At 41.2% G+C, this 1,077,465-nt stretch overlaps 15 protein-coding genes, 6 long non-coding RNA genes, 1 other non-coding gene and 1 pseudogene across 54 annotated transcripts; 13 read left to right on the plus strand and 10 right to left on the minus strand.

Moving 5' to 3' along the window:
* Positions 1 to 22,730: 22,730 nt before the first annotated feature.
* On the minus strand, positions 22,731 to 50,272 carry LOC100717197 (carboxylesterase 1D-like). 2 transcript variants are annotated; one of them, XM_023566016.2, is made up of 13 exons: positions 50,060 to 50,272; positions 44,389 to 44,593; positions 40,228 to 40,372; positions 37,650 to 37,783; positions 34,286 to 34,439; positions 32,547 to 32,651; positions 31,788 to 31,892; positions 28,059 to 28,199; positions 26,300 to 26,380; positions 25,926 to 26,073; positions 23,808 to 23,939; positions 23,491 to 23,563; positions 22,731 to 23,190 (listed from the first exon to the last, which is right to left on the minus strand). In XM_023566016.2, the coding sequence occupies exons 1-13, from the start codon at positions 50,109 to 50,111 to the stop codon at positions 23,004 to 23,006; spliced, it is 1,662 nt and encodes a 553-aa protein (XP_023421784.1). In that variant the 5' UTR covers positions 50,112 to 50,272; the 3' UTR covers positions 22,731 to 23,003. The 2 variants fall into 2 exon arrangements, with proteins under 2 accessions (XP_023421784.1, XP_003472019.2); XM_003471971.4 differs by having other exon boundaries at positions 44,389 to 44,596.
* Positions 50,273 to 117,317: 67,045 nt separating this feature from the next.
* Ces5a (carboxylesterase 5A) lies at positions 117,318 to 450,955 on the minus strand. Of its 10 annotated transcripts, XM_063247339.1 has the most exons (20): positions 449,152 to 450,955; positions 449,015 to 449,048; positions 426,210 to 426,282; positions 206,445 to 206,543; positions 179,193 to 179,266; positions 173,481 to 173,690; positions 170,289 to 170,445; positions 145,094 to 145,298; positions 142,591 to 142,729; positions 139,104 to 139,237; positions 135,977 to 136,130; positions 133,950 to 134,051; positions 131,853 to 131,957; positions 130,814 to 130,954; positions 128,205 to 128,234; positions 127,601 to 127,669; positions 125,243 to 125,390; positions 120,970 to 121,119; positions 117,936 to 118,008; positions 117,318 to 117,854 (listed from the first exon to the last, which is right to left on the minus strand). In XM_063247339.1, exons 8-20 carry the CDS (start codon positions 145,180 to 145,182, stop codon positions 117,623 to 117,625), a joined length of 1,566 nt encoding a protein of 521 aa, XP_063103409.1. In that variant the 5' UTR covers positions 145,183 to 145,298; positions 170,289 to 170,445; positions 173,481 to 173,690; positions 179,193 to 179,266; positions 206,445 to 206,543; positions 426,210 to 426,282; positions 449,015 to 449,048; positions 449,152 to 450,955; the 3' UTR covers positions 117,318 to 117,622. The 10 variants fall into 10 exon arrangements, with proteins under 10 accessions (XP_063103409.1, XP_063103410.1, XP_063103411.1 ...); XM_063247340.1 differs by lacking the exon at positions 173,481 to 173,690; XM_063247341.1 differs by having other exon boundaries at positions 449,015 to 449,153.
* Positions 322,048 to 323,637, plus strand: LOC100729924 (importin subunit alpha-1-like; annotated as a pseudogene).
* On the plus strand, positions 351,778 to 354,639 carry LOC134475617 (uncharacterized). The gene is made up of 3 exons (XR_010046794.1): positions 351,778 to 351,900; positions 352,381 to 352,600; positions 354,251 to 354,639. It is a non-coding gene; the product is annotated as an uncharacterized LOC134475617 (long non-coding RNA).
* Gnao1 (G protein subunit alpha o1) lies at positions 448,656 to 613,018 on the plus strand. Of its 3 annotated transcripts, XM_063247345.1 has the most exons (9): positions 448,656 to 448,830; positions 449,046 to 449,088; positions 534,955 to 535,096; positions 586,113 to 586,273; positions 591,806 to 591,934; positions 593,688 to 593,817; positions 607,125 to 607,278; positions 610,529 to 610,744; positions 611,726 to 613,018. In XM_063247345.1, the coding sequence occupies exons 1-8, from the start codon at positions 448,713 to 448,715 to the stop codon at positions 610,714 to 610,716; spliced, it is 1,065 nt and encodes a 354-aa protein (XP_063103415.1). In that variant the 5' UTR covers positions 448,656 to 448,712; the 3' UTR covers positions 610,717 to 610,744; positions 611,726 to 613,018. The 3 variants fall into 3 exon arrangements, with proteins under 3 accessions (XP_063103415.1, XP_063103414.1, XP_003472017.3); XM_063247344.1 differs by having other exon boundaries at positions 610,529 to 613,018; XM_003471969.5 differs by lacking the exons at positions 607,125 to 607,278; positions 610,529 to 610,744; positions 611,726 to 613,018 and adding exons at positions 597,722 to 597,875; positions 600,082 to 604,133.
* LOC134475744 (uncharacterized) lies at positions 515,878 to 528,255 on the minus strand. 4 transcript variants are annotated; one of them, XR_010046967.1, is made up of 4 exons: positions 527,798 to 528,255; positions 527,216 to 527,365; positions 524,145 to 524,485; positions 515,878 to 519,487 (listed from the first exon to the last, which is right to left on the minus strand). It is a non-coding gene; the product is annotated as an uncharacterized LOC134475744 (long non-coding RNA). The 4 variants fall into 4 exon arrangements; XR_010046968.1 differs by lacking the exon at positions 515,878 to 519,487 and adding an exon at positions 525,739 to 525,788 and having other exon boundaries at positions 523,689 to 524,485; XR_010046965.1 differs by lacking the exon at positions 524,145 to 524,485.
* A 2,522-nt stretch (positions 613,019 to 615,540) lies between the features above and the next one.
* On the minus strand, positions 615,541 to 654,592 carry Amfr (autocrine motility factor receptor). The gene is made up of 14 exons (XM_003472091.4): positions 654,213 to 654,592; positions 647,750 to 647,842; positions 643,594 to 643,758; positions 642,096 to 642,248; positions 638,465 to 638,505; positions 638,168 to 638,300; positions 636,238 to 636,371; positions 635,149 to 635,259; positions 630,446 to 630,636; positions 628,114 to 628,217; positions 621,421 to 621,555; positions 620,022 to 620,105; positions 618,058 to 618,242; positions 615,541 to 617,108 (listed from the first exon to the last, which is right to left on the minus strand). The coding sequence occupies exons 1-14, from the start codon at positions 654,465 to 654,467 to the stop codon at positions 616,961 to 616,963; spliced, it is 1,932 nt and encodes a 643-aa protein (XP_003472139.1). The 5' UTR covers positions 654,468 to 654,592; the 3' UTR covers positions 615,541 to 616,960.
* An 8,806-nt stretch (positions 654,593 to 663,398) lies between these two features.
* On the minus strand, positions 663,399 to 678,031 carry Nudt21 (nudix hydrolase 21). The gene is made up of 7 exons (XM_003472089.5): positions 677,763 to 678,031; positions 674,669 to 674,869; positions 673,560 to 673,623; positions 671,514 to 671,603; positions 666,605 to 666,680; positions 665,805 to 665,919; positions 663,399 to 663,715 (listed from the first exon to the last, which is right to left on the minus strand). The coding sequence occupies exons 1-7, from the start codon at positions 677,876 to 677,878 to the stop codon at positions 663,694 to 663,696; spliced, it is 684 nt and encodes a 227-aa protein (XP_003472137.1). The 5' UTR covers positions 677,879 to 678,031; the 3' UTR covers positions 663,399 to 663,693.
* A 171-nt stretch (positions 678,032 to 678,202) lies between these two features.
* On the plus strand, positions 678,203 to 702,740 carry Ogfod1 (2-oxoglutarate and iron dependent oxygenase domain containing 1). Of its 3 annotated transcripts, none has more exons than XM_003472087.5 (13): positions 678,203 to 678,440; positions 679,987 to 680,132; positions 683,337 to 683,383; positions 688,247 to 688,347; positions 691,694 to 691,810; positions 692,376 to 692,467; positions 692,669 to 692,797; positions 693,257 to 693,370; positions 695,032 to 695,111; positions 695,376 to 695,683; positions 697,455 to 697,577; positions 698,092 to 698,150; positions 698,608 to 702,740. In XM_003472087.5, exons 1-13 carry the CDS (start codon positions 678,287 to 678,289, stop codon positions 698,767 to 698,769), a joined length of 1,632 nt encoding a protein of 543 aa, XP_003472135.1. In that variant the 5' UTR covers positions 678,203 to 678,286; the 3' UTR covers positions 698,770 to 702,740. The 3 variants fall into 3 exon arrangements, with proteins under 3 accessions (XP_003472135.1, XP_063103418.1, XP_063103419.1); XM_063247348.1 differs by lacking the exon at positions 698,608 to 702,740 and adding an exon at positions 698,442 to 698,567; XM_063247349.1 differs by lacking the exons at positions 678,203 to 678,440; positions 679,987 to 680,132; positions 683,337 to 683,383 and adding an exon at positions 687,661 to 687,752.
* Positions 702,741 to 706,366: 3,626 nt separating this feature from the next.
* Positions 706,367 to 735,676, minus strand: Bbs2 (Bardet-Biedl syndrome 2). 3 transcript variants are annotated; one of them, XM_063247346.1, is made up of 17 exons: positions 735,391 to 735,676; positions 733,607 to 733,838; positions 729,752 to 729,873; positions 729,454 to 729,516; positions 728,594 to 728,671; positions 724,061 to 724,165; positions 723,887 to 723,973; positions 716,238 to 716,373; positions 715,858 to 715,997; positions 715,361 to 715,505; positions 715,105 to 715,276; positions 714,330 to 714,459; positions 713,088 to 713,219; positions 712,354 to 712,491; positions 711,286 to 711,398; positions 707,904 to 708,052; positions 706,367 to 706,805 (listed from the first exon to the last, which is right to left on the minus strand). In XM_063247346.1, the coding sequence occupies exons 1-17, from the start codon at positions 735,505 to 735,507 to the stop codon at positions 706,699 to 706,701; spliced, it is 2,166 nt and encodes a 721-aa protein (XP_063103416.1). In that variant the 5' UTR covers positions 735,508 to 735,676; the 3' UTR covers positions 706,367 to 706,698. The 3 variants fall into 3 exon arrangements, with proteins under 3 accessions (XP_063103416.1, XP_003472134.1, XP_063103417.1); XM_003472086.5 differs by having other exon boundaries at positions 729,752 to 729,877; positions 733,611 to 733,838; positions 735,391 to 735,674; XM_063247347.1 differs by lacking the exon at positions 723,887 to 723,973 and having other exon boundaries at positions 729,752 to 729,877; positions 733,611 to 733,838; positions 735,391 to 735,675.
* An 8,894-nt stretch (positions 735,677 to 744,570) lies between these two features.
* On the minus strand, positions 744,571 to 798,901 carry LOC106028133 (uncharacterized). Of its 4 annotated transcripts, none has more exons than XR_010046973.1 (4): positions 797,511 to 798,901; positions 792,911 to 793,024; positions 752,910 to 753,047; positions 744,571 to 746,882 (listed from the first exon to the last, which is right to left on the minus strand). It is a non-coding gene; the product is annotated as an uncharacterized LOC106028133 (long non-coding RNA). The 4 variants fall into 4 exon arrangements; XR_010046972.1 differs by lacking the exon at positions 744,571 to 746,882 and adding an exon at positions 749,550 to 749,726 and having other exon boundaries at positions 752,910 to 753,044; XR_010046970.1 differs by lacking the exon at positions 744,571 to 746,882 and adding an exon at positions 749,550 to 749,726.
* Mt4 (metallothionein 4) lies at positions 774,894 to 777,043 on the plus strand. The gene is made up of 3 exons (XM_023566014.2): positions 774,894 to 775,040; positions 776,228 to 776,293; positions 776,789 to 777,043. The coding sequence occupies exons 1-3, from the start codon at positions 775,010 to 775,012 to the stop codon at positions 776,878 to 776,880; spliced, it is 189 nt and encodes a 62-aa protein (XP_023421782.2). The 5' UTR covers positions 774,894 to 775,009; the 3' UTR covers positions 776,881 to 777,043.
* On the plus strand, positions 782,889 to 784,362 carry LOC100716374 (metallothionein-3). 2 transcript variants are annotated; one of them, XM_063247351.1, is made up of 3 exons: positions 782,889 to 783,126; positions 783,364 to 783,435; positions 784,128 to 784,362. In XM_063247351.1, exons 1-3 carry the CDS (start codon positions 783,096 to 783,098, stop codon positions 784,229 to 784,231), a joined length of 207 nt encoding a protein of 68 aa, XP_063103421.1. In that variant the 5' UTR covers positions 782,889 to 783,095; the 3' UTR covers positions 784,232 to 784,362. The 2 variants fall into 2 exon arrangements, 1 of the variants encoding a protein (XP_063103421.1); XR_010046969.1 differs by having other exon boundaries at positions 782,927 to 783,126; positions 783,364 to 783,429.
* Positions 798,902 to 799,057: 156 nt separating the features above from the next.
* LOC100727780 (metallothionein-2) lies at positions 799,058 to 799,876 on the plus strand. The gene is made up of 3 exons (XM_003472084.5): positions 799,058 to 799,258; positions 799,370 to 799,435; positions 799,646 to 799,876. The coding sequence occupies exons 1-3, from the start codon at positions 799,231 to 799,233 to the stop codon at positions 799,735 to 799,737; spliced, it is 186 nt and encodes a 61-aa protein (XP_003472132.1). The 5' UTR covers positions 799,058 to 799,230; the 3' UTR covers positions 799,738 to 799,876.
* A 5,659-nt stretch (positions 799,877 to 805,535) lies between these two features.
* Positions 805,536 to 809,685, plus strand: LOC134475618 (uncharacterized). The gene is made up of 3 exons (XR_010046795.1): positions 805,536 to 805,937; positions 806,689 to 806,742; positions 809,226 to 809,685. It is a non-coding gene; the product is annotated as an uncharacterized LOC134475618 (long non-coding RNA).
* Positions 809,686 to 812,051: 2,366 nt separating this feature from the next.
* Positions 812,052 to 813,376, plus strand: LOC106024976 (metallothionein-2-like). Its single transcript, XM_005004688.4, has 3 exons — positions 812,052 to 812,321; positions 812,723 to 812,788; positions 813,158 to 813,376. The coding sequence occupies exons 1-3, from the start codon at positions 812,294 to 812,296 to the stop codon at positions 813,247 to 813,249; spliced, it is 186 nt and encodes a 61-aa protein (XP_005004745.1). The 5' UTR covers positions 812,052 to 812,293; the 3' UTR covers positions 813,250 to 813,376.
* A 1,276-nt stretch (positions 813,377 to 814,652) lies between these two features.
* On the minus strand, positions 814,653 to 816,807 carry LOC134475745 (uncharacterized). The gene is made up of 2 exons (XR_010046974.1): positions 816,625 to 816,807; positions 814,653 to 815,016 (listed from the first exon to the last, which is right to left on the minus strand). It is a non-coding gene; the product is annotated as an uncharacterized LOC134475745 (long non-coding RNA).
* A 50-nt stretch (positions 816,808 to 816,857) lies between these two features.
* Positions 816,858 to 818,636, plus strand: LOC100727228 (metallothionein-1D). The gene is made up of 3 exons (XM_003472082.5): positions 816,858 to 817,049; positions 817,585 to 817,650; positions 818,413 to 818,636. Exons 1-3 carry the CDS (start codon positions 817,022 to 817,024, stop codon positions 818,505 to 818,507), a joined length of 189 nt encoding a protein of 62 aa, XP_003472130.1. The 5' UTR covers positions 816,858 to 817,021; the 3' UTR covers positions 818,508 to 818,636.
* A 26,872-nt stretch (positions 818,637 to 845,508) lies between these two features.
* On the plus strand, positions 845,509 to 950,192 carry Nup93 (nucleoporin 93). Of its 4 annotated transcripts, none has more exons than XM_003472081.5 (22): positions 845,509 to 845,655; positions 859,365 to 859,557; positions 870,454 to 870,571; positions 907,738 to 907,800; positions 912,557 to 912,685; positions 928,271 to 928,345; positions 930,443 to 930,532; positions 932,052 to 932,191; positions 936,686 to 936,818; positions 938,499 to 938,656; positions 939,523 to 939,688; positions 940,090 to 940,183; positions 940,890 to 941,081; positions 941,756 to 941,882; positions 941,984 to 942,056; positions 942,337 to 942,381; positions 944,046 to 944,162; positions 944,838 to 944,956; positions 945,977 to 946,094; positions 946,527 to 946,610; positions 947,818 to 947,946; positions 949,914 to 950,192. In XM_003472081.5, the coding sequence occupies exons 2-22, from the start codon at positions 859,379 to 859,381 to the stop codon at positions 950,022 to 950,024; spliced, it is 2,460 nt and encodes an 819-aa protein (XP_003472129.1). In that variant the 5' UTR covers positions 845,509 to 845,655; positions 859,365 to 859,378; the 3' UTR covers positions 950,025 to 950,192. The 4 variants fall into 4 exon arrangements, with proteins under 4 accessions (XP_003472129.1, XP_063103423.1, XP_013010272.1 ...); XM_063247353.1 differs by lacking the exon at positions 845,509 to 845,655 and adding an exon at positions 848,630 to 848,744; XM_013154818.3 differs by lacking the exons at positions 845,509 to 845,655; positions 859,365 to 859,557; positions 870,454 to 870,571 and adding an exon at positions 893,660 to 894,022.
* LOC111757477 (small nucleolar RNA U13) lies at positions 879,319 to 879,419 on the minus strand. The gene has a single exon (XR_002791820.1). It is a non-coding gene; the product is annotated as a small nucleolar RNA U13 (small nucleolar RNA).
* An 18,809-nt stretch (positions 950,193 to 969,001) lies between the features above and the next one.
* Slc12a3 (solute carrier family 12 member 3) lies at positions 969,002 to 1,002,832 on the plus strand. Of its 6 annotated transcripts, none has more exons than XM_063247355.1 (26): positions 969,002 to 969,318; positions 970,204 to 970,350; positions 971,809 to 971,884; positions 972,736 to 972,831; positions 973,040 to 973,179; positions 973,505 to 973,615; positions 974,534 to 974,645; positions 974,835 to 974,965; positions 978,330 to 978,414; positions 979,286 to 979,440; positions 979,681 to 979,788; positions 980,227 to 980,350; positions 981,880 to 981,981; positions 982,782 to 982,937; positions 983,524 to 983,623; positions 984,526 to 984,637; positions 984,985 to 985,125; positions 986,190 to 986,296; positions 988,218 to 988,300; positions 989,387 to 989,464; positions 990,111 to 990,212; positions 991,397 to 991,508; positions 994,307 to 994,393; positions 995,034 to 995,169; positions 996,592 to 996,659; positions 997,811 to 999,589. In XM_063247355.1, the coding sequence occupies exons 1-26, from the start codon at positions 969,037 to 969,039 to the stop codon at positions 997,911 to 997,913; spliced, it is 3,054 nt and encodes a 1,017-aa protein (XP_063103425.1). In that variant the 5' UTR covers positions 969,002 to 969,036; the 3' UTR covers positions 997,914 to 999,589. The 6 variants fall into 6 exon arrangements, with proteins under 6 accessions (XP_063103425.1, XP_005004742.1, XP_003472126.1 ...); XM_005004685.4 differs by lacking the exon at positions 997,811 to 999,589 and adding an exon at positions 1,002,380 to 1,002,832 and having other exon boundaries at positions 969,003 to 969,318; XM_003472078.4 differs by lacking the exon at positions 997,811 to 999,589 and adding an exon at positions 1,002,380 to 1,002,832 and having other exon boundaries at positions 969,003 to 969,318; positions 970,207 to 970,350.
* Positions 1,002,833 to 1,017,482: 14,650 nt separating this feature from the next.
* Positions 1,017,483 to 1,021,708, minus strand: LOC134475746 (uncharacterized). The gene is made up of 2 exons (XR_010046975.1): positions 1,021,475 to 1,021,708; positions 1,017,483 to 1,018,151 (listed from the first exon to the last, which is right to left on the minus strand). It is a non-coding gene; the product is annotated as an uncharacterized LOC134475746 (long non-coding RNA).
* Positions 1,020,115 to 1,031,137, plus strand: Herpud1 (homocysteine inducible ER protein with ubiquitin like domain 1). 2 transcript variants are annotated; one of them, XM_005004684.4, is made up of 8 exons: positions 1,020,115 to 1,020,760; positions 1,023,310 to 1,023,387; positions 1,023,488 to 1,023,559; positions 1,024,960 to 1,025,090; positions 1,027,206 to 1,027,322; positions 1,027,847 to 1,028,197; positions 1,029,498 to 1,029,603; positions 1,030,387 to 1,031,137. In XM_005004684.4, exons 1-8 carry the CDS (start codon positions 1,020,614 to 1,020,616, stop codon positions 1,030,549 to 1,030,551), a joined length of 1,167 nt encoding a protein of 388 aa, XP_005004741.1. In that variant the 5' UTR covers positions 1,020,115 to 1,020,613; the 3' UTR covers positions 1,030,552 to 1,031,137. The 2 variants fall into 2 exon arrangements, with proteins under 2 accessions (XP_005004741.1, XP_003472124.1); XM_003472076.5 differs by having other exon boundaries at positions 1,020,118 to 1,020,760; positions 1,023,485 to 1,023,559.
* Positions 1,031,138 to 1,077,465: the final 46,328 nt, after the last annotated feature.

The following is a 1,077,465-nucleotide window of genomic DNA, read 5'->3' on the forward strand; positions in this document are numbered from 1 at the left end:
ATATGTGAGGTTGTCTCCAAAACAACGCAGGGAGGACACAAAGGACCAAATTTCCCCCTACCCTATAATCAGCCCGAAGAAAGGGTATATGAGGGCTTAGGGAACAGAAACTGAGGGAGCTTGGGTCCCTGATCTGTACTTGGATACATTTTCTTTCTGATAGAATTTACATGAGCAAGAAATAAATTTCTGTTATGTGTAACCCACTGTACCAATTTAAGAAAACTTTAACAAATCTAGACAGATTAAAAATAATTTAAAACCATGACTAACAACTTTTTCAGTTTGGTTTCTAGGCCCCCTGAGAAGGTGTGTGCACGTTCACTCACACAGGCCTTTGCACAGAGTGGAAAACAACAATGATACAGTAAATGTTGTCATTGCTGTCCATCATCCATGAGCAATACAACCTCCGTGTTTTCTGATGACTTCCAACTGCCAAGAGTTCTTCTCTGCTGAAGCTCTATGAAGAGAAAGATGGGAGTTCTATGAAGAGAAATGTTGTGGCTTGTATCTAAATATGCCTGATGTATCTAAAGCTGATGTGCTCATAGAAGAGCTGTTAGGAGCTGGTTGAATCTAGATATGGAATAGTGGGATTAAGGGTGTGTGGTACTAAAATAGTCAATTGATTGGTTTAGAATAGTTCTGAATGTCAGTAATGGCAAGGGTCACCTTGGGTGTAGATAGCACCACTGAACAGATCTGTAGCCTGGATAGTATAAAAATGAAAGAGGGGTTCGCTTTGCTGCTGCTGCTTGATGCTTGTTTCTTGCTGCTTTGTAGCCTTCTGTCTGCTCTGATATGGACTGTTCCTCCCCTGCGATGCCCCACTGCCATGTTGCCCAGTCTGAATCAGTTAACGATGGACTGAAACCCATAGAAACTCTAAGAGGAAATAAACCTTACCTACTTTAAATTTGTATGTTGAGTATTTTATGTCAGCAGTGAGAAAGTAACTAACACAAGAAATAACTAGGAAATTTACACTCCTTCCATCCACTATGTATCTCAATTGAGAATGATCAGAGTTGATGTATAAATAGCTCTTTCACATCCCTGGTGGACTAACTTTTAAACACATATTCTTTTCCCAGTTTTTTCCTAGTAATCAGTTTCACTCATCCACAGTGTTAACTGACTTCATAATGAACATTTTATTGGCTATTATCCCTAATCTGCCTCACATTCTTTCCCTCAGTACTGTTTCCTGCTTCTCCCAAAATAAACTAACTATACTTAAATCTTTGTCTCGTATCTGCTCCTGGGGAAACCCAAAGTAAGACAAAAGCTACTCATTCCCTTTGTCAAATGATCCATGCAAATTGTGATGGGTTGAATTTCCAATGTAATCTTTTTTGCCATTGTGTAAGTTATCATAATTCAAATATAATCACTTGCATTGGATGTTACCGGTAGTAAAATGAATAAAACATGCAGATTATGAAGAAGTGGATTCCGCACACAAGCCTGCCAACAATCACAAAGACACTGCCAAACCGTGAACTCGCATGAGAACCACCGCAAATTTATACAGAAAGTATTTCTGAGTAATGTACCTGGCCAGTATCCATTCAGCCTAGAACTGGTGCCATCCTTGATGCTGACCTTTGAAATCTCTGTTAGCAATTCTTCTGGTCAAAGATCATTGTTTCAAAATAACTTATGTAACCCTCTCCATCTAACCTTTAAAGTTCCACTTTAACATCCATGTTTCTCCAGCCGTACTTGTTCCTCATTGCAATGTTCCCTGTTTATTTCCAAGTAAATGTCACCATTCTTATAAGGGACTCTCACTGTGATTGAATTTAAATGTTGACACCACATTAGTATATCACGTTATTATTAGTACTATTTTTTAAAATCTATGAATATTTTATGTTAACACACATCAGTTCCACAAATTTGAGAACTGTATAGCTTGCAATACATTAGACAAGCCTCTGAGCTTCCTATAGAATGTGTCACTATATTTTTTACAATTAAAATAATGGTAGAAATGTAAAATATTAGAAAACATATACCCCACAATAAATCTCTCGGTATAAAAAGTGCACATGGACTAGTAATTTAAAGCCAGTGACGACCTTGACCACTATCATGACCTCCAGTTAAGCAATAGGCAATGAGTTTGTCAGGGTTCATCACCATCACTTTAGTCATTTCTATGAACTTCAAAGAATTTCCTGCTGCTGACATTCAGCTCACTGGACAGGTACTGCATTGTGTTCACAACTTCCAAGGCTTCTGAGGCTGGGTTCTAAATAGGGAATCAGATTCCTTAGAGTCAAGTCAGTGCTGAGACTGAGTGAGTCAGTGTCTGAGAGAAACTTTTGCCTATAGATTAGTCCCATAGGGAATAACTGCCCTCCTCATAGACAAGTTGCCATCCTGAATGACACAGAGTTCTGCTATTCAGGCTATCACACTATGATGCTTTTCTGGGACTGTATTAGTAACATTGGGAATCAAGTATGGCAGCAAATAGGCCCAAAATTTCAAAGGCTTATCTTTGCTATGTAAAAAACATGTGTTTTGTTGTGTCATCAGGGTGGGTGTTACTCACATGGTCATCTATAGATCTAAAATAGAGATTCAGAAACTTTGTGTAAATACTACATAGTAAACATAGGTTTGCCAATTATAGAGTTTCTGTGGTAACTATGCAGCTCTGCTGTTGTGGTGAAATGTGCCACGGACAAATACAGGAGCAAATGAACATGACTATGTTTCAAGCAAAGCGTACTTTTAAGCATACATAGCAGGCCAGGTTTGACTCTTGGACAATAGTATATAGAACACTGGTCAAGACTATGAAGGCTTTGTCATCTTTAATTTAGAGTTTCTAAACTTATCACGGCTGTTGATTTCAGGTGGTGAGAAAAAGGAGGACCACAAAGAAGTGACTGTGAGGGTTTTCAGTGTCGATATTTGACTGTAGCTCTCCTCACTTCCAATGATATTGAATAGAATTAAGTCACATGATCAAGCTAATAGCAAAAAAAGCCGAGAAATCTTTTCTGCATGTGTACAAAAGAAATTAAGACATTTTATAATACTGAGACTATAGGTGATTCTTTTTCCTTTGGTGGGCTTTTGTTTATTTATTTATTCATTAACTTACATATTTTATTTTTATTCCTTTTTAATCAGTACTAGGATTCGAACTCACGACTGCCTGCTTGCAAGGCAGGTGCTTATGCCTCTGAGCTAAATACTCAGCCCACTTTCCTTATTTTGTTATTGATGTACTGGGAACAGAAACCAGGACCTTCACTCTAAGCAACAACATACCTTACTTTTTTTTTTTTTGAGGCAAGAGTCTCACTAAGATGCTAATTACCCAGGCTAAAAATCAGGTCATATTTTAATGAGATTCCAGAAATTCCTGTCACAAATAATATCCAGTACACCATAAATCTTGTTTTCTGCTTAAATTCTTCTACAAAAGTGGGAAAACAAAATTTTAACAATACAAACCAATACGAGGAAAAAAAAAACCCAACATTTTAGAAGCTAGAACAACAGATCAAACTAAACTACTATTAGAGGACAGATTGAAAATCAATGAGTTTTCCTCCATGTGCCCAGCACAGACTAGAAACAGAGAAATCCACCTCTGCCCGCTATGCACCACCACCAAAAGTCCACATCCTACAAGTGGCCAGTGTAGGCAGAGAAAGCCAGCAGATCCACCTTCACCTTCAGGGAACTGCCACTGGAAAGATCCTTCCTGCAGGCAGCCAGCAGGAGTAAGGACACACATCCAGGTAAGCCCTGTGCATCCATAGGCCACCATTTGAGGCCCTTGGTTCCCTAAGATGGCCACATCCACTAACAGAAACAGAAAAATACACCCCTGTGTATCTGCCGCCATCATGGGAGTCCCAGTATAGACACACAGGGTGAGAAGCAGCTCCACCTAGATGTACCCCTGATCATCAGCAAATCCCCAGTGTAGCTGCATAGTTCTGGAGAAGCCCACTGCATACCCTACTACCTTCCTGTAAATATGGAATTAGAGACAGGTGCCTGCCCCATCCCCTTCCATTGCTTAGGGGCAGCTAACGTGGGAAGTGCCTGGGACTCTACAACCAGCTTGTTGGGAGGAACTCAGAAGAATGTCAAGATAAAGGAGCAAAAGGCAATCTCAAACCTCTATCCCACACACAATTAGTCTGAAAGTTGTTTTCTTTCAGGGTTTGAAACATTTCACTCCAAACTCTTCTTGACTTGATGGTTTGTGTTGACAAGACTTCTATGATTCTGGTTGGTTTTCTTTTATGGGTGATCAGTCATGGAAGAAAATAGAAGTCACACACCTGAAATCTTAGAAAGGATAGCAACTGAAGTAAGGAAACAACTTCATGAGATTGCAAAAGCAGTCAAATTAGAAATAATGTCTCAGGTAAAAGAAAAAATCACAAACACACTGAAAGAATTGTTCAGCATATCTAAAGAAGACATAGACAAAAAAGAGGAGCATAGGGAAATGATGAAAACCTTGAATGAATATAGAAAGGAATTGCAATGCATGAAATAAATTCAAAGAGAAATGCAGGAAACTAAAAATTCAATTGAAAGCTGGCAAAACCGATAGATTTTCAAACCTTGAAGACAGAATTGCAGCTAGTGATTGTAAAAGTAAAGACCTTTTAAAAATAACATAGAATCAGGAAATAACAACTCAACAGCTGCAAGATGAGACAAGAAGCATAATTTAAGGTGAGGAAGAAGTGGTCAATGCAAATGAAATTAAAGGAATATTCACAGAAGTAATAGAAGAAAACTTCCCAAACATGGGAAATGGATCTGGCATGCATATAAGTGAGGCATATAGGACTCCAACTAACCACAACCAAAGTATATCTACACTCAGAAATATAATAATCAAGATCCCAGAAATTCAGTAAAAGAATAGAATATTAAAAGCTGTTAGAGAAAAGAGACAGGTCAACTATAAAGGAAAACCAACCAGAATCACAGCAGACTTCTCAGCACAAACCATCAAATCAAGAAGAGTTTGGAGTGAAGTGTTTCAAACCCTGAAAGAAAAAACTTCCAACCTAGATTGATATACCCAGAAAAACTATATCTTTCAAAATTGATGGAAAAATAAGATACTTCCACGATAAATAACAACTGAAGGAATTCATGACTACCGAACCAACCCTATAGAGCATGCTAAAGAATATTCTAGAGACCATAGTTCCAGGAACAGCAGCAGAGGAGGATCACCAAAAAAGACAGGCAATTCAATAAAGGAGGAAAGTGGAGGGCCATCAACAGGAGGTTAGCAGGGCAGAGATAATCCAATGTATGCCAGTTGTAACCATTGATGTGGATGGCCTCAGGTCAGCAATAAAAAGAAACACAAGGAGAGTGGATCAAGAAACAAGATCCATCAATATACTGTATTCAAGAAACACATCCAACTGAAAAGGAAATTCATAGACTGACAATCAAAGGAGAGAAAACAATTTTTCCATGTAACAGGCTGCCCAAACATAAGGAAAAAAAGCAAAAATAACTTGCTCATCAATCACAGAATGGATAAGAAAGATATGTTATTTTCATACAATGGAAAGCTACCCAGCTATAAAGTAGAATAATCTCAAGGCTCCTATAGGTAAAGGGACCCAACTAGAGATCATGTTCATGGCCAAAACAATTCAAACTCATATGAGTGAACCCTAGCATAAGAAACAGAAGGAGCCCCCTCCCCCATAAGCAGCTGTAGTTTGGGCAAGCTGAGGCTGCCCCAGGGAGAGAACCACCCAGCGTCTCCCAAGATCCACGCCATGCTGAAACTTAGAGCACTGGGAAACCAAGCAACCAGCTCACCTCCCTGGTAAACAACAGTAAGGATAAACATCCCATCCCAGCCCCCCATTAGCAAATGAGAGCTAGAGGTCTAAGTGTTGCTTGGCAGGTTGACCATATGCAGTATAGCAAATGGGGGGGTTTCCTTCTACCATCTCTCTGAAGGCAAATATTATTATCACTGTTTTGCTTTGTTCTGATTAATTGAATTGCTCTATTCAATATTCTGCTTTGATAAGTTCTATAATGTTCTGTATTTCATTTGATTTTGCTATACATGTTTGAAAGAACAACTGTTGCGAAGATAACAAGATATGCTATATACCTATTACTGTTATCCTGGTAACCTGCTGTGAAGTTTTGTACCAATTTCACTGCACTGTCTCAGTTGGCTTTGTTCTGTCTTGTTCTGTTGTATTTTACTACCATCAAAATAATTTTAAAAATTTTAAAATGAAAACAAACAGAACAAGTGAATAGGATCCAAAAGCAAAATAGTTAATGTAAGAGCAAAGGGGAGGAAATACCTGGAAGGGAAAGGTGGAAACCATTGTCAATTTCTTATTGTCTTATCTTGAACTCTTGCATTGTTTACACAAGTTTGTTAGGCTTGGCTTAGTTCTGTCTTGCTTTGTTAGATTTTGTGCTGTCAGATAGTAGGGGCAGCTATTTTGAACATAATGGGATATTTTGTGGTAGTCATGGTTTCCTATTATATTGCTTTGAAGTCTTATAATTCTTTCATCCATCAGTTTGATTGATTTTATTCTGTTTGCTTGATTTTATTATGTGTGATGGTATGAACAGCTATTTTAAAGAAAACAAGACATTATGGAAGCCATTGCTGATTTACTATCATCTTATTTTTAAGACCTACCATGCTTTTGTTCCTCTGTTTTGATTGGTTCTATCCTGTTGTGTTTTATTTTATTTTATTATGTGAGATGGTATAAACAAATGTTTTGAGGAAAATGAGTTATAGTAGCCATTGTGTGTTTCTTGTTGTTGGGTTTTGAAGTCTTGTAATGCTTTCATTCTTTTGAATGGTTTTATGTTATTTTGTTGTGTTTGATATTAATGTGTGTAAAGGTATACTCAACTATGTCAAAGAAAGAGACATTACGGTAGCTACTGTTGATATCCAGCTGTCTTGTGAAGTGCTGTGTTGCTTGCAATTGTTCTGTTCTGATTTGGTTTGTTCTGTTCTCTTTTGTTTTGTTCTCTTTAAAATTAAAAAAAAAATTTAAAAACAAAATCAATGAACGGGAAGGTGAAAGACATCAAACAAATACGACTGAAAGATGGATATATCACAGATCTGTGGGTTGAAAGGTAGTATATATTCAAGAAAATAGAGTGCAAGTGTCTCCCACTTTGGGTCATGAAGAGTACATCTCTAGCCTATGAGATTCATCTCCAAGAAGAATTTCCTATGTGTTCTCTATACTCCAATATGAGAATTGGAATGATTTCTGGGACTCTGATCACCAATTTAATCTGAGCATCAGTGAGTACTCAACAAGAATCCAAATAATTTTATTTCTATCTAGAGAACTGAGTGTGAGAAGGAAGAGGATTTTTGAAGTCCAAGGATCTGGTGCAGTAATAATATTCATGATGGAGTCCATGCCAGGCCACCAAATTAGTGGCTATGGCAATTGACAAGGTTGCCTTGGATCTTGTATTGCCGATCATCATTGATCTTCTTTCTTCCCTGAGTGATCTTTTTGGATATATGCCTTACTGCAAATCAATTATGATAAAAAGTAAAACTAATCAAGGATTTGTCCAGTTATGAATAATAAGCAAAGGACTTCAGTCTTTTTTAGGACACCAAATGCTAACAGTGTGAAGCAATGGACTCCCTACTCTACTCATAGAATTGCAAGTTGATAAAACCATGTTCTGTGATGGTTAAAATACAGAACCCCTGTGACCCAAAAAACCACTCTTAGGTATGTATCCAAAAGTAATGTACATATGTAGATATTAAAATAAATGAACATTCTAGAATACTTATGATATTTGCAATAACCCCAGATAAAAATTGTCTATAAAAGACTGAATTGTTTCTTTTCCCATTCTTTCGCTGAACAGTTAACCTGCAAATTGACTTTCTCAAGCGGAATATTTACGAAGATTATAAGGGTTAAATAGGTCATAAAGATGATATCTTAGCCAAGTAGAATTGGAGTTCTTAGAAAACAAGAGACACAAGTCTCTCTCTCTGTCTCTCTATGTCTCTGTCTCTGTCTCTGTCTCTCTCTCTGTCTGTGTGTGTGTATGTGTGTGTGTGTCTTCCTTGTCTCTCCCACCCTCTCCATCTCTCTGTCTCTCTGCACATGTACAGAAGAACATCCATGTGAGAATAGAAGAAGGTAATTATCTGCAAGCCAGGAAAAGAACCTTTATCAGGAACTGACTCAACAAGTGCTTTGACCTGGAAACCCTGGTCTCCAGGACCATGCTAAAATGAACCTCTTTTATTCATGAAATTCAGTCTATGATTACTATGGTAACTTGTTTTAGTCTTCTGTTACTGCAACAAAATATCTAAGATCAACTTAAAAGAAGAAAGATTTATTCTGGCTCTCAGATTCACAGGTTTCAATTCATGGCCACTTGACTCTGTAGTTTATGAGTTTAACTAAGGCAGAACATCATGGAAAGGAATGTGTCATGGAACTAAATTGCTCACCTTAAGATGACAATGTAGCAAAATGGGAAAGAGGAAAGAGCCAGGGACAAATATCCCCTTCAAAGTCATACCCAACGTGTCTTACATATTCCAGCTAGGTTACTAGAAAGGCTTAGGAACCCTACTAAAGTTTCTACCACCTTTCAATACCACATCAAGCTATTTATCAGTGAATTAATGCATTAATGCAGTCATGGCCTTCATGAATGAATCACCTACTAAAGTATCAACTTCTGGACTGTGGTATTAGAGAGCAAGCCTTCAACACAACAGATTTTGAGAGTAAATTTCGGATCCCAACCATATCACATCCTGAGAAGACTAATACATTAACTAAATTCTCTATAACAGTAGGAGGGGTAAATGATGGCAAATTTCTTCCTCTATAATGCCAAGTACCTTAGAATGTGATTGTAGTTTGACATAAATTATATGTTTACACTTTAGTGAATCTATTTGGATGGACTCAAATCCAATATATTTGTTATTGAAAGTAAAAGAACTGTGGTCTTAGATATAGATATCAAGGCACATGTGCAGAGAAGACCCATGATATGTAGAGGCACAAGAAGGTTTCTGCAAGCCAAGAAAGAAGACCTCAGAGAAAATCAATCCTCTTGGCACCTTGGTCTGAAGTTCACCCTTTAGAATCATAAAAAAATCCTGTTATTTAAGCTACCCAGTTTATGCTACATTGTTATGGCAGCAAAAGCAGACTAACACATGATACCAATCCCAATCGTATTCTTTCCCCAGAGAAAGTTAATATCCAACTATAAGAAAATATTACCTAAGGACACCTTCCAACTCAATGTCAAAATTAGTACAAGAGCTTGAGGTTTTTACTTCCACTGTATGGTAGTTTAAAATCATTACTTGTGCTAAATACAGGAAGGAGCTATTTTAAACAAAAGCCTTACAATAAAGCCAAATACTTTGATTTTGCACATCAGTGTATTATCAGTTCATTGACCCAGGATGAGGAAAAGAAAGGCTGAAGGGTTAAGAAAGGCTAGAAGAAGAGGTAGGTATATGATGTAATATATTCTATTCCTCTGTGATCAATACACAAGACTACCTTTGCCCAGAATAGACTAATATTGACATCAAAAGAGCATTGGGCAACCAGCAACCATATGCACATGGCATTTTGGAAATTGTTCATGAGTTCTTGCACAAGACCACAGATTTTGTCTGAAAATAAGCATTTAGGTATCCAAATTCACAAAGAGATATTCATTACCATTGAATTTCTAGCCACTGACTTTGTGATAGCATTAGAATCAGTCTCCAGAGAAGGTCAGATCTTATAGAACTTGACAGAGACTGAGATTCTTCCCTTTCTTTTACCTAGGACAGAAAAATAGCTCATATAAAGTACCCTAATAAAGATCTTGCTCTCTCTAGCAACACGTATGTGTGTGTGTGTGTGTGTGTGTGTGTGTGTGCACATGTACTCATGCACAAACCTGTTAGTCATATTGCTTTTTTGTTTATCCAGCTGCCAATTCAAACTTGTCATACAGCACGGCTCTCATTGAAGAAGGGACATCAGAGTGTCCATTCAAGTCTCGGCTCCATGGGAGAAGGTTCCTATGAGAACACAGTGAGATGGCTGCTGTCTACACATAAGGAAGAGAGGCATCACCGGGAATTAAATCCTCCAGCACTTTCATCTGGAAACACCTAAACCACAGAACTGTGTTAATGTGTATTTCTCTTGTTCACACCCTCCAGTCTAGGATATTTTTCTATGGAAGACTGTTAGCTTTCCATCTCTATGACAAAATAACTAAGAAAATTAGCTTTAAAAAAGACTTATTTTTTGGCTCACAATTTCAAAGATTTCTGTCCATGATCACTTTGCTTTATTGTGTGCAGACCTAAATGAGACAGAATATCATGACCAGACGTGCACTCAGTTTATGGTGCCTGGGTAGCAAAACGAGAGAGGAAGGTACCAGGAACAAAATATTCTTTTTGAGGTCACGTCTCTAGTGACCTTCTTCCTTCAACTAGACCCCTATCTCCTGAAGATCCCACCACCATCTCAGGAGCTCAATGAGCTCTGAACTCTCCAATGAAGTAATCTATTGATGAACTTAAAGCTCTCATGATTCATTTATCATGAGGATCCATCTTTAAACTATTGCACTGGGGACAAAGTCTTCCATGTAAGAGATTTGTGGAGAGCACATTCCAGTCCCAAATTATAACATGTCAAGAATAAATTAATATGCTACCCAAATTCCAGCAACAGTAGATGGGTAAATGATAGCACATTCACATCATGAATGCCACTATAGAATAGACCATGAGTAAACTAAAACCTTCAAGATCTACTTAATACATATGGCTAGAAACAGGATGGTACTTGTTATTGTGGGTAGATAGTCAAGGGTTGGGGAGAAATGAAGAGGGCCTGGAATTGAATTAAGACAGTTTCTAAGATTCTGGTAATATTCTATTTCTCTCTATTTGTTCATTTCACAAATGTGGATCAGTTTGTGAAAACTTTTCAAGACGATATAGAGAGATATATTTGTATACATATATACTTTATTATATGTGCACTTTATTTGATTTAAAAACTTACAAGTTCATACCAGGCACTATGAACTAATTATCTAATCAGGGAGAAAAATTAATACAGATAAAATTAACTTGGATCATCATATAGCTCATTGTTTTATAATAAAGCCCAAATGAGTAAATGCAATGATTATATTAATCAAGACATTATTATCTTAAGAAAAGTCCAATATAAATTTTATACAGCATTCATTAAATATCTTTCTATGCATGAGACATTCAGAAGGTAGAGTTTCAAGTTTAAATTTATGAGCAAAATATATCCATATGTGTCTTACAGTTTCCTGCAAAACTCATTTCAAATCTGGTTTGAATGTGCTCCCCAAAGGATGATGTGCTGTATACTTGATCCCAGTATGGCTTTACTGAGGAATGGGTGGAACCGTTAAGAGATGGGGCTGGTGGGAGGTCATTGTGGATACAAGAGTATTATTCTCATAAAGAACAATGTGGGGGGACCGAGAGAAGATGGCAGATAGATAACAGCAGCTACAAAGGTTCTCTGAGATAGCCAGTTCAGATTCCACGAATGGTGCAGTGTGGGGAGTCCTAAGTAGAGGGAGATATACCCTGCCAACTCAGGAATGAACTAAGCTGAGATAAACCAATTGGAAATGCAATCCCAGTGATACAATTGGAATGGTTAAATGCCGCCCCTGGAACTCGCAGCTTGAATACCATGCCGCTGCTGGGCCTGAATTGGCACAGCTGGAATAGAGATGTGAATGCTCTGAGAGTGGGATTCAGTGAGCCAAATTGAAAGCAGAGCTTGTGGGGAACCCTGCATTGACCTGTAGTGAGTGAGAGGAACAGAGACCTTTCCATAGACAAAGAGACTCCAATAAGGACATTCTGGGACCAGGCAGACTGGCCGGAATAGGACACTGCAGTGACTTCAGTCACATATTCCCCTCTCAAGCTGGATTGGTGGGGAGTGCTTGACCTGGGTGATGCCACAGACTGAAGCCAAATAGGCTAGCCCAAACCATATACCTGCACCCAGCAGTGCATCCTAACACAGTGAAACCTTCAGAAGGTTGACCTGGAGGGGTGGGCCTGTCATAGGCTGCCTGGGTCTGTACCTTCTAGTACACTGCACTGGGTGGGACTGGCTAGTAAGCGCACTTCAGACAAACTGAAACCAACAAAGAAAGAAACTGGGCCTCCTATATATGCCTTTATGGAAGGAACAAAAAATATGAGAAGAGAAGGCAACAAGAAAGGGTCCTCAGTCCCAAATCCTGAGAACACTGATTCATGAAAGGTAAATGCAAAGGAGAATGAGGACAGAAAATATGCAATATCAGGCATGGCACCAACAGACATAAAGCAGTATCTTCGGGACCTCATAGACAAGTTCAAAAGTGAAGTATTCAACCAAGTAAAGCAAGATATAAGTAAAATACTTGAAGAAATGCCAAGTGCTACCCAAGAAAAAAAAGATGGTAGAATGGAAGAAGAAAAAAGGTGGGGGGGGGGAATGTTTGATGGAGAAAATAGAGAAAACATAGAATACAGGAAGCAAGTTCAAAGACATTACCAGGAAACTAAAAACTCTATTGAAAGCTGGCATAAAAGCTTGAAAGAAACTAAGGATAGATTATCTCAACTGGAGGACAGATTTGTAACGTGGGAACATGAAAGGAAAAACATTAAAAATAACAAGGAAACAAGCAGTATCAATACAAAGGCTAGAAGATGACAAGAGAATCTATAACTTAAGAATAAAGAATGTGAAAGAAGAAGCAGGGGTACATACAAATGAACTGCAAAGGCTATTCACAGAAATAATTAAGGAAAACTTCCCAAGCATAGGAAAAGGAAATGATATTCAGATGTATGAGGCATACAGAACTCCAGCCACCTACAATCTAAACACAACTACACCCAGACATATAATAATCAAGATTCCAGAAATCCATTATAAGAACAGAATATTAAAAGCTATCAGAGACAAGAAACAGATCACTTACAAGAGAACATCCATCAGAATTACAGCAGACTTCTTGCACAAACCATCAAATCTCAAACAGCATGGGGTGAAATAATCCAAACCTTGAAAGATAATAACCTCCAGCCAAGATTGATATATCCTGCACAAATGTCCCTAGGAATTAATGGAGAAACAAGGTGCTTCCAAGATAAAGAGGAAATGGGGGAATTCACAACCACCAATCCCACTCTACAGAGAATACTGCCGGACATTCTAAAGAAAGAGAAAAGTACCAAGATTCCAGAAACAATGGCAGAGAGGCCCTAATGAAGAGAGCAGAAAGTGAAATAATTTCTAATATGGATGGCCTAAATACACTAACTTAAGGGAAAAAAGAGAGAAGCTCAGGCAGAGTGGATCAAGAGGTGGGGTCTCACTGAAAGGCTCTCTTTAGGAAATATAATTAGCCTGAAGAAGGTTATATAGACCAAAATCAAATATGAGAAAATGAAACTCAATATGATAGGGAAACAGAGAGTAATATGGGTAATTGGGCCAGTATTTATGGATAGGTTGAACAGACAGGCTTTAATAAATGAAAAAATATAACTAGAAATCCAGCCCAGGAGTGAGAAAGTTCAGAAACACTTAGGTAAATAGCAGGTTTTCCCTTATATAAAACTGTGAGTGATGGGGAGACCCAAAAATACACAGTTCATCCTGGGGGACAAAAGGGAAGGAATAGTTCTCAAAAAAAAAAAAAACAGCAGAAGATATAGCTAATAGTGTATCAGGAATTAAAACCCTTATTACTCGCACTACTCTGCTTTGTTGGAACTTGTTCCATCCCAGTTTGTATGCAAGCACTGGATCTGAGGGCACAGACAGCTCATAGCACAGTGGTCATCTTTAATTTCCTGTTAACACATTCAGGATCCATGTATGACTTAAACTGTTGTATCATGACTGATCTTAGTTAAATCTGGCTTGTTTGAATACTGCCTATTATTGACAGATTTTATTCAAAACTGTTAGGTTGCTGGTATCAAGTTGAGGAGTATAGACAACTACACTGAAAATGGCAATGATTCACCATGATAACCATTCTGATCTGATTACTACCTGTTTTTGTAGCTCTACACTATCTACACAGTTGTATTTCTGTTAATTCTGTTATGTACTGATATGTTCAATTGTACTTTATCTGATGATATAGCCAATTCAGTTGATGATAACAAGAAACAGCACAGTGACCATGGTAGAACTCCTTATACAGCAGTTTTATATGTCTTTTTAGTTTTATGTGTCTATAGGAATATGTTTAGGTCTGTGCTGCTTTGTTCTGTTTCTCCCTCTAACATAGGATAGAAATACATGTTAAGATTCATGTTTGCATAAACCCTATAAACAGTTTATGAGAACTGACATTATGACACATGATGAAATGAACAAATACTTTGAAGGAAAGAAAGGGGCACTGCAGTACCCAGTGCTGATTCCAGAGTGTTATGATGTGAAATCCAGCAAAATTATTAATCTTTGTTCAGAAGGATTTTAATCTAATAAGTTTTTTTAGGTCTCAACATAAACAAAGATATGGATAAATGCATACATGTGGAAGTGTATAGGATTCATAGCCATATTACTTAGTTTTTGTTCGACAGTTGAACAGAACTGTTTGCAGTCTCCCTGGTTGAATTCCCATTTATATGTTCCACTTTTGTATCTTGAACAACTATTTTTGGGGGGAAAATATGTATATATCAATTAGTGATTTATTACTGTTTATTTCTTTTCTTTGAAAGTATGTACTATTTCTGCCCGTTTTCTATTTTGTTTTATCTTTCTTTAAATAATAAAAAAGAACAATGTGGGTTCCTATAAGAGTGAGTTGCTGGGCCTGGGAAAAAATGGCGGCTTGCTAGGGGATCGAGCGAAGAGTCTCTCCAGAGAATTCATACTAGAAGCTAGAATATGACAACATGGAGAGGGCCAGACAAATCGATAGTGATTCTTATTAACCAAGACAGTGCAGCTGGAGGATTTAAAGCCGTGCTGAGACCTTGAACGCTGATAACGGGAGGCTGCAAATCCCGCGCCTTTAAATCAGCAAACTGACCCGTGGACCCAGCAGGAAAAGCTGTGTTGCTTTTGGTGACTGCGGGAAACTGAGACCCAGGACTCCAAGTAGCAGCCAGGACTGCACCGCTGCACCAGAGGAGATGTACAAGGCTCTTGGAGTTTCAAATCTAAATGGTGCGCAGATATCTGACCATTCCGCGCTGTGCCGGGAGCGCACACTGTGCACCGTTCCACACTGTGCCGGGAGTGCGGGAAAGGTGGGCAGCTTGGTGTGCGGTGGTCCCGGAATGAGGACCTGCACCGGACTCTGGTGAGTACTGGGAACCCCGCGGCTGCTGGGGTTGGCCAGAGAACAGCTGGCCCGCCACCACAGGGAAATCAATAACACAGAGTCTGGTGGCAGACATTTTAGCCTGGCGGCAGAAACTACAGCTTGGTGACATCACCAGGTCCCCCAGTAGGGAGGGCTGGTGGAAGACATCTTGAAATCTGGCAGAGCCTGATTACGTGCTGGCTTCAGCTCCACACAGAGAACTTAATGGGAGACATCTTGGTTTTGGGCAGATCTGCTATTCTGGTGCTCCTGTCACAGAGAGGTTTGGAAGAGAATGGCTGGGATTTGGGCAGAACCCTGTGCCACAGTGACATTACTCAGCTGCTTCTGGTACAAAGAGAACTGGCAGGAGCTACTGGGGCTAAACCAAGCCTCTGCTTGGAGCCCAATAAGCGGATACAAAATAGTCACAACTCAGTGACAACCAGAAAGTACAGCCTAATTTATGAATTAACTGGCACAGAGGCTAGAGACTAGCCTGTACCGCCCCTGCATCTCAGCCTACCCCAGATAACAGTAAATTGGAGAGGACAACAAAAACTCAAGCCAGCATGCTTCTGAAAGGCCTTAAGCAATTTGGAGAGGGCCAGAGAACCCCAGGACAGTCTGAAAGAAATCAGAAACATGACAAGAGATAAAAATAAAAAAAAAATCTCCAGCTGCCCAACAGGAGAAAATAAGCCCAGGAGAACTAAACACTGAAGCAAACAAGCACAGTAACGATCCATTACTCGACACAGCATCAGCCGAACTTAAAAAGTACCTACATGATCTCATAGAGGAATTTAAAGCTGTACTTCTGATCCAAGTGAGGCAAGATATAAAGAGATTAATTAAAGAAATGACAAGCCCCGCCCAAGAGAACACAGATGGAAGAACTGAGGAAATCAGAAAAGAAAGAGAAACTTCTGAAGAAGAATTTAAACATAACTTAGAATACATGAAACAGATCCAAAGAGAATATCAGGAAACTAAAAACTCCATTGAATACTGGCAAAATGTCTTGACAGAAACTAAAGACAGCCTTCTGAAACTTGAGGAGAGATTTAGGGCATATGATTGTGAAAGAAAAAGCCTCTTAAAAATAATAAGTAACCAGAAAGAAGCAATTCAAAAACTGGAGGATGACAAAAAGACACATAACCTAAGAATAAAGAATGTGAGTGAGGAAGCAGGAGCAACCAAAAATGAAATACAAAAAAATATTCACAGATATATTAAAGCAAAATTTCCCATGTATAGCAAAAAGAAATGATATCCAGATAAAAGAAGCATACAGAACACCAGCTACCTACAACCAAAACAGATCTACGCCTAGACATATAATAATCAAGATCCCAGAAATCCACCAAAAGAACAGAATATTAAAAGCAGCCAGAGAAAAGATGCAGATTACCTATAACGGGAAAACTATCAAAATAACAGCAGACTTATCAACATAAACTCTTAAGTCAAGAAGGGAGTGGGGAGAAATATTTCAAGTCCTGAAAGAAAAAAATATGCAACCAAAGTTCATATACCCAACAAAACTCTCTCTAAAAATTAATGAAGAAATAAGATACTTTCAAGACAAGGAGGAACTGTGGGATTTTGTGGCCACCAATCCAACCCTACAGAGAGCGCTGAAGGACATTACAGAGAAAGAGAGGAAGAGATACCAGGATTCCAGCAACAGTGGCAGAGAGGCCTCAGTGAACGGGGCAGACAATGGAATGAGGGAATAAGGTGGACAAATTATAGCAGAAAAGTGGAGTAGCAGACATGAGGCAGAGACGGTAAGCTAGGGTCTTTAGTATAGACAGCACTGAAACTACATTTTAAAAAAAGCAGAGGTCATTGTTAATGGTGTATAACGATTTAAAAGACACAGTAGTCCTAGTGCCATATTTAGATTGAATTTAATTTGTTCGGGTCTGTCCACCCATGTCAGATTTGAGGGCACAGACCTCTAGAACCAAAAATAGCAGGTTATACCATGGTAACTATCCTTACTTTTCTATTAACTTAAACTGAAATCCTGTATTACTTACATCGTCTTACTATGACTGATCTTAATTGAATCTGAATCATAAGACTATTGGTTGGCCTTGGCTGATTCTATTTGAAATTGGTATGCTTGTTAGCATCAACCCTAAAAGTAGAGGCAACTACTCTGAGCATGACAAGATGTAAAGGATATCCATACTGGTATTAATTAGTAACAGCTCTCAAATCCTACAATGCTGTCAAAGTTAAGTTTTTATAAAAATAGGTGATACTATGTTTAACTATAATAAGCCAGTGTTGTGGACAAATCTATTGAAAATAACAAGAGAAAACATAGTAGCTACGGAAGATCATTTATATTGTAGTCTTATATGTCTTATCCATTGCATGTTTTTCTAGGAAATTGTTTTGCTGTCTTGCTATGACTTGGTTTTCCCTATAATACAGAGAGGATAGATATATAGGTAGAAATTCACACATGGGTTTTTTTTATTTTTAAATTATTTACGGGAATAGATTATATAATGCAAGATGTAAGGAACAGATACTCTGAGGAAGAGACGCTGAGAAACCCGAGGCTTATTTTGTAGCATTATAATATAAATTCTAGCAATCTATTGTTCGCTGATTAGAATGACATTGGATTGGTTTCTTGAGTTCAACTTCAGCATATGTAGAGATGGGGACGGCTATCACAAAGAGAATGAGAGATGCGATGGTAGTTACTATTGTCTTCCCTAATTTGGAACTTGAGGACCTAAAAAGACTTCATCATTCTGTAATGATTTGATTAGTTCTATAATATGCAATAAGTATATAAAGTGGGTGAAGATAGGGACAACTATTTGTAAGAAACTAGAGACAGTTAGATAATGAAGATCTCCAGTGGACTTGCTTTGAAATCTGTATTTCTTTAAATTGTTTTTTTTTTAAATGTTCTGTTCTGTTTTGATATGTTTAATCTTACCCTCTTTGAGATGTAAAACAAATGTGTAGGACTAATAATCATATTACTGAGCTTTTGTTCGATCATAGAGCAGAATGGTTTGTAGGGTCACTTTTTGAATGTCATTCTAAATACTTTAATTCTATAACCTGAACAGCTATTTCTAAGATGACAATGTGTAACTTATCAACCGGCAATTTCTTACCTTTGTTTGTCTGTAATTTTGTATTATTTCTACCCTTTTTTTTATCTCCATGTATTTTTTTTGTTTCCTTTTCTTTAAATAAAAAAAGAGTGAGTTGCTATATTTAATTAATTAATTAATTTGGCCCTTCTAAAATCTAGTTTCCCGTTGCCTCATATGTTTTTATAAATCTATCATTACAGTGGCATCTGTCATGAAGTCCTCCTCAGAGCCAAGAACATGGCAACACCATGCTCTTGAACCTGTAGAAATGTGACTTAAAACCTCTTTTATTGTAAAGTATCTACACGTGGCTATTTTGGTATAGCAACAGACCCTGGGATAATTTGATCCCTTCTCTATAAAAAGAAGTTCATACTGCTGGCCACAATATAAAAGCTGTCTCCCACATCCTTAACGTGTACCAAAACAACATTATGAACATTATCTTTCCTTTCAGGTGGGCTGGCCTCTCACCAACTTGCTGCTTTATGTTTCTACTACACCATAGCTGGTTGTTCCTCTTCCTACCCATCCCTTAAGTCCAGAATTGAGCCCCAACGCACCCAGTGTGTACTTTGAGTGTTTCATCAGTAAATCCTCTTGTGTTTGTGTTTTGATGCAAGCTGATGGCAAGGTAGGATTTCCTGTTCATGTCTAGGGAATGAACGAGGCTCACTTTTAACACTTACTGTAGTATAACAAAAGGATTATGCCAAAACAGGCCCAATCTCAGCTGTGGGAAAGGAGATTCTTCTGAGGTTGGGTCACCTGAGACAGCACTAGGCAGGTTAGGTCCCAGGTGCAAGGCCTGAGCTCAGTTCTCCTTCTCCTCACCTACGCTGGAGGGAAATGAGATGGGAGTAGAAACTTGCATCTCAGACTGGACTTTGGAACTGAACAAAAGATTCAGAACCCAAAGGACTCTTAAGGGAAGAGAAGTAATAAGAGCCCTGGGAGGAGGTACTCCTGCCTGTCTTTATCGGAAGCATTTTATGAACATGACCAGAAAGTATAAAATTTTTTTTAAAATGCAGGCCCCAGACCCAAGGCAGGAATCTCCTTATGTAATTTCTGCTTATATCTGCCAGTTCAGGAAACAGACACCCTCTTGGCTTGAGCTGCTTGTTGCCTGTAATGACTCAAGGCAAGGTAGATCAAGCTTCAGTAAGTCCACTGTGCATTTAGCTCCTCCTCAGCATGAATAGTACAGACAGTTGTTTCTTCTGCCAAAAAGAAACTGCAAAGTGTTCATCAGAGAAATGTCAGTGCTTCATCCAGGCCAGATTTAGCATCAGGAAGTTCAAAGCAACCTCTCTTTTCAAACTCCAGTTTCTGAGTTTCCTTTCCTAATGCATGTGCTATGGAAGGGAGGACCTGACTGAGAAAGGCACAGGCACAAGGGATCAGATACTATCTCCAGTGATAGACAAGGAAGGTCACTGCGGAAGAGGCATTAGCTGTCTTAAATTGTCCTGTGTTTGTAAACTCAATGATTTGGCTGACCAGCAATCTATTGAGAGGTTCTGTTAGCCCTGTTCAAGTGGCAAATTGGGGGCTAGAGCAACCGGACTCTCAGACACTGTCATAGATCCGTATCTGTTGGAAATCATTTTGATGCTGGCTTCTCTGTTTCACTTTTGCCAGGTTGGTTATGAAATCATCCTCATAGATCTAACTGGATGGTGGCTTCTGTTCCTCAGTTTTCTCTGGGTGATGATGGAAACACCACCATAGGCACAGAAGCTGCCACCCAGGCACTACGTCCTTCTGTTCCAGCCACATGGGTTCCCCACATTGTTGATACAGAACATGGTAGTGACTAGGCTGAGACACACGTGTGGATGGCACTATTGCTTGAAGGAAAACCAGAACTGACCAGTCACTCCTGGTTAATAAATTCTGCTGCCAGGACATCCTTATCTCCTGCACCTTCCTGGATGAAGCCCTCTTACCAATTTATCAGTTCAAATTCAGACCTGGCCTGTTACTTCTGCGGGTCAACTAGAAAGAAATGGTCGCTGAAATAATCCATTGATTTCTTAAAACAAATGGCAACAACAGACCAGAACAGCAGTTTCCCAATCCAAGAGGAAACAAGAGAACATGAAAATAATTGAAAATAGGATCTCCTCAGTCACTGGGTATGAAGGTTAGAATCATTATTTCCTGATTCCTTGTTATTTTTAAAAGATCTCTCTTCCTGTTCACTAGCTGCAATTGTCTTCAAGGTCTGAAATTCTATCTTCACTTTCTTATGTCAAAACCGTTGAGGCGGTTTTGACAGCTTTCAATGGAATTTTTGATTTCCTGTATATCTCTTTGAATCTGCTTCATATATTCTATTTTTTTTCTTATATTGTTCATCAAAGGATTCTATCTTTTGCGTTGTTCCTCTAATTTTTTAACTGTGTCTTCTTTAGATGTGTTCAGCATTTCTTTCATTACTTTTGTCATTTCTTCTTTTACCTGGGAGATTATTTCTAATTTGAATTCCTTTAGAGCTTCCCGGAGTTGCTTCTTTATTTTTGTTGCTATTATTTCAGGTACTTTAGGTATTTCAGGTGCATGCCTTATATTTTCTTCTATGTGCATGGCTCCTAGGCTTTCTTGGGATGGGCTGAAGGTTTGAGATTGCATTTTGGTCTTTTGTTCTGTCATTTTCCTATATTTCTGTGTTTCAAGTGATGTTCCAAAGCTTCACCTGGATGTGTTAGAAATCCTCTCCTATGCCCTGGGCTCCTAGGACTGAATCAAAGTTCTTTATCCCACCAACTCAACTTCCTTTCTTCCTTTAGCTATCTAGTCTGTGGAAAACTTTTTTTTTCTTTAGGTTTTGCTAATCCGAATACAAAACATAACTCTTTATCTAATATTCAGCAGCTCAGGTAGGAATCTTTCTGAGAGGAAACATATATGTGTCTCCAGGACAAGATAATAAAGATGTGTGAGTCTCACAAGGTCCATGATATCCCTTCAGTGGCTCTTTGTAATCTTCTCCACTTAACACTTCACAAGAAAACACACTTGAAGGCAAGAGAGAAGCACATTTCTTAGATTGATTATTAATTTGCTATCCAAGCTTATTTCAAATTACTGAGCTGAAATGATATTCTAATTTAAACCTCCTGAAGAACTGCAACTATAGACACAGTTCCAAGAAAATCTTGTAACTCAAAGGAAATCGATAAGGACTAGGGTTTTTCTAAACCCTTGTCCAGAGAGTATATGACCCTTGCCTTCATAGTGAGCAGAAACTTCCTGAGTCTCTGATTTAGGATCAGTTTATTTCTTCTTCTCCTGGACACTGGTGGTGTAATGGAATGACAAGACATTACTATGCCCACTGATATTGACTCTACATTTGAGACTCTTGTAGAAACACCTAGCCCAGGTTTACCTACTGTACAGCCTGCTTAAGGACAAATAACAAGTTAGCCTGGATAGATAATCTGCAGTCAAACATTCTCTGCCAGTTCACCAAATAAACTGGAATCTAGGAGAGAAATGGTAGGGCATTTCACTGTGTTTGCGAGTTTACCTCTGTAGCCTCAACTCAGAGGAACTCTGTGTCCCTCATGATTATAGAGCTTCCTCAATGACAGAGTAAAAGATCTCTAGTAATCTCAACCCAGGAAATTTCCTATATTATTCAAAGGGGTACAGAATTTTACATTTTTCCTTTTCCCAACAAGTTTTTATGAGCGTCCTGATGGAGGGGTGTTTTGCTGTTCTTCTCCCCAAACTTTATAGGATTTTGGTCTTTCTTGGAAAAAGGTCTGGGGAGGGCTCTGTACCTGCATGCTGGAGACACAATTTCTCCAGTCTTACCACACTTCCTTATGAATACCTGACAGAAGTCCATAAAGAAGTGTCTGTCATGGGTATAAACTCCCATGTGGGAATCTGGTTCCCAGGGATTTTGTGCACTCATCCTGGAAGTTCATAAAACACTATAATCTTCTCATAGGAGCAAGCTGAGTCAAGGTTCAAATCCACCTCTCCTCTAATGAGCTTGTTTTCCATTAGATCAGGATAATTATTCACCAAGCTATCCCTGCAGGGACATTGTACTCTGATGTTGCCTCTGTCTTCATCCTTTCTCTGAGGAAAATAGATTTGTTTCCATCTCCAACTCAAGAGACAGACTAATGTAGTCTTCAAACATTTATTCTCCTGACACTAGAAGGACACAGATTGTCCTCTTTGATCCTTGCATGCTCCCACCACACAGTTCCCTGCCCTCCACAAAAAGGTGCTGACCTTGGGTCATGGATTTAGCTCAGCAGCATAAGTGCCTACATGGAAGCACAAAGTCATGAGTTCAATCCCCAGTACCAAAAAAGGTGCCAAGATAACAGAAAAACTCTGTTGTAAAATATGTTTGTGGTGGCTGTTCCAGGCTCCCCAGGCAGGCTGGTGCTCTTATTTACTCTTCATGTGTGCTGTCTGAGACAGCTTCTTTGTTGTCTCCTGGACCCAGAGTTCAGTCCAGAAAGCCACTTCCTTGGCTTTTAACCCCTGGGCAGCCTTGGTGGTGGCACCAATCTTCAGATATCCTTCTTCTTGGTCATATTTTGGCCAGTGTGGAAGCTCTTCCCCATTGGGGTTCCTGGAAACAGAATCAAATAGAAATTCCCTAAGGTTTCTGGATGGTACTCATATTTCTCTGAGGTTTGTAGGGGTCTCTTGCTAATCTCTGCCAAGAGGTTCAAGCATCTCTACAGACAGGGAATTCTCCATCTTTGGGGCACTTCCAGTTTTGTAGAGAAACCTCATTATCAAAGTACTACTGTCACAGGGCTGGGGTTTTGATCACTCAAGCTATTAAAGCTACCCCTTCCCAACTGGTATACAACATATTTCCCCAACTCATCTACCAGCCCTGCTACTTGTCTTCCAACAGCCTTACCCATTCCGAGCAAAGTTGGCCCAGAATTTCATCACCATCTTGCTGAGATTGATCTCCTCTTCTGAGGCACCACCTATGAGGAAGAATGAAAACTTCCTTCTGAGACAGACTATGATCAAGGACACATGAATGCATAATATCCTTAATGATGTTAGAGCAGGAGGAAAGTTGAGGACTGCCCTGTGTAGCTAAACCATGTGGCAGCAAAACAGTAAACCAAGATAGAGAGAGAAGGTAAAATGTACTCAAGGCTGGCAAACTAAGACTGGCTCCCAGGCCTCCTCACTGCAAGTTCATAGCCAGGGAAGAGCCATTACCTTTCAAAAGTGGTGCACCAAATACTGAGAAAACCTCATCCCCGTGATCTCCCATCACACTGCTAGGTTTCAAGGGAGATGAGAAGCTTGGATGATACTGGAACTCATACATGTAGGTAGGGGCTCCAGCATCTGTGAAGACATGGAACATGCACAGATCACATGACTGGATCCACTCCAGGACTATAACCAAATCTTCAGCTGTTCGGGAAACCTGTAGGTATCATCAGGGAACAGAAACAATTTTTAAAAAGCTCTTTGCTTAAATTAGAGCCACACAGTTTGTTCAAATGGGATTAGGACTGACCAGATATTTATTGAATGTCAGAACAGAGAACTGCAATGCAACCATTATGAATTTGGACGTGTATCACCAACAGCAACAGGTCATCCTTTCAAGAATATCTTCAACCTAGCAGGTATCTTTGATTCAGCTTGGTTGTGAAATTCTCCAATATTTTTCTCAATGTTTCAGAGTAGTTGAGGCAAGTACTAGTTGCTTATCATAAAGAAGTATATGGAAATAAAACATATAGAGAGAATATCATCAATCTCTTGCATTTTAGGAAACCACAAAACTCAGAGTTTAATATTTTTTGTCATTTCACTTATAGAATCTCTTGCTTATCTCAGGGAGTCTTAAAACAATAGGCAAAAAAGTGAGTGATTTTTTTAAAAACCTGAAAAATGTACAAAAAATAAAATAAGAATACTCATAATCCTGCCATTCATGAGGCTTACTTTATATTTTAGTGAATAAATCTTATGAATATAAAAGTGAAGTAATATTTTATGTTATTTTCCAATATACTATAATCAATTTTTCACATCGTTTTGCATCCATAAAAGTATTTAACATTACATGCCCCTCTGAGAATGGAAAATAATCTATTGATGGGCTCCTGCAGCCTTCATCACTAATTTTTTTATCAACAAGTTTTATTTGGAAGAAATAATCCTCCCATGACTCAGCATTTAATTTATTAATCAACTCTGTCAAAGTCAATCAGAACTTGCTGAAATTAAGGATGAACATTGCCTGGGCTGCTCAATAATTTTTTTAAGTTTTTAGGTACAATTTAGGTATACATATTGATCACATTCATCATAGAGAATCTGTGCCTGTACATGATATATCTTCCTATTTCTTTTTTCCCCATTACCCTTCCATCTACCCACCCCACTTCAATCCCTCTTCTCCTTATTTACAAAGTTGTATTTCCAGTTTATCCTTCTTTTCTCTTTTTTTCTTTTCCCCCTCTCTAGTTCCCCTTCCATTTTAAACTTTTCTTCCTATTTCACAATATCGATTACACATTTTGGTTCTTATTTATACTTTCAGTTTCTTACATCAGACAGACAATGCCATATCCACACACGTATGTCCAATTTATTTCACTTAAAAGTATGGTCTCAATTGCATCCATTTCGCTATAAATGTCTCGGGTTCATATTTCTTTATGGTAGTATTCCATTGTGGAAAAATCTTACAGCTTTTTAAATCATTCATTGGCACTCAGCCAGGTTTTTAATGAACTCTGACCCATCAGTAAAGCAAAAATTTCAGTGAATGGAAAAACTTATTTTAGGCTGTATTCTTCCCCAGGATATTTGTTCGTTTGTTTGTTTGTTTGTTTTTCCTCAAATCATTGAGATTTACAAAATTCACATAGGCACAGATAAGTCTTCAAAGAAAACAGAACACAGATTTGAGAGATAATAGGAAGTAGAAACACAGAGACAATAGGACACCACCAAACATTTACATGACGGAAGTTTCAGAAGTGGAAAAGTCCAGAAGACATTTCAGTTATGCACAGCAGACACAGACATGGCTGTGCATCCTTGACAGCTTCCATCTCTTTTCTATGCCACTTCCTCCTCACTTCATGTTTTCTGAGATCAATTCCAAATTAACTACTTGCATTTCTGTCTTCTTCTATCCTCTGATACTAATATATAACAAAATAAGACATGTCCTCTCTCCAGGCCATATGTAATCACATTTGGGGTTTCAACATAAGCAATTTCCACATCTGTCTATACTGGGAGGTGGGCAGCTCAGAGACAAACACTCATAAGATAGTGTCCCTCTCTTGTCTAATGCTGGGGACTCACCTCTGTGTGCACGGGCAATAGTCACAGAAGGGACACCAAACACAATATCTGAAATCAAGTCCTTGAAGCGTTCCTGCTTTTTGGTAGAGTCATTTGTCCCTCCTAAGTACTTCTCAAAAGCCACAGTCATCATATCCCCAGAGATATTCTGAAATACATTGAGAAAATGAGCTCTAGTCAGTTAAGAGGCTTTATTGATCTTAAATTGTATCCCATGAAAAATCCTTCTGGGGATGTGAGATGGGTAAAAAGAAAAATGGGGCCAGAATCACTAATCTCAATCTTTTGGTTCTACCATTCAATTGGGCTGCAATTTTGGACAAATGTTTTCACCTTGTTTCTTAATCAGTTCCCATGATTACTCAGATTCTTACAAGAAAGCGTTTGAACTTCCCTGGAAATGCCATGCCTGTCTTCTGGTCCAAAATGTCTTCAGTGGAGGAATTGCCCATGATCTGTTTAAAATATTGGTTAAACATTTGTGAATTCCAAAAAAATTTAAAATAAAAACCAAACAGAACAAACAACCGAACCAATGCAAAATTAAGTTTCATTTGGAGCCTTAGTAGTTCTTTCATCAGTTTGCAAAATAACTGAAATAAATGGACTCAGAAATAGAAATTCAAGAATCCGAACAGGATGATACATAGATACATAAATCAGGTAGCACAGTGTTCATCCAGGCAATGAGGAAACATTTAGGCCAGGATGGTGTCGAAGCAGCAGGCTCTGGGATAAAGGGCACAGGCCATACTCCAGAGACGCTGATGACTAAGACAAAATCAACCATCTAGCTTTGATCCTTTGAAAACTGAAATCCTTCTGAAGTTAGAACTGCAGAACTTTCAGCATATGATGCCCCTGTCAAAACTTCTGCATTAACACACTTGATCCAACTTTTGCGAGGCTTCTAGTAACTAAAGACCATGTGCTACAGTAAATCTGGACCTCTAAAATGCCTAAGAACACTCAGTGATTTCATGTGAAGTAACTGTTTCCTTTAGCCTAACCCTCATGCACAAACAGACTTATGAACTGTCTCTTAGAGCAGTTGCCTTATAAATGTGCAATTATCAATCCTTTTTCTGCCTTTTGAGATGAAAATCCCACATCCAAAACTGTTTCCTTGAGGACCTGAGAGTAATGTTTCTTTGGAGGTTCGGGGTTGTTTTGTTTTGTAAATATTTTGAAACCACTTGGAAATGTAAACATTGGAGGTTACTCTTGATCATCTTCAGGCCAGACTATGAAGCCTCACTTCAAATTGCACTTCTGCTTCATGAGACACAGGTCTGCTTCTCCTGCAGATGAGTAAAAGTGAACAAATCTGTCTGTCCATGTGGATTCACTCTTTACTGTCATAGCACATCTCTGTGCCTTTGCAGCCTGGAAACATCTCCAACTTTTGGGGTCAGGGATGTGAACTCTCTTGCTTTATCTTTCCCCATTTTCCATCTCCTTTCTGAATAATAACTGCCCTAATGCTTTAAATTAGTGTCTCTGTTTACCCTATAATTTTTGTCAAACACAAAACCTTTTATCACTGTTTGAAGCCAATTTTAACTTATCCAGAAGACACTTTCTCTAAATCTTCCCAATGAGGTACTTGATTGTGTGTGTGGAGATCAATAGGAGCCACGAGCCCCAGCATAAAGTGGCACCTGTTCTGCCTCAGCCTAATTCTCATTGACTTCCAAGTCTTCCTCTTTACAGGCATCCTGGACTGTTCCATCTGTACTATTATTCTTTATGGACATAACAGCCAGGACACTTTAGAACTTTTTAGTGGGAATACAGTCAAAGAGTGTTCAGCCAAAAGGTTATCTGGTATGTACCACTCTAGGGACAGCTGGACTATCCTGAAGAAGATTTATGGGGAAATGTTCACTTGTACCAATAATATGTCTGCCCTGGGCTCACATGTGGTTTGGAAAAGAAGGAGCCATATGAACAGAAGTTGAAAGGATAATGATGCAAAAGGATGCATCTGACTTAGAGGTCTGTGCAGTATCACCATTGGGATCAACCACCCAAATTCTTGCTTACTGATTTCTACAATAAAGGTAACAGTGCTGAAATTCTTCCAATTTGGGGCATGGAAGTACATCTGTGGAAAAGTCAGTACATTCTTACCATTGGAAGGAGCCAGCCAAATTCTTGCTTGTTGATTCCCACAATGTAGGGGACAGTGCTGAAATTCTTTTCAGCCAGAATGTCTTCTGGTGCTTTGGGCAGCAGCACACCATCAACAACAGTGGTCATAGGTGAGTAGGGCTGAGCAAGTAGAAAGCAATATATTGTCTCTCTTTTGCCTCCCTAATTGACGCTTGCAGCTCTATTCTGGTCCCTTGAGGGCAAGGGTGAGACTGCACACCCATTCTGGTCATCAGTAGTGACAACAGATTCTCAGGGTCCAAATGATGGACCCTGAGAATCTGCATATGGATATATTAAGGATGGAATTTTGGGCAACTTCTCATGATAAGGTGATGTGGGCAGTGAAGAATAGGTCATTTTCAGTCAAATTAAAATATATATAAATCATCATAATATGTATTCAATATGAATGCATGAGTGTGGAGGGATGTGTGTGTATGTATTAACTGGACAATAAAGGGAAAATCCTACAGCAAAAAGTTGAGAAAAAAATTTTAGTGTAAATACAGCTGCCTGGAAAGATGTGCCATTCAGAGAAAGTAGCTCTGGGAATCTGAAAGAGGAGCAGCTCATCTGAAGGAAAACTTCTGAAAGTTGAAGATGCTTGCTGCCTGCATACCACTTTGGTGATGAAAACTATTGACAGGTGAAGTGAGAAAGTGGTATTTCCAATCAGAAGCAAGTAATTAAGCAAATAGAACCAATGAACAGAAAAATGGGACTTAAAAGAGCTTTGGGCTTGGACAAATCCAATAGAAATAGACAATCCCTTAGAAAAAGACAGCAAAGAGGATCATGCAGTAGAGCACATCTTTTGCATGTGTTTCATCTAAGAACTTACTGTAAGAACTTACTGAAGCTGCTACAATCTGAATTTTAAGTCAACCACAAAAATCTGTGTATAGGACACTTGTCTCCAGCCAAGAGCTACAAGGAGATGGTGCAACTGTAAGACATGAGGCCCTAATGGAAGGTCTTCAAGTCACTGGGCGTGTGCTCTTAAACTTGATGTCAGTATCCTGTCCCTTCTCACTCTCTACTACCAAGGCATGAGGTAAGTGATTTTGCTCCTCTGTGTACTCCCACCATGATGTGCCAGCACAGAACCAAACAGGCACAATAGATCATGGAATAAAACTTCCAAAACTCTGAACCAAAATAAACTTTTTCTATTTATGTGTTGACTACCTCAAGTGTTTGATACAGAAACAGAAAACTGACTAAGAGAGGAACTGAGGCGATACAGAGAAAGGGGTGACATTCTCTATTTTATGATGACAGGAGTCTGGAGGTACCAGAAGGCATGTAAATGGGAAATGTAGAGTAGAGGTAAAGAAATGCTAGAAGAGAAACAGTGTGTGCTTGTAGTGGGCGGCACTTAAGGGAGCACAATGACACAGGAGACATGAGAAAGACAATAATGGTCAGTGTCCAGTATCCACTCAGAAATGCTGGTAGTTGGCTTGTTGGAATCACTTGAAATACATTGTTTGGGTCTGAAAATTCAGAGATTTCTTTCCTCCTTTCCTTTTCTCATATCCCACACTCTCTCATTTAGTAAGTCCTGGTAGCTATTCTCAAAATTATCCAGATTCCACCTAATTCTCTCTGTGCCACAGATCTGGCTCTGGTATAATCCACCAGAACTTCTTGTTTGAGTTGCTGCAGTACAGTGTCCTCCCCATTGATCTTTATGCCTCTGCTCTGCCCTTCCTCCTGTCTAGATCACACTGCACAGACATTTGGGAAACCTAAGATCATGTCACTGTTCTGTTCACAATCTCTGAACACCTTCCACCTGCTGCTGAATCACAGGGCAAATCCTTCCATTGACCACTATACTGCACCTCCCAGGGCCTCAGGTTCCATGCTGCCCCATTCCTTCCTTGCTCTAGAAACACGGGCCTCCTGCATCAGGGCTTTTAAAGCTGATGTTTCCTCCCCTGGAGCACTTTTTCTCTATGTTTCTGATGACTGGCTTCTTTATTTCTCTAGAAATGGACTTAGGTGACATCGTAGTGCAAACCATTTTCTGACCCTGCTGTTTACAGGCACTATTGAAACCCACTCCTGTACTTTTTAATCCAATGCTCCAAGTCAGTATTTATTCCCTAAGTTCAGCCACACATTTCTCATTTATATTTCCTAGTTCTAGAACCACTACATTCTTTCTCCATCACTACCTTTCTTTTTTAACTTTCACTTTGACGACTCTTGGATGTATCAAATAGACTGTTGTTGTATTTCTTCACTGAACTCCCCTAACTGGAGCACAAGCCTCTAAAAGGGCAGAGCAGTTCATCTCCTTAACTTCTCTACCCTAACAATGAAATCAGGTCCTGCCACATGGAATCTGCTTCTTAAATCTTTGCTGAATGATAGTATAAATCTATAAATCTCACTTCATCCTCAGACTTCCTAAGAGAATATCTATGGTGAGATAAAGAAGCCAGGCAGACAGTCACGTGGCTCCTGAGCTCACAATTGCACTAAAAAAGGAAAGAATTCCCATGGGTTTAGATACTCTTCTCACTGAAAACTTTTCCTGCTGAACTTCTCTGTGATGACAGACTGGCATGAGCAACCATCAATCTTCAAGGTCACTTTCTGTAAGAAGCACTCCTCCTTGACAATGATGAATGCATCCTCTCTGTATTCCTACACACTCAGTCCACTAATATACCTGTGTTTTTTCTTGGATTTTGCATTTAAAATTGCATTAATGTTCAATTAGGGTGTGTAATATCTCTTTTGACATCACCTTATATATAACTATCATGCAGGAAGAGAGAATGGCAAAAAGAAGAAAGAGATGATTCCACACAGAAAGAGGAATATGTGGATAGTGTTGGTCAGTGAGTTGAATATTGGTGCATTGTATGTGCACATGGATAAAAGAATAAAAATAAGCATGGAGATGGTACATGTGTCATTGCTTCTGAGGGCTGGGTGATGGAATGTACATACATGTTGACTAGATGACTCATGGGTGATGGACCAATTGAAAATACATTGATATTAGATGGATGAAAGAACTTAAGTGAATAAGATACAGAAAGAGAGAGAGATAGAGACACAGAGAGAGAAGAGAGATGTATGATGGATGGATAAATGTATGGTTGGATGCATGATGGTAGACAGATGGAAGGATAGATGAGTGTCTGATAGATGAGTAAATGGGTAGAAAGATGTTTATGTTTGAATGCTAACTGGGGAAAAATCTTAGAATATCTAGATAATTGTGACACAGCAGTGGCCAGTTATCTAGATATTCTAAGACTTGTGTAGACACTTTGTGAACCATAAGCACCTTAGATTGTGACAACTTTCTGAAAAACTAAATGTTTCATGTCCCCATTCTTCAAATTCAAGACAGTAATTACTTTTGAAAAACATAATGTATAAATTTTATTAATTCATACTAATTCTACAGAACACTGAGCTTAACTTTTGATACTACCCCTGAAAAGAATATCAAAACATTGTTTTAAAAGAAAGAATTATAATCTAATTTTGTGTTATTATTAGATCTTTTGTATTTACTATACTTCATAATAAAAAAAGAAAAAATAAACTTCCCAGTTTAGTTCAAAAGCTTATACTGAACTAGGAGCTGACCAACTGATTGCTCATATAAGTACACAACTGAACCAATAGTATGGAGTCATGTAGACAGGGCAGGATAACTACAATGGGTGTACCCACCGTTATCTGGCTTGCCTCTAAGAGCTCTTTCTCTGTCTTCTGGCGCAGACACTGAATGATGACAGCCGATGTGGTGGTTTCACACCCAGCAGTAGCTGCAATTTTCTGCAGAAATCACAGCCAACAGCAGAATTTAAGAGAAAACTTTATCTTCCATCAGTGTACATACATAGTTCTATCCTGACCCAAACCAAATAGGATACGTGAATATCCCATAAACCATAGTGGGTTCCAGGTCCCATGGCATGTTGTTCATGCTATTTGGAATTGTAACATGAGTCACACATAATATACATATGTCTATTGCCTCATCTCTTCTAAAGTGGGCTCAGTGTTCTCAAATACAAATGTCTCAAGAGAACCTGTGAAGATGGGGATGGTGAAGAACATGGAGTCAGAACTATGCTATCTGGGCTGAATACTACCTACTAGCCACTGGGTCTCAGAGTCCCCAACTGTAGATAAGTGTAATGATTGTGACTATTTTACAAAACATGTGACAAAGTTACAAGGGTATTATGCCTCTCACCACACACTAAAACTAATGCATAATTCATGAGGCCTAGAAAAGGTGATTCCCATGAAAACACTTCAGAACGTGATATAAGTGTGAGTCCTAAAGGACTCCTTCCTGCTTGGCCATCCTCCCTCCTGACTTTAGAGACTCTCAGCTGCCTCCCAAGAAAAACCAAGAAAAACACCATAGGATTCTACTAAAACCAAAGAAAAGATAGGAGAGCTGTCCAGCATGTGACTTACCTCCGCTGTGGCCTTGACATTGTCCCTAACTATATGAAGACTGAAGACCACACCACTCTCAGAAATGGCCCTGTGGAAGAGATTCTTGGCCAGTGGAGATAACACCTGGCAGGGAAGTGGAGAAGAGATTTGATGCTCGAAACTACAGTATCAGTGACTCACATGCTTCTAAGGTTCCTTCCCCCTACTTCCCTGCCCTGGTCATCTCTTGGAGTCTCTCATGCTCAGTGGACATGAGAAGTCCTCGTTTGTCCTGTGGCCCCAGTCCTACATTCTCAGCAGAGTAGAGGCAAAGCCCAGAGCCATAGACAAAATAAGAATTATGTGGCACCTACCCATTATGGCAATCAAATCTGTTACAATGTGGTTTTAGGTATTCCTACCCATAAATTAGGTTTCCAATTTTAATTATTCATAATTGATCTTAATAAAATTGACCATGCATCTGAAGAGAGTTTGTGTGTAGCTCCATCTCTTAAGCTATAACACTGGTTTGATATACTCAAAGACCTGGGATTGAGCCTCAAAACAAGAAAAGAATTAGCAAGTACAAGAAAAAGATCTGTGTGGAGGCACATTCAAAAGATATCTAATAATGCACATGATCTTATGTTGTTTATAACATCAAAAATTGGAAAATCCTGAAGATTCCAATATAAAGAGATTGGGCAAATGAACAATTTTTCATTACTATCATGGCATACTATACAACTACAAAAGATAAGTAGTCCAATATTTAGAGAAATATTAATTAACCTACAATAATAAAGGTTTCTTTCTTTACAAAAAATATAAATAAAAATGTAACAAGGAGACCAACTCTATGTGGATAGATAGATGATTGATTGACTGATTGATACATAGATAAATCCACAGTAACCATCCTGGTTAGTGGGATTCTAAAAGATTTTTATTCTTCAAATACTTTTGTACTTTTCTTTTTGCTTTTATCTCTACTTTAAAAAATACAAGAATATATTCCTCTGAGTATTCAACTATACCAATAAACGTTGGAAAGTTATGGCAGTAGATATGACCCTCTGCTCAAGTATGAGGTAGGTGGGGTTGAATTTTTAGTTTCTCTAAGTGTGCCCCATCAATTTCTCCAAACAGTAAGACATCTAATGTGTTGTGCCTGAGATCCACATCTCCTGATCCACCCCTCCCACTCACCTTTACTGCTTTCTTCTTCTTGCTCAGCTCCCTGCTGCTCCTTATCTCTCAGCTTCCTGCTGCCCATCCTCTTGGACATGAATAAACAATGTGCCACCTCAGAGGATGGTCCTGTCTGTTCTCGGTGCTCTAATCCCCATAAAGAACAGTTCTATCTGAGGCCAAATAAGACAATTTATCCAACTCGTGTCTTCACCATTTCCTAGCATCTGTACTTGACATCCTCTTTGCATTCCAAGAGAAGCAATGTGAGTCCTAATATTAAAATGATTAGGAGAATGAAAAAAGGAAACACCAAGTGTAGGAGGAGAAATTCCCCTGGTGCAGGATGCACCTAAAGGTTCTTAAAGTCCCAGGATATTGAGCTGAGCTCTGAATTTTCTGCAGGCCAAGGAAAGTTAAGCCTTGACTTTCCACTCTCTGTTGCTGTGCACTTCATAGAATCATCACTAAATCCAGGTATTGTAAGCAAAAGGACCAAAGCAAGATTGTCTGGTCTCCAAGAGCTCACTCACATCAACAGCCACATCAAGCCTAGAAAGAGGCTTGATATCAATAATACTTACAAGAACAGAGACACTTGTACTCCCTGCTGATTCTCCAAAGATGGTCACAGAGTCTGGGTTACCTCCAAAGTTGGCAATGTTGTCCTGGACCCAGCGCAGTGCAGCCACCTGGTCCAAGAAACCCCAGTTTCCATGGCCGTGTTCGTCCCCTGTGCTGCAACAGAACAGGGTTAGTGTGGCAGAGACCTCATGATCTGGCTTGCAAGATCCCTGATGGGCAGGGCTGCTTGCTGAATCTTCCACAGTAAGGTTTGGTTTTCCCATTCCTGACCAAAAAGTCTTCATTTGTGTGTCATTCATTATGTGATGAATGACACACAGTGATCTATAGAGATGGAAAGTCCACAGTCCTTCTTCAGCCTCTGCTCTAATCAGCTACCACTTTGTACCCAACCCTGGCTTATTTGACTATTATCTTCTTTGGAAGTGCTGTAATGCTTACAAGGTGTAGGTTTTATTGGTCTTGTTCTCTACTGTTTTGTTCAATTTTATAATTCCTAATGAAATAGACAATTCTTTTTAAGGAAGCAAGAGGCATTATGGTAACCATTGTTGATAGCCTTGTACTCTGTTTTTACATCATGTGCTATGTCTATCCTTGGTTTTGACTGACGGCTTTGCTTTGCCATATTTGATTTTATTCTCTTCCAAAAAATGTAATATGAACTAAGGAGTAATAAAACCCAAAATGTGTAAATTTTGTTGTAAAAAGAGAGGAAAAAAGTGCTCTGAAGGATACAACTACAAGTGTGTTTAGGGGTGTTAAATAGATGACCATATTAATGTTTTGGGTTGGATCATTGAACACAACTGTTTGCAGTCTCACTGTTTGAATGTCCACTTTGTATGCTTTGATTCTGTGACTTGAGCAACTATCTATAAGATGATAATGTGTAATCTATTAACTGGTGATTTCTTACTGGGTTTTTTTTTGTAGTTATGTATTACTTGTACCCTTACACCGCTTTGTTTTGTTTTGTTTTTTCTCTTTTTCCTTTTAAATAAAATTTTTTTAAAAAAGCTAAAGCATTCCTGGGATTAAAGAAGCAATGTCTCTGGAAAAAAATTCAACTCACACTGCAGGCCACAAATAAGTGAAAAGAAAATACACTGTCAGACTGTGAGAAAAACATAACCATGTAAAAAACAATCAAGTAAAAAAAAAAAAGAGGCACATTTGAGCTATGGTTGATATTTTAGAGGTCATATCCAAGGAATGATTCTATAGGTAATAGTATTTGGTAGAGACCTGAATACATGAGTCTTGTAAATCTCTGAGAGGCTCTTGTAAATCTCTTCTCTCTTAGGAGAGACATAACTTGTACAGGACACAGGACCAAAAGAAGAAATGTTGGAGTATAACGTGAAATGCAGATAGCAAGAGTGTAATGAAAGGTGATAAGAACATGGCCAGAATAAAAGATTCTATCGGTAATTCAGAGAAGACACTGAGCTTAGATAGGAAAAATCAAGAAGTGGATGATGAAGTAGTGTATTCTGAAAATATTTGAAATGTAAAACCAGGAAGACTTGCTGGTCAAGTAGATGTGAGGTAAAGAGTTAAGCATATCAACAAGGCTTTTATCCTGAGAAACAAGGAGGAAGAACTTCCAGCAGTGGCACCAGATACCTTGTGGGAAGAAGTGGATATTCTTTGTAGTAGCAGTCCAGTTCTCAGTCTGTCCCTGGAAAAAGGAAGTGTGATGAAGACATCCAGAGGAAATAATAAAAGGTAGCTAAGGATGGCATCTGGGGTTCAAAAAGGAAGTGAGAGCTACAAACAGGAAGATATGAAAGTGCTTCTGGGGACATGCAGTGACTTAGCAGAGGCAGAGAGGAAGACACAGAGGGTTGATGAGGTGGAAGCAGAAGAACAAAGAAGGGCTGAGGAGCACCAGCCGTACCAGTCATGGAGAAAACCAGGAAGCCACACCAGAAGCAGTTGTGCAGGCCAGGAGAGAAGGAAAGCCCCCTCCATAAGCAAATGACTGATTCGAAGGAACACAGGCTGAGATGATAGAAACTAAAGTAAAGAAACAATTTAAGGCTTGTATTGTTTGATTGACTTTGCAAGCCTAAAGCTAGTAGTCTGAGCAATTATTTAGAGGATAACAATATGCAATATGGTAACAATTGTGAATTATCCACTGTCTTGTTTTTTAAATCCAACATCATTCTCATTCTTTTGTTTTGCATCATTTTGTTTTGTTTTGTTCCCTTTAAAATAAAAAAGAATTGAGAAGGAGCAAGTAGGAGGTGGGAGATGGTCAGAGTCAGGAGAAGGCAGAGTTTCTGAGGCAGGCATGGCTGTCTGTGGCCTGTGTTGAAAGGTGTGATGATGTTGGCTGGGTTCTGGTGAAAGTCACTGCTTTATCTCTAACGGAATTACTTTTCAGCTTAGTTAGAAGGAACCCTGCCTTCACGAGTACTCACAACACTCTCAATGAGATGTCCCTCCCTTCTTTTCCCTGGGAAGATGTGTAACATTGATTTGCTCTGCTGCCTACCCACATCTATCACCAAGGACCATGCATGCTGGGGTTACATGGTGAAAGAAGATGAGTGTTTCAAAGGCAATAACAAGTAGAACAGGAGAGTGACAAGTAGAATGGCCATTATAAGTAAAGAAAATAACAAATGTAAATCTCACAAGACAGTGAACAAGTATAGCTAAGGAATAAGAAGGTAGATAAGTCCAATAATGAAGCCCTTGATGCATGGAATGAAGGAACTTAACAAAGTTTCCCGTGATGGGTGACCTGGGCCACAGCATTGATGCTGCTACAGTTTAGATGCATTTTGTCTTCTAAAGTCCTTGGTTCTCATTTTGGTGTTAGTAGGCAGTAGGAGATGCTATGATATACAAGATCTGGTATAAGATGATTCTTTAGAGGGACATCCTTGAAAAGGATTAATGCAGTTCTAACAAGAACCTCATATGTACAACATAGGGTATTTATTTACTTATTTATTTATTTTTGGCATTGGAAATCAAACCCAGGACTTCACACTTGCAGGCAGGTGCTGTGCTACTGAGCTATATCCCTAGTCCATTACAGTGTCCTTTTCAACAGTAAAATAAATACAAGAGCAATACCATACCCCCTCTGTTCTCTGGCTTTCTTTCTTGCCTAATGGAAGCATCCTGCATGTCACAAATTTTATTTCTGTTTCTCTGCCATGTACAGACAAGGGCCCTTTATAGAGACCAGTCCTGTGAATGCACATGATCCTGCACTTTGAGTTTCCAAACATGAAATCTAAGTACGTGTCTTTCTTTTATAGATATGGAGCCTCAAATATTTTCTTATATCAACAGGAAACAGGATACTGCAGTGAAGGGAAAGAGAGCTCAGAACCTTACCTCAAGAATCCCCATATGCCCAGGCGATACTGAATATTCACCACCACCACTTTCTCATGGGCAGAGAGGGCCAGTCCATCATAAATCGATGCCCCACCCAACACTAGACCACCTCCATGGATCCACACCATCACCTTGCACAAAAAAAAAATCAGAGTCACACTGATTACAGCAAGCAGAATGGGGAAGAACCTCCATGCTAGCCCTGATTCAAAGAGGCCATTATCCGAAGATCACCAGTGCACACAAGGTTGTAAAAGCCACTTTCTGTATTCCCTGGCTGCATTCTTATTCCCACTGGGTTTGTCTGCCATTGTCTGGGCCCTCGTACAATGGCCCCAAAGGGATCTTCAAACTGAAAATGGCATCATTTTTGGTTTGAGCAGCGAACGTGAGAATGTCCGGTTTTCCCCAACTCTCCATCATCCTCAGGTCCAGACCATTCAGGCACTGAAACTTAATCAAAGAGAAGCCTTTGTATTTCAGCTTCATCTCAGTTAATGCTTCAGTGATGAAATAAACTTTCCTGTGTACAAATATTGTTTTGAAACACAGTAACTTCCTCAAAGATGCTCCTTTCAAAACTTCCCCCCACCACCTCCTCTGTAGCCCAAATCCTATCCACCTCAAGCCCAGTTCCCAATCCCGCCTTCAGGAAGCCTAAAATAATTTCACTAACATTATCTAATAGCCTGCTATATAACTGGTATTATGATAAGAATTGAGGATGAGAGTGGATATAACATATAACTATTGTTTCTTGCATTGAAAAAGCTCACATTGCGACTAGAGAGATTTAACAGAATAGTAGTAATATTGTAATTACATTGTTAAATGAAAGGGGAAAAGTTTTAACACAGATTATGCCCCACATTCTATCCTAAGCAATATAAACTAAACTATCCACAAGACAGGCACTAATAATTGCCCCATATAAAAGTAAAACTAAGGCACCTCTGCCTGAGATCTCACAACAAGTAAGTGTTAGCAGGAGGACTTGATCAGGTAATCTGGCCCCAGAACTCATCTCCTGGTAAGCTGGTTATTAGGGCAGGAGAAAGATTCTCTGGCTGCTCTACATGGTGTGTCATCTGTGCTGGCTCTGTGTACTCAGCCAGGACTGAAACAAAATGTCACAGTCATTACTGAAAACTCATATGTGATTAATCTCACTTGAGGAAACAGAGAATAGGAGAAGCACAGAAATTGTCCAAGACTCTCAGCTTAGGCATAGCCAAGATTTAAACTCAGAACTTGCACTGCTAGGACCTGCGTTCATAGTTGTGCATTTCCTGTTTTCAAGTTCCTGCGGCTCCTGTTTCTCCTCCACTTTTGATCTTTGCTTCTGTGACTAAAGGCTGGGTCCCAGGTTGGTGAGAAATGATATGGTCTTAGGAGGTCTCAGTGCAGCCCAAAGAGCAAGATTCATGAAGGTAGGAGCATTATGATCATGGTTCCATAATCTTACCTTCCCTAACCCTAATACTAACTGTATGTTTGGGGTACTGAGTGCAAACAGACATGTAAATAAAGAAGTGAATGAATGAGGAAGGATTTTTTTCAACTTTCTTTTCCTTACACTGTATGTGAAGGAACAAATTTCAGATGCAAGCTCATACTCCCCAACTCCTGAGCTTTACCCTTTGTGGGAATAGGATAAAGACTGGATGAAGAAACCCTTCCTATTCTATCTCAGGGCTCTCTTCTTTTCCAACACACCCTCTTCCACCTTCCAATTTTTAACTAGTTTTCTACACACCACTGACCAGTTATTTTACAAAGACTAATTTAATGGGTTTTCAGCATGCACCAATCACAATAAGGGAGAAAAAGAAGCCACAACAAACTCTTAAATGTGTTTGTAGCAATAGTATCGCCAAAATCCCAACTATTCAGGAGAATAAGGCAGGATGATTCCAAGTTCAAGTTCTACATGGGAAACTTACCAAGACACCACCTCAAAATAAAAAATAAAAAGGGGTTAAATCCACAGTACGTGGGGGCAGGAAAATCTCAGATGTTGGGCTAAAACCGAAAGAAAATTACTATAGGATTTCTCCAGTCATCATCTCACATGCTTCTGTCACAGAACAGTGAAAGGTTACACCCACTGTTGATTTACAGGCCCATGTCAGAGTCACTGACTTCAAATTCAAAGACCTGATCTTCTGTCATGACACTAATGTGTGACCTCAATTTCACCATCTTCACTCCTATCTGGTAAAATGATTCTTCTAATTCTAAATTTATTGGAAATTATGTCTTTGAGGCTCTGGAATTGGCTTCTTAATCTGAAGACTATGAGTAATCATTTTTAACTTCTTTTGATGTGATAAAAATTAAAAATTAAGGTGTGTTTTCAGAAATACAGTATCTTCCTACAAAGGCCTTAGGTCACTAAGGAAACTTGGGGAAAGGATACTTGTATTCCCTGTCATAAAAGGAAGCTCTGATTCCCAAACTCAGTTATGGCCCTGGTACTCCTTCCCCTAACCTCCCTCCCCTCATGTCCCATTTGCAGCAGAATATTTCAGATGCTAAAGACCTACAAGTCTTGACTAGTGGTGCCTGTACTCACCGGCAGGCTACTGTTCTTCGTCAAGTTGGCAGGAGTGTAAATGTTTAGGTACAGACAATCTTCAGCAAATGTAAAAGGAATTTTCTCATTTATGATTTTAAACAGCTCTGACAGCTTCTTTCCCTCCACTGCATCTTGAGAGCACCTGGAAGGAGAGAGAGAACTCCTGAGCTTCCAACAGGTGGAAGCTGGAGGTGTCACCTGGGGCTTGACTTGCACCAGGAAGATAATGCCTGTAGGTGGAGTTGCTTCCACTGAACTGATCATTGCAAAGATTTGAGTTTGCCTAGTTACCTTAGTTGGGACCTACAGACTCCTTAATGCATGGATGTTCAAATTTTACCTTGTCTAGACCACATTTAGTGAAGAATTGTCTTAGACACTTATAAAACATATAATATGGTTAAGGTAAATAAGTAATAAAGCAGTCTTTATTGCACTTTATTATAACATTAAAATAAGACACAAAACTACAGAAATATTTGGCTTTGTTTTGTGAGACTATATATGGCTCAATGAAAGTGGCTGCAATTTTTATAAAGTTCTTGAAGTGCTTTTCAGAAAATTTTTTATCTAATTTTCCTCTTTGTGTGTCTAAATACCCTAAACAGTTGTTCACAGGGATACATACTGCCAAAAAGCCAAGACATGAATAAGACTTGATTGTGAAGCAAGAAATACATTTCACTATCATGACAGATCTCATAAGAGCTTAGTAAAGAGACATGGTCAAGTTTAACTTTGAGTTGAACAGCTGATTGCCTCTTGATATATTCCTACTATGATTTAAATCTGGAATATGTCCCAGAATCCTGAATTGTTTGGAGCTGGAACTTTTGAAAGGTGACTAAGAACTTTTGAAAGGTGTTATCCTCGTCAGTGGACTAATCGGCAAATGAATCCATAGCTAAATGTGCTGTTAGAAGGTGTTCAGAAAGGGTAATTCACTAAGGGTAGGGTCTGGAAGGGTGCAGCTCCTCTCATCTCTTCCCTACTCTGTCTGCTTCATGGCCACCACAACATGAGCCTCTTTCCTCCACCAGGCATTTTCACCATACTGTTTTTGCCTTGAAACCAGCAGCCGGAGATGGTAACCGTGAGCAAATGATATCCCTCCTTGAAATACTGGCTACTGAGTACTGTGTATCATGAAGAGAAATGACTGAATTTCAAAAATTAATGAATAAATAAACATTTTCCTAGTATTGCCAATGTTATACATGCATATATATATATACAAATATATAATTATAGCACTACCATGAGCAAAAAGTTATTTGATGTATCATCTTTGTATTTCCTATGCCACGAATCCTAAAAACAATTTCATCTATTAAACTATTCCACCAAATAACACAATAATCCTAAATTTAACTTACATGTCTTCTAATGACAGTAGAAATTGCCTACATAAGTACACACACATATGTAGGTTGAAGCACTGTTGTCAGTAATGCTAGGTTTTACTCATCCAGTCAAGAAAACCTAGGCAATACTGATATATCACTGCTTTGATTGGACTGACTATGAGTAGTAGGGAAAGAGTCAGTATTATAGTCCCGATCCCCCACTCCCACAATTTCTATTGTAGCCTGTGCAGTCTGCCCTGAAGTTTCCTCCAATACAGTCATAACTATATTGCTAAAACTCACATAATAATATTAAGAGCTTACAGTTCTGGGACCACATTATTAACTGCTCATAGCCACCTGCAGACCATAGGCCAAAGGTAGGACACCCATGATCCAGAGTCTCCCAGACTATGTAGAGGGAGAACTTGGATCCCCTCCTTGTCAGTACCTTTGCAATATTCTGGACCAAGGAAGGGAGGCTACCCATGCACCAATCTGCGAAGGGAGATGACATTTCCTACTTTCTGCATCATTTGTACTGTGGATCACAGGGTGATCATATTCCTCCTCCAGGTAACCATGTTCTAATCCTTGGGGAGGGGGGGCCTTCAACACAAGAAGTGATTCAGTGACTATCTTTTAGCGTGCAGCTGGGCAGGGTGACATCTTTGTGGGGACAATAGAAGCAAAACTCCATTCTAGTCCTGTGTCAACTACTGACATGATGGTGAATATTGGGTGAATTCTGTTCCTCTCCTGGGCCCCAACCTGCTAGATTCATGGATCAAGTGCTTTCTGAGGGGCCTTGTAGCCCTTCAGATGCCACAATAGTGTCATCAACCTGTCCCTGGAAATCACCGTCAGTTGCCCTAATACAGGTCTCAAAGAAGTTGCAAAAATTAAATAAATGACACATTCTGAATTATTTCAGTATAAAAGGCACTGACTAAAGTTCTTATTGGGAACAACTCACTGTAGCCTCAGGTCAACTTTATACAAGATCTATTATTATCACCACTTTACAGATGAGATAACAGAGCTACAGAGAGATTAGAGAGCCTGCCCAAGGTCAACCAAGAAGATTTATGCTATTTACTGTGCATGTTTACAAGAACATTATAAGCAACATTTCAGGTGGCAGTGGAATTAGTAGAAGGCATTGTTTCCCCAGGGTATAGAAGGATAAATTGAAGCTCCCAGGTGCCAGGATGACAGCTGTCAAGTGATAGAGTTGTAAACAGTAGACAAGACTGTTATATTTCCATGCAGGGAATTTCCTATGCATCATCAGGACTCAGGGTGTACTAATCTTTAAAAAAAGAAAGAAAATAAAAGAAATAAACAGAGAAAGAAAGAAAGAAACTCAAATGTCAAAACATAAAATAGTTCAACTTCACTAGTATTTAGATAATTCCAAAATAAAAAGAAAAATTGTATTTATAATTATTGTGTTATTTTGCTCATACAATAGCCAAAAGTCATTCTTTTAATAAATGCAAGCATCAACAAGTCCCCTGAACCTAAGTTTTCACGTAAGGATTAAAGGAAGTATGCAGCTGAAGTATGCCTGGAGGAAAATTACACAAAAGCAAAATGTCATTTCTTCAAAAGTGTCTTATAATAACCACGAATGCGTATACTGATTTAGCCAAAATTGTTCAACATACTGTTATTTAAAATTGGAAGAGCTTTAAAAACTACTTAATGACTATAAAAAAAAGATTGAGCAAATATTCACAAATAACATTTCAATGTCTATGCTAGCACAACTTAACAGTTACCACAGGCTGTGATATTTAATGGTGTAGAATGGTATTACTGTAACACCAATCAGTGAGAAAATAGTCATCCAAACTCTAATCATGATCCATTTTCAGAAGAGGGAAAAGTAAAAGACACTGGAAAACATGATCTCAAATACTAACTGCAAGTACTCTTGAGTGGTAGACTTGTGCATGGTTTTATTTCTTTCACATTTGCTTTTCTACGTTATCCAACTTTTTGGCAATATGTTTGTATTACTTTTATAGTCAGGAAGTAAGAAAATGGAGTTTATTTTTAAAAGAAAAGAAGGTATCCAATAGCAACAGCCAGAGAATCTGCAGAAGTAGGCAGCAGAGGTTACCTGCTGAAGAAAATAATTTCTGAATTGACATTGTTTGTGTCTGAGGTACACTGAGAAAAGCCACGAGACCATCTGGAAAGTTAGGCTTTTTACCCTCAGTGAGTCAGTGTGTCTAAGAATTGAGACATAACAGGGAGTCTGAACTGAACAAATCAACACTCTATTTTACCCTACAAAGGCATAACACTTCACCCATCCAGTCCCAGCCATGCCAAGGCTCAAGACAGGAGAATAGAAAGCATGATTACTTGATCTGTCCCTCATGTGGTCCACTGATTATTTTCAACACTATTAACACATTCTCCATAGTACATGATTCAAGTATAATATGCTTGAATATAATATATATGATATAATATATATTATATTAATAATATGCGTTTTTTCATTATCTCTTTTCCCCAGTAGGATGCAAGATCAAGGAAGATAGGGATATTTGCTTTGTTTATGAATTCTCAGCCCTAGATCATGCCTAGAATGTATCAAGTATTCAATAAATATGTGCTAAATGAAGGCATCTAGAAAGCTGTCATATTATCAGAATATTTTCAAGGGTCAACAGTGTTCTAGAGAATTCCAAAGAAAAGATAAACCAACCAGAGGGTTGTCTTCACTCTTTCTTGTCTCATTCTGAGAAAAAAATATCATCAGTGAAAGATGCCAAAGGTCACCATATCTGCTTACATGGGAGGGTAAGAGGTGGTGTTCTTCACGTCATGCCAAGGTTCCACAGGCTGTGGAGGTGCAAACCTCAGGGATCCAAGAGGAGGCTTGGCAAAAGGAACTCCAAGGAAGACGGCCACAGGCTGTGCAAATCCTTCCAGGCTGACATACTTCCCCAGGACTTTGCCATACACTGTGTCCACCACAGGTGGTAAAGGTGGGTGTTCTGCTGGATGAGGAGAGGAAAGCAGGACCCATTAGAGGATAAAGGTGATAAAACCCACATCCACTTTCTAGACATGGGATCTCAAATAAATCACCTCAAGCCTCTAGGCTTAAGTTCCTTAGGTAAAATACAAATGAGAAACAATGTCCTTTCTACATCTGGGGGTTAATTTAATGAATGAATTGGAGTGGGAGATATGAAAGCACATAGGCTCAAACAAACACAGAAAGACATGACACCTGAAATGGTAATTATCTTTGCTTTCCTGCCCAGAAGCTTCTGTAAGCATGTGTCCATTACTGTCTGGAGGCTAAGCTACATGCTCAGTGAGAAGATGACAAGTGATGGCCCAAGTTCTATACAGAGGTGACCTTGCAGTGAGTAGTCATGCATATACTTGATCAAAAGCAGAAAGAAAGAGCTTCTGTCCCCCTAGAAACAGAAAGATACTAAAGAAGTTGACAGATGCAGTGAAGCCTGATTGGTGTCAACAAAGAGGAGGAACAGTGAATAAGGAATAGTGGGAAAGAGTTAAAGAAGAAAGAGGACTTGAAGAGGCACAAAGACAGCAAACCCAGGATCAGGTTGGAAAAGTGCAAGGGACTCTTGAAGATCACCAGTTGGAGTCCATGGGGAGTGGAAGACAATCCTGAAGTGAAGAGGTACCTGTCAGGTTAGGCCTCAAATTCTAGTTCAAAGATTGTTGGTTTGTTTGACCAGTAAGGAGAAAGGACAGTTTTGTCCTAAAGTACACATTGAGCTTCTAGAATATCCTGGCATGAGTTTTCAGAGGAAAGCGAGACTAGGTGTCAGTTTTCAGTCTAAAATATTCACTCTGTTTGAGGGGAGCAGATAATTGTTTCTCATCTCTTTGCAGCTTTCTCATCAATCATGGTTCCCCAAGTTTTGGGTCCATAGTAAACTAAAATGTTCTTCCTAAAAAAGGAAGGTAAATTCCTTAAAGAGAAGGTTTCTTTCCTGGCTTTCATAAACTTAATGTCATTGCACCACACATAGTGCATGATTTGTACTCATTTACCACCTTTTTTGTATATCATCCATTGATTATACAGTACTATAATGTTTGCTGATTGGACTGTACACACTACAATTTTATGTTCTGTCATACATTATAGTACTGCACGTAAGAGTCATGCAAAATAAGCAAAGTCATCAAGTTGGAGTTTCCATTGACCATTTCTTTTTTTTAAATTTTATTTAAAAAAGACTAAACAAAATAGAAAAGGGGTAGAAATAATACATACTTTCAAAGAAAAATAAGCAGCAAGTAACTACTTGATTACATATTGTACTCATACAAATAGCTGTGCAAGATGCAAAAGTGAAACATACAAAGTGGAGATTCAAACAGTGAGACTGCAAGCAGTTCTGTTCAACTATCCAACAAAAATTTAGCAATATGGTTTATCAATCCTATACACTTAAACATACATGCAGTCATTCATATCTTCATTTATGTTGAGATTAAACAAAACATAGCAGGCTAAAATCACTCTGAACAAAGAATAATAGTATAGATGGATTTCACATCGTGACACTACGGGATCAGCACTGAGTATCATAGTGTCTCTTTTCCTTCAAAGTACTTGTTCATTTCATCATGCATTGCAAGATCAGTTCTCATAAACTATTTATAGGTTCTATGCATGCATGAGTTTCAACACGTATTTCTATCCTTTCTATATTAGAGGGAGGAAAAAAAACAAAGCAAGACAACACAAAACATATTCCTATGAACACATGAAACAAAAAATACATATAAAACCACTGTACAAGGAGTTCTACAAGAATGGTTACTCTGATGTCTCTTGTTAACTTCAATAATATATCATCAGACGTAGTATAATTGAATATAGCAGTTCGTAACAAAATTAATAAAAACAAAACTTGGTAAATAGTATAAAACTTCAAAAACAGATAATAATCAAACCAGAATGGGTATCATAGTGATTCTTGTCATCTTCAGTATAATTCCCTTTACTCTCAGACTTGATACTATCAATCATAACAGTTTTGAATAAAATCTGTCTATACCAAACAGCAATCAAACAAACCAGATTTAACTAAGATCAGTCATGATAAAACAGTATAAGTTATACAGGACTCCAGATTAAGTTAATAGGAAATTAAAGATGATTACTGTGCTATAGCCTGTTATTTTGGGGATAGCTGTCTGTGCCCTCAGATCTACTGCAAGCAGACAAACTGGAACAGAATAAAATCTATCTAAGCAGAGTAGTGAGAGTAATGTGAGTGTTAAATCTTGATACACTATTAACAATATCCTCTGCCTTCTTTTTAAAGACTATTCCTCCCCTTTCACTCCCCCAGGGTACACTGTGCATTTTTGGGTCTCACCAACACCCTCAGTTTTTAGATTGGGAGCAGCCCGCTATTTACCTTAGTGGTTCCGAACCTTCTCCCTCCTGGACTTGATCTCTGGTTGTATTCCTTTACCTAGTAAATCCTGTCTTTCCAACCTATCTACAAATACTGGTCAAGTCGCCCTTGTTACTCTCTGGTTCCCTATCAGAGCATTGTTTTCTCATATTTGATTTTCAGTCCATAAACCTTTTTCAGGTTAATATGTTTCCTATAAAGAGCATCTCGGTAGACCTTACCTCCTGATCTACTCTGCCTATTTTTCTCTTTTATTTATTTTTTAGTGTATCAAGGTCATCTATATGAGATTATAGCCAAGCTGCTCTGCCTCATCTGTTGTGCTCTTTTTCTGCCATTAGTTGTCTGTTTTTCTTTTTCATTCTGCTTTATGCTCCATTCATTGAGGCCTTTCTGCCACTGTTCCTGGAATTCTGGGACTTTCTCTCTCTCTAGAATGTCCTTCAGTATTCTCTGTAGAGTAGGATTGGTGGCCATGAATTCCGCCAGTTCCTCTTTGTCTTGGAAGCATCTTGTTTCTCCATTAATTTCTAGAGAGTTTTTCAGGGTACATCAATCTGGTCTGGAGGTTATTTTCTTTCAGGGCTTGGAATACTTCACTCCAAGCTCTTCTTGACTTTTAAAGCAGTGTAAATTGAGAACTGTCCATTGTTGTCTCCTGAAATTTTATCTTGCTCTATAATTAACAATAATAACAGCATAACAACAGCAGCAGCAGCAGCAATAAACAGACCATAATTGCCCCATTATAGAAATAACTATAGGGGCTGGGGACTTAGCTCAGCAGCGTAAGCACCTGCCTTGCAAGCAGGCAGTCGTGAGTTTGACCCCCAGTACCAATAAAAAAGAAAAAGAAAAAGAAAAAAGAAATAAATAACTATAGACATTCTTCGTTGACAACCAAATCTTAGTCCCATGACTAGGTACATGAATGAGCTGGTGGTTAAATTAGGAGTTCTTGAAAACTTTTAGAAAATGAGTTTATCAAGACATTTGTTTATTATAAATTGAGGAACATCTGTATATAACATGCTGAGGAGCATGTGGATTGAGATGCCCTTGAGTTCCTCTGTTGGAGGTTACTTTCTTTATACATTTCAAGATTTCTGCACTGAAAGTAGATCCATTTGAGTAATGAGGAAGCAATAGGAAGATATAAATGAGAAACTGTGAAGGAAGACTTTGTCCTCCTTGCCAGGTATGGAGACTGTGGAAGTGAGAGGAAAAGACTGAAAAACAGATATGTAATGCTGGTTCCATGTTAGACAGTGGTCAGTGAGAATACTGGAAAGAAGGCTCCATAGGAAGAGGGCATCATAGGACTGAAAAGAAGTGTAAGGCAGCAAGTACAGTCATCTTCATAAAGGTGAGAGTACACAGCAGACTCATGTGAGAGAGCGGAACAAGCTGATAATATAGCATAGACAGATGCATTTGAGTCTGATTGCACCCAAAAGAGCAGTGGCAAAAGAAAAGCAGAGTGTCAGGGAATCCCAGGGAAAAGAGGAGGGGTTGGAAGGAGTGCCAAGTGCTTCAAAGAGGTAAGGTAGGGTAATGTGTGAACAGGGTTGGTTTGTATTCATGTTATCTCATTGATGACTTTCAGCCTAGAAAAAGTGGGTAGAAGCCAGATTGCCTAACATAAAAATGTGTTATAAGAAGACAGGCTCTATAATAAAAAATACTGTATAGCAGTTACCACTGCTATGTCATATAGAATGTGCCCATACTGAACACTTACTGTTCATATCCAGTTCCTCAGAGAAGGCATTCTGGGTTAGTATTAATATGCTCGCTTAACACATGAGCAAACAGGATTTGGAAACACTTCATTCAAACTTCTTAAGAATGGAAAACTCTGAGTGTGGGCTCTGAATTCAGGAGTTAAAATTAGACTGCATCTTCTTTTTCTAGGCGGGAGACTGCTTGTTCCCCAAGTGTGAGCACCTCTGCCCACTGTATGCTATGGATATTTGTTGAGTCATTGCATAACTGTTTCAACATGAATTGATTTTCTCTATCTGATGATACGAGGTGTGAGGCTTTGGTGGCAGTGAAGGTACTGTCACTCCCTGGATCTAAGTAACTCAAGAGTCCGCACCTTCATTTTCAGGGTCTCATAACCTAGAACACCATTGATGTGCTCTAATGTACTTGGCCCAGGTTCCAGATCACTATAAGCAGGGTATATATCCCTAAACCCAAGCAACCAACCATATACCAGCTTTTTCTCTTTCTTGTTCTCCATTCAGGAGAAAGTGAAACCACATATCCAGAGTCCACCCTGACCCTCTGCCTGATTGCTCCTGCTGCTTCTCCTTGTGGCCCTACCACAAGGATGATAGTCCTCATTCAGAACTCTCAATAACAAATTACATTTTCAGGGCCATTGGACCATGATGTGTGGACATGGCTATATCTTAAATTTCCTATTAACACACTACTATGTAAATCAAGCTATTTATTTATTTATCCCTTTCTCTACTTCCTATTGTGCAAGCTCTATGCTAAATACTTTAGAAATAATCATCAATTTCATCCTCACAGATGCTAATATAGGTACTATTGCCATCTCTTTCTAAAAGGAGGGGCCCAGGGAGGGAAGACACAAGTACTTTACAAAGGACACCCAACCCAGAAATGCTGGGATGAGATTCAGACCTCCCACTCTGGCTCCTGAGTCCATGATTTTATTATTCTACCAGGTTACTTTCCATGATCTGCCCAGCTTAGGACTATGTATCAAAGGCAAGACAAAGTGAATTCTCTTAAATCTTCATAGGAGAGGCATCAATTTGGCTTTAGCTAAACTTAGCTGTCCTAGTCCTGGTGCCTATAGTCACAGGTTTCATCCTCTACTGCTCTTGGCAGAGCCTGGTCTGTATAGGCTGTTACTGTAAGTTCAATTCAAAATCCAGAAGAAAATACTACTGTACACCAGGATCTGTTCCTGCTTCTTTGTCCTAAATCTATGCTTGCCAGCCTCTTTCAAGGACAAGGATATACAATTCATTCTGCTGATATTTGTATTTCAAAAGGACTCACCACAGGCTATGGAAGCAAGAAGAGGAGCCATTACCAGTGCGTAAAGCCACATTGTAGAAGTCAGCAGCTCCTGGGCCAGTAAGGTCTCTGTGCTATTCAGAAAAAATGCACAGTCCTGCCCCAGATCACAGATCCGACCCCCATCCCTGCCAAAACTCACCTACCAAGTCAATTACACAACTTAAAACAACAGAAAACTTGTCCCTCTTCTAAAAGACCTCTCTCTCCATGTGCCCTCAAACCACACCCACTCGGACTTTACCCACTTTTATCTGAACTGTTCTTATCCAAATATCAGACTACAGAGTACCAAATTCACACAACAGCTTCCTGTATGAGGTATCTCCCATGTGTGACTACAACTTCAGAGCAATATAAGCTTCCCAAGGGCAGCACAGCAGGCAGATACCCAAGGCCGCCCAAAGATTTGGTCAGGAGTTCGTGGAAATGGCCAAGTAAATTTTAGAGCCTCTCATAGCACCAGAGCTGCCAGTTAGGTTTTGTGGACATATCTCTTAGTTTCACTAGACTTCTATCTCCTAGAGGTCTAGGTTCTCAAGTTCAGAAACAACCTTACGTTGCATCCAGTCCTTTTCTAGTACCTTACTCAGCTTTACAATATTTCTGCCATGTTAACTGGTCTGTTGCAGCACACCTCTAGGCCCAGGGAACACACTGTTATTTGGACAGAATGCTCTTAGAATAAAATATCCATTTATTCTCCAAATACTTATCCTTGCATTGACTCTTGCATAAGTGCTGTGGACATAAAAGTGAGTTGAAGACATATTTCTTTCTCAAAGAGCTCTCCATGTAACCACAAGACAAATGAGATCATGGGGTCACTGTGAGATGCATATAAAAATCACCAAATTACACACATACAATGTACTCTGGGTGCACCCGTAATGTCTTGTTTACCAAGTGTTATGGACACAAGAAATCCATGCTAGGTCATTTTCATAGGATCGTTTAGTGCCTAATAAAAAAGATTTGTATAAATGCACTCTAGTATAGCTGGCTAGGCATGAAAGAAGAACTGAACATTAGGCTAGACCTATGTGACTATACTGACTATATACTTAACCACTCTGATTTGGCATCAAATATTTTGACAAACTAACTTTCTGGATACACCTGATTAACCTCAAGGAAATTGGTATAGGTTCCATCTTTTGGGCTCTCTTACAACTCTAACCACTTAACATACTTGAACATCCCACTGATTCCTCCTGGATCCTTGAGGCTGCCAGAAGGGATACTCACTGGCTGCTATTTGGGATTATTCAGAAGAGGATCATTTGTTAAAACAAAAGTCCTAGAGTTATTAGGAGAGGCAATCACTGAGTGGAAGAGATGATTAGTGATCCCTTGAACTTTATACTCTTCCACTCTCCCTGTAGACTTCTTGCTGGGAAAGCACTGCCCTGCCAGGAATCATATGGCCCTGTCTGACTAGTATTCATCTGGAATCATGAAACGATAGAATAACAGTGACATCAGTGACATGGTAAAATAAAACAACCCCATCTCCATAAAATCCTTAGTTTTTATCACCTATACAAACATTTACCCATTTATTCTCCAAATATTTAAAAAAAACTCACTGGCTCTTGCATAGGTGCTATGGACATGAAAGTATATTCAAGACTTCTTGTGTCCCTGACACTTGATACTCAAGATTTCTTGTGTTCCTAACACTTGGTAAACAAAACTTTATAGGTGCACCCAGAGTACATTGTATGTGCGTAATCTGGGTATTTTTACATGCATCTCACAGTGCAGTCTATGAAACACACAAGAAAAATGGGATAGCAGGGGACATCGGACAGGGTTGCCTCTAGCTTGGCTTAGTAAGGTCACAACCAAACCTTAGCACTTGTTCGTTGCCCTGAAACCAGCTGGATGCAAAGCTGGTAGGCCCAAGGGCAGTGGTGGCAAGCCTATGGCATGAGGTTATTTGTCTTTCTTTTAAGACAAAAAATATTAATTGATGAGTTCTTTTTTCCAAATAATAACTTCAATATTCAGGTTTAATTGCAGTGTTGGTACTTTGGAATAAATAAGTAGGTTTGAGGTTGTAATTTAGGCACTCATTTCTAAAAGGTTTGACATAATTGATCTAGAGGACAAGAAATCTTGAAGATTACAAGTCCCTCACATGTTCATAGATAATAGTTGCTTTCTGATCTGCAACAGGGCTTTGGATTTTATGTCAGCAAGAAATAAATCTCTGCTTTGTTTAAGACAATTTACTGATTGAGAAAGAAGACTCTGCCACACACAGGCAAATTACAAACAATTTGTACTAACTGACATTTGGATATAATCCATATGGTCTCTATTCTTTCCCCTCCAGGTAGCTGATCTTCACTGAGTTCATTATTCTGTCTCTGGGACCCCACGCAGGATTCTACCTGCAAAGTTCCTGCTTCCTTCTTCAAGAACCAGAAAAACTAAACCCTCTGGTTTTTGACAGCAATGACACAGCAGGAGAGCATCTTCTACATCAAGCCATAGCAAGATTCTCTGCACTTGACTTCTAATTGGTTTGTACAATGCAGACTATTGATGGTTCTGCCCAAGAAAAGACTGAAATATTGAACAGGTAAATGTTAGGACCTCTCTGGGGCCAGGATCAGCACTGGAATGTCAAAGCAATCTCTCACTTCAAACTCAGTTTCTGGAACTCCTTTCCCATATGGAGTTCACCCGGAAAAGGGCTTCTTGCTAAGGATGTTCAGACAAAGGGCTCAAGTTCTAGCACCAGTGATGGGCAGTGGATGTCACTGCAAATATGCATTACCTCTCTTAAGATATTCCATATTCATCCCACAAGCAGAACAACTCAACCATGAATGTACTACAGCTTCTTGTCACTATGATTCAAATGGACAGTTTTCAAAGTAGGTCTTTGTCAGACTTTCACACAGCTTGATATTTCTGGAGCATCTACCAAGAAGTGAGCTTCTTTGCTTCAGCCTTGCTGGGGTGGTGAAGGGGTCATCCCCAGAGATATGTTAGCTACAAACCAGGTAATATATCTCTCCAACCCAACCCACCACATTATAAGACATGGTAGTAACCAACTGGAGGAGGAGCTATGTATGATACTGCTGCTATAATGAAAGCAAGAAATGATCAGTACCTTCTGCTAATACATTATGCTCCCAGGACCTCCTTCTCTCATATTCATTATGGGCTGAAGCCCTATTAATCCCACACACTAAATCTGTCACTTCTATGTGCCTCCTAGAAAGAGGTGCTCACAGTAAAAGCATTTGCTTCTATAAAGCAAACATAGAAAGAGACCAAAACATCAGTTCCCAGTTCCCACAAAGAAAAGATGAATCTGAAAATAATAAAAATCAGGACACCTATGATCTCTCTGTATCAAGATTGGGCTCAAAGAGCCTTCTCACAACTAGGACACTTCTTGTATACTTTGTCCTCAGATCCCTAATCTATTAGCATATGTCTTTCTATAAGCTTTCCTGTCTCAGCTTTATGACACCTTTTTCACTAATTCTCCACAGCTCAGACTAGGATATAACTGATGGAGTCCAAGTTTGTGTCTACACGACACCAAGATAAAGTTTGCAGAGTATTATGGTAATACTCTGAGAGGTCTTTAATAGCTCCTTTTCAAACTACTCTAGTTATTCCCTGCCAGTGAAACTACACTTGCCTTTTCCCAAGTGTCTAACAAAGACAGACTGAAAGATCATCATTTAATTAGATTTCAGTATATTGGAAGAGTCTGACATGGAAGCCTGAGATGAGTGATCCTGTGCCTCAACCTCCTGAATAACTGAGATTAAACAAGCATTACTCTGCAACCAGCTCCTGTGGAAGTATCTTCTTGCACAAAGACAGGCTAGACTGTGAAACCTTTGACCAGAAAAACAGTGTCTTTTTTCACTAGTGATCATAAATACTATGAATCTCAGAGCCAGCACAAGTCACTTGATCCAAAGGACCATGTGATGACCCACAAGGTTGTGTTTGTACCATGGCCTCTCAAGACAGCCATCTTATTGGCTATAATGTCCTCTCCAGCTAAGATGACAAGTTAGGAAATCTTATGAGACATTGTTTTTCAGGGCATCAGTCAAACTAATGTCCAGCAGAGGTCTAACAAAAAAGTTCTTACATTTGTGCGATTTCGCTACCAAGGAAATAAGGATGCCTATTATGTCATCACTCAGTGAGGTCACATACCTCACTGAATCTTGAGTGTGTGGGCAAGCTTTGGGCCCTCAAAATTTAATTAAGGGGAACAATGGCAATGTGGAGCATTCAATGCAGGCATGTAGGTCTGCTTGAACTTACCACCTGACCTCCCTACCCATGTCTCATCAAATACCTACTCTCTGTGAGTGGGCACAGTACATTGACTTCAGGAAGCCAGAAGAATCCCATATTCTCACATGGGTAAGACAGTTTAACAGACAAATTGTGTAGCTCTGACATGAAACATTTAAATGTAGGGGAGGAAGAGATTTTGGTGAATTAGTGGATCTAAGAAAAGCTCTTGGGAGATGACTCTAAAGCATAAATCATATTTGAACAGGTTCAGAAAAAGTATCTTCTAGTTGATATGAATAATAATATCAAAGGCTTACTCTTCTTGACATTGATATACCCTATATGTAGCTTCATACAACCTTCATGTTTTTATAGCTAAAGTATTAACAAATCTTAAAAGATGTACCCAAGGAAACACAGCTAGTTGAAAGGATTTCTGTCCAACAATAGGGATCAATGTTGTGCATTTGGGGACTACAGATTTATTTGATGACAATATGACAACAAGCTCATCAATGGGAAGATCATATAAAGTTGGAAGTTCAAGACGTCCCAAGACAAATGACAATCTCCAGTGACTTACAGAGGGAGTTGCTTATTTTAATGTGAAATTCAAAACAAATTCAGGTAAAACAACAATGTAGCATTTTATTTTTCTCTAGTAAAAATGATAAAAAGAAAATAGGACTGGAAATTGAGACCAGTGGTAGAGTGATTACCTAAACTGCTTGAGATCCTGGATTCAATTCCATAACTTTCTTCCCCAAAGAATATCAACTAGAAGAGTTTTTAACCTACAAGTAGTGGTGTTGGATGTGAATCCTCAGAATCCTACACCAAAGGCAAGTATTGTGAAGGGATCTCATGATAAATGTAAATCCAAGTGTTATTAAAAGTCACCACATAATACAATGTCAAATTCTGTAATCTACTTTAGGTTTCATGTGTCCTGTGAAAGACTACCCTCCAGTGCTGGTCAGCAGCTTCTCTTTTACAGCCACATACAGGTCCTGATTGAGGCAATAGGGCAGTCTAAATCCTCCTATTGGCAAGCACATTCACCCACCTATGATACCAAGAAAGAGCTCAGCTCCAGCATCACACTTAAATCATTGAAAATCAGGCTTTTCGAGGCAAATACTTACTGAGGATGCTAGTCATGGAAGCCTTTCCTTTAACCAGCTGCCGGTTCCAACTTCTGGTCCACACTCAGAACACCTGACTGGGTAACAGATGTAATGACAGTGCTTGGAACATTGCTCACAAGCCACCTCTAGCTTCCTGTTCTGTGGTTGTAATCTTGCAGGGTAAATGGGAAATCATAACTGATGTTGGCACTGTCCGGGCCCAAAGAAGCTGTTTGTGTTCAAAGAAGTACAATATGTTTCAGAAGCCTTTCTGGAAGCACTGGAAGACACCAACCTTCATGAATATTTGTGTGAGTTTAAGTGCAATTTAAGTGCTGGAAATTTTGGCCATCTAGAATGTATCGTGCCAGTTGTTCATGCACAAAATGGTCCAGATTCTACTTAAATATGCAATTATCCCATCTTAGCATCTAGAGCACTGGGATAGCATGCATGTACCAGGTTCAGGTTCTCTTTTTCATTGCTATTTTATTTATTTATATCATGTTTTAGTTTATTTTATTGTTTTTTTGGAATCAAGGTCTGGCTATGGAGCCCAGGCTGGCTTGGAACTTATGAGCTTCTTGCCTTAGTGCACCGAGTATTGGGATTACAATTATGTACCACTATGCCTCGTACTACCTTACAGTCTATACAGATATACTTCCTTCAGGAACACTCTCCCTCCAGCTTTCACATGATTTACTCACTCTTGTCACTTTTAGAGTATTCTGTCTTCAAAGAAACCTTCCCTGAGTACTGTGTGTAATGTGGTAGCTCATATCACTCTGTCTTCCTGTTTCATTTTTTATTACAATAAACTAAGTGTGGGAGGGCTGCTGATTTAAACAAGGCCACACATATATAAAGCAATCTGCACTTGGTTACAACTCCAACCCCTGAAGTTGTATTTTTATCTCATCCTTCATTTTGGTTGGTTTGAGATATGAGCTTCAATTCTCATACTCAACGGTTTAACTGGAGTCACTAATACAGCATCCAAAAATCCATGATATCAGGATGTAAAGATTATAGATACGTGCCACCATACTAGGCTCATTCCAGTGAGGTGGAATCATAAGAAACCTAAGATTCAGGAACTATTTATCCAGCAAGGCCCCTAGAACTCAAATTCTCTCCCCTAACTGTGATATTCAGTTTCCTGGAAAAGGGGTAGATGTGGAGCCTTCACCTAACTCTGAATGGTCCTGATGATCTAACTTCTCTGCAAAAGAGGACATGGGGAAGCCACATCACTCAACCCAAAGCAAATGTTGCTAGGCCCTCCTTCTCCTCTAAGCAGCCTCTGGTGGTGAAGTAAGCAAGGATGTGAGAATCTTTCTACAGAGTTATGATCGTCCTCTAACTCACAAAATCCTGCCTCAGCCCTCTCAGTGTTGAGAATAGAGGTGTGTGACACCTTTCCTGGGTAAACTTTCCATGTTTTTGAGTTTGTTGATTGTATCAGATGATGTCATAGACACCTGAGTTCAAAGTGATGTTTATGACAGCCCATCTTCAAATTTCTCCACTTATCACTTTACAAAAACAAAACACATTTGGCTTTTGCTAAGTGGCTAATCAAGAAGGCCAGAAGAAAGATTTATACTTTATTTTATTTTGGGAGATTGCATTGGGTCATGAAGTCTAGTTTCAAACTCTCAGGCTAATGTGATATTTCTGGCTCAATCTCCTAAATAATTTGGACTATAGACAGGATCCTTTGTACCCAAGTATGAACAAAACATTTTTTAAACCAATGGGAACACTAAATTGATAAAGACTAAGGCAGTTCTAAAAATTTGCTCAGATAGAACATGTCCCTTGCCTTCATATTGAGCAGGATTTCTGGGTCCCTGAGTAAGTGCCAGGCTCCTGGCCCTACTTGTTACTAGAAAAATTTGAAGATGTACTGGGAAGGAATAAAGGGAGCATGATGACTACTGATGTTGTTTGTACACTAAGGCCTCCTACACAAATGTCTGGACAGTGTTTGCCTGCTGCACTGTCTTTCCTGGAGACAGATGAAAAGTTAGCCTGAATGTAGAAGATCTAGTCAGAGAGCCTGTTCCAGGTAACCAAATGAACTAGTGTCTAGCAGAGAACTAGTAGGCAGCTTTCCTGTTTTTTCAGTCTCCCTGTCATGGCAATAAGGAGTTCTGTGAGGTCACTATCTAGTGAGGTCACATACAGAATGCACTGGTAAATTGGCAGGCTTCAGACCCTCAGTCTGTTGTGCAGGAGACCATAACAAAGCCAAAGGAACCCAGCTTGGTCTTTCTTATCCAGCCTCCCTACTTTGTCAAATAGCCACTCCCTGTGGACCACACCTGTGGATGAGCACAACTCCAATAATGCCGAGAGCATAAGGGAATCCTCAAATACTGACATGAGCCAGAGATCCACAATAAACCTCGGATACAAATTGTGAAGCTCCTACCAAAAACATTCAGTAGGTGAAAAGCAGAGATATGAGCATATTCTTGAGAGCTCCTTAATGGTGGACCTCAAGCAGAAGTGAAATTTGGACATGTGTTCCGCAAGGAAGTTGCTGTAGAAGGTGCTTTACCTCTCAAGACACACAAAGTCCATTTTCTAAAAACAGAAGCTTAGCTAGCAAGCTAATTTAGGGACCTAAAAACATGACTCAAACAGTAACTTGTGAGGCTAGAGCAACTGAGTGTTTGTTAGAACGGCCACAGGTTCATGTCTTTTGGAGGCCTGACTGGAAACTGGCTTCTCCTCGCTTCAGTCTTCGCTGGGATAGAGTGTTAGAACCTGCATAAACACAGCTGACTAATAACATCTCTACTTTATCATGGCTGGAGTGGCAACAGAAGCTTCTCCATAACATGAGTTCTGGCTTCCCTGATTCAACTTTTTCTAGAGTTGCAATTAAAATATCCTAGCATAAGGCTCATGTGAACACTGGCTTCCCTGCTCTAGACCTTACGTAGGTGGTGATACAAGCAGCATCCTCATAGTACAGGAAATAGTAATTTTTATCTTTTCTATCAAACAGGAATGACTCCATCATGGACTCTAGCCCATCTTAACACACTAAGTTACAGAAAATGCCCATTCAGTTCCAATCCTAGGATAACAGCTACAAACCACAGATAGTTCATTGTGGATCAAGGATTGTCTGCTCTCCATGTATCACCTCCACTCTGCTCTCCCTCCCCCTCAGCAATCCCTCAGATTCCCTTTGTGTTGTCTGAATCAATCATCATAGATTGTCAATCTCCAAACCAGCCAGTGCAAAAGAGGTAAGCTTCCTTTCGTCAGGATAACCTAACTCAGGTTGTCTGAATGCTTGCTACCTTGAGCTTGCATCTTTTTACAAAGTAAACTGGCTTCTCCTTGCTTTGTCAAGCCTTGTCAAGATTTCTTGGGCTGCCCACCCTGCCTCGCCCCCAGGACCTCAGAGGACATGTGGATCTTGGGATCTTCTGCTGCCTGCCCTGCCTCACCACACCTCCCCCGCCCTCGACTTTGGAGGGTATGAATATCTTTGGCTGCTGGCTCCATTTCGTCTCCCAGACCTCAGAGGGCAACCAGATCTTGGGATCTTTGGCTGTCCGCCCCACCTCACTCCCCTCATCTCAGAAAACATGCACATCTTTGGCTGCTAGGCCCATCTCATCCTCTCGACATCAGAGGACCCACAAATCTTAAGATCTTCCACTGCCCACCCTGCTTTGCCCCCAGGACCACATAGATGGCGCGTATTTGACTGCCCCTCCCCCTTTGCCTTCTGGACCTAGTACTGCAGTGGATCTTCAGGTGCCCCGCCTCCTCCCAGAACATTTTACTTCAGTGAATTAACTTTGCTGGGCTGATGGGAGACTCTGTAACCCTTCATCCAAACAGGACCTCGGCAAGCTTGTGTCAGTGTGGTGAGTTTACCCCTAAAATGGAGGTCTTCGGTGGGTAAACAGGAGCAGTAGCAAAGTCCCCTCCAATTGTAGGACCTTGGCAATCCTGGCAAGAGTATGGGTGAGTCCTTCCTCCAAACAGAGAACATCAGGTGGATTGATCAGAGTGCTAATAAGGCTTCCCACAACCTGGAGAAAATAAAAAGGGCTGATAAGACACTCAGTGCCATAGTAGGGTCCCAAATGAGACAAAAACTATAGGCAGGTAGATCTGCTGACCTGGAAAAACCTGAAGACATAGTAACAGCAGGAACTACAGGTTGACTTACATCAATATTCCTTGGATAGTCAGGCTAGAAAAAATCTAGCACTCACCCCCCAACAGGCCTGCAGGAGAAATTCAGATGACTGGCCCTCCTCTTCATTGTGGGACCCAGCAATTGGACAAACATCAAACATACAGTAGGACCCTAAGGTATACGCTACTGATAGTTGAGTAATGGGATTGAAAGACCAAATATTAGTTCAAAAGCTGAAAAAGACAAAAACAAAAAAGCACAATGCAATCTCAAACATCTAGTCCTTCAGGACCAAGTACAGGAGACATTGACATAGAAGACTTTAAAAGTCATATACCTGAAATCTCTGAAAAGACAGCAAGTAAGATAAAGACACAAATCCATGATGCTATAGAGGAAGTCAAATCAGAAATAATTTCTCATGTGAAGACATAAATAATAACCATAATAAAGGAGTTGCTCAGCATAGCTACAGAAGACATAGATTTTTTTAAAAAGTACAGGAGCATGGGAAAATGACAGAAACCTTGAATGAACAATACAGAAAACAAGTAGAATGCATAAAACAAATTCAGAAAGATATCCAAGACACAAAAAATTCTACTTAAAAGTTGACAAACCATTTAAATGAAGCTGTGGATAGAATTTCAGATCTTGAGGACAGAATCTCAGCTAGTGATCATGAAAGGATAGAACTTTTAAAAATAATAAAGCAGCATGAATTAACAATTCAGCAGCTTCAAAATGATGCCAACAGAAACAAAATAAGACTAATATGCATTAATGGAAATGCAGAAGTCAACACGAATGAGATTGGTAAACTATTCACAGAATAGCAGAAAATTTCCCAAATATGGGGGAAAATCTGATATACAAATAAGTGAGGCATATAGAATGCCAAACAATCACAACCAACATAAATCTACACCCAGACATATAATAATTAAGATCTCAGACATACAGCATAAAAACAGAATACTAAAACTATTAGATAAAAAGCACAACTCACTTATCAAGGAAAGCCCATTAGAATCACAGTAGACTCTTCCATGCACACTTTCAAGTTAAGATGAGATTAGACTGAACTATTTCAAGCCCTAAAAGAAAACAACTTTCAACCCAGACTGATGTACCCAAAAAAACTGTCTTTCAAATTTAATGGAGAAACAAGATACTTCCATGACAAAGAACAACTGAAGAAAGTCATGTGCACCAAACCAACCCTAAAAAGAATACTGAAAGACATACTAGAGATTAAAAATGACTATAATTTCCAGAACAACAACAGAATGAAACCACCAGGCTAAGCAAGAAATTAAACAAAGGGGGAAAGCAGAAAACAAACAACAGGAACATAACATGACAAAGTTGAGGCAGTATATATCAGTTATATTCATAAATGTAAATGGCCTCAATTCACCTATCAAAAGAAACAGGTTGACAGAATGGATCAAGAAACAGTACCCCACAATATGTTGTAGAAACACATCTGGCTCAAAAAGAAACTCACAGATTAATAGTCAAAGGATGTAAAACAGTATTCCATGCAACAGGAACCCAGAAAATAAAAAGCATGGGTAGCTATTCTGTTTGCAGACAAAGTGAACTTCAAATCTAAAATGATTAAAAGAGATAGAGAAGGCCACTACATACTTTAGTGGGAAACTTCAAGAGGAAGAACAATTATAAATATATATGCACCAAATACAGAAGAACCCAACTATATAAGATAAACTAATGGACATGAAAAATTAAATACACAAATACACAATTGTAGTAGGGGAACTTAATACCCTATAATCACAGATAGATCAACTAGACAAAAAGTCAGCAAAGAAATAACAAAACTGAGTCATACCTGTGAGCAAATAGTGGATGTTTGCAGTGTTCCACCCAACCAAATCAGAATATACATTCTTCTGAACTGCACAGGGGACATTCTCCAAAATAGTCTATATATTAGATCATAGAACATTCTTAAGTAAATGTAAAGGGATTGAAATTATCACATGAATATTATATAACCATAACGCACTGGAATTGGAAATTAATGGTAAAAGAAATTGCAAAACCTGAATAAATGTATGTATTTATTAAATGACAACCTCCTGAAAAATCATGGGTTACAGGTGAAATTAAAGAAGAAATTAAGCAATACCCACAATTCAATGAAAATGCAGATATAACATACCAAAACCTGTGGAATGCAATGAAAGGAGTTCTAAGAGGTAAATATGTAGCAATAGATTGTAATATCAAGACAACAATGAGTACAAATAAACAACATTGCAGGCTTCTAAAAAAGAATAAATAAAACCCAAAGCTCATAGAAGAGAGGGAATTATAAAGATCAGAGTAGAAATTAATGCAACTGAGACTTAAAAAACTATGCAATGAATTAATGAATAAAAGAACTAGGTTTTCTTGAGAGAATAAACATAATTGATAAACCCCTGGGCAACCTTCTCAAGAAAAAAAAGGAAAACTTCAAACTGATGCGATAAGGACTGAAAGGAGAGAAATTACTACAGATTCCATGGAAATTCAAAAGATCATGAACACCTACTATGAAAACCTTTATACACATAGGTGAAAACAGAGGAAATGGACAGATTTCTAGAAACATATGAACTACCAAAGCTCAATCAAGAAGATATAACAATTTTGAATAACCCAATATCAGCTCCTGAAATTGAAAACGTGATTAAAAACGTATCAACAACAACAACAAAAAAGCCCAGGTCCTCATGGATTGACAGCTGAATTCTACAAGAAATTTAGAGAAGATTTAATGTCAATACTCCCCAAACTCTTCAGTGAAATTGAAAATTGAAAATTGAAATTGTCCCATAACAGTTCTGGGAGGTATTACTCTGATACCAAACCCAGAGAAAGACCCAATCAAAAAGGAGAACCATAGGCCAGTCTCACTAATGAGCATTGATGCAAAGATTCTCAACAAAATACTGGCAAATAAAATGCAGCAAATCATGAAGAAGATTATACATCATGAAGAATTGGGATTTATCTCAGGAATGCAGGGATTGTTTAACATATGAAAATCAATAAATGTAATACACCACATCAACAAAGTCAAAAACAAAAATCACATGATCATCTCAAAAGATGCAGAGAACGTTTTGATAAAGTCCAACACTTGCTCATGATAAAAACCCTACAGAAAATCTGAATAGATGGTATCTGTCTCAATCTCATAAAGGCCATCTATGACAAATCAACAGCCAACATTATACTAAATGGAAAAAAACTGAAACGTTCACTCTAAAGTCAGGAACAAGACAAGAATGTCCACTACCACCATTTCTATTCAATATAGTTCTGGAAATATTAGCCAGAGCAATCAGATAAAGAGTGAAATAAAAGGAATAAAGACAAAAGGAAGAAGTTAAATTATCACTATTTGCAGATGACACTATACTCTACATAGAAGATCCCAAAATCTCCATCAAAAGACTACTAGAGCTAATTAAAAAATTAAGTAATGTAGCTGGATACACAGTCAACACTCAAAAATCAACAGCATTCTTATACACAAACAACAAACTCACTGAAAGAGAAATTATGGAAATATCATCTTTCACAATAGCATCAAAAAAGTGAAATACTTAGGAATCAACATTTAAAACAATGTAGAAGTCCTACATGTGGAAAATTATACTACTCTTAAAAAGGAGATTTAAGAGGATATTAGAAAATGGAAGGGTATTCCTTGCTCTTGCTTAGGAATAACCAACATTGGCAGAGGAGGGGCTGGGCAGATCTGGGGTGCCTGTATCGGCCTCTCCGTGTGTTTGTAGGACTGTGGATATCTCTGCGAGCAGGGAGGGATCGCAAGATCCTGAGGCACCGCAGCCTGTGGTGAGTGCTCAGCACACTCTGCCCAAATCTCAGACTGTTCCGGACCCTCCAGGCTTCCAGGTGCAGTGAAGTGGAGTAGTGGGTTTGAGGCCTCTACATTCACCTCCCTATGCCGGCTGCACTTGGAGAACTGCTGAGCTTCGGACAGGTGGGTGGGCCCACACTATCCCCGGAGCCCAGCCTGTTTCGCTGCCGCGCCTAGCCATCAGGGTGCAGAGGAGGGGCTGGGTGGATCTGGGAGGCCTACATCGGCCTCTCCGAGTGTCTGGAGGACTGTGGATATCTCGGCAAAGAGGGAGGGAGCACAGGTTCCTGACACACCATGGCCTGTGGTGAGTACCCTAACCCGGCTGCGATTGGAGAGCTGTGGAGCTTCCAAGGGGCAGGTGGGCGCACAGTGTCCCTGAGGCCCAGCTTGTCTGGAACTGCAGAGTTTTGAGCAGGCAGAGGAGGGCCATTGGTTCTGCAGGCCCAGTGGCTTGGGGTAGCGTGGTGCCAGTGTCTCAGTAACTGCAAACATAGAAGGGGATTTTCAACAGATCCTGAGGAAGCTTTCAAATAACACTTGAAACACAGAAATATAGGAAAATGACAAAACGAAAGACCAAATTACAACCTCAAACCTCCAGCCTATCTCAAGAAACCCTAGGAGCAATGTATATAGAAGAAAATATATGCCATCCACCTCAAATATCGGACACAATAGCTACTGAAATTGGCAAGCAACTCCAGGAAGCTTTAAAGAAATTCAAACTCAAAATAATCTCCCAGATAAAGGAAGAAATGATAAAACAAATGGAAGAGATTCTGAATATATCTATAAAAAACACATAAAAAATTGGAGGAACTAAACAAAAAGATAGAATCCCTAGACGAGCAATATAAGAAACAAACAGAATACATAATGCAGATGCACAGCGATATACAGGAAATAAAAAACTCCACTGAAAGTTGTAAAAACTGCCTTAATGAAAGTGAAGATAGAATTTCAGACCTTGAAGACAGGATTGCAGCTAGTGAACAGGAAAGGAAAGATCTTTTAAAAATAACAAGGAATCAGGAAACAACAATTCAACAACTGCAAGACGATGCAAAGAAGAATAACATAAGAATGATAGGGATTAATGAAAAAGGAGACAACATAAATGATGTCAAGAGGATACTTAGAAAGTAATAGCTGAAAATTTCCCAAGCATGAGATCAGAAACTGACATAAGGATCAGAGAAACATATAGAACTCCAAATAGTCATAACCAAAATAAAACTACACCCAGACATATAATAATCACCATCCCAGAAATCCAACACAAGAATAGATTATTAAAAGCTGTCAGACAGAAAAGACAGATCACTTATAAAGGAAAACCTATCAGAATCACAGCAGACTTCTCAGCACAAACAATAAAGTCAATAAGAGCATGGAGTGAAGTATTCCAGATCCTAAAGCAAAATGATTTCCAACCTAGACTGATATATCCTGCAAAACTATCATTCAGAATTGATGGTGAAATACACTACTTCCATGACAAAGAACAGCTGAAGAACTTCATGAACACGAAGCCAACCCTGCAAACAAAATATTGAAAAACAGTTTAGATACACAAAGGAAAAAACCACTAAGCAAAGCAGATAATTAAACAGAACAGAAAGATAAAGATACAACAGCAGAGAGATAACATTCCTACAATAAACCAGCATTTAACAGTAACAACCATTAATGTAAATGGTCTCAATGCACCAATCAAAAGAAACAGACTAGCAGAATGGATCAAGAAACAAAATCCAACCATATGCTGTTTACAGGAAACCCATCTAACCCAGAAGGATACTCACAGACTGAAAGTCAAAGGATGGAAAACAATTCTTCATGCAGCAGGAATCCAAAAAAAGGCAGGAGTAGCCATTCTGTTTGCAGACAACGTGAACTTTAAACCAACAATGACCATAAAGGACAAAGAAGGTCACTACATACTCGTAAGGGGAAAACTCCAAGAGGAAGAGATAACTATCTTAAATATATACACACCAAACTCCAGAGCACCCAGTTATATAAAACAATTATTAACAAAAATGAAAACTCAAATTATCAGTAACACAATTGTAACAGGAGACCTTAATACGCCATTGACACCAAGGGACAGATCAACCAGACAGAAAATGAGCAAAGAAATAACAGAACTTAATCACACCTGTGAACAAATGGGTTTGATAGACATATACAGAATGTTCCACCCAACAACATCATAATACACATTCTTCTCAGCAGTACATGGATCATTCTCTAAAATAGACCATATATTAGCTCACGGAACATATTTAAACAAATGCAAAAGGGTTGAAATCATCCCTTGCATGTTATCGGATCATAGCGCTCTGAAATTAGAAATTAATGATAAAAGATACTGCAAAATTCCCACAAACACATGGAAAGTGAATAACACACTCTTGAATAATCAGTGGGTCACAGAAGAAATTAAAGAAGAAACTAAACAATACCTAAAAGAAAATGAAAATGCAGATACAACTCACCAGAATCTGTGGAATGCGATGAAAGCCATCCTGAGAGGAAAATTTATTGCCCTGAGTTCACACATCAGGAAAACAGAAAAAATACAAATAAACAACTTGATGCTACACCTCAAACAGCTAGAAAAAGAAGAGCAAGTCAAGCCCAAAGCCAAAAGAAGACAGGAAATTATAAAAATCAGAGCAGAAATCAATGCAATAGAGACTAAGAAAACAATCCAAAGAATCAACGAATCAAAGAGTTGGTTCTTTGAAAGAATAAATAAAATCGATAAGCTCCTAGCCAACCTTATTTTAAAAAGGGAAGAAAAAGCTCAAATTCATGCAATAAGAAATGAAAAAGGTGAAATCACTACAGACCAAATAGAAATACAGAAGATCGTCAACACCTATTTCGAAAACCTCTACTCTCAAAAGTTTGATAACACAGAAGAAATAGACAGATTCCTAGAAGCATATGAAGAACCAAAGCTAGATAAAGAGGATGTAAAACTGTTGAATAAGCCAATCTCTGTTAATGAAATTGAAAATGTAACTAAGTCCTTACCCACCAAGAAGATCCAGGCCCAGATGGATTCACTGCAGAATTCTACAAGAAATACAAAGAAGACCTACGGCCGACACTCCTCAAACTATTCAGTGAAATTGAAAGGGAAGCAATCCTTCCTAAATCATTCCTGGAAGCAAATATTACTCTAATACCAAAACCTCAGAAAGACCCAACTAAAAAAGAGAACTATAGACCGATCTCCCTAATGAACACAGATGCAAAAATCCTCAATAAAATATTGGCAAATAGGATGCAGCAAATCATCAAGAAGATTATACACCATGACCAAGTGGGATTCATCCCAGGAATGCAAGGATGGTTCAACATATGCAAATCAATAAATGTAATCCACCATATCAATAAAGCCAAAAGTAAGAATCACATGATCATTTCTATAGATGCAGAAAAAGCCTTCAATAAGCTCCAGCATTTATTCATGATAAGAACTTTACAGAAAATTGGAATAGATGGTCTTTACCTCAATATTATACAGGCCATTTATGACAAACCAACAGGCAGCATCATACTAAATGGCCAAAAATTGAAAGCCTTTACTTAAAAATCAGGCACAAGACAAGGATGTCCTTTATCACCACTCCTATTTAATATAGTACTGGAAGTACTAGCCAGAGCAATTAGGGAAGAGAGAGAAATAAAAGGGGTAAAGATAGGAAAAGAAGAAGTTAAATTATCATTGTTTGCAGATTACATGATACTCTACATAGGAGACCCCCTAAACTCCATTGAAAGGCTCTTAGATACAATAAATAAATTCAGTAATGTGGCTGGATATAAAATCAATACTCAGAAATCAATAGCATTCCTATACACGAACAACAAAATCACAGAGAGGAAAATAAGAGAAACTGGACTATTCACATTAGTAAGCAAAAAAATGAAATATTTAGGAATTACTCTTACAAAAGAAGTGAAAGACTTATACGGTGAAAATTATAGTACACTGAAAAAGGAAATTGAGGATGATCTCAGAAAATGGAAAGACATCCCTTGCTCATGGATAGGAAGCACAAACATTGTGAAGATGGCCATTCTCCCAAAACTGTTATACAGATTCAATGCAATCCCAATAAAAATACCATCAACATACCTTATAGATCTAGAGAAATCACTCCTAAGTTTCATCTGGAACCAGAAGAGACCTAGAATCGCAAAGGCATTTCTAAGCAGCAAAGGAAAAGCAGGAGGCATCACAATCCCTGACTTGAAGTTATACTACAAAGCAACTGTAGTAAAATCAACATGGTATTGGAATCAAAACAGAGCCAAAGATCAATGGAATAGATTAGAAGATACAACCACAACTACAAACACACTCAACCACCTTATCTTTGATAAAGGAGCCAAGCAGGTTCATTGGAAGAACGACAGTCTCTTTAATGAATGGTGCTGGAAAAACTGGCTCTCCATTTGCCGAAAACTAAAGCTAGACCCATGTTTATCACCATGTACTAAATTAAAATCTAAATGGGTCAAAGATCTGAATATTAAAACAGAAACATTAAATCTATTGGAAGACAAATTGGGTAGAAACCTTGAAGACATAAGAGTAGGTAGAGAATTCATGAACAGGACTCAAACCACAAGGGAAATACTTCCCAGCATCAATAACTGGGACCACTTCTTAATAAAAAGTTTCTGCATGTCAAAAGAAATCTCTGGCATAGTGAAAAGAAAACCCACAAACTGGGAAAAGATTTTAGTGAACTCTCTCTCAGACAAGGGACTCTTGTCTAAAACATATAAAAGAATTAAAAAACCTCAGATCCCCAAAATTCAAAGATTCAATCCAAAAATGGGCATCTGAGATGAAAACGCACTTTACAGATGAAAAAATGCAAATGGAAAATAAATACATGAAAAAATGTTCATCATCATTAGTCATTAGAGAAATGCAAATTAAAACCACACTGAGATACCATCTCACTCCTGAAAGAATGGCCAGGATCAAGAAAACCAACAACAACAAATGCTGGAGAGGCTGTGGAGAAAAAGGAACTCTCCTGCACTGTTGGTGGGAGTGTAGACTGGTACAGCCTTTGTGGAGGTCTGTCTGGAGATTTCTCAAAAAGTTGGGATTGGGAATCCCATTTATTGCAGCTATTCCACTTTTAGGCATATTCCCAGAAGAACTGAAAGCATCATACCACAGGGATATATGTGCACCTATGTTTATAGCAGCACAATTTGTAATCGCCAGATCTTGGAAACAACCCAAGTGTCCATCAACTGAGGAATGGATAAAAAAGTTGTGGTATTTCTATACAATGCAGTACTATTCAGCTATAAATAAGGATCACATTGAGATATTTATCAATAAATGGGCGCAGCTTGAGACCATACTCATAAGTGAAATAAATCAATCTCGCATGTGTGAATACCGAATAGTTTCCCTAATGTATGTAATGATTCAAATATATAAAAATATGTGGTAATCATGATTCCCCATTATGTGGCCTTGAAGCCTTATAAAGTATTCACTTATTAATTGGAAAGGCTTTATTCTGGGCTTCTTGATATGGAAATATTTGAAGCTATAGTATATGAAGTTTTATCCAAATATTTCAAGGAAAAAGACAGTCACTATGGTAACTACTATTAAGTCGGGTTATTTGGTGGTGAAGCACTAGATTGCTGAAATAGTCATGCTTTGGCCTGTATTGTTATATTGTTATGTTCTGTTTTATCTCAATCTCTCCCTTATTCTTAAAAAAAATTATTTAGTTATTTCTTATGTTTGTTTTAATTAAGGGGAAAATTTTTAAAAATTAGCAGGGTATATAATAGTAACTCTTTTTGATTTCCTATTAACTTGTTTTGAAGTCCTGTAATACTCCCACGATCTTGTTTTGACTGATTAGACTCTGTTCCATTCTGTATGATAGTATCAAGTTTGAGGGTATAGGCAACTACTTTGAAGGCAATAAGATTCACTAAGATGCCCATTCTGGTTTGACTATTGTCTCCTTTGGAAGTCCTGTAATGTTTACAAGGTTTAGGTTTTATTGGTCTTGTTCTCTACTGTTTTGTCCAACTTTATAATATCTAATGAGATAGACAATTCTTTTTAAGGAAACAAGAGACATCGTTGATAACCATTGTTGATAATCTTGTACTCTGTTTCACATCATGTGCTATGTCTATCCTTGGTTTTGACTGACAGCTTTGTTTTGCCATATTTGACTTTATTCTCTCCCCCCCAAAAGTAATAAGAACTAAGGAGTAATAAAATCCAAAATGTGTAAATTTTGTTGTAAAAAAAAGAGGGGAAAAAAAGAGCTCTAAGGGATATAACAGCAAGTGTGTTTAGGGGTGTTAAATAGCTGATTATATTAATGTTTTTGGATCATTGAACACAGCTGTTTGCAGTCTCTCTGTTTGAATGTCCACTTTGTATTGTTTGATACTGTGATTTGAGCAACTATTTCTAAGATGACAATATGTAATCTATTAACAGGTGATTTCTTACTGTTTTTTTTTTGTAGTTCTGTATTACATGTACCCTTACACCCCTTTGTTTTGTTTTGTGTTTTTCTCTTTTTCCTTTTAAATAAAATTTAAAAAAAAAAGGAATAACCAACATTGTGAAAGTGGCCATACTTCCAAACTGTTTTACAGATTTAATTCAATCTCAATCAAAATACCATTAATATAACTTACAGATCTGGAGAAAATACTCCCAAAATTCATTTGGAAACAGAAGAAACCTAGAATACAAAGGCAATTCTGGGCAACAAAAGCAAGGTGGGAGGCATCTCAATTCCTGACTTGAAACTATACTGCAAAAGCTACAGTGATTTAATCAGCATGGTACTGGCAAAGAAATAGACCTGAGGATCAATGGAACAGATTAGAAGATGCAAGCACAACTGCAAAGACATTTAGCTACCTTTTCTTTGACAAAGGGGCTAAATATGTTCACTGGAAGGATAGCTTCTTTAATAAGTAGTGTTAGAAAAATTGGCTTTCCACGCACCAAAGATTGAAACTAGACCCATGCCTATCACCAGGCAGTAAACTAAAGTCAAAAATGGATCAAAGATTTAAATATCAAAACAGAAACACTAAGTCTACTGGAAGGCAAGGTGGGTTAGAAATCTTGGAGACATAGCGGTAGGCAGAGAATTCATGAACAAAACACAAACTGCAGCGGTAACTACTTCAAAGAATCAACCACTGAGGTCTCATAGTATTAAAAAGTTTCTTCATTTCAAAAGAAATCACCAACAGAGTGTAAAGAAAACCCACAGAATGGGAAAGAATTTTAGCCAGCAATCCCTCAGACAAAGGACATATATCCAGAACATATAAAGAATTGAAAAACATCAAGCCCCTCATATTCAAAGACCTTCTCCAAAAATGGGCACTTGAGATGAACACACATTTCTCAGATGAAGATATACAAATGGCAAATAAGTACATAAAGAAATGTTCACCATCACTGATCATTCAAGAAATGCAAATTAAAACAGCATTGAGATTTCATCTCACTTCGGAAAGAATGGCTGCCATCAAGAAATCATCAATAACAAATGTTGGTGAGGCTGTAGGGGAAAAGGAACATTTCTCCACCTTTGGTGGGAGTGTATACTGGTGCAGCCACTGAGGAAATCAGTATGGAGATTCCTCAAAACACTAGCATTGGAAGTTCCATGCAATCCAGCTATTCCCCTCCTGGGTATTTTCCAAAAACAATTGAAAAGGTCATGTCACAGCGATATATGTGCACCCATGTTTATGGTAGTACAATTTGTAACAGCTAAATCTTAGAAACTATCCAAATGCCCATCAACTGAGAAATGGATGAAAAAGATGTGGTATTTTTATATAATAGAATGTACTCAGCTATAAAAAAGGATGATTGAGGCTTTTATTGGTAAATGGAGGCAACTTGGGACTATCCTAAGTGAAATAAATCAGACTCGCAATTGTAAATATCGCATTCTCTCTAGTATAAAAATAATAATAAAAAACTGAAAGATAATAAGATCCAAACCATATAATAGCTATTGTGATAATGAAAAGGACAGAAAGTGCTCTAAAAGATATGACTGTATGTATAAGTGTGCAAGACAGATAACCATACTAATAAGTTTTTGTTAGTGAATCAAACAGAATAGTTTGTACTGTCATTGTTTAATTGTCCATATTTTATGTTTTGATTTTGTAACTTGAACAACTACTTCTAACAATATATAATTTATCAACTAATGATTTCCTATTTTTTTAAAATTCTGTACTATTTCTATTCTTTTTCTGTTTTGCTTTTTTTTTTTCTCTAAATAAAAACAAAAGATTCTCCATTTCTTAAAACTGGCCTACACCTTGCCCCAGTATACTTAGGTTTCATTGTAGGTATCACATTGACTGAAAACACATCCAAGGATCCCTACTGACCGCAGAAGGGCACAGAAAAGCAGGTCCTTCATGTAAGAATGTACTTCAAGGGAATCAGTAAGGTAAAGACTTAACCTTGGACAAGCTTCATTTTCACACAAAACTGTCACAAAAGTATAGGTCATAAAGAGTGAGAAATAAAGAGCCTATAAGCCTCAGGAATTTTTCCATGACATTCAACCACAAGCCTCTCAGGAGGCTTTCTCCAAGAAATTACTGTTCTAGGTAGGAGGTCTTCTTTCTTCTCATTAATCTGCCTCTCTGAACCCATGAAGGAAGCTTCCTGTGTATCCCAGCTTTCTTCTTCAAGTTTATGGAAGCCTAGATTCTCCTGGTTTGTGCTGGTTGTTGATGGCAATGACTCAAGGCAGAACCTCAGCTTGCAAATCAGGCCCTAGTAAGGCCTCTCTGCACTTGATTCCACCTCAGCCTGCAAAAATGTAGAACTTTTATTCTTCTGCCCAAGACTATTGGTCTGGGGAAAAAACCATATGTTCTTCAAGGCCACCATCAGTATACTGATGCTCAAAATAGCTTTTCATTTCAAACTGAGTCACCTTACCCTTAGCCAACAGGCATGGAAGAGTGTTCCGGCTGAGGAAGGTTCAGGCAAAAAACATTCATATTTTTATCTTTAGCAACGAGCAGTAAAGTTCACCGCAAAAGAGGTTCTCTCTTAACCCATCAAATGTTCATTTTCTCAACTGAGTGGCTAAGCCAGTAAGCTGCTATGGGGTCCTGTCACAATGGTTCAAGTGACTAATTTTGGGATAGAGCAATCTAGATCTCTGTCAGACTATTTCACAGCTGGATTCCTCTTGGAAGCCCACTTGATACTGGCTTCTCTGGTCTGGCCTGGTGACATGGCATGTCCTGTTGACAAAGGTGCTTACCTACCAAGGACACCAACAAAAGTTCTCACTCTAGCATCATACTTATGCCAGTCAAATTAAGGCTAGCAGAGGGTAAAGGTCTCTCAATGATGTTGTTGGCTCTGGAAATCTTCTTTGACAAGCTTCCAGATCCATTCTTCTGAACCAAGCTCATGTCCCAGGAATAGGTCATAAAGCTGACAATTGTGCCTGCCACCTTGCTCCACGTATTACCCATCCTCTTGTTCTGTGGATGTAATCTTGCAGGGTGCGGTGGCAATCATAACTGGTAACTAGCTTCTCATACGTACTGTCCAGATCAATGACTGCTCAGGCTATGACTATGACTGTACAGAGAAGGAGGACTTGGGAGCCCTTTTGGAAGTTAATGCTTTGGATTTTGTGATCATCTAGAATATATTCTAGCCAGTTCACAGTGCCATTATAGAACACCAGAATAGGTAAAGAGGCTCCTGTCTTTGCTGAGTTTTTGGACTGAAAGGTCATCCAAAAAAGCTAGGCCTTCTGCTATATGGCCTTTCCCCAGAATGTACTAGTTTCAGGAAGTTTTCATTCAACAGTGCATATGCCTCACCCAGCACAATGAAAGTGAGCTGTTCCAGTCTAACCAGTTCACTGTTAAGGGCTTCCTTAGAGCCCATGGGGAAGGGCCGCTACCACATCGCTGTTTGGATATTTGCAACCTAATCCTAAATATGTCATTGCCTCTCCCTGGCGCCAGAACCAGTAGGTCCAAGGAGCTGCTCAATGGGTGGACACCTGTTCAGCTACTCCTAAAAGCATCAGGACTTGGCCCCATGGTACATGCATAAAGCTCGTGTCTAGGAGTGGTGCATTCAGCAGTCACTAAAGTAACCGTAGGCAGCTGAAAGTTTGCTACTGCGTTTCTGCGTAGTAAAAGACATTCAGATTGCAAATCAGTGAGGGGATTACATTCCTGTGGGCTAAAAGTCTTCCAGCACAGCCTTCCTCTAGTGCGTGCAGTAGGTATCCCAGACTCGGGTTCGCGAAGCTGCCCCCATGGAAGTTCTGCAGTGCCGGCCACTAATATTGACCACACTCGCGCGCTGAAACCTCCAGTCACTTGGCGCAAGCGCTGTGCATTGGAAGTCCATCCAGTGAGTAGCGAGTGGACAGATTCAACAGGGCACAGACAGTAACAAAGGTCCAGATCGCTGAAGCACTGGCCACGGGCACTCTGACACCTGCTCTACAGCAGGTCCTGCCTTCGCAGTACCCCACCACCACGTAGACTGCGCACCACTGGCACGAATTTTTCGTGATTCCAAGCCACCAGCTCCCACTACATATGCAAGACCCAGTTTCTTGCGGGCCTGAGAGGCGCGCTTCAGTGACGTCACACACGCGCGCATGGCGGGCAGTCTCGCTTGTACGGTGGCTGGCGCGGCTCAGTGAGTCCTGCAGAGCCGTGAAATCCTCAGTAAGGAAGGATTGGTACAATCTAGTGGCTGAGAGGTCGGTAGGTTTGAACCAAGCACCGAGACACTCAGATCAATTTGGGGGCCTGGAAGAGGGAGGTGTCCAGAGTTCACTAGTTCGAGGCAAATTGGGCCCTGGCCCTATCAGACAGGGCGGGGCGGGGCGGGGTGCGGGGGCGGGGCATAATTTCTGGCAATTGGGTCCCCAGTTCCTGCAGTTCTCCTTTTTCGTCCTCATTCCATTTGCAATATCCAGTTTAGTGCCTCTCTCTCCCACTCCTGTGGGGTTTTTGAAACCAGTAACCATTCCTTCGCAGATGCATACAGATGACTGTACCATTAAAATGAATTATTTTACATATTCAAATACCTTTGTGAAAGAGGAGTAGACTTTCTTGGAGCATTACCAGACAAAATCCAGGGAAGCCCTGAAGTGTCAGAGCAGTGTCCTCTAAGCACTAGTTCTGTTTATAAGTGCAAGAATTAATACAGGGTATGATTACCAAGTGAAACTGGTAGATTATGTCCCTCTTAAACCTAATTTCTCTGTCTATAAAATGACACAGTTTTATATTGAAGTCTTGCTGCATAACTATATGAATGCACAGTTCGTTTCCGCATAAATGCTTTATGACAAGAGGCTTTGCTGATCCTGGAGGAACTGTAGCTCCTGGAGTTCAACCAATCCAGGCTCCACACTCCAGTCACCTCCTCTATTTTTGTCTCAGAACTTGGCCCACCATCCATTTTCCCTAATCCCCCAGAGCCTGGCTTCAGACCACAAGACAGTTCCTAAACTCTTAAATCCCTTAAAGTAACTAGAACAAGCTAACCCTGCAGCACTTTCCACTGCCTCCTTTCTTCTTTCTAGGGAAAACCAAGTGGAAGATTCATGTCCACAGTTTACTGTCTCACTTTGCCTCCTAACTAACTCTCCTACTTCCACTTATATCACCAGGGTAGTGTGGAGGCGCCTCCTCTTAGGAACTGTTAGTAATAAACGATCTTTTGTAGCCATTGCCCCTGATAGGAATAATAGGAAATAAATTTCCTATTATTACATACCCCCAATCTTATATCAATCCTATTTTATTTATGTATTCCTGTATCTCCTCCAGATCAGGCATCATTCTTAGTCTTTTTAACAGCCATTCATATCCTTACAAGAACCCAAGAGATAGTTATTACTGTAATCCCTAGTTTAGAGATGGGTGATTCAAGTACAGTAAAGTACCTTGCAAGAGAACACAAACCTTTTTAAGCACTGAATTGGGATGAAGACCTCAACTCTGGCTCCTGGAGTGGATGCTTTTATTATTGTTATAAGCCATTCTCAATGATATGTTCAGAACTGGAATAGAATCAAAAGTGAAATAAGCTGAACTCTTAATTAATTGTATCAGAGGCATGAATTCTAGGCTGGATAATTTCAGTTGTTCAAGTTCAGTTCCAAATCCAAAGGGAATCTACCTCTATGGAATGAACCTGTCATACCTTTGCCCTAAGTGCATCTTTATCTACCTCCACTAAGGATATAAATTTCAGTATGTGCTCCCTAGTAATTATATTTCTAAAAGACTCAACCCAAGCTATGCCAGCAGGAAGAGAAGCCAGTGCCATTGAGTACAGCTACATTGTGATAGGACAGCAGCTTCTGGGGTAGTGAAATCTCTGTACTTCTCAGAAAGAATGTATGATCCTGTCCCAGAGTTCAAGATTTCCCTGAAAATCCTGCCTATGCAGCCAGTTATATAATCTAAAATGACCCAAAAGCTGTACCTGTTCTAAAGCTGTACCTGTCCTGGGTTCCCTGGGAGCCTCCACTCATGCTCACCCAGAGTTTACCCTCTTTTATACGAAGTTTTTAGTTAGCTATCAGATTACAAATAGTCACAAATCCATTAAAAAGTTTCTAACATTAAAAAGTTTCTAACTGTAGGTCTTCAAGCTCATTTCATTGTGAGCTTTCCAATGACAAGCACAACAAGTAGGCAATATAAGCCTTTGGTCTGGGATCCTTGGAACAACATGGAAAATTTTGTAGCCAACTATAGCACCAGAACTCCTCAACTTAGGGCACATTAGTTAGTTTCTGTAGGCTGTTGTCTAATTAAATTCTAGGCTCTCAGGGGCTGGGGATTTAGCTCAGCGGCATAAGCGCTTGCCTTGCAAGTGTGCGGTCGTGAGTTCGATCCCTGGTACCGATAAAAGCGAAAAAGACCAAAAAAAAAGAAAAAGAAAAAAAAATTCTAGGCTCTCAAGTTTGCAAGAGCTTCTCCACAACAGAAGTCAACTTCTGATGCATGACTTAGCTTTACACTATTCCTTTCAATTGGACTTGCGTACTACTACACACTTACCAGAGCTAGGAAGTTCCTACCATTCAGAGGAGAAAATTTTGGGGTAGAATTTTCTTATAGCAAATGAACTCCATCTCCCCAAAATTTTTGTATCTAATTATCCATTTGTCTTAGTTGCTTACATTGTTGCTAAGATAAAGTACCCAGCACTTACGAATTAAAGAGGAAAGGTTTATTTCAGCTCATGGTTTGTAAGTTTCAGTGCATAATTGGATGGCTCCAAGGAAAGGTGGCATGGTAGGAGGGCATTACAGAGGAGAAATAGTCCTTGGGGAAGTATGGCAGGAAGCAGGCAGAAAAACAGCTAAATCTGCCCCTCTCTCCTGTCCCTTCCAGCTTACTTGTGTTTTGAGTGGTGCTACTCACACCACGGTGGACCTACCCATTAGCCACAACCAGACCTGTGATAAACCAATCAGTGGTAATTTAATTTAATTACCCCGCACTCTTAATCCCAATACACACCATGAATCCCAGCATCAGATGCTCCAACCACGTCCAAAAATCCCATCTATGACTGCATTAGGTCTGCAGGAACATCTAGATACAAACCTTAACATCATTCATCCATTTATCCATGCATCCTTTTGTTTAATTTTATTTAAAGAAAGACTAAACAAAACAGAAAATGGGTAGAAATAATACATACTTTAAAGAAAAAATAAACATTAAGAAATCACTAGTTGATGATTATATATTGTCCTCATACAAATAGTTGTTTAAGTTAAAAAAGTGAAACAAAGTGGGGATTCAAACAGCGAGACTGCAAGGAGTTCTGTTCAACTATCCAACAAAAATTTAGCGATATGGTTATCAATCCTATACACTTAAACATACATGCAGTTGTTCATATCTTCATTTATGTTGAGATTAAACAAAACATAGTAGGCTAAAATCACTCTGAACAAAGAATAATAGTATAAATGCATTTCACATCATGACACTACGGGATCAGCATTGGGTATTATAGTGTCTCTTTTCCTTCAAAGTATTTGTTCATTTCATCATGCATTGCAAGATCAGTTCTCATAAACTATTTATAGGTTCTATGCATGCATGAGTCTCAACACATATTTCTATCCTTTCTATATTAAAGGGAGAAACAAAACAAAGCAAGACAACACAAAACATATTCCTATGTACACATGAAACAAAAAATACATATAAAACCACTGTACAAGGAGTTCTACAATGGTTACTGTGCTGTCTCTTGTTACCTTCAATAAGTTGTCTATATCATCAGACATAGTATAATTGAATATAGCAGTACATAACAATATTAATAAAAACACAACTTTATAGATAGTGTAAAACTTCAAAAACAGGTAATAATCAAACCAGAATGGGTATCATAGTGAATCTTGTCATCTTCAGTGTAATTGCCTGTACTCTTAGACTTGACACTATCAACCATAACAGTTTTGAATAAAATCTGTCTATACCAGACAGCAATCAAACAAACCAGCTTTAACTAAGATCAGTCATGATAAAACAGTATAAGTTATTCAGGACTCCAGATTAAGTTGATAGGAAATTAAATATTACTGTAGTATAGCCTGTTATTTTGGGGATAGCTGTCTGTGCCCTCAGATCTAGTGCAAGTAGACAAACTGGGACAGAATAAAATCTACCTAAGCAGAGTGGTATGAGTAATGTGGGTTTTAAATCCTGACACACTATTAACAATATCCTCTGCCATCTTTTTAAAGACTATTCCTCTCCTTTCACTCCCCCAGGGTGCATTGTGCATTTTTTTGAGTCTCACCTACACTCTCAGTTTTTAGATTGTGGGGGGAACCTGCTATTTATCTTAGTGATTCTGAACCTTTTCCCTCCTGGACTTGATCTCTGGTTGTATTACTTTACCTATTAAAGCCTGTCTTTCCAACCTATCTACAAATACTGGTCGAGTTGCCCCTATTAGCCTCTGGTTTCCTGTCACCTAGAGCATTGTTTTCTCATATTTGATTTTCAGTCCATAAACCCTTTTTCAGGTTAATTCTATTTCCTATGAAGAGCATCTCGGTGGACCCTATCTCCTGATCTACTCTGCCTGTGTTTCTTTCTTTTTTTCTAATATATCAAGGCCATCTATATTAGAGATTATATCTTACCTTCTCTGCCTCATTTCTTTTCTTTCTCTGCCTCATTTCTGTTGTGATTTTTTTCTGCCATTAGTTGTCTGCTTTTGTTCTTCATTCCAATTTCTGCCCCATTCATTGAGGCCTCTCTGCCACTGTTCCTGGAATCCTGGGACTTATCTGTCTCTCTAGAATGTCCTTCAGTATTCTCTGTAGAGTTGGATTGGCAGTCATGATTTCCCATTCCTCTTTGTCTTGGAAGCATCTTGTTTCTCCATTAATTTATAGAGATAGTTTTTCAGGGTACATCAATCTGGGATAGAGGTTATTTTCTTTCAGTGCTTGGAATACTTTGTTCTAAGCTCTTCTTGATTTGATGCTCTGTGTAAAGAAGTCTGCCATGATTTTGATGGGTTTTTGTCTATGGATGATCTGTTTCTTTTCTCTGATAGCTTTTAATATTCTGTTTTTATATTGAATTTTTGGGATCTTGGTTATTATATATCTGGGTGTACCTCTGTTTTGGTTGTAGGTGGCTGGAGTTCTGTATGCCTCAAACATCTGAATATCATTTGCTTTTCCTATGCTTGGGAAGTTTTCCTTAATTATTTCTGTGAATAGCCTTTGTAGTTCCTTTGTTTGTAACCCTGCTTCTTCACTTACATTCTTAATTCTTAAGTTGTAAATCCTCTTGTCATCTTCTGGCCTTTTTATTGTTACTGCCTGTTTCCTTGTTATTTTTAAGAAATTTTTCCTCTCATGATCCCACATTGCAAACCTGTCTTCCAGTTTGGATAATCTACCCTTAGTTTCTTTCAAGCAGTTTTGCCAGCTTTCAATGGAGTCTTTTATTTCCTGGTAATCTCTTTGAACCTGCTTCATGTATTCTATGTTTTCTTTATATTCTTCGTCAAACATTTCTCTCCTTTTTTGTGCTCCTCCATTCTTCTATCTGTGTCTTCTTGAGAGGTGCTTAGCACGTTTTTATTAATCTACATATATCTTGCTTTAATTGGCTAAATATTTCACTTTTGAACTAATTTATGAGATCTCAAAGATATCTTTTTATGTTCACTGATGCCATGTCTGATATTGCATGTTTGCTGTCCTCAATCTGTTTTGGATTTGCGTCTCCTGGATCAATGTTCTCAGGGTTTGTGGCTGGGGACTTTTCCTTGTTGCTTCCTCTTCTTTTTTTTTTTTTTGTTTCTTCCATACAGACATACAGAGGATGTCCCAGTCCCTTTCCTTGTTGATTATGGTTCTTCTGAAGGATGCTGGCAAACAGGGGCAGTGTGTGCTGACTCCTCTCCTATGGGTCAGTCAACCTGCTGAGGCCTTCACTGCATTAGTGTGTGCAGTTCATAGGAATTGGTTTGGGACTGCTTATTGGGTCTCAGCCAGGGGCATCACCCACGCCAACCATTGCCCACCAATCTCATCTGGGAAGGAAACAACTGACTGAAGTCACTGCTGTTCCTTGTTCTTGCTAGTCCTGCCCAATTCCAAAATGTCATCCCATTGTTGCCCCTTTCTGGTGGAAGGGTTTTATTCCCAGCACTCACCACAAGTCAATGCAAGTCCCTTGTCAGCTCTGTTCTCTGTTGGGCTCATTGACCTCCAACTTCAGTGCGACTTCACTTCAGTGCAACTGTGGTCAAAGGGGCAGAAATTTGGGTGCACAAGAGCATGGAATCTTAGCTGCCTCAACAGTAGCCCTGGGGCTGCATGTCTGACTGGTTCTTTTTGCTTTAGTTTCTTCCTGGGTCAAAAGGATTCGTTCCCTTCTGTCCATGTTGTGTTATGTTGTGTTATTTTGGCATCTCTATCCAGTCATCCTTTAAACATTTACCAAAATGTCTGGTACTTGCCTAGGTGTTGTAGAAACAAAGATGGCTTCAAGAGGTGGTCCCCTTTGTCAAGGAGCTACTCATGTACTAGGCAAGTTAGTTACAGAGTCTGGAGGTGTTTTTAAATATATGTGAAAGCACCAAATTAAGGAGATTCAATACACAATGGATGCCCCCTGAGAAAATGTTGTTTCCGCAGTGCTGGAGACACAGGGATGACACTCAAAGTCTTCTTTATGCATTATTAACCATAGTAATAAAGGGTAATATAAATGCACTTTTTATGGCTGATCAAGAATATACTACTACCAATACTATGTATTCTTTCAAGGTAATGAAACACATCCCTATGGATTGAAATAGGACAGTCATGATATACTATGAAGAAAACTATTATGGTTGCTTTGAGAGAAATTTTTTCAATTTCTCTAAAAAGTCAAACACAAAATTCCCATATTGTCTAGAAATTCTAATCATAAGTATTTACACAAAAGAATTAAAAACATGGGTCATACAAAAACTTGTATATACATAGAAATATTATAATATTCAAAAAGTAATTTTCCATCAACAAACAAATGAATAAATAAAAGATACTTTATACCATGGAATATAGTGTGGATAAAACTTGAAAACATTATGCTAAATGAACCAAACCAAACACAAAAGGTGACAGATTGCATGATTCTATTTATATGAACTTTCCAGAATAGATAAATGCATACAACAAACAATACATTAGTTATTGTTATGGGCTGGGGAAGGAGGGAAGAAGAGGGGAAGGAATGATGACTAATGGAAATGACATGGATTTTCTTGGATTACTTCCTGAAAATGATGAAAAATACATTATTTATTGTTAGGGGATGACAAAGGGGGGAAGAAAGCATGGAGTAATGATTACTAATTGGAATGATAATGTTTTTCTAGGATTAGCCACTGAAATATTGAAAATAGTCTGAGATTAGAATTATCTATACATCTGATTAACATATAAAAACATTGCATTGTACACTTCCTTACAGTTGCACTTTATGTGAGCTGTGGTTTATGTGAGCTGTGGATCAATAGAAGTTTTAAATCTAGTTTTGTACAATGGGATTCCATTTCAGTATATATGAAAAGTTATGGAACAGTTATATGTAACTAATATAACAACAAACATGTCCTGACTATAATACTGTGTCTTTTCTGATTTGTATTTTTCACAATTAGCCATTCATACATTCATTTAACAAAAAGCTCTTGAGATCTTATCATGTGACAACCCTATGATCAATGTGTTCTGTACAAAATAACCCAATGAAGTTCATACTGATTTCTGAAGCTTAGTGTGGCTGAGAAAATGATCCAAGTTCACATATCATGTAAGAGGTAAAACTGAAACTTCAGCAAAATCTATATGACTATAAAACCCTTGTTATTACTGAGTTATGACACTTTGGAGGAGAATGAATTTTGACAAAGCCACTGAATCTATCAGTCATAATTGTCAACTTAACAATTAAGAGGATCCCAACAAGATGATTGGAATTTGGGGGCGCTATCTAATCTACTGATATTCATAGCTGAATGTGCTATTATTACTTCAAACTCAGTTGTAGAGGATATGTGCCTGAAGAGGATATCTCTCTGGCTAACTTCTTCCCCTGCGCTGTAATTCCTGACTACTACAAAATTCTTTTTTTTTATCACACCCTTACACCATGATGTTTCTCTCTTGGAGTCAGCTGAATGTGGACTGAAACCTCTGAAATCAAAGCTAAATTAAATCTCTTCTCCTTTAAATTGTATGGGTTGGATATTTAGTTCCACCAATTAGAAAACTGACCAAAACAGGAAACTATTACGAGAAGTGGGGTTGTTGCTATGACTATAACCAACACTGTGTTTCATAACATTTTGAAACTGGTTTGAAAGAATTTGGAAAAGTCTGAAGAAGAAGAAGGTTGAAAAATCCTAAAATGATATAAGAAGAGCCTAATAGGCACTTCTGGTGCAAGTTCTGAAGGCCAGAATGCTGATAGGAATGCAGAAAGTAAGGGCTAGGATCAGGAAGTCTTAGATAGGAAGAGAGGAGACTCCTGAAATTTGAACTTGAGAACATGCATGTTACATTCTGGGAAAAAAATCTATATTTTGTCCATGTCTTAAGGCTCACAGTGAATCTCAATTTACAGGATAAACACTAGTTGATATGGTAGAGAAAATTTCAAGTCACCAAAATATTCAAGCTGTGGTATGGGTACTATGGCTGATTTTAACCAGATTATAGTGAGAATTGGGAGCAAAAAGCACAGAAGAAACATTAGAAAAACTTAACTTTTGGCTATAAAAGAAACTCATGTAGAGTTGGGGACCATGTAAGTGTGGTTGTTAAAGAAATTAAAAAGAACCCAGGTATATTGAACAAAAACATGAAAACAAAGTTGTCCAGCAGGTATCTCAATAAGCAAGGCGCCACCCATCACAGGCTCAACGTTGCAAACATGCAAACCTTTCCTTTGAGAAGAGAGGCCCTGAGGCCCTTGTTCAAGAATGCTTGTCTAGGAAACAGATTCTCCTTGATTTATTTCAGCATACTTTCAGAAGCCACCATCGCCATCGTCCAGGAAGCCAAGCTATTTTTGGCACTGGTATTAGACTTTGGCATCATCCATGTGAAGGTAGTTGTATAAGTATAAAGAATGCAAGAGTTATTGAGGTCTCGCTGCTCTCTGCCAGGGTTGGCAGACTCTGTAGTTCTGGGCCTGCCAGCGCCATCCATTCCAGAGGCTGGGCAACCTGGAGTGAATGTGCCTGCACCATCCCCCAAGCCCAGCTAGTTTGAGATCCTTGCTCTGCCCCAGACAGGGAACTTTGTAGCTTCCTGTTGCACTGGACAAGCTCAGCAGGTCTTGAGGCAGCCTGCCCCACCCACAGTGACCCTCTCTCAATCTGGGGAACTGGGTGGCCAGAATCCCAGGAGCTGGGGGCATAGATGAGGATTTCCAACAGGCCATGGAGAAGCCTTGAAATAACACTTGGAACACAGAAATATAGGAAAATGACAAAATGAAAGACCAAAGTACAATCTCAAACCTCCACCCCATCCCAAGAAACCTTAAGAGCTATATACATAGAAGTAAATATATGCCATACACCTGAAATATCGGACATAATAGCAACTGAAATAAAGAAGCAACTCCAGGAAGCTTTAAAGGAATTCAAACCAGAAATAATCTCCCAGGTAAAAGATAAAAGAAATGAAAGGGATGCTGAACATATCTAAAGAAGACCCAGTTAAAAAATTAGAGGAACTAAACAAAAAGGTAGAATGCCTGGATGAACAATATAAGAAACAAACAATACATAAAGCAGATGCAAAGAGATATACACAAAATGAAAAATTCCATTGAAAGCTATAAAAACTGCCTCAATGAAAGTGAAGATAGAATTTCAGACCTCAAAGATAAAATTGAAGCTAGTGAACAGAAAATGAAAGATCTTTTAAAAATAACAAGGAATCAGGAAATAACAATTCAACAGCTGCAAGATGATGCAAAGAAAAACAAAATAAGATTGGATAGGGATAAATGAAAAAGAAAGGGGCAACATAAAGGAAGTCAAGAGGATATTTAGAGAAGTAATAGCTGAAAATTTCCCAAACATGAGAATGGAAACTGACATCAGGATCAGTGAAGCACATAGAACTCCACATAGCCATAACCAAAATAAAACTACACCCAGACATATAATAATCACCATCCCAGAAATCCAACACAAGAATAGATTATTAAAAGCTGTCAGAGAGAAAAGATAGATCACTTATAAAGGAAAACCTACCAGAACCACAGCAAACTTCTCAGCATAAACAATAAAGTCAAGAAGAGCATGTATTGTATTTCAGATCCTAAAGGAAAATGATTGCCAACCTAGACTGATATACCCTGCAAAACCATCCTTCAAAATGGATGGAGAAATAAGATAGTTCCATGACAAAGAACAGCTGAAGAACTTCATGATCACCAAGTCAACCCTGCAAAGAATACTGAAAGACAGTTTAGATACACTTAGGAAAAAACCACTAAGCAAAGCAGACAATTAAACAGAACAGAAAGATAAAAATGTGACAGCAGAAAGATAACATGTCAGCAATAAACCAACGTATAACAGTTATAACCATTAATGTAAATGGTCTCAGTGCACCAATTAAAAGAAACAGACTGGCAGAATGGATCAAGAAACAAAATCCAACAAATCCTGTCTACAATAAACCCATAAAACCCAAAAAGATACTCACAGACTGAAAGGCAAAGGATGGAAAACAATATTTCATGCAACATGCCCCCCCCCAAAACAAAAGCAAGGGTAGCTATTCTGTTTGCAGACAATGTGAACTTCAAACCAATACCGATCAGAAGAGAAAAAGGTCACTATATACTGGTTAGGGGAAAACTTCAAGAGGAAGAGATAACAATCTTAAATATATATGCACCAAATTTCTGAGAACCCAGTTATAAAAAACAAGTATTAACAGAAATGAAAAACCAAATTAGCAGTAACACAATTATAACAGGAGATGTTAACACACCATTGACACCAAGTGACAGATCAACCAAACAGAAAATCAGCAAAGAAATAACAGAACTGAATCATACCTGTGAACAAATGGACTTGATAGACATATACAGAACGTTCCATCCAACATCAGAATACACATTCTTCTCAGCAGTACATGGGTCATTCTCTAAAATAGACTATATTTTAGCTCACACAAGCTATTTAAATAAATGCAAAAGATTTGAAATTATCCCTTGCATGTTATCAGATCATATCAGATCATGAAGTTAGAAATTAATGATAAAAGATACTGCAAAAATAACTCAAACACATAGAAACTGAATAACAATAACACACTCTTGAGTAATCAGTGGGTCACAAGGGAAATTAAAGAAGAAATTAAACAATACCTACAAGAAAATGAAAATACAAATACAATTTTATCGGAATCTATGGGATGCAATGAAAGCTGTCTTCAGAGGAAAATCTATTCCACTGGGTTCCCATATCAAGAAAACAGAACGAATACAAATAAACAACCTGCTGTTACACCTCAAACATCTCGAAAAAGAAGAGTAAGTCAATCCCAAAGCCAAAAGAAGAGAGGAAATTTAAAAAATCAGAGCAGAAATCAATGCAATAGAGACTAAGAAAATAATCCAAAGAATCAATGAATCAAAGAGTTGGCTCTTTGAAAGAACAAATAAAATTGATAAGCCCCTAGCCAACCTTATTTTTAAAAGGGGTGGGAAGCTCAAAATCATGCAATAAGGAATGAAAAAGGTGAAATCACTACAGACTCTGTAGAAATACAGAAGATCATCAACACCTATTTTTAAAATCTCTACTCTCATAGGTTTGATAACACAGAAGAAATAGACAGAATCCTGGAAACATATGAACTACCAAAGCTAGATCAAGAGGATGTAAAACTGCTGAATAACCCAATCTCTATTAATGAAATTGAAAACGTAATTAAGTCCTTACCTACAATGAAGAGCCCAGGCCCAGATGGATTCACTGAAGAATTCTACAAGAAGTACAAACAACAAGACTAATTGCCAACACTCCTCAAACTCATCAATGAAATTGAAAGGGAAGCAATCCTTCCTAAGTCATTCCTGGAAGCAAATATTACTCTAGTACCAAAACCTGAGAAAGACCCAACTAAAAAAGAGAACTACAGACCAATCTCCCTAATGAACACAGTTGCAAATCCTCAATAAAATATTGGGAAATAGGATGCAGCAAATCAACAAGAAGATTACATACCATGACCAAGTGGGATTCATCCCATGCATGCAGGGATGGTTCAACATATGTAAATCAATAAATGTAACCCACCATATCAATAAAGCCACCAGTAAGAATCACATGATCATTTCCATAGATGCAAAAAAGCTTTTACTATGGTGAAACCTTCATTTATGATAAGAACTTTATGGAAAAAAAAAGTTTCTGCATGTCAAAAGAAATCTCCAGCACAGTGAAAAGAAAACTCACAAAATGGGAGAAAATCTTAGTGAACTATCCCTCAGACAAAGGACTTCTGTCTAAAACATATAAAGAATTTTTTTAAAAAGCAGACCCCCAAAATTCAAAGATCCAATCCAAAAATAGGCATCTGAGATGAATACACACTTCTCAGATGAAGAAATACAAATGGCAAATAAATACATGAAAAAATGTTCATCATCATTACTCATTAGAGAAATGCAAATTAAAACCACACTGAGATTCCATCTCACTCCTGAAAGAATGGCCAAGATCAAGAAAATCAACAATAACAAATGCTGGAGAGGCTGTGGGAAAAAGGAACACTCCTGCACTGTTGGTGGGAGTGTAGACTGGTGCAACCATTGTGGAAGTCAGTCCGGAAATTTCTTAAAAAGCTGGGATTGGGACTCTCATTTGTTCCAGCTATCCCACTTCTAGGAATATTCCCAGAAGAACTGAAAGCATCATACCACAGTGACATATGTGCACCCATGTTTATAGCAGCACAATTTGTAATCGCCAGATCTTGGAAACAACCTAAGTGTCCATCAACTGAGGAATGGACCACAAAGTTGTGATATTATTATACAATGGAGTACTATTCATCTATAAAAAATTACCACATTGAGATATTTATAAATAAATGGGTGCAGCTTGAGACCATACTCATAAGTGAAATAAATCTAACTCACGTGTAAATACTGTATAGTTTCCCTAGTGTAAGAAATAATAATAATACATAAAAGTATACGGTAATCATGATTCCCCACTATATTGCTTTGAAGCCTTATAATGTTTTCATTCATTAATTGGAATGGTTTTATTCTGGGTTGTTTGATTTTATTGTCTGTGATGGTATGAACAGCTATTTTGAAGAAAACAAGACATCATAATAGCTAGTGCTGATTTAATATTATCTTGTTTTGAAGTCCCATCAAGATGTTGTTTTTCTGTCTCCATTGGTTTTATCATGTTGTATCTTATTGGATTTTATTATATGTGATAGTATAAACAAAATGTTTTATAGGCAAGGAGATAATATAGAAATCATTGGTTGTTTTCAGTTAGTTGGTTCTAAATACCCTGTAATACTATCATTCTTTTGAGTGGTTTCACACTGTCTTGATATATTTGATGCTATAGTATACAAAGTTATACTCAAATATTTCAAGGAAAGAGACACTATGGTAACTACTGTCATGTCAGGTTGTCTTGTGGTGAAGCACTATGTTGCTTAAATTGTTCTCTTCTGACCTGTGCTGTTGTGTTATGTCCTCTTTTTTCTCAATGTCATTTTTTTTATTTATGTTTTTATTTTTTAATTGAGGGAAAAATAAATTTAAAATAGCAGTATATATTATAGTAACCCACTTTGATTTCCTGTTAACTTGATTTGAAGCCCTGTATTGGTCTCATCATCTTGTTTTGACTGATTTTACTCTATTCTGTTTTGCTTGATAGTATCAAGTTTGAGGGTATAGGCAGCTACTTTGAAGACAATAAGATTCACCATGATGCCCATTCTGGTTTGACTATTATCTTCTTTTGAAGTCCTGTAATGTCTCTAATGTTTCGGTTTTATTGGTTTTGTTCTATACTGTTTTGTTCAATTGTATTATAACTGATGATATAGACAATTCTTTTTAAGACAGCAAGAGGCATTATGGTAACCATTGTTGATCACCTTGTATTCTGTTTTTACATCATGTACTCTGTCCATCCTTTTGATTTGACTGACTCTGTTTTGTTTTGTCACGTTTGGTTTTATTCTCTTCAAAAAAAAAGTTATAAGAACTGTGGGAGTAATAAAACCAAAAATGTGTAATTGTTATTGTAAAAAAGAGAGGAATAGAAAGTGCTCTAAAGGATATAACTGCATGTATATTTAAGTGTATAAGATAGATAACCATATTACTGAGTTTTTGTTGGATCGTTGAACAGAACTGTTTGAAGTCTCACTTTTTGAATGTCCACTTTGTATGCTTTAATTTTGTAACTGGAACAACTATTTCTAAGATGACAATATGTAATCTATTAACTAGTGATTTCTTACTGTTTTTTTTAATTCTGTATTACTTGTACCCTTTTTTCTGTTTTTTTTTTTTTTTCTCTTTAAATAAAATTTTTTTAAAAAGAGTTATTGGGTCACAGAAGTTTCTGGTTACATTTTCAAGAAAAGCCTACATGCCCAGGCAAAAGAAATGTATGACAGATTGGAGTCCCTGAAAGAAGCCTCTGAGGGAGTGCTGTGTGAGGCTGCGGGAGTGAAGCTGCAAGCAAACAGTGGAGAATCTAAGCATTTAGGAATACCAAAAATGGGGAAATTGTGCAGAGAAATGCTGTAGGAACCAGACTGAGAGGTGATGTAGGCTTCAATCAGCAAAGTCATAGGGGTAGTGCCACCCCAAACCTCTGAAATTCACAACAATGGGCCCTGGATGCTAAACGTGGGGGTACAAGACTTAATGGTTAGCCTGTTGGGTTTCAGTCTTGCTTTCATTCTATTCTTTGCAATGCCCCTGTTCTTCCTTTTTATAATGGAAGGACCTTATACTGTTGTATACTTGGAATATGTAACTTGCATTTTGAATTTTATAGGAATTCACAGCTAAGATGTTGCATTGAGTCTCTAGGGAGACTTTATACTTTGACCTTTGAGAAATTCTGGACATGCTGACAATGGGAAAGAGATTGTTGCATCTTTAGAAATACATAGGGTGGTTGTGTCATGTTAGGAAAAATTATTAACTTATTTGGAGATTCAGTATGGTTTAAGAAGATAAGATTAGATATCAAATGACAAGAGTAGACTTGTTCTATATAATCTTAATTGCCAATTTGACTGGATTAACAGACTCCTAGAGATGTGATAGTGTCATGGGGGTGTTACATGAATCAGTGAGTTAATACATTGGTGTTCATAGATGAATATGCTGTTCAGAGATAAGTGGACATGTACCTTTGGAGGATATATATTTCAACTGGCAGTTCCATAGCTTTCTGCTTCCAAGTGCCATATACTGAGCAGGTTTGCATCATCATACCTGCCAGCCATAATGTTTCTGCCTTAGAACCAGCCAACTGCAGATGAAATCTTTGAAACTTTGAGCCAAATTTCTCTCTCCTCCTTTAAGTGTCCTAGCAACAGGCCAATACACCAATATTGTGGGTGTTCTGGTCACATATTTATTGGACTGCTTCAGATCTGGAGTAGCCTCTGCCTTCTCCTACACCTCTACCCTTTAAAGGTCCCACTACTTCCTATTGAGTCAACGTGGTCCCTCCATGCTGCTAGACTGGAAGGGTTCTAGTTACCATGTTGAGCTGTTCAGAGGTGCACAGTGGGTAAGAAACAATCTCAAGCATCCTTGGAAAAGGTTGTTGTGTGGTGGAAACTCTTTGCTTACCACTTAAACTTCATGTTGTCCCTCCTCCAGTATACACTTATTTCTGGAAAGGCACTGTCCATCCAGGAATCACATTGATCAGTCCTCTTTCCATTTAACTGTAGTCATAAGATTAGTTACCTCTGTTGGAGTAGAAGCAACATAAGAGGAGTTATACCCAAGCTGACACAGTAAAGATGCAGTTGGGCCTTCTCCACAATTGTTGACTCAGCTAGAGGAAAAGGTCCTAAGGTCCTAAGAGGACCAGAAAGTTCCAAGACTACAAGAGCCTGAGTCCTTCATATGTACAGGAAATAAAGGTTTTCTCTGATCTATGAGAGCACTTTGCATTTCATGTGACTAAGAAATAAATTTCTATGTTTGAGTCACTTTACAGCTTTAGATAATTGACTTGGACAAATAGAGACATGTTGTAAACAATTTGTAGTCAGTGACAGTTGACTTTGTTAGGTTATTTCAGTTATGCCATCTGAGAAAGTGTGTACTCACAATAACTTATGCATAGAATACAGAAATAGATTTTATTTTGGTCACTGGCTAGTTGATTTTTTTGAACCTTACAACCTTACTGCTCTCTAATGACTTACAACTTCCATGACCCTTCCTGTTTGAGGAAAGCAGAGCCATTCTATACATGAATGCCACAATTCTAAAAATTAACAGTCCTCCCATCCCCTGGAGTAGCTTCCAATCAAGGACGAATTTGAATTTCTGTGAAAATTAAAGCTCCTTCACTTCTGTGGTGGGAAAATGTTGAGATACATTCTCTTCCCACAATTTACTCCTATTATTGATCTCTAGTGCTCAATGACTACATAATGAATATTTTATGGGCTGCTTATCTCACAGTCTTATTCCTTTCACTGTTTCTTACTTCTCACAAAATAAATAAGTTGCACTTTAAACTTTACCTCAGCTCTGTTACTGAGGAAACAACCCACTTATGGTTTAGATTTTAAAGATTCTCAAAAGTTTCATGTTCAGAAGTAGGCCCAATCAGAAAGGATGGGTCACTAAGAGCATCATTTGAAAAGGTGTGTTCTTAGTCCTAGCTCTTCCTTTCTTTCTGTTTACTGTAACAAGTAGTAAATAGCATTCCTCCATCATGCTGTTTTGTTATGATATTTCTGCCTTGAAGCCTACCAAGCATAAACTGAATCCACTGAAATTATGAACCACAATAAATTATTCCTCCTGTGGGTACTGTGTATTTTGCCTCAGAGAAGGGAAACAATTGGTACCAAGAGTGGGGTCTTCATTGTGACAATTAGAAACCTTTGGATTTGGTTTGTGGGAAGACTTTGGACAAAATTGGAGAGGTAAGATAAAGAAGCTCTACAAAGTTGTGAGTGCTTTGACAAAACTAGCCCAACTTTAAAACAAAATAGACTATTAATAAGAATGTGGACAATAAAATCCAGACTCATGAGATTTCATTTAGGAACAAGGATTCCACTGTCAGTTGGACTGCATATCATGTGTATTATGCTTCACCAGAATATTTGTCTACATTTTACCCATGTCCAGAGACTTGGACAGAGCCTGAGACTCAGCATGGCAGACCGTTTATTATAGCAGTTGAAATTTCCAGGAAGTTTAATGTTTAGAGTGTGTCGTGGATTGCTGCTTTTATCCAGATATACAGTGAAAATCAGGAGCAAAAGGTATAAGTGAAAAGTCTGTAATTTCATCAAAAAGAAAGCACCTAAAAATTTAGGACCATGCAAATAAGGTTGCTGAAGAAGTTAGCATTAAAATTAAGCTAAGTACTGTGCTTCGGAATTACGGTAAAAATGTCTCAGAGACAGGTAGCCTGCGTACAGTATAAAAGGTGGAAAGAGGCTCTCTCTCCTCTCTTGTTGCTTTTCTAATCTTTCACTTCTACTGCCACACCACCATGCCTTGGAGGCAGATGATTATGGACTGAAACCTCTACAAACTAAGAATTAAATAAACCTTTCCTTCCTTAACTTTGGGTGTTGAGAATTTTGCCTTGGCAATGAAAGAAAAGTACCTAAGACAGACTCTATTTCCATGGTGCCAGTTATCAGATACCCCTGCAATGAGTTCCTGATCTTCTGCCAGGTGTTAAGGTGTATGACAGGAAGACAGCAAAGGACCAGGTGGGAGTGCAGGCAGAGATCTGGGATAACCTGTTTTTAGACAACAGAAGGCCATGAGCCACCCAAAACCTTGGTATTTATTCATTACATCTGAGTTAAGGGCAGTAGGTATTCTTGAGAACAGTAATGGTGGGCTAGAAAGAAGACCAAAGCACTCTTGCAAGGACAAGGATGAGACAAGAGGGGACAATGAGGGACTTTAATTTCCCCAGGTAACTATCATCTCCATCAGTTTTTATCTTGTCCTATAAGCACCAGAGCAGTCATTAGCCCTGGGTCTTTCAGCTGTGACTAGAAAAGAGTGTGGAATTTCTATGTACCAATCTGGCTCAAGGACAGTACAAAAGGAAGCATAGATATCCTCTATATTCATTTTATAATTCCTGGCCCCCACAAAGGACTGTCTAGGAAATTAGTTCCCAGAATTCATTTCAGCATCCAGGCACCGAGGCACTCAAGAGGCCACCTTAACTATTATCCAGGGGGGCCACACTGCTGCTCAAAATAGTTGTTAATCTTGGAATTATCTCTGTGTTGCTGGTTTTTCAGATGTATATAATGCAAGAGCTATGAAGTCACCGAGGTATTCATCCATATTTCAGGAAAGAGACTGGAAAGGCAGACAAAAATGTGCAATAGGATCACAGTCCCTCCCATGGGAAAGCAATGTCTGAAGCTGTGAGAGTGAAGCTAGAAGCTCAGTGGAGTCCCAGGTTGTTTGAGATTGCCAAAAACATGGAATCTCTGCTAAGGAATGACACAGACAGTGAGTGAACCAAGCCCAAGAGAAAGACTATGTAAATTTCAACCTGAAAGGCCGTAAGGACAGGGCTACCTCAACTGTTGGAACTTACATCTCACCACAATCTGGGTGCTGAGCATGCAGTTATACAATTTAACATGTGTCATGCTGGGCTTCAGTCTTGCTTCAAAACAATTTCTATCAGTTCCCCTATTCTTCCCTTATGAGATGAGAATGCAACATTGTATGCTGGAAGTATTTAATTTTCTTTTATTTTTAGTTTGACAGGGGCTCATTGATAAAGAGTTTGACTTAAGTCTCAGAGAAGACTTTGAATTTGGATAGTTCTATAGCTGTAACTATTAAATTTTTGGTGATTTTTAAGGATGGACTAGATATATTTTACATAATAAAATGGATACTAGCCCTTTTGGGGCTGGTCACAGAAATCTACAACTATGATCCAAAATGTGTCTGAAACTCTTAAAATCAGAGATGGGGCCTAGCCAGAGGGGTTGGGTACTGGGGGCATGGCTTGAGAAGGTACATTCTTATGCCTGCATCTTTTTTTCTATGCTTTCTGCCTACCATATGTAAATAGATGTCCACTGTCATGCCAGCCTGGTATGTTGTTGATGCCTTGGAGCCAGCCAACATGAACTGACTCTACTGAATTTGTAAGCCAACATAAATCTCCTTTAAGTTGTGGGTGATGAGTGTTTAGTCCCATGAAAGAAGTGACAAAAATCAATCCTTAGATCTTTATTTAAAAGATCTGTGTATCCTGTATGTCTTAAATTGTGTATCCCTGTATTTAATATTTTGAAACTCCAATGTCCAATGCCTAATGGTGACTGTATTTGGCCACAAGTACTTTAAAGAAATAATGGAGACCCTCTCAAGTATGATTGGTGCCTGCAGAAGAACAAGAATTTTGGTAATACGGAGAAAGTGCCAAGATGGGGGTTTAATTATACATATCAAGAAAGAAGACCGTGAAAATTATATCTTAATCACAACTAGATTTTGGACTTACTTACAATCTCCAGGTTCCTATTGCATGTAATGTTGTTTTGCATAACTTGTTTTTTGATCTGTGAGTTTCCTTTTGAATTAAATGTGTTTCTTTTATACTGTATATTTATACTTATACTGTACTTTGGGCATAGCTAAATATAATTCTTTGCCACATCCCTCACATCTGACCAACTTGATTAATTGGACAACAGGGAGGATGCAGTATAGTTATCAACAACCACATCCTCTGGAAATGTACATTAATAGTTTGTTTCTTGATCCATTATGACATCCTGTGTCTTTTGATTAGGAAATTGAGGCCATTCACTTTAAGAGTTACTCCTAAAAGGTATTGACTTATTCCTGTCATTGCTTTATTACCCTGTTGCTAACTTATTTTATTTCTTTTTTGCTTAGCTATTTATCCTACCAAGAGTATTCATTATTTTTTATTTATTGGCATTTCTGTCCTCAGTCTGCTTTTCTAGGATATTCTTGAGAATTTCTTGCACTACTGGTTTTGTGGTCATGAATTCCTTGAGATACTTTTTGTCATGTGAATACCTTACTCCTCCATCAATTTTGAAGGAAAGTTTTGAAGTCAGGGCTAGAAGTTCTTGTTTTTAAGGCTTAAAACTCTTCACTCCATCCTTTCTGTACTTTAAGGTGTGTATGGAGAAATCTACTGTAATTCTAATGAATTTACCTCTGCATGTGATTTGTTGTCTTTCTCTAATAGCTTTTAAAATTTTGTCCTTTGTGATGTGCTTCTGGTATTTTGTGGACACCATAGCATAGAAAAGTTCTCTTATGGTCATGGCTGTTTTGAGTTTTACATGCCTGACTTATCTCAATGTTTATCTCTTCCTATATTTCTGAAACTTTGTCATTATTTCTGTGAATAGGTTTTTATGCCATTTTTGTTGTTTTCTGATTTCTCACTCATTCTAATTATTCTTAGATCAGTCTTCTTTGCAACATCTAGTAGCTGTTGGATCCATTTTTAATTTTTTTAAAGAGGGTAAAATTAAACATAACAGAACAGATCATAAGATAATAATGTAGAAGACACAGATTTCAAAGCATGACAACTGGAGATCTTCACTGTCTACCATATTGTCTCTTGTTTTCTTCCAAATAGTTGTCCATATCTTCACATACAATGAATTCATACAAAACAAAATAGTATAAATCTGATCAGAACAGCATGATGAAGGAAGGCATTTTAGATCTTCAAGACCAGACAATAAGGAAGTCAACAATGGCTGCCATAATGTCTCTCATTCTCTTCAAAATAGCTATCCATACCTTCATATATGTTGAAATTAAACAAAACAAAACAGACTAAAATCACTCTGAACAAAGAAAAATAGTATTGCTGGATTTCACATCATGACACTACGAAATCAGCACTGAGTACCTTAATGTCTCTTTTTCTTCAAAGCAGCTGTTAATATCATTGTGCATTGTATTATTCTCATAAACTTTTTAGAAGTTCAATGCATGCATGAGTTTCTACATGTCTACCTATCTTTTCTGTATTAGAGAGAAAAACCAGACAAATTTCTAGAAAAACATGAAAAGAAAGACATATAAGCAACAATAGCAAAGAGTCCAGAACACTGACAATATAGGCCTTCAAAACAAGGTGGTTGAGCATAGCAAGGGTTGTTATTTTACATAACGGTCTTCAAGAGTTCCTCAGTTTACTATACAATAATATGCACAATTGTTCCAATCGCCTATGGATGTTAACTATTTGTTCCAAGAACACATAGAGTTTGTAGCTATCCTAAGTGTATTTATATAATTTTAGACATTGTTTCTTTTCCCTCATTTTCCCTGAGATATTATTTTCCCCTTTAAGCAGATTCTTATCCTTTCACTGTAATTATTGAGTTTTTTGTATCTTACATACTCTTACCATTTCTTACACCAGGGAGACAATATGGTATTTACACATGCAAGTTGGATTTATTTCACTTATGAGATGGTCTCGAGTTGCATCCATTCAATTATAAATATCTCAATGTGATCATTTTTTGTAGCTGAGTAGTACACCACTGTATAAAAATATCACGACTTTTTTATCCATTCCTCAGTTGATGGACACTTAGGATGTTTTGAAGATCTGGCTATTACAAATCGTGCTGCTATAAACATGGGTGCACATATATCACTGTGATATTATGTTTTCAGTTCTTCTGAGAATATTCCTAGAAGTAGATTAGCTGGAACAAATGGGACTTCCAATACCAGCTTTTTGAGTAGTCCCCAATCTGATCTCCATAGTAGGTGCACCAGTCTACACTCCCACAAACAGTGGAGTGTTCCTTTTTCCCCACAGCCTCTCCAGCATTTGTTGTTGATAGTTTTCTTGACCTGGCCATTCTTTCAGGAGTGAGATGGAATCTCAGTGTGGTTTTAATTTGCATTTCTCTAATGAGTAATGATGATGAACATTTTACAAGTATTTATTTGCCATTTGTATTTCTTCATCGGAGAACTGTGTATTCATCTCAGATGCCCATTTTTGGATTGGTCTTCTTTTCCTATCCTTACTCTTTTTATTTCTCTCTCTTGTCTAATCACTCTGGCTAGTATTTCCATCACTACATTGAATAGTAGTGGTGATAATGGACATCCTTGTCTTGTTCCTGATTTTAGGGTAAAAGACTTTGAGTTTTTTGGCCATTTAATATGATGCTGGCTGTTGGTTTGTCATAGATGGCTTTTATTGTATTGAGGTAAAGACCATCTATCCCAATTTTCTATAAGGTTTTTATCATGAATAAGTGCTGGACCTCATCTAAAGCTTTTTCATAATCTATAGAAATGATCATATGATTCTTATTTTTGGCTCTGTTGATATGATGAATTATATATATATTGATTTCCATATGTTGAACCATCTCTGCATTCCTGGGATGAACCTCACTTGATCATGGTGTATAACCTTCTTGGTGATCTGCTGCATTGTATTCACCAAAATTGTATTGAGAATTTTTGCATCTATGTTCATTAGGGAGATTGGCCTGTAGTTCTCTTTTTTGGTTGGGTCATTCTCAGTTTTTGATATTAGGGTAATGTTTGCTTCCTGGAATGAGTTAGGGAGAATTGTTTCCCTTTCAATTTCATTGAAGAGTTTGAGGAGTGTTGGCATTGAAATCTTCATTGAATTTCTTGTACAATTCTGCAGTGAATCCAGCTATATCTGGGCTTTTTTTGTTGTTGTTGTTGGTAGGAGTTTAACTACATTTTCAATTTTGTTCATTGAAATTGGGTTATTAAGCAGTTTTACATCTTCTAGACTCAGTTTTTGTAATCCATATGTTTCTAGGAATCTGTTCTTTTCTTCTGTGTTATGAAGCCTATAAAAGTAGAGGTTTTGGGGAGAACTGTGGAATTTCAGGCAGGCAGGTGGGCGCACACTGTCCCTGGAGCCAGCCTATTTGGGAGTCTCACACCATCTGGGTGCAGAGTAAGGGCTGGGCAGATCTGGGGCACCGGCATCCACCTCCCTGTGTGTCTGGAGGACTGTGGATAGCTCAGCAAACAGGTGAGCAACACCAGTTCCAGAGGCCCCATGGCCTGCAGTAAGTGCCCAGTGTATTCTGCCCCAAGCCCAGCCTCTTGAGGACCCTCGAGCCTTCCCGGTGTAGAGAAGTGGCTAAGTGGGTCTGAGGTGCCTACATCCACCTCCCCATTCTGGATGCACTTGGAGAACTGTGGAGTTCCAAGCAGGCAGGTGGGCACACATTGTTCCTGGAGCTCAGCCTATCTGAAACTACAGAGTTCTAAGCAGGCAGAAGACTGACACTAGTTCCAGAGGCCCAGCGGCTTGGGGGAACTGGATACCAGCATGCCAGGAGCTGCGAACATAGAAGTGGATTTCCAACAGACCCTGAGGAAGCTTTTGAATAACACTTGAAACACAGAAATATAGGAAAATGACAAAACAAAAGACCAAATTACAACCTCAAATCTCCAGCCCATCTCAATAAATCCTAGGAGTGATGTATATAGAAGAAAATATATGCAATACACCTCAAATATTGGACATAATAGATACTGAAATAAACAAGCAACTCCAGGAAGCTTTAAAGAAATTCAAAATCGAAATAATCTCCCAGGTAAAAGAAGAAATGATAAAAGAAAAGAAAGAGATCCTTAATATATCTAAAGAAAACATGGTTTAAAAATTGGAGGAACTAAACAAAAAGTTAGAATCCATAGATGAGCAACATAAAAAACAAACATAATACATAAAGCAAATACACAGAGATATACAGGAAATAAAAAACTCCACTGAAAGCTGTAAAAACCAGATCAATGAAAGTGAAGATACAATTTCAGACCTTGAGGACAGGATTGCAGCCAGTGAACAGGAAAGAAAAGATCTTTTAAAAATAACAAGGAATCAGGAAATAACAATTCAACAACTGCAAGATGATGCAAAGAAAAACAACATAAGATTAATAGGGATTAAGGAAAAAGAAGGGGGCAACATAAAGAACATCAAAAGGATATTTAGAGAAGTAATAGCTGAAAATTTCCCAGCATGAGATCAGAAACTGACATCAGGTTCAGTGAAGCCTATAGAACCCCAAATGGTTATAACCAAAATAAAACTACACCCAGACATATAATAATCACCATCTCAGAAATTCAACACAAAAATAGATTATTAAAAGCTGTCAGAGAGAAAAGATAGATCACTTATAAAGGAAAATCTATCAGAATCACAGCAGACTTCTTAGCACAAACAATAAAGTCAAGAAGAGCATGGAGTGAAGTATTCCAGATCCTAAAGCAAAATGATTTCCAACCTAGACTGATGTACCCTGAAAAACTATCATTCAAAATCAATGGTGAAACACAATACTTCCATGACAAAGAACAGCTGAAGAACTTCATGAACACCAAACCAACCCTGCAAAAAATATTGAGAGACAGTTTAGATACACAAAGGAAAAAACCACTAAGCAAAGCAGATAATTAAACAGAACAGAAAGATAAAGATGCAACAGCAGAAAGATAACATGTCAACAAAAAGCCAGCATATAACAGTTATAACCATTAATGTAAGTGGCCTCAATGCACCAATCGAAAGAAACAGACTGACAGACTGGATCAAGAAACAAAATCCAACTATATGCTGTTTACAGCAACAAGAATCCAAAAAAAAAGAAGGAGTAGCCATTCTGTTTGAAGACAATGTGAACTTTAAACCAACAATGATCAGAAAGGACAAAGAAGGTCATTACATACTCATAAAGGGAAAACTCCAAGAGGAAGAGATAACTATCTTAAATATATACGCACCAAACTCCAGAGCACCCAGTTATATAAAACAACTATTAACAGAAATTAAAACTCAAATTATCAGTAACACAATTGTAACAGGAGACCTTAACACACCATTGACACCAAGAGACAGATCAACCAGACAAACAATGAGCAAAGAAATAACAGAACTTAATCACACCTGTGAACAAATGGACTTGATAGACATATACAGAATGTTCCAACCAACAACATCAGAATACACATTCTTCTCAGGAGTACATGGGTCATTCTCTAAAATAGACCATATAATAGCTCACAGAACATATTTAAACAAATGCAAAAGAATTGAAACCATCCCGTGCATATTATCAGATCATAGTGCTTTGAAATTAGAAATTAATGATAAAAGATACTGTAAAAATCCCACAAACACATGGAAAATGAATAACACACTCTTGAGTAATCAGTGGGTCATAGAGGAAATTAAAGAAGAAATTAAACAATACCTACAAGAAAATGAAAATACAGATACAACTTACCGGAATCTGTGGGATGCAATGAAAGCCGTCCTCAGAGGAAAATTTATTGCACTGAGTTCCCACATCAGAAAAACAGAACGAATACAAATAAATAACCTGATGCTACACCTCAAACAGCTAGAAAAAGAAGAGCAAGTCAAACCCAAAGCCAAAAGAAGACAGGAAATTATAAAAATCAGAGCAGAAATCAATGCAATAGAGACTAAGAAAACAATCCAAAGAATCAACGAATCAAAGAGTTGGTTCTTTGAAAGAATAAATAAAATCGATAAGCCCCTAGCCAATCTTATTTTCAAAAGGGAAGAAAAAGCTCAAATTCATGCAATAAGAAATGAAAAAGGTGAAATCACTACAGACTCTACAGAAATACAGAAGATCATCAACACCTATTTCAAAAACCTCTACTCTCAAAGGTTTGATAACACAGAAGAAATAGACAGATTCCTAGAAACATATGAACTACCAAAGCTAGATCAAGAGGATGTAAAACTGCTGAATAACCCAATCTCTATTAATGAAATTGAAAATGTAATTAAGTCCTTACCTACAAAGAAGAGGCCAAGCCCAGACGAATTCACTGCAAAATTCTACAAGAAATACAAAGAAGACCTAATGCTGACGCTCCTCAAACTATTCAATGAAATTTAAAGGGAAGTAATCCTTCCTAAATCATTTCTGGAAACAAATATTACTCTAGTAGCAAACCTGAGAAAGACCCAACTAAAAAAGAGAACTATAGACCAATATCTCTAATGAACACATATGCAAAAATCCTCAATAAAATATTGGCTAATAGGATGCAGCAAATCATCAAGAAGATTACACATCATGACCAAGTAGGATTCATCCGAGGCATGCAGGGTTGGTTCAACATACGTAAATCAATAAATGTAATCCACCATATCAATAAAGCCAAAAGTAAGAATCACATCATTTCTAAGATGCAGAAAAAGCCTTTGATAAGGTCCAACATTCATTCATGATAAGAACTTTACAGAAGATTGGAATTGATGGTCTTTACCTCAATATAATAAAGGCCATCTATGACAAACCAACATCCAGTATCAAACTAAATGGCCAAAAATTGAAAGCCTTTACTTTAAAATCAGGCACAAGACAAGGATGCCCTTTATTATCACTCCTATTTATCATCACTCCTATTTAATATAGTACTGGAAGTACTAGCCAGAGCAATTAGACAAAAGAGGGAAATAAAAGGGGTAAAGGTAGAAAAAGAAGAAGTTAAATTATCATTGTTTGCAGATAACATGATACTCTATATAGAAGACCCCCTAAACTCCATTGAAAGGTTCTTAGATATAATAAATAAATTCAGTAATATAGCTGGATACAAAATCAATACTCAGAAATCAATAGCATTCCTATACACTAACAATAAAAACACAGAGAGAGAAGAGAAGCCACACTCTTCACACTAACAAGCAAAAAATGAAATATTTAGGAATTACTCTTATGAAAGAAGTGAAAGACCTATACAGGTAAAATTATAATACACTGAAAAAAGAAATTGAAGATGATCTCAGAAAATGGAAAGACATCCCTTGCTCATGGATAGGAAAAACTAACAATGTGAAAATGGCCATTATCCCAAAACTGTTATACAGATTCAATGCAATCCCAATAAAAATACCATCAACATACCTTATAGATCTAGAGAAATCACTCCTAAAATTCATCTGGAACCAGAAGAGATCTAGAATAGCAAAGGCAATTCTAAGCAGCAAAGGCAAGGCAGGAGGCACCACAATCCCTGACTTGAAGTTATACTACAAAGCAACTGTAGTAAAATCAACATGGTACAGGAATCAAAACAGAGCTGAAGATCAATGGAATAAATTAGAAGATACAACCACAACTACAAACACACTCAACCACCTTATCTTTTTTTTTTAATTTTATTTAAGGAGAAAAGAAAAAAAAGCAGGGAAAGGGTACAAGTTATACAGATTTACAGAAAAAAAATGAACAGTAGGAAATCACTAGTTAATGGATTACATATTGTCATCTTAGAAATAATTGTTCAAGTCACAAAATTAAAGCTTGTAAAGTGGACATTCCATCAATGATACTGCAAACAGTTCTGTTCATTGATCCAATAAAACTCTGTGATATCATTTTCTATCTTATACACTTAAATATACATGCAGTTATATAGTTTAGAGTACTTTCTTTTCCTCTCTTTTGTACCATGACTATTACACATTTTGGGTTTCATTGCTCCCACGGTTCTTATTACTTTTTTGGAAGAGAGTAAAACCAAATGTGACATAACAGAACAGAATCGGTCAAGTCAAAAGGGTGGACATAATAGATAATGTAAAAACATAATACAGGTGATCAACAATGGTTACCATAATGTCTCCCGCTATCTCTAATAGAATTGCCTATATCATTAGTTATAATACAATTGAACAAAACAGTAAAGAATAAAACCGACAAAACCAAAACATTGGAGACATTGTAGGTCTTCAAAAGTAGCTAAAAGTCAACAAGAATGGGCGTCATAATGAATCTCATTATCTTCACAGCTGATGCCTAAACTTTCGAACCTGATACTATCCAGCAAAACAGAATAGGGGAACATCAGTTAAAAACCAGATGGTGAGAGTAATACAGGGCTTTAAATCAAGGTAATGAAAAGTCAAAATGGGTTACTATAATATATCCTGCTATTTTTTTCCTTTAATTAAAAGGATAAAGATAAAAAAGTAAATAATGGAGTGGAGATTGAGATAAAAGAGGGCATAACAACGAAACAGCGCAGATCAAAACATAACCATTTAAGCAGAATAGTGTTTCACCACCAGATAATCCTAACCTAAAAGTAGTTACCATATTGTTTCTTTCTTTGAAATCCTTGAGTACAACTTCGTATACTGTAGCATTAAGTATATCAAAACAATGTAAAACCATTCAAGAGAATGACAGCATTACAGAGTATTTAGAATCGACTAACAGAAAATGAACAATGGTTTCTGTATAATCTCCTTGTCTTTAAAAGGTTTTTGCTTATACTATCGTACATAATAAAATCCAATAAGATACAGCCTATTTAGACCATTGGAGACAGAAGGACAAAAGCTAGATGAGACTTCAAAACAAGATGATACTAAATCAGTATTACCTATTAAGATGTCATTTTCTCCAAAATAGCTGTTCCTATCATCCAATCTTCTCTGCCTCATTTCTGTTAAGCTCTTTTTCTGTCAGTAGCTGTCAGTTTGTCTTCTTCATTTTGTTCTCTGCTCCATTTGTTGTGGCCTCCCCGCCACTATTTCTGGGTTCTTTGTATTTTTCTTTTTTTAGAATATCCTGCAATACTTTCTGTAGAGTTGAACTGGTGGTTGCAAATTCCCCCAGTTCCTCTTTATCCTGGAAGCACCTTGTTTTTCCATCAATTTCTAGGGACAGTTGTGCAGGATATCTCAATCTTGGCTGGAGATTATTATCTTTCAAAGCTTGAATTATTTCCCCCCACGCTCTTCGTGATTTGATGGTTTGTGCAGAGAAATCTGCTGTAATTCTGATGGGTGTTCCCTTGTAAGTGGTCTGTTTCTTGTCTCTTACAGCTTTTAATATTCTGTTCTTGTATTGAATTTCTGGAATTTTTATTATTATATGCCTGGGTGTTGCTCTGTTTGGGTTGTAGGTAGCTGGGGTCCTGTATGCCTCATACATCTGAGTATCTTTACCTTTTGCTAAATTAGGAAAATTCTCCTGGATTATTTCTGTGAGTAGCTTTTGTAGTTCACTTGTTTGCATCCCTACTTCTTCTTTTATGTTCTTAATCCTTAAGTTATGGATCCTCTTATCATCTTCTTGTCTTTGTATTATTGCTGTTTGTTTCTTTGTTATTTTTAAGAAGTTTTTCATTTCATTCTCCCATATTACAAGTCTGCCCTCCAGTTCAGATAGTCTGTCCTTAGTTTCTTTCAAGCTGTTATGCCAGTCTTCGATAGACTTCTTAGTATCTTGGTAGTCCCTTTGAACCTGCTTCACGTATTCTATGCTTTCTCTGTTTTCTCCATCAAACAATTCTCCCCTTTTTTTCTGTTCTTCCATTCCATCACCTGTTTTTTCTTGGGTGGTGCTTAGCATTTCTCTAACTATTCTGCATACTTCTAGCTTCAGGTCGTTGATAACTTCATTCCTGAATTGGTCTATGAGGCTCTCTATATGGTGCCTTATGTGTATTGGTGCGGTGTCTGCTATTGCCTGTTTCTCAGAATTGGGGGCCGAGGAGACTTTCTTGTTGCTGCCTCTTCCCATGCTGCCTCTTCTTCTCTGTTCCTTATATATGCAAGCTTATATAAGAGGCCCAGCTTCTCTCCCAGTCAGCCACAGCCTGATCGAATTGCGCCAGTTAGGTGTTCCCGCTCACCGCTGCGCACCAGGGAGTTACGGACCAGGCAGCCTACGCGTCTCCCCTCCCGGCCACCGTCAGGCTCTGGGATCTGGGTTGGGACAGTCTACCAGGTCCACCGGCAGCATCACGCAGGCCAGGCACTTTTCACCAATCCCGCCCGAGAGGGGGATGTGTGGCTGGAGTCGCCACCGCGCCCTGCTCCCGCAGGACTGCTCGGGCCCAGAAAGTCCTCTGCTGGAGTCAAACTGTGGTAGAGTGTCAGTTTCTCTCACTCACCTCACCATAAGTCAGTGCACGCCTCCCTGCCGTTCGCAGATTGCCGTTCTCAGAGCTTCTGCACGTCTCTCCCCTTGCCGAGCCGCTGTAGAGGCAGCCAGCCGCTGCGCGGCGGGAAACCCAAATCGCGGCTTACAATGGCGCGGTTCCAGCCTCCACACCGAGTCTTTTCTGTTCCTGTTTTAGCACCAGGACTGCATTCCAAGTTGGCTTCTCTCAGCCCAGTTCGTTCCTGAGTCAGCAGAGCATATCTCCACCTGCTTATGTCTCCTTAGTCCGCACCATTCCTGGCTTCTGAGCCGAGTCTTTCAGAGAGCCGCCGGTAGTTGCTGTTATCTGTCCGCCATGTTCTCCCGGAAGACCAACCACCTTATCTTTGATAAAGGAGCCAAGCAGGTTCACTGGAAGAACGACAGTCTCTTTAATGAATTGTGTTGGAAAACCTGGCTCTCCATATGCCAAAAACTGAAATTAGACCTATGCCTATCACCATGTACTAAACTAAAGTCTAAATGGATAAAAGATCTGAATATAAAACAGAAACACTAAATCTATTGGAAGACAAATTGGGTAGAAACCTTGAAGACATAGGAGTAGGTAGAGAATTCATGAACAGGACTCAAACTACACAGAAAACACTTCTCAGAATCAATAACTGGAATCACCTCTTATTAAAAAGTTTCTGCATGTCAAAAGAAATCTCCAGCATAGTGAAAAGAAAACCCACAAACTGGGAAAAGATCTTAGTGAACTCCCCCTCAGACAAGGGACTTTTGTCTAAAACATATAAAGAATTAAAAAACTCAGACCCCCAAAATTCAAAGATCCAATCCAAAAATGGGCATCTGAGATGAATACACACTTCTCAGATGAAGAAATACAAATGGCAAATAAATAGATGAAAAAATGTTCATCATCATTGGTCATTAGAGAAATACAAATGAAAACCACACTGAGATTCCATCTCACTCCTGAAAGAATTGCCAGGATCAAGAAAACCAACAACAAACGCTGGAGAGGCTGTGGGGGAAAAGGTACTCTCCTACACTGTTGGTGGGAGTGTAGACTGGTACAACCTTTGTGGAGGTCAGTCTGGAGATTTCTCAAAAAGCTGGGATTGGAAATCCCATTTGTTCCAGCTATTCCACTTATAGGCATATTCCCAGAAGAACTGAAATCATCATACCACAGTGATATGTGTGTACCTATATTTATAGCAGCACAATTTGTAATCGCCAAATCTTAGAAACAACCCAAGTGTCCATCAACGGAGGAATGGATAAAAAAAGTTGTGGTATTTCTATACAATGCAGTACTATTCAGCTATAAATAAGGATCACATTGAGATATTTATCAATAAATGGGCGCAGCTTGAGACCATATTCATAAGTGAAATAAATCAATCTCACATGTGTGAATACCGAATAGTTTCCCTAATATAAGAAATGATTCAAATATATAAAAGTATGTGGTAATCCTGATTCCCCATTATGTGGCCTTGAAGCCTTATAAAGTTTTCACTTACTAATTGGAATGGCTTTATTGTGAGCTGCTTGATATTATGGCCTGTGATGAAATGAACAGCTAAGAAGAAAACAAGTAATCATAATAGCTAGTGCTGATTTACTATCATCTTGTTTTGAAACCCCACCAAACTATGGCTCTTCTGTCTCCATCGGTTTTATCATGATGTATCTTGCTGGATTTTATTATATGTGATAGTATAAACAAAAATTGTTATAGGCAAAGAGATAATATAGAAACCATTGTTCATTTTCTGTTAGCTGGTTCTAAATACCCTACAATGCTTTCATCCACTTGAATGGTTTTACACTGACTTGATATGTTTGATGCTATAGTATATGAAGTTATATTCAAATATGTCAAGGAAAAAGACACTATGGTAACTACTATTAAGTCGGGTTATTTGGTGGTGAAGCACTAAGTTGCTGAAACAGTCAGGCTTTGACCTGCATTGTAATGTTGTTATGTCCTCTTTTATCTCAATCTCTCCCTTATTCATTAAAAAAATTAGTTATTTTTATGATTTTTTAATTAAGGGGAAAAATCAAAAAATTAGCAGGATACATTTTAGTAACATTTTTTGATTTCCTATTAACTTGATTTGAAGTCCTGTAATACTCCCACTATCTTGTTTTGACTGATTAGACTCTGTTCCATTCTGTACGATAGTATCAAGTTGAGGGTATAGGCAACTAGTTTGAAGGCAATAAGATTCACTATGATGTCCATTCTGATTTCACTATTATCTTCTTTTGAAGTCCTGTAACGTTTACAAGGTTTAGGTTTCATTGGTCTTGTTCTCTAATGTTTTGTTCAACTTTATAATACTTCATGAGATAGACAATTCTTTTTAAGGAAGCAAGAGGTATTATGGTAACCATTGTTGATAACTTTATACTGTTTTTACATCATGTGCTATGTCTATCCTTGGTTTTGACTGACAGCTTTGTTTTGCCATATTTGACTTTATTCTCTTCCAAAATAAAGTAATAAGAACTATGGAATAATAAAACCCAAAATGTGTAAATTTTGTTGTAAATAAGAGAGGGAAAAAAGTGCTCTAAAGGATACAATTGCAAGTGTGTTTAGGGGTGTTAAATAGATGACCATATTAATGTTTTTGGTTGGATCATTGAACACAACTGTTTGTAGTCTCACTGTTTGAATGTCTACTTTGTATGCTTTGATACGGTGACTTTAGCAACTATCTCTAAGATGATAATGTGTAATCTATTAACTGGTGATTTCTTACTCTTTTTTGTAGTTCTGTATTACTTGTACTTACACTGTTTTGTTTTGTTTTTTCTCTTTTTCCTTTTAAATAAAAAAATAAAATAAAATAAGTAGAGGTTTTTGAAATAGGCATTGATGGTCTTCTGTATGTCCACAGGGTCCGTAGTGATTCCACCTTTTTCATTCCTTATTTCATGAACTTAAGTTTTTTCTTTCCTTTTTTAAAATAAGATTGACTAGAGACCTGTTAATTTTATTTATTCTTTCAAAGAACCAACTTATCGATTCAGTGATTCTTTGTATTGTTTTCTTAGTCTCTATTGCATTGATTTCTGCTCTGACCTTTATAATTTCCTCCCTTTTTTTGGCTTTGGACTTGGCTTGCTCTTCTTTTTCTAGATGTTTGTGGTGTAGCATCAGATTGTTTGTTTGTGTCCATTCTGTTTTCCTGATGTGGGATTACAATAAATTTCCTCTGAGGACTGCTTTCATTGCCTCCCACAAGTTTTGGTAAGATCTATTTTTATTTTCATTTGCATACATATATTGTTTAATATTTCTTTAATTACCTCTGTGACCCACTGACTGCTCAGGCATTTATTATTCAATTTCCATGGGTTTGTGGGGGTTTTGCCCTGTCTTTTGTCATTAATGTCTAGTTTTATGGCGCTATGATCCAACAACATGCATGGGATAATTTCAATTCTTTTGCATTTACTTAAGCATGTTCTGGAGCTAGTATATGGTCTATTTTAGAGAACATTCCATGTGCTGCTGAGAAGAATGTACATTCTGATGTTGTTGGGTGGAACATTCTGTATACATCTACTAAGTTCATTTGTTCACAGGTTTGATTCAGTCCTGTTATCTCTTTGCTGATTTTCTGTCTAGTTGATCTGTCCCTTGTGTCAATGGTGTGTTAAAGTCTCTTGTTATAATTGTGTTATTGCTTATTAGATTTTTCATTTCTGTTAATATTTATTTTGTATAGCTGGGTGCTCCCAATTTGGTGCATATATATTTCCAATTGTTATCTCTTCCACTTCAAGTTTTCCCCTAACTAGTATGTAGTGACCTTCTTTATCTCTTTGGGTCATTCTTAGTTTGAAGTTCACATTTTCTGCAAACAGAATAGCTACCCCTGCTTTTTTGGGGGGATCCTGTTGTGTGGAGTATTGTTTTCCATCCTTTGACATTCAGTCTATGAGCTTCCTTTTGGGTTAGATGGGTTTCCTGTATAGAGCATATGGTCGAATGTTGTTTCTTTATCCATTCTGCCAGTCTGTTTCTTTTAATTGGTAAATTGAGGCCCTTTACATTAATGGTTATATCTGCTATATATTGGTTTACTTTTGACATGTTATTTTTCTGCTGTTGATTTTTTACCTTTCCACTCTGTTTGTTTGCCTTGCTTAGTGGTTTTTCCTGTGTCCATGTAGAATGTCTTTCAGTATTCTTTGCAGGATTGGTTTGGTGGTCATGAAGTTATCAGCTGTTCTTTGTAATGGAAGTATCTTATTTCTCCATCCATTTTAAAGGACAGTTTTTCAGGGTACATCAGTCTGGGTTGGAAGTCGTTTTCCTTTAGGATCTGAAATACTTCACTTCATGCTCTTCTTGACTTCATTGTTTGTGCTGAGAAGTCTGATGTGATTCTGATAGGCTTTCTTTTATAGGTGATCTTTTTCTTCTGTCTAGCAGCTTTTAATATTCTGTTCTTATGTTGGATTTCTGGAGTGTTGGGTACTACATATCTGGGTGTAGTTTTATTTTGGTTATGATTACTTGGAGTTCTATATGCTTCTGATCTGTGTGTCAGTTTCCATTCTCATGTTTGGGAAATTTTCAGCTATTACTTCTCTAAATAGCCTCTTGATATCATTTGTGTTGTCAGCTTCCTTTTCATTTATACCCATCAATATTATGTTGTTTTTCTTTGCATCATCTTACAGGTGTTGAGTTGTTATTTCCTGGTTCCTTGTTATTTTTCAAAGATTTTTCCTTTTCCTGTCACTAGCTGCAGTCTTGTCTCCAAGGTCTGAAATTCTATCTTCACTTTCATTGAGGTGATTCTGCCAATTTTTGATGGAATTTTTGATTTCCTGTATATCTCTTTGAATCTGCTTCATGCATTCTGTTTCTTATATTGTTTCAGAGTTTCCACCTTTTGTATTATTCCTCTAATTTTTTAACTATGTCTTCTGTAGAAGTGTTCAGCATTTCTTTCATTACATTTATCATTTCTTCTTTTCCTTGGGAGAATATTTCTGATTGATTTCTTTTATAGCTTCCTGAAGTTTTTTCTTTACTTCAGTTGTTATTATTTCAGGAATTTCAAGTGTATGGCTTATATTTTCTTCTGTGTTCATGTCTCCTAGGCTTGCTTGGGTTGGGCTGGAGGTTTGAGATTGCATTTTGCTCTTTTCTTTTTGTCATTTTCCTATGTTTCCAGGTTGTGAGCAATGTTTCAAAGCTTCCCCCATGCACTGGGAATCACCTGGTCCATTTTTGGCTCCCGGGGCGGACAACAGGCAATTGCTTGCCACTTGGAGTGTGCTGGAAGTGGGATACTTAGGCCCGCTTGGATTTCCATGTGTCTTCCTGTGATTTGAGATGTGAGGTGTGGTCTTGCCACCTGGGAGAGATATTCCAAGGCTTCCCTGTGTGCTGGGTTTCAACCCGCACATGCTCTGGGCCCGGGCTTCTCCTTTTGTTTTTAAGGTGGCTTTGAGTAATTGATTATTGAATGCATTTTTTCCTAGCTTGGAAACTCTATCTGCTGCCCATACTTTCAATATGATTTTAATCTCCTGGATTCTTATTGAAACTTTAATTCTTTGATAAAGTGGTCATTCTTGTTTTGTATCATTTTGTTTATCTGACCAAGATTTTATTAGTATCTTCTGTAGTGTCTGATATCTTTCTGATTACTATTTCAATTACCTATTTAGTTATATGTTTTCTGATCCCACTGAGTACTTCTTTGATCTGTTTTGTAACATACTCTGTTATTCTTTTGAATGATTTGGATGTGTAGTTTATGCTATTCTGCCCCCTGGATTGCCTTTGGGAGAGCTGAGAATTTTAGGAATCATTTTGTTTCCTTTTTTGTGCTGCAGTTTAGACTTACAGTCTAAATACTATGGAGATTTAATTGCTAGTATATATAATCTATTTAGTTGCTTTTCAGTAATGTACTTTGATATAAAGATTTGTACTTTAGGCATGGTTAAATATAATGATTTGCCATAACTCCAAGATTTTACCACCTTGGTTAATTTGGGAGAGGAAGTTGCAGTATAGTTTTTTCCAATAATCACATCTTCTGGAAATGTACTCTAGTCATAAAGATAAGGTGAGTGTTGGCTTACAGAGAAATAACAACTATGTGACTTTGTTGACACCAAGTGAATCAGCTAAAATGTTATTGTCCAACACAAATAAGATATAACATATCATAAGAATGAATTATGCACCACCTTTAATCCTAGAGAATAATTCTGCAATTATGATGTAATCATTAAAATAATGCAGGTATCCACTTACAGCTAATAAATACTAATCATGACAAATCTCTGCTAATGGGAGACAAAAATTCAACAATAATTTTAGAATATTAACTTTCAAAATATTAACAATGCATTATGATCATACTATCAGCTCATGCTGATAGATAAAGAAGGCAGTCAGACCCTAGATCTGTACTGTATGCAGGTACCAGCAGTCAGTAGGATTAGGTCAAGGTCACCAATTCTATGACTTTCAAATTCAGAGCAATTCAGGATGAGCATAGCAACTATCCATGGAGTTGGAGCCTGGGTCCTTTAGCTTAAATCCCTCAGGAGATCTCTTGCCAGCCTTGTCACAACTCCCTGACCATGGCAGTCTCCCATGGCTGTCTCTCAATTAGTCACTATGAGAATATAACACTGGGATCCCTGAATTGAAGTCATCTCACAACTGCTCTGAGTCATGCGTTCAGTCAACCCTTCCCTGGAATGATGTCCAACTACTTTTAGCAGGTGATATGGCAGACACATGGCCTGGGGTCAATCACCAGCAGTTTCAGCTCACAACATCTGCCAGTCTGTTCCACTACTGCATTTCTCCCTGAAGTTCTCTGGGGTCCCCACCTTCACTTTTTCTCTATAGATTGAGTCTTCCATTCTTGTGAGTCACTAGCCAGGATATAGGGAGAACGTGCAAATTTCCCTTTCCTTTTCTGAAGCCTTCTATCTTTTCAGTTTCTCAGAGGTGAATGAAGTTGACCAGGTGCTGCTCACATCCCCCAGGAAACCAGGCAGTGACTCCAGGCCTCCCTCAGGGAGCTTACTGATGTTGGCACTCGGTTCATTGACCAGATGTTGCACTGCGTTCACATCTTATAGGGGTTTTGATGCTGCATTGTAAATAAGCAGTCAGACTCTCTGGGATCTACCCAGCCCAAAACTGACTGAATCAGAGAAACTGAGAGAGGTTTTAGCCTGTAAATGAGTTCAGAAGGAGAGTAGCCCTCGCCATAGACAAGCTGTGATACAGAAAGGCATATATTACTGGCATTTGGACCAGCCACAATAGGCAGTCACTCTAGGGCAAGTATAGAAGAATGTAGGAGTAAGAATGTGATCAAGCAGGCAGTCATGAGTTCGATCCCCGGTACCGATAAAAAGGAAAAAGACAAAAAAAAAAAAAAAGCATTTATTAAGAATGTGATCAACTATGTTAACGAAGAGGCCCAGAATTTCAGTTCTTTATTTTTCCTCACACAAAGAACAATAGCTTTGTCTAGATCAACAAAATGGCTATTCTCCATTGCCTATTGATAGATCTAGACTAGCTGTTTGCAAACAGTTCATAAGTAGTACATAATGCATAGACTAGGTTTTGCAAATCACAGTTTCTGTGGCAAACAAAAACACTGCAGTTGTAGCAAAAGCAGCCATAGACAATAATAAAGTAGGTAGGTATGACCTGGTGTCAATACAACTTTGATTTAAAATATAGATAATGGGGACTAGGGATTTAGCTCAGTAGCATAAGTGCCTGCCTTGCAAGTGTGCAGTCGCGAGTCCGATCCCTGGTACTGATAAAAACGAAAAAGACAAATATATATATATGGTGGACCTGATTTGGTCCTTGGGCTATAGTTTGCTAACTCCTGATCAGGATTTTGGTAGTTTTTTCATCTTTAAATTACGATTTCTAAAATTGTGATGGGTGTTAATTTCAGTCAGCTAGAATGAAGGAATTCAGACGTGTGATCAATCTAATCACAAGGAAGGCTGGGCACTACAATCTGCACCTCCAAAAATGGGGCAGATAAAAAAGAAGTCCCAGCAATTTCCACCACGAAGTCACATCCACGAAATCACTGTTGCATCCACAGCCTAGGTGTTTAGGTTTGTGGGGTAGTTTGCCAAGAGGCAAAAGAAAATACCAGAGATAATTTGAGGGAAGTAAGAATCATTACTAAAATATAAATGAAAAAGACTATGGTAAAGAAACATCAGAAAACAGAGAGTCCAGTGGAGGCAGGTTTGACAGGATAGTCACCAGAAAACACTCAGAATGTCTGGTAGCATTGGATTTGACAGAAAATCACCAAAGCTAACTCAGTGTGTCCAACAACTCAATGTGTCAACTGACTACAGCATTTCCATTGCTGTGTTGTATACCCAGTTACAGAAGGGAAGGGATTTTGTACATTAAATATCATAACAGTGAGCTCATTCACTACCTGCGTTCCATTGTATAACCAGGACTTCAACAAACAGCTACATAGCATATGGGCAGAAAGGCAGTTTCTACAGATAGCATGAGTTTGTGCAATCCTGAGTGTCCCTCAGATAATGTTTATCTGGATGTTCTGGTACCTGTTAGCTATGATGTGCCCATGGCTTGGCGAGTCTGTGGAACACAAAGGGAGCATTTCAGCGATATGGTGCCAGATATCCTAGTTTTGCTCAAGGACTATATAATCTTGAATCTTATTCTCTCCCTAAATTCTTCTTAAAAGCCAAGAAAATAAAGTTTTTAGAAGTGCAAATACATACAGACAAAAAAGATGCAGGGAAAACAACAATATTCTTAGACACTAAAAGATTGACAGTACAAAGAGAGTTGATTCTAGAGCAGATAAGTGGAAGTTAATAAGGCAGGAGGGGATCTCAAGCAGACACAAATGTAAAGTGAAGGCAGGAAAATGCTCTCAACTGAGGGATATTTTTATCCTTCAAACTACAGACTGTCTGTGAAAGACTGCATTATGCCACCCCAATCCCATGTTGAAGATTCAACCCCTAAAAAGTGATACATTTAGAGACAAAATGTTTATGGGGGTAATAAGGTTGAATACTTAAGAATGAAGAAATTCTGTCTTTATAAGGAGAAGGAAGACCAGTCTGTTCTCTCCCTCCCCCTCTCCCTGCCCCTCTCCTTCCCCTCCCCCTCCCCCTCCCTCTTCTCCTCCCCTTTCTCTCTTCTCTTTCCTCCCCCCACACACAGAAAAAGACCATATGAGGACATAGAGAAGGCAGCTGCCTAAAAATAAAAAAGAAAGTACTCACCAGGAATGGAATCAGCAGTCACTTTGATCTGGAATCCCTAATCTTTAGAACTATACAAAAATGAATTTCTATTGGTGAAGTCTACTTTGTTATGGCAGCCTGGGTAAATCATAGTAATGTCCAAATGTCCATCAACAGTAGAATGGGCAATGATGGCACATTATCACTATAAATAACATTATAGGACTGATAATGAGCACACTGCAACTATGTACAATAAGAGAGATATAGTCGCAACCTTCGTGTTAAGAGAAGGCAAAAATATATGATTCGGTTAATGTAAAGCACAGAAATTTAAAAAAAAAAAACTTTTCAGATCATTGATGATCCTTCTCCTTTCCAAATGTTTACAGATATAATGACAATATATATGACACTGGTTTCTTTTTCAACTATTTGGTAAGTTTCCTATTTTGTCCAAGTTTCAAGGTATCTCCTCAAGAGGCAAGACCATCCATGCAGATGTTCTTCCTTTTACAGGACTGCCCTCTGGTGGACACTGGGAAAATTCACAGGTAAAGATGTGGTTTTTTCTAAAGCTTTGCTTTGGTCTAATTTAATCTGATTCAAGATTGTTTGGGTACAATAAAAAGAAAAGAAGATATCTCCTTTTCAAGAAAAGTAAAATTTTTATTTTGGAATAGGGAAGTGATTTGATGTTTTATGTTTTACAATGATAGAAAATAAATGGCGATTGAAACATACAGTTTGCGCTTGGATTGCTAAAGTGATATGGCTCTTTAGTAAAACAAATTCTCAAAGTATAAGAAAGAGTAATTCTAAAAGGGCTTGGCTTTTAACCTGGTATATTTTTTGAAAATCTGGATGCCATAAATAATATTTTAAAACTAAAGTAATCATCCCTGAAGTTGTTTTCCAAACTATGTCCATAAATATCCAAGATGCTAATGCAGATTAGAGTACGATTTCTAGCAATGTAGAAAATACAAGTGCCCCCTTATTCAAATTCAATAGTTATGAATCATAGGTATGTGACCAAATTTCTAAAAGTCAAAAAACAAAGAGAATGTCCAGGTCCTTCCAACAAGATTCTACTTCACTTGGACTAGGGATTGGTCTAAGCACTGCAATTTTAGAAAAACTGTCTATGAAATTCTTCTGTCTACACTCTTGATCAAAAAGCCTCAATTAAATGAAAAATTAAAATCAGATGCCAATTGCCATTTATGTATAAATTTTTACTCCATAATACATATGACTGTATATGGACTGGCACGAGAAAGACAGAGGCCCTACATCTGAATGAACTAGGCCTTATATCTTATATATATTCCACTTACCTATCAAAACACCTCCAAAGTTAGAACCCTATTCAAGGATGCTGGGACTGCAAGCAGTAAATAAAGGATACGCGTAGTAACATTTAATAATGTATTTTAGAATGTGTGTTTTCCAAATACCATTATAGGAATTAATCTTCTATAGTTTCAGAATTCAGCTTGTTTGAATGTGGCATAGGCCTCCGAGAGCCATAAAGTATCCCAAGCATCTCTGATTTGCCCCTCCTTTGGCCACCTAAGCCAAAGACAACCCACAGCCTTGCATTACATGCTGACATAGGTAGGCCTGGTTTTGACTTGCCAGCTCAAGAAATGGGTTCCTGAGGGAATCAGCTGGCATCTTCGTGACTCACTACACAGTGAGATTTCAGAGATCCAAACCTATATGTTTTTCAGGGATGAGGTAATATCAAAGAGAGACATGGACTAGGACAAAGAGGAATGATCAGGAGTGTGCAAAATTCAGAGCTCATGCCTTTGTGAAGAGAGGCAGCTTCTACTTACTTCCTGCAGATTCCTCCATCATGGCTGCAGGGAACCCTTGTGCAGGGGGAGGCAGCATTTCAGAGGATATGGCCTTCCCACCACAGACACAGATGCTTATCAACAGTTTCCTGGAAGACCTCTGTACAGGGTGTGAAGAGTAGCACCTTCTAATATGCATGGACATGTGCTGTGGGCTGTCAGAAGTCCTGGTTAATCAAATGGGAATGCAGCTCTCGTTTCCACATTTCTTGTTTTTGTTTCATCCAAAGCTGGAACATGGCATTTAATATAAAGTTCCTGTAATGAAATTCCCTGGAAACTAATTCCAAACCATTTTTAACACTATTTGGACTAAATAAAACATATCTAGTGTCGGTGTCGCTCCCGGCCGGCAGGAAAGACACACGACAAAGTCTGGCGGTGTGCAACCTTGTCTTTATTTGTCTCCGCGTGGGCCCCGCGAGGCCTCCGCTCTGCCACCAGCCCTTTCTCGCCGGTGGACTTTCTCTATCTCTCTCTGTGCTTCTCTCTGTGCTTCTCTCTCGTGGCGGGAGAGGCACTTACTTTTATAGGGTAACAGTGGCCAATCAGTTCAAAGCGCGCGATGCGGGCTGATTGGCTAACATCAGTTGTTGCTAGGCAGACTATTCTATTGCGCGGGCTGCTTACGTCGCCAGGGCAATCAGGGGGCAGGAAGCAGGCGCCAACTTGGCTCACTCGATGGGAGGGGTAATTTAGCTCAGGCTTTGCTCCTTCCTTACAGGCCTCACGTCCACCAAGTAAGGCGACCGGTGTCGGCCGCGGCTCCCAACAATCTAGGACTCACAGTCAGATGATGAGCTGGAGATCTCAGGGCTAGAGGAATTCAAAGTGACTAGCAGTTTAGAAATCTTCCTGTTCTGTGTGTAACATGTGTAGTCTTAAAGAAGTTGCCAAGAAAAGCTAAGTACCTACTTGCATTATATGGTTCTAGTAAGAATTATGCAGATATAAAAAGAGTACATCTTTTGCATAATGATATGTAAGACATTCTCCCTATCGTATGGCTAACTTCAACTCACCTTTTTTTAAATAGTACTGGGGATTGAATCAAGGCCTTCTACTCATCTTTTTTAATATAATTTCTATTTCTTGAAAGATGTCTACTAATATTGCAATATAAATTAGGAACCTTCCATTTCACTTTTAAAGATACATTGCTTTTCCTGGGACATGCTTATCAAATTTAAATCATAAGATATTCATTTGCATTACGTAAACAACTAAAGTCTGTTTGCTTGCTGTTTTACTATATTTTTATTCATCAGTATATCCTGGTAAGGAAATGCCTGGTGTCTACAGTGAGGAAACTTGGTGCATGTTTGCTGAATGGTAGGTCAATCTTGATCCTATCAGGAAATTCTTTCTTCTGATTGGTGTCTCTGATCTGACACTTGATGCCTGATGTGTGATCTCCATTGCTAAGAATGCTGCTCTTTAGCTATCATCCCTAACCTTTATAGATCAAGTGGGAGAAAAAAGAAATGCTCCTGAAATTCTGAGATGTCCAAAACATCCTTACTTGGCTTCTGGCTAAAGCTGCCCTGGGTTGGGATGAAAGAATTTGCAAACCTGCCATAATGCAATGTAACAGACAAAAACACCTTCTCTGATTGAAAAAAAAAAAAAGTCCAGTTTATCTTGGACACTGAGTATAGGGGGAGAATTATCAGCACAGCCTAAAATTATGCTTCCTGGATATATTTTGCACTGATTTTATTTCATATGAATAACAACAGCATAATTAAGACAACAGATGAGTCAGCCCTCCTCCAACTTTCTGAGGAAATCTTGCTGCCTTCCAAGACAATTGCATTCTTTGATATTGAAAAGAATTTCATGAAGATGATTCTTAAGTCCATAATGCATCAGCTAAGCAGTGTATGCCACAAAGGTTCCCAACAGAAAGCAGCTAAACCGAGAATGAAGTTAATGGTGAAGGGAAAAACTTTAAAAAATGAGGAAAATCAAAATCACACAAAAATTAACTCTAAGGAGCAAATGAGAAAAAGAAAGTCAAGGGCAAAGAAAAGAAAATTAAGGGGGAAAGAGGTTTAAGAAAAGCTTCAGAAGCTGACATGATCAGAGGGACAATATTCGTCCAAAATTTCACTCTCTCCTCTTTCAGTTTCTGTCCAAGGCTCATGTTCAAATTCAGCATCAGGTATTTCTCTGTGTGATTATAGGCTGGCCACAGAGGAAGGTCATTCCCATTAGGATTCCTAGAAGTGAGAGAACACACAAAAGTAAGATTTTTTTATTCTCCAGAACCTGGTGTGGGGGAAGCCAGCAGCCTCACCTACCCACTCCGAGCAAAATTAGCCCAGTATTTCATCATCCTCCTGCTCAGCAATTTTTCCTCTTTCGTAGCTCCTTCTGCAGGGGACAAACACAAATACAGCTGCTCACAAATATGCCTCAGAATATGCAAATGCATGCACATGCACACACACACACACACATACACATTCACAATTTTCCAAACAATTAATTACAAGTTTCCCTCAATTTTCCTGGGATTTGTTCCACAATGCCCCTGCAGATACTAAAATCCAAAGATGCTCAAATTCCTTATGTGAAATAATGCAGTTTCTACATACAAGCTATGCACATCCTCATTTGTATTTCCTTGTCCTTAGATTGTATACAATATCTAATAAATATAAATGCCATGTAAATAGTTGGTTATGCATATCATTCAGGGAATAATGACAAGGAAAGCTCTGTACTTGCTTAGTTCATATGCAATTTTCCCAATATTTTCAGTCTGTAGTTGGTTATAGCACAGATGTAGAGGGCTGACTGTAGTGCATTTTTGTATTTGAAAAGGTAATACCTCTTCTTGTTTGTGTCTAGATGTTCCCCCAAAGCTTTACGCAGTTATAGTGGTTTTTTGGAGGTGGCTGACTGTAAAGCATGTGACTGACTCGTAGGGCAATGCTGGGATTCAGAGTGCTGGAATTAAAGGTGGGTGATTACTGGATCAGACCATTGATTGGCTTGGCATGGCCCTAATCCCAGGAGACTAGTTACACTATAAGGGAAAGAAAGAGGCTTAACTCACACTGGCTTATTGCTTTTGCTGTCTTCTATCGCTGTGAACAGTTGGCCCTCGGCCGTGTGCCACCCTGCCTTGGAGCCGGCTGATTATAGACTGAAACCTGTGAGCTAAATAAACCTTCCTTAACTTTGGGGGTTGAGTATTTTGTCTCAGCAAAGAGAAAGGAAACTAAGACCCTGACTAAAATACAAAATACAAAATACAAGGAAAGTACTAATTCTAATATCTAATAAAAAGAAGCTGTGTTTCTGTCACTTCCTTTCAGACAGTTAGCAGTTCAGAGACAGTCATTGTCACCAACTTCTTAAGGACTTCTATCCCCAGGATAGACTATACAGGTACAACGTATAGTGGACAACTTTCTACACATTTGACAGTATATTGGGTACATGTTCCGCACCTTGTTTTCATTTTCACTTAATTTGTATCTAGAAGATGGTTCTATATTGTGCCCTATGAAGTTGCCATTTGCTTTCCTATAAATATATATTAGTTTAAATATGTATCTATATGCAATTGTATTCATATAATGTCTGTATCCAGTATTTTATTGAAGGATCATTATATTATTTCCAGTCTTCCGTTGCTTAAAGGAATGTTTAATGTGCATGTATATTTTTATACAAGTGAAGTATAATTATACAAAAATTCCTAAAAGTAGCAGGCTAAAGACTACACATTTTAAATACTGACAGAAGTTTCTATTGGAAGAAGTTGCCTGTTCCCTGCAAACCTGCCATAATGCAATGTTTAAAATGTTGTTCTTTGAAACCTTAATTGATGACAAATGATTCCCCAGCCAAGGTAGTCTACAGGGCTCCTGTGGAGAGTGACATTGAGTAGATTTTCATATACTCAAAAGCCACTGTGTCTCATTTGCAATAAACTGCTTTGTTCACATGTTACTCTGTCTTGGATCTGGTTATTCTTTTTTCATTAGCTTTAGGAGCTCTAGATATCAAGAAATTTAGCCCTTTGATACATAGGTTGTTTATTTTTTATAATGTGGAAAGTCTTCCATGGCATAGTACAGGCCCAGTAAATGGGTGCCAACTAAGAATAGTAACATGTATTAAGCACTCACTGTGTGCTTTATGAAAGTTGTACCATTTCAGCCTCACGACAACCTGGAAGGTAGCACTGTCATTATCTGTATTATGAGGGTGGGTAAAGAAAATAAGAAAGAAGCCACAGCTCAGAAACATATTCCGTGTGGCAGGCTCTCTCCTCACAGTCCAGAAGCCAATAGGAATTATTAAAGAGCCTGCTTTGCATAATGTTTTAACTAAATATTTTAATAATTATTCCTGCATGTAATTGTCATGGATGCTTTTCTGTTGATAGTCTCAAGTAATTTGTTGGCTATTTTAGGCAAAAAAAAAATCATCAGAAATTTAATAATAAATGAGCTACCATCGTTAGTAACAGTTCAAAATCTCATCTGGATCCAGACGAGCTGAGGTAAAATTATTTGGAAGCAGAGAAGTCTTATCTTTAAAGTCCTGAGTATAAGCCTCAAAGGATTTCTAAGATGCACAGGACAGTGAGATCAGTGACCATAAAAATGGTTCTTTATTTTTCAAAAAATTAGATAACTCACGTGTCCCAAAGTGCCCAGTTCTCAGGCTTCAGTACAAAGTGAAACATTCATCTTGAAAACACTCACTGCCGACTCTTTCTTGTCTTGGTTTCTGAAACACAGAGGGAATACTTTCCACACAAAGGGTATGTCTGTCTGCAAACCACAGTGGTGATTAAATCATAACTCACCAGGCCTCCTAACCTAACAATCTAAAAGAATTATAGACCATTCTGAGCCAAGGAATCATTTGTTATCAGTGAAGGTTTTAGGGAACCTTGCATTTTAAACATTGCCTTCCAGCAGATGTGGGAAACAGTTTCATGCATTCATAGAAACCTCATCAACATTTAAAATGTGTGTAGTCTTTTTCCTGACAATTCTACATTACTTCTAGGATCTTTTGGCATAATTGTACTTCTACATGAGCAATAAACATGTGTGTACCCTAAGCATTGCTTAAACCAACAGAAGATTGGAAACAATGTAAAGATCTACCAATATAATCAATGCATTATATATTTAATTGTGTAAATATGTACCTAAATTTATGTATCTGTTTATAGAACAACAAACAGTAGTGGGATGGGTGAGTCAGGGACCTTACATTAGCAGGAGGAAGCCAATTGTTCTGCCCACAAAATTTCCAAGTTTCATATTTCTGCAAGGGCAGGAGCCACTTGAGTCAGTTTCTTACCAAACATGACAATGTCACCCATCAGGAAGGCACCTCCAAAGACAAAGCGGATTTCATCAGAGTGGTCAGCTCTGACAAAGGCTGGCTTTGTGTCTTCAAAGCACTCGGGCCGGTGTTGAAACTCATAGAAGTAAACAGGTGCACCAGAATCTGATGAAAGGTCAGAAGGTCAGGCACGTGTTCTTTTGAAGTAGGGGGTGGCTCTTCATCCCTCCCTCCATGTGTGTGACATCTCAGAGCTAAGAGGTGATCTAAACCAGCCTAACTTCCCTTTTTTCATTTGAGGCTGGAATTCTCTGCTACAGCAGCCATAGGGACACTGAACCCACAACCGTACCAGGCAGTCAGAGAAGGCAATTTTTCTGTGTGCAAACAAAGTCCATTATACTAAGCCAATATCTACCTTGGGATTTTCTCTCATTGACTCTGCTTCCAGTGTCTAGTGATAAACATAGTAAGGCTAATTCCCTGATTTCAAGGAAACTCACAATCCATGCATGTGAATCTACATACCTTGATCTTTCTTCTGTTAAAGGTCTTTGCTCTGTAATTTCCAACACACATGTACACACACATACACACAAACATGGACACATTCACTAAACACACACAATTTCTCACATAGGCAGTCAGTACACACACACACACACACACACACACACACACACACACACACACACACTTGGTTTCCATCACCCCTCCAGTTGTTGGACCATTACTCTACCTCTCTTCCAGAAAGGCCCCTTAACACAGTTGCTTGTGCATAATGTATCTATTTCTTTTCCTCTTATTCTCTTTTAAGATTGAAATACTATTTATGAGTAATAAAAGTACAGATTTTAAGTACAGTATTTGGTGTGTTTTTACAAATATATACATGATCATATACCACCACCTCAATCAGGACGTTAAGTATTTTCACTACCCCAGGAAGGTCCCTTCTGGTCAATTGCTCAAGATATTGGCAATATTATCATTCCAATTCCTATAAATTAATTTCACCTACTTGCAAACATCACATAAATGAAATGATACCTATGACTCTAGGATATACACCATGACTTCTTTCATTAATCATAACTTTCTGAGATTCATGCATGTTGTTGAATCTATAGTGAATTCCCTTTTATCACCCAGTACTTTGTTATTGCATGAATATATCAAATTTTGTTTATCCGTTCATCTAAAAAAGATAGGTTGTTTCCAATTTGGGGTTCTGATGGGTACAGCAGTTATGAATAGAAATACATAAATAAATCTTTCATATGGTTATATACTTTCATTATTCAGTGAATACAAAGAAACAGAATGAATCAGGTAGCTGTGCTTAAATTTATAAGAAGCTGTGAGTTGTTCAAAGTGGCTGTACCATTTCCCGTTCCCTCCAGTAGTTCCTGAGAACTCTGAACATTCCACATACTTTGCCATACTTCTTATTATGGTTTGTGTTTTAAATTCAGCCTTTCTAGTGGTTACAAAAGGTTACCTTGTTTTACATTTTTGGTTCATTTTGCATTTTCTTGATGATTAATATTGTTAAACACTTTTCATGGGCTTTGAGATGTTCCTGTATTTTTTTCTGAGCTATCTTTTCAAACTTTTGCCCATTATTGCAAAATATTATTTTTTACTATGAATTTGAGTTCTTATATTCTGAGCATGATTTTTGTGAGATAATTCTGTCTTGACTATCTTCTTCTGGTTTGTAGTTTGCTTTTTCATTTTTAGCAGTATATTTAAGATAAAATTCTCAACCATTTTACTTAGCCATTTAATTTGCCACTTTAACCATTTTACAGAATATATAATAATTCTGTAATTTTTAATACATTCAGAATGTTGTACAAACAACACCAGAACATTTATAGCCAGAACATTTTTATCATTCCAAATAGAAATCCAACCTCCATTAAGTGGTCACTCCACTTAACCCTTCCTCTACTCTCTAGAAAATATAATTCTTCCTTCTAACTCTATGGACTCGCCTAATTTGGACATTTCATACAAATAGAATCATACAGCATGTGACTTTTTGTGTCCTACTTCTGGTTTCTTTCACTTAAAGTTCCTAAGAATCATTTATGCTGTAGCCTACATTCATATTTTATTTCCATAAGCATATTTATATTAATAGCTACAGCTTTAACATTCCACTTTCATAACAGAACAGCTATACAAAATATAAAGAAAATAGAAGACTTAAACTTGAATGATACTAAAGATTAGCTCTAATAGATATGAAAAGAGCATCACACCCAATAGTGTCAGAGTACCTATGCTTCTTAAGTGCACATGGAATATCCTCGGGAATAAAACATATGTTAGATAACAAAACATACCTTGACATTTAAAAAGACAGAAATCATACAGAATATGTTCTGTGATTATAATGGAGTAAAATCATAAATCAATAACAAAAGGAAATATGGAAAACTGGCAAATATTTAGAAATTAAATAGCATATTTTCACATTAAAAATTGTGGTGAAAGAAACACTACAAAACATGCATAGTCTTCTAATTTCCCAAGAATATGTGAGGATTTTTCAAGACTTTCTTTCCCAAAGTTTCATTTTCAGCCTTTCCTCAAAATATTTTCAGTTTTATAGTTTTCTCTGATATCCCTTGTCCCTGGTTGCAGAAACTATTACAAGTCTCTTTAAACATTTTCAACAGATACCCTCAAGGCAGTTTCCTGACCCTTAATAGACTTCTAATTTGTGTCTAACACAAGCAAAGCTTTTATGAAAATAGTCGTTTTAGGCTAGTCATTTTGTAGCCACCAGACAATTCAAAATAACCAACCATGATTTTTTTGAGAATAAATCCATTTTTCTCCCTCCGGTACTAAGACACTGCACAATTAATTTAGGTTCCTGTAGTTCAAGGTCATTGCTCTGCTGGATAGCAGGTGATGCTTCAAGAGTAAGAGAAAATGCCACAGAGCTTTATTACTGAGATTCAGGGGCTTATACCATAATTAAATGTTCACCTACTGGTTAAAAATTTGTATTTTTTTAACAGAGCCCTGACAAAAGTGTTGGTTCTCATCTGTGTATTCACTACCTTTTTTGGGTATAGATGCTGAAATTCTATATTCCCTCATTCTTGTTAGTCTCATTAATAACATCTTTTGACAAGCAAAATAATTTATTTTATATATAAAATAAATTATCCAATTAACCCAGCTCCAATCTTTAACTGCATAAAAGTGGGTCTATTTTCTGGACTCTCCATTCTCTTCTATTATTGTATATGTCTAACCTTCAGCCCATACAAAACTTTATTTTCTGTAGCTCAATGATGGCCTTCCAACATTTTTTCAACAATTTTTGACCATCCTCATATACCCATATAAATTTTATAATTAATTCCTCCATTCTCCAAAACTACTGCATAGATTTTGATTGAGATTGGGCTTGCATTGAATCCAGAAATCAATTTCTCCAATTTCTCTTGTATCCATTTTAGTCAAGCTTTTATTGTCCTATCATGCCATCCAAGTATTTCTTATCAAGGTCAGCAGTGACCTCCACTTGCCAAATTTAGTAGCCCATTCTTAGTCTTCATCTCACTTGCTACCTTAACCAGACTACATACAAATACATACACCCAGAATACCCTGTCTCTGATAACCTCTGCCATGCTTTTACTCCACGCTTATTATCATCTAGCAGACTCTGTGTTTGCTTGTTTATTGTTACCAATCTGCCCGACTAGAATGGTGGCTGGATCTTTGTTTGGCTTACTGCTATATCTCCAGGATGCAGAACAAGACCAGGCACATAAGAGGCCTTTAATAAGTACAGAATTTGTTTAAAAGGAAAGGAAGAGAAAGGAAAAGGAAAAGAAAAAAAGGAAGGAAAGGAAAGAGAAAAGAAGGGAAGGGAGGAGAGGGGAAAGAAGAGGAGAGGAGAGAGCAAGGTTTGTATCCCCCTACATAATACTTCTCTTTTATATTTTTCCATTACTTCCTTAACTAAGATGTTAGAAAGATAACTCCAGAGAGAGAATAACCTGGGGCGAGGGGGTGAGGCCTAGAAAATCATAGGGAGCTGCAAAGTTTTCACATGAAAGGAATAGAAACAAAAATTGATTGAAGTTCTCAAACTCTAAAAGGCAGAGGATTGCACAGGTTGTCATTCCATGGCTCTACTGCAGACAATTAGGGGGCAAAGGGACAGAGCAGGTGGCCAGTTAGTGGGCAACACAGATCCCTACACTCACTGGCCTCACTGGACAATGTCCCTGGAGGGTGCTCTTTGGAGACTCACCTCTGTGATATTGAGCTGTGACCAGCGCAGGGACCACAAAGAACACATCTCCCAGCAAGTCCAGTAAACTATCTCGGATTTCAATTGGAGAGTGCTTTCCAGGGAAGTATTCATTAGCCACAACATGCAAATACTGGACGGGAAGATGCTGTAAAGCAATCATAGTCACAGGAGATCTGAGTCAGCAACAATAGGCAGCACATTAAGCATTAGCCTGAGAAGGCAAAATTCTGAGTGGTTTCAGTGCCTTACATCATTTAATCCACCCAGCAATCCTACAATGCTAGTATTATAGCCTAGTAAACTGTTAGAGAGGTTGATCCAAATTCTTTCACAATCTGTTTGCATTCAAGTCCAATGTTCCTGACTACAACACACATGCATAATGATGTTTTCAGGGATATGTTGCTGTAGGGAAATCTGGACAATCTGCTGACACTTAAAGTACTGACATCATTCAGTGGTACAACTTCCAGTAAGTTTCTTTGGAATTTGGGGACAGACTTCCTTAAACAGATCTAGGAGAGCTGCTCAGACTCTTATCAGATCCTCAGAAGGCTGATGGCTCTTCATGAGGTCCAAAGCAAAGGGAGATCCTGCAGTAGGTGCAGGCTGTCATTCAAGGGCCTAGCCACCTGGACCACATGCCCAGCAGACCTCATGGTGCTAGACCAAGCTGGGTAGAGAGATTCTCTGCTAAGTCCCCAGAAGACAGTCCCCAGGCAAACTGCTAAGGAACAGGAGCAAGGTTATGTTTCTGCATTAGAGAACCATTAACATTTGCAAAACAACTCCCAGCTGAAGTGGGTTCATAAACAATATAGAAATCCAAGCAGGCAATTTGATAAATTTGGGATTTAATTAGCTGACCACTCTCATGGATCCATTTCAGAGTCTTACTGAGTAGCCATGAACTGGAAAATTACAAAGCTTTTAAACAGAGAACCACAAAAAGACATCCTGTTGGAAACAATTTAGCTTGAATCTTACATTAATTTTTGGGTTGACACCTGTATCCTGCTTCTTTGTTGAGCAGGTTAATTTTTCTACTGTGGGTACAGCTCATTCTGCTTTTCTCATGGGACTTACACCCTGAGTAATTTTCCATTTTCCTGGGTCAAACACAGGGCACTAGTTAAATGCAGAGCTCAAGATGGCGTCAGTTATGCCAAGCTAGAACACCAGCATGCCAGCAGGCCAAGGTGAAACTGCACATCTTTCCTTTCCTCTTGCACTTTCACAGACAACCTACTTCTAACCCTTGGGACTTGGCTCAAGATACTGTTTCTACTTAAAATGCCCTCCTGCTCCAGTGCCTCTCACCTCTAAGGTCTAATGACTATCTCTTCCTCCAATTCAGCCAAAAAGATTCCACATTTAAACTCCTGTAACATTAACAGCTTTAAGCATCCTGTCCTGCTGCAGGAAACCCCTTTAGCTAATTTCTTCACACCTCCTATACCCAGTTGGTTCTCGTAGTTCCTCCCAAGCTCCCCTCACTATCACACTTCCAAAATTATTTGCCCCAAAGGAGCCACTGCCTCATCCTGTGGACACCACAGACCTGGGACTCACCCCTGCTCTGACTGATACGCACTTTCATGTCATCTTCCCCACACTGCACACCAGGGCCTCGGGAATTGCTGGGTTTCAGTAAACATTTGCTCCCTGAATTGAAGAATGGAAATGAATCTAGCACTAAGTACATGCTGAATAATATACATACAATGAAAGAAGACAAAATGAAGGAAAGTAGAAAAGGAAAGAAATCCATCTACAACCCAGTGTCTAGAGTAAGCACTGATGTTCCTGTGTTTGTACAGAAAAAGAATGAGCAAATGGTTAATAAAGGAGTAATAAAGGAGTGTGAGTTAGTTACTGGTACTGCTGAAACAGCACAAGGCTGGGCTGGTGTGCAGTGATACAGGCCTTCAGTCCCACGTGTGTGTCAGAATTCAGAACTTGCCACACCAGACAGATAATTCAGAGCAAGTGTCACATATTATATAACATGCTTGAGGAGGCAGCGTTCCGGCGCCACACAGATTTGTTCACCAAGAAACAAGAATAGTAGAACACAAAGTGAATGAATGTATGGAAAGGAAAGTGGCTGTGGCACAAATCACTCTGAGTCAGATTTGGTCGCCATGTGGGCTACAAAAAGCCTGTGGATTTTTGGAGCTCTTTGCATTTCGGGATTGTGCATAAGGGATTGTAGGCCCACACACAGGGAAGGCTTGTTGAATGAATTAACTGATGAGGAGTGCATCTACCTTTTGTGCTTAGCTGAGTGTGGCCCAGCCATGTTTGTTAAAGGAACAAGCCTCTGGGGAGTCACCAATCCCCAAGTTCACTTACCAGGAGGGATCGTATCACGTGCAAAGCAAGAGATCTGTTGGAGCCACTGAGGATGTCAGGAATCTCCTGCTGTGAAGAGAGGCATGGTGTCAGCTGTGAGTCATCTGGTCATCAGAAAGTAAACCACTCTCTTGAGAGCCTGAGCACCTGACTTTCCAGGAGAGGGTGGAAAGAGCAGGAACCATCTCAACCCAAAGTGACTGTGTGTAGCTGAAGCTTAGATGAGTTAAGCAATACATTTCTCCTCATGTTTGATAAAAGCCACCATTTCTTGTCATCCTTGTGATCTTGTGAGGACCAAGTGGCCATTCGGTAGCTCTGTTATTAGTTGAATCACGTCCTTCTCCCAAAATTTCTATATTGAAAAACTGACTCCCTCGGTCGCAGAACCTGACTGTGTTGGGGTAGGGCCTTTAAACAGGTGGCTGTGTTAAAAGAGGTAATCCAGTCTGAGCAGTGTCCTTATGAGAACAGAGATACAGACACAAACAGACACTAACAGGTCAAGCGTACAAGAATAGACCACATGAGGACACAACAAGAAGATATCTCCTGCAAGCCAAGAAAAAAAAAAGAGGCCTTGAAAGAAACCAAACTCACTTACAAATTGATCTTGAACTTTCGGCATCCAGAACTGTGAAAAGATGAATTTTTATTGTTTAAAGTATCAAATCTATGGTTACAATCACAAGACACCGCTTGGCTTTAACACCAAGTTCAAAGAGAAGCTAGAAAACCTCCAAACTGGTGGCTTATTTTCCCCTTCTAAAGACTTTTACATTCAGACTCCCCGGAGAAGCCAGCAATAGGGAATACAGAGGCTGATGGTTGAGAACCCAAGTTCTGTGCATTCAGATGGCCTTAATTTGAATCCCTTCTTTTCCCATGTGACCTAAAACTCTTCCTGCCTATCTACAAGATGGAAGTTGAAAAAGTCCCACCTGATAAGGCCCTGATGAGAACTGAGCAAGCTGATATTTATAAAGCACTTATAATGATGCTCGGTACATAGCAAAACTTTATATAATCATTTGTTAAATGATCATTTACTGATAATATTGCAGTTTAAAAACAAGGGGTAAAAATGCTATTTGCTGATCAAATTAACTTCTTTGGAACATTTTCTGCTGAAAAACTTGGTTGAAAGAATCACTTGGATGTGTATTTAGATGTACCTGTGTCAGGGAACCCCTTGAGGCATTTGAGTTATCCGTAAGTGTATTTTATATGCTAAAAGTCCTTGTATGTTAAGGAGCTGTGATGTGTTTTGGGAGGATTTCCTATGCTTTCCAACAGCTGGGAAAAGACTTAACTGCAAATTATTCATGCAGTGTCTTAAAGTCCATATCTGGGTACGAGTTCTCCTTCCACTACTGGAATAACTCCAATATCTAGCATTTGCTGACTACGTAATGTGTGCCAGGCTGTTTAACGGGTGCCTGTATAGTGGGTCCTAAATTAGTCGTATCTCACAGATTAGGAAAGAAGAGTTCAGAGATGTTAGGAAACTCTCCTAACATCTCAAAGCAGTTGAGCAGAGAATCCAGCCTTTAAAGGCAGAGCCTGAATATATAAAACATACACACAACAATCCTCTGTAGTAGGAGGAAACTTAGGAAAGCTACTTTCACCTCTCAGGGATGCTGATGATGGTTGGAAAGTTCTTACACAGATGGCACATGCCTGTCACATGGCAGGCATTTGGAGACATCAGTGGCACTTGCCCTCTTCTTTGGAGCATGAACCCAGAAAGTAGTGAAAGGCCTTGTGTGAGTCACAACCTATCACCAAGTTGTTTCATTTACAAAACAATAAAAAATCTCTACCCCCACGGGCCCCAAGCATTGTTGTGGAGATCAAATGAATAATGGCAGAAGATCCTTTAACAACCAGATGAACTGAAGGCTGCAGTTATATAGCCAGCTACAGCTAGCTTTGTATTTTGACAACCCCACTTTCCCCAGTTTAAAACAGAGGGTTGGATCTATGTAAATGAGCTCTGACAACATTATGAATTTGCTCTCTCCAGTCAACTGAAGACAGGTAATTTCCAATAAAGAACCTCTTTCTTAACCCCAAACTCCAGAAACGATGGCTCTTTCTCCATATCTAGCCCTCAGTTCAGTGATCACTCCTCAGAGGAGCCTTTCCTGACGCCCTTTGACCTCCCTGAGGCAGTCTTCTCCCCCAACTAAGTCCTTTATAGCTTTTATTACTTTCCAAAATCATCTTTTCACCTGTGCTTTTCGTGGTTCACGCCTCATGGATGTGAGCTCACAGAGAATGGAGACCTCATGACTTGCTTAGTACTCGGTGTTCCATTTTTGTGAGTGCATAGTAAATGCTCAGTACTACATCTACTCACCAAATGAAGAAAATGATTCAATCCCTTTGCAACTTGTACAACTTTAGCTTTCTTAGAATTCAAAATGCCTGGACCAAGTCTATGTATGAAAAGTTTAAAGGACTAAAGTTTTCTGAATGTATGTGCATTTAAGCTCTGAAGGAGTTTATTGGAAATAATTTATGTATTTTGTAATAAAGACTCATTGAGCCCAACCCTCTCTTTGCTTTTTTATACCATTTCTTCTTTTCTGTAAACTTGTATGAGGAACAAAGCTGACACTTGGCCACAATCTACCACCACCACCCCTGATTCTAAGTCCTCCTTTTCTTTGGTTTAGAAACAGTTTGAGTATGTCCACCAGAGATTCTTGTGCTGGAAGCTTCCTCTTCATCAGAATGGCACTGAAAAATAGTGACTCTTGAAGACATGAGACCCAGTGGAAGGCATCTGCTGCAGTTCATTCAAGACACAGTTCTCAACAGAGTGGGTTGTTACAAAGCAAGACCACTTCATATATTTAGCCCCTTTTGCATGCAACCATTTTCTTTTCTACTTCTCTACTATGTTGTGACATGGGCAGAGGAGTCCTCACAAAAGACTGGCACCATACTGGTTGGACTTTACCAGGATGATGAGCCACATAAGCCTCTTTAATTTGTGTGAGCTGGCACCTGGTATTATGTTATATCAACACAAAACAGATTAGGACAGCCTCTTTGCAGACACAAGGAGGATTATCGCTGTATGCAGGACAGTAGGCACCAGCCCTCGTAATGCTGGCTGTCACCTCTGAAAATGCCAACTGGGGAAGTAAACACCTGCATCACTATGGAGCGATCAGCAGGGAGGACAGCAGGGATTCTTACCAGGGGCAGCATGAAGCCACACTCGTGGTTGTTGACTCCGATGATAGAAGGCACTGCTTTAAATGCTTTTTGAGACAATAGTTCCAAAGGTTCATCAGGGGAAAAAATGCCATCAACCACTCGATCAAAAGACTTTGTTTTCTAAAATAAGGAAGAGAAGAAAAATTAGCAGTTATCTCTGTTCACAAACTCTGCTATCCCCAAATCCTGGTCAAGCTAAGCCAATCTAGTCAAGCAATAGTCAAAATGCATTTAAAAAGGAAAAACATCCCAACCCCTTGGGAGGCTGACACAGGAAGATTTTAAGTCTGAGGCCAATCTGAGCAACTTTATGAGACCTTGCTCTCGAAATGGCAAATAAAAAGGTATGTGGTATGTGGTTTAAAAAAAAAAAAAAAAACACACCATTGAGCTCAATTCTTGGTACCACAAAAAAAAAGGAAAAAATAAACTACTATTAGTCCAGCCCAATGTATCAATCCCTAGCACAGGGACATAGGCTATTCAGTCTAACTAACTATTCAGTGATGAAAGCATTGCCAGTGGTCAGTCAGAGCTTGCTTGAATATCTGCAGAGATGGGCATCTTACTGCTTTCTAAAGAAGCCCAGACCTTCTGCAGACAATTCAAGTTTTAGGAAGTTCTCAGTTACACTACACCTAAATGACTGTATAAGAGAAGCCCAGCTATCAGTTTTGACTTTAGCTTCTGGGAATGCATGGAACAAAGTGTGGTCCCTCTTTAGTATCCTAAAGAAGATACAACCACTGTATTTTGCTAGATCATCTCCAGGAGAAGCAGCACCTCTGTCCTTTCATTTTAAATATTATAGGTTAAATAACCTATAATATTCTGGTTTCCCTTCAGATCACATTTTACTAAGGAACCTTTAAAAGTTCTATTCCTGGCTTTCCATCTATTGCCATGAGTCCCCAGCCATTCTCTTTTCCAAGTTCTCAGTCAAAACAAATAACAGAGAGGCAGGATTTATCTACCACAAAGGGCAACTGTATCCCCAAATTCTCCCTTCCTTCCTCACCTGGCCAAGGTTCAGCAACTCACTGGAGGATTTTGTCCTCAGACAGTTCAGAAGAGCTTTGGAGTCAGAGGCGTTGCAACCACAGACATCTGCAATCATCTGCAACTGTTTCCAGAGAAGAAGCAGGTCAGAACACAGCACTGAAAGCATCCAAGAAGTACCATCTGCCCAGTCACAGACTGGTCCTTCATGTGTGAAGTTTAACCTGCTGCCCCTCCCCAGTCCCATGCACCTGTGGAATATACACATTAAGGAAAAGTTGGCATGGCATTATGCTGACTCTGCTAGCTGGTCTCTGTGCTTCTTAGGAAATAACAAAGCTGAGGATGTGGCAGTTGTTAGTCTGAAACTATGGATTGGAATCATGATTCCTGGTCACAAAGAGATCAGTCTTGTGAGCTTAGCTATAATGGCATTAGGCCCCAAACTCATGGTACCAAATGCAGCCTGGAGCCTCAGAATCAGGAGCAGCTTTGCAAGCTCCTTAAACACCAATTGAAACATGAATCTGGGTCTGTACTTTATTAACTCAGCTCAAGCCCTAGCCCCAGAATAGCTGAAGGTCTTTTTTCTCAGTTTCTGCACCAGTATCACTAACTTTTTTTAACATTTCACAACCATAATTCTGAATCTGATTCTGTTAATTTTTTCCTGACTCATTCTTGCAGGCCAACTCCTGCCTCTTCTGAAACCTCCTTCCAGAGTAATGCAGCCCCATCACCCTTTCCTCCCCTAACCTCCTACCACCCCAGTGGTTCCAACTTGCCTTCTTAGCCCATTACTAAATACCCTGCCTCTTGTCTGTTGTTGAACTTCTACAATTGTAAAATTTATCTTTTGAGGATAGTGGTTCTAATCTTCTGAGAATCTTTCAAAAATGTTACAGACTTTTTCTCTCCCCTGGAAAAATGCACAAACACTGAGTCTGTGTACAACTGTAGAGAGTTCAAGGACAGCCTACTCATGGACTCCAGATTTTTAAAGACCTTGTAATAAAAAAACCAGTAGTCTTCAAAAGTTTAAGATATGGTTTTGCCACTCATAGACCCATAGGTCCTTAATAGCACTGCAAGAACAGAGGGTACTCAATCAATGCCTAGTGAATAAATAAATATATGCACAAACTACTCATAAGTTTATATATAATGTTGCCAAAATCAGCATTTTCTGTGTATTGAAGGTACATTCACATAGAGAGAATACTCTATTTCTGCTCTTGGTATACACTGCGACTGTCTACACAATAGTTAAGAAAATGCAACACAAAATCCAAGCGTAGTGATCTGCTCCTGCAGTCCCAGTTACTCAGGACCCCTTCATCACAGGAGTTCAGGACTACCACAGACAACATAGTAAATTACTGTCTTGAGAAAGAATGAATGAACCAGTGAAAGTAAAAGAGAAATAAAGAGGAAAAAAGAAAGAAATTGAAAAAATGATTAGTTCCTAGAAGATGGCTCCACTGCCTAGAGCTTAGTTAATATTCAGTGGATGAAACAGCTCATTCATTCATTCAGCGCACATTTGTGGCTGCTTAATATATACCAGATGTTATGCTAGTTGCATGAAGGACCAAGAAACCTTGTTCTCCAGATCCTTACTCTCTAATAGAGCATTAATACAACCTGACAGATGACAAATATGTGTGACATATGCCCCACCACCCCTCACAATCCCATGCCAGATATCACTAGTTAGTTGTAGCATTATTTCCCATTGCAAAAGAAACAGCCTTGGTCTCTTCCATAATAAAATACCATCACTGGTAACCATTCCACGTAAAGCAAGCACAGAAGATGAGTTACACAGAGTAATGAGAAATTAGTTACTGTGTACAAAAAATAATGGGATAATGTGTAAGACATCTAACACATATTTGAATGCACTAAGCACAGCAGCAATGTGGCACTGTGCGACCGGACCCATCCCTTACTGAACCAGGCCTTCCATGGAGAAACAGAGCTCCCTTTGGGCCGGCATGAGGTTCTCAGGGCATGGCCAGTTAGGAGAGCCAAAGTCATGCTGAGAAGGGTGCCCTCTGTGGATTCCTGCTCATTTCGCCTCCTGACTAAGGAGAGGTGTTAGGAATATACCTACATCCGTCCTTGTCTCATCAAGTTTCTTTATGTTAGGCGTGATGGCCACCCCACTTTCCATGATGGCTTTGTGAAATAGGTTCTTGGCCAAAGGAGACAGAATCTGGAGAGAAAACACAAAGGAAAACCAGGAGAACTGTCCTAGGAGCCACATGTATCCCACATACCGTTCTTCTCTCCTTTAAGGAAACCTTCCCAGAAAGGGGCTGACTTGGGAGCAGGGCACAGGTCCCAGTGCAGGTATGCTAAGACTAGCTGTGAAGTGTGGGCAGGTTACTTAACCTGTCAGGCCTTGATTCCTTGCGAATTTTTTAGCCAAGCATTCTGCTGTGTACATTCCAGCTCCTTCACTTCCTTGAGGGGTTACCCCCGGCAAGTCACCTAACTTTTTAATAGGCAGTTTACTTCCCTTTAAAACCAGAGTAGAAATTGAGCTTGTTTCATGGAACCATGGTAAGAAGTGGAAGAAACAAAAAATATGATGTTCTGCACATAGTTCCCTGGCAAATTTCACTTAGAACATGTAGCTCTTGTTATACATCTAAGGTTAGGTTACTATGGTCTGCCAGAGAAAGTAATTTTTGAATTTATAAAAACACCTTAAATATTGTTAACTGATAAGTTCTCTTAACCCACTACCATGTGGTTGATTTCTGTAATTAATTACTCAGAGCCAGTAGGCCATTTTCTAGTATCTCCATATATTTCTGTTCCTACCAGTTTCTTGCCAAAAGTCATATGTGTTTGCTTCTAAACTTGTTTTTCCAGTTGTGCTTATTACTATAATTATATAATCCATGGAATATGAAGGGGGCCAATGGACTGTAAAGGTAAAAAAGAAAACAAACTTGTGTCCAGGGGTTTAAAAACCTTGCTACAGCCAAATAGCTAAAAGTAACTGCTGTCAGATTAGGTGTGGATGAGACAAGAGTAAAATGTCTGGTAGAAAGTATAAAACTCCAGAATAAGCTGCAGTCTGATTACTTTAAGCCTGTGTTTACTGTAAAGAAAGTGACACTGTGGTTCAAGGACAGCAGATTCTGCCTGTGGTTTATACAAAAGGATCCATGTTGGAGCTCTGGTTAACAGAACAATTCTAAAGACAACACCTTGTAAGAAACCATTGGTCAGGGATGTACATCTTGTTGTTTTAAGTTAAAATAAAATGCTTGTGTTCATCTTTTGTAATATCATGATTTCACTGGGATTTTCTATTAAACAATACCATGTTCTGAATATAGTTTGGGTGTCTCTCAAGAATCCAAGTGTGGAAACTCGGCCTTCAGGCCCATGGAATTGGAAAATGGTATGAAACCTTTAAAAGGAGGGGCCTGGCAGGAGACCAGCAGGGACTTTGCCCTTCAAAGGGATTAAGTCATTTTCACAAAAGTGTTGTCCTGAGGTAGCAACCCTGACTCCACTGCTTCCTGGTTCAACATGTGACACTTCCTCCTATACGCCCCACCATGATGTGATACCATCCCTTGCCCTCACCAAGGCCCAACTGATGGGCCTGCCTAAACTTTAACTTCGAGCATCTGAAACAGTGAGCTAAATAAACCTTTTATTTTATGGTTAACCTGCATCAGGCATTCATTATAACAAAAATGTGACTAACGCTCAATAGGTAAAGCCAGCATCAATGAAACTGATGTCTTCTGACAGTACAAGATTTAGTCACTTCTTTCAGAAACACCTCAAAAAAGCTGGCTAATACAAATAAGAATTGTCAGTCCTGATAAATGGATTCTATAGTTCAACTTTACAAATATAAGGGATTTTTTCTCAAATCATTATTCATTATATGACTTTAGGAAACTCATTACAAACTCTCCCAATGACAGTTGCCTCAGCCATGAAGTGAGATTGTGCCCCTAACTCACAATTGTATCTGCAAGACTCATGGGAGGCACTGTATATAAGTGTTTATCCAATGTGAAAGCACCAATCAAATGTAAGTAATTTATTATCCTGACTTTTGCAACCTCCTGCCCCAGGTTCACTGAAGTCATAGTACACGGAACTCACAAGACTGGAAACACTTATGGCTCCCGCTGACTCTCCGAAGATGGTCACAGAGCCTGGGTTCCCACCAAAGCCTTTGATGTTCTCCTGAACCCAGGACAGGGCAGCCAACTGGTCCATGAAGGCCCAGTTCCCCGGGGCATGCCGGTCCCCTGTGCTGGAAGAAAAGAAGCAGGCTGAGAATTTTTAGATGGCAGCTATGTTTCCTGCAGTCCAAGGAGTTCTCAGAAGAGCCTAGTGGTAGTGTCAGCTAGGACGGGGGTGAGAAGTTGGGAAAAACAAGCTTGGTTCTCTTCCTTTGCCAAGCTTCTGGTTTCTTTGAGAATCTGGTGAAAATTATGCAGTTTAGAAAATGCACACCCAACACTTTATGCATGATTTCAAGTTGTTCCTAGGCACCCCTGAATCCATGGTTCACAGTACAGTCCTGCTCTTGTTAATGTGTCAGTACTAATCCAGAAAGACCTTCCTAACACAGATAGTCCAATGAATGAGACTTAATAATTATAATAGCAATTGCTACAGCCACAGCATGTACCCAAAACTGTTCTAAAAATTTTAGGCGAATACAATTGCCACAACATGTGAGGCAGGCAGTCCTGGATTGTCTCCCTTTGCTTTCCTGCAATTCTTTCCACCATTCTATGCTCTGCCCCCAAAAGGTTGATCTCTAAGAACTATGGATTCTAGGCTTCAGCCATGTGCCATTGGTGAGACGTATGGACAGATGCCTTAGGATGGATAGAGAGAAACTGAGATGCGAATTCCCCCATCTCGCACTTCTATTCTCCATTGCCACAGATCATACAAATACACTTTAATTAAGTGTATGAGCATGCCACCAGGATAATGATGCATATGTGTATTCTGCAACAGATTAGGGGCTTCAGGCACAGAGCAGTTGATTCCCCTTGTTGCAGAGTGTGGTGGGGACAGTGCTAGAAAGTTGCAGAGTTGAGATTCAATGAGTCTGACCCCAGAGTTCCTGCTCCTAACCACACTTCATGCTCTGCCCCCTGAAGAATTGCACATTTCCCAGAATTAATGGAGAATTAATGGGAAATAATTGAAAATTCCACAGAATTAAAGAAATGCCTAAAGATGTTTGTGTGATGAATTTATACACATAATATCAGGATTACATAGTACTCTTCACCATTCCCTGGTCCCCTAAATTTCTCCTTTTTCCTGGGTTCTGTTCTCTGTCCATGACCAATGGGCTGCTTCTGACTATACCTCTCATTCCCAGACCTCTCCATCCCTTGCTAATTTCACCTCTACTCCATGGAAAGCCCCATATCAGTCTCTATTCTTTCCTTTTTATTTATCCTGAGAAGAACTATACCTCAGTGTTTAAGATCTAGCACAAGATTGATAGTGTGGCCATTCACTATCTGATGGGTGATATTGGTTAGGCAAGTTGACCTCTATATCTTCATCAAATTCCTTATGATCTGCATCAAGTTTGGGAAGTAGCTTTCCAAGTAGCTCCCCATCTGCAGCTGGACACACTATGTCCAGCCTCCATTCTGCAATGGAGTGAGCTTTCTCATACACTGCTCTGAGCAGGGCACTCCTGGATGCCTCAGTCTTTAGAGAATAAAGTTCAAATACCATGAATGACATGATATTCAGGGACTTGCCCAATCAAGCCTTACTCAGTCTTTCATATCTATCTTCTAGATAATATAATATCTTTCATATCTATCTTCTAGATAATATAATATAACCAAGATAATATAATCAAGTTTTAGAAACCAAATTCCTTTCTGCCAAAGGAATCTTATTGAAAATTCTAATATATAAAGCACCTAAAAGTATAACTGCCTAGGTCAGGGCACTCATCAGCCTGCCATGATTTCATAGCAGTCCCAGATCCAACTCACATTGTTATAGGCCCAAAGCATTCTTTGCAAATATTTCTAGAGCCCCATTATTGCTATAACTCTTCCAGCTTTCCAGCCTGGGTTTAGGATAGCACCCTTAGCTAAGCATACTCTCTCCCAAACCCAACCACATCTTTAAGGTACAACTAGAATATCACTTCTCTCAGGAAGCTCTGGATCCCCGGCAACTCCCTCCTTTTTTCTACACCCCTTGTCTCTCACTCCTGGAGATTTAATCCTGTTCTATCAGGTTTTGTGGATGTGGATGTGTCTGCACTGTCCTCCCCGCTGGCCTGTGAGCCTCCAGAAGAAGAATTTCTGTGTGACAGCAGTATGTCATCTCCCCAGTATGTGACAGCAGTCTCCAAACAGAATCAGGGCCCCAACCCTCATTGCTCTTCTGCTGATCACATTGCAATTTGGAATCACACTGCTGTTCTCTAGGCAGGATAACAGAGGTGGCCAAGAGACTCGACTCTGCTCTGTGACTAGAAAACTGTGTAACTTCCTAGTTAGTAGAGGCACAGAGATGCCTCCATTTTCCAGCTGTAAAACTGAAGTAACAACAGAATATTTCTTGTAGTGTCAGAGGGTGAAGGGTATAACATGGCAAGTCCAAGTATTGATCTGGTTCTCAAAAAGTGCCCAATACAAGGTAGGTATTACTGAAGGAGAGGAGGCAGGTAGTGCAATGGAGAGTTTATCCTCAGGGAGCATTTGAGAAGCCAACTACTCATACAACCAGCTTCTTTACCTTCCAAGCTAAAGATCTGGGCTATAATTCCTAGTGACCTTGCAGTTAGATTTGTTCTTGTGATTTGAGTTCTGTCCGGTGGTGTGCAAACAGGAGTGATGAGCGCCACCTTCAGGCTGACGCAGGAAAACATTCCCTGGGCTGATCCTCCACGCTCTTCCGCCATCTACTGGCTAAATGCAGGTGTGCAGCTCTAGTGAATCTACACCAGAACCCAGACAGGGAAAGAGCCCAGGTCCCTGATTGACCTTGTGGACTCTGTCAATTAGGGGTACTCACACTTGGTCTTTACTAAGGTGAGAAAGAAAAATAATAGTTTATAGGCATTAAGAGTTGGGATTTATCTGCAGGCTACTAAAATTACCTAAAATATGAGGTTTGAATTTGTTCAGTGTCACTAATGGGTCCTTCCTCTTCAAGTTTCAGAACACTACCACAGCTGCTGACAGTCCCTGGGGGTCTGAGACGTTAGTCACTTGGAGATACTCACTTAAAGAAGCCAAATATTCCTAACCGGTACTGAATGGTCACGACCAGCACATTCTCATAGGCAGCCAGGGCAGACCCATCAAAGATGGAGGCCGAGCCGTTCTCAAAGCCACCCCCTGGAAACCACACCATGACCTGAAAAGGGGAGCAGAATACAACAGTTAGCACACACACCAGGCACTCACATCGCCTCCCCAAGTATGCGGACAGTCTTCCTTAAGGAAATGCACGTCTCACTTCCCTCTAAATAGGATCAAGTATTTTGTCTTTTATAAAAGACCTGAGGTTAATTATACAGACATCTAGGTAGATGCATTTGATTCCCACTTTTTTCACTGACTAGTTTTGACCTTGAGCAGACTCTTCAACCTCTCCAAGGGCCATTTTTCTCGTCTGTAAGTTATGAAGAATGAAAGTATCTCACTTAGAAAGTTATCATGAGGCTTGAGCAAAATTCTGCATCTCACACAGATAAAACATTGCTGGCTCATTACAGGTAGTCAGTAACTAAATATCACTGGGGCTGTGACACAAATTAAGATGAAAATTATTATATGGAAACCTTACTTTGATTAGAAAAATCAAGACCAAAAATTTCTTCAAATGGTATTATTTATATATTCAATAATAAAAAATCGACACATAACATCCAACAACTTTCCTATATACCAATAATGAGCTCGCCAAGAAAAAATCAGGAAAATATTTCCATTCACAATAGCTTCCAGAAAAACCAAATACCTAAGTGTCAAACTAACCAAGGATGTGAAAGATCTATATAATGAAAATTAGAGAACTCTACAAAAATTGAAGAGGTCATTAGAAAATGAAAAAGTATTCCTTGTTCTTGAATAGGAAGAAATAATGTCATGCAAATGGCAATATTACCAATAAGGATATCTGCAGGTTTAATGCAGTTCTTATTAAAATGCCAAAAAGATTCTTCACAAAATCAGAAAAAAAAATTTCTGAATTCATATGAAATCAGAAAAGACTTACAGTAACCTGAGCAAAAATGGTGAAGTCAGAGGCATCACAATACCAGATTTCAAGTTACGCTACACACAACATGCTACTGGCACAAAATCAGGCATGTAAAATTGGATATGGTGGTATATGCCTGTAATCTTGTACTCTAGAAAGCTGAAGCAGGAAGAACACAAATTTGAGCCCACATTGGGCAACTTACCAACTTAGGGAGACATTGTCTCAATTTTTGGGCAAAGTTTTTGTGTCTTTTTGTTTTAATACCAGGGATCAAACTCATAACCTCACACTTGCCAGGTACTTATACCACTGAGCTAAATCCCCAGCCCAACACTGTCTCAATTTAAAAAGGGTGTGGAACCTGGGGGTATAGCTCCATGCAAAGACCCTGCCTCACTTAATTCCCAGAAACACCACACACACACACACACACACACACACACACACACACACACACTGCTCAGAAATAAAAACAGCAGACATGTAGGCCAATGAAATAGAATTAAAGACACAGAAACCACTATGTGCACATCCAGTCATCTGATTTTTGACAAAGGGGCCAAAAAGATGCAGGAAAAAAACATAGCCTTTCTAACAAATGGGTCTGGGAAAACTGGCTATGTACTTACAGAAGACTGAAATTAGATCTCTCTCATCCAGTAATAAAATCAAATCAAAATGGATCAAAGACCTACATGTCAAAGAGAGACCTTGAAACTGCTGCTGCTGAAAGGCAGCATAAGGAAAACATTTAAAACCATGGGCACAAAGACTTCTTAACTAGAACTCCAATAGTGTAGAATAACATCCTGTCAATAAATAGGAATACATCAAATTAAAAAGTTTCTACAGAGCAAAGGAAACAGTCAACAGAAGAGGCCTACAAAATGAGAGAAAAAAATTCCTAGCTATTTTGAGAAAACACCTACATCTTGAATATAAAATGAATCTAAACTTTAGGCCCCCCAAATACAAATGACCCAATGAAAAATGGGCAAGTGAACTAGACATTCCTCAAAAGAAATACAAATGGCCATTAAGTACATGAAAAAAATGTTCAACATCATTAGCCATTAAGGAAATGCAAATCAAAACAATTTGGAGACTCTGCCTTACCTCAGTCATAATGGCTAACATCAAGAACACAAAAATAACGAATACTGGCAAGGATGCAGAGTGAAAGGAACTCTTCTACATTGCTGCTGGGGATGTAAACTAGGAAAGACACTATGAATATCAGTATGGAAAGCCTTCAAAAACTAAACGCAGAAATAGCATTTGACCCACCTATCTCTCCTGGTAATATTCTCAAAAGTAAAGTTATCATATTATAGTGATACACACATGCTCATGTTTATAGTAGAGCCACTCACAACAGCTATGCTCTGGAAACAGCCTAGATGCCCATCAACAGATGAATGGACAAACAACAGAGGATATATATATATACACAATGTGATATTATTAGTTAAATATCATGTTTTCTCTGATATGAAAGACCTAGAATATAAATTAATTAATTAAAGGAGATAGGCTAGGAAACTGAAAGACAGACTCTTGCAGATGGAAGGGAGAGGAAAGTAAAGAGATTGAAAGTGAGCAAGACGCATTATTTGCAGGTACAAATTCCCCAAAACAAACATCATTATTGTATATTACAAACATGCACTATTAAGTAATGATGACAAAAACAGTAAGTATTTTCCATTCTCTGAAGTTCATATTACAGTCTATAACCCTTGGGGCAGGAAACAGAAGAAAAGCCTGGAGGAAAAGAGAGACTGACAAAGCATTATCAGGTCCACTAGCTACTGTTTGTGCAACATGGAACAAATCCTTGTGCACACCGCAGGCCTCTTCATCTGTAGAATGGGTCTGGCTATCCTTATACATTGGGTTACTGTGCGAGTTAAATGATGTCACATCCTGTGCTTAACACATAGTAAGCACTCAATAGATGGTGCTGCTATGATGCAACAAAACACAGGAGACAGAAGACACAGGGTAGATGTGGCTAAAAAACAATCATAGAACCAAGCTTTCCCCCACTCACTTCTACAGAGAGCTTTGATATCCCTAGAGGAGATATTTAACATTATTACCTGTTTCAATTACAAACAGCAAAGTTGGAGGATGGAATTACCCACTTGAAAAGAGTTCTCAAATTTAAAAAAAAAAAACAGAAAGAATAAAGGAAAAGAAATCAGGATCCTATTAAGTCATGTCTTTCCTGAAAGTTGACAGAGCATTCAATATTCACCAGAGAGGAAAGACAAAATTAAATAAAAAGCAAAGGTCAAGTTGCCAATAAAGAGTCAATTAAAAAGGTAACAAAGTGAATCACCCATTATAATGTTTTTTTTAAAAGAAGTTATTAATGCAGTTACATTTCTACTTTATCCAAGAGAGGCTAGGTCTGATTCCAGATACCTAACCACACACATAGATCCTAAGCCAATGGCGTGCTAGCTGGAGCCCCAAGTGCAGCAGGCAGCCCTTACAGGAAGATTGGAGCCCACATCAGCATGAGCTGGCGCATAGATATTAAGATACAGACAGTCTTCTGACACTTCAAGTTTGGGATAATGCACTTTGAGAATGCGTTGATTTACTAACATCCATTCCAAGTTCTGGAAACATCTAGAAGAAAGGGAGAGAAAAACAAGACCCGAGAATTACAATCAGTAAATCTGCATAGCAGAACCCTGGACTTGAGAATGCACTGAGGACTGACCATCCTTTCTGAGCAGGAGATACACAAGGTCTGATCATACCCAAACCTCATAGTTTTCAAAACAACCACAATGACATGCAAACCATTATTCTCTTTGATCTGTCTCCCAGGTAGAAAAGCACATTATGCAGAATAACTGCATCACTAACCCCAGCACACTGCTATGCCTACACCCACCCCATAATATAGATATGCATAAAGACTCAAGTCGGCTTAGCAATTCTCCAAATTGTGGAGGGAAGGACACTGAGCTGATTATCAAAAATTTCATTCTTGCAGTTACCTCCTCTGCCCCAAAAGGAACAAAGGGGTATTTCCAGGCCTCTTTACCAGGAACCTACTACGTACATTTGCAGAGACTCCTACATTCAGGTGATGTTAAAACTTCCTCTGCCTCAACTATCCTTTTTCATATTTTCTGCCTCACGTTCCTTCCTTTCTTTTGGATTCCTTCCAAGTGCCACCTCTTCCAAGAAGTCTTCTAAGATTCTTCTGAATAGGACCATAGCTCTTATATGGACAGACTATACAGTGCATGTTTTGTTCTAGGCTTGTATGTGATCATTATCATCTTATCCAACTTAACTGTGAGCAGCTAAAAGTCTAGGTCTGTGTATTAGTTGTAGCTGTACTGCATAGCTCCTAGCCCAGAGTCTGGCACACAGTGAGGGTGAGATTGTATACACAGATATTCCTACTGTACTGTCATCAGTTAATTTTTCTTAATAGAGAAGTATACAGTATGGACAATGGGAAACCACAGCTGCCATCTATCCCTTTTTGAATGTTGTTTATCACAAGTTCAGGCTTCAATGATTTCTGCAGTCATTCTGATCTTTCCTCAAAGCTGGACAGCTGCAGGAGGAGGTTCTGTTTGTTCTTACCCTTCTCTGACCCACCATGGTTTTCTGGTCACCTTATATGTTAACTGTTAGTTACCACTTTTGTCTCACCACCACCACCAGTCTACTTGCTCCTTTCAGGGAGCTATGACTACAATCCCAAATTATGGTCTTTCACCTCTATGATGGTACAAAAACAATATACATTGGATGGAAACCACACTTCAAATTTTGAATTTTAATCTTTTCCCAGGTAGTTGCATGCAGGCTGATACTCTTAAAATACCTAGCAGCAGCAATGAGCCACAGCTCCCAATCAGCCACAAGATCACAATGGGAAACAACCAATACTCTACGGAATACTGTGTGGCTAAGTTGTAATGTACAGCAGGTTAGGTACAGTAAATGCACTTTCAACTTAACATGACCTTACTAGGATATAACTTTATAATAAGTCTGAAAACATCTATAATCCACTACTCCCCAAGGTAACAGAGAGTTGGTTCTCGATTATTAGTTGAGTGAATGAGTGAGGCAGAAAACAAGTTTTGTCTCCAAGCTTTGTCAGTTCCTGGACTACATGAAGCCATCATGGAGCATCCTGGCACTAAACTGTCACTTTGCCCTGGGACCCTAATGCCAGGAACTGATGTGGACCAATCTAAGAACTTCATAAAATTTTCTCATTTGGGGATATTTTGAAGTTTAGCTGCCCACCAGAAACTTCATTTCATTTCTCCATAATTAGCCTGGTAACTTATTACCCATGCAAGCTCAGCAATCTGCTGTGACTAGAAGTTCCTTACTTCTTAGGCGCCCTATGTCACAGACACATTCATGTAATTATTTCATAGGTATCTATGGCATTTCCACTGTGAACCAGAAATTGCACTGAACTATTTTGACCATGGAAGCTAAGAGTTCCTTAATATGGCTCTTTGCTAAAGCCCTACCACAATCTGATTGTAAAAGCTGGCAATGAGTGAGAGGTCACACAGAACACTACAATAGTCCCTTTCAACCAAAAGATTCAGGAAACTCTTCATTGCACTTCCTAAATCTGGTTAATGTTCAGAGTGAGCACTTTCAGATCTGATTAATAATGTTCAGAGTAAGATTCCTGGGCATACCATGAGACTAAATTTCCCACTCAGGAAACTCGGATTCAGAAAGTTCAGAAAAGAGATCAGAGAATACACACATTGTTAATAATGCCTTATGCAATTCAAGTGATCAGTCAGTTTGGGAACCCTGAGATACTGAAACACTCCTCTAGACCCATGGCTCTCCCAGTCCTTCCTTCTCTCTGGTGTCCATTCTTAACTCTCCTTTGTTCTTGAGCTGCATGATCCTTGTTCCCATTCTGTGATTTTTTTATCTCTAACTCTCAGAGTGACAGGCTACCCATCAAACCGAGCCTGGACTTACAATGTAGGGTAGGAAGTAGCCTGTCGCAAGTCATTCCAGGGCATTGCTGGCTCTGGGTTTGCAAATCTCAGGTGTCCCAGAGGGGGCATGGCAAAGGGAATTCCAAGGAATATATTGACAGATGTGGAACTTCCCAGCACGGTGACTTGCTTCCCCTGGACCCATCCCAGCCTGGTGTTCCTCTGTGGCACTTCAGTCACAGGTTCTGAGGAAACATACGTGAAGAATGAGGAGCTGGCTGCACAGTTAGGGAAATGACCCAACAAAAGCTCCCTTGGCACACTGTTCTTTCTCCACCCTCAAGCATACAACAGAAGTAGTTCAATCTGTTCTCTGGAAATCCATGTCCTCTACTTCCTTCAAGATTATCTTAGAAATCATCACGCCAGAGTACAGACAGTTGCTGCTAACAGCCCACCACCACCTGGGAATAAAGAGAGGTCTCCAATCTGTTACACTGAAGCTTTCTCTTTTTGTGATACGGACACAGCTGGACTCTGTCAAAGCCAGGACTCTACCAAATTGTCTACCTTGGATTTTCCACACTTCTGTCATTTCCATATCTGCCAGCAGCTTTGTTGGCAGGTCTGTGGATCACCTGCACAGTTACCAGCTGTTTATTTTACTAAAAATTAAATATCTTTACATTTTAACCTAGATGAATCTTAAGCAATAGCTTTTATAAATTTATGATTTTGATGAGTTAGGTAGACATGCAGGAAAATTAATGTGTTTTAATGGAAATATAAAAATTTTCATGCAATTGTCACCTAAAATCAACTCTCCATTTCCAGTGGTCTGAAGATAACATCTAGGGATACTGGAGATGCTAAAAATCTCAATTTCTATATGAAATATGAAGCATTAAGAAGAGATTGGCCAGCAGTATAGCTAGCAGGACCCAGATGTCTTGGCATTACCTGTTCTGTGTTGTTTCCCCGGTGAAAGTTCTGTTTCTGCAGCCAAACCTACAGAAGCTCAGGCTCTCTCCCATAGCCCTACCCAGTTCCCAGGTTGGGCCTCTCCTTGCTAGGAGAAACTCAAGCTCTACCCACATTCAAGAAGGAATCTCTGACCCAGAGGTCTCAGTGACATTGGGCATTTCCACCACTGGAAAATTCTCCCCCCTTCTCTCCCATTGAATATCTCACCCATGGTGACAGCTACAAGGATCCAAATGGCCCAGATTAGGGCCTGGCCTGTGCGCACCCATTCCATACTCATCTAGCAGGTCCACTTGGATTTCCTAGAAAGTCACAGCTGCTGCTGGCCTCAAAGAAGTTCAGTCAGGGATTCAAAAAAAAAAGGTGAGGGGGCTTTCTGTTAGTAGACAAATGCAGAGCAGGCAAACACGACCAGAAGTAGTAAAGAAGAGCACCAGACCAGTATTTTCATGAGAATTGGCCAAGCAAGACATTTCAGTTCTGATTTACATAAGACGTGGCTGATGATTAACCCTTGTGCAGGAAAAGATCATTCAGTAGGATTTGGAGTCCTAAGATGGCAGAAGTCAAAAGAATATTCAGGATCAGGTAAGACAGGGATCTCAAACTCAGATTCCCACAGGGACTAGGAGCACAGTAAATCACTGTGAATGAAACCAGCTGGAAGAGACAACAGTGCACCAAGCAGGATGTGGAAACCCAAATAATACATGCCTTCTCTAAGTGACCTCACTAAATGTTTGTTTTTTGACACTCTAGGTAGATTAAACCACAGGTTATCATATATATTGGTTTTTAAATGTGACTTCAGCTTTAGAAAAATACCGTGTGAGCTCAGCACAGTATTTCTACTAAGCTGGATTATGATATTGGCCAATCTGTAATTCTGGCTTAGATTCAGGCTCTCCGCTGTAAATACCAGCAAAAAGACCAAGGAAGTAAAGTTATAAGTGGGTGTACCAGGACAGGCCTTCAGCACTCTGCGTGCTCATTGTAGTGCTCTCAGATCCCTGAGAAACTGTTAGCGGATCCTGGGAGAGCCAGAGCAGGACGCAGGACATCACCACCCTGCCCCCAGAGGTTCCCTGAGTCACTTTGTAAAGGGCCCACAATGCAGCTTCACAAATGCTTGGCTGCACTGGCAGAGTAAAAATTATCTGGCACAATTGTTGAAAACTGCATCCCTCTGCCCTACCCCCTGGAGATTTGGAGATATAACACAAGCAATAGAATGTTGGGGAAGCATCCATTTAATGTCAGGAGATTGCTCCGAGTAGTCACCTCCTGAGAGAGGCAGGACACCACAGTCAGGTATTTTGTCCTTTTGGATGCAGAATTCGGTGTGACAGGAAGTGAAGTTTCTTCCAGGTGGTAGCCAAGGGGCTTCTGATGCACTTTGCTCAAGGCAGGTACTCCATAAACCTTTGCAGATTTGAAGCCCTCCAATAAAGAATCTCTTTTTCCCCAATTTGGCTCCATTCATGATATATTGCAGAAAGTAGAATAAATTATGGAGAGAGAACTTCAGCAGAATGTTAACTTACATGAGAGTTTGAGTTAGCAAAAATTGCTTATATGAGTTTGATCCATGGTACCAAAAAAAAAAATGTTTTTTAAAATCGCTCATATTTCAAATTGCCTCTGAAGCCCAGTGACCAACAATGGACTGCAGATCCTATGAACAGTGATAGTTAAGAACTATGGACCATGGCAAGGAAAAAATGACTGTTTATATTACACATCTAGTTGTTCAAACTGTCTGCCTTAATGTAAATCTCTGGAAGTGAATGAGGGATGGGTGGAAATTTCTAAAGTGTTTCTAGCCCGCCTGCCAGTCTACCTTGTTTAGCTTTAACATTAAGACTATAAATCGCTCAATAAATATTTATAGACATATTTGTTGTTGAGAGGATTCAAAGACTTTCAGCTTTTTAATATTTTATTTTTATAATATGTGAAGTATACATATTGTACATATTAGTGGAATTCAGTGGGATATTTCAATACATGCACAAAATGTACTGACTCCAATTATAGCTTTTTAGACATCAAAGCACACCGCTTGTGTCCTGGCCATTCAGTAGTTGACCAATAGTAATTGCTAGATTAGACTCTTCACCTTATAGGCTAAGATCAACCAACATACTGGATTTTTAAGCTGTGAAGAATACAACTTTTTTTTATACACCTTTTCAATGGTCCCTTCCTGTTACAGCAGCCCTAAGAGCCAGATGCTCTTACTCACAGCCATGAGACCTTTAACAGACACCTGAGTTCCACCTTGCCTCTGCCTCAGAACCAACAGTGTCATTGAATAAATTCTTCTTTTGATGAGAACTGTACAGGCACTTAAGGATTATTAATTTCAGAGGCCAGAATTTGAGTGAGGTTTCCAGAGCTGCCTATGATGCCAGAAAAATCCATAGGAGTGAAAAGACAGAGAGGATTCTGAGAAGAGAGAGATGATTGCTGACAGGACAAGTGACTGATTCTAAAAGCACAAATTTTGCTAACTCAGAATAGTATCTGGGCTGGCCAAGATGAAGACAATACAAGGGCGATCTGCCTGTTTGTCTGTCTATATCCTCCTTTGGCAACTGTTATGGTTAAATCTAGAATAGCCCCCCCCCCCAAGTGCCCAGAGTCAGGGCTTTTGGAAGGTGATTGCATCGTGGGGGCACTAAACCCATCAGCAGATTCCTCTAATGAGTTTAGCGGCTAAGTGTGCTATTAAGAGATTAGGGGCTGGTTAGAGATGGGTCATTGAGGACATGACTTAAAGAGGTTTATCTCTCTCCCCAGCTCCTCCTTTCTCTCTCCTCTCTCACAATGAGGTGGGCAGCTTTCCTCTACTATCCCTTTCCTCCCGTGGAGCCAGCCAGCCTAGGATTGAAACTGCTCAAACTGTGAGTCAAAGCAAACCTCTCCTTTAAATTGTAGGTGTCAGGTATTTTGTCTGAGAGGTACAAAGGTGACTAAGACAGCGATCTACGCATTTCTTTACCAGTCTTCCTTTGCTGGCTGCCACCAAAAAGATTCTCTGTGGCTCAGAACTCTGTCCCTCCATCCAATCAGAAAGATTAACTCTCTATACTGTTATTCATTCAATGGTTTTTAAAAGTGGCTTTACAGTGAGTATGCTATTGCTACCTCCTCTAGCATTTTGGATGTTTTTCTTCTCCACTCCTTATCCTGTAATGCCAATTCAACTGCCAATTCCAAGAACCTTTCCCAGTTCCCCCAAGCACCTTGGTACTTTGCTTTTCCAACTTCTCTCATTTTCTAAATAGCTGTGACCCTGACTGTCCTTCCCCTTCAGAGTACACCTATGTCTTTTCATGTGTGTCCATCTCAGCTTCACACACGCCTCGGTGCTTCTCAAAGTTCAACCCTTGACCTATCTTCACAGTTTGCATTATCCATTTACTTGACATTTTCTTTAATCAGATGGCATTCTGTAAAAATACTTATCAAAGAAAAGTTTCTATATCTAATGCAACCATGAGAGTGTTTTTAAAGGAGCAAAGCAGCATACTTTGCATTTGTATACCACAAAATCATTCCGCTTACCCCTGGCAACTCTATGGTATAGTGAAAGGGTAGACTGAAGTGTATTCCTCCGTCCCCACAAAGAGACAAAGCAACATGGAAAATCTGCCCCTCCTGCACTGTGGATCTTAGAAAGAAGGTAACAGAGGTAAGGGATGCAAGGGCTGATACAAAGTGTCCTTACTCTCTCTTATAGTAAATTCAAGCAGGAGGAGTACTGGGCAGGGAAACTGAAGGCAGTCTTGGTTCTCTTAGAGGAGGCTGTGCCCCACTCCTGCATTTCTGAGTCAACCTTAGGCAGCCACAACAAAATAGAAGCAGTCAGGGCAGAGAAATCTCAGAGTGTACTCTCACTTCCCTTGGATATCCTGTTCCCTAAAAGGGGCTAGACATCATCAGATAGCCTTAAAAGGAATTCAGAAGTGATTGTAAATCTGACGAAATGCTGGTTAAAGAGGAGGAATGGGGATTAAGGGACCCATGGGTGCTTTCTAGACTTGAGGAGAAAAAATTGGAAGTGCAGCCTATCCTAGGGTGGAATCCAGTGCTGAATGACGGGTAGGTGGGGGAGAAGCAGTGGGCTTGCGTCAAGATAAGAGCATAGACCACTAGCCCATCATGGTGCATGATTAACTGTCCTGCAAGAATGAAAACTATGCTGGCAGAGTGGAAGGGACATAACTGAAATGCAGGCTGAAGAATTCACCACCAGTGTGCTCGTGAGAAGGGCATCAGTATCAAGAACTTTGGTAATGGCCCTCTTCCAAGTGCAAGGGGCATGGTAAGCATTAGAGATATGAGTTCATTGTATCCAAAAGGATGGTAGAGCCTCAAAATAGTACAATCAATGGCTTTGGATAGCCAGAAACCAAAAGGCTATAATTATTATAATGACCACAAATACCAAAAGTTCAGACCAAGGGCTTGACTGTAAGAAGTAGAAAAATGCTTGATACTTATCTGTAGGAGCTAAATAAAGGAAGAAGCAGGTTGGAGGAGCTAACAGAAGGCTGAGGGTAGTTTCTCCCAAGAAGAAGCCTTTCTTAAACTTTCCCCAAGGCTCTCGTGATCTCCCACTTAGCCATTATCTGTTTATTAACAGCCCTCATTACCCTCTTACAGTGTATAATCTAGTAGTACCTAGCATTTTCTACAGTCTTTCAGGATTCTGCTCTTATATTTTTCTAATTCATACCTCATTGTAACTCCTACATAATTTCCATTTGCTTGGGACATTTTTCTAGCTCATACCAGGAAAATCTTTAGCAACTAAACTACTGTCCTCTGACATCCTCTATGAATTGCTAAAGTGGCTCACTGAACCTAAGAAAATACTTATTTTGATCAGTATTTTACAAAAGATATTATAAAGGATAAAGATAGACATTAGATAATACACACATAGAGCAAGATACATGGGGTGGGTACTGACCTTCCATGCTACGTAGGCATACCACCTTCCAGGAACTTCTACGTATTCAACTATCCAACTCTCCCAAACCTGTCATGTTGTGGATTTATGTAGGCTTTATTATGTAGGCATGACTCATTAAATCATTGGCCATTGTGTTCAACTAAGTATTTAGGCCCCGTCACCTGCCCAGAGATTGGTAGGGGAAACTGAAAAATTTAACCCTCTAATGGTATGACGAATTTCCCTGACTACCAGGGGCATCCCAGGGCTCCTCAGAAGGCCCAGCCAAGAGCCATCACATTAGCATTCAAAAGATGCTCATCATTCTGAGGATTCTGAGGGATTCAGACATGGCACATCAGGAAATGGGGATTAATATCAAATATATTCCTCACCTCACAGCGTACATTAGGGAGAGTCTTAAAAACTCCTTGCAGCCTCTCAACTGGATTTCAGAACAAATCATAACAATTTTTAAGCCAGCAGTGGATCAGAGTTACTCTCACTAAAAGAAATTGGATCTGAGTGACTCTGGTAGCAGCATAAACTGAATGTGAGATTCAGGCAAGCGCTCAAGAAAGTTGGTCCTCCTGTATACAGCCTATCAGACTGAAAAGGATTAAAAATATGCAAATGTGAAGAAGGGCAAAGGAGAGAAAGAAAGCTTCAGGTAATATCCTGAGACCGGCTGAAAAAAAAATGAAACAACCTGCATTTATTGACTGGAGGAAATACTCGGTTTAGAAAAAGAAAATCAGATCACCTATTCTCAAATTTCAAGGAACATTCAAAGGAGCTTAAGATACCATAATGCTCTGGGCATGGACTTGAATTAAATGGCTTTTCATTGTACTGGTGTATTTGTGTGTGTGTGTGTGTGTGTGTGTGTGTGTGTGTGTAATCTGAGAAGGTAAATGTGAAAAAGATCTTAGGCAAGCATTTAAAGATGAATTCCCGTTGATCTTGCAGGAATTCTTTCAGAGAATAAAAATGTAAAGAATACTTTCCAACAACTTTAATGATGTTATAAGGAAGGAACTTCCCATCTGTTAAATGTGCCGAGTCTGTGTCTTAGGAGTTTGAAAAATAGACTTAAAGACAAAGGAGATGAAGAGCAGAAACGTTTTATTAAGAAAAAATCTCCTGAGAGGCAGGAGATATTCTAAAAGTGAGTTGCTGCTGAGGTTCTTCTTCAAGGGGTTTTTGATACAGCAAAATCACCTTGGATTATGATTTAACCCAAGGCAACATCTCAAGTTAAAGTGTATTCACCTATATAGGTTTACAAGTACAGTCACAGAGCCAATATCAATCTAATAGAAAAACAAGGTGCACAGCAAAGATACATAACATGGAGAAGAACAAAGGCATATCTGCAAGAGGTATGAGTGAAAAAGTGTTCTGGTCATGGGTATGTGCTCTATTCCATTGTTCCTAAGTGTTTGTGATAGTGTTTAGGCTTCCTAGATCAGGCAGTGTTAGTTTCAGTACAGCTATGAGTTGCTATCTCTGAAGAGGCTTGTAGGACGACCCGTCCTGTCTCAATCTTGGAGCCTAGTTTCTATCAACTCATTCCTCAACCACAGGTTGGGTTTGCTTCATGTCTGCTCTGTTTTAGGCCTTGACCTTTTTTAATTGTCTATTGATCTCTACCTAATTTAGCTCTTTGCAATAATGAGACCTACAATACCTTGATTCCAGAGCCTACCAAGGACCTTATGAATAAATAAAAATTGAATAATGATATCTCTTATGAATATATATGAAAAAATCCTTTCAAATTTTATCAGTTCAAATCCAGTGCTATATAAAAACACACCTAACAGCTAACTGAAGCTTATTCCTAGTGTTACTGGACAGAAGTCCAGCTACTTACCACCAAAAAACCGATACTCAGAAGGTAAGACTTGGTGATAAAGAAATCAGGTTATCCAAATACAGGCCCTGAGAAGATGTAGGAGAAGGTCATCATCACAAAACGATCATTTTTGAGAATTTATGAATGTGAAAGTGTTTTATGGGGAAGACAAGGAGAAAAGGGGCAAAATAAGAAAACTGATTGGTGATGTGTCTTGTGCTGCACATCCACGTTCAACAGCCATCTTTCCCACTCTGGAGATGTTCATTTGGTTGGTTTCTTTCTTTGTTTCTGCTACAATATCCTTGTGATAATAATCAACTTTGATTCCCTGGTCCCAGTAACCTTTTTAGACAAATACATTATTGTCCTTTTCAGTAAAGAACAAGGTCAGTAAATCATTGGTCTGTATTTTGGTGTTATCTGAATTCCATCAGGTGTTATGGGTTCAGTAAATTTAAGGAAAAGTTACAGAGTAGTAAGTTTTATGACTTATGTCTTTTTCATTCTTTAACTAAGCTACAGTTAGTCCACAAGATACAAAAGATGTGTTTTGCCAAGGAATAAGGGGAGATAGTGACAAGCAATAGTTTTAATCCATGAAACAACTTAAATCAGAAGTGTCATCTATAGCCAAGCTGCAGATATCACTCAGCTGTATGACTTCCAAAATGAAGTGATTTTAAATGCAAGTAAGTTAATGGATTTATTTAGGCTTTCTCTGGGTTATCATGGCATACAAAGTTGCTTTAATATTTGAAAATCAATTAGTGTGATATACGTAGTACTAAATGCTCTATTTTGATGTGAAGCTTAAGAAGTCATCGTTTTGATTTTAAGTCTGCTTACAAAAGCATTCATAGTTTTCCTTCCAATTAGGATAAAGCCACTTGTTATCATTCCTATTGTAGCAAGAAGAAAACATTGAAAAAAATTTAAATTATGCTTTTAATTGAGACCACAATCATCAAAGCACTGTGGACACAGAGAAGCCTACCTGAACCAACTTCCAGAGGAAACAAGCTGTTTCTAAGTGAGCAGATGAATATAGCTGAGTTTGACTATATATTTAGGAGAAGTTGCCAAGTTAGGGTCACAAATAGGTAGAAAAATGAGCATACCACAGGCTAGGGAGTTTTTCAGGGACAAGGGCAAGCCACTTAAACTCCCCAAATCAAGATTGATATCGGAAAAATCCCAGACACAGGCTTTCCGCTCCCTGACTACAAATTCTCTTCCACAAGAATTTTGCTGAATAAGCAGTGTTGCTGAGAAGCAGAGAAAAATGCTGAAAAGTGGAAAGCAATCATGTATATTCACAGATTCCTAGAGGATAAAGAGACCTGAGGTTATCTTCAAGACATTTGACGCTAGAGGTCAACTGTGCAGAACCAAAGTCTCTACCCCAAACCAGTTCAGCTTTTAATTAAATTGATAGCATCAGCCCTAAAATATCTAGCATAAGGCCGGGGGATGTAGCTGAGTGGTAGAGCTCTTGCCTAGCATGTGTGAGTCCCTGAGTTCAAGCCCCAGTAAAATAAAAATGTCTGGCATAAAATAGAAAAAAATGAATTATGGAAAACAAATATGACCTATAATTGAAAGTCAAATAAAGTCAATAGAAGCAGTTGCTAGAAAGGACAAAAATGTTAGTATTAGTGGAGAAGAACGTTTAGAGGAGTTATAAGTCCCTTAAAGAATTTAGAGGAGAAATTGAACAAAATAAATGAAAAGATAGAGAATTTCAGAGGCAAAACTAAAACTAGACAAGAAATCTAATGAAAATTCTAAAACAGGAAAGCACAACATAAGAGGTAAACAATTAACTGGAAAGGATTACCAGGAGACCAGACTAAAATGAAGAAAAAAAGTCGGTGGACTTGAAAAGAAGGTAACAGCAAGTCTCCTAATTTAAGCACAAAGTATAGGACGGAAGAAAGAAACAAAGAGAAAGAAAGAAGAAGGAAGAAAGAAAGGAAGGAACAAACATAAGATGGAAGGAAAGAGAGAGAGAGAGAGAGACATCAGTAATGTAAGCTATATTGGGTAGAGTGTAGTGGGGAAAACAAAGAGAGTGAAGCTGAAAAGTTGTTTGAAAACTGCTGACTGCGTATCTAATGAAAGGCATCAGTTACATTTTGGCAAAAATAATGTAATGAAAAATAGTAGTCTTCAATAGTTTACTCAATTGCTGAAAACTCTAGCTAAAGACAAGTTAACAGCACTCAGAAAATAAGGACACATTAATTCTAGAAAAAAGCAATAATGTTGGCTATTTTTATTAGAAACAATGGATGTCTGAAGATGAAAAATGATCAAAGAAAACTCTACATCCTGGCAGTCAGGAAGCAGTGAAATGACATCCGTGAGGTGCTGAAAAGAAAATTATGGCCAACTAAGAATGTTATATAGGAGGTGTGATCAAAAACACAGTGAATACTAAAACTTTTAAAAATTATTACAGTAAAGGACACATTTTCATTAATTCCCTCAAAATATTCCTCCTCACTTTGTGTGTGAGTGTGTGTGTGTGTGTGTGGTATCGGGGCTCAAACTCATGACCTCGCCTTTGCCAGGCAGATGCTTATGCCACTGAACTAAATCCTCCTCCTCACTTTAGACGCACTTATCCTATTGTTCTCACCACTTTCTGCAGTAGTTCAAAAAGTCATCTTTCATGTAATCTTAGTCACCCCGTTTTGGCTGTTTCCATATTCTGCACCAGCCTTCATCACATTTTGTCTTTCGAGAAGAGCCAGAAATATCATTGTGCCGCGTCTGCTGACTAAATTGCTGAGGACACACCATAAACCTTTTAAATCCCTGCCTTTCCACTGGGTGACACTTGGCATCAGCATTCACTGTATTTTTTTCCTTTTTCTTTTTATTTTAAAGAGAAATAAAACCAGAAAAATTAAGAAGCAAACCAACAATTATTAACCAATAACAAAAGCAAAGTGACAATGACAAAAACAACAACAGCAAAAACAATGGCAATACAGGATTTCAAAACAAGATGACAGAAATTTAACAATAGTTGTTATATTGCTTATTTTTATCCTTAAAGTAATTGTTCAGGCTACCAGATACAGGCACGCAAGATTGATCAAACAATGAAATCTTCCTTTGAGCAGTTTCTTTCCTTTTTTTTATCAAATGTCATAAAGATGCTCATGAAACGGGACTTAAAGGTTACTTCAGAAAGTATTAAGAATGATGGAATAAGTCCATTTGATGCAGAGGAATCTTTTGACAGGAAATAGTAACAACATATCTTTTTTATTTTAAAACAAAGAAAAAGTAAAAATGATGACATAAAATTTCAAAACAAAATAATAGGAGATTAACAGTGGTTAATATATTGCATATTGTTAGTTCAGAGTAGTTGCTCAAATTACAAGATATAGACACAAAAAAATGATTAAACATTGAAAATAAACTGTTCACTTTGCTAACAAAGATTAGTAGTATAATTATCTATCTTGTATATATGTAACTTTTTAAATTCAAATGTGTAGCATATATTTCTTCATACTCTGGATATCAAAACTGTGCTTAAACACTGAGAGAAACATTTAAATAAAAATAAAAGCAGCTTGTCACTAGTAGATTTGACTACAAGAAATAATAAAGTCCTTTGGGCTGAAATAAAAGGACTGTAACTCAAATCTACATGAGGAAATACAGAATACCTCTAAGGTAATTGAATAGGTAAATTTTTAAGTTACTATTAACATAGTACTCCATAACCTACTATATGTTAGACTACAAAACAAGTCTCAATAAACTTTAAAATTGTATGAAGTATTTGCTTCCACAATGGAATGAAATTAGCAATCAACAACAAAAGAATATTCAAAGATTTCACTAGTATGTGAAATGCCCCTAAATAATCAGTGGCTCGCAGAAGAAATCACAAAGGAATTAGAAAAGATTTTGAAATAAATATAAATAAAAACCCAACATACCACAATTTATGGAGTACAATGAAAACAGTGCTCAAAGAGAAACTTATGGCTGTAAATGCCCACATTAAGAAAGAAGATCTCAAATCAATAACCCAATCTGCTACCTGAGGGAACCAGAAAAAGAAAAATAGCCAAATCCAAAGCAAAAAAGGAAAGAAATAATAAATATTAGAGTGGAGATAAACAAAACAGAGACTATAAATCAATATGGAAAATCAATGAAACCAAAACTTGTTTCTTGGAAAAAACAAAATTAGAAAAAAATTTCTGGATTCATCAAAATAAAAAAAAAAAAGACAAGACTGAAAATATTAAAGTCAAGAATGAAAGTGGAAGCATTATTACCAAATTTGTAGACTGTCTTTCAGGCTGAAAGATAATGACAAAATAAAACATACAAATGTACCATAAGGCTTCTATAAGCACAGAAGTAAAATAGAGCATATAGGCTAAAGAGAATTATGTTTTTTTTAATTTTTCATCATTCAACTTAAAAGCAAAAAAAAAAAATAGTAAATACTTGATTAATTTAAAAGAAAGTAGGAATGAGAACAAAAGGAGTTGGCAAGCAAAAACGTGCAAAGCCAATAGCAAAAAAGTAAACTTAAGCCTACCCACATCAGTAAACACATGTAATGAAAAGAAAAACTACTATAATTGAGAAGTTTGAGGTTCATTCAGTACAGCAGATTTTAAGACACACAATATTACACAAGTAAAGATCATTTTTATGAAAAGAAAATAATAGTGATAGAATAAATATGAAGTTGTCCCTTGCTATCTCTGGGGAATTTGTTTCAGGGTGTCACCTCACAGATACACAAGTACCAAGATCTGCAGGTGCTCAAGAAAATGGCACAGTATTTGTAGAGAACCTATGTATGTCTTCCCATAAAGATGCAGAATTCATAGATGTGGATGGTTGAGCATGTAATAAGCCTAATTGTTTATGTAACTAGCAACACAACCTCAAGATACACGAAGAAAACACTAAATTAAAAGGAGAAAAATAAAGCGTAATCATATATAGAAGTTTTCACACCACTCTTCTTCTGTAAGCAAGAAAAATTAGTAAAGATACAGATTTGAGCAAGATTAGTTGTTCTAAGTGATGTAGATAAAACACTAAATTAACAACCCTAGATTATACATTCTTTACATGTGAAACGTTTACTAGACATGAAATGTTTACCAAATCATGTGCTGGGCCTCAAAGCAAGTTTTAATAAATTTCTAATTATTAATATCATGCAGATTATATTTCTCTGACCACAGTGTAGAAATCAACAATGAAAAAGTAAGCAAAAAATTTCCAAATCCTTCAAAGTTAAGCAATCCACTTTCAAATTATCTATGGGCCAAAGAAAAAATCCACAAGGAAATTTAGACAATGGAGTTCAGGTTTTGGTAGATGTTAAGATAACTTAAGTGTGTTGATTCCATCTGCCAAAGCATGTTTATTCTACTGAGCCTGTTTATAAACCAGTTCAGTTGGTTACTTACTAACTTGGCTACAGAACAGTGTATTATGGAATCTATTAAGATGTTTTAATTTTCAATGTGAAAATCAATTTTCATATCATCTCTATTCCTAATAGTATTAATAGACCCACAAATAGCCATCAAAAGGAGAATGCATAAATAAAGCAATATATATTCATATTAATGAATATTAGTCACAAAACAAGAAAAGCAACATATGGGTAAATCTCAGAAATATTGTCTTTACAGAAAGAAGCCAACAAAAAGAGCAAAAAAAAAAGAAAACTAATGTGTGGTGACAGAAGTCAGTGTAGTGACTGTGTCAGTCGAAAGTATTAGGGATTAATGGGCGTGGGAAAGTTTTTGAGGTTATGCAAATGTTTTACATTGTTATCTGATAGTCCCATGAATGTAAACAGATGAAGATGTATGAAGTAAACATTTGGGCTTTGTTTGCTTCACTGTAGGTAACTTTTACTTCAACAACTAGCTGAAAGATAAATAAATAGGGTCCCATTTCAGAAGATCCTGCTGGAACATATATTTGGGATGTTGAGAATAAAGGCCATGTCTGTATTCATTCCCTGTCAAACCCAGTCACCACTGCTCCAGTTTCTACTCTTTTATTCAAACTACATGAAGAATATATTGCTGACTTTCACATATATCCCTCTGAACATGTTCCAGAAGCCACCTACCGGGTTTGGTCAGCTCTTCAAAACTCATATCCAGTGGCCAAAATTCTAGCTCAAGCCACAACACTATACTTACTCTGGACCATTCCAGGAACTGCACAGCTCACTGCCAGAAGAGCGAGCTCATTCATCAGTTCAGGTAAAACCTGTTTGATTTTTACTAACAAAGAACCAGTGAAGAAAAAAACTACCTAAGAGAAGAGTTTTACTGCACAGACTGCACATAAGAAGTATGTGGGAATCCCAATCTACAAATTTAGGAGCAACACCCATTTGCCTGATTCTTATCTGACCCAATACTTTCTCTATCAAGTGCCCATCAACATCTTGCAGGCAGAGTGCCCTGCAGGCACTGTCCATGTTCAGATCCAGCTTTGTGTTCACTGTTCCATGCTGCTGCTCCATTTCTGGCCTTTAGTTTAAACAGAGATTCTTCTTCTTTTTAGTATTTAATACATATGCATAATGTAATTTTAAAGTAAAATTAATCCCTTTGTCCTCCCATTCTAGAACTATTCTTTTTAACCTTTCCACAAGATGATAAAAATAGAGAAAAACACTCAACCATCTGCACCAGTACATAATAACTATTAATATTTCATATTTTCATTGATTTTATTTTGTTAAATACAACCTATTGGAAGTGCAACACAGGAGCACTGGTTGGCTTTAGACCTCAGCTTCCTCCTCAGTATACATCTGAACCACATAACAGGGAAAAAAGCTGAGTAACCAACCATAATAAAAATAAAATTCTTCTTCTTAATGTTCCCTTCTTGTCCTACTTATCGTCTCAATGAGTTTGCTGCAAGGGACATTGTGAAGGCACAGTAGATTTCACAGCACATGCTAAGCAAGAAATCATAAATTATTAACCTCACAAGTGTATCTCTTCTCCATTCTACTGACTGTGAAAGCTTTTGAACCTCAGAAATCCAGAATTGACTCTCATTTTGGTGTTTTATGTTGAAGTGTTCTTTCCTAGGGCAATAAAAGCAACATTGCCTGGTTCACTGGATAGGAAAAAGGGGTAGAATGTACAAATGATGAAACAGAACATAATATGTCACAATGCTATTTGTCCATTCAATCTTGGAGAGTGTCGCCACCTCCCATCAACTCCACTGAATAATTATGCTAGCAAGATGCAAGGGTAATGAGGGAGGGACACAAAGGAATGTAAGGCATAAAGATTATCTTAGGAAGCTTACATTCAGGTCAGGAAGTTACTGTGTAGGTGTAGAAGATAGAATGTGATAAGTACAACTGAGATTTGCAAAGACTTTGGGTGCAAAGGGAGAAAATAGTTAAGCTAAATCAACTGTATTGGTCAGCTTTCTGTTACTACACCAAAATGACTGAGGTAATTAACTTAAAATAGAAAAGCTTTATTTTGGTACATGATTTGGGAAATTTAAGTCCATGATTGGTTGGTTCAGATGATATGGCCAGAGTATATGATAAAATAAACCACTTATCTCATGGTGGCCAGGAAGTTTTAACCAAAAATAACAGACTTGCTTCTCATAATGTTCATCAAGGACACATCCTCAGTAATCTAAAGACTAGGCCCTCACCTCTTAAGTATCTCACCACCTTTTGCAAGCACCATGCTGGGAATGAAACATTTACCACGTAGGCCCAGAAGTTTTCTACTTATTGTCTACCCTCCTCCTCATAGCTGTTGGATCACTGGCCTTAGCCTTCCTCTTCTGGGGCCTCCCGGTATGTAGTCTTGTCTCCAGCACAGCCTTTAGGGCACTTTACCCCCTATTCTCCTTCTTTGAATTTCAGATCACACCATCCAAGCCCAGCGAGTTGCAAGCCATGCATGTCAAGTCCTCATCAAAAGGAAGGCTCAATAGATGGGAAAGTGTTTCAGTAGATTATCATGGAAAGGACCAAATTTATCCACAACTGTCTATAACCACATCCACATGTTCTGGCCTTGGTCATGTAGCTTGTTCTAGTCAATGAAATAAATATAACCTAAACAGAAGCTTGAAAGCTGTCTGTATATGGAGTTTGCCATCCCTTGCTGCTTAGTGAGCCATTAGTCACCATATGTGAACCAATCTGGTAGGCCTACTACATGATTACAGCTCCAGGACCCAGATACCCCACACTGCTGCAACTGATAGTCATACAATCCATGCATGCAGTCTCTCAGCTGACAGAAAGCCGAACACAGATGGAGGTGTTCCATCCGTTAGGTGAGACCAGCAGAACTGCCCAAGTAAGCCCAGCCAAATTTCTGACTCACAGAAGTATGAGCTATATCCTAGCATGGTTTGTTACACAGTTATAAAATTTATTCATAAAGAATATTTTGTCATTGGTCTGCTTCTGGCTATTACTAATAAGTTATAGAAACAATGTAGTGAGACAGAAAAAGTGGCTGATGCCAAACATTTCATTTCCCAATTATTGATTACATGAAATCAGGACCCACAAAGGGCAAGGAAGGGTGAATTGAGGAAGAAACGTGTAGGTCTTGAATGCAGAGGATCTATAGCCTAGATTATGGCTGGAAATGTGAGGCTAAAGTTTGAATGTCTCAAAAGTTCATATGTCATAAACACAATTCCAAAGTGAATACATCAATGGTATTTGGAGGTGAAACGTTTAGGAAGTAGTGAGGATTAGATGAGGTTGTAAGGATGGAGCTGAATGGCATTAATGGCTTCATAAAAAAGGGAAGAAACTTAACCTAGCATTCTTGCCCTATCTGGCCATGTGATGCCCTCTGCCATGTTATGATGCAGCAGGAGCCTCATCAATGCCAACCAGATGCCAATGCCATGCTCTTAGACTTCCTAGCTTCCAGAGCCATGAAGGAAACAAATTTCTATTTTTTACAAACTACCTATCTCAGATATTTCATTATACAGAAAATGGACCAATATAAGAGATAAGGCTTGGACACAAGCAGCCATGTGGACCAGAGGGAAAATCAAGAAGCCAACTCATGCCTTCCTGTGAGGCAGCTGGCACACTGGCAGGGAGACGAGAAGAGCAGCACCACCTACCCCTCTGTAAGCAACCGGCTGATTTGGAGGAACTCAGACTGAAAAGATAGCAAATGAAAAAAATAACTTAATGCTTATATTGTTTGACTGACTTTGCAGGCCTAAAGCTGGTAGTCTGAACATCTATTTGGAAGCTAACAACATGCATTATAGCAACTGTAAGGGATTTCCTTCTGTCTTGCTTTGAAATCCAATGTTTTGTTTTGTTTTATTGTTTTGTTTTATTACTGTATATAGAAACCTGAGCAACTTTGAAGATAATAATATGCAATATAGCAACCACTGTCAAGCTCCTATCATCTTATTTTAAAAGCCTATATCACCATTGATGTTTTGTTGTTGTCACTTTGCTTTTGGGGGGGGTTTTGGGTGGGAGGCTGGTTGGGGGAGGTTGTTTGTGCCTTGATTTTTGTGGGGTTTTTCTCCTCTTAAAAAAAAAAAGACTTGGACCCAGAGGCAGAGTAGTAACATGCAGCCATGCAGAAAACCCACAAGCCGTCATATGAATGCCTGATTCCCATGCCCCAAAAGTAACTCACAAAGAATATGAATCTGTTGGGAATGAGTAGGGATGATGTGTTGAACCACATGCAGGTAAATGATTAGGGAAACCTGGTCCTTTAAGCCCTTTCCCACACCTCATTCCTTAGCACTAAAAACTATGGATTATAATCCAACCTCCATAATTGGGGAGTGAATTAGGAAACCCAGGATTTAAAACTCAGTTTTCCCACCAGAGGAAGGGATCTGCATCCTAACTTAGCATCACTAACAATAAAGAATGTTGTACTGTTTAACTAAGTTGGCCATAGTTGCATGGCTGTTCACCTCTTCACTATCAGTGATTGTCGGGGGAGTCAAGCTCCTTTCCACTGGAGGAAATTAATTATTTGAATTATTCATGAGTATTTATATTAATATTATGCACCCATTTTGGAATAGTAACTGGATTTGCTATCATGATTTCCACTGTGCGAAGTGTTTTATGTGCACTATTTGTCTTTATTTCATTGTTTAATCTTTATTTCATTACTTAACCTTTTACAGTGTGAAATTGGCACAGTTATTCCCACTTTATAGATAAGAGAATTAAGGTTCAGGAGAACAAAGTACCTAGATTCCCATCTTCCAAATCTGAGTTTTTACGCACTATCTGAACTACAAATCTCTCTTCAGAGGCAATTGGTAATCTTCATATATTCCAAAAGAAGGGTTAGATATGACCAAAGCTGGCCTCCTCATTGCAAGCAGGGAATGGGATGTCAGAAGTGGGTAGGGCTGGGACCAGAGCCCAGGTTCTTAATTCCAGGCCAGGATCTCCCCTATATGGACAGGAAAATTTCTCACTTCCCTATGAGTGGCTGCCAATGTTACAATCTTCCAGGTGCCTTGGATAAAGTGTGACATGCATTGCCTCATTTAATCTTCATGATAACCCTGGGAGGCAGAACCCATTCCCATCTTAAATAAGACAATACTGTGGCTAAGAAAGATTTCTTGCCCCAGGTCCTGGTGCACATTTGAAAGTAATATTCCATTATCAACTCTGCTTTTAATGTTTATTTCTCCTTCGAGAGAAAATAGAACTTATCCTAGGAATAAGTCCATAGGGATAAAATTTTTGTTTGTTGGGAGCCACAGGAGCATCCTACATACCCAAATTACTCCCCTTTATTACCATACCTGTGTCTGGACCTGCTCAGCTCTCTCAAAAGCGCTTGCATGCCATTCATCTCTAGCTTGGGTCTCCAGGGGACTGCTAAATGTTCTTCCTGCCTGGGGTCAAGTGAAAAGCATCTAATGCCAAGGAATCTCTCCCTGCTGTGTTCTCTCTCTCTCCCTCTCCTTCTCTCTCTCTTTCTGTCTCCCTACTCTCCTGAGTAGGAAGCAAAGCACTGTGCCTGGGATCAGGACACTCAGAAGGAAGCCTAGGACAGAGGGAATGCTCTGTTCCTTAGTCTCACCAAAAAAACTAAAACATCCATAGAGTTGGCAGGAAATATTTCTTATAAAAGGGAAATATATGGCCCTGGACCCCTGTAAAACCCTGGAAGGGGACCAAGGTGAAGATTTGCTTGCCTTGCTTAGGAGATACAAGGCCTTTCTTGTCACTTAACATGAAAATGGATAGAACTAGTCTTACAGAAATTTGACTTTGATTGGATACAGCCAAGTAAATGTCTGGATACGCAGTGTGTGCCCCACATCTCCCAGTGTTCTTGATGGAAGGACCCAAGGAGACCATCTCCTGGAACTCTCAATATATAATGTGAAAACTAACATCAGGCATGAGATAGATACTTCCAGCTCCTTTTTTAGTAACAGATAAGCTGACACACCAAATTCATTTTTATCATTCACATCCAAATTATCCATAACAGTGAATAAATGAAGCCAACTCAAATTCCCAAAATTAACAGAGCAAATAAATAATTAGCAGGATAAATAAGTTGTGACAAGTCCATACAATGTAACACTACACAGCCATGAAAAAATAAAGGAAGTGCCACCATATATCATGAAATAAATCTCCCAGACTACATGAAATTTACAAAAGGCAAACACAAAAGCATATCTATTGTGCAAGTTTCATAATGTGAAGCTCAAATGCAGTCCAGCTAACCTTGATTACGTTTTTCAGAATAGTGGTTGCCCTGGCAAGATGGATAAAGATGTGAGACCTCTAGAATGCTAAGAGTACTCCACATGTTGATGTGCTGTGTGGCAACACGGCAGAAAAATTGTACAAAGTGTTTTATGCACTGAAGGCTTGCATACTTCTCCTTACGTGTGCCATACATTACACATTACATTATACAAAGTATAAGCAAATATGAATGTTTCTTTAATTCATGCACTAAAACTATTTAGAGGTACATCAAGAAACTCAGAAAGGCAGCAATAAGGTGGCAAAAGAAGTAAATCAATAAGATAAATGTTAGAATGATTCTGACCTTTTCCTACTTTTTCTGCATTTTTTGAAATTTACTTACAATGACCATGAACTATTTGTATAATCAAAAAAAAAAAGAGAGAGAAAGGAGATTAGCCTAGTGGCACATGCCTGCAATTCCAGCAGTTGGTGAGATTGAAACAGGAGGACTGCAAGTTTGAGCCCAGTCTAGGTAACTCAGCAATTTAGCAAGACCCTTTTTCAAAATAAGAAATAAAATGGGCTATGGGTTGTATAGCTCAGTTCAAAGGGCTTGAGTTCAATCTCCAGTACCATAAAAGAAAAAAATTAGTTTTTTCTATTGTAAGGGAAGACATAACTGAAGTAAGATAAAAGCAAACAGCCTCTGAAGAGATTTAAAGGAGAAGGACCCCGAATGAAGTATTACAGCACATCAGCCAGGCTCAGTATGTTATCTGGGGATGAAGGAATAATCCCATAACCCAGAGGTCACTTCACCAGGCCAAGAAGTAGAGCTCAGAGTCCTTTCAAGCCTCATCATCAATTATGAAAGAAAGACGTTTGCCCTGCTAAAAGCATGTGTCCTTGGGAGGCCATGGAGTGGAGTGTCTGGAAAGTCTTGGACACTGTAGGGGAGACTAGAGCTTCACTAGAAGATTGTCTGGCCAAGAAGATGGCAGGACAGTAGTGCCAACACTGAGGTCATCACAGGAACAGCCACCTGCATGTCTATTTTCTAAGAGACCACTGTCTCTTAGAAATAGGTCACCTAAACTATTCTTCCCAGGTATCCCATAAGGATGTCTTGGTGCCTGTGCTTTGTAGATGAGGAAGGGGAGGACTGTCAAGTCTCATATCTGGAGTGGAAGTACCAGGAGGAACCTTCTATGGAGGTTCTGAGATAAGAGCTTTGGCGCACTCCTGTGACATGCCAGCACAGATCCTTACCTATCTCAGATTTGTTTACTGCCACACTCGAGTAAAGCACTGCACTGGCTAGGAGGACATTTCAAGAGATCCTTTGCCTAAATCACCTGTCCTGGGTCCCAGTACCAGCACCTCCAAGAGTCAGAGTGGCTGTGCCTATCCAGAAAGGAAGAGGGTAGCTCAGTTTCGTGCCACAGAATGGCCAGATCACTTTTAGAGTAAATATAGGAGTCAAGACCATGTTCTCTCATTGCCATTGTGATGGAAGGCTTCTCAGCAGATTTCCAAATCAGATTGGCTACCAAAGGCAGGCTGTACTCCTGCACACCCTTCCTCCCTGAGAGTTAGGGATACTGATGAAGTTGTTTAGATTCCTTCCATAGCCCCTAAATTAAAATCCAGCCTAGAAAGAAGATGTTGGATCTACACAGGAATTTCAAGCACAGAGATATCAGGACTCGGGATCTGTCTATTTTAAAGCTATGTATCCTGAAACACTGGTTTGTCAGAAAAGCCTTGGCAGCCATAGAGGACGAATCTAAGTGACATTCCTTCCATCTCTTCTCATAAATTGTACTAGTTTGATAGGTTAGGGCAATGGTTCTTCACAGAGGTGATTCCCCTACCACTGAGGAGAACATTTGGTAATGTCTCAAATTTTGAGTCCTCCCAATCAGGATCATCTATTGGATATAATCCAGGGATGTTGCTGGTCATCCTGGAGCATAGCCTCCCACAATTACCTGGCCCAAAGTTCTCATAGTTCTAAGGCTGAGAAGCTCTGAGATGCATAATATTGCCTATTTTTTATCTACTGAAACAGTATTTCCTACATTTTATTCTGTGTTTCAGTAGATCACAATCAAAGAGAAGTTTCCAAAATATTTTATAATTGCAAATTTTTAATCCAACCCAAACCTCTCCCCGCACAAATGGAAGTGTGACCCAGAGAGACTAAGGGGATTCCCAGGATTGCACAGTCTGAGTGTAGTTCTAGACTCAAACGCAGGCCCCTTCTTCACTATGAACCCTCCCTGATGATACAGAAGCCTGGCTTCCATCACAGGTTTATTCTCAGTCAGGAGAAATGGCTTCTTTCCTGTTTGCTGCTCTAATGCCATACCCCAGGAGAAGTTTTGGAGAAAGTTTCTAACCAAAAACTTAGAATAATGGTCATCAAAAACTCAAAATAAAATCTGTTTGCTTTTTTTTAAAAAAGAAGTTGGAAAGCAAGGGGGAGACAAAAGAAACTTATCCCCAAACACCATGCAAAGCAAGGCCAGCTGCAGAGAATTAAATGAGATTAATACCCGCTCACGTTGACTAGAGGAAAAGGCACAGGAGCGGCGTGCTGAAATGACAAGGCTTTCTTCTCAAAGAATAATAGCTTTGCCTCACATGGACAAGGAGCTTTTTACTCTGAGAAAATTAACCAAGTGCCATTCCATAAGAAAGCCCATGTAGGAGCCTGCCAGTGATCAGGGGAACTTGTCTCCCAGGAAAAATGAAATTGTGATGCAGTAGCCACTTCAAAGGGCTGAGGACCCACAACCCACTGCAAACTGCTTGCCAGAGCTGGACACGACCTTGACGATCATCCAGGAAACATGAAGAAGCACAGTGGAAAGATTTGGAGTGAGTATCAAAAAGCAGGCTTGCACTCACTCTGCAGCCAGAAGTCAGTTCACCTGTCAGCCTACATTTAACTTGAACATATTTGTTTCACCGCCAAGACTCCAGTTCTTTGCCCAAGAGTTTAAACACTAAAACTACACATTAGAAGTACTCAGTCTCACATTCTTGTTGCAAAATGGGAAAACTCAGGCAAGAAGAGGGGAAGCCTTTGTCTGAGTCAGGAGGTCTCACATCCCTATGTCCCCAAGGTTGGGGTCCTTTCCCAGAGAGGAAGGAGAATATAGCCAACAAGCAAATCCTCTGTGCATATACTGTAAAAAGCTTGTTTTGTTTTTAAAACTTCACCATAAAACTAAAGTAAATCTCCACAGATAAAAATACACAAAGCCAACCCATCAGACAGTTTGGGAAGCAGATTCGTCATCCTCAAGGAGGAGGATATTCTCTTATGAAATGTTCGTGGGCCTCAGCTGTGGTGTCTCCAGATCTCCCATTCATCAAGGTGGGTCCAGCAGCAGTGGTATCACCTGTGGCTTGGGCCTCCCTCTGGTGGTTTCCATGGCAACATTTACACCTCCCTTGTTTCAGGAAGGATTTAGGCCAACATAAGAGCTCTTGCAAATGTTTTCTTTTTCTAATCACACCTCTCTAAAAGTATGGGTTTTTTCTCTTAAATATCAATGGATTTTATTTTAATTTCAAGGCTGACAATTAAGAGTCCAGCTGTTGTGATACCATCTGTCTTGTCAGCATGTGGCAGTCAGCCACAACCAAAATTCTTCATCCTTGTTCCTTTACACAGGGGATGACAGAGGGCTGTGATAAGGAACAGGAGAATTCACCCTCAAATAAAACTCTTCCCTTTTGATCTGAGCCTTTTTGACGGTGCTTGTGGCTGTTGAGCACGGCTTTGATCCTTTGCCTGCCAAAAGCCACGGAAGATTTTCCATGCTTTCTGTTCCATTTAGAATGAAGCAGAAACATCATCACATGGCACACAAAGGCAGGGAATGAAAAATGTGAACATCTACTCTCTAACAGTGAGTGCAGTGTTGGGAGGCCATGATCAGTGGAGCATGGAATAAACAGTAGAAATTTTTCTTATGCTGCTCTCTGTCCAGATCAGTCAAGCCCCCAGGAAGGCTGCCTCCATCTTCAGGTGGAAGGGAATGGTGTGACGTCTTCACTGTGTGCTACTTCCTGACCCTCAGAACTGACCTCATAAGAACTGACCTGTGGGAGGCACAGGAGGGTATGACAGAGAAGACTGGACCCTTTTCCCAGTTCCAGTGCTATCATTTGGATATCAAATGACCCCCAAAGGTTCATGTGTCAAACACTTGAGCAAAGGTCATGTTGCTAGGGTGATGTTATTAGGAGGTGGTAAAACTTTTGAGGACTGTGGCCTCGTAGGAGGTCCTTAGATCACTAGGGTATTCTCCCGAGAGGTTTGTGGGACTGGAGCATCTCTCTCCTTCGCTCTTTGCTCTCTGGCTCCACCACACATTCCCACTATATTTTGGTCCACTACACATTCGCACTATGATGTGCTGCCTTGCCAAAGTCCCAAAGGCAACAAGACCAATTAATTGTGTGCTGGAATCTCCAAAGCGATGAGCCAAAATAAATCTTTTATCTCAGATACCTTGATTATCTTAAGTACCCTATTTTGTTATAATGATAGAAAACTGGCTCATGAATCTGACCAACAATGTGAAAATCATTGTTTATTCAAGCTCTTCCAAGAAGAGCTTCACAATTGAATAAGATTATTCAAAATATCTTCTCCAGCTTTCAAAGTCCTGGGCCTAGAGAAACTTGAAGGCAATTTGAAAGATACAAAAGTATTGTCCCTGTCAGGTATACCTTATACCCTTTGATTTATTGGAAGACATGGATGGCAACATCTTAAATTTTCATCTTCCACTTATTGCCTGAAATGCTAACATTGGTGACTCCTGTACACATAGATACCCAGGAGAAGGGTATGGATCATAGAGCTTAAGATACTTGAAGGAAAAGATGACTTTACTGGTCCAGAAGAATCCATACCAACATGAATGTACTAGAGACCAGAGGGAAAATGGGAGAGGAGAGAAGAAAGAAAGATATATAAGTGGAAGCAATAAGAAAACCTGCTTCCTTAGCAATTCTGACAAAGGACCAGCCTAGGAAAAGATCATTTTACAATTATTCATTCATCCATCTCAACTGGGAGAGACCCTTTTGGCCACAGAGCCTTGGAACAGTTCTATTTAAAGGAACGCCAAGAAAGCAAGGACACGGCTTCTATGCTGAAAGGTGCTGCTTTCAGTTAGTCCAAAGCAGGATACTCCCTTGTGTGAAAGTGTAAGTGCCTGTATCTGCAGGTGTCCACGTGCTGCCAACTCTTGCCTGTGGGTACCAAGGGGATATCATATGAGCTTACAGACCAACATGTTTAGCTCAGTGAAAAGAATCAGAAAAGGCTTCAATGAATATTAGTTTAATTAATAAGCTAGCTAATCAAAGAGAGAAATACAGAAACTTGCAACATATGGTGATTTAGGGCCAAAAGATAAGAGTTCCAATCTTATTTCTGCTTTTATGAGTGCTTTTAAGCTGAACAGCGAGGCAAGTTAGACCTTTTCAAGTAAGAGTGTTACTCAGTATTCTCATTATACCAAAGACTGAAGCTCAGATAAATTCAGTGACTAACCTACCATAATGCCTAGGATTAAACCCAGGTTTGTCCAACTGGTATTGCACTATTTCCTGGTTTTTGAGATAAAAACACTCACCTGGCAAGCATAATGACCATAGAAGCTCTTGTTCTTGTTCTTGTTCTTGTTCTTTGCCAGGGAGCAAAGAGCTCTTCTTCTTCAGTTCAGACTTCCTTACTCCAGGTAGGATCAGCACCCCATGTGTCTAATCCAGACCCCCAACACATGCATCACTCTGGAAGACATTGAGTAGCACAAGAGTGCCAACTTGTCTTGTTCTTCTCCAGGTCCCCAACTCCTAGTGCTATATCTCATGCAAAGAGAGTACTAGAACACTTTATTCAACTGGGTTGAATTGATTGAAAAATAATACAAATGTACTCTATCCATGCAAACAGACACCTGGCCACTTGAGCCTCCAGTTTGATAAGCATTCTTTCAGTATAGGTTGCTAAATGTGCCACAGTTCAACAAAAAACTTTTCTCCCCAAATTTCTTAGAGCAGGATATTCCTGCCTTCCACATCTATGATATTTCCCAAGTCCCACATCCAGGTCTGTCATACAGACAAATCCCCCTGCAGACTAATCACAGATACTCGCCAGGGCAGTGTCATAAAATAAGATAACTGGAGGACTTCTGATACTTATTTCTCTTCTCTTTTTCTACAGGACACCCTAGTACCCCACAGAAGATCTGAAAATGGTATTCAGCCTAATTCTCCAAAGCCCAGAGCAAGCCCCAACTGCTCCAGGAAGGCTTCCTTATACTGGCTTCTCTATGATCTACAAGACCTGGAATGCAACAAGATTAAGACATAGTATTTAGATGTTGATGCAAAGTCTTCTTGATTACAAAACAATACCCCCAGTAGAGAACAAAGAACGGCATGATTAGCTGATGGATGGAAGGAAAAGGAAGTTACTTTTTATCAATCACCAAGGAACTCTTTTAAAGGCTATAAACTCACTATCTCATCAAATCATTGCAACACTCCCAGAAGTATTATGTCCCAGCATTATCTGTGAGAACATCAAGACTCAGAGCACTTAAGACTTTTCCCTAAGTTTGTAGAGAAAGAAAGCCACAGACAAAATTTGAATTCAGGCATGCTTGCCTCCAGAGACCTGCAGTCTCAGACTGTATAGGCAGCACCTTCTGAAGACTGTTATGGCTGGTCAGTGCTGGTGTCCCTGGTCATTGGGAAGACCCTTGGGCTTAAGCAAGACAGCATCATACTGAGATCATCTCTGTGTCTCTGTTTCCTGGTGAGAGCATCTGAGGAGAGGGACATTGATGTGGGTTATAATAATACTCATTTGTCTGTAATTATTCCCTGAATTCCAGCCAAAACGGACCACACAGAGCTGCAGCTGTACAAGATGTCTGGATTCTCCCACATACTGAAGAGTCAGGAACAGAATGGTCAGTGAGGGAGCCAAGTGGGGGCAGGAAGATATCTCCAGTCAATGAATATTTACTGCATCCTCACTCCACTGTGGATCTTGAAAAGGGACCAAAGAAAGGCTTGAAGTTGAAAGTGTTCTATGTCAATTAAATATTTATTTCAAAAATGCAAAAAAATAGGAAAAGATAGATTTCTTCCTTTGAGGGGGGTCACAGGCTCATGAATGAAAATCAACAGTGTGGCAGTATTGCAGGGAACCATGATCAGAGTGTGCTGGAAGAGCCCAAAGAAAATTACTCCCTAGGTGAACTAGATCCAAAAGTGGGGACTTTAAGCTAGGTCTTGTGAATGAAGACTTCTAGATTGTTCATTAGGTGGACAAGAAGTTATGGGGTGGGGACAATCGACAAGGAAAGCAGCTTGGATAAGGCTGTAGGGCATGTGGAAGCATGGTGGAGGCTGAGCACGGAGTTCTGTGCCAGGAGCATCCCCTGTCCTGCCACGTACTGACTGAGAGATTCTGGCAAGTTAGTTTCATGGTGTCTCAGTGTCCTTTCTCATGAAATAGAAAGAATGATACTCCTTACCGATATACTGGTATAAGAATTACAGATTGCTATCCACTTAGTGCTTGGAAGAGCTCCTGGCACATATAGGTGCTCCATAAGAGCTAATTAATGTTCTCATTCTTTGGTAATGGTGATGGTGATGATGAGACAGTAAGGAGAAATGAAGATAGGACTTCATGCCAAAGCCAAGTTCCTAGGAACTTCAAACACTGTGGGACTAGAGAATTTCATCCCATGAATATTAAGGGATTCTATTTCAGAACAGAGCTCGTGCAAATAAAGAGCTTTGGACTCAACACACAGTGCTTTCATCTGCCTTGCTACCAGATGAACCCCTCAACATGTGGTAAAGTCAGCATACTCATCCCAGGGCTTCCCTTGAGCAGGATGGGGAAACATGAGCTCAACTTGATAAGAAAAGTCCTGTACCACCAAGTACCTGGCATTGTTTCCTAATATGCCTGCTAAGGGGTTTGTGGCATTTGTGAAGAAGTTCCTAAGAATGACCTACTCCACAAGAAACTGGCAATCTTCCATTTTCTGCTCCAGTCACTGGATCCCTCCATCCATGCCCATAACACTTCTCAAACAACTCATGAAAAATTAAATAGAGTGTTCACTTTCCCATCAGCCTTGCTAGCCAATCAGAGTCTGGCAGTTACTTACTGACCACTAGCCTGGGCTTGGCATTGCTTAATTATCTCTTCCCTTCTTTGCTCTGATTGATTCTTCTTCAGTTTGTTCCTCTCCTAGCCTCATGCTTATACTCCTGGAATGGGTCTGACCCTCTGTGCTTTCTTCACAGACTTGTTGAACACAGCAACTTCTATTCTGCTCTGCTTAACCTGTCAATGCTACTCCTCAGCATCCTACTGGAGATTTCTTCTTTCATAGCATGCCCTCTAATGACTATAGTCCTCACTGAGGCCACCCTTCCTTTGGCCTTCATCATGGTGAGCCCTGACTCTTCCCACCCATGTCTCAACCCTGTTGTGGCTCAGTCCCTCCCTGGCCTTGAATCAGCCATAAGCACCTTGGCTTGATCTGGTTCCCCTCAGATAGATGAGCTGCTGTGTGAAGACCTCTCTACTCCATGCTACCAGGCTCATTCACTTTGTACCACCTCCACAGGGTGTCTCCTTCTCTCTTGGGAGCTGAGGCCACATCTTCCTCTTCTCTCTCTTCTCTCCATTTCAGACACAAATTCCCCATAAAGAATAAGGAAAGCTGCTTGTATTTTCCCAAATAAAATGGCACACAAAGAGGATCTAGAACAGGGAACAAAGACTCCACCTGTGTTGATGTGAGGAGTGGAAAGATGCGGCTGTGACAAGCCAATAAAGGCAATTTCTTTTGCCTGGGATTGAATCAAAGCTGTATATCCCCATTGCTTCTGAAAGAAACTGTCCTCGGGCCTTCCTCCAAGTTGGAGATGGCTAGGAAGCCAGAAGCCTGGGTGAACTGTCTCATTCTTCTTTACTTGTCTTCATTCTGCCACAGAAACTGGGGGTAGAAGAAAAAGTGGTGAAGGTCGAGTCTTCCCTTTATCCCCTTTTTGACTGAAATAGAGTAACAAATGAGGATGAAAGATTTACTAATTTCAACCCATTTTGCACATTCATCAGTATGACCAACTTGTTCCTGAAGTAAATTAAAGTAAAACAAAAGCAAAGCAGGAAACACTGCAACTGGACACCCACTAGGAAGAACTGTAGACCAATAGTTGGAACACACAGGTGGTAGAAAGAACTTACGGTTATTTTAGGGGAAGGGAAATGTGTCTGATAGCCAAGGTTGAAAATGTGCCACACTGGAGGTAGAGAACCTGATTTAATCATCTTTTGAGTTCTGTTCTAGCAAATAAAAGTGTCCAAAAGATGGAGCAGTGGCCCAAGGTGGATGACAGTAGATCTGAGGCTTGTGGCTCCATCTACCTATATGTTGATGGTGTTGGACTTATAGAGAAATCAAGGAATCTGGATTCTGTCACCTCTGCAAATCTTAAGCAAGTCTATTCCCTTTTCTGGGCTTCATGTCACCATCCTGAAAATGAGAAGACTGGACTAGATATCTCTAATAGATCCCCATCCTGACTTCCAGAGACTGTTGGACATGTTACCCTGAGTGTTCCATGCATATCTATGCCCCACTGCCTTATAGGAAGGAAAACAGAGCAAACATCCAGGGAGGTGACTTCTCTGTCACTAAATAATGCAGAAGGTGCACTGTCCCTTCTCTTCATGTGTCTTTAGTGAGAATTTGACTGCATGAGAAACTGTAGATGTGCCAAGATTCAAAACTATGAGTAAGGACAAGGAGAGATGATTGTGGTGGACATTGCACCATCTCTGCTATGGAACTTGAATAATACCTATTTTCTGTGCATTAAGGTAAAGGTGCACCTCTTCCAGAGGTTGCTTTGTTTAATTTTCACATCATAATGAGAGCGTTTAGTACTATCCTTACTTAGTTCTACAGATAAAGGAACTATGTCATCAAGAAGTTCATTATGAACATTAAGAGGCAAAATCATGATCAAAACCCAAACCTGGCTCATGGATTTTTCTATTCTGTGATTCTTCTGCCTTTTAACCCTTGCTATGGCTTGGATCTAATGCTTCCCTCAAAAGGCTCATGTGATGAGGGCTTGGTCTCCTGTAGAACAATGCTCAGAGGTAAGGATCTTGGAAAATAATTGGATCATAAGAACTCTAGCTTATCTGTGGATTAATCCATTGATGGATTCATAATAATTTGATGGCATTGTTGGGAGGTGAAGTAAACAGGAAGTTGGTCATGGAAGCACCCCCTCAGGGACTATATCTCATCTCCAGAACCTTCTGGCATCTCTCTCTCTCTCTCTCTCTCTCTCTCTCTCTCTCTCTCTCTCTCTCTCCTCACCCCCTTGCTACTATAAGGTGAGAGTGCACTACCACACCCCTCTACCAGCTTCAGCACAGGCCCAAAAAAGACAAGGTCAAATGACCTTATTCTTAAACTTCTGAAACATGAGTCAATAAATTCTCTAAGTTGATTTTTTTCAGCTATTAGGTCACAGGTATGGAAAACTAACACACCCTTGTAAATGTATTTTATCTGGTTCAATATACTAACTTTGAACATGCCAAAAGTGGAGGCCAGGGAAGGGCAGGGACAATCCACACAGACAGCAAATGACTGGAATGGAATGGAGTCCAGGAATCTTGGCCACTTCTCTGGTGCTTCATCCATGAAACCTCCTCTGAGCTGACTACTTCCAAACAGCTCCTGCCCAGGTGCTATAGGGGTGCAGGAGAGGGATGCATATTATTGGGGCTCTTTGAATCTAAACCCCAAACTTAAACCAAATATCATCCAAAGTTTCTAAATTTAAAAAAATCTACCAATCGAGAGAACAGTGATGGCACACTATCCCTTGTTATCTCTGAGGTCCTCTCTGTGCTTAGCTCACAGACCTGGAATCAACTCCCTGGCCTCTCCCAGAAAGAGAGGAACATTTATTCTCTTGGGCTTGGCTGTTGTCATGCAAGAACTAGATGGTGGAGAGGGATTGGGCCACCAGAGTCCCCAGATCCTCAGTGAAGCCATCCCCTTGCTTTCGTCAGTGTCAGTTGCCTAGCAACTGCCTTTGGCAGATGGTGGCACTGAGAGCATGCCAATCTCTCCCACAGCTAAAAATACATTCCGACGACAACAGGTCTATTTTAAAAGACACAATGCACTCCCAACGTCCTCCCTTGTCTGCAAGGAACAGTGCCGTGCCGGGTCTCTCTGGGCTTCTGATTGCATCTGATGAGGTAGAAAGGAACAGTTAAGGAAAACTAACAAAAGGCCATACACCAAAGGGAAGCTCAGGACATTTTAATGGAGGAAGAAATAAAGGGAAAAGTAGAGAAAACAAATAGCCATGGGGGAAGAAATATCAAGTAGCCAGCAGCAAACCTTCTCATTTTGCCGTATTTTTTACTATTCAAAAAGGTAGGGTTAAAAAGGAAAAGTCGGAGAAGCACAGAAACCTAGAGCTGGAAGAGATATGATCCCATTTCACAACTGAGAACACAGAGGGCCTGAGAGATGACTATAAGAAGAATTGGCTCTTTGCCTTTATTCAAGGTGTAAAAGCTGAGGTGGCCGGGTGTGGGCCAGGCCTCAGACCTCTTAACCTCACTTGACTTCCCATCAACAAGTTAAATACCCACCCCCTCACCAGCTCAGCTTCTCAGTTTAATCTCCATCCTCTGTGCCCTTCCCTGCTACAAAGATAGTAGTGAGTCCACTAAGTCATGCAAATTCAATAAATATTTATTAAGTAACTGCTACCATATTGTGGTACAGAGCCGGACACGGTAGGGGATAAACGCACATGGCCCCTCCTGTTCTCTGTGACACCCCAGGTGAGGCAGACATTGGATACGCAAGTGCAGGGTGCCCCTTGGGACAGACAGCAGAGTCAGATCCATGTCCAGGCCTGCTTACTGGCTGTGCACTATAGGCCACCACTTAATTAGGACTGCAGGAGAAAGCACAGCAGGCCCAGTTAAGTGTGAATTTCCAACGAATAACAATATTTTAAAATAGAAGCATGTCCCCAGTACTGCATTCTCTGAAGTTGAATTGTAACTGAGCCTTCTATATTTTTATTTGCTAAATCTGACAACCCTATATTTCACATCATTTCTGTTCCAAGTCTTCATCTATAAACTGGAGAAAATAATGTTTCCTTGCAGAAAAGAATGTTACTCAGTGAGTTAAATGATAATATGGATATAGCTGAGACTGGTAGGTAAGAGTCATCTCTTTTTCTCTGCAAATAAGGCTTTCCTAGGATTTTTCCTCTGGTTAGCTACTAACCAGGTGAGCAGTGATGAGGAGAGATGTGCATGGTAGCTGCACTCCCGCCAGCCAGGCTCTGGCAGTAGGTGACAGGTGGGGAAACCCTGCCTGTCTCAAAGCTATATCAAGCCCTGAGTTAAATCTCCCAGCTAACAACCGACTTGTGGAAGAATGAAGAAACAGTGAGATCTCACTTGAAGCCCTAATCAGCCCCGGCAGTTCTCTGTTGACTGGGGTGCTTGTTAAAAATATAGATGTCTGGGTTCTACCCAAGACTTGCTGAATGTCTAGGGAAGGATGTGCCCTTTTAAGAAAATCTGTGGTAATTCTTGGACTCTAAAATTTGAGAACCACTGGCTGGGCCACAGAGGAAATTGCAGTCTCTGGGGAAGCATGTTCACAAAAGGTTGCTTTGGAATGGGAGATCCTGGCCGGGATCCTGGAACAGGAAAAGGACATTAGTGGAAAACTGGGTGAACTCGGAAAAAACATCAGTAGTTTAGTTAATGGGATTGTACCAATGTTAATTTCTTTGCTTTGATCATTGTACCGTGCTTACATAAGACGTTAACATTAGAGAAAGCTCAGTGAAGGGTATATGGGAACTCTCTGTACTATCATTGTTCCTCTAGTATAAATCTCAAATTATTTCCAAATAAAAAGTTTAAAGAAATAAGCCTACTTTGGCTCAGTGCTTGCCTCGGGCCTTCCCCCAGCCCCACTGTGCAACCAAGCCGGGTTGACTACTCTAAACTGACATGAGGGAGGCATGCAGGTAACTGAGGACCCTCCACAAAAACACACACAAAGTCTGGAGAGCAAGGCTTCTCTTCTGTGCTATTCACACTGGGCCTTAAATGTCAAACCCAATGAATTACATTTTAATCTGTCTGTGTTATCAACCTGGCCGAGGCCCTAATTGGATGCCAGGCGCACCGCTGAAGGGCATGCATAATTCATCAGCCAGGAAGGAGGCCTTTCATCATGGTCCAGGGAAGGAGGAGAGGAAAAGGAGGTGAGGGGAGAGAGGAGCAGAGGAGGGAGTGCAGGAGGGGGAGGGTAGAAGGGCAGAGCAGAGAAGCAAGCTAGAGGAGAAGGGCAGAGGGAGGATGGGGAGAGTTAGAAAAGGAAAGAGAACAGGTAGGGTCAAGGGAAGGGCAGCGGGGACCAGCTTAGGGCCAGCCACTCAGCCTCTGAGTTCTGCCCCAAGCCCACCTCCTCCAACCAGTCTTCATTCACTCTTCCCTGGGCTCTCACAGGAGGAAGTTCTGTTACCCATGCAGTATTCACTAGGTCCTACAATGCTTATCAAAACATCTGTCTCCCTAAGGCCATAGATCCTCTCACTTTGGAAGGATGTTAGCTCTGCTGACAAAGCGTCACTGTCTTGCAGAGTGTTTGTTGCATGACTAATAGTAGAGTTCTAGCCCGGTCATACAAAGAAACCACCTTAACCAATTAACCCAAATTTTAAACTCTTCTACGTAAGCTTCCTGCTTCTGCCATGAAGCTTGCTCCTGCTGTGCCCTGTTTCCCAAAGCCGCTTTCCTCTGGCCTCAACCTCTGTCTTCTTCTGCTTCCCATCTCCCAAAGTCAATGGCCACAAGAAAAGAACAGTTATGCTGGAGTTGAATGGGAACATCCCTGTTTCTTTGGGAACACACCGTTTCCCACAGTCAGGAACGCAGCCTTCTCAGCACTCCCCACTTTCCTGGCCAGCTGGGCCTGCACTCTGGTCCGGGAGGCCAGCAGATTCCATGTGGTCAAACCCAAGGGCACTTCTCCATCTTAGCCGTAACTGACGGAGCTTCCCCTCCTTCTTCCTCAGTCGTGCCATGTCTGTTTTCTTTGCTGAATCTCTCTCCTTTGGCCAATCTTGACCCAAGGCCCAATCCTTAAGCCTCCACTCTTCCTTGGTAACTGATTCTCCTTTAATAATCTTATCCATTCCCATGACTTTAGATGCCATCCAATCTAAATACTAATGGTTCCTACACACATATCCCCATCTTTGACCTCTCCTTTAAATTTCAAGCGAGTGAATACTCACTTGAATATCTGTGTTACTTGTCATCCACAGCATAATACATGACTTCCCAAAGTTAGCCATGCAAAGCAATAAACATGGATTATCTCACATTTTCTATGAGTCAAGAATTGGAATGCACTTACCTGTGTGCTGTGGGGTCAGGTCCTCTCACACAGGTGTGTCAAGCTCTCAGCCGGGGCTGTGATCTCAGCTGGAGCTGGAATGAGGGAGAATTCTAAACTTATCATGTTGTGTTGGCAGGACTTGGTTCCTGGCAGCTCCTTGGCAGAGGGTCCCAGTTCCTCACTGGTGGTCACTGGGTCTCTCAATATTTAGCCAACTAAAGGGAAACTGGCTTGCTTCAGATCAAAAGAATAACAGAACAAGAGAGTACTCAAGAAAGAAGCCATGGCCTTTTTGTAACCAAATCTCAGAAGTGGCATTTCATCACCTCTGATGAAGTCTACTAGCTAGAAGTGAGTTGCCAAATCCAGCCCACCATTTCAGGGAAAGTAACCACTCAGGACATGAATGCCAGGTTGTGGAAATCACCGGGGTCCCTCTTAAACGAGCACTTCAAATGAAACATGTCTGTAACAGAACTCCCAGTTTTTCCCATCCCAAACTTGCTTCTCTCCCTCTGTCTTAGGTAGAAATGAACCAGAATTGTGACAATTATGCTGTCAATTTGGGTGAGCGTTAATGACAGCTTTCAGAATCCCCCTTTTGCATGGTTCTGAGATAGAACTGGCCAAAGTGGGAACTTGTGCACAATTTGGGAGATAGAAAGTGAAGGGGTAATCATGGTTCTTGAAATATCATTGTGGTCAGATCTGCTGCCAGACAAAGAGATAAAATACAGCTGTGAGCTCAGGCAGGTAGAAGCTACACACAGGCAGTCTCCATAGCATCACCCTCTCCACAAGCTCTCCTCAGCCCCACCTTGGTGGCCGCATCTGAAGAAACTAGTGGCCGCACTAGTCCAACTATGGTGAATCCCCTACTCCCAAAAAACCATGGAGCTGCCTTTCCCTTATCACAACTGAAATTTCTTTCCTCAGAAAAGCCTGTGCTGAATCTAGCAGGGTCTCATCTTGTATTTATTTATCTGTGTTATGGTTGATACATTGTGTCAACCTGAGCAGTTTAGAAGTTTAACTGAGAGACTCAGCAGGGAGCCAGGCTTCTTTGTAAGTATCCTCATCTGGTGCAAAGGAGGGCAAGGGGACTTTGTGAGTGCTACACTTGCCCGGGGGTGGGGACTGCATATAATATAAGGGAGGAGAAGACGCTTGTGGGTTTTCTTTCCTTTTTTTGCTCTGGCTGCTGCCTTGACGTGTTGCCCCAGTGTCATGCCGCCCTGCCTTGGAGCCAGCTGGTTAGGGACTTAAACCTTCACAAACAGTGAGCTAAATAAACCTTTCCTTCCTTCATGTTGGGTGTCAGGTATTTTGGGTCAGCAACGAGAGAAAAGTACCCAAGAAAACTTGCATTCCAATCTTGTGATTCCAGTAGATAATAGATAATAGATAAATAATTGGTAGTATTTACCAGCTTCTTACGCTGCTGAAACACAATACTTTGTCCTTTGTCACCATCACTCTTATAAGAAAATCATGAAGAGCTTGGTCCAGGATTTAGAAAACAAGTACTAAACAGCAGAAAAGGGTTCTGAACCGTTTTTCCTGACTTCTAGCCCACATTCTTCATCCCATTGCAATGCCTCCCTGTACCTACCGCTAGAGTGGAGAGTTACGTGTGTCCACTACCAGCTTTCAGAGACTAACTGGAGTATTAATGGCATTTAATATGCTTTTGTCACTTCCCACTTCCCCACTCCTATAAATCTCAAAAGCCAGGCTCAGTATTTCCCTGGGGGTGGATCTCTGGACTGTAGTTACACACCGAGCCACTAAAGGTCCCTGCGTCTTCTCCAGAATTACATGGTAGAGTTCATTCTGGGGCCTTAGCAGCACCCTGTAGGATCCCTTCCTACCGCACTCCCAGCCCTCTGTCTCAGTTAGGCCAAGACTCAGCTCATAACTGCATGTAGAATCGACCACAGCATGCCAGCGCTGGGTACCGTGCCTCCTGCAGATTGATGTTTCTCTGCAGAAGCTGAGTCACCCCGCAGCAGGTCTTTCCTCCTTCCTGGCCTTCTCTGGCTTCTGGCTAAATATACCCTGTGTTCCCTATAGGTTGGGCTATTCAAGTCGTCAGGCCAAGCTGGGTCTCTTGGGAAGTTTCTGCAACATGTGAAGCCATTTCTTTAGAGAGAAACACATTGCTACTCCCGCAGGTCACTGGACCGTAAGGAGGAAGGTGTTGCTTGGATTGCATTGGGATTAGTTTCATTCCCATTGCCTGGTGGTGAAAGTCCAAATCGTTGCCCACCACCCAGAGCTCTCTGAGCTCTGTCCTCAACCAGGACTCCTGCCCAGAAGCTACGGTTCAGTCATCCCCCAGAAGACAGAGACCCTTCTGCCTCTCAGCTCAGAGCCCTGTGCTCTCCTAATGGCCTCTTCTCTCCTCTCCAACTATCCTCATTCAAAGGCAACCAACTCCTAACCACATACAGCCGAAACAACCCTTGTGAATGACTTTAAGATCTAGAAAAACCACCCCTTTTTCATCAATTTACATATCCCAAAAAGTTTTCCCATGTTCTATCAGAAGTTATTAGGAGGGTTGAACATAAAGCAACCCCACTGCAGAGTTGTGAAATAATCATAGTTGACACATTTTGAGTTCTTCCTTTATGCCTGAAAGTGTGCCAGGAAATTTTCATGAGTAAAATACAGTGCACTGAATCTTTTCAAAAGTCCTGACAGTTTGGTACTGTCATTACTCCCATTCTCCAGAAGAGAAAACTGAGTTTCAGAGATATCCAAAATACACAGGTTCTTCTTTCTTGAACTTGTACATATCTAAAGCCATGATTTGACCCCTGCTCTGAAACTCCAGTTAACTTCTAAACTGTATTTAATCACAAAGAAAGAACCAGGAAACTAGAGAGACTTGTCCTGGTTCTTGACATAAATGCTTCCTATATTAGTCCTTTTTTTTTTTTTTTTTTTTTGTACCAAGGATTGAACTCACAACTGCACTCTTGCCAGGCAGGTGCTTATGCCACTGAGCTAAATCCCCTGCCCCTTTAGTCCATTTTTTTATTGCTGTAACAAATTACATGAGGCTAGGCATTTTGTAAAGAAAAGTGGTTGGTATATCTTACAGTTTCAGAGGCTAAAAGTCCAAGATAGGCAGCTCTATTGGCCCAGCCTCTGGCGAGGGCCTCGCAGCAGATGAGATCACAGTGACTGAAACATGTGCAAGAGCAATCACATGGTGGGACAGTAAGCCAGGCAGATTCAAGGGCCAAGCTTGTTCTATTCAGAATAACCTGCTTCTGCAGGAACTAATTAGATTCCTAAGAGAACTACATGATCCCCTTTCAAGGGCAGTGGCATCAGTTTCCTAATCACATGCCAGTGGGCCCCACTTCTTAGAGCTTCCACTCCCTTAACACTGACATGCTGAGGAGCAAACTTCTAGCACATTCATATTTTGGGGACATTTGAACCGTACCTAGACCATAGCATGTCTCAAGTTCTGATATGTACATTCATCACTGGGCTCTTGTTAACATGTATTAAATATTTTGATTCTGCAAACATGGGAAAAAACCCCGAGATTCTGCATTTCTAACAAGTTCTCAAGAGATGCTAATGTCCATATCCCAAAGATCACATGCTGAGCAGTCAGGCTGACACCCCCTCTCTCAGTGGGTCCCTCATAGGTAAGTAAGCTCTTGTATTATGCCACTAAACATGGCCCACTCTTACTATTGCAAGTGACAAAAAAAGAAAACAACTCAAATTTTAAGACAAAAAATAATTTAATGACTTATAATTTGTAAGTCCTGGTTTCAAGCATGGCTGTATCTAAAAACCCTCATAACTTCTCAGCTTCGAGCTCGAGGTTGATTTCATTCACAGGCTTTGCACTGCCATGACCCATGTGGCTCCTGAGGTTCTTGGGGTGAAGGACTTTGAGAGAAAGAGAAAATAAAGAAGAGACAAAGTCAGATGGAGCCCTTATCCTCCTGATGGGAGGAAAGGTACTACTTAACCACTGAACCATGTTTATTTATATACTGGGAAAGAGGATGTCAATTTCAACCCTGCTGCCTAGCAACCCATTGCTTGGATTGTCTAGGGGCTTGGTGTTTTTCTGGGCTGTGGCAACTTCTTCAAGTGGCTGACCCAGGTGCTCTTTATTTTTGGTACAATTATGCCCCAGCCATGCCATAGCCCTGCACGTGTGGTCAATTTTCAGCTTCAATAGCTCCCAGCACTGCACAGTGACAGAAAGGCTGCTCAGAGGATGAGGACACAGTGGGATGGTGTGGACAAGCAGAAGGCTAGGCTGGTGAGTGAGCTGACCTCCACGTTGGAAAAGACCATAGAGTCAGCTAAGGGTGGCTGTAGACTTTTTCCTACTATCGTCTTCCACTTGGGGAGATCCCAGGTGCTGTCATCACCTCCAGCGCCCTCACCTGACCAGAACGTCCTCCAAGTTTGAACTGTCAGCAATATCAACGCTACTGGGCAGACTGAAGACACTCAACTAAGAAGCAGATGTATAGGAGTGCATCGGCTCTGCCAATGGTGGTGAGTTCTGCACAAATCTCACACACTAGAACAGACCTCAGAGTGTCATAGAGGTAAATGGATCAGGGCAGGCACCAAATATGAGCAAAGCAAGGTCCTGGGGACCACCTTGCATCAGCCTCCAGTAAAGTGCAGCCAAATGAGATTACACGGTACCTCTCATTCCTCCTGAGATAATAGGTCCTCAGCAGCCTGGCTGAGGAGTGTAGGTGCTCGGCTCACAAGCCTGGTGAGCAGGCACATGGCACAGATGGGCTGCTGACAGTATCCCCTCATGCCCCCTCTTCAGAATCTGGGCCGGGAGCAAGCAGCAGGCCTCTGTACATCTCCTCCCACCACAAGCAGACAATCTGGCTGCCTCTCACACGTGCCTCTCATCTCTCATCTGCCCCCATCTGCACTGGCCTCTCCGGGCCTCCATGCTCCACAAACCTGGTTATCACTTCAAAACTAGGATGAGATCCAAAAATGTATGGAGATGTGCAAAACACTCAGCAATTGAGGTAAATTGGATTTTCGTACAATCTTTTTAAAAATAAAAACTGGTGCAAAGATGCCCATGATGAACCAATTTTTATCAAACATTTACAGATCAGCTGTGGTGGTGCACATCTGTAACCCTACTCTTGGGAGGCTGAGACAGGAGAATCACCACAAGTTCAAGGCCGACCCAAGCCACATAGTGAGCTCAAGGTCAGCCTAAACTACATGGTGAGAGCCTGTCTCAAAGAAGAAAAACAAATTACATAAAAAGGGCACCCAGCAAGGTCAGGAGACAAGAAAAGCTAAGATATGCAAGAGTTAGATGCCATCTTTATGGAAAACACTAGTAGTTTTTCACAATAGATTTTTTTGTATTACTTTTAAATTTCTAACACAGTGCATCAAAATATTGTTTATCTTCTGTACTGATTCTTGGTTTCCACTTAAATGCTGTGGCTAAAGCCAGCAACTTTCTCTCCTTGGCATAGTCTGTTCTATAAAACCAGTCATGGTCCTGTCACCCACTCTTCTCAGCTCTGGCAGGGCCCCTTGATACTGTCAGGATACCGGCAAAGCTCTCTGAGCCCCCTGAGTTCACATGGTTGGGAATCTTCACCACGCTCACTAGTGACCAGCTGGTCACAACTATGTGGACAACACGAGCTGCTAGTATTTTGCTAATATTTTGAATGCTTTCTAATTTTGAGCACACCCACCCAAGTGAGCCCTGCCTTCCTGGCTCCTCCCTCAGAGCCCCCCATAATCAGGCAGCTAAAAGACCAACTGGGGATCCCCACGTTCTGCCCAGGCAGTATTTTCATCAGTCCCCTCCAGCCTTGTCCTATACCATCATCTCCCACTTCACTGCTCCAGCGGCCCGGGCCCTCTGCTTGCCACTCTGAATGGCCACGGAAATACAGCAGCCAGAGAAACCTGGAAAGTACACAGTCATTTAGATCACTCCTCAGGCTGGGGGCAGGGGGACCCTTCGAGGACACCTAAGGAATTAAAGCCACAGCCCTTATAGTGAGGTATAAACCCTTGAGTACCCTCAACTCTCTTTTTATCCTTGACTTCACATCTTCTTCTCTCCTCTTAGTGACTCCTATAAGTACAGCTTTCTCCTCTTCCTCAAGTGTACCAGGCATATTCTCACCTCAGGGTCTTTGCACTTGCAGACCCCCCTGCCAGGTCTGTTCACTTTTAAACTGCTTCTTAATTCTTTCCTCTGGTTATAACTTCATAATGGGATCTCACAGATCTACCTATTTAAAATTGCTACCCAACCCATTCTCCAGCATTCTTAATGCCCTTTACTCAAGATTTTATGGCATTAGTCACCTTCTAACATATTGTACAATTAAATACATATATATAATTTATCGGTCTGTATGTTCCCCACTAAAATGTAAACTTTGAGAACATTTACATCACTTTTTTGTTCATTGATGTATTCCAAGCATTCAGTTGGTACTTAGTACATGTTGATTAAATAAATGAATGTCATCACTCCAGGCCATGGTATGTGCTCAAATACATTGATTATTTAAATATCAATACAATATTGATCCACAGGCTGTATTCAGAAATGCTTTCTATACTTTAACCTTAAGGATTAAATGAGATCATGCAGAAAGTGCTAGGCAAACTGCTTGCTAGAACTTTACTTCAAAGGTGAAGTCTGGTATCATTAGACAAGAGTTCTACAGAGAAATCAAACCCATGGATTCAGGCTCTGTGGCGGGGGGCAGGCAGGTTACAGAAAGGAAAAGAGAATGAGGAACAAGCTCACACTATTATGGAAACTGAGAAGTTCCAAGATCCAGAACTGGCAAGCTGGAGACCAAAAGACTTAATGTGTAGCTCCAGTCCAAGTCTGAAGGCCTCAGAAGCAGGAAAATTGCTTCAGAAATTTCCAGGCTGAAAGCTGGCACGATGAGTGAGACCCAAGGAGAACTGATGTTTCAGCTAGAGTCCAAAAACTGGAAGAAAAAAACCAACTGCGTCAGAGCTCAAATCAGTCAGGCTGGAAGAGTTCCTGCTCATTTGTGGGAAGATTTTATTTTTTTCAGTTATACTTAGACTGTCCACTGATTGAATAAAAGGCCACACACATTATGGAGGACAATCTGCATGACCCAAGCTGCTAGTTCGAATGTTGATCTCATCTAAAAGCACCTTCACAGACGCATCCCACAAACATTTGACCAAATATCTGGTCACTCAATGGCCTAATCAAGTTGACATATAAAAATAATCAGCATACCCATCTTGGACTACCATCTCTCCTCCTGCCCAATTCCAGCAATGTTTCAAGGGCCAACAGAGAAACATCTCTTCTCTTCCTAAAAGTCTTTCATCTCACTCCCTTCCCCACCTTTGAATTCTATATCACTTTAAAGATACAGTTATTTTCAAAGTAGGCAACTTGCAATTTCCTCCGGATAGCTGTCTGTGTGTAAATTCTTTATCAGTGCATTTTCCTATGAGCTCACCCAGTAATTATTTTCATTGACTGATGTCCCCTTTTTTGTCTCAACTTACTATCCATACACACTCTACCTACTACTCTTGGGACCATATAAAATATGAGATGCACCTGCCTGCCAACTGTCCTCACAAAATTTTCAGAAATATAACTTAATAAACAGGAAGCAACATGAAATCTATTGAGTCAGGAAGATGACAGACATAAGCTGAAATGACTACTGCTGCCAAAATTCTAGTCTGTAGAAGGGTTCTCCCCAGGTATCAAAGTGAAGGGCGCAGGTGGCCAAGTCTCATGTCCTCCTGTCTTCAGTTCAGCATTCTCTGATGTGGCACTGCACTCCAGCACCTCCTGTGGCCTTTGTTACCTCCATTCTTCTAGATGCCTAGTAAATATGCTGTTATTTCTGGACTGTCCTCAGCAGCATCATACATGACTCTCTGAGATTCTTAAAACTCTACCTCCCTTGACTTAAAGAACTAATGGACAAAAAGGAGTAAGGAGAGACCCTCATCAGTATGCCCACATTATGCTCTGCATAATGCCTTATGTATAGTTCTATAGGCCAACACCCTATCTTTCTTCACATCTTCGTTTGGAGTACTTGCTGGAAGATCCATCTGAGGTTCTCTGGAATCACTCTGCCAGCCAGATAGCTCCCTTCCCTGTCCTCTCAATGATCTTGCTTTCCATGTCAAAGCAACTACAAACCAGAAAGTCAGGTGGCCAGATGTTGGCTGTTTATCATTGAACCTAAGCACACATTGCATTTTCCCAGCCATCCCTCCAAGTCTTAGGACTGGCTCTGAGTCACCTTCTTTTGTGTCTCCCCAACTTTAGTAGTATGTGTTCCTCTAATCTCACCTAATCACTATGTGATAACAATATTGATCAGATAATTTACTAACTCAAGAGGTATACGCTGCCATGGTCTGGGTGTTTGATCTCTCCAAAACTTAAGTTGAAAATTAATGCTAACAAGCACAAATTAATAGATTAAGAGGTGGGGGTATTTGGGAGATGATTGAGATTAGATGAGTCATAAGGCTAGAGTCCTTGTGATCACATTATTGGCTTTATAAAAAGAGGAAGAGCTTGCTGTCTTGCCATGTGATGTCCTAAAACACTTTGGAATCTATAGTGTTATCCCCACCAGCAAGATTTGCCTTAGACCCTCATCTATGAGCTGAATGAATAAACTTTTTTTCTAATTCTGGGGATGGAATGCAGGGTTTTTATACTAACTATATCTCCAGATCTTTTATGTTTTTATTTTGAGACAAAGGCTCACTAAGTTACTAAATTGCCCAACCTGAGCTCAACCTTTTAATTCTCATGCTTCATCTTCCCAGAATGCTGGCGTTACAGGTGTGCACTAGTATACCTGGCCAATAAACTTTTTTATTTATAATTAGCCACTTTTTGATATTCAGTCATAGCAACAAAAGAAGGAATAAGACATATGCTCTTTGAGAGTGATCATGAGGCTTCAAATTAGTAGAGTTAACTTTTTATTTTATGTTATAGGGTGTTTGGAGTTAAGGAGTATTTTAATGAAGAAAATAGTTTCAAGCACCTATTTCATATAAAACATTGTATTTTTAAACATTTACTACATGTAAATGTTTAAAGGAATAGGGCACTGCCCATATACTTTGTATATACTCATGCATGTACATATACTTTGTACATACTCGTGCAACAGTTCAATCCTCAAAACAACTCTAATAAAGGGACATGGTGATTACATTCGCGTTTACCAAGCCAGCACTTAGGACGCTGAGCTAAACCCCCGGATGATTACACTTTTTTACAGATAAGTAAGCTGAGGCACAAAGATATTCAGTACAGCAGTAAATGGGCTGCAGGAAACTAGGCAGACTGACAGTGGTATCACAAAGGGCAGAATCAGATAAACATAAACATCAGAAAAAAGTTGAAAAAGCAATCCCCTTACCTAGAGGAACAGTTTCTTCGTGCCTGACCTATCTAGAGAACTGGTATACCCTTCAAGACTGAACCATGGAATTGTGTCCTTTTGATGAAGTCTCTAACTCCTACCCTGGCAGAGCTGACAACTCCCTTCTTTGACCTGTCCTGCCTGGGATACAGCAGTGAACCAGCCCTGACGATCAAATGTAACAAATGCTTCCATGTCTTCCTCTCTTTTGAGGTTGTGAGCTTCTGAGGGCAGAGACAAACTGGATCCTAACATCCTTAAAACACAAAGCAGGGCACAGAAGAGCTGCTTCATAAGTCCTTTTGCAGCAGTAAGGTCAGGTTAACTGGAAGGCAGTCACCCCTAAGTGACCCTTGTCATTTACTCACCTTTCATTGACAAGAAAGTGATATATTTTTTGTGGCATCCTCTGTAGCTCACTTTTCCCGATAAAACTCAGCTACTCCACAGAAGATCCCCTCCCCATGGAGACTGCCAGATGGATGAGGGTCAAACAGGTGGAAATGGCCAAGCAGATGCATCCCCACCTGAACATCCCCCAAAAGGCACACTTCTGGCAATGTGTGAGCTATTTATAAAGGAGAGTTGTCTGCTGTGAGCTACAAAGGGAGGACTTTGGGATGTGGATAGAAGAATCTATGGCACAGGATAGCTCCTGCTCCACTGTTAACTCTCCTTGTGACTTTGGGTAGAATCCTCAGGATCCCCAGCTCTCTCAGTAGTTTTGGGCCACAACCCCACTGTATCCATGATTCCATGATTCCTCATATTCATGCTGGGTATGTGCCTCATCAACATGACCAACTCCTTATTTTTCAATCCACATGAACTTTAGCAGACTTAGCAAAATACTGCAGAAAAACACACAACCTTACTTTCTAGTTTCTACAAAGGATGGTTTTTTCCCACCCTCATTCATATTATTGTTCTTTCTTGAATATTAAATCCCAGGAGCAAGTAAGCTATATCATTTCCAAATTCCCAGATACGTAGATTTCATGGGACGAGGCAAAGGAGGGATGAACCATCTTTTCTCTTTCATTGTAGGAAGCTGCAGGACATTTCAAAAGTAAGATGGACTGGTGATTATTAAAAATAAACCCTGGCATACAGCCTGCCTTTCACATGAATCTTGCCAACAGACACCGACTTGCAAATACACACTCTGGGTTCATGCTGAGACCCAGATTCTCTGCCCAGTTTTCATGCTGAGCTTCTCTAAGGACAGCCATTTCTGCTAGAAAAACCATAAAATCACCCATTTGCTCTCTCAAGAAAGGGAGTGCTACCTTGGTCTTAAGGGGCCAGTGGATACATACAATCCTGGTGGGGGAAAATAAGGAAATTGAAAGAGAGCTTAAAATATATTAGTATGTGTTATGACTCCTCTAATATTGAAAGAACCATCAACAGATACTAGCTAGGACAGAGAAAGTAGTTTTTGTTGCTTTGCTTTGCTTTGCTTTAGTACCTAAAAGTCCAGAATGTGAAAGATACCTACTAGCTTCAGGAGTAGCTGGATCTAGATGCTTAAGCAAACTCACTAGGAATTTGTCTCTCCCCTTCTCTAGTGTATTTTCCTCAGTGTGCCTTTCACTCTTGGGAAGCCAAGCAACTATGATTTTACCCTACCAGTTCAGTATCCCTAGTGAAAGGCAATTCTGTTTCCCACTATTTCCATTTAAGTCTCAGAAATGACTCTTGTATAGCATAAGTCACATGCCTGTCCTTAAACCAGCCTTGGGGTAGAATACATTTACTGGCCTGATCAGTGCCCATGGAACTTGGGCTGAGATCCACCCTAAACACAGCCTCCTGGATTGAATTTGGAGGAGGTAGTCCCTCAAATAAAAAATCAACTTAAAACATAAGCAGAATACATGGAACATTCATAAGAATTTATAAAATAGATGGGTAGAAGATTGAATCCAGAATGCAAGTAGTACTGAAACAAGTATGAATTAACCTTTTCCCTCTCTATTTTTCATAGTCCTAAACACTACAAAGCCTAAAACCCTAACATGGATTATCAGAAACAGAGCTCTAGGAGAATCTTCATCGTTCTGGCTCAAGAAACAGAAAAGAAACTTCTACCCTTAGATACAGATAAACTGAATATCATCATCAACAACAAATTACATCTTATTAACATTTATAGAACGACTTTGCAAAATAAAAGCAAAAGGAACATTCTTTTCAAGCACACATTAAATACCAAAATGGACCATGATCCTGGTTGATAAAACAAACTTTAACTAACTGAAAATAATTGAAGCCATGTGGTTCTCAAACCACAACCAAATTAACTAGAAATCAATAAAAGATGGACAAAGGGAAAATGTCCACATATTAAACAACACACTTCAAAATGTAAGATTGATAGGTGTCAATGAAAAATCAGGCATCAACACAAATGATATTTAAAAACAATTTGCACAAGTAATAGCAGAAAATTTCTCAAGCATGGGAAAAAAATCTGATATACAGATAAGTGAGGCATATAGAACTCCAGTTGACCAAAACCAAAATGAATCTACATCCAGACATATAATAATGAAGATTTAAGAAATTCAGCACAAGAACAGAATATTAAAAGCTGTTAGAGAAAAGCAAACCCATTAGAATCATGGCAGATTTCTCAACACAAACCGCTAAGTAAAGAGGAGTTGTGATGAATTATTTCAAGCCTTTAAAGAAAACAACTTCCAACCCAGATTGATGTACCCTGAAAAACTACCTTTCAAAATTAGTGGGGAAATAAGATACTTCCATGAAAACCAACAAGAGAAGAAATTCATGACTACTGAACCAGCCCTATAAAGAATATTGAAAGATCCTCTAGAAAGAGATAAAAAAATAATCACACTTTCAACAACAACAGAAAGAAATCACCAAGCAATTAAACAGAGGGAGAAAGTAGGGAACCAAAGCAGGAAGATAACATGACAAAGATAAGTCAATACATACAACCATTAATGTAAATAACTTCAATTCATCAAGCCAAAAAGAAAAAGAAAAGCCAGACTGGAAGATGGAGGAAGAAACAAAACCCAACTATATGCTGTATACAAGAAACACATTTAACTCAAAATAAAATGCATAGATTGAATGTCAGTGAATGGAAAACAATACTCCATGCTGCAGGAATCCATAAAAAAGTAGGGATAGCTATTCTGCTTGCAAACAATGTGATTTTCAAACCAAGAATGATCAAAAGAGATTTTAAAAAGGTTACTACATACTTTCTAGGGAAAAACTTCAACAGGAAGAGGCAACAATCATAAATATATATGCATCGAATGTGGGAACACTCAGTTATATAAGACAAATATTAAGGGAATGAAAAATCAATTAACCAATAATATAATTGTAATGGGGAAACTTAATACAAATAGATCAGCTATACAAAAAATTAGCAAAGAAATAACAGAACTGAATCAAATTTGTGAATAACTTAGTAGACATTTAGAGTATTCCATCCAATATCAGAATGCACATTATTCTCAGCAGCATGCAAGATGTTCTCTAAACTAGATCATACACTAGTCCATAGAACATACTTAAGTAAATGCAAAGGAATTGAAATTATTCCATGCATGTTATCTGTTAATAATGCAATGAAATTGGAAGCTAATGACAAAAGAAACTGCAAAAACTCCATAAATACATGGAAATTAAATAATACCCTCCTAAACAAATAATGGGTCACATGTGAAATTAAAGAGGAAATTAAATAATATCTACAGTCAAATGAAAACACAAATACAACTTACAGAAACCTGTGGGAAACAATGAAAGCAATCTTGAGAGGGAAATTTACAGTGATGAATTTTCACATCAGGAAAGTAGGACAAGCACAAAAAACAACCTAATGCTGTACCTCAAGCTAATAGAAAAAGAAGAGCAAATCAAGCCCAAAGCCCAAAGAAGGGAGGAAATCATAAAGATTAGAGCACAAATTAATGCAACTGAGTCTAAGAAAACAACACAAAGAATTAACAAATCAAAGTGTTGGTTCTTTGAAAGAATAAATGAAATTGATAAACTCCTAGTCAACCTTATCAAAAAAAAGAAAGAAAAAACTCAAATCCATGCCATAAGGAATGAAAAGGGTGAAATTACTACAGATCTGGTGGAAATTTAGAAGACTGTCAATACCCGCTTGAAAATCTTTACTTTCATGGGATGAAAAACACAGAAAAAATTGACAGGTTACTAGAAACATGAATTACCAAAGTTGAATCAAGTAAATACAAAAATTCTGAATAACCCAATATCAGTTAATAAAACTGAAAATGTAATTTAAACTTATCAATAAAGAAAAGTCTAGGTTCTGATGGATTCACAGTTGAACTCTATAAGAAATTTAGAGAAAATTTAATGCCACTACTCAAATTGTTTAATGAAATTGGAAGGGAAGCAATTCTCCCAAACTCATTCCTATAGGCAAGTATTACCCTGATACCAAAACCAGAAAGACTCTCAACCAAAAAGAACCAAAAAGGACAATCTCCCTAATAAGCATAGATGCAAAATTCATCAATAAAATACTAGCAAACAATGCAGAGAATCATAAAGAAGATTATACACCATGACCAAGTGGAATTCATACCAGGAATTCAGAGATGGTTAATCATATAGAAATAAATAATTGTATCAACACACTATATCAACAGAGCCAAAGACAAAAATCATGTGATCAGTTCAATAAATGCAGAAAAAGCTTTTGATAAAATCCAACACTCATTCATAATAAAAAAAAAACCTTGCAGAAAGTTGGAATAGATGCTCTTTATCTCAACCTAATAAAATCTACCTATGACAAACCAATAGCCAACATCATGCTAAATGGACAAGAACTAAAAGCTTTCACTCTAAAATCAGGAACACAATAAAGATGTCCACTATCACCACTTCTATTCAATATAATGCTGGAAACATTAGCCAGAGTAGTTAGACAAGAGAATAAGAATAGGAAAAAAAATGAAATTATCATTTATCACAAATAATGTGACACTACATAAAGGATCCCAAAAATTCAATCAAAAGACTTACATATTTAAAAACTAAATTCAGTAGCATAGCTGGATACAAAGTCAACAGTCAAAATTCAGTAACATTCCTGTACACGATCAACAGACTCACTGAGAGAGAAATTAGGGAAACCACACCCTTCAAAATTTAAGTATTTAGGAATCAATGTAACAAAGGAAGCAAAAGATCTACTCACTGAAAATTACAGTACCCTGAAAAAAGAAATTAAAGAGAATCTCAGAAATGGAAAAATATTTTTTGCTCATGGATAGGGAGAACCAACATTATGAAATGGCCATACTCCCAAAAGTGTTATACAGATTTAATGCAATACCAATCAAAACGCCATTTGTATAACTCACAGAGTCATCTGGAACCACAAGAGACTTATTGCAAAGGCAATTCTGTGCAACACAGGCAAGGCTGGAGGCATCACAATCCCTGACTTGAAATTATACTACAATGCTACTGTGATAAAATCAGCATGGTACTGAAAAAAATAACAGACCTGACGATCAGTGGAACAGACTATAAGAGGCAGGCACAACTACAAACAGAATCAACCACTGTATCTTTGACAAAGGGTCCAAACAAGTTCACTGAAAGAAAGATAGCCTCTTTAGCCTCTTTAATAAATGATGCTGGCTTTCCACATGCTGAAGACTAAGGCTAAATCCATGTCTATCACCACGCACTAGACTAAAGTCAAAATAGATCAAAGATGTAAGTATTAAAACAGAAACAGTCAATCTACTGGAAATGAAAGTAGGTAGAATATTGAAGACAGGGGTAAGCAGAGAGTTGACGAACAAAAACCAAACTGCACAGGAAGTAATTTAAAGAATTATCAACTGGAATCTCACCTTATGAAAAGTTTTTACACCTCAAAAGAAATTACCAACAGAGTGAAAAGAAGACCACAAATTGGGAACAAATTTTAGCCAACTGTTCCTCAGACAATGGACTTGTATCTTGCAGGCCCCTCAAAATTCAAAGGCCTAATCCGAAAATGGGCATCTGAAATGAATACACATTTATCAGATGAAGAAATACAAATGGCAAGTAAATATGTGAAAAAATGTTCAACTTCTTTGGTCATATAAAAAAAATGCAAATGAAAACAATACTGAGGTTTCAACTCATGCCAGAAAAAAGGCCTGCCATCAAAAAATCACCCTATAACAAATGCTGTGGGGCTGTAAGGAAAAAGAAAGTCTTCCCCACTGTTAGTGGGAGTGTAGTCTGCTGCAACCACTGTGGAAATCAGTGTGAAGATAGCTCAAAATCCAGGAGTCAAGGTTCTAATTGACCCAGCTATTCTCCTTTTGTGTATTTTCCATAAGAATTGAAAATGTCATACCACAGAGATATATGTGCACTCACGTTCATAGCAACACAATTTGTAATATCTAAATCTTGGAAATAACCCAAATGCCCATTGAAAAAGAAATAGATTTTTAAAATGTGGTATTTTTATGCAATAGAGTATTGCTCAGCTCTGAAAGACAAACTCTAGACTTTTATATATGAATGCAACTCAAGACCCTATTCATAAGTGAAATAATCAGACTTGCCTATGTAAACACTGTATTATCTTCCAAGTGTAAGAAACTGAAAGGTTAAAAAGATCCAAAAAGTACAGGAGATATTGTGAAAGGAAAAGAAACTGCTTAAAAGGAAAGTACTGGAATGAGAGAAAGGAGAAATGGAAGAAAACACACACACACAGAAGATAGCTAAGATGAAATTGTTCTACACATGCTATTAGTTCATTGAAAGGAACAGTCAGTGCCTATATTGTTTGAACAATTTTGCATGACTATTTCATGTAATTGAGCAACTCTTCTGAAGACAACAACATGCAGTATAATAACCATTGTTAATTTCCTTCACATCTTGTTTTGAATGTATCATTTTTTAAAATTCTCTTTAAAATAAAAAGATACTAAACATATGTGAAAATAGTAGATCAATTAAACTTTAAATCCCTACTTACAACAACACTAAGAAAATGAATAAGACTATCTTATTTGGAGAAATTTTTACAACACATATATCTGACAAGCGTTTTGCACAGAATATATAAAGAATCCCTACAAATCAACAATAAAATGATAAGCCAACTTTTTAAAAAAATGGGCAAATAACTTGAAAGTTATTTCACTAAGGAAGATACTCATACAGTTAAAAACCATGAATGAGTTCTGAACACCAAATTCTAGTTTTAACTACAGTGAGATACCATTTCATGCCCACCAGAATGGCTATGATCAAAGATTGACAATACAAAACGTAGATTCTAAGGGCCAAATGGGACTGTTGCATATTGCTTCTAAGAATGTAAAATGGTACAACTATTGAGACATCTGTTGGCAGCATCTACTAAAGTTAAACATATAAGAATCTATCATATGCTCCAACATTTCATTCCCATTTCAACAGAAATGTATTCTTCTGTGCACTTAAAATACATACTATAATGCTTGTAGCTACCTTAATCATAGTAGCCAAATACCTGTAATAAGCCGAATGTTTTTCAACAGAAGAATAAATGAAAAAACAATGTCTATACAATGGGTTACTATTTAGGAGCAAAGCAAAAAACAAATTTGATGGATTTCAAATGGCAAGCAAAAGATTCAAAGCACTTAAGAGTACCAACTATGTGATATCATTCATGTAAAGTTAGAAGAGACACAAAATCACTAAATTAAGGAGACAGAAATCAGAACAGTTGTTGCCTAGGGGCACGGAATGTTGACCAGAAGTGAGCACCAAGGAGCTTTATGAAACAATGTAAACGTTTTACATCTTGTTTTGGGTAATGGCTTCACAGCTGATTATAGTTGTCTAAATGGAACTGAATATCTGAATCATCCATTTGTTTTAAACAAATTTTACCTTAAGTAAAAAAGAAAATGAACAATTTATAAATATAGCACTTTAACAAAACATTTTATGCCCATTCCCCTAGTCCCTCCATTTGATCTTTAAAATCAGAATTGTTTTATTCTTTTTTTTTTCTTTTTCATTTTTATTGGTACCGGGATCAAACTCACAACTGCACACTTGTAAGGCCGGTGCTCAAGCTGCTGAGCTAAATCCCCAGCCCCCTATTGTCTTATTCTTATACAATGTTTCAACTTCCCATTTGTGTCTTTCACTTTCAGGCATGGAACCTGCCTGAAGGGCACAGTAAATGCCTGCCTCCTTACTTTGCATGTTTTTCTCTTTTCTACAAACTCAAATTCTGCCTAAAATTTCATTGAAAGGTTGGAGAATTATTGGTACTACAGATGCTAAACCAAACATAAATATCTAAGCACTTCTATCTTCATTTGCATTCTTCATGGAGTAACTTGTGAGACATTAAGAATATGATTTTTACTGTTAGTGATAGATCCCTCCCCTGTCTGAGAGATAGCACAATCATGGCGACGGTTCAAAACTGTGCCACGATAATGCATAACTCCTTCTTCCCAGAGGCCCCTACGGCTTTTTCCTCCCGAAAGTCTTTGCCAAAGCTCATGGATGTAAGGATTTACCCAGTCTCCTGCACTCTTACAAAATGCATCAGCTCACATCAGTACCCAGAGCCCTCCCCCACCAGAGCCTGTATCAGGCAGAACCTGCCCTTTGTCTGCAGAGAGCCTCAGCCTTCTTTATGGTGACTCCGTCAGTGCCCTCATTAAACTCTCATCTAGTCACCTCCACTCTGTTAGTATTCTGTGCTGCTCTAGTTTTAACTCAATCACTTAGCCCAAAACGTATGTACATAAAATAGTGCAGCCTCCAGGCACCATCTATCATACCTGAGTGTGTTACAGCAGAAAGACAGCCTGGAAATAAAGGCTTCAGCTAGAGTTTGCCGCTGTGCGATGTCAGCTTGGCCATTTCCTTCTGAGCCTTTGTTTCCTCATCTGTAATTCAAGGGACTTGCAGTAGAGCAACTTCCATTAGGTACCCTGTAATAGGGTCTGAAGCTGGAGAGGCAGTATTCGTCTTCCTGTGAGCACCATATAAGCATTAATGGCCTAGATATCCCACCCAAGGATTTGCATTCCACAGAAAAATCTCAAACATCATTGAGCTAAAAAAGATCCACTTCCCTGTAAAGAGATGTACTCAAGACCTCCAAGATAAATCATCTTCCCAGGAGACTTAATGGGCCTGAAAGTTTTTCTGTACCACTTCTAGGCAAAAAAAAATCTGTTTTGTGAAGACCTCAATCTTACCAATCGTGGTAATGTAACTATGGAACAAGACTCCTCCACCTTAGAGACTTGCTGCCTCACCCATAAAATTATTAATTGTGATTCCTGACTACCAATTCTTGAGATATAATGAAGAGAAAGAGTTGAGCCTATTACTTGGAACAGAATCAACTCCCATCACCATCAGAAGCTCTTATCTCAGGAGACAGAAAGGGTGGGGTAGAACCATCTCAGTCCAGAACCAACCTTTTCACCCAAACCTGTGCTATGCCATTTACACCACTAGATGGCGGTAACTGTCACTTGCCAATTCAGAAAAGGGTGTGGGAAGAGCCAGGGGACCCGCCTGCTTTAAGAAAACTAGGCCAAAGCAGGCTTGTTACATCACTTCTAATCGAAGCAGCCAGTGCAGTCTGGATTTTTTTTTAATTGCCAGCGACAAGGTACGGAATCTTCCCGGCTCTTACGCATTTTAATGCTAGTTGTTCGGCCTGAAATCATTATTTAACTCCCAGGGATTGGTTCTGTAGGCCCTGCCCACAGTGCCTGGAGAAAGGCCTGGCTCCCCAAGGCTTCTTAAAGGCTCTCCCTCAAGCTGCTCCACGCTGGTGCCTCACCCTTAGCCACACCTGAAGTGCATTTCTTGTAGTGCCTTTAAATTTCAGTTTCATGCACGCCTAAGTGTGCGTAAGAACCTATACCAGGGCAAAATCTACCTAAATAGATGCCAGGGCCTTACCCAAGGGTAAGGAGGGAGCTAAATACAAAGTTGAATCCAAATCTGCCTCTGCCCTTTCACTGCTATATGCATGATTTTGCACCTATCATCAAAATTTTTCTTCCTCACTTTCCTTAATTTTAAAGTAGGATTTATAATCAGCCTGTTTAGTTCCTTAAGTTCATGCTGGCTAATTTCATGCTTAGTATCAGACCTGGCACTTCATAAGCAATAATTACTTATTATTGTATATAGATACATCATTTGATTAAATACCTATTTCTTAACTCTGAGTTGAACAGTTTACCCAAGATTGATGAGTAGGAAGCAAAGGCAGAATTTGAACCTGGTTGTGTCTGATGCTAGGAGTCCCACCTTGGGCTCTTCTCACAAAGATAAAATGAGCCTCCAAAAGCCAGGTGAGAGAACAGCAAACCTGCAGATGACACTGTCAGTCCCAGTGTGGCTACAAATCGGCCATCCCAACCCATGCAATTCAAATCTCAGTGATCTTGTCCTGGATTTAGCTCTAATATTAACTGGGGCTTTGTGGTCTGGGGCAAGACCTATCCTTGAACCTGTTTTCTCATCTATAAAGCAAGGCAGTTTGATAGATTAGTATTTTTCACATGTGCCTAATTGTCACAATCATCTTGGGTCCTTCTTAAAAATATAGACCTTTAGACCCCACTTGAGATCTGCTAAAATAGCATCTGCAGAGGAGGGGATGGAGATCTATTTTTAACGAGTGAGTCAGATGATTCTCAGGACCTGTTAGGAAACTTAGGAAAACATACTTGATAATCTTCACCATTCTCCCAGCCTCATCCCTAGTGACCCTATAATCACTCAATAGGCTTTCGACCACCTCCCCATATATACCTCCCTGGTGTATGACTATGGACCCTCTTTCTGCTGGGATCTGACCCTTCTTCAGAAGCACTGCCCTACCCTGCCTGGATTTGATAGCTCCTTCCTTCCTGTAAGGCACTCAGGCTCTCAAGGGAGCTGAAGCTGTTTAAATAATGAATGGAATTTACAGTAGCATTTGGAATTCACTTAAGCAATAGATACATGATTGCGCCAAAGCCTCCTTAAAAATCATCTTTTCACTGAGCAAGAAGGAAGACAAAGTAGCTTCTCCCTTTATTTTCCTAACACACATATCAGGATATTTTGCCGGGACTCAAATCTCATTTTATACACTGTCCATTTGGGAGGTGTAATTTCCACTGTCAGAGCAGCAGTGCACCACTGCCCCAGTCTAATAAGCCAGCAGCCCTGGGCCAGACTATAGTTCAAGCCCAAGTTACATGGTAGGAGGCTGGATGGGAAAAATGGAGAAGCAACCATAAGGCATAAAGCCAGCCCAGCCCTACTCTATTCACCCCTACTAGAAGTCCTTCCAGTCCTGGCTCTTTCTGTTTGCAGTGTCATCAGACAGCACAATTGAGCAAGATTGACTGCCTAGTTGTTTTGCTTTATTTTATGTTTCCTTTCTGCTACAACCTCAGGCTTTGCAATCTACTGACCTCTCTAACCCGAAAGAGACCTCACATTCTTACTCCTTTGCTATGCCTTTAAGGGTGAGTACTCAAATTGGGTTCCAGAAGAATGTTGTATCTCTCAGCTATTGTCATAATAATGCCAAAAAACAAGTTTCTCCAATGCTCGGTGATTTATAACATTCATTTATTCTCTCATGCATGTATGGGTCGTTTGGGCAACCCTGTGGATCTGATCTGAGCTCAGTAGAGTTTGCGTCTGACTTGGGTTTGGGTCAAGTCTTCTCCAGGTATCCTGCACCTTTCTTGGACCAGCAACATAATCAGAGCACATTTATTTTATGGTGATGGCAGAAGCCAGAGTGGGCAAACTTATTTCAAGCTACTGTTGACCTCACATCCCACTGAGCAGGTAATGACAAATATTCTATTCATTGTTTGACCAAAGCATGTCATAAAACATGAGAGGGGAATGGAAAGGTTAAAAATGAAAAAAGGGCTAAGCACCTAAAGGCACTCCCTGCAAGTAGGATGCGACCGACAGTGGAGGCTTCTGAGGAATGTGGGGCTGTGCTGTGCTTGGTATTCACTCAAGCAATGGATATATGGTTGTAGGGAAAGAGATGATAAGAAAGGAAAAGAGCTAACTCAAGGGGAAAACACTGTCTCCAATTATCTAGCATAGCCCTTCCTGAACCTCAACTTTCTCAATACTCCCTCTCCCCACCGCTAAGTAAGAAAACCCACATGAATTGTGTCTTCATCTTCTTTGTCACAGCTGGTTATTGTCTTTCAGTAAATCAGTTTTATAAAAGATCAGACTGAGAAGACACACTAGGCGACCACATTGTTTCCAGGAGGAAAGGGGGTTTTCTTTCTGGGGTAACCTTTTAGTTGAGGCACTAAGAAACTCAAACTCACTAAAGCAAAAACTAGAAAAAGTCTTTCTAGAAAAGTCTAATTAGTATTCTGATGTGGAGAGATATGACGCATATACAAAATAATCAACAAAAAGTCTTAGAAATTACAAATTTGAGCATTGAAATTTAAAGAAGTCACTAGATGGGCTGAATATTAAATCAGGTAAAAACAAAAGAGAACATTATTAAACCAGAAAGTCAAACTAAGGATTTCACCCAGAAACACACCACAGAAGGAAATACAAATGAAAGATAAGAGGGGAAAAAATAAAGACATAGAGAAGGAATTCAACAATACCAAAATCCATTTAATAGGAATTCCAGAGAGAGGAAGACTAAAATGCAAGTATCCACACCAAAAGAGTCCACCAGTCACTAAGTTAAATTTAAAAGGTCCACATTTAAGTATTTTATGGAAAATTGTTACAAAGAAGAAGAGAAAATGCCTCTAAATTTTAAAGCAGATTCCTTGTGCGGTAGTGAGATCAGGCTGCCATGACAGACTACTATATACAGGATCGTGTAAGTGACAGGAGTTTAGACACTCACAGTTCTGGAGACTGGCAATCTGAGATCAGAGTGAGCAGGAGGCCTGTGAGGTTTCTCTTCCTGGTTTGCAGGCAGCAACCATCTGGCGGGGGGGGGGGGGGTGCGCGTGTGTACATGCGTGCATGCATGTGTGTGTGTTTGTGTGTGAGAGAGAGACAGACAGACAGACACAGAGACAGAGACAGGCAGAGAGACAGAGAGAGAGAGAGAGAGAGAGCTCCAGCATCTTTTCTTATAAAAGCATTTATTCCATTTTGAAGATTCTGCCTTCATGATTTCATCTAAATCTAATTATCTCCAAAGCTCTCATCTTCAAATCCCATCACACTGAGGGTTAGGACTTCATGTGTCAAACTATTAGAGGCACAATTCAGTCTATAGCACCTTGCAAAGCAATTAGAATCAAATGACATCAAAATTCTTACTGGCACCACTGAATGCAACAGGTAATAGAACAATAATAATCTCAGAATTGTGAGAGACTTTATTTTAAACCTAGAATTAAGTGCCCAATAAAACTATCTTTGAAGTAAGAAGTGAAAATAAAAATGTTTTGAAATGCATAAAAAAATTCTTGACAGATTGGAACATAAAAAATGAAAAGGAACAAAGCAGGAAAATGTGGGGTGCAAGAAGTTATGCTGAATGAAGGAGCCAAGAAAAATCAAATCATTTTACTAATTAAAATACATGTTGATATTAAAATCACTGATATTTGCAACAGCCTCTCTGTTTATAAAATCTTTGTAATAAAGTCCTAAATGATATCAGCATGGTAAATGTTTAAGTGGATAAAAGAAAGTAGTAAGAGAAAGCAGTAAGCAAGGTGTTAGTATTCCTCACTGGAAGGGTCTCAGAATTTTCCTTTAAAATGCGTCAATGCAACAACTTCTTACAATAGGTTGGAAGTGTAAAACTAGACGAATACTTTCAAACCACTAGAGAAATAAATGAAGTAAAAATTATTTAATAGTCTAATAAAATTGAGAGGTAATCAGAAAAAAACAAAAACTTATGCTATATAAAACACACAAAAAGTGGCAGGAGTAAATTCAATTATATCATCAATCTCAATAAATATGAGGGGCTTGAAATCCCTGTCGAATGACAAAGCCTCTAAGACTTAAAATCTAAAATGCTGCTTGTTAGGTATACCTAGAGCACAATTACATGGGGAAGTTAAAAATAAAAGAATTTAAATAGCTAAGCTATGCAAATTCTAATGAAAACATAGTAGCTGATATATAATGATATCGAACATAGTAGAACTTAAGACAGCAATAAAAATGTTAATAGAAATAGTTCATCTTGATCTAATATAATAGTTATTAAAAAGATATCTTAGCCAAGGGCTTTTATTTATTTATTAACATAGCTTCAATATATAAAGCACAGGTTGAAAATATGTATAAGGAGAAAGTGATGCTCTACAATCATGGTAAGATACCTTGTTATTCAGATCTCAAAAATAGTCATATCAAGTAGCTATAGATCAGGTGCAGATACAGAGGTTCTGAGTGACAACATCTTTAGTCACACATGGAATATTCAAAAGAAGTTAAATGTATATTAGACTACAAAGAAAATCTCAACATTCTTATAAAAAAGAAGTCAGGCAGCTTACCTTCTGGAATAAAATTAGAAATTAATAGCAAAGAAATAGCCAAATATTAAGCTATGAATCTGATACTATATACCGTTTAAATAATTCTAAGTTAACAAAGAAAACATAATATTGCTGTTTAGAAACAAATGGTAAGAAGCCACATGTCAAAAATCTAGATATGTACCTAATTCATGGAAATTTATGGTATTAAATTTCTTATGAAAAACAGAAGAAGTGAAAAGAAAGTAAATTTTTCAACTCAAGAAGCTGGAGAAAAATAAGATAAACCAAATGAAATTAGAGGAAGATATTAATAAAGATCAATGTAAAAATTACCTAATTTGAAAAAACAAAAAATCAATAGCATAGAACAATAACACTAAAAGTCAATTTTTTCAAATATCAATAAACTAGAATAGTCTATGGCAAGACAAAGAGTAGGGAGGAAGTAGAAAGGAATAACAGCAATAAATAATATTAAGACTGAGAAAGAGACATCGTAGAAAAAATTAAAATTAAAACATGTATTACTTTACACAAAAACATTTGAAAATCTAGATTAATTGGACAATTTTTTGAGAAATAATAAGTCACCCAAATTGGCTCAAGTAAAAGAAAATCATTAAGACCAATAATCATATAAAAGATTGAGATAATACTTCAAGATCTACCTAAACTTCTTTCCCAAAGAGAAAAAGTTAATGGTCAAATTCTACCAAAAATTCAAGAAATTCATAACTCCCTCCAGTATCCTGAGCCATACAACAGAAGATGAAACTACTCAACACATTGTACAGGGCTAGCACCAACCTGCACCATAACTGGGCCAGGAGACACATGAAATAGAAAAAACACAAGCCAATAGCACTGGTGGGTAAGCGTACAAAAATCTTATGTAAATAAAACATTAGAAAATCAAAAATAGTACATTAGGAACAGAAATGTATGAATCATTCAAATTAAATGGTAACCCATATTTCTCACTAAGGTAAAATCATCTCAAAAAGCAACCTTAACTGATGCTGAAAACATATAAAACAGACTAACAACATTAGAAAACATTTTTTTTTTTTACCGAGGATTGACTCTCATGCCTCATGCAGTCATGCAAGCACCCTACACTGTTCCACTGAGTTAAATTCCCAGTCTTTTTTGTTCTTTTTCTTTTGGACAGGGGTCACTAAGTTGCCTGAACTTGTCTCAAGCTTGTAGTCCTGCTGTGTCAACTTTCCAACTATCTGGGATTCCAGGTGCACACTGCCACACCTACCTGCACAATTTTTTGCCACACATCATAGTTAAAATCAGGATCAATGCAAAGACGGTCCCAAACACTATTCTTTTCCAATGTTATACTGAAGGCTTGTCATGGAAACAGACAGGAAAAATAATAAACTTATCACTAAACAGAAAGAGACAAAACTGTTAATGTTTGTGATCAATATAATCATCTACAACAGTAAACTAGTAATCCTCTAGCACAAAGCCTCAGTGGTCCTCCGCTCACCACCAACAAGCCACACAGTAATCCAAGAGGAAGAGTACAAAATCAACATGCAAAATTAGTAACTTCCATGCACCACAGCAATAACTAGAGTACGTATTTTTATAAGCTTTTAACAAAAAGGAAACCAAACCCAGAAACAAATGCTTTAGACAAATTTAATAGGAAATGTCAGCAGAAGAAATGTGTAAAACTTTAGGACATAAAGGAAACCAGTAGAAGCATGAAAATTATGATATTATTGTTAAGCAAAGTATGGCTTAAATACCTGTCTCTTACAGTCCTGTTTCTTTTACAAGAAAAACAGGCTTAGAGAGCAAACACCAAACCCTAAAACCTGCTTTTGAGCCAAGTGGGCCAGGCTTTATAGATTTAATATTTCATTAGCAACTAGAGAGACTAACAAAACATCTTTTCAGGAAACAAGACGAGAACATGCATTAGGAGCTAGAAAGAAAGGGTGGGGAGAAGTAGGAAACAAAACTTGCAGACTTGGTAAAGTTTCTCACTGGAGGCCCTGACAGAGGTGAGACCCAGGAGTGGGAGATGAGGTTGCTCCCCCCACGCACGCCCCAAAAACCTTGGTGGCCAAACAGATGGCACAGAACATTTTTAAACCACTTTGAACGCAGTAACTTTTTTTTTTTTTTTCACTGCTTGCTCTTTATTCCTTTAGTCAAAAGTCCCACCAGCTGTCACCAGCTCCAGGAAAATGTCAGGGGTTTGTGGCTGCCTCTGCATGTCCTCAGCTCAGTAGGATACGGGGGCTCAGGAACCTCAGCCAGCAGGGCTCCTGGTGGCACAACTGGGTGAGGTGGCCAATGAGGGAGCCCCTTCACAAAATGAACCCTCCATGGAAGCCAAGGCCAATCCTTCCCCACACCACCCCCTTCCAGTGACCAAACTTTCCAAAATGGTTTCCTTCTAGGTCTTTTTTCTCCTGTTGGACATCTCTACTATCATCCCCATTTTATAGAGAGAACAATGAAGAGCCTGGCTTCCAGTTCTGCAATCTGTATGACTGTGGAGATGACATTTTCCTTCTCTGTTTGCATAATGAAATTGGCCAAATGCCCTCTAAAGGCCCTTTCAGCTGGAAGGCTCTAGGCCATTGTTTAATATCAGGAAGATGTTCTTGATCCTCCTGCCTGAACACCACTGCCTGCTGCTTCTAGCACCTCTGCCTCACACCCCAGCAACTTAAACACCAAGGAAATCAGAATCTGGGAGCTCCAAGAGGCTAAACTAATTTCCTTCTCTAAAAACCAATCAGTAAGTCTTCAAAGAGGAGCCATATAGGGCTGTTGGTTTCTTGCTGAATCCAAAAGAAAAAAAAAAAAAAAATGATGAGTAATTTGCCGAAAGTAATCATTTCAACCTTTTAAAATCACACATTTAAACTGATAAAGAACTTTGAAGATACATTCAAATTCTTTTTCCTCCTTGTTTAACTATATAATTGTGTTCACTCACAATAATCTCTCAGAGGCATCTGCTTGGTTTACATCTTTCACCACATTTGAAATCATCCATTAGCAATAAGAACCTTGTCACTCCGTTATCCCCAATAAATTTTACTGCTATTCAAACAACACAGGTCTTTTAGAGAAAAAGAGACTCCAGGATGGCCTCTCTGAACCAATGTAGTGTTAGGGTACAGCCCCAGAATTTACTCCAAGTCCACCTTTCAGTTTTTTATTCCAGCTCTGGAATCTTCTGGAGTCCCAATATCCATTCAGCCTACCTTAGGGGTTGATCCAGACTGTCTCTAAAGATGGTTCATACTGCTCCTGTGGGTTTAGAGCTGTGGTCCAGGGAACGGCAGCTGGTGGCCAATGCCTACCTGTGGACCAAAGCACAGAGCAGAGCTAAGAGATGTGAGCCGGACCCACCCTTGGATCTCACACAAAGCCTCAGTGGTCCTCATGGCCTTGACACAGCAATCTGGTTCTCTTGTACATCATGTACATGGCACAGCTGATAAAGAAGTCAAATGTGTTTACCACTTTTCTTCATTGCTGCCAGCTGGCTGCATTCTAAGGGGATGCTGAAGCTTAGTGTACAAGCTGGTGACATCTCTGCTCACCACCAACAAGCAGCACCAGCACAGGGAGAAAGAACAGAATGATTGCCTGGAAAGACCTCAGAATCAGAGCTAGAAGAGACCTCAGAGGCCACTGCTTCCAGGAATTTCCAAGCTTTTATGTGGGGAATCACTCCCAGAATTTGTTAAACATGCTCATGCTCTAGCCCCACCATACACTGGAAAGTATTAACTCTGGTGGACCTGGTTTTCTGAAGCTTGAAGGAGTACAGGTTCTCAACACTGACAATAAAAGAGACACTCCTGAATTTAACATGGATTTAGGGCCAGATAAATCAATTTTAAATTGAAAACATTGTAAATTGAAACTTCATTTAATACACCTAACCTACCAAATGTCCTAACTTAGCAATACAGTACACTATAAGTTGTTTGCTCTCAGAATTGCATTGCTGACTGGGAGCTTGTGCCTCCTGGCATCTCGAGAGTATATCATATAGTGTATCATAGCCTGGTAAAAGATCAAAATTCAAAGTATAGCTTCTACTGAATGCATAATGGTTTCACACCATCATAAAGTTGAAAAAGCATAAATCAAGTGATTGTAAGCCAGTAACCATCTGTAACAAAAGGAGAACTTTTGAAATTACTAATTCTTGAATTTCACCCTATTCAATTAAAGTAGAATTTCTGACCATAGACACTAGGTATCAGAATTACTTAAAAGCTCCCATGAAATAGCAACAGGCATTTAAGATTGGAAATCATAGATGTGAGCATTTTATAGAAGGAAAATAGCCCAGAAAAGAGAACACAATGAGAGAGAGAAACAAAGATTAACAGAACCCATCTTCCTTGGTCTCGTGTGAGCTCTCTGTGTGTGCCAAGATGCATGTACGTAAGGAACAAGTTTAGCTCCAGATGGTCAGAGTTATCCAAAGAAGAATGCCATTGCCTAGAATTAACTGTTGCCCATTAGCAGATCAAGGACCTAAATAGTGTCAATATTACTGATGTAGGGACCACACTTTAAGTACTAAGAGTCCAGATTCCTCCCTTTTTACTTTCTCCCTCTTTTGGAATTTGAGTATCCATCAGGCAGCACTTCCAAAGGTTTCCACCATCTCTACACAGTATGAGGACATGGAAGTAAGCACACTTTGTCATCAACACCTTAATAAAAGATGCTAACTGTTGTCAGTGAATGGCAAGTTGGTAAATCTATCTCCTGTCCAGAACGGAAGTGTTCAGAAAGCAGTTCTAAGCTTTTCTTATATCCTTGGACTTGGGGATAAGAACAGACAGACAAGAGATAGAGTATGCTCAAGGCTCTTCAAGTCTATTGCTTGCAAGACTTTCATCTGTAAAATTTGGTGACATTCAACTCCTAGGGTGTCGTTCTGATTAAATGAGACATTCAAAGGAAAGGGCCCAGCCCAGAAGAGACATGTAAAATGAACTTGATTGTCTCAATTTCCATAGAGAGATGGCATAAGCAAGACAGACACGGAACTCAGACTGCCTGAATTCCACCCTGGATAGCATCATTTCATAGATTTTGGACAAAATATTTTAATTGTCCTTGGTTTCTCTTCTTTATGAATACTGCACATGCTGCAAAGGCTTATTGAAGCTTTATTGTTGTTTATGTTGTTATGATTGCTGCTATTGTTATTACTGGTACTGTTACCCCTGGCTTCCTTTCACAGTCAGCATATGTTATGAGTCCTGTCCCCAATGATGTAGGGGCTTGCCCTGAACTCTTCGTTTCAAGAAATGGCCATGTACTCACTCGGATAATGCCTGCAAAGTGTGGTCATGAACAAGAAAGAGTCTCCTGTGTTTTCAGCACCCTTAGCACATGGCCCAGGTCCTCCATGCACCTGAGCAATAATAGTGCGCTTCACAGAGTCACACAATACCACCCATGGGGCCTTGTCTGTGATTCTATCAGGGTCCTTATAACATTCCAGTACAATTGTTTCATCCTTCAACCAAGGAAGCCAGAGCCAAGGCTTTTTGTTTTGTTTTGTCTTATTGTTTTTACGGTTTTTTTTAACCTGTTGCTTTTGAATCCTGAGAAACAATAGGCTGTCAATAATGTTCACCAAATGAATGAATGAATGAGTTAACTCTTACCTAGAAGTTTTGGTTGAACTTAATAGTCTTACAGATTTTGTTACTTCTAAATGCATTGTGTCATGAGTTTCCTGAGGAGAGAACATGGAGTCTCACTAACGAAGAACAGGGATCCTTTTGACTGAGAGCATCCAGCCCTGTCCCAGACAGGGGCCCTTTAAGAAAGAAAACATGCCTCAGTATGAAAAAGTTCATCTGCAAAAATCTCCAGCTTCAAGTCTGGACCAAAGAATTTTGTCCAGCATCTTGGACACAAGGTGTGGAAAGTACGGATGGAATTTGTTGTGGGGTGGGAGGGAGTCAAGACGAAGATTTGGATCAGCCCTTTCTGTGCTGATTTCCTAAATGGTGAGTCCTGAAATTACAAAGTGCAGTGGATGTTGCCATTTGGCTTTGTTGGTCTTTTACCGTACCATGAAATCTTGAATTTCCACCAAGCAGCAATATAATATTTCAGCATAATGGCTCCTCTACCCTAGCTGTGGCATTGAGTTCCTATCCATTTATTTCCCCAAAATGGGCTCCATAAGCTCCCCTAGGAGTATATTAGATAGTCTGAGCACCATACAGGCAGGAAAGCAACCAACAGAAGCCTTGTGCTTCCAGGAGTGTTTACAGGTTAGAACACAATTGCTTTCAGAGTGATTTGGGAGCACATTAAGTTGCAAGTGAACAGAAATTTGTGACTTTTGGATGAACAGGTCACCTATCTTAGTAAAAGACTTGCCTACTTTTTTGTGTCCTTCAGAACAGAAAGTCACAGGACTTTAAATAGACTCACAAAAGCCAAAGGTCAGCAGGTAATCAAAATGTGCTAAGCTTGGTCTTCTACTCCACTGTGCACTGAGAATGAAGCAGGAGCAAAAATAAATGGACTTGAGAAATATTTAGACAGAAGTGGACATTTATTTAACCCTAAGGGCTATGGGGATTTGTGAGAGAGAAGCCTTGAAATTAGCTCCACCTCTGCTCTGGCTCCTTAGAGCAGGAACCATGTCATTTTCAGATTTGTGTTCCTAACAATTGATTCAGGTTACTCCCTGGCCCATTATGAGTGTTCAGTACTTGTCTGGTAGGTGTCTAGGACTGTATGAAATGGCTTCATAATGCAAAGACTGTCACCAGGAGTAGAGAGACGATTTATCAGGGGCTGACAAACTACAGCCTGTGGGTCAAATCAGCCCCCACATATTTTTGTATAGCCTACAAGCTAAGAATGGTTTTTACATTTTTAAATAGTTGGGAAAATCAGAAGATGATGATGATTTCATGACAGGTGAAAACATTATGAAATTCAAATTTCAGTGTTCATAGATAAAAGTTTTATTGAAACACAGCTATACCCATTCTTTTACATATTGTCAATGACCATATGGTCCACAGCCTAAAATCTTTATTATTAGGCCCTTGACAGCAAAAGTTTGCCAACTCCTGTTCTAAAGTTTTAAAACGTGTGAAAAGCTAGGCGAAAATGAAACAAGTGAGAGACAGAGAACAAGAGAGACAGAGAGAAAGAGAGGACAGGAAATTGCTTAACAATCAAGTGTTTTCAGCTCAGCCTACTACAACAAATTACCATAGGCTGGACAACTTATGAAATAGAAATTTATATTCTCACAGTTCTGGAAACCAGAAGTTAAAGATCAAGGCATCAGCAGATACCTTGGTGAGGGCCTACTCTCTAATTTACAGATAACAGTCTTATCATTATATCCTCATTTGGTGGACAGGACATCTCTTCTTATAAGTGTACTAATCTCATTATAAGGACTCCATCTTCATGACTTCATCTAAACTGAATTACCCATCAAGAAGTTTGATCCTTAAATACTGTCACACTGGAGATTAGGGTTTCAACATGTGAATTTGGGAAAATTCATACATAGCATATTCTGTTCATAACATGTTTTTAAAAAAGCATTTTCTTTCACTGGAGTATCCATAGATAGATATCTGCTTTTCAGAGATGTATTTAGAAGTTTTAAGCAGTAGGATATGGAATAGTAGATGATCTTGATAACCTGGCCAGAGATGTCCAGAGTTTATGACTCAGACACATTAAGAGGATCATAGAGTACAAAGGAGATTGTAGTTCAGGATTTTTTGAAGCCTTTAGACTCTCACATTACATTCTCCTCCTTCTTCAGTCCTGTGAAAATCTTTCCCAGTTCAAATAAGTAGGAAGAGTCCTTGAAGGCCATTCAGGCTCCACCCAGTAGGTATAACTAGAGATACAAGGGCTGGAGATTCAAATCTTTGTTAAGCCAGGTAGTAACAATTGCTGAAAAGAGGGAAGTTATTTCCTGACTCACCAAGTTTCAAATCTTTGATATCAATCACCCTTCAGACTTGAAGGTGACACTGCAGTTGCAGATGATTTTCTGTGACATTTTCTCTGTGAGACCACCTTGACCTGTTTCTTGTCTGAAACCATAATGCTCTGTAGTTCTGACACTTCTTTCCCTTTCATCTTAACTGTAACATGTTCACTTTGGTACTCATTATAGGCTTGTTTCTGGCATTACCCTAGGTGCAAATATGGAATGTTCTCTTTAAAATTATTCTACCAAATAAAAATCTATTGATGTAAATAAATAAGACACATCCATATAAGGGAGCAAACAGAAACCTGTGAAGCTTCTCCAAACAACATAGATTAACCCCAAAATATCAAAACAACTGAAGAACAGACTGAAAGTTAGCAGAAACTCACCGTATCTCTTAAAGTCTCAGCTTGGAATTTGTGCAACATTATATCCACATCTTATTGGTCAAAACATATTATATGACTGAGTCCAAAATCAATGGGGCAGGGAAGTATATTGGAGCCACAGAAAAGTCACAGCCAGAGCAGGGAGTTAAGGAAAATCTGTGGATCTATAATAGAATCTAACATTGAGATGTCCTAACATCCCTTTACTCTACAAGTTTTGCTGAAGTCTTCAAAAAAAAGTCACTTAGTAGAGCCCAGGATGGTAAAGGAATCAGTCTGATGACAGCAGACAAGGACCTTATTCTGTACACTATTGGATCCACCCTCCCTGGAGCTAAGTAGATTTAGGAGAGCTCAGGTTGAATTCTCTAGAATGTAAACACAAGCAAGATGGGAAGCTCATGTGAAAGCATTTTCTTCCATGGCCGTGTTCCTCAAAGATTCTGTTCAACTCAATAATTCTAGTTAATATTTTTCCAGTACACTAAGATTACATTTTATAACATCTTTACCAACCAGTTAGTATGTGATAGGTTATTTCTGAATAGCCAGGATAAAGAAAAATAAACAAAAGAATATAACCCTTTCCTATGCTTCTTTCTTAACTAGAAAATTAGTCACATTATCTCCTTTGATACTAGCAACCAGCCTGTAAGTTAGGAACAAAGAAAAAAATAAATCATGTGAACAGTACTGTAATGAAGACCCAGAAATGCTGAGTGATGTGTCCTGGTGGGTGTAAAAGATCCAGCACAGGAATTAAGATTCCCTAGCCCTTTGCTCAGTACTCTTTCTGTTGCCTTAGGAATAATAATAAAAGGAGTACAGGGAGTGGCAAGCACTAATTCTCTCCTGCCCAGTTCAGGAAACAGATGGGTGTTTAGAGCTATTAGAAGGAAACTGGCAAGACAGGAAAGAAAAAATGTTTTCATACTGTTACAGAAAGTCAGATGCCCCCAGTCCCTTACTCATTCAGTTATTAGGTTCACATGATGCCTGCAGGAGCATCCCAGCCTGACTGTCCATTTTTCATCTTCCCCCAAGGTTCTTTTCTCTGTGCAACCCTGGAGAGTTTGCTGAAATCTCTCCAGGGGTTTCTATATTGCTCAGTGTAATTTAAATCTTTATCATGGCCTACAAGGCCTTCTGTTCTGGTCTTATGCTATCATCTCCTGTCACCTCGTTTTGACTCAGTTTTCCCAGAATATCCATCTACCTGCTGTTTCCAAGTGAGCACAGCAAGCATGCTCCCCTCTGTCTGTCTGCAGCTTCAGTCCCTCTGCCAGAATGCTGTTCTCCCAAACCAACCTGGGTCTTGCTTTCTCACTTTGTTCTGTTCTCTGCCCAACTGTACTCTCTTCAGAAGTTTCTACATATCCTACCTATAATTGTGTATCTCATTACTGTCTATATTTTTACTATACTTTTCTTCATAGCATCTATCGCTTTCTGATAATACATTCTATATAAAGATGTTTTCTAACTTATTGTCTGTCTCTCTTTGAAATGAGACTTCAGTAAGTACAGAAATTTTGTTCACTGCAATATGTAGCAGTACTGCATATACTGGTATAAGGCAAATGTTCATTTGGTGAATGAATGAATAAAATGAATGAATTGGCTTCATCATTTCTCCTTCCAGTACAAAACCTCATGTCATCTATCCACAGTTGGTTTTCAACTTTGCCAGAACTGTCTATGGGTTCCACTCAGCCTTCAAGAAGAGCTGAGATCTGACACAATCTTGGCCCCCTTTTAAGCCCTTCCAATGACTTTTCTAGTAGTGGTGTATGATCAGCAGGCTCTCAGTTTCTGGAGAGTCAAACAAAGGGCCAGTAAGACGTCTCTAAAGCTAAGCACTTGGAACAAAGTAGTGACATAAGCTTAGACCGGAAACATGATACAGATTGGACCAATGCTCCTGGGTCTCCTTCATGAGGACGGCTTCCTTGAACTAGTTTTCTGCTTGGCTTCAGTCTCCCAAGGCTCTTGCCAAGAGACTATGTTAACTCTGACAGTTTTCCTAAACACAAGGAACACATAACCTCACCCTACTCATCCTGCTAAAAGCAGATAAACAACCTATCCTGATCACTGCAGGCAGTAGGAAGAAGATCATTCCCAGATCTGGTCTTGGTTTCCTTCCTTTTACAAACTACTATGCAATTATTCATAAAGAGAAGTTGAACCTCTACCATAAGATTTTAAAGTAAAAGTTAAATACATGTTTCATGGTTTCTATCTATATCCAGCTGTCGAGGTGTATATTTCACACTACAAACAAAGTACCCTGCACATACTGTTATAGAAATACCAGCCAAGTAACCTTCCCAGCCATCAAATCTCATAATTCTGAAATGCTTTAGTATCTTCATCTACAAAATGGGAGTGCCCTTCCATAGGCTGCTGAGAAGATGCCCAGAGATCTGAATGTGAGTTTCTGATCCCTCAATATTTGTGCAATGAGGAAAGTTAGACTTTTCTATTTTAGTTTACTCTATCATAAAATTGAAAAAGCTAGATCATCACTTAAAGCTCTTGCCAGTTCTAAGTGTCCATGAAATGCCATCTGACTGTTCAATGAATTTAAGTGTACCAAGATTTTATTTCTTACAGGGTAACATATTCAGTATATTACAAACATTACGTTCATTAGGCGATCATTTGGGGCAGCTCGCATTACATGTATTTTGTAAATACATGTGCAATAACACTTCTCTAAATTATATGACAATGATTCTGTCCAGTACACACATCTGATACTTAACTTAATTTGGATGTAAGTAAAGCATGGCATTTGGGCTCTAGGAATCCAGGGTAGCTGTCTCCCCTAGGACAGGAAATTCTGGAAGCAGAGGTATGTCTTAGGCTCAGCTACTAGTGAAACAAATGATAGAACTCAGAGCAGAGTGAGACAAGCATAGGCTACTTGGTGTCCTTTGGTTCGCAACTACAATCAATCCAGTCTCTGCCTCTCTACCACCTCACTGTCTGCTTCTGTCTTCATAGGACCTTCTTCCCTGTGTGTTTTGTCCTAGGTACAAATTTTCCTATTTTATTTTATAAAGAGCAGGGTTCATTCTAAACCAGTGTGACTTCATCCTACCTAAACTAATGACATCTGCAAAGTCCCTGTTTCAAAATAAGATCACAGTCTAAGGATCTGAATGGACATGAAGATTTGGAGGACAGTAATGAACTCAGCACAGCCTTGTGGAATTCCAGTGGGACACTCTCCAAGCCTAGATCCCGTAGCCTAGGCTCTTCATCTGAGGTGTCTGCCCTCTAGGGTTTCCCAAACTAAATCTGTCACTAACATGCTGACCTCAGAAAAGCACTATGCCTCCTTTAAAAATCTCACACATACACATACACACACACACACAGAGGCATGGCCATACAGCACAAATGTTGGAGACTGACAATCTAATGGTTCTTTCAAGCTCAAAGAGAATTCTGCCTTGTTCCTGTCCATTTCTACAGGTTGCCTCCCACCCTTTCCTGAATAACCACAAAGGTAAAAAGACACATAAAGTCATATGACCTCAAGACACAAAGATAGCAGCCAGCAACCTTGCTCCTCGCCTTCCTGGATGCTCTAGCCAGTTCCTACAAGGGACCCCTGGCTCTTGGTCACCCTTAAAGATAGGTGCAGCTTCATTTTTGCCTATGTCCACAGAGAACACAGTAAAACAGCAGAAATTCACCAGACCATGTGTGTGCTTGGGTGTGCGCGCGTGTATACAGTATTACTGCCAGTACTGCTTAGGTCTGAAATGCTGAAGGTGAAAGGTGAGAGAGTGAGTAGAATCAGAGCAGTTGGTTCTCTCTCCTTCCCTCCCTCTCATAGACAGCGGAATGCTGGTCTGCTGGTTCCATGTGATTAATCTGAATTGCCTTTTCACTGAGGGATGAACAGACCTTAAAAAGCCAGCTAATGTAAGATAATGGTCCCGACAAAATGCAGCCTATGAAAAGGACCATAAAAGAAAGTGAGGTTAATGATTAATGATTATGCTGCTGAAAATCTAGGAAGCAGCTCCCAAGCTAAACACATTTCAACCAAGAAAAAACTCCCAGGCACTGATTATGCCTGGTCTCCACCCCTCTCTCAACAATCCACCAGGAATCAAACTAGCAGGAATCAATCTCCCCACCTCACAAATGAAGACACACTTGGAGATCATGATGTGAGCTAGCAAGAAATGGCTCCTTCAAGGGCAGCTAAAGAGCTCCATTGGTTACAGACAAGGAAAATGAGGTCCATAAAATGTGACCCACTGGAACAAGGTAACACAGCTGTCAGGGAACCAAGCCAGAATTCAAATGCAAGTTTGCCCAGTTCAGAGTCTGGGATTCTTGCCCCCATAATGGCATGAAGATGTGGATTTGTGAATTTCCCAAGTTCCTTGGTTAGATTCTTAAACAAGGGTGTTTGATTCTTAAACAAGGATCTTCTTGCTTCTAGGTCACATCCTTGTGGACCCCACATGGAGCTTTCACCCAATCAGCAGTCCAGTCTGCCTCTTATTTCACCCTTGCAGATGGTCAGTGCATCCACAAAGGAAGAACGGGAGACCCCAAGACTAAGCACTCACCAGAAGGCCAAGTCCTGGCTTTTACTACATGGCCCGCTGCATTCTCAACAGGGCCAGAGCATTTGTTATTTTACATCAACACTGAACACTGAATAGCAAGAAAAAGTGGGACACTTTGGGACTGGCATCCCTCCATGCCAACAAAGTGCCATTATTTTAACTTTATTTGTGTGGTACAAATGAGAAGGAGATAAATGCCGTGTTCCAGCCAGAGTCTATTAGTGGCTATCAACTGCAACATGGGGAGGAGATTGTACAATCTGGCTGTGTTAGAAAGGGAGAAGAGCTTCATCCAAGATATTAGCCCTTACAATCCTTCTGCTGGGATTTCTGAAAACACACAATGTGAAGCAGTATGAAAATGCATATGCTGAACTAAACAACTGCAGCCAGTTACTTATAATTTTCTTTTCAAATTTAATGCTAATTCTACCTGGGAAACCTTACATTTATCCATCAACCTTTTTCCTATGAACCTGAGATAATTTCTAACTCACATATGATATTATGTTGTATGAGAATTAAATAAGAAAATGAATGAGAAATTGTAATTGTTCTGCCAATGTTATTAGTAATGCATAACATATAAGTAATTTAGATGCATATTGTTTATAATTCAAAATACAATATATTGAGCTTCCTCTATTCCTGGTGCCACTCATCTATATTATAATCCTGTAGGATATGATAGAAGAGGGCATGTCACACAGAAAATTACCTTTCCAAAGTAAGCCCGCTCATGTCACCAACAACCCAGATCAATAATTAGGTTATGAGTCCATGAGAAGCCCCCTTAAATTCCACCTCATTCACTACTACCCCCCTTCTCCAAAAGCAACCATGATTTTGATTTCTAATATTACAGGCAAAATTTCAGTGTGTGTGAACTTTGATAAATAGAACCATATGGTGTGTATTATTGTGTGCCTGCCTTCTTTCACATCTTTTTGATGGAATTCAACCATATTCTTCTATGTTGTTGAATATATAATGAAGAAGAAATGTGGATCATAGAGCAGCTTTACTAGTATCAAGGAATCAGCTTCCAAAGTGATTATTTTAATTTATAATCAATCCAAATGTATACAAGAGTTCTAGTAGCTTTACATCTTCTCCAACACTTAAGTCCTTTGTGTTATCTCAATCCCATTGATGGATATAGAATCATATCTAATAATTTGAATTGATCTTTCCTGTAAGTAATGAAGCTGGGTGATTTGTTCCATGCTTATGGCCATTTAGATATCCTCTTTTATAATGTTTTTGTTCAAGTCATTGCACTTTTTTATTGTGTCCCTATTTTTTAATTGGTAGGCGTTCTATAAGTATTCTAGGTATTATGTAATAAATTCTTCACCCAGTGTCTTGCCTTTCCACTCTTAACCCATTACCTTTTTAAGACAGAAAAATCTAAGGCCACAAAAGGGAAAGAAATTTGACCAAAATCTCCCCAAAAGTTAGTGGTACAACACAGGAAAAAGCTAATATGACTTGAGTTCCAGCTCGATGTAATAAGAAATGAATTTCAGTCACAATGGAGAATTTACTTTCTATTTTTTTTCAGGGAGCAATAAAAACTGAAGTGAAATGTGTCATCTAAAGTGATGTGCACCTAAGAAGTGAGCCAACTTTCGGAACAATTGCTTAAATCATTGAATTCAAAAGCTATCATCACTTCAATTATCTCTTTTCTAATACTTCAATTCATTTTTTCCAACTTTCTATTTTGAAATATGCCAAGCCAGTATAAAAATGAAATAATAGCAGTGTGAACACGTGTGCGTTTCACCTAGTAGAGATTCACTGATTGTTAACATTTTGCCACTTCTACTTTGCATGTGTGTGTCAAAACAAGTGGCAGACATCAAAATACTTTCTTCCCTAATACTTAAGTGTATTTTTACTGAAAGCAAGGTCATGTTTCTATACACTAATAATAATATCTTAATTGGTAGTGTAATTGGTAACACTGTATAACATTTAGTCCATATTCAAATGTCTTCCATTTTTTCCAACTATGGCTTTATAAGCTGCTACTTTTTCTTTCTTTCCTTCTTCCTTTCTTTTAATCTAGGATATACTCAAGAATCACACAATGAATTTAGTTGCTGCATCTGTTTCATTTTCATGTTATTTATTTATTTATTTTTGGTACTGGGGATCAAACTCATGACCTCGTGCTTGCCTGGCAGACGTTTGTCCCAGTGAGCTAAACCCCTGGCCCTCATTTTCATGTCTTTTAATCTAGAATGGTAACTTTGCCTTGTGATGGGGGCTTATAAATGACATTGACTTGAAACTCTTTACCTGTGAAACTGAAAACCAGAGTCTTTCAGATTTAAGGAAATTTATTTTAACAATCTTTTCTTGTATGGCTTGTAGATTTTGAGTCAGAATTTAAAAGGTTCTTCCTCTCCAGTGCTATAAAGGAACTCTTCCATGTCTTCTTCATATGCTTTAATGGTTTCACATTTGCATTTAAACAGTTGAGATCTTTGAAATTTTTCTAAATGACTACACAATTATTTCATAAACATTTACTAAATTGTCCTATATTTTGAAGTATCTTTTTATCATGTTCTAAAAAGCAAAAATTTTATGATCCAAAGAAACTGAAGTATCTAAATTATGTATTTATTTTCTATTTTGTTTCCTGAAAATCTACTTATTCACTAAAATTATTTCACTTTAATTAGTGAGTCTTTATATTTTTATATCTGATAAAGCTAGTCATTAATTAACATTTGTATCTTTCTCACTATTCCAATTGTTTCTCACGTGAACTCTGCAATTAGCTCACCTACTTAAAGTCAAGCCTTGTACATTATGCTATGATCATCTTAAATGAAAAGTTAAGGAGAACTGACATTTTATTATGATTATCAAAGAACTTGGTAAGTTGTTCCACTTGTTCAAGTCTTTCTTTTATAAGTTAGTACTTAAAATGGTATTTTTATATTTATTTTATATTTTTATTATTGATATCGAATCTTTGAATATTTGTGGTTACTGTAATAAGATGGCTCCTCACATTAAATTTTCTAACTGCTGTTATTTGTGTACATAAAAGTATGAATTTCTATTTCTACTAGTTTTAAATCTGGCGCTATACCAAATTATCTTATTGCTTATAAAGCTGTTTTAGTTAATTCTCTTAAATTGTCCACATATATAGTCATATCATCTGCAAATAATAGTAACTTTACTCCTTCTGTCCTAAACTTTTTACTGCTATTTCTTTCTGTTGCTCATTTGAATTCAAGAATTCCTCCATCATAATTTTCAATAGTGGATAACATTGTCTTACTTACATCTCTGATGAGAATGCCACAATTTCCCCAGAAAAGATGATTTTGGTTTTTAGGCTGAGTGGTATACTTAACCACATTAAAGAAAAATAACTACTTCCATTTCCACTTTAATCAAAACTAAAATAACTGTGAATATTTACATTCTTTATTTGGTTATGCTGTTGTGACTGCTTCAATGTCTTAAACTAATACAAAACATTTACTTTTTATGGTCATTTTGACTTGGGGGAAAAGCCAAAAATCACAGAGTACCAGATCTGTGAATCAAATGGTTGAAGGCATGCCTTAATTTTTTATTTTCAAAACAAAAGATAAAAATGATACAGAATTTTTAAAAATAGTAGGAAATTGATACTAGTTAATATATTGCATATAGTTATCTTAGAAGTAGTTGTTCAGGTTATAAGATTTAGGTAGGCATAAAGAACTGATCAAACAAACATTGAGAGCTCAAACTGTTCTTTTTGATGAATTTACCGAGATTAGGAGGACAGCTGTCTATCATATATATATATATATATATATATGTATATATATATATATGTATATATATATATATACGCACACACACACACACACATATATATATATGTGTGTATACCTATATACATTTAATCTTTTCCCTTTTTTTTCTCCTTTCCTTTATCCCAGTTCTTTCCTTTTGAGTACTTTCTTTCCCTTTCATTTGGGTTAAAAATGAAATTAAAGAAGAAATTAAACAATATCTATAATTCAATGAAAATGCAGATACAGCATACCAGAACCTTTGGGATACAATGAAAGTGGCCCTAAGAAGGAAATATACAGGAGTGAATTCTCACATCATGAAAATAGAACAAATAAGCACAAATAAACAACCTAAAGCTGCACCTCAAGTTTCTGGAAAAAAAAGAGCAAGTCAAGACCAAAGCTCATAAAAGAGAGCAGATTATAAAGATCAAAGCAGAAATTAACGCCATTGAGACTAAGAAAATAATACAAAGAATTAATGAAGAGTTGGTTCTTTGAAAAAATAAGCAAAATTAATAAATCCTTTGCCAACCTTATTGAAAAAAGGAAGATAAAACGCAAATTCACACAATGAGGAATGAAAAAGGTGAAATTACTACAGAAGCTTAATGTTTTTATTTGATCAAAACTGCTACAAAAATTTTTAAAATTCATTACACTGAGAGAAGCATGAAAAGATGCTCATAAAAGAGGACTTCCAGAACTATTTCAGAAAGTGGCAAGAACAATGGGATAAGTGTATCTGAAGTGCAGTATTTAGAGTGAGATTAAAGACTATGTACCTTTTACTACAGTAATCCTTTGAATTTTTTAGCACACTTTGTACCTGCTCTTTAAAATTTTATAGAGTTTTCCTTGTACCATGGGAAGCTGGTGCTTTTTTTAGAAGGTAACTCTTTGATCATTTTTTTAATGCTTGTATGGAAATAAGTTTATTTAGCTAATTCATTTCTTCAAACATTAACATTCATAAAGTATATTCTTCTAGGAAAAAAATGCCATCAAGAGTTTACATTTATCTGCTTAAAGGTGAACCAAGTAATTTTATACAGATTTTACATTTCCTCTATTTCTTTGTTATTTTTCCCTTTCAGTTCTGCATTTAGATATTTGCATTTGGTCTTTCTGTCTTAATTATATTGTCTAATGATTTGTCTTTTGGGGCGGGTGGAGACAGGGTCTCACTATGTAGTTTAGGCTAGCTTTGAATTCACTTTGTAGTCCAGGCTGACCTTGAACCATGGCAATTCTCATGCCTCAGCCCCTTCAAATGTTAAGATTACAAGTGTGAAACATCTTTACTTGCTCTTTTTATTGTTTCAAAGAACTAGATTTAGGATTTATTAGTACAGTCAGTGTTTTCTAATTAATTTCCACTTTTATTGTTACTAATGAAGTCCTTCTAGTATTATTCAATTTATTTTGGTATACTGTTTCCTAAATTTTGAACACAGTTTTTATTTAATTTTTTATTTTTTCTTTTGTTATTAAGATTATGTTTTGTTTTTTTAATATTTTAAAGAGAAAAAAAAACCAGAAAAATCAAGAAACAAACCAAAAAAAAAAAAAAAAACCAGCAACAACTAAATCAAAACAACAGCAACAACAACAACAAAAACAACAATAGCTATATAGGTTTTCAGAACTAGATGATAGGAATTTAACAATGGTTGTTATATTGCATATTTTTATCTTCAAAATAGTTGCTTAGGTGACCAGACACAAGAAGAAAACAAAACTGTAAAATGTAACAAAACACTGGATTTCCAAAACAATACAGAAGCAAATGCCCCACAGTTGCTATAATGCTCAAATAGATGCTCAGACTACCGGCTTTAGGCCTTCAAAGTTCCTCAGCTAACACAAGCATAATTTTTTTACTTGAAAGTTGCTATCCTCTCAGCCTGAGTTCCTCTAAATCATCCAGTTGCTCACCAGGAAGCGTGCAGGTTTGCTCTTCTTGTCTTGCAGTGTGCATACCAGCTGGCTCATGGGAAAATGTGGTTTGGCTTCTTGATTTTCTTCCTGTTCCCCATGGTGGCTGCCCCTGGGGTCACGGGAAGGCCATATTACTCTGAACACACCTGATCGAGTCTGTTTTTTTTTTTTTATAAAGAAGTTTGTTTTTGTTGTCTTTTTGAGGCAGGATTTCAACTATGCAGTTCAGGCTGGCCTTGAACTAGCTTTGTAGACCAGCATGGTCTCAAACTCACAGCAATCCTCTGCCCCAGCCTCTGGAATGCTAGGATTACAGGCGTGTGCCACCACACCAGGATTTTTTTCCTTTTTACATTGTTTTAACTGTGCATCAGTTTCCTAAACACACTATAATTAAGTACCACAAACAGCGTGGCTTGAACAACAGAAATTGATGTCTCATGGTTCCAGAAATTAGAAGTCCAAGATCAGAATATCAGTAGAAGTGATTGAGTTAATATGATTATAGTACAGTCTATGAATTAATATGATCAGAACATTCCTCTGAGGACTGTAAGGAAGAATTTTCCCCCTGCCTCATCTCAGTGTCTTATAATTTGATGACAATGATTTGACCTTCCTTGACTTGTATAAACATCACCTTTATTTCTGCCTTCATTGTAATATACCATTCTTGATGTATTCACCTGTGCATGCTCACACATGTGCAAATGCATGTGTGTATGTACACAAATCATACACATACAAATTTCCCATTTTGTAAGGATATCAGTCATACTGGATTAGGACCAACCTCCCTCATACCTCATTTTAACTTGATTTCCTTTGTAAAAATGCAGTATCCAGAGAAGGTCACACCCTGAGATGCTGAGAGTTAGGATTTCAACATATGAATTGGAGAGTGAGAACACAATTCAACCAGTAACAGTCTGTTTCCTACAAATTCTGATAAGCAGTATTTTTATTATTGCTATTTCTTAAGATAGTTTTACATTTCAATTTTTATTTCTTCTCTAAGAGTTGATTAAAAGAGTCTTTTAAACTTCCATATGGAAGGAGTTTTTGCTTTCTGTTTTGTTATCATTATTTACTATTTTTGGGTTTTTTTTTTTTAAAGCAGGGTCTTGTTATGTGATTCAAACTGGCCTTGAACTCACAGCAATACTCCTACCTTAGCCTCCCAAGTGCTGGGATTACAGGCCTGTGCCACCATCCCTCGCTATATCAGTGTAGTTATGAAATATTACCTATACAACGTCTACTTTCAGGAATGTAATGAAGATTTCCCTATGAGTGAAAGTTATCAGTGTGTATAAATGCTCCCACAGCTTTTAAAAAACAAAAAACGTATTAGTTATTCTTTGGTTACATAGGATATTCTATAGCCATACTTATTTTTGTTCATTTGGTCAGTTGCAGATGGAGAGAAGCAAGTCAAATTCCCCATCACTAGTATGTATGTGCTTATTTCTTGGGTCTCTTATAACTTCTGCTTTACACACATGAATGCCATGCTATTTGGTTTATAGATATTAATTAATGTCTTCACTGAGTTATACTTGTTACATAATAAATGTATACTTCCTTCACCACTTAATGATCTTTTTCTGAATGCCACATTATGTTGTATTAAGATACGTACAACAGGAAAAAGCCAATTAGTCCTTCCAGTAAGCTATACAAGCCATGCAGGGTCCAGGAAGAGAGAAGCCAGATAGCACCTCCTGTGAATCGACAAAAGCCATGCTGGGTCTGGGAGGAACCCGTCAAGAAAAAGAAGCCAATTAGCTCTTTCAGTAAGCCACATAAACCATGAAGGGCCCAGGAAGAGAGAAGCTAGATAACACCTCCTGTGAGCCTACCAGCAGGTAGGCTGAAAATCAAGAACTCCCCACCCCTACCCTGTAAGCAACCAGCTGGTTTGAAGGACAGGCTGAGTTGATAACAACTGAGGTACAAAAAGCTACTGAACACTTGTATTGTTTGGTTGACTTTGCAAGACTGGAGCCAGTGGTCTGAGCATCTATTTGGAGGTTAACAGTATGCAATATAGTAAATATGGGGGATTTCCTTCTGTCTTATTTTTGAAATCCAATATTGATCTCACTGTTTTGTTTTGTTCTGATTTATTGCTTTGCTTTTCTCAATGTTTTGTTTGGTTTGGCTTAATTGTGCTCTGTCTAATGGTATGGACAACTATTGTGAAGATATACGATGGTAGCCACTGTTGATTTCCTATTATCCTGCTTTGAAGTTCTGTACCAATTTCACTGCTGTTTTAACTGGGTTTCACCTGTTTTGTATTGAGTTTTATTATCTCTTAAAAAAAAGATATGTACAACTATTTTATCTGTTTATTTCCCTAGTATATATTTAATTCTCAAACTTCCTATATCTTTTTTAACATACATCTTGTATATGTATGTTGTTGAATTTGTATATGTACATGTTGAATTTATTTTGTGATTTATTTTGAAATTCATTTTATCTTAAGTTTTTGTTGTTGTTTTTTGGTATCAGGGATCAAACTCATGACCTTACACTTACCAGGCAGCACTTATGCCAATGAGCTAAATCCCCAGCCCTCATTTTATCTTAATAATAAAGACTTTTACTAGTAGGTCAAGCAGGTTTAGTCCTCTCTATAGTGTAAATTTGTGCTGTATTCCTCTTGACTATTTGGGGTTGTTTTGTTTCTCTTTCATTGTTTAGTGTGCATTGAATATTTGTGACCCTTCCACTCCAAATTAGATGCTGAAGTCTTCACCCCTCAGTATTTTGATGATTTTAGGAAAGAGAGTTTTTGAGAGATAATTAGATCATGAGGAAAGAGCCTCATGAATGGACCAGTGCTGTTATACAAGAGACCCCAGAGAGTTTGCCTGCTCTCTGTGGCATGTGAGGATACAATGTTAACAGAATGAAATCTGGAAGAGGGCCCTCACCAGAACCTAGCCATGCTGGCACCCTGATTCTGGACTCACATCTTTCAGAACTGTGAAAGATAAATTTTTGTTATTTATAAGCCACCCAACATATAGTATTGTTATGGCCATCCAAACTAAAATAATATAGTTTTTTGCATTCAATTATTCTGATATTAAGGACATTTTATATATTTGGTTTATTGTTTGTATAAATATAATACTACTTTAAGACTTTTAAATCTCTACTTCATTAGTTTTTTACTGGAAGCAAGAATAAAATAAATATATTTTCCCTTTCTTTCCCATTTAATATTTCTTAGTTCCCCTATATAATCAAGAGATGAGGCCATCACTGATGATCAATAAACATTGATTTACTATCACTCTTTTCTAAAAACCAAACGCAATAAAACTCAAATAATGTTAAGAAAAATATCTTTATTCTCTTCCTTTCTCAAGGTGTTTGTCTAGATTCAGCTACTGCTCTTCCTTGAAAAGATTATTTCTGGACCTAACACCGGAGAGAGAAAGCATGGGTGTATTAGTGCAGGAGATCTGCCATACCTGTGTTTTGCTATCAGATTTTGATTTCCTTATTTCCCAGATAAAGGGACAATAAACTATCAAACCAACAATAAATGGGAGAAAACAGAACATGATCTCTTCTGAAAAGCCATTTCACATGCTTTGTCTTCGTATGCAAAGGTTATTAGATGCTGAATTTACAGTTCTAGAAACATAATTCAGGAAATGGAAGCAAATTTAGAGACACAACTAAAAAGCTCAGCATGGCTTAATGCACCTTTCTAACCTAAAATAGGGTAACCAGAAGTCTCAGTGAGCAATTTTTGCTCCCTGCCTATTGAGCCAATATACTTTGGGTTAGATAACAAATATAGAGTCATTCTATTCATAGATCACACATGTGAGATGTCATAACTAGATCATATCTAGTGAAGCCAGTGATAAGATAGCCTTGGCCATTATTATCATCAAAATGGAAAGTATGTACTTTTATCCATAGATTTTCTGAACTTCTGGCTAAGTCCCAATTTCATCATCTGTAAGATAAACACAAGAGTATGAATTTATTGATCTCCAAAGTCTGTTTTGTTGTTGGTATATAAGGATTGTCTTCTTTCATAGTTTAGTGATTTTTCTATCATGTGAAAATTATTTAGATCATCATTATTTAAAAGTCAAAAACCAAATGGACAGAAAAATTCTTTCTAAATTGTGTGATATATACAAGAAATAAGCACCATTATCACTGAAGGAGATTTCTCATGCTTGCTTTCTTTTAGAAAGAAAATTAAACAGTTCTTCACATTTTTATAAGAGCCAGAGTATGCCACTATCCCAGGTATTTGTGCACAGTATTTGATATTTTTGGTGACAGTAAGACTTACTTGACAGGACTCAGGGTGTAAGCAGGATAACTCATGTACACACAGAAATCTATATGTACACAACAGTGTCTGGTAACAACCAGTATTTGGGAGGCTCTGGGACCCATAGTTAAAAGGCCAATCAATTTTTTCCAAGGCAAAATTAGTCAACTCATGGTTTTACAATATGCCTTAAAATAATTCATGATCTAGGGAAATAGCTCAATAAGAGAGCACATGTTTAGCAAACATAAGGCCCTCGGCTCAAATCCCAGCACTATAAGATTAAAAATTACAATAACAATAATAATAATAATTCATGGTCTATTCTCTCTGTTTTCATGGAATGCAAGTGTACTGCTTGCACAGGTCTCCATTTAAGGAACAAATGATGAGACACATTCAACCTAACAAAAATATCCCAAACCATTACAACTCTCCGTACATTTCAGTAGAATCTCCCTACATGTAGGTAGAATCTACATTTAAATAAGCAAAGTCTGGAGATAAGACTCTGAGCTTTAGATTCTCATGTTATCTTGTGAAGTTCTTCTATGTATTTTAGCTATGTTTGTTTTTCTTTCCCTTACTTAGAAATGAGCTGTTTATTTGTCTAATTTCACCTCAACATCCATCCTTCTAGACTAAGAGTCAGCATATTTTTTCCATAAAGGAGCAGGTAGTAGATCCTTTAGGTCTACAAGACTATATACCCTCTATTGTAAGTTGTAACTATTAATTCTGCTAATTATGACACAAAGGCTACAATAAACAACACATAAACAAACATAGCTAAATTCCAATATAATAATATTCATGAACACCAAAATTTGAATTTAGATTGTTATAACTTTACTGGTCACAAAATGTTGTTCTTCATTTGATTTTCTTTCAACTATTTGGAAACACAAAACCTATTTTGCACTTATAGGTCATACAAAGATTGCAGTTAGGCAGCATGGTGCTAACCCCTCCTCTGTGTCAGGAACACCCTAAGGACTCAATTGTAATCATCTGATTTGTTTCCCAAGGCTTGTTTCAGTACCTAGCACCTAGGAAACTTCCAAAACTGGGAAGGAAATGAGAGATGGAGACCATGGAATGGAAAGCAGGTATTTATTAATCACCTTTCTATTACTGGAACAAAGTACCTGACATTTATAACTTAACGGAAGAAAGGTTCATTTTGGCTCACAGTTTTAGAAGTTTTAATCTATCATTGGCTGGCTAACTCCAAGCAGAAATATCATAGCAGAAGGGCATTCACAATACCTCATTTCACATACATTTCACTTAAGTGTATATGAAATGAGTGTAGTGTATATATATCACGTACACTTATATATAAATTTTGGTGACAATATGCTTTACACCCTGCATAGATAACTCAGACACTTTCCTTGAACTGAAAACCTGAATCATCCTTTGCTTTCTCTCTCTTTCCCTTCCCCAGTCAGTCAATAAGTCCTATAGATCTTGTGCTGCAATACATCTTCCGTCTGTTCTCTTTTCCAGTGCCCAGGCACAACCTTTAGCACCTCTTGTCCAGACAATTGTAATAACTCCCCAAATATTCTTCTGCCTCTACTTGTTCTGTCCCCTACCAAAGCAATCTATTCTCACCTTCTTGTCAGAGTTATCTCCCTGAAGCAAAGCTCTGAACATACAATTTTCTTGCCAAAAAACTTTTAATGGTTCCTCACTGCCCTTAAAGTCTGAACTCTGGTGGTAATATTCTCTTTGTGTATCTCTGTCTCTATCTCTGTCTCTGTCTCTGCCTCTTTCTCTCTCTTTCTCTCTCTCCCTCTCTCTTTCTCTCTGTCTCACTTCTTATTTTTTTTTTTTGTTTGTCTTCTCTTGTGCTTACACCTTCATAATCAAGTTTGTTTAGAAACTGTGATCTAGGGTCTAGGAGCACAGCTCAGTGGTACAGCACACTCTGGATTTGATTCCTATTATTTTAAAAAAATGCAACAGAAACACCCTCTGTTCTCTAAACAAATGCCCTCACTTGTTCTGAATCTGTCTTAGTTCACACTGATTTATCTCCGATCTTCTGGGTTATGCTTCTTTCTGCTTTAAGCTACACTGAAAAATCTGTATTATGTAAGACCACAGGCAGCCCAGAATCTTATGGGCCATAATTTGTGCAAAACTATGTGATTAAATCAATAAATCAGTCAATAATTTCCTCTGATGTTTTCCTAGTCCCAGGACATTTAAATGTGCTGATGACTGATAATTTAAAATTGAAATGCTCCATCAAATCAGCTGAGGAGATAATTTATTCAGACCAGCATGCTCAGCATTTGAAGTGGACAGGGAAAGGACCCAGTTGGAGCTCTACTTGCTTCTTCGTGGCCTCTTTATAGAGATGTCAGATGAGCTTTCTCATAGCAGAAAGGTGATGTGCTCTATACTGTTCCAGAGGGAAATGAGCTATTAGAGTTGGTATCAGGCTCTGTACCAGAGATGCCTTTTGTTGTCCAGTTAACTTTCCCAGTAATTCTGTGAGATAAGCATTCTAACTCTCCATATTTTCTAGAAAAAGTGAGAGATCCAGACATGAATAAGTTGTGAGATCATGATGTTCCCAAAACAAGTCTCAATGCATTTGTATGAGATTTTACAGAAAGTAACAGAATTAGGACCACTTTCAGTTAGAAGTGCTACAGAATACACTTGCAGAGGGGTCAAAAGACTAGGCCAAATGAACCCTTGAAAGTATCTCCCAGTGGTGAGATTTTAAGAATCTATGATGGTTAACTTTTGTTGTCATTGGTTGACTTAAGAAACATCTAGGAAGAGAGGAATAAAGCACACCTCTAGATGTGTCTGGTAGGTCATGGGGTCATGATCTAGGGCATGAGATCCGATCCCTACCCCTTCCTCTAAGTGTTTTTCCTGTACTTTCCACTTCCTGAATGCCATGAAGTGACCAGCTTTCCTTCTCTGAGTGTTTCCACCACAGTATTACTACCTGGCTCCAAGGAAATCTATGAAACTATGAGCCAAAATAAATCCATCTTGCTTTAAGCTTCAGGTATTGGGTATTGTGTCCTAGCAACAGAAAGAGGGCTAATAGAGCCTGTGTTTGAAAGGGCACTCAAAACTCTTTCCTCTTCATTCTCACTATTAGAACTGGCTTTTCTTCATGAGGTTTGGCAATAAAACTCAGAATGGGAAGTTCAGGCATCACTTTTCATTTGAATTAAATTTTAATAATTTACTTTCACTATCAACCTCATTCCCATCTTTTAGCAATGCATTTTACATTTTTGTGATCATGCGTTATGTCTTATTATTTCATGTTTATATGCACAGTCTTTAAAATCAGGCCACAAATATTAGATACTATTAATCAATTGTTTCCTTTTCAATATAAACATGTGCAACAGTTTTTCCTGGGCCACAGACTATCACAAAACTTAGTGGGTCAGCAATCAGTCACTGTCACACTAATCTACACTGGATTTGACTAGATTTGATTCCAGGTCAAGGACTAGATGTAGATCACCATCCATTAGTTCTCATCCTTCTGGGATCAGCACCTCTGATTGAATCAAAGCCAGGTAGATGGACAGTTCCAAAGCTACAGAATAAATAAATTCATTTATAAGGTAGTGACAAACTATGAATATATGGTACAGACTGGGAACACTTGGGACCAACAATTCAACCTACCACACCATTCAAGCAAACAGGTTTTGTCTTATTTCCCACTTGGTTGTATTCTCATCTGTAACAACATAAAAAACTGGAACCAGCCATGCACTAAACATAGAACCTGGCATTTCAGCAACCAAGATATTTAAGTCATGTACCAGACCTCTAAAAATTCAAAGCCAAATCAAGAAGGAAAGAAAAGAAGCTTTAATTTATTGAATACTTACTATGTTCCAGGCTCTGTGCTCAGCAAACCCATTGACACACATTGCATTGAGACCTGCTGGATCCACTATGAACAAGTCCCAGATATAATGTACCCATGTCCAGACTATTATAATGCAAGAAATAAGTATCATAATGCACAAAACACTAGGAGAATACTATAGATGTATGGGAAGGGTGTGGAGATCAGTCAGGGTTTCCCACAGACAGTTGTAAATGAGCTGGGTCTGGAAGAATGGGTAGAAATCCACCAGGTGTTTGGGTTGGTGGAAAATATATACAGGGCCTGGGAAGAGAAAGGGAACTGTCCAGAAGAATCAAAGCATTAGGTGCATCGAACTGTAAAGAATGTGGCAGCAAGTGATAGGAAATGAAAGGAAAAGAGGAAACTGCGGGCAATAGGAAGCCCTGCCACAAGACAAGCAAGTTTAACTTTGCTTTTAAAAAGTAAGATGTGGTCTGATTGAACTTGAGTTCAGAAACAACATATTAGTAGCAAAATAAAGAAGATGCATTTGAGCATGGACATCAAAAACTAAACTTAAATGCTATTGTAGTCAAGGGTTGCAAGGTGAACAATTACACACAGGACACAGAATTTATATTATTTTAGGATGATCACCCAGAGTTAAATACAAGAAAATTCAGCTAAGGACCTGGATCCCACAGTAAGTCCTGCATGAGTCCAGCTGAAGACCTAGAGCTCATGACAGGGCCTCCCACGAGTCCAACTGGAGGTCTAGAGCCCATGACAAGGATTCATACAAGTCTGTTTTATGGATCTGCACTGGGAAGGCCCAAAGTAGTGGAAACTAGAAAGTCAATGCCAGTGGGGTGAAGGATCTATGCCAGTAGATTGAGAGTTCTACACTGGAGCCAAGAAGTGACACTCAAAATAAGGACCAGGGCTCACCTGAAAATTATCACAGCCATCCTCAGCGACAATAATGAGGTCCTGAGCTCCTCCAATGATGAGAACAGTCCAGTACATGTCAGGAAGCCAGTGTGACAACTTCTCCTGGAGATTAAATAGCAAATATCTTCCACTCCAGAATCAAAAAGTGATGTTCAGTGTAAGGACCAGAGCTCCCCCAAAGTGAACCACAGCCACTCTCAGCAACAAGATTCTAAGCTCCTCCAATGATAATGACTGAATCCATATGGGGTAAGCCAACATGACAAGCTTCTCCAGGAGAACCAACAGCCTCAAATAACAACACTTAGGAGAACCCCCAATGCCCCACTCTTCCTCTCCATGTTTCTTTATATGCTGGCAAGTTTCCTCAGGTGGGCCATCCACACGCAGCACCATGCTGATTTAATTCAGCTGGTGTTAAGTTGACCACTAGTTTTTAATCCATAACAAATGCCTTAAAGACAAGCAAGTCAGCTAAGAAGCAAGCCAGGTGAGCCCACACAAACCAGGGAGTGCCAGCTGAGAGTGCAGCAGTGTCAGCTACCCCGCCGAGTACAGCACATGTTGCCATGCTGGAGAGTGAGCTCACAGATATGAAGTTGATACATCTTTAACTTTTAAAAATCTTGACTTTTAAAAATCTGTCATTCCTTTTGATCTCTGCTATACCAAAGCCTATCTAAACTCAGAAACCAAACACAGACTTGCTCTCATGTCTTCACACCACAAGTATATGTGAGCTCATACTGCTTAAATAGGAGATCAGATGAACTCACATGATGTGGGACCTGCTAGAAAGCAATTCAAGCATTAAAAAAATCCTTGTCATAATATATGATTATAGGGCACATAATATGATTATAGGTACATATATGAAAATGAGCACACAAAAATATACATACATATGAACATGTATATGTACATGTGTTTGTATACATATACCTGTGCACACACACCAAGTGGCAGCTGCCACCTCTGCAACTCAGAGTTACCTGGATAACCCAAGAACCCTCTTAGATGTCTTCATATCCCCACACATTCTTCTTAGAAACAAGCAGAAAAGCCATTTGCAACCTGGGGTCAAGTTTAAGTCCCAGCTAGGCTTTCTTCCATGATATGACAGCCAAGGAAAGTGGAGAGTTAGACTTCAAAAGTGAAAGACAAGCTTTGGTAGTATGAGCCATCGATGAGAACTGTAAGACAGAAAGGAAAGGAAAATGTCCCAGAAGGTGGTTTAATAGCTGAATCCCTTTATCCTTGTGTTCATTATTTTTAATAACTAATGCTTACAATCTGTTATTCCATCCTATTGTTTAGATAGAAGACTCTCTGCCTTTCTCTGTTTTCTATAACTACCTTCCTGAGTATAAAATGCCTCCCCTCCCCCCACACACATACACACATAGTTTTAATTCTTCATCTTCTGTTTGATTTTTTTCTCACCAGAAATATTTCCTCCTACCAGTCAATTCTTTGCAATAGAAGCTCCAAATACTTGTGGGCAGTTTCTTAATTATTTAACACATTTATAGTCAATTTACTGGACCTGAGAAGAGTGCTTTCCAGGGTCTCTGAGGACTCTGAAAGTGCTCTCCTGGAAGCTGAGGCTTCTTACCTTACCTTACCCACTAGCCCTGGTCTTTGGGGTGTTTAAAATCGAATGGTTCTCTCTTCACCTGGCCCTACAATTTAACAGTCTGATACATGGATAAGATTGGATAAGATTGTAGCACTTGGTTTAGAAAAGCTTCCTGCTAGATCTTTGTAATCCAAGAGTATATCTCTAATTCATGGTGGCTTCTTTTATGTTTAGCACTAGTAATTCAAACACTTATCCAAATATCCTACCTCCAAATTATTTTTGTGGAATCTTTGTAGATCACATACAAAACTTGAGGCTCTAATAACTTAATTTAAATGTTTAAAAAAATCTGCATGACTTCAGACTATTTCTGGAGCTAGTAAACTAATGCATTAAGTATTTATCATATACCTACTTTTTACAAGACACTGAACTGAAGCAAGGATGAGCCAATGAATAAAATTTTATTAGAAAATAGATCCTACATTTATTTACTAATAGTCTATGGCTGCTCTCAAACTACAAGGACAGAGTTCTGTACTTGTAACAGAGACCTCTCAGCTTGCACAGACAAAAGTGTTTACCACCTGACCCTGTGTTAGATACCAGACATTTTGCAGTAAGTTGTCTGGAAAATCATACGGGTTATCATGGCATTCGTTGCAAATGCTGATGATTCCTAAGCTCTATTGCTTTATTTGGGCCCCTCTCTAACGCTCCAGAATTGCAGTACTATTATTTCTTTTAGATATCTCTACCTGACATCTCAATATTCTACAACATTGTAAACTCAACTTCCACCTCACTACCACCACCATACCAACTTCTCTTTCTATGTTTTCTCCTGCCTCATTTAAGGTATTAGCACCTCATCCCCCTAATCTGTTCTCAGTCACCTAGAAGCTACCCTGGTTCTTCCTACAACTCCACATGTAACTGTCATAAGTCAAATCTGTCTCCTTCATCCCCTGCTTTGTCTCCTTCCTAGGCAGCTGCAGAAGTTACCTCTTTTACCCTAGCAGTCCTCTTCAGTCAAGCCAAGAAGAGCACAAGATATGTGACTTTTCATACAATTTGGGAGAACAGGCCTTACAGCTCTAAATAACAAGCATCTCTTAACCATGCTCAGGCAGCGTTGTAGGTAACTTACATGTGCTAGTCTTTTCATCTTCATAATAAATTCTCATCCCCATCTGTAAGATGGGAAAAGTGAGGTTCAATGAAACAGAATAATGTGCCCACAAGTGTGTGATTACAAGTAAGCAGAGAGTAGAGCTGGAATGGAAACCCAGGAAGTTAAGTGCTTAGCTACAAGTTTGAGCTATGCTGCCCCTAATGACCTAAGCTTCATTTATCTTGCTGTAGTCACCAATAGTAAATCCAAAGTCAGGTTGGATGACACCTCTGTCATAGGCAAGGCTACTCTTCAGAAAATCTAAAGAATACTTGCCCAGTGGACCTTACTGCCACTGCCAGGTCTCTCCTTCTGTTGTCAGATGTAACACCCAGGGCTCATCACTAAAAGGAAGCCTGGATATGCATAGCTGCATTGTTCAAGGAAAACAGGGTTTTAGGATGGGGCTGCAGTAGTTAAGATAATTACAAGCTTTAAGCTGGCTTCCTCCTGCATTTGTTTGAGATGAAATCCATTACTGAGTTGCCTTTCTGCTCCCAGATCTGTCACTCTACAAGCTTTTATCATGAATAGCAACACACTTAAATATTCAGCAAGTGCCCTGCAGAGCACTAAATATTGAAAGCACACATAAAAGGTCATGGTCTCAATCCCCTTCCTCCTCCCTGGAATTTGTAATGTAAGAGACAAGACCCCAAAGCTGCACTCTTGATGAAATATGGCCTAAAAATGTAGGTGTTTCTTGCCCTGTGTTTGCAACACTGACTCTCTCTTGCTTTTGTTAGGCATAATCAGAAAGAAAGGCGACTCTAATGACATTGTCAATTCATCTGAATAAAATATATTAGGAATTTGCCTTATATCAAGCTTTGTTCTTTTTGAAAATGATAAACAAGATTATCAAAGAATCCTCATCTTCAAGAAGTTTTCTATCTAGTGCTGGGATACATGACATTTCAACATGCATTTTCCATTGCTATTGCAAAGTATCAGAGGCTAGGAAGCTTATAAAGAAATTTATTTTGCTCACAGTTTTGGAAACTAAAAGTCCACGTGGTCTAATTCCTTCAGCCCCTGATAAGAGTCCTCTTGGCTGCATCACAACACAATAGATATCCTGATGGTAAGAGCATTTACAAAAGAGAGAGAACATAGCCCTAAGTTAAAACAGGAAGTTAGAGATTGGCAAGAAGTCAGTCTTGCTCTTTTATAACCACTCCCTCTTAGCATAACTAACTCATCTCACAAGATCAGCATGAAACCCTTCTCAGTGTACTGCCCTTAATGACCTAAACACTTTCACTAGGGCCTACTTCTTAAAGGTTCCACCACTTTTTAATGTTACTACCCTGGGGACAAGGGTTCCAACATATGAACCCTTGAGGAACAACCAATATTCAAACAAAAACCATTATTCTACTGTCCGTAAAAGGTTAACATAAGTGAAACTTGACAGAACTGTGGGGACCGGCAGCTGAAAAGATAAGAAGTATGAAATATAAATGACCTTTATTTTGAGAATGTGGGGAGAGACCCCCCGACACCCTGGGGCATGGCATCTCCCCCCAGGGATGGCAATCTCTCTGTAGAACATGTGGAGTGGAGGCATATAAGTAGCCTAGGTTTGGGATGGAACCTAAGGGGCATTAGTGATGCACAGGTAGCCCATTGGCACTCATTTGGTGCCAGAGGTAAATTCCTAGGGGTGGGGAAGATACAGTCACAGGTAAATTCCTAGGGGTGGGGAAGATGGAGCTCCTTGGTTCCACCTGAGGCTTTACCAGCTACAGTGTCCTGTCTGGGCCAAAACTCTTTCATATCCCATCTTATGATTATTATTATGAAAAGGGGCAAAGATTTCTTTCTTTACTGCTTCCTGTAGAAGGGGGCACTGTACTGGGGCCCAGGGGAATTGACAGGATGACGGTTGATGCCCAGGCAGAAGCTGGTGCCAGGTGTTTTAGCCAGGACAACTTCACTGGTGAATAAATGTATGTTAGACTGGAGAAACAAAGAGACAAGATGTTATGAGGAGGCATGGCATTGTCATATTTAAGGACCCAGGTGAGGTAAAAGGAAAGGTGCATTTGATTTAGATATGTCATTATATCAGGACCACATTGAGGTTGAAATATTGCCACAGTAAGGTAGAATTCTGAAAAATAAATGTGGGGTTAGGAGGAGTGAAGTTATGAGAGGTGATTACTCCCCCATCTGAAAGGGTAAAAGTTAAGACAGTAGGTAGGTAAGGCTTGTCTCTGGTATGCATGACATTGGAGTCTTTAGGAAATATTGTTAAGAGTCCTGCTGTAAAATGAATAAGAAATTAGAAACCAAATTGGATAAGAGTTGTGGCTGTAAGGCCTTGGTGAAATGGAGATGAGTAGGCAAAAGGATGGTTAGATCTAAGGCTGGAAGGGCATCACTTAGCCTCAGTGATGTGAAACCAGGATGGCAGTCTAACAACTTTGATCACTGTTGAGGTTGCCAAGAATATCAGGTATGGACCGCTCTAACCTGGTTGTAGTCCTTGGAATGATTTGCTGTAGCAGGACTTTAGTAAGCATATCAGCAGTCTCCCTGGTTGTGTGAAAGGCTTTTATGTATCCTGAAATAGAATAAACAAAGTGAGAAGACAAAATTTATCTGTCAGTTTTGACCAGGGTTATGTCTGAGAAATTGGTGAGTAAGAAAGGAAGGAGGTGGTTTGTATCACTGAGGAGAGGTTTACTAGCGATAACAGGTGTAAGCTGTTGAGGCCTCAGTGTCTGGGTCAGCCTGTACAAACACAAGGGAATAAAAAGCATTTTTAAGATTTAGGACTGTAGAGTGAGTTGTGGAGGGAAGATTTGGCACCACTGGGTGGGTTGGGAAGAAGCAGTCTGGAACCTGCACAAAATAGGGCCTGTTTGTAAATGGCATAGGTTGACCCTCAATATCCCCATCATAGAGATTGAGGACTTACTATAGCAGCCTGAAAACTCAGGAAGAACTCTGTATATATGGCCTCTATGTCCACATATACAGAGAATGTCTTACCTGAGACTTTTGGTAGGACTTGGGCTCTGAGACAGACACCCATAAAGGGGGCTGTTTTGGGCCCTGAGCCCCAACAGTCTTCAGCAGCAAGTTTAAGCAGATCTGTCGGCAATGAATCTGGCAGTGTTGGCATTTCCTGTGAGGGCTGGAATTTAGGATGGCTTACCCACTCTCTGGTGGCTAGGACAGTCCAGTAGCCCTGAGGTAAGGTCCCAAAGGAATGCCAGCATGGGGCACTCTCTTGCCCAATGTCTTCTGCTGCATTTGAGGCATGGTCCATGGGGGACCCAGGCAATTCCACCTTGTATCGATTTACCTGTTTCAGAACTTCAAGTGTCACTGTTATCTCTATTGTTGAAAACACAAAAAGCCATATTAAGAAGGTCTCTGTGGAGTTTGAAGGTCAAGTTTTGCCTTTTTGTTTGGGATTTGGTGTACAGTAGAAGGTATCTATAGAATTTAGTAAGTATGTAGGAGTCAAATATAATCAACAGGGTATTTACGACAGGTCCAGAGAATTTTAGTATCTCTTTACATTGTTAAAATGTCTAATGCCATCTGATTTTTGGAGGATGGCCTGTTTAATTAATTTTTACCTTTTTATTTAGGAGCGAAATCAGCTATGGTGTTATTTAATATCACTTGAATATAGTAAATTATGGCTCGGTGGAGGGCTGAGCCAGGGCAGGCAGATAGGCTGGGAAAGGTTCAAGTTTGGCTTCTGCCACAGTGTTGGTCTTGTTGTTTTGCATGTATCAGATAACCCTTGTCTTGGAAAAGAGCTAGTGGTTCCCAGCAAAAGGAATTTATAATTATCTTTTCATTTTAATTGTTAAGCAGGAGATCAGTGACAATACAATATAATATAGGCAGTAAGATTAACATAGAAACTTACTGGTGGTTTACAGCAAAAGGAATTTATAATTACCTCTTAATTTTGGTTGTTAAACATTTAGGAGATTACTGAAGGCTTTAATTGATAAACAAGGCTGGTAAAATTACCAGGGGGCCACTTGCCCATTTATCAGCCAAAGTCTTATCTATTGGGGGCTTAACCTTGATTAAGTGGTTTGAGAATGTAAAAAATAGCATCTCTGAGCCGAGCTGCCAAGCTACTGTTTATCTGTGTTTGTGGTCCGGCGCATGGACAGAGCATGCCCAGTGTGGGGGCAGGGCATGCATAGTGAAGGCAGGGCGAGCGCTGGGATGTAGCGCGTGGGGCAGGGCTGAAACTGCCCCGGAAACGTGCACAAGGTGGAGGTGGTGGTGGCAGACGCACAGTGCACAGGGGACGGAACTGGGAGGTGGAGCTGGGACACGGGGTGCTGGGATCCTGCACACTGGGACCCTGAACGGGGCTGAGCCGCCATATGGAGCTGGAACTGCTCACCGGGCACATGGATTAGGGCACAGCATTAGAGCTGGACCCCATGCGGACCTGGAGTGCAACATGAGAGCCGAGATACCGCACAGAGTAGGGGCATGGCATGAAAGCTTAATGCAGCCCATAAAAGCTTAAAGCAGCCCGCTTGTATCTCTTAACATTGTTTGGGCTCACCTCCCCCATCTCGGCGGGAAATGGGTCCACGCACAGTGGGAAAGGGGAAGCGGCGAGGAGACAAAGGGGACGCTGGTGGGAAAGCACACACATTCTCAAAACAAAGGCTTAAAGATAGTTTTGTAAACTTGTTGTCAGTGTGATAAGCCATAGATAGGAATGGGTTTTGGGGGGGGGACAGGAAGCGGTCCCCAAGATAAAATCTTGTGTGGGGTCTGGCCCACAGAGTTATAGCCAGATGAGGCAATGGACTGTGGTCTACTAAGTTTAAGACATCACTTTTTACTTGTTTTAGACTGCTCAGTATTTTGGTTCCAAAGCCCATAATAATTGGCCATCACCAATATATACAAGTGGATTTCTCGTGGGTTTTAGTAACAGCTTTGCCTGTGAGAACTTAAAAAGCTCTGAACGATGTGAGACTTCCTCAGTGTGAACCCAGGTTGGTCCAGAGAAACTCTGCCTTGGGCTGTCTAAGGATGTGAGAGTGTCACTCGAACCCATGGAAAGGGGGAGAAAACCCGCCTGGGGCCTGGCCCAGCGGCAATCTCCGGGGGTTGCTCACCTGTGGTAAATTGGGTCAGTGTTGTTTGCGAGCCAGCAGTGACAAGTTTACAGCTCCCAAGTGTAGGAGTGAAGAATTAATGCAGGATGTAGTCTGGTCCTGGTCCTGAAAGGCAGGGGACTCAAACTGGGAGAGCCCCAGGAGTCTCTCTTCTGCCGTTCCAGGTCAGGGAACCATATGATAGAACTGTGGGGACTGGCGGTGGCTGAAAAGATAAGAAGTATGAAATATAAAGACCTTTATTTTGAGAATGCGGGGAGAGAACCCCCGACACCCTGGGGGGCGGCATCTCCCCCCAGGGTCAGTGATCTCTCCTTGGAACACGTGGAATGGAGGCATATAAGTAGCCTAGGTTGGGGGTGGAACCTAAGGGGCATTAGTGATGCACAGGTAGCCCACTGGCACTCATTTAGCACCAGAGGTAAATTCCTAGGGGTGGCGAAGATACAGTCACAGGTAAATTCCTAGGGGTGGGGAAGATGGAGCTCCTTGGTTCCACCTGAGGCTTTACTGGCTACAGTCCTGTCTGGGCCAAAACTCTTTCAAAACTGATACAGGGGAATGAAACTCTCAACTTACTATGTCTGCAAGCTCGTGTTCTCTAAAATCAAAGAATGAATTTTAGGAACAATGGAGGTGAAGGGTAGAATATATTTATTGAGAGAAAGAAAGCTTCTGTCTGAGAGAGAGACAGAAAGGGACCCAAGCAGGTTGCCAAAGACTGTCTTTTCTTGGGACTTTTATAGAGTAAAACCATGGGGCGAGATGGGTTCAAGGTGGGAGAAGACTGGAAACTCATAAGGCAGATGGGCATAAGGTGGGACATAACTATAGCTAGCCAATAAGATCAATAGTTCAGGTAAAATTGATTACATCAGGGACAAATGGGAAAGTCAGTCTGAGTAGGAAGCAGGCATTCTTGGAGCTGTGATCTTTCCCTGAGGGAGATAGGATAGTGACTCCAGGGTGATAGGGAATTAATTAGAATATCAGTCTTTAGGGTTTAGATGCATTTGTTTGATCCTTTGTCTCGGGGCCTGGCCCACAGCAGGAGGTGTCTCCCCCACAGTTGCCAGGTATTTGCACTGGCTCCATTGAGGACCTAGCCCTGTCTCACTGCCTATAGTATTTTTTAACTAATTCAGCTGCCTGCAACAAAACCACAATGAATACCACTGATTGTACTCCTCTATGTGCCAGACACTGTGTTCATCACTGTAAGCCCTTCTGCCATGTCATGTAATAGTCATTGCAACCTAGTAAGGTGGGAATATTAGTTCCCTCCACTTTTAAAAATGAGAAAGTTAAGGTTACTGGGAGAACTTAAGTAACCTTCTTTGAAATAGAAAAGCTAGAGTTTAATCCTGCATCATTCAGGTTCCAAAGACCACAGTAAAGGAATCAGTGAAGTTGTTTTTTGCCTCAAAGAGTGAGTGGAATTTTGATAGGGGTAATGTGAGCCTTTGCATCTCAAGCAGACAAAAGAGCAGGAGGGAAAGCCCAGAGGCAGGGAAGTATAGGGTATGTATCCCAGTGGACAAAAGAGGGAATGTGTTTCAAGTCAATCTTGAAGACAGGTGAGAGTTTCAACTGGTTACTAAGAAGGTTCTATTATTTGGTAGCCACTGGCTAACCACAATGGTAGATACCCCCAAAATATATCACATTTGAGGACATTAAAGTAGACTTAGAAATCTCTGACTTTCTTTCTGATTTTTAAATCAAATCATATGTATCTCCTGTCAAACTACTCCTATCATCACTTCAGCGAAACAAAATCATAAGTAATTTTGTACCGAGCAAGCATCGACTTTCAGGGCCAACCGCTTGCTCTTGCAATAGCTCTTAATGCTCTGGTGATGGAGACAGCAGGGAATCAACAATCCTCCAGCTAATCACAACTCCCTCCAAGAGGAACAGTTATTGCCCTGTATCTCCACCTCATCAAAAGAGAACCAAATTGGTTTGTGGGCATTCTACTGGGATTGATATGTGGTATGTTGCATTAATAGAGTATTTGAAGTACAGCCTTTAGAAAGCATGCTTCTATTTGTTGTGCTTTATCATAATCAGAGACTTAGAGCATCAACCACAAGAAAGAACATAATCTGACGTCTACTTATGGGATGAAAAGAGAGAGATAAGCAAGGATAGAGAAGAGGAAAGCTGAAGAAGCATCCAACCCACATTTTAAATAACAATACATATTTCCAGATTGTCCCGATGATGCCTTATGAGCAAGAATAATCAAGGTCATTGGGGGAAATGAGCATGGATTTCCAAAGTCTCTAGATTGATGGGCCCTCAAAAACCAAAGGACTGAGATCGTTGGCCTACAACTGAAAGGAACATGTGAGGTCAGCCCCTCATTTAAAACTGGGAATGCTGAAGCCCAAGAAGTGCAAAAACTTAAACAAGGTCACACAGATGGTTGACAAGGGGACAAGATCATAAGTATCTTAGTTTCCAGCCCAGTATCTGTTTGTGCCATTATGCTGCCTTCTAGGAGAAAATGACTAAAAACAAACAGTAAAGATTTTAAGTTGTTAAAAAAAAAAACCTGAAGATGGGGACAAGATGTCACAGAAGGCTTGAAGGAGAACATAGCAAGATGTGAAGTGAGTTTCTAAATGGGCAAAGAGCAGAGGACATTGCAGAGAAAGGGGATGCCCTCTACCTGCCCAGAGTGTGCCAAGCTTGGCATCTCAGTATCAGAAAAAGAAGCAAGCAGATTCTTGTGGTGAAAAATTGCTACAGCAGTAAAATTAAATCCCCCTTCCAGGAAGAAATGTAAACCCTTATAGAGACAAGAAATCTAAACCTTTGCGATCCAGCTTAACAATTTTAAGAAACCAACAAGCTCCTTGAAAGGTTGAAGAGAGGAGGAGGAAGAAACTTCCCTTCCCTCTCACCTTAAAGGAAGAGTGTTCCTTGTTGGCAGCTCCCTGATGGTTTCACCTCCAGCAGGGCATCGTGGGCTGGGACAATTCCCTGACATGAGGGAGGGGCCAAACCCAGCTTCCCCAGTGCTTTATGCATTCACTAATAGATGATGGACAGAAGGAGACCTGAGTCACCCTGATCATGATTCCTCAGCTCAGGAGCCTTTCACCAGTCTCCCTCAGTTAGAATGGGTCAAATCTCTGAAACAGTGTGGGCAAAGATGGTAGCTAGCATTGGAGCAACCTTTATAAAAAGAGTCTAATGAAAAACACAGAACCTATGCCCAACACAGAGTGATACCAAGGACCTAAAACATGTGTAGGGGAATTAAGACTGGAAAAAAAATAGTCACCTCCAGTTGGTGGAATGATGAGAATTTCTTCACTTTTAAGATAATATTTATTAGAATTATAATGACTTAAGTTATAAAAATAGTCTACAATTTTTTTCCACTTGTGCTTGCCTTTCTCCCCAACGTAACTGCAGCATACACTAAGCAGGTAAAAAGAAGCAGATAGCTTTTCTTCAGCATTAACCCTCCCACCCCTCTTATCTACTCATTTTATATCCTTCATTATCTCTCCTAAGCTTAATTCCCTATTCATTGCTCAAACCACTGATTTTCTCCTTCTTTCTTCCTCAGTCAAACATACTTAGTAATGGAGCTTTTCCTGGTGCTCAGGAATGCAGTAGATTACCTGATAAAGGTCCACCTTGTAAAGATAGATTTTCCTCCAAGATAATATGTTGGTTTGTAAATAGACAGTCTTCAAACATGGCCACTATCAATTTCTTTCTTCCTTACACACACACACACACACACACACACACACACACACACACACACGACTTAGTAACTGCTTGAAAAATGCAAAAACTTCAATGAAAGTGACATTCTAAAGCCTCCAAGGCTAGATTACAGTTTAGTCCTGGCTGTCTTGCAATACTCACTCATAAAATGCTGTACTCATAACTGTAACACTATGAGAAACCCAAGCCACATGAATAGAGGCCAAGTGTAGGTGGTCCAGCCCAGTTGACAAATGTAAATACTCCATTAGCTGGCACAACTGATACCATGTGAGTGCACCTTGGGCATCTAGCCCAGTGCAGATGACTCCAGCCTTTGCCTGTATATGACTTAAAACTGCATGAGAAACATTAAACCAAAACACCCAACTGAATTCAGTAGTTCACAGAATCAATAAAGTAAGTCATTATTTTAAGACATTAAATTTTCAGGTAGACTGTAATATAGCAATAAATAAGGACATTCTAAAATACTTCTTAAAAATGTGGGATGACAGTAAAACTAACCCCAGCAGTCCTTGATTTGGTGAAAGATTCTGGGAGGGATTACTCTTCTATTCAATCATTTATTTAATTATTCCTTCATTCATGAACACCTCTGTAAAATGCACTGTTTCAGATACCACAGAGTACAACCAAGTAGATCAGAACCAAGGCATGCGAAAACATTTCATCAAAGCCATTGATATATTCCATAAAAATAGTAAATAGCTTGAGTTCGGATTGGCCAGATGGGTAGGATTTGAATATATGTATATTTGGATGAAAGATCATTAAAGAAATGAAAATGAATCATCAAGGTCACTAATCCAAGTTAGCAGGAAAGAAGGCCAGAGAAGCAAAACAAAGCTCTTCAACTTGATTAGGAAGTAAAGATCCCCAGAGTGAACTGTTACCAATAAGGCTGGAGCCATAGATTGGCACAAGGGTCTTTAGTAATTCTCCTTAGGTGATGGTCCCCTGAGCTGCACTGTCAATATGCTGCCAGAGGCTGTTGTCACTGTGATCTTTGCTATACACTAGTCACCCACCCATTATTCCAAGCTGCAAGAGTGCTGCTTTGCAAAAAAAAAAAGTAAGAATCAAGTCTAAATAAATCTCTGAGGAATTCAAAATACATATCTTTCTGAGTATAAAGTACAGCTCCCAATGCATTTAGGAACTGTTGACACATTTACCACCATTAATATTAATGACCCATGAAGGCATTAGGTGGGACAGTATGATCATAGCTCAGAATTAATGGGTTTTAGGGAAAGGCTGAAGTTGGAGCTGGACAAGAGTCACAGATTGCTCCCAAAGCACTAGCTGACCTGACTTCTCACGTCTGTTGCTAACTTGCAGTGTGGATTTGGATAGTCACTCTCCCTTAATGAGCCTCAGTTTCTACATCCACACAATACAGAGGTGCTTCAGGATGCTTTACATTTTAATACTTCATGATTTATGAGAACAAGCATGTTAAGTGAAGTAAAGGGGATAAAACTGGACCTGATTCTCATACATCTGCTGTTAACGTCAAACTTATCTATGAAACTCAAACCAAGTTCTCATCATCTTAATGTACTTCTGGTGCTGGGCACACATAAGAATAAGATCAAACCTCATATAGGTGACTTTTCCCCAGGGCACCAGAAAGCCTGGCCTAATGTTTCTCCCCACAGTTCCCATTCCTTAGGTCAAATTTTGTTATCGCAAATTTAAATGTAATACATGTAAATTTAGCCCCATGCATAAAACCCTCTCAGAATTCACCAGGAAAGGGAATTACTCTTTATCAAATTTGCTTCTCTCCCTTCTTCAAAATGTAATGTAACTTCATTTCACTGCATCATCAGTTTACTTCAGTGAGCTGGAAAAACAATGTTCAGCCTCTCATTAATATTTAAATAGCTCAACAAGAGCTTGTATTTTAGTCTATATAAGAAACCCACGAAGCTCATGATAAACCAAATTACAGGTTTACTGACTCATAAGTTGAGTACCATCAGATTTTAATTTAAGCAGACAATAGCAGTTTTATTTAAGATCACATGAAATGTCATGGGAGTGCTGGTTCCAAAATCTCTAGGTTTGACTATTGAGATGTGCTTTCTTGTATAACAAGGGCTCCCTGCCTTGGGAGTTGAGGTCCAGAAACAAAGGCCTATTTTCTAGCACTAGGATGTAGTTAGCCCATGCAGCTTCAAAAATGCTGCTTCCTCCACGTCCTTGGAGGTTGCATCTCCCCTGTTAGCTGAGACAGTGTCACAAACCAAATCTTTGCCTTGCTGAGAAAGTAGGAGTCAAAGAACAGAATGAAGAATGTCACTTCAGACCCACTTATCTGATCAACTTTGATTTGGGGGACATGGTGGTGAAATGGGATCTTAAGCAAAGGTTACTTTGGACCCTCCCTGTGTCGTTCACCATACTTTATGACCAAAGGCCTTCCCTTCCGTCTTCCTTTGAGCAGTTGAGTTTGAGTGTGCAAACAAAAAGCTTAATTTGAGGGAAAGACAACTGGGAAGTACAGCTATTACCTTATTCTAAAAGTCCAGAAGCAGTACAACACAAACACTGGAGCCGGACTGTCTGGGCTTAAAGCTCAGTTCCACGACTCATGATCAGTGTGATGTTAGGCAATCGCCTAACGTCTTTGTTCACTGGTTCCTGCATTTTTAAAATAAGAGTGACAGTGCTTACCACTGTGATAATTGAATGATATTATGCTTCTGGGAATATGTTTTATGCTTGTGATTTTATTGCCATGGGGTAAGCACTCTATAAATATCAAGATAGTTATAATGTTGAGCTGACTTTCTAGTAGACTGAAGCTGGCCCAAATCAAATTTTAGGTTGTCTCCACCAAGGAACTATACAAGTCATGAACAGCTCCTAGCTTCATTCCCCCTGAATCAGAGAAGAGAAGCAGGAAGTCAGGGAGTAAGGAATAGCACCTAATACATGCAAAGCAGAGCAAAAGAACATTCTTGGTTCCAGTCTCAGTCCAGCTTGCACTGTACATAAGGTCCCTTTGGAGGTTGTCCTGATGGCCTCCAATCCCTGTTATAGTTTGAATCTGCAATGTCTTTCAAAGGCTTATGTGTTGAAGGCTAATGACACCACTGAGAAATGGACGGAACTTGGGAGGCAGGGCCTAGTTAGAGGAAGTTGGTCACGGGAGGGGCACGCTCTTAAAGAGTATATGGGATCCTAGCCTCTTTCTTTCTCTCTCTCTATTTCCTGGCCATCATGAAGTGATCAAACTCCTCCACCATCTACTTCCACCTTCACCTGATCCTCCTACCATGATGTTTGGCCTCACTGCAGGCCCAGAAGTAAAAAGGGCAAACAATCATGGTCTGAAGGTAGAAGCCAAAATAAATCTTTTTTTTTTCTTGTAAATTTATTGTCTTAGGTGTTTGTCACAGCAATAGAAAGCTGCCTAACATGTTCCCCATTTTGACACCTCAACACAGTCCCTGCCCTATGCCTCACTTTCAGGGAATAGATGCAAAGCTCCAAGGCTGCTCTCCAGAAACCCTGATTTGTGGTCACCCAACTCCTAGTAATTAGACTTATCACCCTAGAGCATACTTTATCTTACAGTGCTGGGATCTTTCCAAGCCATAGCTGGTTCTAGTTAACAAATGCTTCTGTCCCAAGATAGGATGACAGCCCTGTACATCCTCATTTCTGGAATCCTCACCTTCTTAGTTACCTAGAAGCTTCTGAGAGGCCATAGGTCACAGCATATTGATCACATACTTTAAGTTTTTGATAAGTTTAGGCATTTCTATGGGAAACTCTGAGATGAAACTATACTTACTCTTCTGCCCTTACCAAAATAACAGCACACATTTTGTGAATTATGTCAGCTCACTGAGTTGTCAAAAACACTTGAAAGAAATCGAATGTTCTTCATGGCCTCAACACACACACACACACACACACACACACACAGAGTGCTCTTTAAATCAGTGCCTAATTAAAGCCATGAAAAGATAAAAGATTGAAGTGTAGAAAGAATAGAATTTTACATGCACTCACCCATTTTTCTTTCTAGTGAGCTGTAGCAATCCAACTGAATCCTGTTTCTTACCTTCATAAAGCTAAATAAAATATTTGATCATTAGAATTCAGTAAGCAACTTTGCTGAGTGAGCAAAAAGGAGAATGAACTATACTTGGAGCTTTTATGCTTTCCTGTCTCAGCAACAGTTAATGGGTGATTTTGGCGATAGCTGGGAACACAAGAGTGACCTCTAACATTTGCACTAAAATGTGCATGTCTTATGTAGAGAGCATTATTGAATTTTAGCCAAGTGAGCGATAGTCTTGTCAAAGCATGGACAGTCATCAAATGTTTCTTGACTTATTGATGTTTTCTTTCACTTTATAGGCTCCCTTGAGGAGTAAATCCAATTTAAAAAAAACAATGCACAGTTTCTACTTAATTAGATGTGTTTCCTATAAAACTCCTTGCTAAAATATACAAACATAAGCATTAAATCAAATTATCATAAATGTAACATTTAAATGGGCTGCTTATCTGAAACCCAGAAATATAAATGTGTAGCTTTAACTAAATATTTTGTTCAGCGAGCCTGAACTTTCTGGAGTGTCTACTTAAACCAGTAACTCTTCTGTCATCGATGTTCCTGGACATTTTGAGAATCCCTAGAAGTCATCAACTCTTCCCTAAATAAAGTCCTTCCTGAACCTTGTCACAGCCTGGAAAGTTTATATTTGCAATCCTAAAGAAAAGCTATTGAAATTCTAGCAAGTTAATTCCAATCTACCACTTCTGGTACAATCCATAGTGTAAATAAAGACACAATCCAAGATGGGGGGGAGCCAAGGAGGTCCTAAGTCCAGACAAGATGATGGCTAAGGGCCACTGAAGCAGAGGCCCAATCCCAAGGCAGAACCCAAGTTTTATTAATTCACACCAAGGGGAGTGGCTTGGAGATGAGTGACAGTGAGAATGGCAGGAACTATATGAGTGCTGTCAGTGGGGCTCTTCTCTTCTCTGATTCAGGGGGAATGAAGCTAGGAGCTGTTCACCTCTGTGACATGCAGAGAGAAGGATATGCAGAAAGAATAATCTGCACACTGCAATTTGAGGAAGCATCTAACGTTGAGGGGTTGGTGCTTCAGCTCTGATGTGTAACTTTTTATGCCCTGGGAAATGATAGCCTCTTACTTAAAGCCAATTGAAAAGAAAAAGAAAATTTCTAACCACCTGTATACATATCAATATATGGAAATAGGGCCAGGTTTAGCCAAGATGGAGATAATTGGTCTTCTTTCAAAGGGAGTCTTCCAGGTGGTCCTCCACACCTCCCAATAAAAACACATCCAGAAGCAATACTTTGCCGGCATTTTGAAGTCATGCATGTCCTCCCCAGAGCCCATTCACGAACTCCCTCTCCCAAGGTCTATAAACCCAGACTGAGAATCCCTGACTTGGTTCTCAGCCTTGGCCATAACTTAAAAACTATTACCTCTTTTGGAAATTTTTAACCTTAGAGTTTGACTTAAATCTCTTCTCCAGTATAAATGATGTTTTAGACCCTGAGATGTAACAATGTTTGGTAACAAAAGGACACATAAATTTTTCTTTGTTATGACTTCAACTAACCTAGCAAAGATTTCTCCCAATCTAGTAAAAGATAGACCTTTATCTGTCTTCTATTTTCTATATTTTATAATCTGCTTTTTCATCCTATAGCCAAGAAAAAATAAAAAAGAAAACCATTAAACAGTAACACAATCTTGCTGACCTTCACAAAAACCCATAATTTGCTTTCTTGTGGCCCAGAAGAGTTAATTTTTCATTCTCTTTGACCAAAGTATTTGAAATTTCTACAAATGTTTCTCATTGATGGTGTGAAACATGAGTGTATATTCTTAACCTTATTAAAAATTCTCTTATGAATTAAAATGTTGTGGCCTTTGGTATGAAGCCCCATCATCTCTACCTGCAAAGAGAACAATATGCATTTAACAGGCTAAAGAGAGGGTGTGAAATAGATGTATTCTTTCTGGTAGGCTGATAGTACTTCAGTTTGATCTCTGAAAAAGTTATTCATATATCCAAGTTGGATAAAGCAGAAAAGCTTTAAGTGTTAGTTTTCTCATTTGTAGAAACAAGGCTGCCAATAAAAATGCTGACCTTACAGAGATGCATGAGGATTAAAAGATATGATACACGTGAAGCACCTGGCTCAATACCTGTCACACAGCAACTAACAAAAAGTCTCCAAGTTGGTTCAGAGGGGACAACTCCAGAACTACGGACAGGTCCCATGGTCAGCCATGTTGGAGATGGCCTTCCTGTAATGTGACGGCTAGCTCACCAACTGACCTTACTCTGTGGAGATGGAATTGATTCTGAAAAGAACTTTGACTACCCCTTGATTTTCTGTGTTAGGGAAATCATCTCCATTTCACCTGGCTGTGCATAAGGCTCCTCAAAGGGCTTTAAATTCTCAGAGATGTCGCTTAATTGCATATTTGGGTATTTCTCAAGTTCCTATGTTCTAGACCCTACCCTATCATTCTTTATAAATCCTTCCTGGATGTGAGAGCAAGAAGCTTAAGATTCTGTGTCTCTAGCTCCATCATCACTTACTACATTCCTTGACTAACATTCAATTCCCAGGTGGAAAAATCTGATCTTACTCTGTCTTTCTTGGCCTAGTATGTAGATTTCAGGGCATTTTCCTACTACATTTAGGACAGCCAACTCCCACAAGTGAAAATACCAGCCAAGGCACTACATTTCTAAATAAAACCCTGACTAAATGTTAACAGGCTTCTTCGTCAGACTGGGGTGGAGCTGTGAGAGGGGCTGAACAAATGTGTAGATGTGCTCTTTGATGACACTTATCAGCTGCTCGAGTTCCTGCCACATGCTGTTCCGTGTTTCAGCCCACGTAAAAGCTCGTGCATCCATGCCCTGTTCCTTTACTCTACCTCTTAGCTCTGTGGTGCCAGCACTACATGTGGCAATACAGGTGAGTGAGATCAGTAATTTGTATCCAAATAATATGTGCTAAAAGTTTACAAAATGAGTGTTGCTTTGTTATTGATTGATATTACAATGAAGTGCCTCTTTTTAATTTCCAATCGGCATTTGGCCATCTGACTTGAGTGACTCTTAACATTTCAGTTGTCTGCTGCTCTACCTGCTGCCTAAGAAGTTCTGTCAGATATTAGGTTTTGGCTATTGTTCATCAGCTTTCTCCTGAGTCAGATCTTATAATTACCTACACAAGTAATAGTCATAGTCTCATACTTCTCTTTTTCACCTTTTCCTCCACCTTCAACACAGTTTTCAAAAAGATGCTATAATTGTTTAATAATTCCGAAGTATGTCTGTCCTTTATCTTTATCCATGATTCTCTGCCTTACTGGAATGATCAACACCTTCAGATAAAACCTTCCTGTCCTTCAAGGCTGCCACAAACCCCATTCCTTTGTACAATCTTTGCTAAGTAACAGTAAAAGCTAATATTAATTAAATACTTAGGATATTCTAGGAACTGAGCTAAACACATCAAGGCAATATATGTCATTTATTTCTAATAAAAGCAATCTATTACTACCTATAATGTGCAGAAATTTAAAAAGATGGGCTTCCTGCCATGATGTTAGAACTATTAGGAAGTGAAGAGGGACTCAAACTCAGGCAGCTCAAATCCAGGGTCTGTACTGTTAAGCCATGTGGATGTGCCCTACATTCAACCCATAGCACCTGACTGATTGTTACAACACTTACTTGACTTCATTTCCATCTTGTATTATAACTAGTCTCCACGTATGTCTTCCTTTCATTCACTCTGGCTACTGAATGCATTACTAAATTTGCCATGTTTATCTATACTCTTTGGTATGTATAGCCTGCATGGTGCTTAAAAGTTTAGTGGAGGGACTTTCAATAAGAGCAAAGAGATGATGGAGAGAACCTGCTTTGCTCTCCAAAGTCTGTGATCATGAGAAGGAACCGGCTAATCTAATTCTAAACATGCTCTTGCATCCTTAGAGAAATGTCTATTTGCTTGGAACAAATAATCAAATATCACTTTGACTAAGTAGTGTCCAAAGCCCAGCTGCAAAGGTCTGCATTTTCCAAATTATTTTTTCTATCCTGGCCAAAGGGATTGTAATAGGTGTATTAGTCACTTTCTTGTTGCTGGGCAAAATATCTGACACCCACAACTTCAAGAAGAGATTTATTTGGGTTTATTGTTTTAGTGTTTTCAGTCCATGGTTGTCTGACTCTAAGGCAGAAACAGCATGGTGGGAAGGCACAGCAAAATAAAATTGCTCCACCCATGGAAGCCAGGAAGCAGACCTGGAAGGGAGGATCTGGGGACAAGAACACTAACCCTCCTGCAACCAGTTCCCAACTCCTTACAGCACAGCTAGCTAGGAATTCATCAATGGGTTAATCCACTTATGGGTGTAGCCAACACTTCCCCAAAAACCACTTCTGAAAACAGTTAAACTTGGGGAGGGGAAATTTTAGATCTGAAACACAGCATCAATAAGCCAAATTTCATTTTGGTTGGGCAGCACCCAAGGTCCATCTCCAAGTGCTGCATTTTCTAACTTTTCTTTACCATTGCTAAAGGGACTGATAGGCAACAACCACACTCAAAGAACAAGAGTCATGGTGTGGGTTCTCTCAGGAAAAAAATACATGGCTTTAGTAAATCCAACCAAACCTCAGGTTAACACAGAACTGTTTGTTGGAGTAAAAAGGATAAGAATGCAAAATAGGGAATGGAGCACCACCACCACCGCCCCCGCCACTGCCCTGAAGTGGAGAAAGAACACCGAGCTCTGCCATGGCTCAGGCTGCTGTGTGTGCCTGTGTACCTTGGTGCACCACCACCACCACTGTGCAGAGGAAGCCACTGAGCTCTGCCTTGGCTCGGGCCACTGGGCATGCCTGTGTGCCTCAGTGCCTCCCCACCACTGCCCCGCAGAGAAAGACCACCAAGCTTGGCCCCGGCTCAGCCAGCTGAGACGGGACTGTGACCCAGCACACTCCTCCCATGTGCTGACCCAAAAGACTTGCCACACCCACTCTGGCTTGACCCACTGCCCTTGGCTACCCACCCCATCTCTTAGACCAAGCACTGCTGTGAACGTTTGGCTCCCACTCTTCCTCCCAGAACCTTGAACTGCAGTGGACTGGCAGTGCTGGCTTGACAGGAAACTTAGTGGCCCCTCGCCCAGACAGAGAACCCATTCCAGTCATTATGTACCAATCAGGCAGATCTCAACCACACAGTAGGACCCTAGGAGATACACTGCCGACAGTTGTGACCATTGGGATTAAATAAACAGATACTGGCCCAAAAGGTGAAAATGACAAAACAAAAAACCAAAATGCAATTGCAAGCATCTAGTCTATCAGGTGCAAGAACAGGTGACAGCAAAATAGAAGACTTTAAAAGTCATACACCAGAAATCTCTGAAAAGATGGCTAACAAAGAAACAAATCCATGAGGCTATAGAGGAACTCAAACTAGAAGTAATGTCTTGTGTAAAGACAGAAATAACAACCTTAGTAAAGGATTTGCTCAACATAGCAAGGGAAAAAATAGATTTTAAAAAATACAGGATTTAAAAAATACAGATAAATAAAATATGGGAAATTGATTGAAACTTTGAACAAACAATGTATACAACAAGCAGAATCCATGAAACAAATTAAAAAGAGATATCAAAGAAATAAAAAAATTCTATTGAAAGCTGGCAAAATCATTTAAATGAGGCTGAGGATAGAATTTCAGACCTTGAGAACAGGATCACAGATAGCACCTATGAAAAGATAAAACTTATAAAACAAAAAGCAGCATGAAATGACAATCCAACAGCTTCAAGATGATGCCAAGAGAAATAATGTAAGACTAATAGGCATCAATGAGGATGCAAGAGATAATGCAAAGGGCACAACTAAGATTTTCACAGAAGTAATATCAGAAAATTGCCCAAACACGGGGAAAAATCTGACATACAAATAAGTGAGGCATATAGAATGCCAAATAGTCATAACCAACATAAATCTACACCCAGACATGTAATAATTAAGATCCCAGACATACAGCATAAAAACAATACTAAAAGCTGTTAGAGAAAAGATATAACTCATTTATCAAGGAAAGCCTACTAGAATCACAGCAGACTTCTCAGCACAAACCTTCAGGTTAAGATGAGCTTGGAGTGAAGTATTTCAAGCCCTAAACGTGAACAATTTTCAACCCATATTGATGTACCCAGAAAAACTGTCTTTCAAATTTAATGGAGAAACAAGATACTTCCATGACAAAGAAGAGCTGAAGAAATTCTTATCTACCAAACCAACCCTAGAAAGAATTTTGAAAGACATACTGAAAGAGATAAAAATGACCACAATGTCTAGAACAACAACAGAAAAATACCACCAGGCTAGACAAATTAAACAAGGGAGAACAGTGAGAAACCAACAACAGGAACATAATATGGCAAAGTCAAGTCAGTACATATCAGTGATATCCATAAATGTAAATTCACCTGTTACAAGAAGCAAGTTGACAGAGTGGATCGAGAAACAGGATGCCACAATATGCTGTATACAAGAAATACATCTGACTCAAAAAGAAACTCATAGACTAAAAGTCAAAGGATGGAAAAGAGTATTCCATGCAACAGGAACCCAGAAAAAAGCTGTGGTAGCTATTCTGTTTGCAGACAAAGTGAACTTCAAATCTAAAATGATTAAAAGAGATAAAAAAAAAAGCCACTACATACTTGTAAGTGGAAAAATTCAACAGGAAGAACTAATGATTATAAATATATATGCACCAAAGACAGGAGCACTCAACTATATAAGACAAACACTAATATATATGAAAAATCAAATACACAAGAATACAATTGTAATAGGAGACCTTAACACCCCACTGTCACAAAGAGATAGATCAACTAGACAAAAAGTCAACAAAGAAATAACAGAACTGAATCACACATGTGAACAAATGGACCTAGTAGATGCTTACAGAATGTTCCACCCGACCACATCAGAATACACATCCTTCTCAGATGCACATGGGACATTCTCCAAAATAGACCATATATTAACTCATAAACCATTCTTGAGTAATTGCAAAGGAAGTGAAATTATCCCAGGAATAATATCTGATAATCGTGCATTAAAATCAAAAATCAATGGCAAAAAAATCTGAAAAACCTGCACAAATACATGGAAATTAAAAACAACCTTCTGAACAACCAATGGGTCACAGCGGAAATTAAAGAAGAAATAAAACAATATCTATAATACAATGAAAATGCAGACACAACATACTGTAACCTATGAGATGCAATGAAAGCAGTCCTAAGAGGAAAATAGATAGCAATAAATAGTCACATCAAGAAAATGGAATGAGCACAAATAAATAACCTAATGTTACATCTCAAGCTCCTAGAAAAGGAAGAACAAGTCAAACCCAAAGCTCATAGAAGAGAGGGACTTGGAAAGATTAGAGCAGAAATTAATGCAATTGAAACAAAAAAGCAAAGAATTAATGAATCAAAGAGCTGGTTTTTTGAGAGAATAAAACAAAATTGATAAACCTCTTGCCAATCTTATCAAGAAAAAGAAAGAAAAAACTCAAATCCATGCAATAAGGACTGAAAAGAGAGAAATTATTACAGACCCCATGGAAATTCAAAAGATCATGAATACCTACTTTGAAAATCTATACTCAGGTAGGGTGGAAAACAGAGGAAGTGGACAGATTTCTAGAAACATATGAACTACCAAAGCTCAATCAAGAAGATATAATAATTTTGAATAAACCAATATCAGCTACTGAAACAAAAAACATGATTAAAAACTTACTAGCAAATAAAAGCCAGGTCCTGATGGATTCATGGCTGAATTCTATAAGAAATTTAGAGAAGATTTAATGCCAATACTCCTTAAACTCTTCAATGAAATTGAAAGAAAATTAGTTCTCCTTAAATCATTCTTGGAGGCAAGTATTACCCTGATACAAAAACCAGAGAAGGACCGAACCAAAAAGGAGACCTATAGCCAATCTCACTAATGAACATTGATGCCAAAATTCTCAATAAAATACTGGCAAATGAATGCAGCAAATCATCAAGAAGATTATACACCATGACCAAGTGGGATTTATTCCAGGTATGCAGGGATGGTTCAACATATGCAAATCAATATATATAATAACCACATCAACAGAGCCAAAAATAAAAATCACATAATCATCTCAACAGATGCAGAAAAAGCTTTTGATAAAGTCCAACATCTTTTCATGATACAAACCCTACAGAAACTCAGAATACACAGTACGTACCTTAATTTCATAAAGGCCATTTATGACAATCTAACAGTCAACCTTATACTGAATGGACAAAAACTGAAAGCCTTCACTCTAAAATCAGGAACAAAACAAGGATGTCCTCTAGCACTACTCCTATTCAATATAGTTCTAGAAATATTAACCAGAGCAAGCAGACAAGAGGGAGAAATAAAAGGAATAAAAATAGGAAAAGAAGTTAAATTATCATTTGCAAATGGCATGACACTGTACATAGAAGACCCAAAAACTCCATTAAAAGACTACTAGAGATAATAAATACAGCAGCATAGCTGGATACAAAGTCAGCACTCAAAAATCAATAGCATTCCTGAACACAAACAAAAAACTCACTGAGAAAGAAATTATGGAAATATCACCTTTCACAATAGCATCTAAAAAAAAGCAGATACGTAGGAATTAACCTAACCAAGATTTTAAAAGATCTATATGCTGAAAATTATACTACTCTTAAAAAAGGAGATTAAAGAGGATATTAGAAAATGAAAGGATATTCCTTGCTCTTGGTTAGGAAGAACCAATATTGTAAAAATGGCCATACTCCCAAAACTGTATACAGATTCAGTGTAGTCTTATCAAAATATCATCAACATGTCTCATGGATCTAGAGAAAATATTCCTAAAATTCATTTGGAAACAGAAGAAACCTAGAATAGCAAAAGCAATTCTGAGCAACAAAGGCAAGACACGAGGCATCTCAAGTCCTGACCTGAAACTATACTACAAAGCCACAGTAATAAAATCAGTATGGTACTGGCAAAGAAATAGACCTGAGGATCAATGGAACAGATTAGAAGATACAAACACTACTACAAAGACACTCAGCCACCTTATATTTGACAAAGGGGATAAACATGTTCACTCTTTAATAAATAGTGTTGGAAAAACTGCTTTCCACATGCCAAAGACTGAAAATAGACCCATGCCTATCACCATACACTAAACTAAAGTCAGAATGGATCAAGTATCTAAACATTAAAACAGAAACACTAAATATACTGGAGGACAAGGTAGATAAAAATCTTGAAGACATAGGGGTAGGCGAAAAATTCATAAATAAAATGCAAACTGCACAGCAAATACTTCAAAGAATCAACAACTGGGAACTCATATTACTAAAAAGTTTCTGCACTTCAAAAGAAATCACCAACAAAGTGAAATGAACACCCACAGAATGGGAAATAATTTTAGCTAACAATCCTTCAGACAAAGGACTTATATATCCAGAACATATAAAGAACTGAAAAACATCAAACCCCCAAATTCAAAGACCCTCTCCAAAAAATGGGCATCAAAGATGAACATACAGTTCTCAGATGAAGATATACAAATGACAAATAAATACATGAAAAAGTGTTCACCATGACTGGCCAGCCATTCGAGAAATGCAAATTAAAATGGCATTGAGATTTCATCTCACCCTGGAAAGAATGACTGCCATCAAAAAAACAACTGATAACAAATGTTGGCAAGGATGCAGGGAAAAAGGAACACCTCTCCACTGTTGGTGGGAATACAGTCTGATGCGACCATTGTGGAAATCAGTGTGGAGATTACTAAAAAAACTAGGATTGGAAGTTCCATTCAATCCAGCTATTCCCCTCCTGGGTATTTTCCCAGAAAAACTGAAAAAGTCATGTCACGGAGATATATGTGCACCCATGTTCATAGCAGCACAATTCGTGATAGCTAAATCTTGGAAGCAACCAAAATGCCCATCAACCATAAATGAATGAAAAAAATGTGGTATTTTTATACAATGGACTACCACTCAGCTATAAAAAAAGGATGATCTTTAGTCCTTTATAAATAAATGGAGGCAAATTGAAAATATCCTCATTAGTGAAATAAACAAGACTCGTATTAGTAAATATCACATTGTCTCTCTAGTGTAAAAATAATAAAAACTGACAGAATAATGGGATCCAAAAAGTATAATAGATATTGTGAAAGCAAAAGGAAAGGAAAGAGCTCTAAAGAGTATAACAGTATGTACAGTGTGTAAGATAAATGACCATATTACGGAAGTTCTGTTGGAACACTGAACAGAAGGATTTGCAGTGTCAGTGTTTGAGTGTCTAGCCACTGTGTATGCTTTGATTTCGTGACTTTGGCAACTACTTTTGAAGAAATGATGAGTAATGTATCAACTAGCAATTCTATGATGCTAATTTTTTTGAATTTGGTATTGTTCTATCCTTCTTTTCTGTTTTTCTATTTTACTTTTCTTTCTTTGAGCAAAAGAGAACAATATGCAATATAACAACCATTGTTAAATTTCATTCTGTTTGGAAAATTTATGTTGTTATTGTTTTGAGTTTGCTGTTATTATATCTTTTGCTATTTGTTTTTCTTTTCTGACTTTTCTCTTTTTAAAATAAAAATAAAAGAATAGGGAGTGGATATAGAATGGCCCATGAATGAGATTTCTTCATGGTCTGGTTATATTGGTCAGGGTTCTAGCACCCACAAGTTGGATGATTTAAGAAATGTGAAATAAAAGAATTCTTCTCAAGGGTGTAGTATAGTATGAAGCCATGAGGGAATGCTGCTGGGTCCTGAAGTGAATAAAAGTAGCACTATTATCCCTAAGTCTGGTGGGGAAGCTAGAGTCAGAGAAGCTTTTGGACAGAGCAATAACCATCAGTGACGTTTCATGGTCAGCATATGTCAAACCTGGAATGAAGCTCTTCCAATCCTGCTCTTCTCTCTCTAATCTCTTTCCTCCAGTGGCTATCCCTAGTCAAAAGCAGAAGGCATTACTATCATCCTTAGAGAGCAGCCTCTCCAAGCACAAGGCAGGGCGGAGCAGGGAGAAGGCAGACACAGAAAGCAAGAGGAAGACAGCTAACTTAGAGTCATGTTCAACCTTAGTGACTTGTCAGTGAGACACTGCACGGCAAATACTGTGCAGACCCTAAAGCCATTTTACAGATTTAATTGTGTCCCCACCTCTGCCCAGTACAAATGTTAAAGTTCTAAGTGCCAATGTGACTATTTTATGGAGGTAATAAAAGTTAAATAATTTAATAAATGTTGTGTCTTCATTCAATACTGGTGTTCTTATAAAAAAAAAGAGAGGAAAGGCAGCTAGAATGTGTGCATGCAGATAAAGTCGTGTAAAGATACAAGGAGGAGACAGCTATCTACAAACCAAGGCAAGACGTCGCAAAAGAAACCAAACATACTGACCCCTTGGTGTTGGACTTCCAGCATCCAGAACTTTGATAAGATGAATTTGTGTTGTGTAAGCCACCAAAGCTATAAGTATTTTGCTATGTCAGCCCTAGCAGACTAATATTGAGCAAGACGAATACATAGAGATCATTTCACTTGGCAATTCACAGAAAAGGAATCTGAGCAGCAAGAGGAGATGGATCTTCTCCCATCTGTGTTCTGCATATAAGTCCTTTGTCTGAAGGATTGTTGGCTAAAATTCTTTCCCGCACTTCAATGATTTATGTGCATTATTTTAACTAGAAATCAAAAGGAGTTAGTTTCCATGCCAGGGCTTTCCACAATATCTAGAAGTCAAATGTATTTTTTTAGTCTTATATCCAGTGTCATGCTATAATTGAATTAGTCTAAGCCTTTGAAAAGTCAGAGAATATGCTAGCTTTCCATCACAATGACAAAATATTTCCTATAACCAACTTGAAAAGAGAAAAGTTTTATCTTGGTTTCTGATTTTACAGAGTTAAGTCTATGATCAGTTAGGTTCATTGTTTCCGGGCCAGAAGTGAGGCAGCACACCATGATGGGGAGCACGCAGGGAAGCAAAGCTGCTTATCTCATGGCAGTCAGAAAGCAAAGAGGGGAAAAAAACAAAACCAGAGTTCCAGTTTACACATCAAGGACCCCAGCGACCTAACTGCCTTCACCAGGCCCCGCCACTTCCCAACCACCCCACGGACTGGCGAATAAACCATTAACACAGGGGCCTTCAACCTTTTGGAAACAATTTGGATCCACACTGTAACAGATTTCACTAATAGTTAGCTCTCTACTTTTCTTTTAAAAAACAAAAGATCTGGCAATTCTGGACCCATATGACAGCATGGTTGCAGATTGTCTGAACTGAGTCACAGGTGCCTATTTCTATGGGGTCTTCTATCATACTTCTTCACTTAGTTATTGTCTAGCCCCCAAAAGCACTATGATTATCAATCCTTGACCACACCAAACCACTCATGAAAGGAACACTCATACTATACCAATTACTAACAAATATACTACCCCTCCCAGGAAATACGCAGTCAGAACTTAGGGGACCTCTGGGAGCTAAACCATGATGCAAACTCATAGATGTTCAAGCTAAATATTCTTAAATAAATGTCCCCGAAGTGTACAATTCAGGACAGGAATTTTACTGGGTGTGACATAACTAAATGAAGAATATGTCAATGTGTGTGATAGACTGAATGTTTGTGTCCTCCCAAAATTCCTGTGTTGAAACCTAATTTCTAATGTGATGGTATTTGGCAATGATTAACTAGTTCATGAAGGAGGAGCCCTTGTAATGGAACTAGTGCCCTTATTTTTTTTAAAGCCCCATGAGAGTTCCCTTGCCCTTTCTACCAAATGAGAACATGGAAAAAATACAGCTTTCTGTGAGCCAGGATGTAGGCCCTCACCAGACACAAAATCTTGGACCTTTATTAGAGCACCCTCCAGAACTATGTGAAATGGATATGGAGCCAGAAACTTACAAACTTACAAAACTTAAAAAACTTACAAAATAAGGTGGAGCCACAAGCAAAATATACTGATAACTATCCAAACACCATCTAGGAGGAAAGAACTGCAATCAGAAATACAAATGCACCATTCCCAGAACTGGAAAGATCCATCAGGCAATGAGTAAATAAGCTTTTGGATTGCTATTCAAATTAATACTTGAATTATTTCACGTCACTTCCTCTGAGTACATGCTACCAAATTACCTCCGGTTCAGATCTGGTTTCTACGTAGAAAACAACTACCCTCCTCCACCTGATGCTGAAAAGGAAAGGGTTATGGGATTCTTTGGGATCTGATATACAGTTTGCTGACTGATTGCATCATTGGTGGAGCTTGATTAAAGAGCTCCCACATCTAAAGATCAATTGGATTCTTCACACCCTGAAAACACCAGTTGCTTAGCCTGCAAGTCTCAGATGTCCCCCTAAAGGCCTCTTGAGAGCCAGCAAGCTGGCCTTTCTGGCAAGTTACCTTTCCTTTCCTCTCCTGTCCTACACATATGCCAGATACTCATCTTTTACCATATGGCCTCAGATAATAATAATAATAATAATACAGAAGCAGTGTAACAGTGGTCTTCTGGACATAATGAGTTGCCAAAAAGAGAAACACTTTGATCTACGTGCCTGTAGGTAGCTACTTAAAATAAGCCAGATGAAATTAAATTAAAAATTCTGCTCTTCAGTTGTACTAGCCATATTTTAAGTGTTCCATAGCTACATGTATCTAGTGTTTGCTGTATCATACACACAGAGAATATTTATTTCATCATAGAGTTTTTTAGGACAGCACTGATATGGATGGTAGAATTCTGAAAGGGCAGAGAGATACATATGAGTAGCAGCATTTTTGGAAAGCTCAAATCTCACCTCTTGTCTCTAGGTGAGGTCTGATCATCTGCAGAGCCAGGGCAGGCCAAGTGACTGAGGGACAGGAGGTTCTAGTCAATCTTTCCAGGCCTGACTGACCTCCATACCTCACCAGCCCCCAGTCTGGAAATGATCTTGAATCCATAGACCCTTCATTACTTTCACAGCTAAACATCTGGAAAATACTAAACCTCACACCAAGTTTCAAATAGTGTTTTCTCAGGACATGAAATTCACTCCAACTTCATAAAGGAGCAGGAGAAGACAGCAAAAAAACAAGCTCTCTCACCCAGATAGCTCTGCACAGGCACCCCTGCCAACTAGTTCATTCATTCTTTCTCGGCACTTCATGCAGATGGCAGGAAAGGAGAACTAAGGGTATTTTATCAGTGAGGAAACTGAGGTTCAGGGGACATGAGTAGGCTCTTGGCAAAAGGTTGAGCAGTTTCAGGTGAACCTAGGATTTGAGACTCAGCATTCCAACTCTTGGCTTAGGGCTTCTTTCTTGCATACCATGTTGCCTCTTTAGCAAGAACTCCCAAGGTCACAAACCATTTACCTAAGTAGTAGAAGCTGGAGCCCCATATGACCGTGTCTACACCACTGTGCTTTTTGTACAATGCAATAGCTATAGTTTCAGAGGAGACCCAAGTTGGATAATGAAGTGGGAACCTTGAGAAACTCTTTTTTCTTATGACACGGAGCTCTGATTTCTAGTCCATATGTGGGCACAAAGCTGGGGCTAATTGCCTCATAACTATCTACAACACTAGAATGATGAAACCATGGATAAGCAAAATCATCAGAAAGATGGTAAGAAGCACAGAGGATTATAGCCTCTTTCTTTTTAAGTACCCAAACAAAAGTAAAGCTAAAATAAATAGACTTTTTCTCAGACTTTTACTCTTGTGAAATGAAATGTCAAAGAAATCAAGCTTACATCAGACAGATCATACATAAATTTGCCCCTGGGAGTCCACGTGTCAGCAAAGGTTCAGCTCAGTCTCCTATATTCACTCAGTTGGTGTCCTAAATAATGAGAATTACTCATAATGATGTAAGCAGGCCCTACCAGATCATAATGGGTCTTATGAATTACCAGAAGCACATCCCTGAATTTTTATACAACAGATTTCACCATAGTTTAATTACTTAGACATGGTATTCTATATATAATATATGTGACAGCTGTTTTTCAATAGAATATTGCATTTTCCCTAATTATTTTAAATAATGGAGATTTTTATTCTATTACTGAAAAGTTATTTGAATTTGACATTGATTTTTTTTAAGTAGAAGGTTTAGTGGGCAGAAAAATTCCATTTTCTCTTAGCTTTAACTTTTGATCAGGCATTGTGTGGGTTACCAGGAACAATGTTTTAATGAAATGAAGTATAAAAAGTCTTACCAAAGCCAGGCGATAAAAGAGAAGAACAGAAAATAGAGAAATATCTAGTGTGTGTGTGTATGCGTGTCTGTGTGTGTGTCTTTGTGTGTGTGTGTGTATATGTGTGTGTGGGATGGGGGGGAAGACAGAGAGGGAGGGAGAGAGATAGAGAGAGAGAGAAAGGAAAGGAGACGGGGGGAGGAGAGGGAGAAAGAGAGAGAAACTGAGCCAAAAGAAATGTTTCTTCCAGTAAATCTTATACCATCAAGTTCCTACCTTGTGTGAAAAGATTTCTAACTCCCCCAGAGAGTTTACAGGGCTAAATCCAATTCTCACAAAGCAAAAATCTACAGCTATCTAATAGCCTTCCCCAGCCACACCAATTTCAATCTAAGAAAGATTCTTCCTGAATCAAAGACAGGGCAAGTAGCTGACAGGACCAAACTTTATTGAGTGTAATGCTGTCTAATGTAATTTTCCAGGTAATATTTCTCAGCTTTCCTGATGGCTCTCATTTCAGCTGGAGCCTATTGATCCCATCAGATGACCAGGTTGCTGTACCTGCTGTTTACTGAGATGTTCAGATCAGTGCCTGTTATGGTCTAGACTGAAAATGTCCCCCCAAAGTCTCACGTGTTTCGAAGGAGACTGGACCATGGGCCCCTGAACTCATCGGTGCATTCACTCATTGATGAGTTCAGTAGTTGAAGGTTCTCTTAAGAGGTGAGGCCTGGTTAAAGGTAGGCAACTTCCTCACCTCCTCCTTCTTTCTCTGCTTACTGTATGTTATGAGGTAAGCACCTTTCCTCACCATGCCTGTCTGCCATGATGTTTCTGCAATGGAGCATCCAGCCAAGGGATGACTCTTTTAAAAACCAAAATAAATCTCTCCTCCTTTAAGTTATGAATGTCAGGTCTTTTGTCCAGACACAGGAAAGTGATTAATAGAGTGCTGTATATTAACCACCCTCCAGGCAAATAGGGATCCTTTTCTTCCTCACCTCTGTTACCTTGCCACTAGAATAGGATATACAGGATGTAGAGTTTTGTGTTACACTCCCAGAGAAGTGACCTCTTCTTCCTAGGTCAAAATTCATTCACTTCACAAAAGTTTTACTGACCACTAAGAATTTAAATCAAGTCTTGTTCTCACAAGTCAGTAAATCTAAACGCAGTTTCCCATGTAAGTTTGTGTGAGCGTGCACGTGTGCACACATGTGTGTATAAAGGTTGCAAGTTACGGTATAAGTTACACTCTATAAATAGACAAAAAGTCTCCATAATTTCACTTTCTAAACTTAAAATGAAAACTTCTCTGATGCATGTGAAATATTTACAAAAGTCTCCCTTCTTATGGCCCCTCTAGCAGTTTTCATCTGAATACTGAGAATGGAACTTTTAGAGAAGCATCTGGATTGTCCAAATGAAAGGCATTTAATGAAGCCTGGACTTCATTAAATGGAAAGTGTAGATGCCACATCAATAAACTAAAATAACTACATGGAAACAATAGCCCATTGTAAGCAAAAGAACGTCTTAGTTCTGTTTCAGGATGGCCACCTACTCATTCCCTGACCTTCTCTGAAATCGCTTAATCCTTCTGAGCCCCAGATTTTTATCCAAAAAATGAAGATGAGTAGTGCTTGTGTCTCTCTCAGAAAGAAATGATGCTATCACTTGTGAAAGCACCTCGTCATCTTTTGTTATAGCCAGGTTGGACTAAGGTATGTTGCAGTAACAAACAATCCCCAGAGTCTCACTGGCTTCGCACTACACAGATCTGTCTCATTCATTTTCTCATCTCATTCTCGATGGCAGTGGAGTTCCATTTCCAACAAACCCAGGTCTCAGGTGGAGAGAGCTCCAAGGTGGCAACTGCTTTCACAATCCCCATGACAGAGGGAAAGTGATACGGCGAATCACGCACAAGCTTGTAATCATCCACCCCACAGTAGGAGGTATCATTTCTGAAAAACTTTTTTCACTAATTCAAGTCAGATTGTCACATCTAAACCTCAAAAGAGATGAAGAAATATAAATGTACCAAAAGTTTAAAACACAAGTGCTTGGAGGAATTAATGAAGCTGAAGTTTCTGTCCCTTTTCTGGTATAACTCTCCTTCTAGTTCCCAAGAGAGACCAAAACAATATACTTACATGATCAAGTGCTTTCCAAAAATGTGAAAAGTAAAAATTTTGTATATGCTATGGTTAAATGTTTTTGAGATGGTGTCTTGCTATGTAACTCAAACTTGTAATCACCCAGCCTTACTCTCCCAAGTAGCTGAGATTACATTGCTGTATCTCATGGCTATATTTTTATATATACTTTAGGTCTGACAAAACTTGACTCTATCTGAATAGGAAGAAGCCCTGAATATTTGTGAATAATTACAAAACAGCAAAGATTACCTAAGATGAGATTTTTAAACATTGTACTCTTTTTCCCAAGCTGTTGTAGAATCAAAGAAAGGTAGCACTGGATCCTCTAAGAGGCATAGGGAGAGGGTGAGGCTGGTGCTGCCCCTCCTGCCCATACTCTTCCCAAGCCCTCTTGCCCCTTCTTCCTTTATGTAAATTGGCATTTTACCTCCACCAGAGGTCCTAAACTATTTGAGAACATAGTCTAGGAATCATGATCTCCTAGAATGTTAGGTTTAAAAGTGGCCTTAAGGGTCATGTAGTATTATTTAGTCCAACCCAATTAAGGAGGAAAATAAACTGCCAGATTTACACAGATAAGTTACAGGAACCAGATCCCCAAAATTTGAGTCAGTATACTTTTCTCTGTGTCTCTCACCTGGGTCATATTATTTTCTTCTGGCCTCGGCAGTGGTTGATATTAGAAGTGGTGCCATTCAGTGTACCCTGGGGAAGCGAAAGGGGAGGGAGAGTCTTAAAAAAGATGGCAGAGGATATTGTTAATAGTGTATCAGGATTTAAAACCCAATTACTTGCACCACTCTGCTTAGATAGATTTTATTCTGTCCCAGTTTGTCTACTTGCATTAGATTTGAGGGCACAGATAGCTATCCCAAAAACATCAGGATACAGCACAGTAATCATCTTTAATTTCCTATTAACTTAATCTTGACCCCTGTGGACTTACACTGTTTTATCATGACTGATCTTAGTTAAATCTGGTTTGTTTGATTGCTGTTTGGTATTGACAGATTTTATTCAAAACTGATATGATTGATAGTATCAAGTCTGACAGTATAGACTACTCTGAAGATGACAAGACTCACTACGATACACATTCTGGTTTGATTACTGCCTGTTTTTCAAGTTTTATACTATATACAAAGTTGTATTTTTATTAATACTGTTATGTACTGATATATTCAGTTACACTATGTCTGATGATATAGCCAATTCTATTGAAGATAACAAGAGTCAACACAGGAACTATGGTAGAACTCCTTGTACAATGGTCTTATATGTCTTTTACATTTCATGTGTTTATAAGAATATGTTTTGTTTTGTCTTGCTTTGTTTTGTTTCTCCCTCTAATATAGAAAGGATAGAAATACATGTTAAGACTCATGCATGTGTAGAATCTATAAATAGTTTATGAGAACTGATCTTATGACACATGATGAAATGAACAAATACTCTGAAGAAAAAGAGACACTAAAGTACCCAGTGCTGATCCTGGAGTGTTATAATGTGACATCCAGCAATAGTATTATTCTTTGTTCAGAATGATTTTAGCCTGCTTGGATTTGTTCAATCTCAACACAATTGAAGATACGGATAACTGCATGTATGTTTAAGTGTATAGGATTGATAACCATATTTCTAAGTTTTTGTTGGATAGTTGAACAGAACTGATTGCAGTCTCACTGTTTGAATCCCCACTTTATATGCTCCACTTTAGTATCTTGAATATAAGAGGACAATCTGTAATCATCAACTAGTGATTTCTTACTGTTTTTTTCTTTAAAAGTATGTATTATTTCTACCCATTTTCTGTTTTGTTTAGTCTTTCTTTAAATAAAATTTAAAAAGTACCCAATGCTGATCCCGGAGTATCATGATGTGAAATCCAGCAATACTATTATTCTTTCTTCAGAATGATTTTATCCTGCTTTAGTTTGTTTAATATCAACAGAAATGAAGATATGGAGAACTGCATGTATGTTTAAGTGTATAGGATTGATAACCATATTTCTAAGTTTCTGTTGGATAGTTGAACAGAACTTTTGCAGTCTCGCTGTTTGAATCCCCACTTTATATGTTCCACTTTTGCACCTTGAACAACTATTTGTAAGAGGACAGTACGTAAACATCAAGTAGTGATTCCTTACTGTTTATTTTTTCTTTGAACTTATGTATTATTTCTACCCATTTTCTGTTTTGTTTAGTCTTTCTTTAAATAAAAATTTAAAAAAAGAAGTGGTGCCATTGCCACCATTGAGGTATCATTATTTCCTGGCTCTGTACCATCAAGCAGTAACTCTATTATCACCTCCAAACAGCTCTGGCCATTCAACATTGAATTTTTAGCACCTTCTTTATCTCAGTTTCTAGACTTAATACTAACTGAAGGACAAAAATCATTATATGCCCCACTCTTCTTCCCTATGCATCCACAAAATATACTGCAGAGCTTTCCCTATTGACTCATCATATTTATGGTCCTCAACATCCATACACCACACTCCCAAGGCCTCTACACCCACATCATTCTCCATGGTCCTCTCCATCCACATAACATATTTCTCATTCAAATACCACACTAAGCTTCCCACACAACCTTTCATTACTATAACATGGCTTATTAGAGTTAAAATAAAGTGTGTATAAAACCCCTTATGTGGAAGTTAAACTTGATTATGTCAACTGTGTTGTCTTGGGAGTCACCCAGGGAATTAGGGGTGTGTCTAGGTGGGTCGTGGAGAGCAGATCTTGGGTTTAATATCTGCTTCCTTGTCCCTTTCTCTCTGCTCTGCTTTCCAGCAGCCATGAACTAAGCAGCTCTGCCCCACCACATCCTCCCACCACAATGTTTCTGCCTAAATCTCACTATCCATGACCTGAATTCCCTTCAAACATGAACCAAATTAAACTTCTCCTTCTTTAAATTGTGGATGGTGGGTATTGTGCCCAGCAACCAAAAAACTGACTAGTACATGCTCTAATTCCTATACCTTATTAATGTGGAATGAAGTTTTAGAAAAACTACAGATCAAAATTTCCTGGGATCAAATATGTGATGGATCTTAATTTTAGAGCAGTCCTACTTCTGTTCTTCCAAATTCTCCAAACGTAGAAGAGATTCTTATCACTTATCGATGACTAATGCTAAGATTCAGGACATGGTAAATACAGTTTACTGTTTATGGATTTATGCTCTGATTTTATAGTCTGACTTTTTAAAAAGTTTTCTCCAGGTCTCAGCTTCAGAAGAGAAGAGCACCATGCATACTTCATAGTTGCCAATTTCTCTGGCAAATGTGCAACCCTTTCCACCATGGTCCCTGGCATTGTTACCTGTTTTAGACAAGTGTAACCATCAGAGTACTGGAGAGGATGGGTCTCACACACACATATCATTGGTTAGAGTATAGTTTACAAAGGCATTATTTACAAAGTTGTGACCAAAGTGTAAAGAGACTGCAAGAGAGAGTACAGCTCTAAGGCCAATAAGGATAGCAGGGCTGTTACCACCCCTGGGTCTGCAGGGTAGAGGAGACACTAGTCGTGACTCTCAGAAGCAGAGCACCACCACTGGAGAGAATCATCTGATAGATGTGTGATTTTCAGTGGACAGAAGCAGCCAGGGTGTGGAGGAAATATAGGAACAGACATGCAGGAACAAATGCCCTGACTTTGTTATCTCCTCACCTCAACAGTTTCCATTATCTCCTTCCCCTCAATGGCCAGGGGACAAGGAAATAATTACATTGAGCCCAAACAGATTGCTGTCCTGAGTCAGAGAATAGGCAAAGCACCTGGTGAAGTAAATAAAAGCTAGTTAACATAACCTCAATACTCTTATTTCTAAAAATCTGTCTTGCAATCGTATCCAAAGTCAGAATTTTTTTCTCTCCTCTTCCTGCCTCCAAGTAAAATATCATTCCTAGCCCTGAACACCCAGAATCCCAGTCCTAGAGAAGTTGCCCTGCCTAATTCATTCTCTAATAAATGTCAGTTACAGGAAAAATGCCGCCTAATTAAATTGTATCTTGCTGAAGATTAAGTTTGTCTCTGTAAATACTGACCTCCTGGAAGCCAAAACATGGTGGCTTCACTGATACTGAAAGAGCAATGGGCTGAAGGGGCAAAGACAATTTTAGTCTTCACTGTTAGTGGCACAGAGGCAGAGTCCTTCTTCACTCTGTGCCGCTTCCAGAATTAAGGTTTTAGCCAAAAGAAAGGGATTGCTCAAGGAATGGTGAAAAAAATAACACTTGAAAAGATTTTCTTGTGTTATTATATCCAAAAACATAAAATTTCTCCAAGCATGTTTGAACATGATCATTAAATACTTCCTATTGCCAAGCCAGTTATTGAACATGGCCTAACCCTACTGTCCTCAGTTTGTCCTCATAAAGCTGTAAGTTTTCTAGAACTCTCCTTGTTCCTCACTAAATTTATTTTTCATGAACTTTTTTTGTACCAGAGATCAAACTCATGACCTCCCACATGCCAGGCAGGTGCTGTGCCACTGAACTGTATCCCCAGCCCCTCTCGTGAACTTTTTTTTCCTATACCTTTTCTAAGAAAATAAATCTCAACTGCATAAAGCATTACTACCATTTTTGTTGTTGCTGAGAACATCCTCTTTGAGTGTAGATTCCATCTGTATCCCCTTTGATTCCCTGGCAGAGTTAGAACATGGTCTTAATCACTCCCACCCCTCAGCCAGCCTTTGCCCCATCGGTGGCCCCAGGCATGGAAATATTAGCAGAAGTTTGTCTCTTATTGTTCGTACCTTCCAAAATTTCCATCACTTTTTAAGACATTTCAGAATCATCCTTACTTTCCAGCTGTGTATTTTAAAAACTCATCTCCTATAGTTTATCTTGCCTCACTGCCTTGTTTTATAAATGAGGAAACTGAATAGAGAACTATATAGAGAAGCAATCTTGTGAAATAATTTCAGAATATGAGTAGTTCTTAGTTTCCTACAACATAGCTATTCACAACTTTCTCAAATCATCTTTTAATATTTTATTATTAAATCAAAAAGGCAAAATGGAACAATATAAAGATAAATGCACGCTAATACATAAACTGAAAACATATATAAAATCTATTTAATGGAATCAACTTGGGAGTCCCTTAATAGATGAATGGATAGAGAAAATGTATATATACAATACAATATTATGCAGCTATAAATAAAAAAATAAAATTTTGTCATTTGCAGCAACATGGATGAAACTGGAGAAAAATATGTTAAGTGAAGTAAGTCAGGCACAGTGTTGTAGTCAGAGGTTTGCAGAGAACAATTAAAATCAGGACATGAAATTTATAATATTTTTGACGGTTACCCAGAGAACACAAGAAAGTGCAGGAAATCTATCCACACACTAAAGACATAGAATATTGAACCAAGGGCCTGAATTCCACAGCAATGTCCTATATGAGTCCAGATGAAAATCTATAATCCATGACAATGCCCCCCACAAGTCCAGTTGGAGGTCTAGAACCCACAAGAAAGACTCACACCAGTCTGTTTTATGGATCCATGCTGGGAAGGCCCAAAGATCAGTGGTAGAAGCCAGAAAGTCCATGCCAGTGGAGTGAAGGAGCTGTGCCAGTAGGTTGACAGTTCTATGCTGGAGCCAAGAAGTTACACTCAAAACAAAGATGAGGGGTGTCCCGAAAAGCACCTCAGCCATCCTCAGTGACACGGAGGCCCCAAGCTCCTCCAACGATAAGCACAGTCGAGTACATTCCAAGAAGCCAGCGTGAAGAGTTCATCCTAGAGATGAAGCAGCACACGTCTTCCCCTCTGGAGCCAGGAAATAATGCTTGATGTAAGGACCAGAGCTTCTCCAGGAGAACCAAAAGCTCAAACAGCAACACGTAGTGAAACCCACAACACCTCAATGCCTCTCTTCTCCTTCTTCACGTCTCTATTTATGCTGGCAACTTTCCTCAGGTGGAACATCTACACTCAGCACCATGGTGATTTAATTTAGTTGGCATTAAGTTGACCACCAGTTTTTAATCCATAACGCACAGGAGGAGAATACACATGTTCTAACATGCAAAAGCTAACAATTGATCTCTAGGACTAGAGAATACAGTAGCAGCTTCCAAAGCCTAAGAAGGGTGTGGGAGAAGAGTGAAGGAGAGAATGGCTAATGGCACAAGGATATGTTGGACAGGAAGAATGTCTTCTAATGTTCTATTGAATGGTAGTATAACCGTGATTGGCAATCATTAACTGAATGTTTCAAAACAGTTAGTAAAAGAAGATACTGAATGTTCCCAACACAAATAATTTATATTTTTTTCAGGGACTAGCTATGCTAATAATTCTGATCACTGCACACTATATATATATATGTGTGTGGAAATATCATACTATATCCCATAAATATATATATATATAATTATTATATGTCAATATTAAAATGTAATTTAAAAATCTATCCATAATTTACACATAGGAAAGTTCTAAAAAAACATAGATTAAAAATGATGTGTTGACTAGGTAATAGAGTCATTGGAATTTTAAATTCCAAAATTTAAATGAATAGAAAGCTTCTAGTCTGGATAAGATAGACTTGGTTCTTCCTACTATTCTCTTTATATAAAATATAAACCTAGGTATTAAGCATGAGACAATTGAAGAATTCTGACTTGGGAAGAGAAAAGATAACTGGTTGGGGGCTACATGTAGAGTCAGAGTTGAATATAACAGCAGTGCATCATCTCACCTCCTACCCAACAGAAGAAATATTTACTATTTACTAATAAAAAGTAGATCTGATACACTATTTCTCCACTGGAATGATGGAAGTACCACTGCAACTACCTGGCATGCTTGATGGCACCAGCAAATTGGATCAGTAAGTAACCAGGAGATGCGCTGACCTTCACTGAGCTTGAGTCTGCTCCTTCACTACGAGGCGGTGTCCAGGGTAACGACAAGAGGAATTCTGCCAAGACCAGTGGCTTGGCCTAGGAAGCCTCTTTGTTCCCATGGACCCAAATTCTGCTTGGTGGCCAGTCTGGGAAACTCCTTTCTACTGTCTCTGGGAATACCAGCAGGGACCAGCAGAAGAGCTAGCAACATCCAACAAACAAAACAAATCAAAAAACACTCAAAGCTTTTATCAGAACCACGGACTGTAACAGTAGACCAAAACTGTGTGTCAAACTTAAGCAACGACTGGCTGCTAAAAGAAAAGAGTAAAACAAGAACTCCTAATAGGCAGAATGTTCAATGTATGGTGGGAATCACTGATCCTAACAAGCACTTGAAAAATCACTGAGGAAAAGTAATAAACTGAGTCCAACACCAAGAACATCAAATGTCGGAATCATCTATCAAGCATTTAACAATAGCCATCATAAATGTTTTACTAATTCACTTAAACAAACAGAAAAATAGAGTATCTCAATAAATAAGTACATATTATAGAATAAAACCACCAAAGGGACATTATATAATTGAAAAATACAGTAAAAATGTACTGGGTGAGTTCAATAGTAGAACACATATGATAGAAAATAAAATTAGTGTCCTTGAGGATAGAATGATAAAATTCACCCAATCTGCACAACATAACAAATATAAGCTATGTTTAGTTTTTAGCAAACAAAGCTAACAAAGCAACTAAACTAAAAAGCAAACAAAAACAAATCTTTAAAAAATTCCAGAACCTCAGCAACCTGTGCAAAAATAACAAAATATTCAGCTTTTGCATCATTGGGAACACAAAAATCAAGAAAAGAAAGAATGAAGCTTATGGAGTACTTGAATCAATCACTCAAGTAAACTTCCCAAATTTGGTTTAAAAAATAAGACTACAACCAGCCCCCAATTTAATAAATCCAAAGAAATCCAGGCTAAGACATAACATAATTAAATTTCTGAAAATTAAAAATGAAGGGAAAAAATTGAAAGCAGCCAGGAAAAAAGTCAGTTTCATTATAGAAGAAAAACAGTTTGAATGACAGCACCTTCCTCACCAGAAACCATGGAGACCAGAGGAAAGATGCTTTGAATACTGAAAGAAAACTGTCACCCATAAATGCCATGCCCACCAAAACGATTCACTAGAAATAAAGGAAAAAAGCAAGACATTTTCAAATGAAGAAAAACTAGAAATTCTCTTCAGAATGGCTTTAAAAAGTTTTAAACTGAGAAAAAAATGATAAAAGAAACTTGAAGTTTCCAGAAACATGAAAGAACAAAAATATAAGTACAGACAATTTGTGCCCTTGTGAGTTTTATAAATAATATTGATAATTGGAAACATAAATTATAATACCCAAAACATGATATTTAAAATTGGGCAAGATAAACGGAATAAATGGGAGGAAAGTTTTCATACTTCAGATGAAGTGGTAACATAGTGATATTCGCATTAGGGAGCGGTGAAATACTTGTAATCCTTGCAACAACCACAAAAAGAACTATTTATAAGACGCCCTCCAAACACTAAAAAAGAGGTAAATAAAGCATAAAAATACAATTGTAAAAAATGTAAATAATTGAAAAGAAAAATAAGGTGGAAATGAAAAATCAACCTAGGCCTTGGGTAGAAAAGAAAGTCTCCCAGGACAACGCATAACTGTAGTAGTTTGGGGCTCACATTTATATTGCCTGTTGTGGTTTGGATCTAAAATGTCCCCCAGAAGTCTCATGTGTTTGGAAGGTGATGGGATCAAGAGGGCATTACGGTCATCAGCGGTTCATCCAATGAGTTCAGTAGCAGAATGCACTGGTGGGAGGTAGGGCCTGGTTGGAGGCAGGCCAGTTGGGGTGCAACCTGGCAGGGTGTATTCTTGTCCTGGCCTTTTCTTTTTCTGCTTTCTGGCCACCACTGAATGAGCAGCCAGGGCCTTCCACCATACTGCTTCTGTCTTGGAGCCAGCCAGCATGAGAACGAACCCACTGAAAATTGTGGACCAAATAAATTGCTTCTCCTTTATTTTGTCCCAGGGATGAGAAAGTGATTAAAATGCCTGTCCTATGTAAGAATCCTTAAGCTGAGAAGCCCGTTCCTTTGTCTGAAGGACTGAATACTTCTGCAAGCAGAGAGGCATCGCAGCTTCCTGAGGCACCTCAGCCTGTGGTGAGTGCCCAGCACAGTCTGCCCAAATCTCAGACTGTTCCGGACCCCCCAGGCTTCTGGGTGCAGAGAAGTGGAACAGTGGGTTAGAGGCCACTACAGCTGCCTCCCCATCCCCCCCCCCCCCCCCCGCTACACTTGGAAGTCTGCTGAGCTCCTGACGGATGGGCGGGCCTACACTAACCCCCGAGCCCAGCCGCGCCTAGCCATCTGCCTGCAGAGGAGGAGCTGGGCGGATCTGGAGTGCCTGCAGAAGTCCCTTCCTTTGCCTAGAGGACTGTGGATATCTCTGCAAGCAGGGAGGGATCACAGGCTCCTGAGGCACTGTGGCCTGTGGAGAGCACCCTAACCCGGCTGCAATTGAAGAGCTGTGGATCTTCCAAGGGGCAGGTGGGCGCACAGTGTCCCTGAGGCCCAGCTTGTCTGGAACTGCGGAGTTCTGAGCAGGCAGAGGAGGGACACTGGTTCTGCAGGCCCAATGGCTTGGGGTAGTGCGGTGTCAGAGGCTCAGTAGCTCCAAGCATAGAAGGGGATTTTCAACAGATCCTGAGGAAGCTTTCAAATAACACTTGAAACACAGAAATATACAAAATGACAAAACGAAAGACCAAATTACAACCTCAAACCTCCAGCCCATCTCAGGAAACCCTAGGAGCAATGTATATAGAAGAAAATATATCCCATCCACCTCATATATCGGACATAATAGCTACTGAAATTGACAAACAACTCCAGGAAGCTTTAAAGAAATTCAAACTCGAAATAATCTCCCAGATAAAAGAAGAAATGATAAAAGAAATGAAAGAGATTCTAAATATATCTAAAGAAAACACAGATAAAAAATTGGAGGAACTAAACAAAAAGATAGAATCCCTAGACGAGCAATATAAGAAACAAACAGAATACATAATGCAGATGCACAGAGATATACAGGAAATAAAAAACTCCACTGAAAGTTGTAAAAACCGCCTTAATGAAAGTGAAGATAGAATTTCAGACCTTGAAGACATGATTGCAGCTAGTGAACAGGAAAGGAAAGATCTTTTGAAAATAACAAGGAATCAGGAAACAACAATTCAACAACTGCAAGACGATGCAAAGAAGAATAACATAAGAATGATAGGGATTAATGAAAGAGAGGGAGACAACATAAAGGATGTCAAGCGGATATTTAGAGAAGTAATAGCTGAAAATTTCCCAAGCATGAGATCAGAAACTGACATCAAGATCAGTGAAGCATATAGAACTCCAAACACTCATAACCAAAATAAAACTACACCCAGACATATAATAATCACCATCCCAGAAATCCAACACAAGAATAGATTACTAAAAGCTGTCAGAGAGAAAAGACAGATCACTTATAAAGGAAAACCTATCAGAATCACAGCAGACTTCTCAGCACAAACAATAAAGTCAAGAAGAGCATGGAGTGAAATATTCCAGATCCTAAAGCAAAATGATTTCCAACCAAGACTGATATATCCTGCAAAACTATCATTCAAAATAGATGGTGCAATACGATACTTCCATGACAAAGAACAGCTGAAGAACTTCATGAACACCAAACCGACCCTGCAAAAAATATTGAAAGACAGTTTAGATACACAAAGGAAAAAACCACTAAGCAAAGCAAATAATTAAACAGAACAGAAAGATAAAGATGCAACAGCAGAGAGATAACATTCCTACAATTAACCAGCATTTAACAGTAATAACCATTAATGTAAATGGTCTCAATGCACCAATCAAAAGAAACAGACTAGCAGAATGGATCAAGAAACAAAATCCAACCATATGCTGTTTACAGGAAACCCATCTAACCCAGAAGGATACTCACAGACTGAAAGTCAAAGGATGGAAAACAATTCTTCATGCAGCAGGAATCCAGAAAAAGGCAGGAGTAGCCATTCTGTTTGCAGACAACGTGAACTTTAAACCAACAATGACCATAAAGGACAAAGAAGGTCACTACATACTTGTAAGGGGAAAACTCCAAGAGGAAGAGATAACTATCTTAAATATATACGCACCAAACTCCAGAGCACCAAGTTATATAAAACAATTATTAACAGAAATGAAAACTCAAATTATCAGTAACACAATTGTAACAGGAGACCTTAATACGCCATTGACACCAAGGGACAGATCAACCAGACAGAAAATGAGCAAAGAAATAACAGAACTGAATCATACCTGTGAACAAATGGGTTTGATAGACATATACAGGATGTTCCACCCAACAACATCAGAATACACATTCTTCTCAGCAGTACATGGATCATTTTCTAAAATAGACCATATATTAGCTCACAGAACATATTTAAACAAGTGCAAAAGAGCTGAAATCATCCCTTGCATGTTATCGGATCATAGCGCTCTGAAATTAGAAATTAATGATAAAAGATACTGCAAAAATCCCACAAACACATGGAAACTGAATAACACACTCTTGAGTAATCAGTGGGTCACAGAGGAAATTAAAGAAGAAATCAAACAATACCTAAAAGAAAATGAAAATACAGATACAACTTACCGGAACCTGTGGGATGCAATGAAAGCCGTCCTGAGAGGAAAATTTATTGCACTGAGTTCCCACATCAGGAAAACAGAACGAATACAAATAAATAACTTGATGCTACACCTCAAACAGCTAGAAAAAGAAGAGCAAGTCAAGCCCAAAGCCAAAAGAAGAGAGGAAATTATAAAAATCAGAGCAGAAATCAATGCAATAGAGACTAAGAAAACAATCCAAAGAATCAACAAATCAAAGAGTTGGTTCTTTGAAAGAATAAATAAAATCGATAAGCCCCTAGCCAACCTTATTAAAAAAAGGGAAGAAAAAGCTCAAATTCATGCAATAAGAAATGAAAAAGGAGAAATCACTACAGACCCAATAGAAATACAGAAGATCATCAACACCTACTTCGAAAACCTCTACTCTCAAAAGTTTGATAACACAGAAGAAATAGACAGATTCTTAGAAGCATATGAATTGCCAAAGCTAGATCAAGAGGATGTAAAACTGTTGAATAACCCAATCTCTGTTACTGAAATTGAAAATGTAATTAAGTCCTTACCCACCAAGAAGAGCCCAGGCCCAGATGGATTCACTGCAGAATTCTACAAGAAATACAAAGAAGACCTAATGCCGACACTCTTCAAACTGTTCAATGAAATTGAAAGGGAAGCAATCCTTCCTAAGTCGTTCCTGGAAGCAAATATTACTCTAGTACCAAAACCTGAGAAAGACCCAACTAAAAAAGAGAACTATAGACCGATCTCCCTAATGAACACAGATGCAAAAATCCTCAATAAAATATTGGCAAATAGGATCCAGCAAATCATCAAGAAGATTATACACCATGACCAAGTGGGATTCATCCCAGGAATGCAAGGATGGTTCAACATACGCAAATCAATAAATGTAATCCACCATATCAATAAAGCCAAAAATAAGAATCACATGATCATTTCTATAGATGCAGAAAAAGCCTTCGATAAGGTCCAACATTTATTCATGATAAAAACTCTACAGAAAATTGGAATAGATGGTCTTTACCTCAATATAATAAAGGCCATTTATGACAAACCAACAGCCAGCATCATTCTAAATGGCCAAAAATTGAAAGCCTTTACTTTAAAATCAGGCACAAGACAAGGATGTCCTTTATCACCACTCCTATTTAATATAGTACTGGAAGTACTAGCCAGAGCAATTAGGCAAGAAAGAGAAATAAAAGGGGTAAAGATAGGAAAAGAAGAAGTTAAGTTATCATTGTTTGCAGATGACATGATACTCTACATAGAAGACCCCCTAAACTCCATTGAAATACTCTTAGATACAATAAATAAATTCAGTAATGTGGCTGGATACAAAATCAATACTCAGAAATCAATAGCATTCCTATACACGAACAACAAAATTACAGAGAGGGAAATAAGAGAAACTGGACTATTCACATTAGCAAGCAAAAAAATGAAATATTTAGGAATTACTCTTACGAAAGAAGTGAAAGACTTATACAGTGAAAACTATAATACACTGAAAAAGGAAATTGAAGATGATCTCAGAAAATGGAAAGACATCCCTTGCTCATGGATAGGAAGAACAAACATTGTGAAGATGGCCATTCTCCCAAAACTCTTATACAGATTCAATGCAATCCCAATAGAAATACCATCAACATACCTTATAGATCTAGAGAAATCACTCCTAAATTTCATCTGGAACCAGAAGAGACCTAGAATCGCAAAGGCAATTCTAAGCAGCAAAGGCAAAGCAGGAGGCATCACAATCCCTGACTTGAAATTATACTACAAAGCAACAGTAGTAAAATCAACATGGTATTGGAATCAAAATAGAGGCGAAGATCAATGGAATAGATTAGAAGATACAACCACAACTACAAACACACTCAACCACCTTATCTTTGATAAAGGAGCCAAGCAGGTTCACTGGAAGAACGATAGTCTCTTTAATAAATGGTGCTGGAAAAACTGGCTCTCCATTTGCCGAAAACTAAAGCTAGACCCATGTCTATCACCATGTACTAAATTAAAATCTAAATGGGTCAAAGATCTGAATATTAAAACAGAAACACTAAATCTATTGGAAGACAAAGTGGGTAGAAACCTTGGAGACATAGGAGTAGGTAGAGAATTCATGAACAGGACTCAAACCGCACGGGAAACACTTCCCAGAATCAATAACTGGGACCACATCTTATTAAAAAGTTTCTGCATGTCAAAAGAAATCTCCAGCATAGTGAAAAGAAAACCCACAAACTGGGAAAAGATTTTAGTGAACTCTCTCTCAGACAAGGGACTCTTGTCTAAAACATATAAAGAATTAAAAAAACTCAGACCTCCAAAATTCAAAGATCCAATCCAAAAATGGGCATCTGAGATGAATATGCAATTCTCAGATGAAGAAATGCAAATGGCAAATAAATATATGAAAACATGCTCATCATCATTGGTCATCAGAGAAATGCAAATTAAAACCACACTGAGATTCCATCTCACTCCTGAAAGAATGGCCAGGATCAAGAAAACCAACAACAACAAATGCTGGAGAGGATGTGGGGAAAAAGGAACTCTCCTGCACTGTTGGTGGGAGTGTAGACTGGTACAGCCTTTGTGGAGGTCTGTCTGGAGGTTTCTCAAAAAGTTGGGATTGGAAATCCCATTTATTCCAGCTATTCCACTTCTAGGCATATTCCCAGAAGAACTGAAAGCATCATACCACAGTGATTTATGTGCACCTATGTTTATAGCAGCACAATTTGTAATCGCCAGATCTTGGAAACAACCCAAGTGTCCATCAACTGAGGAATGGATAAAAAAGTTGTGGTATTTCTATACAATGGAATATTATTCAGCTATAAAGAAGGATCACATTGAGATATTTATCAATAAATGGGCGCAGCTTGAGACCATACTCATAAGTGAAATAAATCAATCTCGCATGTATGAATACCGAATAGTTTCCCTAATGTAAGTAATGATTCAAATATATGAAAATATGTGGCAATCATGATTCCCCATTATGTGGCCTTGAAGCCTTATAAAATTTTCACTTATTAATTAGAAAGGCTTTATTCCGGGCTTCTTGATATGGAAATATTTGAAGCTATAGTATATGAAGTTTTATCCAAATATCTCAAGGAAAAAGACAGACACTATGGTAACTATTATTCTTTAAAAAAATTATTTAGTTATTTCTTATGTTTATTTTAATTAAGGGAAAAATTTAAAAAATTAGGATATATAATAGTAACTCTTTTCGATTTCCTATTAACTTGTTTTGAAGTCCTGTAATGCTCCCACGATCTTGTTTTGACTGATTAGACTCTGTTCCATTCTGTGGGATAGTATCAGGTCCGAGGGTATAGGCAACTACTTTGAAGGCAGTAAGATTCACTAAGATGCCCATTCTGGTTTGACTATTGTCTCCTTTGGAAGTCCTGTAATGTTTACAATGTCTAAGTTTTATTGGTCTTGTTCTCTACTGTTTTGTCCAACTTTATAATATCTAATGAGATAGACAAATCTTTTTAAGGAAACAAGAGACAACGTTGATAACTATTGTTAATAACCGTATACTCTGTTCTACATCATGTGCTAAGTCTATCCTTGGTTTTCACTGACAGCTTTGTTCTGCCATATTTGACTTTATTCTCCCCCCCCAAAAAAGTAATAAGAACTAAGGAGTAATAAAATCTAAAATGTGTAAATTTTGTTGTAAAAAGAGAGGAAGGGGAAAAAAGAGCTCTAACGGATATAACAGCAAGTGTGTATAGGGATGTTGAATAGCTGACTATATTAATGTTTTTGGATCATTGAACACAGCTGTTTGTAGTCTCTCTGTTTGAATGTCTACTTTGTATTCTTTGATACTGTGATTTGAGCAACTATTTCCAAGATGATAATATGTAATCTATTAACAGGTGATTTCTTACTGTTATGCTTTTTTTTGTAGTTCTGTATTATATGTAACCTTACACTGCTTTGTTTTGTTTTGTGTTTTTCTCTTTTTCCTCTTAAATAATAAAAAAAAAAAAAAAAAAGAATCCTTAAGCTGACAAGTTAATATTACAAATGCCACTTCTCCTGGAGTGCTTGGATTAATAATTAATGTAAAATGCACAATGCAAAATTTTATAATGTAGGAGTAAAACAAACTACCACATGCAAGAAAAAGAAAACACAGTAAGTTGTATGATTAGACTATTATAATTTCTATATTTTGAGTTTTGTTCTAGTTCTTAACTAATAACTCCCATATCCCATGAAATTTCCTAAGTGACTGGAACTGTAAAGAACTGTAAGGATAAAGTATTTTACCTTTTTCCTCTTGGTTTCTTATCCAGCTTTGAAATAGCTTCAGAATGGTAAAGGTGAAAGACAGTCTTCTGTTATAATGTCGGTGTACTTTAGACCTCAGAAAGCAAAGAACTCTGTGTGTGTGTGTGTGTGTGTGTGTGTGTGTGTGTGTGTGTGTGTCCACATGCTATAGCATTTAGGATTTACTAAAGGAACATATTTAGTATTATATATTATTATAATATATTATAATATAATATAATATATTAAATGTATTTTTATATAGTGTATAATATTGTATGCACAATTTAAAAGGTTTATAATGGCCAGGCAATCAGGGGTGGAAGAAAGAAAAATGGCCAGCAGTATGCTAGAGAGGCAGAGGAGCCAGTTGAAAGTTGAAGGCCCAGAGCCCACTGCAGAGTGCGGTGTGCATCTGTGAATTTGTGTCAGAAAACTAAAGGTCTGCATTGGAAAGCTGAAGAGTTGTACTGGAAGCCCAAAGGAGCTGTCACACATGAAGGCTATGGCAGTGATGACATGCTAACCACCACACCCAGAACTGTGTTCTACTAATCTGATAGATGTTTCTTAATCCATTGAAGTCGACATATCACAATTAACTATTACACCTGCCCTGCTTTTTACCTTCTCATTTTTCCCCCCAAGTAGAAACTAAGCTTTTCCCCAAGAAAAATCATAAAAATGAAAAAATATACTCTCTTTTTCCACTACCTCTCTGTCTTAGAAGTGCCATAGCGACTTTTTCTGATTTAACCTGTCTCATATCAGATCATAAGACCCACATTTCGGACAAAGTCCTACTATATACCCTAGAGCAGGGGGTTAAGCCTAGGGTATGCGTGCCACTGCAGGCATGCAGAGTCCTTTCAACATGTGAACCAAGTCACCCCAGCATTGCCCCAGCAGCCAAGCATCAGATAACAGCACACATGGGGCAGTGTGGGCACTCTGCAATAAATAATTGGGTTTGGGATTGCAGTTTGGGCACTTGGTCTCTTAAAGGTTCACCATCACTCCCCTAGAGAAAGAAATGCTATCCAAAAAGGCCAAGAACGATCTGAACACACAGGCCTTCGTGGGTTTTCCCACTCAGTCGATAAGCATTGTCATAATGTCTTATTAAAACCCAAAGGGCAAGGTTTAGAGAGTTTTAAGACAGCCAAGTATGTGCAGTCTTACAGGAAAGTGAATGAAACTCATCCACATTCTCAGAGAGTAGAGCACCCCAACTCCACAGTGATGGTGCTCCTAGGCTAAGGAGCATTTCAGACCTCACCCTATATATGTTTTCCTTTGGCTGCTTATTTGTAGCCTGTAAGATATCCTTTATAAGAAATCTGTGGAAATAAGCATAATGTTTCCCTGAGTTCTTTTGATCATTCTAGCAACTTAGAGCCAATGAGAGAGATCATGGAAAACCAAATTTGGAGCCATTTAGTCAGTTCTGGTGGCCCAAACTTATGACTCATGTCTGACGTAGAATCAGTGTAGTGGTTCAGAGCCCTTGCTCTGTGGGATCTGACCCAGTCTCCAGTCAGACAGCGCCAGAACTGAACTGAATTAGAGGATGCTGAGCTGATGTCCTTTGCAGAACTGACTGCTTTCTTGCTGGTAAAGACAAATCCCCAAATTTGTCTATTCCTCTTCCTAAAGGGCTCTCAAAATTCTTCATTTTAATGGAGTTCACTTTATCATCCTTCTTGATTTTGGGATTACAGAACTGATATATGTTGTGAGTGCAAAGCAGGAGAAACTGAATTTAAGGGTTTTCTTCTACTATAACATCATAGGCTCCTATTAGTTAACTGAATTATAGAAAAATGCAATAAAATATGTATCTTTTAAATTATCAAAACATAAAGGGTAATCAACAATGTGAGTAAACAAAGAGACTAAGGTCAAATAAATTTGAAAAATGACCCAAAAGGAACTTCAGCAAATAAAAATATACACAGAGTTCATAAGTAAGATGATATATCTTCTACATGTAAATCTGTACAACCAAGAGAAATGTTCATGTGCCATGAAAGAATTACAAGTTTGCTCCATTTAACCAAGGGGAGGAGAGATTACCTATAATCAGAAAGACTACAAGCAAAAGGTATCATTTAAATGCACTTTAAGGTTGAAATCATCAAATAGTGGTCATATTTTTCCAGAAAATATATTTATTTGATATTTACAATATATTTCTTTTTATTTTGAGATAATTTTAAGTTCATATGCTGTTATAAAGAACTGTAAAGATAATTTCTATGTGTCTTTTACACACTTTCCCTCAATGACAGTATCTTGCAAAACTATGGTACAATATCCCAAGCAGGATTAGTATTTGTACAGTCAAACTATAAAATAGTTCCATCACTACAACACAAGATTTCTCACATTCCCCTTTAATGCTACACCAATTTCCAGCCTTCGTCTTCTCCACAACCCCAGCAACCACTAATCTGCTCTCAACTGCTCTAATCTTGTCACTTATCATAAATGAAATCACTTAGCATGAAACAATAAAATTTTTCTCCCAGAATAAGTCTCTAGAAATTCACCCATATTATGACATGTATTATCAGTTCCTTTTGATTGCTGAGTAGTATTCCATATTGTGAATGTACCATAGTTTGTTCTATCATTTACCCAATGGAGGACATCTAAACTGTTCGCAATTTTTATTATTATGAATAAGCCTGCTAAAAACTTTTGTACATAGGTTTTTGTGTGAACACAGGCTTTATTTCTCTGGGATAGAAGTTCAGTTGTACAATGGTTGAGCTAGCTGATACTGCATGTTTTGTGTTATAACAAACTGCCAACTTACTTCTAAAGTACTATACCATTTCAAAATCCCATTTTCAATGTGAAAATAACCTTATTTCTCTGCATCTTCAACCGCATTTGATATTGTCACTCTTTTACTTTAGCTCTTCTGGTAATTCTGTAGTGATGCCTCATTGTGGTTTTAATTTTCACTTCTCTAATGGCTAATAGTGTTGAAATCTTCACACGTCCCTGTTTGTTATCTATAGATCTTCTTCAATGAGATGTCTGTTCATGCCTTTCATGCATTTTCTAATTGGATTACTTTTTGATGTAAAGTGCTGGGAGTTCATATTGTGTATTTTAAGTATATAACTTCTCTGTTCATCTTCTTAATAGGTTCCCAAAGAAGTTCTTCATCACTTTATCAATCCTTCTTTTTATGGGTTCTTTTGCCTGAAAACTTTTGCCTAACTTTAGTTCCTAAAAATCTTTTCATATTTGTTCTAAGAGTTTTACAGCTTTACATTTCATATAAAAGCTTGTCAGCTATTTTAGGTCAATTTTTGTATAGTAAGTAAGATAAGACATGGCTTTTCCTTTGCTTGTTTTCACCTATTATGAATATCCAGCTACTCAGGCGCCATTTGTTAAAAGGCTATCTTTTCTCTACTAAGTTACTTTTGACAAAAATCAGGCTGGTATATTTGTGCAGCTCTATTTTGGGGTTTTCTATTGTTTCATTGACTATGTATATAGTCTTCTTCCAACAAAATTAAGATGCAGTCTTAATTACTGTAGCTACATATTAAGTTTTGAGGCTGACTAGTTCTTCTTTATTCCTTTTCAAAACTATTTTAACTATTAATTCTTCTGTCTTCCCACACACATTTTGGCATACTTTTACCTATATCTACAAAATATCAATTTGGGAAGAAGTAACATCTTTACTATATTGAACTTTCAAATCATAAGCACATATTCAAGCATGAGGTCCTAAGTTCAATTCCTTGTACAAAAAATCCATATTCTTCTTTATTAGATCTTTAACATTTTGTCATCATTCGTAATGCAAGTCCTATATATATTTTATTAGATTTACATCTAAGTGTTTTATTTTTTAACAGCTTAAATGGTATTGCATTTTAAATTTCAGTGCCCATGTGAAATGTTTTTAATGATTATTTTGCATGTCGTTACCTTGCTGAATTCACAAATTAGTTCTAGGAATTTTGCATGTTTTGTGGATTTCATAGGATTTTCCAAACAGACAAGCATGTCATCCACCATAAGGGCAGGTTTCTTCCTTTCGGTAAGTCTGCCTTTTATTTTCTTTTACTGCCTTATTGAATCTTTGTGAAGTTCCTGTATTATACTGAATGTGCTGCATGTAGACATTCTTGCTTTATGCTCAAACAGGGAGAAAAACTTCAGTCGGAGTTAAATCTGTCATTTTGTTTGTTGTTCTTTTTGTTTACTGGTCTTATTGTATCTGTTTTCGATTCTTCCTGCCTTCTTTCCTCTTGCTTAACTTCCTTCTTGTCTTCCTGCCTCCTTCAGCATTTTTAGAAGGGCATTTTCATTTGTCTCTATACCAATTTTGAGTATATGCATGTAACACTTTTTCATTTATCAGTAAATACTTAGATGTTACATTATATGTGCAATATATATCTTATCACGGCTTAATGGTGCCGTCATTTGAAAGCCCCAGCTCTCCACTAGTCCTCCTCTAGCACCACCCCAGCAGGGAAGGAAGGGGAACCATACGATTGCCAGGTGGAAGCGGAAGCCCAGCTACCAAATTCCCCCACCATGGTCTTCACTGACACCATCGTTTCGTGCCAAAAGAGGGAAAAGAACTGGTCATGAGCTCACAAAAATGGAAGTTCTAGTTCTCTACTTTGCTTTTTTTTCTCTTTTACACCACCCCAATAGGGATGTTGGGTTCCTTATTAAACCTCACAAGAGTAGAAGTAAAGGCATCATCCTTGACCTCGGTTGGCATCAGTGGGTGTGAGACTGTAGTTTAATTCATAGTATTTGGTTGGAATTGAGTGGTTTTGTCTGGAAGCTTCTGTGTTCTTGGGCTGCTCCCTTTCCCCACTTGGCTAGAGAGTGCAAACTTTAACTGGGGGTTAGTTAGGCTTTTGTGCTCACCCATGTTTCCAGGTTGCCGACTTGGAACTAAAGAATGATATAAAAAGAAAGTCTAGGAAACTCACCATCGTGTCACATCTTGGATCCAAAGACCCTGAGACAGTCTATCTTCTTATCAACACTTTTTAGAGCCTTCTTATGTTGTGTTCTCTATATATAATGTCCAGGTTTTGCTGCACTTAACAGGAGAAATAGAGAAAAGTCTATCTATTTCATCTTCCCAGAGGCCAAGATTCACCCACCATGAAGCTTTTAAGTCTAAATTTGTTGCCAACATTTTTAAAAAGCAGACTTGAAATAAGAATGCAGTCATTTGGTTTCTCTTGAAAACCAGACAATCTGGCAACATTTGGCTCATGCTCCAAAGTGGAAACAATTGGCAGGAGTTTCATTGTCCAATATGGTAATCCATTAATCATATGTAAGTTTAAATTAAAATTAACTTTATAAATTCCATTGTCTAATCACCCTTGCCACATACGATTAGTGGACTGGACAGTGTAGATTGAGAGCATTTTGCCATGACAGAAAATTCTCTCACGGCACTAGGCTTGAACATAACTGAAGCAAGCATGCTCAAATGTGCCAAGTCCCCATGACCTGATGTCATTAATCTCTCTCACTTGCTGACAAATTTGTGTTTACAACGCCCAGCTTAAAGGACAAGTTTGATTTTTGACTTGTGCATTTGTTGGGGTAGGCAGACTGTAGGAGCACCAATAATCCATAAGACAGGGGTAGGAGGAGCTGTGGTCCTGCAAAATCCAGACACCAAGATCTGGGTAAAGAGCAAAAGAAACATGGGGAAGGGGAGAAACAACGTAGAGATTAAAATTAAGTGAAAGTAGTTACCTTTTCAGAACCCACTTTGCCCCCAACTAGCTGTGTGATTGGGCTGAATATTGCTTTCTACTGCACAAATATCCCCAAATCTTATCTTGGACCACTCTGTCCTTTGTTCTCTGTGTTCCAGCTATGCTGATGCTCTCAGTTCCTTGATTCCTTAAACAACATTGCTCTTTAAGACCTTTATACTGCCAGTATCAATGCCTGCACCACTCTGACCCCAAGTTTCAACCTGTGGGCCCACTCCATTTAACTCATGGATTTCTGGGACTCTTCTCTGGAGATTCCACTAGGTAAGGTCCCTGTCATAAGTGCTCATGGCACCTAATTCAAGTTCATGGCACTCATCAAAATATATATTTATTATCTACTCAAGTAGGCACTTACCTATGTGTCTCTTTCCCCCACTTGACTGTGAGTTCCCAGAGAACCAGCACCATAATTGTCTTGTACAATGCCATATTTCTTTGAACTATCAGAGTACTTAACATACAGTAAACACCAGAGCAAATATCTATGGCTAAAAATATGAAAGTTTTTCTAACCCTAGCTTCTGCAAAAGCAAAATAGGAGCAATAATAACTAGTCCCTTTGCAATTATTTTAAATTTAAGACCAAAAGCTATAAATATTTTTACTATTGAAAAGGAAAATATCACCTTGTTAAAAATGAACTCATGCTAGAATTAAGAAACAAAGCCATACACTAAGGCCCAGAATTGTTAAGAGAGGGCTGGACAGCACTCCGGTGAATTTCACCATTGTAATATTCAGTTCATTACTGAATGTTTTGCTCAATACTTTCTTGATACTTAATTTGTTTTAATTTAAAGCCTGATGAACTTCAGTCCAGTTAGAGGTATGTTTTATGCCTTCGCTAATCACCTCCAAGTTAAAGACAGCAAACTTTGTAGGCCTCAGTTTCTCCATTTGTTACATGAAAAGAGTTAGTGTTGTCCTGTTAAACCCCCAAATTTACAAAGATCATCTGATACAACTAATAGGAACACAGCTGATGAATTATGGTATAAACCCAGGGTGTTCTTATTTGGAGCAGTATAGACTTCTTTCCCAAGAGACCTGTATTTCCAGGTGAGGTAACTGGCCAAAGGCCAACAGGGACTTTACCTTTAAAGAGTGTTCAGTTTCAGCAGTGGTGGAAAAATCCTGACCCCCAGTGAGGCCAGGAAGATAAGAAGTGTAATGTAAGCTTTGCTAGAGCTTCCAGCATCTTTGGGCTTTGCCTGGAGAGGCCCTGGGGCGATGACTGACCTCACCCATAATTAAGTGCCTACAATCAGGCACCTAGTACTTTTGTCCCACCACTGGCTGCTAAGAATTTTGAAGGTAGGATAGAATGATCCTAAGAGGTATGAATTAGATGGGCTGAACCCTGTGAGGGAGCATTGCCTTTTATTCCATCTCTGCCCCACTAGGGCAAAGTGGAGCTGGCAGGTCAGCAGCACTCACCTCTCAATACAGCAGAGGGCAGTGAGAGTCTCATCTTAGTCCACACCCAGGCCCTACCGGAGCACAGCAACAGAGACTGGGCCATCTGATACCTGGGATTACTCCTCCTTCTCCCCCACCCCCAATCACCCCCTCCCATCCACCCCTGCTAAAATACACACAGAGACACACAAACACACAAGTGTATTCAAGTAGCAGAAATTATCCAAATTAATCCCTATAAACTGCTATAGCTCAAGCCATTTAACATCCGTATTGAACTCCCTCCTCAAAAAAATGAGGACAATTGCTTAAGCATATGAGCCCGTTCCACTAATTCCACTAGGCAATCAGGAGGCATGGAAATGGTGACCAAAGTATAGCTACCAACTTGTAAAGGCCAAATATTTCTATCTAGTCCCAATTCTGCGACTGTCTGGTGTGACCTCGAGTTCACTGCTTATCTTCCTGTGTTTGGTTGCCTCTAATATGAAATAAAGGCATTGGTCATAACAATATGTGTACACTTTAACTTCCACAGCTCTGTGCTCCCCTCGTTGCCTCCCTTTTCCTAATATCAGGCAGGGTGTCCCCTCTGGTCCTGGGAAACAGGTGCTTTGGTACAGGAAGCCAACTGAGTTGGGGGAGCTCTCTTCCTTCCAGCCAACAGTACTTAAATGAATGTAGGTACCAGTGCAGTACAGGGCAGAGTTTTAAGGTATATGGGTTTATTTGACTAAATTAGAAATCAGGAAAGAGGTCAAAAACGATGTCAGATGATGGTTTTAAAGGGAACTGAATTCACTGTCTTTTGTCTCTCATAGGTGGGATCCCAGAGGACTCTGAGTTTCTGGAGGGATCCGGAGATGAGGTATTAAACCTACAGTGTTTTGCTCTAAGAAATAGGTTTTAAACGATGGGCTAAGGCAGCAGGGCCAGGTTTCAGCAAAATTATGAGGTCAGTGACATTTCAGTTCTGTGTTCCTCCCTCCCATCGAGGACACCTTCATGACCCATTTTCAGGGCAGCCATCTAACAGCTTTGTGACAGATACAACTCCCTCCTGACTGCTCCCAGCTCTGTCTCCCCACCCCCTCAAAACTGCCCTGGTTAAGTCTAGATGTCTAGATGTCACCTGATTTCAATGTAGGAAAATGTCTTTCGGTTCCAAAAAGGCATTTGATTTCAACAAAATAAGATATTTTTGTCTCTAAGGGACCAGACTTATGTTAGGAGACAACAGGTCACGATCCTGCCTTCCAGGACAACTCCATAGGTGACACTTGAGTTTTGTCACTTCCAAGTTCTATTCTCTGACAGTTCAGGAATAAACTTGACTACTTCAGGAGCACTGAGAGCCACGTTGACTTTAGGCCTGTCCTTCAATGGTCCTACAGTTGTCCAGAGGAATTGAACCTTCCGCCAATGCCCATTCTCCCTCAACTCCTTTGCCTATTGAGTCGAATGTCTGAATCCAAGAGCCCACCATGTCTTCTCTATTTCCAAGCCAGGGTCTAAAATGTCCTGCTTCCGGATAATGCATTTGGAAATCTGTTTTCTTTCTTCTCCAAGGGAATTGTATCAAATGCCCATTTCCTCAAATCAAGAAATTTCCAAGAGAATTAGCCAATTTGTTGACTTATTAAAAATAACAGTATAGTACAGGGAGAGATAGCTTGGACACTGCAGGAGATAATCAGAAAATTAATTCTTCACAGGTTTTTAATGTTTAAAACACAGCATCCTAGAGAGATGGAACAATAATATGCTTCTCTGTTTTGCAACTGAAGCAGCTGAAGCCCTCCCCCCTCTATCACTCCAATACCTGCAACACCTCATACTTTGCCACTGATGGAGTTTGTCTGCTAATAAAACTCTTGTCCTTGATCATTATCACAGTGACTGCTCTAAGTATGCCAGGGTGTGACTGGAAGGACTGAGCAGTCACTCCCAGAGGCCTTGCCCCACGCATGTTAAGTGGGAAGAGCTTGGGATTCCAGGCTTGCCATCAGAGCCCCATAGGAAGGAGGTGACCAGACATCAGGGGAGCAAGTTCAGTCCCAGGCCTATCACTGTCTCAGCCAATTACTCTCCTTTTCCTGGATTTCAATTTCCTCCTTTGTAAAAGTGTAATTTTGGCTTGGAATCAGCTACTCTTCAGCCAATTCTGGCCCATAACAAAGTTCTCACTTAAATGAGGAAATGGTGAAGACTGGGAAGCAAGCTCCTCTTTAAACCAAATGTACATAATCTTAAAGAATACCCTTGAGCTTGACCTCAGGTCTATCCAGTAGGTAAATGTTACAATTTTATTTTTTAAAAGTAAATACTGGTACAAATAAGTAATAATTGACTTTGGTTTTGTTTTTAATGCCTTATCTTGGGAAAATAAAAAGTTAAGAAAAAAGCAGCGATTCTTTGTCAGTCCTCAAGATTTTTTTTTGGAATGAACTGGTCTGTAAAACTGAAGAACTGGGGACAGCTTGGTGGCATGGTCTCTCAGCTCCCTTCCTTCTGAGAAGTCTCACCATGTCAGGTTATTGCATTTGCTGGTGGTAAGTTAATCACAAAACTAAGAAAAGGAACAGCAGATAGTCAACTTCCCCATTCTTTAGTGATTCTCAGCTATGGCTACACCCACATGCTTGTGGCAGCCTTTGAAAGAACACTGAGTCTGCAGAGCCTCCCAACCAACAGAATCACAGTTTCTCAGGACGTTCCCCAGGCATGGGCATTTCATAAAAATTCCCTAAGTAGTGATGATAATGTGGCAGCCAGGAGTGAGATCCTCTGCTTGAGATGTTTGTGGTTCTGAATGAAAGAATAGCTTAAAGGAACTTCTATGAAAATTCAGTATCTTGGGCTGTACTCCAGACTTTCTAAGTCTAACTCTAGGGCACAAGGAATCTATTTTTTCAAAAGCTTCCCAAAAGAGTCGATTATGGTTAGGTCTCCGATTGGTTTTTGAAAATTGCAGGTAACTTTTATATGTTAAAAGTGGAAGGGTCTCAGGAAGGTTCCTTGGTCTTCTATGTATCTTTCTGACACAAAGGTCACTTCGGAAATATCAACATTTAGGAGTCATTCATTAATCCCATGACATTCTACATTGGAATGTCCTGTCCAGAAGAACTTCATGGAATTCGATTCATCCCAGCATCTCTGAATTCACAGAATTAAAGGAGGAGTGGATCAGTGATGCAGAAAGAGGCAGGGAAGTGTCAGAAACAAAGGTTTTACTCCCCATTCTTTGCCCTACCTGGTCTTGTATAGGTCACATATTTGAGCTGCTTTTTAGGAATGGTGACCATGGTATAAACCTTCCACACATCCTCTCAAATGGATCTTCAGATCCCCAACCACCATACAGGATATTGGCCACCAGGGGTAAAGTCAACCTCCCAGGAACAGCATTCATGTCCACCAGTTGCTCTGCATACACAGAAGAGAAGCATTCAGCAAATCTCCAGTTGTCTACCATTCACATTTTTATCAGTTTAAGCTTCCTTTGGAGATGCTGCAAACTTTGTTTGCTATGTTCCTAAGCAAACCTCAAAGGAACTGGAAACCTTCACAAAATTATATTAAGCATCCAAAGGCTTTTGCGTGAATGAAATGGTTGAGACAAGATCCGCTATAAAGCAGACTACTGATAAATGAAAGCAAAGAATTGTATTCAGAGCACAAAGACTGCGCTTGTGCTTCCAAATCCCTATAAAATCCTGGTGAAAGTAGCTTGGCCTGGACTAATATCAGGAGGGAATTAGTGCACCAAAAAGGCCTCCAACCTAAAGTACCCTCCCCTCAGATCTGTCATTTTTAATTCAGTCTCCCAGCTCAAGGTTAGGCATGGTTGTTTAGCAAAGAAAATAAAGACAAGAGAACACGGAGCTGACTCCTAAAGGTGTAATTATAGAATCTGTGCTTTTGTTCAGTCATTCATCCTACCAATCAATAATATTTGTAAGTGCCAAAATTTATTGAGACATTATTGTGCAAAAGGCCCTATCCTAATCACTTTAAATGTGTTAATTTATTTACTTCTTATGAAAATCCTTTAAGGTAGGAGCCAGTATTAATTACACTTTATAAAGAAAGTGAGAAAAACACGGCTAAATCACTTCTATATGACCACAGTAGTGCCTATTGGAGTCATCCTTTAAATCCTGACAGGCTGGCTCTCGGGAATGTGCTAGGTACTATTAGTGGACAGTAGCAGAGACTCAGAATACTGAATGATTAAGTTTGATGCCAGGGATGCAATGGCGGGGTATGAGAGGCAGGTCCTCTGCTAATCTAGTAGCCTGGAGGAAAGTGTTTTCCTCTTTCTATCCTCAGTTCACCTATTTGTAAAATGTAAGATGAGCTAAATACTTTATAAGACGGTCTTTGCTCAAAAAGACTAAAAACAAAGTAATCAACTGTGCCTGGGAACTTAGTGCATAAAGGTTTCTGTATGTATAAGGAAGGTAAAGAGAGAAAACAAACTCCTATAGAAAGATAGGAACAGCCATTCTAGCGTGTTCTATACCATGGGGAGATTTACACAAAACCTCTCTATATATAATATGGGGAGTTTAAGGCAACCCCTGAGAAAGGGCAAAGAGAAAAAGCAGGAATGGCTTTCCCTGTAATACCTTGGAAATTTTCCTTTAAATGATGTATTAGCTGTCACTATAAAAGGAACTAGAGACAGGGAGTTTGAAGTAAGGACTTCCCTGGTCATTTGAGTGTACACGCTCCCACAGGGAACAGTATCAAATATTCGTCCTCATCTGAAAGTAACCCTGCCAAGGGATCAGAAGAGTGCATTTGCTAATTTCCTAAACATCTGGACAGAAGCCTTTCCACATGAATCAGAGGCAGAACTCAAAGTGACTGTGTAACTAGCTTAAGCAGATGAAAGGACAAAGATGGCCAGAAAACATTATCCCAGCCAGGCTTGCCATTGAGTGGGGCAGCCTGGTACGAGGAGAGCCTTGGCACTGAGCGCCCTGTTTATAGTAATTGCCTCTGCTAACAAACAAAATGTGTTGGTCTCTCCATCTTGCTCCAAGGTCAAAAATAAACCTCCTGTTCCATGTTTATCCACATCAAAAAAATCTGATTCTAGGCCACTCTGGGCCTGGCAAAGCACAACCAACACCCATTGTGATTTGCTGCACTCCATAGATTAACTTGGATCTGTTCCCATGGCAGCAGTCAACCTGGGATCTGATGCTTTGGCTAAGCATGTTCTGCAGCTCCCGGTCACCTTCATGAACCCTCTTGTCTTCTTCTTCCAACCCCCATCCTCCCTGCTAGCACAAATCTCTTTAAAGAGAGAATATTAAAAACAGCCTGGTAGTTCCTCAAAAAGATAAACACAGTGTTACCATAAGATCCAGCAATTCCACTCCCAGATGCATCATGCACATAAAAAAGTGGAAAACACATGCCCACACAAAAACTTGTAGTTGAAGCATTCATCTATTATAATAACACCAAACTTTCAATAGCTCAAATGTTTATCAATAGATAAATGAATAACAAAATGTGGGAAATCCATACAATAAAATGTTATTCAACCATAAAAGTGAATAAAGTCCTTAAACATATGATGACATGAATGAACGTAGAAAACATTATGGGAAACAAAGAAATCAGTTCCAAAGACCACATATAATATGATTCTACTTTCATGAAATGTACAAAACTGGCAAATATAGAGTTTGTTTAGGAGTATGAAAAGTGGCTGCGAATGGTACAGGTTTTCTTTTAAAGGAGGCAAAAATGCTCCAAAATTAGATTGTGAGTAGTTTCATAAACCCATGGATACACTAAAAAGTATTAAATGGATAAATTATATGGCAGATAAATCATGTATCAATGAAGCAACTTTAAAATTAATATACTAAATATGCCTTCAAGTACAATGCAATAAAGCTTACAGGGTGTTGAAGTGGATTATATTCTTATCCACCTTTAGAGAAATTCAAAGTGTATCTTCAGTTACCTCCTTCTGCTTTTTCTCATAGAGAAATGTTCTTACAAAGGTGAGAAATAATTGCCTAAAATCTTTTACTTCAAATTTCAGTCTCCAAGAGAAGTAAATCAAATATTTTACAGTGATAGAAGCCCACAAAATGCTAATGGCTTAACCAAAAGCAAGAGTGATAGAAATTGGACATACTAAAGCATTTTTTAAGTTTTTGACATAATATGATAAAAAATATAAAATCATACATAGAATGAGAATAGTAGAAAACAAGAGAAAAATCTATACTGATCAGCTTTCCTATTGCTGAGACAAAACGTCTAACATACACAATTTAAAAGAGGAAATAGTTTATTAGGCTTATGGTTGCAAAGGTTTCCGTCCACTGCTGATGAGTTTCAGAGCAGGAGCATCATGGCAAAAGGCCATAGTGGAGCAGAGCTGCTCATTTCCCTGCTGCAGGAAGCATAGCCAGAGGAAGAGAGGCAGAGAAGAATGGGTCAAGGACAAAATATAGTCCCTGAGGTCATGCCTCCAGACATGATGTCCCCAAAGACACAACCAGAAGGGCACTTTACTCAACCCTAGGCTTTCTCAAGCCACCCAAGTTGGCAATCAAGATTAACCATCACATTCTTCTATCCTGTATTGTCAGATATCTGTCACACAGAGAGCTCATATTTCTGTTGTGTTCTTCTGTCTGTAAGCAGATCAGCTTGCCCAACATTTTGTCTTTGTCCCTTGAGTCGATTATATACTAGCGAAAGAAACACATCTGTACACAGAGCAGTGCTTTCTACTTGGAGATGAGATGTGTGAGCTGTGGTCAGGCAGTCATTCACTCTGGGTGTAGGGGTGGGCTGAGGAGGGTGGAGAGTGAGAAAGGGCAGGAGACTTGGCACAAGAGAACTCATAGGAAACCTTAGTCAGGGTGATCATGGTAGAACAAAGAGACTGAAGCCAGGTTTCAGCAAGTTGGCAGATGTCATGGTTTATGTTGGTGGCCCCCAGGCCTCATGCATTTGCATTATGCATTTGTGATTGGTTCATTGTCTAGCACTTGGATTGGGGTATGAATGCTACACTGGCCTAGGGGTGGAGCCAGGATGTGATGTAATGGCAGGAAGAAGGTGTGTCTCACTCTTTTGCCAGTTTCTGCCTTGCTGTTTGCAGCTGCCATGAACTGCGGCCCTGCCATGCCACACTGCCTTGGAGCCAACTGAGTATGGACTGAAACCTCCAAAACCTGTAAGAAATAAACCTTTCCTTTCCCAACTTTGGGCTTCAGGTATTTTGTCTCAGCAACGAGTAAAAAGTAACTAAGACAGCAGAGATGGGATAGGAACAAACTGGAGACACAGTAAAAGAAAAGGGAACAGTAATAAAAAGAGATGGTCATTAGAAAGAATGGCAGATAGTCAGGCATGATGGCACACCTCTGTAATCCCAGCACTCCAGGAAGCTGGATCATCAGGTTTGAGGGCAGCCTGGGTAACTCAGTGAGACTACCTCAAAATAATAATAATAATAATAATAATAAAGGTAAAGGGATGTAACTCAGGGTCAAGTACCTGGGTTCATTCCCCAGCCCCACAAAAGGGGTAGGGAGCAGTAGGTCAGAAAAGATAGGTGCTTTATTTCGCTTAATAGAAAAGAAATCTGACCATATTTGAAAGAAAACATCAGAAGGAAGGGCAAAATTAGTAATGTTAGAGAACAAGCTAATGCTCAAAAACTGCAACTCGTAAAATGTCTTCTGGTTTGGTCACCAATCTCAGGAGAGCACAGCTACAGGTACCCCTAACAAGATTACCCCTCAGTGAGAGTAGGAGGTGCTGCACCCTGCTGTGTCATTTTACATTTCCCTCAATTTATATTTATTTTGAATGTTGACAACACACATAAGGAAGGTACGAAATAGTCATCTAACCATCTCAGCCCCACTCCAGTCCTAATAGAAGGTCAACTTATTAATAGAGATGTTTGTTGGCCTTGGCTTCAAGTTTTTATAGTAAAATACTGTCTTTATGTGCTCTGGATCGTGTGTTTAGCAATGCTCACCATTTTGAATTTTCTCTCAAAGAGAAAAGAGGTGAATTTGGAAAAGACAGGTGGTAGGTGTTCTAGGATCTCTGCTAAAAGAATGAAACCCAGACTTAGAACCCCCAAGCTTTTAGCTCTTATATCATATAAATATTTCAACTTAATTCAGCAAACATGAATCAGGATCTTCTGTGTGCCCGCTACTCTGATGTTTGTTAAAGATACAAAAATGGTTAAGAGTTGCTCCTGGCCTTTATGGAGATTGTTCTGCCTATCAGAAGAGGCAGGAATGAGAACAGCTACACCCATCAGAGTAATATTCTTCTATTTGCAACATAACCCTGAAAAATAAGGAGACATTTAGGGCTAGCAGGGAACACTGCCATGCTGAGCAAAATCAGGATTTGTGCTGAAGGAAGAAAAGGGAACACGGATTTCAGTGGACAACTAGCCAATCTGCTACAAGAACCAACTCTAATGCAGTATTTGGGAGTTAAATCAAAATAGAAAGCAAATGATGTGGGAGCCATGAGAACAAAGGGATTGATCATTGTATGGGGGTGGAAATATGGCACCTAATATATGATAGACAGAGACTTTCTTCATAGTGGAAATGACAGATGAGCTACAAATGTGCCTCCCCTAGCAATGGCAGAAGCAGAAATAGGCAAATGGAATTACTCCAGGTTTCTTACAGCCAAGGCTGGGAGTTGGTGCGTATGCATTTGCAACCCATTCTATCGGTTAAAACAAGCTCCACAGCCAAATTCAAAATCAAAATGTGGTAGATAGTCTCCTGCTCTCTTTCAGTGGGAATTATAAAGTCTGAGATGAAAGGTGCAAGTTCAGAGAGGAGTAAAATTTCGGCACATTAATGTTATCTTCCACACTGAAATATATTTTTTAAAAGATATCAACAATGTAAGGGGTGGATGGAGCAAAAAGGCACAGGTAATTCAATGGTTTGAATTATAAATACACAGATGCTCCTCCATTTTTGGTAGGGTTACATCTTGGTAACCCACTGTAAGTTGAAAATATAAGTGGAAAGTACACTTAATGCAATTAACCTACTGGGCATCATAGGTTAGCAACACAGAATACTGTGCAGTATCAGTTGTTTGCCTTTGTAATCTTGTATCAGACCAAGAGCTGTGACTCAGAGCATCTGCCCAGCAAAACAAGAGAATATTGTACCACATAAGACTAGCCCAGTAGTAGATCAAAATTCAATGTTCACTTCCTACTGAATGCATATCACTTTTGCACCACCATAAAGTACCAAAAAAAAAAAAAAGTAGAAGTCAAGCTATTGTAAGTCAAAGACTATAATCTCTTCAGGAGATGACACGGGAGTGAATGAAAGCAGTGGATCTGCAGAAAAGAGAAGAGACAGCAAATGTCTGAACTGCTTCTCCACCGCGAGGGCTTTCAATTTAAAAAATCACTAGATAACTAGTCGCTCCTTAGTGCTATTGATTGAGCTGTTTTTGGCTTTCAATCCCTAATATTTCTTCCCCAGGTTACAAGATATCACTATTTGTCTTCTGTCTTCAACCCAAGGCAGCATGGTTCTTGGCTAAGAAACTCTAACGCATAAACGGGGACCCACAAGTGGCCACACAGCGGGAATCATGACAGCACTACCATTAGGGTCAGAGGTATTAACTCAATTCCTTTACTTCTTCCTTGACAGCTTCCCCACAAAGGAATCATATTTTATGTGGCATGGTCTTAACCACACTTCTGACTGATTATATTCTTCTTACACTATTCCCTGGGTGAATCTGGTCTCATCAAATAGCTTATATTTCTAAATTATACAAGGTTTCCAGCTTCCCTGGTTGGATACACAGAATAAGTGATATAAAGCTTCCTTGTCTTGTCTTCTGTTCCAGGTACACTGTGTATCACAGAATCAGATGTTGTTTACTATTTCTCACTTTTGAAGCACCTGTTGGGAATTACATGTAGTAGGGGGCAGTACCTTGGGAAACAACAGGCCACTTGCCTTCTCTCTGACAATGCTACTTCAGTCAGGCTGGCTTGGTGCTTTTGAGCTCAGGTGTTAACTCACTAAATTAGCAAGTTTACTACCTGTAACTGATTCTTGCACCTTTCTACGTTATTGGAATAACTTGGCATCCCAGAAAGAGCAGAAGTTTGGAGACAGGTTTGGATCCTAAACAAGCCACTTAGTAGCAATGTATTGAGGTCACTGAGTATCACTGAAGCAATGGAGAACTTTATAATTTGAATGACACAGTGATTATTAGGATCAAATAAAATAAATCAGATTGAAATACTGTATAAATAATTCTATGCAAGGCACGTTATAAAAAATTCCAGGAAACCTATGATATCCCCCATATCCCAATTCCTTACTCCTCAAATCCCAATTATAATAATTATCACCACAGAGTTCTCCTCAATATATCTAATCTAATCTTGTCTTATTTCAATGTACTCAAATTCCCTTTTCATTTTAGAGCAAAAGGAAAAGTAATTTCAAGTTATGCTTCACTAGAACTTTACATTGTGTGTGGTGTTTCATTGTCAGCACCACCTTTGAGAGGATATTAAGAATTAAAGCCAATTTACATAAGAAAGCTTAAGATGCCAAGATGAACCCTTGAAAAGAGGAGAGGGAAGTAGAAAAATTGAGCACTATTTTGAGTAGAGATGCAATGATACCTAACATCACATTCTCAAAGGACCATGATGAACTTGAAGGGCCAGATTTTTTGTTTTGTTTTCTGTAGCCTTTGCCTACAGCTTAAGCTTTTTAGAAAAAAGAGAATGTGAAATAAAAACGAAGTAAATCTATTTGATAGGTGCACAACCACAAGGCAATGAAAGTGGGGGGGGGTGAGTCCCACATGACATGTGGTTATGGCTTGTATCTAAATGACCCCACAAAGCCTCACACAGTCATGGAGAGGGGCCTTTTGGGGTGGCTGAATGTAGAATGTGCGATGCTGGAATCAAGAAGGTGTGATTACTAAATCTGTCCACGGATTGGTTTGGCACATTTCTGGCTAAGATTAAGGATGTGAGTGCTATACCCACACTAGCACTGGTAAGTGTATAAAATATAACTGACAGAAAGAGGGCTAAAGTGGTCTTGTCACCTGCCTGCTTGCCATGAACTATTTTTCCTTTGCAATCCCTGTCTGCAACGTTTCCCTGCCTTGGAACCAGCCAACAATGGACTGAAAACTATGAGCCAAAATAAACCTTTCACCTTCTAATGCTGGAAGTTGGGTATTTCGTCTCAGCAACACGAAAAGTAACTGAGACACATGTCAATACAGTAAATGATTATTGTATATCTCACATTGTTAATATATTTCATGAAGCACAAAGAGACACAGCTCATCATTTGTTTAGCATACCTTCTGCATCACATGAGATGTTCTTAAATAAAGATATTGGAAAAATTGTGCCTTGGAGCAACCTAGGAGATGAGGCCAGGAAGAAAATTTGTCCTCCTTTCACCTATTTTAGGTGACCACACAAGTAATTAACTTTTCAGCATTTTCAAGCAGCAGTATTTGGCATGTCAGATCTCATATCCCATGGAAATGACAAAAGTGGCCAAAACTCTAGATGCACAGCTGGAAAGCCAGATACGTAGCAATAGCCTAAGGAGAGGGGATACCTCCTAGATAAGGGAACCTAGGAACCCAGGAAATGAAATCACATGGATCCAAGCTAAGTGAGTGGGTTTCAGAATGGTATCTAAGTATAAGTGGTCTCTCAAAGAAGGGTAAATGCAATGAAGCTAGGGTGGCAGCTGAATGTCCAAGAGATTAGGATACCCAGAGAATCAGGAAAGATAAGTAAAATTCTTCTGTGTTAGTTCCTTTATTCACTATTTTTTGGTGCCTACCAGATAAATGAGAAAATTAGTACAATATAAAATGAAAGCATTATGCAGACATATACATGAAGTACAGTGAAAGCATAATGAAAAAACATGATAGCACACTATTGCTTGAGTATATGGGGAAAACATTAACTTTGCTGTACAAATATGGGTTGAGCTGTTTCACACAGTAGCAGATTTCCTGTCCTTGAGATGTTCACACACCCCTACTAACCAGCCACAAAACTGATATGCCAAGAAAGGACATAAGTATCCAAGGAATGGACATGATACTTAATGGTGTTCCAGCTTTGGCTCTACAGTCATGATAGATACATGACCTCCAGAGCCAGTTAGCTCACTTGGTGACACTATCATTAAATGTATACACTTTAAGGTCCCATATAATCTGGTAGTTTAGTTTCAGTTTTGCTTAAATACTGTGTACCTACATTGTAAATATATAGCCTTGGTCCCCAAGGGGATAGCATGAAAGATTGTGACAGATTGCACTACTAAAATATAGTATGGAGCAGCTAGCATGTGGACCAGGGAGAACCAGGAAGGAAGCAAAACTCACCACCACCATGAGCCTGCTGGCAAATGGTCCGGGGTGAACCAGGAAAGAGGCTATGCTCCCCTCTGTGTCAGTGGCAGCTACATAAGAAAGAAGCTATGTGTCCCCCAACATGACCGAACCAAGGTACAAGCCAGGGAAAGATGGGAACCCTCAGCCCCGTAAATATCCAGCTGATTTGGAGGAACTATACTGCTTGATTGACTTTGCAAGCTTAAGGCTGGTAGTCTGAGCAACTATTCAGAGGATAACAATATGAAATATAGTCACTACTGTAGATTTCCTAATGTCCTAGCACTGTTTTGTTCTCTTTAAAATAAATAAATAAATAGTATACTATGGGAAAAATGGTTTATACAATGGTTAAATGAAAATTTAAAAGGAAAATTAGATATCAGCCAATATAACTGCTATTTACAAAATTATAAATATTGATAATCTTACAAAGAATATATAAAGACAAAATTTTTATGTATTTAAAAATTTAAAATAATTAAAATCCATCAAGAATATGAAAGGATAAGAGATATACTTTATTATTAGATGGGACAACTTAGTATTAAAAAGTCAATTCTCACTAAATTAATCTACAGTTTTGATGAAACTCCAGTAAAAATCCTACCTGAATATTTTGAGGAATTTGACAGCTTAACTATGACATTTAAATGGAAAAATAATGGTGGATGAAAACAAAATCAATTTTAATGGCAAAGGAGAGATATCCATTCTTTATATTTATATACTGATACACTATGAGTCAAAATATTTTATATAAAGAGGACTAATACTGATACAAAAGCAGACAGAGATCAATGGAACAGAATAGGAAGCCCTGGGGGAAACTGTTATGAAACAGTAGAAAAATGATGAGCTAATTACCAAGTGTTGTGATAACTGGGTGACTTTAAGGAAGAAAATCAAGTGAGCTCCCTGTCTCTGACCAGACATAAAAGTAAATCCTAAGTATGTTAAGGACCTAAATGTGGAGTGACAAAATTATTAAAATAATAGAAGAAAATACAAGGAGCATTTTTATTTGCCACACTGGAGTAGAAAAGGACTTCTTGAATAAGATCTCCAAATCCTAAGATAGATATAGATATAAATAGAGATAGAGATAGGTATAGATAGAGATAGGTATAGATATAGATATAGATTTAATGAATCTGACTACATGAATGAAATTATATTTGACTAATAATCTAACAAAGTTGAAATAGAGATAGTGTAGTAGATGAAGATTTTTCATCATCTAAACAAAGGCGTTGATACCTGTACTCTAGTACAATCCCTACAAATAGAGAAAAGAAATACCATAGAAACAGTAACAAGAGATATGAACAGATAAGTGACAGAAGGGTGATGTAGCCATATCACTTGTCAACCAAATTAGTGTACTTTAAAGTCACTTTTAATCTTCATACCAGGGCTATCGGCATGAATATATCCTCTTTGCTTGCAACTCTGGATTGTCCCAGGCAAACCAAGACACAACCATACTGACTAAAATGAAAAATGTAATAATTAATATAAGAGATGAAGAAATGCTTAACCTTACAGATAGTAACACAATTGAATAAACATAAATTAAAATAACAACATATCATGTTACATCTATCAAGGCTGTGAAAATTAGAAAGCCATGTAACACCAACTGTTAACTAATTTGGGTAGCCTTGGTGAACATTTAGTGATGGAGTCTTTCTAGCAGACAACAAGACAAAATTGCAAAGGGTTAACTAGTCAAATACTACATGTCCCAGTAATCCTACTCTTATGTAGATACTCCAGGAACTTTACAAAAAGATAATGTATGGAGATATGCAAAGAAGTTTATTAGCAGCCCATGCTAATAGGTACTTAGATTCAACCCAGGTGTTTATCACAAAAGGAGTGCATAACAAAAAAAAGTGATAGATGTATACCATGGCATTAGATTCATCCAAATGAAGCAATGATTTGGATATACCAACACAGTGAAGATGATTGTATTTCCAAAATTATTATACAAATTTAATGCAATCCTGATCAAAATACGAGTAACATACCTCACAAAATTAGAGAAAACATTCCTAAAGTTTCTTTAGAGTCAGAAAAGACCTAGAATAGGAAAAACTATTCTAGGCTACAAAGGCAAGGTAGGGGACATCACAGTCCCTTACTTGAAATTATACTACAGAGCTACTGAGATGAAAACAACAATTTCAAACACATATAGCAACCATATCTTTGACAAACTGACCAAACATGTTCACTGAAAGAAAGATAACCTCTTTAGTAAATGGTGCTGAAAACTCTGACTTTCCACATGTGAAGGACTACCCATGTCTCTCACAACATACACTAAACAAAAATCAAGATGGATCAAAGATCCAAATATTAAAACAGAAACATTAGTCGCCCCCCTCCCCCCATGCTAGGATCATCAGCCTTGCCCTCCTCCTCACCCCACAGATGTAGGGGCCACCAGGATCATCTGCCTTGACTCCCTCCTCACCCCATGGACCTAGGGACCCCTTCCCTCCAAGGACCAGGAGCCATCAGGATCATTGGCCTTGACCTTCTTCTCACTCTATGGACCCAAGGGCCACTGGGAATTTTGGTCTTGCCCCAGTGCTTGCCCCATGGATCTAGAGGCCTCTAGAGACCCTAGGATCATTGGCTTCACTCTTCTCCTAGCTCTATAGACCTAGAGGCTGCTGGAATCATCAGCCTTTCTCCCACCCAATCCCAAGACCTAGCGGCTGCCAGGATTGCTGGCCTTGCTCCTTCCTCGCTCCATGGATTTTGGAGACTGGCAGGATTGTTGATCACCCTGCCTGCCACCCAAAAGTCTTCAGTAGCCCACAAACATTTAGCAATCCCTTCTACCATCTGCAGAACCTTGGTGGTCTGGTGGGAGCCTCAGCAACTCCTCATCCACACAGAGAACATCAGTGGGCTTGTGACAGTGTGGTGAGTTTCTCCCTCAAACAGAGGACCTCAGTGGGTAAGCAGAAGCAGCAGTGAACTCTCCCCACCACCAAGCTGTAGGACCCTGGCAAGCCTGGCAAGAGTGTGGATGAGTCCTTCTTCCACACAAAGAATACCAGATGGGTTGAGGGGAGGGCTGACAAGGCCTCCCCCAACCAGGAGGAAATAAAAAAGTCTTATGAGACACTCAGTGGCACAGTACGGTACCAGCTGAGGTGCACACTATGGTCAGGTAGGTCAGGCTGCCTGAAACAGTCTTAAAGCCATAGTAAGAATAAAAGCTAAGAGTTGACTTACATCAATTAGGTTAGTCAACCTAGGAAGAACATAGGTCTCACCCAACAGGTCCTGCAGGAGGAATCCAGTTATTGGTCCCTTCCCTTCATTGTGAGACTCAGCAGTTGGATAGACATCAGTCACATAGTAGCATCCTAAGATACACACGATGAACAGTTGAGAATAGTGGGATTCAAAAGACCAAAATATTAACCCAAGAGGTGAAAATGACAAAATAAAAAAAGCAAAATGCAATCTCAAATGTCCAGTCCATCAGGAGCAAGTACAGGAGACAATGAAATAGAGGACATTAGAAGTCATACACTTGAAGTTTCTGAAAAGATAGCAAGTGAAATAAAGAAACAAATCCATAAAGCTATCGAGTAAATCAGATTAAAAATAATCTCTTATGTAAACAAAGAAATGACAACTTTTATAAAGGAATTGCTCAGCATAGCTAGAGAAGACAGTTTTAAAAAGTATAGGAACATGGGAAAATGATGGAAGCCTTAAATGAAAAATATAGAAAAGAAGTAGAATTCATAAAACAAATTCAAAGAGAATTCAGGCAATAAAATATTCTATTGAAAGCTGGTGAAACTGTTTGAATGAAGCTGAGGATAGAATTTCAGACCTTGAGGACAGGATCACAGCTAGCAATCATGAAAGAAAAGAACATTTAAAAATAACAAGACAGCATGAAATGACAATTCCACAGCTTCAAGACAGTGCAAAGAGAAACAATATAAGACTAGAATATAAGACTGTCTCAGTGAAGATGCAGGAGTCAATGCAAATGACATCAGTAAATGATTTACAGAAGTAATAGAAGAAAATTTCCCAAGCATAGGAAAAAAATCAAATATATAGATCAGTGAGACATATAGAATGCCAAACAGTCATAACCAAAATAAATCTATACCTATACATGTAATAAAGATCCCAGAAATCTAGTATAAAAACAGAATACTAAAACCTGTTAGAGAAAAGGAGCAAATCACATATCAAGGAAAGCCTTAGGATCACAGCAGACTTCTTAGCACAAACCTTCAAGTACAGATGACATGAAGTATTTCAAGATCTGAAAGAAAACAATTTTCAACCCAAGTTAGTGTGCCCTGCAAAACTTTCTTTGAAAATTAATAGACAAATAAGATACTTCCGTGACAAAGAACAACTGAAGATATTCATGTCCACTAAACCAACCCTAGAAAATGTACTGAAAGACATACTAGATAGACATAAAAATGACTACAATTTCCAGAACAACAGAAAGAAACTACCAGACAGGACAAGCAATTAAACAAGAGGGGAAATCATGAAACCAACAACAGGAAAATAACATGACAAAGTTGAGCCAGTACATATCACTTATATCCATCAGTGTAAATGGCCCCAAATCACCAATTTTAAAAAATAGGTTGAGATAATGGATCAAGAAATGGAATCCACCAATATGCTGCATTCAGGAAACAAATCCAACTCAAAAGGAAACTCATATTAAAAGTCAAAGGATGGAAAACAATATTCCATGCAACAGGAACCCAGAGAAAGCAAGGGTACCTATTTTGTTTGCAGAAAATGTGAACTTCAAACCAAAAATGATCAAAAGAGATAAAGAAGGTCACTATGTACTTGTTAGTGTAAAAATGTAAGAGAAAGTGCTAACAATCATGAATATATATGCACCAAATACAAGAGCACCCAACAATATAAGATAGATAGTAATGACATGAAAAATCAAAAATGTCATAACGTAATTGTAACAAAACACCTTAATACCCCACTGTCACAAAGAGATATATCAACTAGATGAAAAGTTGGCAAAGAAATAACAGAACTGAATCAAACCTGAGAACAAATGGACTTAGTAGATGTTTACAGAGTGTTCCACCCAACCACATCAGAATACATATTCACCTCAGTTGTGCATGAAACATTCTCTAAAATAGAACATACATTAGCCCACAGAACATTCTTAAGTAAATGCTAAAGGATTGATATTATCTAACCATAGTGCGCTGAAATTGGAAATTAACAACAAAAGAAACTGTAAAACCTATATAAACACATGGAAATTAAATAAAAATCCTTTGAACATAGGTTTCAGGTGAAATTAAAGAACAAATTAAACAATTCAAAGAAAATGCAGGTACAACATACCAAAACCTATGGAATGCAATGAAAGTGGTCCTAAGAGGGAAATATATAGCAGTGAATTGTTACATCAGGAAAACAGAACAAGCACAAATAAAAACCTAATGGTACACCTCAAGCTTCTAGAAAAATAAGAGCAAGTCAAGTCCAAAGCTCATAGAAGAGAGGAAATTATAAAGAACAGAGCAGAAATTAATGCAACTGAGACTTTAAAAAACCCCAAAAATTAATAAATCAAAGTGCTGGCTCTTTGAGAGAATAAACAAATTGATAAAACCTCTAGCCAACTGTATCAAGAAAAAGAAAGAAAAAATTCAGATTCATGCAACAAGGAATGAAAAAGGTGAAATTACTACAGATCCCATGGAAATTCAGAAGATCATGAAGATCATACCTATTATGAAAACCTTTACTCACATAAGGTAGAAAACACAGAGGAAATGCACAGATTTCTAGAAATGTGAATCAAGAAGATATAATAATTTTAAATAACCTAATATCAGCTATTGAAATTAAAATATGATTAAAAACTTACCAACAAAGAAAAACTCCACTCCTGGTGGATTCAAACCTGGATTCTATAATAAATTTAGAGAAAATTTAATGCCAATACTGCTCAAACTTTTCAGTGAAATTGAAAAAGAAGCAATTCTTCCTAACTCATTCCTGGAAGCAAGTATTACTGAGATACCAAAACCAGAGAAAGACTCAATTAAAAAGGAAAACTATAGGCCAGTCTCCCTAATGAACATTGATGCAAAAATTCTCAATCAAATACTGACAATACAATGTAGTAAATCATTAAGAAGATTATACATCATGACCAAGCGGAATTTATCCCAGGGATACAGGGATGATTTAACATATGCAAATCAATAAATGTAATACACCACATAGATAAAGCCAAAGACAAAAGTCACATGATCATCTCAATAGTTGAGAAAGGTTTTGATAAAATCCAACAGTGGTTCATGATAAAAACCCTACAGAAACTTGGAATAGGTGATACCTTTCTCAATCTGATAAAAGCCATCTATGACAAACCAACAGCCAACATTATACTAAATGGACAAAAACTGAAAGCTTTCACTCTAAAATCAGGAATAAGACAAGGATGTCCACTATCACCACTCTTATTCAATATAGTTCTGGAAACATTAGCCAGAGCAATCAGACAAGAGAGAGAAATAAAAAGAATAAGGATAGGAAAAGATGTTAAATTATCATTATTTGCAGATGACACTATATATAGAAGATCCCAAAAAAAATCTATCAAAAGACTACTAGAGTTAATAAGCAAATTCAGTAGTGTAGCTGGATACAGTTGACACTCAAAAATCAATCACATGCCTGTACACAAACTACAAACTCAATGATAGAGAAATTATGGAAATGACACCTTGCATAATAGCATCCAAAACAATGAAATATTTAGGAATCAACCTAACAAAGGATGTAAAATACTTATATGTTGAAAACTATAGTATTCCAAAAATAAGAATGGAGAAGATACCAGAAAATGGAAAGATATCCTTGCTCTTGGTTAGAAAGAACCCAAATCATGAAAATAGGCCATTCTCCCAAAACTGTTATACAGATTTAATACAGTTCTGATCAAAATGCCAGATCTAGAGAAAACATTCCTAAAATTCATTTAGAAACAGAAGAAACCTAGAATAGCAAAGGCAATCCTGGGCAACAAAGGCAAGAAAGAAGGCATCACAATCTCTGACTTGAAATTATACTACAAAGCTACATTGACAAAAGCATGTTACTGGCAAAAAAAAAAAAAAAAAAACCCAGACCCAAGGATCAATGGAACAGATTAGAAGATGCAAACTCACCCACCTTATATTTGACAAAGGGGCTAAACATGTTCACTGGAAGAAAAGTAGCCTTTTTAACAAATGGTGCTGGAGAAATTGACTTTCCACATGCTGAAGACTGAAATTAGACCCATGTCTATCACCATGCACTAAACTAAAGTCTAAATGGATCAAAGATCTAAACATTAAAACAGAAACACTAAATTTACTGGAAGACAAGATAGGTAGAAATCTTGAAGACATGAGCAAAGCACAAACCACATGGGAAGTATGTCAAAGAATCAATAACTGGAATCTCTTCTTATTAAAAAGTTTTTGTACTTCAAAAAAATTACCAACAGAGTGAAGAGAAAATCCAAAGAATGGGAAAGAATTTTAGCCAGCTGTCCCTCAGACAAAGGACTTATTTCTAGAACATATAAAGAATTGAAAAACATCAGGTCCCCCATATTCAAAGACCCAATCCAAAAATGAACATCTGAGATGAATATGCACTTCTCATATGGAGAAATACAAATGGCAAATAAATACATGAACACCACTGGTCATTCAAGAAATGCAAATTAAAACAACACTGAGATTCCATCTCACTCCAGAAAGAATGGCTACCATCAAGAAATCAACTGATACCAAATGTTGGCAGGGCTGTGGGGAAAAAGGAACGCTTCTTTACTGCTGGTGGGAGTGTAAAATGGTGCAACTACTATGGAAATCAGTGTGGAGATTCCTCAAAAAACAAAGATTGCAAATCCCATTTAATCCAGCTATTCCCCTTCTGAGTATTTTCCCAGAAAAATTGGAAATGTCATGCCACAGGAATAATGTGCACTCATGTTTATAGCAGCACAATTTGTAATAGCCAAATCTTCAAAACAACCAAAATGCCCATCAATCGCAGAATGGATAAAAAGGATGTGGTATTTTTATACAATGCAATATTACCAGATATAGAAAGGATAATCTTGAGGCTTTCATAGGTAAATGGATGCAACCCGAGACCACACTCAGAAGTGAAATAAATTACTCACATTTATAAATATCGTATTGTCTCCATAGTATAAAAAATAATGAAAAATTAAAATCTGAAAGAGTAATAAGATCTAAAATATGCAATAGATATTTTAACAATGAAAGGAAAACAAAGTGCTCAAAAGGACAGAACAACTAGGATAGGGGAAAGGAAAAAAGGAAGAAAGGAAAGGATTATATGTATGTTGGTAAGCATATATAAATGTATATATATGTATGCTAAATAGATAACTATGCTACTAATCTCTCTTAAAAAGAACAGTGTATTCCATCATTATTTGATTGATCACTTTTGTGCCTGGATTTTGTAAACTAAACTGTTCCTAAGATAACAATATGCATTATGTTATCTAGTGTTAATTTCCTACTTTTTTTTTTTTTTTGAAATTCGGTATCATTTCTTTTTGTGTGTGTGTGTGTGTGTGTATTTTGCCTTTTAAAATAAAAAAACCAGAAACACTACATCTACTGGAGAGTACAGGTAGAACTTTTGAAGACATTGGTGTAGGCAAAGACTTCACAAACAAACTCTGATTATATGGGAAATAGTACAAAGAATCAACAACTGAGATCTCACCTTATTAAAAAAAAACTGTTGAACAGCAAAAGAAATCACCAACAGAGTAAAAAAGACAACCAAATAGAGGGAAAAAATTTTAACCAGTTGTACCTGAAAGGACTAATACACAGAACATATAAAGAAATGAAAAAGATCATACCCACAATTTAAATACCCAATCCAAAAAATGGGTATCTGAGATGAATACACACTTCTCAGATGAAAACATACAAACAGCAAATACATGAAAAAAAGTTCAACATCTTGGTCCCTTGAGAAATGAAAATTAAAACAACACTCAGCTTTCCATCTCACCCCTGAAAGAATGGCTATTATCAAGAAATCAACCAATAACAGATGTTAGTGGGACTGTGGAGAAAAGGATCCCTTCTCCATTGTTGGTGGGAGTGATGCAATCACTGTGGAAATCAGTGTGGAGATTAGCAAAATTCTAAAATTCAGTCTTCCAATTTTCCTTTCTCTTTGCATAGGGAAGAAACCCCTTGATCCAGATTAAGAAAAATATGACACTTTCTGAATTTATAGGAATAAAGATAGAAAAAGAAGTTAACATCATTATTTCAGAATACATGATATTCTACATTGAAGATCCCAAAAATTCCACCACAAGACTTCTAGAGGTCTCATTTGATCTAGATATTCCCCTTCTTGGTATCTTCCCAAAAGAATTAAAAGCATCATACTATAGCAATATATGCTCACTCATGTTTATAGCAGCACAGTCTCTAATAGTTAAACCTTGGAAACAGCCTACATGCCCAATGACAATGAGTGGATAAAGAAGATGTGGTTTATTTATACACAATGGAGGATACTCAGCCATAAAGAAGGATAAGCTTGAGACATTTATCGGTATATGGATGCACCTCGAGACCATTCTCTTAAGTGAAATAAATTGAACGCACATGTGTAAATATCACATTATCTCTCTGGTGAGAAACTGAAAGTTTAAATAAGAACCAAAATGTATAACTAATGCTGTTGAATAGGAAGAAATTGTTCAAAAGGGAAGGAGAACTAGGGAGGGGGAAACGAAGAGAAAAGATAAAAATGAGAAAAGAAAAACTAAACAAAGTTTTGTTTGTTTTTTTTTTTTTAATAAGGAGGGGAAGAGAGATTGAAGGGAGGGGAGGAAAATGAAGGGGAAAAGAATCAAGATATATCATGTACAGGTACAAATTCCCTACAATGAATGTGGTCGTTACATATATCTAAATTGTATCAATAAACTTAATTTAAAAAGCAAATTTGCAACTCTGTCTTACCAAAATCAAGGGAACAACAAACACCAGGCAGGCTCATGAAGGACAGTGTTACAGTTTTTATCTAGGTGCCTCCCACCACGAGCCTCATGCAGTCATGGGCGGAGGGTGCTTCTCAGAGGTGGCCAAATCTAGAATTTCTGAGTGATTCATGGACCAATGCTGGAATTAAGGATGTGAGTGCTACACCCACCCTAGGGTGGGTAGCCTGCATACAATATAAGTGACCAGAAAAGTCTAGTCTCAGCCCCTTGTTGCTCTGCTACCTTTTGACTGCCATGAATGTTTCTCCTTGTGAGGCCTGTCTGTCACGCCACCCTACCTTGGAGCCAGCTGATTATAGACTGAAGCCTCTACAAACTGTGAGCCAAATAAACCATTCCCCCTTTAATTTTCAGTACTGAGCATTTTGTCTCTGCAATTAGAAAAGTAATTAAGGCAGACAGTAACGAAAACTGGAAAAGCAAGCAGTCACAGTTATTTTCTGCATCTCTCCAGAACCCTTAAGTCTTTGTCTACATAAGCGTCTTATTTACTCTTTACAGATTGGTTTCCTTCGCTTCTTTGAGCACTTTGGATAAACATATTTATACTATGGCTTCCGCTTGCACATGTTCTCACTTCAAGGAACCAGACAGGCATAACTTAAGATTCTCAATCCTAAACCAACATCTAAAGGAGAGACTATCTGGCTGGCCCACCTTCATCCTGTCATTTATGACCGGGGCACAAGGCCATAGATGCTCAGAGTCTGTTCCTTTGAGTGACAAGAATGAAAACAATTGCTGCAGGCTGAACGACAACCCCAGGCCTCCAATATGTCTTGTGTGCTCTATAGATGGTCCCTGTTACACAAACCAAGAGATGGATTTGCAAGGACAGAGGAAGAGGAATTGAACTAAAATGCTGATGCTGAGGATCTGTTTTTCTCTTTTCATCTCCTGCATATGTTGGAGGATTTAATTAAAAATTCTAAAACGTTTGAACTTAGCTGGAATTTAGAATATGTCTAGTTTCAGCCCATGATTTTCTAAATTCAGTATCAGGGTTCAATAGGGCTAACAAACAAAACACAATAGCCCAAGATCAAGCACAGAGTGAAGCAAGAATAGAGTGGGGTCTAAAATTCCCAGTTGTGTTTCTCCCCTCACCTTGAAGCCACCTTAGAATTAGCCTGTGCCTTATTCACTTTCTCATCACTAGGGCAAAATACAGACACCCACGACTTAAAGCAAGAGAGGCCTATTTTGGTTTGTGGATTTTAGAGGTTTCAGTCCACAACTGGCCCACTTCCAGACAGGAAAAGTAGAGGAGAGGGGCCTAGTAGAGGAAAACTACTCATCCTATGGCAACAAGGAAGGAGAAAGTGAAGGGAGGAGCCTTGAAAACAAGTAGACCCTTGCTGGTCACATCTACCTCTTCCAGCAGACTGTCTCCTAACCACACACATTCAGCTCTGAACACTTCAGTGGGTTAATCCACTAAAGTGTATAGCACCCCCATGAGCCAACCGCTTTCCAAAAGCTGCACCTCTTGAGTGCATGAAAGTTTAGGGGGGCATCTGTAGATCTAAATATAACAGTACAATACCTTTCATCTGACACACTAAATGAGCAAGAATTAAAATTATGTGATAAATCCAGAGTCACCATGCTCCTTAGGGTCTATTACTTACTTGGTAAGCCTATCAAAGTAACAGTAACCGTCTGGCTAGCCAAAATTAATTCAGCCAGTGCTCTAATTGAATCCCAGTTGAGGTGATCATAAATCCCTATGTTTGAGTCCCTAGAGTTCCTTCTGTGCGTTTTTTCCCCTCTCTTCCCTGATCATGTGCTTCCCTCTCATCCTAGATGACTAGCGGATCCCTCACTACCAAGCGCACCTTATACAACATTAGAGTTAGAAGATCTTGGAGCTGTGATTTTTAGTGATGCAAGGGCTCAGAAGAAATTACTCAAGTCCCTTGAAATTTACAGATGGAGAAATTGAGACCCAAAAAGAAGGGCTGAGAGGCTCAAAAGCACAGAAAATCTGTGTCAGCATAGTAAGGGAGTGCTCTAGCTTTCTTGGTGCCTTTTCCATCGCTGTGCTCAAGCTGTTGTTCTTATGTCTGTGGACAATTTACATATCAGTAGCTGAGAACTCAATGGAGTGAAAGCAAAACTATGGAGACCTGAGTTATCATAGGTTACCAAAAAATTTAATACAAAAAAATCTTACAAAGGAAAGTTATTTGTAGTTAATACTGTTGGTCCCCACCCATATTCTTGGAACCTTACCACTTCAGTGTGCTAATTGTCAGTACTTGCATCTCTTCCAGCTGCTTTATCCCAAGGTATAATCAGCCTCTGGGGCTTAGAAAAGAAGTTCTTTTTTTTCAGTTTGTTGAGACACAGTCTTGCTATGTAGCCCAGCCTGGCCTTGCACTCACAGTAATCCTCCTGCCTCAGCCTTCTAAGTGCTGGGACTATAGGTGTACACCACCATGCCACGCTAGGCCTGAGAAGTTAAACATCAGTTCCCAACATCCCTCAGTGAATGACTGCCAGAGCCGGCATCTACATCTGAGCCCCTCTCCTGTAGGATGGGCTAATTCAGGGATTTTATACCAGTTCACTTTCCATGCAGGTTTAAGCTCTAGTTGCCTACTCCGGTAAGTAGCCTGATAAATATACTTCACCAGCTCGTTCCCTTTGCCATCCCACTTGCTCTGCACTCCTGCTGGTGCTTTTTGCACCTCCCAAATAACTACTTGCACTTGAATCCTTGTCACAGGGCTTGCTTCTTTTTAAAATGCATATTAATTATGCAGAATAACTGGTTTCATTGTGACATTTTCATACATGCATAAAACATAATTTGACCACATCCCCTCCCCTCTAATAGTCTCTCAGGGTCTGTTTCTAAGGAATTCAAACTAAGGAAGCTTCATACGAATCACAGATTCTCTCTGACCTTGAGAATAAAACGTATCATCAGGGTAGGTTAAGTTGTGTTACTTTGATAAAAATAATTTCAGTGACTTAACAAAGTTTATTTTTTTAGTTTCAAAGGCTGAGTGGCTCTTCTTATAGGGCGGTCCTCCATATAAACTGTTCAGAGGCCCCTGCTCCTTCCATCACATGGCTCTAGTGTCTTGGAGCCCTCTTCCTCCAGCCATATACAGAAAATGATACAGAAAGATAAACAATGGATAATAGTAAGATGTTTTAAAGACCAAGCCTGGAGAAATCATATGTTACTCTCAACCTATTCTATGGCCAGAATTCAGTCATATGATTTTACCTGAATGTAAGAGACCAGGGTATGTAGCCCTTCATGGGGGAGGGTAGTAAGGGGCTTTGTGAGAATATACTGTTGTGTTTATGTGATGGTTAATCTCAGTTGCCAACTCGATTGGCTTGACAGACACTTGGGAGAGTAATAAAGCATATTTCTGGGGGTGACATTAGGGTGTGATAGTCTGAATACTGTCTTGTTTCTGGCCTTGTTTCTCTTCCTCTGCCTCCTGGCTGCCATGCGTTGAGCAGTCTTCCTCCACCATGCCTGGTGCCATCATGTTTCTACCTTGGAGCCAGCCAACCATTGACTGAAACCTCTGAAACCGTGAACCAAAATAAACCTTTCTCCTAGGAGTTGTGCATACCAGGCACTTTGCCTAGCAGTGGAAAGGAATAATACACTTATTTTCAGGCCTCCTAGATGGAACTTAGAATCAGAGGACCACAACTTCCAGGTCATAATCCCAATCAAGGAAAAAGCATTGAACATTAGCAGCAGTTCCCTCTTAACCTTTATCATCCCCATCTCCTTTGGCTATATCTCCTGCTGATCCCACATTCAGAACTTAAATAGCTTCAATCATTCATTAAACACACACTGTTCAAACACCTACTGTGTGTCAGACTCTATGCTGGGCACAGGAGAAAAGCTGTTTACTGTAGTGACAGTGGTTTTTGGCTACAGCAATTGATGTTTCAATGACCTCCACCCACACTTCAATGGGAGCATGTATCTGTGTTGACCCCTCAGCCTCTCAGGAGTTAACCCAAACAGGAGAGAGCTACATGTCCAGGAAGCCTCCAGCACTATATCCTTCACTCCTACTTATTTCCTAGTATGGGCTATTCAAGGCCTGGATCTCTTCTGGATCCTCTCTGGGGTCCACTAAGTTCCTCACCTCCTGCTGGATGGCAGTTCCTAAGCTCCTCCTGCACGTGGGGTCTTCAAGCCTTGCTGATCAGCAACATTTCATCTCACTACCTCCAACTCACTGGCTCCACACTGTGCCCTACAGGTCAAATCTGGCCCATCGTCACCTCTTGTTGTACAGCCTGTGAACTACACATTTTTTTACATTTTCAAACAGTTGGAAAACACAATGAAAAGAGAAATATTTCATGACTTGTAAAAGTTATATGCAATTCATACTTTGCTATCCATAAATAAAATTTTATTGGAACACAGCCATGATCGTTCATTTACATATTATCTGTGGCTGTTTCATGCCACTTCCACAGAGTTGAATGGTTGCCGATGGAGACCATATGGCCCATCAAGCCTAAAATGTTTATCACTAGTCCCTTTACAGAAAAAATTTTTTCTGACCTCTTCTGTAACTAAAAGTGTTTTATTCAATTATAATTGAAGGCAATAAAATAAAGTGATACCCACAGTAACTGTGACTTAATAGAATTCACAGATATCTTCCTACTACCCTTGTTACCATTGTTTCATATTACCAGTTATATATGTATATACCATTTGTATATATTTATACTCATCATTTTTCAACATTAGAGCAATTATTAGATCTCTGTTTTTTTTAAAGCATTAAAAAAAAGAAACATAGGGCTGGGGATGCAGCTCAGTGGGAGAACATGTTTAATATCCTCAAGGTCCTGGGCTCAATCCCCAGCATCCAAAGAAAGATAGATAGATAGATAGAACTACATTACATATTTGTGAGGTTTTAAGTTTTATTTTATAATTGTAGTATTTCAGCATAGTTGCAGCGTTACATATTTTGGGTTAGCCATTTAAAAACATCTCTGGGTGAGCATGATGGCACATGGCTGTGGTTGCAGCACTTGGGAGGCTGAGGCAGGAGGATCATTTTTATGCAGGAATCTGAAGCTAGCCTGAGCCGCATAGCACAATTGTATGTCTAATAATAATAATAATGACATTCATAACTTTGAGAAGGGTCCAAAGTCCCCACAACACTGTCAGAAGCTTCATGGCACCCAAAAAAAGTAAAAATTGGGCCGGGGGTTTAGCTCAGTGGCAGAAGTGCCTGCCTGGCAAGCATGAGGTCATGAGTTCTATCCCCAGTACCCAAAAAACAAAGAAAAGTGAACTCATTTGCCAAATAGCCAAGTAAAAGTGAACTCATTTGCCAGTGTCCTGATTCCATGTGCAGCTCTGGCCAGTTCTCCTGTACACCAGGCAGTGACCACCTCTCTATGCCCCTGCTACTCTCTGGGAATAAAGAGCTCCTCCTGGTGCTTGTGTTACCTTCCCGAACCCATGTTATCAATTGACATTTGGAATCATCACTGAAACTCATCTCTGCCCTCTACCCGACAGGGGCTTCCCAGTATTTCCTAGGCAATAGCACTTCTGTCACATCTTTTGAGTCTTGCATCTTGTTCTGCCCAGCCTCCCTAGCCTCAAAAGGACTTTGACATTGGGGTCCACGGACCCTTAATAGAGATGCTGAATGCTCACTTCCAGAATGTGGGTGGAAGAGGGGTGGCAAGGTCAAGGCCCATGGAAGGATACCCCAAGAGGACCCCTTTCTCTCACTCACCCTTTCCCCCTTTCATACAACATCATATTTATTTAGTCAAACCCACATTGTCTGCACACCTGAAAATCACACTTATTTTGCTTCACACAGGAAATGCCACATTAGATGTCATATGACAGGAGCACTTTTAAGCCCCTAAACTCTTCCATCTATAATACACCTATTGTATCTTAAAAATTCCCACTTGAGACATTGGAAAAGTCAAGATATTACGCTCAACTGACTACATGATTTTGTACTAAGCCATACATATATGGAAACTTTTGGAGGACACCAATAATTATACTCCACGATCAAATTGGTAATGATGCTAAGATCTGTAATATTTACTTACCTTCTCATAATTCATCAGAACTTTCCTGGTCAGGAAACACCATGACACAATCATGTACCTGGGGTCATGTGGATTCCCAGAGCCAGAACAAGTATAACAAGGCTGCTAGGCAGGGCCAATGCCTCGAAGCAGCCTAAGGAAGGGAGGCTGTTGGTGAAGGTGAATTTTATGGCCCCCTCATTCTATAATAAGTCTCTTTATAGAGGCTATGAAATTCTTTTGGGTGTTTCTGGAAGAATAATCTTGATGATTGGAAGGCGGGCTTGGTGACCACCAGAGATTCCAACATTCAGGCTTCCTCCTCTAGCTACTGATCAAGAATCTTCTGTCCTGTTCTTAGGTAAGCAAGGCCTGAGTAAGCTAGCCACACTCTGCTTAGACCTGATCAGTCCAGGAAGGGTGCAGACATGGAACTTCAGTATCAGAGATGTGTGACCAGCCATCTTATTTCCTGGAAAAACCTTAAGAAAACTGTGATGAGTTGGTTATCTTGCATGAGATTTTTTATTCTGCCTTCTAGGTCTTCTCAGTTGCCTCATTTTTTTTTTCAGTTGGCTGACTTCAAGCAAATCTTAATTTCTTCATGTGCCGCATAAGCAGATTTTCATCTTACTAAAACCATCCAGCTAGACAGGCTGTTAAGTCCTTTTGTTTGTACTCTGTGGTCTAAATATGTACAAAGAACGAAGATAGTTTTATCATTGCTTCGATATACACCATCACTATCACCTCCTCTATTACATTTTCTTCCAAAGGGTGTTCACAACTATGGTCTCACTTGAGTCTAACTAATCTATAAAATAGAACAGGGAACAAGAGAAGCAAGTTAGACTAACCCCCCCACCCCCCACCCCTTTATAGAGTCAAACAGAATCACAGAATCCCTTTGTGAGGTCATCCAGTGAGTGGACAAGGAGTCCTGTTCTCTGGATTCTGGGTGCCCAGCACCTCTTGCATAGAGTCCTTTTGCACTTGAATAACCTTGAATGCTGATGATATCAAGTCCCATGATGTTTCTTGTACCACTGACCTTCACTCTGTCCTTTCTTACAAGGGCAAGTTTAGTGTTTCATGGGTAACATAAGCTCACAGTCAAAAGTCAGGTAATCCCAGGAAAGGACTCTCATCAGTATGGGACTCTAAAGATGAAATAAGTGGCTGATAAGATAATGAGGCCTAAAGTGGATAATAATATTGTGCACTAAAGGGTATAATAGTATTGATCTGCCTCGTCAGGCCTATTGGGAGGATTAGCTCACTGGCAATTATAAAGAACTTTTGCAATGAAGGAACATAAATGATAGCACAGTTAAGATTCATCTTGTCCCCTTGAGACAGCTCTCCCTGGAGTGATGTAAGTGGTCATCCAGATGCCATGGCAACCAAGGCCAGCTTGATGGAACTCTTCACCCGATACTCCCTGTGCAGTTCTGTATGTCTTAACCCAGTGATAAGGTGAAAACTTGCCTTTGTTTAAAAATCAAAAGTACAATGAGAAAGCACTTGACTTTAAAGGTACTAGTGAGAAACAAGAGAATGAATGCTTTAACAGAAACTCCAGCTAAATGCAACACTCTTATCTGTGGCCATAGAACTCATGGTGAAACAGTCATCCTTAAAATGGAAAATAAAGAGATGGCAGAGAGAAGCTTCTCCAAGAGGGAGCTCCAGAGAGACCATCCTTTGATTTTGTAGGTTTTGATCTGGAGTTCTCTGTATAGCCATCAGGGAAACCTTAGCGCTGTCTCACTTTCATAACCAGTTAGTATAGAAAAGGTTACCTGGGTTGTTAACACAATGTCATTATTATAGTAATTACTGGTTTTAGAGTAGGTGCTTCACAAATGCTGACTAACTGATATGCTGGTGTTTGAGTGTACGTCATGTGCTTACTCACAAGCAAGCTTTTCTGATTGTGCCAATACTTGTGCTGAGCCACTCACTCTCCGCCCCTAGCCACTGGTGAAAAACTGTAGGGAGCGGTTGAAGCTAGAGATCTCTGATACATGTGGAACTAAAGCAAGGCCAGCCCTGACAACACAGAGAGCCCAATACAAGCTAGGTAAACAAACTGTTCCAGCTCCAAGAAGACAAGGAGCTCAGGCCAGTCAGGCAAACAAGTTGCTAGGCAGCAGGGCTGAAATTGACATTCTTCTTTGGAGGGCATAAACAAGCCTACTACAGTGGTTGAGCAATTTCTTCTCTACCATCAGGAGATTAAGTGCTCCACCTGACCCTAGATTTTTGTCTCCTCTTTATTTTCTTATCCTCTCATGGTCTTTCACCCCCCAAAACCTCAAGAACTGCATGGGTTGTGGCAAAAAACAAATGAATAAATAGATTTGTTGATGGTCACATAGCTTCAAAGTGGTAAAACCAGAATGGTTTCATGCTTCTGACACCATGCTTAGAGCTCCATCTACTCTGCCATTCTATCCTCTGTGTTGCAACCCGATCGCAAGCACCCAAACCCTTTTCTCTCATGTCTCATTTTCATGGTCTCTTAGAAACCGGTTTAGCTAAGTATGCACTTAGCTATAGCAACTGTCCAAGAGGACTCATTGTGAAAGGGCTCTGCTGATATTCGTAGAGGTGGCACAACCTTCCTAGAAACCTGAGGATGCCTCTAAGGGATCTCTGGAAACTTTCCTATGCACAAAAATGGAGTGAAGTTCATTTCAGTATTTTAGATTCTTGTATTTCTCTACTATCCCCTCAGTTTTTCCCTTCTGAGAAGCATTTTAAAGAAAAAGATTTAAAATTGCTTGGAAATTGAAGCACGATTGGCTTGGTTATTGATTCAAATTCTGGCAGGTCTAATTCAGGTTGTCTCACTTGTTACTGCCACCAGTTCTGATAGTTAAAGAGGAATTACAAGGAGTTGGGGTATAATCAAATGACCTAACAATCCCTCCCACTTCCTCATCTCCCTGCATAGAAATTTAATATTTCCACTCCACTGAAAGCTTCAGGTACATCTCAGGATGTTAACTGGAATTTCAGTTGTTCAGTCTCCATTCTAACATTTGACTTAACCTAATATTTAGGCTATTTGCTCCTATATCTTAACAGAGGACAATAACCTCTGAATAGCCACAGAGTGACAAGAGCTGGGTTTATCCAGCAATTTGTCAGATAAACACAATGACTGTAGCATTGGAAGCACTGCAATCAGGGATGTGCTAAGGAATATACCGTGGCACAGAAATCCTATTCTTTGTGTCATCCTCTGCATCAAAAAAGAATCTGCATCTACTATAAGAAAAAAGATATTTAAAAGACAATAAGATAATAGTAATAATAGTCTGCCTGTGTGCTAAAGGATTTGAGACATAACCATACAGACCTGAATCTACTTTTTTTCTATATTTCCTTTAGCAAATTTTCTTTGCTTGGTTTCTATGGAAACTGGAGACTGCACATGAGCTAGAGACAGTCGGCAGTCTTTCCTGGCAGATGTGTCCATTTCAGATTTCTCTTTAAGTGATGTCATATTTTAACCACTAACATTAAAAGAAAAAATAATAATCCACGCGATGTACTCTTACAATCATTGCTGAGAAAGGCAGTGTTAATGGCTACCACTTAGAGAGTACTTGCTGTATTCTAGGGTACTACGCTAAACAATTACATTCCTTAACTCACTTAATTCTTCCAGGAGTCCTGTGGGCTTGGAATCAATCAGGGTCCAGCCAGGAGCAAGTTTTTTTTAATACAAAGAATTGAATACAGGGAGTTAGTATGCATGTGATAGCAGAACTGAAAGGCCATACATGGATCCATGAGACAACTCACAGAGAAGCCTAAATGAAAGCTACTATCAAAGCTGGAGAGCTCAAGAAGGAGATCATATTTCAAGGTCCAAAATCTGGAACCAAGGGGCTGGAACTGCCATGAAGAGTATATGTAGCAGCAGGGGCCATGGAAGCAGGGACTATCTGGTGGGCAACAGAGCTGTAGAGGAGACTACTATCACCACATCAAGGAAGCAAGAAAGAATAAAGAAAAATGTCCTGCCTTTTGTCTTCCAGTTGCTCTCAGATCTTTTGTCAAGGCCACCTATTAGCTGAACCACAGGACAAAGGGTCCTGGGAAACAGGTTCTCTTGTTATACATAGGAAAGCAAAGGAAGTGCAGGGATAGACCTGAGAGCAAACCATCAGGTAACAGAAGAGTACCACTATACTCACCTCAAGGATGAGAAAACTGAGGCACAATTAATTTTAAACAAACACTAACAAGTTAAATGTCCATGCTCTTAACCACATTATGATATCTCTTCTAGAGAAGAAAAGGCAGAGGTGGTATTTCTATATCATATTTTATCTTGAACTTATCCAAATCATATTTTATCTTGCATTTATCCAAATGAGTTCAATCAATTACTAGTTGTAGGGCTCTACAATTTAAGATCTGAAATCTGTCAGTTCAGGGGTTGTAGACATTTATTTGATGTATGCTCATCATTCCAAGTGATTCTGCCTAACCCTACATGTTCATTCACACTTCCACTCCTAAATTTGTGGAAAGGTTCATTTGCATCCTGGTGACTTAGACTTGGGAGTTTCAAGATGATAGGACTGAAGAGAAATCTTGCTTTTCTCATATTTGCTGGAGAAGTAGACCATAATTCCAACGAGATGGTCACAAGGAGATGATGAGGGTTAAAACTTTCCAGTTTCTAGTTTTTCCTTTAATTTTTTTAACCACATACCATCATTAAATTTTGAAGAGAAATCTATGAGGAAAAGCTAAAATTTCTGACAACTTCATCTTTTCTCTGAATTGGGACCATTTAGCAAGGGCATACCTTGGCAAAACTTGGAAAGAATTTTACATGTAATGGCCATGCTAGTCTCCCCTGCAAGGCCCTAAAATTTCAGGAAGGTTTACTTGCAAATCAAAGGTTCTTGATAACCAGTGATGGAGTAGAATGTTTCTGAAGAAAAGCTTCTACTTGTTTTCCTGTAAATTTATGTTTTACACCGAAGAACCTCTGTGTATGTAAGACCAGCTCTAATAATAGACAGATCCATGAGAACATGCTAATGCTGTGTTTTTCTTCTTAAAGATAGAAAGTGTTTTCCCAGTTAATGACCAATTAAAGAGGTTTTTTTTTCCACTGAAACTCAGAAGCTACCTGGGGAAAAAGTTTACTCTGCTCCTTGCAGTCATAGAATAGTTTAGCCAGTAACCAACTTTGATTTTAGAAAGGGAGCAAATTATGAGAAACTGAAGCATGCAGTATATTATCCCTCCTATCCCTGCTTTCAAAAAATGTCTTCCAAAACTACCAAGATTTCCAGTAGCTTTGCTATTAACAACAATAGATACTTAATGACTAGGAAGTCTTGATACTTTCTCACTATTAATAGGGGGTAAAACTCATGTAAGGAGTAGAGTATGTAGATTTGGTTATATGCTTGGCTAAAGACAAGACAAAATATCCCAAAACCTTTGCCTTCTCTAAATTTCCTATAGTGCTGTTCCATGCTGTGCAAATCCCAGTATGTATAAATTCTAGGTTCTACCATAGGAAAGAGAATATAGAATTATAAATATAAACTTAAGCGTGAAAATGTTTTCTCATGTACAATGAGAAAAGAGATGCCACAGGCACTACAAAGCCATTTCATACAAGGGGATAATGACAGAGAGGAGGTTGGCATAAAAAAGACAAGAGCCTTCTGACTGTAGCGATAACATTTTTCTCCTGCGAGGTTTACAAAACATGTGACTATGTAACACACTAGTAGGGTCACTTATGGGGCCTGTGCAAGTAAGAAATTTAAATTTTCTTAGTTTAGCACACCATTTCTGGGCTCCGCCGTGGTAAACACTTTGAGAGCACTCTGTCTGCAGCCTGAGAGCCCCTAGGTACCACCGCTCTCATTTCACAGCTTTCTTTGTCTCATTACCATGTCCACCAATGAGAATGCTAATTCACCAGCTGCCTGGCTGAACAGATTCAAGAATAAGGGAAAAGACAGTACCAAAATGAGGCGGCGGCAAATAGAAGTTAATGTGGAGCTGAGGAAAGCTAAGAAGGATGACCAGATGCTGGAAAGGAGAAACGTAAGCTCGTTTCCTGATGATGCTACTTCACCACTGCAAGAGAACCGCAACAACCAGGGCACTGTTGATGACACTGTCAAAGGTGTAAATAGCAATAATCTGGAAAGCCAGCTCCAAGCTACTGCTAGGAAATTTATTTCTCAGGAAAAACAGCCCCCCCATAGATCACATAATCTGGGCTGGTTTGATTCCAAAATTTGTGTCCTTCTTGGGAAGAACGTGACTGTAGTCCCCTCCAGTTTGAGTCTGCGTGGGCACTCACTAATATTGCTTCCAGGTCATTAGAATAGACCAAGGTTGTGATGGATGGAGGTGCTATTACAGCACTCATTTCTCTCTTGGCATCTCCCCACATCAGTAAACAGGCGCTGTCTGGGCTCTAGGAAACATTGCAGGTGATGGTTCAGTTTTCCAAGACTTGAAACATTCTTGTTATTCTGGATGCCAAATATGGTGTAACTGACCCACTCTTGGCTCTTCTTGAAGTTTCTGATTTGTCATCTTGAACAGGTTGTTACTCACATAATCTTACCTGGACACTTTCAAACCTTTGCCACAACAAGAATCCTGTACCCCTGTTAGATGCTGTTGAGCAAATTCTTCCTATTTTAATTCATCTCCTATATCACAAGGATCTTGAAGTATTAGCAGATACCTGCTGGGCTATTTCTTAACTTACCAATGGTCCAAATGAACACATTGAAATGGTTGTAAAAACGGGAGTTGTGCCCCGTCTGGTGAAGCTTCTAGGATCAAATGAATTATCCATTATGACTTGTGCACTATGAGCCATAGGGAATAATGTCTCTGGGACAGATAAACAGACTCAGATTGTGATAGATGCAGGAGCTCTCACTGTCTTGCCCAGCCTGCTCATTCATCCCAAAACTAATATTCAGAAAGAAGCTACATGGACAATGTCAAACATCAGAGCTGGCAGGCAGGACCAGATACAGCAAGTTGTAAATCATGGATTAGACTCATTCCTTGTCAGTGTTCTTTCTAAGGCAGACTTTAAGACACAAAAGGAAGCTGTGTGGGCCTTGACCAAGAATGTGAACAGTGGGACAGTTGAACAGATTGTGTATCTTGTTCGTTGTGGTATAACAGAACCATTGATGAATCTTTTAACTGCAAAAGATACAAAAATTATTCTTGTTCTTCTGGATGCCACTTCAAATATCTTCCAGGCTGCTGGGAAACTAGGTGAAACTGAGAAACTTAGTATAAATGATCGAAGAATGCGAAGGCTTGGCCAAGATTGAAGTTCTGCAGAACCATGAAAATGAGTCTATGCACAAGGCCTCATTAAACTTGATTGAGAAGTATTTCTCAAAAGAGGAAGAAGAAGATCAAACTGTTGAGCCACAGACTACCTCAGAAGGCCACACTTTCCAAGTTCAGGACAGGGCTCCTGGTTCCTTTAACTTCTAGGCATACAGCTGAGGGAGGCATCAGTTTTTGTCGTGTATTATGTTCGGTATAAGTTTGTCTATTTCTCTATTAAGAACTCTTTTCTTTTAAACATGGTTTCTCATTGTAGCACTTTTTTCAATGAAACTGTACTTGAACAGTTCCAAATTGTACATACTGTTTTCAGCTTATCCTCTGAAAGGGTTTCTTATTTCTGTGTGGAATTTCATATTTTGAGGTGTCTTATAAATATTGAATTCCACACTTTGCTTTAAAAAATAAATAAATTTTCTTACTTTTGTGACAAATTTGCCTTTGACTGTACCAATCATTCTTCATTAGTACTCTAATCATCATCATCATTATTAGCAATCATCATCATCGTCCGCATTATTCTCGCATCCCAAGGATAATAATGAGATAATACATCCCCAGTTCAGAATGTAACAGGTCGACCATTGGTCATATTTATCAACCATCACTCTACTCAATTCTCAAAAAGAGGAGGAGGAAGGCTCATCTTGCCAGAAAACTCTTTAAAGGACCTAAGCTCTCTGCTGGTGTAGAGAGGGTCTCCTATTCTTTTAACATCTGTGAGTGTTCCTAGTCCTTTATGGCAAAGACATACAGTGACCAACATCCACTACATGGCTGGGCAGAGGGTATCTGACAAGCTCATATCTGCTACAGTTTTTATTCTGAATTGAAGGAAGATAATTTGATGACTTGGATCATTTCCAAGTTATCTTGTTAAAACTCTGTGTGTAGTAGTGGTAGAAGAAGAAGAAGAAGAAGAAGAGGAAGAGGAAGAGGAAGAGGAAGAGGAAGAAGAAGAAGAAGAAGAAGAAGAAGAAGAAGAAGAAGAAGAAGAAGAAGAAGAAGAAGAAGAAGAAGAAAATAACAAAGAACTTCAAGTCTCTTCATCAGGATGGTTTAGCTTCCATCCATGTTGCATGCAAGTTGTTCTACAGAGAAAAGTTTTCTGGGGATACATACAATGCACAGTTTGAAAATTCCTTCTCCAGAACCAGATAAAATATGCAGTTCTTTTCATTACTTATCTTATAGGAAGCTGACCCATCTCAACCAGTTGAACTGGAACCAATAAACAGCACCAGGAAAGGGAAGCTTTCCTTTTTGGAGGCTGTAGATTCCTGAAGCAGATAGTACACAGGTTCCTGGAGGCAGCCAAGCTCCCAAGCACCTTCTGCTATAAGCAGAGCCCCTCTACCTTCACCTAGACTCAAGCAAATGCAGCCACAAAGGTAGTGCCACCCTAGTGCGGGACTAGCACCACACCTGGAACCCTACACGTGATGATAGTACAAGTATTCTGGTTCCCAAGACAAAATAGCCACCTGTCATCCTGAACCTGCGGCTCCTCCTAAGCCACAACCTCAGCATGAAGATGGAAAGGTTTTCATACCATTAAGAATCAAATGTGCAGTGCCTTCCATGCCGAGGTGGACAACAAAATGACCTCCCAAGATGCCAGCAGGAAACGATCCGCTAGTTCATGCCTCAGCACCAGGCTGAACAAATCTGACTTCCCACTATGCTGGGCCTTGCCCTCCAAAACAGTCCACCCACCATGAAGCTTGCACACTTCCCCTCCAGTCCACTGTCTGAATTTCACATCCCTTCCCATCTATAACACCACTGAGCCCTTCCAAACCCCACACATAAAGGTCACTCCTTCTTCCAACCTCTCATAACTTTTCATTTATTTTAAGAAATAGATTACTTTTTATAGCAACTCACAGTTAGTCATATCTTTACCTCCACCCTACTGGTTGCTGTGTTTCCACCATATTTGTGGACATTTGCAGAACAAAATAAATAAATAACACGTTGGAGTAAGAGGAGAAGGCCTCTCTGGAGAATGTGTCTGAGGAAGTCCAGGAAAAATGCTGGGACATTTGATGGGTGTTGGAGGATGCAGTGGATTCTGCTGTAGCCTTAAGAAAGAGAAGGAGGGAGTCCCATAAGCAAATACTGACCCTGATGAATGTCTGCAGGCCATTGATTGGTGATCAGGACCCTTTGGTTTACAAGCGACAGTCAACTCAAACTGGTTTAGCTAGAAGGGAATTGTTGGCTTTCTTGGATGTTAAATATACTAAAGTGGCTCACAGAATGGAAGGAAGAATTCCAGGAACAAAAACTATAGGATAAGAAACAAAATTCACTAATGAGCCACAAAATCTCTGTTCTCTCTTTTTTCCTCCCTAAATCTTAATCCCAGATATTTATGCTTATCTCACACTTTATTATTCTGTGTTTATCTCTGTCTCTCTTTCTTTCTGGCCCCCTTCTTCTTCTCTCTTTCCACCTCATTTTCATTATGTTCCTATAGCATTTTACATCAGAAAATAGCTCCAAGCAACTCCAGACAAAACCTTAATGTTTAAAAAAAAAAAAAGTTTTCCACCTCCAATCAGAAGATTGCATGGAAGCCACCTAATTAAGCCTGAAGCCAATGTTTTCACCCTTTGCATGTATTCAGGGATATAAGGTGGTTCTTGGCCCACCTATGGGAGAAGGAAGCCAGGCACCATGATGGACAGCTCTGCCAGGGCTTTCTGTGAAATAATAGCTCACTACACTAGCAAAGACAAAGGTTTTGGGAAAGCAATGAAGGGGAGGGACGCAGGGAAAGAACTGGAAACGACTTCAGAAAGGGACAATTATGACTAGATTCCAGGTACCTAAAGAGAAGCCCTCTGAAACTCTCTGGCCTTCCATCACCTAAGGACACCTCGTCTAAAATGACCTCAGCCCAGCACCTCTTTTAAACTGCTACCACTGGTCTGAGAATTGGACCTCCAATGACCACTCTACTCTGGGGTAGTCTTAAATCAGTGGGACTTTGAGCCTTGCTGTGATGTGTGGGAAGCTTCAGTGTTCCTTTCCTATGAAGCTTCTACTTGAGTAGAATCCCAAGGACTTGGCTTTAGGTCCTGTCTTGGTGTCTCGTTTGTGAGTCAAATATAAGGATAATATTCATTCTGCCTGTCTTACAGGTTGTTGTGAAAATCACATGGAGGAATGTGTGAAAGGGCACATTGCAAATTGTAAATTGATGTGCAAACTTATCTTGCTATTTTAAAGTGGTTAACCTGTCTTCACAGAAACTTTATATCAGTCACTAAATTTGTTTCCATTAGTCTCTTCTGCCTGAATAATAATTAAATTATGTTTATAATTATTTTTAAATTAATTTTAAAATTTTTATGACAGTTTTTAAGTATACTAGTTCAACAAATGTCTGATTAAAACTGTAGAGCTCTGTACTAGCCACCTACAGAAATCTCAGACATGTTTGTCTCACATCACACTGATGCAAATATCTGAATATTTCAATTGTGCTTATTGTTGCTTCAGAATTATAGTAGACTTGCCTCTACAGCTTATTTAATGTGTTCATTAAAAGCACATATATTACTATATCACTGTTTTGTTTTCTAATATTTTTACCACTGTATTTCAATGAAATTGGCTTCCTTTGTATCCCTAAGGTTTTTATACTTTATTTATTTTTTTCTTGAAAGTTTTTGCTTTTCCCCAGAGGTAAGATTCAGGCCCTCGGTCCATGCTAAGCAAGCATTCTACTTCTATGCTATAGCCACAGCCCTTGAGAGGTCTTTTAAAACCAGAATATAGTCAGCCATGATTGCACATGTTTGTAACCCTAGCTACATGAGACGCTAAGGCAGGAGGATTGCAAGTTCAAAGCCAACCTGGACAACTTAATGAGATTCCGTTTCAAAATAAAAAATTTAAAAAGCCTGACCATGTAGCTTAATGGCAAAACACTTGCCTAGCATGTACAAAGTGCTGGGTTTAATCCCCAGTACTGTATTAGGGGTTTAAAAAAAACACAGGATGTAACACTGTTTGTCCCATTACGATGAGCTATCCCTGTTGTTTATTAAGGGAAAAGGAGTTTTACTTTACATACTTAAAACATTACTGTTTTCATCTTTCCTGTCTTCCTTTCCCCCCCCCAATTTCCTATAAATTTAAAACTGCTTTTAAAATAGTCTATTTTTTTAAAAGACTAACATAATTCTGAGTACGGGGTCTTAAGGTTTCTTCAGGTTGCCAAAGGAAGTTGCCAGAGACTTTGTTTTAACTAACTGTCATGGACTGGACCTTCTAGTTTAATCCTCTAATTTTCTAACCATTTTCTGCATTTTATGTATTTTTATCTTCCTATATTTCCCACATAACCTCCTATTTGATCTTCTGACCTCATTTTAAGCTCATCTCAGTTCTGATGTTTTCTTGGCAACATCCTAGTCCTATGCCATGGCTGGTCCATCTTCTCATCCCTCTTAGGCTGTCCAGTCAGGGCTATGATTTCTTCCTGCTGTCCTTAAACTGTCTGTTCCACAGGTGCTACAATGTGAGAAGTTCTGTCTCCAAGTGGTGACTTTATTGTGGGGTCACAAAGCAGAATCAGCCATCTCATGTCAGGATCTTCGGGTCTTTCCTCTTAGGGATTCTGTGTCTCAAGGGAGGAATCACTGATTCTCCACTTTCAGGGAGCAGGGACATGAGGGTCAGCATCCCAGGACACATCCAGCAAAAGAGAATTAGACCTTAACTTACTTCCCATCCAGCTCCCCACTGTTGCCACTGTTCTCTCAATGTGAAGAGTCTCCCTGGTTGAAATATTAGGGGATTAAATCCTCTATTACCTGGTGGAGCAGGGAAAGAACAGCTGACGGCTGTTTGGACTAAGAAAGATCTCCTGAGACAAAGGAGAGTGACATCTTCAACCCATCGACTAGTGTTGCACACCACTATCTCACTGCTTTGAGAGCTGGTTCATGGATGTAAGTGGGCTAGCTTCTCTTTAGCTTCCCCTCTGCCAAGCAAGTGTTCATCTCTCCACTTTTCTGTTCCAAGAATTTTTTATCTTTTTCATCTGATATCATTTTCTCTCCACTTTTTTGGTCCTTGTAGGATTATACTTTTTCTTTACCATCATTTTAGTGGTTTGGGGGAAGGACAGAAATTACAGGGCATATATAATCTGCTATGTTCACTCACATCTACTGCCTCTTGGTTTCTCATTTCAGTGCAAAGAATAATAAAAAGACACTATTGTTCTTTCACTGATAATTGTTGGGAATGTGACATCCAACTTGATATTGATAATCAAACAAGGAAACAGCTGTCTCAAGCCTTGACTATCAGCCGAGGAACTGGAATGTCAGTGTCTACCCCCAACAATGACAAACCTGAAACTACAGGGAAAGAACTCTAATGGGATAAAGGAAAGAGACACCCCAACATCTAAAATGGCGATCTTTAGATGAAGCCGGAAGATCCACTATCCCCAGGCAGACTGCCTGGACTGAGGGCACAGAGGTATGGATCCTCCCTCCATCTCAACCATGTCTGCACACCTGACATTCCACTTAATATCCTCAGAACAGCTCCCCAATGCTATGGCCCTGTCCTTCAATAAGACAGGACCTCCCCCATATACATGGGTCCTACAGTTGTCATTCTGTTACTCATACATCCTTCTGTGGCACTTATATGTCCTCTGAGTGGTGCCCAAATCACGTGCTCAAGTTCAAGCTCCTACGCTGCGGTCCTCTAAGATCTCCATAGCACAGCATAGAAAATAAAAATGCACAGAAATAGGTTTTTGATGAAGAGATCAAATTAAGTTGAGAACTGAAAAGGAACCTGGCAGGCTTTCTTGTAAAAGAGAATGCAAACATCTGAAATAATGTAAGTGTTCAAATTTTCTAAAAGTGAGAGAAAAACTGATGTTTTTATAGTACTTTTCTTCCAAGGGCATCAAAGCTCTTTTTTCTTCCCTTTTTTATTTCATAACAAAAATCAAAGGCACAAGATATCAATGTTTTTGGCTCTGTGCAACAAGCCTATAGCAATCGGTCTATTATTTAAAGACATTCAGGAACACAGGCCCCTGGATGGACGAGAGCTGGGGACACTTCAAAAGCTGGAGTTATAAGGGGATGGAGGACTTCTTCCTAAACCACATGGAAGGCAGGTCTCACTGCTAGATAACTAAGAAGTTTCAAACTGTTGATATCCAAATCCTCCCCTGAAGTTCTACTAAATATCTACCTGATACTGGTAAGAAATAAAGCCTGGGGAATAGCTCAGTGATAAAAATGCTTGCTACAGAAAACCTGGATACAATCCCAAGTGGCACCATCAAGGAGAGGAGAGGAGAGGAGAGAAGAGGAGAGGAGAGGAGAGGAGAGGAGAGGAGAGGAGAGGAGAGGAGAGGAGAAGAAGAGAGAGGAGGGAGAGAAGAGAAAAAAGAGAAGAGAAAAGAGAGAAGAAAAAGAGAAAAATCAACTGAGCCACAGTGAGAGAGACTGAGTCTAGACATGGTGTCTGTTTTGAGAGGAGAAAAAAGTACATCCAATTTGTCAGGTCTCCAATTAGATGGGTTTTCTACAGTGGATATTAGAGTTGTAGAGGTTATTTTCTGAAATCCGATGAAAAATCAGAGGTGAGTGTTGGCTAGAAGGCATTTTTATACTAATAATCTAATGGCCTAAGGTCTAAGATAAGAGAATAAAAAGAAAGAAAATGCTCTACAGATGAGAAAGCCCAGGGATGCTGCTACATAGTTAGAGCAATAACTGGCCACAGCACTGTGGAAAGAGGCCACAGTGAATTACCTGCCCACCAGCTGCCACCTCAGGACCATCTAAGACTGCCTGGACTTGCAGCAGAGAAGTCCAAATGGAGAAAACCACAGAACCAAAACAACTCACGGGAGGCCAGAGAATATCTTAGACAGAGCAGTGGTCCACGGGGGTAAAGTATCTTACTTGTAATAGCAATTTTAAGCTAAAATGATTATAAGATTTCCCTTCCCAAGAAATACACTATCTAAACATAAATTCTACAAATTATTGGTTACCACTCGCTGATGTGAACAGAAGCCAAAAGAGAGAGAGAGAGAACAATAGATACTGTAATTATCGTTCTATATTTAGGTTGACTTTACTGAATCTCTATCCAAAACATAGAAGGTCCTATAGGACCAGCGCTTCCCTGTCAGCATGTGTAGCCTGTACACTAATAACTCCAGCGCATCCTTATATTGCAGTCTTAATCCTAAATGGAACAGGTTTGCCATCTCCAAGTGCTCAGCTCACCTCTTGATAAAGCCAACTGATATGTCTAACTGAAGTCTAAGGCTCTACCCTTTGGATCTATGATTAACCATCATTCCAGACCAGATTCTATTCTCAGAAGTAGGAATCTTTAAAAAAAAAAAAAAAAAAAAAAAAAAAAAAAAAAAAGGAAGGAAGGAAAAAAGGAAGAAAGGAAGAGAAAGAAAGAAAGAAAGAAAGAAAGAAGGAAGGAAGGAAGGAAGGAAGGAAGGAAGGAAGGAAGGAAGGAAGGAAGGAAAGAAAGAAAAAGAGACAGACAAAGAGCTTTGATGCCTTTGGAGGAAAAGTGCTATAGAAACACAAGGTTTTTTTCTCACTTTCAGGAAATATGTACTTTTACCCAAGATGCAGATTATTTCAGATGTTTTTCATTCTGCTTTTACAAAGGAATCCTGCCAGGTTTCTTTTCTGTCCTTCTCAATTTAATTTGATCTCTTCATCAAAAAGCAAATGCTGTAAAGTCTCTGAGGAGGCTCACTTCTATTTTTTCCCAATATCTATTGCTTCCCCAAGCCTCTCAGCAGAAAGTTGGCCAGAACCCTCCTGACCTGCATAAGACATATATTCTCACAGCTTTCTCTCCCAAGCGCAATATGGTTCTCCAGCTTCGGTGAGCTGGATACCTCACTGGTACCACTTCTGCAAAGGTCCAGCTAGCCATGGCTAGGCTCTGAAGACCTGGAATAAAAGAGGCTATGGTCTCAGACTTCTCTACACATCCCATCACCTGAGGTCAGCCACCACTGCTGATTTCATAGTTTAGCACATGGACTAACCTTGCCCTGCCTGGTAGCTGTTTAGACCTTGCAGCACAGCTAAAAGAAATTTGTCCTCAGAGAAACACACCCCATTCTACACACAATAACAGACCACCCATGTTGCTTTCCAAACTTCTCCCTGAAGCACTCAGGGGCCCTGTAAACCCTGAGCCTTCACAAACCTAGCATGCTATGTGCAGATGTGATATGATGACCACTAAAATAAATATTTACAGCAATCATGCATTAAACAGCCCATCAAGCCTTAAATGCAGTTAGACATGGGAGTTTGAGTAGTCTAAAAAAAGTTTTTCAGAATCCAACCTCTCTTCTTCCTGGTTGTAATCAATCTCCAGCAATGCTACCTGTGGTATTTCATTTCCTTTCCCCATCTTTGTTTATTTGTGATGATAAAAGTGGTTTGAAATGAGGAGTTGAAATTATCTACATTTAGACTCCTCTACTTCAAGTCGAAATCTCTTTGTTTTTCTTCTTGATTTCTCTGTATATAAACAGTGTTATAAATAGTTGTCTTTCATGAGCTCAAATAATGATGATACTTCCCTAAAAGAAATTGAGAATAAAAATAATAATGATGATGATAATCTATCCATGAGCACAGTAAGCCTTTGTAATTTTTTGGCCAGCCCTATCCAGTATCTGATTGCCTCTCTCAGGTAGCTAACAGCTCTTGATCCTACCTGACCCTTACCCCCTATACCGGTCCTTTGGAACTACTCCAGTATACACTGGAGTACGTCATAATAGAAATAATGATACTATAGTAACTGCTAACTTCTTTAAGAACTTGTCTGACAAGCACATTCTAAGCAGCTTCCACATATCTCATTCAATCTTCCTGGAACTCTCTGAAATCGGTAAAGTTAATATCCTCAATTCAGAGATGGAGAAATTGAAGCATAGGAGGCTAAGTCACTTGCTCTGGGTCACAAAGTTGGTTAGGGATGGGATCCCATGCATCCTAGTTCTGGAGCACACTTACATCATGAGGCTGACAAGCCAGTTGGAGGTAAAGTAAGGAGCAAATTGTCAGAGTTAATGCACAAATAACTCTGTAAAGATTAAGAATCTCTTAATCTGTGCAGGCAGCTATAATAAATAGAGCCTGGGTAGCTTACAAGCAACAGAAATGTGTTGCTCACTGTTTTAGAAGGAGAGAAGGCCAAGATCAAGGTGAAAGTAGATTCTCTGCAGGGGCAGATCCCACTTCTTAGGCTACAAATACATCTTCCCACTGAGTCCTTTCATGGTAGTGACAAGAGAACTCCGTTGAGCTTCTTTCATTAGGGTACAAATCCCATCCATGACAATTCTGCTTCCATGCTCTAATCACCTCTCAAATGCCTACCTGCAAATGCCATCACATTGAAGCCAACCTGCCCTTTCTGGGAGCCAGTGGCAGCCATGTGGGACCAGAAAGAGAAACAAGAAGCCAATTCACCCTTCCTGTGAGCCAGCTGGCTTGCAGGCTCAGAATATCACAGGCTAAGTTGATAGCAACTGACAAACAAAAACAATTTAATTCTTGTATTGTCTGATTTTTCACCCTGAACACCAGGAGTCTGAGTATCTATTTAGAGGATAACAATATGCAATATAGCAACTATGAGAGATTTCCTTCTGTCTAATTTTTGAAATCCAATATTGTTCTCACTGTTTTGTTTTGTTCCATTTTATTGTTTTGCTTTTTTCAATGTTCTGTTTTGATTGGTTTTATTCTGTTCTGTTTTGTTTGATTTTATTAGGTCTGATGGTATGGATGGCAATTTTGAAGATAACAAGAGGCATTATGGTAACCATTGTTGATTACCTATTACCCTATTTTGAAGTCCTGCATCATTTTCACTGTCTTGTTTTGATTGGCTTTATTCTGTTTTATTTTGTTTGGTTTTCTTCTCTTTAAAATAAAATTTAAAAAAGAAAACAAATGCCATCACATTGGGTAGCAAGATTTAACATAATAATTTTGGAAAGTCACAAGTGTTCTATTTTATAGCATGGGGTCTCAGAAGAAAAAAACAATCCTGAAAATCCCTAGTCCTGAATCTCCCCATAGTGTCAGTCCACAGCTAGCCGCGCCAGAGCTCTGTACGCCCTCAGAACTGCACCTCTGGGTTCTCTCTGCAAGTGCAGTGCTCGCACACATTCACTCCCGCCTACTGATCTTTCAGATATGGCCTACACTTGATACCAGGCAGCCACGCAAGTTTTGACAGTCCATTACCTTTTCCTTGTCTCTGGCACTACTCTCACATTCTCAACGAGTCCACATGTCCCTCTGCTAATTGCCCTTTCCAGACTTAACATTTCCAAATGGCAAGATAAGTTCAGAGTCATTTAAAAGAAAAATACATGTAGTTGAGACATTCCATGGAAATGTTTGGGTTTTTTTTTTTTTTCCTCTTTCTTTTTTTAAGTTCATCTTTACCCTCTTTCCAGTAGAAAGCTCAAGTGGCTTCTTGCTTCTTGTTTTTTCCAGGGAAGCCACTTTCAGTCCAATTCCCACTGTTGCATAACACAGGAGCTCAATTTACACCCTCCCATTCAGAGAGATGGGTACTGGTTTTGTTTTCTTCTTCCCTCAAGAAAAACCTGAAATCTCAGTTTCAGGCTTAAGAAGACTTAGCAGCCGTCAGGCCCATAAGCTCTGGCATGCCACAAATAGTATTTTTCATCAGAAGCTTAAAATCACCATGCCACAGCACAAACCACTGCTACTCAGGTAGCTGCCCATAGCACTGAGCATGTAGACTTGTGTTTAGTGGAATTTAATAAAGATTTGTTGATGGACCAATTGATCCTGACTTCAATATCAGTGCAGCTTGAGTTCCTTAGATTTTTGTCAAGGTATTTGAACTAAGATTTAAAACCAGCTCTGTGTGCACTCATCTCTCAATTCCCACAGTCCTGTGAGCCCAGAATTTTAGATCACAAAGGGAAGAAAGTCAGGATAAACCAGCCAAGTCCCTACACCAGCTGGAACCTGGCACAATGATGAACCGGGTACTCATGGCTACTTGGAAGAAAGAACTAACAGAGCTGAGGAGCACTCTAAACTATAAGAAACAAGGAAATCAAGAACTCCAGCACAAAGAAGAGAAGACACAGCATAGTTGTACAATGCATGCTCATTAGCAAGAATGAGCTCTTGGGCTGAGTCCCCAACACCAAAAAGAAAAAGTAACAACGAATCCATAATGATAGTTAAAATCGTTGGAGTCAAAACCCTGATCCTACCACTCATGAGTCCCCCTGGTTTTAAGTAAGTTACTTAGCATCTCTGTGCTATAAGATGGCACTCTCATCTATAGCAATTTGTGAGATGTCTGTCAGGATTAAATGAGGCAATGTGTGTTAAGCCTTTGAGACAGCACCTGGCATGTAGAAAGCATCACTAGTGGTTTAAACAATTAACTTAGCCATATAGCAAAAGAAACTGTACTCTACTTTTAATTTTATGACAATCAGGAGCCTGTGCATACCAATTAGCATAGCACAGCTAATCAGAATATTCAGTTAAACAGAACACCCTACTCTTCCAACCAGCCAAAGACACTGGTGCACACAGCACAGCCAAAAATATTGAAGGGAACAGACCCAGAACTGGGAGATGGAATGAGTGAATTTAATCAGGAATACAAAACATCAGCCAGGCTGTAATAAAGTCATATGATACATTTTTAAGATGAGATTACTACTTTAGGAGCAGGTACACCAGGAGAGTTACTTCAACATTTTTTTCTGGTTCTGAGAATCAAACCCAGGGCCACGCACATGCTAGGCAAATACTCTCCGCTGAGCTACATCCTAAACATTTCTGGGCAATGGGGAGGGGGAAAGGCTGAGTAACTACGTTGTTCCAGTTTTAGTAACCAGACTTTGGATAAATGAAGGGGGAGGGGCTGGTATATACAATTAGGCAGTAATTAAGGCCTTGTAAACACAGCTGTTGGTAAAAACGCAAGTAGGAAAATTCTCAGAAAAATTAAATGTAGCAAATCAGCAGGTTGGATGGAATGGATCCCCCAGACAGTGAAAAAATTGGTAATAGACCTGCTGAACCACCTGTTCAGAAAAGTGACAGTGAAGATAAGGAAATTTTGCATCCATGAGGTCAGGAGAGGAAATCCTGTCGTGTGGCTGAGAAGCTTGTAGGAAAAGAGGATCATCGAAGTGATAAGGGCAGAAGTGGCAGAGAGCATCTCTTGCTAGTCCCCTTCAGTGTTTGTTACACCACGTTCAGAAGATGGATCACTGTCAGGATTACAATAAACTGGATTATACAAAACAACACTTCAAGTATTTACCATGCTCCTGTGTCCACGACAACAAGTCAAATGAAAGATATGAAAATGAACAAAATAGACGCTGGGTCTCAGGAAACATTAAGACCATGGGGACCACAGCTGCTATGAACACTCAGGTAGAGGACAGATGAGCCTGGGGCAGAGATACATTTAGAGACAGGGACCTAGAAGAGAGGTAAATTTCCACCAAGCACAAGGGAAGGCTTCCTGCAGAAGGCAGCCTTGGAGTGTTAAGAAGAATAAGGAAATTGATTCAGGCAGAGAAAACACCACTCATTTTCATCCAACTATCCATCCACTTAGTTACTGGACACTTATTTTCTGCCAGCTAATGTCTAGTAGCTAATGACAGAATTTTGAGTTTTATTTTTTTCAGCAAGAGTCCCTTCCCTGCAGGAACTATTGAGGGGGCAAATAACAACAAATCTTTAGACATAAATACAATGAGTCAACCAGACCAGAAGGTGCATTGAGGGGACGGGGTTAGTAAGAAAGAGGGAGGTGTTAAGAATACCTTTGGATTTCAGGGCTGGATAGAGCTCGTTCTCTAGATGAGGGCAATGTAGGGGGTCATGATGATAAAAGTGAGTTACTGGCAGTCAGGAACATGACTATTTACTTAATATTGTATCTCCCTCAATAAGCACCATGTGACATGAGGCTGTCTCCTCTTACTGGAAATTGTGTCCTCAGCTACTCAGACACCATCTGACAGATAAGCAAGCTAGTGTTCAGCAACTGCTTGTTTATTGAGTGGATAGTGGTCTGAGTGAATGATTTTCATTTGGGGTGTGTCTTAGCTACTTTTTACTTGTTGTTGGGACAAAATACCTGATACCCAAAATGAAAGAAGGAAAGATTTATTTCTTACAGTTCTTGGAGGTTTCAGGCCACACTCAGTTGGCTCCATGGCAGCATGGCATGATGGGGCCACAGTTCACAGCAGCTGCAAACTGCAAGGCACAAACCAGAAAGAGAAAGAGACACATCTTCTTCCCTTCATTACATCATATACTGGCTCCACCCTTGGGTGGGTGTAGCCCTCAAATCTCAATGCTAAACAACGAAACAATCACAAACACTAGATTTGGTCGAGTCCATAATTCATGGGGCTTGGAGGCATAAACCATGACAGGGTATAAAGTTGAGGAGCTTTAAGTCCTCAAGAGGAGATGTTAGGTACAGAGTTAGAGGTATGGGTTGCTGCTCAGGTAGCCGTGGAACAGGAGCTACAGAGTTGCCCAAGCGAAGTAGCTAAAGGAAAAAGACAAACAGACCCTGGATTTAGCCTTTTGGAATTCCAACCTGTTGAACCAATGAGAGGAATGAAGTACACACAGGAGAAAGAGAAGGAGTAAAGCAAGAGGGAGGGTGTCAAAGGAGGAGGTCAGTGGTGTTGGTTGCGAGTACGATGAGAGCTGAAGAGTGTCCTTTGGGTGCAGCAACACTGAGGTCATCGACGACCTTTGTGGGAACCCTTTTTGTGGAGCAATGGGCTGGAAGGTAGGTTGGAAGCAGTAAGGGGTGGGAGGCGACAAAACGACGACAGTAGACACAAGTCTCAGGGAAAATGTAAGGAGAGATGGGTGGGCAGGTGCTAAGCAAAGAAAGGAAGTGGTGCACAGCTCTGAAAGATGGTAACAGCCGGACACTGCTGGTGGTTCTCACACTGTGTGGTTGTTTTGTTCCCTGCCCTGACATCCCTTAGTGGATGGTCATTAACAGAAATCAGAATATTGGGAATAAAAGTTGATTTTATCAGGGTAGTAAGCTTGGCTTTTAGAGACATTCACTTTGCAGGGGCCTTATGGAGTAACCAAAGGGGGAAAAAATGTCCACATGGCAGTTGGAAATGTGAATCGGGACGGTGTCAGCAAACTACAGTCACAGGACAAGTCCAGCCAGACTGTGAGCTAAGAATAAGCAATTTTAATATTTATATGGTTGAAAACTATCACAAGAAGAATAGTACTTTGTGACATCTAAGTATGCACGAATATGAAACTTGAATTTCAGAGCCCACAAATAAAGTTTTATTGGAATACAGCCAGTGACACTCATCCCTTTACATACTGTCTGCAGCTGCTTTTGCAGGGCTACGGTAGAGATGAGTTGCAGAGACAGTTTGACCCATACTGTCTAAAATATTTATTACCTTCCTGTACAAAAAAAGTTAGCCAATCTTTGGACAGAGGCATGTGGGAGCAAACAGAGCAACTTCTGGTCAGTTAATACACTGTGGAAAAGAATTAAATTAAAGGGAAACAGGCCACAGTGCTCATTAAGGGATGCAGAGAAGGTAGCAGCAACATGATCTTTTGGGGTCTATGATGGGCATTTGCTCCCTCTCCCACATTCACCCTGCTGATTTCATGCAAAGCACCCCAACAAGGCTCCTATAAAGGGTACTTCCTCAAAGAAGCATTCCCTCACCAACTGAGCTATCCTAGGCAAATGAAGGTGCTTGTCCTTCTTTTCAGCACTCAGCACCGTGGTAATTATATGATTAATGGTAGAACTCTTGGCTCAGCACCCGTCTCTTGCACTGGGCTGAGAGGCACCGTGGTGATGAGTAAGAGAGCTGGCTCTGGAAACAGGCTGCTTGGGCCAGTGCTGCCTCTGTCATATGCTGGCCGGCAACCATGATTCACTTTCAGTTTTCTCGTAAGTATTATGAGGACAGTGTGAATCTGTACCTTTCAGGGTTGAAAGGATTCAGTGCTCAGTGTTCAATTTATGCACAGTGCTCAGAGGATCTTGTGTTGTTCTGCTACTTGGCATGTGTGTCGTCATCATCTGCATGGGACAAAACAAGAAGAGTGGGAGAGAACAAACTTGAATTTCAGGGCAAATGGTTAGATGGTAAACACAAAACATAAGAAAGAAAATAGGTTTGGGGGGTTTCTTGTGTCTGACGTGTCAGGAGATAGGAAAGAAGCAATGTAATGTGGATAGCAGGAAATAGAACTCAGTTAGACTTGTGAATGTGGACATGACTTAAAATAGCTGAGAGGGAAATACAGTTGCTGAACTGTGTTTTGGGCCTAAGTTCAAATTCTCTGGCATTTTTTATTGATGCCGGGATGATTATCTATCTACATCTTGATGAATAGGACTAAGTTATCTGTTGGCTAGTAGATCTGTAATACAGCACAGCACCTAGCATATAGTAGATGCTCAGTAAGTATTCAACAAATGAATAAGGAAAGGAATGAAAGGAGGAGACAGACCAATCCATAATAGCTTGAGAATCACAGGTTTGCAACAAATACTATGGCCCACCCTGGACATCAACAACAGTCTTCCTACATGGTGACAGCTTGCCACTTCAAATATCTGTGTCTTGACATCTGAGGGAATTATTTGCTGACAGTAACAAGCCAGTAGCATGGAGCATGCTAAAAGTTCAGGTTAATGCCCTAGGAAAGAGCCACTTTGAACAACTTTGAGGAATGGCGATTGGTGGATAAACATCCAGCATTTTCATCCATCAGTCAAATGTGAGCCATGCTTTTAGCAAGGAATTGAGTCCCAGATGTCCCTATTGGATCCATGATCACAACACAGCAGCCAGAATGCAGGTTCACAGGATGATGAATGCTACAGTAAAAGAGTCAAAAGGGTTCCCAAGCATCTGAACCCCAAGGCCTCGTAATGGGACAAGCACAAGGTCTCAGCTCTTGGGGTATCTGCTGGGACATAGTGGCCTGACCCTTCCAGTCTGGGGCCCTCAAGAAAGCAGCCTCCCAGAAGCAGACACTATAGCCGGGCACTGATGAAGGTATACGACAGCTCTGGCAATCATAGACAAGCCACGGCAGGGTCATCCCTTATCTTGACCAAAGGATGTAATTACCTATCTGCTTGTTTCAGAAGATCTAAGAGGACAGAAGGAATAGTGTTTTTAAGAACAGAGCTCTAGAGGCATAGGAAGAGGGACATAACCAAAACACCCTTGGGTTCAATGTCCTCAAATACCTGCTAATGGGTATGTCCCAGCTCCTAGTAAAGGCCCCTTTCCCTGATGTGTCCATCTCACCTGAGAGACACCGAGAAAGTGAAGGCTGCATAGGCATCCCCACTACTACTCCACACTAGAAATCTTCCTTCTGTGGTTTAGGGTTGGGTGAACAAACCATAAGAAAGATCCAATAGATACTACCTATTCTGCTTCTAGCAATTGGTCCTTCTTGCATTTTTCTTTTAACTTTTGTAGCAGTTTAAAAGGAAAATATTCTCACTCCTATCAAAGTAAGAAATAGGGAAGATAAAATAATGAATAAAATAATGAGAATTCCAAAACAGGAACATCTAGGTGGCTCCCAAGCCTCTGGGCTTTCCACTGTGCCACACCCAGCTCTTAGGGAGTCTGGAAAATCCTCCCCGGTGATGTTATTTTATGACACCTACAGATCCTTCCCAGAAGAAAACAACCAGCATGTTAAGAACATATGCGCTTTCCCTACCAATTGATTATAAATAGTCTAATTTAACACCTACAATCCCTTGCTTGATTCAGTCCAACTTCTCCCCTCTCAGACCAACCCCGCCATACTCTCGCTGCTTCTAAAGTGCAACAGGGAACCCCAGGTGTTCCGAGCCTTCAGACCACAAGCAGTGGAAGCCAGATGGAGGACAGGAAAATGAAACTCACCGAGGTGCAGAGGGAATATAGGATGTAGCCACAGAAACCACAAAGGGAGGTACAGCCTGTCCTGTTCCTTCTCTAACTACAGAGAAACGTATGTGTTTCAACACTAACTTTTGCTAAGGACATTGGAAATTGCCTATGCCACTGTATTCAAAGTAATGAATCAACATGCTCATTTTCCCTTTTTTCCTCCCCTGTACAGCCTCGAAATCTGTGAGACTGTGTCCTGTACCTGAAGAATATCATGATGATACTGCCTCGTCTTACTCTCTTTTCCTAGACTTTTTCTTTCTTTCTTTCTTTTTTTTTTTTTTTTTTTTTTTTTTTTTTTGCTATGTGATGCCAAAGTAAGCCCTACCTAGACTTTCATCTCTGAAGTTTTCCTGGGTTTGGCAGTCACCTTTCCTCTTATCTTCCCAAATCCATTTTCTTTTACTCCTGTTAACACATTGGTTCAGATAACTCAATGAAGTTTCTGAGACTAACCTTTCTCTTGCACTGATGAGTTGTGACCTGTAGAGAAAATAAATTCAGGGTCCACACAGTCACTGCTCACTCCTAAGGACAAACAATGACATGGCAAGGACTGGATTCCCTATGAGCCTGGCCTTGAATGAACTTATTATAATGGTTCCTGGACACAGTGACTGAGTGGCAGCCTCAGTGCTCACAGAGAAAAGGAGCGATGATTGTTAAAACCTTGTAACTATGAAGTTCTATTCCCAAAGAAGAGATCAACCTCTCTGGGGCTTTGATCCTTCAAGGAACTCTGTCCCAATATTGTGTTCTGTCCTGCAGAACACTGCAGGTGGACAGACCTTTGGGATTAATTTAATTCTGTTTGTTCTTAGCACTTGTTAACACTTTGACAACTATAAGAAGTTGTTTTAAAAGTGATTCCTAGAACAGCTTCTGGATATGATATAATCACTGGTACCAACTAGCCATGTCATTATAAACCTTTACAGTACTGGGTAAAATGTATGAAATAACTATTTTCAGATAGTGCATATTTTCAGACAATTCAGGGTGCATTGCAATGTCTAAGCGAAGGGCAGCAATTGAGGTGAGCCTCTAGCTTTCTGATGATAGGCTTTTACCAAAACCCACACCAGAGACAAGGAACCCATGTAGAGAACAGAACTTCTTATGATAAAGAAATAAATCAAAGTTAGAGGAGCCAGAATTTGAGACACAGAGTACCAAAGAGAGTATGAGATACTTCAGTAGATGCCTTTGAATGTTTTCATAAATATAAACTTGCATATTTGTAAGCTGAATCCCTAAGACAACACAGAGCAAAACCTCCAGATAAAGAACCACCAGAAAGCAGTAATTTGAAGAGCTATCAAAACCTACATGTGGTTAGAGGCATTCAAGTTCCAGCTAACTGTAGTAAAAAGAAGTGGTAGAACTTTTCAAGGAATTCAACAGAGACACCAAGAAAACTCTTGCCTTAGAAGTAATGATATGTTAGTAATTTGTTAAAATTACTAGCAAAACTAAATTGGTACTCACTTAACAATAGTAAATTAACTGTCTGCCAGAATAAAACTCAGTATTCTCTAAACAAACAAAACAAATCCAATCAACAACTTAACAGTGTCATGCATTCAATCAAAAAAATGTTAGACATGAAAAAATTAGGAAACCTGAGCCATAAATCAGAAACAAAATCAATCTGGGGGAACAGAAATAATAGTGATATTAAATATAGCAGACAACAAATTGGAAACAGCAATATTTATAAAAAGTTAAAAAAAATGAACCAAGTGAGAGGAGAATGGAAACTATTCTTTAAACCCAAATACAATTTCTAGGGCACAAAATAAAATATTTATAATTTAAAAACTGACAGGATGAGATTAAGATCAAGTTAGATACTGTGGAAGGCAACATGAGTGAATCTGAAGACAGTAGAAATGAGCCATTCCAGCATGCAGATGGAAAAGATGAAGAGAAGATCAGTTATTTGTGAAAGAATAATAACAAACTAATATTTAATTGATGTCCATTAAGTACAGAAAGTAAAGGAAAATAAATATTTGCAGAAAAATAAAAATTTTACAAATTTGATGAAAACTACTCAAAAATCCTAACTCAATGGACATCAAACAGGATAAGCATAAAGAAAATCACATCAACAAACAAGATAACTGAATGTGCTGCAAACTATTCATAAAACAGTAGGTAAAAAAGACATACACAAGGAAAAAGTGAGAATTACTGCTGACTTACAAATAATGCACGTGAGAAGACGATGGAATGATACTTATTAATCTTGAAAAAAAATGCCAATATAGTATTGGCCAATGAAAATATCTTTCAAGAATAAAGAGTAAAATTCTGAGAAAATCTATTGCCAGAAAACCAGCACTGCTTTAAGTAGATGCTAAATAAATGTATTTTGGCCAACGAAAAATTATTTTAAGCAAAAACTTGGGTTTTTAACATTTAAAATTCCTTTAAAATACAATTGTCTAAAGAAAAAATAATAACAATGTGTTGAGTTTAATATATGTAGATATGAAACGTGTAATGATAATAACATAAGGCATGGAAAATGAAAGTATGCTGTTTTAATGAGTCACATTGTATGCAAAGCAATGTATTTTTTAAGGTAGACTTTAGTAGTTAAAGACAAATATTGCAATCCCATGAACCATAAAGCTAAACACAGAGAAATAAAAATAAAAAATAATAATACATTTTAAAATTAACAAAATGAAAAATAATATAATAAACAATGCAACAATTCAATGAATTCAAGAATAGGCTAAGAACAAAGGAAAAAAATTTAAAATGAAAGAGATAATAATCAAAATGAGAGACTCAAACCAACCACTTCAGTAATTACCTTACATGTAAGTGAAATAAAACATAGACGTTATAATACACATATTATCAAACTGAACAAAAAAGTAAGATCTGGCTATCCTCTTCAAGAAATCCACCTTAGGGCTGGGGATTTAGCTCAGTGGCACCAGCGCCTGCCAGGTAAATTCCAGGTCGTGAGTTTGAGCTCCAATACCAAAGAGAAAAAAAAGATATTCATCTTATACATAAAAACATACATAGGTTAAAAGTTTAAGAAATGAGGAAATGATGCACAGTGCAAAAACTATAGCTGGAGGAGATATAAATATATCAGACAGAGTAGATTTTAAAGCAAGGCGTATCACCAAAGAGATACATTCCATAACAAGAAAGAGATCTTTTAACAAGGCAAGAAGATAAAACACACCTGAACAGGTATTCAGTTAATAACAGAGTTTTACAATACATGAAACAAAAATTGATAGGAATGAAAAAATAGACAAATTTAAGTTACAGTTGAGTTTTCAACATTCCGCTCAATAAGTCATAGAACAAGTAGACAGAAAATCAATGAAAATATAGATGGCTTGAACATCACCAACAACTAATCTGATCTGAATGACTAGGTACAAAATACACATTGTTTTCAAATGGTCATAGAATATTCAACAAAATAGACCATATGCTGAAGTAAAAACTAAAATACACTTAGAAGAAACTTTAGGAGAAAATCTATATAACGTAGAGCAGATAAGAATTTCAGGTCAGGCATGGTGGTGCGTGCCTATAATTCCAGGAGACAGGAGGCTGCGGTAGGAGAATTGCTGTGTGTTCAAAGCTAACCTGTGCTACAAAGTAAGTTTGAGGTCAACCTGAACTGCATAGTGAAACTGTGTTTCAAAAAGACCAAAAAGAAAGGGAATTTTATAGGACATAAAACATATTACTATAAAAATGATTAAAATCAATAAATTGAACTTCACCAAAATTTGAAAATTCTTATCTTCACAGACATCACTAATATAGTAAAAAGACAAGTCTACAAGGAAATACAATATATATTCGATAGAACTTACATATAAAAATAAAAACTACTTATAACTCAATTGTCAAAACGGCAAACAATCAAAATTTATAAACAGATATATGTTCCAACATACATTTCAGAGAGGAAAATATATGATTGATCAATAAGTATATATTAAAGTTCAACGTCTTTCCTCATCAGAGAAATTAAAATTAAAGCCAGAATGAGATGCCACTATATATGAATTAAAATTAAAAAGAGTGACAATACCAAGTATTGGTGAAGATATGGAGTAACTGGAACACTCCTACATGTGAGGGTGTAAAATGGAAGTAACTCTGGTAACAGTTTCAAATAAAGTTAAATATATACTTACTCTATGATCTAGAATCCTCCCTGCTATCTATGTGCCCAAGAAAAATGAAAACATATTCACGCAAAGACTTGTGCAAAAACTTCTTTAGTCATTTTATTCACAATAGCCAAATGTTATAGACAACCCAAAAGATCCTCGCAAGTGACTGGGTAAACAATTGTGGTATATCTATAAAATAGAATACTACTCAACAACAAAAGTTACTGAGCTATCAATACACAGAGTATGGAAGGATCTCTAAAACATTGTTCTGAGAAAAAGAACTTGACACAAAAAACTACACTTTGCTGGAAGTGTGGTTGAATGGGTTTGCTAATCATCAACAGATATAAATATCCACTAGAATGTGTGCTAGATGTGTGGGTCACAAAGAGAGTGTGATGATCCTTTTCACCCAAAAGCAATAGGTCAGGAGCCTGATTTCTGAAATTTGGGCAAAGAGGTACATAATTTGGAATTTCTCCATTGGGAGAAGGATTTTTTTTTTAATTTTCAAATTGACTGTGACAAGCCTACTTAGTCTAGTATCTCTGTCACAAAGTGGCCTCCTTGATACTTTGACACAGGTAATCATGGCTCTCAGGAAATCTCAAAATCTCATCTCATTGTACAGGTAGGTAGTGGAGGCATTTGGCAAGCACAAATTTAAGGTAGTTGCTCAGGTCTAGGAAAACTTTTTCTACATTGAGAGAGATAAGCACTTATTGAGCAACTACTCTATATAAGACAGGCACGAGGCTACATGTTTTACCCTGACTTTCTGATATAACCATTTATGTATTAATTGAACTCCAACAGGCAATGTGTGAGATATTAGAGATGCACTGAGATTAGGAAGCAGACCACAACCACGATGTAACAAGTACCGCCAGAGAATGGGACCAGAGCAGACAGTCAGCACCTAGCCTGGTCTGCGCAGTCAAGGATACAGGAAGTCTTCTCAGGAGGGGGACGAAAGCAGAATGCTGAAGCACAACTGACCAGAGAGCAAGTTAACCAGAGGAAGGGGAGGAGGAAGAGGAGGCTAGGGAAGTACAGCATTCCAGGAAGAGGAAGGAGCATTTGCAAAGTCCTCACAATAAAAGAGACAGAGGGTTCATTACAGGCATCGCCAGGAGTTCACTGTGTACTGAGCAGGAAGAGTCTGCAGCGATAGGCAGGGGCCTGGTCACAAAGCACTGGTGTGCCTGCAAGAGAATCACTAGACGTAGCAAATAAATATACAGGGTGCTGAACCTGGTAGACTCTCTCAAGGTCTACACTCAAAGTGGTAAGTAAGGTGGGTAATATATACACTCTTAAAAATTTGGGAAATTGGCATTTTGCCTCTGTGGTCTCCTATCCCAAAACATATTACTCCACCTAATTGTAAGTATCAGATGGACCCAATTTAAGGGATATTCTACAAAGCACCTGATCAGTACTCCTCTAAACGGTCAAGGTCATCAAAATAGGGAAAATCTAAGATTGACACAGCCAAGAGGAGCCTGAGACGGTATGACAGCTAAATGTAATGTGGGAATGCTGGATGGGATTCTGGAACAGAAAAAGAAATTACATCTAATAAAGTATGGACTTTAGTTAATGATAATATCAATATATCATGCTAATGTAAGATAATAATAGGTGAAACTGGAGGCAGGTATTTGGTAACTTTCTGTACTATCTTTATAATTTTTCCATAAATCTAAAATGAATTTAAAACAAAGTTTATTTTAAAATACAGGAAGCACAGTTAAATCTGGATTTTAGACTAACAATGATTTTTCTTACCATAAATACATCCAATGCAATAACTGGAGCATATTTATACTAAACACATCCATTTTTGAACTGAAATTCAAATTTTACTGGGCACCCTGGCAACTCTCCCTGGATAGGAGTTCACCTTGGGAATGGCAAGGAGGGCATTAGGAAAGTCATAGACAGGAAGGTGCATGATACACAACTTCCAGCACAGACATATAGATGAAGAAACCTGCTCAGTGATTTACCAGTCACCCGTAGCTTAGAGGGGAGCCAGCATCTGAACACAGGCCTGCCTTACCCCCAAACCTCACAATACTCTCTTTATAAACATCTCTAAGAATTCATTCTTGCTGGCAAAGAATGGAGGGTTGAGAACAGACACTGAGCCTGGAGGACTTAACAAAAGCAGGCAAGTATTCCTGAGCACCAAAACTCAAGGCCTCCCCAAAACAAAGGCCACACTCCCTGCTAAGCACCAGCTCCCCACTGAGGTCTCCTTTCTCCTCTTCTGTGCCCCTGAAACACAATCCAACCACAGATATTCAAAGCCCTGAAGTGCAGTGTTAGAGGGAGGTGATCTCAGGGGCTATTCATCCAAAACCCCTCTTTGAGCAGGATTCCATCCACAGGATTTCTTCTATTTAATTCAACTCTCAGTTCCAACTGATGACAATCCTCTCTCACCTGCAAGACTGTGCTTCCTACTTGCTCAGGTGTCAGAGAGCAGCTTATCAAACTAATTAGATCTCTATGTGAAATAGCAGTTATGGGGTCTCTCAACCAGACCCCAGAGGCTTTCCTGTGCAGCAGCCAAAAGTTTATAATAAACATTCCTGCTACCCAGGGAAACCGCCTCCCCATTTTATTCAAATAAGTGATGTTGCTTTATACCCAGGTTCCACAGATATGAGGTTAAATAAATTTGGCCTAGCACAGCCCAAAGTTGCATTTGCTTATTTTAGTGACACCTGCGAGAACACGGAGGGGAAAGAGAAGAGTGAGAGTGATGTGGACTCGGTCAGCAAAGTCCCCTGCAGGAAATCAGTGACATCAGCCAGCTGCTCCAGGCTCCTGCTGGGCTGTTTCTCCTCTCCTACCTCTCAGGGGAAAGCCATCCCACTGTGTCTTGCCAGATCTAGAAGACAAAGAGGGCAGCTCCCTCAGCCTGCCGTGTGCCTACCTCAAACACACCCCCTCTTGAAACCACCGACTAACACAATCCTGCTGGTGGTGGGGGTAGGGCGGGAGGAAGTGTCCAGCATCCGGCAATCCTCTTTTCTCTAGAAATAGGATTGGAAATGGGGTAATCGTCTAAATGGGTATTCCTGATGAGTCGATAAACATCACTCCCATTTTTATTACAGTGATGAGGCCCACTGAGCGAGCATAATCCCTCTCCCGGACTCCAAGAGATTGCCAGGCAGCCAGCCGCCAGCCTGCCCCTCCACCCCAGCTGCATTAGTCTGATGGGAAGAGACACTGAGCTTTAGACAGACTGCATTTCATAATGGCATTTAAAAGCAGGGATCTCAGGTCACACCAGGGTCTGGGACACTGCTGTCCACACTCCCTCTATCCTTGACACTGTCCTCATGCTCCCCTAAACATTAATGGGGCATATATGAAAAAGCAAGAAAAAGCAAGGCTGTTCCCAGGCAAATAGGATGAAAAATGTGTCTGAGAGATACCAATTTAAAATGCTACAGGAAAAGTGATATAATGGGAAAAGCATAGGTTCTAATCCCCAACAATCCTAATAACTTTTGGAGTCTCCAGTTTCTTCTCTGCACTATGTGATTTTATAAGGTCTTTTCCTCATCTCCCACAAAAGAACCCACAGATTTATGACTCTCCAATCCGGTAAGGAATGCTATGCTGGTAGATTAATTCCTTTGTGTTTTAAAGGCTATTCTGTCTTTTCTGCTTCCTTGTTGAAACAATAACGTAGTTTTTATGGAATAGGATGGCCTGGTAATCACTAAAAATAAGACCCCTGAAAGAACAAGACAGGCTAGGGAGTTATGGCCAGGAAAATGCAAGGGATTTAGGAAACAAAGTAGAAAAAATGTCCCCCAAGCTACATCATCTGGGGCTCGCCCTGTCAGGCAAGTGAGCTGCAGATTAAGGCTGCTTGTTCTGCTGATGGAACTCAGAGCCTTTCAAAATAAACCATTACCCTGTGTGCCCATTTGGCTCCTGAACAGAAGCTTTGCCTTTACCCTGTTCACTCATTTACTCAGCCAGTGATCAGCCAGGAGGCAGCAGCAAAATTAAGACTGGATTTAGATTTGGAAGCTGGGCCCTGACTGCAGTTCCAGCATTTACTTGTCACATGACATTGAGCAAGGCATTTCACCATTCTGAGCCAGCAAAATTTAGTTAGTGTCTGCCTTACACATTCCGTGGACATAATGGTCATCTTGCACAATTCCTGGGGATGCCATGTCTGTACGAACAGTACGAGCCAGAACTGGGCAAGCCAAAACTTGCAACAGCCATAAACACTATCAACACAGTAGTACTACTATGTTGGTGATATTCTAGAAGAGGGTGCTACATCAGTAAGAGACATATTTCCCACAAGTTAAAATTTAGTAGCATCAAGTTTGTATTCTGTCTACGTCAACCAGTATAGCACTTTAGTATTACATTTGTGACCCAGAAGATAGGAACCACAGAAAGGTGTAACCAAATGAGAGGCGTGACCCCAAACTCAAAGCAAGGTAAGTATGCTTTGTTGTGTGTTACATATCTTCCTGGTTCCAAGACCAGTTTGCATTTCATACTATGCCACCCTCAAAATATCCTTTATTTTAATATGCTTAAGGGGATTTCAGTTAAAATAGGATGTCATGATGGACATCTCAGGCCAAGATAGGAAAATGAAGTGTCCCTTTATTCCATGCCCTCTTATATACCAATCCAACAACACCTCAGAACAGCAGGTCCTAACATCACCTTGTCCTCCTTGTATAGACTCAAAGTGTCTGTCCCCTCTAAATTCCTACACTGAAATCTAATCTTCACTGGGATAGTATTTGGAGGCGACTTTTCAGAAGGCAACATAATAATGAAGATAGAGCCTTCATGAATGATATTAGTACCCTTAGAAGAGGCCAGTGTGAGAGTCCTCATCAGACCCCATTCATGCTGACACCCTGATCTTGAACTTCTCAGATTCTAGAGCTGTGAGAAAAAATTTCTGCTGTTTGTAAGTCATCTAATGTATGCCAATTAGTTATAGCCACCCAAATAAACTAAAAGACTCCCGTATTCCACAGGCCACATATGCCCAGGAAAGAAGAAAGTCTCCCAGATTGATGACTCCCACATCAACTAGGAAACTCTTCTCACTCTTCCCCATATACGTCAGAGAGGTGCAGGTTAGGCAAGCTAAAAATTCTAAATCATGTAAAGTCCCTTGCTCCCTTTACTACCTTCCTTAGGAGGAAAAAATGGATAATACTAAATATCATTTGTCCCTATGTTATGCCTTGTCCAGATGTCCCCCCAAAGCAGTCATAGGTGGAGCTTTTCAGAGAAGGGCGGGTCTAGAGTGTATAATGCTGGGATTAAGAATGTGTGTTAATAAATAGTTCACTGATTTTTTTTTTTTTTTTTGGCATAGTTTCTGGTGTGGAAAGCAGGAAGGTCCACCTAGGTGTGAGTACCACCCACCCTAAGGGCATGTGACCTGGATAGAATAGATGGGACAGAAAGAGGCTGTTGCTGTCACTCGCTGCCATCACTTGCTGCTTGCTGTTTTTGCCTCCTCCCACTTCCATGCCATGAACTACATTTTTCCGCTGTGATGCTCCTCTGCCATGCCACCTTGCCCCAGAGCCAGCCAATTATGGACTAAACCTCTACAAACTGTAAGCCAAAGTAAGCCTTTCCTCCTTTAACTTTAGGTGTTGGGTGTTTTGTCTCAGCAACAAGAAAAGATATTCTACCCCTCCATTTGTCCTTCCACAGTCCCAGTTCAGGTTGTCTACATCAGATGCCTCCTACCATGTGTCCTTTGTTACAACAACCTTACTCTCCACTGTCATACACTGAGCCACAAAAATCATTGCAGGCCATGTTTCTAGCTACTTCCTACTGTTTGGCTCTTCATTTCAGAACAAGATTCTTGTATTCATTTATTCAATAAAAGTTTCATTGAATCTATAGTATATCATGCATTGCACTGGGCACTGGATCTGTGGTACAGGGAAAATCCAACCAGAATGCAGGTGCTAACAACCTTTCAGGGAGAATAAGACATCAATAAAATAACCACAAAACGAAATATGCGGTTCATTTATATAGTCTGTGATGTTTGATGAGAAAATATGCTTTCATGCAAGAAGTGATATTTGAGCTGATTCCTTAAAAATGAGAAGAGATGAATTAGACACAGCCTAAAGAACGAAGGATGGTAGGAGTTGAAAAGAGCACCCCAGCAAAACTTCTCAGCCCTAGGACTTGTGACAGGCCAGAGCCACTCAGGGCATTTAGGCCTGGGGTAGGTGAGGGAAGCTAGGGAAGTTTGCAGAGCCTATGAGACACCTAAGAGGCTATGCTGAGTATTAGAATCTATATCTTAAGAGAAATGAAAAAGCATTAAGAGGCGTTAGTGGTCCCCCACTAAAGAGGGTAGTTTGGGGGACACATGATATGATCACACTCACATTCCAGCTGCTGTGAGAAGGCTCTGGTAGGCCCAGAGTGGACATGGACATATGTTGGGGAGGAAATTGAATCCATTCCAGACAAGAGATGCAGATATAAACTTGGACTGGGAGCTGGGAGTAGACAGTAAGCCAAGCAAATTAATTTACCAAACCAGAGTTTACCAAAACAGATGGATGGGCGGTACCATCTGGAAAGATGGAACTTCAGAATATGATAAGACTTGGCTAAAAAGAGCTGGAGAATATTTTGGCACAGATTGCATTTAAGAAACCTTTGAGGCTTCCAGGTAAAACTACCAGTAAAGGATGGAGCTGAGACCGAGATCTGCATTTGGATAGAGACATACATTTTGAAAGTCACCAGCCCATGGATTATAAAAGCAGCTGTGAACATGAATGAGCTTGTTTTGTATTACCAGTAAAAGTCACTTTCTTTCTCTACTCTCTCCACTCGTGCCTGTCCCCACATGGACAGAGCAGGTCTCTGCTGCCTCACAGTGAGCTCATAGACTCTGTACTTCCTCTTGCTACAGTGACATCCCTTGTGTCAGGTCATGACCATTTGCCTATGTGTCTGTGATCCTCAGTAATGATCTAGGAACACCTTGGGAACAGAGACACTGATTCCTTCCTGATGTCCTCAGCACATAGAAGACACCATTGAGACAGTGGTAAGGGACAGGTCACCACCACACAGCTCCACTGCACTGCTCCTCTGAAAGTAAGTGATTTCAACTCACACCCAAAAGCCTTATCTAAGGCCCAGAATCAATCTCTCTCATGGAAATCTGCCATTTTACTCCTCATTTTCCTATGCAAGAAGCCAAGACTGGTACTGCAGAATTTAAAAAGGAGAAACTCATTAATGTTTTCTGTCACTACAGGTAAGTGAGCAATCAGATTTTGGGGACATGTATTTCTCATTTAAGGACCTCTGAGGTGTAGGGTTTAGAGGAGAAAAAAAAAACAGAAGCTTTGTCCACAAAGAGCTTCTAGTGCAATCTCTCTTGCAATTGTGATAATTCAAAACAGTTTATATTATTTTATCTGCACAATTATTTTAACAAACCAAAGTCTGCATCCTCAAGGAGCTTATAATCTTGTGAAAATATATGTTAAACATAAATGCAAATTTAGCATTATCAATGCATGTAGCCACTCAAGCTCTGTTTCTAATTAAAAAAAAATGTCTTTCCTCCAGGCAAAGATCCTCAGCAGGATTTATGATTGGGCTGGACTTGAGCCCCTGTCCCCCTGCCTTAGCCAGAGATCCTTATGTAGTGCACAACTACATAATGCATATGTGCTACAAGGTGCTGTTCACAAGGAAGGATCAAGGCTGAGATAAGGAAAGAAAACACAACCACAAGGAAGACTGCAGGCGTGTCCAGCAGCTCAAAGTGAAGAGACCACCTGTCAGAGTAAGGAAGCAAGAGTACAAGCATTAGCTGGAGGGTAATTAGGTAAAGCCTCAGGTACCAGGATAAGGAATTTGCACTTGACCCCAGGAACGGAGTGTCCTTTCTAGGGGCATGACTTTCTTTTCCACAATGCAGTGTCATGCAGAGTTGACTGCAAATATCATTTCTTCCCAAGACAGTGGTCTTTTGTAGATCAGGAAGAGTACCGTAAGGCCAAAAAGTTCATGTGCTGGCATGGAACCCCAGATAACTAGTTCCTTGTATATGTGGACTGCCTAAAAATATATGTATTTTATGTCCAATACATTTGTTGTTATAATAGTCCCACTTGATTAATAGAATGAGAGAGAGCAGTTAGGGGCTGTGATGAAAGTCAAAGAGAGAATACAGTGTGGCAAAATTGGTATTTGAACCCAGGTCTCACACAGAATCCAGTGTGAAGGACACTCAGCCTATCCACTCAGCAGGGTCCCTCTATCACCAGCCACAGCTCTATTTACTTGAGTCTGCCAGCATTGGATCCTCTCCAAGAAAAGACAAAGCTTCCAAACAAGCAGTAATGACATTGATTATTCCAAGCCAGAGACAAGGTTTCTGGATCAGTTCCTTAAAATACTTGCTTAGCAGCACCCAAGTCCTCACCCGTACCACCCTAGTCCCAAGAAAGAAATGTACAGTACTTCATTAACATAAAGGAGGAAAGAATTCCCTGTGGATTTTTGCAGTCTCATTTCCCTAGCTTGTCAAATGCCAGCAGGAAGCCAGTCTGGCTGCATTGTTAGCTTGGCTGTTATCTTATTTTTGTAGTGTTTGCAGATTGCAGGAGCCCCTCCCCCCCATACCCAAACTGGGCAAAAACATACCACCTTTGAGTCTCTAAGTATCACTCAAAGGATTTTCCTGTTCTCCCTGAGCTTCGTGATATTGTATTTTCCTAGCATAGCCATATATTTTCCAAGGAAGAACATAAAATTTATTTTTAGCATTCCTACAAAATATGTGACCAAAATATAATGTTTAAAAAAACAAATAAATGGAAAACCTTCCCATATGGTATGCAAAGCATAAAAGCTATGCTGTTCAGAAGCAAATTTTCTGTTATCATATTTACATTTTTTCCCTGCTTTCCTTGTGTTATTAAGGAAGTTGGAATGAAAGGAGATTTATCTCTTTTTCTCAAAGATCAATCTCTCACTGCTGAGCTTCTCCACACCTGAATTCACACGTCTCCCACATCATGATAATTACCTCCATGGTAACCACTCATGACATCACAAACACAACATGATAGCAGAAGGTACCAGAACTCCTGAGATCCACTTTGATGCAAATGCCCTATCTGACCCAGGGGGCTTCAAAGCAGAAACAAAATTAATTTTATCTTGAGCTTTTTAGCAGGAAAGTAATTCTTGAAATTTATTCTTGGATTTTTATATTTATTGGATTTCAAAGCTGCCTGCTACCCAGGAGCTTATGAATATGATCAAAGGTCCATGAAATATCTAAAATTGCACCAAAGCACCTGCATGTGAAAGCTAACTAGTGAGGCAATTCCAGCCTCAAGACATCAATCCTTGACTACAGTTAGATCTTGCAGGTTTATCTAATGGTCAAAAGAGGGACTCTTACGATGTTTTCTTTGTTTTACAGAAAACAGTGTGTTCCTCGAAAGTCTTTTTCTCCTACCTTTTCTTACCTAGCACAAATGAATTGCCCAAAGTTTCAAGCCAATGTTAACAGCTATTAATAACTGTGTGGGCAGCAGAGTGGACGCACTACAATCGTGTGCTACGTACATCACCCAACCTTCACAGAGAAGAATGGAAACACTTGATTGCGGTGAGATGTGAGATGAAGGTCAACGTTCACTTCTCACAGGCATTTTTATCTGCAAATGGCTACAGCTTCAGGGCTGAAATTTTTATTCCACATACCATTTAGATCCATCAGGTCTCTCAAAATATGGATTTCGCACTGAAGACATCAAAGTGCTAAAACCAGTGCAGGTCCCCACCCCCTCCTTTTACAAGATGCTATTGTAAATTCAGCCTGCTTTAATCTCTGTGATTGAAAAAAATAAAAAGAAAAATATGGCTTGAAAAGGAACTAAACTCACAGTCTGGGAGCTGGAAAATAAACATCACTCAGTGAGTACCTTACTTTAATTACCAGCCCAAGAATTTCAATTTGCATGTTTTATTTAGCCACAAAAGTGTTCACCTATTATTCTCTGAGTGCAAAATTTTGAAAGCAAAAAGAAAGTAGAGGGGGGAAGGCTTATTTAAAAGGTCTCCTGGGATTAATCTTTGCATTCTTTTCATTTTTTCCCAAATTTGGGGATAGCATTTGTCATGGAGAATTTGGTCTTAGAGAATAAAACACTGAGTGTGATTTGTGAACACAAACTACTTTGAACTTATTTTAGCCAACAGAATTTCAGAAGCACGGGCTCTAGCAGAGGGCTACACAGAATTCTGCACAAATAATGTACCACTATGTTTTCTCCTAAAATGCAAAAGATCAGACTGCTCAAATTCTGTGTAATGATTGAGCAAATGAATGGGTGAGTGAATACTCTAAGGGCTCTTTCATTCCTGCCTTTTGAGGTCTTTTGAGGTCCTTCAACTTTACTAGCATTTTTAAAGTATGTTAATTGTTTCGCTTGCCTGTGTCAGATCCTCAGTTTCTGCCAACAGAAAAAGAAAAACAAAATTACTTTTAATTACTTTAATTTCAAAATGTATCATACCAGATTTCTAAAAAGTAGAATTCTCAAAACCACTAGGCAATGCCTCACAATACCTGTAACCAAAGACAGATGGCTGCCTGACTGATTCACCACAGACACACAGTGATACTTGGGACTGAAGCACCTTTGGTTATGAAGGGAAACCTTTTGACTAGGACTTGAGACCCTGACTCCCATGTCACCAGCCAGTCAACGGTTGCTAAAGCATATCTAACTGAGCTTCTACAATAGGCAAAGAGCTCTGCTAGATGCTTTAGGGGATAAAAAGATGTTCTGTGAGTGATTCTTCAGGAGCTTTATTAAGGGAGGCAAAACCACTAAGACACACAGTTATCAGTTACAATTGATATGGATTTCATATAAAGAAGCCAGACCTGGTGGCACACACTTGTAATCCCAGAACTCTGGAAAGCTGAGACAGAAAGATAGCAAGTTTGAACCCGGCCTAGGCAACTTAAACACTTAGCAAGCTACTGTCTCAAAATTAAAAAATAAAAAATGGATCGGGGCTATCACTCATTGCAGCAGCCCCAAGTTCTATCCTCAGCACCAAAAAAAAAAAAAAAAGGTTTTAAGGAACAGAAGACTACTTCCAAGCAGGGAGACCACTACAGGCTCTATGAACATCATAAGAGTGTGGGAATTGAGCAGAGAAGCAATGAAGAAGCATAAGATATGCAACAACACAGAGACAGAGCCTGGGACATGTTTAGAATAACAACCAGAGCACTGGCTTTGTGGCATGTCTGCCATGGCTAGGATACAGAATAGAAAGAGGATCTGGCAAACCAACCTACATACCCAACAGGAACAACACAGTCAGCAGTGATCTCAGAATCTGAGTGGGAATCCAAGGAGAGAACAAAAGGATGACATGAACATATAATATGAGTTCAAAAGGAGACCTGAACAGCCTGAACTGGAGATAGTGCTGCTGTAACCTGCTCTGAAAGGAACCAAATAAGGAAAAAAAGAAAGTCAGTGTTTAAGTCATTGAACTTTAAGAACCTGTCCAACTTTGTCCAGTTTGGCTAGAATAGGTTTACAGAGATCTTCCTAGGTTCAGTGGCTTACAGGAGACATTGCTTTTCTCTTTCTGGGAATTGACTCCAGGGCCTCATGCTTGCAAAGCACACACCCTCCCACTAAGCTACATCCTCTGTCCCTTAAGCAGTAGCATTTTAAAGGAACCACTCTATTCTGATATACTTAAAACCAACCATGATATATCCACGGCTTCTGGGATGGTCATGTTCCCAAGGCAGCATGTTTGGGAATCATTGTCCTGTCCAACACAGAGTCCTCAGATCTTCATTAAAGCTTAGGACACTTGGCAAGATCATTTGTGTCCAAAGTACTGATGGGAAGCTCTGGGCTAGAAGTCAAGGGAATGTTCCTGGCTCATCCTGGCTAGACACTGATTCCCTGGGGACTTTGGATGAGATTTTTTCTTCTCTCTGGGGCCCAATTTCATTTAAGGACATAGGATGTACTTGCTTCCATAGTTGGGATGAAGTGACTGTCCCAGGTTCATGCAGTTATGTGAAAGTGAGACCCTGGACCAGGTCTTGCATTTCCTGATCCATTGGTCTCGTACCTTTCCAAAATCTGAGCTGTATGAGCAAGTAGTGTTAACAGTATCAGTAATAGTAACAGTAGCAGATAGCGTTAACAGTAACTAACAGGAAGAGACTACTCATGCCTAGTGGTATCTCTAGTTTGTACATATTGTGTCTAGTTAGTCCTCATACCAGTCATTTGAGTTAGATAAATTTTTCAAATCATTTTACAGGTATGAAGCAAATGTAGGCAGATAAAGTCATTTTACCCGTAATCATGCCATTAGTAAACACAGAGCCCGGATTTGAAATCAGACATTCTAATCCCAGGATCCATTATCTGTCATCTCTGTTCTCCACACTACAGAGTAGAATAAGAAGCAGCTCAGTGACATAAAGGACATGGAAACCTTAAAATAGGAAAGATGGCATTTTTCCAGTGGTGAATTCACACTGGACATATGTACGCTTTCAGAAGAAATATTCTGGCCAGTATTGCTTGCCTACACACCTCTCTATTTCCCTCCCCACAGACGACCACATGAGCAGTCCCTGGGGAATCATTTAAGATACAGTGGTCTTAAATGTGGTCTAAATGGATTAAGGATAATGACCACATAGAAAATCGGGAGGTACTGTCCTGGCTGATTCCCCTAGCTCATAAGACAAGGAAAACCAAAACCACCAGATTGTTTTCACAAATAAAACCCAAGAGAAGTCATCACCTTAAAATCTCCAGAAAGCCTCACTGACATCCCCTTCAGGTATACCCCAGACCCACCCACCAGCACACAACTTGCATTCATGGCTATGCCAATGTAGGCATTATTTTAAACAAAGTAAAGAGCAGGAGGACTTTAGGACTCTAAAACTTCTTTCATAGGCCTGTATTACGTCATTTGTAATAACTTGCATTTACCTAAAATCCCTAAAAACTTTATTGTACAGGTTTTTTGAGTTATTCTTGAGATTTTCCTATTACTAATTAAAACGTGTTAGTAAGCTATACTATATCTTTGTATCTAGTTCAGCACTTTCACCAACTGGTTTCTTGACTTTGCCTGCTCATTTGACTTTCTTGGGTCCTAATTCTTCATGTATTGAGAGGGAATTGATCTTCTCTATGAGTTACCTAAGAACCAGGAGTCCATTGAATCATGGATTTTGCCAGATAGATCCTCTGAATGAAATTGTGATCCATGAAAATTAAATTCAAATAAAAAACAAGAGGCAATGAACGTGTTACTGAAATTGGAATTAAGTTCAGATAAACACTCTGCCTCTGTCTAGTACTGGAAATTTGATGTGGCAATGACCTGCTGTTACATCCTGGGAGTTCCTCAGTCCATCTACACAGCAAGGAGAGTGAAAACTCCTTCCCCGAGGGTAGGAGAGGTGCTGTTTGCATGAAGCAAAGCTCTGCAATCCTTCCTGACCTCCCTGGAGGGAAGGCTTGCCTCCTTCCTGGGGAGAGCTTTGGCAGCACACAGAGAAGAATGCAGGAGGTAATGAGCTAGATAGGGCTGAGAATGAGGCCAAATCTGAGACTGCTGGGTCTTGCTGGTGTGCAGACAGGCACCTCCCTGTCTGTCTGATGATTCTGTCTCAACAGAATAAAATCCTCTATTATATTCTTGAGGCTATAAACCAGGATGGTGGAGTCTCTTCATAGGCTTTCAGTCTTGGGTTGCATTTACCAAAATCTGTATGTCTCTAAGCCTCTAGTGTCCCTCAGATACTGTCATAGGAAATAGATTCACTTTATTCAGAGTTCGGTGTTATTTCATTGAGAAGACTTAAATGTCAGTACTCTAAAAGGAACTTGTCATTTCTCACTCCCCAAGATGACGTAGGGCTGCAGTTATTTATTAATGCATCTCCGAGACATATAAAAAACAGAGGTCTAAGGCCCACCATTCGGTATAGCAGGGATTCCTTCATGTGTTAAGAGGAGAACTGTGTAGCCCAGCATCTGCCTCTAAAATATGAATTATGAGACTGGAATGTGACAGTCATTGCATAAAACCGGCAATTAAAACACTTGTTGAATAAGCTGCAGTCCTCCTGGTGACTGATGCATTCATCATAGGTCTTTGATTCAGAGGACAGGATTTTTGGAGTCTGTGATCTTCAGCATTGCCTGGAGCACATCATATTCTATGAGCTTCTCCAGACCTTGCTGGCTTCCTCTCTTAGATTTCATCTGAGTAGCTGGAGAGTGTTCTTCAAAGTGGAACTCAAGACTAAGTACCAAACTTTGGACCAGTTCACACTGACAGAGGGGACTCAGCCTAATTAGATATTTATGTAACCCTTTCACTGTCACGAAATACCAATACCTACTATGCTTGGCCTGTACTGGATACTCAACAGCTGCTCTTCAATTAATAATTTATTGGTACATTAATGAACAAGTAACTTATCTGGAAAATTCAACTCAAAACTTTTTATATTTTTGGTTATACAAGAAATCATTATTCTTTTATAGCATATATGTCCAGGATCTGCCATGTGCCTGCAATTTGCTAGCCACTGTAGGGGACACAAAAACATTGAAATAAAGTCCTTATACTCAGGACTTCATGGAAAATAAAATTAAAACATCTATACAGCACTGTGTTTTAACTTTACAAGAGTATTTGACACTATGTCTTGGGGTAATCAAATATATTCTAGATTTATTTCTATATATTTAAAATTATTAATATTGTCTATTCCTTTTAGAGGTGGGAAAGTAAAACACAGAAAAATTCTCCTGTGTCCAAAATCTCACACGTGATATTACGCCAGGACGTGAAGCCAGTCATTGTGACTCCAGAACATATTTTTAAATTTAATTTTTTTGTGTGTGGTGCTGAGAATTAAAATGAGAGCCTCATGCATGCTGAGCATATGTTCTCCCACTGAGCTATACTGTAAGACCTCAGAACTCCATTCTTAACCGCTACTCTCTATGGTACAGGCACAATAAAAGGAGCTAGCTTAATGACATAAGGACATTATAACTTACTACAGGTATATTCACATATGTAGATGTAGCTTTGTTTCATTTCTGTGTGATTTTTTATACCATAAATGGGAATGTACACTACATACTTTATGCTTTTTTAATATACCATAAGCCTGGAAGATATCTTTATGAAATTGTGGAATACATCAACCTTGTTTGCTTACAGTGGCAGTATATTCCACTGTATGGCTATCTATTTAGCTTTCTTCCTACTGATGAAAAACTAAGATCATTTCCAGCTTTTCAGCCACAATGCTCTTGTTAGCATCTATTGTCATATGTAAATATATGAATATTTCTGCAGTATAGATTTCTAATAATGAAATTATTTGGTCCAGGGAAACACATATTTTTATAGTAGATTTCTAATAGACTCTTGCTAGTTTAGCCAAAAATAAAGTTAAAGCCATTATGTTGATGGGGACTCTAGGGTCAGATATTAAATATAAATATTCATATACTCTGTGCTTAACAGTAGCACCTCACACTTTCCAAGGAGACTTTGTACACACTATTTCAGTTAAGATTTATAAAAATCGGGGCTGGGGATTTAGCTCAGCGGCATAAGCACCTGCCTTGCAAGCAGGCGGTCGTGAGTTCGATCCTTGGTATTGATAAAAATGAAAAAGACAAAAAAAAAAAAAAAGATTTATAAAAATCATGGGAAAGAAACAGATAGAAAGATCAAAAGTTTGAGTTCAATCTAGGCAATTCAGCAAGATTCTAGTTCTTTTTTTTTTTTTTTTTTTTTTTTGTCTTTTTCATTTTTATCGGTACCGGGGATCGAACTCACGACTGCCTGCTTGTAGACTCTAGTTCTTAAAAAGAAAAAAGAGACAATAGCAGGGGATGTAGCTCAGGCCCTCAGTTCAATCCCTAGTACCACCAAAAAGAGAATGAATTAAGATTAAGAAACATATGTACTGAAATAACTAAGGGTACAGTAAAATATTTGGCTTGTTCTCAGCTATTAATATATCTATAACTTATGGGTTAAAAACTGGTGACCAACTTAATGCCAGCTGGATTAAATCAGCATGGTGCTGAGCATAGATGTTCCACCCGAGGAAAGTTGTCAGCATAAATAGAGACGTGGAGAAGTTAGGCATTGTGGGTTCCACTAAGTGCTGCTGTTTGAGCCGTTGGTTCTCCTGGAGAAGCTCTGGTCCTCACACCAAGCATCACTTCCTGGCTCTAGGTGGGAAGACATGTGCTGTTTAATCTCCAGGACAAACTCGCCATGCTGGTTTCCTGGCATGTACTCATCTGTGCTTATCGTCAGAGTAGCTTGGAACCTCCATGTCACTGAGGATGGCTGTGGTACTTTTCTGGACAGCCCTGGTCTTTGTTGTGAGTGTGACTTCTCAGCTTCAATGTAGAACCCTCAACCTACCAGCACAGCTCCTTCAACCCACTGGCATAGACTTTCTAGCTTCCACCACTGACCTTTGGGACTTCCCAGCACAGATCTGTGGAAGAGACTGGCGTGAGTCCTTCTTCTGGGCTCTCAATCTCCAGTTGGACTCACAGGAGGCATTGTCATGGGTTCTAGGTTTTCACCTAGACTCATGCAGGACATTGCTGTGGGATCCAGGCCCTTGGCTGAATATTCTATGTCTTTAGTGTTGTAGATAGATTTCCTGTACTTTCTTCTGTTAACTCTGGGTGATAATAATAAAATAATAGTATAAATTCTGTGTCCTGATTCTAGTTGTTCTCTATACAACCCCTTACTACAACACTATATATATATATATATATATATATATATATATATTTTGCTTTCTTTTGATAAATTTTTGAGTCAGGGTCTGACTATGTAGTTCAGACTGTACTTGAACTTATTATGTAACCCAGGCTGCATCAATCTCATGGCAATCCTGAGTCTAGGCTGAGAGAAAAATAAACTGAGCCCAGAAAGAATGGTTGGGGTGAGAGAGTCTTCCTGAAATGAGTCCCAGGAGTCCATACAAAGACTTGCAAAACACAAACAAAACCAAAAACATGTTCATTGTCTTTTAGAAGTCTGAATAACTCAGGCTCAATCTTCTTGCCTAAGAACAGTATTTAGTCTTCTTGCCTAAGAACAGTATTTAGTCTAAAGGTTTCTTCTCCAAAGTGAAAAGGGGGAGAAATGACAATTTATTTGATCAACAAAGAATCCAAAGTTGAATCTTTCTCAAAGATAATGTACTCCTGATAAAAGATTTTACTGCTAAATATTACTTATGATTGAACAATAGGTATCATTAGTTAAAAGAATTCTCAAGAGGAATGAGTAAGCTTCTCTACAAAAATACAGAAATCTGTTCTTGATCATCCTGATGATCAGAATAATGACAGGAGGAGGAGGAAACTGTAATGAAATTTTGATAAACATGTTCAATCAGATGTCCTAATATTTGCGTGTATGTTTCAACTAAGGATTCTATAAGAACTGCTGTAAAAAGGTGCTTGTCGGTCTCAGCTCCCTTCACTTGGCTAACATGCAAAGTATCTGTAAATTATAACTCTTCTCTATTGCTTCTTCAGTTTTTATTATTTGTACATGTTTGCAGTACATAATGATTACATTCCTTGTGGGGAGTTGGTAACATACATAACACATCCCAATCCTTTTATTATCCACTTACCCTTCCCTCCCCTCACCTCCTTTCATCTCTTAATCCCCTTCTCATTTGAAAAAAGAACTACCTCCATACCTCCTATTATCTATATTTTATTTTGATCGTTGTTTATATTTTGGGTTTCTCATATAACAGTAACTGTAATTTAAGCTTGTGTGTTGCAGAGGAAATAAATCAGGGCATGATCTAAGAGAAGGACTCATGTTGAGTGATGTCTTCAAAGATAATCATCTTTCAGTAACAATGAAAGCTTTCAAAAGCACACCAGCTTTCCCTACCATCCCCTGGTTAAAAAGACAAAAAGATAAAAACAAATGTGTCCCTTTAAGAAATATTTTCTGAACTCTATATGGTCCTTAAGAAGTTCTTCGATTATGAAAAACAGTTGGCAAGAGACTGCAATCTATTACTGCATACCACTGGAGTTTGTGCTAGAATTTACAATTTTGGCTTTAATTAGGACACTCAGTGTCCTGGCCACCCTGCATAAAAGATTAGCTGTGAACTTTATCAAGGACTTATTCACATTTCAGCTGACCAAGATTTTCAGTAATCATCTACCTTCTTTTTTTTTTTTTTTTTTTTTTTTTTGTCTTTTTCCTTTTTATTGGTACTGGGGATGGAACTCAGGACTGCCTGCTTGTAAGGCAGGCGCTTATGCCTGCTGAGCTAAATCCCCAGCCCCATTGCTTCTAAACTACTCATTCTGAGGTCCTTTGAAGCAGTCATTGGTGGGTGGGAGGTTCATTTTCATGTAGGTTTCTCCTTTGTCGGTCTCCAACAAAGAGTCCCTTCTCTCTCTAGGAATCCTTGAAAAACACGTAGCTCATAAGGAGAACAAGAAAGAGGTTCAACCTGTGACGGGAAGGAGAGATACCATGACACCTTTGTATGACTCTCAGCAGTTGCTTTATTGCACAGAGGTTTTGAAAGAGATTGTCATTGTTGTGGTAATCATGGATGCCTAAATAAACAACAAAATTAATAGTCACTAACAGGTTTTGGTGGCATCAAATAGATAACACCTCCTTTTTCTGGGGACTGTGTCCCCTTAATAGTGATCTCACTTAGGTATGATTCTTCTACAAAGAAATAAAGTACTCAGTAATAGCAAGCAAACAGAATAAGCCTCATGTACTTGCTACATAAATTTCTTCAAGCCAAGGACAGAGGCCATGTTATCCTTCTTCCCTGCTGAAGTTAAAGGCAACTTTCAAATTCCCAGGCTTTTTTGTGGCTTTCTATTTAATTGTATCATGCAATTGCTAGTCTCCTATTGGACTTTTATTGTAAGCAGGTAAGGCTAAGAGAGAAAAGTGGAGAGAGAAAGGTGCTACAAAAAGGAAAAACGTAAATTTAGCCACAGTCCATAACAGGACACTGCTAAGCCTTGAAGTAGATAAAGTACATGCTAATTAAGATAGGTTATTATGTTGCTGGCTAGAAGGGCTTTTCAGGACTGCAGGGATAGCATTCAAAACAGGTTAAGAACCTTTGTTTTCTTAAATTAAAGTTAGGTAAGCCATTGGTCTGAAGAATTCAATTAACCCTTAATGGAGATAGGAAATAAGGGGGAAAAAAAAAAAGCTTTCTTAGTCCAGAAAATGCTACTAAAAAGTCTGTTAAACAGGGCTGAGTGTGTAGGTAGTGATAGGCTTTTCCTCTGCATGGTAGATAAGCAAGCACAAAGAAACAAACGAAAAAGGCCTTTCTTGTGGGCATGGGAGGACTGCAGCAGAGTGCAAGACCCTCCGGGCAGACAAAGGAGTGGCAGACTTTTATTCTGTTAGATGGGTGGAGTTTGAAGGGGCGGGCAGAATGACATATTGACAGCTGGTTGGGGGAATGTTGAAATGTGGGAAATGATCGAATGGGATTTCCAGTCAGAAAACCAATATGATAGAATTCTGGAGCGGCTGAAAAGATAAGAAGTATGAAATATAAATGACCTTTATTTTAAGAATGCAGGGAGAGACCCCTTGACCCTTCAGGATCTGGCATTGTCTCCGGGGGCTGGCATTCAATCCATGGGACACGTAGAGTGGGGCATACACGTAGCTTAAGTTTGGGGTGGTGCCTAAGGGGCATTAGTGATGCACAGGTAGCCCATTGGTGTTCATTTTGCACCCAGGTAAATCCCTAGGGGCAGGGAAAATAGAGCCCCTTGGTTCCGCCTCCAAGCTTTTCACCAGCTACAGTGTCCCAAACGGGGCAAAATCCTTTCAGGAAAAGCTAATGAAAGGGACTTCAATTTTCAGATTTGCAAGAAGAAGGTAGAAGTCACTGTTGAAGGGAAGCACTGTCCAGTGCCATGTTGGGCAGGCGCCACTCGGAGCTTGGCAGCGCTTCACAAGGATGGAACCCGTCAGTTAGCTCAGTGTTACGGCATGTGCTTAGCATGCAGAGTCCCTGGGTTCCATCCTCTAGCACCAAAAAGAAAATTATTGGGTTAAGAAACTTTTAGATCATGAAAACTTTTCAAGAAATTTCCCAGTTATTGTTCGTCATGAAGCTATACAATGAAAATATGCTCTTCAAGTAAGTGTTACATTCTGGCCCAATCTTAGGCAGAAATTTGATTCTCCCAAGTGTTTGTTATTACTATATTATAATGAAACAAAATATTTCTAGGTAAATATTTTCTCCAAAGTTCTAGGCAATGCCAATATCAAGAACAGAAAGCTCTGTCAAGTTAAGTTGATAATAACGTTGATAATGTTAAAATCCTCGCACTAATAAACTAGATCAAATGCATAGATAGCCAGCTGTCTTGGTTAACTTACTGTTGCTGGCACAAAATTTCTAACATACACAACTTTGAACAAGAGGAGTTTATTTCTAATTCATGGTTTCAAAAATTTCTATTCATAGTCAGCTGGCTTCAAGCGAGAAACATCATGGCGGAAGGATCTGGTGGAGAAAAACTGCTCAACTCATGGTTGCAATTGGAAAGCAAGTGAGAAAGGGGCCAAGGACCAGATACAGTTCCCAAAGTGACAGCTCCGTGACCTTCCAGACACAACCAGAAGTGCACTTCACCACTCTCAAGCCAACCAAGCTGACAATCAAGATTAAACATCACACTGGTTAAGAACAGAGTAAGGTCAGTCTGATAGCCAGACATCCTAATGGCAGTCGGTCTACTCAGGTATACATCGAAGTTTGCCAAAAGAGAGTACACAGAAGTACATAAGGAGTTCCATACATACCATCAGCACTCAGTATACACACTGCTGATTTAAAAAATTCAATATTTCTGCTTCCTTTAAAAAGAATGATGTTCATACCTCTATTTAAGAATCCCATGTGAGCACTATATCAGCACTATGCAAGTGTACTTTTCATGACTTTACACTATCACCCTGATGACATATTAATTTTACAAACAAATAAAGTGCATCTTCATTATAAAAAGCAAAGAATGGAATTCTGGGAGGATAGTGGAGTGATAAGCAGCAGAGAAAACAGCCTCTCTGAGAGTCAGCATCTAGACTCTGGAATATAGCATCATGAGGAAGACAAGAAGGAAGGAAGTGGATCCCTTGTACCCAGGAAGAATCTGAAGTTCAAATTCAGACAGAGTAAAAAGAAAAACTTGAAAGAAGAAGGTAGTAGCTGGTAGTAACTTTTCCCTGAGATGGGACTCTGCATAAGAGGAGTTGTTTGAATCTGGGATGCGTGGTTATGGTGACAGTGACAGCTGGTGACCCCAGAGGTCTGGGCAGAGATGCAGCAGTGGAAGGGAGCAGCGGATGTAGAGGATTGCATGGCCGATGGTGAGTGCAGAGGCCTTACTTCTTCCATGGGAAAACAGCAATTAGCCAGGAGCCATTTTGGAGGCTGGATAAGCCCACAACCCAGAGCTGCTGCTAGCTGCCTCTAGCAGCTCCTACTTAGGCACAGACCCTTGGAAATTGCTTAGACTGTGGCAGGCCCAACGAGTCTGGCCTCAGTGCAGGCCTGCTGAAGTTATCCACTACTTTGACATAAAGCAACTGCTCTCTTGCAGGGATAGATCTGCACAATTCAGGTTGTCTACACACGTTGTCTACTAGTGACACCAGAAAGAATCCTGGAAGTGGACTATTTGTTTTTCTTTTTCATTTTCATTTTTGTTGTTGTTACTTTGGGGAGGTTTTGTTTGTTAGTTTGTTTTCTCTTTCTCCTTCATTGTTTATATACAAGTGTGAAAGTGATGCCTAACCTCTTTGTGGGTGTGGTTCTGTTCTGCTCTTTCTTTTATCTTTTCCATCTCTCTTTTTCTTTTTACTGAGTTTCCCCAAGTTGGCGTGATCTTCCTTTGTCCTCCAATCTTACTTCTAATCTATTTCTCTTCTTCCACTTCTCTAGTTTTTCCTTAATCAATTTTAAATTTTAACCCCGTGAGCAAATTGACACATTATGGACTGATATGTTGCATATAATTATATGGTTCATTTTATATTTTGTTATATAGTTACAAGTCTAGCCCACATGGTTAAAAGTTGCAAATTAAGGGTTATCGCAGTTTGTTGTTTGCTAGTCTGTGTTTGATGCTATTGGTACCACTATAACCAAAATTGACAAAATGGTTCTAAACAGCTGTTGGTCCTGATAATCCACAACTGAGATTGAAAAGGGTCACAGAAAATACAGTGGCACAGTATCAAAGAACCAGGGACTAGGCCAAAAAACAACAACTTCTCATCTCCAACAAACTGAAAAAGTAAGGTCTTCCAACAGACTCAAAACGCAAAAACCAGCCACATCTGGAAGATACCTCAGAGAAGAAATCATCACTGGAATGTCCTAAATACTACCAATAAAGCAGCCCACCACAGGCAACTTGCAAGCATCACCCCAGGAATTAAACTGAAAAAAGAGAAAATAAAATGAGAAGATAGTTAGGCAAAATGAAACCGCAGACCCCAGAGCCCCAGTTTACCCAAGGCAAACCCAGAGGGCAATGAACCTGGAAAGTCCAAAAGCCCCCACCAGAGCTCTCTAAAGTGGTAACAAAGCAATTGAATGAAGCTCTGGAAAAAACGAAATCAGAAATAATCTCTGAGATAACCACAGAGATTACCAAAATACACACTATGCTTAGCAACACTAGAGCAGACACAGACATAAAAATAGACAAGTTTAAAAAAATTATGGAAGTTCAGCAAAGGAAAGAAATGGAAGCCATAAAGCAGATTCAAGCAGACATCCAGGGGAATAAAAACTCCATTGAAAAGATTCAAAGCAGTTTAGGCCAATATAAGAACAGGATCTCAGATTTTGAAGACAGGCTTTGTAGTTAGCGACCAGGAAAAGAAACATTTCTCAAAAATAGCAAAGGACCATGAAAAATCAATCCAGCTGCTGCTAGATGAGACAAAGAATAACTTAAAATTCATTGGCGTCAATAAACAAGCAGGAGATACCACAAATGACATTAAAAAATGTTCACAGACATTATGACAGAAAACTTTCCTGGCAGAGAAAAAGAATTTGACATACAGATAAATGAGGAATATAGAACCCCAATTAGCGGTGATCAAAAAAAATCTATATTCAGCTATATCATTGTCAAGATTTCAGAAAATGGAGAAATATCCCATTATCTGTGGTAGGAAGAACCAATATAGTGAAAATAGGCACATTTTCAAAACTGTTATGCAGATTCAATGCAGTCCCAATCAAAATTCCTCACGGAATTAGAGAAAGCAATCCTAAAGTTCATCTGGATCCAGAAGAAACCTAGAATAACAAAAACAATCCTGGGCAACAAAGACAAGACGAGGCATCACAATCCCTAATTTGAAATTTACTATAAGCTACTGTGATAAAAAACCATGTGGTACTGGCAAAAATAAAAAAGACCCATAAATCAATAGAATAGATTAGAAGATGCAGAAACAACTCCAGACACACTAAGCTACTTTATCTTTGACAAGGGTGACAAACACATTCACTCCTTAATAGGTGGTACTGGCTCTACACATGTCACAGATTAAAACTGGATCCATATCTTTCACCATGTAAAAAGCTAAAGTCAGAATGGATCAAATATCTTAATATTAAAACATAAAAATTGTTTGCTGGAATATAGAGTAAGTAAAACTCATTGGTGCAGCAAAGATTTTATGAACAAAACCTGATTGTAAAGCAACTATCACAAAGAATCAGCAAATGGGATCTCAGTCTACTGAAAAGCTTTTGTACAAGAGAAACCACCAACAGAGTGAGGAGACAACCCACAGGAAGGGAGAAAAAGTTTGCCAGCCATTTCTCAGACAAAGGATTACTATTGGGAACATATAAAGAACTAAAAAAATCAGTCCTCCCATATGTAAAGACCCAATCCAAAAATGAGCATCTGAGATGAACATACACTTCTCAGATGAAGAAATATGAACAGCACATAAACATGTGAAAAAATGTTCAACATCACTGTTCATTCAAGAAATGCAAATTAAAACAACAATGAGATTCCTTCTCTAGAAAGAATGTCCACTATCAAGAAATCAAGCAATAACAAATGTTGGAGGGGCTGTGGGGAAAAAGGAATGCTTCTCCACTGTTGTGGGAATGCAGACTGGTATAACCACTGTGCAAATTATTGTGGAGACTCCTTAAAAAACTAGGATTACGGCCCCCATTTGACCCAGCTATTCCTCTTCTAGGTATCTTCCCAAAAGAATTAAAAACATATCACAGTGATATGTGTACACCTATGTTTACAGCAGCATAGTTTGTAATAGCCAGATCTTGGAAGCAACTTAAATGCCCATCAAATGAGGAATGGATAAAAAGACGTCATGTTTTTATACAATGAAGTATTACTCAGCCACAAAGAAAGACAAACTGGAGACTTTTATAGATAAATGGATGCAACTTGAGAACATACTCATTGTGAAATAAATAAGACACACATGTATAAACATCATATTGTTTCATTAGTGTGAGAAGCTGAAAGAAAATACATGTATATGTATATAAAAATAGTTAAGATAGTTATACTAACTGATTTCTCTAAGTTCACTGAAGAGATTTGTACTTGTATTGTTTGGACATGAATGCAGATGTCTTGGCAATCTGGGTGAATCTGGGTGAATGATTTGGGGATGACAATGTACACTGTATGTATCATTGTTACCACCTGATTGACATGTTTTGAAATTTTATTGTACTTCTTTGTCATCTTCATCTTCATCTTCTTTCTTTCTTTCTTCTTTCTATCCTTGCAATAAAATGAGTTTGAAAACAAAGAAAATAAAAGTGAGAAAAACAATCACAACTGTCACCTTCTCCCATAAAAAAATAAATAAATAAAATGCAGAGAATAATATATTTTAATTTTTTATTTTTAAAATGAAAAAAGAATAAAAACTATGACAACAGGAAAATAATATGGCAAGGATAGATCAGTATATATCAGTTATAATTATCAATGTAAATGATCTCAATTCACCAATCAAAAGGAACAGATTGACAGAGTGGATCAAGAAACAAGGTCTAACAATATGTTGCATGAAATAAACACATAGACTGAAAATCAACGTATGGAAAACAATTCTTCACATGACAGGAGCCAGGAAAAAGTCAAGGTAAACATTCTATTTGCAAATAAAGTGAACTTCAAGCCAGGACTGATCAAGAGACATAGGTCACTATATGTTTGTTAAGGGAAAACTCCAAGAGAAAGAGATAGTGATCATATATATATTCTGATGCACCCACTATATAAACCAAATACTAAAGGACATAAAAAATCAAACTAAGCACTAATTCAAGTGTAATACAAGACCTCAATATCCCACTGTCACAAATAGATCAACTAGACAAAAAACAACCGTGACATATTAAAACTGAATCAAACCTGTAAATAAATGAATTTAGTAGATGTCTACAACACAACATTAGAATATATATTGTTAGCTGCATATGGGACATACTCTAAAATAGACCACATAATAGCTCATAGAACATACTTAAGTAAATGCAAAGAAATTTAAATTTTCCCATGCATATCGTCAAACCATAGTATAATAAAATAGAAAATAAATAGAATAAAACCATAAAAAATAGAAAATAAATAGAATAAAACTACACAAATATATGAAATTAAATAACACCCTCTTGCACAATGAAAGATTCACAGAAGAAATTAAAGTTTCTACAATTAAACAATGATGCCAATATAACATTTCAAAACTTATGAGACATGATGAATCAGTCCTACAAGCAAAATTTATAGTGGTGAATTCCCACATCAGAAAAACAGAGCCAGTTCAAATAAAAACTTAATATTGAACTTTAAACTTCTAGAAAAAGAAGAAAAAGTGAATCCCAAAGCTCATACAAGAGAGGAAATTATAAAGATCAGAACAGAAATTAACGCAGTTGAGGATAAGAAAACACTACAATGAATCAATGAACCAAAGAGTTAGTTCTTTGAGAGATTAAATAAAATTGACAAACACTTCACCAGTCTTATCAAAAAAAGGGAAAAAAAGACTCAGATCCAGGCAATTAAGAATGAAAACAGTTAAACCACAACAGATCCTGAAGAAATCCAGATCTTCAATCCCTGCTCTGAGAACCTGAATTCTAATAAGATGGAAAACATAGAAGAAATGGATGAATTTTTAAATACATATGTACTGCCAAAACTGAAACAAGAAGATATAAAAATTCTAAATAGCCCAATATCTATCAATGAAATTGAAGATGTAATTAAAAACCTATCAACAAAGAAAATCCCAGGTCCTGTTGGATTCACTGCTGTATTCTATAAGAAAGTTAGAGAAGACCTAATGCCACTAACCTCTCAAACTCTTTTAATGAAACTGAAAGAGAAGCAATGCTCCCAAAGTCATTCCTGGAAGCAAGTATTACTCTAAAATCAAAACCAGAGAAGGATCCAACCAAACGGTGGACAATCTCCCTAATGAACATAGATGTAAAAATCCTTAGTAAGATATTGGCAAACAAAATGAAGCAAATCAAGATTATACGCCATGAACAAGTAGGATTCATCCCAGGGTTGCAGTCATGGTTCAATATACACACATCAGTAACATAACATATTACCAGAGCTAAGAACAAAAATCATATGATCATCTACATAGGTGCAGAAAAAGTATTTGACAAACTCCAATACCCAATCATGATAAAATCCCCACAGAAAATTGGAATAGACTTTATTTTTATCTGATAAAAGCCATCTATGACAAATCAACAACCAACATCATATTAAATGATCAAAAACTAAAAGCTCTCTTTCTAAAATCAGAAACAAGAGAAGGATGTCCACTATCACGACTCTTACTAAATATACTGGTGGAATCATTAGCATTTAGACAAGAGAAAGAAACAAAAAAAATAAGGATAAAAAAGGTGGAAGTTAAATTATCATTATTTGCAGATGAAGTAATAGTCTACATAGAAGATCCCTTCAAAAGCTCTACCAAAAGACTTCTAGATTTAATAGCCAAATTTAGCTGCAGAGCTGGATGCAACCTCAACACTCAAAAAATCAATAGCATTCCTATACACAAACTCACTAAGAGAGAAAATAGGGAAAGCACAGCTTTCACAATAAAATAAAAAAATGAAATAGGAATCAATCAAACTGTGGAAATAAAAGAGCTTTACATTGAACACTACAGTGCATGAAAAAGCAGATTGAAGAAGATATCAGAAAATGAAGATATCCTTTGCTCTCAGGTAGGAAGAACCAATATAGAATAATAGCCATACTCCCAATATGGATTTAGTGCAAATATGATCAAAATACTCATCAAATTAGAGAAAACAATCATAAAATTCATTTGGAACCAGAAGAGACCTAGAATAGCAACAACAATTCTAAACAAAGGCAAGGCAGGGGAGATCATAATCTCTAACTTGAAGTTATACTCCAAAGCTACTGTGATAAAATATACATACATATGCAAACAAACCAGCTTGGTACTGTCCAAAAAAAAAAAAAAAAAGACCAGAGGATCAAGGAAACAAATAATAGATTAGAAGATGAAGAAATAACTCTAAACATAGCCACCTCATTTTCAACAAAAGCACCAAGTATGTTCACTGGAAGAAAGATAGCCTGTTTAGTAAATTGTGCTGGCAAAACTGGCTTACGTAACATGTCGAAGGCTAAAACTAAACATCTCTTATGATATGCTACAGTAACATCAAAATGAATCAAAGATCTAAATATTAAAACGGAAATGCTAAATCTGCTGGGAAATAGAATAAGTAGAACTCTTGAAGGCACTGGTGTAGGCAAAGACTTTATGAATGAAATCCCAAACACACGGGAAATATTACAAAGAATCAACAACTGGGATCTCAACTTATTAAAAAAATTCATACGGCAAAACAAATCACCAACAATGTGAAAAAGACCACCCACAGAGTGAAAAAATTTTTTCCAGTTCTTCCTCAGACAATAAATATCTAGAATATATAAAGAATTGAAAAAAATCATACCCCACTAAAATTTAAAGACTCAGTCCAAAATGGGCATCTGAAATGAATAGACACTTTGCAGATGACGAAGTAGAAATGGCAAGTAAATACATGAAAAATTGCTCAACATCCCTGGTCATTCAAGAGATGCAAATTAAAACAATGGTGAGATTTCATCTCACTCCAGAAAGAATGGCTATTACCAGGGAATCAACCAATAACAAATGTTAGTGGAGCTGCAGGGTAAAAGGAACCCTCCTCCACTGCGGAAATGAGTGTGGAGATTCCTCAAAAAACTAGGACTGGAGTTCCAATTTGATCCAGCTATCCCCCTTCTTGATGTCTCCCCAAAAGAATTAAAAGTATCATACCACAGGAATATATGCACATCCATATGTATAGCAGCACAATCTGTAACAGCTAAATCTTGGAAATAGCCCAGATAGCCCAGATCTATCAACTAATGAATGGATCAAGAAGATGTGATTTATTTATACACAATTAAGTACTACACAACCACAAAGAAGAACCAACTTGAAGCATTTCTAGGTAAATAGTTGTACATTGAGACCATATTCTTAAGTAAAATAAATCAAACACACACGTATGAATACCACATTGTTTCTATGGTGAGAAAAATCAAAGTGTACATAAAGACCAAAATGTATAATAGATACTGCAAAACAGGAAGAAAATGTTCAAATGAGGAGGGAAACTAGAGAAGGGAGAGAAGGAAAGGAAGGGAGGAAAAAAATAATGAAAAAAGAGAAAAAATGGAAACAACGTTTTTATGAATAAGGAGGGGTGAGGGGCTTAAGGAAGAGGGAAGAACAAGAAAAAAAGTACGAGCAAGATATATTATGTACAGGTACAAATCCCCTATGATAAATGTGATCATTATGTATATCCAAATTATACTTATAAATTTAATTAATTTTTTAAAAAGATGCATTAGTAATGTCATTCATCTGGGTATATTACATGAGTATATTCGAGTTTATGGAAAATCAAGTGATACTGTTTTCTGAATATATATTAGCCTTCAACAAAAAGGTTTTATTTTAACTCTTCTTGTTTCTGTAGTGCTAATGTGACATGAATCATATGAATAGTGATGTGTTTCTTTGAGGCAATACCTTTCTTATAAATATGAAAGTTAAAAATGTTTTGTGAATTACTGTTTTTAATGCATCAAGTAAGTTATTATTTAAATGAAAGACATGGATTTTAGCTCTGTCTTGGCCAAAGGAAGTGAATGAGTTTGGACTTCTCCAGGCATCAGTTTTCTCTCTCAATTAGAAAGCAATTGGTGAGTGACAGTCTGGTGTCTCTTCCAGATTCAGTATGAAATGATATTTGGGGAACAGGCCAAATGAGAAATGAGAATTTCGTGGTGACGCTTTGTGGAAAGCAACAGGCCACTTCTGGTTTTTCTCTTCTGCAAAAGAGAATTTTATGGGGGAAGAGAGTAGCTAGAATGTGCAAGAGCCTGACTGAGTGATAGCCCGATGCATATGACGAGGCCCTGTTAACCACAAGAAGGTCTCCAACTAGTCACAAATGTCTATAGTCCCCCAAAAAGGAGAAGTTGTCATTTCCTGCTTTAGAGGCTGAACTCAGTAAGACTAAGATCACTCTTTTTCCTGCTAAAAGAATTGTGCAAGGTTTTTAGTAGAGCTAAATTCAGAGAAGATAAGGAGCTAAGTTTATTGTTCAAACATTTGCTGACCTGCGGAACGCCAAGCTTCCTAGGATCAAACAGCAAGACAGACAGATAGGATACTTCCATATATGCCTCAGAAATTCATGGGGATACAAAAAAGTAAACATACAGTTATACAGGAGTTGCTGTATATGGTAAGTGCTATAAATGGAGAAATAAAAGTTGCAATAGGAACAAGCCCAGGTTGGGTACATAACCTACCAGGAAAATTTTCTAAAGCAAGCCATGTCTCAATAATGCGTAGGAGTTAGCTGTGTAGCCATAGTTAGTTCACATTCTGGGGGAGAAGACAGTATCACCTCGAGCAGTCTCTAGAGAGATTACTCAGCTTCCACGCCCTGCGCTACCTGCCACTTAACAGCTATATGGGCCTGGATAAGGCTCTTAAACTCACTTAAGCATCTGTTTCTTTATCTGTGAAATGAGAATAATTGCAGTATTCACGAGATGTTACAATTAAGAATTCACATAAGTCCTACTTCACATAGAGCCTACCTCCTAGTACTGTTATTATGAATAGTGAGACCATGTGAGGAGAAGGAAACAGAGAGCCTGTGCATAAGTAGATGCAGAGAGGACGTTGAGTTCTCAGAAGGTACTCCAGTCCAGCTGAAAAGAAGACTGGAAAGAGGTAATAAGAAAAGGCTGGACAAAACCTGATACTAAAGGACAAAAGGTGTTCTGTGGTAGGTGAAGGAGTTTGAGGATCTTCTTGGGTGAATGAGGAGCCTGGAAATAATCTAGGAGAAGCTTTTGATGTTTACAATTCACATTTATTATGGGGGAGAAGTGTGCAGCCCACAGAAAAATATATATTTATTTTACCCTCAAATGTATTAAGACACTATGTCCACTAGCCAATTTCCTCTACAGAGAATAAGATATTATTGGAATTCAATAACTCACTAACATCCAAGAATTTCCTTTCTTTGGTGTATATGAAATGCTAGATGCTCGAATAGCAGCAGTTCATTCAGGAGATACAGTACCAGAATAATGTAATTCAGCCTAAGAGACTCAGTTCAGAAAATTAATATAGTATATCTTCATGTTACCCATGAACTACAATATTCGGCAGGCATCTCTTGAACCATTAAACTTGCTCTGTTAGACCACAGAAAATCCTAGTCAGCTACCCCTGCTCTGGCTGGATTTTGTAGAACACAGATCTCTTTTTATTTTCCTAAATGAGAGAAAGCATAAACCATAGCAACAGATTTTTGTGTAATATGAGATGCAAGCTATTTCTTCTATATCTTTCACCTCTTTAAATGTGATCTCTAAGGAGAACTTCAATGATATCAAGGGTTGTTAGGATTAATAATTATTAATACTTTTTAGTGAAGTTCACAAGTGGTAAATGTGACCAGTGACATAATTCAAGACATAGAAATGATCTGGAAGAAAAGTAAGCTATGATTCTGACGCAAACCACCAAAAGTGCTTCTGGGTAACTCATTGCCAAGGCAACATAAACCATTCATCACGACAGTGGGCAGCAGGATGACAGATGGAAGAGTGTTTGGAAGAGAACAATCAAACTCTGCCTTGTTAAAAGAACGAACTACCAATTAGAACCCAAAAACAGACAGCTGGAATTATAGTATGGCCCCTGATAGGCCAGTGAAGGTAGAAAATTGGCATATCATTGTAAAGGGCACTGAAAGCAAATGAGAAAGCAAATTCCCTTCTTCACCCTTTCAACAAGGTAGAAGTGCATGCACTCCTGAAATATTATGTGGATTTATGGCCACACACAGGGACATACAGAGCAGAACCTCCATAGCATTCTGCACACAGAAATGGACTTAAAACATCAATAACAAATGAGTAATTTGTCCATATATTTAATAAGTGTTTATTGTAAACTGTCTAAATATAAGAAGCCACTCTAGTAATTGAGAACAATGTCATTAAGGATGATACAGGTACATTGACCTCAAGGGATTTACCATCCACTAGATGTTTACAAACCATGAACATTATATATAACACAGGGCACGAAGTAAGGAAAAGCACAATGAAACAGATGAAGAAGCACAAGAAGCCCATGAAGTGCTATAAGGCCATCGTTTACCTATTTAAAGGATATTATTATGTCGATACAGCATATATATGTAATCTATTTTTATTAACCTTATTCATTTAAAGCTTAATCTGGACAACAAGGAATATTGTGATTTACTAACTGACAATTCCATTAAAGCCCAGAGGTGGCAGCTGATATTGATTAGCAGTCAGCAAGGCAATAGAAAGATGGAAAGCTTCTGAATGGGGCTGAACTATGTGACTGGTATCCATGGTGAATAGCAAGATGAGTTTCTGCGTGAATTCTGTCAGCACTTCTGCACCCCTCACCCAGTGGGCACTTAGTTTATTCTGCTTCTGTTACAAGGCACAAGTGTCATGACCTAAAAAAGTCTTTCAAGGAGGTACTAAAAGTTGGGCTCATCATGAAATCACTGACACCCTATCTCCTCCTGAGGTGGCATAGTGAAGCTTTAGGACAACACTCCTCCCCTTCCCTATCCCACTCCAAAAGGCACACACCGTATTTATTTGGGAGATCATTTCTCTTGCAGAAAATGCCATTGCTACCCAATCCTCAGAGTCAGAGTTCAATGGGGAAATCAGTAGTTTTGTAGTGGGGCTTGAGAAATAAAAGTCTTTGAATTTGGAATTTCCATACCTTCTAAGCAAGATACTCCAAGGAAATCACATGCAGACAAAAGGAGCTTTAATTTTGATACTTAAATTATAAAGCCTTCTTACGATCCCCTTTATGTATACTCTGATGGGGGAGACCTGTCCATGCTTCTTGTTACCTTTGTGGTCATCAATGTCAATCTTTTCACAAAATCCCTTTAATTAGTGCAAAGAACAGATGGACTTGTTCCATTGTCTACCATTTCCATCACTGCTTTAATATTTTTTTCCGTAATGAGGATTGTTGAGCTGTGTTTCCAGGTCCCCTACCTACTTTTTAATTCATTTTGAAACAGAGTTTTGCAAAGTCACTAAGCTGCTCAGGCTGAGCTCAAACTTGCAGTCCTCCTGCCTCGGCTTCCCAAAGTTCAGGGATTACAGGTATGTACCATCTGGCCTAGGTACAGTTACTTTTGATTTACTTTATGTGTTAGTGGAGAGAGAAGCATATTCACACTTGTGTCTCTCAATTAAAAGACTTCTCTTAACTTGGAATTGAGTTCCTAAATGTGATGGAATCACATTTCAGAAAAGAACAAACTTAAATCACATTTTTAAAAACTAAAACTTTCAAATATATGACATTAGAATAAAATCAATGAGGAAATGCCCTCACGTTGAATTTTTCATCCACTGAGGTTTGTTGCTAGATGTTGTATAAGATTTAAAAAATAAAGTTGAAGACACAGCCCCTATTTTCAAGTTTAAAATCTATTTGGAAAGATAAACTTTAAAATGCATACACATTAAAGAAGAATCAAAGAATAGAACAGTAGCAAATGCCACTAAATCCAGAGAGTTAAAAGGACAAAAATGAATATAAATGTTAGACTTTATTTCAAAAGAGCTTAAATTCGTTGAAGATCATGAAAGCTTTAGCAGTTTCTACCTTTCAACTGGAATTGTTTTGTCAAATAACATTTATGGCCAGAGTTTCATTTATTATTGTATGTTATGTGTTGGTATTTTTTATTTTATGCTTTATTCTAAATATAAATGATATTTTAAATCTTATATTCTCCCCTATCTCAGTTCCAATGACGATTATTTCTAAGGAAAATTACAATTAATTGATATGTGTATTGTTCAAATCACATTTCATCTGGTTTCTTTCATTTTAAGGATATCTGAGCATTATCTTTTCTGGTTTCTCTAGACTCCATAGTAGAAGCTACAGAATCTCACATATACCTCCTATATTTCACAAATAGAAAAGGATGTTATTTTGGACAAATCAAACTTCCATTTTGTGGATATTTAACAATTCAACTTGTAACTTCAACAAAACAGAAATCATGTTAATCAAATTAGCTTTTTTTTCTTTTTTCACAGCTGGGTATGGACTCCAGGGCCATAATACACGTTAGCTAGTTTTCTACAAGGGAACCATACTCCCACCCCCAAATTGATTCTTAAATGTGAGTTTAAAAATGTCACAGATTAAGGCTCGAAATTCTCTGTCTCTGTGTCTGATCACCCTAGCTCTAGCTCTAGCTCTAGCTCTAGCTCTAGCTCTAGCCCTAGCTCTAGCTCTAGCCCTAGCTCTAGCCCTAGCTCTAGCCCTAGCTCTCCCTATCGCTGCCTCTATCTCTACCATCTCTATCTCTGGTGCAACACTTATCTCTGGTGCAACACTCATCAGAATCAACCCTGAACATGGAGATTCACTTTAACAGAAGTAACACGAATATTTTGGAGGACTGCTGCTGGATGCACCTATTGTTATGGCTTTAAATACTGAAGTGCATGCTACATTTTAAGTTTTTCTCCTGGTTTGTGTTACTTTTTATAAGTAAACATAAACTATAATCATGAATGCATGATGAGAATGCAGATAATTGCTCTTAGTTTTATCATCGGAAATCAGCTGTGACTCAAAACAGTCTGAAAACCACTCTGGGGACAACACACTTACATGCATTCAAAGGGTATCGGTAAAGGACTTCCTTAGCCAAGCAATGGAGCACATGTAATCACCCCTGCAGTGTTTCCAAGCTTTTGTTTCATCCTTCTAGAGTTCCCAGAATAATGGACCAAGATGTTTACATGTCAAGAAAAGGCTGTCTTAATTCTTTTGTTACTAAATTAGAAGCTAAATTACACCCAAACTAACCAACTTCTCACCTACACACAAAAGTTACAGCATCATAGTTCAAAGCATCTAAGTCTAATTACTGTGCCCATGTGAAGATTATAATGCACCCCATACTTGATTATTCAGATACTAATTATCTAGGCCAGGCACTTAAGCTTGTCCCTGTTCCCTTGGTTTTCTGCCATTTGGCTATTTTAAGGTTCACTGGCCTCTTCACACATAGGACAAAGGAAATGAAAGAAGATGAAACTCAAATCAACAAAGTTTAGCTTTCCACAAGAACTACTAAAAATCCATGAGCAGATGAATAGTTAGCATAAAGATAGGAATTTTGTATGTATTTCATTTATTTGTAGGGCTTTCTTCAGTGACAAGCTGACAAGATGTCCTGAATTAAGTAAATTAAAATTTAATTCTTATTTTCTACCTACCTTCCTGTTGTTTTTAATTTATTAATTGTGCTTTTCCTCCTTTCACCCTTTGCCCTCTTTTCTTCGCTTGCTGTCAATAGGAGTTGCATTTTTCACTAAATGCTGGTCCTTTTATTTCTGCCTTTGAAAGGGAATACCTGGGATTTCACAGCCTTCCTATCACACTTGTAATTCTACTAGTTTCCCTAAGCTAGACCCCTAGTTCTGTATCTCCCTAGATTACCTGTAGCAGAGAATAGGGTGCGGCCCTGTGACCCTCACATCGCTCCTTGAACTGTGCGTTTTAACTATCGAAAATCTTGTCTCTTTAACTACTATCTGGGCACACCACGCTCTGCTAAGCCCATTCCCACTGCTCCTCTGTACATTTTCAGTCCTGCCTCCTCCTCCATTGATTGTTTACCACCCAAAGCCACAAGTTTGTCATCTCAAATGTCAAAAATTCAATCAAAAGCTTAGGCCAGAGAGAAATATGCCTATGAGTATGTCCCCAAAACTTATAGGATTTGTCTTCCTTCAGGTCCATAGAAGCACCAAAACCTCCATAAGCCATAATTTTCTATGCAACATTAGAAACCACAGGATCCTAGATATAACCTCGAACTTGAAAGGAAACAACTATTCATTCCCAGCAAAGCCTGCAAAATGTACCACAGTTCTAGGATAATAAGAGAAGAGTAAGGTATTCTAGTCACAGATTATAAGCTTAAGTTCTATGACACAAGAGTCTTTCCCAGTCTGGTGTATGTGATGTACTGCTTTATGTTCCATTATGACCCATATACATACATATCTACTGTCATTTGTGTATCCATGGGGGCTTGGTTCCAGGACTCCTCTCAGGTACCAAGTTACACAGATTCTCAAGTTCCTTCTATAAAATGCCTTAGTATTTGCATGGAACTTATATACATCTTCCCATATACTTTAAATTATCCCTAGATTGCTCATAATATGTAATAAAATGTGAGTGGTATCTTAAGTAGTTGTTATATTGCATTATTTAGGGAATGAGGACAGAAAAGCTGTATGTATTCAGGATATATGTAACCTTTTAGCAAGTGTTTTCTACCTGCAGTTGGTTGAATCTCCCCATACAGAACTCATAAATATGAAGAGTCAACTGTACATGTCTACATTTACAACCTTATATTGATATTCATATCTAAGAATACTAAGTATTTTTTGTAAATCATCTGTAAACATCACAACCAGTCCTCAGTAGGTGTTAGTAATATCTATCACACACAAAAAAATGAGGACCAACTTGCCAGGAAATAGCAAAACTGGATTCAAACCCAGATTATCTCACTCCAAACTTCATGTTCATTCTAGCACCACTGTGTTTTATAACTCTAATCCCAGACGTTTTGCCTGTTTAGCTTTATCTCTCCATTTTTTTTTCTTATATCTCAAGTTGCCACCAGTTGAATTTTATCATGAACCAGTCAGCTCTTCCTTATGGAAAAATGCTAATTAGTAGATGCAGAAGGGAAAAAGAAAAATTTTAAAAATCAGCATTGGGCAAACATTACAGTACCAACTGCCTGTACAAAAACTACTGATAATATTAAAATTGTTGGGCAAATTCTTTGCCCAAAACATCTCCCCAAAAAGCACTTTTTCATTACAAAGGGGAAAATCATAACTTTTTTTCTGGTACTGAGAATTGAACTAAAGGCCTTCTTATTAACATCTCAACATTTCTTGTTTTTTAATTTGAGACAAAGTCATATTAACTCACTAACACAGGACTCAAACTTGCGATCTGAGCCTCCTAGAGTGCTAAGATTATAGGCAGATGCTGGTCGGTCAGACATCTTAGTTATGTTATCAAAGTTAACACAGCTGCCAGTAAGACTAATGACATGAGAGACACTGTGTTAGTTCTTTGACATTCTTGCCAAAATGTATAACCTAAAACATCAGGTAAACCCAAACTGATGGACAGTCTAAATAACTGATAGATAAGTTTTGGGATTTGTCTGGGTTTTTTGAGACAATATCTTGCTATGTGACCCAAATTGGCCTTGAACTCACAATTCTCCTGCATCAGCCTCTCAAACACTAGAAATGCAAATCTTCAGAAGTATCAAGATCATTCAAGTCAATAAAAACTGAAGAAATGTCGTATACTAAAGGGAGTTAAAGAGACTTGACATCTAAATGCTACAAATTTCTGAACTGGATCAATTTTCTAGATAGGACATTATTAGAACAATCAAGAAACTGTAATGGAGCCTGAGGATTAGATAGTAGTAATACATCAATGGTTAATTTCCTGGTTCTCGTGGTTATATTACAGTGAGGAAGGAGAAGGCCCTTGTGTGTGGGAAATACGCGCGTGTGAGTGAAACCTCCAAGAGTCAATTTACAGCAAGGGAAGTTTGGGATTGTTTAAGGATAAGCCCTCACTTATAGGTACATTTGAGGAGTAAAACTGGCCATGAGGAGCAGAATACAGAACATGACCCAGATACTGGGCTTTGTTCCAACTGAAATCTTTGTTTTGTGGAAGAAGAAAAGGTATCTCGGCTACAGGAGGTGGGACTTTCCCCCCACATAACTCAGAATACAGAATTCTACTTTGGTAGTCAAGCGACAACCAGTGTCACAAGCTGGATAATCAGGGGAGAGTTGGAGGAAATCTTCCCTGCTTCCTCAGAACCAGCATGGCTTTGGCTCAGCAAGAATACTAAGAGATTCTGAATTACTTTAGAATTTCAAAAATCTGAGATATATAGATATATAGATTTCTACTTCTTCACATGAAATCACTTTCACACACAAGATTTTTACATACCACAAAAACTGATCTAACAATTCATAGAAATTTAGATGAATAAATGAGAGAGATATATGAATGATAGATGAATAGCTGGATGATGGATGGATACATGGATGTATGGAAAGACAAGTAGATAGATATTGATAGATATAGACAGACAGACAGATCTGTTTTCTCATTTGAGATTTCCACTCTGTTAGATAAAATGTAGCTACTAGAAGTGAATAAATATGCTAACAATTCTTCGTCCAAAAAAAAAGTAAGATCCTTAGGAATGTTTTGCAATTAACTGTGCTCTATGTATAACAAACCTAAATATGAGAGCTGGCAACAATCTACAGATAGTGGAACGTAAAGAGTTTTGAACTCTTCCTTCGCATTGTCTTTTTTGGCTCCTAGTTAAGGGGACCAGGATGTGGTTTCAATTTTGGATGTGCTAATTATGTTTGTCAGTTGTGAGCTTTGCTTAATTAGTTATGCAAATTTAACTTGAGTGTTTTTTGCACATCTACATCATTACTATAGCAATTAAAAAGCTGCTTTGATTAGCTCCTTTCACAGTATGTAGCTCAGCATACTCCTATCAACTTCTTTTTGACGACTGAGCATTCTAATACTGTTTATAGAAAAGATATCTTATATATTTGAGGAAAAAAAATACAACCAAAGTAGGCAACATAAAAGGTGGTCCAGGAAAAGATAAGTTAACAACTATTAGTACCATAAAACCAGTGACTACATATAGGAAATGGTAATAACATATGTTCAGCAGGAGTTCCCAGCAGTGGAGACAGCTAAAATACTGGCTAAACCAGAAACATGTTTCTTTTAGTAAATTAAGGTTGGGAAAAGTAACGGTCAGAGATTTATACATCTGAGGCCCAAAATCAATGCCAAAACCTATAAAACACTATAGGAACCAGGCTTGGCTCTGTTTGGAAAACCAAGCGTGACTCTCATAATCACTAATAAGTACCGTGGCCAGGGAACTTGTGCCAAGTGAATTTCTCCCCAGGGGTCATTTCATGCTTTAACAAGCTCAACTGTCAGGAATATTGTATGATATTATGTTGAACATTCTCTTAATTGCTAAATAGGTGTTGCATTCCCCTGTGAACCACCTGTGGAGGCCGTATCACTCTACTTTCTGTACAATGAAACCTGATGCATAGTGAGATTTAATACATTTTGCCCATCCAACACTGACAATTATTGCAAATTTGAGAACAAATATAGGCTTTTAGCCCAGCTTTAAAGCTACATGCCAATCAAATCTTCCTGTCTGTTCCCCCTGCCACCATCCCTACAGACAGAAGGATAGCAAGCAACAGCTAGTAGGTTATTTATACCCATAATGTCTTTAAAGCACAGAACCCACAGCAACTATTTACAGAATAGGATGCCATTTCTCATTTCAAAGTCTTCCCGAAGGCTAATAACTTCACACATCTGGTTTGTCTCAGAAGGGCACCAGCATCTTTAATAGAATCCAGCTGTGAAACAGAAAATAATACTTCAGCTAAGAAATGAATGCTAGTTGGTGAGTGAAAAATCACTGTTGAATGCTGTAAGACACATTTTTACACCCATAGAAAACACCACTTAGGATCTAATGGAAAACTTAAAGCAAGCAAGTATAGAGGGTTACAAAAGGGAAAATTCTTAAGTCATCTCTTATGATACAAATGTATGTGTTTTTAACACTCTAGAACAGATCATTATGGTACCTGATCCACACACAGGCAGCTTTGCTACTCCAAAATTCAAATATCCTAAATAGATAAATTTAATAACTCAAAAGACAGGATGTAGAGCACATAGTTCTTTGATATCTCAAATTATCCAGTACCTTGATAAATCTGAAATTAATTTTCAAAGTTTCCTCAATAAAATTTTCCCTCAAAATATCCCAAATGTGCATGTGTGGATATACATTTGCATATATCTGGAATACATTCCCACTAAATTCTTGAATATATAAACCCATAGGGTGGAGACTTGTTCCTTCCCACCTCTTCAGGGACCTCCTTTAGGAATTATGCACACACACACACACACACACACACACACACACACATACAATGGTCTTCCATTTTCCATCCTTTTGGACAAGAGAGTGTAGTTGGGATAGTGACTACAGTCAAAGTACAGTATGTGCATATATTGAAATGTCACACTGAAAACCCATTGATTTGTACAACTAATACATATTAATTACAATAATAAAAAATTAAGACCAATTCAAAGATGAAGGCTTTCTAATTCTATAAGCAAAGTGCCATAAATATACTTTGTTCATAACTTTATAAGACTTATTCTATATCAATTTTGTTTATTTCCATTACTTGCTAGACAAAAAGGTTTCTTTCTAATTTCCCACTGTAACCAGGGCTTAGCAAAATGTGTACTCAAGAGGTACACAGTACATGTTTGTGTAACAAATGCAATTCTACTGGAAAAAATCATTCTCTTATCTCACATCCTTTCTGTAATGCCTTTTTACATGTCATAAGGTACCCGTGTTAAACACTGGCCAACTCACCTTCTATGTTTCAGCAGAAATCAATCGGGACTAACCCTTGTAAATGCATATAACTATTTAGAGACAATCTTAGTTTTTTAAAAAAGAAATTGAAACGTCTGAAGTCTAATGGATTATTATAACTATCCTCCTGAACACTACTGAAACATTTCTCACATCTTAGATTTTTATAAAATGAGGTAAATAAAATAGAGAAAACATATGGTTCATATTTGTTCAATATGAACAAGATCAATAGAGTACAAGAATCTAATCCCTTAACAGGTTCAGGTGGGGCCTATCTCTTTAATGACATGAAATCAAAAATAAGAAACATCAGATGCATATTAATTAACGAAAATTTAAAGGTAAAATTTAATTCAAGGTATGTAAATGAGATTTTTCTCAGGCAATTAAAAAATATTATAATTCTCTTCAGGGGGTCTCGAGTCAGTGTTTCTACATCAATTGTTATATCAGTTTCCTCCTGGCTCTGAGATGTATGGGTTCTAAATGCAAACCAGAAAATAAAACTCAGTGTGTTAATCTCTTTGTAAATGATTTATTGTATTCTGCTTCTGAGGCAGTTTTGCAATTACATACTAGAGAATTGTATTCATCGTTGACGTGTCTCTCTCAATCATTCTGTGGTGACAAGTGGTTTACCTTCCTTGAGCAAACATATCTGGTATTAGTCAAGACTCCTGCACATAGGTACTTGATGTTCACAATCTTCTAAATCATGGCAAGGATAAATTAACCCCTTGACCCTTGTTTCAAATCCAAGTGCACTTTATTGTGTTCAAGTTACTTGAAAAATCTTGATTCATGCAAAACATTCACAGAATGGGGGTGTGTGTGTGTGTGTGTGTGTGTGTGTGTGTGTAACACCCAATCCATCAAACATGACCTCTAACAGAAAACCTACTCTAACTCCGAAGCTATTGAAGTGTGGTCTAGAGACCCTTAAGAAACCTGGAGTTTTTAGGGGGAATTCTGGATTTTCTGCTTTTTGTTGTTTGTTTGTTTGTTTGTTTGGTTCCAGGGATCAAACTCATGACCATGCACTTGCAAGGCAGGCACTTACGTGGCTGAGCTAAATCGCTGGCCCCAGGGGAATTCTGCAAGGTGAAACTTAAATTTTTAACAATACTAAAACATACCTTGTCTTTTTTTTCATTCTCTTGCAAGTTGGAAATTTTCTAGAGGCTATATGAAATGCGATACTGGAACAGATTGAATGCAGCAGATAGAATTCAGCTGTATTCTATTAAATATTAAGTCAAACACTAAAGAGATTTGCAAAAATTTAAAAGAATGTCACTCCTCTTGCTGATTTTAGAAAACATAGTTATATTTCATTAAAAAGTTGTCTATGCTAAAATACAATGAGAAAATTTGAGATTTATTGTACTTCCTGAATCTGCAAATTTATGTCTCATTTATTCCAGCAAATCTTGCCAGTTATCTCTTCAAATGCTTCCCATTTTCTTCCATTCTCTTTTCTCCATCTAGAATGCCAATACAACGTATGTTTGTTCCTCTCATGCTTATGTATTCATCACCATTCGCATATGTTACATCCTTGTCATTTTGTGATGTACTTTGGGTATTCCCTGCAGATATTTTTCTTTTTTCAATTCTTTTTGCAACTAAACATCTAATCTGGTTCTTTAACCTAAAATCTGAATACAGTCAGTCCGACTTACAAATATTCGGGTTGCAAACTTTCTCAGCTAGAAATGAATCTCACATTACTAACATTCTTAGATGTAAATGTAGTGTGGAAATAGCTCACATGTCTAACTTACCATTTTAAGGTAACTGTAAAAGCAAAAATAATTTATTTATAGTTATACTTTATGGTACCTCCATTGTAAGGTAACTGTCAAAGTAAAAATAGTATATTTATTGTATCTTCGTGGTTTTGGTTTTATTATACTTTACATTGTATATTTGTGACAAAGGTCTATAAGAGTTACTTTGTCAAGTTTAATTAGCAAATACAACTTACAAAGGTTCTCCCGAGTTCATTTGTAAGTTGGGGACTTATTGTATTGCTTTTTATTTGTACAAGTTATATCTTGCTTTGTAAAATCTATCCTGTGTTGTTCATGTATGTGTTTCTTACACATCTTACTTGTGATATCATTCCTTGAAATCTTTTTAAAAATGTAAAATTCATACACTCGCTTTCCCTGCCCAATTAGCTGATGATCCAGGACAGTCTAATACTGTGTTTTACTCTGTTTACAGTCATGCATGGAAATCTATTTCTTCTCGGATAATGCAATTTTGGATTGTGAGTTTATGTCCAATCAAAATTAATATCCCTGGGGATCTTATACAGCCTGGGTTTAAGCCATGAGTCCTTGGAGAAGATTTGCATTTCCATCTATTAGGCTCTCAAGTGCCCCAATGCAGTATGTATTAGAAGGGCAGGCTTATGGTCATCTAACCCAAAAGGATACTCACATACTGAAAGTCAAAGGATTGAAAACAATATTTCATGCAACAGGAACCCCCCGCCAAAAGCAGGGTAGCTATTCTGTTTGCAGAAAATGTGGACTTCAAACCAATAAGGATCAGAAGAGATAAACAAAGTCATTAAATACTGGTTAGGGGAAAACTTCAAGAGGAAGAGATAACAGTCTTAAATATATATGCACCAAATTCCAGAGCACCCAGTTATATAAAACAAAATGGAAAACCAAATTAGCAGTAACACAGTTATAACAGGAGATATTAACACACCATTGACACCAACGGACAGATCAACCAAACAGAAAATCAGCAAAGAAATAACAGAACTGAATCACACCTGTGAACAAATGGACCTGATAGATATATTACAGAGTGTTCCATCCAACTACATCAGAATACACATTCTCCTCAGCAGTACATGGGTCATTCTCTAAAATAGACCATATATTAGCTCACAGAGCATATTTAAACAAATGCAAAAGAGTTGAAATTATCCCTTGCATGTTATCGGATCATAGTGCCATGAAATTAGAAATTAATGATAAAAGATACAGCAAAAATCCCCAAAACACATGGAAACTGAATAGCACACTCTTGAGTAATCAGTGGGTCACAGGGGAAATTAAAGAAGAAATTAAACAATAACTTCAAGCAAATAAAAATACAAATACAACTTACTAGAATCTATGGGATGTAATGAAAGCTGTCCTCAGAGGAAAATTTATTGCACTGAGTTCCCTATCAGGAAAACAGAATGAATACAACTAAATAACCTGATGTTACACCTCAAACATCTAGAAAAAGAAGAGCAAGTCAAGCCCAAAGCCAAAAGAAGAGAGGAAATTATACAAATCAAAGCAGAAATTAACACAATAGAGACTAAGAAAACAATCCAAAGAATCAATGAATCAAAGAGTTGGTTCTTTGAAAGAATAAATAAAATTGATAAGCCCCCAGCCAACCTTATATAAAAAAGGGAAGAAAAAGCTCAAATTCATGCAGTAAGGAATGAAAAAGGCAAAATCACTATAGACTATGTAGAAATACAGAAAATTATCAACATCTATTTCAAAAAACTCTACTCACATAGGTTTGATAACACAGAAGAAATAGACAGATTCCTAGAAACATATGAATTACCAAAGCTAGGTCCAGAAGATACAAAACTGCTGAATAACCCAATATCTATTAATGAAATTGAAAATGTAATTGAGTCCTTACCTACAAAGAAGAGCCCAGGCCCAGAAGGATTCACTGCAGAATTCTACAAGAAGTAGAAAGAAGACTTAATGCTGACACTCCTCAAACTCTTCAATGAAATTGAAAGGGAAGCAATTCTTCCTAAGTCATTCCTGGAAGGAAATATTACTCTAGTACCAATACCTGAGAAAGACCCAACTAAAAGAGAGAACTACAGACCAATCCCCTAATCAACACAGATGCAAAAATCCTCAATAAAATATTGGCAAATAGGATGCAGCAAATCATCAAGAAGATTATACACCATGACCAAGTGGGATTCATCCCAGGCATGCAGGGATAGTTCAACATATGTAAATCAAAAATGTAATCCACTATATTAATAAAACCAAAAGAATCACATGATCATTTCTATAAATGCAGAAAAAGCTTTTGATAAGGTCCATCATTCATTTATGATAAAAACCTTACAGAAAATTAAAATAGATGATTTTTACCTCAATATAATAAAGGCCATCTATGACACACCAACAGCCAGTATCATACTAAATAGCCAAAAATTGAAGGCCTTTACTTTAAAATCAGGCACAAGACAAGGATGTTCCTTATCACTGCTCCTATTTAATATAGTACTAAAATACTAGCCAGAGCAATTAGACAAGAGAGAGAAATAAAAAGGATAAATATATGAAAAGAAGAAGTTAAATTTTCCTTATTTGCAGAAGACATGATATTCCACATAGAAGACCCCCAAAACTCTGTTGAAAGACTCTTAGATATAATAAATAAATTCAGCAGTGTAGCTGGATACAAAATCAATACTCAAAAATCAATAGCATTCCTATACTCTAACAATAAGATCCCAGAAAGAGAAATAAGAGAAACCACACCCTTTACACTAGCAACCAAAAAAATGACATAGTGGGGAATTACTCTCAGGAAAGAAGTGAAAGACCTATACAAGGAAAATTATAATACACTGAAAAAAGAAATTGAAGAGTATCTCAGAAAGTGGAAAGACATCCTTTGCTCATGGATAGGAAGAATAAATATTGTGAAAATGGCCATTCTCTCAAAACTGTTATAAAGATTCAATGCAATCCCAACAAAAATACCATCAACATACCTCATAGATCTAGAGAAATCACTCCTAAAATTCCTCTGGAATGAGTAGAGACCTAGAATAGCAAAGACAGTTTTAAGAGCAAAGGTAAGGCAGAAGGCATCACAATCCCTGACTTGAAGTTATACTACAAAGCAATTGCAGTAAAATCAACGTGGTACTGGAACCAAAACAGAGCCAAAGATCAGTGGAATAGATTAGAAGATACAACCACAACTACCAACACACTCAACCACTTTTTCTTTGATAAAGGGAACAAAAATGTTCACTAGAAGAAGGACAGTCTCTTTAATAAATGGTGTTGGAAAACTGGCTCTCCATATGCTGAAAACTAAAACTAGACCCACGTCTATCACCATGTACTAAATTAAAACATAAATGGATCAAAGATCTGAGTATTAAAACAGAAACACTAAATCTATTGGAAGACAAATTGGGTAGAAACCTTGAAGACATAGGGATAGGTAGCGAATTCATGAACAGGACTCAAACCACACGGGAAATACTTCCCAAAATCAATAACTGGGATCACCTCTTATTAAGAAGTACGAATAGCTATTTTGAAGAAAACAAGACATCATAATAGCTAGTGCTGATTTAATATCATCTTGTTTTGAAGTCCCATCAAGCTTATGTTCTTCTGTCTCCATCGATCTTAACATGTTGTATCTTATTGGATTTTATTATATGTGATAGTACAAACAAAACTTTTATAGACAAGGAGATAATATAGAAACCATTGTTCATTTTCTGTTAGTTGGTTCTAAATACCTTGTAATACTGTCATTCTCTAGAATGGTTTTACATTTTCTTGATATGTTTGATGCTACAGTATACGAAGTTATACTCAAATCTTTCAAGGAAAGAGACACTATGGTAACTACTGTTATGTCGGGATGTCTTGTGGTGAAATACTGTGTTGCTTGAATTGTTATGTTCTGACCTGTGCTGTTGTGTTGTTATGTCCTCTTTTATCTCAATCTCCTTTTTTCATTATTATTTTTTTTTTAATTAAGGGAAAATAAATTTAAAAATAGCAGGATATATGAGAGTAACCACTTTGATTTCCTATTGATTTGAAGCCCTGTGTTGCTTTCACCATCTTGTTTTGACTGATTTTACTCTATTCTGTTTTGCTTGATAGTATCAAGTTTGAGGATATAGGCAACTACTTTGAAGACAATAAGATTTACTATGATGCCCATTCTGGTTTGACTATTATCTTCTTTTGAAGACCTGTAATGTCCCAATGTTTCAGTTTTATTTGTTTTGTTCTGTACTGTTTGGTTCAATTTTATTATAACTGATGATAAAGGCAATTCTTTTTAAGATAGGAAGAGGCATTATGGTAACCATTGTTGATCACCTTGTATTCTGTTTTTACATCATGTACTATGTCCATCCTTTTGATTTGACTGACTCTGTTTTGTTATACCACATTTGGTTTTATTCTCTTCAAAAAAAAAAAAAGGTAATACGAACTGTGGGAGTAATAAAACCCAAAATGTGTAATTGTTATTGTAAAAAAGAGAGGAAAAGAAAGTGCTCTAAAGGATATAACTGCATGTATATTTAAGTGTATAAGATAGATAACTATATTGAGTTTTTGTTGGATCATTGAACAGAACTGTTTACAGTCTCACTGTTTGATTGTTGACTTTGTGTGCTTTAATTTTGTAACTTGAACAACTATTTCTATGATGACAATATGTAATCTATTAATTAGTGATTTTACTGTTTATGTTTTTGAAATTGCATATTACTTGTACCCTTTTACTGTTTTCTTTTTCTCTTTAAATAAAATTTTTAAAAAGTAGAAAATTAAACATTATAAACAACTCAGATGTCCATCGTTATGGGACAAGTTGAGTGTTTGATGTTAATTCCCACAATATTGTGCGACTGTTAAAAAGAATGGGGAAAGTTCCATATGACCTGGTATGGAAAATGTTCATGATACAAGTTGCAAGACTTCTTTTTGTTAAACATACAAAATTTGCTTCTATGTGCATATATATTCATTACAAACTTCTGAAAAGATACACAAGAATTAAAAGTATTTCCTGCTATAAATTAAGACTGAACCAGTGTTATGCAACATTGTTTCTAAATAATGAAAATGCTGATTGAAAATTTTTTCTCAGATAAAAGCTGGATTAAAATGAATTCCTTCCTGCTGTATTATCATTAGCCATCTTATGGGAGGCATTTGAAAATAAAGTCCTTCTTCCCAAACTGTTCTGCAACTCTTAGCATCCACTACCTGTCTGTCATTCCTACCGTCAATTATTATTCCAACTAACTTGGCTGTCCTTTACTGTCTTTACTGGGACATTCATTACCAACTGCTCTACATATAATTTTATAGACCAAAATAAACTTCTTTCTTCCGTCTTCCCTTCACCTTCACTTATAGCATATGTGAAAAAGTTATATGTTAAATGTTACACCATTGAAGAAGAAAAAAGAGGGCTCCTTAAGAAGTAAAAAGCCAGGCCTATTTCTTTAGCTATCTCACAGCTTGATCAGCAGAAGAGAAAGATTTTACCATCTGAGCTTGGATGTAGCTTCTGCCTGAAGCTTGAATTTTCAATGAGCCGCTTAATTTCTAAGGCCTAGTAGCTGAGTTAGGAATTTATATAGATGGAAAAAATTTTGGCATGGGCCTGAAGGTTTTCTTTTGAACATTTTCATTCTGGAAATTCTAGAAAGATGGCAGAGTAGTGAGCAGTGAGAAAGAGCTTCTCTAAGATTTGGCATCCAGATACTAGAATATAGCACCATGAGACAGAGAAGAAGGTAAGTAGGTCACCAGGGCCCAGGAAGGATCTCAAGCAAGAATTGAAGCCCATGGGGAGAGAGACTTCAATGAAGAAGAAAGAAGTGTCAGGCAGTGCTTTCTCCCTGAGCGTGGATTCACTGCATGAGAGGGGCAGTTCAAACCTACAACTACTGGCAGTCTCAGAGGCCTCCACAAAGAAACACACCAGTGTAATGGAATAGCAGTGGCTGGTGAGTTATTTGAGGTTAGATGGCCCCCAGAAGAAGGCAAATGGTGGGTAGGCATCTTGGAGAGGGCTCAACTGATCTCAGAACTCAGAACAGCTGCAAGCTGGTTCCATCCAGTGGCTCCCAGTGTCAGACTGAGGCTCCAAAGGTCAAGTAGGCTGGAGATCAGGGAACTGAGTTCAAGCCTATAAGAGGCACATGGGGTGTGACAAGATGGACAAATCAAGTCCCACTCACAGCCAGAAGCCAGCATGAACCTCCGTGGAACTAACAACGCAGGCTTGCTGGGATTATGCTTTGCCTCCCCACGGGGTTACATCTGGCTTTTGGGGATTAATCAGTTCTGATCTGGATTCTGTCTTCCCACTTTGTCTACCAGTGACAGAAGAGACATCTTGAAGTGGGCTTTTATTTTTCTTATTTCTTCTTTTTTTCTTTCTTTGAAAGTGTGAAAGTATATGAGTGTGAACATACTTGCTGGTGTTTTTGTTGTTGATGTTACGCTATATTCTTGTTTTTATTAATTTCTTCTCTTTCCCTTCTCTCTTCTTCATCAGTTTCAGTTTGTGTAATCTTCCTTTGTCCTCCAGCCTTGCTTTGAATCTCTTCCTCTTCTTCTATTTCTCTGTTTTGTCCCCAATTCTTTTTAAATCTTTTCCCTTGAGGATAGAGTTGCCATACTGAGGGCTTATTTATTGTATATAAATTTTTGGTTTATTTTAGATTTTGTTATATATATATGAATCTAGTTCATATGGTTAAAGGTGGAAAATTAATAGTTTATCAGAGTTTGTCACTTTGTAGGCTGTGTTTGATGCTATTGTTATTGCTGAATGTACTACTCTAACCAAGGTAGCATATTTGTTCTAATCAGTTGTTCTTCCTGGTATATCAAGACTAAGATTGCCTAAGAGTTATAAATAGTACTATAGGCTAGTCCCAAAGAACTAGGGTGTAGGCTAAGTAGGTAGCAACTTCTCATCACCAAATACAAGAGGTAGAATCTTGCAGTAAACTCAAAATCCAAAACCTGGCTGCACCCAGAAGACGTCTCTCAGAAGCAGTCATATCCCAAGGTTCTAAATATTATCAATAAAGCTACTTGCCATAAACAATTTATAAGCATCAACCTAGGAATTAAATTTAAAAAATTAAAATGAGAAGATACGTAAACAGATACAGCTCTAGTCATCTAGCTCATCAAAGACAAATCCAGGGGACAATGAGGTAGAACAATTTGAAAGCCACCCACCTGGACTCTCTGAAGTGGTAACTCTGGGAGTAATCCCAGAAATCAGATGAAAAAGGATCTAGAAAAAAATCAAATCAGAAGTAATTTTTGAGATGACTACAGAGGTGGTGACCATAATGAAAGACATGCTTAGTAACTTTAGAGCAAATACAGATAAAAAAAAATAGGAGCTTAGAAAAATGATGAAAACCATGAATACCTGACACTGGAAAGACATGTAATCTATAAAATAGATTCAAACACATATCTCTGAGAATTAAAAATCCTATTGAAAATAGGCTCAAACACATCCAGGAGATTAAAAATCCCATTGAAAGTATATGCAGCAGAATGAGCCAATGTGAGGACAGAATGTCAGATATAGAAGATAGGATTGTGGTGCACAGCTTGAATTACTTAAATTCCCATTAGGTTTAAATGTACAAATATGATAACACTTATGTGATTTTATCTAGTTATTCATATATTAAAATGAAACTTCCTTTATTCTCTTTGCCATAGGCTTTATACTAGTGATATGATGAAAGTTGGACCAGATATTATTCTACAATATCATAATGGCAGGGCATAAGTTATTTTAGTGAAACTGGTTGTTTTATGTGTTGGATTTTGGTCTCTGAGAAACAAAAAGAAAGAATAAAAAGAAGAGAAAATTTCTCTTTTTTGAAAATGACAATTTCTCTTTTGGTTCCTGTTGAGTCTTTATTCCCATCAAAGTCCATAGGAGTTAATACAGAGTTACTTGGAGGATATGGATATGTTTCAATAGATAGGTGGTAAAGATAACAGTTTCCAAGATAATGTAATCTGTAGGGATCAGAAAAAAATATTGGAGTATTGGCCTCTGCTGTTTTTATTTTGACTGTCTCCTAAAAGCCCGTGTTGAAGGCCAGTTCCCAGGATAGCATTATTAGAAGGTGGTAGAACATTTAAGAAATGGACCTAGTAGGAGCTCTTTAGGTTATTAGGGAAATAATCATGAAAGGGATTGTGTGATCCTGGTCTCTTCCTTGATTTCTCTTTCTCTTTAGTTCCTGACTTATGAGTTAAGGCAGCTTTGTCCCACTATACACTCCTCCCATGATGTACTTCCTTGTCACAGGCCAAAACCGGAAGGCAATCAATCATAGACTGAACCCCCAAAACCATGAGCTAAAATAAACCTTTATTCTTCTGAGTTGCTTATTCATGTAGTTGTTAAAGTGATAGAAAGCTAACACAGTCCCCAAAATCTCTCTCATAATGGCCTTCTTTAATGCCACAAATCTAATCATTCTTTGTGTTTTCTAATTCATTGTAAAAATACAACCATTTTAGAAACTGTTATCTTTTGGGAGCCTGCTTATTAAATTTTGTGTATATTATATCATTGGCCAGTGTGAGAAGATGAGAAGGCCCTAAACACAAGAAAGGTAATGAGAAGATAATATAGAAAGATATGACAGGATGGCACACTGGAGTGGGTGAGTGGAGGAAGACTCTAGGCCATCAGTAAAAGTGAATTAATACTTCCATATTAAAAGATATTTCATTTTCAAGAAAGAGAAAATGGAGTTACAAAATTATCACATCCAAATATTTAGCTTCCTGTATAGAGCCAAAGGCAGAATGCAGTTGGAAATCATATTAGAGTTAAAAGAAAATGTGTTTAAGAAAGATGTTTAGGATTCTACATCTACAGACATAGTGTTCTAAAGAGATATGGAACTGTTTCTTCCTCCAAACACATATAACTTCTATGTAAAAATTCTAACACAGGGCTGGGGATTTAGCTCGGTAGCATAAGTGCCTGCCTGGCAAGTGTGAGGTTGTGAGTTCAATCCCTGGTATAAAAAAAAAAAATTCTAACACATAGCGAAGCTTAAAAGAAACTAAAAATTTCCTGGGTAACAACAATACATTGGTAATACAAAGCCAGAGAAGCAGTGGAATAGTATGGGAAAGTGATATCAAACATAGGCAAATGTCTTGGAGACTGCAAGCTGGAATTCCACCAGCCACACAACACAAAAAATGTTCCTTTTGGCTAGAAGGAGAGGAAGTGTAAACAAAACTTCTTTATATGCCCAAGGCCCATAAAGGTTTGTTTAGACCACAGCAACTATCTGTTGCCAACTAGGAAAACTCCACCAATCAGCTCAGTAAGACAAAAAGGCATTTGTTATATTCCTGAAACACTGAATAACAAGAATTTTCCTATGGGAAAGCAAGTCACTCAGACACTGGCTGAAAGAATTACCTGAGAGTGTACTTGAAAAAGGGAAAGAGAACCCAAGGAAAGAATGAAGTATAATGACAATGAGAAGATAAGAAACTAATAAAACATTAATAATGCTATTAATATCTCATTTGGTAACTATACAAACAAGGAAGAAATTCAGGGATAGATAGACTACTGAGTTGAATTTCAAAAATGAAATCCAGCTATATGCTGATTCACAATTAAACTTTAATTACAGAAAGTTTAAAAATAAATGACAGGAAAATACAATCACAAAAATGTTACTGAATGTTACTGAAAGAAAAATTTATATTCATATCAAACAAAAACAGTATTGTTAAAAACATATATTAAAAGATTAATTGACCAAAGACATAATAAGTTTGAACTTATATAAACCTAGCAACATAGCCTTAAAAAATATGTAAGGGAAATAAAATTATAATCATAGAAAGATCCACAACTATGGAAGATTGTTTTAATTTAATAATGCCTTACTTTGGGATGAATAGATTGAAAGACCAAAAATAACTGATGCTATAAATGATTTAATAACACAATTAACAATCTTGATGCAATGACAATAATTATATGGAATACTCTAACAATTAGAGAACTCACATCCTTTTTCAAGCAAAAATGGAACATCTACAAAAACTGTCTATATAATCATACACATCAATTTCAGATAGTGATCACTTCTGATGAGAAAAGAAGACAATTGTTGAGGATTATCCTTTAATATTTTATAGGACAAATATGGCAGCATTTTACTATTTACTATATCCAGACAATGTTGTTGTGGAGTATTTTTGTTTTGTACCAGAGATTAAACTCAAAACCTCATGGTTATCTTGTACTGCTAAGCTACATTCCTAGCCCCTGATTTTGTCATATTTTCTAGACCTTTCTTCATCTTTACGAATTATGGTTAAATAATATGGTATACACATACACATATAGTTTTAAAGACTCTTTCACTTGGTGAATACAGTGGATAAAATGGTTTTATGAAACATCCAGTAATGTTACAATAGCTTATTTCCAGATAGAAACTCAGTTTATATCTAAGGTTTTACCTTTAACACATACAGCTTTAAGCACCTCAGCAAATGTGTGTACTTAGGTTCAGCTTGTATTCAACCCAATTGCTAGAATTTCTGGCAGCCATCAATTTAGAGAGCACAAAATATATTCTAAATGAAAACTACAGGAATAACATACACACAGGATTGGCTTGCCTTGCATATTATATGAGATTAGGTGTTTATCAAATAAAAAATCTCTGTAAATCTTTTCATAAAAAATTATTCTTAAACCAACTTGTAAATTTGCATTTTTCAATGTTTCATTTCCCTGAAATATCACAAAGTTATAAAGCAGGGAATTTTGTTGTCTAGCACTATTAACCTTCCACATCCTTGAAGATGTAACTCAATAAAACTTTGGGAGAAGAGAGTCAAACTCAAAACAAATCTATCTATTCAACTTTATTTTTAACGTATCTCTGTTTTTCCTTATCCATCTATATGACCCTCAGCTAATCATCTAAAACAATTTTCACATACTCATTTCAGACTATGCTAGCATTTAGTATTCAACTGAAAATGCATGACTGTCAATTTTTAAATACTACATATGGCAAGAGACAAGTAAAAGGTAATTATAAGTATTGTATTGGTCTCTTATTTACTTAATCTTAAAGAAACCATCTTAGAATATTTTCCAGGTAGTATTGAAATGTGTTAACCATGTTGAACTTAAACAGAATTCACCAAAATGTTTGCACTAATTTTATGTATATCAAAAATTTATGTAATGTTAATATTTAGCTACCTCATGAAATATTTAAGGTTTTTTTATAGGAAAGGCAAAACTTGCTTAAGTCTTAAGAGCTCTGAAAAAATTGTAGGAGAAATGCTAATAAGATATTAGAGAAGTCACAAAAATACAAAGATTGAAATGGAGCTCTAGAAAGGGAACTTCTGAAATTGAGATGAAAAAAGTGTCAACAAGCTCATATAAAAATAACAGAAAATAACAGTAAACAGAGATAAAAAGTAACATAAATGGTGAAAGCACTACTCTGCAAACTACATTTCATGATACTGGGAACAAAAGTGTATTAAATGAACCTATTAAACGTGGTCATGGTAGTATATTTTACTGAAGCATCTACATGTATGAGAACTTTTCTCATTGTATATGAGAAGCACAGGAAAGTGGTAAAGGTCCAAGAGGCTGGAATTACACCAGCTTTTTAAAAAATGTTAAACGGCTGGGGATTTACCTTAGCAGCACAAAGTCCTGCCTGGCAAGCACAAGGTTGTGAGCTCCATCCCTATACCAAAAACAAAAACAAAACCAAATTAAAAAGTTTAAAAATCTAGGTAATTTAGGCCATTTTCAGGCTGTGGTGGGGAGAGAACCAGGCCTCATAAGGAGGAGATTCCCACCTGGAAACCAGTACCATGTGAGGGCCACTACTAAAGTGGGGACATTGGGATCCAAGCCTCTGTGCATGAGTCAGCACCATTCATGAGTCAGCAGGGGGAGAGAACCAGGCCTGAGCAGGAGGTGATCCCCATCTGGAAACCATATCATTTTGTTGGGTTGAATGTTATTCTCTTTTGTTTTATGTTAAATCTGATGGCATGAGCAGCTATTTAAAAGATAGCAAGATATATTATGGCAGCCATTTTGGATTTACTACTGGCTTGTTTTATTACATTCATTGTTTTTATTCTTTCTATTCCATTCTGTTCTGTTTGATTTTTACCAAATTCCAAGGTATCTGCCGCTATTTTGAAGATAACAAAAGGCATTATGGTAACTATTGTTGATTTTGTAAGGTTTTGAAGTCCTGTATCACTTACACTGGTTTATTTTGATTGGTTTTATTCTCTGTAAAATAAAATAAAATCTAGATAATTTATACACAATGAGGCACTGAAACGTAATTAGTCTCTACCTAATAACCAACCATGTGACTTTTTCATTTGTACCAAATATGTGTTGCATCTAAGAAAGTTAATTGTGTTTACCTGAGCATAAAAAATGTGAATTTATAACATGTTTTTCTGGTTTATGAATAATAACGTCAGAAACACATATGTTCAGTAGTTTATGTCACTATCTCTTCAGATACCAAACTCATAATGTGAACATCCATTAAATATCACTGGTTTGAGGCAAAAACAGGAAAAGAAATTCTGAAACACTTTTTTTTTTTTTTTTTTTTTGTCTTTTTCCTTTTTATCGGTACGGGGGATCAAACTCACAATTCCCTGCTTGCAAGGTATGCCGCTGAGCTAAATCCCCAGCCCCTAGTTCCCCAATACTTTAAAGAAGAAACTAAGAACACAAACTAAGAACCAATATCTATCAGTAGTTATTATTCTACCTCAAACAGTATATTTCCTATACAGAGGTCGATGACTCTGGCATAACACTTTTGAACTTCCGGTTGCCATTAGATTATTAAACCAAACCCACAGATTTTCTGATTCAATAGACCTGGGATAGGGCCTGAAAATTTGCAATTCTGATATTGCTGGGCTATTGTACCCAACTTTTATGTCAACACTTGGACTATGTCAAAATCCTAACTCCCTAATTTTTGTCCATGATTAGATGGGAAGCAAATATGAACCAAAAAAAAGGTCAGATTGGTTCAGATACAATTTGAAGTATTTTTGGTTTGCTTTTCCTTGTCTTTTGCCAGCTAATGCCTTTGAACACACACACACACACACACACACACACACACACACACAAACTTGTTTCTAAATAAACTTATTCATTAGGTATGTTTTAGTTTTTGCTTTTGCTGGAATGTTATTTTAAAAAGCACCTCAGAGGCAAATATTTTGGACTATTTTAGCTGTTTTTCTTTGTTGTTATCTTCATATTTCTAAACAATGGACTTAAACTGTTATGTCTAGATTCACCAATTCTGCATATTAACTATTGACTTGCCGTATTTTGGTATGTGAGAATTTAGCTCCACTTTTCCAATGTAACTATACCCTATATTTTCTTTAAGTAAAGCAATACTCAGAGTTTATTGGACAGCTAAGTATCACTTACTAATGAGTTGACTGATTGACTATGATTACCTCTCCTTTTTGTTACAATTTTCTTTTCTTTTGAATTAACAATTTTTTTTCATAGAATTCGTTGTGATTCTGTTGGTGTTGGTAGTAGTGGTGGGTGGCGTGGGGGGGGGTTACATTGTTCATGTAGACAGACTTTACCATATCCTTTAAAAGCAACTCAATTCAATCTTCCATGGCTGAAACCAATCACAAAGTGTTATATTCCTGGAGCCCTCCTTCTTCCCTCCCTGGCTGAACTGGTTTCTGTCTAGGCCACAGCCATTGTCTTAATATTTTCCTTCAGTATCATCTTTAGAATTTCCTACTCATGACTTCCGGGAGAACATGGCGGACAGATAGCAGCAGCTACGGAGGCTCTCTGAAAGACCCAGCTTAGAATTCAGGAATGGTGCAGAGTAAGGAATCATAAGCAAGTGGAGATATGCCCTGCTGACCCAAGAACGAACTGAGCTGAGAGAAACCAACTTGGAATGCAATCCTGGTGCTATAACAGGAATAGAAAAGCCTCAGTGTGGAAGCTGGAGCCCACGGCATTGGAAGCTGCGATTTGGGTTTCCTGCCGCGCAGTGTGCGGCGGCTGCGTCTACATCAGCTCTGGAGGGAGAGAGACGCACGGAAGCTCTGAGAACGGGAATCGACGAATGGAGTTGAAAACAGGACGGACGGGGAGCTATGCCTTGACTTGCGGTGAGGTGAGTGAGAGAAACTGACACTCTTCCACAGTTTGGGAGACTCCAACAGAGGACATTCTGGGACTGGGCAGACTTGCGGGAACAGGGCGCTGCAGTGACTTCAGCCACGTATCCCCCTCTCAAGCGGGATTGGTGAGAAGTGCCTAGCCTACGTGACGCTGCTGGCTGAGACCCATTAGGCTAGCACAACCCAGATCCGAGCGCCTGACGGTGACCTGGAGGGGCGGGCCCCACATAGGCTGCCTGGTCTGCAACTTCCTGGTGTGCTGCAGTGGGCGGGAACACCTAGCCGGTGCAATTCAATCAGAGTGTGGCTGACAGGGAAGGAAGCTGGGCCTCCTATATAGGCTTGCATATATAAGGAACAAAGAATATGGGAAGAGGGAGCAACAAGAAAGACCCTTCGGCCCCCAATCCTGAGAAATAGGCAATAGTGGACACTGCACCAATAGACATAAAGCGCCATCTCGAGAGCCTCATAGATGAGTTCAGGAATGAAGTTATTAATGACCTGAAGCTAGACATAAGCAGAATAGTTAGAGAAATGCTAAGCACCACCCAAGAAAAAAACAGATGGTGGAATGGAAGAACAGAAAAAGAGTGGAGAATTGTTTGATGGAGAAAATAGAGAAAGCATAGAATATGTGAAGCAGGTTCAAAGAGACTACCAGGAAACTAAAAACTCTATCGAAAACTGGCATAACAGCTTGAAAGAAACTAAGGACAGACTATCTGAACTGGAGGGCAGATTTGTAATATGGGAGAATGAAATGAAAAACTTCTTAAAAGTAACAAAGAAACAAACAGCAATAATACAAAGACTAGAAGATGATAAGAGGATCCATAACTTAAGAATTAAGAACATAAAAGAAGAAGTAGGGACACAAACAAATGAACTACAAAAGCTGCTCACAGAAATAATCCATGAGAATTTTCCTAATTTAGCAAAAGGTAAATATACTCAGTTGTATGAAGCATACAGGACCCCAGTCACCTACAACCCAAACAGAGCAACACCCAGGCATATAATAATTAAAATTCCAGAAATTCAATACAAGAACAGAATATTAAAAGCCATCAGAGACAAGAAACAGACCACTTACAAGGGAACACCCATCAGAATTACAGCAGATTTCTCTGCACAAACCATCAAATCACGAAGAGCGTGGGGGGAAATAATTTAAGCTTTGAAAGATAATAATCTCCAGCCAAGATTGATATATCCTCCACAGCTATCCCTGGAAATTGATGGAAAAACAAGGTGCTTCCAGGATAAAGAGGAACTAGGGGAATATGTAACCACCAATTCAACTCTACAGAGAATACTGCAGGATATTCTAAAAAAGAAAAATACAAAGAATCCAGAAATAGTGGCAGAGAGGCCACAATGAATGGAGCAGAAAACAAAATGAAGAAGACAAACTGACAACTAATGACAGAAAAAGAGCTCAACAAAAATGAGGCAGAGAAGATTGGATGATAGGAACAGCTATTTTGGAGAAAATGACGTCTTAATAGGTAATACTGATTTAATATCATCTTGTTTTGAAGTCTCATCAAGCTTTTGTTCTGTCTCCATTGGTCTAAACAGGTTGTATCTTATTGGATTTTATTATGTATGATAGTATAAGCAAAAACTTTTAAAGACAAGGAGATTATACAGAAACCATTGTTCATTTTCTGTTAGTTGATTCTAAATACCCTGTAATGCTGTCATTCTCTTAAATGGTTTTACATTGTTTTGATATATTTGATGCTACAATATACGAAGTTATACTCAAAGATTTCAAAGAAAGAGACAATATGGTAACTACTTTTATGTCAGGATTATCTTGTGGTGAAACACTATTCTGCTTAAATGGTTATGTTTTGATCGGCGCTGTTTTGCTGTTATGCCCTCTTTTATCTCAATCTCCACTTCATTATTTGCTTTTTTATTTTTATCCTTTTAATTAAGGGAAAAATAAATAAAAAATAGCAGGATATATTATAGTAACCCACTTTGACTTTCCATTATCTTGATTTAAAGCCCTGTATTACTCTCACCATCTTGTTTTTGACTGATGTCCCCCTATTCTGTTTTGCTTGATAGTACCAGGTTCGAAAGTTTAGGCAACAGCTGTGAAGATAGTGAGATTCATTATGATGCCCATTCTCATTGACTATTATCTACTTTTGAAGACCAATAATGTCTCCAATGTTTTGGTTTTGTCGGTTTTGTTCTTTACTGTTTTGTTCAATTTTATTATAACTGATGATATAGGCAATTCTATTAGAGATAGCGGGAGGCATTATGGTAACCATTGTTGATCACCTTGTATTATGCTTTTATATTATCTATTATGTCCACCCTTTTGATTTGATTGACTCTGTTCTGTTATGTCACATTTGGTTCTACTCCCTTCCAAAAAAGTAATAAGAACTGTGGGAGCAACAAAACTCAAAATGTGTAATTGTCATTGTACAAAAGAGAGGAAAAGAAAGTGCTCTAAATGATATAACTACATGTATATTTAAGTGTATAAGATAGATAATGATATCACTGAGTTTTGTTGGATCATTGAACAGAACTGTTTGCAGTCTCACTGTTGGAATGTCCACTTTACAAGCTTTAATTTTGTAACTTGAACAATTATTTCTAAGATGACAATATGTAATCCATTAACTAGTGATTTCCTACTGTTTATTTTTTTCTCTAAATCTGTATAACTTGTACCCTTTCTCTGCTTTTTTTTTTCTCCTTAAATAAAATTTTTAAAAAATAAAAATAATAATAATAAAAAAGAATTTCCTACTCATCTCTTCTGCTTCCTGAATCCCCTCCTTCCTTGGTTGGTTTATTTCTTCATTATGTAGCTTCCTAACCAAAGGAAAATAAACAGGGAAATTGTTGAGGGATCTCACCCTCCAAAATGCACATGTCAATGTCATACTCTAAGAAAAATAGCTTCGTTATATTTTTATTATAGCAAATTACCTGTAACATGGCCATACGGTATATATGTTTTCCTTCTCCCTCTGGGTGACCTAATTGATATGTTAATCAATGCTCTCCTCTGTAAAGAATTGCAAAATCTTACCTAATTGATATATTAACCATTGTTGCCCTCTACAAATAACAGATGTGGTGCTAAAATAAGCTAACAAGGGTTGTTAATTACTGTTTGACTTCTCTATTCTCTGCTGAGGAAACCAGGATGTTTTCCTAATCTAAACTTGTTTGAAGGGTAACTTGCTTGTTTGCAGAGAAACTTGCTTGTTAGCACAACCCTTACCTGATCTTGTTCTTCCCCCCCAAAAATAGTAATCTTGCGGTATTTCTGTTCTGTAATGGGCCTCCTCTTGTTCTGTATGCACCAAAAGGGTTAAGTTCCAAATCCTTGTAAAAACTTAAGTTTCAGCTTCTTGTAACTTTCGATCCCTTCTCACATGTTAGTGCTAATGAGCAGTCCCGAGATAATTAACCACCTCCCGTCTTCCACATGTTATTGCTAATAAGCTGTCCCAAAATAATTAACTTTCTACCTTCCTCTCCAAATGTTATTGCAGATGTGCTATTCTGAGATAATGCTTATCTGCAGAATGGGAATAACTTGAAAGGCGCCAGGCTCCCAATGTTATCAGAACTAAGTGGACAGCTTTACAGTTTCCAGACTTGAGTCAACAGCTTAACAGCTCTGCAGGTTTTGTTTTTTCCCCCTCTCCTGCTTTTAAAATCCCTTTCTTCAGTCTCTGGGGCACACAGTCTCCAAATTGGCTACCAGAGGCTATGTCACCAGGCCTGGCCTAAAATAAAGCTTTTGCTCCCCAAATTTCAATCTCTTGCTTCCTTGGATTTTATTCCTGGGTCCGAGTTATCACAGTCAACTTAACTTCCCTCCTTACCCAACTTTTTACTTTTGAACTTCTGGTTGCCATTAGATTATTAAACCAAACCCACAGATATTCTGATTCAACAGACCTGGGAAGGGCCTGAAAATTTGCAGTTCTGATATTGCTGGGCTATTGTACCCAACTTTTATGTCAATACTTTGAGAACCATTTTTTTAAAATATACTTAAAGCACATGCCAAAATCACCCTATTATATCAGACTATCAAGGCCAGGTAAATACAGTGCATCTTTTCCTTCTTTCTTTGTCTGACCTATCAAGCTGTCTGTGGCCATTAAGAATACATTCAGCTGTAAATAACATAAAATTCATTATCACTGGCTAATGCAAATAAGGAGTTATCTTGCAGTAGATAATTCAAGAAAAGTACAGTTTTTAGAGGAGACTATAAGGTCCTGAGTTCCTGCTATTTTTCTGCTTTGCCAGTAGTATACTGCTCTACTTAAGAACTAACACTCTACAAAGAGGAGGGAAAGCCATGATCTATGACTTAGAGATGTGCAAATTACCATGTCCAGCTTTAGTTTTGACTTCCTCAGAATATAGCTTTGATTCTTAAGGTCTTCACCTCATTCTCTCAAGATAGCTATAAAAGCTTTTCTTACTAGGAAAGCTAAAGTTTTTCTTACCTATCAAAAGGTGGAAGATGCCTTACTAGCTGGCAGATGACTAAAGGATGGAGCATGGTCACCTAACAGTGTCTGTTTCACAGTACCTTCTTATAATTTTGCCCTTCAAAATTTGCCCTCAATTTTCTTTTCAGTGCTGGGGATTGAACTGAGGTGAGGGCTTTATGCATGCTAGGCTAACTCTATACCACTAAGCTACATCTCCAACCCAGGTTGCTATTACTTTAACTCTGATTCCACTTATGGAAATGGGGCAAACAAACAGTGGTTTCTATTCTACCAGAAGTTTTGAATTACAAACCACCTCAGGAAAGTATCAGTACAAGCAATATATTTTACATTGTACAGTTAACTAGAACCATGGCAGGAAGACATACCTGACTTGACAGTCAGCATTCTGAAGGCCTCTTGAGCTTTTTCAGTTTGGTCACACATTGTTGACATGGCTGAGGATATGGAAACTAAGCACTGTTGAAGATTGTCTACAGGGTAGAGTCTACCAAGAAGCCAGGCTTTCTGGTAAGCTGCACAAGCCATGTGGGGTCCCGGAAGAGAAAAAGTCAGTGCCTTCCAAGAATCAGCCATGCTAGGACTGGGAGGAGTCCTCCAAAAGGTCAACCAGCCAGGTTTTCTGGTAAGCCACAAGCCATGTGGGGTCCCGGAAGAGAAAAAGTCAGTGCCTTCCAAGAATCAGCCATGCTAGGACTGGGAGGAGTCCTCCAAAAAGTCAACCAGCCAGGTTTTCTGGTAAGCCACAGCCATGCAGGGCCCAGGAAGAGAAAAGTCAAGACAGCACCTCCCATGAGCCTGGCACACAGGCTAAAAATCAACACAGGCACCCTACCCCCCATCCTCACCTCCCCTAAGCAACTGGCTGGTTTGGAGGACAGCTTGAGTTGATACTGAGGTATGAAAAGCAACTGAATGATTGTATTGTTTGGTTGATTTTGCAGGCCTGGGGCCAGCGGTCTGAGCATCTACTGGGAGGACAACAGTATGTAATATAGGAAATACGGGGAATTTCCTTCTCTCTTGTCTTTGAAATCCAATATTGTTTGCACTGTTTTGTTTTGCTCCAATTAATTGTTTTTGCTTTATTCAGTGTTCTCTTTTGATTGGTTTTATTCTGTTTTATTTTGGTTTAATTTCACTAAACCTGATGGAATGGACAACTATTGTGAAGATAACAAGATATACTATTGTTACCACGATTGCTTTTAATATCCTGCTTCAAAGTTCTGTACCAATTTCACTGCTTTGTTTTGATTGGCTTTATTCTGGTTTGTTTTGTTGGATTTTATCATTTTTTAAAATATAAATAAATAGATAAAGATTATCTCCAAAAAAATCACTTTCCCATTCAGATATCTGTTTTTCACTCTGTCTAGCTGAGATGATCACTGTTATTCTACAACAGAGTGAGCCAAGAGTAAACCTATCAACAAACTCCTCATATTCCCCTTGCTGTGGTTTAGAGCCAGAGCATCCTCCAAAAGACTCATGCTTTCAAAAGATGGGGCCTTTGGAAGGTGATTAAATCATAAGACACTAGAGCTGACTGGGATATGATCTAGAAGAGTAGATTCTGGCTCTGGCTACTCCTTCCTCTGCTTCCTGGCTGCCATGGGATGAGCATCTTTCCTCTGTCCAGGCCTTTCCGCCATACTGTTTCTGCCTTGGAGTCACCCAACCATGGGCTGAAACCATGAGCCACAATAAACACCTCCTGCTTTAAATTGTGGACCTCAGCTGTTATGTGTTATATCAGGAGCCCATAAAGTGACTAAGACACCCTCAATACATCAGACACATTTCCCTCCTCCCAGAGCCCATCCTAAGGCCTGAGATGCTACATCTAGTGTTCATCCAGAATCAGAAAGAGCACCTGAGCTGAAGCTTGCAAGAAGGGATTTAATCTCATCTTCTCACTTACTAGCTCTGTGACCTTGAAACAGTCAAGTCTTTTCTCTCAGCTTCAGTTAGCTTCTCTGTAATTGCGGGGTTGGGCTATGCTTTTGTCTACGGTCATCTGAATGCTTAAACAGGAAAAGCAACTGAACGTCTTTAGATGGTTTAAATGAATGAAAAATTAGATTTCACTCTCACTGCTGTTAATATTAAATGCCTATCTAATCAGATCTGTCTGTCTCTCTTATTCCAAATTAATCTGTAATGATTTAAATCGTAACTTACAGTTGGCTTCTTTCCATGTTTCCCCCACTTTCTTCCTTCCTTCCACCCATCTGAGGTAAGTAGGGCAGGCCTTACTAGCTCCATTCTTTTCCTCACACAAAGTACTCTCACTCGAGGATCCCCAGGCTATAGTAGCAATTCCATGCATGGTCAGAGACTACTTGACTCAAAATCTCCAAAGACACTGATTACAAAATCTTCCTGGGCTGCATATCAGAACCACTATGTCAGAACCTCTGAGGTCGGTGGGCCTGGGATTTGTTTGCCTTTTTAACAAACACTTCCTTTACATACCCTAAATTTGAGAGTCACTAGTTTATGAAGGACATTAGCTGACATGCAGACAGACAGACAGATAGACCCTTTAAATCTTAACAACTCTATGAAAATAAACTTTTTATTTCTGAGTATTTTTATTTAGATTTTTCAAAAAGTTGCCAAGATAGCCCTGATAACATACCCTTCACCCAGCCAATTTTCCCTGTTGTCGTCTTACATTCCTGTGGTTAGTTTGTGAAAATTGAGAAAGCAATATTGGTACAATATTGTTACTTAAATTACATTTTATTCAGATTCCACCAGGTTTTTTTATTATTAATGTCTTTTTCTGTTCTAGGATTGGTCCAGAATTCTACACAGTGGCCAGTTTCCATATCTCCTTAGTCTCTTCTGGCCTGGAATAGATTCCCATTTTTTCCTCCTTTTTTTTTTTTTTTTTTTTGTTGTTGTTGTTGTTGTTGTTATTGTTGTTTTGTTCTGTTTGTTTCTTTTAATGACCTTGAAAATTTTGAGGCATACTGATCAAATACTTTGTAGAATATTCCTCCATTTGGGCTCATCTGATATTTTACTCATGATTAGACAGGTATTATGGGCTTTTGGAAAGAATACCACAAATGGAGGTGTCTGTTATATCACATAATATCAGGGGTACATGATATTCATATGCTACCCCTTGATTGTATTAATAAAGTATACATTTGCAATCCCAATTCAATCAGTGAGGAAATAGAAGTTTATCAAGCCTTGTGTTCCATAAGTACTCAGTGACAGAACCAGAGTAAATTTTCTTTCCTCTGCCATTTTGGTTGTCTGAGTGAGCCTTCTAGTCGTACCTCCACCCTCCAGTGCAGGCCAGCTTTCCATTCTCCGTGTTGTTTTACGTTCCACTCAACCACCTCCCCCAAATGTTCCAAGCTTTTTAGTGTTCGGCTCAAATCCAATGTGTACTGTGAAATCTTGCACAATCCCCCACGCACTCTTCCTTCATGAACTTCTAAAGAGCTTATTGTCTACCCCTCCTATTGTCTACCCCTGAAGTGTCTAATTTTCCACTTCACACTTCTTGTCTAAACTTCTGTTTTTCCAAGTTGTAATGGAGTAATAATGGAAAGAGACCCCTCTGCATATGACTCCATTTGCTCCTGAGCTGCATGGTATTGGTATCTTACCATCTGGTATCTTACCCTCTTTAATCCTCCACCTGGTAGTCAGAGGAGTGTTTCTAAATTGAAAATCTATATTATTGACTTGCTCAAAACTTCTTAGTTTTATTTACAAAATAAAATCCAAATGTCTGATCATAACGTATATGGCCCTCATGATCTGATCCTTCTCCAATTCACTTTATTTCTACTCACATTCCCCTCCACAATACCCTGCATTTTAGTTATGATGAACTATTGGTGATTTCTCAGTGCCCTGTGACCTTTCTGAGCCATGCACTTCTTAACTTGCTCGGGTATCAGTGAGAATACCATTGCAGAAGACTCTAATTCACACGGGCTGATATAATAACATCATGGAATAGGGATTTGAAAATTTGCAAAGTTGTCCTGCGACTAAACCATATCATTAAAGACTCAGGGGCTTTTTCATTTGTTTCTTTGTTTTACCATCCTTGGAATCTTTGATTTGCTCTCAGGTTGGCTCCTTTGATAGCCACAAGATAACTCTATAGCTCTAAGTATTCCTTCCAAGCACAGTGAGAGAGACAGAGAGATAGAGAGAGAGAGGAAGAAGAAGAAGAGGAAGAGGAGTAGGAGGAGAAAGAGGAGCAGGAGGAGGAAGAAGAGGAGGAGGAGGAGGAGGAGGAGGAGGAAGGGAAAAAGGATGGAAACTATCTCTTCTCTTCTAGTATTTCCCTTGTAAGATCAAGAAATATTTCTTGAAGGCCCCTAGTCAACTTTATCTTATATCTCATTGGCTCAAACTAATTAATGCTTTCCTCAGGAGCCAATCAAACAACAGGCCTACTACAAGTGACTTTTAGAAAATCAGCTCTTACTCCCAATAGTAGAGGCAGAGGCACTTTCCTTAGAGTCAGATAGGGAAGAGGACACCTTGGTTCCACCAGAATGACAGAAAATAGTGGATGCTTGGAGGGCAGCATGCAATGTCCATTACACTGTTACCGTTGCCATGTCCTTTTTGTGTACTACCATCTCCTTCTCATCCTTTAAGACTCACTTAAATATTACCTCTTCCAGGAAGTCCTCCCTGAAGTCACCAAGCAGAATACAATGTTTTTTCTTCTGAGCCTGCATATTCCTGGGATTATATCTTTACTGTAACATTTATTACAGTCATAATTCTATACCTTTAGAAAAAGTACAACCTTGGAAGAATGGATATATTTCTAGTAGCCTTTTAGTCCAAACTTGTTGAAAGAAGGAAAGAGGGGAGAGAATTTCTCTTTCAGGTTCATGTTAAATTTGGGATAATTTTACTTCCCAATAACCATTTTAAAGATCAAATAATACAATATATATACATTTGACATAGTTCCTAATATACAATGTCCTGTATACTTCTAGACAACATGTATGACACCATTTTTTAAAATACCGTCTTCCCACGTTTCACACACATTTCCCAGAATGATGCTTTTTTGTTTTTTGTTGTTGTTGTTTTTTAGTACTGGGGATTGAACTCACAACCTGTCCTTGCCAGGTAGGTGCTTGTGCTGCTGAGTTAAATCCCCAGTCCACCAGCATGAAATTTTGGACTAACTGTTTAATCTGTGTGTCAAGAGTTTACTTCGAACTAATTTTTTTAAAAAATAGGTTATTACATTGTTGATCACCTAATAATCCCCCCCCCTTTTTTTTTCATTTTATGCTATGTCCATCCTCCTGATCTAACTGACTCTGTTTTGCTTTGTCACATTGGGTTTTTCTTTGGTCCGTCTTGTTTTGTTTTTTGTTTTTTGGCCTTTTTTTAATCTTTTTTCTTTTCCTTTTCAAAGAAAAAGTTAAACTGTGGAAATAATGGAAACTAAAAGGTGTGATTGTTAGTGTAAAAAAGAGAGGAAGGAAAGTGATCTAAAGGATATAACTGCAAGTTTATTTAAATGTGTAGGATAGAGAACCATATTGCTGAGTTTTTCTTGGATCATTGAACAGAACTGACTGCAATCTCACTGTATTAATCTCCACTTTGTATGCTTTAATTTTGTAATCTGGACGGCTGTTTGTAAGATGACAATGTGTGATCTATTAACTGGTAAACTCTTACTGTATATTTTTTCTCTTGAAATTCTGTATTACTTCTAGCCTTTTATTGTCTTGCTTCATTTAGTTTTGTTTTTCTCTTTAAATAAAAAAAACAGGTTATTAAACAAATTAAACTGCCAATTCAGTTTTCCCTTTATTCCATTGTCTTTAAGAACTTTTCAATTACATTTGCCAACTTCTGTATTAACAGAACTTTTAGTAGACGATTTCCTGTAATCATACAGAACCCCCAATCTGCATTCTCCCTTTTGGTGACCTTCCACCAAACACCCTTTTCTGCAGCATTCCAGACTCTTCAGCATTCTGGGCTTCATTTCAGATCTGTCTTTTGGAGGTGTGCCTCCCTCCCTTCCTAACACTTCTTTGTTACTAAAAATAGCTGGTGTCCCTTCAGAGCAAAACGCTTGGCAAGTCAGCTTTTGTAGGTACAACTCTGTGCTGTGGGGTAGAGGGATTAAATACAACAAATTCACCACCATCTCCTCCTCTTCATAGACCCCCTGCATTCCTCAAAGGAGTTTACAAAACCCTAAAAATAGTAATGCCATACTCATTAAATGCACAAAATAAAGGATGCTAAGTGAGACTTTTAAATGATACAAATTTAACAAACACTTTTTAAGGAAAACTGGAGTACACAGTTTGGACAATTTCCTTCAGACTATCATGAATATATTTCAGGTTCCTCTTACCTAGAGACTAACTTGGTACAATATTGTCAGCTAGGGTTCTGCCTGTTGCTCAGTGCCTTACATACTGTTTGAAGCTTTGTGACATTAACCCTGAAAGAAGTCTGATACTATTGCCTAAAGTATTCTTTTCAGCTATTCAATATTCAACTGCTTTGAGATATTCTATTTCCCTGCAAGCAAAAATTTTCTGCTAGGTAAAATATTTAATCTTCCTCAAAAATGGTATATGTGTGAATAAATCCGTTCGTATGAATGGATCCACATCTCCTGGCATAACAAGATATGGACATGTTGTAAACTATGTATATATGTACAGTATATATGCACACATTTTTGTTTGTTTGTTTGTTTGTTTTTGGTGTCAGGGATCAAACTCACGCACTCGCATTTGCCAAGCAGCCACTTATACCACTGGCTAAACCCCCAGGCCCCTACATGCACACATTTGTACAGGTACACACTTGAATGTGATTTTACCCACTTTATACTTCTAAAATTCATCTCTGGAGTTCCATTGTCCTAATTTCTTTGCAAGAAAGTATCAAAACTGCAGCACAAACTGAAATTGCTCAGAGACCTAAATTTAAGGTAACTAGCCCAATTTGATAGACAAATTCTATTCCATTTAACCTATTGGCAACTGTGTCAACCTGCTTATCAGCTATTTTCTTCTGATGCTCTAACCTCAACTCAAAAATCATTCTACCCTCTCTTAATTCTCCAGAGTTCATGCCAAATTCCTGCCTGCCATTCAGTATTTATATCTTTAGAGACAAGGTTCTTATTACCTGATTTGTAGACCTCTAGCTATCTGTCAAAAAGATTCTTTAGGAGTATAAATAGCTCAAAGAGTTTGCCATACAAAAATAGATATGGGAAGAATGGATAAAGAATTAGAAATATTCTCTAGTGCAGATAATATTATCGTACAATTGTGGGATAGAAAAAGTACACCAACAATGTTATCACTGAGGAGTTAGCTAGACATGAACTTAATGTCTCCAGTTCTGGGAAACTGAGAGACATCCTCAAGCATGCCTTCCAATCATGGCATTACTGTTATACATTAAGGTCACATCTGTCTTCCTATAACTACAATCCACATATTCATCTTAGATCCACTAGAGGGGTTAATCTACAGTGGCTAGCCACTAAGCCACTGCCTCCCCCCAAACACAAACCCCAAATCTAATCACAGGGATAGACTCTCTTTGCAGAGAGCTCTGAATGCAAAAAAATTATTTTTCTTATAACTCAGGAAGTTTGCAAATGAAGCCTCTCTATCCATGTACTTCCTGGTAAAATCGCTCAGTACATCTTTGTACTGAGTAAAGGAGTAATAAGCCATGCTTCCTCTGTGCACGTTGCAACTCTTTAATAGCAAATAGTTATGACAAAAGTTAATAGTAATAAGGCAGTACATGGTTGAGTATTAATAATATACAGGGAGATAGAATATCATTTTAAATTTTTACAGTACTGGGGAATGAATCCAGAGTTTTTGCACTGAGCAACATCTCCAGTGCTTTCTTAAAATATTTTATTTCAAAGTCACTAAATTGCCCAAACTGAAGTTTAAATTGCAATTCTCCTGCCTCAGCCTCCCAGACAGCTGGGATTCCAAGTGTGCCCACTATTCCTGGCTTGAGAGACAAGAAATTCCACTTTAAACTGTATAATAGGATGTAAATCCTTGTAATAGTTATGATATACTTATAACCAATAAAGAAAATGAGGATCTTTGTGTTCTCTGAAGCATCACCTGACGGCACCACGGCAGAGGAGGGTGTTGGTCATGGTATGGGGCATGATATTCATTAAATATTTGATGGTAAAACAAATGGTCCACAAAGAAAATGTTCCCAGACCTCCCTGAGCATAAAGTTGAAAAGGACAATAAAATTGTTTCATTAGCCTCCAATCATCTTTATTAATAACATTTTTATCCACATACCTACTTAATGCAGATATATAAAAGCATTTCTAAACCTAAATTAAAACTTTATAACATATTTTTATATGAGCTAAGAAAGGTGTTTTTTTTTCCAAAAAAACCTTGTGTTTGAGATTATACAACCCAAACAATGGAATAGAAATCAGAAAGCTCTCTGTTCCAAACAGATCGTAGGAAGGGAGCACTAGTACTTCTATTTCAATTTCTTATTAATGATATCTCCTAACAAAGTAATTGGACAGTTTTAAGAAAAAGTGATTAATTTTCGTTCAAATCCAGATGTTACCCTTTTGTAGAGGATGACCTTGAAGGTTCCATAAGGAAATGTCATTAAATGAGGTAACAGGGAAAACCTCTTAGCCAGTTTATAATCATTTCTACTTTATCTGCAATATTGTTCTGTAATGAAACAGAATGTTTTCTTCTAGTGGACACTGTTGCTCTTCAGTTCTTTTTATGTATGTTATATAGTATAAGGTTGTTATATATTTGGTGTTTTTTGCTAAAAAGGATCTTAAGGTTTACAAGATATAAACTATTTTGTAAGAGTCAAGAAAGTTAATGCTATTTATTACTATTAATTATAAATGAAAAGTGGCTTTCTTTAACTCCTTAAAATATATTTTTCCATAAAAATCAAAGAATTGATATAAAGAGGAATCAGATAGTACGTGTTCAGCCCCAATCCAATAATTATATGATCAATCCCCTAGTCTCAATTCTGTCACCTGTATAACTTGCCATATATTCCTTTAAAGTTGAAATCAGATCTAAATGAGAATATGCACATGAAGACAGACTTCTCAGACTCTGTATCAGGGTTAAGGACCTGGGATAACAATTGGACCTACCTCCACTTGTGGGGTGTCAAATTAGAGTAGTGAATATAGGAGTTAAGATTACTGCCACTCCTACATCTCTTTAGGTTTCTACTGTAACTCAGCCCAGCACTGCTAGGATTCTAAGCAACTAAATACTCTGATGGCAGAGTGAAAACAGCAACTGAATTCAGAAAATCAGAGCTCCCAGTTCAGTTTGTTATTTATTCAATTGCCAATTAACATTTATTGATGCAGGCTAAAATGTAAGTACATTCTAGTGACAGAGCTGATAAATGAACTTGATAAAGAGGGAAACCCATCTTTATTTTTTAAATTAACATATACAGAGCCAGGCAAGTTCAGAGCAACAGCAATTCAGAAATGTAATCCTGAACAGATGGCTGCTCTCCACACGCTATCTCTGAAGGGGATTTTTTTTTTCCCCAAGGTAAATAGAAACAAATGTTTTGGTGCATTTTGTACCAAAATATAGATCTTACATGAAGCCATCCCAGCAAGATGTAAGCTCTTATTAATCACTTTTTTATGGCAAAGAAAAAAAACTAGTTAGTAAGGTAGTTTACCTAGTTTGCGAGCTGTTATTCCCTCACTAAGTTTCTCTTAGTAGACAATCTTTCTTTCTTTCTTTCTTTCTTTCTTTCTTTCTTTCTTTCTTTCTTCCTTCCTTCCTTCCTTCCTTCCTTCCTTCGTTGCTTCCCTCCCTCCTACCTCCCTTTCTTTTTTTGTTTTTACCTGTTTGGAATATATTCATACACTTCTAATGTATTTAAGAATTTTCATTTTAAACCTGCCCACTCTATCATCCCATTTCCTCAGCCATCTCCTAGAACGGAAGCTACAAATGGAGGTGTCTCTCTTTAAAATGTTCTTTTAGTACCAAATAAAATAGAGATGCTTCAAGAGAATAATATGTATTACTATCTCATTGACTCATTTATTCAACAAACCTGTTTCAGGGACCAACATTGTGAACAGGAAAGACTTAGCAGTCCCAGTTCTGCCACTGATCATAGGATACTGAAGACAACTCATAGCTATTCCTCGCGTCAGGAAGCCATTGTAATATTCGACCCACCTGAAAAGGCCTTTTGTGAATAAATTCATTCACTCACTCATTCTCGCATCCAGCAAATTTTCACTGAGCCCCTTCTCTGTGCCACACACTGGCACAGTGCTAAATATCTGTAGTAAACAAAACAGACACAAGTCTGACTCACAAGCTTAATCTGTAAAAATTAATAAAAAATCTTATTTGAACAGGAAAAAATATATTGTAGAGTTGTGATTCTCGGCTGCAGTCTCCTTTTGCCCAGAGCTACAGAGAAATGGTATGGATTACAAGAGAAAAGCATTATCAGAAGTACAAAAAGTGCTTCATATTCACATTAGCTGGAAATATGAGCTAAAAATACAATCGAAAGATTTCTTCTTTCTTCTAGGAGTGCTTTTTTCTCCTGCAGTTGCTCATAATTGCCCTTTCTCTTTGAAGATAAGGTTCGCAAATGTAAAGATATAACTTTAAACACAACGCACAAAAATAGCTTTCTAAACAACATAAAATGACACAACACCTTCTCCAGTCCAGTATCTCCAAGTTATGGTATGTAAGCCGCTAAAAGGCATGAAATTATTATAGTTGGTACATAGATAAAACTTTCTTAATAGTTTTGTTCATTTTAATAGGTTGTCTGGAGATGACATCGCTATAGATAGAGATATAATCTCCACACAGCAAAACCTTTCACTGATACCTCATATGAAGTAGGTAGTGTTGTAATAGTCCACTTTACATAGCCCATGTGAATTATAAAAGCAGGGCTCAGGTGTGGCCTTTTTTCAACCTTCCGACACAATTTTAGTGACACAGGAAACAGAAGTGCTATTAGCACAAATATTCTACTAACTGAATTTAAATCCAGAATTTCCTTGAAGTCCTGTAATACTCCCACGATCTTGTTTTGACTGATTAGACTCTGTTCCATTCTGTATGATAGTATCAAGTTTGAGGGTATAGGCAACTACTTTGAAGGCAATAAGGTTCACTAAGATGCCCATTCTGGTTTGACTATTGTCTCCTTTGGAAGTCCTGTAATGTTTACAATGCTTAAGTTTTATTGGTCTTGTTCTCTACTGTTTTGTTCAACTTTATAATATCTAATGAGATAGACAATTCTTTTTAAGGAAACAAGAGACATTATGGTAACCATTGTTGATAACCCTGTACTCTGTTTTACATCATGTGCTATGTCTATCCTTGGTTTTGACTGACAGCTTTGTTTTGCCATATTTGACTTTATTCTCTCCCCCCAAAAAAGTAATAAGAACTAAGGAGTAATAAAACCCAAAATGTATAAATTTTGTTGTAAAAAAGAGAGGGAAAAAAAGAGCTCTAAAGGATACAACAGCAAGTGTGTTTAGGGGTGTTAAATAGCTGACCATATTAATGTTTTTGGTTGGATCATTGAACACAGCTGTGTGCAGTCTCACTGTTTGAATGTCCACTTTGTATTCTTTGATACTGTGATTTGAGCAACTATTTCTAAGATGATAATATGTAATCTATTAACTGGTGATTTCTTACTGTTTTTTGTTTGTTTGTTTGTTTGTTTGTTTGTTTGTAGTTCTGTATTACTTGTACCCTTACACCGCTTTGTTTTGTTCTGTGGTTTTCTCTTTTTCCTTTTAAATAAAATTTTTTTTAAAAAATCCCGAATTTCCATTTGTAGTGCTGCAGTATCGTCGGTGACAGGCCACACTGCTCCTGGAAATCACAGCAGTTCCAGAGGTGGTCCTAAAGCAGGGATCATGGCTCAGTGTGGGTCATTTGCACCAGCAAAGGAAACACTGTAACCAGGGCGATAAGATTCTTGCATTGCTCATACATAGTCTTGATTTTTCCTTCGAGAATCTGGGTAGGGACAATCCTATTTGGATCACAGGACAAACAATAGAAAGGATAGGGTTCACAAAAGAAAATTGAGGAACCACCCCTTGCTTTTATAATAAGAATAATACTTTTATATTGAGTATTGTGGTGAGGATTAAATGAAATAAATATGCATATTTCCCAATGAACCCAGTGAATGGCCCAAAATAAGTATTTATCAAAAAGTAGTACCTATAGTAATAATAATTATTAATGTTTGTCAACATGATGCTTTTCTTTGTTTGAGGGTTTCTAAAAAACAGTATTAGAATCATATTTCCTATCTTAATTATTTTATCAACCTACAGATGAAGGATAATCATTTGAATATAATCTTAGCAAAGTCATTAAGTGAAGATGGCACTTCCTCCAATTATATCCTTAATTTGTTTGTCATCTCCATGCATAATCAAGATACTCTGAATTACCACAATAAGATTTTCATTATCTCACCAAACAGCATTCTACTTAATTCTTACGTGACACATAGTTTCATTATTATATAATCTTGTCTAAATGTTTACCATACCAGTAATATTGACAATGCTATATTTGCAACAATAAATTATAACGTATTTTTCTTAGAGCTCATATGATTTTGTGAGTTAATTTAGTGTAACAGTTTACTCCAGTTTCAAATATAAAAACAATAATAAAATGAAACAACTGTATCACCAGAAACCTAGCAATGCTGCAAGAATCTTTTCTTCTATAAAGTACACAATGCGGTTAGGAGAAGCCTTCAACCAAATATGAAGACTAAAAACTAATAAACCACTTATCACTTTATAAATCAAGGACAGTATTATCTGCATCCTCTTTACAATACAATTATTTATGATAGAGTTGCATACTTTGAAAAGTTAACAAAAATATTTTAGTAAAACAATACACGAATAAATATATTTGGCTCATAAATTTATAAGTAAAAATTTGCATCTATTATGATTACCATGAAAAAAGGCATATATCAAATCTAAACCACTTTCTTCAGTATACTAGATCCTCAATATAATATAAAAATAAGCAGAGTCATCTTTTAAAATGCAATTAAATATATTTATTCTACTTTCATTAATGCAAACAGTAACAAAGTTCAAAAGAAACAAGACAGGGCTGGGAATGTAGCTCAACAGCGTAGTGTCTGCCTGGCAAGTGCAAGGTCCTGAGTTTGATTCCTGGTACAAAAACAAGAAAGAAACAAGATAAAGATATATGAACTAATATCTAAATATCATAAATAAAAATATTATAGAATAAATCATAGAAAGAATTTTTAAATTCTGGAACTAAGTATGGCAATAACTTGTGAGTATAGAAATATGTAAGTACTTGCCAAAGGAAACAAAAATACTGAGCTCACTTTAACTTTATATTCTGTCTAGACTGTCAAATAAATTAAATGATAACATAAGCAGAGGTGGCTAAGCTCCTGTCTCTGCAGAGTGAAGGCATCTATAAAGCTCCCTGGGGCAAAGCTATTTCTGTTTGTGAATTTTTTTACGTTCTACAGCTTTCTCATACTGAATTTATTACTTAGGAAGAACACCAAACACCTAAGTATATGTCTATAGTATATAGTTTATTCAAAATATAAATGCTAGTGGCTTTGTCCCAAATACCTCAACTGAATTAAAAGAAACACTAGGGTTTTGCTTTTACTGAAGGATTATAAGTTTATTTTCTTTAGAATTTTTATATCTATGTTCTGAAGAATATTGATCTGTAATTTTGCTTTACTGTAATATCTTTTTCAGATTCTGGTATATCCGTAACACTGGCTCCATGGAACAAGCTTGGAAGTTATTCCCTACTTTATAATTCTCTGAAAAAAATTTGTGACAAATGGTATCATTTTTTCCTTAAAAGTTTGGTTGAACCAATGAAGCCACTTGGGTGTACCATTGTTTTCATGGGAAGACTTTTAACTACAAATTCAGTGTCTTTTAATAGATATAGGATTATTTGGGTTATCAATTTTCTTGAGTAAATTTTGGTATTTTATGTCTTTGGAAATTAATTTTTCCATTTCATATAAATTATTAAATTCATTAGCAAAGGGTCCTTCATAATATTCTTTCTTTATTAACATCAGAATACTCAATAGTGATATCAATTTTCTATTTGTGGTATTGGTAATTTATATCATACTTATTTTTAATCAGTCTGGCTAGAGACTTATTCATTTTATTTATCTCTTCAAGAATCAGGTTTTAGCTTTATTTATCTAAACTATTATTTTTTCTATTGCTTTTTGGTTTTATATTTCATTGAAAACAGTTCTGATCTGTTATTATATCCTTGCTTCTGCTTACTTAATATTTAGTTTATTCTATTTCTTAAGGTGGAAAAAATCATTGATTTGAGATCTTTCTTCTTCTCTTAAATATGAAGTCCTTTGAATATTTTTCTAAGTACTACTACAACAGTATTATTCCAATTTTTGGTGTGTTATATTTTCACCTTCATTCAATTCAAAATATTTTCTAATTTCCTATTTTATTTTTTCTTGGACCTACAGTGATTTTCACATACTTGGGAGTTTTTCAGACATTTTTCTGTTACTAATTTCTACTGTAACACTATTAGAGAATATAACTTGTACGGTTTGAATATTTTAAATATTCTCTGTCTCATGAACAGTGTTCCCTAAATGCTACTTAGGAAAGTCAGTTGGTAATGATTTTGAAGTCATTTATATTTTTATTAATGTTCTATTCATTTGTCTTATCAATCACTGAGATAGGAATGTTGAACTCCCTATCTATCATTGTAGATTTCTCCTTTAATTCTGGTCAGTTGTCATTTCATGTGTGTTATTAGATTGAGGTTGTGTTCTTAGATTCACAAATGTTTTGAATTATTATTTCTTTTTAATGAATTTATCCCTTTATCACTATGAGATGCTTTATCTATAGGGTTATTCTTTGTTCAGGAATCCACTTTGTAAGACATTAGTTAACCACTCGATCTTTCTTTTTAAAAAAATCTAGTGCCAGGAATGTGACACATGCCTGTAATCCCAGCACTTGGGAGGCTGAGGCAGGAGAATCATTGCAAATTCGAGACCATCCTGGATACAAAATGAGTTCAAGGCCAGTTCAAACTACATAGGGAGACACCATCTCAAAACAAAACAAAACAAAAGTACTATAGTACTACATTGACCAGTGAGATAGAACACAGAACTCAGAAATAAATCCTCACATTTATGGTCAAAGGAACTTTGACAACGGTGCTAAGATAATTCAGTGTCAAAAGGCCAGTCTTTTCAACAAATAGTGCTAGAGAACTAGATATACGAAAGAATGGAGTTTGACTCATATATAGTTATATAAAATTTAACTCAAAGTGGATCAAATCTCTACCTTTCACTTGGAGTATTTTAATCTATTTAAACTTAATGTAATTGCTGATAAGGTACAATTTATGTCTGCCTAACTTAAAAAGTCTTTTACCATTCTCAAATGTGTGTTTCATTTCATTTAGATAGTTAGTACTTCTATACCATCAAATTCATTAATCTTTTATTATTTCATACCTAATGTGCTTGTTGAGGCCATCTAAGCTATTTTTCATCTCAGACATTATATTTTTCAGCCCTAGAAGTTTAATTTGGGCCTTTAAAAAAACTGTGTTAAGTCTCTACTCATGTAAGAGAAATTTAACACAATAACATTTAGTGTCTTGATCTATTTCTAATTTTTATGTCGTTCTAATTTTTTTGTTTTATTTTTAGTGGTACTGGGGATTCAACCAAAGGCCCTTGCACCAATTACATCCCTACAGTTTTTTTTTTTAACATATTTTCAATAATCACTAAGTTCCTTAGGCTGGGCTCAAATTTTTGATCTTCCTGCTTTGGTTGTCAGAATGCTAAAATTACAGGTATACACCTCCATGCCTAATTCTGATTTTGTTTTGATTAATGAACTATTCTTCTCATGATAAGTCAGACTTTCTTGCTTTTTGTCATGCCTGCTGATATTTGTTTGGATGTCAGACATGGTGGCTGCTATCTTTTGAGAACTGAGTATTTTGTATTTATTTAAATGTTTCCTTGAGTTTTGTAACAGGACAGAATCAAATACCTTAGAAACAGTTTGATCAACTTTTGTGAGAGCCATCAAAAATTTGTTATTTTCTCATTTTATTTTCAATACTGGAGATAGAACCCAGGGACTGGTGCATAGTAGGGAAGTGCTCTACCACCAAACTATAGTCTCAGCCTTATTTTCCTAGTCCTGAACGGTTTCTTCACTTGCATGTGTAAATCAGTAATATAAATGCTTGTCTTAGGGGCCAGGGATATAGCTCAGAGGCATAAGTGCCTGCCTGGCAAACACAAGGTCCTGAGTTTGATTCCCAGTACCAAAACTAAATATGCAAGTAAATAAACATTTGTCTTCATGATACAACATAGCCTGATAGTACTATAGTTAGTACTGTAAATAGCAATAATGCCAATGGGAAATTCCGCAGTATCCAGAGCTTTCTCTGTGCAGTTCTCTTCTCTTTAATACTTTGTCCTGAGAACTCAGCTTCCTTAGTCTCCCTAGACTTTCAGTTCCATCTTCTTTACCCAAGGAGTCTGAAGAACTCTGCTTGGGTTTCCCCTCTCCGCACTATAACCTAAAAACTGATTCAAGAAAGTAAACTGTGATAATCATAGGATCACCTCATTGTCCCCTATCTCTCAGGAACCACTGTCACTCATTGCCTCATATCTAAAGTCTTGAAAATCATTATTTCATGTATTTTATCTGTTGTTTCCTGGATGTTCCATGTAGAGGGTAATAGGCAGTTAGTGTTGTATCCTATTTTTACCAGAAACAGAAATCTTTCCCTAGGTTTCCTAATGGTTCTCATGGGCTCTAAATGGTTCTAAATTTTTCTAAGTCAACAGGAGTACCAAGTGGCATCATTGTAATGAGATGTAATAGGAAAACATGAAATACTGAATACTCTGAAATATTCTTTACAAAAATATTTAAGCTGATTCTGAGGCCTGGGCCCGGGTAGCCCTCACATAATCCACCGTGGAGAGCAGTTCTCCAATCCTTGAACTCCTCCTGTCTCCAGAGTTCCTATATCCACTTCCGTTTTCTTTACATTAATCTTTGAAAGAGTTCACATTATTCCTTTAAGGAAAAACAGGCACATAGATGAGGGCAATATTTAAGCTGAATCCAGACCTAACAGGAAGAAGATAATTTTTTCCATTGGTTTGTGAATTTCTAATATACTGTTATCCTCAGACAGAGAAGACATGGCCTCAAAGCAAGGGCAAGATCAGGATCCTTAATTGGATTATACCTCAATGACATACTAGATAGAGTTCAGCTAGCTCAACATTAGAACCTATGTAAGGTTTACAGTCAAATAAGCAGAAAAATAGAAGTGAAAATAATATTCTAACATGTAAAGATTATGATAGCTAGAAATTCCTTATGGAAATGGGATTTTTTTTCATTACCTATCAAAATTAGGTTTGAACAGGGACGGGATGGAGCCTTTGAAGAAGGATCAAGTGTCAGAGATTGTGTCAGGTTTCTTGAAACATGGCTTTCCCAAAGTACATCACAATTATTTGTGATTCAAATGCATAGTCATACGCCTCATTTCAGAGTTTTTAAATGACAATCTATAATGGTGGAGTCTAAGAACCTGGACTTTTAATAAATACTCTTGGTAATTCTTACACACATTAATGCTTGAGAATAACTATAGAGGATAGCAGTTTCACTACTGGGGTACCAAAAAGAAATCTAAATATATGGGCAAGGTATGGTGCCAAGCAGCCTGGCAGTAAGCAAGAGGTTCATGCTAGTTATTAGAAGGATGAGAGGAAGATCTCACAATATCAATAGACAGAAGCCCAAAACTGAAGAAATGTTTTAGGGGTCAGGTGTTGGTAATAGGCAAGGTCTAACCTGACAAATGATGAACATCACCCATGTAACAACCTGCAGTAAGGATCTAATCATGCAGACTTTGCTTTAGGGACTGGATTTTCATCTCCATTACATTTAAGAAATCAAGGTAGAACTACTATACCGAAATGGTTAGAGAAAGATACAGAGAATCTTACAGAGATCAATCACTGGAACCAATCACAAGGACCAGAGACTACTCCTGAGGGAGACATAACCCTAAGAGGGACCAGCACAGACACAAAAATAACATAATACTCAACTATTTGGATTTTCCTTGCTCATCCTGACCTGGGTTAGTCTAGATTCTGTGATAAGGGTTAGCCTGCCCAAGGGAGCTAAATGGCCAGTTGAAAGGACTTGAAAAGCCCTATCTGACTCAACTTCCCACCTCCTACTTGAATTCTCTTTCAGATACAGGCCTCTGAATGCCCTTGTACTGGGGGTTTTTCTCAGTAGTTACAATGATGACAGCTAGATGCAAAAGAAGCTCATTCCTAAATAGAGTAACTCTCTGTGGAGAGGAAGGTGCAGCAGGATTCTGGAGTCAATAGCACCCTTAAGAAATTATGAAATGCATAGCTTAGTCACTCTAGGGTAGAGTCAGGTGTTTTCTGCATAATTCTACTTTTCTTAAAATAGATGGCACTTTTGTAGTGAAGGAAAACTTGAATTTTTGTAGGTATGCATTTTATTTTAATTTAAATATAAATGAACATTTATGAGTCAGTTTTTTAATGTAAAGCAAACATGGTTGTTATTATCATCATCATTATTATTAATATATTAGGTTTTCTTATTGGAGTCCCAAAATGTTTTGTTGTTTTTGTTTGTTTTGCTTTGTTTTGCAGCACTGGGGACTGAACTCATGACCTCACACTTGCCAGGCAGGCGCTTATGCCACTGACTGCGCTAAATCCCCAGCCCTCCAAAGTATTTTTGCTTGTTTGTTTTTGGTAGGGAGTGATTTGTTTGGTTGCTTGTTTTTGCAGTACTGGGAATTGAACCCAGAGCCTTCAGTACACAATGAACTACATTCCCAACCCTTGTTATTTTTAATTTTTTATCTTGACACTTGCTAAGTTGCCCAAGGGGGGACACTTGTGATCCTCCTGCCTCAGCCTGTAGAGTGTTAGGATTATAGGTATGCGCTAACTTGCCAGTGTGGAGTCCCAGCATTATCTCTAACATAATTATATCCAAAACAGATTTCTAAAATTCCTAAAAAACCTTAATGTGTGACTCACTATTGGATAAATCCATGAATCCTTGGAGGACAGCTTGTCAGCAAATGGACAAGGAACAACTAGTAATCACTAAATGTGAACAATAAGGGGAACTGTTAGAGTGAGTGCCACAGAAAATCACAAGAAAAACAGTACAACATAGATCTAGCAGAAGCTGCTTGGTAAAAGTGAACCCCTGAGTGGGCTCTCCTGGCCCCTTAGTTAGTCGTCACTGGCTGTATTCCTCTGGGATCTATGTAAGTTCCTGGACTATCCTTTCTCAGTTCCCTGGGGTGTTTCCTACTCACCCCATTCATCCACAAAGAAGTATTTTAAAAATCAACTGGTTGGTGACTATAAGCCATTATCTGCCACTATGTGCTTAAAGGAGTATGAAGCAATCTGGAGAATGCCTTGTATGACAGATTTTTAAAATTCCAGTATTACCAGGTATAGTGATACTTTTTTGTTGTTGTACTTGGAATTGAACCCAGGGCCTCACACTTGCCAGGCAGGTGCTCTGCTGCTGAGCCACATCACTGGCCCAGGAGTGTCACTTCTAAGTTGGAGAGTCAGGTCACAGTCTTTTCATAATAATGACTTATGTTTACAAAGGTGTCATTTTTCTCAAGCAAATGTGTGAGAGATGCTTTCTTGACTTAAAGGGTGGAAAAAAGTACAGGGAATCATTTCAACAGCAGAACAGATATCCTTAGATTCAAGGATTAGATAACAGATTTTAACACTCTCTTTGTCCTCTGGAGGGGCTCCTACCCACTAAAACTCTGCCTTCTACAGCCTTTGCTACTCTCCAAGTTCTCTGTCACCTCAACGCAAATTGAGAATTACAGAGACAGAATAAAAAAGGTGTCTAAAATCCAACTGATTGATTGAGGAGTCTGTAGTCTGAAAAGTAAATTAACTCTCCCAAAGTTGGTTGAACAAAGACGAGAAGTCCTTCTCTTCATTCTGACCCAATGTTTCACTCTGTTAACTTTTGTTTTGAAAATTACTTTCATTTTTGATTTGTCCAAACCTATGGAAACTGAAGCTTACCAATGTCTTCCTTTAATTGTTGCATATCATCTACTCCCAACTTCTGGTTGCCACTCTTACGAAGGAGGGAATGCTGTAAAATAAGAAAGATATTCTAAAAAATATGTACTATGAAGATAATCAATTTTATTTTAAGAGCTAGAAATAATTTGTTGGAATGGATGCCATTGGACCATGAATTCCTTCAATAAAAATTTACGATGCTCAATAATGTCTGATAAAGGGAAGGGAAGATTAATGAAACAAAACTCACTACCATATGAATTACATAACAGGTCTCAGAGTTATTTAAAAGAGTATCTTAGATATAATCTTTGAGCCTAAGACCCAAGGGAAGTGGCATGATGTACAAAAACGTCACTGCCTTTGAATAAAAGCATCCATCCTGATTAAACATCTTGTGAACTGGGTAATCATGGGCAAATCATTTGAACTTCTCTAAGCTTAATTTCATGATGCATGAATAAAAATAGAAATCTTGGTTATTTCAAAGAGCTGTTGTTATAAGGACCAAGTCAAATAACATATGAGAAATTGTTATAGTTCAAAGGTCAGTGACTCTATGTATCATGAAGGCAGGGAACCACGTGTGTTGTATTGAACAATGTATCCTTGGCAGCTAACACCATGTCTGGCACATAGTAAGCACATAATATTCAATAAATTAAGGTAATTGTGGGAAAATATCCTTCTTGTTACTATTTTATTGCTGGGGAAATATTTATAGAAGGATAAAGCCAAGTGCATGAGTACAGCAAAGCCCGGAGAAAGAGAAAGAGAAAGAAAAAAATGGCCGGCATCTTTCCTTCCTCAGAACAGAAGCAGAGGTGGTAGAATTAAAGAAAAGATGATAAAAATTACCAAAACTGATTTTTCTTTCACAGCCCCATTCATTCAAGCTTTCAAGCCTTCTGTTGATATTAGTCTGCCTTTAGGCATCAATGTCATTAGTTTGAGCCATCTAAAAGTCATTTCATTTATTTTTTTTAGTGAGATGTATATATATCCTTTATTTGGTCATAAGAAATAATTTTATCTCTCTAAAGTCTATAGTGACCAGGGGGGAAGTCAGTGAACTTCAGGGACAGCTTAAGAGAAAAACAGTTTTTTTTGCTTTTTTTTTTTTTTCTCCAAAATGTAAATGATCGCAGCCAAAATCCTATGGGATAGGTGTCAGGTTAAAAATGTATCTCTCTCTGAATTGTCCTTTTCCAATTTAATAGATGTTTTCCATCAGACACGTAAGAATTCCATCAAAATGTTTTTCTCTGCCATAGAGGTCAGGGTTTTGTAGGCTTTTGGGGAATAGATAAAATGCCTAAATGTCAGCTAAACAGAAGAACCATGTTACCACACTGGAACACCATGTTCTTGATACTTGGCAGACTTTGGGAATATCCCAAACCACGTGTATTTTGGAGGATGCAGACAAGCCACCAACTTAAGTCAGTCTAGTTTAGCCAAATATCCTCAACCTACTTCTAAGTTTCAGATAATTGATAATCTTCCCCTTCCTTGGTCACATTTATCACAGTTAAAATGGTTTTAACTGAATTCAGATAAAATGCATCTGAGTTTTGCTTTCACAAATATAACTGACAGGAACAAAAAGAGTTCTATCTGTGAGGAGCAATGTGGTAATAAGACATTGGACCTTGAAGCTCACAGAAGACTAATGAGATAATGTCTAAAATGTGTTTGAGGTGCATGTGTGAAAAGGCTCTGTTGAGACAGAAAATATGATAAACAATGCAAGAAATCCTTGTGTCAGGAAATATGCATTTTTCAGAACAAAATTATTAAGTAATACTTTACAAATACAAATATGTTAATCTTCTCTGCCAACTTCAGCTTAGGTCGACTGAAAAGTATTTGTAATTATTCCCATCATAATAAATAAGACTATCAGCTTCTGCTAAAGGATTTCCCAAGCAAATTCAAACTTAAACATAAAACCATGACTGTTAGGTAATGTCTTTGTATCAAGCCAAGTTTCCTACTTGAAGCACAGCTCTTGGTCAATCTTATTATCAAAGTGAAATCCCTCTCCAACTTTCCACTCTATTCAAACCAAATGCATCCCTGTGGGATTTCCTTGCTATCACAAATTGACAAAAATTGCAAATCATATCCTCTTTGGGTTCATGAACCATCATAGTACACTCAATAGAGAATGTCAACAGTGACCATATTTGGACTTTAGAAATTGAAGAGCTCAAATCAATTATCTACTAGACTTATTATCTACTAGATTTATTATGCTCCTTCATTTAAAAGTATAACAGGGCTGGGGATTTAGCTCAGCAGCATAAGCGCCTGCCTTGCAAGCAGGCAGTCATGAGTTCGATCGCCGGTACTGATAAAAAGGAAAAAGACAAAAAAAAAGTATAAAAAATCATTTCTTCCCATGGCATTTCTTCTCCCTAGCAATTATAAGTAACAAAACTAATTTATCTTCATCACTTCTAAAAAATAACAAATGGGACATGACATTTTGCAAAGAATTTCCTAATAGAATATTGTCATGTGCTCTTCTCATGAATTCTTATAGGTCAATAATTCTCCTATGAGTTTGTTCAAAATCAGTAGGAATTCATTTTTCAGACCTTTACTTGAAGACAAACCACCACTTTTTTATTATAAAGAGGGTAAGATTAAACAGAACAAAACAGATCATAAGGGAACAATTTTAAGAAACATGGATTTCAAAGCAAGTCCACTGGAGAACTTCACTGTCTATCTTATCATGTCTAGTTTTCTCCCAAATAGTTGTCCCCATCTTCACACACAGTGAATACATACTGAACATTATAGAACTAATCTAATCATAATAGGATGATGAAAGTTTTTTAGGTCTTCGAGACCTGACATTGGGGAAGTCAATAATGACTGCCATAATGTCTCTCATTCTCTTCATAGTAGCTGTCCTTACCCTTATGTATGCTGAAATTGAACATAAGAGACTAGACTAATATCACTCTGAATAATAGTATTGCTGGATTTTATATCATAATGTTACAGAATTAGCACTGGGTTTCTTAGTGTCTCTTCTTCTTCAGAGTATCTGTTCATTACGTCATGCATTATATAATCTGTTCCCGTAAACTGTTTAGAAATTCTCCCCATGTGTGAATCTCTACATGTGTATTTATCCTTTCTGTATTATAGGGAAAAACAGGTTATAACAAGACAGCAAAACAAATTCCTAGAAAAACATGAAATAAAAAAAGACATATAAAACCACAATATTAGGTGATCTATAGTAGTTATTATGCTTTTTCTTGTTATTTTCAATAAAATTGTCCACATCATCAGACATACTATAATTGAACATGGCATTACATAGCTATTTTAATAAAAACACAACTTTGGAGACATTGTAGAACTTCAAAAGCAATTAATAATCAAACAGGAATGGGTATCTTATTACATCTTGTCATCTTCAGAGTAGTTGCCTCTGCTCTTAGACTCAATACGATCAAGCATACCAAGTTCGAATAAAATCAGTCAAGGTAAAACAGTGGTCTTAACAAACAAGGTTCAAATAAGATCAGTCATAGTAAGACACTGTTAGTAATACAAGGCTTCAGTTTAATAGGAAATTAAGAATAGCTAATAGGAAATTAAGGATAGATGTGCCCTCAAATCTAGTATGAGTAGACAGACCAGAACAAAATAAAATCAAACTAAACAGCAATACTGTGGCTTTTAAATCCACTATTAACAATGTCATCTGCCTTCCTTTTTTAGGCAATTCCTCACCTTTCCCTTTCTTAGGATGCTTTGTATATTTTGGGTCCCACTAGATCCTCTAGTTTTAGATTTCTGAGTGGTGTTGAACCTTTTTGCCACTGAGCTTGATCTTGAGCTGTACTCCTTTACTTGCTAAAGCCACAAGGTTTTCCTTCCTTCTAGCTGTGTAGTCCTACACTGCACAAAAGTGTCATAACTTTTCAGCCTGTTTACAGCCGCTGGACGAGCTGTCCCTATTTCTCTCTGGTTCCCTGTCACATAGAGCATCATTTTCTCATCTTTGACTTTCAGTTAATTAACCCTCTTTCAGGTTGAGTATATTTCCTATTCAGAGCATCTCTATGGATCCTTCTCCTAATCTACTCTGCCTGTTTCTTTTTGTTAGTGTATCAGGGCTATCTATATTAAAGATTATAGCCTATCTTCTCTGCCTCATCTCTGCTATTCTATTTTTCTGTTATTATTTGTCCACTTTTTGCCTTCATTGCACTGTCTGCCCCATTCATTGAGGCCTCTCTGTAACTGTTGCTGGAATCTTAGTATTTTTTCTGTCTAGAATGTTCTTCAGTATTTTATATAGGATTGGGTTGGTGGCCATGAACTCCCATAGTTCCTCCTTGTTTTGAAAACATCTTATTTCTCCATTAATTTTGAGAGAGAGTTTTTCAGGGTACATCAATCTGGGTTGAAGGTTATTTTCTTTCAGGGCTTCAACTCTTTTGCCAGGCTTTTCTCAATGTGATAGTTTGTATTGATAAGTCTGTCGTTATTTTGATGATTTTTCCTTTGTAGGTAATCTGTTTCTTTTCTATGGCCACTTTTAATATTCTGTTCTTGTGATGGATTTCTGGGATATTGATTATTATATGTCTGGGTGTAGATCTGTTTTGGTTGTAGTTGGCTAGAGTTCTGTATGCCTCATTTATCTGGATATCATTTCTTTTTCCTGTGCTTGGGAAGTTTTGCTTAATTATATCTGTGAATAGTCTTTGTAACTCATTTGTGGTTACTCCTGCTTCTTCACTCACATTTTTATTTTTAAGTTATAGATCCTCTTGTCATCTTTTAGCCTTTGAATTGTTACTTCCTGGTTCCTTGTTATTTTTAAGAGGTCTTTTCTTTCACGATCACACATTGTAAATCTCTCTTCAAGTTTCAATAGGCTAGCTTTAGTTTCTGTCAAGACATTTTGCCAGCTTTCAATGGAGTTTTAGTTTCCTAGTAATCTCTTTGGATCTGTTTGTGTATTCTAGATTTTGTTTATATTCTTCACCAAAGGTTTCTCTTTCTTTTCTGGGTTCCTCCATTCTTCCATCTGTGTTTTCTTGAGAGGGGCTTAGCATTTCTTTAATTCATCTTTTTATATCTTGCCTCACTTGGATTAGAATTTCAGCTTTAAGTTCATCTATGAGGTCACAAAGGTATTTCTTTATGTCCGCTGATGTTGTGGCTAATATTGCATGATTGCTGCACTGGCTCTCTTCTGTATTTACCTCTCCTGGTCTTATTTTCCCAGGGTCAGTGGCTGGAGGTGTTCTCTTATTTTTTTTCTCCTGTCATGTTTATGGTTTCTTTCAGACAGGTGTGTGGTGCAGGTCTCAGGCCCTTTCCATATTGCCTATGGTTTTCCTGAAGCATGCTGACTGAGGGCTTGCTGCCTTCTCCAGTTTGCTATTATCTGAGGTACATGCAGGGACTGTGGGCTAATCACTCTTCTCTGAGCCAGTCAACCAGCAAGTGTCTTCAGCAACTTAGACTGTGCTGTAGCAGACATCACAGGGTCAAGACAGTTTCATCCCTGGCTATTGGGTCCCAACCAGGGGTGTGACTCAGCCCAAGCAGATCCCACCAGTCCTCTCTGGGCCAGGGGTGGCTGACTGATGCCACTGTGGCGCTGGGCTCTGCCCCACTCCAAGATGTCTTCCAGCCAACTACAGCTACCATGGGACCCAATTTCCAGTATTCACCATGAATTAATGCAGTTCTTCACCTTGGCTCCACTCCACACTGCTCCGCATCCTCCCGCCAAGGGCCCAGGACTCACCAACTCCCATTATTGGCAGCTGCATCTTCAGCATGACCGTGAATCGTGCAACTTCACAGTGCTCCCAGCACAACATGGGATGGGGCTCAGTGAGTCACCACTTTTTTTTTTAACTCACCCAATCTTAAATATTTTCTAGTATAATCAAGTAACAAAATTTGTATGAGGGAAATCACAAAATCTCAAAAGCGAGAAAAGCTTTCATACATTATCTGATTTAACCTTTGCTAATATACAGGTGAATTTAGTTAACCAATATTAAAACTGATGACCTGTGGACAGTGGGCATCTTTGATCTTTTGGGATACTTTGTAAGTGATGACACACAAAGAAGGTTATAGTGTCCACTTGATATAAAGATGAAGATTTTCAAGCTCTACCTAACACTTATGATTCAGAAACTCTAGGGATGGGACCCAGGAATGTTCATTTACCATAGAAAAGCATCTCAAGAAAATATTTATACACAATAACATTTGAAAATCACTGCTTGGTTAAATCTGAGAGATGTGCACAATGTATCAGTCAGGTCTTGAAATTATACTATAAAACTGAAGTGATAAAATCAGCATGGTGCTGGCAAAGAAATCGACCTGAGGATCAGTGGAACAGATTAGAATATGCGAATACAACTACAAAGACACTCAGTCACCCTATATTTGATAAAGGGGCTAAACATGTTCACTGGAAGGATAGCCTCTTTAACAAATGTTGGAAAACTTGGCTTGCCACATGCTGAAGACTGAAACTAGACATGTCTATTACCAAGCACTAAACTAAAGTCAAAATGGATCAAAGATCTAAATGTTAAAACAGAAACACTAAATCTACTACAAGACAAAGTAGGGATAAATCTTGGAGGCATAGGGGTAGGCAAAGAATTCATGAACAAAATACAAATTGCACAGGAAGTACTTCAAAGAATCAACAACTGGGATCTCATCTTATTAAAAAGTTTTTGCACTTCAAAAGAAATCACCAACAAAGTGAAATGAAAACCCACAGAATGGGAAAGAATTTTAGGCAGAAGTCCCTCAAACAAGGAACTTATACTCAGAACATATAATGAATTGAAAAACATCAAGCCCCCCAAATTCAAAGACCTTCTCCAAAAATGGGCATCTGAGAGGAACACATATTTCACAGATGAAGATATACAAATGGTAAATAAATACATGAATCACCATCACCAGTCATGTGAGAAATGCAAATTAAAACAGCATTGAGATCTCATCTCACTCTGGAAAGAATGGCTGCCATCAAGAAATCAACCAATAACAAATGCTGGCAGGGCTGTGAAGAAAAAGGAACACTTCTCCACTGTTGGTGGGAGTATAAACTGGTGCAGCCACTGTGGAGATTCCTCAAAAAACTAAGACTGAAGTTCCAATCAATCCAGCGATTCCTCTCCTAGGTATTTTCCCAGAAAAATTGAAAAGGTCATATCTCAGCAATATATGTGTTCCCATGTTTACAACAGTGCAATTTTTAATAGATAAATCTTGGAAACAACCAAAATGCCCATAACCACAGAATGGATAAAAAAGAAGTGGTATTTTTATATAATGGAATATTACTCAGCTATAAAAAGGATGATCTTAAAGCTTTTATAGGTAAATGGAGGCAACTTGAGACTATTCTCATAAGTGACATAAATCAGACTAACATTTGTAAATATTGCATTGTCTCTCTATTATAAAAAATAATAAAAGACTAAAAGAATAATTAGATTCAAAATGTATAATAGATACTAAGATAATGAGAGTACTCTAATGATATAACCGTATGTACATTTAAGTGTGCAAGATACTACTAAGTTTTTGTTAGTTCATCAAATACAATGGTTTATACTCTCACTGTTTGATTGTCCACCTTTTATGCTTTGATTTTGTGACTAGAGCAACTACTAACATAACAATATATAATTTATCAACTAGGGTTTCTTACTAGTTTTTTGAGGAAATTCTGTATTATTTCTACTCTTTTTTCTGTTTTGCTTTATATATCTATATCTATATCTACATCTACATCTACATCTACATCTACATCTACATCTACATCTACATCTATATCTGTCAGGGAAATGCCAAATAAGGGGCTTGTCTTTTAGTGACATGAAAAAGAAAATAAAGGAAATAGGAAAGGAAAGGGAAGGGAAGAGGTGGAGAGGGGTGGGGAGGGGAGGAAAATACTAATCAGTAGCTTCCCTTAGTAAAGCCAGATATTTACCAGCAAATAAGAAGTCATCTTTTAGCATAATTTGGCCCAGACACTCTTGTAAATTGTACTCATCACTAATTTGGAGTATGAGCTATTGATTTATAATAGACACTTGGTGCAAAAACCCAAAAACTTTAGCAGTCTACCATTCTCTCTCAAATACTTAATTCATTTTAGTTTCATTTAGCTCATGAACCACAGATGTGAGTCCAATTTCTTCCAATGACAGAAGTGTTCATAAGATATTGTAATTTCCATAATTTTTTTGTATTTGGATGCCCTCAAAGCCTCATGGCAGTCATAGGTGAGGGCTTTTTGGAGGTAGTTGAACCTAGAGTGGGTGATGCTGGGATAACGGGTGCAATGCTAGGACTAAGAGTGTGAGTGCATCTACTATATAAGGGACAAAAAGAGGTTTCTTTCTGGTTGCTTGAAGCTTATAGTTTGCCTTCTATGAACTGTTTCTCCTCTGTAATGCCCCTGTACTGTGTCACCCTGCCTTGTAACCAGCCAACTATGTACTGAAACCACTACAATCTGTGAACTAAATAAAACTTTCTTCCTTTAACTTTAGGTATTAGGTATTTTGTCTCAGAAATGAGAAAAGTAACGAAGACACTAATTAACAGGAAGAAAAGTTGAACCAAGACTTTAAGAATGTAAGTTCTGAGCAGACTAGTTGGCACATAGAAATTGTATATAAGACCAATACTTTTCATTCAGCAAAATCACCTGAGAAGTGCCTATCAATTCAAGATGCAGGTAAGTCTGTCTTCATAGAAAAAAAGTTGATAACTGAATTTTTTAAAACCACCCTAGCTGATTCTAACATGAATAGTTTGGAGAAAACATTTGGGTTTCAGGATTTCAAAACTCCAAACTCTTACATAAGCCTTGCTTTGGGTTTAAATCAATATATTAAACATAGTAATACATATTTAATTAATCATATAAAATGGAATAGATATGAAAATTCAATTCATTTAATCAGAGTCTAGATAGTATAAATCAAAGCTGAGGAACCATATCTACATCATGAGTTACTATCCTTCAGAATTGGAAGACACAAGAAATAAAAGAGTATGTGGGCTTTGCTTTTATTCCTTTGAGAGTATATATAAAACATTGAAATTATCTACTTGTAAAAAAATACACTGAAAATGTGTGTTTGTGTGTGCATGCGCACATGCACATGTGTGTAATGAGGATGGCTGATGACTAAGGGTAGGGTGAGAGTTACTTTCTGGCCAACAGCAATAATCAGGAAAATTTAAATCTGTGGTTCACACAAAATAATACTAAATAGAATCTGTCTTGTTTTAATCATCCCCACTCCTGATGTTAAGATTGTAATTTCATGATTCCCACTGCAAACATGTACTAATGAAAGGAAGAAAGGGACAAAGAGACAAAGAAGAAAAGAATTAATTGTGGACAAACTGAACATTGTAGCACTATCTAATTACTAACATTCCCAGAGAACTGAAATACTCATCCTTACTTTAAGGAAACTAGAACATGTCTAGGTTCTGGGTTTTTCTGAGTCATGTATTATAAAACACATGCTATCTCTCAGTCCATAAAACTGTAAAAGGTGCTCTGGTGTATTACATACTCAATGACTTGGTTACTTTGAACATGTTACTCAAGTCCCTGAGCTAAAGCACAGCCTATTCAACTACAAAATAGGTACTCAGATCAATCTTGTTAAAATCAAACCCCTGAGACCAAAAGATCTCTAAAACAAAAGAATTTAGAGCTGGGGAGCAGCTCTCTGCTGAGTGGCATGAGCTGAAGCCCTCCACAGCAAACTCTACCTAGCTGTGCAGCCATGGGACCTTACTTGGAACCTGGTAGAACCCCACCCAGCATCACCAAACAGTCCAGAACCTTTAGTTTGTCACTCAGGTCTTGCTTGGAACCCACCCAGTGGATAGGGAAGGAAGCTAGGGAGCAGCTGTACACTGAATGACACAAGCTGAAGGCTCCCACAGCACTCTACCTAGCTATGCACCCAGGGACCTTGTTTAGAATCTAGTAGAGTCCCATCCAAAGTCCCCAAACAGTCCAGGACTTTTGGTTCATCACTGGGGTTCTGCTTGGGCCCTGTCCAGCAACCCCAAGCAGTTAGGGAACTTTCGTGGGCTGTGTGGTGTGAGCTGAAGGCCTGCACAGTGATCTCCACCTACCTGGGCAGCCTTAGTATGTTGTGTGGAACATGTCCAGTATACATCTACCATTCAGCCTTGTTACATCACTGAGAACCTGGTAATACCCTGCCCAGTGACTTCAAGCAGCTGGGGAGCTTCAGTGAGCCACATGGTTTGTGTGCTCCCTCCACTTGGGGACACTTTGAGTGTCACTAGGGACACAGTAAGGCCTACCTAACATCCCCCACTCAGCTGGGGAACTCCCTGCAGTACAATCAAGCATCTTCAATAAAGAAACAACTGAGACTTTGCACTAACAGCCCTAGGGGTAAGCAGGAAAATGACGAAATGAAAGAGCAAAATGCAATCTCAAACCTGCAACCCATCCCAAACAAGCCTAGGAGATGTAGACATAGAAGAAAATGTAAGCTGCACACATGAAACCTCTGAAGTGATAGCAATGGAAATAAGTCCATGAAGCTATCAAGAAACTCAGAACAGAAATAATCTCCCAGGTAAAATAAGAAATGATAAGTGTAATGAAAGAGGTGCTGAACAGATCTAAAGAAGACATAGTTTAAAAAATAGAGGAATATGGCAAAACTATTGAAACCTTAAATGAACAATATAATAAAGAATTAGAATGCATGAAACAGATCCAAAGAGATATCCAGGAAATCAAAAATTTAATCAAAAGCTCGCAAAACCACCTCAATGAATGTGAATGTGAATATACTTTCAGACCTCAAAGACAAGATTGCAACTAGTGAACAAGAAAGGAAAGATCTTTTAAAAATAGCAAGGAATCAAGAAATAACAATGCAACATTTGCAAGATGCTGCAAAGAAAAACAATATAAGATTAATAAGCATAAATGAAAAAGTAACAACACAAATGACATTAAAAGACTATTTACAGAAGTAACAGCTGAAAACATGAGAAAGGAAACTGACATACAGATAAGTGAAGCATATTGAACTCCAATCAGCCATATCCAATATAAATCTATACCCAGTGTCTTATGTACTTTTCACTCATCACTGAGACAAAGTACATGACACTCAAAGTTAGGGAAGGAAAGGTTTACTTCTTACAGTCCTTGGAGGTTTCAGTCCATACTCAGCTGGCTCCAAAGCAGGGTAGCATAGTGTGGCCAGAGTTCATGGCTACCACAGACAGCAAGGTGTGAACTGGCAAGAGAGAAAGAGACAAACTTTCTTCCTGCCATTACATTATATCCTGGCTCCATCCCTGAGTGGTAGACAATGAACCAATCACAAATGCTAGATTTGGTCACATCCATAATTGCATGAGGCTTGGGGGCCATTGACATAAACCATGACATTCTCCCACGGCCCCTAAAGACTCATGCACATCCTTTATACAAAAGACATTTGTCCATCTTCAAGAGTTTGCCAAAGTCCTAACATTTTTCAGCATCACTGGAAAGTCCAAGTCCCAAGTCTCCTCAAGATCTCTGGTAAACTCTTAACTGTAATCCCCTGTACAAATGAAACAAGCTTAAACATTTTCAAAATGCAAAGGCACAAGATAAACATTACCATTCCAAAAGTTACAAATGGGAATACAAAGCATTGGAAACAAAATAAGTCCAACATCCAGCAGAGTGAACATTAAGTCCTTAGAGTTCCACACTGCGCATTTGAAATGATCTGGTTGCAAGCTCCAAAAGACTTCAGTGATTCCACCCCCATGGCACTTCTAGGGATTTCAGTTCCTGTAGGTTCTCTCTTATGCCCCACTCTGCTCAGTTTTTGCAGCTTTCCTTGGATGATCCACTCTTCTGGCTTTTCCAGACTTCTGAGGTCTCCACTGCACCTTTGGCTTCACCCTTACCTCTTTACATATTGCCCTTTCAGGGGCACACTGATTTGCTGATCAGGCCTTTTGCAACTGGAGTGGAAGCCATATTACCCTCAAAATTTGTGCATTTTCCTTGCACCTAAAATCCATGCCATGTGGATGCTACCAAGGTTTGCTGCCAGCTAGAGCAGTAGCCAGACTTTTCTCTGTTGGCTGTAGGGGTTGAGTGCCTGGATTGCTGGGCTCTGTGAACCTGATTGTGAAAAAATCTTCTCTATGCCACTGCCATTCTGTAACCTGATGCAGTTGCTGCCATTTTGGAACCTCATGTGGCCTTCACTACCATTCTGGAGCAGGGTGCTCAGCAGCTTTCTCCTCTGAACAAAGTCTTTCACTTTGCAGTTTTGAGGCTGCAAAAGATGGAGACCCACTGCTTCCTGGGATGCCCACAGGCCATCTTTTTTATTTTTCTGTTCCTTTTCAGCAATCAAAGTCTCATCTTTATCTTTATGGTCCACAGCTTTCTGGCCAAACTCACAACACTTTAAATCATCCTGGTGGGCTCTTTGCTCTTGATTCACAACATAAATCTGGCTAAAAGCCCCCAACAATAGCTATGCCACTGCCTCAATATTAGACTGCCTTGAAATTTCTTCTGCCAGATTAGTCAGTTTGCTGCCCTTAATCTCAGTCTCAGGACATGAGCAAAATGCAGATAAACTTTCTGCCATGCCATAACACATCATCTGGAGTCCAACAACCAATGAGGTCCTTCTTCCCAGCAGAAACTTCCAGAGCCTGGTCTTTCCTGGCAGGATTTTTATGTGCCTTCTGGTATCCTAAGCTCTGACCAGAATCTCTTTTACAAAATAGCCTAAGCTGTTCCAGCTCTATGCATTCAGGCAACATCTCCAAACCTTTCGAAACTCTTCCGACAAGCTATTTCCAAAGGCTCTTGAACTACATGATCAGGTATGCTCTACAGCAACTACCCCACTCCTGGTACCAAATTCTTAGTTATTTTTTACTCATCACTGAAGCAAAATACCTGACACCCAAAGTTAGAGAAGTAAAGGTTTATTTCCTTCAATTCTTGGAGGTTTCAGTCTATATGCAGCTGGCTCCAAGTCAGGGTAGCATGGTAACACCAGAGTTCATGGCCATCACAGACGCAAGATGTGAACCACCAAGAGAGAAAGATACACCTTCTTCCCAATACATCATATCCTGGCCCCACCCCTGGGTAGGTGAAACATTCACACCACCAATCCGAGTGGTAAACAATGAACCAATCACAAATGCTAGATTTAGTCACATTCATAACTGCATGAGGCTTGGGGGCCACTGACATAAACCATGTCTCCCAGATATATAATAATCAGCATCCTAGAAATTCAACATAAGAACAAAATATTAAAAATTGTTAGAGAAAAGAAACAAATCACCTATAAAGGAAAGCCCATCAGAATTACAGCAGACTTCTTGACACAAACAATGAAGTCAAGAAGAACATGGAGCAAAACATTTCAAATCCTAAAGGAAAATGATTTCCAACCCAGATTGATGTACCCTACAAAACTCTCCTTCAAAATCAATGGAGAAATAGGATATTTCTATAATAAAGAACAGCTGAAGAACTTCATGACCACTAAACCAACCCTGCAAAGAATACTGAAAGATAGTCTAGTTAGACATAAAAGTAACTACAACTTCAAGAACACCAACAGGAAAAAACCACCAAGCAGGACAAGCAATTAAACAGAGGGGAAAGGTAAACAACCAACAACTCAAAGATAACATGATAAAAACAAGCCAATATATATCAATTATAACCATTAATGTAAATGACCTTAATTCACCAATTAAAAGAAACAGACTGACAGAATGGATCAAGAAACAACATCCAACCATATGCAGCATACAAGAAACTCAGCTAACTGAAAAGGAAATTCATAGACTGAAAGTCAAAGGATAGAAAACAATACTTCATGCAACAGGACCCACCCCCCAAACACACACACAAAAAGCAGAGGTAGCTATTCTATTTGTAGGCAATATGAACTTCAAACCAAGAATGATCAAAAGAGATTTTTAAAAAGGTCACTACATACTGGTTAGGGGAAAACTTCAAGAGGAAGAGATAACAATCTTAAATGTATATGCACCAAATATGAGAGCACCCAGCTATATAAAACAAGTATTAATAGAAATGAAAAATCAAATAATCAATAACACAATTATAATGAGAAAGTTAACATCCCATTGACACAAAGAGAATGATCAACAAGGCAGAAAATCAGCAAAGAAATAAAATAGCTAAATCAAACTTGTGAACAAATGGACTTAATAGATGCATACAGAGTGTTTCACTCAACAACAGAATATATGTTAATCTCTGCTTCACATGGGACATTCTCTAAAATAAACATTGTACTAACACTAGAATGTGCTTAAGTAAATGCAAAACAATCAAAATTATCCATTGTATTTTATCTGATCATAGTGCCATAAAACTGAAAATTAATAAAAAAAGAAACTGCAAAAATTCCCTAAAAACATGGAAATTAAATAATACACTCCTAAACAATCAGTGCATCCCAGAATAAATTTTTAAAAATTAAACAATATCTACAAGTAAACAAAAATACATATACAACTTACTGGAAGCTGTGGAATCCAATGAAAGCAGCCCTCAGAAGGAAATTTATTGCAGCAAATTCCAAACATTAAGAAAACAGAATGAACACAAAAAACAACCTGATGCTACACCTCAAAAATCTAGAAAAAGAAGAGAAAGTCAAGCCCAAAGCCAAAATAATAAAATTAGAAATTTTAGAAAATTAGAAATTAGAAAATTAGAAATAAGAAATTATAAAGATCAGTTCATAAATACGTACAATAGAGACTAAGAAAACAATACATAGACTTAATGAATCAAAGAGTTGGTTCTTTGAAAGAATAAATAAATCTGATAAGCCAATAGCCAATCTTATTTTTAAAAGGAAAGAAAAACCTCAAATTCATACAATAAGGAATGAAAAGGGCAAAATCACTACAAACCCTGTGGAAACACAGAAGATCATCAATACCTACTTTGAAAACTTTTACTCTCATAGGTTGATAATACAGAAGAAATGGACAGAGTCCTAGAAACATATGAACTACCAAACCTGGATCAAGGAGATGTAAAACTGCTAAATAATCCAATTTCAGTCAATGAACTTGAAAATGTAATTAGAACCTTACCAACAAAGAAAAGCCCAGGTCCTGATGGATTCACAGCTGAATTCTACAAGAAATTCAAAGAAAACTTAGTGCCAACACTCCTCAAACTCTTTAATGAAATTGAAGGGGAAGTAACTCTTCCTAACTGATTCCTGCAAGCAAGTATTATCCTAACACCAAAACCAGAGAAAGACCCAACAAAAAAAAATAACTATAGGCCAATCTCCCTAATGAACATAGATCTAAAAATCCTCAATAAAATAATGGCAAACAGAATGCAGAAAATTATCAAGAAGATTGTACAGCACAACCAAGTGGATTCATCCAAGGAATGCAGGGATGGTTCAATATATGCAAATCAATAAGCATAACATATCATATCAATAGCGCCAAATACAAGAATCACAGGATCATTTCAATAGACACAGAAAAAGCTTTTAATAAAGTCCAACACTCATTCATGATAAAAACCCTACAGAAAATTGGAATAGATGATCTCTACCTCAATCTGATAAAAGCCATCTATGACAAACCAACAGCCATATCATATTAAATGGTCAAAAACTGAAAGCTTTCACTATAAAATCAGGAACAAGACAAGGCTGGCCAGTATCACTACTCATATTCAATATAGTGCTGGAAATATTAGCTGGAGCAATTAGAAAGAGAGAAATAAAAGGAATAAGGAAAGGAAGAGGTTAAACTATTATTATTTGCAAGTGACATAATACTCTACATAGAAGATCCCCCAAACTCCACTGAAATACTTCTAGATATAATAACAAAATTGAGTAATGTAGCTGGACACAAAGTCAGCACTCAAAAATCAATAGCATTCCTGTATACACACAACAAAATCAGGAGAGAAATCAGGAGAGCAATCACACCCTTCACAATAGCATCCCCCCAAAAATGAAATACTTAAGAATCAACCTACTAAAGGAAGTAAAAGATCTATTCTGTGAAAATGCAGTACTCTGAAAAAAAATAGAAGAGGATCTCATAAAATGGAAAGACATTCCTTATTCATGGATAGGAAAAACAAACATTGTGAAAATGGCCATTCTCCCAAAATTGTTACACAAATTTAATGCAATTCCAATCAAAATACTACTAGCATACCTCACACATCTAGAGAAATCATTCCTAAAATTTATCTGGAACCAGAAGAGACCTAGAATAGCAAAGGAAATTCTAGGCAACAAAGGCAAGGCTGGAAGCATCACAATCCCTGACTTGAAGTTATGCTACAAAGCTACTGTGATAAAATCAGCATGATTCTGGAATAAAAACAGGCCTGAAGATTAATGAAATAGATTAAAAAAACACAATCACAACTACAAACACACTCAGCTATCTTTTCTTTGACAAAGAGGCCAAACACATATACTGGAAGAAAGACAGCCTCTTTAATAAGTGGTTGTGGAATAACTGGCTTTCCATATGCTGTAAACTAAGACAAGACCCATGCCTTTCACCTTGTACTAAGCTAAAGTCAAAATAGATCAAAGATCTAAATATTAAAATAGAAACACTAAAACTTCTGGAAGACAAAGTAGGTAGAAATCTTGACGCCATAGGGATAGGCAGAAAAATTCATGCACAAAAATCAAACTGCATGGGAAATACTTCCCAGAATCAACAACTGCGATCTCATCTTATTAAAAAGTTTTTGTACATAAAAAGAAATCTTCAACAGAGTGAAAAGAAAACCCATGAACTGGGGAAAACTCTTAGTCAACTGTCCCTCAGACAAAGGACTTCTATCTAAAACATGTACATAATTTAAAAAATCAGGCCCCCAAAATTCAAAGACCCAATCCAAAAAAAGGCATCTGAGATGAATACACTGTCCTCAGCTGAAAAAAATACAAGTGGCAAATAAATACATGAAAAAATGTTCAGCATCATTGGTCATTAGAGAAATGCAAATTAAAACAATGCTGAGATTGCATCTTATTCCAGAAAGAATAGCCAAAATCAAGAAAACCACCAATAAAAAATGCTGGAGAGGCTGTGGGCAAAAAGGAACACTTCTGAATTATTGATGCAAAAGGAACACTTCTGAACTACTGGTGCAACCACTGTGGAGGTCAGTCTGGAGGTTCCTCAAAAAGCTGGGATTACAGGTCCCATTTGACCTAACATAGACCATGATTTCCAGAACTGAAAACATCATACCACAGTGATATATGTTCACCCATGTTTATAGCAACATTTGTGATGGCTAAATCTTGGAAACAACTCAAATGTCTATCAACTGAGTAATGGATAAAAAGGACGTAATATTTTTTATACAATGGAATACTACTCAGTGATAAATAAGGACCACATTGAGTATTTTATAAGTGGTTGCAACTTGAGACCATACACATAAGTGAAATAAATCAAACTCACATGTATAAATAGCATATTCTCTCCCTAGTGTAAGAAACTAGTGTAAGAGTAAATAAGATACAAAATCTTCAACAAATATGATGAAAGGGTAAGAAACTACTCAAAGAGGAAAAAACAACTCAGGGAAAATGAAACAAGAAAGAAAGAAAACAGACATAAATTTGTATATATATACACTTAAGATTACTAAGATGATCATGCTACTAATTAGTTTTGGGAACAAAACAGTTAACATTTACAGGATTACATCGATTTTACATGTCTATATGTGGTAATTTGAGTAACAATTTTGAAGATAACTGTGCAAAACAACAAAATTTGTTATGTTCCTACCACCTTGTTTTGAAAGCCTACATTGTTATTGTTTTGGGTCTTTGTTATTGTTATTTATGTCTCTTTTGTTTCTTTATTTTCTTATGCTTTGTTTTTTTCCCTTTAATACAGGAAAGGATAGATGTACATGTATAAGTTCATATATGCCTAGAATTTCTCCTAAAGACTTTGCAAGAATTGATTTTAATATGTGTGCCAGTATGAACCACTTCACTGAAGAATATAAGACATCATGGTAGCCATTGCTGATTTTGTATCTTCTTGTTTTGAAGTCCAATAATGCTTTTATTCTTTGTTTTGATTGGTTTTAATCCATTTTCTATTATTTGATTTCAATATGTATGAAAGTAAAGACAGCTATGTCAAAGACAACAGGAGACATTATGGTAGCTATTACTGATTTCTACTGTGTGGTTTTAAAGGTCCATAAAGCTCTCATTATTTTGTTTTGATTGGTTTTATGCTATTTTGTTTTGTATTTATTTATTGGGTGTGAAGGTATGGACAACTATTTTGAAGAAAACAAGAGACATTATGGTAGCCACTATTGATTTCCTGGTGTCTTGTTTTGAAATCCTGTGTTACTTGTATTGTTTTGCTCTGATGTTCTTTGTTCCGTTTGTTTTGTTTTATTCTCTTTAAAATAAAAAATAATAATTTCTTTAAAAATGGATTCATTGAGCTATTGCAGATGCTAGCCAGGAAAAGATCAGGTCCTGGAATAAGGTCTTGCAACTGTCAGCATGGAGGTTAGGTAACAGCTGGAAAACATCTAGATCTAAGAAACCTTAGTATTTTATAATAAAATAATGGAAAAGGAAGGTACAAATTACACTGACGCTACAATCGCTATTGAAGGGTGAGATTACTCCACCCTTTAATTTAAGCTTTAAGACAGGAAGACAATCTATAAGGAGAATTAGTGATTACACCCTGGGCTTGGCTAGAGCTGAAGTGAAATACAATATCATCTAGTGCAGTGGTGGTGAACCTATGGGATGGGTGCCACAGCTGGTCATTATTACAGAAAGCTTTAAAAGATTCCCTATCACTGATATATGCAGTCACAACAAACATTCAAGAACATGAAAACAGTCTTTTGTTCTTTTTGGCCTGTGATTTGTTGTTCATTAATCTCTCCCCAGCTCTCTTCCCTTTTATCCCTTGGTCCTTTGTGAGTAAATGTAGGGCATCTCAGAATTTTTTTCTTATCAATCTATATTCATGGTCTAGGCTCTTTTCACTCAGCCATGAGGCTCCCCACACCACAGTGCCTGAGGTTTATGTTGGAGGATCACATCAGATAATTTTTGTAAAAGTGCTCTGTAAGCTGTAAAGCACTATACAGATGAAGCGGATTATTACTAGTCTTTTATGAAACCCAGTCATAAAGATGCAAAATGACCTAGAAAATGAAAACAGGATAGGCAAACCTGAAATATAACATTTACAGAGCCTAACACATGACCCCACATATGCAATAGTAAGTGCTTAGGGACTACTGAGTAAAGAAAAACACAGAACAGGTTTGTGCCCCCATTGTGTTAGGTCTAATATCAAGAAAGAAGAAATATATCTAAAATATATCTAAAGTCAGGGATAGTTCTATTCAATTACCCAGGATGACCCTCAAACTCTAAAATCTTAAATGAAAGAGCACTAAAACGTAAAATATAAAATGTGACCTATCAACAGTTACACCCTTCCTTACCTCTTCCACCTTTCAAATGCAGCCTTGTAGAAATAGAACCTGAGTGAAGTCGCTGAAGTGTTCTCTGCATCTGGTAGACCTGTGTAATCACCCTAGCAACTTCTAAAGGAAATAACAAAATGCTATGGAATGTTGGGTACCTAAGCTCTGGAAAGCTGATTCTTACTGATAATTCTGATTTTAAGCCAAACTAGATTCATCACCTAACCCAGGATGGTGAATCTTTTAGAGACAGAGTGCCCAAACTATAATGCTAAACCCATTTGCTTATCATACCGTGCCAACATGGCCTTTAACCTGCATACTGAGGTTGGCTGGTTTAGAAAAAAGCAACTCACACACTTGGCTCACGTGCCAGCGAAGAATGTTTTGCGTGCCCGATGCCCTTGACCTGCTATAGGTTCACCATCATTGCTCTAACTCCTTTCCCCCCAATCACAAACAAGCAACGAGAAGCAGGATGAGTGTGCTAGGGAAACAGTTATTTACTGTATAAAACTCAGTTTCCTAAAATACATAGACCATGATTCACATCTAAATATTTAAATTACATCACATGCAACTTTTGACATAGTTATTTATAAATAAGGTGGACCCACACTGGGAAATACCAAATTTAAAAACTTCAAAGAAAAAATATTTTCTTCTGGGTGGGCCTTAATTGCCTTCTTTATCCTCCACTGCAAATACATTTTCATGCTGGGTAACATTTTCAAAACAGGAGTGTTTTTTCTGCTGTCGAAACAAACAAGTTTGCTTTCAAAGCCACAGAAATGCCCCATTGCCAGAAAAATGTTTTTCTCTGGCCCCTTGCCTGTTTTATTCTCTTACAACCTTGCCCACTGGCCCCTTTCTCTAGGAGGGCCCCTGGGGCTGTCTGGTGGAACTGATTGTAGAACTACTTTGTACAGTAAGAATTAGTTTCTTCAGTGTCTCACAGACCACCCACAACATGCCCAATCTTGGCAACTGTCTACTGTGTTTGACGAAGAGTACATCGAGTAACCGACCCGGGTTTCTGTGCCTCCGTGTGAGAACAGATGAGGGTAAAGATGTATTTCTCTCTTGCCCTTCTTTCCTTCCTTTCTGATGAGGAGAGGAAGAAAATCTCTTACCAAAAACCTATCTTACAGGTTTGTGTTTTCGGAAGGGGCAGGACAAGAGATCTGGGCAAACTGGATGGTTCAACATTTGCAGAAGCATTTAAAGGGTGCACAAAGTATTTGCCAGAGGCGCCCTTGAAAGCCGGACCCCTCCGCAGTGGGGCCCAGGGCCTGCGGGGCGATATCTACCTCATGCACACACAGCGGGGTTTTGGGATCTCGCAGCAGGGTGAATGGAGACCAAAGGAGGCAGGTGCTCCTGGAGAACAGGCCCTAGTTTTGTTTCAGCTGCCTCTTCTCTCACAAATTAGGTGTTCAATAAATGCGAACTCAAGCTGCCCCAGGGCTCTTAGCTGAAGTACGGGGCGCGCTGGTTGATTCCGACCCACCATCTCCGCACGCTTGCTAAGGTAACACGGCCTCGGCTAAGGCCCAGCAGATTTAGAGACAGCCGTCAGGCGAGCAGCTGAAGGTGAGCCCCGAGTCTCGGAGCGGGCAGGGAGCCGCAGAGGCCGCGCTGGCCACCTGACCGCCGTACCGGCTGCGCAGCCCCGCTCTCCCATTGAGGAGGAAGCCCCGTGGGCGGGGTGGGGCGCATGGCCGCGCTAGTGCTCAGTCCCCGCCCCGGGCCCCACCTACCCAGCCAGAGGCCCCGCCCCCGATCCCCAGGCAGTCCTCCCGCGCCCCGCCCGCGCCTAACGCTGGCTAGGAGGTAGCGAGGTTGGGGGAGCCACGCTGTGCGAGCGCGTGCGCGCCACCGGCGGCTGACGCGGGCTCTGGCGCGCGCCGCCCCCGTCTCCGCCCGGCCTGTCCCGGGGGCCCGGCGTGCGGACCTGCTGACGTCAGCGGGCGGCCCGCGGAGCCGGGTGCACTGAGCCGCTGGCGCACTCGCGCGCTGCGCTCGCCCCCTCCCGAGTCCCGGCCCCGGCGTGCGCGCGCCTTCGCTCGCTCGTTTGCTGTCTCTTCATTTGTCCCCCTCCCTCCCTCCCTGCCTCGGTCTCTCTCTGCTTCTCCCTCGAGCTCCCCGCCGGCCGCGGCTCCTTCACGCTCCCCCAACCTCGAACGGGCTTCGCTGAGCGATGCAAGCTGTGGGAGACAGCGACGCCGCCTCCTGCTAGAGCCCTACCCCCTGGCCCGGCCCCCTGCCCAACCCTGCCCAGCTCGCCGGGGTCGGCGAAGGAGCCGTGGACGCACCGAAGACGGAGCCCCGGCGATGCACACGCAATAGCAGCACCCCCTAACTCACGCCCTCCACACCCAGCGCCACCGCCGCCACCTCCGCCTCCGCCTCCTCCTCCGCCTCCTCCGGCAGCCGCGGCAGAAGGACCCACCCTGCCCCCCACCCCACCCTCTCCCGGCTCCGGCTGCGGACCCAGCCTCGACTCTTATTTTATTTATTTTGGGTCGTGCACCAGCCTCAGTGCCTGCAGCCCGCGCCTTCTCGGCCCTCGGGCGCCTCCTCCCTTGGCTCGGGAGCGCCAGACCCGGGCCACCCTCGCCCCCGCACCCCCAGACCCCTGCCGGCTGCCGCGAGTCTCTACTGTTGGATCTTGATAGCGGCTCAGATTTGGGGGGGTCTTTGGTCTTTCGGCATTTTTTGTTCCCACCCAAGGAGAGGACATCGTGATTTTTTCCCCCTTTGAGCCCAGGCTCTGCTCTCTGGGGGGGGTGGGGGGGGCGCGTCGAGCCGGGGAGCCGAGCCAGCCGAGTCGTGCGGGCTGTGGCAGGGAAGGGGCCACCACCATGGGATGTACTCTGAGCGCTGAGGAGAGAGCCGCCCTCGAGCGGAGCAAAGCGATTGAGAAAAACCTCAAAGAGGATGGTATCAGCGCCGCCAAAGATGTGAAATTACTCCTGCTGGGTAAGAAACGCTGCTGCCTCCCCCATTCCCCGACCCTGGCCACAGCGCAGCCTCTGCCACCAGCTCCCCTACCCCACTTGCGCCCCTGGAGATCTGGCCCCTGAGTTGGCACCACCATGTGCCTAGGATCGCTCACCCCTCGCATGCTTAAGCCCCCTCCACGGTCCCCTAAACTGACACTCACCAGTTTTTTCCTTCTGTCTGTATCCCAACAGGGGCTGGAGAATCAGGAAAAAGCACCATTGTGAAGCAGATGAAGTAAGTCCCTGTAGCACTGGAATTTGTACTTTTATTAAGAGTAATTTTAAAAATCGTTATTACCTTGCTTACTCCACATTGCTCTCCAGGCCTGGCTTTTAATTCGTACACACACACACACACACACACACACACACGCACACACACACACACACGCACACACACACACACACAGACCTGGCTTTGAGTCCCCTCCCCCACTTCCTACATTGGTTCTGGGTCCTCCACCCCAACTCCTGGGGTGGGTGTTTTTTGGGGGCAGGGAAGGGGAGCGCCTGTAGTTGTATGAATGACAGTGTCCGCCATATTGATCAGAACATCACACTATTGGCATGGTTATGATTATTACTCTTGCTCGTGGAGTATTCCTTGTGTTTCTCTGCCACCATTTCTGTCTCTAATGCTGTCTCTGTATCTGCTTCTGAGCATTGCACCGTGTCTATTATCCCACGTCCCCCTGCTCTTCTCACAGGGCAGTGATTTTGAACTTGGCTAAAACATGGAAGAGACCCAGCCCTAAACTGGGGTGGAGGATCAAGTGTCTGCTGTTCGTGTATTTGGTGCTGAATTAGAGGCTGTGGATTTTACTGCCCCCCCCCCGTGAGGGTTGGGGAGGGGGCGTGTGCTAGGGGAAGGGGTGGATTTCCAAGCGGATGTGAGAGGCACAGCTGTACCCAAACCCAAGAAAGAAGGGGAAGCTGGTTGTGAGGCTGAATGCCCGCCCCGTGCTGCCCCTGGCCCCTGTGCTCCCCCACCTTTCTGGCATTTGCTTCCTTGACATGGGCAGTTTTCGTTTGCTTGGTGGCCTTTATCAATGCGTGCATTTACACTCTGCAAAGGCCATATAATCTGTGTAATCTACCCACAATGCGGATTTTGGGCCCCACTTGCCGGCTGCCTCCTTCTGCCTTAGATATCAGTTTCCCCACCTAATTAACTGGGGGTGGATTTGAGTGATGGTTGAAAATTAAAACAAAATGGATATTCCTTCCTTTCCACACTTTCTCAATAGGGAGCCTCGCTCCTCCTTCCCGCTTGCAGGCTTGCTTCTTGTCCCGTGCTCTCCGTAGCTCCTGGCGAGCCCACAGGCAGCTTTGCTTGGGGAGGGGATGGCCGGCTGGGTAAGGGTGCGCACCCTCAGGGCCTCAAAGCCCTGCAGCTTCCGTTGGCCTGTCAGTTCAGGACAGAGGGGTTCGTTAAAATCGTTTAGCTAAGATTCCACGACGCTTTGCTGTGACACCTTCGTGCACACACAAGCTCCTAATTAGAGGCTGCTGTGCAGTAAACAAAAATGATTATTTTTCAACTTGACAGAATAGCCGAAGTAATTGCATCCCGTAGGAAAACAATGGAAAATAAAAACTCCTTTCGTGGGAAGGTGGGTGGGAGACGAAGCATGCTTGAGGTGTCAGAAGCAGAAGCAAAAATCTTGCATGTGTAACAGGCATGACAAGCGGGTTCCAGGCGGCGCCATGATGGTAAGGAGTAGCGGCTCCGAGGCAGTTTCCCCCATCTGCTTGACGTGTTCTTGTTTTTGTTCGAGAGCTCCCTGGGGCTTTCTTCACTGAGGCCCCTAGCTTGCCGCACCCTTCTGAGCCACGGATAACTTGGCCTAGGGCTTCTCTGAAGCTTGTGCAACCCAAAAGGATGGGGAGGCGGGGCCTGGGGAATTGCTTTTTGCAGCAAGGTTCATGTTGATTGTGCCAGGAGCTTTTCCAGGTTGGGTAATGCAACCCGCGCTTCCCGCTCCTTCCCTAAAAAAGTGTTTCAAAAGTTTGAAAGTCTGTAATCAGCAGTAGCGGGCTGCGAACTTCGTAGAAGCCCCGGACTCCGGAGCTGGGTGAGGTTTCAGGCGTTGTGAGTGGTGGACAGCGCCCAGCTGAGGCCGGAAAAGTCTGTGGGGTTCAGCTAGGTGGTGCTCCGCTAGGCTCAGCGCGGCCTGGGCGCGGGGCTCGGAGGGACTCGGGATTGTTCGGAGCCGAGTCGGGGCTGTAGCGGAGAGGTCCGAAGTCATTCGGAAACCCTCGAAGGACTGGGGCGGGGGGAGAAAGGTAAAAGGAGGGTGGCAGTGGCCTGCAAATTAACTTTGTCTCAGCCAAAGCCGCTGGTTACCTGCTTTTCTTGAACCTGACCCATAAATTAGGTTGATTTAATAAGAAGTTTAAAAATATACACTGAGTCCCCCAAAGAATACCTTGCCTTTTTTATTCAAAGAGAGCTGTACTCTGAGGAGATAGGTGTGCCACTTTAGAATAAAAATTCCTGATTATGTGCTAGGGCAGGAAACCTTAAACGAAGGCTGTATGTAAACTTTCTGGGAAAAGTCCTTTGTGTCTTCAGTATTTGATAATCCAGACCATTACATTAGAAATCAAATCAGTTCCTCTTTTTTTCTTGCACTTCCCCCTTTCCTCAGTCCCACTGCACCTTTTGGGACAAAATGTTAGGCAAAACAGATTTTATAATTTAAAAGTTAGTTCTACTTTAAAAGAAAATAGAGTACACCAGCTCTCTTTAGGAAATAGGCTAGTTTTGCTCAAAAGGCTGGTCAGAAAGGTGTCTGGTCCATGTAAATTTTGCCAGTAGGGACCCTAGCATCCTGTTCTCTTGAAGCATTGACAAATGGCAGCTTTTCCTGTGAGCCCTCCAGCATGGCTTAAAATAAATCAGACTAGGGCTTTTTGCCAAGCTGGATACAGGACTGTTTTGTTAACCACAAAATGAAGGATTTGGTGTCACTGTAGCCTAATGACAAATTCTTTTGAGTCCTTATTTGCAGACATGGCTTTTAAGATCAGTACTTCACTGACAGTCACTTTGAGTCAGGAGGATGTTATTTTCTGTGTGGAGTCAGCCTTAAATATCTTGGTAGCACTTATAGAAAGCAGTTTTCTACTTTTCTCTGCAATATGATAGACAACCAACCTATCAGGCCATATGTATGAATGACTTCAGATGCTGTGTTGTTCACCTGACCAGATGAAATTAGTCCTCTATGAGTGACAACCTATGAGAACCCAATGACTTCCTAATGGGAATTGAGGATTAGTAGAACTACCTATTGAGTTAAGAGGAAGAATATCAATATTTAGATACTGCTGAAACTTTACAGTTTCCAGAAGAGCAAAGAGTCATTCCATTTAGGCTGCATTCTTATCATGTTGTAGAGTGCTAATTAGAAGAAGGACTAGGCTTCCATAAAATACGTAGAAACTGAAATTAAATGATAAAGGGCCAGCTGGCAGATGCTGCTTAGAAGTGTTAATATCCTCATCAGCCCAGGAACATTGCAGAGAGCTGACCTTTGAAATTTTTCTGCTTGATACATGTTAAAGGAGAAACTGCTTCAGAGATGTCACAGATTAGATTGTATTCAGACATTTGATTCTCAACACTATTTTAAAAGTTAACTTCCCTTGAACATAGTTTTCTGGGTTTTTCTTTTGTACATGTGATTGTGAATTAGTGTTTGGGAGCTTCGTTTTGGCCAATCCAAAACATTTCAGTACTGGGAAATAAACAGTGATGATTGAGATCACACAAGTATAATTTCACACATACTGTGAGTAATCATTGACTCTTTTTTTGTGCGTGGCATTTTTAATAATTTTGCTTGTTGTAACCTCACCTTTAATACAGCCTCGTCATTTTGCACTCAATCCCTTAGACTCTTAGTTACTCAGACTAACAAAACTTTTAAAGGAAGTGTCATTTTTATTGAATTACCACAGTCTTAAAGGAAATTTCTAAAGAACTATATTTTACAAGATAGAATCACTTTAACTGACTTCTCACTTCAGAACAAATAGTTGTAACTGCTTGGACTATGTATATAATGAAAATACCAAATGAACTGTAGAGCTTCCCTGGGAAGGTACCACACTTACCCTCATTTGAGGTCCTGAGTTTACTGGGATATTGAGTTCAGGCTGTCTTTAGAGCATTAATATATATGTGTGTATATTTTTCAGTGATATTTCAAAGGTGGTAGCAAGGCATTGCTTGCTCGTTAAATGGAACATTTCTGATACGCATTTATTTTCAAGGTACCTGCTCAGTACTATTTTAATACAAATTTAAGGCTTTGCCCGATGAAGATATCCCTAATGCGTCCAAGCATTCTGGCCCTTACATGTGGGATACAATTACAGGTCCCACCCTGTCAGGGAAGGCACTCTAAAAGTTGACCTGATAACAAAAAGCTGGTGGTTTCCTCTTCCTAGCTTACCCTGGCTTTGTAATCAGAGCATCTACTATTTGGTTCAGGTTGGGGGCAAGCCTGTGTATCCTTTCAGCATGTCATTTACTGTTCAGTACCTGCTAAGTGGTAGGCATTAGTGGAGGCACATGTCAACTTGCAGTCTTAGCTCTGAAATTACAGCCATCTAGAAGGGTGAACCCAAACATACCTAAAGGTTATATGTTGTAATTGCATTCCACTGACAGCTATTCCTCTAGATTTGTGAACTTATTATTTCTGCAATTGTCATGTTGACTGCATTGCCTGCCTCCCTTCCTTCTGTCTCCATGTTTATTCAAATGGATGCACCTTGCTTTCAGGAGACTATGAGCATGAGCAGAATGTCAGATCAAGTAGCAGATGAGTTCTTCTTTGATGATGGATGTGGCTGTCTCCTTCCTTACTGTTCACTGAGCTGTAAATACCAGCAGACCTTCCTGTTAGAAGAGTAACAAACAGTCCACCTGATCTCCTTATAAGTCAGCTATGGAATTTCTGAACTTCAGCTACTCATTGGATTCTGAAATAGAACCTGTATGCTTGTGGAAAAGGTTGTTGCCAGTTAGGTTGTTAAATGAGTGAAGCTTCACGTAGATTGGTGTGGGAATCCAGAATTTCTTTTCTGTATGTGGGGCACTGGATGAGATTTACAGTGCCCAGAATCACAGTGCCATAATTTTGTTTTGTTTTAGCATATGGAACTGCCAGATTATATTGTACTTATTAGGATGCCATATCTGTTAAGAAGCAGGACAAGATCACTCATGTGTTTTAGCTTCTCACGGCACCTATCTCTTAACACTGGAGTTTTAATATGAGTAGACAAAGGTCCTGGTTTTTTGACATGTGCTTCAGCCCATCTGGATTTGGGGACTTTGTCTCCCAGGATATGTTCTTCAAGTTCCTTAAGCTAGATGGACCATTATTACAAGAACCCATCTTGATCTGAAAGGCAACAAACAAATTGGTAAAGAGTATGATTCTAAGCTTGAAAAACATTTTGGGTTAGCCCCAGAACTGACACTAGCCAAAAGCAGTTTTTAAGTTTGAAAAAAGAAAAGAGAATGTTCACATGCGTGTGTGGGTGTGTACTTACTACATGGATTTTAAAACAGATTCTGTGAGAACAGCACTTCATGTCATGTTTATTGATGGCATCATAATGAAAAGCCTAACCGTGCTTAGATAAGCTGCCTTCTAGAAATTTGCTCAAAGTTGTGTTCCATTCTTATTCTGTCCCTCTAATTCACACATAGCACCAATGAAAAGGAAACTGTCCAACAAATCAGATTAACAGGAAGAGGAGGACAAGGAAACAGCAGTGACCTGCTAACTGGCTCAGAGGAATAAGTGGTTTCTTATTTAGAGAAGCAGTTTTAGCATGCCACTCTGAAACTGTAAAATGGTTAAGAGCATTGACTACACGACCAAGACACTCGATTTCCAATCTCAGTACTTGCACTAACTAGATGAGTGGTTTTAAAATAGTAACTTAATTTTTGATACTTCCGTTTTCTTGCCAATGAAATGGCACTGGTAAAAGAAATTCTCAGTGGGGTTATCATGAACATGAAATGAGTTAACTTATGAAGAGCACTTACAACAGTGTCTAGAACACAGAAACCATTATACAAATGTTATCTCTAGATTTTATCCTTTGATTGATTAATTGAGTGTTGTCTTCCCATGTGAAATTATTTCATTACGTACCACAGAGACTAGGGGATGTTCGTGTTCATGGCTTCTTCCCCTTGCTTTCTCTGCAATACTAGTTATATAACCAACTGTGTCATAACTGGTGTGACATTTTTGATGGTGCAGCTGCTTCAGCGCAAGGGATTGGGGCAACATTATAAAGAGTGGGAAAGAGCACTGAACCAGGAGTCCAGACCAGCAGCTCTGCCTGTGCTCTTCCGGGTGCATTTTCATGAAAGAGTTGGACCAGGGTTATATTTGGACTAGGGGTTTTCAAGTTCTCTTCGTGTTCTAAATGGTTAGTGAAATTGGGAATCTTCATTTTCAGGCTCTTTAGAGTCTATAAAAACATCATTTATTGTTCTAGCACCAAAAGATGTGGGCTATAGTTGAAAGTTCTTTTAAGAGTAACATAATTAAAGACCACCAACCTCAGTCACCAAGTCTTGTTAGCCAGAAAAGTCGTCCTGAGAGGCATTTGGTGAAATCCATCTCTAACCAAATTCTTTATGCAGGTATAGTTCTCAGACCAAAGAGAAGGATTTGAAAGTGTCTCACTAGTAAGAAACAGGATGTTACTGGGAGTAGAGAGCCAGTGACATGTAAGAGAGAAGTGGTTTTTCTGTGGCTTCTAGGTTGCTTACAAATAGAGGCATCCCTGGCTTCTACCAGGGATGACTGCATGTGAAGGAACTTGCCTGAGTTCAAGTACTGAAGGTCCAGGAAGTTGGAATATTTGCAGATTAAGGGGTTGGGGATTTAGCTCAGTGGCATAAGCGCCTCCCTTGCAAGCAGGCAGTTGTGAGTTCGATCCCTGGTACCGATAAAAATGAAAAAGACAAAAAAAATTTGCAGATTAATAAGGAAGAATCGAGAGAACTGTATGATAACTTTGACTCTGTGTCTATTGGCAGATGATTGAGCCCCTACGGGTCTCAGTTTGTTCAACTCCTAACTAGGATATAGGCTTTCACCACAGAATTTCTCATGCCTCTTCCATGGTTCCAGCTCTAAGATGCAGTATATGCCAAGAGAAACCTAGAAGCTTAAAATGCAGTGGGGGGGGGGGAATAGTGGGAGTATTTACCACCCACAGCTTTTATCTGCTGAGCCATCTTTAGTTCTAATTTTCTTTAGAGAAGAGGAAAAACATTATTCTTTTCATAGCACCAAAAAATTAAAGGAAAATAAAATCTTGCTAGGCTGGTAGTCAGTGCCCCAAATTTGTCCCTCTAATGTCTTGTCACCCATCTAAAAAGCAAGTAGAGTGGGGAAAAGATAAAAAGAGGATAATATATAAGAATAAGGCTTCCCAGCTGTGGCAACGGATGGATTTTCCATAGAAAATCGTTTCTTACAGAAATAGTTTTCAAAAAAAAAAAAAGAAAAGAAAAGAAAAGAAATAGTTTTCCATGCTTTAAAACTGACTCTTGCACTGCCTGCTCCATACTCCCACCAAGACCACTAATGCATATCACACATTGTAAATGAATTAGATATCTGTGTGTCTGTATCCCTTGCTAGTCTGGTTGCTTCTTCCTTACCATGGCTCCCTAAAGCAAGGATGTTGACTTATTTTTACACATAATAGAGTACTGAGCCCAAGACATAGCACAAAGGTAGTATTTAAGAGGTATTAGTTGAAGACAGAAAGAAAAAAGTAAGCAACTTAGCTAGCTTATTGTTCTGTATAAGCCACAATAATATTGACAACTTTTGGTGACCATAGGCTGTGCTTATGGTTTTCAATCCATTGTCTTTTTTTTTTTTTTTCATCTGTCTGTGGGGAAGTAGAATCATCAGGTCCATCTAACAGATGAGGAAGTGAAGATCAGAGGAATTAAATGGTTTGCTCAAGGCCACACAGCTACACAGCTTAGTATGCCACTAGGTTAATTTAGTCAGTCACTTGTCTAGTTTCAACACCTATATCCTTTCCTTTGTAGCCCCACAACATCTCTTGCTGAACAACCCTACCATTGTGGCAATGGAAAGCTGGCAGCCTGAGGTCTAAGCCCATAAGTAAATAGCATGGCATCAGTGTTGTTTGGTAGCTGACAGGCTACACATAGCCAAGTGTCTAATTGTGCTAGGTTCTGTCTGGAGGTGGTGGTGATGGTCATCACTGTGTATCACATTCATGTCTACACCAGGAGATTTTCTAGCAACTATCTGCTCAACTCTTGAAATCATTTTCCATTCCTCCTTCAGAAGTATGGGTCATTTTCATGTTGCAGCAGAGAGCCACTTCTGAAGGCTTTGGTTTTGGTGGGGGAAGGTGGTTTATAGAGGACTTGAGGAAAGAAGGAATAGTAGGAGATCCATCCATCTATAAGTATTTATGTGTGCCAGGCATCCACATGTCGTGTCCAGTATGACATTGTGTCATCCATATGTTACATTGGATATGACAGTCTGTACCCTTGAAAAGCCTATAGTCTGAAGAAAGCTACCTGTCTTATACTTCAGAGAAAGAAGTGCCATGATGTCTATTTATGTAATATACTAACAGAGAAGAGAGGGCACCTTCTCAGGGAGGAAATTCAGGGAAGTCAGCAAAGAAAAAGTGGCATGTGGGCTGAGTCTTCAGAACAAGTAGTAGGTAGCCAGGTGGAAAAAAAGGAATGCTAGGCAGAGAACCAGCATGTGAAAAGACCTAGGATATATGTCCACATAGAACATACTGGGAATGGAAAATAATTTGATTTGACTACAATATCTATTAGAAGAATGTTAAGAAATGAGGGATGAACAATGAGGCAGAAACTAGGTCATAAAGGACCATATTTATCATGTTAAGGAGTTGTAATATATTCTGAAGGTGATGAGATGACACCAGAGGGTTTTAAAGAAATGGATGGCAGAATTAGTTTGCTTTTAGGAAAGATCACCTAGCTGGACCGAAGGGAGTCAGAGCTGGTTTGGAGACTGGGTGGAAAGTTACTTTTGTGATGGAGTTACTATTTTGGTGAAGGATTTACCAACTAAATTAAAGCAGTAATCGGGGTGGGTACAAAAGGGAAACAGACTCAAGGGACATTAGAGCAGTGAAATAATTGAACTTACTTGATAATCAGTTGGTAGAAGAACATTGAAGAGATGAGTTTTAAAGTACAGACAAGACTGAGTCTAGGATTTCTGGTTTGGGCCACTGTGGAATGGTTACACCTTTGTCTGAGATGGAAGAAGGAAGAGGAAGGAAGAGGGAACATTTGGGGAGAAAAATGGCACTGTAGTCAGTCTGGTGATTTTTGTGAATTATCCAAGCATAGATCCCTGATAGGCAATTAATTGACTGTGTTGATTAGGACATAGGACTCATTGGGGAAGGTGGGTGATTTGGAATTCTGTGATGCTTGTAGGCAGTGACAGCTCTGGAAATTAGTAATCTAATGAGAAAGGAAGAGAAAGCTGAGGATATATCCCTCACCCTACCACACACACACATGTGGCAGCCCCAGGAAATAATAAAAATTTAGGAAGAAGAGCTGTGAGAGAAACTGAGAAGGAGTGATCTGAGAGGTGAGAAAGAAAATACAAGGTAGATCAGAATCATGAAAATCAAGAAAAAAGACAATTTCAAGATGAAAAAGTGGTTAGTTGAATCAGATAGTGCATCAGTCAGATAAGGTGAAGGTGTCCATTGGGTCTGGCAAGTTGTAGATCTTGGCAAGAAAGTTTTAATGGAATGGTGGGAGAAAAGCCAGATTGCAATGGGAGTTAAGGAGTATGGGATTGAGAAGTTGATAAAGGCCATAGAGAGAGACTCCACACCCCCTCAAAAAAGAAATGTGGACCATAGAAGGTAACAGAAAGTGGTATGGAGTGATAGAGGGGGTATAGGGCCCAAGGAAGACTACTTTTATTGTTCCCTTGACTGACCAGGACGACTTGGATCCATTGAGAAACTATAAAGAAAGAGCCCAGATTGGAGGTGGGAGAGAAATTGCAGGTATAAGAAAGAGGAAGTGTCAGGAGCAAAGCTCTTGAAAGAGTTGGTAACTTAACCTTGACATCAAGAATGTGCATCTCCTTCCTTGAGGCTGATGGGGGTGGGTACTAAGTTTCAGGTATATGCAAAGAGATTTGTGGTAGACGCTCCTGCCTTAAAAAATTTTTTTTTTCTAAAGTGAGAAGGACTGAAAAGTAGCTATGCTCATTTACTGGAACACCAGAGACTGGTAGCCTTTATATTCTATTCAAATCACTTATTCATTCATTTATCTAATATTTATCTAGCACCTATTATGTGTGAGGCACTCTTCTAGATGCTTGGAGAGTCAGGGTGAACAAGTCAGTTCCCGGGCGAATCAGGCAATAGCCTCATAAGCAAATAATTGGTCACAGTAATTGCCAACTGTGAAATTTTTTTATGCAGTCACACCTTTGGAGGAGACCTTATGTCAATCACAGAGGGACCCAATTTCTGCCCTCAGAGAATTGGAGCATTTGAAAGAGACAAAGGGAGCTGTGAGGGTAAACAAGAGGCAATAACAGAATTTAGTTTGGACAATTTAGTTTGGACAAGAGCTCTCAATTAAGCTGGGAGGGAGCCATGGTAGTTGGAGAAATGAGAGTTTGGTAGAGACCGTTATTTTTCTCTTGCAGACTGTTTCAGTGGGCCTGCCTGTTACTGTTCCTGCTGCTTAAAGATACAAGTGGGCACATTACTCAGGCCTTACCACAGATATTGGCCAGGGGTGGTCATGTAATTCAAGCCACGCCAATTAAAGTTCTTCTTTGGAATTTTGTAGCCACTAAAAGAAAGCTCTTCACCTGGGATCTCAGGGAAGTCTTTATTTTACTGAACTGATGAAAATTTAGAGATGTGTGTGGTCATATCTCCACATCTCCATTGTCCTCCACAAGTAGGAAGCTTGTTTCATCATGGGAGAGACTGTAAAGAAAAGTATATAGAAAGAGTGGGAAGTTGAGAGATGGGGAAGGGAATGAGGAGAAGACAAAGAGGAAACCAGGAAGATATCTGATAATGTTACTGGAATCTCAGACGTTGGCTCCATGGATCTGACAGTTATATGAACTAATAAATCCATTTTACATAAACTAATCTGAGTTGGGATTCTGTCCTTTACAACCAGAATCATCTTGATAAAAAGCATAAGACCTTTCAGGAAGAACAAATAGTACTAAATAAAACACAAAAGCAAGACTCAAACATATGGGACCCTATCTAGGAGTAGTGAACAATCTTTTATATCTGGAAAGCTGGGGGTTTCTAGAAATATAAGAAGTGATTGGAAGGGAAGAGTGGAGCTACAATGTAGGGTACCCTTGATCGTTTTGCTAATATACGTTGAGTACAGTCTGTGCCAAGTCAGGAGAGCCTGATGGAGATCATAAATGAGTCTTAGCAGAGAGAGAAACAAGTAGCAAGCCCTCCCCCTGTGAGTTGGTGCCACATGTGGGCCACTGTGGGGAGAACCAGATGCTAGCCTTTTCCCATGAGTCGGTGCCATTTGGGGAATGCGAGGGAGGAGAACAAGAAGTCAACAAGAAGCAAGCCCTCCCTGTGAGTTGGTGGCATGGGGGGGCAACTGTGAGAAGAGCTAGGTGCCAGCCCCTTCCGGTACATGGGCTAGGAACAAGAAGAGCTAGACCTCCCTCCCAGTAAGTGACTAGCTCATCTGGAAAAACACAGGCTGCAATGATGGCTATTGAGGTAAAATACAGTTTATTGCTTAATAGTGTTTAGTTTTTCACTGACTTTGCAGACCCAAAGTCAGTAGGCTGATTGTCTATTCAGAGCATAACAATATGTAGCGTAGCATCTATCAGAGATCTCCTTCTGAAGGTGATAGCCATTGTTAATTCCCTATTATCTTGTTTTGAAGTCCTGTATCATTTTCATTGTCTTGTAAGGTTGGATTTTATTCGGTTTTGTCTTGTTTGATTTTATTATATCCAATGGCATGGGTAGTTATTCCAAAGATAAAAAGATATATTATGATAATCATTTTGGATTTATTATTGTCTTGTTTTGAAATCCTCTATTGTGTTCATTGTTTTGTTTTTACTGGTTCTATTCTGCTCTGTTTTGTTTGATTTTTACTATGTCTGAAGGTATGGGCAGCTATTTTGAAGACAATAAGAGGCATTGTGGTAATCATTGTTGATTTCCTATTACCTTGTTTTGAAGTCCTGTGTCAGTTGCACTGTTTTGTTTTGATTGGTTCTATTCTATTTAAAATAAAACAAAAAAGAGCACAGAGAGACTTGTATAGTCTAAGTAAGAACAGGCAATGAAACAGGATGGTTGGTGGGGGGTGTAGGCAGGATAGGTGAGACCTGGTGTTGAACATAGAAGACAGGAGATCAAGGGAATCTTTTTAATTTTGAACCTCAGTGTTAGAATTCAGCTGTGGCATCAAATTCAGAAGCATGCAACCAGGAGAGAGAGGAAGATGGCAACTCAAATCACAAGCGTGAGTTTCAGGTCCTCACAGGCTCACTTTCCAGAATGTTGAACAGTTTACTTGGGAGGTAGTTCTGGCATTTAGAAGAGGTTTTCTGAGCTGAAAGGAAAATTGGACTAAGCTGCCCTTTGTGGAAGGAACTTGAGAGTGGATGTGGTTCCTTGAGCTAGGATGTACAAGTAGACAAAAAAAAAAAAAAAAAAAAAGAAGAGTTCAAGAAAGGAGCCATCAAGGTAGAAGGAAGCCAGGGAGCCTACCTTCAGTGATCTACAGTAGCTAGCTCCTCCTGTCAAAAGTGGCTGGAGTCAAAGGGGCAGAAGGAAACCCCAGAGCACTCTGCCACATGTGGAACCCCAGCGAGGGAATGAGCTTCACAAAGTTCTTGGTGATAAGCAGGGTCTGGCACTGGCCTTGGCAAATTTAAAAAAAGACAAAAAAGACCATTGTATTTGTTGATTGATGCTACTATTGTCCTTTGAATGAGTAATTTCAGTGGAGGGAAAGGAATGGAAGCTAATCTCAACAGAATTTTCTGATGGTAAAAAGTCTGGAGAAGGAGTCAAGAAATTCAATTTCTCATCTGTCCCTGTGCTCATGTGTCTCTTGGTGGTGCAGGCAAGTTCCTTAACTTCTCTAGGACTCATGTAAAAATCCAAAATGGGAACTGGATGATCTATAAGCGTCTATTCTAGTCTTGTGGTCACAGTTTAAATCCTGTCCAGTAAAACTGATGTTCTCATAGCAAAGAAATTCATCTCCTGCCCCATTGGCCACTCCCAGCTGACATAATAAACTGTAACAAAATTAAGTTTTCAAAACTCTAGTGCTAATTGAGAAAGAAAAGTAGGACTTCAGGTCAGGGAATTGCAGACATCAGTGTACACTGTGTCCATGTGTACTTGCCACTGAGGGTGTGGAGATCTGTATGTAGGATTGTGTCTCCTAATGCAGTCAGGGTTGTAACAGGATTATGTGCTCCTTTTCCACAGACAGGAACACAAGATGAGTCCAGAGCATAAAGGCTTTCTGAATTTCAGGGTAGGCAAAAAGCAGGTGGGGCCTGTGTCTTAAGAGATAGATGGACAGACCTGAGGGTACCAGTGAGCCTGGGCAAGAGAAGTATCTACTCTACCTCTCTGGTCTTCCCTGAAGAGAGGGGGTCCTTGGGAAGGAGATGGAATAGCAGTACAGAAAACCTAGTTCTTGAACTGTAGCCGTTCTTCCCTTCCCCAAATGATATATAAAGCTGTTTCTTTGAACCCTTCCTTAGAACTTCAGCTGCATGAATCTCACTGTCCTGTAGCTTCTTTGGCACACATTTGCTTATTTTACAAATTCCAGTGTTTTGGCACTTTTTTGGCTTCTAGGAATAGTGTCCTTAATAAAAATATAGTCAAGTTTCCTGTCCTCAAGTACATTACAGTTTTAGGGAAGGGAGATAGTAAACAAATAAGCAAAAGCAAGGTCATTTCATATAGTGATAAGTATTCTGAAGCAGGAAATTAGAGTTAAACAGTGGAGAGGGGTTACAGGAAAGAATGGTTAAGAAAGCAAGTCGTGGGGCTGGGGATTTAGCTCAGTGGCATAAGCACCTGCCTTGCAAGCATGCAGACGTGAGTTTGATTCCTGGTACCGGTAAAAAAGAAAGCAAGTCAGTGGATGCAAATGCTGTGAGACAGAAATGAGCAAAAGCAGTAGTGAGGCTGGAGGCTGCAGAATAGAGAAATCCAAAGAAGCTAAAGAAGTGAGTAGGCCAGCATGTAAGGATTGTTGGCCATAGAACGGCCGTTCCATGGAATGACATTCATCCTGAGTGTCAGCAGGGGTTGAAACACAACATCTTGGTCTTACTTACTAAAAAGATCCTTCTGCATTCTGAGAAAGCCAAAACCGTAGGGACAGAAATTACACTAGTGGTTTCTAGGGATTGGGGTGGGAGTGGAGGGGGCGGGGCTACAAAGGGGCACAAGGGAGTCTATGTGGGAGATGGAGATACTCTGTGCCTTAATTGTGGAAGTGATTATACAACTGTGTGTGTCTATCCAGACTCATCAAACTACACGCCCAAAAGTGGTGAATTTTATTTGGGATAAATTATACTTTAATAAATCTGATTTATAAAATATATATTTTTAACCAAAAAAGAATGACAGTAAGCCTTAACAAAATCCCTCTGCTCTGTGGAGGACAGGTGACAGGGAGCAGGCCTGGCAGCTGAAGACCATTGCACAGTCCAGGCAGTACAGCCACTCTGCTGTCCTTATAGCTCAGCCTGTGTGACATGCTGCTCCTGGGGGTTTCCTTAAAACAGTTTATTGATGTGTGTTCTTTATTTTTCCTGTTTACAAAGCTCTCCTTCACAACTTGTTGGAAAGCTCACAGTGGATAGAAACCATCTGCTTTATTTGTCTGGGCCCATGAGAGTTGCTTATTACATACAATTTTCCTTACATTCAAGTGATGCTTTCAAGTTTATTATCTCCTTGGAATCTTAAAACAGTCTTGTCTGACTACATAGACATCATTACGTCCCCATTTTATTGATGAAGAAACCAAGGTGAAAAAGAAGCAAATGTAACAGAATGAAGGAAGTGAGAACTTTGGAGGTCTTGTCTTTGCTGTCTGTTGGCTCTCGGTCTGATTTGAGGGAAATCATTGAATTTCTCTGAACCTTAGTTTCCTAATTGTTAACAAGAAACAAAAATTAACATATTGTTGATACACTGTGAGGATTAAATCAGGTAAGAGTTGAAATTATTTAGCATATACTTACATCCATTAAATGGCAGCTATTTGTATCATTTGACTATTAGAGAAGAATAATTTATTCAAAATGATGTGGCAATGTGTGGTGCAATTAGACTCCAGATTTTCTTCCTTCTTTCCATCACTGCTCAGCACATTCTTGTTACCAATGGGTTAGTCCAGGGCCAATTAGTTTTTACCAATTTAGATGCTTCTGGTTACTGATTATTTCATAAGTATTTATTGAGCGCTCACCATATGCTCAACACTGTGTAGACAAGATTTAGTAGTCAAACAAAATAGGCGCCATCTTTGGAGCAGAGCAGTGTTCTTAGAGACCATAAGCATTGCAGCCAGGTAAGGCAAAGGGTGCTGTGGGAGTACCTGCTATCTAGTCGTGGGGTGTGGGGAGACTTGTCCAGAGAGATGGCATTGAAACTGTCTTTCATATATTCATAGATAAATGATACATTCATATTATGATATATTCATAGATAGATAAGTAAATAAATGTTGTGACATTAAAATATGGGCAAAATATGCATCAATCTTACCAATTTTACAGATGTTAAATGAAAGCACTCAAGTAACCATCATGAGGTAGAAAAAAGTAAGACATGATTTAGCACCAAAGAATATCTCTAAATATTCTTTCTTGATTGCATCGTCTTGCTCACTCTGTATGACACTGACTTTTGAGTAACTGTTTACTGGCTTTTCTGTAGTGTTTACTACATATGTATCATATAGTCTAGTTTTGATATTATTGAAATCCTACCATTAGATACTAAGTCTCATGTTTCTTTACATGTTAACAATAGCTGTACAAGTTGTTGTAGATAGCTGTAATGTGTTCATTGTCATTGCTATCTAGTATTCATTTTTATGAATATTTTTTCTGTGCACCATTCACAGATGCTTTTAAATATTCCCAAAAATGCTGTTTCATTAACTTCATTGCTATATAGTATTCATTGTTATAAACCAGCCATGATTATGCACAATTCATTTATCCATTGTACTGTTGATTTTCTTTTGAGTTATTTTTTGTGTGCATGCATTTGTATTTTGAGGCACATACATTTGTAAAGTGTTCTTTGACGTGGAATTGCTTCGGCTGTATTAGATAAATCAGTGTTTTCCAAATTGGAAATCCTATCTTATACTAGCACAGAGAATTCTTCTGTTCCAAATCGTTACCAGCATTTGCCATTGTCAGTGTTTCCATTTCTGCCAGACTGATAGGTGGGTAGTAGCACCTCTCTGTACTTTTACTTTATGTAATCTAGTTTACCAAAGAGATGGGACAGCTTTTCATATATTCATTGGATAGTTGTATTTCTGCTCTTGCAAAACACTTGTTCTTTCACTGTTTTTAAAATTAGGTTTTATTTGCGCACTCATTACTAGCATTCTTTATGTGTTTTGGATACTAACCCTTTTCTGGTTTTTGTTGTTTCCTTACCATCTCTTTTCATCTCCTTTCTGTTCCCTGCCTTGCCTTTTCACTTTATCAATAGTATATTGTGATGGTGGATGTTATTTTTAATGTGGTCATGTTTTTCAGACTTTCCCTTTTTGATTAGTGGCTTTTGTATACTATTTAAAGAAGCTTTACTTTATCTTGAAGTGACAACACTGTCCTCTTTTTTGCCACCCTCTTCAGAAAGCTTTGAAGCCTCTTGTTTCTTATGTAGGCGTTTGTCATTGATTCTTGTAAGTGGTTTTAAGGTAGGGGTCAGTTTCATTGTCTCCCTTAATAGATACTCACTCGTCCCAGCACCATGCAGAAAAGGCCATTCCTATAGTCACTGTCCTATAGTCACTGGGCCCCTGTGTCATAAGTCAAATGTTTATATATGCAACAGCCTTCTTCTTGGCTTTCTTTCTGTTCTATTGGACTTTATGCTTATGTCACTGCTCCAACTACCTGATTAATACAGCATTCTAACATGTTTTTGTGTCTGGTTTACCAAATCTTCCTCTTCATGAGATTTTGGCTATTCTCAGTTCTTTTGCTTGTGTACCAATATTAAAAACTGTTTTTGTTGTTCATACTCCTATACAACTATTATGATTCAGATGATTTGAACCCACTAATCTTCTTAGGTAGAAGTGACATCTTTAAATCTTAACTCTTCCTGACCTATGGTATGTTGTTTTTCACCATTATTTAGATTATTGCAATTTCTCTTAATATGTTTTGTAATTTTTCCTATAAAGATTTTATATAATTTTTGTTAATTATAGCTATATACTTGGTATCTGTTATAATCTTGAATTGCTGCTGTGCTTTTTTAGGTTTTTTTTTTTTTTGTTTTTTGGGGGGTGTTTTAGTGGTGGTGATGGTGGTGGTACTGGGAATTGAACCCCCTAGGGCTTTGCACATAAGCTATAGACCCAGCCTTTACCTATTTTGAGACAGGGTATCACTAAGTTGGAACTTATGATCCTCTTGTTTCAGCCTCCTAAGTGCTGGGATTACAGGTATGCACTACCACACCTAGCTAGCTATTTAGTATGTGCTTATGGTAAATAGCAATGGCTTGGTTTTTAATGAACTTATTTCTATGCTTACTGTCAGATTTTAAGAATTTGTTCTTTTTTCTCCTTAAATAAAATTAAAAAAAAAGAATTTGTATATCTTGCTGAGAGAGAAGAGGAAGAGTAAAAATGATCAAAATCTGACATATATATGTACCAATTTCCCAAGATGAATGTAATTGTTATATATAATGAATATATACTAATAAAAATATATTAAACAATGTTTGGCCAACAATCTATTATCAAATATCTTTTTCCCTTTCTTTTTTCTTTTTTTGGAAACAGTTTCTTACCATGTTACTATGACTGGCCTTGAATTTGAAATCTGCCCATCTCAGCCTTTCAATTAGCTGAGATTATAGGCATGAATCACCACACCTGCCTACGATAGCTTTTTTGTAACTATTTTCTCCTTGCTTGTGGTTTGTCTTCTTATTCTTTTGATAATTGCTTTTTGTTTTAAGATTACAGTTTGTATTTATTATTGATATATAGAAATAGCTCTTGTGTACTGATTTTGTATTCATCAGCTTTGATTTTTGTATATTCTAATAGTTAATTAATAGATGCTGAAGCCCATAGAGAGGAGTTCCCATGGCTGATTAGTAGCAGAACACCCTTGAATATGGTTCTATTTCTTCTGACTTCCAAAGGCAAAATATTCAAGGAGGGTTGGGGAAAGCCAGCTGGGGAGAGAAAAATAACATTTATTTACATCTATTATGTAAGATGCTAAGTATACATGATCAGTTTAACTGTCATTGGGGGCGTATGTTTGATGTCCTATAGATGAGAAAAGTGAGATACAGATGTTTTCAGAAAAATTTATTCAGTTGTAAATAAAGAAGGAGCAGTTGAAGGAGGAGGAGAAAGGGTGGGGGTGTATATGTACAGACAAGGTGTATATGTATAGGCACAAATTCCCTGTGACGATTGTGATCATTGTATATCCCTAAACTGTACCAATAAACTTAATTAAATTTAAAAAAGAAAAAAAAAACTTGTTCAGGATTCCATCCTTGCTCATTACTGAAGGAACATGCCAGGGCTGGAGGAATCCTGTTTGCTGTCATGCACACACTAGACGGCACGCCTTCTGTGCTGGGCACTTAGAGAACTCCATGGGCTCCTACTGTCGCCTTGCCGTCTCCTAGGTCCCCAGCCCTGCACACGTCTGGGGCTGCCTCTAGTAACACTGAGCTGGCAGCTCTACATTCATTCAGGCCTGGTTACTGTCAGCCCTTGGGTTGAGCAGAGTTCCTCCCCCACCCCGCTTAGAGTGTCCCTCCAGCCAAAGAAATTAATTCACAACTTGTTGGGTTCAGGAACCAAATTAGGAGTTGTCCTCAGTGTGCTATTTCAATCCTGGCTAGAATATAATGGTTGGGGTTTTATGACCCTGCTTTCTTATTACAGTTAGACTAGAGAGAATTTATGGGGGATGTGCTTCACAGCACCCTACCCCCCACACAGACTCATCGCCTTGATGTCAGAGCTCCCTGCACACAAGGAAGTTTGCTGCTGCTGGCCTTGTGGAGGTACCGTGGGCTCCGTTAGTGAACACAGCCCAGCAGTGCTCTATTCAGTATGACAGCTTCCTACTTGGGAACACACAGCCCTTCACGGGGTGACAGTAAATTATGCAACTGCAGAGTTAAACAATGGGGAGTAATGGGGGAAAGGAAGGGACAAACTGGATTTCAGCCTGCATCCGAAATGTGAGCATGCAGACCTAGGCTACTTGGCAGTGGACAAGAGGAAGGTCTTTAGCAACTGAGAAAAGCCAGGAAGTCCTGTCAAGAACTACTTGTGAGAGTGGGCTTGACTGTTTTTAAAAAATGTAAATGTTCTTTTGTAACTCTGTTTATCAATTCAGGAAGAGTTTTAGAAACCAGGAGGACATTTACAAAAGAAAGTAGTCGTATAGCGTTGGAAAGTAATTGAATGCTATATGCAGTAGTGGTGTTTAACCTTTGTCCCAGTGGCTTCAAGTCATTTTTTATTACTGCTTTGTGCTAAAAATTGGTGTCTATAAGGACAATTGATGTGCAGACTTTTTGTCCTTCCCACAACCTCAGATGGTCCTGGGATGCAATTAACCCTGCTTTGATATGTTTTGTATAATTTTCCTGTCTCTTCACGTGCTATTACCAGTTGTGTCTTACCGCTTTCAGTGTTCCCAGTTCAAGCAGTACACGCTTTCTTGTTCTGCTATGAATCTGCAGTGGCCCAGAAAACCAAACCACCAGCTTTGTCACCATAGTGTGTAATAAATAATAAATACGCTGGAGTGAGAACCTGTAAAACTCTTATAAAAGGAGAGTGTTGGTGCTTTAGTAGCTTGGACTTTTCTGCATTTCTGCCTATTATGACATGGGATTAAGTATATAAAAATGAACTGGCAACTGTGAAATGCTATACAGATGTACGTGATGGCAACAGATTTGTTGCTGCTGTTTCTCTGACTGGCCAATGCCCCAAGCTCTTCATTGTCTTTTTCTTGGCTCCAAATGGGATTTCAGTTCACAGAAACTGCTGGACAAGTAGCTTCCGGAGAGTGATGTGCTGTCATTTATTACAAAAGATGTTCGACTGTCTCTAGCAGTGAGGAGGCTGCTATGAAGACTCTCTGGAGCACAAAGGTTCTGTGGCCCCTCTGTGGGCACATCTGGACACAAAGTCAGGCTGCCTGAAAAAGAGAGACATCCCCAGGGACCTTGGCCAGTGGTCAGCACCATGGCATCTGCTCACCTACAGAAGAATGTAAAGCTAGGCCACATCCAAATGCTACTTTTTGGTCAAGACCTACACTGGCAATTCTCTCTTTTAGGGAAGAGAGGATTTTGGCATTCCAGATGTTTGTAGCTCACATGAAGCCATTTGGCTAATATGGCTTCCACCAACATTACTGTTCATTCTGTTTTTTCACTCTGTAAATACATTCTTAGTTCCTGCTCTATACTAAGCATTGCATCAGGTATAGGAACTGAGAAAAACATACAATCTCTGCCCTCATAGCAACTGTCTTACATTTTAGTGGAGGGAGACAGGCAACAAAAAACACACAAAATGTATAATATGTCAGCTTGTGAAAAATGCTGTCAGTTTGTGAAAAATGCAGCCACGTAAGGGGATAGGAAAGGATGAGGGAATGTCACAATGTACGTTTGCACTCAATGTGCTGGCCCAAGTGTGGCCTCTGCCCTGGACATGTTCTACAAGCAAGCTTGACATATAGATACAGATCCTGAGGAGTAAGAGCCGTGGGGAGGTCTCTCCAAGTGTAGCCTGAATGTTTAGTAGTATACAAAGGAATGTTTATGCATTTAATATGTTAATGTATTTATTTCAGTATACTTTAGAACAAAAGGTCCCTAACATATCAAAACCGTGACTGTGGGCCGGGGATTTAGCTCAGTGGCCTAATTGCTTGCCTTGTAAGCGCATGGTTGTGAGTTCAATCTCCTGTACCAAAAAATAAAATAAAAAAACATGGCTGTATCAGTAATTATTGCTTAGGATGAAATTAAAGTACACGGGATATTATTTAAAAGGCTCATATTGAGTTTGAGTCATGCTAACTTCAAGCCTACTGTAAACATGAGAGTGCTGACTTCTGCCCAGGAACTCCTGTCCTCTTAGAGATGAAAGTGTATCTTGGAAGAGTTTCTCCTTTCCCAATCCCATCCTAACACGTAGATGCTGTCTTTCTGCCCCACCCCCAGGTCCATGAGTTGTTGCAAAACTCACACTTCACTGCCCAACACTAGCCACCATTTATCCTGTGCCATTGCCTGTTTGACCTGGATGCCCTTACTGCCATCTCCTTCTCAGCCTTTCTCTGAGTTTGGTTGTCTCTTCAGCTGTCTTCCAGAAATGCCATTCCTACCCTTCACTGCCCTGCTCAGCCACTTCATTTGGTCTCCTAGCATCCTCTGCACTGGATCTGGAACTCTCCTTGGCTTTGACAACGTGCCAGAGTCCAGCCCGCTACATTGATCCTGAGCTGTACCCTGTTCTGCAGGACACTACCTCCCTGGCACTTGTCCACATGCCTGCCTCTAGAGCTGCTGATGTTGAGGCACACTTCCTCTCTCCTTATGTGCAAATGTGGCCTCTAGGGGCCAGCCTTAGGTTCATGTACTCCCTGGGGTGTTCCTCTGGATGCCAGTCTACTCTGCTGTCTCCATACTCTTAAGTGGTTTTATATCTGCTGTCTGCACCGCACCATTAGAGGGTTTTGCATGCTGTCATGGTCCCATAGAGATGGTCTCCTTCATCTGTTCAGGTGTCTAGATGCAAGCATACACACATATACTGTTACCAAATGGAATAGTCCTGTTCATCATGAGCAGCAAGCTCTGCACAAGAGCTGTTTGAAGAGAAGCAGTTGTAGCATAATGACAAAGTATCAGCTTTGGTGTCAGCCCTGCTTGGTTTTAATTCTAGCTTGGTGACCTTGTGCAAGTAGGTTTGAGGATGACATGAAACAGTATATTAAATTTTTAGCCTACTACTAGGAACATAAAAATTAATAATTATGGTTGTGGCTATTCACTGATTGGCAAGCTTTTGGTATGTGTAAAATTTGTTTTCTTATGCTATAGCTCTCCTGTGGGAAGAATCTCTGCTCATACTGTTGCTGCACCTTAGCCAGGGTACACAGTGAATATCCAGTGAATTTATGTAATAACTAGGACAGCCTGTTTATAGTGCTGTGGACTTTCTCATAAATTAACTATTAGATACAGAAGTCTTTGCAGGCTTATATGAAACAAGTTTATAATATACATGTGTGCATGTGTATGTGTGTGTGTGTGTGTGTGTGTATGTGTGTGTGTATTTGGGGTCTTAGTGGATTAAGAAATTTTGAATTCATCAGACCACAGCTCTGTCTTTATTTACCATATGCCAGGGGAGGGCGAATGAAAGCCTTCTTCTTTTCCTGCTGATGCTTGCACTGCTGGCTGGACCCTTTCCTTGCTTCACTACCTAGACCTGCACCTTTGTTCCCTTCCCTACAGATCTTGAAGTTTTCAGTTCTTTCTAGCAGGTGTGAATACCAACAGAAGCGAACAGAAGAGTTTGTGGCACAGCTGCAATCCTCAGCCTGACCTTCCTTGGGTCAACAAATCTAAAAGAAATATCATCTTGAACTAGGGAGTCATTATACAGGTTATATATTTGTAAAACCCTATTGAACTGTACACTTAAGATTGGTACATTTTACTATATGTAAATACATATTATGTAATATATACATAAATATATATTAATTTTTAAAAAAGTAATAATAGTGCCTTTTGGGTCAATAAAGGAAGGCCCAGGAAATTAAGCAATGCCCTGAGTCCATCTACCTCAGGAGAGTCCAGTTCTACAGGAAGGAGGGAAAAAGCGGGCAGTGCTCAGGAGGAGAAGATGTTTGAACCCTTGAAACAAAGTGGATATCTCAACCAACCTGGTTTTTCCTACTTAACTGCTGAACAGTGGCCATCTGTAAACTTCCTTCATCCTTTACCTTCATCCTGGACCCAGGAGTGAAGATGGAAGGAGAGGCCCCAAACTGCCAAGCATATGAGTCTGTGCCTGCAGCCCACTCAGTACAAGCCTGCCTGGCATCGTGAAGCACAAGTGTTTAAGGCCTGTCTTTGCTGTCTTGATCAGCTTCTTCACCAAGTTTTGACCCCCTGTGTCATCAGTCTCATGGGATTGCTAAGAGTACCAAACGAAATAATGGAAATGAAAGTATATGGCCCTGTAATACAAATTGTTAACAGAGTACCCCTCTAAGTCCAGTTTAAAGCCAATAACATGTGAGAACCCCAGATTTCAGAGAGGCAGGAAAGCCTTGTGGTTCTGTGTTTAGGTTCTAGAAGGAGAATACCCAAATACACTGGTCCTGGCCCTTCCACAGATGAGCAATGTAGTCTTGGTCAACTATTTTGTATTCTTATGGCGCCTCAATTTTCTCAGACATAAAGTGGGAATAATGACAATATTTACCCGCTAAGATTGTACTCAGGATCAGTTCATCTGGGTAAAGCACTTCAATCAGTGCCAGGTTATGCAGGCCTTGAGAAGTCATATTCGTTAGGCAAGAACGGAGGAAAACAGAACAAGTCTCATTTGATTGCTTCATGAGTTTCTATATTCTCCATGAGTTGGTGCTTGAGCCTGATTATTTGCCGCATTTGGTAAGTTTTTCCATGCTAAAATCTTCAATGTTTCAAGTTTACCTAATAAAAGGCCCCCTGTGTCATGTCCTTGGCTTTAGAATTTTGCTGTGCCATCAGTTATGAGCTCTTTGATTTACAATTCAGCAAAAAAGTGACAGACTGGGTATTCTTGTTCAATTCAAGGTGATTGCTGCATAGTCATTTTTAACAGGACACCAGATTTAGCTGAACACTTGCAGTGAGGTAGTGTGCATATTAAATTCAAAATATGCATCTGAATCTTTCTGTTATGAGCCTCTGCATCTTTCTGTTATGAATTTCAGTTCTTGAAAATCACATACAGCTGATTAGGCTTCTTGCTAAAGGGGCAAGAGACTCATCATTAGAATGAAGTGTTGATTCTCCCTTCATCTAGCTTTTTGAATAATCTGAAATTCATATTCCAAAATCACCTCTGTTGGGTTTGCATTTTGATTCAATTGTCTAAGTGTGTATTTCTGATGTTCTAGGAATTCCAAAAATAATTATGAAGCTGTGCTTAGTTCCAGGTGGGCCAGGTAATCCTCTCCAGTCTGCACCACAGTGTCCCTCTTATATCTTCCCTGCTCTTTGCTGGAGAAGTAAAAATACTTCATTATACCAAGTAGACCAGCTCTGTCGCTAAGCTTGAGCCCATCTGTTGTATACCTTCCCCAATGAAGAGGTGATTTGTATCTGGACCTCCTATGCTTTTCCTGGTAGATGGGGATGGAACAGCACCCACCAGTCCTTCTGTCTTTGCAGGGGGGTGAATGATGGGGAGGAAGCAGAAGGTAAGCAGACCATGTCAGTGGAGAAAACAAAAGAACACTCCTGCTCTGCTGCAGTAGGCTTGGAAAATAATTTTCTTATAAAATGAGAGATGATGAAATCTGGTAATATCAGGCCCAAGACCCACCGCCTACAGTGATATTTGGCTTCATGGGCCACCTCTTAGGAAGGGCATTTTCTCTGCTCCATGAGAGCTCCATAGTGACTTGCTGCCTCCCTTGCCTATTCCCCAGGACAAGCCTGAAGATCCCACGTGATCTGGTCCCTACCTCTTCAGCATCCTGTGCTTGAGTGACACCAGCCTTCCTTGTTTCCCTTCAGTTGTTTAAGCGTACTAAGCGTGCTCTCATTTATCAATACCAGCCTTATTCCTTGAACCCTTTAACCTTCCATTTTGCTTGCCCAAATTCTACTCAGTCCAAGATTTAGCACTGATGTCACATCACAGAACCCAAGAACAAACTGGCATTTCAGTTGTACATTGGACAGACCACCCTTGCTTCACACCACTTCTTCTGTTATCTTCTTATTGTGGACAAGTGCCCCACATATTTTCTAAAATGTGAGCAATGCTGTGTTGAGGATATGTGCTCAGTTGAAGCTGATGCTGTCTCCATTCTCCAGCTATACCTCGAGGTGCCTCTCCAAAGAGAGGCCATAGTACCCTGAGAGGATCATTGAGTGCAGTGTCACGGACTCAGTTGTGAATGGAAATGGTGCACTCAGGTAGTGTGTGCATGTCTAATCGCCATGCCTTTCATATTCCATTGGGTCTCATGTTGAAAATTGGGTTTATATGTAACACTGTTAGCCCTTCTAATTACCCTGCCTTCTAGGAGCTGCAGAGATTTAGCAGTGAGTACTCACCTAGCCCTGTGCTCTGATAAGAGTTCAGCTCAGTGAAGAAGTCCCAAAGTGACTAAGAAGCCTACCACATTTAGAATCTCTGCCCTTGTTTGTGTTTTCACATAGAAAAAGGCTTCTTCACACCCCTCAGTTTCTCAGATCATAATGACTATATCCCTTTCTTAGAACCAGGCTTCTTAAATTTTGTTTTTTGGTATTAGATATTAGGAAATCTGTCTTTTTCCTATCCTACACCACATCTTCCAGAAAAAAGACCACTAATCCACCAAGAGGAAACCCAACTTTTCCTAGTTTACACATCAAGCCAGAGGTCAAGACTTGAACCCACCTATTGACCCTTACTGTAGTCCCTTGTTTGCCTTTCGTGTGTAGCTCCCTTATGGCTCAGTCTAATTCCTTTCTCTACAATAATCCTGAAGCTCTGGGGCAGCAGGGATCCTGTCAGTACCTTGAGGTGTTGCTGCCTGGGGCCCTCCCAAGATCTGATAATTTGAATGCCTGGATTTAGAGAAGGCCATCCCTAAAGTCTAGCAAAACAGGAGAAAATTAGATAGTACCAGCCTGGTGCTAAGTAACAATGGGAATAGAACAGTAGTGGCCATATACACACCAAAAAACACAAAACAAAACAACAGAAAAAGCAGCAGAAGGGGACAGTCACTCCCGCACCCATTATTTTTGTGATGTTACCCCACAGTTCCTTGGAGAGCCATGCAAGACAGATGTCATTGGCCTCTTTTTGCAGATAAAGCAACTGAGGTTGCAGGCAAATCTGGGGAAAGGACCCAAGCGTCCTGTGTCCCACCCTGGCAGGGGTGGGGGTTCTGCCATTATACTCACTTGCCTGCCAAAAAAAAATAATTACCCCACTAAGCACTCTCCCACCGTACCCCATGGGGGGAAAATCACCCTGGGAGGTGCTTTCAGAATTCATTCTTTGAAAAATCATTTGCTAAGAGCCTTCTATAGCTAGCTTCCAGCAGAACTCCAGGCTTCCAGAGCAGAGTGACCTTGGTCTTTCTCCTATAAGCCTACTGGAGAAATTTAGAGCCTAAAACTGAAGTTCCAAATATCTTTGGCTTCACAGAGCCCTTTGAAAAATGGATAGAAGCTATGAACAGTGTCTTTAGAAAAATACTGCATTTTCTTAATTTGCAAAAGCAAATGTTGTCAGATGGGTTAGCTCCCCTCTGCAATTCATGTTGAAACTTAATCCATACTGCAGTAATTTTATGACACAAGGCCTTGAGGAAGTGGTTAGGCTAGGAGGGTGCCATTCTCCTGAGTGATATTAGCACTTTAATAAAAGGTCTGGATGGGATAGATTCACCCTTTTTGTACCTTTTGCCCTTCTGTCCTCTGCATTGTGAAGATGCCACAAAAAGGCCCTCAACACACACTGAGTGTTAGCATTTAGTGTTAATCTCAAGAACCATGAGGAAATAAACCTCTGCTCTTTATACATTATCCAGTCTCAGGCATTTTGGTACAGTAGCACAAATGAACTAAGACAACTTTGGGTTAAAAACCTCTCACAGGCAACCTGGGGAGCCACCACACACTGACTCTGGTATTCATGAATTGCAGCTTAAGAAATCCTGAATCAGGGCCAAGGATTTAGCTCAGTGGTATAAGCACCTGCCTGGCAAGCACAAGGTCATGAGTTTGATCCCCAGTACAAAACAAAAAGAAAGAAATCCTGAACCAGACAACGACATTATGGTTTTGTTCTTTCAGAACAACTGTTAATTCTCCAAAGGCAACTTTCCACAGGGAACAGAGAGTAAGTGTAGCAGTGTGATTTTTGTGGGCACTGTTACCATTGTCTCAGCAAAGCTCTACACTTGCTGTGTCCTGTGTTCTTTTGATTTTCATGCCAGGGTGGGGAGGAAACCAAGATAGAGGAGTCACCAGCCTCAGAGCCAGCCATTATGCTTGAGGAGAAATGTAGTCTTTGGATCCATATTTGCTCTGCTTCTGTGGGGGAATGGTAGGAGGCCAGATGGGATTTTGGGGAGACTTAGAAAAAGAACTAGAAGTCAAGCACAGAAGTTTTGCAAGGGGATTTAACTAGGTGTTTAAAAGAGCTCAATTTGAGATGATCGGAAGGCTTAGAAAGCCTTTATAAGGTCTTCCTAATGATGCTGACAGCTAAGAGTGGCATGCCCCTGAGAGTCTATGATTATCTTGCAGGAGACATCTTTATGAGATCCTTATTAAGAACAGAGCATGTCAGTGGGAGGGAGGGAGGGAGGGAGGGAGGGAGCAGCAGCATGCTCACAGCTCTGGAGGGCAAGTGAGGCAGCCTCCTCAATTTGCAAAGTGCTTTGCAGTCCTTTTTCATCATTTCTGCAACAGACCTGTGAGGTTGATACTGAACCCCCTACAAATTGTAGAACATCAAAGCAGATAGTGGGCTGCCCATCTAAAAGTAACCTTAAAAAAAAAACACCTTGATGGACCTGGAGTTTGCCCCTCTACAGCCCGGATGATGCCGTAATCTAGATTAGAATGCTGTCCCTCTCCCTGAACCCTGCAGTTCCGTGACCCCTTGGATTAGTTAGTTTCCTTGCAAAAGAGCATACAGGTCATTCCCTCTGTGAGATCTTATCCCCCTCCCGACTGCTCACCAAGTGCAGGAGATTTCATCAGCTCCACTGAAGGCTTGAGGATTCCCAGGTGGTGTGAACTTCAATCTTCAGGGTGTGTAAGCAAGGAAATGCATAATGGAGTGGGCCAAGGAAAGACCCAGGAGAGAGAGAGCCTCAGGCAGCATTTTGTCCAGTTCCATTGTTTGACTCTGGGGGAAACAGTGTGATGCAATTTTGTTACTAGATTATGAGAACTGATGATGAGGGTGATAATGACAGGTACGATACATGTTCTGAGTGCTCACTACCAGGTACGGAGAATTGGTGTCTTGTATATTCTCTGAGACGAGCATCAGAGGATGGCTGAGACTCCGTGTTGTGGATAAAGACCTTATGTAGAGTAAGGCCGATACCCAGCCCAACACCTTTTGGGTGTGAAATTATTTGTTTCTCATGCACCTATTCAAGACTACCATAGATTTTGTGGTTTACAATAACACAAATGGGTTTTCTTACATATCTCTTGGTCAGAATCCTGGTACAGGTTTCAGCAGATTAAAATCAATTGCATGAGTAAGTGGAACCCCAGTCCTTTTTAGGGCTCCTACAGGGAGATTCTGTTTCCAGCTGTTTGAAATTATTGGCAGAATTCAGTTCCTTGTAGTTGTAGGACTATCGTTTTTCTTCCTGGCTGGAAACTGAGGGCTGTTTCAGGCTTTTAGGGGCAGCAACCACATTCCTTGGCTCACCACCCACTTCCCTCCATCACAAAAACTAGCCATGACCAATAGAGTCCTTCTTGGTCACATCTCTCTGATCCACCTCTAGAGTCACATATTCCCCCACCACTTCTCTCCCTCTCCTTTTCTCTACCTGTCACAAAAGATTCTCTGCTTTTAAAGACTCATGTGATTAGATTGCGCCCACCCGGATAATCTAGTATAATCTCTACATTTTATAACCTTAATGAAGTTAAAGTTCCCTGTAAGGTTCCAGGGATTATAATATTGACCTCTTTGCAAGGCCACTTTTCAGCATCCCACAGTGACAGAGAAATCTGCCTGACTTCTTGGTTTTGTTAAATAGAAGGAAGAACATGGCATTCACTTTTGGGTTATGAAGACTAAATATGAAGCATAGCTTCTGTCACATTGGCATTAGCTGTGGGAACTATTCTCAAACCTGTTTTGCAGTTGAGGAAACATACTTAGAGATGATAATTAACTCGCCAAGGAACAAGATGCAGAACTCCTTGCAAGACAGCAATATATTTCATCCGTCTTTTTCATCACCTGTGGTCCCTGCCCTAGTGCCTGGCCCAAACAAGATGCTGAGTAAATGCTCATAGAACAAATGACCCAGAAGCAGAAAGGCTGTGTAACTTGTATGCGCACCATGAGACTGAGAGAATGTCAGAGGCAGAGGGACTCTTGGGAGAGGTGAACAATTCAGGCTTCTCATTTTATTCCTGGGAATCTGAGACTCTGTGGGAAGGGAACTGCCTCCGGTGATAGGTAAGGCAGAGCCCCAGTATGTAGCCAGCACTTCTCAGTCAGTACATTTTCTTTTGCATCAGGCTGTGTATATTTGTAGAGGTCTCTAGACCCTGTGATAAAAGTTGAGCCAGAAGCCAGTTCCCTAGGAGGCATTGACTGCCACTGACCCCTGGTACAGCCTGAGAGAGAGAAGCTCACATGGAGAGAGAGTCCACCTTTTCTTCTTAGAGGTGGCCTCTGGCAGGGATTATCTGCAGCTTGTCCTTGGGTTCCAGAGATCCCCTGAGGCAGCCTCCCAGCAGGCCCACAGCCAGATGCCTGCTGCTCACTCTGGCCTGCATCAGTCCTTGTCTGCTTTGACAGAAGACCACATGCTGGCCCACTTATACCTATATCTTCATGGGATTTAGGACCATTTGGTTCTGTGTGACTCAGTTTCCCCATCTCTAACTCCTCTGGATACCTTCAGGGTCCCAAGTGATAGAACCAAGTTTCAGTTCCTTTCAGAGGAATGGCTGGAGAAAATTCATATCAGCCTCAGGGACAGAATTGTGCTAATATTCCAAACACTTCCTGGCTCTGCTGAGGCTAAACAGAGTTTGGCAACCAGTCAGGTTCTTCCGGGTAGCTGCTAGCGCCCTACCCCCTCCATGGGAGCCAGCTAAGGCAGCACTGGATGTGCCCAGTGTCTCTGGCCTCTCAGGCAGTGCCAGGCCACCCCTGACACGGGGCAGCCACAGGAAAAGCCATCTGTCTCTATAGAGAAGGATGTGGCATTTAGACTGTTATCTCACTGGAATTCAGGGTTTGTCCTGCTGTCTCAGGAGGGTAGAGTAAAAGCTGAACCAGCTTTTCCCTAGGCAGAAGTGCTAAAGTTCATGATGTGAGGGTTACCAGATAATTCAGCAGAGGAGTCAAATGCATGAGTGGTTATTTGCAAGGGGCAACAAATGTGTGTTCCAGCTACACACCAACCCCAAGGCTTAGCACTTATGAAATGGTTACTTTGAGTTATACTAATCCATCAAGGCAAATGTGATTTGTCTACTTTTATAGAGGAGGATTTGAAGATTGGAAGATGGTGAGTCTGGTTACTCAGAGCATTCAAACAGGGATTATTTGGGCTCCTGGGATTTAAAATCTGAACTTGATTTGGCTGTGAAGTGCACATCAACATGTGTGCACCTAGATCAGATAGGGCTTAGAACCATCTCCTCTGCCTTCTAATGGCACACTTCTAGGAAGATGGAGTCCGTTCTAACAGACAGGAGTAAAGCAGTGGCATAATAATAACTGCACCATTCAGCAGTCAGACAGTGAGTATTCTTGAGTGCCTGCCAGAGTGTATACTAGAATGTGTACCATCTCCAGGGAGCTGCCATTCTAGGTACAGGAGGACAGATCAACACACACAACTCCATGAAGAGAATAAAATAGGGAAAAGCAGAGGCTAATCAGAGACCTACTTTAGCTGAAATGATCAGAGAGAGAGATCAGGGAGAGAAAGATTTCTAGTGGAAGGAAGATCACTTGAGGAAGAAAGAGCAGCCATGCAAAAGTTCTGAAGAAAGAACTTTCCAAAAAGAAGGAACAGAAGGACAAAGAGACAGTGAGATAGCAGTGGGCTTACAATGACCTATGGACAGGAAAACCCCTGGATGGCTGAGTTCTAGGAAAGGGCTAATGTGCAGAAAGGGTCTTCAAGATTTTTTTTTTTTTTTTTTTTTTTAGTGTACCGGGAGCAGGGAGTTAGTTAGGAAAGAAATCAAGTCTGATTTATACTTTGAAGTTCATTTTTATTGCTGTAGGGAGAATGGGTTAAGGAGGAGCAGGAGAAAAGCAGAGACCAAGGAGAAGCCACTAATGTCTTCCAGTTGGGTGAGAGACGGAGGTAACTGAGACCAGAGTGGACCGTATGGAATTATTGGAATCAGGCAGTAGTTTGGAGTTAGAGTCAGTAGGATCGACTTATGATAAGGACAGTGATATTTTGGTAAACCAGTTCTAGGTGAGAGGGGATGCCCTTGATCATAGAGTTTACTGGGTTCTATGAGTGTGATCTCCACCACCACGGGTTAGAGGCTGCCAGTCTGACAGTAAACATTGTGCAGTCAGCTCTCAACAGCCAGTTTAAGCCAGCTCCAGCTCAGCACAGGTCAGGCCGTGGAGGGAGAGAAAGCAATAACTGGAGAATGTTAAAAGATCTTTGACCTGAACAACTGGATGAATGCTTCAACAGAGTAAAAAAGACTAACGGTGAACAGAAAGAATGGGGGGCAGGTAGAGTTCTTCTGGCCACATTTGCTTTTAGATGCATAGTTATATATTTAATAGATACCCACTTAATAAGTTCTAGGTACTTTCACACTGTCTCAAATATTAATTATTTCAATAACTATGAGTTTGGTGGTTTCTTCTCTATTTATGGAACAAAAATCTGTGGTAAAAGGGGCCAAGACATTTAACCAAGGTTATACAGATATAGAGGACAAGGATGAGTTTGAACTTGGTTGCTCTTGCTCTCACCAAGAACCTGATCATTGCACACATCGTCCTATCCCCACATCTATGCCATGTTTTTAGAGTTTGAAAACTGGATCTTAGTATAGGCAACAACTGTAAAGACAATAAGATTCATTATGACACCCATTCCTGTTGACTGTTATCTTCTTTTAAAGCCCTGTAATGTCTCCAATGTTTTGGTTTTATTCTTTACTGCTTTGTTCAATTTTATTATAACTGATGATATAGGCAATTCTTTTTAAGATAGCAAGAGGCAGTATGGTAACCATTGTTGATCACCTAGTATTTTGTTTTTACATTATCTATTATGTTCATTCTTTTGATTTGACTGACTCTGCTCTGTTATGTCACATTTGGTTTTACTCTCTTCAAAAAAAAGTAATAAGAACTGTGGGAGTAATGAAACCCAAAATGTGTAATTGTCATTGCACAAAAGAAAGGAAAAGAAAGTGCTCTAAAGGAAATATCTGCATGTATATTTAAGTGTATAAGATAGATAACCATATTACTGAGTTTTGATGGATCATTGAACAAAACTGTTTCCAGTCTCACTGTTTGAAAGTCCACTTTATATGCTTTAATTTTGTAACTTGAACAACTATTTCTAAGATAACAACTATTTCTAAGATAACTATTTCTAAGATAACTATTTCTAATCTATTAACTAGTGATTTCCTATTGTTTATTTTTTCTGAAATTCTGTATAACTTGTGCCCTATTTCTGCTTTTTTTTCTTTTTCTCCTTAATAAAAAAAAAAGAAAAGAAAAAAGTGATGCAAAAACAGGCAGAGAGAGATAAGAGTGGTGTAATTACAAGCCAAGGAATGCTGAGGATCGACAGACTCCCCACAGAGGAGTGAGCAGTATGGGGGTGGATTTTCCCCAGAAACCTCCGGAGGAAACTGGCATTACTGTTCCCTTCATTCTGGATTTCTGGTCTTCAGAGACATACAACAAATTCTGTTGTTTTAAGCCATCCTGTATGCGCTAAGTTTTTATGTGGACTTAGAAAACTATATACAGATACAAAAAGGCATTTGATAAACTTAGTACCCATTGCAAATTTAAAAGAACTTAGTAAATTAGAGATAATATGAAAATATCTTTAAAAAATGCTACATTTAAAAATGAAACAGAAATAAGGCAAATAAAACCAAAACAAGTATCCCAATATTATTTAATGTAATTTTAGACTTCCCTATTATTCCCCTAAGAAAAATAAAAGAGGACTAGTTTGGGGGAAAGTGATATAAAATGGTCATTTCCTATGTTATGATTGTAAATGGAGAACTAAAAGAATTAACTTTAAAAATAGTAATTCACACTTCAATAAGATTGCAAATTATTTAAAAATCAGTTATATTTCATGCTTAGTGCCATAATAATGTTAGGAAAATAATGAATTGAGAAAGATCCAATAGCTAATTCATTGAAAAAAATTTTTTTAATTTTATTTTAAAAAGAAAAAAACACAGAAAAAAAGAAACAACAACAAAACCCCAAAACAGTAACGATGTAGGATTTCAAAACAGGATGACAGGAATTTAACAATGGTTGTTGTATTATATATCATTATCTTCAAAAAAGATGCTCAGATTACTGGATGTAGGCATGCAAAATTGATCAAACAGTATCAACAGGGACTGTTCTTTTCCATGAACCAATAGAAGCAGTAGTACAGTTAAATCTTGGCTACCTTGTGTATGTATGTATGCAGTTTATATTTTCTCCTTTCCTTCTTTTCTCCTTTGCCCCCTCCCAGCTGTTCTTTCCCCTTGAACAATTTCTTACCCTTTCACAATCTAGACGTAAACCTTTGAACTGAAGTGCTGACCCTAATGATGAAAATTATATCATTTGATTGAGGGGACACAAATGATTCAAACAAATGGAGAGATGTGCTACATGCTAGACAGAAATATTTAATGTAAAATCTCTTCAAATAAATCTCTATATTTCTCACAAAAAAAAAAAAACTGGATCTTAGAACATTTTGGGACAGCCTTGAAGAGGTCTTGTATGGCTGTTGCTGCTATTTTTAAGGGAGAGAATAGTATCATTTTGTTTTATTGGCCTACACAGTGTTTAAAAAGAAAAGAAATGCATTGTCTTAAACAAGTGCACGTTCACCCCCACCACTCATGGTCTCTTCCATTTCATTCTGTCTTATCACCTGCCCGCCTTATACACATTGATTGCTTGCACCAGAAGGCAGTGCCATTTCCCTTGCTAGAGGAGCCAATATATAATGGGCTCTGTAGGTTGCTTCTTGTCTTGGACCTTGCACATGGTTCCCACTCTGTCCCCAAGCCCAGGTCTAGTCACAGGGTTGTAGGGTATGTTTGATTTGCATCTCAGCTATACCGTTCCTGACCTGCTCAGTTACTAAAGACATCATGTACTTTAGCCATAAACACTGTCTTTCTGACTCAGTAAATACTGAACTGTCTCACCTGTTTTCCTGACTGTATTATCGTTATTCTGCTAGCGTAATAAGGCTTGGAGGCATTGTTTTTCTGTCTGCAGCCTTTTGGTCTTCTTTCTGGTGATAGGAGCATTTCATGGTACACTTCAGCATCATCAGCAGTGGCTGGACCTCAGTGAAATGCTACCGTCTAGTCATCTGAGAGGAGCTCACAGCCCGTGGTGCCGGCCCCCTTGGAGCAGACACCACCACTCCCTGCATGGCAGTTTGGGGTTCACTACCTGCAGTGGCATACCAGCATTGGTGGAAACCCTCACCTCAGAGCTGGCATGACTGGGAACACCTGAGCGCTGTGCCAGGGCCAATGACCTTTCCAAAGCCAGGGAGAAAAGACAGCCCGTCTCTTCTGGGCAGATCATGTGTACCAGGTGCCACTGAGGAGAGTTTGCCCAGGCTTAGTTAAGGCCACAGCCAGGCTGGAGTAGGATAGGTAGAAATGCCTGAGAGCAGCAGGCCTTGCCTAGCTATCTCCATGTGTGAACCCATTTAGTGAAAGGTGTTTGAGCTTCTGTCTGTCTGTCTGTTTCTTTAGATTATGCATTTTTAAATTCATAAGAACAAATAGAAAAATGTAGTGCTACCTATGGTAGCTCACACCTGTAATCCTAGCACTGGGACACTGAGGCAGGAGGCTTGCCATAAGTTCAAAGCCAGCCTGTTAGTGAGTTCAAGGTGAACCTGAACTATATAGTGAGAACCTGTGTCAAGGAAGGAAAGAAAGAAAAGAAAAGAAAAAGAAAGAAAGAAAAGAAAGGAAGGAAGGAAGAAAAGAGAGGTAAAAGTCTACATTACTGTAAGTCTAAATACAGTTTTTTTCCATGCTGCTGTTAGTTGCAGTGGTGTATCCTTGCTGTCCCCGCCTCACCCGAGCTTGAGTACCAGTACAGTGCGAACAGTGCTGAGTTTGTCATCAGAAAAAACTTGAGTTCTATGTCCCAGTTCTGCTAACTAACGTGCGGTGTACTATATTGCATCTCATTTCACTGCCTTACCCCCTTCAGATCTGTGTAAATGGCACTTTCTTGCGTGTCTTCAGACCACCCTGTGTAAATTAAGACCCCATTCTCAGTACTCCTTGCTTCCTTCTGCTTTCTGTTTATAAATAGTACTCAGTGCCACACAACCTGTTTATAGATGACCTTTGTGTTTGTTAGCAATCTTATCCCATGTATATTCCATGAGACCAGGAATTGTCTGTTTTTATCTGCTAGATGTCTGGCGCATAATAAGAGCTCAAGAAATGTTTGTTGTTTGAATGAACTGACTTTATGTAATCTAATGCTACTTAGTAAACTTTTGTAATGAAATAAAGAGTGACCTTAACGCTTGACAGAAGGGCTCAGAAGGAAGTAGAACCCTTTTGAGAGATGTCTACTTTGCTGGAAGATACCATTGTTGTCCTTACCTGTCGTTGGGGACCATGTGCTATAGGTAATTAGATTCTTGCTGACTACAGGGCACTGTTTTAGGTTGGAATGATGGATGACTTTAATCTCCACAATTACTCAATGAGGTAAGTTTCATTATCTCCATTTTACAGATTAAGTAAATTAATAAATTCGAGAAACCTAGAAGCTCAACTGTATCCAATTCCAAAGTGCCTAAAGCCATGGCTAGCAGACACAGGTGCCAAAGGAGTGCCTGTGAGTAGAGAAAGCCTAATCTTCACACTCTTAGAGTTTTTCAAGCTCCTCACGGAGGAGCACAGTGAAAGGAGGCAGCACGTGTGCCAGAGGGTGCAAGGCCTGGCTCGCAGAGGCCCACTTCACGCCCAGTTTCCTGGCCTGTTGTTTTAAAGCTTCACATAGCTTCTTGCATTCTCCTTCATGTAATAAAACAAATTCTTTCTGTTTTTATATAGAAATGATACTTTTGACCAGCCAGTTACAGTATATAGTCTTTAAAAGCATACAGACAGCATCTGTTGAAGCTGCTCACCTGCCTCTTTTCCTGGGAGATACGCTCCTGGTATGAGTTTTTGTATGCCCAGGACTTATTCAGGCTAGTGTGCAAAAGCCACAGCGGGCGGGTGTGTGGCCTGGTCTCTTCCATACCCCGCAGTGGAAACTCACGCTGTTTGTCCACTGTGCAAACACGGCTTGACTGAGGAAGCAGGATATTCACATCCAGCCTGAGCCATCTGTTGTTTCAGACCTGGATGATGGCTGCACTTGTGTGAATGGGGCTTTAGCAAACAGTGCCTGGCCTGGTCCCCTGATAAGGGGCTACATCTCAAACAGGTTTTATAGCTCTGCCTTTCATCTTCTGTCAAACATGGGTGGAGAAAATCACAGAGAGAATAAAATGTCCTGAAGCTGTTGGAATAACATCGGTGGTTTGTTTTGTTTAATTAGAGGTCCAGGGTGGCATGTAAATGGACCACTGAGACTCAGCCCATAAGACTTTGATGACAGATAGCTAAGGGTTTCCCTTTGGGGTAATGCCTCAGTCATCACTTCAAATGTGGGATCAAGGTCTCCAGGGCTTTCACTTACTCCTGGATAAGGTTTCTTCACACTTTGTGTCTTAGTCTCTACCTAAAACACCTGTCCATGTATTCAGAATCATGCAGCAGTTTATTTTATTTTTATTTATTATTGTTGTTATTTATTATTATTTTGGTACTGGGAATCAAACTCAGGGCCTCGTGCTTGCCAGGCCAGCACTGTGTCACTGAGCTACATCCCTGGCCCCATGAAGTGGTTTTGAAGTGGAAGGACTCACAGATTGTTCAGCCCTTGCATGTCCCAGATGGGACACTCACATTTCCTCAGACAGAAAGGGAGGCCTTCCTGCATCTAATCTCTCAGTCTGAAAACTGACAGTCTGGGGCTATGTGGTTGGTACCCTACATGTCTGTCTGTCTGGTGGGAAATAGCTGAAACTTAGATTAGCTTTTCTGTTCTATTTAGTCTGTAGCAACATCAGCAAGCCAGGACCCATAGACAGGAAGAAGTAAGGAGAATTAAAGTATGTAAGTCCGAGAACAGAATGGCACTATTGCTTGGGCCTTTTACCTACTCTGTGAAAGCATTGATTGACTTCCCCCTTGGCCAGCAGCTTACCTCCCAAACCTCTGAAATCTAGGGTGGGATGTTTTGAGAGCCCCTAAGAGATAGGCTCCAAAGAGAGTCTTTCTTGCACAGGGAAAGGACTCCCTTTATTCAAGCTATGCCCAGATGTCACCTTTTATGTGACACCCTGTCCAAAGGGCATTCTTCATCATGTTCTGTCCCCATGTGTCCCTTTTCTGTTTTCCCTTCCTAGAAGATATGATCCCTGAGAGCCAGGTCTGTATCAGCTCTGTTCACTTCTAGATCCCTGGCACTGAGGAAAGTACTTGGCATGCTCTGTGTAAGCAGGGATTGGAGATACAGTAATTTAGGGGAACAATTGGAAGGGACTGGGAGCAGTGGGAGAGGGTGGCTCTAGAAAGAGAGTGAGCATCCCTTTTGGAGCCCCTTGAATAAATCTGAATGCAGACTGCTTCACAGGGCCCATCTGTGATTCTTTCAGAAACTATCAGGATTGGTACTAGACATTAACACCTAAAGTCAAGGGTTTCTGGTTCCCTAATCATCCAGCCTGTATTTCCCATTAGGCTTCTCTTCGATACTCAGTGTCCTCTCTACCTTCCAGAACAAAGCCTTTGGGAAGTTGAAGCCTGGTCTCAGGGGAAGGTGTATCTCAGTTACGGTGTCATCCCCATGGCTGCCTGCTAGCACTTTTCCCATTTGGTTGGCAGATTAGAGAGAATAAGAGAATGTGGAGGCTGAAGGGGCTCCCAAACATCCAGTTTATTTCTGTTTGTTGAAGATGATGGACTAGTGGGGACTGATACCCAGAGAAGATAAAGGATCTACCAAACGACATACAGCAAGGCGTTGACACATTCCTGCTTTAAAAAATAAAAATAAGAATGAATCTTTATGTTTTATTATTAACCTTTTGATATTCCCTCTTTCCTATTGCCTCCTCTGCCCCACACCCACACCCAAAAATATGTCCAAAAGCTTGCCAGGAGCCTCCTAATGCTTACACTAATATGACTGACCCGCTAAGGCCTTGTTCTGAAGCAGTAGTTGAGAAGTTCATGCATCTTCAGAAATGTGCCCAGTAAGACAGATGGTGTTTTTGGCTAGACAGTGGCTTTCAGGAGCCAAGCATTCCCCAAGTTTGTATTCCTTGGAAGTTTCTTTCTGCAAGCTTTTAATGTGTGTAGTACACCTGCCCTAAGAGACATGAGGTCGAGTAAGTATAGAAAATACTATCTATTCTATAAGCTCTTGGAGAGACACAGTGGACTTTAGTGTATTAAGGCCTCTGAAAAGTTCTACAGTTAAGAAAATTTTTGTGTTAAGATTATACTAAAAAGTCTTTTTGTGTGATTGAGAGTTTTTTCTACTGGTTTGATCTCAGAAGTCTTTCTGCACAAAAAGCTATTGATCTTTCACAGAATTAGCCTTCCTCCAACCACAGACCAGCCAGGCCACTCATACAGAGGACCTGACATTTACTTTTCATTATATGCAATCCCGGTGGTTCTTTAATAGTAAACTATATCGAAGAGGGAAAAATGACATCCAGGCTTCCTCATGGGTGGGGATAAAGTGCCCTCCAATCAGTTTTTGCTTCCTATAGTGAGAAAGACAAAGGAAAGACAGACTTGCCAAGGCATTTCCCTTCTTTATGTTCTGTGATTCTGTTTTTATTGTCCTAAGAAAGCCTACGGGCTCTTTCCATTTCATGAGTACAAGAAAATAGGGGCTTTAAACAAATGGTTTTCTAGACATGCCAGAGAGAATTCACCATTAGGAATTGCATCAGTGGTGCCCACAGAGCTGAGGGGGAGGGGGAAACCTGAGTATCCTTTATGCTAAGTGGATTCGAATCCTGCCATTACCACGCAACATTTCTTAATCTGGTTGTGTCTCTTTGCTAATCTGTAAAATGGAGTACCTGCAGTATCTATCAGAGATGGCTCTGAGCATTGCTGAGATCTGAGTTCAGAGTTTAGAATGACATTCAGTGCAAAAACAGTACTTGTAAGCATTTATTTGTTAGCATTGCAGTGAGAACTCTGTGTAAACCCTACCTTTGTTCTTTTTATTCCTGTGCTCCGGAGTCTGCATCAGAGGCTGACGTATTAAATAGAAGCTTGTTAAAAGTTGATTAAATGAATGACTGAGGAAATGCATGGACAGTCTTCTTAGTATGGATAGCTAGGCACATCTCTGAGAATCAGATCCTGGCATAGGAGGTGCTGGGCTCAAGGGGAGCTTCCTCTACTCCCTGCTTGTCTCTGTATTAATGAGACAGCAGTGCCCAAGAGGATATAAGTTATGATGTGGAATTCAGAAGCAGGGCACGAGGTGATTTCCTGGAAGGTGACAATGTTGTCTCAGTGTTTCAGGCCTCGAGGTTTCAAACCATGTGGATTTCTATTCCTGGTTACCATAAGCGACTCTGTGCCTGCCCCAGCCAGAGTACCAGTGTGAGGATTGTGACCTTTGGATTATCCCAGGGAAGAAGCTGCCTGCAGGGCAGCTTTGGAAGAGATGGGAAGTACCCCAGAACTGTCCAAGGAGGACCAGGCGCCCACTGGTCACTTTGATTCTAATTCCCCAGGGCCCCTGCATTGTGGGTTAGTACCACAGAATGACATGTGAACCCTTGACCTGCTGATGTAGATTTTACCCTCTCTTGAGGAAACATAACCAAGGCACTGGACCAACATAAGCAGCACAGATGCTATGCTGACTGGCTGTGCTGGGAAGCATGACAGTGATTTGCCCTAGGCCTCTCTTTGCCTTCAGTAACCTAAGTTCTGCCTGATGTTACAAAGTGGGGAGATTTATTGTGCTCCACTGCATGGCAGTGTGTTTACCCAAACATTTATACCAGCTTGTTTATATTCCTAAAGGAGCCAAAGTTTACTAAGAGTTCAGTATTATTAAGGACCATAAAGTGGTCTTAGATCCCCCAGACCTCCTGATGAAGATGAGGTGAGAGTTGACTCTCTCTCCTCCTTCTCTGCCTCTCTCACTTTTGGTTGGATGACAGTAGTAGTCTAGAGAGTGGCAAAACCCAGAGCAAAACTGGTACAACCAGCCAGGTCATGCCTCCCCACCCCCAACTGGGTCCAGAGGTTCTTAGGTTGGAACACTCATAGTTTGGGGTTGGGCCATCAGCCAAATCTCTGTCTCTGGAGAGGGAGCAGATAAGAATGCTGCAGACTTTCAGCTGAACCCTGTCTTTCAGGAAGTATGGCTGGAAAGAGCGGTGGGCTATGGTCCAACCAGGCTGCAGTTCCTTGGGCTATTCCCTTAAATTCTAGTAGCTAGGGAGGGGGATCACACTGAAAGCTACATAAGCCTGTGAACTATTCAGAGCTGACAAAGCTTAATTTTGCAGTAAGCATTTTTGCCAATTCCTGGTAACATGCTTCTCATACTATACCCAGGGTGCCCTCTGTAAGGGTGTGAGAGTTCTTGAGGGAATGTGGTTCAGCAAAGGTCCAGCCCCTTCTCCTTCACTCCTAGCACTCCTGTTCCAGTTACCACACTGGGCATTCTTAACTCAAAGGTCCTCCAAGAGAATCTGTTTTAGTCCCAGTTTATCTCTTTCCCCTAAAGCATCTGTGTGGGTCGGAGAACCTGTTACAGTTGGGGATGAATAGCTGTGCTGTACCAGGCCTAATGATGTTCATCCACCAGCTTGCCAGAAAATGTTGTATCTTTGTCATCTCTATGGTTCCTCAGAACATTTAAATATGATGCTAGGGCACATGAATTCTGCAAAAGTCACTTATCCTTTATGAGACAAAGGTGCTTAGCCACATCTCACAGCTCTCAGGGTACAAGGAAGAAAGGGGTATAATTCATGCTCCCTTGAGGTCATGTTGAGACAAATTATGTTTTCTAACACTGTGCTGCTTCAGTAGATTCCAGGGCTTCCCTCCAGTTGTAGGTGGCTCAGACCCCTTAGAACATGTAGAAACTGAATATAGATTTAGACTCTTAGAAAAGATAGGTGCTTAGAGAGATCATATAGCCCTGTCCATTCATAGATAGGGAAGCTGTTGCCCAGAGAGTAAACAGCATGAGTGGGTCTACAAGAACTAAAGGCCTGCTGGACATGAAGCAGACCAGGTGAGTGGTCTCCACAAATCTAGTTTCTAACCCTCTGTCATTTCCCCTGGCTTCTGGAGTCTGCTTGACCTGCTGTTCTCAGTACCCTCTTAGAGCGTGCACCCATGTAAACAGCTTACTGAAGACCTTGCACATTTTCTTTGAGATTCTGATGGAAGTGTGGAGTGTGCCCTGCCCTCCTTAGGCCTCTGGGGACAGGCTGTTCTGTGCAGGCTGTAGCCATTGCCTCCTTCTCTTACTCTGCCAGTGTCACCCAGCAGTATCCTGGAGTTGAAAGAGTGATTAGGCCTAAAGCTAGCCCCTTTCCTACTGGTTTAGGATAAATGTGTAATAATTGTGGGAGGAGATATTTATTCATTTGACCTATGTGAATCTTGTGGCTTTGTAAAATACTATAAAAGAGAGTAGAGAAAATCTGTACGATACAAGTATTTTATGTGCATAACTTGACTGCTCATTTCACAGTAGAGATCTTTTCTGCTTTCACATGAGATAGTGACTTTGAGTTACAGCCCATTTTGATGTGGGGAAGCTGGGTATCAGTCCTAAGGTAAAATCTTTATCAGCCCAGGTCTTCACCAGAGTTCAGGCAGTCATTCTTGATTTCATTCTTAAAAGGAAGCAACGTTCTCCCATTATTGCTTCCCAGGTCTTTTCCTGAAGCTGGTGGAATGGTTGACCTTTGTTGGCAAATTCCACGTTGGTCCACTTTGGGAAGAAAAAATGAGTGAGAAGGGCCATTATGGCCAAAGTTTGAATTGTAGAACGGGACCTCAGACATAACTTTCAAAGTAGAATGTGTTGGATGAAAGGCAACTTGGGTTAAATTTTGCACTTTTTATTCCCTTCATATCTCTGTCTCTGTCTCTCTGTCTCTCTGTCTCTCTCTCTGTTTCGCTCTCTCTCTTTCTCATACACAGGGAAGGAGGGAGTGGATTTAGACTGAGTTCATAGAATTAACCACCAGAAATTGGAAGACAGGAAGAATTGTAAAGGTATCCATTCTAGAACCTTAGAAATTTCCAGATGCAACTTCCATATAAGTCCAGCCCACATTGTTGCAGTGCAGCCATCAATTTATGTTGGCCAAAAATCAAAACACTGAAGCACCAGTCTTTTGTTACCCTAGAAACAACCTTCTTACTCCCAGTTCAGTGCTCTGCTTCATTACATATGTTACTTCATTCCTGGGATGACCTTTCCAAGCTGGTCTATGACTCACCAGAGCAAACTGGTCTTATTACATTATAGTGGTACTAGTAGCTTGTTCCTAAATTCAGTGATCCTCTATAATCATCAGATACCTTATGGTTTTGAATGACTTTTGATTGTTTCACAGTCAGACTCACCAGCCAAAAATGAAGTTTCACTTACTACCATAAATATTTTCAGATTCTCAATGCATTCTTTTTTTTTTTAAAGGCAGTCAGAAGTGCTTTAACCAATGACTTTGTTGCTGGAGTATGTGTGGTTGTGGATTTGGACATCTATCTATTTCTACCATTTCATCTACTCATCCACATTTCATCTACTTTCATCTACATTACCTCAGTTACCTCATCCATAATGTGAAAGTAAAAATAGAGCTTAATTCATAAAATTCTTATCAGGACTATGTGATTATGTCTATATAAAATACTCATTAGTATATTGCTTGGCACATAATAAGCACCGAAAAATATTTGCTACTAACATTATCCTACTATGTTTATAACAGTCCTCTCATAATTGTAGATGCAGTGAACCAATGCAAATTAGTATGGTACAAGAATAGGAGAAATCAAAGAACTAAAGACTAATGACATTAGTTGGCAGGATTTATGCTACCATTCAATAGATACTTACTAAGCATCTAGTATGTGCCAGACAGGGCGTTGCATATGGGGATGAATGAAAGAGATGTAGTCCTGATGGCCAAGGACACAGTGGTGTCATTGGTTGTAGCCCACCCTTACTTATAGAGCCTTTGTGAGCCCTGTCTTCTTACAGATTACGTAGTTACTTAGTAGGTTATTACCAACATACAGAGTGTTACACATGTATGTCTTGCTTCAGAGAGAGGAGGAACGGTGCATTCTGGTGGCCACCCCACTGCTGCAACCAGAAAAAACAGCCATGTCCCTGGAAATTGGGTCTGTTTAAATTTAACTCTAGGGGGAGAAACACAGCCGTTCATTTCCAAACTGTAATTCTCTCCCCACCACCACCACCACCATGTGCTATTGGAAAGCACAGATGCTTTGGCATTTTCCCTCTAACAATAACAGAGATTGTTCACAATTATGAATGGTTTTGGTTGACTTCAGCTCCAACAAAAACCATGAATCATTTCATAACTTCTGAAATTGCAAAGAAATAACAAACACTGGCTCCAGGAAAAAAAAATGGACACATTATGAAGCACAAAGTCTTCTAAATCAAAACGTGAATCCTTTTTTATTTACTTAGCAGCTGCACATTGCAAGGCCAGCTGGCAATGAGAAAAAAAAAAAAAAACCAAACTCATATCTAGGTACCTGGGGTACCACTTGTACAGTCTTATTTGTAGAATCCATAAATGACCACAGTATAATTTTCTTTCCCTGTCTTTCTTAAAGCTTGAGCCCAAAGCACTATTTCATACATTTTACTGTATTCTAAAGAAATGCGTGTAAAAAGAGATGCACAGAGTGAGGTTCATGTGACAGACAGAGGATCCCTGTCAGGGATCCTATCACAATACCCACATGTACACACACACCCTTTTTGTGACCACCTGTTTGGCATACCTCTTATGTCCTGCAGATATTGGACACCAAGTTAAGGTTTTCAAGAGATAAGACTAAGAGGGTTGGGCTTTCCCCAACCTGTGATACAGCCTGTGTGATACCAACTAGGCCTGGGATTTGAGCAAGGCAAAGATACAGGTTGGCAGCTCTTCGTCTAAAAAGTGTATCAGTCAGTGCTTACTAGAGGGACAGATTTAATACAAGATATATAAATAGCAAGAATTTACAAGATTGGTTTACAGTGGCCACCACAGAGTCAGGTGTGGAAAAGTACAAAAGCTCTGTCTGCAGGCTAGAGATCCAGAGGATATAGTTGAAGGTTTGGAGCTAAGTGCCTGTGTGAGTTCCATGTCAGGAGGCCAAAGGGTCTGCAGTGGAAAGCTCAAGGGTCTGAGCTGGACGCTAAAGAGTCTGCACTGGAAACCAAGAGATGACATCCAAGCTGAAGACTGAGCCCTTCCAAAGAAATGGAAGCCAGCCTTCCTTCTTCTTTTGCCCTTTATACCATTCAAGTGACAAGCTGCCCTAGTGCAGGTCTGTGTCTTCAGTAAATTCCCTCAGCCACACTCAGAACTGTGCTGCTCCAATTTATTCGAGCATTTCTTATTCAAGTTGACACAGTCAGTTAACTGTCACAATGTGCATCCTTCCCTGATGGCCAAGGGCACAATGGTGTCATTGGTTGTAGCCCACCCTTACTTACAGAGACCTAGACAGCTTCTAACACTTAAGACCAAATTAGGCTTAGAGGGCAAGCACATGTCCACCCTGTGAGTCGCAGAGACTGCCTTTCCTGTCCCACGGACACTCTTTATTTCATGTTAGTAATGCCAGCATACCTGTAGAACTCTGCTTCTTCTTTTGAAAACAGTTCAGGGAGCGGTTGTTTCCATCCTCACCACAAGCCTGCTTCCACTATTGTTCTGTTTCCATACTAGGGGTAGAAGACAGACAGCAATAGGTTGAGGGTCATAGACATAGCATCTTCACCACCCCTGCATGTTTTAATTAATACTTTGTTAAACAATTAATGCCTACTTATAATAGACAACTTACATATACAGATCTTAAAGTGAAAGAAAATAAATGTAACCTGTGTGTTAGTCTGCTTCCAGTCCTGAAGCATAACACTTAGGACAATCAACTTAATAACATATGTAAAAGAGGTAACGTTTATTTTTGGCTCATGGTTTTAGAGGTTTTAGTCCATGATTTATTGGCCCTATTGCTTTTGCACCTGGAGCAAGGCAGTGCTTTCGAAGCAGGTAGACATGGTAGAGAAAGCCCCTTCGTTTCATGGCCAGGAAGGAAAAACAAATACAAAGAGACTGGGGTTCCAATGTCCCTTTCCATGGAGTGATCCAGTGACCAGAAGACAACCCTCTAGGCCCCACCTCTTAAAGCTTTCACTCCCTCCCAGTAAAACCACAGCATAAGGACAAAGCCTAACATGGGACCTTCTAGATCCAAATTGTAAGAACTGTTTTGCAAGTACTAAGAAGAAATCATAGTTAGCATTTTTCTGTGTATAATATTTGCAAACTCCTTTCCATGCATGTTTGTATTTTTAAACTAAAATTAGTATTAAACTGAACGCACAATTGTGTTGTCCCTCCTTACACTGGGTATACACTTGAACATTTCCAATATAATTGCAAGTCACTTCGTATGTGCTGCAGACATCTCTGTGGATCTTTTGGGGTGTCTTTCCTCATGTTTTTCTCTCTCTGCCTTTGGAGATCATGATAATAGAAAACACCCACGACCACTATATCACAGACTCACACTTGGTACCTTTTAAAAGCTATTTGCTCTCCATCTCAGACATTCTGCCTGAGACTCTCTGATTTGAGCTGTAAGTGGGAATGTACTCAGTTCATCAGCATGCATGGCTGAGGAGAGGGCTAGCTCTGTAAAATGCACCACCAGTGTTGGCACCGTGGAAACTGGGCAATAGGTGTGATGCACTCCTAGGAATTATGTAGGTTTGGGTGCTGGGAGTGTAGTACTGTAGTAGAGTGCTCACCTAGCATGCACAAGGCCCTGGGTTCAACCCCCAGTACAAAAACAAAACATTAAAAAGCCTGCCAAAGATTATGTAGGCTGTCTCAAAAGCCAAAATGGAATTGTATTTCAATAGAACTCCTTTTGATAATTAGGTACTTTAATAAAAAGCAGCTCTGTCAATGTTCCCTCCCCAGCCTAGGCCTCTGGCAACTGGTATAAGCTGTGTAGGGACAGTGAGAGTTCTGGGACAACACTGGAAAGAGCCCGTCCCCAGCTGCTGAGTCCAGGGAGACTGTCAGGGTGTGCCACTTAGGAATGTCTCTTCCCTTTAGGAGCCCACACCCAGTGTTGCTCACACTGGCATCACACATTCAAAAAGGAGGCCCATCTCTAGCAAGATGTTCATAAGCTTTTGTGTCAGAAGAACAACCTGTACCTGTCTCCAGGAGCCACAGAAGATGAGTGGCTAGGTGGTCTAGAAAAAGAATCATCAGAAGGCTTCAGGTAGCATACGCTGGATTCAGCGCAGGGCCCAGCCAGTCCTGATGTAACTTCACTATGAAGATGAGAACTCTTCCTCAGAGGCTTTGGAGAACAGGCTTGAGAGGAAGTGTCTTCTCTTTGTTGTCAGCTCAGTGTGCTCAGGTATCCAGAGTACTAAGAGACAGGCTTGTGTGAACCCCATGTCAACATGTTACTGCCTCTACTTTCCCATTTCCATTTAATAGCCAGTCATTGGGCATCCTGCTAGTAATCTGCCTCTGGGGTTTGCTGAAGGATGGTATGAACTCCAATAGCTTCACACCCAGTGGGTGTCAGTTTTCAGCCCTCTCCATATGATGGCCTGCTTTTTTGTTCATCATGGCTCTGATGTATTTTTTGGGTGGTGTCCCCATAGATATATACATGCTAGTATGTCAGTTGGCTGGTATTGCTTTGATTGTTTTGGACTTTTATGTGAATCTTGCATCAGAATCTAAATTTTCCCCATTTCTGTTGACCTTTGCCAATTGTTCCATGAATGCCTACACAAGGTTCTGAGATCTCTGTTCTAGGATTTCCATGTGGTTGCTAGCCGTGACCAGGTGCTAGAGTGACAAGGCAATCAGGATGTTCTCCTGGTGCAGAGTCATCCTTACAACCCAGATGTGGGGAGAATCTTAAGAAAGCTAAGAAAGTAGATTCTCCATGGGCTGTGGTTTGAGTTGTCTCTGCTCAAGGTCACGCCTGTGCAAAAGGAGAAAGTAAGCCAAGGAGTGGCAGCCAAGACCAGAGTGCTTCTGAGGGAAGAGTCCTCCTTTGCGGATGTGGCCTGGAACCATCCAGTTTTCTCTAAGGCTTCATACTCTGGGCTTCTGTGTGTCTGATGGCCCAGGCTGTGCCCTGTGCTGCATGGTGGGAGGGTAGACCTGGAGAACCGAGCAATCTTGCTATAGTCTAAAGGGGTATGCAGGAGTCCTCTACAGATGCTCAGTGCTCTTATGCTGCTTCTATAGGTTACCTACTTTGGATGAGCAGCATGCTAGTAATCTGTGTTGTAATTCCCACGTTAAGGCAAGACCAGAATGAATGAGTATCAAGGCTGAGGAGCAAGCTGTCAATTCTCCAAGCCCCTCCTCAACCTCAAATTCGGTGCTGCTGGACCAAGTGTGACTTTGCCTGGCACATCATTTAGTCACTGAGAGGAGCAGTAAGCCCATTTCTGTTCTTTTCCAATCTTTCTAATCAGGTTGAGAAGAGAGTCTCAGGTGGGTTTTAGAATGTCTTAACATCCTTCTAAAGCTTGCTAGTCTTCTTTAACAAAGCCTTTTATTGTATGGTTTTGTTCCCATTGTGTTTTGCTTTTGTGGTTGCCACCTGTTTAAAGCATGTGATACTGATTTTGCCATTTAAGACAGTGATACAAATTTTCCTTTTAAAATAAGTTCTGCACAGCATTATATGTGCACTCATGTTTGTAGCAGCACAATTTGTAATAATGAAATCTTGGAAACAGCCCAAATGACTTATCAAACAAGGAACAGATAAAAAGGATGTGGTTTTTTTATACAGTGGAGTATGACTTGGACATAAAAAAGGACAAACTGGAGACTTTTATAAGTAAATAAGTCAAGTCCATACTCATAAGTGAATCAATCAAACTCATATATGTTTCCCTAGTGTGAGAAGCTGAAAGAATAAATAAGATGTTATAAATATATATTAATTCTGAAAATAATGTCATGTTAGCCTTCTGAAGTTTTTATTACCTTTTATCTTAGTTACTTTTCTCTCATTGTTGAAACAAAATACCTGATGCCCAACATGAAGGAGGAAAAGGTTTATTTCTTTACAGGTTGGAGATTTCAGTTCGTACTCAGTTGGCTCCCAGGCAAAATTACATGGTTAAGGGGCAGCAGTTTATGGTGGCTGCAAACAGCAAGCTCAGACAGCAAAAAAATGAGACACACCTTCCTGCAGGTACATTGTATGCTGGCTCTATCTCTGGGTGGGTGTAGCACTCACACCACCAGTGCGAGCACTAGACAACAGACAAATCACAAAACACTAGATTTGGTCATGTCCATGATTGCATGAGGCTTGGCGGGGGCCACTGACATAAACCATGACACTTTTTAAAATTGTTTTAATGAGTTCAAGTTTTTTGAATTTTCGTATCAATTTTAGTTAAGCCTGCCAATTGACAAACATGAAATTTTCTTTAGCGTTAGATTATTAGATCAGCTTTTGGAAAATTGTTATCTTCAAGTGTTTCACCTTTCAAATATTTCTTGAAATCTTCAATTTCTCTGGTATGTTTTCTAGTTTTCTGTATCTAGGTCTTACAGATTTTGTAATGAGATTTATCACTATTTTACATTTTAATGCTTTTGTAAATGAGGTGTTTTGTCAGCATGAAGTGCATGTACAATTGCTTTTCAATCAACTTTATTTTAAAAAAATAAAATAAAATAAGACCTGTTTGTTTCCAGGATGTAGAATTAAAGTTAAACTACTAAGTAAATGGAGTATGGTAGTACATGTCCAAAAAGCATGAGGTTGTCCTTGAATGACTGAAGTTTGGGAAATGGCAAACTAGACCTGTCCTTTTCCTTCCCCTGCAGTCCAGTGTCTCTTCTTGCCAAGGCAGCAGAAAAGGTGTTTTGATTGAGTACATGTGTGTTTATTCATTCATGAAGAGCTTTCAGTTACAGGGCTGAGGGACCTGAGCGTGAGCAGAGAGGGTTCTTGTCTGCTGGCAGACAGCCTGGCTGAAGTCTCAAACTGAGGCCATACAGAGGAAAAAGACAAGCTGTGAACCTGAGAATTCTCTGCAGTATACTTGGAAACAGGCTGTGGTCCTAGATGGCCACAGTCAGAGTTAGAGGCCCCTGTGTAGGCCATTCAGCCCTTTCCATTAGCGTAAAACAGCTCCTGGGGCACAGCAGGAGTAGCAAAAACACTAATTTTTTTTTAAAAAAACATAATTTACTGTTAAAGTACGTGTTGGTACTTCACATGGGTCATTATAAATTTATCATATTTTAAAAGGTAGTAATAATGAGACTAGAAAGAGGGAAAAAATCTTTATTGATATCTCCCTCTGCAAAATGATTTACAGATCCAATGTAATTCCTATCAGAATCTCAGATATCTTCTTTGTAGAAACTGACAAGCTGATCGTAAAATTTGTCTGGAATTTTAAGGAATCCAGAATAACCAAAGCACTATAAAGGGAAAATAAAGTAGGGCTCAAGCTAAAACTTACTATAATCCAATGATAAGATTGTATGGCAGTGGAGCAAGAATAGACATTTAGATCAATCGAACAGAATTGAGACTCTAGAAATAAATATGTGTATGGTCAGGGTAGTGATTCTGTGAGGAAAACATGGTATTTTCCACAAATTGTGCTGGAACTACAGGATAGCCACAAGTAAGTGAGTGCAGTTGGAACCTTACTTCCTACTATATATAAAGATTAACTCAAAATTGATCAAAGACCCAGTGGAAAGACAAAAGCTATTAAGTATTGGGGTAAATCTTCATGAAATTTGACCATTCCAAAAGAAACAAAAGAAAAAAGAGGAAATTAAATTTTAAAATTTAAAACTTTTATATTTCAAAAGATATCATGAAATATAAAGACAAGAATAGGGGAAGTATTTGTAACTCAATTAACATACATGGAATTTGTATAAAGAATATATCAAGAACTCTTACAACCTAGTAATAATGATGAATAATTTTAAAATATGCAAAGGATCTGAATCATAGGCACCTCTCTTAAAAAATATACAGATCTCCAATAAATACTTGGAAAAATGCTTGGTATCATTAACCATTAAGGAAATGCAAATGAAAACTACAGATAGTACTTAATAGCTACTAGGATGGTTACATTAAAAAGGTGAGGTGACTAGTATTGGGTGAAGAGGTAGAGAAATCAGAACTCTTACAGCACTATTGATAGGAATGTAAAATGGTACAGCTACTTTGTGTTGTTTTGTTTAGTTTTAAATAGAATAAAACCAAGCCAAATAAAACAGAATAGAGCCAGTCAAAAGAAACCAAGTGTAAGTGACTCAGGATTTCAAAGCAAGCTAATAGGAAATCAACAGTTGTTACCATAATGCCTCTTGTTGTCTTCAAAATAGCTTCAGACATGCTAAAACAAAACAACAGAATAGAACCAATAAAAGCAAAACAATGAATGCAGTACAGGACCTTAAAACAAAATAATAGTCCAAAATGGCTACCGTAAAATATGTTATCTTTTAAATATCTGCCCATGCCATCAGATATAATAAAATCAAACAAGATGAGACAGGATAAAACCCAACCAAACAAAACAATGAGGATGATACAGGATTTCAAAACAAGATAATAGGGAATTCACAATAGCTACCACCTACAGGAGGAGATCCCCCATCTAGCTCTGCATATTGTTATCCTTTAATAGATAATTAGAGTCGGTGAAACATTAAACACTACAAGAATTAAGTTGCATTTTACCTCATTAGCTATCATCACAGCCTGTGTTTCTCTGGATCAGCTGGTTGCTTGTGAGGAATGGGGAACATTGGCTTTTCTTGTCTCCCTGCCCATGTGCTGGAGGGGCCTGGCATCTGGTGCTCCCCCATCACCCTACACATGGTGCTGACTCACAGGAGGTCTTACCTTCTTGTTGACTTCTTGTCCTCCCTCACAGTCCAGTGTGAGGGCTGGGTACAGCTACTTTGAAAAATAGCCTCACAGTTCTTCAAATGCTGAAACACAGATTTACATTATAATTCAGCATTTTCATTTCTAACTATATACCTGAGGCAAAGAAAAAGTAGGTCAATGTAGAAACTTGTACACAAATGTTTATGAACTATTATTGATGATAGTCAAAAGGTAAAAACAACCAGAATGATCAGAAAAATAAATGAGGTCTATCTCTTCAATGAAATATTATTTGAACATAAATAAAATATACTACAATGCAAATAAGCCTTAAAAGTCTTATATTAAATGAAAGCAGCCAATCACCAAAAACTACATATATTTTCATTTATGTAAAAGTCCAGAATAGGGAAACTAATAGAAGCAGAAAGTAGATTACTGGTTTGTTAGGGATGGAAGGGGAGAGGGTACAAGCTCTCTTTTGAAAGATATATGTTCCAAAATTGACTATGATGATAGTTGAACATATTTTTGACTGTACCAAAACCCATTAAATTGTGTGTTTTAAATAGTTCAGTTCTATAGTGTGAATTATATTTCAATAAAGCTGTTTAAAAAAACATTTATTGAATACCAGGGGCACAGTCCTAAACATTTTACCTATATAAAGCATTTTATTTTCATAACTACCCAATGAGGTAGGCCCTGTTGTACAAATATCCCCAATTCATATCCAAGGAAACAGAGGCTGAGTGGTTCAAGGTACTATTGTAATTACCTTCTAGCACATAAGGGTCAATAGGCACTGAACTTAAAGTGTTGTCTGTAGTGACACAGCTAGAACTAAGCCAGAATTGCAGTCTGCTTCAGACCCTTACTTTTAGGTGCATCTACTACTATTGATACTACGGATAAAGAAAGGGGCTCCTATGCTTGAGGAACAATAATCTGCTTGAATTTGTGTAGAAAAGGGAAAGAAAGTGAAGAAACATCATCTGGATGTCATCTGTACTAATTCAGTTGAGACGTTTGTGCTCCTGGGCCTCAGTGACTTCATCTTTTAAACTATGTCTTAGGCTAGATGCAAGTAGTCCCATCCTGGGATTTTTGAACACAGTAATGTCAGTCTGTGAGCAAGCCTTAGCATTAAAAAAATCTAGCTGGGATCCTATCTGTGATCAGGCCTTGTAGGCTAATGAGGCCGTGGGGCATCTTTGCTGTTGGTTGGAATTACATCCAACAGAGTGGTAACCCTAGTTACCTCAGGCTGATGAGAAGTTCTGATTAGCAGTTGTGAATCTGGCTGTGCTTAACAAGAGTAAGAAATCAGATCCCTCATTGTTTGAGAGGGGTTGTATAGTGGGACAATCCTTACCAACCTGTGTTCTGGAGTTGCTGACGGAGAAAGTCTGCTTGGGGCATAGGGCTTCCACCCCTTTGGCAAACTGAGATTCTTCAAAGTCATTTGGCCCCCATAAACTTGCTTTCCCTAACTCCACCCAGTGAGGCCTTTTCTTGCTACATAGGAGTTCCCTGTGGCAGCCAAGCTGCAGTAGGCTGGGAGGTTTAGCACCCACAGCCAGGCTGGGCAACTGCCCATGATGGAAGCACCCCTGAAAGAAGAAAAAGGAGGCCCACCATTGCTCAGAACCACACTTCCTGTTGTAGAAACCCCTAGCCCTGCTATGGCCCATGCCTGGATGCTGCTTGAGGATGATCAAATTCAGTGTCTTCAGGTTATTTTACAGCTCAAGGAAATTTCCCAGCTGAGAGCTGAAAAGGAGGAGGAACCAATGTGTTGGTGAAGAAAGTCCAGCTTTGCCCAGGATTTCCCTCATAGAAAAGTGTACAGCACCACTATGCTTCCGGTGCCTTAGGGGTCCTTTTTGTCTGTGCTTTCTCATCCTCCCTCCTGTTCCCTCTGGGCCCCAGCAATCTATTCCTTCATTTCTCCCCTGCCTGCCTTCCTTTTCTGCAGCTCTTCACCCTTGTGCAGCCTCTCATCTCATTCTCTCTTTTTTTTTCCCTGGTACCAGGGATCACACTCATGATCTTGCATTTGCCAGGCAGCTGCTTACACCACTGAGCTAAATCCCCAGCCCCTCATCTCATTCTCTTCCAGAACACTTTGTAAAAAGCAGAGGTTTCACTTATGTTTGTTGACTAAGTAAATTAACCAAGCAGTTATTTTTATTATGTGATATTTTGTACATATAGAAGAATCTAAGATACCAGTGTAAGGCATGAAGAATCCAATGTCCGCTTTGCCAGCTTAAGCCTCCTATGTGATCCTCCCCAAGTGAAATCCCCTTTAGCTGGCCATTTTTCCTCCTCTGTCCCATCTAATGTGCCTGTCTACACCCAGCTCAGCTTTCCTTTGCTGTCACCACCTCCTTGACTTGGCATGGCCTGTCCACAGAGCACATAAGCTAGGTCTGACCACCCTGGGCAGAATATACCCTGTACTTACTATCTGCCTTCCCTGGGGTACAGTTTCCTTTACCTGGAATAACCCCACCCACATGTCCCACATCTCTGCCTGTCACACCCACCTTTCTTGCTAGACCGCAGAGTGTCATGGTTTTCCCAGCACCCGATTTCTTCAGGCAGCTGTGCTTCTCACTCCTCTGAGCCCCTTTAAAACATGGGTGGTTTTTCTTTTCTCTTACAGCATAGCTGTTATTTTGCTATTTTTTTATTGGGGTTAGATTTTTTCTAGATGTTTTCTCACATGTTGGATAGTTGGCTTTTTGTGACTAGCCCCATGGCTTTGAAACTGTGGAGCCTCATAGCACACCTGTGTATAACAGATATTCAACAAATAATAGGATTAGAATGGATCAAACCATCCTCCTCCAAAGCTCAGCTCACATCTTCCCTGAAATCTTGTAAAAACCAGACACTCATCTGTGCTCCTAGGGAGACAAAGGCTGTTTGGGCCAGAATGTGGTTGATGTTTGATAAATATTGGCTAGTTGATGAATATTTGCAAACAGTCTGCCCAGGATAAAGGACTGTACTCAGTACTTTCTGTGGTGCAAGGTTACTTAACCTGTATCATACTTCTTAAAGAGTAACCTTCACATAACAGATATTTAGAGTGGTGAACTAGGAATGTAAAGGCAAAGCAATTTTTGTGCATACAGATAAAATGGTGCAGTTCTCAGAAAGTCACTTGTAAAGGTTTGAAGTCTCTCTGTAGGTCTCTTTGGAGATGAGGGGTTCTGAGGAAAATTCTTATCTGCCCAGTCTCAGTTGTTCATACCTTTAACAAAACACAAACTTTGCTTTGCTTCAGACAGTACTGAGAAAAGCATGCAAGATCCTTTACAAAAATGTTTAACAGTGAAATATATTTATGCCTTTGTGCTGTCATAACAGCATTTAGAGAAATTAAGATTTAAAAATCTCTACATCTATTTCTAGTTTTCTGTACTGCCTTCCAATCCTTGTCCATGTGTATGGAAAGAAATTTTCATTTCTGCCAGAAATAAGAGTCCTGATATTACCCTATTACAAGCATCAAACCTAGTAGACAGGCTTTATGAGCACCCACTATGTGCAAAGCACTGTAGTGAGAACAGGAGACAGAGTCACCAGGTACCTGCTCTGTGCCTGGAGCTGGTCTGGTGTGTGAGTAAAAGTCACGATTAAGGAGTCTCACCTTTCAGGATGATAAAGCAGACATCAAAGCTATAGAAAAGTAGTATGTCAAAGGCGGAGGCTATAAAGAAAAAGTAAAATAAGAGAGAAGAAACTACTACTTACTTAATAAGAGAGAAGAAACTACTACATCTTTTATAAGGTTAATATTTAAGCAGAGATCTGAAAAGTCTGGACATGCTGATGCATGTCTGTAGTCTCAACTTAAGTCCAAGAGTTCAGGACTAACCTGAACAACATAGAGCAGGAGGCTTCAGCTGTGCCATGTTTGAAGCTGTGGTAGAAGTTGAGCTTTTATTTTGAGTGTATATGGAAAGTACTGATCTCATTGTGGACAACAGTCCAGGGACAAGGAATAGAAGCAGGGAGAACATTGGGGAACGTCAGGAGAAAATCTGTGGTGACTTGGACCAGAATGATAATGAATTAGGGGAGAAATAGTATATTAGTCAGGTTCTGTGACTGTTTTGAAGGGTAACGCCAGCAAGACTTCCTTCCACATTGACTGGAGTGTGAGAGAAAGGAGTCAAGGGTAAGCCTGGGTACCTGATAAAATGGAGAAGGTATGCAGAGTCTATCTCAGAAAAAGAATTCTTAAAAAACAGGAATTATATGCAAGAATTTGAGAAGAACAGGCCTGGGTGGCACAATCAGAAGTTTTATTGGAATTCTTGGAAGTGATCGTTCTTGCTCCTGAGTTTGAACACTGTCACAGTACTCTTGCCACTTGAGCTCAAATGTAGCCTCGAGATCTCTGCTCGAGAGCAGGGAACATGTCTCCTCGAGAACACTGCTACAGAAATCTACTCCTAGAATGATCCTGCTTCACTACCACTGACAGAAGATCGGAGGGAGGTGCACCCAGAAGGGCAGTGTTGGGGAGCAGGATAACCCTGCGGATTGGTATGGTCAGGAAAATCACCCAAGGAGAAGGAACTTGAATTGAGCTTTTTTTAGTTAGGGATCCTGACTGCAAATAACAGAAAATCCAAATTCAAAATGGCATTAACCATACAGGAAATTATTAATAACTCACATGTCAAGAAGTATGGAAATAAAGTGTCACAGGGTCACCCAGTGAGGCTTGTCAGGGACCTCTGATTTCATTCCGCCATTCTTTAGCGTATCAGCTAGCTCCTCTCTTCAACTCCAGGACTCACTGTTTTGCTACTTGGGTAGAGGGACTGCTAATCCCTCTTGTTTCCAAAACCCTACTGGCAAACTATCCTGGGGCCCCAAGTCTCTTCCTAAATTGTCACTCCTTAGGGTGCAGTGACATGATAAGCTTAGACCAGTGAGGAGTTCTGAACAACAGATGATAGCTGGGACTTGCCCAGCAAGGAAGAGAAGAAACATAATGGATGACTTGGTCACTAACAGTATCTGCCCCAGCCTTGAACATTCAGGAGGAATTGGTGCTGAGTAGCAAAGGAAGATATCCTAGATGGGGTGAAAAGCTTGAGCAGAAAGCTCAGAAGCATAAAAGGTACACAGGATGTTTATCAGACAAGTTGGCTGAGATGAGTTATGCAGTCTGGCAGGGAATAAAAGCCAACAAGGAACCATAACCAGAAACCTACTGGCAGTAATCAGAGGTCTTCATACCAATCTTTATAAACCATAGATCTAGAAGGACAGTACATCTCAAGGAAGGAATTCTTGAAGAACTCAAGACTTGGCCAGTTAACTAGGAAAGGCCCCTGTTAATATTCCTGCAAGCAGATTCACTTGTGGCGAAAATGGAATGTCCTTAGTTTAGATCCTGTGCTGACACTACATTTAGTGAGGTGACTCAGACAGAAAGCAGAGCACTTGGGACAGAGATTTCCTTTGGAAAACAGCCAGAAACTGATACTGATTATTGACCGTCCCTGTTTTCATTCAGATTATATATCAAACCCTTTCAGTTGCAAAGAATAGAAATCCAGCCCACACTGGTTTAAATGAAAAGGAAGTTTAGCAACTCCTGTCACTGAAAAGGACTGAAATAAGTCTATATCCAAAGTATGTGTTTGTGACTCCATGAATTATTTAATAACCCTTTGTATCTCCATGTGCAGGTTTCACTCGAACTTTGCGTCTGAAAGTTTGAAGAAATTACTTGAAATAAAGAGTTTTATACAAATAAAAAAAAAAGGATTTATCCAGACCCATATAGGTAAAAATTGGTAGTTTGACTTTGAATTTAGGGCTTCGGTTTCCAAGCCCGGTATTCTTGCTTACTTTGCCAGTAAAATTGTTCATTGTGCTGTGAGTCTACATGCATATTTTAAGAGAGAAGTTCTTAAAACAGCACAAATGAAATCAAGTTGAAGAGTCAGCTCAGGGAGTTGCCATCACTTGAAGGCTGACAATATGTAAATGGTAAAATAAAGAACATCATTAAACTCAAGGGCATGTTTTAATAACAGTTAATTAACTTTTACAAGACAATCAGCAAATATTTTCCCTCTCTGCTGAGATGGGTCCTAGGAAAACCATTTAGAATACAGAGCCCCAGGCGGTCAGTGCAAATAGGGTTTCCCCCAGCAGCCTCCTTTATAGTGAAGAGTTTGTCTGTAGAAGAATCTGCTCACCCTCCTTGGTCTCACCTTGCTGACATGCACCATCATCAGCTAATGGGGTGCATATTGGCTGACAGAATTTAATGTGCTCCTGGCTTCTCCCAGTGGGAGTTATCTCAGTACCTAGTAAGAGCATCCATTCATACTTGCCCACTATCTAGCTTTCATCCTCCAACTCCAACTCTCCCTGGTTAGCTAGGCTGCCATATTCTCTGAGAAGCAGGTGGCTGCGTCGTGGACCTTAAAGCACGCCTCTTAGGTAGGCACCTTTCCTGGGGCTCAAAACCAGAGAGGGTTTCAACCTCCAGAGACACCAGCCTCTGTCTCTAGTCTTCTGAGTCCCTGTCATATGGACAATAGATTTGTTCCTTACAGACAAAGAACAGTGGACAGAAATGATAGGAAGTAAAAGCAACCATTCTTCTATGCTCAAAGTAGAGTCACATAGAAGAGGATAGAAGAAATTCTGCCTCAAGTGAACTAACCAGGCCAGAAATATGATGCATTAAGAATATGCCTACAGGTACAAGGTGGATTATAGGTGTTGTTAATAGCTTACATCTAGATAGGGATTTAGCTCAGCGGCATAAGTGTCTGCCTTGCAAGCAGGCAGTCGTGAGTTCGATACCTGGTACCGATAAAAAGGAAAAAGACAAAAAAAAAATGTCTGTTATACGCATGGGGCTGGGGATTTAGCTCAGCGGCATAAGCGCCTGCCTTGCAAGCAGGCAGTCGTGAGTTCGATCCCTGGTACCGATAAAAAGGAAAAAGACAAAAAAAAAAAAAAAAATAGATGTCTCCCCCAGTGCATCGTGCTGTCACAGGTGTAACTTTTCAGAGGCAACTTGATCTACTGTGTGTGATGCTGGGATCAAGGAGGTGATGCTGGGATTGATTTGCAGTGCAATGCTAGGATTAAGGCTGCCCCACCCTGAATATGAGTGCTGCTTGCCCTGAGTGTGGGTAGCCTGGCTAAGATATAAGGGTCAGCAAGAGCTTCACTGGTAGTCACTGGCTTCCTCACTACTACTCTCCTTTGCGGCCTTCCTACCTTTTTCCCACCATGAACTGTTTCTCCGCTATGCTGTCCCCCTACCTTGGAGCCGACTGGACTAAAACCTCTACAAACCGAGAGCTACATAAACCTTTCTTCCTTTATCTTTCGGTGTTGGTATCCTCCTTGGTCTCAGCAACAAGAAAAGTAACCAAGACAGACGCTAGAGCATGTCTCCCTTGGGTGTTAGTGTTGGATGGCAGAACATTCACATTACAGGTGGAACAGCCTCTGTGAAGCCAGGTATTTGGATTCCAGGTTCCCAAGGCTGGTCCCCAGATGCCAGGCTGGGCACTCTTCTCAGATAGACTAGGGGATGCAGTAAGTGCTGTGCTTGCTGGCCCACCTCAGCAGGGCACCAGGTGCAGGGAGAGTAGGCCAGCATGTGGAGTTCAAGTGAGGCGGGCTCTGTAGCGCTTCAGGAAGAACACAAGCTTCTGAAACAGAAGCTCAGCTGTGTGTGACCTGAAGAAAGCAAAGTAACTCTCTTAGCCTCCACTCCATCCTCTGTAACACTGGCTCTCATGTTGTGAAATGACAGGCGGTGCACATCGACCACAGAGCATGGTGTCAGCACAGCCATTCCCCCCTACGTTCAGTAGTGAGCCTGTTCACCTCTTCCATCCCACCACATCTTCAGAGCGTTGCTTTGGGTGCCGTCCCTCTCCAAGCATTGTCATTCAAGGAGCAGCTCATCCATGTACCCTCATCAGGAAGCCCCAATGGATTCACCGATGCCCCAGTAGTCTGGCTGTTCTGTCTCACAGCAGTAGGGCTGGCCTTGTCCTCGGAAGGGGGAGTTGCTATGCGTCCTTGGTTTGTACTGGGCCACAGCTCACAGGACCCTTCTTACAGGTGGAGTCCCATCACCTAGTGGAGGTGCTGTGCTGGGGCCACATTGTCAGGCTGCAGTAGGACCTAGGGCTGGTCTTGCCTCCTGCCAGGATTTCTGCTATGGAGTTGCTCTCACCTGACCTCTGAGTGTCTGACTAGATAGCAGAAGTAGCAGCCATCATCTCTGCAGCGCGTTTGAACAGTGAAAAGCCTGGGCCTCTTTAGCCTGACCCAGGTTCCAGCCAGCTCTCCTAGGAAGCTCCACCGAAGGATTCATCTGGTGCCAGGACCTGTCACCCCCATCATTCCTCCATCTTACCCACAGCAGCATGTGACTCATTCTGCCACTTTGTCTTATCACAAAGATGAGCAGAGAGGAAGCCTGGAATGCAGAGGCTAAAGACCAGGTTTGGAGCCCCAGCATGGCTGCTTGCTGGCTGGTGACCTTGAGCAAGTGACACTCTTTTGAAATTTCTGCTTTATTGCAGAAGATGGGGGAAAGAGAATAGATGTCCTCTCTACTTAATAGTGTATGTGTGAAGGCTGAATAAGATAATGATAATTCAATTCTTATTTTCTTAAGAAGCCTTTAAAGCAAGCCAGAGGTGAATTTGAGGAATGAAAATATTTTTATAGCCCCGTGGAGCAGATGTTGGCCAGTCTTCTTATCCAGTTGGTGGTGGTGAAAGTGAGCCCCTCCCTGGACCACCCTCCTGTGTCAGTGCTAAGCTGGGTGTTACCCTTCTAGGTCTCTCTCAGTTCAGTCCCCACTAGAACATAAGCAGACATGGGCAGTCAGGTTGTGACCTCATGGACTGCAGACTTGGGCGTGTGCAGGCGTCCACGTGACATACAGGAGCCAGACTTCAGTCTCTACTCTTTCCAAGGCTGGGAATTAAAGGGAAATACCAACTTTCTGGGGGTTGAGCTTCTGATTTAAAAAAAAAGAAGACAATTTATTGAAAATCTAATTAAAATTTGTATTAAATTCCAATATCCAAAGGGGTATTTTTATAATGTTAAATGTTCTCACTCAGGAGCATATCTTTTCTTTAAATCTGCTTTTTATCGTCCAAGAAAACATTTTTGAAGTATAACATGCCTATTAAAAATATACAAATCCTGGTGTATGGCTTGATGCATTTCTACAAAGTATACACACCTGAGTATTCAGCACCCCCTTCAAAATAAATGTTCTCTCTTTTCATCCTAAGCCACTTGGGAGATTACAGTCTGACTTTTCACAGTGTAGATTAGTTGGTGTACTTCTTTTGCCATTTTATCTAACTGAATCATGTTATATTACCCTGTTTTGCTAGGTCTTCCAGTCAGTGTTCAGGTTTATCCACACCTTGGTATGTAGCTATGGTCATTTCCTCTGATGGCTGTATAGTATTCCGTTGTGTGTCTATCCATGATTCTTTTCAGTCCTTTTCCAAGGAGTTGATGGACATTGAGTGACTTTTGGTTGTGAGCTAATACCAGTAGCAAGGTTCTCAACATTTCTATACATGACTTTTAGGAACATGTACACATTTCTCTCATGGGTATAAGAATGGAACTGATGGACACTATGAATTGTGTAGTTTTCTTCTTTATAGGTTCTGTAAGTTTCTTATATAATTTATCCCCAGGTATCTATGATTTTGATATTATAACAATATCAAAAGATAGAATAGGGCTGAGGATGTGGCTCAGTGGAAAGGCTTGTGCCTTGTATGCACAAGATCCTGGGTTCAACCCCCAGCACCACAAAAAAGAAAAAAAAAGATAGAATATTCTCATTTTATTGTTTTAATTTTTAAAATTAATTTTTAATTGACCAAAAGTAATGTGTATTTGTCATGTACAATACAATATGATGTTCCAAAGTGGCTAGCTTAAGATAATTGTCATGATTTTTATTAGCACATGTTTGCAATATAAAATGACTACTTTTATTGTGGATATTTGGCACATGTTTTTAAGATTATTATTGCTAAGGAAAAATTCACATCTGAATATTTGGATCTAGCCTTTTATCAGTTTTTTTATTAATTGTAATAGATATTTTAAAAACAGTAGTGTTTTAGGTCTTCTGGATATCCAGTATCATCAAAAAGGTGGTTTTTATCTCTCATTTTACCACATTGATGTGATTTTCTGGCTTTACTACATTAGTTTTAGTAAGTTATGATAGATAATGATAGTGACTACTGCCATCTTTATCTAGTCCTAAATTTTAATTGAAATGGTTGCAGAATGTCACTGTTTACAGCTTACTTCCTGTTGAGCTTTGGTAAATAGATTTTTAAATGTTGTATAAGTAGTTTCTATTCCTAGTTTTTAATTAGAAATTATTCAAATTTTTAAACAGCATTTGTTTAGCATGTATTGATTATACATATTAGTGGGGTGCAGTGTGATATTTCCGTGTATGCATGTGCTCATCAAATCCGGTCTCCCTTTATCCACATTATGCCCTGGCCCCAGAAATGATCTGAAGTTGGCCAAGTGCCTTTTCACCTCTGTGGGCATGAACCTGTGGCTTTGCCCGCTTCCCTTGTGTTCATCACGGATAATGCTGTTGCACTACATCACAGTTCTTAAACAGATGCAGTGGTAACGTGTTGGATTCTTTTGATGCTTGCTAGATTCAGTTCAATAATTTTTAAAAGCACCCTTTGCAATAATTTTATTTTATTTTAAAGATAGTAAAATCCAACAAAACAAAACAGAACAAAGCCAATCAAAGCAAAGCAGCAAAGCTGATACAGAGAACTGCCAGGCAGGCGCTTATACCACTGAGCTAAATCTCCAGCCTCTGCAATACTTTTAGTAAATGAGAGTTGTAAGCTTGTATGCTGTCTTCTTGAGGTTTGGGTAATTAAGATTATGGTGGCTACATTGCACTGATTGGGAAGCTTGCTCTCCATCTTTTAGTATGACAGAGAATCATGTAAAGAATCTTGGAATTATCTGTTACTTAAAGGTTAAATAAAATTCAATCAGTCTTCTCCTAGCGCCATTTTCATTGGTAGCTCTTTGATCATCCATGCAGTGTTTTCTTGACAGCTTGCCTATTCAAGTGTTCCTTGTGTTGAGTCAGGTTTGGTGATTTATGAATTCATGAGATTTTAAGATTTGTGATCATAGGAATACTGTGTATCTCTTCTGCAGCTATGATTAGATCTTCTTTCTTGTTTCTCTTCTTTTTCTCTTAAATGGCCTTATTAAGGGTTATTTTTGTTTATTTACTTTTAGGTTTTGCATTTTTGTATACTTTTTACTAGTTTCCTATTTCTATTTACTATTTTTAATCTCATCAGTTTTGGCTTCTAACTTTATTAATTTAAAATTGTAGGCACTTTTGATTTGTTTGCATAATTTCTTTTTTACTTTTCATATTTCTTCATTTCATCTTTGAATTTCCTCTGAGTATAAATTTTTCTTTATTTCATGGAAACTGGTATGCACTGTTTTCTCTAACTGCTTTTTAGATGGTGGGAATTTGTTTTCTGATTTCTTCTTTAATCTTCATTTACCTAGAAGTGGGTTTCTTCATTTCTAAATAAATATTTTTCTTCTCACTTTTTTTGAGGTGAGGGTATTACATGCTGGGCAAGGGTCCTATTGCTGATCTATAGCCCAACCTTCTATCTGTATTTAATTTTCAAGTTTACTGACTGTGATCAAAGATTGCAATCTTCAAAACTTCTTTCTTTGAAAAGTTTGTTAAGGTTTAGCAAATTGACCCAGTACATGCTCAATTTTTGTAAATTCCTAAAAAGTGTCCCTTCTGTATTCAAATAATATGAGGCCCTACATATATCTAATACAACAAATTATTATATTATTCATTTTCTCTCATCTTAAGCTATGTAAAATTTTATACCAAAATTTTATTTATTCCTCTTTTAGTGAAACATGCTTTATATATTTAACCTCTGTGTTTATCTGGGTTTCTAATGGTTGTAGCTTCATAAAATGTTTTTGTTATCATCACAAATATCTTGATCCTGTGCAGTGTTCATTTCCCCTTCTCAAATTAATTTTGATGCCTCTACTTTCCTTCTGTTTGCATGTGCCTGGTGTCTTTTTACCTAGTCATTTGTTTTTAACATTTCTCTATACCTTTATTTTTAATTATTTTTCTTATGAACATCGTGTACTTAATTTTATTCCCTCCATCTTATAGCATGTTTATAATTTCCTTTCATCATTATTTCTTTTTCCCTCTTTGTGCTGATTTGAAATCGTTGTCTTGCATTTCATTTTTTTTCTGATATTAATTTCAAAGTTCTCTACTTCTCCATCTCATTAAAGGTTATATTCTTTTCCCTTTAACTCATAATCAAATACATTTCACTCATTTGAAAACAAGATAATTATTTTCCTCTCCAACAAGCTCCATTTTCTCCCTGACTTTCCATGCTTTAAAGGGATGAGATGTCTAGAATTATTTCCTTGTCCCAGACTTAAAATGAGACCTTAAAATACTTTGATTTCCTTCATCTTCAATTCTTTTGATTTTGTTAGGGTCACAGAATGTTTTTGGCTCTGGGCTGTTGCTGGAATTTCCCTTTAGTGCACTCATTCTATTTTCAGAGTCCTCATTTAGCTGTGTCCTTCCTGGAGCATCATCGTGCCCAGGCAGATTTAGGAGAAGGGAGGACACAGGTGAGGGAGCAAGCTTCGTTACTCATTTTGCTTTCCTGACCTGTTCATTTCCCTTATGTTCAGGTCTCTATTCCAATGCATTCACTGGTTGTTACTTCAAATTATTAGCCATTGATAGGATATGTGGGTGATAAACTCAGAAGTTTTATATGTCTGCAAAGATCCTTTACCCCAAAAAAGTGACAGACAGACTGTCTAAGGGGCTTTGATTCTCTTTTCTGAGCAGTCTGTAAATGATATTCCACTCTCGTTTAGCTTATAGTGTTTTGAAGAAGTTCAGTGCCAGTCTGATCACCACCTCCTCTAGGTGATATGTTCTTTTTTTTAATTTTAAAACAGAAAAAACCCCACAAAAACAACGATACAGAATTTCAAAGTAACATAATAAGAAATTAACAATGGTTAATATATTGCATATTATTATCTTCAAAGTAGTTGCTCAGATTATAAAATATAGGCATGAAAGAATAATCCAACAGTGAAGCATAAACGATTCTTTTTGATGAACTAACAGAGAGTAGGTGTACAGTTACCTGTTTTGTGTATTTATTTATTTATTTATTTATTTATTTATATAATCTTTTCCCTTCTTTCTTTTCTCCTTTTCCTCATCCCAGTTAATTGTTCTTTCCTGTTGAGCAGTTTTGTCCCCTTACACTTTCACAGTATCTATTGTACATTTTGAATCCAATTTACTCCTTTTTTTACACTAGAGAAATAATACAATATTTAAACATGCAAGTCTGATTTATTTCACGTATAAGTATGGCTTCAAGTTCCATCCATTTACCTATAAAAGCCTCAAGTTTATCCTTCTTTATAGCCGAGTAGTTCTCTGTTGTATAAAAGTACCACATCTTTTTTATCCATTCTGCGATTGATGGGCATTTGGGTTGTATCCAAGATTTAGCTATATAAATTGTGAGGCTATAAACATGAGTGCATGTATATCACTGTAGTATGATTTTTTTCAATTCTTCTGGGAAAATACCCAGAAGAGGATAGCTGGATTGAATAGGACCTCCAATCCTATTTTGGGGGGTATCTCCACACTGATTTCCACAGTGGTTGTACCATTCTACACTCCCACCAACAGTGGAAAAGGGTTCCTTTTCCCCCACAGAACCACCAGTATTTGCTATTTGATGATTTTTTATAATAGCCACTCTTTCTAGGGTGAGATGGAATCTCAGTGTTGTTTTAATTTGCATTTCTCAAATGAACAGTGATGCTGAACATTTTCTCATATATTTATTTGCCATATGTATTTCTTCATCTGAGAAGTGCACATTCATCTCAGATGTCCATTTTTGGATAAGGTCTTTGGATTTGGGAGGCCTGATTTTTTTCAATTCTTTATATGTTCTAGATAGAAGACCTTTGCAGGGAATACGTTCTCTTTACCAGGAAGTTTTTAAGGTTTGTGTTCATAGTCAAGTTGAGAAGTTGCACCAGGATGACCTATGTATACATCTTTTTTTGTCCTTCTTCCCAGAACTTTGTAAATCTTTTAAATTTGTAGACTCGGGTCTTTGTTTTTTCAGCTCAGGGAAGTATCTTCTATTTATCATTTAATTATTAGTTGTCCTACATCAGTTCCCTTTTCTTCTTCTAGAACTCCCAGTATGCTTGGTTAGATCTCTCTGTTTCTATTCTCTGGGTCTTTTATCTTTTTCCTTATAAATTCTCTCTTTGTAGTTTGCTCTCCACTTGGAGATGGTTTTTCGTTTGGTCTGCCAGGCTGCTCATTCCCATCTCAGCAGGGACTTCTCCCCTATAGTTGCAAGACATTGTTTTAATATGTAGATCTTTTATGTCTGTTCTGAATTGCTCTTTAGGTTCCTGCAATTTTCTGTTTAAGTTGTCATTTATATCCTGGAGCAGTTGTACTTTGCTGGGCATGTGCGTTGTTTGTTCTGCTAGGTCGTCTTCTGCTAGGGCTTGGAGGGTGTTGTAAGTGTCCTTCGTTCTTTGCTGGTACCTGTGGTAGGTTATTGAGTCTAGACTGGCAGTACGGTACAGCTGTTGGAGATGGAGCTGTCCTCCCCTTTCTGGGCCAATGATGTTGAAATAGGTGAGCCACCAGGTTGCTCCTCAGACATCCTGAGGAATCCTTTCTACATCTCCTGGTTCTCCTGAAACCCCAGGAGCAGGGATTTGCAGCCCCCTTTGTTCAGTGATTACTTGGCCTCCTGGTTTCCAGGGAGAAGTAAGCCAGGCAAGCAAAGCCAGCTGTTTCTTGCTTCCCTTCATCCCAGTGTCCCACCCTCCCTGCCACACACACACACACACACACACACACACACACACACACACACACACTTGGAGTCCACCAGCCTCTTGGTCAAGCTTGTCTTAGTTTCTATGACTTTTTTTCCTTTTTTTTTTAATTTTAAAAGCAGAATGACAACAGAAAAAACGAATAAAAATGATACAGGATTTCAAAACAAAATAATCGGAAATTGACATTAGTTAATATATTGCATATTGTTGTGTGGGTGTTTGTTTGTTTGTTTTGGTGGCAGGAGTCAAACTCATGACTTTGTGCTTGCCAGGCAGGCACTATGCTGGTGAGCCACATCCCTGGCCCCTAATACATTGTTATTTTCAAAGTAGTTGTTCAGAATACAAGATTTATGCATGAAAAATGATCAATGTACATATATAGTACATATATTACAATGAATATATGTAATCTTTTCCCTTCTTTCTTTTCTCCGTTCCCCTATCTCAGTTCTTTTCTTTCAAGCACTTTCTTTCCCTTTCATTTTCACAATATCTATTGTACATTTTGGATCTTATTTATCTTTCAGGGTTTTTTTTTTTTTTTTTTTTTTGAGGTGCTGGGCATTGGAATCCAGGACCTCACACATGCTAAGGAAGTATTCCACTGCTGATCCTTACCCCCAGCCCCGTCTATGACTTTTGATCCTTGTTCCAAAAGTATCTAAAGCCGGTCTCCAAATAAAAGAGGAACATTTCCGCACAGGTTTTCAGCCTTATTTCCCACTTGCGTGCTCTTCCACCATGAGGCCTCAGAAGTTCTCTGAGCTTGAGTATATAGAATAGAGGCAATTGACTCTTTCAGGTTTCCATGTTCCCAAAATCCCTGTCATCTTACTGTTAGTAAGCTCACTTACTAGTAAGCTGTTAATGGCTCACTTAAAGACTAGAGGCCTTAGTGTTGCTGTCACTGTCTGGACAGGCTCTCCCTGTGGCTGGTACAGGGAATCATCTCTCCCAGGCCTTGCTGCTCTACTTGAATCAGGTTAGATGCTGAACTAGATTCCAGAATCATACGCTCAGGGCTCCTCAAATCTTGGGCCGGGCACTGCTGACACCCATAATTATTTCTGGTGGTATGAGGACACATTGAAGTCCATGGGGTGAAAAAGTTGGTTTTTAAATTCTTTTTCAGTTCTGATTATGACAAATACAAAGTCTTAAGTTTAGTGTTACTATCAGTGTCTTTGACACCTTTTATAACACTTACTAAACTCACTTTTAACAGGAAAGAATGTGTCTTGCTCAGAGTCTTTGGTATGCAATAATGTTAGGTATGGCTGAATAGGTTGAGAGGGAAAATCAGGAGTCCAGTGATTTATTCTGCAGTACCTAGAGCACGTCTGAGTAGACACGTTGAGTTAGCAATCTAGGGTTTGAGGCCTGAGATGCTCCACTATCTGGAGATTGGACTCCTTCGTCATTGCCAGCTGGTGCAGAAGGCACCAGTCCCACTTGGTGGCCAAGTGCCTCTGCACTGGCCGGCTCAAGAGGTTCACTTTCCCATTGCTTCTGGCCCCTTCGCAACAGCTCAGGCCAGGTGACTATCATTGTTGCTCCATGTGTCTGATCAAGTAGCACTTAGTACACACATGGATAGCAGCCAGAGTTCCACCTGAGGACCTGCGTGTTGACCATGTGTCTTGATAGATCTTTAGGATGTATGATATCCTCCAGTGAGGCCACATGAAGAGAGGCAAGCAAGCTGGACCTGTTTCACAAGTTTGAATGTGTTCCATACTAAATGTTCCAGATATTGGTCCTATCAAATTCCTAGCTATTGTATTTATTATGCTGACAAAAAAAAGTACCCATGAGTTCACCACTTGAAGGAAAAGGTTTCATCCAGGAAGGCAGGTCCATATGTTCAGTCTTTTAGTAGAAGCCAAAAATCAGTATGTTTTATAAAAAATCTTCTGATTTATCAATGTTTCCTTTTTAAGAAAGAAGGAAGGAAGGAAGAAACAAATTCAAAACCACTGCAAGCCAAACAAAACATACCTCCTTTGTCCCATATCCAGCTACAGATGGCCACTTTCTTCTGCTCCGTGATAGTGGGCTACTTATACGTTCCCCTTTACTGTAGCACAGAGTTCCCTTGGATTTGCTGGGGGAGAGGCTACAAAAAGGCTCTGCCTCTGTTCCCAAATCTGCTTCTTGCCCCTCTGAGATACGGGTCAAGTACTGGGTTTAGCTCCCTAAGCCTCAGTTTCCTCATCTGTAAAACGGAGATAGCTATGTTACCTATGACATTTTTATAAGGACTGAATCAATAAAGATACATAAATGCTTAGCACAAAGTTGGCATTTAATCAATAGAAATTGTTATTATTGTTCAGTAACAAGGAAATGCTTGGAAAACCTGAAAGAGAGGGTTAGGTGTTTGCCACTAACAGTTGCTGTGGCCCCTCAGCCAGATCAGAGTATTTCCCAGGTGAAGGAAACAGCAGGCTTAATGAATGGTCTCTGTTTTCTCACATTTCTTTTGTCCCTGCCGTGAGAGTGGTGGTGGTATTCCTGAAGTCCTGGGACTTGCTGGTCAGGAAGAGAGGGTGTGGAGTCCCTGCAGCATCCCTGTGGGCTGGTGTCAGAGGTGAGCCTAGCTGCTGTCCTCACAGTGGCCCTGAGAGACTGATGACAGCCTGTGAGCCACTAGCACTGAGGGGTGGCCAGGAGACAGGGAGGATTTCCTTTACCTCCACTGAGGGAAACAGATGAGATGTTGGGGCAGGGATTGACTAGAGGGCTAGAAGAGAGCAGGGATTTCAGCGTGAAATTAGGTGGAGCGCTCCATGGAGTTATGGCCCAACAGTCCTGTTGGTGTTTCTTATTTGCCCCTGGGAGCATCACATAGTTAAGGCCACCCCATACACAGCCCCCCATTCTTTGTGGAAAGTGCTCGAATGCTTTCCTACCTGAGCCCCAGAGCTTGGTATCAGTCGGAAGTGACTGGCTTTCCTTCCGCACTGGGAAGCAGAATATCTGGGCCCTCATTCTTGAAGGAGCAGCTGAAGAGCCCCAGGGACGTTTTATGAGCAATGGGAGTCAGCAAATTTGAGCTGGAGCTGGGTCAAGCAGGAGCCCGTACCAGAACAGCTTGGTTTGAGATTTAAGAGCAGGCAGCACCTCTTCAGGAAGACCCATCAGAACTGGAGCTGCACCCGTAAAGTAATTCCGCAGGATCTGATGATCTTGCATGCAGTGTGAATGTCACTTCCTCCTCGGAGAACACGATCTACTCCTCTCAGGCAAATGCCATGCCTGGCACTTGGGAGGAATGGGATAAATGTTTATGGAATTGAATGTCATTGTTGGAAGACTGTAGCTGTACCTCATCTGATGCTAGAGAATGGAATAAGTTTTCCCTCATCCCAGTGTCCCTCCCAGTCCCTAACCACCTTGCCCCACACCATCCCGATGAACGCTTGTTTTGGAGCTTGAGACTCAGTAGCTCCGGCAATGGCTTTGGACAGCTGTCACAGCATTGCTGCCTGCGGTGATAAGATACAAAGGTGAATGTGATGGCGATACAGCAGGTTCAGGGGTCTCCCTGATCAGTCTTCATCCATCATTCATTGTTTACTCCTCCGGCAACCTGTGGCTGGCACTGTGCCAGGGTAAGGCAAACTGTGCAATCAGTGGTTCACAGGAGGGCCATGCTACAAAACGGAAAAGGGTTGGAAAAGAGGAAAGAGGTTATGGTTAATGAGAAATCTCCTGATTGTTGGAAACTTTTCTCAGTGTAAAAGTTTTAAAATGCCCTTCTTCCTCTTCTCCAGTCAGTCAGAAGTCTTGTCCCTCACCAGTCTCCCCTCCTGCCTTTGTGTGCACGTAAGGTCATCAGAGTTCATTAGAAACTGTAGTCTGCAGTCTGGAGTGGCTAGGAGTGGGAACTCTTGAGTACATCTACATTTACTGGTTGTATTGCCTGGGGGATCACGTGCACTTCTGCTCTGTGTTTCTGCTGTTCAGAACTGAGTGCCTGCTGGCACTTGAAATGCTTTACTGAAGCTGATTCTAAATGGTGAGGCCCAGCCTCTGAGCACTAGTGCAGGATCACGGGCATGTGTGCCCCCAACGCCCTTAGCCTGCACCTGAAGGGGTAGACCGGTACTGTCCATCCCTGTGCTTTTCTAGGGCCCGGTGCTTGCTGTTCCAGAGCAGCAGAGTGTGGAGAAATTGGGCCTGGACAGTAGATGGGATACATTTTTTCTTTTATGTCTGCCCAAAACCCAAATGAGGCAAGTCTGAGAGAGCAGACAGAGCCTCAGGCTGGCAGCTGGAGAGGGTGTTCTCCTCAAACTGTCTTGAACAGGAACTTTTGGTCCTGATTCCCATACGCAGTCCATTAGCCACTGGCCCCTGGATGAGAGGCAAGCCTGTCTCCCAGCAGAGGCCAGGAACCCTGAGAGGCAGGACACCACCTGCTTCCTGCTGACTTCATAGACCAACAGCGACACTATTCAACAGAGCTCCAAATCCCAGATATGCTGACCCCAGCCTTGGCAAAAACAGGCAGGAGATACAGGGAGATCTCCTGAGGGTCAGCTATACCTACAGCCAGAATATACAACTTTGGCCCTGAGAGAGAGAGTACAGGCCCCACCTGAGCTTCCCTAGAGAGGAGAATCAATGTGGGAGCCCACAAAGTGATTTTTGTGGACTCTCTGTTTTGGGCATGACCACACCATCATGGTTATTAATGAGGAGCTTCCATCTGCTCGAGAAAGGCCCAAGTGGAAAACCCAGGAGGCCATGGTGGTGCTATTTAAATCCACCACACAGAGAATGGCATCCTTTCTGGGCCACATCCACCTACCAGGAAGGGAAAGCTGGCAGGCCTAGCTTTTGTTGCATTTTTCTGTGACTGTCTACAAGAACCCTCACCTGGAATTCTCCCTGACTCTTTCAAAGGCACAACAAAAGGTTTATACAGAAGGAACCAGAAGAATATGCCACATGCCACACAAGCACAGAGACTCGGGTCCAGTCAAGCACAGACATGGCCCTCTTTGTCCAGCAAGAGCTGATGTGGCATCTGACCGCTGTTATTTAGTTTAGGGGAGACAGGAGTTTCCCTGAAGAGGAATACACATTCAGACTTGCTTTGGCAGGCATTTCCTTAAGCATTTCTCCCAGAGAGCATGGGAACTCATGAGTTCCCCCAAGGAACCCCTGTCTAGGGTGATCTGTACCTTTTGCCTTGAACTTTTCTCAGCAGAAAGATGAGAAGGGAGCTTTTTGTTGGGGAACAAACACCTAAAACTGTCCATCCTCTGGGGCAAGGCTTAGGAACCTACATAGACATCTTACAGCTCTGCCTTGCCCATCTGCCAAGTGACCCGAATCAGAGAGCAGACGACTCGTTTCTCTGCCCCGTTGTCTCTGCAGATCCAGGGTATCTGCATGTCCTTCCCTGCCCAGTCACATGGTACGGAGAACAACAAATCTTCACTTTAAAAGACCAAGAAGGAAAAAACCAACGGCCTATGAAGAGCATTTCCCAGGCTACCTGGGTCTGTCATCTATAAAAGAAACAGGGGAGTGGGCTTCTTAATATTTTGGGGACAGGAGAGCAGGGAGGAGCATCTAGGGCCTGAAATACCTAAAAGAGAAAGTACTTTCAGCCTGCATGCCTGATGTACAGTGCGACTGGAGCAGGCGCTGTCCTACGATGTCAGAGTCCTCATAAGCCATGCAGTAAGTGGACCCCATTTCCAGATCAGCACATCTGTATGAAGACCCTGCTGCCATCCTTCCAAAGAAAATTTCCAAAGGATGTGCGACTTTACTACCAGCATGAGAATGAGACTCCTAGTTACTAAGAACAGAAACCTACTCTAGAGTGACTAAAGCCAAGGGATGTCCTGGCTTCAGGCTTGACTGGAGCCAGGTGTGTGCTGTACTGACTGATGAGATGTGGATCACTGCTCAACTCCGGAGGTAGGAAGGAGTAGGAAGAGTCCTCAGCGTGGGAAGAAGGATGATACCCCTAAGGGGAGTTGAGATTCTATCTCCAAGGGAAAGGAGACAGAAGCTGGGCAAGCAGGAGCAACAGATGTCCACTACAGCCCTCGCCTGCCATTTACAAAGCTCATCCTTGCTCATCGGCACATTCTGCAGTGAGTCACCACTGTGCCCCACAGTGAGTGGTGAGGGAGCCAGGAGAAGCCCAAATAGGAGCCCTCCCACAGTCTGCCAGAGTCCACTGGGTCACATGGATGACAGTCTTCGGATGAATGTGCTGGAGAGGAAGATGTTTTAGGTAACTGGTTGGCAAAAGCCATCTAGAGAGCTCCCTGCCAAAGACAGCAGGATCCAGAAGTCCCTTTTCTCTTGCCTGTTGTTCATGAGAGCATATCCAGGGGCTCATAAGCAGGGAACACAAATAATGAGCAAGCTTATTGTAGACTGAAGAGAATGAGCAAAGTGCCCCCAAAATACAGAATTGCTCATATATTGAGCATCACGTGCTAATACAAACACTTCATTTCATTATGTGTGCAGAAGACAAAAGGACAGTCTAGCACTTGCCCTAATGAGGTAGGTGGGAAGCCAAAAATCTGACTTAGATCTAGGCTGTAACACTGACATTGAACCAATTCTCCCCATTTACAGGCTTTTACTATGTTAAACAAAAGCTCATGTTTTTACGTAGGCATTGTAACAAAAGGCGCAACCCATAAAGCTCTCTGTCATGGCTTTGCAGCATAGCCAGTGGATTTAATAGTTGGGCTCTGGGTTTTCTCATAAGTGAGCTCAGATGGGATGCCATGGGGGGCTGTATGTCCTGACCCCAAGAATGCTATGAGAACCAAGGTGCCAGGGCTCAGGGCAGGGGTTTGCCAGGATACTTAACATCACTGAGAAAAGAGTCACAGGCTCTGAACCTTGAGGGTGAAGGTCATTCACCACCCAGGCCAGAAATTGGATCGGCAGGCAGGGGTGCAAGGAGGAAAGTGGTGGGGAGAAATGCATGCTCAGCAGGACTCACAACTGAAAAGACTGCCTGTCTTCAAGAAAGGATCGGGTTATAAGCGAACTCAGCCTCTTAGAGCTGAAGGGTCCTACAACTGCTACACTTGGCATTCAGCTAACGTTTACTGAACAGCGGCCAGCAAGCAAAATAGACCAGGTCCCTGTCCTCACATTGATAGGAAGGAAACACATTGTACATGTGTATATGTTATATGTCATGCTTATATAGTTATTGTAGGGTACATGTTATGAAATAAAGTCAGGAAGGATAAAGATGGAAAATGGGGATCTGAGAAATGACCTCTGAACAAAGCCCTGAGTATTTCAAGTATACAATCTGTATTTCGGAGATTCTCGCTTTTGTCTACCAAGAACCATTTGATGATTTGCTCCCAAGAATCTCCGTGTTTACTGAGCTATAATCCCCCAAAAGCCTGCTTTTGGCAAAGACACAGACACAAATGTGACCCTGGAGCTCGATCAGCCCCAGAAACAGGCTGACCACTGGAAGATGACACAGTCAGATCCAAAAGAAACATCTGACCTGCCTGAGAGACTGGGCAGTGCACAGAGGAAATGAATCCAGAGCCCGGTGATTTGTCGAAGCTTAGGTCAGCAAGTCCATGGCAGAGTCAAGACTAGACTCCTTGCTTCATCTGCCCATTTCTCAGATTATAGTTACTAGCCAGTGGCACAAGATCCTGGTCTTCTGTCTCCAAGTCCAAGGCACAGTCCAAGGCCAAGGTCCCAAGACCCAGATCAAAAAGAAGGCAAGGAGTAGCACTCCGGAAGGCAGCAGTCTGAGCGCCTCTCAGCCTGCATTTACCCCACCCCATCCTAAACCATGCACCCAAGGAAGGGCAGGGTCCGTGATTCCCCAGATAAGGGCCACAGAGCTTCTGTGCTAGAATCACAAGTCCCAGCCTTGGTGACAACTGGCAGCTGACATCTTTGCTTCTGGCCAGCTCAACCCTTTATTAAAAATGGCATCTTTATAATAGAATTCTGCAAGTCACTGTCAACAGGACACATCCTTTGTTTTGTGCTACTCATTCCTTGGGGAATTCGCCTATTATTCTTACTTCAGAACTCTTTAAAAATATATCCTTCTATCCTATAGTCTTCTAAGAATAACAAGTTTAAGATATAGCATGTATTACTAAGGGCTCTTATTTATTGTTTAAATGATCTTTTGTACCATACAGCTTCACTCTACAATTAAACAACTAAATTTTAAATTGGATTTTTTTTCTTCCCTCTTCAATTAGCCAAGGGTCTCATTTGTGCTCGTAGGCATCACACTAAGATACAGGGATCAACCAGTCCATCTTGGCTCACCCAGACTTTGTTGCTTTTGCCTCTCTAAAATAGGCTTATGACAGGTAGCCTCCAGCCTCGATATCTAAAACTGGAAGTGGTCCCATCCAGGAGCCGCCCAAGTCACTGGTAAAGATTTGATTGAATCAACTCCTGGTCCATTCAGATGATGGGACAGAAGCAGCCAGTGAAGACTCAGGTGACATGGATCCAGGTGGATGGCTTCTTCCTCAAGTCTTTTCTGGCCAGGCTGGACTGAGTTTAGTGCCTCTGCTCTGTGTTCCTGCCACTCTGCACTTGAAAGTGGCTCCCAAGGGTAGGCACAGTTGTGTGTGTCAAGTTCAGTCCTCTATATTCAGTACCTGGCATGAAGAAGATACCTAAGAATCAATTGTTAGTGAGGTGTGCTGGTGTGGAAAACTGAGGCAGGAGGATCCCAAATTCAAGCCCTGCCTGAGTAACTTAGCAAAGTCTAGTCTCAAAATTTAAAAAAAAAAGAAACGTTTTAAGGGCTAGAAATACAGCTCAGTGCAAAGTCCCTCTGTTCAATACCCAATACACACACACACACACACACACAAAGGAAGAAAGACAAGGGGAAAAGGAACAAAAGATATAATTGTTAAAATGAATGTCAAGTTCAGCATAAAGAAGAAAAGTCTGCAGTGTGTTTCCATTTCAGGAAAAACAGTATACATGTGGACTCCAAGATCACATGACTGAACTGTATATTAACACATGGATGGCGGTTCCCTCCTGGTTTATTTCTTCTCTGTTGCTTAGCCATGTGCATTGGAATCTGTAAGTGTTCCAAGAACAGACCTTTCCATCAGGCCTGGAGAAGTCAGGGAGGGAGGAGGGGAAATTGCCATTTAAAAGTAATTCACGATGAGAACAGCATGGCAGATGGGAGTCAGGCCAGTGTGGGAGATACATCGATGAACACTTCTTATTTTACTAGGTAGGCATTTGTTTTAGTGTATCATTAAGACAGAATGTAACTATCAAATTCACTGTACATGACTGGGCATCTGTTGCCCTTTTTGAACTTGTCTTCCTCCACCCCTTGCTGTCTTTGTCACTCTGTCCATTCTAGCAGCTCTGACTTCTGGCCATTACTTCAACCTGCAAGGTACCCTAGGCCCTTTGCATTTGCTGTTCTGTCTGCCTGAAACATTCTTCCTCGTATAACTTCAAGCCCAACCCTCATCATTCAGCCTTCAATTTTACATACTACTGCCTAGATCCTAACTACCCACCCCCATAACAATTTCCTGTTGTGTATTTACTGCCTTATAGTATTTGTTTGGTTGGCTGCTTAATTTTTGTTGACTCCTCATAGACTCTGAGTCCTGGCAGCAGGGATTGTGTCTCTTCTCTTCACCATAGTCTTCTGGATGCCATATGGATGATACTTGGTACACGGAGGCCAGTTCTGTCTGATTGGGGTGGGAGGTCAGTGGAAGATTGAAAGAAGTAATTTTGGAGTGTCCCTGACCCTGCCAGCCAGGGAGCCAGGAGTTATGCCTGAGAAAATGTCTTAATGACTTTTCTCATTGCTGAGACCAAATACCCAACGCCCAAAGTTAAAGAAGGAAAGGTTATTTTGGCTCACCATTTATAGAGGTTTCAGTCCATAATCAGCTGGCTCCAAGGCCGGGTGGCCTGGTGGAGGAGCAGGCAAGAGGCAGCAGCAGACAGGCAGCAAACAGTGAAACAGCAAGTGATGGTATCAGCCCTCTTTCTGTCCCTTATATTTTATCCAGGCTACCACCCTTTGGGCAGGTAGTGCTCACACTTAGGGTAGAACATCCTTAATCCTAGGGTCACATCATTAATACTAGCATCCCACCTATGACCACATGAGGCTTTGGGGGACATCTAAATAGAAGCCATAACAGAAAGCAAAACCTGACTTCCTAACTCCAGATCTCAGGGCCTCTGCTCTCTTGGGATTCTGGGAAATCAGAATACAGAGTTCTGACTGCTTTGCAAGCATACAGATCTTAACTCTGCCCATCCAGTGGTTTCTGAGCCAGTCTTTCAGAACATGGGTTCCCTCTACCCTTCAGTGCTCCATTCAGTTGGGTCCAGGGACTTTGCCCTGGGTAGTGGGGGACCTATGAGTTAGGAAACAAAACCAGTGGTCTAGCTCTGCTTTGATACCAGTTTATCTGTGGCTTTTAAATAACATTAGCAGCTGGTACTCATTAGACCTGACTGTGCCCAGGTCCCTCTCCACTCATTATTTAGTACAGCCTGCAGCTCTTTAGAGAACAGTCATTGTACCCATTTTACAAAAGAGAGATCTGGACTCAGGAGGCTTGATAACTTGCCCATGTGCCCACTGTTAATGAATAGGAGAGCCAGAGTGCATCTAGTTCTTTAACAATACTCAATATATATTTGTACAATGAATGAACAACTGAATGAATGAATGGCGTACTGTAGGGGATTTGGGCTGCTGCAGTTCCCAGAATCTCCTACCACACACCCATCCCCTCATCCTTCCAACACCCTGTGGACCACGGTATACTTCTAGGTTACCCATCACTCTTGGTGGTCTAGGAGTCAGGGATTAGGTCCCACCACAGGTCACATACCACTAGCCCCAAAACTTACTCCACATGAGAGGAAATGCAAGAGCTGTACTGCTTGGGGGGTCTCAGGAGGGGTCTCAGGTGGAGCCATCTCTGCCCTTCTTGGCTCTCCACCTCCCACTGCTCCTGTTGTGTCCTACCATCACCTCTCACCCTGCCTGGTGTTTGTGATATTTTCCCCATTGAACTAGCTTGCTTCTTACAGTTTCTGCTTTAGAAGCTGCAGAAACCTCCCTCAGGAGCAATCTTGAGACTCATATGAGGCCCAGTACCAGAGCAGCCCTGCCAGTTGGGATCCTGTCTGCCAGCAAGAGCAGTGCCTTTGTGCACGTAGCACACATCTCGTTGGTACCTAGCCTGGGCTCTGGAAGACACCAGAGGCCACCTGCATGTGTATCTTGCCTAGTCTGCAGCACCTGCTCCCCACAGGCTGCCCTGTCCTGCATACAAACTTTTTCTTTTATTTTTATTATAGTTTAAATTTTCCCTTACCCCCATCACAGGTTAAATAACCATTTGGGAAGTTACTTGATGTCTGTTTCCTCCACAAGAGTTTCCTCCAAATTTCAGTTTCTTGTAGGACAGGAACTGGGTCTCTCAGTTCATTCCTGTATCTTCAGCACTTGATAATAGTGCCTGGACCTAGTAGGCACCCAGAGAATAGATGAAAACTGAATTAGGAAGCGAATCAGTAAAGCTCCTTGCAAAATATGCCCCAAAGAATTCCCTGAAATATTGGTAACTGGAGCTTTTAAGACAAAAAGGGAAAAATCTTTTCGTTTTGAAGTTGGTTCAATCTTTTTCCTACCTGGTATTGTCCATCACCTTCTCTACCCAGGAGAGTGTCAAGGGCTATTATATATATATACACACACACACACACACACACACACACACACACACACCATAATGGAAAGACCTCTGGGGACTTTCTCTGCTGTACCACAAACTGATATTTCCTTATGGGCAATTCTAAGTCACCATTTCCCACTGGAAAGTGTCTGTGTGAACTCCAAACACAACCATTTCTTTGGCCCAAGTTTGGGGACATCATTATAGAGCATGATTTCTTACCACACAGTCCCAAAAGGGTAGATTTGGCAGCTCAGCAGGTCACCAGGACTTCCTTGATCTCTCTGAATATGGCGTCTACAGAGTGGTGACGGTTGACATCATAGTGATAAGACGATTGCAAAGTCTCCAGCATTTTCTTCCTCACGCAGCCAGACATAAGGGCAGAAAGCCAGGGAATGGCTGGTTCGAAAACAGCCATTTGGGAAGCCACAAGGAAGATGGGCAGGAAAGCAATTCCCAGAAGAAAACTTTCCCAGAGGCATACAGATCCATCTCCCTTTCAGTCTTACTGGCTTGAACTAGATCACATAGCTACTGTTGGCTACAAGGGAGCAGAGAAGGGAGCTCACCCTGGAAAAGGGAATCGCTACGGACAGGAGCCACACAGGAGCCACGCATCTTCAGTTGGCCCTTGGGAGATGCCACCTTCCATTGCTGTGCTCTACGTTCTCGGTACTAGCCTTATCTCATCCTGCAGCCTGACAGCCCTGGAAGGCAGGAAGCCAGCCTCGTAGCTTTGCAGGCCAGCCTGGGCCCCAGCTGAGGCCCAGACTGCTGACTTTACCCTTACATTCTAGTCCTCTCTCCTGGTCACTGCAGTCCACAGGTTAAACCTGAAGCGTCTGTCTCCCGTTGAACATGATTTCTTGGGGTTTTTTTCAAATAACAAATACACATTTTGAAAACTAGAAATGATTGTATCATGAAAAAGGAACAAAATACTAAATTCTGCCACTCAAAAGTGATGATTGATGGGTTCTGTTATTTGTTCTCCCAAATCTTCCTCTCTTTCTCCTTTTTATTCCACACAGTCTTATCTCCCACCACAATCTCTCTCTCTCTCTCTCTCTCTCTCTCTCTCTCTCTCTCTCTCTCTCTCTCTCTCACACACACACACACACACGCACACGCACACGCACACACACACGCCCACAATTTTATAAATGTGGCTACACAGGATATATATTATGCAGTAACAGCTGTTTTTATTTTACATTTCATCTCATTCCAGTGTTTCTGATAGGTTCTGTGGTACCCCCTAATTGTAGCATGTGCCTCATTCACTAATGTACTGGCATCTTACTGTTTACTCCTTGGTTAAACATGTTCTGTGGGACCAGACTGATCAGTGCTCACTTTCTCTGGAGGGGACTTAGCTCCAGGACTACATCCCCACTGCTGATCCAGTCTTCCTGATGACTGGAATCCATTATTGGTGGTTACAGCACCAAAACACAAAACCCTGACCCTAACTCCACCTGCCTTTGTGTGCATTTCCACCTCTGTTCAGAGACATACTTTACAACAGCCCCAAATAGGGAAATTCAGCTACTCTACCTGCAGTGGCTCCCAAGATGTTCATTTGGTAAATGAGCAGAGTGACCTCCTCTAGTCCAGAGAATGCCCCTCTGCCACCCACCTCCCTGTGCTCGAGTGCATCAGCCCTTTCTGCTCATCTTCTTGGAGGGAAGAGTTCTCCCAGGGGTTCCCAGCTCCCTGCCTTTTACTTCACGTTCTCTTCTTCCAGAGCACAAACACAGGACTGTACTTTTTTCCACCACCCCAACTACCGAATGTACCATTAATACCTACAGCACACTGCTTGAGTGCCAGCCGTGCTGGGCACTACCCTTCATCTTTTTTATCCTAGCTGGGACCCAGTGAGGACAGCCACTCTTGCTATTCCCATTTGCCAGAAGTCTTTGAAGAAACTGAACCACCAAGCAGCTGGGGAAACGACCCTATCACACAGTTGATGTCTGGCTCCAGAATTCCCCATACACACACCCAGTGTGGGTCACTAGTAGGACTCTGCTCAAGGATGGAGAGACTGTCCTGTTGCTAATGGCAGGGACATTTAACTCAGCTGGAGATGGAGTGGAAAATCATGTACCTTAGCCACTGAAGGCCTGTGTATTCATGAACCTCCCGAAATTAAGGGGGAAGGTATGTGTTGGTGTAGTTGACACAGTCTCAGAGGGTCTGTTATTCAGAGAAAGCGAACGTCTGCCAAGCCAGATGATCATCCAAAGTCCCTTCCAGCTCAAGCCTGTGGTTCTGTGACCATATAAGGCCACTGTGCCCAGACAGGCTTCCTGCAGCTCAGTGCGGTTCTGCACTGTGAGGGGAAAGTAGAGAGCAAAGGGAGTCCAAGTCTGGGCTTCTTCAGGGTCCCCAAGCAGCTGAGAAGGATATAATGGGGGAGGCTTGGGTTCCTCTTCAACTGTCTTCTCGCAAAGAGTTGGAACCAGCTCAGGCCAAGCCTACACCCTCCCTTTCCTCTTTCCACTTGAGACCTCACCTAGCAGCATTGCCAGGTTTCCAGAGTGAAGTTGGCAGCTTCTGTCCAGGGTCAAATATTCTGGCCTGCAGAGTCAGCCCTCACCTGGTCAGACCTCCTCCTCCCTTCCCCTGGTTCTTCTGGTTGCATGGCCTGGAATACCTCTCAGAGTCCCTGATTCTGGGTGGTCCTAAGGTAGAACTAGCTTGGCCTCCCCTTTGATGCCCTAGCTCTTCAAGTGTAAGAAATTCGGGAGATTCCCACTCATCCTACATAGAGATATACGTCTGCCTCCTTTAGTGAGCTCCTTGGAGGAGCAGGTCTTGCAGCTCCTCCTTAGGTAGCTAAGTCCCACTTTCACCAAGGGTTCTCCAGAGCCCACTGTTACACCAGGTAATAGGGAGAGAAAGAGCAGAGGTAGGTGAAATGTGACTGGGCTGACAGGTTGGTGGTAAAATAAAAAAAAATAGTCCATTGTGAGATGATCTCTGATTATTATCAAATTATAAAATGATTTAAGCATGACTGTTGATTATGAGTGACAGACACACAAGTCACATTAACTTATGCAAAAATAAGAGGGAGTTAATTTATCTCATATCACTCCAAAGTGTAAATAAGGTTGGCTTCAGGTGTGGTTGGATCTGGGGGCTCCAATGATACTTGGCTCTGTACTCTTCCACTAGGCACTTCTATCTGGGGCTGCTGCAGTGTGAGATACCACTGTTACTGAGGCACCTCATGGAACCTTAGAAAAGCCCATTGCTGCCTGGCAGATCATTTTCATCCTGCCTCTGGGACTCAGAAATGAAACTGAACCCCTCTGGGGTACTCTCCAACCTCAACCCAGAGGTTCCTTTCCTTGCCCAACCTCCCTACCCCCAAACTTGGCAGACATTGCAAGGGGGGTACTGAGGCTTGTGCTATGTATGCAGCCCTGGGAGCCTCTGGAACCTGGTGTAGGGCCCGGGGTGGAAGCAGCAGCCCTGCCTCAGCATCTACCTTCCAGTCACAAGCAGCTCCTCAGATGCTGCTCTGCCTCTCTGTGGTGTGCCCTCACATGAGCAGGCCAACCTCTTTAAGCCTCAGTTTCCTCATCTGGGAAGAGAAAATGATGATTATTATCTCCCAGCATTGTCTTGGCAATTAGATGAAATGTAATGTGTTAAGCATTTGACACAGTAAGTAAATCTTCAAACACTGGCCACAGTTACTGTTCTGCTTTTTTTATGCCACAAATGACAGAAATTATATTGGAGGACTTTGGCTTGAAAGTGAGAATACCAGCCCTAGTAGCTGCCATGTGCTGTACACTTGCTCTGTTTCTTACAACAGCTCCTTGCAGATGAGGAAACCAAAAATGAGAGATTAAGTGGTTTACTGGGAACACACAGCTCCTCAGTGACAGAGCTGGCACTATTTCAGGCTTCTCGGTCATTTACGCCATGGCAACTGCTCTATGTGGCTTCTCAGGAATGATAGGAGACAGAGAAAATAATGGGTCTTTATTTGATACTTGTATGTGCCTCCAATCATCACTGGGAGGAAAAAAAAAGAATGTGACATTACAAAATGGCATGGAAAGTCTTACACCAAAATATTAAATGTTTTTCTTTGACTGGTGGAATTAAGAGCAGTGTTTCTTCTTTTCTGTATGGCCCAAGTTTTCTAGTCTTCAGTGAGTGCTTTTTATTTTGGGGAAGGGAGGAAGAGGTTATAAAATTCTAGCCTGAAACATATAATAAGCCCAATTTTAAACTAATATAAACAAGTTTGAATAAGTTATAAGATTAATAAGTGTGTCTTGAACACTTTAACCGAAATTGCATCATTTCTGCAAACCTCAATTGAAGTTTCTTCATTTGGAGCCACCACAGCTGACATCAGGCACCAGGCTGACATCTGCCAGGCGTCTGTTGGCTTCAGGTGTGGTAGATAGGACTATGAACTTGGAGACCTGGGTTCTATTCCCAATTCTGACACTAACCCATTGAGAGACATTTGGACAATTTCCTAATTTCACTCAGCCTTGGTTTCTTCTTTTGCCAAAGGGTTCATTTTTTTAAAAATCCCCTTCCTACCTAATTATATGAGCATAAAGATTAATCATAGGTGTGAAATGATAGTCCCTAGGGCCAGGGATTTAGCTTAGCAGCATAAGCGCCTGCCTGGCAAGCACAAGGTTGTGAGTTCGACCCCTGGTACCAAAAACAAAACAAAACAAAACTCAGGAGTCTAGAAAATACATTCAAGAGGATAACAGGGCTTGCAGGTCCCAAAACAATGCCATAGCATCTGTTCCATGGTTTCTGGGGAAGCACATCATGGAGATCTGTAGATCATAAGTGCACGCGCGCGTACACACACACACACACAACTCAGGTCAGCCATCTCCAGAGAGTCTGATTGGCAGCGGTTTTTCCTTTAGGATTCAGTGATTAGTGTTTACAATGGGTGTTTTTACTTCACATGGTGAGCCTTTCTATAGCATTCTTCCCTCTTATTCTGTATACTATTATTATGTAAATTTTACACATATTATGTATCTAATACATTGTCAACCCTCTTCTTCTTCTTGCCTCTAGTGGGATAGTTTTGTTATTATGTCTTCATGTTGACCAACCTTCTGTGTGTCTAATCTTTTAATCACATTCAGGGAAGTTTTTATTTCAGCTACTGCATATCATCTCTTTCTACATAGTACATTTCCTAATTAGATTCATGGTATCCTTTAATTTTTTAAAAAATACTTAAAATGGATGGTTTTCATTTGTTGCAGTTTTTTGAAACAGGATGTCACTACATGATCCAGGGTGGCCTTGAAGTTTCTGTGTAGCCTAGACTGGCCTTGAACTGGTAACCCTTCTGCCTCATCCCCTGAGTGCTGGGATTGCGGGTGTGTGCCACCACACCTGACTAAAATAGGTATTTTGACATCCTTATTTGTTAATTTCATCATGTCTGTCACATCTATTTTTTTTCTATTGACTAATTTTTCTCCTATATAGGATTCGCTTTCCTGATTCTTTACATATCCAAGAACTTTTTATTGAACAGTGATATTTTCATTTCATATTAATTGTCTAGGTTTTGTCACATTCATTTAAAGAGCGCTGACTTCATTCTACCAGACAGTTAAAGTACTTAATTTTTTTTCCTGGCATATTTTTCAGCGTTGTCAGGGCAGGCCTCTGAGCCTTAGGGCTAATGTGCCAGGTACTATGGCAAGAGCCCTCTGGGTTGGCCGCTGAACACCCCAGACATCCTACAAGGACTGTCTGCTGTGGCCCGCAGGAACTTACCTATCTCCCAGTGCAAAGGAGCTCTAGAAAGTGTTCAACCTGTAACCTCCCTGGAGCTCCCTCTTTCCTTAATGCTATTTCTGTGCTCAGCTATAGAGTCTCAGCTACATAGCCCAAGACTCAGAGCGACCCCAAGTAGATGCCTGTAGTTCGCTCTGTAATTTCTTTCATCTGCCTCCACCTTCGGAACTGATTCTTAAGCTCTGCAGCTCAGTGAGCCACAGAGTTCTGCTTGGCCGCTCCCTCCCTGCTCTGTGGTCTGGTAAACACCTACTGGTCCCTTTGTTATGGCTTGTACCTAGATGTCTGCCTGCCTCCAGGCCTCCTGAGGTTACTGGTGGGACTTTTCAGAGGTGGCTAGATCCAGAGAGTGTGATGCTGGGGTTAAGCGTATGATGCTGGGATTAAGAGCGCATAATAAGTTAATTCACTGATTAGTTCAGCATGGTTCTGGGTGTTGATAATGGGATCCCTGGATATGAATGGCGTTGAATGGTAATACTTAGTATGGGCAGGTAGTATAGTGTAATATGTGAATTATAGTTCAATAAAGCTAGGATGTTTTATGTCTTTGTTTAAAAAAACAAAAGGACCTTTAGCAGTGTTCTCCTGCTCTGAAGCTAATAAAAGAATGGAGTTGGGCTGGTGAGGTCCAAGGGAGGGCTCAGCTGTTGTCTTGCTGTGTGCACGCTACCCATAGCAGTCCATCTTGGCCTGAAAAGTGTAGCCATAGAAAGAGTTCACATAGTTTATTGAGGAGCAATTAATGTTAGGTGTTTGTCTTAGATTTTGTTTGCTGTTTCTCAAGTACTTCAGTTATAAGAGAATTCTTACAGCTTTGGCATGATTTCCCCTTTCTAGCTTCCTGTCTTATTTGGATCCTTATCAGCAATGAACATGTGTTGAGGGGCCACCAGTGAGTATCACATGCCCTCTAAGAACTGTGGTGGGCTCTGTGTCACTGTTGAGGTCTAGAAAAATAAGAGTGACTTAGTGATTAAATCCCAGCCAAAGATTAAAGAGTAGGAAAACATCTTGTGTTGATTTTTCTGATGATGATGATGATGGTGATTTTCATTTTAAGCTATTCATCCTGCCTTCATTAAAAGCACTGAGTTTTCTATGAAGAGAAAATGCATCATTCATTTGCAGACTCCTTGCAAAGATCTTCAGCAATATGCCCCAGGAATAAACAGACCCTAAGGTTTGCTTAAAATATCAACAGCTAACAAATATTGAGCACTCAGTGTTTATTCCTCCTGTTCTGTTTTTAAATATTTGAAATACTTATCAGGATCTCCTTTCTTTCAGTGTACATAGTGAGCATGACAAGATGTTTTTCCTCCATATTCTGTTTTTCAGATTATTGTTCAGTAATTCTTGTAGGTTTTAGTCTTTCAGATTATACAGCACTACTGCATTAGTCCAGTAATTCCTCCCCATGGGACCTCACCCGCACCCTAATAAACTATAAGGGTAGCCCCAGGACTCTCAGTGCTCAGTGCTGTCTGTGTTGAGTGGGGACAGGACATGTCGTGCACTCACCAGGTATGGTATGTATGGTTTTCCCCCAGGATCATCCATGAAGATGGCTTCTCTGGAGAAGACGTGAAGCAGTACAAGCCTGTGGTGTACAGCAACACCATTCAGTCTCTGGCAGCCATTGTCCGGGCCATGGACACTTTGGGCATCGAATATGGTGACAAGGAGAAAAAGGTAAGCAGGTCCCTGAGCTCAGGGGCACAACAAAGGAAAGGGCCTGTCTCTGTAACCTACTGCCTCCTTCTGGTAATGCCAGGCTACTCAAAGGAACCAGAAGAAACTCTGCTCTATGTTGGAGCTATATGGCAGCCATCACCAACATAGCCATTGTACCAAAAACATGGGACTTCCATGACAGGCAAGTTTGCACAGCAGAGTCAAAGCCAGCAGCTGCAGAACTGCAGGGCTGGTGACTGTCCTGAGGCCCTCAGAATACTGGATAGGTACCCACCCTCAAAGAGTTAACCTGATTAGAAAAATATGTGCTGAATCAAATTCATTTCACCTGAATCAAAGCCACTTTCTCCCCTCCTTAGGATTGCCTTTTCCTGCTTGGGACAGGGGATGCCATTTGACTTGATGTGCTCTCCCTTTATACCACACCACGGTGTGTGCTTGAAGCCTCTCCTGGGTAGGCTCCCCTTCCCGTGGGATTCGGTACACTAGAACAGGGATTGAGTTTTGGTCCAGTTTCTGTGTATCTGATAAGTGGCAAATGGGAAAAGTATACAAAAGCCTCTTATTCACAAATGTTTGTATTCATGGTAAGGCTGAACTGTATGCAGCTACACTGGCAAAGCTAAAGGAAAGGGAGGGGAGCCCCAAGGGGAAGAGAAAACAGCTCAGATAACTTGATGTAGAAGCAGCACTTTGTGAGCTGTTGTGGTAGAGAATCCCACCATCCTCTCAGAGCCAGGAAAAGAGAGCAGGGGGAGGCCTCTCAGAGAACACCAGGCCTCACTGGAGAGCCTAGGTGGTGTCTCCCTGGCTACTGGGCAGCTTGTACATATCCTTCTTTTGCTAAAATTCATTGCCCTCACAGAGGAAAGCTAACGTAGCCTCTGTGCAACTGATTAATCATCTGTGACAGATAACTTTAAATGTAAAATTTAATATTTTATGCACAAAATCCTAATTCCATGGGGTAAAGCCATCCTGGCTCACACACTGGCTCCTCCAGGTACCTTGGGAATTGGGTGACTGCGAGTGTGTTGCAGGCCGGCCTGGAGGAATGACAAGGGCGATGCTGGCAGAGGCCTGGCCTGTCTGTTGCCTACTTCTCAGGAGCTTGAGCCAAAAGCAGTTGTCCCTTGGGACCCTGTGGTTGTGGTCAGTAGAGCCAGGACAGGGAAAACTGAGAGGTGCCCCTAGAACATTCACTGTGGGCTTCCAATGTGCTCAGTGCTGGGGATACAGGAGCAGGCACAGCAGGAGTAATGTGTGGAGAAAGAAGACACTGGAGAGACCCCCACTCAGATCATCAGCATGGCCCCGGGGAGCACAGGTCTCCTTCGCCTTCACAGTGATAGCAGCAGTCAAAATAAATGGCCATTATGTGGTGAGCACTACTTATTGCCAAGCCCTGAGCTAAGCCCTTTGCTTGTATTAATTCATTCTAAATCAACGCAGACATTGGGGCCGAGAGCAGGTAGTGCCTAATGTGACCTTCAGATATGGTACAGGCATAGGCCTTTGCTTTCTCTTCTCCTTGGGGCTCAAGGGGGACCATGGTGCCCCTTGAAGTCTCCGTTAACCAGATGACAGGCAGGGTTAAAGGCACACCCCACATGCATGTGGCACTTGACATCCCAGCCAGCTCTTGCTTCCAAGAGTCTCCTTCCCTGATTATAACTCAGAAAAGATAAATGTGACTTTGGAATGCTTTTCTCCTTCCATTTTGGAAAACATTAACTGTTTGCGTGGAATTTTTTTTCCACTTTATCTTGAATAGAGAGATGATTACTTGGAAATTGCTAGGAGTCTGGTATGTTAAGGGTTACATAGTAGAGCCTTTTAGAAACAGGCTCTTCTGGGGCTGGGGATTTAGCTCAGCGGCATAAGCGCCTGCCTTGCAAGCAGGCAGCCGTGAGTTCGATCCCTGGTACTGGTAAAAAGGAAAAAGACAAAAAAAAAAAAAAAAAAAAAAGAAACAGGCTCTTCTCTGGCTCTCTCCTTGATGGGATTTTCCCACCAAGGCAGCCTTCAGGTAGGAGAGTGGGAGGGCTGTAATTGAAGGCAAGATAGAAAGCATGTGGGGCTCCCTGGAGAGCCCAGCAGACTCAGCAGAATCCAAACCCAAGCCTGTTACAGCAGGTGGTACCTTGGCAGCACAGCCATACAGGGATGATCTGCTTGGCAAGGCCTCCCAGCTCATGTGTACCTCTTTTCCTGTATTCTTCTCCTTCCTCTGAGAAGCAGGGAACTAAAATAAATTAAGTTCAAGACTCAGGTTGAAGCAAGCCTGGCAGCTGGAAAGGGCTTTCCTGGGAGCAGCTGACGTGAAGCTGGGTGGGGCAGTGTGGCATTGTTTCTCCTCTGTTGATAGTGGACACACAGGCCTGGGATGGTAGTAAGGGCTTCAGGGCCTGCTGGCATAGGCCAGCTGCAGGAAGCTAAGATTCTGCTTCCCTTTTCCTCGTGCTCAATGAGCTTCTTCTGTAAAGACACAGATAAGTAACAAGACTTCAAGTAGGTGACTGCATAGCTTCACATGATGACCAGGATTAGTTGGAAAGTAAGACAGGGGATATGAGGGAGTCGGGGAGTAGACAAAGTTTTCCAAGGAGCACCAAAGAGCCCTAAGGGAGGAAAGAGCCAGATGATTGGAAGAAGGTAGATCTCTCTTAAACACAGGCTACCTCAGAGTGCCAACTGTTGCTCTCAGTATTCTTAGTACTCTCAGAACTAGGCCTCCAAATTACTGTCTCTCTCGTTTCCCAAGAGCCCATCCACCTAGGGAATCTGTCAGTTGAATGTTAGGAACTACTGCATGCAGTGCAGACTCAGAGTGGTGTTTGAATCCCTAAGGAAAGACCCCCTCTTACTCAGTCCTTACCCACTTCTGCCACCTCCATCTCCCTCATAGCCCTGTCTGGAGGACAGCCCCATTCCCAGTGCCTCTATAGGACCAGCTAGCTTTGTGCCCTTCCTACTGAAGGTCATCTAAAAGCCTCCTTGCTAGACTGTAGCCCTAGCCACTAGAAGAGGTGTCCCTGGGCTTTTCCTGGCAACTGGCTCCTCACCTTTCCTGGCCCCATTTGAAGGAGTACTGACTGGTTCCTCCCGGGGCTTTCAGTCTTAGGAACTTGCTTGAGGCTGTGTGGTTTTGCTTGAGCTTCCTGAAAAAGAGGTAGACACTGGAGCTTGCTTGCCTCATCCTGTGGCCCCAGACTCCATGCCTCAGTTTCACCTGGTAACAGATCCCACCCCAAAGACATGATCTTCCACCTCTGGACTTTGCAAGGCCTGCTCTCAGCCTCCACTCTTTTTTCTCTGCTTCCCTTCTTCATGGAATTGCTCCATTCAATGAGCCTAGCACCCTCCCTTCCAATCCACTCCCCATCTTCCCCCATGTCAGAGAAACAGAGTACAGTGCTTTTCTCCATTATGCCATGTAGTGGGATACAGGTTGGTTGTATGGAGATCTCTGTCCTTACCTTAGAATGGTGAGCCCGAATTCCTTGTAGTAGCTGCTGAAAGCCACCAACCTTCTCCCCCAGAAAGAGGCACATATGCACACATCTAAGAAATTTTGCTGACAGCTTTAGGGAGTTCCAGACCACTTAAAGCCCACCAAGGGAGGCTAGAGTAAGAATCCTCCATATTTAAGATCTTCTGATCAAGGCCTGGGTCATTCGTCTTTAGATCACCTCTATACCCTGACAAGCAGCATGATGTTCAAGACCACAGTAGGCCTTTGAAACCCATCCCTTGGATGGAATAATATTTTTCACTATTCCAGTTCTCAGGGGAAAAAAAGGATATACTTGGCATTTCATCACTAAAAGATCATATGTTGATTGTTTAGTACCTGTCCTGTGGAGACTTGGGCCAAACCTTGTGTAAAATATCAGAGGCATCTGAATCAAGGCCTGTGATTAGCTGGTCATCTCTTCTGATGGTGAGGCTCACAGGCTGAGTGAGCACAACCTTACCGTGCAAAGATCTGGGAGACTTTAGGGGAAGGGAGGCTGAAACCATCCTTGACGCATAGTGATTGGACAGGTGCAGGTCTGGGTAAGGAAAGAGACTGAAGCTGCAAAAAAGCGCTAAATAAGGGCAGTGGTGATGACCCAAAGGAGGAGGAAACCCGCAGCCAGAACAGCAGTGGCACTGATGTGAGCATGGCAGGGCAAGTTGAAGACAGCATCGAGCCAGACTTCGTGGGCCCTGGAACATACGCCAGGGACTTGGGTTTTGTCCTATTAGCAGTAGGAACTGGGGAGGAGTGGAATGAAAATGAGATTTTAGGCAGCTGTTCCAATGACCTGTACAGAGCAGACTATGGGGAGATCCTGAAAATGAGGAGGCAGGTTAGGGGGTGACTGCACTAAGCCATGCATAAGGTGTGGGAGTCCAGGTGAGGGGTCAGGAAGGAGAAGCAGTCAGTGGGGAGTGGCAGAAAGCAACCAGTGGGCAAAAGGGTAAGGACCAAGAAACTGAGACACTAGTGTTACCTGCCTAGAGGGTGGGAACAAGGAAAAAGTTCAGGCAGAAAGTCCGGAGGTGCTGTGTAGCTGTGTGCTGTCTACAGTCTGGCTGTCCAGTGGGTCTGCTTTCAAGCTTAGTGGACTTCTAATGTGGGAGTGACCAGCGAGTAGATGGGTGCATGGAACTAAAGTCCCATAAATTAGTGGCTGCAGGACAGAAGGAGCTTCCAGGTGTTATGTCCCAAGTTCTGTTTTAAACAATTTCCATTGTTACCGAATATATATTATTTAATGTTCATGTCATTTAACCCTAATAATGACCTGTGCAGTACTACTGTTGTCTCCACTTTGTAAGTAAAAAAAGTGAAGCACAAAGAGGCCAACTGCCTTGCCCAGGGTCATACACTACAAAATACATATGTATAATATGTATATTTTGTAGATGTATAACTCTGCACAGTACCTGTGGTTCAGATCCACGGCTGTTCTTCCCCCCACCAAATTCTGGGATTAAACTCATGGCTCTGAACATACTAGGCAAGTATTCTACCACTGAGCTACATTCCCAGCTCCCTTTGACTATTTAATGTTTTATTTTGAGACAGGGTCTCTCGTCCTTTGCTCTCCTGCCTCCCCCTCTCTCCATCTCTTCTTCGCTTTCTCTCTTTCTCCCCTTCTCTCCTCAGTCCCTTTTCTCCTCTCCTTCCATCTACCCTCCAGCACTGCTGTATTACGTAAATCCGTAAATCGTCTTTACCTCTGCAGCCAAAGTTTGCCCCTCCCACCTCCTCTATCCATAGTCCTGAGACTGTGTCTGCACCCCAAGAGCAGAGGAATATGTCCAGCTGAACTGGTTTGAGCTGCATATGCTGGAATTAAAAATAGAGAGAATAGATAATTGCAGGGTTAGAAGGTTCGCTTTGCCCCATGGAGAAAGGACTGGGGAAGTCTTTGAACAATTTTATATTACTAAATTTTCTATCATACACATCTATATATAAACACGTACAAAATATATAAACGTATCTCTAAATATGTAAACTACATTACAAACTAATGAAACTGTAGTAGTTTGGGAGCTCAGAAAAACCACAGTACCTCAAAGTATGGCATTCTGACATACTGAGTACTTTGAACCAAAGATTATTAGAAGAGCATGAGAAACAAAGTCCTTCAGATCGTCTAACCCTCTGCCTCCTACCTGCCCTATGCTCACCCCATCATCATAGAAAACAGAAAACCTTTTCCCCAAGGCACCTCATATAAACTAGAAACATTACTCTAACTTGGTCCTTCAGTTTAAGAGCTGACCATAAAGAAATTCTGTAACTTACCTTATTCAATAGAACATAAACTCTCATTTCAGGGGGCCCTGCCACATACCTAGAAGGAAGGGATGCTACCCAAAGAGGCCAAGAAGACTCTGAACAGATGGGCTTTGCTGGGGTTCCCTGCTTCACTCTATGACTTTAGATCATATGCTTTTTGTCCACTCACATTTCTACCCAGCTGTCCATTCTTCATTGAACCTAGGTGTAAAAATACAGTCTCCTGGGCTGGGGAGATAGCTCAGCAGCACAAGTGCCTGCCTGGCAAGGTCCGTCCTGCGTTTGAGTCCTGGTACCAGAAAAAAAAAAAGGAAAGGAAAGGAAAAAATTACAGTCTCCTATAGACCAGTGATGATGAATCTGTTACAGCTTTCAGTGATGATAAACGGCTTGCTGCATCATGCATGCCATAAGTCTGCCACCACGGCCGTATGCCCATTGGTCTCCAATTCTTACACCTAAAAGTCTGTGTTAACCTATCTTTGGTTCGAGGGGTGTTCTCCTGTAACCCTTACAATGAGTTAGTAGGGGCCTGGGGATTTAGCTCAGCGGCCTAAGCACTTGCCTTGCAAGCGTGCAGTCATGAGTTGGATCCCCGGTACTGACAAAAAAAAAAAAAAAAATGAGTTAGTAGTATCATACCTTTCCACTCCTACAGTAGCAAAGCAATATCCTGAACTTATGTCAAGCTTTATGCAGTTGAAAATATTGCCATTTTCTTCTTCTTTCCTTCCTTCCTTCCTTTAAAAAAAATCAACTTTGTGCCTATGCTTCCTTCTTCCATCTATTATAAATTCCTTGGGGACAGAACATCATCTAAAATAATGCTTAGCCTAACTCAAGTTCAAAGCCCAGCTCAACCACCAGCTGTGTGGCTCTGGATAGATTGTGTAGCCTCTCCAAACCTCAGTGTTTTTATATTAAAATAGTCATAATCTTAATGCTTTCTTTATTGAACAACTGTAAGAGTAAATGAAATGATGTAGGTAATATGCAGTGTATGAAATAATACAGGATAGTGCCAGATACAGAAAATTCTCAGCACATACTAACTATGGCTCTTTTCCTTGTTGAAATTATTATTATTTCTATTATTATTGTGAACATATTGATGAATTACCCACATAGCAATCTACTGAGGAATTGTCAATGATTTGGTACATTTTTCAGCTTAGCAATGGAGGCATAAGGCACTGAATTGACTACCCAAGATCACTGTCCTAGGCAGGATGGAAGATCTGTGTTGGCTAGAATTGCTGTGCAAGGCACGGGGCTTCACTAGAACTGTCCCCACTAGAAATAATGGCAGCTCTTTGGGGAGGCAGAATCAAATTTCACACAGTTTCCAGAATGTCACTGGATCTCCTCTGATGAAAGAAATCTTGACATTTAAGTCACACCATGGAGCCTGGAACACTATCTTTTTAATCATGGAAATGTTGTGGTACCATCTCCACTATGCAGAACTGTTCACCTTGTGGTTTGCATGAATTCTGAAAGAGATAAAAACAAGGATGCTATCTGGCCTGTGTCAGCCTGAGTTCCCTGGGGCCTGCAGACAGTTAGTTCAGTGGTGGTTGTCAAACCTGATGGGGACTGGGGTGGAGACACATGAAGGCCTCATATTCTTATAGCCCAAACCTGGAGCCAAGAAGAGGCATCTACTCTTGCCACATGTAAGTACTGAGGCATTCCACATATCTCAGCCTCAGAGCCTGGTCCTGCCTTGCCCATTTGCCTGTCCAGATTAATAGAGCTTGAAACCCTTCCATTTATCACCAATCCATTCTTTTACTCCATTTTTAGGATAGAGCAAAAGAATCTTACCAAACAGTAAGATTCCCTTGTGGCACACCCAGGATCAGGAATTGGGTTTCCTAAGTCACTGTTAGCTTTTTCCATCTCAGCAGGCTGCCTCTAGTCACTAGACCAACATGGGACCTTGTTTTCTTTATTTTGTGGGGAACATTGTATGAGGTGAAAGCATGATTACAAGGTTAAGAGGCTCCCCGGTCTTGTGCAGAGATGACATTCTAAGATGAGAAGGTAGGTGTCTTGGTCTCTGAGGCTTCTGCCAGCTCCAGCATTCCAGACCTCCAGTATTCCATGTGGTCAGGTCAGCCTGCTCCCTGCTTCTGGTTTAGGGGAGGTATCCACTGTTAACCCTCAACAGAAGGGTCCTCAGACGTGGCAGCTGCACCTTGGCCTGGGTTAGCAGCACTATGGCTCTTCCTGGTCCTCCTTTAAAAGGAAGAACCAGCTGCAAGACATGGTACTTTGCAACAAGGAGAGAAAAAGGAGGGATTTTCAAGATGTCTGTCAGATGCTTCTCCTTCTTAGTGTTAGGTTTCTTCAGATGAAGTGACTGCTCCCTCTCCTGAGTGAGCTCTTGTCACTCGCAAGCTTCACTTTCACTGCATCCCGCACTCTGCTTTATGGATGGCTTACCTCGGTGGGCAGACAGCAAGTCTAGGAACAGTCTTGTCCATCTATATGTTCCCACACCATCACACTCAGTGCCAGCCAGCATCAGTGACATTGGAGAGTCCATGAAAGATCCTGTCATCCACCACCTCTGTGCCTCTTCCAGGTCCGGACTGGGCCAGGTGCTAGGAAAAGGCATGAGAACAGAACAGAGAGTTGCTAACCTGAACAGAAGCATCCCTGGAGGAAACAAGGAAAGATGTAGAATTACCCCTCTTTGCATGCCTTCTCAGCCCTCTTACCAGCCAGAGCAAGGTGACTGGAGTAACTTCCCAGGCTCACCCATTGATTCTGCATTCCTGCACTCATTCAGGGATACGCAAGAGCCAACCTGCACCCCAAGTGTGCAGACCAGGGGGGCGGATATATCAGTCAGCTGCATTTTTTATTTTCCTGAAAGCACAAGGGCAAAAAACTCTGGGCAACATTGCACAGAGGCACGGTAGGCACAGGCTTAGTCATTGGGCTGCTGGGCAGCCAAGTTCCGACTCCTCTGCTCCTGGTGTGAGTCAATAGAACAAGGTCCACATCCCTCACATTCCTTAGCTACACACTCCAGCGATTGAGATGAAAACAATAATAGTGACCTACTTCAGAGGGTTGTCTATGAATTAAATGACTCTACGCTTACAGCCCAGAGGTGCTCAGCAAAAGTTGGCTAGTATTGGCTTCATGTGTCTAGAACAAAAGGACACCTACTGTAGCTTTCAAAGGCTGATTAGGCAATAATGGCAGTGGCCCGTCCTGGAAGAGGGCAGCTGGACTAAGAAGAAGTACATTCAAGGGGCCTGACCCCCTGTGGGAGGAATGTTGTTTTTGCTTGGGTTCTGTCCTTTTGTCTACTCTCCATCTCCTAGAGAAATGGCAGAAAGGCAAAGATGTGGTTTAGGCAAGTCTGCTCCCCCACCTTAGTAAAAGTGCCCAAAGAATGAGAGTTCTCGTTCACTGAGTTTAAAGGTTGACCTAGAGCTGAGTAAAAAATTTTGTCTGACCTCCAGCTTTCTGAACCTTAGTAAAACGCTGTGCCACATTCCTGGCCTTAGTAGATCATGTGTTAAGAACAATGTGGTATTCATTTTTATTTTACAAACAAAGCAAACAAAAAAGGATAGAAATGATACAGAATTTTTAAAAGTAGGAAATTAACACTAGTTAATATATTGCATATTGTTATCTTAGAAGTAGTTGTTTAGGTTACAAGATCCAGGCATGAAAAAAATAATCAAATAGTGAAAGCAAGTTCTTGATGAACTTGCAAAGATTCGTAGTATAGTTATCTATCTTGTATATATAAACATACACACACACACCCTCGTGTTTGCCTATATACCATAGACTATTTCCCCTTTTTCCATTTCTCCTCCTATCCCAGTTCCTTCCTTTTGAGCACTTTCTTTCCCTTTCATTTTTATAATATTTATTGTACATTTTGGATCTTAATACTTTCAGTTTTTTCACACTAGGGAGACAATACAATATTTACACATGTGAGTTTGATTTATTTCACATATGAGTATGGTCTCAAGTTGCATCCATTTACCTATAAAAGCCTCAAGTTTATCATTCTGTGTAGCTGAGTAATACTCTATTGTATAAAATCCCACATCTTTTTTATCCATTCCATGGCTGATGGGCATTTCAGTTGTCTCCAAGTTTTAGCTAGACAAATTATGCTCCTGTAAACTTGGGTCCACATATATTGCTGTGGCATGATATTTTCAATTCTTCTGGGAAAATACCCAGAAGGGGGAAGGTGTTCCTTCTTGATGGATGGTCACACTGATTGCCGCCCCTTCTCTGGGAATATCAGATCAGGGATTGTGGTCAAGGCTCAGAGACGAAGGACAGTCCTGTAGGAGATCAGGTTGCATATGCTGCCTACATTCAGAATGTTCTAAGGAAGTCACTTTATGGACTAAACTGCTAAATAACAGGCCACCTACGAGAAAACCTGTGTGCTTCCTGCCTTGAGGCTTTTGACCTAGAGACACCAGGCTAAGAGCAGACATGTGGCCTGACCTTTTCTTCCAGGAGCAGAAAACAGTATCCTGATGTTTGTGCAGGTGTGCCACATACTGGGTTTGGGCAATTGAGTCTTAACTATAAATGGTAAGCACTTTCCCTCAAGCAAGTCACTCAGATCATCTGAGTTGAACTGTAAGTTAGTATACACTTGGCTGCCACCACACAAGTACTGGCCTACTCTCTGGATTCAGCCTCCATTTACTGGATAGGGAGTCCCAAGAGTTCCCTTTCCCATACCTGCTTCTGCAGCTGGGCAACACAGGGCCCAGGTCAGCACCTCACTGGCTTTCCTGATGCTCATGTTTCCTAGATGGCAAGCATCACACCCTCATGCATAAGGAGTCCAGAGATGGAAGGAAGAAGCAGGGCAGCTCTAGACTTCTCCCTGCACCACACAGTAATGGGCTTTTGTGGCCATTCTAGTAGGACATACAGTCAAGAAGAAAGGGGGCTTAGGATAGCACCAATCACCACCTGCCACACGTTTCTTGCAGACTGTGATGGTAATTAAATAAGAACACAGATGTGATAAGTTTATGGGAAGCCTCGTCGAAAAATCAAGTATGGTGTTGGGTGGGTACGCAGGCTGATGTCGGAGATGAGTGCTGTTCTCTTCTCCAGTTTTTGCCTTTGTTTTCCCACATGGCCTCAGAAACTAGAGTATTATTTCAAGTGGCAACAGAGACAAGGAAATAGCTGAGCGGCAAAAACCCTGGCAGCACAAAGCTGGTGGCAGAAGTGTCTCTGAGTAAGAAAGTCTCTCCAGATGAGCCCCGGTCAGACAGTGGCAGATGGTGCCTGTGCTGCAGGCCATCAGCCTCACCTCTGCCCTGCACGCTGGGCTCCCTGGTCACGGCAAAAACCCCAGCCAGTTCTTGGCCTCTCCCTTCCCTCGCCTGGCTTCCCTGCCATGCCATGCAGAGATGTAAGTGTTCGGGATTGATCACCTGTAATGTCTGCCTGGTCACTGCCAGCGGAAAAGGACATGGAATTTTAGGAAGAAAGAAAAGTGGAAGGGAACTCAGATGATAGGTTCCAAGCAGTAGTAAAGGGAAACCTCAGGTTTATATGCACGCTTTCTCTCTGTCTTGCCCTGGGTGTATCTCTGTCTGATTCACTCACTCACTTCCTATCTTTGACTCCCCCTCTCCCTCTTTATAAGCCTAATTACTCTGCTCTGATAATAGAAAGTGTTTTTCAACTATGCAAATAAATACTCCAATCATCAGATCTGAGATGAGGGCCTTCCCTTGAGAGCCTGGGAGCACTGCCACAGCAGGACCTGACAGCATTGTCCTTAGCAGGGGGATATCACAGGTACCTTCTATTGGGCTCAGAGTAGCTGTTTTAGGACAATAAATAAATCTCCAAGAGATCTTGCTATCTTAGAAGACATGGTGAACAGCTGAGAGAGGCCTATAAACATGTCCAATGTTATATTCTGAGATTCCTGGAATATTGAAAAATGAAAACAAAACCGTAACAAGATCACAAAATTATGATATATTGTAAGTATATATATTTGACAAATTAATACTTTGGGCCCACCACAAATATAAGGGAATATAATTGTTCTCTATAAGAAATAATTATAAGATTTATAGATTTTATTTCACAGTATGATGCCAGCCATCTGTCAATAATTAGACACAGGTTAGGATTTATACAGGTTAGGATTTACACAGGTTAGGATACTGTCACTTTTCACCCCAAGAATTCTCTTCTTGACTACATCATTTTGGTCCGTGCCTCCATATTTGAGCCTTTTCTGAATGTATAGACCTTTTTGATCACTGTTCAGGAGACTTAGGAACCAGTAAGACAAGCTTTATCATGCTGAGGGGTGTCGGGGACTGAGAAAAGGTTAGTTGAGGCAGCAGCATCATGTGGGTGAGGCTGTGGTGGGGATGGCAAGGTGGTATCTGTAACTCTCCCCAGCTAGGAGGCTGCGCTCCGAGTAGAGGGAGATTTCAGCACTACACGTGTTGGGTAGGTCAGCTTGCTGTCACTGTAGTTAAACACCTGAAGTAACTAACTTACAAAAGAAAGGTTTATTTTGATTCACAGTTTTGCAGGTTCTAAGTCAAGAGTGGGACTGCCCACAGTCCCATTGTTTTGAGCCCCTGATGGACTTGCCAGGTAGTTAATGGTGGGGAGTACGTGGCAAAGCAAACCCACTTGCATCCTGAGCTAAGGAATGAAAAAAAAGAAAAGAAACAGGCTGTGGTCCCACTGTCCCCTTCAAGGGCACAGCCAGTGGCCTAGGAACCTCCCCATAGGCCCTACCTCCACGTGAGGAACGCTTACTGAAACCCAAGCAGTAGGGCTAGGGATTTAGCTCAGTGGTGCAGTGCCTGTGTGGCAAGCATGAGGTCCTGAGTTGGAGTCCCAGTACGCCTGCCCCCGCCAAAACGTGAAAACAAAGCAGTGTAGCTTCCCTAAGAAGACAGACCCAGTACACCTTTCCCTTCTTCAGCTGTTTGTATACCCATCTGCTCCTCCGTGACCTAGCGCCTCCCACTTCCCCTTTATGTACTGGGCAACAACCATGGTCTGTCACCACTGCGAGACCCTTCTGAGTAAGTGAAAACATTCTTGGCTATTAGGAACAAAAGACACACTAAAGCGGCTTACTAAAACAGAACAAAACAAAAAGTCAGCTGGCCCAGGGGAGGAGAAGTCCAGCAGTACACCTGGGGACCAGCTCAGGTGATGTCCCTGGCTTCCCTCCACCTCTCCACCTTACCCTACTGCGTGGTCTTCACCTCAGACTCTACAAACCTGCCCCCCGTCAGGCAGAAAACAAGCTGCAGCAGTTAGGCCATTGTTCCTATCCCTGCAGTGCATCCTGGGACATCCCAGGGTACAAGGCTCACCTGTGCATTCTCTTCCCTGAGTACCACCCAAGTCCTGGGAGCCTCTGGGCCACAGCCCACCTCTGAACCAGTCTGCGATTAAGGGGATACAATGGTCTGATTGACTGGCTGAGGTGTTCCTGAAACAAAAGTGAATGTCCCATAGAAAAACCAGGAGGTCATGAAAAATGAAACAGAGTCAGAGGAAATAGGTGCTGCGGAGGCCCTCATGAGCCATTCTTAGATGTCTCCTGGACTTTGGCCCCACAAGCACTGCCTTCCCTATGAAGTAGGGGATTTACATGGTAGCAGGAGAGGGCCAGCCTGACAGCTTCCAACATGACAAGATGGTGAGGTAACTATGCTGCTGTTCCCATGTGGGAAACCAGGGCTCCCCAGAGGACAGGGGACATGGACACAAAGCAATCATTGCCACTCAACCAGCTGGTCTTATCTTTCTACAGGGACTACTTCAGGGACCAGTGGAAGGGAGTTAGTGTTCAAGAGAGGCGGTGAGCCAGGGGCAAGAGAGGCCTCTACAAAGAGCCTTCCTAAACCAGAGACCTTAAGATGAGCCACTCAGGACGTCATGTTAGAGCTGCCCAGGGAGGCAGGGCAGTTCAGCAGGGGTGAGAGCCAAAGATGCTCTAGGGACATGGAATGGAGGAGAGCAGCAGACAAGACTGTATGACTCTCACCTGGAAAACTAGAGACAGTTCTACCCAAATGTCAAGCGTCGCAGTGTCGAGGGGATGTTTAACACAAAGCCTGTGGGAACAAATGCTCCTGAACAGCTGCTGCTTTGTTCATTTTTGTGCCCCTCCAGCTGACGTGGCTTCTGGACAGCATCTAGCCACTCTCACATTTGTTCACTCCTTTGAGAAATAGGTACTGTGCCCTTCTGTACACCAGTCAGTAGCACAGTAGCCCTGGATCTGTTGTAAACAAACGCAAACAGGTGTGCTGTTGGCAGCGGCACCTGGTGAACAGGTGCAGCCCCATCCCTACCCCCCGGAACTCCCAGTGTCCCGACACGGGGCTTGGGCTGGCCTGCACTGAGGACAAGGCATCTGACCAGAAACCGAAGGGCCTGGCATAGTGAAGCAAATGGCAAGGGAGGAGGTGGGGGTTGTTTTAGACCGGTAGAGCTGCGTGTTCCCAGGCTCTGGGCTGCGGAGTCCTGGCCCACCATAAAGATCTAAAAGAAGGCCAATGTAATTGAATCTCAAAAGTCAGAGTGAGACTATTACAAGAGATAAGTCAGAAGGAGGAAGGGGCAGCCTTGTGAGAAGAGTTTCTAAGTATGGAAGGAATTTTGGGTTTTTGCTCCTCACACACCAAGTAGCAGCCACTGCAGGCTTTAACAAGGTCAAGGCATGGCTTGCCTTTAAAGAGGCTCACCGTGACCGAAACAGTGCCTTGAAGGGCAGCAAGAGTGGCAACAAGGAAATAAGCTGAGAGGCTACCACAGACATGCAGGGATCGAGAGAGGCACTGTCAGTTCAGAGACAAGCGGGCCTTGCCGTGAAACCTCTGTGCCACATCACCCCAGCCAGACTGCGAACCCCTCTTGGCAGACTGCCCAGCACAGAGCCTGCAGGTCGAGGCCCACTGTTTGTGCCTAGTACAGAGCCCTGACCCTGACCACAGCAGTGGCCCAGGCCTCGATGCACTGGGTGTCCTCAGGGAAAACTGCCTCAGAGCAGGCATCCAGAGAGCTGCCACCTCCTCCCTCATCCCCACCCCACCCTAACTCCAGCCCCTTCTGGGGTACTCTGTCATTTACTCCCTTAGTCCACCCCTGGCCTCAATTCCCTCATCTGTACAAAAAGGATAACTTCTAGGTTCCTGGTAACCATGAATAGGAGCCCTTGAAGTGCAGCATATGTCACTACATATGTCACTGTGGTATGCCACAGGAGCATTTACTACCATTGGTGCCATGGACCCCTTCTGATCCAGACGGCAGCTCACACCATCCAGCACAAGTGCTGGCAGGCCACTGCTCTCTATCTTCTCAATTGAGTCAGCCCAGAACAGCTCATGACTTCTTGAGGAGACATGGATTAGAATCATTTGCACAAGCAAACTTGCCTCCCTCAGTATCTCTGGTCTGAGGTCCCCAGGGCACTGTCCAAAAATAGCTCACTGCCAAATTTGGTCCAGCTTTTCCAGCTCTGTAAGGGCCCTGCTCCTTCTCTCCCCACTCGCTTCCTTCCTCCTCTTCTCTTTCCTGCTTCATTTCCCAAGGCAGCACTTCTCTCTGCCCATTGCCCAGTGCCAAGACCAGCTGGCTCCCCTGATGCCCACTGGCCAAGGAGAAACAGGTGCCAATCCCAGCCCAGGATTGCAAGGCAGTCCTGCAAGGCAGGGTACCTGATGGTGGCTCTGGCACTGTTTTCAGCATCTGTATGTGGACCTGAATGATGAAGTCCTTGACGCCTTGGCTTCCTTGTCCAGGACCAACTGCGTGTTTCACTCTGCAGCAGGAAGGCTGGTGATAATGTCACGGGCTGGTGCGTCTTCTCATGGAGCACCATGGCGTGCATCCTTGACATGAAGTTCAGTGCATGATGGGCCAGAGCACAGGATTAGAGTCAGGCCAAGGATAAAGATGGCTTCTCACTTTTCAGATTTTTTGTCTCAGTCAGGTCCCTAACTATCCTGAACCTTAGTTTCTTCATCTGTAAGATAGAAATAACACCAACCTGTATATCAGGCAAGACACAGGCTAATCTGCCATAGCAAAGACCCCAAAATAACTAAGATGGAATGCAGTTCTCTCTTGTCTGAGTGGCTCAGAAGTGATGGCATTCTTTCTCCTTGCTCTTTTGCATGTAGGGTCTGTGTTTCCATTGCAGCCTAAATAACTGCTCCAGCCACCCCTTTTCATCAGCAGCAAAGGGAAACACAGAAGCCCAAGGTGGTTTTCAGGACAGGGGCTGGATTATACAAGATCTTGAATGTCCAGCTAAGGAGTACAGATTCTCTGAGGCATGGTCCAAGAGGTATCTGAGTTGGGGGAAGAGCCATGGGTAAGCATTGCTGCACAGGGACTGACCTGGGGGTGCTAAGTAGCTGGAAGTCTTCTCAGTGGACCTGACAAACATGACAGTCGATTGGTTTCAGATTTACGTTTTACCCAAGGCCCAGGAATTCTTCCCTGACCCAGAATTTCAAACTGCTGCCACCACCAGTCACTGAGGGCCCACCCTTGCCCCAGAGGACAAGAGTCCCCACTTGCCCTGTTCTTCCTGTGGGGACTGGGCCTCAGTGCACAGCAGCTTACCAGAAAGACTTCCCTGTGGCCACTCAGCCTTGAGGCCAGTACTCCTCCTGCCTCCCCAGAAAAGCCTTTCCCCTGTGTGGAGAGATATGCTGCCCAACCCACATAGGCTGAGGAGATCCAAGTCTAGTCATAGACAAGCTTCTCTGTGAGCTCATGGCATGGCCCTGTGGTTTTGTGCAAGCTCCTGCAGCCCAGAATTCCCCTATCACGAGTCCTCAGATACGAACCTGTTATTACCATTGGTGCCTGGACCAGTAAAGTGAAGCTCACTCCTCATCTAGTAAGTGGGGAACGGAGAATATGACTCCTAGGGACCACAGCACACATCCCTGTCGAAGGTGCCAGGGCCCAAGGCAGGGAGGCCTGTCAATACATCTCTCCCGGTACCACCCCACTTCGTTTGAATAATACTTTTACAATCATTCTGTGAGACATGCTACTCTCACCCAATACACTATTATGCAGGGGGCCACTGAGCCCAGTATGAGACAGCACAGGCAGCATGAAAACCAAGTCTCCATTCCCAGCTGGGGTTTTTTTCCAACCTGTGAGCTCTCTTCTATCCCCATGGGAAGCAAGAACCACACTCCCTGTGCCCTTAACTGCAGCTGACCTGTCTCTCTGCACCAGGATCCCCCTTCTAGGAGCCCTCTCAGCACTGGCAGTCAGAGGACAAGGCTGCTGTGCCTGCTTCCTTGATGCCTCCTTTGCCCCCACAATAGTGAGGCCCTGGTGGGAAATTAGCATTTGACTGAGAATGAGCCCTTGCTTTGTCCATTAGAAGGTTCCTGGTCACAGATTCTCCCTTTCTCTTCCCCTCAAGAATGAGAGAAAGGGGCAGCCCCAGGCAGCACTATGTGCGGAAGCTATTCCACATTTCAGCTCATTTGATCCTTTTTTCTTGCCCCTGTGAGGGCACTGTATTGCATTCTGTTTTTATCCTCATTCTACAGATGAGGAGGATGGAGTTCAGAGAGGACCAGAACATGGGCACATATCAGCCATCTCAGCTTTCCTTCCAGGAACACCATTAGGAGCCACAGTCAGACAAGACACTGAGCTGTGCCCATAGCTGACAACTAACAAGTGCTGAGAAGGAGGGGAAAGACCAGCCTCAGCCAGCCATCAGAGCCACTGTGACGTCAGTTGTACCCTAGCTGGCCAGCCATACCACAGTCACTCAGCCACTGGTAGATGTGGCCAAGGTGCCCACAGAGTACCCCACCTGCTCTGATCAGAGCCTTGGCTGACCATAGAGGCCTTGCTGGTCACAGGGCAAGAGGATGTGAGACTGCCCTCAGTGTCTCCCTCTCGGCATACAGAGTGCGAGCCTGCCGTGTCTTAGGGCTCCAAGTCCCGAAAGCTTCTAAACTGTGGAAGTGGGGTAGGAAGAGCCAGGTGTGCCCTCGGGGAGCTGTGGGAGGAGGCAGGAGCACACAGCTGCACAATCCTGATCTTACAAGCTACCCAGTCCCTGTGGTGACTGAGGTCAGCATGAGGCTGGTCTCCCTCCAATGTGCTTTTCAAGCATTTGCCCAGAGCAGCACAATTACAGGCAGCCTGGGGCCTCCAGGTACTCAGCAAGGAGAGATTGGTGTCTCTGTCAGGGGAGGGTCCACCCTGCCTCAGAGGCTTAGTGGGCAATGGGGAAAACACTGAACCCTCAAAAAAAAGCCAAGCCCAGATCTGCCCCCTGAAGCCTGTGTGACAACAGACAAGCCCCTTGTGCTCATAGCCTCTCAGTGTTTCTATCCATTGAATCTAAGGAACCAGATCTAAGACCTCCCCTCCCCCAACCCACCCCCATTTCAGTTCTGTAAATTCTTAAAAGTTCTATAAAAAATTCTTCTGGCAGAACTTAATTGCTAAGTTTAGGTGATCGTCAAGCACAAAGCTCTTTTGTTTTGTATCCAAGAGAGAAAGAAAACCCAGAGTTCCAATGGCAGGACATATGTGCTAAGTTGAAGATTGACTCTCTCCCCAGGAGGGAGTCAATACTCTGTGACAACTGCGAAACTATGAATGCAAACACTGGCTCTCCGGAGCACCTGGTGTGCCGCTGCCGCGTACTGTGGCCCTGGCCAGGGGACTGTAGAAATGGGTATGCCCTGCCCAGTAGAAACACCATACCAGTGTGGACTTCTAGGGAAGTTGTAACTTCACTCCTTTCCTCCCAAGGCTTGGTAATTTTAGTCTATAAAATGAACCGATGATAGATAACAGGAACATTCCAATTTTACTACATGCCTACAGCACAGAGACTGACTGACCCTTACAGAGAGCTTCGAGGGACAGGAGGTTCTTCTGGGGAGGACAGAGCTAGGTCAGGTTATGAAAGGTGCAGTGAAAAGTGTGGGCAGCAAGCAGGATGAATTGTAACACGTATGAAGTCTCCTATCAGCTACCTGTAGAGATCTGTCTGGGCCAGGTGTCAGATCCCCATCTTTCTGTGGGGAGATCTCTCCCAGGCAGGCCAGGACATCGGGTTGAAGTGCCGCTGTCTGCCTCTGCTGTTCACCTACTAAGGCACGTGTGTGTAAGTTCCTGTGACAAAAGATCAACTTTGCAGAGCCATTTCTGTGACTGTAGGGTCCACAGTTCCCTCCGTGACCTATCTGAACTATGCCAAGGAAGTATGTTTGGAGTGAGATATTTTATTCTCCCACAGCTGGCACACGTAAGGCCACTGAGCCAGTCATCAAAGCCACTAAATCAGGCAGGAAAACACTGTCAAGTGCTCCAGTCACTGTCTTTGTGTCAAGGGTAACCATGTCTTGGGAAGCAAGAGGAGATGAAGGACCATGTGCACCTGTCAGTTGCAGTCTGATCAATCTAGAAGGCTCCCGGGGAGGTGGGGAGCAGGAGGTGGATTTCAAGAGCTCTGTGCTTGACAAGAGTGAGATGGCACAGCATATGAAGCAGCCTCAGAGTCAGGGTGTGAAGGCCAGGGAGCCCTGGGACAGCTGAGTGAGGGCACTGTCACAAGCAGTTTACATACATTCTATTGATTAGCCTGTACCCCAAACCCAGAGCACTTGGGCAGGTATTCCAAGGCACCAGCAGGGTACTCAGAGTTTAGTGCAGAAGATGCCACTACTGAATATTCCTGCCCAGGCTAAGCCCCTAAACAATTGGAGCAGTCTCCTCCCCAGCTACCCCACCTCTTTGCTTGTCCTCACCACCTTTGCACTTCATACACAAGCCAAAGTGAGCTTGTAAGAGTGTGTATGTAATCCCTGCTGATAAGCTCTTGGTGGCATCCGCTGCTCCCAGCCACATCTACTGCAGCTCCTGCCACAGGAGCTGCTGCAACCTCAGTCTTGGGCTTCTATGAGCTGTCTCCTCCCTTCTCCATGCCAACCCCCTGGACTCTGCTGTCATCTCCTCTGGAGGCCTTTCCTGGCTCCCTGACTTTCAGAGCTTGGGAGCTATTTCAGGGACTTGTCATGCTTTGGAAATGTATGTGTACAAATACTTGATGAATGTCTGTGCTCCTGCTAAACTGTAAAGGACAGGAACAGGGCCTATACGAGTCTGCGATCTAGCACAGAGCCTGGCTCAGGTGCTCCGTAGACAGTCATTATCTATTGAGTGCTGAGTTTCTCCTGGAGTCAGAATGTATGTCTCTGGTTCGCCTTCTGAAACTGAGAGCACCATCTCACCTGTGTTGCAGTTCAGCCCAGGAAACAGCTACTGGCAGGCTTTGCCCTGCCCTAGCTGGCACTCTTGACCTGCAGTCTGGCTGCTGCTCAGTGCTCCAGCCTCCAGAAACAGCCATCACAGAATGGAGCACCCTACAGGCTTGATGCAGTCAGAATCTCAGCCACCCTGCCAGGACTACAGAAGACTCAGCAAGTATGATTTGCAAACCTTTAGCAATCCCAGCTTTCTGGGGAGCCATTTGGGCTTCAGAGCCCATTGTTTCCTAGATTCAAGCCCTGGTGTTAGCACAAAAATAAATTCCTTTCATGTCTACCATCATAATCTAATATGAACATGTGTGTGGGAGGTGAGAGGTGCTGGGTTCCACATGGGCAGGGGCACTTTCTCTCTGAGCAGTGGCTTTGCATCCTCTTCCACTGCAGATCAGCTCATTCTGTTGGACTATAAAAGAGTCTGAGGAATGCCTGGCTTCACCCTTAAGAAGAAAATCCAAACTGTTTTTGTCCACAGGAAGTCCATCTCTGGCACAGCGCTCAGGTGTAATTTTTAGCCAGATGGCTGCCAGAGTGACAAGAGACCCATTGCCTTGGCTCGTTTGTCTGTGGCCCACTCCTCACTTGGCCCAGCTGAGTTTGAGCAGCTAAACATTTAATAGAACATTGCTCCTCTGTGGCATGATGGATCAAAACTGTAGTTTCAATGTGTCTGTGGCAGTTACAGTGGAATTTCCTTGGCTCTGTAATTACGGGCTGCCCTTCTGATAATGACAGCCCAGGGGCTCAGTATCTTTGCTCTACATGCCATGCACCACATTTAGAGCTCTAGGGACTTGTCCTGTGCACTGTCAGTGTCTCTGTGGCATGGCATGTGTGCAGCATAAAATGGTACCTGGAGGAACCTTGTGCTTCCACCTTTGTATATCTGTTGTAGGATATGTTTAAAAAGGAATCACCAAACATATCAAACCAATCATTTCACATATGCTTATAATGAGGTCAGGGGCATACTGGTATAGAGGAATAAGAATGATACCTGAATGAGAAGTCTGGGGATGTAACATGGGGTAAGGGTAGCCACATTGCCTTGCTTGAACTACTGTTCCAGGGCTTTGTAACTGAATGACTTCTTTACCTATTTCTTCCGCTAGTATGGCCCCATGCCACGTGTGGGCTATAAATGTGTCAAGTCATTAACAGTAGTGCCTGGAATATATTAAGTGCTCAGTAAGAGTTAGATACTAGTGTTATTAGGAAACCCTGCATCATATTTCTGCCACTGTCCTATGATAGGTATTATTACCACCACTTCATGGACAAGCAAAGAAAGGTTAAGTCATTGACTCAGCTGGTAGCAGAGCTATGTTCTGAACCTGAGTGTGTGTGACCAAGGCACCCATGTAGGAGGCCACTCTCAGCAGGCCCTATCTCCCTGAGCCTCAAGCACCCCATGTATAGCAGGTAATGGAGAACCTGCATGCTTTGTGCAAGACCGGGGGCTGCTGTCTTTGCTCCAGTCACAACAAAAGCCTTTCCAAGCAAGCAAGCAAGAAAGAAAGAAAGAGAGAGAGAAAGAGAGAAAGAGGAAAGAAAGAAAGGAAAGAAAGAAAGAAGAAGAGAAGAGAAGGGAAGAGAAGAGATAGATGAGATGAGATGAGATGAGATGAGATGAGATGAGATGAGATGAGATGAGATGAGATGAGATGAGATGAGATGGATATGACCTAGGTATCTACAAGCACTACCCCTCCTAGATCCTTGGCCTGGTTCTGGACTCTCATTGCTGTTTTCCCATAACACCCAGTACTTGATAGGCTGCAAGTTTGCCCAATAGTAGCCCATCATTTGTGTATTCACTCATCTATTGATGGATATTCAAGTTATTCCCATTCTGGAGCTGTTAAAACACTGCTGCTAGAACCTCGTGCAAGTTTTTATGGGACATGTGTTTTCATTTGTGTTGGTAACTATCTAGGAATGGAGTTGCTGCATCTCTTGGTAGGAATGTGTCAACTGTGTAAGAACCTCAAAGTGCTTTCCAGAGGGGTAGCACCAGCAGTGTGTGACATTCCCATTGTCTCACACTGGGCTGGCATCAACATTCAAACTGCTGTTCATTTTCATTTTAGTTATTCTAGGGTGGCATTTCACTGTGGTTTATTGACTGATGACTTGTGATATTTATATCTTTTGGCCACTTGTATATCTTCTTTTTTATGTAAGGTGTTCAGACTGTTTATCCAATTATTAGAATATATATATTCTAGATATAGGTTGATAGGTATATATACTATATATATATTTTCTTCTGGTCTGTGTCTTGCCTTTAGAATTCATGTTTTTTAATGGATTGATTAATGAATATTGATTTGCTGACTCTCAAGCTCTCTCAGGCTACCTCCACCCTTTCTTTTCTTGTCTTTTTTAATAGGATCTCACTAAGTCCCTAAATTGCCCAGACCCAAACTCGCTGTCCTTTTGCTTCAGCCTCCCACAGTGCTGGGACTACAGGCATGTGCTACCATGCCCAGCTGGCAACCCCTTTTCTAACTACGAGCTTGTAAGAGATCCTCACCTGAAGGTAAACAGGTGGTCTGGAGTTCGAGCTTAAACTTGTGGACCCTGAGGTCAGACAGTCCTGAGGCCAGGTCTCAGCTCTGTGGGCAGGTCACGAGTGGGCAGGTCCTTCTCCTCTGCCATCTGAAGCTTATTTTTCTCAGATATGCAATAGGAATGACAGATCACCTCCTTTGGCAGCTATCGTGAAGATGAGATAAAACTGCAAAGCTCGCCTCAGGACCTGGCACGCCTCAGGGCATACACAAGCTGAGCTGCACCCATTAGTAGGCTTGCTGAGGCCAGGGCCCTCAAAGTGGGCTTTCTGCCTTCCTTCAGTGTACAGAACGCACCAGCTTCCTTCTGGTTATACAAGCCAAAACCTTGGATTCTTCCTTGCTCTTCTCTGTCCCACTTCTTGATCCCAAAAGGCCTTCCTCTCTACCCAGGCTACCGCCCAGTCAGGAATTTTACTTCTTCCCAGTGCTCTGGGATGACTCCTTGTTACCAGCATGGTGTCCCTGCCTGTGCCTCTCCTGCCTCCCACCCCATGAACCACTGCTACAACTGCCAAAGACTTCCTTTCTGAATCAGAAACCTGGGGTTCTTGGGGTGGGTATTTGTGGGAGACACTTTGTAAGGGAAGCACTTAGCTGTCACTGGCCTCTTCTCTGGTTATAAATAACAGGTTCTATTCTTAGCAGTTGATTCTCCCCCCAACAACCACCACCCCCACCTCCCAAAATCTCTACCAGGGGCTTTGGCCGTTCTTACTGGAGACAGGCCACTGCTTGGCCTTTGACAGGACCCATTCCTTTGATACGTGATCAGAAAATTCAATTAGAAAACCAATTACTGATTTCTTCAGCCTGACAAGGGAGACATGAAAGTTTGATTAAGTTTGAATTCCTCTTTGGCTGATTGCCAGCTAAGGCCAACTAGGCTTGTGGGAGATTTTTGTTGTTGTTTATTCTGTTTTGTTCTGTGACCATACTCTTGAGCTGGGAGAGGCACAGTAGTTTTGTGTAGTAGGGTTTTGGTAAACCCCTTACTTGCTGAATGGCTGTTCCCCTGTTGTGATGCATGAGATGTAAATCCCCCAAAGACCCGTTGCCAAGGTGACAGGCTCAGAATTGAGCTCAGCTAAACAAAGTCCTTCAGCTTTGAAGGGAGAAGCATTTGTTTCCCATACAGAGTCGAGTTCTAGCAGCTCTCAACAAGGCTGCATTCAAGGACGCCTGTGTGTTGCATCAAGGATGCCTGCGTGAACAGGGACAGAAGTGGTCCGCTGGTCTCACTGGAGTATCTGCAGCAGTGTGGCCATGCACTGACTCCCCCACCCCCTACCACACAGATGCTGAGGCCTTAGGACGAGGCTCCAGAGGGCACCTCTTCCCCGAACCTACCTGCAGGGCTGGCCTTCAGCCAGTGACAACCTGCTGGGTCCCCACAACAAAGCCCAGAGCAGGTGGCGATTAGAAAGCCATCTTCTGTCTCCTGCCAAAAGCACCCTGCTACTTCAGTTACCTCTGGGAGATAGAACAGAAGGGAGCAGGCTGAGGCTCCAGGCCCATGGCTGAGCTGGTTTTAAGGACCTAGTTCTTGCCCTAGGAATTAAATGAGAAAATCCCAGACCTCTTCCTCTAAGGCACACATTGTTTTACAGTGGTGATGGGCCCCCTTTTTCTGCTGCCTAAAATCTCCTGATTGGGGATAGAGCCCCTTGCCTTGCAAAAGCTTTTGGGTTTCTAACATCCTGGTCAAAATACTAGTATACCTGGAGGGAGAAGCATCTGCCAGTGGGTATTGGCTCTGAACTAGATAAAGAAATAGCCCTTGTGAGTACCACTTGGGTGTTGGATAGATCTACCTGCCTTTAAGCTCATTTAAAACTGACCCCATACATGACCTCTTACGCCAGCAAGCATTTGCGTCTTTGCCTTGAGCCCCAGTACCTACAAAGAAGCCATGGCTCAAAAAGGTCAAGTGACTTGCGCACGCTTACATAGCTGATGAGTACAGATTCTGGACTTAGACATGAGATTTCTGAATCCAAATCTTTCTTCTGCATATGCAGCCAGCAGCTGTACCAACACTGTGGGCACAGTGCACCTGCTTAGTTTGATTGACTTATTTGTTGTTTGTGTGTTTGTTTGTTTTCACAAGGTGAGAATTTTTATAAAGTTTTGAATTTGAGGGTTTTTTCCTATTCTTTTTTTAATGAAACTGTACAGCTTCCTGGTGGAGTTGTAATTAGGAAATGCTATGCTACAGAGAGAGAGAATTGAAAAATAACCAGGCAGCACTACATGCAGGGCTTTTTCTCCTGCTCAGGAGCTCCAGCTTTACCACCCTAGAGGAGAGGAAGCGGGAAATGTGTGGCTGGACCAGACCAGGGAGGGTGCATTCCCTGCTCTCTGTAGAACTTGTCTTTGCTCTACTGTCTGGACAGGCATACAACAGGATAGAAATGAGGAGGAGGAAACAACAAGAGGAAGAGCCCTGATGGGGTCCAGGCTTTGTCAGGAAGGGAACTAGAGAGCCAGATGGGAAAAGTGTCTGCAGAGATTCCCTGGCCACATTCCTTCAGCTTGTATTCACTTATCAGTGACACTGGTGACAGCAAGGACAGTAACAAGAGCCCCCACCTACCAAGCATTTGTGTGCCAAGCTCTGTGCCAGACAGTTTCTCGTGTTAGCTTACCTGGCCTCATTTTAGTAGTGATATGTTTATTTTAATATGAGTCCAGAAAAGAAATATGTAATCCATCTAGCTAATGATTGTCCAGATAATAGATGAAGGCCAAAAATTAGCAGGTTTCACTTTTTCGAAAGTGAGATAACTAAGTGAAACATGTTGCAGACATAAGGGCAGGTGTTCCACTCAGACTGACAGGAGTCATAAAAAAGAACAAAAGAAGTACAGCTTGGGAAAGTTGCTCTGTCCATATGAGCTAAATATATAATTATTCTTCTTTTACAGATAAGGAAACTGAGGTTTAAAAAAGTTGAGAGACTTTCCCACAGTTGCACAGTAGATAAATAGACAGAGCCAACACCTCACTTCAAGGGCAAGGCCTGGGACCTGCAGCCCAGGTGAACTTAGCTGCACCCTCATGTGAATGCCCCAGCCCTGGCACCAGGTTAGCTAGCCTTGCTTTCCCAGGACTGCCTGCTGCAGAGAGAAAACCTGGCTTGCTTCTTACCAAAGTGCTTCTGGAGCCAAATGCCCTTCAGGAGAGGTGGAGCCTGGGACCTGCTTCCTCCAATCTGCTGTGTGGAAGCCTTTGCAGAAGGGCCTGGTGTGATGCTCTGTATGATCGGCAGAGCTGTGATTGCCAGGGATTTGCTGTGCCTCCAGCCCCACCTAGCCCCAGAGCGCCTCTACTTCTCATCATCCTTTCTTTGTGGTCTCTCTGTCCCCTTCTTCTTTTCTTGTCTCCGAATCACTTTTTCCAATAAGCTATTGACTCAGTTTGTCAGCTGACTCTGAATGATTTCTGAAGAAAGCCACCTCCCAAGAGCTGAACCCTCTGCATTAAAAACACATGTACACTTATGTGGGTCCGAGATTTCAGAACATTATTAAATTTGCATGAGAACCTAGCAGAGAAACCACTTCTACATGGAGCAGGAGATGGGGAAATAGCATCTTCAGCAGAATGGAAAGCGTTACACAAGCAACTCTGCTGGGCTTATTACTCCACTGGGAGAAATCAGCACAGTTTACCTGGGCATGCAGAGAGCAGCACTGACAAAGTCATCAAGCAGATCTTGTAGCTCAGGGATCATTTAAATGCCTGTGTTTAATAATTGGCTCAGATGGTCCTAAGGCTGGGATTCTGGAGCTGCAAGCCAAAAACAAAAGCAGACTGGTGTGTGTGTGTGTGTGTGTGTGTGTGTGTGTGTGTGTGTACATGAGCTTCATGGATGGCTCCTGTGTGTGTTTTCATGCCTTTTCTAGCTTTTGTCTTACCCAAAGGGGGTTCCTATAATCCAAAAAAAATTATATTTAAAGATCTGTTATGTCCTAGGCACTAACGCTGCTAGGTGAGCTGCTACAAGAGTAATCCTCCTTAAACTTACAGTTTAGAGAACAGAAGCAAACGAGCAAGGAAAGTTCCCAGTAGTAGTCGTCATGTGTGCACATTTAAATGAGCAGGTAGCCACTGCAAGGGAAGGTGGTGCTCACCTGGCGTCTGGCCATGGCTCACCTTTGGCCGACTGTGTGACATAGTAGCGGGTAACACCTATTGGCTGCTCATCACATACTTTCCCACATGGCCTGTATTCATTCCTTTAATCCTCGTGATACCTGTCATGTTGGCACTATTTAGCATATGGGCTACCGAGATGTGTGGATGTCAGAGTCAATCGCAGAATCAGTACTAAAGTCTAAGGTTATTCATCTCCAGCCACCTCGCTGGGAAAAATGCTTGCATCTCCAAACTGTATATTTCTCATCTGTAAAACAAACTGCTTCTGATTTGGTTTAGCCCTCAAAAGCACGTAAGAACATTTTAGCAGGGTGTAGTGGCTAGGGTTAGAAGACTGAGGCAAAAAGATCTCTTGAGCCCAGGAGGTCAAAACCAGCCTGAGCAACATAGCTAGACCTTGCCACACCTCCCGGGCAAAAAAGTGCTTTTAAAAATATAAGCTTTTTATAAACGTATCTGAAAATCAGACCCCTGCCTTCATGTGGCCCGGGGGCTTTGGGGGGTCTATGAGGGGTTCCTGAATTTTCATGGGGCTACACTCCTAACCCCTTCAGATCTGCTGCTTTAAATACCAGTGTGAAGAATTGTACTTAAATGTCCCTTCACAAACTGGAGAATTTGACTCATCTCTTGCTTACTTGTCAGTTTTAGTGGACCAAAATTTTAATTCAAGAAGCCAGCACTCACCACCACAGGTCCCCTGCCATGGCAGTTCTCACCTGCCCACTCCTACCTGAGCACTCATCTCTCCCAGCCCAGGGCAAGGCCACAGTGCCTCGGCTCCCCAGTGCACTCACATTTGCCTGTGCTGCAGATGCAGCCGGCTGAGGCTGACAACAGATGCTAGTGAGCATGGAGAAGGGCAGAGAGCCTCAGTGCCCAAGAAGGCAGAGCTGGGAGTTCAGCAGTTCTGACTCTTATGTTTAACACCTGCCTTCCCACTGAATCGTCGTGGCTCAGATCTGTTTTTGAGGCCCAGGCCTCCACAAGGGGTGTGAGGAAACCAAAATCACAGTCCAAGAGTGTCAGACAGACCTGGACTAACACTTCTAACTTGTACCTCTCAGCCCTTGGAACCCCACCCTCCTCCCTTCTGCCTTACTATCATCAGTACCTGGGGTGAAGAGGTGAGGCTGTGCAGGCGGTAGGGCTTTCTCTGGTGCCCATCTAAGCACTTACCACAGAAATAAGAGTTTTTCATTATTATTTGGTCTGTGTATACGTATGAAGGAAGGTTGGGTTTTTCAGGGTTTTTTTTTATTTTGCTTTCTTGTTTTGGTGAGTTATTTTTAACTGAGCCCCTGTCTTGTATTTGCTGTATTGTGCTTTTATCTCAAGTGGAACACAGCTAGACCATGCTGCTAGGTTGAGAGGTTCAGTCATAGCGTTCTCGGTGTGTGTGGTTAGTAACCTGTGATAGCCATCGTATTGAATTTTTACTATGATCCACTTAGTACTCTGAGCATTTGACTATACTAATTTATTTAAAACTCACAGCCATCCTAGGTGTTCATGCTCATACTGGCCTGATGTTATGGAAGACACTTGTCACTGGAAAGGCGAACAGACCTGATTTCCAAGCCATTGTTGCTCACAGAGTCATTGGGTAGTTATATTTTTTGTTTTGTTTTGTAGTTCTAGAGTTAAATCCATGGCTTTGTGCAGCTAGGCAAGCTTCCTGCCACTGAGCTACAATCCCAGACTAGTGTTGCTAACTTGATGTGGGCAGGAAGTCCTGGGACTCTGCATGTCCCATCATAAATTCTGACAACAGCACCTTGTCCAGCCTCATACTAAGTGATTAGTCTTCTCTGACCTGAAATATTGATCCCTCCCTGCCCCCTGATACCCCCTCCTCATCTACTATATCTACTTCTCAAGACTACAGTGCCAGCACAGTTAGAGAGAGGTGTCAGAGTGCGGGCTACTTGGTAGTTTAATCTACTGGCCTCCCACTTAGAGGTTTCCACCACTACCTCCCCCCCTTACCCCTCGCCCCTGTTCCCAATTCACCCTGAGGTAATTCCTACCTCCTTGCTGGGAGCCACTGGTCAAACCTCTAGTGACCCTGGAACCTTCTCATTTTCAAAGGTCCACCCAGCTTTGATGTTCTCCAAACCTCCACTGTCTCTTCCCATGAGTGCAGCAGCCTTCTGGTGCCCTCTAGGTCAGCAATGGTGAACCTTTTGGAGCTCTAAAGATACAAACAGCCCACTATGGCATGCATGCCATAGGTTCACCGCCATTGCTCTAGACCAATCTGCAATCTCTCCAGTCTCATTCGGGCTGTACACAGTAGTCAAGGTAAGCTTTTAAACCAGAATGTCATTTTTCTTTCCTTCTTTAAAACCTTCTACAACTTCACATCATATTTGGAATAAAAGCCATACTTCTTTCCATGGCCAATATAGCCCTAACTGCCGAGGTCATGTGCTGGGGTCCTGCCAGCCCCTCAACCTGCCAGCTATGAGGAGCCGTGGCCCATGTTACTGATACCCTCCCTGTGTATACTGACTCCTCATCCGCCTTATATTTATGGCTTGCCCTGACATTTCCCTTTTCTTACATGTTCCAAATTATTTAAAACAGCTGCTTTATAATTAATTGAATGATTCATGAAAAAACACTTTTTTCTTGTCTATAAATAATTCCACCTAAATTCTTCTGGGAAGATAAAATGCTGTGACAAGCACTAAGTACACACCCGACGCATGCCATCTTTCTCCTTACCTCAGACTCTGGAACCTCTTGGTTCTCGGAGGCCTACCACAGCAGGACCAGTCAGGAGGGCTACGGGTGGCTTCACAACCTTCACCTACCAGTTCTGCCTATGTTCGAACAGCTCCCATGATTTTACCACTGCCTCTGTTGTGCCCAGCTCTGTGCTATGCCCTGTGGCTCAAGTGTGGTGTATCAGAGGAGGAGTATCTCCAACCTCCAATCTTGTTTTCAAAAATGGCACATGCGATCCCATTCAGTAACCAGTTAGTGCAATTCTGAACCCAATATGGAATTCAGAGGGCAGACAGATTTCAAGGGGGATGGAAAGTGTTGCCAGGGCAGAGATGCTCTACCAGGGTGCCCTGGCATTCAAAATGAGTCATATAATCCCCTCCCTGTGTTTACTGCCAGGTTCTCTACATGTGCCATCATTTTCTGCATGACAGACACTACCATAGAAAAGATCAGGAAGCTCTATCATAGAGGGGACAGGGTTTAAGCTGGTGTCTCAGCTAGTGAGGCCTTGGGCAGAGATGTCACCCTCTAGGGCCAAAGAGTCCCTCTCACACTTCACACACTAGAAGTACTTGCACTAAGAGACGACCTAAGATGATCTCATTCAAAGAGTAGCCCAGATGTGGCTTACATGTTCCTGCTGACCACCAGCTCTTGTGCCTGGCAATCAGTGTCAATTGCAGCACTGGTCAGTCTTCTCTATATAGGAAGTGCCCACACAGCCACTCCCCAGCTACTGCCTTACTGGATTTGGCCCTCAAGATGAAGTAAGTCTTGCATCTCTAATCTGTGCAGTACAGTGGTCTCACTTTATACAGCCTGGCACCTTCTGTGTGGCCAGCTTGTTGAAAGATCCTTGATGCAACAGGAAACCTGGCATAGAAGCTCAAGGTCCAGGGGAGAGGCCTGTAGACACAAACCACAGAAGAAGTGCAAGCTATACTCAGTGCCCTGCTTCCCAGGGAGAGCAGAGATCTTCAGCCCAGACCTCAGTGAGTTCCTTGTCTTTGTTCTCCTCAATTCTTAGCAGCTTTGCCCATAGTGCTAGGGGCCTGAGTTTCCATTACTACTTGCTGAAATTCCTGTTCCAAATTCCAGTCTGCTCATTGGGGCTGATTAAAATGTTGGACCATCCCAAGCAGGTAAATCACGACTTCTTTTTCAAGTTGGTAATATTAAAATGTTATTTACCACTCATTCAGTGGATCTAGGAAGACACAGCCCACTAATGAAAGTTGTTTCCATACTGCTGTAAATAAGGGACATGTTATATGTACTGAACTTCTTAACATTTTTGGAGCTGGCTCACATCCATCATCCGTAACAAGACAGGTTCCTCACAGTTCCTGAGGTGAGATAGGGCCCATGTGAACATCATTACACAATTAGGCTCAAAGATTATTTTAGGGGCTGGGGATTTAGCTCAGCGGTATAAGCACCTGCCTTGCAAGCGGTCGTGAGTTCGATCCCCGGTACTGATTAAAAAAAAAAACTAAAAAAAAGATTATTTTAACTTTTTCTCTTTTTTCTAATGTTGGCAAACATCTTCTGCATTTCTGTTTACATGCTTTCTTTAGTGTTCATTAATAACATTCCAACCAGACAGCTTCCTAGGAGATATATTAGAGGGTTTTAGATTTAGATGATAAAACAAATATCTTCATCTGTCCAGACAACCCTGTCTCATACATGACTCAGCTTCATAGTTTCGTTGACCACCCACTGGGTCTGGATGACAGCTGGTGACCTGCCCTCTGCCCACATAGCAAGCTGCACCCATGGGACTATGTCAGTATCTAGATGACAAGTAAATACTACTTCTGCTGGAGCACAGCCACCATATTTTTCTCCAGTGGCTCAGGAGGCACCAGGACAGGTTGTGTTAACTGGCATCCTATTCTACCCCACCCTTGATAGCATCTCTCCTGGCTGGTCTGCCCATAACCTGGCTCTCCTGGTCCTCCTGTTTCAGTATGTGGAGCTTGAGAACAATCTCTAGGAGGTCCCTCCTCTGCTTCCTCACTCTACCTACAGCTCATTCTAGCACTTCCTGGCCTTGTAAGGACAAGCTGATGGTACATAACACCCATGTCAGCTCATGGCCTAGAATTCATTCATTCAACAAGCAACACCTTGCAGCTGAACAAAAATTAGCAAAGCAGATGTGGGTCCTGTCTACACAAAGCTCACAGTCCCTTTAGGAAGAGAAATGGTCAACAAGTAAATACACCTGTTTAATTACGAATAATTAGGTAATTGTGGTAATGCTATTACAGAGAAGAATATGTTCATGGTAAAATAACAAAATACTTGCTCTAGATTGGGGGAATCAAGAAAAGCCTTCTCTGAGGACTTACATTTAGAGTGGGACAGGAAAAATAAGGAGCCAGTCTTGCAGACTGGTGGTCTAAGAAGAGCCACTGCAAAGGCAGTGAGTTCCATCTTGGAGGCTGCATTAGGAAATGAGATTGCCAGTTAAGTGAAAAGCCTAGAAAAGGAGTGAGATTATGGACAAGTGACAAGAGCAAAGCAACCCTTAACCCTGTAGACGGAGTCCAGAATGATGGAGGCACCCCACTCACAACCACAGGGAGAGCCCTGGGGGCTAGAGTAGTTTCCTGGGGCTGCCCCAACAAAATACCACAGACTTGGTGGCTTGACCAACAGAAATGTGTTTTCTAATGGTTTTGGAGGCTGGAAATCTAATTACCAAGATGACAGCAGGACTGGTTTCATCTGAGGACTCCCTTTTTGTAAATAGCCATCTTCTCCCTGTGCCTTCACACAGTCTTCCTTCTGTGTGAGTCTCTTATAAGGATACCAGTTGTGTTGGACTAAGGCCTACCCTGATAATTTCATTTTAAGTTAATCACCTTTTTGAAGATCCTGTCTTCAAATACAGTAATACTCCATGATACACAAAATATATATTTCGGAGGAGTATAATTCAGCCCATAGCAGGGGCCTTCCCTGACATACACTTTGAAGACCAGGTGGGATTGTGGATGAATACATCCAGATGCCTCTGGAGGCCAGAGAAGATCCAACCCAGTGCTACCTGCTTTTTGTTGAAAGGAGTAATTAACAGAAAGTGAGTGGCCAACCAAGTGATCAAGGCTGAGCTGGTGAGGGAGCAGGAGAGCTGCCAGGCCACCCTGGCTTCTTCAGCCTTTCCTCCCAACCCCCATCACGGCTCCTCACCCAGGAAAGGTCCAGAAGTATTGAACAGAATTAAAAGGAAGAGGGCCTCACAGTCACTCTTCCCGACCCTTCAGATCAGTGTTTTGCCAACCTCCAGAGCCTGGGGCAACCAGCTGCAACAGTGGATCCAGCCATCGGCCTCCAGTCACTCCCGCACCTTATGCTGAAGGTAAAAATAACTACAAGGAGGGCAGTGTCCTAGAGACATTACCTTAAAACTCAGAAAAGATGAAGCCAGGCTTCATCTAATTAAGATGACATTTTAAAGGGGGTTGGGAGAGAGGCCTGGGTGGCATTTTAAATTGTAAGCCAAATGTGCAGCCTCTCTAATTTTGGTTCTGAGCAGTTTCCAATTGCAACAGAAAACAGGACTTCAAAGACGCCGCCTACCGCTGGCCAGGCTAAGGGAGTGAAAAGAGCAGCATGGGTCCCCAGGCACAATGTGGCCTGTAGGCTTAGCGAAGGCTGGGCAAAGGCTTGGGGCTACAGGGAGCCACAGCCCTCAGAGCTAGCTGGTGCCTGCTGGGCCTTTTAGGGGATCAGTGGAGCCGCTCCTGGTTGGAGAGCTAATTGAGGCCTGGACTTGTCCTTGGAAAGAGAGATCGGAGCAAACATTTGTCCAGGCTGGGGCACTCACTGGGCAGAGCTGGCCTGGAGTGGTCCCAAGGTCTGGCTCTGTAGGAACAGACTTGGTTCTTAGATGTGTGCCGCACCCACATAGGAAGGGAGCCATTCCCTCTGAGAGATCCTGCCAGCCTCCAAGACTGTCCAGTAGAGAAGGCCTACACCCTCTTTCCAGAACCCTTTCCAATTTAATGTGGAAGATAGGGGAGAGATGCCTGCAGCTAGGATTCTGCTGTCCTGCTCTCTGGACATAGTGAGTGGATCCAGGGGGCCCACAGTGGTATGAGCAGCCATCTGCCCACGAAGGCTCTAGCATACCTTTCCTTTGCCCTCTCCAGCACATATTACTCACAGACTTCCAGTGCAGCAGACTCCAGTGTTACTGTCACCGATGCGCATTCTGCTAATGCTGACCTTTGGATTGATTCCAAGAGACATTGAGCTACGTCCCCAACCCCTATTTCTTTTTTCTTTCTCTTTTTCTTTTTTTTTAATTTTGAGACAATGTTTTGCTGAATTGCCAGAGCAGTTTTCAAATTTGTGATCTTCCTGCCTTAGGCTTCCGAGCTGGGATTACAGATGTGCAACACTGTGCCAGGCTCAGGTTCTTTTCTAAGTGAAAAGCAATTTAATGCCATTTTTAAAAAAGTAAGTCCACAAGTAAGTGGTATGCTGATAACGGCAGGAAGTGAGAGGTAGTAAAGAATATACCGTAAGAAACCATGAGTAGAGGGAGGTTTTAACTGGGGACACATTGAGTTGAGTCTAAAGAGCCGCTGAGCCAGAGATCAACCAGGGGTCACTCAGGTGCCCCCTGCACGCAGGAGGAACAGATGAGATCTGGCCCATGGAGAAGGTGGTTTATGAAAGCCTGAAGGGGTCTGAGGACTGAGCCTTTGGGAACAGTTGCTCCTAAATGTGGAGTGGACCAAGGAGGCTCACCATGGACTCAGGCGAAGTAGAAGAGAGCATGCTGCTGACAGCAGACAGCAGCACCCACAAGGCAGGCACCCAAAGAGGGGGCAGGGTGCAGCTCAAGGAGGAGGCAGTATCAGAATGAGAGTCAGGATGGTGAGGCCAGAGACCCCCCCACCCCTGCCCTTTTAGAGGGACAAACTGACTTGCTATCCCCCACCTTGCCAAGGAAGGAACAGATGCTCCTTCACTTCCCATGGTGATGCCACATCCTCACTGGGGGGCCAGAACCATCAGTGAGATCATTCTGTCTTGAAACCAAGACCAGGGAACCAAAGAAAGAGATGAGGACAGACAGAATAAAGGTTCTATAGCCTTGGCACCCTGGAGCCAGCAGCCCTCCGACCCTGGTGTGGCCTACGTGGGTGTAGTCCCAGCAAATCATGGTCATTGTCAGACTTACAGAACTAAACAGAGGCCCTGGTGCTGAGGGAAGGGTCAGCTCAGGGACAGGAGGCAAGAGAAGTAGCTTGTTCCTGTGCCACTACCAACGGGCTGACTTTGCTCCTTGTACCTTGGTCCTTGAGTGCTAGGGACACACTGGCCAGGTGCATGGCTTATATTGGGTTCTGAGCTCCCCAAAGTGGGGGAAATAGCCGATTTCAGCATGATAGATGAGTATGATAGTTTTTATCTCAGTAGTTATTCATTTTAACAGATATTTGAAAAAAATGCATATCAGACATTAAGACCAGAGATATTGCTCGTGGTAGAGCACTTGCCTAGCCTGGATTCACTCCCCTGTGCCACAGAAAAAAACAAAAATGCTTTAAAGTTATTGTTGGTTTACTAAATGTTCTTTCACTCCATAGGGATTTACATAGAAAGCAGTTTAAGGAAAAATATTAAGTAAATTGTAGCTCAGGTGGTTAATAACAAGGCAGAATCATGTGAACACATTTATTATGTGCTGTATGCCATCCAGTCTTCTGCAGATGCAGTGAGCATTAGCTTCCCCATTACTGGAACACGATACCCAACGCCCACAACATGAAGGAGACATTTAACTCGGCTCGTGGTTTCAGAGGATTCACTCTATGGCCAACTGGTGTCAAAGCAGAAACATCAGGGCAAAAGGACATGGCAGAGCAAAAATGCGGCATCTGTAGTGGCTGGGAACAGAGTGGGGGAATAGTTCCAGAGAAGGAGGAGCGAGAGACCGGATACAGACCCCAGCATCATTCCTGCAGACCCACTCAGACACACTGAGAAGTCAGCCTCACGCAGTTCTGAGCAATTCCCAAAGCCTGTCAGGTTGACATGGTCAAGGTTAATCCTCACACAGTGGTAGGTGTGTGAGCAGCTGAAGTTTAAGAGCCACTGTGGGACATACTTTTTACCCTTTTGTGGGCAAGGCAGATGACATTGTCTCAGGTTCTTGGAGATGCAAAGCAAATTTCCCTCTGCATTTCACTGGCCTACAGTCTTACTTAGAAGGCTCTGTATTCCTCACTGAAGCAAGAGGAGAGGGACAGGGCCCAATAGTCTGTAAACAACCAGGGCTCAGCAGAGGGCAGATGGCATACTGCAAACAGAAACCAGGCAGGAAGGACACTAGCAGGATGTTAGTAGAGGTATATAGCTAGGTGCTATAACAAATACTCCCCAAGTGATTCTAATGGTTCAAATGCAATAGAGGGTTATTTCTTGCTCATCTAGTAGCCTAGGGCAGGTGCTCTTAGTTGGGGGATGGATACACAGTAACTCATGGGACTCAGGTACTTCCCCTTATGATGCCACCACCCCCAGGACCTTGTCACTGTTGTCTTCAGGGGACGCATTTACATCTATCTTCAGAGAAGAAGATACCTGAGAAGTGATACACTTCACTTCACATTCCAGTCACTTCACCCTAGTTACGTAGCAGGGGCCTGCAGGAGAGTTTCTAACCCAAGAGCCAGGTGAGGGCTGAAATCCTCCCACCTTCCCCTTGCTAAGCCTTGCAACTTGGAAGATGAGCTCTGTTTTTCTGATTCCAACAGAGGTGCTGTATGGGCTGACTTCTACTCTATTAGGGTAGGAAAGATGGGGGAAAAGGGTAAGAGAGGAGGGATAAAGGAAAACAAGAAGTTCCTTGAAGAAGAGAAGAACCTGAGTCCAGATGGCATTTGCTGGTCTTCCTGGGGCCTCTAGTTTCAGAGGATGAGTACCAGCCTTAGCCAAGACACCCCACCGCTAAACCCAGAGGAAAGCAACACTGCTGGCCCTCTGGCTCAGTGTGCTCCTCCCAGCAGAAGGCAGAGGTGACCCTGCTTACCACCCTTGCCTGCCTGGTCTGATTCCATGCCCATCTATCGCTCAGTGCTGGTGCAGGGATGATGAGGGCAGTGGGCAGAGCAGGGAAGGAAGGCTGTAGAGAAAGCTGTCCAGGTGGTAGACCATCCACCTGACCTTGCGCTAGACTTAGCTCTTCAGGATGTAGCCTCTGCCTCTGCCCACCCTGTCCACACATGACAGATGGGCCCCCAAAGGCTCTCTCAGTACCCCAGTCTTCCCTTCCCCCATGCTTCTCTGCCATGGCTGGGCACTGAGAGCTGAGAGACTCCTCAGCCCTGGTTCCCAGTGCCTTCTGCCTCCAGCCCTACCCATGGGGACCTGTTTGCCTGGCCCAGATGGTGCACAGCCGTGGGTGCCACTCTGCCTTGCTTGTGTTTTGGTAGATGGGAGTATTTGTTAGCCTTGTTTTTTACACCTGTCACCATCCCACCTGCCTCAGGTAAACACTGCCAGGAGAAACAGGCTGACTCCGGATCCCCAGGGTGGGCATCAACCAAGCCCTCTGGGAGGTCCATTCCCTGTGGGCCGGGGTTGAGGCGAGCAGGTGCTGGCAGCAAAATCCTTCCCAGCGCCAGCCTTTCCTAGACTCTGTCTGCAAAGAAATGGGGCTGGCAGGTGCGAGTCCAGCAATGCCCCTTGGCTTGCTGGATGGCCTGGGACAAGGCCAGTTCTCCTCCACCCAAGCCACAGAAGAGCAGGTGCTTAGATAAGTCACAGGGCCACACAACAGTGATTGCCATGCAGGCCCTGGAGCCAGAGCTGAGGTGCGGGGATTGGCAACCACCTACTGGCTGAGTGAGACTGGGCGAGGCTTGCAGCCCATCTGCACTTGGGTTTCTCTGATTATAAAATGGGGGCAGAGGATAGGATGGTGACAGCTGTGAACATTAAAGCAATAAAATCCAGAGTAAGTGTTCACTATACAAGCTGCTGTTATTTTTTAGGGCTCCTCCTTGACCATTAGGTTTCTGAGTTCTCATTCCTGGCTTTCTGACTGAGAGGAGTTGACTAAAGCTTACAGCTCCACCTCCTCGCCCCTGCAGAGGGCTGCTGTGAATCAGTCAGCCTCAGCAGGTGGAGGCCCCCCAGCGGGCCCTTCCGTGGCTGGCTGGAGGGCCTCCCAAAGCTGTCTGCCAGAGCCCTTCCCTGGGGTGGCACATGCCACCAGTCTGAAATGGGCTGGCATCTCACAGCATCTAATAGCGTGGGTTTACCGAGTCAGAAATTCCTTCCTCCCTTTCAGCCTGTCTGTGTACCCGCAGAAGCCCCTGCCTGGTGCCAGGACAGCCTTAACGCTTCAGGACTCCATGTGTTGACAGAAAGAGAAGGGCCTCAGGCTGAGAACCAGCAACAGGCCACAGGGTCCTGCTAGAATTTAAAAATAGTATTCTGCCTTCATGGTAGTTATTCTTATGGCTATTTTCTATTTTAAATACCTCACACAGATTTCTCATTTACCATAGGACTATGACGCTTATAAAGTACTGAAATGTATCTAGAAAAATAAAAAGTATTAGTCATCAGTTGACGCAGGACTTCAGCAGAAGTTATAAAGGAGTTAGGAAGCAGTGTTTGGGGAAGAATGGTCTTCATGTAGCTTTTCTTTATATATGCATATACAATATATTATGTAAATATAAAATAAAAATTTACTCTGCATATATATGTATATATACACACATACTATATACACAATTATATTAGAATTAAAACCAAGGAAAATTCAAAATGTTTCTTCACTTAAAAATAACTATAAGGCTGAGGCAGGACAATCCCACGTTTGAACTAGCCTGAACTACACTGCAAGGCCCTGTCTCAAAAAATAAAACAAAAGAAAAAAAGCCTATAATAGTTGCCAAGCACAGTGATACACACCTATCATCACAGCAAGGTGGGAGATGGAGGGAAAAGGGTCACTTAAAGCTGCCAGTTAGGGAGCAGCCTGGACACATAGAGAGACCTTGTCTTAAAAAGATGGGAAGGTGTGGAGCTCAGAATGCTTTCCTAGCATGAGTGAGAAGCTAGGTTTCAGTCTCCAGCATCACATACATTCCAACACACATGCACACACACACACAAACACACAAAAGCCATGTAAAAACCCGTTACTCATCCATGTAAATATTTTTTTGAAAAATTATTGTTCTTGTCAAAAATATAGAACATCATTGTTTTATATCTTTGCACATCTCTTGAAAGCCTCACCTAATAGAAGATATCTCAATTACCACGTTTCTGCATTCAAGCTGCTGTAATGTATTTTCGTTGTACAAAAATTTGGCCCTTAGGGCTGGGATTTAGCTCAGCAGCATAAGCACCTGCCTTGCAAGCAGGTGGTCGTGAGTTCGATTCCCGGTACCGATAAAAATGAAAAAGAAAAAAAAAATTTTGGCCCTGTACCAATACATAGTTGAAAAAGGAAGGAGCATTACTAGTCTTTTCAGGAAATTATTCTTTAATGCTCACCAAATTAGAAACGTAGTAATTTCTTAAAAGACGATTGCAATATAGACTCTGATAACTGCCCCAGTGACGCTTTCCTGCCCTGTTACATTGGTCTGTCTTGGCTTGGAATAAATCTCTCCCCCATGCATGACACTGGCACCTCAGTCTGGTCATTTGGAAAATACTGGTTCACCTGAATTACACTGATCTTCCAAATGTTGACATATTTCTGCTATAATATTTTTTAAACTCACATTTGTCAATACCAACACTGATTTTATCAGAAAAGCTTTTAGCCATTGGAATATTATCAGCGTATGATGGGAAATGGAAGTTTTCCACAATTCTGACTTCTGACTTCAAAGCTGGAATGTCATCATTTTGGTAACAGACATGCCGGTGGTTTTCCTTGGAATGATGGGCTTCCCCAGTTCATTTTTTGAAAAAGTGTCTCCCCATGATCCAAGTCTGGATTCCCACTGTTCACCTATTTGCAAGTATTCTTTCAGGTAGAAGTGGTGTCCCATGACCAAAGGGGCCGGCTCAGCAGCAGCTTGGCCTTGCAGGTGACTTTTCTCAGCCAGCCGCCCTCTGGGTTACAGCCCAAGTAGCTCACACATCTCTCCCGTTTCATCCTACAGAGCAGTGAGATGTGCTCTCAATTTCACTACTTTCTTTAAGGACTTTTTTTTCTCATTATGAGTACACAAAAAACAATGGCAGCTTTCGGTTAGGTGCCCAGGCCTTTATGTCCTGCATTTTGTCTATTCTTGCTTTTGCACAAGAAGTATGACTGTTAGCACTGTTACAAAGACAAGTCACATGTTAACACGGCTGTGAGGACTGTTTCCATCTCATGGCTCAGAGGAGACATGCACACACAGAGAGGTTCTGCAGACCAGCCTTTCAGAACCACTCATCTAGCTAACCCCTTCCTTGAGCATCTGGGACACTGAGACCCAGGGTCCCAAGAGCCAGTTAGAGTCCATCATGGCTAGAGATCCACATTTTCTACAATTATGGAAGCAAGATACAATAGTACAAACTACTGTAGGATCAAGTCACGCTGATGAATGGCAGAGGAAATGATGTCCTTGTAAAGGGGTGAGGGACGGGAAAGGGTGTCACTGCATGATCTGGGGAAGATACTAATGTAGCCAAGCCTGTCCTTCTTGGGCTTTGCCCATCCCCACCTCTGCCGTGTGTGGAGTTCCAGCATTCATCTCTTCTCCGTAATTGGGTTGCTAATCTCTCCCAGCCAAGGCAGCCCTAATTAAACTATTCACCATGGCCACTTTGTGTTCCCAAGATTTGAGGTTGGCCATTATCACTTTTCTTTTCCTTTGACTAAGCTCCCTATGGGTAATTTTATTCTGCCCTTGTCATTTCTTAGAAATTTAGTCTATCCAATTTTAGTTCTTTTCTTCTATCTTAGAACATTGAGCTCAGGAGAAAGGAGGGTGAGGGTAGGGAGGGCACCATGAATTTGGAAACTTCTGCCCAGTTCACCTTAAAGTTTGGGGCTGCAGAGTGCCCACTTGGTGGAAAAGATGCCTAGGAGGATGTCTGGCAGGGCTGAGCCCCCAGGGAGAGCAAGGCACCAAGAAGAAATGGCACCACATGAAAGCTTTCCTGAGGGGTAAAGTTTGGAACTTTGGACATACAGCATCCCACTCAGACTTTGAAACCTGAGGTAGTCAGGGGCTTTGGTGACACAAACACACCACTGCCCCAGAGGACCCAGGACACTAATGTTACGGACAGAAATGGGTGGGGCCTCCAGACTGCAGCTCAGTCCCTGCTGCAGCACTTCACACGGACCCATCACGCCTTCTCCCAGCTCCTCACACTGGTCTACACAGAGGTGAGCGGGGTGGAGGACTTACTGCTCAGGACTGGGGACTGTCAGCTCTCTACCCACAAGTGACAACCCAGCAACCCAAGCAGAAGAGAAGCCCCTGGAGGGAGCTGGTAACACAACTTCACACTGTGGAGGTGCCACATGTAGTCTCCCAGGCTTTGCAGGGAAGAGTTTTCATCCTCACAAGCTGCCCACCGTGTCCCACTAGGCTGCCCCGTGACAGCACGGCGTACTGGTTCACACTGTCACAGCAGCCTGCTGGAGAGGCAGCCAGAGAGCCCCTGGGACATCTGTGTGCAGGCGGGATGGCTGTTCTCCGAGGTTCCCACAAATGGGAAAAAAGGTATCTGGCACTGCCCTAGCAATGGTCCTCAGCTTTGGTCTTTGTCCATTCCCTCCTTTAATGACCTCAACTATTCAGAACCTGCAGTAGCAGACCAATGTCTGGACTGTGTCCTAGCTTCTGGGCACCTCTACTTGACCATCTCTCAGGCTGACCACATGCCAGCCCACACACACCTGTTTCTCACCTCAGCCCCATGGCTTCCAACAGGCTTCGGGCTTTGGTAGGGTAGTGCCCACCCCTAGGCTCCCACAGGGAGTGCTCAGCATGTCTGTGGCAAAGGTTTCACCTTGCCTTTGGGCTGGTGTGGCCATACCAGCTATAGGGGCTAACAGATGGTGTTTAGGTGTCCAGTGTGTGAGCCAGTGACCGGGCCTCAGAGGGCCCAGGCCACAGTCACTCCTAGACTTTGAAAAAACGTAGTATGGCAGGAAAAAAAGCTTTTCCCATAGTTAAAACTATGTCCAAGCAGTTGGAAGAACCCATGGTTCGATGGCTGAGAAGGAGTGACCCTTTAGAAGATGAAGAGCCTAAATTCAAACCTTCTCCACTGGAGGTCATCTGCCCTGAAACAGGAACACTCTCAGAGAGCTTCTGACAAACCCTTGAGGAATCCAGGAAGCCAGGCCTCCCTTCTGCACGTAGCTGGAGGTCTCCAGAAAACCTTTCATACCCAGGCCACAGGCCCCTGACAAACTTAAGACCATGAAAGGAAGTCTCAGGGCAGTTCCTCTCCCATGTGCTCAAGGGACGAGGGGGAGGCACACAGTGTGTTCTCTGTAAGCCACTTTGAAAGTTCTTAAGGCCAAGCAAGATCCCACCCAGCACCTGCCACTTAGTAGGAGTATGATGGATAAATGAACAGATGAGTGAAGACAGATGCAGTAAATGAGACAGTGGCTGGGTGGTAGGTCACAGAAGAATGAACAGATCACCAAGTAGACAGCTGCTACAGGGGGCTAGAAGGGCACGAGAGGGCTGGGTAGGTGTGGAGGTGAAAGGATGAATGGGTGCACACAGTGGCTGCTGATAAAGAGGATGTCATGGTGGGGGTAGCTCCGTGGGTGAATGCAGGAAGTTGATGGGTACGTGTCCCAAGTAGGTGGTACCGGGGCATGAGGAGGGCTGGCTGAGGAGGGGCAGGTAGGTTTGAAAGAAAGGAGTAGGAGGATGGTTGACCTAACTGGGGAAGAAAGGCAAGGTTAGAAAGGCGCCAAGTTCTCAGCTTTGTTGTACAGTCTTTTGGGAGAACAAGAAGAATCCATTTCCTAAAACAAGTGGACCCCCTTGGGCTCCATGGCCCTAGAGATCCTAGGAGTTTGCAGCATACTGTAGGCACAGGCCTTGCCTGGACTCCTCAGCCAACATGAGGAAAGAGCCCCAAGCATGCCTGATCCCAGCCATAAAATGTCTGTAGCATCCATTACTGGCACTGCCAAAGACATGGCACAGAGATTTAATGTGGCCCTGGGTGTTGAGTAGTTAACACTTCCACGGAAAATGTGATTAGGATGTGAAGTACTAGCCCAGAGCCAAAAGAGCCGTGGCCTGCCTGAGGCCTGAAGGCCTGGGCCTCTCTTTCCACCACAGCCCCCACTGTACTGAGCAGAGCAGAAGGGAATGGGCTGTGCTGTGTAAGAGAGAACACAACTGTGTTTCTTCAAGTGTGCAGGCCTGGATCAGTAAGTCTGCCAGTTCCCAAGTGTCCAGGCTGACCCTGCTGTTACTCTCCACCTGCCGTGCTGAGCTGGGACCTCCACAGCTGGGATCACTCTCCCCTTTTCCCTGAGGAGCCCCAGGAAGTCTGGCCATGGCCAATGGCTTGGTCTCTGATTTACTATGTCCCTCTGCCATTCTTCCTGCCTTCTACTGGGTTCAGGGACAGCTACAGCACAGGGACCAGGTTGGAGGAACTCAGGGAGCCTTTCTTGATAAGTGGAGAACTGGAGTGTGAGTGTGTGTGTGTGTCTGTGTGTATGTGTGTGAGTGAGAGAGAGAGTGTGTGTGTTGCCCTCAAAGATTAGAGATGGAGGACAACTCTGAACGCTCCAAAGCAGCTCCTCAGATAGAAGGGGTTATTATTATAATTACTATGATTATTGTTATCAAGATTATCATGCCTGCCTAGAAAGTCTTGCACAAAGCAGGATTATTTTATGTCAGCTTGTTGTTTGTATCTAAGGCGCTTCATCTTTGTTCATAATAACTAGCATTTGCAGGATTCTTTCATGTTGCCAAGCTGCGTCGCTTCTCAGCCCATCTCATCTGCACAGACGGCTCTGTGCACGAGGAGCCGATGGCAGAGCAGAGACCTCGAGCCAGTGAGTGGGCTGTCCAAGGCCAGGCTTTGAACCTGGTCACCTGTGCACAATCCCCGTTCGTTCCCCCGCCATATCCTTTGTATCTCATCTCTTGAGAAACAAAGTGTCCTTGTCATTCTCTGGCTCCCAACCTCTCTGCCACCAAGTTGACACTGCCTTAAAAGAAGGGAAAGGTTTTGAAGACCCAGGAGTTAGAAGTGCAAATAGTGAGCACACACAAAGAAAGATTGGCCACCACTGCCACTGCCACCCTGGGTGTAGCATAGAACAGCAGGGATCAGCTGTATCCCTTGGGTACCAGGGCAGGAAAAATTGGTGTTGGGGGCCTGTCTGTGCCCAGCAGGTGGCGGTGGGTGGACAAAGCTCTCACAGGGCTCTGGGATTCACTGCCCCTCCTCTCAGAATGGTTTCTGGCTCCAGGACCAGCTGGCTGACTGGAGCAGCACCCCTCACTGCAGGATGCCAGCGAGCTGTCAAACTGGTTGTCACCTGAATCTCAGGGTTGCTTCCCACGCACACTCCTGATCTGCCCCCAGCAGCACATGTTCTCGTGGCAGGAAGCCCCTGGGCTGTGTAGCACAGCGAGGGCTGCGCCTGGATCCCACACCCTGGATACACTGCTCCTCACAGTGACAGAGGGCAGGCCATTGCAGAGGTCACCCTGTGAGGAGCTCCCTGCACTTCCATACAGGAGATGGCCCCTGGCCCTGTCTCCACCTGCCCTTTCCTCTCCCTGCCCACCACTCTTGCCTGCTGCTCCTGGTTGCAGGACACAGATTTGCACAAGGGGTTCTCCAGAGTCCCTGGGGTCCCCCATAAGTACCTCACTTTCACCTTGAGTGCATCAGGTTATTTATATGTTGGCACTACTAGAAAGATATTATTTAAATGGAACATGAGAATGAAAAAGAATGCTGATGCTGTTTTCAGTCATTACAGTGGAAAAGAGTCATGCAGGTTACCTCAGGAAGTTACAAGCTGTCCTAGCCCCCAATCCCCAGCCCACCAGAGCAGCTCTGGTCTACTGTTCACATTCAGATCGTGAGGATGGGCAGATTGGCTCTTCACCTTTGCACACTCCCAGCAGCTCAAGAGACAGGCAGGGAGTGCCCACTGAGTGGGATCCAGCACAGCTGCCATCGTTGGCATTCTGAGGGTTCCTGGGTTGCTTGGCATCCTCCTGAAGGATCCAAGGATGCTGTCATCCCCAGGGAGGCCCAGGACTCTGAGCCTCAGAAAGACTAAGGCCTTTCTCAGAGTCCAGTCCAGAAGCAGTCTGGGTGGCTCTTGAGCTGATCTCATGCTCCTCATCTGGTCTCAAGCTCACAGAGCAGGACTTGAAGTGCCGGGAGGAAGCAGACAGATGAAACCATTGAAGGAGGCCTCCAGGGGGCATAAAAGGCCTGTGAGTGGGAGTTAAGGTGGTCACTCCAGCAGGCAAACAATGATGGGTTTGGGGGCCTCTTGGCTCTAAGCAACTGCCAGGCCTGCACATCTAAGGAAGTATAATTGTGTTCTCTGTCCTACGGGCGCCCCCTACCTTCCACTCTGTAGCTGGACCTCATGGCAGTAGGAGCAGTGGTGGATAGAGGGGATATTCCCTTGCTTCCTGTCCAGACATAAGAACCATAGAGTCCACTGAGTCCCAGTGGACTGTCTCTAATGTCCAGCCCATGGGCAATGCCCATGACATATCCAGTGTCATGCCAGTCTCATGGAAGGAGAGGGCCACTCACATGGGAGACAGTACCAAACATAGACTGAGCACCCAGGGCATGGTCCAGACAGTATGATGGAAGGAGACCCAGACACCAGAAGCACCGTTAGACTGCAGCGGTGGGAGCCTCGCTGGAGGAGGCAGGCCTGGCACCAGCCTGGGGGGACCAGAACATCAAACAGGGCTTTGGGCACAAATGCAAACATAAACAAAACAAATAATATATCTTCAACTAGATTTTAAAAGTTAGAAGACTGATCAACTGAAATAACCAGAAAGTACAGAGATACAAGTGGCTGCAGGCATCGCTGGATCCAGGCGTTGCCTGTTTCTATCACTGGTATCGCCCTCTTAGCCCTACTTGCCTTAATGACAGCCCCACACTTGGATGGGCCTTCCCTTTGAGAATCTAATAGTTCCTACAACTGTCTTCAAGCTGGTTGGGGTGATGGGACTAGTTGTTATCTAATGTGACCAATACAGACTCTTTGTCCACCTCAAACTGTTCACAGGCCTGCGGGATGGATTAGTCAACACTAAAGCTTGTGTGGCCCTCAGAATCAAGGACAGGGTCATCCCCACCCAGACTACTCAGACTGGCTCAGAGAAGGGCACATTCCTTCTGAGCAGCCGGAGCTCACTGCTTGAGGAAGCGGAGATGGAAGTAGAGAAAATCACCCAGCAGAAAGGGCCTCAGTGGAGGGGAGGGACAGGCCCCCCGTGGCCACTGCCTTGCAGCTAGGCCCTGCCTGGGAAGGAGCAGGCAGCGAGCTTCCTAGAGGGCTTAGCACCAGCAGCCTCCACCAGAAACCTCCCAAGGGTCAGACCTGCTGCTGTCTTCATCTGCTCCCATTCCTGTGACAGGTGACCCCAAATGAGAGATAAACAACTGGACTCTTATTTCTCAGTTTGGAGGCTCAGACAGTGCAGAATCAATGTGCAGCACATCCTCTGGGTAAGGCAGCTGGCTTCTTGCTGTATTTTCACATGGCAGAAAGAGTCTCTCTCTGCCATCCCGTGTAAGGGCACTAATCCCATTCTTGAGAGCTTCATCTTTCTCACTTCCTAAAGGCCCATCTCTTAATATAGTCACCCAGGGGTTAACTTTCAGCATATGAGTTTAGGCAGACTCAAATCTCCAGACCGTGCTTCCTGGTGAGCCTGCCCTGAGGACATACATGTGTTTTCATCATTCCTCGTGTTGTTTGGACACCTGGGTACTCTGACCAGCAGGAAGTGTCAGTGCCACATAGTGGACAGAAAGGTGCTGAAAAACACACCACACCTCTGGCCTCAGAGAAGCCCTGGACCGGAAGTTCAGGCCCAGTTTGAGCCCTGTTCCCAGGCCCCTGAAGATACACAAAGACTCTGGCTCTGTTAATTGCTTGTTACACTTGATACCCACTGGATTAGGCTAGCCTGCAGCCTCCACAAGCCTCCAGGGCACATCAGCAAACCCCTGCTTGGTCCTGCCTTCTTACCCTTCTCCCTGCCAGTCTCTTGCCGTCTGAGCTGCACTAATATGTCCTGAGCTCTGGCCCCTGGTGGCCAGGTCTTGTCTGAGATGAGGTAGATCTGTTGGCCATAGCACAGGACACATTGGAGACATGCCTGATATTAAAATACCAGATGTCATCAGGCATGGTGGCACACACTTGTAATCCTAGTACTCGGGAGGCTGAGACAAGAGGACCATCATGAGTTTGAGGCCAGGCTGAGCTACATATTGAGTTCAAGGCCAGCCTAAACTCTAAAGCAAGACCCTGCCTAAAAAACAAAACAAAACAAAATACCAGATGTCCTTCATCCCACAATCTTTGATAAACACCTACGCTGGGTGTGAGACCCGAGGCACCGTGAGAAATCAGGAAAGCAGTGCTGCCCTGAGGGATAGGAACTCCCCACACCACCTCCGAGGGTGGAGGTGCTGCATGGATGGAGTGCCGCAAGCCTTGTTTGAGGAGCAGAAAGAAGGGGAGCAGGGGCCTCTGAGGACAGAGAGGTGGGTGGGAGTTCTCTAGTCCACAGTGAGGAGTTTGGAATTTAGGGATGATGGGAAACTATTCAAGGAGCTTCAATGGGGAGATGAAGTTTGACTATGAATGTTAGAGACACTAAAAATAGTGGATTAAATAAGACAGAAATTTAAGTGTTAAAAATGCACTCAATGACTTCAGGTAGTATGGAATTTCCACAGGACCTAGGCTGATTTTAGGTCACTGCTCCACTATCCCCTGGGTGAACTCATCTGATCAAAGTTGCCTGCCACAGCTCCAACCATCACATCCCAGTTCTGGGCATTAGGAAGGAGTAAGTGAGAGAAAAAGAGTGGCCTTTCTCTTTAAAATTACATTCCCAAATACCTCTCCATAGTTCAGCTTATTTCTCATTGCATATAACTTGTCATGTGGTTACATCTAACAGCAAGCAAAAGTAGGAAATGCAGCCTGTTAGTTGGATGTCATTGTACACAGCCAGCAAATAATTGGGGACTTTTTTCTAAAAACTGGGAGAGTTGATGCCAGGAGAAAACTAAGGGTCTCTTGCTGTGTGGTGCACAGACTGGAGAGAAGCAAGGTGCAACAGGGCAGCGGGAAGGAAGCAGGGCTTGAGGAGCTGAGTTCAGGCAGTTGGGCCAGGGGTGGTGTCGTGAGGATACTGAGCTGGGGAAGATGAGGCAGGAACAGAAAGGCGGTGGAGGAGTTGCAGCACAGGACCCCCCTGCCCCAGCGCACCTCGGGGAGGAAAGAAACTGCGAGGAAGACTAGACCCTTGGCTCTCCGTGGAAGCATCCCAGGAAGTCACCTCTTGGGCTGTCTCCAAGCTGTGATCCATCTTACTACAATGGAACCATAACCTTCATGTCATGCATGGAGGAACAAACATGGGGCACAAGGTAGTGCTGTGGGGGGTCCTCTGTTTTCTACCTACAGTGCCCCATGTATCCTTGGTGCGTAGTGTGGTGTGGCCCTGAGCACTCAGACTAGAGTGGGCTTCTCTTACTTGACAGAGAGTCAGGCCTAGATTGCCCTCCTGACTCCCCAGGCCTGCTCTGCATGGGTCACTTCACACATCTGCAGAAACCATGGGGATGAGGCAGAGGAAAGGAAGTTTGGTAAATCATGGCTTACATCACAGGTAGGAAGCCCAAGCCCTGAGGGCAGCCCTGCTGAGGAGCTGGAGCGGACTGGGGCCCTGACTCACAGGCCTCGAGGTGTTGAACTGTTTTTAGCCAAAGGTGGAGGTGCCACTCCTGCTCACCCACTCACCCCTCCCTGTGTCATCATTACCTACCCAGGCTTCAGGCCAGCTTTCCAGGTCACTACTACCAGGGGACTCCCAGCAGCCCAGGTTTCCTGGTACCTCTGTACCATGAGGGTGGCTTGGGACCAAGGGCCAGGGTGGTTGACTGGGTTTGAATCAGCATTGCGGTCTTGGCTTTTCAGCCCTCATGTCAGTGGTCACTTCCTTCATGGGGCAGCTTCAAGAACTTTCCTGCCAGCCTTCTGCAGTACATAGTCTGACGTGTAAATAACCACTTAGCCAGACAGTGCAGTTCTGGAAAAGTCTCCGAGAAGGCTTTGGCCCTACATAGTTTTGTGTAGAATCTTTCATTGGCCCCAAACCTTCCAGGTGCTGACCTGGTTTTCTTTGTTTCTCCCACCCTAAAGGAGGCCTGCAGACTTTCAAGGCCCCCTCCACACACACACACACACCACTCACTGGGCAGTCCATCTCTTCTGCCTTCCCTGGAGAGGTAGGGTTAAAATGACTCACTGCAGAGTAACCACTCGGTAATCACAGTCACAGCCATGAATAAAACACCCCAACTCGGGAGGACCTGGGAAGTCATAGAAACACGAGCCTACTGTGCCCTTCCCCCAGGCCAACATGGGCTGAGCCCTACTGGAAAAGTAGCTGGAGGAAGAACCAGGAACTGCTGGATACCCACGTTGGATCTGTCCCTCCAGTGCCCTATGTCTTGTTGAGTGTAGACATGAGACAAACTTAAAAGGATATATCTCCAGAGTTACTTGATACGACTAAGACATGTGTCTCCCAACCCATGGAGAAGCCTCTAAGCCTCTAACACAGCTACCAGAGAGAAACAGGAAAGTGTCAAGGTATTCTGGTCCTGAGCTTGGGTTCTTTCATCCTCTCTGTGGCTCCTAGGGATTAGTTACTGCCATTTGCACACAAAGGCCATGGAGTGAGTGACTACTGCATTGTTAGCTGTTGCCACACCCGTGCCATGGAGCAAGCCTCCTCTGTACCCAACCATTTCATTCGTTCAGCTGAGGATCAGAGATCCAGGACGGCCTCAGCTCTACATGGCACAAAGTAGCTCTTCTTCCCCGGAGGAATGAGATCCAGGGTGCATTCAAGGTAACCATAGAGGTCCACAGGGGACTAGCAATCGTGCAAGGCTTTAGGAACTTGCACACTGCTGCTCCTACATCATTCTCTGGGCCAAAAAAAGCCCTGAGCCAAGTCCCAGTACAGAAAATATATTCTGCATAGGGGAGGAGCTGGAAGTCTGCAGGGCAGAGGACCCAGATCAAGCAGGTACAGACGTGGCCCACCCAGCAGCTCTGAGGCTTCCTCTTGAGGTGCCTGTGAAGCTCTAAGGAAGTGGAGTGTGTGCACACAAGGTCCTTTGTAAACTCTAAAACACCCTCTGCATGTGCTGTCTGTGCTAAAGATCCCGTCATGTGACTTGATTTCTCTAGGAGCCTGCTGAGCTATCACTGCATTCCTGATTTGGAGATGACACATCCTTGATTGTAATCACTAAAAATGGATGACACATTTGTTGTCCCAAGAATTACATAGTACTTTCTACTCATGTCCAGGGGAATCTCAGCCTAGTCCTGTGTGCTTTAAGCAAATTCAGCTCCACCCCCTCAGATGAGGAGGAGGGAAAGGAGGCTGGAGGAGAGGCTCCCAATCTCAGTATCTTTCCCTTTCCCTTTCCATTGTATAACCAGGCCTGGGCTTCCTGGTAACCACAGGTCACAAACACATAAATAAAAATCAACTCAAAGAGGTTTTAGCTTAAGGGCCTAAATTAATTTTTTTTTTTTTTGAGACTAGTCTTGCTGGGTAGCTCAGGCTGACCTTATACTCATTATGTAGTCTAAACTGGCCTCGAACTCATGCCAGTCCTCCTGCATCAGCCTCCTAAGTGCTGGGATTATAGGCATGAGCCTACAAATTCTTGAGATTTAGACACCTCCACTGGGGTGAAAGTCCTCAACCAACCATAATTCTCAAGTAATCAGAAATGTGCCCCCAGCTGGGGTAAAATAATATAGGAGATTGCAATACTAGCCAAAAATACTGATTTTAATTTTTTCTCCCAAATACTGGTACAAAACCCCAGTATTCAAAACACAGGAAAGAAGAGCTGCCCCCGTTGAGCAGCAGAGTGGGGAGCAGAGCCCTGCACACCATGCTGCTTGAGAGGTTACATTGGACAGAAGGCCTGAGAGGCCCTGATGTCCCATGCACAACCCGGATTGGGCCCCTCCCGAGCAAGCTGGCACTCTGGCCAGCTCATTGTGCCACAGACCTGACTAGACAGAGCCCCATGAAGCCTCAGAGCCTGGTGTCCCTCTCTCTTTTTAGGCTGATGCCAAGATGGTGTGCGACGTGGTGAGTCGCATGGAAGATACCGAGCCCTTCTCTGCTGAGCTGCTTTCTGCCATGATGCGACTCTGGGGTGACTCAGGAATCCAAGAGTGCTTCAACCGGTCTCGGGAATATCAGCTCAATGATTCTGCCAAATAGTGAGTGTCTCCTGCAGGTGGGAGGCCTGGAGCTGGGTGGGAGGGGTGAGGACTGGTGGGGCCATTCCTACCACTGAGGCCAAGCATCAGGACAAGCAGGGGCTTTTCTTCCTGCCCCCCAGGATAAGGAGGCCTAGGAAAGGAGAGGGCAAGAAAGACAACCAAACAGGAAAATCCCCTCTCCAAGGACCAGGACTTGTCACCTACTTGTCCTGAACTATACCTGTACCCAGAATGAAGGTAGCAGAGTTTGTTTTTTGTTTTTTTTTTTCTTTGAGAGTCCTTAACCACATAATTACAAACCAAGGTCCAGATAGGCAAAACATAACTCAAATGGTATTGTTTTGTTTTACTTTGGAGAAAATAATAAACTTTTAAAACTGGAGATTTAGTTCAGTGGTAGCATGTGCAAAGCCCGGGGTTTTAATCTCCAAACACAAATGCACCACAAAATAGATAAGGTATCTTAATAAACTCTAACTTTAAAATTAAAAATAAGCAGTAAGTGTCAGACATAGTGACCTACACCTGTAATCCCAGCACTCTGCGAGTCTGAGGCAGGAGAATCACAAGTTCAAGCCCAGCCTGGACAACTTTATGACTTAGTAAGACCTTCTCTCAGAGTGAAAAAAAGGGGGGAAGGGGCTGGAGAGGTAGCTCAGTATGGAGGCCTGGAGTCAGTCCCCAATATCACAGAAAGCACCAGAAAGGAGGGAGGGGGCATCATTCAATAAACAGAATGGTCAGATACCCCTTATTATTATGTCATAACTAAATAAAGAGGAGAGATTGGGAGAGAAGAAGTGCTGGAGAAGAGTAGAGGAAGTAGAAAAGTGGTAAAAAGCCAGAGCAGGTGAGAAGAGCTAGAAGAGAAAGGCAGAGAAAAGGCCTCAGGGCCCTGCAGAGCCACCCAGAAAGCCGGTGACTGCTGGACATCCTCACTGTTACTGCCTGCAGCCCCTAGATCAGCGTGTCCACAGACTGGAGGCTCCTGAGATGGGATGTCTTCTGCAATGCAGGGGCTAGGATTGCTTGCATCTTGGTGCCCAAGAAAGAGCCCCACCTTTGTAATCTGGTTCCCAGGCTTTCAGTGGGGGCTTACATCCAGCAGCTCCAGGGCATTAACCCACTTTATGGGCTCTAATTCAGCCACTGCCACCAGTGCTTCTCAGCTGGAGCCATTTTGCCCACAACATTCAGCAATATCTAGAGGCATTTTTCGTTGTTACCATTTTGCTAGTGCTCATGGCATCTACTGGGTAGAGGCCAGGGATACTGCTAAACTGCTCTCCTCTGAGGTAGGTACCAACAAAGAAATACTTGGCCCAAGACATTAATAGTGAAGACATGAAGAGGCCCCTTGCTGATGTTCCCAGGCTGAGCCAATGGAAAGGCATTCAAAAATGGGCAGTGGGGTGTTTTCAGTGGTGGTGATGACAGCTGACAGACTGGGGCTTCCAGTAAGGCTAAGAACATCTTCCCAGTCTGCACACCTAGACTGCCCACCAGGCAAATACCTAAATCCTTTGAATCCCAAGGGATGGCCACACTGGCCCAGACTCTGGTGAACCTTGGTGGGAAAGGACCCAAGGCACACTCAATTCACAGAGCCAGAGCCAGGCCTCCCAAGAACTCAGGAAGCCAGAGAGTGTCCCTTTCACCTGGGCGGTCCTCAGAGCCTGAGAAGCCTCCTTCCTTCTCTTCTTGCCCACCCACACTCAGAGGGACAGCAGGACCCTCAGGGGCAGCTCCAGCTGGCCACTGATGGCCCATCAAATCATGCTCTTCACTTACATTTTTACCTACTGCATTAATTATAAAATGAACACATTTCAAAAACTTTCATTCATTTATTTATTTATTTTTGGTATCGGGGATCAAATTCTTGCCAGGCAGGCACTTACACCTCTGCGCTAAATCCCCAGCCCCTCAAAAACAGTTTTTAAACAATAGATAGGAGTATAAAATATGGAGTAATCTGTCCTTCCAAAGCCTGTCCCCTCTACTGTTAATTATTCCACTTTCTTGTCCCAGTGGTGACAAGAAAAAAATCCATCTTCCGACTTTAAGTAGAATATTCCCTGACCCCCACTGAGGACTATAAGAAATTCAGCTCACCTTACTTCTTCTATCCCTTTCCACATCCGCCTCCAGTTTTTTCCTAGTTACAGAATTATTTTTAGTTGTTTCGGTGGGTATCATTACAATTTTAAATAAGAAACTCAAGTCAGTATTTGTCAGCTCCCCAAGTAAACCTGAGGAAATTCACCTCCCCTTCATATTCTTTCTCTCTGTCTTCCTCCTTCTCTCAGTCTCTCCCTCTCTCTCTCTGTCTCTGTCTCTGGTCTCTCTCCCATCTCTGCCTCCTTCCACGTTTCCCCTGCCAGGATTTCCGCTATGTCTCCTGGCTTCCTCTCTGGGACAGGATGGCACAGCACATAAGAGAGGACACACAGACCGTAAGGGTCAGAAGGGCCTTAGATACCTTGTAGTCCAGGACTCTGGTATTGTTTTAGCAGTTAAATCTCATCTTCTCACAAAACCCTAGGCCCAGTATATAAAACAGATAAAAGGAAGTGTGTTGTGATAGAAACCAGAGGGAGGTCTCACAGGCTGTCCACACTGTTGACACCTAAAGCCCCAGGCACCACATACCCGGAGCCCTGCTCACCAAGGTGAGGGCCCAGGGCTCAGAGGGCAAAGGGACGAAGTCTGTGTTGTCTGTTGCTCCTGAGCTATTTCCACTCTCCGTGTGCGTGTGTCTACACTTCTGTGAACAACAGCTGGCTCTGCCCTCAGAATAAGCAGGTCCAACAACCCAGAAGGCCTGCCTGTGCCCAGCCAGGAATGGGAAAAGGTTCCGTGCCTTGCTTGGATTTGGTTTTCCCAGAATTGGTCCCCACTGAATGATCCCTGATGGCCTCTTCCACCTGCCAAGCCAGCTTGTGGCCTCTCAGGCCCTAGGCCTCCTCCTGCAGCTCCTGCTCTCTGGACACTGGCCTCAGCTCTTCACTGGCCACCCTCATGCTTCCTGCCCATCTCTCCTGGAGGCCCAAGCTCTGACCTCAAACCTCTTCCTGCCAAAACCCAGTGCCTGGGCAATCTCCAGTCCCACATGGTTTTAAATTCCTTGCACACCTGGACCGCTTTCAAATGGACACTGCAGGTCAGCCCTTTCTCTTGACTTCTGCCTCTGTGGTGTCCATCTGGACATTCAGACAAACCTCAAATTAAAACGAGGCTGTGGAACTCCTGCATCCACCCTCCCCAAGGGCTGCTGCCTCCCGCCTCCCTCCCATCAACTGAGTCTTCACTGTCACAATGAGGCATTTGAGGCTCTTCCTCTCATATGTGGCTTATCAGATACATCCTGAAGTACCTGCCTGCAATCATCTCTCACCTGGCTGATGGCAGCACCCCGCCCCCCAGCAAACTCCACCAGGGCCAGCAGAGCCATGGTGCCAGCAACCTTCCCAGGGCTCCCCTCACACCCAGAGCAAAGCTTGGGTCCTTACCGAAACCCAAGGGCCTGCATGCTGCACCCACCCTGCTTGCTGCTGTCCACTGCGGTCTGTCCAGTCCTGCCCCAGGCTCCCTGCCTGCCGCTCCTGCTGTGTGTGCTTCCTGCCTCACTACTCCCTGCCTGTGCGAGCTCGCCCTCCACTCTCTTACCCCATCAGGCTTCCAGTCCAGAACCTTCCTTCCCCATCCCGCCTGCCGGCCTTCCAGACTGCCGCCTGCTGCTTTCCTCTGGCACTTGCTTCTGCCCTTGCTCATATGTGCACACACATTAGTGCACTGGCATCTGTGTCAGCCGTTGCCCACCCTGACATGTGGGGCAGTGGGCAGGGAGGATGCGCGGCAGGTTTACATTCATCCCACTTTCCTGCCTTCCCGTTACCATCTTGTGTGTAACATGCAGTTGCCAGGTCATGTGTCCAAAGGAGGTTTACCTGGCTGGGATGCAAAGGGCAAGACCAGGGGTCCTCAGGTCCAGCGTCCAGCAGGAGGGAGAGCAGAATCAAGCAGATCAGAGCAGCCTGTAAGCAGAAGCACAGGAGCAGCCTCAGATCCCTGGCCCTCCCACCCCACCAAGCCTTCCCCAAGAGCAGTCAGACTCCCAAGAAGAGGCACTGGGAAGAGTGTTGATTCCAGAGGCCTGGTCCCAGCACCCTGTGTGGTTGCTGAGCGCCTCTCCCATCCCTCTCCTCTTCCCAGAGCATCCACTGGAAAGCAACAAACAGATCCCTTGGTAAATAAGAAGGAACTGTGGAAAAGCAGATAGATGCCCAGGGCCTCTCAAAGGGGACTAAGCCCTAAGAATGAAGATGCTGGAGCCAAGCATCCAGGTCAGGCCATGTACACAGTCCTTACTTGCATTGAGCCTCGGCTTTCTAATTATAAAACAGTAAGTACACTTGATACAGGGAAATCGAGGCTGGAGTGTGCTCACATGTGAAGAATAAACCAGCTGGGTATGGTAACACAGAGCTGTAATCCCAGCAATCTAGGAGACTGAGACAGGTTAATTGCCATGTTTGAGCCTTGCCAAGAGAAGCAATTTAGCCAGTCGGTAAGACTGTGTCTCAGATTTTAAGAGAAGTCAGTCACACAAGCGCAAGTGTCACATGTTTGTGTTATATGAAAAATACAAAAGCATAAATGTGTAAATAAAGAGCAAAACAGAAAGATAAATAGGAAGTAGGAAGAAGTTCAAATAGCTCCCTAAGTTACATATTTTGGTGTTTCAAAAATATTTTAATATATATGCTAATCCATTTCCTTTATACTATTTGCTTATCTTAGATCACTGAAAAGGTGGTTTTGTGTTATTATCGGTTTCTTTTTTGTAAGAATATTTTTGGCATATGTCTTACACTCTGATGATGGCAACACACAGTGTTACTAACTTGTTAATCTCATTATTTTGTCATGAAATTTAATTTTTTTCATAAAGTAAAAAAGAGGCTGAGGATGTAACTCAGTGCAGAGGCCCTGGGTTCAGCTCTGAATACCACTAGATAAATAAATAAACAAACCTAACTGTTGGCCATTATTATTTTTAACATAAAGAAAGAGAAGCTAGGTGTGGTAGTTTACGCCTGTAATCCCAGCACTTGAGAGGCTGAGGCAGGAGTGTCACTACAAGTTTGTAGCCAGCCTATGCGTAGAGACCCTCAAAACAACTACATAGAGACTCTGTCTCAAAAAATAAATAAATAAATAAAAATAAGTACAAATAAAATGAAGAAATAAAAATAGAAAAGACAGGATGGTGTTATAAACATGGCAGTCCCACATAGGGATATTTTCTCTGTGTGCCTCAGGCTGTGCCTTTGGGTCTGAATGACAGGTTCTTTGAGACCTTGAGGTGGGGACCTTCTGGTCCTTCTGCCTTGATTGTCCCCATACCCCTGGCTGGCCCCTCCAGTCACCTGTGAGGACCCCAGCTGATACTGGACTCTGGGGGTAAGTGGCTGTGCAAGGCCAGAGGGGCCTGGTTCATGGTGCCTTGCATGTTGCCCTCCCCAGCTACCTGGACAGCCTGGATCGGATTGGGGCCGGCGACTACCAGCCCACCGAGCAGGACATCCTCCGAACCAGGGTCAAAACCACTGGCATCGTAGAAACCCACTTCACATTCAAGAACCTCCACTTCAGGTGAGGCCCGGGGAGACTGCCAGCCATGGTAAGGGCGATGGGGAGATGGAGACACCCAAGACAGCCTTGTCCATGTGGTGCAACCAGATAGCAGCACCCCGCCTCAGAGCTGGAGGATTGGGTCTTGTCTGTGTGTGTGTTTTCTGCCACCTTCAAGGTGAGACGACCAAGGGAGCTTCTTGGAAAAGGAGTCATGAAATGAGACTGTGAGGAAAGGGAGGGTTTGGATGGAAAAGGAAGGGAGACTCCTCCCTGAAGTGACTTCTGAGGAGGAAGAGGTGCTGAGTAAGCCCAAGAGATACAAGTGAGATCCGGAGGACCCAGGACAGCTTGGAGCAGTAGGGGCTGTGAGAATAGTGCACCCCGCTCCCAGGATATAGGGGGAAGCTGAGGTCACAGGCCCAGACACAGTGCCGAGCGGTGAGGGCATATTTCTCAAGCCTGCTGGAGGACTGTGTCTCCCTGGTAACCTCCGAGACCTGAGGCCTGGCAGCCCCTGCCCTGCCTTCCAGGCATGGTTTCTGGGTGTCAGGTGGAACAGGGAAAGATGCCAGGAAGGAAGAGAGGGCCAGGAGCTCTGGCCAGTGGACAGGTGTAAATGCTGTTTCCTGGCTCCCTGTTCCTCCTGGCCAGGCAGAGGGGCTGAGGCTCTACATTCCAATCCATAGGCCCAGCAGGCAAGCCTCTCTACAGGACTGTGGAGCAACTCTGGGTCTCTAAGGCCTGGGCCACTGGGGTGGGCAGTGTGGCCCCTGAGGGCCTCTCTTGCCTTCCAGTCACCTCAGCCTCTCCTGCTCATGCATGAGGTACAAGATGGTGACCTCATCTCAGCCCTCACATTCTGGAAAGGCCACAGAGACCACTGGCCAGCCACCCTGTGTTTCAGACAGGGAGGTGGGACCCACCGGAGGCAGTGGTAGGATGAGATCTAGACCCGTTTCCTTACAGCGTACCTGCTCTGCTGTCTGCCTGTAATTGCCATCTTCTGTCTGGAGCCACAGGGTACCTGTCTCCAGGGCCCAGGCCCACCCACACTGAGATGTGTGCCAGTGGGCTTCCCAGTCCCAGTAGGCTTCAAGGATCCTTGTGCAGAGGATCAAGGTGTGAAACTGATCCCTTACCACAGGACCCGTGTCCTGTCTTGCCCAGTCTCCTCCTTGAACCCCTCTTAGTGGAGACTGAGCCAGGAGAAGCCTGGAGCTAGTCTACTAGAGAGGGGGTGCAGAGCATAGGAAGCCTGAGTTCGACCCTAGCTCCACCATGCCCACACCAGGGCCTTGGGCACAATCTTGGCACCTTGGTACCTCCTTTTTTCCACTTAGAACGTGACAATTCCTGCCCATCTTCCTCCTGTTTAAATTTAGAGTTTATCCAGAGTACACACACAAGAACAGAATGCCAGTGTTAGTGTGACAGGGAGATCTCACAGAGGCACTCCTTGGGGACTACTGAGATTGCTCCATTAGTAATATTCATCACATGGAGTGACACAATTTTGAGTTACCCTGTATGAGCACAGCCATTCTTGGGATAAACTCCAAGACCAGTCATGGCTGCCTCTGTCCCCAGAATGGCACAGTGACAGATCTCCCTGTCTGTCTGTCTGTCTGTCTGTCTGTCAGCACCTGAAATAGGGGCCACTTGTGAGGCACTGGATACTATGTCCATCCCTGAGCACACTCACAGATGAGCCACCAGGCATCCCCCACGTGCCTGGGCCTCACTACCCACAGCTCTCCTGTCTTTCTGGCAGACTGTTTGATGTTGGGGGCCAGCGATCTGAGCGCAAGAAGTGGATCCACTGCTTCGAGGACGTCACGGCCATCATTTTCTGTGTCGCGCTCAGCGGCTATGACCAGGTGCTCCACGAAGACGAAACCACGGTGAGCAGCCCTGGGTGTACCGGACGGGGACAGCACGAAGGGAGCCACAGAACTGGCTGCTCTGGGAACGCTAGGAACTCAGTTGCCCATGCGGCTCTGGAGTCCACACATAGGCCATGAGGCCCAATCTCTCACCTATTGCCAAAAAAAGAAAAAAGGCCTTGAGCTGTATGGAATCTGATCACACAGCTCTGCAGCATTAGGGTCACAGGAAGTGCCTCTTCCAGAAACTCAGTGCAGTCACTGGAGCCATCAGGCCAGAACACAATTAAGCAAATCCTAGGGGCTGGAGATTTAGCTCAGCGGCATTAGCGCCTGCATTGCAAGCAGGCAGTCGTGAGTTCGATCCCCGGTACCAATAAAAAGGAAAAAGACAAAAAAAAAAAAAAAAAAGAATTAAGCAAATCCTAAATATCAGGGTGTGGCCAAACAAAATGTTGATACAGTAGACATGAGTGTTGTGGCCTTGACAGCCCTTTCTGGCATTGGCCAGGGTGCTGTGGAGGGATGTGTGAGGTCAGTATCTCCTGGGAAGGGGAATGGTGATGGGGTATACTGAGGAGTGATGGGTGGCTCTGAGCTCTGTCTTTGTGGGGTGCCAGGCCAGGTTTCCATCTTCTCTCTGTATGTCACGTTCAGCCTGGGGCCTCTGGCTTTGGCCTCTGAGAACTGCTAGACCTGCTCTGGAAGGGAACAGTCATTTGAAAAGCAATGCGGATTGTGTCCTTTCTGCTCCGTTACTGTCACCCTGTAAAAGGAGGGAATGATAGTCACAGCCTTGTCAGAGGAGCTGGCAAGGCAAGAGATGACCCACGTGCAGCACTTGGAACCTTTTCTGACACAGTGGGGCAGAGCTAATGGTTGTATCATTGCTGGTGATCATTCTTAGCCAGGTGGGTGGACGCCACCTAGGCTGCAGCCGCCAAGGGACTTAGGCCTTCCTCTCCTCAGGATCTGTAAGGAAACCCAGGCGTCAAATGTGGCCCACAGGGTCACAAGATGAGCCTCAGGCTGCGAGCAGGCTGCAAGCTGAGGGCTCACATCCTAGCATCTGTTTCCTTCCCTCTGGACCATTAGTCCCTGAGCTCAGGGATGGGGGTGCGAGGAGGTGCACATCCAATTATGCTGGCCTTGAGTAAGGTGCGTCTTTCCTGTGGCTTCGAGTTTCCTCATCAGCCCTAGCCCTGCTGCTCTTGCAGACTGCTGTGGAGATGGGATAAACTTTAGGGTGTGGGATACTGGATGCAGTTTTCTAGGGGAAGGAGCCGCCGCCCTCAGGGGCTCATACCACCACAGTGAGGCTTTGGCAAATGGGGTTGGAAGCTACCAGCTGGGTGGGAATCTGGACCCGCGCAGTGTGCTCATTCTTGCTGGATGGGTTTCATCTGTTCTGTTCTCAGTGACCTCAGTGGGCAGTGGTGTCTAAGAGGTACCAGCCTAGGCCTGATTGTGTGGGGCAGGTGCGCCGTAGGCCATGCTTAGGCCCAGGTTCAGTGAATGCCAAAGTCCGGCACAGATCCTGACAACGTGTCTCTGAACCTGTCTGCCCCCAGAACACCCTTCACTGGTCTATGAGTTGACCCTGTGCTATTAGAACCACTTCCCCTTGGCCACCCATATTGTCTTAACTTGGCTCACTTCATCTTTTCTCCTGGCCACACCTGCAAGTAGCTGCTGCATGTCACCATGGGTTTCCTAAGGTGACACACTTGGATACTGGGTTGGGATGTCCTTTTCACTGGGGTACAACAATGGGGCTGAGGGTCTCACTAACCGCACTAACCTGATGCCTGGGTGGGTCTGACAGGAAAGGGCACCAAGATCCATGGCTCTCAGGTCTCCAGGGAATGTGAGCACTGAGGACAGTGCCCTGAGAGCTCCTCATGAGTGCTGCTGAGCAGGGTCCATGTCTAGGAGCACTTGCCCTTCAGTGTCCTCTTCCTCTCCTACCTGTTCCTCTGTCACCCCCTCCTCACTGCCCTGCTGTTTTCCTGTCTCCCTTATCCCTCTCCACAAATGCTAGAGCACAGGGCCTTGGGGAGGCAAGAACTTGTCTTTCCTGGGTCCTTTCTTGCCCAACACAGGCCACCTACTAAGCCTAGGGAAGAGCAGCAGTCCTCCGGGGAATGGGCTTTGGCTTTGTGACCTGACAGCAACCTTCAGAGATGGCTCACTACCATGGTGGTGACAAGAGCAGTGCCATTGCTGTAGAACCAAGTAGTCGCCTGTGTGTCCAGGGCATGGGAGGGCAGACATGGGTGGACATGGGCACCTTTCAAGTCACATGCGTCTGGTCTAGGGTCTGGCGCCACCCTGTCAGCTGTGAGATCATAGGTAATCATCACACCCTCACAGCCTTCTCTGTACATGGTAATGATGGCAGATTGGGCTTGTGGTGGCCATGAGACCTCTGGGCCCAAACCTGTAAGAGGACCTGACTGTGGGAGGTATCATTCAGTGAAGGGCAGGTCCTTGTCCTCTGTCCAGATGCCATGGCTTGAGGACAGGCTGTCAGGCATTAGTGCTCTTCCCAGAGACAAGATTTAGCCAGCAGAGACCCAGTTCTTGGTCCCTAGCCTTCCTCTCTGGTCAGCCCCATGCTTCTCAACCTGGCCTATGGTGAGAGTTGGAGCTGCCCGAGACTGAGGTGTCTGAAGCAGCTCTGGAGCTAGGCCATGCGGGCCCAGGGGCTAGTGGCTGCAGTCCAGCGGATCCACCCCGGGACCCTGAGGGCTCATCCTGTCCTCGTACCTGCTCTCAGCACCGCCCAGCCAGGCCACAGGCTGCCACAACTTCTCTTCCACCACTACCACCACCACCGCCTGCAAGGCCTTATCTTGCCAAACCAAGGCCAAATCCATGAGCAGATTCTGAAAGACCCTCCAAGCCCAGCAGGTATGAAGCACCTCTCTCCAACCAGAACCATCACTAAGAGTTGAAAGCAGCAGGTTCTCTGCACTACTGGTGACTTTGCTGTGAAAGCCTGCCCGAGCCACCCCCCACCCACACTCATCAGCCACTCATTTGCTCTTCCGGCTGAAGGTCAGCCTCCCCACCTCCACCCTCCCCCTCCAGCCACACAGTCCCTGTCCCAGGCCTCCCTTGGCTCCTGTGAACCTGCACAGGGGCCTCAACATGGGCTGGCTGGGACTTCTGGCTCTAAGACTGGTCAAATCGATTTTTCAGTTTTTTTCTTTCTCTCTCCCATATTTGCTGTTGGGATTTTACCTTGCACTCATTTTTAATCTGCTTTGCTGTGTTTCTTCTTTGGGTTCTTCAAGCCCCTCTACTGAGAAACCAGCCAACAACCAGTTCTCTCAGAGCCTCCCCCCGCCCCATCCACTACCTATCCAACCTACCAAATGACCCAGCCAACCAAGGCCACAGCAAGATCATCCCGAGACAATGTCCTCCAGTGTCTGCTTCCAACTCTGGATTAATTCGAGGATCTCTCAGTCCTCGGTTAATGTTACCCAAATGAATGCGTGCAACCTCCCAACCTTGCTGGCAAAACCAAATGAGACCCCGGTAGAGAAATCTGCATGACCTGCGGTTCTGTGTAGACCTATTGGATGGTGGTTGCGGCCCTGTCCCCATGTGCATGGTGCATGTCCTCTCCAGGAGCTGCAGCCTCTCCAGGGACCTCACTGCCCCACAGGGCCAGCTCCCTCTGAAAGGGGGCAGTACCTCCACCTTCCCACCCCAGCTCCACCCCACCCTGCCTGTGTGTGGAATGAAGCAGGGATATGTCCTGTTTGTCCTGTGGACCCTCCCGTCTCCGTCCCCAGTGATACGCTCAGCCGCGTGAGTGGCCCTTCCCTTTGCTTGTCCCCCTGTGTCATGGCTATGGTGGGTCAGGGACCCCACACCGCTGACCCTCACACACCTCCCCACTCTGTTGCAGAACCGCATGCACGAATCCCTGAAGCTTTTCGACAGCATCTGCAACAACAAGTGGTTCACAGACACGTCCATTATCCTGTTCCTTAATAAGAAGGACATTTTTGAAGAGAAGATCAAGAAGTCACCACTGACCATCTGCTTTCCTGAATACACAGGTAAAGATCCCTCTGTAGGGAAGCAGGGGCCTGCACAGTCCCTTCTGGCCACAGAGACTGCCGAAGGACCAGGCTGTCCTCCTTCACCGTGTTCTGCCCCACCTCTGAAGCACACCAGAGCAGCTCACCAGGCTGGAATCCAGACTTTCACTTCTAACCATGTGACCTCAGCAGTCTTGGGAAGCCTGAGGCCCTCATCTGTGAATAGAGATTGTATATGGTGGGAACACCAGAATGATAGTGGGGTGACAGGCTGGGGCTGAATCGAGCTACTCCAGGTCCAGCCCTCGCTTGGCCACTCATGAGCAGCTGGAGTAGGTCACATGACTTCACTGTGCCTCAGTTCCACATCTGTGAGGTGAGATGATCACCATGATTATCCTGTCTCCCTCATAGAGTTGCTGTGAAAGGAAATGAGCTAATGATCACACACAGCGTAGCATGGTGCCTGCCGCTCACTCTGAATTTATGCTCACTGTAAGTTTGCTCTGACCATTGGGATTGTGATGGTGACAAAGAAGCATTTGAATAGCACTTTCCACATGAGGTGGCTAAGAGACTCAAATGTTGTATTGAATGTGATAGAGCCTTGCAGGCCACAGGGCCCTGATCATCTTACAGAACGTGCTGGGGACAAGAGGCCAGCTGTCCACATTGCAGTGGGCTTCACCATCCCTGGAAAGGTGGCAGATTGGAGGCAGTCCAACCTGAGCCCTGAGGAGCTGTGAGGCTGGCAGTCCCCATCAGGCGGCAATGGAGGCATAGCAGGGTATCGGGTAGCCCAGTGCCCATCAGCTCTTCACAGATGGCTAGACCCTGTCCAGAGAGGCAAATAGGCATTCTCTGCCTGGCCAACCCTCAGGCCTACAGGGCATAAAGCAGGGGCACACAGAGTCCCCACAGGGAGGGCCTGTGAGCTGTGGCCTGCAGTTGCGCAAGCAGTACAGCCTTCCTGACCCTCCCCACCTCCACCCTGTTTCCCAAAAGCAGGAGCCCAGGAGCCTCCAGCCAGGAGGGAGTGGAGCTCAGCCTCCCTCACAGCTATGCACCCAGCAGCCAACTTCCTCTGTTGCATAAACTGGGATCCTGTGTGTGGGGCAGTGAAAGCAGGTAGAGTGATTTAGTCACCAAGACCCGTCTGGAGCTGGGGTGAGGAAGGAGGGGACCCCTAATCTAGGGAGTCTGAGAGTTCCCTGCTGTCCCAGGTGTATTTCCTTTACTGCCAGCCCAGATTTAGCAGATCTATGGTCTGCTAAATCTCAAAGCCAGGCCTTCAGCCTTCATTAAGGTGTTTGACATGGCTGCAACCTTCTCCCAGGAACACCACCACAATTTAACCCTCAACTAAAACTCTGGTTCTCATCCCTGCCTGTCCCATAGTGAGTGGCTCCAGCCTAGCCGGTGCAGACTGTGTGCACTTCAGGGCAAAGCCAGGGTCCTACTCTTCTGCTCCTCCCCAAGCCAGCAGCTGCTCTCCCAGACACCCTCTTCTGGGATCCTGGAAGCCCATCAGTATGGTGCATCCTGAGGAGGATGCGAATGAGTGAGCCAGGAATCCTTACTCCTCCTGAGAATGAGCACCAGAAGGGGGAAGGGGGAAGGGGGATAGTGGGAAGGAGGCCAAGCTCACAGACAACACACTCATCACAGCAGATACAGATCTGTTGTCCCACCCTGCCCCATAGCAGCTGGGCCCTCAGACAGAGGACCCTGCAAGAGACAGGCACCTCTGAACTTCTTTGCTCATGACCATGGTGAGATGTGAAGCTGACAGCCTTAGGAGTCAGTAGATGTGTGTGTAAGAGGAAAGTAGCAGTTTTGTATAATGGCCCTCACCTGTAGTACAGGCAATGGCTCGAAAACCTCATAGTCTGTTTCATAGTCTGGTCACAAATGAAAGGCATATGTGGCACAGCTAGCTGTTTGCTATCAGTGAATACTCTAAAAGGTTCACCATCACTGGTCATTTTGTTTCTTTCATGGTCACTACTCAGAATTTCAAATGCTGCCAGTACTGCTTGGCGCACTGTTGGAGCTGAGCCTTCGGTCTCCCCAGCCCACCAGCCGTTCCTGCAGGCTATCTCTAGGAGACCCTAGGCATCTTCTCTATGACCCAGAGCCATCCATGCCAGCCAGGCCCAGAGCCATCCATGCCAGATGGCCCCATGGACGCCTCTGCTCACTTCCCTGCCATTTTCTCCCACAGGCCCCAGTGCCTTCACGGAAGCCGTGGCTTACATCCAGGCCCAGTACGAGAGCAAGAACAAGTCAGCCCACAAGGAGATCTACACCCACGTCACCTGTGCCACGGACACCAACAACATCCAGTTTGTCTTTGATGCCGTGACGGACGTCATCATTGCCAAAAATCTGCGGGGTTGTGGACTCTACTGAGCCCCAGCCCCCTGCCCAAATGCCCATGCCCTGCCCAACCCCCACCCACTCTTCCCTGGAACCAGAGCTCTGCCACCTCTCAGGCTGCTCTTTGCACTGAGAAAGAAGACCCAAGAGGCTGGCACCAGGGGGGAGGAGGGAGCACCCTTCACGTACACCCCACCTCTACCCCTCCAACAGCTGGATCCATGGTAACGGGGCTGGGATAGGGTACTGAGCGCCGTGCCGTGCACCACAAGGCGGGAGACCTCCTGAGATCACTTGGGTGCCACTTGTTGGCCATTGCTTTGTCACTGTTTTATTCAGAGGCTGCGGTACAGAGTGCCAAGCTGCCATTTGATTTAAAAAGGGCACGTCCTGCACTCCGTGGCTTTTACAGAAGCCCTGAGGCCTCCTGTCCTCTGGGTGTACAGGTGGCAGGGTGGCCCTGCAGTATAGTAGGGTGCAGGCAGGTTAGGGGCCAGTAGAAACCGTTCTTCAGCTTTGCCGGGCATCTGTCTATTTGAGTACTGCTCCGTCACCAAAACCCAGGGTGGAACTAGGCCAACTTTGTGGCTCAGGCCTTGGCAAGAGTCTCCCACCTCCTCTGGTCATCCTCCCTTGCCCTTGTCCCAGGCCTGGAATACTCTGAGAATGACTGGCTGCAAAGCTGGGTGGCTAAAGTCCAGTTCTGTGCCAGACAGAGTTAAGAAAGAAGAAGGAGGCTCTGCATGGGAGGCAGAGACAGCAGCACAGAGCTCTGGCTGGTCTCCTGGCACAGCCGCTCCAGGTGTGTGTGAACCTCCTCTTCCTTCTTGAGCCTAACTAAAACCAGTAGGAATGGGTAGGAGCCTTTGAGCTGGGAGCCCTGGAGTTCAGAGGCCTAGAGGAGATGTGGGTCATGCCCTGCAGCCAGTGCCCACTCCACTGCATCTTGGCCCCAGAACTCAGAAGGCCCCCATTCTCCTGCCAGTCTCCAGTGGCAGAAGAGGACAGGTAGAGGGAACCAGTGACCTGGAGTGTGAGCTCTGAAGGCCCTGGCCCTTGGAGGAAGGGTCCTAGGACTCTTTGAAGGAGCTTTGCTGTAGAAGTCCCTAAATAGAGGCATGGGTGACTTCTGGTGACCTGGCTCTGGCTGGCCTTGGGCAATCAGCACACCTCCCTCTCACTCCCAGGCTTCTCCTGATGCCATAGCCAGTAGCCCAGGTAGATGTGCCACACAAGGGGAAAGAGCTGCCTCCTCCTTGAGCCCCTTGTTCTCCTGGTTTCCACTCTAAACACAGTTCTGTCCCAAGCCAGGCAGGACACCTGGGCTGCCACATGTAGCCCCTTGATCTGCCTGGGAAGCAGGAAGAGCCCCATACCAACAGCTGTGGATTTGTTGGCTCAACAGGCACAGTGCTCGGGATGGTACAGGAGATTCGCAGTCCTTCTCTAGTGTCAAATGCTTGCCCCTCGTGGTGTCTCCCCTTGGTGTGTTTCACAGTTGCCTCTGGCAGTCAATCTGCAGGAACTGGCCCATCAGCCCAACTCCTTGTCTATTTGTTAAACCCCATCACTTTTTGAACCTTATACCAGGTGCTGGCACATGGCAGAGGAAAGGCCCTTGGTGCCAGTTGTGTCCATGTCCTGCCATGAAAGGCTAAGGTCTGTTTAACCATTTTGTGCAACACTGAAGCCACTCTAGGTAAGGCCAGCAGTGCCGCTCATTCCACCCTAGATTCTGAACTCAGAGTCAGAACACCTGAAGAGAAGAAGATTAGCAGATGCCGTCCCTGAGGTAAAAGTCACAAACCTGTCACTTCTGAGCTCTGTATCTCCCCAAGTGGTGAGAGTCCCAAGCTGGAGTCAGGACCCTGGATCCGTTCCTCCCCTGCGGGAGCACTGCGGGACAGGTGTTCAGGGCCTTCCTGCCTTGCGTGCCGTGTGCCTTTTTCTTCTCTTGGATGCTCCATCCTGCTCATTTGTCTTGCGCTGCTTCCAACTGGTTGTCCCAGCCCACCCTGCTGGAAAGTTGTGTCCATGTCCTGCCATGAAACTGGCACAGATGGAAGGACCTTTGGTTGTCTGATGTAAGCCCTGCAGGAAAACCCCTGGGCACCACGATTCCCAGCCATATTGGCTCCATCGCCTCTCCCGTGGTGGTGGGGGCAGTTGGGGTGATGTGAGTTTTGGCTCCGTCGTGGATATGGATGTGGGGGGAAGTGTTGTGAATGACCAAGGAAGGGTGCTTTTTTTTTAATCCACAGTGGCCCTGGGTGTGTCCCCAATGAGACAGTGATAAACTTTGGCTCTAATTTAGCATGCAGACTGGAAGCTGATTTTTAGGAAGATTACCTTTGCCAAACTGGTGAAAATGTGCCTATCAGTTAGATGCCTATGAGCACACTCTGTGCCCTGCCCAGTAGCAGTCTCAAGAACCAGGTCTCTGCCTTCCTTTGAGTGCTACCAGAGGCCTCCAAGGCTCCCTGAGTGAGCCTGGGGGGTACTTGAGGCTCAAGGACTCTGGTCTGACGAGCCTGAATCCTCATCTGTAGCTCTGGCCTTCTGGGTCCCATGACCTCCCAGTGCCCTCTGTCTTTCTGTTCCCACTGGCCTGGCTGAGCCCAAACAGACCTCCACTGTGTCTGGTGTCAGGAAACAACTCAGCCTCCCAAGCCACTGCCCTCAGCCCAGCACCACACCTTACTGGTGGGAACTGGAGGCACCTCTGCCCATGTGGACTGAGGGGCAGGTGGCAGCTTAACACCTCCCCAGCTTGCTAACCAGGCTGTCTGCAAAGCCCCAGCAAGCGAGGGCTGTGGCATCGCCTCAACAAGTACCTCCTTACCACTAGCAGGATTACAGCCAGTCTACAGTTGATAGACACAGCCTACAGCTGGTACCCCAGTGGCAGACGCTGCTTTCTGGCAAGCCTGCAGCTACCTGCCCACCTTTTCACCATCTGACCTAGTCTACCCTTAAATCTTCTTGAAACATAATCCAGACCTGGAAGGGTGACAGAGGAGTTCCACCTCTTCCATCCAGACCCAGTAGCAGCTGCCCACCACTTATTGAGCTTCTCTGGCTGCCTGTGCTTATCTCTGACCCTTCTGAAAGCTTCCAGACACAAAGCAGCTCTCAGGAGCCAAAACCTGAGGCTCCACCTTCATATCAACAATTTGATCTGGGGTGCTGAAGATAAGCACTCTAGACAGTTCCCCCTGTCAGACTTCAGGCAACAGAGCGAAGGGTCCCAGCAGGCCAGAGAAAAGGGCCAGGCTGTGAGCCATGACCCGGGGGCACAGCTCCCTATCCCCAATCCCTCGGTGGAAAAAGTCAAATTTGATTTACCCTCCCCAGAATGTGGAGCTGGGGCCTCCAGACAGCCCCCACCCCAGCCAGATGAAGGCCCTGTCAGGGAAGGGTAGACAAGAGCAACAGCGGAAAGACCCCGATTCAAAGTCCCAGACCCTTTCAGGGAGGAGCTTCCTCTGATGGGTCACTGCCATCCCCAGTTCCTGTGCACCAAGATCAGCAGCAGTGTGGACCATGTCCTCCTTCACCCGGGTCCCACACCCCACTCCTGAGGCCCCACATCCACCCACCGCAGCTGCCCCCTGCTCCAGGCAGCACACCTTCACCTGCTGGTCTCCACCCTGCTGCTTCTCACTGGTGCCCTAGCTGTGCCCAGCACCCCACCCCTACATAGCAGAGCCTTCCTAGGTGCAGTAGTCCCACCGCCCAGCCCACCACTGCCATCCAACCCATATTAACTGTAATTTTGCAAGAGGGTGAATTGTCGGTTTAATAAATCTCTAGCTATTGTAATAATTTATTGGCTGCCATAATGTATTTATTAGTCACTATCATTAATAAAAAGTGCCAGCTCTTTCTAGTGTCTAATACGTTGTGTCAGTCAGTACCCTAGGAGCTTCTGCCAGGTGCACAGTACAACACCTGTCCCTGTACCCTGCTGGATCCTAGGACCATGGAAAGCCTGGTGGGCTGGGCACAGGCCAGGTTCCTGGCCACCATGCCCACCTCAGTCCTGCTGTCCTGGGCCCAACTGCCTTCCAGTCTAGCATCGTGGTGTCTTGGCCTATTTGGTGCTAATGCCACATGGTGCTGACACAACTTGCTTGCTGCTCTCAAGCTTCACCGCAGCTGGGCAGGTGGCACTTGGGGGAGACAGCCTTGGGGAGGGTGGCTGTTGGCCATCTGTGACCCCTGCTTCTCTTTGCTCAAATGTTGGCGTCTCTGATTGTGAATGTACTCGGCGTGTTTCCTCCTGGGAAGCTTATCAGGACAAGCTGTGCTCTCGGCTCCTTGGTGATGGGGTCTAGAGGGATGGGGCATGACAGGGGTTTCAGTGCCGGCGCCTCACCCTACAGCCTCCTCTTCACTGCACTCCCTAAGTTTCCAGAATTCACCTTTCTGGATTCACTCTATGGTCCTGGCCTCACAAAGAGGCTGACTGTGCATGTCTGATGTTCTCCGGGCCCCCTCCTCTATTCCTTCTCACTCCCAGGACCCCAGACATATTTGATGTCTGTGCACTGTCACACCCTCACTAAACCGAGCTCTCCAAGGGCAGGAGCCTGGCCTGGCCACCCTGTATCCCTGTGGCAGCCCAGCAGGGGCCTTACACACCAGTGCCAGTCATCAGCTGGAAGAGGAAGGGAGGCAGCCTTGCAGCCCTGCAGAATGGGATGCTGTAGAAGGCTGAGCCTCAGCAGATGGGGGCCTGAAAGCCTCCGGGAACTGGCCTGGAGTCCTCACCCAAACCAAAGCTTAGGGCCACTTGGGAAAAATACCTTCAACTTAGACCATGTGTCAAGTGGGCACAGTGCACATTCTCGGCATGGGTCATCCTGGGTTCCCTTTCTGGTGATTCTGTTTCCATCCTGGGAATGCCAGATATCCCTAAAGATACCTGTGCACCAGTGAAAACTGGGAACTTGTCTCTGGCTGTGGGTTTTCAGCTCTTCCTTGGGCAGCTGCTGGATGTTCGTGGAGTGGGAGCCCTTTCCTACTGAAACCTTGGGGTCCCAGTCAGCCTTGAGTGGCTCACTTGGCTCTAGGAAACTACCTGTCCTTTCAAGAATGGACTCCATCAAGATACCACAATGCACATGAGTTTTGCTTCTCCATGAAAGGGATCATGTGAATGACAGGGAGACTCTGGGGAGGAAATGGGGAAGAAATTTATTGGCTGAGGCTGGAGATCAATGAAATCATAAGATGTTGCCAGATGTGTTTAGTAGACTCAAAGGACGATGGTATGAAGGAGGCTAAAGCCATGTCATGTATGTAGGTGCCACCTGGTGCCACTGAGTACTCAGACTGCCCTTCCACCACCCAACTTGAGCCTGTAAGAAACACATAATAGTACTGATAATAGTACTGCAGTCATGAGAGAGATGACTGAAGAAGGGCTAATCATAGGAATGTGGAACCAGCCATGATGCTTGTTATTTATTCCACAAAAGGCCACAGACCACTCAGATTGACTCAAGAAACCATTGCCTAGGTTCTGGTTCTTGCAGAGAAGCCTCTTCTACCTCTCTTTTTTTAATGTGGTGTTAAGAATCGAACCCTGAGCCTCGTATGTATCAGGCAAATGCTCCACCCCTGAGCAGCATCCCCAGGCCTAGCCTTTGCTCGTCAGGGTTCCAGCTTTGTCACTTTGTTGTCCCCTGATGTTGATGTTAGGTGATACAAGGTAGGTGCAGTGCTAGGCACAGAGATGGCACACCGTGGGCTTTGTTGACCAGTGATGGTAACTTTTGTCATCTTCTTCATTCTCCTGGTAGAAGATAGCCATGGTCACTGAGCCAGCAATTTCCCCAGCTCCTGTGTTTGCCCCTCTCAAGGGGACCAAGTATATCTTTCCCCAAAAAATACACTAATAGCCACACCAGCTCTCTTCTCTTTCCCAGTCCATGTTTTAGTCTCCGTTTAGCAGGAGAACATAGCCCTGGTTACCTATGGTCTTGGGCTTTAGATTGGAGGAGTCCAGTTTGTGGTGGTGAAGTTCCCAGAGATAGCACAGGGTTCTTTGGGAAAATAGATAAAGGCTGTCCCTTCCCCCACCTCCTTATGCAGAAGCATCTCTGCACTGCAAAAATAGATTACCCAAGTGAATGTGCTTGGCATCCCAAAGTAGGAAAACCTGTCCTTGCCTAGGACTCAGCTTCACTGGGGATGCCATCACATGCGTCCATTGGCTAAGCAGACTTCTGTGTGCAAGGCAGCACTTCACACGGGCTGTTTACAATCCCTTGCAGGCTGTACCGTAGTTGAGTTGGACCCAGTCAGAGTGGATATGGCCAGTCGGACAGCCTTAGGTAGGAGCATCTCTCCTCAGTGGCATCCTCTAAGGATCCCAGTAGGACTTGAGGACTTCCCTGTCAGACCACAGAATCCTGGAGTCCTCACCACTCCCGGAGGACATTCCCTACTCCCAAACTGGGTCCAGGAAAAAGGCCCAGACACAAGGAGTCAAAGCCCAGCTCCCCACCTGCAGTCCAGCACTGCCACCACGTGTACACATTCTGGGAAACCCTCATGGCTGGAGACCCTGCGGTGGGAAGACTCCGGGTGCCCCTGTCACCCAGGGAACGATGGTCAGTTCCCAGTGCAGGCTCACCCCTGGCTCTGAGATGATGGGTGCACTGGTGCAGAGTTGCTCTGCAAATGTGAGTCAGGCGCGCTGTGGTGTTTACAGATTTCAGGTTCGTTCTGTCTGCCTCTCGGAGGAGCCACAGGCACAGGGGTCCTATGAGCTGCTGAGGAGCCCAGTCCCTCTCTTAAACCTAATTCTCCTCTTTTTCCCTGTCTCTGTGTCTTCTCTCCTGTCTGTCTTGCTCTCTTCCTTTCCACCTGGGGCTGCAGAACCGCATGCATGAGTCTCTCATGCTCTTCGACTCCATCTGTAACAACAAGTTCTTCATCGATACCTCCATCATTCTCTTCCTCAACAAGAAAGATCTATTTGGCGAGAAGATCAAGAAGTCACCTTTGACCATCTGCTTTCCTGAATATGGAGGTGGGTGTCATGGTGGCCCTGTGCAGGAGGAAGCCCCAGTCCTGGCAGGGACCTGGGTCTTCCCCAAAAGACAAACTGGAGTCCAGCTGCCTGTGGGCGCAGGTACAGGCAGCCAGCATGCTCAGGGTACCTGGTGAGCAGGAGCCAATTCCAGAGTCCGGCAGAGCCCAAAACTTTAGGGTGACACCAGGCTTGGCCCTTCCTAGAATGTGGCCTGAGTATGATGGGCAGTGGCTCCTCCTGAGTCGTATGTCATGACAGGTGACTCAGGACCAGCACTGCAGGGATCACGGGTAGGTCCCCTCTGCTTCTCTTCCTGATGTCCTTCTTGATGTCAGAATGTCCTTCCCTCACCATGCACAAGACAGTCCCTGGCCACAGAGCACCTTTGCATGGAATGAAAAGGTAGACGTGTGGTATGTAAGGGGGCCCGGGCTGCAGTTCAGGACCCACCTGCTTTCCACACTGCTTTGGTGCACTGAGCATGCCATGTGTCTGCATGGCGGCCCAGGCCTGGCCAGACTGTGGCATCCCTTTTCCTCCCCGCTCCCCCTAAGCCTATTGTTCCTGCTTTCTCCTACTCTTCCTCTTGCCCTGGTCCTTTCCCAAAGCAAACTATCTCAACTACTGTAAGCCTCCTCTGCCCCTGTCTTCTGCCTTTCCTGGAGCTTCTTTTTCCTATCTGGCCCTCAGAAGAATATATTACAGACCCCCCACAATGCAGCTCTTTCCAAACAGGGCAGGAGGGAAGGTGGCTCTGTAGGACAAACACCTCTGTGCTGCTGCAAAAAGCTAGAAGCAGTGTTGATGGGATGCAAAGGTCCAGCCTGTCCCCTGGAGACTGGGAAGTTTCTAGGTGTCTCTGGGATAGATAGAGTCTGCATGCTTAGAAGAGGGCCAGCACCCATGGTGAAGGAGGGTGTGCTCTGTTCTCCTCCAGGTAAGGGCACAAGTGGGCACAGCCAGGAACCACTCACTGACAGCCCTGGAGTTAGCCTCTGGGCAGGCTCAAGTGCTAGGGTCACACTGATTCCCAAACAAGCCAGAGGGTTTCCATGGAGTGGATGCCAGTCTCTCCATCCCTCTTCACTAGCAGAGGTGTGAAGTAGAAGGGCCCACTGGCTTATTCTAACCACAGGTTATATCCTCCCTGATGCTTCACGTTGCTTAAGAATTTGTAAATGCCAGTCCATCTCCAGGTGCAGAGGAGGAAATGGGGCCAGAGGCTATGCCCTGTACTCCCTGCTATTGGGTCTGACAGATGTCAGCAGCAGAGTCTCCAACAAGGCAAGTGGCCAAACCAGCCTCTGCGGCTAGACTGCCTGCAACTGGGCAAGTCACTCCTTTGTGTCTCATTACTTCTGGGTGCTGTAACAGATCATAATGCTACCCCAGAGGCAGGCTCCAGGTAGTGGTAAAGCACTGTAAGAATTACGGTGCGGACATCCCTCAGGTGGGGTCAAGGTGAACCTCCCTGTTGGCCAGAGGGGCAGCAGGGGAGATAGTGGCTGGCGTCAGGCCTGTGTAACATCTTGCTATTGTTGTCATCTGTATTTGGAGGATGGAAACCAAGGAGGAGCTAGCCATGGAGGTGGTGCTCTCTGCAGGCCCCAGAAGCCAAGAAGGGCCCTGCCGGAGGGCAGAGCAGGGCTGTAGTTCACCCTTTTGGCAGCCACTGCTGACCTTTCCTGCCTCAACAAAGCCCCACTTCCAGGCTTTAGAAAGCTGTGGTGAGGGGCTGGGGATTTAGCTCAGTGGCATAAGCACCTGCCTTGCAAGCAGGCGGTCATGAGTTCGATCCCTGGTACCGATAAAACGTTAAAAAAAAAAAAAAAAAAGAAAGCTGTGGTGACAGGGTACAGCCCAGCAGGCCTTCAGAAGCAGGTATAACCCCAAGGCTCTTGACTGATGTCCCCCTGGAGGCTGACTGGGCTGTGGCCTAAAGACCATCAGCCTCACTGCTGTGTAGTGTAGGTGCTGGATGCCCCTAGCAGAGGTCCCCAAGAAAAAGTCAGTGTGAAGTTTCCACAGGGACTTTGGAAGATCTGGTTTGAGTTCACACAGCATGATAGATGACAAAGTGTTCATCAGTGTTGTGATTACACAGGTGCAGGCCTTTGGGGACACAGAACAAGCTGGAAGGGTAGGGATAGGAAGAGGCTGACTGACACAAGGGCCACGTGGGTCCACGTGCACTGGACAACTGAGGGGCTGTGGACGGACGTCAGGTCCAGCAGACAGAGGAGCCACTCTATCATGGTCTGTGTGTCTGTTTCGCCCCTGAATGGGGCACTTCCTGACAGGATCTGCATCCTCTACTTTGTCTAGCCTCTAATGGTTTTGCTGCAGCTTGGCACGCAGTGTGCTTCTGCTCATCACATCTCAGTGACAGTGAGCCAACAAGGAGATGGCGCCTGGTCTCCACTCAAGGGACATCCCCAGCTTACCCTTTATAATGCCTCACCACCACCTAGAGTCTGACTCAGTCACCTACCAGTCTATTTACATATAGACTGACCCTCCAGTGGTCCACATGCCCGCCAGCCTTCGGGGTGAGGACGCAGGGGAAAGATTCTCTTGCAGCCCCACAATAACATGTTGTTACCATCCCAGGCCGGGTCCTAACAGCACAGAGGAAGAAGGAACGTCATCATATTGGGCTTTTTCACATGTCTGTGATGGTCCATATGCGGTGGTAGCTCTCCTAAGGGCCAAGGCACAAGGGGTTAGGTGGTAGCTAGCTGGAAAGCTGTGCTATCCAATCCCCACCTCCAACCCTAAGTTCAAGAGGACAAGGAATCGTTGGGTGCCAATAGCCCCTTAGCTGTCCCACTAGGACACCATGGTCGCATGTCCTGACTGCTCTACACACTGAGGTTGCTTAGAGATACTGCCAGCCCCACACTGTGACCTCTCAGAGAAGACAAATTAAGGATAGAGCACAAGACCCATCCCACTTGGTGTTCACCAGGCCTTGGGACACCAGGAGTACTGGGATAGCACCCAGCTGGGCACTTCCTCATCAGACCTTCTTGATTTATTGGCATCAACAGAACTGATTTAGATGGACTACAGAGAGATGCTTCCATCTGATTATTGAGAAAGCAAAAGAGATAATCAGTGGTCATTGTCTTCCCAGGGCTCCTGTGTAGATCCTGTGTGAAAACAGGATAGAAAGCCCTGCAAAGTCAGAAGGCAGGTGAATGCCAAGCCTTACGTAGCTCCACCCCTGTTCTGTGTCTTGTTACAGGCTCTAATACTTATGAAGATGCAGCTGCCTACATCCAAACACAGTTCGAAAACAAAAACCGCTCACCCAACAAAGAAATTTATTGTCACATGACTTGTGCCACAGACACGAATAATATCCAGGTGGTATTCGACGCTGTCACCGACATCATCATTGCCAACAACCTCCGGGGCTGCGGCTTGTACTGACCTCTTGTCCTGTATAGCAACCTATTTGGTAATGATTCCAGCACTCACAGAACAGCTTGCGTGCGCGTGCACACACACACACAGACACACACACAGAGACACACACGCACACACCACTAACAAATGCAAGTTGGTAAATAAACTTTACAGAGGCATAAAAAAACCTTATATATACACAAATATATGTTAGAGAAATCTTTTTAGTTTGTACTAGGAAGAGCTGCGGACAGAACTGACCACCATCCCATAGCTCATTGAGGTTTTCCTGGGACACACATCATGGGGGAGCCTGGCTTGAGAGTCTGTCCTTTCAAGGACAGTTTTAGGGTCTTACCACAACCCACTGCTCTGAGCAAGGGAGGCAGAGGAAGGCCTGGCTCTGGCCCAGCACGTCCTCTGCATCCCACAACCGAGGCTGCATGCACTCAGTTCTGTCCTGCTCCCAAGCCAGCTCCAAACCCTCTAAAAACAGCCAGCACCCTAAATGTCTCCTTCCCCTTTCCCCACAGCAACAGAAACATTTAAGGACACTTCTCTTCTGGGTGGCGGTGGTTGTTAATTTTAAGAATTTAGAAGAATCATTGCTCTGATCAATCCACTGTCTCCTGAGTTTTCTTTATTCCTGTGAACAAGGCAAGAATCAGAGAACTGGGAGACTTGGTCTGCTCTGTAAAAGCAGCTGATGGGAGGGTATCTGTGAGCCATGGCTCTAACTAACCCGCCTTCAGAGTTGAAGCCAGTTTCCCTCCAAGAGGGCACATGGGAAGAAGGGGTGAAGAAGGGTCAGCAGTGGCCCAAAGGAGGGCAAACTTGCAGACCTGACTTTAATCAGCATCCCGTGGGGTAAAGGTTCCCAGGGCTGCATTTGAGTTCTTGATCTCCTGTGAGTATGCTCCATCACGGCCCACCCCAACATCAGGTACAATGTCTTAGGGTTTTCTGGTTGGTTGGTTGATTTTTCAAATCAAAGAAAATGGTCAGACTGGACCCCTTATCTCTCTCTCTACAGACTGCTTCACGGACTCTTTGCTGTTGACGTTGATCTCCTGGTAGCATGACCTTTTGGCCTTTGTAAGACACACAGCCTTTCTGTATCAAGCCCCTGTCTAACCTACGACCCCAGAGTGACTGACGGCTGTGTATTTCTATAGAATGCTGTAGAATCCGGTTTTAGTTAAGTCTTTACATTTAGGATTTGAAAAGAAACAAACAAAAAACATTTCTGATGTACTTTGTAGCTTCAAAACAGGAAAAAGAAAAACTTGCCATTTCATCCACGTTTTTCTTTTGAAATGAACATGTACCTCGGCACCCATGCCCTCTCTGTCCCAGCTCAGCGTGGCCCAGTGCCTATCCGTGATAGGGCCCCCTGCATGGTACACTGGCAGGTGGAAGTGTGCTTGGGCCAGGCTTTCCAAACAGCCACAGGCCACTCAACCCTACTGCCTGTCAGTGCCCAGACACCACAGATACCACCACGAGGGGGCACCCCACTCTCCCCAGTCCCACACTGCTCCAACCACACCCTCACATCAGGTTTATATAGAAAAAGCACAGCTCTCATTGGCCAATAGCTGCCAAAAAGAATACCTACCATACATAAAATTATAGCCCTATAAAAACAATTTCCCTGCCAACCCCCTTTCCACAGATTTCGTGATTCTTTTTTTCCCCCTGTCCCACTAAGTACTCTAATTCACATACCAGATCAGCTCTCCTAGTCTCTAGGAAATGGGTTATGGTTTTTCCCCTGACATTTCTGACTCCAGTCTTCAGGCAGATATGCTCCTTTTGTGTGTGTGCCCCTCTCCACCTTTCCTTTGTTTTAGTGACCTGTATTCACTCTTTCTCATGTGGGGATGTTTGTGCTGCAGATAAAAATAACAAAAACGATTTTTAAATACAAGATGGAAGAAAAACACAAAAAATAAAAAAAAAGATGGAATGTAGTGTTTACATTAAAGCCAGTTTTCATGACCAGTCCTGTCATTTCTACTTTAACTAGTATCCAGACCCCAGACCTCTACAGTTTCACTTTTAAGACTTAATATTTGCTGAAGACCAGTCACAGCCATTTGAAATAAAGAGGCAAAAAGATAAAACATACAAAAATTTAAAATACAAAAAAAAAAAAGAAAAAAACTTTAAAAAAAAAAAGGAAAAAAGAAAAAAAAAGCCCACGGGTCTTTCTAAGCCTTTCTATTCCCAATCGGTGAGGTTTCTGTGATATCTTACACACTGCCAGTCTACTTCTCTAATGGAAAATTCATGTGTAGCTCAATAAAGAGAATGTTTGTCTGTATTCTTGAGTCTCTCACCCTCTACCTTCCAGACTGTGGTTATTTGGGGTGGGCTTTGCTGCAACAGGAAAGGGAAGGAGGAACCTGGTCACACGGGGAGGCTGGTGGGTAAGGCATCTCCCCACTGGGGCCTTTGTATCCCTCTCCTTGAGGACACCAGTGGGTATTAGTTCAGTGCCCGGAGGTGGGCAGCTGCTTGTTGCTCCCGAGGAAAGATTAGAGGAATAGGTAGCTTTCAGACTCCAGATGACCTCTTCCTCTTGGCTCCTAGCTGTACCTCACCTTCAACTGGTTTTGTTTCTGGTGGGATTTAGGATTAGGAAAGCGAAAGTGGAGGGAGGCCAGGCAATTCCAATACCTTTTTTTTTTTTTTTTTTTTTTTTTGTACTCAGGGTTTGTACCACAGTGGAAGAACAGTGGCCCCAAGAAATCTAGTCTGCATACAAGGGGTGTCATCCACTACCATGGCAACAGTGTGCTCAGGCCAGGTAGACTAGCCAGCCCAAGATTTGCATCCCCCATTGCACCTGGATGCTGGGGGCAGGGAGGAGAGGTTTGCAGGCAAGATACACAGGGAGCAGAGCCACACAGCCTAGGCCACCAAGCCAGTGCCCTCTCCTCTGTGCTGCTACAGCTGTCCCCTAAATGGCCCCAGATGGGACCCAGAGGGTACAGCAGCCACTGAAACATGAGCATCATATCCAGGTACTGACATTGGCTGGCAGACAGAAGCATCTCACAAAGTTCTGCTGACCCAAATCCTCTCCGCATCCCTTACCAATGTGGATTATCAACTCAAAACCCTTCTCCTTGGCCATGGGTCACTTGAATCTTGTGAGGGAAGAGGCAGAGATGATATGGTTTCAGAGTCTAGGAATAACGAGATGCACTCCCAGTCAGCTTATGCACCCCTACTCCCCCTCTGCCAGACATCTCTTGTCAGTGCTTCCCTCACCAGCTCCCTTAGAAGTATCCCAGTTTATGGGCAGAACATTGCACACAACCTACCCTGTGTATTGATGGAATGGTTTGTAGTCCAGGCCACATCTTGACTTTCTAACTGATCTCACAGGACAAACCAAGGTCTAAAGGGAAGGCTGGAGAAAAGCAGCACACTTTCTATATATGGTGTATCTGAATTTCACTAAAAGTGAGCCATATTCTAGTAGGATCTTTTCTAACTTTCTGCCATGACATTTATAGATTAAAACAAGCAAGTTTGTTGTTTTCTTTTTCCTGTGCCAGGCAACTGCTCCACTACTGAGCCACACTCCCACTTTTGCCTTGTCTTTCTTAAAAGAGAGGTTAGGAAGCATTTTCCAGAAAAGATGCAGGGAAAAGGCTAATTAGAACAAGAATCAGGAGAGCAGAACTTCATCTATCCTCACACAAATGATTGTAATGTGTAGCCAGTTAGATCCACTTCTAACAGAAAGTTGGAAGCACTGAGGATACTCTGGGGTCAGATGGCCTTCCAGAGTGGGCAGGCACTTCTCCTTGACAAGCCTGCTAGAAGCCCAAGGCTCCGTTTTGCACATATGCCATACGAGTTCTGGGATCCCTTTCCCATAGTCACAACAAACAAGATTAAGTCTGCAGGCTACAGCCAGAAGAACACGCTGTCTACACAGCTCAAATAGGAGGTTAGATCCAGGCAATAACCTGAACACATACAGTTCACATCAACACCAGTAAAACATCTGCATGGACCATCATTCTCTGAGGCTCAAAAGTCTCAAAACCTCAAAAACAACCAAGAACCTGAGAGGTCAAAAAATCTGGGCCTATTAAGAAAATGGAACACAAGACTAGTTGCAAAAGAGCCCAGTGGGCAACTCAACTGCTCACAACTGCACCCCACTACTCTTTCAGCTCAACTGCAACTCAGAAACCCCGCTTCAGCTCTGTTACTCCAAGGGGCTGAGCATGAAGGACGCCCTCTGCCCTACCACTGGCCGGGCGTGAGAAGACCCATGAAAGTCTCACTGCCACCACCTTTCAAGCCTGGCCCATGTTCCCAGGGAGTGACGAAAACCAAGGGCCCTTTATAGACCCAAAATCCTTTACTGCCCAGGTGAAAAGTCTAAGACTCAACTTGAGACTTCTTTCCTAGGCCATCTTAAGCTATTTAAGAAGACAAGTCTATTTTGATCACTATTATAATACTGTTTTCCAGTGTTTCAAGACCTTCTAAAACTGACCGCAAACAATTTTTTTCACACATCTGAAACATAGGAATATATGGAATTAATGTTATCTTTACTGTATGCCACATGCAAAGTGTTACATAATTCAACACCGTAAGCTTCTTTCAAGGTAACCCCTACTTACCTTGAAAAAATGGAATACCAGGGGAAGAGAAACTCAATGCTGCCTTCTCCAAATAAAACATGAGAAATGAAATTCCCAACCTCAAAAGGAAGAAAAGAATCTCCAACCAAAATGAGACACAAAAGCAAAATGGGAGTCACTGTTGACACCTCTTTGAAGAAAGGTGCCTTCGCTTCCAGTCACACACAGCACACTAGAAGAGTTTGTTTTTTATTATTATCATTGTTTTACAATAAAAACAAATAGCTATTCTCTCAGCAAAACAAATTTTTTTTAAAAAATCACAAAAATCTAACAGCATTTCAAGGTAAGGCTTTTGAAAGATTTATTGAAATAAATTATCTCTGCCTACATATTCACGTATCACCCTTTTTTTCAATTACTTGTCAACATTCTAAAAACTTTCAGTTATGTAAAATACATTTAGCTTTGCCAATAATTTTAGATAATACTGGATTCTTCCCAAAAGGACTACCATAAAACTATGCTTTCAAACATTGAAAAAAATCCAATGGGACAGAAAACCGAATAATGTAGTTACAATTGCATTTCAAATCCTGAAAGTTAAATGCATGAAGAATTTGAAAAGATGCAGGACCAGTGTCTACCTCAAGGCATGTGGGCTCAACATGTTACCTATGTTTAAACCAACAGAAACAAAGTTTTGAAAATGAGGGCTCTGGGAAGAAAGATCCAAAAGGGATCTTTTTATTTCTTCAATGATGTCTTCCAAAACTTCACTCTCCCATCCCACAAGGCCCACACTTTCCCTAAGCACCAAACCTACAGGCTTTGTGATTGCCTAATTTACCTGACCAAGGAATCAAAACCATAAACCAAAGCTTGCTGATTAGCCCTTTCAAATGTCCAGATGGGGCAAGGAAACAGAAGAGGAGAGAGACCCAGGGACAAGCTCAAGGGATGCAGGAGCACCAGAGTGAATGGAAATAAAGCCAGCTGTGGATCACGGGCTCAGGTGAGTTCCAAATATCATAGGATAGGGGTCATCTCCTCAAATTCTTCAGTCTTGGACTTTCCTCTTCTGCTGCAATTACCAAACCAGTTTTTTTTTACAAGATCATCTGCTGGCCCACAGCTCCAAGAACCTATAGGCCAGGGCCTCTGGAACATTCTCAGTGCTTCTTCCCTATGGACAGTTTGACAACAGGTATTCTCCTGTGACATGGAGTCAGACTCATGCTGGGTACCTCCTTACTGCTTCTACATATCTTCCCCAACACACACGCTTCCTGCCAGATGTGTAGCTAAGTATACCAGCATGGGTTGTGATTTATGCAGAAAGCAGGACTTGGAAGATGCCTGCTGGGGGCAGGTGGTTGCCTACTTCCTCTTGATCATCACTCACCCCCAAAAAGTCCAGTCGATGCCAGAAGATATCATGCCTAGAGTTAAAATGTGCGTGTTTCTACAGGGAAGAGAAATGTCACATAGAAAGTATTATAAAGGAGGATTAAATTTCTCAGCTGTCCAAATACTATTAAGACCACATGCTTTATACAGCAGCAATGTAGTCGAGCCCACTTCTTCCCACAGCAGGTGAAACCCAGACAGCCTCTTCCAGTTAGACTCAAGGAGCGGCTGATACAGAGGTGCTAGGACTGCTGCTGCTTCTGAAGCCTGCGCTCAGCAGCAGCAGCTAGCATCCTCCGACGCAGGGTCACAGGGTCAGAGGATGTGCCTTCCAAGGGGAGGAAGCTCTCTGGGGCTGTATCATCTTCAGAACTTTTGTTCAAGAATCGCCTGCAAAAACCAAAGAGTCATGTGATAGAGATGGTAAGCTCTGGAACATGTACATAATGTTTGCTTTTTAAATTGTTATTTTAAATTCCCCCTTCCTTTGGGCACCATCATGACAGTATCACTCAGGATCATCCCATGAAAAAGACACCTACACACTTATCCCACAGGCTGAGAATGTGGCTCAGGACAGAGCACTTGCCTAGCATACATGAGAGGCTCTGGGTGCCATCCCTAACAATGGAGGAAAAAAAAAACAGAGAGAAAGAAAAACAGACTTCTCCTTGACAGATGAGCCAGGATCCCAGGAGAGGCAAATCAAGCAGTTGCTCAGCACGCCCTCCTTTGCTCATTCCTGCAAATACATGAGCCTGTAGGGCAGAAGAACCATCTAGATGACCACAACACTGGCTCTGCCCTCAAGCACTAAAAGAAAAAGTTCCTGTCCATCCACAGGAGCACTGTATGCTCCAGCTGCCACAGAATGGGGGAACAGGTGGCACTCAGGTATGTACTCTGTGCTGACAATGCTGGCTGGAAAGGAAGAAGGAGGTCTTGGAAGCCAAACCACAGGCCCAGGTTAGCTTAACCTCCCCAGGCCTGTTTCTTAGTTGTCAAATCAGTGTAACAGTGCTCTTGCTTAAAGATGTAAAGAGATTAAAAAGGTTACTAGAAAGAGCCAACATACTGGCAAGTAAGCACTATCTGTGCAAGTGTGGGTGCAGAGGTCCACAGGGCTGACCAACAGCACCAGATATGAGCAGCTGGACTCAGCATGGTCAGATTAGAGGGACTTGAAATCTGAGTTGTTCAGTGACGTGTAATGGTTTTCCAATGTTGTCACCTACTTAAAAAGAGAAGACATGGGCCTGATGTAACAACAGCCTTCAAACAATAGTTTCTGACGTGAGCTTTATGTCTGTGAGGGTAGAGGGTTGCTGAGTCAACTTACTTCCGAGCTTGCTGCAGGAGATCGTCCTTACGCTGGACTAACATGCGCTGCCTCTCATCAGCAGACTTGGAAAAGCGGCTTCCCCGGGCCTCAAAGTCTTCCACCTCACTGGACTCCACTTCCGCCTCACTAAAGTCCAAGGTCTCCTCCAGGCGAGGACTGAGGTTCAGGGGCACACGTTCAGTCTGGACGCAGGGAGACAGATGTGAGCAAAGGCCTGCTTCCTAAGCAGATTCCATGCTCCACAGGACACCCCTGTACCAGCTTCTTGTGGATTCATAAGCATAAATACAGAGATTCAAGCTTCTGGAGGATAGGCTTGCTGTATGTGGCCTTGTGCTACTAAAACATGCAAAGTTCAATACAGTGGCCTACGTACATGACAGCCAGTATGAACAACCTGAGCACTTCCAAACCATACTCTTAGGATATGACAACAAAGGTCACTGCCAGTTTGCATTCTAAGAATTTTCTGTTCACTTCCACTAATTGCATGAGAATTTAAACAGGTCTTATCTTACTGCACAAATTATACACCTTCACTTTAAAAATAAACTTTAATAGGTAAAAAGGGTAAAAGCTAAGGATTTAAAAACCCAGCTATGCTAGAGTATGTGGCTACTCATGCAACAGGATGCTCTGGAAGCAGGTGCCCAACCTCCTATACTGCTTTAGCTCTCAAACACAGCCTCAAGCAGGTCAGTGCTGGTCCATCACTCAACTCGAGGCTCCAACACACCTGAAAAGCAGCCTGTTTTATTTAAAAATTTTGCTTCTCTCACCACATCTTCAGCCAAGCCCAAGAGAGGACTTTAAGAGGACCATGTGGAGAGCCTGACTCCCATCCCCTGGAGCTTGGGAGACCCAGGGGCTGATCATTACATATACCTGAGAAATCAAAAGCAAAGAAATTGGCAGAGCAGACCGAAACAAAGGGTGGGAGACTGAGATGGGGTACATCTACTTCCACTCGTCTATAGGTCACTCTGTGTGTCCTGGGGCTGGTAGAAGTTTCCAGCAGAGGGAAACAGGATAAGGTTGCTGAACACAGACTTTGTCCAAAAGGATACTTGGAAAAGTGATGTGATGCCACTCCCTCCCTCAAAAGGTGAGAGAAGCCCTAAAGAGCCAACCCAGTAACAGATTTGAAAATAATTTCATTTTCACAGTTTCTTATTTGCAGGAAAAGATAAAAAAGGTATAAGTAGCCTCCCTGTTACTGCTCCCAGAAGAGCCCTGGCCCATATCGGGAGAAAGGCCAGAGCTCTCCATGCAGAAAACACCACACATCACACAACAGAAAAGAAAAAGGTAGGATGGTTTGCCTTTATTTTTGTTGTAAGAAAGGGTTTTTGAAAGTCTAGGAATTTCTTTCCTCCAGTAATGAGGAAGCAAATGGGAGTTTAGCAGAGGGACAGTAACTGGAGTCCCCAGAGTTTAGAGCAAAGAGGAGAAAAAAAGCTACTGCTTTTCCAAAATGAGCATCTGTTGTGCTTCTCAAGACAGCCACGCTCTCTCTTCACTCCACCCCCCAGCTCTTGTTTTTGCAAAATACATGAAAGTACATGGAAATCCTCAAACAATGCACGGGAATGCCTCAGTTCCCTAAGAAGTGTGCCCCGGTCCGTCCCCATACGGGTTCAGATGACCCAGTCCTCTCAAAGCCTCGAGTCTGACCTCTTTGCCCTGCCTTGTGCACCTAGTTAAGCTCAGGGGAGCAGGGCTGGCCCAGTGAGCACCAGGACAGCATCCAGGGAGTGGCTGCAGGGCTTGGGGTGAGGTGGGGGGTTGCAGGGGAAACAGACCAGACTAACGATACCACCTGATCTGTGACTTTTACTACTGAGGTGGATATAACCAAGTCTTCTTCTGTACTCTTGTCCAAGTCTCCCAAATGTCAGGACTAAGGAGACCACTGCCAGGGACCACACACATACCTTCTCTCTCCAGCGTGCTTATCTTACCTGAGCAGAGGCTTCTCCCTCTTCTTGGTCAGCGTTGGGCCTTTCAACAGGACTGTTCAGTGCTGGTCTAATGCTATCTGATCGCTGACAGAGAAACAGAAAACAGTCATTCAGATTAAAATAACACTAGGGCACAAAGGGAGCTATCATCCCTAACACAGCCTGCAACTTAACAAGGTCTACAGTACCAATAACTGCTATAAAGATTATGGATAAAACAAAGGATACTGAGGTAAAAGTTTGAGAGTCAGCAACTGGCTCCACACTTATTTTCATAATAGTAATTCCAGGGGAAAAAACTGACAACAGCAGACAACACCAACTAAACATTTGACCTTGTGCATGGTACCAAGAAAAACTCCAGTGGGATTGTCGCATTAAGCTTTTTTAACATCCTACTGTTATCCTCAATTTTGTTATTTTAAGGTCTGGATTAATGCTGCAAATAACCTGGGGCTCTACCTACAGCACCTCTGTGTCTTAGCACATCAGTGACCCCTGGTCAGTGTTTGTGTTTTACTTCCTGGGGACATTATCTGGGTGCACAAGATAACTGGCACCCACAGAGGCAGCCAAAACTCAGGCCCACCAGCTGATACCTACAGCACTACCTTTAACATCCAGCCCACCTGACTCTGAAAGCTATACCCTGCCTCTCTGCACAGTTTCAAGTTTCTTAATTTCATTAATACATTTCTGTACTTTTTTGTACTAAAATTGACTAACTTCTTTGGTAGGTTATTCCTTGGTTGCACATAAATGAACTGGTCCTGAAAGAAAGTCTGTGTTAATATTTCTTCCATCCCTCAAAAAAGTTATGTGGTAGGCAAAGAGGTCTGACCTCTTAGAAAGTTTATACCTCAGAGAGATGTGAACTACACCTATGGAATCCCATATCAGTGTTCAAGGCCAAATCAGAACAGATGACATTACCTCCTAGAGCAACAGGTTTAACAGCTATAGACCCAGTGTCACATTTACCCCTCCATATATCTTTATAAATAAAGTTTTACAGGACCACAGACTTGCTTGTTTATGTACACACTCTCCATGGCTCCTCTGGTTGCAACAAAGACTGGTCCACAAAGTTGAAAATACTTAGTACTTGTCATTTACAGAAAAAGCTTGTCAGTGCCTGTCACAGTGGTACCATAACCCCATAGACTGGCAAAGGCAGACTAGTTCAGGGTATTGTTCCCAAATTAAATACATAATCTACATCCTTGATTGATCTGTTCTCATTCACATTTTCAGATAAGTAAGAGAATTTTTGGAAACCCTTCATCAAATCATAAGAGATACTCAATTGTTAAGTAAAAAAAAAAAAAAAAGTTACTCTAGCAGATTAAATCTTTGGGAAGCTAGAACCTGTCTTTCATGCTTAAGGAGCCAGTTTTACCTGTGTAGGAAAAGGTACTTGAATGCGTCCTTCTAGGATGTTGTCTGTTGTGATTTCAACCGAGCGTGTGAGCTGGAGGTCCTGCAGCACGAGGTGGTATGGAACCTGGGGGAACATCTCTTGAATCTGATGAGCCTGAAGGAACACAGACAGAGCCCTCAGCAAGTTCACTCCCGACAGTCACACATGAGGCCACAGGGCACACAGGTCCTGGGCACAGAGTCTGATGCCACAGGAGGAGGCCACTTCTGTTCTGCAGATCCCCTTCATACTATAGTCCCTTTCACAGTTTTCCAGATGCCAAAGAGACAACTAGGGGTAGTATCAATTTCAAAATGAAGAGCAGACAGAAATCCAGATGGATCCCAAGGTTGGCTCAAGTGGAATGTTCTAGTTTTAAAAGTGTTCATTTTTTAAAATTTTTCTTAACTAAGTTTATTGGTACATTTTAGGTACATATAATGATCACATTCATTGTAGAGAATTTGTACATGTACATGATATAACTTGTTTCTTTTTCCCATTCCCCTACCCTGCCTTCAACTACTCTTTATCCTGTTTACAAAAGTTTGCTTTCACTTTTTCTTTTCTCAAATTTTTTCCCTTTTTCCCTTTCTCCTTCCCCTCTTTCTCCTGCTAGTCCCACTTTCCATTTGAACATTTTCTTCCTATTTCACAATACCTATGATACATTTTGGTCCTTATATACACTTTTGCTTTCTCACACCAAAATGATGCAGTATTTATATATGTGTGCATGATTTATTTCACTTAAGAACATGGTCTCAAAAAAAAAAAAAAAGGAACATGGTCTCACGGTGCATCCATTTACCTAGAAATGTCTTAAACTTATCTTTCTTTATGGCTGAGTACTATCCCATTATATAAAAAAAAATTTCTTTATCCATTCATCAGTTGATAGACAAACATCTGGGCTTTTTCCAAGCTTTAGCTGTTGTAAACTGTGCTGCTCTAAACATGGGTATGCATTTATCACTGTGATATGATGCTTTTAATTCTTTCAGGAAGATACCAAAAAGGGGAATTGCTGAGTCAAATGGAACCTCTCTAGTCCTCACTTTTTTAGGAATCTCCACACTGATTTCCACAGTAGTTTCAACAGTCTATACTCCCACTGACAGCAGAGAAGAGTTCCTTTTTCTCTACAGCACTGCTAGAATTTGTTACTGGTTGATTTCTTAAAAATAAAAAATTCCTTCTGGGGTGAGATGGAATCTCAACATTGTTTTAATCTGCATCTCCTGAATGACTGGTGATGCTGAACAATTTTTCCTATCATTTATTTGCTGCATTTATTTCTTCATCTGAGAAGCATCTGTTCATTTCAGATGCCCATTTTTGAGTTGGGTCTTTAAACTGGGGGAGTCTGGTTTTGTTTTGTTTTTGTTTTTTGAGTTCATTATATGGTCTAGACAGTAGTCTTTGTATTCTAGAAATAACTGGCAAAACCTTTTTCCCACCGCTTGGGCTGTCTCTTCACTCTGTTGATGGTTTCTCTTGGGAAAATGCTTTTCAATAAGATAAGATTCCAGGTGTTCATTCTTCGTGATAGTTTCCATGCAATCGGGGTTTTGTTCATAAAGTCTTTATCTACACCAATGTCTTCAAGAGTTCTACCTATTCTCTCTTCCAGCAAATTAATGTTTCCATTTTAATATTTAGATCTTTGCTCCATTTCAATGTTAACATGAAAGATGGGTCTAGTTTTAGGCTTCAGCATATGGAAAGCAAGTTTTTCCAACATCACTTATTAATGAGGCTATCTTTCTTCCAGTGATGGTGCTTGGCTGGATCAACACTCAAAAATCAATAGCATCCCTATACACTAACAACAAAACCACTGAAAGAAATAAGAGAAGCCACACCCTTTACAATAGCATCCAATAAAATGAAATACTTAGGAATTAATCTAACAAAAGAAGCAAAAGATCTATTCAGGGAAAAGTATAATACCCTGAAAAAAGAAATCAAAGAGGACATCAGAAAATGGAAAGATATCCCTTGTTCATGGAAAGGAAGAACAAACATTGTGAAAATGGCCATTCTTCCAAAATTGTTATACAGATTTAATGCAATTCCAATCAAAATGCCACTAACATACCTCACTGTTCTAGAGAAATCACTCCTAAAATTCATCTGGAATCAGAAGAGACCTAGAATAGCAAAGGCAATTCTAAGCAATAGAGGCAAGGCAGGAGTCATCACAATCCCTGACTTGAAGTTATACTACAAAGCTACTGTAATAAAATCAGTATGGTACTAGAATAAAAACAGACCTGAAGATCAATGGAATAGATTAGAAAATACAACTACAACTACAAACACACTCAGCCACCTTATCTTTGATAAAGGGGCCAAACACATCCACTGGAAGAAAGATAGCCTCTTCAACAAATGGTGCTCGAAAAATTGGGCTCTCCATATACCAAAAACTAAAACTAGATCCATGTTCATCACCATGCACTAAACTAAAGTCAAAATGGATCAAATACATACATTTATTTTTAAAATGCTTACATTAAAAAAAATAAAATGTTTACATTAAGGCCTTATTTATGGAAAAAATTCTAATAAAAGAAAAAGAAGAAAAAACTAATTGCTTTAGAGATACAATATTTTTAATATAAAATTTAAAAAATAAAAAAAATAAGAGACCCAATAAAGTCCACCATCAGGACATTACTTCCAGAGAAGCATACTATTATAAAAGGAGGGTTCAATATCAGGGCACTGAAAGAAAAGAGCAGGTAATATCTGTACAGAGTTTTAGTTACAGTCACTTGGGGCTGGGTTGGCAAGACAAGCAATGCCCAGAAGGTCCCAGGGCCTCTGCATCACTATGTTTGTATGTTATTTGTTTATATGAGTGAATCATTTTCACTGAGAAAGAGTCTATAAAAACTTCTATCATCAGATAAAATTCCTCTCTAGTCTGACTTCCTAGCTTCCTTCAGACTTCATTAGACCAAAGCATTTCTACCAGAAAATCAAGTAAAATATTAGATCTTAATAAAGCCATGTTTGGGCCAAGCAGTGAGGCACACCTATAAGCCCAGCTACCCAAGAGATTGAGGTCGAGTACTGCAAGCTCAAGGCCAGCTTGGGCAACTTGAGTAAGACCTTAAAAAGGGCAGGGGCAGAGGTCAGGGATGTAGCAGAGTGCTCGCCTACTATATGCAAAACCCTGGGTTCAAGCCCTAGCACCACAAAGTAAGAATTTTAAAAAGGAAAGAAAATAAAAAAGGAAAGGAGGAAAAGGGGAAGAGAAGAAAGAAAGAGAAAGGAAAAAGAAAAGAGAAGAACAAAGAAAAGAAGTATTTTAGAAGTCAGAGGGAAAACAATTTGCCAACCTATAGAGGAGCAAAGATAAGAACTGGATCAAACTTCTCAAAATCTACACAATCAAGATGAGAATGAAGTGTTTAAACTGTGAGAGACATATACCACTGACCTAGAATTCTACAAAATTATTCTTCAAAAGTGAAGAGAAGCCAGGCATGGTGGAGTACCTCTGTAAATCCAGCACTTGGGAGGTTGACGCAGGTGGATCACTGGAGGTTTGAGACCAGCCCAGACTACAAAGTGAGTTCAAGGCCAGTCTGACGTGTATTGTAAAACTCTGCCTCAAAAAACCCCCTCTCCCTACAAAAAAGTGAAGAGAAAACAGACTCTTGAACCAATTACAGAGGGTGGGGGGATGGCCAACAGACCTGTCTTGCCACAGATGTTGAAAGAAGTTCTTCAGAGACTAGAAGAAAATTGTTATGGGTCAGAAATTCAAATGTACATAAAAGAAAGAAGAGTATCAGAAAAAAATATGTAATACTAAAATACAGTCTTCTCTTTTTATTATTCTTCATTGGATAACAATTTGTCCAAAACAATTAATACAGACAATATATTCAATTATACATGCTTACATCTGACTATCCAAGCTCATGAACAGGTGAAATGAAAGACAGCAATGGGTGATACAAGAGAGGGAAACGAGTGACAAGGATTGTTTTCTTATGAGGTATGCACCTATCAAGTATATAACGTGTACAGTGTTGTTTGAAAACAAGACTTAACATTATCAACATATACTGCAAACTCTGGAACAACCACTTGAAAAAAGTAATGAAAAGTATAAGTGATACGCTAAGAAAGGAGGCAAAAAGAAACCCTAAAAAGATGTTCAATTGAAACTACAAAAGAAGGGCCAGAGATTTAGCTCAGTGGCACAATCACCTGCCTAGCAGGTGCTCAATTCCTAGTACAAAAAATAATAATAATAAAAATAAAACTACAAAAAAGAAAATGAGCAAAAGACAAAACTGGGAACAAAGAAAAAGGGAAATAAACAGAAAATAGTAACAAATATATCATTCATCACTTTGAACATCAATGGTCTTAAATGAATCAATTAAAGAGAAAGGCTAGCAATGTAGGTCAGTGGTAGATGTAGGTCATGGTCAACCCCATGCATGAGAACTTTGGGGTTAATCCCCAGTACTGAAGGAGAGAAAAAGATATTAGAAGCATTATGTTTACTAGAAACTCATTTTAATTATATAAAGACACAGATTAAAAGCAAGAAAAACATACCATGCTAAAGCTACTCAAAAGAAGGCAGGGCCAGATATAATAATTTCACTGAGCAGACTTTGATGAAAGTTTTTATCAGGGATTAAAAAAAGGGGGACATAATATCACCAGGAAGACATAATATCCTTAACATCTGTACACCTAACAACAGAGTATGGAATACTGTACATAAGACAAAAGTTCAAAGAACTGCAAGAGAAGAAATGGATGAATCCACCATGGAAGTTGGGAGATTATAATGCCTCTCTGTCAGAAATGGACATTTTCTGGTATTTTTATACAATGGAGTATTCCTCAGCTATAAAGAATGATCACATTGAGATATTTATCAATAAATGGACACAGTTTGAGACCATACTCATAAGCGAAATAAATCAAACTCACATGTATAAATACCAAATAGTTTCCTTAGTGTAAGAAATGATAAGAATACATAAAAGTATGTGGTAATCATGATTCCCCATTATATTGCTTTGAAGCCTCATAATGTTTTCATTCATTAGTTGGAATGGTTTTATTCTGGGTTGTTTGATTTTATTGTCTGTGATGGTATGAACAGCTATTTTGAAGAAAACAAGACATTATAATGGCTAGTGCTGATTTAATATCATCTTGTTTTGAAGTCCCACCAAGTTTTTATTCTTCTGTCTCCATCGGCTTTATCATGTTGTATCTTACTGGATTTTATTATAAGTGATAGTATAAACAAAATTTTTATGGACAAGGAGATAATATAGTAACCATTGTTCATTTTCTGTTAGTTGGTTCTGAATACCCTGTAATACTTTCATTCTCTTGAATGGTTTTACACTGTCTTGTCATGTTTGATACCATGGTATATGAAGGTATACTCAAATATTTCAAGGAAAGAAACACTATAGTAGCTACTGTTATGTCGGGTTGTCTTGTGGTAAAACACTATGTTGCTTAAATTGTTCTGTTCTGACCTGTGCTGTTATGTCCTCTCTTATCTTAATCTTTTTTTAAAATAAAAAAAATAAATGGACATTTTCAACAGGTAGAAAATCAGATAGGATAAAGTTGAACTCATTATCATCATCTATTAAATGAGTATATTGACAGATACTTCACCTAACAACAGCAGAATACACATTCTTTTCAAACTCATATGGAACATTCACCCAGAGAGACTAAAGATCCATACGATATCTGCTGTTAGACTACATGAAATTAAACTAGAAATCAGTAACAAAAAGAAAACACTCCAAAATACATGAAGGTTAAACAGTACATCCTAAATAACACAAAGATCAAAGAAGTCTCAAGATAAATTTTTAAAATATTTAAACTAAATGAAAAAGAAAACACAACTTACCAAAATTTGTAAAATGCAGAGAAAGCACACTTAGAGGAAAATTTACAGGACTGAAGCATATGTTAGAAAAGATCTAAAGATCAAAAATGACATGAGTGTATGAAAACACTACATTTAAATCCAATATTTTATAAAATTAATATTTACTAATAAAAAAACATGCTTTAAAATGCTTTTAAAATCTGGGTAAAAAAGATCTAAAATCAGTCATCTTAAGTTTCTGCCTTCAAAAAGTGGACTAAAAAAGCAAATTAGGGATGAGGGTATATATAGTTCAGCAGTACACCAAATGGTAGCATGATAATAAGATCTTGGGTTCAATCCTCAACACCAAAAAGGGGGGAAAATACAAATTAAATCCAAAGTAAAAGAAGAAATAGCAAAAGTCAATGAAACTGAAACAAAAAACAAATAGAAAAAAATCAACAAAATCAAAAGTTAGTCCTTTGAAAAGATCAATAAAATGGTGAGCCTCTAAACCAGTGACAGCGAACCTTTTAGCTTTCAATGACACCAAACAGCATGCTGCATCATACATGCCAAATGTTTACTACACTGCTCTAAGCCAAGCTAACTAGGAAAAAATAGCAAACTAGATTACTATTGCAAAGAGAAATGAAAAGGAAATAGTAAACAAAGTATCTTACAAGGCAGAGCCAGACTGCCACAGTCATACACTGTACACATGCTCTACAGTTTTTCTTGCCCTAATTACTAGTTCTCTTTTTGAAGTGGTTAGCAATCCTTACCATTGCGTTAAGCTGGGAGTTGCTTGCCTGCGTAATGCCAAGAATGTTGGTGGTGTGCATCACTTCAACTGAAAAACTTGGCAGCCAACTTGCAATCCGAGACCCTAAAACAAGACCAGTACAACTTTTAGAGCCCTAGTCATTCCCCATGTTGCTACCCTAGCTACCCATTCTAAAATAAAACCCAGTATTCACTGAAGTTTATTTTATAACTACGGTGTCAAATAGTTCGCCTGGATTAGTTCATTTAGTCCTCACTAGAACCCACATAGTACCACCCCAGATTCTTCTCATTTTATTCCTCTAAGCGACACAAGCCTCCTCACCTGCCCACTTGGCCTCTAGTCCCCAGGGCAGTAGAAGTTAGGTAACTCAGCCAAGATCACACAGTTTAATGATGATGGCCAGGATGTGAAGCTAAACAGTAGACCTTTCCTGATTGCCTGTGGCCCTTGACCCGTTCAACCTCCAATCCATTCTCCAGGTCTACTAGGCAAGGTTTCTTTGGCTCTACTGCTGCTATAACAAATGAGATCTTCTTTTTTCACATCGTATCTAACTACTATTCATTTGAAGACATCATTTTAACATTTATTTCCATGAAGTATTTTCTCCTGAACAATCTGATTTAAATATTTGATCCTTGCTTTGTGACTCAATGCTTTTCAAGAAGTTCCACAAAACAGGCCTGTGGATTAACAACACCATGATGGCTGTTATTTCTGTTATTTCTCTATGGAAAGAGGAGTCTGTGATACACCTACTGGTACTACAGCACCTCGGTATCAAGCTACACATTTAGGAATGCTATTTCTTCCTTCTTTTCCTTTTTTTTTTAATTTTTTTATTTTTTGGGTCTTTTTCCTTTTTATCGGTACCAGGGACCGAACCCACGACTACCTGCTTGCAACGCAGGCGCTTATGCCGCTGAGCTAAATCCCCAGCCCCTTCCTTTTTTTTTTTTGAGAGGTGTATTGTGTGAAATTAGCAGTGCTAAGCAACTGCCATATCACTAAGTTATACCCTCAATCAACCCTTTTTATTTTTGTTTTGCGACAGGATCTCATTAAATTGTCCAGTTTAGCACTGAACTTGTGGTCATTCTGCCTTAGCCTCCTAAGTACTTGGATGTGATATCAATCCTTTACAAAGAAATACTACAGGATGGAATATAAAATCAAATTAAACAGCCATTTCAAAGATTTTGCCAAATAAAATGTACTCATTAAAAATATGGATACTGTGAGGCTCAGTGGTACATTCAGGAGGCTAAGGCAGAAAGATAACTGAGTTCAAGAGCAGCCTGAGCTACACAGTAAGTTTAAGGCCAGCCTGGACCACACAGCAAGACTATCTAAAAACAAACAAACAAAATCCCAATAAATAGATAAAAATAAACAATAGATACTTATTTCATGTACTTACTTGAGTCAAATAAAGATGACTTTAACAATATTTTTAGTCATAACAATTCATTAAAAATGACACAGATAGCCAGGATCCATCTCCAAGATATACTATATTTCAAAAAAGGCCTATACCTAGTAGAGGCCTTAATTAACAGTACCAAATCAGCCCCTTGAAAGCTCTCCAGCACCCATGTCCAGACAATAGCCCTCAGCTACTCTTCTCAGGAACTTGATTTTTCTCCCCTGGGAACTTTTCTTTGAGGGAATTCACAACATGCCACCATTCTCACCATGCTCCGTTCTTGGAAACTCAAATCAGAGATCTGAATAGTTCCTTTCCTAGTATAACTCCAAGGATGTCTGTTTTACAGTAATAAAAATATGAACTCACAAAATGCAGTGGTATTGGAATTGATGGACAACAACAAAAGCTCAATGTATATAAATTAAAGAGAGATAACCTAAGGTACTCAAGGCCTTAAAATTTTAAGTGTTATTTCCATTATAAAATTTTCAACACTGCTGGGAGGCAGAATATTCATATTTTATGGACAAAATGACAAGGTTCAAGCTCTGATTTTGCTTCTTATATTTACCAGTACTCAACAATCCTTCATTACACACTTAAGTACTACACAAGCCCAATAAATTATTTGCAAACATTAATTATTAAACTAACTGTGCTCCTCCAAAGGCATGCTTGATTCAATTTTACTATCTCTACATCCCAACTCCTACTCTCCCAATAATGACAGAGAATCCAACAAAATACACAGATTAACCCCTCAATTCTATCTATCCATGCGTCCTGAACATTTGCCCTGAAACTGAAATATTAAACTGCTCTATACAAGGAAAATTATACAAACAGTATCCCCGTAGGGAAGAAAACCCACTAGATATAGAGGTTGAAACCAACTAACCATCAAAGTGGAAGAAGTGATTGTGTTGGTTTAAACGAGGTCTGCCTTCAGCAGCTGCTACAGGAACCAAGTTCTCATCCAAATTCTCTCCTTGATGGTCTTCCCTGGCACGATTATTATCAGCAATATTAAGAGACATTCTGCATGTTGGACAGGAGGTGTCTTGTTCTAGCCAGGAACGAAGACAGGAACTACAAGACATCCCAAGTAAGACATATGAACATCCTCAACTGTTCCTTAGCGTATGTTTAACAGTACACCAGAAGTACACAGAATGTATAACATGTGTTCCAATTTTACTTTCCATTTACAATTAGCAAGATTTAAATGTTGAGAAACATTTGTCTGTTGCTAGTGCATCCTGCTATGAATATGAATTCTTGGCCATGTATAGTCAGCTACCAAACTTCTAGTGACAACTCCCTTCGCTAAGACTTCACAGCATGGGTTACCATCTTCCGTTCTGAGACTATTTGACTATTTCAAAATCCATATGGCTGAATCATCAGATATCTTGGCCTTTTATATCCTGCAGTCATCTATTCCAGTGATCTTTCCTTCCACTCTACTTTAGCAATATGGTCATAACCTTGGCCTTGTCTTCAGAATTTTGACTTTGGAGATCTCACTCACTCACATGGCAAAGTTCCTCTCCTTCTGACTTGTTTCTCTGGGACCTAACCTGCTAAGACCACACATCCACTTTTTGCAAGCATGACAGCCCCTTGGTTCCTTATTTCCTTCCTCAGCCAGCTTATCTATAACTACTCCCTCATATTCACCACCTGTTCTTTCCCCACCTTCTCTTTGCATTGTGTTTTCCCAATAAAGCTGAAAGTTTCTTTTGCCATCTTTCAGGAGATAATGCCCTAATGCAGTAGAGGCTTCATAAATAATTGGGGTATTCATTAAAGGAAGGGTATCACAACATGAAGTAGAAAATTTGCAATCTGGCTTGAACTCAACCCTTGACTTGCAGTGTACCACTGGCAATCTTCAATCTCTCAGGACTAGTGCTCTCCAGTGAAAAGTGAGAAAGCTAGATGAAGTGATCTCTAAGATTTCCTTCCCATATTATGATAATTCAAGAGTTCAAAAAGGTACTGAATAAAAATGCTCTGAGGTTCTTTTTCTTAAAAATAATGTAAATATATGCATAAAGTTATAAAGGAGAACTTTATCAAAATGGGATGACCCTCTAAAAAAACTTTCTAAAAACTACAATAATCTTCCAATGAAAAAATATTTATCCTCTATATGACACTTCAGTGTAATTAACTATTCACTAGACTATGAGAGCTTGACAAACTCAATAGCAACAAATTACCTAGCCACTGTCTGCCGGAAACTAGCCATATGTCCTTATCACAAATTAAAATGCATTTGCCTTCCATTAGGCATGTCCAAACATCAGCCATGTCTATAAGCTATTTGCTCTCCTGTTTACATGTTATAATATTCAAAAATAAAGTTTTGTTATATATAATAGTATATATATATATATATATATATATATATATATATTATATTTTACATGCAGCCCAATACAACTCCTCTTCACTCAGTATAGCCCAGAGTCGGCCTGGTTCTATCCTGCTTCCACTTTATTACCACAGCTACAAAATGAAGCAAGCAGAAGATATCCTAACAATGATTTGCTCATTCTTCAAAAACTGAAAACATGTTTTAAAATTAAATCCTGTTAAACCACTGCTGGCTCAAAGAAGAAATAAAATCACTTAGAAAATACTCTGAAATTAATGAAAACAACAATATACAATATTCCAAAATTTCAGAGGTAAACAGAAAGCAATGCTGAGGCAAATTCATATTTTAAAAGGCTTAAAAAGACAGCCGGGGACACAGCTCAGCAGCACGTTGCCTGCTTGGCAAGCACAAAGTCCTGAGTTTGAGTCCTAGCACCAAAAAAAAAAAAAAAAGCCTTACAAAGAACGCAAGCTCTTAAATCAAAACCTAAGTTTATTCCTACAGATCAGAAAAAGAACAAAATATTCCAAAGCCAACAGAGACCTGGAATAGTCAAAGTGACAGAATGAAGACAAGAGCTTGTGAAAGAGCAGAGTGGGGTCTTACTCTCTAACAGGTTCATAATTTACCTTTAAGAACATGAGAAAGTGTTGGAATTGGATGGTGGTGAAAGTCCATACAACACTGGGAGTATACTTACTGCCACAGTGCTATATATACATTACCACAAAAAAGTACATTTAAAGTGATCACTGAAAAACAAGACAGTAATCATCACAAGATACCACTTTCACATCTATTAAGATGACTATAAAACAAGCACTGGCAAAAATGTGAAAAAAAAATTGGAACTCTCATACATTGCTAGCGAAAATAGAAAATGATGCAGCTGCTATCGAAAAGTTTGGCAGCTCCTCAGGAGGTTAAACATAGAATTACGATGTGATCTAGCACCCATTCCTAGGTATATCTTAAAAGAATTAAAAATAGTACACAGATGTCCACAGCAACATTATTTACAGAATGGTCAAAACGTAGGGAAAAACTCAATGTCCACCAATGGAAATTGTTTAACTGTTGTAAAATTATTTAAATTTAGCCATAAAAAAAGAATAAAGTATGGCTACATGCTTCACATGACCTCAAAATACCATACTAAGTAAAAGTAGTCAGAGCTAAAATGGTCCTATATTGTACAATTCCTATTATATGAAATACCCAGACTAGGCAAGTCCATAGAAAGGGCCAGAAAGCAGATTAGTGGTTGCCAGGTAATGGGGAGGGAAGAATGGGGAGTGATTGCTTGGTGAGTGCAGGGTGTTACTCTGGGTGATGAAAAATTCTGAAACCAAAGCAGTGCTAATTGCACAATATTGTGAATAAACTAAATGTCACTGGATTGTTCACTATATTAACTGTATGTTAATGAATTGTATTGGTATCCTATATTAATAAATTTTCCTTCAATCAAAAAATTAAACTTGGGCTGGGGATTTAGCTCAAGGGCATAAGCGCTTGCCTTGCAAGCAGGCAGTCATGAGTTCAATCCTGGGTACAGATAAAAAAGAAAAAGACCAAAAAAAAAAAAATACAAACAAAAAAATTAAACTCTAAAATTAATCTAATCTTATGCTTGAAAATATTTCTTCTGGGCTAAAATACACTCTTATTCTTCCCATTTAGTCCTCCAAGCTTCTTTGGACTGAACAGTTTCTGAGCAATGTGTGCAAAATCTCTGGTCTTCTTAACCTCAACATACAGCACTTCCATATGCTAATTGCACGTGCTGCAAAACTAAGAGGACCTTTGACACCTCTTTTATTCTTCACTGTCCCATAGTCATTCTAGCTCACATCCTTCCAGTCCTCAACCTGGGCACTTGTCTCCAAAGGCACTTCCTTCACAGCAGTTCAAGCTGCTCTCAATGTACCCCAGAACCACGATAGCAGTTCCTTCTAGTCCTCCCAACCTCTCCAAGCTTCAGATCTTATCCACTAGCCCCCACTAAAACCCCTCCAAAGGCTCCCCCTTCTGATGGTGCCCTGGGCCCCACCAGCTTCTTCTGGTTCAGCAAACACTCCTCCCTCTTCCTGGGCTCCAGGCACCAGCTTCTCTTCCTCTTCCTTCAACATATCCAGCTCCCCTCCCACTAGAGACGCTTCCCCTGTCTCTCATGCTCTCCCATCTGATCCCTCTTTCCCAGATCCTTATCCTCCAGTCACCTCCTCCAAGTTTGTGTCAGGTGCCTTTGTTATTAGCTCTCAAGAAGCATGCTCCTGGTTCTGTTACGCACGTGTGTCAATTTATACTTCATAAATGTGCCCAGTTAATTTCTTTGTCTCCTTTATTACATTGCAAGCTCCACAAATGCAGACTACATATGTTATTTGTTTCATCCCAAAGCCCAACACAGCACCCAATGCATAAAAAAGTTTGTCAATACATTTGTTGAGTGGGACATTCTAGCTCCAAATATTCTAGCTTCTAAATATTAAAAAATATAAAAATAATTTGGGAATATAAAATTAGGAAAAATGATCAAAAATGTGAAGATCAAAATTTTCTCAACACCTAATACAAAGGGTCAAAGGACACCTCAAGGTCCATCAATGTCAAAACATCCAACCCACGAACAGAATGATTTAGGCTAAACAGAGACCTGCTGTAATCTCTAAAAATAAGCAAGAGATTACTTCAATCTTACAGGTTTATAGAAGAGCCTATTTTGCAATCCTTCCTAATAGTCACAGTTTTGCACTCATTAGTGGTTCTGATCTGGTCCCTATCCCAGCCCACTTCTCTGGAATGTGTTTTCATGCTGCTCTCAGGCATGTGCCAAATGTAAAATTAGACTTTTTCTCTCCTCCGTTACATATTAAACTGTTTGAAAACAAAGATTCCTCCTAGAATCCTTCTTTTTAAGTCTTACAGGCATATTTATTATACCGCATAGCTTAAGTAGCAAAAAAAACTGAAGACAGCTACACATCCAGAAATTAAGATGGCCCGGGCATGAGTGAAAAGCAGGTCAGAGGACACAGGAGAGGCTGAATGATAGAGAAAGACAATCAAAGTTCCCTCACAACACGGGTATCAGCAACATGGCCAGTAATGTTCCCAGTCCTTGCTGAGATTAGCCTTGAACCAAGGTACAAAAACAACCACATCCCATGGACAAAACACTAGTCCCACGTGGCCCTTCACAAAGCTCCTACTTGTGGAAAAGATGTCCACAGGGCAGTTTCCTTGCAGCCTGCATGGAGTCCCAGCAGATTGCACAGTCATCATTATTGACAGCCAGCTCCTCTGGAGTTGCAACCGCAAACCTGTGAAAAAACAAAGCATGTCCAGGCCAAATCTCTGCCAATTTCACACACATGACATATATTACTTCATAGTCTTCATCTTTAGTCACTTTTATAGTGGCATAACTACAAAAGAATACTTATCATTAAAAAACATTTTGGTTTCTCATCAGAGACCTTCAAAGAATAAGTGAAAAACTTCACACAAAAATTAACTTTGGGGCCTGGGGATGTGGCTCAGTGATACAGTTCCTGCCCTGCATGCACAAGGTCCTGGGTTGGATTCCCAGAACCACAAACCAAAAAACAAAAAACCAACTTTGTGACAATAACAATTCCTGTTAAGCATGACTTCAAAAACTTTTCTGGGCAAAACAGAAGAATAAGGCTCCCAAAAAGCCAAACTGGAAACACAAAGAATACCCAGTAATCTCATAGCTGAGGCTCAGTTTAGCCTCCAATCAGCAAATGAGTGCTTTCTTCAATAAGTGTAAGTGCCTATGTTTAAATACACATGATGCAGTATAACTGAGACTTAAGTCACAAAATAAAGAGGGCAGAACGCTAGGGGAGCTTCCATTTAATCATGATGACAGTAAGATAATACAGACCTAGTATCTCTTGGAATCCTCCCAGTAGTTACAGGAAGAAGGTTCTGTCTTTTTCTGGCAGGGAGGGGGTTTAGCTATGTAGTTAAACTGGCCTGAATTCACTACATTGCCCAGGCTGGCCTCAAACTCATGGTGATCCTCCTACCTCAACTTCCAGATTTCAAGTATGCACCACCACATGTGGCCTATTTTAGAGATACGGTAGGGGGAGCACACGGACAGGCACTAAGTGGGATTCACACAGAGGCAGTCTGACTCTGAAGCCTGTACTCACCATCCTCCAGTTAACAGTTTATAAAAGCAAGTTCTGATACACAGTCTAGGATTTGTTTTTATTACAGTGTTAAAATGTGCAAACTTGGGTAATAATCAATTTGTGCTTACACACCTGGCTTCCATGTTCCCAACCACACGTAGGTAGTTCTTGTGCCGACGGATTCGACGCTGTACCTCGTGAAACAGGTAACGCAGCTGCATAAAAATGACCAGGCTAGCCATGGATAACCAGATGTTGCCAAATAACTTTGAGAGAAAAAGAATAAAATACATAGTAAAAATGAATGTGTGCTCACTAGTGAAGATGCATGGCACACTAGAAGCTCTTAAGGGTTGGTGAAGGTGAACTGGGACAACCTTTGAGAAAGAAAACCCATGTATTGATTTCGTTACCTTAAAAAACGCAATGTTCTTCAGCCTAGGTGTCCAACTGCCAGCAATCTTTCCTGAACGACTAATTGGAAATTTAAAAGCTTTGTGCAAAAAGACGTCTATCTAAAAAAAAAAAAGTCCATCTATGCAATTATAAAGGAGAAAATATGGAAAAGCAAAAACTGCCTGCAGAAAAAGTCAGATTGTAAATTTATATAATGTAATATTATATAGTGACAATATTTATTATAATACCCAATTATATATTAATATCTTTTATATATACTAGTTTTGAAACTACTTTGAAAATGATATTTGCTAGGTGAAAAAAGGAATGAAAATACCTTAAGGAAACTAATATATAATTTTTAAAAATAATGTAAAATTTTAAAATAGCGAACAACTAAATATAATCTAAATAGCCCACTGGGAGGTTTGGTTAAATTATGGTATATCTATATGATGAAGTTTTTATCAGGAAGGTATTAAAAATGCTTTACAAGACTTGTTGCTAGCATAAAAAAAAAACCACCTGTGATATAATAGTACAAAAAAAATTTACTCAATCACGGTGGTATACACCTATAATTCTAGCACATGGGAAGTGAGGCAGAAGAACTGCAAGTTTAAGTCCCACCTGAGCAAATTATTGAAATCATGTCTTAAAACAAAAAATAAAGCCTGGCATGCATGAGGCCCTGGGTCCAACACTCAATACCACAAAAATAACTGAATAAACAAATAAAACTATACATCTAAAGTAGGATCTCAGTTTATGAATGTATGTATTTAAACATATAAAGAATCAGATAAATACACAAAACATTAACAGCTATCTGTGGCTATTTGTTTTTTTCTTTTTAAGGGAAAGAGGAATCTTTTTAAACAAAAGAATTATATACTTTTGTTTTTCTAAAATATGTTTTCAAAGTTATTTTCAAACAGTAGACTTGGAAATGTTATATCTATCCTAAAAATCTTTAAACACTAATTGACATGCTCATGATGTAAATTAATTGCCCATCAATTATGCAGATTTTCATCATTAGACTGATGAAGCAACGAACCAGATTTACATAATTCCTGACACAGAAGATCAACGTAGCAGGAATTAAGAATAAAGACTTTGTTTTTTGGGGCTGGGGATTTAGCTCAGCGGCATAAGTGCCTGCCTTGCAAGCAGGCAGTCGTGAGTTCGATCCCTGGTACCGATAAAAATGAAAAAGACAAAAAAAAAAAAAAAAGACTTTGTTTTTTTAATTAAAAAGGTGAAAAACTTATGAATCCATGAAGTAGCAAACCACCACAGGAATTCCCATTACCATCTACAAAGTAAATGCTGTATGTCAGAAGCTACAGAAAGTATACAGGGAGAGGCACCGCTTTAATTTTATGCTAAAAATATTATCTATTGACTTCATTAACAGACTTTACCAAGTCTCATAGGCCAGCAACTACCTCTGGAGGTGGGCACGAGGTTCCCACCTGTAGAAGATCTACAACACTGCTATATACACCAGCAAAAAAGGATGCACGACCACATTCCCTTTTATAACCTTTTAAGTGGCTCATTCACATGATTCCAAATGTTTCCTTTTTAAAATGCAAACCAAGGTTCCTGGTTCTGAAAGTCTTAGTTCTGCATCAGCGCTCTTTCTGAGGAAACTTACCAACATGTGAATGTGGTGCATGAGATCTAGGGACAATAGAGTGAGTTCCATGACAAAATCAGTGTAATAGACATAGGTTCCCTTTCCTTCCCAAGTCCCTTCATGGTTTAGGTCCCATAGGTGAATTACATATCTGCAACAAGAAGCAGAAAAAAAACATGTCAATTTACTGCTGTGACTGAATTTAGTTTAATTATGTTATAGTTTAGTATATTTGTATATATTTTATAACTGTTATACCTTGATGTTAACTGAATGAGTAGATCTCAATCATTTCTCTCCCAAATTTCTACTTACCGTAAAATCACATGAGCTGTCCTCACTGTCACAAGAAGAGACTGTAAAAGACAAATTGAATTGCTCCATTCAATTAAAAAGTAGGTTGTTCAAGTTTACCTGCTATTTATTTGTCCATTTTCTATGGAATACTTTCATAATGTTAGAAACTCAACTTTTATTAGGCCTCTTCCTGTTAGTTAACAGAAAACAATCAAATTACACTCATCCATCTCTTGGGAATGTTTTATATAATCTTGAGGGTAGCAAGTTGTTTGACCATCATCTCTATTTGATACAGCAGTTAGGCATCATAACTGATTGCCTAATGCCTACTTGGTGACATTATAGCTCAAAATATAGTTTAGGTACTACTGTCCTAGATAGGCATACTTACTCTCTCCCAAATGCTCTGTGTACTCCCTAAGTCTGCTAGAAAAAGAGAAAATAAAGGGGAAAAAAAATAAGGCTCTCATGGAATTTTTATTGTAGAAACTGATATTAAGAATAAGTACTCCATGGCAAGGATATAGCTCAGCAGCACAGCACCTGCCTGGCAAGTGCTAGTTCCTGGGTTCAAAAAAAACAAAACAGAACAAGTAATCTATAGCATAGATTAGAATATCAATCAGAATATCAAATCTATAGCATAATAAAAGACCTTAGAATAAATAGTAATGAGGTGAAATAAATATATTTGTATTACAGTATGACCCAATAGCCTTAACTTACATGTGTTTATTTTTAGGTGTACGTTTTTCTTTTATGTTTTATTTTTTTATTTTTTTGTATGGAGGATGGAACTTATGATTTCATGTTTGCCAGCGCTGAGCTAAATCCTCTGCCCTGGTATTCCTTTTTCATTGTTGTTATGGTTAATACATTGTGTCAACTTGAGAAGTTTAGAAATTTAAGAGAGTCATCAGAGAGCCAGGATCCTTAATTTGTAGATATCCTCAGCCTGGGCAAGAGTAGGGCACAGAGGTAGTGTGAGTGCTTACACTGCCCTGGGGGTTGGTGGGTAGCCTGCTTACAAGATACGGGAGGAGAAATGGCTTGTTCTCTCCCCTTTTGCTCTGGCTGCTTTTGCTGGCTGCTGCCTTTAAGTTTGCCCCAGTGCCATGCCACCCTGCCTTAGAGCCAGCTGATTATGGACTGAAACTTCCACAAACAGTAAGCTAAGCAAACCTTTCTTTCCTTCATTTCGGGTGTCAGTTATTTTGTCCCAGTAAGGAGAGAAAAGTAACCAAGACAAATGTATAACTTAGTGTTAACAGAAAATTAAATTTACAAAAGCAAACATCAGCTGGACACAGTGTCACATGCCTGTAATCCCAGCAATCCAGAAGTCTGAGGCAGAAGGATAAATTAAAGCTTAGGCAATTTAGCAATTTAGGGAAACCCTGTCCCATATATATGTACATATATACATATACCTAGGGATGTAGCTCAGGGCAAAGGTCCTGGGTTTAATTCCTAGTACCCCCCCCCAAAAAAAGCAAACATGAGTACCATTCAAATAGTGCTTTTAATAAAATGTATCTAAATGAGACTAATTAACGTAAGTCAATATAAAAAAATTTAAACAGATCTTTTTCAAGAGGAAATATAATTGTGTACCTTTCACATACATAAGTATCCAACCAGGTTTACAAATGTCTTTATTAAGTACTTAAATGTTCTTTTCCTATTTTTATTCATATTACTATATTATATTCTAAAACAAACATGATTAAGCAAAAATAAATTTTAACCTTGCTGTAATAAAATTCTAACGAGTAATTCACACCTAACTCACTTTCATTACTTTGCTTATTTTAATATTAATGAGCTTCAGTATATTTAATACAGTGGTCCCCTCTTATCCACTGGAAATATGTTTCAAGACTCTCTAATGGATAATATACACAAAGCTCCGAATTCTATGTATACTGTGCACTCTATAGTACTATCATGAATCTGCCCATGTGTTTATGCTTGGTACCTTCTTTGCACAAAGATGCTTATGCATTGGAATCATTACGTAAAGTAAGGGTTACTTGCACACAAGGACTGCAATATGGTGACAGTTGATCTAACAAATGAGATGGCCAGTAAGCGACCAATGTATGAGTAGTATACACAGTGTGGAGACTCTGAAAAAAGAGATAATTCATGTTTCAGGCAGCATTTCATCATGCTACTTAAAATGGTGCACAATTTAAAATGTATCGATTATGAGGTTAGTGATGTAAACCCAGTAACTGATCACAGGAAGCTGAAGGTTTAATCTCCCACACCAAAAAAACAAAGCAAAACATTTATGAATTATCTATTTCTGGAATTTTCCACTCAATATGTTTAGACAGCAGTTAGCCACAGATAACTAAAACCACAGAAAGTGAAACCATGAGTAAGGAGAAACATTCCACTTTATAAAATAGCAATTATAGATAAGACTGCTTGTTCTTGGCCTAAGGAAAAAGCAAATACGCTATATGAATATAAGAACATACAAAAAATTGAGATTTATACTAAACAAAAAAATGCTTATATTTTGGAAGGCTTCAAAAAATAAATTTTTTACATTTAAAAATATTCACAGAGGGACAAGCATTTATTCCAGTTGCTCAGGAGGTTGAAGCAGGAGGCCACATTGGGCAACTTAGCAAGACTGTCTCAAAATAAAAAATAACAGGCCAGGCATGGTGGCAAACGCCTATAATCCCAGCACTTAGGAGGCTAAAGCAGGAGGATCACTGCAAATTCAAGACTAGCCTGGGCTACAACAACATGAGCTCAACAAAGCCAACATGAACTGCACAGTGAAACCCTAAGAAAGATAAATAAAATAAAATAAAGGATCAGAGATACAGCTCAGTGGTAGAGTGCCCCTGGGTTCAAGCCTTAATATGGTAATCAATCAATCAATCAATAGTTTTAAAAACTCATGGAGAGCTAGAGGTGTAGCTCAGTGATATAGCCCTTGCCCAGCATGCACAAGGCCCTGAGGCTGATCCCCAGCACAAAGAAGGAAGGGAGGAAGAAAGGAAGGAAGGGTTGCAGGGGAGGGAGAGAGGGAAGAAAAAGGAAAGGGAAGGAGAAAGAAAGGAAGAAAAAAATTATTTTTCCTTCAAACATGACTATGATTTATACATTATTCTGGAAATTTTTTATTTAAAATAAACAACTAGGTATTAATTGTTAAATAACTGCACATTTGGTTAACAACCACCATCAACCCATTGTTTATAACATTTTCAAAGGGATACTCTTCTGAATACTTTGGATTCAAAGGACATGGACTGTGTCATCTGACACTCTAGAATCTCAAGCATCAAAAAAATATTCAGTTCATCCCTATACCTCAGGGTCCCCAGAATGAATAGGAATGATCAATGAGTCACTCCATGTGAACTATCTATAACAATACCTGGCATATAATAAGAACTATATAACTTGGGGAGAAATAATTTTTACAGATTGTGGCATGGATTACATGAAATAATACACAACCATTTAGCAAAAATTCTTACCATGAAAAAGGAACTCAATAAATGCTTATTAAAATCAATGACCACATATCCATCCATCATTTCACAGTTGAAAATAATCTAGCTCCTTGAAAATATACAGAAATATAATCACAACAAGGCTGTGACCAGCATCCTACCTCTGCAGCCATGAAAGCCAAAGTGTGCATTCCATGAGTGTAGCCAGTGACACAGCAGACAACCGCTAATCCACAGCAGGAAAGCAACATAGCAATCAGCAGAGACAGGACACGGCCATGGCTGCTCATTGGTGTGGTAGGAGAAAAGGAAAGCTGAAAGGAACAAAGCAGAAAGGTAATTTACTCTTCTTCATGGCCTCAGTAAACTGCCTAAGAAGCTCAAAGTCAGGCTTAGCATCCCCTGCTTGAGGGGGTCTGTCCCAACTTCAAAAAATCATCTTATTACCTATGGTCAAAATTCTCCGATACCTAAATATGAATAGAACTGCTGATATTTATAGATCTTTATCATTTAATTTACCAAATACAATGAAATACATTGTATTTTTGTCTCATATTCTCAAGGATCCTCCTGTCATGGGGGAATATAAACCTCTAGAAGCAATTTTCCAAAAATACATCATTCTCTCTACCAACATTCAACAGGATTCAGTAGTGTCATAGTCCAGTGTGCTTCTTTCTCAATCTTACTATAATCTCCTTCCTCAACATTCGCCTAGATGGTCTTCCTCCTCCGTTAGGGCTAGGACAAACTGAAATGTATTCAAGCGCAGATTTACCACTATAAAAATGTTATGCTAACATTATGCAAGGAAAAGCAGCAGTTTAAAAAGGAGGCCTGGAGCTGTGACACCTAAAGCAGTAAGTATAGATTACAAACCAGTTTGGGAAGTTAGAAGCTCCTACGTGAGAAAAGAGATGAGAGTAGAATTATAAAGAAATAAAGGCTTTAAGAATGTAATTAACTTACAGAGAAGTGCCAAGGCCACCTGGTCCGTGAGGAGTGGGTAAAAGAGAGAGGCACAGAGGCCCTGGAATGGGTTTAACTGAGAGGCAAAACTGCAGGCACATGTTTACCTGGGCCCTACAAGACTGGTGCAGGAGCATTAATAAGGGAGAGCTCACCTGCACAGCTCTGACCTGAAGTCAGAAGCAGATCTTGTACCCAGACAGGAAAGGATTCACTTCTCCTGAAACCAGGGAAGTTGAGAGAGCTAATTCAGTCCTGGCCTAGAGGAAAAATAATATAATCTAATCAGAAAGAAAAGCTCCAAGAATTGGGATAGTAAAGTGAAAAGAGGGGACTAGAACAAAAAAATAGCCACAAGAGATCAGATTTTATTTAGTGTATATATCAAGATTTCCTTGCACTGTGACCAGAACAGTTTATGCAAGTGAATTGAGTAAAAGTGGGCTGTAACTCAACACACTCAAGGCTACACAGGAGTAGAAAGGAAACAACCTCCAAGAGGAACACGGATTCTGCATCCCTGGGCTGCTGCAGACGTTTCTCAAGAAAGCAGCAGTGGAAGCAGCAGTGACCTGGAAGTCTTTCCCTTCAGCCTACCAGAACATGCATGCTATAGCTCATTTAGATTACACGATTGAAATCTGGCAAATGTGTGACTGTGTACACACAGCCTGGCTAAAAACTCACATATTCAAACCGGTCCTTGCAGAGCTGAACCATCAGATGCAGAAAAACAAGTCCAGCAAACCAGAGACACCACATAACCACCTCTTCCACGGTCTGGACATTCAGCACACCAAAAATGAAAATGAACTTATAGAAAATAAAATTCCAAAACTTGTCTTTCAGGTGCTGAAAAAAAAAATAAATAAATAAAGATGAGTACCATCGCACCTAACCCATTTTAAGAGAAGTTAATGTAACAAGTATGCTTTTTTTTCTTTTTTTGGTACCAGGGATCAAACTCATGACCTCACAATTGCCAGGCAAGCACTTTTGCTGCTGAGCTAGATCCATGGCCAAGAAGTGTGCTTTTAAGGAAGAAATATTTTGCACTTTACTTTCCAATATGTGTTCACCAGAAAACAGAAGATAACAGCATACATGGTGGCTCACACCTGTAATCCTAGTACTCAGGAGGCAGGGGCAGGAGGATCACCAGGAGTTCAAGGCCAGCCCGGGCTACAGTGAGCTCAAGGTCAGCCTGAACTACCCAGTGAAACCTGTCTCCAAAAAAAGGAAAAAACAAACAAACAAACAGAGAGAAAACAGAAGACAAAGAAAAAAAAAACTTGTATGAAAAATAAAAGTGAGACACCCAGCAACTAATTTGTAAACTTCAGATTGTAACCTTGAATCATTTCCGAGGTTTCAGTCAATAAAAGATGATGTTAACCTAATACTTTATATACTAAGAAATTAAAATATCTCATATTTTCTACTCACAGTAGAAAAGAATATGGGCTATCAGTAATACTTCTGCCCTCTAGAATTTTTTGGCAGGGAGGGAGGTCTTTTTTTCTTTTTGTCTTTTTCGGTACCAGGGATCGAACTCACGACTGCCTTGCTTGCAAGGAGGGCGCGTATGCCACTGAGCTAAATGCCCAGCCCCAAGGGAGGTCTTTTTGAGACAGGGTCTCGCTATGCGGTTCAGGCTGACCCTGGGCTCAACTTTGTAGCCCAGCCGGATCCTGATCTTGCAACGAAACTCCTGCCTCAGCCTTCCGAGTGCTGGGATTAAAGGAGTGTACCACCACATCCATTTGCCCTCTAGATTTTAAATAACAGAAAATTTAACTTTATTAAAAAATTCTTTAGAACAAAAAATAGTACATGATCATTTGCCAGCCCATAATCAATAAAGCACCATAAAAATACATACATACCTTAATATTTTTATGTGCTTTATCTTCTTCCAATGTATAAAACACATTAATTTTTTTTCTTGTTTGTTTTTGGCAGTACTGGGGATCGAACTCATGATCTTGTGCTTGCCAGGCAGGCACTTATGCCACTGAGCCAAATCCCCAGCCCCAAAATTAATTTTGAACAATGCTTCCTTTCACTTATGCATACTGTGAGTACCAATGTTAGTGAATATCCTCAGAGTAGAGTAGTATTCTTTGTGTTGCTTTGAGGTAATGGGTGGTGAACCCAGAGAATCCTGGGCTACATTCCCAGTTCTTTTTATTTACTTTACTCTGAGACAAGGTCTCACTAAATTGATTACATTAGCCCAAACTCGGAATCCTCCTGTCTCAGCTGTCTGAGTAGCTGGGATTACAGACATGTGCCAACAAGCCCGGCTAACATGCCATTTTAATGGGTACAGATGGACACAAACATTTTACTTCTCCAAAGTCCAGAAAGCATCGTAATGAGTATCTCTGTATCTCTTACTACCTCTTCAGCATTCCTGAATTAAAGATTAAAAATGCTTTTATGGTTTCTGATAGGTAGTAATAATCACTTCATTTCCAAAGAAGTTGTCCAAAGTATCTTCTTCACTGTACTCTTTTCTAAACTGAGGCTTCCAGTTTAAAAATCCTTACCACCTGAAAACACTAAGAAGGGGCTGAAGTCTAGTTCTACCGTATGTTAAGATGTACAATTATCCAGCCATCTATGGGGAGAAGGGTAAAGAAAATAAGAATTAAAGCATAACTTTTACTTATAATTTTGAACTGTAAATGTTTTACAAATTTAAAAAATAAAATTAAAACAGAAAAAAAGCAAAATTAAAAATAAATAACTGATCCTACATGTATAGCAAATTGGCAATATGACTACTTTAAAATAAGATTTAGAGAATTTATAAACACTGAACTGTGACTGTACAACTTGTAGACAAAGAACAAAATAAACAAAGAGAATCCCCTAATTCTGTCTACCAAAAAACAAAGACCCTCAGCAGTGGTGAGTACTTATAGCTAGTATAATGTTGGTTCCTGATTACCACTCCCCAATAGAATCTTTGGTGAATACGTTCCCAGACCTGAGACAAAAAAAGTATAGGATGAACCTAGGATGCTTTGTGCCCTGGTTTTGAATCTTGGTTCTGCCATCAAGATGCATTGTGACCTTGATATAATATAATATAAAGTGATATAATATAATATAATATAAAGTGAGGAAATCACTTTATATGACTGTTCTCTGGCTTCCCTATCTACAAAATGGGTCTTATAGTAATAGCATTTATTTCATAGAACTGTAGTAAGCTAATATGTAAAAAAATGTTCTTAAAAGAGTCATAATAGGCCATAAGTGCTTAAAACCAAAAATGTATTACTCTAAGCTTCTACATAACATTTTGATATTTGTCCCATTCTTGGTAGTCAAAGTCTTTCCCTCTAGCATTATTCTATTTCTTTGAACTTTATGCACCTACAGAGCAAACCCATATCAATTCTGTAAGTCAAAATAAGCCTACACATAATAGCATGAAAATATGTGTTTTATAGTGAAAAAACTGAAATAGTAAACAAATGTGCCCATTATGATTATACATATATACATTTATATCTCTTATAGAGATATAAATGAAACAATCTATGAATCAATCTATGAACCACTCCAAGGTTGTGTTTTCTGTTCATTTTAACCTATTATCTAACATTTTAGGAAAAACAAAGTATGTAAGGTCCACTGGTGCCAGTCAGTCTACCAGTAATTAGATGGCCTGCCTCTAGCCGAACCAATGTCTGACCTACAAATCAAAAAATGTAAAGAAAGAATATTTTCAATGAAGTAACAAATTTTTAAAAAGTATGCTCTACTAATTCAACTGGGAGACTGCCAGAACTGGTATTCTGGAGAAATTACTCAATATTGAGTATAGAAAAATTCAGGGAAAGCAAAATAGTCCTGCTCACAACAGTGTTCAAGGGCTCAAGTGCACAGCAACCACATTTCATTTTTAAAGTAGATTTCAACGGATTTTATAAAGGAGTTTTCAGCTGATAAAGGAATTATAGAATACTGCAGTTTGAAAACACAACAAAAACATTGTACTTCTAACGTAGTAGGTTCCTGTGTCTTATCACTGGGATGAGGTAAAGTAAAATATGGTTATGTGCTTAGGTCAGTTCTAAATTCTTTAAAACACACTATTTTACCCACTAAAATTCTTGGTGAACTATCAATCTGTAGGGTGTGTTTGTGCCATAATTCTTCATTGAAATCGTTCTCTGCTCTTACATACATTCTGAGTCATATTCAACCGTGTTGCTTGAAATCAGGGCAAATCACCTAACGTGACTTTCCCATGGTGGTGGGGCAGGGGGTAATCAGTAAATCCTTTAGGGGAAAAGACATATTCTTTTTTTTTTTTTTTTGGTCTTTTTCCTTTTTATCGGTACCGGGGATCGAACTCACGACTGCCTGCTCGCAAGGCAGGCGCTTATGCCGCTGAGCTAAACCCCCAGCCCCCAAAAGACATATTCTTAAGAGTAGTATTTATGATGAATCAAACTACAACAAATTAATGCTTCTTTATAAATATTACATTTTTAAAAATGATGGAGGAAATACCTATAAAGGACAATATTGGGACCACTTGGCGCTGAATATAGATTGTGGATAACACAGAAGTATTTTATCAATGCTAAATGTCCCAATTTTGATCACTACACTACAGTTACATAAAGGGCCATGATGTCCACTACTTACAAATGGATTAGAAAAAATTATGTATACACAAATAAAAAGTAAATATGAAAACAAACATGAGAAAACATTCACAGTTGGTGAATCTGAATCAATATTTATATTGTTGCATTCCTGGAAATTTTTTTGAAATTATACAAAATATAAAGTTTAAAAACAAATCTAATAGACTTACCTGTCTCTCACTTACTCGAAGAGGGCCAAACACAACACACTGGATAAGTTTGGCCACCAACATCAAAATACAGCAAGCAGTATTTACCAGAACCTGTATGCAAATCAAAGAAAATTTTCAGTTCCTCCTATTGAAAAATAAAAGCTGCTCTAAAAATTTCACACAAGGAATTCAGCCATAATTTCCAGTGACTGAGCCTTTCCAGGTCTCTACCACTCCAAGATAAGTACTATGTGAAGGGGCATGTACTATGGCAGAGGAGTGGGTGAGAAGAGGGGAGGAGAAGCGCAGCGAAACAGTTAACGCACAGTGCCTGGTTTGAATGTGCACCCTCCAGCAGGCCACCTTATCTTCTAGTCTTAACTGTAAATGTTGCACTGTATGTACAAAACTGTAAAGTACCTTATACACTGAAGATACTGTTATTTCTTACATTGATTTTTATAGTTTTAAGAAAACTTTGAAAAATGGAAGTAACCATGATCAGTAAAAGCACCCAAATATCCTGCCCTGCCAAATAGGAGGTACAGAAGGGTTTTGAGTCACAAAAATCACAAGACCATGGAGAATTAATAGCCAAAATACACACACACACACACACACACACACACACACACACACCAACATATATTGTCAAAGACAAAGGACAACCAAAAGATGACTTGTTTTCCATGCTTTGTGTCAGTAATGGTTCTGAGGCACCAGAGCAGAACAGGGTGGGTAAAACAGGAAGAAAAAAAAAACTAGTGAGAAGGTTAAGAAAGACTACCTTATAATATTGCAAAACCAAGGCTTTCTCCCATCCCTCATGAAGAAATGTTTTTTAAAAAATAATTAAGAAATGGATGTTACACCTACACAATAAATCTCAATGCTTATAAAATAGAAGAACAGACTGTCCCTGGCCAGAAGGTTAAGGAAATATATCATGTTGTTCATGTTTAAATGATTTTGTAAACTCTAAATGATCCAAAAAAAGTCAACAGAGCCTTAAGAAGGACATCAAAGAATTTTTTATTGCTGAGCATCAAGGCATATGCCTATAATCCAAGCACTTTGGTTAAGGCAGAAGGATTTCAAGTTCCAGACCAACCTGGACTACACAGCAAGACTCTGTCTCAAAAAACAAAAACAAAACCTGATTTTCATTGAAAGCAAATGAAAAGAGACACTAATTTAATTAAAATGAGACTTCAGCCTTTGATTCACTGTTTATAAAAAAAAGTGGCCATGTTCCTCTTCTCAAATCACACTGCCCTATACTTTTAAAAGTAAACAATTTCAGAAAGAAAGAGAAGAAAAGCGATAAAAAAAAAAAAAAGAAAGTCACTTAAGTAAGCAAACTCTCTAAGATCTCTCCAAGTTCTGTTTAATATCTCACACCATCCATCCCTTGGCACAATGAAAGTCCTGATTCATTACACAGAAACAGTAATAGGGCCTGGAAGCACAGAACTAAAAATATACATATGTACATGTGTGTGTATGTGTGTGTGTGTGTGTGTGTGTGTGTGTGTGTGTGTTGTGTGTGTGTTTCACTGTTGCTTGTTTTGTTTTTGTTTCTTTAGAGACACGGTCTTGTTTTGCACTTGAGGCTGCCCTTGTAGCCCAGGCTGGTCTTGACCTCCAAGCCATCCTTCTGCCTAAACTGCCCAAGTGCTGGGATTACAGGGATGGACCGCCACACCCAGAAGAATATAAATTTAAAGAGCTGAAATAAAAACAGTTTTGCTGAATAAATAAATAGTTTTTATAATTAAATCCTTTGAAGAATCAGGAAAAAACAAAGCTCAACTAGTTAACCAAAATATTCCATGCCCCTTATCGTGACTCTCTCTGTATCAGCTCTAGTCAAAGTAAGTTCCAGAGAACTAAGAATGCTTAATTTTAAGGTGATGAACTAGATACTACAATAGTCTTATTTTTATTGTGGTTTCCCAGTCAGCTGTAACCTTAGCCATGTTTATGAAGAGAATGCAAAATCATAACACTCATGCTACATCCTACAGCCAAGCAGGGTATTTAAGTCAACCAAAAATTCACCAGATTAATTACAACACAATACTGAAAAATAATTCTCCCTAATTTGCCTATAGGCATATGAGTTAAGAAAATAAATAAATGCAAACACATTTACCACTTGCTCAAGGGAAATGCTAGATTAGAAAAATAAGAGAGATCTGGGCCTTGAACCAAACGGCTTTTAGAATTTCCAGAATACACTAAGCTACTAATGGTTTACAGAAGCCCAGGCAGGCTACTAAGAAAATAATAAACAAAAAAATTAAATTTAAGGTTGTTTGGTCATTTTTCTACCCAAAACAACATCCTTGTAGTATCTTGGGTCTTAAAATAATAAAGTATCATTATTTCTCAATTAAGATGTTTTTAAATTTTATAAAATTAAAAAATAAGGTATAAACCAGGTGTGGTGGTGCACACCTGTAATCCCAGCACTCGGAACACTGTGGCAGGAGGATTGTTTCAAATTTGAGACCAGCCTGGGCTACAAAGTGAGCTCAAGGCCAGCCTGAACTGCACAGTGACACCTGTCTCAAAAAGACAAAAAAAAAAGTATAAGTTTCTTTGATTTACCCTGCAAAAATGGTTCAAGTTTCTCATCATCCATAGATTATCATTTCCTACTCTAATTTAAATACCAGATTTAAGAGTAAACTCAGTTAAGAAGGGAAAAGAGGCTTTAGAAAGTATAGGACACTAAAAAGGAGAAATTATATAAAAAGATAATGTTTGTTATCATTACATGAAAATAAAGTTACAAAGGACTGGAACAACTAAAAATTATTTTAAAATTATGAACAAAGTGGGGTTTTTTATAATGCCTTAATGATTATTCATAACTGTTCTATGTGCTCATTGAGAAATAATTTCACAAATATTATGTTTTTCCAATAAACACTAAGGAAATTTTTAACCTGTTGCAACTGCAAACACTGAAAGAAACACTTGTAGGTTCCTTCATTTAAAAGCAGGTCTCAAATCAGAACCCTCTAAGTATCCATGATACTCTTACAGAATAACACTTTTGCCTGGATTTAAATCCACAGACCTTTCTAGCACTGGTTCCCAGCACTGCAAACAGAAATTAATAGTGACTAAATCCACGGAACTGTAGGACAAACTTCACCTCCAATAATCCTACTGAGGCTCACTTCCAACAAGCCTGATCTGAATCACCACTTTACTCACTTAGGCAACAACAAAAAAGCTAACTTTAGGGGCCAAGGATGTAGTTCAGTGGCACAGCACCAGTCTAGCAAGCACAGGGGTTGTAAATTCAATTTCTGGTACAAAAAAAGGCTAACTTATTTTACCTGCTCTACAGAGCTAACCAATTTTTCCTGTAGGCAGAATCTAAAACAGGGCTATAAAGAGTTCACTGAAACACTTTATAATTCTAGAAAAGTGAAAAACAAATGTCCACCATGACAACGCCTGTGGAATTAAAGTATAAAACATGCATTCAGTGGACCCAAACGAGACCAGTAAAAAGCAAGTTAGCAGCTCTATATTGCTATCATTACATGGCACCTTCTAAATAATTGAAATATCAGAGTTACTTCAATTTAAGGATAAGAAAATTCAAGGTAATAAAAATAAAGCTAAATTTCAAATCACTGAAAAAAAAGATACACAAATGTGATTAATTATACTACACTCTGTATGAAAAAGAAATACATACATACATGTGTCTATAACAGGCAGATATGAATTGTGTCAAGAAATTAGAAAAATCTGAGTATTTCTTAGCCTCCCACTTAACACAAGTACTATTTCCAAGAACCTGGTGATGCCCACTTCTGACAGAGGGAAACAAGTGGCAGGAAAAGAGAGGAAGTTTTACTTTTCACTGCCACTTTCATACCTTTTGACTTTTTAACCATGAGCCTGTATCATTTATTTTTAAATTAATTTTTTAAGTTCAGAACCTACTTAGCTAACCTGACTAGTTTTGAAGTTTCTCATTATTTTTCTCGCCATATGAGAGGCAGATCACTAACAAACCAGAACTGGGTGGTACAAGCCACAAGTCAGCCAGAGCTCCACACTAAGAGAAATACATATTGGTCCAGCTTTTTACTCTTGTAGTGGACAACACTTGTACACATCCTCATTTTACCCTCTCAATCTCCCTTTTAAGTCAAAAGATCCCAAAGATTTTTTAGTTAACTGCCTAGAGTAGGGACAGCTCTACAGAAGTCAGGCCCTGTCCTTCTCCACACCATTCTGAGCTTGACACTCTTCTTTACCAGGAATACCCTGCCCTGCTTGGAATCCTTCCTATCTTCCAAGGCTAAAGCCACCTCCTCCCACCTTCTATGAGGCCCTTCCTAGGCAGAATTCTTTTATTCTTCCTTCAAATGTCACCATATTTTGTTTGTAAATCTATCATCACTTGTATTTTGTCTTACTTAAATATGAGTTACTCTGAGGTTACAGAGAGTTTTTCACAGCTATGTCCTCCAAAATGCCCAAAATAGCACCTTTGAAAGTTTTGAGTTGAGTATGTTCATTTAAAAACTCCTGAGATGCGCTCACTTATTCTACATTGTGCTCTACAAAGATAAGTTATAAAGATTCCACTATGTCTTTAAAAAAAAAAAAAAAGCAAGATTTGGAAACTAGCATGGGGATCAGTTTTTGTTTTGTCTTGCTTGGCCTTGGCAGGCAATGTTTTTGACAAAATCTTATCTGATACCTATGAGCAGGGTTCAAGGAGCATCCATTTTGACAAAGGCCCCACCACATGTTTACTCAGTAATGTTTTCTGCCAAGCCACTGGAGAAGGTTTCTGAGATTATAACTTCTATTTTGTTGAATAAAAGCACAAATTACATAATGGGTGAAGAAACTCATAGTGCACACATGGAGAGTCTGAGAAACCAAGGAAGGTCAAAACAAGTATGTGAAAAGTCAGAGCAAAGACAGATGAAAACTAGTATGGATCTCAACTTAGACATAAATGTAGTAACAGACAGAAAAAAATGATGAATCTGCCTGAGGCAAGACCTCTGGGAAAAGCAGACAAATTTCTTAAAAATTATAATCTTCACAGAAAAACCCAATAGGCTTTAGGTGATGTTTTATGGAGAAGTATTAACCTTGGAGTTTGAACATAGGTTTTATAAGAAGAAATTTCCAGGCAAAAAAATCATTACATACTAGTAATTATGTAAATGCAATAGTGGTTCCTTCTCAAAGACTTATCTGTATCTTAGACTTGAAACAAAAACCTGTTCATATCACTTTAAATGTTCACCTGTCAACTCACGTGCAAAAATAGATTTGAAATTAAACAAGAAGTGAGCTGAGTTTTCCCTCCCTTCTTTGGTACTGGTTCAGTTCCGTTTTACACAGGAGTAAAGAAACGAAAATTTCATCCTTCACTGCCTTCCAACTTTCATCAAAGGTATCAGGAGACTTAATCCACGGTCCACAGAGTTCACAAATCCCACTGCTTCCTGATGAACCGCAGTGGGAATAATTATAACAAATGAGTTGCATATCATCCTATAAGCTTGGAATATTAATCTCTCGGTCATTTACAGCCTACTCTCTACCCCAAGTGAGCACTTGCAGAAGGAGCAAGATCCAAGAAGTCACATCATAGTAAACTGAAGGGACATACTTAAAATCCTGAAACAACTTTTCTGATCACTGTGGTGTTTATGGAAGGGGCATTCAAGTTTAGGGTGAGAATAAAATGCTTTAGCTAAGATAATGCTCAACAGCCCAGCCAGAAAGGATCATTCTAACAAACTAAACTCGCATTTAGGCCATGTGAATATTGCTTTATCTTGAACAGGCAAACTAGAAACCTTATTTTTAAAAAGAACTGTTTAAGGAAGAAATCTTCACTTAAAACAACAAGCTACTTCTTGACTCCGAAGGTTCGGCTGTCTTCACACACCAAAGCATGAATCATTAGGTAAAAGCAGCATAAAAGAAACACTTTGGGTGCTATTTACTAAATTGCACCCAAAAAGAACAATTCACCACTAAGCGGCAAAAAAGGAAAAAACTAAGTTGTAGGACACTGTCCCTCTCGAACGAGAATGCCCAAATGTCTAAAACTCCCTCAAACTTAAACTCTGTCTCTCCACCGGAAACCCACTGGCGACATCCCCACGTCTAGACCGAGCAGGAAAAGCACTTCCACTTGCATCACACACTGGGGCGACGCACCCAGAGGATCCCCAGACACACACACACACACACCGCGACCCCGCTTCGCAATCCGCTGGGGTCCCGCGCAACCTCCAGCCAGCTCCTCGCTCCTGTCCCCCTCGGCCCCGGCCGGCCACGCGCCCGCGCCCCCGGCCTCCAGCCCCCGCGCCCTGCGCCTTCGCGCCTCGGGCCCCGGCGCCCCCAGAGTCCCTGCCACGCCCCCTGGGGTCCTGGGTGCCATGACGGCCCCGCCGCCCCCCGCGGCCTCGCTCACCCACACGAAGAGGCTGTCCGAGAGCAGGTACTGGGCCACGTCGCGGGCGCTGGGCCCCCCGGCGCCTGGGCGGGAGAGCGCGGGCACCTCGGGCTGCAGCGGGGCCGTTAGCGGCTCGGGCTCGCCGGGCCCGGCCTCGGGCTGGCTGAGGGCGCGGTAGGCGCTGATGATGGTGCCCAGCAGGGCCAGGCCGCTGAGGCCCGTGTAGGTGCGCAGGCTGGGCCAAGGGAAGCGCTCCAGGAAGAGCAGCGGCATGACGGCGGCGGCGGCCTCCGGGCCCCGTTCTCCACGCGCTGCGGCCACGGGCCAGCGGCGGCCTCGCGAACGGCGCCCACGGGCTCTGGCGTCGCCCTCGCTGCCGCCGCCGCCGCCGCCGTCTCCGCCGCCGCGCCGGGCCGGGCCGCTCCTGGTTGCTCGCGCCGCTCCCGCTGCTGCCCCTGCCGGCGCGGAAGAGCCTCGGCGGGCTCGGGGCGGGCCGCCACCAGCAGGACGCGGGCTGGACGGGCGCGGGGCGCGGCCTCCCTCCCCCGCCCCCAGCGGCCGCGTCCCGGGCCGCAGGCAGCCCAGCAGCGTGCTCGCTGACGCTGGGCGCGGGCTCTGGCCCGGCTCCCGCGGCCCCCTCGCCGCGCCAGCGCCTGTAACAGCCCTCCACCCACCTACTGCGAGACACCGCGGCGGCCTGGGTGTGCGAAGGGGGTCGCGGTGCTTAGGAAATGAGACACCGCTCCCCAAGGAACGTTTATCAATTCTTACATTTCTTTGCACTGGTAGCCTCGAGTAAAGTCTCGAAAAAATAACTTAATTTGGCTAGAAATAAAAATGTGTTTATTCCTACACAAGTAAAAAAGTAAATTTGTTTGCAGCTTCTTTGGAAAATTACATAAGTTCCTGAGAGGTAAATATGAGTGACCTCTTGGCCTAGCCATTACACTTTGTTACATGCCCAAGAAAAGTGAAACTATACATCCACGCAAAATTATACACAAACGTGGGTAGCGGAGTTACTCATGAGGAGCAAAGACCCTAATGTCCATCTAATGATGAGTGGATAAATGGAGACCGTTAGTCACGAAAATGGAAGCACTGATACATCCTACAGTCTGAGGTCCCTGGAAACGTGCCTGCGTCAGAGAAGCCAGACACAAGTCCAGCTATTATGTGATCCCATGATAAGAAACAGGCGCAAACACATGGAGAACACAGAAGGCAGGTAGAGGGGAGGATAAGAAGACCTGCGATGATAGTAGAATACTGTTTTCCTTTTGGAGTGATGAAACTGTTCTCTAATGGTTGCATGACTCTGAATATACTAAAAAATCTTTGAATTGTATGTTTTGAACAGTGAGTTACGTATCAGTATATGAATTGTATTTCAGAGCTGTTACTGAAAACAGAATCAAAAAACAAAGCTACCCTTTAAAAGATGTCATTTAGAAGTCTTATTCCTCGTTATATCTCCAACATCTGTCATATAGTGTCTGGCCCAGAGTACCGTATGTACCCCATAAATATTTGTTGAATCTTCCAAACTTTCTAAAGGAAAAACTAAATTACTAAATTACCTTTAAAGTCTTTTTTATGCCAGTATTATAACTGTAAAGGACAAGTTAGGAAACAACAACAAATTTATATTAAACGGAGTGTGGTGGTGCAGGGCTGTAATCCCAGTACTCAGGAGGCTGAGGCAGGAAGACTGTTGCAAGTTTGAGACCAGCCTGGGGCACAGAGTGAGATCAAGACGGCCTAAATTACATAGCGAAAGCATGTCTTTAAAAGACAAAAAAAAAAAAAAAAAAAAAGGAAGAAAGAAAGAACTGGGGTTTAGCTCAATGGTGTAAGTACCTGCTTGGCAAACGCCAAGTTGTGAGTTTAATCCCTGGCACTGAAAAAAGAAAAAAAGTCATAAAATTAGCAACCACGTTGGAATTTTTAGAAACATCTTGTTAAAGGGTCTTCAATGAAACCAGTTTAGCTTTACTGAAGAAAAAAAGAATTCTTATCTTTGCACATGTGTACTTTTTAAAAACAGTCCTTTGTGACTATTAGATTTCAATTCTCCTTTGGTTCTCTGCCCACAACTACTTGTTTAAAATACTGAATTTTTTTTTTGTCTTTTTCAATTTTATCGGTACCAGGGATCAAACTCACGACTGCCTGCTTGCAAAGCAGGTGCTTATGCCACTGAGCTAAATCCCCAGCCCCTAAAGTACTGAATTTTAAGCTCTATGGGATAAAATATTTACTGTGACATTGTTAAATTTCTATCATCTTGTTTTGAAAGCCTATATCGTTTTGGGTTATTTGTTATTGTTGTTTGTCTTTTGTTTTTCTTTTATGTGTTTTATTTTTAATTTGCCTTTTAAATAAAAAAATTATTTTGAAAAAAATAGTATTTTTCCAGGAAAGTGTTCTTTCACCTGTAAGGTGAAAAGTAGTCATCATACTAAATCATTGTAATTTTTAAAACACACTAATTTTGAATCCATATTGAGTCCAACTCACAATAGATTTTACACACTAGCTTTGTCCTGTCATCATAAGGGACTTCTGTTAATAGATTTGTGTTACCATATTATACTTTTATAATATTGAGCTTTCTGCAAATCCAACACATCGAACAAGTAGCTGAAAGTAACTCAGCTATATATAGCTTTTTAAGTTATTATTATTATTTAAAGATTTGTGATTGAATGTTTTATTTAAATAATTGGTAATTTTTCTACCAGCATTTCCCCTCATGTTCCACATCCCTCTCAAGGGTTAGTTTAGATGTGCTCCATTTTGCTCAGGCTGACCTTGAACTTCTGGGCTCAAGTGATCCTGTCTTGCCTCAGCCTCTCAAGTAACTGGGGCTTCACGCATGAGAGCACCAGTCTCAGTTGTTTTCTGCTTTTCTTTTGTAGACAGAAAAGGGGTGCAAGGACCAAATCAGCCTCCTAAAGTCTTTAACCAGTACTTTCAGTTCTTGGTAGCTGTATTCTCCTCTGTGAGGGTCAGGATAGGCAGGACACAGAAGGGATAAATATTTAAATGTGCCCAGAAAGCCAGGACTGTAGACATAGGGACCGCTGCTGTCAGCTGAGCCCACAGCCACAAATGTAGCAGAAAGGTAACAACCAGATTTTAAGAAGCTGATCCTGCTGGGACAAGACAATCAGTGCAGTCCATGATGAAAGTTGGGAGTCGCCACCTGCATTTCAGTGCGCCATTGATGCCGCCTTCTAAATTGGAGACTGAGGAGGCCCTCCAATGCCAATGACTGAACTTCCTTCCATCTTTGTGGGATTGGAACTCTGATTTTGTTTATTTATTTGAAGTGCTGGGGACTGACTCAGGGCCTCTTGTATGCTAAACAAGTCCTTCCCCGTTGAATTACATCATCATTTTTTAAATTTATTTTTTAAATTCTGAGACAGGGTCTCACTGCATTGCTCAGGCTGGCCTTGAAACTTCACCTTCCTGCCTCAGCCTCTCAAGTAGCTAGGACTGCAGGTGTCTACAACCACACAGGCCTTGGATTTACAGTATTTAAAGGAAGTATGTCATTTCACATAAAGCAGTGTGTGTGGAGTAAGACTCATGCCTAGATACACCATTGCTATTTTTTTAAGGATCTAAAGATGTTTGGTATTTATATGACTTCGATTTTTACCATCCAGTGAGGAAGACTGGGTAGTTTTGTTGTCTTACAATCTCAAAATCGTACTTGAACTTCACTGATCCAATAGCCTTAACTATATTCCCATGAAACTGTTTCACGCGCTAGACCACACTAAATCTAGCAGAGAGAGAAAATAACCAAGTCTTTAAATTTATAGGGGAAAAAATCAAGTTTTTATTTTTCTACTTATTTTTCATAGATCTTTGATGTCCTGTATAAATATACAAGCAGTAAATTTTTCAGACTTTTGCAGTAACTTTATCAAGTTTCATTCAACTTTGATCCCCTCCAAAGGCTCAAATGGCTAGTTTTATTACATACCCTCATAATCTCATATTATAAACTTTCTATTTAAGGTATTGAAATTAAATTATACAGTATTACATAAGCAGCAAGCATGATGTATGTTCACAGAATATCCAGGAAAATTTAAGAAAAAAAAAAAACTTAAAGGAGTGATCACTACAGAAGAAACAAAGTCCTCAATAATATGAACTACATGCAGTTAACAACCTACTTATAACTTTCAGTCTTTAGTTTCTTCAGACTCCTCCAACTGAATCTGCTAAAAAGATGCTGCTGAAGCACAATGAGAGCCCAGCATTGCTGTCCCTGACCACTGAGCTCTTGCTATGATGCTGTTATAGTTCGTATTTAGATGTTTTCCCAAAGCTTCATGCATGCGTACCAAAGGCGGGGCTTTAGGGAAGTGACTAGATCATGGGACCAAGTCCATCAGTGAGTTTATAGTTAAATGAGGTATTAGGAGGTAAAGCCTAGTGAGAGGAGGTGGCTCACTGGGGAATGGCTGCAAGGTCTATCTCCCTCCTCTCTTTTTTGATCTGTCCGGGGCTGCCAAAGCAAAACAAGAGCTGTTCTCCTCTGCCACATCCCTCTGCCATGCTGCCCTTCCTTGGAGCCAATGGACTATGAACTGAAGCCTCCACAAACTGAGCCAAAACAAACCTCCCTTCTTTAGAGATGTAGGTGTCAGGTATTGTGTCTCAGCAAAGAAGAAAGACAGATGCCAAGCTAGGTCTTATTCAGGGACACTCAGTCACTGATACAGAAACAGAACCATGCAAGATTTCTACTGACACACTAAGGTTAGCAAACCACCTCCCCCACAACCCACCATAGGAATACCTCAAACAAGCATTCAGTTTTAAGTACATTTTATTGAAATGACAAAAAAATAAAAAAGAACAGTGACTATTTTAATCAAACTCTTGCTTTACAAATATAAAAATATAACCAATTTATACATTTCCCATAAACAATACCAAAAAATTCTCGGAACCAATATATAAATGGTGCGTGTACATTATGATATGAACACAGTAACCCAGTTTATTTTCCTCCTATGTGGTGTGCTAGGGGTCAAATCCTGGTAAGCAAGCGCTTTCTCCACCGATGAGCTAAACCTGTTGCCAGATAAGTTTTTTAATAGGTTGATCTTTCCCTCAACAGACAGTACACCTAAACTGGCTTAATGTAGGTTTTAGATAGTTTTATTCAGAAAGTAGGCTTAATAAATATGAACTAATATTAAAATGCAATTTATGGCTCAAATCATATTACAGTAGTATCTTTCTTACCATATAAACAACAAAAGCTGTTTGAAATAAGTCCAGTTTAATCCAAACAATAAGTGATGGTTAAAAGAAGTTAAATATATATGGGAAAGTCAGAAACTACTAAGCCTTCTTTGGCAATATAACATAAAATTGCAACTCCTCTGAAGCAGTCTTACAGATCAGCACATACCATAAAAGTAGTAAAGAGGTAAAACATTTTGCAGAACTAAGTACACAGAAGCTGCTGCAGGGGTTTCACCTCACCTGAATGACCATGTACTTTAAAAAGTCATTAACATAAATACATTTTCACCCACTTTGCCAATATTATTTCACCTTTTAACATTACTTCATTATCTTTTATTTAAAAATCTGAAAGATGAAAACTATGGTGTCAAAATTTCAAATTAAATTTTCCTACTTAAACAGGTACATTTTAAATGAAAATAAATCTTAACTGCCATTAATAGTGTCAGTAAATAAAAGGTGATATAGTTTTATATACAGTCTTAACAAATTAATAAAACATAGAATTATAACACATATAAAACACTGTGGGTGAATACCAGGCAACATTTACTCAATTGAAACAGAATGAGCCTTAGAAGTATCAGAGATACAGCACTTTTGCTATATTAAAAACAAATGCACACCAAAGACAAAACATTACTTTTAGCATGTTAAGTCACATCAAAAAAAGCATACAAGTAAAAAATGTCACAAATGACGGAAGAAAATGGTGTATGTGTGTTTTTTGTGCATATATATAAATCTACAGTATTTACCACTGTTGATATACATTTTGCAACAGCTCAGATGCTATCATAATCTAAATTGTACAGCTTGGTTTATCACAAACACAGAAACATAGTTTAAACACTGGACTTAATATAATCTGCTACGTTTTTATATATTTATTTCTCACCTTCCACATGGTCTAGTTATTTTATCAGCATTTTGAGTTTCAGTGTGGTATTTAGCTTTAATTCACTGCATTTGTTTTGCCATGAATAACACCATTACAAAGTTAACTAAAATTATAGGCTATATACATAAAATATTCTCACATTCACTAGCTAAGCAAATGTTTCCTTCATTTTAACACAAACTTTTGTACCTTAAAAGCTTACAGCTTGCAACAGGGAGAACCATGAGTGTTAGATCATCTGCTTTCTGTTATGCAAATATGAGCAAAGTAATACTGAAAACAAGCACTCTACTTCAACACAATGTCCTACTTTATTGGAGTGCTCAAAACTGTGTTTGGTAACCTTAGTAATAATAGAATACTTTTAAAAGTTTTGAGAGCATGAAAGTCACACTATCTTATAAAAGGGATCACAGTTCTAGACTCCTATTAACAATTAGAAATTTTTTTTTAAAAATTTTAACATGGATAAACAATGTAAAGGCCTAGTATGAGTAGCAATATCAAGCTGACTACACTTCTAAAGAAAGTGTCAGAAACAGGTCACATAACAACTACCCTGGACCCTTGGAGGAGAGATGCTGAACAGATTAAGGGGCTCCTGCTCTGACAGGAGCTTCTGTGAGTGCTGCATGAGTCAACTGCAGGTTTTCCTGCAGAATCCCTAGAGCTGTGCTGCAGCATTTCCCTGGCTTCTCAGAAGAGAGCAAGAAGTGCAGATCCAGTAAGTGCTGCACCTTTAGTTTAACTGCCCTAATTAAAAAAGTCATTAAGAGACTAAAAGCGGGATAGTCACGTTTGTTAGCTGATCGTTCTGGTCTGCTGTTTGTTTTTGTTTTGTTTGTTGAGTCAGGGTCTCCCTATATAGTTTTTAAGCTGGTCTTGAACTCAGTGTGGGCTGGCCTTGAATTCATGGTGATCCTCCTGCCTCAGCCTCCCAGAGTGCTAGGATTACAGTTGTGCAGCACTGTACTTGGCTTTCTGCTTCTTACTTCTGTGCACTGAATACACCAGCTAATTTGGTTACATTTTGTCCAAATACACTGCTAATTTAATGGAAATTTTAAATATCCAAAATAACTGAATATTGTTGCAACAAGGCAAAACAATCAAGTTTAAAATCCTCCAAATATACCATTAATATTATCAGCTCATATACAGAAGTACTACAAACTTTAAAAAAAATCATGATTTTCATCACCAAAGGGAAAAAATTCACTATTTTCCAAAGGGATGTCAATCATAAATGATTTTAAACAACTAAGTGTAACTTTTTAGTTTTTACTCTTACTCAAATATTCCTGGTGTCATTTAGTATTTTTATATAGAATATGCACTATTTGGATTATTCAGGGAAAATAAGATGGTATATGTGGTGGTTATACAATGGAAAAGAAGGCTTTCATTTGTAGACAAACCAGAAACGCAGGGTCTGAAAAATGTTCATTCATCAAGAACCTAAGCTGACCTAGAACTCAGTACTATATAGGTCACTGGGATGCACAATTTAAAACTGTTAGTTTCTGAGGAAGAGCAATAAAGTTCCACATCAAAAGATCTTAATGTTACACAATTCTGTATTTTTTAAATATTTGTAAGAACATACAAAATTTGAATTCCTCTAGTTCTGTATCTATCAGGATAAAGAGTTTTGGGATGCAACTGTATCTGACAAAAGCAAAGCTTTATTTGTACAGTATGAATTTCACACTCAAAACCATCTTTCTTACATCCCAAGGTTAATAACCCAAACTTCAATCAAGGTTTTACTCACTAGGCCTGGTATGAATGACTGACTCAAGCACTTATTTTAGGAAGAAGTGATCAAGAAAGAATTTCTAGGTCAAAGCTTAAGTTACGAAGGACAGGAATGGCCTTGAATCAGATGACTTCAATTCAAATACTACTTACTGACAGCCCTTTATATATCATACCTAGGAAAAAATTTACCTCTCCAACCCCGTAAGATTGCAAGAGCTAATATCTGAAGTGTAGTCTCTAAAGTGTTTCTCTTGAATGCCAAAACAATCATAGGTGATTTTACTCCCATAAATTTGATCCTAATTAATCAGTGTTTTTAGTTGTTTTTTTTTTTTTTTCTTTTTCGTTTTGGGATTGAACTCACGACTGCCTGTTTGCAAGGCAAGCGCTTATGCCGCTGAGCTAAATCCCCAGCCCCAGTGTTTTCAGTTTTTAATTTGGTATTTTTGTCTAAGGCTGACAAAACCTGACCCTTATCATCTCCGCCCTAGAATCCAGTTGCTTCAGAGTACTCCTAAATATTTCTGAAATGCTTTGTCACTTGCTAAAACCAAGTTTTCATTTCTGTGGATATAATTTTAAGTTAATTAAGATAACTTTGTGCACTAAAAGTTCAAAACCTAACCATTTCTACCATTGTTCTAAGAATAAAACACAATTTCATAATAGCAGTAATATCACCATCATTACGTAAAGGAAAAACTAAATGAGCTCTAGTTGAGTCTTTTTCTTATACCAATTCCTGTAACATTGCTGACTTAACCAATTTTAATGGTTTTCCATGTTTTTAGGGTTTGTTGCTTTTAACCTAAGGTCTCAATGGTTATAAAACGTACTGGTCAGTTAATATACTGACTTCTCCATAGAACTCTAGAGCACCAATGGTAAACCAATGGCACGCAAGCTGCAGCAGGGACATGGAACCAAGTATGTAAGTTGTTTTTATTTCCCTAAACTAAAAACTCAGTATACAGGTTTAACTGCAGAGTTGGCACTTTGCAATAAATAACTGGGTTTTGGGTTGCAGTTTGGGCACTCAAATCTCTGTCTAAAATCTAGTACAAAAGTTGCATCTTGAACTCAATCAAAGCAAGCTTCTAAAAGTAATGGAAGATCCTCATCACGAAGGTCTGTACAGGCCTAAAGTCCCTGTATGTGCCCTCTATGGTACCGAAGCAAGGGTTCCATAAAACTCCACTGACCAAAACTGTGTTTTAACATTTACCAGCCTAACAGGGGTAAAAAATGACCCTCAACCACAAGATTTTTCAATGTTTAATGAGAAATTAAAAAACGAAATACAAATAGAAGTTCACTTGCTTTAATGTTGTACAAAAAAGTATGAGAACTAAAAGTAAACATCACATTTGTCTGCATCACTGTCTAGTTCTTCATATTAACTTTATTATTCAAACAATAGGAAGAAGGGAGAAATTTAGGAATTGGGAAAAAGATAAAAATAAAAAAAACTTTTCTACCACATTTATTCTTCTTACACTGTTTATAGCTGTGCTCACAGAGACGGCTTCTTTTACTTCTCCTCTGCGCAGGAATTCAGTTGTATATAAAATTGAACCTGAAATTTTAAAAAGAAAAATGTCTTTATTAAAGTTTTAGTTAAACAGTTTTCACTTTAGGTAAGGAAATTTATCTGGATGTTTCTACTCTTCTTTGATATTTTTAAAATTTTTCTTTCTCTCTCTCTCTCTCTTTCTTTCTTTCCTTTTTTGGTGGTGGTGGGGGGGGACAGGGTCTCACTATGCAGTTCAGGGTCAAGCGTGGTAATACATTCCTGTAATCCCAGCACTCAGGAGGCCAAAGCAGGATTCCTGTGAGAAGTGGCCAGCCTGGGCTATATACTTGAGTTCAAGGCCAGCTTAAATTACATAGTAAGAGTCTGTCTCAAAAAGAAAGAAAGAAAGAAAAAAAAAAACCTATGCAATTCAGGCTGAATTTGTGGCAATATGATACTCCTGTCTCAGCTTCCCAAGTGCTGGGATTACAGGAATGCACCACCATGCCTGACCCACATTTTAAACATGTTCTACACCAAAACAGTTTTCCCTCATCAGTCGTACTTTACATATTAATAAGAGTTTTGCTAGTAATAAAAAAATTGAATCTAAATTTGATTGTGTTCTATGAAGTTCCTTGAAGGCAGGAAAATGTTTTACACATTCTTGGGTTTTTGGTTATTTTGGGTTTTGTTGTCATCATTCTTTTTATAGTCCTGAGGATTGAACCCAGAGCCTATATACTGAGCTATACCCTCCGGTTATTTTTATTGTTTATTTTGAGCAATAAGTTATTAACTGCCCAGGCTGGAGTCAGAATTTCAATCTTTCTGCCTTGCTCAGCCTCCCAGAACGCTGGCGTTAGAGGTGTGTGCCATTACTTCCATCTCATCCCTGAATTCTGATGACTCAGCACAGTTCCTATACTTGACAGGCAGGGTCAGTACCTGGGAGCAGTACCATGAAAAGAACTAATCCGAAGCTCACTGCTGCCTATCAAAAACTTACAATTTTTTTCTTTAGCTACATCTTGCCCAATTTCTTTTACATTGTCTATAGTCAAGTCTATAATAAAGCATACAAAATAAACAATATGGTTAGAAGTTTAAATGAACACGATTTTTTTTAATACCTTAATCTATAACCTAATATAAAGTCAAAGTGAAGGAATAAAAGATGAAGTTTAATTACTGACAAAGTAGAAAGACTAATTTCATACTCAACAACCTTTCACTCCTGGGATTTTTTTTTTTTTTTAAAGTACTGGGACTTGAACTCAGTCTTCACAACAGGCTATGTCCCTAGCCCTTTTTTTTTTTTCCTTTTCTTTCTTTCATTTATTTATTTTTTTGAGACAGGGTCTCACAATCTAGTTCAGACTGGCCTTGAACTTGCTATCTAGGCCAGGCTGGTCTCAGACTCGCAGCAATCCTCCTGCCTCAGCCTCTCAAGTGCTGGGATTACAGGCATGCACCATTATGCCTGGCTATAATTCTCATCCATAGTTGGCTCTAAGGATCACAACCAATATAAAGCTCACTTTTTGAAAAATGGATTTCTCACTCCGCCTAAAAATGCATACTCCATGTAAAAAAATCAGGATCTAATCCCATATTCCTCAGTTTATGGATAACTATAGTAGGGCCGGGGGTTTAGCTCAGCAGCACAAGCACTTGCTTGGCAAGCATGAAGTAGTGAGTTCAATCTCTAATACCAAAAACTAAAACTAATAATAACTACAATAAATTCTGAAAAGGAAAAAGAATATATTACACCAACAGATTTTTAGCACCTTGTTTTTTTTTTTTTGGTACCAACAATCAAACTCACGACTTCATGCTTGCCAGGCAGGTGCTTATGCTGTTGAGCTAAATCCCCAGATCCTGAACCCCTCCCCCGCACCGACTTTTTTAAAAATCAAAGAATTTACCCTAACTGTAGAGAATATCAGATCTGGCGAAAAGCAGCCAGACAAATATCAGAATGTTATGCCACAATTTAAGAGCTGCTTTTTATGGCTTATATGTGAACTAGGAATCCAGATGTCTTAGATTCCTTAAACATCAAAAATGATCAACTACTTCTTAAGTGATTTTAAATTTGACAGTTTTTATGAATGAATAAAAAAAAAAAATGTTCAACTTTCCATACCTGCTCAACAGCTGAGGAAGACTGGAAATGATGGGTCCATATCCTGGTGCATTGTCATACAATTCAAACAATGGTGCAGCTACCAGTTTGTAATTTTTAGGAACTGCAAACAAGGCTAAAATAAACCAAACAATATTCATTTTCTATAATTTCTCATGCAATCACTCTTTCTATTTCATTTAAAATTAATCAATAATTTCATATTTGAGAAAAACTTTTAAGGAAAAATCCTTATTAATACATTTTACTTACACTGTCTAAGACATGAAAATCTTGATTTGAAACTGATTCTCTCAAAAGATCCATACTATTAAGAATCAAGAGAACCTTTATTAAAATACCAAAAGCTAAACAATTATGAAAATACTATAATCTGGTATTTTAGGTTCCATTTAAATTCACTTTTCCCCCTGTACCATGACTGGCACAACTAAGAGAACTAAGTAATTCTGCATAAACATGGTATGTTTTACAGTTCTACAATAAATTTAGAAAAAGAAAAAATTTCAAGGAACTTGGGGAAAACACAAATGTCAATATCCTTGAAACCATTCCAGAAGTTTTTAGATAACTACCTTCAAAAACAAAATAACTGGCTGCCTGTGTTGGTTCACAGTTGTAATCCCATCACTGGGAAGAATGAGGCAGGAGGATCATTCAAGGACAGACTGAACATCATAGTAAGATCCTGCCTCAAAAAAAAAAAAAAAAAAAAAGCCACCAGTGGCATAGGGCCTCGCTGGCAAGCACAGGGTTAAGAGTTTGATTCACACCACAAAAAAACAAAACCAAAAAATTACCTTTCTCTTGAAGCTGAACCAGAAACAACTTCTTATGTTCCTTCGGCTTTGTAATATGTGCAGGAATATATGGATACTAAAATAAAAATGAAAATAATTTGTAGTTTCCAAGAACAACCATTTTTTTTTATATATCAGTATCTTTTCAAATACTCCCATATCTAACAGAAAGCTCAACCCTTTTGAGACTAAGTTCCTCATATCCTCAATATGATTTTATATTAACATATTCCAGAGCTTCATTTATTTATTTATACATTGATTCCCTAGGGCAGTGCAAACTCAGTATCTTCTAGTTTTTCCTTTACCACAGCCAAGTAGCTAAAAGATATACTAATAAATGCTTTCACATATATTTGCTTTTAATTAGTTTTTAATAAAAATATGAGCTGCTTTTTAAATATCATTACTAAAATTGTTCTAGAATCCTGACGTGGATATGTTTACTGCTTTAAAAGTTTAAATATAGCCTGTAAAGTATTTGACAAGATGCTCTTTGCTCCTGTGTCCAACCTTCCCACCCCCAGCACATGCTTCAGGAACACCAGATGCTCTAGTGGAATCCTGCCATCTGGGAAGAGTGTAACTGCTTGGTAAAATTAAGAAAATATTATAGAGAATCTAAAGAGACAAAAATAATTGGAGAGGGGCACTACTAGCTGATTATGAATAATTTTGACATCAAGAAAAAAAGAGATCTTTTTTTAGTGTGTATGTCATAAAAAACCTCTCACAGATGTCCCCACAATATATTCAGAAATTGATTTTACTTCTGGAGTTGTATTTGAAGACAGTAGAGAGGAAACTACTGAAAATAAGTATGAATGGGGAGTGGAATAAAAGCAGAAGCTAGCAAAGGCAGTATACCATCACCCCGACTTTACACTGGAACTTCTGCTAAGAGGCCAACCACTTTTCTCAAGAATGAAGCCAAAATTCAACTGCACCTGTTCAACTTTTATCTACTTATAAAAGTCTATGTTACGCTGGGGATACAGCTCAGTAGCATAAGTGCATGCCTGGCAAGCACAAGGTCCACAGTTCGATTCCCATTACCAACAAAACAAAACAAAAAGAAAAGAAAAGTCAAGTCTATGTTATTTCCCAGTGTTACCCACTGCCATTCAACCATCCCTAAGGCATCCCTAAGGGAACCTAGGCAACTGTGCCAGGCTTTAGCAATTCCCCACACCACCATAAAAATCAGGGACATTAGCACCAGAGACAAAAAGGTGAGAAGTGACTTGAATAGCACATGTTAAAAAATCTATTTCACAGACAACACATTTCCAAACCATGACCAATAATTTTCTTCTACTTGGGCCTACAAATGCCTTTAAAAAAAAACAAAAAACAAAACCAAAAACTGTCTCAGTGTAAACCAACTTGCACTACATGAAAAGGCCAAGCTAGGGAAATGATGTTGGCCTCTCTCCTATCTAAAACTCTAGGAGAACTTTTGATCTTTAACAGTGGTAGCAAACCATGGTATATATGTTGCAGCAGGCTGTTTTTATCACTGAAAGTGGTGCTACTGTGTTTTTCTTTTAATGTGTAATTTTTCTTTTCTTTCTGGCTTTCTGAGATGACCTCACCATGTAGCACAGACTGGCCTCAAACTCTCAGCATTCCTCCTGCCTCAGCCTCCTGAATGCTGAAATTACAGGTGTATGCCACAATGTCCAGCTGTTTTTTCTAAACTAAAACCTCAGTACAGTATTCAGGTTTAATTGCAGTGCTGGAATTTTGTGATAAAATAGATGTGTTTTGGATCATGGTTTGGGCACTTGGCCTCTAAAAGTTTCACCATCACTATATATCAAAAGGACTCAAGATCCAACTTTAAAATGTTCCTGCACTACTCAAAGTAGGAAAATGTAGCCATATGTGGCGGCTCATATCTATAACCCCAGCATTCAGGAGGCTGAAGGAGAATCACCTTGAGTTTGAGGTCGGCTTGGACTACATAGTGAGTTAAAGGACCGCTTGAATTACATAGTGAAACCCTGTCTTTAAAAAAAAAAAAAAAAAAAAAAAAAAAAAAAAAAAAAAGGCGGGGATTTAGCTCAGTGGCATAAGAACCTGCCTGGCAAGTGCAAGGTCATGAGTTTGATCTTCAGTACAAAAAAAAAAAAAGCCTGAGCAGTACTGATATTATCAATAATGGATTACAATATATTAACTACACTTAATTTTATGAGCTCATACTGACTAGCCAAACACTTTGGGTCACAGTACATCATTCTCCCCAAGATTTTATAGCTGCTGGGTTCAGATACATCTGAAACTTTTCTGCTTCTCAGCCTCCAAACTTATCCAGACCCTGGAATCTCTGAAAGGATTCTTAGACTCGATCTCAAAGTACAAGGGAATTAATACAATTCTTAGCCAATGGGAGACAGCAGTCCCAGCCTCTATCTTTCTGGTGGACAATTCTGAGGAGCATTCCACAAAGTTTATGACAGTCCTTAGAAATATCAATCTAGTTTAACACAGCTGTAATAAAGAGCAACAATATTATCTTTTAATTTTACTTCAGCTTCTGGTCTCCCTAACCCTATACTCTTTTGCTTCCTCTGATCATCTCCCAAACTATCTGCACCAAAGTCTATGTCATATTCTTCATGCTGAGTAAAGTCTTCAGAAGAGGCTAAGGAATGAACTCATTTTTCTGAAAACTGTTTTTACTAAAAGCATCTATTCTTAACTTTACAAATGACTGTTTACTTCAGGTTAACCACATAGTTGATGAGAGAAGCATCTCTATAAAAGGATCACAACCCTATATCAAATATTATAAGAAGAATCAAAGAGGTATCATAAAATTCCTGATGGAAATACTCAGAACCATCTGTGGAAGCCAGCTTCTTGGAGACACCTACTGATCCTCACCTCCTGCCATCTACACCTTCTGAGGTCTTCTCCCACCGTGTACTAGGCTATGGGCAATAGTGAAGAGCAGAAGCAACGCCCTGCTGCTGCCAAGACTAGGTTAGACTGTAGCTTCATACTTTTTTTGTTCCTGTCTCTCTGCATCTGCTGAATTACATTCTCAGGATGAAGCCAGGTTCCCTGCTGAGTGTTATTCTGAGGAAATGTTCTCATGACAAGAAACTGAGGAAAGTCTTGGGTCAACAGCCAGCAAAAACTGAAGCCTTCAGTCCAATGTCCTAGCAGGGACTGAGAGGTCTGCTAACAAACACATGTGAGCCAAGGATCAGATCCTACCCCCAGTTCAGGGTATGATGCAGTCCCAGCTGACCACGTGACTAACTTCATTAGAGAACCTAAGCTAAAGCTAACCTACAGGGTAGGTCCCAGATCCTGATAAACTGACTTAAGATAAATACTTGTAGATTTGGAATGTTAAATTTTAAAGTACAGGTAAGTACTTCTTATGAGAAATGCTTAGGATGCATTTTAGATTTCCAAGTTTTTCAAATTTTAGAGTATCTGCATAGACATGACCAAGTTAAACACATCTCACTGAGAAATCCAAAGTTCAAAAACCCAAAACTTTGTTGGTAGTGCTGGGGATTTAATCCATGGCCTCACACATGCAAGGCAAATAGTTTATTACTGAGCTTCCCCATTTGATCCTTTGTTACTGTTTTGAAACAGAATCTTACTAAATTTTCCAGACTGACTTCAAACTTGTAGTCTTCCTACCTCAGCCCAACAAGTAGCTGAGATTCAGGCATATGCCACCATGCCTGGCTGTGTCAACCAGAGGATCCTAGATTTCAGATGTCTGGATTAGGGGTGTTCAACCTGTAATGTGTTATAAAGCAATAAATAATATACTATCCATGACAAGTCTTTTTGCACCCCCCACATACCCTAACTGTTAATTAAACCTGCATCCAATCTCTTAATCTAATTATCAATTTACAGGCCACACAGGACAAAGAGCTACACTTCAATGACAACAGGAGAATACAATTAGCAGTGGAACACTGATGACTTCAAACAGCCTTTCATTTACAGAGAAAAGAGGTAGCCAATCTGTAGATACAAGACTGCCCTAATTCAAACAAATATAAAAAAACCTGCATATGTGAAAACAAAAGAGGGCATCAACCTGCATCAACCTTTGCATAAAAAATGCAACCATAATGCAAACAAAAACAAAAATAAAAAATGTGAAAGAATGACTATATACTTAATGTTATGAAATTATTTTAGTATAATAGTATGTGGTTATACTTAAAATGAATATGAGAAGGGAATGGGAAGTATAAAAATGATCAGACTTTGCTATATGTATCTGTTAAGCCCCAAACTAAATCTAATCATTGTTTATAGCAAACACATAAAAAATCCTTATCTAAAGTATTTTAAATAGATATTTTTTCAGTGCCTAGGACCAAACCCAGGCCTTAAGCATTTTAATTAGGTGTGCTACAACTGGGCTATACCCCAGTCCTGAAATATTCACAATGAAAACAGTATGTAGGATTTGCTTCACAATAATCCAGTGTGAGGGTAGGGTGAATGGAGTACTACGTGGCAGGGAGCTGATGAAATATGCTTGCTGGTGAGTTGCTAACTATACAATCGGATGACCGGTTACTGGATTCATTTATTATTATCTTCTCTACTTTCACATATTTTCAAAATCTTCCCTTACAAGAAAAAAGATGTTTGGGTTTGTAACTCTACATTAAGGAGTGGAGAAATTTCAAGTTACTATGTTTGAAGAGTCTCTATTTTTTTTTTTTTTTTTTTGGTACTAGGGATTGAACTCACAACTTCGTACTTGCCAGGCAGGCGCTTATGCCACTGAGCTAAATCCAGGCCATAGCCTCTATTTTTAAAAGCATTTTTAATAAATCTTATTTGATTATTTTTAAATGCCAGGAACTAAACTATTTACCCAAATGCCCAGAAAATGTAATTGCACACTGACCTGAGGAGGCTCAAAATTTGGCCTCCACCAGTTACCAATGCAGTCATCAATGACCCAGTCTTGTAGGACTCCATCCTGGCGACCCAGAATCTGTCAAAAGAATCAACACAGGTTGTGACCTAAATAACTGTACTTAACAATGCTCTTCTTGGGTCTATAGCAGGACTGGCAGAAGGCAGCAACGAAGAGCAAGGCAGGCAGCCTGCGAGGAACAGGCTTCTGTTATTCTGCTTGCTTCCTTGCTGCTTGCTGGCTCTTGTCTGGCCTGCCACTGATGATTTCTCCTCTGTGATTCCCCTCTGCCATGCTACCTTGGTCTGGAGCCAGCTGACTAGGAACTGAAACCTCTATAAACTATAAGGTAAAATAAACCTTTCCTCTTACAAACTTTTTTTTTTTTTTGGTACCAAGGATTGAACTCACAACCTCATGCATGTGAGGCAGGTGATTACACCACTGAATTAAATCCCTGGCCCAACTTTTCCTCTTTTAACTTGTGGGTGTTACGTATTCTGTCTCAATGACAAGAAAAGTAACTAAGACAGTTGGTTATGATTTGCCCAACTGCTTTTCAGCTTCCCCCATTTTTTTCTTGTGACTGTCTCAATTTGTACTCCCTCCTAATGCATCTTCCTTTCCTTTTCCTTTCTTCTTTTGACAGGGTCTCACTATAACACTTCAAACTGGCCTTGGACTTACTATGCCTATGCAGGCCTCAAACTCATGGTGATCCTCCTGCCTCAGCCTTCCAAATGCTAGGACTATAAGCATGAGCCACCACACCCAGTGGCTCTTAACATTTTAAAAATGGAAACACTTAGAACAGGGTCTAAAAAAATGAAAACGCTTAGAACAGGGTCTCTCGCACAGTACTGGTACATCTATCTTTTTTTGGGGGGGTTTCACTATACAGTTTAAACTGTCCTTAATCTCACTAGATAGCCCAGGCTGGCCTCAAACTTGTGTTGCTCCTCCTGCCTCAGTCTTTCAAGTGCTGGGATTATAAGCATGTACTACTACGCCCAGCTTGGTATTTATTTTTTTAAAGATACACTTTTCCTGCCTTTTTGGTGGGTTTTCAGAAGAAGTGGAATTAATCAGATATTCAATCTACCATCTATGAACATCACACCACATGTAAAAGTTAATCTCTCAAAAACCAAACCAAAAAAAACAAACTAAATGGTCAATAGTGGAAGAATTACAGGTGATTTTAGTTTTGTTCTGTCTTTCAGTGTATCATGATTTTTGTAGATAAGTTTATTAGTTTTGCAACTAAAAGAGAGATTAAATGTTAAAAACTAAAAAATTAAAAATACTATTTATTTCAACAGCCTTCAGTATCTAGGCATTAGTTTCCAATTCTTCAAAGCCAGACACTAGAATGATCTTTTTAAAGAAGTACAATTTGGGCATAATCCTTAAGATATATGCAAAAATGAAAACATTAAGAAATCTTTCTCTTACTCAAAATTCTATAGAGCCCTACTGTTAACAAAACTGCTAGGATTCAAATCTTCAGTTTCATTACACACTAGCTGTTATAACATCAAGTTATTCAAACCCATAACCCAGCTTCCTTATCCATAAAACAGGATTTATAATAACACCTACTTCCCTAAACTATTGATGATTAATGGAATTACTACATATAAAACGCTTAGAACAGGGCCTCTCGCACAGTACTGGTACATGCTGGTTTCTTATTTACCATTATTCTTACATCAACATTTCCACTTTTATCAGGATTCCTCTTACTTCTTTTTTGAGGGGTGGGAGACACCAAGAATCCAACTCAGGATCTTATGATTGCCACGTAGCCACTGTGCTGCTATACCCCTAGCCCACTAACATTTCCATTTTTAAAATGTTAAGATAAGTATAAATTCAACTTGCAGAAAATAAACATTATACTAATGTTTGGGTTTCATTTATACTTATTGAAAACAAAAACAAAATAAACTTAACCTTTTCATAAGCTATAACAAAAGATAGTGGTATTCAGATGAGCAACAAAACTGTCAAAATGACTAAATAGAAAAATACCTCTGTCATTAAGCGTTTTAGTCCTTCAACTTCATCTTCTCCTGGATTAAGTTCACCACCAGGTCTGTATAAAGATTAACAATTTCAACTTAATACAATTTGGTTATAACAGGAAGAATATATTAACTTTCCATCAGGCAGCTAAATATTTCACTATAGGATAAGGCACTCAAAACTAACAAATATCAACAGCAGAGGAAAAAATATGCAGGAAAGTTGACCAAACTAACAGTATACAATGCTAGTTTTAAAAAGAAAATATATATAATACAGCATATACACAAATGTAAGTGCTGGTCACCAATACATCCCAATATCCTCTCTGAACTGATGGCATTCTTTAGGTCTAAAGAATAAGACATTTTTCAAGAATTTCAACCTTAGAATAAATAAGATCCAAAATGTACAATAGATATTGTATAGGAAGAAACTGTTCAAAAGGAAACAGAAACTGGGATGGGGGAAGGAGAAAACAAGGAAGAGAAAAGGAAAAATATATATACATACATACATGATAGTTCTACTACTAGCTTCTGTTAGTTCATTGAAAAGGTGTGTACTAATACTGTTTAGACAATTTTTCATGCTTATGTCTTGTACTCTGAGTAACTACTTTGAAGACGCAAATGTTATTACACGCAATGCATTAACCATTATTACTCTATTATCTTGTTTTGAATTTTTTCTCTTTAAAATAAAATTAAGAAAGAAAAAAAAAAGAACTTCAATCTAAGTTTGAAATTTTTTGTGGTATCATCCAACAGTTGCGGACTAACCATATAATAAAAATTTTATGACTTTATAAGGAAGAACTAAACTACATCATACTAAGGGAGAAATACTATCAACTGCTCTTAGTAATTCTACCATAATACTTTTTCCTACCAAACTCAATCAGTAACATCAACAATATACAGGCATATGAAGATTTCTAGTGAGAAAAATAAATGAATACTACACTAAAGAAAATACTTATTTTTTTTTCCTAAAGGCTCTATTACCAGCAATGTTTGTTGAAATAAATGACTAAAGGCGAAAGTTGTACTCCACAGCTGCATAAATCTCATTAAAAGTTATTCCATTAAATGTTAATTTCTAACAACACTTACAATTTGAAGAAAGTTGTTCCCAGCTGTAGTAGTAACACATGGGGAAGCCGGTGCTCATGTACAATCAGAACCCCTTCTACAGTTCTCCTCATTCCAATTTTATCAAATTCCTCCCTCATGCGTTGAAATCTGGCTGCAACCGAGCTGTCCTTTTCATAGAGAGGCTCTTTTGTACCAAAAGTGTAGTTGGTAAGGGGGTACCTATGATCCAAAGACAAGTAACTAGCATGAGAACTGAAGACCGTAACATGCCACAACAGATAGCAATCACAGAGAAAGAAACCATGGTCAAATGTGTCCACATTGTCCTCAGAAACAAAACCAAAAGATTTGTCCCAAATTACCTAATTAGCTAATGAAATGGCAGTGATTACAATATGCTTTGGACTCTTAAAACCAGAGCTTCCACATGACCAAGACATAACCTTGTCAGGTGTGGTGCTACTCATATGTAATAACAGTCCTACGGAGGCTGAGGCAGGAGGATTACAAATTTGAGTACAGTCTCTCAAGCATAGGTAACACTACCTCAAGGTCCTTAAATGCTTAGAGAGAAGATAATTTAGAAATTAGTAATACTCTGGTTTTACATCATGGTTGTTATACCAACAATAACCAACCTAGTTCCTCTAATCTAATCATAATTCTAGTAATTATCAGTGTTAATGGCTAATCTCTTTTTTTCCTATATGCTGAGCCACTACTGCCTATTATCTTTCCAGTTTTCTATCGTTGTTAACTGCCCTCAGCTTTTTCTAGCATCATAACCTTTTCTTTTCAGATCAACTTTTCTGTATTTTCTTTCCAACCTAAAGCTAGTAAGAAGTCTTTCTTGCCGTCTGTATTCATTCTATTCAGTAACCTTATTCTTTTTTTCTCATGAGAATCTTCTACTCACAATATGTAATCTGAGTATTCATCCTTCTACCAAGAACTCAAAATATAGCTTATACTGTCAAAGACAGTTTTCATCTTACCTAGCGAAGATCAAATTTTTCCTTAAAGATAGTTTATATCTCCACATTTCTAGTGTATCATATATATCTTCTTATAATCCTATGATTATGTACCTTCCAGTAAGAATGTTTTAGTCACATTCACAATGTATTTATCGAAAGTCCTTGATATTATAGTTAACTACACATCTATTCCACTCTGTTATTACTGAAAAGGAAAAATCAAGGTTGCTAAAACAACAAAAAATTGATTTCAGAAGCCAAATCTAGGCATAAAAGCAGCTCTAAAATAATTAAAATACATTGTCTCCAGGATATTTTACGGATCATAAAGAACTTCTCCAGTGTACCCAAAGCTAAATCTAACACTGTCTAGCACTATGTGCCTGACAAGTGTTTAAAATACTTTCTATGTGTTAAAAATTTAGTTCTCACAACCCAAATTAGAAAGAACTAAGGTTACACAACACCTCTCCATTGCAAAAGCCAACTCGCATATCAGTAAGCCCAGATTATCTATCATCATACAGTGTGCATCCCAAAGCATGCATAATATCTTTCTTCCTCACCACTGTATACCCAATATTATGTACAATGTCTGGTAACAAGTACACATGTAGTATTTCCTAAACAAAAATATACTGAGGTAGATTTATTTTCAATTATCAGTACTTATCAGTATTGATCAACTTAAATTCAGTGATTATTTCTCCATACTACATTCACAAAGTATCAGTATACAATTTCAATGTAGCAAAGTGTAACATTTTTCTGAAAGCACAACTATTTCACCAATTTTTCATAACAATTGCATGCTGAACCTCAATGCCAAAAAGAAAAGCACATCAAAACTGGATTTTAGTTCTGCTCATTACTGAATATAATCCCAAAGTTGTGCGTTCACACTTTAAAAATGCTGGCTTTTCCATTTCATGGGAATCTTATGAGGGTATTCTAAAAAAAAGTGACATGAAATTAAAGTGCTACAAGTTAACATAAAGTTACACAAATTAATTTTATACACACAACTATCAACCAATTTTGACTTTATAAAGCCTAGCATTTTATTACCTAAAGTTCCAAGCCAGCACCTTTTTGCAAAAGAAAAACAAAATAAAAAACACAATAATACATATCTTTTTAACTTCAAACCACTTTTGGTTTGGAGGATGAAAGTTCATTTATGCTACACTGCCTCACAAACTCAAAAATGAAAGATACTGACAATTTCTTGAGGAAGACACAGCTCAAATACCAATTGTTTCGGTAAAATTACTTTTGAGAGTGACTGAAATGCAATGATTTGCAGCCAAGCAAACCTGTGACTCAGATGCACACCTGTAATTCCAGCACTCAGGAGGTTGAGGCAAAGCCAGCCTGAACTACAAAGGGAGATCCTGTCTCAGCCTCCCTAAAAAAACCCCAAAGCAATGGTTTCCTTAAAGAAAAAGATGTGTTGAAAATAAAACATAGGCAACATTTTGCTCCTTTTCAGAGTCTGCATGACTATCAAACTAGTGTCCACGTCGCCAAAGGAGAATCTACAGGGTGCTCGAGATCCCCTCGCTGTGAAACAGAACAAAACATGGGGTATGCACAAAGCGAGCTACTACTAGACAGGGCTTAAAGGAAAAAACTAAACCTACAAATTTTGGGTATATCTTGAAAGCTTGCTATTACAGAAAAGTATAAAGCGCTAAAATGATAGTTCTACCATTTATTTCAAATAAAAACAGATAAGGCAATACCATACAGGTGATGTGAAAGCCCAAAAGGGAAGAATTTTTAAAAACATATTCTGACAGGTAAGGAAAGGATAAATTCAAAACAAACTTCGGTGTTACTCATAATGACTGAATATGGGAGAATGGGAAACATGTTTTCTTTCAAAACGATAAACCTGGACTGGGGATGTAGCTTAGCGGCGCGGTGCCTGCCTGGCAAGCGCGAGATCTTGAGTTCGATTCCCGGTTATATATATGTACATTCATACATATATATATATGGAACACCTTTTCTAAATGGACTCTAAAGCCTTGCGGTTGGATGACGTTCCCCGGGCAGGGAGGCGCGCCGGAAGGAGAAGCCCCTGTTGCAGATGTTCACAAGGATGCCCGTGAAGGCCGCGCCACACTTACAGGTTGATGGTGCGCTCCAAGGTGAGGGGCTTGGTCTGCTGGATGTACTTGTTGCCGAACTGGTTGACTCCCCGCGGCCAGCCCGTCTGCGAACGATTGGGCGGTACCACAGACATGCTGGCAAGCTCTGGCCTTGGAAGCGAGCAGGAAGCCGGAGGAAGGGGAAACTTTCCCAGTTCGGTCAGCGGTTATCTGCGTCCCGCTCAGTAGCCGCCACCCGCCATTAACAAAAAAGCGCAGAGGGATCCCTACTTACGCCGGAAGTGAATCTGACCTCCCCGGCGGTAGGAAGTGGAGAGGCTAAGGCCTTCCAGGTCGAACCACTTTGGACCAATCGCTGGTGGGATAACCTCAGAATCTGGCGCTCTCATTGGTAAATCTGGTAGAGGTTCCGCCTCCTCGTATTTGGCTGTCGCAATATAAAGTAGCACTAGTTAACACTAGAAAGGCGGCATTCTGGGAATAGTAGTTTGGAGAGGAAAGTAGCATCGCGATTGGTGTGGCGCGGTTCTATACCTTGAGACATGAGTGAGAAGCGGCCCGCGGAACCCGGCCCGGCCAGAGTGGGCAAGAGGGTAAAGAAGGACGTGGTGGCAGAGTTTTCGGACGCTGTCAAGGAAAAAACCTTGAAAAAGCATGTGGCCGAGGCCTGGATCCACAAGACGCCATTCAGTCATGGTAACCGGGTGCTGTGAGGGAGGAATGTTGCGTAGGAAACTAGAAACCTCTGAAAAACCGGGAGGGCTCGAGCCCAGCCCTGGGCGGCAGGGCCGTAGAGGAGATATTTGGAGGATTTCGGCCACTTCTGACCCCTTTACCTCGCTTTTCCTTCCACATTCAGTTTGAATTAAAAAACCTGGAAGAAAAAATGTAGGCCGTAGAGAGTCGGAAGTTGAGGGCATAAAATTACTGTTTGAATCCTGTCATTGGAGATCCCTGAGTTAGAATCTTCACAGATTGTGCGTCTTGGCAGTGGATTTAACCTTTTTAAGCATCAGTTCCTTCTTTTACAAAATTGTATAATTAATGGTATTTACCTCAGACAGATTAACAGGCCAATGAATGTAAGCGTCATTGAATGCTTCTCTGAATAAGGAAAAATAAACATGTAGACAGATACTTGAGAGTCATATGTGATTTTCCGGCAAGGCTAATGTTCAATGATCCCATGATAATTTAGCCAGAGCGTTTGTTGTGAGCTGCCAGAGAGCAAGTACTTGAATTTACTCGTTTTGATGTAGTTCCACTATATGACGTAATGTGTGGTGACCAAGGTAAAGAACGTTCGTCAAAGGATTTCCGCCTCAGCTTCAAGTTATCACCTTAAAGGATAAGAACTCTGCTTAATGTGTTGTGCATTTTCTTCCAAAGTTCACCCCATTTTTTTCAGTTGTTAAACACATCCAATTGCCAAATTCTGGGTGCTGGGGATGTAGAGCTTGGTGTTTAAAGTGTAATCGCAGACCACTACAAGTCTTAATTTCATCATTTGTTAAATGGGTACTGTATATGATAACACCTACCCCAGAATTGCAGATGTCTAAATGAGATATAAAATAGCATTAAGCCAGCCATCTGATTGTATTAGAGAAATAGTAATCTAGCCCGCTAGAACTAATGGGTATATTGTTGGAATAAATCAAGGAATTAATAGCACTTGTGCTGAACCAGTTTTTTTAAGTGTTCAATGACTTTCTTCTAGTAAGTTGGAAAAAGAAAAGATAAATTGAAGAGAAATTTCCAGCCACTATTGTTACTCTCATTTAATTTGTTGTTCTTGTTTTAGTTTGGGGGGGGGGGATGAATTAAGAATCTAATATACATTTAGATTACACTGAAAAACTAAAAATAGCAAGAACTTTGATTGATTTTGAGGCAGGATCTCACTATGTAGTGCAGGCTGGCCTTGAACTCAGTGATGATCCTCCTGCCTCAGTCTCCCAAATGTTGGGATTACAGACATGTACCACCATGCCTGGCTAATAACTTTGATTTAGTAGCATCATCTTTACTCAATTTAAAAATTAGTGTTTTAATCACATTCTATTTAAAAGGTAGAATGGTGAGTGAAAAAAGGGCAGAGCTTATAATTCTTACCCCAAATCTTGGAGCTTAGGTATTAAGTTCTCAAAATTCAGTATCATCTCCTTTTGTGTTTTCTCTGCTATGTTACTTGGTCAGAAATACAAAAGGGAAGAGATAGATAATGTTTTCCTTCTAACAGAAGCCATTGTCATGGATATGGACCCATTTCTTCACTGCGTGATCCCAAACTTCATCCAAAGCCAAGACTTCTTGGAAGGGCTTCACAAAGAACTTTTGAACTTGGACTTCCATGAAAAATACAATGATTTATATAAGTTCCAACAGGTATTTACTCATCTGTCATTTTAATTTTTCTATCTCAGAAATTTATATATAAAATTAAGACTTGAGATTGTAAAAACAAGTAGGTACTGCCATAAGAAAACAGTGTTAAGGGTATCTTAATTTTTTAATTCATTTTTTAAAACGATCTTTATGAGTTAGTCATTTGCAGTAGAAGTTAGATGATCAATGGTAGTCTTATGCAATAATACAAAAAGGATATGCAGACAACATGATTTATACTTCTACTTGTTACATGAACATTTGACTGAAAATGCCTAAGTCTAGTAAAACAAGGAAAGCATGGAATAGTTGGAACCCATTCATTACATTATTTCTCAACAAGCACACGTCACTAATAATAAAAGCAGTCTACACCTCCCACAGTCACCTATACATACACTAACCCAAATAATTGCATATGTACTAGATAGATTCTAACTTCATTCTAGTTCATCTTTTGAATTTGCTGATGGTCAAGGAGATCATATGTGAATAGTATTACTATGTGACATACACATCTTTGTTTGTTATTGTAAAATAAAACATCACAAATTTTAAAAGATGAGGTTTAAGATTGAATTTGCCATGGAAGGTTCTCACCTTGACTTCTAAAAGGCACTCCTACATTTAACAAGAGATAGGCTGAGCATGGTGGTGCATGCCTGTAATCCCAGCACTCAGGAGGCTGAAGCAGTAGGATTGCTGAGTTTGAGGCCAGCCTGGGCTCCATAGTGAATTCAAGGCCAGCAGGAACTACATAGTGAGACCCTGTGTCAAAAACAAAATAAAACCCCAAGTGTACTGAGTGTTAACTGTACACTAAGTGCTTTAATTATGATAGATTTTGACAGTTTGTGCTGTGACTTTTAAGAATGTAAAATAATAATGTGAATATTGATGGTAACAGAGTTAAATCAAGAAACACATTGAGCCAGTAAATATGCTACGAAAGAATGAAATAGGTTTTAAGGAATGATATGAAGACACTCGTGTTGGAAAATTGTAACCATTTAAAATTTTGAGTTCATATCTTTTAAGTGGCTACTTTTGTTGCAGTGTGTTTTGCATTGTAGTATAGCCATCACAGTTAAATCTGTTCTCTTTTTTTGGTGGGCATTTAATTTGGCTAAAAGTACTATCTTGAAATCAGGGTTATTTTTTCTTTTCTTAGAAGACACATCCCAGTCTATAAAAATGTAACTCACTGATTTCCCCAGTTTGTGGAATATCTTTCAGTACATGAGATACATCAGTCTTGGAAAAATCCTTTAGAAAAGTCTCAGTGAAATCAGATCTTAAAATTTCAGAACATAAAGATGAAGAATTGTTTTGTTTTCTTTGCATTTTCCCTTTGAGTTTATCTAAGAGAATATACTATGCATTTTTTCTATTTGTTATTATCAAGTGGCCAGCTGCCCTACAGTCTTATATTTGGGCCTTGAGCATATGATAAAATTAACCAGGTTAATGATGAGACTCTGAATTCAGAAAATCAAATGATCAGAACTGGAGATTCAGAAATAACATCTGCATTTACTCTGACCACTCCCAATGTCCTGACTGTATGGACCAGGGCGGATTCTGTTTCAGAAGTGTGAAAACTCCATGACATTTCCCTATACCCCAAGAGGATACCTGTTGTTCTATTTATAAGAGAAACAAATCCTTGTTGTAAATCTTACCATGATTTTTAGCTGTAGGTTGTGAGTTCGATCCCATGGAGCCTTATGGCTTTGTGTCTTCTTCACTGTCTGGCATGAATCTCACACTGGTCTAAAACTGGCCTTCTCCTAATCTGTTCCATTTCCCTATGTCAACTACTGGCTACTTTTTAGTAACTTAAGCCAAAAATGAGTCATCCTTGACTCCTCTTTTACCTCTATATCCCTTCCACTGAGGAAAAGTCTCTGCCTTTAAAATAGGGTGGGGCTAGGGATTTAGCTCAGTGGCATAAGCACTTGCCTGGTATGTGCTAGGTTATGAGTTTGATCCCCAGTATCAAAAAAGAAAAATGCCTTACCACTTGCAACACCTGGTTCAGGCTGTCTTTGTCTCTCACCAGAATTAGTCTATCACTGTTAACCAGTCTCCTACTCACTTGTTTACACAGTACAGCCATTGTGTTCTTTTAAAATATAAAGAAACCCAAACTGTGGAGTTAGTTTGCTCAGTGGCACAAGCACTTGCTTGGAAAGTACAAGGTCATGAGTTCAATCCCTAGTACCAAAAAAATAAAATAAAAGAGAATTGAAAATACATGCTCATATAAAAACTTGCCCATAGAATTTTTTAAAAAAGGAACTTTCTCACAAGTGTGCATAACATTATTTATAATAACCAAATAGTAGAACTCAAATGTCCATCAGTTGACAGATGCATAAACACGATATACCTATACACAGGAGTACTACTTAGCTGTAGAAAGGTACCTGCTCCTGCAAGATGAACTTTGAAAACTTTTGCTAAGTAAAAGAAACTAGGCTACATATTGTGTGATTTTATTTATATGTAACATCCAAAATAGACATATATATATAGGCAGCAGTTTACAGGTTATTAGAAGCTGAGCAATAACTTCTAATGGGTATGGGATTTCACTTAGGAGTGTTAAAAATTTTTTGATGTAATGTTTGTAGACTTAGCCATGCAGTCACCCTGTGCATCTGGAAGATACTTTATCTCATTGACTTCTATCCTGGTCTACCTTTATAATTGCAACTCCTCCCTGCTATCAGCACTCCCTTGCTTCTGTTCCCTGCAGTTATTTTTCCTTTGCACTTAGCATCTTTATGCCAATAATCCTCTTTTATGAGTATTATTTCCCTCAATAAACATAAAGTTCTCTGTAATGAGTAGGGTATTTTCTCCTAAGTAAGGTACATAAAGATGAAGTAACTTGCCCAAGTCAGATCTGCCAGATGGAAAGGCCATGTACCAAAGCTAGGCAGTTTGGCTTCAGAGTCCACACTCTTTTTTTTTTTTTTTTTTTTTTTTTTTGTCTTTTTCCTTTTCATCGGTACCAGGGATCGAACTCACGACTGCCTGCTTGCAAGGCAGGCGCTTATGCCGCTGAGCTAAATCCCCAGCCCTAGAGTCCACACTCTTACCCACAGTATTATACTGCCAGGGCCTTCACTAGACTATTCTGCTTTTTGTGCCTAATACATAATAATAAATCCTTGTTTTCTTTCCTTCATGATCAAGTCTGATGATTTAAAGAAGAGAAGAGAGCCTCATATCTCAGCTTTACGGTAAGCAAATAATCGTATTTGTTAGGTGTCAAATATGAGTTAGGTATAGTGGTAAATACTTTAAATGTATCTCACAGTGTTTGCTGACATTATTACCCCATTTTGTACAGGAAGAAACAGACTGAGAAACTAACTAGCTTCTTCAGGACTACCCAGCTGAAATTGAGGGACCTTGGATATATAAACCCAAGTCTGTCTGATTCTTAAAGCCTAATTTTAAGAGCAGAATATATTTATTTGAGTGAAAGAAAGCTTTTGTCTGAGAGACACAGGGGTCCTAAGTGAGTTGCCAAAGACTGTCTTTTCTAGGGACTTACATAGAGCAGAACAACGAAGTAAGATGGTGGGGAAAAATCAGAACTTGCAAGGTGGTCATGAAATGGAACAGAACTATGGTCAACCAAGAAGATGAACTGTTCAGGTAAAATTGACTAAATCAGGGGCAAATGGGGAAGTAAGTCACATATAAGCAGTCATGCTTAAAGAGCAGTGATTCCCCCTATAGGGAGTTGGGATGCTGACTCTTCCTTAAGACTCTATGCCTATTTAGAATGTCCTTGATGTTTATACTTAGGGTGTGGTTGCATTTGTTTGATGTTTTGTCTTGAGATCTGACCCACAGCAGAAGGTGTCTGTCTCTTCCAAAGTTACAAGATATGTGGTCTTCTTCACTGGCTCCTTTCAGGGCCTAGCCCTATCTGCCTGTCTAATATTTCTATCTAACTCAGTTGCCTATAATATTCCCCCTTCTGGAGAAGTACCCTGAACTTTCGTGAAGGAGAAATAAGGGAGAAATGGGCGATGACCAATCTGGCTTCTTTAGGCTGGAAGGGGTCATGGTTGTTGATTGGCAGTCAGAGATAGCTCTGTAGAGGGTCTATGAAAAGACCATTGATAGACACCAGGCATTTTCATCTTGGGGAGGCATGCAGCTTTAACTCTGGAGAAGACAAAGCCAAAGAAACTAGTATGCATGAAGGCCCAAATTCTTAAAATGTTTGACTTCATTAGTGATCGAGGAAACACAAAGTAACAATGGAGATGCCATTTTTCACACTGTGGATGGGGATTACATTGTCCTAAGAGAAGCAGAAAAAAAATAACAAAGACCTCTCCTTCTTTGGTAGGGGAATGTTGGAGGGAAAAAAATCAAATGATATAAATTCCTTTATACTGTATACTGCTGCAGCCTTTTATAGGAGATAGGTTTGGCAGGGGGGTTGTTTTTGTGTTTTGGTTTTTTTTCGTTTTTTTTTGGTACCAGGGATCAAACTCACAACCTAGCACCTGCCAGGCAAGCGCTTATGCCACTGAGCTAAATCCTGGCCCTATTGGAGATGGTTTGGAAAGATGTATCAAGACCCTTAAAAGTACGTGTATCTTTTTAAGAAAGTAATTCTACTTATAAAAACTTACCTTGACAGAATAACAAATGATATACTCAAAGATTTCCATGAGATTGTTATAATATTCACATCAAGCAAAATTATATGCAAATTTAAATGGCCACATATATATGTATGTATGTATGTGTATATATATATATGTATGTAAATGTATAAAACATATAGTGGAAACTATGCAGCCATTAAAAATATATGAATTTATATAGAAAAATATTTGAGTTTGATAGTTACTCTTCTTTCATCAATTCAAAGTACTAGTTCTTGGTTTTTTTTTAACATCTATGTGATCATCCAGTGTTTCATACAATCACTGTTTTGTCCTAATTTAATTGACAATCTTTTGTTCTTAAGCACATACGAAGTAATAATTTTATAATCAAAGCTTTCTTAAATTCATTGAAATATACTTTTACTGAGAAAAATGTTAAGACAGTTGATAACAGTCCTATTTAAGAAAAAGATACACATATATATTGGGATATCTGTATGCATAATAAAAGACTTGGAAAATGGAATGTTTGACTAGTAGGAGTACAAGTTTGTTTGGATTTTATTTAAACAGTTTTTTTTATATCTATAGGATTTTTTCCTGGTTTTTCTGTAAATACATGTTGCTTTATAATAGCTGTTTTTCATCTATCTAATAGAAGTTGGGTTTTATTTTTAAATTGTCTTTTAGCTCTGAGATTATATATGTGCAAGCAGCCTGCACAAGTTGTTACTTTTTCTAAATCCTGAAGTACTGTTTCTATGTTAATTGTAACGAAAATTTCAAATTTATTTAGACTTTTCCCTTAGAAGAGATATAGTCTCACTTTAAGGCATTATCTCTTCAGTTCACAACAGCCTCTGATAATCATTTCATCTGGAACTGAGTTACATTCCATACCCAAAGGGCCACAGCCAGCTAGTGTGAGAGCCACAATTCTTTTGGTCATTACAGAAAGCCAGTCTTTGTATTTGTATCTCCCATTTGGGTTCCCATGAGAATTCTCTCATGAATGAAATTAAAAAGTGGTAATGATGTCAGAAAACAAACCTGCTCCTGACACATTCATAGTAAGGAAAGAAGAACCTTTTATGAAACAAATTGGTGGAGATTAATGCTACTAGTAAGAGGGTTTGATGATATTAGTTGTTTAAAATACCACAATTTTGCAGAAATGTTTTATCCACCCATATTGTCTGAAGTAGCTTTCTACCTTGGTCCATTCTAAATAACTTGTAGCTTTGCCTTTGAAAGTTATAGAACACTTCATAGTATTTTATGGAATATTTTGAGTGGTATATACCATAATATAAAAAAATTTGATAATGAAACCTTACAGATCTATGTGGAGACATGATAGTTAGATATGAACACTAAATTTGCATTTGGGGGAATTTCTTTCCTTTCCTTTTCTTTGTTTTAATTTTAATATTTATTTATTTTGGTACTAAGGATTAACTCATGACCTTGCACTTTGCTGGGCAGGCACCTTGCTCCTGAGCTATATCCTTGACCGGTGAATTGCAATTATGTGCTTTTGGACCAGGACAATCAAAAAATACTAATCAGATACATTTATGCCTGTGATTTTTTTTTTTTTTTTTTTTTTTTTTGGTCAAATCCATTTTATTCCAAGGAAAAAAAGAAAAAAACCTAAAATTTCAAAACCATCAATCAGGACAATGATACATACATTGCACATTGTTACCCCAAATCAATCACCCAGAGTACAAGACAGCTGCTTTCAATTGTCCAAACAATACCAGCACAAATCCTTCTCTTCATTGAACTCCGAGAAATCAGTAGCATAGCTATCGTAACTATTTCACACATACATATGTTGTTACTGTCAGCTTCTGACATTAGTGAGACAATACAGTGTTTACATATGATGCACATGATTTAAATTAATGTAATCTTTTAAAATTTTTGTAATTTATGAAAGTTAATTTTAAAGTTCTTTGAATGAATTGTGTTAAAAAGATTTCTACACAGAGAGTTTAGCTAATAAATGGAAATATTCACCATATGGAAATATTCACCATATTTTTCGTGGTATCTTGTTAGCACCAGAACTTCTATGAAGGATTTACTGATTACTATACAGTTTAAAGTCTTTATGATCTTCTGCAGCAGTATCATTCAGTGTTCATTGAAGGGTGGTACTAGGAAAGTGCTTCTGATATTGCAATTTATAATGGGAAATATGTTTAGTCTTAGTCCCCATTCCTGGCAACAAGCTCTTAAAACCTTTGCAATATAAGATTAATAAAGATAAATGAAGCATCTTTGGTTAAACCTTTTTTTTTTTTTTTTTTCTGGGTACCGGGATCGAACTCACTATCTCATGCTTGCCAGGCAGGCACTTACGCCACTGAGCTAAATCCCTGGCCCTAACCCTTTTTGAACTATACCTGAGTTTATCTTAATGTGATGATTTTGGAAAGCCCTAAAGATTTGGGGTGTGGAATTGGTATCCAGGGATGCTAACCATGTGATGAGAGGGTTGAAACATTCAGCCCCACTACTTTAATCTTTGAAGGAAAAGAGAAGCTGGCAGTTGATTGGGTTAATCACCAATACTGAGTGGTTTGTTTAATCAGTCATTCCTGCATAATGAAGCCTCCATGAAAATCCCGCACCAAGGATAATTCAGTTTGCTGAAAAAAGTTAGAGGTACTTGGAAAGATACTATGCTTTTCTGAATCTCTTCCTTTTGGCTGTTCCATGTACATTGTAAATTGTCCAGCAGATGATCAGACTTGAGGAGGGTTTTGTGGGAATCTCTGATTTATAGTTAGTCTTAACCTGGACATGAGATCACTGTCTGAAGGTGAGGGGCAGCACTAATGGATTATACCTTACATGCTAACCTCTTGCAGATAGTGTCAAAACTGAATTGAATTATCAAATCACCAGTTGGCAACCAAGCGTGGTGGCTCTTGCCTGTAATTCCAGCACTCAGGAGGCTCAGGTAGGAGGCTAACCAGGAGTTCAAGGCCAATTTGAACTGTACAGTGAAACCCTGTCTCAAAAAGACCAAAAAAAGAAAGATAACCAGTTGGCTTCAGAGCAGTCGGTGTGGGGAAAAAGCATATATTTGGTTTAAAGAAAAACAATTGAGTTTTCCATGTACTTGCTCAAAAACACATTTGGAATGCAGCAATGCTAAGTTGTTAATGATAAAGCAAAGTGAAGTGATGCTGTGGTAGGACATACTTTACGGTTAGAAGGAACAAAATAAAATAAATGAAATAGGGCAAAAATATGCTACAATACCTAGAGATTTACATTTATTGGTCTTAAACTATGTAAGTTAAAAGTGCAAAACATTTCTCAGGACCTTTTGAGTGAAATCTGAGAATGATCTCTTGAATAAAATGTGACCTCCTGGGAAACAGTTGCAGCATCGATCCAGAGAGCGCCGATATTATGACATAACAAGTCATCTTTTGTTTACACTTCTAGGAAACTACTGTTTGAAGATTTCCGGGCCTGGCTTTCTGACATTTCTAACATTGACCTGGAACCAACCATTGACATGTCCTGTGCTAAGTATGAATTCACTGGTAAGGAAGACAAAGTTGTCTGTAAGATAACTCCACAATAATGGAAGGTAGCATCTGTGTACCAAAACACTAGCCTTAATGTTGCTTCATGCTTAAGATCTAGCCCATATTCTTAACCACCTTATTGGAAGAGATAAGGCAGTAATTCTCTTTGGAATATGATTGACCATATTTTGAGAAAAATGCACATACATACCAACCTTGCATTTGAGGTCGGAAAATGAAATTGTGACTGAATGTGGTGGCACACAACTATAATCTCAAAACCCTGGAGGGAGAAGCAGGAGAATTGCTAAGTTCAAGACCACCCCAGGCTACATAGTGAATTCAAAGGCTACCTGAACTACATGGTGAGACCCTATCTCAATCAATATAAATAAATTAAATTTTGATTTGGATTTCCACTTATCTGTTGTTCTGGGGAAATTAAAGTTGATAACTTTCATGGAAATAACTGAATGATACATATGAAAAGTATGTTGTATGTCTTTGTTTTTGTTAATTTGAAGTAATTTTCAACCTTACAAAAAAAGTGGCAAGCCCAACACAAATAATCCGTTTTCTATTTTACCTAAAAGTAAATTGCAATCATGATGTTTCTTAACACTGGATTGCTTCACAAATTTATGTAGCAGTTATATTCTCCTACTTGAAAGTAATAATCATCAAAATCAGAAAATTAGCATGTATGCATTATTCCCATTTAGCCCACAAGGCCCATTCACATTTAATACTTGGTTTCAATAGCGAAATGATCCATTCCAGGGTTGCACATTTACTTGTCATGTCTGTCTCCTTCAGCAGTTTTTCAGTCCTTTCTGGACTTCCAGGATATTGGTGCTTCTGAGGGTTTACAGGCAAGTTACTTTGTAGTCCTTTTGTAATCAATTTAGATTTGTCTGATGTTTCCTCATGATTAGGTTTAAGTCATGGGTCTTCATGGAAAATAAATTCTGTTATTTTTACTATGTCCTACTAGACAGTAGTTTCTGTATGTCATATTATTAATGATGTTAACTTTGGTTACTTAAAGTGTTGGCCAACATCAGATTTGTCTGCTATTCTTTTTTCCCTTCATCATTATGTATTTTGTAAGGAGATACTTTTTTTTTGTTGTTGTTACGGAAATTGAACTCATGACCTTGCACATGCCAGGCAGGTGCTTATGCTGCTGACATAAATCCCCAGCCCTGTAGGGGGATACGTCAAGGTTATGTAATTATCCCATTTCTTATCAGACTCTAATTTGTTTTACCATCCACTGATGGCTCTTGCTGAGTAACTGCATTGAAAGTTGCCAAATGGTGATTTTATAATGCAGTCATTTCTTATATATTTATTAGTTGTCATTTCATTCCACATTATTCACTCACATATTGGTATGGATTTGTGGATTTCACTTCCTGTAATGGATTATTTGGGATTTTTTGTTGTTATTGGGTTTGAGTTTTTTGGTTTTTGTTTTTTCCTGGTACCGGATATTGAACCCAGGACCATGTACATCCTAAACAAGTGTTCTAGCACTGAACTTTTTAAATCAGCCTTCTTTAAAATTTCATGTTGAGACAGGGTCTCACTCAGTTACCAAGCTAACCTTAAATTTGCCATCCTCCTATGTAACCCCCCTGAATAGCTGGGGTTATAGGTATGTGCCACCACACCCAACTATAGTAGTAGTATGATATTGATGCTTATATTGTCCTAGATTTGATCAAGGAGCACACATTCAAACTGACATCTGTATCATTTTGCCTATATCCCCATCATTTTTTTTGTTTCTTTCTATAAAAAAAGAATTTTCAGACTTACATTTTCCTTCCAAAGTCCAAGAATAACCTAGTCAGCCATTCTTCCCAAGAATTCTGGTTCCTTTTAGTAAAGAATGATACTTAATGATCAAAATCTAGATTCTGTATATCTTTGCCATTGGGGTGTCACTGCCCCCAGGCTCTTTCACTACAATACATGTAAAAATATACATATATACAATGGATTCATACCATGTATTTGTATGTATTGCTATACCTCTGAATATTTATGTAGTTCTAGGAAATTGAATTCACATTGATTCCTCCAGTTCCAATTATATAAACAGCACAGAGGGGTATGGAAGTACACACCTATAATCCTAGCACTCAGGAAGCAGAGGCAGGAGGGTTACTACAGTTTGGGGTTAGCCTGGGCTACATAGAGAGTTCCAGGCCAGACTGCATGGCAAAGTGAGACCCCAACTCAAAAAAATAAAAACAGCACAAGGTTTGTTACAGATTTCTCCTTTTCCATATTTCTTCTTTTCCTTCTTCAACAATGATAAAGCAGAATCCCATTACCTTCAGTGTGTTTTTTATTGACAAAATCCCCTGTGTGTAAATGGTCTCAATCCACTATGGCCTTCTCTTTTTAACCCCCCGAGATGCCTACTCAAACCTCCCTCATTCAGCCCTACCAAAGGGCTGTAGAAATTTAATTTAAGCAGTTAATAGGAATAAATTCAGATCCGTATATAATAATATTCATTAAAACATTCTTTGTAATAGCCCCAAACGACTTAATTAGAAATAGGGCACCAGAGGATTGAGGTTTAGCTCAGTAGTACAAGTGCCTACCTGGCAAGTGTGAGGTTGTGAGTTCAATCCCCGGTACCAAAAAAAAAAAAGAAAGAAAAGAAGTAGGGCACCAATTAAAGAAGGAGGAATGTAAATTTCTATTTATGTAGTGGAATAACTTTTGACACTAAAAGTGATGTTAAATGTGTATATTGATACGGAAGAGCATTTGGCATGTAATAAGAAAGGCAAGCCAAAGTAACCACATTAAGGACACTTCTTTCAAAAAGTGAATATACTTCTGTAGGTAAAATATATGTAAAAATATTAGTGATGATATGTAGATTTATCTGTATGTATGGTATACCCTTTACTGTTTAGTTTTTTTATATTGACTGAGTTGTATTCTGTATTTAAAGAGTAGAACACGTGTCTTTTTTTTTTTTTTTGCCTAGTATTTGGAATTGAACCCAGAACCTGAGTATACTCCTAGCTCTGTGGTTTGTTTGTTTTGGTTTGGTTTGGTTTTATTATTTTGAGACAGGGTTACAGTCACTGACTAAGTTTCCCAGGCTGGATTTGAACATGGCATCCTCCTCAGCCTCCCAGAGAGCTGGGATTACAAGCATATGCCACCATGCCTGGCAAACAAATGTGTCATTCTTAAAGCAAAGAGACATTTAAGGCTGTAGCTGCCTCTACAGATGAGTATCAAGTGGACTGACATCAAAAGTACAGTCAGATGGCAGGTGCTCGTTGTCTATGTAGGGATCTAAGATGTGCATTAACAATTTTTGCAGATGCCCTGCTCTGCCATGATGATGAGCTGGAAGGGCGCCGGGTGGCCTTCATTCTGTATCTAGTTCCTCCCTGGGACAGGAGTTTGGGAGGCACACTGGACCTGTTCAGCATTGATGGTAAGATAGACACATGCTCATCACCACCAGTGATTATTCCTGAATTAAAACTAAGTTGACTCAAGGCGATGAAAGCCACTTGTTATAGGGGCTACCTCAGGAGGGATGCCAGCCATGACAACCACCTATTGAAGTTATACTGAAAATAATCATTACTCCAGAGATAAAATTAAAATCAATTTAAGATAAGAAATAGACCCTGCTTCTTAGTACTGACTGCGGGAGGGTAGAAAGCACTCAGAGATGCCTGTGGCTATGAATCTGACAGGATCAGTCTGTTTGACAGGAAGAGTTTTTTAAATGAGCAACACCACAGGTTGACACCAGGAAACTTTCAGAACTTGCTTCAGCCCTTATCAATTATAAATGGATGATGCAGTAAGAATGCACCTAACAGAATGAGCAAGTGTGAACGAAACACATGGAAAGGAGGTTTTTTTTTTAGAATCTGAAGGGTACTTCCACATAACCTCAGAAATTTGAGTTGTCAAGAATGAAATGACGTGGCCTAGAAGTGGTTAATGATACTAAACCATGTTTATGGATGTGTTCTCTCCTGGTACAGAACACTTTCAGCCAAAGCAGATTGTCAAGTCTCTTGTCCCTTCGTGGAACACACTGGTTTTCTTTGAAGTGTCTCCAGTTTCCTTTCACCAGGTAAAGACTGTAAGTTACAAATATAACAGTATACAAGTACGCTTTAGTCGCCCATTTTCTAAATGTGTGAGTTTCCTGTTGGGCTTGTTAACTGATCAGATTGCTTTCATACCTACTGTGAAGTATCCTCAGATTAATGTGCCTTGACTAGAATCCTTTCTTCTCATCCCTTGTGTTGATGTTCTGCTGCTCTCCTTTCAGGTGTCTGAAGTCCTTTCTGAAGAAAAGTCACGTCTGTCTATCAGTGGCTGGTTTCATGGTCCTTCACTGACCAGGCCTCCCACCTACCTTGAACCCCTCGTACCTCGGTACCCTCACATCCCAAAAGATGTAAGGATAAGTTATAGGGATTCTTAGTTTAGGAGTTACAGCATTTCGTGTTCTGATTTTTTTTTTTTTTTTTTGAGACAGGGTCTCACTATGCAGTTCAGGTTGGCCTTGAGCTCACTTTGTAGCCCAGGCTGGTCTTGAACTCGCAACAATCCTCCCACCTCAGCCTCCCAAGTGCTGGGATTACAGGCATGAGCCACCATGCCCGGCTCTTCATGTTCTGCTTTTAAAATTAGGTCTTCCTGATAGAGAAACTAGACTTTGAGTTTACATTTTCCATTTTTCTTAGATAAACTTGTGATTTTGTGGTTCTCAGGCAGTTTTTTCAGTACTTTATGCTTAATAGGAGAAATGTACACAGTGGAAGATGTACGTGTATTTTAGTAGTGTGAAATGATGTAAGAACAAAAGCTGTAGAAATTATTACTAACTCTCATATATCTGTTGCTTCTTTGTAAGCATGAAATTTTGAATGAATGGATCAACCCTTCTTATCTGGACATGGAATATCAAGCTCAAATTCAAGAAGAGTTTGAAGAAAGGTCTGAAATTCTCCTGAAAGAATTTCTTAAGGTTGGTCAGCGTGTCTTATTTGGCAGGCAGTCTTACTTCTTGAATAGGGTGACTAAACATCACTAAGAGAGTTTTGTTTTTGGTTTTTTTTTTTCTTCCTGGCTCTAATATTTATATCATTCTTCTCAAATAAAATACAGAAATAATAATAGTACACACTGGCATTAGTTGTATGTTTAGTAGATTAATAATCTCTTGGGTATTCTCATTAATCTGGAACTATTTTCGTTTTTGTGGTACCAGGGATTTGAATCTAGAGCCTTGCACAGGCTGGCAAGCCATCTACTACAGAGTTACATCTTAAGCTCTTCTTTAAATTTTATTCTGAGGCAGAATCTTGCTAGGATGTCCAGACTGGCCTTGAACTTGTGATCCTCTTGCTTCAGCTCTACTATTAGCTGGGATTATGGGTCATGACAAGCCATTCCACCCAACTTTTCTAGAACCTTATCAGACAGTGCACACAGGCACATAAAAATTTCCACCCTGAGAGGGAGTTGTTCCTAGTTCCTTTTCTGTTCCTTTGAGGGTATGGTGCATATTTTTATTTTTAGCAATAGATACTATTAATTATAGTTTAGCAACATCAATTTTTTTAATTTTTAATTTTTATTTTTTTACAGTACAACAATTACATCAACCATAGTAGACAATTGCTCTAGCACTGAGCTGCATCCCCAGCTCTTTGTATTTTGAGACAGAGACTTAATGAGTTGCTCAGACTTGCAAATCTCCTGCCTCTGCCTCTAGAGTAGCTGAGATTAAGACATGCACCACTGCACCCAGCAGTCAACATCTGTTAATGAATGTTTGGCAGTGCTGAGGCAATTTCTTATGTTGGAAAGACATCTGAAATCAGAAGACCTATATGCATATCCTGGCTCTCTGGTTTTACTAATCTGAGTAAATCACTGCGTTTCTCTGGGTATTTATTTTTTCATCCTGTATATTAGGGTGATACCTGCCTTCTTTTTTTGCAAAGCTTTGTGAGGACTACATGAGATAACTGGTGTTTACAGATGGCTATTGGTCCAGTGGAATCATATTCCCAAGAGTCATTCCTATTTTTGTAGCTGACATATAGCATATTACAGAAGTTGAGAAATGTTGCACTAAATAAACTTGTTTTAATTATGCTGACTAAATCATGCTATGAGATGTTTCCTCTTGCATGTGTTTACAGCTAATAGGAGCTGCTAATACTCCCTGGAAAACTGTATTAAATAAATAAATGTGGATTCTCTTGTGGGTAATGTTTAAAATTAACCAACTTTATATTGATATTCAACTTGATTTTAGAATATTCGTTAAATGAGGTCGAAGAGAATCTGCTTTATTATAGAAGGATTTTTCTCATAATCACACTGCAGTGCAGTTTTTTTTTTCTTCCTTACAATACCCTATGCATTAAAAGGTCTGTATTAGATCTAAAGGAGTGCTGACACTGACATTCAGGTCTCTTAGCTAAAGCAAAATGACAAGTGTATCCAATCTGTGCCCTGACTTTATAGTAGATGATCTTATGTGAAAGAGGTGCGCAGTACATGCACCTTTCAGGAATCAGACTGAAGTTTTGCAAAGCTGCTACAGCTGCCAGACCAGGGTGAGACTGTAAGAAGAGTTACTAAGAGTTACTGCTCGTTTATTTGCTTATTTTCCAGCCTGACAAGTTCGAAAAAGTCTGTGAGGCATTGGAGAAAGGAGATGTGGAATGGAATAGCCGTGGTCCCCCTGACAAAAGGTAGAGCTCATCATCCAAGACATCTACCCCTGCATTCAGGATCCCCATTTTTGTCTGCACAGCGTACCTCCAATAATTGGGCATCAGCCGTAAGGTTTTGGTACAAGGAGGACCCAGTTGCAGGTCCTACCAAGTCTCACCATTGTGATAAACTGCTTTAGGAGGCTGTGTGAAGATTTGGGAGGCGGGTCGAAGCTAACGATCTGTATCCCATGAGTAATCTTCCTTGTAGGGCTTGATGAACCTGGCGTTGCTGTTTTTCAGGTTTTATGAGAAAGCTGAGGAGAGTCGGCTCCCTGATATACTGAAGGACTGCATGGAGTTATTTCGCTCGGAGGCACTGTTCTTGCTGCTTTCCAATTTCACAGGCCTGAAGCTTCACTTCTTGGCCCCTTCAGAAGAAGATGAGATCAAAGACAAGACAGAGGAAGAAGCAGCCTATACGACTGGTAGCACTGAAGAGGGGACTAGCCATAGCTCCACAGAGAATAATCAGGCAGCCACCAATAACAGCAGCCAGCAAAGCAATGAACAGAGAGACTCAGCACCAGAGGAAAAAGCAGCAAAAAAAAGTAAGCTGGTGTTAGGATTTGTTCTTATTTACCGTTAACCATTTACTGTATAGTTATTCATTCAAGAAACATTTCTTGAGTATCTACTATTGTATTAAGTCCCATAATTCAGGAGTTGGGGAGCAAAACATAGAAGATTGTTGCTTTCCTGGAGCTTACACTCTAGTAGGAAAGAACATAGATTAAATGTGCACACAAAACAACTAGAAAATGTACATGACATTGTAATAAGGTTACATGATAAGGAATGGCTGAACAGGTAAGCAAATGATCTAGAAACCATATATACACATACTTATAATGGAACTAGGCCTTATATATTTTTCTGTCATCTTTTGTCACTTAACATCTCACAAACATCTTGCATCCTTTATACTAACATATCCACATACTGTAGGAATCTCTTCCCTCTCCCAGCCAAAGCAGCTTTATATTCCTCTGGTTGCTGTCCAGTGTTGTATTTTTGTCATTGTATTTCATTTTAAGACTAAGAGTTTTAAAAGCCACTATTCTGTTAAGTTTTATTAACTGTAAAATATCTCATCAGATGACTGTAACCAGCCCCATGGAATGTGTTGAGTTCTTTCCAGTTCTCCACCGTCGTTTCTTAGAACAGTTTCTTAGAATTGCAGTTATTAATGGGGCTGACCACAGAGGCTAGGCTGGTTCCAGCCCGGCTAGTACTTTGCTAGGAGAAGGCAAAGTGCAGCATTAAAAGCAGCATGGTTGGACCGGGGATTTAGCTCAGCAGCATAAGCGCTTGCCTGGCAACCGTGAGGTCCTGAGTTTGATTCCTGATACCAAAAACAAAAACAAAAAAAAACGCTTTTTTTTTTTTTGGCTTGTTTACCAGGAATTTTATTTTGAAAAAAAGTTATTGCAAAGTCACTAAATTGCACAATGTGTGGGTTCAAACTTGTGATCCTCTTGTCTCAGCCTCCTAAAGTGCTAGGATTATAGGTGTACACCATCATTCCTATAGATTGCTCAGAATTAAAGCAATTGTCAAATTGGCTTCCCTAAAACTTGTTTCCATCTGCCTTCTCACCAGCATTCTATATGAGACTGTCTTTCTTTCTGGCAAGCTAATTATTATTGCATTTTCTTTTCTAACTCTGCTTATTCTGTGGATAAAGATGTCATTCATTGATTAATAGTGTATGGTTATAAATTTCCCTTATATTTATTGGGTATTTAAATTTCTTTCATTTGGCCTTCTTGTCATTTTCTTACCTGTTGTAACAAATGTTATTTATAGCATTATTAACCCTCTGTCCTATGTGTTTTAATAGTCTGCTTTATAATTTTATTTAACATTAAAGCTTTTCGTTTAATAGGGGTGCTAGGGGTCAACCCAAGGTTTCATGCATGCCAGGCAAGCATCCCCCCCCATAAACTTTAAAGAACGCTATAGTAAATAGATCTTTATTTGCTTTTCATGGCTTCTCCTTTTGGTGGTGACATGTTGAGAAATCGCTTCCCTTCAAAATTTAATCATACTCATGTTTTTAAAATTTATTTTATTTATTTGAGGGTAATTCTAAACTTAAAATTTATTACAGAAAAATTGAAATTTAACTTTTCTTTCCTCTCAAGTAGACCTGGTAACTTCTGACAAACATTTATAAGACTGGACGGTAGAAGCTAAACATTTACAATAACAGTTTCGCCTTAGTGCTGTGTCCTCGCTAAATACCATTTCTTCATTCTCTAGTGTTTGTATTAGTTATCTGTCAAACTTTTTGGCCTTTCTTTTGTTGTTTTTTCTTAGAGTCAAGTGTTCCCACCTGCCAGGGGGAGCTGAGGCATTGGAAGATTGGTCACTACACTTTAATCCATGACAACAGCCAGACTGAATTTGCCTTGGACTTGGTTCTTTATTGTGGCTGTGAAGGTACGAGGGACAAAAGGCAGTGAACTGTTTGCGTAGAGGACCAGTCTCTCCTAAGTGATCCTCTCCAGCTAAACCAACTCAAAAATGATACTCTGTAGCCAGGATTTCCTGTCAGCAGGATCTCCCAGTTCTACTGGATGTTGAGTATCATGAATCTCAGTCTCCTAATTCAAAGGAGAATCCGGTTTAGGAATGGGAGACAGACTGAACCATAATTCTCCCCCAGACCCTTCTCCCACCTATAGATTTCATGTAATTGCCTTTCTGAGTATATTTAAAATTTAAATCTCAGTTTGCTTATTCAGCATCAATTGAAGTAAGATTGCATTCCAGTTCACCTGTGGGAAAGTAGGCCTTTCGGGTAAAGGGACTGTATGATGACAGATGGTAAACTCACGAGTCATAAAGCTGGTAACTGCTGAATTCCAGAACCCTCAGTTTTCTGTGGGTGGTGTAACTCTTGTGGCAAGAGCGCTCTTGAATGTTATTTTTGTTTTTGTTTTTCTTTTGGTAGGCTGGGAGCCGGAATATGGTGGCTTTACTTCCTATATTGCCAAAGGCGAAGATGAAGAGGTAAGGTGCTTCTTATACAAACACTTCATTTTAGTTCATGAGAACACTTTCAGTCTTTAGAGATCAGTTTCTGTGACCTCAACCAGTGTCTTTAGCTTATTAGTCCATGTCATAATGCCTGGCAGTGGCTTTAATTTCTACAAGAAAATACTCAGTACAAAATAAAGATGCTAAAGAATAATTAAGCATTTATTCTGCTTTACTGAGAAATTGCAAATTAAGAGGATTTTCCCCGATATCTTTTAATGTCATTAGAAATACATGCATACCTTTCTGGTTATTTTCTAATAGAATGGAGCTTGTTGGAAAGAAAGCCATTATTTACTAATGAAGCCTCTTTCAAAGGACCCCGATCCCCATCTCGGATGCTTGCTACAGAAACTGTTTCATAGTAAATTATTGAAGAATTGAGAATGAGCTCTGTGTTGTGATGTGTCGTTGCATTTGCCTTTTCCAGCTGCTAATAGTGAATCCAGAAAACAATTCTTTGGCGTTGGTCTACAGAGATAGAGAGACTCTGAAGTTTGTCAAGCATATTAACCATCGAAGCCTAGAACAGAAGAAAACTTTCCCAAACAGAACTGGTTTCTGGGACTTCTCATTCGTCTACTATGAATAACAGGACAGGGCAAAGCTGCACAAAAGACACCCTTTGATACAAGGGAGTCTGAAGAGCAAGGAGAACAGGAGAGTTATATGGTGAGCTCTCGGACAGTGTTCTTAAAATGCTTGTCCATTAATCAGATTCATGATTGACCTCAGCCTACACCTTGAGCTTAGAGCTATGTGTTCATCTCTTGATTTTCTTTTTTCCCAGTCTTGGGATTGAAGCCAGGCTTCATGTATGCTCTACTGAGCTACATCCCCAGCCCTTGGTTTTGAAAAAGATTTTTATTTATTTATTTTGAACATTGAGTTCTTCATTTTGCATATTGACTGCCTCAACCATTTTCTTTCTAACTGCAAGATAATTGCATTATTTGTACTGTTGTAAGATAAAATTTAGCAGATTAACCATTTTTAAACATACACTTCAGTGGTACTGAGTACATTCACAGTGTACAGCCATCACCAATATCCTACACTTCTTCGATTTTCCATAACTAAAACTCTGTATAATAGTTCCCCACAATCTCTTGTCCCTGTCCCCAACCTTGCTCCTTTCAGTCTCTGTTGACTACTCATCTTCCTCATCAATGGAATCATAGTATTTGTATACATTATTGTATTTTGTGACTGGCTTATTTCACTTTACATAAAGTCCCCAAGGTTCATTAGTGTTCCTAATTCATGTTTCCTTTTTTTCCGGAGTCTGTTCTTCCCAGTCACACTGGTGTGGACAGTTACAAAATCTTAATCTGGTTCATGGTGGGCCTTAGACATCTGACCCTCTTCCACTGCATGTGGGCTGCATTTCAGTGTGCCACTCCTGGGACGTGCTAGACTTAGTTGTGTGGAGTTACTCCCTGGAAAAGGTGTGGCTGAAACCACATGGCTTCAAGAAACTTCAGGTAAAGAGGACAGGTTGCTCTTTGCTCTCCACAGTCATTTCCAGCCACCTCTGCCTTTCTACCTGGAACTGTGGCTTCCAAGTACAGCCTCACACATGGCTTTCATTTTCCTAAATGCTGCAGCTCTAACTATAGAGCTAGTTGCCTTTTTTCCTTTACAAGACCCAGTGCTAAAGAGCCACAACAAAATGTAACAGGCTGTCAGCATCTCTGTTACATTCTTTTCCCTTCAAATTGTTTTGCAGAGCTCTGTCTTAACTGATCCTGGTTATGTGTGTGAGGGCCTATGGGTACATAATGATGATGTTCTGACTCTATCCTCTGCAGCTTGCCTCTTTGCTTCCTTTCCTCTGTGTGTGTGTGTGTGTGTGTGTGTGTGTGTGTGTGTGTGTTTCTTGATGTTCCACAGTTTTTTTATTTGTTTGTTTTTTGGTTTTGGTGCTGGGAATCAAACTTAAGACCTTGTATTTGCCAGGCAGGTGCCATACCACTGAGCTGTATCCCTGGTCCACCCCCACCCCCAGTAGTTTTTAGTACAGGTTATTTATTACTATTTAATAGGAAAAACATTGGTCCTTTAAACATCTCAATCACTTTTGTCTTTCATCTCTTAAAACTTGTCCCTGAGTTTTAAGAGAATGAGTTTCATTTTGTGTTTCAGGTTGATTTTTTTAGAAAACATTTTAGTATATATCCCAATCCAGAAAACACAGTTTCACATATATACCCTTAAGTTTTTATATATGCAGGAGATTTCTTTTGACATGCAAAAACCTTTTAATAAGATGAGATTCCAGTTTTTACTTCTGGGAAGTATTTCCCATGCAGTTTGATTTTTGGCCATAAACTCTACCTATTCCTATGTCTTCAAGATTTCTACCTACTTTGTCTTCAAGTAGATTTAGTGTTTCTGTTTTAATATTTGGATCTCTGATCCATTTTGACTTTAATTTAGTGCATGGTGATGAACATGGATCTAGTTTTAGTTTTTGGCATATGGAGAGCCAGTTTTTCCAGTACCACTTATTAAAGAGGCTGTCTTTCCTCCAGTGAACTTGTTTGCTTTGTTGAAGATAAGGTAGCTGAGTGTGTTTGTAGTTGTGGCTCTATCTTCTAATCTATTCCATTGATCTTCAGGTCTATTTTTTTACCAGTACCATGCTGATTTTATCACAGTAGCTTTGTTTAAAAAAAAAAATCTCCAGAGTGAAAAGAAAACCCACGAATTGGGGAAAAAAATCATAACCAACTGTCCCTCAGACAAAAGACTAGAACAGATAAAGAATTAAAAAATATCAGGCCTCCAGAATTCAAGGACCCAATCCAAAAATGGGCATCTGAGATGAATACATATTTCTCAGATGAAGAAATACAAATGGTAAATAAATATATGAAAAAAATGTTGAGCATAATTGACTAGAGAAATGCAAATTAAAACAATGCTGAGATTGCATCTCACTCCAGAAAGAATGGTTATCATCAAGAAATCAACCAATAACCAATGCTGGAGGGGCTGTGGGAAAAAGGAACACTTCTCCACTGTTGGTGGCAGTGTAGGCTGGGCAACCACTGTGGAAGTGAGTGTGGAGATTCCTCAGAAAGCTAGAATTAGAGGTCCCATTTGATCCAGCTATATCGCTTTGGTATTTTCTCAGAAGAACTGAAAACATCATACCACAGTGATATTCATATTAATAGCACAATTTGTAATAGCTAAATCTTGGAAACAACCCAAATGCCCATCAACTGAGGAATGGATAAAAAAGATAATAGTATTTTTGGGGCTGGGGATTTAGCTCAGTGGCATAAGCGCCTGCCTTGCAAGCAGGCAGTCGTGAGTTTGATCCCTGGTACTGATAAAAAGGAAAAAGACAAAAAAAAAAAAAGATACGGTATTTTTATACAATGGAGTACTACTCAGCTATAAGGAAAGATCACATTGAGGCTTTTATAGGTAAGTGGATGAGACTTGAGACCATACTCATAAGTGAAATAAATCACTCACATATGTAAATACCATATTGGCTCCCTCATGTAAGAAACTGAAAGAGTAAATAAGATCCAGAATCTTCAGTAGATATTGTGAAAGGGTAAGAAACTTTCCAGGAGAAAAATAACTGGGATAGGGGAAAGGAAAAGGAAAAAGATATAAATTTGGTTATATATACATAAAATAGCTAAGATGATTATACTAATTCTATTAGTTTCTGGAAAAGAACAGGGAATACTCATATTATTAGATCAATTTTGCATGTCTAGGGCTGGGGATTTAGCTCAGTGGCATAAGTGCCTGCCTAGTAAGCATGAGTCATGAGTTCTATCCCCAGTACCAAAAAAAAAGATTTTTTTTTTGCATGTCTATATATCTGGTAATCTAAGCAACTCTTGAGGACAACAATGTGCAGTATTACAACCAGTGTTAAATTCCTGTCATCTTGTTTTGAAAGACTATATTGTTATTGTGTTGGGTTTTTTGTTCTTGCAGTTTGCATATCTGCTGTTTTTCTTTTTTGTGTTTTTTCCTCTTTAAAATTAAAAAGTTCTATACAGGTAGTAATGTTAGTTATAAAACAGTATTGATTTATACTGATTGATAATCTTGATCCTGTATAGTCCTAGGCTAGTATATTTATGTCTTAACAAAAATGTTTAAAAAAATCAAATCATTTTAAAATAGAAGTATATGGAAATGACAGTTAAAAAATCTTTGTATAACTATACATTGTGTTCTAAGCTGTGTTAATTGTAAGTCAAAAAAGTAAGCTTCAAAAGTTTATGAAGCTACATATAAGTAAAACTTAATTTATTATTGAATAAATGTAGAAAATATTGTTTATAGCTATACAGGTTTTGTAACCAAAGAAAAATGGGATGTACTGTACCATCTGACCTAGGTGTGCAGTAGACTGTGCCACCTAGATTCATGTAAGAGCATTGGATAGTATTTGCATAAAAATGGGGCTGCTTCAACTTACAGCTGTACTTCATTCTTGATCCTCACTACTATTTAGTGCCTGAGACCAATGTCAACACCTGCTGAGTGGCAAATGAATTAAAATATGTACACTTTTCAGATAAATGCTGTGATGTTCGCCTGTATAAGGTATGGCGTTTCTCTCAATAGTGCCCTTCAGAATTCTTACAGCTCCTTTTATCAAAGGAAGTCCCCACATCCCCACCCCCAAAGAGAACAGCTTTTATGTTTTTCAGAAGTCCCTTCTCTTACTTCTAATTAGAATGAGCCACAGACTTGTGCAAGATTTGAAGGGCCCATTGAAGCAATGCTGTTTGATGCCTCACACACACTGTTGTTTGCCTTGCCAAGAATCAGGATTTGAGCCCTGCACCTTCCCCTGGGTCTTCCTTTAGCATCTCTGATGAAGGGTTTCAGCCACTGCAGGACACCCACACTAAGGTCAAGGTCCACAAGAACTAAGTTTCACCGTCCTGGGCTCTATGATGGCTGTGGGTTCCAGTTGTTCTCCCCAGTTTTATATCCCATCTGCCATGTGGACTTTGAGCTCTAGCATCTGATCAGAGGACAGCAGCCTTATAGGGTTGCGCATCATCTACCTCCTGTGATTAAGTCACAGTCCCTTCATATGTTAACTATCATAGAAATATGGTACATTTTTAGAAAGCAAATTCACATTTTTTTAATAGGAAGAAGAAAGGATAACCCTACAAGTAATCTAATATCAGGTTGTGGAAAATGAAATCTAGAAGAAAGTTAAGTTTTGAACCTTACTTCTCCATTGCCCAAAACCTTTGAAACATCACTGTTTTCTTCCCTACAGAATAACAGAAAAATGCAGGGGACAGGGCACGCTATGTCTCCTAGACCAGTATTTCTTCAGGTTTCTGGCTTAAGTACTTCCCCAACACTACCATATACTTACATCACAGGGAGGAGGCTGTGCAGCCTTCAAGGAATGGGACATCCCTACAAAAACAGATGACCTCTGCAGAACAAAAATCCAACCACACAGACAGCAGAAAAGCTACTTGGGAGCTATCCATGTGGCATCTTTTTTAGGAAAAGCAGCTCTGTACTGTACAAATAAAAAGATGACTCAGGAGCCGGAGCATAGTGTGGGCAGGGCCAGATGGGAATGGCAAAATGCAAAATAAGTTGGCAGTGGATGTCATACTGTACTTTAGTTTCAAAGTGAAATTGGAGATAATTTAGTTCTGTGATCACAAGACTGCAGCTGGCCAATTTGTAATTGCTAATTATAAAATTTGAAGCATTAATAACCATGTTGGAAATCATTTTTTACAACACTTGTGGGGTTACATAATAGTTGTAAAGAACGCAGGTCTTCTGTTTCTAAGGCTCCTGGCAGAAGTGCTGAGGATAGACGAGTCCACGGAGGGCAGCAGCTTAGCTTTGGCTCAGCACCAGTGAGAATGAAGAACCTGTTCTACTAATAAAGGAATTAAGAGTTGTATAAGCAGAAAATATTAAGGACCAGACAGGGACAGCCTGTAATCCCAGCTCCAGGGAGGTGGTATCAGGAGGATCACTATGAGTTCAAGGCCAGCCTAGACTATGTGGTGAGTTCAAGGCAACCTGAACTACATAGCAAGATGTTTTTCTGAAAAACAAAAATAAAATAAAACAACATAATACTGCATACCTGAATTTGGGTTAGGGAGTATGTATATGTGTGGTGGTTTAGGGGATGCAAAGTTTTCTATCAGGTTTTCACAAAATCAGTTGTGAAATGAAGGCTAGAGTATTCACCTAAAGCTTCAATAACAAGATTCAACAAATTAGCTGCTACAAGTAGCACTGAGAGCATATGAGGATATTAAAACAGGGCAACAGAATTGCACAGGAGCTGATATAACTCATTTCTAAGGGTTGCTAAGCTGAACATGACATCTAAGAAGGGAAAAAAGGGTAGCTGTGTTCTATGAATACTTTCTTCCCACCTAGTCTACTTGCTTACGAACAGTTTTAACTAACTAGAAGGGCCGTGACTACAGTACTAGGTTTCTAACCTTTACACCACAATGTACCTAGTTTCTGGGATCCTGTACAAGACAGTCTGCCTTCATAAACTAAAAGGGCTCACCTCTGAAATAGATATACTGATATCCAGAAGATCGAATTAATGTGAAAGTATTTATAATCCTTCAGGACTGCTGACACATATCTTGCTGCAGGGAAATTCTAATACTGACACAAATATTTTGGGGTCTAAAGGAATTTTTTGGCAGAAGAACAATGGAGGTACCTACACTAAGATGATTATATTGGGCTCATGAGAGAGAAATGGTATCTCATGTCATTTAAAATCAGCACCCACTAAGATTTCAATTTCAAAATGTATGAACTGGGGCTGAAAATACAGCTCAATAGTAGGGGGCTTGCCTAGCATGCATGAGACCCTGAGTGCAGTCCCCTGTAAACTTGCTACAAACACACACAAACCTATTTTAGGCTATGGTTAAAGCAGGAAAAAAACAACAACAAAAAAAACACTTGAGCTTGAATTTGGCACTAATTCTTTGACGCTATTTCTGATCCTCAGTTTCTTTATCTTTGAGCAGATATAATACTTTATTATTTACAGGATTGTTGGAAATAACGTATGTATCTCCAGCTTATAAACTACAGCAGGACTCCACAAAGCCTACATGTCAGATAATAGGAGAGAGGAATCTTAAGTGGCCAAGTTGATATAATCACTAGTTTTTCACCTTAAAGAGAAGGTCTCATTCCACCCCTAGCTGCTTCTGAATGCTGTTTAAAATGTGAAAAAGAAAAAAAAAAAAAAAAACCGACTTGTTTTAGACATTAAACTAGTGAAATCTACATTAGGGCACAATTTTACTTCCTGGGCAGGCACTGCTAGCATGCAAGATGACGTGTTACCCAGAGCAATGGGAGGGGAATGATACTGTGCTGTTTACAGGCCACAGTTTGCAACAAAGCTGGCTTCTGTCTCACTCCTCCTTTTCTACTGGCTTGGATATAAATAACTGCCAGATTCTAGGCCTGGCCCTCTCAGAGCTCTAGGTGAGAGAAGGGAGGGTAATGCCTGAAGGCCTCCATTGTATGACGTGAATGTGAAAATAGTCACCTAACTCCTTTTCCTTAAGTTTATATGTATAGTAAATGAAAAATAAGTGAGTCATGAATTTTGAGGTCTGTTACAGCAGCTAATACTACCTCAACTAACCAATCACTTTAAACCGATTCTTTATAAATTTATTTGTATTCAGTTACAGCCTGTGTCTAGATGTCTCCCCAATACCTCATACACTCATAGATGGGGCATTTTTTGGAGCTGGCTACATCCAATATTATATACTACTAGGATTAAGGATGTTTGGTACTAAGTTAGTCCACTAAATGGCTTTAACACAGTTCTGGGTATCATGGAAGCCCTGCTCTGGTTGTGGGTGGCACCAATCAGTAGGCTTGCATTCTAGATGGACTCTCAAGGGAGAGAGGGAGGCAGGCTGCTTGTTGCTGCCTTCTGCCAGCCACAATGTGGGCTGCTTCTGTGCAGTGCCCCGCTGCCACACCACCCTGCCTTGGAGTCAGCCAACTATGGAATGAAATCTCTGCGCAAATTGGGAGCCAAAATAAACCTTTCGTCCTTTCACTTGTGTCAGGTATATCATCTCAGCAACAAGAAAAGTAACTAAGACATTCATCTTTCAGTGGCAGGAAGGCACACAAATAACTAGTTTTTCTTTACAAAATACAAATGGTTTATTCAATTCTGCTGTAATAGTGCTTTTACAATCAGTCAATAACAAAGTACCTTTTAATTTTAATGAAAAAGATAGCCTATTTGAAAATTATTAATTCAGTTACAATTTCAAGGAAAAAGATATTTATACATTTACATATATAAATAAAAAAACAGAAAGTGGTTTCATTTTTCAGATGTAATGCTTTATCTTTAATTTGTGCAGTTTGCCAGGTTTTGTTGTTTTGAGCACTCTGGGTTCACCAGGACATTATTCAGAGCAAAAGAGCCTAGATTTTCCAGGAACTTGATTTCTTATTTACTCTTCTATGAAGGAGCTGTCCCCACCCTCATAATTCTGAATAGTGTGTTGATGTTGTTGCTTCGAATGGCATCCCGACAAGCAGTTATCACCTGGTTCTTTGGTTTCCCAACTGTATGAAAAGAAACATCAAGTCAGTATGTCTCAAGAAAAGACTACCAAGAGTAAAATTATACTAGCAGTTGGGAGGCTGAGGCAGGAGGACCGCTGTGAATTGGAGGCCAGCCTGGGCTACATAATGAGTTGAATAGCCTATACTACATAGTAAGAACCTGTCTCAAAAAACAAAACAAAATAAAAAAAGAAACAGTTAAATTACAAATTAGTGTCTAGTTTTAAAACAACATAAAACTAGGTTAGAAAATAATAACATGCAAATTTTACTAATTTATCTTACCACTCCCTAAAAGAGGTAATTTGGTAAAGAAATTTATCATAAAACAAATTTAGGGAACACTTAAACCTAGAAACCAATCCAAGCTTACATGCATTTAGCAGTGATTATTTCTAAAAAGATCAAAGCATTGACCTAAAAATAAAAGAAATCAGACACCAGTTTAACAACATTTTTGCTTCCTTTGGTTTGTCTATTATTTTTAGTCTGTCTTTTATTCTATTTTTTTTGTCTTTGAGACAGGGTCAGGCTGGCCTTGAACTCACTTTGTAGCCCAGGCTGGTCTTGAACTCGCAACAATCTTCCTGCCTCAGCCTCCCGAGTGCTGGGATTACAGGCATGAGCCAGCATGCCCAGCTGTGTCTTTTATTCTAATGGGGACTTTAAGGTTCTACACTCCTTTGCTGTATAACCACTAAATTTTTCCTTAGAAAATGCATCAAGATCTTAGACAAAAAGTGAAAGGTGTTTCTTTTCTCTTTTTGGTTTTGTTTTTTGAAATGATCTCAGTATATAAAATAGTGCAGGCTGGCCTTGAACTCACTATGCCAAACAGACTGGCCTCAGACTCACAGTTCTGTCTCCAGCTCCTGAGTGCTGGGACTATAGGCGTGCACCACATCACACTAGAAGCTTCTTTCCCTTTGAAGTCTGGAGACGGAAGCTGAACAGCAGGCTGACTGATGGAAACCCAAGTGATGGGACCAACTTTGGAATGTTTAGGCCCCAATATGAATTATGGAATGTTACCATCATCTTCAATGGCCCTTTCCCCAAAATTACAGATAAATTACAGTGCCTTGAAAAGAGACTTACCACGCAGATGACCTGCCCTCTGAATCGCTTGATTTACTGCTTTAAGGTTTCCTAATAGCTCTGTATGATTGCTACACCGAATTTTATACCCATTTAGCAGGTTTTTATTAAGATCATAGAGTTCCATGTAGCGATTCTTCATCGTTTTCCTATGTAAATCAACAGAAATTTAATATCATTGTTTCTTAATATGGCAGGCTTACGAAACACTTGCAAACTCCTTAAGCATCATTTTTTTTTTAAAGAAGGCACTTGTAGCTCTGTTTTCATTAAATTGGGTAACTGCTGAAGTTTTCTTTGAAAACATTGATAAGTTTCTATCAAAATAGCCTATTTAGTAAGTAGAAATCAACTGATCTTTCTTGTGATTGGTCCTCAGTTGGCTAGGCATTAAAAACTTAAGAATGGCAAGCCTACTGTGTAGAGGGTAAGGAAAAGTGTGCAAAGTGCTAAGACTGCCTTTTGAGTTTCAGGTTAATATTCATTAGATAAAACTGACCTGTTCTTAATAAATGTAACTAGACAACACAGTTAACTTCATTTTTTTATCAAGCTATTTTTTTTTAATCGGTACTGGGGATCGAACTCACAACCACAGGCTTGCAAGGCAGGCACTTATGCCGCTGAGCTAAATCCCCTGCCCCTATCAAACTTTTTTAAAAGAATAAGATAAAACCACAATGAAATATTATTACCCAATAATAAAAATGATTAAGTTTTTTAAAACTGAAAATAAAGCTGGCAACAATGTAGAACAACTAGAACTATCATACACTGCTGACAAGAGCACAAAATAATATATTTTGGTAACTTATTCAGCACTTGCTACATTGCAATCCAATCTCAAGAGATATGAAAATACATGTTTGCAATAAACCTGAATTAAGTATATACAGAAGCTTTATCCATAATCATTAAAGTCCTGAACCTGCCCAAATGTCCATCATATGATGAGACAGTAAACAAATTACTGCTCATATATAAGTGGAATATTATTCAGCAATTTTTAAAAATAGTCTACTGATGCAGTATATGCAACAACACAAGTGAGCCTCAAAGGCTTTGTGGTAGGTTATAGAAGCCAGGCTCAAAGCCTATATATGACTCCCTTTATGTGACATTCTGGAAAACATAAAACTACAGGGGAAGAATGCAGTCCCAGGAGATTTGCAGAACTGAAAGCACAAATGTGATAAAAGCGTTCTAAGTCTTGGCTGCAATAACAGGTAAGTTTCTCCAAATGTATTGAATAGTAAACCTAAAAAAGGATGAATTGTGTCTATATTACATGTGAACTAAATTGGCAAAATAAAATATATGCATTAGAATCTCATATTTCCAAAAAGAAAGAACTTAGAGGCTGCTGGTCACTTTCCTCCTTAGGCATTTCATGTTCTTCAGGGTCAAATTCCTAAAGCCAGCAATATCATTTTAATTTAAAAGAGAAAGAGAAACTAGAAGACCTGGAGCAAAAGTTGGCACAGGAAGGAAATGTCTATTTCAATTTACAGATGATTCAAGTACCTATGTGTCACGGTTTTTATCTGAAAGTCCCTCAAGCCTTCTGCCCTCAGAGGCAGGGCTTTTCCAGGTAATCGGATTATAGGGGTATGACAGCTGGCTTGCTGTTAGGAGGGGGGACCTGGTGAGAGGTGGGCCACTGGGCTCCTCTGCTTCTTAGCCACCATGACATGGCAGCTTTTTCTCCATGATGCCCCTCTGCTATGCCTTCATGCCTTGGAGCTAGCTGATTATGGACTGAAAACATCAGCCAAAATAAACCCCTTAAGTTGTGGGTGGCAAGTACTGTGTCTCAAAAATGAGTACAGTGAGTAAGACAACATCTGAAAAACAGTGATTTAGTTAAGTAGCATAATATAAAATTAGGAGAGGTTTAATTGGCTCACAGTTTTCCATTGGTTCAGGCTGTTATTGGCTGGATCCAAGGCAGAAACAGCCCTGTGGAAACGTGTGGTGGAGAAAAGCTGCTCAACTCCCAGCCGGCAGGAAGTAGGGAAACGAGGAGCTGGGAACAAGAATGTACCCTTCCAGGTCCTCCTCAGTGACACATCTCTAGGCAGGCCTTACTTCCTGACAAGGTTCCTAACCTTAGCCCTCCTAGCAGCACATTTCAGTGCATGCATCCACTGATTTGTACTGGGCCCCCATGAGCCAATCTCTTCCCAAAAGCCCCACCGCTAAATACAGGCGGCCTCTGGGAATGTTTTAGGTCTAAACCATAGCATTACATTTTTTTTTTTTTTGCAGTGTTAAAAATCTAACTCAGAGGCCTTGCAACACACCGTGAGTCAAGTGCCCTCCCTCTGAGCCATGCCCCTCTATGTACAGTTTTATCATTGATACATGCTTCCCAAGGAACAGAGTTTGGTTTTGCCTTTCTTCAGACTATGTAAGTAGGAGCATACTACACATCTTCACTGAGTCTTCAGTCAGTTGCCACTGTTTTTAAGATTTGTCCACACTGTCATGTGTCATGGAGACGAACGCACTGTCTGCTCCACTGGACAAATATAGTGTATTTACCCACTGTACCTGCACATTAGTTCCAATCACTTCCACTTTGGGATTTGCTATGATTTGGATACAGTTTAAGTGTCCCCCATCCCAAAGGTTTGTATGTTGGAATCTTGGTCCCAATGTGACCATGTTAAAGAGGTAGAACCCTTAAGAGGTAGGACCCTAGTACAAGGTCACGAGGTCACTAGAGGCCCTGCCCTCAGAATGGATTAAGGTGGTTCTCATGGCACCCAGTGAGTTTCTCCAGAGGACTGTTATAAAGAATAAGACTGGCTCCTTCCTGCTCTCTTGCTCCCTGTGATCTCTCACTCTTCACATGCTCCTGGGATGATGCCATCAGCCCTTAGGTGATGTAGCCAGGGAGCTGCACCAGAGCTAGTACCATGCTATTTGAACTCTGAGCCTCCAAAACTGTCCTTATGTATTTTATTGTTTGGATGGAAAACTAATACAGAATTCTTTTTTTTTCTCGTTTTTTTATTGGTACCAGGGATCGAACTCACGACTGCCTGCTTGCAAGGCAGGCGCTTATGCCACTGAGCTAAATCCCAAGCCCCTAATACAGAATCCTTATAAGCAATGCCTTTATAAATATTTTTCAGTACTGAGTATTAAACCCAGAGCCTCATGAATTCTAGAGAAGCAATGAATTACATTCCCAGCTCCTTTATGCAGACTCTTGTCCAAATACCCTGGTTTACAAGTGTACTCTAAACTATATGCTTGTTAGGAGCACAACTGCTGGGTCACAGGGTATACACATTTTCAGCTTCACTGATGATGCCATGTTATTTTTCCAAAGTCGCTGTACCAATTTAGATTCCTCCTGAGAGTTCCTACTCACATGTCCCTCATCAGACGAGCATCCTCAGCTTGGACCAGCAAACTTCGGATCAGGTTAGAATCATCAGCCATGTCAGCACTGAGCTTCTGATGCACTGAGTGATATTCATCCACCTGGACATGAACACTCAGGAATTAAAACGGCTTCACAAAATTCTTCAAAACTAGACTAAGATACTCTCTACCAGATACAGAGGTTTCTTTGCCCTGTTTACTTATACCATCAGGAATAACACCTATTATCTCTTGTTCAACACAATAATTACCTATGCTGCCTCCGAGGATAACACTCCATGTGGGTCCTTCCCATGTCTTACCACTGGAAGCCCTAGCAATACACATACTAACATTTTAAAGATCTGGATTGAGCCAGGTATGGGGGCACACAATTGTAATGTCAGCACTTGGGAGGATGAGGCAGGAAGATGACCCTGACTCTGAGGTCAGTGTGGACTACATAATGAGTTCAAGGCCACCCTGAACTACATAATAAGACACTGTCTCAAAAAAACAAAAATCTAGATTGAGAATGGTGCTCTACTTGTAAGTCAATCATAATCCTCCTAATTTCTTATTTTTTAATTTTTAATTTTGGTTTTTAGGAAATAATAAGTGAAGACTAAAGTAGATATAACAGGTAGGATGAAGCTGTAGCAAAGGAAAATATTAATATATTGTTAAAAGTAGTGTCCTAACCCAAAGGATGGTAGTAGGATGACCAAGTGATTACTACTCACTTTTATAAGAGAAAACCTTTAACTAGTGAACTCTCCAATACTAGTTCAACTCTTTCCAAAAATTCTTTAGAACATGAATATATTCATCTCCTTTTCTGTGTGTGTGGTACAGGGGACCAAACCCAGGACTTTCGTCTTAAGCTACAATTCCAGTTCTTTTTTAAAAATTTTATTTTGAAATGGGCTTACTGAGTCACTAAGTTGACCACCCTGGGCTTGAACTTGTGATCTTCCTGCCTCAGCTTCTCCGAGCTCATACATCTCATAAAATAAATATCTCAGACTAAGAGACTAACATAGTTTCACAAATGCAACAAAGTAGGTGCCCTCACCTTAATTAGCACCTTTCGTAACTCCTCAAAGTAGATAGGAAAATCTGCTTCTACTTGAAGGTCTTCAATAGCAAAAAATGATGCCATTGACTGGATGATATCACCAGCCAAATCAATATCATCAGTATTTAAAGTAATCTAGCCAAGAAAAGAAAACAGGCAAGTTTAGCATTCTCAGATAGGAAATAAAGTCAACCGAGATTGACTTTCTTCAGTTAACACAATTACTGAGCATATATTTATATGTAGTGATCAGGTAGAGTTTAGCCCTTCAGGAAATTACAAACCACATTCATTACTTCCTGCACCATAGCTAAAAGGTCAATCTGTGAGCCTTATGAACTAAATGACAAAATTATTCAAATAATGAAATCCACCTTAGTAATCTCCCCTCTCCCCCTGCTTCCCGCATTATAGGAAAGAGTGAAGGGAAGGAAGGAGAAAGGCAGAAAACCATCCTGTTACTATACTCCAGTGTCTGCAATAACACGCAAAGGCTCAGCTGAAACGATGGTTTTTAAGATCCTCACACTGATGTCACATCTTACTTTCCACTGAATGGTTAAACCCCACAAGAAAACTATGGACACCAATGATAATAACACTGTTTTCCTTTTTTTTCTTTCTTTTTTCTTCTCTGATGCGGTGGCTGGAACACAGGGCCTCACACACACTAGGCAAGTGCTCCACTGCGGGGTTACATCTTGCACCTGCCCCATGACATTCAATATTACCTCTCCACTAGATTTTATTTTTATGCAGAGGTGACCACCATTCCGTAAAGACGTGAAACACGCTTGAAATGGAGCATTCTGAATATTAGTGTCTTCTGGTAACAGAAAGTTCTGGTTGAGCCATAGAGCGATCTGAAAAATAATAGAATAAAGTAAACTTCGGTTCTTAATGTATAGCTGTTACACAAGGAAGACTTTTTCCTTCACTCTAGTTTTACTATTTGGTTAAAAAAATTATACTTCATCCCCCACTAAGAAAAAGTCACACTCCCTTTTTCCCTTCTCATACGTTTTCTCAAGTAACGTTCAGAATTATGTCTGGCCCCATGGCAGGCAGGATTTTACAGTATTTTATACTGAGACATACCCGTACTCTATCATGTATAAATTACTATGGTTCAGTGCTAAATCTGTTTATAAGATAGCTGTTCTGTGGGTGTATCCTGGATATCACTGTCTGCTTAAAACTAATTGATTCTACTTGTAAAAAGTTTTTAAATGAAATATTCATGCACATATGCCAAAAACACATGTCCACACGCTATGTTTCAGTGTTAGTAATAACACACAGTGGTTTGCAACATCTATGTAAGAATCATGAGGTTGCCTGGAAGGGTCCACCTATGAACCTTCAGGTTCCACACAGGCCATCTATGCAATTAAAAAACCAAGAATACTGCAACCCGGCCAAGGTTAAGGCCACTGGCAAGAGTCCTTTAGACTTTACAAGGTACTGTCATACCAGTCACATAATCCTCAAAGGCCCTTTGTGAGGTGGGCAATACTTCCCTCACTTATAGGTAAGGAAACTGAGGCTCAGGGCAGAATATCCATGATTACTAAGAATGTATTTAGTTAAGATAGAACTTGAACCCAAAATGTATTTCCAGCTCCAAGTCCCACCCTCTCCCCATCTTTTTTTTTTCTTTTTAACAGACAAAGTTTCACTATGTTGCACAGGCTGACCCTGAACTCCTCAGCTCAAGCAATCCAAGAGGATTGCCTCAGCCTCACATGCCACTGCACCCAGCTTCTCCTCTTTCCATCTTGAAGTAGGCTCCTTTTGAAACACTAAGTCAAGACAACCATACGAAGGCCATAACAAAAAATAGAAAAGAATTAAGAACTGGTCCGAATTCACTGGCAATTAAGGATTGTTCAGATAATTTTTTTTTTTTTTTTCAAAAAAAGAGAAGATAACGTGAGCAAAAGTACCTCAAAAGAAAAGGCCATGCTACTCACCCTCTGTGCCCGTTCTGTAATGATAAAGTTAACATAACTGAGTGGCTCGCTGGCAGAGTCTGGGCTGGTCAGTGCATACATGGAGAATCGGGGCAGCTGTCTTGTCAACTCGAATACATGGAACTGGGTGCTAGGGCCAACCAGAGGGACACAAGAGAAATGTTCAGTATAATATCACTTCAAAAAGCGAGGCCCCAAAACTAAAGTCGCTACAGGATCATCACCACATGATATTTAAGGGCTTCAGTCCCCCAAAAGACTCGAAGGCTAATGTATTATAGAAGCGGGATTTGAGAATTAGGGCTCATGAGCACACATATAGCCATGCAGACACTGGGCTTTCAAGTACTCTTAAAGGGATGTGAGAAGACTTTATTTTCCACAAATTCTGTGGTTTTTCTTTACTAGCTGAGATTATATAAAACCCTACTCTAATACACAGGGGCACCCCAACTCTTTAAGTCTTAATAGCCAAAACTGTAAGTTGACAAATCACTAATTAAACTTTTCTTGGTTGTGCAGTGCTGGGGATTACACACTCCTCCATGGTGCTACATCTCCAGTCTCTCCAGTCTCAGACATATTTTGTGATTCTAAGGTCATCTGATTAAAACAGAAAATAACCATTTTAAACTTACACACTGGCCCCTTCCAGTAAAAGGTCCTAGGAAACCTCCACCGGAGGGCAGAGCCACTAAGTGGTGTCTCTGGCCCCACAGATTGCATGCGTAATGGAAAACAAGTGCTTTACAGAACTGAACTTGTAATGGGTCACCTGCTTCTGTAACCCACAAAGGCTTTCAAGTGCAGATCGACAGGGACATCCTTGGGTGGTATAATTGGGACACAGACAGAGCTGGAGAGGTTGTGGACGCTGGGATGTACCACGTGGCTTTCCCCTACAAAAATTCCCTCTGCAAAAATCAACACTGCTCGGATGATGGTATCTGCAGGAAAGAAGAAAAGGGTAGTTCAGTAACTATTCCAAGGTGACACGGGCACCTGAACCCATGCTATAAGTAACATCTTACCATTTGAAGTGGAAACGCACAACTCTGTGTGTGCAGCTTGAGTCTCGCTGCCCAGGTTGACGGAGAGGATAGTGTGGAGCCTGGTGTTGGCCGGTATGACATCCCTCTGCCCGTCAGCCTCATTCTGTGGACTGCTCAGTTCAGCCTGCAAGACAGCCCCCCCACTTCAGCTCACTGACCTCACTGAAACGCTGAACAAATATCCTTTTTAAATGATCTGGCTATTCAGCTCCATAAGAAGAACTTCCTATCATCATTTTTCTTTTCTTCTTTTGGAAGAATCGGGGACTGAACCCAGGGCCTCACGCATTCTACCTCTGAGCTACATACCCAGTGTTTTCTGGGTTTTTTGTTTGTTTGTTTGTTTTTTAATTTTGAGACAGAGCTTGCTAGGTTGGCTATAACCTCGCAATCCTCCTGCCTCAGCTTTCTGGCCAGCACTGACTCTAACTCTTCTCTCACGTTTACTTCTAGTTCCCCTTCACATTAGGCCGCACCCTGGCATTTTCCTCATAGTTACGGAGTTCCAGCAACAGATTCTGCTTCTTCTGACTCAGCTCTCGGATCAGGTCCTGCTCCATGCTAGTGTCCATGAGGCTTCCCCTCATCTCGGCTGTGCCTGGCAGGTAACCTCGGACTGAAAAGAGACAAAATACTCACTTGAAGGAAGAACATCCCAAAGATGGTCACACCTACCGTTGGGTCATCAATTACTTGCTTTTAAAAGACAAAAATCTAAATTCTCTCCTTCCAGCTTAGGTGCATTTATTATAACTAGCGAGCCCCAACACAGTATCTTCTAGTGGAATTTGCTGGCATCTTGATCCAACGAAATTGAAAATTTGACTTTTCAAGGATTTTTCTTATCCCGATTTACTTTCCCCATCCACCGAGCAGCAGATGAGCTGTACGTGGCCATCCATTCGGTAATCTCCTTCCACCACACCAGCAATTGCTGAAGCAAAGTTGTCTTTAAAGATGACCTCCCCTGTCCGGTCACTTCGAGCATCAACCTAAAAATAAAACAAGAACTTAAAAACCACTTCAGCTACAGTTTGAAAATGATACTACCACCACAAAATTTTAAAATGAAAACCAGTTTTCCAAGTCCTTTAATTAGTAGTTTTTAAGACTACTCCATAAAGCCTGTAACTTCTCTAGTGATACCTATGACTTCTGTGGCCAGGAGGAGCAAAAGGGCCTCAAACCAGCTTTACTTTCTTCTTTTTCAGTAAAAGTTGTTTTACATACTGGCCTTCAAATAATGTTTCATTTGAAAAATGCATCAGCTAAGATGTAATTCATACAGTATACACAGTGTGGCACAAAATGCTGTGGGCTCCAAGGTTAAACTGCCAGGGTCCAGAATTCATCTGTGCCATGTACTATGGGATACTGGGTGAGCTTCTTAACCATTTTCTATTTGTTCTCATCTAGGCATCAATAGCATGAATACAGGGAAAATAACAGTACCTACACCTCCCCTGGCTGTAACGAGGCCTAAAAACAGTTACTACGTGGAAAGTACTTTTAATAGGACCTAACACACAGATACACCACAAATGTTAGTGCCATATAAAATTACATCTCTTAGGATATATAAATTTATAAAATTTAGTTACAGCTAAAGTCTAAACAATGCCAAATTAGCCAAATCTTCCACCTAAAACATTTTACAACAACTCTCATTTTACAAGAGCCCTCTTCCATATAAAAACTATTCAGAGTTCTTAGAGAACTCTCAAGTCCACTCTTCCCAGGATACAACATGAATCAGAAACAAGTGCATCTGAAAAACAATCATCAGCTGTTTGTGGTAACACATTCTTGTAATCCTGGCATTCAAGAGGCTGAGCAAGAAGATCACAAATTCAAGGCCAGCCTGAACTACAAAGTGAGAACCAGTTTTTCAAAAAGAAATTTTCAACTGGGCGTTGTGGCACATGCCTATAATCCCAGCACCCAGGAGGCTGAGACAGGAGGACTGTTGCAAGTTAGAGACCAGTCTGGGCTACATCGTGAGCCCAAGGTCAGCCTGAACTACAGAGAAAAACTGTCTCAAAAAGACAAAAATAGAGGCTGGGGATTTAGCTCAGTGGAATAAGCGCCTGCCTTGCAGGCAGTCGTGAGTTCAATCGTGGGTACCGATAAAAATGAAAAAGACAAAAAAAAAGACAAAAATAAATAAATAAAATTTAAAAATTAAAAAAAAAATTAATGTATCTCAGAAATAACATGAAATTTTCACTTACTTGAAATGATAATTTTGTTCCAGACAAGGACACAGGTATCATCAATAAAAGACTAAAAGACTAGCTATAGTAAATCTCGTAGAACAAGCATTATGAATTGACAGTGCCATTCATTATTTTGTCTTTTTTATTTCTTTTTCTTTGAGGGGTAGTTGGGGCTTGAGACAAGGTGTCATTGTGTAATTCAGGCTGGTTATGAACTCATTATACAACTCAACCTGGCATCAAACTTGCAGAAAACATTCTGCGTCCCCAGGGATAGGATTACAGGCATATACCACCATGTTAGAATATATTTTGTCTTTTTTTTTTAGATTTTATTTAAGGAGAAAAAGCAAAAAAAAAAAAAAAAAAACAGAAAAAGGGTACAAGTTATACAGAATTTCAGAAAAAATAAACAGTAGGAAATCATTAGTTAATAGATTATATATTGTTATCTTAGAAATATTTGTTTAAGTTACAAAATTAAAGTATATAAAGTGAACTTTCAAACAGTGAGACTGCTAACAGTTCTGTTCAGTGATCCAGAAAAATTCAGTAATATGGTTATCTATCTTATACACTTAAATATACATGCAGATATTTCCTTTAGAGCACTTTCTTTTCCTTTCTTTTGTACAATGAGAATTACACATTTTGGGTTTTATTACTCCCACAGTTCTTATTACTTTTTTTTGAAGAGAGTAAAACCAAATGTGACATAACAGAACAGAGTCAGTCAAATCAAAAGAATGGACATAATACATAATGTAAAAACAAAATACCAGGTGATCAACAATGGTTACCATACTGCCTCTTGCTATCTTTAAAAAGAACTGCCTATATCATCAGTTATAATAAAATTGAACAAAACAGTAAAGAATAAAACCAAAACATTGGAGACATTACAGACTTTAAAAGAAGATAAGAGTCAACCAGAATGGGTGTCATAATGAATCCTAATGTCTTCACAGTTGTTGCCTATACTTTCGAACTTGGTACTATCAAGCGAAGCAGAATAGGGGAAAATCAGTCAAAACAAGATGATGAGGGCAATAGAGGGTTTCAAATCAAGTTAATAGGAAATCAAAGTGGGTTACTATAATATATCCTGCTATTTTTTATTTATTTTTCCCTTAATTAAAAAGATAAAAATAAAAAAGTAAGTAATTTAAAAAAGGAGATTGAGATAAAAGAGGGCATAACAACAAAACAGCGCACGTCAAAACATAACCATTTAAGCAAAATAGTTTCACCACAAGATATCCTGACATAAAGATAGTTACCATAGTGTCTCTTTCCTTGAAATCTTTGAGTATAACTTTGTATACTGCAGCACCAAATATATCGAGACAATGTAAAACCATTCAAGAGAATGACAGTATTACAGGGTATAACTAACAGAAAATGAACAATGGTTTCTGTATAATCTCTTTGTCTATAAAAGTTTTTGTTTATATTATCACACATAATAAAATCCAATAAGATACAACCTGTTAAGACCGATGGAGACAGAAGAATAAAAGCTTGATGGGACTTCAAAACAAGATGATACTAAATCAGCACTAGCTATTATGATGTCTTATATTCTCCAGAATAGCTGTTCCTACCATCCAACCTTCTCTGCCTCATTTCTGTTGAGCTCTTTTTCTGTTGTTTGTTGTCAGTTTGTCTTCATTTCGCTTTCTGCTCCATTCATTGTGGCCTCTCTGCCACTGTTTCTGGAATCTTGGTATTTTCCTTTTGTAGAATATCCTGCAATATTCTCTATAGAGTTGAACTGGTGGTTGCAAATTCTCCTAGTTCCTCTTTATCCTGGAAGCACCTTGTTTTTCTATCAACTTCTAGGGACAGTTGTGCATGATATATCAATCTTGGCTGGAGGTTATTATCTTTCAAAGCTTGAATTATTTCCCCCCACGCTCTTCATGATTTGATGGTTTGTGCCGAGAAGTCTGCTGTAATTCTGATGAGTGTTCCCTTGTAAGTGATGTTTCCTGTCTTTGACAGCTTTTAATATTCTGTTCTTATATTGGATTTCTGGAATTTTGATTATTATATGCCTGGGTGTAGCTCTGTTTGGGTTGTAGGTGGCTGGGGTCCTGTATGCCTCATACATCTGAGTATCTTTATCTTTTGCTAAATTCGGGAAATTCTCTTGGATTATTTCTGTGAATAGCTTTTGTAATCCATTTGTTTGTGTCCTTCTTCTTTTATGTTCTTAATTCTTAAGTTTATCTGTTCCTGTTATAGCACCAGGATAGATCCTCTTATCATCTTCTAGCTTTTGTATTATTGCTGTTTGTTTTCTTGTTATTTTTAAGAAGTTTTTCATTCATGCTCCCACATTACAAATCTGCCCTCCAGTTCAGATAATCTATCCTTAGTTTCTTTCTTTTTGTTATGCCAGTTTTCGATAGAGTTTTTAGTTTCCTGGTAATCTCTTTGAACCTGCTTCACATATTCTATGTTTTCTCTATTTTTTCCATCAAACAATTCTCCCCTTTTTTTCTGTTCTTCCATTCCACCATCTGTTTTTTCTTGGGCGGTACTTAGCATTTCTCTAACTATTCCACTTATATCTTGCTTTATTTCATTAAATACTTCACTTTTGAACTCATCTATGAGGCTCCAGAGATACTGCTTTATGTCTCTTGGTGCCATGTCTGATACTGCATGTTTTCTGTTCTCCTTTGCATTTATCTTTCCTGGATCAGTGTTCTCAGGATTGGGGACTGAGGACCTTTCTTGTTGCTCCCTCTTCCCATACTTTTTGTTCCTTCCATACAAGCGAATATAGGAAGCCCAGTTTTTTTCTTTGTAGGTTACAGTTTGTTTGAATCCGCTGGCTAGTTGTTCCTGCCCACTGCAGTGCACTAGGGAGACACAGACCTGGGCAGCCTCTGCTGGGCCCGCCCCTCCAGGTCAACCTACCGAAGGCTTCCCTGCTAGGGTGCACCGCCAGGCGCTGGGACCTGGTTTGGGCTAGCCTATTGGGTCTTAGTCAGTGGTGTCACCCAGGCCAGGCACTCCCCACCAATCCTGCTTGAGAGGGGAATATGTGACTAAAGTCACTGCAGCGTCCTGTTCCGGCTAGTCTGGCTGATCCCAGAATGTCCTTTGCTGGAGCCTCCTACTCTATGGAAGGGTCCCTGTTCTGCTCACTCACTGCAGGTTGATGTAGGGCTCCTTGCCAGTCCTCCTCTCAATTCCGTTCACCAATTCCCACTCTCAGAGCTTTCACGTGTCTCTCTCCGTGCCGTGTGGATTTGGACGCAGCAGTGGCAGCAGGAAATACAAATCACGGCTTCCAGAGGCACGGGTTCCAGCTTCCAAGCTGAGATTTTATCTGTTCCTGTTATAGCACTGGGATTGCATTTCCAGTTGGTTTCTCTCCACTCTGTTCTCTCTCTGTTCCTGGGTCGGCAGGGTATATCTCCCCTTGCTTAGGATTCCTCATACCACACCATTCCTGGATTCTAAGCGGGGTATCTCAGAGAGCCTCAGTAGCTGCTCTTATCTATCCGCCATGCTCTCCCAGAAGTCTCTACTGTTTTGTCTTTGACATCCTTCTTGGTAAAACTTTGCAAACAAAAAATCACAGCCTACCCCCTTGCCTGGAGTAATATCACTTTCTATTATTCATGTTACATAAAATAACATCATATAAGCCTGGAGATTATGACTATGAAAGCCTGCAAAAGGATCCCTGCATCTTACCAAAGGTGTTGGTATATAATGTAACCCTCTAACTCAAACTAAACTGACTTGCTTCTTTCCAATGAAAGCCTCACCACCTAACAGCTTCTTGCATTCAGTCCCACAATTTTAGCAAATGAGAGGGCTCATTTGCTCACTAAGAAAGAGGATTATGCATTGCTATTTCTGTAGTTACTCTGCTCTTTTGCTTACCCAACATGGAAGTTTTGTCCTGAGGGAGAGGATGGGCCTCTAACTCAACAAATGGCCTACTATAGAGTTAACTGGCTAGTAGCATTTGTTTAGTATCTTTACACCTACATTACCAAGCTGCATCTGTGTGTTTTCCTTTTCTGTGCTATTCCTGTTAAGTGTAGATAATCAGTTTCCCACTTACATAATGCTTGTATAATTTATCTTTTTTTTTGTGCTGAGACACATTATATAATAGAAAATCCTCAAAATTTTCAAAGTATTTCCTTATAAAAACTCTAGGTCCAAAGTCATATTTTGAGGTAACTTTTAATGATTTCTTAAATCTAGTAGTTTTCTAATTCCTGAATCCACTGTAATAATTTTTCCCATAATTTGGTTCATCGCTATGGTGTGAGTAGTTTTGTCCCATTAAAGAATGCTGAAATCTTAACCCCAAGGTGACAGTGTAGGAGTTAAAAGCCTCTGGGAAGTGAGGAGAAGCAGTGCCCTCACACCTGGGATTAGTACCCCACAGGAGACACTGAGAGTCCCTTACTCTCTCCACAGGGAAAGCTGTAGCGAGAAGACGGCCCTCTGAGGGACCAGGCCCTCCCACACCCACATCTTGCCAGCACCTTCACTTTGACTTTCTGGAGCTTGTGAAGTGTTATTTACAAGCTGCACAGTCTATGGTATTTTGTTATAAAAAGCCTCAGTGGACTAAGACACTTGTTTTATGAACTTCAAATACCTTCACAAACAACTAGAGTCTTCATAATAGTGGTACTGGGAATTGAACCCAAGGCCTTCTATATGCTGTGCAAGAGATCTACTACTGAGCTGTACCCTCAACTCCCTTAAAACTTTTAATACCCACATCACAGACAAAACTAAGAAAAGGAACCTAGTTGTTGTTGTTGTTGTTTTTTTAATTCTGGGGATCAAGCCTAAGGCCTTCATGCCGAGCTACACACTCAGCCTTTTTTATTTGTAATTTTGAGATAGAGACTTGCTAAGTTGTTTGGGCTGGGTTTGAACTTGCTATCCGCTTGCTTTAGCCTCCCGGAATACTAGGATGACCAGTGTGCACTATCACACCCAGCTCTAACCTAACAGCTTCATTTTTTTAAGTTTTTATTAGTACATGTTTGAGATACACAGTGAATACACTCATCATGGGAAGTTATTACATTATATATTATGTCACATCTTAGCCCTTCTTATTGTACTTCCCTTCTCCTCGCTCTTCTTTCCATCCCTTCCTAGGGAAGGGATGATCCTTCTCCCTTCTCACAGCTGGGATTCCCTAGCAGAAGATCCTTCTCCCATCTCCAAAAAGGTATGATCTCACTTTCCTATAATCAATTTTTTGTTTTGCCCTTTCTTATACTTCAGGTTTCTCATATAAGAGAAACCTTGTGATTTATTTCACTAACATTGGATTTAAGGTATATCTATTTCTTCTACAAATGATTTGAATTTATCCTTTTTATAGAAGAGAAGAATTTCATTATGTATATAAATATCACATTTTCTTTATCCATTCATTTGGTGATGGGCATACAGGCCACTTCCAAGATCGAGCTATTACAAGTTGTGCTGCTATAAACAAGGGTATGCATGTATCCCAATATTACATCTTTAACTCTTTGGGGAAGATACCCAACGGGGAATAGCTGGGTGAGATGGAATTTCTATTTTATAATAACTTTTTAGAAACTATTTTTTTATATAACATCAAAGAAAGGCTGGAGGTGTGAGCGATAGGCAAAGAAAAAGCAAAAGAGAAAAGACAGGAATTTGTTGCTCCTCTTTAGGTAGTTCAAGAGTAACAGATAAAAAGCTAGGGCAAATGGTATCCATGGAGATCTGGCAGCTACTTAGAGGAGTTTCTAAGGAGACAATTTTGACTCGTCAAAAGTCTATAAGAAAATCTGATTTGAGGAGAAAAAAAGAAAGCAAAAGAATATTGCTTTGAAGTTGCTGAGAACAACATGCCAGCATTAGACTTTAATAATCATTTCAGTATTACTAACATGATTTCCCCCACTAACTGAGTTTCCAGTTATTTTTAAAGATTTACTAGGAAAGCGCTAAGACAGTTCATTATTAGATTATTAAAAGTTCTTTTATTTTTCACTGGTCTACATGTACCAAAAGCATTTTGAACAATGAATTTTCATTCTATCAGAGAGACTTTAAAAGAATCTACCCAGATATTTTATCTCAAATGTGGCTTGTAAGGGTGAAAAAACACTCACTCTGGAAGGAAGAAATAATGTAGAAAGACTGAGAGAAATTTGAAAACGTAGTCAAGGAACTCAGGTTTATATTTCCATGTTCCTATTCTCATGCAGCCAACATCGAATTTGCTACTTTGAGCTCTGCTATTTAAACCTACCTTCCCATTCGACCAGCCAGTTATCAGTTCACATACTCCATCAGAATTAAGGTCAAAAGCATGAATACTCATGGCATGATTTTTGGACTGAAAAAGAATTCCAATAATTAGTACAGAAGCCTCTTAATACTGGAAATATAAAATCCTTGAATAGCAGAAGCTGAACATACTAACTTTAATTCTCCAGGATCGGGCCATTTTGTCATAAACTCCAACTGTGCCATTGGAAAGGGCATACCCAAATCGGCTGCCATACATGGGGCATAGAGAGGTGATTATCTGCAAAAATAATACATAAAACACATCTTTTCATTAGGTCTTAATACAATGCAACATATAGCTTTAGAAGACTGCAAGCCTTGCTACAAGTATGTTAAAATGAGATGTAAAACCATTTCCAACCCACTAGTGGGCAATATATTTCTCTGCCATGTTATCTATTTCAGGGTTGGAAAAGATTTTAAGATTTTTATAAAACTCACAAACTTTAGCATTTTAGATCTAGATCATAAAGCAAGTTTAGAAAATTATTTTAGAAGAATCACAATAAAACAGGATTAAGGAGGAAAAAATACTGAGTATACAAGACCTAGGATACATACAATGGAAATTATTATATATATTAACTCAAATGATTTTAATGATTATTTCAGTTTCCTTAATTTACAATCTTAGATTCTAATTTTGGAGACTTTTTTTTTTCCTTTGGTACTAGAAATCAAACTCAGGACCTTCCATTTGCCAGGCAGGCAACTTGTGCCACTGAGCTTTATTCCCAGCCTTTAGACTCTAAATTTTAAAAAGAATTATAATCTAGGATTGTCATGGTTTATGTCTGTAGCCCCCAGGCCTCATGCGTTTTCACTACACATTTGTGATTGGTTAATTGTCTAGTGCTTGGATTGATGGTGTCAGTGCTGTAGCCACATAGGGGTGGAGCCAGCATATAATGTAATGGCAGGAAGAAAGTGTGTCTCGCTTTTTTGCCGGCTTCTGCCTTGCTATTTGCGGCTGCCATGAACTGTGGCCCTGCCATGCCACCCTGCCTTGGAGCCAACTGAGTATGGACTGAAACCTCCAAAACCTGTAAGAAATAAACCTTTCCTTTCCCAACTTGGTGCATCAGGTATTTTTGTCTCAGCAACGAGTAAAAAGTAACTAAGACAGAATTTGGTACCAGGGAGTAGGGTGATTTGCTGTGACTGTACCTGACCATGTTTTTCGAGAGGCTTTGGAAATGGCTGTAGGCAGAGTTTGGAAAGGTTCGGACATGTTACCTGGATGCATAGAGCTGCAGCAGCTTAGGCTGTTCTGTAGAGGAGATTCTGGTCAGAGCTCAGGAGACCAGAATAGTGATAGAAAGCCTCATGGTAAAGACCAGGCTTGGGAGGTTTCTGATGGGAAGAAGGACTGCATTGGTTGTTGGATACTGACTACGTTTTCCCGTGATGTGTGTTATGGCTTAGCAGAAACTTTGTCTGCATTTTGCTCATGCCCAAAGACTTTGCCTGAGACTGAGATTAAGGGCAATGGACTGATTAATCTGGAAAAGGAAATTTCAACACAGTCGAATGTTGAGGCTGTGGCATGACTATTGTTGGGGATTTTTAGCCAGCTTTATGTTACAAATCAAGAGGAAAGAGCCTGGTAAGATAATTTACAATACTGTAAGTTTGGCCAGAAGGAAAACTCCAGCGAAGGTGTGGATTGTAAAGTTCTAACTGAGACTTTGACTGCTGAGAAGAAACAGAGCGACAAGAAAGATGGCCCCAGGGCATCCCAGGAAGCACTGGCTGCCCACCCTTTGCAGCCTCAAAACTGCAAAAGTGAAAGAATTTGCTCAGAGGAGAAAGCTTCAGAGCACCACACTCCAGAATGGCAATGGAGGCCACATGAGATTCCAGAATGGCAGCAACATAGAGAAGCTTTTCTTCACAATCAGATTCACAGAGCCCAACAATCTACACAATTGATCCCTACAGCCAGGAGAGAAAAAAGCCTGGCTATTGCTCCAGCTGGCAGCAAACCTTGGCAGCATCCACATAGTGCTGATTTTAGGTGCAAGGAAAATGCACAAATTCTGAGGGTAAGATGGCTTCCACCTTGATTGCAAAGGGCCTGGGAGGCCAAGCAGTGTGCCTCTGAATGGGCAATTTGGAAAGATGTAAAGGTGAAGCCAAAGGAGCAGTGGAGACCCCAGAAGTTTGGAAAAGGAACATGGATCATCCAAGGAAAGCTGCAAAAAATGAGCAAAGAGAGTTTAAGAGAGAAGCTTCGGGATCTGAAATCCCCGGAAGTGCCATGGGGGTGGAATCACCCAAGCCTTTTGGAGCTTGCAACTAGATTGCTTCAGATGCTTAGCATGTAACTCTAGGACTTAATGTTCATCCTGCTGGATGTTGGACTTGCTTTGTTTCCAATGCTTTGTATTTACTTATTTGTAACTTTTGGAATGGTAATGTTTTTCTTGTGCCTTTGCATTTCAGAAATGTTTAACCTTGTTTCATTTGTACAGAGGGTTACAGTTTAAGAGTTTGCCATAGATCTTAGAGGAGACTTGGGATTTGGACTTTTCTTTAATGCTGAAACTGTTAGGACTTTGGCAACTCTTGGAGATAGACTAAATGTTTTTTATATAAAAGATGAGTCCTGGGGGCCAGGGGTGGAATGTCATGGTTTACGTGGGTGGCCCCCAGGCCTCATGCGTTTGCATTATGCATTTGTGATTGATTCATTGTGCAGCACTTGGATTGATGGTGTCAGTGCTACACCCACATAGGAGTGGAGCCAGCATACAATGTAATGGCAGGAAGAAAGTGTGTCTCACTTTTTTTGCCGGTTTCTACCTTGCTATTTGCAGCTGCCATGAACTGTGGCCCTGCCATGCCATCCTGCCTTGGAGCCAACTGAGTATGGACTGAAACCTCCAAAACCTGTAAGAAATAAACCTTTCCTTTCCCAACTTGGTGCATCAGGTATTTTTGTCTCAGCGACAAGTAAAAGGTAACTAAGAGACAAGGATTAACTAACTTTTGAGTGTACATTTTTCTATTACATAACCTACTGTTTGCTAAAGATAAAAAAAAAGAAAGTATCATCCTTTCAAAATTGAAAACTCAAACACATAGACTTGTGTGGATGTAACAATAAATAGAATGCACATATTATATGGAAATGTTTATAGGACTATGGGATCATTTAATATCTTTAGAAGATAAACTTTTAGATATGGAACAAAATTATCCTTTAAAGTTAAAGCCAAAGCTTAATAATATCTGTGATTCTACAGATCTATTTTCTAATTCTGGCCCTAATACAAGAGACCTTAAGAAATATATTGTATAAAGCGAAGAATAGTTATGTAATTTTCTTTACACCTACAGCATTTCTACAAAACTACCCACTTCACCTAACTCTGAATACACAGTGCTGTGTAAGATTCCAGAATTATTTAACTCAAGCATTCTTCTGAATACTTAATATTGTTCAACTGCCAAATGAATCTAGATTTTGTTCACTTGGGAAAAGACATTTGCACTAAGAGCTGGCAGAAGAACTTTTTTTTTTTTTTTTGTCATTTTGGTTCAGGCTTCTCCCAAACTCTCTTTGTAGCCTAGGCTGGTCTCAAACTTGCAAGGATCCTCCTGCCCCAGCCTCCTGAGTGCTGGGATTACAGGCATGCATCATCCGAAACAATTTCATAAAGTGTATATTTTCATAAATTTAACCTCATATTCCCCAGGTCCTTTAGGGTTTCCTTAATTCATTCCTTTTTTCTTTTGTAGACAATAAGAAAAACAAGTTCCCTCTAACACCTATTTCACGTTCTCCTTATTTTTTCTAGGATTTGGGGGAAAAAAAGTGTTTCAAAACACACACTCTCCTAACACCTAAAACTGACAAAAATATACTTTTAAAATCATGTTTATTTAAAATCATATTTATTCCAACCAACTGGGAAAAATTAACTATAAATTAGAATGAAAGGGCTGGGTGTGGTGGTGCCTGATGTATCCCAGCCCTCAGGAGGATGAGGCAGGGTCCAAGGCCAGCCTGGGCTACAAAATGAGTTCAAGGCAAGCTGAACTATATAGCAAGACTCTTCATCTTAAGAAAATTTTTTAATGAAAGAAATATGATGATATAGGATACAGCCCTATACCCAACTGTGGTGTTGGTGTTTTTTGGGGGGCAGGGAGGTGAAGCTACACAAACCTCTTTAAGAACCTAATCAAAGCCAAACACCCTCTTTCTGGAAAAGTATGTAAAATAGAATCCTATATACAGACACACTTCTTTACATTACTGCTTTGGCACTGATTTCTCCTTTATTTCTTCTCTATCCACAGCTGTCATTTTAAATTATAATAATTGTGACTATATAAAAAGTACAAAGTAAGATGGGTACGGTGGTGCACACCTGTAATCCCAGTACTTGGAAGGCTGAGACAGGGGTTGCTGGAAATCCGAGGCCAGCCTGGCTATATAGTGAGTTCAAGGCCAGCCTGAATAGAGCAACATTTCATCTCCAAAAAGCAATCAAATAAAAAAGGTAGACAGCAGACTAAGGAGAAACTCAGTTTTTATTCTAAAATCACCAAGCACTCTCATGTGAGAAGACCCTCCAGCACTCTCATGTAGTACTATACCTGACTGAGCCATTCTGTCTTCCCCGAGCTTATCCCAACTCTAGGGTGCACGCCTTACCTCTGTTTCCGTCATTTCTGCTATAATCTCATCTTCTTTAAAAACTCGGATATCAAAATCCTCAGACCCAACAAGGAGCTGAAGGTGGAGAAATCATAAATATTTAGTTTAATAAGTAAATAGCAAAATGTCCATAAATAAAACAAAAAAAAATGGCACCGTACTCGGCTGCTACTGCCACTCCAGAGTTCCAATCCAGTGCTCGGGAAGTTCCCTTTAACTGAAGGATCAACAGATTCAGGCAGTGAAGAACAGATTTTATCCTGCCAAGTGGAATGCACATCTTGCCAGAATATTTTCTTTCACCGTGTACCTGAAAATGCTCTCTGGCTGAGTAACTTTACCAGCGTGCAAATGGGAGCCCAACTTCAGACATCAATGCCCAGCATCTAGGGACAAGTTAATGCCCGACACAGCACTTCGCATGCTCAGGCCCAAAATGCTGATTTCCAGAGTAATTATTAGAAATTAACTTCAGAGGACTAAAAGATAATTGCTGAAACTTTTTAGATTCCAAAGAAAAAAAGTAGGCCAAAATGGAAACAATTTATGAATATGTTTCAAAGCATCCAAAGCAATTTATAAGGTTATGAATATAACAAAGGTCCCATAAACTACTCTGCCTTTTCTTCCCTGTCCTGTCTTTCATACTCCATGGCATATTGTTTGTATTAGATGAACACAAGTGATTTATTGTTCAAAAAGAGGAGATATCAGAACTAATAAACACTTCAGTTCACTGACTGAATAAATGTGGCCAGTTAGATATCATTGAGGGAACAAAGCTCCAAGATCAGGGTGAGACCTCTCTCAACACTAACACAGAGAACACACCCTAGGGGCATCTTCTTCCCACCTACCTCTTTCTTCCCATCACCATCAAAGTCACACAAAGCCAAGGAATGAACATTGTCTCCAGTAACCTGGAAATAAAGTGGCACGTCAGCTCTTCCATTTCATTCAAATATATCAGCTGCATGAAGAGAGGGATTATACAAGCAGCCAATGAGCTATTTGACTTGATCATATTTTTTAAATGTATGAATTACAAATATTATTCCGTTTTTATTATTTAGTACAGACAGTAAATTTTAAAATATGCTAAAGAAAATTAAAACTGCTTAAGGCTATCAAAAAAGAATGTTTGGTTCTTCATACCGTCCAAAAGAGATCATTTCCTTCATGATCAAAACCCTGTAGAACACAATTTCCACCAATAATTGCAAGAGGAGAGGCCACATCTCCCAGCGTCCCCAGCACAATGGCATTTGCCCCATCTGCTACCTAAGAAGCAAAAGAAACACAATTTCAGACACGGTGATGGGTAGGTGCACTGGAGGTAATGTGGATCTGCCTTCTCATTTGTATCCTTGACTTCCTGTGAGATGTGTGAGAAGCTACATGGTCCCGAGAGGGTAGCCCGCGTGGTCCACTGAAGCTATCGCTGCAGCTTCTGTAAGCATAAGCACAGACCCACGGTAGACTCAGAGCCCTGGCTGTCATGCTAAGCTGATCCAGTATGCTGCTATGATACTCTGGGGCTCTCCAGCGCCAACAAGCACTACAGAGAAAATTTTCTAGAGAATCAAAACACAGGCCTTTCACCAGGCATGGTGGCATACACCAGTGATCTCAGCATTCGGGAGGCTGAGGCAGGAGGATCGCTGTGAGTTCAAGGCCAGCCTGGGCTACATAGTGAGTTTAAGGCCAGCCTGGGCTACATAGTGAGTTTAAGGCCAGCCTAAACTACATAATGAGACCTGTCTCAAAAAAATTTTTTTTTCAAAATGTATGCTTTTAAACACTCAAATTTTATCATTTATTTTAACCATTTGGGGATGGAAATATTTTTAATATTACTACCCAATTCTCTTATTACTACTTTATAATGTTTAAAAACCATAAAGAATGAAACAAATCCCTCTAGTCCCAGCATCCAGAATTAATAAATATCTCAAACTTCTTTAATATATTACACAACCATAACTTAATTTATTTATGGGAAATTCAAAGACATTTTGTGAATATTGTTTATTTTACAAGAACAAAATCTTTATTTACATTATCTTTAGGAAAAATTTTAAAAAAAGACTGACTATAAAGGAAACAGACATTATAAGAAATTAAAACTGTTAAAAAGTCAAGGAAAACATAAAAGGAAGCCAAAGAACTTGGATAAATAACTACAATATAAGTCAGAAAGTTATTTTTTGTTATTAAAAGGCAAATAAATAGGAAAAGAATACTCCAGCTCTCTAAAAAAGAAATTGATAAGAAATGTAGTCCAAAATCACGAAAAATGTTCATTCTCACCACATATGATTTTTCACTTTCCAATAAGCAGTGATGAAAAAGAACAATATCCACTGTTGATTAGGGTGTTATAAAACAGGTGCTCTCAGTGCAAGGAAGAGGTAGAAAACCAGCAGTCTTTCTAGAGATTAATTTAGCAATATCTGCGAGAAGTCTCATCTAAAAATAATTTTCACTCAGCAATTTCACTCAGTATTTCTTCTTTTCCATTTCTTTTTCTATTTCTGTCTTCCTTTGCTCTGACTTTGCTCTGACTCAGCAATTATAAAGCCAAGGCCTTGTAATATTAATTTTATGTATCAACCTGGCTAGACCCTACTACCCAGATATTTGGTCAAACATTATTCTCGTTGTTACTGTGAGGATATTTTCTAGAGAAGATTACATTTAAATCAGTACAAAGTAAAACACATTATCTTCTATAGTGTGAGTGAACCTCAATATTCAGGTTCAGGACTTCATAGGAAGAAAGACTACTGACCTCCCACAAGGAAAGAGGGATTCTGCCAGCTGACTGCCTTCAGACTTCAGATTCAACATCAGTCCCCCAGGTCTCCACCCCACAGGTGTTGGACTTGCCACCCACCGCAATCATGTACAGCAATTCCCCAAGCACCTGCTCCCACCAAACATACACACATTGTATTGGTTCTGTGTCTCTGGAGAACCTTATGAATCCACTCCTAAACTTAATTTCAGTCCTCAATGAATGTAGAAGGATTCTGTGACCTTGAAATAGGCAAGGATTTCTTAGAAGGATCAGAAAAACACTGTGATACACATACACACAATGTAACTATAAAAACTATAAAAAGAAATGAAATATTGATATATGCTACAACATAGATCAAAATGGAAATTTTTATGCTAAGAATAAGAAGCTGGATAGAGACCGGTCACGTACCCTTGTAATCTTAGCACTTGGAAAGCCAAAGCAGGAAGATCACTGTGAGTTCAAGGGCAGACTGAGCTACACAGTGAGTTCAAAGCTAGCCTGGATTATATAGTGAAACCCTGTCTCTTAAACCGCACCACCAAAAAAGAAGCCAATCGCAAAAGACCACACAGTATATGATTCTGTATTTAGGAAATGCCTAGAATAGGCAGAAAATAGAAAACAGATTTCCTCAGAAGGCTAACAGAAAAAGCAGACTACCTACTATTGTGTTGTTTTTTTGTCTTCAGAGGTAATAAAAATGTTTAAAATTGATTGTGGTGGTGGTTACAAAACTTTCTGATTTGGGGTTTTTTTCTTTTCAGACAGGGTGTCACTAAATAATCCAAACTGGCCTTGAGCCCACTATGCAGCCCAGGCTGGCCTTGAATTTGTGGCAATCCTCCTGCCTCAGCCTCCCAAGGGCTGGGACTACAGGCATGTGCCACCACACTTAGATTACAAAACTTTCTGAATAAACTAAAGACAAATTAATTGTACATTAAAAATAGATGATTGTATGGTATGTGAATATTTTTTTAAAAATTATCGCAGGATGGGGCTGGAGGTTTAGCTCAGCGGCATAAGCGCCTGCCTTGCAAGCAGGCAGTCGTGAGTTCGATCCCCGGTACTGATAAAAAGGAAAAAGACAAAAAAAAAAAAATTATCGCAGGAAAAATAAGCTAAAAGGCTATAGGTACATAGTATGATCCCATTTTGTTAAAAAAATTATTTGCATATACTTAGCAAAAAAATCTGGAAAAGTAAATTCAAGAATTAATTTAAGAAGTATCATTAAGAATTAATTACTATTGTGTTTTTTTCCTGTTCGTTTCCCTATCCTTTTGTATAACAAATACAAATTACTTGGTTAATAAAACTGCAGTAGCCTGTAGATGGCAGGCTACAGTAAGGGCTTCTTCTTCAAAGTACTTAAATGCAAGGCCACCAGAAGAACTGTGAGCCAGCTTCCCAGTCCCTACCTGAATTTTCAACAGGAGATCCTGACAGAGGTGTGATCAAAGTGTGTGTTTGAATTTTTAAAATGTGTTACAGCAAACGACACACTGCTATTAATCCCCTTCAGAACACGCTCATCCATTCAAACACTTGTCTCATCCTCCTTGCCACTTTCAGGAGTAGCTCTGGAAATCCTTTTCATAAATGTCTTTAGTTGTCCCTATCATGTATGTCCTGAATCAATTCAAAACATTTACCTTTCATGGTCATTTTGACTTCAGGAAAGCGAGGAAGTCACATGGTGCCAGATTCAAGGAACAAGGTGGATGAGGACACACTACAGGGTTTTCAGGAGCCTCCCTTTCCACTGGAGAGCACCCAGAAGCAGTATTCAAGTATTTTTAAATCACACCTCCTACAGACGTTCACAAAGGAGGACTTCCAGAACTATTTAGAAAGTAGCAAGAAGACGGGACAGGTGTGTTCAAAGTGAGGGGGAATACTTACAGCAGGATAAATGACAGTGTGGCTTTCCCTATAATACATTTTTCAAAATTTAAACAGTCACCATGATTTTCAATCATCCCTTATAGATGAACTGCAGTGATACCAAGTGACTACCAGCCATGACCAAATATAATAGTCCCAACTACATACAGCAGATATAAACGGCAAACACTCCATGTCATTAAATTATACTATAATGGCCACATAATAAAGCAAAATAAATATGTGACCTTTTTCAAGGATTAAAAAACTGGACATTAACAAGTAATGAAAATTTTATGGTTGTCATGGAGGTATACTTGCCTCTCTGTAGAACAAATCTGAATTATTGTAGACATCATAGGCCAAAAGGTTAGTCTGGGTGCCTACTAAAAGAACATCACGGCCAAGTTCGGGGTTTAGTACTCCGGCGGTTAGGCAGCTGACCACCTGGTTAATGTTCAGAAGAGAAACATCAGATTCCAGCGGGCTCTGGGAGACTCTGGACGCTCTGAAATACTGGCCCCGTGTATGAGGATTGTGAATAAAAACCTAAAACAAAAACAGGTAATTGCATTCCCTTAAAATATCAAAAAAGACAAATTAACATCGTACTTTTTTTTTTAACAAAAACAGGTTAAAAACATGTCAGCATCAAGAAGTTACATACAAAGCTTACGAAGCTTAAAACACAAACATGGCACTTTGCAGTGTGGAACCCAGGGACAAAGAAGCAGGTTATGAATAAGATCTAATTGCTGCTTACCCATTCTATACCTGTTGTGCACCTACAGCAGAGCCAGTATGAATTTGTTTTTGGCATCTGTCAGGGCTCCCAACTAACATTATCATGTACTAGACTCTATACTAAATAAGTGCTTTACAGTATTATACTATACTTAATGAAAATGTGTGTCCCAAGGCATATCATATGAAGTAATACGGTCCTAAAACTATACACCATGACACAAACACTAGCTATGAAATGTACCCTAGGTTGGAGAACATGCATTGTAATTTCATTTCAACCATTCTCCAGTTTAGTGTCACCAGACACTACTTTATTATTTCTATCAGTAAAGTGGGAATCACAAAAGGAAAATAATACCTAACAACTAGTGGCCACTTTCAATATGCCAAGGGCTTTACATGTATCATCCAAGCCTAACAACCCTAAGGTAGGTAATACTGTTAAGTATCTTGCCAAAGGTCCTGAAATTAGTAGGCAGTGGAGCCAGGATTACCCACACCTATGCTATGCTACTGCTCTTGAAGCAAGGATGCTGAGATAATTAATGTAATAAGCCTTTCTATCTGTTAAATGTTGTTACCCTTGGAGTCACTGTATTCCTTGTATTTTGGGCATATTCTGTCACTGTATAGGGCAGTAAGTGTGGAATAAAGATATCTTTTAAAAATCTCTGTGATCCTTACAGTACAGAAAATTCCTGACACATAGTAAGCACTTAGCAAATAAATTATGGGGGAAAACTTGATTGTACATGAGCAAGGACCAAAAGTGCCATTTGAGGCCTGGAGATACACTGTCATAACAGTGCTTGCCTACCGTGTGGGAGGCCCTGAGTCCCATTCTGTGCTACACACACACACACACACACACACACACAAACTTAATTTAGGAGTGTCTGCAGTCTTTTCTCTGTAAAAGGTACCAGTAAGTGGAAGGAGCCTCCAGCCACACGCAGGTGCAAAGGGCTGGAATCTGAGGTCGGCTCTTACTGCTAATCCCAGCCAAGCTGCATTTTCCTTTAGGAAGACTTTCCGCCCTAAACGCCTTATCTGTCCTGGACTTCAACAATATCCTAAAGTGCCTAACGGTATGAAATCCAACTAATATACTACAAACGTGTACTGATTTTTACAATGTAAGTGGAAAGGAAAGAAGGAAGGAAGGAAGGGAAAAGAAAGAAAGAAGCCAAAGTGCTCAGAAAAACTGAGGGAGGATGAAGAGGTACAAAAATTCTCTATTGGTTGCCAGGCAACCCGGAGGCGGGGTCAGGGTGAGGGGCGGGACCGCAAGGCTGCAGTCCTGGGAGGTCTTGAGTCCCCGGGGTCCGGGGAGCGTGCGCGTGGGAGCGGTTACCTTGCCCGCTTGGGTGGCGGCCGCCAGGCACGGGTGGGTCCCGTCGTAGCGCCCTATGGCCACCATACGAGGGCTGATTTTGTGGCGCAGTTTCAGGGTGAACACGGGCAGCAGCATGACGGCAGCGGCTCAGGGAAGGACTGACACCCGGCGCGGGGGGGGGGGGGGCGGAGCCGACCCCACTCGCCAGGGTTAAGCGCACAAGGACAAGGCCAGCTTGGCCCCCGCTGCAGAAACAGAGCTGGACGGAGTAAGCCGGAGCGGGCGGCTCATTCTGCGGCTGCGCAGACCCGCCCGGCTCCTTCTGCGGCTGCGCAATTCTCGGCGCCCATTTTTCCCTGGTGGCTGTACATGGTACTGCGGCGCCTGGTTGTGGTTAAAATCGGCTTTTCAGTGCAGCAACTTTCCTGCCGAGTTTCAGCTCCACTTGGGTGTCTACGATGGCCAAGCCTGAGCCAGTGCACCCTTACATTTTCTCTTCTAGCATAGCGATCAAGCTGCACCTCTGTAAACTCCACACACTCGTAACATCCTCCAGAAGGTTATTAATTAAAGAAATATTTTTTAGTGTATTTTGTGTCCCTTGCTTTACTGTTATAATGAGGCAATCTACAACAGTTACCTTCACCAAGTACAGTGGATCAGTCCGCTCAGACGGGGGCGGAGCGGGAGGAGTGCTTCAACTTCTCAGGTTAAATAGACCGAGGCAGTGAATGCAACCTTATTTGGAAAAAAAAAAAAAAATGGGTTTTATATATGTAATTAGGTAAAAAGTGTAAAGTAAAATAATAGATTAGAGTGGGCCCTAAATCCAATGACAAATGACCTTAAAAGAGAGAGAGAAAAAGAGAAGGTCATCGTCAGAGATTGGAATTATGCTATCAGAAATCAATGCCTGAGGGCACCAGAACTTGAAAGATGCAAGGAAGAATTCTTCCCTAGAACCTTCAGAGATAGCATAACGCTATCAAATCAGACTTCTGGGTTACAGAACTGTGAGAATACTTTCCTGTTGTTTTAAACCATAAACAAACAGGAACTGGAGACTTGTAGGCTTATCTGTGCATTTTAAATGCACACTTGCACAATCCAAAAATTGTGATCACTCAGTAAGTTTTTTTTTTTTTTTTTTTTTTTTTGAGGGCACATAGTGTGTCAGGCACTTTTCCAAACCATAAATAGTAAATAAAAAACAAGCCTACGTGTTCTCCTGGAACCAATGTACTAGCCAGAGGAAATAAGCACTAAACAAGAAGTGCATAGCCTTGATAGAAAGCACTTTCTACAGAAAATTAAGATAAGGAAGAGGATTGGAGGGAACAGAATTTTAAATAAAGTGTCAGGGAAAAGACATCACCGAGAAAATGGCATGCAGATGAGGACTTGAAAGAAATGAGGCAGCCAGCCTGGAGGGAGAGTATTCCAGCAGAGAACATTGAGCTACAAAGCCCGGATGGCTCACTGGCTCACTCACCTACTTTCTGGAAACAGTCATTTAGAGGTGAGTGATAAAGCAAGCACCAGAGAAAACTGAGAAGGAGCAGTGACAGTGAGAAAATAGAGCCAGAAGAGTACAGTGTCTGGGAAGGGGCTGAAGAGAGGATTGCCAGAAAGAGGAAGATAACAACTGGTAGATGCTGCACCTATGTCTTTAAAGATGAGTTCTAAAGTATTCAAAATATTTTCATTTAGTCACAATGACCAAAGACCATTTTTATACAAATATGTGTCTCTGCTCAAACACCTTAGTGTATATGTTACTACATGAAACCTCTTTTGAAGAAAATGTGAGAAAAAAAAAAAAACTAAATTTAAGGCCCTGATGGAAGACCAGACCTGATCTAGTGACCCCCAGAATCCCTCTGATAGACCATGACTCCGAAGTCTCCCAGCCACTTTCTGTTCCATCCCTGTCTAGAACCCCACAGTCCTGCAGCAGCTCTGTAATAAACATTGCCTTGGGCAATGTTATAAACATTGTCTTTCTGCCGTTGGCCATCATAACTTCCTTTGTTTCACAAAGTCCTTTCTCTTCAGTTCACAGGCTGTCCTGGCATGAAGTGCTCATTTCACTGAATCCACTGCACTAATGCTAATTGCTGATCACAGCTTGATAGGCCATCTCTCCCAGGAACAGCATAGAAGGAATGAATCGCTAATAGAGATCATTTTGGGCCCTTCATTTTTCTGGCAAACATTTATTAAGGTTCTCCAGTGTTCCAGGACCTAGGATACAATGGTAAACAAGAAAGACCCCTGTCTCTAGGGGACAATAAAACATGAAAGAAAATAAGGTCATCTTATCTGGTCATACAGTCAATGTGCTAGGGTTCAGGAAAGGCCTCTCAGAGGAAGTGACATTTAAAATTAGAATTCTGTGACACGGAAGTGCAGCCCTTAGACGATGTGTCAAAAAGACATTCCAGATAGAGGGTAAGCAAGGGTAAAGGTCTAGGGTGAACATATTTGAAGAGTAGACGAAAACATGCCTGGAGCCCAATGTGAGAAATAGAAAAGTCAGCTAGGGCCGGATTACCTAGTGCTTGTGAGCCACACCAATGAGCTTGGGTTTTACTCCTTAGCAGGTACACAGGTCTGTGACTCACAGGATTTGTGCATAAGGCTACTCTTGGCCTCCGTCCATCTGACCAATATTCACCTACACTATATGCTGCCTTGGTGGTCTGCCACTTTGCAGTTCTCTTCCTAACAGGACATTATTGTCAGCAGCAGCAGCATGAACATTTATTGAACATTTTCTAGGCACCATTTAAGGACTTAATGTGGATCATTTCACCCAATCCTAGAACAACTCTATAAGGTAAGTACTATTATTATCCCATTTTATAGGTGGAAAAGTTTTACCATCACCTGCTCTCTACCTAAGTCTTTATTTGCTGTCTATTTTGAACCAAAGAAAGTTCAGTCTTTAACAGATTACACAAAGATCTCTACATTTTGATCACCTCCACAGTGTCTGCCTTTCTTTTAATTCAAACCTGCTCTCTTCTCAGATGGTGTTTCTAGCTCTCCCTACACTTCATGCCTTCTGTCTAGAAAGTCCTTCCCTTCACTCTGTAACTCCCTTCCATCTGTGAAGACTTGGACTGGACTTCACCATTCCAGGTGTCTTATGTCTTACGATGTCTGTCGCTGCCGTTACCACACTTAGGAGGTCTGCACCTCCTCTGTGCTCTTGTCAACTCTGTAGCAATTGCATTAGTTGCCACATTGAGAGTATTTGAGCTTTGGGGCATAATACTAAAAATTATTGGCAAGGTTCCCCCCAGTAGGGTGCATCCCATCCTCCCTACCAAACAAACACCAAGCCAGGCGAGGAGCTGAGAGCTTTCCTCCAAAGATAAAGGCCAGTCCACCAGCAGTTCCTGAGTCTTCTCTCCCTCCGACGACTCACTAGAAATCACTGGCTCATCAGTGGAGGCATTTGTCATCCTCATATCAGTGACAGCTGGGGCTCCGGAGGACTTAGGACCTTTGGGGAAGAGGAGTTGGGAGCTAGTGGGCTGCAGAGAGGCAGCACTACATGGTGGTGAACTGCTGATCCTCAGTAGTGTGCAGACCTGGTTTGCTATTGCTCCTCTCAGCTGAGACATGGGCCCAGTATTTAATCCAAACACACAGGCACTTAGAACATCTTAACTCACTAATCCTCATAACCACTCTCAGAGAATGACACTGTCATCAGGCCTATTTTACTAGAAACAAAACTGAGTCATAGAGGTCCTGTTATGTGAGGCCAAAATCACAGAACTGGTAAGTAGTAGAAGCAGGAGGGCAAAGCTAGGCATTCAGGCTCTGGCGCTGGAGCTTCTAACCGCTGCACAGGACTGCATACTGCAGTGAACTTCTGAATGAGGTCCGGTGGCCTCATCTAGAGAACATAAATACTAGCTATGCCTATAATTTCAGCACTCTGGGAGACTGAGGCAGGAGGCCAAGGTCAGTTTGAGTTCAGTCTAGCAACACAGTGAAATCCTGACTCAAAATTTTAAAAAAGAGGCTGGGGATGTAGTTTAGTGTGAAGGCCCTGATTTCAATCCCTCGTATCACAAAAAAGGCAGGAAGGGAAGAAGAAAGGTAGGGGGGGGGGCTGGGAGCAGCAGAAGCTGGAAATTGACCTAGGCATGAACTAGACTTGACCCCACCAAAAAACAAAGAGCACCCAGGTGGAGAAGTTGCCACAGCCCAGAAAAACACCAAGCTCCTAGACCACCCAGGCAATGGGTTGCTAGGCAGAGGGGCTGAAATTGACATCGTCTTTCCCAATATATTAATAAGCATGCTGTATTGGTTGAGCAGCACCTTTCCTCGCATCAAGAGAGTAAGGGCTCCACCTGACCCCCAGCTTTGTCTTTTCTATTTTTCTCATCTTCTTGTGATCCTTAACCCTAAGAACCTCAGGAGCCGCATAGGTTGTGGCAAAAGAGAAAGTTAATATTCTGAGGAGTATTGTTTTGAGAATTAGATGAACTAATTAAAGTGCTTAAAGCAATGCCTGGCACTAAGTAAGGTCTCCAATAAACAGTTAATAACTGGTTAGTAGTAGTATTCCACCTCTAGGTGAAAGAGCTGCCTTGACTGGTGAGGGTGGCAGTGGTAGTAGATTCAGTATCTTTTTCTTCTGTAGCAGGTGGCATTGTACCCACTTTCCTCTCAGCCCTGGGAATGAAAAAGCAGCCCCAGCTAGTCAAATTCTACGGGGCTGACTCAGGACCAAAATTTTAGATCCCAACTTCGGAGAAGGGAGGGGGCCCTAGGTCCCACCTGCTACGTCCCACTTCTTTCCCTCATCTTCACCTTGAGTTTACAAGTCAGCCCCACTAGAGGGTGTGCAGGTCTAGAAAATAGAGAACCAGGCGCCCAAGGACTCCATAAAAGGCCTGCAGGGAGCAGGACTGGGACAGCCAGCAGGACAAAGCCCCCAGCAGTGGCAAGGCTTACTTCTCAGGATTGGACTGGGCTTAAGGAGGACTCCAAATTGTAGGGCTTGCTTCTGAGGAAGGCCAGCTGAAAAAGAACTTCTGTCTTTTCCTTTATGCACTGTGATGTTTGTTGTTTTTTATAGCAAGCTTGTAAGAGGGAGGCTCTCTGTAGATGCATTCAGGCATCAGGGGCCACAGCGTCTCCCTAGTTCTGCTACCCAAAACCTACCCCTGAAAGACCCCAGCCTTAAAGTTGCCCATACTCTTGAAGGGAAGTGGCCATCAGGACTCCATCCCAGTCCACAGAGGGACAGGGACCGCTGGAGCAGAGCAAGTCACTGTGAGGGCCTGTTGTCCTGGTTTCCCTGCAGGACATCCCAGCCCCCATCTTCCATTGCTGCCTCCCTTTCTAGAACTCCAGGGAGCTCTATAATGGTCCTCCTGTGGGTTATGGGTGAGCTGTTCACTTGGTCACATCTCTTAGCTCATTTCACACATGTCACAGATGAGGACATGAAGCATTATGTGTTCAGACTCACCAGTATGTAACAAGTGAAAAAAACAATCAGCCACCTCTGATCAGTAGATAGGGAAAAGCTTCAATACCAAGAGTAATAATAGCAGATATTTGTTGAGCACTTACTAGGTGCAGACTGCTAAATCTTGTATTATTATCTCACTTAATCCTCAACTCCATGAGACATGTAATGTCCCACTCTACAGGTGGAGAAACTGATTTCAACCCCAAATTGCTCCTCCCTCACCTTGCATGGAACTGGCAAGGCATGCATCGAAGTCAGTGTCAAGGTACTTGCATCTCAGAGGTCCTTCAGAACCATGAAGACCTAATGGAGGTAGAAAAGGGAAAGGGTCTCTGACCTCCAGTCCCTTATGGTAGCTGCTATCCTTGTCTTTGTCCAGGCTTACAGTGGCCTCTTGTCATGGGAGATTCTCTGATACCTTCCAGGGACACATGTCCCGGTGTCTAGGGTCCTATCCTGTGGCCCTCGTCTAAGGCCCAGATGAGGCCAGGGTCCACTGTGTTAAGGTGCTTGTAGCTTAAGTCTGCAAATAATCTTAATAAGAGGTGCTGAAATTAGACTAAATGAGAAATATATTAAAATGGAATTACACTACTCTCAAATATGAATCTCAAATATGTCACATAAGGTAAAGAAGTCGTTTCTAAAGCTTTCCCACTACTGAGTTTTTGAATTTGACTTGCTGGTTTTTTATTCTCCATTTGCTTCTCCAGATCCATTTTGTCCTTCCTCCAATCTGGTCTGTGCCCCAGAAGCCTGACCATGTGTACTTCAGCACCCAACCTCCCTTGTGCTGCTGGGTCAGAGCACAGGAGAGGAGAAAGGTCAGAGTACTGGTTCCTCTTTTGCTGCCTGCTGTCATTTTGGTCTTGGCCATGTTTTGTCTATGGCCAGAGCTCCCTTCAGGAGTGCCTCCACCTCCGCTACAGCTCTGACTGAGCAACAGTGATGCCGCCTCCTCCTCCCATTCCTTCAGGCATAGGGTGGCAATGGAGACCCCTGGTGCTAGTCTCTGCATGCCTCCTCATCACCCCTGGGGTTTGCTCAGCCCTGCCTACACCGCTGTAAATACCATAGTCCCTTAAGCCCTTACCCTTCGGGAGGATTGCAGAATATTTCACCCCAAACATGCTACTTTGGCATCAGGATTGTTTTTCAACTGAAGGCAACTAAGAAAACACAGATATAAAGAAAGCTTTCTGCTTGTTCCCATTGCCTAGAGCAGGATATACACATACAAAAGGGTCCTTCCTTCCTTTCCTACCAAGACAGACCAAGGTTGTCAGCAGATGAATGAAGACCTTTATTAGATCTTCATTAGTCTGAGATGATACCAGAGGAATCTGCACAACAAACTTTACTAATCAACCTCAATCTAACATTGCTTTTCCAAATATTTGTCTTTCACAACTTATTGACCCTAAAGACTCAAGATCTTTTTCCTTCATCTTCTCTTTTGTCTAAAATCTTATTTTTTTATTGAAGAGACAGTGTAATTTGGAGTTCTAAGCCTTTTTGACAAAGATTTATTTCTTGAACATGTGAATGGATAAAGAAAATGTGGTTTGGAGACCTAAGCCTTTCTCTGTGAGTTGGCGCCATTTGCAGACTGCGGAGGGAGAGAACCACTATATACAGGGAGGAGATCCTCACCCTGCCCCAAACCATACCATTTGCATTGTTTTTTCTTCTGGGTTTGGGTTTATTCTCTTTGTTTTACTAACATAAACATAAACTCTGATGGCATGTGCAGCTGTTTGAAAGACAGCAAGACATGTTATGGAAGCCATTGTGTATTCACTACCAGCTTGTTTTGATGTCCTTTATTGCATTCATTGTCTTATTTTTATTGTTTCTATTCTATCCTATTCTGTTTGATTTTTAATATGTACAAAGGTTGTATCTGCAGCTATTTTGAAGACACCAAAGGCAGTGTGATAATTATTATTTGAAAATATTTAGAAGTTCTCTATTACTTATTCTGATTTATTTTGATTGATTTTATTGTTTTATTTTCCTTGATTTTTTTCTCTTTAAAATAAAAAAAATTTTAAATGTGGTGTATATGTACACAATGGAGTACTACTCGGCCATGAATAAGAATAAATTTGAGCCATTTAGAGGAAAATTATGCACCTGGAACCCATAAAGCTTAGTGAAGTAAATGAGACACAGAAGATTAAATATCACATAGTTTTTCATATATGAAAAGCCCAAAGTATAAATAATTTAAAGAGCAAAATAAAAGATAAATGATAGGAAACAGGAAGTAGCCTTTTACAAATAGGAAGGAGATCTAGAAATGAAGGGTAGAGGATGAAACAAGAAGTACAGAATTTTTTCACTTCCATCAGCATACAAATATACCTCATTTTTCTATCTTTTAAAAAAATTTTATTTAAGGAGAAAAAGAAAAAAACACAAAAAGGGTACAAGTTATACAGAATTTCAGAAAAAATAAACAGTAGGAAATCACTAGTTAATAGATTACATATTGTTATCTTAGAAATAGTTGTTTAAGTTACAAAATTAAAGCATATAAAGTGGATTTTCAAACAATGAGACTGCAAACAGTTTTGTTCAATGATCCAACAAAACTCAGTAATATGGTTATCTATCTTATACACTTAAATATATATGCAGTTCTATCCTTTAGAGCACTTTCTTTTCCTTTCTTTTATACAATGACAATTACACATTTTTGGTTTTATTATTCCCACAGTTCTTATTACTTTTTTTTGAAGAGAGTAAAACCAAATGCGACATATCAGAACAGAGTCAGTCAAATCAAAAGGATGGACATAACATATAATGTAAAAACAAAATACTAAGTGATCAACAATGGTTACCATACTGCCTCTTGCTATCTTAAAAAGAATTGCCTATATCATCAGTTATAATAAAATTGAACAAAACAGTAAAGAATAAAACCAAAACATTGGAGACAGTACAGGATTTTAAAAGAATATAATAGTCAACCAGAATGGGCGTCATAATGAATCTTATTGTCTTCACAATTATTGCCTTTACTTTCGAACTTGGTACTATCAAGCAAAGCAGATTAGAGGGAAATCAGTTAAAACAAGATGGTGAGGGCAATACAGGGTTTCAAATCAAGTTAACAGGAAATCAAAGTGGGTTACTATAATATATCCTGCTATTTTTTATTTATTTTTCCCTTAATTAAAAAGGTAAAAATAAAAAAGTAATTTTAAAAAAAGGAGATTGAGATAAAAGAGGACATAACAACAAAACAGTGTAGGTCAAAGCATAACAATTTAAGCAAAATAGTGTTTCACCACAAGATATCCTGACATAAAAGTAGTTACCATAGTGTCTTTTTCCTTGAAATCTTTGAGTATAACTTCGTATACTGCAGCACCAAATATATCGAGACAACGTAAAACCATTCAAGAGAATGACAGTATTACAGGATATTTAGAACCAACTATCAGAAAATGAACAATGGTTTCTGTATAATCTCCTTGGCTATAAAAGTCTTTGCTTATATTATCACATATAATAAAATCCAATAAGATACAACCTGTTAAGACCGATGGAGACAGAAGAATAAAAGCTTGATGGGACTTCAAAACAAGATGATATTGAATCAGCACTAGCTATTATGATGTCTTGTTTTCTCCAAATAGCTGTTCCTACCATCCAATCTTCCCTGCCTCATTTCTGTTGAGCTCTTTTTCTGTTGTTTGTTGTCAGTTTGTCTTCTTCATTTTGCTTTCTGCTCCATTCATTGTGGCCTCTCTGCCACTGTTTCTGGAATCTTGGTATTTTCCTTTTGTAGAATATCCTGCAGTATTCTCTATAGAGTTGAATTGGTGGTTGCAAATTCTCCTAGTTCCTTTTTATCCTGGAAGCAACTTGTTTTTCCATCAACTTCTAGGGACAGTTGTGCACGATATATCAATCTTGACTGGAGGTTATTATCTTTCAAAGCTTGAATTATTTCCCCCCACGCTCTTCGTGATTTGATGGTTTGTGCAGAGAAGTCTGCTGTAATTCTGATGGGTGTTTCCTTGTAAGTGATCTGTTTCTTGTCTCTGATGATTTTTAATATTCTGTTCTTATATTGGATTTCTGGAATTTTGATTATTATATGCCTGGGTGTAGCTCTGTTTGGGTTGTAGGTGGCTGGGGTCCTGTTTGCCTCATACATCTGAGTATCTTTACCTTTTGCTAAATTAGGAAAATTCTCCTGGATTATTTCTGTGAGTAGCTTTTGTAGTTCATTTGTTTGTGTCCCTACTTCTTCTTTTATGTTCTTAATTCTTAAGTTATAGATCCTCTTATCATCTTCTAGCCTTTGTATTATTGCTGTTTGTTTTCTTGTTATTTTTAAGAAGTTTTTCATTTCATGCTCCCACATTACAAATCTACCCTCCAGTTCAGATAATCTATCCTTAGTTTCTTTCAAGCTGTTATGCCAGCTTTTGATAGAGTTTTTAGTTTCCTGGTAATCTCTTTGAACCTGCTTCACGTATTCTATGTTTTCTCTATTTTCTCCATCAAACAATTCTCCCCTTTTTTTCTGTTCTTCCATTCCACCATCTGTTTTTTCTTGGGTGGTTCTTAGCATTTCTCTAAGTCTGCTACTTATATCTTGCTTTATTTCGTTAAATACTTCACTTTTAAACTCATCTATGAGGCGCTGGAGATATCGCTTTATGTCTATTGTGCCATGTCTGATACTGCATGTTTTCTGTCCTCCTTTGCATTTCCCTTTCCTGGGTCAGTGTTCTCAGGATTGGGGACTGAGGACCCTTTCTTGTTGCTTCCTCTTCCCATACTTTTTTGTTCCTTCCATACAAGTGAATATAGGAGACCCAGTTTTTGTCTCTTTGTCTGTTACAGTTTGTTTGAATTGCAGCCAGCTAGGTTTTCTCGCCCACTGCAGTGCACTAGGGAGACACAGACCTGGGCAGCCTCTGCTGGGCCCATCCCTCCAGGTCAATCTACTGAAGGCTTCACTGCTAGGGTGCACTGCCAGGCGCTGGGACCTGGTTTGGGCTAGCCTACTGGGTCTTAGCAGCGTCACCCAGGCCAGGCACTTCCCACCAATCCCACTTGAGAGGGGAATATGTGACTAAAGTTACTGCAGTGTCCTGTTCCGGCTAGTCTGTCCAGTCCCAGTATGTCCTTTGCTCGAGCCTCCTACTCTATGGAAGGGTCCCCGTTCCGCTCACTCACCGCAGGTTGATGCAGGGCTCCCTGCCACTCCTGCTCTCAACGCTGTTCGCCGATTCCTGGTCTCAGAGCTTTTGTGTGTCTCTCTTTGTGCCGTATGGATTTGGACACAGCAGCAGCAGCAGGAAATTCAAATCACGGCTTCCAGTGGCGCAGGTTCCAGCTTCCACACTGAGATTTTATCTGTTCCTGTTATAGCACCAGGATTGCATTTCCAGTTGGTTTCTCTTAACTTAGTTTGTTCCTGGGTCGGCAGGGTATATATATCTCCCCTTGCTTAGGACTCCTCGTACCACAACATTACTGGATTCTAAGCGGGGTATCTCAGAGAGCCTCCATAGCTGCTGCTATCTATCCACCATGTTCTCCATTTTTCTATCTTAAAAGAAATGCCAAAGAATCTATGTAGATACTCTTACCTCCAGGAAGTGAAATTTGACTTGCCTGCTTTTTGTTGTGGGGCTGTACTTCATGATATGATTTCAAAGAATATAGAGGTTGAAAAATATTAACTTTTTTAGAGAAGAAATCTGGTAGTCACCATTTAAGTGATCAAGGGTAGTGTCCGCATTCGTAGGGTAGATTGACATCATGATAACATGGTAAGAATGGCTTTCAGTTCCTATCTAATGGTGAGAAAATATCAGATAAACCCAAACTGAGGGACATTCTATGAAACATCTGGCCAGTACTTATCAAACTGGAAACAGGGAAACCAGGAAAAGATAGAGAAATTCTTATTGATTGGCAGAGCCTAAGAAAAGTAGCTATCAGATATAATTCCTGGGCAATCTGTGGTGGGATCCTGAAACAGAATAAGTACATTAGTGAGGAAATTGGTGAAATCCATCTAGAGCTTATAGTTTGCTTAATAACGCTGTACTGACATTACTTAATTTTCCCCAACTCTGGCACTGGGGATTAAACCCAGGGTCTTGTGCAATGCATCACTGAGACACATTCCCCATTGTTTTTTTTTTTTTTGTCTTTTTCTTTTTTATTGGTACCAGGGATCGAACTCACAACTGCCTGCTTGCAAGGCAGGTGCTTATGCCACTGAGCTAAATCCCCAGCCCCCTCCCCATTCTTTTTTACTTTATTCTGAGACAGGATCTTGCTAAGTTGCCCAAACAAGCCTTGAACTTTAAGGCCTTCTACCTCACCTTCCCTAATAACTGGAATTAGAGGTGCCTACCATCATTGAATGACCCAGCTCCAACATTATTTGCTTAGTTTCAATGTACGGTGTCTATATAAAATGATAATACTAGGAAAGCAAGTGTCTGTGAGAGCTCTCACCTAGACCTGGGAATTGGGAAGGAAATAGGAAGATCAACTGTAAAAAGGGGTAGGAGGGAACTTTGGATGGTGAGAATGTTGTATATTTTGATTATGATAGTAGTTACATAAATGTGCATATTTGTCAAAACTCCTCAAATTATACATTTAAAATAAGTGTATTTTATTGTCTATAAATTGTTTCAAAATTGATTTTTAAAAAATTTTAATCACTAAATAAGTTCATGTGTTTCCTATATGTAAAAATTTTCAATGACTTTCCATTACTCACTGAGTTAAAAAAAATTCTAACTCCAAATTTGTTCTATGGAGCACTGGTGTGTTTGAATCATTCCAACACATTAAGCTCAATCTTTTCTCTGGGCCTTTTGCACTTACAGTTCCCTCTATCTGCAATGCTTAGCCCAAAATATTTCCAAATGTGGCTGTTTTATATGTGTTACATAACAGAGCTCTTATGTGATGGAACTCCCGCTGCAAAACATATCCCAGCCTAACATCATCCACACACCTTCCACGTTTCCTGACAGATGGTGGGTGTGCTTTTTAGATATTTTGTAAAAGAATGCTCATCTATTCAAAAAAAGTCACTATTTGCATCTCGAATAGCTCATTTAGCAGGACGTGCTACACCACCTTACATTTCTCTCCACCTGGACTCTTCTGTCACCAGATCTTCTGCATGGCTGCCATGTGTCCATCAGACCTCAGGTCAGGCCTCCTGTCTTCAGAGAGGACCATCCTGCACTTTCTCTCTCATGTCACCTTATGTATCTATCCCAGCCTATTGGACAGGCCAATATAATTTTTTCTTATTGAACCTACAAAGTAGAGTATGTGGGCTTGCACTATTAAGGATTGAGGAGTGGTGAGTCTTTCTTATTCCCATTTTGCACCATTTACCTTCTTCCTAGTAAGCAACATGACACCTGTAAGATCATGCTTAGGATTCTGTGCACTGTAGGTGAGCCAGAGACTCCTGAAGCAAAAGGAAGCCATGGAAGAGCATACTATTTGTACATTTTTGAGGACCTGGAGTTATTTTGGTTATAAATGACAATAAGACAATGTCACGCATATACTCAGTTATTCAAAGATTTTATAAGTTATGTTTAAAAACTCCTTAAGAGAACAACAACAATAAAAAAAAATTCCCAACCAGAATGCAAATATCTTAGCAATTACTAAATAATTCATTCAAAGAAAGTATGTTTTGAATCATTGTTAATATTCCCTGGCTTCTGGTATAAGCTGTTGACTGAAATCTCTATCTAACTTACATAAATTGTGATATTTTTGAATCGATGAATCTATTCTCCTTAATCTTTTTTCTTAGTCCGTAATCTCTCTGTAAGGATCTATGAAAAACTGCCTTTCATCTCTACCTGCCGTGCCCACAGTACTAAGTGGTATTGATGGAAAGGTGTGGCCACAGCTCTACTGATGATGACAAATCCATTTTACCAGGACAACAGGGAAAAAAAATGTCTTCAAATGATTTTGAAATCAGAGGCAGCCACATTGGGATGGGTAAGCTTGCATTCAAGAAGCAGTGAAACTGGCTTCTGGCCCACCCCACCCCCAGGTTCAGATCAAAGTGGCTACCTGGAATTGGTCCAGTTTCCAAGGAGTGTGCTCTTTACAATCCCCTGGAGCCATCCCTGGGTGTGGCTAGCTTTAGACGCTGGCTAAGACTTGACTCAGCTTCAGTAACTGCCAATTTTGGGGGAAGCCAATATCTTGGGCACCTACTCTGGAAGGAAGGAGTTTTTCTACTTTGGTCTTAACTCAGGTAGTTGAAAGGAGTATACATTGTTGTGGAACTGAATGTCCTATCTTCAGGGGACACAGAAGGCTAGAGGACATTCCAAGTTCCACCTCTACACAGGTGACATTACTAAATGGGAAGGAGCAGGAGATCATCAGCCTAGGCTAAGGCAGTAATCACCATTCAGCCCTTGTGTGAATATTTGCTGTGACAGGTGACTCATGACACATAGAAAGGCCATAATATTCAAGCATGGTTCTCAGACATTTCTTCTTCTTCTTCTTCTTCTTCTTCTTCTTCTTCTTCTTCTTCTTCTTCTTCTTCTTCTTCTTCTTCTTCTTCTTCTTCTTCTTCTTCTCCTCCTCCTCCTCCTCCTCCTCCTCCTTCTTCTTCTTCTTCTCTCCTCTCTCTCTCTCTCTCTCTCTCTCTCTCTCTCTCTCTCTCTCTCTTTCTCTCTCTCCCCCTATGCTGTTGTTGCTGTTGGAGTTTTTTGTTTTTGTTTTTGAGATAGGTTCTTGCTATGTAGAGGCCCAGGCTGGCCTCTAGGTCATGACGATCCTCTTGCCCTCAGCCTCCTGGGTGCTGGAATGACAGGTGTGCACACCACACTTGGCCTCAGAACTGTATTTTTTATATTGAGTCACAAATCGATTCATCTGTAGAAACACAGATTAACATTGTCTCTCTTCCCATGTCAGCTCTTTGGATATTTACAAATATATCATTTTTCTTCCAATTTTCCTTTAGTACTGAATACCCCCACATGGCCTCTTCAGGGGTTCCTGAGGGGATGGAATTCCTGCTTACTTCACTAATGTGGACACATTTTACCATTATGTCTCCCTAAAGGAATCTGCTCTGGGAACAGAACTCTAAAGAGGGTGTGAATATACCATGACCCCCCCCAACCCCAATACACATACATGACATATATGAAACCATTTCCTTGTACCTACGCTAAGCTCCCCAGGAGCAAGCAGAATCAAAGACCATGTATAATATAGAGAAAAGGGAATAAGTGGCAGCCATAAAATTCTCTAGCTCAGTGATTTTTGTATTTTGGGTTCTAGAGATCAAACCAGGGCACTGTGCATGATAATCGTACTATTAACTAGTATTGAGCTATTCCCTCAGCACAGCACTCCTCCTGGAAAGAATAGACAGAAACCAACTGAGCTGGGTGCTGAGGCTGATGGGTCCCTGCAGAACACAGAAGCCATGCTCATGCGATTGAAGAAACTGAATGAAAGGTACCACTTGGGAAGCCCACGAGGGAGAAGGCGGCCATGGTAGAAGTCATGACCACTTGCTATGGGCTGTTGGGTCCTCCTCCCTATAAAAACACACATTAAAGTCCCAATCCTCAGTTCCTCAGCATGTGAGCATGTTTGGAGATAAGGTCTTTACATGGATAATTGAGTTAAAAGATATCAAGTGTCCCTAAAAAAAGTAGAAATGTGGACAGAAGCACACACACACAAACCCCCACCCCGCCACACACACACGCAAACAGAGATGAAGGCAGAGATGAGAGCAATGCTTCTACATGCCAAAGAATACCAGTTTGCCAGCAAACCACTAATAGCTGGGGAAAAGCATGGAACAGATTGTTTTTCATAGCAATCAGGATGCACATCCCTGAAGACATTTTGGTCTTGTCCTGGTAGCCTCTAGAACTATGAGAAAAATCAGTTTCTACTGTTGAAGCCACTCTGTGTTACTTTATTACAGAAGCCTTAGCAAACCATACATCACCCTAAGGCTAATGGCAAAGAGAAGGAAACTCTATAGCCCGGTAGAAAGGGGCATGCTTCACAGAGGCTGCAGTACCAAAAAGAATCCAGACAGTGAAGGCCTTAACCCTCTCTCCTCTCACCCTCCAGTCTCCGGTGTGGTCAGTGGACAAGGGGGTGGGTGATGCAAACAGAAACTGGACACTCACCTGGAGGGGGACATTGTCCATATTTGTCTTGTAACGTATTTGGAGGAGATACCTGACTGATGGAACAGGAAAGGAACTCAGAAGCACCTGACCCAGCCCTTTCATTAGACCCCCGGGGAAACCCAGTTTCAGAAAGGGTGTGGCAATGTGGCCAATCAAAGTCAAGGGTCAAATTCAGCTATCCTGACTCCTACGTGGACACTGTTTTGTGTTTTATTATTATTGTCTTACTGCTGTCACTTGCTCACCCTCATCTATGGCACAGGGCCATATTTAATTATTCTTTAAATAGGTAATGCTTTGTTATGACAAGTTAAATTATGCCAAAGGATATGGAGAAACTGCTGGTGGGACTGTAAGGAGGTTGGTAGCACAGTTACTATAGGAAACAGTAGGACAATTCTTCAAATAATGAAAAGTAGGATTACCATATAACGCAGCAGTTTCATTCCTAGGTATATATATCCAAAATAATGGAAAGGAGGGACTCAGGTACTTTTACCACTGTTCATAATTGATAGCATTCTTTGCAATAGCCAAAAAGTGAAGATAACCCAAGTGTCCATCAACAGATGGAGAAACAAAATGTAGTATAGCACACAAAGGAATATTATTAAGCCATAGCAAGGAATGACGTTCTAACATGTGCAATGCCATGGATAAACCTTGAAGACTGTACTCTACATAAAATAAGCTAGTCATAAAAAGAGCAAATACTATGATGCCACTTACATATGATATGTAAGAGTAATCAGGCATATGGAGACGGAAAGTAGACTAGAGCTCATCAAGGGCTGAGAGAGGAAGGAATGGAGAGTTATTAGAATGAGTAGGAAGCTTTGGGGAGTGTGATGGGAAAGTTCTTAAATATTGGTGATGGTCACACAAATTTGTAGCTTAAGGTCACTTGATTGAATACTGCACAACGGTTTTCAAAATGGTGCTAGGGTTATGTTTGTGTAATGCATACTCTACCATGATAAAAAATATTTTCTGAAAGAGCTTGTGCCATGAAAAGATGTCCCCCTCCCATCTCTATTCTTGCCACCAACATTCCCTTCTTGAAGATCCCTACAAGGACCAATTCCAGGGTCCCCTTCTGTGGATGGTTTGTGATTGCACAGCTGTCAGTATCAGTATTTCCAGGAATCAGTCTCCCTAGCTTTTGTGTACTCTATAAATGGATGCATACAGATACCCAGTTTCATATTTCGCTTTTTTCAATATACTCTACAAACCATCCTCATTTTCACATAGTGGGATTCTTGTATGTTTCCTTTTTAAAAGTACTGGAGATTGAACCTAAATCCTCACACGTGCTAGGCAAACATCTACCATTGAATCTCTACCTCAGCCCTTTTCATTTTCAGGACAGCGTCTTGCTAAGTTGCCCACGCTGTCATTGGATTTATAATGCTCCTACCTCAGCCTCCCAAATACCTGAACTACCACATCAAACATATTTGCATTTTAATAAGATTTAATGTTTTCACTCCAAAGAATGAATTAGGAATGGTGGGATTTCAGGAACCTCCCCAGTGTATGTATGCATGAGGGGAGAATGGAGGGGCCAATAAAATGTTTTCAGTTGAAAGTATCAAGCTTTATGGAGGCTACACCTGGAAAAAGAGCCGTTGCCAGGTTCTGGGACAATAATAGCCAGCAGCTCTCTAACTGTCACCCTGGGGCAGCTAGCTGTGTGCCAAGCACATTAGGCATACTGACTTATTTAATCCTCACAACAACTTGACATTGATGCTGTTATTAATTGCCCCCACTTTACAGGTCAAGTCTTCAGGGCACGAAAAGGTTAAGTAACTTACCTAAAAGCCAACAGATGACAGAACTGGGATGGAACCCACAAAGTCAGGCGCTATAGTCGTGCTTTTGTTCACTACGTCATGCTGCCTCTCTGACACACAAACGTTTACTGAACTTCACGGCAGCCCCTGGGCATCCTGCTGAGAGAGGTATAATGATGCTTTAGATACAAGCCCCGTCCTCAAGGAGTTTATGACTGTGACAAGAGCACAATTCACTCTCATATAAAGCAGAGAATTGATTAGTGTTACAAGAGGAGCATACAGAATGTTCTGGAGCCTAAAGGAGGGATTGTACAGAGTGATGAAATGTTGCACAGAGGAAGTGAAGTTCAAGCAGAAAGGGAAGCAACCATCTGATATCAGCTACTTCGGATGTTGCATCCTTCCAAAGCCTGTCATCACCCCCATCTGACAGATTACAAAAATTAATTGAAGTTTCCAAAGACACCGTGAAGTGGTAAAGATGGAATTTCCTCCCTAGATCTCGAGCCAGGGCTTTGCCAAGGTGAAGTCCAGCCATGAGCCCAACAGGGTCTTCTCCATGCCATTTGCATCAGAAATGTCTGGGATCTTTGGTTGGGAACTGCCATCCTTGGCAGGGATGCCCAAGCCCATTAATAAGCCCAGAGTACTTTGAAGATGAAATTGCCCATAAAAAGATATGGTTCCCACAGTCAGAGGAGCAAGGCAGGGACAGAGAGGAGGTTGTGGTAATGATAATGTAGAAGCAGGTAGGAATATCTGGGCAGAAAATCCTTGCGCGAGGAAACTGAGATTCCAGGCTTTCCAAAATGTCCCTTCTCCAGCTTCAGAGGAACTTTCTAAACTTTAGCATGAATTACTCTCCCCTGAATTTTGCTGTGATCGCACTCAGCCTGTTCTATAATTTAGTCTCTTCATTAAATTGACTTACATAAAAATCATTCCTTCTAGGTACTCACCTTTGTGAAATCGTAAGTTCAATGTCCTGCTGCATTTTTTCCATATGCGTAAGACTAAATTAAAACTATGGAATCAACTTCAGGGCACCCAACACTAAAGTACCTAATTTTCCTGGTGAGCGGAGGATAATACTAATTTGCTTCTTCCTTACATTCTATGAGCTTGGGCAACTCCTTTGCTTTCTCTGGGCCTCAGTTTTCCCATCATGTTTACTCTACTTCCTGGGCAGAGGTTGTTTCCCCAGGTTAGGGAATTTTATGATCAGACTGTCACCACACTGCGGATTCACCAGATGCATTGGTAATACAGCCATCCAAGGAGACACACAAAAAAGAATAGTGCTGTTTTAGAGAGGAGAATTCCTTGGCTGGGTCAGGGAAGGAAGAAGAGTTTCTATTGCTCTTCATTTTGATAGCTTTGAATATTGAACCATATGATTATGTTGTCTATTCAAAAATAAATACAATGGTACCTCGGTTCGTGAACTTAAATTATTTTCACAATTCTGGTTGAAGCATTCAAAGTCAAGAGAGGTAAGCTCTAAACTGAGGTTTAAAGGAAACTAATCGTTTATAGTTTTGAAGTCAAATTTAGGCCTCATGGATGCTAGACAAGTACTTTACTACAGAACTACATCTCCAGCCCTTTTAAAGTAGCTAATGTTAAAAAATAAAGATGATCCCAATATCTGCTTAGGGAGAAGAGAAGGTTACAAAGTAGCTTATTTTTATCAGCTAATTGCTATGGTTTTTTTGTTTTTGTTTTTGTTTTTTTGTCTTTTTCGGTACCAGGGATCGAACTCACGACTGCCTGCTTGGAAGGCAGGCGCTTATGCCGCTGAGCTAAATCCCCAGCCCCAATTGCTATGTTTTTAAAAACATGTGTACATGACACCACTAATGGAGCATGGTGATTTCACTGGCCTTTTAACCAAGGGCTCTAAGGACAGACCATCATTTCTGTGCTGTTGAGTCTGGTCATAAGGAAACAGGCAAATCTTTAGGGATGCTCTGCAAAACAATTGGCCTCCACTCTTCAGAACAACAAGGTCATAAAGGAAAAAAAAAGAGCAAAGAATTGTTTCTGATGAAAGGAGAATATAAGTGATGACAAGTACATGGAATAGTGTGGTTCTGGATTAGATTCTGGACCAGGAAAAAAATATTATGCAGGACATTAGTAAGGCAATTGATGAAATTTAAATAATACCTCTAGACTAGAAATAGTATTGCGTTAACTTTAAATATCCCAGTATTGTTAATTACATTATAGTTGTATAAATCAATATCCTCTATTTCAGGAAATACATAGTGAAATACTTAGTAGTAGGGGGAAATTCACTCTCAGGTAAATTTACTCTGCACACCTACATAATATTTCCATACAGAGTTGCAGATACATGTATAAATACATAGTTGTGTATGTATGAACATACACACACACATACACATATTCAGGTTGAACATCAGAATCTGTAGACCTGAGATCCAAAATGCTCTAAATCTGAAACTTTTTTGAGTGTCACATGGCACCACAAGTAGAAAGTTCTGCACCTGACCTCATGTGATGGGGAGGCAGTCGTAATGCAGATACACTAAAAATATTGCATAAAATCACCATCAAGCTATGTGCATAAGGCATACATGGAAAACAAATGAATTTCTTCTCTTGCTTTTTTTGGGGGGCGGGGGGCAGGGGACTGGGAATGAGCTCATAATCTTGCACTTGTAGTCTCGCACTTGCCAGGCAGGCGTTTATGCCGCTGAACTAAATCTGCGGCCTAACAAATGAATTTCTTGTTTAGGGCCTCATTATGCATATGCAAAAGCTCCCCAGAATCAAACTCTGAGACACTTCTGGTCCCAAGCATTTCAGTTTAGGGTTACTTAGCCTGTGTGTAGGGAATAAGCGGGGTGAGACGGAGAACAAGAAAGCTGATGGAGAAAATGCATGTCTGAGTAAGGAGTGTATTCATGTTCTCTGTAATATTGCTGCAACTTTTCTTTAAATTTGATATTAATTTAAAAACAATAAAAAAGCATGAGCTAAAATTTAATCAGTGTTTATTTCTGAATGTAAAGTTTTCATTGCATTTTTCTTTGTGTTTTGCTTTATTTTCTTTCACTATCTTTTTGAAAAAGTAACCCAAGTATTTGAGGAAAAAAATTCAAATACTGAGGCTGGAGGATAGCTGAGTGGGAGAGTGTATATTTACCAATCCTGAGGTACTGAGTTCAATTCAATAATAATAATAATGATAGGGCTTGGAATTTAGTTCAGCAGCACAATCACCTGCCTGGCAAGTGCAAGGTCATGAGTTTGATTTCTAGTAATGAAAAATAAAAATAATAATGGTAAATGGCGTTGCTAACATAACTTCTAGAGTATAAGTCTCCCTTCCCACCGAGTAGACTGCAACTCGCCAGTCCTCCCAGAGGTCACCACTGATGCTTGGCTGTGTACCTTCTGGCAGGTATTTTCTGTTCATAAATAAATATGGGTGGTTTGTGTTGTTTCCCTCATTCCTCCATCCACAAACATTGGTACTCTGATCTGCAAAGATCTGTGTCTTACTTTTCCCAGTTAATATTTTACCTTCATGATCCTTCCCTAGGCAAACATACAGAAGTAGCAGGTATTTTTAAATGTCTAGAATTTCACTACAATGGCCTGTAACTCAAAGACCCTATTCCTATTATCATGGGCATTTAGGCTTTTTCCAGTCTCTTACAATAAGATCACAACAGATGGCCATCAATTCCTTATATGCAATAAGTCCATAAATGTCCAGGATAATCTCCTACCCCCCAGCAGAGTTGCTTGCAAGGCTTATGGGCCACTCACACGTGGTGCATCCGTGTCTGAGCATGCCTCCTTCCCCACAGCCGCTCCACACAGGCAGTGTGCACCACATGTTTGGATTTCTGCCTATCACAGAGAGTTTTGAAACACTCTCTGGTTATTGTCTTAATTTGCATTTCTATTGTTATAAGTGTAGATAAATATCGTGCCATTTGCTGTAAAAGACATTTACATTATTTTTTCCTCTGTGACCTCTTCCTTACATAAACTCAGCCCTTCCCTGGAAAAGCATTGGCTTTCATCCTAAGCTGAGCCTTCCCTGAATCTCTGAGTGCTCAAGAGAAGAGGACCTGTGTCTGCTGGTACATTTGACTGCTCTGTATGCCACTGTGCCCAACAACATCAGTCTTCTTTTTGAGTTTTCCAGCTGTAAACCCAAGGATGCTCATTAACCACAGGTGCTGAGTCCATGACCCAGTTCAGGCCTGGGCAGCTTCCTTGCCCCCTGATGGCCTGCCCTCCCATCCTCAGAGTGCCTGTCTGCCCACTAGGAGAAGCAGAATTTAGTTCATTTGCAATTCAGTTTTCTTCCCACATCTTTAAAAGTTTCAATGGGAACAAAACACTATTCAACAGGAGGTCCTGAAAGGCCCTTTTGTGCCACGTTCATTCCAGGAACCTGGTCAGTGGTCTCTAAAAAGACTTGGACAAAACCTGGCATCCTGAGAACCCTGGAGGTCAGCGCTCATTAACGAGTGATGGGCGTCCTTGCCTCATCAGTAGGCAAACACAGAGCAGGGCTTCAGCTCCTCCCATCCCAGCTCCCTGTAGATGGCGACCCAGCTCTGCACAGATGTTGGTTTTAGAGATGGAATTTTCCCCCAACTAGCATCTGCAGGGAGACCGTCACAGATAGGGGCCACTGTCCATCTCCTAAGCACCAATTCACCCTTTGGACTTGGACTCCCACCCTTGGCCAGTTTGAACATCTCAGGTCTGTGATACCTCAGGCTCCTTTCAGCTGCCTCCAGGTCTTGAGAGCTCCCTTGACCTGAAACATCATCCAAGCTTTCCTTCTGCTCAGCACTCAAGTTTCAGCTGAAGCATCACTTACTTGTAATAGGAGAAGGGGATCCTGAACCCATGGCTTAGGACTCCCTGCAAGTTCTGTCTTGCAGTACATGCTGCATGTGTAATGTCCGACTTCCCATTTTGCTTGCTGGGATGTAAACTTTGTGAGCACGCATTTCTAGAGCTGGCATCTCAATGAAGAAAAGCCTGGTTGCTGGGGAAGACTGGGCTGACCTAAATGTGCTCCCTGAATTCCCTAGCAGAGAGAAGCCACCTACTGTACTTCCCTGGCTCAGGCCTGGGGACATGGCACATGCGACGGATGGGATGGGTGGTGGCATTTTTAGAAACAAGTCCTTTGAAATCTTCTGAGCTTCCCTGTGCACTTAACTTTTCTGTTTTCAGAAGCTTCAAAGTCATTTTCAAACCAATTACCCCACACGCTATAGCCCTAGGTCACTTGGCTCCAACACTTGCAGTTGCAAATTAGGAAATGGAGCTCTGCAGTTAAAAGGCTGCCTGGGGCCTGAAAAGGAAATCAGCCTGAAAGCCCTTTGTCCTTTTGGAAAGTGCCAGAAGGAGCAACAGCTAGAAGCTGACAATACTTTGGGTCTCAGTTTATCTTCCTAAGTGAGAGAGACCTCCTTCTGTGCAATCCCTAGATTCCCTACCATGGACTTACCCAGCTCAGCACTCAGGCCATTAAACACATGTTGAGAGGATCGAGAGAGTTCTTTAAATTGGAGATTTTTATTTTACTGTATTGTATTTATTATTATTATTATTAGTCTTTTTGAGACAGGGTCTCACGATCCAGTTCAGGCAGGCCTTGTGCTCACTTTGTAACCCAGGCTGGTCTCAGACTCTCAGTGATCTTCCTGCCTCGGCCTCCCAAGTGCTGGGATTATAGGTACATGCCACCATACCCAAATTAATTGGAGATTTGTGTAAAATCTGAATTTGGAGGCTCTCTTGAAAAAAAGTTGGCAATATTGGACTCAAGCAGGTTCCATTTTCATGTGTGTAAACCTGGTTGAGGTTGAGCAGGAGCTGCCTCCTTTACTCAGAGTGTATTTCATCCAGTTGTCACAATCCCCACTGCTTTCTTTTGTCTCTGACCTGCCTCACTCCTTTCCTTCATGAAAGTTGCTAAACTCTGTCTGTATTTGACTTACGACTCTTAAAGTACCCCTTCCCCCTTGGTTATGACCTCTAGCTATGTGGATCTTCCCTCAGTTTCTCAACAAACCCATGCTCTGTACAGCCACAGGGCCCTCGCATGTGCTATGCCCTCTGCCTGGAACACTTCCTTCCACGGATCTTAGCTGAAAATTACCTCCTTTGTGTGGATTAGGTTTCTCTTCATACTTCTGCAGTTATCTTCCATGTCACATATTACAATTTGGAGTTATTCATGAGTGTGATTGTTTCTTTCTCTTCCATCTCCCCTGTTAGAAGATAAACTCCAGGAGGGAAGAGACTTGGTGGTTTCATCAGCTGCTGCAGGTGCATCTCACACCCCAGAACCTGACATGGTGAACCCTTGTAGAATGAACGCTTGTGTGAGTGCCTGCCGAGTCATGAGCACCCATTCAACGAGATGTGGCCACTCAGCCTGTCTTCAGGCGAGTGTGGTCAGAGGACTGCTTCCCAGCCTCCCAACGGGGTTCACTCAGCCTCTGTTTGTAGGATCATGTTTCCATGGTTTCAGAAGCCCTCAGAAAAAAGAAAGTGGAGATATTAAGGAACATTTGCATTCAGTGTGGTGCATGTATCAGGAAACTGCAGATGGTTACAGTATCAAAGCAATGGGGAGATGACAGAGTCACGAAATGAAGCGTCTTCCTGGTGGAAAAAAGGAAGCTTGCCTTGACTTAAATCTATAAATTCCCAAAGACCAAGCAGTCACTTAACCTCAACAGAAGGAGAGGTCATCCTTGAAGTTAAAATGAATTTAGGGCAAAGAAACACCCTTCCTGTAACCTACTTTGCTCAAAGGATCTTATGATGTGTTTTACCCCTAGAGATAGAATGGGTCAAGAATAAAAATAGTGTTCAGAGTTTGAATTCTAAGTGACAGACAGGCATATGACAGAAAGATTTGAGACCCACTTGTGCCACTGTGTTCAATGTTCAGGCAATGTTCAGTAAATAAGTGGTAGCATTAAATATCACCAAAATCAATTTTCCTTTGCCCAAGTGGCCAACAGACCCTAGTCAAAGCAACAGCACTGAGCTGAATGGATTCTAAGTATCTGCTGTTATCTTTAGATAAAGATCTCCTACCTGGACCTGATTCATATTGAAAAATCCATCTTCCAGGCATGCAGTCTACCATGGATAGGACAAAGAAGGTGAACTAGAAGTGGGCACATGGGTTTGATGTTTCATCCTGGATGAACAAAGGCAGCAGACAGATGAGCTGGCGTGAATGGACATCATCAAGAATCTACTCCCAGAACCAGGGGTGCAGCTCAGTGGTGGAGCACTTGTCCAGCACATACAAGGTACTGGGTATAAGCACCAGCAGTGGGAGGGGTCCAAGGGTAACTCACTGAAGTCACTGTTTCCTAGAGATTATTGCACCTCAGAATACACCAGTAACTTAAAAAGTCGGAGGCGCTCGTCCATATCCTACCCCAAATTCACTGAATCAAAATCTCTAAAAATTGATAGTTTGTTGAGAGGTTCAGATAAATTCATCAGTTAGAGCTAAAGAAGCACACACTCAAAAGAGACTGTGGGCTCCTGATTGGTAGAAAAGGAACCAAAGATCCATACTTTCATAAATTTCTTCCTGAGTAATTCTGAGGCCCCCAACCAGGGACCAGTCTGGAGCCCCTCTGCGTATCCAAAGGTTTAGATGAATTTTAAGCCACTGTATATCCCTGAGGCTTTTGGTTTCCAAGGCAGACCTCACAAAATGAGACCTTAGGGCCCGGCGGGGGGGTGGGGTGTTGAGCATAAGTGCCAGCCCAGCAAACTCAAGGTCGTGAGTTCAATCCCCTGTACCAAAAAGAGAGAGAGGGAGACAGACAGAGAGAGAGAGAGAGAGAGAGAGAGAGAGAGAGACCTTGAGCTACTCTGGCCTACGAATGTGTTTGTTTATGAGGAAAAGTATTGAAAAATAATTTTTTAAAACTTTGATCAATGTCTTTAAAACAGAATATCTCATTCATATACAAAGTCCAACTTTCTAACTTCTCTATAAAACAGAAGAGGGCCAACATTTGACCCTCAATTCCAAATCCCAACACTCAACTAGAACTTGGTTTGCCACGGTCACTACTACTCCCCGTTACCCACAATCAGTCTGCTGTATTCTTGCCCCTCTTCCTCCTCTTCCTCTTCCTCTTCCTCTTCCTCCCCTTCGCCTTCATGCTGGGGAATGAATCCTAGGCACTGTGCATGTGGGTTCGTTCTCTACCATTGAGTCACACGTGAGTTCAATCCCCCTCCAAGTTCCTGCTCCATTCCTCTCTTATTAGCTCCCCATCCCCTGAAAGCACTTCACTTTGCAATCCCCAGTCAGGGTTTCACGAGAAATTCATCATCTTGGGGCCTGGTTGGCTCTACAGTGATTCCTGAATTGAGACAGCATCTGTCTGCTCTTGGCTGAGCTGGAAGCTGAGGGGCTTCAGGTCCTCACTTTCCCCAACTCCCTGCATCCCCTTACTGACACCTACGAGTTGGGCCTTAACCGCAGTCCTGGGGCCAAGGACTTCAAAGCCAAGCAAGATTCACATTTAGTTGGCACTCACTGTCTTCAGCCTCTACCTGTTTTCTTCTGCCAGATGAGCCTTCCCACCTCTGCTTACTTCCTATTAAAATTAACAAGCGTGGCAGGCGGGCATCAAAGGCAGGTTGTGCCTTTAAATCCTAGGCAGGCCCAGGCAGGGAGCACAGCCTTTCCCTCTCCTCTCTTCCAACTGAACTGTGGAACAGGATGAGGCCCTCAGTGCCAGAATCAAAACGACGTCTTCCTCTCTGTTTGATATCTGTACCAAGGAAATTCCAGGCCCAGAAGAACATCCTCATGGTAATTTTCTTCAAAGTGCCCTGCAAAGCTGGTCAATTATTTTTAAAAGACACCCTCAGAGGGATGTATTATTATCCCCCTTTTATTGAGAGAGAAACTGAGGTCAAATGGCTTGCTCAAAGACATAGCAAGAGAGAGAGAGGGAATCAAAGCACTGGCAGCATAAATCTGCATCCAGCCAGGGCCCACTCTGACCTGTAACTGGCCATGCCCAACCCAGTTGTCCTGGCCACCCTTCTTTGTTCTCATGCTGGACTGCCAAAATCTGATCTGTGTGTGAAGACCCTGGGTTGATATCCTTGCAGGCACTGTGAGGCAAAAAGCTCCATCATCACCCCTGTACAACACAGGAAATGAATGCAACATAATTATGCTCCATTACAACTGCCAGACCCCCGCCCCTTACACACACACACACACACACACACACACACACACACACATTAATTGGGGGTGATCTGATTATTTTCCAAGAACTATGTATTTATACTGGAGAAATCAGTAAATAACTAGTACACAATGGTTCCAGGTTTTGGTGAAGTCCATGACAGGTAGCTGAGGAAGGGCTTTGGGGATTGTTCAAACAAAAGTCCACAGACCTCTAGGTTTCAGAACTGGTGCAAGTATTGGCGATCTGGCAAGCCCACCTCAAGAGGAACATTCTGCAAAGACCACAGGGCTGGCACTGCCCAACCTACTCTCCACTTCTTTGGTGGAAAGACACAGCCAACAAGTGCCTGTGTAACAGGAATAATTACTGAGTTTTCTTGGCAAAGTGGCTTTGAGCCCAACGCTTTAGCCACAAACTGCTTTTGAGGTAGACTGGCTAAGCAATGGCCCCTCTGGAGATCTTAGGGACAGGCATCCTCCAACTGTTATCTCTTTACTGGCAGCAGGAACAGAGCCAGGAGGGCCTTGAGTATCTGCCCAGCTTTGGGCACCTCCCTGTTGTTGGAGGGAACTGAGGCCCAGGGCAGAGAAGTAGAGTTGTGAGTGGGTGATACCAATGAGTAGGTGTGGAGAATTCAAATGTTCTTGGCCCCCAGGCTGGAGCTGGTGTGCTAGGAGAAAGAAAAGGAGAAACAAGAGGGAAAATGGAAGGCAAAAGGTAAAAGAACAGGTCAAAGAAGGAGGAGAGAAGAGGAGAAGGAGGAAGAGGAGAAGGGATGGAAAGTAAGAGAAACTAAAACTTCTGAGATGCCCGCTAAGCATCTTAGTTTATTTCACCATCCTAGAACACAGCTGGTTCTGTGATGCTTCCTCGGTGGTATATTAGCTCCCCAATCACACCATAAAACCTACTTTTGTGTCATCATGAGGGGTCCTTATGGTTGCTTAATCCAAGCAGGTGGTTCTGTGAACAGTCATATTCTACAGTTGTCTAAAAGGTTTCCAGAGCCCTGGGAGGTTCATTACCTCACTCAGATGATTCACATTGTAGGCAGAAGCTTGACAAGACATTTCCCTGCTCGAGACCTTACACTCCTGCTCTGTAGATGGAGTAGGCATGGGGAGAAACTTTGGATGCTATCACTGCCGTGGCAACCCTGGTGTTCTAGAATTATGTTCATTTCAGGAGTGATTCTACAGCTCCCCTCCTTCTTCCAGTGATGTGAGAAGCACTGCAGAGCTAGTTCAGAGCTCCTTGCTTTGACCCAATTACCCCTGGAAGGAAGGAATTTTGAGTGAAAGGGAGACAAAATACAGAGCCTCAGACAAACTTTGCTGACTTGGTCATTCCCATTGGGTTTAGCAAATGTTTGCCAATGACTTGATGGGTGAGGATACTGCTCCAGATGGCCACCTCCACTCCCTGGACCACACTTGCCTTGGATACACCGGGATGATCATTTTCTTCATCTCCTAAAGTCAATTTTTGAGTCTCCTAAGCTGGGAAGTCATCAAAATCCAAGAATGTGGGAAGACAAAGGCTTGTAGTGTGCCTGAGAGAATGATACACACAGGCCCCAAAGGGAAACTGGTTAGTGCTCTGTCCCGGGAGCAAGCATTGAGGGCAGTGTGTTAGACAGATCACTGGGCCTGTGACAGAAAAGAGAGTTGAAGGCCCCCCGCCCCAGGATTACGATCACATGCTCAGCCTCAGTAGTAATTAGCAAATCAACAGTGAAGAAGCATCATTTTAGATTTGTCATATCTGATCCATCTAAAGGGCTAGCCCGCAGCCTAGCCATAGTTTGACTGACAAAAATGTAAAAATCTGACAATACCAAGTATCCACAAGAATATGGAGAAATGAGTGTAAGCCTCTGCAATGAGCAATCTGGGAACATCTGGTAAAGCAGAACAAACATGTTTCTCCTAACTAGCAAGTCCATGCCAAGGTGTACCTAACAGAGAAGCTAACCCATTTCATACACAGAAACACATATGCATGGACGTTCATTGCAGCAGTACCGGTCAGGATGGAAACATGGAAATATCAAAATGCTCATCAACAGGAAAAAGGCTAAACTGAAATAATCATACAACGGAATGCTAGCAAAGCAGTTAAAGTCACAAGTCATCTTCAAAAGGCTGGGCAAAAGAAACTGTAAAAGGGCCTGGGGATTTAGCTCAGTGGCAGGACACCTGCTGTCCAAGTAGGAAGTCCTGAGTTTGATGTCCAGTATCAAAAAAAAAGAAAGAAATCGTAAAAATCTATAAAAAGAATGATGCCATTTTATATAAGATTTATAAACCTATAAAACAAGATTATGTAATTTTATAGATACATGTATATACTTATGTAATAAAGGCTGAAGAAACATGTTGTGGACATGATAAACATCTAATTTGTGAAACTGGTTCCTTGGTTTGGTGATAGGGTGGAGTGTTACATAGGAGTTTCCCCTCTCTTTAATTGTTTCATTTGTTTAAAAATGCTGAAATGAATAAAACTGGCTATTAATATTTAATAATGTTGGAAGAGTCTATATTTAAATCTCTAGTGTTATGTGTTCCAAATATATCTGAGAGTAATTGTGTGTGTGTGTGTGTGTGTGTGTGTGTGTTTTGCTGGGGATTGATCCCAAGACCCTCAACTGACCTATATCTCCAGCCCTTTTGTATTTTTTTAAATTTAATTTTTGTATTTTTTATCTTGAGACAAGTCTTGCTAAGTTGCTCAGACTGGGCTTGAATTTGTGATCTTCCTGCCTCTGCCTCTCAGAGTGCTAGGATTACAAGCAAGTGACACAAGGCTTCCTAATTTTTTTAAAAAAAGAGAAAAAACAATGGAATACTAGCACTATACAAGCTCCATCCACTTGGGCCTACACGTCCAGATCAGCCACCCGTTCCCTGGCTAGGCAGAGCCTGTGTACAGTAGTTTTCTAAACCATTCTAGCTGCAGCACTCTGGGGGCCCTTTCAAAAAACACCATGCATGAGCAAAGGAAGAGGACTGCACAGGAGAAAACAGGATCTTAAAAGAGAAGCTGCCTGTTTAGGTAGGAGGCCTGATGGACCCAGGATCTCACCTGCAGAACCCCTACAGTACACCCTCACAAGGCCCCAGGCTCTAAGCACATACAACATGAAAACCCTGAGCCCAGATCCAACGTTCCATGAAAAGCCCAGAGACGTCCTGGACTGCACGTAAGGCCAAGTGTAGTTAGTCAAGTGAGGCACGGAGGGCACAGTATTTAATGAGGTGCTTGCTCTGCAGGTCATCTCAAGTGTCACCCTGACCTTGTCTGCCCTCACAGACATTGCTGGCATTCTCCTTTTCTGGTAGAGCAGTTTGCTTATCACCCCCACTGAGGATCATAGCATGGGTCATGTGCTACATCTGGAGGGGCCCCAAAGCCTGGCACACAGCAGGCTCTAACCACTGCTGAATGATTAATTAAGGGGGGAGGAGAAAGAGGAAGGCTGAAGAAAGGAGGATGGGATGGTAGGAGCCTGCTTGCCTTTCTGCAGAGCTGAGATCTGGGCTGCCAGCCAAGCTGGACTGGCCACGTTACTGCTGGGGACAATGCGTGTGGGTAATTGCTGGTTTTGGCCTTACTCATCCTTCCTCGGGGCTGTGTGCAGAGTGGAGGGTTTCACTTGCCCAGTGGGTACTGAATTATAGCTGTGAGCAGAGTCCCGTGTAATTACCCAGCAGCCTTGAACCCTGGGGAGTCTGTGAAACTTGCTGGGTACACAGGTGCACAGGGAACAGAGCGAGGTAGCTGCTAATTAACCTTGGCCTGATTTCTGCACTCACGCACAGGGACACATCTCCTAAGGGGCTGGCTACACCCGGCTGTGGAGTTCTTCACTAAGGCTCCTTGCGTGGAGTCAGGGGCCAGTGAAGTGGCAGTGAGTGCATGTGTGTGTGTGTGCACGTGCATGTACGTGTGCATGTGCATGTGTGCACGTGCATGTACGTGTGCATGTGCATGTGTGCACGTGCATGTACATGTGCATGTGTGTGCACATGCATGTAAGTGCACATGTGCATGTGTGTGCATGCATGTCTGTGTGCATGTGCGTGTGTGTTGGCAGGCACAGGCTGTCTTCTGGTTCATATGGTTTTCTCATGTTAAGTATCTCTTTGCCTCATTCTGTCCCTGTCTCTCTGTCTGTCTCTCTCACACACAAAAATAGACACATACATAGGCACATAAAATCACGAATACAGCCACATGTAACATACCCACAGACAGCATACACACAGACATATGAATCCAAATAGATTCGCATACAACACAGATACTTATATATATGCCCTGCCTTCCCTTTGTCTCTCTCTTTCTCTCTTACACACACACACACACACACACACACACACACACACACACTCAGCTAAGACACACTTATCTTAGTTGGTGGAACAAATGTCAGGAACACTATATTTTTAAAGGAAATGTGAAAAACCTTACAGCTTGTCAAATCTACAGAACATGTTCTGGATAACAAGATCTTTAAGATCCTTTCAGCCTGGCTGACAGAGTTTGGATCTCAGACGTGGAACATCTTGGTAGCCCCACAGGGAGGGGAAATAGTATGTGGCAGGGGGGGGTGCTGCTCTTGCTTCTATCAACCAGTCTCCCTTCCCCCAAACCCAGCTCCCACGTCTGGGGCTCGTTCTCTGCACCATGCTCCAGGCCTGGACATGGGCAGATTCATGACGAAGAAGGTGATTGCCCTTAGTGTCCGCCACAGCTTCCAGCCTCTCCCTCAGCTTTCTACCCTAGCATCTCCTATCCTGCTCTGTCCACTCCCTTATTAGATGACAAAACTGACACCTAGGAGAGGACTTGCCTTGTCAAAGCCCTGGGACTGAGCTCCAGGCAATCACGTTGCCTGATCCCTCCACTATCCACATGAAATCGTGCTAATATCTTCCAGCCCTGGAGTATCTGATGTGTTATATGCTCCCTCCTCATTTTCTGCATGAGTGTCATTTTAGGGTAGAGATCTGGGAGCGTGTCTGAAGGGACAGTAAATAGATAGAAAATCCAGGACTGCATTCAAGCCTGAAAGACAGCAGCCCATGAGAGTTTCACTGTGCTCTCTTGCTAGTGTGTGAAAGGGTGAGCCATGTCCAACACTTGTGAAGAAGCCTGGGCCCGGGGTCACCAGTTGTCAATGGATGCTGCTGCTGGAGGCAGTGATTTACAAGTGAATCTTTAGTGGGATGTCACTACGTTTCTTCACACTCACTGGGTGGGCAAACATTTCTAAGCCTGAAAATAGGAAATGCTGGAAAAGCTCAGCAGGACAAGCACCTGCCTGGCAAGCTCAAGGTCCTGAGTTCAATTCCAAGTACTAAAATCGTAATGTTGGAAGAGGTGGTGGGGAAAAGGGGACCCTCAGAGACTGCTAGAGTGTAACTCGGCATGGGGTCTTTGAGAACAACTGCCCCCCTACAGCCTCAGCATCCTCCTTCTAGGGATGAGGGAACCCGCACACCCAGCTGTGTGGCATGGATGGAGATGTTCTCTGCATCAGCTTTAAAACAGAGAAAAGGCAGAAACAACCTGTGTGCCCGTTAGTAGGGACCAGAGAATGAAATGTGACTTCTTCAAATGACATGATGGTGTGGTTTAGTCATGTTTCAATGTGGTTGGGTCTCAAAATGATTATATTGTGGAACAGCACTTATATCATGGAACTTCTTATATACTTTTTAAAGCAAAAAGAAATGCCATTCACAGGTCATGTATGACCACATGTGTAGAAAAAAGTAAAAATAAGGATGGGAAGGACACACATGAACTTTATCATTGACTTCCTTAAGGAAAGAAGGAAGATAAAAAGGACTTTGATCAATTATTTCAACAAATTGAGGACTGGGCATATAGCTCAGCAGTGCAGCACCTGCCTGGCAAGCATAAGACCCTGAGTTCAATTCCTGGTACAAAAAAATAAAAAAAATGTTAAAAGCCAAACTGAGCACCTATCATATACCAGGCACTTTTATTTGTGCTTTGTTTTGAGATAGGATCTTGTTCTGTTACCCTGGCTGTTCTTGAGCTTGTGATCCTCTTGCCTCAGGCTCCCAAGTAGCTGGGGTTACAGGTGTCCACCACCATGCCCAGCTTGCCAGCTACTTCTAGATATGCAGCAGGATTGAAATTCCTGCCCACATGGAATTTACATTTGAAAACAGAATCAGACAATAAACAATACAAATAAGCAAAATAAATAGCATTATCTTGTGAAGATAATTACTAAGCAAAGAAAAGAAAAAGAAAAGCATCCAAGAAGTATTGGAGGAGAAGGCAGACATTTTAAATAAAGTATTCAGAGTAGCCCTCACTTGAATAAGCTGAGCAGATGTACAGGGGAAGATTCTGGAGATATGCAAAGGTCCTGGGACTCTCCAGGGGGGGCAGGAGGCTGGAGTGGAACAAGGCTATAAGAGACAAAAACAGAAAGCAAGAGAGGCTGACCGTGGGTGACTAAGAACTTTGCTGTTTACTCCCTGAGATAGAAATCCTCTTGAGTATTAAGGGAAGAACAGAGACATCACATGACTTTTAGTAAGATCACTCTGAGAGTTGAATGCCAAATACAGAGGATGGGGAGGTCAAGAGGATGGGCAGCATTAGGGGACCAGCAGGGGCAGCCAGTTAGGAGCAGAGTGCTGAATCTAGGTGGGCGGTGACAGTGGCTCCAACCAGGTGGCCGCCATGGAGGCAGACGAGGCTTTAGGAAGATCTGGTAAGAACGAAGCGGGGGGTGAACCAGGTCTCAGGTGTTGTTTGGTCTCTTTGTGCGGCTGTTGAGTAGCAACCAGAAATATGAGTCTGGAGTTCAGAGGAGAGGCCCAGGCTGGGAGGATAAGCTAGGAGTCACCGGCACACAGGTGATGTTTAAAGCCATGAGCTTGTCAACCTTTTTAAAATTTCTTATAATTAAAAGAGCTGAAGCAAACATGACAAGGTTGACAGCTAATTCTGGGTGGCAGGTAGAATGCTCTCTGTACTTTTTAGTATGTTTGAACTTTTCTCTAATAAAAAATGTAATTAATAAATAGTTTATAAAATGATACAGTTTATAAAGCCACACAGGCTTCAAACTGTTGAACAATTTGGTCACAAGTACTTCAGATCTAAGAGTGGCTGCTAGCAATGAGAAAGCAGCAGAGTTCAAATTCCTCCCCCACAGGCTAAGCTTAGTGACTGAGGGGTGGGCCCCATCTCTCTGGGCTCCTGTATACTCATTTGGTCAAGAAGCACCTGGTCCCCGGCTTCCCAGTGTTCTAGTGTGACCCTGTAAGACTCAAGATGATGGGAATATCCCTACCTACTCTGACTTCACCCCTATGTCTCATGCCGAGTCAACTTCTCCTCCAAATAAGAGAGTTAGGGACAACCATGATGGCGCCATGGCACGAAGATGACAAAAAGGCCAGGACAGCAAAATAAGCCCTGGGCTGCAGGAAACTATTACCCATTGCAGCCTGACATATTTCAACAGAGCCCTCATGAGACTTTGATAATAGAATGTTTGCACAAAATGAGAAATTTTTACCCAGGAAAAAGCTTAAATAAGCCCTCTAGCTTTCCTTGCTCTTGTCAACTTCAAATCACTAATTTCAGCGGTCACTCTGCAGGGCGATGCATTCTCAGCCCCCCACTGGCTGTGCTGTAGACAGCATCTCTGACCACGGGTTATGGTAACAGTTGCCTGGGTCACTTCCCAAGGCTGTGAGGGCCACTCTCTCTCTGTTTGTTTGTTTCTTTCTTTCCTTCCTTCCTTCCTTCCTTCCTTTCTTTGTTGCTTTTTCAAATCCATTTTATTTCAAAGAGAAAAGAAAAGAGAGGAAAAAAATAATATTTTAAAGCATGTCAATTGGGGGCAAGAATGGTACATACATTATACACTGTCATCCTCAAATCAGTCACCCAGAGCACAAGGCATTGCATTCAATTGTCTGAACAACACCAGCGTAAATCTTTCGAAGGTTACTTTTCTTGAGAACAGTGGCTCTCCCTTGGGCATGTGGGTGTCTCATGGGTGACTGAAATGAGACAAGGGCTCGGCATCTCTGTCTTCATACTGTGTCTGGCCCCTTTGCAGACTTAACCCTTGAGACAGACTCTGCTCTGCTCAGCATGTGACACATTATTGATCATTGAAGAAATGACCCAAGAGCTTGGCCTGTCACCCACTGGAGCTGGTGGTGTGCTTCTTCCACCCCATCCCGTGCTTCCTCAGCACCTCAAACATGGAAAGTTCTCAACCATGTCACAAGGCCAGGACGTGTATACAGATGACAATCCCAGCTGCAAGCATAACTAGCAGCTCCCGAGTGAAGCTACCTCCTGCGAGCCTGCCAAGTACGAGGCTGTGGGCGGGGAGCACAGAATGAAGGCACCAGGTACAGGAAAATCCAGCAGCTCTGGGAAGAGTTGCCCATGCCATCGCTGGTCCAAGCCCATCACACAGAGAAAGTCTTTCGAAACCATGGCCCTGAGCATAGTGATTATACACAAACCTTGAACTTGTGTGTGCATCTTGCCCGCCCACAAAGAGGATCAAGAGCTTACATCAGAATTTCAAAAGACTCTTGGAATCCTACAAGAAGGCTAAATGATCACTTCTCCAAAGAAATACATACTTAATTTAACTAGTACATACAACAATTAACAATACATTATATGATACATAATAATTACATTCATTTGGGGAAATTGGTATTTTATGTTGTACACGATATTTTGATAATATTCAGTACCCTTTTCTCCCTAAAAATACCTATTTTCTAAGTGTGGGTTTGAGCGTGTTGGTCAGCCTTTGCATGTTCTAGGCTGGCACACACGTTCCTGATTTCACCCTGCCGCCCAGAGATCAGGAGCTAAGAAACAGAGCAGCCGTGTGGGCCTGTGATTGCTCCCTTCCATGGTCCAGGAACAAAACTGTTAAAAAGAACCAGACCGGCCCTGGCACTGCTAAAGCTGGACTAGCCTGGCCAACACTGCATGTTTGTTTCAATCTTCACAGCCCAGACATTGGGAAATATGTAAATAGGAAGGGATCGGATTCTGATTGTTTCATTCAATTGGGGGCTTAAGCAATATCATGCCATAAATCTTTCAAGGAGGAAAACAATGCTGGCCCAGGCAGTGAAGAGGGAGGAGCGAGGGCTGATGGGTGAAGAAGAATCTTTTTCTCCCTCTGGGCTCACTTGGTTGGGTCCTTGCTGGAACTAGACCATCAGAGACCACCAAAATGGCAAAGGGCAGGTACGTTTCTGGGCCTTACCTCAGGACTGGTTACCCGTTCAAAGCATGGCTTATGTTCTTTCCTACTCCCTCACTTCCCCAAGCAAGGCCTTTGCCATCGTGTCTCCAGGATGAACTTGATGAGAGAATAAAATTGTTGGGATCACCAGAGGGACAGAGGAAGGCTCTTAACCTGTTACTCATTAAAAGCATGATTTGTGTTTTCTTCTGAAGAAGAAATATGGGGACTTAAAAGCTGCTTTTGTTGTTAAAAAAAAAAAAACAAGCAGAAAAATAAACAAAAAGTAGAGACTTGTCAGGAATTATGGCTCATCCCTATAGCCCCAGCACTCTGGGAGGCTGAGGCAGGAGGACCGTAAATTTAAACCTAGCTTGGGCAACATAGTAGCTAAGCAAGACCTTGTATCAAAATTAAAAACAAAAAACAAAATGTTTGACGATGAGGCTAGGGTAAAGGTCCTGAGTTCAGCCTCCATTACCAGCAGAGGAAAAAAATGACTTCAGATGCTCAGTGGGGTACACACGTTCTTTCATCTGTATCTGTCTGCTTTATTACCTTAAAACTTTGCATCGGGCATGAGATGTGTGGCACACATCTCTAATCCCAGCACTTGGTGGGGATGAGGAGAGTGACACAAGACAATGATGAGTCTGAATTCGACCTTGGCTATAGAGTGAGTCCAAGGTCAGCCTGGATTGCATGGTGACAGTGTCTCAAACCCAAACCAAAACAAAACAAAACATCAGATCCTTACCCAGGTGTGCATGTAAGCAGATTAGTCATTCAGGGAGTGCCTGAAAACGGGTAATATAAGGCTTACTAGCTTCAAATATATCAAACTTATCTCATACTCTTCGACTGAGGACACCAAGCAAAGAGATTCGCAGGAATAAATCTGTCAGCTTTTACAACCACCTGCACCAGCCCCCCGGTACTGTGCACCCAGAAGCCTCCAGTCGGTGCCCCAAACCTGCAGTCACCTTGGATCCTTGGATATTGGCAGAGTCTCTGCAAAACCGACCCCTCTCCCAACACACATACCCTGTCCTTTTGCAGGAGCAATCATGTCCTGCAACAGGACTGTCCTGCAAGGCATGAGAATTTCTCTAGAATTTGCAAAATCAGAACAAGGTAGTGACCAACCAGATCTGCACCCATCTCAGCAGACCGTAAAAGCTGGCCTCTTTCTTTTGTTAACAGACAGTCTGATCTTGGCTGGAGCTGTGCCCCTTCCAGGTCTCTTCAAGACAGTCTCTTCCCTGCTTTCTCTGACTTTCCAATTAAAGCTCTTGACTGTAAATTCATACTGTTAGCACAGTTTTCATTTCTATTACCACAGAAGCAAAGATCCATACCAACTGGCGACACATACTCTGCACTTTTGGAGAAACCCCACCGTAGGCTTTCTGGACTGAGATTTGCTCCTGACTTTCGCATGGCTTTGTTTTCATGCAAGACTTGCTCTTCAGGACTCTGCACAGTGTCTGGTGCTTGTGTGACTGAATTTGGAGGTTCTTTTCCTACTAAGCACTGTTCAAAAATAACCAATCAGTCCTGGAAGCAGACATGACATTTTATTAAATGGCTAATGCATGGAGAAGGGGTGTTTCTGTTCTCAAGGCACTGTCTCTCCAAATCTGTCTAGGGTCTGGGTTTTTATTGGACTGGGTAAGAAACCGGTGTCGTATGTATGCTGTCAGAAATGATCCTCATGGATCAGGAAGAGATTTCTAAGGATCAAGGAGCTGCCTCTTTTCTTCCTTAGTTTGGACATAGTCTGATTTATCATGGCACCAGTGGGTTTGTTTTTACTATTTTAGTGGGATGAGAACTATCCCAAGGTCATCTGGAATGTCACCCTCAGAGACTAGAAATATGTGATAACTTGATGACTGCCAGCTGTGAGCATGTGGTTATCAGCATCCAGGCAAGTGACAAGAAATCAGTAAATTCAGCATTCATGCTCGGGACACTGGGAAGGTAAACAATGAATCAACTTTTTTACTAAGCTATGCACACATTTAGGTCAGGCACTGTTCCTGAGTTGCTACAATCTTGCCTCTACCTGGGTTTCCCCAATGTCCTTCCAGTGTCCTTCTGATGACAATGGTGCCAAATTCTTTCTCCTCATTAGAATTTCTTGGTTCAAATTTGTAGTTCTAGCTGAGTGCAATGAGGTCTGTCTATAATTCCAGCACTTTGGTAGGCTGAGGCAGGAGGACTGCAAGTATGAGCCCAGCCCAAGCAATTTGGTGACTTAGGGAGACCCTGTCTCAAAATGAAAAATAACAAAGTTCTGGGGATATGACTCGATGCCTTGGGTTCAGTCCCCAATAAACACACACACACATCCAGGGTTCCATGGATCAGATTGAGGCCTAGATGGTTCTTATGGACTAGAGGTGAAGAACTCATCAAGCTGAGGACTGGGAAGAATTGTCTCTACTGGTTATGGTCAGGCCCCATCTTTTGACTTTTCTGAGTGGTGACATGTCCAAGCAGAAGTCCTCATCATGCAGGAGATTCATGCATTTGTCCACCCCTCACCTTCACTCATTCATTCACTCTCACTCATGTCTTCAGTCACTCTGGTATTCACCAGATTCATTCATTCACATACACTAACCATTGTGGGGAACGCTGAGCAGGCAGGAAGCTTCGGACACTGGTCTTTCCCCTGCAACCTCCTACTGTAGGAAGGATAGGTAAGAGCCTGCCTATCTGCTTAGCCTTGTGTTCAAATAAGCATACAGCAGAGTAGAAATTAGTAAATGGCATGAAAAATGTGCAAGCATATCCCAGAGAGGACATAGATTTCTTTCAGCTTACAGAGGGAGGGTTCTGAAGCAGCTTTCTGGAGGAAGAGCACTCAGCAGGGGCCCTAGAATTTCTGCAGTGGGGAGCGGTGAGAGCAGAAGCTTGTGGGTACATTTGGAGTCCCACTTTCCATAAAACTGAAAGGTAGGCAGCTGCCTTTATCAAAGGATAGGACTGTGATGGAGTTTGGGTGCTGATTAAATCCCCCAAGTCCTTTCTTGCTTCTACCATTGCATCTGTGGTCTACAAAGAATGGTTGCAAGCTCCAGGGGAGCACAAGCCCCTAATTTTCCACCTTCTTACCACTGAGGACTTTTGGAGTCAACCAGGAGGAAATGAATGAGGCTCTGAACCAGAGTAGGAGTAGCCCCAAAGAAGGAAGGAACAGAAACGGTGGATCATAGAAGGGTGCATAGGACTTGGAGACTAGATGCACAGAGCTGCCAAGTTAAGCCTGAGCCTGGCTCCTTGATACACTAGCAGGTGGCGTGGGTGCAGCCACCTGTATCCAGTTGTGACAAGTCACCCAAATGACTACTGCTCCATCTCTCCTCTGGCTTCCTCTGCCCTTTCTCCTCAGCCTACGGCGTCTGGCTGGGCCGTGTGCAGGGCGTCTGGCCCCAGGGAGAGGTGGGGTGAGCCGCAGTCCACACCTACATGGCTATAAATAGGGAGTCTGTGGCCGCTCTGCAGCCTCCCTTCTTCAGTCAGTCTTCACACATAGGAGCCATTCACACGCCTGGACCATGGACCCCGGGGAGTGTACCTGCATGTCTGGTGAGTAAGCCCGCCCACCCGGGTTCCTGAGACTCACAGCAGCATCCTACAGGGAGCATGCAGGAACCTGATTTGCTGGAACTGGTGGTCCTGACAAAGGGAATGGCTGAGAAAGGCACCTAAAATCCTTGGTCCCTCTACCTGCAGGCCCATAGGGGCAGCCATCGGAGTGAGGGCAAGGGCTCCTTCTGGCCCAGAACCTGGCCACAGAGTTGGGGTCCGTTGCTGCCCTCCACTCATCTATACTACATATTCCTGGATCCAAGTTTCTTTATCTGTAGATGGAAGTTACTAATTCTCAGCTAGCTGTATCACAGGATTGTTAGGAGAACGCAAAAGTCATTAAGCATTTGTCAGGGAGCCTATGTCGATGTCTGAGTCTTTAAAACTGCTTGGCACCATGGAAATGTGCTATCCAGGAGTAAGGCTGGGGTTCACAGCTGTCCTGGGCTTCCATAGCCTAGGAAAATGGTATCTGGAAGTCTTTGGAGCGAGCGTCTCTCACCCTTTACAGCACATGTCTGTACCAAACACTTGCCAACGAGACCGAACCTTTATCATTATGGAACCGAAAGTGATGGACAGGATGAGTTAAAAAGGAAACAGCCTGGGAGATTACGATAAGAAAACAAAGTGCGGTGTGCACTTGGGCTCGCTTACCTTTCTCCTCCTCGCTGCTCTTGGTTTCCACTGCCTTGCAAAGATGAGGAGGCATGAAAGGCGTAAGAATTCCCAGAGGAACCCTGGGCTGACTGGAGCTTGTGTAGTCCAGTGGTTCTCAGTCCTGATTACACATCAGAATCCGGTGGCAGAGGGTATACTGGGTATACAGCACCATCCTGGAGTCACAAACCCTGGGCTGCTTTTCAAAACCACTGACTGTTTTTCTCACCCAGACTTATGAATCAGACTGTCTTAGGCGGTGGGCTCAGGAATGTGCGTTTTAACAAACTCCAAGTGACACTGACACAGTCATTCCAGTTGCCGTCTGTGGCCTGTGGCTGGAACCATCGGATGGATGGTCCTCACCACTGGGTCAATGCTTTGCAGTAAGCTCACCCTCTTGTTCCTAAGCACACATCCCAAGCGCAGCCCAGCAGTCGTGGCACTGAGACAGTCTGCAGCAGGCCTTGTATTCCCTTCCATCTCTGTCCTCATGGTCATGGTGGCTGTGTCCTCTCTTCTAGGAGGAATGTGTGTGTGTGGAGACAACTGCAAATGTACAACTTGCAACTGTAAAACATGTCGCAAAAGTGAGTATGGTGACGGACACTGCTGGTTGGGAGCTAGAAAGATCTGTTCCCTCATCCTCCACCATCCAGCCATGGTGTGATGGAGGGGGTTCTGGATGAGTTTAGCCTGTTTGGGAGGGATCTGAAGTGTAACTGAGGTACATGCCTGAGACAGAAATTCCCAGCTAACCCAGGCAGGAGGGCACCGTGGTGTTTGGAACAGGAAGAAGATAGGAGAGATCTTGCTTTGCCCGGTGGCAGAGGGTATACAGGGTACACAGCACCATCCTGGAGTCACAAACCCTGGGTTCTAGTCTTGTATCTACCATTGTTCACGAGCTTGGCAAAGCTGTTCCTCTCCCTAGCCCTCTGATGGACTCTAGATGGCCCCTGAGGTCCCTTTCAGCTAACACCCCATAACCTCCTGTCCCAGGGTTTCTGCTAATATGAATCAGGGCAGGGGTGAGATGGAAATATGGACCCAAAGCTGATTTTTCCACCTTCTGACCTTTTTAGGCTGCTGTCCTTGTTGCCCCCCAGGCTGTGCCAAGTGTGCCCGGGGCTGCATCTGCAAAGGGAGCTCAGATAAGTGCAGCTGCTGTGCCTGAAACCCATCCATTGTGGTGGGAAAGGTCCTAGGAAGTTCTGTACAGTACGAGTCAAAAAGTTGAAATGATTGTACAATAAATTGTGCTTTTTATATATTTGTCCAAATGTGGTGTTGGTGACATTCATGTAAAATGGTTGGAGAAATAAAGTTTTCACGTGTGATTTGTTTGGTGTTTCAGAGCATGGTTTTACACTAACCCAGCAGGACCCAGAAATGGTGGCATCATAGGGAATCCTATAGCTGCCCATCTGCTCTGTCCTGCAGATGACTGCTCACTGCAAAATGTCATAACAGTGTGGGGCTTTCTCCTGCTAAACAAGCATTCCAGACCCCTGCACAAGGCCATGGGGAGCTCTGGGGAGTTAATGCACCAGGAACAGTCAATGACCAATGACAAATGGAAGTTAGATAAATATCCAGCACTTCCCAGCTTAAGTGAGACAACTCTGAGGCTTTTTCTGTACTGTTTTGTAGAAGTCTCCAGGAGCACTGAGTACCAGTAGTCTATGGCAGTAACCTGCTCATTAATCCTTAATCCCTTTCCTTCTTCCCTTCCTCCATTCCATCCTTCCTCCCTTCTTCCATTCCTTCCTTCCTTGCTATATTTCCTCATTCCCTCGCCATGGCTTCCTAGGATCTCCACCCAAATCAACTACTTTGAGTACAGAGTCTGCTTTGTGAGTAATCGAGCTTAGCTTGACTTTTTTGTTGGGTCTAGGATGTCTTGTGCAACCAAACCTCTTTAGTGGACTTGAATGCTGAATCAGTCACAGTCTCTGTGTCTAAAAAAAAAAAAAAAAAAAAAAAAAACCCAAGGCCAATATATAGCGGGTATCAGTGGCCTAGATTTGGTTATTTGGGTCATTTCAAGACTAGGTGACCAGGCAGATATGAACTGGGAAGAAAAGTTGGTGGATGGGGAGGAACAACGTCTTCTGTAGATTTCTTAAATGACTTGGTAGGCCAGGGATTTAGCTCAGCGGCACAAGTGCTTGATCCTGAGTTTGATCCCCAGCAAAAAAAAAAAAAAAAAAATGAAGCCGGGGATTTAGTTCAGCAGCATAAATGCCTGCCTGGTAAGTGCAAGGTTGTGACTTCGAGCCCAGTACAAAAAAAAAAAAAAAAAAAATTGAAAAAGAAAAAGAAATGACTTGCCACATGGATAGTCCCTGGAGGGGCATAGGTCCCTGGAGGTTGGCACTGGGTAGGGGACATCACTGGCTCTCCCCCACACCATGGGCACTGTAGGCTCTAAGATGCTGTGTATTTGTGCCTGCTTCTGTCAAACAGCCCTCAGGTACAGGAGTGGGTGAGAACGGAGTCTTCTCCAAGGTCACAGAGCAACTCTGGGTTGTCTTGTGGGGTTGGGTTCAGTTGGCAGAAGGAGCGGCAGGATTAGCTCTGTGCTTCTGGTACTGAGTGCTTTCCTAATCTGCACTGTCATTATGCCGGGTGCCTCCCTGGACAGGTTTTTCAATCTCCACCCATGAGCCAAGGTCACTAAGCTATTTTAAAACATCATCTTGTGGATCCTGCACAACCAGGGTCATTTGAGAGCCAGACAACCAGGGCCCGACGCTGGGTCCTCTCTGAGAATTGCTGAGGTTTTCCTCTTCACAGGCTAAGAGACCAAGGGCCCAGGGAGAATTCATACCCGTTCCTCCCCTCAAGCCCTTAGACACCACCTAGATAAAGTTCTGGACTGCAGAGTCTTGTTCCAGGGTATGAGTCTGACCTCTTCCCTGTGTCTGTCCTTTCCGAGACTGAACAGTGCCCCTGCTCTCTCAGAGAAGAGGGATGTGTCATGGGGATCGGGCTTGTAAGTCTGATGTCTACAGAGTGCAGAACAATCCAGGATAGGAGGAGAAGGGGGTGAGGGACTGCAAAGTCTGCACTTCTTGCTTTTGCCTCAGGCCCACGGGATGCAGTGCCTCAGGCTGGCTGCAGGGGGCGCTGAGGGCTGCCTAATGTGGAGAATAGATCTGCTATTTGCCAATCTCAGAGCTCCAAATGTGTACATAGGAAAGTGATTCTAGGAGAACTGTTTATTGAAAACATGTTGCAGATTAAGCAGTCTATAGGAAGAATCTCACTGAATGTTCACCATAACCGAGATGTAAAAGTGTTGTTATTCCCCGTGAATGAGGTAAACAGGGGACTCAAACTCTGGGCTGACACCAAAGTCATTGCTCTTAGGTGTATCACTCACTGCAGCTGTGAGTTTCCGGTAGCAATGGCAGGGAGGTCTGGAGAAGTATAGGGAACCCCATTACACTTGTGCTTCTGCACATCGGAAAGGTCCCTATAGTTTAGGGCCCCTGCAGGCTTTTTCTGGACCATTCCACTCTAACTCCTTCCCTCCAGCCACAGAGCTTTGCCCCAACCATACACGAGAACCGATTTTCTATCAAGCAGTGCTCCTGGAAACCCAACCACAAGGACCCCAGTCAGTTCATCATGACTCAATCATACTTCCTCAAGCTCCTCACTGATTAGAAGGGCAGATGGGAATCTAGTATTCTGTGATGTTAGTTGCCCAGCTATGCAAGATTGTTGACACAGCCAGGCTCTTACCTGAAGTGGGCAAAATGCCCCTCTCCTTGCTGTCTTGGCCTTGCCCTACTCACCACATTGGGTGAGCAGTGATTCTGAGACTCCTGAAAATTATGCCATGCTACCATCTGCCTTCTTTTAACAGAGAAGGAAACCCAAAATGGTACAGGCCTTGGCCCAAGTCACAAAGGCAATCTCTATCGCTGTTAAATTAGGAGGTTTGGTCCCTTAGGGAGCATCGTGTGTTCCGGTCCTTAGAGTCAGGAGCAAACACTGGGAACCAAGACACTGGCATAGTTGCAGTTGCTGGCTGAGGCCAATCTGGCCACCTTAAGAAAGATGGACGCAGTCAACAACCCCACCCCGCCAATGGCCATACAGGAGCAGAATCTCTTTGTGACCTATGGCACAAAGGTGCTTGGCTAGGAGGACACAGGAGGGGACAGGCAACAGAACCAGCAGCCAAGCTAGGTTTCAGCACGCCAGACACCAGCCTTGTGGAGGGCAATGTTTCTCTGGCTGCGGTCCTTCGACCACCATCTAATTTTAGTTATAATTACATATCAGTTGATCCAGTATTATTCTGAAATTTATTTTAAAAGGAAATCTGTGTCACTGTTATTGAAGAGGCACTGAATCATTTGCCATAAACATGACGTAACCATGGAGATGAATATAGAGACAACAGAGCAAAGCCATGCAATTTCTAGCTGGGCACTATGGCCTTTGGAAGCCTTTCCTGCCCCTTCCCTGACTTTTCTGCCCTTTTTCTGTTGAGGAGATCTGGAGCAGCCTGGCGCCATGCTGAGTCTCCTTAGAGTCATCAGAAAGACTGATAGAAAAAACAAGGGAGGAGTAACCTTGCTATTATGAGATTTGAATTTAATTTACAAAATCATCTCTTTGGGAAGTTTGACCAGTGGAATCAAAGTCAAGAGATGTGGTTCAAATTCTAGCTGAAAAAAAACAAACCAAAACACCTAGCCTCATTGCAACCATGCTGTGTGACTTTGACCGAGACCTGTGCTGTCTCTAGCTTCCTTATGAACAGGGGAAGGGTAGAACCATGAGTTTCTAGAAGGAATCTCAGGATTGCTGCTCAGATCATTGGATGAATGAGACAAGGACAGGTAGAGAAGAGAGAGTCACTTTGCTGCTCAAGGTTAAGACCCCTGGTGTATCAATAATCTGGTGACAGTTGGAAAAGCAATGAACCTAGTTTCCAAAGCTCACAATGATTGCTGCAGGCTCTGTAGGTTGGTCCCTGAAGTTAAGAGCTGGGCTCCTCAACATAATGATAAGAAATTGGACCTGGTTAGGATCCACTTTGAGTGTAGAGTCAGTCCTCACAGGGAGGTGCGAGGGCAGAGATTTGACAGCCTCCAAACCAGTAAACATGCAGTGTCATAGGCCAAAGCTGACACCTCCCAGGTGTTGCTGGCCATGGAGGGCCTGAATGGAGCACTTTTCAGAGAGAGGAGGAAAGACAACTTTTCTTATTGCAGCTCCAAAGATTCTGCAGTTCTCTGAAGTTTGTGTCAGTATCAAAGCACAATCAACTCCAGGAGCCTGGTGAGCAGCAGCATCCATTCTCTGTGAACTGGAAATCATAGAGAATGGATGATAGCAAAGCAGGCTGAAGAATATTGCACTTAGATTTATCTAAGTCCTGGCTCTGCCACCAGGACAAGCTACTTAATCTCTCTGAGTCTCAGTTTTCCTGCTTACAAAAATAGTGTCTAACATAAGGGTAACTGGAAAGATTCAGTGAGGTAATATGAAGTGCTTAGTAGCCTTGCACAGTGCTCAACATGGTACTTGGTGCTGTAAATCCCAGCAAATGGAAAACATCCATAGAAGCCACAGGTAATTATCTGGGCTACTCATATGAAAACCCAGGCACAAACTGCAGAGAGCCTTCCTACCTACTTGGCAAACTGGAGCTCGAAACCAGGGGGCTCCTAGACCAGTGACCCATTCTAGCTTTAGCTGCCCTGTGGATGAAGCTCCTTATTTGACATTCATCTACTAATAAATCCAGACCACTCTAAGACCTTATTTGTAGACAGTTACAAACTCGCTTTTGTACACATCCAGCAACTTCCCCAAATCCTGGCCAATTGTTCAGTCCCACGATAGTAAATTGGGCAATTGAGAACAAAGCAACAGTCTTAATCGTACTCTGGATCAATTTTAACATGGGTGTGGAACTTGCTAGACTCCTTGCTTTCTTCTGAGATCACCTGTGGATTTTCTATCCTTTAGTTGGTGTAACCCTGCATCATCTCCACCTCTCACTCTACCTGATCTCCTCTGTTGGCCCCAAGCTAATTGTAAAAGTAAAAATTTCCACAACCTCCTTAAGTGAGGACTGGTGTGTGTGACTCAGCTGGTCCAAGTCACACGCCAAGTGGAGGACACTGAGTTCCTCTCCTAGCTGTCCCCTTCTCTTTTCTCTCCCACATTTCATGCCCCAGGGGCTGCTGGATGGCCCTGTGTTTTGAAGACAGCATCTCCACTTCAGTAGGTCTCACACTTTTGACCTGCTCAGCCACAAAGGAGCCTTCTTGGGACCAGCCTGGGAAGGCGGAGAGATGGTGACAGCAGAGTTCAAGTTGCTATCCCAGCATCACCTTGGCATATGATGCCAGAATTCCAGCAACCAGCTGGGGAGGTGGGGGAGATTTTCCCAGAGCTGGATCTGCATCTGGACTCGGCAACAGAAATAATCTCAAGCAGTTTAGACTCTTTTTACCGCCTCCTCCCCATTCCCAGCCAACTCCCCATACGGGCAACTGAACCCAGGGAATGCTGGGTTATATGTCCAGCAAACCACACCACCACCTGCTTGTATTGTTGTTGTTATTTTTATTTTCAGTACTGGAGATTGGACTCAACTGCACCCTGTTAATGAATTACATCTTCTACCCTTTTTATATTTTATTTTGAGAAAAGGTCCCACTAAATTGCCCAGGCTGAACTCGAACTTGAGATCCTCCTGTCTCAGCCTCCTAAGTAATTCAGATTACAGGTTGTGCCACCATGCCAGCTTCTCGCTTGACTCTGATAAGCCACTTTCCTGGATGTAAGATGGGTCAGGAGGGGGTTGGGGGTAGTGATGGGAAAATGTTCCCAGAGGCCTTCTGTCCAGAGACCATCGTTCTAGGCTTCTTTCTGAGTCCCCTTCTCCGGGCCCCTTTTTCCTGATTCGTATAGCGGAGGGATAGGAGTCAAAGATTTCAAGGTGCTGGACAGGGACACATGGGAAGATGGCCCTTTATCAGTGCACACGAGAGCGCTTAGTACCCCCAACCCAGCACCCAGTTTGAATGAAACTGGCGCCAAGAATTCTAGACTGGGGGGATGAGAGGCAGAGACGAGGTAGGGGTACCCCAAGCGCCTCTCTCCTGCGCTTTCTGATCCGGTGCGTGCGCACTTCTCCCTGCGCGGTACCCATGGCGGCGAGGGCAGCAGACAGCTGTCGCAGTGCGCACAGGCGGAGAGCGAGCACCGCCGAGCAGAGGCTGACGCCCGGGCTTTGCACGCGCGCCCCCGCCTGGGGCTATAAAAACCGCGCCACCTGCTGCCACCGCTAAGCAGTGCGTTCAGTTGCCTGGAGAAGCCAATTCCCCTCTCTACTGGCTGGCTGCCTGCTTCGACATGGACCCCGAGACCTGCCCCTGTCCTACTGGTGAGCTCCCTGCGGCACCCCACACCCCTTAACTGGCAGAGTCCCACGCCCTACGGCTTTGCTCAAGGACAGGAGGAGGAGAAGGGGCCCCCTATTTCCCATCCTTAACCTTGTAAAGGATGGGGGCGTCCAGGTAGCGAGGAGCAGTGAGAGCAGATTGGCATCTCCTCCTCTGAAGCGTGGGGCCGCCGAGTTCACGGATTTAATTAACCCTTCTGGCGGCGTCTCCCCCTCTAGGTGGATCCTGCACCTGCGCTAACTCCTGCAAGTGCGAGGACTGCAAATGCACCGACTGCAAGAAGAGTGAGTGCACCACCCGCCCTCCCCGCCCAGAGAGACCGGAAGCTCCCCCTTCCGGCTTTGCAGCCCCCGGGAGAACAGAGAGCCCAGGGTGGGGTATATTTTGTAAATTCCCAGAAGACTCCAAAGGGCAGCTGAGGATTAGAATCGCTGCCCTGAAACAACTCTTCCCTGATCCCCTCTCTTCAAAACCTCCAGTGTCTGGGGAGACCACCCAAGTGAGGCTGGGGGCGGCTCTGGGTTCTGCTCCGTGGTCCCTCTCAGCAGTGTGATGTGCATGGAGGGTTAGGAGGTGGGAGAGGGTCTCCCTTAGTCTTTTGGATGTGAGACAAAGCACAGAGCCCCATGGATTTCCTGACCCTGCCACACCTCTGGGTTTTTCCTGCAAGCCCCTCTCAAGGCCTTTTATGCTGGCAGGCTTCCTCCTTAAGGCCTAACAATAGCTCGGCCTGGGCTCACCACACCATCCCTGGGAGTTCTTTGTCACCCAGGAGAGTGGCTGTGGGCTGGGTAAAGGGTGACCTTCAGGCGGGAGCCCAGCGTGCAGCTTCAGCACCATAGATGCTGAGTCACATCAGATGTGAGAGCAGAGAGGGGATGGCATCCTGGCTGAACCAGAATGACTTCCCGGCCCCCAGCACCCTCTCTGCCCTCCCCTGTGATGGGGAGCATTGATCTGAACACCCCCATCTTATCTGCAGGCTCCTGCTGCCCTGCGGAATGTGAGAAGTGTGCCAAGGACTGTGTGTGCAAAGGTGGGGAGGGGGTCAAGGCGGAGGAGGAGAAGTGCAGCTGCAGCCACTGAAGACGTGGCCCTCCACGGAGAGCATGTGAATAGTGCTCAGTGGCCCAGGGCCACCTCTGCCTGTAGCGGGGTGTGGCTTTACCCCCCCCCCCCCATAAGTGACAATAAATTCCATGAACACTATGAAACAAGGAGTCAGTCTCTTCTTAAAGGGGAAGGAAGGGTGTGGAGATGGGGCACCTACTCCAGGGACCCACCTAGTTCAAAGTGAAATCTTGAGACTGGAGCAGGTCTTTTGGCAACTGGGAGGGTGCCCTGGGAGCACAGCACCTTGTACTTCACTGTAAATCCTCCTGTAAAGTCGAGCTCAGCTCTGGAGAAAAAGAAACCAGACCCACTGAGGTTTCTCTCTGCAACTGCAGAGCCTCACTTTCTTCACTTGTGCACTGGGGCAGGGGGATTTTAAAACTCACCTCCACTCAGGGGCTTCTGAAACTGCCTGTTCTCATCCCCCAGGGTTCCCCTTGGCAAGCTAGGGCTGTGTTTTCAAGGCCTCCTGCCTGAGTAGCCTGTCTCCGCAGAGCGGATTGTTCAGCTCCTTTTCAAATCTTCTCATCTGGCAATTTGCTCCCAGCCCCATTGTCTTTAAGGCTAAGAACAGAAATATGAGCTTTTGTCTGCAGTGGCTGTGGTCCAAGCTTTGGTGAAAGAACGCTCAGGCCTATGTAGATGGCTAAGAAGGGGAAGACACACAGGTTTCTCTGTAAGAGGATATAAGGTTATAAACACTTCGGTTTTCCTCCAAGTTAGTTTTTCTGTACATTCCATTCCAAAGCTTACCAGGATCAGGATGTTTTTTAATCTAACACTGAGTTACTGAAAAAGAGAGTTCAAGAAGAGCCAGGCTGGCTTTGAAAAGAAGCAACACAAGAGACTTGCTCTCACTGGCCAACCCCACTTGTTCCAAAGCACTAGGAAGCAGTGCTGGCTCCAGAATGGACCAGAAACAACCCGAGCAGCACACACACCACCACCCACAGGTGTCAGTAAGAGATGATCAAGTCTAGTTAGTGACCAATGTTGGCACAGTTGCAGAGCGTATAAAAATAAATTTCAATTGACTTAAATACCTTAAACAGCAAAATTCAAAGCTATAAAAAATTTTTGGAAATGAGGAAATAGGAGAATGCTTAAGGTTTTGAGACAGAAAAAGCCCACTGGAGCTGGGAATAATAGCACACACACCTGCTTGTAACCCCTGTACCAGGTTAGGCCCGTTAGGTTGAGGCAGGAGGATCAAAAGTTCAAACCCAGCCTGGGACATTTAACAGCCTAGACTTTGTCTCAGAATATGCAATTTCAAAAGGGTTGGGGATGTAGCTCAGTGCAAAGGCTCTGGGTTCAATCTCTAGTACCCACCCCCACATATACAAAAGATAAACTTGAGATCAGTGGTACAGCACTTATTTAGCATGCCTGAGGCCCCAGGTTCAATCTCTATTACCACAGAATAAGCAAAACAAAACTAACTCACCTCATACCCACTAGGATGGCTAGCATATTAAAAACAAACAGAAAATGTAGAGAAATTGGAACTATTGTGTATTGTTGGTGGAAACACAAAATTTCCAGAGCAAGCACTGTGAGAAAGTCTTGCAGTTCCTCAAAAGTCAAAAATAGAATACCATATGATCCAGCAAAAAAATGTAAAAATAGTTCCTGGTGAGATATGAGAATTCTCTTGTTCATGGCAGCTTTATTCATCACAGCCAAAAGATGGATGCAACCTACGTGTCCACTGATGAATGAGGGGACAAAGAAATGGCATGATACAAACACAACAGGCTATTATTCAACCCAAAAAAGGAATGCGTTTTTGCCACGTGCCACAACGCGGGTGAACCTGGAAGTTATTACAGTAATGAAATTAACTGGTTACAAAAGTCCAAATACTGTGTGATTCTATTTACATGAGGTACTACAACAATCAAATTGGGTCCACATAAAGGCAGAAAGTACAATGGAGATTTCCGAGGGCTGCGAGAGGGAGAGATAGGAATTGCTTAATGGGCTGGGAGTTTCAATTTTGCAAGATGAGAAGTGCACTGCAGATGGGGTGCAACGCTGTCTCTGAAAGGTTTTGCCCTAGAATAAATTACTGTACTGTTATGGCAGAGGTCTAATATGGTGGAAGGCCAAAGCGGAAGGCCTACCAATTCCTGCTTCTTCCTCAGCCTTAATTGCAACTCCTCTTTCTGTTTGCGCGGAAGGAAATTCCAGTCAGCTCCTAGTATGTCATCAGTGCCCGCCCTAAGCATCACCCCTGCTCAAAGGTTACATATGTCCCATACCCCCAATATTCCGGTTGAAGGAGACGGCCCAGCTGCCGTGGGTTGTGTGCTCCTTCCCACGTCCTCACCACAATAAACCTATTCTTTTTGTACTTTTGATTTTCTATTGTGCCAGAAAACTCTTTCGGTCTCAATGTACTAAACATTACTGAACTGTACACTTAAAGGTACTTAAGATGGTACAGTTTATATGTACTTGTTTTAAAACCGTTTAAAATGCTAGTTTTAAAAAGCATCCTAGGCGTGGTGGTACAAACCTGTAATCCCAGTGAAGCAGGAAGATTTAGAGTGAAGACCAGCCTGGGTTGCCTCGCAAAGCTCTGTCTAAAAAAATAAAATAATAAAAGCTAAATACAATAGAAACTAGTTGCTATATTGTGTGTTCTGGACTGAATTATCCTTCCTCTAAATTCAAGTTGAAGTCCTAACCCTCAATGTGACTGACTGCATTTGGATATGGGACCTACAGTGAGCTAATTAAGGTTTAATGAAGCCTAAGGATGAGGCCTTGATATTTACAAGGATTAGTAACCTGATTAACAGAGAAGGGTGGATAAATGGTTACATGTTTCCATTCCCTTCTGTAGTGTAAATTGGTTAGAGCCACTTAGGAGGATATTTTAGCAGTAGTTATTCAAATTTAAAATGTATGCACCTTCAACCTAAGAGATTCAGTGTATCATTTGTATGTGCAGAAGTCTAGCTAAATATCCTCCAGTATGAAATTAATTTAAGCATGATCATAATGAATATGCAATGAAAAGAATGGGGTAAGACCATGGGAGCAGCAGCAATCTGCATAGGATCTTAGGAAAGATAAAAACCTAATAACTATTATAGAGAATATACGTTCTCTATATAATGGTTATTGTACTTCACTTTTGAATCCTTTTACAGAGTGATGGATGAACATTTAGGTGGCTGTTAGTTTTTTTTTGTTATTGTGGTTCTATTTTCTGAGACAAGGTCTCACTATGCAGTTCAGGCTGGCCTTGGGCTCACTTTGTAGCCCAGGTTGGTCTCAAACTCTCAATGATGCTCCTGCCTCAGCCTCCAGAGTGCTGGGATTACAGCTGTGAGCCACCACACCGGGCCCCTTTTCATATTTAGTAGGAGCTGTCAAATAGTTCTCTCCTGAGGCTATTCCAATTTGTACATCACCATTAATATCAGAGTATTTTTAATGCTTCATTTCCTTGCATTCTGTTAACCTGGCATTTTGGCAAACCTGGTAGATAAAATGATGACATTCTAGTTTTAAATTGCATCTGTCCTTAAAGTGGTGAGTTTGAACACATTTTCGTTAGTTTACTGTCAATTTTGTGGTCATTTCCTGTGATAACTGGCTCCTGTTCTTTATCTTTTTTTCTACTCAGTTATTCACCATTTCTTTTTAAAATATAACTTCATTGTTTCCTTTACTGAAAGGTCTTTATATATGATGACCCCTGTTACTTTGCCTCTCATCTACTTTGGATTTTTCAGGAAGTTCTCAAAGTTTCTGATCCACTAAAGGCATTCATCAAGAATGCCTTTATTTTATTTTTATCAAGATACAGTTTATGGCATAAAATTCACTCATTGTAACTGCTCCCTAAGTACTAGCAAATTTTTAGAATTGAGCAACCATCATCAGTTTTAGAACATTTCTGTTATCCAAAAGTTCCCTTGCACCTGTCTGCAGCTAATTTGCAAGTATCCCTAGATCTGTTTTTTGTTTCTTTGAGTATACCTTTTCTGGATATTTCATATAAATAGCAGAATACAATAAGTAGCCTTTTTATGTCCAGCTTCTTTCACTTAGCATAATATTTTTGAGATTCATTCTATGTTGATGCAGTTGTTTGTAATTTTTTTTTCCTTTTTCCTTTTTATCGGTACCAGGGATCGAACTCACGACCGTCTGCTTGCAAGGCAGGTGTTTATGCCGCTGAGCTAAATCTCCAGCCCCAGTTGTTAGTAATCTGATGTTCTGTTTTACCATGATGGGATCAAACCAGGGCTTCATGCACTCTGCTATGGAACTGTAATCTGATCCTGTATATTGCTTTTTTTCCATTGCTGAATAGTATATCAATATAATACATTTTGTTTACCCATTCACCAGTTGATGGGTACTTGAGCTGCATGGATGTGCTCATAAATAGCTATGAATGAATGTGCATGAGTCTCTGTATGGACATATTTTTATTTTTCTTGGGTAGATATTTAGGAGCAGAATTGCTCTATGTTCAACTTTTGAAAAAAAATACTTCTTTCCAAAGTGGTGCTATCACTTTATAATTCTACCAGAAATACATAAAGGGTCCAATTTCTCCATATTCTCACCGACAATTTTTTCTCTCTCTCTTTTTTTAATGGCTGGGGATCAAACCAAGGATTTTACAAATGCCAGGCAAGTGCTCCACCACTGAGCTACATCCCTGGCCCTTTCTATCTTTCTTATTTTGAGATAAGGTCTCATTAAGTTGTTCTGACTGATCTTGAACTTGCAGTGCAGTCTCAGCCTCCCAAGTAGCTTTGATTACAAGCATGAACCACCATGTCTGGCTCTCACTTTTTCTGTCATACCCATTCTAGAACGCATGGTGTGGTGCCTACTGTGGCTTTAGTTTGCATTCTCACAGTGGTCAGTGGCATGGAACATCTTTGCATGTGCTTATCCATTGTAACCTGACTGGCTTTCTTTGATGACATATCAATTTGAATATTTTGCCTACTTTTTTCTGTTTATTGCAGTAAATATACATAGAATAGAATTTATCATTTATAAGTGAACAATGCAGTGGCATGAAGTACTTTTACATCATCGTGAAACAAGGCTATCGACCCTCTCTAGAACTCTTCCGTCTTTCCAAATTGAAACTCTGTATTCATTAAACACTCTTTCCAGCCCCTGGTGCCACCATTCTACCTTCTGTATCCATGAATTTACGATACTTCACATAAGTAGATTCATACCATATCTGTCTTTTTTTTTTTTTATCAGTACCAGGGATCGAATGAATTCATGACCATGCACTTGCAAGGCAGGCACTTATACCACTGACCTAAACCCCTAGCCCCACCATATCTATCTTTGTGTGTTTGGCTTATTTCATTTAGCATGATGTTTTTAAGTTTCACCCACGTTGTAGTATGTGTTACAATTCATTTCTTCCTAAGGTTGAGTAAACGTTCCATCATATATACATACATAATTTTGTTTACCCATTTATCAGTGAACACTTGAATTGTTTCTACTTTCGGCAATCATAAGTAATGCTGCTCTGAACATTGTCATATAAATGTCTGATTGAGTCCCTGCTTTTAATTCTTTTGGATATGGATCTCTGCCTATTTATTTATTTGTCTTTTTGATACAAGGTCTTGCTATGCCCTTAAAGCTGGCCTTGAGCTCAGGCTGGTGTGGAATTTGCAAGGATCCTCCTACCTCAGCCTCCCACATGCTGGGATTACAGGCGGGTGCTGCCATGCCTGGCTACTCTCTCATCTTTAAATTTAGTAGTTTGTCTTATTATTGAATTATAGGAATTCTTTATATATCTTGGATATCAATCAGTTCTTTATCATATACGAGTTTTTCAATTTCCTCCCGCTCTGTAACTTGTCTTACTTTCTCATTTGTGCTTTCTTTAAAAGCACAACTTTTTAAATTTGAGGAAGTCTAAGTTATCAGTTTCTTTCTTTGATAGATTGTGGTATCGTATCTAAAATCCCCTTGCTTAATATAAGGTTATGAAAATTTTCTCCTGTTTCTTTTCTTTTCTTCTTCTTCTTCTTTTTTTTTTCTTTTGAAACAGGGTCTCAATATGCAGTTCAGACTAGCCTTGAGCTCACTTTGTAGCCCAGGCTGGTCTCGAACTTGCAGTGATCCTCCTGCCTCAGCCTCCCAAATGCTAAGATTCTAGATGTGCACCCCCACGCCCAGCTCTCCTGTTTCCTATTAATGTTCTATAATTTTAGTTCTATGGCCCATTTTTACTTAATTTTTTGTCTGGTGTGGGATGTTCTAATTTTTTACATGTGGATATCCAGTTATCTTAAAACTGGATTTGAAAAACCTATCCTTTATTAAATTGTCTTGGCACTTTTGTCAAAAATCATTAATAGGTGTTGATTTCCTTTCAGATTTCTAATTCTGATCCATTGATCTTGCATCAATGTGCAACACATCACTAACTATGGCTTTATTATAATGTTTGAAATTGGGTAGTATGAGTTCTCCAACTTTGCTGTGTTTCTGGTGATATTATTTATTGTTTGCCATCATTTAGCCTTTTTGTGAATGGTCTTTTCTGATTTTCCATGGGATTCTGAGAAGTTCAAAGGACTTAAATATCCACTGAGTCTACCATCTCAATCCAGCGCTCTAGCCATGCTTCACAAATGTATTTATGGATGTCTAAATTACCCTGCCTGAGCTGGTCACAGAGTACATGAAAAGAAATGGCCTCTGACCTTCAAGAAACTCACAGACTAGAGGGAAGGGTGAAGGCATCCCCCAGAACATCCTGAATGGAATCCTGGAGGCGTTCCTCCTTCTTTCTTCCTTTCTAGAAACTGTGAAGCTCACTGTGTAGCTCAGGCTAGGCTGGAACTTGCAATCTTCCTGACTCAGCCTCCCTAGTGCTGGGATTATAGGTATGTACCACCATGCCTGGCTCTGGATATATTGAAGATGAAAGAAATTTCTAGACCAAGCTCTTTTCATTTTTCACAAAAGAGAGACTGAGGTTCAGGGGAGAAGTGGGGTTAAAAAATGTAGCTCTGGTGGCTCCAGTAAGAGAGAACCCCCATCAGTTAGGGAGCTCAGAGAAAAGTTCTTGGAGGAGAAAGCATCTGAAATGGGCTTTAGGGGCTCATAGTGGGGAGCAATCCATGGACTACATGTAAGGGGTGTGGGTTGGCAGGGCTTGGGGTAATGAGGGTGATGCCTCAGGATTTAGCTTCTCCCAAAGTGCAAGCTGTTAACATGGATTCTCCACAAGGCAGGCACTGCCCTGCATGGGGTCTCCTTCCTGGTCACTGGTGGAATTCAATTTTCTCCTATTCCCCAGCACCTACCATAAGTCAGGCATTGTGCCAGGGGCCTGAGGTATGGTACCGAGCAACACAGACCCAACCCACAGCCTTCAGGGGGTGGGCGAGGAGAAGGATTAGACACCTGCAGAAGCTATGAAGCAAACAGGCCAAGTGCATGGCCAACAGCACCACAAGCCCACTTCAGCCCCTCACCAAGGAGGGGCTTTACCTTTCACTGAGCCTCAGTTTCTCCCTCTATAAAATGGGAGTCAAAGCTCCATATTACAGAGCTGTTGCAGGGCATGAGTTCACAAAGGACATCTTTAGCTCCCGGCTCAAGGACACTGGCTATGTGTAGCTCCTTTAGGATGAGTAACTGTAACTGTACAAAGTGCTACCAAGAACAGATGGACTTTCTGGAGACAGAGGGACTCAGGCTGCCTTGAGACCTAGGAAAGCCTTTCTGGAGAAATGACCTTTACACTGAAACCCAACAGATGGGGAGAGTGAAGGGAGAGACTTCTAGACCCAAGGAGCAGCATGTGCAAAGAGCCTGAAGTCAGATGGCTGGCTATGGCCTCTTTGCTGACGTAGGCAGACTCTGTAGATGCAGCCAGCAATCCCCAGCCATGGTGGTGGTGGCGAGGGTGGGTGGTGGGGTGCCTTTGGAATCCTGTCCCTTTGAATATGGCCTGGACATGACGACCAGCTGCTAACAAACACAATACTGCAAAAATGATGAGAGGTCTGGGGCTGGGGATTTAGCTCAGCGGCATAAGCACCTGCCTTGCAAGCGCGTGGTCGTGAGTTCGATCCCTGGTACTGGTAAAAATACAAAAATACAAAAAAAAAAAAAAAAAAAAAAGTGATGAGAGGTCACTTGCATGCTTTGTGACAAAACACCACAATGTAATTTCTAAAGTTGGAGGAAAAATGAAGCAGACTTAGTGGCAGAGCACATGTTCAGCACCCATGAGGCCCTGGTTAGATCCTTGGCATCCTCCTCCATACCACTCCCCTCAAAAAGTGAAGCTGACTTCCAGTAACTTGAAAAGGGGGAAGATTTTTACTTTCAGGAACAACATAAGAGTACCAAGAGAATTTCTTCTATACAGAAACAGTCTTCTAAAATCAAATTTTCATCTGTGCTGACTGAGGCTGGCAATGGTGTACATTTTCTGATAGTATGAAGTGAAAAGTTTCCTCTCCATCCCAGTCCTGTGTGGCAGGGCAGGGGAAGGAATGGACTCTGCTGAAGGGGACTGTCATATTTATGGACCATCCTGGGAGACGTCATGTCTGGAGGCTTTTGAATACATGCAGCAGCAGTATCTCACCGAGGATGAACAGGTGAGATACTCACCCTTCTTGCTGGCACTCTCTGGCCCTCACTGGCTCCCCATGCTGCTGTGAGATACCTGGAGAAGTTCCACACGGCCACGAAGCTGGAGACCTCCAGCTGTCAGCTCCCAAGAAACTGTAACCAAAGCCTTGGATCAGCAGTCCACAAGAAGGAAATCCCACCCACAATCACATGAGGGAATCTGAAGGCAGATCCTGTCCCCACTGTTCCTGCGATGACTGCAACTCTGGCTGTCACCTAGATTGCTGTCTGTGAGACATCTAGAGCCAGAAGGCCCAGCTAAACTTTGCCAAGTTCCTGCCTTACAGAACCTGCAGGTGTGGTAATACATGCAATAACACATATGTCCTGTCCTAATCTGCTAAACTGTGGGTCAGTGGGCTATGTAGCAATATTTGGGGTGGGAGTTATTAATACACTCCCACCCAAAGTAAAGAATAGATAGTAGAAAGAGGAGGAAACAAGACTGTAGCAAAAACCTTGGAATCAGAATCTCCCTAAGAGCAGGCTTAACGTCTTTCAGTTACCCTAACCGATGCTGCGTCCAGCAGCCTCCGGTTCCATAGCTGTTGGGACAGGACCTTTCTCTCAAAGCGGTCTCTTGCACTCACGGCCAGTTCTAATTGCAAGAAAAGCTTTTTTCATCTGGAGCGGAATCCTTATCCCTATAACTGCCACCCGTTGCCCTGGTTCTGCCCCTAGGACCACAGACAACAAACCCAATTTCCTCTTTCCATAAACATGCAGGCATAGGTTAAACTGCAATTCTACCACCTGCAAGCTTGGCATGACCTTGTACGACTCTTCATGACCTCATCCATGAAGTGGAGATGACAGGAGCATCTGTCTTCTGGGGGTCTTTGGGGAGGGGGGGTTGTTGTTGGGGTTTTTTGATGTTAAGGAGGGAGTCGGTAAGTATGTGCTCTCTCCCTGTGCTGGACCTTAAGTGAGAAATTGTGTTAGTTACTTTTCTAGTCGCTTAGACACAATACCGGCAACTCTAAGGAGGAAAGGTTTATTTTGGCTCACAGTTTGTAGAGGTTTCAGTCCACAGTCCCTGGCTCCAACACATGGAGCAGATGGCAGAGGACCATGGAGGAGAAATGGCTCATGGCATGGTGGCTGGAAGCAGAGACAGACAAATCAAGGGGGAAGGGAAGGCAGATAGACCCTTCTAGGCCATCCTCCTAGTGAGCCACCTCCTCAGACCAGGCTTCACTTCCCAAAATCACATTTAGCTATAAACCCGTGGACTAACCCACACTGATGATCCAGTCACACTCCCAAATCACCACCTACGAGTGCACAAGGCTTTGGGAGACAACTAGATATAAACCATCACAGAGACCTTGATGTTCTCAGTATACATCCTATTTCACAGTAGATATTTAATACTATTCCCCACCACCAGTGTGGCGGACTAGAAATGCTGCAAACTCATTGACTCTTCCCATCAAAAAGTGGAGTCATGGTCCCCTGCCTTTGAATCTGGGCAGGCTTTGCAACTGCTTGACCAAAAGAATGTGGTAAAAGTGACCCACATGGGGTTCGGGATTCAGGCTTTCAAAGACTCACAGTTACTCCCTGTGATTCCTTAGGACTTTTATCTTTGGTACCTTGAGCTACCAGAGAAAGAGCCTAATTGCCTTGAGACCAACATGCTGAAGAGCGAGCTGAACCTTTGTAGCAAAAAACGTGGGGCTGGAGGTTTAGCTAAGCGGCATAAGCGCCTGCCTTGAAAGCAGGCAGTCATGAGTTCGATCCCTGGTACCGATAAAAAGGAAAAAGACAAAAAAAAAAAAAAAAATGCTCCCACACTGCTCAGACAGTACACTTCAGTTTGTTAGTTGCAGGTAACAGTTCCTGTTCTAGTTCTGGTTGCTCCTGTCTCTCAGAAACAGATAGCTATTGTGATGTATCGCTGTTCACTATGATACACATGTAATCCCCCACTGACAAGCTATTCTGCCTCTGTACTTCCTGCTTGCTTATCCTATGTAAGCCCTAGACTACCAGAGATCAGGGCCTGATATTTGAGAATGACCTCAATCAGTGTCTGTCAACATAAATAAATCTGTCTCTAAATCCTGTATGTTGTTTCAGTGTTTCTGCTTGTTGGTGTAACATCTTAGCTCCTCCAGACCAGCCTGTTCTCCAGAAGAAACTATAAAATAGTGTCATAAGCTGCTAAAGTCTGATGATATATTGTAGGATCATAGATACCGTTCAGAATGACCACTGTCAAATATTTGATGGCTGCTGGTCCCCTCCAGATTGGACCTGCCCTCCCCTCTCACCTCAGCTGTTGCTCACGTGAGTCTTACTTAGAATCATTGTGATCAACTGTATTGTGAAGAATTGGAGCCCACCAAAAATCACAGCTCATAGGATAGTCTTCTCTGACCAGTTAGGAATTTGTCCCAGTGATTGAAGCAAAAAATGCAATCATTGGCTCATGACGGTTTCAGATGTGACTGGGTCCAGGTGCTCCAATGATTCTGTCAAGCTCCATCTCCTTTGTGAAGACTTTATTTTCAGCAGGTGACAAAAGGCTTTAGAAACTCAGCTTCATACCAAGTGTGGTGGTGTAAGCCTGTAACCCCAGGTACTCAGGAGGCTGAGGCAGGAGAATGGGAAGTTCCAGGCCAGCCTGGGAAACTCAGTGAGAACTTATCTCAACATTAGAAAAATTTTTAAAAGGACTAGGCATGTAGCTCAGTGGTATAGCATTGGGTTTGATCACTTAAAAAAAAAAAAAGGAAACAAGCTTCACAGCTGCTCAGGTTCAAACATGGATGGAAACCATATATGCCCAGTAAAGTTTCACTGATTCTCTCCCTGCCCTCCCTCATACTGGTAATTGAACATAGGACATTCATCCTGAGCTATATTCCTAGCTGTTTTAAATTTACTTCATTTTATTTATTTTGTCGTTTTGAGACAGGGTCTCATTATGCAGTTCAGGCTGGCCTTGGGCTCACTTTGTGGCCCAGGATGGTCTCAAATTTGCAACCTGCCTCAGCCTCCCAAGTGCTGGGATTACAGGAGAGCGCTACCACGCCCGGTTAATTTTTTTTCATTTTGAAATAGGGTTTCAGAGAGAAACACAGAGAGATCTCCAGTTGCTAAATTTCCTAGACTGGCCTTGAAATTGTGATTCTCCTGCCTCAGCCTCCCAGAGTACTGTGATTACATGTATGTAACACCATACCTGCTCACTGATTTTTTGAGCTCACTTTGTAGCCTAGGCTGGTCTCGAACTCACAAGGATCCTCCTGAGTGCTGGGATTACAGGTGTGAGCCACCACTGATTTTTTTTTCAAGGTTTAGAAGGTTTAATTATGTTTAGGTTAACTTAAAAATATGTAAAAATTCACCTATCATCAGCCTCTGCCTACTACATCCTTATAACCAGTTCCTTGATCATGATCCAGACTATTATCCAAAGGCTCTCCACCACTAAAGCTTCAAATGAAACAATTAGCCTGAATTATAATTTGCCTTAATTCTTTATTAGTTTTACAAATGAATGGATTTTATTCTAGAAGCTTTGTACATACACTGGCTGTACCGTAGCAACCAGCTGCAGCTCTATATGTTGGGGATAGAGGGGAAGAATGATGAGAGGTGGAGAAAACAAAGAAGAGATGAAAGCTGAGGTCAGGTGGAGCCCTTACCCGCCTGATGGGAGGAAAGGGACTGCTCAACCACTGTAGCACATTTGTGTGTACACCCAGGAGGACCAAGTCAGTTTCAACCCCACTGCCTAGCAACTTGTTTGGCTGGCCTGGGCCCCTTACCTTCCTGGAGCTGGAACAGATTGTTTACATGGCTTATTTTGGGCTGTGTTTTTAGGGCTGGCCTTGCTTTAACCCCACATGTGTGACCACTCTCCAGCTCAAAGGGCTCCCTACAATGTACTGTAATCATTTTTATCCCCTGCCCTGGCCCCAGTTTCTCATTTTTTGGAAGAATTTTCAATGTGCATGACAGGTTTTGCCTACATCCATCCTCCCTATGACCTGCACCCCACCACACCATTATTTCCTGATTCTTTATCATGCAGAGCTGAGTGGCCAGGTCAAAACCTGCAGTGGCCAGGAAGATGGAATTGTCTGGGAGTCCATGGATGGGGCCTACTGCATTGAAACTGTGTGGATCAAGAGTGTGAGGGCTGACGCTCTAAAGGAAAACCGAAGTATACCATCATTGGAGAAAATGAATGAATGGCTTGGGTAGCAGTTAAAATACCATTGGAATTTAGTCCTTTTGACAGCTCATCTCTTTCTATGCAAGCACCCAGTTTCAGGGTGGTGAAAATGTTTCACTTTCATTTTGTAACCAGAGTGCTAATTCGAAAAGAGGAGATCCAGGGTATGACCTACATCAGTTCATGTGACAAATATTTATTGAGTGCCTACTGCAAATCCTGCCCTGTGCTAGGAGCTGGGACACAAACAGATGGGAGGAGGTGGTGGCTGCTCTTGGACTTTTCAGTGCTGGCAGGACAGAGGGCCACAGAAACTAACCAAGGACCGCACACATTCCATCACATCACTGGCATGGGAACTTCTGGGAAGGAAAAGGACAACATGTTTACCTGCACATTGTACTGGCATCTGTAGGCAAGGGGTCAGGCAGCTCTCAGGAGGAAGTGACGTCTGGGCTGAGTTATAGACATTTCCACAGTAGCTTCCAGTAAGGGCTTTGAGGACAGCCAGACCGCCTCATCTCCCTGCAGCCTTCCAAGCAGCCTCGCAGAACATTTCCCAACTACTCAGATGACTCAATCCAAGGATGGTGACCTAAGACCATGGCACAGAGGGCAGGCTATGTGCAGGCAAGGAAGCAGGATGTGACTGTCCAGAGAGGAATCAGGAAACCACCTTGGCTCTTCTCTGCAGCATCTGCTGGGGAAGAAAGTTTCTGGGGGGTGTTTCACTTCCACATGTTGTAAGGCTGTCAGTACAGCGCCATGGCCCTGTCTGGCTGGCAAACACCTGATTCTAGTCCAACACCTGGCCCATTTTCTCCCAGGTTGAACTGGATCTCTCCTTTCTGCTCCATCTCCCCCTGAGCTTAACCTCCATCCTAGCAGGGATCCTGCATTATTCCTCTCTACTCACTTTGGGGGTCCCTGAGAAGTTTCCTGGGGACATGACTTGTGACCTCTGGCTTCATCTCTTGCCTTGAGATACATACTATTAGACAGCCTTCAGCATTTGCTGGATTTGAGGGCCACATTTTGCATTCACTAGCTCTGTTCCTGGGCAAATTACTTGAGCTCTCTGGGATTTCAGTTCTTCTCCAAAATGAGAAAAAGTCTATGGTGGCGGTGCAAACCTATGATCCCAGCACTGTGGGAAGCAGAGAATCACCAAATTCAGGGTATGCCTAGCAATTTAGCTTATCCTGTATCAGACTTTTTTTTAAAAAGGAGGTGGAGTGGGGATGTAGCTCAGTGTGAAGGTCCTAGATTCAATCCCAAATACTGCCAGTAAGTAAATAAAAATGGGCAATTATTACCCCCCAGGTGGTTATAAGATTAAATGAAACCTTGCACATAATACTCCCAATACAATCCGTTACACACTATTAATATACAGTGGATATATCATCAGTAACTTCCACAGTTCTCTGTAAAGTTTTGTGTTTTGTTTTGTTTTTTGAGACAGAGTTTTAACCTAGTTAGCTCTCAACTCTTGCTTCTCCTGCCTCAATTTCCCTGAGGGCTGGGATTATATATGTGGGCCACCAAACCTGGCTTCCCATCGTTTATTATGATGCAATACAATGCCCAAACCTGAGCCAGTACACTTTTCTGTAACCTGTCCATACTCACAATCAGTCTTTCCGGTAGGCAGAATTCCCAAGACCCGCTTCTGCCCGCGGTCTAGCAGCTCAGGTTCAGATCCAGGACGCGGGTGGGGAGAGATGTGCACACGGCGGAGGGACTCGCAGGGGACAGGGTGTCCAGTGCAAGACCCAGCCCCTCACACGCGGCACAGAGTGTACCGTCCCCGTCCGCCCCCAACTCTGCACCCGGCCCCTTGCGTGCGCCAAGGCTGCCCGGAGGCTCACGTAGGGCGGCTTCCGGGAAACTGCGCTCGGCGACCCGTGTGCACAAGCGGTGCGCTCGACCCTAGGGCGCCACTCGTGACTCCGCGCCCGCTGAGTGCCGGGCGGAGTTTTTGCACTCGCCGCGCAGCCTACCAACTATAAAGGCGGCGCGCCGAGCCCTGCGCGCCACCACGCCTCCTCCGAGTCTTCCAGCACCCGCTCGAGTTGCCCTTCGGACTCCGGCCGCCGCCTTGCTCGCCATGGACCCCAACTGTTCCTGCGCTGCCGGTGAGGGGAATGGGCCTGGTGTGGGGCTGGGCTGACCTCGGGGCCCATTGTAAAGCTGAAGAGCAGGTTTACGGCCTCTCCCGCATTCGTCTACCTTTCTTCTCCTCCCAGGCGGCTCCTGCACCTGCGCCGGCTCCTGCACTTGCAAAGAGTGCAGATGCTCCTCCTGCAAGAAGAGTGAGTGGGACCCTCTCCGCCCTCTGTCCCGTCACCGTCCCCAGCGTGTGCCTAGCCTGCCACACCGCCCTCTGGGGGGGTTAAGCAGTCCAGGAGGTCACCGGTGCTCTTGGGGGAAGTTCGCGCCTCCAGAGATACCTATGAGCGAGGGCGGGACCCCCTGTCTCTTTCTTCCCAGTATTCATCTCCGCCACCCTCTCTCTGTTCCAGGCTGCTGCGCCTGCTGCCCGGTAGGCTGTGCCAAATGCGCTCAGGGCTGCGTCTGCAAAGGGGCGTCCGATAAGTGCAGCTGCTGCGCCTAATTGCGCCGCGCCCTGCTCCCACGTGTACATAGAACAACAGAAACAACCTTTTTTTTTTTTTTTTTTTACAACCCTGACCTATTTGCTAAGTTTCGTTTTGTATGAAGTTATGTGACTGATAATAAAGTTATTGACTTGATTCCGACTCTGGTTTGGTTTGTGTGCCTTGGAAATCAGGGTGAGGGACTGCACTAGGAGTACTGGGTTCGGGGGTGAAATGTCAGGCCCTGGGTTCTGGGCTGTGGGCTGAATGTCTTACAGAAACTAGGGTTCTTCACTGAGCGTCGACTGTAGAATAGCACAGTGCCTCAGATCGTATGGTGGGTTGGCGGTTCCTACAGGATGTTCCCGGCACAGAAACTTCTCGATCTGTATTTTTTTATTCTCAGATTTCGCTGTCAATTTGTGTTTCTTATTTGATTTTCTGCTTAAAGTGACTACAAAGTGGAATCAACTCCACTTGTGTAAAGTCTCTCCCTTCCTCCATTCTTGTCCCAGGGGTTCAGGGAGCATTAAGCTATATTCCTCTACCCTTTTAAATTTTGAGACAGTGGGCTGGAGATTTAGCTTAGCGGTATAAGTGCATGCCTGACAGGCACCAGGTTATTAATCTGATCCCCGGTACCAATAATAATAATTTTGAGGCAGTGTACCATTAAGTGGCACAGGCTGGGCTGGATCTTGCACTCCTCCTGGCTCAGGCCCCTGAGAAGCTGGAATTACAGCCATGCGCCCCTGCACATACTCAGTTGCTTGAATTGTACATGGAGCTCCTCAAACTCTTTATGCAAATTATGTGATTTGATTTTCTATCAGTTACACACCTAAACTTTGGTGAAAACAAAGAAAGGCACACAACCTCAGGCTTTTCAGGTGGCTGAGGCAGGAGGATTAAAAGCCAGCAGTTTAGGAAGATTGAAAGTTTGCGGCCAATCTTTCCAACTTAGAGCTTGTCGCCACATCTTTAAAGGACTGGGAAACATTCATCTAGCACATGTGAGCACATGGGTTCAGTCCCCAGGACTCCCCCAATAAATAATAAAAATATGGGTTACTAAGATGCAAGCAAAGGAAAGTACAAAATCAATTTCTGTTTCAATGGGAATTTTTTTTAAATATATGGGGACCAAAATAACAGAGAAAATAAGATAATTACAAACACTACAGTTATACAAGGCTATTCATGCAGACTAAAACACTCTGTCTGGCCCTCCCTGCAAAGAGTCCTCAGGCTTGACCTGTGCAGGGACACTGCTAGGAGGGTCCCAAGAGCTGCCCACTGTGACTCTGCTGTGAGTCTTTGGAAATTCCTTCCCACTTCCGGTTGAATTCTGCTCCTCCTTTCTATCTTACCCCCACCGTACCTACTTCCAACTTGCCAAGTGACAGGATTTGGAGAGAATTGCCCAGGGTTTTTCTGGTAAGACAAAGCAAACAAGAGATTAGATCCAGAGAAAGCACTTAGTGTCTAACTGAATTCTGCAGTTTGGAGGGTGTGGTGGTGTTCATTAGGAAAGAATGAGGCACTGGGGGATTTATAATTAAAACTGACGGTTAGTGCCTCTGGCTATTTGTTGAGTGAATGCTATTTGATGTTCTGTGCAACAGGAAAATGAGTCTGGCCCAGAGGCAAGGATTACTTTGCCCTCCAATTCCCGGAGAGAACAAGGGATTTCAGAAGCCAGCCTGTGCCCTGGGTAGGTTTTGATGTCAGGCAGACCTTGCTCACAGCCCACTTCACCACCTCCTGGCTGTGTGACCTGGCAAATCACTGAACCTCTCTGAGCCTCCAGTTCCTCATTTGTAGAGGAAAGAGATCTCAATGTAGAGATAAATGAGTGGACTGGCTCCTGGCTAGGTCTTAATAAGCAGTGGCAACTAGGATCAGTCTATCCACACAGACATTATGGAGAATCCTGTCTCAACAGGCACAGAGACAGAGACCTATGCACCGCCCACGGTCATGCAGATCAGATTTCCAGTCCTTGTCTTTTGTGTGGTAAAGGGGAGATACCACAGGCGGCCTGCCTGAGTGCAAATCCCACCTGTATTACTTATACCCGAGTAGCAGGACCAATTTGTGGCTATTTCCTTTATTGTAAAGGGAGTATCACAATTGAGTCTTGCTGGTTAAAATAAATCTAAAATATATGTATTCTCCCTCCAGACACAGAAGCCAGGCCTACTGAGCCACCATGTGCACACAGGATTATCTTCATCTAACATCTCAGCATTTGACCTGAGGTCCACAAAAGTGTGATCAGTACTGGGGATCAGTAGTTGCCCGAGCAAGGCAGCGCCCATCCTTAGGGCACAGAGAGAAAGATGCCTGTCATTTCTGCTACCACCTGAATTTTATTCAATATTTTCTCCTTTAAAGTATTCATATTTATGTTGCTAGTTGCTACTGGTTCCCCTAAGAAATGGAATTAATAAGATGTATGTAGATTGAAGAAATTGAAACAGTAATGCATTTTAAGAAACTGGCCCAAGCTGGTAGTATGTGATCCCAGCCCCAGGGATGTTGAGGCAGGAGGATCAATAATTCAAGCACAACTGAGCAATTTAGTGACTTAGTGAGACCTTGCCTAAAATTTAAAAAAAGAAAAAAAATTTTGAAGGCTGGGAATTTAGCTCAGTGGGGGAGGCCCTGGGTTCAGTACTCTGTCCTACACTAAGTGAATAAATAAATTGGCTCCGGTGTTGTAAGAACTAACAGATTTGAAACTTGCAAGGCAAGTGGACAAGCTGGAAATCCTGCCAGGGGTTGGCACTGCATGTTTTAATCCCAAGGTAGTTTGGGGGGAGAGTTCTTTTCACATTTTGGGACCTCAATATGTTAAAACTTTCCACTAACTGAACGAGGCCCACCAATATGGACAGGAATCTGCTTTACTCAAAGTCTACTGAGGTAAATGTGAATCACCTCTAAAAAAGGATATCACAGCAACATGAAATCTGATGTTCAAGCAAGGAATGGGGTGCTATAGTTTGGCCAAACTGACATGTAAATTTAGCATCACATTTTTTAAGGAATGTTTTTTAATCTCTGATGAAATTTAGAATCACTGTCTAGGGCTGAGCTTTAGGGTTGCTTTGTTTCAAAGATTTCAAGCACTACAAGTGGTATTCAGTGCATACCTAGATCAAAGGAAAAAAGTGTGTTGTGTGTTCCTGTCACTGAGGATTGAACCCAGGATCTCATTGGTGCTAGCCGAGCTTTCTACCACTGAACTACATCCCCAGATTTTTTAAAATTTTGTTTCCAGGCAAGATCTCACTAAGTTGCCCAGCCTGGCCTCAAAATTGGAATCTTTTTGCCTGTGGCCAACACATGCATGTATTTCCAATAGTTGAGAGATTGAGGCAAGAAAATTCGGAGCCTTAGGCCAGCCTGGATAACACAGTGAGATAGTTAGATGAAGAAATGAAAGAAAGGGAGGGAATGCAAGAGAGAAAGGAGAACAAACAAAAACAGACAGAGGTCTCTATTCTTGACTTCCTTCTTTCCTTGGGATGCTGAGTGGATTCACTCCCAGAGGCATCAATGCCTAGGTCTGAAACTAACAATTTACATAAATTCCTTGCGCCTTCATTTTCTCTTTAGAAAAATGGGCTCATGACCCGTATTTCCTCTTTAGTGTTTTTAGGAAGGTGCAAAGAATGGAAGTGACCCAATAGGACTAATCCCAACTTTGTTATGTATGTAGTAGGAATATTAAAAGGAAAATAGTCACTTTTGCTGCCCTCTTATGTTGACCAGGTCTGTAATGTAACTTGCCCAGATCCCTCCCGTGAGGGCACACCCCATTTTCTAAACTGCTGTCCGGGAGTGGGATGGGTCACTAGGCTGTGGGTAGCTCCAGGAGAATCTCAGGCAGAGGAAGGCTGGACAATGTACCTAAATGTGGCTATGGACCTAAATGTGGCTATGGACCGGCAAGGCGGGGAGGAGTATGTCACATCCACATCAGTCCTCTGCTCGAGAAACTCCCTTCCTCTGGTCCTCACCGGCACCGATCCAGGCTGCAAACTCGAGCCTGGGGCTGCACAGGGACTCCGTAAATGACCTAGAGCCTCTAATGGTGTCTGGGACACAAAGTCCCTAAGTCCAGTTCCAGGAACTGCCAGGAGAGGCGGGGTAGGAGGAGCTATTTGGATGATATCAGGAAGGGGCGGGAACAAGAAACGGCGTTGGGAAAGACGCGCAGGCCCTGCGACTCCAGCGTGAGCAAAAGTGCCACCCCCGAGGCCGAACGCACCGAACCGCGCTCCTGGAGCCCGCGTCCCGCCGGGTGCTCGCGCAGCAGCGGGGGCCTTTGCCGCGGCCAACCCTGACTAGGCGGGGAGCGCGCCGCCGGCTCCACCCTCCCTAGTGGACTCACTGTGATTGAGTCACTGTGAGTCCTTCTCCCTTTCCCCTTGTACTCCTTCTCCCTTGGCTTTGTACCTGCAGTTTCTCCAGGCTTCCTGATGTTCCCCGAGGACTCTTGCTCCCCCAGCAGCAGCACTGTTTTTTAAATCCGCTTCCCAACCGCAGAGCAGATGTTTCTAAGAGGAGAGGACACATCTTGAGTATTGGCCGCAGACTCCTTTTCTTCTTCCCAGTTCTAACGCTTAGTCTTTTGTTTCAGACCTTTAGAGCCCTGAGCGGGGTCATCTTTCCAGTGACTCCCATTTCAGAGGTCAGAGTTTTTGAGGCTCCAAACGGCTGTGGTCTGCATGGCTGAGCCCCGAGCTCTCAGTCCAATGTCAAAAACAGTCCTGCTTTAAAGAAAGTAAGAGAGCTGGGCAATAGTGGCAACCCTTGTAATCCCATCCCTGGGAAGCTGACCCTGGAAGAGCTCCAGGCCAGTCTGGGCTACAAAGTTAGTTCAAGACCAACCTGAACTGCATAGTGAAACCGTGTCTCAAAACAAACAAACAAAAAACCAATACACACACACAGTTTCTTTTAAGTCAAATATGGATGACTACGGCCCCAGAACACAGATTCAAATGACAGTGATTGACATGTCCCATGATGGAAGACACTATATGAATTTTTACAGTCACAGACAAATGAGAGTCACAAACCAGTGTGCTTACTAAATGCATTGGTAAACATGCCAGGGAACTCCATCCTATAGGTTTTGCATTTTTAGCTTTAGCATTGGTGGAGGCTAAAGGTCAGCTAGGAATACATTCCAAGAAATTTATCTACTATTCATGGGAATGTTAGGTCAGATACAAAAGTTGAGATAAATAACTACTCAAGGCCCAAGATAATTTTGAGTCTCAACAGACACATGCCCTCCCTCCACAATCCCAATGTTTTGTTTGTTTGTTTGTTGTTTTTCTGAGATAGGGTCTAACTATGTGACTCAGGTGGCCTTGGACTCACTTTGTAGCCCAGACGGGTTTTGAACTCACAGCAATCCTCCTGCCTCAGCCTCCCAAATTCTGGGATTACAGGAGTGCACCACCACACCTGGCTCATGATCCCAATGTTCAGCCAAGGTCAAGGTCAAGTAGGCCGCAGGATCTTAATATAGATGAAGCTTCCCCATAGATCCTCAGTTCACATCATAATTTGAGTTATCCAGATTGAAGGGACATTGCCTCTTTTGGATAAAAGGCCTAAGGCCTAGCCTAACCTGCAGGGGTGAGGAATGGGGTTACTGTGCCTTGATCAGGACACATCTGGCCTTGCACTGAGCTGGGAACATGTTCACCAAGTGCTATTTCTCCTTATTGGCTCGCTGTCTTTTTTGTGCTTCCAAGTGATTCCTTGTACCTCCTGCAAGAAGAAAGTGTGGGACTACCTCTGGGAATCTGAGGGCCGGCCGGGAGACTGGGGAGTGAACCCAAGCTGGGCAGGCAGGAGCTGCCAATGACTAACCTCCCCACATCCTTTTCCCCTCAAGATCTGATTCAGCATTAGCACAGAAATAATGTCAGAGGTGGTTGAGTCCAAACTTTCATTCTGAGGTCTAGAGAGCAAGCAGAAAGCACAGATCTGATTCTTGAGGACCTTCCTATGGTGTAGCCTTCATCTGTTCCTGTAGGCCCTGTCACCTACTCCAGGCTGTCTGCCCAGTGCTAGAATCAGGTGAGGCTGAGCAGCTCTCTTAAAACAAGACTCCCAAGATCCAACAGCACTCACCTGAACTAAAGATCCTCAGAGGCTGGGGTTAGATCTTGAGCCAGGTCTGCTACTGGTAAGTCTGCTCTCTGACCTCTTATTGTTCCCTGTCTCCCCCAGACTGGGACCCCTGATGCCTTATGGCCACGAGATTTAGTACCAAGTAGTTCTGGTTTATAACTCATTTTACCATTTCCTCCTGGCTGTGTGGCCTTGGCAAACCGCTCAACCTCTCTGAGTTTACTTTTCCAAAGAGATTGTTTGTCTAGGCATGCAGCAAATGAGAAAGTGGTCTGGCTCCTGGCTATGGCTTAATAAGCAGTGGCACATTATTATAGACAGCTAAATTCGGAAGAAATAGTATAGGCAGTCAGACGAGGCTAGGCCCTCAAGGGAGTCAGTGTAGAGGATGAGAACACATTACACCTGTGATCCCAGATGCATCTGTTGGAGGACAGGCCTCAAAATAAAGATGGAATGATGAGACCTACATGCTTCCCCAGGGGATAAAATAATTGATGCCACCTGGTCCAATAAAGTCATCCTAGTGGGTGACCAAGACTCCCTGATCAGTCGCTTCCTAAAGGTCTGTGTTCTTTCCATGAACATTTGCTACCTGACCTGCCTCCCGCATTGGGTCAATATTACGGGAATTGTATTGGTTAACCATAGTTTTGACCCACATCGTACCCAGCTTGTGATTTTTGCTCTAAAAACTTCCTTTGAGAAGTGGGCTGGTTGGCAACCCACTTTAGGTCCTCTCCTGTCTCTCAGGAGCTGTCTCTCTTAATAAATATTTCCTGCTCTTAACCTCCTCTGCTCCGTAGAATTCACTCTTCAATTCTGGAGAACATGAACTCAGCATGTCTGACATCAAGCAGGTAGGGAGTTACGTTTTATTTCCTCTGTATCATAATCACTGTGTTTGCCTAGACTTCCTAGAGACAGATTTCTGTTTAAAGGTTCTTGAGAAAGACCCATCAGCTTGGATTTCACCCTGGATTGGAAGATGAGGATGGGGTAAGAACCTTGTTCAGCCTCAGCTGTAGTCTTGCTTCTGTGTAAGATTCCAGCAGCAGACAAACAAGAACATCCCCAGGCCAAGGGAGGTTTCTCTGGGACCATGAGCAAGTTACCTGAACTTGGGTTGTAGCTGGCCAATAGTAAAGTGGACTCACAAATAGCATCTCCCTTTAGGATCTTTGAAAGGATCCAAAGAATTCAAGTCATTCCGTAGGATACAACAGCAGCAACTAAATGTCATGCCACAGGAAAGAATAACAAAAGAAAATCACCCGTGCCTCCTGCCTTTTCACATAATACACAGTTTGTGTATCACCTAATGCTTTCTTTTTTATTTATTTATTTTTTGTCTTTTTATCGGTACAGGGGATCGAACTCAGGACTGCCTGCTTGAAGGCAGGCGCTTATGCCACTGAGCTAAATCCCCAGCCCCACCTAATGCTTTCTTTCTTTTAGCCGGGCTTCTATTTTTTGGAACTGCCATCTTGGATTGCAGCCAACGACTAGGCTGTGGGCACTCCTAGGTGAATTTGAGGCTTAGGAGGACCTGGATAAAGCATCTGTACATCCCTCAGGGTCGAAAAGGGGAGAGACAGACCCGCATTATGTTGACCTGGTGCTGTGTAGAGGAGGAAGGATCCAAAGACCGAGACCAGAGAAGCACAGGCAATGTAGGGAAGAGAAGTTCATATCTAAGTACTGTAGGGTGTTTCCTTTAGAAATGGCTTGCCAATCCAAAGCATCCCGGAAGAAAGAATTGGGTGAGATAAGCCAAGAATGACAAAACTTTATGTGAAAAGTGTGAGGTAAATGGTTATGGGAGAGCAAACTTGGGCCAAGAGAAAAAGAGGATAAAAGTATACATCGTATCTGCGGGCTATCATGTAAAGTCATGCAGGATAGCAGTTTTTGAGGTTGGCCTGGAGCTCACTTTGTAGCCCAGCCTGATCTCAAATTTACGATTCTCCTGCCTCAGCCTCTCCAGTGCTGGAATGTGTCACCATTCCCGGCTGCTTTTCTTTTAATATATGTCATCCATATCTTCTGGGAGAAGCTCTACTCAGGGGTTCTCCTGTTGCTCTGGGATCTTGTGACCGACAGGTCCTACGCATTTCCCCAGCCTGCCTGCCAGGCCCCATCCCTTACATGACAAGGGTAGTCTTTTGCACTAGCCCGCTAGCATCGATTCAGGAACTTGATGAGGTTACTAGGGTTGAACACAGACTCAGGGCAAAGGTGAAGCTGAGGACCGCAGCGTTGCAGATAGGCTTGCAGAAGGGACAAGGCCGAGGATCGAGTTCCCCAAACGCAAGGGGGTGTAGAGGGCCTGCTATCTGGCGGACATCGAAACTGGGAGACTAAGCGAGAAGGCCGCAAGGACACTGAGTACCTGCGGCGGCGCACGTCCCTCCAGGGGCGCCCGGAGGTGGCGCCCTGGTGCACACGGACCAGCGCGGGGGTAGGGGGGAGATGGGGGGGTGGGAGGATTCCCAGGCCCAGCTGTGAGTTTCGCTGACCCGGCCAAGGCCCGCGGGCTGTGCTCCCAGCGGAGCCAGCGCGTGCAGGGCCAGGGTGGGCGCAAGGGGGGAAGCGGGCCCTTTGGGACGGTCGAGTCACCTATGAAGTAAGCGGAGGACTTGAGGCTGGCACACCCTTTAGCTGCTTGCTTGCCTTTTTGTTACCGGCTTTGGAACCCCAGTCTCCATGCTCGAAATGGACCCCAAAATGGTTGTGTGCTCCCGGTTAAAGACTTCCAGCTTTGGTGCTTAGAGTATCCATTTCACGACAACAGAGCAGATGTCCCTAGAAGTGGAAGGGGCACCGCACTGAGACTGGAACTGACTTAGTAGTTCTAGTGCTTTTTTTTTTTTTGGTACCAGGGGTCAAACTCATAACCTCATGCTTGCCAGGCAGGCACTTAAGCCACTGAGCTAAATTCTTGGCCTTCTAGTGCTTTTTTTTCCCCCTTGTCAGGATCCCCCATTAACAAGTGAGAGCATTACCATCCTCCCAAGGACTCCAATGTCAGAGGCAAGAGTATTCCGGCTCCTGACCTCTGTTTCCCTTGTCACCCAGACAACTAAGGCTGCTCCACTAAAGACCAGTGCTCAGTCCAGCGTTTGGGTGCCTGCACCGCATAGGCAAGGAACTTTGTTCTTTCTAGACCAAGGACCTAAGGCTTATGCTAGTCTGTGAGAAATAGCATTAGACTTCCTTGCGTCTTCAGTAGGACAGAGCCAGCAGGTCTGGACTGGAACTGAGCTGGGTGTATTTGTTGAGACCCTGCTGTGTCCCGTTTGTTACCTTGTGCACTCGATGCCTGCCTTTCTCCTCTTCACAGGTGATTCCTGCACCTGGGCGGCTCCTGAAAGAAGCCTGAGTGTGTCTTCCCTTGGAATGTGGGCTTGGGCAGAGGTGGTTTCCAGATGGCCGATTTCCAGATTTTAGTCTAAGATAAGGAAACTGAGGCTCAGAGAGTGCATCAGGCAGACGAGCGCAGACCACATCCTTGAGATATTCCTCATGTGTGTAGTTTTGGGGCTGAGCTTCTCCCAGGGCTAGGAACATAGCTTGAGGCAGGCCTGTCATTGGGATAAATCTGCTGTAACCTCTCTCTGTCTCCTTTCTTCCTTCCTTCCCCAAGCTGCTGCTCTTGCTGCCCCGTAGGCTGTGCCAAGTATGCCCAGGGCTATGTCTGCAAAGGGGCATCAGGCCAATGCTGCTGCTGTGCCTGATGTGGGAGAGTCTGCTTCCCCAGGTACAGTGAGTGATGTGTACAAATTAGGGTTTTTTCATATCCCTGGCCATTTGCTATATCTCTTTTTCTATGAAACACGGGCTAATAAAAAAACGTTAACTTGATCTGACTCTGGTTTTCTTTGTGTGGCTTGTCCAGCAGACATAGGTGTGAGGAACTGCATTGGTAACCCATGTCCTATGAGTTTACACACTGAGTGCCTTAGGGTACATCAAGTTATCTGTCACAGCTCCTGTCTCAGCTAAAAATGTGAGAGCACTGGAATCTACCATATATATAGGCTTTGATAACATAAAATGGGAAGCCACCAAATTCAGTTATTATATCCAGCAGGCAAATCTCAATAAATATATGAAGAGAAAAAAAACCAGGAAAAATATAAGAAATGCAGACAAAACATTTATTCAAGGATGTGCACTGCAGATTGAAAGAGTCTGTACAACACTGGCTTAGATACCCCACAAAGAACTATCAATCCTGGCTTGCACAGGGGAAGTGACAGAATACTTGCTGATTATGGTGGCCATTGTTGATTTCCTGTTGTCATGTGTTGAAGTCCTATAATGCTTTCATTCTTTCCTTTTGATTGGTTTTCTTCTGTTTTTTTTTTTTTTTTTTTTTTTGCTTGATTTTATTGTGTGTGGGGGTATGGAAGCTATTTTGAAGAAAACAAGAGACATTATGGTAGCCATTACTGATTTCCTGTTACCTTGTTTTGAAGCCCTCCATCACTTGCATTGTTCTCTTCTGATTTATTTTATTCTGTTTTGTTTTGTCCTCCTTAAAATAACAAAAAAAATTTTAAAAAGAAGCTCTGTTTTGTGATTTGGCTTAGGATCTTTGGAAATCAAGCTGAAAGCCACTATTTTTTTTTTTAAACTGAGGATCAAACTCATAACTTCACACTTTGCAAGCAAGTACTTGCGCTGCTGAGCTAAATCCCCAGCCCCTGAAATCTACTTTGTTGTTGTTGTTGTCTCTTTGAGACAGGGTTTTGAACCTCCTGGAGCTCTAAAATGATACACTTATCCCTTTTAGTTAAGCTTTCACCATTCACTCATTTGGGAGGTTGTGGGCTTGTCTGATCAGTCTGCCATAGATAGGGTCTTGCTAAATTTCTCAGACTGCATGGGCTGGGGAATGTGGCTCAGTGGTAGAGTTCTTGTCTTGTATGCACAAGGCCCTGAGTTTGATTCCCCATCGCCACAAAAAAAAAAAAAAAAAAAAAAAAAGAAAGAAAGAAAGAAAAAAAAAAGAAAATAAGAATCAACCTCATTTCCAGATATACAGGCAATTGATCTTGTCTTAAAGATTTCAGTTAAGATGTGTGGAAGACATGTCTAGGCCAAGTGGAAGCTTTAGCCTTGAGCTCATGTCTTTGTGAGTTTAAATGGATTCAGATCCAATGACCCCAAGCTCTAATAGTGGGCTCCTAGGCTAGCCAATTACACTCCCTGCATTGCAGAAGTCTTCTAAGTAAAATAATTTTATAAGCAATATTTACCCAATTTTGTGAGAGTTCCAAGATCCAAAGTAATTTGACAAGGCCTGACAGAACTGAACACTCTGTAATCACCAGAAATAGTGAAAGGGAAGATATGGAGACTTATTCAGGAAATCCCAGATACTCAGGAAGTGGAGGCAGAAGGGTTGTAAATCTAGGGCCAGCTTGGGCAAATTAGCAAGGCCCGTTCTCAAAATAAAAGGGACTGGGATCGTAACTCAGTGATAGAGTAACCTTGTGTTCAATACTGGAAGAATAAGTAAAATTTAAAATCCAGATAGACAAATAGAAGAAATAAGCATTGCTTACTTTTCTTTTAACTGAGAGTCTGCCAATCACCTAAAATAAACCCCTCTTCGAGGCTTTCCCATGCCTTGAGACACCCTGAGCACGTGGGGAGTAGGCAGCTAGGCTTAGGGAATCTGAGCAACTGAGCCACCAGACCCAGGTGCCCGCGCACCTGCCGTAGCAGAGAGCAGAATGCGAGGAGGCACAACCTGTGTCTGTCTCCGTGCTGTTGTGTACAGGCAGTACGTGGCCAAAGGACCTAAGTGGAGACAGGGACAGGCAATACGGGGCGGGGGGGATGTAGAAGAAGGGGTCACATTCGTGGTCAGTTCTCTGCACTCATTTCCCTTGCTCCATTATCCCGCTGGCGCAGGTATGAAAGCACCTGCACACATGGGCACCTGGCTGGGTTGCGCGCCAGCTCTGGGAAAGGCGAAACTGAAGTAAAGGACTGGAGCCCAGGGACTGGTGACAGTTTGAACTGGGTTCCCGGAATGGTCGGGAGCGGGGGCTACTGGCCAGCTCGAGGAAATTGAAAAGGGTCAGCAGGGACGCACCGTGGTGCCGGGAGCACGGCCCCTCCCGCGTGGGCGGAGGCCACCCCGAGGCCACCCGGCGGTGCGCACCGAGCCGTGCGCGGGAATCGTGCTCTCGGCCCGCAGGGTGCGCTCAGCCCCGCCGAGGGCTGCAGGCGGCGCTGACTCAGCGCGGAAGGTGCAAGGGTGCCGGGCGCCTTTGCGCCCGGGCCAGTGCTCTGACTATAAAGTGAGCGGGCAGTTCCGAGGCACCATCACGCCTTTCCAGCAGCTCTTCTGCCTCTTTGCACCAGAGTTTCAACCTCGACTCTCTTCGATTCGAAATGGACCCCAACTGCTCCTGCGCCACTGGTAAGGGTGCGCTGTCTGGGTCTTGGTATCACCGTTTCTTAGCTAGAGGTCTCTTTGGAGGATGGTACGTTTTCAACGCGGTTTAGGGGGACTCCTTACTTTTACTTTCCTTTTTCTTGGGCTTCCCGTTTTCCATGCCCGCGGGTCCCATTTCAAGGAGGGTGAAAGAGACTTCAGCCTGTCTTGCTCATTACCACTAACCGGGACTGGGTCTGGACCTGGCGCCTTCCCTCCCTGTGAAAACATCAGCAGGAGGAGAAGGGACCCTTCCATCCATCTTCTGTGGCACAGACGCTGCCAGGGCTGGGCAGGCAATGGATGAGTGCAGGTTGCTGGGGGTCCGCTGCTGTGTCTTCCGCATCACACCCTAGGCTCAGCGCCTGTCCTTGTCTTCTTCACAGATGGCTCCTGCACCTGCACCCGCTCCTGCAAATGCTCAAACTGCAAATGCCCCTCCTGCAAGAAGAGTGAGCATGGGGACATCTGGGGCTGCGCTGAGGTGGGAGGGAAGGAGAGCTGGATCTGAGAACCGTCCTCTGTGTAACTGGCCCTCTTTTGCCCCCGGGGCCATTCCACTCCCTCTCCGGGTTTTCTGTACTGCCCTGAGCTCAAAATGTGACTTGAGCTCAGGTGGGGCAGTGAGCTTTTTTTTTTTTTTTTTTTTTTTTCCCTATGAGGACAAAAGCCTTAGAAGTACACACTATTGTCTCACAACAGAGCCCTGCTACCCTAATGTAGGGCCCTGTGGAGTGGGACGGGGCAGGTCTAGTGCCAGGCCTGCTGCTGGGTGGGTGCTTGGTAAATGTGCTCTTTTCATTGTCCTTTTTCTTCCTCAGGCTGCTGCTCTTGCTGCCCAGTGAGCTGTGCCAAGTGTGCCCAGGGCTGTGTCTGCAAAGAGCCATCGGACAAGTGCAGCTGCTGTGCCTGATGTGGGAGACCCTGCTTCCACGTGTACACGAAGTGATACTACAAACCCACAGTTTTTTCACATAACCCTGACCCATTTGCCAAGATTCTTTTTCTATAGTATGTGAATAATAAATTCAGTAACTTTATTTTGACTTTGTCTTCCTTTAAGTGTCTGGGTAAATAAAGAACTGTGATAAGGGTTTGAATTGGGAGTGCAGAGATCTGGGTTTGGAAATTAAATCGGTCTCTAAGAAACAGTGTCTACAGGCAAGCCCCTGAGGTAGAGTTAGGTCTCCTCACTGAGCTCCATTTTCTATAAAAGGAAAGAGCAGCATGCCAGATCCTGCTGGGGGTGGTGGGTGGGAGCAGTTAAATGGTCCCTTGTTCCTCAGCTGAAGTGTTGATGACACAGAAACTCCTTAATCCCTTATTTCCTAACTTGTGTACCTCATTGGAGGTTAGGGGGCAAAGTGACTACAGGATCCAAATACACTTCCCATTGCTTGAATCCTTGGGGCTTCTCCAGCTGCACAGACCTAAGATTTAGTAAATGAAATCCATCTCAGACCTAAGGTTTAGTAAATGAAATAAGGTTAATTGTGGATAATGAACTGAAAGAACAATACATGAAATGCATCTCTTAGATTCAACAAAAACTTCAATAAAGATATGAAGAAATAGGGAAACTAAAGATGTGTGCCACTATGGTCACGGACATCATCAGTGGAGACTGGAAACTGCACTGAAGTGGGCCACACACCTTGAACAGCACTGACCCAGACGTCCCCAAAAGGAACTGTTGGCCATGACTTGTACAAGGACATCCCTAAGGCACACACTGACAAATCAGTGAGACAAAGAATGTAACAAAGCAAAAAGCCAAGATCATACAGGTCAGAAGGAAAGGTGAATGAATTTCTGCTACAGCTGTCCTTGTGCCCTGGCCAGGAGTGGCAGAACATGGTGTCACTGGATGGTAAAACCTCTCCATCTGTGTATTTACACAGATACTTGTTACCACAACTGAAAACGAAAATCAGTCTCATTTCTGGACATAGAAAGTAGTCATGAAATACATATATATGTTTTATGTCTCCCATAACCGACCCTGGGTTTGCTTTTAAAGATTTCTAGGCTGAGTGTGACATACTCCTGTAATCCCAGCATTTAGGAGGCTGAGGTAGGAGGATTGCTGTCAGCTCAGCGGCATAAGCACCTGCCTTGCAAGCGCATGGTCGTGAGTTCAATCCCCCATACCAATAAAAAAAAAATATTGAAGGAGAGCAGAGTGTGGAACACAGGGCTGGGATCCCAGCTACTGTAGAGGCCAAGGTGGGATGATGAGTGCAAGCCCAGTATGGTCAAATTAGTGAGACGGTGTTGTAGTCAGGAGTTGTGCAGAGAACAATTACAATCAGGACATGGAGTTTATAATATTATTTTTATAATGGTCACCCAGAGTTAACACAAGAAAATACAGGAAATCTATCCACAGCACTAAAGACATAGGATATCTAGCCAAGGGCCTGAATCCCATAGCAATGTCCCACATGAGTCCAGATGAAGACCCAGAGCTCATGACAATGCCTCCCAGGAGTCCAATTGGAGGTCTAAAGTCCACAAGGACTCATAACAGTCTCTCTTACAAATCCATGCTGGGAAGGCCCAAAGGTCAGTGGTGGAAGCCAGGAAGTCTATGCCAGGAGGGTGAAGGAGCTGTGCTGTTAGGTTGAGGGTTCCACGCTGGAGCCGAGAAATCACATTCACAAAAAAGACAAGGGCTGTCCTGAAAAGCACCATAGCCATCCTCAGTGACAGAGACCCCGAGCTCCTCTGACAAGTATAGTCGAGTACATGCCAGGAAGCTAACATGGTGAGTTCATCCTGGAGACCAAGTGGTACACGTCTTCCCCTCCGGAGCCAGGAAGCAATGCTCAATGTGAGGACCAGAGTTTTTCTAGGAGAACCAGTGCCTCAAACAGCAATTCATAGGAGAACCCACAATGCCTCAACACCTCAAGGCAGTAGCTTCTCTTTCTCCACGTCTCTATTTATGCTGGCAACTTTCCTCAAGTGGAACATCTATGCTCAGCTCCATGCTGATATAATCCAGCTGGCATTAAGCTGACCACTAGTTCTTAATCCATAACAGAGAGCAAAAGGGAGCAAGAGGGAGAGAGAAAGATACAGAAAAGGAGGGCAACTTGGTGGTTTAGTAAGACTCATTTCAAAATGATAATGAAAAATAGGGCCAGTGGCTCAAGTACCTGCCTGGAAAGACCAAGTTCCTGAGTTTGATCCCTGGTACCAATAAATAAATAGACTGGGGCTGAAGCTTAGAACAAAGGCCCTGGTTTCAATCCTCAGTGTGGGGCATGGAGGGTATCAGTGGAGAAATGCCTGTTTGTCTTACTTTTTTATTTAATGCAGGATCTGCGTATCATCTGACACGTTCCCTTTTGGGGGCATCTTCTATTTTCACAACTGTCATCCTGAAGTGGGTTGGCCTGGCTAGGCTCCGGGAGCCCCAGGGATGACCCTATGGCTGTGCCCACAGGTCGATTCAGCCCGGGAGAATAGAAGGGTGAGGTAAGGGAAGACCTATATGCATTTGCTACAGTGTACACAAAAACATCGGGACTCAGGAGGTTAAGTTAGGGACATCCAGGCAAAGGTGACTTGGATGGTGGGTACTCTGCACACGACCTGCTCATTGCTCACCGATAGTGGTGAGGCGGGACTGTGGGCACGTCACTGCACTCGAGCTTCCAGCCAGGCTATATGACACCCATGGTGCCAGGCCGGGGGTAGAAGGGCGCTGGGACTGGGTTCCGGGAATGCTCAGGGTTCAGAGCTGTTACAGGCAGCTGAGTTAGAAATACAGGCAGTGAGACAGGACTGAGCCCCCAGAGAAGCCAGTGCAGAAGTTCAGATACCTTGCAGCCATGGAAGAGACAAACACCTCCTGCTGTGGGCCAGCTCTCAAGACAAAAAGCAAAGCACATACAGTCACATTCTAAGGATCCACAGTCCAAATAGTTCTGTGTCACCCTGAGGAAGTCAGGAGTCAGCATCCCAATTCCTACAGGGTCACTGCTCCAAAGCACGCCACTTACTACGCAACTCGCTGCCCGATTTGTTCCTGATTTAATCAACTTGACCTGAGCAATTAATCTTATGCGCTGACCACAGTTCCGTCTCACCCTCTGCTCACTTTGCGAGTCCCCATTTCCCCCCTCCTTGGACCCGTCTCACCTCATGATTTTACTCTATAAAAGACAGTCTTTGGCAACCCACTCCGGACCTCTTTGTTTTTCTCAATAAATATATTCCACTCTTAACCTCCGTTGTTCCTAAAATTCACCCTTCGATTTTAGAGAACAGGAGCTCGTACCGGACATACAGTAGGTCGGGAGTTTCATTCCCCTAAATCAGAGTGACCAGCAAATTTACGGGAACCGGCGAGGGCCGGCGGGACCCCGAGGCTGGGCGAGCGCACGATCCCCCGCGCGGCGGCCGGCACCAAAGGGGCGGCGCCCGGTTGCTCAACCGCAGCGCGCAAAGGGCTCTGCGCCCGGCGCGCACTGTGCGCTCAGCCCTGCCCTGAGCAGCGGGCCGTGCTCAGAGTGCGAGCCCCGGGGCGGGTGCACAGGCTGAGGCGGGACCTTTGCGCCCGGCCCGGTTCCCTGGCTATAAAACTAGCGGGCGGGCTGAAGGCACCACACGACTTCCAGACCATAATCTGCCGCTTCATCTGCTGCCTCCGACCTCCGGTCTCAACTCGGCTCAGTATGGACCCCAACTGCTCCTGCACTACTGGTAAGAGATGCCTGGCTCTGGACCTTTGTGTAACCAATTCCCAGCGCCAGGAAAGCGGAGCCCTGGGTTTGAAGAGGTTGCATTTGAGTCCTGAGCTACATGAGCTCACTTTGTCCGGTGTTTTCTTTCTGGCTGCATTTGTCTCCCCGGTGCTCTGTGTCAAAGTTTGGGCTCAGTGCTGGCCTGCCTGGTGTGGCACAGCTGGCCAGAAGGCTGCTGGCTGGGCCCCAGGGCAGACCTCAAAGAAGTCAGGGTGGGTGGAAGGAATTGTCTCTTTGGAATTTAGGACATACCGCCCTGGTCTTCAGTCCCAGTCATCCTGGGCTGAGTCTGGAGTTTCTTACCATCCTGAGTGGGTCAAGACAAGGAGGAATTTGACCTTTTGAGATGAGAGGACAGATGTACGCCTTCCCTCCTTCCAAGCGAGGAAGGAACTTTCCAGTCGAGTGGCTCGCAGGAGGGGCTGTGGATAGTTAACAAGTCACCACTGTGTCCCTTGCATCTTACCCCTTGATCACTGCCTTTCTTTTCACAGGTGGCTCCTGCAGCTGTGCCAGCTCCTGCACGTGCAAACAGTGCAAATGCACCTCCTGCAAGAAGAGTAAGTGTGGCTTTCCTGGGAATGTGGGGCTGGGCAGAGGTGGAGCCACAGGGACAGCAGGGAGGAGCAGGCCAGTGTCCCAATCCCCATCCCTTCCTTCAGGATTGAAGTTCAGAGACCCACAGAGGTGAGGAAGCTCTCTCATTATAGATGCTCAGAGAGGCCAACTTCCACCAGAGTCCAAGCCTGAGCTTGAACCTCGGCCTGCTGTCCCACATCCTCCGGGACTGGAGATGGAACCTAGGGCCTTTGCATTGAGCTTTACTGCCTGGCTTTTTGAAAATGTTTAACTCTGAGAACAGGGCCTTGTTTAATTGCCTGGGCTAGGTTCAAATTTGCAATCTTCCAGGTCTAGTTGGGTCTCCTGCTTCTCAGTACACTTGAGTCCTGAAGCACTTAATGCACATGATTTGGTGACTATGTGTGGTTTCTAACTTGCTAGGTCAACCTTTTCCTTTCAAAGCACCGCCAGAGCTTCCCTGGTTCCCACCACACCTGCTCTGTTAGTTTGTCCCACCTCAACTTGGATTTTCTCCCTTGGTGGAATTGGGGGTGGGCTGGCTTCTCCAGCCCTGCTGCCCTGTCCTGGGCTCAGGGGGAGCTGAGCAGCCTTCATAGGAAGTGTCAATCGCTCCGAAGATCCACCAGCTTCTCCTGACAGAAGCTGCTCCTGAACTGAGGTTGCTCTGAGGTTAGAGACAGGGCAACCAAGCCTGCTGTTGGGGTGAGCCTGTTTGAACTGTCTCCTTTCTTCCTTGCCAGGCTGCTGCTCCTGCTGCCCTGTGGGCTGTGCCAAGTGTGCCCAGGGCTGCGTCTGCAAAGGGGCATCATTGGACAAGTGCAGCTGCTGTGCCTGATTCCAGAGACCCTGCTCCACATGTACATAGAATGGCTGTAAAAACCTGCATTTTTTCATATACCCTGACCCATTTATTACATCTTTTTCTATGAAATACGTGAATGGAAATAAATACATCCAGACTGTTTGCCTCCAGGTGTCTCTTGGTGTGTGGGAATCTGGGACTTGGTTATGGAGGATCTGGGATGAGGGAGGACAACAGGAGTGGAGTCCAGATGCAAGGTGTCCTGCAGTTGTTCCTGGCCTTGGCTCTCTGTGAACTGTGCCAGGAATTTCCTCTGTCACTCTATAGAAATAGTGAACTGGTGGTCACTACCAGTTTCATGTCACAATCTGCATGCAGTACTCATTTGTGGTACACTTACTGCCTACACAGTTGGGTGCGGGGTTCTTAGTAATGAAAGAAACATAGCCTGGGGGCTACTGAAGAGGCCTAATCATGGAATAGAAGTCCTCTAAACAGTAGCCAGGTCTGAGACACACACAGAGAGTCTTGATGAAGAGCGATTTGCAGGGACCCCCAGGAACTGCATTCCTGCTAGAGCTCAGCTTGCGGAAATGGGGAAGAGCTGGTGTGCTCAGGAAACAAGGCCAATTTGGTCGTGTTCAGGGGACTGGCACATGCTCCTTTCAGAGAGGAAGGGAGAGACCATGTGCCTCACTCATCTGAACCACCATCCCGATGGTATAGCTGGTTCACTGTGCAAGGCACATTCCTGCCCCCCTTCTGCTTTATTATATCTCAGATCCGCCCCGGGGAAGCCATACTTTTAACAAATATATGAGGTTGCAACCTATTGAAACAGTTCTGTAGAATCACTTAGAGAAATCAAATGACCGCTGTCATTTTCTCTGGTCTCAAGTGTGGGAAATACTCGTATTTCAATGGTATTTGGAACAACTCTCCAACTGTGGCAGTCTGTCCCAGTGGCTGAGGGAACCTGGAAGTGTCCTGTGGAGGTTCCCCAGCTCCTGTTTGGCTGTGGAGGGAAGTGGGCAGGCTTGCCCATGCAGGGGACAAGTGTCCTTGCAGAGGCCAAAACAGGCTCACAGAGTAGGGCCCAGCTTCCTTAGGATGCTCCATGACATCCCAGTGTGCGTGGGCTGGTGTCCTGCATGGACTTCATAGGGTATGGGCAGGGCTGTGACATGTTTATTTCATGGTTTGGAAGCCCTGGTGCCAAAGTCCAAAATGTACGCAGCTTTGTTTTTTCATAACTATTTTGGAGAATTACAGCTGCCAAGTTTCTCAGGAGATGGGTACATGGTGTCTTTCCCAAGGCTGACAACACAATCATTCAACTTTCAGCCTTTTATTTTCCAAATCCTGTGTGAAGTGGCATCTTCCCTCCATCCTCAGCCCTTCCCTTGTCCTGCCTCCCTCAGAGATGGGTGGGACGTGGCCATTGTGGATGTCTGTTGGGCAGATTAATTTAGAATAATTTCTAAATTGGCTGTCATTTGAATCCCAGAAGTTTCAGTGCCAAGCTTAGCAGTGAGGATCAGCCTGATAAAACAGGTCAGAGCATCAGCGCCACAGCCATGTTGCCTGGTGAGGACCCATCTACCACTGAGGCACATTATGTGCCTGTCTGTGCCTCTCACATCTCATCTGGGGGACAGTAATCATGCCTGTCAGATGGGGTGACTGTGTTCAGTTCTGTCGATGTCCGCTCCCGGCCGGCAGGAAGGACACACGACAAAGTCTGGTAGTGGACAACCTTTTCTTTTTATTTTCCTTCTCCGTACAGCCTGCCCTGGGTTCTCCCAGCTGAAGCCTCCTCTGGTCCGCTCCCCGCGGCTCCTTTTGTGCTTCAGTCTGCCCCAAAGCCTCTACCGGTCCGCTCTCCGCGGCTCCTTTTGGGCTTCTACTTCCGGGCTTCTACCTGGCTTCTTCTTCCGCCCAGGGGTGGCACCGGTATATATACGGGTACAGTGTCCAATCATGTTAAAGTAAGCAAGGCAAGCTGATTGGCTAACATCATCAGTTGCCAGGCAGACTATATTGTTGAGCGGGTTGTTTACGCGGTAAGCAGGAAACTAACATATTCGATGGGAGGGGTAATCTACCTCAGGCCTCACTCTTTACTACAGGCCTCACGTCCGCCAAGTGAGGCGACCGGGCTCGGGGCTGCGGCTCCCAACACAGTTCCTGACACATATCAAGGGCTCAGTAAGTGCTGCTCCTTCTTGACCAAGCATGGTGTCTGACAAATAGCAGGTGACTCCTAAGTGCTCTCTGCTCAATCCAGCGGGCACTCACTGGGTCTTCTTCTGGCTGTGAATCACTGCACCAGGCACACAGAGGGAAAATAACAGAAATAGGACTCAATCTTGCTTTTTCTGGAGATTTTATTCAAGTCTCTTTTTATGCCAGAACAACTCAGTTCTAATGCCATGAGATCAAAGAAAGAGGCAGACAAATACAGGACTGCACAGAGTGAAAATTACGGGGAGACTTCCCAATGAAAGCGGACAACGGCAAGACCAGTTGGGGTACAAAGGGGTGCAATTATGGTTTAGAACAAAAGTGACTTCATCCTGGCTGGATTGTATCTGGTGTGTCTTAAAATCATATTAAAAAGTCAGGCACCTCATGGGAGCCAGAGACTCACTGTAAAACTTCTCTTAAGATTCTAATGGCTTTATTTATGGTTTACTAGAAAACTACGTGGGAAAACCCAACTAAGGTTACTCTGCTGCTGAGCTGGTGCACAGAGCTGCAGAGAGTGAACATTTCCACCTTCAGGAGGAGGAACTTTTCACACAGACTCTGGGACTCTGGGATAGCTGAGCGTGAAACATGCTAAGGCAGAGGTGTGATTCTTCACTCCTGACCAGGAGGCCAGGAGAAAACCCTGCTCACTCACTCACTCACTCACACGTTCATTCACAACAGTAGATGAAGCATCTGTAGGTGGCTGGAGAAGCAGGAGGCTAACTCTCAAAGAGGCTGGCATGGCGCCCTACCCATAGTGGGTGATTAATACTGGACAAAGGCAAACTGAACCAAGCAGATGCTCTCTCTCTCTGTCTCTCTCTCTCTCTCTCTCTGTGTGTGTGCCTGTCTCTCTCTCTCTCTTTCTTTTTTGAGACAGAGTCTTGCTATGCAGTTCAAGCTGGCCTTGAGCTCACTTTGTAGCCCAGGGTAATCTCGAATTTGCATAGATTCTCCTGCCTCAGCCTCCCAAGTACAGATTCTCTCTTCTGAGGTGCATGGTTGCCACGAGGATGGACAGACTTAGCTCTGTGCCTGCCTTTCTGTGGATATTGGATATTGGAAAGGAGTCAGGAGAGGCTCAGAAAAATGCCGAGGCACCTCTGAATACAGGCTAGGTCCAGACAACACAGCCCATGTGTCTCTTCCTTATCCTCTGCCAGACTGGAACTAGTCCAAGACTGGTCTCGGTCCACTGGGTTGGAGGGAGGGAGGATCAGGGATGATGGTGGGAGCCCTGTGTCACTGAGGGGTGGGGAAGGAGGGCAGGGCAAGCAAACTTTCCCCCTCAGATGCCTGCCTGCAGCTGTGGTCCAACAGAGAGTCCCATGGAGAATTGGGGGGAGGAGATTGACTAACACTGTGTCCCCAGGGGACACTCACCTGGTTCCACCTATGGCATCACGCTATCCGCTGAGCCACCCTCTCTAGTGATCCTTGTGGAAATCCCTGGCTGGCAGAAAACCATCCATCTTTGGACCTGGAGAAATCCATGAAATCTATACAGTTGCTTCCCGCCAGGTTCCCCTCACTGTGGCCCCTGTTCCCTGGCTCTCTTGACCCCACACAGTGGCTCTCTCTACCTGCAGCCCCCAATCACCTATCAGCAGGGAGAGGCACTGGGCTTATGATAAAGGCAAGCTGCATTTTTGCCTTTTCAGAGACCATCAGCCTCTCTGTTGAGACAGACTCGGTGGCTCTATAGTCCTCATAGTGGGAGGCCAGAGAACAGCTGTCACCGAGGCTTGGTGATATGAAGGACCACAGGGACCCCTCCACAGGACTCCTGAGGTGGCCTGGCAAAGCTGTAGGGTAGAATCAGGGCCTGTCTCCATTTACCCTGGCTGGCCCTGTGTATTACTGTCATTCCTGGGGGTGGGGTGGCCACCCCATACCTGAGCAAGGCCACAGCTAGAATCCACACCACTAGGTCAGGGATCTTGGGTTACCCAGCCAGGGAGAGTTTGCCAGCCTAAGTGGGCAACAGAGACAGAGGGCGAGGCTTCATCCAGAGGAAAGACTTTGCAGGTGGATTCAGTGTCAGAGGGGCATTTATAAAGTCTGACTGTCGGGAATCCACCTCCCTGTCTCCTTTCAGGGAATTCACTCTGCCCCACTGTACACAGCCTTGGTGGGAGGGGAGAACCAGGGTCTGGAAACTGGAGGACCTCACTCTTCTCGGCCAGTGTTCACCATGGGAACTCTGAGATAGGGGCTAGAATAAGTCTCAAAGGACACCCATAGGTACATGAACCAAACAGACCCCCTGGGCCCCAAGACCAGGCCTGTGGATTCCACACCCCATCCTGAAGCTAGTGCCTCGGTTCTGGCCCTCTTTCCAAGAATGGTCCTGCAGCTACCCGCCATTTACCCTTCCAGCAAAAGACCTTTAACTTAATCTTATTGCTTGAAACTAGAGTCTGGTAAGACAATCCTTTGGCAGGGAAGATGTGGTGAGGTGAGGGGATTTCTCCACGGCATCACAGCACCCCCACTGTGGCCAAGATTGTCCCTACCAGGAACACCAGGACGTAAGATGCAGGGCAGAAGATATTACCTCCCATCCTGGACACACTCCTTCCTGCCTGGGCCTGTGGGGCACACCCATGGGTGAGGCTCTCTCAGGCCCTTTTCTGCCTTTGTGCTTGTCACTCTCAGGCCTGGGAAAACTTACTTTTCTGGCAGCAATTCAGAGTTTCTACCAGTTGGAAATGGTTTACCAGGTACAGTTGAAAAAAACCATGCAAACGCCCCAAGGCAAGTTCTCCTCGAGGCGTGGTGGCATCCCTGACTCCCCTTACCACACGCTCCCGGGTGGGAGCTTTGCTTCTCCTGGAGGAGGTGACAGAATGAGGAGAGACCTGGAAATGGGAGGGCCGTGTGTGATCACTTCCCAGATAATACAGAGCCACACAGGGCTCAGGGACGATGGAAAGTGTGATGGGATTGTTTGCTTCTTCGTCCTGGTTCCTTGCTCTCCGCAGGGCCTGTGATAGGGACTGACCAGTAATGACAGAGGAGACCAGCCTTGGCCTCTGGGGACCTCAGTGTGCCGTATGAGGTGAGGGGATCCAAAACACAAATCAGCTCAACCCAGCTTAAAAGAGGGTGGGGCGGTGTCAAACTGATTCCCATCACTTCCTGCCAACCCCACTGCGGCCAGGGCTGCTCTCCTTGGCTCCCTGTGCCTGTCCTCCGCCAGGCAGCCTATTCTCAGCCCAGAGCCAGGCAGATGATCCGCTCACAAGCCTCCACGGGTCTCCGTCTAGCTCTATGGAAAAGACAGAGTCCTCACAATGGCACTTGGGCCAACAAAGAATCTGTGGATCCACATTTCTCTCCCTACATCAACATTTTTAAGTTTCCTCCAACCAGGTGAGGCCAGATGACATCTGTGATCCCAGCGCTCTAGGAAGCTGCATCAGGAGGATCAAAAGTTCAAGTCCAGGGCCAGAGATTATAGCTCAGCAGCATAAGCACCTGCCTGGCAAGCACAAGGTCCTGAGTTTGATTCTTGGTACCAAAAAAAAAAGTTCAAGCCCAGCCTGAGCAACTTAGTGATTTAGCAAGACACTGTCTCAAAATAAAAAATATAAAAACCAAAGAGCTGAGAAGAAGCTCAGTGGAAAGGTTTTGAGTTCAGTCCCCAGATTGTATGATTCTCAGGTCATAGATGTGTGAAATTTCCATCAGTCAAATGGGTGCAGAGGGTCTCACTGAGACTTTCATTTTCATTTTCTCCATTGTCAGTGATGTGGAACGCGCCCCACGTCTGTTGCCATATTGTTTCCTTTCTCTGAGAAACGCCTATGACCTTGTAGATTCCTTCTCTGAAGCCCATGCCTCCTGCAGATCGCCTCTTCTCACGTTAAGCCCTTTTTCTGTTTCAGGATTCCAGCCACGGTGCCACACCACATCTAGTCATCCTGTCTGCCGTGCGCCTCCTCCTTAGACTTCCCTGGTGCTGGTAACCTTGACAGTTTGGAGAATACTAGTCAGGTGTATTGTAGGACACCCAGCTACTGGAGCTGCCTGATGTTTTCCCCATTATGAAATTATGGGTTTGGGGGAAGAAAACCACTGACTCTTCCTCATCTCATGGTATCAAGGGTCTAATGCTCCCCCCGGCCTACCCCCCTTACTGATCACGGGTCCAGGCGGTATTTGTTAGGAGTCTCCGCTGGGAAGCTACTCTTTTTTGCCCCTTTGTCATGTTGGACTTTTTGGAAGAAAGGCACCACGTGCAGCCCAACTTTAAGGAGTGAAGTTGGATCAGGCACAGTGGTGCATACCTGTAATTCCAACACCTGTAAAGGCTGAGGCAGGAGAATTGCAAGTCTGAGCCCTGGGCAACTTAAATTAAAAGGGGGGGGGGCTGGCAATGCAGCTCAGAGGTAGCCCTGGATTCCATCCCCAGGACTGAAGAAAGAAAAAACGGAGTGAGCAGTTTTGCTCTTTGAGGGCACATATTTACATAAATTGTTCGGAATTCTTCTACTCGGGTGACTTTTTCTTCTTCATTTGTTCAATTATTTGTATCTGGCCAGGTGTGTTGGTGCACACTGTGGCTTCAGAAGTTCTTATAGTTGGCTCCTCTGCCCTTTTGACACACTTCTTTCATTGTGGGTTATTTTTCTCTTTTCTTCTCTTTATTTCTCTGAATGCAGTGCTTCAGTAGTTCTTGGTTGTATAAATTTTAGAATCATGTCATTAAAATCCCGTTAAAAATCTTGCTGGCTCTGATCATGCACTGAATCTACAAATCAATTTGGGAAAGCACATACCTTTTGAATACATATTAAGATCTTTTTCAGTGGGATGCTTGCATTTTTATTGGATTATAGTCATTCTTTATATCTGCTTGAATTTCATCAAGTTGAGTCTATATATAGGCAAAATATCTTACTTTTAAAGCAGTCAAATGGAGCCTGCCACACCACAGATCCCACCTCTTCTGTTCAAATCTGCCGTCGACTTCGCTTACTGCACATTTGCTGCCATCTGGTGGTCAGTTTTCTTTATTGCAAGCTGAGGAAATCTCAGTTCCAAAGTCAATACTTGGTACCTCAAGAGGTTGACACTTGCTTTCTTACATTGCTGGAAAGCATTTCGGGGCTCACAGCTAAGGTCATGAGGGGTAAACAGGCTCCAACAGTTTGGAGTTATGAGCTGACATTAGGAGTGCCAGTTTTCTAGGGCCAATTTTCCTATATTACTTTAAATTTTTAAGACATCTCCACCCACGCCTTTGTCACCTTTCCTATTTGGAACGCATTTCTAATCTACGATTAAGTGCATTTGAGCTTGTCTTATGAAGACATTTGTGAGAATTTCATGGGATACTTGGAGACAATTAGACACATTCAGGATGCCCATACATTGGGGCATCTCCTAGGAAAGCAGTCTTTTCCCAGTCTGCCCCTGATTGTAAGAACCAGACACAGGGATACAATAAGCCTCGGGGAGGCTCCTCCGGCAGGCTGAGGGAGCCCTGTCTGGGAAGCCCCGTCCTGGCCTGGCCAAGCTGTTGCCATGGTGACGGTGCACTGGTCCACGCCGAGGCTGATGAGTTTTCCTGAGACTGTTTCCAGACTTGGGCCACCTCCCCGTCCCTAGGGGCCCAATTAGTGGCACTGCAGCTTCTATTAAAATAAGTAATATTTATGGTAATAACAAAGTTTCAAGAAACCTGGAGTTAATTCAGGGCAGTGCAGCCAGAATATTGGTCTATTTTCTCTACGCAGCAGCAGACTCCTCTCAGTGCCCCGCATCTCGCCTCAGTCCCAAACTGTTCAACTGTTTGCTATTTCTCTCGTAATAGAAGCTGAGGGTTTTTTTGGCCCTCAAGGCCCTGCATGAGTCCTCCCACCAAGCATATTTGCTTTGCTTTCCCTGTCCCTCAATGTTACCAAGAATGTCCTGCCTCAGGGCCTTTGCTCCTCCTGCTTCTGGGGCCTGGGATGTTTGTTAGACTGACTCCTTTCAACTCCCTCATCTTTGGAGGTCCATGGCTCTTCCAAGCTATACTTTTCTCCATCTCGTCTAACTTTCTTTTTGGGAACAGGCAAAGTAGGGTCTCACTATGTACTATGTCCTGGCTGGACTCAAATTTGTGATTCTCCTGTCTCAGCCTCCCAGAGTGCTGGAATTACAGCATGAGCCACCATACCTGGCACCTTCTATATTTCTATTTGATGTTTTGTCTGTCTCCCTCTGACAGTATGCATACTCCATCAGGGCAAAGATTTGATTAATTAATTAATTTGGGGGTTACCAGGGATAGAACCTAGGGCCTCATGCATAGTAGGCAAGTGCTGTAGCTACTTCTCCAACCCCTAGCCTATTTTAAATTTTATTTTGAGACAATGTTTTTTTAAGTTGTCCAGGCTGACCTGAAACGTTCTATCCTCTTGCCTCAGCCTCCTGAGTAGCTGGGATTAGAGACGTGCATCACCATGCCCAGCTTTTTTTAAATGGGAAAATGCTTTCTTTACTGTAGATATTAAGTGACAGGGGATAGACCTAAGAAATTAAGTTAGACAGCACAAACTTACAAATTAAAGATCTCATTCTATGATAAAAATTAATAATAATATTTAAAGAAAATAATTTAAAAGCCACTGTCTTTATTAAAGATGCTTTATATTTAAGGCTTAAAAAAAAAAAAAAAGGTCAAAAGCAGTGCCTGGCATCAGTAAGTGCTCAATGAAAAAGAATAAGTGAGACCAGGCCTATAATCCCAGCACTCTAGGAGGCTGAGGCAGGATTGCAAATTGCAGCCCAACCCAAGTAATTTAGTGACTTAGAAAAAACTTGTCTCCAAGGAAAAATAAAAGTGCTGGGGATGTAGCTTAAGTGTGAAGCTCTGGGTTCAGTTTCCAATACTGGAAAAATAATTTTAAAGAAAGAATAAGTGAAAAAGAAATATGTGTTGCATTGTATCCTTGGGTGCCCTCTGGAGTGGTGAGAGGAGTTCCAGAGGCGCTGGGACTCTCCCAGAATGCCAAGCAGGAAGGGAAAAGTCCATGCGAAGGACCACCCTTTTCCTTTTGAAGGACTTGTGGCATTAGAAATTCCATTGATCGCTGCTGCCCAGTGCTGAGGCTAGTGAGGGCGACCCAGAAACTCCTGGCCAAAGATGGGTGGGTGGTGGGGGACAAGGAGCCTCCACTCCATCCCTGCAGCTATGAGTCTGCGCCTGTGCTGGGTTGTGTCTCAGTCAGTGATTGGGGCGCCCTGGGAGAAGGAACTGGATGCAACTGGGATGGGGAAGGCAGCTCTGGAGACAATCAGGATATTTTAGCTTCTTTCTTGTCCTTCCCTTCGTTCCTCCCCCAGCCTTGATTGCTGAAATCATAAATGCTCACGGTACAAAAATCATACATTAAAGAAAAGAACTAAGAAAGTCTCACCACCCAGCGATAAGCCTTGCTGTCACAATGTAGTATATATTCACAGTGTGTGTTTTTGGCATTGTTAATTTTACATTATACACCATACACAACTATGTTCTTTCTCTTGGAAAAAACTAACATGTTCTAGATAAATCTCAACTCCTGCTGGCCGCCATCTTCACTACAGGTCCCTTTTTTCTCTTTCCCAGACCTTGCTTCCCAGTTGACCAATTCGTTAGGGTAAACACTTTTCACCCCTGACTATTCTTTATGTCTAAAGACAGGTAGAAAACTATTTTGTTTTTGTTTTTGTTTTTAACATACTGGGGATTGAATCTAGGCTTTTTGTACTAAGCCACCTCCCCATTGCTTTTCTTTTGTTTTGGATTTTTTGCTCACTAGGGAGCTCAGACTGGCTTTGAACTCACGAGGTAGCCCAGACTGGCCTCTAATTTGTGGTGGTCCTTCTGCTTTATCCTCCAGGATGCTAAGATTATAGCTCTGCACCGCCACACCTAGCTCCCAGCTCTCTAAAATTTTTGCAACAACTCTCTAAATTGCTCAAATTTGTAGTCTTCTTGGCTCAGCCTCTTGGAGTTCTGGGATTACAGATGTATGCTGCCACATCTGGCTAAAACTTTTCTTTCTGTATAAGGGATCGAACTCACGACCTCACGCTTACCAGGCAGGCACTTGTGCCACTGAGCTAAATCCCCAGCCCTAAAACTTTCCTTTTTATTAGTTAGAATTATATTGTAAATTCAGCTTTGTATTTGCATTTTTCCTTCTCATATGTGAATGATTTTGGTGTTTGCTTACATATGCACCTACACAAAATATATTGCTTCATAAATTTTAAAATGTTCAAGGCTTATTGCTTATATGACTGTGCAATTTGTGTGATATATTGACTTAGAGCCAGAGGCCGAAAGTGCAGTTCTGGGGTTCATTACAGAAATCCGCACCCTGTCTCTACCATTTCCTGGCTATGCGCTGTAGGCAGATTACTTAACCTTGCTGTGGTTCACTTGTCTTCTTTATAGATGAGGGCTTTCCTTCTCAGAGAGTCGCAGTGGGGCCAAAAGGGATCATATATGGCAACCATCCCAAGCAATGCTGTCTTGGAGAGTGCGGCAATAAATGGTGGGTGTGATCATTTCATTAGTATGGACGGGCCCTCTTCTGGTTGAGTGGGGAAATAGCATAATAGTTAAGAATTTAAGATTCTTCAGCAAGATGGACTGCAGCCAGAGTTCAGATGAGGAGATCCCCCTGGTGTCCTCTCAGGCAAGTTCCTTGGCATCTCTGTTCTTATGCTTATTAGCATCTCTAGAGCAGCTCAGAGTACACCTACTCCATACGGTAAGAATTACGCTAACACATCTAAGGACTTAGAAAAGTTTCTGACCCTACGTGTTAGCCAGTAATTCCCTTTTTATGTGCTGCCTACTAGCTCAAAGAAAGAATATAACACAATTTTAAGAGCTTTTTGCCTACTAACAGACATGCTTTCTGCTCACTGCCTTTCCTTACACAGATTTCTCTAGGGAGCTGAAATTGCTGGGGCAATGGGAATATACATTTTAATTTCTTAATATTCAAAAATCCACTTATAGACTTATTTATTACTTTAAGTGCTTGGATTCACCGTCTTAGCCAACTTTTTCACTTAATAGTGTAATTTCTAAAAATCAATAAACGTTCTACTGCATTTTCTTCTTCTTTTTTTTTCCTTCAGGGAAAGGGGGGGTCATGTGGCCTTCAACTCCTGCCTCAAATGATTCTCCAGCCTCGGTCTCTAGGGTTTCTAGGGCTGCAGGCACATGTCACCATGATCCACCACTTTATCTTTTAATAAACATTTTATTATGCAAAATCTCAAACATACAGAAGTAGAGAGACCAGTACAACGACTCCCACATACCCAGAGCTAGCAGTCATCAGCATTCTGCCGCGCTTCTGCAGCTCTGTTAGTGACAGCGCAGCGCACGCTATGCGCATGTGCCGTGGGAAGCTGTTCCTCATCGCTGGAAGGTTAAGGTCATTAATTTCATTCTTCAGAAATAGGATTTAAGTAGACAGGAAAAGACAGGAGGTTTCGCCCGACTCCGACTCCGCGCTTAGCCCGGTGTGGCTGCCCCTCTTCTGCACCCCCTTCCACCTCTGTGTTGTGGGGAGTCATCTTGCCTCTAGCATCTCAGATGCAGAGCCCAGGACGTGTGTTAGCAACCTATTGAGGAGAGTGAGAAGCAGAGAGAAGGAAGGAGGGAAGGAAGCAGAATGTGGAAGGGAAAAGGAGCTCTCCCTAGCCACGGCCTGATCCACTTGGATGCTCGGGGCTCACATGCACGCCATGGGACTGTCCCTCTGCAACGGGAGGGGGTGGGCTTCTGTCCCATCTGTCAGTCACTGGATGTCCCAGCTTTGGGCCGTAACCTGCTAGGCATGGTAGGAAGAGACAGTCACAGGGCCAGGTGGTAACCACAGGCCGCCCAGCAGCAGAGCGATGTGACAGCCTGCGCTGGGCTCTGAAAAGTCTGCTCACCCACATCCTGCCGGTGAGATCCTTTCTGACACCCACATGCTGGGGTAGCTTCGTAGCTGCCTCTGTGAGGTGAAGGCAAATCACCAGGAGCTTTGGATTAAACGGGGAGATTTGGGGCAGGAGGCAGGAAATGAATCTCTTCTCTTTTCATATCTTGTTGCAAAATCCACAAACACCCAGGCTGCAGCTAGATATGGAACGAGATGAAAGATCGCTCCACACGATGGCCTAAATAGAATTTCAAAAAGAAACGCACACGCAGTCAGTGAGCGGAAAGGCAGCAGGAGACAAAGGGGAGGTGGAGGGGAGATAAGCCCAAGCCTTGGCAGATGGAGGAGCCTTTGGAAAAAGCCGTCGAGGACAGGGCAGGTGAGGGCCTGGGCTGCTGTTGGCGGTCAGGACGGACAGCTGCGCCGGGCAGGAAGCAGCCTCAGAAAAGTCAGGTTCAATGCACAGGGAAAGTGGATTCTTTCAGGACAAAATCCCCTCATTCTTAGAAGCGCAAGTCACGTCACATGTAAGGGAATAGCCATTTCTGAGATGGGTCCAAGGAGCCCTGAGGGAATACTGGCTTAGTGCTCCTCAAAACTCAAGTTTTATCAAGGCCGCCAAATTCAAAGACCTTCTCCAAAATGGGCATCTGAGATGTACACATGGTTCTCAGATAAAGATATACAAATGTCAAATAAATACATGAAGAAATGTTCACCATCACTGGTTATTCGAGAAATGCAAATTAAAACAGCATTGAGAGGGGCTGGGGGTTTAGCTCAGCGGCATAAGCGCCTGCCTTGAAAGCAGGCAGTCATGAGTTTGATCCCCGGTACCGATAAAAAGGAAAAAGACAAAAAACAACAACAACAACAACAAAATAGCATTGAGATTTCATCTCTGGAAAGAATAGCTGCCATCAAGAAGTCACCTGATCACAAATGTTGGGGAGGCTGCAGGGGAAAAAGAAACACTGCTCCATTGTTGGTGGGAGTGTAGACTGGTGCACTATGGAAATCAGTATGGAGATTTCTCAGAAGACTAGGATTGGAAGTTCCATTCAATCCAGCATTCCCTTCTGGGTATTTTCCCAGAAAATTTTCCCAGAAAAGGTCATATCACAGTGATATATGTGCACCTATGTTCATAGCAGCACAATTTGTAATAGCTAAATCTTGGAAACAACCAAGATGCCCATCAACTGCAGACTGGATGAAAAAGATGTGGTATTTTTATACAATGGAATATTACTCTGCTATAAAAAGGCCTTTTTGATGCCTTCATAGGCAAATAGAGACAACTTAAAGTTATCCTCATTAGTGAAATAAATAAGAATCATATTTATAAACATCACATAGTGTCTCTAGTGTAAAAAGTAATAACTGTAGGAGTAACATAACCCTAAATGTGTAGTTGCTATTGTAAGGAGGAAGGGAGAAGAGAGTGCTCTAAAGGATATAACTGCATATATGTTTAAGTGTGTGGGATTGATGACCATGTTACTGAGTTTTTGTAACAGAGCTGTTTGCAGTCTCACTGTTTGAATGTTCACTTTGTATGATTTATTTTTGTAACTTGAACAACTATTTCTAGGAGGACAATGTGTAGTTTATCAACAAGTGATTTCTTACTGTTTTTTTTTTGAGATTGTGTATTATTTCTACCCTTTTTCTACTTTTTTCTTTAAATAAAAGAAATAAAAAATTTAAAAACTCAAGTGTTTCAAGATTTGGTTTCTTTTTTTGTTCTTGGTTTGGTTTGGTTTGGTTTGATTTGTGTGTGTGTGTGTGTGTGTGACAGAGAGAGAGAGAGAGAGAGAGAGAGAGAGAGAGAGAGACAGGGCCTTACTATGTAGTTCAGGCTGGCTTTGAACTCACTCTGTAGCCCAGGCTGGTAATCCTCCTGCCTCAGCCTCCAGAGTGCTGGATCACAGGCATGCACCTCCACACCTGGCTTGATGGCCATTTAGATGATGTCCTTTGAGGCTGTAATCTAATCCCTATACAAGTCTTACCACACATCTGTGCTTACTTTCCCTTGGGTAGAGACCTAGCAGTGAGACTTGACTTTCTTTCTTTCTTTCTTTCTTTCTTTCTTTCTTTCTTTCTTTCTTTCTTTCTTCCTTCCTTCCTTCCTTCCTTCCTTCCTTCCTTCCTTTCTTTCTCTTTTTTGAGACAGGGTCTTGGTACGCAGTTCAGGATGGCTTGGATCACTTTGTAAATCACAATGATCCTCCTGCCTCAGCCGCCCTTTGAGTGCTGGGATTACAAGGTGTGCCACCACACCATCTCTGTCAGTGGTCACCAGCGGTCCAGGCTGTGTTGTGACTGGGCACTGAGAGCCTCACTGGGCCATGGAGATGCGATGGTGCCACACTCTGGCTGCCAGACAGATTCAGACTTCCAGAAACTGAGTTTACCCTTCAGAAAACCTAAAATGTCTTCCCTTCCTTCAATCCCTCTTCCCCTCCCTATTACAAAACTTTCTTTCCATGTTTGCTTTTTAAATTTTTTTCCTTTTTCCTTCCTTCCTTTCCCCTTCCCCTTCCATAGTTCCTCTTTTTTTAAAAAAACATAATTTCTTTCACCCCACAATATCTATTGTGTATTTTGGTCCTTATTTACTCTCTCAGTTTCTCACATCAGGGAGACAATGCAATATCTACATTTTGAGGGCAGTCTGGGCAATTTAGTAAGCCCCTATCTCAAAACAAAAAGGGCTGTGGATATAGCTTAGTGCTATCTGGACTTAATTCCCAGGGCCTCCATCCCCAAATAAAAAATAAGAAAGAAAGAAAAAGGAAAAGAGTACCTACAGTGTGAAACAAAAATTATCTGCCCCAATCACGCATGTTCACTACTGCCTTTCAGAATCGCCTGCCGGCAGGCATTTCCCCTACATTACATGCAAGGATTAAACCCTCCGGTTCCCAAGTGTGGCAATGGCTCCAAGCCTGTTTCTGCTTTCTGCGTTCCCTCTTGGGAACACTTTACTTCTGTCATTTAAGTTTTCTGTTGTTGTTGTTTTCCTTCTCTTGAAACTCCAGCTGCAAATCCGTTTACTGATCACCCACAACAGAGCCCTTGACAGATGGGCCTCGCAACAGATGGCTCCCCTGAAAGGCGGCAATTGAGAAGGGAAGGTAATTTGAACCAATCAAGAAGATGGGGCTCTTGGAAGCAAAGTTCCTACAAAAGCTGAACCCATATCCTCCAGCCTCCCTTGGTACATTTCTTCATCCACAGATGAGCCTCGCTGGGGTGGATCCAACTTTTTTAAACATCTGGAATGTTAAACAGGAAGAGACAGGAACCCTACAGCCTTGTCAATCAAACTCACTTTTCTTCTGGCAAATTCAGCACCAGTGACAAATTGCCCAATTTGACATAAACAAAGTTGATAGATGTCAGCAAAGCTGTTTTTAAACAGCAGCAATGGCAATGTGTGTAGAATGAGTCTTTTCTTCTTCTTCTTCTTCTTCACTCAACAGCCAATGTGTTTAATAACAAATAAAACAACCAGATGTTTGGAAAAAACCGACCACCTTCACAATGTCATCAGATAGTCAGCTGTGGATGGTTAGTAAGTGTGTGGGATTCATTCCAAATCTCAACTCAGAAAGTTGGCAGTGAAGTCTATTAAGGACTTCTGTGAATAATTCCTTACTAGAATTCATGAGGGTTCTAAATTCACCTCCGAAGTGTTCTTGTTTATTTATTTATGCTTGTGTGGTATAAGACTGAACCCAAGGCCTTGCTCATGCATGGTAAGTTCTCCACCACTGATCTACATCAACAACGTTGGTGTTTTTGTTTTTGTTTTGAGATAGGGTCTTGCTAAATTATCCACTCAGCTGGCCTTGAACCTGTGACCCTCCTGTCAGCCTCCCAAAGTAGCTGACAATACAGCAATGCATCACAACACCTTGCTACTTTTGAGGCTTTCTTGGAATATAGCACACTGGCCTTGATAGCAGAAGACTTGAAGGCAGGTGCTGGTCTTACACTGTGGCCCTGTGTGACTTTGCTAAGACATTTAAACCCTCAGGGCTTAGGTTCTCCGTGGCCTGCAGGACCCTAAACCTGGCTCCTGGGTGATTCCATGTTCAGGTGAAAAAACTGGCATGAATCACTTTTTCTTTATCATTTTACTGAGAAGTCATTTCATCCCTTACAATGAATAAATCCTAAGTGTACAGCTGAATAGATTTTTGCATATACATACTCCTGGGTTGACACTCAGCATGATAGAGTATTTCTGGCTCTCTCAAGTGTCCCTTGTGCTGTTGGCTGGTTAGCACTTCCAAGGAACAATGGTTCTCATCTTTAACACCATAGATTAGCTTTGCCTATTCTTGTGCTTGGTATAAATAGGATTTCATAGTATATTCCGTTTTGTGTCTTGCTGGAGTTGGCACTGATCAGCAGTTGGTAGTTTCTTCTCTTTTACTGCTGAGTAATATTCCATGACATGACCACACCATGGTCTGCTTATCCTTTATCTCCTGGTTGTTTCCAGTTTGAGTTACTAGAAATAAAGGTACTATGATTATCTTTGTACATGTGTCGTCATGTAAATGTGTTTTCATTTTTCTTGGGTACATGTCTGGTAGAAGAATGGTTAGGTTATAAGGTAGGTATATGTTTAACATTCTTAGAAATTGCTTATTTTAGCTGGACATGGTGGCTCACACCTGTAATCCCAGCACCTGGGAGGCTGAGGCAAGAGGATCATTGAGAGTTCGAGCCCAGCCTTGGCTAAAAGTGAGCTCAAGGCCAGCCTGACAGCATAGTGAGAACTTGTCTCAAAACAAAACAAACAAACAAACAAACAATAAGAACCAGGAAGGAAGAAAATAAAAAAAGAAAAGAAATTGCTTATTTTTCAGCTGGACATGAGGGCACATACCAACAATCCCAGAACTCTGACAAGATCTGAAGTTCAAGCCCAGCCTAGACAATTTAGTGATTTAATGGCTCTGTCTCAAAACTAAAAATTTAAAAAGAGCTTGGGATGTAGCTCAGTGCAAATATCCCAGGTTCAATCCCCAGTACTAAAAATAAATAAAAATACATATAGTATGTTTTAAATATATATATCCTCACCACGCTTATCATCTTTAAACTGCAGTGGCCTCTACAGTACAGGAGCTATTATTATTCCTGTGGGAGAGAAGATGGAGTACTGGGATTAACTGATCCCAGTTGGAAAGAACATATCAGCTGACAAAGTCCAAGGATTATAATCAGTTTTCCAGGGTAGGACTGGCTACCTCCTTTGACTAGAAACATCTTCATTTCTCTGATATGGGGCCCACATCAAGAATTCAGAAAGATGGAAAGTCATGAGTCCTTGGTGAGCTGTTGTATCAACCAACTAGATGCTCACCTTACTGCTGACGTGTAAGTAGGTGAGCAAATAAATGTCCTTATTGTTTCTTTATTTTCTTGTTGATTATTTGCAGTCCATTCTGACTCGGCATCCCTCCACCAACCCTGGACTTGCTGTCAGCATGCTTAACCCCAGACCTGCATCAGATCCAACAATTTCCAGGAGCTAGTGTTTCAGCAACAGCTTTTTGCTCCCTTTGATAATGTCAAGTCACCTTTTGTGCAGCTGAAATTAAACCTATCTGAAGGGCAAAGTAAGAGGCTTCCTTTTAAGCTTTTAATGACTTTTGAAGAATATTGCTGATCACTCAGCCACAGATCACAAGGCTTTATGTAATTTTCTGCCACCCACTAAGAAATCTCTCTGGCAGCAGCAGCTCAGGATGGGGGCAATCAGTGGAGCTGGAGTCTGTTGCTTAAGAAACATTTCTTGCTTTCTCCCCATGTACCACATACAAGGAATTATGGGGAACACCAAAGCAGTAAAATAAGGTTCCAGGCTGTAAACAGTGGGAGGAAGGGAAGTGATATGAATTCTGGGCCACAAAAATATTTCATATTCCACTGTAAAGGCATTTTTAAAAAACCTTTTATTGTAGTGTAATGAATAATATATGCATGGCAAAGTGCACAAATCTTAAATGTGCAGCTCAATGAATTTTTAAAAAGTGAATACACCCATGCACTCAGCAGCCAGATTAAGAAACAGAACATTAAGAAACCTCAGACAACTCCTTCATTCCCCTTCTTAGCCAAAAACCCCTTCCCAGTTAAAATAACCACCATTCTGACACCTGTCACCATAGATTAGCTTTGCCTGATTTGAACTCTATATGAATGAGATCATACTTTTGTCCCTGGGTTCTTTTGCTTATCATTATGTCTATGAGATCCATTCATGCTGTTGTTTGTGGATGTAGTGTATTCTTTTTGTTATTGTAGTATTTTGTTACATGACCACAACATAATTTATTTATCTCTCTGTTAATGGACTTTTGATTCTGTTTTCAAGCTAGGACAAATAATGGTGCTAGCAAAATTGAAATGTTTATCCACGATAGATAAAAACATATTTTTATCCAAAAACTTGTATAAGAATGTTCTCTGTAACTTTATACCTAATAACCTAAAACGGGAAATAATCCAAATATGCATCAAGATGAACCTATGAGCCAGATGTGCTGGCACATGCCTGTCAGTCCAGCACTTGGGAGGTTGAGGCATGAAGATTGTGAGTTCAAAGCCCACTGGACTACACAATAAGACCCTGTCTCAAAACAAACAAATAATAAACGGGCAAATACAATGTGGCGTGTTCATGCACTCAATAAAAAGGCAAGAATTACTGATAGAGACATCAACATGGAAGAATATTAAAATATATTGAATTTAAAAAGCTAGATATAAAAGTATTACTCAATTTATATGAAATTCTAGAACAGGCAAAACTAAATTACAGTGACCTGATGCAGATTAGTGGTTTCCTGGAGTACATTATGAGGGCAGGGAGGAGACTGACCACAAAGGGACATGAGGAGACTTTTTAGGCTGATGTAAATGTTCTATATCTTGATTTTGGTGATGGTTATACAGATATATACATGTGCTAAGCACACCTGTTTATTATTTGTTTGTTTTGCGCTCTTAAAACAAATGCATTTTATTGCCCATAAGTTATATTTCATGAAAAAATATAGTTATTCTGGTTATATAGCTTAATTGTATTTATTTGAGTTAGTAGTTTTTCATTTGGAATTTTATTTTCATTTTCTTGATGACTACATTGAGCACTTTCCATATGCTTATTGTGTATTTGGATATGGTAATAGTCAAGGTTCTTCAGAGAAACAGCTTTAAGAGAATGTTGTTGTAGTTTATTTCTGGATGTCCCCCCAAAGCCTCATGCAGTCACAGGTGTTTTTTTTTTTTTTTTTTTTGGAGGTGACTGAATCTAGAATATGTGATTGATTTTTAGTGCAATACTGGGATTAAGATTGTTGGGACTGGGGTGGATGATTGCTGAATTACTCCACAGATTGGATTGGCACCACCCTAATCCTACTAGACTTGATGCAATATAAGGGACAAAAAGAGGCTCAGCTCACTTTCTCTTATTGCTTTTGCTGTCTTCTGCCACCATAAACTGTTACCTTCTACCATGTGTCACCTTGTGTTGGCATCAGCTGATTATGGACTGAAACTTCTACAAACTGTGAACTAAATAAATTTTGGTTTTCAGGTATTTTGTCTCATCGATAAGAAAAATACAAAGACAGAATTTGGTACCAGAGAAGTGGGTTTGTTGCTCTGGCTATACCTAACCATGTGGCTCAGGAGCCTTTGGGAATTCCTTGTAGGAAAAGTTTGGAAAAGTTTGGAGATACTGGCTGAAAAAGTACAGCTGGAACACCTTAGGCTGTGCTGTCAAGGAGATTCTGGTCAGAGGTCAGAAGATCAGAAGGCTGACAGAAATGATGCTGATAAAGACTAGGCTCTGGAAGTTTCTGTTGGGAAGAAGGACTATACTGGCTACTGGACTTAAGAAGATACGTGTTATGACTTGGTAAAAAGTTTGTCTGCATTTTGCTTGTGTCCAGAGACTGCCTGAGACTAAGATTAAGGGCAATGGACTAACAATCTGGAAGAAGAAATTTCAAGGCAGGCTAATGTTGAAGCAGTGGCATGATTACTTGCTGGGAACTTTTAGCCAGATATATGTTGAGAATCAAGAGCAAAGAGCCCAACAGAATGATTTAAAATGTTGTGAGTTTGCCCAGAAAAGAAGCTTCTGTAAAGCTGTGGGCTGCAAAAATAGAGCAGAGGAGATATTGATTGTTGAGAAGGAACAGCACAGTAGAAGAGATGGCCTGAGGACATCACAAGCAGCAGCAGGACTCCACCCTTTGCAGCTTCAAAATGCAAAAATGAAAGACAGTTCTCTGAGAAGAAATTTGCATGGTGCCATGTTCAGGAAGCATGGAGGCCTAGAGAATTTGTTCTTCAGAAATGATTTGGAGTGCTCATCGATTCAGGCACTCAACACCTACAACCAAGAGAGAGGGAAGCCTGGCTACTACCCCTGCTGGCAGCAGACCTTGGCATCACCCAAGTGGCTCTGGTTTTAGGTGATGCAGAATGGAAGATTTGTGGGGTCAAGAAGGCTTCCACCTCAAATTCAGAAGGCCTAGAAGATGAGGCATTGTGCCCTTGAGAAGGCAGTGTGAGAAGCTGTGAGTATGAAGCCAAAGGTGCAGTGGAGACCCCAGAAGTTTGGAGAAACAAGGAATGTGGATTGTCTGAGATAAATGCAGGCAGAGACCAAAGTCATGGAAGCTGCAACCACTATAAATGTCATAGGAGTGCAGTGACCCCCTTTGAAGTGCACATCTTGCCACAGATTGCTTTGGATACTACATATGGAACTACAGGACTTAATGTCTGCCCTGATGGATTTTAGACTTGCTTTAATCTCATTCCCTTTTATGCCTCATTTGTAATTTTTGGAATATAAATGTCTATTTTGTGCTATTGAAAGTTGCACTTTTTTCATTTGTACAGGGGCTCACAGCTAACTTTGTCTTAAATCTCATAGGACACTTTTGATTTGGACTTTTCTTTTTTTTTTTTAATTTTATTTAAGGAGAAAAGAAAAAAAAAGCAGGGAAAGGTTACAAGTTATACAGATTTACAGAAAAAAAATGAACAGTAGGAAATCTCTAGTTAATGGATTACATATTGTCATCTTAGAAATAATTGTTCAAGTCACTAAATTAAAGCTTGTAAAGTGGACATTCCATCAATGATACTGCAAACAGTTCTGTTCATTGATCCAATAGAACTCTGTGATATCATTTTCTATCTTATACACTTAAGATTTGGACTTTTCAACAGTGCTGAACTGTTAGGACTTTGGCAACTCCTGGAGGCAGACTAAAAGCCTTTTGCATAAAGGGATGTACATGAGTCTTGGGGGGGGGTTGAATGTTGTAGTTTGTATCTGGATGTTCCCCTAAAGACTCATGCAGTTATAGGGGTTTTTTTTGGAGGTAGCTGAATCTAAAGTATGTGATTGACTCACAGTTCATGTTAAGATTAAGGTTGCTGGGATTAGGAATGGGTGATTACTGGATTGGTTCATTGATTGGGTTGGCATCACCCTAATCCTAGTGGACTGGATTCAATAGAAGGGATGGAAAGAGGCTTGGCTCACTCTCTCTTGTTGCTTTTGCTGGCTTCTGTGACTACTCTGTTGCCCCTCTGTGATGTGCCACCTGACCTTGAAGCTGAAAGGAATGAAACCTCTACAAATTGTGACCTAAATAAACCTTTCCCCCTTTAGCTTTGAGTACTGGGTATTTTGTCTCAGCTATGAGAAAAGTAACTAAGACAATGGCTAATGATTATATTTTGTTTAAAAAATGTTTGCCAATCTCAGAATTTATGGGTCATGAATTCTATAATCTATTCATTTATAAGCTTCATTGTATTTCCTTATATCCTGTCTTGATTACTTTTTTCTCACTGTTGACACAAAATACCTGATGTCCAACATGAAGAAAGGAAATTTTTTTTACAGTGTTTAGAGGTGTCAGTCCATATTCAATTGCCTTCAAGACAGGGTGGCATGGCTGAGGGGCAACCATTTATGGTTATGGCAAGTGGCAAAAGCAAACAGAGCAAAAGAGAAGAAAACATGCCTTCCTCCCTCCCTTGTATTGTCTGCTGATTTTGCTCCTGGGCAGGTGCAGCACTCACAGTGCCAATCCCAGTGCTAGATGATGAACTAATCACAAATGCTAGATTCAGCCACTTCCATAACCCATTCAGATCTATCACCCGTTTGGAATTCATTTTCAGTATATGGTCTGAGACAAAAATGACTTTCTTTCCCACTAAGACAATAGATTTAATAGTATTTACTAAAAGTTCCATCTTTCTCTCCACTGAATTTCTCTGAGGTAATTGTATGAATCTGTTTCTGGGCTTCCTATTCTGCTTTATTGGTCTATTTACCTATTATGTGCCAATATTATCCTTTTAAAATTACTATAACTTTAAGTGAACCTTGATATCTTGAGGTAAAATTCCCTCTCATATTTTTCCTTTTTCTTTCTTTTTTCTTTCTTTCAGTGGCACTGGAGGTTGAACCGTTCATACTGAACTATATTCCTGGCCTTTTATTACTTTTTATTTTGAGACAGATCTCATTAAGTCTCCAGACTGGACTCAGTCTTGTGTGCCCCATGCCAGACTAGTTTTTATGCTTCAAGAATGTCTGCAAAGAGCTTGGCACTGTGGCCCCACATCAGTAATTCCAGCACTCTGGGAAGATAAGGCAGGAGGATTGTAAATTTGAGCTCAGCCTGGACAACATAGCAATTTAGTGAGCCCCTGTCTCACTAAATAAAAAATTTAGGAAAAGGTCTGGAGATGTAGTTCAGTGTGGGAGCCTTGAGTTCAATTTCCAGTACTATAAAAACAAAAACAAAAAACTACAAGGAACATTCTTGGTCTTTTACATTTTCAGATACATTTTAGAATCAGGTACTCAGTTTCACAAAATTCGATAAGGTTTGAGGAGAATTGCGTTGGTTCTGCGGCTCACTACATTGCTTCCTTCTGTATTGGCTTTCTTCCCATGCAGGTCTTTCCCCATGGCTGACGAGCAATTAAACAAACTTGTAAAAGATTAATTTCACAAAATAATTCCTACAAAAACAACTTCACCATTCCAACTGGAGTGGCAAAGAAAACTGCCTGAATAGAACATCTTGGGAATAACTTTTCTTTTGATGTTGTAATCAAACCTAAGGCCTCACATATTCTAGGTGAGCACTTTATCACTAAGCTACATCCCAAGCCCTGAGTGTATTTTTTTGATCCAATTGGTGCATAGCCCCATCTTTAAGACTAGCCAGTGTGGGAAGAACACTGTTGTGGTCTGATTAGATAAGCTTGAATCACATGCCACCAATCAAAACACAGAGTAGAGTAGGGAAGAGAGTCAGAATGCTGAATAGTAAATGTCCAATAAAGACCCACCATCTGGTGGTATAGACTAGTGTATTGAATGCAGTCAGTGAGTTAAACTGAAGACTGGGAATGTCACCAGATGAATATAAGAGATTGCATTTGCTTAATATGATTGTAAGAACCAAAAAGGTAGCACTGTATACTTCACATGACAAAATCTGTTTCATACTGGGAATCCATCAAAGAGTTCCTTTGAGAAAAGAGTTTTGTTAACCACCAAAGTGAAATGAGAGAAGGGACTCCCTATCATTGCTAAGCTCCCTTTTAAATAGGTAATAACATGCAATTTGCTAACTCAGGGAGAATATGAAGGCTTTACAGGAACCCTGAGAACATCTCAGAGCAATCCTGAGACAAAACCACTTGGAACATTCTAAGCTCAGTTGACAATGTTCAAACAAGGTGTGATAGAGCCAAAGATGCAGTGGAGATCCCAGAGGTTTAGAAAATCCAAGAACATGGATCATCTAAGGAAACCTATAAGGAGGGAGCAAAGCAGGCCTAGGAGAGAAGCTGTGGTAGCTACAACCACTAGAAGTGCCATAGGAATGGAGTCATGCAAGACCTCTGGAGTTCACAATTTGTCACAGATTGCTTCAGATGCTGGATGTGGAACTATAGGACTTCATATTTGTCCTGCTGGGTTTTGGACTTGTTTTGGTTCCATTCCTTTGTATTCCATTTGTAACTTTTGGAATGAAAATGTTTAGTTTGTGCCATTGAATGTTGGAAGTATTTAGCTTTGTTTTCTTTTATATGTGTTTGCAGCTAAGAGTTTTCCTTACATCTCAGAGGACACTTGAGATTTGGATTTTTCAGCAATGCTGAAATTGCTAAAACTTTGGAACCTTTTGCAGATGGACTAAATACCTTTTGCACGAGTCTTTGGAGAGCCAAGGGTGAAATGTTATGGTTCTAATGTAATATAATGTGGATAGACTTAATACTGGTTCTTAAGGATTATAATGTTCAAGTTGTGAAATGATAAGAATAAGCATCACCGAAGGAAAACTTACTTTCTACTCAGGCAAGGAAATTAGTGTATTTCTTCATGTAGGCAGGATAGTTACAACATGTTAAGTGTAATTATGAGCATATTTTTTATTTGGAGACCAATTTAAAGAAATGTGTCTGCTTACCAAGTCCACAAAGGGTGAATTATAGTGCTTGATACATTGTGTCAACTTGAGAATTCAGAAGGTTAGAAGCTTAACTAAGCCATTCCTAGGGACGCAGGGGCCTCACTTTGTAAATATCCTGAGCCTGTGCAAGAGGAGGGCACAGAGATGGTATGGGTGGATAACTTGCTTATAAAATAAGGGAGGAAGAGGCTTGCTCTCTGCTTTTCTCTTGCTGCTTTTGCAGCCTTGAAGGGATTGCCCCTGTGCTATGACACACTACTGTGGAGCCAGCTGATTATGGACTGAAACTTCCACAAATTATTAGCTAAATAAACCTTTCCTTCCTTAATTTTGTGTGTTAGGTATTTTGCCCCAGCAATTATAAAAAATTAACCAAGACAACCACTTTGTTGAGAACTTTTCAGGTTCTGGAACTGTGAGAAATTTCCATACACATGTCACCCAACTATGGTAGTTTGTTATAGTAGCCTAACAGACTAAGATAGTGTTTAAATGCCAAAGACAGAATTTTAATTAGTAATGTACTATTACAACAGAAAAAGGAATCTAACATAAACTGAACTCAACTTTGACTTGTACTTTGGTAAATGGGCATTTTAAATAGAGAATGAAGGACTGAGAGAAGGGTGAGCATGGGCTCAACACATTCAGTGAAGTGAAAAGTTACAAAAAGCAAGAAATTGAGATGGTTCATGTGAAATCCATCTGAATTACTGAGTGATGCTTATTGAAGTTAGCCTACTGTTCTCCCATTGAAGCTGGGAGACAAGGACTGTTGCCTCAGATCCTGACTGGAATAAACAATAAATTGTATTTATTTATTTAATGTGCTAGGGATTGAACCCAGGGCCTTGTGTGTGCTAGGCAAGCATTCTACGACTCAGCTAATTTCCATCCCTTTTTATTTTGAGACGGGGTCTTGCTAAATTGCCTAGGCTGGCCTTGAATTTGTAATTTTCTGGCTTCATCCCCTTGAGCATGTGAGATTACAAGCTTGGACCACTCAGCCCACCTAGCAAATCGTTTAGACAGTTTTTTTTTTTTTTTTTCAAGCAGGCATTTAAAGAAGGTTATGATCATCCTAGGGGTGTGGCTTTGAGTGTTTAGAAACTATATTAGTATTTTGTTCTTTACAGACCAAGGTAGAGCCCTAATAGAGAAGAGGACCCAGTTGGTTTATAGTTTGGCCAAGGAGAGACTCTATGCCAGAGATGAGAGAAAGACAGCACTGGGAGTGGGGAAAGCAACGTCTTTTTCTCTGCAGCAGCTGCTTACTGGTTCCCCCAGAACAGGAAAAATCTCCCTTGGTTGACACCCTAAGCTATAGTATCCCTTAGGGCTTACTTCCTCCAGGTAGGGCTCTCTGATTTCAGAACCTTTTAGATTGGGTTAGATTCTCTTAGCATTCTTGCTTGTATTAAAAAGTATTACAAACTGTGTTCTTGCATCCACATTGAGTCGTTAAGGACTGGGCCTTACTCCTTTGTGGCACGGTGTGAGCACTAACGGATTTTGCATGAATGGACACTCCATGACATTAGTCCCAACATCTTTATGTGCTGGACAAAGCTGTCCTCGGCTAGCCTCTTTCTTGCCTACACTTCATTCTCTACCCAGAGCAGGAGGAGGAACTTTTACAAATATAGGTCAGCTCACAACTGTGGCTTTCCATTTGCAGGACGAATAACTTCAACTTTCTTGCCATAGCCTAAAGGACTTGCCAAGTTATCTCGCCTGTCCTCTCTTATTGACTTCCAGCTGTGGTCTCTTCTTTCTGTTCTCCAAACACCATGCTTATTTCCCCTCACTCTTCACTCTTGGTCCCTCTGTATGGAATGCGTTCCAGCAGGAATTTGTAAATCCGACCCTTTCTCAATCTCGTTTTAGCCCGACTGTCACCTCCTCGAAGAGGACCCTAGCACCCAAACATTCTCTCACCACTCAGCTTTTCCTTCACAGCCCTCTTCACAAACTGTAGTTATTTATAATATTGTTTCCCCTTCAGTCAGGGAACTCCATGACAGCAGAGCTCTCCTTTATCGTGACGCCACTGGGTCTCCAAGCATCTAGAATAAGGCCTGCAACTAGGATGGTGCTCAGTAAAGGGTAAGAAATCTCCTTTTAGTGCCTAGGACTGTAGAATCGCTTACTTCCCGGTACAGGCCGACTCTAACCACCGGACCGGGCGGGGTCAGATCTGTAGTCTCGGGTTGCGGGGATTGAACAGCTCAGCCTCAGGCCCCGCCTTCACCCTCGCTAGTGTCCTTGTTCTTCCCCCTCCGGTCTCCATAAAGTTCATTTGGCAGCGCGGCGCGCGGGGGTTTCTGGGAGCGGCCGTCCTCGACCAATCAGGAAGCGCAGGCGAGCGGCGCGAGAAGCGGCGTCCGAGTTCTCAACCCAGTATCCTTGCAGCAGATACGGCTCCAGGGCCAGGTAAGCGTGTCTGTTTCTGGTCACTGTGGCGCCTTTCAGTTCTGGGGCTTGTCCTTGGACTCGGGATCTCGAAGCGGGGCGGAGTGCCGACCCCACGCTCGGAGTCATGCGGCTCACTTCTGGTTAGCCTCATGGCAGCCGCGCACGCCTGACGCCGGCGACAGAAGGCGTTGTCCAGCCGCCCGCATTATAGTGCCGAGCTGCGTCTTCCGAGTGTTGTGTTAAGGTGTGGGGCTTTGGCCTCCCGCCTCATCCCTCCCTGGCGTGGCGCTGTGCCTGGCGCTCCACGCCCGTACCCCCACCTTACCCTCACCGTGCTGGTGAAAGAGCCTGATGGCACCTGACCGCGCCCTGCTCCCTCGCAAACCCCTCTCATGTCCCGCACATTGTGAGGAAACTATTTTTCTTCCAAGGCAATACAACTCGGGAGTCTCTGTCAACCCCTATGCTTGTCTCCTAAGCTAAAGTCTGAGGGGATGTTAATGGTTGGAATGCTCACCTTTCTGGGAGCTCACCACTTTCTATTCTCTGCAAAGGCGACACCCAAGTATGTTGGGGTCCCTTTTAGCAAAACTATAGGGCTGACCCCTTAGGCCCTTGGTCAAAGTTTGAATGACCCATTGCACCGAATTTGCTCATCTGTTGAGAAAAGTTTTTTTTTTTTTTTTTTAAACCAGATGACTTCCCTACTCTGGAGGTTGTGGGAGAATATTTTTTCCACTCACCAATATGCATTTGTTTTCCAACATTTTTATTTTTCATTCTTGATAGTCTCATTGAGCTTCAACAATCTAACATCCTGTGTTCCCAGAAGAGACCTCTTGTTGACCTTTATCTTACTGGGGGCTTAATAACTTTGCTGAGATATGGTAGATACCTGGCTCAAACTGAATATAGCACTAGCAAGCTCCCTTTCATCTCTTTTTCCTAAGCTCCTCCTCATACCATAATTATGATTTTTCTCATCAGTAATATAAAAAGATTTGGCCAATAACCTTTAAATCATCTTTACTGCTCTCTCTTTCTCAGTCCACATCCAGCACTTTCTACTCTGGGCCAAGTCACCACCTACACCTGGATCATTGAAATAGTTTCCCATCTGTTCTCTAGTGCTTCTACCCGGCCTCTGTTTTCAGCACAGCAGCGACGCAGTCCTTTTAAAATACACACCATCAGATCATATTCCTTCCTCAAAAAAACCTTAGTGATTCCCCATCTCACTAACAGTGTGCTGTACTGTTCTGCATAAGCTGATTCTTTATGACTTTACCAGTCTCAGTTACTGTTCCTTCCCTTCTTCTGTTAGATATGCTTTGGTTGAGGGCTTCTGCTTGCAGTTCAGTATCCACATGGCTTGCTGCTTCACTTTCGGTCTTCCGCTAAGAGGTCCCTTATGGGTGAGGCTTTCCTCACTCCTGTCTTCCTTCATTGCTTTAGTTCTTAGCATTTACATTTTATTTATGGGGTGTATTGTTTGTCTTATCCCCCTGAATCCAAGTGAGGCATCTTTTTTTTTTAAAGTTTTATTCTGTGATATATGTGTAGCTCCTAGGTCTGGCACAAGTCGGGGCTCAGTAATTAGGAATGAACATTCCTGGCACCATTCTAAGCCTGGAAATGCAGTATGAAAAAGGCCTGTCCTCATTGAAGAGATGTTCCTATGGATGACACCAGAGGAATAAACATACAAATGTAAAGTGTGGTATCTGAACTGTTTGTAAAAGGAGGATAGCACACATCTAAATTCCCAGCACATCGGTGGCTGAGGCAGGAGGATCTCTGTGAGTTCGAGACCAGCCTGGGTTGCATAGCTGTCACAAACAAAAACAAAGACAAAAAACCCAGGATAAAGATAATATAGTGTTTTTTTTTTAAACATCTGACTTTTATTGGTACATGTTTGCAGTACATAATGATTATATTCTTGTGCAAAGTTGTGCTTGCCTCTTGCATTAACACATATTCTTTTTCATCCCCTTCTCCCCTGCCCCCATTTCTTGATCTTCTTCCCTTTTGCAAAAATCTACCTATTTTATATTATCTCTTTTATTTTGTTCTTTACATTTTGGGTTTCTCATGTCAGAGAAACCATGCAATATTTAAACCTGTGCATCTGATTTTACTTGACATGGTCTCAAGATGCATCCATTATCCTACAAGTGACTCGAGTTGATCCTTCTCTATTGTGGATTAGTATTTCCTTGTATATAAATACAAAATTTTTTTATCCATTCATCTATTGGTTGACATATAAGTTGTTTCTAAGATTTATTATGCTGCTATAAACATGGGTGTACTTGTATCACTGTAATACAATGTCTTTAACTCAGGGAGGTAGCTAGAAAGGGAATAGTGGGGTGAATGGAATTTTTATTTTTAGTTTATTGAGGAATCTTCATACTGATTTCCTTAGTGTTATGCTAGTTGACATTTTCACCAATAATATAGAAACCCTCTACCCCATCCCTGCCCCAAGCTTCACCAGCATTTATTGTTGATTTCTTGATGATAGCCAATTCTTTCCGGAATAAGATGGAGTCTCAGCATTGTTTTAATTTGCATTGTCCATCTTCCTTCTCACTTTTTTTTTGTGGGGGGGGGAATGTTGTGAAAGGATCTTATACATAGTTTTCTTGATACATAGTTCAGGCTGGCCTTGAACTCACAGTGATCCTCCCTCAGCCTCCTGAGAGTGCTGGGATTACAGGTGTGTGCCAGCTTCATTTCTTTAATAATTAGAGATGTTGAACTTTAAAGGGCTAGGGTTTAGCTCAGTGGCATAAGAGCCTGCTTGGCAAACACGAAGTCATGAGTTGGATCCCTGGTTAAAAAAAAAAAAAGATGTTGAACTATTAAAAAGTGTATTTTTTTCTATTTGTACTACTGAAAAATATCTGTCCATTTCAGTTGCCCATTTTTTGATTAGTCTATTTTTTAATTTACTTTCTGGTTTTTTTTTTTTTTTTTTTTTGAGAGAGAGAATTGCTGTATTTAGCTTCAGACTGATCTTGAACTCACCATGTGGCTCTGGCTGACCTTGAATTTGCGGTGATCTTCCTGCCTCCACCTCCCAAGTGCTAGGATTACAGGTGTGTGCCAGGACAACCAACTGACTGAGAGAATGTATTTTGAGGGGTCTTAATTTCTTTTGAGTTCTTTATACTGTATATTCTAGCTATCAGTTCTCTGCCTGAGGAATAGCTGGGGAAAATTTTTCCCATTCTGTAGGCTGTTTCTCTACTCTGTTGGTTGTTGTTTCCTTTGCTGTGCAGAAGCTTTTTGATAAGGTCCTATTTGCTGATTCCTGATGTTATTTCTTGTGCAGTTGGGGTTCTTGTTAGACAGTTCTTGCCTATGCCTGTGCCTTTAAGAGTGTTTTTTTTTTTTTTTTCTTTTTTTTGGTTTGTTTGTCTTTTAAGATTGGTCTTACTATGTATTTTAGGCTGACCTTGAAATCATGTAGTCCAAGAAAGCTTTAAACTTATGGCAAGCTTGCTTCAACCTCTCAAGTGCTGGGTTACAGGTGTGTGCCACCACACTCAGCTTCTTTGAGTTTTACCTGTTTTATCTTCCAGCAAGTGGTTTCCGTTTCAGCATTTAGATTTTTGTCCATTTTGATTTTAGTTTAGTGCATGGTGAGATATATGGGTCTTTATTCAGCTTTCTGCAGTTGGATAGCCAGTTTTCCAAGTAACACTTGTAAAGAGGCTGTCTTTCCTCTAATGTAGGTGTTAATCCTCTTTGTTGGAAATTAAATAGCTGAATGTGCCTGGGGTTATTTCTGCATGCTCTTGATCCACATATCAGGGCAGGGATATTTGAACAGAGACCTAAGTGAAATAAGAGAGCGAGTCTTAGGACTGTTAAGAGGAGCTCCTGGCAGGTAGAACAGCAAAGGTAGAGGGAAACATGTCTAGGAGGGGTTAGCGCAAAGATCTGAAGGTGAGAGGGCTCAAGTGTGTACAGGAAATGGGTCACTGGAATTCAGAAACGAGTATTTAGTGCCTGTTATGTTCCAGACTTAGCAGCTGAGGTGTCACAATTGAGCATCTGTGAACTTTACCTTACAGAAATATGCCTTCTAAAGCTAGGTGTAACGGTGCATGCCTGTGAGTCCCAGCACTAGGGAGGCTGAGGCAGGAGGATCACTGGGTTACAATGGGTTACAATGTAACAATGTAGCCTGGGTTACAATGTGAGCTCAAGGCTAACATGAACTGAGTAGTGAGACTCTTGTCTCCAAAAAGACAAAAGACCAAGAAAAAAAGGGGGGGGGGGATTTGCTTTCTAGATAGAAAGACCTACTTACTGTACATGGGAAGAAATGATCATAATTACTCCACTAGGGAAAAAGAGTGTAATAAGTTTGGAATGGTGGGGCAGTGAAACTGAGCCAGCTGACTTTACGAAATATGTAAGAGTTCCCCATGTGACAGTGAGTTTGGGAATTATGTTACAGCTGAGTTTGGACACAGGGGCATGAAGTGAGGAAACAGCATGAGGCACCTCAGAGAACTCCTAGGCATGGTAGAGGATGGTGAGTAACTGTAGAGCTGTGTAAAAGCATGGACATTCCTTCCTGCCCATGATGCAGTAAGGCAGCAGGAAATTTCAGAAAGACCTCTCTGGCCATGGGGAAAATAGGTCGGAGGAGCAGGAAAGCTTAGACTATTGAGGTAACTGTAGCAAAACAAAAGATCAGAGCAGGGGCAAGAGATGAGGATGTGACTTTGCTGAAGGTTTCAGGAGACCTGGAGAATGCCTGGATGTTCAAGAGTTGGGAGGTGACCTGGAATGACACCAGGGTGGTTTCTGGGTGAATTGACTGAATTACCTCATCAAGAGAGATCAGGGACCCAGGAGGAGGAGATAGCAGTGTCAATGGCTGAGAGAGAAGTGATGCTTTTGGTTTGGGACTTTTTGAAGCACCTATAGATTAGCCCAGGTACAGGTGTCAGATGAGTAGTTGGAAATGTTGGTTTAGAGAAAGAATTGGGCTGGACAAAGAGATATGGGGGTCATGCTTGTTCTGATAGATGAGGGTCCTCCTACTTCATTTGTTTGCCTTATATTAAGGTTTGGTAATAACTATAATCTGTCTCTCTCAAATAGCCTAAATTTTCAAATGTTTTGCAGCTTTACACTTTTTTTTTTTTTTTTTTTTTTGAGATAGGGTCCCTGAGGTTCAGGCTGGCCTGGACTCACTGTGTAGACAGGCTGGCCTTGAACTTGGTGGCATGTGTAGATCGACAGCTTTACGCTTTTATAACTCTCTTAATGCTCTCAAATAGTACCTGAATCCTCAATGCAACTTGGCTAACAGAATAACTTACTCAGACCTTGCTAAAAATGTCTACCGATCATCTTCCTTTCTTCATTTAACTAATATTTATGGAGCATCTATTGTGTGCTAGGTCTTATTTGTTTATTGTACTAGGAATATTGCTGTGGACAAACCAGACAAAATTCCCAGCTTCAAGGAGCTCATGTCTGTCTGGAGACAGGTGCTGAGTGAATAAGCAAATGGACTGATGACACGAGGTATTGAGAAGTGCTTCTACAGAAACTGTAGCAGAGTGGATAAATGGGACTGCTTTAGTTGGGATGTTCTGTGAAGCTGGTTTAAAAAGACTTGTGAACAGAGACTTGAGTGAAGTAAGGGGGTAAGCATTGTAGATATTCACCATTGTAGACATTCTGAGGTAACCACATATTTTACATGTTTGAAGAACAAGAGGCTATGGCTGAAGTAGGCAAATCACAGGCAAGAGTGGTAGCAGAAGGGATTTGGTCAGGCCACACACTATGAAGGCTTCACAGCACAAGGGGAGGACTTCAGATGTTAGTCTGAGTGATGGGAGCTAGTGGAGGGTTGAGCCTTTTCTAAGGCTCATTTCCACTTTTGTGCAGAGAACAGACTGGAAACGAGGAAGAAGTCAAGATAGAAACGGGAAGAGCAGGAAGGAAGTTGTGCTTCCCCCAAATATACATGTGAGTGCTTTGGACTAGGATGATGGTGGAAGAGACAATAAGTACATCAGATGTGAATTGCTAATGTAATGAAATTGTGTCTTGCTATTCATTGTCCTCAAATGACCTTTCATCATATACACAAGGTGGGGTCGGGGAGGCACTCTAATATGTCTCCTTATAAAGTGCACCATTGTGGTTTGTATCTAGAAATCTGCAAGGCCTCAGTGAGTGAGCAGAAGCCATGAAGGTTACAACCATTGGCAGTGGGATGGGGCTGCGCAAGCCCTGTGGAGTTCACAGGTCATCCCTTGCCCCTCGTGCTGGGCGTGGACCTATGGGAATTAATATTTGCCCTGCTGGGTCTTGGTTTCTGTTCTCCTGTTTCTCTGTTTTGGAATGGACATGTTTATCTGGTGCCATAATACATTGGCAGTGGTTAACTTTCTGATTTTTACAGTGGTTCACAGTTAAAGAGTTTGCTTTAAATCTCAGAGACGACTCTGGATTTGGTCTTGGATTTTTCAGCAGTGCTGAACCTATTAGGACATGGCAACTCTTAGAGATGGATTTTGTGTAAAGAAATGCCATGGGTCAGACTGGAATGTTATGGTTTGTATCTAGATGTCCCTCCAGGGGCTCTAGTGTTTAGATGTGGGATTTTTGGAGGTTTAGTTGGAGTATAGGACTTGTAGTTTATTTGCTTTTGGGAGGTAGGGCCTGTTCAAAAGAGGTACATCCCTGGAGGGGAGGCCTAGAGAGCTTATCTCCCTCCTGGATCCTCCCTTGAGCTCTCTCTGTTTGGGTTGAGTACCATCTAATTGGATAAGGCTTCAAAAATATTTTGAGGTAATATACATTTAAAAAATCCATCTTCCAGAAGTTCTTACTGAGTAATATAAACTTGTAATTAATTAAGTTATAATTCAGTGTTAAATATTTACTAGAGAGTTTTTGAAGCAGAGATTTTTATAATTAAATGATAAAATGTTGCCAAATTGGCAACTTTGGAAAAAAGCTAAAATAGGATTTTATAATAATATAAATCAGCAGAATTTATAAAATACTTTGTGTATTAAGAAGCCCTTGAAAGACCATAGAGACTATCAGTTCCTTTTTTTAGATGAGGAAATTTACATGGAGTGATTTGGACTTTATCTCTAAGTTAACTGATCCACCTTTTGCTAGTAACTAACAAAATGGATTCCAACCGGGTGTTTGAGTTCAAATTCTAGTTGTCTACTTACCCATTGTGTTTAAAATTTGAATTTATTTTGCTATCATATTAAAATTGAAAAGTAATCCAAAGAAGGAAGAACATTGTTAACTGTAAATTTTGAAGAAAAATATATATAGGAACATGAATTACTACATCTGTATATAAAATTTTCTTTGATAGTGTCCAAAAAAATGCAGTAGAGCTAATTGTGTTGGGTTGCAGGATATTTGTAGTTGAAAGAGATTTTTTTTTCTTTTTTTGGTCTTTTTGAGACAGGGTCTCCCTATGCAATTCAGGCTGGCCTTGAGCTCACTTTGTAACCTAGGCTGGTCTTGAATTTGCAGTGATCCTCTTGCCTCAGCCTCCTGAATGCTGGGATTACAGGCATGCACCATTGTGATTGACAAGAGATGATATTTGGGTGTATGGTAAAACTAGAGTTCTTCAGTGAGTGGCAGTAATTATCACTTGATTATATTGATATTCTTTGGTTTATAAGGGGGCATGCTCCAAAAAATTATTATAAATTGATAATCAATAAATTGAAAATGCACGTTGGATTACATAACCTGCAGAATTAGCAACACAGTACACTGTAGCATCTCGTATTGTTTCTTGTGATTTTTGTGGCTAACTGGGAGTTTGGACCCTCTGTTGCCACTGAACCTCTCTGGAGGGTATAATATGTCATATCCATAGGCTGGGAAAAGGTCCAAATTCAAAGTGTAATTTTTATAGAATGTGTATCAATTTTTTACCATTGTGAAGTAAAAAAATTATCAAGCTATCATAAGTGGGGGGACATGTGTATTTTAATTTTGCACAGAAAGTAGTAGTTTGTCATCTTTCTACCAGTGATTGAATCGAGAGATTTCTTTAACACAGAAGAAAATTAAATGGCTTTGTCTTTATTCTTTTATTTTTCTCAGCTCTTTGTGTTTCTTAGATAACTAAGCTGTTTGGTTTGTGGTGATAAGAAAAAGGGAAAATTTATATGGGCTTGATACATTTCATTGTACCTAAAAAGAAATGGTAGTAAGTTCCCTCAGCATCCTGTGTATCAGGTTGAAAGAACATTTAGAGGACAAATTTCATCAAATACAAAATGCATTTCTTTTTGACATATTCTGTTTAAATAGTTTAAAAAGAGAAGAGCAGTAGCAGTAGGCCTCAATACTAACTGGCCTATACTTAATACTAATACTACTGGCCTTAATACAAATTTTATTTTATTAGTACATTTTAGATACACATAATGATAACATTTGTCATGGACAATTCATAATGTACCAGTACATGGTATATCTTGCTTCTTTTTTTCCCATTCTTCTCCCCTCCCTTCATCCTTTGTAACTGTTTTTACTAGTACAGCCTTGGGAGGGTAGTTTTGCCTGCATCATTATAGCTAGTAAATACTGAACCAGGATTTATATGGTAGGTCCAACTCAGATACCTACCCAGGGGTTGGCAAACTATTACACACGGGCCACAAAAGCTAAGAAGGATTTTTATGTCTTTGAACCACTGCAAAAAAAGGTCAAAAGATACATTTTTATGACACATGAAAATTAGTTAAGATTCAAGTTTTAATGTTCACAATTAAAGTTTTCTTGAAACACAGACATCATTTTTTTCCCATATTATCTATAGCTGCTTAAAGTTAGAATGACAGAGTTGAGTAAATGCAACAGAGACTGGACCACAAAGCCTAACATGTTTATCATCTGTCCATTACAGAGAAAGTTTGCTGACCCTTGTCCTAGGAGGCTAGTTACTTGGCAAGCGTTTGGCAGACAGGTCTAAGATGGGGGCTCTGAGACTTTTCCTATTTCCTGTCAGGTCTGAAGCTCTGCTTTTCTGGCAAATATCCTGGAAGTTACATAGGTTTGACTTAAGAACTAATGAGTAATAATTATTTGTGGGATAACTCAATGATCTTTCAAGAACTCAATGTTTTCTCAGCTTGAAAGTCCACAAGCTCACATAAAAGAAGTATTTGTGCTTGTCAGCATTATATCACTACAACAAAATATGTGAGAGAAAATCACCTTAAAGGAGGAAAGATTTATTTGGCTTATGGTTTCAGTCCATAGTCAGTTAGCTCTGTTGTTCCTGAACCTGTAGTGAAGCAGAACATCATGGCAGGGAATGTTTTTGGTAGGACAGAACTGTTTACCTCATGGTGACCTCGAAGAGAGAAGGGAAGAGACCAGGGATAAAATACACCCTTTGAAGACATGTCCCTATTGACCTGCTCCTTCTACCACCTCTTGAAGTTTCCACCACCTCCCAATGGCCCATTAAGCCATGAACCCATTGGTGACTGAATCCATTGGTGAGGTTGGAGCCCTTAATAATCCTGTCAGTTTCCAAAGATTCTGTCTGTGAACACTACAGCATCAGAGACCAAGCCTTCATATGCTTGAGCTTTCAGGGACATTGCAGAGTCAAACCATAACAGTATTTTACTTGTGGTTGGTGCTATAAGTAAAAGAAACTCATGAACTGATAATTAGTAACTGGAAACAGATGTATAGATATTTTAATACTTATAATAAGCATGAATACCATAAGAGACTTGAGATTCAGACCACCTGCAAAACCCTGAAAAGTCACTCTTTGAGAGTACTGATTTAAAATGATTTAGAAGTACTTTGCTTAATAGTAATCTGATATTTATTTAAGTATCTCTTTTTCTGGCTTGATTAAATATATTTAATATGATTATATTGAAATGTGAAAATGACCATGTTTTCCCTAATTAAGACTCAAATGTTAATAGTAAGTGAACTGAAATTATTTTGTTCTGTGTTTATATTTAGTTTATTTCACCTTATGTGCCGTTTGGGGATTTTTTTTTTTCCTGATTTAAGAATGCTGATATGCCCTAAAGGGCCACGCTGTTTAGACTTTTGATAGGTGAATGCAGGCCAGAAAGGAAATGGAAGCGCAGCCAGCCCATACTTTAATACTGGATAGCTGCGTCTCTGAAACTGTGAACTTTGATTTTTTTGTTTTTTTCTTGTATCTTTTAGTAGTGGTGAATAAGTGCAAATCATGGGAACTTCCCCCTAAAAGAATTCCTCATTTTTAGCAGAGTTGAGGGTCCTACTGTCGCCTCTTCAGATCAGTCGGTCATTTCCTTTTAACTGAAGTGTGATGGATAGTCAGAAGAGCACCCAAAGGTGGGGATTTAGCTCAGTGGTGCAAGGGCCTGACTGGGAAATGTGAAGTTGTGAGTTGGATTCCTGGTACAAAAAAAAAGGCACACAAATTATGAGTGTAGATTAATGAATTTTCGCAAAACGAGCACACTGTTAACTAGCATTAAGTTTTAAAAAAATCTGCCATTCCCTTTAAAACCTCCTTCATTTTTTTTCTGTTCTTGAATCCCAAGGGTAACCAATTCAGCCTTCTAACAGCAGAGATGTTTGCCCTCCATTTTAAGTCCGTGTTTCTTGTGTAGTTGAGGAGATCTATGCAGTTCAGTAGAACTGCCAAGTGGCACAGGGAGAGGAGTTTGTTGCTCGGGGCCCTGCATCCCGGTAGTGCTCTCTGAAGAGTCTTCCTGATCACATGCAGAGGCTTAGGCATTGCAGACCTGGAGGCACCTTTGCACTGTCCGTCTGACCTTGCTGGCCTTTTCCTGTCCAGCCCAAGGTTTGTCGTATTGACCACTCCATGTCCTGCTTCTGTGTGTCCTCAGTATGACTTCTTCCTGGCTCTCTTCTCTATAAGGTGCCCCAAATGTCAGATTTTTCCTATACAAAGCTTGGATCTGGGAACCCCCCATCATTTTATTTCTTACTGTTGGATAAAGCCAGTGACATTATTTTCATGATCAGTTTTTATTAGTATCTTGGATCAAAATATATACAGTGGCCAGGAATTTAGCTCAGTGGCATAAGCGCCTGCCTGGCAAGCATGAGATTATGCGTTTGAGCCTCGGTCCTCCCCAAATTGATATAGTGGCTTATTAATCTTTATATTTTGCAGCTAAATTGATGTTTATTTTGTGGAAGGGATAAAAATTATCATTAAATTTATGAAATCAACCTCTAATTGAAAATGTTAATGAAGTAAGATGATAATTACATCAAAATATAGATTTGGAAACTTTAATAAAATATCTTGTAAAATTAATTTTTGCTGCCTGAGCTATACCGTATGACAGATCCGATTTTCCCCCAAATATGGCATTGTATACATCTCTCTTTTCTCCCAGGCATGCATGGAACAAACTTATTTTCTTTTGTACTCCTACTTTGATTTTATATAGGAAATTTTTTCTACATGTATCTTGTTCTTCTGGTTTGGAACTCTGTTTACCAGAAAACTTGACCATTTCTTTTAAATACCACTGGTTTTTCTTCTAAAAAGAAAGCACTGGACCAAATGTGATCTGAATTCATGCCACTTACATTGTCACTGCCTTATGCTCTGCAGCCTCAGAAATGTTAAGCATCAGTTGGTAGTTAGAAGGGAATGTTTTTGCTCAGGTCTCTGCCTGCCAGTTGGTGTTGATTTGGCTGAGTAGGGCAGGAGGGACAGACTCCCAACAGATGGAAGGGTAAAACATATCCAATTTATGAGGTAAATGAGTACGTACTATATACCAGACCCTGTTCCGAAGCTTGGGTGTACCTCGGTGACCAAAACACTGTTCACATGCAGCTTACATTCTAGCAGAGGTGACAGACATTAAGGGAGGCTGGGGAAGTGCTGGGGCGGCGGGTCAGTTGTACTTTTAAATAACCTGTTGTGTTTTTTTTTAAAGGAAAGGTGACAGTTTGTTGAAACAGAGGTAAGGAATCAACCATGAGCAAAGCTGCAAGAGGGGCATTCCAAAAGCGGAAACTGCAGCACAAAGCTTTAGGCAGGAATGTGCCTAATCATTAGGGACCAGCAGGGGTGTCCCAGTGTGGCTGGATCCCAGGGAAGGAGTGGGAACAGGGCTGGAGATAGTCTGGGTAACAAGGGAATTTGGGGCACCTCTTATAGAGCTTTAGTCTGTTCAAGGGATTTAAGCGGAGGCTGGATAATATGATCACAGGTTTCTGGGTTGGAATAGACTAGAGGAGGGCAGTGCTGAATTTCTTCTCAGTTCTGCCATCCCCGTTTTCCTACAGGTAAAGATGGCCAGACAATTGTATTGGGTCAAAAAATTACAATTATTTTCTAAAAACTTTAGTGTAAAACTTATAGCATATATGTTTTTTGCTGTTGTTGTAGTTAAAGATTAAAGTTATCTTGGAACTTCATAAAGAATACCGAAGTGTTTTTATGTTTACTCCAATGCAGCTATTTTTGTTTTACCCTTCTGCCCTTCCCTTTAAAGTTAATACCCTTTAATGCTCATTTTAAAATGTCCCTTTCTTCCTGCTGTGGATTTATGGCGGTAATGGTGCCCTTTTAACATTAACCTGTGCTTCATAACCGAGATAAAATTATATGTATCTTTAGTGTTATAGCTGTAATGATAGAGCAGTGGGATTTTACATGCACAGTAGAAGCCATAGGTTAAAACAAAGAAGAAAATAAGCAACAAGAGTTACCCTTTCAAGAATTTTCTTTTTTTAATTGAATAATTTTGTTCCTAATCTTGTAGCAGTGTCAATTTTTTTAATAATGGTGATAATTTTATCTTTATTTATGTAAGTAAGAGTTATAAACATTCTCTTGGTCAAGAATTGTATGCAAGGTGGCTGGGGGTGGAGGTCTGTAGTAGAGCACCTGCCTAGTATGTAGAAAGCTCTGGGTTTAGTCCCAGGTCCTGGCAAACCCCCCCCAAACAAGAAGAATCTTATGCAAGGATGATACAGTTTATGTAAGATTCATGACGTAATTGCTTATTAAATAACAATACTTTCTATAGGGCTTTTCTTAATTCTTGAAGGAACAGGTCATCTTGCTAATAATATTCATAGTCTAAAAGCTAGCTACTATTTATATTAGTATAGTTATTAGTGGTAATAGTATTTCTAAAGGTAGTAGGTATAATAACAAGTCTGATGTTCTGAATCTCATGTGTAACAAGTAGACACTGCTCTCGTAATCTTGTGAGATAAAGAATGTGTCAGTGAGGACCTGGACATGATTAAAAAGAAATGTTTTAGCCAAGCATGGTGGCATATACCTATAATCCTAGCTGCTCTGTATTCTTATCTGTTCAGGAGGCTAAGGCAGGAGGATTGCAAATTTGAGGCCAGCCTCGGCAATTTAGGGAGACTGTCTCTCTCTGTGGTTTAATACTGTGTCTTTGCATTTGTTCTGGTGGGTGAAATCAATCTTCGGGCTGTCAGTATGTACAGAAATGATGTTTCTTCACAGTCTGACTCATTTTCTCTGTCAGGCCTGTTCTTGGTCTGTGTTCAGGAACAAATCCTGCTTGTTGATGAGCTATCTCCTTGTCTGTTCATAAAAAGTCCTAGTGTTCCGTAAGCTTGTATCAAAGTCAGGCAGTGTTTTGAAGCCTGTCTCTCCCTTGACTAGGTTTCTTGTTTTTTTGCCCCCCATCTAGAATCTGCATCTCCGATGGATACTGAGGGCTTTGGTGAACTCCTTCAGCAAGCTGAACAGCTTGCCGCTGAGACTGAGGGCATCTCAGAGCTTCCCCATGTGGAACGGAACTTGCAGGAGATCCAGCAGGCAGGCGAGCGCCTGCGTTCCCGTACCCTCACCCGCACTTCCCAGGAGACAGCAGATGTCAAGGCGTGAGTACTGGTGGGGAGGCAGCCTTGGTGCTGGGTGGTTTGGGGGCAGAATCCGTTTCTTCTTTCCTGCCTTGAATTTGGATACAGAATGTGAATGACAGTCACAAGCCAGATTCTCAGGAACTCTTGAGAGGTTTTATAAACAGATTAGTTGCCTTGCTTTGTCTGCTTGACACTCCAGTTTTCCGGCCTGTCTGTTTGACCAAGCTGTGAGCTTGTGTCACAGCAGATCAGAGTGGGAGGGGGCTGAAGAGCTCTGTCATACAGAAACTGGTCACAGTTATTCTTGGTTGGTGTCATGGTTGATTCTTTGTGTCACCTTGAGAAATTTAGAAGTTTAAGTGACTTAACAGGGGGCAGGGGTCTTTATTTTGAAAACATTCTCATCCTGTACAAGAAGAGGGTAGGGAGAGGATGTGAGTGCTACACCTATCCCAGGCAGGTAGCCTGCTTACAATGTAAGAGTGTTTGTTCTTGGCCTTTTTGCCCTTGTTGCTTTTGCTGTTGTCTGCCTCCTTGAACTGTTGTCCCTCTGCTATAGACCCAGCTGACTGTGAACTGAAACCTCTACAAACTGTGAGCTAAATAAACCTTTCTATGATTTTGGGAGTTGGGTATTTTGTCCTAACAGTGAGAGAAAAGCAACTGAGACAGCTTAGTTTGCCAGCCTTGGGTCATAATAAGCTCCCATTAATATCTTAGCAGATAAGGGCCTCACTGATAAGTGCTACCTTCCAAGCCAGAAAGCTCTCAGAATGATCAGAGTTTTTAAGGGCACTTGGAAGAAATAGATAGCAGTCAGTGACGAGAAACCATCTAAGTGGGGAGTGATTCTTCCTGCTTATTGTCAGTGAGCCCAGAGGCTGCCTCTGAATGGCCTTGAAATACAGTATTCCCTAGCTGATTATAGAACCGCAAAGTGGGTGAGTCTGGGAAATGCTGACTGCTGCCGCACAGCATCTGTTGGTCTGTTGATTCCATGAAAGTGTGTTTATAGTGTCTTCACTGGACCATATCTGGAGCCACAAGTATGAATTAGACATGTTGCTTGCTCTCCAAGGACTTATAATTTGTGGGATCAAGCAAAAAGAACCATGTTGCTTTCCAGAAGAAATGTGATTTACTGGTTACTACCTGTCAGATAGTTGGTTTTATTTAAGATTTTGCTTATTCTTTATAGCCAGCATTAGGCCTGTGAGATCCTTATTATTGTGAAGCAAAGGTCTGAAGTTAGCAAAAATCTCTCACCTCACATAATTGATGTGCTGAGTCAGAAATCAGACCCAATGAGGTTGATGCTGGAGCACAGGATCCTGTGACCCCAGTGGAATGGCCAAGGGGAACTGTTGCTGTGCCGGTAGGTCCGGAAAATCACTGAGATTCTATGTGGGAGAAACAAGCAACTGTCAGTCATCTTCTTAGCCTTCATTCCTTGAATCTGAGAAAGACTTGAGTGCTAGTATTAATGTAAGGACATTGTTTGAGGTTTCAGGGCTTAGTTTAAGGGCCACATTCTTTTGTGCAACTAAACTTGAGAGCTAAATGTCCCGGCTGCTCTTCGGAGTCAGTAAGGATGTTGTAGAAATTCTTCTGTAGCCATACCTGAAGTGTTATTTTATTTTATTTTTTTTATTAAAAAACCTTTTTTTGGGTGATACTAGGGATTGAATCCAGGGTTCGTGCATGCCTGGCAAGTGCTGTGCTACTAAGCTATACTGTCAGCCCTTTTAAATTTTATTTTTGAGGCAGGGTCATGTTAAGTTGCCCAGGCTGGCCTCAGACTTGTAATCCTCCTGCCTTAGTTTCCCAGGTAGCAGAGATTACAGGCATGAGCCCTTATGCATGGCAGTCCAAGCAACCTTTAGAGATTTTTACCAGTTTTCTCTCCCCGAAGGCTCCTTATTGTAGCTCCTGGCTGCCTGCGGTTATGCCCAATTTTGAGCATGCAGGCCCTACTTGTGTGCAAGGATGCTGTTGGAGCAAAGGGCTTGTAATACCAGCTGAGTTGCTATAGTTATAATTTAATTGCATCAGCTTTATAGTCTATTAAGTACAAAAGGGGAAAATGTTTTCTTGGTAACAGTTACCAGTCATGCTCTCTTTCTCGTAAATTTCCTTTCTTCTTCATCTCTTTTTACCTTAAATTCATTATTTTAGGGAGGAGGAAGTTAAACCTTGGAAAGAATGGCTATAGGGTGGGGCAGATGCTTAAAAAGAAACTAAAGGGCTAATGACTGTATTTTTCCATCTTCTTTAATAAGCAGAGATAAAAAGTATGATGTGAATAGTTTAGTACATACAGGATGAGGAAAGAAGGGAGAGCTGAGTAGGAAAATTTTTTATATGAAATAAGTTTTGAAAGAAAATCCTGCTTTTTAAGATGTGAAACTATAGATTTAAGACCAAATTCTTTTTGTGCTGAATTATTTGTTTATACATACGCTATTGAAATTTTCACTTTAGGGAATAGATTCGATAGCATTTTTGCATGTGTGTGTTTCTTCTTTTTAGACTGTTCAATTTTTTCACACATAGAAAAGAGTACGCATAACATGTAAAGTTATAAATCAGGGATTTGTAGACTATGGCCTCTGAGCCGCATCCAGCCTATGGCCTTTTAAAGTTTTATTGGAACATAGCCATATTTGTTTATCCATTGTATGTGCTGTTTTTATGCTATAATAGCAGAGTTTAGTTATGATAGAGATTATATGACTTACAAAGCCTGAAATATTTACTGTCTTCTACAGAGAAAGTTTACTGGCTTATGTTATAAAAATAAAATGAGTACATACCCATGATATATTGCATAGTGAAGATACAGAATGTTATCAGTATCTATGAAGGTTCCTGAGTGCCTGTCATCAGTTGCATTTCCCACATTCTCACCAAGGTGGCTTGCTAAAATTTTGCATTCAAACCGAAGCCAAACAACCTGGTACGCAAGAGTTATGGCGAGGAAAAAGTCAGCAGTCATTCTGTCTCTCTCTTTATCCTCTAAGATAACTTGTGTTTAGTTTGTTTATTTTTCTACAATTGTCTCTATAATCATGCAAAGCACATAAAAAATGTCTACTGCATTTGACCAAAGTCACATAGCAAATTATAACTTCATTGTCTTAATACTGCTCAGCTATCTTTTAAGGCACTTAATTAATATTTGTTAGGTACTGTGCCATGTACCTAACATATCTTCTATAATTTTCTCTTAAACTAGCCTTGTGAAATAAAGGTTAGCTCTATTTTATAAATGAGGAAGGTCAGATAGCAAGTGGGCACCCAGAATTCAGACTCAGCTTGGTTAGTAAAAATAAGAACTTGCCATATGGTACTTTTCAGTTCCCAGGGAATTGTCAAATCATTTTCCTATTAAGTCTTCAAAGCTATAGAGGAGAGACAAGGGTTGTTTTTTACATGTAATGGGAAAAAACTAGAGCTTGAAAAAGTAGTGTATTTAAAATTTTCAGTGAATTGAAGTGTAGGTGAGACTTGAACCATGGCCTCCTGGCCTTTTTTTTTAACCAACCTTATGTGTCCTGGGGACAGCCTTTGTACTGTTACTGTCCTGGGCCTAGAGTGTTTGACTCCAACTTCTATGACTTTCTGCTCATGGTGGGGTTGTCTAGCTTATAGGAATTGGGCCAGGTAGAAGACAGAGAGCCTTTAGATTTTTCCATTGTTAGAAACTGAAAGTTTCTGGTGCAACTTTGGTGTGTAAAAGCATTCTATCCTAGATACTGTACCTTCATCAGTTCTCCTTCCCTCTGTACCTAAAATCAGGGTTTCTGTATACATAAAACATGAACCATCTATTGCAGGCACCACCCACTTACATGATCATTCTCCTCTAACCATTCTACTAGCTGATTTTTAAATTCTAAGTTTTTCAAGTCATTTGGGCACTGGATGGAGTCTCACATATCACTGATGGAGATAAAGCACCATGGGACAGAATTTGGAGTAAGTAGCAAAATTGACCCATCACTTCCATTTCCAGGCATCTATCCCAAAGGCATACTAGTAAAAATATGAAAAGTCTTGTGCACAGGATATTTATTGCAATATTCTTTGTAATAGCAACAGAACTCAAATGTCTACCAATAGGGCACTGGTTGAATAAATGTGACACATCTGTATTCTGGAGTACTTCTTGGTAGGACTAAGGAATAACAATATATATTCCTGTGGAGTAATTGTAGGACATGCTGTTAAGTAAAAACTGCAAGGAACAGAAGGAATGTATGTGTGTGTGATTTTTTTTTTTTTTTTTGGAGATGGGATCTCACTATGCAGTTCAGCCTTGAGCTCACTTTGTAACCCAGGCTGATCTTAAACTCATAACAATCCTGCTGCTTCAGCCTCCCAAGTGCTGGGATTACAGTTGTGCACTGCCATGCTTGGCATATATATTATTATTTATTTTAAAAAGCAAATAAAAGGCATCCGGTATTCATGGATCAGAAATCTTAAATATTAAGGTGTTACTAGTCCCCAAATTGGTCACAGCTGTCCTTTTTTGCCAAAATTGGAAAGTTGATCCTAAATGCAAGGGCCTTGAATAGCCAAAATGATCTTTTAAAAGGCAGAAGAAAGGCGAAAATCTCATACTTCAACTTCAGAATTTACTAGACTGCCACAGTAATCAAATTTATGTGATACTGGTGCAAGGTTAGACATACAGATTAATGGAATAGAATTTTGAGTCCAGAGAGAAATCCATGTGTCCCTGTTTAGCTGATTTTTAAATAAGGGTGCCAAGATCATTTAATGGGGGAAAGGACAATTTTTTTTCTTTTTAGAGTAGGAAAATTTATTGGAGAAAATGAATGGGGAATAGGGCTAATTCCTGAGAGACAGGAGGAGTCCCAGATGGATCCAAGAATAGTCTTTTTAAACAAATGATCCTGGAAATCTACATGCAGAAGAGTGAAGGTGGGCACCTACTTCTTACCATATACATAAGTTAAATTCATAATATATAAATGGATTACAGGCCTAAATGTAAGAGTTAAAACTATAAAATTCTTAAACAAATGTGGGTGTAAATCTTTCCGACCTTTGGTTTGGTAGAGCTTTTTTAGATATATCATCAGTAGCACAATGAGAGAAGAAAAAAAATAGTTGAACTTAATCAGAATTAAAAACTTCTGAAAGCCGGGCTTGCTCACATGCTAATTAGGAGGCAGGAAGAATACAAATTCAAAGCCAGTCAGGGCAATTTAGTGAGACCCTGTTCAAACAAATAAGAAAAGGCTATGAATATAGTTCAGTGGTAAATCACTAGCCTAACCTGTGAATTGACCATGTAACCTAGCACTTGAACTAACTAGCAGGTAAATTAACCTAGAGTACAGTCTTCAGAACTGCCAAAAACAAAAAATCCCAAAAAAGCCCCTCAAAGCCTCCCCCCTGAAATATTCTATTGTACTAACAAGGAAAGCAAAATAACATGCTGCTATAGTGGTGCTTGATCTCCACACTTTGGACACTTAAGGTGGGAGGATCTCAAGTTCGAGGCCAGCCTGGGCTATATAATAAATTCAAGTCCGCGTTGAACAATTCAAGTCAACATAGCAAGATCTTGTGTCCTCAAAATAAAAACAAACCAAAGCTAAAAGATGACACAAAAAACAGCAACAACAACAACAACAAAATCCCACAGAATGGGAAAAAATTTTGTAAATGTCATATTTTGTTAAGGGACTTGTGTTTAGAATGTTTTTTTAAAAAAAACCACTTCATAGAATTTAATAATGAAAAAGACATTGTAATTTAAAAATGAGCAAAAGATCTTTGTCTAATAAGCGTGTGAGAAATGCTGGATGTCATTTGCCATTAGAGAACTGCAAGTCAAAAAAACAATAAAGAGCCTACCTCACACCTACCAGGATAGCTGTACTCCAAACAACATAGTAAGTGTTGATAAGGATGTGGAAGAAATCGAAACCCTCATACATTGTGTTAGTTTTCTGTCATGGTGACAAAACACCTGAGAAAAGTTAATGTAAAGGAGTAAAGATGTTTTTATAGTTTCAGAGATTTCATTCTCTGGTCATTTGGCTCCATTGCTTCTAGCCCTGTAACAAAACAAAGATCATGGTGTAGGAAGGCTACTTGCCTTGTGATAGCTGGAAGCAGACCGCTAGAGTGAAAGGACCATGGACAAATATACTCTAAAAAGCCGCTCCTGGTTCCTCCAATTAGACTGCGAATTGAACCCTTGGATCGACATGGTGAAATTAGAGCCCTCATGTTCCAGTCCTTCCCCAAAGCCCCATCAGCTATCAGGCAAGTTTTCAACCTGGTGAGCCTTCTGGGAGCATTTTTGATCCCAACAATAACATACATTGTCGGTAGAGATGTAAATGATGCAGCTCTTGGATGATCTTACACCAGTTCCTCAAAGGAGTAAATACAGTTACCATGTGAAAGAGCCATTCCATTTCTAGGCCTGTCCCTAACAGATGAAAATATTTGTCCACGCACAAACTTGTGGATAAATGTTCATGGCAGCGTTTTTTAATAATGACCAAGCAATAGAAATAGCTAAACTGATGAATGTGTGCATAAAATGTATCATAGCTATATAATGGACTATCATTTGGCAATACAAAATAATGAAGTTCTAATACATACTCTTACATGGATAAACCTTGAAAGTATTATGCTAAGTGAAAGTCAGTCACAAAACACTAGTATTGTATAATTGTATTCATGGTCAGTGTCTAGAATAAGCAAATCTAGAGAGATGGAGGGTAGATTAGTAATTGCTAGGAATTAGGTGAGTGCATAGGGAAGTGACTACTGATAAGTAGTTTTCTTTTGAGGGGATAATAAAAACGTTCTAGAACTGATTGTAGTGATTGTGGCATAATTGCAATTATACTAAAAAATTGATTATACATTTTAAATGATGAATTATATAGTATGTGACTTATATCTTGAGCTTTTTGAAAAAAAAAAAGGTGGTCCCAAAACCCCAGTACTTTTAAAATACTTCCTTCTTTTCTTTTTAATCAGTAAATATGCCTATATATACATATTATATATGTACTGGGGTTTGCTTTTAATCAATTATAGTTAGATACACAGTCAGGGAAGTGACTGTGTCATGAAGCAGAAGGGTTTTACTCATAGAGCCCAAGAACAAGGTGGCACAGAATGCCACACAGTGCTAGGTGGGGAAGACCCAGGACTGATCAGGAGTGGTACTGTAGTTTTGAGAGACCCAACCCTGAATGCCATAATCCTGATGAAATCTTAAAAGCCAAAATTCTGAAAACTACAATTCCTACGGGGAAGGTATCTATGTAAAGGATAGAAAGCCAAATTCTGAGGAAAAGATTGGCCGTGTAATTTGACAATGATGAAAATCTCAGTTTAAAAATGCATTATTTATCTACTGATTGGCGTTACCTCTAACTGTTGAAATTCCAGGAGCTTTTAATGAATTAAAGCCATGTTTGTTGAAGAAGTCAGCAGTTACTGATTATTTTGAAAATAATTATGTGCATGGTAGGACAAGAGAATGTTTCTGTAGCAGTGTTGCCTGCCATTCAGTAACCAGTGTTTCTGCCAAACTCGGTTTGGACATTAGTATATACAGAGTAGATTTGTTTCTTTATACCTACAGCAGCATAGAAGCATAGACAGCACATAGGAAGACAGGGAGTACTGGTGTCAGTGTGTATCAGAACACAGAAGGATTTCAAAGAGCACTATGCAGAAAATGAATGCAAATGAATTCTTTAAAGAGAGCCATGCCCTAAAAGAAGAGCAGCTACTGCTACCTGTCGTGATGTAAGACTTCAAAATAAAATGATCAAGGAAATTGGCCAGCTGTTAGACTACCTCCATGTAATTCCCCGTAGCCTGTCCCAGAACATACTTTTTCGTATGTTTAGTTTTTTGTGCCCAACCCCATTATTTTAACTTTGGCAATTTACTAGGATATATATTTTTGCATCTTTTTCAGTATGAGAGGTATAAATTATGTAAAGGCTTTTTAGAGTGTTGTCATTTGCTTCGTTTTTTTTTTTTTTCAAATTTGACTTTTTTACCAGATGTATTATTGCAGTGTTGACTGTGTAAAAGCATTGTGTACATACATAAAAACAGTAAGTGAAGGGGTGTCTTTTTTTTTTTTTTTTTTTTAACATGTGCGTTTGTGAAGAAGAGAATTGGGGTTTTTTGGTGAGGGGAGTTGGGTTTTTTTTGGTCAGTACTGGGAATTAAACCCAGGACCTTGTGCTTGCCAGTTAAGTGATCTGCTGCTGTGCTGTACTCCCAACTCCTTATTGCAGGATTTGATCAGTTTTCTCATTGGGCTTAATGTATTCCTCATGGTTTTTCGATGACTACAGTTAGAAGCCTGGGTGTATACATTTACCAATCATAATAATATACTTTTTTTTCTTTTTCTTTTATTTTTTTGAGATCAGGTAAGATTGGACATGTTCAGGGTGGTATGACTGTAAATTCTTCCGGTTTTTTGAGACAGTCTTGCTGTGTAGTTCAGGTTGACCTTGAAGTCATTGTGATCTGCTTAGCTTCTTAGGTGTTGGGATAATAGGTATACACCACCACCATGCCCAACAAAAATATGCTTTTACACATTTTGCTTCTTGATCTGTTTCTTTATGAATATGGTTTTGTTCGTTCATAACAGTTATACTCATGTGACATGATTATTATTAGTGTATGTTTATACTTTGTTTCAAAAATATGTTAACATTGCCTGTTTCATTGTATAATGTGACCTATGAAGTGGTATGTCATGTTTTTGAATAAATCCTCCTTTAAAAATGCAAATAAATGTGTTTAAAACAGTTTTTAAATTTATTTTTTCTAGAGTTGTATTTTCAGAATTTTGATTTTTTGGGAATTTAGACTTAAGGGATTTTGTTCTGGAATTTCAGCATTTGGAATTACAGGTACATGATATTGTGTTTCTTGGGATTATGGCCTACAGCCAGTTGGGAAGCAGAGAGATTGAGGGAAAATGGAACAGGATCCTCACTATGATCTCTGCAGGGAGGCAAGGCAGTTTAAATGTGTTTAGGATTTGCTCTTTCAGATAACTTCCAGAGAAGTTACTTGGTAGAACTGTGTCTAGCTGTCTGGTACCTGGTTTGGGGATTATTAGAACAGGAATAGTAACCAAGAGTGTGAGAACCTTGTGAGAATCTAATAAAGGTAGTAGTGGAATATGGTCTCTGAATTGATTGGTTTGCATATGAAAGATGGAATTGCTGTAGAATCCTTTGATATCACTAGGAATTAGCTGCCCTGGGAATAGCAGCTCCTTTAAGTGTCTCCAGAGCCCAGCAGGCAGAGCATCAGTTATGGAAAACAAAGAGGCATTAGTAATGTACAGAGTAAACAAAATGTTACCTGTGGAAAACAGGAATAGGTGAAGAAGGCAAGACCCTTTTAAAATAGATCTGACTTTGGAACTTTTACTTGAAAACAAAATTAAGAATTAAAACTTGAAAATAAATATAGATGCATATTCGTTGATGACATAACCATACAGAGGGGAACGGTACCAAGTAGCATTTTAATGTCTTCAATAATTGTATTGTTGGTGAAGGATTGTTACTGCTATTCAGAAATGGTCGTGTGTATAGTGTGCGATAAAGGGCATTAGTAGTTACTGTGTGAGACTTGATGTGGACAAAAGCAGATACATGTGCAGATAGAAAAATCTATAAAGTTAACCTGAAACCGTGTGGGGTTTTTTTGGTATTTGTTTTAATAGGGTTTAAATCCAGGGTCTTCATACTGAACTACATCTCTGTCTCTTTTTATTTTCTCATTTTAAGATGGGTTTCACTAAGTTGCCCAGGCTGGGCTACAGTTTATGAATCTTCCTGTGTCAGCCTCCCATAGTGCTGAAACCCTGTGTTCTTAATTTTGAATTGGATGTATCAATATAATTCATGATGTAATTTATCTTAAGAAAACTTAAGAGAAGACTAAAAAGCTCCATTTCTAGCATTGGCTATTTCTTTTCAAAAGCATTTACTGGTCAAGGGACTTAATAGGCAGCAGAGTTAGAACTTAAAGAGGTACTGGCATAGTATTCAACTTTTGAAGAGAGGCTATGATGAGGACTTGGATTTTGGTTTGACTGACTTTGAATGAGTCATAGACTGCCCAGGACTTTTAGTTTCCCCAGCCAATGAATGAAGTATGGACTAATTTACTCCTAAAACTTCTAAAATTTGTGTTTCACTATATCTGTATTTTCAGAGGCTATAGGTATAGGATAGTGGTCGTTTGGGTTCTAGGGAGGCTTAGGAAGGAGAATTGCAAGTTTGAGACCAGCCTGGGCAACTTAGCAAGACCCAGTCTCAAAATTTAAACAAACAACAAACAAATAGAAAAACTGGGAATCCAGCTCAGCATTTGCCTAGCATGTGTAAGGCCACTGGTTCAATATTCAGTATTTGTTCCCCCTTCCCCCAAAAAGTGTGTTCTAGAGCTAGATGACCTGTCTCTCCCATTTCCTGGTTCTCTAACTTTGCAAATTGTTTAACCTCTTTGCATCTTAGTTTCCTTGTATGCAAAATGAAGCAGAATATGGCATCTACTTCATAGGATTCTTTCAGGTATTTGGACAGCCCAATCTTTGGTACTGTTATCATTTCAATGCACATGAGGCTGTCTTTCTAATTCAGGCATAATCAGAACTCAAATCTCTCTTTCTGCCAAATGCAGTGTTATATCTGTTATACCAGGTAATAGATCTTTATACGGAAATATAAAACAGCCATATAAGACTGTCTGGACAATAGGAAGTTTTGAATACAAATACTCTATAATTTTCATGAACTATATTAGATGTTCTACTTCTCCTTGTTCCTCTTTGTCTCCTTTCCATGCCCCATGTAGGTCAGTTCTCCTTGGTTCTCGAGGACTTGACATATCCCACATCTCCCAGCGATTGGAGAGTCTGAGTGCAGCGACCACCTTTGAGCCTCTCGAGCCTGTGAAGGACACAGACATTCAGGTAAGTGCTGCCCAGTGCATATGGAACCCTGAGCATGCAAGCCAGGCTGAAGATCCTGGCCCTTTGTTCACAACTGATTTAGGAATTCTAGTTTTCTTTGTTCTTTTTTTCTTCCCTAGATGGTAAAGGAATGGTAGATTCAGCTTTGGAGGTAGAGTGGAGAATATGGGGTTATTTTGACAGTGCTCTATATGGCTAAGTTTAAAACAGTAATTTCAACCCCCCCTCTTTAGATAATCTTAATTATGAGAACAGATTTCTTTTCCTTCCTTGGACCTAATCCAAGACACAGAGACATTAGGTGTAAGTTTCTCTTGCTTTCTTTATTAGATTTCAAATAATTTTACTATTAATCTTTCATATTTCTTTTCTGCATCTTGCTACATTTATTGGCAAAGAGCCAATAAATAATAAAAATAAATTGAGCACTGTTTACTGAAACCTGTTCAGTGACTTCCAGGAAATATTTGGCTGCATTAGTGGCACCAGGAAATGAAATAGTCTAATAGAGCACTCCAGTCTCATTTACCCATATATGCCACCAAGAGTTGATGGCTCTTTTAATCTAATCAGAAACTCATATAAAATTGTTAAGAAAAAATCTTGTCATTCATTTAGTTTGGAGGAATTGAACACTATTCACTTTAGAATAAAGAGACTTCTGAGAAGATTTTTATCTTTAATTTAACTTTACCTTTTTCTTTACTTTTACTTTTTTTTTTTGAGAGGGTTCTTTGCTGTGTTGTCTAGGCTGACCTTGAACTACTGAGCTAAAGTGATCCTTCTTTGTTGGCTTCCTGAATAGTCAGGACTACAAGTGTGTACCACGCTGTCTGATTTGATTTACTTCTGAAATGGCCAGGACTCCTGTTCTGTGCCAGCAAATCCTAGTAGAAATCGACAGTAATTGTATGGTTCTTTGGTCTCAGTTTGGGTTAATGCTCTATCCCACTACTCTTCCTAAAAACCATCCATTTTAGTCTATTTGCTGAGTTTATTGGGAAACCTAATTTGAGTTGAATGATTATAAATGTCCATAATTTTTCCAGTTATTGGTATCCTCCTGAATCATATTTGATGGTAAATTTATAGATACCTTCTCCTTTCCATGATTTAAGATATTAAATATTAAATATATTAAGATATTGATATAGATATCTTAAAAGGGCATATTAAACATTTTTAGCCACCCATCTGTCACCCAACTCAACTAACTGCTGCATGCTCTGTAAACAAGTACTTGTAACAGAGACGAGATGGGTTGAATAGAATAGAGCTCAAGTAATTTGAATGTGTATATATATATGTATATATATATATATGTATATATGTATATATATATTTGGGTGGGGGACAAACCTGATAGTGTGAAAAGAAATGGCCCTAGCTGAAATATTGTTTGCATGTTTGTTTTTAATGTTGAAAATTCCAAAGAAGCTGTTTATTTGAAAACTTAACTGCTTTCAAATTTTTCTTTGGCATTTTTGGAATACTTGGAACATTCAGTAATATTTTATAATGTGCTTTGTGCATCAGTAACATTTAGTAACATATTTTGTGCATTTATATTGATATAGTATTCCATTTTTTAACCTTGAGATATTGACAGATTTATAAATACATTGAGTGGTAATGATCGTGTCTTCTAACCTGCTTAATTCAAGAACACCATCCTCAACACCCTCATTAGATGGTTTCCTAGCAATACATGCTCATCATATCAAAGAGAATTTCTTAATTTGGAATGAGCATGGCTGTGAGTTTTGGTCCTGTGTGGGAAATCTTTGAACTTTTGAGAGAAAAGATGTTTCCATTTCAGAATTTCACCTCTCACTTAGACTTTCCAGAATAGCTTCAACAATGCATAATTGTCAGTCTAAGATAACTTTTGACTAGTTGGGAATTTATGATCTAGACCTGAAGAAGATTTGAAATAAACCCTCTGTACTTCGTCTTGTCAGCAAAGACTGGAGAGAACATAGTGTGCGTCTAAAAGGCTGTGGCTTTAACCTGATCTATGGGGACTCAAGTCTTATCAGTAGGGACTGGAAGCTTTAAATTGTTGACCTATGCTTAAACTTCATACACCATCTGGTAGTACTACGTCCTTGTTTGACTTGTGTACATAGTCAAGTGTAAATACTGAGCCATTTCATACCATTAGCATTAAGTGGTCTCCTTCTAATTCTTTTCATAATGTGTTGGTTATCCAAGAGTAAAATTGGAGATTTTCAGGTTTTTTTTTCATGTGTTTATTTTTAGAAAAGTCTGATGTATACTATCTGATTGTCATTTTTCCCATTTGTTTTAATAGCTTTATTGAGATAGAATTTGCCTACTGTAAATGTGATGGACATCTCTATATGAACTTGTTTTTCAGCCAGTGCATTGTTTTGAAACGAGGATGCACCCTAATCCCATTTGCTAAATATCAATCAGAGTAAAATTCTTGTCCATTTATAAGATCCTTGAAGTAGTGTTCATAAAAGAAGTGCTCATGCCTTTGGCAGATACTGCCTGGGACTTTCTATTATTTATCATTTGCATTACTTATAGGCTTGAAAAGGAATTTTCTCATGTGTAGATTGTCTTTTTCTGTTTGGTAAATATTGACATATTTCCTCACTTTCTAATGGAGCTTGAAATTAATGTTTTTTTTGTTGTTACTGTTTTGTTATTATCTGATTTTTTTTGTTTTTGAATTTGTTTTTATTTTGAGATAGGGCTTAATTATGTAGTTCAGGGTATTCTTTAAGTCTCTAGGCCATATTGACCTGGAATGTATGGTGATCTTCTTGCTTCAGTTTCCTAGGTGCTGAGATTACAGGTGTGTACCACTATGCCTGCTAATGATGTTGGTATGCATAGAGAAGGTATTTTTTAAAAAGTTGCTGTGGCCAACAACAATACATTACTTATTTATTTTGTCTGTTTGAGACAGAGTCTCCATGCAATTCAGACTGGCCTTGCGCTCATTTTGTAGCCTAGGCTGGTCCCGGGCTCTCAAGGATCCTCCTGCCTGAGCCTCCCAAGTGCTGGGATTACAGGTGTGAGCCACCATGTCCGACTAATAATACATTTTTTAAAAGTCTATACAAATATGCCTGTGTGTGGTACTACTGTAATTTTTAATATGTTTATTGAGTTTAGTTTTTAGAAATGATCATGAAGACTGACAAATTGTGTAATACAGGTGAGGAACCATGATGTAATAGAACATACTGCTAAAAAGACTATACTGATCTTTTCAAAGTGATTTTGTACTTACAAGTCCTCTTAGAGTGCTTTACTTGCTCACTTTTGTCTGTGGAGAAAAAATACTGAGAACAGGTTGCATGTCTTTCTTAAGCTCTGAAGAGACCTAATGTACCATAGATGAAAGTATTATATAACACTAAAGTGTGAATTTGCATAGTTCAGTTATGTTCTGGGCTTTTTCACTAGATTGCGTGTATATTTTGAGAAGGCTGAGCAGAAATAGCCTGAATCAGCCATAAAAATTGGAGCTGCAGTTTCCCAGCATTAAGCTATAATATTTCCAAATGGCATTAGGCCAAAGCAATAATATTATTGCTAAATTTACTATATTAAATCCCTATCTGTGCAGCAACAAATTACCACAAACTTGGTGGCATAAAGCAACTAAAATGTATTCTGTCACAGTTTCAAAATATTGGCAGCATTATGTTTCTTCCACCAGCTCTAAGGGAGAATCCTCCATCTTTCAGCTGTTGGTGGCTTTAGGCATTGTTTGTTTTGTAATTAGCATAATTTGATTCTCATTCTTAGTCTTCACAGGTTCTTCCTTATGTCAGATCTTCTTTCTTTTCTGTTATGTTATCAGTCATTGGAGTTAGGACCCATCCTAAGTCCAGGGTGATCTCATCTTGAGATCTTTAACTTAGTTGCAAAGACACTATTTTTAAGTAATATATATGTATGTATAGGAATTTGGATTTGGTCATATATTTTGGTCATTCAACATACTGCCCTTACAAGTATAAGAAATTTCAAAACTCTTGACTATAAATGATGCAACTTTTGAAGATTTAAAGAAATCTAACTCCTCTTCACCGTTGTATGAAGTATGAGTATCAGGATAAGACATATTGCTATTGAACATTGCTAATTGTTCCAGTGACTGCATACCGCAGCCAAGCATCTATCTTAGCAGTATTCTATGTTGGATATTTAGAAAATAGGCCTGATTGTGTGTGTCTGATTCCATAGTTTAATGCTAGTTACTCTTTCAGAACAGATTAACAAATACCATGTAATGTGTTTGAGACAGTTTTATTTATTTTGGAGATGGGATCTTGCTATGGTGTCCAGATGGGAATTGGACTTCTGGGCGCAACTGATTTTGCTGCCTCATATTGCCAAGTAACTGAGACTACAGGCATATACTACTGTGTCTTATTCGTATTAGGTATTCCTATTAGGGAGATCTCTCTAGAGATATTTTCAACAGAAGTAGTCTGCTTTTTATAAAGTATTAAATATATCATTTTTGGGGTAAGTATAGGTAAGATTAAATAGTGATATTTTCCCAAGGTAGGAGGAGCCGCCTTGTGTGTTTATATTCTCTGCTTCCACCAACCTTTGTTTTTGTTTTTGTTTTCCTGTTACACTTCTGGCCTTTGCTTATCACCTTCTGGTAGCTTGGAGCAGCTGTGCAGAATGTCCACATCCTAATTTCAGTCCGAGACTCCGGACTGAAATTCAGTCCGAGGCTTAGATGGTACTACTTACATAGTCTTCTCAAATCTTCCTTCCCCATGGCCTCAAAATGTGCCTTTCCTGTTTAGGAAAAGGGAACGTTGTGAATGTTCCCTTACAAAGTTGAAAGAATTCTAGATTATCTTAACATAGTGGTGGCCAATTTTAATGTTAGATAAGTGAAAATGCGGCCTTTTCTACCAAAAACAAAACAAAACAAAAAAATCTAAAAAAAACCCTCTAACTATCTGAATAGAGAAATCTGTCTTGTATGAGTAAAGAGAAAAAGAAATCTTACACAAGGATAAAATAACCATAAGAGAAGTAGTCAAGAAAACTGAAATATCACCTTTTTCTACCAAAAACAAAACAAAACAAAAAATCTAAAAAAAAAACCTCTAACTATCTGAATAGAGAAATCTGTCTTATATGAGCAAAGAGAAAAAGAAATCTTACACAGGGATAAAATAACCATAAGAAAAGTAATCAAGAAAACTGAAATATCACATGTAAGATTAATGATGTAATAGTAATTAACTTACTAAAAACGTTTTGGTTACTCTACTGTATCTGTATTAAAATATTCATTATTTTATTTTTCTGTCCTTGGAAATGCAGAGTGTTCAAATCATGTTTAGTTTGTATTTTAAACAGCAAGTAGAAACTAAATGTCATGGATAAGTGTAAAAATGAATCAGTTGTGTTGTAACTTCTTATAACTTGAATTCTTATGAATCAGTTGTGTTGTAACTTGTTAAAATTTGAATTCTTATCACTTAAATCACTTAACTCTCATTCTGTAGTTTAGGCTGCCCTTGAATTTGCAGCAATCCTCCTGCCTCAGCCTCCCAAGTGGTGGGATTATAGACATAGATGACTGCTTAACTTTTCTGTTTTAAGAAATGAGATACGTAGTTTAAATCAGTTGAGGAAAAGTGCAGTCTGAATAGGTGAACAATATCTGAATTTTAGGACTACTTTTTAAAAGAAAATGCATTTGTTATTTTATCTTTTTCCAGAAACCAAAACTGCTAAATTAGTATGCCAAGCAGAGCTCTTACCAGAGCTATTGTAGTACATCTAAGGAAGAGACGTGGTTCATTCATAAGATTTGCATGTATTTGCATACTGAGAATTTGTACAATTTTGAGAAATGTTTTAAGAAATATTGTGTTGTTCCTGCACCTAATATGTTTGAGCAGGATTCTCTGAACAAAATGGCTATGTAGCCTAAATTGGATGATTATAAATTTTGTTTTGATGGACTGTGGAAGGAGTAAGATTTTGCTAAAGTTTTTCAGATAATATAAAAATATAAACAAGTATTCTATATAATCTGTGGTATTTTTAGTTAAGCATTTGTGTTTATCTCCTTTGCAATATTCCTTGTGGACATGGGAAGAATCAACAGGAAGTTCATAGTAACCTTTCTTTTTGCTGTGTATTGGTAGAAGACTTTTTGGATATTTGAATTGTGCCCCCTTCCCAGCTTATAGCAACTGCTTCTCCTGGACTTAACACAACTGTAGTTAATGGGCTGTGGCTCACTAGCAAACGAATCTGATTATCACTGGACCCGTAGTTTTTTCCTAGAACACCTGGTATTTTTAGGCCACAATTCAGGCCGAAGTGCATATAGAAAAGATACATATCCTTGAACAACTATTTGTAAAACGACAACATCAACCAGTGATTTCTTACTCTTTTTTTTTTCTCTGAATGTATGTACTATTTCTACCTGTTTTCTGTTTTGTTTAATCTTTCTCTAAATAAAAAAAAAAAGAAAAGATACATATCTCACTCTGCTCACATCTTAGAGACAGAAGTTGTGCCATGTTTTTTTTTTTGTTCTCATTGTGAACACAATGGTGTCTACACTACCCCTGCTTAATATTTGTAAATATTTCATGTTCTTTATCATTAAACCTTAACCCAGTATAAATCTCAGAATTGGTAAAAAAGAAAAAACAGTAGCCTGTAATAAATAAAATAATGTCTTCATACAGATAGGCTAATGTGCCATCTTGTTTTATAGCCTCATGCTGATTACTGTGGTGAGAATGAAAATGGTTTAGTTTTTCTGCTTGTCTATGATAAGAGAAAAGGTAGGCATTGTGATGTGGTGGCACATTGAAATTTCGTGAATGGAATTAAAAGTGGTAACTTTGGAATAAAAATGGGGTTGCAGACAATGTGGCAAACTGCTTTTACATGAGCCAGGGATATAAGATTTCAGTCCTTTTATTTATCCATTCACACTTGAATGCAAGGCTTTCAGCACAAGCAAGTAAATGGATGCTGAATACATTCTGTCTGAACAAGCAGGAAACGACAGGCTTTTTGTCTTAGAGGTTTCTTATATCCTGTAGTGAACAAGCAAATATCAATTACCAACTTAAGAAAGAAGTTGGAATGCTTCTGTAAGAGTATTTTGGAACAAGCCCATAGCTAAAATATTTATCTAACATTTTAATAGAGCTCTTCAGGTAGTGGCCAGGCTCTCTCTGCTGCCTTTGAACTGGAGTTGAGTCATCCCCTCCCTCCTTCACTAGGTTTCTCTTAATCTGCCAATATCTATTGATGCCCCAGCACTCTAGAGAAGAAGAAAATATATTGTCATCTTTAGCCTGGCATCTTTAAGTTGCTTAGTTTCAGGAACCAGAAATGGGCATGTCTTTTTATCTGCTGAACTATTTGATACTGGAGTGGATGTGATTTAAATGGCGGTTAAAGCCTTGTCAAATATTGAATGCATTACTGTAGGCCAGTCTGTTATTCTCAGATGGCAGCCCTTGACCCGGTATGCCACTTTGATCTGCTTGCCACAGTGCTTTGTGATCCCTTATTTCCATTTTGGAATGTTTGATCCAGAGCTTTTCAGGCCTGCAGCCTAATGTGGTTCCTTTGATTAATGGTAGTTGCAAAGTGTAGCTCCTTAGTTACAGAACTTCGGGTTCTGGACGGTCTTTCTACCACAAATGCATATTCTGTGAAGAAACTAAGAGAGGGGCTCTGATGAGGGGGCTTGGTTTCAGTCACTTTTGTTTGTTGAGGACTAGGAAGAGAAGCTGGGAGGTAGGAGGGGAGTATCCTCTAAACTAAACTAAGAACCGTTGCAAGCATGACATCATAGTGCACTCCTGTAATCCCAGCTATTCTTGAGGTGTGGCAGGCGAATCACAAGTTCAAGGCCATTTAAAGCACCTTAGCAGACCATATGTCAAAACAAACTAAAAAAGGACTGGGGTAGCTCGGTGGTAGAGTGGTTGCTCCAGATTTGATTCCCAATATTGGAAGTGGGGTTGGGGCACATACTGCTTTCTTTTAAAGGAGTTTTTCTGTCTCATAAATGCTCAGCCTATATCTGCACCTCAAATATGGGGAGACTGAATGAGTTCCCTCAATCCAGGTTGTTGGCAGCCGTGTTGGGGCTGAAGCCCTTGATTCTGACAGCTGCTGGTCTGCAGCACTCACAAGATCGGCAGCGGTGCACGTGCCACTTTTAATTATCGTGGAGGAAGAAAGACCACTGCTTCTCTGTGGAGTGGCTGTGAGGCTGAGATGCAGTCAGCAGAATCCTGCCTATGCTTTGCATAAATCTGCAGCACTGGAAGCACTGCAGCAAAGTGCTAAGCAGGGCTGGGCGTGACACGGTGGCTAAGAAATGCCTCAGAAGGAACCCTTGTCTTGTAAAACATATTTACAACTAGGACTGGGCTATTTAATTTATAAAGCAAAAGGGTGAACTGGATCAGCAGAATGTAAGTGAGAGTGTGGATTGGATGGCTGATTTTTATTATTATGGCCTAATTTGGTTTATTTCTTTGAATGGCATAAGCAGCAGATTACGGACAAGATTTTCCTCCACTCCCCACCCCTCCCCTTTTTTAAAAGAATAAAACAAAACAATGAGAATGATCTTGGATTTCAAAAACAAGACAGTAGGAAATCAACCGATAGTTACTATATTGCACATTGTTAGTTGCTCAACCTCCATGCCTAAAGGCCAGCAGAGTTTTTTTTCTTAAGGGCAGAATGGTAATATGTGACATTGTAATAAGGTTTAAGAGAGGCACGTCTCATGCATGTGGCGTGAACACTCTACCACAACACTGGTGAACTGAAAGATCCTAAGTTATTTCTTTACTTCAGTTGCTATCATTTAAGAAATTTCAGGTCTGTGGCTTCTAATTTCTTTTATGCCTAAGTCTCCTGGACTTGTTTCAGGTGAGATGTAGGCATGTAAAAAAAAAATTTTTTTTTTTTGGCACTGGGGATCCAACTCACAACCTCGCGCTTGCAAGGCAGGCGCTTTTGCCGCTGGGCTAAATCCTTGGCCCTAGGCATGTAAAATTAATTAGACAATATAAGCACTAAGTTGTCTCTTCAGTTGCTATCATTTCAGAAATTTCAGGTGTGTGAAGTCTAATTTCTTTTGTGTCTGTGTCTCCTGGACTTGTTCTGGTGAGCCAGAGGCCGGAGATTGCACCCTGCTTAAGCATTTTCCTGTGTTCCTCCGAATCAGCCAGTTGCTGAGTCCCAGGCACTTCTTGCACTGGCTGCCCTTCCCACGGTGCAGGAGATTGGACTAAGTACCTAGGTTCCTATGATTTGAGGTTCTTTGAGTGGTGAAGTGTGGGGCGGGAGCCCAGCAATGCTTCCCCAATGGCAGTGGCCGGAGGGTGGTGTGGAGGGCAGGCCTCGAAGCATAGCTTCTGTAGGCCTTCAGAGGCTGACTCACCCTAGGGTGCTCAGGCCTCCATCCCTTTAAAAAATTGTTTTAAAATGCTGTTGCTACCAGGTCTGGTGGTGCACGCCTATAATCCTAGCACTTGGGAGGTCGAGGCAGGAGGATGCCTGCAAGCCTGGGCTACAAAGTGACCACCCCCCCCCCAAAAAAAGCTGTTGCTGCCTTAGGGGCAAGTAGAAATAGCCATAGAAGGTTATGATTACTTAATTTCAAAATACAAATTCCCTATGGTAAATGTGATCATTATACCTAAAATGTACCAGTTTAATAAAAAGATACACTGGTGCAATAGTCTTTGAGAGTGTCCTCTCTGTTTCTCACAAAGAATATCAGTCTGCCTCAGGATTAGTCTCTAAATGAGCAGGGACTTGGTAGATCTTTGAAGGTTTATCTACAGGAACACTTGGTCCTAGTATGAGAACCTAAGCTGCCTCACATATCTTTGTGTTGAAGAAAGTGGTGGTTGATATTAGTCATTCACAAGGTACTTTTACTGAATCAGTACTTCTCAAACCAGTCCCACCCCCAGCTTTTTTTAGACTGAGACATTCTTTTATAAAAATAAAATAAAAATGAATTATTAGAAAAAATGAAATAAAAGACTTATAAATATGAGCCTTGATTTTTTTATTAGAATTAATAGAGAGAAAATTTCTTTTGTCAGGTTGTTATAAAAGTTTCTAACTGCTTATTTTTAGTTTTTGTATTTATCTATGGCAGACTGGGAATAAACTGCAGAATGGAACTCTTTGAACTATGCTTCAAGTTGAATGAGTTTTAGTTCTGCCTGCCTCCTTCCTGCCTTCTTTTCATTCCCTTCCTTTCCTATGCATGGAAACATGATTTAAAGAGAACTTTAAAATTCTGTCTTTTGTTTTACCTTAGGTGTTACCAGGGAGGCAAGGCTGAGATTTATTGAACAGTAATTATTCTAGATACTGCACTGTGCCCTCTCTAGGCTTCCTCATTTAATCTTTCCAGTAACCATCACAGGCTGATTCTGCTAACCACATTTCACCAGTGAGGAGCATGAGGCCTGTAGAAGCAAGCAAGGTATCCCAAACTTGAGTGCTGATCTCTTGGTTTGAATTCAGTGCTGTATTTTTAGCCTCCTGGGTTTTGAATTCCATTTAGACTATGACTGTTTTAGTAAAGGAGTGAATTTTCAAGATGTATTTGAAGGAGGAAGGCTCATGGAAAGAAATATGAAATAGGAGTATAGTTGATAGCACATTTAGAGCAAAATAGAGTAGAAAGCTGCAATGCCAGGGAAAATGAAACATTTTTTGAATGGCTGTGGTAGGCATTGCTGTTATTTACATGAGCTTAACAGTAAAATTACCTTGATTGAGAGGAAGCATACTTTCTAAACCCAGGTACAAACTCCTGCTGGGTGGGGCTGGGGGGTGAATTCTGCAGACCAAACAGGCCTCATTTGTTTATCTCCAAGTGCTTTTTTTTTTTTTTTTTTGGCCTGTAGTTTTTTGCTTGCTGAGCTGTCAGTTTAATTTACTGTCTAAAGCTCAGCCTATTATTTCTCAGGTTTGCTGCCCTACAGGTACACTGTAAAGGATTTCTGTGAAATTCTGGAGCAGCTTTTAGTTTCAAAATGCCAAGGCTTTGTGCTTGTGAAAATAGGTTGTGTTTGACTTCTTGCTTGATCTTCTTTGTTTTGTTTCTGAAGCTGAGCTTGGGTTAGAAGGATGATGCTAGAAGCAATTTAAAGGGCACATCAAAATTTTAGTGTAATACTGAACTATTGATTGTTGACTTATTTGTGGATTTAATGCAGACCCATTTCCTTACTTAGTGTCTAACTGGCCATTAAGCTCTGGCAGTGTGCCGGAATGTTGAAATCTTGATCGCATAATATGATTTGGCTGTCTAAGGGTATTATGTGCATTTGATTTTTAAAGATACAGACAAAGATCTCAACCTTACATATACTCTGAAATGCTGAAAATAATTTATCTATACCAAAATTACTCACTACTAGGAGACAGCAGAAAAGTGAGTGATTGAAATTCAGAATGTTTAACATCTGACTTCATACAAATTGTTATTCTCTGGACTAATTGGTCCTTATATGTAGACTAACAGCAAATCAAGAAGAAATGACTAAGCAGGGGACTAAAAGGGGGTGGCACTGAGTGTGCAAGGTCACAGTTAAGCAATAGAAATGACTATCAGCATTCACCTGGTACCAGTCTCCAGGCTCGGAGTTGACATTAGAATGTGACTCCAGGGCTGTTGCGGTGTTCTGCTTATGGAGGGAGCTGGACAGAGGCTCTTGGTGCCTAGAGGAAGAGTGGTCATTGATTGCAAAGAAGTTCTACCCTTTTCTTTCATAACCTGGGCACCTTTTGACTGAGTGAGAGGGCGTTCCCTCTCTTCTTTGAGTTATGACTGAGGGAGAGATACTTTGGAATCATTAAATACGAGATTTTTGAGAGAAAAAAAGAGGACTGATTTGAAACTTACTTTTCACCTGTAATTACAAAGTAAGACATGTTTAATTTTAAAAACTGGGAAATTGGCTTCAATGTGCACTTTTTTTCTTTTTATTTTTTAACTTATGAAACAAGGTCTTACTATGCAGTTCCAGTTGGCTTTGAACTCACTGTGTAGTCCAGGCTGACCTCGAGCTCACTTATCCCCCTGACTCCTCATACTGAATATTAGGATTATGGCTATATACTGCCGTGCCTGGCAGTGTGCACTTTCTTGACTGCTGCACTGGCTGTGAAGTTGTTAGAAGAGCCACTATTTTGAATGTGTTGAGCTGTTTGCACCAGATACTTGACACTGTAGAAGATCTTCTGTTTGAAAGTACAAGGAAAATTGGTATATTTTAACAGAGAAGTGAAGCATTATCACATGAAGTGTGTTTTAGAGATAGAATATAAATTGGGCCTCATAGCTCAGAATTGTTCGATTCTTATATTACCCAGTCTTTTCCTTGGTTTTGTAATAGAAGAACTTCCTGTTGTGTGAAAAGAAATCTGAGACGTAAATTTTCCAGCCATTACATCATTTCATTATTCCCCTCAGACCATTTGGAAGGCTGCTTATTTTGGGGGGCTGGAAGACCTTAGAGAAGTTCTGTGACTTTGTCCTAATTTGGAAGATGTGGAGGGAAGTAACAGGTCAGGAATTTTGTGTGAACTTTGAAGGATTCATCATAATTACCGTTTGTTTAAGCCTTTCGGTGGACTTTTTTTGTCACCCATTCGTTCCTCACTACAGAGTTTGAGATGGGTTCAGCAAGTGCTATCATCATGTTTATTTAGAAAGGAAAGAAATTGAGACCAAGACAGGTAGAATATGAAGCCACGTAAACCTTTACACCTTGCTCTATATTTTACCTTGCTGAGTGAGTCATTAGGTGGTGAGCTTGGGTAACTACAATAATATATTTTTTTAAAAGACATTAAGCCAGTTCCTTTATCACTGATCAGATTTCTTAACATATGTCTCTATATTTCATTTTGGATCTTTTCTTATCAAATTTTTGAAATGTTATTTCCATTTTATTTCTTCCTAGGTAAAAGACTTACTGATTAACTAAATTGGTTGTAAAGATGACGGTGCTACTACTTAAAGAGTAATTTGGAATTTATTGACTTCTATAGACTTTTGAGTGTTGACAAACTTCACTTATTCCATCAATATGCTTTGAAACAAAAAGTGGTACTGAAGTTTGTTGTTGCTATTGCTGCTGCACCTGCTGCTGCTGCAGTTCCTTGCTGTTCCTCTTCAAGGGGCTCAGGGTGTCTTAAAATTTGTACCGTAATAGTTGAGCCGGTCGGGGGTAATTATGCTGAGTAGGTCATTGGTGCCAAGCAAATGTATAGCACCAAACCAGAATAAATGCCCTATTTGGAACCTTGGGTGTTCCAGACTCAGGATTTAGAGCAGATTAGGAGAGAAGTAGTTTTTGTGTTTGTTTTTGCCTCCCTCTCTCTGTTTCCTTCCTCCTTTCCTTCTTCCCTCATTTTTTATCCCTCCTTCCTTTCTCCTATCATTCTTTTTGTTTGGTTTTGGTTTGTCTTTTTTCCTTTTTTTTGGTCTGGTTTTGTTCTTAGTTTCCTTCTGTTTTTTGCATCTCTCTCTGCCACACATCACCCTCGCCTTGGCCTGTTAGACTGGCTTTCACCAGGAACTGCGACTGCTAATGAGAGTGTACCAAGCCCTTCAAAGGCCCTGGGGCAGAAGAAAGATAGAAAACATTGTTGTAGGATTTATTCCTTTTTACTGATCAAGTACTAGCTATGAAGTACCAGCTGTTAGGATGACTCCTGTAGCCTGGCAGTGTATACCCAAGAAGACTGTCTTGCCCTGGGGAATGAACACATCTAGGTGTGAGGTTGAGCTGGGCCCAGAGCTGGCCTCACCCCCTATCATGGATAGGTCTCTTCTTTGTTTCCCCACCAATGAGTGTGCACTCATTACTAGTTTTTCCAACTAGCTAATTTACTCAAGTTTTGATCCTTCTGTCTGCGTATCTCTACGTATCTATCTATCTATCTATCTTATCTATCTATTTTTGTACATCTTGATCTTTTAGTGAATACCCTGAAATGCATTTCTTTATTTTTGGCCCTTGCCTGAGCCCTTAGGTGATTTTCTAGGCTCGATTTTTAGTGTCTGATTTGAGTTGATATTGAATATTTGTAAGAGTTTTCTATGATATAGTAAACTGAGGTTTTATTTGATTTTTTTTTTTTTTTTTTTTTTTTTTTTTTTTTTTAGTCAATGCTAAATAAAAAGAGTATGCGGAGGAAAGTATTCCAAAGAAAACTGGACTGTGGTTGTATCTCTCAAGTGTTTTGGGAATGAAGTTACAGGTTACCTCTGAACCATGCGTGCAGCATTTGTTAATTATTCACCCTACCATCCCTTTTCTGTGCATTGTCTTTTCACTCTGTTAGTGATTTCTTTTGATTTACAAATATTTCTTAATAAGATGGGGTCCCAGTAGTTGATTCTTTTATTTTTATTTTTTTTTTTTTTTTTTGGTCTTTCTCCTTTCTATCGGTACCAGGGATTGAACTCATGACTCCCTGCTTGAGGCAGGTGCTTATGCTGCTGAGCTAAATCCCCAGCCCTTTTGTTTAGAGCTTTCTTAGAACAAGAGAAGCATTGAAGAACCCTTTGGGCATCTAGGCTTTTCACTGAGGGTTAAAAAGAGAGTGGAACCACATGTTTCATCTGTATTTTTTATATTAACTTTCTTCTTCAAGATGGTTTTCATTGCTTCTGTATTCCTCTCATGCCCATACATCTTTGGCAACTAGAACCAAGCCTTTGGTCAGTATTTTGAAATTCGGGTGGGGCCCAGACTAGCTGCGTCAGTCACCTGGGAACTTTTTAGAAACACACATTGTCAGGCAACACTCCAGACTGACATTATCCCTGGAGTTTGGAGCCCAGAATCTGTTTTAACCAGTGTTCTAGTTGGTTTGTTTGAGACCTGCTAGGTTACATCAGCAGAGAAGTTGGCTTTTCTGGATCCCTTTGCTGACTTTTTGAACTTTTTGACTAACCTTGAATTTTTCTCTAAAATAAACTAGTACCAGTCTGCAAAACAGTTTAACTTTGAAGTGTTTGCATCTATAAAGAATTTGTAGCCACCTTTGATTTTAATCTGTTTTGTTAAGGACAAAGTCAATAAAATGTAGTTTAAAAACTTACAGGATTTATCAATTATAATGTGTTTCACTGTGGAGGTAATGAATCAGATATTGGGGCGCTAGCTCAAAATAAATTGCCTACAAAGCAGTCAGACTCAGAGGAGAGTGAAAAAGAGGGGGACACAGAGGAAAGGGATGTGGGGATTAATAATCCAATCTTGGTTAATCATCATTATCCTCTCTGATTGCTGCGAGCGGATGTGCTATTGCTTCTGCAAATGTTAATAATTCATGGATGGACTATGCCAAAAGGAGGCCTTAAATCTGGTCTCTCAGCAGATTAAATACACCGTCTGCCATCAGTAGGAGCCAGGAGAAATGAAAGATGGACTTGTTTTTATTTATTACCCTCTTCCTTTCTTTCCAGCTTTGTTCATTCTCATTTTGGTTACCTTTATATTTGCTACTCTGTCTAGTTCCCCCCTTAGTCCCCTATTAAATGCTGAGGGTCCTGGGTTTACTGTTAATAACATTAGATTTTACTTTTCCTTAGCCGTTAGTAACAACAGATGCCATGAGAGAAAGCAGAGAGTCAGAATAAAGTATTTCCTTGGAAATGTCTAAATCAGTCTGCATATTTGAAAAATGTATTAAAATGTGCAGCTTGTGTTTTAGAAAGTGTTTGAAATGGCTTCTTTTTGCTTTGAAGTACAATCCTGTATAGGCGGCTGAAGATATAAGTGGTATTCTTTAGGAGTCTGGGGGTATTTTCCCATTTTATAGCTAGAGATACTGAGGTGAAATGCAAGATACAGAGTTGCCTGGAACCCATTTGTTCTGACTCCAACTTCAGTATACTTTCCACAAGACTTAATTTTCTCTTGATTTTAGAAATTGTATGTAGGTGCCAATATGAGACACATCACCAGATTGAGTTCTAATAATATATAGGTAGCTTCGTAGAAATAGTACTGGTTAAATTTTAAATAATAGTTTTCCCAGAAGCAGTCTGAAGAGGCTGACACTCTGTAGTTATATAAACATTTTCTAGACTTTTTTCCTGAGAATCTTCTTGGCTAATCACTTCTGTCGAACACACCACACAGCTTCTTGGCTAATCACTTCTATTGAACACTTTTCCTGTGTATAATGCCTTAAGTACACTAAATGGCTATAGTATAGTCCAGTGGTGGTGAACCTATGGCATATGTGCCACAGTAGGCTTTTTGCATCAGTGAAAGCTCTAAACAGTTTACCATCACTGGTATGGTCTCTACCCATAAGATACTTTCAGCGTTTTAGGCTGACTGATGGGATTTGGCTGCTTGAAATACCCCAGTGTTGACTTAGGAAGTGAGTTGGCAAAATAGCAAAACTGGAAGTATTTTAGTCTCCCTGCTTGTTTGCTAGAGGGTTTAATGTTAAGAAACATGTTAATAAAATGGTACCTTTGTTTTTAAAACCATTTCTGCCATGCCCCTGCAGGAAGGCTGGTAGAGAGAACAGTGTAGAACAGATTTTTTAATCAGTGTGTTAAAAAAAAAAGTTTCAGAATTGCAGATTCCTATGTTCCTATTTTAGAGATGACACGGGCACAATACAGGGAGGAAAACCTGACACATTATTGGGTGGTGTGAACTTATGGTGCCCAAAGAAGGCTGTGCCTCTCCTCCTATGGTGCTTGGTCCTGCCCAAACTGTTAGATAAGGAAAGGCAAGAGATCCCCTCTTTTTCCCATCCCTTCATGTGGGACCAGCATCCCATATCTCATCACTGTGTTCTGTTTCAGATTCATTTTGTTGTCCTCATATAATTTTTACTCTGGCTGTTTTTACTATTTTTTTCCCTTGCATCATTGAATATAATTTTATTAAATCTTGGTGCCAAATTTGTTACTCTGAAAAATGTAATATTTAATTTTATAGTAGAGATTAATAAGAAAATAAGATGACTACAAGTTTTCTTCTTTAAAATTTCAGAAACCTACATTTTGTATATGTTACTACATAGAAAATTCTATCCCCCAAAGTAAAATAAATAGTTCTTTTTCTCTTGTTTAAATTGTTGCAGCCCAGATAATTTTGCTAATCCTGTTCTTTTTCTTTAGGAGTCTTTTTAAAATCCGTATCGAGCCTTATCAGTGTTTTTCAACTAGTAGCACAAATAATAATTATGTGCAGTAAAATTTAAATGAAAACTAAGTTTTCTTCAAAAAATTTTCCCCAAAATTTTCTTCTCAAATAATAGTAATAATACAGTAACCAGGTGTGGAGGCTTATGTCTGTTATCCCAGCACTTGGGAGTCTGAGACAAGAAGAATCACTATGAGTGCAAGGCCAACCTGAACTGCATAGTGAAACCCTATCTCACAAAGACAACAGCAATAAAAAAAGGTAATAATATAATCGACTCTGCTCTTTTTTTTTTTTTCCTCCTTTTTGCCATGCTGGGGCTCAAGCCCAGGACCTCGTACATGGTAGTTGGGTACTTTTTGGTCCTAGGGTTGATGGACCCTACTTTTTTAAAAAATTAATTTTTTTTTTTTTTTTGTCTTTTTGAGACAGAGTCTCACTATGCAGTTCAGGCTGGCCTTGAGCTCACTTTGTAGCCCAGGCTGGTCTCAAACTCGTAAAGAGCCTCCTGCCTCAGCTTCCTGAGTGCTGGGATTATAAGCATGAGCTACCACATCCAGCTGGACCCTCCTTTAATAAGTAGATCCAAACTTTGAATATTTGGATTTATAAAGGAAATCTTGGGACAATGTTTAGTTTCAGTGTTACTTCACATAACAGTTTCTCTGCTGAATTTAAAATAGATTTTGTTTGAAAGAATTCTATTTACAATCAACCTGGCAAGAAATACATCTGTTGTGTAAAGTACATTGGTAACAAGAACAGCAATGTAGAAGCCAAGTTAATTTGCAGCCATCATTGTACCCTACGTAACAACTTAATATTCTATGACGTCTGGGGTCTTCGAGCACTTTTGCTTGGTGCAGTGTGACATAGTGCTGTGCAGAGAGCTAGCTCTAAGGAAGTCAGAACCTGGGGTGGGTCACTGCATGACCTTGGCTGCCAGCATCTGAGCTTCTGAGAGTCTTTTATTTTCTGAATCTTTGCCACAAGGGAAATGAATTTCCTCTGAAATTTTATGGCTATGAATTTGATGAGTCTTCATAAAGTTTATTATTTCATTTATTCTGTTTCATTGCAGTAGAACTAAACATTCTCTGTTGGTTCTTGCCAAAAGTCTCATTTGTTTCCTCTCTCTGGACATTGCAGTCTGCATGATACTGAAAAGAGGGGGTAGGCTGGAGGGGCAGTGCACTGACCGGAAAGAATTCATTCTGTTTTGAAACCTGGAGTTTGCTTAAAACTGCCCCAAATTGCCCTGGAGTAGTACTTGTGAAGCACGTGTCCTCATCCCTTTTTAGGCTCATTAGTAACTTATTTTACTGGGGAACTACTTCTGGGAAACTTTTTAAAGTGAAAAATCTTACTTCTGAATTGTTTTCACCAAGAATGTTAAGTTTCCAGCAAACTGGTAAGCACTGTTGTCACCCATTTAGGTTGCTAATCATACCAGAGGTGAAAAGAACCCCACCCTGGGACTGCAGGAATTCATCTGCTTCTCCAGGCTGGTAGGGCGTCCTGTTCACTGATGTCTCTTGACCTTGGAGAAACTAGCTTGAGTATGAGCACAAGAGAATAAACCTTAATTTGTTTTAGTGCAAAATAAAGACATAAATTGTGTTTATTGATTGACTACTTACATATAGTGTTCCTTCTCACTTAAAACAACATCAGGGTGGGATGAAATGTCTACTATAAAGTAGCAGATTCCTTTTTCATTGTCAACTGATTTGTAAGGACAGATGGGCTGTGAATGCCACACCACTAGGACTTTGGGCCACGGCCAGGATCTTCTCATTTTCCCTGGTTGTAGGTGCGTGTGAGAAGGTAGCTGACTTTGGGAATCAAATACTGCCTGTGATGATGCTTAGTCACAAAGAAGAGTTTGGTGGCTTCCATGTTGGTTAAGAACCACTGCAGCATCCATCTTATCACCGATATCTGGAACTGTCTCAGGAAGCTGAAGAGATTGAAAGGATCAAGCAAAAGTAATATTTAGCCCCCCCTTTAAGTAATTGTCTGCATCTACCTAGATGGGGTCCAATGAGCTGAAAAATTAGTGAAGTGGTTTTGTTGGGTACCCATTAAGAATAATAGCACTGTGGTAGGAACGAAAGAGAATTAGAATAAATAAAAATTCTAGACTGCTCTCTAGAAGCTCCTTGTCTTCTATGTAGAGAACAGAGCTATACTCCTGCAAATGACAGGCAAAATGGAATAGGAGTGATAGGAGATAACTAAATGCTGTGGCAGTTCAGAGGAGGTACAGGGACACTAAATGATCACTCAATTCTGGGGAAGTTGGAGAGACTTTCTGGAACAACTGGGACCTGAATGGACCTTGAAAGATGAATGATTTTGGTTGCTGAAGGATATGAGAGTAATGACCTCATCAAAGCCAGCGAACGGAGATCAGAGGTTGTGTCCTACGAAGTCCTGCGATCAGGGAAGGAGGGCCAGATGTAGACAGGGTGACTATGAAGCAGTGGAGTGTGAGTGCCTGGTACTGTTGAAAGTTTAAGAGCAGGTAAATGTCGAGAAAAGAAGAGGGTGCATTAATGCTTATAGAATTTGGATTGGCCAGTAGAAAGCTACCTGCTGACCTATTGTCCAGAGGCAGTTGAAATAAGCCAGGAGGTGATAACAGGTAATACCAGGGAAGTGGCCAAGAAAACAAGAAAGGATGTGTCAGAGAATTTGAAATAAAGCATTTTCTACATTTGGTGTTTGATGGGCTTTAAGATGTTCAGAAGTAACAGGAGGTTTGGGAGCAAAAAGGATTGTTTCTTTTTGGTCCAGGTTGAAAAACTAGGAAGATTAACTAGATTGATAGTTGAAATTTCCCTTGACTTTTGTTGTTTTGCCAAAATTTCACCCTGGAAATGGCTCCGAAAACATTTAGGTTTAGGTTAAGAAGTACTGCTCAGAAAACAGCTGTAATAAATTTTCTAGAGCCACTGGCCTAAAGGTAAGAGTTGTGGCAATGAAATACATGTTTTGGGAGGGGAAATGTATGGCAGGGGGCAAGGAGCCCCAGGTGTCAGGAAGGAAAGAAGAGCCAAGAGGAGACTGGTGATGGTGGGCTGGGAAGAGAACCAGGATCCAGCTATGCCTTGAAAAGCTGAGGGCATCAAAGGTGGGGAGCAATCATCCAGCCCCACTTGGCCTCTCATTGTTTATGCTTAAAAGTATAACTTGATCTTCCTAGCAGCGCAGTAAGCCTGGCAGATGAACGGAGCCCACTATGGATCTGTAAAATTATGATTTCTGGGTAAAGTCCTGAGTACAATTAGTGTACTTACAGAGCTTTTGGTTTGTTTACTTGAATATGATTTTATCTGGCAGTTGTTCCAGTTCTACTTAAACCATAGACTTTCATTGCTTTTCCCCCCTATTCTGTTAATGTCTACATGTGTGCTATCCCTTGAATTAAACCAAGAGAGTTTTCTACCTTTTTCTGTTTGCTTTAGTTGTTTTCACACTTAGGCCTATATAAAGTTAGAAACACAAAATTAAACAGTGGGCTACCCACTAGACACTTAGGAATAGATCACATTACATTCAGTTAGTGACAAAACATGTAAAGAAACACCTCCAGTGTTTTAGGACCTCTTCGTACAGGCACTGGGTCCAGAGGAAGTTAGCCCCTTCTCTGTTCCTTTGTACCCAGAATATTGTGCAACTTCACTCTTTCCTGGAGATTGGGGGAAGAAGGAATCTAAATTAGTTTAAGATTTATTCAAACATAAATATCCTAATTCATTTGTTGGCATTTGTTGGCAAAAAGGGGGAAAAAAAGTCTTAAGAAATAAGGTGAGGGTTTTTTTGTTTAAGTAAATAGAGTTTTCCTCTTCCCTGTAGTGAATGTGGACATCTCCCTGGGGAACAGATTTACCATCAGTGAAGCAGCTTGACTGTAACCACGTTTGGGTCTTTGGGTTCTTCTTGTCTGTTCTTTCCCCAGGCAGAGATTCCTATTGCTGCATATCCATTCTGTTCCAATATAATATTTTTATTTTTTTGATTGAAACAAAAGAGTTTGCTCCTTACACTGATTCAGAGTGAGGTCCCCCAGGATTGTCTTTTGTTCAGTAATTGGAGCATAAGCTGAGCCTGGTTAATTTCAGAGCTTACCCTCAACACACATTTCCTCCCTTCCTTCCTTGCACAGTTTCTGAGCTGTTAGTGGTACCTTGTATTGGGTCTGGAACAAAAAAAGCTTGAATTGTTGAATGTTCACAACTACTGTGACATCTGGTATGGCACCAAATAGCACTGTTGGTGCAGTTAATTTTAAGTTTGGGTAAGAAAACTGGAAAGCTCTTCAGCTTTACAGCATTTGTTAACACATGCACCTCCAAATTATGTGCTGGGTGCAATCACAATGAATAAAACAAAGGAAATCATGAGTTGATTTTTATGTTAGTAACATAAGTTCCTTCATTGTTACTTACTATTCAGACAGCAGTGTGTTCCTGTGTTCATTCCTTTTTGTTTAGTTGAAGGGTTTTTTTTGTTTGTTTTCATACGGCAGAAATGTAGAAAATATCTCATTTCTGGCCATTTAATTGGCAAAAGTTCTGATTAAGAAATACACATTAACTATGTGATTTTTTTCTTTTAAAGCAACAAAGTCTGTAGCTTGTTTCTGCTTCTTAAAAATGATCACAGTAGATGAAAAACCTTAAGTAGTCAAATTCCAGGTGCCAACTAGCTAAGTTATTATTTGTATAAAAATATATTGTGATATGGGACAGTATTACATATCTTTCTGTAGTATAGGAGTTGAATTTGCAGCCAACAGATCTGACTTTGCGGGTTTGGTTTGTGAAGAAAGAATGGTCTTTTTCTTGGTTCTTCTTTTACAGACTACCGTAACAGTCGCCCACTGACTGGCCTGGCTTTCATCATCTGGTGCTAAGGTCTTAGTGTGGTTTCATCTTTGCTTTTTCACATGCTTTCCTGTAATTGCAGTTGTTTACTATAGTGAATCTCCTTTTGTGACAATGAAAAACACGTCAGTATTTTGATGTAATCTTTAATTTTTAAGTTATACATTAAAACATGGAAGGAAAAATCCTTTTCTGAGGAGCACTTCTAAAACCATTGCGGTAGAATGAGAATATTCACTACTTATACATCATGTATTTTCCCCTAAATGTTGTACAAAGAAGTGACAGTTGAGCTGAGCATATGTTAATAAAAGGTCTGCGTTTTCCTGTGTCACTGACAGTTTCATTGGCTGTATATTCCTGAAATGCAAATAACCTCTGTTCTCTTCAAAGCTGTAATTAATCTGAATAGTTATTTAAATAGTATCAAAATCTTTTAACTACTAAGAAGCCAAACATTTAAGATGGTGAATTTACTGTTCTGTTTGAAGGACAGTACAATTGACAAGGGCACAGTGATCTGAAATGCTGCTGTGTGCTGGATCTATACATTCTGTAGAATAAAATGGCAGAATCTGTCTGCTGCTGTATAAAATCTTTTAACTATCATTTATTTTAGCATCATGGCATGTGCAAATTCCTGCTGCTCAGTTAAGGGATCAGCTTCACAACTGGTGTTACAATCTGTGGCTACAGCACTGCATCACAATGCAGCAAATGCATTTTCCACATTAACCAAACATGACAGCTGAAGCGATTATTAACCATGCAAGATGTCGGAAGTCATCAAAAATTCACATCAGAGTAATTGCAGTGGCTTGGGTTGAGGGAAAAAGTATCACAGCATTCCTTGCCTACATGTTGTCTCTCCCCCTCTTAAATCTTAACTTGGTACAGTCCGTTAACAATAAAATACCCTTCTGTAACCTATAAACTGTTACTCCCATCAGTTTGCGGCTTTCCAACTGATAGCTGACTTCTCTGAATTTGCATAGTGCACCTCTGAGGATGATGCTCTGCTCTGGGGGCTGCAGTGCACCCTTTTTAAGAGGACCCTGCAATCTCATTGTCTAATTGGACTCTTTAGTGCTTCAGTCATATCAGCACTTGCAGAGGGGTCGTTCTCTTTGCTTTTCTTTTTTCCTCTCTTTCTCTCTTCCTCTTCCTTTCTGTTCTCCTATTGTCACCCCTTAATTCCAGCAATTTGGGGTGGGAAAAACTTGAGCGCTGGTTCAACGGAGCTCTTCCCACATAAGAAGGCATAGAAGAGCTGCAGTGACTGACAACATCAACTGGTTTGAACTCCTCAAATTTGAGAACTGCAGGTAGGATTGCCTGTGTTTTGTAAAGAAATTATGATAAATGTACCCTGGTAAATCGAGTATCAGCATGTTTCAGTACCAGTGAAAGACAGGGTCTTAATTTGTTTAAAAATTAGATGTACATTTGGAAGCAATTAATTCATCTGATAGAAAAAAGTACTTGATTCTTCTGAGACTTCTTCATATTTGTGTCCTGCCATTGTAATGTTTTTCTTTAAAAGAATCTACTGGGTGGGGCAGGGAGGTATTTGCCTAAAGATTTAAATAATTGATTATTTAGAATTTTTGCAGACTTCATCGTTAAGTAGCAGGGAGAATATGGACTTTCTTGAGGATTTTTAAGAGACTGATGAAATGCAGAATTCTTCTATGATGTGAAATATGAAAATAGAATTTCTTTTTTGCTAAAACCAATTCTTTGGGATTGTAGGTGAGTTACTCTGTGTGTGTGTGTGTGTGTGTGTGTGTGTGTGTGTGTGTGTAGGATATCTTACCAAGGAATCTAGTCACTTAGATTTGGTGATTAGGGGAGAATTAGAAATATTTAGAATTACAGGAAATGTTTTAGTATTAGGCTTTAAATGACAAGAATGAAATAGAAGGAGATGTGAATTCTTAAGTATTATTAATTGTTGGCAATTTAAATTAAGGTGTTACTTTTTATTTCTTAAATTTAGCCTCAAATGCATGTGAGTTTTAAAAAAATTTTGTGGTTTGTATAAGTGAAATGAAAACTTCCTAAGTCATGTAAACATTATCTGGAGAGTAATAAAATTATAATGTTGCCTAAAATGCTTTTAATGGCTTAATATTAGAGAAAATGTTTTTAGTTCAACGTTAAAAAGTAACTTGTCTTCCCTTAAAAACATTACCTCAAAAAAAAGGACAACAGTATTTTATTCCAACAGCTTTTTATTCCAAGGGATTGTTTTTGTATTGCGGGACCTGTAGGGTTTGGACCTTTTTCAGAAGCTGACACTTGGAAATTGCTCACCTAGGGATTCAGTAGTTCTTTCAGAGGTGTGGGACTTTTCTTTACTCTTAACAATAGGAAGGCTTGAGGAGCTGTCAAGCTGGAGGAAAGCTCCTCAGAGAAGCCAGAAGAACTGTGAGAATTTGGCTTCTCTCAGTGCTAAAAGTCTGGATTTGCTCATGACTTAGGATTCCTTTAAAACTCTGACCCAGTGCAGCACTGTAAAGAATTGATTTCTGAGATGAGACAATGAGCTGTGGTTTGCATTTTGTAAAGGTAGAAGAAACCTCTAACACTGACCCAGGATGGGAGATGACTCAATTATCCGTGCCTTGGTACAGTTGCAAATTATTTTCCTTTGTCTGGAGTGGGTGGATGCCAGCGCCTTCATCAGAGCTCCTTAATTTAATGTATGGAAAATGTCTCAGCCACCATTTTTAACAATTAGCTGTATCATGGTCGAGGTGAACTGGATTCTGATGGCAGCTGCAGAGCCATTTCGTTTACATTAGGTTCTGTGGCACAGGAGCTGTGTTACTATAAAACTAAAGAAAATGAATTTGCACACTGTACAGAAGAGTTCTGTAGGAAGGTGGAGAACATTCCCAGAAAGAAAATGGAATCCTTTTGTCTACGGTAAGTATTTCTCATATAGCGGTGAGAGGTTGAAAATTTGTCTTTGGTCGAGTGGGCAAAATAGACTTTTAAATGAATGCTGCAAATGTGAAAGGTGTTGCACAGAGATTCTTGGTTTTTTTTTTAAGGTGTATGTTAAAAAAAATAGGTGTGATATATATCCTTGAAATGTACACTTGGTGAGTAATTTTAGCAGATGATTTAAATTAATTATTCATTAATAATTGAAGTAAATGAGAGGTATAAATATATCACTAATAGTGATGGAAATGACACTTGAGAGAAAAATAAGAAATCTGAATGTGGTAAATTTAAGAGTTGAGGTTTCTTTTCACTGTCTTTTAAAAAAGAATATATTTTGCATTCCTGAACAGAATTGTTGAATTGTAATGTTTTGTTGTTGTTAAGAAAATGTCTATTGTTAATGACCTATGACTGCTGATTAAAATACAATAAAAAATGCTTTGACAAAGTAGGATTTTTGTCTTCAAAGATCAGTAGATTGAGGCTTTCGCTCTTACTCATGAGTATAATATTTAGTGGCTTCTGCTTAATTAATAGTTGTGACTTCAACGCTATTCATGTAAAACTTGTTTGTAATTGTAAGCTTATAAATCTTGATTCTTAAAATTAACTGGATTGGACCCTGCTTATTTCATTGTTCCTTTGTACTGTTAATAAGAGGAAACTAGTTGATTTTAACTTTAATTTGTATGTTTATCTTTCAAAGGCTGAAGAATTTTTATCTCTTAAACCCCGAAGAATTTATAGTAAGTGTATTCTACAGTAGTTTGTACCATGAACGATTTGCTCAAAATGCTTTTGTAGCTGTTTTAGAATTGAATCTTCACAGAACAGGTATCTGAGAATCCTTTTAACTTGTTACCAGATTTATAAAGCTAACTATTCTAGGTCATCTTGCACTAGGTGCTGTTCATTTTGGTTACTCGTTTTTCTGTAATTAATACATGTTTGAAACTAGAGAGAGAACAGTTTTCTTCATACTAGCCCTTTTTTTGACATAGAAAGATTCGGTTTTCATAAGCATTAGTTAGATTTTTACGAAGATTCAGTAAAACGATGGTACTAATATTAGCTTGCAGCATAAAAGCTTAGGTCTCAATGTAGTTTTTTAGTGTAGAGGGACATGTTTATTATATTACTTGTTTAGGTGTATGGTAGAGTACAAAGGAATCTTTTCCCTTAATTTTTACAAGGATTGCACCTTAAATAAAAGAGTTTTAAGATAGCAAATTAAAACTCAATTTTAACTGAGGCTTGGCTTATATATAAAATGTTTGGCTGGGTGACATAGGAATGTTACAAAGCCTTCCTTTGAAATTTTCAAAGCAGTAAACTTAGTTGAACAGTCTGGTCTTATTTTCTGTTGCTGGCTTCGTAAGAAGCTATATGCCACCCTTTTAGCTTCCCTAAAGACACAGCAGAGACCCATTTGCTTCCTATTTTCTTTACTCCACCATGGTCTCCTCAAGTTTGGTTGCTGGAAGAGGCTGTCTTTCCTGGTAATTGTAGGAATTCCAGATTCTCTTTACTCTGGAAACTTCAGTTTTCTTATGAAATTTTAGCCTACCTAAAATTTCAAAACAGCCAGGGGCTGGTCCTTTTTGCAACAAAAATACCTTGTTACCAAACGTTGGAGTGCTGTGGCAGTGCCATAATGTAGATAAGCAAGCATGTCAGCCAGCCCGCTACGAATCATTCTGTGGCACTAAGATGGCAGAGAGAAAGGAGTAAAATGGCGTCACCAGGAGCACTGTGATAAGAAGTGGACCGCTTGAGTTCTTTTTCTTCAGTTGTGTTTGAAGATGTCTTTAGTAGCACTGCCTTGGAAGAGAGAAGTTTTGAGATTTTCTTGAAGACTCAATTAGCACTTATATCTAGATGGTTTTGAATGTTGCATTTAAAAAAATTACATTAACACTTCTGAGATTCCTTGCTTTGTGCTTTTTTTTATAATATAAAACTTACTCCTTCCACTTCAGAAAAGCAAGCGCTATATACATTTATATGGCAAAGTGAAACTAGCATTCATATGCAAATATATTGGTTTTCATTCTACGTTTTTTGGGTTTTGGTTATTACATATATACATACATACAGAGAGAGTACACGTAAACACTGCCTTGAAAAACAAAGCTTATTGTATTTCTTTTGTGGTTCCAGATGTAGATTATTTTACAAGTGAATTGTAGTCATAGGGATAATGACAATACTATTTTTTTGCCTGTTCCTATCTCATCTGAACTTGGGGTTTATGAAACTGATCTTAAGATTTTATGTAACATAATTAGCTCATTCTACAGTTAAGTAAAGTAGGATTATTGTGCTTAAATAAATTTCTCAAGGTCGTACATTGAACAGCAGTTGGTTTTACCCTAAATCCAGGCCACTTGACTCCTAATCTGTTTTGCATCATACTGCTCTCTGTCTGTGTTTCTGTTAGTGGGCTTGCTGGTGATTGATCTAATGGGTTGAGTTTTCAGCAGTCTGTCTTTGCCTTAGCAACCTAACCCATAGAGGTGTTCCTTTAGAGCCATGCCAGAAATGACTTACTAAGGTATTCCTTAGAGTCTTGTTGGGCTTATATTGAAGATGTTAGGCACTTATAAATTCACATTTATAAACAAACACTTAAAAATACAGTGTATCCTGCAAGCCATGCTTTAATGTCTGCTGTGTAGGCTTGGCGTGAAGGGTAACATGGTGCTCATCTCCTGGGCTGGGCGAGGTTGTCATATTTATCTGCTGTGAAGCTGAGCATTCTGAAGTGTTTTTGAGCACACCACGCATTTAACTCTAGGCATGTGGGCTCCCACAGCGCAGGGTCACTCCCTCTCCTATATAAGACTAGACTGAGCAAAAGAATTTTAGCTCCTTGTCAGTTTCAGGCATTTTCTATTTGGGAAAAAAAAAAGATCCTGCCCCCTTTCCTTCTGTTGCATGTATTTGTCACACTAGCTAAGCAATGTTTCATGTTTTCTGTACCTGTGGTGACAATGGTGAATGTTGCATTCTGCCGTATTCCTCAGCCCAGGTAAATGTTTTCAAACTTAATTAAGCTTTTAGAGAGCATGTTAAATTGGAAGTATTGTTAGCAAAGAAATATCTTGTCAGAGTCCATTTAAAACATTGTAAAGTCGGGGCAGGGTGTTTAGCTCAGTGGCATAAGTGCCTGCCTTGCAAGCAGGCAGTCGTGTGTTAGATCCCTGGTACCCATAAAAAGGAAAAAGACAAAAAAAAAAAAACATTGTAAAGTTATAAAAGACTTATTTTAGTATCTCCAAATTTTTTGGAAAAAAATAATTTCTCATTTTTTATTTTAAAGACAAAAAAGAGAAAGAAAAAAATAATTTCTGAGTAAGAAGAAACAGCAGCAGAACCAAAGCTTGCTTTTCTGTGACAGTCCTAATGATTGGTGCTCCAGTCCTATCAGCATAAGCATTGCTGCATAGCAGGAGGAGCTGTGGTTTTCGACTGCAGTGTAAATGACTGACACTGTGTACCAGCAGGGAATTAATATGAGAAGTGGTTCCCAAACACTGTCCTAACAGCGCTCCTCAAGCTTACTAAGTAGAACTCAGGCTTAATCCGGAGCCCTGCAGAAATCAGTCTGCTGAAAGCTGCAGACTCCCCACCTAGCTGCCTCTGAGACACGCCCTCTGCTAGTTCTTCTTCACAGCACCCCCCCCCCATTTTGTTTTGTTTCCTTTTGAAGGTCATTGTCATTGCATTCCCATTTTTTGCCTCAGTACAGTTTTAATGCTCAAAGTTCTATGGATGTGAACAAATCCTTATCCAAGATGGACATATTGAGGCATTTTTGTTATGTCTTAATGAAATCCTTCTTGTCTTTCCTTCATCTAGAATGTTGGACTTCATAGTTTTCTAGATCTTCTGATACCACTGGGTGAGGAGGGGATGTCTGTTACCCTTCTTTGAAACCAAGTATACTTTGGCACACATTTTAGGGTTTTTTGTTGTTTTGGGTTTTTTTTGTTTTTTTTTTTGATACAGAGTCTCAATGTATAGTTCAGGCTGGCCTTGGACTCACTATGTAGCATAGGCTGGCCTTGAACTCATAGGAGTCCTCCTGCCTCTGCCTCCTAAGTGCTGGAATGCAGGTATGCACACACCATGCCCAGCCTGTGCACTGTTACTCTTTGTTTCATTTGGGTCTCCAGAGTTTATCCCTAGTAAGCATGTGGGGCTTTTGAGAGCATTTGGCAGAAGGAGATAAAATTCTGTACTCTGGCCACCTCAGCAGTCTGTACACTATTAGCGTGGTGCCTTCTTGCCTTGACTTCTAGTGCTCTCCCTGACCTCCTGCCATCAGTAAGTGAAGAGAGAGGGTGGCCAGCAGAGACGCTGCCACTGCATCTTGGCACATGGCACATGTATCATGGCCCCTCTCACTAGGATGCAGGCTTTGGCCTGGTTTTCTGGAAGTAGTGAGAAAACAGCACTGAAGAAGTCATATTCCTCCCTTAGTATTCTTGTGATTTGCAAAGAGGTGGCTTATACAAGCCTCTGTATGTCAGGGCTTTGCTAGATTTGGGAGGGGAGGGGATTCTGCTGAAAAAACATTGTTTTCCTCAGTGCCTGTGATCATCATTTTTAATTTTACTCATTTGTATTATGCCCTTAATACTTGCTACCTCTGTTACTAGAGTGTCCAGAGCCTTTCAATGACTCAGGTAGGTGAACTGTTTTTCTTTGCTGGATGGCCAAATAGAGGGATAAGAGGAGATAACAAGAGTGTTCCAGGGTCCCCAAAAGAGGCAGAATTGGCTTTGTAGCTGTGGCCCAGGCACTGAAATGACCCCAGTGGTATGTAGCCCTTAAATTTGACCTATCTCTCCAAGTACAGCAGTCACATAGTCCCAACTTTATGTCTTGTAAAAAGTGGGAAAGACATTCGATAGTTGTATACCTACATTGTGTGGACAGGGGAGGTCTGCCATGCATCACTACACCCCTTGCTACTCACCACAAAATTGCCATGCGCTTATTCTTGCTGCTGTTTCCCCTTGTGGTTTGTGAGGAGTTCTACTTTTTATATTCCTTTATCCAGTGCTGAAACCTTGGAAATTGGAATTTCGTTACATGGTGATTGTTTTTCTTTTAGGGGGCTGGAGTAAGAAGCAACTAGAAGGGATTTGTAAAAGGTAATTAGATAAATGTGTATCAGTGACTATCTTAATTAAGCTTTTGACTTTCTCAGAGGGCAAAGGGCCAAACAGAATTCTATCAAGGCTATCTTAGCATGCCCTTGAAGCGCGTCAGCTCACTTAGGTCTAAATGTTGACTGGAGGCCCTTTGCTGGACCTAGAGGAGGTGTTGCCCAGTGCTGTGTATTCTTGCGTTTAGAATTTCCTAGTGACCATTGAGTTCTCATCCATCTGTGAGAAGTTGTAGACCATTTTGAAAACTTTTTGGAATTGTGGGGCAAGGAATTTGTTCTGCTTCATGGGTCCAAACCAATCACATAATTGTGTGACCCTTTTTTAGTCCAGTAGCAGAAACAGTGCACAAAATGGGGCCTGGCATCCTGACAGTGACAGATGGCCTAGTGACCACCGATTGCCATGTTATATCACCGAGGTCTACCACCTGTGGCTCCGGAGCTGTCTGCAGCGTTGTGGATCTGCGGAGCTTGCAAATGGTGGAACCCCACTAGCACTGTCACAGTGTCTGCTGCCACCTGCTGAAGGAACGCAGCTCGGCTTTTACATACATGCACAGCAACAAATCCTGCAAAGCATTGAACTTATATTACATTTGGCAGATGTCAGCTCTGTCCACTTAGTACTTCTTTCTGCAGTATTTTAGAACATATGTATGGAATCTGTGAGCATGATTTATGGGTGATTTAAAGTATTAAATTTTTGTAGAAAACAAACAGTGGGGCTCACTCTAGAAATCTTGAGTTGGAGAATAGACTTGGACTTCACTGTTCAGTCTGTGCCTTGCAAATGAAGATCTAGCCTCAGGGGCCTCGTAAGCTGACTTTGTCAGTCTTATTTTCTTGTAATATAAGTGGTGTGATAACCAAATGTATATAGAAATTCTCCAAATTTTAAAAACAGCCCAATTTAAAAATTTTGTTTGGTTTAGTGTATGTGTGTGTTTTATCAGTAATGAGTATCTCTGCACTTGAAAGATTCCTCGAGGCATTCAGTGTAGGAATCACAAAAGGGAACTAATGAAAGGCATGTCCACACCATCTGATGAGCCCAGCGGCTCTGGCTCTTTTGTGTACTGGCAGGATTTCTGTGTTGCTCATGTGAAGAACATCCTACTTCGTCCTTCTTCATTTTCTCTCTAAGGAATATTATCTTTGTAAAAATTTCACCCAAAAGGCTTCAGAAGAGGTCATTTGTTCAAAAATTGGGCAGAAGGTTTAGGAGAGGTGAAGAGAGTATTTTCCTTAGAGTGAATTGAAGCAAAATAATGGCTCACACTCCTATTTATATGGAATTTGTACTCCTCCATTGCACTGACCAAAGTTCTTCAGTTTCTAAAATTTGCTTTTTTTCCCTTTCATTCTTATTTTGCCTACCTGTTCCATGTGTCTTGGTAATTTTTTTAAACCATCCCTAATACCACTATGTGTTAATATCATTTTGATTTGGAGTATTGGTTACAGATTATATATATTAAGTGAAGAATGAACAAAGATTTTATAACATCTACCATGTATTTTTGTGTTATTACATCAGGTACCTTCTCAAATATTTAACCTGCTGTGAGTGCTTCATTATTTTTTGACAGAACAGATCACAGTCTGTTAAAGGGAAAAGAGATGGAATATTCTTTGTGTTTTGAAAGTTGTGTAAAAATGGCTGTTGCTTTGTGGGATTAACTTAGACTAGTTTTATTACCTTTTAAAAACCTTTACTAGGTAGGAACTTTACTGGCTATGTAGCTATCCAGCAAATCATCTATATATTGTGGATGGAAAGCAAAGAACAGTGACGGTCAAATGGAAGTGCTTTGTGTGCCATCTTTTCCTAGCTGCCATGAATACTCCCAAATTTTCTCAGAGACCTTTATTTCTTAATGGTTTTCACTTTTGAAAGTAAGTTAAGTGAGAAAATTTAACCCTTTGGCAAAAACAAGCCTCCTTTTGCTCAGTTGCTTTTCCTACAGTATAATTTAGCTGCCATTTGTATTCTGATTGGTGACTAAGAATAAGACCATTTTGTGCCTATCTTTCTGGACCCGAGTACTTAAGAGCCATTTTGGCCACAAGATCTTTGAGATATGACTGTGTGGTTGATGAGAGAATCATTTTAGCTTGAGATTATGTTTAGCTGTTGTTCTCAGCCTGAATACACTGCAAGGCAGCCCAATTCTTAAAGATGGAACATGAGACAGAAGATACTGCTTGAGCAAACGTATGGTATTTATTGTTCTGTAACAAAGCAGTAATAATACTTTGGGATGGTGTAGAGTTAACCCCTGGAGAAGTATTTTCAGTCTTTTTGAACTGTAAGCCATAGTAAGAAATGTAGTTTACATTATGATGCTCTTAATATATCTACCCATAAAAATACATAATTGAAACATGTTTCATAAAACAATACTTAGTCATATCACATATCAGTGTTGCATTTTGTTTCATTTTAAAAATGCAGATTGATTTCATGACTCAATTACGGATTCTGACTCATATTTTGAAAACCACTCTAAAGGAATGCTAAAACCTTGACATTTGTTGTCTGTTGCAATGTGAGATGGGGGATAAAGAAATAAAAATACAAGAGTAAAATATCTGTTTATTCTATCTTGGTACACTGAGATGAGAGAAAGGATGGTAGGGCAGAAGAGGGTAAAGGGGGCCAGAAAATTTAGTTTCTAAGCCAGAGCTCTGCTGCATCCTAACTGAGTCATCTTAATTTAAAACCTCCAGAGCATTTTAAAGTTGGTAAAATTTCTAGGAATTGTATCATATAGCTTCCTCAACTTTTAAACTTTATTGAGGATATTATAAAGTATAATCTGGTTAAGTAGTATTGAGAGTATAGCATTGAGTTAAATCTGAAGGCTATAACGAGATGTACTTGCCATGTAAGTGACAGCTGTTACGAGTATAGTATCCTTAAATCCAAAAATCTGAAATCCAGACTGCCTCAGAGTCTGAAATGTGAGCTCTGACATGATGCCACAAGTGGAAAATGACATGCTTGAGTTGATGGATTGCAATCAAAACGTATGTACACGAAAAATATTATATGAAATTACTATATGGCTATGTGTATAAGGTGTATGTGAAATATAACTGAATTTCATGTTTAGATGTGATTCCTACCACTAAGATGTCTCATATTTGTGTGTGTGTGTGTGTGTATTTTTTTTCCCTTCCCAAAGTCTGAAAAAAAAAAAAAATCTAAAATCCAAAACACTTCTGGTCCTAAGCATTTCAGATAAAGGATGCTCAGTCTGTGCTACCATAAGAATTATTCTCCAAGCTTCAACTTCGCCCTTTGTAAAGAATTGATGCCTAGTTAAACTTAAGAATATTTTGCCCACCTCCATATCTTTATCCTTTTAGAAGGGGGAAAGAATTTTTATTTTCATTACTTACAGGTTTGCTGTTTCTTAAATAGTTGGTGTGGAGGGTTAAGATTGTATTTGAATTCTGCTTCTACTTCCTGTTCCTGAGTCCTTGGTCCAGTTAGTTAAACATTGAAATCTGGTTTTCATCTGTAAAGCGCGGTGGGGAGAGTAGGGTGATTATGTCTATACTTTCATATTGTTAACTGATTAGCAGTCATGTCTTTGAATTACTTAGAGAAGTACCTGGCTCTTAATTGTTTTTTGAATGGGAACTATTATGTGTTATAGAAAGCTGGAAACCCAAACATGCTCAAGTTAGAAAAGAGGTCTGTTTCAGGACTGTGGCAACGAGGAGCAATATGGAGACTAGGGAATCAAGAGTAGTCATCTTAGCTGGCAAGCCTAGGTAACATGTTCTTTATTGAGTGGGCTAATAGAAGGGGTTGCATGGGAGACTAAAGGCAGTTAAAAAGTGCTTATGACTTGAGGGGATACAGGTAGGTGAGAATTCTGAGGCCTGTAATCTCAGAAGTTGGTTTGTCTCAATTGGAGGTAAGCTATCAGGCCTTTTTGTGCCATGGGGGCTTTAAGAGATGCAGAGAGCCAGTTTATACTGCTTACACTCTGGCCAACCACTTCCTAAGAACCCAGGTTGGGAGCATGAGAGGTGCCTCACAGAGAACTGGAGACAGATTATGATTCTGTCCAGCTTTTAAAAATTTTTTTAAAATTGCATCAGCTGTTATTTTTTCCTTGAGATGCATGAGGGTGTCTTTCTTTGAGGTGTCCTTAGTTGTGTTGTGGTAGCCTCAGTATTCTGAATTGTTCAGAATGTTTCCATTCATAGTCATTTTAACGTTGAGAAAGAACTAGAAGTTGCAAAATGCAGCTCTGAAGACATACTAGTGTCATCACAAGCCTGCCTTTCCATTGAATAGTATTCCTTAGCAGCATTCAACCCTATTCTTCTATTACACCTCATAAAGACACAAAAGAGGGCTTCCAAAACTACTTCAGAAAGTGTCAAGAAGGATGAGATGTGTTCAAACTGAGAGGGGTTAATGGCAGTGTGTCTTCTATTGTAATAAGTTTTTTAAAAATTTAAATAATCACCATATATTTTGATCATCCCTTTTATGTTCTTTAAAAGAAGCCACCACTAGGTGGCACACAGATCCCAGCACTGCTGTGTACTTAACAGCATTTTAATCAAAAGATAAGCCACTAATGTGTTGTTTTTAAAAATTATGATTTGAAACCCTACCTTAGCATTTCAGAAAGGAATAAAACATGGAGGTAAAAATTTAGGATCTATACTCATTTGGCTGTGTCCATGGGCTCCATGTGTATGGATTCAATCAAATGCTACACAGAAATATTGCAGGGGAAAAAATTGCATCTGTACTGAATACATAAAGACTTTCTGTTTTTCTTTTAGATTATTGCCTAAACAGTAGAGCATCACAACTATTTAAATGGTATTTATTTACCCTTTACTAGATATTATAAGTAATCTAGAGATTGACATATGCAGAGATTATATGCAAACACTGTTCCATTTTATATTAGGAACTTGAGCCTCTGTAAGTTTAGTGTTAAGACAAGAGTAACCTACCTGTCCTCACTTTCTCCCAAGAGTAATCTGCCCCTGTCTTACTTTTCTTTCTTTTTAAGCACTACTTGAAATTTCATGCCTTAGAAATTGTTAGTAAAGATATTTGAAGCAATCTTAATATTCTGTTCTGAGAACTGCCCTAGAGAAATCTTTATGAGAGGACTATTTTCTGGTTGCTGGCCACTGTCCCTGTTATCTCCATGCACTGTCCAGTTTGGGGATAGGATAGAACAGGTGTAGGAGAATCATGGACCAGTACATAAGGATCTGAGGAATCTATGGAGAGTAAAAATGTTCTATTTAAATTATATTTCCTATATTCTCCACCACCCCCCTTTTAAAAAAGGACCAGCAATCTTGTATCTATGACTTAGAAAAAATACACTAAATTATAAATAATCAAAAAACCAGTTAACTAACTATATAAGTTTCAAATACAAGAATGTTGTCAGCAGGTCGGGGATTTAGCTCATTGGCATAAGCGCCTGCATGGCAAGTGCGAGGTCATAAGTTCAATACCCAGTACAAAAAAAAAAAAAAAAAAAAGTTATCAAATGTGTTTTAGTTTATTGTTCTGAAACTTTTAGTTTAATTCTACTTTGTATTATTTTCCCCAAAAGTTCCTTTTTATTTTATTTTTTACAAAAAACAAAATGATGATTCTGAATAAATAGGTTATTTCAGACATGTGTAAATGAATATACCAGTAGGGTACTTGCCATGCATGTAACCTTCCTCTCAGTTTATTGGTGAATCTGATATGTAAGGTAACTTGTCTTTGTGTTGTAGCTAAAAGCTTTGATTTCCACGTGTTGGTTGATGGATCAGTTTCCTTGTTCCTGTTTGGCCCCTACATCCCAAATTGTGAAAAAGAAGCTTCACTCTTGTGTGTGAAGTTGTTGCATGAAAGGCCACTCTGTCTTTAGGTCTCTGCCTGCCTACAGTTGTGGCTGTCTTGTCTCCTTCCCCAGTGGACATCGGCTCAGGCAAATGAGGGCAGTGACAGCAACAGAGAAAACACCTGTGCAGCTCTTTCTTTAATGTCATCAACAGATCTAGATCTAATCAATTCTAATAATAGACCTATGTATATTGAAGCTTGGGGTAAGTTCTTGAGTACATTATTATTATTAGGCAAGAACAAACTAGACGTTAGAAAGTCTGAGTGTTAAGTAAAGTCCTGCCGTTAGTTAATAGAGGCATTAGAATTTGAAACTCATGTTCTAAAACCTGTCCGCTTGGCCACTGTAGTATTATGCAGTTATGCGCAGTGCGTGTTAAATTAAACTCGTGCACTCTTTTCTTCACCTCACCAATATTAAACAACAGACGTAATCTTAGGATATAAAATGCATATGGCAAAACCCCAGAAGTGTGTAAATACGTGATTTTTAGGATTTCTCATTCATTGGTAAATAAGTGAAGATCATGAAGATAGGTCCTCACTATTAGGAAGAAATGAAGCAGCAAAACTAGAATATTATAGGAGCTATAACTGGTTTGAGACAGGCTCTCACTATGCAGTTCAGGCTGGCCTTGAGCTCACTTTGTAGCTCAGGCTGCTCTGGAAATCAATGATCCTCCTGCTTCAGCCTCCTGAGTGCAGGGATTATAGGCATGCTCTACCACACCCAGTTGAAAGGCAGTCTTGACTACTCACTTTCCATGTGTTTACAGGACATAGTATTACTTTTGTTTCATGAGGATTTTACCTTCTGTCATTCATATGTTCCCAGAATAAAAAAAAGTAGGAAGCATGTTTAAAATGATCTATTCAAGTCGAGAACATTTTGTGAGGGTGAAAATGAACAAGGTAGCAAATATCTTCATGGTTCTCTTTTGTCCTGCAATATGCCCATGGTTGTGTGAAGGTTAATTTTAGTCTCAGTTGTATTGTTTTCTTTCCTTCCATAGGGCTTCTTGAAGAATGAAAAGGACAATGCTCTGCTGTCTGCCATTGAAGAGTCCCGGAAGAGGGTAAGAACACCACAGTATTACCAAGTCCTAGGGCAGCAGTGTGTACTACGTGTGTGTTCCCCTCAGAGTGAGGATCTGTCAGGTACTGTGCTCACAAATAGAGAGGTAGTTCACCAGAAGGCATTCCACCAGGAACTGTTTTTGAGAATACTGTTATTACGCCTCTCCACCTACTTAGTGACTGAAATGTATCTGAGATACTGGACTGAAATGTATCTGAGATACTATTAAATCTAGAATGGAAGGACCAAAAAATTCTTGAGTTTTATTTATTGAATAAATGATATTTTGCCTTCTGCAGAATCAATAGTTCAGAGGAACAATTGTGATCATTGATAAGATTTCATACCTTCTTTTTCTTTTAACACACAAGTTGACTTAAAAACAAAGTAATTTGGGCCTCAGAATGGATCATACACAAGTCAGCCAGAGCAGCCATTGTATATTGGCAGTATTTTTCAAAAGTATTCCTTTAAGACACTCAAAGATCACTTATTTTACTAATGTGTCAGTTATCTTTGTTTCTGACAATGATCAAAACCTTTCCAAAATATCCTGTTACAGAGTAAGAGATTATCAGGCCACTAGGGTCTTTGGGGAGGGAGGAGAAGGGCTGGCTTTCAGGGGCATTGCTCTGAGAGAGCTGCTTTCCTAGGCACATGTGTGCCAGTCTGGAGCAGTGGGCCTCTGCTGGCCAGGGAGAGCTCTCTTTAGCTGTTTCAATTTTGCTTTTGTGTCAAGTGAAATGTATGTATGAATTATTTGTGTGGCTTAAAAAATACTGTGCTTAAAAAAAATACTGTGCTTTATTAATACATTCTATGCGAATGAAAGTGTCTCAAAGGACTGATGTGAGATAGGGCTGCCAAGAGGCCTACCAGCTCTAGATTAAAAGAAAATGCTCCCAAGGCATTATTTAAATGCCTGATCTGTTTAATTATCAGAATAAAATTCCCTAAAATTTCATTAATTTGATTGTTGGCAATAGTATTTAGTCTTAGAAATACAAAAAGTCACTTGATACTGATTTGAAAATATTAAAAGAGGGATTTTTTTTGTTCACACTCTGAGTTACTTACCAGCATTGGTTCTCCTGCTGTAAAGGACCAATGAAATTAAATTAAGATTGAATACGACCAAGCCTTATTAATCCATTTACCCTGCAGAATGTGTTTCTGGAATTGGCAGTCTCTGAACATTGTAGCATACTGAGACTAAATGTGCAGCCAGCCAAAACATTTAGGTAACATACCACAGTGCAAAATGTGTGCATATGTGTTTGTGAGGGAGACATTCCGGCGTTGGGAGCCCTCCTAGAGGGAGGCCTCTGACCTGTCTGGACAGCAGGAGACTGCTTCTGAGCAAGAATTATTTTCAAAAAATGATTTGAAAATCAGCAGCTTCCTGGCATTTTGGTGGCAATTTCATGTTTGAATAACTTGCCAATGTCCTGCTGAAATGCCAAGAAAACAAGCTACTAAACCACAAATGTGTCCTATCTTTTCCCTTTTGGTGTATCCCAGCAAAAACAGAACAACATTATCAAAACATATGCAGTGTTTCTAAAAGACAGCAACAACTCGATAATAAATGGGTGTTATGTCAAAGCATATTGCCCTCTTTCCTTTATAAAAATGGGGTTCGAGTACTCCCCACCTGTTCTTAATTCAGTTGCCCATTTCCCTTCCTGTCTGCCTTTAATGTGTTCAAAGGGAAATATTTTCCATACATACAATAACTGGAAAGATTCAGATTTAATTTATAATAGTTTCTCCACTACTTTGACATTTTGTGTGGTTTGTTTTGCATTTCTTTTTAACACAGCTCTCCCAGTTTTCCCCTTTTCTCTTCCTTGGGTTTTCTTTCCTTATCCCTACTGGTCTGTCTCTTACTTCACCTCAGAACTTCACTTCCCTCCTCTTCTCTTAGTTCGTAGTTGAGGAGCTCTGTTGATTCTCTCTCACGAGCATCTTTGGTTAGCATTCTTTGCACAATCCCAGTGGTTGAGACATGAGTATAAATAGAATAGACTGAAATTGGACAGATAAGTGACTGATCGCCCCTGATTAGCCCATAAATTGGATGTTCCATTATCTCTAATGTAATTGAGATAAGTTTTGTAGGGATAGTATGGCCAAGGGAAGAGAATTTAAATGTTGGGGCATTTATTTTTGTTTGAAGCGCCTCATGTTAATGATGAATGGAATCACAAAGTTGTTTATACATATTATGGATTCATTTCTTGACGAGTGGCATGGCATACTTCTTCAATGCATATCTGAGGATTTGAGCCCCCAAAGCATCCATTTTTCAAAGATGCTTAGTGCTAAAGTACTAAGGAGGAGTTCTTGGCACACAGTTGGCAACCTAATAAATGGGTAGTTGTTCTCACTGTTGTCATTCTGACCCTTACTCTGATCCTGGAAGTCTGCCCCCACCATTGCCATCCACAGTTTTTCTGGCATTCTTTGTTAACCACAGAACTTACCCTTTAGAAAAATTCTTGTGACATTTTGTAGTGTCCTGTCTTGGTGCCACAGCTTTGTCTGTGCCTTATTCTTGCCAAGCTCAGACAGCTATATAAAATGTCTCCTCCCCCATCTCCATTTCTGTTTGCCCAAGTCCTCCTTGCTCATGGCCTGCCATCGTCCCATGTTGTAGAGGCTTGAAGAAGAGATTTAGAGCACTTTGTGGCTCACTTACCTATTCTTTTCTGGATAACTTTTAGGGAAATGATTCTGTTCTCTTCTGTTCCATCTTTCTGATACTCAGAATACTTGCTTTCTTGTTTAGTTTCATATCTGTGAACAAGAGGCAAAAATTTTTCTTTTGGGTTTTTTTCAACTCATACCTAACTCATTAGAGTGATCTATTCTATTTGATTCTCAATGAAAAGAACAAAACCAGGAGGAAGACTTTTTAAAGCTGGGAAAGAACATTTCTCCGGTGTCTTTAGAATTCATATTAGAAAAGAGTGCAAGAGCCTTCCTCCTGTGTGTGTGATGTCCCTTTTCACATTTCAGTAAATGTTGATTTAAACACAAATATCCCATTTGTAGGAAAATATGTGATTTTTTTAATAGTTCCTTAAAGCTCATTTATATGGATATTGTCAATATAAATTATCTGCATTGCCAAAAATAAAGCAGACTTGCTAATATAGTACTCTCTTGGTTCTGCTTAATTAGATGTCAGTCTGATTCTAAATGAAATGGGTTTTTGAAAAGTGAGGTTAAATTGATAGGAAATATTACCTACCAATTGAAGAATAATAGGCTGAGAACATTCATAAGTCATTGTCTCTGCTTTAATTTCTGCTTTGGTTTTGTCTGTATTGTTTCTTTATTCCTTTCTCCCTTTTTCCTTCCTGCCTACTTTTTCTTCCTCAGCCCTCTCCTGTCTTTCTTTCTTTGTTTTGTTTTGTTCTGAGTGCCTTCATTTTGTCAGCCACCTGCCTGCACTGTCATCAGTAGACAGTAACAAGGTCTGCTGGACTTTATAGTGACTTTGAAAAGAAGAAGTTTAATCTCAGAAGGTTATTTTTATTTTCCTGATTTGTTTCCTGCTGTGAAAATATTAGGGTTTCTTAATATTTAAAAAAAAAATCTTATAATCTGTTTTATCGTAGATGTTTGTTACATATTAAGACACCATTAGGGCTAGGGGTTTAGCTCAGCGGCATAAGCACCTGCTTTGCAAGTAGGCGGTCGTGAGTTCGATCCTCGGTACCGATTAAAAAAAAAAAAAGACACCATTAATCTTATAACCCATCATTGTTTTATGTACTATAAGGAAAAAATACTCCTATGACATGCAATCAATTGTATTATATAATCTAATTTCAGAAGTTTTAAAAAGATGTTTGTCTTAGTAAGCGTGTGAAGGGATGTTCATGTAAATAAAAACCACAATGAAATACTACCTCACATCCATAGGATGGTTCTTATAAGGAAGGAGAAACAGAAAATAGTAAGTATTGGTGAGGATGTAGAGAAATGAGAACATTTGTGCCCTGCTGGTAGGATGATAAACTGGTATACCTCTTTTTGGGGTACAGCATGTAGATTCTTCAAAAAATTAAAAATAGGATTAGCATATTATCCCAACAATTGTATCTCTGAGTATATACCCAAAAGAGCTGAAGCAGGGACTCAAAATATTTGTACACTCATGTTCACGGCAGCATGATTTACAAAAGGAAGGCAAATCTGACACATCACAGCATGTATGAGTCTTGAGAACATTACTCTAACTGAAATAAGCTAGTCATAAAAAGACAAAACTGTATGATTACACTTGTAAAAATTACTAGAGCAATTAAATTCAGAGATAATATGTAGAGTGGTGATTGCCAGGGGCTGGAGAGAGAGAGAAAAAAAAATAGATAAAATGTTTTACAGTTTAATGGGTACAATTTCAGTTTTGCAAGGTGAAAAAGTTTTGGAGATGAGTCGTGGTTTAGATGATTACCCAGCAGAATGAATCTGCTTAATGTCACACTTTAGAATGATCATTTTTTTGTGTATTTTATCCCAATTAAAAAGTTTTTAAGTGTCTTAGAATCAATGAAATAGTAGGAATATTGCAACCAGTTTTCAGTAAACTCTTTAAAAGATCATTTTAAAAATAGATTACTGTTGCTTTATTTATAGAGAAGTGGTAGGTTGGGAGGGGTGCTTTGTATTTATTTTAGGCTTTCAAGGAAATTGCGTTCTTTAGTTTCATGTGGGTCATTGCTCTCTGCTTCCCCTGGCAGACCTTCGGCATGGCTGAGGAGTATCATCGAGAGTCAATGCTGGTCGAGTGGGAACAAGTGAAGCAACGAATTCTGCATACACTGCTGGCGTCAGGAGAAGATGCCCTTGACTTTACTCAAGAAATTGAGGTAGTTTACTTACAAGAGATAAAATAAAAATAAAAATGTGAAGCCAAAGAATGTTTAGTTGGCTAGGGCATTCTGCGCAGTTGATCAGCACCCACCCATGCAACCCTTTGTTCACTTGGCTTGAATTCTCAATACCTCATTTGCTTGCATTTCCCTCCAGTATTCCTGGCTGCTGCTTCGTAGTATGTTGTGCTGAGATTTTCACAGACTTTCTGACCTCAGCACGTTGGGCTTAGTCTCTGACTTCTTTTTTCAGGCTTAATCAGTGCTCTATTGATTTTAAACTTGTGACTTTAAACGTTATCTACATCCTGAAGATTCTCAAATTTAAATAAAAAAACCTGAACCCCACAATTATTTACTTATTTTTAAGTACTTTTCTTCTTGGATATCTCATAGGCATCTCAAGCTAAATATATCCAGAATCAAGTCATGATAGGAACTCTTGCTCAATCCACCTTTTTTCTTTTCTCACAGAGGCCCTCATCTTTATAAACGGCAGTTCTAATTTTTTGCTTATTCAGATAAAAAACAATCTCAGATTCATTTCTGTCATCTTTGTGATTGTTACACTTCAATCTGTCTCACATGTTGGCAAATCTACTTAACCCTATCTTTTTTTTTTTTTTTGGTCTTTTTTGTTTTTATCGGTACCAGGGATCGAAACTTAACCCTATGTTTAAAGTATGCCCACAATCTGCCACTCCTGACCACATCCACTGTTAACAATTGAATTCAGACCACTATCATCTGTTGCTTGGATGGTTGAATTAACTTCCTAGTTGGTCTTGAGTCACTAAATTTGGCCTATACTTATGGTCGAAAATTTTACTTGACTTCCAGGAGATGGGGATTATTGGGGCCATTTTACAAACTGCCAGCCACACTGGTTTCCCTGTGTCTGATCTTGTGTACCGCTACAATCTAACCACAGCGGTTAGAGTAATACACTAGTAGACAGTTTAGATTTCTGTCACTGCACTATTCAGAGCCTTCCATTGATGCCAGTCTCACTTGCAGTGAAAACTAAGGTTTTCACCATGACATGTAAATTTAAATGACCTAGTCTTATTGCTAAGTTTAATCCTGTATTAGTGCCCTCCAACTCTTGTTTTTTGGTGTTTGGGGTTTTTTGTTTGTTTTTTGGAAGGTTTTTTTTGTGTGTGTGTGTGGTACTAGGGATTGCATACAGTGCCTAACACGTGTTAGGCAAGTGCTATACCTTTGAGCTACATTCTCAGACCTTTTTTAAAAAATGTTTTTTAACTCTTTGAGAAAAGGTCTCATTAAGTTGCTCAGGCTAGACTAGAACTTGTGATTTACTTGTTTCAGCCTCCCGAAGTAGCTGGGATTGCTGGGGCATGCCACCATGCCTTGGCTTGTCCGTTGTCCTGGTTCCAGCTATCCAGGCTCTTGAGAGGTTCTTTGAATGACATGGCATTCTCTTGAGAATGTTCTTCCTAAACAACTTGTGGTTATTTCCTGATTTCCCATTCTTCCAGTGTTGACCCTGTACCATCTTAATGAGGCTTCTTCAGACTCTCTTTTTTCCTTTCTTTTTTTTCCTAAGTCCTTGATATTTTACACATTCCTTTCTTCCTTTATCATTTATTTACTTTATTTTTTTGGTGCTGGGGATTGAATCAAGGCCTTTTAGCACTTGTGTGTACAATAGTATGTGCTTTATATTTTTGTATTGTTTTTTTAATTAGGTTTTTTTGTTTTTTGAGACAGAGTCTCACTATGTAGTAGAGGGTGATCTTGAACTCATTATGTAGCCCAAGCCGGCTGCAACATTTTTGTTTTACGTATTGTCTGTTTCTCACAGTACATCGCAAGCTCTATAAAGGTAAGGATTTTGTTTGGTTTATTGCTGTATATCTAGTACCTAAAAGAGTCTCAAACACAGTAGATGCTTAATAAATATTTACTAAATGACTAATTTGGCTCTGGCTAACTTTGTACCTAACTAGAGTATCAGAGAAATGGTAAACCCAAAAAAAAAATTTTTTTTTAGAGTGGGAAAAATAGTCATAATTGCAAGTGTTTATTGGCTATAGTGCTGAGTTGAAGATTTTTCGTTTTTAAAAACTAAGTTAAAAAAAAAAACAGTGCAGTTATATGGATCAAGAATTAATGCTGTTATTAATTCTTATTAGTGCATGTTTGTAATCTCAGCACTCGGGAGGCTGAGGCAGGAGGATCATCGAGAGTTATAGACCAGCCTGGGCTACAAAGTGGGCTCAAGGCCAGCCTAACTACACAGCAAGACTCTGTCTCAAAAGGACAGAAAAAGAAAAAAAAAAAGAAAGAAAGAAAGAAAAGAAAAGAATTAAACCAAATTCCCCATTCCTTTGTCTCTTGGTCTCTTCCATTCAGTAATCACTACTTCTTTGTGGGAGGGGGGCAGTGCTAGTGATCAAGCCCAGGCTTTCGTGCTACGTGTAAGTACTGTACTAGCCCAATTATTACCACTTTCTTATATTCTTTCCAACATTTCTAACATTTTGTATAAGTAAAAGTATATGAGACAATGTGTCCCTGAGTCTTCTTTCACAAAAGTTAACCATGTGTTCTGTTTACATCTTTCCTTTTTCCTCTTTGTGCTCTGAGGATCTGCCCTTTAAGGGATTTTGAGGCTGTATCTAGCATCAGCAGGAAAGAGTATCTTGTTTTTATCTGTAATGTCTGCCTTTGGGCCTGCCATACACTTAACCATCCTGGTCTGGGGGAGTGGACAACCCTGAACTTCAAATCCTGGTTCCAGTGATGACTAATTCTGAGGCTGTCCAAGTTTATTTGACCCTGGAAACCCTCAGTTCTTCACTGGTAAAATGACATTACCTGGGCAAATCAGTGATAATGTGAAGGACTGGCCTATAATGGCGGTTCCATACTGTTATCCTTTAAAAAGTAGTCTCAGATAATTTGGAGGTGGAGATGAAAAATGTCAGTATTACAAAAGTGATGTTAAGTATTTTTTAGGAGTATTACCAGTGCTTCCTCATACTTGAGTCTTTTTGCCAGAACTTGTTCATGGGTGGCATCCTTTTGTATCCTGAGATAGGAAAACCAAGGCTCAGTGAACTATGCGATGTGCTAGTGGGGCCCAGCACTTACGATTCCTGGACTATCGCTCTGTTGAAGTGTGGGTCAAAGAATGGTAACTTGGCAGTTGGGGTGCCTGCAAATAAGGTCACACATTTTGTCTCTACAAATTTTCTCCTGATTCAAAAAAGTTATTCCAGTAAATTAGTTCCCAAATAAATAGATGCCAAAATCTTATTTTGAGAAATTGCTCCTGGAGGACCCTGTCCTATATTTCTTAGACACATAGACTTCAGATTCAAATCAGAGTCTGACAAAGAACTAGAGCTAATGTAAAAGGCCCTTGAACAGCCTAGTGTTTGTAACAAAGTGATTCTTTGTAATGCTGGGCAACTAATTAGAACAACTCATAGTTTAATAAACTTTATTTTTTAAAAATTGTGTTACTAGGTTGTATTCTGTATAGGGATTTGGAAGTAATTATAAATTGCAAATTAGATGTTCCTTCTTGATTGCTTTTCTCTTAAAAATAGACCCTTCTATTTATTAGAGTCTTCTTTCTTTGACCTCCAGTCCCCTTGGAAAGAAGTTTTTAGTACCTCATTATTCGGTTAGGACACCTAACACAGTGAATGGCATTGCTGCAGAAGTTGGCAGGTAATGGAAGCAGGTCTCTCTTCAGGTTATCCAGGGAATTACCACTTTATGGAAACTTCTAAGTTTTCCTATTGCTTTAGCTTTTTTCCTGAAGTATAACATGCATATAGAAAAGTGAACAAATTATACAACTTAATAAATTACCACAAATGGAATATACCTAGGTGAAGAGAGAGAACATTCCCAGCACTCCAGCCATCCCATTGGTACTTCTTTCTTATCTCTAATCTTCAACCAGCAACAATGGAACTACTATCCTGACTTACAACATCAAAGAGTCGCTTTGCCTGTATTTGAATTTTGTGGAAATGGAGCACTCATAATATGTACTCTTGTTTCTGGCTTCTCTTGTGTAATGTTCTATATTTTATTACATGTAAACCACTCACTTTCTTGACTGAACAGTATTGTTACAGTTTGTTTATCCATTCTAGTGTTAATAGACAAATGATTTCCTGTAATGATTCTTATTAGTGTGTCTTCTTACCAGTAGTATTTAAAAATTCCATTTGTCTCATTTCCTTGCCACACATACTTGGTGTTGTCTTTTTGAGTTTAACTTTTCTGAATCTGTGTGGAGCTCTGTTTTTAGAGGCTTTCTTCAAAGGTGATATTATCTCCACTTAGTCCCCCCTGTGCATAAAATACCACGCAGTGAAAAGGCCAGAAAACAGGCTTTGGAATTCAGCAGCCCTTAGATTCGTGAACCTGAGATCCTCATTATGAAAAGCCTTTCCTGAGTAAGTGTGGTAAGGAACGTAGAACGTATGTAAAGTCCTTCACACACAGAACATACTCTGGACATTTGAGCAGTATTAGTGTGACTGTAAGTATTTGATAAGTTTTATCTTAGTTTACTTATATTCACCTGAAGCTTTGTAAGGTGTTTGTCAAGTACTACTAGGAATGAAATATCTTTAGGCATAAAAGAGGAGCTATGATTTCATGTACAAATCATACTCTTTTCTGGGCATCTTACCATCAAAAATAAATTGTTAAAATCAAACCAAAGTGCAACCACAAAAATAGATTTGTAAAATCAAACCAAAGATCATTAGGTAGAAAGCTTCAGATCATTTTGAGTCTACCTTAAATTTGAAGGAAAATGTCCAAATTTATGTATTTAATATAAAAAGGGGCTTAAGCCTTTAAAAAGTTCTTTTTTTAAGACAGTGTCTCACTATGCAGTTCAGAAAAACAAAACTTTTTTAAAACAAAAATGGACAAAGATAATGATGGTTTCTGAACTCCCTCCCCAAAGCCATCCGGTAACAGAAGAGCAAATATTAATATTTGTTTCTAGAACGTTTTAATAAAGGAAATGACAGTTCTATAGTATAAAGGAAATTTTGGAAACACCCTTAGGATATTATTGAAGAAAGATTATAACTAGGAAAGAATATTAATAACTTTCTCAGGGTACAGTCTGAATAAAAATGATATACTTTGAAACAAGACTTATGGTTAGAAACCCTTGTATCCTGGTTCTTGCCTCTTGTCAGCTTTAGGAAAAGCTTCCTTACTTGTCATGGATTACAAGACAGGATAGAGGGCTTGAGCTGCATGGGATATCTTTAACGTGTTCATATCAGGACCATGCATGCATGCCTATCCTATTAGGTACCTTGAACCATGAAGTGGGACTGTCGCATGCTGCCTGATGTAAGTACCATTGTGGTTCAAGCCCCTGATGGGAGAGTCTTGTGTGTACTGCCCATGGTTCAAGCTGGTGGAAATGTGTTAATTAATATGTCTTAACCAACTTTTAAAATAGTATTTAAAGGTAAACTTAGTTAACCTCAATACAGTCTGGTAACTGTATTGGTGTTGGATGTAGTCAATGGGTGGGTGATCCCTTATGTATTATTTAGAAAATAACTCAGCAAGCAATAGGCTCTCTAGTAACTTGTGCTTTAAATATAGATAATGATATCATTGCACTCTGTGATATGTGAACTGTTCACTGTATGTTGAACAGCATCTAATTTTGGTAATGGACTTAATATATTTCATCTATTTAGTCTCACATCTTTCCTACACTATTAACATCTTTGAGATCAAGATATGTCTTAAATTCAGTAGTATTTGACTGCATGTTTTCTGTCCTACTGGTGTATATTCTTATAATAATAATGTATGAGATTTGATGAAATACAATAAAGTATAGAGTGACAAAAGTTTGAATTTGAAAACCCCAGAATAGACAATTCTAAGCTATATTTTGTGATTCTCTGGCACTTTCCTAGGAGTTGGGACTAGTTCACATTTTGGAGTTTGAGTAGGATTTCAAGAATACAAATAATTCAGCTCAGTAGGTCTTTCAGTTTATCATGTTGTATCACACACAAATACCTTCTGATCTTGTGCACTTTTTTTATTAGTGTGTGTTTGTGATGCATAGTGAGTACATTGGTTGTGGGGATTTGGTGCATGTACATACCACATCCTAATTCTTTATACCTCCTCCTCTTTCGTCTCTTCCTGCTTAGATCCCATTCCAGTGCAAAAAAGATCTATCTCCCAATTTCCTATTATCTTTTACTTTACTCTTATTTGTATTCTGAATGTCTCATAGAAGAGGAAACCTTATAATATTTAAGCTTATGTGTGTGATTGATTTCACTTAACATGGACTTAAGGTACATCCATTTTTCTACAAATGACCCAAATTTATCTTCATAGCAGAATAATATTCTGCTATGAAAAAATATCATATTTTCTTTATCCATTTATCTGTGTTTTTTAAAAATTAAGTTTATTGGTACATTTTAGCCATACATAATGATCATATTCATCATAGGGAATTTGTACCTGTACACAATATGTTTTGATTCTCTTTTTTCCAAATTCTCTCTCCTCCCTTTAACTCCTTGCCACACTATTTACAAAACTTTGTTTGAATTTTGTTTTCTTTAATCCTTTTTTCCTTTTCTTTACCCCCCCCCCCCAGTTTTCCTTTCCTTTTGTACAATTTTTCCCTGTTTTACAATGTTTATTGTACATTTTTGTCCTTGTTTGTTCTTTCAGTTTCTCAAATCGGGGAGACCATATGATGTTTACCCAGATGAGTCTGACTTATTTCACTTGATAGTATGGTCTGAAGTTGCATCCATTTACCAAGAAGTTTATCCTTCTTTATGGCAGAGTAGTACTCCATTTTCTAAAAAAAAAAAACCTCACATCTTGTTTTATCTATCCTTCAGTAGATAGGCATCTGGGTTGTTTTCAGTATTTGGCTGTTGTCAACTGTGCTAATATAAAGGTGAGTGTGCATGTATTGCTATGATATAAAGCTTTTAATTCTTCTGGGAAGATATCCAGAAGGGGAATAGATGGGTCAAATGAACCTCTAATCCAAGCTTTTCCAGGAATCTCCATACTGATTTTCATAGCAGTTGTGCCAGTCTACACTCCAACTAACGGTGGAGAAGGGTTCCTTTTTCTCCACAGGCTTTCCAGCATTCGTTATTGCTTGATTTCTTGATGATAGTCATTTTTCAGGAGTGAGATGAAGTGTCAGCATTGTTTTAATTTGCATATTTAATAACCAGTGATGCTGAACTTTTTTTTTTTTTTTTTTTTTTTGCTGCTTATGTTTCTTCATCTGAGAAGTATGTTGTATTCATCTGAGATGCTCATTTTTGGATCAGGTCTTTAAATTTGGGAGGTCTGATTTTTTTTTTTTTTTCAGTTCTTTATATCTTCTAGACAGAAGTCCTTTGTTTGAAGGATAACAGGCTAAATTTTTTTTTCACACTGTGGGTTTTTTCTCTTTGGTAATTTCTTTTTATTATTTGCTGTGCAGTCAGGGTTTTGTTCATGAAGGCTTTGCCTCCACTTGTCTTCATGAGTTCTATATATTCTCTGTTCCAGTAGACTTAGTGTTTCTGTTTTAATATTTAGATCTTTGATCCATTTGTGTTGACGGACAAACAGGCCATTTCTAAGAGTTAGCTATTTGGAATTGTGCTGTCAGAAACATGGGTACTCATGTATCACTTAATTTAATGCCTTTAACACTTTAGGAAGATAGCTAGAAGGGGAATAGCTGAGTTGAGTGGAATTTCTATTTTTAGTTTTTAGAGGAATCTCCATACTGATTTTGATAGTGGTTGTACCAGTTTATATTTTTACCAACAACACAGAAGGGTTTCTTTTCTCTTTCAGCTTTTCCAGGAATTATTATTTGATTTCTTCATGATAACTATTCTTTCTGGATTAAGATGGAATCTAACTATTGTTTCAATTTGCATTTCATTCTGTCAGTTGTTTCCTTTGCTATACAAAAGCCTTTTAATTTGATATAATCCCATTTTTTGACTATTGATGGAGGTTCTGCTTAGAAAGTACTTGCCTACATCTATGTCTTCAAGAGTTTTATCTGTTTTAACTTCCAGCATCCCAAGCGTTTGTCTTAGTATTTAGATTTTTGAATCATTTGATTATAATTTAGTACGTGATAGGAAATAGGGGTCTAGCTTCTGTCTTCAGTATAAGGATAACTGGTTTTGCCAACACCATTTGCTAGCAAGGAGACATATCTTTCCTCCTGAATATATTTTTAGCCCTTTGTCAATGATCAGGTGGTTGAATGTCTAGGGTTGTTTGTATATCCTGTCTTTTGTTCCATTGATCCACCTGTCTGGTTTTGTGTCAGTACCATGCTATTCTTGCTAGTGGAGCTTTGTAATATAACTTGAAATCTAGGATTGTGATGCCTCCTGCTTTGTTTTTGTTATTCTGAGGGTTGCTTTTGCTATTCTGAATCTTTTCTGGTTCCATATGAATTTTAGGATTATCTTCTCTATTTCTGAGATGAACGAGTACTGTTAACATTTTGATTGGGATTGTATTAAATCTGTGTATCAGTTTTGAAATTACTGCCATTTTGACAATGTTAGTTCTGTTTACTCAGCAATAAGACATATCTTTCCATTTTCTTTTGTCCTCTTTGATCTTTTTCAGAGTACTGTAGTTTTAATTGTAAAGGTCTCTAACTTCTTGGTTAGGTTTATTCCTAAGTAGTTCTATCTTTTTTTATTGTGAATGGTATTATTTTCCTAACTCCTTTCTTGGTGGCTTCTCGGTGGTACACAGGAACACTCTTGATTTCGTGGGTTGATTTTATATCTTGCTACATTGCTGAATTTGGTTATTAATGCTGTGGGTCTTATGATTGCAAATACTGATAATTTTACTTACTCCTTTTTTATATATTTTTTTTTCTCTTGACTGTTCTGGCCTATGGTACAAATACTATGCTGAACAAGAGTGGTGATAGACATTTCTGTCTTATTCTTGATTTTATAGGGGAAGTTTTTGGCTTTCCCGCATTTAATATGATGTCATACATGGCCTTTATCAGATTGAGACAAGGTCTTTCTTTATTTCTTGAGGGGTTTTTATCATGAATGGATGTTGAATTTTGTCAGAAGCTTTTTCTGTAACTGTTGCTATCATGTAGTTTTTGCCTATTTATGTGAAGTACTATGTATGTTGAATTATCCTTACATCCCTGAGATGAAACCTACTTGGTCATAATGTATGATATTTTTAAAGGTTTGTTACATTGTTTGCTAGCTTCTTGTTGAGGATTTTTGCATCTATATTCATTAAAGAGATTGACCTATAGTTCTCTTTACTAGTATCTTTCTGTGGTTTGGAATCAGTAATGCTAGCTTGCAGGAATGAATTTGTAAGTACTTCCTCCCTTTAAATTTCATTAAAGATTTTGAGGACTATTGCTGTTATATCTTCCCTGAAAGTCTTGTAGAATTCGGTGATGAATCCATGAAGTCCTGGGTTTTTCTTAGTTTGTAGGTTGGTTTTTTTGGTTTGTTTGTTAGTTACTGCCTTAATTTCAGTCTGTTACTGGATTTTTCATAATTTTTACTGGTGTGCTCTCTGGCAGCATATACAGAGTTTTTAGTGTCTTGGTTCCATTTTGGTAATTTATATGTGTCTAGGAATCTGTCCATTTCTTGAATGTTCTCTTTAATTTGTTGCAGTACAATTTTTTAATAGTAGTTACTTTTGATTTTCAAGATTTCAGCAGTGTTAATTGTGATTTTTCTCTTTTTTTATTTTTAGTTGCATTGATATGAATCTGTTCTGTTGTTTTGTTTGTTTCAATTTTGTTAATTTCAGATCTCTGATCTTTGTTTTCCCTCCTACAAGGTTTGTGTTTGTACTGTTACTTCTGCTTCCTGAGGTCTTTTGAGCTCAGTTTTTCTTTTCTTTTCTTTTTTCTTTCTTTCTTCCTTTCTTTTTTTTTTGTTTGTTTATTTCTTTGAGAAAGGGTGTTGCTATGTGGTTTAGGCTGACTTTGAAATCAGGCCATTCTCCTGCCTTGGCCTCCAGAGTGCTAGGATTATAGGCATGTGCCACAACCCAGGCTTTATCTTTTAATGTGAGCATTTACACAGTAAATTGTACTCTTATGACTGCTTTTATTATGTTTCATAGTTTGCCAGGGATTTAGCTCAGCAGTGTAAGTGCCTGCCTGGCAAGTGTGAGGTCATGAGTTTGATTCCTGGTATTTAAAAAAAAAAAAAAAAGCATAGATTCTAGTACGTTGTGCTGACATTATCACTTGATTTTAGTAATTGTTCAGTTTCTTACTTGATTTCTTTCATGATTCATTGAGTATGTATAACTATGTTATTAAATGTCTAGGTCTTTCTAAAATTTCTGTGTTTTTTTTTTTTTTTTTTGCAGTGGATTGCTATAATCCTAATTTGATTCTTTTGTATTTATTCAAGCAGGCTTTGTACACTAGTATGTACTCTGTGTTGCAGAAAGTTCTGCTGAGAAGAATTGTGTATTCTGTTGTAGTAGGGTAGAACACTGTAGCTATCAAGTCCGTTTATGCTGTAACTTTCTCCTAAGATTTGGTTCAGCTCTGATACTTGTTGATCTTTTGTTTAGTTGATCTCTTTGTGAAAGTAGAGTATTAAAGTCGCCCACTATGATTGTGCTGGTTTGATCTTTTATATCCAGCAGTGTTTTGAAGTTAGGTGCTTTGCTACTTGGTGCATATATATTTACAATTGTTATCTCTTCTGGTTGAATTGTTCCTTAACTAACACTGTATATAGTGAACTTATTTGCCTCCTTTGAGAATAAAATTGCTACACTTGCTTTCTTTTAGGGGGTATGGTTCATGGGTTATTGTTTTCCATCCTTTAATTTGTAGTTTGAATTTGTTGAATGGAACAGACTGCTGGGTTGAGTAGGTTGGGTTGGGTTGGGTTTTATGTTTTGTGTTTCATTTTGTTTTTCTAGTCTGCCAATCTGTGTCTTTTAAATGAGAAGTTGAGACTATTTACATTAAAAGCTATTAATGAAAGGTAGACTTATTCCTGTCATTGTATTCTTTTTCTGTTGCTGATTCCTTTAATTTTCTCTTTGTTTAACTATTTACCTCTTAATGTTTCATTCCATCTGACTGACTTTATTGGCATTTTCTGTCTAGGATAGTCTTGGTATTTGGGGGTGTGGTGCTGGTCTGGTGTTTATGAATAGTATTTTTGTTATGGAATTAATTTTGTAAGAGTTTTGAAGGATATATTAATCTGAGTTGGAAGTTGTTTTATTTTGGGAGTTGAAACACTTTACACCAACCTCTCTTGGCCTTGAAAGTTTGTGTTGAAAAGTCTGCTGTAATCCTAATGCATTTATCTTTTATAAGTAAGTTTTTGCTTTTCTCGGGTAGATCTTAACATTGTTTTTGTTGAACATCTGGGATTTTTTTACTTTGTTGTGTGTCATGGGAAGTTTTCTTTTTTCATCATAAGTATTTGGCATTCTTTAAGCTTTGCTTATGTGTATGTTATTCTTTCTCCATACTTGTGATTTCTGTAAACAGATTTTTTATTCCATGTGTACAGCCATCTAATTTCTAACTCAGTCTTGAGTTGGTCTTAGGATCCTCTAGTAGTTGTTTGATAAACTTTTCTTATTCTCTTGATATTTGAAAGTTTTCTCAGTAAATCATCATTTTCATTTTGTCCTCGATTTTAAAACCCTGTCTTTACCTCAGTATTATGACTTGTGTCTAGATGTACCCCCGTCACCTCAGACGTGGCTGAATCTAGTGTGTGTGATGCTGAGATTAATTCATGGTGCGATGCTAGGGTCAGGGGCACTAGAATTAAAAGTGTGAGTGCTATCTGCCCTAAGTAACCTGGATAAGATACAAAGGATGGAGAGCGTTGTGGTCATCCCTTACTTGCTTTGCTACCTTTTGCCTCCCATGAGTTTCTTCTTTGCAATGTCTGTCTGCCATGCTACTCTGCCTTGGAGCCACCTGACTGTGTACCGAAACCTCTACAAAGTGTGAACTAAACAAATCTTTCTTTCTTGTTTCCAGTTGGTGGTTTTTATTTCTTTGATTTTTTTTCCTTCTTCCCCTAATAGTACTAGTTATATATAGCCAAATACTGTAATTTGACACTTTGGTTTCATTTTGCTCACCTGAAGCCTAAATGTTCCACTTTCTTCTTTCTGTAGTACAATATTTTCTTTTTATTCTCTACTTATTTTGCAAGGAGCATTCATTACATTCCTTCTCCCAGTATATATTTTCCTGGGGAAGAATTGTATTCATTCTTAGATACACCTTGCGCCCTAGTAGTTGCTAAATACAAGTTTGCAGTTCTCTCCTACCACATTCTTACCTGTCCTGAGAAGCTGTTTTGGGAACACCGACTACTCTGAGGAGCTCATTCCAGTTTTGTCTCCAGAAGGCTGTTTGTGTGTCTCCAGGCTTCTGGTGAGGACCTCTTTTCCATTCTGGGATAGCCCTCCTATCTTCCCTAACTTTCTGGTCTCTGATCCCTTGTCCTTTTATCCTATGCTGTTGTCTTCACCATGGTTTGGATAAGCCCTGATGCAGATAAACTCAGAGGTTGAAGGCATTGGAATGTTACTTCCACACAAGCATAATGACGCCCAGTTTCCCTGCCTCTGGGCAGCCTGGGCTATGGAGTTTCAGCTGAACATTTACCAGTTCCTTTGCTCAGGAATGTGCATGTACATATCCTGTGGATGGTTAATTGACTTTGTGTGTGCTGAAACAGGAGGTTGGCCAAGGGCAGCTGAAGGAGAGGGAATTTTGAAAAATCAGAGCATTAGACAAAATTAATTTACATGGAAATTTGAAGCTGAAAACCAACTGCTTTGTAAATGGACAGTTTAAAAAATTAGACTTTTAGTACCAGAAAATACTTCTCAAGGCTGTTCAAGGATAGGTCAAACAACCATGTCCTTGCAGAAATGCTGTAGTCCCATTCTCTTTTCCTTTTCTCCAACTAGGTTACCAGATTTTGAGTGTTCCATTCTTTAAAAAGACTAGGATCTTGGTTTTCCAATAGCTCTTTTCTAGAAAGGTGGTTGTCTTATGCAACAGTCCCGACCTAGTGTTACTGCAGACACTCAGAATGAAGTCTAGAAGTAGAAAATGTGCTGGTGGGAGTTTCTGTTCAAACAAAGAATAGAATGTTCCTTGTAGAAAAATAAGAGAAGGCTTTGTACTCAGCACAAAATAAAATATTTTATTTTAGGTCATATTACTGTATTGTCTGTATCTGCCCATTGTTTAGCATATGACTTGTTCACATGCTCATTATAATTGTTTGTTTGTGGCTTACAAAATAATGCCACAGGTGGCATTTATTGACCATGTGGTAGGCACTGAACTGAGGTCTCTCTGGTTATTCCTCACAACAGTTTTAGTATAGTAAGTATAGTTGACCCTCTGTGTCTTTGGGTTCCACATTCATGAATTCAGTGAACTGTAGATAGCAAATAATCCATGGGGTTGGGGTTGTGTCTTTACTATAAACATGTATAATATTTGCTTGTCATTACTCCCCAAACAGTACAGCCCAACAACTATTTTATTACATTGTAGTAGATAATGCAAGTAACTTGGAGGTGATTTCAAGTATATAGCAACGACTATAGATTATTTGCAAGTATTATGTCTTTTTATTTAAAAGTATCTGTAGATTTTGGTATGTTCAGATGGTCTTGGGACTTACACTCTATGAATACCAAGAACAACTGTAGTATTTCTCTCTGCATTTAATCTTTATCACAAATTTATGTAGAGGTATCATTACTAACCCCATTTTACAGCTGAGTAATCTGGAGCTTAAAATTGATAAGCAGTATGCTCAAGGTCACATAGCTAGGAAATGGTGGAGTATTTTTCATCATACAATCTGTCATTCAGTGATGGCTGTCCTGGGGAAGTTGCCCAGTGTGCCCCAGCAGGCGGGTTGGAGTAATGGCGAAGAGTACAGTGAGCTGGAATGTGGGTTCAACCCTTGACTGCACTGATACCCTGCTGCAGGCAGCCTGGGCCAATTGTTTCACCTTTCCATGTCCCTTTGTATGAAATATGTATAATTAAAATATGTATTTTGCAGAGTTATGGAGTTAATACATGGAAATTCAGACAGTGGCAAATAGTAAATGCTCTATCAATGTAGCTCTTGTTATTATTTTAGTGTACCACTATGTGTAGCACGTCTACTTACTTTAGGCTCACCATCATTTTGGTCATCACATTTGTATTCAGAGTTGAAAGAAAGGGAGAAAACTGAAAGGTCAGTCCAGGCTCTTTCTCCCTCTTTACCAGGAAAAAATGAAGCTGTCTCCAAATGTTTGCAGACTTGCCTTTTCATCTTATTGGTTAGAACTAGGGCACAGGGTCATTCCTAGCTGTAGTGTTGTGTAGAGGCCACCTCTTAGAGCAACTTGTTTGTTTTCAGAGACTTTGCAGTCTAATTGATATCACCTTGGGTAGTTTGAAATCTGCCGCAGTAGTATTTATGTTACAGAAACCAGCAAATGCTACGTGTCAGATCCCCTTCTCCTAGAGCCAATTGTTAACTCTATGATGATCTGAAAGGGGGCAGGAAGTAGAGGTTAGAGTTAGAGATTATGAATGGTCATTGGGTCAACCAGCCTGCAGCATCTATGAAGGTTAGTAAACTATTTATGTTTAAGCTTTACTAATACCAGTGATTAACTGTTAGGGGTCTGAGCTGACAGAGAACAATCAAGGTTACCTAGGACAAACCCTTCTTTTCACTGACAGGAATCTGAGGCTCCAAGTCCGTGTGCTTTACATTACACTGGAAAACCAAGTAGTGAGGGGGCTCTCCTGAAACCTGCATGTCCTTGAGAGTGGATTCATTCTCTAGAACCAAGGGTTTAAAACCCACCTTTCGGAAAAACTAATCAGTAGCTATTGTCTAAGTGTAGATTTAAGATGAGAAATATCTGAGCCAGGTGCTGTGACCCTATAGACCGTGTTTTCTTAGCTGCCTGATATACAATCAGTGGAAGCAGGAGGCACACTGATAAAACTTCATTGATGTGAACATGGAGAGAGATGAGGTAGAGAGAGGCTTAAGATTAAAACCAAATGTCAGTAGGATGTACTTTTCCAAAAGTAGTCATTGTGTCATTGATAGGGCTTATCCAACTTTGCATTACTTTTTAATTAATCTAGGCCTATGCCTGGTCTCATGTGTTTATGGCTAAGAGTTTCATTTTATTGGAACTCTTGGGACCTACACTCTATGAGTGTATTTGGTTCTTTGAGACACAGTCTCCCTGTAGTTCAGGCTGACCTTGAAGTCATGTAGGCCTGAGGCTGGGCTTAATTTTGTGATGACACTCCTGCCTCAGCCTTCCAAGTGCTGGGATTACAGACATACACCAACCACCATGCCCTGTTTAAGGAAAGTTTTAAGTAGGAATTAGACTTCTCATAGCTGTGTTACAAGGATATGTTTATATGATTTTTATTTCTTCACATGCCTGAGTACTGTTCTTAACTAATTCTGGATATGTTTTTATCTAAAGCCAAGTTACATCACCGATGTGGGACCCCCTGGTCGAAGTGCTATGGATGCTGTTGAGATGGCCTATGCCCAGCAGGTGAGTATGCTCTTAAGAAGCTGTAATCCAGGAAATTCTTGAGAGCCTCTGAGAAGTTAAGACTTAATGTGAAAGTCAAACTCTAAGGCAGGTTGAGTTTTCATTGAGAGCACTGGCTAATATTTTACTACACAGGCCATTGGAAAATTCTACCAAATTGGGTAATAGAATGACTCAGATTTAATGAGGAGAAATTGAAATCTGTCCTCTACACTAATCAGGGCATCCTGTTTGCATTGTTAGCAGGAGCTGCATGTACAGTAAAGCCTCGAGTAGCTGCTCTGCATAGTAAATGTAGTTCTATAATAACTGAGTTAACTGTGAGCTATGGTGTGAGCAGAAGTCCTTTCACGTCTTGTTAAGAGCAAATTCCTAAATGCTTTTTGCCCTAGTAAGCATAGTGTACTGAATGCTACTTAATATCATTATTGTCTTGGCGAAGCTCCTGATATATTGGGGTCATCCTTCTGGCTGTAGATTATGACCACACAATAGTAAGGGGGTGTACTGAGGTTCTCTGTGGTAACCACAAGCTTTCTATTGGATTGTAACTGTCCTGAGGACAGGGTACACTTGGGGTTGACTTTTTGAATGAAACAGTACCAGATGACTGTGCACTTCATTATAATTTGCCATTTTCTTCCACAAAGTATCTAGAAGGAAAAACATTCCTGTTGCTTGAGCTGAGTGCGGTGGGTTTCCTTCCTTTTTAAGATCATTCCACATGAGCAGTAGCCAAGGAACATGTCTCAACCATTACCAACTCCCATGACTTTACACACTGGAGCCACTTGCAGCTTTCAGCACTACTCACGTCCTTTTTCTTCTCACCTAGAGTAGGGCTTGGAGGCAAAAACTGATGGCAGCTATGGAGGGTAACAAAAGGTTGTAAAACACTGTTTGACCTTGTGTTCTTTAAAAGAGGTCTCTGCCTTCAGTTGCCAATTAATTAAGTACTGGAGTTCTGCCTCAACTAAATACCTGGCAGGCTCCAGGTATTACCCAAAATCCCTTTCCTATTCTCTGTTGAAAGATATTTCATAAATGCCTTTTAAAGTCTTTCTCCTTTACCATTGGCAATAGCTACATGTACCATTGCTATTAATAACTCCAAGTGGCTGAAGCCAGCTTCAGCTTCCTACAGGCGGGTTCACCCTCTTTCCAACTCCTTGGTTTACCACTGGCCTTCATTTATTTCCATTATGCTCCAGTTTTTAGATCTCTCTTTTCTGACACCTTTCCCCCACCCACAACACACTTTAAATTTCAACCTTCATTATGTGTGTTATTCCCTCTATTGCCATGCCACCAAGAGTTCAGGCCTAATGAAATTATAAGCTTCTGAAGAGAGAAGCTTGATATCTATAAAAACTAAAGCTTAAAAAAAACCCTAAATCTTCATAGCCTTATGACACATGTCAGATGTCTGTGTTGCATGGCCATCTTCTCCAGTGGAAGCCTATATACTTAAGCATGTATCTCATATTGAACATAGTACCTGTGATCTATGAGGAGGGGAAGGCCCCTAATAAACAGTCATTGAATAAAAAAGCACTTGTAATTCAAAACCATTTTATTTAATCTTTATAAGAGTTCTGAAAGCCATGTGATATTGTCATTCTCCATTTTTTTAAAAGGACATTTTTACCTAGAGAGCAGATTCTTTCTAGGAGATACAGGTTTTCCAGATGTGCAATTGCTATTTCAACACAAGTGGAGGCTGTGTTACTCAGTCTGTGAGCCCTAAACTGAGACTGACCAGTCGCTGGCCAGAATTCCACCAGACTTTGTCATGGTTCTTAGGAAGCAGTGACCAAAGCCCTTCCATTGTCCTTGCTCCCTTCTCCCTGCCTGTGGTTTTCCTACCCAGGAACAACCTGCTTTCATTCATCAGGTGTTTGGAAAGCTCTGGTAGTAGTTACCTTTGGTGTATTGCTCACATCTGACACAGAGCTGAGGCGCTAGCCAGTGTGGAGAGGGAATAAAAGCTGGTGGAAGCTTCTACTAACCATTTGCTGGCTTCAGAACTGCTTCAGGAGATCTTTAAAAAAGGGAAAATAGAAATTGTGCCACTTAACTTTCTTTCCATCATTTCAGATTTATATCTATAATGAGAAGATTGTCAGTGGACAGCTACAGCCCAACCTCGTGGACCTCTGTGCTACAGTGCCCCGCCTGAATGATAAGGTATTGCTCACTGCTAACCCAAGTAGAAAAGTGGGGTCTTGTGTTCGGATGGGATTAGCAGCTTGCTGACTTGGCTGAAGTGTGCTGAAGAAACTGTTTCATGGAATAAAATGTTAACTGTTCTTCAGAGTTTTCTTTTAAATAATTTTGGAGTGGTGTTTTTGATGATTATTTTTCCCCTGTGTATTTTCAAAATGTCCAGCCAGGGTCAATTAGTAGTCACAAGTGTTCTCTTTGAGTTGTCTTTGCTTTGAAATCCTGTCAGCCTCTGTCTCTCTGCTCAGCAGTTTTCTGCATAGACAGAGAAAGGGGGCCGTTTAAGGAATAACAAATTGAGAAGATGATTCACACCTGCCAGCCCCTTGAATTTGACTTGGATGGGGTCTTTTTAAGCATTCTTTACATGCCACTCAGTCCATTTCTCTCTCACACCCCATCCTGGCCAATTTTTTATTTGCCTCCACTGTTTATTCCTGGCCAATGTTATGGGGAGGACAATAAAACAGGGTGGATGAATGGGTAGATAGGTTGATAGGTGGCTATTGAGAAAGAAAAAGAAAAAGGTTGATAGGTGGCTATTGAGAAAGAAAAGAAGAGGGAAGACCGCTATTGTAGAAGCAAGAACCCACACAGATTTTATGTTACAGTTTTTCCAAAATGTATGCAATTTTGCAAATAGTAAAAAGCAAGGCAGTAAAAACAGATGAAGAGAAGAAAGAAAGAAAGCATCGACTTTCCCCTCTACCACCCCCGCCCCAGCCACCACATTTAGCTAGGTGTTCTGTAGTTTAATTTTTGAGGGAAACTAGAGGTTTTTTTCTTTCGCTTTGGAAAAAGTGTAAAAGGTATTTCTCCTGAGTATTGCCAAGAATTCAGGGAACACATTTTAAAGGAGAGATTAGAACCCGGAGGGCTCAAGAGGGGGAGGCCCACTGTGTGTTGGTGACACAAAGGAAAGAGTGCTGCTTTTTCCTGGGAGGTGCTTTTGAAGGGAGTGAGTGGGAAGGAAAATGGAAGGCCCAAGGTTCACAAAACAGGGTAAGAGCTGGCCCCTTGGAGAGTTTCTAGAAGGACAAAGCCTATTTAGGTTAAACTCTTTTATTTTAAGCCTTAAGGAATTTAGATAACCTTGTAAGGACTAATATGTAGCACTTGAGTTTAAATTCTTAGCGCTCTGGACAATTATAAATGTATTCAGTCTCTCTTAAGGGATAACCCACTGAGATTCAGTGTTCTTGTTACTTTTGTGTAGCTTTAATTATGTAAGTGGTTATGTCAGGCTTGGATAGTAATTGATCTGAAAACCAACCTGCAGTTGGGGGCTGCAGTCAGTGGGTAGAACCCTGGTGGCTGACAGGGCAGAGGCAAAGCGTTTGCACTGAGTTTGAGCCTGGGGCTCTCAGAAGACATTGGTCTCACACCGCTCCTCACCCTGTCTGCTGTTCAAGGCAGAGTGCTCTAACAACCAAATAAATTCTCTGCCCTGCGCCATTGTCACATGGATCTCATTTATACACAGAACATCTCTGACATGTGGACCATGGTAAAACAAATGACAGATGTGTTGTTGGTACCGGCCGGTGACACCCTGAAGAGCCGAAACAGCTTGGAAGTGCGCATGGATTTTGTCAGGCAGGCCTTGGGATACCTGGAGCAGAGGTAAGGCAACAAAAACACAGTGGGGCTGGCTTTCCAGTCCGCGGATGGCAGCTCTTTCTCTGTCTTAAGCAGTCCTTGGGCTAAGTGCACTGTGACTGATGTAGTGGAAACAGACTGAGCGATGCAGCAAAGTAGTCCTCTCAGAAACACTTCTCACCCAGGAGCACTGTTCTGTTTCTTTTTCTGCTCTTTGTCCCTTAATATGGAGACACCACGATCATTATGCTGTAATGAAGGGGACAATAGTTAGGGCACAGCCACAAGCCCTTCACAACCACCTCCAGTTAGCGAGGAGGTGGCAAAGGAGCCCAGTCACAAATCACAGGCATTAGCAGCAGGGAAAGACCCTGACTCACAGTGATAAACTGAGTCTGGCCAGAGGGAAAGTCAGGCTCCTGAGGTCCCAATCCTGTTTCTTGTATGGTTCAGCCTAAGTGCTTTTGTTTTCTCTCAGCATTAACTTTTACTCCTAGCAATGTTAATGCTTTACTTTGAGAAGGCCTCTTTAACCTAACTTTCCTTCTGGCTCAATTCAATTCATCACTGTGAATCAAGGTCTTTCCAAGCTGCTAAAGCCTATGATTTGTGTCTGAGCTCCTTTGCCACCTCTTGGCTAATTGGAGGTGGTTGCTGAGGGGCTTGTGGCTGTACACTATTGTCTCTTTCATTAGTAGGGCCTGTGCCTTTCTTCCCTCCCTGTGGACACCCCTTCCAGCTCTAAATGGGCCAGCGGGCGTTGTCATCAGTGTGCAACAGACTCTCTTTATTTCTGAGACAGGGTGCTGGGCCTCTTCCTGTTGGCTGGAGAAGTGAAAACCCAGTTGAATGTACTTACTAAATTGCAGCCCTTTGCCACTGGGCCTCTGCACCTGCCAGCAGCCTTGTCATGTGGTTGCCTTTTGTCAACAAAATAATACCTCATTAGGAACTCATATGACTTCCTTGTGTGTAACAGAGGTGATGCAGAGAACAGGTTTTTATATCAAATACTACATTAATTATTAAATCACTACATGAAATGACACCATCAGACCACACTTACTACTTTCCATTCCATTGTTAGCAGAAATCTGAAGCCCCAAATAGTTTTTACCTCTCTAGCCTGGACATAAAGGTTTATAAAATAATTCATTAGAGTTTTTCTGAATTTGTGATGTAATTTGGGGGATACGAACCTTCAGTCATAAAGAACCTAATGTATGCAGTATTATTTACACATTACAAATTAGCAAAATATAAGCTAGAATTTTTTACACCATGATAAAATCTGAAGGAACTTTTAAAATGGTTGTAAGTATATGTTTGCTTTTTCCTTGATAAACCTAATCCTTAACATGGGTGCTCAACCTCACCAAATGATACCAGGCTGCATTCCTTTGTCTTAAATCTGTGTAAGCCACACCATTTTATTATTATTTTGTTCCATTAATTTCTTAAACTGTACTGCTTTGGAGTTTATTGTCCATGGTTATCATAAGCTTATTTTCTTTTTCATTTAAGTAACTCCAGTGGTATTGGTCCCTATTGGTATAATTATCACCTTTTGATAAAGGGAATAGTATACATTAATTGTATTTAGTTTTAAAGTATTTTTGCTGATGCTGTTCTGCTGAAGTTTACATATAATGTTTCTAATATTATAATGTACCAGATATCAAAGTAGACATAGTAAAAAATAAATTTTTGGGGCTGGGGGTTTAGCTCAGCGGCATAAGCGCCTGCCCTGCAAGCAGGCAGTCGTGAGTTCAATCCCTGGTACCGATAAAAAGGAAAAAGACCAAAAAAAAAAAAAAATAAATTTTTATGTATAAGACCAAAAATGTTGGTAAAATATAGAGTTCATCTATCTTTTCCCTGCCACACTCTGAGAGTTAAGTCAAGGATACATATATATATATATATATCCCGTAAGTGACTAGGGCTGCTTCTTTCAACCTAAGACTTTGCCAGCACATAGTTTGTCTTAATTCAGGTTGAAAGATTTGTTTCCACTCATCTTCTATTTTTAAATACTTTCAACGATAGAGAACTCATTACGTTTGTTAAATTAAAATTGTTTCGTTTTCATTATAAAAATAACACAAGCTTCTTTTAAAATCTCGGAAAATGCCAAAAAAGAAGACCTGAAAAAAAGATAAGAGGTCCTCTGCTATATCTTATATCCAGGAAGTCCTTTTACCTTGTTTTATGAGTGTTTTTTATACAGTTAGGACTCAACCATGCAACATATGGTTTTATATAGTTTGATTTTAAATTCTTTATCAATATCATTTTTCATAACTGCGTCAAATTCCATTAAGTATCTTTCATTTTGCATCTCTGCCATTGTATTAAATCTTGTTTTGAGCATCTTTCCACTTATGGTGCAAGCACCTGACTTTTTGAAGTAGTCTTGTTTCATCTTGGACCAGCGTATATTTAGAAAGTTCTTTATTATCCACATTTGAATATCAGTAACTTGGACCATTTAGTTTTTCTATAAAAGCACTTAAAAACACTGCAGAGTGTCTAAGGACGCATTTGAGCAAATAAATGAAAAGAGAACAATGGAAAATCATCACTTTGCAATCAATAGTTCAGTAATAACCAATAATAACTGGTACAGCAAGGACTAGCGGTAGGAACTAAAGCTGTTTAGTCTGAGGTTGTTGGTGAACAGAATAGTCATGGCATCTAATTATAAAAGGGAAAAATATTAAATTGTGGGTAGAAAGAGCTGGTGTGCAACACCTGGTAACCAAGTAAGTCAGATCCAGTGATCACCGCTCATTCGACCCCCTGTGAGACCCAGTAGGAAGTGTTACTCAGTGAGAACTGTGTAGGACTATTAATTTGAAAAAGTGAACATGAGTTGAATCATGAGGCTATGCCCCACAGTGGGTCATTCTACCAGACAGATGGACTGAGTTCTTTAAAAAAAGTCAGTAGAAGATGGTAGAACTATTCTCAAGGGAAATAAAAGTGACAGGACAACTGGTTGCCAGTATTTCCTGAGTTGGATCCAAAAAACAAGACTTGTATTTGAAAGAAAAAGCAACAGTGAAGGACATTAAGAAACTTGAATGTAGGTCAGCTTTTCATCCCTGGAATAAAATACCTCACATAAACAACTTGAACAAAAGTTTTATTGTGGCCTACGACAGGAGAATTGCAAGTTTGAGCTCGGCCCGGGCAATTTAGGGATTTAGAGGAAACTTGTCTTAAAACTAAAGAAGTGCTGAGGCTATAGCTCAGTGTGAAGGGCCCGGGTTCAATCCCCAGTCCTGCTTTTTTTAAAAAAAGTTTTATTTTTGACTTATGGTTTCAAAGGTTTCCGTTTATGCATGGTTTTCAGTTCATGCATGACCCTCTAGTTTAAGGCCAAACATCATGAAGGAAAGCTGCTTAGCTCATGGCAGCTTAGTAGCAGAGATAGTTGGAAGAGAGCCAGAAAATAGACACTCTCTCCACAAACTAGACCCCAGCAGACTATCTCATCTAGCCAGGCCCCACTTGCAGGAGCCTAGCACCTGTCTTGCTTCTTCTTCACTGGGACACAATGCTCAAAAACTTCAAGTTAAGACAGGAAAGGTTTATTTTGGCCCACAGTTTGTAGAGGTTTCAGCCTGCAGGCTCTAAGGCAGGTCAGGGTGGCACAGGGTCATGGCAGAAGTAAAGCTGTTGCTGGCATGGTAGACAGGAAGCACAGTGCGTGAAGGTTGGAGCTGTGGAGGGAATTAACTCCCGGTCATGCTCCTGCTGATCCACCTCTTCTGTGCAGACCCCGCTTCCTAACTGCAAGCCCTCCGTGAGGCCTCACAATCCAGTCACCTTCCTAAAGACCCCCTGCTGAATACATTAGTCTTTTGAGGACATTTTTTGATCCAAGCTCTAATAATAGATAGTATTTTAGATAATAATAGTTAATATTAAATATCTTGGTGTCATAATTCTTAAGAGCTAAATAGTGAAGTATTTACAGGTAAAGTAGCCCCTGATCTCTCTAATATATTTTCAAGGGGTTCAGGAAAAAAAAATGTTAAGCATAGTTTGTAAATATGTGTATTGCTGTGGACAAAGAGAAAATGAATATGCATCCAGATATTAACAGTTGGTAGAACTAGGGAATGGGCATATGGAAATTAATTGAACTATTTATTTTTTATAAGGTTTGAAAGTTTTCAGCATAAAAAATGTGAAAAGAGCCCACTAGAACAATGGTTTGTGAGCTGAAGCAGTTATTCTACAAATCATCCCTTAAAGTATTTGAAGTCCACAGTTATAGTCCCTCAGGGATTTTTTCAGTATCTGCATGATACTCAAAATGGTGAGAAATCTTTATAGTGGTTAATGGTGAGGTTTGCTTAAGCAAGCATGTACTATTTCCTCCTCTGTGTTAGGTTTGAAAGCCAGGCTCTGCATTTCAGAGTTCATAGCCTAATGCCATGGATGTGGACATAATTGTGTGTAATACGTGTTTTTAATCTCTGTGTTTTTCCCTTTAAAATTTTTCAGTTATAAGAATTACACTCTTGTGACCGTCTTTGGAAATTTGCATCAGGCCCAGCTAGGTGGTGTACCTGGGACTTACCAGTTGGTTCGAAGTTTCCTGAATATTAAACTTCCGGCTCCCTTACCTGGACTTCAGGTATTGGCAACTTCATATACCAGAGCAGTTTCTCCTAGATGTTTTCAGTTGAAATGAGGTTATGTATGGTGAGGGGCCAGGGGGGGTAAGTGTGGAAACTGACAGGCTCTTCAGGGGGCCGGTTGTGCAGGGGACCTGGGCAGAGGAGGAGGAAAGAAGATGGCACCAGGTTTGGACTGTGGTTTGAAAGTTGGGCTGGGGAGCAGGGGATTTAGCTCAGTGGCGTAAGTGCCTACCTGGCAAACACGAGGTTGTGAGTTCAATCCCCAGTACCGAAAAAGAAAAAAAGTAAGTGGGACTAGGAAGACTCACTGAAGTACTTGGATTTGGGTGTGAGAGGCATAGTCTGGGGTGCCTTCTGAGATATTTGGTTAAAATAACTGGAAGCATGGTGTTAGATATGGGTTCTGGGATATAGCCCTTCTCAACTGACCGTCCAGCTGGGAGAATCATCTTATAGTCAGTCACTTATTCCACAGAGTACTTAACTGGAGCTTTGTTCCAAGGGTGGGGAGATACCGAGGAGGCTGACTTCATAACAGAGGCGAGCATCAGACTCGCTGTGAAAGAACAGGAATTCAACCTGAGGACTCAGAGTGGCTATTCAAGGAGGAGAGAATTTGATGAACAAATGTGTGGAGGCAGCAAAGAAAAGAGTATGGGAAGTGTTGGGTGCATGGTAGGGTTTGGCAAGCCTGGGGCCAGCTAGTGAAAGCCTCATGTGCCCGGCTAAGCACTTAGGACTTAATAGCTCAGTTTTAAGTGGACAAGTGACATGATTCAGTCTGGGGCTTAGAGTCTTATCAAGGAGAAGGAGAAGGGGCCAAAAAGGGAAATCTGAGATTTACTTCTCCGAAGGACTGAGCAGAGTAAGAAGGGTGAGCAGAGGCCTACTGTACAGACAGGTAACAAAAATAGATTTAGGGCAGATGAGCTACAATGCCGGAGAGTGGAGACAGAGTCAGATCCCTTGTTCCTAGCAGTGTCTGACACCAAGAGACTGAGCATTTGAATGACTCAGCATTGAATGGCTATTTATTAGCAGTTAAGATTTATTAAACTTAGATAACAATACTCTGTTTTTGGTTAGTTATGTCTGTTTTGTTTCATTTTGGTTTTGGTGCTGTGGATAAAACCCAGGGGCTTGACACTGAGCTATATCCTCAGTACTTTTTTAGATTTTGAAACAGGGTCTTGCTTAGTCATTGAGTTGCCCAGGTTGAGTTTAACTTGTACTCCTCCTGCCTCTGCCTCCCAGAATGCTGAGATTACAGGCGTGCACTTTTACACCGTGTAGGCGGTCAGCTACATCCTTAGCCCTTGCTTTGGAGTTTTGGAGTATGTGTCTATACTCATAGAAGAATGTCATCTGGTTACTGCCAGCTGCTGGGATTCCATGGAGAAAGCTCAAAGGCTGGCTTTAGATCAGGTAGGGCACATACAATTTAAAGGAGCAGCTCCAGGTCCCCCTGCCACTTCCTGGCTTGCCTTGGACAAATTACTTAACCACCCTGTGCCTTAGTTTCTTTGTTTGTAAAATTGAAGGAGAGGGAAAACTGTTAATGGTATTGTGAAAACTTCAGTGATTTGATGCAAGGAAAGGAACTTAATAGTTGGGTGTCCACACATCAGAAAGCAGTTAGTTTTGTTTACCTTAAGTGTTTGTCTTTCTTCCCTTAGGATGGAGAGGTGGAGGGCCACCCAGTCTGGGCACTGATTTATTATTGCATGCGCTGTGGAGACTTGCTTGCTGCTTCACAGGTGGTTAATCGAGCCCAGCACCAGTTGGGAGAGTTTAAAACCTGGTTCCAGGAGTACATGAACAGCAAGGACAGAAGGTACAGTGTCTTGAGATGGCAACACCTTCAAGAAGCCATGTGAAATGAAGGGGGTGATTTGCACTGAAATCATTCTCTTTTCTCTGCCCATCCTTAATATAAGACTCTGCTCAGGGAGAAAAGGAGCATAGGAAGTGGGAAGAACTCTTAGGAATCTGATCAAAAACATCAGAGGAGATCCCTATTCTGACATGGCTTTCTAAACCTGTGTGCATTTGTGTTGAAGAAATTGTTCCAATAGCAAGTGTGTTGTGTTCTTGAGCATGATTTGACTGTATATCTGTAAGTCTGCGGGGCATCAAAGATGCTTTAAAAATGAAACTTTTAAAAAGTTCTTTTGCATTACGGAGCTGCCACAACTTATTTTTGCTCTGGATTTTACTAATGCAGTTGGACACAAGTTCATAGTCAAACCCAGTATATATATATTTTTTATAGTACTTTAATTTTATCTGGAAAAATAAGGAATACTTTTTTTTTGGCAGTGTCAGTGGCAGGTCAGAAAACAATCACAAATCACAAACTCCCGTCCTGCTCAGGGTTAATTCCTTGGGGTTTTTGTCTGCTGGAGACTGAGGCAAGGAGCTGAGAGTTAGGAAGGACTCGCTATGTGAGGGTTGCAGTGGGGGGAAGAGGAGCACTGATCTCAGCATTTCTGGCCTGGCCCCAAAGGTCTCAGCACCTAGAGAAAGCTGACGAGCAGAGACACAGGAGCTGGTAGTCAAAGGCCAAGTAAAAGGGGTGTGCTGCGGAGACAGCGCCTCGTAGCTGGAAGAAGGAAAACCTCTTGACTTTCTAAGTGGATACTTTGATTTGCTCTTGAGGACCTTTGCTAAGTATGTGCTGTTGGTTCCCGTTATCTTTAGATTGTCTCCAGCTACAGAAAACAAGCTCCGGCTTCATTACCGCAGAGCCCTCAGGAACAATACAGACCCGTACAAGCGGGCTGTGTACTGTATCATAGGCAGATGCGACGTCACTGACAACCAGAGTGAAGTGGCAGACAAAACGGAGGACTACCTCTGGCTGAAGGTGCCACTGCTTCCCTCTTCAGCAGGTTTTCACCCCTTCTCTCTGCTCAAGCTCTCCACACAGATCTTCCCTCCTTGTTTAATGTCTGATGCCAGTAAAATGATCAGGACTAGTGGATTTCTTGTCTCCTGACCCTATTTTTAGTTTTTAGGGTTTTTTTTTTTTTTTTTTTTGTACCGGAGATTGAACTCACAACCTTATGCTTGCTAACAGGCACTGTGCCGCTGAGCTATATCCCTGCTCTGATCCTATTTTTAAAATTTGATAATTTCCCAGCTAATAATCACAGTCTTTAATCCAGCCTCCAACCCCCAGTATCGAGCATGCTGCTGAGCAGCTACAATCGTCCACATAATTTGGTGTAGTTTGTACCAATGTGTGTGTTTCTTTTGGGGGTTTAGCTGAACCAGGTGTGTTTTGATGATGATGGCACCAGCTCTCCACAAGACAGGCTCAGTCTCTCACAGTTCCAGAAACAGTTGTTGGAAGACTATGGTAAGATCCTGGACACAGCCACTTTCTCTCCTCTTGTCCACTTAAGGCAACTACTTTGTTTCCTCTTGGAGAAGATCCTGTACCATTTCAGATGCAAGTAAAGGTCTTATGGCCTTTAGAAATGTGTATGTCCCACATTGTCATCACCAGGAAGCTAATTCTTTCAGTTGCTGTGATATTTATTCAGGGAGGCACATGAAGAAGACTTCACTCTTCATTCCCAGATCTTGCCAGTCACCATAGCACAAAGAGAGAAAAATCATTTGTCCTTTTATTTTCCCCTGTTTAAAACTTCTGGGAAAAATAGATGATTCCAACTAGTGGTTAGTGGTTGTTAAATTCAGATTTCTGTGAATATGACTCAGCTAAATTTCTTTGAAATTTTCATTTCTATCTGTATTGAGTCATTCTTATCAGGGTACAAGGGATAAACAATGCCTTCATGGTTGTTTCAGGATTTTTACTTCTGTTTCTCTCCTACCTGAGGCACACAGTTGGTTTTATAGCACTGCCCTTTCTTGCCAGTCCTGTGAGGCCTAGAGCAGGTAGAAGAGCCAGGTAGAGTTTCACCTTGTGCATTGTGTGTCCACAGCCCCTTCATGCATTCAGCCTCATGCTGTTGCTTTCTTCCCTCCCAGGAAGGCCAGGAAGATTGGGCTACTGTTTGTAGCTTTTTCTGAGCAGGTTTATCTGTCCCACTCCCTAGGCGAGTCCCACTTCAGGGTGCACCAGCAGCCCTTCCTCTACTTCCAAGTGCTGTTCCTGACAGCACAGTTTGAAGCTGCCATTGCCTTTCTCTTCCGCCTGGAACGGATGCGCCCCCATGCTGTCCATGTGGCCCTGGTGCTGTTTGAGCTGAAGCTGCTTTTAAAATCGTCAGGACAGAATGCTCAGCTTCGTGAGTATTCATAATTGGATTGGCAGTGGTGTGACCTTATATCATTCCCATCAGCAGTAGATTCGCAGCCACTCAGGATTTGGGCAATCATTTTAAAGTGTATAGGGTTGCGGTCCTTGCTTTTTTCCCCATCTCCGAATTTCCTGCAGCATGAAATACAGAAACCGCTGTACAAAGTGCCAGCTTTGTGACCAGTTTGGTTGCTTGGAGAATGGTGTAGACAAACCAGTCCCATGGAGTTATGAATCTGGTTTTCCACTAGGGTCTGGCTTTACTGATCTTGGAAACCCAGCCAGCTATCTTAGAGACCACCATATTCCTGCATGAGTGGCAGAGTCAAGTAAATGTAGGTGAATCAGCTGTGAATAGCTGCAGGTTCATTAGGAGAGCGGCACAGTCATCCCAGAGCCTGTGCCTTAAACAGCTGTATTATCTTTGCATTTGTAGACCATTATGCTAGTCACTTACTACACGATGTCATGTTCTACAGTCTTGTCTGTGGATAAAAATTGAGATGGGCTGGGGAGGGAGATCTGTTAACATTCACATGGGGAATCGTGGGCTGGGCTGCAGGGTAGATGCTCCTAGGTCTGTGGATTCAGCCTCCATAGTTCCTAGGTTGTGTGGGACAGAGAAGCAGTGTGGTTGTGACTCATTCTGTCCCCATGATACAGTCAGCCATGAGCCTGGTGACCCTCCCTGCATGCGGCGGCTAAACTTTGTGCGACTGCTCATGCTCTACACCCGGAAATTTGAGTCCACAGACCCGAGGGATGCCCTCCAGTACTTCTACTTTCTTAGGTGAAATTTGCTTCTGACCTTTCAATTAGTTTTGGTCTCCAGATTACAGTCAGAGACCCCAAGTCCATACCAGAAGCCAGATTGCTCTTGTCTCTTTACAGGGATGAGAAAGATAGTCAAGGAGAAAACATGTTTTTACGTTGTGTGAGTGAGCTTGTGATAGAAAGCCGAGAGGTATGTCAGCTTTCTTTTCTCCCCTGCCCATAGTTCTCCATATCTGTGCTCTTGGGAGATGTGACACTACACATTCCCCTCGTGGTGGTGGTTGGGGTTGGGGCTGAGCTTGCAGTATCCTTTGACTCCTAACAATGAAGATAGTAATTTCAGTCCCACTGTTTCCTGTCTGTGTTTCTGTAAGACTTCCATTACTAATTTTCTTCCCCCTCTTTGTCTCCAAAGTACTGTGTATTGTATATTATCTAATAAATTGAGCAAATTTTTTTTTCTTTTACAGTTTGATATGATTCTTGGGAAACTACAGAATGATGGAAGTAGAAAGGTAGGTTAAATATATCCCTCAAAATATGTTGGTGTGCAGTTCAGGGCTTATAAATGTCAAAATAGTAGAATTCAAAATTTTACTGACACAAATCTGAATAAAACTGCTTAGTTTAGAAAATAAAATGGGCTAGATGTGGTGCCACACACCTATAATTCCAGCACTCTGAGAGGCTGACGCAGGATTACAGGATTAAGCTAGCCTGGGCAACTTAGTGAGACCCCATCTCAAAAAATTAAAAGGACTGCCAGTCGGGGCTGAAAATAAAGAGTGAAAATCATAGGCCCAAGTAATGACCTTGATTTCATGCACATTTCTGTCTTTCTTTAGAAGTTGTGGGTTTGTGATTAGATAGTGGTTTTGTGTATGTTCAGAATACTTGTCTGTTCTGCGTTCCATTTTTTTGAGTTGAGAAGTCTACATTTCTGTTCTTCTTAGCTCAGAAAATGTTAAGAAAAAGAAGCTGATTAATGCACTTCTCCTTCCCTAGGCGGAAGAGCTAAAAGTGCACTTGACCACCCTCAAAAAGGCAGTTAGCTGAGAGCTTAGCACTCTACTCCAACATAGAAATACAGCTACGCCAGGGAGCCTTAGACTCCATAAGCCCATATAGTATCCTAGTAAAAGAGGCAGAGGCTCCATTGTCAGAGAGCAGACTGACTGTGACTCTCCCTGTGGCTTAGGGTAAGTCCTTTGTCCCTCGGAGACTTATGTTCCTCATTTGTAAAAATGTTTTCCTGTTGCCCAGCTCAGAAACGAGGCCTGATAATGCTGATGGTGACAGCCCATGCATATTGGATAATGATAGTTGCCAGGCAATGTGAGACTGTTTGCGTGTAGTTTCTTACTTAATTGCCACAATGACCCATGTGGGAACTGTTACCATCTGTATTTTCCAAGTGAGGAAATGGAAATAAGAGAAGTTAATTATTTTCTCTCAAGACACACAGCAGGAATCCGAACCTCGTCCTTCTGACTTAGAGCCCGTGCTCTTCCTTGGTGTCCTGTGCCTCTTCTAGAGTGGCAGAGACAGGTCATCTGGACTTGATCCCCTCTAAGAGTCCCATGCTGGTGGAGGATCAGGACACCCAATCAGAGATGTTGCACCGTCCATCTTTATTCTTACAATTCCTGAGACCGCTCTCACATTCTCTGGAACATTCCGTTGTTACTGAGTGCTGATGGTGATTTTTTTTTTTAAATGTCCTGATAACCTCTTGCAGTGTATTTTTTTCAGCACTGAGTTTCTTTTGCCATCTGTCTTAGAAACCAGATCTATAACCTTTCAGATATTTTCTCCAAGCTCTGATTTATCTCTCTAGTTCCTAATCAAAATTTTAAATCATTGATAATTTCACCTACTCCCTGGATCATTCTGGAAATTGGAAAAGCACAAGTGTCTTATTGCTAACTCTTCTGTGTTTCCACTGCCTCCTCATGTATTATTTCCTTGATCTCTTCCATGGTTCTTTCCCCCCAAGTTTCAATAGGACCTCATATCTGTAGGAGAGCCAGAGTCTAGCTGATGAAATATATGCATTTCTTAGGGCAAGCATTTTCAGTTAAAAACGTATTTTTGGGGTCCTGGGTGTTTCTGTGTATTTAAAGTAATAGTTTTGTACATTCTGTCTCTTTGTCTCCCCCTCCATAATTTGCCTTGTCAGCCTGGAGTCATAGATAAGTTTACTAGTGACACAAAGCCTATTATCAATAAAGTTGCTTCTGTGGCGGAAAATAAAGGACTATTTGAAGAAGCAGTGAAGCTTTATGACCTTGCCAAGGTAAAGTTTGCCCTTTTCTCCTTTTGCACTTGATGGCTCTGTTGGCCTTTTGTCATTAAATGCACAGACATTTCAGCATCACTGTTACTGTAGTGCTGTCCATGCTGAAACATTTCCTCCTAGTACTTCAGCAATTAACAGTCTAGTCAGGAGGAAATTCCCATTTGACAGATATGTCTGGCCAAACAAGAGCAACGTATTGGAAGTACGTCCTGCAGGGCTGAATTGTCATCTCACTTGGCAACAAAATAAGCATCTGTCACATTTTGATGGTGAAGCTATGGTGAAACTGCCTCTGTGCTTCCTTCAGGCAGCCAACAGTGTGCTGGTGCATAGTGTGTGTCAACCGCTGGGGCCTGTTGAAAGAACTGTTATGAGTATTTCTACAGAGGGAAATGTGATGACTGTACTGATTTAGAACTAAAAAAAGATCACATTCTCTCCTTTTATCAGAGAAGAGTAGGCACAAAGAAGGTTTTAATTCATGTTTTCTTAATTGAAAAAAACGTTTAGATTGAAATAGAGTAAATGTGCAGACCGTAAGTGTCCTCCTCAGTGAATCTTCCTTGGCATACAGAATATCTCTGTTCCTCACCCCAGAAAGTTCCTCTTTTGTTTTTCTAATTTTAGTTTTTCCTTTTATTGATTATTTCCTTATTTTAAAAACTTGAACAGAATGCTGACAAAGTGCTGGAGCTAATGAACAAGTTGCTGAGTCCTGTTGTCCCCCAGATCAGTGCCCCACAGTCGAACAAGGAGAGGCTTAAGAACATGGCACTCTCCATCGCCGAACGGTAAGGCCCGGAGTTGGCTCTGTGGGGCTTTCAGGGTGCTGGAGACAGTGCAAGCCACTTGTGCCCACACTGTGCCTGCATGTTTGGTAATAGCACATAGCTTTTATAGTGGCTCTGCTGACTCAGCCAGTGCATGAGAGTTCCCTGGTTCATATGTCATAGCTTGACTTGGTATTGTCAGACTTTTAAGAGTTTTGCCAGAGAAAAAGATACATTTAATTCTATACTTAGGCTTAATTCTAGGCCTTATCCTTATCTATGCAGGATTATATATGCTTTCACTAGCTGTCTCAGAGGCACTTAGCACAGCTAGGGGTGGGGAGGAGTGTTCTTGTGTACAGTGTTGTAGAATCTACCTTCCCCTTCCACTGAGTTCACTGAGTTATCACAATGGCTGATTTAACTCTTAGGCTGAAGCAAAGGATGTTCCTTTTTTGTGCCTTTTAGATACTTAAAATAAATTGAACCACAAAAAACTGTATAAAAGCTGGGCATCATGGCATATGCCTGTAGTAACGGCAACTGTGGGGGGCTAAGGCAGAGGAATGCAAGTTCCAGCCCAGCCTGGGCAACTTAGTGACTAAGGAAGACCTTGTTTAAAACAATTTTTAAGAAGTGCTGGGGAAGTAGCTCAGTGTAGAGACCTTGGATTCAATCTCTGGTACTACTAAAAGCAACATACAACCCAGGGTTTTGGTGAGTAGTATATTTTCACTTAGCAAATGATCTCTAAGTGTTGGCTGCTGGGCCTTTTGTCTTTTAGCACCTGTTACCCTTCCTAAGGATTTGGTGACTGAGGCTCTTCTGTTGCATGCAAAACATTTGTAGATGGATTGATAGGAAATCTACCATCAGTGCATGGCCATTTCAAAATTAAGTTTTCCACTCTGTGATTCCCCTCACCCAGAGAGTTCAAAAGATTCTAATGTGTTTAAAATGCTGTCCCACAGTTGTAAATTATAATTTGAAATTCATAATACATCCTTGCTTCCGTGCCAACCTCCTCTTTTTGTGTTTCAGGTACAGGGCTCAGGGTGTGAGTGCAAATAAATTTCTGGACTCTACATTCTATCTTCTATTGGACTTGATCACCTTCTTTGATGAGTATCATAGTGGTCATATTGACAGAGCCTTTGATGTAAGTTTCAAGAGGGATGTTTGAAGTTCAGATTAATGTATGCCCTTGAAAATGCTCATGGAATTCATTTAAAACAAAGGAAATGTCATTAATATACATCTTAAGTGAAGTAGGACAAGTATGATCCTGGGACTTTAAAGAGGTTTCCATCTTGCTTTTTGTTTTCTTTTTTGTATTCCTTTCTCCTTTAATTTGAAAACAGAAAGGTTTCTCAGAAATTTGAAGCCTCTGAATTTTAAAATTGTGTGAGAAAACAAGGTTAAGAATCAAGTTAGCAAGTTAGAATCAAAGCCTTTGTGTATACAAGGGGACTACTGTTTCCTGTGAAGGAGCTCTTTTTGAACAGTTTTCATGCTGACAGTTATGTTTAAGGAGATGAAATGACAATGATGACTATGTCACATAGGGCTGGTTATGATTTGTTTTAAACAGATAATTGAGCGCTTGAAGCTGGTGCCCCTGAGTCAGGAAAGTGTGGAAGAAAGAGTGGCTGCCTTTAGAAATTTCAGTGATGAAGTAAGTTTTTTTTCTTCCTAAGTTACAGAATTCTGTTTGCTTTACTTCCACTGAAAGCTTTTTGTTTTCATGTGTATAGTAACTGTAAGGGTTTTAGTTAACAGTAATCATCCAGGCTGAGTTTTCTAGGACAAGTCCAATTTCAGATATGCTGTTTTTTTGGGTGAGTATACTCAACATGTTTTTGGGAGAAACAGATTTCTAATTGATCTGTGAGATCTAGTTGACTCTATGTTGTACTAGAAGGGGTTTAATGTTTAAATCTGATCTTCTATATTTCCATTGGGTGCAAGAAACATATATCATAATTCACAGAAATCCTTCCCCTCTCTGAGCTGTTGTGTCTGCAGGATTTTTAGGTCGTTGACACCATAGCCCAGGTGTGGTCAGCTGGACCCTACACTAAAATTGCTAGGAGAGCTTTAAAATCCTGTTCATGCCCAGGGCCTACCCATTGAGAATCTGCTTTCCCTGATGGGAGCTGTAGCCTGGACCTCCCCTGGTTGCCCAGAAAGATTTTCTCTCAAACACAAATACTGCCTGGTTCTGGGATGTCATTGGCAACATTTCAGGTTAATTTTATGGTGCTTAATGGTTCATTTTTAAGCAAATGCATTTTATGAAAACATGTTTCTGTTTTAGAGGAATATGTATGGCCAGTTTCTGTGCATGAGGAGGCAATTACCTCTTGCCAATCTTATCTTACCCCTGCAGTGGATTCTACCCTTAGCCATTTGTTTCTTTGTTATTTCTTGAGTTCTCCTGATTTTATTATTCATTACACCATGGCTAAAGTAATGCACCAGGGCCTGCCTCTGTATGAACTTCCAAGGACTCTTGTCCAGGGGAGGCAGCCAGAGGGTTCTCAGACAGTATAGTGGGAACTAGAGAACTAGTGCTCAAGTCAGTGCATTTTGGTAATCATTCTGCTGGCCAGTCCAAGCATACGTGCCAGATGTTGGCATGCTTTTGACTTGTTTTCTCTACCGAGAGGAACAGGACAAATGACCACCTGGCCTTCTGAGTAACATTGCCCAAGGTGTTGTCACATTTAACATTACAGTTCCAGCTGCTTTTTGGTGATTGCAGCTCTTAACTGGCAGCTATGCATATAGTATGGCTGGTCAGAATGGCCGCCCTCCCTCCACATTGCTGACCCCAAGGGTTTGATTCTTTTTCCTTATACCATGTGTTTTTTCCTTTGTAGATCAGGCATAACCTCTCACAAGTGCTTCTCGCCACCATGAATATCTTGTTCACACAGTTCAAGAGGCTCAAGGGGACAAGTCCATCTTCAGCATCCAGGCCCCAGCGAGTCATGGAGGACCGCGACTCTGTAAGATCTCAGCATTCACGAGAACCATTGCTGAGAACCACCTTTCTGCTTTGGAATCCATTGTACTCTTAAGAGATCATATGATCCTAAACTGTTCTTTTCCTTGATAACCTGATATCTAGGTAAATCTTGTATCAGGAGCTCCTTAAGGATATCAAGCATTAATAACATTGCTACTCTTCTCAAGCTTAAGAAAAAGAAAGAAAAGGGCTAAGAAAAGGGCTAGGGATTTAGCTCAGTGGTGTAAGTGCCTGCTTGGCAGGCGCAAGATCGTGAGTTCGATCCCCAGTACCAAAAAAAGAAAAAAGAAAGAAAAGATTCTCTAGGTCTACAAATATTACCTTTTAGGAAAAAAAAAAAAAAATCAAACAGATTGTTAATTTGACATTGAACCCACAAGAATTTTTGCTCATTTTGAAGTACAGTAAGTCCCCAACCTATGAATGAGTTCCCTTTTGGGAGAATGCTTGTAAGATTCATACCTAAGTCCAACAAAGTGAGCCTTATACATTGCACCTGTGAAAATTCCTAACTTGAATGTTTGTGAGTCAGGGACTTACTATATAAGATTATTTTGTGAGTCTCATTCCACCAGTGAACAGTGTCATAAAAACCATATTTTATTTTTGGTCAACACATTTGATGCAAACCGTTATTTCTCTTCTTTTTTTGACCCATAAGAGTTCAGCATTTTATACCCATTTTACTGCTAAGGAAACTGGAAATGGTTACTAACTTGCTTGCCCTTGTGGTCCCTCAGATGTAGGTAGGTTCAGGGGTGATGTCAAGAAGCCAGGTCTGTGTGACACCTGAGCCCGTGCCTTTTCTGCTGCCCCTGGCGCCTCCAGCAGGCCATGGGTAAGCAGAGTTCAGGATCCCAGGATTCATAGCATCTGTTGTCCAGTTCATTTGACAAAAGAGTATGTTAGTTTGACCTATCTAAACCACGAGGCTGGACAATCAATAGTGTTTTTTAAAATTACCTTTCCCTTAACTTTTCCATTTAATGTTTCATGAGATGCAGGATAGTGTCTAACAGCCAGACCTGATTTTGGTAGTATAGAGCTGACAGTCCTGCCCTCTGTGTCCAGGGCTCTCTGTGGGCTGTCCCACTGTGACTTCTGTTAGTGAAAGATGGTGGGAATTTTCACCTTGAGGTGTGTGGATAACAGTGTTTTAGGTTTTGTTACAGGTGTTACAGACTTGCCCTGGCTAACCCAGGTACAGTTTTCATCTTTACCAGTATAAGCTTCTGTGGGGCATTCCAAAGCCCCAGATCCCAAATGTTGTTACAAGAATCTTCTGGAGCTGTTCTCCTAAGTTGCTTTATTCAGTAATTGGAAAACAGAATGAAAGTAGTCTTTCTGTAGTTGGCTTAAACTTTCATGGCCAGCTTTTTTCCTCCTGAAACCATCCAGGAGTTTGCTAGATGTTATGGCGTGGGAAAAGAGCTCATTTCAGGGACAGAAAGAGAGAACGAACAAAAGGAAGGCTAGGGCGAAATGGGATGAAGTAGGACTGCACAGTCTGCAGCCTTTGCCGCATATTGAAGGTGCAGAAACTCGGATGCCTTTGAAAGCAGATGCACAGAAACCAGCCAGGAGAGAAGAGGGCTCAGAAGACTGCTGCCTCCAAAGGCAGGCAGTTGGGAAGCTCAGGGCTGCCCTCTGGTAGTCATGTGTGTCAGAGCACGGCACCTTCCCTGGCAGACCTATCAGCCTTTAGCCTATAAGCCCGTCGGCCTTTGGCTTTGGTGTTTTGTGGAAGAGGGGCCCCAGTGGGCAAGCTTCACTAACCCTGCATGATGCTGAAGGAGTAGATCGCAAGGGGTAAGTCTGTCATCTGCCGCGCAGGATCTTTCTTTGATACCATGGATTAGCAAACAGAAGAGTGTGATGTGGTTCTTGGTTCTGTGCCCTGACTTGCAAGTTAATTAGTTTTCTCCTCTTGCTCCCCCTTTCTCTCAGCAACTCCGAAGTCAAGCACGAGCCCTGATTACTTTTGCTGGAATGATACCCTACCGGACATCTGGGGACACCAATGCGAGGCTGGTGCAGATGGAAGTCCTCATGAACTAAGTGCCATGCTCTAGGGGCTTCTGGGACTGCACAGTGTCAGTATATTAGGCACATGGGCCCTCTGGGGTGGGGTTTCTGGTTTTGTTTCTGTTGTGTTATGTTGTGTTTTTTGTAGTATGTATTTTTTGTCAACACCAATAAATTTCTTTGATTTGTGTTTCTTTTCAACATTCTTTTCTTTTCTTTTTTTTCTTTGAAATTTTGTTTAGATTTTAATTTGTGTATTGGGTGGAAATGTTATCATAGCCAGAGTGAGAGGCTATATAGGTGTCTATAAATTGACCTTAAATGATTAAAAATTTACCCAAAATGAGCAAGGAAACAAAGTCTTTCAGAGTCACTTATTTAGATGTACTATTCCTTAGAGCAGATTGCAGTTCATTTTCACATTTCTATTTGAATATGAAACAAATCTCAGTCTTGGATGATTTCCGATTTGCATATTAGATAGCAGTGCTGCCTGTGCTCCTTCTCTCCCATTGTGTCTTGAAGTCCAGGTGATCCATGACCATCCCTTAGGTCATCTGCTCTGATTTTGGGATTAATTAGTTGGTTGTTCTGTTGAAATCCCACTGGAGGCAAAGCATAGGCCATGAGAAAGAAGGCGGCAGGTGCCCCAGCTAGAGCTTGAAGGGTCAGCCCTTGCTTCCTTAGCCCCTGCAGCTGTCACTCAGAGAACTGACTGATTGGGTTTGGGCACCTCTTTTCCCTCTGTGTAGGCAGTTCCACTGCTTGGATGACACCATTACCCACTCAAGAAGATGTTGGCTAGGCGAGCTTATGGTCACATTCTGAGGTCTGATATACAGAACGTGAAGCAGCTATCATATGGCACCTGCGCTGTAGGTGTTCAGTCACTGAACAGTAGTCACCCATCATTGGTTCAGTATCTCCCACCACCAATCCCAAAAGTTCAGGTATAAATAGGAGAGGAAATGAGGACAAGTGTTTGTTTCTGGCTGGGCCAGTTGTGACACGCAGATGCTAAGATGCTAACGGGTCTCCCAAAGGTGCCCTTGCCCTAAGGAGAAGCCTTTCATTACAGGGTGTGGTCACCCACCTCTTCCTTTAACACTTGTTAAAGTAAGTGTTATTTTCCTTTTGGGAAGGAGCTAATCTGTAGATAATAGGACCATCTGCTGCTGATCTGTTGGATTTCGGTTTCCATCAAGAATGTAGCTGAAGATCAGCAGGGGTGTGTCTGTGCTGCTCCTGTGGTCCCATTTTGTCATGCTGGGGTGCCATCTTCAATTGTGCTTTATTGGCAAGTCTGAGAAGATGAGTCCTGCAGGGGACTTGATTTAGCAAGTTATGCCCTGCTTATATGTGCTGATTTAAACAAATTACTTGTTTTTATAGTGCTTTTAAAAGAACTCTGAATTTTCAGTGTTTTGTTTTTTAATATTGGGTCTTATTCACAATATAAAACAATGTCATAAATGAGAGTAGGACCAAGTTATTTAAATAGTGTATGCTTAATGACTTATCTCTTGTTTATTACCCTGTGAGAGGTAATTGTGGATTTGTTCCTGCATATACAATTCTACTGACTTAGAATAGTAGAACTGTATGCCATCTGTATAGAAAGGATCAGTACTTTTGACCTATGAAACCAGAAGAGAGAAGAAAGCAATCAGATCTAATCTGCAAGTGAAAGTAAAGTGGTCATTAGGTGGCAATTGATTTGCTCAGAGAAGACTTGTGGGAAGAGTAAGATAACTAGGTGCTAAACCAGAAGGCTAGGTCTGCCAGAGCCAATGTCCTTCATACTGATTCTGTGGCCACACACAGTCTGTTGGGTCTGTGCAGAACTGAAGAGAAACAAACCATATTTGCAAAGACCACGACATCAGCAGGTTCCCTTGCATCCATACCTATAGACTTTGCTAAAAATTTAGAGACCTCAGACAAGATACTACCTTCCAGAATCCTCAGCTTACCAGTACAGAGAAATTCTTTCCCAATACATTGCTCCGTGATTTCACTATTACCTAGAGAATCTGAGAGCAAATGACACTGGGAGTCTCTTGTCTTCCAGGGATGAGATTCCAATCTAACAAAATCAAGGGCATTTGGAGACCGACAGGGTTATTAGCACCTGTCTTCATATGGCTCCTATTTAAACTCACTGAGACACTCTTGGTATTAACATGATCTGCATCCTCTCCAGAAGCCTAGAGATTTGACTTCATGGACCCCCTTGTTTTTGTTTTAAAATAAACTTGATGTCCAACTTAGAAGGGAAACTTGAAATGGAACTGGTAAGCTCTTTTATAACAGTTCCTTATGCTCATGAGCTGGGCATATTAGCGAAGCGCAGGACTTGTGCCTGTGTACACCGGGGCCAGATGGCAGACGCAGCTTCTCCCTCTAAGAACTCACAATGCAATTAGTGATTTATCCATGATTTGGCTTCCTCTGTTATTCTTTTGATGCATCATGTTAAGTCATAGATTTTAGGTTACTTTAAGCAAAGGGCAATAACTTAGTGTCTAACCCTTGCTGATTAAAACAAAACTAAAGACTGTTCATCCCTACCTACTCTATTTGATTGAGTAAATGCTCTCAGTCCAAACAATACTAAATTCAGCAATTCATCCAGATGTGCCAGCACCCAACTGCTTCAGACTGGACCAAAACCTTTTTTCTCCATTAGCACTAGAACATTTGTCTGCTTTGTTAGGTATCTCATATCACTTGCCAGATTTACATCATGCCATTCAAGAAGTGCGGGGAGCCAGCAGCATGCTGTGATAGAGATTAAAACCCCAGACTGGCACCCTGCCCCAGGCCTGCTAAAGTGCTGCCAACCCCAACTCTGTGGACTTGTACTGAGCCTCACTGAGCCATGGCAGTGAGTTGAGTACTGTGTCCAGCACTTTAGGAAGGAGGTGTTACCTATAAAGTCCCTGGTGGGAATACACGTTTTACTTTGGTAAAGATTTTCGTGCCTAAATTTCAGCAATATCAGAGAAGCCAGCAACTCGTGAAACAAGAACTGTCTAGAATCCTGGAGGAATATGAAGTTGTTTTCAAGGTCCTGAATGCCCACTGACAATAATTCTAACAAATTGCCTGCCCACAGCCCATTTTCTGACGGTTTCGTAGAATGTATAGTTTTAGTATTCCTCACAGAGTGGGGGCAAGGAAACAGTGAGTCTGCCACTTGTTTCTACCTGAAAAGGGCAGTGGAGTAAAGCAAAAAAACAAACGAACAAAAAACCCCTACTGACTAGAATGCTCAGAAAAGAAATGCCAAATGATCTGTGCTTGTCCTTGCACTGCTAGGCATGTAACTTGTGCCTGGCTAACAGAAGTCATGGGGATTTATGTGTCAGCAGATAGCAGCAAAGCCACGCTAGTGCTGGGCCATACTGGGTAGCTGGAGATGTCCATGGTCAGTCCCATCCTAGAGTTATGTGTAACTGTACGACAAGGGATGCTGGCTTCAAATGGGTCTTTTTCCAGGATCATGTAACTGGGAATAACTCGTAAATGGTTAACAGGTGAAGAAGTAAAAGTTTTGTTCTCAGCTTTGATTTGTGAAATTCATCCCATGGTGGCTTGTGCCATGTATTTGACCAGATGCTTTGCTTTGAGCTCTTCCCCACCCCCATCCCCTAGATCAGCTTCTCATGCCTGGATTCAGACTTTGTTTCAGTTCAGAGGTTGTTATCAAGCATTTAGTCTGAAATGTAGAGGAGTGGGATTTTTTCAAGGTCAGATAAAGGAAATTTGCAGAGCTACCTAGGCATCAGGAAATTTGATTTTCACTATTGATAATAAATGCTAGGGACTAGAGAGGTGGTTCAGTGGCACAGTACCTAGCATGTATGAGGTCTTGGGTTCAAGTCCCAGTGGGGAGAAGGGTGATGAGAGCATCATTATAAAGACTTGATCTTTAACCAAAAAAGTGGGAATGGGGAGGTAGGTGGGTGCTGGCAGAAACCAACATTGTTCTGGCATGATCTGTACTGTAGCTTCCTTTGCCCTTAATTAGGGATTTTCTTGGGGACAAGAGAGTGAAAATGTTTGCCTCAGGCACTGGCTTCTATTTGAGTAGGAAGTGGAGAGTTGGTGATCCCAGAGGGAGCAGCCATCTTCAAAATAGCAGACCCAACTTCACTAGGCTCTCTGGTGGTGGCCAGAGTTAGTAAATAAAGGACACTCAGTTGCCTTTGAATTTATGTAAGCATTGCAGAAGTTAGTGTAAACATGTCCTGCTGTGACCTGGCTCCCATCTTGTTTCTCGCTGGCATACACCACCTAGAAGTCTTCTTGCCTGGCTCAGGCTGCTTGGAGCTCTCTAGCTAAATTGGATTACCCTGATTTGTCACTGTGTCACTTCTGGGTGCAGTGGAAATAACAGTGAGATTGAAGTCACTTGAGAGAGAGCAGAAACTGGAATGCAGTTTTGAAGAGCAAGGCAGACAGACTGAATGGGATAATTGTGGGCACCAGTTAACCTCAACTCCCGTCATCTACTAGGTATTTTTCCTTCAGGGATGTCAATCACCAGGTACTTTATGCAGAGAAAAAAGAGGCAAAGTGCTCTTTTCTCACTTGATCAGTAGTAACCTGTGTTAGAAACCTGATAGAATTCGTTGCTTTATTCAGCTGACTATTTGCTTTCTTTTGTCTTTGCTTTCCTGACATTGTAGCTGTATGTGGTGTTTTGGGGAGAGGGGACAGGGTGGATATTATATGTGTTTTGCATGTTCCTCTCTATATATAACTTCTGCATTTACTGTTTAGGATGCTCTCTTCACCCCCATTCCTGTCTCTAGTGAGTACATTTTTGAAATGTTTTTGTTCAGTCCTTTAGTGAATGGAAAACTCTTTCCTGGAAGTGTCTAGCTGAGGTACAGGCTAGGGCTCTTCAACACCAGCAGAAGTGCTCTTCCCAGCTTCTAGGGCTGAAGGAGCCAGGCCTTCTCCACTCCGTGCAAGGAAAGATCCCAAGGCCTGCCTAGGCCCTGGGTCTGTGAAGTCCCAGAGCCTCTGTAAGTATAGGACTTCCCCTCACCTCATCTTACCCACCGACCCTCCAGATTCAGTGCCCTGAGTGGGGTCTGGGGAAGATCAGATTCTGGCTGGAAGTGTGGTAGGACAATAAATGAAAAGCATGTTAGTGGCAACCCCCGCATGCAGCATGAATTTTGGAACTGGAAACAGTTAAATTCTGCGACCCTTAATAGAAAGCATTCTAATGGAGAGTGAGAGCCAGTGTTGGCCTTGCAGGAGGGCGAGGCCACGGATTGGATGGTGAGAGAGACTTGGGCCTGACCATAGGGCAGATGTCTCATGTTCTCTGGGACAGGAATTAGACAGTTTTTGGTCAGAAGGGGCGTCCTCAAGATTTGGGGTAGGGGTTTCTGCTTAGAGATACGGAAATGATGGGAAATGGGGTGTTCGTTTCTCTCTACTGGGGGACTATTGCCCTGATGAGAACCCTGGAGGAGCTACAGAGAGTTTCAGCCTATTCTCTACATAGTGGCCCTGGAGACATTGGGAGGCCATTTCCTCATGAGTTGTCTGGGAGACTGGACTCTCAAACCCATCCTTGAGTTTAACGAGGACACTCTTTAGTACCTCCTGGAACTGGACTGGGCTGGGCTGAAAAGCTATAGCTATGAAGGGGACACTGGAGGTATGTGGGGGTGAGGACCACTAGCGTTAAGGGTGACCTGTTTACAAGGTTACTTCCCGCTGCAGGCTTTTCAGTGGACTGAGGATTCTTTCTGAGTCACCCAGGTGGCAAGAGAAGACACAGGGCCATTGGTCACCCCAACTACAGTGGCCCCTCAGCTGTTCCCTGGAAATTGCCAGATTTGGGCAATACAAGCTCTGGGAAGCAAACAGTCACAGAAGTGGGAAGTGATGTTCCAAACCTGGGAGAGCTGCTGGCAATGGTGGTGCACAGAACACTGTCACTGGGAGACTGGCTGGAAATGCCTTCATTTCAGTTATCCCAAATACCTCCTTCCCTGATAGCACCACGCTTGCTACCCTGCTGACCACCCCCATACTCAGGGAGTCTCTAAGGTGAGCTTTTGTACTGATCAGTCTGTCAGGTCATGTAACTGGGGTTTTAGGAAATTTGAAATCCCATCCAAAAGGGCATTTTTGTAGCCTCAAAAACCGATGTTTGAGTTGTGGCCCTCTGGTGGCCAGTGACCGCCATTAACATTAGAAGCATAAACTACCCAAGGATTTCAGAGCTTCTTTTAAAGCTAAATTCTGAAAGTAAAGAGCTCAACAGTGATGGGGTGAAAGAGAAAGAACAAGTTGCACTGGGAAAGTAACCTTACGATCAGAGCCTCAAAGCACAGAGCTCTAAGCAAAATGAGCAATCCCTAGCTAGGCAGCTGCCCACAAGTCCTCAAAGCTGTGCACTGTAAGGGGACATCCACAGCTTGGCATCTGGCCTGGAAGTCAGCAAAACCCTTCATCACGCTGTGGTGATGGTGCAGCTGGGGGAAACTCTGGACTCCTTTTGCTTATGTGAAAGGCAAAATACCAGTTTCCATCCTATCAGTTTATTGGGATGATCAAGTTGATATTTATACATTGGGCTCTCAGTAAGTAAAAGTTAATTTGGTCACTCTGCTCCTGCCTCATTGAGAGGGATCTCTAAGGCAAAAGGTGTATCCACTGCCACTTAGCATCTACCCTTCCCAGCAAGTGTGGGTGCAGGTAGAATAAATTACCCCCACATCAGCTATGGATGGATTTATTCATTTGGCAATATACAAAATTGGATCAATGACAGCCAAAAATCTGCTATTAGGGGACACTGACATGTCAAGTTCAACTTGTGCTTCCTGTTTGTCATGTGACTGATAAGTAGCAAATGGTTTAGGCCTCTCCGCCAGGTGTTGTTCTAGAAACTGGACAGTGGTGAACTGAAATGAGATCCCTGCCTCAAAGAATTTACATTTTACTGGAGCGAGCAACAGTAAGGGGCCTCTTCCTGTTCCTAAGTGGACCTCTGCCCACTAGCTGACCCCAGGGCTTCACTCACCCTTTCAACACCCACCAGGGCTCTTGGGAAGAGCCATGGGATGAATTCTGCTTTCCTGGGATCACAATGTAGAAGGGGAAAAGAGATAAGAAGGTACACAAAGACAGGGGCACATAAAGATTGAGTTACTGGAACTTCTTTTTTTGTGTGTGATGCCAGACACTTGTAATCTTAGTGGCTCCACTCATCTCCCTCTCCCCCTGCCTCTCAGCTTTTTCTCCTGTCGCTCCTCTTTCTTGGTTTTTGGCCTGAGGGCAAAAACTGGATATGGTTTATTAAACTGACCCTGAGCTTATAAAATAAAACCTAAAAATGTCATTGAGCTACCCATAATCATTTAAGATGTATGTTTTTAAGGTCTCCCTTGTGTATTTTTGGAAAGAGGTAAAAAAAAGAAAGAAAAAAGTGAGAAAAGGCAGGATCTTGTGAAAATCTCCAAGTCGGGCTGTGTGAGCTGCCTGCCCTGGTGCTGGGCTCACGCTGCACATGCAGCCTGCCACAAACCAAGGTCCGCTGCGGCCTGTCTCACTTCTTAGCACTTGCCTCGCCATCTTTGCAGTCACACAGAATCTGTAGTTTAGAACAAGCATTCTTGTTCTTGACATATAGCTACTCTAATCTTTATCAATAGATTAGGAAGGCAGGAAAAGAGTTGTACACAACAGCTGGACTTTTACTCAAAACTTTATCTTCAATATCTTTATATCTAGGGACCTGTGGAATGTAAGCAACTCACAAAAGATTTTAAAAGTTTAGAGATGTCACTTAGTGACTATAAATCTAACACAATTATAGAATGTTTTACCACCACACACAACTTTAGTCTGGAAGTCACCAGTATAATAAGATGTGTATCTTTGAAGATACACATTGTATCTTTGAAGCCCTGTACACTTAGGGTACACAAAAGCATTTAATATACTGTGAGGTTAATAATAAAATATAAAAATATACTGTGAGGTTAATAATAATTTGCTATAGCTACATTTAGTTTTTATATTTAAGGCAGAATTTAAATTTTTAAAAACAGGCTTACAAGGTGTAACTATTGACAAGAATTAAGGAGCATCTTTAGAGTTTTTGTAAGTTCAGGAAACAGTGCTGTTGATCACAAATAGACTTTTTGTGTAACATAAGTGCATTTGGGGGGGGGGGGCTGGAGATTTAGCTCAGTGGCATAAGCACCTGTCTTGCAAGCACGCAGTGGTGAGTTTGATCCCCGGCACCAAAAAATAGTAATAAAAAATGCATCTCATTTGTACAGTAGCAAAATGTTTTAACCAAAGTCTCTACATGTAGATCAACTTTCAAATGGCAGGACCACACTTAGATGGCAGATTTCAATCATTTTATATGTCTGAAGTCTAGATTATACTGTATAAAAGAGAATATCCAGTAGTTATTTTGTATGTGTAAGCTCATGTAGTCTTAACTTTATAAACTTAACTTTAAAACAGACTCACAGCATATCTTGGTTTTAAATATATAGGATTTATCATAAGCTAACATAATTATTGTTTATTTAATTATAAATGGGTTGCTGAAAACATCAAGCCAACATTAGGTTTAACTTAAAACTCAGTTTTAGTAACTAAAAGTTTAACCATGGAAAACAAAAGAAACTATCTATACTAAATATAGAACTATTGTTTTAAAATCTAGTTTTATAAGTTTAACCAAAAGGATTTTAATATCTTAAGAAAACCATGAATAATTTTAGACATAGAAGACTTAACCTTTAATTACAGCCAATTTAACTATGTTTAGTAATATATTTAGTAACATTTTTGGGGTGTGTTACCATAAGACTGGAGAAAATCAGAAAATCTCATCATTGGACAAGACTGAACAAATTGGCTCAGATAGCTGCTCTTTTATCCACAGATAGGGGTCCTGTCCATCAGACCTTTTAACAATTATTTTAGATGATCTATGCAAAATAAATCATAACAGTTGTTATCTTTTATCAAGGAAACTATAAGTTATCATGCAGACAATAATAGGCATTGCATTTATAAAAGCAGTTTTTGATATTATCTTGATTGGCTAACAACCTAGATGGAATCATGTCACCAACTTTAAAGACATCTTTGTTATTACCAACATTTAAATTAGCCCACTGTTAAACTATATGAACCAAAGGACATTGGTGTTGATATCATGAATGTCCACTTACCTATAAGCCAATCTAAGTAGAAATTTCAGAGAACAATATATATCTGAAAGTTGACATATTAACCCAAATTATATAGAATCTATGTTATCATAATTGATCATTTATCTTAATTTTTGAATAGCTATTTACAGAATGTAGGCTACTCAGGGTATAACTGTTCCTCTGACAGCTTTTCCCCACTTGAGATTTACTGTGGTAAAATGCTCCTTTGACAGCTATTTCCCTGTGTTAGAGATATGGTCAATTGCTTTTTGCTAGTTGTTCTCCTGTACTAGAGATACTAAGTAAAATTTTCGATATAAGATGTAGCCCTCAGGGAGATAAATAACTAGAAAGCTCTTATAAGAGAGGTTAGGAGATAAGAATGCCACCTTATACCTCTTGTTACTCTTTTTTTCTACCTCTCTCTGTACATGACAGCAAGAGAGTGGGTCTCCATGCTGTGGGGCAGTTGACTTTGTCTCACACTGCCTCTACAAGTTATCCAGGAGGGTGTGCCTGGGGCCTGATTCTCATGATGAATGACTGAATAATCTGGGTTTGACTGAATAAATTTTGGGTATCCAAGTGACAGAAAACCCTCATAAGGATATACTTTACCCCAGCTTCTAGGACAAAGGGATGATGGTACCAAGAAGCTTTTGTTTAGAGAAGTAGCCAACAGTGAACTAGCCAGCAGTGAGCAGCAGGGAAACTAGCTTCCCTGCCCACAGAGGAGGAGCTAGAGTAGGTGAGGCTGGCTTTCAGCAAACTGGAGTGGTAAAATGACCTTTGCCCTAACCTTTTTCAGGGAATCCAAGGAGATTGCTTGTTAGATACTGGCTCTGTGGAAGTTAGGGCAGGGGTATCAGGGACCAGGGGACTCAGAATGTTAAGCTGGGATCCAAACTCATTCCCTGGTAAATCTACTGAGATGTATCTGGAGAAGAGAGGGGTCTGTCATATTAGCAGAGAGAGAAAAATGCAAACAGATTACCCACTATTTTTTAGGGACAAAAAAAAGGGGGGGACAGAGAAAGAGAGTGTGTGATTGATCTGTCTGTTCTACCACACTTACCTCTCTGTAGAGAAGTTGAGCCCCATATTGGGTACCAAAGATGTGACCCGCTCTCTCCATCTGAGTTTTTCTCCTGAAGATGACAAAGAATGACATGGCAGAACAGGTGCAAGAGGTGGCTTATTAGAACAAAGAAAAGCCTTCAATAGATGAGAGGGGCAAAGAAGGATGCCAAGGGAGCACCCAACTTGAAAAAAGGCAGACAAAGGATGTGTAACACTGCAGGCTTGCTGCTGCTTTTTGCCATCAGTAGGTTTTATTAGTCCTTTGTCTTTTGCCCTCCAATTTCCCTTGAAACTTATCTCACCTTTCCTTCAGTTTAATCAGGCCCTTGTAGTTTGTCCCTTATCTCTGGGTCTCACTAGCATACTGAGAGACTCAGGCAGGAGAACAGGTTCCAGACTGGGCAATTTAGCAACTTAATGAGTTCATGCCCCAAAAAATATTTTTAAAGGGCTAGGAATGTAGCTCAGTAGTGAAGATCCTGGGTTCAGTTCCCACTAGTACTATAAAAAAGCCCAGCAACAACAAAAATCAGGATTCCTAGAGGCTTGGGGATGCAGGAGCCAGCTACAAGTAAGTAGGATTCAGACCTATGAGAAATGGGAAAGCATTACGTGGTGTGACCATCCTCTTAGCCCAGGGTACAGCGAGCCCAAGGTACGCTCTTGGCTGCAGCTGTCCTGCTTCTTATGCCCCAGCCATGTTGTGCAGCTGTTAATCTCTCCTACGACCTTGAAGCAGGAGAAACAACAGGACTCAGGTAAGCTGAGGGGCTGCCAGAGGTTGCAGACCTCTTGTTTGACCCTGCCCTCAGGGAGAAGCTAACTATAGAATATTCTTCTTGTTCAAGAGGTGAGTATGTGGGGTAGGGTGTGTGTGTGTGTGGGGGGGAAGCTCATGAGACAGCGATGGGTCAGGGGTGTCTGATTTGGGATCACGTACATGACCAGGCAAGCCAACTAATATAAGGCTGCCTGTTGCTCTTGGCAATGGGTCTAGCACAAAGGGCTGGTGGCCAGCTTGGGTATTCATGCATCTAAACAGAAATTAAAAGCCTTTTACAAGATGGTAGATTAAGAAACAAAACTCTAAATTAGCATTCCCAGCCCAGAGCGATAACTCAGTGGCGGAGCCCTGGCTTCCATATCCCTTTGGACTGTGCACAGCTGTAGTCAACAGACCTGCTTTCCTTTAGCTTTCGGCTCCAACTTTGCAGTTCTGAATGTCAGTGACATCTTACAATCACCTTGAGAGCTCATAGAACTTCTGATTTCCACGCTACTGTCTCCCTGAGCTTCTGTCCTAGAGAAAGACCAGACACTGATCCATGTTCTTTAAAAGGTCCCTGGGCAATTTTCATGCCCTGCCCGTGTCAGGAAGCCCTGTTCTGACTGAAAGCAGAGACTGATGAAGTGGACCTGTCAGCCTCTCAAAATGTAGAACCCCCCCACCCCAAACACACATACAACACAATTGTTTGTAAAATGTTCGAGATGTACTAAATACGATAATGATTTCACTTGGTTAGGAAGAAGCATGCCACATAGGGCCCATTTGCCAAGGGTCCCTGCCAAGGTCAAAGACAACCATCCATGTAGTTTTTGATGCTGGGTAATTAACCAGTAAGAATGATGTGCAGGGAGTCATCATGCATGTGGGATTCAGGGGAACATTTTCCAGGAAACAAGTGAATGAACATCTGCCAAGTTGGATTGAGTCCCCCAACCCTGATCAAAGACACTCTTCCCTGGTGTCTACTGCTGCAGCCTTCCTGTGTCCACATTTGCAGGACTTGACTGGGGGCGGTTCGCAGCCTCTTCACTGCACAGCGCTGCTGCAAGCTGTGTGCCCGCTGGGGTGAGAACCCCACTGTTGCTCTGCTAGATAGTAAACAGTGGCTACTGTCTTTGACCATGGTGGGAACATGGTAAGCTGACCCAACAGGCCAAGGAATGGTGCCTTTTTTCCCTAACCAGGCAGGATTGCACTTTCTATTTATTACATCTCTCTGCTCCACATGCAGCCAGTCCCTCAGTCTTCCTGCCAGGGGTTCCTTACCTGCACCCAACCAGGTGCTCCTTGCACCCAGCTAGGAGGCTCCCTGTGGACACAGTCTGAAGCAGAGATCCCTGTCCCCATCCTACCAAATGCAGCCTGAGCACAAGTCATCTTGCATTGCCTTCTGGGTGCTGGATGACCACTGGCAGAAGGGCCTTAGGAACTCTGCTTTGGGGTGTTAAGGTGAGCAGCTTGTTTCAAGTAACTGGTAAAGGGGAAGCCAGAGAGTTGTGGAAGCTGTTGACTCTAAATTTCTAGATGTCTGAGTGTACTTCCTGCTTTTACACACAGCTTCTGTTGAAGCCTGAGTTTTGAAAACTGCAAACAACCAGAGGCAATGCCCTTTGTATTTCTGCTTCTGATCCTGAGCTTCTGTTACTCCCACTCTTCCCTATGTCCCACTTTTTTAAATAAAAAATATTTTTTAATAGCTGCTTTTACCAGCAAGCATTATCATAAACTGGACAAACTGGCCTAACAGGTGTCAGTTTGTAGGACTGGAGTTGGTTTTTCCATACTTTTCTGTTAGCTAAAATGCTAAATTCCCCCTTCCCCATTTTTAAAAAAATTTACAAATCTCTATTAATGTTTTCTAAAATATTTCTCTCACAAAGCCCCACTCCTGATCACTTAAAAACAAACAAACAAACCATTCACTGGAGAATTTCTCTATTTGTTGGATAATGAAAGCAAAGTATACAGATCATAGAGTAGTGGTGTAGAGCCAAGCCAGGGGTCTTTCATCTCATGTCCTTCCCACTCCCTGTGCCCGGGGCTATGCCTGCTTGGGGCACAGGATGGCGGGGGTAGAGTGGAGAAGTTTAAAGGCAGCTCTGAGATTCTAGGGCCCCTGGTTCCTGCTGCAAGAGTAGGTCCTAGTCTCCTATGACAGAAGAGTCCCTTAAAGAGTGTTCTGGTTAGAAATGCATCTATGGAATTTAAATTTGGGCAGAATGACCATGTTTGTCCTATTTAGTTTCCCATACAGTGAGAAACACTAAAGGTGTATTTTAAAATGAGATTAGGGATAGGACAGGCAATAGGTTTGACTGCTTGGTCTTTTAGGAGAGCATATTGGCAGAGTCAGCAGGGTGAGGGAACAGTGTTCACATCTGTTACTACAGGACTGATTTTTTTTTTTTAAATTAGAATTACTTCTTCGATGGTGTTGATGCAGCAGAGCTAAGCTCAGGCCACATCTTCACTGGAAATCTTAGCTATGCTTGAATGGAGGGATAAAGGGTTGATTGAGATTTGCTTTCTTTGTGAGAAGGGGAAAAGAAGAAAGAATTAACCATCGTTCTTTTATCAGATAGTGACTGCTGATCATGATTCCATTTGCCGTGGCTGCCGGGAAGTTTCAAGCATGGCTTCTGGGAAGTTCTAAGCTAACACTGGGTTCTTGCCCTCTGAATTGTTGGTTATCTTGTTGGCTTTATTCTAACTGGTGTTTCAAATGCTTTATTCCACCCTTGCCCTAGCCAGATGAAGTCATCCCTCTTATCTGGGGATCGATGCTTTTCTGACTGATGCTGGTCTCACCTCCTAAGGATGGTGATTGTACCTTGTCATTCTGCATAGCTCCCAAATAGCTACATGTGTCTACATAGTATCTCCAGTTGTTTCTGGAGTGAATGATGGTTAAACATTATTTTTCAATCTATTTATGAACAAAATGGAACCAGGAGTCCTTTTTCACTACAAAAATGTTTTAATGTATGTGTATTTTCCCTTTTTCGCTTTAGTATCAGTAGCTCCAAATTACTTCCATGTCCAGACATCAAGTGCTCTGCTATAGCACTGTCCAGGTAGAAGCACCAGGACACACCACAGGGGATGCAGGCTTATAAGAAATCCCAGTTTCTCGATCCTGGTTGCCAGAAGGCTGCAGCTCAGTCTGTGGCTTCCCAGGTCTTCCCAGGGCCTGATCCTCCATTGCCACTCTGTTCCTCTGCTCTGTACAGGTTTTTGTGTCTCTTTCCCTCTTCCTTGCAATCAAGTCTGTGAGCCCTGTGTGGGCAGAGACCTAGCTCCCATGTTTGCAGGTCGAGGTCCTGGTGCCGCTCTGGCCCAGGGCAGCCCGGAGAAGATGTTTGTTCAGTTTTGTCACTGACTGGAAACCAGCGGAGCCACGCCTCAGAGGAGAAGCCGGCAGAGTTCTGGTATCTTGCTGCAGCTGGTGTTGTGAATCAGGCCGACGAGCAGCGCATCCTCTTACCCGGCTATTTCACGACACCAGGGTTGCATCATACCCATTCTCTCCAGGCGAGCCTCGTGGGACCAGGTCAGATGATGCAAGGACTCGGGCAGAGGGTGGGGTGCCATGAGTCTGTGCCAAACCACAATCTCTGTACCTTACTGCATTCCTAGAATCACCTGGGGAGCTTTAAGAAAATACCAATGTCCACCCCTTACCCCTCCTCTGCCCAGACTCAGGATGTCTATGGTAGGTGCCAAACTGGCATTTGTTAGAGGCCATGTGCAGCTAGGAGGAGCACAGGACTGAGCTGGGTTATTGTCTGGTTTTGCCTGTCTGGCCCATAGCATCAACCCAACTGGACCCCTTCTGTCAGGACACCCCACTCAGAAAACATACCCTCATTCCCCATGGAGTCCTCCCTGGTCCCCACTTCTCAGGAACCCTGGCCTCACTCAGATCCACAGGCTAGTTCTGTCCTCTGCCTTCAGATACACCCCAGCGTCTAGCTCCTCATAGTGACTCCCGGCCTGGCCATGCCCACACCCTGCAGTAGCCCTGACTGGTCTCTCTCAGTGCATGCCAAAGTGACCTGTGAGAATGATATCTCTGACTGCCCCAGAACATTCTCATTCTCACCCTGGCCTATGAGCCAAATGCTCCTCTTCTGTGTCTCAGACTGTATCTCCTTAGTCTCTTCACTCCATCCAGTATCATGGGCCTCCTTGTCCTTCTTGAAGTTACAGTACCCTCCCCTGACAACCTCTTAAAACCTGTTCACACGAGAGGGGCTCCCACCTGTGGAAATCAGCTCAAATTTTCCATCCTTGAAGAGACCTAATACCAGTCCTAAGAAAAACTGTCGTTTCCTTAATAGTACTCACCACCAAAGGTATTGTAACAATTACTGATTCTTTATTTGTCTCTCCTACTAGAATGTAAGCCCCGGTGGGCAGGGTCTTTGTCATGTTCCCTGCGGTTCCTCCCTTTCCTAGTACAGGACATGGTATGCAGGGGACACTCAATAAATGTGGTGGAATAAAGAAACAACAGCCTGATGTCCACCATTTCTTCTCTCCTTCCCCACTGCTCACAGCACCCCAGCCCAGTCCTGCCCACCTTGTCCACTGCATGGCCAAGCCCATCCTCTCTTCTCCTCTTCTCCTGGAAAGCCCTCTCCTCTGCTGGATGGCTGCTTCGTCTTCTTGCTGGTTTGTCTGCCAACCTAGGCACCATGGTGCAGGGCCTCGTACATTAGAGAAGCAAAATGATTGCTGAGGTGCCTCTGAGGTGGCCACAGACAGGAGACCAGAGACCCGGAGGTCGTCAAGGGCCCTCCTCCTACTCCTCATCTCCTCCTGTTCCTCTTCTCGCTTTCCTTCCCCTCCTCTCCTGCCCCAGCATCTGGGGTGTTTGCTTCTAGGTCCCTGACTGCTGAGTCTTTCAGGTCCTTGCTGCTTCATTCTCCTTCTTCCTTCTAGGAGCTGGGGAAGGTGAGAGCCCTCTGTCTGTCAAGGGCTGACCCTGATGGGCATCATTTTTAGGTGTCATTTCTGCTCTGCTGCTGCAGAAGCTAAGGCTTATCCAGGTCAGGTGACTTGCCCAAAGTCACATAGAAAATGACAGAACTGAGACTCCCCAAGGCCAAATCCCAGGATTTGCTCAGGATACTTGGAACCTCTCACCTGGGGGCCATCTGGCCTGGGGGTTCTCCCGGAAGCTAAATTCTGGAAGCCTTGAACCATTTGACCCTGCCTGATCCAGAAGAATGCTCCTGATCCAGAAGAATGTTTCAATCAAAGTTCCATTCAAATACAAGATTCCCCTTTTGTGTGTGGGGTGCAGGGTCTGTGCTTTAGGGTGAGGTGTCAGAGACTCCCTTTAGTTTATTCTACTGGGAAGCCCTTCAAGGGGTCCTGCTCAGACTCCATTCTTGCTCCCCTCCAAGGTTAAGGTAGGCCAGGGAGGGGAAGTGGCCTGCCCAAGGTCACCCAGCAAATCTTTGCCATAGCCCCAGTGCTCCTGGAAATAGCCTTGGCCCCTTTTTCTCCTCAGATCTTTATCAGGAATTTTCCACAGCTGCCCAGGGCAGTGTAAACATGGTGTGAGAGACTGTGGGGCAGCTGTGAGTTCTGCCAGTCAATTAGCAGGTTAAGAGTAAGAGAGTGATAAGATCTTCCCCAGGGCCCCATGAGAGGGAATGAATGAGTAACTCTGCACCCCTGAACCCCTCCCCGCTCTGTCCCCCATCCAGGGTGCAGCCTGCAGAGACTGGAACATTGACCCAGCTGGGGTCCTTGGCCTGGACTTCTGGTCCGTGAGGCCTCAGCCCACTGGCAGCAGCCATGGGGGCCAGGGACACATCCCTGCAGGCGGAGGGAATGGAAGGGTAGAAAGGGAACAGGGAGCTTGGATGTTATTAAGAGGAGCCCTGAGAAGATTCTTTTTTAAAAAATTAGTGTGTGGCAAATTGGAAAGGGCACATAGTGATCATAACCTTTTGAGTTTGTCATTGAAGTCTAGGTTCTCTCAGGTCCAATCAGAAGAACTCCACGCTGGAGGAACCCAGAAAATCCCTGGTGCATCCCTGCTTGGGCCAATTTGGTCGTCCAAGGGTGTTCACACGGCCACTCTCCATCTTTCTTGGTTCTGGGTCCCCTCGCTATAGCCAGTCTTGAGCAACTCCTTGGAGCTGCTCCAGGTGCTTGGAACTGTGGCTGAACAAAACAGGGCCAGATCCTGCCTTTGTGGGCTTCCAGTCTACAAGCCAGATGACATTTAGGGCCCTCTCCCCAGAAAAATGCCCTGAGGCTTGCCAACTTGGTTTTGAGGCTGGTGCTGGGGCACATCTATAAGTCCAGCTCCCCAGGAGGATGAGGCAAGAGGACCATCAATTCAAGGCCAGTCTGGGCAACTTAGCAAGAGCCTGTCTCAAAATTACGAAACAAACAAACAAAAACTAGAAAGGAATGGAGATGTAGCTCTGTAGTAGAGTATCCTTGGGTTCAATCCCAAGTACAGTACTGCAAAACAAAACACCCTCATCTTGCAGGGTGACTCCCCCACAGTTTGCTACACTATACACCTGAGCATTTCCACTTGGTGCCTCCTGCCTGACCAGCCTAGCAGGGCGCATCTGTCCTGGGAGACCCTGGCCCAGAGCATGAGGTGCGCCATGAGCCAGCTGAACCTCTCTGGGTTCCCATAGTGAGTGCTGACTCACTGTGGGAAGTCAGGGAGCCCCGAGGACTTTGAGCCCTCAGAGGAGACTCTCTGGGGAACTAATGTGAGCTCTAAGAGGCAGGGCTATGAAGAAAAGAGAGTGAGTCCCCATTTCTCTGGGGGATGGCTGGAGCCTGAGTGTAAGCTGAGAAATCCCAGGTGCAAAAGCTGGCAGAAGTAGTGGCCTTCTGGTCTCCACGTGGAGACCCCAAGAGGAACCACTCATCCTCCGAGACTCAGGCCAGGGTCCCCTCCGAAGGAAGTCTTCCCTGCCTGTCCCCAGCTTGACACTCTATAGCCTGACACGCTATAGATCTCTCTCCCATTGCTGCACCCACCGCACAGCAGGGGTGCAATGTTTCCAGGTCCAGCCCCACCCCCAACTCTGCAGTGCTGAGTGTAGACAGTGTCCCACCTTTCCCTGGCTCCCGCTTCCACCCAAGCATGGTGGGTGCTCTGTAAAGGCTGCTGGAGAGGTGAAATGAGTCAGTGATTTTTTATGAGCTTCTAGGCGCGCCCCCCCCCCCTGCCTTGGGCTCAGTGCTTGTGGACAGAAGGGAAGGAAGTAGCCCTGGGCAGGGTGGGGAGTAGGCTGCAGTGCAAACTCCAAGCTTCTGGTGGGCCTTTAGAGTCAGGGAGCCAGGCCTTCCTACCCTCTTAGGGGAAAAGTGGTCCCAGCTGGGGCCCTAGACGCAGGGCAGACATTGAGAGGTCTCACAGCAGCTTGGAGAGTACGTCCTTGAAGCACCCACTCACTAACAACTAATCTCTCAAAACCCTGATCCATCTCTTCCATCCACCTACAACACATTTCAACACAGTTCTGTCCCTCTTGTGGCCTCGAGCTCAGGTAGCCTTAATGACAGAATCTACTCCCATTGCCACTGTGCATTCAAAGGTGGCCTCCTGGTGCTGCCAAAACCAGATCCTGACCTAGCCCAGCACTGGGCCAGGAGACAAGGTCTCCTTCTCAGGTCCCTCAGAGTCCTGGCTGGGGATCTCCTCAGGCCCGTTTCAGAGGAGCCACCCCAGGACTCAGTGGGTGACTGGCTCCAGGCAAGTCCAGCCCTGCCAGTCCCAGGCAGGGCTCCATGTCACCAGTCCAACTGTGGGCCGGACAGGAAGGGCACGTGTTCCAACCACACCTGTCCAGGGTCGCTGCTTACCAGCTGTGGGCGGTTTGGGCCACCTTCCCACCCTTTCCCCTGCTATAGACTCAGCCTATAAAGCCACCCTGCATGTCCTTGCTGACCCTGGACCCCTACCTGAGCCACAATGGCAGAGCTGCCCACAACAGAGATGCCCAGGGACACTGCTCTGTGTAGCGGGCGCTTCACCATCAGCACCCTCCTGGGGGGAGATGAGTCCCTACCAGCCGCCACCTATGACACCAGCCACCCCAACCACCTGACCTACGGCAGCACCCTCTACATGCGCACCTTTGGGTACAACACCATCGACGTGGTGCCTGCCTACGATCACTATGCCAACAGCGCCCTGCCCGGCGAGCCTCGAAAGGTCCGGCCTACGCTGGCCGACTTGCATTCCTTCCTCAAGGCAAGTGCCCCTCAGAAGACAGCCACTTCCTGGCTGTGTGACCTAATGTCTCTGAGCCTGGGGGCTGTCACCTGGGCTGTGGGATGGATGAAGGGAGGCCCACATGGACTGGCAGGAGAGGGAGCTGTGAAACTCTGGGCATGTGTCATCTTTCTTGTCCAGGCACTGGCAACTCAAAGGTAGAGTGAGCTGCCTAGAGAGGAAGTGAGCTGCCCACCAGCGGCAGCATGCAAACAGGCTGTACACCGCTGACACAGATGAGGAGAAGAGAGCAGGAAAGATGCTCTTGGGGAGTGTGACAGGTGTAGGGCAGGGAGTCCGATTCTCACAGCCCCTATCTAGCCTCAGTTTTCCATCTGACGTCAACCATTCTTGATTCTAGGCCTGAGACTTTACACTTACAGTCCTCCCCACCCAGAGCAAACCTCCGTCCTGACCGCTAACGGCTGTACACAGAGCTGTGTTCCATCCCGGGCTGCTGAGCTGAGGGGCCAGGAAGAAAGTCCTAGACGCTGTGTGTCACTTGGGCATGCACAGGAGGACCTGCTGCACTGGAGTGGAGCCTGGGTCCCAGTCCCAGCTCTGCCAGGGGCTCCTGTGTGGTCTGGAACGTGCTGTGGCCCCTCTCTTGAGCTGTGTGTCTACCTAGCTGGGTCCCAGGCTTCCATTCTGCAGCAGGAAGCTGGTGTCCAGAGCACCCAGCCTCCTATGTCACCTGTCCCCACTGCTATGTAGTCTTTCTTAAAGTCCTGAGAGCAGCTCCACACCCCTGAGGCTGAGTCTGAGGTGGCCACGCATGGCACCATGCTGCAGGAGGGTGACTGGCTGCAGAGACGCAACCCGCAGCACCCATGCCTGCCTGACTTGTGGCCTCTGGTCCCCCAGCAGGAGGGGAGCCACCTGCACACCCTGACCTTTGACAGCCAGCCCAGTCATGAGCTGACCAACGGGCTGGTGGAGGACGAGGCGGGCACCCCCAGTGAGAAGAGCCCCGGGGAGCCTGTGCGCTTCGGCTGGATCAAGGGGGTGATGGTAAGTAGGCTGAGGGCCTGTGAGAACCTCAAGCTGCACCTAGGCTCAGCTGTGACTCAGGCTCCAGTGTTCAGGGTAGACCCAAGGCCCAGCCTGGGCCTCAGTTTCCCCCACCTGCATGTAGCTTCAAATTTTCTCTGATTTGGGTTCCTAACACCCCTGTGAGTGCCCTAGGCTGAGACCCAGGCCTGAGGCAGATCTCTGCTGAGTCACACTAGTACGGCAGTGGGGAAATCACAAATCACTTAACTCACTGCCTCGGTTTTTTGTTGTGTGAAATGAGTATTAAATGAATTCATAAATGTAAAGCCTTTGGTCAGTACCTGCCAGGGAGTAATATGAAAAGGCTGTTAGCCAAGCGTGATTGATACGTGCCTGTGATACCAGGTGCTTGGGAGGCTGATACAGGAATGTAAAGGTGAGGTCAACCTGGGCATTTGGTGAAACTGTCCCAAAATTAAAAGTAAATGTAAAGGATATGGAGGGGGCTTAGTGATAGAGTCTTTACCTAGCTTGTGTAAGTACCACTAGAAAAAGAAAAAAAAGGAAAGAAAAAGAAAAAAGATAATGTTTTCCAGAGCCACCAGAGGGCAGCACTCATATACAGTATATTGACAACCCGTGTGTGTCTGTGTGTGTCTGTATCTGTGTCTGTGTGTGGTGTTGTGTTGTATTTTTTTATTCTGCCACACGTGAAGGGAAAGGTTTACTTTAGTTTACAGTATGAATAAGCTCCCAGACAATAAAAAACAAAAAAAAGTCATATGAATTCTGCTCTGGAAGGCATGGGGTGCCTAGTTCTGACCTTAATGCTGCCAGCTGCCAATTGGCTATGATTATTTCTCCACCTAAACCTTGAGCCCACTCTGATGCCAAAGAGTCACATTCAGGGTCTATGTTCCCCTCCTGGAGGAGCTGGCCCACACCTGGAGTGTTCCGTTTAGTGTCTCAGAGCAGGTAGAGGACCTTGGAAATCTCTGCCCCTTGGTGCGGCCAAAGACCATAACAGGCCTTTCCATCTGGGAACGTTAATCTCAGCCTTGGCCTCTTACTTTTCTTTCAGTTGGAAAATGAAGTCACCACAACCTGAGCTCTAGTTCTGCTTGTGAGTGGGGAGTTGGCTCAGCAGATATGTCACACACAAGCCAACAGCTGGCCACTGGGGCCAAGGCTAGGTCTGGCAGGCACAGGATCCTGGTTTGGAATAGGAGGAGTGTTGGTCTTGCTTGCAACCCATCCTTAGACTTCAGTGGGAGCGCAGGAGGGTGGGAAGGAGGAGGGTGCCCTTTTGCTCCAGTGAACCAGAGGGCCTGGCCCGTCAGGGTGGGTAAAGCACAGAGAACTCAGGGTCTCCCACGCCCAGGAGGTTGATGCCATGCCATGACCAGCCGCAGGGATTTTTGTGCTTGGCCATGGCGTATGTGATCTACCCAGAGAGCTTCTGATCTGTCTTCCTAGATCCGCTGCATGCTCAACATCTGGGGTGTGATCCTCTACCTACGGCTCCCCTGGATTACGGCGCAGGCGGGCATTGGTGAGTGGTGACCTGGGAAAGGAAGGAGCTTGTGCGTGAGTCCTTGTCCCCTATCACTAAGACCCCTTGGAGCAGGCTTGACCTTGGGCTGCAGAGACCACAGTGGGTCAGGCTCTTCCTCCCCGGCATAGCCCGGAGTCCCTGCATTGACAATGGTGAGGGTGATGTGACAGAGACCCACTGGACAGGGAGTCAGCTATCCCAAGGGCTCTCCTGGGCTGCTTGCCCTCAGCAAGTCACTTAACCTCTCTGAGCCAATTCCTGCTGCAGAGCAAGTGGTGAGGAGCTTGCATTCTGGAAGGTCAGGGTTCAGATGAGAGCTTCGCCTCAGGCTGTGGGAACTTGGGCTACTTTGTTATTCTCTGTGAGCCTGGTCTTCCTCATCAGTCAAATACGGCTGATGACAGCATCTGCCTCACAAAGCCACTACAGTGTTTATACGATGCAGGAAAAACAGCATAGAGTTTGGTACCCAATGCTGCTTGTAATGGTAACCATCATTTTTTTTTTAATTTTAATTTTATTTTTTTGGTACCAGGAATCAAACTCATGACCTCATGCTTGCCAGGCAGGTGTTTATGGTGCAGAGCTAAATCCCTGGTCCCTGGCACTTTATTTTTATCCTTTGTTTTTAAAGGGGGGCACCTCCCCTCCCATACCTAGCAATCCTTTTCATGTTGGCTCATGAGCTCCTGGACTATTTAAAATATGCCAGATTAACAGTGATCCATTTCTTAGATGATAGAACTGAGACTCAGAGACAGGCAGTGAATTAGTAGGTTCCTCCCATGGCTCTTCACCTGGGGAACACCCTGACTGGGTCTTGGAGCACACATGTCTACCCCACACAGTCCTGACCTGGATCATCATCCTGCTGTCTGTTATGGTGACCTCCATCACTGGCCTCTCCATCTCGGCCATCTCCACCAACGGCAAGGTCAAGTCAGGTGCGCCCTAGGGACCCCACTTCATGGACTCCCTACCCATGGGACACCCTGGTTGCCCCTGTAGTTGCAGGTGAGGGCTCTGGGCAGGCTCCCTGCATTACAGGATGAACTTGGTTCCTCCTGCCCTGTGTCCCCTGGTCACCTTACCGAGCCCAACCTGGCCAGCTGATTCCTCTGGTTTCGTGGCTGCCGGCTCTGGCTCTGGTAGGTGGCACCTATTTCCTCATCTCCCGGAGTCTGGGCCCAGAACTGGGGGGCTCCATCGGCCTCATCTTTGCCTTTGCCAACGCCGTGGGTGTGGCCATGCACACCGTGGGCTTCGCAGAGACTGTGCGGGACCTGATGCAGGTGAGGAGGGGCTGGGCCCTGGGTTGCCCTACCATCCTTCTCCCCACTGGGCCGGCCTTCCTCCCTGCTGCACGATTCCATCCATCAGGGACTACAGTCCCAGTCTGGTCACTGCAGGTAACAATGGCAATCTCGTAAAATCAAAACTATCCCTGTAAGACACGTTGCCGCAGGACGATGCTGTCCAGGTCTATGCAGAGCTGTCCTGGGGATCTGTGGGCTGCAAACATCCTTGGTTTTGGATTTGAGTCAGAGGGACCTCAGTGAAGTAGTTTGGAGGCATGGGTTGTTCAGAGTGGCACATAACCAGTCTGTCCCCTCCCAGGAGTATGGCACACCCATCGTGGACCCCATCAATGACATCCGCATCATTGGTGTAGTCACTGTCACCGTGCTGCTGGCCATTTCATTGGCTGGCATGGAGTGGGAGTCCAAGGTGAGGAGCAGACCATAGCCCTGGGCCTGAGCTCTGGTTCTATCTCTTCTGATGTGTGTTAGCTAAGCTTCAAGTTCTGCTGCTGTGACAGAGACCCCACCTAATGGTACCTTCCAATAGAAAGACTTTGTTTCTGTTTTATGTAACAGTGCAGGGAGGCATGGTCTTCCACAGGGGTTGGACCCCAGACTCCTTCAATCCTATAGCTCTTCCATCCATTGGGTATGGGCCCTTGTTCACCTGGTCCAGGTAGCCACTATCATGATGTCCCCAGTCCAGGCAGTCCAGGCAGAGAGGATTCCCATTTCCTTTCTCTTGTCTTACAAGCTGTCTCAGTCCTGCTCAAGTGCCATTGGCTAAATCTTGGTCTTGCAGCCCCTTATAGCTGCAAGAGAGGCTGGATAGTATTGATTTCATAGAACTGTGTACCCAGCCAAAAGTCAGAGGTCAAGGGCAGAAGTATGGGGTTACAATTGGCATAGTTGACCAAAGAGAACCTCCAAACTACATAGCACCTGGCTCCTGCACCTTCTGGCTCCCTCATCCTCTGACCACTCTCCGGCAATCCTGTCCTTTTGTTCATCCTTGGAATTACTAAGCTTAGTTGCCACATCATTCTATGCTTCCCTTATCTTCCTCCTTTATGTATATGCAAAAGAGTCTATTTATTGAAGATACTGTCCCAGGCCACCTTGCTAAAGCAGCTCCAAACCCATCTCAAGCACCCCTAAGTTTGTCTTACATACGCATTAGCCAGGATGAGAGACCTTGATCATCCTGCTCACTGTTATGTTCCCAGCTCCTTGAACAGAGCTCACTGCACAATGGGTGTGAATGAAAGACTGCATGAAAAATGGCGTGAGGGACCTGGGCAAGCTCAGCTCTGCTGGGCCTCCCTGAAGGTGTCCTTTACCCCAGGCCCAGGTGTTGTTCTTCCTTGTCATCATGGTCTCTTTTGCCAACTACTTGGTGGGGACACTGATCCCTCCATCTGAGGACAAGGCCTCCAAGGGCTTCTTCAGCTACCGGGGTATGTATGCATAGGGTGGACCCAGGCCACAGCTGGGGGATCAGGGATAGTTTGTCTAAAACAGTGGCTCATTGTCTGAGCAGCAGAAGGACAAGATCCCCCATTCCCATGGCTGGGAGCTGCATGGCCAGACCAAGACAGAGGGACCAAGTCCTCCAGGTGGCCCTGACTCAGGCCTTGGTTTTCCAGGGGACATTTTTGTTCAGAACTTGGTGCCTGACTGGAGGGGTATTGATGGCAGCTTCTTCGGAATGTTCTCCATCTTCTTTCCCTCTGCCACGGGCATCCTGGCAGGAGCCAACATCTCCGGAGATCTCAAGGTGAGCGGAACACTCACCCCTCCTGTATCCTGGCACTGTAGGGGGCTATGAGCACAGTCTTGCTCCCTGTCACACCAAGATCTGCTGCAGGACACTGAGTGTGGTACTGAGGTCAGAGTTAACACCTAGTCCAGTTCAGTCCAGTCCTTTGCAGCTCTATTCAGATCAGCTTGTGAGGCTGTTGACTGACTGATACCAGCTGTGCTCAGGGCTTTGAAGGACATCCCAAAATGGGATTGCCAGAACTCTCAGCCTGGGAACATCTTTGCTGAGGTCACCTCCATCTCCCGCTCTCTATCGTCTTGATGCAGGCAGCTCTGACTTTGCGGCAGTACACCTGTCCAGTCCCATCTCTGAGCATTGTCCCTGTGTCCATGACCCTTGCTCATCCCCAAGATATGTGTCTCATGTCGCTCTCATTCATTTGACACTGCTTTGCCTCCCAAAGCTCTGTCCCTCTTCCAAATTCCTCCTCCAACAGCTCTGGCTCCAGTCATGGAGCCGTGTACCCATGTCAACCCCTCTCTAGGTCCCTGTTCCCAGCTCACAGTCTGACACAAGATAGGTGCTCAGGATGTTGTTGATGAGAGTGGTAAAATAAAATGTCAGAGCAGAAGTACAAAGTACCCTAAAGGGATGGAAAAGGACAAGCTGATGTTGGCAGGGGCTGGGGCAAAACTCTTGCGTACAGGTGGGGTGGGGCTGGGCTATGAAAGATGAGAAGCTGGTGAGCCTTTGCCAGCAGGAGGCTCCAAGGAGACTGGGAATCACAGCTAACCCTTGCTCTCACTCTCCTGGCCCACCCAAGAGGTGCTCCTTGAAGCTTTTTCTAAATGGATTAAATTGTAAATTGGAAATAATCCCGGAACCAACCCGGCTGTATCAGGATCTGTCCCAGGACACAAACTGCAGGGTGTGGAAACTGGAGCTTTTGTCTGGCTCCTCTCCTTTCTCTGGGAATTGATCTGGATGCTTCCCCAAGCATCTTTGGTTACCAGCTTCAGGCCACGCACCTCTTTTGAGCTCATGAGATCGGTGACCTTGGCCTTCAAGGGGCTGTTGGGCCTTGGCTGTGCTCACCCTGAAAGACAGTGCACTCTGCCGCAGAGCACCTCCCGTGTGTCTGACTTTGGGTGACTTCCTGACGGCCTCTCTGGGGCTCAGCTTCTCCAGCTGGATCATGGAACTCACACAGCCCCAGCCTAGCAGGAAGGGGGTGAGAATTTCAAAAACTATTTTGTGTCGAGTGCTTAGAGCAGTGCTGGGCATAGAGGGTGTGCTGAGAGCTCTTTATCATCATTTATGATACAATCAAGCAAACTTCTTAGTCACTTGCCTCATCACTGAGACACAATACCTGACACCCAAAACTTAGTGGAGGAGAGGCTTATTTTGGCTCGTGGTTTTTAGAGGTTTCAGTCCAGGGCTGGCTGACTCCAAAGAAGCAGCAGCACGGCAGGGCACCGGCATGGCCAAGGAAAAGCTGGGAAGCAGAGGGTGAAGGGAGGAGCCAGGAAGAGAGATAAACCCTTCCAAATCATGTCCTCAGGGTCCTGCCTCTTCTTTCCAGATCCCAACTCTCCACAGCAAAGTCAGCTATAAGTTCCCAGAACCTCGTCACCTTCCAAAAGCCTACCCATGAGAGTGTGAGGCTCTTGGGGGACATCTAGCTATAAACCATAACACCAGCCAAGCCCAGAAAGGGTCAGGGCTGACTCAGGGCCACACAGATGGTGGAGGAACTAGAATGCAAATCTGTAGAACAAAAGCTTCCCTGTAAACAACTATTGCATCTTTGATGAATATTTCATGTGTTGTCCCAGGGTATGTCCACATGTGACATGCCCACACAGGCTGCGTGTTCTTTCCTGCAAATTACCATAAACTGCGTGGCTTAAGACAATTTATTCTCTTGTAGTTTAGGAGTCTAGAAATTCAAAATCAAAGTATTGACAGGGCAGTACCCCCTCTGAAGTCGCTAGGGATGAATGCTTCCTGGCCTCATTTTAGCTCTAGTGGATCCTGACAATGGCGTCCCTTGCTTTTGGCTCATCTAACCTCTGCATTGCTGTTACCACATGGCCTTTTTTCCTCCATGTTTTGGTGTCCTTTCTGCTTTTAGAATGATGCCGGTGATTGCATTTGAGGCCCACTTTAAGGCTGTCATGTCCTAATCTCCAAATATAATCCTTAACTCCTCACATCCTGAGGTTTGAGGTAGACATAAACTTGATGTTATTCAACCCACTAGAAGTGGGGTGGCAGCCTGGACCTGGTATATTGGCCAGAGACTTATCACCCGGTCAAATAATCCCTAGGGAGTTGGGCAGGGCCCAACTAGTAGGACCAGGTCTGTGGGGTCCCCAAAAGAGACTCTAAAAGACCTTGGGTTCCCCTCAAACCCTAGCCTCCCATTACTCTGAATCTCTGCTCCCATTTCTCTGGTATACCCTCCTTCGTATTCTAACTTGTCTCTAATCAGGTTCTACTAGTTGAAGGAGAAAGCAGGGAAGAGGAGACCATAGCAAATGGGCTGCTCATGGCACCCAAGGTCCTCCTTTAGGCTGGAGCTTCTGCCTAGAGGGTGGAGCAGGTGTTGAACTTATTGTAAAATTCTCTGTTTTGCTGCTCCTGGCTTGGTTCATAGAGCCCGAGACTGCGGACCATGGTGGCATCAGGGTGAGAGCCACCAGACACTCTGTCACGTGGGTCCTTTTCACTGTGCCCTGCCCTCAGTGGAGGCATTCAAGCTACATCTCAGGGAATTATATTTGAGAAAGTGCCTAAAGAATGGACTGTGTGATAGGTGCATGTGAAGATTTGCTACTGCTTTTAGGAAAATACAAGCAGAGAGTTCTTTCCTGGAGCAACAGGAGGAAGCCTGGGGTTTCTACTCCTATCTGTGCAACCAGGCACAGTTGGCCCATAATGACAAGTGTACCATGAGCCTGATGGTCAACAGGTCTGGGGGTCAGGGACTCGAGTGCATCTGTGCACTTCACCAGTGGCCTGGTGGCATTGCTATCACCACTCACAGAAGAGGGACAGAGGCTGGGAGCTCAGCTCACTGCCCATCTGGTGGCCTGGATTTGAACCAGGCAGGCTAAGGTCAGAGCCCTGCCCTTTGGCCCCTGTTCTCTCTCTCCCATAGCAAGCTTTAGCTAGGTGATCTCCACAGCTCAGGTGAGGAGCTGTTGGTTTTGTCTCCCACTTCGGGCTCCGTGGGTCTCAGATATAGTCTCAGGCTGGTGATCTTGGTGATGTCCAGCCGCTTCTAAGGGTCCTTGATGAACAGACCCGGGATGGGGCCATGGCCAGGGATGGGAGGCCTAACGGCTGCCTGACACCACGGTCCCTCTTATAGGACCCTGCTGTGGCTATCCCCAAGGGAACTCTGATGGCCATTTTTTGGACCACTGTCTCCTACCTGGCCATCTCAGCCACCATCGGTGAGTAGCTGACCTAGCTAACTGCGGCAGAGCACCCCAGTGTCTGTGTAGCCCAGGCCCAAGAGGGGGTCCACAGGTGGGACAGCTAGACCAGGAGAATGTGGCAACCTAAGGAAGTGGAACCTTGAACTCTGTCCCTGAGGTTCCTGTCACCTTGGCATCTTCATAGTGAGGGAGGCCAGTCCAGGCTCAGTGTCCCTTCAGACACGGAGGTTCTAGCTTCATGGGCATGAAGCTACTGCAAGATAAATCATGCTTTGCCCCTGGGATGAGGCTGATGGAGATGCCAGCACCTCTTTGCCATCATCCAGCCCTGAACTTGGCTTGCCATATTTAACACAGGGGGAAATGGGGCATGGAGAAGTAAAGTCACATCATCCTTGAGCAGTGGAGCCAACCTTTGAACCAAGGTCTGGACAATTAACACTTCTCTTGATCTGAGATCCTGCCAGGTGCATTTGCTCCTAGTGGCCACCTTTGAGGCAAGCTGTTCCCAGATGCCAAGGGACTTGGCACCACTCACAGTTACTCAGGCCTCGAGAGCCAAGTCTCAGCTTTATGGAAGACACTGGGCAGGTTACTAAGTTCTGTGTGCCTCTGCAGAACAGGAAGAATGACAAAAATAACAGCACTCCCTACTTCCCGGGGCCGCTGTAAAGTATCCACCCTGGTGCCTGGCACACCACAAGCACACCTGATATTAGCCAGCACATCAGGGCTACTGTTCTGTGACACAGAAAGGGCCCAGCTGTCTGCAGTGTGTCTCTATGTGCAGAAGCAGCCAGCATTCGGGGAGTAGGAAAGGAGGGCAGAGCAAGGGGGTGGGAGCAAGAGGGCTGAGGGAGACCCCACATCTCTTTCCTCCTCTCAGGTTCCTGTGTGGTTCGTGACGCCTCTGGGGACCTGAATGACACGCTGACCTCTGGCTGGGGTGCTTGTGAAGGGCTGGCCTGCAACTATGGCTGGAACTTCACCGAGTGCTCCCAGCAGCACAGCTGCCGCTATGGCCTCATCAATTACTACCAGGTAGCAGGGCTTCCGCCCTGCGGTGCCCCTCAGTGCTGGGACGGGCTGGGGTGACATAACTGGGGGAGCTGGAGGCTCCTAGCCGGAGGGTGGGTGCAGAAGCTCCTGTGCCTGGTTTCCATCTGGGAGACCCAGGCGAGGGTGTGGGCTCTGATGGAGGTGCGAGGACCAGCTCCTACCTGCAGTAGGTACTGAGGCGCCGGGCAGGGGCTCCCAGCTCAGCCCCCACTATCCCCGCAGACCATGAGCATGGTGTCAGCCTTTGCACCGCTGATCACAGCCGGCATCTTCGGGGCCACCCTGTCCTCTGCCCTTGCCTGCCTGGTCTCAGCTGCCAAAGTTTTCCAGGTGAGACTCCAGAAAAGGGCCAAGGTAAAGGGGGTCTAGGCTGGGAGGCCCAGGTGGCAAATCCCCTGGTGACAGCTGTGAAGAAGGATCGTGTGACGCGAGTGTCTAGATGGAAGGGAGAAATCCTTCTTGTGAGGTGACTAGAAGAGCATTTTCCATCCCCAAACCCTGACCCCAGCCATGTCTACAATTCCACTTCCAAGACCCTTCCCCCATCACGAGACCAACCCCTCTCATTTTGGCCCTGTCCTGTCTCCATGGCGGGGAAGGTGGTGGCATCTCATCCTACTTAAAAGAACCAGAATCTGAGGTCCCTGTTGGAGAAGTGCCCTGCTGCAGTCACAGTCAGGGCCAAGCAGATCCTGGAGTCTGGACGGCCCCAGGAAGGGAGGTGGCAGGTCTCAGCCAGCGCGTGAGCGAGGGGTCTGGTGCCCGCAGTGCCTGTGCCAGGACCAGCTGTACCCACTGATCGGCTTCTTCGGCAAAGGCTACGGCAAGAACAAGGAGCCTGTGCGTGGCTACCTGCTGGCCTACGCCATCGCCGTGGCCTTCATCATCATTGGTAAGAGGCTGCCCCACTCACCAGGCCCAGCTCTTCACCTGCCTCCTCAGCCAGCCAGGTCGGGGCTTAGTGGATGCTCAGTGAGAGATGGTTTTTAAAAAATATAACCCAGGGCCTTGCACATGCTAAGCATGTCCCCAGTAAAGAGTCTGAGCAAAGCCCTCCCTGGAAGGAGACTTTGGGAGGCCACATGAGGTTTCTGCCTTCCTACCTCCAGAGAGGGGAGCCCCCACACCATGCAAGCAGGGGATGGTTCTGTGGGAGAGACCCTACCTGCTTCCCTGATTCTGCATTCTAGTGTCCTGGCAACTGAGACCCCCCATTATGGTTTTAAATGAACCCTCAGGTCACCTTTGGATCATGGGTCAAACTGCCTGGTTCCTTCTCAAGGGCCGAAAGAGATGGCTGGCTCACCTTTTGTAGATGCATGAACTAGACAGAGCCAGGGTCTCACCCTGAGTGAGGCCTAAGGAGAAAAATCCAGCTGATCTCTTAGGCAGATTGGCTTCCTCCCATGGCTTTTCATGCCAGCTGTGTGACCTTAGAAAAGCAACTTTACTTCTCTGAGCCTCAGTTTCCTTCTCTGCAGAATGGGAGCAATACTGCATAATGGGTGTGTCACAGATGGACAGGAAGAGGCCACATGTGCACACACCCTAGACTTCCTCACTAACTTAGCCAAGGAAGCAGAACTCACTGGGAAAGAAGTGACCACACCAAGCAAGAGCAGTGGCCAGGCTGTGACATGATGTTCCCCATCCCTACTATGGGTTAGAGTGGAGACAGGAGCAGGCGAGTCTCTCCGCATCCCACAGAGCACAGGCTCCCTGCTACTCAGGCTGGCATCACTGGTCACCAATCTGTAACACCTAACAGCCCAAAGGGGGGCTTCCCAGACCCTGGGTTCTGGCTCCCTAACCAAATGCAGAGGTGGTAGGGCCACACCCAACAGGTGGAAAAGCCCAGGCAGGCCTGGCATTCCGAGGACCAACCCTTCTTCCTGCAGACCAGGCTGACCCCAGCTCAGCGCTGCGTCCTCTGCTCTGAGTGCTCTGAGAGCAGACCGAGAACCATGATCTCAGAGTCTGTGGGGTCAGCTTCTTAGGGGATTGCAGTCATGTGCTTGTGTGGCTCTGGGATCCCAGGAGAGACCACTGGATAAGAATTCACATTCCTAGTTTATCCAGGGGTCTGGGGGTCAATGAAATGGGTAAGAGAAGGAGCCAGTTATGGAATGGGTCCCCACTGGAGGGCGGACTGCACTACATATTCCACATTGGAATTTGTGGTCCAAAAGTATCACAGCCACTGCCCACAGTCCTCCTTGGCCTGATGGGGTCCACCCCCACACAGCCTCCATTTTCTTGAAAGATGGTGCAACAGGATGGGCCCATTTCACAGATCAGACACTTGAGACTTACTGAGCCCTGGTGGCCCTCTTGGGATCCCCACCAAGTGAGGGACAGTGCCAGGCAGTTCCTTGGTGGGGCTGCCTGATGGGCTGTCCTTTTATCCCTGGGTCGCTGAAGCGGAGCTCAACACCATCGCCCCAATCATCTCCAATTTCTTCCTGTGCTCCTACGCCCTCATCAACTTCAGCTGCTTCCATGCCTCCATCACCAACTCACCCGGTGAGTCAGCTCTTTGCCTTGCCACGGGGAGGCACCTGAGGGGCAGAGGCATGGGGTAGGTTGGAAGTAGAAGGCGGCAGCCCAAGGTGTCTCTCAAATGGAAACCATGTGAAGGGGACCTGTGTGCAGCAGCGAGGGCAGCGGCCCTGGCACACCCTTCCTGGATTCATGCAAAGTCTCTAGTCCTAGAGCTTCTTTTAGTCCCTTCCTCTGCTAGGAGTCAGGGAGTCTGATTCACCAGAGTGGGGAAGGAGAGTTTCCCGGTCACATATCTGGTGGGGCAGGTTGCACTCTGTACCACTCACATTACGATGCACAGATTTCATAGGTTTGTATGTTAATGTTGAAACATTTCTGGCAGATGGCAGGAGAGAGACCTGAGGAAGGCTTGTTCTAATCAGCTCCAATCAATGAGCTGGTAATCAGGCCCCGTTTCATGCAGCCACAGTGTGCACGTTGCCCTCAGAATTGTGCCATGGGGCCAATGTCACAACTGGTGTTGGGCCACGTAGAGTCATGCCCTCGCCCTCCTCATCCCTGGCTTCATGGAGCCATGAGCTGGCATTATTGCTGGCCAATATTTGGCCAGAGCTGGAGGCTTCCCCTGGCTGTGACCTGTCACCATAGAATAATGCAGCAAGGCAGGTGTGGGCCTCCCCAGAGCCTCCAGCACAGTGCAGGAGGAAGGTGAGCGAGACCCCATTGGGGCCCAGGCCGGAGGGGTAACCTAGGAGCCACAGCTCTGGCTCTGAGGAGGCTCCTAAGTGCAGGGTGCATCCACTGATGGGGCCACCGCCCAGGGTGGAGACCCTCGTTCCAGTACTACAGCAAGTGGTCGGCGCTGTTTGGGGCAGTTGTCTCCGTGATCATCATGTTCCTGCTCACCTGGTGGGCAGCCCTCATCGCCATTGGAGTCATCGTCTTCCTCCTGCTCTACGTGATCTACAAGAAGCCAGGTGGGTGGGCTTAGCCTCCAGCCCTGGTGGCTGAGTGGACAGGTCCTGCCTTGCTCTGCACTGCCCAGGGCCCCACACAGCCCTCCCGCTGCATCCCTCCTTGGGTCCCAAGTGAAGCCCAGACCTCTGCTGTTAGGCCTCCCAGAGCCCAGGAATTCCCAGTTTCAAGGGCCAAGTCCTTGCAAAGACAGCTTCCCACTTCCTGAAAGGCTGCACAGGAAGATGAAGCTTGGACATGGCAGGAGTGTCTGCCAGTCACCAAGGAGGAGCCCTGGGGTGACAACAATCCACACGTGGGGAACACAACTCCAAGACAATTTAGAATCTCACATATGAACTGGATTTCCAGGTCATTATGAAGGTCTGTTTATCAAGGCAAGAGAACATTTTATAGAATTCAATACCCTGATGTGTAACTTTTGATTATAAAGCCATGGTGTACTCGGGCCCCAGCCCCACACACACAGGGGCAGACCTGGGCTGTCCACCTGCCTGGCAGTCTGCTGCCCGGGTGCACGATTCCCACAGGGGCATGATTAGTTTCCTCTGGTGACTCTGTCTTGCTCCCCACCGCCCCTTTCCTTAGAGGTGAACTGGGGCTCCTCCGTGCAGGCTGGCTCCTATAACCTGGCCCTGAGCTACTCTGTGGGCCTCAATGAGGTGGAAGACCACATCAAGAACTACCGGTAAGCAGAGTTCCAGGCCACCTGGGAGCCTGGCATCTGCCATGGCCCCGCTCAGAGGCCTCCTGACCCAGGTTGGTCCAGCGCTGCTGAGAGGGGTCAGCAGTAGAGGACCTTACTCCCACTGCTGTAGGAGGCTGGGGTGGACCTTGCCCAATGGGATTCAGCAAGGAAGGGAACCTCTGTGTGCCTCAGTTTCCACCTAGAAGCTGCTCTGTGGTAAGGGTGATGTGCTGATTGTCATCATGGTAATCTTGGGAGGGCAGCAGGAAAAACCTCCCCTGGGTCCTCTTCAAACTGGTGGTAAGGAAACTCGTTCCAGCAATCTCCTTCCCACCAGAGGGTGATGACAATAATCAGAGAGACTTATATATGCCACACTTAGTGTGAACCCAGCACTTGACAAAGAGCCTCATGACAAACCCATGAGTTCCATAAAATCCCTAACTCTACTCACAGAGGAGAACACTGAGGTACAGGGAGGTTAACTACTGGCCACTGGAGCACAGATGCATTGGGTGTGGTTCTGACCAACACTGACAGTGGCCCTTGACCGCTCCACATAGAGGCTCTGTCACCTGCCCAGGTGACACAGACAGGAGTTCTCACTAGCAGTTTCATTCTATGCCATGCTGGGTTGGGCAGGGCAAAGGAGAAGAGTTGGGTGGGGTGCTTGGTGGCCTGAGCAGGAAGGACAAGGGAGTATAGTGGCCATCAAAGGAGCCCTTGATGGCCACTTTCAGAAAGATGAGTCCCAAAGTATAAGTGTGCAGGGTTCTGCCCGAGGCCATCCTGTGCTTCAGGGTGACTTAGGAGACCTGTTGGAGCATCTGCCTTTAACATTCTTGGCCCACCAACTCTCCCTCGTTGGCTCACACCCTCCTCCCTTCCCTTCCCTTCCCCAGTCCCCAGTGCCTGGTGCTCACAGGTCCCCCCAACTTCCGCCCTGCCCTCGTGGACTTCGTGGGCACCTTCACCCAGAACCTGAGCCTCATGATCTGTGGCCATGTGCTCATTGTGAGTGTCCCCAGGAGGTGGGGCAGGGCCATCCATACTGCTGGAGGAGCAGCCAGATGTGATGTTCACCAGGGTGTGGGAGCAGAGCAGGATGGGTCCCACAGATCCTGGCCGGGTCCCCTGTGAGGCCAGGGCTCTCCCTTCCGGTCTTCTCTCGCTGGCTTCTCTTCCCTCCATCCTATCTCTCCTTTGTTCCTTTCATCTCCGTCCCTCCTTCCTCCCCTCCCTGCTTCTTTACCTCCATGAGCTCTGTAGAGGGAAACGGGCACCCTGGGACAGGAGAGGATTTAAATCTCAGGCCAGAGAGAAAAGGCAGCCCCTGATGTCACCTGCTTCTACCACCCAAGGGACCCTGCAAGCAGAAGATGCCCGAGTTCCGACTCCTTGCCAATGGGCACACCAAGTGGCTAAAGAAGAGGAAGGTCAAGGCCTTCTACTCAGACGTCATCGCTGAGGACCTCCGCAGCGGCGTCCAGGTCCTCATGCAGGTATGGTGGGTTTGGGGGCTTCCCGATGGGCCTTGTGACCTGGTATGATGCAAAACCTCCTGAGGGTCTAATTTCAGCTCCATTCTCATGCCCAGGACCTGGGCAGTGAGGTGGAAAATTGTGGAACCTTGGTCAGTTCCTGTTTTTTAAAAATTTTTTCAGATACAATTTACATACAATGAAGTAAAAAAACCATTAAGTGTGTAGTGTGATAGACATTTGCATATAGGTAGTTTTCTCATGTGTAAAATGGAGTACATGTATAAAATAACCTGAGTCAATACATGAAAATCTTTGTCAATAGTTTTAGCAACTTCTTAAAATTAAAAAAAATGTCATGTGGTCTCTTTTAGGGGTTTTGAAAATATTTTGGAAGTAAAGAGAAGTGATAGTGTTGTGAATATACTAAGCATTGTGCATTTATTAAAGGACCTTGCAATGTACACTTGTTTTTCAAAATTTTTATATTTTAAAATGGTTCATTGTGTTAATTGTGACTTATACCTCAACAATTTTAAATATCTTAAAACATTAAGAAAAGAGAAATAGCTAGGTAGGGTGGTGCATACCTGTAATCTTAGCCCTCGGAAGGCTGATGCAAGAGCATCGCTTTGTGTTCAAGGTCAGCCTGGGCTACAAAGTGAGTTCAAGGCCAGCCTGAACTGCAGAGTTGTCTCAAAAAGTAAAAAAAAGGAAAAGGAAAAGAAAAGAAGAAAAGTAAAGAGAAATATAAAAGGTATATGAACTAGATGACCCAGGTACACACTAAGTTTGACATCCAATTCAGGTCTCATGTTGTAAGAAATTATTTGTGAGAGAAGCAGCAGCTGAGATGACCCTGAACTGATGGGACAGTCCAGTCCTGGGCGCAGCTGAGAGAAGCCACAGGGGTCACCTTGGCTGCAGTTTCACCTACTCACAAGGTCCAGGCAGACAAGGCCTGGAGGGAGACTAATTTCCTGAGTCTCTAGCATGGATGGAGGAGGATAGGGCTCAGGGTAGGGCCTCAGGCCTGATGCCAGCCCCATCACTCTGACCCTCCTCCTCCTCCCTCAATCCTAAAGGCTGCAGGTCTGGGGCGAATGAAGCCCAACATTCTGGTGCTGGGATTCAAGAAGAACTGGCAGTCTGCTCACCCCACCACAGTGGAAGACTACATCGGCATCCTTCAGTGAGCGAGGGCCGGGTGGGCAGCCTGGGCTTGGGGGCTTCAGGTCATTGGAATTTCCTGGGCTGGGGAGGAGGAGTGAGAGCAGTGCAGGCTATAAACTGATTCCATTTGTCCAAGGCTGAGGAAGAAATAGGCAGAGGGGGTCCCTTCCCTGATGCATGGCCCACGGGCAGTAAGGTGGGCTGGGATCAGGCAGGTAACGCAAAGGGTGGGTGGCTCAGGGGTGGGCAATGTGGAAGCAGCCTTGGGAATGGGAGCAAACTGGCTGTAGCTGACAGTGCCTTGCAGAAATGTGGGCCTGGTGTACATTATAATTTTCAGAGTAGTTAAAAATGTAGGTTTTTAGGTGAAGATGTTATGCCCACAAGTAGCCAGTTTAAGGTTTCCCAGTGGTGTCACTGAGCAGACACGTGAAGCCAGGCTGCAAGGACTGAGCTCCGGAGATTTCAGAGTTGGCTTCAGGCCCAGCTTCCTTCAGCTCTTTGCTATGCACAGTCCAGAGAAGGCCTACTCATGTCGCTTTTCTGCACTGACGTTGCACAGAGGCTGTGTGCAGCAGCTCTCAGTCACTCGAGGCTGACTGTGGAGGTCCTTGGCTGGTCCTGATCTGCTGCTAACCAGCTGTGTGACTCAGCGCCACCACCCCAGCTGCCTCAAGTGAACTTACACTAGGAGGTGGTGAGAAACGCAGCTTCCAGTTCTGGCATTCCAAGACAGTACAGAGATAGAGTTAGTGGGTCAGGAAAGACAGAGCTTAGCTTACTGGGCTCTCAGCTGCTGTGCCAATCAGGTGTCAGTACACTTTTGGGGCAGAACTCTACTAGCTACGTCTTAGAACTGGCCTATTGCATAAGTGAGACCATTCCCTTGTGCACCTGCTTGTGTTAGCTCATGCTAGCCTTGTACTCACTGTGATCTTTCTGTATCAGTCTCCTGAGTGCTGAGATTACAGGGTGAGCCACCACACCCAGTTTAAGGGTTAGGATAGGGGCTGGGGATTTAGCTCAGCAGCATAAGCACCTGCCTTGCAAGTGTGTGGTCATGAGTTTGATCCCTGGTACCGATAAAAACAAAAAAGACCAAAAAAAAAAAAGGGTTAGGATGTGCCTGCGTGCACACTTGCCCTTTGATTTACAGTCTCATGCATAGCCCTAATCCAGCTGGTCACTTCCTTGGTTGTATGATCATGGGTGTTACTTCCTGAAACACATCATTCATAACTGTAAAGTAAAGATAATAATGACCTTCCCAACCTCTGAAGGCAAGGCTGTGAGGACTGTCTAAATGTATCAGGCGACAGGGCATGACTTGACACCAGGCCTGATTTGGTTCTCCCCTGCAGGGCACTGGCAACCCTCCCATTCTGAGGCCCAGAAGGGAGAAAGAGTGTGGTTAAGAGTCAGGGCCTCTCCTGGGGGCCAGGTTACCTCCCTAGGGGACTCTGGGCTTTGAGGAGCCTGACCTCAAAGCCTGTATTAGACAGCTTTTTATTGATGTGGCCAACTGAGAAAAACAGCTCAAAGTAACAAAGTATCTTTTGGCTCACGGTTTTACAACTTTTTTGGCTGATTCCCTTGCTATGGGTCTCAGGCGAGACAGAATATCATAGCTAAAGAGTGTTGTGGGACAGAGCCCCTCACCTCCTGGCCACCAGGAAGCAGAGAAGAAAAGAATCGGCTGGGGAAACGATATGATTCTCAAAGTCACGCCCATCTGACCTGCCCAACTAGGTCAACTAGGTTTCACTTCCTCTGCGTCCATTACCTTTCAATAATCCAGTTATGAACTTGTCATTGGATCAACCCGGTGATGAAGTCAAAGCCTTCATGATCCAATCACCTTCCAGAAGTCCTGTCTCTGAACAATGAGACTTTGGGGTGATGTTTTGGATCCAAACCATAACGCCACCTCCTCTTTCCAGTGATGCCTTTGACTTCAACTACGGCTTGTGTATCATGAGGATGCGAGAGGGGCTCAATGTCTCTAAAGCGATGCAGGCACACAGTAAGTACAGGGCACATCCTGTCTAAAACCGGAACAGGAGCCCCGAAAATCCTAGAACCCCAATTTTTAAAAGAGGTAGATGGAAGAGAAGGAGACAATAGTAAGGAATAAAAGAGCACAGAGTCAGCCTTTGATGGTCCTTAGAGCCCATCAGATTTCTAAGTGGAGGAACTAAGGCCCCAAAAGTGGAACCAATGGTAAGAGGTTAAGAACGTGCTTCCACCCCAGGCAGAAGGAGACCTGGAACCCTTACTCCCAAGTCCCAGTCAGTGCTTTTATAGCCAAGTGGGATAAAAAGGATCTAATAGAGAAAGAAAGGGAAAAAAAAGCAGAGGGGCTTGCCCACATAACGATGCTGGACCAGGAAGATGGTCATCTAATCATCATGGAAACTGCAAGTTTTGGTCTTGAGGGCCATCTTTGTGGCATTCTCAGGGACTGGAATGTTTCACATGTGGAAGTTGTATATGGTTATACAAGCCCTGCGCTCATAGGAAGCAGATGTGTAAAAGCCATGAAATGTATGAAGACAAAAGGGGGCGGAGCTAAGGAGACTGGGACTCTGTCTCCTGCAGGGAGGGGCTGTGTCATCAAGGGTGGAGGCTGTGCCTGGCCTGTGGCAGTGGCCAGTGTATATTTATGAAATCAATATTTACACAGTAATTAACCATGCTGCTTTAGGCACAAGGAGCACAGAAGGGCTAAACAATGCCCCTGGGGTCAGACATTCCAGGGAGCAAAGCAGATGCAAACCAGTGGACACAAGTCAGCTCACACACAGTGCTTTTCCGAGGAGATGCAGATGCAGAGTGAAGTGCTCAGGGAGGGGTCTTTCTGAGGACCAGGCCTCTTGCCAAGAGGGTGGGACTGGAGAGAGATTGTTCTCAGCTCAGAGACCTCTGGCACCATGATCCAGAGGCAGGGCTAAGTGTGGCCTTATGGAGAGACTGGAGGAGCCAGGGAAGAAGGGACCAAGGGAGGGGTGGAGATTTTCTTCCTGGTGTTAGGGAGCCCTGCAGATGAAGAACCCAAAAGTGTCCCAGGCAATGGGCACTTGCAAACCTAGCTGCACCCCCTCTTTTGCAGTTAATCCTGTGTTTGACCCAGCGGAGGATGGCAAGGGAGCCAGTGCCAACGGGGCCAGGCCATCCGTGACTGGCACATGTCAGTCTCCTCCCCATGAGAGGCTCAGGGTGTTTCTGTCCGGTGGGGATGCGAGTGGCAGGCCCCATGGAGACCTAGTCAAGGGCATATGGTTTTCCTGGTGACCAGTGGATAACTGGGAGAGGGCTTGGCCCTGCTAAAGACTTCCAACCCTGGTAGGAATTAGGGGCTCTGGGGAGTCCATTGCCAGCCAGGTCATCATTGGTCATGTTCAAATGTCGTGAACAGAGGGGTGGGATGATGTTCTTTGTCCTCACATTCCCTGAAGTATCTGTGAGTGGCACAGGGGGATATTCCAGAGATGGAAGAGACTGCTTCCTGCCAATGGTCTATCTCAGAGGGCACTGGGTTTATCCTTACCTCCTGCCCTGCTGTGCCCACCAGAATCCAGGGAGAGAGAAGCTGGGAACAAGGGAGGAACATCTGGCAGCTCTGTGTGTTCAGGGTCCCTATTCCTGATCACTTGCCTGAGTATCTGAGTCTTGGCACCAGAAAGGGCATTAGCCACGCTCTGGGCACTTCTGGCTGCTGCATGTCCACCTGACATGATGCATATCAAGCTCACCTCCCAGGGCAGTGGCTGTTTTGAGGCAGGTTGGGGACTCAGCGCATTGGCTGGGCTCTGACTTCCCCACCCCTCTGACAGTGGACCCTGAGGCTCTGGTGCAGGAGGAGCAGACCAGCACCATCTTCCAGTCAGAGCAGGGCAAGAAGACCATTGACATCTACTGGCTCTTTGATGATGGAGGTCAGCACCCCACCCCAGACCTGGGCTCCCTGCCCCTCTGTGTCACTGTGTCCTTGTCCTGCCCTTCACAGCCTGCTCTCATCCAGGCCACTAGTGAGCAGAGCAGAGCTCATAACCCAGCAAAGGAGATGGGACCCCAATCCCCCCATACTGAGGTCAAGGGAGCCTGGCTGGACTCCTCTCTCTGGTCTAATTTTTCGGCTGTAAAATAGGGTTCTTTGAGGGGATGCTGAGGCCAACATAAATAGAACCTTCTGGCTAGATGGTCCTTAAGGGTTGAGGCTGCATGACACAAATGCAGGGAACAGGCCAGCACAAGGGAAGCAGTGGCATGTGCCTCTCTCTACAGGAACACGCCCTCTCCTTGTTTTCTTAAAATATGGCTCTCAACTTGCTTGTTCCTACCGTCAGTTGAATCCTAGATAGAAAACACACTTAAGATTGACCCTCTGTATCCATAGGTTCTACTTTTGTGGTTTTAATTCATCAGAGAAAAAATGATCTGCACTGAGCACCTGTACATTTTTCTGATCATTATTCCCTGCACAGTAAAGCATAGCAACTATTCATAACATTTACAGTGCAGTATTATAACAGATGATCGAGGGTAGGCATGAGGATATCATAGTTCTGTGCATGTACCAGACCATTTTATATGAGGGACTTGGGCACCTGTGGATTTTGGCATCCATGGGGCAGGAGCCCTGGATCCTGTTCCTGCAGCTAAGAGGCTGAGCACTTACTACACATATGTCTCACACTGAATGCTCTGTGCAGGTTTTCCTAGTGTAGTCTCCTTTGCAAATGAGGAAACTGAGGCAGAGAGTATTATGCACTGATACATAGTGGCTGGTCCTTGGGTGCACATGGAGTGATGACAGGGAGAATGAGGGATCTCACCTCTTGTTCAAATATTCAGTTATCAGCAAAGGCCAGCAACCCAGATATCCTTGTGCAGTTCCCCAGTTATCCAGTGCCAGCTTGTTTATTTAAAACACTGTGCTGGACAAGTAAACCCTGACCTACCAAGCACCTTGAGCGACTGAGGTTCAATCGGGTGAGCTCTGGGAAACTGAGGTGCAGAGAGGGGTAGGGGTTTGTTGTGGTCATGCAGAGTGGAAACCAACAGAGGGATCTGTCTTAAGCATACTTTCTTCTTGGCTCCTGGGGACCCTCCTTGGCAGGTCTTACCCTCCTCATCCCCTACCTACTCCACCGCAAAAAGAGATGGGCCAAATGCAAAATCCGCGTGTTCATCGGGGGCCAGATCAACAGACTGGACCAGGAGAGAAAGGCGTAAGTGAGACGGCAGCACGGGGTCACAGGGCTGTGCCATCTGGGTTCCCCCAAAACTGCCTGCTACTCTCTCCCCCATCCTCACCACCACCCTCGGGTGACCTGGGCTGTCTCCAAGTCCAGGCTAGTTCTCTCCCGGTCACAGCCTGGGGCCTGGGGCCTGGGGCTCTGGGCAGGAGCAGGTTTCTCTCCCTGTCAGAACTGTCCTGGATTCCTGTCTCCTCTTCAGTAAGATGCAGATGCCTTTGCCATAATAGAGAGAGGGTTAAGTTTTATAGCCACAAAGTCCCTCAAGGAGAAATCTTGAGGACAGAGAAGCTCCTCTTGTTGAGAAGTGAAGGGGGAGTTAGAGTCTTTTGGGGCAATGGCCAAAGTGTGGGACGCGGGTGCTGCGGAGACCGGAGGCACCTTGAGGGGCCAGGAGTGGGGCAGCAAATCTCACCAACTTGGAGGGAAGTGATGTCACTTCCTAACTGGGCAAGAGAAGTTGTTCTTGGCTTAGTGTTGGCTGGTGCTTGCCCTCACTGACTAACTAAGCTCTGTGTCTACGTAAAAGGAGCAGGCCTGGGTTAATGGCTTCCCAGGTAATGGCACTGGCCAGATTTAATGACACCAGTTCACTGCCATGGGTTTTAATTTATACCTTTCTGTCAAGAGATGCCCTTTTCTGTTTTGAATTGTAATATAAATTTCCTTTTGAAATACTGTGTATTAGTTTTCCATTACTACAATGGAAATATCTGAGACAGTATGCTTAACACTGAAAAAAGGCTTATTTTGGCTTAGGGTTTTGAAGGTGCAAGGTCTAGGGCTACATCAGCTGATGATATTTTTTGCTGGCAGAATCCTGAGTCCTTACAGGGACACAGGGAGTACACGTGTCTGTGTCTGTCTGCTCTCTCTTCCTATGTTTTTCGTTTTTAATTTTTTTTTGCAGTCTGAGGTTGAAACTCAGGCCCATGATCATGCTAAGCAAGTGCTCCACCACGCAGTTACAGTCCAAACTCTGTTTTTGTTCTTGAAACAGGGTCTTGTTAAATTCCACAGACTGATTCTGAACTCTCCATCCCCCTCCCTTGGACTCCCAGGTAACTGGGATTACAGGCATGTGCCATCACGCTCAGCTCACAGAGCCCCCAGGATGCAACATGGGGCTCCACCCCAAAGGCCTTCTCCAATCCTCATCTCCTCCTGATGGCCCTGCCTCTAATTGCCACAGTCAGATTCTGTTTCTACCCTCTTAATACCTACACCGGGGCTTAAATCACCATGAGTTTGGGGGGCAAACCATATTCAAATCATAGCACTAAGCGAGTACTTGAGCTGATTTAAATAGACAAGGAAGTAAACAGTGAGGCAGGTGGCATGCAGGTGCAGAGTTGGCAGAAGCCTGGCAACGGCTGCTAATTTAGACAAAGCTCGTCAGGGTACGGTCGTGGGAGCGCAGCCTGCTTGCACAGGTGGGGAAGTTTTCCCACAGCCTACACCATCTTCCTCCTATTCCAGGGTTACATCTCAGCTCTGTGCCTTTGGTCAGACCTGTGTGAGCTCAGGGCAACCTGGCAGTCTGTTCCTTTGTCCTCCCCATACTGAGAGCTTCATCACTAGCAGGCCCCTCATTCACAAGGTCCAGAGCAACTCTTGGGGCACCAGTGGCAGCCTCTGTGACCCTTCAAAAGTAACTAGGTCAGGAGTAACTAGGTTGTGCTATGGTCTCAGCTGCCTGTCTCAGTTCTGGATGGCATCTGGGTTCCCTGAGCTTGACGTACCTCAAGGCTGTGACACTGCTGGTTGACAGCATGTTCTTTGTGTAGAAGTTACCGAAACTCCTCAGCCGCTGGACACCTCATGATGGGCCTCATGATCTGCTCGCTCCATGATCCTGGGTCACCAGTACATACTAGGACGAGTCTGCACATAGCTCCACCTGTGACATTCCACTCTCTAAGCCATGGCTTGACCGTTGGACCCTGGCCTGATGCTTCAGGCTCGTCTTCTCCCAGCATACCCCGTGCATCCCAGCCAGCATTCTAGCATCACAGCTTTCCCTGTCCCCTGGGCCTTTGCTCATTTGGATTTCTGCCTACCAGTGAGTCTGGTGGTCCTTAACCAGGAGGCACATCAGTGTCATGTAGGGTGTTACCAAAGCCATGTCCTGCCCAGAGATCTGACTCAGTGAATAGGAGGGGCCCAGCAGGTGCATTATTCTGCAGCCCCCTTGGGTGATTTTAATATGGGCACTCCCTGTCCCACCCCCTCAGGCCTGTAACAGTCTTACCCACTGTGTGCCATCCAGCCACATGGCCACTTCCTCTGAAGTCTTCTCTGACTGTCACAAAGCACCTGCTCCCCTGTGAGGTGTACAGCCAGTACCATCTGGCTTGCTGTTCCTACTGAGTCCTTGTGCGTTATCTTTACTTCCTCAGCCACTCTTTAATTTCTCTTTTTCAATGTACCCACCCCTCAGACCTTTGCTACTCAAAGTTTAGTCCATGCTCCAGCAGCACTGCATCCTGGAGACTGGCCCCACCCAGGCCAGCTAACTCAGAATCTGCACTGTTGATGCGTTAGGACTTGGGATACACTAGTACAGAGATGATCCCCAGATATTTGGGAAATTCTGGTCAAATATTTTTCCATGTGACTTGTGATCATGTGATCTACTTGATTCGTATTCCTTATCATGTTCCCCTACCCCTCTGTTAGAAGGCCAGCTCTGTTTTGTCCACTGCTATATACTAAGAAGGTACTTAATTAAACTAAGGGACGAACATTTTTTAAAAATACCTGTCTTCCAGGATAATTTCTCTGTTGAGTAAGTTCCGACTGGGATTCCATGAAGTTCACATCCTTCCTGACATCAATCAGAAGCCAAGTGCTGAGCAGTGAGTTCTCCGTGTGGGGTTCCAGGCCAGAGGGCCACCCGCGTGCCCTGTGGACCTTTCTGCTTGTGGCTGCCCCGGTTCCTTTTCTGCTCCTTGCACAGGCAGACTTGCTGTGGCTCCAGGCCTTGCACGCTCAATTGTTTGTTCCAACCCCCTCTGCTCTATGCAGAGCTGGCATCAGAAAGACTTCAGGTCTCAGAGAGCCCTTCCCACCCTTTCTGATCAACTATTCTGTTTACACCTTCATAAAGTTCCCACTTTACCTGTTTGCTTATCTCCCAGCTGAGCATCAGCTCTGTGACACTGGGGACACAGCCTTCTTGCATGCATGGCTGTTGTGTGGCACAAGACCTGGCACACATGGTGCTTGGTGACACCTGCTGAATGGAGAGGGTTGGGCCAGAGTCCAGGTCAGTTGCTGTGAATGGCTGTGGAGTTTGGTTGTGTGCCAGATGTAAACGGCAGTGCTGAATTCCACATGGAAGCCACTTGGATACAAACAACTGTGTCAGATAGGTTTTAACGCAAAGTCTGTCCCTGTGGCCCCACCTCCAGCTCCTTCCAGGGATGTGGTTCCAGGGATGTAGTTCCCCTGGAGATGGGGCCACTCAGCTGGCCTCACCTCCTCTTTTGTCCCCAGCACTAAGCGGTTTGAGAATATGATTGCGCCCTTCCGCCTAAATGATGGCTTCAAGGATGAGGCCACAGTTGCAGAGATGAGGCGGGACTGTCCCTGGAAGATCTCAGATGAAGAGATCAACAAGAACAAAGTCAAGGTACAGGCTTTGCAGGGCTGGGATTGGAGGTCAATGCATCTCCGGGGTCGTGGCCACTTGTTCCCCGTGCCCTGAGTTTCCTGAGTCTATCTCCTTTTGAGTCCTGCTTTCCCTTCCCCGTCTCTGAGTACCCTCATGCCACAATTGCTGGGCTGACAGGTAACCACTGGTGGCACTCAATGCCATCCTTGGTGTAGGAGCCTGGTCATCCTCTCCCTTTACGTAGCCTGGCAGTGAGCGTGGACCACTTGGAGTCCACGCTCTCCTCCTCCATTTCCCTTTGCCTTGAAAGAGGGCTCTGTGACACAGTATGACCCTGGACATGTAAATTTGTCCTGTAGGTCAACAAAGCTGCCTGGTTTCAGCCCAGTGCCCTGGCTGCTCCTTTCTTAGACAGGTCAGGATTCTGAAAAGAGCCTGGTGCATGCATGGCATAAACCCTTACAGCGGCCACTATGGCTGTTTTCAAGGTAGAGCGCAGAGCTAGGAGGGCAGGGGTCAGGGCCCAGATCTCGGTTCTGCTCTGTGTTCCAGGTGGGTTTTCAATGGAGACAGTTTTGCCCTCCCCGGGGAGATTTATTAACCTTGAAGATATTTTTGGGTGTCACAACTAGGGAACATGAGTTGCTCCTGTCACATAGAAAGTAGCCACCAGGGATGCTGCTGAACATCCTGCCTTGCACAACTTCCTCAACAAATAGCTGTTCCCACAAGGTATTCCCAGAGAGGGTGTTTTTTCATTCCCAGAAAGTGTGCTCTCATTGCTCTCAGATCCTGGTGACAACCATTTCTGAACAGCTCTGGGAGACAGGCCTTAGGCTTAAGTATCTCCCTCCAACAGAGCCTCTTACAAGCTTTGGAGAACACTCTGATCTATCAGCCAGGAGACCCTGTCTCAAGGGCTCACAGGGCCAGCTGGCTCTTTGGAAAATGCTGAGTAAGAGTAGTGTCCAAAGGACGTTCTCTGACAGTCTTTTCCAGAGAGGATGGAGCTGTCTCTGTGCTGAGTTCTTTATCTTTTAAACAGAGCATTTTTCGTGTAACCAGGTCCCTGGCTGGTGCTCTGACTTCCACGTCTCCTTTGGTCTCCCCCCATGCCTTTGGGGAGGGCTTTGTCATACCCGTTTGCAGAGGCAGATAGTGAGGCTCAGGTGGTAACATGACTTGCTCAGTCAGGCTGTCGCTGCTATGACCTAGCAGGGCTGAGATTTGAAGGGCTCCCTCTCCCCACTTGGGAAAACCAAGGAAGGCTTCCCAAAGGAGGTAAACTTGGTGCTTGGTTACCATGAGGTCCCCTTCCTCCCTGGAGGCAAGAGAGTCTATAATTCCCTAGGAGGAGTAATTCCCGGCTCAAGTTGGATGTGGCAGGGGTCCACTGCTAGCAAGGAAGTGGGAAGTGACCTGTGGGCTTCCCTCGCCCAGTCCCTTCGGCAGGTGAGACTGAATGAGATTCTGCTGGATTATTCCCCAGATGCTGCCCTGGTCGTCATGTAAGTAGCCCCTGACTGCGGGGAGGGCAAGCATGGCAGGTGGGAAAGGGGCTCGGGAAGCAGGACTGGCTGCAGAAGAGGTCCACAGCCCCCTGCATACACAGCCTGGCTGGGTTCTCCACGTGTGGCCTGGCCTGTGTCTCCCAGTAGCCCTCACCTGAGCACCACGTGGCAGAAGTCTAGGCTGTCACCTGTCTCAGCCACAGCTAACTTCTTTTCGCTGCTGGTTTTTCCTTGTTTTCTACCTTTACTTGCCAAACTTGGGTTGGCAGAGGAGGGACCCAGCTCAACCCAGAAGGAAATGCATGCCTGGTTGTTTGGGAATTGCTCAGTCCTCTTTGGCCATCAGCCACCCTGACTGATATTGGTGTCAAGTCTGGACAACAGGAACAGAGGCTTCACTCAGCCCCCCTATTCTATGGGACCCATGCCCAGTTCCAAGCTGCCCCTGGCAGGTGTTGGCAGGGCTGAGGAGGTGGAAGGTGGCAGCAGCACAGAGGGGTCTCTGTGTGGCTCTGTGCTCCCTGAGGCAGTCGGAAGTGCGTGGTCAGCTAAGCCTCCAAGTCTACAGCTCAGAGGGTGAGGAGTCTTTACTGAGGCAAATTATTGCCCTTCCTGTATTTCCCGGGGGCCCAGGACCTGGGTATTCTGAAGGACAGCCAGGCAGCCTGCTGAACCTGTTTGTTAGACCTCATCTCCAGGGCCACCTGTACCATTGCAGGGCCTGTACAACATGAAACATGTGGCCCTGTGATAGACAATCGGTAAGAATGTTGAGATGTGGTCCTCCGTTAAAACAAGGCCACCTCCACCCATTCTCACTTGGACGTGTGGTGGTGGTAAAGGAGGAGCAGCAGAACACAGACGGACCACTGTCATCATAGGTGACATGAGTATGCAAGTTCAAGGTCGTGATTTTCCATGCTCACATGCTTGAGTGTTTCTATAAATTTTCAAAGTGCACTCTGCTGTGTAAGAAACCACACATGTGATACTGGGAGCAATAAGGCATACACGAAGACTGCTGTTCTCTGGAGAGAAGGTGTTGAATTTAATACACACTGAACTTGGGATGTGTGCTCATAAGAAGGGTCCTGTGTGCTGCGACAAGACCCATGCCCAGCTATGTCACTATCTAACCTGCTCCACAGAGGCCAGAGGACACTGGTTTTATATCAAGAGGCCTGTGAGCAGGGAGCCCCTTCAGAAGACAGCTGGAACCTTCTCCTGCCACCTCAGTTGCACAACTCCTGAGGCAGGTGGAAGTACCCCACAGTACTGGCAAGACCTTCTTTCAAGAGAGTGAAAGAAGAATTGTTCCTTTAGGCAGCGAAGTGCCCCTTTAAGGAGATCAAAATGGTATGGGTTCAAAGCAAAGATGCTCAGTGGCTTTTAGCAGACACATAGGAAAGTGACAGATGACTGACCAGAGGGCATTCACCCCACTAGGCACTGGTGACACGCAGGAACTAGGCAGCCAGCCTGAACCTGACCGAGGAGGCTTCTGTCCTGTCAGTCTAATGTTCGAGACCCACAAGTGTTCAAAGGCTACTAGCTCCACATTAACCAGATAGCAGTAGCATCTTTTCCCACCAAGTAGCAGTTTGGCCACCAGCAGAATGGGTCAAGCGATTAGAAACATGCTTGGAAATGTTGGGTAAGGTAGCACCTGCCTGAGATCCCAGCTGCTCAAAAGACTGAGGCAGGAGGGTTGCTTAAGGCCAGAAATTCAGTGTGGGCAATATAGCGGGACCCCAATGGGAAGGAAGAAAGGGAGAGGGAGAGAGAAGGAACTGTATATTCCCATGGATATTTAGTCATGGTTTAGGAATTGTCAGTCCATTCAGGCTGCTGAAACAAAATGCCATACTCTGTGTGGGGCAGGATGGTGGTAAAAACAATGGAAATGTATTTCTCATAGTTCTTGAGACTGGGAAATCCAGTATCAAAACACCAACTTATTCAGTGTCTGATGAGGGCTAGCTAGCTCTCTGGGTCATAGATGGCACCTTCCTGCTGTGTCCTCACATTGTGGAGGGAGCCAGGGAGCTCTCTGGGACCTTCTGTATTCATGTGGGCTCCGTCCTCATGACCTAATCACTTCCCAAAGGCCCCAGCTCCTAAAATGTAATGTCCAACACCATCACATTGGGGTACAGATTTCAGCTGCGAGTCTGGGGAACATGCCATATTCAGAGCACAGCAAAACAGTTATGCCTGACTTTGGTTCCTCCCAGTCAAACAGTAGGTTGCATGGAACATTTACAATTCCTGTTATCCTGGGTAGTACGTCTCTTCAGCAGAGGAGTGGGGGAGCACAGAAAGCTTACCACAGGCAGTTGCCTGTCTTTTCCTGGGACTCTCTGTCACTGGATCCCAGATGTCACCAGCCCCTGCACGTGCTTTTCCTTAGTGAGAGCTAGCTTTACGTATCCCTGGACAGCAACATCCTTTACAGTGCAGTCAGCTGAGCTGAACTTGCTTTGCTTTCCTGTGTCACTTACAGCACTGAAAAAAATGTCAAAGTGGTGATGACAATGCATTAAGTCAAGGGTGGGCCCTTCTGAGCACCCCATGGGGCTGTGTAGCTTGCACCCCTGTGAGGCTGACTTTGCTGCAACAGTGCTTCCCAGGGTGTCTGGGGAGATCATTTTGTTCTGCAGTGAAAGTGTTCCCTGTTTGCTTGATTTGAAAATCATGCTAAGAAAAGGGCTGGGTTTAGCTCCCTGCTTCTGGCCAGCACCCAGCAGGGAATGTTCTAGGGTAAGGTAGGTCGCAGGTACAAATGGGGTCAGAACTCAAGACAGTGGCTTCATCCTCTCTGGAGGATGCTGAGAGGTGACCCTTGCTGGCTCCTCTCCCCTCTACCCCAGGACTTCATAGGTAACCATGTGTTCAGTCACTGTGGAGAAGATGCCTGCACACCCTCACCCTACCCCACCCCACCTCACCCCACCCTACCCCACCCCACCCCACTCCACCCCACTCTGGCAGCCACAGCTGTTTCCCAAATGGGCCCTGACTCTAGAGCCAACTCCATGGGGAGATCAGAGCAGCTGCATTGCATGTGTTGCTAATCTCCATGCTAGCAACGCACCTGGTGTCTCTAAAGGTGTCGTCAGGGGTCAGTTTCATCAGAACCACCATGTGGAAAACACACATTCCTTATCCCCTTCCATACCAGAGGCCCAGTGGAGCACAGAATCCTGCATTCCCTGAAGTCCTGAGAACAAAAAGCATCTCCCAGCCTGTCTACCATTTTTGGAGAGCACGCTGGGATAGTAGTAGTCAGGAGTTTACTCGATTAACAATTAACATCTTTTCCCCCAAGAACCTTTGTTTGAGCTCAGTTATACCAGGACAGCTGGTAAACCAGCCTGGTAATCAGCTCAAAAGCCTCTGACTACCTATCCTGTTAGAATCAGACAGCTCTTTTGTCTATAATAACTCCTTCTCAAAGCCCAGTAGTAATGACTAAAAAGTAATCATCAATTTTACATTTTATTAATTTGGCCTTATTGATTTTCAAAACTTTATCTGACTCATTCTTTGCAGTCCCTTGGTAGGGATGAAGAAACCACCTTAAGAGTCCAGCTGCTGGCCCAGGACCTCACAGATGGACCTGGGTTGGACTGGGTTCTGTTGCATGGTTCTCACCCTGAATCAAGGTTAGAACCATGGCTGCCTCGCTTCATTCCCGGGAGAAATTCTGAAGAAGTCCCTTTGTTCTAGGGTGGCTTTATTTCTAAGGCTTAATAGCTGAAGGCAGGCATGTCCTGTGCAAGGGAACGCCACGTGTCATTGATTAGAACTGGGGCCAGTTAAAGGCAGCTGTGCTTTGGACAGGTGGACAAGTTCCCTTGAGGGAGGAGAAACCACATGGGGAAGCTTGTAAGAGACCGCAGGCATGAGGGCGTGCCCTGCCCCGGCCCAATCACACAGTCACCTGTTTCCTGGTCACCTTTGAAGTTTATGAATTCAGTCCCTGAGTGTAATATAGTATTTCCCAAACCGCAGCATTTTCAGCCTCTGACATATCTGTTACATCTGGCAAGTTTGGGCTTATCATTCTACTGTCTCCTTTTCCTGGGAAGTTACTAAACCCAATTGAACTAAGATAACACTAGTTTATGGAAAGGCCTTGTCCCCACCTGGCTCTCCTAATCTTTGGGATTTTGCTTTTGAAAGGAAGTCAGTGACTGTCCCAAGTGAAGCTTAGTGATGGCACTTTAAGTATGAGGCAGCTGTTTGGGGTCCCAACTGCCCTCTCCAGCCAGTGGGATTATGGTGAGCAGAGGCAGCTAGAGGATAGCTCTGAAGACCTTTGCGGTAGCCACCCTGCCCCACCCATGTGATCATCTCCTGCTGGTGGATACTAAGCCAGGGCAATACTGCTACTTCCTACACCCACCGTGCAGCTGTGCTGTGTGCACTTTGGCATCTTCAGAGCCCACAAATATCCCAGGTGGTAGTATCTGGGTTCTCATTTTAGAGGAGAGAAACTGAGGCTCGGGGGAACTCTGGAACTTTGTGAAAGCCACAACACAGGCAGTTTCTCCTGAGCCAGAGCCTGAACTCTGGACCCCAGTGCAGCTCTGTATCCGCTGCCTCCTTGACATACTTTGGTGCTGCAGACCTGGCCGTCCCTGAGGCTGCGTGGAGAGCTGGGTGAAATAACGGCTGTGAATGTGCTTTAGAGAAGGCAGGCAGAACAGCAAGGGTGTCCCAGGTAAACTAGTGCTGTCCGGACTTCACACAGGGCCAACTGGGGCTGCAAGACGCTGCCTCCTTCAGCACCAAGAGCCAGGCAGCTGTGGCTATCCTGATGCATTTTTGGAATTTTCAAGATGTTAAGAAAGTCACTTCCTGAAATAGCTGAGAAAACAGACTAAGCAGCATTTACAGAGCATCTTGTTATTTGCACAATGCTGTGGGATTAGGATAAGGGGCCTCCAGAGGCCACAGTGGAGTCTGCTCCCCGAGCTGGTGCCCAGTAGGGGAAAGACAAAGATGTCTCTGCTGAGTCGTCACATTGTTGTGGCCACAGGGAGGACTGTGGCTGGAGAAGCAGTCTGGTGGGCTGCGAGAGGCTGATGGGTTGGGATCTCCCACTAAACAAATACATCCTGAGTCCAAGTGTGTCACAGCGTGTGCTCGTGAGGGAACACGCATTCCCATAGGAAGGAGTGAATAAATATCTCTAAGGACATTTCTAAGGATCCAAATGGCTACAGGAACAGTAAATCAGGGTGCTAGGATGAAGAGACATAAGTGGCCTCCTTTGGAAAAAGCAGTCAAAGGAGATGCACTTAAGCAGAGACCAGTGCTTTAAAGGAGGAAGCTAGATGGAGAGCTGGGGCCATTGCCTTCTAGGTGACACAGGAGCAAGCTTGGTATTTATTTTAGGAAGGGAAAGAAAGCCACTGTGGCTGTAGGACTGTGAGCAAGGCTGAGGGCAGGAGGAAGTGAGACTGTGGGCAATGGTGGGGTCTAAATCATGGGGATATGCTGGCCATGCTTTTGTTTAGAAATGCGTCATGGCTGAAGGTGCATTCTGGGTAATGCTCTCAAAGAGAACAGGGAGGTCTTTCTTAGGATGGGTGAAATGGAAGGGGCTCTGAAGGTGGCAATAAATGGACTTGCTCTTCAGAAAAAAAGCATGGGCTGGGCTGCATGAGGAGACCCCAGGTAATTCCTCTCTGCCCCTCCCTGCCTTGCAGCACCTTGCCCATAGGGAGAAAGGGGAAGTGCCCCAGCTCCCTGTACATGGCCTGGCTGGAGACCCTGTCCCAGGACCTCAGACCGCCAGTCATCCTGATCCGAGGGAACCAGGAAAACGTGCTCACCTTTTACTGCCAGTAACTCCAGGTGTGGCCATCCTTGCCCAGAGCCAAGGGTGTGTGGCACAAGTTGGAACTCGACTGGTTCCAGTCTTAGGGACAACCTTCACGTTCTTTTGTGCATGAAATTATAGCAGCTGATGATCCAATTGCAAGAAACAGTAGATTTTCAGACTTTGGCTGGACCCCACTTCCACTGGACATGTCCACTGGGCCTTATTTTTATGAGATGGAGAAGGAGCCGATGGAGTTGCATGGAAAGTTATCTGGAAGATCCTGTTTAATTGTTTTCTTTTGATCTTGATGAGTACTAATTAAGATTTCAGTCTCTGATTTGTGAGTAAATTGTGCTTGGTGTCATCTGGCAATTTCTATAGACCTTCCCTGGTCACAGTCCCCGACTTCCCACCCCACACTAAGCCCTCCAGTAAGGAGGACAGGGAGCCCACCTTGGGACCTGCAGGAGCACCAGGGAACACAGATCACCGAGCCAGAACAATATTACATCTCTTCAGCCACCTCAACACTGGTTCTTTGGCATCTCTATTAGACCAAGGACTTTGAAACTTCTTTGGCTGCAACCCAGAGTGAGAAACACCATTTCACACTAAGAACACACACACACATTCACAGAAGTGACTGAACCAAAACTATCAAGCAATATTTCTTACTCTGGGTGACAGTCTCCAGGATTTTCTGTTCTGTTTCCTTTTTTTCTTTTTTTTTTTTTTTAATGTTGGTTATAATCCATTAAAATTATTTTGGTCCCACAAATGAATGGTGAAAAACAGGCTAGACTCTCCTTTGTGTCCTGCATTTGTCAGAAACTGGGCCGGCTGTCCAGGCCACAGCAGGATGTCTCTGCCATTTGCCAGCTCAGTCCACAGGAAAAGGGAACCAACAAGACATCAGCAGGAGAACTGGTGGGAGTTGACGAGAAAGTGTGGGGAGGGGAAACATGTCAGGAACCTAGTGGACGGGTATACTGTACTGTACCAGGTATGCATGGTTAACTCTGCAGGAGTCAAGGGCTGGGTTACACCTTAATGACACGTGAGAAGAATTTGTATTTCTCAGATCAATTGCAGTCTTCACAGGGTTATGGATGGGGGACAAAGATATGGAAAAAGGGAAGGCAAAAGGGAGCGAGACAGTGGCAAGGATGACAGAGGATCAGAAAGGAAGGAATTGCTCCAAGCCCATCCTGGGGCCAGACAAAGGGAACCACAGCAAGAGATGGAAGCATAGGGGGATGTGCATAAGCTGGGGTCCGAGGTCAGGGAGAAGCAGAGCAAGATGGAGGTGGACAAAGGACTCAGGCCTGGCTCAGGGAGGGGTATTGGGTTACCCATATGTTGGTACCCACAAAACTAGAGTGCAAGAGTGGAAGGTATATTGAACAGAAGAGGCTAAATGAAAGGACATTTACTTCTCTAGATGTAACTAAAAGGCATAAATCTGAGTTGTTTAGTGATATGATTGTGCCTTTTAATGCCGCTAGGGTAACCAAAGGAATGGGGCACTTAGGAGGAGTTAAGGCTGCCTTGTTGAGGTTAGAACCAGAAGGACTTTAGCATTTCTCAGGCCCTCCCACTTCAGAGTGTAAAGACCCTGAGCTGCCATGATGTCATAAAGGTCCTATTGTTGCGATGCGTCTGGGCTTGTTGAGCATCACAGAAGACAGGCTGAGTTTACCAGGCACAGCTGCTCTGCTGCCCAGGACCCAGGAAGATGGTGCTGCTGAGCTGTGCAGCTGGACTCTGGGCTCTACTTGCACCTCCAGATCCCGCAAAGCCTTGCCAGGCCCACGTGGCATTAATTTCCTGGGAAATGGGTACTGCCTCTTCAGATCTAGGCAGTGGTGGCGAACCTACGGGACATGTGCTGCAGTGGGCTGTTATCACTGAGACCTCTCAAAGGTTCACTGCCCTACAAAGATTCCCTGGGTCAAGAATAGAGAATGTTTTGTTTCGGGTGTTAAGAAAAACAGTAAATTTTAAACAGTGATAGTAGTTTACAGTGGTCCCAAATGATAAATAAATCAATATAACTTATTTGTTTTGGAACGCGTTGTTCTTCAACTCTGCTGTGTGCTTTGACAAATTATCTATTGCTTTTGCAACCCTGATTTAACTTTTTGCCTGATTCCGGAGGTCAGATTGTTAGATTTCTATGTAAATATTTATAGTAGCCACTTATTTTCCCTGTGCTTCTCTTACGTGCATTTGCAAACTTGCAGGAGTCCAGTTCCCTCAAACCTTATGGAAGTGTCCCAGCAGTTTCAGTTTTGCCACAAATCAAAAGGTAGAGAGCCTGTGCAGATACAGCTATGACGTGATCATCAGGAAACTTGGATCTAGGTTTCTGCCTTTCTCCAAAATTGGCTGTATGACCTCAGATACACACTGTAACCTCTCTGGGCTTTAGACTGTAGAATAAGACAGCTGTACCAGAACAGGAGTCATCAGCTAGGTAGACCACCCGTGACTGTGGTTTGGCCCATGCATAATTGACCAAGATTGTGGATGTAGTGGGGGGCGGGGAAGCGGGGTAAGAGTACACATTCCTCAGTTCATCCTACTTCTTCTTGCCCTCTTGCTGTGGGAGCTTTGCACCAGGGATCTCTGAGGCCTTTTAGGGCATTGTGTTGGGCAGCAGGAGGGGAAGAGATTACACCTGCACTGAACTTCCCCCTGCCTCTGGATGACCACGTGCTTCACAGTGTTGCGTGTTAGCGGTGAGAAGTGTCCTCTTTTTGCTGTACATGGAAAACTGACCCTTACAGAGGTGAGACCTCGGAGCCATGGCCAGGTCCCAGCCAACGGCCACAATGGCCACCACAGTAAGGGCTGTCATTTCCCTCCCCTGGGTTCCACTGCCCAGTTTTCTCCCAGTTGTCGCTTGGTATTTCAGTCCTCTGATTTAGTAACCTCCTTCAGTTCCTTCCCAGACTTATTGTGGCTTCCAAGTAAGTACCATGTGGCCCATTTTCTGCCCAGTAGCTTGCTGAGCTCCACTTCCCTGGGGCAGAAAGCAGGGTCTTATTAGTACATGGAGGGTCCTGGTTTGGACACTTGCCTGGCTGAGGGGAAGTGAGTTTCACAGAGATGAACCCAGATGGAAAGTTCCAGAAGAACCACACAGCTGGGAGGCCTCTGAGCTCATGCAAAGCAACCAGGTTTCGATTGTAACTCTGTCTGGCTCAGGTTATCAGAAAAAAGTGCTGTCAGCTTCAACAGTGTTCACAGAAATGGGGCCCAGAAAAGCCCAGTCACTAAGCCTGTTTGTGATTCCCCCAGTTGCGGAGAAGTTTAATCCTATGACCGAAACCATGAGTGCACTCAGTACCTACTTCCTAAAAGGCAGCCATAACAAATTCTGTTTCTAAAAATACTCAAGTAGAACCATCTGGCTAGGAGGCCAGAAAGGACACAAGCTTTTGCCATTGTTGTTGGTTTTGTTTTTGGTATTGGGGTTTGAAGGCAGCACCTTCACACTAAATTACATCCCCGGGTCTTTTCTTATTTTTTATTTTGAGACAAGCTCTCATTACGTTGCTTAACTGCCAAGGCTAGGCTCAAACTTAAGGCTTCCATCTCAGCCTTCTGGAGTACTGGGATGCAAGCATGCACAATGCCCAGCTAGGCTAAATGTTTTTTATTCCAAGTAATAAGAGTTGGGGATATAAAAATTTCAAGGTATAAAACAGCAGACATACAAAGTAAGGGGAGTAGGAAGTCTCTGTGGAGAAAATGGTATTTGAAAGACATTGGAGAGAGTGATAGGGTGCAGCAGAAAAACAGATTTGAGAGCCAGGCTCACGACCAGGGATATGGCAGCCAGAACTTATTAGAAACAAAGAAAGAAAGCACAGACAACAGAGAAAACTGAGGCTGGGCCTTGGCAAGGGATGCATGTAGGGGCATGGAGAGGAGCAGCAGCCATTACAGCAGTCTTGCAAAGCATACTAGGGAGGTGACAGGAGGAGGGGGACCCAGAAAAGGGAAAAGGCACTAGAGAAGGAGTCGAGGGAGAACGGAGTAGCCCCTGCAGAAGCGCCAAGTGGTGAAGCCACAGGAAATGCTGCTGAGATTGGCATTCTGGGCATCACCTGAGAGCCTTGCAGGGAATAACTTGGTAAAGTGGTGGGTGAGGGACCAGGGACTGAGGATGAAGGTATGGGGAGAAACACAGAAGCCACACTTGAAGACCTTGTCCTTGAGTACACCAGCAACGAAGAGACTGCAGAAAGTTGGCTGGAAATTCGAGGGCGGTTTCTACATTTAAAAGAGGATGGTTTCATTATTGTTTTTTATTTCGTTTTGTTTTATAAGGAGTATTTCAGTCAGAAGGATCTTAGGTTATGTTGCAGTAACCAGTAATCCTCTAAGTGTTAGTGGCTTATGGGACAAAGATCTATTTTTTTTTTTTTACAAATATGACTGTGATGGTCAGGCAGCTCATTAGGGGCCCATCAACAAAACTGCTCCCATTTTGTGAGGCCACCACCTCAGACAGGAGCTTCCACACTACCAGAGAAGGAAAAGGAGAGCTGGACAGGCATGCTCTGGCTTTCAAATACTTCATCCCAGAAGCGATGCATTTCTTGTCCATTAGCCAAAGAAAGTTCAGGGCTCCACTTGACTACAAGGTTGGGTACTGGGAATTTTAGGAGGGAAACAAATGCATATTCATTGAGAAATAAATGTCTTTGCTACTTGGTAGAGCTGAGTAACAGAGACTAGAATATATTTATAGGCCAGAAAGAAATGACTTAAGATGCAACGAAGAGAACACAAAAGAGGTAAGATGCTGAATAAAGGAGGAGATAGCAATGGTAAGTTAATAAGATGTGGGGAAATTTTTTGTGAAACATCCAGAAAAGTGTAGGCAAAGTCTATAGCCAAAGGTTGTGGGACTCTTGGGGCACCTGCCCTGGAACCTACCTTGGCAGCTTTCCTGAGGGCCATATCAGAAAACAAATGTGGTGAACGAAGGTAAGCTGTTCCCCGGGCCTTGTTTGGGGCTGACCAAGCAAGAAGAATGTAACGACAATGCTTGAAGGATTCAAGGAGGCTGACACACGTGTGTGGAAGTGACTCGAGTTCCAAGGTGGATGGGAAGCTGGAAGAGAAGTTAAAGCTGCAAAAGCCTGAAACCTTTTTGGTAGACTGAAGACTGCAGTAGATCCCAAAAGCGGGAGGTGTGAAAGAACAAAGGCTAGCTTGTGCTTAGCATGTGTGCATTTCAAACTTTGACGTTCCAGAGGGGGTGACAGTTTGGGCACTGTCAAACTTGAAAATGTCCGCCATTTAACTATGAGCTCTCTGAAGATGGGATCGGGAAGAGCCTTTTATTGCTGGATAGTAATGAGACCCAAAGCCTCAGGAGGGGACTGGACATTTGAGGGTACTCAGAGCTCAGGGGCTTTTTGATATTTTAACTGCTGGATGGGCTGATTGACTGCAGGCCAGTTCTGCAGGTGAGCACAGTGGAGCCATCTTTGAACCTGGTACCCAGCATAGGACAGGTGCTTGGGAAATGAGGTGCAGTGAATGGATGATGAACGAGTGAATGGATGGTGCCAGTGGGAACAGACACAGGCAAGACAAAGGCCAGTGGAGGGAGCACCCTTGATTGGCTGCGGCAGTTGTGAAGATGGGATGCAAAGGAAGCGTGGGGGCCAGTTATGGAAGGTGTGGGACAATGATGTCCAAGGGTACTTTTCTGGAACAAAACAGGGTTGGTTAATGCGAAGGTTTAGGGTAGCAGGGCAAGGTACGGGGGAAGGGACTAGAGCCTGTTCCTAAAGAACCAGAACGAGGGTTATTTCCCGCAGACCTGAGTGACTCTTGCAGGCACTCTTGTCAGAGAAGGCCAACCTGCGCAGGTCAGAGAGAAGAGAGCTGGAGGAAAGAGTGGAGGTGTTTGATAGGCTGGCAAGGCCGGAGGGAAAAGGCCCAAGTGGAAAGGGAGACTGGGTGGGTGTGATGGCACACCCCTGTGAATCCCAGCTCCAGGAGGCCAGGCACGAGGACCACCGGGAGTTTGAGGCCAGCCTGGGCTATGTAGTAAGTTTAAAGCCAGCCTAAAGTGTATAGTGAGACTCGAATCAAACAAAACAAAACAAAACAAACAGGTGGGGGTGGGAACTGAGCAGGTAGAGATAAATAAGTAGAGAAGATTAAAAAGTCCCAGCATTTTAACAAGAATGCCGTTCTAAGCTATTTGTATACTTTAATGTCTGTTTTAAGAAATGCTTGGTCTAGCCTGAAACCAGTTTGGGGAAGGTAAAAGAGGGGTTGGGAATTCTTTCTTTCTTTCTTTCTTTTTTCTTTCTTTCTTTCTCTCTCTCTCTCTCTTTCTTTCTTTCTTTCTTCCTCCCTTCCTCTCTCTCTCTCTCTCTCTCTCTCTCTCTCTCTCTCTCTCTCTTTCTCTTTCTCTTTCTTTCTTTCTTGTGGTGCTAGGGACTTGAACCAGAACATTACGTACACTAAGGACGAGCTTTACCATGGGTCTGCTCACCCCATCTCCAACCCAAAGTGGGGATTTTGCCATGCATGGAGGGGCTACTGGGAGAAAGAAACTAACACAAGATCAAAATTCCACTTAGGCTAAGGACTCTGCATGCAGGGAAAGATACATGAAATTTAAAGTAAACTACCTCTTTTTTCTAAAATAAGAATACTGAGCTGCAGTCAAAATATTTAGCAGAGGGCTAGACAGATGGGAGAACGTGAGCCTCTAAGGTTATCTGGGCCTCAGGGCATACTGGTGCCATCTCCTCCATTCTAGCCTGGAGAGCAGGGTCCATCTTATTCTTATCTGTGCTGAGCTAAACCCAGGCAGCTGAGAGATTCAGAAACCTGGCCTTGCCTAGAGATCTTGTCCTGCCCCCATGGTCTCAGGCCCTTGTTGGGGGAATCAATGAGGATTGTGTGTGTGTGTGTGTGTGTGTGTGTGTGTGTAATAGTGGTTATTTTATTTCAGTCCCACCCTCCACTGCAGGAAAGACAGGAAAATAGTATTCAATAGGACACAGCAATCTACACTAGCTTTTTATTGTTGTTATTAATTGTGGTAAAAGACATAAAATTCACCATTTTAGCTACTTTCAGTGGATTTATTACGTTCATGTTTGCAAGATCATTGCCAATATCTAGCTCTAAATATTTTTATTACCCCACAAGGAAACTCTGGATCCATTAAGCAATCACTCCCAAACCACTGCCTGGCAATCACTGGGCTGCTGTCTGTGTCTACAGCTTTGCCAACTCTGAATATTTCAAAAAATAGGGGCAATATGTGGTCTTTTGTATTTGGCTTCTTTCACTTAACACATTGTTTCCAAACACCATCTATGGTGCAGCACCTATCAGGACTTCTGTATTTGCCATCTTTCCTGATGCTGTGACAAAATACCCAACCCCAGCAGTGTAAAGGAGGAGAGGTTAATCGTGGCTCACAGTTTCAGAGGTGTCAGTCTATGGTCAGCTGGCTCCAAGACAGAAACATCGTGGCACAGAGCCAGGGTGGGACAGGGCTCCTCATATCATGGAGGCCAGGAAGCACAACACAGGGGAACAGCCAGGGAGGAAGGGGCCAGGGGCCAGATCTAGTCCTCCAGTCATGACCCCCTGACCTGCTTCCTCCACCTCCTACAAGTCCCTTCAGCTATTAACCCCTTGATGAGACCAGCTCCCCACAGTGCAGGCCCCTCTCCAGGAGTCACTTAATCTAGCCAGCGTGATGAGATTAACTATCAAAATATCGTTGTCACTTTTGGCTAAGTAACACTACACTGTGTGTAAATACATCACACTTTGTCCATTCATTCATCAGTTGGTGAATGAATTTGTGTTGTCTCTACCATTGGGGCATTAAGTTATCTGACCAGTGAAACTACAGAAAACTTACTGCCTGCCCTCAGCTATATATTTTGTCTTCCACAAAGTAACAGCTCCACAAAAGAGGACACCCCTCACAGGTGATTCTGATCTTCCTAAGAGGCTTACTGTTTCATCACTGATATTTTTCCAGCTGAAGACAATCTCATTATCCTTTACTTTTTTCATTTTATCTTAAAAATGCGCTCAACTCCTTAAAAACGACTATGAAAGGACTGAAACACACAGAATTGGAGTATACAAAACATTGACTATGGAAGGTGAATAAAGCAGGAATATGAGATTTCCAAAGAATCGCAGGAAATAGATAATTGTCCCAGGTTGGATCTAGGCTTTGAGGAAGGACAGACTATCAAGTTGAGTATTGGGAACATTACAACCAAAGAAAGACATGTTTCTAAACTCGGGACTGCAGGCCAGGGGTCTAAGCTTATTCCCACCTTGTCTTAGTTATTTTTCTCACATTGCTTAGGCAAAAATACCTGACACCCAAAGTTAAAGGAAAAAACTGTTTAGCTTACAGTGTGTAGAGGGTTCAGTCTATAATGAGCTGGCTCCAAGGGAGGATGGCGTCATAGAGGAGAAACTGTTCATGGTGGCAGAAGACAGCCAGGCAACAAGGGGAAAAACAAGCCTCCTCCTGTCCCTTGTAGTGTATCCTGGCTACGGGGGATTAAGGAGGGGCCAAACCAATCAGTGGACTGATTTAGTAGTCACCCACCCTTAATCCTAGCATTGTACCATAAATCGATCACACACTCTAGATTCAGCCACCTTTGAAAAAACCCAGCCTAGGGCTGCATGAGGCTTTGAGGGGACATCTATAGGCAGTAACACAACTCCACCAGGAGGCAAAGTCACTATTCCCCCATCTTCTTCCTCAGTTACCATAAGCAATTGTGTTCTCCCACCATCCATTCCAGAGCTAATCACAGAGGCAGTGCTGCAGACATCCTTTTGGATTTGGGTTCTCTGATCCTTGTTCCAACACCAGCACCAGCTGAAGTTTATGCAAGCAGTGACTTGTGGAGAGACTGGAGTTCTGCACTGGGCTGTGTTCCAAACAAAGCACCACTGCCATCTAACTGGGCCTAACTTTGAATAGCATTGGCAGGGCCCATTAAGGACAGACTTAAGATAAAAGTGACCTTGAGGGCACCAATCTGTGAGGCTGGTTAGGAACCCTTTACCTCTCCAGGACCAAAATCAATGGACAATCTTTTTCATAGCTTATCCATTGCATTCAAGCTGATCTGTGTCACCGCTCTCTGTTGTTACTTGCTGTGCAGCCATTACCATGGCAGGAGAATGATGCATCTTATCAGACTTGTGGCTGACCATGCAGGATTCAAAAGGCCAGTCTTTCTGAGGGGAAAATGACCTTTAACACCTGTAAAGTTTTCTCTATCTTTTAAATTCTTAAACTTATTTCCAAATCACCTCATGACCCTTGTGTGCCTCTGCATGAAGCCCTCCTGATGGCTTGTGTGTAGATGTCCCCCAAAATCTCATGTAGTCATTAGTGGGACTATTTCAAACATGGCTGCATCTAGGGTATGTGACGCTAGTAGTGATTCATGGTGTAATGTTAGGATTAAGGGCACTAGGATTAAGAGTGTGAGTGATGCCTGCCCTGAGTAGCCTGGATAAGATATAAGGGATAGGAAGAGCTGTGGTCATTCCTTGTTGCTTTGCTATTTTCTTCTCACCATGAATTTTCTCCTCTTCCACGCCACCCTGCCTTGGAGCCAGCCTACTACAGAATGAAACCTCTGCAAATTGTGAGCTAAACAAACCTTTCCCCTCTTCAACTTTGAGTGTTGGGTATTCTGTCTCAGCAATGAGAAAAGTAACTAATATAGCTGTCTTTAGTAATTTCAGAGGAGATAAAGCCTTGAAACGTTCCTTTCTATTAATCTCAAACTCTAACAATGGATAGGCAGTCTTCAATACTGACAAATTTCAGAATTTTGACAGAGGCATGTCTGGAGAAAGCTCTGTAGCTTGGGTCTCTTCTTTATGGCCTCCATCAAGCTTCTCCTATTCAGTGACCATCTAGTGCCTGCTGCAGCTCAGTTACATGCTTGTGTGTTTGCATGTCTCATCCTGGGACGAGGGGTGTGTTGGTGGCACCTCTGCTATTTTTTTGTTTGTTGAAAATGCAGCACCTTTGAGCAGTAGGTGTTTTGAGATGAAGGAGGCTCAAGGGACTGCGCTTTCCAAATTAAGTCCAGAGATGTGTTTAATTTCTTGTAGCTCCATCTAGTTGTTCCATTGGAAGCACAGGTTCCATAGTCATCCTTTCACTTGACCTAACACTGAAGAATTTAGGAGTTTTAACCTGATAGGCGGAGCAGAGAGGTTGAAAGCACTTGACTCACTCAGTATCAACACCACCTTGCTGCCTGGACATGCAACCGCTTTCCATAAACATTTCTTTTTCAAAGGTCCTTAATGGGCCCTGCCAGTGCTATTCAAAGTTAGACCCAGTTAGACAGCAGTGGTGCTTGGTTTGGAACAGTTAGAGACCCATCTAGCTCTTCAATAGCAAGCTGCTGTTATATATATATTGCCATTTAGGAAGGAAGTTCAAGAGTCGCAGCTATGTCTGGTAGGTTTTGCCAGGATTTCACACCTCCAGCTGGAATATCTTACAAGGGAGTTGCTGGCCCACACCATTCCTTTTGCACTGCTGTGAAGAGTTCCCCTGCAGAGTGAAGGGGTTATTGTCTATTTCATTCCTGAAGGACAATTTTGAGGATAAAATTGATGTAATTTCTTCCCTTAGCACCTTATTTGGATATGTACAGACTGACTGAAGGATAGTGGTTCCTTATATTTAGTTTCAAAATATGAATACTGTTTCTGAATACTGGTTTTTCTTCTTAACTTTTTGTAACTTTGGGTCTATTTTTTTCATTGCCTTCCCTTCCAGGTTGCTCTATTCCTGCAGAGCCATAGCAGGAGATTCTAAAATTCCAAGAAAAAGCACTAAGAAGAAACTCTGTAGAATCACTAGTCCCTGTTGGGAACCTATTTTCCTCAGCCTTCTTCCATACTGTGTTCTTTTTAGTCTCAGATGACAATATATTATGCATTTGAATTGCTGAAAAATTGAAAATTAAATTTAAGGGAAGGGGACAAAGAGATAGAGGCAGGGGGAGGCAAGAGAGGGGAAGTGGGGAGCAGGGGTAAAGAAGAACTAAGATGGGTCATGAACGTGTACCAAACGTCCACAGTAAAAGTAGTCACTATGTGTCACAGCATGTACAAATAATTTTAAAAGATATATGTATATAAAGTGAATGGTGTACTGATGCAATAATGGTAATTAAAATGTGGACAAAAAGCTAAAATGTATATGTAGTGAGTACTTCTAAGAGAAAAATAGCCATGAAATAATAGGGAAGTGTGTTATCACAAGTCCTCCGAGTTAGAGACCCGCAGTAGATTCCTCCTTCGTGCACTAAAGCACTTCCTTGTCTCAGGCCACCTTGCTAAGCGAGAACCCGCCTTCTGGGAAGGGAAGAAATCTACTCTGGCTCAGGGGAGGTGGGAGATTGCTGCAGGATGGGTTTTATGAGTAGAAAGCAGGGCATCCATTTCCTGGTGGCTTCTCTGTGCTGTCGTGCTTGGGCTTCAGAAACGACCATAAAAGGTGAGGTTTCTGATTGGCATTTAAATTATTTGTCGGATCTCTAGAAACCAAATAAAATCTAGGGTTCCAAAAACAAAATGCAGAAGTTCAACCTGGCCTAAAACGGCAGATTGTTCTAAATAAAACACGAATGCTGTCAGTGACCTTTAGCCAGCTCTGATTCTGCAAAGCCAGATCCGTGTGATCTGGCTGTAAAATCAGACAGGCTCTGCAGGCTTCGTCCCTTTCTCCTCTTGGATGTAAACATGAATTAGGTTGTGGGACAGACAGTGTTTGCCCAGCGCGCTGCCTGTGTGCATCGGCTATCTTCTACCCCACCTCATCTTGTTTATCTTTGAAAACAGAACTTTAGGACTTAAGTGCCTCTTCAGGTAGGAGAGCAAAAAGCAGCTGGGCCTCAGACGCTGCCAGGGTAGTCACCAGATGACCTGTAACTTTGTCACAATCTAATACCCATGCTAAATGACCACTCCCTGGCTACCATAAAAGGAAGGAGACACGGGACCATGAAAAGAAGAAAGAGGTTCTGAGAAGCCTTTCTTCATCCTAAAAAAAAGACATGCATGTTGTTCCCCCCGGTTAGTCTATTCCTTCCATTTTTGCTACTCTGACTTTCCCACTGTGACTTGAGTGTGATTTGTGAACAAGACCCCTCTTTCTCCATTCTTCGGCCATTGAATAAAGCTTGTACCACTGCTGTTCAGATTCAGTTTTGTTCCTGACTTTGCAAAGCTGGATGGAAACATTCTTATTTTGGGTGTCTGTCTGTCCCTCTTCTGCTCCCTCTCTCTCTCTTTCTCTGTCAAGGCAGGACCAATGTATTGATCGGTATCAACAGCATCACAACAGGTCTACTGCAATCAAGTTACAAAAGTTATAAAGTTCCCACATTTACAGAAATCCCATTTAGAATGTGAGTTTCCCTTCAACTCACTCTTCTTTTGTCTGGTCTGCTGGAGAGACTCAGGAGGATGTTTATGTATGACTTTGTTTAGATAATCCACTGGAAGGGCAAGAAGCACATCAGCAATGCCTGGGCCCAGGAGTGGCAGAGGTCAGGGAGGTGACTGCGAAGGGGCCCTGGGAGACTTTGTGGGTCATGGAAATGTTCTATGTCTTCATATGGATGTCGGTTGCACAGCTGAATATATTCTCCAAAACTCTCTAAACTGTGCATTCAAGACATATATAAGTTGCACCTCAGTACTAGTTGAATAATAATTTTTTTAAAAGTTGCTAGCAGTCAAGCACAATGGCACAAGCTTGTATCTCAGGACTCTGGGAGGCTGAGATGAGCTTCACAAGTTTGAGCCCATCGTGGGTAACTTAGTGACTTAGTGAGATTCTGTCTCAAAATAAAAAATTTTAAAAAGGTCTGGGAATATAACTCAGTGGAAAGGCCTTGGTTAAATTCCCAGTACCTAAAAGGAAAAGAAAGAAAGAAGGAAAGAAAGAAAGAAAGAAAGAAAGAAAGAAAGAAAGAAAGAAATTAATTTAGTTACTAGCCCTGTACAAGTTAGTTGAGTTGTCAAATCTCGTTTTCCCTAGCTGTAGAATAGAAAGAATAATAGCATTTATTCTATTAGGCTTCTGTGACAGTTGAGTAAGTAAAATCATACGAGGTCCTTATGTGTCTTTAGCTGTGTCTGGCACATGGAAAGCATTAAATATTCACTAGCCACTATTTCTATGCATGAACCTAATCTTCACCAGCAAACCCCTGTCCCTCCTGCTTTATTTCTGTGATGCCTTCTCCCCCATTCTTTTCACTTTCCTCTTTTAGTACATCCCAGGGTTGATCACTAAGATTCCTCCTGGATGAATCAGTCAGACCTTCTGCCCTCACGTCTCTACAATGACTTGGATCCCTGCTGATTTTGATCATGTCTCCTCTTCTACCCCCAAGCCTCCCATGGCTTGCAAAACAACGCCTAAGCTTCCAAGCATGACTATTCAGAGTCTTTCCAGATCTGGTCCTAAAACACCTTTCTAGTCTTTCTTCTCATTGACATTAACATTATTTATTATCTTTAATACAAGGTCTATCCTTGTCACACTTGACTAGTGGGAATGTATGTGTCTCAGGCTATTTTGTGCTGCCGTGACAGAACACCACAGACTGAGTGGAAGTTCACTGGCTCACAGTTCTGGAGGCTGGAAAGTCCAAGTTCAAGTTCCCAAGATACGATCTGGATGTTCTTCTTGTGTCTTAACATGGCAGAGGACATCACATGGCAGAAGGAGAGAGAAAGCAAGAGCACAAGAGGAGACAAACCCACTCCTGAGGTGAGGAACCCGCTCTCATGGCACTCTCATGTACCCTAATCACCTCTAAGAGGCCATCTCTCAGGACCATCACAACGACAATTCAGGCTCAACACGAGTTTGGAAGAGGATGCTCAAACCATAGTGCTTCGAAGATTCTAAAAAAAAGAATCCCTTAGGTAACATAGTTGCGTAGTCTAATTTGGGAACCACTAGACTGATCTCATGCTATTCTCTTAATATTAACAGCAAACATTTATAGAGCACTTACTCAGTGTCTGGGTCTATCCCAAGAGCTTTTTAAGAGGTGCATACTATTATCATTCCTGCTTTACAGATAATAAAAATTAGATACACAGAGGTTAAGTAACTTGCCTAAGGTCACAGCTAATAAGTGGCAAAAGCTGAGCTTCAAAATGGGCAGTGTGGCTCTGGCTCAGGAGTTTAACCACTGATCGATACCTGTCCATTCATATTCTCTATTTAACTTTACTGGCACTGCCAATAATTATTGCCATTCTATTTATTTGAATGCCACCCACTGTTCGAAGATTAGCTAAAATTTTCCATCTTTCATCAAGTTTCTCCTCCACCTCTCCTCTTTGACCCTGGGGAGCCCCTCAGTGTAACCGCAAGACTCTCAGAAAGACATGAAGAGACTTTTGGATTGTCTCTTATTTCTGTATTTTGGTTATCATCCCCATTTGATTTGTAGGGTCAGTGAGAACAGGGTCATGATATGTTTCTCCTTGTCTTCCTACCATGTTTGTTGACTTAAACTTAATGTTTTTATAAGTGTGCTATAAGCAGAATCACCGAAGTCCTTTAAAAGGGGCTCTCACTGGGACGTAACAAAAAGTGAAGACACCGGATGGTTTTTCTCTAGGAAAAACAGCAGCAGCAGCAGCCCTCTCTGGTCCTATACTGATGGAAACGGATGGTCACTGAGAGCCGGGATGGCACACTACTGGCAAGGAAAGCCTTCTCTCCTGCCTGGATGCCTCCTCCTCTGCTTATCTTACGAGGCTTGACCCACTACTTCGTTTCTAGGACCACCAAATCATCGTCAGTCATTTTCTCCCAGCCTCATTTATGAATTCAGATAATTGCAGGGCCCAGCATAAATTGAAAATGCAGAGCTTCTACTAACAACTTATTTTTTAAATTTTATTTTGAAGGTAGTAAAAATACAACAGAACCAGACAGAACAAAGCCAATCAAGACAATGCAGTGAAACTGGTACAGAACTTCACAGCAAGATACCAGGATAACAATATTAGGTACCATAGTATATCTCGTTATCTTCACAATAGTTGTCCAGTCAATTAGGTATAGCAAAACCAAACCAAAAATAGAACATTATAAAACCAATCAAAAGAGAATATTGAATAAAGCAAAATAATTAATCAGAACAAAACAGTGAAAACAACATTTGCCTTCAAACAGAAGATAGAAGGAGACCCCCATATTTGCTGTGTTGCAATATGGTCATCCTCCCAAGAGATGCTCAGACTTCTGACCCCAGTTGCTAAGAGGGGGAGGGGGCTGGGATGTTTGATTCTCAGCCCGCACACTGGTAGGCTCGTGGGAGACGCTGACTGGTTCTCTTCCTGGCTTGTACCAGGAGCACTTACCAAGAGAGCGGGCGAATCGCTTTCTTGTGCAGCTGCCTAAGTTCCACCATGGCCAGATCTCGGGAGCCGCTGACTAGTTTTCCTCCTGGCTCACACCAGATGCGTTTATCAAGAGGGCAGGCTGGCTGGGGATTTAGCACAGCGGCATAAGCGCCTGCCTTGCAAGCAGGCAGTCGTGGGTTCGATCCCTGGTACCGATAAAAAGGAAAAAAGACAAAAAAAAAAAAAAGTAAGAGGGCGGGCAAATGTGGCTTTCTCGTTTAGCCACCTAAGTTCCTCCTGGATCTCAGGAGCTGCTGACTAACAACTTATAAATTTCAAGATGGAAACTGCAAGGTCTTAAATCAAGTATGGAGTTTGACTGACTCCGTGGGACCCATGTTCAGAAGACAAAAGGCAATCACAGGACATTGAGCATGGGGACAATTTATGTCCCAAGCCTTCAATATCTTTCTTCTTAAATCAAGATGGCTGTGTTCTGTGTTATATTGCTGGTGGATGGTGAGCAAACCCGCAGTAGTTATGGGACACATCATGTCCTCCAAATAGAAGTTGGAAGTCCAGCCCTCAGGACCCAGTCTCTGAAGCTGTTTGGCAACAGTCTTTGTAGATGGTCAGGATGAGGTCATTAGAGTAGGCCCTGATGTAATATTATTACAGACAGCTAAGTTAGATAGAAATTAACAGGCAGTCACAGTGGGGCTGGACCCTCAAAGGAGTCAGTACAGAAGGTGACACACTTCAGAACTGTGGCCTCAGATGAACTGGAAGACAGCCAGGCCTGCAGGCCTCCCAAAAGACAGCAGCTTGAGATTGTACTCTAATCAGCACCATCTGGTCCAGTGAGCCTAGATAAGTTGCACGAGTGGGTGACCAGAACACCCTGACCCAAACTCCTGTCCCTTCCAGAAATGCCTTTGATCTCTTTAAATTAGAAGTTACAGAGCTCCAGTTAGTGGTGCCCAACATATACCCTTCCTGTGGGCCTCCTTCCCTGTTGGATCAATATTAGCTAAGCTTCTATTCTTATAACCCCATAGGTTGACCTCAGCTTGGCCCAGAGTGGTCTGAGATGTGGTCATTTTCATTTATAAAAATACACAGATAAAGAGCCTCAGTGAAAACTGGCTTTCAGGACCCCTCCTGTCTTTCAGGAAATTTCTCTCAATAAATTTTTCCTACTCTTAGCCTCTTTTGACCTCATAGCTATTCTTTGGTACCTAGAGACATGAACTTGACATATTAGAGATATACCAGATTGGGAGTCACTCCTCTGTGACAATATAGTATCCTTATACAAAGGCGAAATTTGGACAGAGACAGATGTGCAGACAGCAAGGAAGGATGGTGTAAAGATGCAGAATGCCACTTGACCAGGAAGCTAGAGACTGGAGCCAGGTACCAGAAAAGCAAAGAATGCCAGGGATTGCCATCCAACTACTGCAAGCCAGGACAGAAATATGAAACAGTCTCCCTCCCAGCCCTCAGAAAAAACCACCCCTGCCTGTCACCTTGATCTCAGACTTCTAGCTTCAGAATTGCCAGAATAAATTTTTGTTGCTTAAACTATCTGGTTTGTGCTACTTCCTTATGGCAATTGTATCAAACTTATATACCGCCCAACAAGAGCAGACCTCCTGTTACCTCGGACAAGCTTCCCATAACTCAAAAAAAAAAAAAAAAAAAAAAAAGTCCCAAAAGCATTGGGATCAGAGCAACATCAGATTTTTGTATTTTTGTTTTTCTTTCCTACTTAGAGGTCTTTGTAGGCTTATTTTGAAATCTGATATCCCTGGCCTCCCTGTTTCAGCCCCAACTTAAAGGAAGCACGTGTCAATGTCCTACAAATGATGCCCCCTTTCGAGTGTCCCCCAGTGTAGGCCATAGTCTGGCTATGCATAATGATGCTGTCCCACACTTGAGGTTGTAAGGTTCCAGTTTAGAGTCTCAACTAAGTTGGCAACGAGTACCTGGACACTCAGGCCAGCAGCTTCTGGGTTCCCTAGTGCGCATGCGGGACCACCCCTCCCGCCCCCGCCAGCGTGGGCTAGCAAGGGGCAGCCCGGGCGCCCCACGTCAGCACGGCAGCCTCAGGCTGGGGCGGGGAAACCTCCCCTAGGACGGGCTGCGAGAGGGAAGTGGGTTTTGGTGCGTGCAGTCAGGGCGGGGTGCTGCTTTGTGAGGAAACAATTTGCAGACTGGTAACTAGGAGTCGGCCGGGACACCGCACATTCCGCCGCGTCCAGCAACCCGAGATCGGGAGCCGAGTCTCCTAAGTGCCTACTCCCCGGCACGCCGCAGCTGACCCAAACATGGCCAACGAAAGTCGGCCCCGGAGCCGCCGCTGCGACTCGGTATGACGCATCCGCGGAGGGTTGCATCAGCCCGCGCTCACGTAGTCAGCCCGCCCCTCCGCCTCTGGGTCCCAGCGCTGATTGGGCCACGTTGGTCGGTGATCTCTGCCTCAGCCAATGGGCGCCAGCCACAAAGAGTTCTGTCTGCAGAGCTGGAACACAGCTCGTCTATAAAAGGTGCGGGAGACTGGGGTGCGCGCCCTTAAGGACGTGAACTGTCGCTGGCGGTCGTTGAACGGTTGAGACGCCCCCTACCTGTCATCTCTGAACTTAGCCGAGCCCATAGCACCGTGGACATGGAGCCTGAGCCCGAGTCGGAGCCGGTCACGCTCCTGGTGAAGAGCCCCAACCAGCGTCACCGCGATTTGGAGCTGACCGGCGACCGCAGCTGGAGCGTGGGCCGTCTCAAGGCCCATCTGAGCCGCGTCTACCCCGAGCGCCCGGTGAGAGGGGCCCCTGGGGATGCCATGTCCACCTCCGCTTTCCTGTACCCTAGCCCTTCGCTGGCCGCTCCCGATGGCCAGCGCTCGCCCGGCCACCCTCGCAGAACTGTGGTTATGCTTCCTGCCCTACCCCAGTGGCTGTCATCGCGTTCCAAGACACTGTCACTCCTTCCGTACGGGCTGCCGGCACCTATCACCGCGCCTCCCCTCCATCCCTCTACCCAAAGGCTGTCAGGCCCTGGCCCTCCTCCCCAGACCCTTCCCTCGTCCTCCAGATGTGGCGTCCAGCCTTAGCTAAGCCAGGGAAACAGCACTTTGACCTTGGGTGAGTCATTTCACCCTCCAAGCCTCAGTTTCCCCCAAACAAACATGATTTGGTATTCTAATGAGGCTTCCATCCCCTGGTTGGAGATGTTTTTTAAAAGATGCAAAATGAGTTTTCTGAGTGTAGCCTCGCAGCAGGCAGAGGAGAGGCCCAGTGTCCACCCCAGGCTGGAGAATCAGGGTCCACGCCCCGAAGCATGATGTGGCTCTTGCTCAACCAGTCCACCTTCCTATGGCTGCCCCTCCCTGTCGCGCTGGACTCGAGTCCTTGCTTAGACCCAGGGAGGAGCTCTCTGTACTTTCTAGCAAAGAGCGATTTAGGAAGGAAATAGGCAGGAGTCGCTCAGAATCTGGTTTTAAGACTTTGGTTCCTGGATTAGGGAGACTTACCTTGCTTTGTTTTGGTGGACACAGCTGTCAACAACACCCTCTTGCACCGCCCCTCCTCCTTCCCTCCCACCACGTGATGCAGGCAGCTAGCTGAACCTTTCCCTATTTACTTTGTACTCCTATGTTATGTAAGTGTCAGCAGTGTTCCCTTTGCACACGAATGTAATTCACGATCACACAGGAAAGGGCACCCGGGCAGCAAAAAGGGGAAAACGTACATTCATATCTGAAGCGCTCCAACATTTAGTGACGAATGTGTCCGTTTGATTTTGTTGTATAGTCTCAAGAACGTAGGAGGGTGTTTTCCTTCTCAGTTGTTATCCTGGGGGTTCCTTATATATTGGGTTGGCTTCCATTCCAGCACCCTGTAGAATTCAGCATGGCACGCTGCAGTTTCACCACAGGTGTGGGCAAGAACCCAGGTGGCCTTGTTGCTGGAAGAGCAGCAGTTAGGGTCACTTACATACACTAAGGGAGCCCAGCCTGTGGTTGCATCATTTTGTGAAAGGCCTTGCTTGGAGTGATGTTTGCTTGTTTCTGAGCTTGAAGACCTAGATGGTAAACAAAAGGTCTCTCAAGTACACAAATCTGCTTAAACCTCGGGTTATGGTGGAAACTTCTCTGTAGTACAAAATGCTACAATGTGAAAAGTTCTCCTTTATACTATTGGTTTCCTTAATGTATTTATTTATTTTTTTTCAAATCAGCTTTCTAGGTTAGGACTGCCAATTCAGGCTTTTAAAGAGGGGAAAACAGTTCAAATCCACAAGGAGCTCTAGTTTTTAAACTTTTTTTGTGGGGTGGTGGTGATTGACTCCACATTTACAACAGTGGCTTGTGAATTCATGTGTATAACATTTGCCTGTAACGTCAGTCAGGAAAATAGTGGTGAACACAACATCCAAAATATATTTTACACAATGTAGTTTCAAGTCCTGATGTATGTTAATAAGTAAATGCAGGGTGTTTGTTTGTTTGTTTGTTTGTTGTATTTTGTTTTCAACAGCCTGCTTCATCATCTCAGGCTACTTGGCAGGAACAGCTAGCTTTATTCCAAGTTTTGCCTAATAGATTATTCTGGCAGCAGTGGTTGACTAGTTGGTCTCCAGTGTGTTGACACTGGTGTATATCATTTGAAATCATTATTTAAAAGTACTGTTTAAAAGAAACTAGTTTTAAAATGAGGTTTGTGTAAAAAGTGTGTGGAGTCTCTGTTACTTTAAAGCTACCGCAGGTGATTTTGAGTTGATTTCTCAGATTTTCCCCTCTTGAAATAGAGATACTAAGTCTTTTGGGGTGACTGGGAAATTTTACCGACATGGCATGTTTGTAACTATATTTGCATGCCAGGAATCCTCTGTGGGGCTTATGTTTAGAGTTGCTTCATGTTAATGAAGCAGTATTTAGGTGGTTTGAGTGAAGGCTCATCATGGAAATTTTCTAAATTTTCTTAGAGGTCAAACCAGGTTTTATAATTAGTTGCTATAGGAACCCCAAATATAGTTTGGCTTTTTAAAGAAAACAAGAACAAAACCAAGGACAAACAATTAGAGATTTTGTGGTTGAAAGCAGTCTCCCTGGGAGTTAAGTATGTTGCCATAGTTTTTGTGGACTGGAGATAATTTGCCATTGTACATTTAATTGCATGTTAGAGATCAGTTTAAGGTTAAGCACTTGCTAGATAAAAGTTGTATAATAAGTGAGGTTTTTAAATTTTCCTATGATCCTGAAGGAAAACATACATACCTGGATTATTTGCATGAAACAATTTCTTCTGTGTTTGGAAACTTACCAGGCTAAATGCTGACTTGTGTTACTCTTTCTTTCACCATTAGCGTCCAGAAGACCAGAGGTTAATTTATTCTGGAAAGCTGTTGTCAGATCACCAGTGTCTCAGGGACTTGCTTCCAAAGGTACTTAATGTCACTTACACATTAATTTTGGAATATCTTAAAGCTTTTTGTGAGGTTGAATTACTGAAGTCTTAAGGCATCTGTTTATTGTTTTTAGCAGGAAAAACGGCATGTTTTGCATCTGGTGTGCAATGTAAAGATTTCCTCAAAAATACCAGAAGCCAGCACGAAGGTATGCACTTTCATGATTGTAATAGTTTGTGTCCTTCAGATACTCAAGGGGGGAATAAAGGAAGGTAGAGAAAATTCTTCATCAAGTTTTACAACTTTTTTACTAAGTATATTTTCTTTCTTCCTCAATATCAGGAATTAGCAACTGTTAGCAACGCCAAGGAGGAGTTGCTATAGTGTTAGCAAACCATTCCATATAGCTAGTGGGAAAGTGGAATTTACATCACACTGATTTCTTGGATATGCTCTGACCTATGATTGCTGTGTACCCAGAAGACTAAATGGGTTCTTACTGAATTTGGCACAGAACAAGTTTCTTCTAAGGAGCCATTACCTTTTATAAAGAGTAAAAAAGTGAATATATATTTCTTTTGGAAATTTTTATCTTCATTATTTATTTGAATAGGAAAAGGCTAGTCTTTAGTGTGTGGTTTTAAAAATATGTTTGGCAGTTAAAAGCACTTATTTTCTTTTTTTTTTTTTTTTTTTTTTTTTTTTTATTTAAGAGGAAAAAGAGAAAAACACAAAACAAACCAAAGCGGCGTAAGGGTACACGCAATATAGAACTACAAAACAAAACAAAACAAAAAACCATAACAGTAAGAAATTACCTGCTAGTAGATTACACACTATTTTCTTGAAAATAGTTCCTCAAATCACAATATCAAAGAACACAAGGTGGACATTCAAACAGGGAGACTGCAAACAGCTGTGTTCAATGTTCCAAAAACATTGATAAAGTCAGCTATTTAACACCCCCAAACACACTTGCTGTTATATCCGTTAGAGCTCCTTTTCTTTTTTTTTTTTTTTCCCTCTCTTTTTTACAACAAAATTTACACCTCTTGGATTTTATTACTCCTTAGAAAAGCACTTATTTTCAATGCACGTGCTTATTTAAATATATGACATTAATCTTCTAATGTGGTGATGATTTTAAATTTGTATTAAAATTGTTCTTTCCAAAATACCTGAACATCAAAAATTCTCTTTCCTTGAGTTGCTCACTGGGTCATACTTGTAAATCTTGGTGAGATTTAATTTTGGGAGTAAGTTTAGTACCGTTAGATTGTAGAGCACTGTCAGGAAACTTTTTCACCCTTGATAGCTTCCTTGGAAGGTTTTAGGAAAACTGCAAGCATAGTTACTTTCAGAAAAAAATCAGTTTTTTTCTGCATACCCACTTCTGGACCACTGAGCCACATTCCCAGGCCTAGAATCTATATATTGAAAATTGTGCGGATCAAATTTTAGAATATTTTTGAAGTAACACCGAATAGGTTAATTTTTTTCAGGGGTGAGGGTGGGGACATATGCTGTTCACAGCAGAAGAATTGTAGCCTGATTTCAGGCAGTTGCATCAGGCCCTTTGTGCTGATATCCATATCACACTTAACTTAGGTTGCTGAATCCACAGAGCAGCCCCGTGGACCTAATCAGGGACAGTACCTTGGGGATTCCTCAAGCGAAGGTTTAAGGCAAAGGCAAGTTCTTCAGAACCTTTCTCCCTCTGGGTGGGAGAACGTCTCAAGGTAAGTGTTAACGCAGAAGCAGGTTCGTACCACATGTCCTGCATTTGTATCACTTTTAAGAATAAAAGTGTGCATACACATGGATAACCAAAGAAAGGTTGATGTAATAGAAAGTGTCACTTTAAAGATCACCATTTATTTTTTCTAAATACACGGCCTTTTAGAAACATATCTTTAAAAATAAAGAGGAAATGCATGTATTGAAAACAGCAGCATTTTTCTTGGCCACATGATTGTCTCTCATTGTACTTCCGCTTAACTGCTCTCATGGTAGGTAGGAAATTAGCCCTGCTGCAGAAAAAGCAGCCACTGTAAGCACTGTGCAGCGGTTTTGCTGAGTAGGTGTGTGCTCTGCCTACCATAATAAACAGAAATGAAAAGTGAGGGGACCGAGAAGTGGTTTGCCAAGGCCCGTGTTGGCGGTACTGGGGAAAAGCCATTTCTTCAGCACGGTTAGAGCTTTTCTTTAGAGCAAAACTAGAAGTGATTACATGTCTAATGTTTGCATTTTATAGCTCTTGGAAGGCCTTGTAATACAAGTGCTTTGGGGAGAAATAATCCTGAGTACAGTTAAAATTTTGTAACTCTTGAGTTCCCTTGTCCTTTTCCTCATAGTTTTCATTTGACTTTTAGTGAATCCAGATGTTATAGAAAGAGCTCTTTTTTTCCTTAAAGGGAATTTCAAGAGTACCACCACACCGGCACATTTTTTCTGTGACATAGTCTCTCTCATTGTGTAGTGCAGGCTGGCCTTGAATTTGCAGCAATCTTCCTGCCTCAGCTTCGTTGAGTGTTGGAATTACAGCATGTGCCCCCATGCCCAGCTGCTCCCTCTGTTTGAAAATATTTAAAAGTGATTCTCAAATATGTTATCTTTTTAATTCCTCCATAATTCACTATATAATTGCAGAAACCTTTTACTTATCATGCATAACAATGCCATCATCATCTGGCCCAACAAAAAATTTAAAAACCCTTTATTATCTCTTTTCCATGCACTGTAACTTTATTAAGTGATCAAACAGTATCTTATGAAGACTTGTTTTGGAATTCTGTCTTAGAATATTGGTTAAGTGACTATCATCATAAACTCTGGATAATTGAATACATTATTGGATAGAACAACTTAAAACTGCTTCCTTTCTTCCATCTATTCAACTAGATAATTGGACATTATATCTCATTGTTTGAATTTCACTGTATGTAAGCTTGTTGATTTTATTTAAAAGAACTTATTGAACAGCTGCTGTGTATAACTTTGCTTAAGGATGTGAAGTAAGCTGCAGGGATGACCACATACCCTATAATCTTTCTGCAATTCTGTTATGACTTAACTTTTGTGAAGTGCTGCCAGAGGAGTCACTGCTAGGGAGGCACAAAGCCTAAGGTGACTCCTGTGTGTCTGTCACAAGTAGATGATGGCTGAAAAACCATGAGCTTGGCATGAAACAAGCCAGGTCTCCAGGGAGGCCCTGTTCCATACAGTTCAGTAACTTTATGCAAAACCCATCCGTCTCACAAGATGGTTGGGCTCCCCTCAATCTGGGTATGACACAAAATGGTCAGTAACTATGCAGGAGATGCCACACGCACACCTAACTCTGCCCCAGTATAGATTCATATCTAGGGACAGAAGTAGTGGGTATTCGGGAGGAGGGGAGTGATTTCTCTCAGGAAAGACTTAAAGGGGGAAAGTGGCTTTTAAGCTGCTTCCTTAAGGATGATTAGTGGACTTAGCCCTACACTGAGACTCCAGACGTCAAAATGGGGTAGGGATCTGGTCAAAATGGTGTGGGTATCTGATCGCCTAGAAAGATTCAGCTTATTTGTACATTTGTGTATAAATTGTGCAGCGTTGCCCCTGTTGATGGCATGTGAGAACCTGTGCAGGACAAGGACCCCTGTTTCCTGTGGGATCTGGACCATGGTGGGGGGACTTATTGTGCAATGCTTTCTGTATTTGTATTAAACAAGTACATCAGACAGTTATCTAACATGTAACAGCCATAAGGCCCATTCTCTCTGTCCTGATTTGAGTTCTGATTATAATTTAGTCTTCTGTTATTTATACTCAACCAACTCAAAAAGAGTTGTTTTGTTTTAATCTCTGCATAGGCCTGAAGCTGTCCAGCGGGCATTCCAAGGTCTGGAATTCTCCGGCTACACAACCTATGGGTGGCTGCAGCTCTCCTGGTTCCAGCAGATCTATGCACGGCAGTACTACGCACAGTAGTGAGTCCTTTCTGCTATGCTGGATGTGACCATGGCCCCAGGGACTGAGGGAAATCCCATGCTTTGCTGTAAAGTTCAGGGCAGAGGGGTGAATGTATTTTCATCAGCTACTGCAGAGCCTGTCCATCCTGGTTCTGTGGGTGGAGAAGAGGATAAATGGTAGCTGCTACTTCTTTGTGTATTGATGGCTGGATGCATTTGTCTAGCACATAAGTTAATGCCTTTATTTCGAGTATGTTGCCTCCTTTTTAATTTGTGGTATCTTTTAAAGTTTTGTGAATATTTTAATTTGTAATGCACTATAATTTTATAGTGACCTTGATATTTAACTCCAGATGAAATTTACTGTGTGGCTTATAGATATGACTATTAGTAAAGAAGTTCTTTGCTAAATTAAAGAGAAATCAAGTGTAAATACACCTACTTAAAATTGTTAATAGTAAAAGACTCCTGTGTAAATATGATTATAGACTTCAAAGTTCTTTGCTCTCAACATGAATCTGCCTCTTTTGTTTTTATTTTAGTTTAGCAGCCACTGCAGCATCAGGAGCTTTTGTCCCATCACCAAGTGCCCAAGAGATACCTGTGGTCTCTACACCTGCTCCAGCCCCAATTCACAACCAGTTTCCTGCTGAAAACCAGCCAGCCAATCAGAATGCAGCTCCTCAAGTGGTTGTTAATCCTAGAGCCAATCAAAATTTGAGAATGAATGCACAAGGAGGCCCTCTTGTGGAAGAAGACGATGAGATTAATCGAGATTGGTTGGACTGGACCTATTCAGCAGCTACATTTTCTGTTTTTCTCAGTATCCTCTACTTCTACTCCTCCCTGAGCAGATTCCTCATGGTTATGGGGGCCACCGTTGTTATGTACCTGTAAGCATATGGTTTCTCTCTTTTTTTAAATTTTCTGAAAATCACAATATTCCATGACTCAAATCAAGTACAGACTTTGTTTTTTTGGGTTTTTTTGGGTTTTTTTAAGAGACACTATTTTAGGGGCTGGAGATTTAGCTCAGTGGCATAAGCACCTGCCTTGCAAGCAGGCAGTCGTGAGTTCAATCCCTGGTACCGATAAAAATGAAAAAGACAAAAAAAAAAAAAAAAAAAAAGAGACACTATTTTGAGTAGACTTCAGTTATTGAAGGTTTGTTTAAATAGTATGGTATTCTGGCCCTTCTGGTGCAAGGAATTCATGGCTTGGTAGTGTATTCCCCAGAACATAATCATGCGATTATACAAAAAGGAGTATTCTTTTTTCTTCTTAGAGTAAGGCTCATAAACCACAACAACATAGTCATACTTGTTTTGAATAAGAGCACATTTGTCTCTAGTGGGCTAAGCTGCCTTCCAGGACAAAGGTCAGGCTCTGTTAGCATAATCTTGAAGGGCCAGGAAACCTTTGCAGACCTGATGTTTGGCTTCAGCTGTGGACTGGTACTGCCCAGCTGGGGTTATTTGTGCACTTCCACCCCGGAGACATTTGGCAATGTTAGGAGACATCTTTGGTTATCACAGCTAGAGAGGGTGGGCCTGCTAGCACCTGCTGAGGTAGAGCAAGAGAGGCTGCTTAATGTCCTGCAGGGCACATTACAGCTCCCTCAGGAAACATCATGCCCAGTGTGTCACTAGTGCTGAAGTAGAGAAAGCCAGGCCTAGAGTGGCAGGTCTCTGTGCTTCAAACTGAATTTTTCCTTTATAATGGATTTTCATTTTAGTTTTTAAAAATAAACAGTAGGGACCTACTTAATATATATCTACAATCACTGTTACTATCTTGTCATATTTGTTTGAAGACTTGAATTTAACTAGATTTTCCAAACAAAGCTATTAGTCAGTTTTTCTAAGGCCCTAAGATCATATATGTGAGTGACCAAATTCAGGTCTTTTTTATACTGTGATATGTATATTGTAGATCTTTATATGTGAGTGTTTGACCCTCTGTGTTCAGGTTGTTAAGTGTGAGGCTTAGTTCAGATAAACAAGCATCAGCTAAGCCCATACTGTATGCCAGGTGCTGTTTTGTTACTGATGAGTGAAGTCTCTAGACAGGGACAGATGGCACTGCACATGGAGCTAATAGGGTGCTGCTGTGATCAGAGGAGCAGAGCTTCAGTTCTTGAGTAGACCCCACTGTGATGCTGGCTAAGATGGACTTCATGTGCTTCTTTTAAAGGCACCACGTTGGGTGGTTTCCATTTAGACAGAGGCCTGTTCAGAACTTCCCCAATGATGGTCCTCCTCAGGAAGCGGTGAATCAGGACCCGAACAACAACTCGCAGGTACGGACCCTCTGTCAGAGCCTGGGTGAGGGTATGTGCTATGCCAGGCTCTCTGGGCCTTACTCTGGAGATTTTCAGCCATATGCTTTACTGTTTCTTTAGGCCAGGTATTTCGTGATAGTTTTCAGTTTATTCTTAGAGTAACAGATATTTTTTAAAACTTTGAACATGCCATAAAATCCATTTTTTCATGTGGCAGTTGGCATTTTTGCATAGGTAAATAATGATTTTTGGCTCACATTTTGAGATTCAGTGGTTGATAACTGTTCTATGATGGAAACTGCTAAGGGATAATTGTTCTTTCTAATTAAGGTTTGGGTGCATAAGCATATCTCATAGAATAGATTTTTGGAAAAAAACACAGAAACAGAATTTTTGTAAGTCACATTAATGCATGAATCTAAAGGATATATTTTGATTAAAAAATTGTCTTTGTATTATGATTTTAGAACTCTGGGTTTTCATTGTTTTCTTAACTCAGAACTGCTAAAATTCAGCTATCTATGTTTAATGAAGTGGTTAATTACTAATTTAATAAGTGTTGAACATTAGGAACTTAATGTGTTCTGATACAAAAGTGCCCAAAGTTATCAGCACCATCCTGCTGAGATGGCTCAAGAAGAGACTTCTGTTGGGATAACATCATTCCCAGGGGCGTGGTGACCCTGCCTGGCTGCTTGGCGTGTAGCACAAGGACTAGAACCTTAGCCTGCCCTCTCCTAACATTGCTTGGGAGTCCATCCTGGCCCTAATTGCTTTCTCCTTGTGTTTCATCACCTGTAGGAAGGCACTGATCCTGAAACAGAAGACCCCAATGGCCTCCCGGCCGACCAGGAAGTACGGGATGCTGAGCAGACCAGCCCTTCATTTGTGAGCACAGCATGGCTTGTCTTTAAGACTTTCTTTGCTTCTCTTCTTCCGGAAGGTCCTCCTGCCATAGCAAACTGATACCACTTGCGCTCTCAAGGCTAGAGACTTTGACAAGTGTGGACAGATGTCTGACCAGTTGGACTTCCTCACCTGGACATGACACGACAGTGTCATTACAAAAAACTCATAAGGATGATAATATGCTTTTGTGACTGAGCAAAAGCGGAGAAAGACCAGAAGCCGTGATACAAATTGATGAACAAAAATGCCCAGGGCTTTTCATGTCTTTATTCTGAAGAGCTTTAATATATACTGTATGTAGTTTAATAAGCATCGTAAGTAGATGGCATTAGGTGTCGCATGTTTATGCCTGAGGAACTTTCCCAGATGTGTGTGTCTGCATGTATGTTTGTACATAGACGTCATAGATGCAGAAATGGTTCTGCTGGTACGATCTGATTCCTGTTGGAATGTTTAAATTACACTAAGTGTACTACTTTATATAATCAGGGAAATTGCTAGACATGTTAGCAGGACTTTTCTAGGAAAGAGTTATGTATAATTGCTTTTTAAAATGCAGTGCTTTCTTTAAACTCAGAGGACCTTTGCAGAGGTAGAAACCTTTGCTGGGTTTTCAGTTCAATAAAGTTTTGCTATGACTTAAGTGGCAGAGAATCCTGTTATCCTAACAGTTTACTCTGTGTCCATTGGCACTGGGTGGTTACCAGTTGTGTCACTTATTTTCAAGTAACCTGAATGCTGCTTTTAAAAGGTCTGTTTGTACTAGTGAAGACTAGTAAGGCAAGGCCACTGAAGCTTTTCTTTTTCCTTCCTTCCCTCCTCTGCTTTCCCCTTCCCTTCCCTTCCTTTCTTCTTCTTCTTCTTCTTCTTTTTTTTTTTTTTTTTTCTTGTGCTAGGGAGCCAACCCTGGGCCTTGCACACGCTAGGCATGCCCATCTGCCACTGAGCTAACCCCCTGACCAGGCCATGAAAGTTGTAATTTACTAAGACTACACCTGTAGTTTGCTTCCATTTCCTGATTTGAACATTACAAGCTTATACGTGAACCCACCAATGTTTAAATCTCAAAATGTAACGTGGCAAAAAGTTTTAAAAACCACATGCTTTAGGAACAGAGCGGCAGGGGCTGGGGATTTAGCTCAGTGGCATAAGCGCCTGCCTTGCAAGCAGGCAGTTGTGGGTTCGATCCCTGGTACCGATAAAAAGGAAAAAGACACACACAAAAAAAGGAACAGAGTGGCTATAAGAAGGCAGTGATAATACTGAAAAACTATAAAAAATAGTCTTTTCTGGAAGGAAGATAAGGCTTGAGATTGGAGTTCAAGAGTTTATGTGCAAGAAGATACGTAGGTGTGGGAAAGGATTTGGGAAGCAGGAGAGAAGCACAGCCAGGTTTTGTCTCATGCCAAACAGAATTAGGGCTTGGCATGTGAAGCAACCAACCATTAAGAATTTATAAAGTCTTGGGTGGAAAAGCCTATTGCTTCTCAGCGGCGAAGCCATCACCATTTGGCAAGAGGCCCAGCCCCAGGAGCTGGCAGTGCCATCTCCTGGTTCTGTAGGAGTCGGGCCATATACTTCTCCCTCCCTGTGGTGTTGGGTTGTGAGAGTTAATTAAAATCCCCATTAGGTGGCTCCAAAACCTATGCCAGCCAATTTTACATGCCTTTAATGAAAATTTCTAAGGAACAAAATATATGATCACCTAGAATCTTGCCTTTGCGTGTTTCTATTGTCCAGTCATGCTATGGACAACCAGTGTCCTATACTGTATGTCATCAGCGCTGTTACATCTAGTCAGATTAGAGAACCAGTTTCAGGAATCCCAGATCAATTTAGTAAACTCATCCTTACGGTTCTGTTCCTCTAGAATCATGCTTGTCACCAAAATATGTATCAGTCACATCCCTACCAGCAAAAACAGGACAAGTAGGATATGCAGTGGTGCCTCGGTTCATGAATGCCTTTGTTTGTTAATAATTTGTTTCACAAACAGAACCATTTGGCAAAATTTTTGTTTTGTTTGTGAATTCTGCATTGGGTAACAAACACAACCGTGGCCATCTTTGCTGCTTGAACACAAATACGGCCGTCTTTTCCAGAATCTTTGAACAAATGAAGTTCATGAACCCTGGTACCACTGTACAGTGGTCCCCTTTAACTGTGAAAATAATTGGGACCCTCCCTAGTATCAAACCCATCTCATAAGCAAGCTATCTAAGTGACCAATGGACAGGAAGTATCCAGTGCAGTTACTCTAGATGTGGAGATTATTAACCCCCCAGTAAGACTATGTGTGATCTCATGACACTACTCAGACTGGTATGCAGTTTGGAAACTGACATTATTAGAATTTCCATTTACTAGTAACTTTAGTATTTGTAGGCATTTAGTATTCATTTTTATACCATGGTTGACTGGAGATAAATGAAGCCATGAGTAAAGGGGGTTACTGTATTTATGTTTTTCCACTGAATGCAAACATTCAGCTTACATGATGGTAGAGGCTGCCCAGGCACGTGCGGAATCATAGGAAGGATGGGAAGAATTCTTGCTGCAGTACCCAGACCTAGTTTCTTTCTTCAGGGAAACCTCAGTTTCGCTCTTCAGGCCTTTCAGTGAGACAAGGATGATCCCAGGGCCTCACATTTCAACTCAATTTCTCCATAAATGACCTGAAAGCCATATCAGCCACAAAAGAAACCCTTATCTCCTGAGTAGCTGCAGAACAGAGATTTCAGAAAGTCAAGGCCAAAGTCTTATCTTGGAAGTCACTGAATAGTTACACAAAGCAAATCCCCAAGCCTGCAAGATGTCTTCTGGAAATTAAGGATGTGGGATAATGGTCGAAGAAACATAAATCTGGACAGGCTGAATTTCGTAATGTGGCCTCACAATGCAGAGATTCCGGACTTTGGTGTGAAAGGGTTGAGATGGGCTCTAACTGGCCAATTGCTTGACTGGCTGAAACATACACCCAAAAGTAACTGAAGTGCTGCTACTTGGCCTATCTAGAGGAAGGGAGCTGAAGATTTAGGGGCATCGCACTGCTAGAAAGAACCAATCCAAAGATTATTGGCTTGTCCAACTTTGGAATGCTCAGAGAACACACTGTTATAACTGTGAGAAATACATTTGAGAGACAGGCCAGCATCACAGAAGAGTTTGTGGTCATTCTTTGTAGATCAAAAATGACAGTGGGAAATGCTGCCCTTGAAATGGGGTACTTAAACACAATAGGGACCACGAAGCCCCAGAATGGCAGAGACCAAGTGGTGTTACTTAATATCCAAAGCAACTTAGATATGATGATCATTTTGGACAGCAGAGTCAACTCAGCATTCAAAGAGTCTGTCTTGCAGGAACCTGTGGCAGTGGCTAGCTGATTACTATAGTGGTCCTTGGGTTCCTGCCTGCGTGTATGATCACTGCTAGAGGAGGGAAAACCTCAGTCCTGGTTGACAGATGCTTCTGCCTGATAGGCAGGCACTGCCCGAGTGGACAGCTGTACACTGTAACTCCTTTCTGGGACATCCTTGAAGGACAGTGATGAAGGGGAATCTTTCTAGTGAGTGAAATGTTGAGCAGTGCATTTGACAGTGCACATTGCTTGGAAGGAGAAATAGCCAGATGTTCAAATACCTACTGATTCGTGGGCTGTGGTCAGTGGCCTGGCTGGATGGTTGGGGATTTGGAAAGAGATTATTGAAAAAACCGATGACAAGAGGTCTGGGAAAGAAGCATGTAGCTAGACCTTAGACTAGGCAAAGAACTCAATGGTACTTGTATCTAATGTGAATTTTTACTATCAGGGAACCTTAGATGAGGGAGCTTGTAAGAGTGAACAGGATGAAGTTCTTTGTGACTGTCCCCCTCCTTTCCTCACCACTCTTATCACTGCCCAAAAGACTCATAAATAAGGTGGCCATAGTGACCAGGATGAAGGTTAAGCCTCTGCTCAGCAACATGGATTTCCACTCATCAAGGCCAACCTGGCTACAGCCACTGCTGAGTGCCCAGTCCGCCAGCAGCAGACACCAGGGCTAAGTCCCTGCTGTAGTCCAATAGGTGGTGACCAGCTAGCTACTTGGTGGCAGGCTTGTTACATTGCACATCTCTGCTGTGGATGGGGAAGCCTTTGTTGTTATCAGTACTAAACAGTGTCTCTGGGTGTGGATTTGCCGTCTCTGCATGCAGTGTTTCCACACAAAACTATCACCCTTGGTGCTCCCAAGTGCCTTGTCTATCATCACAGTATTCCACACAGCATTGCTTCTGGTAGAGGAACTCACTTCACAGCAGACAAAGCATGGCAGTGAGTTCATGCTCATGGAATTTTCTGGGTTATTATGTTTCTGTTGTCCTAAATGGAATAGAATCCACAAAAATGCATGGTCACTTGGAATCTGTGAATGTGACCTTATTTGGAAACAGGATGTTTGGGGAGATAATTAAGTTGAGATAGGCCATGCTGGGTGGCTTTGTAAGAAGGGAATCTAGATACAGATACAGAGGGACACAGCCCTAATGAAGACAGAGGCAAAGCTGGGGCTGCATTCTCACCAGCTGAGCGATGCCAAGGATTTCCAACAACCACCAGATGCCAGAAGCACCTTCACTCCACCCCTGGATTTCACATTCCAGTTGCTAGAACTATGAGAAAGCAGGTCTGCATTACATCAAGCCTCCCTCCCATTTGTGATAGTTTTTTATAGAAACGCAAAGAAATGAATGGACCCATTATCCTGAGCAGCTGTCCCGAAGGAGCATTCAATGCCAGCCATGTAGCAGCACCTTGCAAGGCTGGGACAATGTCCTCCAGGAGGTTACATATCCCCTAGGTCAACATCTGACTTACAGAGGTCATTTCTCCTCCACCACTAGCATTGTTTCTGCTGCTCTTCTTGGCAGCCTTGTATTCTGCAGGCCTGAGGTCTTAGTTCACATGGAGCATGTTAGATTTCTTGGGATGCTATAAGACAGTCCCACACACAGGATGGTTTAAAACAGTGAGTCCTTCTCTCATACCTGACATCAAGGTGTTGGCAGGATTGCTTCCTTCTCGGGGCTTGGCTGGAGGATCTGCTCGATGCCCTTCCCACTTCTACGAGTCACCAAAGTCCTTGGTACTTTCCGGCTGGTGGCTACACTACTCCATTTTCTGCCTCTGTACCACCCAGACCTTGTTCCCTCTTTCTGTGCCTGTTTCTTCACATAGCCTTCTTAGAAGGACCCCACTCTTTGGATTTAAATCTGCAGAGGTCCCATTTCTAGATAAGTACACATTCTGAGAATCTGTATGGATAAGAATTTGAACTACGTGGTCTGAATGTGTCTCCAAAAGTTCTCATCACATTCATATGCTGATGATATTTGGTAGTGGAGCTTTTAGAAGATACCTGGGGTTAGTTGAGGTCATGGGGATAGAACCCATGATGGAATTGGTGACTTTCTACGGGGAGGAAAAGGAACTTGAACATCAGTTTCCTTGCTTTCATCACATGATGCCCTCTTACAACACAGCAAGGCCCTTTGATCAGACATTGGCAACTTGACATTGACCTCTCCAGCTTTCAGGACTGTGAGCTAAATATATCTCTATTCTTCATAAGCTATTCAGTCTGTGGCATCCACTTATAGCAACAGAAAATGAACTAAGTCTGCAAACATAATTCAACCTACAATCCCAGGGAGAAATGCTCCATCAGAAACACAATTGTTCCAAGGGACTTGGAGCTCAAAAAGTCACCTGTCTGCTCTGGGCACCTTGTACTTCTGAATCGACAGGGCTAGAACGGAGTGACCCTAGAAGTAGAGTGACCACTGTGACACTGTAGAGGAAACTGGGCTGCCACTACCCAAGGAACGTGAGGCAGAGGATGTCTGGGACACAGGTGATTCCACAGGGTTCTCTTGGTCTTACCATGCTGTTATTAGAGTCCAAGGGAAACTGTAAGAGTGATTCAGGCTGAACAGCAGATGGCCCAGACCCTTGAGGAAAGAAGGCTTCAGTCCTCCAACAAGTAGGGAGCCACCCCTGGCTGAGGGCAAAGGAACACTGGCTAAACAGTGGAAGACTGCTACACTCATGTGAACAGTTTCAGGAATGAGGAATGTAATTGCCATATATTTTTCTTCCCTTATTGAGTATCTTATACAAGCTTCTGTGTTTTATATGTGTATATACATATATTTTTGTTTTCTCTCCTCTCATCCCTTTATTGTTAGAGTACTCTGGCATAATAGAGAAGCAAAAAGTGCCTTGATTCTCGGATAGCAGAGCACTAGCTCCTGAGAGTCACTCCCAGTTTGGGCTCCCCTGCCTACAAACCACCTTTTCCCCCCTATACCTGTTTACTTTCCACCACTAGTCTGCATGCAACACTGACCCTCCTCATTCATCACAGATGAGCTGCCATCTGGGGTTTTCTGTTTTCGTTGCTAAAATTCACAAGCTTGCGTCAGAAAACCTATCCATTGCTGCCCCCGGATAGAGATAGCAGTTTTCATGTTCCTTGTGCAGGACAGCCTGAGCAAAACTGTTGCACTCTTGTTCTCTGGGACTCTGCCCAGCACTCTCAGTGACAGCTGATGAGAATGGGTGTTGGGACTTTCCATGTCACAGCTTCAAAATAGGTGATGACTTCTTTGTGATCCAGGACAGCTTGCACTTCTTTGGGAGGGGAGCTAGAGCTCTTACTTTCTGAGGCGAAGTTGTTCTCTCAGCTCTCTTATAGCTCCGTCATTGGGGACTATTGTAATCCCAAGTACTGTGTACCGTCATCCAAGTATTGTAATCCTCTTTCTGGTCTTCCTCACCATCCAAAAAGGTATATTTATAATCCCATTGAGACGTTATTGGAATCCCAGCAAGTTAATTCCAATCTACATCACCAATGCAACCCACAGCAAGAGTAAAGACACCAAGACACATTCCAAATTAAGGGCAGCCAAGAGATCCTAAGTCTAATCCTCCTAAGGACATGCGGACAAAGGTCTTGATCCTAGAACTCTCCCAGAATTTATTATCTTCTGAAGAAGGGAGGTAGCTCAGGGATGAGTGCCAGTGAGGATGGCAGGAATTACATGAGTAACTTGAGCTGGCTGGCCAGGTGAGAGAAAGAGATATGCAGAAGTAGCAATTCACATAATCTAATTAAGGTAGCAACAGAATTGTTTTGGGAGGCTGATATGCAAACTCTTCTCTTCTGCCGGGGGGGGGGGGGGGGGGGGGAGTCATAGCCTCTTTATCTTGAGGCTATTTGTACCCGTTGACATTCCTGGAGCTATTGGCTCTAAGATCTCCCATGCTCATATCCTGTACATAGAAACAGGACTGTCTGTTGGCTTTAGAAATTACATACCAGCACATATTTGCAATGCTTAAAGCCAACTGAAGAGAGAAGAAAATACCCTAGCCATCTTTTTACATATCAGTATAAGGAAATGAGTCTCCAAATAATCAAATCACAGTAATTGTTTTGCATGCGAAGGGAGTCACTGGAATTTTCTCCCACAGAAACCATTTCCTTTACCCCAAAAACCACACCTCTGCCGTGCCTGGTTCATAACCTTGGTGCTCTTGGCGTCAAGAAGGCTATAAAAAACCAAAAAAGCGTATTTCTTATTTATACTTTTGTCACAATGGCGGCAAGTTGGCAGAAACCCTCATTTTTAGGCTTTTCCACTTTGAGGAGTGTTCTTCTCTCATTCAGTCATGTACAGACCCAAATATTTCTACCTCATTCTACTATCCCAGGAGTTCTCCCTTCCTCCCCACCAGACCCCTCAGATGATACATCTCCTGTCTTTACTCCTTCTTCCCCATATTTCCAAGATCAAACCCTACAGCTTTCTCAGCCAAAGGATTCTGTAGCCCTTGCATTGTCCTCTCCCCCTTCCTCACCCGCAGTGGCCTTTAATTCTTCCCTTAGTTTCTCTCAGATTTCTCAGATTTCTCAGTTCCCTCTACCTGAGCCATCTGTCCTGTTGGACGGGTCTTACTCTTTGCTCCCTACTCCTGCGGCACCATTTTCCCCGCTAGCTCACCATTCTTGGTCTTCTCAGACTCAGTCCTTAGTCCTCCTTCAGGAACAGGCTGGTCTCGAGGGGCGAGTTCACAGTCATGTTCTTTCCCTTCGCCGACCAATCTCAGAGTAACCATAAATTAGGTTCCTTGTCTGCTACTCTTATTTCAAGAGAACTCTATTAATTTCTTACAAAAAGGTTTGCAGTAGTCTATTTATTATAGTTCAAATTGGCCAAATACATGTTTGAGCACACTCTGATTTTGTAAGAAGATTGTCAGTCTGAATATCTGTTGTCTGTTTGTCCAGTCTATTTATACTGTACAGATCATCTGTCCATGTTGGCCCATTTGTCTGCTCTGTAAAGAGCTGTTTTTTTGTTTGAGCTCAACAATCTTTTTTTTCCCTTTTCTTTTGCATTTTCAGATCATTTAATCAAGGTTTATTTGTGTTATTGATGTAAAAATACATGCTTCCACCTAGGTTGCCAGCTGATCAAAATGATGCTAAAACTGGTTAAGCAAAATGCCTTGGATGAAGAGAGTTTGGACAAGACTTCAATTGATAAACAAGAGAGTGGCCACTAGGTAACTTTAATCAGCTCTTGTTCATCAATTGGAGGCCCCAATAATCTCCATGGCTTTATGGGAGGCACCGCAACTAAAGTTCATTTGACTAACACAATTCATTGTTGCTGATCTTATGGTATATTCATGCCTTCAAATATAAAATTGGAATTGTTTTATGATGATATTTTCTTTCAGATCCAGACATCTGCCTTTTTCTTGTGCTCCAGCCAAGAGATTCAAATCAAATCAAGATGAGGTCATCAATCAAATGATAATTTTTTTAAAAAAAATTATGTAATGCGCATCAACAAAAGGACCTAAGAGCCAATGAGTTACAATTGCTATAATCTAAAAGCAGTTTCTAAACTTAACTGTGAGCCCTACTGCCCATGCTTTGATTATACATCCTTTATACTTTGATTATGCATGCTTTGATTAAAGTTTGTCTTGCCTAAAAGGTGCCAAAGGCATTATACAGATAAAAACAATAATAAATATACTAAGTTCCTTTTATATTTCTTTTACTGGGATCCACTAGATCTTTTCCAAAAAAAATTATATCATGTATATTGGGGCCATAATTAACTATACTCAACTGGCCTCAAATGACACTGAAGCTGAACTCTCTCCTAAATAAAAAAGGTAAAGTTAATAAAACAGGCCATCCTCCAAATCAGATGGCAGTAGACATTCTAACAGCACAGGAGGTACTTATAAAATTGTGAAACCTAAATGTGTGTATGACAAATGAATGACATGTAAGTTTTTAAAATTCCCTGGACCTTATCCTTACCCTCCATATGGGAAGCCATTACTAAAATTATAATAAATACCCTGTTGATTCTATTATTTGGTACCTGCATACTTAATCGAGTCTTTGACTTTGTCTCCTCTAGACTTAAATCTGTACATCTACCCAAAATGAAAATGCCTGCTATCTACTGAGGGCCCCACTAGCTAAAAGCTCTGCAGAGTATGCCTGACTGCCTTTCAACAACTTCAACTGTCTTTAGCCTGAATAAGCCAGATCGGTCATTACCCATTATTCCTCATGGCAGTTTGGGTTACTTCTTCAGAGAAAAATGCTACAGGCAGCTAAGTCAGTTAAAAATATGATAGGCAGTCAGACAGGGCTAGGACCTCAAAGGAGCCAGCACAGAGGACCAGATGTCTTATGACCATGGAGGAGAGAGATACCTGCTGGTGTGGGCAGATCCCAAGCCAAAGGCTAAACTTGGCCCTCAAACCCCACAGGGAGACCATCTCAATACGGTTTTTCATGTTTTCAACAACAGAGATAAAAATTTTTAAAAATAATAATCTGATCTTTCAGCTGTGACCCTTGGAGCTCTAAGACAGATAAACCGAGACAAGGTGAAGCTGCCTGAGCCCCTCATGGACCATGCTTCATGTGCGACAAAAAGGACACTGGGCAAGAGACTGTCCCTACTGCAATGTCAAGGGCCACTGGAAGAGCGACTGTTGTAGCCACCAGAGAGCGGCTGTCCTCTAACTCCTTGCCCTCCCAGGATATCATCACCATTGCATTCATCACTGGCTGATCTACTTGGACTTGCTGCTGAAGATTGATGGGCTTGGGACCCCCAGCCCCCATTAAGGTATTCTACTCAGAGCCCCAGGTCTCACTGGAGATCGCAGGTAAGACTCTGCACTTGTAGACATGGAGGCCATGTATAGTGTTCTCCCTAAGTTTTCAGGCCATTATATTAAATCCTCAGTTTCTGTAATGGCTGTTGAGAGCCAACCTACACAGCCTCTTCAAACAGGGCCCATTCTGTGCAGGTTCCAGACTCTCTTCTTCACCCAGAGCTTTCTAGTAATTCCAACATGGCCCGCACCCCTTTTAGGTAGGGATCTTCTCCAAAACCTTAACTTCTCCTTTACCTTCTCCCTCCACACAGCTCTCATCCTCCAAACACCCTCACAGCGCATCACCAAGCCATCCTCTCTTCTCCCTTGTTCTCTGGTTGATCCCACAGTTTAAAACACCTCCAACCCCACTTGTGCTACCCATGCCATGCTTATTTTACTTCATCTCAAAGATCCCTCAATTTTTCCTTGCATTCCCCAATATTCTATAGCTCCCGAACATTTACAGGAACTTAAATCTATAATCAAGCATCTTTTAGACAATATTTTTCTTCAACCTTCCCACTCTCCCAATACCCAAGCCTAATGGGTCCTATCATCTGGTACAAGACCTTAGGGTAATCAGTGATGCTGTTGCCCCAATTCACCCAGTGGTGCAAAATCCTTATGCTATGTTCTCTCATATCCCTCCTTCTACCACTCACTTCATAGTCCTAAACCTTAAAGATGTCTTTTTTACTATTCCCCCTACACTCTGATTGTCAGGATTCCTTTGTGTTTATATAGACTGACCCAGACACTCTCAGATCTTAACAACTTACTCATACCTGTCATATCTGTGTTTAAACCTCTCCTCGGGGACTCACACCATGGCCTTCCTTTCCTACTCATCAATTTCATGGTTACACCCCTGGTCAAGACTAGTATCTAGATTTTACACACATGTCCCACCACAAAACTTTCAATACCTTCTCATCTTTGTTTATACATTTTCAGGATAGATAAAAGCCTTTCCCATAGCCAGGAAGACGGCTGATGTAGTTACTAAAGTTCTGTTTCAAAAAAATCATCCCAAGGTTTGGTCTACCTCAGAGTATCCAGTCAGATAATGGTCCAGCCTTATTTCTCAGATTCATCAACAGGACTACAACCTGAAAGAGTTTTGGCCCAGACAGGACACTGTAGCCGGTAAAGCCTCAGGCAGAACCAAGGAGCTCCATCTTCCCCACTCCTAGGAATTTACCTCTGGCACCAAAAGAATACCAATGGGCTACCTGTGCATCCCTAATGCCCCTCAGGCACTACCCCAAACCTAAGCTTCATGTATGCCTCCACTCCACATGTTCCACAGAGAGATCGCCTACCCCAGGGGGAGATGCCATGCCCCAAGGTGTCAGGGGTCTCTCCCTGCATTCTCAAAATAAAGGTTGAAAGGGTTTTGGCTCAGACGGGACACTGTAGCCAGGAAACCCTCAACAGGAACCTCCCCCACCCCTAGAGATTTACCTGTGACTCTATCTCCCTCCACCCTTAGGAATCTGCCCCTGGCACCAAACATGTGCCAATGAGATACCTGTGCATCTCTAATGGCCCTAGGGCACTACCCTAAGCTCAGGCTACTTATATACCCCTCATGCCATGTGTCCGTCAGAGAGAAAGCTGGACTCCAGTGGCCAGGGGGTGTCAGTTATCTTTCTCCATGTTCTCAGAATAAAGGCCTCTTTTGTTTTATACTTCACATCTTTTGGAAATAATCCTATCATTTGGTGCCGTGACTTGATTGGCAGGCGATTGACTCCTGGGACACACCCATTTCAAGTCCCAGTGGAGTCCGCAGTCAATTCGAGAACCGGATTACATCCTGCCGCTTTCCTCTCCCGGGATCTGCTTAACCTGTCACTGCCCACCTGCACTCAACACCAGCTAATTAATTTCAGGTGAGCACACTCCAAAGAATTCTTGGCACTGGGCTCCGCCCCAGGCGAGTTTTCTCCCCGTTCGCGTGGGTCTGTGATGCTCTCCCATCCTTAAGACAGCTCAGGGCAGGGTCTTTCTGGACAAACCTGTGTCCACAAATCTCTCCCGTCCTTTGGGTTCGGATAGCCCAAGGCAGAGCTTTCTGGACCACCCACACTGGGAGGCCCTCACTTCCCTTAGAGCCTCGAGCTCTCATGGGCAGAACTGTTACTGACCCCACTCGTAAATCTCTCAATGACAACTGGAATATACGAGTTTTTGGAACCTTAGCCACTGTGTGGTGCCACAGAACGAGTGACGGCTTGTTCTTCGGTCCATGGCTCATTTCTTGCCTGAATCAGTTATGGGAATCGTGTTCTCTAACTCCCAAAAGACGCCTCTACAATGCCTAATTTCCAATCTACATACTCTTAAGATTAAAAGTACCATAAAAACTAAGCAATTAACTTTTTACTGTCAGGAGGTCTGGCCCACCTATCCACTTAATGGCGACCATTGGCCCAGAGAAGGGACATTTGACCCCTGCATTCTCCAAAATCTTTATAATTTCTGTCAAGCCAGTGACAGGTTACTAGAACTCCCATACATTGAGGCTTTCCTCTTTCTGAGAACACGCCCATCTCTCATTAAGTCTTGTGCTCCCACCCAAATGCTTTTAGCTAGCTCTGCCGCGACCCAAACTGTTTCCTCATGCCCTCAGGACATGCTCGACGATGTACCCCCGGTCTTTCCTTGGCCGCTGCCTGCCTACCCCCAAACTCGTTCCTCACTGTTACCTCTCACTGTGGTTCCGCCCTCCCCTCCCCTGATCTCTGATTCTCCCAGCAGCTCTGGTCCCCTCTGTGCCGCAGTTACTTCCCGCTGTGTGATCGTTTCCCTCTTCACCTCCTGGGACCCGTAGCTCTCCCAGCAGCTCTACTCTGCCCTCTACATCATTCTCGCTGCTCACCCACCATACTCGATCTCATTTGTTTTGCCCGTCCAGGAAGCTGCGTGAGTGTTCCAGCTTGCACCGGGAACAGTTGCCATGCTGCAAACCTCCGCCACGTGACAGGGTGCCACCATCTTGGGACGGATCACAGTCAGTGGGCGCCCCCTTGTGGCTCCTCTTGTGAACAGCAACAGCCACCCTGTTGCAGTCCACATGACCGTTCACTGTGCTGCTGACAGCAATTTTCTCGCTGCAAGGCACACAGTGAGATGCCATCTGCCTGTGTTTCCTTGTCCCAGGGTAACCGGCAGCCACTCTGTAGCCTCTCTACAGATAATTGCTAACACACATCTCCCGGACGGATGGCTGCCCAATGGCCCTCTACTCTGCAATCTTCTTCTCAAGCTCTGTTACCACTTTGGGAGCAAGCTGGCCCCGAGGGACTAGTTAATATACATATGCCTTTCTCCCTTTCTGATCTATCACAGATTACTCATGAATTAGCTTCTCTGTTGACCCACAAAATTATATCAGGCAATTTGAATTTATTCCTAATTGTTATGATTTACATTTTAAGGATGTTTATGTGATTCTAAATACCACTCTCAGCTCACAAGAGTGAAATCAAGCAGCTCGAGAAGAAGCTGACTACAGACATAAGGCAAACACCACTGATAACGACCCTGGGCCTGTAGCTGTGCCAGAACAAGATCCTAACTGAAACTATCAGAATGGACAAGGTTCAACAAAATTACATAAGATGATTGAGTGTCTGACTGTGGGCCTTAATAAGATTGCTCACAAACATACTAACTATAACAAACTTTTAGAACAGGTCCATGAAAACCCAGCTCTGTTCCTAAATCAGCTTCAGGAAACCTTACTTAAGTTTACTAATGTAAACCCAGACTCTCATGAAGGGATGATTGTTGTTAACTCTTATTTTATTTCCCAATCTGTTCCTGATATTCATGCAAAATTACAAAAGGTTGAACATGACCCTCAAACTCCACAAGGGGATCTACTTAAATTAGCTTTCTGTGTCTTCAACAACAGAGATAAGATTCAAAAAGAGGAAAAGAAAGCTCAAAAATTAAAGTTTGCTAAATATCAGTCTGACCTTTTAGCAGTGGCACTCGGAGCTCCCAAGACAAGAAATCCACAACAAGGTGTAGCTGCTCGAGTCCCGCCCAGACCATGCTTCAAATGCAGTAAACAAGGACACTGGGCAAAAGATTGCCCTAACCCTGGCATCGCTCTAGGACCCTGTCCATACTGCAACCTTAAGGGGCATTGGAAGAGCGACTGTCCTAGCTGCCAGTGAGCGGGTAAGCCATCCTCGAATCCCTCGCCCTCACAGGAGACTCTGTCAATGCCAGAATCGTCACTAACTGACCTGCTTGGACTAGCTGTGGAAGATTGACGGGGCTCAGGGCTCACAGCCCCCATTCCAGTAACCTTGTCAAAGCCTGGAGTCTCACTGGAGGTCTCAGGTAAGATAATATCTCTGCTTGTGGATATGGGGACGACTTATAGTGTACTTCCTGAATTTTCAGGACCTTGTAGTAAGTCCTTGATTTCTGTTGTGGGCATTGATGGCCAGCCTAATCAACCTTTGCAGACTGGGCCTGTCCCAGGTAGATTTTAGACTCTTTTCTTTACCCATAGCTTCCTAGTAATCCCAACATGTCCCACACCCCTTTTAGGTAGAGACCTTCTTCAAAAGCTTAATTTTTCCTTTATTTTCTCTCTCCCCACAGCTCTAATCCTCCAAACAGCCTCACAATGCAGCGCAAAGCCATTCCCTCCCCTTCATCCTTCTCTGGTTGACCCCGTGGTTTTGGACACATCCAATCCCACTCTGGCTACACATGCCACACCTGTTTTAATCCATCTCAGGGATCCCTCAATTTTTCCCTGCATTCCCCAATACTTCATAGCTCCCCAACATTTAGGGGACTTAAACCCATAATTAAGCGGCTTTTAGACAACGGTTTTTTAAAACCTACCCATCCACCCCACAATACTCCCATTCTCCTGGTACTCAAGCCTGATGGGTCTTATCGCCTGGTACAGGACCTTAGGGTAATTAATAGTGCTGTTACCCCAACTCACCCAGTGGTGCCAAATCCCTATACTATGCTCTCTCATATCCCTCCCTCCACCATTCACTTTACAGTTATAGATCTTAAAGATGCCTTCTTCACTATCCCCCTACACCCTGATTGCCAAAACCTTTTTGTGTTTACATGGACTGACCCAGACACTCTCAGGTCTCAACAACTTACTTGGACAGTGCTCCCCCAGGGGTTCAGGGATAGTCCCCACTTCTTTAGTCAAGCTCGCTACTGACCTCACAGAACTTGATCTCAAACCTAGTGTTCTTCAATACATAGACGACCTTCTATTATGTTCTCCATCCCATATGTTAGCCATACACCACTCAGCCAGTCTTCTTAATTTCCTTGCTAGTCATGGATACAGGGTCTCTCCTGCTAAAGCCCAGATAGCCTCCCCAAAGGTCAAATACCTAGGTCTCGCTCTCACCCCCACCACTCGCTCCATCACTCAGATCGTAAGGCAATTCTTCATGATCTCCAGGTGCCCACAACTAAACAGCAGGTTACATCTTTCTTAGATTTAGCTAATTTCTTTCATTTCTGGATTCCTAAGTTTGCAGCCCTAGCCCAACCCCTCTACAAGGCCACTAAGGGTCCTTTATCAGAACCCCTGGACCTTACTATGCCCATACATGCCTCCTTTCAAAAATTAAAAGAGGCTCTCCTAAAAGCTCCAGCTCTTACCCTTCCTGATCCCACCCAACCTTTCATCCTATACACTACTTGTCAGGGCCACAACGCTATAGGTGTACTAGGACACAAAAAGGGACCTTCTTTTCAAGCAGTAGCTTACTTGTCAAAACAGTTAGATCACACAGTAAAAGGATGGGCTGCTTGTCTCCGAGCTCTTGCAGCTGCAGCCCTCCTGACACAGGAAGCTAAAAAGTTTACATTAGGGCAATCTATTACAGTACACTCACCTCATCACCTACGTGACCTTATCTTACATAAGGTGCCCCCTGCCCTAATGACCCCTTCTCGCCTTCAACAGGTACACTTAGCTCTCTCTCAAGACCCTTGCATCTCTATTGCAACTAGTGGTCCTCTTAGTGTGGCAACCTTACTTCCCACCTCAGAGGGCCATCCTCACCATGACTGTATTGAGTTTTTACAGATGACTCCCACCCCTTTCCCTCACATCAGTAGTGTGGGGGATGAGGTGTCACTTTGTAGGCCCCAACCCCCTCTAACCTGCAATTTACAATAGCCCCCCCCCCCGGTATGCGAGACCGAGGTAGGACAGGAATGCCTGTTCTCAGTGAGATCTCTCACCCTCTGGAAACCATACTGTGAGCTGGCTTTGTTTTGCAGAAGTCTTGAGGAAGTGGCTGGCCACCCTTTGTGACACTAACAGCAGACAAATTAACAACATTCTTGAGCTAATGAATTTCTTCCTGGGCTAGAGAAGTTAGGAGAACTGGTTGTGATTATTTGCTTCACTTAGATAGTTTAGAATAAACATTGTAGTCTGTCACATTGTAGCTTGTTACAAAGAATGCCTTTTCACTACTTAATTATCTGGGCTCTGTGAACTGATCCAGTTTACTATATATGAATCTTAAAATAAAGATTGTGCGTGCAGTGCAGTGCAACGCGGTGCAGGCAGTAAAGGTGCCGTGTCTCCTGTCTTCCTTTCCGAGTGCTGCACCCCCCGTGTCCCGATCAGGCGTGTTTGCGTGTTTACCTTTCCCGGAGTTCAGAGTACCCTAGATACTCACGACACAGTAGCATACCTCTCTTTTTGGCTTTTGACACATGGTTCATAGATGGCAGTTCAACAAACACAGACAACCAAAAGAAGGCAGGATACACAATAGTTAACCAGTCCAAAGTTATAGAAGCAAATCCACTGCCACCTGGCACCTCGTCACAGAGGGCAGAACTTATTGCCCTTACAAGGGCTCTTACACTAGCAAAAGACAAGATTATAAATATATACACTGACTCAAAGTATACATTTAGCATTTTACACTCTCATGCCTCTGTCTGGCAAGAATGGGGTTTTATTACTACTCAGGGAACCCCCATCATTAATGCTCCCCTTATCCTTAAACTTCTAGAGGCAGCCCAATTTCCAAAGCAGACAGCAGTTATTCATTGTAGAGGACACCAAAACTCTACAGATCCTACTGCTCAAGGCAATGCCTTTGCAGATTCACAAGCCAAGTTAGCTGCACAAGGGCCCTGCCCTTCTCATCTTCTCCCATTAGTCCCAAACAGTTTACCTCAGCCTAATTATTCACCAGAGCAGTTTCAGCTACTTCACAAACCAGGTTACACACAAAACACTCAGGGATGGATTTTTCAGGGATCTAAACTTGTTCTCCCACATCAACAGGCCTTAGACATCATCACTGACTTACACAACTGTTTTCACATAGGATCACAGGCCCTATACAAACTCTTAGCCCCAATAGTCACACACCTTTCTCTAAAAGCTATCATTCTTAAGATTACTCACACATCTTTGTGCCAGGACCTCTCCTCAAGGACGTATGGCACCTCCTTCCTTTCCTACCCATCAGATTCGGGGACACACCCCTGGTCAGGACTGGCAGATAGAGTTTACACACATGCCCCACCACAAGACTCTCAAATATCTTCTCACCTTTGTTTGTACCTTTTCAGGATGGATAGGAGCCTTTCCCACAACTAGGGAAACTGCTGATGCAGTTACCAAAATCATATTACAAGAAATCATTCCAAGGTTTGGTCTACCTCAGAATATCAGATAATGGTCCCGCCTTTATTTCTCAGATCACTCAACAGGTATCCTCAAGCTTACACATCACCTGGCACCTACACATCCCATACCATCCACAATCCTCAGGAAAAGTAGAAAAGGCAAATGGCCTCATAAAGACACACCTTACAAAACTCACTTTAGAACTACATCAATCTTGGCCTCAACTTTTGCCCTTAGCCTTAGCCAAGCTCAGGGCACTTCCCTGGGCTCCTACTTTCTTAAGTCCTTTTGAACTTATGTACGGCAGGCCATTCTTACTCCACAATCTTCCTACTCCCCAAAATCTCCCTCCACTGGATGACTATGTCTCAGTCCTCTCCTTCCTCTGACACCTGTTGGGACAACATGCTGATCTCTGCCTTCCACAACCCTCTGGAGAGGCCAAACCAGATCCTCCCATAGCCCCAGGAGATCTAATTTATCTCAAATGTTCTAAATCCATAGGACTACAACCAAGGTGGAGTGGCCCTTATCTGGTCTACTTGGCTGCCCCTACAGTGGTCAAAGTTGCTGTACTCCCATCCTAGTTTCACATCACTCAGGCTAAGAGGTGCCCTCCCAGCCCTAAATCTGATGATTCTGAATGGTCATCTCATCTTCTGTCACCCACCCATCTCTGTTTCACGAAGGCCTTGCAGCCAGTTAACAGGCTAAGTCATGTTTTGTTATCCACTTTGGTTCCTAATTTCTTATGTTCTATTAATGATCATTTTTACAGCAAGACTCTTGACAGTCTTTCCTAAAGACTCCCACATCATGCGTAAGATCATCTTCATACTGTTCTATGTGACAACTTTCGTAATCCTTCCTACCCTCAGCTGTCTGGTTAAATGTGACATCCCTGAAAACCTAAGCCCTTACCTTCCCTATACTGGTACAGCCACCGCCTTCCCTATTTCCTCTATTTTTTCCAGTTCAACTCCTGGATCGGAGACAAGTTTTACACACCTACCCTCTTAACTTTTATGCTTTCAGATGTGAGAGTAATCACCTCTCATAACATCACTCCTCCCAACCTCACACTTATTTTTCAGAATTCTACCTCACTGTGACAATGATCCTACCTCAATGTCATCCTGATATAATGACATGTCTAAATCAAAGGCACCTTTCCCTCTACCTCACCTGGGTCCTTAAATATGACAATGCCATGTCTCCTCATAACATCATATCTCTTTGTTTTTCTAGCCTAAAATACGTGCATTCAGCAGTGAAGTTGTCCTGGCTAAAACACCTGGCACCAGTGTCCACCTGGGCATCAACCATCATCCTGTCGACTCCCCTAGACTCCAGTACAGTGCCCCCTGCCAGCAGGAAGTAGTTAAAGAGAGAAATCTTCGCCACTTTTCATAATAATCATAAGACGGGATATGAATGGGTTTTGGCCCAGACAGGACACTGTAGCCAGGAAAGCCTCAACCAGCACCTCCCCTCTCCCTAGAGATTTACCTGTTACTCTATCTCCCCCCCACCCTTAGGAATCTGCCCCTGGCACCAAACGTGTGCCAATAAAATATCTGTGCATCTCTAATGGCCCTAGGGCACTACCCTAAGCTTAGGCTACTTATGTACTCCCCACGCCACGTGTCTGCCAGAGAGAAAACCGGACTCCAGTGGTCAGGGGGTGTCGGTTATCTCTCTCCATGTTCTCAGAATAAAGGCCTCTTTTGTTTTATACTTCACATCTTTTGGAAATAATCCTATCAAAGGTCATTTGTATTTCATACTTATCATTTCAGCTGCGCCATCATTCCCCACAGTTCTATCACAACCAAAGTGGAGTGGCCCCTGCCTGGCCTTCCTCAAAACTCTAATGGTGGTCAAGGTTGCTAGACTGCTATCCTGGTTCCACATAATTCAAGCTGAGCAGTGTCCTCCTAGTCCTAAATCCAAACATCTCATCTTCTATCTCCCACCTGTCTCCATCTCACCAAGGCCCCACAGCCACAACTTTCAGGCTAAGTCATGTTTTGTTATCCTATTTGGTTTTTGATCCCTTACATTCAAGTAGTTAATTTTTTCACTATAAGTCTTTCCTAAAGACTCCCACATTATGCATAAAATTGTTTTCATGCTGTCCTATGTAATTATCTTAGTTCTCTCTGCGCTCAGCTGTTGAAACACAAGGCCCTTGCAGGTCTAAGATCTCGTCACTTACAGTGATACAACCCCAGCCTTTCACAACCTTAATTTTTTAATTTCCCAAACATGATTCAACTGTCAGGCCTTACCTTTCTCATGCTTCCCATTCTCTCCAGCTCAACCTCTGGACCAAGGACAAGTCCTATCCACACTTTTACCCTTCAGATGGAGGAATAATTACCTCTCATAACTCCACACTCCCGACTCCATGATCACCAAGGCCCTGATGGAAGTACACATTTGGATCAAGGGCACTGTCCTTCTACCTCTCCTGGGTCCTTTTAAATATGATGGTGGCCTGTCTCCTCATAGTACCTTGTGTTTTTTTATTTCTCCAATCTAGGATGTCAGGGTACACCAGTGATTAATTCCTTGTCCTGGCTGAAACACCTGGTATCAGCTTCTACATGGGTTACCACCTAGACCCCAACACAACACCCCTGTCCAGCAGGAAGTAATAAGTGATAGTCTTCACCCTTTTCCTAACAATACAGAGATGAGAATGAAAGATTCTCGCCCTAGTATAAATTAGTGTATAGTTATGGCAGTAGTCCAATGTGGCCGAAGACCAAAGCAGGAACACTTACCACTTCCGGCTTTTTCTTCAGCCTTGATTGCAACTCCCCTTCCTGTTTGCACACACAGAGAAGTCCAATCAGCTCCTCACACATCATCAATATCTGCCCCATTTGCCACTTCCGATCAGAGGTCATAGAACCGTCTGCCTCTCTGTAGCTGGTTGAAGAAGACAGCCCACCACTATGGGTTGTGTGCTCCTTTCCACATCCTCAACTCAATAAACCTCTTCATTTTTTGCTTCTCTATTGTGCCTTTAACATGAGGTATGATTAATAAATACCTCGTGTAGTATTTAAGCTACATGACATAGGAGAGGAGAATGACCATCACCCAAGGACTTCACATCCACTTCTGGGGAGAGGGTTGGCATGTTTCCCAGGGCGAGCAGAACCACTGTACCATGTGACTTTGTTAATTGTCTTTATCTGGAGATTAAATGTGGTTTAAGGAGATGCATATTGGTTCCAGTTGACAAAAAGTGGGCTGCAACTGTCAGCTGTGCTTTGCTTGTCTAGGCCCAGTCACCCACATGCTCCTCTCAGTGTTTGAGATGTGATTAACACCAGGAGCCGATTTGAGGTCAAGGAGATTGTCTCAAATAACTAAGCCAGGCCTCATCCAATTAGCACAAAGACCTTAATTACATAGCTGAAGTTTCCTTGAGGAAGAAGCAATTAAGCTTGTGGACTCTGCTCTAGCTCCTGTCTAAGCCCTAGCTTGTCACCTCCGTTGCAGTCCTAGACCTACCAAGGCAGCCCTCAAGATCACACAAGCTAGCAACAGCACACACACATGCATGCGCACACGCGCACACACACCCTCCTCCTGTTATGTCTGCTTCTCTGAGAGAATGCTGACTGCTGACTGCCGAGGGGTCCTGGCTCTGGAGGTTGTGCAGCCCAGCTCTTACATGCCAGTACCTTAGCCAGGAAGGGGCTGCTCCGGGTTGCCTGTGTCACTTGCTCAGAGTCAGGGGCCTTTTCTGCTGTGTGTATGGGCATCTCCAGCAAGGTCTGAGTTTTACCAGTCCAGGGAACAGCTGGGGAGAGAAAGGAAGAGGATAATCTCATATGGAAGCAAGGAGACCTGGGGAGTAGGGAGACAGTAGCTGTCTCCAACTAGGTGCCATTCAAGAACTGACCTGGCTGCAGAGCTGGACTCTCGTGCCATTGTATGTCTGCAAAAGCACGTGCCATTGACTAGAAAGAGAGCAGCTGAACATAAAATGACAAGTGCTAGGGAGAAAAGCCAAGGAAGGGAGAGGCAATAATGGGGCAGGGAACATTTCATATAGTGGTTTTGGAGAAAAGCAAGTGTTTAGATGATGATCAAAGCAGGCCTTTGAGGACGTGACACCTCAGTGTGGAACAGAGCAAGCCAAGCAAAGATCTGGGGAGGAGCCTACCAACTGGGAAGGGCCAGAAGTGCAAAGGGACATGATGTTAGAGAGAAGAAGGACCATCATTCTTCTCCCTAAGAATGGCTGCAATCATGGGAAAGGATGCAAGGACGAGCTTTGTTTACCCTATGTCCTGTACAGTGGAAGTGGCTGCAGCTGAGTCAAGAGAACTGATGGGAGGTGAGGACCAGGCGTGGACTGAGTCAGATCATGTAGGTATCGCAGGCCAAAATAGGGAATTCAAGTCTTGGTCACAGTGGGATGGGATCTGTTGGGGAAGCCAAGGAGGGAGGCAGACAACTCAGACCAGCATTTTTTTTTTTTTTTTAAGAAGCTGGTGTTTTACGAAGAAGGAGGAGAAATAACTCAAGTACAGTCACTTTGCCATCAATAGAGCACATGTACAGGACCATGTATAACACGAAGGTTTCATAGACTCTGTTGCCTTAGTTTGCTGCTCCATTGAGTTCTAAGACAAAATCACCTAATGCCATGTTTGTCAGAACATGTCCCTCTGTTACCTGACATGTGACTGGGGGCTGGGGTGTAGGAAGAGAATCCTCTCCAGGAAATGGGGAGAGAAAGGAGAGGGAATAGTGGAGATCGACCTGAAGGTTTTAAGAATTCTCCCACACTGTTTGGGGAAGCTCTGGCCGCAGACCTGGCCAAGTTCCCCTACAGAAGACCTCACTGTGTGCTGCCGCAGTACATCAAGGATTTCCTAGTAGGGAGCCTCATAAGAGGCCTGTTGGGAGAGAACTAAAGCCCTCCACTGCCACCTGCTGGCCACTGGCTATAAGGTTTCCCGGAAAAAGGCCCACGTTTGCGCACAAAAAGTCAGACATTCAGGATTTGTCTTAAAATAGGGGCTCCAAAGTTTAGGCCAGAGAGAAAAGAATCCATGTGTTCCATTCAGTTGTCCGATTACAAAAAAGGAACTTAGAGAATTCCTTGGGGTGGCTGTATCAATATACCTGGGTTTGCTAAAAAAGCAAGGCCACTCTATGATAGTCTAAAGAAACCCATAACAGAGAGGTAACCAACTAGACTTTAGAAGAACCTGAGGCCTTCAAACAGACCGAAAGGGCTTTAGCCTCAGCTCTGGCCCTAGGAATCCTAGAGGGGCCCCGCCCTTTCAACTTATTCATTGATGAAAGACAACATGCTCTTTCAGGAGTCCTTACTCCGAATGGTTGGACCCTGGGAAAGTGAGTTGCTCTGGGGGGCCCAGTCTTATGGAACCTGGTCTGTCTTATTTTTTTCATCACTGAAAAATGAAAGCAGGGGGGTTGCGCTGTGGCAGGCTGGGTTCTTTAGGAACTTGTTGATCTTTTAAATGGAGAGGATGTTTATGTTTCCAGTGTTCCAGCTGCTACGTGGAGCACATTGGTTTGGTACCAAAGTGTAAGGGAGGACCACCTGCTCTGCATTGGGGGCCCTGTGGGGTCTTGTTGTGGTCTTTGCCTCAGTAATGAGGTTTATTCATCTGGAGTTTTTCTTGGAGTAGCTTTCCTATGATTGCAGCCAAAAGGGCAGTCTGCTGATACTTATGTTCCTTTTTGGCTTCTTTCTCCCAGTTCACAAAAACTTTCTGGGCTCTCTGAAGCAGCTGGGAGGCATTCATGCCCGCAAACCCATCAATTTTCTGAATCTTCCTGCAGATGTCAGGGGCACACCGTGTCACAAAGAATGAATTTATCATCTGCTGATTTTGTGAGGCCTGAGGGTCAAATGGGGAGTAAGTTCAGTATGCTTCACATTGTCTCTCATAAAATTTAGCAGGGCTTTCATTAGCTTTTTGGATAATTTCAGCAATCTTGGACATGTTAATAGACGTTTTCCCTCCTTCCTTTATCCCTGCTGCAAGAACTTTGCAATACAATTTCAAAGCACTGAGGCTCTTTGCAGTGTGCTCAGCCACAGTCTGGAGTTCTAGACTCTAGCCAGGTTCATATCCCCTCAAAGATGTGGTACACTCTCTGGTGCTGAAGAGAGTTAGGGAAATTTGTTAGCAACTTGCTAGGTGGGCGGATATATCCAAAATATGGAAGTCAGGAGACTGATCACGGCTTGAGGCTTTTCAGAGTAGGAGGGAGTGTGATGCTTCCAGTTAAGGAGATCAGTGGACACGCATCATTGATAGTATGAAACAGGTTGAAGATTTGGTCCCCTCTGACCACCAGGATATCCTCAGAGAGGTGTCTGGAGATGCGCTGAGTAGAGCTGGTGGCAGATGGGGCTCAGCTTAGGGTTTTGGGGAACCAGGCTGTGCTGGGTGTGGTGCAGACTTCAGAAATGGAATAGGCTGTGCTGGGAGAGGTGCATATGGCTGTAGCAACCAGCTGAAGCTCTAGATGTTCCTGGGGAAGGGACCTTGAGAGGATGAGAAAATAGCGATGAAAGCTGAGGTCTGGTGGAGCCCTCTCTCCTAAAGGGAGAGAAGGGACTGCTCAGTTATTTATAAATAACTGTAGCACAGTTATTTATACACTCAAGAGGAGGATGTCAATTTTAACCCTGCTGCCTAGAGACTTGTTTGCCTGGCTGGCCTGGGCTCCTTGCCTTCTTGGAGCTGGAACAGCTTGTTTATGTGGCTTGCTTTGGGTTCTCTGTGTTTTTAGGGCTGGCCTTGCTTGCGCCTCATACATGTGATCAATCTTAAACTTCAACCGCTCCCTACATATCTTTTTTGTTTGGTTGTAGCATGGGTTGGGTGGTCAGTTGAAGCAAGGAGGAGCTGCGTTTGGAGAACTCTGTAGGAAGACTTTTCTTTTTTGAACCCTTTTCATTTTAAGTGTAGCCTAAGAATTTTAAGTCCCTGCATTCTGCAGTTGAAACCCTGTATATTCCAAATAACCTGTAATAGTAGTCAGCTACCAGTGTAACCAGTAATTGTCAAACAGTGTTAGTGACTTGAGTTTCTTTTATTGATAACATTTACTGTGACATTGTATTACTTCCTGAAGTACTTTTTTTCTGCAGGATGTTCAAGACCAAGTTAAGGTGACACCTCTTGCTATCTATCAAGGTCAGTTAAGTCTTCTCAGGAATTGTCTTGGAACCGTGCACAGCATCTCTTAGCTCTTCTGTCAGTGTCAGCCATCTGGATGCCATTGCTTGACCATCTTGTTCTCTGTAAAAGCTTGGAAGACCCTTTCTCCCCCAGTGACTGTCCTTGGGCACACCACACACTGATGATCACTTTCCTCTATGGTTTCATAGCGTTCTTTATCAGAAGGGAGTATAGGATGTCACAGCAGAGGCTTTCTAATGTCCTGGATCCTCATTGACCTTGGAGAACTAGAGCCAAAATATTAGCCATCTTCTTAGCCCATCTATTTCCCTAATTTTTGGTCTCAGTTATCGAATATCCAAAAGAAAAGATTGAGGGGGCTGGGAATTTAGCTCAGCAGCATAAGTGCCTGCCTGACAAGCATGAGGTCATGAATTCAATCCCTGGTACCAGTAAAAAGAAAGACTGATAACAATATAGTTTAGTAGAGGCAGTAAGCTTAACATTATTATCTTATCTAAATATCAGACACTTCAGAACATAAAATGGAATCGTTATTTTTTAAACAACCATGGGTGTTCTAACATTTGAATATCCATAGAATGTTAACAGTTACATATTTTACACAGAAAATTAGAAATGAAGCCATATGTAATACTATAGCATGACAATCATAATGACATTTTGTAACACACCTGAATTTCCATTTTGACATAAAATATATTTTTTAGTCAATCATCATTGAACAAGAACTGGTTAATGCTATCAGCCAGCTGCTTTCTTATTCATCAATTGGAGTCCTGTCCAATAACTTTTCTCTACCCTAAGATATTTTTATTTATTTATCTTAATTTTTAAATGACTTATGAAAAACCCAGTCATAACATTTAATAACACTATTTTTTAAACAATGAGAGACTCTCAAGTCATTAACAACAATATACATTGCATTTACACAACCAATTTTAGCATCATTTTGACTAACTGATAACCCAGGTTGAAGCATGTTTTTTTTTTAATCTATGACCCAAATTAAACTTTGATCAAATGATCCAAAATTGCCTGAGAGAAAAAATTGTTCAGCTCAAATAAAAGGAATAACTGTTCACAGAATGGACAAATGGACAAACATGGACAGACAATCTGTACAGATTTGAATAGACACAGAAACAAGCACAGAGCTCCTTGGTGCCCTCAAGAACTCCAAAATCTTGGGGGCTATGCATACAGTTGTATCACACTCCTTTGCTGAACTAGCTCATTCCTCCTTCCCTGTGTTCTGGGGGCTGGATCACCCATACCCTCAGGGTGTTTCTTAGGCACTCCGTGTACTTGGGGCACTCCTGTAGGGGCAGGGCCCTTGTGTTTTTGGCTCTGCATGTGTGAATGAGCCCAGCGACTGCCAACAACAGCTTAACAGACTGGACAAACAGATGAACAGATACACAGGCAGACTGACAAACATCTTACAAAATTAGCGAGCCCTGAATATATTTTTAGCCAAATTGAATCACCTATTCAGATCTTTGATTTTTGTTTCTGGTTACCATGTCTTGGGCATTCTGGGTCAATTCCTTCAAATAGCTCCAGGTCTGGTCTCACCCCATCATCTATTAGCTGTAGAGCAGTCTCTGAGGCATCACTGTCCCAGGACTGAGCATCTTCTTCTTGCAAGGTGGAATCAACTCCTTCTCCGGGTTTGAGTTCATGATACAGCCAAACAGCATGTTCTGGTACCAATAGGCCATTCAGTATTCTCTGAAAAGACACAAGCACACCCTTGACCCCAAATTAGCACTGAGCTGGGTCCCTGCCATTGTCTAGTATGAAGATCTTTCTGAAGGACACGTTCTAGCTTCTTTCTTTTATGTGACTGCATTGTCTTGCTGCCGCTGCACTCCATCCTTAGTGGAATTTAAAACTTGTTAATGGTACTTGCTGCCCAGTGAAGTCTAGGTAAAATCCCTCCCTTCTTTGTTTTTGTAACCAAGTTCTGAGCAAGTTTACCAATTTTTAGCCTGTATCTGGACTAAATGGAATTGTTTGCACAGGAGAAGCATTTTGATAGAAGGTGGCATAGGAAACAGAAGCCTGTTGAACAGTGTCTGAGGGAGGAGCAGCTCATGGCAGTGGAAGATGACAAAAGTAGCCAGAGCAAAGGAGGGGAAGCATAACCTCTTCCCCCCCCCCACATTGTAAGCAGGCTGCCCACCTTCGGGGTGCAGCATGCACATCCTCTCCCTGCCCTGCTTCCCCAGCACAGCACAAGAATGTTTACAAAATGAGAACCTGGCCTCCCCTAGGAAGTTACTCAGCCAGCCCTCCAAATTCTAAGCTGAAACAACGTACCAGCCATTCCAATCCATCATGGTCAACTTGGCAACTAGGCACCTTGCTTTAACCAGTTTGAACCAGTTTTTAGCTACAAAGATATGCTAATTTTTTAACATTTTACAACTTGAACATTTTAACACATTTAACAATCTTTAAGATCAATATTAAGGGTTGGGGGTTTAGCTCAGGGGCATAAGTGCTTTCCTGGCAAGTGTGAAGTCATGAGTTCAGTCTGCTGTAGCAAAAAGTAACTTTTTTGCACTTGTAGCAAAAAAGCAGATACAAGCAACTGTTTCCCCAGCTTCCTTGTCTGGTCCAAGCTCCTGCACAAGAGAGCTCTTTGGTTTCCTTCCCTGCTTGGGAGCCTGTGAGAAGGAGTAAGAAATGCAGGAAGCCGCAGTTTCTCCCATTACATAAATAACCCTTTTAAAGCCTGTAGAGGTCCAGAGAGATTTGTGTTGGTTTGCTTTTTCCCTGGCCTTGCTCGAAGCTGTTTTCCCCCTTGCTCCCAAGTATGTAAATTTCTAATTCCTTCTTCTGGAAACAATCTCAAGGAATTTAGCAAGCTGTATATTGTCAATGTATTGAAAACTAAAAATTGATATAAGAAAGCAAAAAGACCTAAACAAACACAGACTTATATTGATCATGAATTTGAAACAAGTAGCACTGAAATAATTTTGAAAAACAACGGAGCAGGAATTGCTGTTTGTGGCTGAGTTAAGGATGGCTGCTGTCCTGTATCTTTTTCTCCTGGACTTGTTTTAAAATAGTGCTCTAAGCCAGTTTTCTTATGGCTGTCTCAACCAGTTTATAATCAGTAAGATACTTCTAATCAAAACCCATGAAAGAAAAGTAAATAGTGGAATCAAGCATGCAACGAACATTTCCTCACACATTTGTGGTGCTTGAGAACTTGTTTACTGCATCTTTAACAACTGGTATAATCAAGACTTTCCCCCCCCTTTTGTTTCTTGTAAAAGCCTGTTTCTCTCTGGCTTCTCTTAAAACTATTTTTCTCTTTGGCCCTAGTGAACCCGTTTTTATATCCCCAAGTTTTACACCTGATGATGTCAATATCATTTCACTCCGGTGATGAATACGACCCCTACCGATGCACTTCTCCTCCTGTGGTGTGCACATGGGAGGGGTCCCCCAACCCATTATTTCTTCTTACTGCGATCTGTGTTCAGATGTCATTTGTAGTGACCAGTTGTAGCTCTACACGTTCCCAGGGGAAAGACGGTGAGAAGATGAGAAAATAAAGAGAAGAAACAAAAAGCAGAGGGCAGGGGGAGCCCTCTCCTCCCCTTTTTTAAAATTTTATTTTTAAAAAATGATTAAGATAAAAGACGACATAACAGCACAGGTCAGAAGAGAACAATTTAAGCAACATACTGTTTCACCACAAGACAACCCGACATAACAGTAGCTACCATAGTGTCTCTTTCCTTGAAATATTTGAGTGTACCTTCATATACTATAGTATCAAACATAACAAGACAGTGTAAACCCATTCAAGAGAATGACAGTAATACAGGGTATTCAGAACGAACTAACAGAAAATGAACGATGGTTACTATATTATCTCCTTGTCTATAAAAAGTTTTGTTTATATTATCACATATAATAAAATCCAATAAGATACAACATGATAAAACCAATGGAGACAGAAGAACAAAAGCTTGGTGGGACTTCAAAACGAGATGATATTAAATCATCACTAGCTATTATAGTGTCTTGTTTTCTTCAAAATCGCTGTTTATACTATCACAAACAATAAAATCAAACAACCCAGAATAAAACCATTCCAACTAATGAATGAAAACATTATAAAGCTTCAAAGCAATATAATGGGGAATCATGATTACCACATACTTTTATGTATTCTTACCATTTCTTACACTAAGGAAATTATTCAGTATTTATACATGTGAGTTTGATTTATTTCACTTATGAGTATGGCCTCAAGCTGCATCCATTTATTTATAAATATCTCAATGGGATCATTCTTTATAGCTGAGTAGTACTCCATTGTATAAAAATACCAGAACTTTTTTATCCATTCCTCAGTTGATGGACACTTGGGTTGTTTCCAAGATCTGGCTATTACAAACTGTGCTGCTATAAACATGGGTGCACATATATCAGTGTGGTATAATGTTTTCAGCTCTTCTGGGAATATGCCTAGAAGTGGAATAGCTGAAACAAATGGGACTTCCAATCTCAGGTTTTTGAGAAATCTCTAGACTGACCTGCACAATGGTTGCACCAGTCTACACTCCCACCAATGGTGCAGAAGAGTTCCTTTTTCCCCACAGCCTCTCCAGCATTTGTTGTTGTTGGTTTTCTTGATCCTGGCCATTCTTTCAGGAGTGAGATGGAATCTCAGTGTAGTTTGAATTTGCATTTCTCTAATGAATAATAATAATAAACATTTTTCATGTATTTATTTGCCATATGTATTTCTTCATCTGAGAATTGTATATTCAACTCAGATGCCCATTTTTGGATTGGTTCTTTGGATTTTGGGGTTTGATTTTTTAAAAAATTCTTTATATGTTTTAGACAGAAGTCCTTTGTCTACGAGACAGTTCACTAAGATTTCTTCCAGTTTGTGGGTTTTCTTTTCACTATGCTGGAGATTTCTTTTGACATGCAGAAACTTTTTAATAAGAGGTGATCCCAATTGTTGATTCTGAGAAATATTTCCCGTGCAGTTTGATTCCTGTTCAAGAATTCTTTACCTACCCCTATGTCTTCAAAGTTTTTCACCAATTTGTCTTCCAATAGATTTAGTGTTCCTGTTTTAATATTTAGATCTTTGATCCACTTAGATTTTAATTCAGTACATGGTGATAGGCATGGGTCTAGTTTTAGTTTTCAGTATATGGAGAGCCAGTTTTTCCAACGCCATTTATTAAAGAGACTGTCGTTCTTCCAATGAACATGTTTGGCCCCTTTATCAAAAATAAGGTGGTTGAGTGTGTTTATAGTTGTGGTTGTATCTTCTAATCTATTCCATTGATCTTCGGCTCTGTTTTGATTCCAATACCATGTTGATTTTACTACAGTTGCTTTGCAGCATAACTTCAAGTCAGGGATTGTGATGCTTCCTGCCTTGCCATTGCTGCTTAGAACGGTCTTTGCTATTCTAGGTCTCTTCTGGTTCCAGATGAATTTTAGGAGTGATTTCTCGAGATCTATGAGGTATGTTGATGGAATTTTTATTGGGATTGCATTGAATCTGTATAACAGTTTTGGGAGAATGGAGCCCTCTCTCCTAACAGGAGAGAAGAGACTGCTCAGTCACTGTAGTAATTTATTTATACATTCAAGAGGAACATATCAGTTTTAACCCTGCCACTTAGCAGCCTGTTGGCCTGGCTGGCCTGGGCTCCTTGCCTTTTGGGGGCTGGAACAGCTTGTTTATGTGGCTAGTTTTGGGCTGTGTTTTCAGGGCTGGCTTTGCTTTAGCATCACACATGTGATCACTGTCCAGCTTCAATAGCCCCCTACATACAGCAGGGATGGAGCAGGATGTGCCAGGAGAACCGTCAGCAATGGACTAGGTGGTATTGGGGGTGGCTGTGTTGGTGGTGGTGATGCAGTGGTAGGATCTATGTGTCTGGCTGGTGGCTGGCTGAGAGCTGCTTCTAGGGGTAGCAGAGCCCTAGAAGATTCAGATTGTCCCCATATATGGCAGGGGAAAGTCCTCATCAGGATTGTCAGGCAGGATAGCCATTGGGGTCACCATCTGACTAGAGGATTTGGGATCTGACCAGTCTGTTTTTATTACCAAGAGAGTTCCTTTTTGCTGGCACGCACAGGCCTGGAGCCAAGGTGGTAGATTCTGACATAAATTCATCCAGGAATCAGCTTGAGGGAATTGATCAGCACAGCTTTTCGGACCAGGTTCAGCAACTAGATTCCAAACTTGGTGAACAACTTCTACATTCAGAGTGCCCTCTGGCGGCCAAGCAGAGCATAGGCGTGCCATTCAGTTTCACAGATGTGGCGGCATTGAGGTTTCATTTTCATTCCGCAGTCTAAAGAGCCTTTCTTGAAAAATTTCAGCATACATTTCAGGGGTGTCATTTTACTCTGGCTTGTATGCATACTGACTGACTCCCAATATGCGTGTTTGTGAGCCCTTGAATGAGTAGCAACAGACAAAAGATCGGGTGCCTCTCTCAGAGAGAAAGACCATAGGCTCATTGGTTCTGGCCTGTCCCCCCTCATGGGGACACAGGTCTGTCTGTCCAGGCAATAGGCATGCACATATATCCCTGTGCCAGGTAGTTCCCAGTATGCGATGGCGCTGAGTCAGACCCCACTGCAGAGGCTGAGTCAATACTTAGCCCTTTAGACATGACTGGAAATGCAGAAACCAATCAAGCTCCACAGATCTGAGCCCCCTGGAGGGGGAAATGTGGAGGGGACAACCTGTTATTCACGTCAACCATTCACACTCAGTCTCACTCAGTCTGTGCACTCAGGCACACAGAGGCTGATACATTTGTACCCTCAAACCCTGGGATGAAGTCTAACTGAATCCAAAACACAAACTGACTGTTCTGACTAACACAGGCTGCTAGCACAGGCTTTGAGGATTGATCAGGACGTCACATCATCCATGCAGGGGACAGAAGTGACAAACTAAAACTGATAGGTTAACTGAGGGACATTCTGGGGCAGTCCCTCCTTGTCCGAGGGCCCCAGCTTGTTATGTTCTCTATCCTCTTAGGGTCTGATGAGGTCACTTCTGTTGTTTGGAGGTTCCCATTCCTGGACCGCTGAGGAGATTCTGAGCAAAGGACCCTAGGGTGTGCCTTCTTGTCCACAGGTCAGAGGCAAGTCCCTGCTGCAGTCAGAAGTTCTCCACCAGTGACTGAAATGGTCAGCGTGATATATCCCAGATGAGTCCCAAAGAAATGTTGTGGAAAAATGGGACCAAATGATGGAAGACACCCAGCACCAAGGAACTTGGCAGGCAAACAGCTTTACATTGGCGGGCTGATGGAAATCTCAGTTCCAAATCATCAGCCCCACCTTGGGGCTGATCAAACACTCACATATGTTGTTAACAGGAAGTACAAAAAGGCTGATACCAGGACTTTCCAGTCAGTTAAATATTGCCTTTTCATATGTTGTTAGGCAGATTTCTTTCAGGAAAGTTAGTGGAGGGTTACTTATCCTATAGCAGAAAGGTCAGGACTAGGATGAGCAGAAAGAATCAACAGTGAGTTAGACTAAGCTGAGATGTCTCTGGATGACAACTTCTTGAAACCTCGGAATGGGTTAACATAACACGATGCACTTTTGTCTGAGTTGCACCTATGTTGCACGCTGCCACTGGTGGGGGTATGTCATGGCTAGCTGAGTTTTGCCACTCTCTGAGTATGGGAATGGGCTGAGCCTGCCTTTCCCATCCTTGAATATAATATCAGACTCTAAGTTTTAAAACTTCCTCTACAGGATGTCTCACAGACAGATGCAGGAGGGTGCTTGTATGCAGCAGTGTGTATAGATCTGTGCATGTGAGGCCTCTGCATGCATGTGTGCACCTGTCTATCTTGGTGGGTAAGTAGTACGTGGTGTGTCACAGTTTTAGTCAGTGATGTTTATAGTGACCTAAAGATGTGTGGGGAGCCTTCTTCTCCTGGGACTCACTACTGTTAGGGGGCTGGGCTGTGCAGAAAGCCTGGAGGTGGTTGGTCACTAGACCCCAACAGGCAGAACATAGCTAAGTGGAAGTAGCAGCTGCCAACCTTATGCTCCTCCCGTGGCAGCTGACTCAGGGTCGCCACCCCTGAACTTGATCATACAGGGTCTACTCAGAGCACAATACCAGAGGCCTTTGAGTCCCTCTCTGCCTTGTGTCCATCTCCCCTGATTTCTCCAGGGCCCTACATTAGCCAGGAGCCCTTACAGAAACAGACTTATTATTACAGGGTGGTTCGGAATTGAGGGCAGCCACTATGCTCTTATGGGGTGCTGGCGTAAAAGTGCTTTTGGTCCTGAAGTGAACTCCCTCGCCCCTGTTGTTAGGTCTGAGAGAAGGGGGAAGAGGAGAAGCGAGAGAGGTGGGAGGTCCGAGGTCGAGGTCCGAGGTCCGTGGAAGGAGTGGAGCAGACGGCCGTGAAAGTAGTGGGCAGCGGTGGCTTTATTTCGGGAATGTGGGGAGAGGCCCCCCTCCGCCGGCCCCGGGCGCAGCCTCTCCACTGCACCCGGGGCCGTGGTTAACACGGGGAGAGGAGACTGGCGTACTGGCCGCTGGAATCCGGGATCTCTCTTTCTGGCGATCTCTCTCTCGGACACATGGCGTGGGGGAATATAAATGGCCTAAGCTTAGGGCAGTGCCCTAAGGCCATTAGAGATGTATAGGTATTTCATTGGCGCACAGGTTTAGCTCCAGAAAGCAGGTTCCTAGGGAGGGTTAGGGTTACAGTCAAGTCTATAGGGGGCGGGGGGAGGCGGGAGTTTCTAACTTAGCTGCAGCCTTTCCTGGTTACAGTGTTCGGTCTGGGCCAGCAACTCTTTCACTGTAAACAGAGTCTATGTCATCTTGTTCTAGCAGGATTCATAAGGCTCTTTTTTCAAAGATAAGTTATTAATTACTTTGTCTTGCTTCCCCCCTCCCAAGACCAACCTCCTCAGCCAAATATACAAAGCTAGAACCTTTCCTTTGTTCTAATGCCCAGCACTTTGTGAGTTCAGCTAGGTCAATGTACATGTAACATTCTGGAAATAAATCCACCTTTTTCCTTATTGGTCTCTCTGTTCTCTTGGATTCTGCAACATTCTGGCAATCATGAAGAGACATGGTTGTCTCTTTTGCCCGCAGGCCTGAGAGGGCCCAAGCTTCAGGAGTTTTGAGACTTCTGGAACCACTGGGTGAAACTTCAGCTCAGAAAGGATATTGGTTCTCCCAAAGCCCAGAGAGCTCTCCCCAGTTAGCACAAATAGAACCTGAGGGGATTCAGGACAATTCTGGAACAACAGCATCTATAGGACAGGGGTAAGGTTTTGGGGTCCCAAGAAGAAAAAAACCCATCCCATTAGGACAGAAGAGGAGTCTGATCGCTTCTTGGAAGGGAATGTATCTAGTAATCTGGCATGAATTTCTGGTCAGATGAAACCTATAACCCCAAATGGAATGTGGGGGGAGGCCTGTGGAGAAAATTACCCTCTAACACCTCACAGGATGAGCCTGTATCAAAAGCAGCTGGCAGGTAACTCTCAACAGCTCACAGGATGGGCCTGCTGTGAGAGTGTGAATGGGATGAGAAGTGGCCACTGTGAGAAAAGTTCGTGGAGAGTCAGAATGGTGGGAGTGACTGGCAATGGGGGAGGCTAGAGAAGAATACCACACCGGGATGAAAACAACTGGAAAGGGGAGGGTTGCGTGTGTGTGTGTGTGTGTGTGTGTGTGTGTGCGCGCGCGTGTGGAAAATAAAAAGTATGAGTCCAAGCTCACTTGGGCTCAGCTGGGAACTGGAAGAGGGGGGTAGAAAAATGATCTAATCAATCTGAAAACAAAAGTAATTGAAAAAATGATTTGCAAAAAGAAAAAAGAAAAATGATTTGCACTTTGATGGGAAAAGATGAAAAAATGTGCATCACTTTAGAGTGCTGGGATACCCAGGCAGAGTGCCACAGGCAAGCAGATAGGAAAGAAAAAAGAGAGAGAAACACCCTGTAAAGCAGGGTGATGACAATGACCAGCTTGGGTGAGGACTGAAACTAAAGCACGCCTGAGCCACTGCCTGGAACGGAGGCACAAAGCCAGGAGCCTTCGGCCCAACTGCACCTGGCAAGACTGGAGGGAAGAGACAGGTCTTTCCATGTCAAAGCCAGTGAGACCGAGCCCCAGATCTCCTCCCAGCTTTGGGAGTCCCGAGGCCAGCCCTTGGCACCGTCACCAGCCTGGCGCTGCCTGCAGGTGTCTGAAAGCTGGAGCAGCTCCAGCCGGGGGCTGAATGGTCAAAGCCCTTCTGGGCCCATGGAAAGTTTTACAGGAGAAATCAAATCACAAATTTTAATTAATTGGTAAATGTACTTTTGGTTTCCTGTTTGAGGTGATACAAAAACATTTTTTGTACATTACAAATTCTTGAATTTACAGGATTAACTTGCTCTTTTTTCTGCTCTCTATTGTTTTAAGATATGAACACTGATTCAAGGTCTATTGGCAGTTTTTCCAAAGTTTACTATCTGAGGAAAAAAAGAGAACACTTTAAGTTCAAGTTGCTATAGTCAAACTTTGTTATAAAAGGTTTACAGTAAGTAAAAAAATACTAAGAAGGCTATAAATATGTGAGATATACTTCTAAGGTGAGGGGATTTTGGATGATGAAAGTTTTGTCCTGTTAAAGAGATAAAAAGAAAGATAGTGACAAGACATGAAAGCTTACATACTTCGTGGATGTTAGGTCTGAGAGAAGGGAGAGGATGGGAGGAGAGAGGGAGAGAAGAAGAAGTCCGTGGGAGGTATGGAGCGGACAGCCGTGAAAGTAGTGGGCAGCGGTGGCTTTATTCCGGGAATGCGGGGAGGGGGCCCCCCTCCGCCGGCCCCGGGCGCAGCCTCTCCACTGCACCCGGGGCCGGGCCGTGGTTAACACGGGGAGAGGAGACTGGCGTGCTGGATGCTGGAATCCGGCGATCTTTCTCTGGCAATCTCTCTTGGACACGTGGCGTGGGGGAATCTAAATAGCCTAAGCTTAGGGCAGCGCCCTAAGGCCATTAGAGATGCACAGGTATCTCATTGGCACACAGGTTCTTAAGGATGGGGATATAGGGTTACAGTCAAGTCCATAGGGGGCAGGGGGGGGAGGAGTTTAGCTGCAGCCTTTCCTGGTTACAGTGTTCGGTCTGAGCCAGCAACTCTTTCAGTGGAAACCTTGTAGAAGTAATTTATTTTTAAAAATATGTACAGCTACTCATTAATTAGGTGGAGTTCAAGTTGTTTCTTCTAAAAACTCCCAAGAGGGAAATGATCAAATTGACATAAAACAAAAATGCTTAAGAAAGTGATTTGCTTAACAGAGTAGATATTGGGAGGAAAGACATCAAACCCACCCCATTAAAGTGTATGTTGGATAACTTTAAAAGAAATTATACAAAGAACTATAAAATAAATCTTTCCCTCTCCCAAGAGGTTAAGAACTCTTTATAGAATAGATTGGCCCTCCTTTAATGGTAAATGGTTGATGTGGGGGGGATCGTGATTGACAAAAACCAACTGGGGATATATATATATATATATGAATGATAGTGATTAGGAACAGAGGACTACCAGGGCATCAGGATAAGTTTCCCTATGTTGACTTATGGCTATAGCTCAGACTAAACCCATAAGGCATCAGCCCTGTCTAGGTACTTATTGACAAAAAACTAGGTTTTCCAGGCATAAATGCAACCCAGCTTTCAGAGGTGATTACAAAAGTGTATGTAAATAATGACCAGGAGGACAAACAAAAAACTGATAGGACGTTCAAAAAACATAAACAAAAGTCAAATCATAAAGGGGCAAAGACAAGGACACCAACAAAACAGAGTCAGACTGAACAGGGATCTGCCAGTTGACCAAAACTAGATTAAGATCAATGTGCACAATGTAAAATGTGGACACTGGGAAAATTAATGCCCAAAAATGATAACCGAGATGATACAAATTCCAAAACTAGGAGGCTACCTGCAAAAGATTATCAAAAAAACAAAAACCAAAAACAGAGCTGACCTCTCTGGACTGATAGAAATTAAAGATTACCAAGACTATTCCAGACTGGGCTCCGTTCTCTTAGGCACCCAGAAATCATAAGCACAAGGCCAATTCATGGACTGCCTGGGAGGTGACAACTGAACACTCGGTAATGGCACAACCCGTTGGATCCCTGTCTAAAACTGTAACTGTTAACCAGAAAAAAGGCTATTTTGCTGGCCTAAAAGATGTGTCCTAGGAGGACAAAAAGCTCAACATAAGTTCCTGAGTCTTCCAAACTGTCCAGTTCCTCTGTTTATTAAAAGGGACCCACTCAAAAACTACAGGCCCAAATTACCTTGGGGCCACTGAGATAAAGGAAAGACAACACAGCGCAAGGTTGACACCGAGGGCACCTCACTTAGCTGTACAAGACATCAAAAAAGTGAACTCTAGTGGCAAAAGGCTAATAGAGAACACCCTGAGGCTATGGTGATGAATAAAAAAGATCTTCGTGAAGGTGCTGAAGGTGAGTTTTGAGAAAGCTACTGCAATAAGACAGAGCTAAAACTGGAGCTAAGACACATCTGCAGTAATACTGAGAACACATTGCACAAGAAACAGACAACATGAGAGCTAAGTAAGGTGTGGTGGTGCAGACTGTAATCCCAGCACTCAGGAGTCTCAGGCAGGAGGATCTCTGTCAGTCTGAGGTCAGCCTGGGTTACAAAGTGAATTCAAAGCCAGCCTGAAATGCATAGTAAAAACCTGTCTCAAAAAACCAACCAACCAACCAAACAACAACAAAAAAACCCCACAAAACTGGGGGCGACTTGGCAGCAGAAAAAACAGAGACCCCATAAAGCCAAAGAACATATACAAAAGAGTCAGAGAACTGAGGAGAAAGCTGCAAAGCAGGGCAAGGCTACCCTGGAAGAGGTCAAACGACTCAAGGCCAAGGTGAAGGAAGCTCAACGCCTGCGGTAATGAACCGAACCGGAGTCAGTTCAACAGCTGCAGCTGGCCCTAGAGGCTGCCCCGAAGAGACTGCAGACAAAGGCAAAACATACGAGCATGCTAGGATGACTACATAAAGAGGCAGAGGCAACTCAGCAAGCAACTGAACGAGCAAAGGGAGCTCAAAAACATGCCAAGCGTAAGAGCACAGTCGCACTGGCGAGTAAAAGAGACAGAGTAGCTAAAATAGTTGACAGAGACACTTGCCCAAATCAAGGTACAAATTGAACTAAAAACTATAATGACACATACAAGAGGAGATAACAATGGGGAAGAAACTACAGCAGACATGCAAAAACACAATATCTAGGAAGAGCTATAACATTTGTGGCAGTTTGGAGGCAAAGATTTATGCCAAGACCCAATAGATAGAGATGACCAAACACAACAGCTACACGTCAGAAAAGGAGATCCGCGTGGTGCGCCTATGGCTGTAGGCAGCAGAGCACCAGCGAGGTAAGATTAAGGACAAATTACAGGCTCTATGTACATGGACAGAGGAAATGAAAATGCAAAAGCAACAAGCACAAGAGGAGGCCAGGCACTTGTGGAGACAAATGCCAGAGGAAAGCCACCACAAGTGTCAAACAGAGACAGAACCCACCCTGCCATGAAGGCTGAAGCTGAAACATCTTTAAAATACCAACGAGCTCTACAATCACTGGAGAAACTACAAGCCAAGGAAAATAAGAAGTGATCGTGGCAGACAGAGACAGGGCAAATGTGACAAATACAGGTAACCCTAGAGATACCCAGATAACACAGAGACAAAGCTGTAAGATAAGCACCACCCGCAGCTAAATCACACCTGACAAGAAAAACATAACAATGGCTGAGTTACAGAGGGGGAAAAACAAAGCAAAAGGCACAGCAAACAAAAGCTAAATGTGCTCATGAAAAAAACTGAACAAGCACTAGAGTGCTGACAACTAAAGACCAGTTAGACACTAAAGCTACGAGCAGAGGAAGTAACATAACAGAAGGGCTCGACACAGGTCAAAGCCAAAAATAAAAACAAAAAAATGGAGACAGCATTCAGATAAGCCACCAAAGAGGGGAGAAAGGAGTGCCTCCTCTAAAAAGCTGACCGGAAAAATAACATTTAAGCAAATCAAAGAGGCCCTGACTCAGTTCCCAGCCTTAGTACTGTCAGATATAACCAAGCCTTCCTTCCTGTATGTCCATAAACAAAAACATAGTCATAAAAGTCTTAACCCAGGTCATGGGATCCTGACAATGTCTGACAACATGCTTGTCAAAAAACTTAGATTCTGCAGCCCTAGGATGGCCTCTATGCCTTAGGGAGCTTGCTGATACAGGAAGCTATTAAGTTGGCTTTGGGACGTTTGAGTACCACCCTCCTTAATGGACCAGAGGGGACACCACTGACTGTCAAATCTGTGGGTGACTCAGTATCAGGGGCTCTTATGAGAAAATCCCCACATAACTCTAGAGGTAATAAGCATTCTTATCCCAGCCACTTTGCAACAGTCAGAGAGGCCCCTTCATGACTGTGTGATTATGCTAAAAGGGGTCCAGCAAACAGGATGTGCAGTGGTGACTCGGCTCTGTGGTAGAGGCCCAGGCTTTGCCTACCAGAACCTCAGCCCAGAAGACAAAACTAACAGCCTTGACAAGGGCTCTTTTGTTGACAAAGGACAAAAAAGTTAATATCTATACTGACTCAAAATATAAAAAAGAGAACTCCTGATTCCTGGGGAGAAAAAAAAAGTACAAAAATTTTACAGCTTCTAGATTCTGTATGGTCCCCAGGGAAAGTAGTTGTTATATACTACAGGGGACACCAGAGGACTAGAGTAATAGAACTCAGAGGAAACCAAAGACACACAGGTAAACAAAGTGGGCCACTATGGCAACCCTACAAAGAGGGGCCCTCATCAGAGCTGTTCCTCCTATTTTACATTTTCAGAACATCTAATCAGGATTTATTTGGGTTACAGATTTAAAAAACATGCTTCTGACTACTGCAAAGATGGTGGCTTGCTAGATCACTGGGTGGAAAGCCTCTCTAGGAAAAACAGCTCAGATGCTGGAATCTGACAACATGGAGAGGGCCAGATGAGTAGAGAGGGACTCTCACGAATCCAGGAGGAAACTGAAGGTAAAAGAAAAATAGGAAGAGGAAGGAAAAATGCGAGTGGAGGGCTGGAGCCCGATGTGCTCACTGAGACCGGTCCATGCTGTGCTGGGAGCACCGTGGAGTCGGGCAATTCAAGGTAGCGCTGAAGCCACGGCCACAGATAACGGGAATTGGTGAGTCCTCCTTGGCAGGAGGAAACGGTGCAGCATGGAGTAGAGCCAAGGTGGAGAACTTGTTCCTGGTGATTGCTGGGAATTGGGTCCCATTGCGGGTGTCATTGTCTGGAAGACATCTTGGAGTGGGGCAGAGCCCGGCACCATGGTGGCTTCAGTCAACTGCCCCCGGCCCAGAGAGGACTGGTGGGATCTGCTTGGGCTGAGGCATGCCCCTGGTTGGGACCCAATAGCCAGGGACAAAACTATCCTGACCCTGTGATGTCTGCCACAGCACAGCTAAGTTGCTGAAGGTACTTGCCAGTTGACTGGCTAAGGGGCAAGGAGCTAGCCCACATTGTCCCTGTGTGCACCTCAGATAACAGCAAACTGGAGAGGGCAGCAAATACCCAGCCAGCATGCTTCAGAAACACCATAAGCAATACAGAGAGGGCCTGAGACTTCCAACACACACCTGTCTGAAAGAAACCGGAAACATGACAAGAGATAGAAATAAGAAAAAACCTCAAGCCACTGACCCTCAGAAAATAAGCCCAGGAAAGGTAAATACAGAAGAGAACCAGTGGCAATATTAGCCATAACATCAGCAGACATAAGGAAATACCTTCATGACCTCATAGACAAACTTAAAACTGAAATTCTAATCCAAGTGAGGCAAGATTAAAAGATTAATTAAAGAAATGCTAAGCCCCTCTCAAGAAAACACAGATGGAAGAATGGAGGAACCCAGAAAAGGAAAAGAAATCTTTGGTGAAGAATATAAACAAAATTTAGAATACATGAAACAGATCCAAAGAGATTACCAGGAAACTAAAAACTCCATTGAAAGCTGGCAAAATGCCTTGACAGACTAAAGTTAGCTTTTTGAAACTTGAAGATTTATGTGTGATCATGAAAGAAAAGATCTCTTAAAAATAACAAGGAACCAGGAAGAAACAATTCAAAGGCTAGAAGATGACAAGAGGATCTATAACTTAAGAATAAAAAATGTGAACGAAGATGCAGGAGTAACCACAAACGAATTACAAAGACTATTCATGGAAATAGTTAAGGAAAACTTCCCAAGCATGGGAAAAAGAAATGATATCCAGATAAATGAGGCATACAGAATTCCAACCAACTACAACCAAAACAGATCTACACCAAGACATATCATAATTAAGATCCCAGAAATCCATCACAAGAAGAGAATACTAAAAGTGGCCAGAGAAAAGAAACAGATCACCTACAAAGGAAAAATCATCAAAATAAAGACAGACTTATCAACACAAACTCTCAAATTGAGAAGAGCCTGGGGGGAAATAGTCCAAGCCCCAAAAGAAAATAACCTCCAACCCAGATTGATGCTCCCTGAGAAACTCTCTCTTAAAATTAATGGAGAAATAAGATGTTTCCAAGACAAGGAGGAACTGTGGGAGTTCATGGCCACCAATCCAACCCTACAAAAAATACTGCAGGACATGCTAGAGAGAGAAAAAAAATATAACAGGATTCCAACAACAGTGGCAGAGAGATCTCAGTGAATGCGGCAGATAGTGGAATGAAGGAGAAAAGTGAACAAATAATGGCAAAAAATAGCAGAGAATAGCAGAGAATAGCAGAGATGAGGCAGAGAAGATTGGCTATAATCTCTAATATAGATAGCCTTGATACACTAACAAAAAGAAACACAGGCAAAGTAGATTAGGAGGCAGGATCCATCGAGATGCTCTGAATAGGAAATATACTCAACCTGAAATAAGGTTAATAAACTAAAAGTCAAAGATGAGAAAATGATGCTCTATGTGACAGGGAACCAGAGAGAAATAGGGACAACTCATCCAGCAGCCGCAGATAGCTTGGAATGTTGTAACACTTTTGTGCAGTGTAGAACTACACAGCTGGAAGGAAGGAAAACCTTGTGGCTTTAGTAAATGAAGGAGTACAGTTCAAGATCAAGCTCAGGGGTAAAAAGGTTCAGCAACACTCAGTAGTTAACAGGCTGACCCCTAATCTAAAACTAAAGGAGTTAGTGGGACCAAAAATATACAAAGCATCCTGAGAAGGGGAAAGGTGAGGAATTGCCTAAAAAAGGAAGGCAAAAGACATTGTTAATAGTGTATCAGGATTTTAAAAGTCACAATAGTCTTATTGCTCTGTTTAGTTTGATTTTATTTTGTTCCAGTCTGTCTACTCATACTACATTTGAGGGCACAGACAGCTATCCCCAAAATAGCAGGCTATACCATGGTAACTATCCTTAATTTCCTATTAACTTAAACTAAAGCCCTGTATTACTTACATTGTCTTACTATGACTGATCTTATTTGAAGCTGGTTTGTTAGGCTGCTGTTTTGCCTTGACTGATTTTATTCAAATTTGGTATGCTTAATAGTACCAAGTCTAAGAGTAGAGGCAACTACTCTGAAGATGACAAGATGTAATAAGATACCCATTCTGGTTTGATTATTAACTGCTTTTGAAGTCTTACAATGTCTTCAAAGTTGTGTTTTTATTAAACTAGCTATGTAATTCCATGTTCAATTATATTATGTCTGATGATGTGGATAATTCTATTGAAAATAATGAGAGAAAGCATAGTAACTACTGTAGATCACCTAATATTGTGGTTTTATATGTCTTTTTCATTTCATGTTTTTCTAGGAATTTGTTTTGTTGTCTTGTTATGATCTGTTTTTCCCTATAATACAGAAGGGAGAGATATACATGTAGAGACTCACACACAGGGAGAATTTCTAAACTGTTACAGAAACAGATTGTATAATGCATGATGTAATGAACAGATACTCTGAAGAAGAGACACTAAGAAACCCAGTGCTAATTCTGTAGCATTATGATATAAAATCTAGCAATACTATTATTCACTGTTCAGGGTGATATTAATCTAGTCTCTTACGTTCAATTTCAGCATACATAAAGATAAGGATAGCTACTATGAAGAGAATGAAAGACATTATGGTAGTCATTATTGACTTCCCCAGTGTCAGGCCTTGAAGACCTAAAAAGCCTTCATCATCCTGTTATGATTTGATTAGTTCTGTAATGTTCAATATGTATTCAATGTGTGTGAAGATGGGGACAACTATTTGGAAGAAAACTAGAGACAATAAGAGAGACAGTAAAGATCTCCAGCAGACTTGCTTTGAAATCCGTGTTTCTTAAAATTATTTCCTTATGATCTGTTTTGTTATGTTTAATCTTACCCTTTTTAAAATAAAAACAAAAAAATTGTGCTTCTACATAGGTTGCCAGCTGGTCAAAATGATGCTAAAACTGGTTAAACAAAAATCCCTTGGGGTGAGGAGACATTGAACAGGACTCCAATTGATAAATAAGAGAGACGCCACCTGGTAATTTTAACCAACTCTTGTTTATTAATTGGAGCCTCCAATAATCTCCATAGCTTTATGGGAGACACCTCAACTAAAGTTCATATGACTAAGACAATTCATTGTTACTGATCTGATGGTATATTCATGCCTTCAAATATAAATTTGGGATTGTTTATGATGACAGACCTCTGTCTTTTTCTTGTGTTACAGTCAGGAGATTCAGATCAGACCAACAGGAGGTCACCAGTCAAATGATAATTTTTAAACAAAAAAATATATAATGTATATGTTATACTTAGAGATGCTTAAATAGTGAGCAGTCAAATGATAATTTTTAAACAAAAATTTATATAATGTATATGTTATACTTAGAGATGCTTAAATAGTGAGCAGTCCCAACAATGTCACAAATTTCTTCAGTGCTAAAATATTAAAACACCCATGGTTAATAGAAAATAGCAGTTCCATTTAATGTTCTATGTTAAGGGGGCTTACTGCCCCTACTGCACTGTACTGTTACCAATCTTCTAGATGTTCAACAACTAAAACTAAGAGATAATTATAAATTCCTTTTGGATTCCTTTTGCTGGGATACATCAGATCTTTTCCAGAAAAAGGTTATATGATGCATATTGGGGCCATAATTAACTACATTCAACTGGTGTTAAATGACACTGAAGCCGATCTCTCTCCAAAATAAAAAGGTAAAATTAATAAAACAGGCCATTCTCCAAAAATCAGATGGCAGTAGATATTCTAACAGCATAAGAGATACTTATACAATTGTAAAACCTAAATGTGTGTGTGACATGTTAGTTTCTAAAATTCCCTAGACCTTATTCTTATCCTCCTTATGGGAAGCCATTGCTCAAGTTATAATCATAAATACCCTATTGATTGTATTATTTGACTCCTGCATACTTAATTGATTCTTTGCCTTTGTCTCCTTTAGACTTAAACTGTACACCTATCCAAGATAAAAACCAGATTCTTGTGACTGTGGAGGAGACAGATGCCTTCCACTGTGGGCCAGATCCCAAGACAAAAGGCTAAATTTGGCCCCCAAACCCCACAGGGAGACCTTCTTAATATGGCTTTTCATGTTTTCAATAACAGAGATAAAAACCAAAAGGAAAAATAACAATCTGATCTTTTAGCAACTTGGAGCTCTGAGACAGATAAACTGACACAAATTGGAGCTTCTGAGCCCCTCCTGGACCATGCTTCAAACACAACAAAGAAGAACATTAGGCAAGAGAGTGCCCCAACCTTGCTGTTCTTCTGGGGCCTTGCCCCTATTGCAATCTCAAGAGCCACTGGAAGAGTGACTGTCCTAGCCACCAGAGAGTGGGTAAGCCATCCTCTAACTCCTTGCCCTCATAGGAAATCTCATCACCACCAGATTCATTGCTGACTGATCTACTTGGACTTGCTGCTGAAGACTGATGGGGCTTGGGGTCCACAGCTCTCCATTAAGGTATCCTTCTCAGAGCCCAAAATCCTACTGGAGGTCTCAGGTAAGACACTCTCTGTACTTGTGGACATAGAGGCCATGTGTAGTGTTCTTCCTAAGTTTTCAGGCCATTATATTAAGTCCTTAGTCTTTGTAGTGAGTGTTGATGGCCAACCTACACAGCCTTTGCAGATAGGGCCTATTCCATGCAGGTTCTAGACTCGCTTCTTCTCTGGTCAATCCCATAGTTTGAGATAGCTCCATTCCCACCTGCACTACTCATTGCCATGCCTATTTTAATTCATCTCAGGGATTCTTCAATTTTTCCTTGCAGTCCCAATATCCCATACATTTACAGGGACTTACACCTATAATTAAGTGCCTTTTAGACAATGGTTTTCTTAAACCTACCCATTCACCCTATAATATTCCCATTTTCCTGGTACTCAAGCCTGATGGGTCTTATCGTCTAGTACAGGACTTTAGGGTAATCAATAGTGCTTTATCCCAATCTATCCAATGGTGCCAAACCTTTATACCATGCTCTCTCATATCCCTCCCTCTGCTACTCACTTTACAGTCATAGATCTTAAAAATGCCTAATTATTCCTTTGTATTTATGCAGACTGACCCAGACACTCTGAGGTCTCAACAACTTACACCTATTATCTCTATAGTAAAACCTCTCCTCAGGAACACATAACACTCCCTTCCTTTCCTATTCATCAATTTCATGGACACAACCCTGGTCAGGACTGGCAGGTAGATTTTATACATGCTCTGCCACAAAACTCTCAAATACCTTCTCACATTTGTTTGTACTTGTTCAGAATAGATAAAAGCCTTTCCCACAACTAGGGAGACTGCTGATATACTTACTGAAGTCCTGTTACAGAAAATCATCCCAAGGACTACAATAAAAGTGGAGTGGCCCCTGGTATTCTTGGCAACCCCAACAATGGTCAAAGTTGCTGGACTGCCATCCTGGTTCCACATCATTCAATTTGTGCCCTCCCAGTCCTAAATCTAACCACCCTGAGTGGTCATCTCATCTTCTATCACCCACTCATCTCCATCTCACCAAGGCCTCACAGCCACAACTCTCAGGCTAAGTCATGTTTTGTTATCCAATTTGGTTCCTAATTGCTTACATTCTATTAATTAATTATCTTTTTTACAACAGGACTCTTAACAGTCTTTCCTAAAGACTCCCACATCATGCATAAGATCGTCTTCATGTTGGTCTATGTGACAAATGTCTTAGTTCTCTCTACCTTCAGCTGTTTAGTCAAATGTGAGATCCCTGTGGGCCTAGGCTATTATCCCCCTATGGTGACACAGCCATGGCCCTCCCCACCCTTCTTATACTTTCTAGCTCAACTCTTGGACCAGAGACAAGCCCTATCTACCTACACTTTTAACCGTTACCCTTTCAGATGAAAAAAAATAATCACCTCTCATAACTTCACTCCTCCTAACCCTACACTTATTTTTCAGAATTCTACCTCATCGTGGTCTTGATGAAAGGGTATATTTAAATCAAAGACACCTTTCCCTCTACCTCACCTGGGTCCTTAAATATGATAGTGGCCTGCCTCCTCATAGCACCTGGTCTCCTTGTTTTTCCAGTCTAAGATGCAGGCATTCACCAATGATAAAGTTGTCCTGGCTTAAAACATCTGGCACCAGCTTTTGCATGGACATCAACCATCATCTCATCAACCTTCCTAAACCCCATATGGTG

This window comes from Cavia porcellus, unplaced genomic scaffold (assembly GCF_034190915.1).
Source record: "Cavia porcellus strain 051 isolate PalLab524CR breed Dunkin Hartley unplaced genomic scaffold, mCavPor4.1 scaffold_4, whole genome shotgun sequence".
Classification (NCBI taxonomy): domain Eukaryota; kingdom Metazoa; phylum Chordata; class Mammalia; order Rodentia; family Caviidae; genus Cavia; species Cavia porcellus.

Coding starts and splice junctions, on each gene's coding strand:
- LOC100717197 (XM_003471971.4), bottom strand. CDS start 50,111: ATGTGGCTTTACGCACTGGTAATGGCTCCTCTTCTTGCTTCCATAGCC. Junction 34,440..37,649: donor GGCATATGGGGATTCTTGAG/GTAAGGTTCTGA, acceptor GTTCTGTTGCAG/CACAGGGGACGAACACGGCC. Junction 32,652..34,285: donor GTACAAGTGTCTCTGTTCTT/GTAAGTATTATT, acceptor CTTCCCTGCCAG/GTGTTATCTCCACTGGCCAA.
- Ces5a (XM_013154998.2), bottom strand. CDS start 146,317: ATGAGTATGGAATGGGTGCGCACAGGCCAGGCCCTAATCTGGGCCATT. Junction 128,235..130,813: donor GTGGCTTCATGCTGCCCCTG/GTAAGAATCCCT, acceptor ATCTTTTCACAG/TTCTGGATGCCGAAAGTTCA. Junction 117,855..117,935: donor GCTAATTTTGCTCGGAGTGG/GTAGGTGAGGCT, acceptor TCTCACTTCTAG/GAATCCTAATGGGAATGACC.
- Gnao1 (XM_063247344.1), top strand. CDS start 448,713: ATGGGATGTACTCTGAGCGCTGAGGAGAGAGCCGCCCTCGAGCGGAGC. Junction 448,831..449,045: donor TGTGAAATTACTCCTGCTGG/GTAAGAAACGCT, acceptor GTATCCCAACAG/GGGCTGGAGAATCAGGAAAA. Junction 591,935..593,687: donor TTCAAGAACCTCCACTTCAG/GTGAGGCCCGGG, acceptor TCTTTCTGGCAG/ACTGTTTGATGTTGGGGGCC.
- Amfr (XM_003472091.4), bottom strand. CDS start 654,467: ATGCCGCTGCTCTTCCTGGAGCGCTTCCCTTGGCCCAGCCTGCGCACC. Junction 636,372..638,167: donor TGCACCACATTCACATGTTG/GTAAGTTTCCTC, acceptor TTTCTCTCAAAG/TTATTTGGCAACATCTGGTT. Junction 621,556..628,113: donor ACTCCCAGCTTAACGCAATG/GTAAGGATTGCT, acceptor GTGTTCCTTCAG/GCTCATCAGATTCAAGAGAT.
- Nudt21 (XM_003472089.5), bottom strand. CDS start 677,878: ATGTCTGTGGTACCGCCCAATCGTTCGCAGACGGGCTGGCCGCGGGGA. Junction 671,604..673,559: donor TAAAACGCTTAATGACAGAG/GTATTTTTCTAT, acceptor TTCTTTTGACAG/ATTCTGGGTCGCCAGGATGG. Junction 663,716..665,804: donor CTTCCTCAGCTGTTGAGCAG/GTATGGAAAGTT, acceptor TTAAAATTTCAG/GTTCAATTTTATATACAACT.
- Ogfod1 (XM_003472087.5), top strand. CDS start 678,287: ATGAGTGAGAAGCGGCCCGCGGAACCCGGCCCGGCCAGAGTGGGCAAG. Junction 691,811..692,375: donor GGACCTGTTCAGCATTGATG/GTAAGATAGACA, acceptor CTCCTGGTACAG/AACACTTTCAGCCAAAGCAG. Junction 698,151..698,607: donor CCAAAGGCGAAGATGAAGAG/GTAAGGTGCTTC, acceptor TGCCTTTTCCAG/CTGCTAATAGTGAATCCAGA.
- Bbs2 (XM_063247346.1), bottom strand. CDS start 735,507: ATGCTGCTGCCCGTGTTCACCCTGAAACTGCGCCACAAAATCAGCCCT. Junction 729,874..733,606: donor TTTGTTCTACAGAGAGGCAA/GTATACCTCCAT, acceptor CTTCTTAGGTAG/CAGATGGGGCAAATGCCATT. Junction 713,220..714,329: donor TTACAGAACGGGCACAGAGG/GTGAGTAGCATG, acceptor ATTATTTTTCAG/ATCGCTCTATGGCTCAACCA.
- Mt4 (XM_023566014.2), top strand. CDS start 775,010: ATGGACCCCGGGGAGTGTACCTGCATGTCTG. Junction 775,041..776,227: donor GGAGTGTACCTGCATGTCTG/GTGAGTAAGCCC, acceptor CCTCTCTTCTAG/GAGGAATGTGTGTGTGTGGA. Junction 776,294..776,788: donor CTGTAAAACATGTCGCAAAA/GTGAGTATGGTG, acceptor TGACCTTTTTAG/GCTGCTGTCCTTGTTGCCCC.
- LOC100716374 (XM_063247351.1), top strand. CDS start 783,096: ATGGACCCCGAGACCTGCCCCTGTCCTACTG. Junction 783,127..783,363: donor GACCTGCCCCTGTCCTACTG/GTGAGCTCCCTG, acceptor CTCCCCCTCTAG/GTGGATCCTGCACCTGCGCT. Junction 783,436..784,127: donor CGACTGCAAGAAGAGTGAGT/GCACCACCCGCC, acceptor TCTTATCTGCAG/GCTCCTGCTGCCCTGCGGAA.
- LOC100727780 (XM_003472084.5), top strand. CDS start 799,231: ATGGACCCCAACTGTTCCTGCGCTGCCG. Junction 799,259..799,369: donor CAACTGTTCCTGCGCTGCCG/GTGAGGGGAATG, acceptor TTCTCCTCCCAG/GCGGCTCCTGCACCTGCGCC. Junction 799,436..799,645: donor ATGCTCCTCCTGCAAGAAGA/GTGAGTGGGACC, acceptor TCTCTGTTCCAG/GCTGCTGCGCCTGCTGCCCG.
- LOC106024976 (XM_005004688.4), top strand. CDS start 812,294: ATGGACCCCAACTGCTCCTGCGCCACTG. Junction 812,322..812,722: donor CAACTGCTCCTGCGCCACTG/GTAAGGGTGCGC, acceptor TCTTCTTCACAG/ATGGCTCCTGCACCTGCACC. Junction 812,789..813,157: donor ATGCCCCTCCTGCAAGAAGA/GTGAGCATGGGG, acceptor TTTCTTCCTCAG/GCTGCTGCTCTTGCTGCCCA.
- LOC100727228 (XM_003472082.5), top strand. CDS start 817,022: ATGGACCCCAACTGCTCCTGCACTACTG. Junction 817,050..817,584: donor CAACTGCTCCTGCACTACTG/GTAAGAGATGCC, acceptor TTCTTTTCACAG/GTGGCTCCTGCAGCTGTGCC. Junction 817,651..818,412: donor ATGCACCTCCTGCAAGAAGA/GTAAGTGTGGCT, acceptor CTTCCTTGCCAG/GCTGCTGCTCCTGCTGCCCT.
- Nup93 (XM_003472081.5), top strand. CDS start 859,379: ATGGATACTGAGGGCTTTGGTGAACTCCTTCAGCAAGCTGAACAGCTT. Junction 928,346..930,442: donor AGATGGCCTATGCCCAGCAG/GTGAGTATGCTC, acceptor CCATCATTTCAG/ATTTATATCTATAATGAGAA. Junction 941,883..941,983: donor CAGTACTTCTACTTTCTTAG/GTGAAATTTGCT, acceptor GTCTCTTTACAG/GGATGAGAAAGATAGTCAAG.
- Slc12a3 (XM_005004685.4), top strand. CDS start 969,037: ATGGCAGAGCTGCCCACAACAGAGATGCCCAGGGACACTGCTCTGTGT. Junction 985,126..986,189: donor GCGTCCAGGTCCTCATGCAG/GTATGGTGGGTT, acceptor TCAATCCTAAAG/GCTGCAGGTCTGGGGCGAAT. Junction 991,509..994,306: donor CTGGACCAGGAGAGAAAGGC/GTAAGTGAGACG, acceptor CCTGTCTTCCAG/GATAATTTCTCTGTTGAGTA.
- Herpud1 (XM_003472076.5), top strand. CDS start 1,020,614: ATGGAGCCTGAGCCCGAGTCGGAGCCGGTCACGCTCCTGGTGAAGAGC. Junction 1,027,323..1,027,846: donor CGGCAGTACTACGCACAGTA/GTGAGTCCTTTC, acceptor TTTTTATTTTAG/TTTAGCAGCCACTGCAGCAT. Junction 1,029,604..1,030,386: donor ACCCGAACAACAACTCGCAG/GTACGGACCCTC, acceptor CATCACCTGTAG/GAAGGCACTGATCCTGAAAC.